The sequence below is a fragment of the Lissotriton helveticus genome, chromosome 12, assembly GCF_964261635.1.
Source record: "Lissotriton helveticus chromosome 12, aLisHel1.1, whole genome shotgun sequence".
Classification (NCBI taxonomy): domain Eukaryota; kingdom Metazoa; phylum Chordata; class Amphibia; order Caudata; family Salamandridae; genus Lissotriton; species Lissotriton helveticus.
Genome location: NC_136073.1, coordinates 402,271,926 through 403,179,773, shown reverse-complemented (window position 1 = coordinate 403,179,773; position 907,848 = coordinate 402,271,926). Strand labels below are relative to the sequence as shown.

Below are 907,848 nucleotides of genomic sequence, written 5' to 3'. Positions count from 1 at the left end.
CCTTTAGGGATTCAAAACACCATGTATTGAGCCCTTCAGGGATTCCAAACACCTTGGCCTGAGCCATTCAGGGATTCCAAACACCTTGACCTGAGCCCTTCAGGGATTCCAAACACCTTGACCAGAGCCCTTAAGGGATTCCAAACACCTTGTCCTGAACACGTCAGACATTCCAAAGACATTGTCCTTAGCCATTCAAGGATTCCAAACAACTTGACCTGAGCCCTAAAGGGATTCCAAACACCTTGTTCTTAGCCCTTCATAGGTTCTAAACCCCATGTCCTGAGCCATTTAGGGATTCCAAACACATTGTCCTGAACACGTCAGAGATTCCAAAGACATTGTCCTGAGCCCTTCAGGGATTCCAACCACATTGTCCAGAGCCATTCAGGGATTCTAAACACCTTGACCTGAGCACTTCAGGGATTCCAAACACCTTGTTCTTAGCCGTTCATTGTATCTAAACACCATGTCCTCAGCCCTTCAGAGATTCCAAACACATTGTCCTGAGCCCTTAAGGGATTCCAAACACCTTGACCTGAGCCCTTAAGGGATTCCAAACACCTTGTTCTGAGCCCGTCAGAGATTCCAAAAACATTCTCCTGAGCCTTTCAGGGATTCCATACAACTTGTACTGAGCCCTTCAGGGATTCCAAACACCTTGACTTGAGCCCTAAAGGGCTTCCAAACACCTTGTTCGAAGCCCTTCATAGGTTTTAAACACCATGTCCTGAGCCCTTTAGGGATTCCAAACACATTGTCCAGAGCCATTCCAGGATTCCAAACACCATGTCTTGAGCCCTTCAGGGATTCCAAACACCTTGACCTGAGCCCTTCAGGGATTCCAAACACCTTGACCAGAGCCCTTAAGGGATTCCAAACACCTTGTCCTGAACACGTCAGACATTCCAAAGACATTGTCCTGAGCCCTTCAGGGATTACAAACAACTTGACCTGAGCCCTAACGGGAGTCCAAACACCTTGTTCTTAGCCCTTCATAGGTTCTAAACCCCATGTCCTGAGCCATTTAGGGATTCCAAACACATTGTCCAGAGCGATTCAGGGATTCCAAACAACATGTCCCGAGCCCTTCAGGAATTCCAAACACCTTGTCCTGAGCCCGTCAGAGATTCCAAAGACATTGTCCTGAGCCCTTCAGGGATTCCAAACACATTGTCCTGAGCCCTTCGGGATTCCAAACAACTTGACCTGAGCCCTAAAGGGATTCCAAACACCTTGTTCTTGGATCCTCATAGGTTCTAAACACCATGTCCTGAGCCCTTTAGGGATGCCAAACACATTGCCCAGAGCCATTCAGGGATTCCAAACACCATGTCTTGAGCCCTTCTGGGCTTCCATACAACTTGTCCTGAGCCCTTCAGTGATTCCAAACACCTTGACTTGAGCCCTAAAGGGATTCCACACACCTTGTTCTGAGCCCTTCATGGGTTTTACACACCATGTCCTGAGCCCTTTAGGGATTCCAAACACATTGTCCTGAGCCCTTTAGGGATTCAAAACACCATGTCTTGAGCCCTTCAGGGATTCCAAACACCTTGGCCTGAGCTATTCAGGGATTCCAAACACCTTGACCTGAGCCCTTCAGGGATTCCAAACACCTTGACCAGAGCCCTTAAGGGATTCCAAACACCTTGTCCTGAACACGTCAGACATTCCAAAGACATTGTCCTTAGCCATTCAGGGATTCCAAACAACTTGACCTGAGCCCTAAAGGGAGTCCAAACACCTTGTTCTTAGCCCTTCATAGGTTCTAAACCCCATGTCCTGAGCCATTTAGGGATTCCAAACACATTGTCCAGAGCGATTCAGGGATTCCAAACAACATGTCCCGAGCCCTTCAGGAATTCCAAACACCTTGTCCTGAGCCTGTCAGAGATTCCAAAGACATTGTCCTGAGCCCTTCAGGGATTCCAAACACATTGTGCAGAGCCATTCAGGGATTCCAAACACCTTGACCTGAGCACTTCAGGGATTCCAAACACCTTGTTCTTAGCCCTTCATCGTATCTAAACACCTTGTCCTCAGCCCTTCAGAAATTCTAAACACATTGTCCTGAGCCTTTCAGGGATTCCAAACACCTTGACCTGAGCACTTCAGGGATTCCAAACACCTTGTTCTTATCCCTTCATCGTATCTAAACACCTTGTCTTCAGCCCTTCAGAGATTCTAAACACATTGTCCTGAGCCTTTCAGGGATTCCAAACACCTTGACCTGAGCCCTTCAGGGATTCCAAACACCTTGTTCCTAGCCCTTCATAGGTTCTAAAAACCATGTCCTGAGCCCTTTAGGGATTCCAAACACATTGTCCAGAGCCATTCAGGGATTCCAAACACCATGTCCTGAGCCCTTCAGGGATTCCAAACTCATTGTCCTGAGCCCTTCAGGGATTTCAAACACCTTGTCCTGAGCCCTTCAGGGATTCCAAACACCTTGTTCTTAGCCCTCTATAGGTTCTAAAAACCATGTCCTGAGCGCTTTAGGGATTCCAAACACATTGTCCAGAGCCATTCAGGGATTCCAAACACCATGTCTTGAGCCCTTCAGGGCTTCCATACAACTTGTCCTGAGCCCTTCAGTGATTCCAAACACCTTGACTTTAGCCCTAAAGGGATTCCACACACCTTGTTCTTAGCCCTTCATAGGTTTTACACACCATGTCCTGAGCCCTTTAGGGATTCCAAACACATTGTCCTGAGCCCTTTAGGGATTCAAAACACCATGTCTTGAGCCCTTCAGGGATTCAAAACACCTTGGCCTGAGCCATTCAGGGATTCCAAACACCTTGACCTGAGCCCTTCAGGGATTCCAAACACCTTGACCAGAGCCCTTAAGGGATTCCAAACACCTTGTCCTGAACACGTCAGACATTCCAAAGACATTGTCCTTAGCCATTCAGGGATTCCAAACAACTTGACCTGAGCCCTAAAGGGAGTCCAAACACCTTGTTCTTAGCCCTTCATAGGTTCTAAACCCCATGTCCTGAGCCATTTAGGGATTCCAAACACATTGTCCTGAACACGTCAGAGATTCCAAAGACATTGTCCTGAGCCCTTCAGGGATTTCAAACACCTTGTCCTGAGCCCTTCAGGGATTCCAAACACCTTGTTCTTAGCCCTTCATAGGTTCTAAAAAAACATGTCCTGAGCCCTTTAGGGTCTGCAAACTCATTGTCCAGAGCCATTCAGGGATTCCAAACACCATGTCTTGAGCCTTTCAGGTATTCCAAACAACTTGACTGGAGCCCTAAAGGGATTCCAAACACCTTGTTCTTAGCCCTTCATAGGTTCCAAACACCATGTCCTGAGCCCTTTAGGGATTCTAAACACATTGTCCAGAGCCATTCAGGGATTCCAAACATCTTGACCTGAACCCTTCAGGGATTCCAATCACCATGACCTGCGCCCTTCAGGGATTCCAAACACCTTCACCTAAGCCCTTGAGGGATTCCAAACACCTTGTCCTGAGCCCGTCAGAGATTCCAAAGACATTGTCCTGAGCCCTTCAGGGATTCCAACCACATTGTTCTGAGCCCTTCAGGGATTCCAAACACCATGTCCTGAGCCCTTTAGGGATTCCAAACACATTTTCCAGAGCCATTCAGGGATTCCAACCACCTTGAACTGAACCCTTCAGGGATTCCAAACACCTTGACCTGAGCCCTTCAGGGATTCCAAACACCTCGACCTGAGCTCTTAAGGGATTCCAAACACCTTGTCCTGAGCCCGTCAGAGATTCCAAAGACATTGTCCTGAGCCCTTCAGGGATTCCAAACACATTGTCCTGAGCCCTTCGGGATTCCAAACAACTTGACCTGAGCCCTAAAGGGATTCCAAACACCTTGTTCTTAGATCCTCATAGGTTCTAAACACCATGTCCTGAGCCCTTTAGGGATGCCAAACACATTGCCCAGAGCCATTCAGGGATTCCAAACACCATGTCTTGAGCCCTTCTGGGCTTCCATACAACTTGTCCTGAGCCCTTCAGTGATTCCAAACACCTTGACTTTAGCCCTAAAGGGATTCCACACACCTTGTTCTTAGCCCTTCATAGGTTTTACACACCATGTCCTGAGCCCTTTAGGGATTCCAAACACATTGTCCTGAGCCCTTTAGGGATTCAAAACACCATGTCTTGAGCCCTTCAGGGATTCCAAACACCTTGGCCTGAGCCATTCAGGGATTCCAAACACCTTGACCTGAGCCCTTCAGGGATTCCAAACACCTTGACCAGAGCCCTTAAGGGATTCCAAACACCTTGTCCTGAACACGTCAGACATTCCAAAGACATTGTCCTTAGCCATTCAGGGATTCCAAACAACTTGACCTGAGCCCTAAAGGGAGTCCAAACACCTTGTTCTTAGCCCTTCATAGGTTCTAAACCCCATGTCCTGAGCCATTTAGGGATTCCAAACACATTGTCCTGAACACGTCAGAGATTCCAAAGACATTGTCCTGAGCCCTTCAGGGATTCCAACCACATTGTCCAGAGCCATTCAGGGATTCTAAACACCTTGACCTGAGCACTTCAGGGATTCCAAACACCTTGTTCTTAGCCGTTCATTGTATCTAAACACCATGTCCTCAGCCCTTCAGAGATTCCAAACACATTGTCCTGAGCCCTTAAGGGATTCCAAACACCTTGACCTGAGCCCTTAAGGGATTCCAAACACCTTGTTCTGAGCCCGTCAGAGATTCCAAAAACATTCTCCTGAGCCTTTCAGGGATTCCATACAACTTGTACTGAGCCCTTCAGGGATTCCAAACACCTTGACTTGAGCCCTAAAGGGCTTCCAAACACCTTGTTCGAAGCCCTTCATAGGTTTTAAACACCATGTCCTGAGCCCTTTAGGGATTCCAAACACATTGTCCAGAGCCATTCCAGGATTCCAAACACCATGTCTTGAGCCCTTCAGGGATTCCAAACACCTTGACCTGAGCCCTTCAGGGATTCCAAACACCTTGACCAGAGCCCTTAAGGGATTCCAAACACCTTGTCCTGAACACGTGAGACATTCCAAAGACATTGTCCTGAGCCCTTCAGGGATTACAAACAACTTGACCTGAGCCCTAACGGGAGTCCAAACACCTTGTTCTTAGCCCTTCATAGGTTCTAAACCCCATGTCCTGAGCCATTTAGGGATTCCAAACACATTGTCCAGAGCGATTCAGGGATTCCAAACAACATGTCCCGAGCCCTTCAGGAATTCCAAACACCTTGTCCTGAGCCCGTCAGAGATTCCAAAGACATTGTCCTGAGCCCTTCAGGGATTCCAAACACATTGTCCTGAGCCCTTCGGGATTCCAAACAACTTGACCTGAGCCCTAAAGGGATTCCAAACACCTTGTTCTTGGATCCTCATAGGTTCTAAACACCATGTCCTGAGCCCTTTAGGGATGCCAAACACATTGCCCAGAGCCATTCAGGGATTCCAAACACCATGTCTTGAGCCCTTCTGGGCTTCCATACAACTTGTCCTGAGCCCTTCAGTGATTCCAAACACCTTGACTTGAGCCCTAAAGGGATTCCACACACCTTGTTCTGAGCCCTTCATGGGTTTTACACACCATGTCCTGAGCCCTTTAGGGATTCCAAACACATTGTCCTGAGCCCTTTAGGGATTCAAAACACCATGTCTTGAGCCCTTCAGGGATTCCAAACACCTTGGCCTGAGCTATTCAGGGATTCCAAACACCTTGACCTGAGCCCTTCAGGGATTCCAAACACCTTGACCAGAGCCCTTAAGGGATTCCAAACACCTTGTCCTGAACACGTCAGACGTTCCAAAGACATTGTCCTTAGCCATTCAGGGATTCCAAACAACTTGACCTGAGCCCTAAAGGGAGTCCAAACACCTTGTTCTTAGCCCTTCATAGGTTCTAAACCCCATGTCCTGAGCCATTTAGGGATTCCAAACACATTGTCCAGAGCGATTCAGGGATTCCAAACAACATGTCCCGAGCCCTTCAGGAATTCCAAACACCTTGTCCTGAGCCTGTCAGAGATTCCAAAGACATTGTCCTGAGCCCTTCAGGGATTCCAAACACATTGTGCAGAGCCATTCAGGGATTCCAAACACCTTGACCTGAGCACTTCAGGGATTCCAAACACCTTGTTCTTAGCCCTTCATCGTATCTAAACACCTTGTCCTCAGCCCTTCAGAGATTCTAAACACATTGTCCTGAGCCTTTCAGGGATTCCAAACACCTTGACCTGAGCACTTCAGGGATTCCAAACACCTTGTTCTTAGCCCTTCATCGTATCTAAACACCTTGTCCTCAGCCCTTCAGAGATTCTAAACACATTGTCCTGAGCCTTTCAGGGATTCCAAACACCTTGACCTGAGCCCTTCAGGGATTCCAAACACCTTGTTCCTAGCCCTTCATAGGTTCTAAAAACCATGTCCTGAGCCCTTTAGGGATTCCAAACACATTGTCCAGAGCCATTCAGGGATTCCAAACACCATGTCCTGAGCCCTTCAGGGATTCCAAACTCATTGTCCTGAGCCCTTCAGGGATTTCAAACACCTTGTCCTGAGCCCTTCAGGGATTCCAAACACCTTGTTCTTAGCCCTCTATAGGTTCTAAAAACCATGTCCTGAGCGCTTTAGGGATTCCAAACACATTGTCCAGAGCCATTCAGGGATTCCAAACACCATGTCTTGAGCCCTTCAGGGCTTCCATACAACTTGTCCTGAGCCCTTCAGGGATTCCAAACACCTTGACTTGAGCCCTAAAGGGATTCCAAACACCTTGTTCTTAGCCATCCATAGGTTTTAAACACCATGTCCTGAGCCCTTTAGGGATTCCAAACACATTCTCCAGAGCCATTCCGGGATTTCAACCACCATGTCTTGAGCCCTTCAGGGATTCCAAACACCTTGACTTGAGCCATTCAGGGATTCCAAACACCTTGACCTGAGCCCTTCAGGGATTCCAAACACCTTGACCTGAACCCTTAAGGGATTCCAAACACCTTGTCCTGAACACGTCAGACATTCCAAAGACATTGTCCTGAGCCCTTCAGGGATTCCAAACAAGTTGACCTGAGCCCTAAAGGGAGTCCAAACACCTTGTTCTTAGCCCTTCAAAGGTTCTAAACCTCATGTCCTGAGCCATTTAGGGATTCTAAACACATTGGCCAGAGCCATTCAGGGATTCCAAACAACATGTCTTTAGCCTGTGGTAAATAAATAAATAATTACCGGTACTATTTTTCTATGCATTAATTGAAAAGGATAGCTCAATAAATAAGAGGCAGAATCCGATTTAATTAGATGGCTCGAGCCAATGGACCATCGGGTTCCATCACCTGCTAAGGTTCAGGAAGGGACAGACACAGGAAAAAAGAGGGAAGCCTAATATCATATTAACATCATACAGTATATATAGTAAAACAGTACAATTGCATGGAATACAGTAGGCGTAACAAGTGACAAACGGAAGATAAGAACATATGGGCGTAAAAAGAAGGCGTGCACAGGGCGTGCACGGAGGTGTGTGATGTAAACGTCACAGAAGTGTCATAAGTGGGTGGATACATGGAGGGGGCTTCATGGGCAGCTGGAACCTTTAACCTACTGGTGCGCGCAAACGAATCATGACGTGTAACTGAGGAGAGCTGGGGGCTCTGACTTCTAGCACTAGAAGAGGAGACTAAAGTCTGGGATGTCAGAATGACCTGTACCTATAGCATATCTGATATCTCGTGTTTGGAGTACATGTTGCTTGAATCTAAAAGTCATCAGGGCAAAGGCTACTTGTCACTAAGGCTAGTGCATGCATATATTTCTTTGGATATTGCGTTTGCTATGAATCTTCTATGGATACTAATTCAGTAATTCTCTTGCATGGAGACAGGAAGACTAGACTATAGATGAAGATGTTTATGCGGTTCGTTAGCTAGGAATGTGAAGCCGGGGAGCTGAACTGATAACTATAAGCATAACATATTCTTGGCAGACAGGCAGGCAGGCCAGGCCGGGCACCGCGCTGTTTGGCAGGGAGTAAGTGAAGGGTCAGGGATGCGGGCGGGGATGCATCTCTCCTCGGAGTGGTTCAGGAGACTTGAGACTTGAATCTGGTGTCCGGGCCCTATGAGGCCTCGAAACGGGTACAACTCGATGATTATCGTACACAATGTAAAGACGTTGGCAACATAGGCCTAAAAGCCTAATTCACGTTGCTTTTACGGGGGCTGGATAACTGACATACTAACGTTGGACACAACTATAAATGCGTCTTTATTCGGTCAAGGGAGAAATATGCATATTAATCATGCACATATAACATATAATGGGGAACACGTAGGGACACATGACAAGGCAAAATTCGATTTTCCTCATTCCCTCCTTGTTCCCTACGTTTCCCTCAGGAAACATCAATATTCATGATACCATCTATCTGTTCATAGAGTATCATTTGCTCGTCTTTTATCTTCTGGGAATGGGACATTGGACGTGGAATACAAGAGGTAGCGCACAAGCCGCAAATCGCAGGGCCACATTGTAAACAGAGACAACAACTGAATATGATCATTACTACTATTCCCAGGAATGACAGTACTTTCCATCCCCAGGCAGATATTATACTCCAGAGCCAACCGGACCATGTCCAGGTGCCTGGATTCTGGTGTAGCTGATGGGCTATTTTATGAAGTCTAGTTATTGCTGAATAGACAGACGGTGCGTTATTAGGAATAAAAACGCAACAACTAGATCCGATGACTCTACAAGCTCCACCCCTATCGGCCAGTATGACGTCAAGAACAAGGCGGTTCTGAAGAACAACAAATCTCATAGCAGATTGCTCTTCTGTTAAGTTACCTAGAGCGGAAGTAGTCTCATTCACTACTGCTTCAAGGGTTCTGGTTAACCTGCGTATTAATTTACTATTCTGGATAGGACCTATGAAGAAAAAGAAACCTTTATTGAAATCTGTATACTGTTCTAATGCGGTTTCAGTTTGATCGACAATTGGGGACTCGATCTCCCTTCTATGTCTGACGTGTACTAGATGTGTATTTCGGTGATAATCGGATGGGGCCAGGAAAACTGGTGGCAGTAGGAAGGCAATGTAACATGTTCCATCCCAATCTAGGGGCAGGTGTACATATGCGGTCTGACCACATACAAAATACGAATGACGTGAGGCTTTGAAAGTAGATTTCCCACTGTCACTATACTCGACCACAGTATTACAATCACTGTGTCCTAGATGTACTACACATAATTCGCCTTTCACTGGTAGAACTGTTATAGAAGGCAAATCTGGAGTGGTCTCGGACTGAACATTCAAAACCATGAAGTTGGAGGAAAAAGTACCTAGATCATATACTTCATTTTCTAGATCCAACCCTGTCCTATGGGAAATACCTTCCTTGTCTGGGGAACATGATTCATTCAGGACTGTATTCAGAAGGGAAGCTGTGGACTTGTCGTCTAAGGATGATGTTAACGTAAACCATGCTCCACACGAACCATTGTGTGAAAACGGATAGGGAAAAAATGGCAGGACTCCCTTCGGTGTCTGGTAAGGGGGGAGTCGACCACACACCCAACAATTAGTGGCATTGCTGGTCTGGTGTGAATAGTGTAACATACGAATAAAAGTATTGTTGCGCATTGCAAGTCGGTAGGATAAGTCGTGAGGGGGTAGTTCACTAAAAGTGTGCTCTACTGTATCATTAGAGGAAAGATGTACATGCGAACCAAGAGGAAGAAAAAATATATGTAGCACATAACTTATACATGTGATCTTAAGACTCAGAAATAACATCAACAATAATGTAACAACACATCTGCTGTGCAGATTCTTACAGTAACGTATTTTCTTGGAGTTTCGTCTATCTCTCTCACTATGTGGGTCTATCTCATACATGTCAGGAACCTGTCTAACCGCTTCACCCGAGAGGGACTTAAACAATTAAACGCTGTCTGACTTGCTAGACCTAACTTGAGTTTATACTCCTGCTGCGGAGTTTTCTCTAACAGGGGAAGTTTAGAGTCAGTATCGGGGCAGTCCTTGAGAAAAGTCTTTGGACGCAGTCCATGGAAACGCTTGATGTGGCTGGAGTGAAGCCAGCCCTTCCTTCCTTCCAGCTTCACGGCGGTCCTTGTGGTCATCAGAACAAGTTTCGGCTCCTTCCAGCGGGGCTCCAGAGGGCTTGAACGATCGAAATTCCGGATGAGGCATAGATCGCCTGGAACGACCTTGTGCGGTTTCACCTGGGTGTTGTCTGGAAAGGCAGCCGCGACCTGTGAACGACAAGAGAGTAGTGCAGACATCAAGGAAGCTAGGTAATCTGTCAGCATATTACTGTCAACATCGGTGATTTTACGTGGCATAGGTGTACCCCACATGTTTGGGGGACGACCAAACACTACTTCAAAAGGTGAAAGACCAGATCGGGAGTGAGTGACCATTCTCATGTAGAAGAGGGCAACCGGCAGGGCTACCATCCAATCTACACCTTTCTCTGCACAGACCTTCGCTATTCGTATTTTCAGAGTTTGATTGTGTCTCTCGACGAGGCCAGCTGCCTCGGGGTGTCGTACACAGTGGAACTTCCACTGGTACCCTAACAAAAGTGATACTTGTTTCATGAGTTCGGATGAGAATGGCTGTCCGTTGTCTGAATACACGACCCTGGGCAAACCATAGCGTGGGAAGAACTCACGAACCAACTGCCTGGCAGTGGTCGCGGCAGTGTAATCTGGGACTGGATATGCTTCTGTCCATCTGGACAAAGCGCATACAACTACGAGGACATACTTAAAACCTCGGCATCGATCCATCTGAATATAATCCATCTGGAGAACTTCAAAAGGGTGGTCAGGAGGATGGAATCCACCTTGTTCCACCGGAACACCTTTACCTGGATTGAACTGACAACAGATCATGCAGGTACGCACTTTCTGCTTCGCTGCTGCTCGTAAATGCTTGTTAAACCAGAGGTTCTGGATGCTATCTAACATGGCTTTTTCTCCTAAATGTGCTGGACTATGTGCTGTATTAATAATGACTTGAACCATAGAGTCGGGGAGAAACCATGTGGCTTTTCCCTTCGTCAACCATCCCTGATCTGTCTGGACCCCTCCTTGTTCAGACCATTTCTTGATTTCGTCTGGGGTAGCATGTGTCTGTATGTCTAGTACGTCTTGTGTAGGATCCTTAACTGTCATACAAGTCGTCTGGTCTGGAACATCTGTCTTTGTCGTGTTAACTGGAATGTCTGGAGTCTGAGCTGTAAGCTTGGCTGTTCGATCTGCTAGATCGTTACCCTGGGAAATGGTGTCAGTAGCTTTCGTATGTGCTTTGCACTTCATAATGGCAATGGCTGTCGGTAAATGTATTGCTTCCAAAAGAGCTTGAATGAGGGGGCCATGCTGAATCTTGGCTCCATGAGAGGTCATGAAACCTCTTTCTTGCCAGAGGACTCCAAAGTCGTGTACGACTCCGAATGCATAACGTGAATCTGTATATATATTTACTTTCAGGTTCTTGGCTCGTATGCAGGCTTGGGTCAGAGCAATGAGCTCTGCTGCTTGAGCAGACAAGGTGTCAATACGATGTGTTTCTATAACTTCAGTTTCAGTAGTCACTGCATACGCGGCTACTAACTCTCCTGTATTCGTTCTCATACATGAACCATCCACGTAAAGTGTCAGGTCTGGATCAGGTAACGCAATGTCCGTCAAGTCTTGTCTTGGCTTTGTCATGGTGTTAATAACTTCCACACAGTCATGTGTGGCAGGGTTTGATGTAATCGAGGGTAACAGTGTAGCAGGATTTAAAATGTTGCAGCGTCTGATGTCTATGTGTGGCTGAAACAGTGTCAGTTCATATCCTGTTAATCGTGCAATCGTCAAATGCTGAGTCTGTGTTCGGTTTAAAAGAACTTCCACTGAGTGTGGAACCTGTACTGTCAGGGAGTGTCCTAACACTATGGAATCACTTTGTCTGATAGCTAGAGCTGTGGCTGCAACTGATTTGAGGCACGCAGGCAAAGCCTGGGCTACTGGATCTAATGTGCTAGAAAAGTAAGCACAAGGCTTGTGTTGTCCTGCTTGATCTTGTGTGAGAACAGATAATGCTGTACCATCACGTTCAGTGACAAAAAGTGTAAAAGGCTTACTGTAGTTTGGTGTCGCTAACACAGGTGCATTACATAAAGCTTTCTTTAACTCGTTGAAGACAAGTGTATGTTCCTGGGTCCAAGGGAGGACAGTCGATGTCGCTGCCTCCTGTGTTGTTAACTGTATCAGCGGCTTGGCTAGATATGCGTACTGAGGGATCCATTGTCTGCAGTAAGAAGTGAGGCCGATAAAAGCTCGTACCTCCTTCTGTGTCTTGGGCTGAGGAAGATGTGCAATTAACTGGATACGGTCAGGTGTCAACTGTCTACCCCTCTTGGACAGCAAGTGTCCAAGGTATACCACTTGCTGGACACAGAACTGTAGTTTGGAAGGGGACACCTTGTGCCCCATTTCTGCCAGAAGATACAAGACTGTCAGTGATGCACGTTCGCAGTCACGTTCTGTACGGGCTGTGACCAATAGATCATCGACATATTGAAGCAGGGCAGTGTCAGTTGGCATGTGAATACTATCTAGTTGACGTTTAAGTGCTTGACTGTAAATACTAGGACTTTCTGTAAAACCTTGAGGTGCACGTGTGAATTTATAGCTTCTTCCATTTAAACAGAATCCGAAAAGGAACTGGCTGTCTGGATGAATGGGGACACTAAAGAAAGCGTTCTTGAGATCAATAACAGTAAAGAACGTAGCTTCGGAATCAATGGCAGTCAATAGGGAAGAGATATCTGGAACCACTGGGTACTGGGGTATGATACATTTATTAAGTTCTCGAAGGTCAATCACTAATCGATAAACTGGAGGTGCATTTGGGTCAGTACGTTTAAGAATCGGAATGATAGGAGAATTACATACATTGGAGTCAGTTTCTACAACTACTCCTTGAGCAATGAGCTCGTCAATGATTTTCGATAAGGCTGCTACAGCCTCAGGTGGCAATTTGTACTGTCGGATTCGTGGTAACACAACTCCTTGTTTCAGAGTGACACGATATGGTGTAATGTGCATACAACCTACATCAGTTGGACCTTGCGCCCATAAATGCTGTGGTACATTCAGTAATCTTGGATCAAAATCTCGGAACACATAATGTCCTTTAAAATCACGTAAAAACAATCTCACTCCTTCCGGAGAACAGCATATCACAGCACCTAACTCTTTCAATGTTTTAATACCAAGTAAATTCTCAGGACATGATTTCGTAAGTAACAAGTCTGTGGTTCGGGACAATGGACCAACTTCTAGGGAAACTGGTTTCGATATTTCATTAACAATTGGCTTTCCTGAAAATCCCAGGGAAACATTTCTTGAGCCTGAGAGTGGAGCCCCTGGAACCTCGTCATGACTGATGGTAGTCCTACTCGCCCCTGTATCAATCAGAAACTTTCTGTCTTTCCCTAATACTTGACTGTGTACATAGGGACCCTCTTGATCTACAGTAACCTCGATGAGAGGCAAGCCAACCTCCCTCTCTAGGCTGTTTCATGAATACTGCTGATATTCTGGGTAATCTGACTGTGCGTACTGGTACATCTGTTGTGTAACGTGTTGTGTGGCAGCTATAGGCTGCGGTACTGTAACTGTCTGTTGTGCGTTCTGCGGTGGTTGCGAATTTTGCGGAACCTGTTCCTGTCTAGGAGGACGCGGTTTCTCTTTCGTCTTACCTGTAGCTATGTTGTGTTTCAGAACTGCACATTCGTTTATATAATGACCTGGCTGTTTACAGTAATTGCATGTCCCTTTAACGGGAGCTGCAGAATGACTAGTTTAATTCGTACCCCTCTTCTGACTATCGGCTGGAACAGACTGTGCCACTAGTACTTTCATTTTCGTGTCTTTCGTACGTCTCCTTTCGTGTTCTTGCTCTTCTCTGATTCGGTTCTGGTGATACTGCAACATTTGTAGCATTTGGGACGGGGTATTAGCTTGCCAGGTACTCTCGACCTTTAATACTCGATTTTTAACTTGTGGTAAAGAATTCTCAACTAGTTTGGTAACAAAGAGATGTGGATACGACTCACTACTTGTTTTCAAACCGCTATTAATAATGAAACATTTCTCAAATCTAGAATAGAAATCATTAGTGTCTTCGTCTTGTTTCTGTTTACAGGCTGAGATGGCATCCCAGTCTTCCTTTTTCGTGGCTAGTAATCTTGGCAAGACTTGTATTAACAGTTCAGGCAACTCTTTGGCTTTATCCCCGAGACCAGTACCTGGAACTCGTGTGTTATCTTCGTTCTCTAACGCTGTCCAGTCAATCTTTTTCTCTCCCACCTCCCATTCTTTCTCTTTGAGTTTTTCATATATGCCCGCAGGCAGCAGGACCTTTAACATTTTGATGATATCAGGATACGTGTATTCTCCCATACGGAGCATGTCTTTTAATTCACGGTGGAACCCTGCTGGATCTTTATCGTGACAGGGCACTAACTTTTTCATTTCTAGTAATTCTATTTTCGTTATAGGGGTGTAAACAAATACTCGTTCGAGCTCACCCCCCGTTCCTTTAACAGGATGTACTTCCCGCAAGGGATTCTGTCTATCTATGTAGGATGGGGGTGAAACAGGAACAAAATGTGGAGTCAGGAACGTTCTGTATTTGTGGCGTTGTTCTAAAATGACGCTAATCAAATCGGTACCTAGACCTTTCCATCTGTTTAGGAGTAACTCGTTCAATACATTATATAGAGGACCTGGATCAGAATGCTGACTCTCGTACAATGTAATGAGGTGTTGGATCATGTACATACCCACCAGTCGCTGTTCGCCTGGCGGAAGCTTCAGAAACATTTGAGCCACTATTTAGTCTGAACAAGTGGTAGAATCACTAGTCCATCGAACTGCTGATCGGGCTAGTTCTTGTTCATGTATGGTACTAAGCTCACTATAACCTATTCGTAGTTTCAGAACTTTATCGGTAGCCTGGAATAATTGTTCAAGAGAACACTGTTCGGGTACGGGAGGAGGAAAAACTTTCTTGTAGTCTGAGCGTGTGTGTCTGTCAAAAGGTCTCGTCCTACCTACATACGCTATTCTGGCGGGATTCTCGTTGTCTATATCTTCGTCTGAAGAGTCATTCTCTTTCTCGGCTATTCTCCTTGCTTTCTCCTTCTCGTGTATGCTTATAATTTCTTTACGAATCTTTCTGTACATAGTTTCTATACTATTTTGTGTCTTGTGTTTTCCGTCTGCTATATTGTCGCTCCATCTTATCAGGACCTTCATCTCTTCTTTGTCCTTATCAGGATGATCCTGTTCTCTTATTAAACAATTTATTAAAAATTGCAAAATCATGCCTTGAATCTCGACTTTCCTGTGTGTCATAGCCTCATGAATACTTTCTGGTTTCTCCCCTGTTCGGATGAAATGATATATTCTGTCTAAATGTTCCTTCATATCTGGCATGGTAGTCAAAAAGTTTGCAACTCGTCGTAAACGTACGGAATATAATATCATGTGATCTTCGCCTGGCACTGGGTCATATCTACAATCAGTAAGGTACTTTTTGAGGGCTTCGTACGTAGCCACTTTTGGCGTGCGCTGTAATGCTGCGTCTCTCAGCGTCAGTCGTTTTGTTTGAGGCGGGGTGATAGGAATACCACCCCCTGCTCCTCCGGAACTAGAATCGTCAATTAATACTGAATGTGCGGCTGCTGGTAATGTGACTGGTAAAGTAGGCGTACGTAATGTGGGTTGGTCCTGGAGTACTGGCACATTAACAGGATTCCCGGGACCAACGGCTGGAGGCACAGTAATTACGTTATTAACAGGGTGATGAAGTTGAACAGGCGGAGTAGGATTCGTATTAGCATATTCTGGGACAGTGTCGTCTAAATAGGAAGAAAGGAAAATTTCAGCTGCGGTCGGTTTATGAGGTAGCTTAGTCGGGACCAATGGTGGCGGCAAATTACGGGGTGTTTCCGGGGTCGCCTTAGGCAAACCCTCGGCGAGAAGGGGATACATACCTTTAATAAGGGCATTTCTTTGTCTGTCTGACTGTTCTGCTCTAACTCGTTCACCTTCTTCTAGTAATTCCCTTTCTTGGGCTTTTTCTGAGGATTCCCTACTTAGTTCTGCTTTTCTAAATTCCTTTTCTGTTCTTTTGTGCGATTCTTTACGCCACAATTCTATGGCATCTTTCTGGGATTGTCTGGCTTTCTTTTTCCATAATGCTTCCTCTACTCTTATGATGCACTCGGCATCCCATGTTCCTGAAACAGGCCATCTATATTTTTCTTCGAGATCCTTGGTGTAGTCCACCCATAAGTCTAGATACAGTATGGCATCTAAGCCATGTTTATGATACATGAAATGTCCAGGACTGTCCCTAGGAGGGACAGGAACTGATTCTTCGAGTAACGCTTTTCTGGTTCCTATCTGACGTAACTTTGAAAACAGAGGCATGTTTGAACGTACCTGAACTTGAACACAATACACAATGAACACAGTAATGAATAGCAAACAAATCACTCATACCACGACATCAAAAACACATTGATAACAGTTCGAACAGATGTTACCTAATACATTGAAAACACAATACTTGGAAAACATAATACTGGAATTTCTCGAGGAGCTATACCAGAGAACAGACTTACTAGAATTACTGGATGCACTGCTAAAACAGTACAGAACATACCGGTCTCCTAAAGAGACACATCATACCGTATCCACCTAGGTGAACACGTCGGACCGGATCTGTGTACCCAAACCCGTCGGACCGGGGACAAATTAATGAACCCGTCTAGATACGTTCCCAGCAACGGTACTCACCGGGAAGCAAAACTGAAGGCCTCGGACTGGACTGCTACGACGTCTGGTTACTGCTACGCACTACGCAAGCGCCTCGGACTTCGGAAACTGGTGGGCCTCCGGATACCTCGGACCTTGCTCTCTCGGCTTGGGCTCTGGTCGGGACGATCCGCCTTCCTCACCGCCTCGTCTGGATGCCGGACCGCAGTCTCCGTCTCCTCCGTGGGCCTGAGGGAGTTCGGAGCAGAAATATCTGCAGGTGTACAGTAGGGGTCCGTCACGGCTGTAGAAGGGTCAGGGGGCCTGCGTTACATCGCCGGCGCGTGGGGAAGGGGCTCGTCCCTGTTCGGGCGCCATTTATGTGGTAAATAAATAAATAATTACCGGTACTATTTTTCTATGCATTAATTGAAAAGGATAGCTCAATAAATAAGAGGCAGAATCTGTGGTATCTGAGTCATACGGGCTTTAATTAGATGGCTCGAGCCAATGGACCATCGGGTTCCATCACCTGCTAAGGTTCAGGAAGGGACAGACACAGGAAAAAAGAGGGAAGCCTAATATCATATTAACATCATACAGTATATATAGTAAAACAGTACAATTGCATGGAATACAGTAGGCGTAACAAGTGACAAACGGAAGATAAGAACATATGGGCGTAAAAAGAAGGCGTGCACAGGGCGTGCACGGAGGTGTGTGATGTAAACGTCACAGAAGTGTCATAAGTGGGTGGATACATGGAGGGGGCTTCATGGGCAGCTGGAACCTTTAACCTACTGGTGCGCGCAAACGAATCATGACGTGTAACTGAGGAGAGCTGGGGGCTCTGACTTCTAGCACTAGAAGAGGAGACTAAAGTCTGGGATGTCAGAATGACCTGTACCTATAGCATATCTGATATCTCGTGTTTGGAGTACATGTTGCTTGAATCTAAAAGTCATCAGGGCAAAGGCTACTTGTCACTAAGGCTAGTGCATGCATATATTTCTTTGGATATTGCGTGTGCTATGAATCTTCTATGGATACTAATTCAGTAATTCTCTTGCATGGAGACAGGAAGACTAGACTATAGATGAAGATGTTTATGTGGTTCGTTAGCTAGGAATGTGAAGCCGGGGAGCTGAACTGATAACTATAAGCATAACATATTCTTGGCAGACAGGCAGGCAGGCCAGGCCGGGCACCGCGCTGTTTGGCAGGGAGTAAGTGAAGGGTCAGGGATGCGGGCGGGGCTGCATCTCTCCTCGGAGTGGTTCAGGAGACTTGAGACTTAAATCTGGTGTCCGGGCCCTATGAGGCCTCGAAACGGGTACAACTCGATGATTATCGTACACAATGTAAAGACGTTGGCAACATAGGCCTAAAAGCCTAATTCACGTTGCTTTTACGGGGGCTGGATAACTGACATACTAACGTTGGACACAACTATAAATGCGTCTTTATTCGGTCAAGTGGGAAATATGCATAGTAATCATGCACATATAACATATAATGGGGAACACGTAGGGACACATGACAAGGCAAAATTCGATTTTCCTCAAGCCCTTCAGAGATTCCAAAGACATTGTCCTGAGCCCTTCAGGGATTCCAAACACATTGTCCGGAGCATTGAGGGATTCAAAACATCTTGTCCTGAGCCCTCAAGGGATCCCAACACCATGTCCTGAGCCCATCAGGGATTCCAAACACCTTGAATTGAGCCCTAAAGGGATTCCAAACACCTTGTTCTTAGCCCTTCGTAGGTTCTAAACACCATGTCTTGAGCCCTTCAGGGATTCCAAACACCATGTCTTAAGTCATTCAAGGATTCCAAACACCTTGTTCTTAGCCCTTCGTAGGTTCTAAACACCGTTTGTCTTGAGCCCTTCAGGGATTCCAAACACCTTGTCCTAAGCCCTTCAGGGATTCCTAACACATTTTCAAGAGCCATTCATTGATTCCTAACACATTTTCAAGAGCCATTCATTGATTCCAAACACCTTGTTCTGAGCCCTTCAGGGATTCCAAACGCCTTGACCTGAGCCCTTAAGGGATTTCAAACACCTTGTTCTTAGCCCTTCGTAGGTTCAAAGCACCATGTCTTGAGCCCTTCAGGGTTTCCAAACACCATGTATTGAGCAATTCAGGGATTCCAAACACCAAGTCTTGAGCCCTTGAGGGATTCCAAACACCTTGACCTGAGCCCTTAAGAGATTCCAAACACATTGTCCTGAGCCCTTCAGGGATCCAAAACACCATGTCCTGAGCCCATCAGGGATTCCAAACACCTTGACCTGAGCCCTAAAGGGATTCCAAACACCTTGGCCTGAGCCCTTCAGGGATTTCAAACACCTTGACCAGAGCCCTTAAGGGATTCTAAACACCTTGTCCTGAACACGTCAGACATTCCAAAGACATTGTCCTTAGCCATTCAGGGATTCCAAACAACTTGACCTGAGCCCTAAAGGGAGTCGAAACACCTTGTTCTTAGCCCTTCATAGGTTCTAAACCCCATGTCCTGAGCCATTTAGGGATTCCAAACACATTGTCCTGAACACGTCAGAGATTCCAAAGACATTGACCTGAGCACTTCAGGGATTCCAAACACCTTGTTCTTAGCCCTTCATTGTATCTAAACACCGTGTCCTCAGCCCTTCAGAGATTCCAAACACATTGTCCTGAGCCCTTAAGGGATTCCAAACGCCTTGACCTGCGCCCTTAAGGGATTCCAAACACCTTGTTCTGAGCCCGTCAGAGATTCCAAAGACATTCTCCTGAGCCCTTCAGGGATTCCATACAACTTGTACTGAGCCCTTCAGGGATTCCAAACACCTTGACTTGAGCCCTAAAGGGCTTCCAAACACCTTGTTCGAAGCCCTTCATATGTTTTAAACACCATGTCCTGAGCCCTTTAGGGATTCCAAACACATTGTCCAGAGCCATTCCAGGATTCCAAACACCATGTCTTGAGCCCTTCAGGGATTCCAAACACCTTGACCTGAGCCCTTCAGGGATTCCAAACACCTTGACCAGAGCCCTTAAGGGATTCCAAACACCTTGTCCTGAACACGTCAGACATTCCAAATACATTGTCCTGAGCCCTTCAGGGATTACAAACAACTTGACCTGAGCCCTAACGGGAGTCCAAACACCTTGTTCTTAGCCCTGCATAGGTTCTAAACCCCATGTCCTGAGCCATTTAGGGATTCCAAACACATTGTCCAGAGCGATTCAGGGATTCCAAACAACATGTCCCGAGCCCTTCAGGAATTCCAAACACCTTGTCCTGAGCCTGTCAGAGATTCCAAAGACATTGTCCTGAGCCCTTCAGGGATTCCAAACACATTGTGCAGAGCCATTCAGGGATTCCAAACACCTTGACCTGAGCACTTCAGGGATTCCAAACACCTTGTTCTTAGCCCTTCATCGTATCTAAACACCTTGTCCTCAGCCCTTCAGAGATTCTAAACACATTGTCCTGAGCCTTTCAGGGATTCCAAACACCTTGACCTGAGCACTTCAGGGATTCCAAACACCTTGTTCTTAGCCCTTCATCGTATCTAAACACCTTGTCTTCAGCCCTTCAGAGATTCTAAACACATTGTCCTGAGCCTTTCAGGGATTCCAAACACCTTCACCTGAGCCCTTCAGGGATTCCAAACACCTTGTTCCTAGCCCTTCATAGGTTCTAAAAACCATGTCCTGAGCCCTTTAGGGATTCCAAACACATTGTCCAGAGCCATTCAGGGATTCCAAACACCATGTCCTGATCCCTTCAGGGATTCCAAACTCATTGTCCTGAGCCCTTCAGGGATTTCAAACACCTTGTCCTGAGCCCTTCAGGGATTCCAAACACCTTGTTCTTAGCCCTCTATAGGTTCTAAAAACCATGTCCTGAGCCCTTTAGGGATTCCAAACACATTGTCCAGAGCCATTCAGGGATTCCAAACACCATGTCTTGAGCCCTTCAGGGCTTCCATACAACTTGTCCTGAGCCCTTCAGGGATTCCAAACACCTTGACTTGAGCCCTAAAGGGATTCCAAACACCTTGTTCTTAGCCATCCATAGGTTTCAAACACCATGTCCTGAGCCCTTTAGGGATTCCAAACACATTCTCCAGAGCCATTCCGGGATTTCAACCACCATGTCTTGAGCCCTTCAGGGATTCCAAACACCTTGACTTGAGCCATTCAGGAATTCCAAACACCTTGACCTGAGCCCTTCAGGGATTCCAAACACCTTGACCTGAACCCTTAAGGGATTCCAAACACCTTGTCCTGAACACGTCAGACATTCCAAAGACATTGTCCTGAGCCCTTCAGGGATTCCAAACAAGTTGACCTGAGCCCTAAAGGGAGTCCAAACACCTTGTTCTTAGCCCTTCAAAGGTTCTAAACCTCATGTCCTGAGCCATTTAGGGATTCTAAACACATTGTCCAGAGCCATTCAGGGATTCCAAACACCATGTCTTGAGCCCTTCAGGGCTTCCATACAACTTGTCCTGAGCCCTTCAGGGATTCCAAACACCTTGACTTGAGCCCTAAAGGGATTCCAAACACCTTGTTCTTAGCCATCCATAGGTTTTAAACACCATGTCCTGAGCCCTTTAGGGATTCCAAACACATTCTCCAGAGCCATTCCGGGATTTCAACCACCATGTCTTGAGCCCTTCAGGGATTCCAAACACCTTGACTTGAGCCATTCAGGGATTCCAAACACCTTGACCTGAGCCCTTCAGGGATTCCAAACACCTTGACCTGAACCCTTAAGGGATTCCAAACACCTTGTCCTGAACACGTCAGACATTCCAAAGACATTGTCCTGAGCCCTTCAGGGATTCCAAACAAGTTGACCTGAGCCCTAAAGGGAGTCCAAACACCTTGTTCTTAGCCCTTCAAAGGTTCTAAACCTCATGTCCTGAGCCATTTAGGGATTCTAAACACATTGTCCAGAGCCATTCAGGGATTCCAAACAACATGTCTTTAGCCCTTCAGAGATTCCAAAGACATTGTCCTGAGCCCTTCAGGGATTCCAAACACATTGTCCGGAGCATTGAGGGATTCCAAACATCTTGTCCTGAGCCCTCAAGGGATCCCAACACCATGTCCTGAGCCCATCAGGGATTCCAAACACCTTGAATTGAGCCCTAAAGGGATTCCAAACACCTTGTTCTTAGCCCTTCGTAGGTTCTAAACACCATGTCTTGAGCCCTTCAGGGATTCCAAACACAATGTCTTAAGTCATTCAAGGATTCCAAACACCTTGTTCTTAGCCCTTCGTAGGTTCTAAACACCATTTGTCTTGAGCCCTTCAGGGATTCCAAACACCTTGTCCTAAGCCCTTCAGGGATTCCTAACACATTTTCAAGAGCCATTCATTGATTCCAAACACCTTGTTCTGAGCCCTTCAGGGATTCCAAACGCCTTGACCTGAGCCCTTAAGGGATTTCAAACACCTTGTTCTTAGCCCTTCGTAGGTTCAAAGCACCATGTCTTGAGCCCTTCAGGGTTTCCAAACACCATTTATTGAGCAATTCAGGGATTCCAAACACCAAGTCTTGAGCCCTTGAGGGATTCCAAACACCTTGACCTGAGCCCTTAAGAGATTCCAAACACATTGTCCTGAGCCCTTCAGGGATCAAAAACACCATGTCCTGAGCCCATCAGGGATTCCAAACACCTTGACCTGAGCCCTAAAGGGATTCCAAACACCTTGGCCTGAGCCCTTCAGGGATTTCAAACACCTTGACCAGAGCCCTTAAGGGATTCCAAACACCTTGTCCTGAACACGTCAGACATTCCAAAGACATTGTCCTTAGCCATTCAGGGATTCCAAACAACTTGACCTGAGCCCTAAAGGGAGTCCAAACACCTTGTTCTTAGCCCTTCATAGGTTCTAAACCCCATGTCCTGAGCCATTTAGGGATTCCAAACACATTGTCCTGAACACGTCAGAGATTCCAAAGACATTGACCTGAGCACTTCAGGGATTCCAAACACCTTGTTCTTAGCCCTTCATTGTATCTAAACACCGTGTCCTCAGCCCTTCAGAGATTCCAAACACATTGTCCTGAGCCCTTAAGGGATTCCAAACGCCTTGAACTGCGCCCTTAAGGGATTCCAAACACCTTGTTCTGAGCCCGTCAGAGATTCCAAAGACATTCTCCTGAGCCCTTCAGGGATTCCATACAACTTGTACTGAGCCCTTCAGGGATTCCAAACACCTTGACTTGAGCCCTAAAGGGCTTCCAAACACCTTGTTCGAAGCCCTTCATAGGTTTTAAACACCATGTCCTGAGCCCTTTAGGGATTCCAAACACATTGTCCAGAGCCATTCCAGGATTCCAAACACCATGTCTTGAGCCCTTCAGGGATTCCAAACACCTTGACCTGAGCCCTTCAGGGATTCCAAACACCTTGACCAGAGCCCTTAAGGGATTCCAAACACCTTGTCCTGAACACATCAGACATTCCAAAGACATTGTCCTGAGCCCTTCAGGGATTACAAACAACTTGACCTGAGCCCTAACGGGAGTCCAAACACCTTTTTCTTAGCCCTGCATAGGTTCTAAACCCCATGTCCTGAGCCATTTAGGGATTCCAAACACATTGTCCAGAGCGATTCAGGGATTCCAAACAACATGTCCCGAGCCCTTCAGGAATTCCAAACACCTTGTCCTGAGCCTGTCAGAGATTCCAAAGACATTGTCCTGAGCCCTTCAGGGATTCCAAACACATTGTGCAGAGCCATTCAGGGATTCCAAACACCTTGACCTGAGCACTTCAGGGATTCCAAACACCTTGTTCTTAGCCCTTCATCGTATCTAAACACCTTGTCCTCAGCCCTTCAGAGATTCTAAACACATTGTCCTGAGCCTTTCAGGGATTCCAAACACCTTGACCTGAGCACTTCAGGGATTCCAAACACCTTGTTCTTAGCCCTTCATCGTATCTAAACACCTTGTCTTCAGCCCTTCAGAGATTCTAAACACATTGTCCTGAGCCTTTCAGGGATTCCAAACACCTTCACCTGAGCCCTTCAGGGATTCCAAACACCTTGTTCCTAGCCCTTCATAGGTTCTAAAAACCATGTCCTGAGCCCTTTAGGGATTCCAAACACATTGTCCAGAGCCATTCAGGGATTCCAAACACCATGTCCTGAGCCCTTCAGGGATTCCAAACTCATTGTCCTGAGCCCTTCAGGGATTTCAAACACCTTGTCCTGAGCCCTTCAGGGATTCCAAAAACCTTGTTCTTAGCCCTCTATAGGTTCTAAAAACCATGTCCTGAGCCCTTTAGGGATTCCAAACACATTGTCCAGAGCCATTCAGGGATTCCAAACACCATGTCTTGAGCCCTTCAGGGCTTCCATACAACTTGTCCTGAGCCCTTCAGGGATTCCAAACACCTTGACTTGAGCCCTAAAGGGATTCCAAACACCTTGTTCTTAGCCATCCATAGGTTTTAAACACCATGTCCTGAGCCCTTTAGGGATTCCAAACACATTCTCCAGAGCCATTCCGGGATTTCAACCACCATGTCTTGAGCCCTTCAGGGATTCCAAACACCTTGACTTGAGCCATTCAGGGATTCCAAACACCTTGACCTGAGCCCTTCAGGGATTCCAAACACCTTGACCTGAACCCTTAAGGGATTCCAAACACCTTGTCCTGAACACGTCAGACATTCCAAAGACATTGTCCTGAGCCCTTCAGGGATTCCAAACAAGTTGACCTGAGCCCTAAAGGGAGTCCAAACACCTTGTTCTTAGCCCTTCAAAGGTTCTAAACCTCATGTCCTGAGCCATTTAGGGATTCTAAACACATTGTCCAGAGCCATTCAGGGATTCCAAACAACATGTCTTTAGCCCTTCAGAGATTCCAAAGACATGGTCCTGAGCCCTTCAGGGATTCCAAACACATTTTCCGGAGCATTTAGGGATTCCAAACATCTTGTCCTGAGCCCTCAAGGGATCCCAACACCATGTCCTGAGCCCATCAGGGATTCCAAACACCTTGAATTGAGCCCTAAAGGGATTCCAAACACCTTGTTCTTAGCCCTTCGTAGGTTCTAAACACCATGTCTTGAGCCCTTCAGGGATTCCAAACACAATGTCTTAAGTCATTCAAGGATTCCAAACACCTTGTTCTTAGCCCTTCGTAGGTTCTAAACACCATTTGTCTTGAGCCCTTCAGGGATTCCAAACACCTTGTCCTAAGCCCTTCAGGGATTCCTAACACATTTTCAAGAGCCATTCATTGATTCCAAACACCTTGTTCTGAGCCCTTCAGGGATTCCAAACGCCTTGACCTGAGCCCTTAAGGGATTTCAAACACCTTGTTCTTAGCCCTTCGTAGGTTCAAAGCACCATGTCTTGAGCCCTTCAGGGTTTCCAAACACCATTTATTGAGCAATTCAGGGATTCCAAACACCAAGTCTTGAGCCCTTGAGGGATTCCAAACACCTTGACCTGAGCCCTTAAGAGATTCCAAACACATTGTCCTGAGCCCTTCAGGGATCAAAAACACCATGTCCTGAGCCCATCAGGGATTCCAAACACCTTGACCTGAGCCCTAAAGGGATTCCAAACACCTTGGCCTGAGCCATTCAGGGATTCCAAACACCTTGACCAGAGCCCTTAAGGGATTCCAAACACCTTGTCCTGAACACGTCAGACATTCCAAAGACATTGTCCTTAGCCATTCAGGGATTCCAAACAACTTGACCTGAGCCCTAAAGGGAGTCCAAACACCTTGTTCTTAGCCCTTCATAGGTTCTAAACCCCATGTCCTGAGCCCTTTAGGGATTCCAAACACATTCTCCAGAGCCATTCCGGGATTTCAACCACCATGTCTTGAGCCCTTCAGGGATTCCAAACACCTTGACTTGAGCCATTCAGGGATTCCAAACACCTTGACCTGGGCCCTTCAGGGATTCCAAACACCTTGACCTGAACCCTTAAGGGATTCCAAACACCTTGTCCTGAACACGTCAGACATTCCAAAGACATTGTCCTGAGCCCTTCAGGGATCAAAAACACCATGTCCTGAGCCCATCAGGAATTCCAAACACCTTGACCTGAGCCCTAAAGGGATTCCAAACACCTTGGCCTGAGCCATTCAGGGATTCCAAACACCTTGACCAGAGCCCTTAAGGGATTCCAAACACCTTGTCCTGAACACGTCAGACATTCCAAAGACATTGTCCTTAGCCATTCAGGGATTCCAAACAACTTGACCTGAGCCCTAAAGGGAGTCCAAACACCTTGTTCTTAGCCCTTCATAGGTTCTAAACCCCATGTCCTGAGCCCTTTAGGGATTCCAAACACATTCTCCAGAGCCATTCCGGGATTTCAACCACCATGTCTTGAGCCCTTCAGGGATTCCAAACACCTTGTCCTGAACACGTCAGACATTCCAAAGACATTGTCCTTAGCCATTCAGGGATTCCAAACAACTTGACCTGAGCCCTAAAGGGAGTCCAAACACCTTGTTCTTAGCCCTTCATAGGTTCTAAACCCCATGTCCTGAGCCATTTAGGGATTCCAAACACATTGTCCTGAACACGTCAGAGATTCCAAAGACATTGACCTGAGCACTTCAGGGATTCCAAACACCTTGTTCTTAGCCCTTCATTGTATCTAAACACCGTGTCCTCAGCCCTTCAGAGATTCCAAACACATTGTCCTGAGCCCTTAAGGGATTCCAAACGCCTTGAACTGCGCCCTTAAGGGATTCCAAACACCTTGTTCTGAGCCCGTCAGAGATTCCAAAGACATTCTCCTGAGCCCTTCAGGGATTCCATACAACTTGTACTGAGCCCTTCAGGGATTCCAAACACCTTGACTTGAGCCCTAAAGGGCTTCCAAACACCTTGTTCGAAGCCCTTCATAGGTTTTAAACACCATGTCCTGAGCCCTTTAGGGATTCCAAACACATTGTCCAGAGCCATTCCAGGATTCCAAACACCATGTCTTGAGCCCTTCAGGGATTCCAAACACCTTGACCTGAGCCCTTCAGGGATTCCAAACACCTTGACCAGAGCCCTTAAGGGATTCCAAACACCTTGTCCTGAACACGTCAGACATTCCAAAGACATTGTCCTGAGCCCTTCAGGGATTACAAACAACTTGACCTGAGCCCTAACGGGAGTCCAAACACCTTTTTCTTAGCCCTGCATAGGTTCTAAACCCCATGTCCTGAGCCATTTAGGGATTCCAAACACATTGTCCAGAGCGATTCAGGGATTCCAAACAACATGTCCCGAGCCCTTCAGGAATTCCAAACACCTTGTCCTGAGCCTGTCAGAGATTCCAAAGACATTGTCCTGAGCCCTTCAGGGATTCCAAACACATTGTGCAGAGCCATTCAGGGATTCCAAACACCTTGACCTGAGCACTTCAGGGATTCCAAACACCTTGTTCTTAGCCCTTCATCGTATCTAAACACCTTGTCCTCAGCCCTTCAGAGATTCTAAACACATTGTCCTGAGCCTTTCAGGGATTCCAAACACCTTGACCTGAGCACTTCAGGGATTCCAAACACCTTGTTCTTAGCCCTTCATCGTATCTAAACACCTTGTCTTCAGCCCTTCAGAGATTCTAAACACATTGTCCTGAGCCTTTCAGGGATTCCAAACACCTTCACCTGAGCCCTTCAGGGATTCCAAACACCTTGTTCCTAGCCCTTCATAGGTTCTAAAAACCATGTCCTGAGCCCTTTAGGGATTCCAAACACATTGTCCAGAGCCATTCAGGGATTCCAAACACCATGTCCTGAGCCCTTCAGGGATTCCAAACTCATTGTCCTGAGCCCTTCAGGGATTTCAAACACCTTGTCCTGAGCCCTTCAGGGATTCCAAAAACCTTGTTCTTAGCCCTCTATAGGTTCTAAAAACCATGTCCTGAGCCCTTTAGGGATTCCAAACACATTGTCCAGAGCCATTCAGGGATTCCAAACACCATGTCTTGAGCCCTTCAGGGCTTCCATACAACTTGTCCTGAGCCCTTCAGGGATTCCAAACACCTTGACTTGAGCCCTAAAGGGATTCCAAACACCTTGTTCTTAGCCATCCATAGGTTTTAAACACCATGTCCTGAGCCCTTTAGGGATTCCAAACACATTCTCCAGAGCCATTCCGGGATTTCAACCACCATGTCTTGAGCCCTTCAGGGATTCCAAACACCTTGACTTGAGCCATTCAGGGATTCCAAACACCTTGACCTGAGCCCTTCAGGGATTCCAAACACCTTGACCTGAACCCTTAAGGGATTCCAAACACCTTGTCCTGAACACGTCAGACATTCCAAAGACATTGTCCTGAGCCCTTCAGGGATTCCAAACAAGTTGACCTGAGCCCTAAAGGGAGTCCAAACACCTTGTTCTTAGCCCTTCAAAGGTTCTAAACCTCATGTCCTGAGCCATTTAGGGATTCTAAACACATTGTCCAGAGCCATTCAGGGATTCCAAACAACATGTCTTTAGCCCTTCAGAGATTCCAAAGACATGGTCCTGAGCCCTTCAGGGATTCCAAACACATTTTCCGGAGCATTTAGGGATTCCAAACATCTTGTCCTGAGCCCTCAAGGGATCCCAACACCATGTCCTGAGCCCATCAGGGATTCCAAACACCTTGAATTGAGCCCTAAAGGGATTCCAAACACCTTGTTCTTAGCCCTTCGTAGGTTCTAAACACCATGTCTTGAGCCCTTCAGGGATTCCAAACACAATGTCTTAAGTCATTCAAGGATTCCAAACACCTTGTTCTTAGCCCTTCGTAGGTTCTAAACACCATTTGTCTTGAGCCCTTCAGGGATTCCAAACACCTTGTCCTAAGCCCTTCAGGGATTCCTAACACATTTTCAAGAGCCATTCATTGATTCCAAACACCTTGTTCTGAGCCCTTCAGGGATTCCAAACGCCTTGACCTGAGCCCTTAAGGGATTTCAAACACCTTGTTCTTAGCCCTTCGTAGGTTCAAAGCAGCATGTCTTGAGCCCTTCAGGGTTTCCAAACACCATTTATTGAGCAATTCAGGGATTCCAAACACCAAGTCTTGAGCCCTTGAGGGATTCCAAACACCTTGACCTGAGCCCTTAAGAGATTCCAAACACATTGTCCTGAGCCCTTCAGGGATCAAAAACACCATGTCCTGAGCCCATCAGGGATTCCAAACACCTTGACCTGAGCCCTAAAGGGATTCCAAACACCTTGGCCTGAGCCATTCAGGGATTCCAAACACCTTGACCAGAGCCCTTAAGGGATTCCAAACACCTTGTCCTGAACACGTCAGACATTCCAAAGACATTGTCCTTAGCCATTCAGGGATTCCAAACAACTTGACCTGAGCCCTAAAGGGAGTCCAAACACCTTGTTCTTAGCCCTTCATAGGTTCTAAACCCCATGTCCTGAGCCCTTTAGGGATTCCAAACACATTCTCCAGAGCCATTCCGGGATTTCAACCACCATGTCTTGAGCCCTTCAGGGATTCCAAACACCTTGACTTGAGCCATTCAGGGATTCCAAACACCTTGACCTGGGCCCTTCAGGGATTCCAAACACCTTGACCTGAACCCTTAAGGGATTCCAAACACCTTGTCCTGAACACGTCAGACATTCCAAAGACATTGTCCTGAGCCCTTCAGGGATCAAAAACACCATGTCCTGAGCCCATCAGGAATTCCAAACACCTTGACCTGAGCCCTAAAGGGATTCCAAACACCTTGGCCTGAGCCATTCAGGGATTCCAAACACCTTGACCAGAGCCCTTAAGGGATTCCAAACACCTTGTCCTGAACACGTCAGACATTCCAAAGACATTGTCCTTAGCCATTCAGGGATTCCAAACAACTTGACCTGAGCCCTAAAGGGAGTCCAAACACCTTGTTCTTAGCCCTTCATAGGTTCTAAACCCCATGTCCTGAGCCCTTTAGGGATTCCAAACACATTCTCCAGAGCCATTCCGGGATTTCAACCACCATGTCTTGAGCCCTTCAGGGATTCCAAACACCTTGACTTGAGCCATTCAGGGATTCCAAACACCTTGACCTGGGCCCTTCAGGGATTCCAAACACCTTGACCTGAACCCTTAAGGGATTCCAAACACCTTGTCCTGAACACGTCAGACATTCCAAAGACATTGTCCTGAGCCCTTCAGGGATTCCAAACAAGTTGACCTGAGCCCTAAAGGGAGTCCAAACACCTTGTTCTTAGCCCTTCAAAGGTTCTAAACCTCATGTCCTGAGCCATTTAGGGATTCTAAACACATTGTCCAGAGCCATTCAGGGATTCCAAACAACATGTCTTTAGCCCTTCAGAGATTCCAAAGACATTGTCCTGAGCCCTTCAGGGATTCCAAACACATTGTCCGGAGCATTGAGAGATTCCAAACATCTTGTCCTGAACCCTCAAGGGATCCCAACACCATGTCCTGAGCCCATCAGGGATTCCAAACACCTTGAATTGAGCCCTAAAGGGATTCCAAACACCTTGTTCTTAGCCCTTCGTAGGTTCTAAACACCATGTCTTGAGCCCTTCAGGGATTCCAAACACAATGTCTTAAGTCATTCAAGGATTCCAAACACCTTGTTCTTAGCCCTTCGTAGGTTCTAAACACCATTTGTCTTGAGCCCTTCAGGGATTCCAAACACCTTGTCCTAAGCCCTTCAGGGATTCCTAACACATTTTCAAGAGCCATTCATTGATTTCAAACACCTTGTTCTGAGCCCTTCAGGGATTCCAAACGCCTTGACCTGAGCCCTTAAGGGATTTCAAACACCTTGTTCTTAGCCCTTCGTAGGTTCAAAGCACCATGTCTTGAGCCCTTCAGGGTTTCCAAACACCATGTATTGAGCAATTCAGGGATTCCAAACACCTTGACCTGAGCCCTTAAGAGATTCCAAACACATTGTCCTGAGCCCTTCAGGGATCAAAAACACCATGTCCTGAGCCCATCAGGGATTCCAAACACCTTGACCTGAGCCCTAAAGGGATTCCAAACACCTTGGCCTGAGCCATTCAGGGATTCCAAACACCTTGACCAGAGCCCTTAAGGGATTCCAAACACCTTGTCCTGAACACGTCAGACATTCCAAAGACATTGTCCTTAGCCATTCAGGGATTCCAAACAACTTGACCTGAGCCCTAAAGGGAGTCCAAACACCTTGTTCTTAGCCCTTCATAGGTTCTAAACCCCAAGTCCTGAGCCATTTAGGGATTCCAAACACATTGTCCTGAACACGTCAGAGATTCCAAAGACATTGTCCTGAGCCCTTCAGGGATTCCAACCACATTGTCCAGAGCCATTCAGGGATTCTAAACACCTTGACCTGAGCACTTCAGGGATTCCAAACACCTTGTTCTTAGCCCTTCATTGTATCTAAACACCATGTCCTCAGCCCTTCAGAGATTCCAAACACATTGTCCTGAGCCCTTAAGGGATTCCAAACACCTTGACCTGAGCCCTTAAGGGATTCCAAACACCTTGTTCTGAGCCCGTCAGAGATTCCAAAGACATTCTCCTGAGCCCTTCAGGGATTCCATACAACTTGTACTGAGCCCTTCAGGAATTCCAAACACCTTGACTTGAGCCCTAAAGGGCTTCCAAACACCTTGTTCGAAGCCCTTCATAGGTTTTAAACACCATGTCCTGAGCCCTTTAGGGATTCCAAACACCTTGACCTGAGCCCTTCAGGGATTCCAAACACCTTGACCAGAGCCCTTAAGGGATTCCAAACACCTTGTCCTGAACACGTCAGACATTCCAAAGACATTATCCTGAGCCCTTCAGGGATTACAAACAACTTGACCTGAGCCCTAACGGGAGTCCAAACACCTTGTTCTTAGCCCTTCATAGGTTCTAAACCCCATGTCCTGAGCCATTTAGGGATTCCAAACACATTGTCCAGAGCGATTCAGGGATTCCAAACAACATGTCCCGAGCCCTTCAGGAATTCCAAACACCTTGTCCTGAGCCTGTCAGAGATTCCAAAGACATTGTCCTGAGCCCTTCAGGGATTCCAAACACATTGTGCAGAGCCATTCAGGGATTCCAAACACCTTGACCTGAGCACTTCAGGGATTCCAAACACCTTGTTCTTAGCCCTTCATCGTATCTAAACACCTTGTCCTCAGCCCTTCAGAGATTCTAAACACATTGTCCTCAGCCTTTCAGGGATTCCAAACACCTTGACCTGAGCACTTCAGGGATTCCAAACACCTTGTTCTTAGCCCTTCATCGTATCTAAACACCTTGTCTTCAGCCCTTCAGAGATTCTAAACACATTGTCCTGAGCCTTTCAGGGATTCCAAACACCTTGACCTGAGCCCTTCAGGGATTCCAAACACCTTGTTCCTAGCCCTTCATAGGTTCTAAAAACCATGTCCTGAGCCCTTTAGGGATTCCAAACACATTGTCCAGAGCCATTCAGGGATTCCAAACACCATGTCCTGAGCCCTTCAGGGATTCCAAACTCATTGTCCTGAGCTCTTCAGGGATTTCAAACACCTTGTCCTGAGCCCTTCAGGGATTCCAAACACCTTGTTCTTAGCCCTCTATAGGTTCTAAAAACCATGTCCTGAGCCCTTTAGGGATTCCAAACACATTGTCCAGAGCCATTCAGGGATTCCAAACACCATGTCTGGAGCCCTTCAGGGCTTCCATACAACTTGTCCTGAGCCCTTCAGGGATTCCAAACACCTTGACTTGAGCCCTAAAGGGATTCCAAACACCTTGTTCTTAGCCATCCATAGGTTTTAAACACCATGTCCTGAGCCCTTTAGGGATTCCAAACACATTCTCCAGAGCCATTCCGGGATTTCAACCACCATGTCTTGAGCCATTCAGGGATTCCAAACACCTTGACTTGAGCCATTCAGGGATTCCCAACACCTTGACCTGAGCCCTTCAGGGATTCCAAACACCTTGAACTGAACCCTTAAGGGATTCCAAACACCTTGTCCTGAACACGTCAGACATTCCAAAGACATTGTCCTGAGCCCTTCAGGGATTCCAAACACCTTGTTCTTAGCCCTTCAAAGGTTCTAAACCTCATGTCCTGAGCCATTTAGGGATTCTAAACACATTGTCCAGAGCCATTCAGGGATTCCAAACAACATGTCTTTAGCCCTTCAGAGATTCCAAAGACATTGACCTGAGCCCTTAAGGGATTCCAAACACCTCGTCCTGAGCCCGTCAGAGATTCCAAAGACATTGTCCTGAGCCCTTCAGGGATTCCAAACACATTGTCCGGAGCATTGAGGGATTCCAAACATCTTGTCCTGAGCCCTCAAGGGATCCCAACACCATGTCCTGAGCCCATCAGGGATTCCAAACACCTTGAATTGAGCCCTAAAGGGATTCCAAACACCTTGTTCTTAGCCCTTCGTAGGTTCTAAACACCATGTCGTGAGCCCTTCAGGGATTCCAAACACCATGTCTTAAGTCATTCAAGGATTCCAAACACCTTGTTCTTAGCCCTTCGTAGGTTCTAAACACCATTTGTCTTGAGCCCTTCAGGGATTCCAAACACCTTGTCCTAAGCCCTTCAGGGATTCCTAACACATTTTGAAGAGCCATTCATTGATTCCAAACACCTTGTTCTGAGCCCTTCAGGGATTCCAAACGCCTTGACCTGAGCCCTTAAGGGATTTCAAACACCTTGTTCTTAGCCCTTCGTAGGTTCAAAACACCATGTCTTGAGCCCTTCAGGGTTTCCAAACACCATGTATTGAGCAATTCAGGGATTCCAAACACCAAGTCTTGAGCCCTTGAGGGATTCCAAACACCTTGACCTGAGCCCTTAAGAGATTCCAAACACATTGTCCTGAGCCCTTCAGGGATCCAAAACACCATGTCCTGAGCCCATCAGGGATTCCAAACACCTTGACCTGAGCCCTAAAGGGATTCCAAACACCTTGTTCTTAGCCCTTCGTAGGTTCTAAACACCAGTTCTTGAGCCCTTCAGGGATTCCAAACACCATGTCTTAAGCCATTCAGGGATTCCAAACACCATGTCTTGAGACCTTCAGGGATTCCAAACACCTTGACCTGAGCCCTTAAAGGATTCCAAACACTATGTCCTGAGCCCTTCAGGGATTCCAAACACATTGTCCAGAGCCATTCAGGGATCCCAAACACCTTGTTCTTAGCCCTTCATAGGTTCTAAACACCATGTCTTGGGCCCTTCATGGATTCCAAACACCATGTCTTGAGCCATTCAGGGATTACAAACACCATGTCTTGAGCATTCAGGGATTCCAAACGCCTTGACCTTACCCCTTAAGGGATTCCAAACACCTTGTCCTGAGCCTGTCAGAGATTCCAAAGACATTGTCCTGAGCCCTTCAGGGATTCCAAACACATTGTCCAGAGCCATTCAGGGATTCCAAACACCTTGTCCTGAGCCCTTTAGGGATCCCAAACATCATGACCTGAGCCCTTTAGGGATCCCAAACATCATGTCCTGACCCCATCAGTGATTCCAAACACCTTGACCTGAGCCTTAAAGGGATTCGAAACACCTTGTTCTTAGCCCTTCACAGGTTCTAAACATCATGTCCTGAGTTCTCTAGGGATTACAAACACATTGTCCAGAGCCCTTCAGGGATCCCAAATACCATGTCCTGAGCCCTTTAGGGATTCCAAACACATTGTCCTGAGCCCTTCAGGGATTCCAAACATCTTGTCCTGAGCCCTTCGGGGATTCCAAACACCATGACCTGAGCCCTTCAGGGATTCTAAACACCTTGTCCTGAGCCCTTCAGGGATTCTAAACAGCTTGTCCTGAGCCCTTCAGGGATTCCAAATACCTTGTCATAAGCCCCACAGGGATTATAATTAAAAATACATGCATTATTTGTGTGGACTTCTAATTCCTTCAGCCAGAAATTATATGTTCCGAGTGTCCCACTCCCATTTCTTTGAATCCGTGTGTTTCAATAACACTGGATGAGCACTGATTCAAGTACATGCCATATTTAACAAAGTACTTTTAATGTTATGCATGGGTTCTGTTGTGTTTCAGTGTTCTACCAACTGTGAAGCTATTTTCAATATTTCGGAGGAATAGCTTGATGAGCTGAACATTTATGCTTTGAACAATGTGTTGACCACCAGTCAAGAGATCGGATCTTGAAACTTTGACTCTTCTGAAGGTCAGAAAATTGCGTGCCATAAATTGTTATTTTCAGAGCATGAAGAGCTGTAAAAATTACAAGTTGTTGCTTTATGCAGATTAATAGGAGTCACTGACATTGTTCATCTGAAACTGCAGCTCAGAAATGTTTTCGCCCACTAGCAAGGCAGGTTGAGTTATTCAACGCATTCAATGATTATCAAATGTGTTAAATACCTACCAGGTGTGCAACACCCACCCATTGGGCATAATGAGCTTCAGCCCTCCCCCCGTCACCTGCTGTCGGCTGGGCTGCACGGGCTGGAGTTGGTGCCTGCCAGCCTGACTTTCAAGCAGGGTGACCAACCGTCCGTAAATTTCACTGACCGTCCCTGATTTGGATCTCACATCCGTTGTCCGTGATGATCCCTTTTATGGACGCCTTTTGTCCGTAATTTTGAGCATTGCAGGGAGCAGTGCTGTTCGCCTGTGAGAAGCCTCAGCTCCCTGCTGGTGCCGCCTCACACTCATCGTCTGAGCACAAGAGCAGCTGCACCCCGCCCATTGTCTTTCTGTATGCGGCTGATGAGTGGCACATACAGAATGACAATGGGCAAGTCTTGGCTGTTAAAGCATGTGGTGGGCCTCCTCCTGTCTTGGTCTAGGGAAGGGCATTCTGTTTAAACAGTACATATAGAATAATGGTGCACCTCACCAGATAGAAGAAATGTACAGAACCCAGTTCATGAAAAGAAGCCAGCGAAAGAAGTTAAAAAGAAAAGGTTATAGATCTTTTGCAGTCTCATCATTTTAGAACTGAAGCATTTTTACTATTATATACAACAAAGCCTTAGTTGTTCCTATTTTGTTTTTTGCAGGTAACAACCATTGACAAAACCAATAGCCCTGGCTTGTTGAAGGTGTAATGTTACTTGTTGCATTATATATTTGGATGCAATAACAGAAGTAGCGGAATACCAATCGGGCAGCACACTAAGCTAAGCACAGATTTGTAGCTTCTGTGTTTTAAGCCACGCCCTTAATTACATCGGACATGGCATTTGGAGAGACCACCAAGATTTTTCAACCCACTTAAAGCCCTGGAAACAACACCATGTCACAGTCACCTCACATCCTGGCACTGTGAATCATGCAAGACTCATGACTTCCAAGTTTTCAGATTGCATATGTGCAGGGGCATAGTGAATCCTCCCCACCCCATCCAAAGGTTCTAAACCTCATGTCCTGAGCCATTTAGGGATTCTAAACACATTGTCCAGAGCCATTCAGGGATTCCAAACAACATGTCTTTAGCCCTTCAGAGATTCCAAAGACATTGTCCTGAGCCCTTCAGGGATTCCAAACACATTGTCCGGAGCATTGAGGGATTCCAAACATCTTGTCCTGAGCCCTCAAGGGATCCCAACACCATGTCCTGAGCCCATCAGGGATTCCAAACACCTTGAATTGAGCCCTAAAGGGATTCCAAACACCTTGTTCTTAGCCCTTCGTAGGTTCTAAACACCATGTCTTGAGCCCTTCAGGGATTCCAAACACAATGTCTTAAGTCATTCAAGGATTCCAAACACCTTGTTCTTAGCCCTTCGTAGGTTCTAAACACCATTTGTCTTGAGCCCTTCAGGGATTCCAAACACCTTGTCCTAAGCCCTTCAGGGATTCCTAACACATTTTCAAGAGCCATTCATTGATTCCAAACACCTTGTTCTGAGCCCTTCAGGGATTCCAAACGCCTTGACCTGAGCCCTTAAGGGATTTCAAACACCTTGTTCTTAGCCCTTCGTAGGTTCAAAGCACCATGTCTTGAGCCCTTCAGGGTTTCCAAACACCATTTATTGAGCAATTCAGGGATTCCAAACACCAAGTCTTGAGCCCTTGAGGGATTCCAAACACCTTGACCTGAGCCCTTATGAGATTCCAAACACATTGTCCTGAGCCCTTCAGGGATCAAAAACACCATGTCCTGAGCCCATCAGGGATTCCAAACACCTTGACCTGAGCCCTAAAGGGATTCCAAACACCTTGGCCTGAGCCATTCAGGGATTCCAAACACCTTGACCAGAGCCCTTAAGGGATTCCAAACACCTTGTCCTGAACACGTCAGACATTCCAAAGACATTGTCCTTAGCCATTCAGGGATTCCAAACAACTTGACCTGAGCCCTAAAGGGAGTCCAAACACCTTGTTCTTAGCCCTTCATAGGTTCTAAACCCCATGTCCTGAGCCCTTTAGGGATTCCAAACACATTCTCCAGAGCCATTCCGGGATTTCAACCACCATGTCTTGAGCCCTTCAGGGATTCCAAACACCTTGACTTGAGCCATTCAGGGATTCCAAACACCTTGACCTGGGCCCTTCAGGGATTCCAAACACCTTGACCTGAACCCTTAAGGGATTCCAAACACCTTGTCCTGAACACGTCAGACATTCCAAAGACATTGTCCTGAGCCCTTCAGGGATTCCAAACAAGTTGACCTGAGCCCTAAAGGGAGTCCAAACACCTTGTTCTTAGCCCTTCAAAGGTTCTAAACCTCATGTCCTGAGCCATTTAGGGATTCTAAACACATTGTCCAGAGCCATTCAGGGATTCCAAACAACATGTCTTTAGCCCTTCAGAGATTCCAAAGATATTGTCCTGAGCCCTTCAGGGATTCCAAACACATTGTCCGGAGCATTGAGAGATTCCAAACATCTTGTCCTGAGCCCTCAAGGGATCCCAACACCATGTCCTGAGCCCATCAGGGATTCCAAACACCTTGAATTGAGCCCTAAAGGGATTCCAAACACCTTGTTCTTAGCCCTTCGTAGGTTCTAAACACCATGTCTTGAGCCCTTCAGGGATTCCAAACACAATGTCTTAAGTCATTCAAGGATTCCAAACACCTTGTTCTTAGCCCTTCGTAGGTTCTAAACACCATTTGTCTTGAGCCCTTCAGGGATTCCAAACACCTTGTCCTAAGCCCTTCAGGGATTCCTAACACATTTTCAAGAGCCATTCATTGATTTCAAACACCTTGTTCTGAGCCCTTCAGGGATTCCAAACGCCTTGACCTGAGCCCTTAAGGGATTTCAAACACCTTGTTCTTAGCCCTTCGTAGGTTCAAAGCACCATGTCTTGAGCCCTTCAGGGTTTCCAAACACCATGTATTGAGCAATTCAGGGATTCCAAACACCTTGACCTGAGCCCTTAAGAGATTCCAAACACATTGTCCTGAGCCCTTCAGGGATCAAAAACACCATGTCCTGAGCCCATCAGGGATTCCAAACACCTTGACCTGAGCCCTAAAGGGATTCCAAACACCTTGGCCTGAGCCATTCAGGGATTCCAAACACCTTGACCAGAACCCTTAAGGGATTCTAAACACCTTGTCCTGAACACGTCAGACATTCCAAAGACATTGTCCTTAGCCATTCAGGGATTCCAAACAACTTGACCTGAGCCCTAAAGGGAGTCCAAACACCTTGTTCTTAGCCCTTCATAGGTTCTAAACCCCATGTCCTGAGCCATTTAGGGATTCCAAACACATTGTCCTGAACACGTCAGAGATTCCAAAGACATTGTCCTGAGCCCTTCAGGGATTCCAACCACATTGTCCAGAGCCATTCAGGGATTCTAAACACCTTGACCTGAGCACTTCAGGGATTCCAAACACCTTGTTCTTAGCCCTTCATTGTATCTAAACACCATGTCCTCAGCCCTTCAGAGATTCCAAACACATTGTCCTGAGCCCTTAAGGGATTCCAAACACCTTGACCTGAGCCCTTAAGGGATTCCAAACACCTTGTTCTGAGCCCGTCAGAGATTCCAAAGACATTCTCCTGAGCCCTTCAGGGATTCCATACAACTTGTACTGAGCCCTTCAGGAATTCCAAACACCTTGACTTGAGCCCTAAAGGGCTTCCAAACACCTTGTTCGAAGCCCTTCATAGGTTTTAAACACCATGTCCTGAGCCCTTTAGGGATTCCAAACACCTTGACCTGAGCCCTTCAGGGATTCCAAACACCTTGACCAGAGCCCTTAAGGGATTCCAAACACCTTGTCCTGAACACGTCAGACATTCCAAAGACATTATCCTGAGCCCTTCAGGGATTACAAACAACTTGACCTGAGCCCTAACGGGAGTCCAAACACCTTGTTCTTAGCCCTTCATAGGTTCTAAACCCCATGTCCTGAGCCATTTAGGGATTCCAAACACATTGTCCAGAGCGATTCAGGGATTCCAAACAACATGTCCCGAGCCCTTCAGGAATTCCAAACACCTTGTCCTGAGCCTGTCAGAGATTCCAAAGACATTGTCCTGAGCCCTTCAGGGATTCCAAACACATTGTGCAGAGCCATTCAGGGATTCCAAACACCTTGACCTGAGCACTTCAGGGATTCCAAACACCTTGTTCTTAGCCCTTCATCGTATCTAAACACCTTGTCCTCAGCCCTTCAGAGATTCTAAACACATTGTCCTCAGCCTTTCAGGGATTCCAAACACCTTGACCTGAGCACTTCAGGGATTCCAAACACCTTGTTCTTAGCCCTTCATCGTATCTAAACACCTTGTCTTCAGCCCTTCAGAGATTCTAAACACATTGTCCTGAGCCTTTCAGGGATTCCAAACACCTTGACCTGAGCCCTTCAGGGATTTCAAACACCTTGTTCCTAGCCCTTCATAGGTTCTAAAAACCATGTCCTGAGCCCTTTAGGGATTCCAAACACATTGTCCAGAGCCATTCAGGGATTCCAAACACCATGTCTGGAGCCCTTCAGGGCTTCCATACAACTTGTCCTGAGCCCTTCAGGGATTCCAAACACCTTGACTTGAGCCCTAAAGGGATTCCAAACACCTTGTTCTTAGCCATCCATAGGTTTTAAACACCATGTCCTGAGCCCTTTAGGGATTCCAAACACATTCTCCAGAGCCATTCCGGGATTTCAACCACCATGTCTTGAGCCATTCAGGGATTCCAAACACCTTGACTTGAGCCATTCAGGGATTCCAAACACCTTGACCTGAGCCCTTCAGGGATTCCAAACACCTTGAACTGAACCCTTAAGGGATTCCAAACACCTTGTCCTGAACACGTCAGACATTCCAAAGACATTGTCCTGAGCCCTTCAGGGATTCCAAACACCTTGTTCTTAGCCCTTCAAAGGTTCTAAACCTCATGTCCTGAGCCATTTAGGGATTCTAAACACATTGTCCAGAGCCATTCAGGGATTCCAAACAACATGTCTTTAGCCCTTCAGAGATTCCAAAGACATTGACCTGAGCCCTTAAGGGATTCCAAACACCTCGTCCTGAGCCCGTCAAAGATTCCAAAGACATTGTCCTGAGCCCTTCAGGGATTCCAAACACATTGTCCGGAGCATTGAGGGATTCCAAACATCTTGTCCTGAGCCCTCAAGGGATCCCAACACCATGTCCTGAGCCCATCAGGGATTCCAAACACCTTGAATTGAGCCCTAAAGGGATTCCAAACACCTTGTTCTTAGCCCTTCGTAGGTTCTAAACACCATGTCTTGAGCCCTTCAGGGATTCCAAACACCATGTCTTAAGTCATTCAAGGATTCCAAACACCTTGTTCTTAGCCCTTCGTAGGTTCTAAACACCATTTGTCTTGAGCCCTTCAGGGATTCCAAACACCTTGTCCTAAGCCCTTCAGGGATTCCTAACACATTTTGAAGAGCCATTCATTGATTCCAAACACCTTGTTCTGAGCCCTTCAGGGATTCCAAACGCCTTGACCTGAGCCCTTAAGGGATTTCAAACACCTTGTTCTTAGCCCTTCGTAGGTTCAAAACACCATGTCTTGAGCCCTTCAGGGTTTCCAAACACCATGTATTGAGCAATTCAGGGATTCCAAACACCAAGTCTTGAGCCCTTGAGGGATTCCAAACACCTTGACCTGAGCCCTTAAGAGATTCCAAACACATTGTCCTGAGCCCTTCAGGGATCCAAAACACCATGTCCTGAGCCCATCAGGGATTCCAAACACCTTGACCTGAGCCCTAAAGGGATTCCAAACACCTTGTTCTTAGCCCTTCGTAGGTTCTAAACACCAATTCTTGAGCCCTTCAGGGATTCCAAACACCATGTCTTAAGCCATTCAGGGATTCCAAACACCATGTCTTGAGACCTTCAGGGATTCCAAACACCTTGACCTGAGCCCTTAAAGGATTCCAAACACTATGTCCTGAGCCCTTCAGGGATTCCAAACACATTGTCCAGAGCCATTCAGGGATCCCAAACACCTTGTTCTTAGCCCTTCATAGGTTCTAAACACCATGTCTTGGGCCCTTCATGGATTCCAAACACCATGTCTTGAGCCATTCAGGGATTACAAACACCATGTCTTGAGCATTCAGGGATTCCAAACGCCTTGACCTTACCCCTTAAGGGATTCCAAACACCTTGTCCTGAGCCTGTCAGAGATTCCAAAGACATTGTCCTGAGCCCTTCAGGGATTCCAAACACATTGTCCAGAGCCATTCAGGGATTCCAAACACCTTGTCCTGAGCCCTTTAGGGATCCCAAACATCATGACCTGAGCCCTTTAGGGATCCCAAACATCATGTCCTGACCCCATCAGTGATTCCAAACACCTTGACCTGAGCCTTAAAGGGATTCGAAACACCTTGTTCTTAGCCCTTCACAGGTTCTAAACATCATGTCCTGAGTTCTCTAGGGATTACAAACACATTGTCCAGAGCCCTTCAGGGATCCCAAATACCATGTCCTGAGCCCTTTAGGGATTCCAAACACATTGTCCTGAGCCCTTCAGGGATTCCAAACATCTTGTCCTGAGCCCTTCGGGGATTCCAAACACCATGACCTGAGCCCTTCAGGGATTCTAAACACCTTGTCCTGAGCCCTTCAGGGATTCTAAACAGCTTGTCCTGAGCCCTTCAGGGATTCCAAATACCTTGTCATAAGCCCCACAGGGATTATAATTAAAAATACATGCATTATTTGTGTGGACTTCTAATTCCTTCAGCCAGAAATTATATGTTCCGAGTGTCCCACTCCCATTTCTTTGAATCCATGTGTTTCAATAACACTGGATGAGCACTGATTCAAGTACATGCCATATTTAACAAAGTACTTTTAATGTTATGCATGGGTTCTGTTGTGTTTCAGTGTTCTACCAACTGTGAAGCTATTTTCAATATTTCGGAGGAATAGCTTGATGAGCTGAACATTTATGCTTTGAACAATGTGTTGACCACCAGTCAAGAGATCGGATCTTGAAACTTTGACTCTTCTGAAGGTCAGAAAATTGCGTGCCATAAATTGTTATTTTCAGAGCATGAAGAGCTGTAAAAATTACAAGTTGTTGCTTTATGCAGATTAATAGGAGTCACTGACATTGTTCATCTGAAACTGCAGCTCAGAAATGTTTTCGCCCACTAGCAAGGCAGGTTGAGTTATTCAACGCATTCAATGATTATCAAATGTGTTAAATACCTACCAGGTGTGCAACACCCACCCATTGGGCATAATGAGCTTCAGCCCTCCCCCCGTCACCTGCTGTCGGCTGGGCTGCACGGGCTGGTGAGGAAAAGTTGTAAATGACTCACTCTCCCCACCAGGGATCTATCCAGCAGTTTGCATAATAAAGCAGCAAAGGAATTGACAGGCAATCTGTAAAATTAAAAGACATCTTTATTATAATTAATTATGAGGCTTCGTCGTCCAACCGTAGTTTTACAATTGAAAGAGGGAGCCTGCCTGAGCTTTCTCAGGCAGGCCTTTTATACAAAAAGTTTGCCCCTAGGCTCACATTCTTGCTGTGACACACATCATTGTAGGTCGCTCCCATGGTACCATAACAAAGCAGGCTATAATTATGAATTCCATTCTACTTGCCCAAACTGACCAACCCATCTTCCATCATGAACATATGTCAAACTTCACATATTTTCCTGTGCAGGCCGGAGAAGCTCACAATAGAACTGGTTTCCTCCCCATCATATAAACAGTCACCTCCCCATTGTAAAAGCCCAGAAGCAGAGAAACAGAGCCAGGTGTGGAAGATAGAAATGTAGGATAAGGGGTGCTTATGGACCATAAACAGGCATGGCTACTGTATTCGGCCTTCTTATCTTGCTCAGGCCAATGTACACAACAAGTTGCTCAGATCTTTAATATAGATTGACTAGAGGGCATGGACTGGTTTGGTGAGGCCAACATCACGTAGGCAGATTCAGCCTGTTCAGGTCAAATGGGAATCAGGAAGAACTCAAGCTAAGGGGTACGTGTCCTTTCATACTTGCTCTACCAGAATCATTGGCTCATGTATATGCCTATGTAAAGGGCAACACCTAAAATGGACGCTGTTTACAACATGGGTGCCTGTGGGCTCAGAATGAATTTGCCAATAACTCCTGCATGCATCATTGTATTGTGATGAAAATACACACACATATAAAACTTGCCATTTTCGTTTCTCTGATATCAAAATCAAAGCAGAATAATGATATTTTAAACACAGGTTCAGATTTCAAAGAACCTCAGACGCCCCTTTTGCCCTTACATAGGCAATAACCTATACTCACGCTAGTCTGGGTCCAGATCTATATTTTATAAAAATCCTCAAGATGTTACTGAAGCATAATCCTATTACCTAGCATCTTTCTCGGGACAGGTCTCCCTACACACGTAGTAGAACAAAGGCCATATATGGCAGGACAAAAATAGGGAGTGCCTCTATCTGTAGTATGTGGTACAAGGCCACATACCCAACAATAAGTGATGTCCAACTACTAACTGGTGTTGATGAAAACGATACAAAAGGAATTATCAGTAAACTCTGATCTCCTAACTATCCGTGTTCGGGAAACATCTGGAAAGATGCAAAGAAGTAGAAGAAAGACATAGGTGTGGGAGGTGGGTGCAGATGTGAATTGGGCAGAGAAAAAAACAAACAATCCTACCCATAAAAGACAACGCCATGTTTAAAACACACTAGAAAACACGTCATTAGGAACATATAAACAAAGCAGTGACCGCTATTACAAATGAATCATAATTTTCCACAACCCTAAGCAAACGTAAATCCTAAAATTATCTAGTACATTTTAGGTATTCTTATGCATTTCTGTAATTCATCATATGTTCAAGTGAAACAGTGGTGACTCTCATTAATGCTCTGAGGTGAAAAGGGGGTACTCTTTCACAGAAAAATGGACGTTATTCTGCTTCAACTCAAGGGAATAGTACTTTAAAATAATGCTAGCAAAGCTGCAAAAATTAGTTTCCAAACTCCAATTCTAGACAAGCTCACAGAAAATACCCAGAGTCCGTCAAAGCCTCTACTGGTAGGCTTCTATTGTCCATCAAATCCGCTTCCAGTGTCTTCTTCGCGTTGGGCCTCTCCATTCAGGCTCTTCATGACTCAGTATCCGTTGGAGTGCCCTCTTGGCAAACACTCATAGCTCAATTACAAAGTCTCAATGTCTCAAGGCAGTGCACCAGTGTCTCTTCTTCGTGGCAGATACTACAGATGATGCGCCCTTCATTGATCAAGGGCACAAAGCATTTCATGCAGATCCAAGCACTACTGAAAAACAAGCCAGCAAGATCAGCAGCACTTTCAGACTCCAACACTCATTATTTAGTGTCAGAGGACGCTCAAGCTGCTCTCTCACGGGCACCAGAATGTAGTGCCTTTTTCCAAACTCATATTCTCAGGTGCACTGCCTTTCCGCTGGACCAAAGAAAAAGAGGTGTGTGTGGGGAAAGGCCAAAAACTCAGGCCAAGGGGGGTCAGGGGACCGCGCGCTGTCAGAGGTTCAAGCACATGACAGTTTGAACAAGTTGAACAAAGTAGATGACAGTTCTGCCATTAGAAGCAGGGATCCTCCGCATCTTTGCACTGAACTTCTGAGGCAAAACAGAAAATCAGCTCCTTTTTTTCTTTTCTTTTTACAACGCCTTCTGATGAAACAAATGGCTTGCTTAGGAGGTACCACTGAAGGCACGCTGATGATCGCTGTCCATGCTGATGACCGCTGCCCATGCTGCTGATTGCTGTTCACGCTGCTGATTGCTGTCACGCTGCTGATTGCTGTCAGGAATTGCAAGGCCAAGAAGTCTGTAGTCGTCTGCCATGTTTACTGATGGGGACCAGACTTTTTCTTGATCACCGGTCTGCAGGGTAACATTCTTCCTTTTTGACTCTGGAAGATTCCCGCAGAACCTAGTGATATAGGAAGTGTAACACAATTGTTAGTTTCCTTCAAGTCAGATATAAAAACAGTTCATGGGTTGGCTTTTTTTGGCAAGAGGACTGCAAGCAAGTGGCCTGTAATTCTGCAAAGGAGTGGCAATACGTCATGGGAACCTAAATGGATGCCCTCACACAGTGGCATTATCTAATGGGATACATTATTTAATGGGGTAAATACATATTCTCCTTAATGATGAAGCCTAGGTGTTCCTAAACTCCTTATCTAGAACATCTCGAATAGAAAAATAACATGATGCAACATTGGTCAGGTAAGAAGCAAAAAGAAAAATCTATAGGAAGGACAAGAGTTTGCCTGGGTGGCCTAAGGCGTGTGACGCAGCACCAAGAGCACGGGGATACATGAAAGACCAATGTTACAGAAATTTAACTCTACCGCTGACAATCTATACCCTACACGGTAATTCCAACTAATGTTCAGTTGTCTCTTCAGGGAAAGAGAAAAAAAATGAATCCATAGGCTAATCAAAAAAATGCGATCAAAAAATGCGATATCGAAATTAGGCCACCTTTAGTCACGGATCTATAATTCCATCCTTAGGCCCAATCAAGGATACATAAATGCAGAGCTGCCTGTCCTTAAGGAAAAAGGGCAGTTAAGTGACTAACAACGGATGGCACACTTTGATCCAGTATATCATTTTAGTTTTCTTAAAATATCATTACAGCCAAATTTAGGCATGCACTAGAAAAACTGCTGCCTTACTCGCTCACAGTATGAGGTCCATATCTGTGAAATTTATCTTAATACAATATTCATCCAATTTATTGTGAAATAACACATATCATCATATGTGTTCCTTCACAGCACAGGGGATAAAAAAAATACATATCAAGCCATCTCAAGCCATAAGATATACTTGCTGTATATCAAGCACAAGGAGAAAAACAGCCCAGACAAACAAACAGCATATATGAATAAGCGGTCATGCATAATACCATGGCACATGTACTGTATACTATAAACCTGCAGCCCAATCTCAATTGTCAAGTCTAAAATCCTATACCCTACTTTTGACAGCAGGGCATCAGGTAATTGATACTCTGCTGTAAAAATATAATGTCGCTGTGTCAAATAACGCGTTTCAGTGGACCAAATGTATAAATGAAACATAAACACACATTTTTTTTTTTTAAAGAAATTACGCAAAAAAAACATTTCTCTTCAACCAGCCAACTCACGTGTCTTGTGAATTAATCCATGAATTATCTATTGGAAGAAGCAGAAAAGATACACAACACACACATTTCTCATAATACAACATCAATTATAACCCTTTTTATCAAACATGACACAATGTGACATACAAAAACTTTTCATTATTTACCTGTAACTTTTTGTCCATGCACCTTGCAAAAACGCCCATTCTCACTCAGGCCTAAGGCCTTTAAGTTGCAGAATTTTGGGGAAGGGCTTCTACTTATTGCCTATCTAAAACTTAATGTAACACTTCGTTTTTCTTTTTGTCAAATAAACTTAACTAAAAAAAATCATTAGTTCCTAGCATGGAGACACACATATACCAGTTCTACAGATCATTTAGCAGAATGTTTGATATTTTTTTTTAAAGAAATCACTTTTGCATTTGCCCTTTTTAAATCATGTTCCCTCATTTTACACAGTGCTTAATTTGTAAGACATGAAGTGCAGGTGCTACAATTTTGCATGAGGAATACCTTTCCTATTTGTTTATTATCTCAGATGTGCGCTTTTAACGCAGATGTAATGTGAATGCGGCAAATGAGAACAAGCCAGCCTGCAATGAATGAAGGTTACAGATTTAAATCATATACAAGCAACTACATCTCATATAAAGCGCTTGTGTGCAGCATTTTGAAAGCAACTGGGAGCTATGCAAACCACGTGTGGGCTCTAGAATCCTTCAGGGTACTGACAAATGAGGCTGCAGTTTTTCAAATTAAATAGTGTTCCTTTTATTATTATTAGCGGGATGCAATGCTGTGTCAGCCCTGCCGTATTTCTAATTTGAGATAAATGTGTTGATGACATAATTTACCGAACAACAAGCGTTTTGTGGGAACATGCTGGAGCTATTATTTATTCTTTGGCTAAAATGCAATCATCATTTGCTGTACATGTGCCCTGCATCCTCTGCTCATTTTAGTTCAAAAACAGAAACCCCATCCCAGCTAATGTCAAATTTGTAACGCTTTAAGAAGACACTTTTAAATTATGAACATGAGCAGGAATTAAATTTATCGGAGCAAGTCAGGCTATTCAAGTGACCTCAGGTCAGGACCGTGGCTGGGGCAGGGATTTAAATATAAAGAGGCAGCTGAAGTTAGCATCAAATGCATGTTTAACCATGTCATGCTGCATTCCACAGGCGAGGCCCTAATTAAAAGGTCACAAATGTCAACAAGACAGCCTTACAAGATAACATCTCAGCCGCTACTGCTGGAACACGTTATACAGGTTCTGCCAGTCCCCTGCTCGTGGTAACTGAAGCTGACAAAGCCAGTAGGTTTAACCACTTCCACATAACCTGCAATATTTCACTATATTTAAAACAATTTCTATGACACATTGACTCGCTGAATCATAAGAAGGCACAAACTGCAAACATATATTATGACCTAAATGTATGCATTTTACTGAAGTGACGCTTTAAAAGGGGCCCTGTAACCATTCAAAACAGTCTATTTATCTGAAAATCGACTTTTGCATTCTGGAATGGGTATTACTAGAATGTAGAAGTGTTTGGTCAAACATTTTAATGCTAGGGGGTCATAGTATGAGTGTTAAGCTTCACAAATATTAAAAAACGATTTTTGTAGCACTTGTTTTTAATTATTATTTTTCATAATTAATAATTTTTTCCTCCTAATGAAGCCTAATTATTGCTATTTGTGACTGTTCTACATGTAAAACGCTCACTATATCCCTAGCCTATTATTTAGATACATATTAACACACAAGCTTAGGCGCAGCTGCCTAACTGGGAATGCGTGAGATTACTGCGCCATATTTATTTAAAAAGGACTGTTTGCAAAATTCCACCACCCGTGTTTAACTAAAGAGGTGCTGGCTGAATGAACATTCTTATTAGATATACTGCAGCTGAAAAGACTTGGCTGTGAACATCTAACACCGTGCGTCTAAAGAACAGGCAATTTCGTTTTTTTCATTTTTTTTTCTTTGGAGCCTTATTTACATCTATTGAACGTGACCCATACACATACATACATTGAGCTCATTCCAGACACAAAACAGAAGGGGAGTCAAACACTCAGGCCACACAAAACAGCGCTCTCTAACCATTTCTTGTAAATAGCGCCGTCGCAATTTACAACAAAACCCACAAACAACATAGACATTTAAACACACATTTTAACCCATAGGTCAACACTTAGGACAGAAACAAGGAACAGCCTACAGACTGTCTTCAAAAATAACCTGCCAATACTAGTTGTAAACCATATTTACAACAAAAACTTTTTTGTTCCTATTTTTTTTCGTTTTTTTTTGTTAAATTCTTCAACAGATTTCCAGAAGGCTGCAAAAGGGACAGCCTCACAGACCTTTAGAGAGAGCTCATAAATTGGAGTTCCAACCGGAGGTATCAGACGCGAATCCTCCAACCGGGAATCCTTTGTTGCAACCTAGTCAATACTAATACAAAACAAAATACCGCGACCAGGCATCTGCGCTCACTAGTCGGGTTTCAGACTTCATGGGGCTATCTCCAACGATATACACGCAAATGTACGTGACCCACGGTTTTTGAATACTGCAGTGTTCAAATAATACTAAGGAACCAATACTGAGGAAGATTATCCAACTAAAGCAACCGGCGATAATCTGAACCACAGCAACCAAAGGCCTACCAAACGAACCAAATGTATCGATACCCGAACTGAACTGAACTGAACCGAATGATTATCGTAACCAGATAATCTTACAAAACCGAACTGAACCGAGAATCTTACGAAGGACTGCGTCACATTTCTGCGACCAATAAATAACTGAGGACTCAGAACCAAAAAGGAGTGGGAGCGACCCACTTATTCTTCAATTAAAGCAGATGGAGAAAATATCTCTTCATTAACTGCCTATACAAATTGCAATTTGCATATACACGAATATTTGTCCAAATTATAACTGTCAATTCCCCACTGCACTAACAGTCTGTTAAAAAATACTTACAGCAAAAAAAGAATGGGTTCCTTAGTCAGGAGTGGCATCTTTAGGAGAGTTTTAAGTCAGAAACATCAAAAAAAAAACATACTGGGCCACAGAGACAGATAATCCCCCAGAAAACCCTGTGCCCAGAGTACCTCTTTTTGGTAGAATTCTGTCTTGTCTTCCCCAGCAGTTTTTCCATCCGTTGACAAAAACACTACTGAAGATAACCACTCCATTATAAGGCCCACAGTTGGATGCGCCATTTGAGGAAAAGTTGTAAATGACTCACTCTCCCCACCAGGGATCTATCCAGCAGTTTGCATAATAAAGCAGCAAAGGAATTGACAGGCAATCTGTAAAATTAAAAGACATCTTTATTATAATTAATTATGAGGCTTCGTCGTCCAACCGTAGTTTTACAATTGAAAGAGGGAGCCTGCCTGAGCTTTCTCAGGCAGGCCTTTTATACAAAAAGTTTGCCCCTAGGCTCACATTCTTGCTGTGACACACATCATTGTAGGTCGCTCCCATGGTACCATAACAAAGCAGGCTATAATTATGAATTCCATTCTACTTGCCCAAACTGACCAACCCATCTTCCATCATGAACATATGTCAAACTTCACATATTTTCCTGTGCAGGCCGGAGAAGCTCACAATAGAACTGGTTTCCTCCCCATCATATAAACAGTCACCTCCCCATTGTAAAAGCCCAGAAGCAGAGAAACAGAGCCAGGTGTGGAAGATAGAAATGTAGGATAAGGGGTGCTTATGGACCATAAACAGGCATGGCTACTGTATTCGGCCTTCTTATCTTGCTCAGGCCAATGTACACAACAAGTTGCTCAGATCTTTAATATAGATTGACTAGAGGGCATGGACTGGTTTGGTGAGGCCAACATCACGTAGGCAGATTCAGCCTGTTCAGGTCAAATGGGAATCAGGAAGAACTCAAGCTAAGGGGTACGTGTCCTTTCATACTTGCTCTACCAGAATCATTGGCTCATGTATATGCCTATGTAAAGGGCAACACCTAAAATGGACGCTGTTTACAACATGGGTGCCTGTGGGCTCAGAATGAATTTGCCAATAACTCCTGCATGCATCATTGTATTGTGATGAAAATACACACACATATAAAACTTGCCATTTTCGTTTCTCTGATATCAAAATCAAAGCAGAATAATGATATTTTAAACACAGGTTCAGATTTCAAAGAACCTCACTGGAGTTGGTGCCTGCCAGCCTGACTTTCAAGCAGGGTGACCAACCGTCCGTAAATTTCACTGACCGTCCCTGATTTGGATCTCACATCCGTTGTCCGTGATGATCCCTTTTATGGACGCCTTTTGTCCGTAATTTTGAGCATTGCAGGGAGCAGTGCTGTTCGCCTGTGAGAAGCCTCAGCTCCCTGCTGGTGCCGCCTCACACTCATCATCTGAGCACAAGAGCAGCTGCACCCCGCCCATTGTCTTTCTGTATGCGGCTGATGAGTGGCACATACAGAATGACAATGGGCAAGTCTTGGCTGTTAAAGCATGTGGTGGGCCTCCTCCTGTCTTGGTCTAGGGAAGGGCATTCTGTTTAAACAGTACATATAGAATAATGGTGCACCTCACCAGATAGAAGAAATGTACAGAACCCAGTTCATGAAAAGAAGCCAGCGAAAGAAGTTAAAAAGAAAAGGTTATAGATCTTTTGCAGTCTCATCATTTTAGAACTGAAGCATTTTTACTATTATATACAACAAAGCCTTAGTTGTTCCTATTTTGTTTTTTGCAGGTAACAACCATTGACAAAACCAATAGCCCTGGCTTGTTGAAGGTGTAATGTTACTTGTTGCATTATATATTTGGATGCAATAACAGAAGTAGCGGAATACCAATCGGGCAGCACACTAAGCTAAGCACAGATTTGTAGCTTCTGTGTTTTAAGCCACGCCCTTAATTACATCGGACATGGCATTTGGAGAGACCACCAAGATTTTTCAACCCACTTAAAGCCCTGGAAACAACACCATGTCACAGTCACCTCACATCCTGGCACTGTGAATCATGCAAGACTCATGACTTCCAAGTTTTCAGATTGCATATGTGCAGGGGCATAGTGAATCCTCCCCACCCCATCCAAAGGTTCTAAACCTCATGTCCTGAGCCATTTAGGGATTCTAAACACATTGTCCAGAGCCATTCAGGGATTCCAAACAACATGTCTTTAGCCCTTCAGAGATTCCAAAGACATTGTCCTGAGCCCTTCAGGGATTCCAAACACATTGTCCGGAGCATTGAGGGATTCCAAACATCTTGTCCTGAGCCCTCAAGGGATCCCAACACCATGTCCTGAGCCCATCAGGGATTCCAAACACCTTGAATTGAGCCCTAAAGGGATTCCAAACACCTTGTTCTTAGCCCTTCGTAGGTTCTAAACACCATGTCTTGAGCCCTTCAGGGATTCCAAACACAATGTCTTAAGTCATTCAAGGATTCCAAACACCTTGTTCTTAGCCCTTCGTAGGTTCTAAACACCATTTGTCTTGAGCCCTTCAGGGATTCCAAACACCTTGTCCTAAGCCCTTCAGGGATTCCTAACACATTTTCAAGAGCCATTCATTGATTCCAAACACCTTGTTCTGAGCCCTTCAGGGATTCCAAACGCCTTGAACTGAGCCCTTAAGGGATTTCAAACACCTTGTTCTTAGCCCTTCGTAGGTTCAAAGCACCATGTCTTGAGCCCTTCAGGGTTTCCAAACACCATTTATTGAGCAATTCAGGGATTCCAAACACCAAGTCTTGAGCCCTTGAGGGATTCCAAACACCTTGACCTGAGCCCTTAAGAGATTCCAAACACATTGTCCTGAGCCCTTCAGGGATCAAAAACACCATGTCCTGAGCCCATCAGGGATTCCAAACACCTTGACCTGAGCCCTAAAGGGATTCCAAACACCTTGGCCTGAGCCATTCAGGGATTCCAAACACCTTGACCAGAGCCCTTAAGGGATTCCAAACACCTTGTCCTGAACACGTCAGACATTCCAAAGACATTGTCCTTAGCCATTCAGGGATTCCAAACAACTTGACCTGAGCCCTAAAGGGAGTCCAAACACCTTGTTCTTAGCCCTTCATAGGTTCTAAACCCCATGTCCTGAGCCCTTTAGGGATTCCAAACACATTCTCCAGAGCCATTCCGGGATTTCAACCACCATGTCTTGAGCCCTTCAGGGATTCCAAACACCTTGACTTGAGCCATTCAGGGATTCCAAACACCTTGACCTGGGCCCTTCAGGGATTCCAAACACCTTGACCTGAACCCTTAAGGGATTCCAAACACCTTGTCCTGAACACGTCAGACATTCCAAAGACATTGTCCTGAGCCCTTCAGGGATTCCAAACAAGTTGACCTGAGCCCTAAAGGGAGTCCAAACACCTTGTTCTTAGCCCTTCAAAGGTACTAAACCTCATGTCCTGAGCCATTTAGGGATTCTAAACACATTGTCCAGAGCCATTCAGGGATTCCAAACAACATGTCTTTAGCCCTTCAGAGATTCCAAAGATATTGTCCTGAGCCCTTCAGGGATTCCAAACACATTGTCCGGAGCATTGAGAGATTCCAAACATCTTGTCCTGAGCCCTCAAGGGATCCCAACACCATGTCCTGAGCCCATCAGGGATTCCAAACACCTTGAATTGAGCCCTAAAGGGATTCCAAACACCTTGTTCTTAGCCCTTCGTAGGTTCTAAACACCATGTCTTGAGCCCTTCAGGGATTCCAAACACAATGTCTTAAGTCATTCAAGGATTCCAAACACCTTGTTCTTAGCCCTTCGTAGGTTCTAAACACCATTTGTCTTGAGCCCTTCAGGGATTCCAAACACCTTGTCCTAAGCCCTTCAGGGATTCCTAACACATTTTGAAGAGCCATTCATTGATTCCAAACACCTTGTTCTGAGCCCTTCAGGGATTCCAAACGCCTTGACCTGAGCCCTTAAGGGATTTCAAACACCTTGTTCTTAGCCCTTCGTAGGTTCAAAGCACCATGTCTTGAGCCCTTCAGGGTTTCCAAACACCATGTATTGAGCAATTCAGGGATTCCAAACACCTTGACCTGAGCCCTTAAGAGATTCCAAACACATTGTCCTGAGCCCTTCAGGGATCAAAAACACCATGTCCTGAGCCCATCAGGGATTCCAAACACCTTGACCTGAGCCCTAAAGGGATTCCAAACACCTTGGCCTGAGCCATTCAGGGATTCCAAACACCTTGACCAGAGCCCTTAAGGGATTCCAAACACCTTGTCCTGAACACGTCAGACATTCCAAAGACATTGTCCTTAGCCATTCAGGGATTCCAAACAACTTGACCTGAGCCCTAAAGGGAGTCCAAACACCTTGTTCTTAGCCCTTCATAGGTTCTAAACCCCATGTCCTGAGCCATTTAGGGATTCCAAACACATTGTCCTGAACACGTCAGAGATTCCAAAGACATTGTCCTGAGCCCTTCAGGGATTCCAACCACATTGTCCAGAGCCATTCAGGGATTCTAAACACCTTGACCTGAGCACTTCAGGGATTCCAAACACCTTGTTCTTAGCCCTTCATTGTATCTAAACACCATGTCCTCAGCCCTTCAGAGATTCCAAACACATTGTCCTGAGCCCTTAAGGGATTCCAAACACCTTGACCTGAGCCCTTAAGGGATTCCAAACACCTTGTTCTGAGCCCGTCAGAGATTCCAAAGACATTCTCCTGAGCCCTTCAGGGATTCCATACAACTTGTACTGAGCCCTTCAGGAATTCCAAACACCTTGACTTGAGCCCTAAAGGGCTTCCAAACACCTTGTTCGAAGCCCTTCATAGGTTTTAAACACCATGTCCTGAGCCCTTTAGGGATTCCAAACACCTTGACCTGAGCCCTTCAGGGATTCCAAACACCTTGACCAGAGCCCTTAAGGGATTCCAAACACCTTGTCCTGAACACGTCAGACATTCCAAAGACATTATCCTGAGCCCTTCAGGGATTACAAACAACTTGACCTGAGCCCTAACGGGAGTCCAAACACCTTGTTCTTAGCCCTTCATAGGTTCTAAACCCCATGTCCTGAGCCATTTAGGGATTCCAAACACATTGTCCAGAGCGATTCAGGGATTCCAAACAACATGTCCCGAGCCCTTCAGGAATTCCAAACACCTTGTCCTGAGCCTGTCAGAGATTCCAAAGACATTGTCCTGAGCCCTTCAGGGATTCCAAACACATTGTGCAGAGCCATTCAGGGATTCCAAACACCTTGACCTGAGCACTTCAGGGATTCCAAACACCTTGTTCTTAGCCCTTCATCGTATCTAAACACCTTGTCCTCAGCCCTTCAGAGATTCTAAACACATTGTCCTCAGCCTTTCAGGGATTCCAAACACCTTGACCTGAGCACTTCAGGGATTCCAAACACCTTGTTCTTAGCCCTTCATCGTATCTAAACACCTTGTCTTCAGCCCTTCAGAGATTCTAAACACATTGTCCTGAGCCTTTCAGGGATTCCAAACACCTTGACCTGAGCCCTTCAGGGATTCCAAACACCTTGTTCCTAGCCCTTCATAGGTTCTAAAAACCATGTCCTGAGCCCTTTAGGGATTCCAAACACATTGTCCAGAGCCATTCAGGGATTCCAAACACCATGTCTGGAGCCCTTCAGGGCTTCCATACAACTTGTCCTGAGCCCTTCAGGGATTCCAAACACCTTGACTTGAGCCCTAAAGGGATTCCAAACACCTTGTTCTTAGCCATCCATAGGTTTTAAACACCATGTCCTGAGCCCTTTAGGGATTCCAAACACATTCTCCAGAGCCATTCCGGGATTTCAACCACCATGTCTTGAGCCATTCAGGGATTCCAAACACCTTGACTTGAGCCATTCAGGGATTCCAAACACCTTGACCTGAGCCCTTCAGGGATTCCAAACACCTTGAACTGAACCCTTAAGGGATTCCAAACACCTTGTCCTGAACACGTCAGACATTCCAAAGACATTGTCCTGAGCCCTTCAGGGATTCCAAACACCTTGTTCTTAGCCCTTCAAAGGTTCTAAACCTCATGTCCTGAGCCATTTAGGGATTCTAAACACATTGTCCAGAGCCATTCAGGGATTCCAAACAACATGTCTTTAGCCCTTCAGAGATTCCAAAGACATTGACCTGAGCCCTTAAGGGATTCCAAACACCTCGTCCTGAGCCCGTCAGAGATTCCAAAGACATTGTCCTGAGCCCTTCAGGGATTCCAAACACATTGTCCGGAGCATTGAGGGATTCCAAACATCTTGTCCTGAGCCCTCAAGGGATCCCAACACCATGTCCTGAGCCCATCAGGGATTCCAAACACCTTGAATTGAGCCCTAAAGGGATTCCAAACACCTTGTTCTTAGCCCTTCGTAGGTTCTAAACACCATGTCTTGAGCCCTTCAGGGATTCCAAACACCATGTCTTAAGTCATTCAAGGATTCCAAACACCTTGTTCTTAGCCCTTCGTAGGTTCTAAACACCATTTGTCTTGAGCCCTTCAGGGATTCCAAACACCTTGTCCTAAGCCCTTCAGGGATTCCTAACACATTTTGAAGAGCCATTCATTGATTCCAAACACCTTGTTCTGAGCCCTTCAGGGATTCCAAACGCCTTGACCTGAGCCCTTAAGGGATTTCAAACACCTTGTTCTTAGCCCTTCGTAGGTTCAAAACACCATGTCTTGAGCCCTTCAGGGTTTCCAAACACCATGTATTGAGCAATTCAGGGATTCCAAACACCAAGTCTTGAGCCCTTGAGGGATTCCAAACACCTTGACCTGAGCCCTTAAGAGATTCCAAACACATTGTCCTGAGCCCTTCAGGGATCCAAAACACCATGTCCTGAGCCCATCAGGGATTCCAAACACCTTGACCTGAGCCCTAAAGGGATTCCAAACACCTTGTTCTTAGCCCTTCGTAGGTTCTAAACACCAATTCTTGAGCCCTTCAGGGATTCCAAACACCATGTCTTAAGCCATTCAGGGATTCCAAACACCATGTCTTGAGACCTTCAGGGATTCCAAACACCTTGACCTGAGCCCTTAAAGGATTCCAAACACTATGTCCTGAGCCCTTCAGGGATTCCAAACACATTGTCCAGAGCCATTCAGGGATCCCAAACACCTTGTTCTTAGCCCTTCATAGGTTCTAAACACCATGTCTTGGGCCCTTCATGGATTCCAAACACCATGTCTTGAGCCATTCAGGGATTACAAACACCATGTCTTGAGCATTCAGGGATTCCAAACGCCTTGACCTTACCCCTTAAGGGATTCCAAACACCTTGTCCTGAGCCTGTCAGAGATTCCAAAGACATTGTCCTGAGCCCTTCAGGGATTCCAAACACATTGTCCAGAGCCATTCAGGGATTCCAAACACCTTGTCCTGAGCCCTTTAGGGATCCCAAACATCATGACCTGAGCCCTTTAGGGATCCCAAACATCATGTCCTGACCCCATCAGTGATTCCAAACACCTTGACCTGAGCCTTAAAGGGATTCGAAACACCTTGTTCTTAGCCCTTCACAGGTTCTAAACATCATGTCCTGAGTTCTCTAGGGATTACAAACACATTGTCCAGAGCCCTTCAGGGATCCCAAATACCATGTCCTGAGCCCTTTAGGGATTCCAAACACATTGTCCTGAGCCCTTCAGGGATTCCAAACATCTTGTCCTGAGCCCTTCGGGGATTCCAAACACCATGACCTGAGCCCTTCAGGGATTCTAAACACCTTGTCCTGAGCCCTTCAGGGATTCTAAACAGCTTGTCCTGAGCCCTTCAGGGATTCCAAATACCTTGTCATAAGCCCCACAGGGATTATAATTAAAAATACATGCATTATTTGTGTGGACTTCTAATTCTTTCAGCCAGAAATTATATGTTCCGAGTGTCCCACTCCCATTTCTTTGAATCCGTGTGTTTCAATAACACTGGATGAGCACTGATTCAAGTACATGCCATATTTAACAAAGTACTTTTAATGTTATGCATGGGTTCTGTTGTGTTTCAGTGTTCTACCAACTGTGAAGCTATTTTCAATATTTCGGAGGAATAGCTTGATGAGCTGAACATTTATGCTTTGAACAATGTGTTGACCACCAGTCAAGAGATCGGATCTTGAAACTTTGACTCTTCTGAAGGTCAGAAAATTGCGTGCCATAAATTGTTATTTTCAGAGCATGAAGAGCTGTAAAAATTACAAGTTGTTGCTTTATGCAGATTAATAGGAGTCACTGACATTGTTCATCTGAAACTGCAGCTCAGAAATGTTTTCGCCCACTAGCAAGGCAGGTTGAGTTATTCAACGCATTCAATGATTATCAAATGTGTTAAATACCTACCAGGTGTGCAACACCCACCCATTGGGCATAATGAGCTTCAGCCCTCCCCCCGTCACCTGCTGTCGGCTGGGCTGCACGGGCTGGAGTTGGTGCCTGCCAGCCTGACTTTCAAGCAGGGTGACCAACCGTCCGTAAATTTCACTGACCGTCCCTGATTTGGATCTCACATCCGTTGTCCGTGATGATCCCTTTTATGGACGCCTTTTGTCCGTAATTTTGAGCATTGCAGGGAGCAGTGCTGTTCGCCTGTGAGAAGCCTCAGCTCCCTGCTGGTGCCGCCTCACACTCATCGTCTGAGCACAAGAGCAGCTGCACCCGCCCATTGTCTTTCTGTATGCGGCTGATGAGTGGCACATACAGAATGACAATGGGCAAGTCTTGGCTGTTACAGCATGTGGTGGGCCTCCTCCTGTCTTGGTCTAGGGAAGGGCATTCTGTTTAAACAGTACATATAGAATAATGGTGCACCTCACCAGATAGAAGAAATGTACAGAACCCAGTTCATGAAAAGAAGCCAGCGAAAGAAGTTAAAAAGAAAAGGTTATAGATCTTTTGCAGTCTCATCATTTTAGAACTGAAGCATTTTTACTATTATATACAACAAAGCCTTAGTTGTTCCTATTTTGTTTTTTGCAGGTAACAACCATTGACAAAACCAATAGCCCTGGCTTGTTGAAGGTGTAATGTTACTTGTTGCATTATATATTTGGATGCAATAACAGAAGTAGCGGAATACCAATCGGGCAGCACACTAAGCTAAGCACAGATTTGTAGCTTCTGTGTTTTAAGCCACGCCCTTAATTACATCGGACATGGCATTTGGAGAGACCACCAAGATTTTTCAACCCACTTAAAGCCCTGGAAACAACACCATGTCACAGTCACCTCACATCCTGGCACTGTGAATCATGCAAGACTCATGACTTCCAAGTTTTCAGATTGCATATGTGCAGGGGCATAGTGAATCCTCCCCACCCCATCCCTTGCTTTAGGAACTACAGTGAGGGTGGAGCTCTTGATGTGCCTCTTCTGTCTGCAACTCTGCAGATGAAGTCTCAGCTCATAATTAATGTGAAAAGGTGGGTGAGTACATAAGTGAAGGAATAGGTGAATGGCTGGATGGATTAGTGAAGGGATGAGTGAAAGGGTGAGTGGATGGATAATAAGAGAAAGGATTGATGGATGAGTAGGTAGAAGAATGCATGAGAGAAAGGGTTAACAAATAGATGTATGGGTGGAATGGTGGATGTTTGGGTGAAATGGTGGATGTATGGATAAAAAGGTGAATGGATGGGCAAAATGGTGAATGGAACGGGAAAAGGGTGAACAGAGGGGTAAAAGAGTGAATGGATGGGTAAAAGGGTGGATGATGGGTGAGTGAATGGGTGGATGGATGAGTGAAATGATGGATGGATGGAATGATGAATTGATAAGTGAGAGGGTGAATAGATTGATGAGTGACAGGGTGGATGTAAGGATGGATGAGTGAGTGAAAGGGTGGATGGATGACCACCACAAATGTTTTCCGTATGCTTCACAAGATGACGCATAACAACGAGAAATATGTTCATGTCTCCTCATTGCTTCTTCTTTCTATGTGTGGTGCAGAATGCAGCACAAATATAAAAAGGAAAAAACCTATTAGCACTCTTTTTGTGAAGGAGGGTACCCCTTCCTGCATAAACACAATCCTGCATGCAACAGAGGCACCCTTGCACCATGGTGCAAGAGTGCCTGCATTGGCGCTAGGCAGCAGAAATGGCACCAGCGTAGGGTGAAAGGACAGGGATGCACCATATTGCAAAAATATGATGCATTCCTCCTGCTCTTTCACTTTTTCTTAGGGCAGCACAGCAAGGTATCTTGTTGCACTTCGCTATGCCAATAAATAAGCCACTAAGAGGCAAGACAGTTGTCATGTGCACCTTTAATGTGGCCTAGATTCTTATTATACATGTAGAAGCATTATAGACTATTAAATCAAATGCAAGACGTTTTATACAGTGCTCACCTATTTCAAGGTACTGCCATGTGCAATAATAAAAGGAGGTATGGTGAAATTAATTATTGCCTAGGATCACACCATTTAGTCAAGCAAGGAAGATAGGATTGAACTCAGTTTTTCTTGTTTCTCATTGTGAATTTCAGACACTAGTTGGCTATTAACTTCTCCAGTTTTACATCACAGATCAATGTTTTGTTTTTAATTCTTGCTGCGTGAGGTTAGAGTGTGAGGGGCAGTGGCAGTGAAAAGCCTCAAGCAAACTTGGCTCTTTTTGGTCTTGAGGGTCTAAGAGAACCTCAAGGTGAGCCAGAGCAAGGCATCTGTATGAAGCCTGGCTTGAACCTTCAGTCACTCAACAAACTCCAAAGCACGCCGAACATGGATTTGAATTTGAATTCCAACAAAGGCATCTTACCTTTTCATCCTTCTGGGATTGATAAAATAGCTAACCCAATCCTGCAAAACTATCAAATATCCTGTAGCCTGTGTAATGTAGAACACAAATGTATATATTTAACTTAAAACAGTTTTCAAGCAATAACCAGTTTATAATGTGTTGTGTACTAGAACCCCTATAAATAAAAGTCTCAAAAGTACAGAAGGGCATCAGTTATGTTGCTTTTTTTTAAATCATAACAAAACTACAAAAGTGTCCCCTAAGGAATTGTTTCTCAATTATTTCCAATTTATAATTAGTCACAACAAGTGAACATATGTCAAATAATGCATAGGATTATCATCAAATCGATGTTAGGCGTCAACTTTTCGGTCCACTATTGGTTTAAACATTTGTACTCTTGAAATTAGTAACAGCCGTAGTCAAAGTACGTCCGATTCTCTAAGGACTTAGAGAATCACACGTACTTTGACTACGGCTGTTACTAATTTCAAGAGTACAACACGCCAGATATAGATTCGGGCTATTGAAAGAGCCAATTGATCATGGTTGACTATTGAGAAAACCAGCTCTACATAATAATTGTGGGACACAGTGGTCCACTTGGCTAATATAAACTTCTGGCTGGAAGTATTAGATGTTTTGAAATACTGATGTGCAACGTTTTTCGTCCTGAAGATGATCCTGGGGAATGTTTAAACCAATAGTGGACCGAAACGTCGACGCCTAACATCGATTTGCTTAGAGACGAACCTTTGTGTTAATTTGAAATCATCACATTATGTTCTGAAAACCTTGTGATGTATGGTGGTTTGTTTGTCCATACAAATTAAGCAAAAGATGTTTTATACTACTTGTAACAATATCTAGAATGTTAGTAGTATGATTGTTGCCATATTATACTGTTTGAATCTTGATTATAATAAATAATGATACATGATGATAATCCTATGCACTATTTGACATATGCTCACTTGTTGTGACTAATTATAAATTGGAAATAATTGAGAAACAATTCCTTAGGGGACACTTTTGTAGTTTTGTTATAATTGTACCCAGTCCTCGTGGGATAATTGGGTGGCTCTGTCTTTCTTACAATATTTTTAAATCATAGCACTTGCAGATATCTTAATTAGGTATTGTGCTGTGGACAGTGGCGGTGCGTCCATTGGCGCATTGGGGGTTTGCCTCACTAATGCCACGGCCCCATTCATCATGTAATAAATTACGAATAACAAATTCTTCGTTCTACTTCTGACGCTTATTCCAATCAGGACTCCTGATTGGAATTAGCGTCAGAAGTAGAAAGAGTAACCCTGAAGGGGGTGGGGCTGTGGCAGCACTCAGGGTTTGAGTGGCAGTGCACTGGACAGCAATAGTGTGCATGTCCTGTTTTGGGCTGGTCATTTTTACTACCAGCCCGAACATGGGCACTAGCATTCCCCTTAGGAGAGGGAGGGTTGCTTCATGCCGCAGCCCTCGGTCTCCTAATGGGCGGGGAGTATCCCTGCTCAAGCCAATCCTGGCGCTGCTGGAGCAAGGTCTGGATTGGCTGAGAGGGGTTGCCAGCCACTCCAGTGACTCAGAAGACGTTGAAGGCGCCAACGCGGGACCCCAGCAGCAGAGGAGGCGCGGGTCAGGTACGTTTTCTTACTTTATTTTTTTAACCCCTCCCTGGCCCCCGCACAACCCCCGCGAGTATTGCAAACCGTGACTGCCTTTAATTGTTTCTGGTAAAGCTCCAATCTGTGCTTCAATGCTACAAAATGTTGGCTCTTTTATTTATTTTTTATTTATTTTATGTAGTTTATAGAGCGCACAGCTACCCCCGAAGGGGTGTCCCGGCGCTAAAAACCTGAGCCTCTAAAGGGGAAAGGGAGCAAAGAGCAAGGAGAAGCAGTAGGGTGACTCAAAGTGCGGAAAAGAGCCAAGTTTTGAGTTTGGCTCGGAAGATGGATTCGGAGGGACAGAATCTCAACTCGATTGGTAGGGAGTTCCACAATTTAGCGGCAATGACACTGAACCCTCTGCCACCCATTCTAGATAATCTAAAACGGGGAGAGATCAGGAGGCGGAGGTCATTGGATCTCAGGGATCTGGTGGAGCGGGATATCGAGACACGTTTTTTCAGGTAGTTGGGCCCGCGGTCGTTGACGGCTCGATAGGTGAGGGTAAGGACCTTGAACTGGATGCGGCTGGCCACTGGGAGCCAGTGGAGTTCCTTACGATACGCAGAAACAGATTGGCGGTAGGGGATGTTACCAATCAGTCTGGCTGCAGCATTCTGGACAATCTGCAGCCGGCCTACCAGATACTGGGGGGCACCAGCATAGAGGCTGTTAGCATAGTCCAAGTGGGACGTGATGAGGGCTTGGGTAACTGTACGGCGGGAATCCAGGGGGAGATAAGGAAGAATTTTTCTGATCATGCGTAACTTCAGGAAGCAAGCAGAAGTCACTTTATTAATCTGAGTTTTGCATGATAGGGAGTCATCAAACTGGAAACCCAGATTCCGGGCCGAGTGAACGGGAGATGGGGCGGGATCAAGTGCCGTGGGCCACCACCAAGTAGGGGGGATGGAGGCTTTTTGATTGAAAAACAGTACCTCCGTTTTATCTGCATTCAGTCTGAGGTGATTAGCGGTCATCCAGACACTGATGTTGTTGAGGCACTGGCGGAAGTTGGCGAATGCGGAGTCCGAGTGGTCCCTGAAGGAAAACACCAGCTGAGTGTCGTCAGCATAAGAGACCACCCTGACTCCGTAGGACTCCACAATGTCGGCCAGTGGGGCAAGGTAGACGTTGAAGAACAGGGGGCTAAGGGCAGAACCCTGTGGCACCCCGCAAGACAGGGGTCTTTTCTCTGACTTGAAGGGTCGCAACAATACCCTCTGACTTCTTGTCGAGAGGAAGGACTCGATCCAGCTGAAAGCGGTGCCACCAATGCCTATCTGTTTAAGTCGGTCAAGGAGGATAGGGTGGGAGACCGTATCGAAAGCTGCGGACAGGTCGAGGAGGACCAGCATGGCCTCCTCGCCCCTGTCCACGCATTCCTGAATTGTTTCGGAGACTTCCAACAATGCCGTCTCAGTGCTGAATCCAGCTCTGAATCCGGATTGTGATTCGTGCAGTAGAGAGTGGTTTTCCAGATATTCCGTGAGTTGCAACTGCACGGCTTTTTCCAAGACTTTTGCGGGTTTAGGGAGAAGTGAGATGGGGCGATAGTTAGCAAAAACAGTGGGATCTGCATCCGCTTTTTTTAGGATGGGAATCACCAAGGCCTCCTTCCAGGTGGTCGGGAAGAAGCCATGATGGAGGGAGGCATTCCAGATGGAAAGGAAGGAGCAGGCTAGCGAAGGTGCCAGTTCTCCCATGAGTTTCGCAGGGACAGGATCGGAGGGGGCGCCGGATTTGCAATGGATGAGTAACCTGATAGCATCATCCTGATTAAGTTTATTAAAAGAGAGAAAGGACGGGGACTCTGGGGGACTAGTGGGGGAAGGCGTGGGGGCTAGCCCTGTGGGGAAGGAGACACAAAGTTTATTTATCTTTTCGAGGAAGTAGTCTGAAAGTCCCTCGCATAGAGCCTGACTCGAGGTGTTCTGAGGAGCCCTGGCCAGAGGATTAATAAAGTCTTTGACAATGCTAAATAGGGTTTTAGATGAGTTTCTGGCCTTGGTGATTTGAGAGGCAAAGTGATCTTTCATAGCGAGTTTTTTTTGTTTGAGAAATTTTTTCAGGGTAGATCTGTATAAAAGTTTAGCTTCAGGGTCATAGTTTAGTCTCCACTTACGTTCGAGAGCCTTGCATCTGCTTTTCTCCTCACGGAGGGGGGTAGAAAACCAGGGAGCAGAGGGTCGCGATCTAGTGGAGGTGATAATTTTCTGAGGAGCAATGGAGTCAATCGCGCTGATGAGAGCAGCATTCAGCCTAGAGACATTTTCATCTATATCAGAGGAGAGGTACTCCGTCTGAAAGTGGAATACCGGGTCCAAGGTGGCACATGTGACCTTGTGCCACTTTCTTCCCAGCTCCTTCCTAGGGGCCAGGAGGGCAGTTTTTCGTCCGAGGGCAAGAGAGAAGGGGATGAGGTAGTGATCAGTCCAGGTGAGAGGGAGGGGTGGGAGGACAGTGATATTAGAGAAATTGGCGAATATGAGGTCCAAGGTGTGACCAGCCACATGAGTGGGACCTACGACTAATTGTTTGAGATTAAGGCTTTCCATAGTTTCCAGCAGATTGTTTGCCTTCGCGCAGAGCGGGTTATCTACGTGGAGGTTAAAATCACCAAGGACTAAGAAATATTGGTATTTGAGGGATAAATCAGCCAGTTGGTGGAAGAGGGCGGTGAGAAAGGGGGAGGAGGCGGTGGGGGGGTTATAGACTAATGAGCCCGCCAGGATAACTGCCGCGGAGTCGGATATAGAGAAGTACATGGCTTCAATTGTACCAATATTAGTAAGTTTGGTGAAGGTCAACTGGAGATAGGATTTAAGAATGACGGCTAGACCGCCTCCAGACTTACCGCCAGCCCGGTTCAAGCATTTGATATCATAACCTGGGGGAATAGCCAGGTAAAGATCCGGGGAAGAGGAGTCAGTGATCCAGGACTCAGTGAGGAATAGGATATCCCATTCGTCTGAGGAAATAGACATCCATATGTCATTGGCATGACGGGGGAGAGAACGGCAATTGATCAAGCCAGCTTTCAGGGTCCGCTGAATAGAGGAGGGTGGCTGTGATGGGGGACGAGAGGAGAGATAAGGTTGGTAAGGCAGGAGAGTGTAGTTGCATTGCGGACAGAGAAAATGGGCAGAACCAAGGTGGTTTGGGATGCAGCGAGTGCTAGTCGAGCAAGTGCGAGGGTTTAGTTGGTGTAGTTGGGTGTTGGTCCAACACGTACGGACGGAGTCGGCGGAGAAGGCAGGGGGTCTGGCCCTGGGCCCGGTCCAGGCCCGGACGGGCCCAGACGGGCTTGCCTTTGGCGCGCCTTCGGCGCGCTGACGGCGCGCCCGCTGCGCCCGTCCGCTGCGCTTCCTAGCAAGACACATAATTTATGTCTGTGGAAATGGGCGTCATGGGGGCGTGGCCAGCTGAGGTGGGCGTGTCCGCCGTGGCGCCTCGCCCTCAGTGATGGCGAAATGGAGGGTTCGTTGCAGCGCTCGATCCGCTGTTTAGTGCAAGGGGTGAGTGGTTAAAATGAGCAAGGTATCACACAACAAAGTTTTTAAAATTAGAGGTTCACTCCCGGCTTTCCGCCTCAGGAGACTCACAGTTTAAGTGACACGCTTTCCAGCTGCGCGCACTTATAAGGAAGAGCAAGGGGGCGTGGCCAGCTGAGGTGGGCGTGTCCGCCGTGGCGCCTCGCCCTCAGTGATGGCGAAATGGAGGGTTTGTTGCAGCGCTCGATCCGCTGTTTAGTGCAAGGGGTGAGTGGTTAAAATGAGCAAGGTATCACACAACAAAGTTTTTAAAATTAGAGGTTCACTCCCGGCTTTCCGCCTCAGGAGACTCACAGTTTAAGTGACACGCTTTCCAGCTGCGCGCACTTATAAGGAAGAGCAAGGGGGCGTGGCCAGCTGAGGTGGGCGTGTCCGCCGTGGCGCCTCGCCCTCGCTCTTGGCTTCCATATTTGAGACCTTGGATGTATTTTCGTTAGCACAAGCCGTATATGCCTTAATAGCATGACTTTCTACTCCGGCAAGATAGCTCAGTGGGATTTTGGCCTGCTGCAGCCGGCATCTCACCAGTGTGAATCCCCGATCGCCTGTCACATACATTCCACAGCTGGTACCCCGGCCCATTAGTGGGGGGATGGGAAGCCGTGGCGTTTGCAGCTTTGCGACGCTGCCGGATTGGGTGGCAAAGATGGCTCTACCATGCAGATACACCAATCTTCAGAGTCCTATGGAAATGAGTGAAAAGCCAATATTCCGTCACCACGTGGACCCCACCGTCCGCAGGCAAATATTTATGTAGGCCCTTATGCATAGCGCTTTGAGGCAGCTGACAGCAGCTGCTGTGCTTTACAAAGAAAAGCTGTTCCAGTTGGCCCATGGCATGAGCGTTAAAACGCCCTTCCAAAAATATGACAGCCTGGGTTGCCACTGTCAGACCCTGCTTGCCACAGCTATACCCCACCTCTGACCCTCTTTTGCTGCCGCCCGTTAGTCTTTGTAAAGGGATTTTTAAAATATAATGTAAAGGGCATGTTACTACCACCCAAATAATGGGATAGAAAAGAGGCAAGCATTATCAGTTCCTGTTATTGGTCCATTTCTCTCCGTCACCATCTGTGTGTAGCAGATGGCAACTCAAAGGGCATAAATTGAGCGAGCGCAGTATGCATCCAACTTGCAAAAGGAACAAAGCGCTGACGTAACCTCCAAAATAGTTCGTCTGCATTTTGCACAGTGCTCTGGGACCTAAAAGCGTCTCCATATCCTGTGTTAGAGACACCGCCATTGCAATGGTTTGTATTTTTTACAAAGAATCCCTGTTAGAAACACAACTTCAAATAGTTACTCTCTTTTTATATGGTGTTTAGGTGAAGGCAAATGTACCAAACGTGTACGGAGAAATGATCACTTAATTAACAACTAATTATTTTAAAACAGCTTTAAAAATCCAGGAAGGTGACCTCTTTTTTACAGATTGTCTCTGGTGAGCGTTTTTTACACACTGCCTTTGGTTCGCCAGTGCTAGTTTCCCCCCCAAAAATTTAGAAATTAAAAAAGAATAAACGCTGCTGCTTTTGTGTGAAGCTTTGTTCTTGAGCTGGAAACAGGTAATAGACAGCTGGCGCAATTTGAGGGAGGCAGACAGGGCACTGGCTGAAGACGGGGATTCGGGAAGGGCACAGGTTCAGTTGTGCAGAGGTGTGCACAGGAGGGCGTAGATCCAGGCGTGCTGAAAAGAGGGTGCAGAGCTTTGGGAGTACATGAGGAGTCGGGATTCAGGTAGTGGGAGGAGAAGGCCATAGACACTGCTCGGCAGAGCGCGCACAGCACAGGTTCAGGGATGTAGAAGAGAGGGCCCGGGTGCAGTGGTGATGATCGGGTACCAAGGCGAGAAGATGCGGGCAGTCCAGTGTGTGTGTGTGTGTGTGTGTGTGTAGTAGTGTATGCAGATTATCGGGTGCAGGGGAGGGCACACATTCGGGTGCAGGGGGCTGACCACGGATATACAGCTGTATGAGTGAGCCTGCGGGGTCGGTGCTAATTCAGTTGCATAAGAGAGAGGGCTCGCCTTCTTATGAATGTCTGTAGACTGGAGCCCTGTAACCACTTGTGTCTGCCTCGAGAAATGCCCCTACCCCATGACAGCCAGCACACCTATATTGTTATTCTCAGCCCACCTCACCCTCTGATGTGTTCTCTCCACCCGCCTTTCCCTGAGGCTCTGTTTGCTGGACCTGCGTCCTGGCATCCAAGTCTGCATACCTGGCAGTGGCATCTGCTCCCTATAACTCTGACTGCATCACTTGTGTGTGCCTCCCTACATGCGCCGCTCAGTGCTGCCTGCTACTCTGTCTGCCTGCCTGTCACGGTGCACCTCTGCCTGCCCGGCAGCTCCTCACTGTGACTGCATAACTTTGTTTGTGGCTGCCTACATCTACCACTCACTACGTGCCTGCTACTCTTTCTGCGTGCCTGTGAAGGTGCACCTCTTACTGCCTGGCACCTGCCCTCTGACTGCATTCTTTTGGGTGTGCCTGCCTACACCCGCTGCACCACTCACTGCCTGCCTGCCACTATTTCTGCCTGCTTTTGAAGGTGCACCTCCGCCTGCCACACCTTCTGGTTTGCTTGAAAATGCACCATTTGCCCACTCTTTTTTTCAAAATGTGTGAAGTACGACAATTGTTTTACGCTTCACCACTTTCAAATGTCACCAGCCACCACTGGCTGTGGAGTAATGGTTAGTAATTCAGAATTAGGTACAGCTTTAACCCCTTGCATGCTCGTGACGGAACCATTCCGTCACGAGCCACGGTGGTGCTGTGTTGGTGGCGGAATGGTTCCGTCACGGCCCGGCCGCCGCGCCTGCGCTGCAGTGATTTCGCGCCTGCACGGCGCGCTCTATTGAGCGGGCGGGCCGTGACGGAACCATTCCGTCACAAGCACAGCGCCACCGTGGCTCGTGACGGAGTGGTTTCGTCACAAGCATGATGGCGCCGCGCGGCACCCCCTACCACCTAGAGCCGCGGCGGAATTACCGCCGTGGCCAAGGGGTTAATAACACCATCAATGATGCTCTACAAAAACATTTGAGAATATTTTTTAAGTGTTGTAATTTGACGTGCCTGTGTTTGTACCATGCTTAAACTTTGTGTTATATGAACTTAAGTAGTTAAAACCATGTTTGGCCTAGTTAATTTCAAAATGTATGGTAGCTCCTGGTACAGCACATATCCACATCACAAGCTCCACAACCACAACAGGTTTCCCTTGCCAAAATGTACCTGGGAAAAACTTTTCTGGGAGATAAGTGCCTTGTAAATAACAGAACAAGCAGGTTTTGGTGCAGAGAACACAACAATCTGTATCTTATGTCCCATTTTCAGACAAAACTCACAATTGATGCTATTTATCACATCGGATAAATTGAGACCCCCCTCTTAGTATCTAACTTAACATGTGCAATAGATATCGCACTGTCCTCCAAGGCATTCGTAATCAGGGCCAAGTAGAATTACATAGTTCACAGTACGAAATTGTGCAGACCTTTTTTTTTTATGAACATAATTTTCAATGTGTTTTAGGGAAAAATATACATGTAATATTGTTAGATACACTTAAGCTTGGAATGGAGCCAAGAAGAGTGAGAGATGCAAATACCTACCACCAGTACATAGGTGAATGACTCAACTTTGTGGGGTTGTTAGGATTTGGGACTGCTTTGCAGTCGTGGTGTCACCTTTTATGTAATAGCCATGTCTTTACTGCATCCCTGAATATGAGGTGGTTTTGGATGTTTCTTATCTTTGCAGGGAGTGAGTTTTAAAAAATTGCTTTGTGGACAGAAAAGGAAGTTCTATCAGTGTGTGGCTTCCTGAGGGAAAAGAATGATGGCCGGGATGCCAGTTTTTAGGCCAGAGTTCTAGTCTGTGTGTATCAGTGAAGCTTTCTTTAGAGTGCCTTGTTGGTAATGATAAATGATTTGAAAGAGGAACATCTGACCAGTACTTTGAGAGTAGAAAATATTAGTGCAGGCCAAGAAGAGCCCCTTGGAAGCAGGAGCATCTTCTACATAGGGCCACAAGGCAGACCTTTCCTGTTTCTCGCTATAATAGCTACATTTAGCTGAGGAGACAACAGGAGGGAATGTGGCAGGGGGAGATGACTTCTTTGAGGACAAAGGCCAGCATGGTTGTCTTTTCTTCTGCAATAGTTTATAGGGCAGAATGGTGTGTTAGCAGGAGGGGCAGTGCTTAAAATGGATAATACTTCATGAAGATATTTTCTGTCTCTGCAGTAATTGCTTGCTGCTCAGAAGAGCCAATATGTTAACTCAAATGAGATTGAGGTTAGGTTTGCAGGGCCTAGCGATTGTGCCTAATTTCCTGCCTGCCACAACAAAGCACAGACTAGTTTGTCTGCAGTCCAATCTTTTTCTCAAACTATGATTAATCTAAAATATTATGCAATTGTTCTAATTTAGCCCCTTCATTCTTGTAGATGACAGGCTCATGAATCCAAAGTTCTTTCTGGGATTGCTTCGTCATACTGCTACTAAGCTTCCACCCCAAGAAGTCTTATTTCATAAGTGCTTCATCCAAGAATTCAATAGAAATCTGCAAACATTGTTATCAGAAATTACATTCTCATTCTTCAAGCACTATTGTAAATTATTTTCAGGAATGTTATTGCTATTTAATAATCTGCTCCCATTTGTGTTCAGGGGTACATGGCAGGTTCGAATGTCAGCCCTGAGCTGCCATGGCATTTATTCAATAAAATGGCAGCAATAGCTGTAGTGGCTTCAAAGGTTGATCCATTTACCCATGCTTAGCTCCACATCAGCTACTTATTTGCTGCCCAGTGGCTAGGTAGATGGACCGGAATGTAAAAAATACATAAGACTTTTGAAGCTCTGTTTATTTTCTGATCCTTTCACTTAGACAAGGGGTACTGAGTGTAGTGTCATGAGTGCTAAATGAAAAACTGGGTCAACATATTTTACCTTTGGAAAACCCTAGATTCACACCCATCTGTGATGTGGGAGTATCCTCTATAATAAAGCTTGTGTGATCAGTTTCTATCCTAATGTATGTTATTAGAGCAAATCTTATCAAAAATGGGTCATGTTCCTTGCTAAATGACTACCCATGCATTTCCAAATCAAAAACATTTCGTGGGAGTTGTCGCAAAGTACCCAATAATATATATTCAACATTCTTTGTGCTATAGAGCTAAGATATGTGGCAGCTTCCCCCCAAACAGCTACAAAGCTGTTTACTATACTAACATCATATTAATAAAATAACATAAAAGTATTGTGTGCATGTAAATGAAGAATGAACAGAGCAGTAACTAAATAAATGGTATTAAACTGCATTTGCTTCCAATTTTTAAAGGCTTCCATTGGTGGAAGGATGGTTAAATATCTTGTCAAAGTCTTTTTTAAGACTAGTTAGGTTGACACAACTGGTCCAGAGTGTATGGAGTGTACGATTTTCCCGAGACTGTGATGTAAAATAGAATCTGGTGTTTCACATTGAACCAGGTTTACTGGCCTAACGTGTATCAAAATAGAACTTTTGTCATTCACTGTGCTAAAATTCCCTGAGAGTCCCAAAATCATGTTACGCCGAGAATAATCTATCTGACCCAGTTTGATTTAAAAATGCACCATTTGCCACATGTAGTCTCAAAGACTAACTTGATGTTTTACACACTACATCGGAAAAGCGAAGGGAACACCCCTGCCCCCACCCACACACACACATAATTTGGATTGTGCTCTTAAGATGTCTGCTAGAAATGACAGGAGCCACACTCTGAAATCCACTGGCTGCAACCATAGTTCAGCTATAGGCATAATGGCTAGTAGCAGCATGGCAAGCACAGGAATTCGAACTCAAGGCCAGCCAGGTAATAGGTTCCTCACTGAAAACGTCAGAGATGCAGCACCCGACTTCACATAATAGACGAGATGCAGAAGAACAATGTATAATGCATTCCAAGCAACCTGGCTGCCTATGATCGAACACAGACCACCTACATTTAGCAAAATAATATGACTAAAACGACTGCGGGTGAGCATCTAACCGGAGGTGTCACACATGAATAATGGAAATTACAAAATGGTATTAACATGTCTGATTTTCGGAAAAACATGTCAGTTTTGTCTGTTTCCTGAACTGAGCAAAAGAAAAGCACAAAATATGGCCATTACATTAATCAGTAACGAATCAGTTACTTGTAAATGTAAATGTAAATGTATTTCGACTTATATAGCGCACGAATCACCCAGAGGTCTCAAGGCGCTTGCTTAGGGAACCCGTCCTGGTATTCCCCTGTGAGATACCCCGGTAGGGTATCCACAAGGTGAAAGCCAGGCATCCCGCCGCGAGGGGCCGTAGTGGAGATTAAGCAAGCTATTGCCCAGAGTCGCAGAGTGTGACCCCGTGAGTCGAGTAGGCACGAGTCCGTGGAATTTTTTGAGCCCGAGACCAGCCGAGGTGGGGAATCGAACCCTGGTCCACGGCTGATCTCAGCTTCCGGGTCTGCCGCCTCTAACCACTGAGCCACGCTTCTCCACGCTTGTGCGATAACTAGGACAAACATATAGTTCAGGTACCTTTAAAAAACAAAACTTCAGACGAAAACAGGACTTCTTAAAATAAGGTTTTATATGAGCGGGGGAAACCTTGATATTTAAGATGTGTTTAGGTTTGAAATGTTGTAATGAATGTGCATGTTCTCCATGAAACAATTAGCTTACTACTCAGTAACTTGAAACGTTCCAACCACTGACATCTTCAGCGGCGTCTCTCGTAAGGAATAAAAATAAATGTGCCATTAGTCTGTTTTATAGATCTCTGCTCATCACAGCAAAGTATATTCCCTCAAAAACACGCGCGGGATTAGTTGCTTCGCCAAGTGAGTCAAATCAATAAGGTAATGGTCTCAAACAGCAGCATTGAGCAAGGTTCTCCACAAGATGGCGATGCATGATAAGTTTAGCAATTGTTGTTTAAAACCGGCACCTCACTAAATAGAAATCTATTTAAAACGCGGTTTGACAGTGTAAATGGTCGCAAACATTGCCAGACATCACTTTCATTAGAAAGATTTTCAAATGCGCAGTCTGTACAAACCGTTTCTGATTGAAATGGGTTGTACCATGGTGGCGGAATTACGTAATTCTCCCGATGAGTTTTTTAAACGTATCAGAATGTGTGCATACCACACACAACACAGTAGTTTTTTCTAAAGATAGGGCTTGATGCACAAATGGACGTATACATGCATATAGTCACGAGTAAATTTACTCCTACATGAAGTCGTAACTCTCCACTTTTTTGCTACTCACCAATTCAGAGTCAGTGGCGTAACGAAAGTCTAAGGGGCCCTCCTGCAATGTACACAGAGGCCCCCCCCCCCCTCCGGATTTAATCCCGAGCTCTCAGGCCTGAGTCCTGTGCTGAGGGGGCCCCCCTGCAGTTCAGGCCCCCCGCACCGCGGCAGATGCGGGGGCTCCTGTGTTACGCCCCTGTACGTATGAGTTGTCCACTATGATGAGAGACAATAGAAATAACAACATCTCTCAACTGTATATCCCTGAACCACAGTCTAAAGATCCCAAAGAGAGCACATTATCTCTTTTGCTGTACCACCAACATAGGAACTCACTTTCCAGTATAACAATGCACCCAATAAAAACTGTTGTTGGCACGATTTTCTCCACACACCCTGCCAAAACAATGATATTACCTCCCAACAAAGATAAAAGCCACTAAGAACCATGTAGAATTCAGAAGAAAGACCAGAGCTAGTCATTCAGATGTGGCCACCAGGGAATGCATGTAAGACTTTTCCACAAAGATAAGAGACAGTACAAATACCAGCAGATTTGTCTACCCACAGATGCTACTACACTACTTTCGAAGTCTCATGGTGGAACTCATCAACTCTATAACTGAATAAATATCGCAGCTCACCCCAGCTCGCAACAACCTGTAAAGATTAGCCCCTCCTGCAGGAAACTGAGTTCGACTTCCCTGTTCAATTTGGCCTCCCCTTCAGTTCTCCTCACATGTCTTCAGCCATCCTGGCCCGATCTAGCTTTATCGCCTGCTTTACTCAATCATCCTCTGCTAAATAGCTTGTTTTCTGCAATTCTGACCACATATACACCTTTTCCACACTAAACTTTAACAATCTCCTAATTTCCGTATAATCCATTTGCACATTTCTCCCATCAATTACAATAACACACACATGTTTGCACTAGCAATAACTGTTAACTCCTTAAAATATTACATTTGTTCACGTAATTCTGATTTTTTTTCTTTTCTAATTTTTCTTTTTAAATTTTAACCTAGACTTCAAATTCTATCCTAATCCAAACCAAATTCGATTATTCTCAATCACAAATAACCTAGATTTATTGGATTAAAGGGTGTATGTCACAAGCGCAAGATTAAACCCTACTAACTCAGACCACAAACACTCTCGAATAATGCACACATTTCTTTCATTAGGGCACAAGTTGAAAACTGAATTTACGAGTAAATATTGTGTTAACCACTATCCCTGGGTTCTCAGAGTAGCTTGCTACTCACTGAAAGAGCTTCAGCGCCTTATCAAGGGCATAAAGCACTATATGACTGCAAGTCCGCTAAAATCCCAGTTTATTTTCTTTAGTATCTTCTCCTTATCTTTCTTTCCTCTAGCTCCTCTGTAGCTCATAGGATAATGTTGAGGGGCTATGAGTGAGAAAGGTGGTCAATCATGTGATGTCCCAGGAGGTCAAAGGGTGCGTGCTCTCACTTCCTCAACTCTTGGCATTTTGGTTAATAAAAGTATTTTGCTATTCTGTATCGAAAGCTCCTAAATCTTATCGTCATCCAGCGCATTTCAGCCTCAATGCGCAGTCAGTGATCAATCAGCCGATTTAAAAACATCAGCCTGCGACCTCACGATTTAAAATAACATAACCCTACACTATAAGTGTGACGTCAACAGCCTTCCCTAGTTCCACGACGCTACCACCCATGGACCACTCCTGCGGCTGCATCGGACTGTCGGACAGACACATACTGACTCACTCACTTGAGGAGGACTGAGGGCGGCCTGGCCTGCAACAATAATTTAAATTATGGTGTGGCCGGTGACGGACGGTCAGGGACCTTCTTAGTCTCTGACGTGGCTGGGACGGTCCTTGCCTGGGATGCCTCACCTCAAGTCACACGCACTTTGAACTGTGCTCAGCAATGCACATGATAATGGACCAGGCCAGCCCCACCCACCCTGAAGACTGCACAGACGCCAAGCGCTGCGCGCCCGCCATTTAATTAATGAGAGCCTCAGAGGCAGGTGTTCTAACTAGATGATCTCCCCCGTAGGTTTGGTCTCCGCCTACATCAGAGGGGAGCTTACAAATACAGCTACAAGCTAAGTAGCTGAGCTCCCCCATCGGTTTGGTCTCCCCCTACGGGGCTTAGAAATACAGCTATTCGATGGTACACCGCCGGGGCCTTGCGCATGTGCAGTTGACTTGCACGCCACTATTTAATTAATGGAGAGCCTCAGAGGCCCCGCCGGGGCCCGGGCCTGCGCAAATTTAATTTATTATGATAAAGAGGCTTGCGCTTGCCCTTGCCCTTGCTAGCTCCACTGCTGAGTCTCAGTGAGGGGGCCCTGTGGGGCCCCTGCAGCACGGGGGCCCCCCGCAACACGGGGGCTGCGGGGGCCTGTGTTACGCCCCTGTTCAGAGTGGATATTTACACCTAGTTATAGCCGTACACGTCTCAATCCCAAACAGTACATCAAACAATTACACGAACGGAGGAACGCAAAATAAACACAATGTAGGTTCCAGAGTTTTAACACTGTATTTCTGCTATAATTTCCCTTGATATTCACCTAGATTAGGTGCGTGTGTGCTATGATATGCAACACTCCAAAATGATCCAAATATCACTCAAAACGTCCCCATGTTGTACCGGGTCACGCGACGCACCAGCTCCTAAAGTCAGATTTTGCGTGTTCCTCAGTTTGTGTAATTGTTTGATGTACTGGATATCGTCCATATCAAGTCTACACCTTTGTTCATTCGCTTTGGAAAACCGGTACTCTCACAGGGTACTTGATTATTTGCCCTGAAGAAGCCCTAAATGGGCGAAACGCGTTGGCTGTCTCTTTGACCATCTTGTATCAAGAATTTTGGCTGCTTCTGTTGACATCTTGTACCATAAGGATATATTAAAAATAACTTTTTTCATATCATTGAAGGACATGTGTCTCGTTTTGGTGCACTGAAGCACTGTACAATTACTTCATTGCTGCCTCTCTATTTTAGCTTGGTGTTTTATTACTGAAAGTTTGATGTATTGGCATTGCATTATTATTTGCAACGCCAATAGGTCAAACTTTCAGTAATGAGAAACCTATTGCATTGCAAATGCTTGTTTAATCTTGTCTAATCTTGATCTTACCTCCAGGATCCCATGACATTCTTGAGCAAGCCAGTGGCCTGTAGAAAAGGGCCTAAATGTTTCCCCTCCAGATAACAAGATGGATGGGCCCTGCTTTGCTTGTGACTAGAGGAGGGAGGGGTATGCCAGCGAGGAGTCAAGGGATGGCCAAAGCTGGCCAAACAAAAGAATCAATTGGTGATGTCTGCTGCGAGGGAACCAAGCACTGAAAGGCGGGCCAGATGCACCATATTAACCAACAAGAGAAAAGTATTTTTAAAAAGCAGCCCAACTAAACAACGAAAAGTGGCGGGCGTGTCCAAAGTCACCGGTAGCCCATATACCGAATACAGCATGCCTCTCAGAGCAGCGCATGCGCTGCCTAAGTTTGACCTAAAAATGTTCCTATCCCTCCTCCATGCTATTCATATTGAATTCCATAGCCCCACTCTTTTTTTATGCACTTCCCCAACCACTCATCCAACACCTGCTCCATTGCTGTTCCGTGCCCGGCTCCTTCTCCTGCTGGCCATTTGCCCTCAGCTTCCCAGTTGACATTATGCTCTTCAGTCACTCTGGGGTGCACTGAAGTGCGCCTTTCTGAGGAAAACTAACTGTGTGTCCTGGTGCCAGTGGTGGCTGGTAAGTACAACTGAGGGGGTGCACAAACACACACTCACAACCATGAAGACAGACGCACACACAACCATTCACAACACTCACTCACAAATACACATACATTCATTCATACACGCATGCATGTACCAGTCAACAAAAAACAACACTTACCTGCTGCAGGTCTCGGGGAGAGACGTCTCAGAGTTGCCAAGAGGGTTGAGGCTGCTGCCTGAATGAGGACAGGCAGCAGTTCCTATCTCGTCAGAGTAGGATGAGGTACAGAGACTGCTGACCCCACCCACTCTCAGACCAGGTGTCAGTGATAGACACTCGGCCCTGGGCACTTCAGGGCCTAAAACTGAAGTGCCCAGGTACGAGGATATCACTGATGCTCCCCCTCATCATGAGGGGGAGGGTCTCTAGGACCTTTGCCGAGCTGTGGCGGTAATGCCCACAGGAGCATTGACATCCTCAGCACAGAAAAGTTTAGCTCAGGCAGACAAGAGCCTGCGCATTTAGAGCATCTCTAGCTCCTGGCTGCCTGACCTGAAAATAAAGAGTGTCTGTCAGGCCGACCATTGCTAAGCCTGACAGACACTCTTCATGTCCAAAAGGTACAGATGTGACCTCTCCGCCCTTAAGGATGGGCTGCTGACTCCCGACATAGAGCGTCAGTACCTGTGAGCGACTATGTCCAATACAAAGGGTACCCATGTCTCTTGCAGAAGAAGTCTCACCATAAGCAACGTACCCAATGCAGTCACATACAGGCAACGAAATGCATGTTCATATACTTAGGTACACTCTGATGCTTATTCAGTCACAGGCACATGGCAGATCCTTGAAGGTGGCCGCCGCTAAATTATGGAATCTGCTCCCACCTGAGATTAGGCAAACCACGGAACTTCTCCCATTTAGGAGAAAGATTAAAACCTGGTTGTTTCCTAAGTGACCTATTGTGTGGTTTTGCCCTGCCTGATACTTGTTTGCCCGTGAGTCAGTTAGCGCCAGGATGCCTGCAAGGTGACAGTGCGCTCTATAAATAAATAAATAAATAAATAAATAAATAATCAAATAGGAGAGAGATATGCTCAGAGGTACAGACCGGTTTAGAGAACACTCACAGAGATGCTTACAGAAACATACAAGTACTCATAAAAAGACACACAATCACAAACTCAGGCACATACATGTACACCATCACACAGGTACATGTGAACGCATGCATACAGGTACACGTTAAAACAACCGTCCAGACACTTCAGCACACATAGCCACAGGCACATTGATACATGTAGAAGACGCAAGGCACACAGAAAGCAACATTTTAAATACACACACTAAAACTCAGATACACACACAAGCATGCTTAGAGGCACACACAGACCTTTCCATAAGCCAACTACCCACCCACAAATGCATAAAAACACAAAAGCCTCAAATGCACACATAAGCTTGCTCACAAGCGAATGACAGACTCAGTCACATGGAAGCGCCCACTTATACAGACACCTACAGGCATATATCCTAACATGTATGCAGCCACGCACTCCAGCAGTCACCTATGCTCATGTTTAAACATAAAGGTATATAAACATACACAGTCACAGACTCATGGAAAGACACGCACTTACGCGCATGGATACAACCAAATATTCAAACAGACAAAGTCTACACACACGCGCATACAGATACAGATACATTTAGTCACACAGAAACCGAAACTGCAACACTTCCGCACACAGACAGGACAGACCAATGCAAATAATGCTAGATTCAGTGAAGTAATAAACGTCAAAAGGTATTTCTCCGTCCAGCAGTTTCCTCCATTTGTGTGAAAGAAGTCATGAGTTCAAAGGCACAAGATAGATCCGTGGAAAGTTCAGGAAGATGTTTCCATTCAAAAAAGTTCTCTCTAATCACCACAAATCCCCTCAGATCCATGGTTCTCCGAGCGTTTAAGAACTCAGAAAAACTGTGTAGGAAAATGGAGCTTAAAATATGATTCAAGAGATAGAGGTATACAATCAATTGCAGAATTTAGAAAAAGAGATTTTCTACACCGTGAAAAATCTAGCAACTGTGCCTGTGCCTAGCAACAGTAGTTGCAGCCAGATGTTTTGCAATAATTTAGCAAACATTTTCCAGAAAAAGTAAAGGAAGTCTTCGACACTTTCATATCCACTGAACCAACAGTGTCTATACCTTTGATGAACACAACACTATTCTCACCTAATATGTTTGATAAGTTGTCCTCACTTACACAGATCAAGTTTTAAACTTAATTGGATGTATTAAATTAGGACCCCCATTAGATACATGCCCTCCAAAAATTGTTCATCTTGACCCTGAGCTCTTTAGCACTCAACTGACTATGATTTTTAATAAAATCATCAGTACAGGATATCTTCCTTCGGAGTGGAAGAAAGTCTCCATTCTACCTTTGCTGAAGAAAAATGTCTTGGATCCTCAAGAGCCCAGTAGCTGCAGACACATCTTCAGACTGCCTTTCCCAGCTAAACTATTAGAGAAAGCTTTGGATATTGAGCTCATGCCATTCATTGACAGCAACAGCCTTCTGGATTCTAGCCAATATGGTTTTAGGAAAGCACACAGTACTGAGACAGCACTGATAGCAGCCCCAGAGGAAGTGAAGCGCACATTAGATAGAGGAGGTCGGGCTGCATTGATATTATTAGATCTCCCAGCAGCTTTTGAAACAGTCAACCACAATATCTTAATAGGCAGCCTTGCAGTCTAGTTGTTAACCTCCTTACTAACGGATGGAACAAACTATGTTGCTAAAGGCATTTTCATCTCTGAACAGTTTTGTTTGCCATGTGGGGTGCCCGAGGGCTCATAATTGAGCCATACTCTTTTCAATCTGTCCCCACTGGCAAGACTGATAAAATTGTTTGGCTTTGTTGGTGGTGTCTTACGGTGATGATACCCAAATAGTGGTATTCATCCCAAGCAACTCTGAGAACACAGCACAAAAGTTCAGCTCTTATATGTCCCTGGTAGACTGCTGGATGAGATCAATTTGCCTGTAGCGCAACTCTAGGAGGACAAAGGTTCTTCTTTTTGGCAAACACAATTCCTTTTGGTCACCAAGTTGGTGGCGAACAACATGGTGGCTCCACCCTCACCAGTGCGGAAAGTGAAGAACTTAGGAATCCTGTTTGATGATCAAGTCAATTTCGAAGACCAGGTGACCACTCTTGCCTCTTCAGAATTCTTTACTTTAAGAATAAAAAGAAAGATCTGTCCATTAATCCCTTCCGACCTTCAAAAATTAGCAGTTTCCACCTTAGTACTAGCCAAATTGGATTAGAAGAATATCCTTTTCATAGGCATCCAGAAAAAAAAGATTTTATACTCCAGATGCTGCAAAATGCCTCAACTCCATTCTCACTGGAATAACAAAATACCAATCAATTTCACAGGCCCTGATTAAGCTACTTTGGGTTCCTATGGCAAAAAAGGATGGACTTTAAGGTGATCTATGTTGCCTTTAAGGCACTACATAATATTGGGCCACAACATCTTTGTGAGAAATTTATCTGGTACAAACCTCCTAGGAGACTGAGATTCTCAGAAGCAAAATACTTAGTAATGCCCAAAGTTAAACAAGCTGCATGGAGAGGCAGGAGTTTTGTTTGGACGGCCGCAAAATTATGGAACTCCCGCCCCATGAATTTAAGGAAGAACCCAGATCTGATGTCCTTTAGAAAATCCCTGAAGGCTTGGCTCTTCAAGCAGTAGAGTAGCACTTTATCTCCCTGGTTTTATTCCTCCTTCTTGGCTCATGATTGCAACAGCATCAAGATGTCCATTTGAGCGCTATACAAACTTTAAAATTAATCAATTAAGCAAATGTAGGAAAGTGTTCCTGAGCGTTGTTTAAGAAACGCTGGTTAATGCGCAATGAAGTTGGGCAATTCCCGTATTTCCCCGCCCAATACTGGTTTTCATATTTCCTTGTTGAGATGAACAGTACACTCTATTCATTGCTTCTTTCTGCCTTATTTCAACCTTCACATGTTGACTATCTGCAATACAATATTCTACACCTCATACTTCTTTTTTACCAATTACTTTAACACTAGGGATGTTGAAATATATGGCCAGATTTATGACCCAGTTTGCGCAACGTGGTACATGTGAAATGCAAACCTTAAGTAGGATTTATGAAGCCATGCAAGGCGACTTTGCGTGGCCCTAAGTGGTTCCTTAAATCTAGAGTAAAGCAACACAGTACAAATCACTACGTTGTCTTACTTGCCCTGGCAATGCATTCCATGGGCATTGCACGCGTGTTCCTATGCACCTCCCATGGATTTTGACGTATTCCTAGATTTACCAGAAATGGTAAACTTGGAAATACGCCAAAAAGATAGGCCTTCCCATGGGAGGCATTACGAGGAGAAATATCTTTATTTCTCCTCATTACATGCTCTTTCTATGTGCGTTGCATTCTGCAGCACACATAGAAAGAGGAAACAACTGCCTCTCAGGATTGTTTTTATGCAGGAAGGTGCCCCTTTCTGCACACAAACAATCCTGCATGCAACGGAGGCACCCTTGCACCATGGTGCAAGGGTGCCAGCGCAGGAGAACAGGCAAAAATGCCCTGTCTTGACTTAAATATGGCATGATCCTGCCCTCTCCCTGTCCTGCAGTGCAGCGCAGCAAGATGACTTGCTGCGCTGCACTGTGACAAGTACGTAAATCTACCCCATTATGTATTTAACATAGTTAGAATGTATTTTCTCTAAGTAGCACTTTATGGAATTTTCATTTCTATTTAAAAAAAAGTGAAAACTGTAGATTAGAATATTCTAGTGTGTTAACAGGCACAGCTAGGTGGGGGGTTTGTAAAAAAAAAATATAGCAAGTTATGCCAATGGGGCCACGAGTAGCCGCTTATGGGATTGCAACCTGCTATGGAAAGGACTTGTGTCTAAGTCCTGGCCACTCAGGTAACAGCGAGATGATCTAGGGACTGCATTAGAGAAGTGCTAACTCCAACTTTTGAAGGGTATGAAAATGGGAATGCTATTGTTTCTTTAAAAATAGCACACAATTTCGGCGTTTCCAATGCTTGCTTACTCTGCTTGTAACTGAATAATTGATCACTGTGTGCTAATCGGATTGAATTCTAAAGCCATGTTATCAGCATGAGATAATAATTCCACAATGTTGGAAGCCTGTATGTTATATTTAAACAGAATCAATAAAATGTGATTTTAAAAAATAAACAAGAGGAGGGTGTGGCCTGAGCACCCGTAAGATGGACACCAAAGTTTAGATTTCCTGGACCCTCTGGGCTGATAAACACCATCATTATTATTCTTTCCTCGCCTCTGACCACGAGACCAGGTAGCACCAGAATGCTTGAGGAGCAGACTGGTGAGTTCCTAGACCTCTGTGCATTTTTTAGAGTTTATTTCACCAGTGCACCACTGTCCCTAATATTGAGCTGCCCCAGCTGCCATTTTAGGCCTCGAAGTGCTCCCGCATCTATCGACGTGAACAATACATTCTTTCAAGTCCTGAGGAAGCATCCCCACTGAGAACCTTTCCTGCAGAAAGCACCACACCTCACTTTGTGCCACCTAGGAATCATTACAATTTTATGATATATTATGCTGTGAGCAATGTGAGGACTGTCATCCCTTCTACATAAATAGGTTTTCATTTCCTTCAGTCAGCCTGACGTGTTTTAGTTTAGCTCTTAGGGCACCCATTCAAGGACACCCACACCTTATAAAGGAACCCTCACTATTTTCCTTATTCTTTATATTTACAAAGAGGGTCCTGCTGAAGCCCTTGTGTTTTGTTTTAAATGCATGCTTAGCCATGTTTTTTTGCGGAGTGGGATATTACCTCTCAGGTAGCGATATATCCTGCATTCCTCTGGTACTCCTCTGAAAAACAATGCTCACTCCCTACCCAGAACTTCTGGTAACCTCTAGCACAGAAAGAGATGTTCACTGCACGACAAACAGTATTGCTCTGTTCTACTCTATTGAAGCTTCAAATAGATCAACCTACCTTACCTTACAAAAGAGTGTTCAACCCCGACAAATCTGAAATCTATCAACTCAACAACAACTCTGATAACTTCTCGCAAAGAACCAACAGATAATGTAAAGAAACGACTAAAAAGGACCCAGTGGATCCAACAAAATCTCCTCTTCTGCTAACCTTTGAGGATGATTTAAAGGATGAAATCAAGATCCTAAAAGCATTTGTTGAAGAAACAAACACCACCCTTCAAAGGATTGAAGCAAAATGGCCAAATCTTGAATCTAGAGTTTCTGAGATGGAACAACCAATAAGCGAAGTTCGAGATGTGGCGAATAACATTGGGTCAATGTGCAAGAAAATGTATCTTCTTAAGCAACAAACAGGAGATCTCGGAATCATGGAATCCTGGTGGGTGCTGAGGGCTCGGATATGGTCTCCTTCCTCAGATTGAACATCCCCAACATCGTAGGCCTTAAGGATTGCCTCTGTCTTAATATACAAGAAGCTCATCATGGGGGCACTAGGCCTTCAGCAATGTCCTCTTCAGCCTGACCTCGTGGTATTATGATCCTCTTTTTGCAATATTCCTATCTCATGAAGGTATTGTCAGTAGCCGTACAATGGAAACAAATTCTGTGGTCAGGCCCAAAAAAATTATTTTTTAGAGTGACAGCTAAGGAAGGAATTTCTTGCACTATGCCCTGCTTAAGATCCATGAATGTTCATTATGGCCTTATTCATCCTTTAAGGTCACAGGTTCATACATATTCACAAAGTAGAGGAGATGGACCGTGGCAAAACTTGTAATGTGCTTATTTATTTGTATGGTATTTATTTATTTATTTTATTTTGGATTGTTGCAATTATTTCTTCTTCATAATTTTTTTCAAGATTTTCATTCTATTGTTCTCTGATTTTACAGGAGTCATGTGTGCTATCAGCTTGGAACCCTGCCCTCACATGTTGCCATTTTGCCCATTTTCCTATACCAAGTATCCCTTAGAGTAGATTTCTTCAGTGTTGGTAAGTATTTTCATTTACATTTCCCTCAGTGCATTGTAAGTATTATTCTCTGCATTGTTTTAGTTCTTCCTTTTTTCTTCTCATATGTAGCTTCAGAGGCTTTTTCTTCAAATGATCTCCATCTGTACGTTTCACTGCCTCACTATAACACTGCAGCTTTCCATTTTGTTTCCCTGCACCAACGTTAAAGCTTTCTTTGCTTTTACCATCTCCTCTCTTTTCATCAAAATAAGTTTCTCTTTTTCCTTTCTCTATCTGTTCTTTGTCTTTGTACTTTTTTTTTAGAACTTTCTCTTTTGCCTTACTATATGTTTTCTTCAAAGGCTGTCCTGGTTCATTATTTGTCCCTTTCTATGGTCTAAATTCTAGCTACGTTATTATCCTTTTAATCATTTGAATAAATGATGAATAATCTTCGTATTGTCTAATTGTCCATCAAAGGTTTATGTATTTCTATTACAAAAAGTGTTCTCACACATCTATCCAGGTTAACATGTCAAGTCGTGCAAATACAGAAAACTCATCTGATGGACAAAGACCTTAACTCTCTTTAACAAAAAAAACTGGATTGGGCATGTGTTAGACCTGTCTGCCTTTGGGTAGTCCCTCCTAATAATTATTTATTTTGTCCCCTTTTTGCCCCTCAAAACCCTTTTATCTTTTTATGTCCACTGGATTTTTTAGGTCTTGACCCAGGGGTTAGATGCTCTTTTTGCCGTCATAGTCTTCTTTTCTGAGGCCTAGGTGCCTCTTCTGACTAGATTTGTGAGACCCACAAAATGGTCATCATAAACTGCCATAACTGTCACCTCTAGATCAGGGACCATAGGGTTACATTAAGAAGGTACTAGAACCTTCTGGAGGGTTCTGGTAGCCAGTACCAACCTATATAAGGCCAGCAACAGGGCGGCCATTTTAGAGGTGGAAAGAGTGTCCAGAGAGAGCCTGGGTGGAGACTAGTCAGGAGCTAAGCTTTAGCGTGGGAAGGAAGGCGCACTGAGGGAGGGATTAGCCTGTGTCTTAGGTTAATTACCCTGCCCGGTTGATGTAACCCCTGCCTACTGACGGAGCCCTCACAGCACCGATCATCACCAGCTTTCTAACTGTGCCAAATCACTAGCTGAGGAGCGGTAGAACAACCCCCTAGGTTCGTAGTGAATAGGCACGCAGAGAAGACATCTGCTTCTCCCCATCTCGAGAGACCTGCCTGGACTGCCACTGAAAAGTACAGGAGTTAGCAATTGCCTCGTATCCCCAGGATCCCCGCTGTCTGACATTAGCAAAGAGCAGCAATCCTACCTTGTCGGGGCCAGAGACGGGACTGCCTGTTGTCGGTCGTCTGCCCAACAGGGGTGGGGTCTCTGGAGAGGAAAGCTGACGGAGCGCATGGTGCGGACCAGCCAAGCGGCAGGTTCGGAATCCAACGTGTGGCAGAGCGGCGGCGCAGGAACCCGGAAGAAGGGGGCGGGAAGATGCCCAGGACCAGCCAAGAAGCCTCCTCCTCCTCCGCCTCTGACGGCTACGGCGTGGGCGTGTCCCGAAGACCGAGGCACGCCGGGAGAGAGTCGCCACAGTCCGGCCCTGTCAGCTGCGTGAGAGCCGGCAGCGCAAGGTCCGGAGCCCTCACAGAGTGGGTCAGGTGTACACAGCGAGCAGGCCGGGACAGCCTCAGCGGAAACCCGTTAAGGTCGGGAGGGAGGAGCGGAGTTCCCAGAGTGGACAGTGTCTGCTTCGGCCTTGGAGCGGTAGCGTGGGAGTCTGCCTCGCCGAGGGAGTCACTTCAGAATCGAGTGACTGGGTGGGAGAATCTCACTAAATAACGGCGCCAGGGACAGCGTTACCGAGGCGCGTGGCCCAGATAATCCCTAATACTGCGAGACAACGCGCCCAGAAACAGGGGTATCTGACTAAACTACTGTACTGGACCTGAAGGTCAAGGTCTAGGGGCTGCTTTGGAAAAACAAGGGAAATAAATGAGAAGGGTGTCGCCTTGAAAACGAAGCTTCTAGAGCCTGAGTAAGATTCTGGGAGAGACAAATGTTATCTTGTGCTTAAAGTAAAACGTGTATGGTCAGCTAATATATGTAACCCCAATTGCCTGTCTTTACCTAGATAGCCAGCTGAGGGGGCCCTGATTCTAGGGGCCTGTTAGTGAATTGACCCTGTGAACCTGTAAATCTCTACTTGCAATAGCCTTGGAGCCTAGTGAGTATAAAATAAACTTGTCACACTGAGGAGTAAAATTAGTAGTAAATGTATCTAGAATTCTGGATGTAGGAATTGTCCCAGAACATTTATCTTGATAAATATTAATGCTGCTTATTGAAAATTGGATTTAGCCCAGAAAGTGATAACAGTGATTTGTGCTATAATCCAGGAAGGTTGTGATAAAAATAGAACGAAATTGCTATAGATGATTTTATAAAGAGACACGTATTTTCCTACAAAATTTTGGTGTGTCCTTTTTGAGTGGATGGAGGTGATGTTACTGATGGGTGCGACGCAAACTTAGCACATGTTCCTTGGAGTTAGGCCTTCCCATCTAGTGCCAAGCGACCCTATGTGGCTGAGGGTTCCCTAGGTCCAACATAATTGGTGTCCAGCGGTGGGATAAAAACTGTTTTTGCGTCTACTCTGAAGTAACAAAACATACCCCACAGGCCTACACCTGGAGTTTTCTCCTGGCGGACTTCCCAATTACTACTTTTGTTTTTTCTAAATTCATTCCTGGTGGTGGGTGGAGGTAGCTTCAGGTTGCCCTTGCAACTCTATTCTTTTTGTGTGCTTAACCTTGTGTTGCCTGTTCCAAAATGGAATTTGCACTGGAAAAACTGGACACTTATTCATTGGCCCAGCTAAAAGATTTCTGTCAACAAATGGGAGTGTTCTTTAAGCGTGGTGCCAAGAAGGGGGAACTCCAGACCAGTTTGAGGGCGTGGGTGGAAGCGCGCAATGAGGAGGAGGAGGAGGAATCGGACAGAGGTACTGTCATTGATAGGACTGTGGAATGTCCCCCGGGGGTGGGTGAGATGTCAATCAGCCCCAAGGCAACCTCACGGGAGCGCAGCAGTGTGTCATCGAGAGGGTTATCAGAAACCGAGTTAGCTGACAGGAGAGAGGAAAGACTGTTAAGGTGGGAAATAGCAAAAATGGAGTTGGAAGAAAAGAGGGAGGGGAGGAGGTTAGAACAGGAGAAGGAAGAGCGGAGAATGGCTCATGAATTCAAACTAAAAGAGTTAGAACTCCAGGCCCTGCAACGGGAACCCTTCCCAACTCCAAATGGTGGCAGCGAAACCAGAGAACCAACCAGGGAGTCCAGACCCTACCTGCCTAAGGATATAATTGCCAGCTATAGTCAGGGGGATGACATAGCCAAGTGGCTGGCTGCCTATGAGGTCTCCCTAAGAGCCCATGGGATCCAGGAGAAGCACTGGGGGGGTGGGTTGTACAAATATATGCCTCCTACTGGTCGGGACACCTTGTTAGCCTTAGAACCGGAGGAGCAGACCACCTACCCCACCATGAAGTTAGCATTGATCAGGAAGTTTGGGCTAACCCCGGAGAAGTATCGCCAAAAGTTCAGGGGGAGCCACAAATTAAGCACCCAGAACTGGGTGGACTTTCTAGATTATGCAAGGAAGGCATTGGAGGGCTGGGTACAGGGCAGTGAGGTGAAGGATTATGAGGGGTTGTATGATCTTTTTTTGAAAGAGCATCTACTCGAGAAATGTTTTCCCGAGCTGCGCCAACACCTGGTGGACAGCAAGCTGACTAACCCCCGGAAGCTTGCAGAGGAGGCGGACATCTGGGCGAGTACCCGGGTGTCCTCAAAGGGGACTGGAGGGGATTCCCAAAAGGCCGGACAGGGCACCCCTCAGAAGAAGGAGGGGGGAGATAAAAAGAGGGAGTTCTCTAAAGGTCCCCAAAACAGTTTCCAGGGAAAGGGAACAGGTTTCACCCCTAAGGCTAACCCGCCCAGAAACCCTCATCCTGGCCAGAGCCAGCAGCCAAGGGTTGTCCACTGCTTTGAGTGTGGTGGTGTTGGACATTATAAGGGAGATGTCAGATGCCCAAAGAGACCACCTCCTCCCACCGGAGGAAAAGCCCCGGGAGTAGCTAGTGTAGCGCTTGTGGAGGAGTTGCCCTTAGATAAGGGGGGTGAGTGGGCGGGTGTCACCTTAGTGTCCCTGGGAGAACGGGAGATGGTTCCTAAGATTCAGGTGCCCCCAAATACTACTAAGTATGGGCAATGGATCACCATCAATGGCCAGAGAGGGGAGGCTCTGAGAGATACAGGAGCCAGTATGACTATGGTGAGAAGTCAACTGGTGTCTCCAGAGCAGGTGATTCCCAATGTACTACACCCCGCCGCGATGGCTGACGGCAGAATGGGCCACTACCCCGTGGTCGAGGTTCCCTTTGAGTGGGAAGGGGTTGCAGGTTCACTTCGAGTTGCCGTAAGCCCTGCCGTGCCAGTTGATTGTCTGTTGGGGAATGACATGGAGCACAATGCTTGGAGAGAGGTGGAATACCGGACGCATTCAGCGATGCTAGGTACACCTGACTGGGCCTGTGTAAGCACAAGGTCTGCAACTGCCCGGAGAGGGAATTCGCCTGCGTTGGAGCCTGGAACAATGGCCCAACCCGCTGCCAAAAAGGGACAGACCCGAAGACAGGAGAAGCCTGCTTCGGCTTCCACACCCCATGTGACAGATCGGCCACCTGCGGTGGTGGACCAGGAGTCCGTGGAGGGGGGAGTAGTTTCTCTGGAGGACCTGCCCCTCCCTGCTGAGTGGCATGTGGAGGGGGGGCCTACCAGAGAAGAGTTCTGTAAGGGCCAGAAGGAGTGCCCTACCTTTGAGGGACTGAGGCGTCAGGCTGAAGCCCAGGCAGCAGGGGACGTTGCGGGACACTACCACATTTACTGGGAGGATGGACTCCTCTACAGTGAACCCAAGGTGCCCTTACCTGGTTCATCAAGGGCCTTGGTAGTCCCGCAACGGTACCGAGCCTTTCTGCTGGAATTGGCTCATGAAATTCCCTTGGCAGGACACTTAGGTCAGGACAAGACCTTTGCTCGGCTTGTCCCCCACTTTTACTGGCCTCAGATGAAAGTGGCGTCTAACACCTACTGTAGGACGTGTGTAACCTGCCAAGCCAGTGGGAAAACAGGGGTGAAGCTGAAAGCTCCCCTGGAACCACTTCCTGTTGTTAGCACCCCCTTTGAAAGGGTGGGCATCGACATTGTAGGACCATTGGATCCACCAACAACAGCTGGTCACAGGTTCATCCTGGTTCTGGTGGATCATGCCACACGGTACCCAGAGGCAATTCCTCTGAGGACTGTCACTGCACCTGTGGTGGCTAGGGCCCTGATGGGGATCTTTACCCGAGTGGGTTTTCCCAAGGAAGTTGTGTCCGACAGGGGGACCAACTTTATGTCAGCGTACATGCGGGCAATGTGGAAGGAGTGTGGAGTGACCTACCGGTTCACCACTCCCCATCACCCCCAGTCCAATGGACTGGTAGAAAGGTTCAACAAGACCTTGAAGGGATTGATCAGAAGTCTGCCTGAAAGCCTGCGGAGGAAATGGGATGTCCTCCTACCCTGTTTGCTATTCTCCTACAGGGAAGTGCCACAGAAGGGAGTGGGCTTTAGCCCCTTGGAGCTTCTGTATGGGCACCCTGTACGCGGTCCTCTCAGCCTGGTAAAGGATGGATGGGAAAAGTCTCCCAGGAAACCCCCCCAGGATGTGGTGAGCTACATGCTGGCCTTCAGGAGCCAAATGGCGAAGTTGTGGAAGCAAGCTTCTGACAACTTGGAGGCCAGCCAGGCAGTAATGAAGGAGTGGTATGACCACAACGCTCACCCGGTGGAGTTGGAGCCTGGCCAGAAAGTGTGGGTGATGGAGCCAGGAGAGCTAAGTGCCCTCCAGGATCGCTGGTCAGGCCCCTTTGAGGTGTTAGAAAAGAAGGGTAAGGCCACATACCTGGTGGACCTTAAGACCCCTCGACAGCCCCTACGGGTGCTACATGCTAACCGACTCAAACCCCACCATGAGAGGCCCGAGGTCATCTTAATGATGGTGACTGATGGAGGAGGGGAAGCGGAAAGCGAACCTCTCCCAGACTTGTTCTCGTCTCAGGAAAAGGATGGGTCGGTGGAGGGAGTGATTCTCTCCCCATCCCTAACTCCTGAACAGCGGGAGGACTGCCGCCAGATACTGGAGCAGTACTCTACGTTGTTCTCCCTTGTCCCAGGAAGGACTCACCTGTGTACCCATGATGTGGACACAGGGGACAGCCCACCAGTGAAGTCAAAGACCTACCGGCTGTCCGACAAGGTGAAGGCTAGCATCCATGGTGAGGTTACCAAGATGCTAGAGCTAGGAGTTATAGAACCTTCCAGCAGCCCCTGGTCTAGTCCGGTGGTTCTAGTGCCAAAAGCCGCTCCACCAGGCACCACTCCAGAACTGAGGTTCTGTGTGGATTACCGGGGACTGAACTCAGTTACAAAAACTGACGCTCATCCGATCCCTAGGGCGGATGAGTTAATTGACCGGCTAGGAGCTGCCCAATACCCAAGTACCTTTGACCTCACTTCAGGGTACTGGCAGATCTCCTTGACAGATGGAGCAAAGGAAAGGTCAGCCTTCTCCACGCCTGAGGGACACTTCCAATTTTGTGTGATGCCCTTTGGGCTCAAAAATGCCCCTGCCACTTTTCAGCGGCTGGTGAATCAGGTCCTCTCCGGAATGGAGGGTTTCTCCGCTGCTTATCTGGATGACATTGCTGTCTTCAGTAGCAGTTGGGAGGATCATTTGCAACATTTGCAAGCAGTTCTCCAGGCCCTGAAACAAGCTGGATTGACCATCAAGGCCAGCAAATGTCAGATTGGGCAGGGGTCGGTTGTGTACCTTGGACACTTGGTGGGTAGGGGAACAGTGCAGCCCCTGCAGGCAAAGATTGAGGCAATCATGGCCTGGGAACCCCCCAAGACCCAGACTGAGGTCCGAGCTTTCCTGGGCCTCACAGGATATTACCGTCGCTTTGTGAAGGGGTATGGCACTATTGTAGCGCCCCTCACAGAGCTTACCTCAAAGAAACAACCTCGACGGGTAGTTTGGACAGAGGCTTGTCAGCAAGCCTTTGAAAAGTTGAAGCATGCAATGTGTGCAGCACCGGTCCTGAGGGCCCCAGACTTCTCCAAAGAGTTCATTGTCCAGACAGACGCATCAGAACATGGCATTGGGGCAGTGTTATCGCAACTCAATGAAGAGGGTCTGAATCAGCCTGTAGTTTTCCTATCCAGGAGACTACTTCCCCGGGAACAGAAGTGGAGTGCAATTGAGCGTGAGGCTTTTGCGGTGGTGTGGGCTCTGAAGAAGTTGCGGCCATACCTGTTTGGCTCGCACTTCCTGGTTCAGACTGACCACCGCCCCCTTCGTTGGCTGATGCAGATGAAGGGGGAAAATCCCAAGCTGTTGAGATGGTCCATCTCCCTACAGGGAATGGACTTCCGGGTGGAACACCGGCCTGGAGTGGACCACGCCAATGCAGACGGTCTCTCCAGGTATTTCCGCCTTAGTGATGAGGACTCCCAAGGGGTTGGGTAGCTCTCCCCACTTTCAGCTGGGGGGGACGCGTGTTAGACCTGTCTGCCTTTGGGTAGTCCCTCCTAATAATTATTTATTTTGTCCCCTTTTTGCCCCTCAAATCCCTTTTATCTTTTTATGTCCACTGGATTTTTTAGGTCTTGACCCAGGGGTTAGATGCTCTTTTTGCCCTCATAGTCTTCTTTTCTGAGGCCTAGGTGCCTCTTCTGACTAGATTTGTGAGACCCACAAAATGGTCGTCATAAACTGCCATAACTGTCACCTCTAGATCAGGGACCATAGGGTTACATTAAGAAGGTACTAGAACCTTCTGGAGGGTTCTGGTAGCCAGAACCAGCCTATATAAGGCCAGCAACAGGGCGGCCATTTTAGAGGTGGAAAGAGTGTCCAGAGAGAGCCTGGGTGGAGACTGGTCAGGAGCTAAGCTTTAGCGTGGGAAGGAAGGCGCACTGAGGGAGGGATTAGCCTGTGTCTTAGGTTAATTACCCTGCCCGGTTGATGTAACCCCCGCCTACTGACGGAGCCCTCACAGCACCGATCATCACCAGCTTTCTAACTGTGCCAAATCACTAGCTGAGGAGCGGTAGAACAACCCCCTAGGTTCGTAGTGAATAGGCACGCAGAGAAGACATCTGCTTCTCCCCATCTCGAGAGACCTGCCTGGACTGCCACTGTAAAGTACCGGAGTTAGCAATTGCCTCGTATCCCCAGGATACCCGCTGTCTGACATTAGCAAAGAGCAGCAATCCTACCTTGTCGGGGCCAGAGACGGGACTGCCTGTTGTCGGTCGTCTGCCCAACAGGGGGGGGGGGTCTCTGGAGAGGAAAGCTGACGGAGCGCCTGGTGCGGACCAGCCAAGTGGCAGGTTCGGAATCCAACGTGTGGCAGAGCGGCGGCGCAGGAACCCGGAAGAAGGGGGCGGGAAGACGCCCAGGACCAGCCAAGAAGCCTCCTCCTCCTCCGCCTCTGATGGCTACGGGCGTGGGCGTGTCCCGAAGACCGAGGCACGCCGGGAGAGAGTCGCCACAGTCCGGCCCTGTCAGCTGCGTGAGAGCCGGCAGCGCAAGGTCCGGAGCCCTCACAGAGCGGGTCAGGTGTACACAGCGAGCAGGCCGGGACAGCCTCAGCGGAAACCCGGTAAGGTCGGGAGGGAGGAGCGGAGTTCCCAGAGTGGACAGTGTCTGCTTCGGCCTGGGAGCGGTAGCGTGGGAGTCTGCCTCGCCGAGGGAGTCACTTCAGAATCGAGTGACTGGGTGGGAGAATCTCACTAAATAACGGCGCCAGGGACAGCGTTACCGAGGCGCGTGGCCCAGATAATCCCTAATACTGCGAGACAACGCGCCCAGAAACAGGGGTGTCTGACTAAACTACTGTACTGGACCTGAAGGTCAAGGTCTAGGGGCTGCTTTGGAAAAACAAGGGAAATAAATGAGAAGGGTGTCTCCTTGAAAACGAAGCTTCTAGAGCCTGAGTAAGATTCTGGGAGAGACAAATGTTATCTTGTGCTTAAAGTAAAACGTGTATGGTCAGCTAATATATGTAACCCCAATTGCCTGTCTTTACCTAGATAGCCAGCTGAGGGGGCCCTGATTCTAGGGGCCTGTTAGTGAATTGACCCTGTGAACCTGTAAATCTCTACTTGCAATAGCCTTGGAGCCTAGTGAGTATAAAATAAACTTGTCACACTGAGGAGTAAAATTAGTAGTAAATGTATCTAGAATTCTGGATGTAGGAATTGTCCCAGAACATTTATCTTGATAAATATTAATGCTGCTTATTGAAAATTGGATTTAGCCCAGAAAGTGATAACAGTGATTTGTGCTATAATCCAGGAAGGTTGTGATAAAAATAGAACGAAATTGCTATAGATGATTTTATAAAGAGACACGTATTTTCCTACAAAATTTTGGTGTAGTGTCCTTTTTGAGTGGATGGAGGTGATGTTACTGATGGGTGCGACGCAAACTTAGCACATGTTCCTTGGAGTTAGGCCTTCCCATCTAGTGCCAAGCTACCCTGTGTGGCTGGGGGTTCCCTAGGTCCAACAGCATGTTTTTTGTTTTTAGCAAAGAATCTTAATAATGGTGTCATTGTCGAATTCCACAAGTCCAAGTCCCTCAATTTGGGTATTGAGAAGGAAACTACAGACGAGGAGGGTAATATGGCTTCTCCTCCAACTTACCATTAATAATAATGGTCCCACTTGTATGGATGTTCATTTCTGGGAACAGATCTCTGCTGAACTATCGCTATGTCCTGATGCAAACTTATTGTTGGAGGAGATTGTAATCAACTCATTTACCACTTTTTAGATACTAGTACTATAGTTAAAAATGTACCTTATAAAATGTGGAAAGCTTTAAAAAAATCTATACTTTCTAGCGGGTTAATTGATGTATGGAGACTTATTAAACCAGATGGACTGTAATATACTACTCTCCTGTTCACCATTACAGCTTGAGCGTTGATTACGTTTTTTTGACTCATAATCTACTAAAATCCTGAATCAAAGCTGACATAGGGCCAATTTTAATTTCAGACCATGCACCAGTTATTCCAATAGATACCATTTTAATACTAGTTTAAGTGCTGTCCGCCAGATTCATCAATGTCCTTAATAGCGATTATTAAGGAATCGCTATTAAAGACTCGCAAAACGGGATTCATGTAAAAATCGCAAAAAAAAATAGCGATTACTACAGCTTCCTTATTTGCGATTAGCAAATTGCTAATCGCAAATAAGGAATAACTCCCCATTCATTCCTATGGGCCTACAGGCCCCTAGGAATGAATGGGGAGTCATTCATTATTTGCGATTAGCAATTTGCTAATCGCAAATAAGGATGCGATTTCAAGGGTGCCAGGGGTGTCCAAAGGACACCCTGTAGCACCCCTGAAATGAAAATGTAGACTGATGTTGTGCACACACCTGTCCAAAGGACATGTGTGTGTGTAACATACATCTTAGAAAAATGTACTAAAGTGCATTTTTCTAAGTTTTCGCTATTTACCACGAAGTCAGACTTCGCGGTAAATAGCGGCCAAAAATTGCGAATTCGCAAATGTGAAATGGTTCATGAACTGCATCTCAAATAGAGATTCCTTAAATGGAATTCCTCGCAATATAGCGATTTCGCATTTTGCGATTTTTGCATTTGGGATGATGAATCCCAAATGCAAAAATTGCGCTCGCAAAGGGCCAGATTCTCAGAATCTGGCCCTTTGCGAGCCGGATTTCCTTTCATGAATCTGGCTGTTAGTTTTTTGTGGAAAAGTTCAAACAGTTTCTAAAGGATTTTTTACAATACTAATATACTTTCAGATACTAGTTTTAATTTTGTGTGGGAGGCATTATTAGCAACTGTCAGAGGCTGTATTATTGATTATGTTGTGTAGCAGGGATTCCGTTCTCCTACAGAACTGTGCATAGAGATTTGGAACCTCAGTGAATTAGGGTGGCCCAAAACTCACCTCAGTACCCAAAATCCCCTTACCGAGCTAGCTACAGTGTCTCATTGGTCATAACAAACTCCCAATGTTTAGACAAACCAGAACATAAACTTACAATACCTCAGGTCACGTGAAACACATGAGCACTCTTTCGTTATACAATCATTTCAAACCAGAACGTGGAGTAAATGAGGACACGTGCACATTTGAAATATTTATTTACTAATGCCGTTTTCTCAAACGCAGTATCTTAGATAATACAAGGAAACATATTATCAGAAGCAAAGTTATCAGCATAGTTACTAGTCCATAGAAAGCAAAAGGTGACAGCATGCTAAAATGCTGTAATGAATAAGGGTTAACAACACCTAATTCTCACCCTCCCTAACTAGCATATTATATTAATATCTAAGAAGGTCTCTTTGGGTTTTAGCAGGGCGGCCCCATACCTCAAGATCCTAGTGTGAAGGGATCACATCATCTTCCACCAGCTCTCTGCATGTGAACCGCATCAAGTGTGTAACGTGTGCTCCAAGCAAAGCAATATAAAACGCGCCTAAAGCCAGAATTTGGCAGGAGCTGCACTTATGTTATGTCTATGAAGGTGCGAAGATCAGACCTCACAACAATACTGTGTTGAGTTATCCTTGAAGCTTCAGCACTCACTGTACAGGCATAGTTTACCAAGCAAAGCTGATATCAGAGCAATAACATATTATTCTCATGTAAATCACAACGCTCTTCTAGGCTGAAAGCTAAAACAACAATTATGTGCCGTGTGCAGAAGCAGCAAAAAGGAAAAATGGCGTTTAAACATTTAATAAGCTCATGCTAACTTAACACGGTATATAGGTAAGCAGTAACTATATGACAGTTGCAGTTAAAAAAGGAGAGCACATATGAATCTTCCACTTTGTTGAATTCTATCAAAAAGCATGAGCACGAATACTATTCTTACACACAAGAAACCACTTTCAGGCAAAATTAGACTACTATATGAAGTCTATTGAAAGTGCCTCTGGTACGGTATTAAAAACGAATGCGAAATACTATGGAGGTCACAATAAGGCTGGTAAACATTTAGTCAACCATTTGAAAGTACAGAAAGAGAAATCAAAAATTGATTTCATAAGGAATCAAGTGGGCAAAAAGCACAATACAAATTCTGAAATCCCCATCCCCCTTGATATCTCAGTGCAAAATTTGGACCTTACAAAGGATATTTTGATCCCCATGAGATTATACAAATTAGGTATGGTTGACTCAAACCATTATTAGTACTGTAATGATACTGTAGGAGACTCTGATCACCTCCTTTTCTACCGCAAATACTCTTGTTCCTTTTGGGACCAGCTTGAGAGCACTTTAAACCCAATCTTCCATATCACCCTTAACCTTAATTTTATACATGTTGCTTTGGGTCCTTCAACAATTGTACCATATCTCCCCGTCAACAAATGGGGCTTTGATTCATTAGACTTGTTACTCATACTTTGCATAAAAACCATCTTTTCAGGGTGGAACAATCACAAGAATGTTTTGCATCATGCATGGTGAGCTTGGGCTTGCTATGTGAGGACAATATAATGAGTAATAACAAGTTTAACATTTATTCCTCAAGGTCTCTTTGGAACCGTCTGGATGTATATCTGCAAAAACTATCAACCCCCAAGACCATTGTTTACATGTTTTAATTCATCAGTATTCAGTATGCTTCCAAGTTTTCTAAATATAGCGTGCGATTCCACCTTTGTGAGCATTCCCCCTTGCTATATCTTTCAATATCTACTGTCTTTATACCTCACTATTTACTGTTGTTTCCCTAAATTCTCGTCTATTTTATATCAGTGCCATATGTTTTGCTTACATCAGAATAATAAAATAATTATATCCATGTATCTGGCCATGCACTTTCTTCCCAGTTTAATTTGTTGTTAATAAAAATGTACTGAAATAAAAATAGATAAGCTCAAAATACATCCTGGATGTTTCTATACCATGATTATCTGCTGATTTAATTGTTACTAGAGGCGTAAACTATTGGCTAAATATACCATTATGTAGATACAAAACGGTTCTTTGTAGGACAAAACTTATGCCAACTGATGTTCTTTGATGTGGCTACAACTTTAATCAAAGAACCAGATTAAATAAAAATAGGACAAAAAGAAAGAAAATTGAATCAACTTCATTTGGTATGCAACTTAAATATCGTACTTTTGAAGATGGTGCGCAGCTCCTCTGTGTTAATATTAAGGATTGAGTTACATCACATCTGTGAGCAAAAGAAATGCTTGTGCCCTCAATTAATATACACAATTTCTGGAAACTTGTAAGCCTATTTTGTTAGAGCTGACTAGTGTGCAGGGAAATTACATCATTGTGGCACAGGTTTAATGTGAACCGATGCATTTTGGAAACCTGATTTCAAATTGGTGTTATTGAGGGTCAGTCAACCGATTCGAGGGTGTCATTCATTTTATTTAAGTGTAATAATCTGCAATGACAAGTGAGTTAAGAAGCATTGGTCAGTAGGTTAAATACATCTGTGATTATTAGTATGTTTCTGTTAACCAATACAATAACAAACTCACCTTCAGAGCTAAGGTAGGTAGGGGTTGCAAGCTAAGGCTTTGAATGTTAGGATGGCTTCTGGCTGAAATTAGATTGCCCACTTCGTCGCTACTTCCACTGACTCATGCACTAACTGCTATTAAGAAGGCATTGTTTTGCAGAAGTAGCTGCAAAATGGCCATGAAACGTGAACAAATACCATTCTGGGTAGCTCAGAAAATAACTCGGCTTGAGGCAGTATTCCCGGATACTACTCCATTTGAAAAACACAGAATCTTAACAGTCATGTATCCTTTAGCTATGCTTCTTTAATGGTCAGGAAGTTAAGTTGTAGGTTGCAGCAAATGGTACTCAATCTCAGGGTACAGCCACTAAAATAACTCCACAAATATTACACGCAGTAATGGGCAAAATACCCATGAAACGTGAACAAATCCCATTCTGGGTAGCTCAGAAAATAACTCAGCTTGAGGCAGTATTCCCAGATACTACTCCATTTAAAAAACACAGAATGTTAACAATCATGTATCCTTTAGCTATGCTTCTTTAATGGTCAGGGTGTTAAGTTGCAGGTTGAAGCTAAGATCAAACAAACCCACAAAGAGAACTCATGCACTCCTGACACTCAGCAAAGATCTCTGCATGAAGATGGTTTCTATGTGTCTGACTCAAAGCTAGCAGTCCCCTTGCCAAGCACGAGGGCAAGATCTTTCAATAATATTAACTGTCCCAAATATATGTATATGGGATGGTTTAGAATGAACGTAGCTGAAAGGCATTGGAGTGCTGTGGTGGGTCAATGGCAAAGATTAAATCAACAACTGATTGTAGGGGTCTTGCTCGTCATTTGATTCATTTTCTTTATCATCTTGTAGTCCTTGTCAAAACATTTTGATGGGTGATGACCTTCTTAGAAGCTGACACCCCGCCTAGCAGAGAGACTTATAGTCCACACAATCAGATGTAGTTTAGGAGTGAGGTTGCTGACCATGGATCCAAATAACCTGGGTTCTAGCACTCTGTCAGAATTTTGTGATTCTTGGTTAATTATACAATATTGCTGTCCCTCAGTGACCCTAACTGCCAAAAGTGGGAGTACTTGCCCCCAGATTCATCATTATCATGTTTTGCGAGTCCTTAATAGCGATTATTAAGGAATCGCTATTAAAGACTCGCAAAACAGGATTCATGTAGAAATCGCAATATTATTTGAGATTTCTACTGCTTCCTTATTTGCGATTAGCAAATTGCTAATCGCAAATAAGGAATGACTCCCCATTCATTCCTCTGGGCCTAAAGGCGCATAGGACTGAATGGGGAGTCATTCCTTCTTTGCGATTAGCAATTTGCTAATCGCAAATAAGGAAGCGATTTCAAGGGTGCCAGGGATGTCCAAAGGACACCCTGTAGCACCACTGAAATGAAAATGTAGACTGATCTTGCGCACACACATGTCCAAAGGACATGTGTGTGTGTAACATACAACTTAGAAAAATGCACTAAAGTGCATTTTTCAAAGTTTTCGCTATTTACCACGAAGTTACACTTCGCGGTAAATAGCCGCCCCATATTGCGAATTCGCAATTTCAAAAAGGTTCATGAATAGCATTTAAAGAATCTCTAATTGAGATTCCTTAAATGCGATTCTTCGCAATATAGCGATTTCTAGTATAGCGATTTTTGCATTTGGGATGATGAATTCCAAATGCAAAAATTGCGCTCGCAAAGGGCCAGATTCTCAGAAACTGGCCCTTTGGGAGCCGATTTTAGTATGATGAATCTGGCCGTTGGAAACAAACTAAATGGCAATATTTAGCACCATATAACACCAGATGAATTGGTATAGTCTGTTGCACATCTGGCTATAAATACATAGCAGTGCAGCTATGATATGACCACTGGCTGGGTGCAAAAGTTACATAATTTGCTTCTACATAATTATGCACATTTTTAGTGAAATTTCGCAAAATGAAAACCCGTCATTAAGGGCTACATTTTAGCATGAAATGGGTCCTCTCTCAAGAAACTCACAGTGACCAACAACCGCTTATGTTCTGTGGTGCCCCTGCCTTTTAAGCAAATGTTTAATGCAAATGGTAGTAAAATGGCCTGTCCTCCGTGGGAAGAGCCACACATACCATTCCAGTGCAAGCGCAACCACGCTTGCCTAAACCATGCATATGCCTTGACCAGGCATATGCATGCTTAAGGCAAGGCAAGATCTAGATGCTAAGATGGGTGGGCCCAGGAATAGGATGGAAAGGGGAAGGACACAGTGAGGTAAGAGTCGCTGGGGACGGGTGGGGGGTGGTTTTTAAGGGTTGGGTAGTTTTTACAGCTCAGGATTAGGGCTGGGGGTGAGGTTGTTTTTAAGGGTGGGGTTGGCATTGCTTTTAGGGCTCATGGGGGTGTCAGGGTCATTTTTATTTCTTCAGGGGGTAGGGTAGCTTTTAGGGTTTGGAGGAGTTGTGGTGATTTTTAGGGTTCTGGGTTGTTTTTAGAGGTCAGAGTGAGGTCAGGGTACTTTTTAGGACTGGGGTGAGGTTAGGGCCTAGGGTGAGTCAGGATAGTTTTTAGGGCTCAGGTGGTCGAAAACATTTCTAAGGCTCAGGGGACGGGTTAGTTTTAAGGGCTCACGGTGGTGTTGGGGTACTTTTTAGGGATTGGGGTAGTTGCTAGGGCTAAGGTCAGGTGGCATAGGGTGTGATCTTTAACACACATCCCTATATCAGTCATCCTATGCCACAAAATTGTACTGTAAGGGAATGTGTTGTTCAGGGGCATTCTTGGATTAGGCAGATTAGTAGAGAGCATGCATAGTTTACCATGTGTACCTCTGTCATACAACTCAAATGGCATGTTCACTGTAAATTTTTATTACAAATCGTGTGTAATTAAGCAAAGTGGCATGATGGCAGAATTCCGTGTATCAAGTGTAACATGAAATTCCCGAAACTATGCCGGCATAATTTAAATTTCGGCCATGCCTAATCACAGCTATACAGTTACCACAATAATGAAACAGTAGACAGGTATCAACAGCAGTAATGAAATGACAGAGCAGAGGAGTTGGCCTAACGGCTAGGAAATTTGACCTTGAATCTGGGGAACTGGGTTCGGGTCTAGGCAATGATGCTGAACATCCTGTGATTCTGAGCAAATCACTTAAGCTCCCCGTGCCTAACAAAAATAAATGTGTCCTTGTGTAATGCAACTGATGCTATAAAAGACGCTCTAATACCCGATGCGGGTCAAGTTCGCGCTATATAAAACTCTGTTAAAAAATCACTTTATTCCTCTTAAAGGAGAATCTTTTGTCTGATCCTTTTCTCTTCATAAAATTTGGGATTAAACATCTTTTTCATTTTTTCTTTTACACAGGTATTGCTAATGCAAAGTTTTAAAATATGACTGGGGGCAATGTAAATATTTTTAATGTTATTTGCACTGCAGGCCATGGTAATTTGCTAGTCGTATGTCCTCCTTGAGTGTTTGCAGGTTAATTTTTGGAAGATCTAAATGTTGAGGGAGTGCTCTGCAACATGCTCCAGGACCCTATATATGTCCACGTTCCCTCCCCTCTATATCCTCCTTCTCCTATTTCTCAGTCTTTCCCTATCATTTCCCCCTTCTATTATTCTCTGATGATTGATCTCCCGCTGTATCAACTGTTTAAACCATACCACCCTAACAAAATGTGTGCATGTTAGCCATTTTGTTTATTCTCAATGATGCATCACCACCCCCCTTTTTCCTTTTTGTGATTGGGTTTGTTATTTTGATTCGTCCTTGCTTGAGGTTTTGGCGCGTATCTCCTTCATGGGACTGCAATGGTATTGGAGATCACTTGTATTTGTATTTCTATCACAAATATATATAACGATAAAAAAATGTAAGGGAGAAATTTTCTCCCAAGAATAGCAGGCTCTACGGGCCATTAAAGACCTGCTCCAGCATTAAAGGCCTGAGCCGAAGGCAAGGGCCTTTAACCAGGGGGTGGGCCTTTAGTGCCAGTAGCTAAGGCTATTAGAACATTCCGCTCCTAGAGGGCAGAATGTTTTAATTTGTAAAAACAAGGCCTCACGATGCCTGAGGGTGTTGAAATCCCCTTGGGCTCCGTGAGACCTTTGTTCCCCAGCAACAGCTGTGAACAAACATTGGAATGTTGATGCCCTGGGCTTCTACTAGCCATAAGAAGTCTTGAGCACTCAATTTGGTATGCTTGATATAGGTACCCTAATGTAACATCATAACCTTCACCTACATTACCTCCCCTACACTACACAGTAACGAACCTTTTTAGGATTGAACCTTTTACCTAGTTCTAATCCTGGGTGCAGAAGGAGGGTTTCTCCTAAACAATAGAGTCCTATAACTCCATTAATAGACTCACACAGTATGAATGAATATTCATAAGAGTTCCTAGAAACCAGGCTGGGGCTACACCACCTTCCTTCCCATATCTACGTACACAGGTCATGCCATATGTCATCCTCAAATCCAACAATGGCTAATACAAGTAACAAGGGACAAAGGAACCTTAGACAGTTTTGGTATAAATACTGCACCTCTTGCTAGTGTTAGACAGAGAGAACCGAGACTTCCAGGCCAACACAATGACCAGAGACGATGAGCCTCCTGCATGCAGACACTCCAGCTGACAGTTGTCTGAAGATCCCTTACGGGGTGTCCAACTCGAGACCATGAAGGGCTTCTTCATTCTCACACATCAGGTAATGGTGTTCGACTAAATCCTTTAGGGATTCTTGGCTTCACACCTACTTACATGCTAGGTACACTTAGGTACATCTAGATAAGCATCGTAGGAGTACGCACACTTTTATCATGCATTTTATATTCATGTATTTATTCATGCTTATTACAAGATGATAGAACTGTACTATCGTTTTATATTCACTGTACTGCTAATCATATATCTCTGATACTGTCTAATGGTTGTTGCAGCTCATATATTTTACACAAGAGTAACAACTGTTCAATAAACCCCTATTGAAATGCCCACACTGTTTATTCTGTGTATCTCTGAGATAAACTAAATGAGCATGAGTGACTGAGCAAAAAGTAATACATTGTTTCCACGATCCTGAGGGGTCAAGGTTGTCATGTTCTAAGGTTGCCAGAAACTAATCTCTCCGATGAGAGGAGACACTAGTGGCACTGTGAGCTAGCTAAATGCAAATAGGCTAACATTTCTCAGTGGGGGTGTACGGAACCAGTCTGACACCAATCCCACAGTTTATGTTATCCAAACATGCAGGTCCTGCATGGGTGCTATATGAACTACACGACATGGTGCCACCAACGTTGGTTTGGTACTTATTTAACAGTAGAATCTGAGTAGTTCAGTTGTGCTTATTCTCTGAGACCCTACTCACAAACACCAGAGACGTCTGGAGTGAGTAGGCACAAACTCCGCCACAGCTGAGTAGGTAAAATATCCTATTTATTGTTTGTTGGTTAATCAAGCTTGAAGGACATAGTGTTCCTAAATTGTGCGTAACACCTTATCTTAGTTCCCTTGAACAAACGTCTTTGTTTCAAATGACAGAGGGCGAACATAACCCCGTAGTGGATGGAATTCTCATTCCACCTAAATTCAGACGTACTATCACCCTGAAACTACCAGAACATGGTTTATTGCCTAGGGGTGGCTTAGTAGCATTTGTAATTGAGGCACGCAAATCAAACGAAACAGAGGTATTCTATTTGTGGGTTACATTTCCAGAAGCAGATGCTAGAACACACACATTTCACTCTTACACAGAGGGAGATGCACCAACGGAATATGCTCCTTGCGAGAAAATAGAAGTCCTACTCATGTACCACGAACATTTTTACTGGTTTAAAAGCACCCCACCCCACTTAAGACACAGAGTAAGATTAGGCCCGCTAGGAGGAGACGGGGCAAAATGGCTGATATTAGCGGCCTACACACCACATCCTGACATTGATACAATGCCACAAGCAGAATTAATTATACAACACAAAGATTTAATTAGAATCTACAGAAACATGATGTAATTCATCATGATGACTTTTACAGTCCAGCCAACAACAGTTGCATCAAATGGTACTCAAATGCAGGGTTACAGCAACTAAAATAACCATACAAACATTACACGTGGTAATGGCCAAAATGCCCATGAAATGTGAACAAATACCATTCTGGGTAGCTCAGAAAATAACTCAGCTTGAGGCAGTATTCCCAGATACTACTCCATTTGAAAAACACAGAATGTTAGCAATCTGCTTGACCATGGGGATAACACCACAGTTAGAGGATTGTATCACCTGGGGTACAGTCTTTGCTGCCATATATACCAGAATACATGATATTCCTTCATTAGGGGTGATACCTGATGTATTGAGACAAATACAGAGTATTGGGCAGAGCCACTCTAAACTTGGGGATGAAGCTATTAAATAACTACAACCAGGTATCAGCCATTTTACTAGCTAATATTGATGGGGATGCAGTGTCAGTGGCAATCCGCCAATGCCTAAGGGAGTTCGGTCCAATGGATCAACAACACAAATTACCCAAAATAATTGAAACTGCGTTTGCAGAATTAGGCAGAGACAGTTTGAATGGGAAAGCTTTAACACCACAACTGATAGGCAGTCCTGAAAAGGACACTTATAAGCAGATACCTTGCTCTTCTTCTAAAAAGAAGTGGATAATAAAAACAGAACTCTACAGAAAAAAGATCTCAATCCAGAGGTAGATCTCCTCCACAAGAGCACTCTGAAAAGAGGTATAATCTCAGGAATAGGGATAACATTAGGAAACCTGACAGGTATCAGGATACTGATACATGTTCCTCTCATTCATTTCAGGGCTCAACAAAACCCTCTGAGATAGAAGTACGGTTAGTACACAAGGAAGAGAGTACAAAGTCCAGAGACAAGCAGCAAGCTCAAGACTATACTTCCAAAAAAGAAGACAAACCAAAATCAAAACCTCAATTTAAGAAAAAGAAAGTTGCAGATCTGAAGATCAGACATGCCCAGAATACTGAGGACGCAGTTTCTGAATGGGGAATGGGCTCTGACGATGCTAGACAGTGTGGCAGAAGTAACAATAGCTCGCCAGAACCTGATGGAATTTCTGGTTACAGCGGACTTGAATGATTACATCACAGTAGAAACACCAGACACAAGGGTGAGCGTCCCACATAAGTTACACAAGATAACACTCCAAATGGAGGGGGACAAGCCCAGGAAAGTGAAGGGTCTCTTTTGGGAACATCTGTCATCTGGGTCTGACATCCTATTAGCAGAACAAGATTGGGCGCCAGCATTCGTTATGGGGTGCCCTAGGAGGAAAACATAATTTTTCCAGCATTTTCTGACCTCGTTTCCATACATCTTAAACATACATATGCACGGGAGTGGGCAATAGCCCTAGCTCCAGCATTGTATAAAAATCATGCAGGGTGGACTGAGGAATTAACCCACTATGTAATCCCATTAAAAGTTTCACTAAATGCACAAAGGCAATATCCTGTAAAGCAAGAAGCTAAATAAAAGGTCAGGGAGATCTTAGTTCAACTTGAATACCAAGGGGTGATCAAAAATTGCACCTAATCAATGAACAATCCTTTGTTTCCCATGTCAAAACCAGATAATTCATATTGTCTAGTTTTAGATTACAGACATTTAAACACTTGCACAAATACATTTGCTGTCCAAAGCGCACACAGTGCTGCATTAATGAATAACATTGTGCAGAAAAAATACAAAACTACACTTGATATCTCAAATGGATTTTTCTGCCAAAATATAGCACCTGAAAGGAGGTATTTGACTGCATTCTCGGCGTTAGGGTCACAGGGACAATTTTGTCGTCTCCCTCAAGGGTATAAGAACAGCCCAGGATATTTTCAGCAGGGGTAACTGAGTTACTCAAAAAATTTGATGAAGAAGCATTGTCCTATCTGGATGATATTTATCTAATGGATGATGACTTAAAGAGGCACTTGACCAGGGTGAGCACCATTATTATGGGATTCACCTCTGAGGGCTACAAATGTAACTTTAAAAAATCAAAAATAGCCCACCTCAGTGTCCTGTTTTTAGGATATGAGCCTTCAAGTGAAGGAAAAAGCCTGGCAGCTAACTTTTTAGAAAAGTGTGCACTGCTCCAACCTCCAAAAACATTAAAAAACTTATAAGTAATACTAGGATTCTTAATTTAGGCAGAACATACATTTTGGATTATGCAGCAAGAGTAAAACCTTTCTACAACTTAATAAAACCTGACTTTTCAGTTAGACATTAGACATAGGAACATTCCAATATCCTATGTTAATTACAAGAGGACATGATTGCTTCCAAACACTTACAGACATGCGTAAATGTATGCAACTTGGTGATCCGTGTAATAGAGGGTCAATGCGGGTACAATTACTTAACCTTCAATGAACGCGAAACGGTACCAATTGCATACAAATCACACCTGTACACAAACGCAGAAATGTGTTTCACTTCAACAGAAAAAAATCCTGACAGCAGTTCAGACCGCTGTAGCAAGAGAAAGAGCAGTGGCTCAGGGGAAACGCATAATTGTCGTAACCCCGGTACCGGCTTTAGAAGCCGTTACTAAGGCTAGCATTCCAAATGCAAAAGCCTTACATCCGAGATGGATACAACGGGCTAATTCTTTTAATGCAACGGACGTTGAATACATATTTGATCCAAGTCTAAAAACACAAGCATTCCTGCAATACGAACAAGAATATCCTCTACCAAATCAACTCTTGCCTCTAGATCAGTATTCATTTATTATTTACACTGAAGGATCTCCTCAACCGGCCATAGGGAGTAAGCAACAATACAGCGCGGCATGTGCTATCGTGAAAGGTTGCATACAGGATGGAAAGTTCCATCCAAGTTGCACTAAAACGCAATCTCTAGGAGACTGCATGGCTCAATTGGCAGAACTAAAAGCACATATAAAGGCACTTGTAAATACAGATCATGAATTCCCCACACTAATTGAGTGCGACTCCTTTTACTGTGTACAGTCGTACAATGAGTACTTACATCATTGGGAACTAAACAGGTTTAAAGATAGGAAAGGTGGCACAATTAAGCATAAAATGCTATTGGAACAGGTTGTTGATTTGAAAAAAGAACTACCACGGGTTCATGTGATACACAAATTGAGTCATCAGCATGATGGCGTTCACTTTGAAGGGAATTCATTGGCTGATGAAGCCGCAAAGGGGGCTGTACGCACGGCTTCCATAGCTGCAATCACTCGCTCTAAAACGAGACGTGATATTATGGTGGCTGTTATTGCTTCTCACAAAGGCAGCTCAGCAGTACCTAAACATTTCCACTCAAGTACTCCTACAAGTTAGATGCACACAACATTCCTTTTGCTCAGATTCCTGGAGTGGGGGATAGAGTAATACCAAATATGGATCGTAGACAAGGTTTAATACTAGTAGCACACGAGGGTTTGGGCTCTGTGCACACAGGCATTGCAGCGACGATTTCTTTATTGAAACAGCGCTATTGGTGGCCAGGTCTAAAAAAAAAAAACAAGGACTATGTCTTGAATTGTGACATCTGTCAGCAGATGAAGGGGTCCACCATAATACACCTGGCACAGACACCACTATTAAAAACAGACAAACCTCTTACATGTGTGTATTTGGATCACTGCGGCCCCTTACAATCTGATGAGGCTAAAAAGTAAATCATGGTTGCAGTGGATTCATGCTCCAGATTCCTATGGGTTTGGCTTCAGCGCTCGGCTGATGCTCAAACTGTTATAAAAGATTTGCGAGTCTTTATAGAGACATAAGCAGTTGGCATGATACATTCTGACCATGACCCGGCGTTTAGCTCTTGGGCTTACAAAGAGGCCATGGAAGGTATGGGTGTAGCATTGTGGTACTCCTCTCCGTACCATCCTGAGGAAAATTCAGTTGTGGAGAGGAAAAACCAGGACTGAAAGCAATCTTTAACAGCTAGGGTATTTGGCAAGGGTGGAAGTTGTGTCAATCACTTATATGGGGTACAGAGAGTCCTTAATAACCAGAAATTCTCTAGGGGGTGTCACTCCATATGAGGTCTTTTTTGGGCAAGAATGTGGGTACCTGTTCTTGATTGTGAAGGCACAGTGGCGGATGGGAAACCATTTGATATCCATGATCGTTTGGCTGTTTTACAGGGTCTGAATCCAGAACGGGACAAAGTAATGTCCTTACAAAACAGACCGCCACTGGGGAAGCCAAGGCAGTCACGGCAAGACCTGTGCGGATCCCAAAGGTCGGGGATCTAGTCACTAAGAAAACAGCGGACAGAATTTGGGTCATCCTACAGAAAGCCTGTACCGGTCCTAGCAGTACAAGGAACAAGAACGGTGCTGCTCCCGCCTCTTGCCGGAAAAAAAGGAGAAAAGATTTGTCTCAATTGACTTAATCAAACCACACTATGTGGCCAAGACTAAAGTAGATGCCCTCCTCTCGATACAATCCAAGAAGTTCAAACAGAAAGACTCAGCATGTTTGAAGAGCCACCTGTACGAAATAAAGAGCCACCTGTACGGAATAAAGGACTATGCAACAATGCTATTTGGTTTTTTTTTACAAAGTTTTATATAGCGCAAACTTGACCCGAATTGGGTATCGGAGCGCTTACATAGAACCAGTTGCATTACATGAGGACACATTAATTTTTGTTAGGCACGGGGAGATCAGCTGGAGCTCGTCACTGGATATATCGCATAAAGTCAGTTTTCTTAATTGATTCGTATACATATCATAATCAATATCACAAAGTTCTTCCCAACCTCCTCTCCTTACATCAGTATCTACGCCAGTGTATGTATCCAATGCAGCTCACAATATACTGGAAGCCCAACTAGGTGCTCCCACAGTCTTTTGCCTCTCCCTCCCACCTCCCGTCCATTCCCTCCCACGGGTGTGCTCTAAGTATCTGAAGCCAGGATCTTCCTCCTACACTATCACACCAGGGTGTGCCAGTATCCTATTGCGTTTGGGTTGCTACCCAGTTCCTGCTATGCTCGATCTCACTTCCTTTTCCCAGCCACCACCCCCACCTAATCTATGCACTGCCTGCTCCAACAATCACTGAGGAAGCCTCAACGGAATCAGAGTCTGAGTCCGGTTCTGGCACCGTCAGCTGTGCCACTAGGGCTTCCCATGCCTCTGCAGTTTCAATCGCCTTCTCATTATTCGGTCTTCTGGCCTGTTGAAACCTGACCATACTCTTGCTAGCCACCCAGGTTGTAAATTCCACCTTCCATCGCTCCATACTGGGGCCCAGCTTGGATTTCCATTTTCTCGTCAGTTCCTGTTTGGCTAATGGCAACCCCAGATCAATAAATTTGCTCGTAACCTTATTTCTCGCCATGTGAGGAAACCAATGCAGTATACAAGCGCCAAAATCGGGTTCTATCTGCCGATCTGTCACTCCGCATAGGGCTTCAACCACCTCTTCCCAGTAAGTTCCTAGCTGCGGACAATTCCACATCATGTGCTGAAAGTCTGCTGCATGCAAGTGGCATTTAGGGCAACATGCCGACTCCACATTAAACAATTTATTTATCTGCCCCGGAGTTAAGCATGCCCTGTGTATGACTTAGAAGGGAATAGGTTGGAATCTGGCATTTCGTGTGCCCTTCCACGCCCTTTCCACTAGTTTAGCCCATGTCGTTTCAGGTATATCTTTGCCCAGGTCCCCCTCCCATTTTCCTCGCAGCCGAGTCAACGGTTGAAGCCCCTCTTCAGTCATTCACCTATATAGACACGTTATTGCCTTCACCGTCCCCGCCCCCATTACTACATCTTGGCATGTCAGAGATGTTTGCGGCTCCAACAGCCCTTCCCTCCAATATGTCTGAATCGAAGAGACCAGGGCGGTATGCAGCAAAAAGTCACCCCTAGGCAAGCCGTACCTGTCCTGCGGTGTCTGATAAGGTAAGAGAGCTCCCTCCTCATATAGGTCACCGACCATCTGCAGTCCCATTTCTTCCCATTCTGCCAGTGCCGACTAGTCACCTCCGTGCTGGAAGGCCGTACACATCCCAAGAGGTATCTCCGGTGCAGATGGGCGGGCGCCGCCTCCCCTACTCCTGCTTCTAATCCAACACGCTCTCAGCACTTTCTCCTTAGAAGTCAGCGAGTCATCCCTCAGCCGTTGGCCCAGGATTATAAAAGACAGAACGTGTCATGGAAACCATCGGCCTTCTGGGCCATCCGGCCCTCTGAACTCCCGAGCAGCTGCCTGCGCGAGCCATTGCAGCTGGGCCGCCAAATAGTACAGTTCGAAGTCCAGAACTGCCCAACCACCTTCCACTCTAGGTCCCATCATCGTGGCCAAGCCCACCCGCCTCCTGCCGCTCCCCCATAGAAACGCCCCCACCATAGCCCTGAGAATCTTAAACATCCGACCTGGTATCCAGAGTGGCAGTGTCCTGAAATAATACAGTAATCTTGGCAGCGTTACCATTTTCAGAATCGCTACCCTTCCTGCCACTGAGAGTGGCAGTGTACTCCAGAACGCCATGCTCCCTCTGACTACTCGCACTGCTCTATGCACCTTACCCTCCAGAAGGTCCGCCTGGTCATGATAAATGTTAGTTCCCAAATACGGCAGGCAGCAGGGCTCCCACCATATTTCTCTCCATCGGGGGTTCCCATTGCTTGGTGCACCGGAAACAAACTAGTCTTCTCCCAGTTCATGCACAGCCCTGATGCTGCCCCAAACGCCTTCAACAGGAGCGTCGCTCCCATTAAGTCTTCATCCGGGGCTGCCAGAAACATCAATAGGTCATCCGCGTATGGTGATATATAATGCATTTCTCCGTGCATCTCAAGCCCAGTGTAATGCCTCCTTGACCTAGCTTATACCGCCAGGTGCTCAATCGCCAGCGCAAACAGCAGCGGAGAAAGCGAGCAGCCCTGTTGTGTCCCTCTACCCACAGTGCAAGACGTTGACACCATCTCCCCGTTCGCACCCGGGCTGTTGCCAAGTTATAGAATATGTGAGTCCACTTCACAAATTCCTCCCCAAGTCCCATGTTGGGCATAACCTGAAAGAGGAATGGCCATTCCATCCAATGCCTTCTCGATGTCCACCAAGAAAATCAAGGCAGATGGCACCAGGCCCTGGCAGTGCTCCAGAATTTGCAGTAGTCTTCTCACAATAATATAAGTGTTACACTTAGGTATGAAACTCGACTGATCCTGGTATATTAATTGGGACATGTATGGGAGCAGGTGGGTCGCTAATATCTTACTCAAGATTTTGTAATCGGTTGTCAGCATTGCTAGCATTGTAGCTTCCCTTCCAGGCTTCAACAGGGGGAGGATAATGGCTTCTATAGTAGTTTCAGGCAGCCTTCCTGCTTTGTGCGCTTCCCAATAAATCATGTGCAAACATGGAACTAAGGTATCTGCATACTTGGAATGGAATTCTACAGGGAGGCTGTCCACCCCAGGTGTCTTATTACGGGCCATGTGCTTGATCCCGCTCCTTATCTCCCCCACCGTAATCTCACTCCCCAGCCGATCCCCTTGCTCTTTGCTCAAGCTAGGCAGTGCCACCTCCTTCAGATATTCCCGTATATCATCGGGATCCTGTGTCAATTGGCTACTATATAGCAAACAGTCGGTTGATCCCCACTTGCGTATTCACCATCTCCCCCGAGGGGGCTACCAGGCCCAGTACCGGCACCCCCTGGGAATCGGATTAGCTAACCACGCCAGCAGTGCGCTCGATTTGTCACCCTCTGTGTGCATCCTTGCTCTATAACTCTTATAAGCGAAGGAGCATAGCCTCTCCATCTGAACTGCCACTGCTTCTGTAGCCTCCTAGACCTCAGCCTGTGCTCCCGGATTTCCAGGTCGGTCTCCCTCCACGGCCCGCAGTCTACCTTCCGCTTTCTCTAGATCAGTCAAGATCGTTTTCCTTACTCCCGCCGTCTTGCTAATACATATAACCCTGGCCGCAACCTTAAATCTATTCCACTTGGTTGCCGCCGACGTCGCCGTCCCTTCGTTCTCCTCAAAATATTGTACAATGCCCATTCCCAGTTCCTCGCATAAGACCAGATCTTCCAGTGCTTCTGGCCTGAGCTGCCAGGTCGGAATGGCTGCCCTCTCCCGACTCCAACGTATCTGCACTAGCAGCGGGTTATGGTCTGATATAATTCTCGCCAGGTATTGGCTACCCGTCACCTTGGAATGAATCTCAGTGGCGCATAATATTGCGTCCAGCCTCACATGTAAATCATGTAGGCCAGAATAATAAGAGTAATCCCTGTTTTCTAAGTGCTGGGCGCGCCACGTGTCAATCAGTCCCTCATTGGTTTGTCGGGCTCTACTCGCCTTTGAGATCCTATGCAATGGGTCCCCAGATAGCGGAGGTTGGGACCTATCTCTCTCCATGTCTGTTATTGAGTTAAAGTCTCCCCCTAGTATTGATGCAATCATTAAACTGCACCTAGCCTGCCATGGTCTCTTCACCCCACTAGGCCTTCAACCTGGGCCGTCTCCTTCTCGGGCCTCCAAGGACAATGGCGCCAGGCCCTAGCTCCTCCAGTAATGGGAGTCGCCCTTCATGTCTGTCTAGCCTCCCTCGGGCGCCAGCTCCTTCCAGCCGCGCGGACCCCCCCGCTGGAGTTGTACCGTTCACCACAGCTCCTCTGGTATTCCAGTCCTTCAATTAATCATGGGGGCGAGGCAGGCCTGTTATCCCTGTGTGACCGGCAGCCTCCAGCCGCCCGCTCCCGAAGCAGTCTCCCGCACCACAAAGCCTCCACGAGGCCGCCGTTGCTTCTCCTGCTCCGAGGGGTAAGGGGGGCCGCGCCCGCCGCCAAGTCGTTCTCGCTTTGTGCCTCGCCGAGGCTCAGTACTTCAACTGATGCCGCCTCTCTGCTGTGCGTGCTACCGGCCGCAGCGGAGATTTCTCGGGCCCGCCCTCAGCCCTGGCTGCTTCTCAGGTTCCCCATCTGCCGCCATCTTTAATTTGAGCGGCAGCTGAGTGCCGCCGTGCTCCGATCGCCTGCAGATCAGGAACTCCCAAGATGCCCCTTGTAATCCCTCACCGGGTCTGTGCAGACGGCAGCCTTCCTCGTCGACGGCCCTCGGTAGTATTCTCCTCTCCGGCTCCATCATGGCCAGCAAGGCTATTAGTCGGTCATGCGCCATCTTAGGACCGGGATCCGGTTCCCCTCACACTCTGCATTTGACTAGTTTCTTGCCGCTGCGGGGTTCTTCGTGCCGGTTGCAGAGTCTCGCAGCCGCCCCCACTTTTACCCCAGGGGTTTGGGGCCTCTACATCTCATCTCTTCACAGGATTAAGAGGGGTCAGCGCGGAACTCTGTGCTCACGCGTCCGCTCCCATCCGCCTCGTAGCCACGCCCCTTGCAATTCCAACAATTGATCAAACTGCTTCTGGCTACTTCATGAACTTTGAAATGTTTTCTTTGGATCCAAGTGAACCAGAAACAACGCCAGCTAAACAATCACTCAAGCAACAAATCAAGAACTTTCTTCAAAAGACATACCTGGTATCGCCTTGGGTAGAACTCTGAGTAATTACTGGGATACTGTTTTTTCTTTTCTGCTAGGCTTAGTTATAACTTTTAGCAGGCTTATCAATGGAAGATACCTTCAGCAAAGCTCTACAGCCCAAAAGATCAACCTGATTTTAAAGCCACATCAATCATCACACCGTGAACAAAGAGATTTGTCATCAGTGAACATTACAGCAGTTCCTATACCGGACGGTATAGTTTGGGACAAGGTTGAGTTTGATATATTTGGCTTGACAGAACTTTCAAAAATTCATGATTTATTTAAAATTTCATTAAGTGATATCATTACCTCCAGTACTTTTTCTGATGATTGGGACACTGAAACAGTTAATAAAATGTTTGATTTCGAAAAAACTGCTGCATTTCCGAATACTGAAATGTTAGAAGATAATTCAGACTATGACGCTATGTACTGTTGCCAACATTATGGTCATCATTTCTTGCACAAATCAATTTCACCTAGAAATGTTTTTGAGTACCATCAATGGGAGCATTGTCCTACACCACCAAAGAATAGTTCACACACCTGTGCACAGTAATGTTCATACTTTTCAGGTTTAAATACCACTTATTATACTTATTATACATAGTATTATACGGTGACACCGACATCGGCACTGAAAATTATGCTGACTAACACCAAACAGATTTACTCTGCTTCCTTTATTGCCCAATTGTCTGAACAGGGTTTTGACCTATAGAAGGACACAATAGACTTAAAATCGCTCTGGGGATCTAGAGACTGTCAAGTCCAGGGAACAGAAGCACTATTCAGAGCATGCCTCATTCCATAGCAGATGATATTTCTAAACAAAACTGTGTAACTGATATCCTGTCTTGGATTAGCCAAGGTAAAGGACCTTAACAGACCTCGATTTCCAACACCATCACAGGTGTGGTAAAATTCAACTACAAAAAAGGGGCAACAGTAGATGACATTTTACAATAGAACATACCCAAATTGGAAAGAATGGGTGGTTTGGCCTTTAGACACGAACATATGTCATAAAAGATTCTTGGGTATTACCGAAGGGTACAGTATCCACAAGCCAGACCCACGTTATGTACAAAGGAAACACCCAAGGGTAGTGACATCCTATAGTGTTGGGAAGTTGTGCCTTGATTGGCTGGACACCTCAACACTCACAGAAGTGAAACAACACTTAGCCTAACTCACACAACACATGGATCTTAGGGATTTTTTACTAAGTCCCAGAAAGACAGGTCAGAAACATTTCACATATGATGGCATTTATGCTGCCTACAAAGAAATCTGGAAAATATCCCAACAAGAGGCCGCAGAAAGAATACGGGAAATAGACGGTATTAACTTAGACATTGGGTTAACAAGTTTGTCCTCCAGAATATATTCTTTAGGTAACATTGTTTCTTCCGCGATAGACATCCTAAAACAAGATTGGGCTATATTACAACACGGGCAATCTCAATTACGTTCTATCATGTTATTGAGCTGGACGCTGCAATCATTGCGTGCAGGCTTTGTGCTTTGGCGTTTTATAAACAGTACGTCTCTGTTTTCTGAATTTAAACTAACAGATAAAGAGGTTAAAATGGCACAAAGGGGAGCTAAATATGCAATACTGCATATTGAAAAACTGGACCGACTACCATTTACAGTAGTGGAGACTCCGTCTACTGATTGGCTTATCCGTGGCCACATACCTCTACCGGTCTCTACTTTTCAGTTTCAATATTGCCTTGAACAGAGGTAGGCGGGCAAATATGAAAAGTTGAGTAAGGATTACATTAAGTAATCCTGGGATTTACCATATAGATTTCGATACCGGTGTGGGGATCTAGAAGTGTTTCTAATTGGTAAAAAACTGCAAGAATGCTTTGAGCGGTTCTCTCATGTGCCAGGACATTTCATTGCACAGGGCTTGTAATGGATCCGTAGCAAACTTGTCCTGCCACATGAAAGGGCTCCAGCTGCCATGATTAAACCGGTGTTCAAGCTGCGCTCGAATGAGAGTTGCTTGATGCTGAACAAGGTTGCTGTGGTAGGCTTCCGGGCATTGCCTATCTGGTCACTGTGAGCTCCAGGGTTACTTGCTGTATGCAAGTATTGTTTCCCCCGACAAGTACAATCAGAGAGACACTGTTATGGCTTTGGTTTAATGTTTCTTTTATACAATTTGATGCTTTGAGCAGAATGAAAGCCATGCTTTTACAGCAAACAGTACCCTTAACCTTCACTCGAGAGACCTTTGATCTTCAAATTACAAGGACTTCGACTGAGATACAGGCACTTATACGTACAAAGTGCCCGATTCATTTCGCAGAAATGGTGGGGCCTATCTTTAATATGTCTGATACGAGTGGTATTGTACACTTATTTAAGACCATAAGGTCAGGATTTCTAAGCACCTTTCACACAATCCTAGGAGTTATTCCAAACTTTATACACTATATTTGGAAGCATTTTTGGAGGTCTACCTCTGATCCTGCTGTCGATAGCGGGAATCCTGATTGTCATTTACCTACTATGCAATGGCTGTCCCAATTAGCAACAATGGCAAAAGCACTCCTGGAGCGGAGATACTGTGAACACATGGAGCAGCATCTGAGCACACCTCGCCTACGGGAACTGAGCACCTCTTGGTTCCTATTGGTTAGACCAGTCTGGATGGTCTGCAACTTACCTGTTCTTCGATGCCTGTTTGGCGGTGGCGTATGCGTGTTGGACCTCTGTCTGACCGTTGCATTGGACACGCCTGTGAACTTAACCCCTTGAGGTCTCATGCTTGGCAATGTCCCCAGCGTATTACTATATTGATTACTGCATTCCTTGAAAATCGGAAGGTGCCTTTTACAACTGGGGTGAGCTTCAGCTCCACCACAAGCACCCAGGTATCAACAACAGCACCGGCTGACTCTACACCAGTTATTGCCAGTACTGAATATCATCAATGCTCCATTGACGTACTCTGCGAGGTGTTACAAGGACTGTCCCCTGCAACACCAAGTAGCGATGATGTTGCATCTCCCAGCCAGGGCATTTAATCTATAATTGGCTCATCGTGTGCTGGGAAACAATTCGGATTGAAGCTGTTTTTAAGTGATTTTAAAACATTATTTTACTAAGCTCATTGAAAAATGTTTTATGCACCACTATCTAGTACAGAGAATAGTTCACTAGCATTTTTATCATTGTTGACTGTTTGGAAGAGGTGTGTGTTATGTTTCATATAGGTACCCTAATATAGGCCTCGGTACCATCATATACCTTCACCTACATTACCTCCCTTACACTATACGATAACAAGTATTTTTAGGATTGAACCTTTTACCTAGTTCTAGTCCTGGGTGCAGAAGGAGGGTTTCTCCTAAACATCAGAGTCCTATAACTCCATAAATAGACTCACACAGTATGAATGAATATTCATAAGAGTTCCTAGAAACTAGGCTGGGGCTATACCACCTTCCTCCCCATATCTATGAACACGGTTCATCCCATACGTCATCCTCAAATCCAACAATGGCTAATACAGGTAACAAGAGGCAAAGGAGCCTCAGATACTTTTGGTATAAATACAGCACCTCTTGCTAGTGTTAGACAGAGGGAACCATTTATTCCAGACCGACACACTGACCATAGATGACGAGGCTCCTGCATGCAGATGCTCCAGCTGACAATGGTATGAACAGCCCTCGCGGGGTGTCCAACTCGAGACCAAGATGGGCTTCTACATCCTGACACTTCAGGTAATGGGGTTCAACTAAATCATAGAGGGATTCTTGACTTCACACCTACTCACATGCTAGGTACACTTAGGTACATCTAGATAGGCATCGTAGGAATATGCAAACTTTTAACATGCATTTTATATTCATGTATTTATTCATGCTTATTGCAAGATGATAGAACTGTACTATCCTTTTATATTAACTGTACTGCTAATCATATACCTCTGCTACTGTCCAATGGTTGTTGCAGCTCATATATTTTACACAAGAGTAACAACTGTTCAATAAACACTTATTGAAATGCCCAGACTGTTTATTCTGTGTATCTCTGAAATAAACCAAATAAGCATGAGTGACTAAGCAAAAAGTAGTGCATCATTTCCATGATCCTGAGGGGTCAAGGTTGTCATGTTCTAAGGTTGCCAGAAACTAATCTCTCCCAGAAAAGAGGAGACACTAGTGGCACTGTGAGATAGCTAAATGCAAAATAGGCTAACATTTCTCGGAGAGGGTGTACGGAACCAGTCTGCCACCAATCCCACAGTTTATGGTATCCAAACGTGCAGGTCCTGCATGGGTACTATAGGAACTACACAACTCATTGTCTTAGTGGAGTTCTCAACATTGCAATGTTCTAATACAGTTTAATTATTGTGTGATATGTAGAAAATAAACTTAAGTCCAATTGGTCGCACACTGCTTGTCCTACCAGCGTGTTGCCCCAAAGCATTGTGGTCCATGAAGTAAGCATCAGCGGGTGCGCCTCTGCCAGAGTCTTGAGCAAAAATCACTGTTGCGTTGGCCATCCCTGGACACGTGTTTCGAGGTTGTTACCTCTCGTCAGCAGGGAATAGGCATATATGTAGGGGTGCTGCGTAGGCTGCCAAAAAATATTCTCAGGTCCGCTACAGCTCGTGGCAGGCAGGTGCGTAACCCGGGCTCGTCAGCCCCACCAGCTCAAGGGAGCTTGAATATAAAAGAAAGTCCAATTGGTCGCACATTTTGACCAGAGTCCTTAGGGGTGACACCGCCGGTTTGTGAGTAGTGTGCGACCCCACCCCCATTTGTAACTATAAAGCTCCTGTGAGCAGTGGGCTGACGAGCCTGGGATCCCGCACCCACGCGCCTGAGTGGTACTATACCTGGCAGATATTGGCAGCCATCGGCAAACCCAGTACACGGCCTATCCCTGCTGACGAGGGGTGATACCCCGAAACACATGTCCAGGGATGTCGAAGACAGCCAAGATAGCAGAAGATCGAAAGATGATGCATCGCGAACACTTTACTACTTTGACCAGAGTCCTTAGGGGCGACACCGCCGGTGTGTGAGTAGTGTGCGACCCCACCCCCATTTGTAACTTTAAAGCTCCTGTGAGCAGTGGGCTGACGAGCCTGGGATCCCGCACCTACGCGCCTGAGTGGTATACCTGGCAGATATTGGCAGCCATCGGCAACCCCAGTACACGGCCTATCCCTGCTGAAGAGGGGTGATACCTCGAAACACGTGTCCAGGGATGGCGAAGACAGCGAAGATAGCAGAAGATCAAAAGATGATGCATCGCGAACACTTTACTACTTTGACCAGAGTCCTTAGGGGCGACACCGCCGGTGTGTGAGTAGTGTGCGACCCCACCACCATTTGAAACTTTAAAGCTCCTGTGAGCAGTGGGCTGACGAGCCTGGGATCCCGAACCTACGCGCCTGAGTGGTATACCTGGCAGATATTGGCAGCCATCGGCAACCCCAGTACACGGCCTATCCCTGCTGACGAGGGGTGATACCCCGAAACACGTGTCCAGGGATGGCGAAGTCAGCGAAGATAGCAGAAGATCGAAAGATGATGCATTGCGAACACTTTACTACTTTGACCGGAGTCCTTAGGGGCGACACCACCGGTGTGTGAGTAGTGTGCGACCCCACCCCCATTTGTAACTTTAAAGCTCCTGTGAGCAGTGGGCTGACGAGCCTGGGATCCCGCACCAACGCGCCTGAGTGGTACTATACCTGGCAGATATTGGCAGCCATCAGCAACCCCAGTACACGGCCTATCCCTGCTCACGAGGGGTGATACCCCGAAACACGTGTCCAGGGATGGCGAAGACAGCGAAGATAGCAGAAGATCGAAAGATGATGCATCGCGAACACTTTACTAGTTTGACCAGAGTCCTTAGGGGCGACACCGCCGGTGTGTGAGTAGTGTGCGACCCCACCCCCATTTGTAACTTTAAAGCTCCTGTGAGCAGTGGGCTGATGAGCCCGGGATCCCGCACCTACGCGCCTGAGTGGTACTATACCTGGCAGATATTGGCAGCCATCGGCAACCCCAGTACACGGCCTATCCCTGCTGACGAGGGGTGATACCCCGAAACACGTGTCCAGGGATGGCGAAGTCAGCGAAGATAGCAGAAGATCGAAAGATGATGCATCGCAAACACTTTACTACTTTGACCAGAGTCCTAAGGGGCGACTTCGCAGGTGTGTGAGTAGTGTGCGACCCCACCCCCATTTGTAACTTTAAAGCTCCTGTGAGCAGTGGGCTGACGAGCCTGGGATCCCGCACCTACGCGCCTGAGTGGTACTATACCTGGCAGATATTGGCAGCCATCGGCAACCCCAGTACACGGCCTATCCCTGCTGACGAGGGGTGATACCCCAAAACACGTGTCCAGGGATGGCGAAGACAGCGAAGATAGCAGAAGATCGAAAGATGATGCATCGCGAACACTTTACTACTTTGACCAGAGTCCTTAGGGGCGACACCGCCGGTGTGTGAGTAGTGTGCGACCCCCACCCCCATTTGTAACTAAAATATAAACTTGTCGTTTTTTTTACTTAATTGAAAGAAACATGGATGATACAAGCTGAGGGCACATAATAAATATATGCATAAGAACAGAAAGCATAACCACAAGCAAAGAGGTAAAAACCAGAGCATCATTCTAGCACTACCAGAGGAGCTAAGGGTTCCGGGCCTGGAGTGAATCCAGCAAGAGGGACCTGTGCAAACATCACAGTGATGTGTCAGGGCTGAGGAAGAAGATGACAGATAACCCGTTTCGCCCCTGGACACCTAGAGTGTGGGACTGGTCAGTAGTGGGGCGGGCGGAGAGAAGGATTCCCTTGGAGTGGGCTCCAAGGATGGGTGGGGAATGGGGGAAAAGTGAGGCAAGTAACAAAATGACAGTCCATTGAGGCATCAAGAAGTGGGGGGCCCCATGCGGCCCGGGGAAATGCCAAGCATCCCACATCAAGACAACCCATCAGTCGGGCAGGACTGCAATAGGTCTGTACGATCCAGCAAGGCATCCAAGGCACCACCCATGCACGGGATCCCCTCAATGGTCACCCCAGGGAGTGGGGCGTGGAACTGCAGAGGAAATGAGGCAGGGTAGGTGGCTTGAGTGGCGGGCCAGGAGTGCGACCGTGGGATGAGGGGGCATGAAGGACAGATAAGGGGAGGGGGCCAAGACAATGGAGATGGTGTGAGTTAGGGGTCTCGGGAAAAGGGTTCCCTTGTGTCCAGGAATCTATCATATTGGTCAATGAGTCTAGCATTGATCCCTTCAAAAGCAGCCACTTTAAACAATTATTTCAACCAGTCCTCTGCCATCAGACAGACGGGTGATCTCTAGAGTCTCATGATGCAGATCTTGGCAGTGGCAAGAGCCATGGCCAGCCACCTGGACTGCTGGTTCAAGATTGCTGGACATTGGGCAAAGTCATGGAGGAGGGCAGTCTGTACTTTCAATGCACCAGTGAAAGGCATTGTCTGTTTAATTGTCATAGCAACATAGTGCCAGTAGGCTGACAGACTACGGCAGTCCCAGAGGTGAATAATGTCCCTCACCATTCAGCCACACCTCCAACACATTGCATACAGAAGGAAGGCCTTGGAGCTGAAGAAGCAACCAATGCTTCAATACTCTGAAAAAGCTGAATTTGTGATGGACCTCCCTGAGGCACCTATTATGGTCGGCAAACAGATATCCCCAGTCGGCCTCAGAGTACGCAACTACCAACCTGTCCGTCCTTCTCCCAGTACCGCAGAGAGCGAGCCCACGGAATAGAGTATAGACGGTCCACCAAGATCCGGTACAATCAATATACTATCCCTCTATAGGTGTACCACTTCCGTAGATAGTCCATCAGTGGTGAGGAAAGTAGGTCTAGCAGGAACAGCCCAAAGTGAGTTGAATGCATCGCTGCAGGTGTTGATAGTCTCAAAAGTGGCTCACGAGGAGGTGGTACTGTTTGAGCCTCTGCAAAGGTTTGTAGACTTCAGAGAGGTGGCAGAGACACTTGGAAACAAACATCAGCCAGTTGGGCTTCGATTTTCCCCCGATCAACAAAGAGTCGTTACACCACAAAGTGTCCTAGGCATAAACGGTGCTGCTGATCTTCAGCAACAGAAATGAGTTCCGCCATGCCTGGATTGTGGTAGCCAGAACAGGATGGGATACAAGCAGGGCGGGTGTGGTTCTAGTGTGCAACATTTTAACATCCCTCAGAAGACACAAGAGTGATGACTCCAGTTGAACCCAACTGGGTGTGTCCTGAGAGGAGTGTATAATGTATTTAAGGGGCCCCAAGTGGCAACCCTGCCGAGTACCCCTGCGGACCACAAAGGGGTGTTGCAGGTAACTATGGCTGTTGGTGATAATACAGCCTCTGGGTCTGTTTCAGAAACACTGGCACCATCCCAAAGTGTTGCAGCACCTGTAAGAGGTAATCCTACTTCATACGTTGGAAAGCTTACTTGGCATCCAGAGATACAGCAAGCTTCGCACCCATGTTGTTGGTGCTGTGGACCCCGTTCCCCAGGTTCAGAGAGGAGCTAGGTAAGGCTGACAATCAATCAAGAGGCTATGGGAAGACTGCAGCTTTTTTGGACTCTGCTCATTGGGCGTGCTGCTGTCCTAGTGAGTCTTACCACTCAATTGAGCTAAATATCATCTTGAATGGAGAGGTCCTGGAGGAATGCCCTTTTCGACATATTGGTGCCTGAATCTGCCCACCTCCTTCAGATGAAGCTGTTTCTTTGGGTGCGTGGCGTACTTCCTTTCTATTGTTGATTTTATTGACCCAGCTATCTTGCGCTCCTTCTTGCTGTCCTCTCTGCCTTTCACCCTCAAATTGGCGGATGCCTGTGCTACGCCCTTGCCTTAGCAATGGAGAGAGGACTTGACCACCACTACTAATGGAAATAAAGATAGGACTTCTACGTTTTGGCTGTTCTCCTCTTTGCAAATAGGTGGTCATCTTGTAGCATTATCTTTGAGCTTCCTTAGAACAGAGCATTCTGAGGCAAAAGGCTGCTCTTAGGTTTTTTTTATTGTATTTATTGGCATTTTCTTAATTGCATTCTAAAAACAGTATTCAGCATTAGAGCTTATAAGCTTGTTCATTTTTGTGTTAACATTATATTCAATTAGCAGTGGCAAACGGGCAAATAGCAGCACTATGGGCCTAGATATCACTGTGGGCCCCTTCCCTTCGCCCCCACCTGACACCCAGCTTGGGAGATCATTGTGAGTCAGTGAGCGTGAGTCTGTAGTGTGTGAGCAACAGCTTCCATATTTTCCAGAACTTTTTAGGACAGCCCCGTGCTTTATAAGTAATTTTCTCCCCCATCATATACATATCCATACTTTCTCTCCACTCAGACAGAGATGGACATGGCACAGCCCTCCATGCCTTAGCCAGGTCGTGCTTTGCCACCACTAATCCTAGCTGAAACATGGTTAACTTTGTTCTGGGGAGGTCAATTTCTGTGGATATTCCTAACAGAACAGACAAGGGACTCAATGGAATCGTCTCTTCCAAGATAGCTCCCAACTCCTCCAACTGGGTTTTCCAGTACATTTGAATCCGTGAACACTCCTGAACTGTGTGGAAAAGTGTACCCTCTGTCGCATTACATCGCAAACAGTTGGGTGTTTCCGCCCTCCCTACGCGGTGCAGTTGCGCTCTATCATTGAATGCTCTATGCAAGTATTTGAATTTAATCAATCTAAGTCCTGACTTGATGGCCACCTCCCGGGATGCATCAATGCCATTTTTCAATCCAGATCCTCCATCTCTCCCAAATCTAGCTCCCATTTCGCCCACAACTTATGCAGGGAGTCTGGCTTATTATTGATTATTGTTCTATATGTTCAGAAAACTGCCTTTTCCCTGATCTCCCCCATCAGGAGTCAACCCTCTAAAGGTGCCTACTCAGGGATGTCGCTCGTGTCTATGTGTTTTGTTCGCCACACGTGCGCCAGCTGTAAGTTCTTATAGCGTTGAGATTGATTCAAGTCATACTCAGTCTGGAGATGCACGTAAGTAACCAGCTCCTTACGATACAAAATGTCCTTAAGTTGTGAGATGCCCAGCAGATCCCATTTCTCGAAACCTCACAGTTTCGTGATTTCTTTAAGCCGATTACCCACCCAGAACAGGGTTTCCCTGGTCACCCGGCCATCCCAATTCATCTGCCTTTCTGCCTTTTTCTATGCCGCTATAATGATCTGTGTGGCTGTTAGAAGCTGCGCCACGCCCCTCCCCCATAGATGTAGTGCGTGTATGAGCGCCCAGCAAATTGTGAACGTTCAAGTGTGTATGTGGGGTGGTCCCCTCCACATGTTCTCATTCATTCACAACAATTAGAGAAGTTGCCCAATAATATGCCCGAAAGTCAGGTAGGGAAATGCCACCATTATATTGGTTGCATTACAATGTCTTTACATATTGCTGATATCAAAAGTATATCAGACACAAGATGCAACCACCTTAAGGATGATAAGAAATCATCGTAATCCATTTTAAGTCCATTTTCATTTAGAAGTTTTATTAAGTTCATGTAGGTAAAAACACGGTAACTCCATTGTACAAATGCGTGTATCATGCCGAAGCCTTTGAATACAGCATCTCGATTCCCCATGCTTCATATAGATGCGTTTAACCCAATGCATTTCGGCCCTACGGCCTTTGTCAGGGGTACATCTGCAGTAAAGAATAAACATTGTATCAAGAATTGATTTTGGTGTCACTAAATACACTAATTCAATTAATACCATTTACGGTGTTAACATAACATGCCATCCCAGAATGAAATAATTGCTCTCTAAATAAAACAATTTTCTCGTACTCGAGTTACAACATAAACTATTAGTTTGAACCCATACCCATTTCAGCCATCATGGATTGTTAAACCCTCGTACGGCTCAACACGTGTGCTACGTTGTAACCAACTCCTACCTTCAGCAGCCACATTCAAAAACGTTCGTGTTGCGCTCCCATTGAGCCAATTTGAAAGAAGCTCTTACACACTCTGCCTCCCACTACGGCTTATATTCCCGATGTCACACCCCCAGTTGTCACGTGTTTGTATTCCAGAACATAAACGAAATACTTAAATGAAATACTGAAACAAAATGCTTGAACAAAATACTTAAATGCACAACTCAACCGTGTTTGTGAAATAATACATTTGTATCAACATAATTCAATCAAAATTCCCAATATCAGTTCGAGATGTTGCTCATTCGATGTGGGTAAGTGAATGTCCATGCAAATTGTAATCAGGTACATTTCGGTTGCATCTTGTGTCTGATATACTTTTGATATCAGCAATATGTAAAGACTACGTCCCCCAGAGTGCTTCAGGACATAGCACATAACAGGATAGCACCCCAAATGATTACATCGAATAAACTTTGGGAAAATACGTGTGCGGGTCACACCCATTCACGTTTTGCGTTACAATGTCGCCAGTGCTATCCTCTGCGGTCTCCCGTCCCAAAGAAATGTCCGCAGTGTGTCAACAATTTCAGAGAACACCTCGTCTGGTATCAGCTGATAAGTGTTTTGCAGCACGTACAAGAATTTCGAAAGCACTACCATTTTGTATAGTGCTGCCAAGCCTGGCAACGTCAGCGGCAAGGACTTCCATCACTCCACATCTGCACAAAACTCCCTAAGCACCCTATAGAGATTGCGATTCAGCGCCACTGCTGTGTTTGTTGTACATAAATCCCCAAGTACGTTATACCCTCTGGGGTTAACTGAAGTCGGCTTGGGCATGCATTATACCCAACGCTCGTGTCTATCGGATAAAGACATGATTTTTCCCAGTTTATTTCAAATCTTGCATATGCGCTGTAGGTTTCACAACTATCCATAGTATTAGGGAACGTCGTTTGCGGGTTTGTGACATACATTAATATGTCATCGGCATATAGAGAGATCCGCTCGTCCAATTTCTCATGCTCTCTACCTCGGAATCCCGTTACATCCGACTGTGCTCTGATTACACAAGCAAGTGGCTCCAGCACCAGAGCAAAGAGTAGAGGGGACAGGGGGCATCCCTGTTGAGTACCCCTACCTATTGAGAATTCCAGCGACACTGCCCCATTAACTCTGGTTCTGGCCAGGGGTCTCTCATAAAGAATGGCTATCCATCACCTGAATACCGGGCAGAACCCAAACTCCTCCAAAGCAAACATAAGAAAGGGCCAATGGATGGTGTTGAATGCCTTTTCGGCATCAAGGGACAGGGTGAGATGTGGGTCCTCCCTTTTGGTCACCACCTCTAACCAATTTTGCAATCTCCGAAGGTTGAGCTTTGTTGATCTCTTTGGCATAAAGCCGAACTGGTCTCGATGGATAAGACCAGTAATTACCACAGTGAGCCAGTTGGTTAATATTCTGACCAATATTTTGGTCTCCATGTTGATAAGGGAGATAGGTCGGAACGAGCTACACTTCTGTGGTGGTCTATCCTTCTTGGGAATTACCACAATCGTGGCCATCCGCAGATCTCTGGGGAGACTGCCCACCTCGTGTGCCTCCAAATATAGTTGGTGGAGGTGGGGGCTAAATAGTGCCACGTTTTGCTTAAAAACTCAGGAGGGAGCCCATTAGGACCCGAGACCTTCCCAGTTTTCAACTGACCAATGGCTGCTATAATTTCCTCCTTCATAATCTTGTTGTCTAATGTCTATGACTCGCTAGCTGTCAACTTAGGGAACTGTATTGTCTGAAGATAGGCCTGGATCTGTGGTGGCTCTGCCAGAACACGTTGCATGTAGGTCTCATAATATTCTGCGATGGTGTTTGCTATTGCAATATGAGTTACATGGGTCTGACCGTCCTTTGTCTGCATCTGAGCCACTCACCTACTTTCGAGCTCTTTTTTGCTAAGCCATGCAAGCAGTCTACCTGTCTTGTCACCTGCGTCATACAAACATCGGTGCATGGCTTGTAGAGCATGTTGCGCGTCTTTTTTGGCCAGCGCAAAGTATTCCCGTCGAAGGAGTTGCAAGCTGCGCAGCAAGGAGGGATCATTACTCTTAATGGCTTGTGTTTCTATCAGCGACAGTCGGCGATAGTCGGGATTCAAGCCCTGAAATCTCCTCACTTTCTTTCAGTTTTTTATGGGCTATAATGTTCTGTGCCCTATCTCGCAGTACGGGTTTGTATGCCTCCCAAAAGGTGATGGCGGTTTTCACTGACCCCACGTTCTCATTAAAATAAAGTTCTGTGTCCACCCTGATTTCCTTAGCAACCTGTGGGTCACTTAGGTCCCACGGGTTGAGCTTCCATTCCCTGGCCTGGCGTTGTGTTCATTTACCCGCTGTGAACCACAAGGGCAAATGATCCTAAAGGCCTCTGCCAGGTATTCTACCTTTTGTATCTCCCCTAGTTCTCTCAGTGGGGCCAGTGTGTAATCTATCTGTGAAAAGGCTTTGCAGGCGCCTGAGTAAAAGGAATAAGCTCTAGTTTGGGAATGTTGCCTACACCATATGTCAGTGAGTGTCAGTATGTCTGCAAACCGTTTGAGAGGTGTCTCTTTGGGGCCTCCCGTTGGGACAGTCGTACGGTCCAGCATGGGATCCATTACGTCATTGAAGTCTCCCCCAATAATCTGTATGTCAGAGCCCGCTTCCAGCAGGACTGCTGCGAGCTTCTCCAGCGTTTGTCTTTGTAACCTGGAGTGTGCAAATACACTGATGAAAGTAATGTTTTGTCTGTCCCACACTCTCTTAACCGCAACATATTTACCATTAGGATCTACCCATGTGCGCTCTAGTCTGAAAGGTTGACTTTTCCTGATTAGTATTGCAACACCCCTCGCCCCGGTGGAGAACCAGGCGTGGGCTAGTGTCTTATATGCTCCTCGGCCTAAAAACCCACAAAGTGTGCCCTTTAAGTGTGTCTCCTACAGAAGGATGAAATCTGGCTTTAGTCTTTTAAAATATGCGGCAACCAGTCCACTCTTAACCTTATTTCCCATCCCATTGACAGTCCAGTAGAGGACCGAGTATGTCCCTTGATTAGGTGTAGCCATCCCGGTGATGTGAAGTGCCCGTCCCGTTATCAGGACCACCTTCCCCGCCAACGATGGTGTTCCGCAAGAGGTTTCCTCCCGAGGGGAGGTCACGGCCCCACCTAGATCTTCAGTGATGGGGGAGTCCAACTGCCACAAGGCTATTGTGTTGCTGATGCACCACTTTGATGGATGTTGCCCCCACTCAATGGTCGCCTTCAGTAAGGCAAGATCCTTAAAGCTCCTTCCCTGTCCCACTAGGATGAAGTGTCGGGCCCAGGCGATGCATCATCAGCGTGCCCCGCGTGTCTCCCACAGTGTCAGGCACCTCAATGTTCATGCCTCTGTGGTCAGGCGGGGTCCTCCTGCTGTCATTTTTTCCAATTTGACCACCTCCGCAGCACAGGGGGGCTCTGGTTCGTACCTTTGCTTGACTTGACAGAGTCTGTTTGCTGGTAATTTCCCTCTAAGCGACAGATCCCTTGGATATTCTGCCATTTTTCCGTGACTACCATGTGAGTCATTATTATAATTTTAACGCTTACCCAAAGATGCCCGGAACTAACTTGACACCAGCAAGTACTAACTCTTACTCCATAACATACCCTTCCAACCTTTCCAGGACAGCAGCCAGAAACTTCAAACACAACTTAGTGAGGCACTGATCTCGGATCCTTCCTTCAACCTTAAGGATCTGATATTTTATATCAGAAATATTTCAAAATGGCTTTCTGCCATGACCAAAATATTCAACACACAAGAACTGAGAAACATTCCTTTTGGTACTAAAATCTTGGTCGCTCCTTCAAAAAGATCAAGAGCTGATCTATCTATTACCACCTACAAAAATGGCATTGTTCTTTTTCAAGCTTCCAATAACGACTTGAAGAAGTTAGATGACTACTTTTCCACCCTAAAAGATCAGGTGCTAAACAACCCTATCACTAGATCTGCTAATATACAAATGGTCCCTCAGCCCAGCAGACTGCCAACCAGGACTTACCTTTCTATCTTGGAAGAGTGCCAGCAGCCTTACCCTACCCCCAAGTTATTTCGGTACACCCAGCAGTAGCCATCAATACACTTTAGCTCAAGCACTACAACACATTAATGGCTACCCTTCACCTATCCCCATTAATAGGCCCAATATTGTTCTCCCTTAAATTAATCACTCCCCACACTGCCCATATAACTTCTTCAATGGTTCCTCACTCGCCCTGTAGTGTAGTTCCTATATCCCTAATACGCTCTGCGTTTGGAGTAGCATAAACGAAAGATTTGACATAGGACTGAGGTCAGCATGTCTCTATTGAGTATATTAAACTTAATTGTGTGTGTGCCAGCTAACTCAGAGGTCACTAGAAATGTTCTCGAATAAACAAGAAGGGATTAGTCTCTGACAACCGCATAAACATGACACCTTTGTTTCCCCTAGAATCGGAACAATATCTTCAGAGTTGTGGAAACAATAGATAACTAGTTCACTCAGTCAATCGTGCCTGCTTAATTTCTACAGAGTTGCATAGAAATAGAGAGACAGCGTTTCAATAAAAAGGGTTTATTCAACAGTCTTATTTCTCATGCAAGAGATATGAACTGCTACAATCGTTAGACAAAGTGCGAAGTATAATGCGTACAGCGTAAACAGTAATAAAAAATAATACTGTAATAGCATTTTTGGTTGCTATGACATATGTAAAAATACATACATAAATAACACAGGCTAAAATACTCAACTGGTGCTTCAAAAATACGCCTACCCCAGTGAACCTAACCTAGGTCTATTACGAGGGTAAAAGTAGGTGTTGCCTTAGCATAAATTTTAGTTGTGCCAAGAATTGCCAGAGGTTTCTCTAGGTTCTAATCAGCTCCATACCTTAGAATGAGAGAAGTTCGTATCTCTTTCCCTGGACTCGATTTCCCAAAACCCCGGAAGGGGAGTCAGAAACACTGGAGCTGGATTCTCGGCAGGAGGATGGCAGCGTCTAGTCAGTGCGTCAGCTGGGGAGTTAGCTTCCTTCAGCCCTTGCTGTGGCGAGCTGCGTCGTACAAGTAGGTAGTCGAACTGCACCGAACCACACCGTGCTTTGCCATAGCAAGTGAAGGTATATTTATACTTTGAAGGTGTTTAGCAATGCCGGTATTGACTAAAAGTCGGGCATATGAACGTCATGAATGAACCCCTAAGGAATAGATGTTCATGCATAATAAATTGGTTCATTGAGAAATCAATATCCGGGCAAGAGGAAGTCCCTAACGGCTTAGGAGTCTGTTTTTTCAAGAAATCGTTGTGACGTAGATGGACGGATGTAAGTAGCCATGCCTGTATTTGGGTAGCATGGACTATACCTAAATAAGGACTGGATTTCTATGCCTATATAAGGGCAATGTGAAATATACCTATATAAGAGCATGAATCGGGAAATTCATACGGAATCTAAATCGATACACAACAGCCCCTTTGATGAAGGTAAGAAACTATCTGATCCTTCTCACACTGATCCTGAGCTACCTAACTCTCCGAAACCAAGGTTTTCGTACTACCCCCTTCCATCGCAATCTCTTCTTATTTTTACAGATATACTTAAATCACAAACTGACAGTTTAGCTCAAGACTTTCAAAACGTTCTAATTGAATTGAAGAAAATTATTCACCTCACAGAAAACGCAATCCAAAATCAAGCTTTTTCAAGAATCTGTTACTAATAGGCTTCATTGCCCACGCAATCAGCTTAAATATCTTTCGGATGATGAAACTCAAGCTGTATTACTCTCCTATGAATCGGCATCTAGTCTCCTCAGCAATGGAGACAAAATAATTAGATCTGTCCCAATCAATTCTAATAGAACGTTGGCTCCAAATAATGGAAAGCTCAACTTTAATAATCTAACACGAGAAACTTTAACCTGCTGCAATCAAGACACATACCATGGTAATACTATGAAACCACTATTATGCCTGTTAAGCAATTGTCGCTCAGATGTGAAACATGCCTCTGACATTTCTGATCTCATCATTAACTATGAGGTTGATGTGGCAATTCTAACTGAATCTTGCTTACGAATCATCTTCCCCTTGCATGAATTTACTTGTCCCTCCCAAATACTACATCGTAAGGCTTGACAGGTTAAACAAAAAAGGGGGAGGTATTGCCTGCATTTATTTCTCTGACCTCTATGTTATGTCTTTACATACCGACCCTCTTGACTCTGGTGAATACCTCTGTCTTTCCATTTGAACTGTTGACAGTCAAAATTGCAAACTATGTGTATTTTACCATTCCCCTGGAAGGAACTCTCAGTTCATGGACCATTTAATGGAGATGATTACAGCTAATTCATCCCTTCATTCTAATGATATTTTCCTTGGTGACTTCATCTTACATTGGGATGATTCTAATGACAATCTAATCAATGCTGTTAACGATTTCCTGGGAGGCCTATACTTTACAAAAGTTTACTCTCTCCCAACTCACGTAAATGGTGCTACTTTAGACTGGAACATCTCCAGAGACTTACAGCCTGATTCATGAAGCGAAATTGCGCCCGCAATGGCTGCGAAAATGCAATTGCGGGTGCAAAACACGGAATCGGCATTCAAGTACAAAATAGCGAATTCGCAAACACAGAATAGCGATTTAAATAGCGATTACGCTATAATAGTCGCAGACTCCGGGTAGTCGAGCATTAGCGATACGGAAATAGCGACCAACCACGGAATCTGCGAAATGAATAGCGAAACGCAATATTGTCTCAATCGGCATTCATGAAAAAAATACAATAGCGAAAAAGCGCAAATTCGCACGTTTGCGCGGCGCAATTTAAGGACAACTCAAAGCAGATGGTAACCATAAAAGCCATGATTAAGTAAAATTTGAAAAACTGTTGGCCAATCACCAACAGGTCCAGGCCTGACCAATCACACATAAGGACATTCAGCAGCAGCATTAGGCGTTCCACAATGCCAGGGATGTACATGGTGGTGAGGCGGCGAAGGCTACAGCGAGCAGCACGGAGGAGACGCATGAGGCAGGAAAGGATTTACCGGCAGCGGGTCACCTTGCTGGGCCAAACCAGAGAACAGATTTATGCTAAATGCAGGCTGAATGGGGAAATGATCACCTGGCTGATACAAGAACTCGACCCCATCATGCAGCACCCAACAAGGCGAAACAATTCTGTGCCCACACATGTGCAGGTATTGTGCAGCCTGCACCTCCTGGCCTCCGGCAGTTTCCAGGGCATAGTAGCCGCTGCTGGGGGGATATCCCAGCCCACCATGTCACGCTGCCTCCACACTTTTGTTGACGCCATGCTCAGCCAGCTCCACCGCCACATCACATTTCCCACGAGCCAACAGGAATTGGACCTGACAAAACTACAATTTTACAATGTCGCCCATTTTCCCCATGTCCTCGGCTGCATAGACTGTACCCACGTCGCCATCTGCCCACCAGCTGCCACGGAGTATATGTACCGCAACAGGAAGTCCTACCACTCCCTCAACATACAGATGGTCTGCAATGCCAAGACCATCATCACTGACATTGTGGCCCAGTACCCAGGGAGTACCCATGACTCCTTTATCTTCAGGCACAGCGGACTCCACACACGACTGCTCAGGGGAGAGTTTGGGGAAGGACACCTACTTGGTAAGTACACTTTGTCGACAATGTCACATTGCTATGAAGTAACTGCGCTGCACAGGCAATCAACATCTGCTCCTCTCATTCAGGTCTAAGGAATATCAAAAAAGGGAGTGAAGAGGTGGTGCAACTCGGCACCGCGGTGGGCTAATCCTCCTCTTATGAAAGCATGAATAATCAACAAAGACCACCTGAAAAAAAATATTCAGTACCTATTCCGATGTTGTTGGAATATACTCAGTGTGTTAAAATACCCCTCACACACCAAAAGGGCCCTTGGTGTCATGCTTCATCATCGGGGTCTTCCCGCCCCCGCTGCGGGACGGGGCAGTGCTGCGACAAGCGGCTACGCCGGAGCACCTTTTTATTATGAGTGCTATGTGAGTGATGATGGAGTGAGTGTCAGTGGGGTCAGGAGTGATAAACAGTGAAATTAAAAGATACCTGGCCTGGTGTTTAGAAAAAATTATTTAATAGGCACTGGCTGGTATCGTTAAAAGGGGTGAGGCGGAGGGCAAGAACGGGTTACTAGTCTTGCTCTCCTGTGTGGGTCAACATGTTTCGGGGCGACATGCCCCTTCGTCAGGACCGGGTATATATAGATCCCCCTGTCACTCACTAATGCGCTCCCACAGATAGAGAGTGTTATGTTAGATCAATGTGTATAGATAGACTTTATAGATACACGTGAGAAAGCTAGGTCAGTAATACTGATGATATAAGCTTTTTGAATGAGGAGACAATGCCCCATGAGCCAAGCTGGGCGAAGGGTACAGAGGGTCCAATCAACCCCCACACCTCAGTGCTTCCTCCTTCGTCAGTGGCTTCCGCCATTTCAGGCGTCGTCGGCCCGGCTTGCTTGAATCCTGATGGTGCAATGAGCAAGGGACTCACATCTGAGTATACCCTTCCACGCTTAGGGTGGACAAAATTATTTGCATATAGCCAGGTTCTGAGCTGGGATGGTGCAGTGAGCTAAAAAACGGTGATGGATCAAGCCCTGATCTTTGGACTGGGTAAGAGTGGTCTGCTTAATTCAGGCACTCTGTTCATCACCACCCCCTTTTCTGAATCATTTTGTCCACCATAAGCGTGGAAGGGTATACTCAGATGTGAGTCCCTTGCTCATTGCACCATCAGGATTCAAGCAAGCCGGGCCGACGACGCCTGAAATGGCAGAAACCGGTCCCCGGAAGCTTGTTTCCTTCCCAGTACAAGAATTGGCTTGGTAGTTTGGTTTGCCCTGTTCCCATCATGCACTGGGACAGGAACAGACTAATTTGCATATAGCCAAGTTCTGAGCTGGGATGGTGCAGTGAGCTAAAAAACGGTGATGGATCAAGCCCTGATCTTTGGACTGGGTAAGAGTGGTCTGCTTAATTCAGGCACTCTGTTCATCACCACCCCCTTTTCTGAATCGGTGTTGGTGCAGCGGCAGATGCAGGAGCAGGTACGGTGGGGGGCCTGGCTGCTGGTGTTGGTGCAGCGGCAGATGCAGGAGCAGGTACGGTGGGGGGCCTGGCTGCTGGTGTTGGTGCAGCGGCAGGGGCTGGTGCCTGGGTTTCGGGTTGTGAATCCTCCTCCTGGGCCTCCTCATCAATCTGCAGCCTCTCGCTGTCACTGCTATCTGCGCCACCTGTGAGGGTAAGTGGATACTCATTAGTTGCATGTGACTGTCAGACGTGCAGATGTTACATGCATGCTGGGTGACATTCCCTGGATGGCTGTGGATTTGCGTACTTTGGAACCTTTCTGGCTGCATTGTGGTACTACTACATTGTGGACATACTACATCTCCCACAATGCTTCAGGGCATTTCCTGATGCACAACATAGGCATGACTAAGGGCCAATGTGTGAGCCTATTTGGTCAGGGACGGTCCTAGGGGACAGGGTCGCAGTCGCATGCCACTTACCTTGGGTGTCTTGGGTGGGGCGGGAGGAGTCCAGAGGGGTCACGCCAACGCACGCCTCCCTCTCCAAGGTGTTCTCAACCTGGTCCTCCAGGGGTGTGTTGGGTGGGACTGTCGGTCCGCCACCTCCAGTGCCCGATGCCTCACCAAGGCGCTCCGCCACCCTCTCCTTGGCACGACCTCGGAGGTCATACCAGCGCTTCTTTAGCTCCTCCAATGACCTATCGGCCACACCCACCGAGTTTACGCTGGAGGCTATTCCCAGCCAGATCCTCCGCTTGTCCTGCTCTGGGACCTTCCTGGAGTTGAGGCCGAACAGCCTGTCATGGTTGGCCACCACCCCTTCAATTAGGTTCTCGAGCTCCTGCTCTGAGAACTTGAGCTTTCGCTTTCGTCCTGCGCTGTTGCTGGGGCCTGGGACAGGTTCCTCAGACATGGCGGTCGCTATTTCAGGCGTTTCTGGAGTCGCTATCGCTGGTTAGGCGTCTGCTTTCCGACGTGCTCACTCGTAGGATAGCGTCACTGTGGTGTTTGGGGGTGGGAACTGCCTGCTTCCTGGATGTGATGTCATCACGGTGCTCGGAATGCGTCTTCCCATTTTTTCGATCGCGCGAGAATGCGAGTCGCATTCCCGATCGCACGGGATTGCGAGTCGCATTCCCGATCGCACGGGATTGCGAGTCGCATTCCCGATCGCACGGGATTGCGAGTCGCAATCCCGATCGCAGGTAGCCGGGAATAGCGATTTTTCTGCGTTTTTAGTTGGTCGCTAACGGCTTTAGCGCCCGCGTGCGAGTCGCTATTTTTTCCCCGAAAAGTACATGAATGCCGTTTTGCGTTTCCTCTATAGCGAGTCGCTATAAATCGCTATTAGGGACACGCAAAACGGCCCGTACATGAATCAGGCTGAATGTTCTTAAAATAAATGCTGTTTATAAAAAAGAAAAAAACCTTTCAACCCGTCAAAATCAAACACTGGGTATGGGTCACTAAAAGTGTAAACAATGTAAAACTAGTTGCACACTGTGAGAGGGAACTACACCCTCCAATCAATTGGGGTAATGTGAGTGATCTTACAGATGACTATAACTGAACCATGACAAAGATAGGATTCGGACACGAGACGGACACTTGGTGGATACGCAAACCGAGATTAACAGGGCGTTCCATGACCACTTGACTGCATTATATGCCCAGCCTACATGCGTCGACCCGGGTCACATTACTGCCTTTTTGACTGACCTCCCATTCCCAGTCCTGGACGCCGAAGCCCGAAAAGACCTCGAGGGCCCCATTACACAACAGGAGATCAGGGCGGCCATCAAGTCCCTGAACCGTAAAAAGATGCCGGGCATGGACGGACTCCCAGTGGAGTTCGATGCGACCTACTCAGATATCTTGGTACCAATCCTGGAGAAAGTATACCGAATGGCACTGGCGGAAGGCCGTTTGCCTGACTCCACGATGCAGGCATTAGTTGTCTCGCTCCCTAAACCCGGGAGGGATAGCCTAGATATGGTAAATTACAGGCCATTATCGATGCTCTCCACGGAATACAAAATAATCAGCAAAGCGATAGCCCTGAGATTACAGATGCACCTCCCTGCCCTGATCCACAGAGACCAATGTGGATTTCTCCCAGGTAGGAGCACCTCCATGAACACTCGACGCTTACACGCGGTTATGGCGTCCACTCCACCGACCCTCCCTAGAGCGGGTTGTATAGCCTTGGATCTCAGACAGGCTTTCGACTCCCTTGCTTGGTCGTATATGTTCTCGACCCTGGAGATGTTTGGGCTTCCCGCCTCCCTTTTGGCATGGATCAGATTACTTTACACCGCTCCCACGGCACGGGCGCGCACGGGGCGACATATCTCTGATGCATACGCGATCCATCACGGCACTAGACAAGGATGTCCCTTGTCCTCATTGCTTTTTGTACTGGCCCTGGAACCCCTGGCCATAGCCCTGAGGACCAGGATGGCACAGAGTGGCATTCCTAGCGGTGGTGCCCAGCACCTGATATCGATCTACGCAGACGATATACTGCTGTTTTTCCGTGATCTAGAGACAGATCACGCCGCCATATATGAGACCTTTGAGAGGTTCTCCGCAATCTCGGGACTGGCTATAAATCCTGAGAAGTCAAGTGGCTTCTACTTCCAAGACACTCCGAATCCCGGTTACATACCATTCGGGGCCCACCTTATTCCGGTGGCTCCCACCACATTTAAATACCTGGGGATCCAGGTCTACAGGCAGCAGGAGGACCAGTTGGAGGGGAATATTAAAAAAGCTATATCACGTCTCCGCGCCTCGGTGGGGTTTTGGACGACGCTGCCATTATCGGTCATGGGCAGAATTGCGATCTCTAAAATGGTAATGCTCCCTCGTATGCTTTACTTCTTTGTCAATCTCCCGGTCATCTTGCCACAGTCTATCTTTGACACTCTTAGTTCGCTCCTAACCACTCTGATTTGGGGGGTGGGGAGACGACGGATAGGGCTTCGTAAACTACAATTGGGGACCAGAGCCGGTGGGATGGGGGCCCCAGACTTCAGAAGCTACTACTATGCCAGCCAACTTCAATGGCTCTCCTACTGGAAGGCAGGACGGAACCTATACGAAATAGACTACACGACTGACAGATTGAGACGGGGTGAACTACATGCCCTGTTGCTCCCGAAGAGCCGCATTCCTGAGGAGTGCCATCCACTCCTCCGTACAGCTCTGGAATGCTGGCGGAAGGCTCTAGCATACACGTCCTCGGTCGAGGCGTACGTGGTTAACACCCCCCTGCTGGGTATCCCGACGCCGCAGGGTAGGCTTACGGACAGAGTGCTTCGACCATGGCGGGAGGCAGGTGTGGAGAGGGTAGGAGACTTTTTCAGAGATGACCACCTTCTTACTCAGGCCACTGGTGCCCCTCCTAGACTGTACCTACTGCATGCCGCAGTCACACACTACATACAACACAGATGGGCACCTCAACGCCTACAACCCCCACAGCATGAACTAGTGCACTTACTGTATCTCATGGGTTCGGGAGGGCACCTGGTCAGATGGCTGTACACGGGGGTCAGGGCGCACGCTGCAGTCTCACTCACCTCGCTTATGCACACCTGGGCGCAAGACACAGGCCAGGGACTGTCGGACAAGGATTGGACCATGATACTAGAACACCCCAGACAGGTATCACGCAATGTCTGGTTCAGATTTATTCAGGGGATGGTTTTACACAGGGCATACCTGACCCCTTTGCGACTACATAAAATGTTTCCGGACTCTCCCCATGGCTGCCCATGCTGCGGTGAGGAGCAGGCTGGGTTCCTTCATATGTTGTGGTTATGTCCACGACTCCGAGAGTATTGGGTAGGGGTGTGCCAAATAATGCGAACGGTCACGAACCTGCCAGTGCCGGAAGAATCGCTGTACTGTCTGCTGGGGCTGCGCAGAAGACCTAAGGCACTGAAAGCCCAGTTGAAACTCCTAGACCTGGCATTGTTATTAGCACTCGGGACAATACCAATGAGATGGAAGTCCCCTAGACCACCCGGGATACACCTATGGCAGGCAGAAGTGCTTAAGTGGGGGAGGGCGGAGGGGACAACACTTAGGAGGGAAGAAACACATGGTCTCCGGAAATTCCACATATCCCAGGAATATGAGGCTTTGCTCCTCACACTGGAAAGCGAGGACCTAACCCAGGCAGTGGGTACCGGACCAGGGTATTATTCAGGAGAGGCCATTAGAACTGTAGAGAGAGACGATGTACCCCAGATCCTCTCCCATCATAACCTACAACACCCCAAGATATAGCACACGCTGACACCTACAATAGCCTGAACAGTCCAATTCCCCCCTAGATGGTTGGAATTGTTAAAACGCCAGGGGACGGGAAGTTCAAGAAAGTAAGAGGGTGGGGGGTGGTGGGTGGGAAAAGGAATGTTTGGACACTATTAATGTATATTCTCATGATGATGATGCTTAGGAGCCTATGTGGAAGAATAGTGTGTTATTACTGTTATTGTCTCCTGTTAGTACCACTGTAACGAGATAAGGGGATATACACGGGGTGAAAATACAAAACACCAGCTGGTATGTTGATGCGGTTAACGGTGAAGTACAATCTCGAATACTGCAGCTGTGAATAAAGTTTTTCAAAAAAACAAAAAAAAACAACCATGACAAACATAATGAATTCAATTGCGCGTTTAACACTAAAAAGAACTCAGGATAAAGATAAAAATTCATGGTTCAATGGATCACTAAACAATGGAAGGCAAAACCTGAGACTAGCTGAAAGGAAATGGAGACAACACTCCACATTCTCCCAGTTACAGCTACCAAGAAAGACTAGAAACACTTACAGCAAAAGCATTCTCAGACCAAAAAAGATTTTTTAAGCACTGAACTTGATAATGCCAAAAACAGAAAGCATAAAGTCTTTGAATTGATAAAACAACAGCCTAACAGACTGGCCAAAACCTCACATGAATCAACAAGAGCCCAACTAAGCTGCGAGAAATTCTCCACCTTTTTTACATTCAAAGCCAACTCCTTGGAAAGTGAGCTCTTGACAGCCGCTAATTCACTCACTAACCCACCGATATTCCAACCTGGACCACTACACTCCCCATTGGCAAAGCCTAAAAATAAAGCACAATGGTCAGATTTTAAGCTATATGACCATCCTTTCGGCTATATATATATCGAAATATTCACTACAATGATCCTCTCCCTTCTAAATGCCTTCCTTTGCTCACCAATGAATCATCACCATTTGGACTAACATAGTCAATGCTTCCTTGTTTGAAGGTTCCTTACCTGACTGCCTCAAAACAGGACAAGTCCTTCCCATCTTACGACAGGGAACCCGGGCGACCAAAATAACCTTTAGCTAAAGTACTAGAAAAAATTGTGCAACAACAGTTGAGCCAACACATTCTGAAATGTAATTTGCTTGACGACTGTAAATGTGGGTTTAGGCCAGGTTACAATACCAAATCTACCATTCTTCATATAGTGGACGATGCTCTACAATCACTGGATGAAAACAAACCAGGTCTACTAGCACTTCTTGACTTGTCATCTGAATTTGACACTGTAAATCATAAAAAAATTCTGGCCGACTTGAAAACAGGATGGGGCTATCGGGTACAGTACTAGATTGGCTTAAATCCTTCTTCCTGAACAGAACCCAAAGATCTTTGGTTAACCATGACCTGTCATTACCTTCCACTATTTTGACTGTAGTTCTGCAAGGCTCAACTCTGTCCCCATCACTTTTTAACCTTTATGTCAAACCACTAACTGAAATTCTACACCACACAAACTCACTGATGATATTCAGATTTATATGATGATCTCATCACTGGAGGAGATCATGCCAATGAATGATGCCTTAAATTTGGCCTTACAATGGCTAACCTGCAATCATCTTAAGCTCAATATGCAAAAAACAGAATTCCTATTAATTTCTGTGCCCTAAAGCTCATCTGATGGTAAGGAATGGACCAAGTCTATCACTGCCCTAAATTGTACCCAAGTCTTGGTTGACTTATCCAAATCACTTGGAATTACTCTTGATGAGAACCTAAGCATGCAAACTCAAATCAACTCCTTGGCAAAAAGAGCCCGCTTTCACTTGAGCTATCTAAGGCAACTGAAATCATTCATTTCAACTGCAGACCTTAAATTGGCAGTACATGCCTTAGTGATTTCTGGGATTGAATGTGGATGCTCGACTCTATCACGCTTACTCAAGATCTCCACAGCCCCACTAAAAACATGTCTTAATGTTACATCAAGACTCTTAACAGGGTCTACAAAATGTTACATCTCTCCTCATCAGGCTTTTTACTGGCTGCCAATTGAAGCCAGAATTAAACTCAAACTGGAATGTATCACACACATAGCACTCCACCACAAAACACTGATGTATCTTGCTAACCAAATCGAGCTTTCTGTGAGAGCCAGATAATTTCAGAGCGCCAGGGACCTAGTGCTGAATCCACCCATCTTCCAGAAGAAGAAAACGTAGGACAGAGCCTTCTCCAGAGCTGGCCCGAGAATGGTGATTCTCCAAGCATAGTGTAATGAGAATCAAGATTTTATTAAAGATTCGGAGACTAACATTATGCATAACAGATTTTGATGCCATTCCTGCAGCACCTTTAAAGGATCCACAACAGTTAAAACACTAGAACACACAAGTCCATGAATATTCTTTCCTCCAAATACTCCTCATCTTTTAATGCAGTGAACCGTATCCTCTTCTGAAAATTCTTCTTCTTTAATATTCTAAAAACAAACTTCTTCCTCTACCTGCATTAAAACAGAACAAAAGAACCATAAATCTGACCACTTTTTTAATTACCTTTTTCCAACGTTCCATTAGCTTGCTATTTACTTAACAACAACCATTCTATCATGTATATAATATTAATTGTAACCATGCAAAAAATGACTCCCTCCACTCCTACCCGAACTGGGATGCGGAGGACACAATAATATTAGCCTCCGAGTCTTTAATGAAATCTTTATTCTCATTGCAATATGCTTGGCGAATCAACATTTCATTATAAGACCGGAGGCTACCATTATGCATGTTCAAAGCCTTTTAACACCACATTTGAAACATGTCTAATGGGTCTAAAGTAATGCCTTGCAAAAGTTCCTGCATGTGCAGTCTGCCGCTTTTGACATTTCCTCCAAGTGACCTTCTGACAAATGCATCTTACTTGCCATTCCACCACATATACAGTGAGATTTAAATCTGTCCACATCAACCCCACTCTCTCTCATCACGTTTTTGACCCACCTTGCAATTGTAGTTGTGATTACAGCACAAAAGGGATTCACATATGAAATCAGCAATTGATTATCTCCATCTCTCCTATGCCCAAACACTCTGTTCCCATATTCTTGTATACAATTTACTATGCATTATTTATTTTCCTCACTACAGATAGGCTAAAAGACATACATAGACACGGTCTTTGTCCTTTTCCAAATCTCAAAATACACTCCTGGTCTCAATAATTTTTCACTCACCTCCAACGCCTTCAAATCCGAAATCCTTTTACATGAAACTAGACATAACAAACATGCTAATTTCTGAGAAAGTCTTTTCAAGTCCAAATACCTATTTGAAAGCCGTTGAAAAAATGCAATAGCATAGAATTCACATCCCACAGCACACTATAACAAGCTTTTGGAGGTTTCCTACTCCTTATATTCCTTATAATCCTAAACACCATAACATTCCTTCCTACAGATATGCCATCTATATGAGAATGCCCTGCTGAGATTGCCAACCTGTAACAATTTAGTGTTTGATTTCCAAACCCTCTTGAAATTTCTCTGCCAAAAAATTAACCACTTCCACTACAGAAGCAAACACGGGTTCCAAACTCCTTTCCAGGCACCAACCAGACTATATTATCCGAATACCTTAGTACCTATGCCGGGTTCCTGGAGTCCAGGACTCGTCCAGTAATTCAGCAGCCCTTGGCAAAAGCCCTTTGAGACCGACAGATCTCCTGACACTTTCCAAACAAGAAGGTTCAAAACTTGGTTTAGTACTAAAGGATGTTCCTCCTCCTCTGCATTCCCAAGAAGACCTTCTCTTGCAGGAATCAAAAAAGGTTCTGCACATGCTAATTCCTTTACTGATGGGAACCAAACCTGCGAGACCCAAAAAGGTGTCACTAGCAATATCTGATTCCTCTCCTGTCTCAACTTTATCAGTACTCTCTGTATCATAGCGAAAGGAGGAAAAGCATAACCTTTTCTCCCCTTTCACACCTGCAGGAATGCGTCCACTGCAGCCGCCATAGGATCTGCTCTCCAGCTGAAAAACTCCTTTAACTGGTACGTTAACTGACTTGCAAAAATATCCACCTTTAGAGGACACAACACATTGTCCATCTTGTAAAAACATTTCCTGTCCAATTTCCAATCGCTGAAATCCCTCAAATGTAAGCATGGGCTGAAAATTCGTTCCACTCGCGGAATTTGCGCATTTTTGGCAATTTCGCGGTCCGCGAATCGTGCAAAATTGTCAAAGAATTCGCAATTTGCGAGTTGGTGGATTTTTTTTGATTGGTCGCGCTTCAAAAATACAATCTCGCGAGCGCGCGGCGTTGACTTACCGTGATACTGAGTTTGCCGAGTTGTTTTCCTCCCGGTTTGCGTGCGCTGCGCCATTTTGGATCTGGCTGCGTGATCGCACGAGACTTTTCGACCGCGAGTACGTCATGGAATCCCGCCATCTTGCACTGCGAGACTTTCAGAACGCGAATACGTCATAAGGGCCCGCGATCACGCATCGCAAGAGTAAACAATAGCGAATACGTAGATGACACGCGCAGCTGACATCCAGCGGGAGATTTGAACAGCTCGCTTTCCCGAAGTCGCAAAAATTGCAATTCTGCACAAGAAATCTATTGCAGGCAGCATAAACCTTCTGAAAATGATGATTTGGATCAGAATAACTCCTCAGATTGGCATTTGGCTGCACTTTTTTGTGCAAGGAGTCCATTTTTGGGAGGGTGGGAGGAATGAAGTGCCTCAGAGTCTCCAACTACCTGTCCCTGTCCAGCAGGCTCCTCCCAGTGCTTTGTCCATGTCCTGGTCACTTTTCATTTGGATCTGGAGCTGGAAGGATCACTCTTTTGGCTGCTGCTGGATATTTGTATTTGTGGACTTTTTGTTTGGATCACTTTTGGATTTGAGATTTTACAAGTAAGTTGGTGTTGTTTGTTTGGGGCATTGCAGTTGCTGCAACTACAATTTATAAACGTTTTCACAACTTGAAGAAAAAAAATATTGTGGGTAGCCACAGTATCCAGTAGGCCCAGGGTTAGTCATGGGTGCATGATACAACTGTTTCTGTGAGTTTTGTTGAACTTAAATATCATTTACGGCATGGATGGCATGGAATTGAATAGCTCACTGTTATACGTGGAAGTTTATTTTAATTTTGGGGTGCGTGTTAAAGCCACACTAGCCAGTAGGCCCAGGGGTAGTCAGTGGTGCATGGACCAAATCTTTCTGTGGGGTCTCTTGAATTTAAACATCATTTAGGGCATGGAGGGCATTGGATTGGGGTGATTTTTGTGTGTATTTAATTTTTTTGGGTGTTGTTGGGGCCTGGTCCAGGGCCTGGCCATGTGGGTGGGGGCCATTTTGATGCCTGGTCCAGGGCCTGGACATGTGGGTGGGGGTTTAGGGGCCATTTTGAAGTCAGGCAGTGTGCTTTGTGCCATAGGCCTTCACCCAGTCTGCCGGGCTTTCATCCATTATGCCCAGGGGTACTCAGTGGTGCATGGACCAATTCCTTCTGTGGGGTCTCTTGAATTAAAACATAATTTAGGGCATGGATGGCATTGGATTGGGGTGATTTTTGTATGTATTTCCATTTTTGGGTGTTGTTGGGGCCTGGTCCAGGGCCTGGCCATGTGGGTGGGGGCCATTTTGAGGCCTGATCCAGGGCCTTGCCATGTGGGTGGGGGTCTAGTGGCCATTTTGAAGCCAGGCAGAGTGCTGTGTGCCATAGGCCTTCACCCAGTCTGCCTTGCTTTCATCCATTATGCCCAGGGGTACTCAGTGGTGCATGGGTCAAGTCTTTCTGTGGGGTTTCTTGAATTAAAACATCATTTAGGGCATGGATGGCATTGGATTGGGGTGATTTTGTGTGTATTTCGATTTTTAGGGTGTTGTTGGGGCCTGGTCTAGGGCCTGGCCATGTGGGTGGGGGGCATTTTGAGGCCTGGCCCAGGGCCTGGCCATGTGGGTGAGGGTCTAGGGGCCATTTTGAAGCCAGGCAGTGTGCTTTGTGCCATAGGCCTGCACCCAGACTGCCTTGCTGTCATCCATTATCCCCAGGGATACTCAGTGGTGCATGGACCAAGTATTTCTGTGGCATCTCTTGAATTTAAAGAAACATCATTTAGGGCATGGAAGGCATTGGATTGAGGTGATTTTCGTGTGTATTTCGATTTTGTGGGTGTTGTTGGGGCCTGGTCCAGGGCCTGGCCATGTGAGGGGAGGGGGGGGGGGGGGCATATTGAGGCCAGGCAGTTTTTGACATAGGCCGGTAAGCTTGCGGGCCAGTAGGCCTAGGGTTATGAATGGGTGCATGAAACAACTCTCTCTGTGTGATCTCTCTTCTATTAATTTAACATTTAAACATCCATTTTTGATTAGAATTGCAATTTTTATTTTGGGTCTTTCCGTTTTTGGGTGTGTTGTATTAATAATAATAAATGCCTAGTTGCAATAGTATTAATTTGAAGCACCTCATATGCAACATTTATTTAACTGATGTTCCTCTGGATTCTTTGCTTTTAGGTGCACAAAGACTGAGAACCAGGAATCATCCTCGTCATCATCACTTGTTGTAGTGCCAGGAAGAAGTCCTGCTGTGGTGTGTGCACAACGTCACATGACGTCACGTGTAGTGGCCACAGACAACTCTGCAACTCATGCAACTGCGTCCTGCTGTTCTGACATCTGAAGAAGATGGGCTCAAAGATAGGTGGCCGTAGCTCCTCTACCAAGAAAGTTGCCAGTGCCACTGCCAGTAAGAAGGAGCAGAAGAAGCAAGTGGCGCCACTTACCAAAGAGACTGGTGTGCCGACCGACACTTTTTTGGGGAAAAAAACTACACCTGCAGCAGCGGTGTTCGAGGGGACCAAGCTGGGAGCAGCACCTCCGCTTCATTGGTCTCAGTGCCACCAGGCCAAGTTAGACCCAAGCCCATGAGTGCCGCAGAGGCAGCCACTTTAATTGCTCTTTCACCATCGACCAGTGATGTTGGCGTTGACTCATCGCAAAGTAGCAACCAATCAACGCAGGGTGTAACTCATCTGACGAGTGTTAAACCACAGCCGCAACGACAACCACGGGTGCAACAAGGAGAGGCGCAAGGAGAGGCACAACTGCTCACAATGCTTGTTCCTCCAGAAGTAGGGGCACATCAGGAAATCGAGATTCATGGGGAGGTATCAGCCGAGCAAGCCCCTCCTGATGATCCCCTGTCTTCCAGATCCCCAGCAAGGAAAAGGTAAAGGAGCGCTAGTACAACTTCTTCTTCGAGCCCCCTTCCTTCTGATGATCTAGATCTTGATTGGCACCCACCAATTCAGTCAGAGAGGGAGGCACGCCATGAGCCGACAAAGCTAGGTAAAAGGAAGGTTCCAGCAAGGCTTTCAGTTATGGGTGATGACGAAGAAGAACTAGAAGTGGTGTATTCTGCTGCTGATGAACAGTCTGACGATGACAACCCAGTCATCACAGTCATCAATCCAGCCCCAGCAGGCATGCAGCAGACAGACATTTTTACACTATCCCGAAATGCTGCTGTGCAGGATGTGGGCAGCGTGGCACTGGTACCACCTCCAACACAGGTAACTACTACACCAACACGACCTACAGCTTCCATATTTTCTCTTCAGAAGGGCCGGCAGGGACCTCCATCCAGCTTGACCTCCATTACCTCAAGTAGTGGTGCTGTAAGTGCACAACAGAGTCAAATTCTGCCACGCCCATCCTCCACTCCATCTGGCATTGAAAGTGGCACCTCCACTCCCACCACCAGAAATCTCAACTCCCCAGTTTGGGACTTCTTTAGTATTAGCAAAAAGGCAGAAAACCGAATTATTTGTTCGATTTGTAAACAAGTAGTTAGTCGGGGAAAGCTTGGTAACAACTATGGTACTGGAGGCCAGAGAGGTCATCACCAAAAACACCACAGCATCCAGTGGGAGACGCACCTAAGTAACATCCGGAAAGTCAAAAGTAGAAATCCAAATGTAGACATTGATAGTGCATCTGATGACTAGGAGCTGATCGTGCAGGGGGAGGTGAAGAAGCGAGAGACATTTTTTCTGGTACACGCAGTACCCCTGGCAGCAGCACTGCAGTGGTAGCGCCCACACCCTCTACCCCACCAACATCTAGGTGGCACAGTAAGAGTCTGGTAGAGACACCAATGCGAAAAAGTACATCAATGAGCCTAACTGGGTTGAAGAAGTCTGGATCATCATCACATATGAAAACGGTCCAGACCACCATTAAAAGCATGTTTAGGTCGGAGGCGCCATTCGAACGCAACCACCCAATGGCACGTCTGTATAATGCAATGCAGGCTAAAATGTTAGCGCAGGACCTTCTCCCTTTTTCTTTTGTGGAAGGGGTGGGTTTTCTAGAATTTTTGTTAACAGTCTGCCCTAAATGGAAGGTTCCTAGCCGGTCCTATTTTGCCAGAGTTGCGGTTCCAGCACGACATCAAGATGTGCTGGACGTGATTGGGGCAGCTTTGTAGAAGAGTGCTGTTCACACTATCCACTTGACAACAGACATGTGGACCAGTTGCCAAGCCGTTGATTACATGTGCATCACTGCACACTGGGTCTCTTTTGCGGGGGTTAGAGAGAAGATTGCTGCAGGTATTGACAGTGTCACAATTTTTCAAGATATTCGGAAACACGCTACAGTAGCCATGTTTGCCATGGAGAAATCTCATACTGCAGTAAACATTTTGGAGGAGCTTAACAGTACGGTCTTTCAATGGCTGCTGCCAAGAAAGTGCATGATTGGTTATGTTTCCACGGATAATGGCAGTAATATAGTTAAGGCCATGTCTGATGGTGGCTATTTTAGAGTGCCGTGTTTGGCGCACAGCATTAACATTATTGTTCAAGATTTCCTGAAAAAAGAAAACACAGTCAGCAAGTTACTGACCACCTGACGAAGAATCTGCACACATTTCAGCCATTCTTTTAAGGCCCAGAAGCAGCTGAGGATCATTCAACGTGAACACAGAGTGCCAGTCAGAGGACTCATCCAGGAGGTGGCAACACGTTGGAACTCAACCTTCTACATGCTTGCGCGTCTGTTTGAGCAGTACTTGGTAATCAATGAGTAGGTCTTTCACGCACGGGGTGCTTCTATGAAAGACATGAGGCTAGATGTGGAGGAATGGGACCTAGTTAAAAGCCTGACACACATTGTTTGTCCTTTTGAGGTGTTCAAGCGTGAAATCAGCAGGGAGGACTTTACTTTGGGCAAAGCTATCCTATTGTTGCGCCTGCTAGAGCACCAACTGAAGGCGGTGTCTTCAACGTTCCGAGTTGATGCTGAAAAGCAAGACGCATATAAGTTGGGGGAGAACTTATTAAGCCGCCTAGTTGACAATGCAAGGCATTCAGAACAACATTACATTTATGCCACTATTCTGGATCCACGGTAAAAAAAGGCACTGGCCAGCAATTCATTCATTCCTTTTTCTGAAGCAGATGTTTCCAAGTACAAACATTGGCTAGCTCTGTCAGCCACTCGGTTCGAAAAAGAGCGGCAGGAAATTGAAGGAATTACCACAAGTACTACTGAAGCAGCAGGCCATCCGGCGTCAAGGTCCACTTCTGTGGCCGAAGGCAGTCACTTTCCCTCAGAGCCGTTACCGACACCAGCAACCGTGACATCATCATCACCTGCATCAGGACCAGCCATAATATTGTCGGAAGCGGATTAGATAACTCATCAAGTGTTTGCTCGTTCCAGTGTTGATGCAAAGGCAACAGATGGTACGCAAAGTGGAGCACCCCTGGAGGACCTTGAGTGGATGGGGCAGGCCTATCTGGATGACCCAACAGAGGTCTTCTTTGATCAGAACCCATTGGTGTATTGGTATGGGAAACGATCTCAATGGGCACTGATATTTGGCTTGCCCACTCGCAAGCGTGTCTTCTGAACGCGTTTTCAGTGCAGCTGGTGCCATTGTAACTTCAAAAAGGGCCCGCCTCTCGCCCAAAAATGTGAAGAGGTTAACAATGATCAAGATGAATCAGCACATCATACCACCAGATTACAAAATACGTGAATCCATGCAGGAAGAAGAGGACACCGACTTAGGTGACGGAAGTTCTTCTCTGTTAGCTGACCTACTCCCGTTTCAATTCACAGAGTTGGAAGATGAGCTCTACTTCCCTGACACCTAGGCCTGAAATACTTACTTTTTTTTTGTCCTTATTCACTTTTATTTGTGTGTGTCTTTCTTTGTTTTGCAACTTTTAGCACAACAAAACTCTAACCATGACAAATCCATCAGCAGCACTGGTTCGTCTTATTTCCATATTGACGGTGCCACTGTCTGCATTCCTGAAGTTCACAAGTTCACAACTCAGTCATGCTCCTCTATCCTCCTCCTCCAGACTCCCACTATCCATTTCCTTAAAGGCAGATGAACGGATTACGCTGAATCAAGAAACTGTTGCTTCGTAGACGAGTCCCCTCAAAAGAAGTGGGACTGGAATGACTGACTATGCTGAATGTTACTTCTGAAATTGACACGAGAGGATGCCCTGTGGCCCTTCACTTAATAAGAGGCGTACAAAAAGTGGAACAGGTAATGAATGATGAGATGGCATGCACTGGACAACACTGGCTGTCTGGCTCTGATGAAAGCAATTGCCGTTTGTTTGTTGTTCATGAAATGAATCCTATGTGTTCTGTTATTATTTAATCTTTTACACACTAAATGTAACTCAAGTCTACTCTGTTTACCTTGTTTAATGCAAATTGTACTTCTACTACAGGGGCCACTACGTTGCATTTTTTAATATGGAAAATGTCCTTGGACTCACTGTGTGAAGACTGTGACTGCATGAAAAACATTGAGTTTGCCAATACCATGATGAAGATGAGTCTTGATGATCAAAGTTACATAATATCTACATAGTCACTCACTGGGATCGATGGATCATCATCGTCGGTTTACGGAAAAACGATGGCCATTTCGTGAGAGGCAAACAGGTAAACAAGTCAACAACAGCCACAGCAGAACTGCATGTCTGTCTGGTCGTGGTATGGAGTGGTTAAGCCAGTGTAGTGTTGTTATACCAGAGTCCAGACAGCGGTTCATGTAAAATTGCAGCTGTGTGGCTTGCTGTATAAAATTAGATCTGCTTTGTCTGTCTGTGTCAAAGAGGTATGCTACATGGAGGTTGGTTCACTCAGTGGTGCCTGCCTTGACCGTCTGCATGGCCCTGGCCTGCTGTGTGCTAATTATTATCCTTGAAACAGAGACTCAGAGTAGGCACTTTAGAAATGATGCATGTATGTAATACTGTCGCCTCTGAAAGTGTTATTTTTGCACTACACACCGTACCTTATATTTTTCCTCCGGGGTGTTTTAATATCCTGTTCTGTTTTTCCATCGACAATTACAGGCCGGCACTTACCCTGTGCGATGGGAAAAACATTAACTCAGGCTTACCATAGCAATCCGCAATTCCGCATCCGCCAGGCAGGCAGCGGACAGTGTGGTCCCCAAGATTGATCGACGGAGTGTCCGATGGAATGGAGGAGTACTGCGAATAAGAGGAATGGCTGGATGCATGAAACATCCCAATTTGACCAGGACAACTATAACATACAGTTACAGTATCCACTTCACTTGTCCTTATCTTTTAAATAATGTTATTGTTGTGAACTTCTACGAGTGTGACTGTGCGTTTGCGCTCTGCTTCAAATTCATCACTACAGCTATTTGATAAGTTTCTTTGCTATTTTTAAAACTAATGTAATGTACTACTAAGTGTTTATTCTCTCTAAGGGCAGATAGGCAAGTGAAATTGCGTAATTACTGCAGCCCTGTACTGTCAAATTCTTTAGTACTAGTTAGTAAGTATTGTACTAGGTACTACTGTTCAGTAACCTAACCATCCATTTAGCAAACAACTTCATGCATGCACTTCCTTTATGTCCCTTAAAAGATTCATGGATATCTTCGTATCCAATGATTTGTTTTTCTTCATTTGTTGTTTGTCCATGCTGTGGTTTTTTTTCTCTCTCCAAACAACTTTTCCAAAAATCCCCATTCCCATCCATTTTTCAAATCCTAACCCTCTTCCCCCGGGCTGTGTGGTTTTCATTGAGGTGTGACTAAATGACACCAATAATTCCAAACGCTTGCTGGGGAGGTTAAGGGAAAAAGCAACAGAAAATCAATTTCAAGGCAGGTCAAGGAATCCGAGGATATATTCTTATTCTGCTTGACACACACCCATGAGTATTTGCAAATCAATTCAGAATTTCATGTCCGCCTGCGAGTGGATTCATCATCAACAACATCCTCCTACACGTGAGAAATGCTTACGCTGCTGAGTCCTTCAGTACTAGTTCTTGTAGTAGCCATAATCCACGCAACTAGTAGTTCACTTTTGGTTGAATACTTTAGCATTGCTTAGGCTACAATTTATGCACTGTTCTTGTGTACTGTACTATATATCGTACTGTTCTAATGCTCCTCTCAGACCACTCAATGTTTAATTTCCTTTTTTTTCATATGCTGCCACTGCCAGTGTGTACCACTACTACTACCACCACAACGATGACATTTCATCCATCCAGGATTCCATAGCCAACCTTAATCACCATTTGCCATGCAGCCAGCCCTGTGCCTAGCCCTATTCTCAAACACGAATCACAGGTAAGATAAGCATTTTGGGGGAGGAAGAATAATGGAGAAGGAGGAGAGACTGACTGTAGTACTAGTAAAGCAGTAGGACAATTGAATTCACTAACTCTGTCAGTGGCACTTTTGTACAAATTTGGGCGATTAGACAATTTGAATCAACCAGCCAGTTAAGTTTCAGGAAAACAAACGTACAATTAACCCCCCCCTGCCTCCCCCACAAAACAGTAAAAACGCGTATGCTATGTTTAAGTGGAAAATAAATAATTATTTCGACCCTAACAAAAATAAACTATCCCACAAGACCCGACCCACCCCCCTCCCTAACCCCAACCAATGTCCATGAAATGTCCCCAAAAGTCCAAAAACCCCAACGCCCAATTCCCACCCCCCAAAAGTCTTTAAAAAAGGGGCAAAGGATAGTCTCTCTCTACTATGGCCGGCGGTGTCCTGTGGCCAGGTGGTCACGCAGCTCTCTCTGGAGGGCGTTGGGCATGACTTTCTGCCTCTCCACCTCCTGCTCAAGGTAGGCCACTTGCAGTTTTAGGCGGTGCACACGTGCCTTGCAGGTACTGTGGGGGGCAGCTGTTGTTTTCGCTGCTTGGTGACGGCGGGTGGCTGCCGGACCACTGCGACGTACCGCTGGAGGATTACGCTGGCTGTATGACCCAGGGGCAGTCGAGGAGGATGCAGCTGTTGTTGTTGACTGGTCATCCTCCTCCTCCTGAGCCACCAGCCGCCGATATTCGGAGACAATTGCCTCCAGCTTCCGTTGCCTGGCCCAGATAGCCAACTCCTTCCTTGATAGTTTAGAAGGAATATCCATATGAAGAAAGAAAAAATACTGTAACCAATACTCTTTAAGATTAACACAAAATAATTCAACAGAAAGCTGTGTCACAGTAGCACTAGCAACGTGCAAGCACAGTACATAACATTTGTGGCATGTATCTATCTAACCTCCCACTTCGTCGGCCTCTGCTCTAACATTAGTGGGAGTTTCAGGAATTCTACTAGCACTATGGACTCACTACATTAGACTCAGACAATACACCAGTCTGAGTCTTCTCTCTTGTTTAGTGAAATTAGTGCTTAAACTTGTGGAAGCCGGCATAATGTCAGCACAGTCAGCTTGCACCCACGAAAAACAGACGCAGGCCATGATGACGCAGACTCGCGTTACTGTTACCAGTACATGCTGGTGGGGAAGCTCTTACTTTTCTATTACGGGTGGCACTGGCCATACTCTGTTACAAGTTACAACAAGGGCTACTGCTCAATTAATTTAACTTTCACCCTGCCCTGCCCCTGACTACTACAAAATTAAAATGAAGAAGATAATATGATCATCTATCTCTTCACATGATATTTGCTTATATCATGGATGACTTTTAGGTGCTTTGTTTTTATTATTGAGTCAACACCGATAGGCCACACATGAATGACAGAGTTGAAAAAAAAATATTAACATAGGTAGTGAGTGGTCCACGTAATCGCCGGAGGAAGCCACTTGTGACTTGACTTGATAATGTGAACTATAAAATATAGATACACAATATATGCTGTGCTTGCAAACTACTGTTAGTCAAGGGAGTATTCTGAAAAATCACAACTTCTACTTTCCTCGGCTTGCTACTCTGGCACGGACGTGCGGTGTTACATGCTCTTCAAACTAACACTCTTCATCCAGTGACCATCTACTCTGTCCACTCTACAAACACCTATGCTATCTATGAGAAAGATACCATCCAGGCATCCATCCATTCAAAGTAAATGTCAATCATTCTTCTTAATGTCTCAACTGGACAAACCTTACTTTTTTTCACCGAAAAACACCCTTTTTATTTTATTTTGTAAACCGCCACGCATCCGTGCTTGACTTGCATTTAAATTTGACCCAAAGGATATATTGCGCACACACATACAGTTTCTATTTCACCCACCCAAGCAGTCCTCTTTTCTTTCTCCTTGCGCCCATCCTTGCCATGCATCAGATTCCTACCAGCCACATCTGCCTGCATTGAAAACCACGTATCATTTGTTGCCAGTCATTAATTTAACTCGCTCGTCCTTCCTTACACCCTTCTTTCCCTTTTTGTTCATCCCATCCATCAAGTTCATCTGTGATCTGACTTTTCTTCTCGATAAAACTTTCACAGCTGAGTTGAAGTCAAATTTAGAGGAGGCCATTGGTTACTCGTCAACTCCCGCCGCTAATGCTACTGCTAATGCGAAGTCAAAGGTGACTGTCTTCTACCTGGTTGACAAAAACTTAGTTCTAAATTTGTAAGTCTTCTTAACAGTAAAGTGTACTTGTACTGTACAACATATACACCCCTGCAGCGAGCCTACTCTGCAATCTCAATAAGTAAGGAATATAATAGCTTACCACTGCCCGCCACTACTGAGGCATCTCTCACAGCAGCACCACAGCATCCGCCCCTGGAGTGACCACATCCGCGCTGGCCCCGGCACTGGTGGTGGGCTGTGCCGATGGTGTTCCGCCTAGAAAATACATTTCATATTTTTAGATGCCATATACACCACTCCCTATTTTGTCTAGGAATGAAACAAAATATTTACTACATGAACAAATTTAATTATTTGTGACTCTAGTCTAAACTAAAAATTCCCCTTTCAGAAGGGGAGGGTGTTTTTATTTATTCTTAGCCATAACATGCTAGACTTTTTGGCACAACTGATGAATGCTTGCTTTTTAACCCGCACCATTTTTCTCAAAACAGACAGAAGATTCCCTTCTACGAACAAGAGCAATATGTTACTCATCATCATCACTACCGGTACTTTAAGTTCCAACCAGGTGAGGGGTCTCCGAAAATGAATGTGTAAATCAACGACTGTTCAGTTTTCATGAGTTCACCGTTTCTCTTCTATGAAGTTGATTTTAATAAATGTTTTTATATAATGCACAATTGAAAATTAATATACAGAGTACACACAGAGCTAGTTGTTTTACTTTTAATAAAGCTTTAAAACTTACATAGACTGTGGTTTTTGGTCATGAGTGACTGAGCGAAGGGGTTTGCAATTTGCAAGCATGATTCCGTGACTCTGAGAGGTCGGGACTCTGACTCCGTTGTCTTATGTTCTGGGTTGTATAATCATTGGGGATCATCGCTGCATTCGGGAGCTAAATAATGACTCTGACACACTAGCTAGTCAGTAAGGAGATTGGGGGTTCAACTTCTGTTATGACTGAGGTATGTGGAAAGTCTAACTGCGCCTATTATCAACACCAATGCCCTATTTCTTGTCCATAGTTCTGTATGTGCAGAATAGTCCCTGCAACAGTAGTATTATGTCCTCCTATCCAATCAAAAAAGTAAACTAGTATCTTATTCTTGGTGGCCATCGACATTTTATTGTTGGGAATTGTCAAAGCATAAACATTAAGAAGACTTCAATAGACATTATGGACAACCCAGAGGACTGCACTCAGAGCCTAGAGCTATTGCTGAATAGGAGTTTTGTTTAACACCTTTTGCCAACTGTGCAAGCTTAGCTAGCTACACAGACAGACTAATAATATTAAATAGTAGTAGCGCATAGAGTCATAGTAGAGGCTGGATAAGAATTTAGAAACAGTCTGCAAGAAGATCAAAGACGATTTAGGAAAAAATAGAATTTTGATGAACGTTTGGAATAAATAGGTGGTGTAAAAGTTAGGGTAGTATAATTATTAATATTAACAGGAAAACTTAATGGGGCCAGCAGAAGAGCCCTCGGTGGACCGATCCTGGCCCTCCTGCTCCGCCGTCACTGCCACCGCCACCTCTGTCCTCTTGCCCCTGGGAGGAGCTGATGTACATGAAAGAAAGACACAAACATGGATGATTGTTGTCAACGAAATCAAACATTTACAAAAACAATAAATTATTTCGGGGAAACAAACAACAATTGCACTAAATTTATTGACCTATCTGATGTGGTCTACTAGGATATTAGAATTGCTGGATTCGCGGACCGTCTACTTGGAAAGTTATGTAACTCACTAAACCAACTACAAAAGGTTTCTACTAGGACTGGCAGCACTCAGCAGCACGCGATGTGACAGACACAGTCTGTCATAATTGCAGACCACTAAAAAACTGTCCTACTACATAAAAAGTCATAACATACTCAACCTATCAATCCACCACCACTATCTCTTCTTAGTGGCAGGAGTACAAAGGAAGGACTGGACTGGAGTCTCTAGTCTCTCTAGCATAACGCAGTTCTGTATAGTACACTCATATATAATCACTCAGGCCAAATGAGCACAAAATTGAAAACAAGTAAGCATAGTAGCACAGCCACTGATTGAGCAGGCGAGCACCTGCAATCACAGAAGCTTTTGAAACATAATTTACCTGCAATGTAATCTGCAGCATTCTTGCTCTTCGGCCCCAACAACACCCTAAAAATCGAAATACACACAAAATCACCCCAATCCAATGCCATCCATGCCCTAAATGATGTTTTAATTCAAGAGACCCCACAGAAAGACTTGGCCCATGCACCACTGAGTACCCCTGGGCATAATGGATGAAAGCAAGGCAGACTGGGTGAAGGTCTATGGCACACAGCACTCTGCCTGGTAACTATGGTACCGGAGGCCAGAGAGGTCATCACCAAAAACACCACAGCATCCAGTGGGAGGCGCACCTAAGTAACATCCGGAAAGCCAAAAGTAGAAATCCGAATGTAGACATTGATATTGCATCTGATGACGAGGAGCTCATCGTGCAGGGGGGAGGTGAAGAAGCGAGAGACATTTTTTCTGGTACACACCGTACCCCTGGCAGCAGCACTGCAGTGGTAGCGTCCACACCCTCTACCCCAGCAACATCTAGGTGGCACAGTAAGAGTATGGTAGAGACATCAATGTGAAAAAGTACATCAATGAGCCTAACTAGGTTGAAGAAGTCTGGATCATCATCACATATGAAAACGGTCCAGACCACCATTAAAAGCATGTTTTGGTCGGAGGCGCCATTCGAACGCAACCACCCAATGGCACGTCTGTATAATGCAATGCTAGCTAAAATGTTAGCGCTGGACCATCTCCCTTTTTCTTTTGTGGAAGGAGTGGGTTTTCTAGAATTTTTGGCAACAGTCTGCCCTAAATGGAAGGTTCCTAGCCAGTCCTATTTTGCCAGAGTTGCGTTTCCAGCACTACATCAAGATGTGCTGGACGTGATTGGGGCAGCTTTGTAGAAGAGTGCTGTTCACACTATCCACCTGACAACAGACATGTGGACCAGTTGCCAAGCCGTTGATTACATGTGCATCACTGCACGCTGGGTCTCTTTTGCGGGGGTTAGAGAGAAGATTGCTGCAGGTGTTGACAGTGTCACAATTTTTCAAGCTACTCGGAAACACGCTACAGTAGCCATGTTTGCCATGGAGAAATCTCATACTGCAGTAAACTTTTTGGAGGAGCTTAACAGTAAGGTCTTTCAATGGCTGCTGCCAAGAAAGCGCATGATTGGTTATGTTTCCACCGATAATAGCAGTAATATAGTTAAGGTCATGTCTGATGGTGGCTATTTCAGAGTGCCGTGTTTGGCGCACAGCATTAACATTATTGTTCAAGATTTCTTGAAAAAGAAAACGCAGTCAGTAAGTTACTGACCAACTGCCGTAGAATCTGCACACATTTCAGCCATTCTTTTAAGGCCCGGAAGCAGCTGAGGATCATTCAATGTGTCCGTAGAGTGCCAGTCAGAGGACTCATCCAGGAGGTGGCAACACGTTGGAACTCAACCTTCTACATGCTTGCGCGTCTGTTTGAGCAGTACTTGGTAATCAATGACTATGTCTTTCACGCACGGGGTGCTTCTATGAAAGACATGAGGCTAGATGTGAAGGAATGAGACCTAGTTAAAAGCCTGACAGACATGCTTCCTCCTTTTGAGGTGTTCTAGTGTGAAGTCAGCAGGGAGGACTGTACTTTGGGCAAAGCTATCCTATTGTTGCGCCTGGTAGAGCACCAACTGAAGGCGGTGTCTTCAACGTTCCGAGTTGATGCCGAAAAGCAAGATGCATATCAGTTGGCGGAGAGCTTATTAAGCCGCCTAGTTGACAATGCAAGGCTTAAAACAATACATTCAGAACAACATTACATTTATGCCACTATTCTGGATCCACGGTACAAAAAGGCACTGGCCAGCAATTCAATCATTCCTTTTTCTGAAGCAGATGTTTCCAAGTCCAAACATTGGCTAGCTCTCTCAGCCACTCGGTTCGAAAAAGAGCGGCAGGAAATTGAAGGAACTACCACAAGTACTACTGAAGCAGCAGGCCATCCGGCGTCAAGGTCCACTTCTGTATCATCATGTACCGTATCATCATCATCACCTGCATCAGGCCCAGCCATAATATTGTCGGAAGCGGATTAGATAACTCATCAAGGGTTTGCTCGTTCCAGTGTTGATGCAAAGGCAACAGATGGTACGCAAAGTGGAGCACCCCTGGAGGACCTTAAGTGGATGGTCCAGGCCTATCTGGATGACCCAACAGAGGTCTTCTTTGATCAGAACCCATTGGTGTATTGGATTTGGTATGGGAAACGATCTCAATGGCCACTGATCACCAAGCTGGCTATAAATTATTTGGCTTGCCCACACGCAAGCGTGTCTTCTGAACGTCTTTTCAGTGCAGCTGGTGCCATTGTAACTTCAAAAAGGACCCACCTCTCACCCAAAAATGTGAAGAGGTTAACAATGATCAAGATGAATCAGCACTTTATACCACCAGATTACAAAATATGTGAATCCATGCAGGAAGAAGAGGACACCGACTTAGGTGACGGAAGTTCTTCTCTGTTAGCTGACCTACTCCTGTTTCAATTCACAGAGTTGGAAGACGAGCTCTACTTCCCTGACACCTAGGCCTGAAATACTTACTTTTTTTTTTTCGTCCTTATTCACTTTTATTTCTGTGCGGCTTTCTTTGTTTTGCAACTTTTAGCACAATAAAACTCTAACCACGACAAATCCATCAGCAGCACTGGTTCGTCTTATTTCCATATTGACGTGCCGCTGTCTGCATTCCTGAAGTTCACAAGTTCACAACTCAGTCATGCTCCTCTATCCTCCTCCTCCAGACTCCCACTATCCATTTCCTTGAAGGCAGATGGCCGGATTATGCTGAATCAAGAAACTGTTGCCTCGTAGACGAGTACCCTCAAAAGAAGTGGGACTGGAATAACTGACTATGCTGACTGTTACTTCTGAAATTGACATGAGAGGCTGCCCTGTGGCCCTTCACTTAATAAGATGCTGACAAAAAGTGGAACAGGTAATTAATGATGAGATGGCATGCACTGGACAACACTGGCTGTCTGGCTCTGATGAAAGCAATTGCTGTTTGTTTGTTGTGCATGAAATAAATCCTATGTGTTCTGTTATTATTTAATCTTTTACATACTAAATGTAACTCAAGTCTACTCCGTTTACCTTGTTTAATGCAAATTGTACTTCTACTACAGGGGCCACTACGTTGCATTTTATAATATGGTAAATGTCCTTGGACTCACTGTGTGTAGACTGTGACTGCATGAACAACATTGAGTTTGCCAATACCATGATGAAGATGAGTCTTGATGATCAAAGTTACATAATATCTTCACAGTCGCTCACTGGGATGAATGGATCATCATCGTCGGTTTACGGTAGAACTATGGCCATTTCGTGAGTGGCAAACAGGTAAACAAGTCAACAACAGCCACAGCACAACTGCATGTCTGTCTAGTCGTGGTATGGAGTGGTTGAGCCAGTGTAGTGTTGTTATGCCAGAGTCCAGACAGCGGTTCATGTAAAATTGCGGCTATGTGGCTTGCTGTATAAAATTAGATCTGCTTTGTCTGTCTGTGTCAAAGAGTTATGCTACATGGAGGTTGGTTCACTCAGTGGTGCCTGCCTTGACCGTCTGCATGTCCCTGGCCTGCTGTGTGCTAATTATTATCCTTGAAACAGAGACTCAGAGTAGGCACTTTAGAAATGATGCATGTATGTAATACTGTCGCCTCTGAAAGTGAAAGTGTTATTTCTGCACTACACACCGTACCTTATATTTTTCCTCCGGGGTGTTTTAATATCCTGTTCTGTCTTTCAATCGACAATTACAGGCCGCCACTTACCCTGTGCGATGGGAAAAACATTAACTTAGGCTTACCATAGCAATCCGCAATTCCGCATCCGCCAGGCAGGCAGCGGACAGTGTGATCACCAAGATTGATCGACGGAGCGTCCGATGGAATGGAGGAGTACCGCGAATAAGAGGAATGGCTGGATGCATGAAACATCCCAATTTGACCAGGACAACTACAACATACAGTTTCAGTATCCACGTCACTTGTCCTTATCTTTTAAATAATGTTATTGTTGTGAACTTCTATGAGTTTGACTCTGTGCGTTTGCTCTCTGCTTCAAATTCATCCCTACATATATTTGATAAGTTTATTTGCTATTTTTAAAACTAATGTAATGTACTACTAAGTGTTTATTCTCTCTGAGGGCAGATAGGCAAGTGAAATTGCGTAATTACTGCAGCCCTGTACTGTCAAATTGTTTAGTACTAGTTAGTAAGTGTTGTACTAGGTACTACTTTTCAGTTACCTAACCATCCATTTAGCAAACAACTTCATGCATGCATTTCCTTTATGTCCCTTAAAAGATTCATGGATATCTTCGTATCCAAAGATTTGTTTTTCTTCATTTGTTGTTTGTACATGCTGTGGGTTTTTTTCTCTCTCCAAAAAACTTTACCAAAAATCCCCATTCCCATCCATTTTTCAAACCCTAATCCTCTTCCCCCGGGCTGTGTGGTTTTCATTGAGGTGTGACTAAATGACACCAATAATTCCAAACGCTTGCTGGGGAGGATAAAGGCAAAAGCAAGTATTTCCAAATCAATTCAGAATTTCATGTCCGCCATCGAGTGGATTCATCATTAACAACATCCTCCTACACGTGAGGAATGCTTACGCTGCTGTGTCCTTCAGTACTAGTTCTTGTAGTAGCCATAATCCACGCAACTAGTAGTTCACTTTTGATTGAATACTTTAGCATTGCTTAGGCTACAATTTATGGCACTGTTCTTGTGTACTGTACTATCTATCATACTGTTCTAATGCTCCTCTCAGGCCACTCAATGTTTCATTTACTTTTTTTTCATATGCTGCCACTGCCAGTGTGTACCACTACTACTACCACCACAACGATGACATTTCATCCGTCCAGGATTCCATAGCCAACCTTAATCGCCATTTACCATGCAGCCAGCCCTGTGCCTAGCCATATACTCAAACATGAATCACAGGTAAGATAAGCATTTTGGGGAAGGAAGAATAATGGAGTAGGAGGAGAGAAGAGGCTGACGGTAGTACTAGTAATGTAGTAGGACAATTTAATTCACTAACTCTGTCAGTGGCACTTTTGTACAAATTTGGGTGATTAGACAATTTGAATCAACCAGCCAGTTAAGTTTCAGGAAAACAAACGTACAGTTAACTCCCCCTGCCTCCCCCACAAAACAGTAAAAACATGTATGCTATGTTTAAGTGGAAAATAAATAATTATTTCGACCCTAACAAAAATAAACTATCCCACAAGACCCGACCCACCCCCCTCCCTAACCCCAACCAATGTCCATGAAATGTCCCCAAAAGTCCAAAAACCCCAATGCCCAATTCCCACCCCCCAAAAGTCTTTAAAAATGGTCCAAGGGATAGTCTCTCTCTACTTTGGCCGGCGGTGTCCTGTGGCCAGGTGGTCACGCAGCTCTCTCCGGAGGACGTTGGGCAGGGCTTTCAGCCTCTCCACCTCCTGCTCAAGGTAGGCCACTCGCAGGGTTAGGCAGTGCACACGCGCCTTGCAGGTACTGTGGGGGGCAGCTGTTGTTTTCGCTGCTCGGTGGCGGCGGGTGGCTGCCGGACCACTGCGACGTACCACTGGAGGATTGCGCTGGCTGTATGACCCAGGGGCAGTCGAGGAGGATGCAGCTGTTGTTGTTGACTGGTCATCCTCCTCCTCCGGAGCCACCAGCGGCTGATATTCGGTGACAATTGCCTCCAGCATCCGTTGCCTGGCCCGGATAGCCAACTACTTCCTTAATAGTTTAGGAGTATCTATATGAAGAAAGAAAAAAATACTGTAACCACTACTCTTTAAGATTATCACAAAATAATTCAACAGAAAGCTGTGTCACAGTAGCACTAGCAACGTGCAAGCACAGTACATAACATTTGTCGCATGTATCTATCTAACCTCCCACTTCGTCTGCCTCTGCTCTAATATTAGTGGGAGTTTCAGGAATTCTACTAGCACTATGGACTCACTACATTAGACTCAGACAGTACACAGTCTGAGTCTTCTCTCTTGTTTAGTGAAATTAGTGCTTAAACTTGTGGATGCCAGCATAATGTCAGCGCAGTCAGCTTGCACCCACGAAAAACAGACTCAAGCCATGATGACGCAGACTCGCGTTACTGTTACCAGTACCTGCAGGTGCGGAAGCTCTTACTTTTCTATTACGGGTGGCACTGGCCATACTCTGTTACAAGTTACAACAAGGGCTACTGCTCAATTAATTTAACTTTTACCCTGCCTTGCCCATGGCTACTACAAAATGAAAATGAAGAAGATAATATGATCATCTATCTCTTGACATGATATTTGCTTATATCAGGGATGACTTTTAGGTGCTTTGTTTTTATTGATTGAGTCAACACCGATAGGCCACACATGAATGACAGAGTTGAAAAAAAAATATTAACATAGGTAGTGAGTGGTCCACGTAATCGCCGGAGGAAGGACTTGACTTGATAATGTGACCTATACAATATAGATACACACTATATGCAGTGCTTGCAAACTACTGTTAGTCAAGGGAGTATTCTGAAAAATTACAACTTCTACTTTCCTTGGCTTTGCTACTCTGGCACGGACATGCGGTGTTACATGCTCTTCAAACTAACACTCTTCATCCAGTGACCGTCTACTCTGTCTACTCTACATACACCTATGCTATCTATGAGGAAGATAGCATCCAGGCATCCATCCATTCAAAGTAAATGTCAATCATTCTTCTTAATGTCTCAACTGGACAAACCTTACTTTTTCTCACCGAAAAACACCCTTTTTATTTTATTTTGTAAACCGCCACGCATCCGTGCTTGACTTGCAATTGAATTTGACCCAAAGGATATATTGCGCACACACATACAGTTTCTGTTTCACCCACCCAAGCAGTCCTCCTTTCTTTCTCCTTGTACCCATCCTTGTTTCAACCGGCCATGCATCAGATTCCTACCAGCCACCTCTGCCTGCATTGAAAACCACGTATCATTCATTGCCAGTCATTAATTTAACTGGCTCGTCCTTCCTTACACCCTTCTTTCCCTTTTCGTTCATCCCATCCATCAAGTTCATCTGTGATCTGACTTGGCTTCTCGATAAAACTTTCACAGCTGAGTTGAAGTCAAATTTAGAGGAGGCCATTGGTTACTCGTCAACTCCCGCCGCTAATGCTATTGCTAATGCGAAGTCAAGGGTGACTGTCTTCTACCTGGTTGACAAAAACTTAGTTCTAAATTTGTAAGTCTTCTTAACAGTAAAGTGTACTTGTACTGTACAACATATACACCCCTGCAGCGAGCCTAGGTCTGCAATCTCAATAAGTAAGGAATATAATAGCTTACCACTGCCCGCCACTACTGAGGCATCTCTCACAGCAGCAGTTCCTGCTGGCACTGGTGCCACCGCATCTGTCCCTGGAGTGACCACATCCGCGCTGGCCCCGGCACTGGTGGTGGGCTGTGCCGATGGTGTTCCGCCTAGATTATACATTTCATATTTTTAGATGCCATATACACCACTCCCTATTTTGTCTAGGAATGAAACAAAATATTTACTACATAAACAAATTTAATTATTTGTGACTTTAGTCTAAATTAAAAATTCCCCTTTCAGTAGGGGAGGGTGTTTATATTTATGATTAGCCATAACACGCTAGACTTTTTGACACAACTTATGAATGCTTGCTTTTTAACACGCACCATTTTTCTCAAAACAGACAGAAGATTCCCTTCTACGTAGAAGAGCAATATGTTACTCATCATCATCACTACCGGTACTTTAAGTTCCAACCAGGTGAGGGGTCTCCGAAAATTAATGTGTAAATCAGCCACTGTTCAGTTTTCATGAGTTCACCGTTTCTCTTCTATGAAGTTGATTTTAATAAATGTTTTTATATAATGCACAATTGAAAATTAATATACAGAGTACACACAGAGCTACTTGTTTTACTTGTAATAAAGCTTTAAAACGTACATAGACTCTGTGGTTTTTGGTCATGAGTGACAGAGCGAAAGGGTTTGCAATTTGTAGCATGATTCCGTGACTCTGGGAGGTCGGGACTCTGACTACGTAGTCTTATGTTCTGGGTTGTATAATCATTAGGGATCATCGCTGCATTCGGGAGCTAAATAATGACTCTGACACACTAGCTAGTCAGTAAGAAAATTGGGGGTTCAACTTCTGTTATGACTGAGGTATGTGGAAAGTCTAACTGCGCCTATTATCAACACCAATGCCCTATTTCTTGTCCATAGTTCTGTATGTGCATAATAGTCCCTGCAACAGTAGTAGTATGTCCTCCTATCCAATCAAAAAGTAAACTAGTATCTTATTCTTGGTGCCATCGACATTTTATTGTTGGGAATTGTCAAAGTATAAACATTAAGAAGACTTCAATAGACATTATGGACAACCCAGAGGACTGCACTCAGTGCCTAGAGCTATTGCTGAATAGGAGATTTGTTTAACACCTTTTGCCAACAGTGCAAGCTCAGCTAGCTACACAGACAGATTAATAATAATAAATAGTAGTAGCACATGGAGTCATAGTAGAGGCAGGATAAGAATTTAGAAACAGTCTGCAAGAAAATCAAAGACGATTTAGGAAAAAATAGAATTTTGATGAACGTTTGGAATAAATAGGTGGTGCAAAAGTCCTGAAGTATAATTATTAATATTAACAGGAAAACTTACTGGGGCCAGCAGAAGAGCCCTCGGTGGACCGATCCTGGCCTTCCTGCTCCGCCGGCACCGCCACCGCCACCGCCACCTCTGTCCTCTTGCCCCTGGGAGGAGCTGATGTACATGAAAGAAAGACGCAAACATGGATGATTGTTGTCAACGAAATCAAACATTTCAAAAAAACAATAACAAATTATTTTGGGGAAATAAACGACAATTGCACTAAATTTATTGCCCTATCTGATGTGGTTCCATTGACTCCTTGCTAGAACCACTAAGCAAATACGCCGATAGGTTTCTAAAACCTCTGGTGGAGAAACAGAAATCATACATCCGAGACACTTCGGACATGATTGCTAAAACAGAAGGTATAGAGTTTGATGGTGCAAATGAAATTTTGGTGACTCTCGATGTAGAGTCACTCTACACCAATATCCCGCAGGAGGATACCATCGAAGTAGTTAGGACCCTTCTAGAAGAAACAGAGATTATAGGAGGGAGTAAGGAATTCATAGTGCAATGCGTCTCTATGGTCCTCCTAAATAACATCTTTCTTTTCAAAAAAGACCTTTACCTCCAATGCAAAGGGACTAGCATGGGCGCGACCTGTGCGCCAAGTCTGGCCTGCATCTATGTCAGTATGTTCGAAAACAAACACATCTACAATGAGGTCAGTCCATTTTACGAAAACATTCGGAATTGGACTCGCTTTATAGATGATATATTTTTTATATGGTCAGGAACAGTAGACCTCCTGGAAGACTTTCTCACCTGGCTGAATCTAGGAGATTCCAATCTTAGGTTCACTGCTGAATACAACAGAACTAAAGTAAACTTCCTAGATATAAGCATAAAGTGCGAAGACAAACACCTGAAGGTGGAATTATTTAAGAAAGAATCAGACCGCAATACTGTATTGCATTACAACAGCTACCACCCCAGGAGTCAAAAAGACTCAATACCCTTCGGGGAGTTTCTCCGACTAAGGAGAAACTGCACGAACATTGAGGACTTTTACCGCCATGCAGGAGAGATGAAGTCAAAATTCAAGGATAGGGGCTATCCAAAAAAACTTATAGACCACTCTCTGAAGAGAGCAAGATTCTACGACAGGGACTGTCTTTTGACCAAAAAAGAGAAGAAATCAACCAACGAAAAAATAGTCATGGTAAGCCAATATTCAGCAGTGGCAAACCAGGCTAAGAACATAATAAACCACAATTGGAAAATTCTGAATGAGGGGGCTGAGACTATGTTAGAACGTCCCCTATATGCTTATAGAAAGAATAAGAATCTCAGAAGCAGTCTGGTACATAAGTACAGAGATGACATAATAGAACGACAAACAACCATGACAGGAACAAAGGCGACAGGGAATCATAAATGCGGCAACTGCTGCATATGTGAACTATGCTTAGTGACCAAAGAAGTAGAACTAAATGGAGCCAAACAGAAAATTACTACACTTAATAACTGCAGAACAAAGAATGTGATATACCTAATATTATGCCCGTGCAACCAGGGCTATATAGGAGAAACAGGCAGGGAACTTAGGTTAAGAATTGGAGAGCATAAATCGGCGATTAGGAATAATAAGGAAAACGCACCACTGGTTGCCCACTGGAAGGAATTGGGTCACAATATAAAGGACATCAGATGGGTAATCTTGGAAAGAATTAAGGAACAAACAAGACTAGGAGATAGTACAAAAAGAAGAAAACAGCAGGAACAGTGGTTCATGATTAAGTTCGATACTATCAAACATGGCCCTAATTCAAGGGAAGAGTGGGAAACCTTAATCTAAGGCACAGTCGTGTACAGAAGAATCAGGGAGGAATACAGATAAAGGAATATATATGGCAGGTTTCACAAAAAGAGCCCCTTTAATATTCTTAAATAGAACGACAAAATGAAACAGATAAGAAGGAGGGTGACATATGAAGGAAATACAGGATTTACCAAATATAATATGTCCATTCTAAGGATCAACGAAACAATATAAAGATTCTGAATGAAGGGATAATGAATAAGTTAATGACTGAAGAAGGGGCTTTTCCTTGTTGGGAGTTCTCTTCTTATTCGGTGAGGATGAGTTCGAGTCCATCCTATGCTATAATATTAATGATCAGATAATATAGAACCACCTACAACATAATCTTGCATTGAATTATATATTAACAGCATAATACAATAAAATGGAAGGTCGACTCTGGCTTGCATAGGTCAAGACAGAAAATAATTTAATGCAGGAGGCCATTTTATCCAATCCTGGGAAGTAAATCATATGGCCCTCCCACGGAAGAAAAAAATAGACCAGCAAAGAACCATACCCAAAATGGTGGTAAATATGTTCGTTTTTTTAACAATTTTAGGAAAGGAAAATAAAAACAAGTTTTAAGAAATAATGACTATACAGTAATATAAAACGCCTACTAAGACATAAAATAATGCTGGTAAGGGCGAGTACAAGTAGTCAGGAGGGTACATTAAACCCCGCTTCATTAACGCCATTAGTAACTAACACCACGCTAAGATGGCGCTGCTAATAGAGGTCAACAACAAACAGAACTGAGCATGCGCGACTCGCAGCTGTGCGCAATTACAGAGATTATCGCATTATAAAAACATCACGCCCTCAGCGTGTCTTCAGAGAAGGAGAAGAATGCGGCAGAGGCGCTTACAGATTTTCAAGCAGGTAAGAAGTAGCGGGAGGTCGTGAACCAAAACTCCTATAGGTCGGTCGAAGTAGGGGGCCAACGAATAAGGGCAGGGAAAACCTTTACAGGACCATGGTAAAATTGTTTATCATCCCAGAGATCTTAATCCCCGTAGACATAATGGGAAAGTACATATTGTAAATGCATGATGTCTAGGGTAGTACTTAACCGTTCCCCTAGACAAATGTCACTCCCTAAGATATCGGGAGCAGCTAGAAGTGTTGCAAACCAGCCAGTCAGTCATTTCGTTTAAATTAAACAGTGGGCAATGAGGGAAATGTAGTACTGGCTAGTCTAGTTAGAAGGGTTACTCCAATAAGGAAGGATATTTACCGCAGAAGTAAAATCAGAAGCCCAGATAGTGAAACCAGAACAGAGACTAACTTAAGTATAAACTTGAAAGACCACTAAAACCTATAAAATCCCACTTGCTTTCAGGACATATCCAGTTCCCAAGCGAGGAAAAATCCATATATGCCCGTTCATGAGAACGTTTTTTCACACAAAGGTAAGAAAGAAGGAAGGGGATTCAATTGTACTAGAGAGGCGGTTACCTACAGAGGGATAACGGCTAACTATGACCCACTTGCCTACACAGATATCTGCCAAATTTTATAAGGAACCCGATATAAAGAGGGGATCTAAGCCCACCTGATCACTGCACAGGAAAAAAGGACTTTCTTATTCTGAAACGTTGCATCATCCCCTAGGTAAATATAGGAAAGTACAAATAACCATAGGGGTTTAAACATATCAGCCATGTGAAACCAATGAAATTAAACTGTTAACCCATAGGTACATCAAAAACCTACAGTTATCGTCTGGAGAAGGTTCCCGGACGGCTGTTCCTCCTGGGTAATGACTACAAGACCTACGGGGTAAGAGGGAAATCAAGATAGGTAGTACCATAGGATGAAAGATGGGTGAGTGGTATAATAAACACAAGAGTAAATGTAAGCCCTTATCTGTTTCCACACTAAAAAGAAACGGAGGGTAAAGCTACATAAAGCAACAGCCACCCGAACCTGACAGGGCAAAGAGGAAAGTTTGAACATGTACCCTGTTTAAAAAAATACCTGTTCTAATTAAATGAGAATGTGTTTATCTGACCACTAATGTATTTGATGAAAAATATTTTATTGAAACTAGGAATAAACTAAACTGGAGGGAAAGCCCCTATAAAATCCTAAACAATAAGAGAACGCTGCTAAGATGTGATTGATTGATTTGGGGATAATAAATAGGATGTTGGACATTAGAAATGTTGGAACAAGCCCCCAGAATAGTGATATTGTTTTTTTCTCTATATATCCACACAGAGAATTTTAAATATATACCTAGAAGCCGGTGACCCCAAAGAGATGGCATGTTCTGATTAAGGTGTTACGATATCAAGTAATATAACACCAAAACGTGTCAACGCAATTGTTACTAGAATCCAAACAAGGTCAAGGGAGTAGCAGATATTCATGTACTTTTGATACTGTCTACTGTACCACCAATATCAAAGAAAAGACCAGTGGATGTATACCAGTGTTAGGGGGTTTGTGAACAGAACTTATCTGCTTATGTACTGTATTAATGTCGATTATTTTTTCTTTTATTGTATAATTTTAGTGATTGTGATATTGCTTCGCTGTAATGAATTGTTATTGTTTGTTTTAATTTTATTGTACTTGTTCAAAGTGTTCTTTGGATTTTTAATTGAATTTTGTATAATTAGAGGTTTTAGTTCTACAAAAAATAAAGAGATTGTGAACGTTCACTTTTTAGTGTGGAACTTCTTATCTAATGTTTCATCCTGTTCCAGAAATTTGCCCTTAATGTACCTAGAAGGAATGTTTGTATGAGTGGCTTGAACCCATACAGCAAAATAACACGCAGCCAGTATAGCGTACACCCAGGGATTTCCCTTTGACTAAGCTATCTGATGTGGTCTACTAGGATATTAGAATTGCTGGATTCGCGGACCGTCTACTTGGAAAGTTATGTAACTCACTAAAGCAACTACAAAAGGTTTCTACTAGGACTGGCAGCACTCCGCACCACTATCTCTTCTTAGTGGCAGGAGTACAAAGGCAGGACTGGACTTGAGTCTCCAGTCTCTCTAGCATAACGCAGTTCTGTAAAGTACACTCATACATAATCACTCAGGCCAAATGAGCACAAAATTGAAAACAAGTAAGCATAGTAGCACAGCCACTGACTGAGCAGGCGAGCACCTGCAATCACAGAAGCTTTTGAAACATAATTTACATGCAATGTAATTGGCAGCATTCTTGCTCTTCGGAAAAAAACATATATTTGCAATATAACACAGAGCAGAAGAAAACAAAGTAGTTATTAAATAGCTACTAGTACTCACCAAGCCCAGGGCTCTCGACGCCAAGCAGGTCGAGCAGGTCTTGTTCCCGGATAGAATAAAGGAAAAATAGGAAAGAATAGGGAAAAATGTAAAGAAAAGAAAAGAGAGAGCTAAAAAAAAGTAGTTATTAAAGTAACAAAAAGTTGAAAAAAACACAAAATATAGATGTACAAAAATAGAGAGATAGACAATGAGTAAAAAAGATTAAAAAAAGTTCAAACAAACAAAGGATTACAAAGATTGAAACAGGATAGAAAAGGCATGCCCAGAACCATAGCAATGAATGAAAAACAAGATGGCCGCGCCCATCGCAAACACATGGGTAAGTTTGCGCGATATTTCCCCCGCGAGCACGCAAAAACGGACGCGAACACGCAATTGCGCCCCGGAAGTAGGAAATGCACAACGCGAGCATGCAACTAGCGCCCGGAAACGGAAATACGCAACGCGAACAGTGAAAACAAGATGGCCGCGCCCATGTACGACCGCATGGGTAACTTCGCGGTAGCCGCGCTGAAAAAAAATCCCGCGAACACAGAAAAGTAAAAAAATCCGCAATCTCCCGAAAATTCGCGTATTTTGCGGACCGCGAGTACTCTTTCGCGATTCGCCCATACTTACTCAAATGTCTCAAATTCCATTCCACAGTTACATTCAATACTCCAGGTAAGTACTTCGCTTTCACCACCACCTTGTATTCTAAACAAAAATTCCAAAAATCCTTTGCTAGATCTACTAACTTTTAAGATTGTGTTACCCCTAAGATATATGACTGACTGACTGACTGATTTTACTTGTAAAGCGCGCTATTGCTGAGGAGTCTTGTGCGAGTCCGACAGTGTGTGGCTTCCCACATGGGCAACCTTGGTGTGTATATATATATATAATTGGTCACCCCTACACCAGGCCGTCCCATCATATCGGCCATAGGGAGTATGACAGAGAACATCTCCAAGTATGTGGATTTTTTTCTTCAGCCCCATGTTGCAAGTCTCCCTTCCTACTTGAAGGATACTACAGACTTCCTAACCAAGATCCAAACCGTTCAGTGGTGCAGTGATTTTTTGTTTTTAATCTTGGACATTGAATCACTTTACACCTCTATCAATCATCACCATGGTATTAGTGCATGTCAATACTATCTTAACACACGTGCTATTTGTTTCAGAGAACACAATGCTATGCTTATTTCAATGATCAGGTTGTGCCTAACCTCCAATTTTTTCCGCTTCCAGAACAACACCTATCATCAATTGCGTGGGGTGGCGATGGGCTCGTGTTTTTCCCCCAGCGATTCATGTCTTCATGTGGGTTGGTGGGAGGAGCACGAGCTCAGATCCACACACGCACATTGGTCATCTCACATTGAACATTATTGGCGTTATATTGATGACATTTGCATCATTTGGAGGGGGACGGAGGAAGAGGCCCTGTTATTTGTATCAGACTGTAACGCCAATTCTCTGAACCTAAAATTTACTGCCAATGTGAATGTGAATGAGGCGGAATTCCTTGATGTTCATCTTTATATCAAAGATGATAAACTTGAGACAAAATTGCATCGTAAAAGTACTGCGGGCAATTCTATTTTGCATGCTCGCAGTTCTCATCCATCACATACCATTCGCAGTATTCCGTATGGTGAATTCATTAGAATTCACAGAATCTGCAGTGATAAGGAGTCTCTTACAAGATGCCTTGAGGAATCTAGACAGCGCTTCATACAGAGAGGCTATTCCAGAGCCATCCTTGACCAAGCGTTAGCTAGGGCTTTACAAGTAGATCGTGCTTCGCTTCTTACATCCAGCGATTCCACTATTGCTAGCACTAACAGCTCACAGGACACCTCTCTTTGTACAGTCAGACTGATTACTACTTTCTGCTCACAGGAGCGTAAGTTAAGGCGCATCATTGGCACCGAATGGCCCATTATTCTGACTGATTCTATTCTTGGCCCTCTATTACCTGAAAAACCTACCATCACATTTAGACGTGCGCCCTCTATGCGTGATGCTCTGGATAGAGCAGCACCAGAAAATCCACCAAAACCCAGCAAAATCAACAAAATGGGCTTTTTTAAATGTACATCTTGTCGTGCCTGTAATTTTGCCACCAACACCAATCAATATGTCACTGCCTTCAGTGATGTACCTATCCTGATCAATGAATATTTAACCTGTAGATCAGAGTTTGTTGTCTACAAGCTCAAATGCACTTGCGACTTGGAGTACATTGGGAGCACTAAGCTGCCTGTGCACCAAAGAATCCTCCAGCATATTAGAGCAATTGTTAACAGTGACAGCAATTACCCTGTGGCTAGACATTTTGAGGCTTTTCATGATAAGAAAGTGAAGGATTTACAATACACTGTTTTGTGCTCGGTACCCCAACCAAGTCGGGGTGGTGACCGCGAAAAACTATTGAGACAGCGTGAATCACAGCTTATCATGTCACTTGACACCAAGGCCCCTAATGGTCTTAATCTGACGGAGGATTTGAGAAATTTCCTCTAAATTTTGCTTTATAATTGGATACGATTCTGGTTGGCGTCTGTTTTCTTTCCAATGACTGTGACTAATTTGGTTCTTGTTCTAGTTGCTGTGGCACTTTGTGGCTGATATTTACCAGCAATGATTATTTTGATGCTGTTTTGATTCTTGGAAACATAATGTTTGTTTGATTCTGCATTTGTGTGAATCATACTTTCGGCTCTTTTTAGCACTTATTCATTTTGCCTCATTCTTCATTTTTCTTTGTTTCTCTCTTTTTTTCTATTTTCTTGCTATAATTTTTTGGGTTGGGCTGTTTCTCTTGTTGTCTTTTTTAATTTTTTATAATCACTTTTTCTGTATTTTGAGGTATATTTATATCCTATGTTTATCACTTTTTTGTTGCACTACATGACTGAAATGATTGTGGGGTTCATAGCTGATGAGGCAGTCTTCTTTTCTATAGCAATGTGGTTATTTGTATTTCAGGCACCATGCCCTGACTTTGTTGACACTTTTGGTTAATTGTATATTTTTGACTAACCTTTGCTCCTTTGGGTCCTAATTGTTTGGGACTTTATTAATATCTGGCACTTTGTCAGGATATTTGTTTGTGGACCAATGTGTTACCTTTATTAGAGGTTGCGATTCGTTTAGTCTGTGTCTGCGCATATTCTGCCAGTCTTTTCACTGTTACATTTACCATCATGTGTCCAATTATTGTATTTTTTCCACATGCTTTATTGTTATTATTTGTTCATCTCTGCAACTGCCACTTTTATCTTTGTATATACCATACGGTCATGCGTGTATCACTTTAAAATTCCCATGTGCACTATTTCTTTACCTCCCCCTTTTTTTAATTTTTGGGCGTGTTCCCTAAAATAGGCCCCTCCCTATGCTTTGTATATATACCTACACTTTTTTTGAGTGTCCCTATGTGAACAAGCTCCCTTGTGGAGTGAAACGCGTTATCTCATATTAAAACGTTTTTTCCTGCTTACTCACTGGAGTTGCTTCATTCTTGAGCCTTGCTGACCGTTTGATGGGGCGTTTTGAGGTCTGCACCCTGCCGTCGCCTGTCGACTATTGACAGGATTGGGATCCTCTCTTCATATATATATATATATATGTATATATATGTATGTCACTGCTGAAACATTGTCCATCCTCATCAGGACAGTCCGTCCCTTTAGATTCTTCCTAAAACTCTGCAAAGCATATAAACCTGACGTTAATTCTAAGCAATTTATGTGACCGAACTTCTCCTTTCCTGTCCATACACCACCTGTTTTTACTTTTCCTAAACGTTCTCCCCAGCAAATCAAACTTACATCTGTCTCCAACACAAAGTCTGGTGTTTCACCTAATATCGCTCTCCCATTGTCATGATCTAGGAAGTTACTAGAGAGAGCACGCACAACTCCAATGATGGGGACACAAAGAATTGGACCCTCTGATTTAAAAGCAAACATTAAAGGTACTATACCAAATATTAGTATGACTCAACTTTGGATTATAATAAGAAAAGACACTTGTTATGATGATTCAATAACAACAAACTCGTTGAACTAGAGAACAACCCATTGGAACATGGTATCTTGTTGCTCTCAAAACATTGTGTGTTAGAAAATGACAGTGCACGTTTAAACTGTCAGGAGACTCGAAGCTATGCGCACTGTCCTTTGCCATAAGTTTTGTACCTAACCATGTCCTTATCTAGTTTCAGGCCTTTCCGTGATAAAAGATGTCAGCCACCGCAGCTCTATAAAAACAGCCATGCCCTCTTCTCGTAGGCAGATTATTCCCAGTATCGGAGTGGCAGGAGTTTCCGATCCTTCGATGGAGTTCAGCTGTTCCAGAAGGTTTGTCTGCATTTTAGAGCAGCAGGAGTTACGGTTCCTTCATTGAAGTTCAGCTACTTCAGAAGGTTTGCCAGCATTTTGCCGCGTTTATTCTATGCAGGTAGGAGATTCTGATTCTTCCTCTTAGCTTAAGCCAGTCAAGAACTACTGTTACAGTGTAGTCATTTTTAAAGTGGAAATCCACAATTTGAAATGACAGTTGAAGATTGTTTGCCTTGATTAAAACTAGGACATTGTTTAAGATTTTTAAAATAAGCATTGGAAACCTGAAAATGCAATAAAGACTGTAGGAGTAGTGGAATACTTGTTTTATTTGAAACTCTATAGTGGAAATTTCGAACATTTTTGAGATTTGGAATGGAACAATACCTGAACTAGAACATTACTTGAACTTGAAAAATTCTGGTGTAAGAAGGTCGACTATCTACTGCGTGAATTAGACCCAACTCACACCCATATCTAAAGACCAATATGTGATAGAGGTAATAATGCAACTCCGACACCCAACTAAGACACAACACCCAGCGCCACCACCACCAGAACCTCCCCACCGGACCACTCCCCCACTAATACCTCCTAGGCAGCGCAAAACAGGACAACTGACCTTCCCAAAATACCATATTCCCTCAACCGCACAATAGCTGAATGTTCGGAGATGTGACAACCAACTATGTGGAAGGGAGGCAACTCGCACATCAATAATAATTCACACAATCCCAAGTGTACCGGTGATATGCTGTACACAACTCACTATACAAACCTCTCAATGTGGAGATATAGTATTGATACGTGTAGTGTACTGCACAGTGGACGCAACCATATTATCTGAGACACTGGGGAAGATCTCGGTCATGTAGCTGTGTTGCCCCCCCCCTTGAAGCGGAAGCGGGGAGGGCTGCTCCAACGTACGCAACTCCAGCGTAAGAGTATAACTACATAGGCCACGCCCTGGGCGTGGTTCACTTGTGCGAAGACAAAAGAGTCTGCCAGAGAGCGGCCCTCACCCTGCCACGTGGCTGCAGCTATGACCGCGGGCCTCCTCGACACAGGCCCACTGCGATCCCAGCGCACAGCTTATGTCTGTATCAACTACTGCCTTCGATCTACACTGCAAACAGCTGGGTTCACAACTTGAATTCAGCTTTGGATCTACACTACGGACAGCATTGCATTCAGCCTTGATTTATTTAATGCAGAGAGAATTGTACTCTATGTCCTCAGATTTTGTTAAATGATGTGACAAAAAGCATTCCTTGATGTCTGTGATGACTACTGCCTTCGATCTAGACTGCGGACAGCAGGGTTCACAACTTGAATTCAGCTTTGCATCTACACTACACACAGCATTGAATTCAGCCTTGATGTATTTAATGCAGAGAGAATTGTACTCTATGTCCTCAGATTTTGTTAAAGGATGTGACAAAAAGAATTCCTGATGTCTGTGCTGACTACTGCCTTCGATCCACACTGCGGACAGCAGGGCTCATCATTCAGGTGGAGTGGCGATTGCAGATGACGCAGTCCAGTAGGCAAGACACATTGTACCAGTGCGGCCCACCCGGGCCACGCATCATCGCAGGGTGCACACATGCTGAGTTCTTCAGGTGCCACTAACTCACTGCACCATAAGTCATCACCACGTGGCCTTATTAAGGCAGAATTAATTAAACAGAAGACATTGCTCACAGTGCCGCCCGCCCGGACCACACATCATCGCAGGGTGCGCACACGCGGAGCGCCAGATGTACCACTAACTCAGTGCATCATAAGTCATCGCCACGTGGCCTTATTAAGGCAGAATTCAGTAGGCAAAATACATTGCTACCAGTGCAGCCTGCCCGGACCTTGCATGATCGTAGGCTCCACACAAGCTGGTTGCTTCAGGTGCCACTAACTCAGTGTACCACTTATCATCGCTGGCTGCAGACACGCTGAATTGCCAATACTGTGCAGCTCTACTCAATGCCACGTGGCCGTGGGCCCTTGCGGACCGCTGCCTCCTGCCTACACTGCGGTCATCAGGGCTCACAATTAGGTTGACTCTTCAATCATTAATTGCAGAGTGCAGTACGCAACTAAGTATAACGTCCCTAAAACCTACACAATAACCTTTTAGTATCCTTGCTTCAAGAACTTGTTTTACATCAGTTATAGCTTTAGTACAATACCCAAATTCATCTTGCCAGTCCAAACGAACACTGGAGGGCAGTCTACACTGCGGACAGCATAGCTCACAATTTGAACTATTTTTTATTTATTTTTTTAAGACCTTTATTGCAAATACATGCTCATACACAGCAGTGTACCCACAACCCTGTATAGGGCCGGCTGCTACCAAATCAACAGTTAGCAATTAGAAGCACATATCAGATGACATCAGGCGAGCACATACAAAGATCGCAGAGGGCAATAATATGTCACAATCCAAACCTAGGCCATCCTCCGCAGCCGTATCTCGCTCATCATATATAGGTCTTATTTTACAGTTTTTATAACCCACAGGAACAACCCCCAACCCCCCAGCCCAAACATTCCCGGTCCCCGGTCACAGTAAAAGTCCAGTACAGGAGTACAGAATGGTAGATTAACACAGAGGGTACGTAAGACATCATCAGTAGTCGAGCAAGCTGTGCAACCTCGGACACATAACCCCGCATGAGTCCTCAGACAGTGGGTGAACACCATCAAGCCAACTGAACAAGACAGCCCTGCCGTACGGTGCACACACATCAAATAGGAAGGACAACTCACCCCCGGCAGCGTAACCATTTAGTCAGGTAAGCACTCAAGCTCTCCATCTCCCGGCAACAGACCCTCGCCCTCATCGTCGGAAGCATCATCGCCCGCCAGTGACAGCATGTATGCAGTGTATGGAGCCCAAACGTCGCGCGGACGCGACCTCACCGGCAGACTTTCAGCATAGCAAGTCAATTGGTCCCTGCAGTAGGCCATATCTCTCAGCCACAACTGGACATCAGGCGCCCGCCTTCCACCCCACACCAGAGCCACCCTCCGCTTGGCAAGTTGCAATGCCAGGACAATCAACCTCCGTTCCGAACTAGGCACACCGGAGGCGAGCCCCAGTAAGCACAGGCGTATATCCACCTCAACCTCCGTATTCACCATCTTAGTCAGTGCCTCAGTCACAGCCACCCAGAAGTCATACACTCGTGCACACCCCCATGCCAAATGCACGAAATCCGCATCATCTCCTCCGCACCGGACACATTGAGCAGAGTCGCGTAGCCCATACCTAGCTAGCTGCGTAGGTGTATAATACCATTGATGTAGAAATTTAAAATGCAAGAGGCGAAAATTGCCGTTGGCCACATACCCCCCAGTCATGGAGCAGCATTCAGTCCATTCATCATCTGTTAATGGCTCTGGCAGACATTTATCCCATCTGGCCCTAGCTAGTACAGCACCCCCTCCTTCGTCCTCCTGAGCAGCTCGGTATAATCTGGAAAGCAATTTAACCCTATCAGTCGCGGTGTAGAGTAACTGCAAGGCCCCCAATGTTAAAGGTTCCTCCGGATATGTAGGGTATAGGGAGTGTATAGCCGCCCGAAGTCTGACATAAAGGAAAGTGGCCATGACCACATTTGTGGACCGCTCCGTCACAGCCTGTAACGAGAGGAACGTGGCCCCTGGGAAGAGATCCCCCATATTGTGTAGTCCAGCTCCCTGAAGGATCTGCAGACCACCGACTTCACCCGACACGATATGTCCGAATGGTACAATAGCGGCATGCTTGGGGCGTATAATGGCAACCTGCCCGCTCTCCTACCAAGCTCCCGCCACGCATTAGCCGTGGAGCGCACAGTGTCCACCTCGCCCTTATCGAACACTGAGTGATTGTTACCCATCATAGCTCTCAGTGGGTATGGGAGAACAGAACTGGCTTCAAGCGCCACATGCGGGGTATACGGGGGCGCAGACACCCAATATGCAGCAAAATGCGCTTGCGCACACAGATAATATAACTTCATATCCGGCACAGCGTAACCTCCTAAAGTATATGGTTTAGTCAGCACATCCCACGACACTCGTGGCTTTTTCCCAGCCCAGGTTAACGTGGTCAACAAGGATCTCAGCCTGGCAAAGAAGTGCGACGTCAGCGGAAGTGGTATGTTAACAAAAAGATACAAAAATTTCGGTAGCACAACCATTTTAATTAAAGACACCCGATCGGCGAGGGTGAGAGGGAGCTTAGTCCATCGAGCCACCTGATCCTCCAGCTTGGAGATAGCCACGCCATAGTTGGCTCTAATGACTTCTTGACTATCTCGATGAATCCAGATCCCAAGGTAGCGCACTGAGTCCTCCGCCCATTCTAGTGGAAATTCCAAGGGAAAAGGAAGGGTAGCATCAGTGAGAGGCAGCATAACAGACTTATCCCAGTTGATGGTCAGTACCGAGTGGCGGCCAAACCGTATGAACTCTCTAAGGATAGGTTCAAGATGGCGAGCAGGCTCGCGCACATAAAGAACCATGTCATCGGCATACATGGACACAGCCAGCGAGCGAAGGGGGAACTTTAGTGCCGCGTCAGCATACCGTTGCCTTAAAACACAGGCCAGGGGCTCCATCACAATGGCGAACAGCAAAGGCGAGAGAGGGCATCCCTGCCGAGTGCCCCTCTGTACCGAGAACGAGTTTGAGACGTGTCCGTTAACCCTCACCCGTGCTATAGGGTTAGTATAGAGAAGAGTCACCAACGATGTGAAAAAGAATGGCACCCCCATCCGGTGCAAAATGGCTATCATATACCGCCATGCGACTGAGTCGAAGGCCTTCGCGGCGTCAAGCATGACAGCCACCGCTGCCAACTCCGGTTTGAGCAAATGTAATACAGCAAAAAGAGCCCTGAGATTGTGGGTGGTAGACCGGAACGGCACAAACCCCGATTGATCAGGTAGTACCATTACCGGGAGAAGCAGTTTCAGCCTAGTAGCTAGCACCTTGGCTATGATTTTAACGTCCGTGTTCATGAGGGAGAGAGGCCGGTACAAGTCACACTGGTTAGAAGGTTTCCCGGGCTTCGGCAATGCAACTAGAAGCGCCTCTCATATCGTAGTTGGAAACTGGCCCTGCTCTACAGCCTCTTCCAGCACCATCGCCAGGTGCGGGAGCAGAAGATCGACATACTCTTTATAAAATTCGGACGGCAAACCATCTGTGCCTGCAGCTTTTCCATTAGGGAGCGCAGCTATCGCCTCCCGAAACTCCTCCACCGTGATGTGGTGCATTAGAAATTCCTGCTGTCCCCTCGAAAGCCAAACCAGAGCTATGTCCTCAAAATATCGATCTATTTCCTCCTCTGACGCCGTCTCCCGACGCTCATACATACTTTCATAATATTTCGCAAAGCAGCCCAGAATGCCCGGCGTGTCTGTCACAACCTCCACCCCATCCACTATTTCCTGCACCGTGCAATGCTTGGCCCAAGGCTCTCGTATGCGATCCGCCAGGCCTTTCCCCGGTCTGCCCCCTTCTCCATAATACCGCGCCCTGGTATGCTTGGATAAGAACTTCACCTCCTGATCAGCTAGTTCGTTGTACTCAGAGACTTTCGACCTAATGTCTGCTAACAAGGCTTCCCCAGGGCAGTCCTCCAATTGGCGCTCAAGTGTCAACAGGTCCCTTTCCAACCTAGACATGGAACCTCTTAGCGATGTCAGGACCCCAGATTGAAGACCAATGCACGCCCCACGGATAGTCACCTTAAAGGCCTCCCACACCGTGCATGCACTATCAACCGTGCCAACATTTTTGTCGAAGAATTCCTCAATAAGAGTCCTGAGCCGCTCGCGCAACACCTGATCAGTCAATGTTCCCGGCGACAGGCGCCAAGTGAATGGAGCAGGCGTGCACGTCGGTATACTCAACACCAAGCGGACCGGCGCATGCTCGGAGAGCGTGCGCGGCAAATGATCAACATCCATAACCCAACCACAGACATCCCGAGTCACCAACCAGTAATCCAATCTCGACCACGTATCATGAGCTGACGTATAGCAAGTACCTTCTCTCCTACCCGGGTGCCTCAGCCGCCACACATCCACCAGTCCAAGTCCGTCCATTCCCTCATGTACCTCAGCAGCCGCTTTCTTTCGTACGTAGGGCTTGTCTTGTTTCCTGTCTATCTCCCCATCCAGTACAATATTAAAATCCCCCCCGCAAAGTACAGCCGACTGTGGGAACATGTAGACCTTATTCCATAGTGCAACATAAAAATCAGGGTCGTCCACATTTGGTCCGTAAACATTAAGAAGCGTGACAGGGGTTCCACACAAGTTGCCATGCACTATAATATAGCGACCCTCCTTGTCAATATCCTCATGCAGTTTAACAAACGGGACAGATTTTTTAATCAGAATCATCACACCACGTGCGTAAGAGGAGTAATTCGATGCCGATCTAAATCCCGCCCATCTACGACCCACAGTCTCTGCAGCCCTACCCCCCAAATGCGTCTCTTGAAGGAAAGCAACTTGTGCACCATGTCTGTCTAGAAATGCCAACATTTGCCTAGTCTTTTGAGGGCGATTCAACCCTCTCACATTCCAAGTAACGCATGTAATTTTACCCCCCCGGCCATCCATCCAGATCAAATATTTGTCCCAAAGGCTGTAATTCCACCCACCAGGCCACATTGAGCATAACTCACACAACCATGCCTTCCATGAGGTCCAGTAAGTAGAGTCACCCTTCCCATGCACAGTAGCGCCCAGTAGCCACCCAACCCCTGCATAGTCCTCACACACCTCCCATCATTCTCAAGAAAAGACTGCGACCGTCCCAGGAAAACCAAAAAAACCCCATCCCCCCTCCACCCACTTCAGCAACCCCAACCTGCCAAAGCTGACCCCTACCCCCCTCCCCTAGCCACCCCAACCATGCATACATAAGTGTGTGGGGATCTCCCATGTGTGGGGACGCAGTGGCGCACAACCCCCGCCAGAAATCTGACGAGAGAGCGGACCGCGCAAGCAATTAGAACATCCCGCCCCTCCCCCCCAACCCTCAGAGCCTCACGGATCATTGCAAATCTCAGCCGCCTGACGTAGTCAGTAAAGAAAATGACTCTCCCAACACCAGCACATCAGATCCATCGGTACGCCAATATCTAGGAGCTATCAAGCAGTTACATAACAATCACACAACTCCATATGCGCAGGTGCCACTGTGCACAACCCGCTCACCAATCCGGGCGTAGGAGCCCCTAGTAAGTAGGGAACCAATCGACATCCGCCCCACAAATGAAGCACAGTACAGCAGTACGCCAGTATCAAAGGGCAAGCTAGCAGCTATACAACAGTTCCACAGCCCCAGTCCCATGAGCGCGTCTGTGCACATCCCAAGTATCATTCTGGGCTCAGCTGCCCCGCGCAAGGAGCGATGCAATCGCCATCTGCCCCTCAAGTGAAACACCCTGCAGTACAGGAGAATTTACAAAAAACTTTGAAACTGCGTTCCGCAGAGTAAGGCAGGGGAAACAACGCATCAGGGCAACAAGCCATACCGTACCAAGCAAAAACGTCTCTCGTAGGAGCAGCCTCTTCAACCAAGAGTTATTTGCAAGGCGTCAGACGCCTATTCCACACCGTCCATCTGGTCCCCTTCCCCTCCTGCTGCACATTTGAGTCCCTTTTGCGTTTCCTCTGTTTTTTTCGCATAGTCCATAGCAGCCTTAGGGGTAGCGAAGATTTTATTGTCAGAAGGGGGCCCTATCCGAAGCCGCGCAGGGTACAGCATGGCATATGGAATGTTCTCCTCTCGAAGCAGCTGTTTTACCGTAGTGAACTCCTTTCGCGCTGTCTGCACCGCCACAGTGAAGTCGGGGAAGAACTCCAGTTTATTCCCTTGGTATTCAATGGAGCCCTTCTCCCTGGCAAGCCGAAGTATCACATCACGGTCCTTGTAGTTAAGTATGCGAGCGATGACTGGGCGCGGATTTGCCCCAGGTACCGGTCTCTTCGCCAGCGTGCGGTGTGCCCTCTCCACGATGAAGACCCTTGACAACTGGTCCGAGCCAAAGATGTCCACCAGCATTAGCTCCATGAAGTCCTCCATCCGCCCCACATTCGTGGATTCCGGCAGGCCCGTGACGCGAATGTTATTGCGTCTGGACCTCCCCTCCAACTCCTCGTTCTTCGCCTGAATCACCGCCAGCACTCTCTCCATATTAAATACCTTAGTGGTCACTGTGGCCAGCCCATCCTCCGTGGCGGATACCCTCTGTTCCACCTCGCCCATCCTCTCGTTCTGCCGGTCGAACTGCGTCGCCATATGGTCGAGCCTATGATTGACCGCCTCCATGGTGCATTCAATGGACTGCAACATTTTTTGCATCGCCACCAGCGTATTCTCCAAGGTCGGGCCTCCGCCCGCCGCCCCCGCATTCTCAGTGTCCGGCGGTGATTGTGAGGAGGACTGCGCAGTTTTTTTCGCCTCAAAATTGATCTTAGGCTGATTACGCTCCGGCCTGCCCATGGCGCCGCCTCTAAATCAGACTCAGCCCAGAGATAGTAGTCCGTGGGGTCGGTCAGGCACCCCCGCAATTCTGGCCCAGGCGATCCTGAAAGCCAAGCAGACGGGCTAGCGCTGCAGCACCAAGAACCCAGTCGGCCCTCTCACCAGCAGCAGCAGATCAGGGAGCGGCAGCGTGATCAAGGCGGCAGGCCAAGGACACCGACCAGAGCAGCAAGTCAGACCTCCCACGCTGGACCACAATGGTAAATGGCCCTCCAAGCCCGCTGGGCCGCAACTCTCCCCCAGCACCCTTCCGTAGCGGTTCAGCACCGTCCCGCACCCCAGCCAGCCGAAGCTTGCGCGACGAGGCCCAGTGCGGCTCAGCGCCGCCTCCGCAGCCCCGGACTCGCGTAGTCCCTCGCCCCACTCACCACCACCAGCGGGATCGGACTGCGGTCCGCTCGATTTTCAGGCACCGTCCCGCCGTCTACAGTGCTCCGCCACCTTCCGCAGCTCAACGTTCAGGGCACCAGACCGGTCATCCGGGCAGGAAGAGCAGGCAATAAGTCCCAAGCCGCAGCGCGGCTCACTCTGCTGGATCACCCGCCTCCGGCCGTCTAGGATGCGGCGCGCGGCACCTCCGGAATCACGGGTCAGTCGATTCTTCCGCTCAAGGGAGAGCTCCGCTCTCGAGTCACAGGCACTTCAGGTGAATGTTGCCTTCAAGCTGGGGGGTCCAAGCAGCAGGATGTACAGGATTTTAGCACATATTAATTACGGTCCCGGCAGAGCCTCACATACGTGCGGCCATCTTGCCCGGCGCCCTCTAGCGCCCCCCACAATTTGAACTATAATGTCCCTGAAACCTACATATTGCGACAATGTATTCCATACATGTTTCATCTTTTGTTCAAGTCCCGATTAAAGATGATGCAGTCCAGTAGGCAACAGACAATGCTCCCAGTGTGGCCCGCCCAGACCACGTATCATAGCAGGCTCCGCACACGCTGAATGCTTCTGATGCCCCTAAGTCAGTGCACCACAACTCATGGACCCTTTATGATAGAATGTTTTGTGTATGATTTCAGATCTGCCGCCCCTACCTCAGTGCACCACAAGTCATGGACCCTTTAAGATAGAATCTTTTGTATATTATTTCACTTGTAGTGCTCCTAACTTACTGCAGCACAAGTCATAGACCCTTTATGATGGAATCTCTGTGTATGATCCGATGATTACTGTTGTAATTGTTACCAGCACCAACTATTCCTGGAGGGCTGGCTTACACTCACCCCACATGCACCCAGCACAGACATCACTGGACATGTGACCCTGGTAATAAAAAGGAGTCGAGTGCACGTGCCCATTCCCAGTTCAACTATCTATCTGTGTCTGTGTGTTCATTATGTTTGCAAGATGCTGCCCCTGGGCTCTACCACATTACAATGTGCTGTAGACAGCGTATGCAACCATGTTACCTCTGGCAGTAGGAAAAACTTTGGTTATGTAACTTTCTCTCGCTCATTCTACAAATACGAACGTAGAGACTGGATCATTAGAGTACTGCAAGCAAAGTGTATAGTAAATTTATAAGTGAGTGGGAATTACCAGAGTTTTTTTTGTGCATATTTATATAACGCGAACTTGACCCAAAAGTATTTCAGCGTTGTACATGAGCACCGTACTTACATTACACAATCAGGCACGCGGAGATTACATGATGTGTCCACAATCACAAAATGTGGATGCAACCCCGAGGCTCGAACCCTAGTTTCCAGCACCAAGTTCGGCAGTCTAGCCGACGGACCACGTAAGTACATATGTTGGCACAGCCTAACTCCGAACACAAGCTTCGCTCTAATTAGCTGCCCTCCATGTGTCAAAATCTGCAACCTGAACTTTCCATGGCCCTTTATTGCTACAGTCACAACACTGTGTAATAAACATTCATATCCACAGAAATGCGTCATGTCCACCATCTTTCATTTGTGGAACTATGGATGAATGTAGGGTCAGTGATTTCCCGTAACTTCCATGTTGGCCATGTTGTGGGACTTAACTCACAGAATGACACATTTGCGCTTGCGACCAGGGTGACGGCAGCACTACAACACGGATACCAGCATCAGTTGATTCCTCAAATACATCACGTCGGAGCCACGCCCACAGCTCCGGAGTCATTCTTCACAGCCTCACTCAGCACTAGCATATGCCACGCCAGCCCACTGCGCTTACGCTTACAGGAAAGGACAACAACGCTGCATGGCCCACATTTTCATTTTAGTGATCTGCTGATCACAGGTCTAGTACTCAGCACGCCACAGCCACTCCCTCACGGCTGCTATACACCCACACCACACCCATCCAGCACAGGCGTCACAGGACACGTGACCCTGCCAATAAAAAAGACTGGACGCATTTGCTCTACGCCATTTTAGAGTTGCTCGCAGCGGCTCCACTGTAGCCGGCACAGGCACACAGCCACGGAACAGTGAATTTCGGTCTACTGAGGTAGGGGCATTGCAAGTGCTGAGCGGGTATGCACCCTGAAGTGATGGCCCGTCCTGGTGGTCCGGACACCTAATGAATTGTGTGCCTCGACCGCAGTGTAGGCCTGAGCCATGCAACAGGGGGGCCTACCGCCACCTGCGCGGCCTCACTGGTCACTGAGTTAGTGGCACCGCAAGTACTGAGCAGGTGAGCAACCTACGATAATGATGGATGCACAAGTATGTCCTTTGCCATAGCGATATCAAGACTCAGCACCAAATGTGAGACTTCTTGGTTGCAGAGCGGGACTGCATGATGTGGAGGTTGCCCTGTCCGCAAAAAGGTGAGCAGTGAGGCCTGGGTGCACAGCGGTGGGAGTGGATGGGGTGCAGCAGCCTAGAAACAAAAAGGCAATATAGCGATTTCGGCGTACGCAGTCGTATATACCCTGTCTTACTTCATTTTGATTTTTTTTTCCAATAGGAGGACAGTTTTTAGAGTCGGCCAAATGTCCATCGCTCCCACATCTGTAGAAAAGTAGATTAGTATTTATTTTTTTATACTATGTACCCTTAAATTTACCATCTAATTTTGACAACCTTTCCTTTCTCTGTTGTTTTAGGTCTCGTATCTGTGTTGCAGTGCGCAGCACAGCGCGTGCTTTTTCAAAGCTTTCGCCAACAGGCATTGGCTTTCGCGTGTTTAAAAAAAAAAAATCAAGCGGTTGGGCAAAGGCGGGCGCATGTCCCGCCTTTGTAACGCCCATTCCCGACAGTGGCTAGCACGCGTGGCTAGCGCACGTTCGCCTAGCTGCCGTGCTACCTCCCCCTCTTCTCTGTGGTGCGCGCGCACCACTGGTTCCCCCACTGCTTGGGACTGGCCTGGCCCCTCACCCGTATCTACGCGTAGACATTGAAGTAAGGAACGTACCCCCCCTGCTCAGAGGCAGACACAAGGAAAGCGTTCCGCAGCCCCCAGCAACAGCAGCCAGTGGGCGGCGGTACTATGGCTTACGCGTACCTTTTTAGTAATTGTTGGTAAATCGAAGCCCATTAAAATAGTTGGGACCATGCAGGTGGTTGTGTTTTTAATGGGGGGTGAGAGAGCAGTGTTATTATAGTCCAGATTAAGATAGTGGTAATTACCAGTCATAATATATTCCTTTGTATTATTCCTGTTAAAAAATCTGTGTCATACATAATGGTTTCTGCAATATCACTTTAAGTTGAACTCTTTCATGGAACAAGCATTTGCAATGCAATATGTCTCGCATTATTAAAGTTTGAGCTATTGGTGTTGCATTATTTAGCAATGCCAATACCTCAAACTTTACTAATGCGAGACCTATTGCATTACAAATGCTTGTTTTTAAGGAGGTAAGGTGTGTTGCGAGCATCGAAGCATGCAGACACGAGCATGACATTCCTCTCACAGCTCGTAGCTGCCTCACGTCACTTTCGGAATGTTATGTTTTAAATGTGAAAAGGTTGGAAAGTAGAAATTAACGGAGGTTCAGTCATTCTTCCTTTGTACTTGCTGCATACAAGACGTGCACTGAGGATCAATTCACATCAAGAGAATTACCGGCTGTCTTTTCAGTCCTGCATACTGGACTTTCCTACAATTACTAATTCTTCACTATCTTTCAGATGTGGGGCTTCAGGGTGCACTATGTCCCTACACATGGTGGGAGACACACCGGTGACAGAAAGGTGAGCTGCGAAGATTTTCTTCAGTGTCATCTCACTCTTTCCATCTCTCTCTTCCTCTCTCCTTTGATGAACGAATGACGCACAATCTTATCTTGCTTTTTATCTAACAGGCTGCATTTCACGAATTGGCGACCCCCCTAACACCACCAGAGCTCAACGTCTATAGAACCTGCGATGATACGTAACCATCCTGACAATGCCTGAGACGGTTGCTTCGGCACGTGGTGGACCCTCTTTCACACACGCCGGTGGCACAAGGTGAGCAGAGAAGCTTCGTTCCGCAGCAGCGAGAAGTCACCTCTTGGCGGTGAGAGTGGCTAGTGTGCAGCAGCCTGAGTGCACAGGAGCGGGCAAACACCTCTACGCAGTGGGAGTGGATGGGATACAGCAGTCTGGATGTGCAGGAGCGGGCACTCACCTCCGAGCAGTGGGAGTGGTTAGGGTGCAGCGGTCTGGGTGTGCAGGAATGGACAGTCACCTCCGGGCAGCGGGAGTGGATGGGGTGCAACAGTTTGGATGCGCAGGAATGGACAATTACCTCCGGGCAGTGGGTGTGGATGTGGTGCAGCAGTCTGGGTGCGCAGGAATGGGCACTCACCTCCGGGTAGTGGGAGTGGATGGGGTGCAGCAGTCTGGGTGCACAGGAATGGGCACTCACCTCCGGGTGGTGGGAGTGGATGGAGTGCAGCAGTCTATGTGCGCAGTAATGGGAAGTCAATGCTGAGCAGTGGGAGTGGATGGGGTGCAGCACTCTGGGAGCAAAAGAGCGCACAGACACCTCCTTGCAGTGGGAGTTAATGGGAAACAGCAGCCTGGATGTGCAGAGGTGAAACAGAGAAATATGCGTGTGCAGTTGTATGTACTCTGCAATTACTAATTCTATACTATCTTTCAGATCACTAAACTTGAGGGTGCACTATGACACGGCACGTGGTTGGATACACACCGGTGGCAGAAAGGTGAGCTGTGAAGATTTTATCCACTTTCAACACTCCCTCTCCTGCTCCATCTCTTCCTTTCCCTCTCTCACACTTTCTCTGTCTTTTCCTCTCATTCTTTCTTTCTCTCTCTTCCTTTCTCTCACTCTTTTGCTCTCTTCCTCTCCCTCACACTGTTTCTATTTCTCTTTTCAAGTTGTGAACCCTGATGTCCGCAGTGCAGATTGAAGGCAGTAGTTAACATACACATTGGAGAATGCTTTTTGTCACTTCTAGAAAAAATGTGAGGACAGAGTACAATTCTCTCTGCATTTCTTAAATCAAGGCTGAATTCAATGCTGTCCGCAGTGTAAATTCAAAGCTGAATTCAAGTTGTGAGCCCTGCTGCCTGTAGTGTTTGCTCAGACAACAATGACAGCAGGTTAATTGAGTGGCCTAGGTGCACCGGGCCTCCAATTGAACGCGGTGCGGCAAGAAGGGGGAGGTGCATCAGCATCGCTGCGCAGGTGCGAACAAACAATATTACTGTGCATAATGATGTGATCTCTCACCTCATTCAGTCTCACCTCTGTCTCATTTTAAAGACCTGCTGGACTGTAATGTAGGCCTGAGTCAGTAGGCAACGCTGCCCTACAGACACCTCTACAGCGCGGTGCTGCGAGAGGGGGTGGGATGCATCAGCCAGACTGCGCATGTGCAAATAAGCAATATTGCCAAGTGTTATGATGTGATCTTTGACCTCATTCAGTCACATCTATGTCTCATTTTAAACACCATCTGTACCATAAGGTAGGCCTGAGCCTACGGGCAGCGCTGCCCTACAGGCACCTGTTGAGGGCGGTTCTGCAGGAGGGGTGGGGTGCATCACCCTGAGTGTGCACGTGCGAAAAAGCGATATTGCCGTCCGTAATGATGTGATCTCTGACCTCATTCAGTCACATCGTTCTAATTTTAAGGACCTGCTGGCCCGTACTGTAGACCTGAGCCAGCAGGTAGCGCTGCCCTACAGACATGTGACGTTGGCTTTTATGGCACTGTAGTGAGCTCCTTACTGAGTGTACATGCACACAGGCTCCCGCCAATGCATTACACACGGACATTATGCTTCTAGCATGCGCTCTATTCCTTTGTATGTAAACCTTACCATAACATATTATTATTGTGTATTCTCGTGCGCTCCAACTCCTCTTTGAACCACGATTACCACTAACAGTTGGTTGATCGTACTTCAAAAACGAAGGATGCACTCAACTCCAATTTTCTATCAAGCTTAAAATAAACCTTCATTTACCTCCAGACGTTTCCACCATTGAATTATCTTTCCCTTTACAGAGATTCCATTGATTGGCTGAAAAGGGGCTGAGCGGGAACATGTCCCCGCAATGATGCCCTGAGCATTCTAACACCTTCCATGGCAATATCAAGACACCGTTCCATTTTGGAGACCTGATCTACCATACAAACGTACCCCGGACTCGGAGCTTGCACCAACACGTCGTGGGACACACCAGTGGTGGCAGGTGAGCAGTGAAGCCTCAGTTTGCAAGACCTACAATTGAGCACAGTGCTGGGGTACAGCACCATGGGTGCACAGGTGCATGCAAGCGATTTTCCCATAACTAATAATGTAGGACTATATAATTAAAGAACGGTGATATCATTATCACCACTTTAGTGACAGGAAACTGCTGCTAAAGCGACGATAAGGGGTCGATAATATGCCCTTGTAAATTCCCATAAAATCCCAGGTTCACACCAAAACCTGAGCTTCTAAGGGAATTCACAAGGGCATATTATGAACCCCTCATTGCCGCTTTAGCAGCAGTTTCCTGCCGCTAAAGCGGCGATAATTTTATCGCCCTTCCTTCATAATATGGCCCATAATCTCTGGCTTCATGTATTTAATTTTAAGTACTTCTTAAACCACACTCTATCTTGCAGATCCCTGCATCCTAGACAAACGGGTGACGGAGGGTAAACACTAAGGGCTCAGTGCAATAGGCTGACGCTCTGTCTCCTCCTCCCTCTCTTCTTTTTACTCTCCCTCTCCTTCTCTCTTCCACCCATTGCCCCTCCCTTCCATTTTCACTATGGTCCTTTCATTCGAACTAGCTTTCTTTACCTCTTCCACATAGCACACATATTTATGTTTAATTTTTGTCTTGCAGGTTACCTATGCTGCTTCCACTGGAGTCCAACCCATGTTTTTATTATTATACTGTTCTGTTAAAGTTACATTTCTATTTATTTCTGTTTTAATAAAGGTTAATAGAAAAAAATAACTGCGTGTATAGGTCTTTTTCTGACAACACGACTATTATTTATTGTGATAATCATCTGTTTATAGAAGATTTTAAGGACAACACTATTTAATATTAGAGTGCACCTACAAAACATAATCTAACTAACTGTTAAACAAATGAATCCTGGGTAATTGTACAACTGCAAAAGGTCTATGAGTGTATCACTTTATAACACCATAAGTACTGCCTGTGTGATTACAGAACAAATAAGGCACTGCCTAGGACCACTGAGGCTTCAGGGACTGCCGAGGTCCACCCTGCATATTTAAATAAAGACCCGGAGTATGACGATCCCCAAACGTAAGTTGGCCTCTAACTTCCCGAACAATTAGTAAACAATACCCAGGAAGGTGGCCCTCTCCTACACTGCAAAATGTCTCTGTGCCCTTCCGCGCCCAATTCACATGTGACATTAAGACAGTACTTAATTTGTAAAAGAATAATTGCTGGGGCTCAAAGTTTTACTAAGAAGAGAATGGTTGGTGCTACTGAATGTCAGTGTGCAGAATGCCAAGGCTGCCAAGGCTGACAGGCCTATAGGGCAATCAAGTAGTGATATGCTGCTCTGACAGGTCAGAGTATGGGCCATTTTTTGGGCTGTTTGTGGGCGTGTTTTATGGTCTACTGGGCTGGTATTTACTGTTGAGTTCCCTGGTATTGAACCAAACATTATCAACAGCAAACTCAAATTCACGAGGACTTCCATATCTTAAAAGTACTTATACAGCCTTCTTTCCAAATTCAAAGGTGCCTCAATTTCCATACATTGGTTTATTTTCTAGCTGACTAATTCACTAATGAGGGCAACTTTTACTTTGGTGCCTGCGCATATTTTCTGTCCCCGTCCGGCCCTAAATTCTGCATATTCTTGATTCCACTTTATGCCATTTCCAGTACTGAGTTGTATGACGGGAATTGTAATACCCTGGCTGACTCTTTGCCAGCTCTTCTAGCTTTTCAGAGGGGTTGACTGTACGGAAGCAGTCATATTTCCCCAGGGGTCTCTGGATGACAGAGGGGAAAGCATACAGAGAGGACGGAGTGCTGTGTGCATTAGGAGCAAAAGATGTACACAACTCTTCAAATTAACCCCAGGAGAGGGCACAAGCAGCAGGCACTGGCGTTAGAAAACCCCATGTACAATTTGCCTGCTCTGTGCTCGTCAGTGGGCAATTCTTTATCGATCCCAGTCAGACACTGCTGTTTCACGTTTTGGGAAACGCTTCACAGTGTAGGCTTCACTAAATACTTTGTGGCTATTTAAGTGGGAGATGGGATTGTGGACCTTCCGAAACTCAGAAGTAGCAAGGGCCATCTCCACCCCCAACCCTGCTCCGCTCTCTTTCCGAAAATGCTTTTATTTTCAAAATACCAAAAAATTTGCTCTACAGTTAGTGCCTGTTAAGAAAACAAAATCATTACTTACTTACTGAAATTTGGTTTAAAACAGAGGCCTGCTGCTGCGTTACACGCTGCATGCTTGTTTAGTCGACAAAGCGCTGCAGCTGCGCAATAAGCTGGGGGAGTGAAATGTGGGGACACTGCTCTGCATCGGTCTGACTCGGGAGGCAACACTTGACGATTCAACGCAGATTCAAACAATGGGGAGGTGGTAGTCCCAGGGGCTTGGGGGGGCCTTTCAGTCCCCCACCCATTTACTAGTGAAGACCTGGGGGTGGCGATCCCAGGGGCTGGGGGGCCTTTGAGCCCCCCCATCTATTTTGTAGCCCTGGACGGTGGCGGTCCCCGGTGCTAGGGGGGCTGTAAGCCCCCCACACATATTTCATAAAAGCCCCGGGGGTGGCGGTCACCGGGAATGGGGGGCCCCTTTGGGCCCCCCATCACAATAAATATTTTTGCCCCCGGGATTTGTCCACCCCGGGGGATAATTATTAAAGAAGGGCTGGAGCCCGCGCTTCGTTTCCTTTTTTTTTCCATGGCAGAATCTGCACAACCTGCACAATTGTTTTTTTTGCCCTGTGGGTCCTTGTGGGAATTCCTAAGCAGGCCTATGAGATCAGGGAGTTTCTACCATGCCCCCTTTTTACAATTTGCGAACTTGTTGCACTGATTTCTTGTGCCTCGGTTCTACCGAGGCACAAAATGGCTGCCAACACTTCCTGGGTTGGAGTGTTGACTGCCAGTTGACAGCCAATTAGCATGCAGCTCGTGATCGGGAGGGTGCGCACAGGTTGTGCGGATCCACCGCGGCCATAGATATATAAGGGATTTTACTTTAAATTTTCTCAGCAACTACTGAACAGATTTACACCATTTAACAAAAAGCACAAGTCTGAACCAAGGGCTACCTCTTTGCCAAATTTTTTGTAATTTCGTTTAGCAGTCCGAGCTGTAGCTGCGACTAAAGGTTCCTATGGAAAATTGCATGGGGAAAACATGTTTTGGGACTCAAACATGTTTGAGTCCCACTCAACGCGTTTCGGGAACAACTTCCCTTGCTCACGAGTGGGCAAGGGAAGTTGTTCCCGAAACGCGTTGAGTGGGCTGTGAATAAAACACCAGTTATTTGAACCGAGCTGCTGGCCTGGACGTCGTTCTTTTGACAAAGTGTGAACGATTTTGTTGGAATATATATATATATATATATATATATATATATATATATATATATATATATATATATATATATATATTACACCAAATTTGGCAGAGGTAGAGTTCGGTTCGCAGATTGTGCTTTTTGTTAAATAGTGTAAATCCGTTCAGTAGTTTCTGAGAAAATTACAAGTAAAATCATAGCGATATCTAGAGACAGAGTTCTACATGCGGACGGAGATCCGTTCAATTACGAGCGCGACCTGCATGCTGATTGGCTGTGAACTGTCTGTCAACACTCGAAACCAGGAAGTGTTGACGGCCATGTTGTGCCTCGGTAGAACCGAGTCACAAGAAAACAGTAAAATAAAGTTGAGAAATAAGAGAAGGGGGCAGGCTAGAAACATTCTGACCCTTTACGCTTGCTCAGGGGGTCGTACATGGATGTTTAGGCTCTTTTTAAAGAAAAAAGAAAAATCTCGGCGTACGGAAATACGTACAATTACGAGCAGGAGCTGCATGCTGATTGGTTGTCAATACTCCAAAACAGGAAATGTTGGCAGCCATCTTCTTTGTCGCGAGAGCCGAGTCACAAGAAAACAGTAAAACAAAGTTGAGAAATAAGGAAAGGGGGCAGGATAGAAACATTCTGACCCTATAGTCTTGGTCAGGGGGGTGGTACATGGATCTTTAGGCTCAATTTTTATTTAACCCCTTCGACGCTCATGACGAGCTGGGCTCGTCATGGCGTAGCCTCCTCGCACGCTCATGACGAGCCCAGCTCGTCACGTAAAGTGCGATTTTTAAAAACCCAGCGTACGGGCGGAATTCCACCCGCACGCATGCGGTAAAAAAAAAAATAAAAAATGGCGGGGTACTCGTGCAGTACATGTACGCGGTGGAAAAAAAACTAGAAGTTCGTTTTGTTCATTAGGTCCCGGGGGGCAAATTACGGGGGCAATTTTTAGAGCTATATTTCTATGACAGTATGTAAAACTTTCCGTTTTTTTTTTCCTGCATCAGTTGTACTCTCTACGCATGCACAGCCTTGTTTGCAAGTGCACTTTTTTTCTTTTTCTTCAAGTTCGCCAAGCAAACCTCTCCTGATTTTAGGTATTAAATTTGCCGCTTTCTTTTCCCGGGTTGTGTGTGTCATCCGGTGCTATACTTTTATAATATATTAATAAACATATTGTATGTATATTTATTTGAAATGTAGTGTCGAGGCGCCAAACGTTGATGACATACTCCTTCCAACCGCCATTTTAGTAGTTTTCCTCCGTTATTTTTATTATACCTGTTACTTTCACTTTACCCTGCCCATATTTTCTCTGTGATCAATGAGATTTTGTGCCACAGATACCACGGTGTTTGTCCTTGGCCACCGATCTTATCAGACTTGGTCACACGTATACCTAGAAACTAATTTGAAGGACGTAAGGCACAGGCATTACAACACGCGTTGGTCAACAAAAAAAATTATTACGATTATGTGTTTATCATGTGTGGTAAGTGCATACTAGTTGTAAAAGCATGTGTGGAATAGCGATATGCGTGCTAATGGTTATGTGGTGACGATCACGCGTGCTTATGAACCGGGTCTGGGTGTGGTGGAGTCTAGGGTACCAGGCGGAGGGGCACGCAGCTTCACTCATACAATATAGAAGCAATATAGGATTTTTAAAACTTAAAAAAAATGATTCCATCATTATCCTAGATTAAGTCTTCTGTTAGTATGTTCATTAAATACATGAATATATGTTTTTAAACAATTAAAAACATTTGGGTCTTTTTGGTACGGGGTGCCGTACTCACGTCACACGGAAGCTTTGATGCGACGTGTAACGTCAAAGGGTGTTCGTAGCGTATGCTGAGAATGATTAGCAGTACAAACTATGGTGCGATCACTCTCTCACTGTCAAATCAGAGCACAGGGCGCGCTATGAGAATGGTTAGAAGTGGTCACTCATTGGAGATCCAATTCAGGTGTGTGGCTTATCCACAGTATCATAAAGTTATTTTTTAACCTGGTTAAGTTTGAGGTTTGCATGAAATACTATGCTATAGGCAGATATGGATGTTTAGGGAGCGCTTATCTGCATGAAGCTTGGTTATTACCATTTACATATAGGTGTCTGAGGGAGGGAAAAGAAGTCTATGTGAATGGCGAGGATTGCACAATAGTACCAGATCACTCCTTAATTTGTAGACACATACAATTGCATGGCTCTTGTATACAAGATGCGCCTAATTTGGACTGCTTTTTGAACGGTAGTCAGACACCTGCTATCATAACAACGTTCAGTTTAATGGAAACAGGAGTTATTTACTTTGAAATAATGGAGATTGTTGTGAAATGTTAGCAGGCATCGCTTACATGATTACGGTAACTGAGCGTGTGGTTTGATTAAAAAAAGTTGTGTTAACTCCTCTGCATTGGAAGCTGGATGTTTCCATCTGGCTGTCGATTTCGACCTTGAAAGCAGAGTCAACCAAATGAGTCGTATAAGAGCGCTATTGTCTCAAAAAGAGGTCGATCTTATATCTGGTACAGAAACATTTGTCCTTCATGTAGCAAACACCCGCACAGAAGTGCATGATTTATTAAATACAGACATGCTCTTGATTTTTGGGGAGTTAATTTAGAGTATCTTTAATGTGTCCTTGACTAGGGGGTTACCTTACTTTTTAGAAGTTAGAAGCAGTGGCCTTGTAACTTCTGTAGAAAGTATATTTGGTGTCTTTTTGGAATTCTTTCATTCGATTTTTTCCAGCATCATTGGTGGATTGTGCTTAATACTTGCATTAGTTGCCGGTGTGCTTTTATTAATTTGTTTACATAAATATGGATGCACATCCCGCAGGAGACGATAATATGTCCCGGCTGTTGCTGCTTCGCAGCCGAATGATTAGTTATTACGGAGCGCTGCCTTTGGCTACATGGAGTGCAGCTTATGGATTATCGTTTTGATTTCCCTTTTTCACATGCTTTCAACCTGTGTTCCATTGCCTGAGCTGCGATTTCGACTGGGCCCTGGATTTGCGTCTCTGCAGTACGGTGTCTCCCAACGCGGATTATGACCAGCTGATGAGCCCCTTAGTGGTCCATGACGTGCTCTGTTCTGGCGGAGGGATTATGGCCTTAGCAGTGACACATGGAATAATGGGACGTTGGAATGATTTTGCAGCGGCGCTTGAGTTCTTGGCACGCAGTTACATTGAAGATGACCCGAGTTTTCCTCTGATGGTGATAGAGTCTCCGGTCGTTGAGGAACATGTATGTTCATTCCCACTATTGAATTGGATGGCTGAAATGTTTTCAGATGAGAACAATGACTTCCTGTTGGAGGCTGTTGCTACATACTGTGCTTACACGCTGTTAGATTAAGACTTTGATTTTTCTACGTATTCTTTATTATTTAGTTACTACTTTCTATCAAAGAGCGAATAACTTATTTGGAAATGTGAACTTGACTCTGCTTTTTAGGCTTGGACTCTGCGTTCCTAATTCTCCCACGTTTATATCACGTGCTTTGATCAAGAAAGGGTGCCATGGGACTGAGCCTTGCACTCACACCCTGTTAAGTTAGCATGGGTTTATTAGAAGCTTACACTCTATTTTTGCCTTCCTACTCTGCTTTGCACACGACACGTACTTGTGATATTGTTTAGAGAAGGCTGAGCATTTTGCTTTATATGAGAATAATTTGGTATGCTAGATTTGTAAACTGCCTTGCTAGTTTTGTGTGTATAGTGAGAGCATGGAACATCAAGGCTATCTTGAATACTGTGTCTGTTATTCAGAATCATCCTCGCACGTTCGAGCCATAATACATATGCAGCTGTGGCCACCTCTGATACTTGCGCGTTTCATAATGCATTGTGGAGGCAAAGTTACACACAGTTGGCGAACATTCGTATCTTGACAGTTTGTGGAGCACTGAATGTGATCCACTACTGCTGAGTAGCAGAGGTATGGGTCTGCCCATGTAATCCTATGAGACTTTCTGTAGTTATAAACTAATCTGCTAGGTAGGGAGGGTGAAATGTAGGTATGGGGTGACCTGACCCAGGACACCCCCCACGCCGCACGGCTCGCCAGCTGTGAGCACGTCTCTGCCCCGGCGCCACAGGTTCGCCCCTGGCCTCGGTGCCCCCTCGCTGCTGCTCGTTTTCCTTCTCCGCTGTTGCCCTCAATTTTCGTGTTTATTTCCTGATTGTACATTCTTTGTCTCTCTGTTAAGTTACTACTGTGCTAATTCGTGAGTATTGTACCCCTGCCCTCTGGTGTGCCCCCCCGCTCCCCGCTCCCCGCTTCCCACCGCTGCCCCCTCGCAGCCCTGCCCCTTTTTTCTCTTCTGTACTCCATTGGCCACCCCGCTCCCGCCTCCCAGCTGCTCCTCCCTCCCACTTGGCCTCATATGGAGCCCGCGCGGCGCAGGCGAGTGTGACCTGACCCAGGACACCACCCACGCCGCACGGCTCGCCAGCTGTGAGCGCGTCCCTGCCCCGGTGCCACAGGTTTGCCCTGGCCTCGATGCCCCCTCGCTGCTGCTCGTTTTCCTTCTCCACTGTTGCCCTAAATTTTCGTGCTTATTTCCTGATTGTACATTCTTTGTCTCTCTGTTAAGTTACTACTGTGCTAATTCGTGAGTATTGTACCACTGCCCTCTGGTGTGCCCCCCCGCTTCCCACCGCTGCCCCCTCACGGCCCGCCCCTTTTTTCTCTTCTGTACTCCATTGGCCGCCCCGCTCCCGCCTGCCAGCTGCTCCTCCCTCCCACTTGGCCTCATATGGAGCCTGCGCGTACGCGCAGCGGGTGCGCCTAAGGCGTGCCAAAGGCAAGCCCGTCAACGCCCGTCCGCGCCTGGACCGCGCCCAGTGCCAGGACCCCTAGTCCTCGACGATGCCAGCGCACCACACAAACTTACGACACCGCCACCCTCCACGCACTCAATGCCGGCCGGAACCACGCCTGCTACCGAGCCACCCCGAAACGCACCCACGGACCCTTCACCTGCAAAGCCTGCCAATTCACCTGCCTCCGAACCTGCACCGCACCCGCCAAGCCGAGCACCAGCAACAACCACCTCAAGTGAATCCTGCTCAACACCCGCTCCATCCACAGACACGCCGTCGAACTCTGGAACCTCCTCGACACAACATCACCAGACGTTGCCTTCCTGGATGAACGCCTCCTCAGCCCCGGACATCTCCATAGCCATACCGGATGGCTATAAGATCACCCGGAGGGACCGCGTCAACCAAACTGGAGGAGGCATCGCCATCGTCCACAGAAACACCATCCGCATCACAACCAACTCCGACAACACCCTAACCGCCGCCGAGCACTTTCACTTCCAGATACCCCAAGACCCCAAGACCACCCTCAGAGGCACCCTCATCTACAGACCCCCGGGACCACGCACACAATTCAGCGAAGCCATCACAGACTTCGTCAGTCCGCACGCCCTCACCTCCACAGACTACATCCTCCTAGGGGACCTCAACTTCCACCTGGAGAACAACAAGGACTGCAACACCGCCGCCCTGCTGGACAACCTCGGACTCAAACAACTGGTGAACACCCCCACCCACTACGCCGGCCACACGCTTGACCCCCATCTTCTCCTCCAGCAAGCACATCTCCTTCAGCCACTCCACTGGACTACACTGGACTGATCACAGCTGCGTCCACTTCAACTTTAGGAGAACAACGACCCACCACCATCTGCAACAGGTTCCCCGCAGAAGCTGGAGCAAGATCACCGCCGACCAGCTCACCACCACCCTCAGCCAGAACCCGCCCACCAACACGACGAACCCCAACGAAGCAGCCCGCAACCTCACACAGTGGCTCACCAACTGCGCCGACGAACTCGCACCACTGAAGAATACTCCCAGCAGACCCGGCAGCTGGAAAGCCTCGTGGTTTACCAACGACCTCAGAAACTCCAAGAAAACCTGCCGCACCCTCGAGAAAGCCTGGCGCTGCGACCAGACAGCAGAGCACGACAGCCCTCAAGAACGCCACCCACAAACACCACCAGCTGATCCGCACCACCAAGAAGACAACATTCAAAGAACGACTGGACAACAACACCCACAACTGCAAGGAACTCTTCAGCATCGTTAAAGAGCTCTCCAACCCCAGCGCCTGCAACGACGACATCACACCCTCGCAAGACCTCTGCGACTCACTCGCCTCGTTCTTTCACCGCAAGATCGCTGACATACACAACAGCTTTGATGCACTGACCACGCACCCAACTACCGAAACTATTTACAACAAGGGGTGGTGATGGACAGAGTCTCTGAATTAAGCAGAGTACTCTCACCCAGTCAAGAGATCAGGGCTAGATCCAACACCGTTTTTTAGCTCATTGCACCATCCCAGTTTCAGAACCTGGCTGTATGCAAATTAGTCTGTTCCTGTCCCAGTGCATGATGGGAACAGGGCAAACCAAACTACAAAAGCCAATTCTTACACTGGGAAGGAAACAAGCTTCCGGGGACCGGTTTCTGGCATTACAGCCGTCTTCGGCCCGGCTTGCCTGAATCCTGATGGTGCAATGAGCAAGGGACTCACATCTGAGTATACCCTTCCACGCTTAGGGTGGACAAAATTATTTGCATATAGCCAGGTTCTGAGCTGGGATGGGGCAGTGAGCTAAATAACGGTGATGGATCAAGCCCTGATCTTTGGACTGGGTAAGAGTGGTCTGCTTAATTCAGACACTCTGTTCATCACCACCCCCTTTTCTGAATCGTTTTTGGCCACTATAGGTGTGGCAGGGTATACTCAGACATGAGTCCCTTGCTCACTGCTCCATCAGGATTCAAGCAAGCCAGGCCGAAGAGGCTGAAATGCCAGAAACCGGTCCCCGGTAGCTTGTCTCCTTTCTGGTGAAGAATTGGCTTGGTAGTTTGGTCTGCCCTGTTCCCATGATGCACTGGGCCAGGGACAGACTAATTTGCATATAGCCAGGTTCTGAGCTGGGATGGGGCAGTGAGCTAAATAACGGTGATGGATCAAGCCCTGATCTTTGGACTGGGTAAGAGTGGTCTGCTTAATTCAGACACTCTGTTCATCACCACTCCCTTTTCTGAATCGTTTTTGGCCACTATAGGTGTGGCAGGGTATACTCAGACATGAGTCCCTTGCTCACTGCTCCATCAGGATTCAAGCAAGCCGGGCCGAAGAGGCTGAAATGCCAGAAACCGGTCCCCTGTAGCTTGTCTCCTTTCTGGTGAAGAATTGGCTTGGTAGTTTGGTCTGCCCTGTTCCCATGATGCACTGGGCCAGGGACAGACTAATTTGCATATAGCCAGGTTCTGAGCTGGGATGGGGCAGTGAGCTAAATAACGGTGATGGATCAAGCCCTGATCTTTGGACTGGGTAAGAGTGGTCTGTTTAATTCAGACACTCTGTTCATCACCACCCCCTTTTCTGAATCGTTTTTGGCCACTATAGGTGTGGCAGGGTATACTCAGACATGAGTCCCTTGCTCACTGCTCCATCAGGATTCAAGCAAGCCGGGCCGAAGAGGCTGAAATGCCAGAAACCGGTCCCTGGTAGCTTGTCTCCTTTCTGGTGAAGAATTGGCTTGGTAGTTTGGTCTGCCCTGTTCCCATGATGCACTGGGCCAGGGACAGACTAATTTGCATATAGCCAGGTTCTGAGCTGGGATGGGGCAGTGAGCTAAATAACGGTGATGGATCAAGCCCTGATCTTTGGACTGGGTAAGAGTGGTCTGCTTAATTCAGACACTCTGTTCATCACCACCCCCTTTTCTGAATCGTTTATGGCCACTATAGGTGTGGCAGGGTATACTCAGACATGAGTCCCTTGCTCACTGCTCCATCAGGATTCAAGCAAGCCGGGCCGAAGAGGCTGAAATGCCAGAAACCGGTCCCCGGTAGCTTGTCTCCTTTCTGGTGAAGAATTGGCTTGGTAGTTTGGTCTGCCCTGTTCCCATGATGCACTGGGCCAGGGACAGACTAATTTGCATATAGCCAGGTTCTGAGCTGGGATGGGGCAGTGAGCTAAATAACGGTGATGGATCAAGCCCTGATCTTTGGACTGGGTAAGAGTGGTCTGCTTAATTCAGACACTCTGTTCATCACCACCCCCTTTTCTGAATCGTTTTTGGCCACTATAGGTGTGGCAGGGTATACTCAGACATGAGTCCCTTGCTCACTGCTCCATCAGGATTCAAGCAAGACGGGCCGAAGAGGCTGAAATGCCAGAAACCGGTCCCCGGTAGCTTGTCTCCTTTCTGGTGAAGAATTGGCTTGGTAGTTTGGTCTGCCCTGTTCCCATGATGCACTGGGCCAGGGACAGACTAATTTGCATATAGCCAGGTTCTGAGCTGGGATGGGGCAGTGAGCTAAATAACGGTGATGGATCAAGCCCTGATCTTTCGACTGGGTAAGAGTGGTCTGCTTAATTCAGACACTCTGTTCATCACCACCCCCTTTTCTGAATCCCAACTACCGAAACAGCGCCCCCCACCACCACTCTCTGCACCTGGACCCCTGTCAGAACTGAAGACACCACCCGCCTAATGAACACCATCCACTCCGGCTCCCCTACCGACCCCTTCCCACACCACATCTTCAACTAAACCGACTCCATCATCGCACCCCAACTCCGGAACATCATCAACAGCTCCTTCGCATCCGCCACCTTCCCGGAGAGCTGGAAACATGCCGAGCTGAGCGCCCTCCTGAAGAAACCCACCGCGGACCCCACGGACCTCAAGAACTTCCGCCCCATCTCGCTCCTCCCCTTTCCAGCCAAAGTCATCGAGAAGACCGTCAACAGAGACCAACGGATCCCTCGACCCCTCACAGTCCGGTTTCCGAGCAAACCACCGCACCGAGACCGCCCTCATCGCATCCACCGACGACATCAGGTCCCTACTCAACAACGGGGAAACCGCTGCCCTCATCCTCCTGGACCTCTCAGCAGCCTTCGACACCGTATGCCACCGCACCCTGATACAGCGCCTCAGCAACACCGGAATCCAAGGAGCGGCACTGGAGTAGATCATCTCGTTCCTCGTCGGAAGAACCCAGAGAGTTCGCCTCCCCCGTTCCGATCCGCGGCCACCGTAGTCATCTGCGGCGTTCCGCAAGGATCCTCACTCAGCCCCACCCTCTTCAACGTCTACATGAGCCCTCTCGCAGCCATCGCTCGCTAACACAACCTCAACATCATCTCCTACGCCGACGAAACCCAGCTGATCCTCTCCCTCACCAACGACCCCGCCACCGCCAAAGCCAACCTCCAGGAAGGAATGAAAGACGTTGCAGAATGGATGAAGATCAGCCATCTGAAACTGAACTCAGACAAGACGGAAGTACTCATCCTCATACCATCTCCTTCTGCCTGGGACGACTCCTGGTGGCCCCCCGCCCTGGGCACCGCACCCAAGCCAACGGACCACGCACGCAACCTGGGCTTCATCCTGGACTCCTCCCTCATGATGACCAAGCAAGTCAACGCCGTCTCGTCATCCTGCTTCAACACCCTGCGCATGCTCCGAAAGATCTTCGGATGGATCCCCACCAAAACCAGGAAGATGGTCACCCAGGCCCTCGTCACCAGCCGTCTGGACTACGGGAACACCCTCTACGCTGGAACCACAGCGAAACTCCAGAAAAGACTCCAGCGCATTCAGAATGCCTCAGCACGACTCATCCTGGACATTCCTCGCCACAGCCACACCTCTGCCCACCTGAAAGACCTGCACTGGCTCCCCGTCAGCAAGAGGATCACATTCAGACTCTTCACCCACGCACACAAGGCTCTCCACTACACGGGCCCGAAGTACCTCAACAGCTGCCTCACATTCTACACACCCACCCGCCAGCTCCGATCCGCCAGCCTCGCCCTCGCCTCCGTCCCACGAATTCGCAAATCCACCGTCGGAGGAATATCCTTCTCCTACCTGGCAGCCAAGACATGGAACTCCCTCCCCACTCACCTACTGACCCTGGACCATCTCTCCTTCAGGAAACAAGTCAAGACCTGGCTATTCGAGCAGTAGCGACCCCCCCCCCCCAAGCGCCTTGAGACCCTTACGGGTGAGTAGCGCGCCATACAAATTTTGTTGATTTGATATATTTTTTAATTTGTTTCCCCTTAGCATTATAGGATGCTTTGCCGTTTGTATTTCATAGAATAGTAACAATGCTGACAACCTTGTTTCTGATAATATGTTTGGTTGTATTTTCTAAGGTACTGCGCATGAGATTATGGCGTTAGAAATAAACATTTCAAAGTTGCACGTGTCTTTATTTACATCTTGTTTTGGACTGGTATAAGACTATATTGAGAGAGTGTTCTTGTTATCCACTTTACTTCATGTAATCTAAGTCGCATGTTCTGGGTTGACTAGTCATTGGTGTTTTTGCTCTAGGGCGAAGAACATATGAGTCACTGATTGCTAGTCTGGTAGAGGGTTTGTGTAGTAAGGTGGGTTTTGGTACACCGTAATTCACTAAGGTCCTAAGTCTTTATGCACAGTTCTGTGTAGGAGCGGAATTCCTGGAACAGTAGTTACAACAAAAAGGCTCGATAAAGGGCTTGCACTTTGAATATGAATATAAAATAGAAGAATAGTTGATAATCACAGCTAAGGAATGCAGCAATTAGATGTGTGTATGTGTGGATGAGTGGAAGATGAAAAATGTGAAAAATAAGAAAGGTTGGAGAGACGCAAACTACCCACTGCATTGTCAGTTAAGTGGATCTTTGGATTTCCTGGTCATTACTTAGATAGGGTGTTGGATTCCGCATTGGGAGCAAGAGAAACTAGTACCACATCCAAGGAAGAAAGCTAGTGCATAAAGTACACACAGTTGGGCAGATTTACAAGGTCGAGGGAAAAATGATGCAAAAGTGGCGCAAGGGGCTTGTAAACCTGCCACAGTGTGTGGTAGAAAAGACGCAAGAAAGGACGGAAGTGTGCAAATTACCCACTGCTATTCACGGGTAGTAGTTACCAAGAAGGCTGAATAAAGGGCCTGCACTTTGAATTTGAATTAAAGAAGAATAATTGATAAGCTCAGGCAAGAATGGTAGCAAGTAGGTGTGTGTATTTGTGGTTGTTGTGTTGATTGAGTGGAAGATGACTAAGGTGAAAAAATTAGAGAGGTTGCAGAGATGCAATTTTCCATTTCTTTGTAAAGGAAGTGGGTGTTTAGTTTTCCAGTGCATATATATATTCACTGAAAAAACCATAGGTTTCAACCACGTTATAGTTAGGAATTAGCATTTAAAAAACCTTAGAAATTCACTGAAAAAACCATAGGTCTCACCCATGTTATAGTTAGCTGGACATTTCTCTCATACAAAACCATTGAAATTCCCCCGTTATAGTTAGTTCAGCTAACTATAACTCGCACGCCCGCAATGCACTGCTGATGATTTCACATATTACATCACTCATCACATGGTCAGTGACATCACTGATGACATCTCAAATGACATCACTGATTCAAAATTCAATAAAAATTAAAAGCTATAGATTTGAACAACACATGCATTTCACTCAAAGAATAACTTTTACCTGACACTTATTTTCTCCCTACAACACAGTATGTTCAAGTATATATCCATTCCCATTTTTTTTTTATCATTTTCCCATTCAAACTAAACTCAAACCTCTCAAATCATTCACTCTAGAACATGCTTCCATAAATTAGAAGCTATCTCCCCACATATAAATACCCTTGTATACAAATAAAACTCCTCAAACCAAAATCACTCACAGATATAACATATGTACGTATCTGTATAGGAGCAGCAATTAAAAGAGGAGGAATGTTTGGAGGATAGAATATTCATGGACTTGTGTGGTCTAGTGTTTTAACTGTTGTGGATTATTTAAAGGTGCTGCAGGAGTGGCATTAAAAGTTGTTAGATAAACAAACAAATGGAGGAATACCACCATAAGACCTGTCAAGTGCTCAGTAAAGTGGGAGAAAAGAGTAGAAGCAAAAGGAAAGGGAATTGTCCTTTTCTAAGAAGACCCCTCACTCACCAACCTGGTTGGTGACATGCTTCATCCTCGGGGTCCCACCCGAACAGCCGAATGCCGTCCTGGTGTGCTGCGACACCTGATCACAGTGGAGTGGGTTGTTTTTTTGTGAGGAATTGTGAAAAAAGTGAGTTAAAAATTGTCCTGGTATAACTCCGTTGAAATTTTTGTTATTCTAGAGCTACTGGACAATATTAAAAGGGTATGTCAGATACATGTATGGATATTATTGGTCCATTGTTATCTATAAATTGTGAAAAAAGTGCAAAGTGGATAAAGGGGGGTGGGGTCGTGGTCCTAGACAAAGTCGCCTATCGTGCAGAGTGCAAGAGGTATCAGACACCAGGAACTATTGACAGTTACTCACTGACCCCACTGAGGAACTCAAAATAGAAATCAAAACCCTTGTTGACCATGCGGAGACCATGGGGAAAATCTCGAAACAAGAAGCTGACTTTTTGTGTAACAGTGAGGGGAAGATCCCCTACTTTTACACTCTGCCAAAAATGCACAAAGGAAAACTCCCCCCTCCGGGGAGACCAATAGTGTCGCATATTGATTCCCTCCTTGAGCCCTTGTCACGCTTTTGCGATTTCTTTTTCAAGATACTTGTACAAACCACTACCACCTATTTACAAGGCACTAAATGTATTTTAAAACTTCTCAAAGAAATTACAGTGGACAATAACACCATCCTGGTTAGCTTTGATATTGAAAGCTTGTATACCAGCATCCCACAAGACGACACTTTGGAAGTACTCAAAAAAGCCCTAGACGAAGCGACCTGGACATACAGAACACCAAAGAGCTTCATCCTTGAGTGTGCAAGACTTGCATTAAAAAAATAACTTTTTCAAATTTGAGGGGGAACTTTACCTCCAAACTGGGGGTGCATCTATGGGAAGCACTTTTTCCCCAAGCGTGGCAGGGTTGTACGTTTTTCAGTTTGAAAAGAGATTCATACTAAGTGAGCATAACCCTTTTTCGACCAACATTGTATTTTGGGAAAGGTACATTGATGATGATCTGGCAAGGACCAATCGAGACACTGATAGATTTCACTGTGTGGATCAAAACTTGAGGTTTACTAACACCATTGACCAAAACGGAGTGATATTCCTGGATGTCATAATAACCAAGGAAGACGTCCGCCTGGAAACAAAAACCTACCACAAACCGAGTGCCAAGAACAATTTGCTCAGATTTCAGAGTTTCCACCCAAGAGCCCTAAGGGAAAATATGGCCAATATCTGAGGCTACGCGGAAATTGCAGCAAAGTTAGTGATTATTAAAGTCAGGCTACGGACCTCACTAACAAACTTACCAACAGAGGCTACCCCAAGAAGATTCTGGAGGAATGCCAAGAAAGAGCTCGTAATCAGCCGAGGGATGCACTCTTGGAAGATAAAATACAGACAGAAATGGAGATACCATTGACTTGTGTTACAACTTACAACACAGCATCGAACCAGATGACTAGGTCTATTATGAAGCATTGGTCCATCATCAACACGGGCAAATTACACTGGGAAAAACCCCTGTTCTCTTTCAAGAAGTCACACAGCCTGAGAGACTCCCTGGTGAATACACGTCCTAATGAGCAGAAAAGAGAAACAACACAATCAATTACCACGGCATGGGGCCTTCAGAGTATCGTAGGACACTTTCCATTCGGAAACTGCACTGTCTGTCACTTAACATGCAGTACGAAGACACTATCATTAGAGCCAGGAAAAATACAGAGCCAACGTGTCCACACGAATTGTAACAGTTCTAACGTTGTCTACCTGATAAAATGACCATGTAGGCATGACCTGTAGGAAGATCAAACAGAGGATCTGTGAACACAGGAGCACCATCAGGTGTAAAAAGACAACAACCAGACTCACTGAGCACTTTCTTGCCCAGAATCATACCACCAACGACATCAGATGGACAATAATTGAACAAATCCAAACTGGAACAAAAATACATCAACGCCTGTTTGAAAAAGAACAAAGATGGATTTACAGATTATCTACACATAAAGTGGGATTAAATGATAATATCCCTTGGAACTCAGTCCTTCAGAGATAATACCAATTTTCCGATAAGGCGCACCTACACCATGAATTCAGTGACACTTCCCCCTTTTAGTAAAAAGCTCTTTAAGATCTATGGACCTGAGCACATAGACTGAGTCACCTGTTGCACTTTTGTTCTAAACTAAGCCCAATTATACCTGCCCACGGGTCCTAACATTCTCTTAAGATCCATTCCCTCTGGTCCATTTGGACCACAAAGTTAGCCCCACTAGTCTCGGCAGTGACACTTCCCCATATAGCCAAATGCTCTTCTAGATCTTTGGAGCTGAGCACACAGACTGAGTCACCTGTTGTACTGCTTTTCTAAACTAAGCCCAATTGTACCTGCACACTGGTCATGACATTCTCTTAAGATCCATACACTCAGGTCCATTTGGATCAAGTAGTTTGCCCCGCTAGTCTCACTCTGCGCTTTGATTCGAGATTTGGGGGCTGGGAGGTGTTCAAATCCATGTTTAGTCCCCCAATGTTTCACTATCACTCACAAAAATAGTTAGGGGTACCTATTCATTTTTATTTAATTTTATATCGTTATTGTGATGGGTTGTAAATCTCGGACTAACTTTATTTTCTAACGAGTGTAAATACACACACGTTTAGCTACGGTGTATGCTGCGCACTGATTTCCATTTTACTCCGTTGCCTGGACAACCATCAGGATGACGCACTGGTAGATGCCACGTACCGCGTACCACGTGGCCGCGCCCACCCGGAAGCGATCCGCATTTCATTTCTACAGCGGTATCGCTCGGGTGTTGGTGACAACGGGGAGCAGAGGTCGCAGACTAGGCGCAGCAGCTGACCTTTAACTCTGGCACAGTGAGTACAATGGTAACCAATGGGCAGCGCTCACATCACTACCAGGAGCGAGCACCGCACACCGCACAAACTCACCTTTAAAACATGCAAGAACTGCTTGCACTCAGAACGCGGGTGGGGTCCGCGCTGTCTGTAATACGCTCACCTCATTCTAGGGTGATACGGCGGCATTTTGGCTTCACACAATATACCTATGCAGGTGAGCTCCGCTATGGCCTTAAGCGCCTCGCCTCATTTCGGGACTAATTAAGCTACCATAATAGTATGGCTTTACGTACCAACTAAAACATGCAAGAACTGCTCGCACTCAGAAACATGGGTGGGCTCCGCGCTGTCTCCAACACGCTCACCTCACTTTAGGGCACAGGTCTCACAGTATATACCTATGCGGGTGGGCTCCGCTGTGGTGATTTGGCCTCACAATATATACCTATGCGGGTTGGCTCCGTGGCGGCCATTAACGCCTCTCCTCAAATCTGGTCCAATGAAGCAAACACAGCATTATGGCTCCAACCTCTACTGTTCTGCGGTTGGCCTCCGCCCGCACTTTGGATACACGGGGGGCTCCATTTATTCATGGACTCAATACTAACTTTCAATTACCCAAGAGTCTCCCTTGTTGTGATACTTACCACACTTTTTAATGTTTAGATCGTGCCAATAGGGTTAGGGTTACGATCCCAACTCCCGTGAGGCACACTAGACTGAAAATCCGAGTAAGTTTTACTTCTCCCCCCGTTTCTCTTGATTATCTTTGTTACGTTCTGTTGCCTGGCATGCTTGAATGACTCCAGACGTCCTCACCTATGTCTTGAGAGCGTAGTCACCCACTTTGTAACGTTTGAAAGTGGTGTAATAAAAGAGAAAACACGGTTAAGAATTGACACCGTGTCTATAACTGGATATAATTGCAATCCACTGCGGGTTGTACACTTTCTTCCACCTCCAACTACCTATGAGTGGATGTTTTTTTCCCTGAGTGATGAGTTAGTGACAAATCAATAAACACATGATAGAAATTGTCACTGCCTCATCTAAGGAGCCAGACACCCGGTATTTCGAAGGAGTTATACCGGGACAATTTTTAACTCCCTTTGTTCACAATTCCTCACAAAAAAAACCTGCTCCACTGTAATCATGTGTGGCAGCACACCCGGATGGCATTCAGCTGTTCCGGTGGGACCCGATGATGAAGCATGTCACCAACCAGGTTGGTGAGTGAGGGGTCTTCTTAGAAAAGGATAATTCCCTTTCCTTTTGCTTCTACTCTCTTCTCCCACTTTGCTGAGTTCTTGACAGGTCTTATGGTGGTACTCCTCCATTTGTTTTACCATTAAGGGGACTAGGAGTATTCCCCTCCACATAGTGGAAATCCCTTTCTCTCTCCTGTTGTTTTACATTAAAAGTTGTTATGCATAATGGTAGCCTACGGTCTTGTAATGAAATCTGGAATTCCCTTCTTCCCTACATTAGAAGAATTCAGTCTACTTCTCACTTCAAGAAGAAAGCTAAGAACTTCCTTATGAGCAAATTCATACCAAAGCTGACGGCTGTTTAACATAAGTTGCCCCTAGTCCCTGGAATCTCCTCTCTTCATCTAGTGCTACCATAACTACATTGTTCCTTGTTTTAGAGCATAACAGAAATTCCTATCTTGCTGGGAGTTTTCACACAATGACCACTCTGATCTATTTGCCTACGAAGTCCTCAATGTTGTTGATCATTTTCAAGTACATCGTAAGGAGTTTGTTATTATCTACATTGTCTATTGGTGACAAATGCATTTTTTTGTATTTGTTTTTTTTAGTTAGACTACTCAAGATATTTTTTGATGTGTTGATGCCTCACTATTGTTCTGTCGTACATTTGCTACTATGTAATTGTTAAGCTCTGTGATACCCTTTGGGTCATGTTCGTGCTATATAAAACTCAGAATAAAGAAATAGAAATCATCATGTCGAACTATCCAGAGATGTGTAACAGAATGTGAAGGAAGAACATCGACGTTCGATGAGGGACAAACCCAACTTGGTCCTTTAGTACTAAGGAGGGGATTACCCGCTAAGCCTATTAGCCAATGGTTGAACTTGGCCCTTTTTGCAGGGTCATCCCTGAAATTTTTGCCTTCCTCCTAGCATTTTTCTGACATGGTGTTGTTGGTTTTAGGACTCTGGACACTTTAGCACTGATGTCCAGTATAAAGTGTGTGTGCTCTCTGTGGTAAACACGGTAATATTGGTCTACACTTGTTTGGCATATTTAATTTACTTGTCATTTCCTTGTAAAGTTGTATTTCATATACCAGGGCTGGTAAATTAAATGCTACTGGTGGGCTTGCAGCGCTGATTGCGCCACCCACCAAAGTAGCCTTTCAAACCTGTCTCAGGGCTCTGCCATTGCAGGGCCTGTGCAAGCAGTGTTACAGCCGCTGTGATGTGACACCTAAAGTGTGTGCCATGTCTGTGACCCCTTTTTACTGCATGTCAGTCATCGCTAAGATAGGCCCTATCTAGCCCTATGGGCAGGGTGCATTGTAGGTAAAAGGTAGGACATGTACCTTAAGTGTGTGACATGTCCTGGTAGTGACAAACAGCCATTTTGGTTTCTCACTGCTGTTAGGCTGCCCTCTCATAGGAATGCATTGGGGATTCCCTGATAAGTGTTTCAGTGGTAATTCCTGATATGAGAGGAGCAGCATGGTTAAGTTTGGTATGTTTGGAATTGTGATAATAAATGCTATGCAATGGTGTGCGCAGATTTATTATACCGGTTTTAGAAATGCCACTTCTAGAAGTTGGCATTTCTGTGTGATATGTGTCTGCCTGCCTGATGTGGATTGCATGTCTGGCTTTGGAGTGACAGGGACTGGTGAGGTGTGTGTGTGGCTCCAGGGAGGGCAGGGTGAGTCAGCACTAGGCTGAATGGGAGATCTTCATTTGGACTAGTGGGAGTAGTCCCCTGACCCTGAATAGGTCTGTGCCTGCATAGGTGAATGCTGGCTCCGCCCCCCTGTGGTGTGTCTGATGACAGAGCCCCAACCTGACAAAGGAGGGTGAGAGCCCTGTAAACAAAGTGTTCCACACCCCCTAGAACCAGTTAAAAACGAAAACAAAAATAAAAGGCATTGTTATTTGCAATGTCAATAGCTCAAACTTGCGTAAATGCGAGACCTATTGCACTGCAATTGCTTGTTTTAGGAGGGTAAGCGGGAAAGAAACAGAGTGGGCATGCATCCAAGAGCTCCTGTCCAGCACATGACAGCTGAGGGGGAGGGGGAGTAACTCTAGTCCTGACAGCCTATTATACATTGTGGTCGCCTAGTTTTAATTTTAAGAATGTAGTTAGTACTGTATGTTCAGCATGTTTTTGGGAGCAACCAGTTTTGTCAGACGCGGGAACTGGAGCACAGGGAGATAACAAAAAGCTACAAGATGTAGAAAGCGGTCAGCTGGTATTTGAATTCCTTGCCTTTTACACAACTGCGGAAATTTAGCATTGGTGGGTTATCGATCTTCCTGTGCAAATATTTTCCTCTGTGTAAAGCGCTTGTACCAAAAGCTCTCAGTTCTTTTATCAGCTGCAGGTCGGGAACAGTCTTGGCACGGACCCTTATCTGTGGGTTGTGACATTCCCTAAAGGTTTACAGAGAACATAAGGGGTGTCCCCACACTCAGGGAATGAAGATCCAGTGACAGGATTGATTCATTCTTGGTTCATCGAATTGAAGAGATCCTTGCGCTTTCCTTTCCAGCATGATGTGATCTTTAGCATCAGACCACAAGGGAGACACTGCTGAGCTAACTCTACTCACATCCTTTGTAACAAGAAAAGTGGCCCAAATGCCAATCTCATATGTAATGTAGCACTAGTGTGCCAAAACGAAATCCCTAGTATGCATGCTGGTGATATGCTGAAAACATGGTGATTGTCTAAAAAGCCAAATAAATTGGAAAAGAAAACATCAAGTGCCTAAGGAAATTAAAGACAGCCCATCATGTTTGTGAAGTTGATATAGGTGATAATAAGGAAAAACTGTGCTCGCGTCATAAACGTTGTGCTGCACAGTAAGTGTACACACGGATACATCTATGTGACATGCTATGAAAAATAAAGTGATTCAATAATCAAGTGCACCTCTGTGAAGTTTGTGCATGAAGAGGTAGAAAAAAGTGCAACGGCAATGTTGTCCAGGTGCTCGAAAAAAGCATGAAGGCTAGCCGGCTGAAGTGTTTATTATTAAGTAAACACACTTACTGGAATTCACATGCACTCGCTCATGTTATCGTGAGATGGTCCGCAAAATAAGCTAAAACACAAACAGAAACAGTATATTTAGAAAAGGCTAAACAGCCTTACGACTACACGTCGGTGGATGTACTGCGACCAACACTTACCCGAAAAAATGGATGAAGTTGGCGTGGTTCGTTCAGCTTCGTTAATAAAGAGTGGCTGTGAACTGAACGTGAAACCAACATTAGACAAGTCCGGCAGACACTAGTAAACACAACTGTACATCGCGTTAAAAAAACGCGGCTGTAACGCTGTATATAACGCTTACCCAAATCGTGGTAAAGTTCACGTAGTCAGCCATTCCCCGTGTGTTTGTGAGAAATGTGACGACATCGCGAGTGTTTGAAAAAGCCGGGGTCCAGAAGTAACCATGGTGATGCCGAATGTTTACAGCCATGGAAGTGGAAGGAAGACATTCTCAACTACATTCTGGTGTACGCCGGGCTACTCCATTTGGCAGTTGTCTGCAAAGCAACGCAGTGGGAAAGAAGCAGCGCGCGCTTGAGGGATTTTTGCGCCATGGTCTTCTTTAAAAGCTGTACTGCCGCAAGTAAAAGATCCAGTCCAGGTGGGACTAAAAAGCCTCACTCACAATCCAAAGCCAGCGTTAAGCATCAACGATGACGCACGCCAATGGAAAGAAGGGGCGGAGCCTAGACTCCACTTCTGAAATCAGTTTGATTACAAGAAGCCTCGCAGAGCATGCCCTGCAATGCAGGTCTGCAAGACCTAAAAAGTTGTGTATAAATGTTGGGACTGTGACCCCATGAAAGTGTTGTGCTTCTTGTGCTTCCTTGTGACTTGGGGGGGGGGGACCTGCTGCTGCTGGGCCCCAGGAGGAACTGCCACGAGGGACTGCCTCCCTGCTGGAGGGCCCTGTGAGCTGGCCTGCCTGGGCCCAGACTTGTGCCCCTGAAACTTTGGGATTCAAAGCGCCTCGTGAGAGCTGCCCGGTTTTTCTTCTGGTGCCCCAAGACAAGGAGAGTGCTAGGCTTCGAGGCGCCCAGCTGCCCTTCATTGAGAGGGAATCCCCTGCATAGGGATTCCCCCGTGCTTAGAAGAGAAGCTGGAGCCTATCCCGCATTTGGTTTCCTGAAGAGCGGGAGCCTACCCCGCATTGCCGACGCCCAGAGGATCCGCCGAGATCTACGAGAGTCACCAAGATCGGTGACATGGAAGCCAGGAGGCAGTGCATGGTTGGGGATGGGGGTGGGGCCGGCCGGCAGAGAGGATGTCAGGTCGGGGAAGGTGGGCCCCCCGTGTGCCAGTGGGAGACCCACGTGTTGCCGCAGAGTCTGCATCTGGGCGGAAGCCCACCTCTCCTTTGTGGGTGCTGGAGAGAGAGAGCTGGCAGCACTGCGCCTGATTAGAGGCAGGGCTCCTGTGTGGTAAGGAGAGCCCCGCGTGCAGCCTAGATCGTGCTAGGGCCTCGTAGGCTCACCAGACAACAAGGAGCGGAGTCCCCGAAGGAGCCTCGGTGAGTGGGCTCTCCGATGCATTGCGGTTGCCTATTTAGGGGCATCGGAGTCCTGTGAAGAGGAGCCCCGGAAGAAAGGGCTCCCGAAGCATCCTGAGGGCTGATTGCTTTTTGTTGAGCAATGCGGTGGTGAAAGCCCAGTGAAACGCGGCTCTCCAGGCACGGTGAGTGCCAGTGTTTGTTGACCCAGCTGCACCGCCTTTTTGGAGGGCAGCTGCAACGTTGGGGGCAACTTTGTGAGTAGAGTAGAGTACCCGAGTAGGGCTCCCCCAGGCTCAGTGGTGCCAGTGCCAATTTCCCCAGCTGCACCGTGAGAACACGGGCAGCTGCAAGGTGGGGGACAGTTCTTTTAGGTGAGAAGGAAGGGGTGAGGTGTACCCCTCGGCCCCCAGTGCCTGACGCACATCTTTTCCGCACTGGAAGCCAGAGGGACTTTGGGAAGGTCCTATCATTTAGAGCCCTTACATTAGGGACAGAGGGCATTGGAGCCCCAGAGAAGGCCAGTTGGCCTGGGGTCATTTAAGTGTGTATGCTAAGGTGCTGTGTGCACTTTATCTGTGGTACTGGGGTGCAGTACTCATGTTTTAGGCATAATGTGTGTATTCCTAATGTGGTTTATTCCTACTGTGATGCCTATGCCTACTGTGATGCCTATGACATAATGTGTTTATGCTTAGGATGTTTATGCATAATGGGTTTATGCCTACAGATTGCATAATATGGTTATGCTGAGTACAGTGTTTTGTCAGTAGTTACTGGTTGTGATATTTTTACTACTTGTGCTTGTGATGGTTCCGACAGTGTCCCGATTGGCCCTCTCATGTATATAATGCCCTGTGAATATTGCCCACTGCCAGTTGGCACAGTGTATATGTGTGATTATGATTATAATGTGTTTTGGATAATACAAAGGCTATTTGTTATATAACCTTGTGTGGAGTTTCTTTTGTGGTGTGCCTAGTGTGTTGCTGCTGTGTGTGTTGGGCAAACGCTTTACACATTGCCTCTGGGATAAGCCTGACTGCTCGTGCCAAGCTACCCGGGGGCACAACTCCTTTGCCCTGACTAGAGTGGTGGTTTCTGCCTGGCTTAGGCGTTTGCCCTAGCCAACCAGAAATCCCATTTCTAACACCAACACTTTACCAAGTATACGCATGTCAATGTTTAAAAAAGAGATCGGGCAGTAGATGAAAGAATTAAACAGATCTTTGCCTGGTTTAGGGAGAAGGGTGGTGGAATCCCTGTTAGCTTCAGTAAGGGTGCTGTGAAGAGTACACCTTGCAAAGCAGGAAACCAGCATGTGCTTGTGTATCTTACAGTATTCAGAGGGGTAACCGTCCAACCTTACCATAGGGCAAACCTTCAATCTCCTCAAGGCTTTCTTCCACAGTGATTCGGGCATCTAACGCCAGACTCTGATAATCTGAGACGCTCTGGGTCACATTGCGAGCCAGAAAAGTTGCAACGTCTTCAGGGAGACATGCGGTGTTCGGGGAGTAAAGCGCCTCATAATGAGTCCCGGAGGACTCAAAAATGTCCAATGAGTGGGTGAGAAGCTGGCCATGATTTTATTGAATTGCCGGTATAACACGGTAAGAGCCCTGCTGCAGCACCAAAAGGTGGCCTACCTTCAACCCACCCACTTAATGGCGCTGCTTAAGATGGAACAGAGGCGTTTCCGCCTTAGAGGTTTACGGTGTGTTACGTTCGTGTTTGACCTGCTCCAAGGCCCGCAGCATAGCCTGCTAGTGGGACTGGGAATATTGGGTAGTGAGGGAGAAAAGGGTAGACTCAGGTTAGACTTTGAGCTTCCACTGGGCGGTGTCATGCATTATATACACGCAGATTGTAGCCTTTTCAGATGCGCATAGGCTACCTGGTAAGCCCATTGACTCTCCATTGAGGTCTAGAAAGGTGCGGAGGTAAAAAGCATAACCGCTCCCTGTCCATGGGGGGCCTTGTAGTAAGAGAGGTTCAGGCGCCAGATGGGTGGAGGTGGGTGAAGTGACCCCATAGTGAGCCCGAGTTGGATCGCATCATGATCCAAAAGCCCAGAGGGGACTATGGCAGATTCTACTGAGTGGCCAACCAAGGCTGCGCTTAGGGATCTGTCAGAGAGAAGTCTGACAAAAGATCACAGGAAAGGCTTTTGTCTGTAGTGGTGTGGTGCAAGTGCTGGTCGGACTTATCCACGAAGAGGCTGGGGACCATGTTGCAGTCACCCCCCAAGAGAAGTTTAGTTTTGGGGTGCTGTAGGATGAAGAAAAACCAAAGGAAATGATGGACGGAGCGTTGACAATACAAGCACTCACCCCCAGTCAACTGATCTGGGTTTAATCCACCACCGTTCTTTAGCCCACTCTGCCACCCCAGTTCAGACATGGCCATATGCAAATCAGTCTGTCCCTGTGCCTCATGGGAACAGTCCAGCCCGAACTGCCAAGCCATGCCTTCCCTGGACCGGAAACAAGCTACCGAGGAGTAGAAGGAAAAGAACCAGCAGACTGTTTTGAAGAACAAGACGCTTGCTCCACAAGTCTCTCAGGTGAAGGGTGCAATGATACAAATGCTGGGTCTCCTGGAGCCACTTTATAGCAACTTGCCACTGACCTTGCAATAGCAGGGGCAGACATTGGCTTCTGACATACATCCAAAAGAGGATCAATCAGAGCCTCGTTGAAAGAGAGCAAAGGCTCTACTGCAGAAGAAGGAGATTGCAGCACCTCTGTCAAGATAATAGATTTGACCTCTGCCATTGATAACTGTAAGTCCAGGAGTTCAGTAGCCTTTCTAGTGACCAAATGATAAGAGGCCACAACTTGAGAGGGAAGAGCTTTTGGGAGGAGAGCTCCCACTCAGGCGAGGCATCAAGCCCACTGGCTTCCTGCAGTCCTGCAAAGTCATCCATGGTGTCTAAAATGTCCCCTTCCTCAGCCTCCTCATGTTGCTCCTCTCTTCTCGATTGAGTATTCGGAGTTGGCGTCGGCAGAGTCAACCGCGGTGCTGGCGACCTCGGAGCTGGCGTCGACGGAGGAACTTCCGAAGAGGCACCGACCAAAGTCGAGAAGGCATTGCAAAATAGTCCATCCTTCCCTCCTGAGAAGGCATCAGCGTCGGGAGAGGCCAAGACAGAGTCATTGGCATGAACGGCATGAATGGAGCCTGGGCATAATTTTGGGGAACACCCAAATTAAATGAAAGCAGACCCACGGGCCAGCTGGCACGCTGGATGGGTTTGCCGCTCTGGTAAACATGCCATACATCGCATTAAGGAAATGCGACGGATCCGCCACTGGAGTTGGATCCGTCTGACCTGAGGAAGATCAAGGTTATGGAACAGACTCTGCTTGCGGCGCAGGAGATGCCGGGTCTGGGATTGGAGTGTCCATTGGTGCAGGCGACTCTCCTCTGGGCGACGGAGAGTCCCTTGACATTGGAACGCCCCTTGGTGTCGAAGTGCGCACAGGAGACGCGGCGAAGGAAAAATATCATCCTTCCTATGGCGACATCGGATCGGGGACACCTGTTTCGACGACCTCTCCTTAGAGGAACGATGCTTAGAACCGTGCATTCTCTTTTTCTTATGCTTCTTAGATGACCTCAAGGTGTGTGGATTTGGCTACTTCGACTTGGTGCTTTTCCGACCCCTCTTCTCCTTCTTCGCTTGGGCCATGAACAGCTTAGCCTGTCCTTCCTTTAGCGCCTTAGATTCATACGACGGCACGAAGAACACGCTTCGGCATCGTGGTCCGACGACAAACACCAAAGTCAGTCTTTGTGGGGGTCTGTAATCAACATACGGCCCCACATTCCCTACAGGGTTTAAAGCCAGGGTTCTGAGCAGCCATGATCAAAGATGCAGTTTCTGGAAAACTACAACAAACTAGTCTACAAGGAAAAGTAGAGACCTAGAAAAAAACGATAAACGTTGACGGCATGAAAAAAGGGAACTGACGTCAGCACGCAGACAAGGTCTTCTTATGGCTTTGATGATGTCATACGGAGTCGCGAGCTGAGTCGTGCTATTGTGAAGTCCTCGTTGACGTGGGAGAGATAAGGAAAAACTTTCCGTGAAATGCTGGCGCTGGGGTAATTGAAAAGGTGAGGAATCCACAGGCAGATGTATCCATCAGAAAGAGCGTTACAAAAAGGAAATAACTTGTTCTTCTGATGGAAACTTATATTTGCAGATGAATCACCTTGTGAATAGATACCAAAGCTGTACCTACCACAGTGTGGCGCTGTGGAACGGTTCAGGCCAAAAGGTCCTGGAGGACCGATTGGGCAAAATTCTCATCCCCTACAGACCAGACTGTAAAGGCAATAATGCTTCATGCACATTGATGCCCATGTAGCAGTCTGACAGATATCCAGGACAGAGCATTCAGATGGTTGTTTGTTAGCTAGTGCACACCAGAATTTAATGCAGAGGAGTTTTCATATACAGATGGTTCTTTTGTGCTCTGCCTTTCCTACTCCTGAGAATCCCACAAAGAGTTGATCGGACACCCGAAGGTCCATAATACAATCAATGTAGAGTCTGAGTGTTCTTGTGAGGAACAACCAATAGAGTCTCTCCTCGTCTTTCGAGGAAAGAGGCAAGGCAAATGATGCTGGAAGAGTTATAGCCTGCCTGACATAGAAGGATGTTACTATGTTGGCAGAAATGCAGCTCGAGTTCTCAACACCAGTTTGTTTGAATAAACGTTGGGTAAGGCAGTTAGATTAGGAGTACCTGCAGCTCAGTAACCAGACGAGCTGACATTGGTCGCGAGACATACTGGACAACTGTGCAGTGGCTGAAAATGGCTACAAAATAGAAGAATCAGAACCAATTTCAAGACCCTCTCTGGCCTCACAAAGAGTGTTGGCAGAAACATAAGTTGTAAACGTTTATGACATCTCATCACAATCGGAGATTTAAACAAAGAAGGCTGATTTGGCAACCTTAAAAAGCTGAAAGAACCTTCAAAAAGCCTTTAACAGTGCTCAATGCAAATCACTGCTGGGCCAATGACAAAACAAACAATACTTCAGACAGTGTAGCTTGTAGCGGTCAAACTAGCGAGTACCGCACCAAGCCATTAACTTGTCTCAGTAACCGTGGAACACTAAGTTCGTAGATGGGCACCTAGCTCCAGAATAACATCAATGACCTCAGAAAGAAGGTCAAAGGAAACTAGCTGCCATCGCTCAATATCCTAGCATGGAGGAGAAGATTGCAACAGCATAGTTACAGCAGCTTGCTTGGCTTTCTCATGTCTGCTTACAGCCCTAACTGAATGGGACCACAGTTATATTTTGAGTAGCCTGGTGTTTACCTTACTCTATCACCTTGCAAAGTACTAGCTCTGGAATCACCCGTCTCTGCCTTCGCTCCCTGACACCTTCTGCCTCTACCAGAACACAGGACAGACTTTTTTCTGAAAAATACACACAAACATTCAATTCTGTATTTCATCAATGTATAATATACAGAAAGCAATCCTTGCATTTTCAATGTTTTGAACTTCAGCAGACATATTTAATGACTTGATCCGATAGAGACATCTAGCCACAGATTCCTTAACTTAGAATTATCCCCAGGCATCAGACTGGATCCTGAAAATGTTTGCAGCAGCAACTCTGCGTGCCGGAGGACGGCGCCACACGACCCCGCGCTGATGTCGTCCATGGACGTGACGTCAGAGAAATCATATAAGTCCCTCCTGTCACTTGCCAAGAGTTAATGGGAGGGATTATCGTCTATCCTATTAGAAATATAGGGCCTCATTAGGATGTCAGTCGGACCGCCACCGATAAGCCATCAGTGGCATTCCGAACATCATCAAGCAGACCGGTCCAAGCACCATAATATGATGCGGTCGGTCAGACAGCATTAGTCTGAGGGACCAACTGATGCTCCTGGGAGCCGGTCGGTTGGATCGTATTCCCTGCAATAGGGGCCATGCCAGCTCAGGCTCTGCTGTAGGAATTCAGAGGAGCCTTTGCGACAACCCTTCTATGGCAGTCGGACCAAAGGAGGGCTGTCGGAAAGGGACTTTAGGGGCCCTTAGCAAGGAGGCCCCCTTGGTCCTCTGTTATGAGGACTTGGGGACAGTTGTGTTGCCCCCCCAAACATACATGCCCAGTGTGCCAGGAACCACTTGGTGCCTGGATATTTCAAAACATCCCTACTTCCATTGCGGCTTGTGTTGTGGCCCTTTTTGGGCTGTAGCACGAGCCGCAATGGAAAAAACAATGATTGCAACTGCATTCCGTGGCAGTCGCTTCATAATTTGGCAGGCAGGTGGTACTGCCGACTAATTGTTGGGCAGTCCCAATCCCGCTGCAATGGCGGACGGACGCTGGTCCGACTGTCATCGTAATTGGACCCATAGTTAAAATTTGTAGTTGTTGCTCAAATGATAGCCTTGTGCCGCACAGTGAATAGCGAAGAGTCTTTTTTTTTTGGTGCTCAATTTAGAGCAGATATGTTTGGTAACAACATGGCATACATGGAGTCCAGGGGAATCTTTTTCCAATTCCTTATAAGAGCAGAAGGAATGAGGTAGATGGAGTGGAAGGAAGAAAACAGGATGAGAAAAACAATGCTGTTTGGTGAGATTAACTTAAATGAGGTAGAGGTGCAGACATATTAATTCAAAGAAGGTGCAATAAGATCAATCCTGTAAACATTAACATGTATCAGACAGTTAGTGAGCACCTAAGATGCCCACATTTCCACGCTGGCTCCACATCAATGTATACTACAATTCTTCAAATCAAACCTTTAAATTACCAAGACAATGAGATGTGCTGTGACAACTATAGCAGCCGCATACTGAGCATTGTTACTTTGAATTATGAAGGGGCAGCACAGGCATTAAATCTAAAAACCTAGATTACAGAAAACATTTAAAATAATTGATCATGCTTCAGTAAAAACTTTAGCTGCTAGCCCAAAATATTTTATTGCTGGATTAATCAAGGTGAGTGGCTGAATAGATGCAATGAATAAGACCTCTTCCTTTGCAGAATTTGTGAAGAACAGAAGCATGACATGGTGCAAGAGGTACAATATATCAAATGCCAATTGATCTTTAAATGGTGAGGGAGAGTGATCTCAAAATATTTCCTTAATACTACTCATGGTTCCACTGGTCTACAACACAAGCAAAACCAAATGCAAGCTGTGTAACGGTTTATTAGCACTGCTGCAGTAAATGTGACATCATCTTCCATCCTTCAGTAGGTTCTCTTCTGACCCAGTCTTTCATGCCAGATCTTACACAGTATTACCATGAAACAAGAAATGGCTCAATAAACTTTAATTCAAGTTTAAAAGGCACACAACTAGTAAACAATTAGCCAGCATCAAAATTTCAAGGACCGCACAACGCAAAAGACACTCACTATGTACATATATTTTACATTGTCAATAAGCTGAATAGGTTTTTAAATACTTTATGATTTAATCAAAAATGAAAAATGTTAACAATGCACTTTAAAACTTAAAGCGTCAGCATTTTTCTTGTCATGGTTTATGCAATGTATGATTAGAGCAAACAATATGTTTCAGAATGCAAAAATGCTTCTTAATAAATAATTCAACCACGGAGCTGAATACATAATTTTATAAACTGCATTAAGAAAATGCAGCATTAAACGGCTTCCTAGTACAGTAGAAATGTGCATCCAGAGTCTTGTCCCCCTCATTGGAGAACATGGTTCACTTGTACAGGCTCATAGTTGGGCTCTGATACATACACATGTATGCATCACAGAGGAGTCTCCGCGCAAAGCCTTGAATATTTCGAGAGTCTAGTGCATGAAGTTCTTCTGGAGACATTCGCAGGTATTCTCCAACTTCTGGACAAGGGGTAACCTGAGGGATGTTAAACCCATTCTGACCGCCTAGTGGAAACAAATACACAATTTAGTTTTTAGTTTTTCATACTTTACAAATACATCCATTTCAGACAATGATATGAAAACATATGCAAAATGGTCTATTCAAGCACCTAATTAAATGAGAAATCTTTGTCAGTGTACATACAATCACCTTTGGACATCATCATTCATGCTGAAGGAACTTTATATACTAATGGGACCAGAAATTCCCCCTATATGGTAAAGTAGGTACACCCCTGCCTTGATTAATCCAACTACAAGTTAATCTGGTTCCCTGACTTTAATTTGGCCTCGGTACATGCAAATTCTTGTGTGCATGCTGCAGGCCTTGAACAAAAACTGACATAGTGTCACGTCGCACCATAAGGGCACCCGGTAAACACTGCAGAGACGCGCAGATAGGGAGCGCATACTCTGATACGACTCAGACTACATTACCCATGAGTCCACGGGGAGAAAAACGCTTCCAGAGCACCTGCTTGGTGCCGCTTACTTTTACAGTTGAGCCTGTTCCCGCGACGAGTGGAGGTGGGATAAGGGTGCTTCGTGCACAAACGAGTCCTTGTCCTTTTGGTTGCCCATTTGTTCTGGCTCAGCCTGTTGTGGTCCGTACTTTCTTGAGCGCTGCATTTACTTTCCCGATTGCTCCGTTGGGTGAGCAATCCTCGAACAGCAAACCTCCTGTAACTGCGTGGGTCTGATTTACTGGGAGAATACTTGGTGGGAACATTGTGAAAGGGGTGTCAGCTGACATCCTGTTTTCCCCAGCCTACGCCCGTGTGCAAGTGCAGCCCGCTGTTGATCAGTGTTGGCTATTTAATTGTGTAAAGAGTTATTTTGTGGTGTTCTCTCGTGTTGGAGAGCTGAGACGTAGCTCATGCAGAGAGAACACATGGCTGACTTTTTCTCTGGCTATTTTCAATAGCAAGCAGCATTGCTATCCCCATCTTTTTTGTGGTATATCGCAGTGTTTTGTTTAGAACATTAGAATATGATCATTTATACGCATGAGGATATCTGACCCAGGTTTCATGCTGCCCTCGGTGAGGGGGATACCTTGACGGTAACGGAGTAGAAACTCAGTGTTGATGTAAGACGTGTGTAATCCAGCAACATTCCAAGACTTATTATAATTTGCGCATGAATTCTTTGTGTGTCCCTTTTTTCCCGTGGAAAGACTAATTTCTATCCCTCTTCTTTCATGAGCTGTGGTCAACTGTTTTGTTTCCTTGTGTTTTAACAACAGGGGTATTGAGAGTCCAGGAGGACGGCTCTGCCCCCCCTGTTCCAGCCCTCACAGCAAAACTATTGGTAGATCTGGTTTTCTAGAGAGATAGAGTCCTTGTTGGAAGTTAGTTGGAAGGTAGTTCATGAAGGGTTACTGATTATGCTGTCTCACCTTTAGATCATAGTGGAGCCATACAACATGCACAATTGCCGTCAAGAAGATTTTTTGTCCTTTACAGGTATTGTCACACATACCAGTAGGGTAGTCTGTGGGGGTCATTGTATATGTACAGATAAATATACAGGACTGCTGTTGTCTCAACGTTTTTGTTCTTATTACAGGTCTCCTTCCTCTCTGTTCCCATCCTTCCCTTCCCCCACTTGATCACTCCATTGAGTCTGTTTATACCATCAGACTGTGGGGGTATCAGGAGGTGAACCATACAGAGCAACGTACAATCCTGAGGTTTCTAGGCCACGACAAACAGAGACCTAGAGACTGCTCTAAGGTAATGGAGGAATACTAAAGTATACCTTTGGCTGGGCACGAGATCTGTCTATGCTACGGAACCTTCTGTGAGTGGTCATGGCAGAGTATGTGTTTTAGCTGTCAGTAGCTGAACGGGCTTTTTATCTGCTCAGGGGTTAGAGCGAGATGCCGACAGGCCCGTTCAATTAAAGTTCCACTAACTTATCATGGCCAGACCCCGCGCAAGACTTACCTGTGAGACTGTTGAGGGAGCATGTATGTACGGTGTGCAGCAGCAGGACTTCATATGGTTTGCGAGTGTGCATGTATGCTATGATCAGTGAGATGCATTTTGAATTGCCCCTGGTTTGACATGGCACAAGATGAAGGAAGTGAACCAGCTGCCAGGCGGTGGAACTGTATTGCCTACATTCGTGAGGAGGGTGCAACTTTAGACACAGAAGTGTGGAGGGATGGAGACAAAACTGCCTTTACAAATTCCATAATCTTTTTGGAAACAATTGCTGAGGGTGTATTATGTAAATCAGCAGAGACAGCTGCTAATGAAAGAAGTTACTGAGGAGAACCTCAAACATATCTTTGCATTTACGTGGCTGTTCCTGGAAGGTTGGTCTAATTCAGAGGGCAGAGCTTCACAGTTATTGTGTTTATGCTGTGAGTACTCCTACTTGGAGCTAGCATTGTCACTACCTGCTAAGAACATGTCTGCGCTGCAGAGGAAAAATGAACCATGAAGAGAAATCATACCAAAACAGTTTCTAAACCCAGAGTTTGGATCCGCATTCTTAGTCTGAAAATATCATATAAAACCGGGCCGCATGCGTTCCCACTTTATTCCAGATTGAGCTTTTCCATGCCCAATGACTTCTGCTGTGTTTTAGGACTGGAATTGCTGATGGCAGTTTCCTAAACGTAAGGGCACATTGCAAACCTTGCTGGAAGTAACTGCGGTTCTGCCAGTGACTCTGGGAGATTCCCGTCTGCTAGAAGGGGAGAGTAGAGACCCTTGTCCTACAGAAGTCTGCCTGCTTGTGGAGGATAACCGATCAGCTGAGCATGGGATAAGGAGCGAAATGAACGTGAGATGACCTGTAAAGTTTCCAGGGTCCCTAATTTTTCCTGCCCAACTGAAATTATGTCCAACTTGCCAGTGTCAACAGCAAAGACAGCCCAGGAAGGAGACCACTGCTCAGACAGATTCGGACATTCTGTACTGAGTCTACCTTTGAGGCACTTCAGTGAGTACACCAGTGTCCTGTACCAAAGAAGTATGATCCATACACAGAAACTGATAAGCAGACTACAGGAATTGTGTTCATGGAGCCGCTGCCACGCTAGCTGCAGCGGTTGCCCGAACAAGCCCTGGACAGTAGGGTCACTAGCCACTTGCCTCCACTGGCAAACCCTGGCTAGGAAATTTGGATTGTGCCCCACATAAGGTAATTCTGTATGCATGAAAGACACCAACTGAGAACTTTTGGCTAACATATTTGGGAGGGATAATTTATCAAACAGTACTATCTCAATACAAGAATTGAATAGTCATTTAGTAAGGGTTGACCTACAGGTCACAGAACGCTAGGAAGCTGTTCTGTTGCAACATATTGAACGTGCACCAGAGCTTTTATTGAAATTTCTTCCATGCCTTCATTCTGTAGAGAACCATGTAAAGCCCATAGTGAATCCTGAAGAACTGCTATGTACCGCAGCAGTTTCTGATGTGATTAAAATACTTTTTTTCCCTAAAACATATTGTGCTGGACATTATATTATATCACCTGCTCTGTGAGTGTGTGACTTTGGAATCTCTACACCCCAGACTACCACCCAGAGACGCCTTGGACTTCTCATCCTTGCTACTCTGAGAGTCAAGTGTGGAAAGGATGCACTTGGCTCAGACAGAAGTGACACCCCAGGACATCAGTGGAAAATTATACATATGCATACATTTCGAACTTAAATTTCTCAAAAACTATGAATGGATTTACACAATCACACGAAGCATGCTTTCTGGATCAAGATCTAGCTTTCTGTTAAATTTGGTGTAAATGCATTCACTTGTGGCTGTAGTACTGTTCAAAAACCATATGTGAAACTACGTGAAGAAAACTTATTTTGGGACCCTCCAGTTTTCTCGGCCTCCACTTGGCGGATTACCTGAAACTTTCCAAGAAGGAGTTTAGTTGGAGTAACCTTTTTGTAGAAAGTCATGTGAAGATTTGTCAAACTGCACCAAAGTAATTACTGAATCACAAAAACAACAACATTTCATATGGAAACCACAGTCCTAATTATACACCGTAAAAACTGCCCTGTTGTAATATGTCATTTATATGAACAGCAACCTGAATAATAAATTGCCTCATGCCAGGGTGGGATTGGACTAACAAGTAGGCCCAGGTACTCCCAAAAAAGTGCCCCACATTCCCAACTTTATATTACTTTTTTGGGTAGTTTAATATAGTGTGAACTCGGCCCAAAGGCACTGGAGCAAATACCATGATCACCAGCTACACTGCAATGATTTTGGGCAATTCAAAAGATTCCTTTTTATTTTAGTTAGGGAGATTAAATGATTTGCCCAGAATCACTGGATGGTGAGCTGATCGTCCAACTTAAACGTACTTCCCCCAGTTCCAATGTCAGCAGCTTTGAGACCATAACGTTACATTCAGTTTTTATTTTGTTCTGGAAAAGTTGACCTCAAAGTGAGGCCTTTGCAAACACTCCCCCACCCCTTCACCAGGGTCTAAAATACACTGGGACTGAGGTGGCAACACCTGGCCCCTAGCAAGGCCACTTCACTTACTCACCCCCACCGCAGACGTAGGGTTGACCTGGCAGGGGAGGGGGTCGTGAAAAGCACACGGCTACTGCTGCTCCTCCAGGAAGGCTTAGGTTAGAATGGCCCCTCGGCCAGGCCCCTGTATACTACCACTCTCCACATGCCCACTATGGCCTGAAAGTGATGGACCGGCGAGGGAATGACACTGCTTCTGGGCAGGGCCGGTCACACAAGGCAGGGGCTAATGTGAAAACGCCATAACAGCCAGAACAACCCCTGGCCACCAGCTTCAGTTAGATAGATAGAGACAGACAGTCATGGTGCTTTGGTGGCACAAAATACAGTGTTATTAAAAAATTATTTTCATATGGAACCTTGAAATATGGAACATTTTCATGGTTCCCTGTGAAATACTCATTTCCTTAACAAAACAGCCCCCAAATCACCATGGAGACCTTTAGTATAAATCAGGGTTATTAGGATTCAGTATTCTGGAAGACTAAATTATGCAGCAAGGTTTTCTAAATCATGCAGCAAAAAAATGTAAATTACGTATCATACACTCTAGTAGTATTATTTTCATCATTTGAGATAGACTTTTTTTTAACTCTGCAAATGTGTCAAATGCAGGAAATCCATTAATATGTAGTAAACACTGCACCGCAGAATCACAATAATCCACTGACCCGTGCCATAATCTATTGATTTATGAACAATTTGTTCATAAAAGCTGAACAAAACCTAAACATTCTGATTACAATCAGCGACCACTGTTAGCTCCACTTTGAGGAAAAAGGCATTTGCATGCGAACTACCCCAAAATAAATATGTAATATAAATAATACTTGATGGGTAATATCAGTTATATGCTCCTATTGGTAATATAGTTCAATTTTGCCATCACAAAATTACAAACCACTGGGCCTTCAGCCTTGTTATTTATGGAGTCCCTAGAACGCCTTGAATGCAATATTGTACCACTTCACAGCTACCCATTATGTATCTTTGCTCTCGCTCTCTCTCTCTCCAATGAAAAAGCAGTTATGGTTTTCTTAATAACTTTGACAGTTTAACAAATTTGCACAAAACTTAAAAAGAAAAAAACAACAAACTTTATTTTCATCAAGTTTTGTTCAGATTCGTTAAGTTAGGACATACAAATATAAGGGGAAGGAGGAGCCAAGATGGCCACCTGAGCGGATGCATCCTCCCGTCTCTCTGACAGAGCAGTGCCTTAGACCTTAGAACCCCTCCCCCCGGTCTATGGTTTGCCTCGATTTACAGCATGGCAGAGTGCGGAGGCACTTGTGACACTGATTGACCCCCGCCACCTCATTTGTCAAAGTAACAGCCAGAGAATTGTGCTCTACGGCCCTGATGTGCAGAGGTAGGCTTGAATGGCATCACTGGAGGATTCACCCGCGCCCCACAAGAGGCCGTCATCCTGGCTGGGCAGCGTGGTTGTGCTGAATCATTGCCGGAGGACATGAAGCCATAGGAGGCGAAGGGCGGACGGCGCTTGAGTGGAGACAGCAGCCAGTCCGAGATGCTGCTGGGAGAGGAGTGAAGCCTCGGGCTGGGGGCGGTGAGTGAGCAGGCTGCATGACCCCCTATAGCTGGTGGCTTAATGGAGGAGATAATCAAGGTTACTTTGTGGGGCCCAAATGATCAGTGAGCTGTTTCAGGAAAGTCTGCACATAGAGGGGGCTCTTTGATGCTTGTAAAGAGTTTGGGAGCCTAGGGGTGATCTGGACTACATTGGAGGCTAGGGGGAGCTAGGCCCAACTTGAGAGGAGTGAGGCATCGGGCTGTGGCAGTGAGTGGATGGGTGGTGAAGGCCTGTGCAGTTCAGAGTAATATCCAGAGGCACACTGCGAGCCCTCTGGCGAGCAAATGGAGTCCTGCTGGGTTGAGGTGTGTAGCGGTGATCTGAACTGAATTAGGGGATGGCGGAAGCTGGGTCCAACCAAAACATTGGCAGGAAAATCCTCTGGTACTTCCAAGAACAGAGACACCAGATGGGGGCTAAGCCATAGGGAGTCCTGGGTGAAACCTCGAAACATAATCGAGGAAGGCATTGCAAAGATGTCACAGAGTACAGTCTCTAACGATGGGCCTCAGCCTAGAGACACAGAGACACTCTTCATGCTGGAAATGAAACACCTGATATTGGAGGGCAATAGGCCGATTACAGAAAAGTTAGATGGTATAATGATTACTGTGGCACTATTGCAGCAAGATTGGGACAAGATAAGAAACGGAGTCAAAGAGCTAAATACCAGAGAGGATGATACCACTGAGAAACCACTAATTACAGAAACAATAGATGGTATAATGATTACTGTGGCACTGTTGCGTCAAGATAGGGACATGATTAGAAACCGAGTCAAGGAGCTAAATACCAGAGAGGATGATACCACTGAGAAACCATTGCTGTCAACTAGTGAACCAGGAGTCACTATTACAGTTTCAGGAGGAGAAACTAGCGGAACTGGAAGACAGGTCCCAACGCAATAATGTCTGTATACTGGGTCTCCCAGAGGGAACACACCAGGCAAGAGGCCTACGCAGGGGTCACCACCACGGATGATCAAGGCGAGAATGCTGCAATATAAAGATATATTGAAAATCTTGATGGCGGCCCGTCAGCATGGCTTAACTGAGTATAATGAAAATAAGATCTCCATTATCCAGACTATGGCACCAAAATCCCCAAAATAAAGAAGACATTTATTAAAGTGAAAAAGAAACTAAGGGATCGCAAATGATCTTATGTCTTGTTGCCTCCAGCACGGTTAAGGGTGGATATTCAAGGGAAACAACATTTCTTTGATCACGCAGAGGAAGCTATGCAATTTGTGGAAAGCTGCTGACCATGCTATGCAGTGAGTGCTCCTAAACGGATGACAGGAATAAGGAGACGCCGATGGCACATGGCAAAGAACCGAGAGAGGGTGAATTACAGGAGAACTGAAAATATATCATACAACGGATTTGATGTGAGAGGCCTCAATATACAGGTGTATTAACAGTTTTCCTGTGAGTAGGAACTAGTGGTTGCGGGGGCCATGGAGACCCTTCACCGGAGCCGCTCGAGCAGTCCACTATGGGGACTTATTATTGCATGTTTGGTCAGGGGAGGGAAATAGAGAATGCGTAGATTGTGGAGACCAGGTTGGTATTGGCCACACAGGAGGAGGAAAGGGATGGGAGAAAGTTGGGATTTTAGGAATGGACTCACAAATCCAGTAAACACAGAGACCACAAGCGCGTGAAGGGCCCTGGGGGACGTTTGCATGTAACAAGTACGCAAGTGTGTGAAAGCTTTATCTTGGAAAATTAACGGAATACAAAATTCAGTTAAACGCAGGAGGATAAAGTCATATCAAATAACAGCAGGCCCATGTAGTAATGCGGCAAGAAACACTACCCAAGGAACATGAGAAGTATCAGGCAAGATGGGGGGGCCCACAAAAGAGACCCATAATGGGATTTTGGGGGAACATGGAGGTTGGCAGGCATCTCTGGTCAGGAGCTCTACCTGCTCCACGGCATCCACCATACAACCCGCGATGGTGAGACTGTAGCTGTAGTGTCCTACGTGTTCTGGGAGGAAAGCGTTCCAGCGTGAATCACAACTGCATTTTTCACATGCAAGGGGGTGCATAATGGCTTCTCTCCTCTGGTGTGAAACCTCGGGAATCTCAGTGGCCGCTTCTAGCCATAGCTCTGTGGGCGGAAGCCACATCATGCCTCGTCAGATGCCAGCGGTGGGCAGCAAGATTTCGTTTCCGGGGCATTGCCGGCAGTGTCAGTGGGGGAGCCTGCAATTTCTTGCTGCTTCATCAACCTATCGCTGACATAAACACCAAGGGCAATGCTGGCATCACACTGTCCATGAGTTCTGCAAAAAAGAAGAATTAGGGATGAATTCGCCCACGTGGAGCCTCCTCTGACACAGGTACAAAAGTCAAAGGTGACGAACAAGGGGTGACAGTGTTAGGAGGAGGACAAACAATCTGTTTCAAGCATGTTAGACTTGCAACCTAACAGACACGCATTGAGGAATAGACGCATTTGGGAGGAAGGAGAGCCAGGGACCTTTTATATAATAATTATACCTTCATCAAAATAATTGCCTGTTGATTCAGGGAAACAAAGGCGAGCTCTCGCCCCCAGCCTCCGCACACTAAACCCCAGAAACACACAGATGAACAACCAGTATTAAAAGCAGCAAGGAGGAAAGGGGCCAAAATAGCGGATTGTATCCTATTTTAGGGCCCAGTCAAAAGGGGAACAGCTTGTCCCTTTCTCAATTTCTCATTCCCCCCACTCTTTGCAGGATCACAGTTTAAGAGCTGGACTGGAACCACAGGATACTGTAGTGGCCCTGCGGGTCTCCGTAATAACCGATGGGGGTGTAAGGAAGAGTGTGCTTCACCAGGATGGAAGTACCGCTGGCATATGAAGAATAGGATGAGAAGCATCTACTGCTTGCCCAGCGGGTTGTGAAAGCTGGGGACGAAGTGGAAGCAAGGTGTGTTTCCTGGAGCACAGTACAGTGGATGTTGTGACGATCTAGATAGGGTAGTACATGGCGACGCTTACAGGGGTACCCAAGGCCTCGTACGTTCCATGTCAAAAAGTTATGTTGTGGGGTTCTGGGTCAGGACTCCATGGTGCATACATAAACGTGTATTGGTGCAGAGTGCAATTCATATGATTGTAGAGGGCGGCATCAGTGTATGTGGACAAATTGGTACAGGGCAAAGTGGTGTGTAAAGAACATTCCCCAATCCCTCCCCCTCCCACAACTGCGTCCCCAACTCATCGTGATGTGTATCACCCTGAGTTGCGACATAAGGACTTTCCCCAGACCCTCCCTCCACAGCAGTGACCCAATCTCACTGTGTCCCACCCCTCCCCTCTCCCAATAAAGCCCCAGTTCCACCGCCCCAACTAGGGGGCGATGGGCTCAACAAATTACTCATTTATAGTAAGAAGTTCTTAGGGTTAGCCTGTTGGGTGGCTTCTAGAAGGCGGCCAGTCTCTCCTCGCTTAGGCGAGGGTGCGAGGGTGGAATCATATATTTTCATCTCGCCGTTATGTGAGGAATTGCTTTTTGGTTATCGGTTGCACCTGGCAGGGCGCCGTTTCCCATCACACAGTATCCTGATCAATTAAATCGACTATTGGGTGGTTGGACGGAAGGCAGCTGGAGAGTTCTAGCAGTGGACACCCTTCCGCAGCAAGCAGAGTTGAGTGGCGGTAAAGTTGTCTTGTAGACTGGTGTTATCCACGTTAGTCTAGGGGCTGTCCGTGTCCTGACTTTGAGTGACTCTTTCCGCATGGCTCCCCAGTCTTGTCTGTGGAAAATGTGTGTGGGATTCCACACGCCTCCCAGTCTGTGGGGTAATGGCGGGAAGGGTAAAGACAGTTCGATATCCGCCTTTTATCTGATGGAGTACAGGTGCATGCTGTGGGATTGGGTGTACCGCGTTATAGAGTTGAATGACATCTCCCCTTGCTTTATTCCATGTCAGACGCACTTCCCCCACCACCTGGATGTTGGGCTTGGGACAGCGTGCCTGTAGAGTCTTTGGGTAGGTTTGGAGGAAGTCTTGAGCATGTTGCGGATTTGTGAAGAAGTGTTGTTTTCCCAAATGTGTTACTTTGAGGCGGGCAGGGAATTGCATGGCATAGAAGATGTTTAGTTGTTGCAGTTTTTTTTTCACTTGCAGGAATTTACGACGTTGGTCCTGAACCGCCATGGTGAAGTCAGGTTATATTGAAATCTCCATTCCCTCATGTCGTAGTTGGCCTTTTTCCCTGGAGAGGCGGAGGCCGGTGTCTCTGTCCCGATAGTTAAGTAATTTGGCTATTATGGGCCTGGGAGGAACCCCAGGGGGCGGCCGGCTCGCCAGTGAGAGGTGCGCCCTCTCGACAACCAGGATCTGTGAAAAAGCCTCTCTCCCAAAAAGTGCAATAAGGAGTCGCTTTACATATTCCTCCATCTTCCCGGTGGCTGTTGATTCCAATATTCCGAGAATTCTACGGTTGTTTCTTCGCGAGCATGATTTCAAATCCTCGTTTTTGGCGGCTATCACCTTCAGGACCTTCTCCATTTCGAGAGTGCGACACGTGGTGGCGTTTGTTGTGTCCTCCAGGTCAGAAATTCAGCGCTCTGCTTCCACAATGCGATCGTCGTGCTACTCCACCCTGTGCGTGAGGCCATCCAATCTGGCGGTCATGGAGTCCATTTTAGATTCGATGGAGGTTAAACTTGACTGCATCGCCAATAGTATGTCCTTTAGATCAGCGGTGGAGATGGAGGTGGATGGAGCATCTTGTGGATCTTTGCCGGGTTCCGTCTGAGAACGGGTCGATTTGTGAGCATCAAAGGTGAGTTTTGGTTGCCACTCGTTCGGTTTCCCCATGCCTGCTGAGTAGGGGGGAGGGTGGGGGCGACGGAACAGGCGGCCCACGGAGGAGTGCTCAATTTGGTTGTGTTAATTGCGTCTCACACCTCTCCACGCCGGACCCCGTCTCGGTCTGGTGTTGTTGGGGATCTGGAAGATTTGAAGTAAAAGCTCCTTTGTGTTATGCGCAGAGGTCCTGGGCCTGCGGTTCCAGTGTTAGGGAGTCGAAGCCACCCACGCAGGCCCCACCACCATTCCAGGACCTCTGCTGTCTGGGTGTCGTCAACAGGGAGTGTTGAGTGTGCAAAGGAGAAGCGTCAAGCCAGGTCGCTCAGATGCGTCTCCGCGCCAGCAGTGTTGGCTTCTCACAGGTGCAGGTTCTTGAGGGACCCGCTTGGCTGCAGCCCCTCCCCGTGCCACGGGCTCAATGCAATGCTGTTGGTTTTCAGCTTGTGTCCTGCTGCACTGGACACCGTCTCAGCGTGCGAGGGACGAATGGCGGTGGGGGGCTGGCAGCGTTTGAAAAATAGTTCCTATGTAGCAGGTGCAGAGGCCCTGAGTCTGCAGCCCTGGTATCAGGGAGCCGCGGTCACCCTTGCAGGCCCAACCATCAGATTAAGGCATAGTCTACCAGGGTGGAGTCATCGGAAGGTGCTTGGTGTGTGTGGGAGCAGCATTGATCAGGGTCGCTCAGAAATGCCCCCACACCAGCAATGTGGGCTCCCTCTCAGGTGTAGGCTTCCGTACAGTTTGACTTTGTTTGTGTGCTCCCTGTGCCCGGGCGCCGAGGTCCCAGGAGCCACTGACAAGGCGGGCGTGAAGCGCTCCAATTGCCCTGATCAGCCTTACTATGTTGACATGTGGGCTTCTGTGGGGGATCACCAAAGGGCTAGGGCCATGTGTTTCTCCCCGCGTCAATTCTCAGTATTCGGGGGGGGGGGGGGGCAGAGCCAAATCCCGTGTTTCCTGGACGTTGTGAGGTGAAATGAGGCCCGGGGGGGGGGGGGGGGGGGGGGACAGGCCCTTCGCTATCTGGGACAGTCCTTCCCCCTGCAGTCTAAGTGTCGCCAGGCCGCAAGGTCTGCGTGTTCTCTAGGTGCGGCAGTTCAGGCTACCGGGGCACAAGTATGGGCATCTCCTACCTTATAGGCAGCAGCGGTGATATCGCGGTCGTACTCTGCGTCCGTGATGGCCCCTCAGCAGCGCCGTCTGGTCTCAGGCGCTCACGTCCGTGGCTGACAGCGTGTTGCGGCCCCCACGGGTCAGGGTATGCGCCGCAGGCAAGGGCGGATCTCTCAGGCCTCACAGCGATCCCGCCGCCGGAGGCAGAGAGAAGCGGCCTGTCCGCTGCACACCCCCATCTCGAGAACACCCAGCCACAGGAGCGGTTCCACAGCTATTCGTGCTCCGCCACCCGCTCCGATCGCGGCAGGCCACAGAGCTGGGTCAGCCGTCGTCAGGCACCGCCCCCCCACAGGCAGAGATGGCGATCTTCATGACCCATCGCGGAGCAGGGAGGAAGCAGGCAACTGTATATTCCGCACAGCAGAGGCGGGGTCAACAGGTGTCACTGCCGCAGGAGAGACGAGTCCCGCTCCGGGCGCAGCAGCGATTCAGCACAACTGTAGGGGGGTTATGCCGTCATCTTGTCTGCCTCATTGGGAAGCCGCAGGTCTGTTCCTCTCCGGTTGCAGGCAGGAGCAGCGGCAGCAGGGCATCGCAGCGGATTCCCTAGGCTGTCTGCAATAAGATGCAGTCCTTGTTGCGTAAATTCTTTGGGGGATGAAGAGGATTAAGACCGGATGGAAGCCCAAGCAGCAAGAGCCTCACAGAGGTGTGGCCATCTTGCTTGGCGCCCTCTAGCGACCCCCATAGTGAGGTTATAATTATACAAGAATCTCACCAGTTAAAAGAGGAATGGGAAGATATCTTAAAAGGTCAAAGATGGATATAACAATGTATATGTTCTAACCCGTCATGTTATGTAAAGGGGGTGTGAGGCTCTCCTTTTCAAGAAGTACATCAAAGCCATCTTGGGTGACTGTATGATTGATCCCGGAGGGAGATGGGCAATAACAAAGGCAAAGATACATGGCACTTGGATGGCCTTTGCAGTTTACTACAGGACAAACATAAATGCCCCTCCCCCTTGAGGTTTATACAATCAGCTTCTAGATTTTAATCTCCCTATCATATTGGGAGGGGACTTTAATGTGATAATAGATCCTGTCAAACATAAATCTACCTCTAAAGAAATTGCTAACTCTCCCATTATGAGAGTCCTGGTGAAACAGTTATTGGGAGACCAAGGCGTTATTGACATCTGGAGTCTAAAGGGAAGTAAAGGGAGAAGGTTCACATTTCATAATAAGAAACACGGGCACTGGTCTAGAATATACTTTTTTGTTGTAGATAAAATAGGTAAAAATACTAGCAAACTGGAACATGAGGCTGAGCATCTGTCTGACGTTTTCGAATGGAGCTTAGAGATTACAATAGACCTGCACCCCAGAAATGGACTGTAAGCCGAGTCCTACTCTTGGATCCACAAATAATAGTTTGGAGGAAGCTACAAACACGTTGTTTCTCCTAAATAAGGCATCACACTCTCCCTCCACATATCGTCTGGGACACATATGAGGCCTTTTTAAAGGGTACCTTAATGGGTCCAACAGCAATAAAAAAATCAAATGAAAAACAGGATCTAAGCAAACTCGAATTCTCTATACAGACCTTTGTGAGAGAGATAGGAAATGCTCCCGATATTCAAACCTGGACACTTATAAAGGAACAGCAACAGAGGGCAAACTATTTAGAGGCAATAGCAAGGAGAAAATGGGAAACTAGCAAACTCTCCCACTATGAGTATAGCGAGGGGTGTGGGAAGCTATTGGCCTGGAAAACTAAAGTAGAACACACAAGGAATATAATCCAGGCCTTTAGAAACAAAGTAACGGGTAAACTATTTTTGGTGGATTTAGAAATAGAACAAGCCTTTACACTATTTTTTCAAAATCTTTACATAGAAGATCTTGAGGTTATGGAAGACCAGATTAAGAGATATCTTGAGGAATTAGAAATTCAGCCCATACAAGGATGAATTTAATGCAGAGAACAAAAGAAGTCTCCAAGATAATTAGGAAGCTAAAAAGAGAAAAAGCAGGTGGTCCAGATAGCCTTGCAAACAAACTATACATGGCTCGAAGGGATGAGTTGACCCCCACTCTGACAGAATTATTTAATTTGGCCTTTGTTAAACTGGATTCTCTGCATTCTTTGGACGAGGCCACCATCAATAAAATCTGAAAGCAAAATCAAGATCCCAAGTTATGCGAAACTTATAGACAGTGACAACAAAATCTCTACACAGATCTTAACAAAACTGCTTGAAAATGTGATTGATGTCCAAATCTACAGAGACCAGAAGGGCTTTGTTAAAGGGAGGCAATTACATGAGTTGATAAACGATTTAATAGGGGCAATAGATATGGCTAGCAAGGACAGAATTCCGCTGACAGTTCTCACTGTGGATGGCGCCAACGCCTTTGACAGAGTTAGTTGGCCCTTTTTGTATAGTGTAATCAATCAATACGATTTGGGAATGAGTTTTTTTAGGCGCAATCAGGTCGCTTTACAAAAACCCCATGGCTAGGATTGTGGTTAATGGGAATTTAACTAAGCAAATAAAAATTAGAATACGGACTCAGAAGGTCCTATGGACAATTACACATTTACCCCACTATTTAGAGCCTTGACAAGAGATCGCCCTATGGGTGGGGACTTTTAGTCTTTAAATTTGGCCACCAAAAATACTTCAAGAAAGTGAGACTTAAGATACTGGTTGCTGCCTGTAAGCTGTGGTACAAAATTAGGCGGACATTAGGAATATCATACTATAGCAGTTCAGTGCAAATATGGAACTCTCCTGGTATACCGGCGTGTCTTCTAGACAAGCTTGCAACCCCCTGATTGGTTGGGGAATACATAAGTGGGGTCAAATTATAGAAGACAATCAACTAGCCCCATGGTAGTCCCGGTAGAAATCACAGAGGGTAATCTCTCGAAATTAAAGTATTACCAACTTGCAAGCTGTGCAAAGGGGCTAGGCAAAGACGGAAAAGGCAACTGCTCTTGGGAGGATAAGATACAAATAAGATTACTCCAGCGAAAGGCAAGTGGTATTGGATGTTAGTACAGGCTGGAGAGGAAGCGTTCACACGGGCTGCGGAAATCTGGATGAGGGATCTGCAAAATCTGGATGTGGAAACCCTGTTGCAAGTATTGATGTATTTTCTTTGGTTATCTATTAAATCCGCACCTCTCAGGAAAAATCATTTGTTTACTGTGCATCAGGCTTACTGGACTGGACTAGCTTAAATTGGAAGGGTGCACAGCTTTTATTTTTCCATTTAATATGTTTTTTGTTTGTTTTTAGGTTCTCCGCAGGTGGCGTCATAACCCCTCAGACGCCAAATAATCAGTCACACAAGTGATTCCAGTGGTTCACTGGAACCATCCCTGAGGGAAAACTGTATTCTCCTCTCTCACCACAAGAGGATTCCCACACAGTTTTAATTATCCTTGAATAAATTTCAATTGTTTTATTCCTTTGGTTATTTAAAAAATATTCATTTAGTTCATTGTATTTTCAACATATAAGGCATTATCAGTTTTGTTTCATATCCAATGCATTTCGGGCATTCATATTGCCCTTCATCAGGGATTGATACTGTCAACAGAAAAAAACGTAAAGCATAATTACAATTCAATAATGTTAGTCAATATATCATATCAGTATTCTGCCTAATACACACAACAATTATATTCAGATATCATTATGTTCACCAGCCAGTGTCCCTCGTGAAAAAAGTGAAAAAATGATGTTTAGTTTGTGACTCACATGCCTGTTCTGACCGTGGTTGTTATATGCTGCAAAAGAATAACATAGGTAACAAAAGAGTTAGCACTCGTCTGTTCGTGTTTGAACCTGCTTATAGCACAGCGCTTATTTGATGTGTTATCCTGTTGTTCACTAACCTTATGTGTTTAGCCCATCAGTCTCGCCGCAGCCTCTTTACGTGTGGGTCTCCTGTGTGCGGACGCCACTTGGGAAAGTGTTCGCCATTGTGTTTGCCGGTTTAAACTCTGTCACTTGGTGTACTACAACTAACGAAAGACTATCTCTGTGTTATGATGTCGAACTGTGAGAAGGAGGTAGTAATGTGTTAAATAAAAATTGGTTTACTCCAAAGAGAGTTTCCTGGCAGCGTCTTGTGTTTTAAAAGAAAAATTACGAAAAATTAATAAAAAATTATGCCCATTGGCAAAAATAGGGGGGGGGGGGAGCTGGAGTTGAACCCTAACGTTTGTGTTTTGTGTCTGTCGGTGTTTTAATGCGATGTGCTACATCGCAGTGTATAACCCAATATGATTAATTGCTATAGATTAACAAAATTGAGTCCATATTAACAGTGATCACAGTTGTACCAATGTGCACCAGGGAAACATTATTAAAGATAACAAGAAAATTCAATTCTATCATTGAGTCCATGTGGTTTCTGGGTAGATAATTTATATATCCAAAAGTTTTCTCTCTGTAGAAGATATTTAGTATTGTCTCTTCCTTCTGTTTTTTTGACACATTCCAAAACCATGAATTTAAGTTGTGAGATGTTGTGTTTCTCCTCTAGGAAATGCATAGCCACTGAAGATTTGGTATTTTTTAGTCAAATGTTGGATTTGTGTTCTGTGAGTCTAATTTTTATGCGACGTTCTGTCTTTCCAATGTAGAGTTTCCCACATGGGCATTTCAGTGCATATATAACATTTGACGTGTCACACGTTGTATTCACTTTGAGTTTAACTTCTTGACCCCTCATGGGGTGGTTAATTTTGCTTTCCTTTATGATGTTATTGCAATTGCCACAGTTCAAACATGCTTTGGTGCCCCTGAAGATTTCTGTTTTTTTTGTTTGAGGTTGATTCATTTCTCCCATATTCCTTGCTCTAGTAAAAGCGAACATTGGGGGCTGTTTGAAAATATTATTGAAATCCGGTTCCAAGGTTAACATTCGCCAATGTTTTAATATTGTTTTTTTAATTTGTTGCTGGACGTGGAGAATTTAGATACTGCTACTATTCTGGTTTGCTCTTTTTTGTTACTGGGTTGTAAAAGTGTTTTTCTGTCCACTTGTGTTATTTTGATTCTTGATTCCTCTATAGTCTGTTCAGGGTAGCTCTTTGTCTAAATGTCATGCCTATTTCTTGTATCCTCTGTTCCATCTTAGTGTGCTCCGATGTAATCCTTTTGGCTCTTGCCATTTGAGAAAACGGAAGATATTTCTTAAGATTTTGTTCATGAAAGCTTGTGTAGTGCAATTGTTGTTCCTGTCAGTGCTTTTGACAAAGAGATCTGTTTCAAATCCTTCATTAGTGAGATTTACTCTAACATCCAAGAACGTGACTGATGTGTTGGAAATTTCCCACGTTAATTGTATTCTTTCGTCTACATTGTTGAATTCAGTCAAAGCGGTTTGTAAATCTTCCCTTGAACTTTTCCAGACAATGAATATGTCGTCGATGTACCTTATGAAAAGTTTGAGGTTGTCCCGCCATTTGGCTTTGGATAGTATGTGTGTCTCCTCGTAATCCTTCATGAATAAATTCGCGTATACCGGTGCTGCCGAATTGCCCATGGCAGTGCCCACGAGTTGTTGGTACCATGTGTCCTTGTATCTAAAATAGCTTAGGTATAATGAAAAGATCATTAATTCCATCAAGAATGTCTGAAAAGCGACATCCAAATCCGTGTTCATTAAAGCTTTTTCAATAGCCTCAATACCTAGAGAGTGTGGTATGACCGTATACAGAGAGCGAACATCTGCGGTACACAAAACCAGTTGTTCATCTGGTTCTATGTCGATTGTTTCCAATTTGAGGAGAAAGTCATGGTGGAAATACATGGACAGGCACCACACACAGCAGATGTCTGGGACATTAGGCAACAGTTACTGGAGGAATTGGAACAAGCTAGGGTAACACTAGGGAAACAGAAGTTCAGGATTTACAATGAACTGATGCACGAACACGGAAATAAGTCTGGGTACTTATTAGCATGGCTAGTGAACAGGGTGTAAGATGGCGGTGCAGTGGTGGTCCTTAAAGATGTGGGAGGGACGGTCCTCACTGCACCGGACGATATTCTGGGACGCTTCGGGGAGTTCTACTCTGCTCTATACACAAATCAAGGGTCGGCTGATCAGGGAGGTATCACAACTCTGTTGCCGACGGTAGGTCTGCCCAGGGTGACTGCGTGGATACAGTCTACACTGAATGGCTTAATTGATTTATCGGATATTAAATGGGCAATTACAAACATAGGTACGGCGAAGGCACCTGGGAAAGACAGCCTACCGGTCGAGTTCTATCAAACATATGTGGATCTTCTAAGCACCTCTTAATGGCCATGTACAGAGAGACAATGGAGATGGGAAGCCTTCAAGCTCCGCTCTGGGAAGCACACATTGTGGTGTTGCCTAAGTCAGGGAAGGATCCATTAGAACTGATCATTTCAGCCTCGGTCCATGATTAACGTGGAAGCTAAGATATTAGGGAAGATACCGGATAGTCGACTAGTGAAGGTGGTGGAGACCATTATACACACGGATCACGATGGGTTTGTAAGAGGGCGTATAACCTCCATGAATAGCCGAAAGGTCCTCCTTATTTTGGAACCGGCCTCCAAGTTGCATTAGCCAGCCTGGATGCTCATGAGGCTTTTGGCATGGTGGATTGGATATTTATGAGGCGCACACTGCAGTGCTATGATTTAGGCCCAGACTTTTTTAGATGGGTGGACTTGCTATTCACCCACAGTAGGGGGAGAGTGAAGGCAGGCTACAGTTTATCAGTCAGCTGGGCAGTGGACAGATGGACGAGGCAGGGGTGCCGCCTGGCCCCACTGATATTTGACCTGGTTATTGAACCATCGGCAAAGGTGATACACGCCAGGCATAGGGGTGATGGCATACACAACAAACATGAATTTATCTCAGTTGATTTCGTATTGAGCATTTGGAACCCTAGCGTGGTGTGCCATGGAAAGTACGATTTGGGAGCTTGTGTGTCACTCAGGTTTCGGCTGAATTACAATAAGTCAGTCCTATATTCCATCAATATAGAATATCCACAAAGAGAGGAACCTCCAAATATACATCTCCAATCAGCCCCGGTTAAGTACCTATACATATATCGGATTTTGAAAACCACAGACATTTATGAATGTAATGTGGGTGCACTCCAGATTAACTTGGAGCGTAGTGTGCACAGATGACTAAGCTTTTCATTGTTGTTGCATGGATGAATAGCTAAAAGTAAAATGATTTTACTACCCAGGACCTTATACATCCTGCAATATGTGCCGATGCATATGCCAGATGACTGCTTCTGTAGATTGGATGGCCTTGTCAGATTGCTATATTGGGGTTCAGGAAGAGCAAGGACATGCCTTGATGTTTTGAAGCTTCTGTGGGATGGTGGAGACCTGCAGGCACTGAACTTCAGAGTTTATTACCAAGCAACCCAGCTCCAGTATGTTGTCCCTTAGTTTAATGATGAGGACAAAGATCCAATAGTTCAGATAATGAAGCGATTGTCAGGGCAAGTGAGGCTATTGGCGCTCCACCTAACATCCTACAAGTAAAGGGCTAAGTTGCCACTGGAAACCACCCTAGCTATAAGGATCAAAATGCCCAGGGAAGGAGGGAGCAAGTTTATGCATTTTCAACAGCCGGTCCTCTGGCATATGGGGATATGCACAGTGATACCTGCTTTCCTGAGACACAGGGGTGAAGACGATGGCCTCTAATGAATGGGAGATGTATAGGACAACAGTAGACTGGTTGGGTATGCAGCCTTCTGTGCTAGATGGGGAGTGGCCAGCAATTGCTTTCTCGCGTATGGTGGGGTTGGATATATATGGGAGCAGTAGATTGATTTCACAACTGTATTCACTACTGGTCCCACAAACTGAAAGGCATATGTCAATGTTGAAATCTCACTGTGATGTGACAAGAGACATGGGGAAGGAATTGGGGGAGTGAGAGTGGAAGAGTGATCTTGGCAATTGCAGGAAGGTCAGCTGTAATGCAAGGTTGAAATTAATCCACAATAAATCTGTACATATGTAACACTGCAGTGGCTACACAGAATGGATCTGGCCAAATCAGAAAACTGCCCCAAATGTAGGCCAACAGTGAGCACATATATGCACACATGGCAGACTTGCCAGGGGGTGCAGTATTGGGGAGAGGTGATCACTACATTAAGTGCACTGACTAGGATTTTGGTGCAACCGACAATAAAGTTATGTTTATTGGGTTGCATGCCTCGATCTAAGCACAAAAAAAGTAATGAGCAAGGTAGTGGGATTTGCGGCGACCAAAAAATGTACTGCATTGAAGTGAATAACTAGCTGTTTACCCACTAAAGGACGGGGGACCAGTAAATGTACCCGATCGGCACGAGCTGAATGTGGAGTGCGGCAGAGATTTAAATACACAGGGGGTGGCCAGGGGGGACTCATGGAATGGAACATATTAGAAATTCAATTACAACAGGCGGAAGTTGAAGAAGCCCAAGGAGATAATCTGCAAACTGGTACTGAGGATCCTGAGTGAAAGTGGGATGGGAATTATGATAAATATTGAACTGCTGTGATGCTATTTGTGCTAATGTATGGCGGTGTTGCGCCATTCCAGTGGCCTTACTGTATGTGCATAACATATCTTAGTTTTTCCATGTAAAAAAAGGGAGGGGGCATTTGGGGGTTTATTATCTATGTTCAAACTCTAAAAAGAAATTGAGAAAGAAAATAGGGGGACGGATTTTAAAGGAGGCATTTCTCAATTTAGCTCCCTTAGGAATCTTTATTCCACAAGACAGGAAAAAATGCTGAGCATAATTATACCAAACGCAACATGCAAAGAGAACTTAACTCATGGAAGTATCTTTGCTTGGTTTGGTGTAAATCCATTCTGTGGTATTACAGAAATAAGCATTTTAGTCCGAGCCTGAAAAGGTTCAACCTTAGAGCTATGTGGACCATTAATTCTTAGACCCTCCATGGACTTAATCCCGTTGAAGGCCCGCTACCGGATGCGGGAGTTTTTTCTCCCGTCAAGCATTGTCAATTCACAAATCTGCTGAACTCTGGTCGGCCACCACAGAGACACATTTTTGCAGCTGCCAACACCCAACATTGTGCACCGAGCACCATGTTAAGCAAAGGGCATAATGGGGTAGGGTGACCCATACTAGATTCCCATGTACACTTAGAGGGTAAATATGAATAAAAAAATAAAAGTTTTATGGTGGATTTGCGAAACCTCAACCCTGATCTTGTTGACTCAGGGAAGGCCCAGGACAGCGAAATCCAGGAAGATTTGTGAATCCTTTAAAAAAAAAAAAAGTTTTAAGTGCACTACTACTATGCTTGGCTAATGGCCACAGGTGGGCATTGGTGCCATACTGTGTGTTTGCAGCAGGGCCTAGCTGTAGATCAGTTCATGCTTACAAACCCTGCTGTGAACAGCAGTGACAGCGGGGGTTGACTGCCCATGGCACGATGGGCCCTGTGGCCAACTGTCATACGGTTCCTACGAATTAAGTAGGGCTGTGTATCTGGACAACATAACCGTCAGAATTTGGTAACTGAGTCCTCACACATTATCTGAATACCTTGGTCTAGTTCCAAACTAGCTCACAGTGCCCCATCGGAACCCCTAACCTTAACAGGGTACCATATAGTATCTGCAACCTCAGACCATGACCACTCTAATTCCCCAAGTAAACTGTGGTAAAAGAGGTACCCTTTCGTTGTTACTCAGGCATACCGAAGGGAGATAAAAAAAAAAAATAGAAATTGGATTTTCAATTATTTATTGAAACAATTGTATTCTTGGATAAAACGCATGAGCTGAAATTATTAGTAGGATGAAACGCAGCATTGTAACCAGCATTACAAGAATGGTGAAAAAGATAAACAGCTCAACCAATATTGTGTAATTATATGATTATACAATTATATTTAAAATCCTTTCTAATACTACTTACACTAGCAAGAGCATAGCAGGAGTACCCTATGAAGAATCTCTTGGGACAACCCAACCCCACCCTCCATACCTGTGTATGTATTTTCTATGTTCAGAGAGTGAATAAGATACAGGAAGTAAGCCGTATCCCGCAGATGATGTTTCCAGAGTGGCCCGGACCACAAGTTCCAAAGAACAAATCTGGTCATATCCAACCCAATCAGCAGATGCTGATGGTGTGCCAGCCGGCAGCGTAACAGCAGTGGAGGAGCCAGAATCCAGGAAACCAAGGACAGAAGCATCCAGGAATGGCTCATAATAAGCATCCTGTAGCCATGGTAATCTCATAAGACAGCAATGAAGATGAGCCATCAACCGACACACCTGCAGATCCATATCCATAGAATGAACCAGTTGCATTGATAGACATAGATCCAGTGCACACTTGAAAGTGCAAAATAGACAGTGGAATATTGACTGTACTTAGTGTGACGCTTATCAGCCTACAGGACAAAGACCACTGTTTGGCCTCGAGGTGGAACATCCATTGTGGGGCTAAACAAATAGGACCAAAATCCCAACAATCAGAAATAATACTAGTGGAATGCCTCCAAATACACTGGAAACAGTATAAAGGAAGGAATTTACTCTGAATAGTCTGGAATGTCACAGCCAGATCCAATCGCTTTTAGAAAGTATATCCCTCATGCGGTATCTAAAGCATTTATTATGCTGTGCACAAGTTCACCAAAATGTTGCAGCAGGTTTGTGTGCATAAACGATTGTATTTATAACAAAGACCTAGCAACTTGCAGATCAAACGTCTCTCTAGCAGATTTAAGTCCAACGTCCTATTGAAACAATAAGGCTTTCAGTCGACTTAACTTAATTTTAAAAATAGGAATTGAAGGCCACATGGTAAGTACACTGACTGATTGTGTAGGTGGGAACAACACATTATTCCAACAGGTCATCCCACAACAACCTTGCTCATTCAGGACCAAATATCTTCCATTTGAAAATTGGAACACTGGCCGAATTAAGGCCGCTGAGATGCCCTTCATAGAACACGTCAAATTGACAATTGATGCATTGCATGCTCCATGAAGTGTCACAATTTAACGGACTAATGAATGGCCAAACTAAGTGTTGTGAACAAATCTCTCCCCTAACACAGCATATATGCCTGCTTGAAAGTGTTTCAAACAAGATTTAAACTGAAACATTGGAATTGGTAGGAAAATAAACTAATTTATCATGGCCGATGGTGGTTCAGCTACTGTAAAGGGTAATGTTTGTAAATGTTCTAACTTAACATTGTGTAAGTTGCATCTTTTTTCACCATTATTCTTTGTGTGCAAAAATAAATTAGTCACATTCAGATATTTCCAGTGCAAACAATTTCATTTTAAAATGTACAATGTTCAACTCAAGCATAATTGATCTTAGCTGACTTTGTCCATGTTGGAGGAAAGAGATGTCATTATGTATTATATCGAATGCAGATGATACAATATTATTCAAAGAATAAATGCAAGTTGACAATATGGTCATGACATTATCCACAGCATATTAATCTAGTCAATTGCTCTTAAAGTTTCAGCAGCTTCCTGTTGAGAAACCTTCCAAATATAATTTTATATGGCTTATAGAAAACATTTAGAACATGGTGATCTAGGACCAAGCAAGAAATCTTGTAAATCCAGGCCATCAGAAAGGATAAATGAATGTTCCTTAACTGCAGATAAAGTTGAATGTTATAACCATTGCTGGCCTAACTTTCCTACACAATAGGTAGTAACCACTACTGAATGTTGTGACTGCAAGTATCTGGGGTCTGGCCTGCTTGCTTTAAAACCCATTGAGGTGCTTAAAAAATGTGCATGAGAACCATTACTGTCAACTGGCCACACTAACTACCCATCTAAACCGGAAAGTGAAGAATTATATGTAACACTCTGTATCATATTATTGAGCTGTTCTTCTGTGAAATTTGCAAAGTGTTGCCAAATGGCAAAAAGTGCGGTGGGGTGGGGGGGGAATGGTGGGTATGTTCATGTCTTTAATTTTTAGCAAAACCCAGGCAGGTAGTTTGCTGCACTCTCTTGTTCAGAAAGATCATCTGTCTAGGGATCAGACAAGCTTGAAACAAAGCATCATTGCATTGGACGTGCCAGTTTCAAGTTCTCAAAATTTCTTTTAAGTCAATGCATTCTTTGCAAAATTCACAGCCTTGTATAGCCAGCTGGGAAATTAATGAATCTGAATAAATTAACTTTGTTTGAGAACGCTGGGGAAGGGATAAGCTTATAATAAGAAGAAACTAGGTCTAAAGGCTTGTTACCAGAAAAATATGCAAACTTTTGCAAGTATGTTTTTGACCTACCCACTGGTATGTTGAGCAATGTTTCCATTGAGTGTCATTGAAAACTGCATGTGGAGTACTAGCTCTGTGGAAATAATGGTGTGCAGTGATGATAACAAAACATTTAACCAGAATTTAAATACAAGTCTTTAGTGTCAAATACTGTATAAGATTCGAGTTCATAAAGCATGCTTTTAAAAGTGGTCGCATCCCAGTCTTCAGAAATACTATGAGGAGTGATAATGTCGTCCACTCACACTTTGCATACATAAGGAATTTGTAATGTTTCTGTAGGACCAAACATATCAATTGGGACCTTATGCCCATCAATTCCATCAAGGACAGGAAATACAGAAGTGTTTAAAAGGGACAGGTCTCTTCGCAGTTTATGGTAAGAAGAATGAGACTTCAATACCTCAGCTACCAGTTCAACAGCAAATCTTTCTGGTAGATGTCCATTTAGGAGCAAAAAGAAAATTGTAACAAATCCAATCCAAATGAATAGGAAAATCAGTGAAATGGAAATTCATATATAGGACCATGGTGGGATCAGATAAGTCTGTTTCATCCAGAAAACAAATACTGATATTGCTATGAAGTATGTGATGAATCTGAAGAAAAATCATCAATGTCAGGAAGATAAACAGAGGCAGTCTGTGCAAAAACAGTGACCTCAAGGGGTAAAGTTGAACTGTTAGGCACCTCTAAAAGTGGCTGCCAATAAACACATATGTTGTTAGTAGTAGCAGTCAAATACTGTGAATTCACATATGATGTGGTTTTAGTGGTAACAGGAAGAAGTAAAACTTCAGTATCTGACTACCCAGCCGGGGACTAGCAATTTCTGTTATACTGAATGCTTGTAGAGGTATTTCCTGGATGGTAGTGAGATGATACAGGTATCTGAAAGAAACAGTTAGCTATAGATTCCTTACCTTAGTCTGACACCTGGGGGTAATTCTATGGTAAGGAATCTATAACTAACCTATGTTTCTTACAGATATATTGTTACCAAAGGTAAGTAACTTGTTCAACTAGCCAAGAGTCCTCATAGCCTACTCTGTATGACTGGCCACATGGTGTGGGTTGATGAGATCTATAGCGACAAACCGTTTCTACAACCAGCAAGAGGTGGCAAAAGTACAGTTCTTGGACTTTGAGCGCCAAGGACTGGTGGCACTGGTGCTCTATAATAGGCCAAACTCCTTTTTGTCAGTAATCTTCTTTAAAACTAGATTACCATCTTGAGGAGTCGAGCAGGAAGTTGCTGGTTTCCCTTAACTTCGTCAATGGCAGAACGCTTAGTAGTTTCACTTGAGCGCTTATCTCAGAAGTCTAGTAGTTCCTGTAAGACAGCAAAACGTTAATTATAAAAGGCTCATCAATTGCCACTTTGCCAGGGTTATCAAGGTCTGGAACATACATCTGGACTTTAAATAGGACATCGTAGAGGGTCCAGCTGTCAAAAAATCTTCTAGGCAGATTACCTAATGCTCTATGGGCTCCATACAAGTGATGGACTCAAGTACGACCTGAACCTAATACTCTACTTGTTAAGGACTGCTTTTAGTCACTTATTTTTGCCTTCCACTATTGAAATTCCATCCGGATGAGGAGGTATGGGGGGTTGAAGAGGAGGGGAGGTAATAATGGACAGCAACAACCAGGGTGGCCATGGTATCCTGTTAAGCCCTAGAGGCAAATGCTGGGCCTGGTCCGAGTGGAATGCTGCTACTGCATATGTTCCGATAAAAAGGTGCTAATCTGTTTTAACAGTTCAAGTGGCAGTAGATCGCTGTGGCCATTCCCACAGAAATCTAGAACATGAATCCACTGCCAATAGATTAAGTTAAAACGAACCACCTAAATTTACAGGTCCGCAGTGGTCCGGATAGACACATGTCAAGGGTTTGTTTGAACCAAGAGAGGTGTCTAAGGTGGGCGAGCTGAGGTGGAACTTTAAATTTGCTGACTAATGTCACAGCTGAGGGTATATTGCTTTGTCTGTAAAGATCATGCAACCAATAGCATTTTTGTAGTAGGTAAACTGTAACCGCCACAACTGCATGGGCAGGCGCTAACCCCTCATAAGCAGCTATGCGGTCTTGATCAGGCATCACTAGATCCCCCTACTCTGGGAGTGCAAGCAAAACAAATGTTTTGGGCATTCAGTAGATAGGAGTATTTTGCTGGAATTCTTTCAGGTAATGGCTTGTCACTTCGTGAAGCAACCCATTACCTGCAACCATGATGTCTCCATCCACTCATGTGTGAACAAGTAATTGCAGCTAATAAAGCAGTCTGAACCGCTGCTTTTGCGGCTTCATCAGCCAGTGAATTCCCTGAAACGTATATTCCAAAGCCCTGATGACTCAGTGTATGAAATGCATGAGCGCGTGGCAAACATTCTTTAACATGTGCCACCTTTCCCCAAAGTAATTTCATTTTCGTTTCATTTTGAATATCTGAATCCATTCCAGCGCTATTAATGTAAAAGCGCATTATAAGACTGGTGTCAGTAATACGAATCACACACTGAGTGTGGGGAATTCAGGATCTGTATCCTCTAGTGCCAGAGGTAAAGCTTTGATTTCAGCCAGCTGAGCGGTACAATCTCCTAAGGATTGTGTAAAAGGTTTAAGAGGATGCAATTCTCCATTTCTCAGGACAGTGTGTACTGCTGCGCATGCACCAGAATATTGTTGTTTAGTTCCAAATGTGGCTGGGCTGAACCATCCGCACATATGGTATAGTCATACTGATCAAGAGATATAATCTCACTGAGATATTCTTCATATTGGAAGAATTCTTGTGGTTGTAAAGTGGGGTTAAACACATGGTCAACATCAGAAGATGTTAAGGAGGTGGCATAAAGTATCCATCTAGGATGTAAGTCTTTCGCGTTAGGAATGCATGCCTTGGTGACCGTCTCTAAGGTTGGAATTAGAGTAACAGCAATTATGAGTTTCGCCTGAGTAAATGGTTTTTCCTTTATGACAGGGTCTCAAGGCACTGAGGGGTGCTGCTACTGCTCGAAAAGCCAGGTCTTGAGTAGCCTCCTGAAGGGGAGGAGGTCCTAGGTCTGCCGTAGGAGGATGGGGAGGGTGTTCCAGGTTTTGGTGGCGAGGCGGGAGAACGATCTGCCGCCGGAGTTCGCTCTTCGGATGCGGGGTACGGTGGCGAGGGCGAGGTCAGCGGTGCGGAGCTTGCGGTTCGGGGTATAGAAGGTGAATCGGCTGTTGAGGTATGTCGGTCCGGTGTTGTGGAGTGCTTTGTGTGCGTGGGTGAGGAGCTTGAAGGTGATCCTCTTGTTGACAGGAAGCCAGTGCAGGTCTTTTAGGTGGGGTGTGATGTGGCGGTGGCGAGGGATGTAGAGGATCATGCGTGCGGAGGCATTCTGTATGCATTGTAGTCGTTTCAGGAGTTTTGCAGAGGCTCCTTCCTAGCGGGAGTTGCCGTAGTCTAGCCTGCTGCTGACAATGGCCTGGGTGACCGTTTTTTTCTTGTTTCGGTCAGGATCCACCTGTAGATCTTATATGTGTGGCATATTTAGTGGAAATACCGGACAATTTCTTCTTTCTGAGCTGGGGTTTTTGTTGTGAAAGTTTTTCTTCCTTATTAATGATAATGTCAGTTGAGTGTTGTGTCCTTTCTCAATTACACGCACTCTTCTTGCCTGCGCTCCGGTCGTCCCCCTCTCCCAAGCATTTGTCAGTGCTGAAAGGAACGAGAAGGATGTGTATCAGAGTACTGATACCCATCAGGCTGTTTAAGTGAGCCACGGTTATAACGTTTTCAGTAGGCTTGTTTTTTCTTTTCTTTTCTGTTTGTCCCAACATTTTCTTTAATTGACTGTTTGGTATTATCTTTTTCAGAATTACTCCTTGAGTTGTGGCTTATTTGGTTTGGCTTCCAAATGATCTTGACCTGGAGATGTATAGGTTTCAGCAATAATTTTTGGTAATCCGTGCTCTTGGTTTGCAACGGGAACCTGTGCGAGGCATTGGCGTACTGCGTGCGATGCTGCCTATCCTTTAATATTACTTAAAATAATAGAGGCAACTGTGGCAATATTGCCAATTAATTACATCCACAAATCCAGGGCAGGGGTCAGCCCTGTATTCATTTTGAATCTGTTTTAGAACTTCAGGCAAACTAGTTATAGATGGTGTTATGGTATAGATGTTGTCTGTATATCAGCAACAAGAGAGAGAGAGGGTAGACACTCCTAGACCCCAGGCTAATTCATGAAAAACAACAAAGGAGTGACTTCGTGAAAAAAGTGAAAAAATTGAAAGAACATGGGAGAAATGCAACCTCAGTTCCACTGGTTAAGTGGTAATGGTTTGGATAAGCTGATACTCCCCTTGTGTATTGTGTCTTAGTCCTAATCCACGTGATACTGACTGTTCCACTAGTATACCATCCGGTACGTTACCACCGGAGGACTAGTTATTAGGTCCTGAAGAATGCTGAGCAAAAAGCACTAAAAAAACAGCAGAAACATGTCGACCAATTTTTAGGACTCGGGTTCCCTAACTCAGAACCTTGCTTAGTCCACTCACTAATGATTTTTAACCAATGCGGGTTGACCATTATTAAAACAAATTTTGAACTGGTTACAACCTACGCATTTTTTAATTTGCACCAACACACCACGTATAGTCACCTCTAATTTGGGCACTGTTCCACTCACCACATCCCGCTCCGCTGTAATCAGGCGTTGTAGCACGCTAGGGTGATATTCGGTCACCCTAGCGGGGACCCGATGATGAAGCATGTCACCAACTAGTGGTGAGTGAGGGTCCTTCAAAAAGAATAGAATTCCTCCTGTGTAAACTGTCGTCTCCAGGGGATAAGCTACGTACCGGATGGTATACTAGTGGAACAGTCAGTATCACGTGGATTAGGACTTTTCACGAAGTCACTCCTGTGTTGTTTTTCATGAGTTATGGTATAGATGGCAGGAAAGACTGTCCCAGGTGGTACATTTATCCACTGGGGGAACGATCCCTAGTGGTAGGCACATAGTGAGAATTCTAGGTTTGTCTTGGAGTCCCTTATAGGGCATTACTACTTCAAGTGGTTTGCTTTATGTGCAATCCAGAACAGAATTTCCTCTTGTCTGGTGGGAATTTTAACCATAATTGTGTTACTGTTCTCATTGCAGGCACGACTAAATGTGGCTGCTCAGATTGAACAGCCCTCGCTAGGGTTGCATAATGAACTGTATTAAATGTTTGTATAGTCTGCGTAAAAAGCACGGAGGTCTGCAACATTTAATGGTGCTAATTATGGGTATGGAGCATAGCTGGCTAGGACTGGCCAGGTCTCTTTATTGCTGAAGGGACATAGTTTTTGCAGTGATGGATATGGTCTGCCTTGGAATAGTTCTGATGTTTCCGAAATGTTAATTGTACTTCTAAATCTTCATAAGCCATATTTTGGGCTTGTTATGCTGCTAGAGTGTATGTATGAAATGTTTGTGTATTGGCATCTTCTACAGGGAAAGTGACCCCTGAATAGAATGCCTCTGTTTTGTATGTTTCATCACCTCAGTGGTTGATGCCCACATCTCCCCCTGTAAGAGGGATCCCTTGTTGTTATACGTGCTGTAACAGCTTGCCTGCAGTTAATAGGAATAATTGCAGCTTGCCACATATATATATTGATTGGTATTCAAAGTAAGGAAAAATACTATAGTAAAGTGATCCTTTTAAAAGGTTTAATGTAGCACAACTTTTAAAAATCACACAACACAACACAACACATTTACTAACTGAAGACACGAAAAGCTGAAGTACACTGGGAACACGTTAGACACAGTGACACCAGAAAATGAGACAAGTGTAGTAGAAGCACCATAAAACCGTGCTTTTAAAGAAGGTGAAGAAAACTGACATACATGGCAATACTAATACATATAAACGTGTTGCAGTAATAGGAGTTCTTGTGAAAAGGTTGTTTACTAAAGTTTACTGATGCCACTTAGATTCCTTGTTTTGGAGATTGTACCTGTCAGACAGGGGATTAATAACAGGAAGAGACTTTTAAAGCGCAAAATTACTTGGATTAAGAGACTCGATGCCTGCCATCCCAAAGGTCTGAATGACAGGATGGAGTACAGTTATTTTCTTTAATATTTCATGAACCACCCTTATACACCCCGTTGCATTTATTGTATTTATTGTTTGTTTCTTTTTTTCCCCCCCATACCATGGAATTATACATAAGATCCAGGATTCATTAACATCGTTTCCATTGCTTTGTTTCACTTTCTAGAAATTGTACACATGATCCTTAACTTGCAGGAAATGTTATTCTTCAACAGACTTCCTTTCCTACGCTATTTGTCTCACATTTAACTCGCACCGCGTCTAACATGGAAGTAGGTCTCCTTTTTTTTTTTCCACCACAAACGTTATTATCACCCGCCCCACGAACACTAGCCCCCTAATAAACGAACCTGGTGAGTGACCTTATGAGGGTGGCTTCGACCATTTTTCTGACCCGTCGTTACACTGTCACCCGGTTTTGGCATACACTCTCTACACAGTTACTCGGATTTGGTATACATTCGAACACCTGGTAACTTTCCCTCCACGGAGGTGTATCACCACTCCAACATGGCGGACATCCCGATAGTCCTCTTTCCATTTACCCTTCGGGAATTATTTTAACTGTAGCACGGCGAGTTCACACACACACCCCGAAGACGCCAGCACGAATCCATGCAACCCGCATCTTTCCCCGGTAAGACTAACCACCTGGCGGTTCACCGCCCGTTTCACTGTCTTCTTAAACGGCTTTCCATAGAAACCTTTTAATACCGGCGATATTACATCACCTGGCTTGTGACATTCTTCACCCGTGTACTATCTATCGAGCACGTACCTCTAGAGTCTGACCCTTCGGAATGAATATCGGCGACATAACATCACCCGGCTTCCACCGCGTATATATCCTTTTGACTTAAGCTCTTCAGCATGAGACACACTTACATATCTATCAGTGCACAACCGAGCACCCATTTTTTAACGCGCACCTCACGCTTCACCCACGAACTGATAACAGCCATTGAGCACTCATTTTCCATGGTTTCTTAATTTCACCTTTGACTTAGAATCACGAAAGTCACACCATTTCATACTGTTTACGATGTTTTGAGGCGGAGTTCCCACTCCTGATTGTAATACATTTGATTACTTACAGATTGTGTACGAGTCCCCTGATGAAGGGCACAAGGCCCGAAATGCATTGGGACGCACTTTGACAATCGGAGGATTTACTAAAGATGTATTATTGAACAAATGATTTTTTGATTTGGGTTATATCCTGATTAATTGAATCTGGATTGAACTTTATTGAATAAACTACCTGATGAACTACAACAGATAGTGACTTATTACGTGTTAACATTGAATACTAAAGAGAGACCATGTCTCCATAGGAGTGCCACCAAGGGCACAGTGCCGTTTGGTTCGACACTGCATCCCCATATCGTATAAATACGGCTCCCTCAAGGTCAGGAGGGGTCTACCCAGTGGCACCCAAAAATCACAAAAAAGTGAATACCCATCGTAGTTGGACAACTGTTTCCCTAGATTAAACCAAGGAGTGACACACATCACATTGACATTCTCCTCGTATATTTAAAATAAAAATCATAGAAAAATATTTTTTAAAAAATACGTTTAGTTATTGTTGGCTATGGTTACACCACGTTAAGATACGTTTAAACAAAATCTTAGAAAATCACTTTAGAACCGCAGTAAAGTGCAATTATGGTTGCAATAAAACTGAAAAAGCACTGTTATTTCCAAGTTATGAAAATAAGACCACAATCCACAGCTAGCAAAACAGTCATAGAAACAATAACACGCACACCAAAAGCAACCAGGAATTCATGGATGACCTGCATGATGGCACCACCTCCAGAGTTCAGGAATTATGGCCTCGGACAAGACTGTAGACCAAAACTATCAAACTTATCAGATTCTAGCCTCCAGTCTATGTTAGTTTCCTTTGTGATGCTATGAATAAGGTTTAGTTGATGAAATTTAGTTGAGTTAACAGATTTTCTTTCTTGGTGGGAAACAAGGAATCTACATAGGTGCACGAACATATATGGTTAAATACAGAGAGGAGAGGACTTAAAGTTAAATATAATAACATTTTGGTTTGTGGGCAAACAAATTAAACTATTATATAATGGAAGATTTCTCAAAATGATGAGATCAGGTGTAGCACTTGGACCTTTCAGTAGTCTTGGATCAACATTGAAATAAGGCTAGTTTTAGGAGGCAGATTTATTACAGTCAAATACAAATACAAAAAAATCATAAGTTCATTTAGGAGAGAACATTATTATGTATTTCAACACTTTCTGTCTAGGAAGTAAAATAATGAAAGAGATAAATACCATCTCGATCTGCCATGCTGTCAAAAAATAACCAGGCACCATCTTCTTTCCCATACTTTACAAAAGCTACATAGTGGCTTGTTTCTATGCAGAGTACTGCAAATAAGTCCATCTTCTGGCAAGGCATACAGCCACGTCTCCAGTCACGCTCGGAGAGGTCTTTTGGAAGGGACACTGGGTTGTACTTGTGACTCTGCCTTTTAGGATGTAGGTGAACCTATATAAAAGCAAAGACGGATACTTTACGAGAAACCATCGACAGCATCTCTAAGCATTTTCTTCTGTATTAACTTTTATATTGAACAAAAAAGATGTGTTGGCGTCACTATTGTAGCAGAGCTTCTGATCTGCATTGTCATATCTACAGTCCCAAATCAGCACACTGTTTCAATAAGGAAAATATGTTTAGAACAGAATACATAAATGCAATCTAGTTAACTTTGGTCAGCAAGACAGAAAATTAAAATTTCTATTGTTGAATGAGAACTACGCAAAATACACTCATAGTTTTAGAAACACCCCTAAGTAATAGAACAAGTTACTTAACTTCAGTAGTACATCTCCGTAGGTCACAGAACTTCGTAATCCTGGAAATCAAATTGAGGCAGGATTCAAGCATTCCTCCGTAGACCATGGGGCTAAGTTAGGTCCCATATCAATGTACAACGTGAACCATTAAGACGTATGTACTTATGCATGCTTTATTATTGCAGCATTAATCTCTGAGTTTTTTATTCACTTTAATTCTTATTACAGCACTTAGGAGTGTGGTACACAGGGCTGGTCCCGGTTGTAGCCCTGACGAAGAGATAGGGGAATCTCGAAACATGTTGGCTAAGTAAATAGGCATACCTCACTCATTATTAGTAGGACCCTATTTCTCTACCCCATTTTTAATATACCACCAAGGAGCCAGAATAAATTATTTACAGCTCACTAGGAAGGTATTTTTAAACCACCAACCATATACCACTCCGCATCCACTTTTCACTCCCTACACCACACATAGTCCATCACAAATAGTGCTCCTATGTAGTTCGCAAGTCGCAGCATGCCTCAGCCCGCAGCGGACTGGGATGGCCCCAATGATGAATATAATTTTTCTTTTTTTCTTCCTTTTTTTCACTTCACAGTTATTCCAACCGCAATGAGCGTTATGAATATGACCTAGGCCAGGTTTTTTGACTTTTGTCTCCGCAAAAGTTTTTTGTTCATTGCTAAATACTAGGAGGGTGAACCTGGTCATACCCTCTTGCTACCCCCCCCTTTTTTTGATACAATATACTACATATTCCCAGATATTTCTCGTCTTTAAATTTCCTCTCCAGGAGTCAAACTGCATCCACACTTTTATCTAACTCCCTTATGGTGCTAGGTGGTGCAAATGTGGCTTGAGCTACACACATATTCTGTTGCATTGTATGTGATTTTCAAATCTCTAAATGCACCAGCTGTGCCCCTGGCATCAGTTCCCTCCAGTCTTCTAAGCAGCACAGAAGCAACAGGGAAGTATAATGGGAGAAAACAGGACATCACTGCTAATTATTTATTAATTTAAATTTTTTTTGCTAGTTTTTACCATATTCACTTCCCTAAGATTTGGAAATTGAGGGCAATGAGAAATCTGTGGGCAGAGATAGTATCCACTAGAAAAAGGCTGACAGAAGTAATTTAACTTCTCTGTTGGCGGATATTTATCCTCAGATTGCTCATTTTTTAATTACTCCGAGTCCAATGTCAAGAGGCAAGTCTGAGAAAACGCCACCCCTTTTACATGAGAACATTTTGCAGAACAGCCTTTTTCCTTTCCTTGTTCAAATATCGAAGACTACCACTGCCTTTAGCCAGTGACAATACTGCGGCCTTGCTCATCAATCAATAAATCAGGGTTTGTAAGAAAATAAGTTACTTGCCTGTAACTTTGGTTCTCCAGTATTGGTAACTTTCATAGATTCCCATAGCTTGTATCATTCCCCGTCGTCGGAATGGGAGTCTCGGTAAACAAAATAACATAGCAGTAGGTACAAAAGAGAAAGAAAAAGGCCTAGGCCTCATTCCCTTTTGTAGCACATCCACCTCTTTTAGCAAAAGAGACCAAAGCAAAGCAACAGCCAATCAGATTAGCCTCACCCCATAGAAACTTCCAGAGAGAACCTCAGAGCCTAAGATTTTCGTAGCCGATGTGTAACAGTATAACCAAAACTTGCTGAGGGCTGACCTTTTCCAGGGGAGGCGGGTGGGCGCATGGTAATCATGAAAGTTATCAATACTGGAGAAACAAAGTTACAGGTAAGTAACTTGTTTTCTTACTCCAGTACTGGAACTTTCATAGATTCCCATAGCTTGTATCAGAGTAGCTAGCAGTCAGAAAGCACATTCTGCTCCCTCATTAACATCCCTTCCTCCATTACTTTATTTTTTATTTTTTTTAAAGTAAAACCTTAATCAACAGTGCAATCACATAAAGAACACATAGTAAAATGTACAAGTAACAGTAAGAAAAGGAAGGAGGGAAGAAAGGAAAGCTCACCACTCAATGACAGAGGTTCCTCAGGACTGCTTGGCCTACAGCTGTGTCTTCTTGTGCCGAGGTCTCCAGGCAGTAATGTCTTGTGAAGATGTGCGTGCTACTCCAAGTTGCAGCCCTGCAAATGTATTTAATCTGAACTCCCGCAAAGAGAGCCGTAGAGGAAGCCATGGACCTTGTCGAGTGTGCCCTAACTCTGCCTTCTAGAGGCTTGCCCGCTGCAGAATGAGAGTACTGTACGGCACTGGAGATCCATCAAGTGAAATTCTTTAGTGCGGTCCAGATAAAATTTCAAGCACCGCTGCACATCCAATGAATGAAGTGTCCTTTCCGCCGGCGTAGAAGGCTGAGGAAAGAAAGTCTTGAGAATCACTGGCTCATTTAAATGAAAATCCGAAGGCACCTTTGGTATGAATTTTGGATTAGTCCTTAGAATTACTGTATTTTTTTTTATTGAATTTTGAATAAAATCAAGTCCATTCAGGACTCTTTTTTTACTTTCTGATGCAGCGGTACCTCCCGGTACTACGGCTCTCCCCTCTTCGCCCCTTGCTACCGACGGCCCTACCCTCTTTAACTTCCCCTCTCTCTCTCTGTCAGCATCATTGGATCTTCTGACTAAATTAAAATCAGGTTCCCCTCTGGACCCTTGTCCAGCCAAATTTCTCGCAAAATCAGCACAAGCTATTAATGCTCTAATTGATCCTGTGCTTAACCTTTCACTCAGCACGGGAGTGGTCCCTTTGGCTTGGAAGCAGGCTCTTATTTTGCCGCTTCTTAAAAAGCCTAAACTGGATCCGTTGGTACATGCCAATTATAGGCCCATCTCGCTCCTTCCAGCATTTGCCAAGGTCGTGGAGAAGCATGTCCACTCTCCCTCTCCAACTTCCTTGAGACCAACAACATCCTGCATAACACCCAGTCCGGCTTCCGCACTAACATGAGCACGGAGACTGCTCTATTAGAAGTTACGGAGGCAATCAAGGAGGTTCTGGATTCGGGGGGAAAGGTGATGCTGGTAATGCTGGATCTCTCGGCGGCCTTCGACACCGTCCCCCACTGCGGTCTCCTTTCAAGACTCAGTGAGATTGGTCTGCGGGGGACGGTGTTCAGCTGGTTAGAGTCCTTTCTAGAGGACCGCCGTCAAACGGTCTGGGCCACTCCGTACTCTGCCGTAGTGCCGCCATTGGCGGTAGGAGTTCCTCAGGGCTCAATTTTGAGCCCTACTCTCTTTAACATCTTTATGGCCCCTTTGGCGACACTGGCAGAGTCATACGGTGTCCGGATCGTTTCATATGTGGATGACACCCAGCTCCTCTTCTCTTGCATGAAGGGCGCTGATTTTGATGGAGAGAGTATTAAAGGTTGCCTTGAGGCTGTGTTCAAATGGTTCCAGCTAAACAGCCTCAAGTGCAACTCGGACAAATCAGAGGTGCTCTTTTTTGGCTGCCTTTCGGACCCTAGGTGGAAGGCTTGGTGGCCTGCCGCTATGTCTCCTCCCTCCGCCGCTTCTGCCACAGCCAAGAATCTAGGAGTAATGATTGACAAATGCCTCACTTTGAAGCCCCAGATTCTTGGCCTAGTTGGTAAATGTTTTGTCATTCTTGAGATGCTCAGGAAATTTCTTCCGTTGCTCTCCCTTGGCCATAGAAAAATCACTGTGCAGGCACTTATAGGCTCTCGCCTGGACTATCTAACGCGTTAATCTCGGACTTCCGGAGTATCTCCTATCACGTCTACAAACAGTCCAAAATTCGTCCGCGCGCGCCATTTTTGGCCTTCCTCGGAGAGCCAGTGCTAAAGATCTTCTGAAAACTCTCCACTGGCTTCCTATTCGGAAACGTATTGTTTTTAAGACGCTCACGCTGGCCTTTAAAGCTCTCCACGGAACTGGCGCGAAGTATATCAGTAAGCGGCTGGTCTTCTACCAGCCATCTAGATCACTTAGGTCAGCTTCGCTGGCCTTGGCAGCCGTTCCTGGTATTCGGCGAGTCCGTATCGGAGGCCGTTCTTTCAGACGCCTAGCGCCTCAATTGTGGAATTCCTTGCCGGTGTCAGAGACCACTTGCTTACCAAACTCGGTTTCCTTGATACTTGCACAGGAACAGAAGATGCTAGCTTCCCGACTCCACCCTCTGATCAGTCAGAGTGAGAATGACATCGTAACTCCAACTAATCAGAAGGGGGGAAGGGGGAAATTGGATAAAATAACAACAAAGAAACAGAAGAGACTGTTCCGGACCCTCTGGTATTCTGTCAGGTTCTTCAATCTGCTATTGATCAGCCTATCGAAGATTCCTAGGGAAACTAAGCATATGCAACGTTTTAAGTTTTCTTCCTTTACTCTGCTCTATGCTTACTTTAACTCTTACTCTGCTATTAACCTACCCAAGGTCCTATGTAGACCTGCCTCTCTTCTTTTCACCTGAAGTGTACCTCTTGAGTGGTATTAAGATTGCTTGTTCTATTTCTCCTGCAAAAAATATCAGATTCTTATTTTCTGTGGTGTCTATCTGTATCTAATTAATTATTTAGATTCATTGGAACCTACCTAATGTTTTCTGCTCTATGTCTTCTATTTCGCCTTCTTGTAAATACTATGTTGCTGCGAGTGTCTACTTCTGCAAAATATTAACAAGGTTATTACTAAACAACTACCTTGCCCTTTAGCTATTAATTAACTCTCTCTCTCTTTTAACCTACCAGGTTATATGTCGTGTATTTCTTTCTTACAGCTTCTCCTTATATTAATTACTTCCTCTAATGAGTTTATTTTCTTTATTTACAGGTCTTTTGTTCTGGTAACTAGACGATTAATCTTCACTGAGAATTTCCAGGTAAGTCGCTTTAATATTTCTATGTAGTGTCTTTTACCCTAAGTTGTTATTATCTTAGCTAACATTCCTGTCTTTTTCTTTTCGCTACTAGGAATGAAACGCTGTCAGGTGCACAACTCTGGTAACTCGAATTTCAATCTGTTTGTTCTAGCTTTCTCTAAACAATTGTCAAGAATCACAGTCTTATTTTTTCAGTCTATTTGCACATGACTTAGCTTATTTCCGACGTGTTTGCTCTCTCCGCTCCCTCTGTATCCTGTCACACACTGCACGGAGCTGCTGCTAGACGACAGGAATTCCGCTTCGACGAAGAACTTCTGCACTGACCTCCGGCTGTGACTTGTGAAATCTGACGCGAAGTTGCTAGCACTCTTTTTCGCTATGAAAATCTTCTTTCTCTGGGCCGTATTTACTAGCGCTACAAATATGAACTACCTCAGCTGAATACCTAGGTGAAGGGCGCACTTCTAATGTAGCGCGCGCATCACCTGAATTCCTCTCAGGGGCTAGCAGAACAACTAGACTGTCAACTCCTGCTTCACAACGGCCATCTTAAGATTTCGAATATGCCACAAACGGGACCAGGAAGAGTTTCCACATATGCCCCTCCTCATTTTGTGGCAAACTGGACTGGAAACCGATTTTAGGGTAGGATGGATCCTGACAGTACCCCCCACCAAGGAAGGTCCTCCCAATCTTGGTTTAGCGGGATTCTGTTGGTGAAAAAGCTTTACCAGTCTAGGGGCATGAACGTCAGAATCAAGCTCCCAAGACCGTTCCTCCGGGCCATAGCCTCTCCAATCAACCAGATAGTACAGTTTCCCTCTCACTAACTTGGAGTCCAGAATTTCCTTAACCTCAAACTCCAATCCAGTCTCCAACTGAATGGGTTGGGGAACTAATTCTCTCCTCAAACCCGGAGCTGATTTTTTCAATAATGAGACGTGAAACAGTATGAATCTTGAGTTTGGGTGGTAATGTCAATTTGTAGGTTACTGGATTTATCTGTTCTTCAATGGGATAGGGACCAATGAATCTGGGCTGAAATTTTCGATTGCCTTTTAGTCGAAGATTTTTTGTATTCAACCAGACTTCATTCCCAATCTCCAAATTAGAGGGCTCTTTTCTTTTCTTGTCTGCATACTTCTTATACTTGTCCTTAGCCTGCTCTAGATTCTTAGATGCAGATTCATGTACCTGACGTAAGTGAGTTACTACATCTCTAACTGGTGGGACAGAAATCTGAAAATCTTGTACTGTGGAGTTAGGGTGTTTTCCATAGTTAAAATAGAACGGTGAATACCCAGTGGACACACTCGTCACATTGTTGTGAGCGAATTCTGCTGTCCATAAATAGTCTGGCCATTCCCCGCCCTGCTTCAAGAAAAACAATCTTAAAAACTGCTCTAATTACTGGTTCACTCGTTCGGTTTGTCCATCAATTTCCGGGTGGAAACTGGTGGAATAACGTGTCTCTACCCCCAGTCCCTTCATGAAAGCTCTCCAGAAATGGGACACAAACTGGGTGCCTCGATCAGATATTATGACTTTAGGAATTCCCTGCAGCCTCACCACGTGTGTACTAAAATGACTAGCTAACTGTTTTGCAGTTGGGATTCCTTTTAAAGCTACAAAGTGTGTCATTTTGGTATATGCATCTACTACCACTAGGATGGTATTGTACCCTTGACAGGATGGGAGATCAGTTATCAAATCTAAAGTGATTGTGTGCCAAGGAAAAGGGGAAATGGGCAAGGGCTGTAACAATCCCTTGGGTGCCTGCCATTCTGATTTCCCCTGTGCGCATATCTCACATGTTTTCACATATTGTTCGATGTCCTTATTCATTTGTGGCCACCAATATTTCCTCTTGACTAGATCCGCCGTTTTGAACTCTCCCTTATGACCTGCCAACAAATGATCATGGCATTCACGCATGGCTTCCTTCTGCAAGGTTGGTGTGGGCAAGTACAATGCCCCTGCTTGGTAGGTGCCGCTCGTTTGTGTCTCAGGGAACCGTGACTCTGCCAAGAAAACTCACCGTCCGCCTGTACAAGTCTGAGGAGAGGCGTACTTCGCTATAAGGCAATAGAAAGGCTGCTGCAACAGGGGCTGGGACTGCGAGACCCAGGGTTCCGCGCAGGATCACCGTAGCGCACCTGGAGTCTCTTCCCGCCCCCTGCTCCTCCCTGATTGGCTGACCTGCTCTACTAACTGCTCGCGGCCCCCGCTCCGCGGGAGCCGCTCGTTTGTGTCTCAGGGAACCGTGACTCTGCCAAGAAAACTCACCGTCCGCATGTACAAGTCTGAGGAGAGGCGTACTTCGCTATAAGGCAATAGAAAGGCTGCTGCAACAGGGGCTGGGACTGCGAGACCCAGGGTTCCGCGCAGGATCACCGTAGCGCACCTGGAGTCTCTTCCCGCCCCTGCTCCTCCCTGATTGGCTGACCTGCTCTACTAACTGCTCGCGGCCCCCGCTCCGCGGGTGCCGCTCGTTTGTGTCTCAGGGAACCGTGACTCTGCCAAGAAAACTCACCGTCCGCCTGTACAAGTCTGAGGAGAGGCGTACTTCGCTATAAGGCAATAGAAAGGCTGCTGCAACAGGGGCTGGGACTGCGAGACCCAGGGTTCCGCGCAGGATCACCGTAGCGCACCTGGAGTCTCTTCCCGCCCCTGCTCCTCCCTGATTGGCTGACCTGCTCTACTAACTGCTCGCGGCCCCCGCTCCGCGGGTGCCGCTCGTTTGTGTCTCAGGGAACCGTGACTCTGCCAAGAAAACTCACCGTCCGCCTGTACAAGTCTGAGGAGAGGCGTACTTCGCTATAAGGCAATAGAAAGGCTGCTGCAACAGGGGCTGGGACTGCGAGATCCAGGGTTCCGCGCAGGATCACCGTAGCGCACCTGGAGTCTCTTCCCGGCCCTTGCTCCTCCTACAAAAACGTACCACTGACGCATAGCGGGACGCGTGTGCGGGACGCCGGACGAAGCCCGGACAAAGGGCGGACAGTCTAAGACAGTCCAAGACTGGCCACAACTGGACTGGGCCAGGAATCTATCATCTTCAGTGCTGTGAGTTATTTGCTTCTTCGCCCAGTTGCTACTAACTGTCTAAGTGCCTAAAACTTAAAATCTTGCTATCTGTAATATTTTTACATCTTGCCATATCGTATTAGGCTTGCGTGGTTCCCACATGTCGAGACAGAAGACCCCCATCACTCCTGCCAACACTATGGACAATTATTTAGTCCAAGTGGTGACAAAAATCAACAATGAACGGAGGTCTTCCTTGGGGCTCAGTGACTCTCCACCATGTGCTCAACCAGAAAACCTTGGTTTAATCCAACTGGACTCTGATGAAATAAATTTCATAGATCTGCATGCGGATGAGAATAATGATTGTTTAGTGTTAAATGTTTCTACAGCATCTATTGTTGCACAACTAGACTCAAATGTCGACCCACTAATTGGGGATGAGTTAAACATGTCCTGTAATGAGTCAGGGATAGATAAAGAGAGCATCTCTCCCCCAGTGCCTGCACCAAGAGCAACAAGAGGATCCACAAAAGTCCCCCCCAAAAGAGAAGGACTCCGGTCTAGTAGGAACAAACCAACAAACCCCCCTAGAAATAAACACAAGAGTGTCTCAGAAGGGATAAGGGAGGAAGGGAATGGCAACACAGGATGGGACGATATGTTATCAAGTAAGTTTATGGGCATGCTAGAATCTAAGATATCTCGGCTAATCAAACCCCTTATATCCAAAATAGATCATCTAACTGACAAAGTTAATAAACTGGAGACCCTTCTAAAAACAACAAATGATAGTGTGGGAGAGATACCGAATTTGGTATTAAGTAAAATTGATGAAAAACAAGTGATGGGAAATACAATAGGGGGAAACATTTCTGGGGGAATAGAAGATATTCCAGCTCCTATCCAGTCTACTAGTACTAGATCTAGTAATGACCCTAGCAACTATATAGCCCCAGATCCTCCGACAGTTCAAGGGAATATTATATCCCCTGATTCTAATACTGAAACAAGTCCCATGGAGCTCATTGTAGAAGCTTCACCATTGATATTAGTACTTGCTAATGTCCCACCACTGAAAACAGGTCAGACTGAGTCGCCAGATTCCCTATTAAATAAAGCTTCGCAGTGGCTGAGTAACAACATGCACATATCTCCCTGGGGAAAAGAAAAGCTTTTAGAAGACTTGCTATCAGCGAGACGGGTAAAGTGGATAGGGACTAAACCTAAGAAATTTGCAGGTGATTGTGTGGTATTAAACCTTAAGGGCCCTGAGGTATTACCGGACATTTTGCACAATATCTTCCCTCCACAACTTAGAACGGCAGAAGTAATTCCACTTATGTTGGATTTTTTCTACACTAGAAGAGGACTCGTAGCCAAGCCAGGCATATTGAGAACCAAGTGGTCAGTAGTTGGAAATAGAAGGGTTAGGGGTGGCCCTACCTGTGATTGGGGACTAAATTTGGCAAATCGTTATTCGGCTTTATCTGATTTAAACGAATGCGACTGACTCGCAAGTCGTGAATCTGCCTCTCCCAAAAAGCAGATAATCCTAAATAATGGAAAGGCAGAAAATATGAAATGTACACAGCCGAGCAATCAGAAAATAGGCCCTAGGGAACCCCAAATTTTTGTCCATGGAGAGATAAAGGCAGATTTAGAGGGTCTAAACAGAGTTAGAGAGGCAGAAGAAAGCAAAACAATATTGACGGATGGAGAAATAATAACTGCTGAACGCGAAGTATTTGTAAATAATGCTGAGAAGTGCCAGGCGTTGCAACATGAAGAGACACCATCACTGTCCCTTGTCTCATGGAACATAGCAGGCTTAGCAAATAAAATAACTATACCAGAGTGGGTGGATTTCATTGACCAATATGATATAATTATGCTGCAAGAAACCTGGTCATTGACCCCAACTTTTCGACAGGGGTATCTAAACTTTCATATGCCAGCAACGAAAAATCGTTTAGGACGTCCCTCAGGAGGCTTGCTAATTTGGATACGTCAGTCATTGACCTGTTCCATAAAACAAAGATCTGTACCTTCTAATGATATCATAGCACTTGATATCAGTTGGGAAAATGGCCGTGAACTTGTCTTGTATAATGTCTATGCCAGGGGAGTTGGTAGTGGTAAATCCTCAGAGGCTGTAACAATTCTAGAGCAGAACATTGAAATGATAACAGCAAAATCCCATGTAATAGTAGGTGGGGATTTTAACGCCACCTTTGAACCCTTAGGTGAAGAGGATAGGATTTTGTCTGAGGAGGAGGATGTTAAGTGGGGTATACCCCAGCTAGAGGTGCCTGTTATTAAAAAATGGAGCACGGTGGCAATCCAGCTAAAGAGTCTCTGTTTAGCAAAAGGCTTAAGAGCAGTAAACGGGCGCTCGCCCTCTGATCTAGAAGGGAATAATACGTTTGATAATGGTCGAGCAGCTAGTAGAATTGACTATTTACTGTTGGATGTAAGGACCTGGAATAAAATGGTAGATATGGTCGTGGAAAAGAGATTAGAAAGTGACCACAACCCTCTATGCCTGACTCTCCACCCCTATAATGAGAGTACAGAGCCTACCAATAACAATGAAATGGTCACGCAAGATGTTGTTTGCTCGAATAACCAACGACATCTGAAATGGAGAATGCTATTAGAAGATGCAGCAAAATTTGAGAATCTCAAAAAAATAGTAGTCGATGAAGTAAGCAACATTAAGTCCCACTGTGGGAAGCCTAACTTCCAAGATTATATGATGGAGGCACATAAAAACCTCTTTTGTAATATCCAGAGCTTTTTTATCAAAATAGTAGATCCTAATAAAATTAAAAAGGAACAACCAAGTCATGGATGGTATGACAAGAGTTGTAGGCTGGCACGGCTCAACCTAAGTATAGAATTGAGAACAGGCAATGCCATAGCAGTTAGGAGGGCTAGGGACAATTATAGACTGACTCAGAAACAGGCCAGGAAACGCTGGGATGAGGAATGCTGGCAAGACTTGAAGGAAGCCTGTGCTGCCAAGGACTCTAAGCGATTCTGGTCCTTGGTAAAATGGGAAAGGGGAGGGATAGCTGCTCAGCCACAAAACCATGTTGCTAAAAACAAATGGACTGAGTTTTTCCAACCACAGTATGCACGGAATCTAGCCTACAGCTCCATCAAACCCCCACCACCCGTCTTTTTCAAACACCAAATATTTAATGAAAAGGACGTTAGTAAAGCATTGGATTGTATAGCGGGAGGAAAAGCCCCGGGTATGGATGGAATCCCGGCTGATATATTCTTATCGGATCGGAAATCCTGGTGTACCTACTTTGAAATGTTGGCCAATGCAGTGGCGATGGGAGGAGAGGTACCTGCATCATGGAAGGGAGCAGAAATCGTCCCCATATTTAAAAAAGGGGACAAAACTCTAGCTAAAAATTATAGACCCATCAGTTTAATTGACACAGCCCAAAAACTGATGGGGCGCCTAGTCCAGAACAAACTGCAGCAATGGATTGATGAAAGGAGCATATTGTCACCCTACCAGGCAGGGTTTCGCCCCCTGACTAGTAGTGTTGACCAAGTCCTATACTTCATAGCCATCTATTGGAGAAATGTCACACTAAAAAAGGGGTCATTGTATGCCGTCTTTGTGGACCTAAAAGCAGCGTTTGATTTGGTCCCCAGAGAAAAATTGTGGCAGACCCTGGCCGATGTAGGATTAAGCCAGGAACTTCTTACCCTCCTAGTCCGCCTCCATGAAAATAATTTTGCTAAAATTAGGTGGGGCAAGCAGGGAGAAGTTACAGACCCGTTTCCAGTAGAACGAGGAGTAAGGCAAGGATGTGTCCTAGCACCAACACTATTTTCAATTTATATAAATGGCATAGTTGACCATCTAAAGAAACTTTCAAGTGACGCCCCAATTATAGCAGGCTCCCGCGTTCCCGTCCTTATGTTTGCGGACGACACGCTTTTACTTTCACGCACGCCGAGCGGTCTCCAAAAAGTGGTTGACGCCTTTGGAGAATTTTGTGATAATAGGGGCCTTGAACTGAATACCACAAAAACTAAATTCATGTGCCTAAATCAACATTCCACTTTTAAAGGTGTAATAAAATATAAAGGTACTCCCCTAGAGAAAGTGGACGCTTTTTCTTACCTAGGCATCCTCCTACAGGGAAATATGAAGTGGAAATCGCACAAAAACACGACAGTTTTGAAGTTTAGCCAGCTTGCAGGCGCAGTTGCTTTAAAACACCGAGCATCGCTAACTAAGCCGGTAAATTGTGCACTTGAAATTTATAACATGAAAGTATTAGGCGCTTGTCTATATGGATCTGAATTATGGGGGTTTTCAAACTTGGGAGAGCTGGGACGCGCAGAAAACAGATTCTTGCGAGGGCTTGTAACGGTCCCCCAAAGCACACCCACAACTCCACTGAAGCTGGACCTTGGCAGGAAAAGCATTGAGGATATTGCCAGGCTACGGCCACTCTTATATTGGAGACGCCTGATGGTGACTCCAGAGCTAAATCATTATGCTTCAGCTTTGGCAGATGTTGTTGAGTTCGATCGTTTTCACTGTATTGAATGGCTAAAAGAACTACGGGGACTTCTTGTAAAGTTAAAACTGGAACATTTATGGGGCTCTAATGATGTGGCTAGCTTTCCTACAAAAGCAAAACTGAAAGAATTATATTGGGAAATGGTCTATACAACAATGTTTTGTAATGGATCCCAACCAAAATTGTTATCTCGTATTTTGGACATAAAAATGTATCCGTCATGCGAACTATATTGGGATATAATTGAACGTCCACAGGATAGGAAACTGTACTTCCAATTCCGTATAGGAACATTACCTGTGAATGCGTTTAAGAAACACTGGTCTCCACTGTGGGATGAACATTGTTATTTTTGCAAAGATCAAACAGAGCACATTTCCCATTTGTTATTCTGTTGCCCATTGTATATAAAGTCCACATTTGTAAAGCGCACAATCACCCGTAAGGGTCTCTAGGCGCTGGGGGCCGTCGGGAAGATTAAGCGAGCTATTGCCCAGAGTCACATGGTGCTGGGCTAACCTGCCGCCGGGGATCTATATCAGCCCTAGGCGCAAATGGTTAAAACCAGTGTGCTTAAATATTGGTACCCGTAGCCAATCGACAGCCCTTAGAATACTAGAATCCGATTGTTCAGCTCCATTTGTAGTTGCCGTAGCAAAATTTCTTGCCTGGGCTTGGGTAATCCGCACTCGTACTTTAATGTCAAACACAGTAAATTGAAATATGGTTGCTACTATCCATCCATTTTGTTATATGAATTGCCATTTCTATGAATTCTGGAAAATGTACTTGTATCTTTTATATGTATAGCATTCGACTGTCATTGTTTAATATGTGTTTTAGGAAGTATTTTTAGACATAGTATTTATTGTATTAGGTTAGGAGGATGCTTTTATGACAAATGTCGAATAAAGCTTTGAAATTTGGTAGGGTAAACCATCGAGAATTCCCTTCCATTCACTTGTTGAACCCATTCCTGCATTTCCTCTGGATTTAAAGCTTGAACAATCTGTTCCTTAACATTCAAGGTGTCGATGGTGCCAATGATCTTAGAACTGGGAATGATTGCCTGTGTCCTCGTTTGATTATTTTCTTCTCCTGTTCCTATTTGAGACAAGGCATCTGCCTTTCCATTTTGAGTTCCTGGCCTGTAGGTGATTACGAAATCATAGTCAGCAAAGTACCCCGACCAACGAAGCTGTCGAGGTGTAAAAGTCCTAGCTGACTTCAAAAATTTTAAGTTACAATGGTCTGTATAAACTGTAACCACATGATGGGCCCCCATTAAGTAATGCCTTCATTCCTTGAAGGCATCCTTAATTGCCAGCAATTCTTTTTCCGGAATAGTGTAATTGATTTCTGCAGGCGTCAATTTTCTCGACCGATAGGCCACTGGATGCAACTGACCTGTCTCCTTGTTCATTTGAGAGAGTACACCACCTACCGCAAAATCCGAAGCATCCGTTTCGACATAGAAAGGCTCCAATGGATCCGCATGAAGAAGGATGGGTGCCGAGGTGAACTCTTCTTTCAAGGCCTTGAAAGCTGACTCTGCTTCCTCTGACCATTCAAAACGTACTCCTTTCCTTAGTACTCGAGTAAGAGGTAGTATGCGCCGAGAAAATTCGCTGATGAACCTCCGGTAAAAATTAGCGAATCCGATGAATGCATGTACCTCTTTGACACTGGTCGGGGATTTCCACTCTGGAACAGCCTGAATTTTCCGTTTGTCCATATGGATTCCTGACGGTGAGATCACGAAACCCAAAAATTCAACTTGTGTGACATCAAAAGCGCATTTCTCCAACTTGACAAACAATTTATTCTCTCGAAGTTTCTGCAGAACTCTTCGCACTTGTTTCTGATGCTCCAGAGTGTTGAAGGAATAGCTCAATATATCGTCAATATACACAATTACACATTGGTCAATGAACTCGCTAAGGACATCATTAATAAAGTGTTGAAATGCCGCTGGAGCGTTGCACAGCCCATAGGGGGCATCACCTGATATTCGAATAATCCAAAACGAGTTCTAAAGGCTGTCTTCCACTCATCGCCTTCTCTTACTCGAATGAGGTGGTAAGCTCCTCTTAAATCTAGCTTCGTAAATATCTGCGCCCCTTTCACCTGATCCAACAAGACAGAAATGAGCGGAAGTGGGTACCTGTTCTTCTTGGTTATTCTGTTGATTGCGCGATAGTCAATACATGTCCTTAATTCGCCGTCTTCCTTCTTCGGCACGAAAAATAAAGGCAAGGATACTGGGGATTGGGAGGGACGAATAAATCCATTGGCCAAATACTTGTCGATGTACTCCTTCAAATGGTTATGCTCTTTCTCAGTCAAGGCGTAGACTCGACTACATGGTATATTCGCCCCTGGTTCAAAATCTATTTTGCAATCGTAGACACGATGAGGTGGTAGTTGTTCTGCTTCCTGCTCATTAAACACATCTTCAAAGTCTTGGTATTCCTGTGGAATAGGCTGTGTATTGATTACACACACTGTTGCATCTGCTGAACACAAGGCATGAGCCGGATTTTCTTTATTCATTTCCCTTTGTTTTCTGAAGCAATTTTCTCTACAGTAATTTGAAGTCATTTCGATTGTTCTGGCCGCCCAATCTATAGTCGGATTATGCTCAGTGAGCCAAGGGAGTCCTAGGATGAGTTGAAACTGAGGAGCATCAATTAAATTAAAGTGAATTTCTTCTCTGTGCCCATCTTCTCGAATCAACTGCACCAGTTCGGTATGACTGACTATGGGTCCTGAAGATAGATTTGTCCCATCAATGGCTCTGACTGGTTCACTCTTAGTTTTGGCGATCGCCCTTAAGCCTATTCTAGCTGCATATTTCAGGTCACAAAAATTACCAGTAGCTCCCGAGTCCACCATTACAGTCACTCCTTCCCGAGTTTCTTGACGAAATTTTATGGTCATAGATAATACCAAATGTGGCGAAGATGACTGCAAGGTATTTGCCAATTGGTGTTCCTGTGGAGTTGGTTCTTGACTCGCATCCACCTGTACAACACCTTCTACAGGTGGTGCTGCAAGTTTTCCTCCCGGCTTGTATGATCCCTTGGGCTTCTTTGGACAATTACGCACAAAATGTCCACCTGAACCACAATACATGCATAAATTACTGGCTCGCCTCTTTTCCTTTTCTTCCTTAGAGAGTGGTCCCCTTATAGTTCCTATTTGCATAGGTTCAGGACCTGTGGATCCTTCGGCTCCCTTTCCTACATCATTTTTGGCTCTATCGAACCGAGGAACGATGCTCCGAAACTCACGCCTCCTCTCTCCTTTTCGTTCCCCTTGACCAAAATCCAACTCTAAAACCAAATCGATTAGGGCAGATATTTCCGTAGGACGATTCGGAATTTGCGACAGCCCATCCTTTAGTTCGTCAAGCCACGATAGAAGATTGCTGTCCTTTTACTTTCCGGCCAATCAGTTTCCATAATTAACTTATTGAACTGGGCCAAATAAGCCACCAAATCTCTGTTCCCCTGTTTTAAATCCAGCAGCTCATTGTCCACTGCCTGAGAGATTCGTCTTCGGTCAAATATTCGTAGGAATTCTTTTTTAAACTCGTCATAGTTTTGTAAAAGAGGGTCGTCTCGAGACACAATTAGCATAGACCATGCTGCCGCATCTCCACTTAAATACGATAAAATGAATGCCACTTTAGATTGCGCATCAGGGAAGATAGAGGGCCACACATAAAATGCAAAGAACATTGCGTGATGAATACTTGTGCCTTCTGTAGGTCCCCGCTAAACCTCTCTGGTGCTGCCAAAGGTATTACTGGGGACAAGGAGTGTATCACCTGCGTGGTTAATCTGTTTGCTTACCCCGCTGAAGTGGTTGGACTCTCTCTATTCCCAGGGTGCGGTTGTCTAATTCTCTGCGCTAGTGCCGCTGTCTCTTTTCTAGAATTCATCACTTCTTGCCTCAAACTTTGATTCTCTTCCTTCATCGCTACCAACTCTTTTTGTATTGCATCTAAGACCGCCCCTAAGGTCTGCAAGTTAACTCCCTCAACCATTCTGTTCGGGTGCAAGTTTTACAACGTGGGAACTTCACTCTGTCAGAGACCACTTGCTTACCAAACTCGGTTTCCTTGATACTTGCACAGGAACAGAAGATGCTAGCTTTCCGACTCCACCCTCTGATCAGTCAGAGTCAGAATGACATCGTAACTCCAACTAATCAGATGGGGGGAAGGGGGAAATCGGATAAAATAACAAAAAAGAATCAGAAGAGACTGGTCCGGACCCTCTGGTATTCTGTCAGGTTCTTCAATCTGCTATTGATCAGCCTATCGAAGATTCCTAGGGAAACTAAGCATATGCAACGTGTTAAGATTTCTTCCTCTACTCTGCTCTATGCTTACTTTAACTCTTACTCTGCTATTAACCTACCCAAGGTCCTATGTAGACCTGCCTCTCTTCTTTTCACCTGAAGTGTACCTCTTGAGTGGTATTAAGATTGCTTGTTCTATTTCTCCTGCAAAAAATATTAGATTCTTATTTTCTGTGGTGTCTATCTGTATCTAATTATTTATTTAGATTCATTGGAACCTACCTAATGTTTTCTGCTCTATGTCTTCTATTTTGCCTTCTTGTAAATACTATGTTGCTGCGAGTGTCTACTTCTGCAAAATATTAACAAGGTTATTACTAAACAACTACCTTGCCCTTTAGCTATTAATTAACTCTCTCTCTCTCTTTTAACCTACCAGGTTATATGTCGTGTATTTCTTTCTTACAGCTTCTCCTTATATTAATTACTTCCTCTAATGAGTTTATTTTCTTTATTTACAGGTCTTTTGTTCTGGTAACTAGACGATTAATCTTCACTGAGAATTTCCAGGTAAGTCGCTTTAATATTTCTATGTAGTGTCTTTTACCCTAAGTTGTTATTATCTTAGCTAACATTCCTTTCTTTTTCTTTTCGCTACTAGGAATGAAACGCTGTTAGCCGCACAACTCTGGTAACTCGAATTTCAATCTGTTTGTTTTAGCTTTCTCTAAACAATTGTCAAGAATCACAGTCTTTTATTTTTTCAGTCTATTTGCACATGACTTAGCTTAATTCCGCCTCGACGAAGAACTTCTGCACTGACCTCCGGCTGTGACTTCTGAACTCTGACGCGAAGTTGCTAGCACTGAAATACTCTTTTTCGCTATGAAAATCTTCTTTCACTGGGCCGTATTTACTAGCGCTACGAATATCAACTACCTCAGCTGAATACCTAGGTGAAGTGCGCACTTCTAATGTAGCGCGCTCGTCACCTGGATTCCTCTCAGGGGCTAGCAGAACAACTAGACTGTCAACTCCTGCTTCCCAACGGCCATCTTAAGATTTCGAATATGCCACAAACGGGACCAGGAAGAGTTTCCACATATGGCCCACCTCATTTTGTGGCAAACTGAACTGAAAACCGATTTTAGGGTAGGAGGGATTCTGACAGCCGGTCACTCTGAGAAAGACCGTCACCCTGCTAGCTTTTAGGAAAGACCTGAAGTCCTGGCTTTTCGTTCAGTAGAACTGGCCATCCTCTGCCTGCCCTGCTCCTCATCGGGTTTGAAGCGCCGGGACACTCCTCGGAGTAGATGAGCGCTATACAAAACATACAATACCATAACATAAAGGTTCCTGTATTGTGAGAGCTTGCAATTCTCCAATAAGTCTCGCCGAAGTGAGAGCAAGAAGGAGCGCCAGTTTCCACGAGAAGAATTTCATATCTGCTCGATGAATCGGTTCACAGGGATGCTTCATCAGCTGGGTGAGAACCAAGTTCAAATGGCATGTGGGGGGCGGAGGCCTCACTGGAGGAAAAACTCGAAAAGACCTTTGAGAAATTGTTTGACAATTCTGGATGAGCAAAAAGAAGGTCCGGATGCAACTTTTATGGATGAATGAGCCAGCAGTGCCTTAGCCAAGGACAGGAACTAAGGAAGAACCTGATGAGGTTGAGACGAGAAAGGGTCAACACTTTTCTGCTGGCACCAGATGCAAAATCGTTTCCATTTCAAACGGTAAGTCTTGTTAGTGGAAGGAGCTCTAGTCTGAGAGAGACCATCTCTTATTTCTTCCTAGAGATGAAGGTCTTGGAACTCTCACTGCTCAGGAGCCATGCTAACAGGTGTAAGGAACGAGGATCCGGATGCCAGATCTGGCCCTGAGACATCGTGAGAAGATCCGTAAAGGACGTGGAGGGGCCAGAGAAAGGAGGTGAAGCTCCGTGAATCAAAACTGCCTCAGCCAAGCTGGAGCTATTAGGATCATCCTGCACGGTTCCGTCTTGATCTTCCCGAGTAGTCTCGGAATCAATGGAATGGGGGCATATACAATTGCTCTTGACCAGGCAATCGAAAGCGCATTCCCCAGCGATCCTCGTTGGTGTAGTTTGCTTGCGTAAAACTGGCATTTTCTGTTCACCGGGGTGGCAAAGAGATCTATTGAGGGTTTCCCCAACGGAGGAAAATCTCCTCCAAGACCGTCAGGTTTAGTTCCCATTCGTGGCTGACTGACGAAAGCCTGATGAGCCTGTCCGCCTTTTCGTTTAGCACTCTTGGTAGGTGTTCCGCTTGTAGCGATATTCCGTGTAGGATCGCTCACTCCCAAATTTTTTGGGCCTCCTGCGACAACGGAAGAGATCTGGTACCCCCTTCCTTGTTTATGCAGTGCATGGCCCTGGTATTGTCTGTGCGGACGAGAACCACTGAACCCTGCAATCGTGGAAGAAATGCTTGCAGTGCCAGACGGATCGCTCTGAGCTGCAGGAGGTTGATGTGAAGAAGGCGGTGCTGGGGCAACCAAAGCCCGCTTACATATAAGTCCTGAAGAACCGCACCCCAGCCCTCCAGCGAGGCATCTGTCGCTACAACCTGAGGAGCTGGATTGCTTACGAAGGATAGACCTTGGATAAATTCTCTTCTTTCGTCCACCACAAGGCTGCTTTTCTCAGTGACGCAGTAATCACCACTTTGTCGTCGAAGGAGCCGTGAACTTGCTGCCATTGCATGTCTAGTTGCTCCTGAAGAGATCGCATCCGGAACCTGCAGTGGGGTATCAGAGGGATGCATGAAGAAATCACTTCTAGAAGGGATTTGTAACGGCGTACTGTAAGACACTTTCTTTTTCTCAACAAATGAGCCATGGACCTCAGTTTTTCTTGCCTTTCGAAGGATGGAGAAGCCTTGCTGAGAGACGTGTCCAGAATAGCCCCCAGGAATCGTGCTATCTTGGAAGGTTAGAGGGACGACTTCTCCCTGTTGAGAGTCAGGCCCAGATTGCTAAACAGAGTCGTACATGCCTCGACGGTCTCCTACGCTGCCCGCCAGATGGGGCCTTCAGCAACCAGTCGTTCAGGTATGGGAAGACTTGAAAATGCGGTTTCCTTAGGAAAGGTGCTACCGGTGCCAGCACCTTGGTAAAGATCCTCGGGGCAGAGCAAAGTCCAAAGGGTAAACTTTGAATTAGAAGTGGCTCTTGGCTACTGTGAATCTAAGAAACCTCCTGTGGGCTGGATGAATGGGTATGTGAAAATATGCATCTTCAAGATCGAGAGTGGCCATGAAATCTCCAGGGTTGAGGAGACGTCAGATATCCTGGAGAGAGACCATGCGAAAGGATTGACTTATGAGAAAGGCGTTTAGCTCCCTAAGATCTAAAATTAGGCACCCTTTTTCCAGCGTCTTCTTGACCAGGAAAAACCTGGAATAGAAACCTTCCCCTTTTTGAGAAAGGGGGACCAGCTCTACAGCTCCCTTGAGGAGCATCTGATGAACTTCGAGCCACAAGAGACACAGATGTTTTGAAGGCATGGCGGCTGGGGGCTTGGAAGGTGGCATATGAATAAACTCCAACATATGGCCATCTTGAATGATGTTGAGCACCAAACGGTCTGATGTTATCCGTTTCCAGTTGCGGAGGTATTGAGACACCCTGCCTTCCACAGATGTTGATGGGGAGGTGGGTACAGCAGGCAGAGCCAGAACACCGCTATTGCCGCTTGGTAGTGTCACATCCCTGGCGATTCTGTTTTTCTCTAGTGTTGGACCTAGAGAAAGAAGGGGTCTGGCACTGTCTTTGTTGGTATGATGGTCGATAAGATTGAGGCGTTGAACCATAAGAAGAGTACCGTTGTTGTTGGTACGAACCTCTGTAGTCTGTGGTACTCTTCCCTCTGGCCCCATGGAAAGGAACCTTCCGATACAGAAGAGTACAGAGAGATCTTGCCATCTCCGTATCCTTTTTAATGTCCTGGAGGGCATTTTTCGATATGTTTTCCACATAATGCCTCAACATCAAACGGAAGGTACAGGATTTTGTTCTGGCCCTTCGGCCGGAACCATGTCGCCCTAAGCCAGCCTTGGCGATGATGAACAGCTGCGCCTGCCAGCGAACGGAAAGCAGTCGTGGCAATATCCATGGCGCAGTCAATCACTTCTGCTGATGTAGCCTCTCCCTCCTGTAGGATCTTCTTGGCCTCCACCTTGGACTCCTGAGGGAGCTGGGCCAAATATGGTGAGAGATCGCACCACATTTGGCGTTCGTATCTGCCAAGGATCGCCAACACATTCGCTGCCAGTACCAAAAGACTTGCCATAGAGGAAAACCTTTTCCCCGCATTATCAAGGCGCCTGCCCTCTTTATCAGGAGGAGATGTCAAGGGTGCAGAAGGATTGCGTGACTTTCTCTGCGCCGCCTGCGATATTACCGCATCCGCCTTCGGCTGACCGATCAATGAAGCTGGACTATCCTCAGGGGCCTTGTACTTCTTCTTCGGGCGTGGCAAAATTGGAATGACTGTAGCCGGGTATTTCATTGCCTTTAAACCCTCGTCCCAGACATGGCTGACAATGGGAATGGACCGGACCACTTTCCTGTAGGACTCTTTAAAATCATAAAGGAAGCACTCTGTTTGAACAGAAGGCATAGGAAGTTTAAATCTACTGGAGGCTCTTTCCATCAGTTTGTGAAATCCCCCAATGTCTGCTGGGGGGAGAGTCCACTGGATCCGCAGTAGGTGAAGCTAGGTCTGGGACCACTCTATACCCTGGTTAGACCTGTTGCCATCGTCCTGATCCTCGTCCGAGGAATCATCATGTACATCTTGGACCACTGGAGGTATACCTGGCCCGGGTACCTGCGGCTGTGAAACCATCTGGGATGGTTCTCCTGGAGAAACCACTGCAGAAGCTGATGGTGCAGGCACAGCATGTACTGCAGAGAAAGATGTAGCAGGAGGAGGAGTAGCTTGAGAAAACCTCTTCTTATAATCCTGCAACATGCCCTGAAGATCTGCTAGGAGGGAAGAAGGAACTGAAACCATATCCTGGCCTGCGCCTTCCTGTTGACGATAGGATTGCTGGTATGAGCACTCATGAAGGTATTCGCCCTCAGAATCAGTGTCTTGGCATTTTACCAACAATTGTGAGGGGCTACGGGCATAGCCAAAAGAATCCTGATCATCCCCATAAGAATCCTCTTCTTCTTCGAGTAACAGTGCGGGAGGCAAGGGGATAACCCTCCTTGGAGACGTCATACCAGGCGTTATCCTCTTTAAGGAAATAGTGATCCACCCCGTCGACGAAGATGTCATCGACGGTACCTTTGGCGATGGGGTTGCAAGAGAAACCATAGTCGCCGAGGTCGTCGATGGAAGATCCACAGTCAGCGGTTGAATCGTCGTCGACGAGATGGGCGTCGTCGACACTGCCGTCGACGAGACCGTCGACACTCCTGCCGTCGTCGTCATCGTCGTAGTTGCTCTCGACGACGACACCGTAGTCGTAACAGTCGTCGACGCTGAAGTTGATGTGTGGAGACTAGAAGGTACCGTCGACGAGCCTGTCGACGGTGCAACTTTTTTCACCTGGAATTTGGAAGTCTTCGTCGACGGGGTCTTCTGCAGCGTCGTCCACCACTGCTGTAGCTGAAGATAGTCCTTCCCTCTCCTTTGCACCATAGTGAGGAGATTTGCTAGGACTCCGGCTCTCAGACTCACGGGGGGTCTTTTTTGAGGCCTTAACGTTCTGAGGATGGTGAAGGGGAAGCCCTACTCCTTTTCACTGACCTTCTAGATGAGGTGGCAGATGATGAATCCCCACTGTCACTTGACAGAGTTTCCTTCCTCGACTTCAGCTTCTGGAGTCAAGTGAGGAGACGACCCTCACCGTCCCAGAGATTCTTTGTAGAGAAGGTGCAGCAGATCTTGCAGTCCGCTGCCTTGTGATCAGGGTACAGGCAATAATGCTGTCCTTATTCCTGTCCACATACAGCTTCTTCCTGCCACAGGTAAAACAAGCATTGAAAAGGGTTTTCTTCTCCTTGTCAGACATTTTCAGATGAAATACCAAACAATTCTGAAGAAAAAAGGCTGAAAAAATAGTCAACTAGAGTTGAAGTGAGCAGAGCTCAAAGGAGACTCCCTTAGCACAACGTGCGGTAGAAAATCTGAGGCTGTGAGGTTCTCTCAGGAGGGTTCTATGGGGTGAGGCTAATCTGATTGGCTGTTGCTTTGCTTTGGTCTCTTTTGCAAAAAGAGGTGGATACGCTGCAAAAGGGAAAGAGGCCTAGGCCTTTTTCTTTCTCTTTTGTACCTACTGCTATGTTATTTTGTTTACCGAGACTCCCATTCCGACGACCGGGAATGATGCAAGCTATGGGAATCCATGAAAGTTGCAATACTGGAGTAAAGCGTGGCTACCTGATTTTCTCAAGGCGCTGGGGGTAGAGGGCGACTGCTGTATCATTTGTGCCAGTTCTTTTGATCCTTCGTGAATTGGGCCAGTAATGGGGATTGCCCGAGGTGGAGAGAGGCAGAGTGTTCCAGGTCTTGGCTGCGAGATAGGAGAAGGATCTTCCTCTGGTTCTAATCTTGTGGATTCGAGAGATGGTGGCCGGGGCCAGCTGGGCAGAGCCGAGGTGTCTAGTGAGTATGTGGAATGAGAGCTGATGGTTCAGGTATGCTTGTCCTGCGTCGTGGAGGGCTTTGTAGGCATGTGTGAGGAGCTTGAAAGGGATTCTTTCATTGACTGGGAGCTAGTTGAGCTCTCTGAGGTGTTTGGTGATACTGGGGATGTCAAGAACCAGTCTGGCTGCGGTATTTTGAATGTTCCCTATTTTCCTGAGGATTTTCTGGGTGATGCTCATGGCATAATGTGCTTCACATATCATCAGGTGGTTCTTTTTGCTGGGGGTTTGTGGATCTTAAAGCAAAGAGCTATACTATGAAACAGTGTATGCCTGTTTTCTTGACTCTTTTTGCCGAACAATCGGTCTCCAATCCTAAAGAAGAAAACTACTTATTGTTGGTATTGATCATTATTGTGGATTCTGTAGCTAGCTGCAAACACTTCAACTGTTGAATATTTCCAAGCACCAGACTTAATCTGAAAACCTTTTTATTGCTCTCCTGGCATTGTATGGGGTGCTTGCTCTAACTCACGCCAGTAGCGATGCCACAGTCATGTCAAAGGAGCTTTAAAGAGTCCATCACTGTGCAAACAACGTTACTTCCTGATCTATTTTGCCTGTGCCCTAAGTGGCAGAGACAAGGAAACAGCATCAATTGTGGCAGTGCAATGCAGCAATCTAGAACAAAACATTTTTAAGTGGACTACGGCAATCATTCAGAACGGGGAAGCGGTGGGTACGGACAGGAATCTGCTGGTAGAGAGACTTATCAAAAGTAATTATTTATACCTGTCGGTTCATCACTTGTTGAATAGATTCCAAAGTACCACTCCTGGTGGTGGCTCTAAAGGAAATCCTGTAGGACAGAGCGTGGGATATGGTCATCCTTTATCACCTCTGAATTCAAACAATATTTGTTAGAAGTGTGAAGGTAATCCCAGGTTTCAAAATTACAAATCTCAGCCACAGGAACAAACTGTGACTAGCGCTGAAGTGAAAGATGTCTCCTTCCTTCCATGTATGCGTTCTGAGGGAAAAATCACATTTTTATGCGCAGAAACATGCATTAATAAGGTTTTATTGTGAAAAGGCTTGCCCTTCTTACTAACTATGTGACCCACAAAGAGTTGGCTAGGCAATATAAAAACGGACTAACCTTTTCGGGTCCAGCCGGTATAATCTCTCCTCCTCCATGGTGGGGTGAGGTGAGGTGAAGGAAAGAAGGTAGAAAGGGTAATGAACTGACAGAGATGGAAATGGGTCACCACCTTTGGGAAAAAAGCTACTTTAGACCTGAGGACCAACTTGTTCGGGAGCAGGGAAGTGTACAGCTGACATGCATTGTGGCTGCAACACACTGGCATACCTCGCAAAGGTAAAAATGGAGTTTCGCATTAGAAGCTCAACCAACACCTGCAGAGGGCCAAAGGGAGAAACCATCAATAAAGTCAACACAAGGATCACAATCCCACTGTGTCATAACTAATGTGGTAGGAGGAAACAAATTAACCAGTCCCTTTAAAGGCTCTTCATGATGGGAGATCTGTTCAGGGATGGCTGTTCTGGAAGGAAGAGAAATGCCAACAAGGCTTCAATGTATGCCTTGACTGTGTCCATCGTACATCCCTGTTAGGTTAGCATGAAATTGCAAAATTAAGGACCTCCACCAAGCAAGTCTTCAAGTGAATCACATAATTCTCAGCACACCAGCCAACACATGTATTTAATCTTGCCTAGTAGATTGTCTTGATAGGGGGTGGCAAACTGACAATATCACGTCAACCACCATTGGTGGCAGTTGGAAGGAGCTCATGTGTTCAGGCTCAATCTAGAGGCATGAAGCTGGAGACTCTGGAGATTGGAGTGCTGTACGTACCCCACCAACTGGGAGAGGAGGACCACTCTGAGAGGAAGACAGGGTGTAGGACACATGGAGAAATGCAGAGGTCTGCATATCACATCTTTCTCTGCTAGTCGGAGGCGATGAAGATGACTTGGCCTGGTCTTGGCGACTCTTCCTCGGAACCTGACGAATGGTCCAGCAAGTACTGAGAATAGCACCTCTGCCCAATGTCCTGCTTTGGAACCAACTCCACTGCTCCTTTCTACAGCAGGGCTACCAACTCCTGCTGCAGAAATGGGACTGAAAGGACTCAGGGGCAGGGGTTGTGGGGAAAAGTCTTCTGGATGGGTAGGGCATACCCCCTTTCTATAATCTGAAGAACACACTGGTTCGATGTTATGAACTTCCTGGCCCATAGAAAGGAGGATACAAGTCCTCACACAGACTGCACATGCTCCTTTGAGTGGAAACTAAAGCAGCTATTCAGTTGGTGTCGAAGAGGAGAAGGGGACAGTTGAGGCTGTTGGCCTCTACTCATGTCTCTGCTTCTGTACAGTTAAAGAATTGAGCTCAGTTGCTCCGAAAGCTGGGAGAGTTGATCCTGATGAAACCTGAAGCCCCTGAAGAAGTCTTGAAATTACCTGAACTGGGCGCAGTCTTTTGCCAGCAACCCAAGATGTGGGTTGTTGCTCTGCCTGCCTTGTAATTTTCCAGCATTATGATCATCTTTGTACTCAAAATCTTTTTACCCAACAAACAGCATGTCCATTTACGCTGCTTGGACGTCACCGGATAAGCCAGTCGACTTGAGCCAGACAAGTCTTTAAAGGCCACTGAACCTGCTGCATCCAAGTTGGCTCTAATGACCTGTCTAGAGGCATCCTGTTAAATACAAACCACCTTTGTCCTTTAGGTAATGCATAAGATTTGGTATCACTAACTGATCCATATCTCAAAAGGAAAAGGTAGGTCTACATGAGAAACAGGCTTCATTTAGTTATAAGAGTACCACACTGCCTGCAGTTTATTTGAAGAACGCAGAAAGCAGTCCCTATGTCCTTGGCTTGCATGCAGCCACACTTTTCACATGACTAGGAATAAAGTTTAGCCCCCAGGCACAAGAGACTGACAACGTGGGGTCAGAAAAATCCATCTGTTGCAGAATTACATTTCTTGAATTCTGAAAGTTTTGGGAAGACATTTGTGACGCACTGCTGAAAATCCAAATTGAATGGAAAAATGTCTGCATTCGTTTTGAAGGTAGTGCGGAAAAAAACTGACATTAATTCATCTTGATGGAGCTTTATACGGCTCATTCAGGTCAAATTCGTGGTGGAACTCAATCCCAGATTGAAGCTGTGGTGCATCTTTTAGGCACAAAAGAGCTTTTATAAGTTTCTGGATTAAATCTGGCACCTCGAGGGGATTCGACAGGTGAGGAATTTGCAGGTAGAAGTATCCATCAGAAGCAGATGATCCTTCTTGAGGACAAAATGTTCCTTCAAGAGATAGGTCTTCAGTTCATTCTAGAAGTTAGCATCATGTTCCACTTGTGAGCTTTCTTTTAACAACCAAATGCACTGTGGCAATTGTAGTCTTAGACTAAAGTAACACATTGCAAAGCTTTATTAAAAGAAATCCCACAACAGGAAAAGTGTCCCAGGTGACGTATGGTGGTGCCATATAGCTGAGATGAGAACTGTTCGATCCTGTGCTTATTTTCTAAAACAAGGAATATGAACGTGCAAAGTATAAACGTGTTAATTGGTATGGCATTTTAAATAATAGGAGACATAATTGAAAAACCTGTTTTTAAAGCACTGATGATTTCTATTGCACAAATACCCCACCTTTAGAGTAAAGAAAAGCACCTGAGACATTAGAAAGCAAGAAGTTCCATAAACATGCTCTGTATTATTTATTTCAATACAACTGACATAGTGGTGCTTAGCTCTGTAAGCTAAAAGTCCTAACATGGTGATACAGTACACGTATCTATGGTTCTTAAGCTTACACATCAAGGCAAACACTATCATACCATAGCAATGGATGGAATAATCAAGGGACAATAACGGCAGTTCATTACCTTATTTATCTATGTAAATTAATATAGCCCTACAACCCATGGTACTTCCAACTAGCCTTACAAACCATTTTAAATAAATGGGACATACCTGAGTGTTGCAGGTTTTACAGAACTGCTTGATTTTTCCAGTAGAAATGTCATGGTCATCATAGCACTCTCGACACTCAAATACTGCAAGTCCTCCACATATGCGGCACTGCCTTGGGGCTAAAGGATAGTTACACTGTAAATATTTTCAGAGCATTACCAAAAAACAATATGAATGCTCTCAGGAGCAAATGTGTGAAAGGAATGTTTATATTGGCAGCACACAACAAAATTGGTGAACTTTTACAAAACTCTTGAAATGACCATGCAATAGTGGCAGAGGTAAAATGTCTGAAGAGATAGTGACATTATATCAGTGTTAGTCTTTGGCAAAACATTTCACTTCATGGTAGTGGAAATGAGTAAAGAGTCATTTGTTCCCTCTCTAAAATGTTAGCGGCACAAATTTATATACAAATACTTGAACTATTGCATTTAGATCTTTGACCAACTGTACACTGTATTCTTCGTCCATCAACAGCTACATTGATGCAGCAAATCCTGACAAATTGAACATGCCATTGAGTGTGACTGCCAAGCTACAATATGATGACTTAGTCAGTGAATTCAGACACAGGGGCCACATTTGAGATTTGTGCATAGTGAAGACCTCTACTTACCGAAAGGCCTTAACTCTCCCTTCTCTGATTAGGACTTCATCATAGCAGCCTGAAGAACAAGTTACATACCTTCGGTAATGCTTTTTCTGGTGGATACAGTATCTGCCTGTGGATTACTCACCTTGTGAATATCCCCTGCGCCAGCAGCATTCCGAAATTTGTTGTAGCTCTCCACGCCAACGAGGACGACGTCGTAGAACCATGGCTCCGCTCGCGACTCCGCTGACGTCACTGGAGCCATAAAGGAGCCTCGTCGGCGTGATGACATCAGTTCCGCCCTTTTTTCCCGTGCCTTCGAGGCACACGGACGGACCGACATAAATATATATAGTACACAGAATTCAACCAACACACACAGTGTGAAAACAATGCTGTAAAAGACTTCCATTGAAAATAAAATAGACAATATCAACATTGTAGGTATACAAGGGTGGACAACAGGGAGGCGAGTGGGTCAGTGAGGAATCCACAGGCAGATACTGTATCCACCAGAAAAAGCGTTACCGAAGGTAAGTAACTTGTTCTTCTTATGGACACATCTGCCAGTGGATTCCTCACTTTGTGAATAGAGTCCCTCAGCAGTCCCCACTCCCGGAGGAGGGTGTCCACCCTTTTATACCAGAAAATCCTGTAGGACAGAACGCGCAAAGTGACCATCCCTCCTCACTTCGGAGTCTAAGCAGTAATGCTTCGCGAAAGTTTGGCGGGAGGCCCAAGTTGCCGCTCTACAAATGTCCTCAACAGGAACACCTCTAGATAAGGCAGATGTATAAGACTTTGCCCTGGTAGAATGAGCTCTTAAACCCTCTGGAGGTTCCTTACCAGCCAAAGACTAACAAATCTTGATACACAAGACAATCCATCTGGAAAGTGTGTGCTTGTGCACCGCTCTGCCTTTCCTGCAGCCAGCAAAGCCCAAGAAGAACTGGTCATTCGCACAATAGTCTTTAGTCCTCCTTGGAAGGGGGAGGATAGAAGGAAGGAAGGGTAATGGACTGCCCCAGATGGAAGGGAGTTACCACCTTAGGCAGAAAGGCAGCCCTGGTCCTGAGAACCATTCTATCAGCATGAATAGTCAAGAATGGGGGTTTTGAACTCAGAGCTTGAAGCTCACTTACCCTCCTTGCCGAGGTAATGGCAACAAGAAACATAGTTTTTAACGACAATAACCTCAAGGGAAAACCCATCAAATAGGTACAGACAAGATATAAATTCCATTGAGGCACAATAAAAGGAGTGGGCAGATATTTGTTGGTAAGGCCGTTAATGAATCGTAACACAATGGGTGATTTAAACAAGGACGGCTGGTCCGGCAAGCAAAGATCACAGACAAAGCCGATAAATAGCCTTTCACAGTAGCTACAGCAAAACCCGGAGACAGAGCAAACTGAAGAATGTCAGATAAGCGGGCCCTTAAAGGGTCAATAGACTTCTTCCCACACCAATGAACAAACTTGGACCACCTATATGAATAAATAGACTTGGTGGAGAGACGTCTGGCGGACAAAATAAGGTCCACCACGTCAGAAGGAAGAGAAAAAGAATTCAGGTTGCCCCATTCAATCTCCAGGCATGAAGGTGTACGGTCTGGAGGTGGGGGTGTGAACCTGCCCCTGCGAGCGGAGGTCTGCCCTGAGAGGGAGACGGAGCGGAGGGCACGAGGAGAGGTGGAGAAGATCTGTATACCACACCCTTCTTGGCCAATCACGGGCGATCAAAATGACTTGGGCCCGGTCTTGACGAATCTTCCTCAGAACTCGAGGAATTAAGGGTATGGGAGGAAACGCGTAAAGGAGTTGTGAGACCCAACTCAACTGAAACGTGTCCCCCAAAGCTCCCTGCATCGGATACTGGAGACTGCAGAATGACGGGCAGTGAGCGTTCTCGTGAGTGGTAAACAGGTCCACCCGAGGAGTTCCCCACGTCTGGAAGATGTGACGAACCACCTCCGGAAGAAGCCTCCAATCGTGGTCGGCTGAGAACTGCCGACTGAGACTGTCTGCACGCATGTTTAGAACCCCGGCAAGATGATCTGCAATCAGACAAATCGGATGGTCCCGAACCCAGGACCAGAGACGCAGAGCCTCTCTGCAAAGACAATGAGACCTTACTCCTCCCTGTTTGTTGACATACCATATAGCGGTAGTGTTGTCAGTTAGGACTTGAACCGACTGACCGCGAAGGGAAGGGAGAAAGGCCTTGAGCGCCAAACGTAGAGCCCGTAACTCCAGAAGGTTGATGTGAAGCAACCTTTCCTCTGGAGACCAAAGATCCTTGATCTCCAGGTCCCCCAGATGAGCACCCCGCCCTAGAGTGGATGCAACTGTTATCACTGTGGCCACCGATGGAGGTAGATGGAAGGGATTCCCTTGAGACAGATTGCCTTTCACGCTCCACCAAGATAAATCCGCCGCAGCTTCTCTGGAGCTCCTCACAGACTCCCTGAGATCTCCGTTGTGCTGATACCACAGCCTGCGGAGGCACCACTGGCGCGCCCTCATGTGCCAGCATGCATGATTGACCAACAGAATGCAGGAAGCAAACAGACCGAGCAGGCGAAGGACCTTCAGGACTGGAACGACCGCTACATTGTAAAACAAAGGGATCATTTCCTGAATGTCGAGAATCCTTTGAGGAGGAGGGAATGTTTGACAGACAGTAGTGTCCAGTACCGCCCCAATAAAGAGGGCACTAGGTGAGACTTGAGCACGTTTATCGAAAAACCCAATCTGTACAACAGCCGCGTTGTCACTTGCAGATGATGACACACCTTCTCCGGAGACCCTGCTTTGTTCAGCCAGTCGTCCAGATAGGGGAAAACCGAAATCCCCGACCTTCTGAGATGGGCTGCCACCACTGCCATCACCTTGGTGAAGACTCGAGGTGCAGTAGTAAGACCATACGGAAGGACCGGAAACTGATAATGTTGCGACCCTACCATGAAACGGATATACTTCCTGGTCGACTTCAGGATCGGGATATGAAAATACGCGTCCTGCAAGTCGATCAACACCATCCAATCCTTCTGTTGCAGCGCTTGAAGAACCTGCACAAGGGTGAGCATCTTGAACTTTTCCTGCTTCAGAAAAAGGTTTAAGATCCTGAGATCCAGGATTGGACGTAATCTGCCATCCTTTTTGGGTATCAGGAAATACCGGGAGTAGCAATCCTGACCCCTTTCCTGCTCCGGAACCACCTCTATTGCACCTTTTTTCAGTAATGTCAGAACTTCCTCCTGCAGGAGAAGAAGGTGGTCCTCTGAGCAAGTCCCTTGGCAAGAAGGCTAATTTGGAAGGAATTCCCGAAAGGGAAGAGCATACCCATTCTCCACAAGATTGAGAAACTAAAGGTCTGAGTCTGAAGGCCTTGAGATTTGGCAGTTGCCTTACTATCTTTAAATCTTTCCAGGGCCGCATCTGCTTTCTTGCCAAAGAGACCAGAGCCATCGAAAGGTAGGTCCAAAAGTGTTGCCTGTACATCCGGGGAGAACTCTGAAGATTTAAGCCAGACACTTCTTCTTGTAGCCACAGAAGATCCCATGAACCTGGCGACAGAGTCCACTGTGTCCAAACCACTCTGAATCGCCTGACGAGCAGCCACTTGAGTGTCCTGTAACACCTCATTAAAAATTTTCCTGTCATCTTCGGACAATTTTGGGGCAAGCTGTTTCGCTGAGTCCATAAGGGCATGGATATAGCGACCCATAAGGCAGGTACAAAAGGGGGTGGTGATGGACGGAGCATCTGAACCAATCAAACACTCACACCCAGTCAAAAGATCTGGGTTTGATCCATCACCGTTCTTTAGCCCACTCTGCCATCCCAGTTCAGACATGGCTATATGCAAATCAGTCTGACCCTGTGCCTCATGGGAACAGTCCAGCCCGAACTGCCAAGCCATGCCTTCCCTGGACCGGAAACCAGCTTCAGAGGACCGGTTTCTGGCATTCCAGCCGTCTTCAGCCCGGCTTGCTTGAATCCAGTGGCAAAGTGAGCAAGGGACTCACGTCTGAGCATACCCTGCCACACTTATGGCGGCCAAAGCGGTACAAAAGGGGGTGGTGATGGACGGAGCATCTGAACCAATCAAACACTCACACCCAGTCAAAAGATCTGGGTTTGATCCATCACCGTTCTTTAGCCCACTCAGCCACCCCAGTTCAGACATGGCTATATGCAAATCAGTCTGACCCTGCGCCTCATGGGAACAGTCCAGCCCTAACTGCCAAGCCATGCCTTCCCTGGACCTGGCGGTAACATGAAATGGTTATGTACAAAGAAATTCAGGCTGTGGAAGTTTCTGCTGGATCACATTTTTTTCCCACTTAACGAACAAAAGATTGGGTTTCCATAGGAGTCATTTAGTAATTGTGAATAGGTTACTGTGAAAAGGAAATAATAAATTGATCATCCAGTGAATTACAAAAGAAAAAAGGCCGTGGGCTTTTGTAGCAAAATGTACATGAAAAAATAACTTCCTTTAGTAATCTTAGCTCTTTTATCAAGCCAATAATATTTGGAGGATGTAGAATGGTGACAATGTAGACATATATTGACACAAAATAAAACAGTGAAAAAAGTGGTGCAGTGACCAATGTGAGGTGAAAAGAATTGAAAAATAAACACAGAAGAAAAAAAAAATCCCAATAGTTTAGATATTCTAAGACTGTTATGGATAGATAATATCAACCGATAATCTGACAGGGTTGATGTTTCAACCCCACGTGTTCATTTTATGACAGGATCATCATCAGAAGGCCTTCAAAGAAGCTGACCTTGCTCATCGAGTCCCAGATCTGGGTTCACCTATTGGCTAACTTGAGCTTAAAATACATGTGGAGAGCTTAACGAATCTCCACATACAGCTTGTTACCTTACTATGTAGACTTCCCACTTGTTATTGGAACACAATATTTTTTCATCGATGAATGGAGTAACCCGGCCTAATCATCCTGATGCTGACCCTACCAAAAAAATGGACATGCATCAAAACGTTGGCTTAGTATTGTACTAAGCACTGACTCTCGGGGTCCCACATAACCACTAAAGAAATTTGCTCCCTACATTTATGCATGATCCCTCCTCTCTGCCACTAATGTCCAGTAGCAGATTCCTGGTTTCAAACATGCTTACATTTTGTTTCTAATATTGTGCAGCAGTCATGTGGAACACAATTCCTGTGACAATATGGTAGGCCATTAATCATCTCTCTTTCCACAAAGAACAGAAGATCCATTTCTTTGGGTTATAGGTCTCTTCTGTCAACTCTTCTACAGGCAGAAACATCAATTAATCAATCAATCCTGAATGGAGCTTTGCTACTTTGCTGGTCCAGAATATTTGTTTACTATCCAGTATTGGACTGAATAAAATTAAGGCAGAAGAGAAAGGATAAAAAAGAATGAAAACAGAACATTGGCATTCTATTCAGATTACGCAAATCAAGCAAATTTATTAAAATCTTGCACTGCTAATTTGGAGAGGTTCGCTAAAATGGAAGCAGCATACGAGCAATGCGTGCTTAATATGCAAGTGAAAAAAGTTAATTTATAGTGACTTAATAGGAAGTTTGAGCCTTAATCAACTCTGCATTTAAAAGTATAAACTCAATTAACAAATTTCTCCATTTTAATTAACGTGGATCATGATGATTCTGTCCATCATGCACTTACTCTGAGAGAATCGGGCAACCAAGGATTTAAGCATAAGGTATTCAATCCGAGTGCCTCAATAAAATGATGTAGTAATAACACATGGAGAATTATCCCCGAGTGTCTTATTACCGCATACATAATTCTGAATTGTGCAGTTCATAATGTGTCCTAACAGGATATAATTGTGCATATGTGAATACAGACACCAGTAAATTCATGTTATAAAATAATATAGAAACTGAAATTTCAATAGAATCAAGCATGGTTAAACGTGCAGCGCAAGAAATTCATGTATTATTCCTTTCCGTTGATTCTCAGTACCCTATTCAAAGAGCTTGACAAAGGGTTCAGCGAATGCATATTTCACTATTTAATTTCCAGTAGACCAAGGGCTTTCTTAAGGCTTCTGGATTTTAAACAGAAGAAATTGGAATGCAGTTAAATCAGTATGAAGTCTCCTGCTATAATAGCAGATGTTTACCCGCATTCTGAACTACAAATAGTAAACTACTGCTGTCTGAAATTAGATCATTTTGGTTGGTCTCAGCAACTATACTGGTTGCCTGTGACCAAAAGGCTCTCCATTAAATCACTTTATACAGTACACTGGGTTGAATCTTTCCGGGGTGCATCATTACTGCATCATTACACGTTCTGCAGGTCAGAATGGGGAACGTGACAGTACCCCATTCAGACCTGCGAATCGTTCGATACTACAATTTTTCTTTGCCCTAACTTTGACAAGATTTACCTTGGAATTGTTGTGCAAGGAAAAATGTAGAAGCTGTGCAACGTTTGAGCACAGCTCATAAACCAGTTTCGGGCACAAACTTTTGTTGGCAGGCAAATTGGGATCACTATTGTACCCAGAAAGAACACTAAGAATGGTCACATATGCCCTTGAAATTAACACAAATTATCAGGACTGAATATAATGAGTTTTCAGCTAGATTCAAAAGCAGCAGAGATATGTTTTACATTATAGTAATTTAGAGGTCTCAGCCTCTAGTCATGACCTTTCCGAAACTAACTTCCCAAGCAATAACTGTTTGATAGTTGGCACGAGGCATAATTAAGGATTATCAAAATCTTCCATTGCATTGCTTATATCTCTCATCGCCTGTCCACCCTTTGGTCTGTTTCACTAACATTTTCTTTTTTTTTTTTTTTATTCTTTTTTTTATTTTATTAACAAACATACAATAGGTGGTGGTCATCACAATTAGGTGAATAACATTCACATGTGCATCTCGGGAAATCACATTACATACATAATACATTTAGTGCAGAAGATGTTCAGAATAGTGCATCACAATACCTTCACTTCACTAATATTTTCAATCTACAACCTTGTACTGAGTGGCAGAAGAGTTTTTTCTTGAAACCTTGAATCCTGACAAACGTTGACACAACCGTACCCAACTATGCTCCCTTGTTACCTTTGTCCCTCTAAACCATGCGTTTGTCTCAATTTATGACTTTGTCTGCATCAAACACACATCTGCTAATCTGTGACAAGGTATATTTAGCACAAAGGCAAGATTTATTTTGCACAACACCATATGCAGGACTTGGAAGTGAATTGTTATTGTGATTTTCTTCATTTATCCACACAATTAAGAGTGCCTTGCCCAATCACTGGAGATTTTACTCACTATGAAATAGAACTGCAAAACTACATATTAGTGCTGTATATTTATTATGCAAATACTATACTATGTAAATGTATCTATATTAATCCTTATTTCAATGACTTACTGCTTATTTTGTGTGCACCAGTCGGGTTGACTGTTTGAAACACAAGTAAGGTTATAAAAAATATTTGAACTCCTATGTATAAACATTGAAAACTATAACCAACTCTTATGGGGAACTTAGGGACCGAAGAGATTGATAGACAACAGAATCTAGTTGCAATTTCAAAGGCTGCCATTACGGATATTTTCACTGAAACAGCTAATAAAGAGTTGGTCTATGAGGTTAACAAACAAGTTGGTCACCTTGCTGTCCGTATGAGACAGCAGGCATCAGCTAACCTGATTCGGGAAATAGTGGATCCTGTGAAAGGCCTAATTACTGACCCAGAATTGATTAGAGAGGCTTTTTGGCAATTTTATAGTACCCTTTATATGGAGGAGGGGGGATGAAATGTTATAGAGATCCAAAATTATTTAGATAGCAGTGATCTCGTTAGGTTTAGCCAAACAGAACAAAATATACTAGAAGACCCCAATCTAGAAGAAATCATGACTATAATTAAAAACTTACCGAGAGGAAAAGCCACAGGCTTAGATAGCTTACCATCCAATTTTTTTTTGTTTTTCTGGACCAGCTGAAAGGGATCTTACTGGACTTATTTACTCACATTTTCAAAGGTGGTCATCCCCCCCAAGTCATGGTCTAGCGCAAAGATAGTAATCTTTCCTGAAAAAAATAAACCACCAGAACTGCTAGGCTCTTACCGGCCGATCGCGCTCATCAATGCAGACTCCAAATTTTTTCAAAGCTTCTGGCAAACCGAATCTCCCCTATCATCTACAAAGTCATAGCCAACTACCAGCTTGGCTCTGTGCCTGGAAGATCTACGGTAAATCACATTCAAAGGGTGATTACCCTATTTGATCATTCGGAGATTGCAGGAGGCAATTTTTGTGATCTGCTATGTCCAGGGTGGGTATTCCCTCGGGATTCATTCAAGCGGTACAAAAACTGTATGTCAACCCTCGCGCTATGGTAATGGTGAATGGTAGCCTTACAAAGGAAATGATTATAACTTGAGGAACCCGGCAGGGGTGTCCTTGCTCCCCCTTACTTTTCGCGCTGTATCTTGATCCTTATATTCGAAGACTGGAAAGGAATAGAGAGATAGAGCCAATTATATCACAAGGCTATACCACCAAAACCTTGGCTTACGCTGACGACATAACAATTGTGACCACAAACCCGAAAACTGCTATGTCTGCTATTACTAGTGAGGCGATTAAATTTGGAGGGATTTCAGGATACGCACTCAACCAGGGGAAGACTCAGATCGTTGTGAATTCGAAAATAGAGATGAACAACCCTTTGGTCGTTAGGGAGGCAACATACTTGGGTATTTCCATTACATCTAAACTGGAGTGTTTGGTGGATTTAAATGTGAAACCAATGTTGGATGTTATGCAAAAGGATCTGCAGCGGTTAGACAATTTACATCTCTCTTTAATAGGTAGGGCTAACGCCTTGAAAATGTTTTTTTTCCTAAAATCCTTTATCTTTTTAGAACTATTTGTTTAGAATTCCCTGATCCATGCTTTAAAACAATGGAACACACTTTCTCTAGCTTCATCTGGGCCTACGTACAACCCCGGCGTGCCTATAAATCTCTGACCCATTCCAAAGAAAAAGGCGGGCTTACTCTTCCGAATCTTAAAGCTTACTATTGGGCTTCTGTCCTGCTCTATAGTCAGGAACTGCTGCAAAATATAAGGGATGAGGAGGGCTTTGGGGATGTCCAGCCTTCTATATTTCAACTAATTATAGGTAATCAAAGCCTCGGCTATCTATGGCGACATCTCCACGACAGCTACCATAAGAAAGTCAAATTCAAGACTTTACTCTCTAGTTTTAAAACTTGGAAAACCGTGAGGAAAATTCTGGGCATTGGGCGAGTTTAATACTACACACCTTTATGGGATAACCCCGAACTACCAGAGATATTTAGAGACAATTGTATGAAGAAATGGGTTATGGCTGGAATTTCACATGTGGAGAGTTTGTTTTCTACGGTGGGGATGTTATCGTTTGAAGAATTAAGAGAAAAATTCCATGTGGACAGGAGGGATTTTTTTAAATATCTCCAAATCCGAGATTATATTATACGAAGGGTATCGGGAGGGGCTATACCTGAGAAAATCAAACTTATAGAAACGCTAATCCATAGGAACAAAAACACCATTGGAGGGATATACTCCCTGGTGAATATGCTATTTCCAGATGATATGGAGAAAACCGCCCAGAAGTGGCAGGGGAAAATAGGGATCACTCTGGATGAATTCCATACATCTTACTCAATGTCACAAACCTGTATCATGTCCACCAAACTGCAGGCACAATTTTATAAAACATGCTTCTTTTTATACTACACTCCTGACAAAATTGCCAAATTGGGGTCTGGAAAAGGAACATGTTGCCCCAGATGTCATCTATTTAAGGCTGATTGTGTACATATCTTTTCCACATGTGACGGATTAACCCTGCTTAAACGTGAGATCGGGAAATTCCTCTCGGGCGTTTTAAAAAGGTCTGTTATCTTGTCTGAGGAAATAATCTTATTAGGGGTCGCTGACTCCAGTCTTTCCGGAGCAGTGGCTGATTTTTTTTGTATTGCTATGGCTGTGTTAAGGATTTGTATAGCCTCGGCTTGGTTGGATCCGATTGCGCCTTCTTTTCAGCAATGGCTGGCGAGGCTATGAGCTATTTTTAATTTAGAAACTGCGATTTATAAAAGAAAGGGTAAGAAGAGACGCAAATGGGGGCTAAGAATTTGGGGCCCCTTAATGGACTCGTGTCAAGCCAAAAATAGGATTGTCTGATTCGGGAGGAGCACTCTCTTTTGATATAGCTTTATGTTGCTCGTTAAACTGTATAGTAAATATGCTAACTTTTTCTTTTCCTTTTTTCCTCTTGAACTGGTTTATGTTAAGCCCAAAATAGTATCCTAATTTATATTTTCTGATGCACATTGTCCTTAGATCTACAATGTTTTGATTAATTTGTTTAGTGACTGTCTTAATGTGTATGAAATGTTCATGAATTTGCCAAAGTGGGGATCTGCCGATAATGTATAGAATCTATTGTATGTCTACTTGTCTGACCGGGAGGGTGGGGAGGGGGGTGATTATAATCTTTGACAAAATCCAATAAATATATTTTTAAAAAGAAAACCAAAAACCTATAACCAACTCAATGATACCTGTAGACGAATGAATATCAGTGAAACATATACAAAGGTCTTCATACCCTAGTGTGAGAAAGTGAATGTAGGGTTACAATAATACAACAATTCAGGTATCTAGCACAGGGAGATTGAAAAATGGAAGAAATCAGTGGAAGAGGCATCTGAAGAATGAAGGAGATGCATTTTAACTGGGTGGATACTTTTGCTCTCGATGGGAAATCTTGCAACAGAAATACAAAAGAATCGAGCATTACTTGCAGGTCTTGGTTTTCAAAGTGTCTTTAGGCTCACTGAAAAGACATGTATATCTTGACATTTGAAAGTATTCTCTCTGGGATGACCTTTTTTTGGCTGACTGTATAATAAGATTATACTCACTGACATCAAGTCATTGTTATTTGTGATTATTTGTTGGCCTAACAAAATTCTTGAAGTGAGCTTTGATTAGTTAAAAAAACACACAAAGCCTCCAAGGCCTTCGCTTTGCAGCTATGGTTAAGATTGGTTTATATTTCCTGGAGGTTTGCGGCTAGTACTGACATTTGATGCAATAAACAGACCCCGAAAATGAAAACCTCTAACAAACCTGTGAGAACAATTTTACTTTGGCCAGACAGTAGAACCATATTATAGATTAGAGTTGTACTTTTTTCATGAACAGAGCCACCATTCAGCTCTGGTCTCTTCCCCACTAAGTCCACCCATCAAGTGCATGGAAGCAAATCATCCACTACTGAAATGAGCCATATAGTTCTGATGCAAAATATGTTTAATTAATTTAAATATATTAAATTAAATAAACAATTTTGAAAGATTCTTGATAATCATGCCTAGCAAAGCCCCTGACCTGTGTACCACACTTCTGACATACTTTGCTCAAAGTAGGAGCATACATTCAGCTGGTATTTATGGTAACAGCTGTCAGCTTCTCTAGAGCTCTAATTCTGCCTTATATAGCAGCCCATGCTTCTAATGTTGAAAATAATTTTTGACACTAGTCTTCAAATTTCTCCCCAAAAAGTATTTAGCCCTAGTTTAGTCGGTGATACCCGTGGGATCAAGTCATGATGGCAACAGTAGAAATAGAGAGCAGACAGAGCTCCAAGTGATGACAAGTCCACTACTCCTGGGGTTTTAGTAAAACAACATCCCTATGATGATGGTCGAAAGACAGTGATAGCAATATTGCCTCATAATGCTTAACTACCAAGTGGTGAAATATAAGTAAGAAATATTCTCGATAATGAAGTGAAGAATAACGTATACTTACTGTCTTCCAGTAAATCAGTTATGTTCAACTCCAAAGAAGGGAAAATCTTGTTGAACATTTTGAAATCTTTCCCAAATCGTGGCATCTGAATTATTAGACAAGAAGGTGCCTATGAAATCCAAAGAGAATAAGTATCAATAATGCCATTTATTATTCCATCTCTTCTCAGTATGACAGATGCCATGCTTTTGTGACCTTGATTAGAAATTTTAAAGTGCCCTAGACATGACTGCTTTACTACAGGTCACCCACAATTAACCAATTGTCTCAAAGTTCAATTGTAGTTAATGATACCAGATACTTAATTGATAGGATGCTTTGAGCACTGAAGGCATGCTCAGTGACGACGAAAGCACTGGACAGGGAAGGGGTACATTAGACAAATGGTAGAAATTTCTAGTGGGGTAAAGGAGGCAGAGGAGGTTGTAGAACAGGGGTCTCCAACCTTTTCTGTAGTGAGAGCTAATTCTGCTCAAGGAAAGTCCTGCCGAGCTACTAGCATATTGTATCACTGTAAAATACTGATGATATGTATTAACATTACACTATGACCACCCTAAGAAAGATTTATCAGGAGTCACCACCCAAACATTCCAGATGAAGTTAAAAGCAGAATGCTAGGAAAATGTTTATCAATATTGAATGCTTATAATCAAGTAAAATTCAAATCATCACATGCTGTTTGCCGCAAAGGGTACTACCACAGCAGTAAGTCTCCCCAACTCAAACTGAATTATCATTCAGCTAACAACTTTAAATGTGTTTTAGAATTGTAATATTTTGTCTTCATTAGAATATTCGTTTTTAAAAATACACATTTTTTCTATCAAAACCACTTTCCAGCAATCAAACTCAATTTTAAAAAAAAACCTTTTAAACAAAAAGCATAATTTTTTTCTTTAAAAATCAAATCAATTTTCATTGTTAGAAAATACACAATCCCTAAACATCAGCTTTTGATTTTCATTGAGTACAGCCATGTAAAAATGCCAGGGATGGACACATTCTGCTTCAAATACCCAGGAATTGGAATCATAGTCCATGCTTGCTCACCATAACACTATTAATGCATCTGTTATGCTAATAATGCCCACCATTAAATCGGGGCTACCACTGTGCCACAGCTGGATGCCCAACATATATCACTTATTGACATTATTATGAGAGAAGCGGTTGCCACTCTGTCTGGAATGGCTAAAAGCAAACCAGCCATGCTCCTAATATGTCAGTGATGGCAGCAAGTATGTAATTACTAGACTTATATGTCCAAAATAGTCAAGGATGTAACATTATGGCACTTGCACAACTATACCATGAACGAGCACAGTTGCGTCCGAGATAATACTCTTATGATGGGGACCAACATACATATTTGGCAGCCCTTGACTCTAGGAGTAGCTTTAAGGAACCAACACCGTTTATTAGGGAAGGTCACAATGTCACCCACCCACACAAAAATGAATATGATGCTTCTAATTTCTCTGCCCTGGATGCATCCTCTCTTCCGTCAGGTCTTTGGTTGATCATGCTCCCAACTAACACATTTGCACTCTAGTTCTTGCAGTCACTCACTTTGGTGGATCAGCCCTGGTTACTGCTCCCACTATTCTTTGATGTCACACACGGTGTGACTGATAGAGCAGGGCATATAACATGGCCAATCTCCTTCTTAGGTAGATTTAAAGTAGATAAAGATGGTTCATGTGACAGACCCATAGGCCAACACCTTAGCCTACACATGCTTCAACACCCTCCGCATACTTCGCAAGACCTTTAAATGGATCCCTCTCGAATCCAGGAAGACCATCACCCATGCACTCATCACCAGCAGTCTGGACTACCGGAATGCCTTCTATGCCAGAATCAACATATCTCTGCTCCACAAACTCCAGACTGTCCAGAACGCCGCAGCAAGACTCGTCCTCAGCATCCCACGACAAGACCACATCACCCAGCACCTACGAGACCTCCACTGGCTCCCCTTCGAAAAAAGAGTGACCTTCAAGCTACTCACACACACCTACAAAGCCCTCCACAACACCGGAGCCCAATACCTCAATGAAAGAATCTTCTTCTACGTCTCCAAGAGAAACCTCAGCTCTGCTGACCAGGCCTTGGCTGAAATCACCCGCATCCACAGAGCCAGAACAGGAGGCAGATCCTTCTCCTACATCGTGGCCAAGACCTGGAACAAACTGCCCCTCAGCATCAGACGAAGCCCCACACTGAAAGCATTCAGGAAGAGCCTGAAGACCTGGCTTTTGGAATGACCGGAGCTGCCCAAATGCCCCCCCCACCAGCGCGTTGAGACCCTCACGGGTGAGTGATAGGCCAACAGAGTGTGTGTTTGAGTGTTATCAAGAGGTCCTGCCAGTGGCTTGGCTGTCTGTAACTCTTACGGGTAATGAAACGAGCAGTGCTGCCTTCTTTAATATACACAGAATCCCTGAGATCAGATTGGTTTGGCTTCATCTCTGAGAGCTACTTTGAGGGTGCTGGTGAGCTACCAGTAGCTCCCAAGCTACTGGTTGGAGATGCCTGTTGTAGAATCTCTTGAGCCCCCCCCTCCCTCCACCACCACCCTTCCACCCACTGCCCAGAAAAAACGACATCTTTTATGATGTAATGAAATAGGTATGGCTCTCAAAAATCAGAAAATTAAAAAGGGAACATCGATAAAGAAAAAGTGTAGAATGGAATTAAATTTAGAAGTGACAAGGCAATAGCTAAATGGACGCATCACAGAGAAACATGAAATATAAACTTGCGGTCTTTGTAATAGTCTAAACCCATAGGAATACAATTAGTTGCACAAAAGATTTTAACTGTATTGTGTTTAAGATATGCAAGGATGGAAGTGCAGCTCCACTCTGCAAAAGGCTCTGCATTAATCCAGAAACCAATGGCTGAAGAGACTCCCCATGGTGGAGGCAGCACCATTTAACACCATCATTAGATTACATCTTCCATGCAGGGAGTTTCGATAAGGGAATAACTACAATCAGCAATAGCAATAGAAAACAGTGACACTACACTACAATGTACTTACGAGCAGTAAGTAGACTATTCGTTTACATCCTGTATTCATGTAAGTTTACATACCGGCACTTTCATGATCACTAACCTCTGCAAATTTCAAGCTGCTGTTTATAAAAGACCACTCAAGCAACTGCTGAATTGTAGGAACTCCGATGTTCTCATTTTTCTCCATGAAGATTTGGTAGAAATAACAATCTTGTACTTTTTGACCTGCTGACCTAAAAAGAAAGAATTCCAAGTGAATGAATGAGGGTAAACTAGCTTTGTCCCCATTTCACTCGTGCTTAAGAAAAGTTACTTTATTTTGAAAAAGGCATAAACAAATGCATTTAGCTATCTATCACTGCGGTTGGGTATGCAACTTTTCTTTTTTGTGTCTTGCAAACCAACTTATACACATTGCCAGTGAAATAGTAAGTGAATTAAGCCCTCACTGCTCAGAACTTTGACTCAGCTTTTCAAGCTCAACGACAAACAAAACCAAATCGCGCAATAATGATTGTGTTAGTTTGCAGCGTTATGAAAATGCAAAACTGTGGTACAAGGTTCTATATGAACGACAAGTCACTATCGAGCCAACTACACATTTGTTTTTGGGAAACAGCTTAAACAATGCAGACTGAGCCATGCGTGCCGTTTCCCCGCAAGCCGAACCACGCTTGCCTTAACCACACATATGCCTTAACCACACATATGCTTGGTTAAGGCAGTTTGCGGTCTAGATGTTGTATTGGGGATGCAGGAACAGGAAGGATCGGGAGACGACATGGTGAGGTAAGTGGGGTTGTGACTGGGTTTTTGGAGAGTGGGTGGCATTTTTTCGGGGTTGGAGGTCGTTTTTAGGGCTCATGGAGGGGGGTGGGGGGATAGGTACTGTTTACATGGCCGGGAGCCAGGGTTTAGGGCTCAGGGTGGTGGGTGGTGGGGGGGTTGTGTATAGAGCGTAGGGTCAGATTTTAGGGCATAGGGCGGGGAAGGGATCGTTTTAAGGGCTGTGGGCAGTTTTAGGCCTCAGGGTATGGGTGGAGTGGGTCGGGGTAGTGGTCAGTTTTTAGGTCTTAGTGCGGGGAGGATGCATAGGGGGTAGCTTTTAGGGCATGGGGACAGTTTTTAGGGGGCGGGGAAAGGGACAGTTTTCAGGGCTGGGGCAGATTTAGGCTTCAGGGCGGGCGGTCTGGGGGAGGGGTTGTTTTTAGGGCATGGGGCCAATTTTCAGGGCTTAGGGAGGGGTGGGGGAAAAGGGACAGTTTTCAGGGCTGGGGTAGGGGTGTGATCTTTACCACACATGTCCCTTAACCAAATAATGTCTTTACCATGAAATTGCGTGGTAAACACACGTCGTTGTTTTGAAAGCAGAGGGTCACTGTTGCTTCCTCTGCCACTTTCTCCAGCCCCCACCCCTCCTCGGTTAACAGCAGCAGGTGCTTTAGTAGATAGATAGGAAGGAGAGGGAGGAAGAAAAAGAGATGAGAAAGGAAGTAGGGCTGGTTTTAATATTTTGCCAGGGTTGCTTTTGGTTCACAATCTATCCCAATTATAATTGAGATCTAACAAATGGTTTTGTAGCACCTAGTTAAATAACTAGAGTGCAGAGAGAGATAGAGGATTATACCCTCTTGATTTGTCAACGTTAGTGCAGAATTATCAAACATTCTTTGATGTTTTTACGTGCGTGGTCTTTATTTGTTTTTCCATACATGAAAGGAGAACAGGAATAGTGAAAAACAGACGACACGTGTTTTGCCTTAATGGCCCATTGGCCATGGGCTTTCTCAAGGCAGAGCTTCCTTATGTAGGGAAGTAATGTTCGTGAGTCTCCTATTAGAAGGCGTTGAGTCTCTGCGGTCCAGGAACACCTTTGACTCAACACCTTCTAATTAGAGAATGACAAACATTACTTCCCTACATAACGAACATCTGCCTTCAGAAAGCTCACGGCCAATAGGCCACTAGTGCGAAACACGTGTTGGCTGTTTTCACTATTCCTGTTCTCATTTCATGTTTTGAAAACAAATAAAGACCACGCACATAAAACATCAAAGAACGTTTGATAATTATTCTGCACTAACGTTGACAAATCGAGAGGGCATAATCCTCTATCTCTCTCTATACTTAACACCATAATGGCTCTTGGGTGAAGCTATTCGTGAGTAATGTGCCACAACAAAATTGGGCCATGACAATTGTAGCACCAGAGCCCAGAAATTTTCACCCAAACAGTTAAAAATAACTAGAGTGCACCTGCTCTGGGCTCATACTCAGACTACGTACAAGTTACTGGCTCGAGTTGGCTATTATTTATCAGGTCATGTTTGCCAGAATATGACGCCAAAACCAAACAAGCTTCCAAGTTCTGTCCCCTGTCGGGGAAAAGTACATTTTCCTTTTTTGTGTCCAGTTTTCCTGAATGTCTGTAGTAGGAAGGCCAAAACTAACCCAGATTCACATGGCAAAGACGTTTATTCATCTAAGCCAGGCAGAGCCCCCACAGAAAGTCACCACTCTATAGTGACAACCTCAAACTCAACGAGAGGGGAAGTGGAAAAGCTTCAGGGCAAGCAAAGGACATCTCACTGAGCAAAGGAGGATGGAACGTTTTTCTCCACTAAGATTTAAAGACTGGTTTGGGGGCATGGGTCCTGATTACAGGACACTTAGACTGTCTTTCACACTGCAAATCGAGGAAATCACAATGAAAGCAGCATTGTGTGCTCCCAACATACTGTTCAAATGAACTCCACTAGTCACTCAGTTAAAATACAACCACATACACACACACACAAACTCCCCCACACACTTCCACACCAATGCAGGCAAAGGGTATCAAGATGGATCAGGGTAACAGGGAAAAACAGTCTGCAAATTTCCCCACAGGGGTACAGTTGAAAAGTCTGCACTCCTGGTTTCCAATTATGTTGCCACCACCAATGACCTCAACGATGCTAATGAGGGATTTGTTGACAATCTCACTCAGTTTGGGGGCTCACTTTGAGTAACCACCTTCTGTTGGATTTGAAGCCTCCTAAGTTAACAGGAGGCAGAACGATGGGGCAGGCCAGAAAAAAACACACACAGGGCAGGATGACACAGCTTTTCACAGCCATACAGTGGGACATCGCAAAAAACAATGTCCTATTGCCTTCCGGTTAAGGTATGGCTGTCTGCTGTGTGATAGTGGGCAGAGTGTGCAAGATTTTTTAAGCCAGGTAGTCTCAGGGTATTTATAAAGGGTCTGCTCAAAAGACTTATACAGAACATGGTATTGATACAGGGGCCAGAATAATAACAAGCTGTGCAAAGGAATTGTTGGAGCAATTACATCCTGAAATTGTGCTGTAAAGCAGGAAGTAATGACAGAGATGAGCCCTACAAGAATTAGAAGCAGGATACGTAGATCCAGGTTTCAACCTCAAGTTAATCAGAACAGAATCTGACAGCAAGAGGCAGAGCAGCATGAGGATGAACTCACCTCCTAAAAAGATGAGGATCCAGTCGCTCTTGGTCAGACAATGAAAAACTGTGGATTAAAGGGGTTAGATTAACACAAACCTCAACAGTAATTCTTCCTTTGGGTTTGTGGGGAAACCTGGTGTCAGACTCATCACCTTTTCAAATCAGCTAAGGCAGATGACGTTGGGGTTCAAGCACTCTGTCTGTGGGAGCAGCCCTTAAAGCATAGTCTTCTAACCTGACAGGCCCTAGCCAATTAGGTTGTCCGTGTCCTCCGGTCTTACATCTATTGATGCCCAAGGGCTATCCGACTTCCTTCACAGCTCTCATGCTGCAAAGTACCAATGTCCAGAGCTCTCCTGCTCTAGCTGCAAACAGGAAAGCCGGAAGAAAAGCCATTACTCTCCACTTTCGTGGTTATAGCATTCATTGTGGCTGTGACTATTGGCTGTGTTGCACAAAATTATCCTCTCCGATTTTAGAGTGTCCCCATGCCTACAAATACCGAAAGATACATCACATTTAGATCATACACAATGTAGCAGACACTGCCCCTAGTTTATTTTACCAGAAAATTGAATGTATAGTATTGAGGACCGCTTTATGAAAGGTACAACAGTCCCTAACACCCCTATTCAGGTTAGCCTCTGAACCTTTCCAAAAGATTCCAGGGGGCTGCCTGAGGAAGAGCTAGGGCCACTGTGAATGGTAGCTGCGGTGTAATATCAAAAGTACCACAAACCTTTGTTCGGTGTGAATACAAAGATGGAATAAGCTTACCTTGATGCAACGTTGGACATACCCGAGCCAAGACAAGGCCAGAGAGGTGGCATGGGATAAGTGTTTAGTCTGGAAATTGTTCTTGCCTTGAAAGACTTAAAAGCAGTGGTTGACTAGCTCTGCTCCTTGATGGAATCCCTCTCCCAACAGTGATAGGCACAACCACCCCACATGTAGACACACATGTACACACACACAAGCAGGACTCATTAACCTCTCAGGATGACTTGCATCACCAAGCTCTGATGAAGAGGAAAGCTTTGATAATGCAACAGCGGACTTATACAGCACTGACCATATAGTGAGTTAAACTTAAGGGTGCAGCCAATTGTGTGGGGCAAGAAAAATTCGTTCTCCATGAATTACTGCAGTTCCCACCTGGCAAATGTCCCCTCATCAGACTGCTAGGCAGGATTAGGTACTACTTTCCTTGCTGAATCCCACCAGAAGAAATTGTTAGGCACCAGTGTGTCTTACTAATGTCAAATAAATCTGGGGACTGAATAGTGCCTTGCTTCCACTTTGCCACTGTTTTAATAACATACAGCGCAAGAAAAGGCTACTGCAAGCTACTTGTGACAGAATGCACAAGGCTTGAACACAGAACATTGCAAGATAATTTGAACAAAAAGAAGACATCAGGGAAAAGAGATGAAAAACAACTAGAACTGGGAGAGTGGACCCAAGACAGGGTTGGTGGGCACTGGAGATGCAGGTAAGGAAAAAGAGAAGCAGCAAGGATTCACACCTGCATGAGGGAAAGTAATGTAGCCGAGTTCTGTGTGCATACATATACGTGGTAGCAACCATGAAACTCGTTTGTCATAAACTTGAAAATGTGTTTCCAGATCTTCCATAGAGTAGCAGGCGAGGAAGGATTAGGGCATGTTAAACAATCGGTTTCAAATAAGCTACCAGCCAACTTATTTCCAATTGGTTTCCTGAGGGAAAATATTAGCTCTATGTGTTAAACCATAGCATTTAAATTCCATCGCAAGAATATTGAAGAGATTCTATGTCACTCTCAAATTAGTATTGTTCTATTAACAATTACTCTGAATGTAATTTGTTGACAGTTTTTATTTTACACTGACAGCGCAATTTAAAGTGGCAATTAACCCCTGGCTGCGGCCAGAATTCTGCGTCTGTGCGGCATATTCCGATCGCGGGAGTGGTCATGACGGCTCCCGGCCGTCATCAGCACACGCCCACCGTAACTGATGACGACCGGGAGCCGTCATCAGCACCGAAGGGGTTAATGTGAGCTAGTATCTTTCAATTTTTTTATCTTGTTAAAAGAAGGGGAAATCACTATGCCCTGCAACATTAACAACCACACATGCCGCTAATCCATCAATCTTTCACTACCACTTCGCCCTCCATTACTACTACGTCACTTAATTTTAAACAAGACATTCATCGAAGGTATTGCCCCACTCAACCTAATTAGTTTCATTAGACCTAATTGATTGTTTAATTACCTGAGATTGACTAATCACATATCCCCTATAGTACATGTATGATGATGCTGATCTGTAGCAAAACAATCTGTTTTGAATGTTATAAGTCTTCCTATAACAATAAAAAGGTTCACTAATGTGTATATAACATCACCGCATTGTTGTCTACAAAATGTTGTGTGTATTCAGGCCAACATGCAAGTTCCTTTAACAAAATGTTTAGTTCTCAACAATGTTATCTGTCTATTATCATGCAACAAAAATTGCATCCATAAATGACAAAGATCGCACACTGCGGCATCCAACATGTTTGAAGTGCAATAATAAAAGTAGAGAGATTACCTTATTCGCAAAAGTGGATCCACTCTTAAAATATGATGAAACAATATGTTCAAAAATTCTTCTGGATCTAAAGATTAATACAAAAAGAATTATTGAGGATTTAATGGGAAACAATTGTTTGAGTAACTTGTGATTGCAGCCTGAACCAGCCCCTACACTTTACCTATTGCCCCTAAAGCAGAAAGGAAGACATGTAAGCCAAACAAGACATATATACTAGTTTTCTGATGTGCCCCTAGTACTAAAGTGAGCTTATACATACCACCATTATAAAGGGTAAAGGACTATAACAAAAGCAAGCGCAGCGAGGCAGGGTCAGTCTGGCACACTCACAGCCCACACTCTAGTGCCCGATTCAGGGGCGCCAGGGCCTGCCCAAAATCCGGATGTTACTGCTACAATGAAACAGAAATGCCATCAATACCCGTGCAGTCCCGGCATATTCCTGAAGCTGAGATAATAGATGAGGTCCAGCCAGCCACACCAACTCGACCCCACCGGCAGCTTACTGAACCACGGACTGTGCCTGGCGTCCACCGGAGTAATTCACAGCTTCCTAGAACACACCTGCTTGACTGAGGCAGCCTAATGATGCCCCGGGTGTCCGCCATTGCCGCGGGCGGCGTCCGAGTTGGTTTGCCGCGGCCGGCCACCACCAGCTGGCTCTTGCCGGCCCTTCCCACGAAACAAAAATGTAAGTGCCCAGCCTACCGCCTGATTAGCCACATACAGTAAACACACGTACGCCTATATTTGTATTAATATTAATGTGTTTAAGGTAATTGCGTAGACCACCTGCTGGCTCACACTGTGGCAATCATGAGAATCCACAGGTGCTCGGCCAAGTACGCAGTTACTTGCCTTCTTTTATTTTCTAGGCTTAGCCTGTGCTATGGCTAGGACTGACTTCAAACTCCCTCTGGTTTAGTGGATCTAGAGTCGGAGACAGACTGTGTCTGTGCAACTTTCAACAACAGGAAGAACGCATCAGGCTCAGCGTGAGTGGTGTCGAATGCGCCTTCTGTTACTTTGGAATATTATTCCAGGCATACGGTGCACTTAACTTGACAGCCAAATGATCTAAATGCCCGCTCCAACTTGCTTTCAATGTTTTCTTGGCCTAACAAGTGGCGCTTCTTGCACCCTTGGTGGGCAGAGTAGGCATAAATTAATTTGTTGGTTCAGTCACTGTAAATCACTTTGCCACTCTGTTGTCCCACACGCTGCTACACCAGGCCCCAGACATCATGTTTTCAGCAGACTGTACCTGTCCCAGCCCGCCTGTTCTGTCTGCCACAGGTCGAGCTGAGCCTAACTCATCACAGTCAGTTCACACAGGACGTCACCCCTCCTGACATGACGGAGAAGGACCCTCCTGTCCTGCCAGCCCGTACAGTCTCAAAACAGGTGAGGTCAGCTGCGTGGCACCCAGACCAGAAGCCCCGCACCTCTGAACACAATGCCGGGTGAGATCGGGACTCAATTTGAATCTTCACGGTATCGCTTTTATTTAGGGCCACTGTAAAGCTACTTGAATATACATGTATACATACATATAAGCTTCAAAAAAACATTTAATTCCTTACAGTGATTGCGATTATTGTAACACCAAGGTTTGTTCCAAGGGATATTTCGGGAAGTGATGGCTCGTTATGAGGAAGGAAGGCAGCTAGACAGAGTAATCCACAGCCCCGTTTCTGTCACTCTTAGCTTGTTTCATACTTGACCGACACGTTTAGAAAAGTAATGATGGCCATGTCAGGCAGTTTGTTATGCTATTTGAAAGTTGGTGAAAGACACACGCATAGAATGCTCACCTGGGCACAGAGCTACCATTTACACCTTATATATATTTACACCCATTTAGTTTCACTGGTATTGTAATTGCTGATTTTTAATATTACTTAAGAGGCCTTTTTGTATTTGTGTTTTTTTGTAATGTTTTAATTCTGTAGGGTATACTGTTGAAACAGTACACCCCACAGGACAGTAACCCACTGAACAGAATGGTAATCGAAACATGCAAGATATATCTTGTAGTAGTAAGGGCTGGTCAGGCCTTTTATTCCACTGGGTATTTCTCCACAGCCCTGCTATCTGAGGGGCGGTGCTGGCGCCAGAATAGAACAAGCTGCTTTAGATGGAGTCTGTGTTGAGACAGCAGGTAATAGTGGGAGGAGTAAGTGTAACAGAGATATGGCAAAAGCCTGCCCTGTAAGTAAGGTTACAGCGCCTGAGCTGAGCTCAGCATTGCAGTCACTGTCTGCAATCTGCACAGTGTTGAGTTTAGCATCATTGAGGCTGGCTCAGGCTCCATGCTGGGGCTTCTCTCACATTATAGTGCACTTCCATTTCTGGTGGTTTGCAGCAGTTTTAAGATGTTCTCAGGGTTTCTCGTTGCACAAATGGGTATAATTTCCAATATTTATATGTTTCCCTCATCTACATTGCTTGATTCTGCTTGCAAGAAAGTGTCACTCATAGTCGTTGAATGTCACTCATAATTACACTGAAATTATGAAAATGTCACACATAAGCAAAGTGAAACCTTGGCAGCTATGCAAACCCACCATTTGGTGTCCTATCCAGCCTCTTCTTATGTCAAACGCCTCAGCGGAAGTTCCTCCCATCTTCAAAGGGAGGTGGGCGGGTCACCTGCGAATCTAAAAAATTCTTCAAGCATCAAAAGTTTCCCGATTGGTAAGAAGCTATTTTGTTATGCAGCATAAATCTTTTCTGGATTCACATAATGTGCGCTTATTTTGTAGCAGTTTATTAAACTTGTGGATGGTTGGATGTAGAGGAGTTTGAATTTGTAAATAGGTGTTATATTATTTATTATCCCGCTTGAGCTTCCTTCTTCATTTGAATAGCTACACAATAATGTTTCATAAATGTGTGCACTGATGACTAAGTTGCTGCCGCGGATATGGCTTGCACAGGTATATTTGCTAGAAAGGCTATTGTTGCTCCTTTCTTGCTTGTATAGTGTGCTTTTGGTTTGGAATCTAACTACTCCTGCATTTGAGTGACACAGTCGTGTTGTTTGTAAAATCAATTTAGACATTGTACCCTTTGTCAGTTTTCCCTATGTTGTTGTCTGTAAATGACACAAATAACTGCTTTGTCTGTCTTCCACCTTGCTTTTGTTTTTTCCATATAGTACATGATGGCTCTTCTTGCATCCAGCGTATGTAAAGCCCTTTCCGGTTGATCTTAGGTTCCAGGGGAAAAAACATGGCATTTGAATCAACTGATTATGTGGAAATGTCAAATGACTTTAGGTAGAAATGGAGCATCTGTCCTCATGACAATTCTGTCCCTGTGGATTTGTATGGCTCTTTGATTGTAAGTGCCTGCAGTTCACTCATCCGACGAAGAGATGTCACTGCAATCAGGAATGCTGTTTTCAGGGTGGGCATCTTTAGTTAGGGCCTTGTGTAACGCTCAAAAGGTTTTCTCAATAGCTGGGATAATACCAAGTTTAAAGTTCCATATAAGTGCTGGCACCAGTTTAGGTGGTGCTATCCTTTTTGCTCCCTTTGGGAACCTTTTTATTACAGGTGTTCTGAAGAAACATCTTCCTATATTACCTCTTGTGTAGGCCACTAGTGCTGCTAATTGTACCTATAATGAAGAATATGTAAGTTTGCAGTCTATGAGGTGTGTAAGTTACTTAAGGACTGTTGTGGTCCTAGTGCTGTCCTGTAATAGCCCTTTATTTTGGCACAACTTTGAATAGCTTTCCATTTGGCTAAGTATCACTTCCTTGTTCTTGGCTTTCTTGATTCTCTGAAAACGGACATTGTGTTCTCTGGTAAGCCTAAGTGACCAAATTCTATCTCCACATGATCCATGCTGTTAAGCTGAAACTTTCTGGTTGTAGATGTAGCACTCCTCCTCTGTCTGTTGACAGCAGATCTTATTGTCTTGGTAACTTCCGAACGTTGCCCTGTACCATTTGTATTAGATCTGAGTACCAAGTTTGTCCCGTACATTGAGCGGCAATGAGTATTAATGTCATCTTGGAATGTTTGCATGTGTTTATTACCCTGTGTAACAGAGGGATCGGGAGAAATTTGTATACAAATATAGCCGACCAGTTTATCGACAGAGCACTCTCTTGGAATTATTGGTGTCGATGTCTGGATGCAAAGTACTGGCATTTTGCATTTGCTGGTGTTGCGAATAGATCTATTTCTGGTGTCCTCCATTGTTTGAATACCTCTTTGAGTACTGCTTGGTTGAGTTCAGACTCGTGTGAGGATGAGGCCTGTTTTCGCTTGTTCGCACTGACATTACCTTTCCCGGGAAGATGAATCGCTGATAAGTTTATTTGTCTCCGATTTGCCCATTTCAGATTTCCTGAGATAGTCTTGATAGAACCAGGGATTGTGTACCTCGCTGCTTGTTGAGATAAAACATTGTAGTTGTGTAGTCTGTTTGAACTACAGTTTTTTCTGAAAGGCTTTTGAAACTAGGAACACTGTCCTTAGCTCCAAGACACGGATATGCTGTACTGCTTCCCGCTCCTTCCAAAATCCTCTGACCTCGAGTGCCCATATGTGCCCTCCAACCCATATGTGAGGTGTCTGTGGTAATGGTTACTGTAGGAGTTGGTTGTAAAAAATGGCTTTCCACAGGTAAACATGATCTCTATCACCACAATATTTCCTCCGGGACTCTGCATGACAACCACTAGATCTTCCCAACTTCCAGTGGCTTGTGACCATTGGCTTTGTACTCATTTTTGGATCAGTCTCATAAGTAGCTTCGCATATGAAATGAGCGAAATGCATGAGGCCATCTTCCCCAGTGTTTTCCCCACAGTCCTTGCTGTCAGAGACTGTCCCTTTCGGTAGAGGCAAGTTGCCTGAATTATGGATGCCATTCTCTTCTTTCAAGGGTAAGCCTTTCCCTCTGTTGAGTTTATTCTTGCTCCTAGAAAGATTTTTTCCTTGTCTGGATGTTGAGGATTTTTCCAAATATACTGAAAAAAAACCATTCTGTGTACCGTTGCTAACACCCTCTGTGGGACCTTTTGACATTTGCTGAAAGAGTTTGCTCCTATTAACCAATTGTCTAAGTAAGGATATGTGTGTATCCCTTGTCTTCTTAAGTTTGCTGCCACTGCTGTTAAGCACTTTGTAAACACCCCTGGCGCAGACTTTATCCTGAAGGCTAGTACCTTGAATTGATAGGGTGTGTTGCTGACTACAAAGTACAAGTATTTCTTGTGTCTGTGAATCATTGGGATGTGCAAGAGAGCATATGTTAGGTCTATAGTTGCCATGTAATCTAGCTTTTGTAACTGTGAGATGACTTCTTGCAGAGTTGACATCTTGAATTTTTGAGTCTTTTTTAACTTGATTATGAAATGGAGGTCAAGTACTGGACGTAGAGTTCTGTCCTGTTTTAGAATTAGGAAATATGTTGAGTAATTTCCTTGACTGATCTCTTTCTTGGGCACCCTTTCTATTGCCCACTTTCCCAGCAAATCCTCTACTTCTTTGAGTCAACAGGATGTTTCCTCTTATGAGGACAATTTCATTTGGTCCCTTTGCGGGAGATGTTTTGATCAGTTCTAAGCACTATCCAAATGTTATGATGTTTAGAATCTAATTGTCTAATGTCAGTGTCCTCCACTACTGAAGGCAGTTCTTTATTCTGCGTGAGAGGGTTTGATGACTTGATAACCCACTTCCCAGAGCAAGCTGCTTTCTCTGTGTGGCTGCGCTCTTCTTTATGTACGTCCCCAAAAGGTTTGGCGTCCTTGTGCCTGGTACGGACAGTGCTGTGAATGTTTTGCCATTGTGCAACATTCCATCCATCATCTTGTGTGTAGTGCTGTGAAGGTGCCTGACCTTGGCTTGTGCCGTGAAAACTCTGATGAGAGGTTGTTCCAGGGAGATGTCCTCTTTCTGCAAGTCTTTGGACAGGTAGTGTGTTTCTCACCATAGGCTTCGTTCGATTGCAAAGCTCCCACTGACTTCGCAGTTTAGTTGTCTTTCTTCACCTGCTGAAGGGTTTAATCAACTGGGCTACCGAACAGTTGCTCCCTACTGAATGGAGCAATAACAATGTTCACCTGATGTTCTGGCTTGAACCCAGATATTCTTAACAAGGCACAGCATCTTAGTGTTGTTCAGCCATCATTTGTCGGCTTGCAGCGTCAGCTGAATCTAGTGCTAATCTGAGGCATGTATTCGCAATGTTTTTCCCCTCTTCTGCAAGGAAAGAAGCTCTTTTGCGGTACTATTCAGGCAGGTGCTTCATTAGCTCTGCCATCTCATGCCAGTGTTGGTATGAATTAGAGTTGGCTATTCTACACTGGGTAGCCGCCACTCACTCATGTTTTCTGCCCACCAAATCCATTTTCTTGCTAACCTTTGTCTATTCGTGGTCCCGATGTTATTGGGATGTATGCCCCCTTCCTGGCTGAAGCTGCAATAACAGAGTCCTCTGGGACTGTTCCTCTTATGTATAGAGGATCCTTCCAAGAAAGCTTGTATTTTTTTATATTCCCTCTGTGTGAAAGCTCTGCACACTGCAGCTTCCCTGAAGGCCTCTTTCCCTTGATCAAGAATGCTGGGCAGCAGTGGCAAGAACGGCTTCATGTTTTGAGAAGGCTGGAATATTTCAAGGAGGAAGCAGGATTGTGATTTCTCCTCCTCTAATTGAACTCCATATCAATCAATCAATCAATCAATCAATCAAGACATTTATAGAGCGCACTACTCACCCGTAGGGTCTCAAGGCGCTGGGAGGGGGGGTGCCTTTACTGCTCGAACAGCCAGGTCTTGAGCTCCTTCCTGAAGGAGAGGTGGTCTTGGGTCAGGCGCAGGTCGGTCGGTCGGGAGTTCCAAGTCTTGGCGGCCAGGTAGGAGAAGGACCTTCCTCCTGTTGTCGCTCTTCGGATGCGGGGGACGGCGGCGAGGGCGTGACTGGTCGAGCGGAGATGGCGTTTGGGAGCGTAGAAGTTGAGGCGGCTGTTGAGGTAAGTCGGGCCTTGGTTGTGTAGGGCTTTGTGTGCGTGGGTGAGGAGACGGAAGGTGATTCTTTTGTTGACGGGGAGCCAGTGCAGGTCTCTCAGATGTCCGGAGATGTGGCTGTATCGTGGGATGTCGAGGATGAGTCTGGCTGAGGCGTTCTGGATCCGCTGGAGTCTCTTTTGGAGCTTGGCGGTGGTTCCGGCGTAGAGGGCGTTGCCGTAGTCCAGTCGGCTGGTGACGAGGGCCTGGGTGACAGTCTTCCTGGTCTCGGTGGGGATCCACCAGAAGATCTTCCGTAGCATGCGTAGGATGTTGAAGCATGACGAGGAGACGGCGTTGACTTGTCTGGTCATGGAGAGGGAGGAGTCCAGGATGAAGCCCAGGTTGCGTGCGTGGTCCGTCGGTTTGGGTGCGGTGCCCAGGGCGGGGGGCCACCAGGAGTCGTCCCAGGCGGAGGGCGAGGAGCCCAGGATGAGGACCTCCGTCTTGTCTGAGTTCAGTTTCAGGCGGCTGGTCGTCATCCACTCGGCTACATCTCTCATTCCTTCTTGCAGGTTGGCTCTGGCGGCGGCGGGGTCGTTGGTCAGGGAGAGGATCAGCTGGGTGTCGTCGGCGTAGGAGATTATGTTGAGGTTGTGTTGGCGTGCGATGGCCGCGAGGGGGCTCATGTAGACGTTGAAGAGGGTGGGACTCAGCGAGGATCCTTGAGGGACGCCGCAGATGACTTCGGTGGCCTCTGACTTGTACGGTGGTAGGCGGACTCTCTGTGTTCTTCCGTTGAGGAAGGAGGTGATCCATTCCAGTGCCTTCTCCTGGATTCCGATGTTGCCGAGGCGCTGCACTAGGGTGCGGTGGCAGACAGTGTCGAATGCCGTGGAGAGGTCCAGGAGGATGAGGGCCGCTGTTTCTCCATTGTCCATCAGGGTTCGGATGTCATCGGTGGCAGCGATGAGGGCAGTCTCGGTGCTGTGGTTGGCTCGGAAGCCAGACTGTGAGGGGTCGAGGGATCCATTCGTCTCGAGGAAGGCGGCCAGCTGTTTGTTGACGGTCTTTTTGATGACTTTGGCCGGGAACGGGAGGAGCGAGATGGGACGGTAATTCTTGAGTTCGGTGGGGTCCGCTGTGGGTTTCTTGAGTAGAGCGCTGAGTTCTGCGTGCTTCCAGCTCTCCGGGAAGGTGGCGGTGTCGAAGGAGGTGTTGATAATGTCCCGCAGGTGGGGTGCGATGACAGCGTCGGCCTTGTTGAAGACGTGGTGAGGGCAGGGGTCGGTCGGAGATCCGGAGTGGATGGAGTTCATTGTGCGGATGGTGTCTTCGGTGCTGATCGGAGACCAGGCGCGGAGGGTGGTGGTGGGTGGCGTTGCTGCGGTTGTGGCGTGCGTCGGTTGGATGCTGAAGCTGTTGTGTATGTCCGCGATCTTGTTGTGGAAGTAGGAGGCGAGGGAGTTGCAGAGGTCTTGCGACGGGGTGATGTCGTTGCTTCCGGCGTTGGGGTTGGAGAGCTCTTTCACGATGTTGAAGAGTTCCTTGCAGTTGTGTGCGTTGTTGTCCAGCCGGTCCTTGTATGCAGTTTTCTTGGTGGTGCGGATCAGTTGGTGGTGTTTCCGGGTGGCCAGCTTGAGGGTGGTCATGTTGTCCATTGTTGGTTCCCTTCTCCATACTTTCTCGAGGGCTCGGCAGTTCTTCTTGGAGCTCTTGAGTTCGTCGGTGAACCATGGGGTTTTTCTGCTGCCGGGTCTGCTGGGCGGGGTCCTCAGAGGGGCGAGTTCGTCCGCGCATTTGCTGATCCACTTCGTGAGGTTGTCGGCGGCCTGGCTGGGGTTCGCTGAGCCGGTAGGAGGGTGCTGGCTCAGGGAGGCGGTGAGCTGGTCGGCTTGATCTTGTTCCAGCTTCTTCGGGCAACCTGTTGCTGGTGGTGGTGGATCGTCGTTCTTTTGAAGGTGAAGTGGACGCAGCTGTGGTTCGTCCAGTGGAGTCTTGTGGCGTGGCTGAAGGCGATGTCTCCGCTGGATGAGAAGACGGCGTCGAGTGTGTGTCCGGCGAGGTGGGTTGGGGTGGACACCAGCTGCTTGAGTCCGAGGTTGGCGAGGTTGTCGAGCAGGGTGGTGGTGTTACGGTCGTTGTTGTTCTCCAGGTGGAAGTTGAGGTCCCCCAGGAGGATGTAGTCGGCGGAGGGGAGGGCATGCGGGCTGATGAAGTCGGCGATGTCCTCGCTGAATCGTGTGCGTGGTCCCGGGGGTCGGTAGATAAGCCGCCCTTTTAATTAGCTGACCATACATTGTAATATCTTCCAGATGTGCTGGTTGCGACAGATGTGTCAATTCCATCTTCTGGGGAATCTTTCTTGCCACTGTGTTTCCACATAGTCCGATTTCTCAGAGTCCTGGAACATGCCCATGTCCACTGTATCGGCCCCCTCTACCTCGAGGAAGAATTGATGCTCTTCCTTCTCCTCCTGTTGCTCTGGTGTCAAAGGGGCGGGGAGGAGGGTCTAAATCTGTTACTTCCTTCTCCACCTGTTCAATGGGCATCGAGAGCTTTTGTGGGATTCAAAATTCCTAAAGAGATGCATCAAAATCTTTTTTCTTTTGTATTAGTGCAGCCATTTCTGCTTCAAGACATCTCTTCTTTCTTTTGATTTCGGTGGGTTGTTCCTCAAGGTCTAGCATCGTTGAAGATTTCTTTTCGACATCGAAATATCCTTCAATAAAGTTTCGTACAATGTCTTTTTGGTTGTTTCCCGATTTTTGTCTTCTTTTGACATAGAAACGTCTTGACTCCGATCGTCTTTCGATTTTTGTTGTCTTTTCGGGTTTTTGGCTTCCCGCGATCTCCCTGGTGTGGGACCCGAGGGGTTCTTTTTGTGCCTTCTGGCCTTTCGTCTGAATTTCTCAGCGCCGAGGTAACTTTCGGTGTACTAAGGTCTGTACTTTTAGACTCTCACCCTGAGGTTTTTTCGGAGTTACCAGAGTATTCTATTCTTTCGACTTCTGATGTTTCCCTCTAGATGTTGATGATTCACATCACTGCATTCAAGCCTTCTCCTTCTGTCTCTCTGGCAATGTTACCCTCGTCGTCACTCGACAAACCCAGGTCTTTAAGCGATAGAGTCTGCTTCTGCCCATGCATGGCATAGTGTGCCTTCCTCGGTCTGTCTCTTGCTCTCAGCCTCATTGGCTTGAAATCTGTACAGGCCTGGCACTTGTCACTCTTGTGGTCGAACAGGATGCAAAGTTTACACACCAGTTGGCTGTTCTTTTGTGCGAACTTGTGGTGGCAGAGTTGGAAAGGCGTGTTTTCCATTACACGGAAAAGGGGACCCACTGTCCGGCATTCTCAGATATGACCTTTATGTACGTGATTGACATGGTTTTCCCTGGTAGCTACTTTGTGAACTTCTTCACTGTATTCTCAATTAACTTTGTTCAAACTTCTTTTTCTTCTTAGATTGGAGAGCCTTCAGCGATGCTTCTAGATCCAACGGTGGAAAAAAAGAATCTGAAGATGGAGGCCATGGGTGGGAGCTTCCGGATAAGGCGCATGATGTCAGAGGAGGCTAGATAGGACACCAAATGGTGGTTTCATCAATGATCAAAAGAAAAAAAGAAAAGAAAAAAAAAAAGAAAGGGAGGACTACAAAGAACAGATGCTTACTGGGTAAGTAACACAATCCATTTGAGGCATGTGTGCTGTAAATACACATGCTTTGGGGAACATCCAGAACAACGAGGCTAGAGCCACGAGTTCCGGAAGTCTGCAAGCTGAACAACGATTTGCCTTAACGACGACTTTGCCTTAACCACGCATGTGTGGTTAAAGCAAAGTCGGTCTAGTGTTCGGCATGGGCAGGGAGAGAGGAGTGTCAGAAAGAGAACAGGACAGGTAAGAGGGGTTTGGGGTAGTTTTAAGGGGGTGGGGGTTCGGGTTAGTTTTTAGGAGGTGGGGAATTAGGCTAGTTTTTAAGGGTTGGGGGTTTGGATAGCTTTTAGGGGGTGTGGGTTTGACGTCATTTTTAGGGGGTAGGAAGGGATCGGGGTAGTTTTTAGAGGGTGGGAGGGTTTGGGGTTGTATTTAGTGGGTTTGGGGGGTTCAGGAAGTTTTTAGGAGCATAGGTGTGTATTTAGGGCTCAGGGGGAGAGGGAGTGGGGTGGTAAGCTTAGCCACGGATAGCTGTTTACCATGCATGCCTTTACCAGAAAAATTTGTGGTAAAGCAATTTGTGGTTAAGACACGGTTGTAGAGACTGCATTGTTAAGCTAAATGTTGTTCAGGAATTCATTGTTCCGACATACAACCACATGCTTGGCATAGGGTATATAGCAGTAATCTCCCAAAGCGATGGCTAACCGGTAGGTGATGCAGTTGTTTGGAAAAGTGTCTTTAGCACTGCTTGCCCTACATTGGCTGGTTCATGTGCTAACACATCCACACAATAGTGCTTGGTAAATGTGTGTAGTGTGGACCACATTGCTGCCTTACAAATGTCAGCTATAGGAATGTTACCTAAAAGTGCCATAGATTCTCCTATTTTACGAGTAGAATGTGCTCTAGAAGGTATACAGTTCTTTTAGCTTTAGCATAGGAAGTCTGAATGCATTTAACAATCCATCTTGAAATACCAGATTTAGAGATAGTATTGCCTTTGTGAGGAGTAGCAAATGCAACAAACAGCTGTTTTGTTTTACGAAAATCTTTTGTCCTTTAAATATAGTACAATAACGCTATTCTGACATCGTGTGTGAGAGCTCTTTCTGCTACTGAATCAGGTTGAGGGAAGAACACAGGTAACTCAACTGACTGGTTAATATGAAAAGCAGAAAACACTTTTGGAAGGAATTCTTGGTTGGTGCGAAGAACTACTCTATCTTTATGAAGCTGAAAGAAGGGTTCTTTTAAGGTTGATGCTTGTAGCTCACCAACTCTCCTTAATGAAGTTATAGCAATGAAGGAGTCAACCTTCCATGAAAGAAACTGTAATGGAAAATTGTGTAATGGCTCAAAAGGTGGACCCATGAGTCTTGTAAGCACAATGTGCAGATTCCAAAGTCGTGCAGGAGGTACTCTGGGTGGTATTACTCGTTTAAGGCCCTCTATAAAGGCTTTAATCACTGGAACCTTGAACAAAGATAAATGTTGTCTGTTTTGCAAATATACGGATACTGCCGCAAGGTGCAAACGAATGGATGTGTAGGCTAGATCAGCGCGCTGTAGATGCACAAGGTAACAATTATTATTTTGGATACAGGCATCTAGCGGATCAATATTGCTGTTGTTACAATATACAACACATCTTTTCCATTTTGCTGCATAACATGCTCTGGTGGTAGGCTTTCTTGCTTCTTTAAGAATAGTCCTACAATCTGGTGGCAAATTTAAGAATCCAAACTCTATGACTTCAGGAGCCAAATCGCTAGATTGAGCTCCTTGAGGTTTGGGTGTCTGATTACTCCATGGTTTTGAGTGAGAAGTGTGGAATTGAGATGCAGCTATTGGTGTGGAACCACTGAAAGTTCCAAAACTGTGGTGAACCACAGTTGACGGGGCCATGTAGAGCCATTAAAATCAGTGTGAGGGATGTTTGCCTGAATTTCTGAACCAGAAATGGAAGGAGAGGGAGAGTCGGAAAAGTGTAGGCAAATATCTCTGACCAATTCATCCATAGGGCATTGCCTTTGGATAAAGAGTGTGGGAACCTGGAGGTGAAGTTTCGGCATTTTGAGTTGTCCACTGTGACAAACAGATCTATTTGTGGAAATCCCCATTGTTGCAATTATGAAAGGAGAGCTTGGGGATGAAGTTCCCACTTGTGTATTTGTTGCTGCATCATGCTGAGGAGGTCGGCAATTTGATTGTTCACTCCTGGGAGGTGCTCTGCCAGAAGATGAATTCTGTGATGGATTACTCAACGCCAAATGGTGTGAGAGAGGTGTGACAGTTGCAGAGAGTGTGTCCCCCCGTTTTTGTACATAGTACAAGCTGTCATATTGTCCATGCAGACTAAGAAAAGTTTCCCTATGAGGTGAGACTAAAAGCTTTCGGTGCTAGATACACAGCTAGAAGCTTAGATAGTTGATATGAAGACTGTTGCGCTTGTTGTCCCTGAATTGTCAAATTATGGAGATGGGCACCCCAACCTGTGAGAGACGAGTCTACTGTTTGCGTGATCTGAGAAACAGGGTCCATGAAGGACCGCCCTTTTGTTAAGTTTTGTATGTTCCATCACTGCAGAGAGCGTTGGGTGCGGCTGTCTACCAACATTAGATCTGTCAATTGACCCTGAGACTGATTCCACTGACGTGTTAAGCATTCTTGTAGGGGATGCATGTGTAAACTTGGATGAGGAACTATTGCAATGCAGGATGCCATCATTCCTAAGAGTTGCATGAAAGTCCTGGCTGCTAAGTATTGGTTGATCTGGAACTGTAGTAACAGAGTTTGAATATTTCGAATTCTGGCTGCATTGGGAGAGCCTAGAACTGTTTGAGTGTTTAGAGTCGCTCCCAGACAGGGACTGCATATGTGAAGGCTGAAGATGAGACTTCTGTGTATTGACCACAAAACCCAAGTGGTGGAGTAGGGCTAATGTAGTCGGAGAGTGTTGTAAACATTTTTGGTGTGTGCTGGCTTTGACAAGCCAATCATCTAGGATTGGAAATACATGATTCTGTTGTCTTCTGAGATGTGCTGCCACTACTGCTAGACATTTTGTGAACACTCCGGGAGCAGAAGTTACTCCAAATGGGAGTACCTTGAACTGATAGTGTTTTCCTGCTCTCACAAATCTGAGATATTGGCGATGTGACGGTTGAACCGGAATGTGAAAGTATGCGTCTTAAGCCTAGTGCCAACATAAAATTGCTTTGTTGCAAAAGTTGAAGCACTTGAAGCGTAACCATATGGAAATGTTTGACAGTATGTACAGCTTTAAGATCCACAATTGGCCTTATGGAGCTGTCCTTTTTGGGGATTAGAAAGTACAGAGTAAACCCCTGAAGAACAATAGATACTTACCTGTAATCTGTGGTTCTCCAGTATTGGTGTCTTTCATAGTTTCACATGCCTGAATCATTCCCCGTCGTGGGAGTCCCACAGTAAAAAAAAAAAAGCAATAATATGCATATAATAACCAAAAAAACTTGGTAATAACCAACCAGGAAGTAAAGTAGCCCTAAGCTACCAGAGCAAAAACTTCCACACTTATGACTATCCTAGTCATTTTGTACAGACCAAACTGCAGCCAATCAGGCGACAGCACCCACTAGAATGTTCTCCCCAGAGGCTCGGGCTCTCAGATTTTCTCGCACAAGAGTGAAGCCAACATAATCGTCTGAGGAGCCTCTGAGGGGAGGTGGGCGGGTGCATGTGAATCTATGAAAGACACTAATACTGGAGAACCACAGATTACAGGTAAGTAACTATTGTTCTTCTCCAGTATTGGGGTGTCTTTCATAGATTCACATGCCTGAATCAGAGTAGATAGCAGTACAAACCATAATGCTCATAGACGCTCGTTATATCATAATACATATGCATGCTTTGCAAAAGAGAATAACATGTAAAATAAGCGTCTAAAAAGAGCATAGAGGAGGAGGGAGAACAGAGGCTCACCTTAAGTTAAAAGATTGCTTGTCCCACTGAAGTATCTGCATCACTTGCAGCATCCAAACAGTAATGCCTGGTGAACGTATGCCTGCTGGACCAAGTTGCCGCTCTGCAGATCTGATGGAGAGGCACACCAGCGAAAAGAGCTGTAGAAGAGGAGACCGCTCTTGTAGAATGTGCCCATGGCAAAGATTGTAGAGGTTTTCCCGCTTGTTGAGGACACAGATTGATTGCTGAGGACACCCAGCGGGCTATGGTCTGCTTGGATACAGTGTATTCTTAACGTAGCCTTCCGTATGCTACAAATAATTGATCTGTCTTTCGCAATGTTGCAGTACATTGGAGATAGAATGTGAGACATCTCCCGATGTCTAGGGAATGCAAGGTTTTTTCCGCCGCTGTTTGTGGATTAGGAAAAAATGTCTTTAGAATCACTGGCTCATTAAGATGAAAGTCAGAGGGAACTTTAAGCATGTAACCTGGATTGGTACGAAGCACCACTGAATTTGAAGTGAATTGTAAAAAAGGAGACTTGATGGTGAACGCCTGAATGTCGCTGACCCTACGTGCCGACGTCAGTGCCAAAAGTAGAGAAACCTTCCATGAAAGAAACTTGAGATCCACTTTATGAATAGGTTCAAAGGGTTGACGCATGAGCTGGGCGAGCACCACATTTAAATACCAGGATGGAGGTGGACGTCGAATAGAAGGAAACATTCGGAATAGACCTTTAAAAAATTGTTGGATTATTCTAGCAGAATAAAGAGAGTTAGAGCCATCTTGACGGAACCTGGAAATGGCTGCCAAAAACACCTTCAGTGTGGAATTAGATAAGCCTGATCTAGCCAAATGAAGAAATAACGGCAAGATCTCTTCTGGTTTAGCATGAATTGGATGTAAATTGGCAGAGTGACACCAGGTACAGAACCTTTTCCATTTAAGTTTGTATGTCTTAATAGTGGCAGGCTCTCTAGCATTGGCTAAAACCTCTTGACAATCCTCAGGGATATCTAAATGGGTGAATTCAATGTGTTGAGGAGCCAAGCTGCTAATTTCAAGGAAGCTGGGTCCGGGTTTGACAAATTTGACCCCCTTGCATAGTCAGAAGATTCGGTATTGATGGAAGCTGGATGGGATCACACTCCGAGAGGAGGAGAAGCTTGGTGAACCAATATTGGCGAGGCCGCCTGGGCGCAATGAGAATGAGGCGACACGGATGTCTCTTCATTTTCCGGATCACTCTGGGAACCAAAGGAATTGGAGGAAAGGTGTATGCATATATCTGAGACCAGTTCATCGAAACCACATCCCTGCATGAGTCCTTGTGGGGAATCCAGCTTGCAAAGTGTAGGTATTTTTTGGTTCTGAATTGTTGCAAACAAGTCCAGGTCGGGGTGACCCCACTCTCGAAAGACTCGGTCCAGAGTTGGTTGATGGATCTCCCATTCGTGATTGGATATTGCAGGATCTGCTGAGAGAATCCGCTAGTACATTGGACATCCCTGGAACGTGAACTGCTGAAAGATTTATCTTGTGATCCAGAGCCCAATCCCAAATCTCCTGGGCATGCTGAGTAAGAAGGGCCGATTTTGTACCCCATTGCTTGTTTAACCGCATGCGCGTTAGCGGTTTTCCCGCTGTGTGCTGCGTTTTAAAAAAAAACACGTTACATGACGAGCTCAGCTCGTCATGAGCGTACGAGCGTCGTCACTCATGACGAGCTGAGCTCGTCATGAGCGTGGAAGGGGTGAAGTAATGCATACTTGTTGTATTGTCTGTCCTCATTAGAACTGTGGACCCCTTGATTACTGCTCGAAAGGACTTCAAGGCCAGAAAAATAGCTCTCAGCTCTAGCAGATTTATTTGCCATTTCTTTTGTTGCTTATTCCACTTTCCGTTGACAGTCATTCCCCGAAGGTGTGCCCCCCATCCTTCGAGGGAAGCATCCGTGGTGATGGTATAACTTGGCACTTCCGTCAGGAATGTACATCCTTCTTGCAAATTTTTCTTTTGAATCCACCAGTAAAAGGCCTCTTTCTGACGGTAAGTTATGCTGATCCTGTCGTCGAATGACCCCGAAACCTGAGTTCCTCTTGTAAAGGTCTCATTCGGAGACGACAGTTGGGTATCAGAGGGATGCAGGATGAGATCATCCCTAGAAAGGATTTGAACATCCGAACTAAAACGTACTCTTTTTGTTGTAAGAGGATAGCCATCTTGCAAATCTTGAGCTGCCTTTCTTTTGAGACGAAAGCCTGAGTGAGCTGAGTGTCTCGTGTGGCTCCCAGAAACGACTTTCTTTGTGACGGAGTTAGATGGGATTTTTCGAGATTGATTGAGAGACCCAGAGAATGGAATAGTGACAGGCATCTTTGAACATACACTCTTGCTGTTCCCAAAGAATTGGCCTTGTTAAGGCAATCGTCCAAGTATGGAAAAATGTCAATGCCTTCCAAGCGAAGATGCGCCGCCACTGGAGCTAACATTTTCGCGAACACAGGGGGCGCTAAACGAAGTCCAAATGGGAGAACCTTGAATTGAAAATCCCTGCCAGCCACTGTGAATCTTAAGAACTTTCTGTGCCTGGGAAGGATTGGTACATAAAAATAAGCATTCTGAAGGACGAGGGTGGCCATGTGATCCCCTTTCTAAAGAAGCTGGAGGATTTCTTGCAGTGTTAACATCTGGAAGGATAATTTTTTGAGGTATTTGTTGAGGGCACGCAGGTCGAGGATAGGGCGCCATTCTCCTGACTTCTTGCGTATAAGGAAGAACCTCGAATAGAACCCTCTTCCTTTTTGCAATTGAGGAACTTTTTTGATTGCTCCTTTCCGAATCATTACATTTATTTGGGAGAACAGCTCCTTGAGGTGAGCTGGTGGTGGAGAATTTGGAGGGATTTTGACGAATTCTTAAGTGTGGCCTCTGGCCACTACATCCAGGACCCACCTGTCCGTGGTAATTTTGGACCAATTCGAGAAGAAATGGGATATTCTTCCTCCAACTTTCGACCTTGGGATGGGCAGAGGTGGATGCAGGTGGTACGTCTCATTGATTCCTGGAGGAATCTCGTCCCCGGTAAGGCTTCCTTTTTCCTTGCGATTAATTGGTACCTCGCTGTCCGTATGTTTGCCATTTATACGGTTGATACCACTGGTTACCTTGCGAGGACGGGTACGAGCGTTGCTGGGAGTAGCCCCCTCTACTGGAAAAAGATCCACGTCCTTTGGCACCACGAAAGGACGATTTACGAAACTGCAGGCTTCCCAGCGACCTTGCAGTTTCTGTATCCTTCTTTAGGGCCTCATCAATATGCTGGCCAAAGAGAAACTCCCCATTATAAGGCATATCGATGATCTTAGCCTGGACCTCCTGGCGAAAGGATGTTGACTTCAGCCAAACCTGCCCTCTCAGCACTGCTGCCCCTGCCAATTGCCGGAAGCCTGTAGATGCCACATCTACTGCTGCGTCAATCATCTCTGCAGAAGTGCACTCTCCTTCATGCAATATTTTTCTAGCTTCTGATCTTTCAGGCTCTGGAAGCTTTTCAAAATATGGTGAGATATCTGACCACATTTGTCTATCGTATCTCCCCAATACTGCTAGGGAGTTTGCAGCAAGGACAGTAGTTGCAGCTATCGTTGAAACTTTTTTGCCAATGGGGTCCAGACGTCTGCCATCCCTGTCAGGTGGAGTGGTTACTTGTGAATATGGGTTTCTGGCCCGTTTTTGGGCCGCTTGGGTGACGACTGACTCAGTCTTTGATTGTGAGGTGAGAGGTGCCTTATACTTTTTGTCTACACGTGGCAAGACTGCAGGTAAAAAATTTGGAGTGGACATGATTTTAAGTCACTCCTTCTAGATAAAGTCTATTATTGGAATCGTCTTCACCTGTCTTTGCGGTTGATCTTTAAAATCATATAAGAAACAGTCATCCTGTTTCGTTTACATGGAAATTAGGAACCTTTTCGTTGCTCTTTCCATTATGAGATGGAATCCTCCAATATCTACAGGCAGAGAGTCCGCGGTATAAGGAGCAGAAGGTGATGCGGTTTGCGTTTGGTAGTCATCCCACTCCGACAGTACAGATTTATCATCCACTTCTCCTTCTTCCCTGTCGTCATCAGTGGTTACAGCCTCCTGAGTATGGTGGGATTGTGCCGGAGAAGTTGGAACTGTGGATCGTATTTCGGGTGCTGATATTGGAGAAGATTGTCTTCGGGGTCTAAACGTTGATGCAGGTGCTCGAAGGCATGGGCGTCGAAGGGAGCGACGATAGTAGTCGTCCAACATATACTGCAAGTTGTTGGCGAGAGCTAACGGCACCTGTGCTGTAGGCACCGTGGCAGGAGCCTGACCTGTAGGCTCAGGAAACTGCTCTTCCTCATGATCTTCGTCTTGAAACTTTATAAGCAGCTCAGAAGGACTTCTGGCTGCGCGGAACATCTCATCCACATCAGATTGTTCTTCATCCTCTTCTGAGTCCAAAAGTTGTTCAGGTAACTTCAATGGGTAGAGAGCCGCTAAGGAAGAGCCCCGTCTTTCCAATAAAGAAGCCGCTGTAGACGGCGAGGCAAAGGAGGCAGAAGACGGTGCAGCAGACCAAACCTGTAGTTCCCTACACGATGAAAGAAGAGGCGAAGGACAAACCGTCGACGGTGCCGTCGACGGAGATGGCGTATGGACTGTGGCCACCGACGAGACCGTGAACTTCGTCAACGGGGCGTTCATCGTCGACTATGTTTTAGTTGACGAAGCAATGTTCGTCGACGATGTATTAGACGACGATGGAAATCTCGCCGCCGGTGAGGTCGTCGACGGAAAGGTGATCTTCGTCGACGAGAAGTCTGTCGACGGGGTGACTTTCGCCGACAGGATAGGCGTCGTCGATGTGTTCTTCGTCGACGACGCGCTCGACGGGACCTTCTTACTCTTCGTCGATGATGAAGGGTCGACGATTGAAGGCATTATCTTCGTTGACGAGATGGGTCGAATTGAAACTGAGACCAACGTCGACGGGGAAGAAGCCGAAGACATTATCATTTTAGGTCTCGGCGATGAAAAAGTGACCGTCGACGTTGAGGAAGCGTCAAAGATGGTGATCGTCGACGATCTGAGGTAAAACTTTCCGTGACAGTCTTTTTGATGGCAAAGACTTTCCAGACTTTCTCGGCGGCATACTAAGTCCAGATCTTGAAGGTGGAAAAGCCTTTTGCGGTAGAGGAGGAAGGCAAGCTAGAATCCTTGGTGGACTGAGCTTTTCTCGACACCTTAGCCCCAGGAGAAGATACCTCTTCCTCAATCTTCCTCTTTCTAGAGGACATAATTGATCCCGAAGCCACACTTCCTACCTCAGATAGGGGGTTGTCCTGGTCCTTGATCTTCTGCAGCCACAGGAGAAGACGACCTTCCCCGTCTCTGAGGGTCTTCTGAGGGAAGGTTCTGCAGATCTTACAATCCTTTACCTCATGGTCTGGATACAGGCAATAAATGCATTTCTTGTGGGGATCTTCCTTAAAAAGTCTAAGTTTCCCACAAGATTCACAAGGCCTGAAGAGAGATTTAGACAATGACTGTTTTAAAGTAGGTAAAAACCAGCCAAGTTAAGAAGTACTGAGCAAGCTCAGGGAGACTCTCTTCACACGACTTGCGGTAGAAAATCTGAGAGCCTGAGCCTCTGGGGAGAACATTCTAGTGGGTGCTGTCGCCTGATTGGCTGCAGTTTGGTCTATACAAAATGACTAGGATAGTCATAAGTGTGGACGTTTTTGCTCTGGTAGCTTAGGGCTACTTTTTACCAAGGTTTTTTGGTTATTATATGCATATTATTGCTTTTTTCTGTACCGTGGGACTCCCACTCCGACGACGGGAATGATTAAGGCATGTGAATCTATGAAAGACACCCCAATACTGGAGAACCTTGGTACTGTAATGAAACTGGTTCTATGGCTCCCTCTGTTAAAAGAGCTAGCACCTCTTGTTTGAGGCGCTGTAGGTGCTCTGACGAGAGCTTGTGAGTGTGAGGTGGAAAATTGGGAGGATTGCTGGTGAACTCCAGGCAATAACCATGTCAGATAATGTCTAGTACCCATTTGTCTGCTGTTCTGGATTGCCAAATGGGGAGAAATTGTGAAAGTCTTCCCCTGACAGGTGTTAAATGATAGGGCGGAAATGTAGGCAAGTCAATACTTATTGGGAGAAGGGGAGTTTAGTGTTGGTGTACTCTTACACCACCCTTAAAACTATTTCCTCTGTACCCTCCCCTATAGAAGCCTCTAGAGGTAGAGGGTTGTGTGTTTGACTTATAGGAGGAAGCTTTAGGGTCTGAGGATGTACTTTTTAACCCTCCCCTATAAAATAAGAGTGAAAAGGAGCCTCTGTTTGATGGGGACAGAAGCACTCCCATGGACTTCGCCACGTCTGGGTCCTTCTTCGTCTTTTCTAAGGCCTCATCTACTTAAAGTCCGAAGAGATGTAGCTTGTCAAAAGAGGTATTTAAAATAGCCTGCTGGACCTCAGGTTTATAACCTGAAATTCTAATCCAAACATGTCGATGTAGACGAATGCTAGTGGTATCTTGCCTCGATGCAGTGTCAGCTAGCCGCATCTAAAGCACGTCTACTGGAGCAATTAGATATGAGCTTGTCTTCTTGAACTCACTCTTGTGCTTTCTTTTTGTACTCTTCTGGGAGGTGTTGAAGGAGGTCTTCCATCTCGTCCCAGTGCGCCCTGTCATACCTAGCTAGTAGGCCCAGTGTGTTGGCAATGCGTCAGTGGTTAGCGGCCTGAGCCGCTACCCTTTTACCAAATGCATTGATCAATTTAGATTCTTTGTAGGGGGAGATGCATCTGCATTGGTCTGGGAGTTTTCTATCTCACGAGCATTAGAGACTACTAGTGAGCCGAAGGGTAGCTGTCCTTTAATAAAAATAGGGTCAGATGGTAGGGGTTTGTATTTTTTTTCAACCCTAGGTGTTAAAATGCAGGCACACACAGGGTCCTTAAATCTCTCATCTGCATGTCTCATAATTCCTTTCAACAAGGGTAGACTCTGACTATTCTTGTGTGAAGAGCCTAGTGTCTCAAATAAAAAGTATTCATTAAAAGACTATGTAGTGTAACTCCATGATAAATTGCTGCCTTTAAAATTAGCTCTTGATAAGCTACATTATCAACTGGAGATGACGACTTTGCAGGGTATAAATCTGGATCATTATCCATGGGCGGATCGATATTACAGTCATCCAATGTATCTGTTGGTAAATGACCATTGTCATCGTCATCATCATCTCCTAAATCAGGCAGTGTATGAGGAGACCCCTGAGATGTTATGTGTCGTGGATCTGAACCTGGCAGTAGTGGTAACGGTGAAGATGATGGAGGTTGGAGAGGATGGCCAACTAGGGAGAATGGGACTTGTAGCCATGTCCTCCTTCTTCTTGAGAAGAATCTTATTACCAGTGTCCTCCGAACTGAATTTTCTTTTGGAGGGTGTGTTATCTAAAATGTGTCTAGTATCTGGATTAATTTATTACTTCTTCTGTTTAGGGTCTAATCTTTCTTTCATAAATTCTAAGATTGGTTCCGGGGACTTTAGAAGATCTGCTTTTCAATTTCGGCGCCAAAAGGTTTCGGTGCCAAACTGGGCTTGTCCTTTTTGTCCTTCGAGGGGGAAGGTTTCAGCTCGTAACTGGACTTGGGTTTCAAAGCGGAAGATTTCAATTCCAACTCAGACTTGTCTTTCGGAGCGGAATGTTTCGGATCTGAAGATAATCTGTCTCGACTCGATCCCGAGCCGAAAGCCTTGACCGCTTGTCTCGGTGCCGGGCCCGAGGGCAGGGTGCCGACCACAGCACACAGAACAGTAGGACATCAGTGGCATACATTCCAATGGCCTCCTGTGGGAGTTATCACTCTCTGCTAGGATCACTTGTGGGATAAATATACCCTTGTGGAAGGGGGAAGGCCTCACACACGAGTGGCTTGTATGACTCTAGCACTTGGCTACTGTGAGAAAAGTGTTGGGATCCTCGCAGTACAACTTCTGTTGTACAGTAGGATGGCACATGCTGCTGGTAGTCTGGTAACTGAAAACCAGTTACACATGAAATTCTACAAACACTACTGGATCTGGGTAGTGTCAGAAATAAAGTATTTATTTATTTACTTTAGGGGTTTTATATAGCGCTGGCTGGACCCCAGGGTATCAAAGCGCTTCACAGCAAGAAACGTATGTGCAAATGGGCAGTACAGAGAATATAGAGGAACATAGCAAATCGGACATAAAAGTATTAAATGTTACCAGAACATGCAAACAACGAATATAATATACGTTCCTTTACAGAGACATAGAACAATTGTCACCGTAAAAAAAAAAAAAAACTCCCAAAAGCGTCTGAGCATGTTATAGTTCTTGTTTTTGGGAAGATCTTCCTCTTGGCTGGAGTCGCTGATACGACTGGTAAGGTCGTTGTTGTGCGCCTCTCTGTTGGCGACTCTGGCACCATGAGGAAGTGTGTCCTCTTGGAGACGAGAAATGTCGCCGATAAGGCTGGAAAGATTTTCTCCACCTAGGTCTTTCTAGGCCAACAGCCTTAAGGGTCAACATTCCTTCATCAAGCAATCATGATGATACAATGTTGCAAACAGTAACACCTGAGGAATACATGGAAGGGTACATCTAGCCAGGGAACAGAGAGAGGGGAGGAGAGTGGCATACATCCAAATTATTTCCGGCAATGATCATTTCAAACATATTCAGTTTAATCACTCACATTGCAGTGACCCGGGTGCAGGTAAATCTGCATAAAATCCATTGACTGACACTAGACGTGTACTCAGGTTTGCTTGGTTTTATAAGAGAAGAACGCTGTGTGGTCATACCAGAAAATTGGATGCTTCTGGAGGCAGGTCACAAACAGGCTTTGTTGAGAAGAATGTTTAACAAAAGTTTTAAAATGGTAGTTCAATCTTTTGATGGGGAGAGTATGCGGGTAGGAATACAACCACTAAGGAGTTGTATAATGGACAGATTCTGCTTTCATTGAAGTGTATGAAAAAAGATTGATTTATGGCAGCCTTTAAGTTGTAATTCAATAGATTATGTAGAACGAAGCTGAATTAGAATTAGCCTGCATTATTAACATTGTGTTTTCCTTGGAGCACCCATTGTGCCATTCTCAGTAATAATTTGTCAACTTTTCAAAGAATACAACAAGTGATATAAAGAACAATACATAGTATATAGGATTGGGACAAAGTAAGAGGTAATTTGTACACATTTTTCTAAACAACCCACCATTAGATAAATGTTAGTTTAATCTTCACAAAGAGTCTCACATTGACTTGAGTTCATCTTTCTTAAATGCGTGCTGTGCCTCACAAAGTGATTAACACGTAGTGTAGTGACTATAATCATTACTTATTAAAATTGTGTGAGAACTATGTTAATAAACAATCTGCAGTAACTTTCTCTGACTCTTCAGTTAATTCCACTGAAGACTTCAATGCACGAGAAGAAAACAAGTTACTTACCTGTAACTACAGTTATCCAGTATTGGTATCTTTCATAGATTCACATGCCTGAATCATTCCCCGTCGTCGAGGCGGGAGTCCCACGGTAAATTATATATATATAGCAGTGCCTAAAAACCATTAGTAGTAGGCTAGAAAAGGATATAGGCCCAACTAGGCCCAAAACTTAGCAGCCTATCTACATCATTATGTAAAAAGAACTGAAAAAAGTAGCCTCAGCCAATCAGCTGTCCTCACCCTCTAGAACCTTCCCAGCTCAGGCAGTTCTCCTCAGATTTTCCCAGCACAAGTGAGAAGTAGTATCCATAATAAGAACTGCCCAGTCGGGGAGGAGGGTGGGTGCATGTGAATCTATGAAAGATACCAATACTGGATAACTGTAGTTACAGGTAAGTAACTTGTTTTCTTATCCAGTATTGGGGTATCTTTCATAGATTCACATGCCTGAATCAGAATAGCAAGCAGTAATAACCATAACTGTCGGTAGAGGAAGGTGGGAGACAATCCAAACCATATATCCCCACACAACCTGGAAGGTACTAGAGCAAGAACATATTTCAGTACATATGCATAATCATGACAATACCTTCATATACCATATATATAGAACATTAAAACAGTATGTTAGCACAAATGTGACAATAGAAAACAAGAAAAAACCATAAAAGGCTGACCTCAGTGAAGAAGATGCTGCAACACTGCTTCTCCCACTGACGTATCTTCATGTAACACCGGCTGCAGGCAATAGTGCTTGGTAAAAGTATGGACACTTTTCCATGTAGCAGCACGGCAGATGTTTTCCAGGGTCACCCCTGCAAATAAGGCTGTAGACGCTGACATCATCCTGGTTGAATGCGCCTTAACCGTTCTTGTCAGTGGCTTGTTCGCTTTCTCATGACAGAAGACAATGACAGAGGAAAGCCATCTGGCAATAGTTGCTTTCGTCACAGCCTGACCACGTGTAGCTTGGCCATAAGCTACAAACAGTTGGGTAGATTTGCGCAAATCTTTTGTCTTTTGTAAATAGAATTTGAGACATCTTTGGACATCCAAGGAATGCAGCATCCTTTCAGCTGGAGTCTTGGGGTCTGGAAAGAAAGTTTTTAGTTTCACCGGTTGATTGATGTGAAACTGGGTCGGAACCTTGGGAATAAACTTAGGATGAGTTCTAAGTGTCACACAATCTTTTGAGAAATGTAGGAAAGGTTCCGATATAGTGAACGCTTGTATCTCACTTACTCTCCGGGCTGAAGTGAGGGCCAACAAAATAGCCACTTTCCAAGTCAAGAATTTAAGTTCTGATTTATGAATTGGTTCAAAAGGCCTTTTCAGCAATTGAGATAACACAATATTGAGATCCCACTCAGGAGGAGGAGGCCGCACTGGAGGGAAAACTCGAAATAATCCTTTAAGGAACTGTTTAATTAAAGAGGAAGAGCACAAAGATGGCTTGTTGTAACTCTTTCTGAATCTGGATATGGCAGCAAGGTGAACTTTGATAGAAGAAAAAGCGAGACCTGATCTGGCTAGAGACAGCAGATAAGGCAGAATCTGCTCTGGAGGAGCTTGTAGTGGATGGACATCACGCTCTCCGCACCATAAACAGAATCTCTTCCATTTGAAGCGATAGGTTCTGATTGTAGACTGTGCACGAGCCTGAGATAGAACAGCTCTACAGTCTGGAGAAATCTCCAGGTCCTTAAACTCTAGGAAGTCAGGAGCCAGGCGTGCAAGTGCAGCGACTGAGGATCTGGATGAAGTATTTGTCCTTCCTCCCTTGTCAGCATTGAAAGTGTCGGCTTGAGGCGCAGTGGAGGTTGATGGGAGAGTATCAGAAGCTCCTGGAACCAATACTGTCTTGGCCAGCGAGGAGCAATTAGGATTAGAGAGCAACGTTCCCTCTTCATTTTCTGTAGAACCTTTGGGATGAGAGGAATTGGAGGGAAGGCATACGCAAAGATTCCTGTCCACCTCATCAACAGGGCATTTCCTCTCGATCCTTGCTGTTGGAACCTGCTGGCAAAGTATATGCATTTGCTGTTCTGTTGCGTGGCAAACAGGTCCAGCGTTGGTGTGCCCCAGAGCTGGAAAATTGTTTCCACTTGGCTTTGTTCGAGTTCCCACTCGTGACATCCTGTGCACGATCTGCTGAGATCGTCGGCCAGAGAATTCTGAATTCCCTGAACATGTTCCGCTCTGAGGGAAATTTTGTGATGGAGTAACCATTCCCACATTTCTTGCGCTTGAAGAGACAGGGCTAGAGATTTCGTGCCCCCTTGCTTGTTTATGTAAAACATGCTGGTGGTGTTGTCCGTGCGCACCAGCACTGCAGAGCCCGCAATTCTTGGCAGGAAGGCTCGCAAGGAAAGAAAAATGGCCCTCAACTCGAGGCAGTTGATGTGTTTGTGCTTGTACTGATGGGACCACCGTCCCTGCACTTGAAGGTCTTGAAGATGGCCTCCCCAACCCTCCATGGAGGCATCTGTCGTCAGAGTAAATTCCGGTAGGGTCTGAAGAAAAGTGAGCCCCGGAGACAAATTTTTCTTTGCCGCCCACCATAGAAGAGCTTGTTTCATCTTGGGCGTGACCTTGATACGGTCCTCGAAAGATCCGTCTATCTGCCGCCACTGTCGATGCAATTCCTCTTGTAGAGGCCTCATTCTGAGTCGAGCCAGTGGGACTAGATGGAGTGCAGAGGAACACATCCCTAGCAGGGAAACAAACTGTCGGACCGAAAGAGACTTTTTTGACCGTATTTGACTTGCCAGCTTTGTGATTTTGTCCTGACGAATTTGGGTCAAGAAGGCCTTGCACTGAGAAGTGTCTAGTACTGCTCCTAGGAACGTCAGAATTCGTTTGGGTTGCAGTTGTGATTTTTTGACGTTGAGGGTCAGGCCCAGGTTCGAGAACATTGACAGAGCACTTGTGACCGATTGCTTTGTTGAAGTTTTTGTCGAACTCTTTATTAACCAATCGTCGAGGTACGGGAATACTTGGATTCCCTGTGACCTCAACGCAGCTGCAACCGGAACTAGAGTCTTGGTAAAGATTCTCGGTGCAGATTTCAGGCCGAAAGGGAGGACCTTGAATTGAAAATGGACACCAGCCACTGTGAATCTCAGATACTTGCGGTGGTTTGGATGAATGGGAATGTGGAAGTAAGCGTCTTCCATATCCAAGGAAGCCATGAAATCGCCTTCCATGAGGCAATTGAGGACATCTGCGAGCGTCACCATGCGGAAACTCTGCTTTTTCAGATATTTGTTTAAGTTTCGTAGATCCAAAATTGGACGCCACTCTCCTGAAACTTTTTCCACAAGGAAAAAACGAGAGTAAAACCCCTGATTTTTCTGGGATGTTGGAACTTTTTCTATCGCATTTTTGTGTAGCATCTTCATGGCTTCCATGTATAACAAATGAAGACGAGGAGGGGAGGGACCCCTGGGCGGAGACGTTGGAGGTTTCTGCAAGAACTCCAGAGTGTGTCCGTGTTTGACTATGTCCAGAACCCACTGATCTGAAGTTATCTTCCGCCACTGTTGATAAAAGGCGGAGATCTTGGCGCCCACGGGGAGGGAAGGAAGAGAGGATGGTGTCCGGCAAAACTCACTGGCGTTTATTTGAATCGCGTCCCTGGTAGTTAGAACGTCGTTTCCCTCCTTGACGAGAGAAACCCGCTGACGATGACTGTCGATAGGACTGTTGGTAGTACGGCTTATTTTGAGGCTGATACTGGCGGTTTTGCTGATTTTGATAATGTCCTCTGGAAGGAAAACCACGGCCTCTTGCTCCTCTGAAAAAACCTCGCTTATACTGTAGTGTACCAAGCGATTTGGCCGTATCAGTATCCGTCTTGATCGCAAGCAATGCGTCATCTATGTGTTTGCCAAACAATAACTCGCCATCATAGGCCATGTCAAGTATTTTGGTCTGGACTTCAGGTCTGAAAGAAGTCGCCTTGAGCCATCCATGCCGTCTAAGAACTGCCGCTCCGGCCAATTGTCTAAAGGCTGTATTAGAGACATCGAGGGCGCAGTCGATAATCTCAGAAGCTGCCCGCTCGCCTTCCATGACAACCTTCCTGACCTCTTCAACACGGTCTTCGGGAACCAGGTTGATGAATTCCGACAGATCTGACCACATTTGTCTGTCATAACGTGCTAAAATTGCCAAAGAATTAGCAATCTTAACAGTAGCAGCGGCATTAATTGAGAACTTCTTCCCAATCGCATCCAACCTCCTGCCCTCTTTGTCTGGAGGTGTTGAAATTGGTGCTGCCGGATTCTTGGATCGTTGTTGAGCCGCTTGTAAAATCACTGAGTCAGGTCGTGGATGACCGATCAAACATGAAGGAGTATCCGGTGGTGCTCGGTACTTCTTGTCGACTCTTGGAAGAACCGCCGGGATGGACGCTGGCGTCTTCATTATATTAATCCCTTCTTTCCAAATGTATTCAATGATAGGGATAGATCTAGATACCCTTCTATACCCTTCTTTGAAATCATGAAGAAAACAGTCAGTCTGCTCAACCGAAACTGTAATTGCAAATCGAGCAGCTGCCCGATGCATGATGTTATGAAAACCTCCTATGTCTTCTGGCGGAGAATCTGAAGGTCGTGGCAAATTAGGAGAAGGCATAGGAATGATGTAATCATTCCATGGTTCCGTAGGCGTAGAATCCGGAAGCTCACCATCCTCACTTTCATCCTCATCTGGAGAGGAGACGTCAACATCATGACCACCAGCCCCGGGGTCAACATCCTGCCTTGGCGAGTGCGAAGGATGTGGCGGGGAATTTGTCGGCAAGACTACTGGCACAGGATTTGGAGCAGGCAGAGTTGGTGGAAACCTCTGACGATAATCAGCCAGCATGGCCTGCAAATCATGAATGAGAGAAGACGGAAGATGAGTCGTGTCTTCTGCGTGTTGTTGCTCCTGATGATAAGGAGTAGCTAAATTTTCCTGATAGTAATGAACGTCATCATCACCTTCATCCTCTTGATATTTGATGTGTAACTGAGAAGGATGATGGGCAACTCCAAAAGGCTCGTCATCATCCCCTTCATCATCAGAATCTGCCTCCACGTAGTTTTCCAGAATATGCGAAGGCAAGAGGGGAGACAAATGAGAGTAACTCTGTCTCTGAAATGATTTCATCTGGAAATGGGTATACTGTACCCTTACCGGAGATGTGGGCAACAAATGCGTAGACGGCGCATTCAAAGATGCTAGCGCTGCTGTCGACGGTAGAAGTGAAACAGAAGTGTGAGTTGCTGGCATTGTCGTCGACGGTATCGTCATCGGAGTTGGAATCGTCGACGAGGACTGTGTTGAAGGCGTCCTAGTAGACGGATCCGTCGACGGACTCTTCGTCGTCGATGGAGCTGAAACCTTCGTCGACGGGCTCGTCGTCGACGGACTCGTCGTCGACGGACTCTTCGTCGACGGACTTGTCGTCGACGGGGTCTTCGTCGACGGACCTGTCGTCGACGGGGCCTTCGTCGACGAGGCCTTCGTCGACGAGGCCTTCGTCGACGGGATCTTCGTCGACGGGATCTTCGTCGACGGGGTCTTCGTCGACGGGATGGTGGAAACCTTCGTCGACGGGGTAGCCGTCGACGGAAGCGTCGACGGAAGCGATGACGAATGCTTCGTAGATGGTGATTTGGTCGTCGACGGAAGGCTCGTCGACGACGAGCTTTTCTTCAATGATTTTTTCTCTGAAGAAGAAACCATGACGGACATCACAGGAGAAGTAATTGCTGAGGTGGTAACAGTACTTGAAGACGTAGAGGACGTAGAATAGGTGGTGACAGTGAGAGAGGACACCAAAGAGACAGCTTTAGTGCGGACTGTACTCACAGTAGAAGCTGTTGACGCAGCACTCTTCGTGGACTCAGAGGGTTTATGAGAGAGTTTAGGTTTTTTCAGTCTCTCAGGAGAACACCTCTCTTTGGAACTGGCTCTCTTACTTGAGGTAGAGGCTCTGTCCTCATCATCTGTGGCAGACGACTTCAGCCACAAAAGAACTCTTGCCTCTCTATCCCTGATGGTCTTAGGAGGGAAGGTTCGACATATCCTGCAATCCTTCACAACATGTGAAGGATGCAAACAATAAATACAATCAGAGTGCTGGTCGTCCACATGTACCCTCTTCTTGAAGCAGGAACCACAAGCCTTGAATAGAGCCTTCTTTTCAGACATCTTGAGAGAATTTTGAAGAAATTTTGAAGAAAACTGAGTAGGCACTCAGGGAGACTCCCTTACACACGAAGTGCGGTGAAAATCTGAGGAGAACTGCCTGAGCTGGGAAGGTTCTAGAGGGTGAGGACAGCTGATTGGCTGAGGCTACTTTTTTCAGTTCTTTTTACATAATGATGTAGATAGGCTGCTAAGTTTTGGGCCTAGTTGGGCCTATATCCTTTTCTAGCCTACTACTAATGGTTTTTAGGCACTGCTATATATATATAATTTACCGTGGGACTCCCGCCTCGACGACGGGGAATGATTCAGGCATGTGAATCTATGAAAGATACCCCAATACTGGATAAGGGCCTAGTTCTGGACCTCATTTTTTAGGCCAGCGGAACCGGGGCAGGGGCAAAGTAAAGACCAGGCCTCAACAATGGAACTTTCAGTCAGGGGAGAGACAACCCCGCAGGAAATTTTACCAGTGGGGTCCAACCAGTCAGTAAATATTGAAGAGAATGAAGTGAGTTCTTTGATTCCGATTTTAATCCGTCTAATCATGTGTTGTCCTCAGCAGAAACGACATTACTGAAGAGAGGACTAAGTCTTGTACCCACTGAAGTGACAGATTTTTACCACATTCAAATGCAATTTTTTCACAAATTGAGACTCATGGCTTTTTACCGTGATGAGTTTTTTGTTAAAACTTTTAACCCTTCTCGATTAAGCTCACCCTCTTGTATAACTCTCTTATTAGTCGTATGCCAGTTGAATTACTGGCATTTGAGACTATGGTGATGAATGATGTGAATATATTAAAGGATAAATTCCAATATATTCCTTACAACATTTCTTTTGAAGAACAACAATCTCTGACAACATTAAAGAAAAAGAAAACCACTTGACCATCAGACCCGCTGACAAAGGGGAAGGTAACTTATCCTATAAGGCTGAGATCCAGAGGCAACTGTCGAACATTAATCATTACAAGGTGTTGAGATCTAATTATTTGACTGAAATCCAAAAATGTATACTTGATGTGACCTCACAGGCAAAGCCTCTTGGCTTTTTAACTCCTCATGAATTTGATTTCCTAAATAATAAGACTCCTAGGACCCCTGTCCTTTATACTTTACTGAAAATGCATAAGAGCTTAACAAGCCTGCCGGTAGACCGACCGTGTCTGGCTGTGGTTCGGTTCTTGAGCCTTTATGTTGTTAATACATTGATGTCTTTATAAAAGATTTCACCAAGAACACTTGCAGTTATGTACGAGACAGTGGAAACATGATGCCCAAATTGAAGACATTAGTTTTGATCCCGAGACAGAATTATTGGTGTGTTTGGATATTGAATCCCTATACACCAATATTCCTCAAATCAAAGAAATTGCAGTGATAAAGGATATTTAGGACAGTAGATCAGGCCCTGTATCTGTTCCTACTGAAGTTTTGAATCCGATCATAACAATTTAATTGACCAAAAATTATTTTGAGTTTGACGGTTAATATGATCTGCAAATAAAGGGGCCTTCAATGGGTGCTTTGTATGCCCCAAATTCTGCAATGCTGTTTGTAGATAATTTTGAAAAAAAGTACATCCATACTAATATTATAAAGAGAGAGCCCAAACCTTTGAGGCGGGTAATCTCAGTAACCACAGCACCAATCACAACAAAAAATACAGCGTTGGAAAGGGCAGTTGCAGCAGAAGGACATAGGCAATGCAGATGGCCACCATATAAATATATATATTTTTTTTTGCAGAGTTTTATATAGCGCAAACTTGACCCGAACTGAATCAGGTTTCAGAGCGCTTTACATAGCACCAGTTACGTTACATGAGGACACACATTCCTTTTTCTTAGGCATGGGGCGATTAAGTGATTTGCCCAGAATCACAGGATGTTTGGCGTCGTTACCAAGACTCGAACCCAGATCCCCAGGTCCGAGGTCAAGCGCCTTAGCCATTAGGCCAACTCCTCTATACATTTAAAAGGTAAAAGAACCGTGCCAGCAAAGTAGTCCCTTGTGGGCGTGTCTGCGTTGGGCTGTGGGCATGGGCTGGGGGCGTGACAAATGCTGGGGGCGTGACAAACGCTGGGGGCGTGTGTCCACCCTTCATGCCATGTGAGTCGTACATACAAGCGCCAATTACGTTGTTGCGCAGCATCAAGGGGCATGCTGGGGGCGTAACAAGCTGGGGGCGTGTCCAGCCTTCAAGCCATGCGAACGCAATTGCGTCTCATCAAGGGGCACGCTGGGGGCGTGAGAAACGCTACGTTCCGCCCTTCATGCCATGTGGGTCGTACATTAATCAGAAGATCGTCTGCTGTGGCCGTGTGCGGGGGGCTTGACAAACGCGTTCATCTGGAGGCCTGGTAAGTAACCTTACTGCAGCCTCTCTTGCGCGCTGTTACTGAACTCTCTCATTCAACAAAATTACACGCGCCTGCTACCATCAGCCAGGGCTCTAGCCGGGCTCAGGCGGCGGATCAGTACACTAATTACACATGCCTGATAACATCAACCAGGGCTGCAGCTGGGCCTCAAGCGGGGGAACACACGCCTGCTAACATCAAACAGGCCTGCATCTGGGCCTCAAGCGGGGGAACACGCAAATGAGCGTGTCTGCGGGGACAATTACTGCAGCCTCTCCTACTCGCTGTCACTCAACTCTCTCAGTAAATGGATTTACCCGCGGCTGATAACTCTCTCATTCAACGACATTACACGCGCCTGCTAACATCAACCAGGGCTGTAGCCGGGCTCAGGCGGCGGATCACTACACCAAGTAAAGCGCCTGCTAACATCAACCAGGGCTGCAGCTGGGCCTTCTACGTCCCTATTCTAATGAAACAAAAAATGTTGTCTACCGCGAGATTTTAAAATAAATTGCCCTTGCCAAATACACACATTCTATTTCATACCCGGACAACGTCGGGACGGGCTGCTAGTCTATGATAATTTGGTCAATCCATTCTTCGATAACGTACGCCATTGGCGGCATTATATTGATGATATCGTTTTCAATTGGCAAGAGAGTGTGACATTCCTATTGGATTTTATTGGATTGTTATATTTATGCTCAATCGCTTTACAGTTTTCCTTCAACTATGATAAAGAATCCATTGCTTTTTTGTACCTTACCATCATGTCGCATGAGGGCAAATTGGCAACTAAACTGTAAACCAAACCAACTGCTCGGAATACCTTGCTTCAATAACAAAGTAATCATCACAAAGGTTTGAAGGATGGGTTGCCTTTTGGACAGTTACTTCGGATCTGAATTGTAAATTTAAAAACGATTATTTTTGTGAAGCTAGGATTCTAGCAAAGAAATTGGAGGCTATTGGTTATCCCCTATGCTTAATAAAGCGGTCACAAAAGATAGCATGGTATAACTATCGGGAATTTTTTGTCACCCCACGCCCTAAAAAAAGTTGAAAGGGTGGCCTGTGTTACTATGCTTTGCACCCCGAGTAAGGCTACAAGTAAAATGGTCAAGAAACACTGGCCTTTGGTTAAATTGAGTGGCATTTCAGATGATCTGCCATTATTTTCTTTCAAACGAGGTCGCAATATACAAGACCATTTGGTATGTGCAGCTATACCAAGAACAAGCTCCCCTGAATTAGCATCTGTATGGGGGCTTAACAAAATTGTCGGACACTAAATGTGGTAGTTGCAGTGCCTGTGAGTCTAAGATAAATACTAAACTATTTTCACATGCCAATATTGTTCACAATTTGAGGGATCACACAAATTGTAATTCACAAAATGTGATTTATGCCATTTGGTGTCTATGTCACTTATGTGGGCCAGACATCATAAAAGATCAAAATGAAAATATCACAACATAAGAGCCTCATTCGATGTCGCACTTTGAATGCCCCACTAGTTTCCCACTTTCTTGAATGTAACCATCATGAGGATGAGATCAGATGACAAGTCATTGAACATGTGAAAAATCAGTAAGAGGGGGAAAACATGCAGATGTTCCTGAATCAAGAAGAGTGCTGATGGATCTTAAAATGTGACAGCATTAACAGAGGTTTGAGTACACTGGAAGAGTGCAACTCTATTGTTTCTAACAAATGTTGTACTGCACATTGTATGCCGTTGCCAATTCTATCATTGTTTTCCTCTGATGTTCCATTGGGATTTTTTTGTTGTAAATCACTGTTGCATAATAATTCTCATATACAATGTGGAAGTTATGGATTGCCTTTGATTTGTTGATATAAACCATCTATTGTCGGGGCTTACCAAATTTTTTGTAATCGGTTGTTCCCCTTAACCTTCCTGCCAGGCACACAATTTTTAGGTTATACTCAAAATCACCTTCTCACAAATAATATATATATATATATTTAGTGATTTACTATCTTTTCCTTCTTTATCATTGACTAATTTAAAAGTCGGCAGCAAGGCTTTAAGAAACAACGGCTTTTCTAACTCCCCAATTGTTTGAATTATTGATGCGCATTCCATACTGGGTTTGGTCAAATCTTTTCTTTTGTTGGATGTGTTATGGGAGCATATAGGCATATTTTGGGTTTTTAGATCTTTTACTACCTTTGGAGAGAACATGGGGCGCTGTCTTCAGCTATTTGTCTGCATACCAGAGAGGACTCCACGATTGACACAACTGCACGACCTTCAAGATTCGGTAATTAGGTACCTTTTCTAATATTACTCTTTTACCTGGGAATCCCAATTCAGTAGTGGCATTATTAAATGTTGCTTTCTTGGCCCTCAAATATGGAAATTGGAGGCAATGGGTTTCCAAAGAAATTTGCTTGGTTTTTAAAATAATTTAGGTCTTTCCTTTCATTTTGACTTGAGACGAGTGCTGATTAAAACACACACTACTGAACGTCGACATTCAAAGAATTTGGTGTGCACTGACAAGAAGAGTGGACTGTGACACAGGTTTTTGTGTATCTCTTGGATTACTTGTAGTGATTTTTTGTTAAATAAGGATAATTTGGTTACGTTTTAATCTTTGGTCCAGTTGATATTTGGAATTTCTTTTCTTTGTTGACAGTAATCTCAACTATACCTTGAGATTGAATTCGGGAGGCACCACTTAATTTGTGACTTCGGTAGCCCTCAAGCCACACTAACTCCTTCGTGGTTTTGTGTATATTGTAAGCGACTAAGGGTCTTTCGGAATTTGTATAGATTCTGAACAAAAATTAATGGACAGTATTAAGTAATTTTGGTGTCATGCTGAAGATACTTCGAAATTGAGTTTGCGCATGACTTGCATCTATGTGACGATTAGGATGAAATAAATTCTGGTCTCTCTCCCTTTTCAGATTGAGTATGCATGAAGATTCACTCCTTTGGGTGCTTTTCTTGCTTCGGTACACCCTTTTGTGTATCTGTTAGTAATTTTGTTTTACAAAAACCCAACTTTTGATTTCTTTCTTTCTTTTCTATCTAATTGGGGTACAGGACTCCTTTCTTGGCTCTGGGGTCTGTCACTCTGCTAATATGAATAGGAATTACACCTCTATGTATTGACTATAACCAAGATATTTACCCTTTTGGTACCATCATCTACAATATTTATTCCCTTTTCAGCCTGAACAATTGATGGTTGCTCTCTACCTGTTTTTGTCCTGATGATGACCTGCTAAATTAATAAGGTCGAAACGTCAATGCCTTCCTGGCAAAAAAATAAGAGGAAGCATTAAGTGTATCGTGTCTTTGTGATCCCACAACATTTTTTTTGTATATAATATTCCCTTTTTTGCCGTTTTTTTCTCACTATAGTTTGTCCTTTGTTAGTTTTATTTTTTTGTGTAACCATGTGAGCACCTTATGTTATACTGTACATTTGAATTCATAATGAAAAAATATTTTTGATAACTGTTTGAGGGTACTTTATTTGATTTTTCAAAATGAATCTTTTGAAGTTATAAATGTTTTTTCTTAAACTACGAACCTGAACTACTGTAGCGCCCATATAGAACTATGTTCTTGGCAGCCACCACAGATCAACCTGCTTAGCTTTAGAAAGCACCGAAAGAATTTGCTGTTCCCTGACGTTTCTTAACTAGCTCCTTCTTCATTAGTTTCTATGGGACTCTGTTTTTAGACACAGCGCCAAGATTACTTTTTGGGTATATATGGGCACGCTACAAAATGTATTAACATAACAGGGCAAAACACGTGTTAGCTATATATCACCCTACCTCAACTATACAAGAATAAAGACAACCGTCTCCCTATCTTGTTGTACCTGTATTTGTTCTTTGTTAATAACACTAAAACATGTGTAATATGGGGAGACGTGTATAGGCTGATTGTACCATTTCCAAACATCTGTTATACATTATTAACCTTTATTGGGTACACAGGTCTTATCCACTATTTTGGAAATGTGTGAAACCATTCTGGTTTGATTGGCCACAGGACGTTCTATTGATTCCAGGGGGCCCACCACTAATACAAGCTTGGTTGGGAAATCATGAACTTGAGCTTTCCCAAGAGGGTCTTTTTCCACAACAAAAGGGTTGGGTTTGGGGGAAAGAATGGACTAGTGGGTTAGAGTTTGTTGTTATTTGGCTTATGAGTGTGTTCAAAGTATATTTGACCTGCGATGTATATTCTTATTCAATAATTCAATTTTTTTACTGAAAAGAAATAAGAATTTTTGAAAAAAACGATGTTGGAAGGGACAACAGTGGTTAATACACAATCTTTAAAAGCCTTGAAAGTCAAATGTAAGACACAAGTTTTACTTGAACTATAAACCCACCATGTACTATCTATAATTTAACACATGGCTTCAAACACACTATAACATAAATTACATCAACAGTGTTCTCATTAATACTGCTAATTGTGACAACTGAAATCCCACTTTAAACGGAAAATATATTAAAACCACATTGTACAATGAAAAGCATAAAATGATACAGTGCAAAGCAAGGGCAACTAAATGGCACAGCGTGGCACATAGTACATCGACAAATGTCTGCACCCTGCATTAAAACTCACACATTTTACAGTGACAAACAACCGTTGCTTGCAGTAGATACTATGCTTTGAGTCACCCTTATCTATGGTTGTTTTCCAGGAACTTTTATAAAAAAATCAACATAAAACAAGGCTCACTTTTGTGTATCAATATTTGCTACAAGTGGATTCAACAATCCACATTCCATTGTAATATCTAGAAATACACTTCAACTTTATTTGGTTTCCTTGATTACAATATGTTCATATAGTCACCTTTTTCTTCAGATGTGAATCCTGATGCAGCCTCCACTTTCTCTAGGATTTTTCTAAGCTTCATGATTTTTGTAGCACATACATATCCATATCTAAAGAGCAAGACAAATTTATCTGTGAATTTCGGATCTTAAATCACTTCATATATAGCATTATTCACAGAGGTAGAATTTTTCCTCACTCCGTGCGAGACAATCTTTCTATAACAACACTTGGATATAAAATGTTATACACGGTAACAAGAGTGGAAAAGAGACATTACGAGCGGATGATTAGTCTTTGCTACCCGTTCAAAAAACAGGTTCTGAATTTGCATCACCCATTCCCTTTCCCGACTCCCTAACGCCAGTCCAAATCTTGAGTGAAAGTTATGAGCTAAATATGGTTTGTAAAAAAGTGGTTACTCTGACGCCACCCTAAACTACAATTTTGCAAGGTGCCCTATGATGAGTGGTGATTTATGGAGACAACGTGCAGCTTTCAAGAAGAGAAATAAGACAGCAACGTTACTGTGCAGGATTAAGACAGTCCTGCATTGCTCTAAACGATAGTGCGATTATTCATATAAAGCTTCCCCTGTCATACATTTTAGAGCAATTGCAAGCCACCAAGGAGTTCTGTGGCTTTATGGTGGAACAAGGCCAAGTTCCCCTATAAGGTCACGAAATTCCAAGTTGACTTTGCCTTTCATCTTAGCTGCTCGCACTGAAAGCAGGAATCATGACGTTACAGCTAAACTGTAAGACAGTATAACGGTTGAGCAGGTTTATAGTTAATTTGCATGTGACCAGAGATGTCACAAATCAACTGCAATAAGGTATATGGAGAAAGGTTTCTCTACTAGGACTACAGACTCAGTGTTGGCTAGGCCTACTTCTCATGTCTTCTCTCATAGCAGTATGGCTTTGCTGAGCGGGAGTCTTCAAAAACGTGTTTACACCATCAAACAGTGATATTCCCAGGAAACCATACTGTTTACACCACTGACCAAATAAGGGAGGCAGGGACATCCATAATATCACCTCCAATCCTTCTTTAAAAGTGTTTCTGAGGAAGTTCATTACGACGATGTTGGCTTCAACATCAATACAAAATATTGAAAGACAGAAAAGAACATACAGAAACTAAAATGTAAAATAATTTAATATGTGGTTGAAATTTGGGAACCTAAGGAAAGCATAGCAATACCTCTGTCCCTACTTTGTGGAAAAACATAACAGTCTATAGATATCTAAGTCAGATGGAATGCTGGATTCATTTCCCCTCAGAGGGTACTGGAAACTTTTGCTTCTCAAACAAGATCCTAACAGACTCCTGCAAAGAAGCAAAACTCTTAAGGTCACTACACATAGGGAGCCAAAGAAGATGAAAGAAGTTTCACTGGTACCAATACAATCTCATTGGTGTATTAAAAAGAGTTCAAATGAGGATATACAGTTCATTGTATGTTATTGTAAGGTATGGTAGTGTTTAGATGGTCTGTCCTTCACCTGGTAAAAGAAAGTAAAAGAGCAGTCTATTCTCACAACAAATGGGAACTCCTTGTAGAAACAGAATTGTGCAGTGTAGTACTCGTGCACAGTAGATCTGGAAATCATCCAGTTATTTCTTTTTTTTAGAAGGCTTTTAGGTCATTTGTGCTTTTTATCGAATCAACAAAACAATAATGCTATCAATGTACTATATTCCAAATATATCTCCTTGCCACCGCCAAAGCATTGGTAGTAGACTTGTTTGAATGGCTCAGTAAGTCCAGAAGTTGTCCACATAGAGGGCAGTACTCTTGTTATCCTCACACAAATGTCATAGTTGACAAAAATTCACGAGGGAAGAGAGAAAGTATGTTTTAGAGTGCATTATCATATTATAATTGTCCCCCACTAGGTTATGTGCTAGTAGGCAAGGGTGACAGTGCGTAACAAAGAAAAGGAAGTTTATTTTCAATAATATCCTTTAGACCATCCATTTATGGTATTACAGAACACTCACCATGGCAGGAGAGATCTAGAAACTATTGAGGTATTAGTTTAAAAATGTAGAATGAGTGTTGTAGTCTACATATCGGTTCTAGATATCATTCTTGCAGGCAAACACCTGGAGAAAATTGCTGATGGGGTCTTAACTATATAGGGGTGTGCTCAGACTACAAATAAAAGATCTTGCCCTCGCAGAAAACAGGAGGCAGGATGGTCTCAGTCAAAACTCACACCAAACATTATAAAAAGTTGTTCTCTAGATAGCACATAGCTCCAGTATTATTCAAGTAGAAAAAAATCCACATTTAGGGCATCAAGTATTTGGAGCGCATATCCAGCCAATTTAGTGTGTGGATGTAGAAACAGACTGGAACAAAATATTCAGGTCAACAACATGAGAACAAATGTGGCGCAAGTCCTTCACACAGACATGTGTATTTGGCTTTCTGTGCCCTGATTTACCAGCCGAGGGCATCCAGGAAAGAAGCTGCATGATGAATGAGACCCTTAAGTTCAAGGGCTTGCGCATTAGTTTGGTCAAGGCCAGTTTACGCTCAAACTGACAAAAGACCCCTGGAAGGTGGAAAGAGGTGCAGCAAGCTAGTAAGACAAAGTCTGACCACCTTGTTAGTTGTAATGCAGAAACGTTTTATGTCTATTCCTCTAGGTCCACTGTTCCCAAGTACATTTGACTAGTTTTCACCCTGACATACAGTTCTACTAGAGGATTACTGGTAGAGGACTACAGTCCAATCAGCAAATTAATTAGTTGCTGTTCTTTGCTAGCACCATTTCAAGAACCACAGCAGTTTTCTCTTGTGCTGCTTTATGGTGAAGCAGAAACAGTTACTTATCTTTGGTAACAATCTTACTGGAGGATCCTATATCAATTCCTCACCATTAGAACTTCCTCAGGCGTCAGAGTGGAAGAGGTGTGGCGCCCCGGCCAGGGCGACTGACGCTGGAATCTGGGGACCACGGTTCGATCCCCGGCTCCGGCGGCAGCTTAGCCCAGCACCATGTGACTCTGGGCAATAGCTCGCTTAATCTTCCCGACGGCCCCCAGCGCCTAGAGACCCTTACGGGTGATTGTGCGCTTTACAAATGTGGACTTTACTTTACTTTTCAGAGTGGATAAGGAAACTTTCAGACAGTACTGCTCCCGCTTGCCAGGAGGAATGCTTTGACTTTGTTACATCCGAAAGTGATTAACAGACCTGGATTAAGCACCACACTTGCATGCTGACGGACTGCCAGTGTGCAGATCTCTAGCTTGGAGTAATTTTAAATTGAAAAATGACCATTTTACAGAAAGTGTAAGAAGGAGAGTGCAGGCCATACATTAGACGCCATCTTTTCTAATATATCGGACTTGGTAGTTGAGCCTCCGCAAGTACTTGGCTGGACCAACAATATGGCACTAAGCTTCTCGGTGTCGCCTGCTCATCCAGTACAGAGGGCGCAAGGTCAGAAGAGTTTTCGAAGACCCTGGGCGAGAGTAACCGCCTCTGCCTTTAGCCAGGCTTATAGGGACCCCTCGTTTAAGGGGGATGTGGACCCTAACTCTGCCTTGGAAAGACTGGAGGGAGCAATTCAGGTAGCCTTAGATACCATAGCTCCGCTGAAAAGGGTTACTATTCAGGAGAGGGCAGCTCCTGCCCCCTGGTATTCGGATATTCTCAGAAAGGAGAAGTCTAAGTGCAGGGTTCTGGAGAGGAGATGGAGGATGTCAAAGGGGGAGTCAGATGAATTATTATATTGAAAAACACACAGAGCCTACCTGAACAGCTGTAATGCAGCAAAAAGGACACATCTGAGTTTACGCATTACAGAGGCCAACAATTCCTCCAGGGAACTATATAGGATCTTGAGGGAATTTACAATCCCTAAGGTTGATAATGCGGCACCCCCTCCAACACAGGAACTATGTGAAGATCTAGCCAGGTACTTTACCAACAAGATTGACCTGCTATATCAGTCCTTTGACACGGCAATAGAGGAGCAGGTGGGGGGAGATGTACTTAGAAATCCGCCGCAGGAAGAGGTTTCTTCCTGTGGGCTGGACTCTTTCGCCAACATAACCGGAGAACAAGTAGGTTCCCTATTAAGCCGCGTAAAATTGGGCGCGCCGTCTGATCCTGTACCACCGGCGTTTATGCCAATACTTAGCCCGGTCTTAGCAGACGCGCTTTCTAAAAACATCTCGTTGGAGACGGCTATATTCCCGAATAAGTGGAAAAGCGCGCGGGTCAAGCCACTCCTAAAGACGGCGTCAGCAGACCCGCTTGAGCTGCAGAACTATAGGCCAGTCTCGCTTCTCCCTTGTTGTTCTAAAGTTCTGGAAACCCTGGTGAACAAACAGCTATCCCTCTATCTGGAACAAAATCACCTTCTATACCCCTTGCAGTCCGGATTCCGTGCATCACATAGCACGGAGGCCGCACTGTTAGAAGTGACGGATACCATCAGGTTGACATTAGATAGAGGGACCTCAGTGATCCTGGTCCTCCTTGATCTGTCAGCAGTGTTCAATACTATTTCACATCAGATGCTGCTAGACAGACAAAGGGGGATTGGGGTGAAGGGTAGGGCTCTTGAGTGGATTCAGAGTTTTCTATTGGGTCGTACCCAAGGCATCCAGTTGGGTTCATTTATATCGCAGACTACAGGGGTGGACAGGAGAGTTCCGTAGGGTTCTGTGCTGAGTCCTACCCTGTTAAATGCATACGTGACACCCCTGGCGGATATCATCAGAGGCCATGGCTTTGAGACCATCTCATACGCAGATGACACGCAGCTAATTGTTCCCATTGAGGAAGACATCATGTCAACTCAGCGGAAATTCAGGAACTGCATGTCTAGCATCGCCATCTGGATGAGGAGGAATTTTTTACAACTTAATTCCTCAAAAACGGAAATTCTGCTATTTGGGAAGGCCGAGGCAATCTGGTCCCCGGAGTGGTGGCCAGCTGAGTTGGGTGAAGCCCCTCCACCAAGGAGGTGGGCTAAGAATTTGGGCATTAGGATAGATGATAAACTATCTATGGAGGAGCAGGTCAAGACAGTGTCAGGCACGTGTTTTGGCACAATGAGGATGCTCAGGAAGATCTTTCCCTGGATCCCCTTGTCAGCGAGGAAAACCCTTGTCCAGTCACTCCTGGTGAGTCGGCTGGATTATGGTAATTCGCTGCTGGTGGGTGCCAGAGAGGATCTATTATCACGGCTGCAGATAGTGCAGAACACTGCACCCTGCCTGGCCCTCAACAAGCCGGCACGTACCCCGTCGGCCCCTTTGCTGAACCAACTACATTGGCTCCGGTAAGGAAACAAGCTATCTTTAAGATGCTCTGTGTGGTCTTCAAATCACTACAGGGGAAAGGCCCTGTCTATCTCAGTAATAAACTCAGGTGGTATCAACCAGCTCGGCAACTAAGGTCTAGCAACGCCAACCTTCTGTGTATCAAGAAGATACAGAGGGTAAGGAAAGGCGGTAGAGCCTTCTGTTATCCGGCGGCGAGCCACTGGAATAAACTGCCACAAAACATCAGGGCCTACACTGAGCTAATCAGCTTTAAGAAGCTTCTAAAGACATGGCTGTTTTAGACGTGTGGAACCTAAATTACCTTCTCCCACAGCACCGAGAGATCCCCTTGGGGATGATTCGTCCACTCTTTATAAGCCCACAAATGTAAATGTAAATGTAAGCCATTATTGCTTGCCTCTTCTCACCACATTATACCAGCTGTTCTTTAGTTCCTGCTAGCGTTCCTGTTTGTCCAAGCCCATCCCCCACGCACGGCCTCCCACACTCACAGCATGAAAATCAGATCATTAAGGATACATTCAAGTACCCGACAGTCTAGCTGCACAGGAGCAGTCTCTTAGGGCTGTCTACTGGTATCATAATAGTATAGGTGTAGTGTAACAGTGCTTAGTCTCCCACGGCAGTCCCTTCTCCTTCCTGTGAGGCTGTAATTCCTTTCGTAGTTTCTTCCTGACGACCTCTCAGACGTCCTTGTCGTCAGTCTCAGGGAGCCGAACGGCCAACCGTGTGCCAGCCCTCAAGCCACTCCCATGCCTCCTCTGGAGTACAGAAGTTCCAAGATTTCCCCTCCGACAACACTTGTAGCCATGACGGTTATAGCATGTATTTGACTTCTTGGCTCCGTAGCTCCCGCTTCACCGCCTCGGAGCTCCGACGTTGGACCCGTGACGTGAAATCTGGACCGAAACTTATCACGGCACTCTCATATAGGAGGTTCCCATGTGAGCGCGCTGACTGTAGAATTGCGTCCCTCTCATGATAATTCAAGATCCTTGCTATAATCGTCCGCGCGGTGCCCCCGACTTTTGCTTGGAGATCGGGGACTTATGTGTGCATTCAATTGTGAAGAAATTCAAGGCACTAGGGTCAGAGGTGATTAAGTATTAAGTCTTCAAGGAAAAGGTCCAGGCTCGGACCTTCGGACCCTTCCGAGACCCCCACCACTCTGATGTTATTCCTCCTGGCCCTCCAGCCGAGCCGCCATATCCGCCTGCAACTTTGTGAGGAGCTGCACCTTTTCTTCTAGCTGCTTCGATGAAGACTGCAGCTGATTGACATTAGTTGCCGCCATGGAGACCTTTTCCGAAATGTTATGAAGGTCAGCTCTGAGGAGATTCACATCCATCGTTACAGCATCCAATTTGGGTTCAATAATTCCTTTCAGGTCATTTATGGCTGCCATTATAGCACTGAGTGATGCTCCGCTGCCTCCACCTGTTCCAGCTGCGGTCCAGGGGCCCTTGGCAATGTCCTCGCCACCGCATATTTGTCCATTTTGTTAGTTTGGGTAGTCGCCAATCCCTTAGGCTTCATCTTACACTCTAGGATATGGTTAAGTGGGATTGGCAGCCAGACCTCAATTCACACCTGGCCCTGTTTCGTCTCCTTTCCGCCAGGGGGAACTCTCCTAGTCCTCAAGGGTCTAGTGTAGGGAATCGGGCACTGCCCCCCAACCTCAGCACTGTTCAAAGTCTACCAGTGCTTCTTATGCGGAGGGGGGCAGCACTCCTGCTAATTGAGTCCTAAGGGTGGAGGCGTCTGATGGACCTTCAGGCGGTCTGTGTGTGGCTGTTCTAGTATGCGGCATTGATCTCTCCCTGAGGCTCTTGCTCACTAGCGGTCCCCGCTGTAATATTTTCTTCTTGCCTACCTCTCGAGGGAAACCGCCTCATGTCTCGCCTCCTGTTCCCTCAGGGTCAGTAGATGCACTGACAGGCAAGTTTTCCCCACCCTCTGCACAGCTCTGCCGGGGCAAGAAGTTTCTCGGCCGAGGCGCGCTCCAACCACCGCGGCTCCCAGCAGTTCTAACTCACTGTGTCACTGTGGACTTATTGTCACTCCTCTGTCCTCAGGCACCTGGGAGGCCGTCCTCCGCCCGACTCTCCCAGTGTACCCCACCAGTTCGGGGTTGTCTCTGGGCTCCCTCGCCACGTAGAGCCCCAGCCCGGGCTTTCTCTCATTGGGCCGCTTGCCCAGGATCACAGACCCTTCCATCAGGAGTCCAGCTGTGCATAAGGCCTCAGCTCTTCCGGTCCCTCTGTGGAGCCCGATACCGCCCAGATCACTCTTCCGTTAAGTCAGCAGGGGGAGGAGGCTCATCCCCCCCTTGTCCCGGCCGTTCTACCGGTCCACAGGTGTGTGTGGCTTTACTGGAGTGTGTTACGGTTGTCACGGCCCGTAGGCCCGCTGTCCAGCCAGGCGCCTCATTCTTGATCAGGCTCTCGAACCTGCTATTGAGGGTGAACAAGCCACCAATGTCTCCTATATCTGTCTCCCCAACACCGTCAATAGAGTGCAATGCCAGAAGGACCGGATTAATGAGCAGATATAAGAGGCTTTTTAGTGATCGAAGCTCAGAGTTCAGCTAGTGTGCGGCCATCTCAATTGGAGCTCAAGCTACACACCCCCACCACCTATTTTTCATTATTTAATACATGACGGTTTAATATTCTCTTTTTTTTCGCTTCTATTTCTGGGAAGGATAATTTTTTTATTTTGGTTAGACAATTGGTCCCTCTATGGGTCAGTGCATTACTTTTCATTTTGTCATGGACTGTGTACTCATATTTATAGTTTTTGTATATTGTATTTGGTCCCCTATCTCTGCTATGTTGTCGTTTTCTTGTTCAGATGGTAAAAAATGACATTTTTTTTTTTTTTTTAAAAGGAAGAGGGAGAAAAAGTTGAAGATATATGGCAGTAAAGTAGGCACTGTGCCGAGGGACAGACTATTTATTGGCGTAGACACTGTTGATTAGTAAGGACACCAACAAAGTTTAGGGAGTGTGTGTGCACAACGAGACATGTGTGCACTGAAGTCGGGGTTAGGTATGAATGCAGGGTTAGTCTTTTTTTTGTGTTACTTTTTGGAAAGGAGATGTGGGTAGGGTGCACTAATAGTTCTACAGTTTGCTTAGGTACTTTTAGGTATTAGCATTTCATTCTTTGTATAAAGCCTTGTCCATGTTCCAAGAGAACCCTATTCCATGGAGGTCCAGCATGACAATTTAAATGAGTCAAGACCAAGGTCTGGGGCTGTCGTGGAACAAAGCACAACAACAAAGATTCTTATTATACAATTCTTCCTCCTTTGCATATTTTGAAGAAACCGCATATAAGAGGGACCAGAAACAGAGCTGACAGTGTCGACAACATAAAATATAGTTTCCCCTAAAAACCTCCACCACCTACCTCCAATCATCTCCCCTTAAATAGGTTTATTTCCCTGCTCATCTCCGATTCTCCATACACAGCTGCGTAGCCACACACTAGCTCAGTGAGTTGGCACAAATTCAGACAGTTTTTCACATGGCTGATCAGTGGTCTTAGCATTTTAGTTACAAAGATCTTGATACATACATTCGAAGAGGATTGACAATCTCTGTTCTGAGAAGGGACTGGGTCTCACTGTAGTATTCAACGTCACTTTTCTCTTTGGGTCTAAGGAGAACTGTATCTAGAACAGAACTGAAAGAAAACAAGCTGGAAGACAGAAAAATAATTTAGAATCTATTCCTCTCTGACTTGCTAAAATTATTACTGTTTTCAGAAGCATAAGCACATTTTCAATGTTTTGAGCAACTAGTAAATACGCACATATTTAGGTCATCAAGACTGAGAAGACAAGCAATTGAAAATCCAAACGGTCTCGCCTTTAGAATGTAAATGGTAGTATATTAAATTTGCCAATGCTTGTTTGGAAAGCATTGTTTAAAAAACACAGTAATACAAAAAATACATTTCAAAATGTTGCAGAAAAATCAGATATCTCATAAGGCATATTGAAACTGTACATTGAAACTGTACACTGAATCCAATATTTTCAATCTTTATGAACAGCTTAGTTCATTTTTTAATTACACTAAGTGCGGAAAACTAAAAAGAGAAATTAAAAAGAATATGGACGTATCGGACTGGCTTGCACAAGCATCATTCTATTTCCACATGGTTAATCTAATCATGATGCTATGCACTGCGAGCATGGGACAAATTATAACGGGAAAAGCGTGCAACTTAACCATGCGGAGAAGGGCTATAATGTGATGACAGTATGTTATAATTCAACATGAAATAACTCCATATAAAGATAAGAGCCGCTTCGAACTTTCCTGTTACTGCTGACGGATCTTTGGACCAACGAGGGACTCCAAGTCCGAGGAGCCTGAGAGTCTATTCTCAACCGCCCTCACCTGTGCCTGCACCCAGCGGGGGCTACATTACATCTCGCCGCTCCCGCTTCGTGGAACGCGTGCACCGAGTAAAGCCCGGGCCAAGGTCGGGCCCGTCTGAGTCCATCGGAGACCGGACGAGGCCGGGTAGGCCCACCTCCTCTAAACTTGCTTACGTCGCAAGGTTAGTCTTGTTAAATTTTATATTTTCAATATCCGTTACCTGCTAACCCTTGTTGACTGCCGGGCTTAAACATCAATGATGAGTAAGCGAGACGGAATGAGGCTAGACGCGCCTAATGGCGGCAGTATAGCAGGGACACTAGATCAGTTTATAATAAGGGCCACCTCTGTGCTTGAAAAGGAGATCGCAATAACAGAGCGCCATTTGTCCCTGGATCCACAATTAACCAAAAGATCATCTTTAGGTCTAATTGCTACAGCTCTTCTCCGGTCAATTCTGCCGTAAATACAAAAACGCCCACTATTAACAATGAAGATAGAGGTTCTGTGTCTACATCAGTGGGCTTATTGGAGGGCATAGCAAAATCTCCAGCACTCGTAACAAACACTGCTACCAATATGCCTCTACGTACGTTGTAGGAGAGTGGGGTCTGCAATCCTATGGTCACCCCAGATTTTTCCTTTTTGCTTCACTGGTTTACGACTTTCCCTGGCTGTGGGCCTGCTAATCAGACCCACAGCCTAGCTGTTCTGTCTCTAAATTGACATCCATGTACTTTAGGTGCATTTACCAATTGGTATTGGGACCCCTTATCAGCCCCTGTACAGTGTACCTTTGGTATCCAGGGCATAGGTGAACCCAAGGCCTACCAGGGGCTGAAGCATGTATTATGCCACCCCTGGCTGGCCATCTACACAGACACAACTGGCTGGTAAGACAGCTGGGGCAAGGTGGTGTAATCACCCTTTGCTGTAGATATAGTATACCTATATCTAACCCCAAAATGGACACATATATTCTTATCAGTCACTCCTATGGCAGGCCTTATCAATCCTGAAGGCAGAGTGCTTGGACTCATGTGAGATGGTGCTCTAGGATGAGCTGAGCCTGTCTGCAGCTTGCGGAACCAGGTCCTTATAGCTATTCCATGATAACGCTATTCCATATACTCTTAAGTGCATTATAATCCTCGCGGTTATTGCTAACTTTGGTATAGCATTATCAAAACATGTCGAGTAAGGTGTCATACGAATTGGAATACTACCCCCTCGCCAGTTCTGGCGACGGGGGTAGCATTCCACCCTTTTAGAGGGACACGACATGTATGTAACTATAAAGTTAACTCGAGCCTCAGCATCACAAAATGGATGCTGCCACCACAGACACAAGTCTGACCTCCTGCTGCTGGGAGTCCTTCCAGCGAGGGAGGCCTGGACAAAGGGCTTCCTGCCTTGGGAGGTGCTAGCACCACCCCAGACAGGATTTTGTGTATTGAGGTAGGGAGGCCTGAAAGGAATGAGACATGCCTGGGGCACACAAGGCGCCCTGTGCATACACCGATTCAAACCAGTTGCTGGGGCACTCCAGCCCCAGTTCTGGCGCGAAACCGGACAAAGGATAGGGGGTGTAACCACCCCCCTTCCTGGTCCGACCCATGGGAGGGACCTAGTCACTAGTACAGCCCCCTTTAGGAGAATAAAGGTAGGAGCTGATCCCATTCCAAATTAGATTTATCCTGACAACTTTACAAGAAGAAACTCTGGACTTCGACGTTCTGCTCCACAGAAGACTGAAGAATCTCCCTTGTGGGCAAGGAGTGTCCACCCTGCAACTGCAGGCACCATCAAGCGTCCTAGCGGTCCACTTTGTCGTCCTTCCTGCCGGATCCAGACTTCAGAGCCCGACGAGACCCGGACTCCCAGACCTCTCCGACCTCTACAGACATCTGCAGCACAGCTGAGACCCGTGAGTACTACGAGACACGTGGGATCCGCCATCTTTAAGAGACTGCACTTCGCTTCCAGCACGACTTCTGAGGCATCCTCGAGAAAGTGCTTTGGGGATTGAGAAGCCCCAGCCCCGAGCAGCTCCTGCACCAAAGATCAGCCCTCCAGCATCCACGAGATCTGCGTGGTCCCTTTTGCTTGATTGCTGCTCGACGCGTTGTCTGGTCACTTGCTGGCTGGCTAGTGACCTCCTAGAGGACGATCCAAGAAATCTACACTGCAGGTCTGGTTGCTCCAGACTGGCCCTTGCTCCCTTCCAAAAGAGGAGCACCCTGGACCCTCCTGGTCCACTCCAGACGCCGTTTCCACTCACCGCCTGGGTTGCCTTTGCCCAGGCCTGTTGATTCCAAATCCGGATCCGACACCGCCGACAGCGAGAGCCTGCATGGGACAGCTCGTGCCTCCATCCTGGTCGTCGAAGACACCTCCTGGTCCACGTGGCTTGCGAGACAAGCGTCCACTCTTCACCTGATCGCGACAACAGCATCTGGTTCCCTCCTGGTTCCACACCGGTCACTGGCTAGTGACTTTGAACACTGTCTGCTTTCAGGTCCTCTTCTTCCTCGATCCATCCTTGGATCGCACCGGACATCTTCCTCCTGGTCGCCTGCAGCATCTTTCTTCAAGGCTCCATAGACTTCGACGCGGAAACCCGACACACTTTGACACCTATGCACCCGCAGCCCGTGGGTGAAGTAACAAGAGCATTTCGGTGCTCAAGGGTAGATTAACTCTCCTAGTGTCCAGATTTCCAGTCGTTTTAGTCATAGATAGTAAAGACTGGCCGTACTCACCTTTTTCGTAAACTGTACTGTCCATTGACTTTGTTCCACATCTCGCGTATGAGTTCACACTCTGCACACGCGTCCCGTGGGCCTCTTGGCATTTACCTAAGGTTAGGATAGTGTAGTCCCAGCGATCCTACAGCCTCTGGACAGCTCCATTCCTTCTATCGATTTCCTTATACCATTTACTTAGTATATGGTTTTCCGTGCCCCTAGGGCACCATTGTAATTTTGTGCAACTTATCGTATTTTTCCTAAGAGATTGTCATGTGCTTAGCCCTCTGATCTCATAAAGAGTTCAGAGGTGTTTGTTATTAATAAATATACTGTTTATTTTTATAACAACCTGTGTGGTGTCCTTTCATCTGGTATTCAAGGGGTTATGTGTGGTAAAACAGCTGGCTTCACATGCCAAAAGAGTTTAGCCTAAGACTGCTTTGTCCATGCTACCATTAGAATAGCTGGTCCATAAGGTTGACTTACAACCAATCACCATAAGGGTTGTTTGGACTGATACAAGGTGATCACTAGAACTAGTGAGCATCATATATCAGTCCAACTTCTCACATACGTCAGCCAGATCTTTGCAAAAAACACAAAAATAACACTAACCAATCTATTCCTGACCCTGCAGTCAAAAGGTAGAGAGGAGGTGGCCCTCAGAGGCCTATAACAGCGAAAGCGCCCAGGATTAATAAAGCGGAGGACGCGCCCTAGCAGATGAGCAAAGTATATTAGGCAATCAAGCTTCGATCCCCCCGGATTTTGATTTTGTAGCTATGGGTGGCCATACGAATTCTTACGAGGAAATGTGGAGAAGGCTCGCAAATCTCTGGTCAACCTTAATATCTCCTATTACTTATAGACTGAGCCGGATCGAAGATCGCCTAACTTCTGCTGAATCCCAGGCCAAGTCAAGCGTTTCAGCTCTTGAGGGTCTTTCTGTCCAACTCAAGCCCACTTCTGTGACCTTAACTAGCAAACCAGGGAATACAGTGCCAGTCTTGGTTACAGCAAAATCCAAGCCCTTAAGTCTTCAAGAAATCAAACCTTCTGCTCTTGGGCCTCAAATACATTTAGCTGCAGTAACTCGGAAAAACTCAGTCCCTCTGGACAAGCACGACGCAGCATTAGGGAACTTGTCAAGTGAGTGTGCCCAATAGATTGTGAGCCCTTCTGGTGATGGCAGAGTGGAGGCGGAAACCGCTCTAAACAAAGACTCTAATTGTGGAACCTGTCCTTTAGCTAGTCAATCTACCCTATCTACTCGCATACAAGGATCTGGAGGCTCGGGACAGAACGCTCTGAAAGCCAATCCCCGGATTCTCCATCTTCCCCCGGCAGCCGCCCCCCTAGTGGTTGTTTTGGCGAACGTCCCACCGCTACGGGCAATGCAGACTGAAATGACAGACCAACTTCTGCTAAAGGCTTTGCACTGGTTTAACAACCGACTCAAGGACGTTGGGATCTGGGAGGAGGGTGTTGTTAAGCATATGATTATGGCCAGACGAACCTCGTGAATTGGCTATTCGAGGAAGGAAGGGAATGGTGATTGTGTAATTGTTAATTTTAATAATGTACATATAACTAGACTTCTATTGGATAACTTGGGAGGGATGGAAGGCAGATTTACGGTTAAGGTGTTCATCTTACCTTTAGGGTTTTTCTCTAGATCTGGGCCCCATTCTTCAATTGCTCTGAATTCCCACGGGGGGAATAAGCAATACTGGGCACCCCGGAGACAAGCTCATAGACCAACAGAGGTCCCCTTGACTAACAGATACACCCAATATCTGATTTAGATCTACGTGATTGACTTCTCCCTTCCACTCTGACCTGGGACAAGCATCCGATAGCTCTCCTACTCCCCCTCTAAGTACAATATAGGGACTCCAACATGCAGAAGCTGAGTGCCCGGCTAGCTTGGAATCCGTACCATTTGTTGCAAAACCTAAGGGTATAACTCCCCCCAAATCTCTCTGCTATCTTGGAACATCGCCGGTCTATTGTCAAAAACTCTGTCATCTGATTAGTCATGTTTTATTGAGGGGTATGCTTTAATTGCCCTTCAAGAGACATGGTCAGTAGATCTGATCCATCGACTAGGCTATGTGGCTTTTGGCAAAGCGGCAATCGCAAATCGAAAGGGGAGACCAAGCGGGGGATTGATCATATGGGCCAAGCAACAGACATTGTTTCAAGTAGAGGAATTGCCAATAGATAGCCCAGATATTCTTGCCATCAAAGTTTGTGTTGAGGGACAGCTTGATTTTATATTCTTCAACATATATGCAAGAGGGATTGTGGGAGGGAAAACGTCACCAACCATCGCCCACCTGGATACAATTATAAATGATTTAGATGGCCCAAATGTCCTGGTGATTACAGGTGATCTCAACTGCACATTTGAGCCCCTAGGTTTAGACGACTATAGCCTTACAATGGAGGAAGATCAGTTGGGGTATACCATCCCTATCGCTGCCACCAATTAACAAATGGACTGAGGCGGCTTAACAATTAAAAAGCATGTCCCTTGGGAGGGGGATAAGGGCTGTAAATGGAAGATCCCCCTCAGATATGGAAGGCATTACTACTTTTTCTAATGGGATTAGAAGCAACAGAATAGACTACATTCTCATTAGTTTAGAGGTTTGGCCTAGACTCGTGGTTATGCTGGTACACCAAAGACCGGAGAGTGATCACGATCCGCTGGTACTAACATGGGTTAGGAAGGGATTGTATCCCACAATGGCAGCCATGGAAACAGCAGCAGGAGAAGTGATCATGTCTCAAGATTGTCGACGGCTGAAATGGGCAGTGATTTCAGAAGATGAAGCCACTGTAACACAAATTAAGGCAATGGTGGAAGAAACAGTATTACTATTTGGCTCATTAGATCCCTCTGATAATATTTCTATGGCTCACAAGAAGGAGCATGAAGAGCTATTTGTAAAACTCAAACCCTGTTCACAAAAAACAAGAGACCAGTTAGGCACACTATAAAGAAAAATCAGCCAAGTGGTACAATAAGGCTTGTAAAGCTGCATTTAAGCAACTTTTGAATGCAATCAGGGATGGGACTTTCCAAGTGGTCAAACTAGCAAGGGTAAACTATAAAAAAAGTACAACTAAAGGCAAAGAAGGAAAATGGGTGTCCTGAACTAATGCTAGTAACAGGAAAAAAAGGACTACATTTTGGCAATTAGTAAAGTGGGGCAGTGGTACGATTGGGCCCACTCCAGTGAACAATGTACCTACTGAACTTTTGGTGGAATACTACTACGCCCAATTTGCTTCCTCACCTAGCGGCGTAATTGTTTATCCTAAGTTTATTACTGAGGCAGTTTTAACATTTGAAAAGGGGAGCTAGAAAGGGTCATGGAAGGGGTTCCAGCGGGGAGGGCTCCTGGCCCGGACTCTGCCCCGGCTGATATTTCTAAAGAAGATAAGAGGAACTGGACCAAGTATATTTTTATCATTATAAATGCCATTGCCAGGGGCGCGCAGTTACCGGATACCTGGCGTGGGGCAGAAATTATTTCCATATATAAAAAAGTGACCGTGCCAATCCTAGCAACAATAGGCAAATAAGCCTAATTGACACCATGCAGAAAATAGTTGCTAGACTTGCGCTAGGTAGAATTAACAAATGGATAGTGGACCAAGATGTATTATCTACCTATAAAGCGGGTTTTCGACCCCACATCAGTACCATTGACCAGGTCTTCAGATTCATGCTGATATATTGGAGTACAGTGATTCTCACGGGCGGAACTCTCTACGCAGCATTTGTTGACCTAAAATCAGCATTTGACTTGGTTCCCCGCCATAAGCGGTGGGACACACTAAAGGAGACTGGGATGCTCCCTGAAATCTTAAGCTTTGTGATTCGACTGCATGAGGCAAATTATGCCCAAGTTAGGTGGGGACAGCAGGGTGAATTGACTGATCGTTTCCCAGTAAATATGGGTGTGCGGCAAGGATGAGTCCTTGCCCCTACCCTATTCTCCTTGTTTATAAATAAGGTCATCTCGTATTATACCAACTTTCCTACAGATGCTCCAACTCTTGCCGGTTCAAGGGTTCCTCTTTTAATGTTTGCAGACGACACTCTAATTTTATCTAAAACTAAATCTGGTCTGCAATGGGCCCTTGACAGATTTACAGAGTTCTGCAACGACCATGAACTTGTAGTAAATGTCGACAAAACCAAGTTCATGTTGCTGCATAAATACAAACTCACCAAAAGCAGAGTAGTAATGAATGAAGTGGTTTTGGAGCAAACTGATACCTTTACTTATCTAGGAGTGACTATGGGTAGGAAGATGAACTGGACCCCACAGATAGATGTTCTAGTTCTCAGGCACAACCAGCTCACAGGATCCCTACTTAAAGAATATAGAATTTCAAATACTAAACCGGTAGGGCCGGCCTTATCGATTTATAAGGGAAACGCAGAGCTTCTATAATATATGGTGCAGAACTATGGGGGTCTGAAAATGTATCACCCCTAGTCCATGCGCAAAATACGTTTCTGAGATCACTGACCGCCCTGCCCCAATCAACCCCCATCAAGCCCCTGTTTGTGGTAAATAAATAATTAAATACCGGTACTATTTTTGGATATATTAACAATAACAGATAGCTCAATAAATAAGAGGCAGGATCCGATGTGTCCGAGTTGAAACAGGCTTTATTCAGGCAGAAGGGAAGGGACTGGAACGGGACAGCCTGAAATAAAGTAGGAAGGAAGGAAGGCAGCTGCAGCGCTTCATCGAGAGTGCAGCATATATATAGTACAACATTACATTACATTACATACAGTAGGCGTAACTTGTGACAAGCGTAAGATAAGAACACATGGGCGGAAGAAGAAGGCGTGCACAGGGCGTGCACTGAGACATGTGATGAGAAACGTCATAGAAGTGTCATGAATGGGCGGAAACATGGAGGGGGCTACCTGAGAGCAGCTGGGACCTTTAACCTAGTGGTGCGCGCAAACGGGCAATGACGTGTTACCAGGGAGAACTGGGGGATATGACTTCTGCACTAGAAGAGGAGACTAAAGTCTGCGGTGTCAGGACGACATGTACCTATAGCATATCTGGTATCTCGTGTTTGGAGTACATGTTGATTGAATCTAAAAGTTATCAGGGCAAAGGCTACTTGACACTAAGGCTGGTGCATGCATCTATTCTACATGTATTACGTGTGCTATGAATCTTCTATGGATATTAATTCAGTAATTCACTTGCATGGAGACAGAAAGACTAGACTATAGCTGAAACTGTTGATGCGGTTCAGTAGCTTAGGAATGCGAAGACGAGAGGCTGGACTGATAACTGGAAGCATAACATATTCTTGGCAGACAGGCAGGCAGAGCCAGGCCGGGCACCGCGCTGCTTGGCAGGAAGTAAGTGAAGGGTCAGGGATGCAGGTGGGGCTGTATCGCTCCTCGGAGTGGGTTCAGGAGACTGGAGCTTGAATCTGGTGTCCGGGCCCTTTGAGGCCTAGAAAACGGGGATAATTCAATGAATTAACGTGCACACTGTATAACGTGACAACATAGGCCTAATACTCGTTGCTTTCACGAGAACTGGATACTGACATACTAGAGTTGGACACAACTATAATTGCGTCTTTAATCGATCATAGGGGGATATATGCATATCGATCATGCACATATAACATAGGATGGGGAACACGTAGGCACATATGGCAAGGCAAAATATAATTTTCCACATTCCCTCCTTGTGCCCTACGTTTCCATCAGGAAACATCAATATTCATGATACCATCTATCTGTTCATATAGCATCATTTGCTCGTCTCGAATTGTCTTGGAACGGGACTTAGGACTAGGAATACAAGAGGTAGCACACATGCCGCAAATCGCAGGGCCACATTGTAAACAGAGGCAGCAACTGAATATGATCATTACTGCTACACCTAGGAATGACAATACTTTCCATCCCCAGGCAGATATAATACTCCAGAGCCAACCGGACCATGTCCAGGTGCCTGGATTCTGGTGTAACTGATGGGCAATTTTATGAAGTCTGGTCATAGCTGAATAAACAGACGGCGCGTTATTAGGAATGAAAATGCAGCAACTAGATCCGATGACTCTACAAGCTCCTCCTCTATCGGCCAGTATGACGTCAAGAACGAGACGATGTTGGAGCACGACAAAACGCATAGCAGATTGCTCTTCAGTTAAATTACCTAGAGCGGAAGTAGTTTCATTCACTACTGCTTCAAGGGTTCTGGTTAGCCTACGTATTAACTTACTATTCTGGACAGGGCCTATAAAGGAAAATAAACCTTTATTGAAGTCTTGATATTGTTCTAGAGCAGTTTCAGTTTGATCGACAATTGGGGACTCAGTCTCCCTTCTATGTCTAACGTGTACTAGATGTGTGTTTCTGTGATAATCAGATGGGGCTAGAAAAACTGGTGGCAGTAGGAAGGCAATGTAACATGTTCCATCCCAATCGAGGGGCAGACGAACATATGCGGTCTGACCACAAACAAAATAAGAATGACGTGAGGCTTTGAAAATAGATTTCCCACTGTCACTATACTCGACCATAGTAGTACAATCACTATGTCCTACATGTGCGGAACCATTCTTTCTGACACATAATTCGCCTTTGACTGGTAGTACTGAAATAGCAGGCAAATCTGGAGTAGTATCGGACTGAACATTCAAAACCATGAAATTCGAGGAATAATTACCTAAATTATATACTTCATTTTCTAGATCTAACCCTGTTCTATGGGAAAGACCTTGCTTGTCTGGGAAACATGTTCTATTCAGAAGGGACATATCAGTTGAGGATGACGTTAACGTGGACCATGCTCCACACGAACCATTATGTGAAAAAGGATAAGGAAAGAGTGGCAGAACTCCCTTCGGTGTCTGGAAAGGGGGGAGTCGACCACACACCCAACAATTAGTGGCATTGCTGGTCTGGTGTGAATAGTGCAGCATTCGGATGAAAGTATTATTACGCATAGCAAGACGATAGGATAACTCGTGAGGAGGCAGGTCACTAAATGTGTGCTCTACTGTAGCATTAGAAAACATATGTACATGTGAAATAGGAAAACATAAATGTAAAGCATAACTTATGCATGTAACCATAAGGCTCAAAAACAATAGAAAAAACAGAGTAACTATACATCTACCAGAGTTTTGACTAACTCTCTCACTGTATGGGTCTGGCTTATACATGTCAGGAACCTGTCTAACCGTTTCACCCGAGAGGGACTTAGACAATTAAACTGGCTGACTTACTAGACCTCAACTTTGATTTATACTCCTGCTGCGGAGTTTTCTCTAACAGGGGAAGTTTAGATTCAGAGTCTGGGCAGTCCTTGAGAAAAGTTTTTGCTTTGAGTCCATGGAATTTCTTGACGTGGCTCATGTGTAGCCACCCTTTTCGGTTCTCGACTTTCACCGCAGTCCGGGTGGTGAGAAGGACGAGACGGGGCTCCTTCCAGCGGGGCTCCAGCGGACTTGAACGATCAAAGTTCCTTATAAGAACCAGGTCACCTGGAACGACTTCATGCGGTTTCACGTCGGTGTTGTCTGGAAATGTAGCGGCAACCTGTGAACGACAAGATTGTAGTGCAGACATCAAGGAGGCAAGGTAATCTGTCAGCATATTACTGTCAACATCAGTTATGGTACGGGGTCTAGGTGTACCCCACATGTTGGGGGGACGACCAAACACTATCTCATACGGAGATAGACCTGAACGGGAGTGAGCGACCATTCTCATATAAAAAAGGGCGACTGGCAGTGCTACTATCCAATCTACGCCTTTTTCGGCACATACTTTTGCAATGCGGATTTTCAGAGTCTGGTTATGTCTCTCTACGAGACCGGCTGCTTCAGGATGGCGTACACAATGGAACTTCCACTGGTACCCTAACAGAAGGGAAACTTGTTTCATGAGCTCGGACGAGAATGGCTGGCCGTTATCTGAATACACGACCCTAGGTAATCCATAGCGAGGAAAATACTCACGAACCAACTGCCTGGCAGTGGTCGCAGCTGTGTAATCTGGAACTGGATACGCTTCTGTCCATCTGGACAAAGCGCATACAACTACGAGGACATACTTGAAACCTCGACATCGCTCCATCTGAATATAATCCATCTGGAGGACTTCAAAAGGGTGGTCAGGAGGATGGAATCCACCTTGTTCCACCGGGACACCTTTACCTGGATTGAACTGACAACAGATCATGCAGGTACGGACTTTCTGTTTAGCTGCTGCTCGTAAATGCTTGTTGAACCAGAGGTTCTGGATACTGTCTAACATGGCTTTTTCTCCTAAGTGTGCTGGGCTATGTGCGGTGTTAATAATGACTTGAACCATAGAGTCGGGGAGAAACCATGTGGCTTTTCCCTTCGTCAACCATCCTTGATCTGTCTGGACCCCTCCTTGTTCGGACCATTTCTGGATTTCATCGGGAGTAGCATGTAACTGTATATCTATGACATCTTGTGTAGGGTCCTTAACTGTCATACAAGTAGTCTGATCTGGCATGTCTGTCTGTGTCGTGTTAACTGGAATGTCTGGAGTCTGAGCTGTGAGCTTGGCTGTTCGATCTGCTAGATCGTTACCCTGGGAAATGATGTCAGTGACTTTCGTATGTGCTTTACACTTCATGATAGCGATAGCTGTCGGTAAATGTATTGCATCTAACAGAGCTTGAATAAGGGGGCCATGCTGAATCTTGGTTCCATGAGAAGTCATAAAACCTCTTTCTTGCCAGAGCACTCCAAAGTCGTGTACGACTCCGAATGCATAACGTGAGTCTGTGTATATGTTTACTTTCAAATTCCTGGCACGTATGCAGGCTTGGGTCAGAGCGACTAGCTCTGCTGCTTGAGCAGACAGGGTGTCTATACGATGTGTTTCTATAACTTCGGTTTCAGTAGTTACTGCATACGCAGCTACTAGTTCTCCTGTACTTGTTCTCATACATGAACCATCCACATAAAGTGTCAGGTCGGGATCAGGTAATGCAATGTCTGTCAAGTCTTGTCTTGGCTTTGTCATGGTGTTAACAACTTCCACACAGTCATGTGTGGCAGGATTTGAAGTAACTGACGGTAACAGTGTAGCTGGATTTAAAATGTTGCAGCGTCTGATTTCTATGTGTGGCTGAAACAGTGTCAGTTCATAACCTGTTAAACGTGCAATTGTCAAGTGCTGAGTCTGTGTTCGGTTTAAAAGAACTTCCACGGAGTGTGGAACTTGTACTGTCAGGGAGTGTCCTAACACTATGGAATCACTTTGTCTGATAGCTAGAGCTGTGGCTGCAACTGACTTGAGGCACGCAGGCAGAGCCTGGGCCACTGGATCTAATGTGCTAGAAAAATAAGCACAAGGCTTGTATTGTCCTGCTTGATCTTGTGTGAGAACAGATAATGCAGTACCATCACGTTCTGTAACAAAAAGTGTAAAAGGCTTACTGTAGTTCGGTGTTGCTAGAACAGGTGCATTACATAAAGCTTTCTTTAACTCATTAAAAACAAGTGTATGTTCCTGGGTCCAAGGGAGGACAGTCGATACGGCTGCCTCCTGTGTCGTTAACTGTATCAGTGGCTTGGCTAGATATGCGTACTGGGGAATCCATTGTCTGCAGTAAGAAGTGAGGCCGATAAAAGCTCGTACCTACTTCTGTGTCTTGGGCTGTGGAAGACGTGCTATTAACTGGATACGGTCAGGTGTCAACTGCCTACCCCTCTTGGACAGTAAGTGTCCTAAGTAGACCACTTGCTGGACACAGAATTGCAATTTGGAAGGGGACACCTTGTGCCCCATTTCGGCCAGAAAATACAGGACTGTAAGTGACGCACGCTCGCAGTCACGTTCAGAACGGGCTGTGATCAGTAGATCATCGACATACTGGAGCAGGGCAGTGTCAGTTGGCATGTGAATATTGTCTAGTTGTCTCTTAAGTGCTTGACTGTAAATGCTAGGACTTTCTGTGAAACCTTGAGGAGCTCGTGTAAATTTATAGCTTCTTCCATTTAAACAGAATCCGAAAAGGAACTGGCTGTCTGGATGAATGGGGACACTGAAAAATGCGTTCTTGAGATCGATAACTGTAAAGAATGTTGCTTCAGAATCAATGGCTGTCAATAGGGAAGAAATATCTGGGACTACTGGGTACTGAGGTATGATACACTTATTAAGTTCTCGAAGGTCAATCACTAATCGATAAACTGGAGGTGCATTTGGATCAGTACGTTTCAGGACTGGAATGATAGGAGAATTACATACATTGGAGTCAGTTTCTACAACCACTCCTTGAGCAATAAGCTCGTCAATAATTTTGGATAAGGCTGCTACAGCCTCAGGTGGCAATTTGTACTGTCTGATTCGTGGTAATACAACACCTTTCTTCAGAGTGACACGATGGGGTGTGATATGCATACAACCTACATCAGTTGGACCTTGCGCCCATAAATGCTGTGGTACATTCAATAATCTTGGATCAAAATCACGTAATACAAAATGACCTTTAAAATCACGGAGAAACAAACGGACCCCTTCTGGGGAGCAGCATATTACTGCTCCTAATTCTTTCAGTGTTTTAATGCCTAACAGATTCTCTGGGCAAGATTTCGTGAGTAACAAGTCTGTAGTTCGGGACAATGGACCAACTTCTAGAGTAACTGGTTTCGATATTTCATTAACAATAGGCTTTCCTGAAAATCCAAGGGAAACATTTCTAGAGCCTGAGAGCGGAGCCCCTGGAACCTCGTCATGACTGATGGTAGTCCTACTTGCCCCTGTATCAATCAGAAACTTTCTGTCTTTCCCTAATACTTGACTGTGTACATAGGGACCCTCTTGATCTACAGGTATCTCGATGAGAGGCAAGCCTACCTCCCTCTCTAGGCTGTTTCATGAATACGGCTGATAATCTGGATACTCGGACTGTGCATACTGGTACATCTGCTGTGTAACGTGTTGTGTTGCAGCTATAGGCTGCGGTGCTGTAACTGACTGTTGTGCATTCTGCGGCGGCTGGGAATTCTGTGAGACTTGTTCTTGTCTAGGCGGACGTGGTCTTTCTTTAGTTTTACCAGTAGCTATGTTGTGTTTCAGAACTGCACATTCATTTATAAAATGACCTGGCTGTTTACAGTAATTGCATGTCCCTTTAACGGGAGCTGCAGGATGACTGGCTTGATTCGGATTTCTCTTCTGACTGTCTTGCGGAACAGATTGTGCAACTAATACTTTCATTTTCGTATCTTTCATACGTCTCCTTTCGTGTTCCTGCTCTTCCCTGATTCTGTTCTGGTGATACTGGAGCATTTGGAGCATCTGTGACGGAGTATTAGCTTGCCAGGTACTTTCGACTTTCAGTACTCGATTTTTAACTTGTGGACTTGAATTCTCGACTAGTTTGGTAACAAAAAGATGAGGATACGACTCACTACTCGTTTTCAGACCACTATTAATAATGAAACATTTCTCAAATCTAGAATAAAAATCACTAGTATCTTCGTCTTGTTTCTGTTTACAGGCTGAGATGGCATCCCAATCTTCCTTTTTCGTGGCTAGTAATCTTGGCAAAACTTGTATTAACAATTCGGGCAAAGCTTTAGCTTTATCCCCAAGACCGGTACCTGGTACTTGTGTATTATCTTCAGTTTCTAATGCTGTCCAATCTATCTTTTTCTCTCCCACCTCCCATTCTTTTTCCTTGAGTTTTTCATATATGCCCGCAGGCAACAGGACCTTTAACATTTTAATGATATCAGGATACGTGTATTCTCCCATACGGAGCATGTCCTTTAATTCACGGTGAAACCCTGCTGGGTCTTTATCATGACAGGGAATTAACTTTTTCATTTCCAAGAGTTCTATTTTCGTGATAGGGGTGTAAGCAAATACTCGTTCTAGACCACCCCCTCCTTCTTGACTGGATGTACTTCTCGTAACGGATTCTGTCTGTCTATGTGGAATGATTTACTTTCTGGGGGTGAGACGTGAACAAAATGTGGATTCAGAAACGTTCGGTATTTGTGGCGCTGTTCTAGAATGACACTAATTAAATCGGTACCTAGACCTTTCCATCTGTACTGGAGTAACTCATTTAATACATCATGTAGAGGACCTGGATCAGAATGTTGTTCCTCATACAGCGTAATGAGGTGCTGAATCATATATGTGCCCACCAGACGTTGCTCGGCTGGGGGCAGTTTCAGAAACATTTGTGCCACTATTTCGTCTGGAAAAGTGGTAGAATCACTAGTCCATCGGACTGCTGATCGGGCTAGTTCTTGTTCATGCATGGTACTAAGCTCACTATAACCTATTCGTGATTTCAGAATGTGATCGGTAGCTTGGAATACTTGTTCAAGAGAACACTGTTCTGGTACTGGAGGAGGAAAAGATTTCTTGTAATCTAGACGTGGATGTCGGTCGGAAAGTCTAGTTCTACCTACATACGCTATTCTGTCGGGATTCTCGCTGTCTACCTCTTCACTAGAAGAGTCATTCTCTTTCTCGGTTGCTCGTTTTTCTTCCTCTTTCTGGTGTATACGTATTATTTCCTTACGAATTTTCTTGTACATACTCTCTATACAACCTTGTGTCTTGTGTTTTCCATCGGCTATATTGTCACTCCACCTAGTCAGGACTTTCAGTTCTTCTTGATCTTTTTCTGGACAATCTTGCTCTCTTATTAAACAGTTAATCAAAAACTTTAAAATCATGAGCTGAGTCTCGACTTTTCTTTGAACCATGGCTTCGTGAATACTTCCTGGATTCTCTCCTGTACGGATGAAACAATATATTTTGTCTAGATGTTCTCCCATATCGGGCAGGGTGTCCAAATAGCTGGCAACCCGTCTTAAACGTAATGAATATATGACCATGTGATCCTCGCCTGGAACTGGATCATAACGACAGTCAGTAAGACCTCGCATGATATCTACATATGTAGACACTTTTGGCGTACGCTGTAACGCTAGTTCATGTAGCGTCAGACGTCTTGGTTGAGGCGGGGTACGAGGAGAACCTCCCCCCGCAGCTCCTAAACTAGAATCGTCGGTGAATACTGTACGGGCTGGTAGAGTGACTGGCATAACGGGTGCATGTACTGTGGGCTGGGCCGGGGGTGCTGGAACATGAACTTGGCCCCCGGGAACAGTAGTTGACGGGACAGGAATTACATTGCTAACGGGAAGCTGTGGGTGAGCAGGCGGAATAGGCGGAACAGGATTTGCATATTCTGGGACTGTGTCGTCCAAATAGGACGAAAGAAATATGTCAGCTACGGTCGGTTTATGACGTAGCTTAATCGGGACCATTGGCGGCGGTAAATTACAGGGTGCTTCCGGGGTTGCTTTTGGCAAGCCCTCGGCAAGAAGAGGATACATACCTTTAATAAGGGCATTTCTCTGTCTGTCTGACTGTTCCGCTCTAACTCGTTCACCTTCTTCTATTAATTCCCTTTCTTGGGCTTTTTCTGCGGACTCCCTACTTAATTCTGTTTTTCTGAATTCTTTTTCGGTTCTTTTATGAGATTCTTTGCGCCATAACTCGATGGCATCTTTCTGGGACTGTCTGGCTTTCTTTTTCCATAATGCTTCTTCTACTCGCATGATGCACTCGGCATCCCATGTACCTGATACGGGCCATCTATATTTCTCTTCTAGTTCCTTAGTATAGTCCGCCCATAAGTCTAGATATATTATGGCATCTAAGCCATGCTTGTGATACATAAAATGTCCTGGACTGTCCCTAGGAGGGACAGGAACTGCTTCTTCGAGTAACCCTTTTCTGGTCTTTAACTGACGTAATTTCGAGAACAGAGGCATTTTCGGTAATACACTTGGAACACAATACACAATAATCACAGTAATAAAATAGCATACAAATCTCTCATACCACGACATAAAAATACATTGATAACAGTTCGAACAGAATACTACCTGATACACTGAAAACTGAACAGATGAATTTCTCGAGAACGAAACTTACTAGAATTACTGGATGCACTGCTAAAACAGTACAGAACATACCGGTCCCATAAAGAGACACGTCAGGAACCGTATCCACCTAGGTGAATACTTCGTAATGGATCTGTGTACCCAAACCCAACGGACCAGGAACAAACTAATGATCCTGTCTAGATACTTCCCCCGCGACGGTACTCACCGGGAAGCAGAAACTGGAAGGCCTCGGACTGGACTGGACTGCTACGACGTCGGACTATGAATTTCGGAAACTTCGGTTACAGGTGGGCCTCCGGATACTTCGGACCTTGCTCTCTCGGCTTGGGCTCTGGTCGGGACGAACCGCATTCCACACCGCTTCGTCTGGATGTCGGACCGCAGTCTCCGTCTCCTCTGTGGGCCTGAGGGAGACTTGAAGCAGAAATATCTGCACGTGCACGGTATTGTTCCGTCACGGCTGCAGAGGGTCAGGGGACCAGCGTTGCATCGCCAGCGCGTGAGGAAGGGGCTCATCCCTATTCGGGCGCCATTATGTGGTAAATAAATAATTAAATACCGGTACTATTTTTGGATATATTAACAATAACAGATAGCTCAATAAATAAGAGGCAGGATCCGATGTGTCCGAGTTGAAACAGGCTTTATTCAGGCAGAAGGGAAGGGACTGGAACGGGACAGCCTGAAATAAAGTAGGAAGGAAGGAAGGCAGCTGCAGCGCTTCATCGACAGTGCAGCATATATATAGTACAACATTACATTACATTACATACAGTAGGCGTAACTTGTGACAAGCGTAAGATAAGAACACATGGGCAGAAGAAGAAGGCGTGCACAGGGCGTGCACTGAGACATGTGATGAGAAACGTCATAGAAGTGTCATGAATGGGCGGAAACATGGAGGGGGCTACCTGAGAGCAGCTGGGACCTTTAACCTAGTGGTGCGCGCAAACGGGCAATGACGTGTTACCAGGGAGAACTGGGGGATATGACTTCTGCACTAGAAGAGGAGACTAAAGTCTGCGGTGTCAGGACGACATGTACCTATAGCATATCTGGTATCTCGTGTTTGGAGTACATGTTGATTGAATCTAAAAGTTATCAGGGCAAAGGCTACTTGACACTAAGGCTGGTGCATGCATCTATTCTACATGTATTACGTGTGCTATGAATCTTCTATGGATATTAATTCAGTAATTCACTTGCATGGAGACAGAAAGACTAGACTATAGCTGAAACTGTTGATGCGGTTCAGTAGCTTAGGAATGCGAAGACGAGAGGCTGGACTGATAACTGGAAGCATAACATATTCTTGGCAGACAGGCAGGCAGAGCCAGGCCGGGCACCGCGCTGCTTGGCAGGAAGTAAGTGAAGGGTCAGGGATGCAGGTGGGGCTGTATCGCTCCTCGGAGTGGGTTCAGGAGACTGGAGCTTGAATCTGGTGTCCGGGCCCTTTGAGGCCTAGAAAACGGGGATAATTCAATGAATTAACGTGCACACTGTATAACGTGACAACATAGGCCTAATACTCGTTGCTTTCACGAGAACTGGATACTGACATACTAGAGTTGGACACAACTATAATTGCGTCTTTAATCGATCATAGGGGGATATATGCATATCGATCATGCACATATAACATAGGATGGGGAACACGTAGGCACATATGGCAAGGCAAAATATAATTTTCCACATGTTGTCAGATTTAGGATGCCTTTCTATAGATGAGGTTGCGGGATTAAGACCCTTAGCCTACTGGAGGAGGATCTGGACCACACCAGAATTGGCGTCTTACGCCAATGCCCTTATGTATATTAGACAAGCCGACCTGTCCTCAAAGATTAAATGGTTGCAGAAGATCAAGAGTAATTTGTTTGATATGGGGCTCCGCCACTTGTGGGAAGATCTAATAGGGAATATATTTCCCAGTAAAAATGAGTATAAAGAACTCTATTGGGTTATGATTACTAGGAAGACCCTGTCGACGGTGAGCAGTAGTTCGCTTACAGGCATCTTCCTGGAGCACAAGCTTGTGACGGAAGCAGAAGCCTACTCGAACTTGAATACAAAACCTGGTGATAGGAAACTATACCACCAATTTAGAGTAGGCACTCTACCATTAAGACCTTTTACTGCAAAATGGAATAAGGCTTTAGACATCAATTGCCCTTACATGAAGAGTCATTAACCCATGTACTCTTTGTGAGTCCAGCTTACAAGGGCCCTCATTGCAGGTGGCTTTAAGCCATTGTGTTCCAATCTTAGTACCAGATCGTGTATGGCAGCCTTGCGTATTCAGTTATCGAGCACCCGTACAGACATTGTTATCGCTATGGCGAAATTTCTTAGTTGGTCTTGGGCATTGAGAAGGAAAAGCTTGGAGGCTGGTTCGGGAATTGCATGTGTTGCATGATTATCCCCCTGGCGCACAAGTTACTACTTGTGTAACGATATATCAGTAAGAGACATTAGTTAGTGATAGATTCCTTACCTTAGAATATCCCCAGGCGTCAGACTGGATCCGGAAAATTTTGCGTAGCAATACCCCTGCGCGCCGGCAGGCGTCGTCCGCGGCCGTCGTCGGCGTCGTTAGCGCTGGAATGACGTCGTCGGAGTACTTAGACGCCGCCCATGCGCGCTGACGTCAGTTCTGATACACAGCTTTTCCGCGCCAGATACGCAGAGCCATGATAGAACTAACACTGGTGCCATGACCTTAACCCTAAATATCGGTTCGCAGAACAGGGAGGATGGGTGGGTCGGTAAGGAATATATCACTAACTAATGTCTCATACAGATATATCGTTACACAAGTAGTAACTTGTGCATCTGAAAGAGACACGTTAGTGATAGATTCCTTACCTTAGAATAGATACCCCAGCAATACCAACCCCGGTGGTGGGTCTGCGAACCAATAATCACACCAGAAAGTCCTGGAGGACGGAACGACCAAAGAAGCCATCCCTCCGGACTTGGCTGTCCAGGCAGTAGTGTCTTGCAAACGTGTGCAGCGAGGCCCACGTGGCAAATGTCCTGCAAGGGCACTCCCCGGCCCAGGGCAGTGGTATTCGCCGTGGCCCGAGTGGAATGAGCCCGCAATCCAACAGGGGGCTCATTCTTAGCCAAGGAGTAACATGCCTGGATACACAAGATGATCCACCGGGAGATGGTACGCTTGTGCACCGCCTTTCCCTTCTTAGCGCCCACGTAACCAACAAAGAGTTGGTCATCCACCCGGAACTGGCGTGTGCGATCAAGGTAGAAGGAGAGCGCACGTTTTGGGTCCAGACGGTGGAGCCTCTCTTCCTCTCTCGAGGGATGCGGAGGCGGAAAGAAGGTGGACAAAGTAATGGACTGCCCGATGTGGAAAGCCGTGACCACCTTGGGCAGGAAAGAAGGTCTTGTCCGCAACACAACCTTGTCCGGATGAACAGAGAGGAAAGGAGGTGTGGAAGAAAGAGCCTGGAGCTCACTCACTCTCCTGGCAGAGGTGATGGCAACCAGGAAAGCAGTCTTCAAAGTAAAAAGACAGAGAGGACAGTTATGGAGCGGCTCAAAGGGAGCACACATTAGGCAAGTAAGAACAAGGTTCAAGTCCCACTGGGGCATAACGAAAGGAACAGGAGGGAACATGTGTGTGATGCCCTTCAAAAACCTATTTACAATTAGGGACTTGAACAAGGAAGGCTGATCAGGTAGCCTTAAGAAGGCGGAAAGGGCAGAAAGGTACCCCTTGATAGTGCCCAGAGCAGAGCCCTGCTGGGCAAGAGAAAGAAGAAAGAGGAGAACCTCAGAAAGGGGTGCAGAGAGTGGATCCACAGCCTTTGCTGTGCACCATGCCACAAATCTGTTCCACCTGCAGGCGTATACCGACTTTTTGGAGGGACGCCTGGCTGCCAGAATGACATTACAGACTTCGGGAGGCAAGTCAAATGGCCTCAACTGTCGCCGCTCAATCTCCAAGCTTGTAGGTGGAGACTGGACAGGTTCGGGTGGAGGACCGTCCCATGCTGCTGCGACAGAAGGTCCTCACGAAGAGGCAGACGAATCGGGGGATCGACTGACATGCTGAGTAGTTCGGGATACCAGTATCTTCGTGCTCAGTCCGGAGCCACAAGGATAACCTGGGCCCGGTCGCGCCTGATCTTCTTCAGCACTCTGGGCAGAAGTGGTATAGGCGGAAAGGCGTACAATAGACCGCAACTCCACTCGTGACGAAAAGCGTCTCCGAGTGAGTGCCGCCTTGGAAATTCCAACGCGCAGAACTGATGACATTGCGCGTTCTCTTCTGTGGCGAATAGATCTAACTAAGGCTCTCCCCATTGCTGAAAGAGGCCTTGCGCCACGTCCGAGTTCAGACGCCATTCGTGATCCATCATGCACCGACGGCTGAGTTCGTCCGCCCTGGCGTTCAGAGAACCTGCCAGGTGTTGAACCACCAAGGTCACGCCCTGATGTTCTAGCCACTGCCAGAGGCGCAGAGCCTCCTGGCATAGGGTCCACGACCCCACCCCGCCCTGTTTGTTGCAGTACCACATGGCGGTGGTGTTGTCCTTGAACACCTGCACCACACTCCCCCGGACAGAGGGGAGGAATGCTTTCAGTGCTAAACGGATCGCCCGCAGCTCCAAAAAGTTTATATGGAGCTGGGACTCCGCCGGAGACCAGAGGCCTCTGATCTCCGCCTCTCCCATGTGGCCTTCCCAGCCCTGGAGGGACGCGTTCGTCACAACCACGTGCTCCGGGTGGGGTAGGGAGAGGGATCTGCCACTGACCCAATCGCGGTCCGTGAGCCACCACTGCAACTGTCTCGCAGTGCCCTCCGAGATCAAGACATGATCGGACAGGTTGCCCTGATGCTGGGCCCACTGAAACTTCAGGACCCACTGCAGAGCCGGCATCCGCCACTGGGCGTGATGCACCAGAAGGATGCAGGAGGCCATCTGCCCCAGAAGCCGCAGCGTCAACCTGACCGAGACTCGGGATAAAGGCTGAAAGATTGGAATCAGAGCCTGAATATCCCGAACCCGCTGTTCGGGAGGATAAACCCAAAACTGCGCCGAGTCTAGAACCGCTCCGATGAAGAGGAGCTTCTGAGAGGGACACAGGTGCGACTTCGGCACATTGATGGAGAACCCCAGCAAATGCAGGAGGTCGGCCGTAGTCTGGAGGTGGCTGACGACTGTCTGGGGCGAGCCCGCCTTCAACAACCAGTCGTCGAGGTAGGGGAAGACTGGCACCCCTAACCTGGGCAGATGAGCTGCGACCACTCCATCACCTTCGTGAACACCCGTAGGGCGCTGGTAAGGCCAAAGGGGAGCACGGTAAACTCAAAGTGCTCATGGCCTACGGTGAACCGCAGGTAACGCCGGTGGGACGGGGATGTGAAAGTAAGCGTCCTGCAAGTCCAACGCTACCATCCAGTCTCCGGGGTCCAGGGCAGCTAAGACCTGAGCCAAAGTCAGCATGTTGACCTTCTCCTTCCGGAGGAAGCCGTTGACGTTCCGTAGGTCCAAGATAGAGCGTAGGCCCCCTTTTCCCTTCTTGGGTACCAGAAAGTAGTGGGAGTAACAACCACACCCTACTTCTGGCCCAGGAACGCGCTCGATGGCCCCCTTGGCCAAGAGGGTCGTGACTTCCTCTTGCAGAAGTTGCAAGTGATCCCCCGACACGCGGTGGAATTGCGGTGGCATGGCTGGAGGAGACGCCTCGAAGGGGAGGGAGTAGCCCCTTCGGACGATTTGCAGCACCCACCTGTCCGACGTGACACTGCGCCAGTGGAGGAGGTGATGGCGAACCCTGCCACCCACTGGCGTCACATGGGCCTTAAAACACAGACTAGGAAGGTTTTGAGCCAGGTGGTGCGGAGGGAGGTGTGGACTGGCCTCGCCGTTGTCCCCGACCGCTGCTACGGCGGTTTCCACGGCCGCCACCGCGCTGTTGAACATTCTGCGGTGCGTGGCTGGCAGCTCGTGTGGGGACGCCCCTTCCGTGGCCACGAAAGGAGCGAAAGGCACCCGATTGCTGGCGTGTGGCCGAGAGGCCCAAGGACTTGGCCGTAGCCTAGGAGTCCTTAAAACGCTCAAGCGCATGGTCTGCCTTGTCGCCAAAGAGGCGACGGCCATCGAACGGCATGTCCAGAAGAGTGGACTGGACATCGGCCAAAAAGTTGGCGGTCCTCAACCAGGCGTGGCGTCGAACCGCCACCGTTGTTGCCATCGCCCTGACCAGTGAGTCCGTGGTATCCAGCCCACACCGGATGGAATATCGCGCTGCATCTCGACCCTCCGCAAGGGCTTGGGCGAGTTTAGCCCGGACCTCCTCCGGGCATTGTGGCAGCACGTCCGCGACCGTGTCCCACAGAGTGTGGGTGTAGCGGCCCAAGAGGCATGCGGTATTGACAGACCGCAGTCCCAAACTCAGGGACGAGAACACCTTCTTCCCGAACTGTTCGTACCTCTTGGATTCCCAATCGGGCGGGGACGTCGGGAATGCGGTCTGGGAAGTAGAGGCCTGGATGACTAGGCTCTCGGGGGTGGGATGGGTGGACAAAAAGCAGGGGTCGCCCGGAGCCGGGCGGTAGCGTCTGGCCACGTTCCTATCCACAGGCGGACCTGTGGCGGGCTTGGACCAAGTGCCCATCAGAACGTCACACAAGGCCTCATTAAACGGCAGCAGAGGCTCACTGGAGCTTGCCTGCAGTTTAAGGACCTCAGTGAGGAGGTTAGTCCTCACGGCCGCGACGGGGAGCTCAAGGTGTAAGGCCTTGGCCGCCCTCGTCAACACTACACTCTAAGCAGCCCCCTCCTCCGTAGCCACGGTGAGAGGGGAGACAAATCCAGTGTCTGGCGAAGTGTCAATACAACTGGCCTCCCCAAGCTCATATGCCCAGTCCTCTTGAGACTGGCACTCCTGTGCCAGAGGGTCCTCAGACCCCTCCCAATCACCTTCGTCACCCATCTCCTGTAGAACAGGGTCAACAGACGGGGCCTCCTCATGGAAATAAAAATCTCCAAAGGCCGTCGGAAGCGGCGCCCAGCGGCGCCGCTCCGGCGCCAGAGTCGGACCGAAGGGAACATTGGGGACGGCGTCCACAGGGGGCGCCGGGGGCGACACCCGCGGGGCCGGCGCCGGTGAGGTCGTGAGGTCGACCGGCGACGACCCGGATCAGGAAGCGGATCCGGTGAGGTCCTGCGGCGACGGGACCGAAGTCGCCGGCGGCGCCGGGACCGAAGCACCCGACGGAGTCGTGGCCAGAGCACCCGACCCGCTAGGGCCTCCAGCCGGAGCCGTTGGGCCCGGAGGCGCCACGGGACCCGGCTGAGAAGGGAGGGACCTCATGGCCATGAGGTACCGCTCGACCTCCTCCGGCGTCGCGTCATGCCCAGGGACCCGAAGGTGTGGGGCAGGCGGCGACGCCTGCGACTCAGTCAGAGCCGCGCGGGTGGTGTCAACCGAACCCCCGGCCGCATTGTACGAGCGTCGGGGTGGGTCGGAGGAACGATGATGCCTCTCCGACCTCTCATGCCTCTTACCTGAGGACTTGGATCCCGACGATCGATGTCCACTCCCGGAGCTGCGAGCCGCTTGCGGGACCGCTCCCGCCTAGCCTTCGACGTCAGGGCCCAGCAGTCGGAGCACGTGCGGTCGTCGTGGTCGAGGCCTAAACACTTCAGGCACCGGCGATGGGGGTCGTAACCGACATCAGTCGGTCGCACTTGGAACAGGGTTTAAACCCGGGCATCCCTACCGGCAGCGTCGGAGTCGAAGACTTGAAAAGAGCAATGATCAAAAGATCAAAAAAGTTTAGTCAAAAAATGACTAGGGGGTAGAGCTTCTCCGGATCCGCGCTAGCTGGCGCGGAAAAAAAAAGAACGGACGTCAGCGTGCATGGGCGGCGTCTAAGTACTCCGACTACGTCATTCCGGCGCTAACGACGCCGCCGACAGACGCGGAGCCGCGGACGACGCCTGCCGGCGCGCAGGGGTATTGCTACGCAAAATTTTCTGGATCCAGTCTGACGCCTGGGGATATTCTAAGGTAAGGAATCTATCACTAACGTGTCTCTTTCAGATAAAGAAGGCTCCCCTGCCGTATTTTATTAAATGGTTTTAAGGGTGTATAATATATTATATTTATTTATATACTTCATATTGCTAGGAACATTTGATAATGTTGATATTAAATTATCATGTAATGCATGTTTTAGGATGATATTTTTTATTTATATGACACTTTTATGTTGTATTGTGTCTTTTATAATTGGAATTATTGAATAAAGACTAATTGAACTGAAGGAGTAGTTTCTGTCCTGTAACTCCAGTTCTGTAGTAGGGGTATCTCTGTTATAGTCATAATCTAGTGAATAGTCCCGCCCATGTGCGAGTACCCCGGCAATCAAAAATAATCTCTTAAATTGTCAGAAAATTGCAGAACTGCAAGACACTTAAGAGAGAATTTAAAGACAAAAAATGCAGCCTATATCCACAGGCTGCACTGTCCAGTACTTCAACAAGAAATTCCACCAAAAAATCCACAAACAGCAAAGCCTGTCCAGATTGCCCTTGCTTTAACAGCCAAAACCCCTCTGGAATGATCGAGAGGAAGGTATGGACAGACAAGCCCCATAGGCTGCCATTATGTGGCTTAAATAGGATACTGTGCCTTTATGAGAACTTTCCAGAACTTCTCCCAGTATCCCAGAATGCACAGCAGGTCCCTCTTACTTTCAGTTCTTTTTTGGAGGCGTAACACGCCAGACCTGTAGCATTCCTTTCATGAACATCTCTCTCCACCGGGGAGGCGGGAGGGCGCTTATGACTATAACAGAGATACCCCTACTACAGAACTGGAGTTACAGGACAGAAACTACTCCTTCTGTAGTAGGGGATCTCTGTGTATAGTCATAATCTAGTGAATAGAATGGCAAGCCCATCCCCACACCAAAGCGGCGGTGGAGAGAAAGAGTACAACACCACTACTGTGCGAACAGATTTTGCAGCAAAGCCTGCCCAACCTGAGCGTCTGCCCTGGCATCAGTGTCCAGGCAGTAATGTTTAGCAAAGGTATGGACCGACTTCCAAGTGTCCGCCTTGCAGATTTCTGCAATTGAAACATTACGGAGCAGAGCTGTCGTGGCAGCTTTGCCCCTGGTGGAATGAGCCTTAGGCTTACCCCCAAAGGTCTTATTAGCTTTTTGGTAACACAATTGTATGCAGGACACAATCCACCTAGAGATAGACTGCTTAGAGGTCGCAAGACCCGTCCTGACCAATCCATAATTGATAAACAATTGGTCTGACCTACGAATATCCTTGGTTTTATCTAGATAAAATTTTAACACCCTCCTAACATCCAGGGAATGCAACGACCTTTCCGCTGGAGAGGAAGGATTCTGAAAAAACGTAGGCAAAGTTATGGTCTGGCTGACATGAAAATCAGAAATAACCTTGGGAAGAAACTTAGGGTGAGTACGCATAACAACCTTAGCAGCATGAAATACAGTATAAGGTTCTTGGCAACACAACGCCTGAATTTCACTCACCCTGCGGGCCGATGTAATGGCCACGAGGAACGCCGCCTTCCAGGACAGGTGCCGCAACGAAGCCTTATGAATAGGTTCAAAAGGCTCCTTCATCAATCTGGACAGCACCACATTCAATTCCCACGAAGGCGAAGGAAGCCTGACAGGAGGGAACACTTTCTTCAAGCCTTCCAGAAAATCTTTAATCACAGGAATCTGGAAAAATGAAGTCTGTGAAGGGCATTTCCTGTAGGCAGTCAATGCAGCGAGATGAACCTTAATGAAATGGACATTAAGGCCAGACTGCGCCAACTGCAGAAGATAAGGAAGGATGACATCTTCCTTACATGTCGTCGGATCATAGTTCTTGGACTTGCACCAGATACAAAATCTCTTCCACTTGTACGCATAAGAAGTCCTAGTGGAAGGTCTCTTAGACTCCTTCAGTATGTCCATGCAATCTGCAGGGAGATTCAAATGGCCATATTGCACTATCGCAGGAGCCATGCCGCCAAACTCAAAGACGAGAGGTTGGGGTGCAACATCTGCCCCCCGAACTTGGTGAGAGGGTCCGGCCTGCACGGCAGCCGCATGTGAGGAAGGAGAGACCGGTGAAGCAGGTCCGTGAACCACCACTGTCTGGGCCATTCCGGGGCAATTAGTATCATTCGCGCCCTGGACTGGGACAGCTTGATGAGAACCGTCGGAATCAGGGGAATGGGTGGAAAAGCGTACAGAAAGCTGTTCGACCAGTTGATCCATAACGCATTCCCCAGCGTCCCCGGCTGGTAGTACCTGGAGGCGAAGTCTCGGCATTTGCTGTTTTTGGCGGTGGCTAACAGATCTACGTCTGGAGTGCCCCACCTTGCGAAGACTTCTCCTAGTACTTCGTCGTTTATGACCCATTCGTGGTTTTCCTGAATCAGTCTGCTCAGTGCGTCTGCCTGAACATTCTGCACACCTGGTAGATGGGTAGCCGTTATCGTCAGTCCTCTGGCCAGAAGCCAGTGCCAGATCGCCTGTGCTTCCTGCGACAGGGTGCGCGATCTTGAGCCCCCCCTGCTTGTTGAGGTTATACATCGTGGTCGTATTGTCCGTCTGTACAAGCAGGGAGTTGGTCTGGAAAGACGGAAGAAAGGCCTTCAGCGCCAAGTGAACAGCTCTGAGTTCCAGGAAATTGATGTGGTACGTGGACTCCATCGGGGACCACGTCCCTTGAATCTGTAAGTCTCCGGAGTGCGCCCCCCAGCCGTGGAGAGACGCATCCATCACAATAGTCTGATTGGGAATGTCCTTGTGGAATGGAACCCCTCTCAGGAGATTCTCCGCCGAACACCACCACTTCAAAGACTGAAGAGCCTGCAGAGACAGTCGTATCCTGTCGTCCCAAGATCCTTTCCTCTGATCCCACTGGTCCTCCAAGCACTCTTGTAACGGTCTCATGTGCAGTCGTGCATGAGGCGTTAGGAAGATACACGAGGATATCGATTCCAGTAGAGAAGACCTCTCCTCACTGTTGTAGATGGAGTGGTCATAAGAGCCTGAGCCTTCCGAAGCAGTGATAATCGTCGCTCCTCCGAAGGAGACACGCTTGCTGACAGCGTATTGATGGAGGCTCCCAAGTACTGTATGCACTGGACTGGAGTCGGGACCGACTTGGACATGTTGATGTGCAACCCCAGCTTGTTCAGTAGAACGCACGTCTTCTGGAAGTGAGCTTGCGCTTCCGAGAAGGAGGAGGCGTTGATCAACCAATCGTCCATTTACGGGTAGACAAACACCTTGTTCTTTCTTAGGTGTGCCGCTACCACCGCCATGCACTTTGAGAATGTTCTCGGCGCAGACTTCAGTCCGAATGGCAGTACTGTGTATTGATAATGATTGGCGCCGACTTGGAATCGCAGGAACTTCCTGTGTTTGCGTGCAATGGGCACATGGAAGTATGCATCTTGAAGATCTATGGCACACAGCCAGTCTCCCCGTTGCAGCTGAGGATAAATCTGATGCAACGACAGCATGCAAAACTTCTCTCTGCGAATCCACTTGTTTGCTTGTCGCAAATCCAGAATGGGCCTGAACTCCTTCTTGTCCTTTTTGCGAACCAGAAAGAACCGGGAGTACAGACCTCTTCCTCTTTGAGACCGAGGTACGTCTTCTATCGCCCTTTTCCTTAACAGGATATCTGCCTCCGCCTGGAGCTCGTGCAGCTGAAACTGCGAGCTGACCGGCGGGATTGATGGAGGCGGGCTGGTGAACCGAAGACTGTATCCATTGCAAACAATATTCAGCACCCACTTGTCCTGAGTAATTTTTCTCCACTCTGCCAGAAAAAATTGAATGCTTCCCCCCACCGGAGCGGGTAACAGTTGCAGGGGAAGTAAGCGCTCAGGGCCTAGACCCGGCCTGGCCTTTAGTCGCTGTTGCCGACTGATGGCCGCCTCTACCTCTCTGGCGCTTCTGGAACGGTCTTCTGAACTGCTGCTGTTGTTGTTGCTGCTGTTGTCCTGAAGACTGGCCACGCCCTCTGCCTTGGCCACCGAACCGCGGTTGCAACGGGCGGTACGACTTCTTGGTCTCCTTGGGTTTTTCCAAACCCACCGCCGTGAGCGTTTCGGCCTCCGCCTTCATGCGGGCCATTTCATCATCCGCGTGTTTTCCGAATAGGGTTTCGCCAGAGAATGGTGGATTGGCAACCCTTTGTTGTGCGTCCGGTTTTAGAGACGTGAGGCGGAGCCAGGCGTGTCTTCGCTGGTTAATCCCATGGCAGAAACCATGCGCCGCCAGCAGGGAAGAGTCGGCTGCAGCACTGATGACCTGATTTGCCACCAACATCCCCTCATTCAACACCTCTTCGAAGTCTTCTCGCTTGTCACGCGGCAGATGTTCCACAAACTGTTGCAGGGATTCCCAGAGGGCTCGGTCATACCGTCCCAACAAGGCCGTGGCACTAGCGGCCTTCATGGAAGTCGCTGACGTCCCACAAACTTTTCTCCCAGACGAATCCAACCACCTAGATTCCTTATCTGGCGGAACTGTGGAGGATGGAGTGGTGGCATGCTGTTTACGAGCCGCCGTCACAATCACCGAATCTGGAGGGGGCTCCACCCTTAGAAAGGCCGGATCCGAGTCCGGAGCCCGGTATTTTTTCTGCAGTCTCGAGGGTGCCACCTTAGTCACCGCTGGGGTGAGAAAAAGGTCCATGGCCGGTTCTTCCAGGCCCGGCACCAGTGTCAGTAACGGACAAGACAAATGCTTCTGGTGCAGCGTCTCGAAGATGACGGATGTCTTGGGCGTGGGCACCGTCAAAGCAATGCCCAATTTCGCTGCACCTCTTAACAGTACGTCCTGGAAAGACACCAGATCATCAATTGGTGAAACCCTCGTTTCTGGCGAATCCGACAAGGTCGGAGAATAGCCCCCGGTCCCTGAAGACCTTGTGCCGGAACGAGACCTGTGCCTCCTGTGGCGCAGTCTCGACCGCGTGGATGACCTGTTGCGCGATCATTCCCTCCTCCTGGAACGGGAGCGCGATCTCCCAGTACGTGGGCGCTCCACCGGTTTCCGTGGAGGCGTCTTCCGTGGCCTATCCTGGGGTTTAGGTTTTGGAGTCCCCTTAGGCAGTGTCGGAAGCGGAGGCAGTGACACCGATCTCGGAAGTAGGACAGGAGGTACCTCCGGCCGAGGAGCGGGCCCATGAGGTGGGACCGGTGGCGGAGGTTGCCCCGCAGGAGGAAGTGGAGGAAGTGGAGGCAGCGGCGGATTGGTGGGAGGAGCCTCCTTAGGTAGAGGAGGAGGAGTGGGAGGCCGAGGTGGTGTATAGGCCACCGAGTACACCGAGCCCGGTGACTTCTTCGGGGGAGGAGACTGCGACCCAGACCCTCCAGAACGTGAGCGACGCCTCCGGCGTCCTTCCCCAGATCCAGCGTGACTTTTCGCGCCAGAATCCCTTCTGCGCCCCTTAAGGGAGGCGGAAAGCCTCGGGGACGCCGATCTCTTTCTGCTCGACGTCGAGCGTCGTTTTTCAGGTGTCGAACGTCGACCCCTCGACTCCGGCGTCGAACCCCAGTCTTCTCGACGTCGAGTGCTTCTTCCTCGACGTCGACCGTCGCCACCTCGACGACGAACGGTCAGACCTCGACAACGAGCGTTGAATTTTCCTCCGCGTCGACCGTTTTCTCGCGGTCCTCGACGTTGAGGATCCCCTCGACGGCGACCGTCTGCTCGGCGGCGACCGGCGGTGTCGCCTCGACGGCGAGCGCCGGTGCCTGTCGGTCCTTCTTCGACGTCGATGCCTCGACACAGACGACGAAGATGCCGTCGCCGGTGACTTCGACGGCGGCCTACCCAGGCCTCTCGACGTCGACCGTCCACGCTGTCTCGACCCGGAGCCCCGGGGAGAAGGGGAACACACCGTCGTCATCCCTCTCGACGTCGCCGTCGATGCGATCGACGTCGACGGAGACCGGGATCTTTTGCTGGGCTTCCTGCCTCTGGGGAGCCCCCCAGAGGCCTCAGCAGGGGCAGAGGGAGCCTTCCCAGCCTGCCCAGACCCACCTGCAGCCTGCAGTCGCCTCTCTTCCAGGCCTTGAAGCCTAATCTTCAGCCTGTCCCTCAGGGTCCTTGTAGAAAAGGTCTGGCAGATGTCACAATCTTCAGGGACATGTGCTTCAGGGAGGCAGAGTATGCAGACGTCGTGTGGATCAGTCTTGGCCTTCTTCCTTCCACATGCTGGGCACTTGTCGAAGAGAGCAGGCATTTTAGAGCACTAAAAAGCCTGAACAAATACACAGAAGTGAAGGGAAACACCAAGTACACAACTGAAACACTTTTAAAGCTAAAAATGCAAAAAATTCCAATAAACCCTTGAAAAAGGGAGAGCTCAATGCACCAGGGTCCTGTTAGCAGGAGCCGGAAAAAAAACCTGAAAGTAAGAGGGACCTGCTGTGCATTCTGGGATACTGGGAGAAGTTCTGGAAAGTTCTCTTAAAGGCACAGTATCCTATTTAAGCCACATAATAGCAGCCTATGGGGCTTGTCTGTCCATACCTTCCTCTCGATCATTCCAGAGGGGTTTTGGCTGTTAAAGCAAGGGAAATCTGGACAGGCTTTGCGGTTTGTGGATTTTTTGGTGGAATTTCTAGTTGAAGTACTGGACAGTGTAGCCTGTGGATATAGGCTGCATTATTTGTCTTTAAATTCTCTCTTAAGTGTCTTGCAGTTCTGCAATTTTCTGACAACTTAAGAGATTATTTTTGATTGCCGGGGTCCTCACACATGGGCGGGACTATTCACTAGATTATGACTATACACAGAGATCCCCTACTACAGAACTAATGATATGTACTGCGAACACCTTTTGTCTTTAAAACCAGCTGAGTGAATGAAGAAGTCTGTCCTTCGCCCAGCCCAACAAGTGCTTCCTTTGTGTTCCAAGGTCTGAGCTTTGATGCAAAACCCTGAAAATTATAATTGTTGCTCTGCTTTTATACAGGGAATGGGGTTGCGAGGGCATAAACTGCACATGGGAGAAAATGCATATACTCCCTCTGAGTGCTCAAAGATAAAGAAACTATGTGAGCCGGAATGATACAATCATCCAATCAAAGGATAGCAAATAACTATGCTCTGGGTTAGGGGACAAGCAGAAGAAGAGGAGGAAACGCCATTGAATAAGAAAGCAAATCGGATTAACAAAATAGCCAGCAAATGATAAGCAATGGGCTGACCCAAAAGCCCATCCTAAGATGGGTATTGTACACTGTAGGTCTTCGACAACACACAGCTAAAACAGTCTGTAGGTGAGATGTAATAACCACCTAATTTAAGGTATGCTTATCCCAAGTCACTGTATCACACCAAACCCACTTTAGCCTAAACTGGTAATGTGTAGACTGATTTAGGAATGCAAGGCATTTAGTTAGTGAGGTTTAACATTTGCAAGAATATTGTTTTTTTATCAAATGCTTGTTATTGCATGGTTTACATGAATAACATTCTCACCTGCCAGAGAGAAAGAACGATCAAATGCAAGCAATTTCAAGCAACAAATGTTTGCATTTAATGACGATAAATACATTTTAATCATCAGCATGAGGGCTGCTGGAATGTGATCATTTAGTAGTTTTTATTAGTAGCGTTTCTCCATTATGCATGGCTGTATATTAAAAACAGTATGCATTCCTTCATTTTCAAAATATTCTTTTACGTCTTTAAATTATGGAAGGGCTCTGTCTAAATCAACTTATATGTTACTTAGGTTTGGCCCCTGTAACCTTTTTACTTAGTTTATTTAGACTGACCTGTAACTGTACTCTTGCTAGAGCTTGGGGCTCAGGTTTTATTGGGAGATAGGTGAAACATTTTGGATATGGGCTTCCTTGGCTAACAAGCTTTAGGAATCAATATGTTCTCCTCACTTTACTCTAATCAAACCTTGCCTGTTCTTTGACTGGCCCCTCACAGGTGTGTTTCAGGTTTCTCTCTTCATGCCCACCCAATTCATTTTCATATTTGTACCCTGTACCCAATCTAAAGTCTGCTCTTCTTTGGGCACCTAGCCTGGGAATCCAGGTAAAGGGTGGACAGGTTAACTGTAACTCCTGCATGACTTCCTTGTTTGGACCTATTAAAGGCAGACCAAGCCAAGGACCACAAATTCTCCTCCTCTACATTCCTTGCTCACTAAAACTTACATCCACCTTGGTTTTTCCCAATTACAGTAATTATTAACTACAGTATCTCTTCTTTTCTACCTTAATCTCCCTCTCATACTTCCGGCACCAGAGTTACTTAAAAAATCCTGATCCACCATCCAAACAGAAGAGTGTCAGACTGACAGTTACCTTGAGCACTTCTGATACATCCATCAGTCCCCACTACGTACCGGATAGCATCTATGGGTAAGCCCACTGAATTAAATGTGTATTGCGTATTGGCTTTCCTGGGTTGCACCTATCCTGCTTGGTGGCAGTCCAGAAAAGGGTACTATTATGCTGTTTAAATTTTTTTCCTGTGTTGTTTCTACTTCAATTCTATGCAGTAGTGTCTTACTCATAAAACCCAACCTGCATATCCTGCATTCCTAGTAGATAAGCTTACGTTGCATCAGTTTGAATTACTGGGGCCAACCTCCTAAACAACATCACTGTACCCAACAGCTTACTCTCTTTTAGCAAGATCTTGGACAAAGGGATACATAATGGTCAGGATGCTGCAAATTATGTGCTCCTACCTGGCCAGAAACAACTTGAAGGATAACATACAAGGGCAAACATTTCATTAGCAAACAAACGCACCAAGAGGAAAGAAAACCGAAATATTTCTGTCTGCATTACCATATCCCAGAAAGGAACGCTGACCCTTCCAACTTAACCTCACTCTATTTTAACCTCCCTGTTCCTCTCTAATATACTCATTTACCCACCAACAACAGCACCCCAATTAATCCCATCAAAACTGTTAAAGGCAATCCTTTGGTGCACTCCTTCCCCCAACCCACTCTCTAACAGCATCTAGCTCCTCTTCTTTCATTAAAACCACACCATTGTCTTACCATCTCACACTCCATCCTCAATGCTTCCAAATCTTGTCCGATTTAGTATTATACACTCTCCCTACAAATCTCAGAAGCAGATCGACAATGACTTTCCCCTTACTACCACTAACCTAGGTCCCTAATAGTAAAATATGGCACATACGGTGTACACCCGGAGCCCTAACATACTCACCTAACTACTCAACCCTTCCAAAGACACTTACCCTACCTTCACTCACTCATTTCTTCTCCTTGCCTTCTAAAGACCATCTTGCCGCAAGAAAAATCTAATACTGGGCATTGCTACATACCTCTGCTGACACATCGATCTGAGTTGGAAACTGAGTAATACGTGCATGAAGCACTAGATCTATCAACTACTTCACAACCAACTAAGAAACTTAAAAGTAAATCAACATCCCTTCTACACAACAAAAAGCTGGCCAACACCTTGGTAAACGGCAACATCAACCAGAGAAATATAAAAAAAAAAACAGCAACATCTATCCACTGAAACATTCCGACAATAAGTTGCTATCAAAATATTTCAATATCTTTCCAACACCCTGAATAATATGGCAAGTTGGAAGAAATTGCATCTGAAACTGCATGCCCCTCAACAAATGTCAATAGCTGGCCTATATTTCAGCAGCTAGACCAATCGTTAGTTAAATACAACGAATCAGATAAGGTAACTGTATCCGGCCATAATAACTAGCTACTGACGTGTTATAATTGCTCACAGCTCCCTAACCAAAAACAGAAACAATATATTTGATTTACTAACAGATCGTAAACCAGATCTCCCTTTCAACGCATAAGCCTAAATGGGAGACGATGCAGTCACAGAAATTTACCAAATGGGAAAACTGGACGAGGCCTGGCTGTGGCACACAAAAACACAGTACCCTCATCCTTCACTAAAGACTTTGCCATTCCAGAATGCGAAACAATGCACAGTGTTTCTCTCCATCTGACAATTGCTCAGCCTCCTTTCTCTAAATACACCAATCCCACCCACAAAACTCCGATTTTGCAGAGGCAACAGTGAACTCTATAGAGGACTTCTCAAAAGAGCACAACAACCTGTGACCTCAACATCTGTTTCAGTAAACCTGAACTATGCCAGACATCTAAGCCTACTGTGCATAAATTAAGACTTACATCAGGCGCTTGACCAAACATTTGGCATGCCATACTCTTGATGCTATAACTGCTCCGAGAAGCCCGATGTCAATCACAGGAAGCAACCATCAAATCACCCAATTTACATTTAACCTGCCTTAGAGATCTCAAGCTCCCTCTGAGTCTATTATAACCAGAGCCGCTAGACTCAAAGAGAATTCTGAACTAAACTCACTACAAGAAAAGCTCTACTTCCTTTCCCTCTGCTCTTGAATGAAAACACCAGTAAAATTGTTTCACAACTGTCTAACCGAAGCTTCTGATACGACGATTCATTTTAAAACGCAACTATAAGCCCACAAAAGGAAGGCTGTACGGTACAACAATGATGCAAAAGAGAGAGAAACTTGGTGCCTGGAAAGAAAGACGGAAAATACACACCCTTCATGATAAAAAACAACTCCAAAGGCAATACAGAATCGACAGAAGTTTGCTCCAAAAGGCAAAACGACATTATTCACACTACATGCCCTAACGACCAAAGAGCTCTTCAAAATATTCAAAGAATTTCGTACCATGGCTGACATGAGCAAAATACGCTCCAGAACTCTGTCGTATATTTGCAGCACACTTCCCTGAAAAAGATGCTTATATTGAATTATACTTCAATTCAAAGGCAAGCGCAATTTCCAGTTAGTACTTCTACAACTAGGCTGAATACCCTGAATACACAACCCCAACTGTGCATATTTATCCCATGAGCTGAAAAGTAATTTAGCGAACCAAAGGCACAATCTTGTCAGGTTCCTTAAAAAGTTGCATGTCCTCCAAACTTCTTCATAACCAGTCTCGTACCTGTTGCTATTCCAGCATGGGAGATCAATATTCCCCTGTGAACCGCAAATTGAAAACATCCTTCATTAAACCTGTGCTAAAGAAACAAAGACTTGTCCAGGCTAAACCAGCAAGCTACAGGACAATAACAAATAGACCTTTCTTGGGTAAACATATTGAAATGGCAGCCTTCTCCCAGATCACATACTTCTAACTGCCCAGCGTAATATTCCATAGACAGAACGGCTTCGGGGATGGAAAAAACACAGATTCTGGACTAATATCTATTTGGGACAACCTCAAGAAATCCGTTCTCATTTCTAGAGGGGCAGCTTTACTTCTGACCACCAAACTCTAACCACAAAGGACTGGCTGATACATGTATTTCTGGAATTTTGCAGAAATAGATATTTATTTAATGATAAATATCAAACTGTTTCCTTACCATCGTGTAAGCCCCAATCCAACAACATACAAGTAAGCGTCCCACATAGAACAACAATTGCTGCCCTACTTTTCAGTGATTGCAATGTGGACATCCATCTGACATCAACAAATCTGGCTTGAGCAAATATCTAATAGTGATTGAACAAAGGATGATACTGAGCCACCTCAAACTAAACTCCTCGAAAAGTGAAATTCTCAACTGCGAATTGTGGCAAACTCATAACTCCATAGCTTGCTGGCCCCTCAAAAATAGACAGCTGCTAAAATATCAAGCAAAGTCAAAAACCTTGGAGTGATCATGGAGTCAAAGCTTTGTCTTGAATCTCATATCAATAAAGCTAACAGAGACATTTTCAATGCAATGAGAATATATATTGATATCTTCAGTCAGGTCTACAACACAGGATACATGCTTATTTACCCCTAGTGATATTCCACTTTAGAATATACAAATGGAGCCTCCACTGGACCCCATAGAAAAAAATTAGCAAGTTATAAAGAATCCAGAACACACAGCCAGACAAGTCAATAAATTAAACAGACAAGAACACATTACTACAGCCCTCAAAGCTCTTCATTTATTAGCAGTAGGGAGAAGATTATTGTTCAAAGCTCTGTGCATTGCATATTGGACAATCCATTGGAAGGGGCATAACTTCACATAATCCAAACCCAGCTCATAAAATCTAAGGAGAAACCTTAGATAATGTACAACTCCTTAACTGACAATCTTACCTAGAACACAACCCACTTACATGATCGCTCCTTTGTGGTACAGACATGCAAACTGTAGAATACAAGAAGAACAAAGCCTATCAACAATCTGGAGGTCAGAAGAGAAATAAAGACCTGGCTTTTCACAAGTGCTAGACTCAAAGAAACCCTACACCACCGTAGCAGATTGGTGTGTATATACACTGCATAGGACCCCATCTTCACTTTCCTTTGCTTACAACTACAAGTGTTATTCATGGATACACGACACCATGTCTGCCGGACACCCGTCGTGCCTAACATATGACACCAAATGTGAAAACTAGCAGATATTGCTGCTAACAACTCCCTTACTTCCATCAAGGCACTACAAATGTTGCCACTCTTCCTAAATACTGGACCTAACTGAACCCTTGTTGCAACTGCTAATTGGTTTCTACATACTGCTTGTGTTCCTATCCTCACACCCCTTTGCTGTCACCACAAGCTTATGTCATTCTTACATGCTGTTCCAAACACTCCAAGCCTAACACACTACACCAGAACTCTCAGTTCAATGTGAGGTACAGAGAGAAACTCCAATAAAATGCCCTCATTTTAGCACTATTCAACTAATGCTATCAGAATGTAATTTTTCTCGGAAAGTGAATCTAATGGAATCCATCTACCTGTCATTAGAGCTTTCAGCGCACACATTTTGTAGCACTGGATTTGCATTGCACTTGTGCATGAGGCACTCGCTAGTACTTGACACCCCTGCCTCCCTGGCCCTCAATACTGGTCTAGTTACAAATGGGTGGTATCAAGAAGTTTAATTGGCTTTCCAACAGCTAATCAAAATGATCTGAGCACAGGGACCAATTTTCTGTGGTTGAAGGGCGACTATACGAGTTGAACCTATGGTTAGTTCTGCAAATCGGAATAGCCCCATTTTCACCAATCATAATTTTTATATAAGTTGAAACCATGCAGATTCAGTGCAGGGGGCTAATTAGAAAGCTGTGGCAGCACTTTCCTGGATGCTTTATAGTCCAGGAAAGTGTGTGCTGTCCTGTGTGGAACTGTGGGGAATATGGAAATCCATAGTTGTCTGTGCCTCGTGGAGAATTGTACGTGCAGTTTGACAACCCGTTTACTGCTACATATGTGGTTGCAAAGTCCAGAAACGTTGAATATGCTTATGTAAACAGAAACAAATGTGGGTTACATCCACCTCTACCAGTAAATACAGGTGTGGGAATGTGCCTAAATTGTTCAGTGCACATGTAAATCACCATGAAACCTTTCCATTAAAACCTCGGCCTACCCCTCCTCCATCTCATATAAAAACTGTTAAGGATCACGTTTTTCATGTTACTTACCAAAACAAAGTAGAATCTAGGTAACACGAGTTGTAGTGACCCTGAATTCCTTTCTTCTTTCCTATCATTATCTCCAAACCATCCTTTTCCATTCTTGGGGGTGTATTGTCTTCTACCACTTCACTTAAGTATCCTCCAAATGCTGTAAAGATAAGTTAATTAAAGTTACTTGTTTGAATTATTCTGAATTCTTACTTTCATGGTTGTATTCCAAAGCAAATGAATATTTGTGGTCACAAACTAAAATTAATGACATGCACTCCATGTCAGAAAATGTAACATCACCTCTCACAAATACTACCCAACTTCCTGTTTCTTTTAAAATTATTATTGTAAGAAACAGAGTAACCTGTAGTGTTCACGTACTTAGAATTGTAACTCAACTTCATGAGTTCAGTTTTTTTTGTCTTGGGCACATCAATATTATTAAGTAGATTTAGCCATATTATGATTTATTTGCTATAAGCAGAACTAGCAAATCTACACAACTTTAGCATCAGTGAGACGAAATGAGAATGCTGTAAACACGACAAAGCTGCTCTGTCAAAATGCCAGAACAAAGATGTATAGGCCAGTGCAGAAAAATCCCACTGTCCAGATATGGGTTTAAGTTGCAGAACATGAGATTCAGTTATTGGTATGATAATCAAGTAACTAAAAAACTCTAATCAAATAGATTGAGTGAGTCTGGAGAAGATACAAAACATCACTTAACCCCAAACTGTACAAGAGTATTTCTATATCCAAACATAAAACCATATTCTCAATAAGGAAAATGTACTTTGTTACAAACTCAACAATAATGTTGCTCAACACCCTCCAATCAAACTTATTTACAAGCATTTAAACCACACTTGCTGCAAATTTACAGCAAACAAATTTAAACTCATCCATTACGATTTTCTTGACCCAAAAAAGCCCACAAAAACTCAGTTTGACATGAAACCGATCAGCACTCATGTCGTACTCGAGTGCTTCAATTTCTACTCCTGTCAGATCACTTGTTTCAGTTCTGCAAAACTGATCTGTAGTCCGTGCTTATCACCTTTTCTTTTCACGCCCTCAGACTTTTCACAACAAGAACCTTCTCTACAGTCAAACAAGGACAACACTAGACTATCCACACATCAACAAAAAGCAAAACTAATATCAAGCTCTAGAAAGACAACAATTGTAGTGTACCTGTCATGACTACAAATTTCACTGCAAAACTTCAGTGTAGGTTACTTCATACACAAAACTGGCAAAATCACAAATATTATCTCCTATCTGCATAGTTATTATAATTAAACAATTATTACGCTTGGTTTCTTTGTTACTCTAAATTGATTGAACTTGCTACCAGTTTCATGTTACTGCCACAGAATGTTCATGATGCTTTTGTTCCTCCCGGGCTAATGGAGACTATATTAATTTTGTTTTCTAAATATAATTTTTGTTATCTTTCTTTAAGTATTTACTGTATTTATATTTATTTATTGGGTTTTTGTAATGTGCTGCAAACCACTTGGAGGTACTTTAGGTAGACAAGCGGTAATAAGCGATCAAAGTTATGATGTTGGAGAACAATCAAAGAACCAGCAATCAATGGTGAATGCTAGTGTGGTTCCAGGACCAGAAGCCTTAAGTAATTCAGCGATGTCCAGTCCTAGGATGATGAAGGTTAAAGTCAGTCTTATGCATGTGACCAGCAGACAACAGGGTCAGGTAGAGAAACATCTGGAAATCATAAGAGGCTGAAAATCAAAGGTAATATTGAACAAGTGGGTATTTAAGGATTTTCTAAACGTGAGAAAATCATTTTCATGTCTGAGTTGATAATTAGGGACCCCCAAAGTGAGCAGCCTTAAACATAGATGGATCTTTCACCAATTTGTTCTAGTGCTATCCAAATAAGTCGATTTTGACAGAAAGAATATTTTGAGCCACCATGCAAAGCTTTGTGAACAAAGCATAAGGTTTAGAAACAAGGAATCTCTATCAGGGAGCCAGTAAAGGAACATCAGTGTTGTTGTAGAGTAAACATAGAATGTTAGTCCAAAAAGGACATAACCTGCTCACTTCTGGATACATTGAAGTATTGGTTTGATTTTTATTCGGGAGCCAAATAGAGAGGCGGTTTCAATACTGAAGATCGGACATAGCAGCAGCAACAATTGGATGATTTTCTGAAACGGGTAAGAAATTGAAAACGATTTCTTGAAACAAGTGTACTAGGAGGCTGATTTGGACAATGCATTGATTTGGAGACTGACAGGGAGACTGCTGTAAAATAAAGCGAGCACAGGGTTTTTCAACTGCAGTAAAGAGTCTCCACAGATTTTCACCTGAAAATTGGCAGTGAAGCTACTTTGACGGTAAAGAACCCATTAACAAATTTTCAGGTATTTCACAGTGCAAACAGTCATTTTTTCTGAATCCAATGTGAATTAGGAACAGGCAATTAAACATATTAGGTACACAACAGAACAAGATGGGCTGGTCTATAACTAGAAACTATGAGAATCAAGATCAGATTTCTTTATAATAGGAGTACTAATCACGTTTAAGGACCAGAGGAAAGACTCCAATGGCGAGAAAGGCACAGAAAAGCCTTGTGAAGCCTAGCGCAAAAGGTTAAGATCAAAATTAGCGACTTAAGCGTTGCAGATATCTCAAGATGGGAAACATTCGTGGAGGTGTGGCTTGGAGGCAGTGTACAATTGGGGATTCGCTAAGAGGCTCAAGGCTGGGAGGATGATGTGGAGATTTGCTGCATTACTGAAATAATTTCACACCATAAGGAATGCTAGCTGCAACTGATTCCACAAGCACTCAACTGCAGTGATGACAGCCCAGCTGACTCGAGGAGATGAAGAAACTGAGGGGGACACCTAGCCATATCCCACCTGCAATGCAACTTAACTCCTTCCACATCAGCATACTGCTGACCCAGCACTGATAGTCAAGTATGGACTGCTGGAGCACACACAGCCTCTGACGGGAGGCTGCTGTTGGATAGGCAGGATGACTTCAGTGATCCCGGCCTATATCAAATTGGTAGCAGGACACATGGGAGCACCTGCTGCAGTGTGGCGGACTTCTTCCTTGGCATTGTTTTGGTGGTGTCTGCCAAATTTCAGTCAGGCAGGGATGCTTAAGCACATGGAGAAGTACAACAGGAGCACCAATCGCAGAGTAAGCACCATCGTGAGGTCGGGCAACCTACATCAGTTACATTTTTAGTAGTGGCATCCACATGTGAGTCAGAGAGGTGTGGGCAGGAGGTGCTGGGAGAGTGACAGCTTACAATAGGGGCTGCATGTCTGAAATTACGGGTAAAGGTAACAATATGGCGCACACTTTTGGACTACCCCTAAGTCACAGCACTAAATTCAGCAGATCACTGCTGAACCTCCTTGCTGTTAGTGAATAAACGTTATACAGGTTTTATCACCTTCCAAACATATAAGCCTAGACATTTTTCTAAAAATGTAAAACACTACAGAGGGGATGAATGTAAACCTGCACATGCTGAATAAAGACATCAAGAAACCGGAGATGATGGTAAATAAGACTGAGGGCTACTCCAGATAACACTGTATCAGATAATTTTTAGTGGACCTTTGAGGCATAAGATACTAGGCAACTGAACAACAAGCTGATAAACAAAAAATGAGAACGGTTAGCTGTACTGAACTGGTGGAGAACCACAACAGCATTCTGCCTCCAGATTCTTTGATTGCCATAAGGGAAAGAGAAATCAGATTTTAAAGGATTTCTGGAAAAGCTTTTGGAGGCAACTGGGAGCGATAACAACAAGGTTTCCCCAATTGGATATTTTAATTGCCTTAAATTTAGATTAAAAAATAGAGGATCTAATGAAGAATATTTAGGCGGCTGATGATCATTGTCCAGCTCAAAGATAAACTGGCAGACATGTAACCCTGACAGAGGAAAGAGAAGAGTGCCCTCATGAATAGGTTACCTAAGTTCGGTAACACTCTTTGTGGAGGATCAGGCCTCGAAACATCATAAAAATGTTGCCAGACACGTAGGTCTAGTGAATTTAATAATCTACTCGACTTAACGGTAATGTACTTGACCCATAAACTGGTCTCAAATTGAGTGATCCTCTGCAAATATGTTATTTTAAAGAGTAATCTTTTTCTTCATTAGCACATAAAAGAGCACCTTCAAATATATATTGTTCGATTTATTAGACTTCTTACCCACATATAGGGTACACATTGCCCCTGGCTTGCATCTTAGTTCACTAGCAGCATTGTCATCAGGGATGAGGCAGTAATGTTTCTCAGTTCATGTTCGAATACCTATTTTTAATAAATATATTACCAAGCATGATGTAGTAGCACACTGTCATATACAAACAGCACATTTTCCATTGAAATAGCAACAAACGTTCCCACTAACATGTAGTTTTACTGATATAGTGTATAAACAATAATGTGTGGAAATTGGGTTTCAGTAAATATATTTATCATTTGCACATCACCAAGTAAAGTGTTTTGATTTGTTTTCATCCTATTAAAACTGTTTTTCCATCACACAAAATTACAAACAAATGTGCTTTCCTAACTACTGAACTATATTGTGAAATATGTGTAGAGGTCATTTACAAGCTATTTAAATATTGTGCGTTAGGAAAACAAAACTGAGATCCTACAGGCTTCCATTTCACATTCGTTGTACAGTTGACTTTAAAAAAGCCTCCAACTTTACAGTCAAAGAAAGAAAAGTAAATACAATCTCCAGGATAAAGTAAGCGGCAAAGAAGACATAAGCTGACATTTGACGACTGTCTTTGAACGCAGGGGTAATGTGACAAAATAACAACACGTTTTAAATAAATCTTTATTGCTCATTCATTTTCTGAGTGAACGGAACACCTGTTCTTTGTCATCTCAACAAAACGGACCAGTAGTCCCCAAAAATACCTTGCCTTTTTTCAAATGTATTTTTTTCCCTGCAGGTACAGATCACAAAAGAAAAAGCAGGAGAATACATGGGATAGAATACATTTTTCCTCCCCACCGGAATGAACCAGATAAAATTGAGTGTTACATAATTTCATTCATAAATACATGCTGAGCGAAGTAATAATCTGAGATGTAAGAAATATTAAAGATAAATTCATGTAATTTACACAGGGTTACCAAATCAATTGAGTAAAACAAATCTTAAAAATATAACCAGAAGCTTCTAAAGCCTCTTTCTTAATTAATTAATTACTTAGCAGGCCCCCTTAAGTTCCACAAAGACCCTAAAAAGATCAAACCCCCAAGTAAATAAAGACCATTCATCAAGTACTAATCCACCTGGGTTCCCCCTACCATGCTCTCTGAAATTTCAGAGCTGCCCCAATTTGCAAACCATAGAATTCTTCTCTTGCTTGAACCTGACGCATCTTGGATAACCATTGCTCTAAAGAGGGAACTTCTCATGATTTCCATTTCTGTAAAACCAGAGATTTGGACAACAAGGTCGCAATAAAACAGAGCTGTTTCTCATGAGTCAGCAGGTTAATGAGATTGCATATCTCAAAAAGTACTCCCATAGGTTCCGGTGCCTCTGGAATCTTAAGCTTTGTCCCTAACCACTGAAATGCCCTACTTCAAAAAACGCAAAGTACTGGGCATGTAAAGCTTATGTGAAGGCAGTCGCCCTTCTCAGCCTCTCATCTAAAACAGGTTCCTGACACAGATGGAAACATCTTCTGCAGTTTGCTAGCATATAGTTTAGCATTCATATTGTATAGAAAGCTATCCGCTTAAAATTAGCTTCTTTGATTGCTTTGTGAGCCCATAGGTAATATAAATTCCAGGCTGAGGGCTCAATTCGGCAACCAGTACATGTCGCAGTTTTCACTAATGCACCAGACACTATCCTGGGGTACAGTTGTTTCAAAAGGATGTCATACCATTTACCCACTCCACCAAGCCCTGCAACATAGAACTAATAGATTAGAGAAGGTGGTGGCTCATCCCAGGGCTGGCTTTCATGAAGGAAATGTAATTGAGAATATGAGACAAACATCAGATTCGAAATTGCCGAATTGTTTTTCTGAAGCTGCCTCCAGAATCTCATAGTTCCTGCCACTAGTAAATCTTTGAAGTGTTGGATTCCTGCTATCTCCCAACTCTGAATACACACTTTTCATACATGTACACCTAGCGCCTCACAATCCTTCAATGGCAGATCTGGATAAAACTGAGGGAAAGCATATGCTTCATTCAGAAGGTTAAATCTCCAGACGACTGCCGTAGGAAATTTATACCTAGAAAGTTACAGCAGTTTTGGGATTTTGAGAAAGGGGGAAAGCTTAATAACCACTTAATTTAGCATACAATTCAAATAAAGGTTATTCACGTGGGTTTTAGAGGAAGCTGCCCGCACACACCAATCTAAGAAAGATGCCTGAAAATGTATGTATGTATTGGTAATCTTTTATAGCGCGTATCTGTCACCCCACGGGTATCCTGGAAAATACTTCTTAAAATGAAGAGTTGCTAATCAACCACCGTCAATTGATAGCAGTAGACTTTTGAGCTTCATATAGGGATTTTTGCCAGCCCAAATAAAATGATGCAACATGTGATCAATTTCAACAAAACATTTCTGAGGGACTTTTATGATCACATTAGAAAAAAGAAAAAGCGGTAAAATCATCATTTTAATTAATGCTATTTGCCCAATAATGGATGGAGAGGGAGCTGCCATTGAGATAGTAGTTTCTGGGCTATCGCTAACGTGAGGACATAATTAAGATGATAAAGATCGGAAAAGTTGTGGGATATAAAAATACCTAAATAGCTAATGGGATCGAGATGCATAGACCCGAGACAGTAATTTGCTTGGAAATATATTGATGGGGCTATTAAATAACAAAATGTATCATTTAGGGTGATGACTTCTATACCCTCCACCCCCAATTCAGAAAAAAATTTGATTTTATCAAAAGCTCTTTTAATGTTGAGCTGATCACCATGCAGTTACACAATCAAGTTGTCTACAAGTAATTCCAATTTTGGAGCACCTGCAATAGGAGGTACAATATGAAGACCTTGTCGAAGAGACAAGCCAGCGGCTCAATAAAAAGTGCAAAAGCACCAACTAGATCGGACAACCTTGGCAAGTGCCCAGACTGCCTGAAATAGTTCCTGCCAAGCGTGAGTTTATCATGACCTTAGCTTGGGCATGGTCATAAAGATTGACTAAGCATTTTCACCAGCTTCAATGGAAACCCAAATCTAGTCAGGGTAGCAAAAAGAACTCCCAGTGAACTAGATCAAATGCTTTTTCCGCGTCTATCATTATGATCGCTGCTTTAGTTTTGCTAATGGCACAGAAGCCTATCGCTCGGAGGAGAAAGTTGAGATTTTCAGAAATAGTCCATCCTGGTAAAAATCCCGATTGATCCAAATAGACGATTTCTTGAGCGAGAGGAGTTATTCTGGAAGAAATTATCCTGGCCAAGACCTTATAATTGTTATTCAGAAGGCTGATGGGGCATTAAGAGCCAGGCTGATCAGGGGTTTACCCTTTTTCAGAAAACGATTTATTACTACCGCCAAAAAACCACTAGGAACTTCCCAGCCCTCTAATATTTCATTAAAGAGAATAACCAAAAAAGGGGCAAGCTGTTTCGTAAAGATTTAATATAATTCCACAGGTAAGCCATCAGTCCCATATCTTTCCCATTAGGGGAACTCTTAATTGCTTCTTGAACTTCTATAATCATAATGGGAGTCACTGGACTAGCCGCCTGTCCTTGGTATATTAATGCCATTAAAAAATCTTGTTGATCGCCCCAGGCCTAGTGGAGGATGAGGATTTATAAAGTTATGTATAATGTGTTAAAAAAAACGTTTCCTATCTTCTCTGTATGCGATGCCTTCTGGCCGCTCGTTCCATTACAGATTGAGTTATTCTGTGTCTTTTTTTTTTACTGACCTTGCTAAGAATCGTCCGGCCTGCTCGATTTTTTCGTAGTTGTTGAAAGCTGAATTTCCGATTCATGGTTATCTTATAGACCCAGGTGGCTTGATCCAGTTGAACCTGGAGAGCATGCTTTCTCTCCCTTCTTAATTTAAGCACTTGAACTTTAAATGCAATAGCTGCCCCCATAAAAATGCTTTACAAGCCATCCATACAAAGAAAGAGGGGGCTAAGCCTTTATTTCTCTTGAAACAATCCACGAGGTTCGAGTTCATAACTTCCACCCACCCTATATTGGTCAACAGTGATTTATCAAAGACCCATCTCAGTCTTTATACCTTATAAAAATTGACTGAGTTCAACTAACGGAACTGAGTGATCTGAGAAGGGATTAGTCCATATGCCTGCGTTCCTCCTAGCCCCTGAAAACAAGAGAAAAAAAATCAGAGAGGCTGTATTAAATCTTTTGGGAAAACAGGTAAATTCCTGGGTATGAGGATTATCTAGGCACCAAGGCTTAACTAGGGCTAAATCCCTAGCCAATTTGGCTAAAAAGTTCACTGCTGTGGAACTATTCTGGGCCTTGTTTAAACGGGACGAGTCCAATCTAACGTCCTTCAAAATTTTAAAATCGCCCCCATTCACCAGCAGGCCAGAAAAGCCCTGATTGCATTATTAATCTCATGAAGGTCTACTAGGTTGTCTTCCAATTGACCATAATAGCTGACTAAACACAAAAGCTGAGCTCCGATCACCACCTTTAGGATAATCCATCTTGTTCTAGGATCTCTGAACGCTGCTAAGATTTCTCTCTTTAAAACTATGATAATAGGATAGTCACCCCTTTGATTACTGCACCTGCCAAAGCACAAAATGCTTGGGAGATATAACTCTGCAATTTAGGTACTGTGGATTGAGTTTAAGGTGTGCTTGTTGTAACAGAATAACCTGCACGTGGGCTGCTGCCAGACATTGAATGGTTGAGTACAATTTTACCTGCTTGTTAGCCCCATTGATTCTGCACAGTGCTATTTTGATAAACTTATTATTCATCATAGCAAATGGATAAAACGTTTTCGGCTCAAAATAAGGGACTCAATTCTCTTTTTAAAAATAAAAGAAACAAGGAACAGAACTCTCACCTTTTGGAAACCTGTGTTTTAAGAAAATTCATACAAACAACAAAGCTCAACTCCTGCGTGCTCTTTTACTCCATGCCACACATCATGACCCTTGGCCTACCCCCTCCCCTCCCTATTCTCCTGTCCCTGAGGTCCCACCCATACTAAGCCTTCCTCAGGAGTTCCCACCACCCCAACCTCCTTTCCTGAACCACTCCTCTCCCTACCAGTGTGCTTTGTCATGGCACTTTTGAACCCATCATCAGAAAGGTCACACCCCGGGAAGGTCCCCACATTGCCAACCCTTATGTAGGGCACACAAAACAAGAAGGAACCTCATAAAAGAGCACACAAAAAAAATCAAATCAGCTCAGACATGAAAATCTAAATAGACAAATGTCTTAGGAACTGCAGTTTCTTGGCCCAGTTGCTCCTGCATTTTGTTTAATAGAGTGCAAAAGAGTTTGAGCCGCGTCAACAGAAAGAAAAATATGGGCACGCCCTTGAAAAAAAACCTTACGCTTCAAGAGCTGGACAATGCCAGCCAGGGCTCCATGTCATTTGAAGTCATCAATTAAAGCAATAAATTATTTGCAACACTGGGCAGTTAAGATAGGTATGTCAGAAAAAATACAAAACGTAAAGTTATCAGAAACAGTAAATGATTTCGGTCTTATTGCACAAGATAAGATTCTTTCTTTTATATGGCAGTTTCCAAAGTTGGCTAGAATCGCTCTAGGATATTTAGCAGTGGCAGGACAAATCGCAGAAACTCAATGGGCGCAGTTGATGGTTAAATCTGTTCCTTGAGACTCTTTATCTGTAAGAACATATTTAGAAATCAACCCTGAAATAAGTGCCGTAACAGGTTGGGCAGCCTCTCTATCCTCCGGAAATCCTATAAATCTTAGATTTGCCCATCTGGATCTATTCTCAGCATCATCCAGCTTGAGTTGCAGTTCCTCTAGATCAGATTGCACTTTTAGGATGGCTCGAGTGTGATCATTGCTTGAGTTTTCCAAAATGGCTGCTCTTTGCTCCACCTGTGTCATACGGAGGTGAGTAGTTGTACACTGTCTGAAATCTGGCTCAGCTGTTCGCTATTTTTCCTGCTAGCATCTTCCGGAGAATGTTTCATCTGAAAATTTCACTCAAGATTACATTCAGGGTTTTTTCCAGAGATGCCGAGTATGCAAGAAAGGATACCTCATCATAGGAGTTTTATAGAAAAATGAGGGGTTGCATCTGCCCGTATAGAGCTTCCATTTGGTGAGAGAGCAACCTCACCTGTATCATTGCTATGTTCTCCTTGGATTGCTCCTAGTGTTTGATTTTCGTGCTCCGAGTCACCTTGGAGCCAGCCATAACAAACAAGGGGGAAGATGGTTTCACAGATTTCACTGGAGTTTCTTACTTTTTTCCCTGTTCGCTGGAAACATCCACAAGCTGAACAGGTAACTGAGAGGACAACGCATAGCTTCTCAACTTGAATTGATTAATACACTGATGCAAGTAACCCCCAAAGCTTGCTAGCTTAGGAGCTTTTTGCAGCACAACTTTTCATGGAAGAGTCCCGTGAAATGTGTTTCATTGATACTTTCTAATATATTTATCATCAATTTCCATTTAAATAAAAAATCTTTTAGCATGAATTACCCTTTGTACTTTGCTTTGTGGCAGCACCTAAGGTGCCGGATACTTGCAGGAGACCACAAGCTGCATCTGTACCATACAGACCGTATCTGTAATCATACCCGCTACTATCCTCCCTCATCTAAAGTGCATCCATAGGTAAGACCGTCTTAATTTGGGTGCCACAAGTAACTAGTAGTGCTGGTAATACAGGTGCTAATACAGGTGCTATTCAGACGAGACGTTAGACCATCTATTGAGATTTGGGGTCAGATGCCAGATTCGCATGGCCACCTCTTCCCCCGCCCCACAGTGAACAGGCTTCAGTTGTTCAATACAGTACAGCGCCACAGCCCACAAGCCTCAGATCTCAAGCCAGAGAGTTTACCACAAAATGACCAACTAGGTTGTCCGGCTGGAAAAGAGCGAGAGGAGGGAGAGCACTTGTTGCACATCAGCCATCCAGCGTAGTCCTCTCTCCGCATCGTCTATTCCGATGACACAGCTCGGACTTCAGGGTTGCAGACCTTACATCTCATACTCGCCGGCAAGCCTCCGGTTGCGGCTCTCTGGACATTCCGTTGCTTCAGAGTCTTACTACGACAAAGAACAGCTCGCTGGCAGAGCGACCATCCTGGAGTGCGTCCTCACCCGGAAGCAGATTCAGCCATGGAGCAAGACGGAAGCTCCCACATGGCCTTCGGACCTAGACAAAAAATACCTTACTTTGATAAAAGCTGACTCCTCATAGCGAGTGGATGAGTGTATTTTGCGAGGCCTGCAGGGTACCCTATCTAATACCAGCTTCCTCACAGCAATGCCCCACTTGCTGCAAGGAGTAATTCTGGGAAAAGAACGCTGGGAGGCTGATGGCTTGCAACATCGCAAAATAAAGTGATGGACAGTGTTGAAAATTTTCAAACACTCACCCTCATTCATAAATCTGGGTTTAATGTATCGTTATTTTGCTTGCCACATCACCCAAGTTTGGAGCCAGTCACATGCAAATCAGTCTAGGCCCTGCTCTCCATTAGAACAGTCCAGCCCGAACTGCCAGGCCATGTCATCCCTGGACCGGAAACAAACATTCTGGGACTGATTTCAGGGTAAAACCAAAGGGGATGATTGACGGAGTGTTGAACATTGCAAGCACTCACCCCCAGTCAACTGATCTGGTTTTAATCCATCATCATTCTTTAGCTCACTCCTCCACCCCAGTTCAGACATGACATATGCAAATGTGAGCTAAAGAATGATGATGGATTAAACCCAGAACAGTTGACTGGGGTGAGTGCCTGCAATGTTCAACACTCCGTCCATCATCCCCTTTGGTTTTGCTTTGTTCGCCCTAAGTTGGCAGGGTATGCCCTGACGTGGGTCCCTAGCTCACTTTGCCACTGGATTCAAGCTAGCCTGGCAGATGACGGCTGATTAGCCAGATACCGGTCCCAGGATGCTTGTTTCCGGTCCAGGAAGACATGGCTTGGCAGTTCGAGCTGGACTGTTCCCATGAGGCACAGGGTCAGACTGATTTGCAAATGGCCATGTCTGAACTGGGGTGGCGGAATGAGCTAAAGAATGATGATGGATTAAACACAGATCAGTTGACTGGGGGTGAGTGCTTGCAATGTTCAACACTCTGTTCATCATCCCCTTTGGTTTTACTGGTTTCAGGGTATCATTACTCATCAGCCAGGCTCACCTGAATCCAGTAGCGCAGCGAGCAAGAGACTCACGTCTGGGCATACCCATAGCCACCTAGTGCACACATAGCAACATCACAATATAAAATGATGGACTGAGTGCTGAAACTTCTCAAATACTCACCCCCAGTCACAGATCTGGATTTAAACCATTGTTATTCTGCTTGCCACGTCACCCCAGTTTGGACTCAGCCAAATGCAAATAAGTCTTGACCCTGCTCCCCATGCGTGATGGATTGCACAATATGAAAAGATGTGACTACTTTAGGCAAAAAGGGTGGTGACCACTGTGATATCAGCTTGATCTCATCCCAGCTATGAAAGGACTGTGGTGACTGCTGCAGTGGTGGCAGGCCTGGCCTTGTCTGTAGGCCAACCTTCTGGAGTAGCCTCAGAAGCCTAGAGACGGATGGGAAAACTGTTGAGCAGGGGTGGGATGGTCCAAGGAACTATAGTTCTGCTTTCTCTAGAGCATTAAAGAGCAGAATCAATCTTTTTGCTAAATAGGCAGGACCCATCAAAAGGTAAATCCATATGTAGTGCCTGCACTCCACCAAAAAAGTCATTTAATCGTGTCCACACATGGCAACGAAGCATCACACTAGTACCCACTGCAAGGCCCAAGCAATCAGTTTTATCCAGGCCAGAACTAATTACATACGTTGCTGCATCCAGGCCGTTCAGAAAGGTTTTAGCTCAGATGAGGCTGGTCCAGGCTGCAAAACCTCAGTTAGAAAATTTGACTTCATTTCAACTGAAGTCAGCTGTAGGTTTAGCACCTCAGCTGCACATCTAATTGCAATGAAGAAGAGACTAGTGCAGGTCCTGGAGGCGAAATTTAAGTCAGCACTGGAGTCGGTGTGGAAACCAAGGCAGGTTTCAGGGGCTTAGACTGATTCACCAGCAGAAACCCGACTGGAGGCCCCTGCGGATCCTTGGAGACTAAAGACGTGGCAGAGGGAGCCAGAAGAGGGAGAGGGCCACAAATACACAGTCTGGCCTCCTTAAAAGGCCTCAACCTGCTGCTGCGATGCTGATGGCTTGGGAAATTCAGGGCACCAACTGGGGGATTGGGAGTGAGATCAGTTGCGCCTTGATGCCTTCCAAAAATTCTTTAGATAGAGGGTGAACAAAAAACCACTGGGTCTGGGCTCCCACCGGCATTGCTTGCCACAAGCGTATAATGAACAAACACAGTGCAAATGCCGCAAAATTCAAAACTGCAAACTTATTTGTATAAACATACGACTTAAACAATATGTTTATTGAATAAATCAAAGCTGATTTTTTTATCAATTTTTCAATTTTTCACTTCTATTTTGATAGTGACTTACACAAATTTGGTACGAATATTAAAAAATCTGGAGTGCACAAAAAACGTTATTTACAGTGATTATAAACTCGTTATATATCAGTCAATCCTCATTCATACCTCACTCATCCCGCAACAAAACAACAATTAACAATGAAAACATAAATGATTCAATAAATGCTGTAAACATGAACAGCAAAGAAAGCCAATGTTGATTTCACAGTAAATTTGATGTAAATTAATGTTTCTGTGTCAATTGTAAATAAACCAATTTAGGCTATTGAAAGGTCTACGCGTTTCGAACTAACATAACTGTGTAGTTCTCATCAGGACCGATCTGAAACAGAAAAAACAAGGGTTTTTTTGGGGGGGGAAAGACTCCTATGTGCTGCCTAGCCCCAAAACTCAAGTGACCTCACCTACCTTGCACTTGGCTACAAGAAGCTGGGAAGTTCAGTAAAAGATTGATCTGGAAAGTTTGTCAAAAGAAACCAATCAGTGTTGCACCATATCAACCATCCAGAGCACCACAATACACCATTTGTATCACACACTTACTTCAAGCTGTGGCAAGGCGTTTGAATTCAGCCCGTCCCGCCTGTCTGTGTGAAAACAGCGGAAAAAAGAGAGAAAGCGGGAGGCTGAGTCAGAAACCGCAAACCCATTTGCTTAATAACAGTGCGCACGGATGAATGGGGAGCGGGCCGCTTACCTCTGCTGGCAAGTCGGGCGCCTGCGTTTTTAAAAAGACGGATTGCCGATGTCAATAGATGTGCTGCAAGGGAAGGAAACAATTTGTGCGTGTGACTTTGCATGTTGACCTTAGTCGCACAGTTAAGTCTGGAAGGGCAGAAAGTTGCCGCTTACCTCTGTCGGCGTTTAGTGCGCAGTGTACTTGTGAAAGGGAACGTTCTCCTGTTGCCGATCAGTACGCTGTGCATAAAAATATTAGCAGAGACTTAGTAGTGCAAATAGAACGGAGTCTTAATCCTCAGTATTTAGAAACAAAGTCCAACTTACTCAGGAGATCGTCATGCGAGCCCATCTTGCTCCAAAGCCGTCCAAACGCTGTACTGGGTGTTTGCACTTCCTGGTCGTCATTTGTGTTGTTTGTGGAATCTGGCGGTGCGAGTCTGTGTGAATTCGTCAGAGTATGTCTGAAAATGAAACGTTTGCGTACAGCGAAGAACACATAAGAAACCTCCTAGCCGCCCCCCCTTTATTCGTTTCCGCATCACTGAGTGTCTCGGCGCAAAATCAAAACGAGATTGATAAACTCACAAGGTTAAAAAAGAAGCAAATTCGGACGGATTTGCATGGCCATTTCCTCCTACAGCACTTGAGGAGTGGAACTATCCCGGGTGGATTACAGGTAAAGAATATACCAGTTATTTTTACGGAAGATCCGTTATACAAAAAAGGTTATAGTTACATCGAGACTAAGTGCAGCAGGGATCTCATGGTACTAACCATAGAAACGGCTCAAAGATTGTCGAAAACACAACTAGAGGAAATCCAAGCACTAGAAAATGCGATCTCCACCAACGAACTAATTACCGATTCTAAAACTTTATTGGAAAAAGTCCAGAAGGAAATAGGAGAATTCAAAGATTACACTGTCAACCAAAAAACAGCACAATTCGAAAAGGACAAGCTGAATTTCAATTTAGAAAAAGTGTACCCTTTTCTCCAAACTGACTTTTATTCAAGACCTGAATCAAGGAAACACCTACAGCAAAATCAGGGGAGATCCTACAATAAATTCATAACCTTTTCGGACACATCATCCTCGGGCAGTTCAAACGAAGGTGATCATTCCACCTATCAAAGTAATTACAACAAAAGAGGTGGCCATCAACAACAACAGCAAGGCTTCAATCAGCAACACCAAGGGCCTTTTTTAGGCAGAGGCCAGTCAAAACAACGAGGCAAGACACGGAATACCCCTCAACCATGGGAGATGTCAACGAGACGGCAAAATTACAAAAATTAATGCCCTCACCCATCTTTAATCTTTCAAAGAAAATTCTGACAAAGGATGAGGAATCCATTTTGAGCAAGGGACTAACATTCGTTCCATCTAAACAAACTGACTTCATTAAACTAAAAACTGAAGTGATCGAATTTTGCCGCAAACTAAGGTTGAAAATATTTTTTTCAGAAAATACGTACCAACCCACAATGGAAACAACAGGCCTACGTAACAAATCGACATTTTGTCCACCCACAAATTAAGTCCCAAAAGAATTGATCACATTTGAGCGCACCGTATTATCAGCCATAGCGCAAATGGAAAATAACAATAATTGGATCAAACACAACATCTCAAAAGGCGAATCTGTTGCCTTGGCCAATCTTAAATCTGACACGTCGGTCATAATCAAACAGGCCGACAAAGGTGGCTCAATAGTCATCTGGGACAAAGACCTTTACATCAAGGAGGTTACTAGACAATTGGAGGACATTTCATGTTATCGCAAAATTCAAAAAGACCCCACATCCGATTTAAAAAATGAACTGTTTGCCGTGTTGGACGAATGTGAAACTCAGGGATTCCTCGGTAAGAAAGAATTAGAATTCTTGAAAACAAAACACCCGAGAACACCTCTTCTATATGTCTTGCCTAAAATACATAAAGATGCATCTGCACCCCCTGGCCGTCCAATAGTATCTGGATGTGGGTCCTTGCTCGAACCAATCTCCAAATTCGTGGATTTTTTTCTAAAACCTTTTGTACATCAAGTGAAATCCTATTTACAAGACACCACCGATTTCTTAAATAAACTTTCCAACATCAAGTTTGATAGAAATACTGACATACTGGTCTCTATGGACATTACATCGCTCTACACCAAAATACCACAAGAAGAGGGCATCAATGTCCTAGAAATATACCTTGAGGCAAGAGAACGACCACATAAAGTTCCAACGTGGTTTATAAAGAAACTTGCTGAGTTTGCCCTCAAGAAAAATTATTTCCAATTCAACGGGGACTTTTTCTTCCAAATAGGCGGAGTAGCCATGGGGTGTCCCTTTGCCCCAGAATTGGCAATTCTTTTTATGGCTAAATATGAAGAAGCATTCATTTACACCAACAATCCGTTTTCACAATGGATAACCAATTGGTATCGTTTTATTGACGACGTGTTCTTTGTGTGGACTGGGTCAGAAGAGAACTTAAAAAATTTCCACCAATGGATCAACACAAGGGTGCCATCCATTCAGTTTAGTCTAGATTACTCACGGGACAAAATGCCATTCCTAGATGTGGAGGTCTACCCCTCGATGGGGGGCTTAGTGACTACACTGTATAAAAAGCCCACTGACCGGAATAAAGCTCTACATTTTGGGAGCAACCATCCGCGAAGCTTAAAAGACAATTTGCCCTATGGGCAATATCTTCGCATCCGTCGCAATTGCACGAAAAAGGAAGAATATCTAAGACATGCGGAAGCTTTGACAAACAACTTGAAACAACGAGGCTACCCAAAGAAACTCCTTAGGAAATCTTGCAAAAGAGCTTGGTGGACACCAAGAGAATGCTTGCTTGAAAGGAGAACAAAAAAGACGACAGACCGTATGGTATTTGTATCCACGTTCTGCCCTAATTCCAACAAACTAAAAAAATTAGTTAAACAGAATTGGCACCTAGTCAAAAATCTAGATCTAGCATTTAAAAGTGAGCCGCTGTTTGCTTTCAGGAAGAACTACAGCATTTCGAACCATCTGGTAAGAGCAGCATTACCAGTAATTAAAAAATCTGATCTACGTTCCATGTTGTGTTTGCCTCCCATCCAGGGGCACCATAAATGTGGCAACTGCTCTTGCTGCGAATCCACCAAGGAAGGGAAAGTGTTCACACATAATTCAATCAATTGGAGACACAATACTTTTTCAAACTGCAAGACCCGGTATGTCGTCTATGGAATCTGGTGTCCATGCAACCTCTTGTACATCGGAAAAACCAACCAAGAGGTACGCGTGAGGATTCAGCAACACAAATCCAGAATTAAAAACAATGTTGCGAATGCCCCCCTGGTCAATCACTGGAGAGAGAAAAATCATCATGAAAATGAAATGACATGGACAGTCATCTCTAAAGTTGAAAATGACATCAGAGGTGGCGACTTGGACGCTAAATTGATCAAACGTGAGGCCATGCTTATCGCTAAATTCAATACTGCATTTCTGGGATTAAACGAACTGACGGAAATTTTTAAACTGTAGTTACACATATGTCAAGCCATTAATAACCCCAATCTTATCATCAAGGCCACCACCCAGCTACCACTGAATCTTTCCAAGTTTTTCAAACATCAATAAAGCTGTTTCAATCACCCCCACAAGACTTCAATTCCCAGCATTCAATGCCAATCAGCAAGTGCAAACTTCCATAAGACTACAATTCCCAGCATTCAATGCCAACCAGGAAGTGCAAACACCCAGTACAGCGTTTGGACGGCTTTGGAGCAAGATGGGCTCGCATGACGATCTCCTGAGTAAGTTGGACTTTGTTTCTAAATACTGAGGATTAAGACTCCGTTCTATTTGCACTACTAAGTCTCTGCTAATATTTTTATGCACAGCGTACTGATCGGCAACAGGAGAACGTTCCCTTTCACAAGTACACTGCGCACTAAATGCCGACAGAGGTAAGCGGCAACTTTCTGCCCTTCCAGACTTAACTGTGCGACTAAGGTCAACATGCAAAGTCACACGCACAAATTGTTTCCTTCCCTTGCAGCACATCTATTGACATCGGCAATCCGTCTTTTTAAAAACGCAGGCGCCCGACTTGCCAGCAGAGGTAAGCGGCCCGCTCCCCATTCATCCGTGCGCACTGTTATTAAGCAAATGGGTTTGCGGTTTCTGACTCAGCCTCCCGCTTTCTCTCTTTTTTCCGCTGTTTTCACACAGACAGGCGGGACGGGCTGAATTCAAACGCCTTGCCACAGCTTGAAGTAAGTGTGTGATACAAATGGTGTATTGTGGTGCTCTGGATGGTTGATATGGTGCAACACTGATTGGTTTCTTTTGACAAACTTTCCAGATCAATCTTTTACTGAACTTCCCAGCTTCTTGTAGCCAAGTGCAAGGTAGGTGAGGTCACTTGAGTTTTGGGGCTAGGCAGCACATAGGAGTCTTTCCCCCCCCAAAAAAACCCTTGTTTTTTCTGTTTCAGATCGGTCCTGATGAGAACTACACAGTTATGTTAGTTCGAAACGCGTAGACCTTTCAATAGCCTAAATTGGTTTATTTACAATTGACACAGAAACATTAATTTACATCAAATTTACTGTGAAATCAACATTGGCTTTCTTTGCTGTTCATGTTTACAGCATTTATTGAATCATTTATGTTTTCATTGTTAATTGTTGTTTTGTTGCGGGATGAGTGAGGTATGAATGAGGATTGACTGATATATAACGAGTTTATAATCACTGTAAATAACGTTTTTTGTGCACTCCAGATTTTTTAATATTCGTACCAAATTTGTGTAAGTCACTATCAAAATAGAAGTGAAAAATTGAAAAATTTATAAAAAAATCAGCTTTGATTTATTCAATAAACATATTGTTTAAGTCGTATGTTTATACAAATAAGTTTGCAGTTTTGAATTTTGCGGCATTTGCACTGTGTTTGTTCATTATTAGATAGAGGGTGGCAGGATGGGGTTGAGTCCCAATTTCCCTTTGGACAGAGAGTAGAAGAATCGGGTTGAGTGCTGCTTTGATTTTTTTGTGCTTCTTATTTAACTTTGACTTACGGCCTTGAGAATAGGACTGGGCCCGCCCCTCAACTTGGAAGACTTACGCGACTTCTTGCAGTGTTTAGAAATATACAGATTTACTTCACGGTCCCAGATCGCCTTTGTGTGCAGGAGGGCACATTCTTTGCATGACCTGGAGTTGTGCCCTTAGCCTACATACCAGAGGCACACCTCAGATGGGTCTGTCATCAGCATTTGTTTCCGACAGTCCTGGCACACTTTGTGCCCTGTAGTCTTTGGTGGGTGCATCATTTCCTTGCACACTAAAAAAAGCAATTGATATAATTTGTCAACTGATGAAAAGGGAGCGGAGAGTTTAAAGGCACAGACAGAAAGAAAAGGACGTGAATACACAGGGTGGAGCTTATATGTAGCTCTGCTCCATCACTTCTGGGGTGGAACAAGACTACCAAGGACCCATAGGACACCAATTACTCCTACAAAAACTTCCAGATCCATTCTGCCACCTGCAGAACATTCTAAAGGTGAGGAATCCGTGATTAGGGGAAACCATCAGAAATGTCAAGGATGGGAGCAGCGGTGAGTAGGGGAAAAGAAAGAATGGCAATGAAGAAAGTGCTCTTTTAGCTAAAGCATATTTAGCACAGATGTGATGTCCTTTGAAAAGTAATTCATTATAAATTGTTTCTTCTCATTTGCATGGTGTGTGTGGCTGGTCTGCTTCTCTTGAGCGTTCCTTTAAATGTGGTAGGTTTGTGTTTAACGGTCAAATGTTTCCCCTGTTATCCAGTCTATATTGAGCTTCTTCTTTAGAGAACGAGTAGCCACTAGTCCTTAAATTTGCCTCCACGGCTGATGTGAGTTCCTTTTCTTTAAGTGATTGTGATCACACTCAATTTGAATACCCTGATATTATCAGGGGGATTGTTTCTTTCTAGGATTGCATCAGTCTAAATAACGGCATTATAGATTCAATATGGATTGGTATAGAAATTAACATACTCAAATCGACACACGGGTGCAGTCAAAGTGTCAGAATTTCTTCAGTGGAATCAGCACCAAATTTAGCACAGATTAAAGGAATATTTTCTCTAAATCAGCAGACAATAATTACTACTCCCTTTAATGTGTCCAACTGACATAGTAACGTAACATAACGTGTATTTGTAAAGCGCTGAATAACAGATGCTTATTGCTACCCAACTCAATGGTACTCATGTAGGCATAGATAATGTGAAGTCTTACTTCTAGGTGACCTCAATCCCAGTTTTACTTATAACGTCCTACTTTCGCAAAACACAAGCTCTTGGATTGGATTAGAGAACAGGAAGACATTCTTGTTCCCACAGAAACGTCCACTGCACTGGGGTATCAAATGTTTTCCTCCAACCTTCCAGTATATTTAGTTGTCCATTTTCATTGCCTGTGTCTGCAGTCTCCCCTGGGCTGCCTATTTGAGAATGTATTCAGTTGCAATGTTGCAGCTGGACTGAATATCAATGAACAGCTCTGCTGTGTTATCCCTTCTACCCCTTTCCCATTCATGCTGATATCACCTGAAATACTGTTTACCTCACACAAAACTGCATCCATAAAAAAGCCACAATCTGTGACAAGACAAAACAATGAATGATTCTGGCGCTCATACAACTGAAAATACTCCGGTCTCCTGAACCACGGGAGCTTGAATAGATAGAGGTTGAATAGCATGGAATCTGTCTGTAGAACACTTTTCAAATGTCCATCTACAAAAAACTAGATGTAGGGAGAAACCCCTATTTTCAAAATTCACCGTGCACCCACTCCTCTTAGCCAGGAGTTCACAGTGGCAATTCATCCCTTTACAACTGGATTTTTTCATCAACGTAGGTGCTCACTGCTTGCCGTTGCATATTCGTTCTTTAAGATCATTCCCCACCTCCCAACGAAAAAGAGGACTCCTTCACAAATGTATTCGGTTACAGGTACAAACGTGTGGCAAGAAACAAGCAGCTATACAGTACAAGTTGTATCTTTACATTTACTTTTCATTTTTTGAACTGTAGACAAGCATTGTGTTATACTGTATTTACGTAACGTGTAGGGCCAAGCTACTTCTAAACTTTGTTTACCATACAAGGAATAAGTCATGTAAAAACATACCCTTGTGAACAAGAGTAATACCCCTCCCACTGCGGGCAAATAAAGGAGACTGCGGACTACACGAGTAAAATAACAACAGCAGTTTGGGATCTCTAGAATGAACCGTAATATTTTCCTTGTTGAACCCACTACATAATAATTCCTCTCAATTTTGCACAGGGTAAGCCTGCACATGGAATAGCTCGGTAGAAAGGATAAGAAGTAGGGGTGATAGTGGCACACAGTTTTCTTTGTTGGTGCTTGTGAAATAAACATGAAATGAAGAGAACATTTTGATTAAGTGTTAGGTAACTTTCTTTTAAAAATCTGAGTTTTCGCTGTTGCTGTAAAGTCGCCTAAATAACAACTCTTTGCTACAGCAAACACATTAGCTTTGCCCTACAATGCTGGACAATTTCAGCCTCACTATAGGTGCATTGTAATTCCTATTGGAGGGGCCCCCTCGAAATTACGAGAGCAATTGGAGCAAAGATAATCTGGTCTTTTCCACTATAGAAGCAGCACAAATCTCTAGATGAAACTTCGTGAAAATGAGAAATAAGCATGGGACTTTGGTGTCATATTGAAAATTCCCCGTTACCCCACAGCTTCTCAGGTAGAAACTTGTGGTCCACTGGTATTTTGTAATCCCTACCACGGTCCATCCAAGAGCCCTGGTATCCATGAAGAAAGGTGGAGTGGGGTGGAAAGATACCAGGCTAATTTATGGCCATCTTGTCCCTTTGTAATTTTTCAGACTGTAATATGTAATATGTAAATGTAATTGCATTTATATATCGCTTACTACACCGGATGTGGAGCTGGAGTGCTTTTAGGCGAGTAGTACTCTACTACGGAACCCAAAGATGATTAGTGGTGAATTAATATAGGGAGATATGAAATTAATTTGAGCAGTGGACACGTGAGTTTGTAATTTGGACTGAAAAAGGATAGTGGAGGCGCTTGCTACACCTGATGAGGTATTGAAGCGCTTTCCGGTGGGGAGCATGCTACTTCGCAACCCAAGCAAGATTAGTGGGGAATTAGTATAGGGAAATATGTGAAACTGTGATATGTAAAACTGCCATTAGACACCACAGTTGAAATAATGTATAAAACCTTTGTACACATAAGCTGTATGCTTTCACATTTATAGGATGGATGGTCCTTTTAACAATAAATAGAACAACCAGGCGCATTATTGTAACTATGTCTTTACATTGGAGAGTAATACCCATAATAATAGTGGTTATTTTATGTTTGACTTAAGGAAAAAATAAATAAAGGGAATATGTAGATGGAATGAAAGCTGGTTAAGGTGAAACTGTGTGTTGTGACAAACTGCACCTAAAAATCTCTACAGAACAATTGCTTACCTAGAGAGTTGCAGCGTTCAATCTGGTTGGAAACTGGCTGCAGAGATGCAAACCTGGAATCAGGTCTGCAGCTTTTGAGCTTCACAAACAGAGCCTTCTTAGGGGCGCAGGTAAAGAAACGAGTTCCTTTAAATGTGCCATCTGTACATCCCGCACACTCGTCTTCCTAAAAGAGGGCACAGAAAAAGTCATATGATTTTACTGACCAGTAAAAAAAACTATATACCCATGAGGTCATAAACACTAAAAATGCCCAAATTACTTCTAAAAAATGAAGGGGGATGTCAGGTGTTGTGGCACTCACGAAGCAACATGGTGATTCGAAACTTGGGCTGCTGCTTATCCTTTGCAGGTAGAGCAATCTAAATTACCAGGGTACCATGTGTTAAATTCGATTAATCATGCTGAGGTTAATCGCGGGTGATCTCGGGCTAATGAATTTCAAAATCCTATCTTTAAATGTATTTTCTCCCCAAATATAAATAATTCGGTGATTTGCTTTGCAGATACACACATTATATCTATCTATCTATCTATCTATATATATAGACACTTTTTTTTTTACATGGGGCGCGAGAGGGGGAAATTTCAGAAACCAGCCATTCCCTTTAACCTAATACATTACCTCAACCTAGACTTTAACGGATTCCTTTTCCCATAAATTAACCATAGCTCTCACCCATTTCCACAGTTACTAAATGTAGTAAAATCCTGTCTGTTTTTACATCTTATATTTGTTTACCATACTATATGTATTTTATCCCATGATTTTGGTTCCTGTAATAAATACGTCATCAATTGTCATTTCCAAAGGGAGACAGGTAATGTTTGAGACAATAACTGACATAAAGGAATCTGTCCCTTTCAGACAGACACCATTCCATTTAACCTTTATTTATACCTGCACTGTGTTACTCCCGTTAACTGAGGTGATGGCAGATGAATTCTTTTATTTGTTATTACGTAGTTTAAATGATGAGTTCGCCTCACAAGTGATCCTGAAAAAGAACAGCATTCTATGTAGGTGTATAATTACGTTGCCAGGCTGGGGTCATCACCTCCAAAGTTCCCCACCATTCCGCTCTTAGAGGATGCTGGAACCAGATGGCTGGGCATGGCAAGGTTACAATAATTCTGCCCCTTTATTGTTCTTGCTCTCTTTATTCAGTGTAGAGGATAGAAACTGAGATGGATCATTTATGTCCTATACAGCAACTTTTTTAGGAAGGTCCAAGATGCCCACTTCAAGATTCTCAGACCTTGCTGGTCCCAACGTTGCTCTTTTATCCTTTACCACGTCTGCTGCTGCTGCAAAGGCTTGATGATGCTCCCACCGGAAAAAGACGCCCTGGTACTCGACTTCCGACATGGGACAACTCATGAATGGCTCCTGCTCTTCCACAGCATCGCCTGGTCCTCACAGCTGCAGCAACAAGGTCACCGTCATCACTCTGCATCTTCAGTCATCGGTGGTCATTGCTCTTCAGTACCTCCGGGTCACATCCGAGTGGCATAGACTCTGTCCCCTCTGCTTGCAGGTAATTCTCTTCAAGAATCAATCCTTTGATTCTACGGGACTCTTCCACCTTCTTTGCCAGCAGCACCTTTCCTGAAGTCCTCCACTGTGGTCTACGGCGGTTTCCGACGTCACTTCGCACCTACCTATGCACCAGACTTCCTTGGTATAGGTATCCTGGTTCCTGGGGTATTCACGGATGGGGTGACTCCACAACCTTCTGTCTTCCATGGGGTTTCTTCAGGGTCAACTGGGAAGGGTCTTCTTCTAGTAAACTACAACCATGCCTTTCCCATTGACTAGCGTGGAGTATGTTGCTGTGTTTCTCCCCTGCACACAGCCTCCCTAGGGTTCCTGGGTACTAACCTCGAGTGGTTCTTTGTGTCGCCAGCTCTTATGAGTCTCCTGGTCCAAGTCCCGACTTCGATTGCAGTTCGCATTCCGCTTGTTTAGTATGTGGTTTAGTCTCCCCCTGGAGACCACTGCGTGTATTTGTGCTTACTTACCTGTTTACAATTGAAGTATTGTGTGTATTGTGTTGATTTTTCTGGGTAGGAGATATAGCAATGTGTTAGTAGCTGTGTATAATAAATATACTTATTTTTTATAATTACACTGTGTGGTTCTTTTTTGTTTAACCTACACATTATGATTAGTTGTGGTAAAACAAGCTGCTTAACACTCCTTCTGGAGTAAGCCTGAAGGCTGCTCTCCACAGCTACCAATTAGAGGGATTTCTATGATTGTCAAAGACCTCTAAAATCACTATAAGGGTTGTCTGGATTAGTGCAAGGTGCTTCACTTAAATAAGTGTGCACCATACCATATACTAAGCCAGCCTCCTATGTTGGGCAAATGTAGAAAAGTAGAATTGGCTGATAAAAAATCTTTTACACTGCCCCGCAAGGCATTGGTGAGCCAAAGACAAAGCAAACAAAAGGACATCCAATGGTACACAATGTACAGTGGTCTGCTAAAGGAAATACTGTGATTGGTCAGCCATCACATCTTCTGCAATGGGCTTTGAGATTTGGATGGCCTAGATGCTGGCCCCCACTGGGATTTCAGGTTCCACTGCAGGGCTCTTAGGGGCCACTTGGCATAGCTGACAAGGAGAATTCATGAAGCTAAGAGACCAAGAAGACTCCAGACCACCCTCACCAGAAGCAAGCCTGAAACACTGGGACCATTGCCAGAATGTCTCTGACTCATTAAGGCAGAGAAAAAACCTTGAACTCCACTGTGTCCAGGATTTCCCTAATGAGTGGAAGCTTCTTTGATGAAGTCAGGTGGGATTTTGGCTCATTTTGGTGAACAACCAAGATGTTAAGTGCTCTGCCTTTATTTGGAGATGGGCCACTATTGACTGCGGAAAGACAGTCTTCAGCAGCCAGTCATCGAGGTACGGGGTTACCCAACTCCTAACCTCCAAAGATGGGCATAGGTGAAGTCAAATAGGAGCATGGTCTTGTCCCACTTTGAACCACAGGTAAAACAGTTGACTGTAGGGTAGGTATATGAAAATATTTGCCCTGCAAGTCCCAGGACCCATCTCCCGAGTCCAGTGCAGAATGGATCTGAGCCAATACAAGTATTTTGAACTTGTCCTTTTGCAGGAAGGCATTCAGGGGTTCAATGTCCAGGATAGGCCTCAAGAAAACCCAGTCCTTTTTAGAGTGAGGAAAGAGTAGGAATAACAACATGTGCCTTTCTCCGAATCCTGTACCCACTGTAAGGCACCCTTGGACAGTAAAATACGTAACACCTGCAGCAGGATGGAGAGATAATCCTCCGAAACTTCATCTGGTGTGGAAGGAATATGGGGTGGGAAGGAGAGAAAAGGTAGGGCGTAGCCATTTTGAACAATCTGGAAGAGCCATCTGTCTGATGTGATGAACTGTGAACCTGGGAGGATGTGCAAAATTCTGCATCCCCACACATAGGCGCCAGCCACATGGAGCAAACTAAAGTAACTTTTTGACTGTTGTAGCAGGGAAAGAGGCACTTAAGAACTGGTGTGTGATGTATGCCACTACTGCATCCACTGCCACAAAATAACTGGGTTGTAGGCTGCATCACTGGCTGGTAAGACTGTTGATACCTATAGGTCAATAGCCCCTAAATTGGTGGTACTGATGAGGAAATTGGGTCACAGAGGTCAACAGCAAAAGGAAAGCAATTTGGGCTTATTTTCCTTTAAGCATTCTGCAACAGAGCCCGCCTTCTCTACAGAGAGGTGAGACCCAGCAAAGGGCATGTTCATCAGTGATGCCTGCACATCACCAGAAAATCTTTGATCCAGAAATCTATCTAGGCCCACACGGAGGTCTCCTTCACTATGTCCTGCCCATCATGGATTGTCTGAGTCAAAGAAGCCATAAGGTGTTCCATAATCTTACTGGCCATGTCCCATAGGTCATAAATATATCGATCCAGGCAGACTGGGTTTCGGTATCTCAGAGGCAGCCTGACAGAGGAAAACATTTCCTTGCCAAAGGCATCAATCTATTGGGATTCCCTATCCGAGGGACAGGTCAGAAATGAATTAGTATTCAGCGAGCTGGTCCAAGTCTGTACAAGACTCTTGGATTATTGTGTTTGCAGAGAATGTCACCTGGCCACCTGTTGACTAACAAATGAGCAAGAACATGATTTTCACTAGGTGGCCATCAAGGTATCCATACGTTCATCAGTGAACGGAAGGAAGGATCCAGAATTTGCTGGACGAGAGTGCAAAATCTCAGTCAAAACATTCAGGTTTGGGGGGCGTGGCTAGCGGCCAAGCATGGCGGCTGCTTGAAAGAGGAGCTCCCGGAGCACTGAGGCTCGTTTAATGAATCCGGATACTTAATCCGTCACATCGCCACCTGAAGGGGCAGAACCCAAGACCAGGGTACAACCGGCATCAACTGAACTGATCCTGACCAAAATCCGACACCAGGAACTGGTCCGGAAGCGGAGAGAAAAAGAGGGGCCTGTTACCGCTGCTGCAGCACCGACCTGAATTGACTGAGAACCCAGGCGGAAGTGAAGGCCGGACGGAGGAAGGAGTCGGCGATTGTCCGGTCTGCCGCTGGGTGAGGGGCACGAGCCGCGCTCTGAAAGACAGCGGGAGCGGAGAACGCAGTCCAGACCCCGCGATAATTATCCTGATTTGCTGGGGCGAAAGCGAGGTACGAACAACCCCGTGAACGAAGACGAGGTGCGGTCATAAACGCAGACTTAGAGTACTGAAGGATCATAGATCCTTCAAATAGCATGGCAGAGAAAGATACACTCTCTTTTAGCGAGAGTCATATTCAGTCTCTCATTGCCTCTTCACCGTTTGGGTCTATTTCGTTAAGTACCACTGCTAAGCAACAGAACGAGTCTGAAAAATTGACAAGACTTTGTAAAAAACACGTGAGAACTGAACTTCACGGTTATTTCTTTCTGAAACATCTACAGGGTGGAACTATTCCCTGGGGACTCCAGGTAAAAAACACACCTGTTATTTTCGTGGAGGACGCTGAATACAAAAAGGGATTCAGCTATATTAATACTAAATGTAGCCGAGACTTGATGGTTCACACTATCGAGACGGCACAGAGGATATGCGCAAAAGAATTGGAGGTAATAGAGGAGTTGACGAAAGCCATAGCTGAGAACCCGGCAGTTACTGATGCAAAGACTCTTCTTGACAAAATACAAAAGGACATACAGGTGTTTAAGGATATCACGATCAATACTAAAAGTTTAAAATACGAGAAGGATAGTAAATCCTTTAAAATAGAACAAGTGTATCCTTTCCTAAAAGAGGATTACTATACCCAGGCCGAGTCACGCAGGGCATTGTACGATTACCAAGGTAGATCTAGAAATCGTTTCACTACCTTCTCCGAGACCTCGTCATCTGATTCATCAGACCAAGACCAAAGGGGCAATAATTCACGCAAACAGGTCTCTTTTTTAGAGAGGGGCCAGCAGGGAAGAACAAAACCCAAAGCCCCTTGGCAAATGCGAACACGCAAACGCTTCTACCAATCCTAAATAAACCTAATGTGGTGGTCAATCTATCAGATCGGGTATTGACAAGGCATGAAGAATCCTTATTGAATTTAGGCTTAAAATGTGTTCCTTGTAAGCGAACGGATTTTACCACACTGAAAATAGAAACCTTGGACTTTTGCAGGAAATTAAGGCTTAAAGCATTTTTTCATAACCAACCAGCTTCTGAAAATACAGAGACAACAGGATTGAGGAACAAATCTAAATTTGTTCCTCATCAAAATATTCCCAAGCAGATATTAGCATTTGAGCAGATTATGCTTTCTTCTATTAATAAAATGGAAGCAACTAAAAAGTATGTGCCGCCAAATATCAGTAAGGGAGAGATACATGCAATACAAAGTCTTAAGGAAGACCCCTCCCTTGTCATAAAACAGGCAGATAAGGGGGGAGCAGTCGTGATCTGGCCACGCGACAAATATGTCGCTGAAGGACTCAAACAGGTCAACAATACCACTTGGTATCGAGCTCTAACTGAGGATCCCACAAAGCAGATCCAAGGATTGATTACCGAAGTGTTAACGCAAGGAAAAGAGGAAGGTTTCTTGGGTATTAAAGAATTAGATTTTTTTAATAAAAAATTCCCGCGAGTACCGGTATTATACCTACTCCCCAAGATACATAAAAACCTAGCAGAACCACCAGGGCGCCCGATTGTGTCGGGCTGTGATTCCTGTCTGGAGCCAATATCCAAATACGTGGATTTCTTTTTAAAGCCCTTTTTGACGGAGGTAAATTCGTATCTCAGAGATACCACAGATGTTTTAACGAAAGTTGAAGGAATCAATTTTGACCCATCTCAACACATAATGGCAACCATGGACGTTACGTCCCTGTACACACAAATTCCCCAAGAAGAAGCATTGGAGGTAATTGAGTTGTTTTTAGACAAAAGAGAAAGGCCACATAGGGTACCCACTGCATTCATTTTAAACCTTGCAGCAATAGCATTAAAAAAAGAACTATTTTACATTCAATGACCGGTTCTATATGCAAATCAAGGGCACTGCCATGGGGTGTCCTTATGCCCCAGAACTGGCAGTGCTCTGCATGGCCCAGTATGAGTCCTTGTTTGTAGAGAATAATAATCCATACAAGGCCAACATCATTCAATGGTGGCGTTACATAGACGACGTCTGGCTCCTGTGGCAGGGGGGCCAGACCGAGCTCTTGGCGTTCCATGACTGGATTAACAACAGACATAGCGACATTAAATTCTCTATTGAGACAAGTACCTTGAAAATGGCATTTTTAGATGTCGAGGTCACATGCGAGGATGGAAAATTGAAAACATCCTTATATAAGAAACCAACCGACAAAAATACGATATTGCATCACAAAAGTTACCATCCCAGAAGCTTGAGGGCCAATTTGCCATACGGGCAAATGTTACGCATCCGGAGAAATTGCTCCGAGATAGAGGACTATGACCATCATGCCCAGGCCTTCTGTAATGAAATGATCCATAGAGGGTACCCACGAAAACTTTTGATTAATTCGTACAAAAGGGCTAGGTTCACTCCTCGTGAAACCTTACTACAAACTAAAGAGAAGAAGGAACTAGACCAATTGGTATGCGTCACCACCTTTGGACCTGACACGCATAAGTTGAGACAAGCGGTCCTCAAAAATTGGCACCTCTTGGAAGGCCTGGAATGCCCCTTTCCGCGCCCCATTTTCGCATATAAGAAAAATCAGAGTTTGGGACAACAAATCGTAAGAGCGGACCTTCCGAAGTCCCAACCGAAACATGATCTGCTTGCGTTATGGGACATGAAACCAATAGAAGGACACCATCGGTGCGGGAATTGTGTCTCATGCAACAGCACTATTGAGGGAAATGAGTTCCAACATCGAGGGGTCAAGTGGAAACACTTTGGCTTTTCTAACTGTAAAACCAAAAATGTAGTTTACGTTATTATTTGCCCTTGCCCTAGGATCTACATAGGCAAAACTAACCAGCAGGTGAACCTCCGAATAGGACAACATAGGTCAAGGATTAAAAACAAAATACTCACAGAGCCTATGGTTGAACATTTCGTCGAAATGTCACATAGTGAGAATGAATTCAGGTGGTCTGTCCTTCACACAATGAGCAACGTACACCGCCCTGGCGACATTGAGAGGATGCTACTTGAGAAGGAAGCATACCTCATTTTGAAATTTAATTGTATAACCACTGGCCTAAACAATATGTCAGAATTGTCAAGAATCTGAGACTTTGCGTCATACTGCTGTGGCTTTTCTGCTAAGGCATAAGATTCTGTCAGCCTTTATGCTACATTCAAGTTTGGGCAATAATTGCATCATTGAATTCTAATTGTTTTAAGATTGCTGCTAAAAACACACACTTGCCTCCCATTTTTTTGTAAATACTGGGAGAAACTGCAGAACTCCGACCTGCAACTCACACATACGTTTTCAAGGTGTTTATTAAAAACATACTACAGTTCCCAGAATACATTGGGCCAGAGAGTAACTCCTTCATACTTTGGCAGTATGGCCGCCGGCTTCACAAACAGACAAGCGATCGACTGAGAAGCAACGCGCACCGCGGCGCACACAAACTGACTGCTGAGGCAGGTAATGTTTCACACACGGCCGCGCGGGCCGTTGTTTACTTTAATTCCCCATAAGCCCATTAACCGCGAAGATTTTGACAAGTCGTTTCTCCCTTCAGAGAACGATTGAATTCATTATTAATATCGGAACACGCAAGCAGTAAAGAGAAGGCGATTCCGAGATATACACAGCCCCGGACGGGGCTATTAGACGGGGGGCGAGAGGCGGAGCCTCGTGCAGTAACATCAGAGGTATGTGAGCCTCCGGCATCTACTGTCCAAAGTTGAATGATTTTCTTTATGATAAAAATACCTGTGGACTTACAAGTGTATTGCCTAAATAGGTACACGTGGCAACATTTACTGGATAGACGAAGCTGTTGACCGCGACCAAAACGGTGTACACTACAGGTATGAGAAGTAGAGATTTGGATTCTAGCACCTTGTGGTCCTTGAATACATAATGGGTTGGTAAAGGCAAGTTGTGTGTTGTTTTATTAGGATTGAAAGAAAAAGAAAAAGATATTCCTCCGCCCCTCCTTGCATCGCAAGTTTGCTCAGATTAAGGTATGATTTCCCCAATTACAATAATGGGTTGAAAATGTGCCCCACGACGATGCCCTAGAAATATGAACAAATTGTTGTTCATTTCTCAGATTTGTTCGCGGATAAAGTTGCCCCTGTTGAGACCGGAAGGACTGCCTTCATTCCTGGTCAACTACATAACAACACACAGGTACATTTATCCCTTACCCGAATGGTGGTTTTTAAGATAAGAGGCGAATAGGTTGTATTAAAACTTCGTTTTTTGCATCCTAACAGAAAGATAACAGAGCCCTGATGATGGTTTGGACATCAATGGGCCGAACTTGAAACGCGTCGGCAAAATCCAGCAAGAGCTAATTGTATCATTTAGTGTGGTGTAAGATAACAGTGACACATGCATGTATGCTCTTGTGATGAAACAACTCTTTCCATGTTATTGAATTTGGATCAATGAAATAGTTTTATGCAATGTGAAATTGCTGCATTGCAATCTGTATGATTCATTGGATGTATTATTGATGTTATTTGTTTTGGAGAAATTTCTATAATATGTTTTGTGGTAGGCTGTAATTTTGCATGATTGTTAGTAACTGTTTGTCTTGTGTATTTCCTTTCTGCTATTTGTAATAATTTTTGAAAAATATGAGTAAGAGGTAAAAATAAATATACCGGACTAGATTTAATAAATTTTCATTTGGTCCTTTACTAAAAGTAAATTGAGAAGGGGGCAATTTCTTGTGTGCTACTGCGGTGAAGAACGGCAGGTCGCAAATACAGCAGCCGAGACGCAGGGTACGGACACGGCACTGCGCCGCCATTACATTGCCGCCTCGTGCGCCCCAGGGCTGGCTCTACCTACATTCAGGGTCTCTCGATAGTAAGGGAGGCAGGCGGTGCTTAACAGGGCGCTACCTGGAGATCCTGACACAGCCAACAGGATACAGTCAGGAATACATACTGTCACAGCCCCAACTGCACAATTATCGGAGATCCAAGCTCCTTGCCGGGCACCACTGTTGAGGGGCGCAGTGCGCGCGGTGAGGTCGCAGAGAGGCAGACGGCACGCAACCTAAATCTCCATCCGTACTATTCAGGTGAGCGAGCAGCCCGACACGACACCCACCACAAGCAAGAGCCGGGGGGGTGACACTGTGGCAGCCCTGCAGCGGCGAAAAGGGTGCCAGGCCACGGAAGTATCGCTTGATAGACGCAGGACCACGCCATCCCCAGACCAGAACAGCACGTTGGGAAATCCTGGGCACCGCCATCTTCAACGCCGGAACAACGCGTGGTGCCACAGTGTCCGAGTACCACCAGACAGCCGCTCTCTGTAACTGTAATATTATGGCCGTGGTGGGTGCGCGAAACCGTGACAGGCCTCCCCCGTGTTGAGACACCGCAGGGGGTGCTAAGCGCCGGGGAGCGCATTGAGGAGCTCTAACGCTGCCGCCTTTTGCACCAGTGCCCCGTATACATACCTACAGCCTGGTACAGTCGGTCGACATGGCGGGAAGAGGACCGAGAAACATGTCAGCGCAAACAAAACTTGATAAATATGCGTATGAAAAAAAAGACAACCACTCATCGACCGGCGGCTGCGCGTCCTTGAGCAAAGGTCAAGACACAGAAGGAAGCAAAAACGTGACGCTGGAAGATATTATGAAAACCCTCTCTAATGTTCAAACAACAGTGGGGACTATCTCCACTGATATCAATTTACTGCGTACCGATTCCCGCAAAATGACAGAACGGGTGGCACAGGTGGAGGTTGTGACAAAATTACTGGTGGAGGACACTTCGGAACTGCGGTCGCAATGGAACGCATGGAGACGGTCACCAAACAACTACAAGCGAAGCTGGACGACCAGGAAGGGCGGTCACGAAGGAACAATATTCGAATCCTAGGCATTCCGGAAAGCAGAGGGTAAAAGAGCCATGGATCTATACGTCGAGGACCTCATAAAAACCAAACTGCAGCCCAAAGGACTTTCCCATTTCTTCTCGGTAGAACGAGCACACAGAGTGCCTGGTGGAACGCCAAAGCCGGGCGCCGCACCACGACCAGTCTTAGCTCGTATATTCAACTTTAGGGACGGAGATGCGATACTGCAGGCTGCAAGAGTCTCACCGCCCATCAAACTTCAGAACTCCACGCTAGCCTTCTTCCCGGACTACGCGGCGGAAGTGGCCAGACGCCGGAAAACCTTCTCTGAGGTGAAAAAGGCACTTCGAGCACAGGAGCTGCCATATTCCATGCTATTCCCAGCGAAGTTACGAATCGTGGCGGACGGGAAGACGTGGTTCTTTGACACTCCGGAAGTCGCATAGGACTGGCTCGATGGATGGAGATTAGTGAAGGGGCCCCGCCGATCCAACAGAGGACGTCGAAACCAGCAAGCCGAGACACGAGAGGAGCAGCACCGGGAGGGGCCGGCACCTCAAGAGAGGACATCAGAGGCGGGATCGGAGGATGGGAGACACCCACCCGACCCCCTAACTCTCCGCGACAACGTTGAATAGACAAGATGTATCTCGGCAACCAGAAATTGTGCCCCTTGGACTCACGGTTGGGGGAAGACGAGTAATTGGACTGAGCCGTTTGTGCTCAGGGACTCTTAACCCCCACGAGCAAGTAAGGTGGTTTGGGGTGGGATTAAGCACTCTGCACAGTTGGGGAAGCGGGCAGTGTTATGTCCATGGAGCAGGGAAGCAGGGAGGGGGGAAGTGGGGGGAGTTTTAGTTTTGTTGGTTTTGGTTCAAGTTACACACACTAAGGCGCACCATGTCACATCCTACATATGCAGATCCACGGGTGACACCAGACGTATGACACCGCAACTAATGCAACCATCAGACACGCTCATAAGACCACACGGAGACCACTGAGGGCATGCCGCGCTCCATGGCGGTGCCCCCCCTTCGACTACTCACATGGAATGTTAGGGGATTGGGGGATAAAATTAAGAGGGGATTGGTCCTGCAAGCAATCAAACGCCAGGGGCCCGCGCTAGTGTTGTTACAGGAGACACACCTCACGGGGACAGCGTGTCGTGCACTCGATAGACGAGGATACAAAATGGCGGCACACGCAGAGTTTACAGCGGGGTCACGGGGGACGGGTATCCTGGTGAAGAACACTTCCCCCTTCATCGTTCTACAGCACAAGGTGGATGATCAAGGCCGCTTTGCGGCTGTTCATGGGCAGTGGGAGGGTAGACTCATGAATGTGGTGTCCGTGTACATTCCCCCAGCCCTACACTCCATGGCATTGCCGGCGCTGTGAGAGTTTCTGCTGAACCTCCCGACAGGGGACACAATCATAGGAGGGGATTTTAATGCTATTGCAGACCCAACGCTAGACACATTTCCCGTCAGAACACGCGCGTTGGGCTCCTCTGCCCTACCGGGTTTCATGGAGGCATTGGGTTTGATAGATGCCTGGCGCCATATCCACCCAACGGCAAAGCAATACACGTATCTCTCTCCGGTACACAATAGCCTGTCCAATTTAGACTATTTTCTACTCCTTGGTGATGGGATGAGAGGCGTGGACACCATAGACATACTGCCAAGGGGAATTTCCGACCACTCTCCTGTATTGCTATCCCTCTCCACTAAAGAAAAAAACGTGCGAGAATTTACCCTATATATCCCAATTATCTCTTGGTCCCCCAGATCAAAAAAGACCTTAAATCTGCAACCAAATACTACTTCGCAGAAAACGCAACGTCGGTATCTTCCCCATCGATTCTGTGGGAAGCATATAAGGCGGTCCCACAGGGGCGAGCGATTGCGTCTCGGGACACAAGCACACATACAGGCAAAAACTCTTAGAGCTGGAACTGGCACTCCCAACAGCTGACACGGCACACACGGCTGACCCCACGACAGAAACTGCACACACATTGAAATTGCACCAGCAACAGTACAGTGACCACCTCAAGTCGCAAGTCAGGGACAACATATCCAACACGGCACATAGGGTCTACGACATCGGGGACATGGCGGGGAAAATGTTGGCATGGCTGGACAAAAGTAGAGGGAGTAGCAGAGGTATACAGCACCTACATACTCGTGAAAGGGAGCTACAAACACACCCAGAGGATATAGTGCGCACCCTGGCGGAACATTTTCAGGATGTATACACCCCAGCCCAGGCAGTCACGGCACAGGCGGCGAGGGCTTCCCTTGACGGCATAGACATCCCCACACTTCCGCCGGAAGCGGCGCAAGAGCTAGAGTCAGATCTGACGGGAGAAGAAATACAACGAGCAATCCAAGAGATCCAATCTGGAAAAGCGATGGGCCCTAATGGGATACCCATAGAATGGTATAAAATCATGTCGGAGACCCTTATTGAGCCCCTACGGGCAATGTACATGGACAGCCTTGAGAGGGCGGAGCTCCCATTAGACCAACGTACCGCTACGATAGTGGCCATACCAAAACCCGGGAAGCCACCGGCAGAATGCTCCACATATCGCCCCATCTCCCTTATTAACGTGGAAGCGAAAATTCTAGCAAAGCTGCTGGCTGCCAGACTGATGAACCACCTGCAGTTATTGATCCATCCGGATCAATCGGGCTTTATGCCCCATCGGAGCACGGCCCTCAATCTCAGGCGGGTGCACGGAGTGATGGCGCGAGCCAACTCCATGTCAGAGGCGGCAGTGATCCTTTCTCTGGACGCCAAGATGGCGTTTGATCTGGTGGAATGGGAAAACCTCTTTGCTGTCCTGACCCGTATGGGCTTTGGCCCCAAATATATTTCCTGGATCAGACTCCTCTATACCAAGCCTGTTGCTCAAGTTACCGCCAACGGTCACATCTCACAAACATTCCCTCTGGCACGGGGAACTCGACAGGGCTGCCCCCTATCCCCCTTGCTCTTTGCCTTGGTATTGGAGCCACTGGTGATACTGATCAGAACAACACCATTGCTGAAGGGGATAGACTGGAAGGAAGGATGGGAGGACCGTGTGTCCCTTTATGCCGACAACATGCTGATTTACTTAACGAATCCCAATAGGGGCATCCCGGCGCTCTTAACACTATGTGACACGCACGGGAAGACGTTGGGGTACACACTGAACTGGGCAAAGTCAGTGACTTACGTGTTGAAGGGGCCGAGGCCGGTACTACCATCGGGATGCCAACTTGAACTGACAATGGGCTCCTTTAAGTATCTGTGCATCCATATCACAGATAGCGCCCCAGACTTTTTTGTCAAAAATCTGAAACCCCCCTTGGAACGTCTCCGAACAGATGTCAAGCACTGGGCGAGTCTGCCGCTGACCCTCCTTGGACGCGCGGCACTGTACAAAATGATGGCGCTACCAAGATTTTTGTACGCCCTGAAGAATACACCATACCTGGTCGCACCGCGTTATTTTAAACAAGTAAGAGCGCTGGTCTCCGCCCTGCTGTGGAGTAATGGGCCGGTGCGCATCGCACATGACAAATTAACTAGAAGCTGGTACAAGGGAGGTATCGCCTTGCCAGACATACATTTATACTACTGGGCGGCGCAACTCAAAATTGTAAATCAGTGGATGCATGCGCCGAGATGACCCTGCATATAGAGCCGACTGGGCACAGCTAGGAACAGACTGTATGCTAGCACCGCTATACAATAAACAGCAGGTCGCGCGACTGGTGGGGCCCGCAAAACACACGGTCACGTTATGGCACGCAGCGCAGGCGAAGCTGGGATGGAAGGGGAAAATTACCAAACTAACCCCCCTCTGGGACACGACGGTTCTGGGGCGACTGAGACATAGTAAAGGATTTGCGCAGTGGGACAGTATTGGTATCTCCACGGTGGGAGATTTGTGGGAGAAAGACACTGCGATCACGTTCGCGCAGCTCCAGCAACAATACGGATTAGGCCAGAACGAAACGTATAGGTTAATTCAAATCAAGCACTCGCTATTACAGGCGATACCACGGGGCAGCGAGGTGCCAGATTCCTCCCCACTGGAGGACAGATTACTTACTGACTATATGCAGCAGGGAGCTACCTCACTCACGTACAAGAAACTGATCAATAATCTAAAGGACCCCACATTGGCGTTACGAGAGAAATGGGTGGGTGATGTAGGCGATATTGATGATTCAGAGTGGAATGAGGCGCTGGCATCCCCGAAAGAGGTGGGCATTTCGGCGAAATTCAGATTAGTACAACTCAAAATCCTACATCGCATTTACTACACACGATGCATGCTGCACAAGATACACAGAGCGCCGACCCCCTTCTGTCTTTGCGGCTGTGGGGAGGAAGGTACACTGTTCCACACGCTTTGGGACTGCCCCCACATAGTAGAATTTTGGCATCAAGTCATGCGTACTATCTCACAGACACTCCAAGTTTCTCTCATCCCTGAACCGCGCAAATGCCTATTAAACATCTGGGAACCGAACGATCTGACTAGATATGAACTCATATGGGCCACATTGGCAGTCATGGTAGCTAAAAGAGACATTGCACAAAAATGGGGGGCTTCAGAACCACCCACAGCATCCATGTGGAGTAGGAACATTGACTTGTTAATGCTCACGGAGAGAGCAGTGTATGTGCTTAGGGCCTGCCCCCGAAAAATGAACAAGGTGTGGTCCGCTTGGAATGTGTACAGAGGAGAGCTGTGTGATCCCTTACCAGAGGATGACGAAGTAAGCTCAGAAGAAGACGAGGAAGATGTCTAGAGGGTGTGGGTGGGTAATGCAGCTCAGTAGAAGAATTAGGTGTAACAACGGGATTGTGATTTGGCACGTGGTTTAACCACAGCATGCGAAGATGTAAATCAGTGGACAGAAACAGACATGGCAATAACCGCTGAGTGTGAGTATTTATCTTGGCCACAGTTTTGAGTTATGGTTGATGACACAGATATAATACAGTAAAAAAGTTAAGACCGGACAGCAGATACAAGCGAATTGGAGGAGGACATGTGGAAAATGGTTGAAAATGCGCCGCCGGACCCCAGGGTTGTCGGCCACACGGCTGTGTACTATCGACCAGTTTTAGTCATGAGTAGGTTTGATGCGGCCGGCCCAGTGGGTTGTAGGCCCTGACATGTATCTCTCACCTCTGCGTATACATTCAATAAAGGTCTTAAAAAAAAAAACATTCAGGTTTGCCTCAATGAAGGACAGCTGAAATGTTAGTACCTCGAGATGCCCTCTGAACCAGCAATGCAAATGCAACACTTTTTTCTGTTGTTAGCCCATGTGGCGAGTAACGCTCTGTTTCAGGAGAGAAATCAAGCCGACTGGTGTTGTATATACCAAGGTATCATTAGTATAATGAGAAGGGAATAAGGCATCTTCCTCATTATCGCCATCAGTATCCTGCTGTGCAACTTCTTCTGGCATAGGATAGAGGTGAGAACTAAAAACAAAATGGAGCTTCTGCTTATACATGTGTTGCTGCAGAGGTACTAGATTAGAATCAGGCTGCACGACAACTGGTTGCTGTTTTAGGATTTCAGAGGATGACATAGGTCGAGCTCAGGCAGACATAATCTCAGGACCTTACATGAGTGTCGGCACAGGGTCATCAACTGGTGCTGGTTGCATCATGGGGCGGCAGAGACTGGTGTGGATTTTGGGGCCATAGTGAAAGTCTATACCGAGTTAGAAGAGGCCTGGTAATGGGTTCCACAGGGAAAAATGGTGCTACAGGAGGGCCTGTTGGTGATAAACCAACTGGAGGCCAAAGGTGTACAAGAGGAATCCGAAAACACACAGATTTGCATCATGGCCTCCTTGAAGGCCTTGATATGCTGCAGGGGTTGACGATGGCCCAGGGAACTCGGGGGACATCGGAATCAACTGAGAAATTGCTCTGTGTATAGTGATCGAACAGGAGTGTCTCAGATCTTGATGGCATTCCACCTTTACCCTGACTTCAGAGTGGCAATGTGGTTGACTCCGCTTTGCTTTCTTATGCTTGGAGTTTGAATTTCCTTAAGAATTCAAGTGTGGAGTGGAATAACTACGACTTAGAACAGGAGCGAGATGAGACCATATTTTCATATGTTCTACGATGTACAAATTCATCTCCTGGTCTCAAAATGTCTTCGGGTGCATAAAGGCATATTTGTCACATGACTTAGGGCCATATGTATCAAGCACTAATGCATTCGTGCAAAATGGTATATATCAAAGAAATCTGTGTGCAAAATAAGGAATCAAAAAATGTGCGATTCCTTATTTTGCGATTGTATTTAAGGAATCGCAAATTTTGCGATTCCTTAAATGTAATGTATGAAGCATAACAAAAATGCAAATTGGCCTTAAGGAATCGCAAATTACCACCAACTTCAAGTTGGTGGTAATTTGTGAATTCCTTGAAAAATGCTCTATTTTGCATTTTTCAAAGTGCAATGTGAGGCACATACATGCCCTTAGGGCATGTATGTGCACCACATGTGCACCCATGTTGATTTCAGGGGTGCAACAGGGTGTCCTTTGGAAGCCCCTGCACCCTTGAAATTATTCTCAATTTGCGATTCCCAAATTGCGAATCGCAAATTGAGAATAACTTCCCATTCATTCCTATGGGCCTCCTGGCCCATTGAAATGAATGGGAAAGTATTCCTTAATTGCGGTTCGCAATTTGCTAATCGCAATTAAGGAATACTAAGAAATCGCTAAAAAATTGCGATTTTGTACATACGTCCCTATTTGCGATTTCTAAAAAATCGCTATTTGAGAATCGCAAATCAGGTTGATGATACATATGGCCCTTAGGATTTTGGCTGGAAGCCAAGGCACCAAGGACACACCTCATGAAGGTCTTTGACCAATATCTGCTTGCGGCAAATGCAGCTTAGCTTGAATCCTGTCTTTTTCAGTGATGACTTAGTTCACTGGCAAACTGTCATATAAGTACTAGGAGTCGCAGGAAGATGGACAAATATGGGAGCAAAGCTCCGTATCTATGCCAGAAGACACGGGATGAAAGGAAGCAATGTCAACATGTAGTGGTAGCGCTTATATGAGAATCATCTGTCACTTCGGTAATGCCTTTTCTGGTGGATACAGTATATGCCTGTGGATTCCACACCTTTTGAAGGACCCATTGCGCAGCATTCCACGGAAACCTTTTGTCATAGCTCTCCCATGTCGGCAAGGATGTCACAATGGCACGGCTCTCCTCGTGACTCCATAAGAAAACCTCGCTGGCGTGCTGACGTCAGTTCCACCCATTTTTTCCATGCCTTTGATGCGAACGGGTAAACCGAAAATATTTCACCAGTATACGCAGTATACAAAATATGCACATACTATTTAAGAAGAAAGGAAAACTGGAAGTTCTAAAACATAGACATTTCCAAGCGACAAGCATCATGGAATTCCAATGCAAACAAATACAAGACTGTTATACCCAAAATTCTTTTCAGCATAAAGTAGGTAGACAACGGGGTGGCGGGTGGGTCAGTGAGGAATCCACAGGCAGATACTATCCCCGCCAGAAAAAGTATTACCGAAGGTAAGTAACTTGTTCTTCTGATGGATACATCTACCTGTGGATTCCTTTTGAATTGAATCCCCAAGCAGTCCCGCTTCCGGTAGAGGGTGTCCACCTACCTATACCAAAAAGTCCGTCAGCACAGAACGTGCAAAATGGCCGTCCTTCCTCACCTTCGAATCTAAGCAGTAATGCTTTGCAAAAGTGTGGGGGAGGCCCAAGTTGCCACCTTGCAGATGTCTACCACAGGGACACCTCTAGCCAAAGCAGAAGACGACTTAAGTCTGCTGGAATGGGCTTGAATACCTATAGGAGGCTCCTTCTTGGCAAAGTCATAGCAGATCTTGATGCAGACGATGATCCACCTAGACAGCGTTCGCTTGTAGACAGCCTTGCCCTTAATTTTTCCCACGTATCCAATGAAGAGTTGGTCATTCAGCCTGAAGTCTTGAGACCTATCCAGGTAGAAGCTGACCACCCTCGTGGGGTCCAGGCCGTGAAGTATCTCCTCCTCCTTAGAAGGGTGAGGGGGGGATAGAAGGTGGGTAGAGAGATTGATTGCCCTAGGTGGAAATGAGTGACCACCTTACAAAGGAAAGCAGCTCTGGTCCTAAGAACCATCTTACCTCCATGAATAGATGTGAAAGGAGGCTTAGAACTAAGAGCCTGCAGTTCACTAACTCTCCTAAGTAATCACAACCAGAAAAATTGTCTTCAATGACAGGAGCCTCAACAGACAACTGTGCAGAGGCTCAAAGGGAGACCCCATCAGGAAAGTAAGAACTACATTTAAATCCCACTGAGGCATGATAAATGGAGTGCGAGGAAACCTGTTAATGAGACCCTTAGGAAACTCATGACTATAGGAGACTTAAACAAAGAGGGCTGGTCTGGTAAGCAAAGAAAGGCTGACAAGGTAGACAAGTAGCCCTTAACAGTTGCCATAGCACAACCCTGTTGAGCCAAAGAAAGGGCGAAACTCAGAATATCAGATAAATGGGCCTGCAATGGATCAATTGACCTCACTCCACACCACCTAACAAACTTGGCCCACCTACCAGAATAGACAGATTTGGTGGAGTGTCTTCTGGCCGATAAAATAACAGCCACCACATCCGGTGGGAGAAAGAGAAAACTCAGGTTTCCCGTTCTATCTCCATGCATGAAGGTGAGGACTCTGGAGGTGGGGGTATAGAACTTGCCACTGAGACTGCAAGAGGAGGTCTGCCCCGAGAGGGAGACGGAGCAGAGGGTGCGATCAGAGATGAAGGAGGTCTGTGTACCACACCCTTCTTGGCCAATCCAGGGCGATCAATATGACCTGGGCAAGATCTTGGCGAATCTCCCTTAGAACCAGAGGAATCAAGGGTAAAGAAGGGAATGCCCCCTGCATCAGATACTGGAGACTGCAGAACGACTGGCAATGTGTGTTATCGTGAGTGACAAACAGTTCCAACTGAGGAAATACCCTCATCCTGAAAATTTGAGGGACCACCTCCTGAAGAAGATGCCACTCATGATCGGCCGAGTATTGCCGACTGAGAGTGTCCACAAGCACATTCAGCACCCTGGTTAGATGATTTGCAATCACGCAAATCTGATGGTTCTGAGCCCAGGACCTGAGTCGCAGAGCCTCTCTGCAGAGACGATATGACCCTACTTCTCCCTGTTTGTTGGTGTACCACATCGCGGTAGTGTTGTCCGTAAGGACCAGGACTGAATGGCAGCGAAGAAAGGCTTTAAGAGCAAAACGTATCACCCGCAATTCCAGAAGATTGATGTGAAGCAATCTCTCCTCTGGAGACCAATGACCCTTGATCTCAAGATCCCCCAGATGAGCATCCCACCCCAGAGTGGAAGCATCTGTTATCACTGTGGCCACCGGACAAGGACGTTGAAACGGCTTACCTTGAGAGAGGTTGCTTGAAACAAACCACCATAACAGATCCGCTGCAGTGTCTCTGGAGATTCTGACCACCTCCCTGAGATCTACGCAAGTGTTGAAACCACTGCCTGCGGAGGCACCACTGGAGTGCCCTCATGTGCCAGCTTGCATGGTTGACCAAAAGTATGAAGGAAGCAAACAGACCCAGCAGGCGCAAAACCTTCATGACTGGAACAGCCACTCCATCTTGAAACATTGGGATGATAGCATGGATGTCTAGGATCCTCAAAGAGACTGGAAAGCACGACTCAGAGTAGTATTCAGTACTGCCCCTATGAACAGGTTGCGCTGAGAAGGCATCAGGTGAGATTTGGGTACATTTATCGAAAAACCCAAGTCGAATAACAGTTGAGTTGTTACCTGCAGATGATGCAGCACCATCTCTGGGGACTTTGCCGTGAGCAGGCAGTCATCTAGATAGGGGAAAATAGGAATCCCCAACCTTCTGATATGCGCTGCCACCATCGCCATCACCTTTGTGAAGACATGTGGTGCGGATGTAAGACCGAACGAAAGAACCACAAACTGATAATGTTAAGACCCCACCGTAAAACAGAGATACTTCCGATGCAACTTCAGGATGGGAATGTGAAAATACGCATCTTGTAAATCGATGGACACCATCCAGTCTTCCTGCTACAGCACCAGGAGAACCTGAGCTAGGGTTAACATCTTGAACTTCTCCTGCTTGAGGTAAAAATTAAAGATTCTAAGGTCTAGGAACGGCCTCAATCGCCCATTGTTTTTGAGGATCAGGAAATACCGAGAGTAGCATACCCGACCCCTTTCCTGCTTCGGAACAACCGCTATCGCTCCTTTCTGTAACAAAGACTGGACCTCTTGCTGCAGAAGCAACAGATGGTCCTCCGAACACCAGCTCTGGCGAGGAGGGAAAGGAGGGGGAAACTCCTGGAAAAGAAGGGCGTACCCATTTTCTACATGATTTAAAACCCACAGATCTGACTTACCAGATTTCCAACTTTGTAGAAAATAGGACACCGGATCTCTCACGGATCCAACATGCTCTAAAATGGGGGATCTACGGCTGCTTTCCGGTGTAGACAGTTTGGGTGAGAGGAGAGGGAGAGGAATGGAGAATTGATGGCGAGCAGCTCCCCACAGACGACCTCTACCCTTCCCTCTGAATGTTCTGTACAGCGGATTCATCTGCTAATGCTGCTGCTGCCGGGCCCGAAGAAGGAGGCCACTTCCCAAAACCCCAAAATCTTCAGCACCCAAAGTCCCTAGGCTGAGATTGCAAACCTAGAGACTAGCGGTAGCTCTGCTGTCTTTATAAAGCTGTAGCGCTGAGTCCGCCTTGTGAGAACAATGTGGAGATTCCATAGTAGAGCAGTGGGAATCCTTGGTGATATTACCCTTTTTAAGCCTTCCACGAAGGCCTTGATTACTGGGATGGATCGCTAAATTCAGTTCTTTGGGATTTGGGTGTCTGATTTCTCCATGGCTATGTGTGAGGAGACTGGAGTTTAGGAGTAGTTTCTGATGTGGAACTAGTGACAGCTCCAACAGGGTGGTGTACCATGGTTGACAAGCCTATGTGAGAGCTACCAGATTTGGATGATAGATGTTTGCCTGAGCTTCCGAACCACCCACGGACTGAGCGGGAGAGACAGAAAAGCATAGGCAAAGGCCAGGAGGCAGAGGTGGTGCCGACGCCTTATGTTTTTTCAAGATAGTCTGTGGGGGCAAGGGGTCCTGCATTCTTACGTCACTTTGACCCTGCAGCAGTTCTTCGGTGTCTAGGTCAATCTCGCGTTCTGAGCCTGAATCTTGTTCGGAAAAGGCTTCCTCCTCCTCTGCCCACGATGCCTCTATATCTTCTTGGCTGGTGTCTTCACCGAAGATGTCTGGCGTGTCGTTGATGCTTTGACGCTGCACTTCCAGATGTCAAGCCTGACGATCGCGAAGAGTCTTCTTTGATCGAAAAGATCTGCAAAGTCACAATTTTCTTCTTTGTGCTCAGGTGACAAGCACAAGTTGCACACTTCATGTGAGTCGGTGCGCGGATACTTCATATGGCAGCAAGGACAGAATTTAAACGGAGTCAGATCCATCGACGGAGAGATAGCCTTGAAGGCCGTCCACAGAGCTTTCCAATAGAAAGTCGATTCCGATGTCGAAAACGATACGCGGAGAAGTGGGAACGCGTAGGGAAACAATACCTTCGAGGTAGGGAGGATTGCGCGTCAAGAGGAACCCGAAAAACGATTTTGAACCGGAGCGCAGCAATATACATCCGAAACCGATGGTGGAAAAAAATTATCTAACAATGGAGTCGATGACCATGCGCACTATCACCGAAAGGAGGAGTCACCTTACCTCGGGACTAGATTAGACTTCTTCGAAGAAAAACAACTTGCAAATACCCAGACCCAACACTAGATGGCAGGAGTATGCAAAGCATGTTTATCTGCAGCACACATGCCTCGAAATATATATATATTTTCCATCCGCAAGCATACTCCGACTTGGCAGAAGGATGCCTGGCTGCCAAAATAATATTACAGACTTCGGGAGGAAGGTCAAATGCTGTAAACTGCCACCGCTGAATCTCCAAGCAGGAAGGATCCTCCCGATGGGGAAGCCGGAATAGAGGATTTATGCTCAGTTGGAGAAACTCGGGATACTAGACTTTCCGTGCAGAGTCTGGGGCCACAGGGATGAATTGGGCCTGGTCGGTCCTGATCTTCTTGAGAACTCTGTGCAGGAGCGGTATGGGCAGAAAGGCGTAAAGAAGGCTTGAGCTCCACTCAAGATGAAAAGAGTATCCAAGCTAGAGGCATCTTGGTAACTCCAGCGCTGGTGACATTGCGCATTCTTGGCAGAGGCTAACCAATGTAACCAAGATTCTCTCCCCACTGTTGAAAGTGACCTTGCCCCAACTCCGGGAGATGCCACTCGTGATTAGCTAGGCATTGACAGCTGAGTTTGTCCTCTCTGGCATTGAGCGAACCTGCCAGATGTTGAACCACCAGGGATATCACCTGGTTTTTCAGTCAAGTCTGGAGACGCAGAGCCTCTTGACAAAGAGTCCACAACCCCACCCTGCCCTGTTTGTTGCAGTATCACATGGTGGTGGTTTTGTCTGTGAACACTTGTACTAGTCTCCCATTGATGGAAGAAAGAAAGGCTTTCAATGCCAAACAAATCACTCGGAGCACCAGCAGGTTGAATGTCGAGTCCGGATTTGGCCCGAGATCAGAGTCCTCTGATCTCCACCTCTCCCAGGTGGCCGCCACATCCCAGGAGTGATCAAACAACAGTGAGCAACGGCTTGCTGTATTCCACTCGCTACTTGTGACCGACAACTTCGGAGATAATAGAGCCCTTTACTCCCTTGTTGGAATTCTGCACGACCTCAACTAACTCTGTGGTTGTAGCCAGATCATTTCTTATAGAATCTTCATACTCCGGCGATAGCTGACACTAACCTCTATGGACATCCATATGAGAGTTTTTTAACGCAAGACGTTAGATTACGGACATTTGCCATCGTTCTCTATGACCACCGCCTGCCCTGAACTAAAGTCACAGGATTAGCACAGACTGCCTCTGTTTGCCTTTGAAAGGGTTCTACTCGAAACGACCGAATTACATATCATTTGGCTTAAGATTACTTTGGTCTTTTTATACAGTATACAATTGTCCTGAAGATGGTCTCGCAAAGTCACATGTAGGAGACCGAAACGTCGACCTTCACCTCATCCATCTTCTGTTTCACTCAGACTTGTATTGATTCTGGATAGGTGCATTTAGGTTCTGTTGTGTCAACTGTCAATGTATTTTATGTTTGACCTACAGCCCTATTTGTTTCTGAATTAATTTTATCTGTATACAATTCTTGACCCTTCAATTCTCTGATAAATCTCTTTTTTGATACACCTTGGTGTTTGTTATTTATGTTTTGTGTTCTTTATATTTTATTCATGATTACATATCAGTTATTCGATTGGTAATGAATTAAATTCACAAAGGGATTATTCATTCATCCTATTAAGTGTATCCAAATTTCTAATTGTCATTTAAACAAATTCCCTTGACGGCACTTTTACCTTTTACATCCCATGAGTGACGCATCTTTCACTACTAGAGGAGTCTGCCTGTGACCCAATCGTGGTTTGTAAGCAACCACTGCAAATCCTGCGTAGTTCCCTACGCAATATAGACCATGTTGAAGAGGTTCCCCTGTTGCTGCGCCCACTGGAACTTCAGGTCCCGTCGCATATGCCATCTGGCATTTAGGATGGAGTAGGCCATGAGGCCCAGCAGCCACAGAGTCATTCTCACTGAATCCAGGATACAGACTGAAACATCAGTATCTCAGCCAGAATATCCTGAACTTGCCACTTAGGAGGACAGGCCTGAAACTGCACTGTGTCCAGAACAGCTTTGACGACAGCCTGGGTTGAGTCCACCTTCAACAGCCTGTCGTTAGGCTAGGGGAAGACTGATACCCCTGATCAGCGCAGATGAGCTACAACCGCTGCCATCACCTTGGTGAACACCCGAGGGGTGCTGGTAAGGTCATAGGGGAGCAGGGTGAATTGAAACTGCTCGTGGTCTACCATAAACCACAGGTAGCGCCAATAAGCAGGCAGTGTGGGAATATGGAAATAGGAGTCTTGCAAGTCCAATGCTACCATCCAGTCTCCCAGTTTCAGGGAAGACGGGACCTGAGCCAATGTGAGCATATTGAACTTTTCCTTTTTGAGGAAGTAGTTGAGGGCTTATAGATCTAGGATAGAAGGAAGGCCCTTGTCAATTTTCAGGACCACAAAGAAGCAGGAAAAACAACCACACAGTCTACTTCTTGTGCCGGAACCCTCTCTATGGCTCCCTTGGCAAAGAAAGGCATAAATTCCTCTTGAAGCACAATAAGATGATCCTCTGTCAGCCGGTCATAAGATGGAGGGAGGGGCAGTCTTGAAGGGGAAGAAGTAGCCCTGTAGTGTGTTTATCTAGTTACCTGTATCAATATTCCTATTCTTTGCCTGGTCCGGTTATAAATCAATAATATCCCTACAACGGCACAGAAACACGTTTCATAAATTAGTCATAACGCATGCTGTCACATTAAGCAAGCACTATTCCTCCAGCTCCCTAGAAAGCACACCGAGTTCTTAAACAAAAACCAAGCCTCCAGCAACCTGGGAAATCCCCGCCTGCTATTGTTTTGATTTGTTCGAGAACTCCTGTAAAGCACTGTAAGAACGATCAGTTCTTAGTGACATCTTTATTGACGTCTTATGTCCATCCTTACGTCAAACCCGGCACCTTTCAGGTATAAATATACCAACGCTGCCTTAAGCAAAGACACGGTGGTGGTGAACCTGGAGCAGCGACTACTTGCCGGAGAGCCCAGCTGGTGCGAGAGCCCACGGACGCTGCCCCAGCCTTTTGACGCGCTGAGAGAGACGCTGTATTTTCTCTTGCCGAGAAATCCAGCCTCCGGCGTTTCCAGCTTGCCCTTGCGGGTGACTGGGATACCGAGTCCTGAGAGAGAGATACCAGCCCTCCTGCCTTCTATTACCCAGGTACTGAACTGATTAAACCCTTACAGAAAATTCTTGAGTCAGATTCTTGGCAAAACAAACTCAACTTAAACTGCTACTTACTTACTCCCTCCCACGTATTAGGCTTAGGTCAGGTACACCGGGGTAGGCGTAGTTAGAAGCACCAGTTGAGTACGATTAGTCAATGTATATATGTATGTATATATTTTATCCATTTTAAAGTATCATATGGCTAAGAAACCATATCCATGCTTTTACAGTATTATTTCATAATCCTGCTTTTACTATATGCATTCTACTTAACCCTAAGTATTGCAATTGTAGCGATTCATTTCTCTTGTATGAGAAAAGAGACTGCTCAATAAATAACACCTTTTATTGAAAACGCCCGTCTCTTCTTTTTCTCTGCAATCTGGTGAAACTAAGTACACACGTATTGACTGAGTAAAATAGCTGTCTTTTGTTTTCACACGACTCTAGAGATACACTCTTAATCAGGGAGAGCAAAGTTGTCATGTTTTATGGTTGTCAGAAACGAAATCCCTTTTTGTCTATCCAGGGAGGTTAAACTCCTCCTCGCCTATTCGAGAAAGTTTCTAGTGAACTATGAGCTAGCTGGCACAGAAAACTTAAGTCTAATATCGTCAGTACAGACCTAGTTAACCTCAGTCCTACGTCTATACTACTGAAGATATTATTCCAATGCGCAGAGCCTATTGGGAATATAGGAACTACACTACAGCCCCTTCGGACTATCAGGAGGACTCACCTGTCCGGTGTGATATCGAGCCAGCGGCGGAGGTCATCTTGAAGGGCAAGACTAGGAGGATGTGAAGGCTGAGGCTGCAGAGGGGGGTGATGGACTGACCCGACCTCTGGCTGCCCAACCCACTGGAAGGGAAAGAGCCACACCCTCGGCTGCGCTGAGGTTGCTGAACCTGTGCGGTCTTGTGGCTGAGATAGAGCTGGCACAGCAGAAAACCCTTCTGTAGCCACGAAAGTAGCAAAAGGCAGACTGGAGATAGTCGACTGAGAGGCCCAATGACTTGGCCGTAACCCACAAGTCCTTATACCGCGCCGCGGTCATGTCTGCCTTTTTAACCAGGGTGCCGTCGAGCAGTCGCTCTGCCTAGTGAGTTGGTCGTGACAAGACCACAATGGACGGCAAACTTTGATGTGTTCCTCCCGTCTGATACTGCTTGGGAGAGGATTGCCCAGGCCTCCCCCTGGACCTGTGGCAGCACTTGAACAACAGTTTCCCACAGTGTGTGAGAATAGCAGCCCAAAAGCATTGGGTGATCACAGAGTGCAATGCAAGGCTTGCAGAAGAAAAACGTTCCTTACCCCAACTGTCCAGTCTCCTGAATTCCCTATCCGGGGGAGCAGAAGGTAATGCACCATGGGAAGGAGAGGCTTGGACTACCAAGTGCTTCATGGTAGGGTGGGTAGTGAGGAAGTTTGGATTGCCGAAGCAGGGCGATGCAGGTGGGCAATTGTTTTGCTGGGCTTCATCCAGGTTGCCAGTAGGACATATGTAAAGGCCTTATTACCACTCCCATGCTGGTGACGGAACCGCTCCGTCACCAGCCTCGGTCGCGCTCTGCTGGTGAAAGGAGCGGTTCCGTCATGGCCCGCTCGGCGCTGATTTCGCGCCTGCGCTGCGCGTTCCATTGAGCGGGCGGGACCGTGACGGAACCGCTCCGTCACAAGCACAGCGCGCCCGAGGCTCGTGATGGAGCGGTTCCGTCACGAACATGGGAGTGCCACGCGGCCCCCTCCCCGCTAGCGCTGCGGCGGAATTGCCGCCGCAGCAAAGGGGTTAAAAGGCAGCAAGGCTTCCGAAGCAGAGAGACAGGGCTGTTGGACCTCTGTCAAGATATCAGTCTTGACTGCCAAAGAAGGGAGCTGGAGGACCTACCCGACCAATCTTCTATGTCTAGCCCTTCAGAAAAAGGCAGAGGAAACGACCTGGGACCTGTAGGTTTTGTCTGCATCGGTAGGAGCCAATCCGGCTCCAGGTAATCTGGAATTAGATGGTGCCGGAGCGGAACACAACGGAGCCCCCTCTGACACTGCAGGGCCCAAAGGTGCGCCGGTAGGGTCAGGCCGCCCAAATGGGAGGCACATGGCGTCATAAAATTCTTTAAGTTGGGCGGGTGTCGCTCGGGCTACAGGAAAAGCAGGGAAGAACGGAGCTGCCCCGGGAGAAGGTTCAGAAGAATGAGACCTTGAACGCCAAGGCTCCTCCATTACGTCAGCCGATGAACGAGGAGAAGTTGAAGCATGCCTTGACTTCTTGTGTTTCCTATGCCTCTTAGCTGATCAACCAGACAACTTTGAGTGGGAGGGCGGGACTTGGGACTCCCAGAGCAGTGCCAGGACCTTCCTCTCAACCAGGACCGTGAACGAGACCTCATAGGAATCGTGAGATGTGGTGGCGAGTGCCGGGCCGCAAGTAGCTTTAGGGGTCATTCCTTCAAAGTTATCTGAGCCAAGGCCCGGCAGTCGCGGGATGACTTCAAGTTGTGCTTGAGCTCCAGGCATCAGAGGCAAAATAGGTGTGGCTCCGTCACCTACATGGCGCAGTGACAGGCGTCAGACAGTTTGAATCCAGAAGTCTTCTTAGACATGATGGAAAAAGGTCTACTCGCCATAAAGGGGGGGTCGTCAAAACATAAAAAAAAGTCTGTCAAAAAGTCACAGAAAGATAGCTCTCTTCACGGATCAGTGCTTGACTCTTGGTGAAAGATAAGAACTGACGTTATGGAGCCTATATAGGAGATGTGGGCATCACTACGGCGACAACTACATCATGCAGAGCCAACTGATACCACATACAGGCGAGCAGGAGTATTGCTTTGAAGAAAACGCCTGGGAAATTCAAAGGTAAGGAATCTGCGGCTAGATGTCTCTTTCAGATGTATTATTTAAAGCAAGTATCCTCCAACACACGTCTTTGCCCTTTGAATACTATTTATTTTCAGAAACTAGGCCTCTTCATCAATGAAGTGCAAAGGCAAAATGATAACTGTTTTTCAACACCTAGAGCATGAAAGTCCCAAATAAAACCTAGAAAATTACAAACCTGGAAACCATTCTCTGGATCATTTTGTCTCCTGTAGATGGAGCAGGCCTTAGCACATGTTTTTCTGGTCCTTTTTGTTTTCTACAGACCAATGAAGGCTGGTTGTTTAGATGAGTAATTCATCGGACAAACACTCAACTCACACATTCACATGCGCACACACACACACACACACACACTGAAACCCATTCATTCACAAGCACACATCCACGCACATGCACCCACTCATTTATTCACAAGTACACACAGGCACACCTACTCTCACCTATCCATTCACAAAGACACACATGCATATACTCACAACCATCCATTCAAACACCCATTCACAGCATACACACGCAAATACATATATATTCATAATCACACACAAACACATACACATATATACCAAAACATTCAGAAAAGCAGTTACTGGGTTGCATGCATGAAAGTGGATTAATGGGTGGCAGGACAGAGCAGGAGGCTTCAGAAAGGGAAGAAGCAAAGAAAAGATTCCACCACCTCCTCTTATTGGCCAACCTTGCTACGAGACCGCAAATGACAAGATGACCTTTCCTAACTAGCCAAAGAGTGTGGTGGGGTCACTGAGACTTGCTGATCCAACCCCACTTAGTGACGAGTTGGGAAAGAGTAGTGTAAGGAGTCATTGATAGAAATTCAACCCTGGGCACTTCAAGGCTTAAACCGGAGTCACCCATGGCTGACTATCAGTGCAGCTCCCACTTGTCATGAGGGAGGAGGTTCCTTGTAGGGCTGTGGTTGTCAAAGCCCTCATTGCTGTTAGATCTGAAGCCTGGCTAACCATGGCTCAGTCTACCAGGCACTTCAGCATTAGTACATGTAAAGAGCCGCGATACTCTGACATAATGAGTGTCTGTAAGGCTGACCTTTGTTTAGCTTCACAGACACTTGTCATGCTTTGGGAAAAAGAGGTCTGAAGCCCCAGCACCCTTACTGACGGCCCACAACTACTCCAGACTGTAGGCATGAATATTAACCTAATGACATAAAATACCTCAAGAGAACATCATAGTGAGTCATTCAAAACATTGCATTGGGAGACAAACTCAAATTACAATTTGAGAAAAGCAGTTTACTTGTGGCACACAAGTTCACAACAATTGTAATATGCATAATTTAATTTTGCCTGACATCCTTATGTACTTCGGGTACATTGTACATAAATTATTTAACTTTGTCAACTGTAATTATTGATCGACTACTAAGCAGTCTTGGAAAATGGTTTAATGTATCTGTTGCTGATGTCAGGTCATTAGTGGCATATGTGTATCTCTTTTTCACATTATTGTCTGTAAAACAGAGCAACAAAAAATTTTTGCAATATTGTTGCATAAGACCTATTGAGGTAAGGTAAACTGCCAACACGGGAATCATTCAAGAAAAGAAATTATAACATTTAAGTTATTTGCAGATGTCCTTGGGTGACATCTTAGATAAATTGATATCAATTTGAAACAATAAGGAGTTGAATGAATCACAAATACCGGCGTAAATGCTTTTTAAAGTTACAAATTATATTAGATTCAAACAGATAAGTGATGGAACGCCATGATAATGACAACATATATAATACATTGACAATGTGTTGTCCAACAAAGCTTCATACTGTTGCTCCTTCACATTTGTCAATGTACTGAAGATCCACTCTAGTGAAAACACAAGAATGTCCGTCTTTGTATTATAACAAAACTTGGAAAGGTAAAAAAAATTGCCCAAAGGAGAGAGATTATTATTATTATTATGTATCTTGTAGAGCGAACGGCTACCCCCAACGGGAGTGTCCTGGCGCTGACAGCGGTTACAAAGAGAGAGGTGGGATGAGTAGGTTGGAGTCAGCGAGGTGCTAAGAGAGATTAAAGAGCCATGTCTTCAAGGATTTCTGGAAGCTAGACTCCGAGTTGGCTTTTCTGATATGTACGGGTAAGGAGTTCCAGAGGATCGTGGTTTTGAGGGGGGATGACCGCCCACAGATTCTAGCTTTGGCAAAACGAGGGGTGAAGAGGAGTTCAAGATGATTGGATCTTAGATTCCTTGTTTGATGGGATTTATGGATTATTTTCTGTAGATAATGGGGGCCATCTCAGTTTATTGCCCTGTAAGCAAGGGTGAGTGCTTTGAATTCCGTTAGTTTTTTTACAGGCAGCCAGTGCAGGCTACGTAGATGTGGGGAAATGTGATGCCTGAGCGGGACATTTCTGATGAGCCTTGCAGCTGCATTCTGTACTGTTTGCAGTTTCCCGAACAGGTAGGCTGGTAGGCCCTGATATAGACTGTTGGCGTAGTCCAGTTGTGATGTGATAAGTGCGTGGACAGGCTGTTTGTTGATGTTTCGGCCTCATATGTTGTGAATCCACAAGACCATCTTCAGAATCCCAATATTTAAAGATGATGCATGAAAGACCCCACTACAAGTAATAACAAAGGACCAAAAGATAAAGAATTAAGAACTAATGCCTGTTTAAAGCGTTATATACCTGTTGTGGATAAAAAAGAAACTTGACTCTGAAACTTTGGATATGGCTTCGTAAAAGAAAAGGAACCATCACCTAAGTTAAAAACAGGTTACTAAAATCATGCTCCATGGAAATTACATCCAAGAGAAGAAAAAGGCCTTGTGCAGCTAAGATGTGTACTAGAATTGCCAAACCTTTTCGAGACAAAGAAAAAAACAGTCTCACAAGTGTGCCTGACAAGAGATATATCGGTCTTTGTGATTCATTAGACACTTTACTGTTTCAAATTTATAACAACTTCTATACAATGTCACCCAAGGACATCCGCAACTAAATTAGATGTTATAATTTTGATTTATGTATTGATTCCTTTGTTGGCAATTTACCTCATCTAATTTTCGATAGCCAAGCCCACTTAGGAATATTGGGTTACCCTTTTGCACACTATACAGACCTATTGAGGGCACACCAAGAACTTACAAGGGTTTATAACCTGTCATTTCTTACTATTGATTGGCTTAATTGTCACTCTTATTTTCTTGCTTCATATTTAATGGCTTTCTTTCACCAAACCTGTCCATCTTGTGTTTGTCCCTGCCTCACAACATAGCCTCTTTATCATCTCTGTGACTTACTGGCTTCTATCCTCGCTGATCAAATTTAGGAAGCTTCTGTTTTGCAATTATTTGAATAAAGACACTGAAATTTAGAAGTCTCTCTTACAAACATTGTGAAATGTCTAGCCTAGCCATGAAGATGGCCATGGAGCACAGCCAGAAAACATGTTGTTGGGTCTATGTCTATCTGAATAATATAAAACAAGTTTATTAAAGAAGAAACTCTGTACTTTTGAAATTTTATTCTATGTTTATAGGCAGAGTGCATCTTCAAAAATCTTCATATTGAATTGCTCAACCACTGAATTTAGCATGCTTAAGAACTATAAATATTAGCACATAAAAAATAAAAGATACTAGAAACTTCAAATGAAGAACAGTTTTGCATGTCATTTATATTAATTACCAGTTCCAGGCCCGCCAATACTTCATTTACCCCAGGTGGTTGACCAATCCAGCGAATCACTCCATAGAAGGGTGGGTTCTCTTTAACTTCAGCCAATGAGCCCACTTCTAAACCATGCAAGTTTGTGAGAGGCACAGGAGCTACCAGACTATCTTGGATTGAGGCATTGCCCAATTCTCCAATGACAGACTGAACAGATAAGGAAAGAGGTGTATGCCCCATTGTTCCATTTGTGCCTGACATTTTGGATAGACTGAAAGGGAGAGAATGGAATCTGTTTTCACTGGATATACTGTTTGATGTAGTTGGATGCAGAGGAGGCGAACTGTGACTGAATCCTGGAGATGTGTCTACAATAGATTTTGAAGGCTCATCAGCAACTATAAAAACAAACAAAAACAGAACATGAATGTTGGGATGTTGCCAAAGAAACCACAATTATGCTTCTAACATTAGACCTTTAGAGTACATAGGGACTTTCGTTTCATCTTACATTCAAAATGCACTGTCAATGTATTATTAATTAAAAGTGCATGGTTTCAAGGTACTGATAAAGCAACTGCCACAATAATTCACATAACAGTTAAAGCACTGTATAACTATGTTCCTTCAAAACAATACAGTTGTGCTGCCCTCCACGCCCACAGGATATATGTACGGAGGATGAAAAAATCAGGTCACATATACAGATATGTCCATTATATTTGAAGGCAATTACTCAAGTATTAACACAGTATAATATTTGGGCACAATGCATTTATTATCTGTTTAAGTTTCTCACAAAAAAAACCTGGGTAGCAAAGTGCTTGCTCCATTCAAGGGGATCCCCACAACACAAGTAAGTAAAAATATAGTTCACAGGTAAGAAAAGCGGAAAGCAATAACTGAAATATAACAAGCATTTACAATGCAATAGGTCTCGCAGTTGTTAGAGTTTAAGCTATTGGCATTGTAAATGGCAATGTCTTTTATTTATGTGTTGGTTTTTAAAACATAAATGAAAGGCATTGTCATTTACAATGCCAATAGGTTAAACTCTCGCAAATGCGAGACCTATTGCATTGCAAATGCTTTTTTTTATGTAGTTGTCTGTGAAGTTCCACTTGCAAGTCATGGAGCACGCCCAGGTCAAGCAGAATCTGTGGTGTTTCTAGACAACTGAAACAGCCAATTGTTTTATGGCCATTTCTTGCAGGGGCTTCACAAAAAACAACCACGAGGACTGACAGGGGAGACCCCTCAGCAATCCTGCATATTAATGTTTTAGGAGAAAAGATAGTTGCAAAAAAATACTAGGAGTGACCGTCTGGACAAGATTGGACAAAACCAAAGAAAAACAGCAGTCTTTTCCACGTTTGGGGTGTCTTTAAAGCCCTAGCCTAGCAACATTTTAACTGCACTCTGCATCTGCACTCTAAATCTGCACTCTGCACTCTGAATCTTGAATCTGCACGCTGCACTCTGCACTCTGAATCTTGAATCTGCACGCTGCACTCTGCATCTTGAATCTGCACGCTGCACTCTGCACTCTGCATCTTGAATCTGCACGCTGCACTCTGCACTCTGCATCTTGAATCTGCACGCTGCACTCTGCATCTTGAATCTGCACGCTGCACTCTGCATCTTGAATCTGCACGCTGCACTCTGCATCTCGAATCTGCACGCTGCACTCTGCATCTTGAATCTGCACGCTGCACTCTGCATCTTGAATCTGCACGCTGCACTCTGCATCTTGAATCTGCACGCTGCACTCTGCATCTTGAATCTGCACGCTGCACTCTGCACTCTGCATCTTGAATCTGCACGCTGCACTCTGCACTCTGAATCTTGAATCTGCACGCTGCACTCTGCACTCTGAATCTTGAATCTGCACGCTGCACTCTGCACTCTGAATCTTGAATCTGCACTCTGCACTCTGAATCTTGAATCTGCACGCTGCACTCTGAATCTTGAATCTGCACGCTGCACTCTGAATCTTGAATCTGCACGCTGCACTCACACTCTGCATTCTGAATCTGCACTCTCAATCTTGCACTCTCAATCTTGCACTCACACTCTGCACTCACACTCTGCACTCACACTCTGCACTCACACTCTGCACTCACACTCTGCACTCACACTCTGCACTCACACTCTGCACTCTGCACTCACACTCTGCACTCACACTCTGCACTCACACTCTGCACTCACACTCTGCACTCACACTCTGCACTCACACTCTGCACTCACACTCTGCACTCACACTCTGCACTCACAATCTGCACTCACAATCTGCACTCACAATCTGCACTCTCAATCTGCACTCACAATCTGCACTCACAATCTGCACTCACAATCTGCACTCACAATCTGCACTCACAATCTGCACTCACAATCTGCACTCTCAATCTGCACTCTCAATCTGCACTCTGCACTCACAATCTGCACTCACAATCTGCACTCACAATCTGCACTCACAATCCGCACTCACAATCTGCACTCTGCACTCTCAAACTGCACTCTCAAACTGCACTCTCAAACTGCACTCTCAAACTGCACTCTCAAACTGCACTCTCAAACTGCACTCTGTAAGTGTGCTTACCCCTCTTCTAGTGCACTTCCTCAGAGGTAAGAAGCACTATATACATTCAGCTACAATACAATACACGCCTTTCGCGAAATTATTTTCTTCCTTTGGTCGTCTGCCCTGGACTATATATATATAGATATATATATATACTACGTGTAGAAAACAAAAAAAAGCTTAGCACAAAAAAGAGACAGGACGCTTTATTACAGTTTTATAAACATCAACTCTATCGACTGTTAACACCTCCCTAAACCCAAACAGGAAATCACGATGATCATCACAAAATATGTAATTGCGCAGACAAAGCTTGAGAATACTTTCATCGTTAATAGCCCATAGCCAACAGCAAGATCTCAAATACTCTGTACCCAACAATACCTAGGGTACACTGCTAGATTGATTTAGTATGGCACTGGAAGGGGAGGTGTGTGTACGAGGCCTATCATACTGTCTTCATAAATGTAAAAAGCCTACCTGTTGTGCTGTTCGGTAACTTTGCCCTACGGCTCCGAGAATATTTGCTGAAAGAACAAGCGGGAGGCGGCTCGGGCGCAGCACGTCTTCCGGAGACGTGCTCGTCCACAGAGCTGAGTCGGCTCGTGCACAGGCCAGTAGCGGCTCGTGCAAAGCCTAAACTCCCTTGCCAGTGAACACGGCGACTATAGAACTCGCTGGCGGGAGCGCTTCGCGCTCCAACGCCAGCTTGACCTAAAAAGCAGGGAAAAAACGGAGTGCATAAAAGTAACATCATACATAAAAAAGCAAAGGTGGAAAGGATCTATTATGTGACTATGTTCTATAATTGCTGGCAGTAAGCAAATGATACAGATAATCAGGCAGTGAGGAGGAGGTGCCAGCAATTCCATAGCAAAACAATTGCTCATCTGCACACAGCTAATATGTACAGCATTATTTCACACCAACATTAGCCACACAGCCTTCCTTGAGGAAGGCTGTAACCCACTAGCTGGTCACAATCTTTTAGATGCAATACATGCACTATTGCAAATAGGATTAGGGCTGGACAAACGCTTTTTGCAAAAATATATGAACAAGATTGAATCCGCCTTTTTATATTTTTAAATGCATGCTGGCTGCATCCCAGCTAAATTAAAAATAAATCTGCTTAAAGGATGGACTAGAAAGAAATGCAAATTCCATGCTCAAACACAGGCAACCCTCAGTGGTATCATTATTAGTGTTCGGTATTAGCTGAAGCCAGCTAATCATAACCGCTGTAACTGCATTTGTTTCAGAAATTCTAACTGGCTCATCTCAATTTAACAGATTGTATTTCTGTGATTGGCTCCTAGGCAGCCATTTAGAAAGGAGCAGTCCCTGTCTGCTGCTTCTTATCACACACTGTTAATTTCATAATTTACCTGAACCAGCGACTAAACCCCCACATATCCCACAGGGCCCACGCTCAGCCCAGCTCTCTCTCTTAGAAGTACCCCGCATCAGGACAATCAGAACAGGAGGACGTTCCTTCTACCTCGCAACCACCACCTGGAACGCCCTACTCATCCACATCAGACAAACCTCCTACCATCCCAGCTTCACGAAGGAACTGAAGACTTGGTTTTTTTAATCCACCTCACCAGCACACGCTACACTCCATCCCCCCCCCCACCCCCTCCCCACAACCCCAACAGGGCCTTGAGACCCTAACGGATGAGTAGCTGCACTTTATAAACTTCGATTGATTGATTGAGAACAGACACTGTACCAATTTTGCAGCAATTTTTGGCCCACTCAGACATTCCAGTTTTCAGTGCCCAGGTGCCAGAGTGAAACCTGAAAACAGAAGATTAGTGCAGAGAAAAGATTGTGCTTTCTACAGAAAAACAATCAAATTCCCCCAACCCTAATTATTAACTGTAATGCATTTGCTACCACAGCATGGGCAGCACAGGCATGGGCCGCCTATCTCAAACAGCATTGTTTATGTACCTTTCCTAAATAATGGTCTCCATTGGCCCATTTCTCCTTTAACACCAGCAAGCCCTCTTGACTGGCTAATAAAGCAAAAGAAGTATGGCTCCAGAGAATTATATATTTTTGTCGATTGAGATGAATTTCCCTGTTACCAGGGAGCAGTTCTGCAACGAAATCTGAACAGAGAAAACACTCTTACATTTAGTTGACTCTTGTTTTAGCCACTATCAGGATCATTTCAGGGCAGACGAAGCTAAGATTTTAAAAATTTCTCAGACTTCCAAATATCTATTGTGAAAGGAGTTTATTATAGAGCTACATATTCAAAATCCAGGGGGTGCACAATCCAGACAAAAATAGTCTCTCTCTTAACAAAAACAAAAAAGTCTGAATAACAAGTTACTTTACGCTGGTAATGCTCATTCTGGGGGATACTGTATCTAACCGCAGATTCATCACCTCCGAATTTCCCACAGATGCCAGACTGGATCAGGAGACTTTATTCATAACAGAGCTCCCATGCGCTACTAGGTAGCATTGTGAGGCTCCATTTTAAAAAGAGCCCATTACACAGAACGTGGAGTTGGGAGGGCAGTGAAGTATGTGAAGTTAGATAGAGTATCCACCAGAAGGAGAGTTACGGAAGGAAAGTAAATTGTTTTTCTGGTGGATACTTCTAATTGCATATTCCTCACCTTAGAGTGGATACAATAGCAGTACCCCCCAAAAGAGCTCAGAAGAAAAAGGCTTGCCCGCGGGACATGACTGTCAAGGCAGAAGTGCTTCTCGAACTTGTGTACTGATGCCCACGTAGAAGCTAGGCATATGTCAAGGGCAGGACCTCCGTGTGCCAACATAGTGGTAGCAGCTTTGGCCCTGTTGGAATGGGCTCACACAACATTCCGAAACTGCGTCTTGGCCAGCGCATTATAGATCTTCCTGGAGAGGAGTATCCACCTTGACACGCTCCTCTTTTGCACAGCAGTCCATTTCCTTGCTTAAAAGAACCCCTCAGAAAGCAGATAATCTACTCAGTGGTCCTTGGTACGATCAATGTAAAACATTCTAGACTTATTGGGGTCCAACTGATGGATCCTCGCCTCTTCTGAGGGGTGAAGGAGTGAGGGACAAATAATGCTGGCAGAGTGATGAACAGCCCAATGAAGAAAGTTTTTACAACTTTAAGTAAGGAGGTTCCTTTTTTAAGTACCTGTATTTAACTCAGCGACAAGCTGACACAATTGCAACAAGGAACACAGCATTCAAGATCAGGAGATGCAGCAAGCAAACATACATTGGCTCAAAGGGTGCACACCGGAGGGATGTCAAGATCAAGTTTAAAACCAGCAGTTGTATCACAAACAGCTTGGGAGGAAACGTAGGTTAAACCTTTAAAAAAACCTCATCACAAGAGGTGATTTGAACAATGAAGACTGGTCTGGCAAATGTAGAAAACCTTGTTAGTCAAAACACAAAAGACTTATAGAGGGTCAATGTAGCAAACACAACATCATGTTATAAATTTGTTCCAGCGTTTGTCATAAATGAATTTTGTGGAGGGGAGCATGGCAGCTAGGATGACATCCATCACTTCAAGAGGCAAATTAAATGCAGTCAATTGATGCTGCTCACTCTTCACACATGTAGCTGTAGTGTGTGTAGATTAGGGTGCATCTTGCAAATGGCAGCTTGCTCAGAGGACAGATAATCACAAAGAATTTAAAAATACTAGTTTCTCATGGCTCAAGCCGGGAACACTAGGATGACTTGGGCTTGGTCGTTCGTGCACTTCCTAAGAATCCAGGGCATGAAAGGTAGCACACGTGAAATTCAGTGGTGCTGCATGCCATTTGCTCTTTCAGCTCATAAAGACCAAAGTTGACTATCCCATTCAACTGCTGCTCCATTCTTTTTTCTGTCTTAACTGACAGCAGTGACATAATAGTCCCAGCAGCTTTCTTCACAACCATATGCCTTATTATTTTCTAGTGTCCTTTCCAAAGTAGTGGCTCTTTTACCAACTGCCTCCTAAAGCAATCATAGTCCTCAAAGAAGATGGAAAGTGGCTTGATCCACTGCAATGTACTTGTGATAGTTGAAGCCCACTCCAGCATCATTCCGCTATGAAGATTCTGTAAACCTTCCAATGCAGCCAGCCAAATGAAAAATCCTTTGATGGGCATGGTCATTAAACAGATCCAATTGGTTGCCACAAAACATCCCAGTCACCACTTGAAAAATACCATTGAGTCAGTTCTGGAAGCCATTTTCTAAATAACCAAATGTACTACTAGCTAATTTTACATATATACAGAATCCCATAACAGAATAGGACATACACGCCCTAATAAACACAGTTCAATCAAATGCACACATTCTAGTCCTGTATTGAAATAAAAGGAAGAAACTGAGAGTTATGCAATTACATTATTACAGTTTAAGGTATATCCAAGTAATTGAACAAAATAGACCTTTGTATGTAGCAAATGGATTTTTTTTATTTTAAACACTTGTCAATAAGCCAACAACAATAAGAATCTTTAAATCTACCCGGGTTGAAAATGGTCTCTAAATCATAATAAAAAAGCAGTCTATCATGCTGTTTAGTGCAGAAATCGATCGGATTTTAGCGAAGGACAGGGATAACAGTATCATTAAATGAAAAAGACAAAATTGCATGCAAGCCAGAAAAAAAATAATAACATGAACATAAAGAGATACAACGAACCACAAGGTAAACAAACATCAAATAAGGAATGCTAGGTTTGTCAAAAAAATAGAAGAGAAATAAAAAAACATTGAGATCGGGAAGGAAAGAAAAAAGGCAAGTGGAAAAATCTTTTTTCAAACACTTCCACAGTGGAAAATGTGAAAACCCCTTTCTCCAATTGAAGCAATATATCCAACAGAGCTTATTAATTCATGAGCAGAGACTACAAAATCAACATTCAGCAACTGGATTCAAAGAAACATCTACTGCACTGGAAGTTTTAACATTTCCAAAGTTGGCAACCGAAACAGCTGAAGGAATGTGGAAAACCAAATTTAGCATGGTGAAATTGGATCACCAATATAAGCTAAGCACTCATTTGTAGCAAACTATCTTTCTTGCTTCGTGAATAATAAATGCAATAAAGGTATGCAACATTTCACTGAACCAACCCAACACTACATTCTAGGCCTTTTTGTAGTGAAGTGCCCCTACAAATACACTAGGAGAGTTTCCTAAATTCCAAGATGGCAAACTATCAGTTGACAAAATGAAGTGATTTAACCTGGGATACTGATGCTCGCAAAAGAAAATATATATGCACAAGATGTAATGTAATGTAAAGAATATTTGTAGAGCGCACTGCAACCCGCCGGGTATCCTGGCGCTGAGAGACAAAAAGCCTGTTGCAGAGGGCAGAAATGGCATTATACTCTGGGAAAGAGCCAAGTTTTAATTTTCTTTCTGAACGGCAGAACATCTTTCATCTGCCGCAGCTCCGTGGGTAGGCTATTCCGGAGCCTTGCGGCAGCAAAACTAAAAGCTCCCCCCCCAAATTTAGCATGGTGAAATTGGATCACCAATATCAGCTAAGCACTCATTTGTAGGAAACGATCTTTCTTGCTTCGTGAATAACAAATGCAATAAAGGTATGCAACATTTCACTGAACCAACCCAACACTACATTCCTACATTATAGGACTTTTTGTAGTGAAGTGCCCCTACAAATACACTAGGAGAGTTTCCTTAATTCCAAGATGGCAAACTATCAGTTGACAAAATAAAGTGATTTAACCTGGGATACTGATGCTCGCAAAAGAAAATATACATGCACAAGATGTAATGTAATGTAAAGAATATTTGTAGAGCGCACTGCGCGGCTGGTGACATTTGAAATTGGTGGGGCGTAAAATTGGCGTTGGAGAAAACATACAGGAACAAACACCACACTGTACCATACAACGAATAGAAACCAACCCCACATCAAAACTAATGCAGCGCGCTATGTGAAAGTGAACTCAGCATGTTCATAAAGTGATCACATATTTTAGAAAATGTTCTTTTCGTGAAACCATCATGCAGTGTTAGAGGCTTAGCTTATGAGTAGCTTCAAATAGAATGAAAACAGGTATTACAGCAAATTTTGCCTGCAGCGGGCACCAATGCATTGTATATTCCATACCTTGCAAATACATATACAGGGTAAATTTACGCGGTGAAAACTGCCTAGATTTGAAAATGTGGGACACTTTTTTTTTTCAGCTGCATCACGCTAATGAGGGCCACTTTCATTTTAATGCCCAGATCCAGATGTATTTGCTGTGCTAGTCCGACCCTGGCTATACAACGTATTCCGAGTGAATTTATCAATAAATAACACATGACTCAACCCCCAGTGGCTCCAATTGCCCTGTTGGTCCAGTGTCATCCGAACTGAGGGAGTTCTTGCCGGGTCGGAGGTGCACTCACCACATGGGAAGGAAGTCGGAACGGGAAACCAAGAATCAGGCGTGAGAGCTCTCACTGCACAGGAAATGGGGGATGGATTCAGCACTTTTTCACACCTTAGTATCTTTGCACCATGTAACAAAAGCATGTGTTCGATTGATTTGGCGCTAATGGGGAAGTGTGAAGTGTCTGAGGAATTCAGCACAGGACATGGGGTCCACCAAGTGTGCATGCTTGCCTCCTCGCTATTTATTTTATATATAAACGATCTCAGCTTAGAGCTCATCAAGTGCAACCCTGATGTTATGCACCAAAGTTAAACAGCGTCACCTTCCATGTACTCCTTTAGGCGGACGGAGCTGAATAAATCACCCACACACTCAAAGCCCTACGGTTCCTCGTTCGTTCGTTCATTCGCAGGTTGCATGGCAAAACTTGATTTAACAACTAATTTTGCCAAATCTTTCACAATGTCATGCGGCCCGAAGTGCACACGGCTCTTTCCTATTACAGTAGGTTAAACCACGCTACAGAGCACTAGCACTTTCTCTTACCGGGGGTCACTTTTAGCTCTACTGGCTGGGACCCCCAAACCACGCAGAATAGTCCAAAACTGTCGAGAGCTTTTGGTTCCCTCCTTAATTTACCATCTCCACCGCGTTGGAGGTTGCTTGTACCCAGTTACAAATATATTCCTTCCAGTGTACACCCTACACCTAATTGCAACCTACGGGTCTGGCATTTGGGGAATCAGTGAGCGGCAGATACTCCAAAGGGAAGAAAAACGTTTTTGTGGGAGGATTCCCGCAGTGCCCGTACCGACCTCTCACTTTGATTGCCAGTCGGTCCATCAACCCCCAGACTAGAGAGCTTCTTCTTCACCCCTCTGAAACCCGCCTCCGACTAGTCCTCCTTAACGAAATCCCCCCTCACTCCGAAGCCGGCAGACAGGCAACATTAAAATACTTATTTACATGCAATAATAATACATAATAAAATATTATATAAAACTTACCTTGGCTTCCCGCGCTGACTCCCGAGTCCTGAGAATGCAGACTCCCGACTCCCGCCGTCCTGGATTTTGAATGCGTCTGACGTGGTCTGGGCTCTCGTCAACAGGAAGGCTGCAGGCAGCCTCCCTCCCCTCCATCGCAGCCAGCGCTGATTGGTTTGGCCAGCTGCCCCAACCGCGTCATTTCTCTCAGTCTGTATGCTGCAGAACGGAGAGTGGGAGGTGGCAGGGGGGAGCTCTTTGCCCACTGTTGCTAATACTGTCTGTATTGGACAGCCTCTCAGGCTGTCTAAACAGTCAGTATTAACAACAGCAGTGGGCAAGCCACGCCCCCAAGCCACTCCCCCCTGCCCTGAGGCTCGAGTAACTCTCTAAACCAGGAAGTTCTGCTTTCTCGCCGTGCGAGAAGGCAGAAACAAATGGTAGTTATAAATAACTACCATTTGTTGGTTTCTGCCTTCTCGCAAGGCGAGAAAGCAGGGGTGGTGGCGCACAAACGCCCCCATGGAAGAACCGCCACTGCCGGCCGGGTATCCTGGCGCTGAGAGACAAAAAGCCTGTTGCAGAGGGCAGAAATGGCATTATACTCTGAGAAAGAGCCAAGTTTAAATTTTCTCTCTGAACGGCAGAACATCTTTCATCTGCCGCAGCTCCGTGGGTAGGCTATTCCGGAGCCTTGCAGCAGCAAAACTAAAAGCTTATCCCCCCCCCCCCCCCATCTTAGCTCTTCTGACCATAGGTACTTTCACCCAGTTAGCTGAAGAGCACCGAAGACTGCAAGTGGGAGCATACCAGCTAAATTTATTCTGCACCGGTATTGGCCCTAGACCGTGCAGTGCCTTAAACACGAAAAGGAGGGATCTGAAGTGAACCCTCTGCAGAATTGGGAGCCAATGAAGCTCCACAAGGGCCTGGGAGGAGGGGGACTGATGAGGCCTCATCAAAACCAGCTTGGCCGCTGCATTCTGGATTCTCCGCAGTCTCCCAATTAGATATTTGGGGGACTCCAGCAGCAAGGCATTGCAGTAATCTAACCTGCTCATGATGACACTCCTTACTACCAGTGCGTGAGTATGTATGGGAAGCATAGGGAGGATTTTCTTGAGGGCCCTGATAAGGGAAAAAAAGCTCCCAAGGGTCTTATTAACTTGATTTTCCAAAGTCAACTTCTCATTAAAACAGATTCCCAAATTGCAAACCGACCTAGAAGGTGCCAGCGGGGGATCGGCAGGAGTAGGCCAGAAGTCGGCTGGGAGAGTATATGACACTCTCCCATCTGCAATATAAAAGAGCTCTGTTTTATCTGCGTTAAATTGCAGGGAGTTGTTTCTCAGCCAGTTTACCACAATCTGCATACATGGAAGTTCTCCACAGTGGAGGACTGTTCTCCCTCCAAGTAGAGAATAAGCTGGGTGTCATCCGTATAATTTACTAGACCTACGCTGTGAGATTTAACGACATCCACCAAGGGGCGCATATAGGCATTAAATAGAATAGGGCTGATCGCAGAATCCTGTGGTACACCATGATGTATTGTGGTGAACTTAGACTGAAAAGGGGAAATGGCCACAGCCTGACATATGTCAGACAGATAGGATCGAAGCCACTTCTGAGCCAGGCCCACTACCCCCACTCCTCCCAATCATTCCAGGAGAACCTTGTGAATGACTGTGTCGAATGCGGCGGACAGGTCCAACAAGATCAATATAGCAGAATGACCCTTGTCCGCACACAGACGAAGATCGTCCAACACAGTCAGCAAGGCAGTCTCTGTCCCATGTCCTGGGCGTAAGCCGAATTACACGTTATCCTGTAAATTAATTACCTCCAGAAACTGGGAGAGTGCCCTGCTTACAAGGTGCTCAATGACCTTCACCGGATATGGAAGGAGTGAGATAGGCCTGCAATTTTTAAGACAGGCTGGGCCAAGCGACTTTTTTTTTTTAATAAGGGGGTTACAACTGCTTGCTTCCTACAGGAAGGGACCATCCCACTACTCAGGAATTGATCACATAGCTGTCTTAGCAGAGGGAACAGCTTGAAGCCTAATGCTTTCCAGATCCTATGGGGAATAGGGTCCAGTGATGAACCGGAGGAGATCCCTAGAGCCATCCGATTAAAGTCCTCCATCGAGGGAATATCAAAATGATCTAAAAGAGGCCTCTGATCCGAAGCTGTACTCTGTCCCTTCCAGTCCTCCTTCCTATCCTGTGGGGGACCACTAGCCCCATCAACTCTGCTATCCCCTTCCAACCCTTCAATGATTTTGCAGATCTTATCTTTAAAAAAGGCAGCCAGACTATCACAAAGTTCCTGCGAAGGGAGAATCTTATTTTTAGTGCAAGCGGGGCTGGCGATATCATTCATTATTTTGAATACGCTTTTGGAGCTGTTGGGTGTCTTCAGGATAACATCTGCAAAATGATGAATGCAATGAAAGAGCGCTTGCAAACCTGCAGCGCTATTATGTAAAAAGACTGTGTAAGATGGCTTCTGTTGTGGTCCCTTCTCAGACAAAGCAGAATGCTCACATCGTAAACTGAATGTAGTGGGCAAAGTGGCATTTGCAGAAGGATATTGAGCTATGCACAAACAATATGAAACATTTTGTACAACTGTGGAACTGTCCTAGTACAAGCCAGAGTCAATTAAAAGGAAAATACAATATTAGACCATAACCCAATTAATTAGTTTAGGAAGTACAGGTCAGCGTAGACCGCCCTGAATCAAGGATGCAATGATGCTATAGCTGCCGCAACGTAATTAACAAAACTGAAAAGAAGAAGGTAAAACATACCTTCTCTGATGAACACCACGAGGTGTTTCCTGTGAGAATATCGATTGTGTTTAGTATTTTGAGCACAATTTGCCCACTTGTTTCTTCATCTCTCAAACAAAAGAAGCATGCAGACGACTGGAACCTTTAGAATATGTTTCAAAAGTCGCTGGTGATTATCTGCTAAATATTCTAAAATAAGTGTTGAAACTTAATATATAAAGGAATTGTCAGCAGTGAATAATGAAACTATGGCCCTTATCCATTTCTCTAACTGTCATCTCCATAATACCATTACATGCTTCTGGTCTTTTCCATGGTAAATGTGACAATAATTTGCTTAAAGAACCAAGCATTACTTAGTGATACTTACCGCTCTTCAACCTCTCTCCTACATTAAGATGACCAGCTGTGTCTTATCAAACAGCTCTCTGCATGGACTTCAGCAGAATGGCCAGTTAATAGCTGTAGGCTACCAGTCTTAAACAACACTCAACAACAAGGCTAAAGATTTTGATTTTGGTGACAGGCAGGCTTGCTCTTCTGCAGGATATCGTACTGTGTCTTGTACAGGATACAAGTTTATATTATCAGAGTAGTAACATGAAGGAATCCGTATCACCCTATCAGAAACCTCTAATGAAGCACTGTTAATGCTTACGCTCTATGAAGAGAGTGGACATCAGAACCCTTGAGCTATATTATTATTACCTCACACCTGTAGAACTATACAACATTTCATTACAATTCTAACATAATAGGTTCTCAGTCTAGAGCGCTCTTTTCACACAGTAAGGCAAATTCTGTCTTGTTAAGTTGGTGTAGAAACAGAGGACAACAGAGGAGATGCAATTCCCAGAATTACAATATTAGATGTGCCTCTTACTTTTAAATATTCTATGGACTCCAACTCGGATCGGCAAATAAAAAGAAGACATTTTAAGGTGCGCGATGCGTGCCTACAAAATGAAGTGGCTGGCTTTGACATTGGCTTTTTTTTCAGCCATGCAGCACAAAATCAAGGAATCCTGTACAACATGGCTAAAAACACTGACAAAGTTAATAAGTTTCCTATTCAAGACCTACTGCTTTGATAATGCTTGTTTATCTTGCGCAGTCCTGTAGTGTCTGCTCCCTTTTGATCTAGTAAAAACATTCCACCTGGGTAGCTGTAGTGAAGAGGCTGGAGGATTCTTTATGGCAAAATGCTTGAAGTTTATTCACAATTTAACAGCACCCATAACCACACGCTCCCGCTGCGCACCTGGACTCCAGACAACTGACTAACATTGTCAGAACCCTGGGACACACCGAGCAGCGTCCAATTATGGAACCCTCTTTAAACATACACATGAGTGGCACGGGACATCCTCGCGCCATACCACAGCGCGAGGATGGAGTAAGTACACACTACAACTTCTCCCTTTCCATAAGGAACAAAATAAAAAGGGCAAAAACATAAGGCAAGAACAACAATGTGAAGTGTAACTACTTCTCCCTTTCCATAAGGAACAATATGAAAAGGGAGGAGGCAAGATGGCCGCTAGTGGATTGTAGGAGGCAGTCGCACCTACTCCTCTCCCGGTCGGGATGCTGATGGCCGAGATCTGCGAGTATGTTGTGGAGCCCTGAACCCCAGTCTACGGGGGAAGCAGATGCGCGACTAAACCACAGGCTTTACTCAATATTTCTGCTTGTGAGAACCTGGTGGAAGGAGATCTATTGCGGAGCGGCTCGTTTTTCGGCAGCAAGAGAAATGGCACAACGCTTGAGAAGCGAGAAAGAGAAGCTACTACCTGCAGCACCTAACCCCCAAAAGCCGATGGGACATCGCGACACTCCGGCAAGTACTGCAAAGAAATCTAACAATACAACACGAGCTGGCACCAATGTTGCAGCCACAAAAACTAAATCTAAAAAGCTAGAAAAAGTAAGGGGATCGGAGCGGAGGGCCGCGGCGAATACCGGGGACAACAATGAAGCGTTACTAAGGCAGCCTACCTTAACGGAAGTATTCGCTGGAAAACCCTCGATAGCCGGGCCTGACCCGATACTCTCACCACTGCCGCCGAACGCTGAGCTGGGGAAAAACGTCCTCGAGGACGCTAGCGTCTGTGCTACCAGCGTTACCAGGCAACCACAACAGACGGAGATAGACGCGGGAGAAGTGCTTCTCGCCGAAAAAGCTCCGATGGAAGCTCAAACGGATGGCGAACAAGAGGTGAGCGCTGGAGGCGCAGATGGGGGGAGAGACTGTGCTACAGGGATGTTACCTGCTGACAAGATGATTACTACCAATACTACCAATACTAACACTGATATGCTGGATGCACTGCTACAGGTTGAGGCTAGCCTTAGCAGTAAAAAGGTGGAAGGAGCTGAGGGTGGAACGAAGTGGGGCAGCTTGGTCAGCCTAGATTCACAAAAAGAAAAGGAGGTGAATAAAGGGGCCAGAGGCAGCGGATCACCAGATCTGGACAAGTTTTACTCAGTCAATGAGGAGTCGGACTCCCCTTCCTCAGATGGGACAGGAAGCATATCAGGGGGTATTTCGGACTCAACCCTAAGTTCTACAGACTCTGGGGGGGAAAAAAGTACGCAAAAAAGAAGAAGGAAGCCAGGGCACGACCATGGAAGAGGTAGTTCCCCGGACAGCATGAGTAGAAAGCTGGCGTGGGACTACACTGCCACTACTAGCCTGTATCAAGAAGCTAACACCTCGGAAGGGGCAGCAGATATAGGGAGCAGTACCAGACCCTCCCCGCAACATGCCACACTCGACTTGATGTTCAACACACTAAAACAGATGCAGGGGGAAGCCAGAGCAGAGAGTCGGAGGGCTAGGCATGCAACGAAAAAAATCCAAGGCTCCTTAAGGAAGATGAATAGAAAGTTTGATGAAATGGAGGATAGACTGAACCAGGTGGAGGAAAGAACGGGCAGACTGGAAGATGATGCAACAGATTGGCAGACTTTCAAATCGGATCAAGAGAAGGTGGTGGAAGATATCCAGTGGAAGTTGGAGGACTTCGAAAACCGCCAGAGGTGGAATAACATTAGACTCCTTGGTTTGCTAGAAGGAATTGAAGGACAAGACCCTAGGGGGTATGTTATTAAACTATTGAAGGCTGCCTTCCCAGAGTCACATTGGCATTGGGAGACAGAGGTCCAGAGGGCCCACCGCTTTCCACTTACTCTTAAGAAACGCAGAGATGGCAGTCAGGATAATTTACCCAGGGCCATGTTGGTATTTATGGGAAACTTTCTGGCAAGGCAACAGATAATGGAGTTAGCGAGACCAAATTCGAAGATAACAGCCGAAGGAGTCACCTTCTTCGCAAGACCCGACTTCTGCCACACCACAGTGGAGAGGAGGTGGAGGCTAAGACAATTAATTGACCCCTTTCGGGCTCTGGGTTCAGAAGCCTACCTACTGTACCCTGCAAGGCTTAAGGTTATAACGAAGGGGCATACCAGGATGTTTTTTTCGGAAGTAAAGGCCAAGCAGTTCCTAGAGGAACTTACAGATAGTGGAAGGGGACAAGGTAATAGAGGTAAAAATCTATCTCAGGTACCTTAGGGCAACAAAACAAACATGGAATGGACCCAACCGGGAGAGGGTAGCGACACTACAATCCAGTACAGCCACACGTAGGTCATGCATGACCTACTTGCCTGTAAAAAGGGGGGGGAGGGTTCTAAAGGGGGAGGGGGGCCAGTGGGGATGGGGGGCAGGGGGATGGGGGGCGTTTGAGGGCACATTACAGCACAAAGACATTCAGACACAGAGGAATACTTATTTTGAACTGACTATGATACACAGGAAGATAGGAGAGAAGTTGGAAAGCATAAGGAATCTTTTATGGCTGTAAGAATAGCTTCGATAAATATTTGTGGCCTGAATGAGGGAGCAAAGAGGATGAGAGTGGCTGCCTTGTTGAGACTGCTTAAGTTAGACATAATTTGCCTCCAGGAAACCCACGTGGAAGGGAATAATAGCCAAATACTGAATCAGTTAGGTTTTGAGGTACTTGCATACTCGAAACAAGGCACCAAAACAAGGGGGATGGCTATCTTAGCAAAAAGAGGGGGGGTTAGAGTTCTGAAGAAAAAAGAGGATCAATGGGGACGCTGGGTGATGGTGGAAGGGGAAACAGAGGCAGGAAGATGCACAATTGTTTCAGTGTACGCCTCCACAGATGATGAACCTGAAATATTTCAGTTTTTAGACACAGAGTTGGCGATTTGGTCTGAACCTGTAATCTGTTGTGGGGACTTTAACATAAATGGAATGGAGGGTATAGGTCTTACGGGTGGGAGCACGTATAGGGGGAGGAAAAAGAAGACTTCCCAGGCTATTGTAAATCTAGCAAGGAATAATACACTAGTAGATCTATGGGCTCAGAAGAATCCACCTGGTACAGGGAGCACATACTACTCAGCTCCCCATAGGAAGGTGGCCAGGCTAGATTATTTTTTTGTGTCCAGTTCTTTAGTAGGTGACAGCCAATTAGAAAGAGCTCCAAGAATAGTTTCAGATCATAACCCTCTTATTTTATCATTACCAATCGGGAACAAAAGCAGGAAAAAAAACACATGGACTTTTGAGAGGGGGGCTGCTTAGTGAGGACGGCTATTTTGCACATATGAAAACGTGGATCAATGAATTCTGGAATATAAATAGGGGAACAGCGTCATCGGGTATAACGTGGGATGCGTTTAAGGCCGCAATAAGGGGGGAGACTCTGAGCTATACAATGTATAGAGATAGGCAGGAAAAAATTAAGATACAGGAAAAGATTAAAGAACTGGCAGATTTAGAGGAATTACTTATTGAGGCAATAGTGAAGCAGGACTCACTAGAAGAAATCATATTAAAGATAGAAGTAGTTAAGACAGAAGCAACCGAAAATATTGCGAGGAAGGCCGCCAGCAAGTTCCTTGCTAATAAAGAAAAATGCTACGAATACAGCGAAAGGGTAGGACATTTGCTTGCAATTAGAGCAAGGCAAAGCTCGGCCATGGGCGAGATAAAAGAAATTAAAACTGGGGCAGGGGTGATTACAAATAAGGCTGAAGAGATCAGAGAGACTTTTAGGAATTTCTATGAGGCTTTATATGAACAGGGACCCCCAAAATCAGACGCTGATATCCTGGAATATCTCTCGGAAACTCCACATGTGGGATTAACAGAAGAGGGGAAGGAAGAATTAGATCAACCATTAACTTTGCTAGAAATACAGGAAGCCATACAGAAACTCCCATCGGGTAAAGCCACTGGGCCGGACCAGATTCCGTCCGAATTCTACAAGACTTTTTGGGGGGTGCTGGGGGAAGATATGTACAGGACATTTGGGCTGGCACAGCAGGGCTTATCAGTCCCCCCCTCTTGGACAGGGGCAGATATTATAGTTATACTAAAAAAGGATAAGCCTCCAGTAGAACCTGGGTCTTACAGACCAATCACACTTATGAATGCGGACGCCAAAATCTTCTCCAAATCTCTGGCACAGAGGTTGAGCAGGGTTATTGAGAGTTTGGTGACCGATACACAACATGGGTTTATACCAGGAAAGGGGACCACTCAACATACACGTCAAATGATTACCATATTCGATGCAGTGGGAGTTGCAGGGGACCCTGTCGCGGCAATTTTTCTGGATGCAGAGAAGGCCTTCGACAGGGTCTCCTGGAACTACTTGTGGAAGGTGATGGCTTGGGCTGGGATTGGTTTGGGGTTTATTAAAGCAATTCAGGCTCTCTATATGGGACCAACGGCAAGGATAAGGATTAACGAACAAGTTACTTACCTTCGGTAACGATATATCTGTAAGAAACAGTAGTTAGTATTAGATTCCTTACCTTAGAATATCCCCAGGCGTCAGTCTGGATCCGGAAACTTTTGCGTAGCAGTACCCCTGCGCGTCGGTAGGCGTCGTCTGCAGGCGTCCCCTGCGGCTCCGCGACCGTCGTCGGCGTCGTGCGCCGTGATGACGTCGCTGGAGTATATAGACGCCGCCTCCGCGCGCTGACGTCAGTTCTTTGCACACAGCTTTTCCGCGCCAGAACACGCAGAGCCATGTGAGAACTAACACTGGTGCCATTTGAAACTAGGGCCCTGAAAGGGATGTCCTTAACCCTAGGTATCAGTTCGCAGAACGGGGAGGACGGGTGTGGCGGTAAGGAATCTAATACTAACTACTGTTTCTTACAGATATATCGTTACCGAAGGTAAGTAACTTGTTCATCTGAAAGAAACAGGTTAGTATTAGATTCCTTACCTTAGAATAGATACCCCAGCAATACCAACCCCGGTGGTGGGTCTGCGAACCAATACAAACCTACACCAGAAAGTCCTGGAGGACCGAACGGCCAAAGAAGCCATCCCTCCGGACTTGACTGTCCAGGCAGTAGTGCCTCGCAAAGGTGTGCAGCGAGGCCCACGTAGCCGCCTGGCAAATGTCCTGCAAAGGGACTCCCCGGCCCAGGGCAGTAGTAGCCGCCGTGGCCCGAGTGGAATGGGCCCTCAGCCCAACAGGAGGCTCTTTCCGAGCCAAAGAGTAGCATGCCTTGATGCACAGGACGACCCACCGAGAGATGGTTCGTTTCTGTACCGCCCTTCCCTTCTTCTCACCCACGTAGCCAACAAACAGTTGGTCATCCACCCGGAACTGGCGTGTGCGATCCATATAAAATGAAAGCGCACGTTTTGGGTCCAGACGATGGAGCCGCTCTTCATCCTTTGAAGGATGCGGGGGCGGGAAGAAGGAGGGTAAGGTGATGGACTGCCCGATGTGAAAAGCAGAAACTACTTTGGGCAGGAAAGAAGGCCTAGTCCGAAGAACCACCTTGTCAGGATGGACGGACATGAAAGGAGGTTTGACAGAAAGAGCCTGGAGCTCACTCACTCTCCTGGCAGAGGTGATGGCAACCAGGAAGGCCGTCTTAAGAGTGAGAAGACGGAGAGGACAGGAATGAAGCGGCTCAAAGGGAGCACACATCAAGAATGTCAGAACCAGATTCAAGTCCCACTGAGGCATCACGAACGGAACAGGTGGATACATGTGCGTGATGCCTTTCAAGAACCTCAGTACAATAGGGGACTTGAATAAAGATGGCTGATCAGGTAGCCTTAAGAAGGCGGAAAGGGCAGAAAGGTAGCCCTTGATAGTGCCCAGAGCAGAGCCCTGCTGGGCAAGAGAAAGAAGGAAGAGGAGAACCTCGGAAAGAGGGGCAGAAAGGGGATCCACAGCCTTTGCTGTGCACCATGCCACAAATCTGTTCCACCGGCAGGCGTATACCGACTTTGTGGAGGGACGCCTGGCTGCCAGAATCACATCACAGACCTCAGGAGGCAAGTCGAATGGCCTCAACTGTCGCCGCTCAATCTCCACGCATGGAGGTGGAGGCTGGACAGGTTCGGGTGGAGGACCGTCCCCTGCTGCTGCGACAGAAGGTCCTCCTGAAGGGGCAGGCGGATCGAGGGACCGACTGACATGCTGAGTAGCTCGGGATACCAGTATCTTCGAGCCCAGTCCGGAGCCACAAGGATAACTTGGGCCCGGTCGCGCGTGATCTTCTTCAGCACTCTGGGCAGAAGTGGTATAGGCGGAAAGACGTACAACAGACCGCAGCTCCACTCGCGCCGAAAGGCGTCGCCGAGCGAGTGCCGTCTTGGAAACTCCAACGCGCAGAACTGATGACATTGCGCGTTCTCTTCTGTGGCGAATAGATCTAACCAAGGCTCTCCCCATCGCAGAAAGAGGCCTTTCGCCACGTCCGAGTTCAGACGCCATTCGTGATCCACCGAGCACCGACGGCTGAGTTCGTCCGCCCTGGCGTTCAGAGAACCTGCCAGGTGTTGAACCGTCAGAGTCACGCCCTGACGCTCCAGCCATTGCCAGAGGCGCAGAGCCTCCTGGCAAAGGGTCCACGACCCCACTCCGCCTTGTTTGTTGCAGTACCACATGGCGGTGGTGTTGTCCGTGAACACCTGCACTACACTCCCGTTGACAAAGGGGAGGAATGCCTTCAGTGCTAGGCGAATCGCCCGCAGCTCCAACAGGTTGATATGGAGCCGGGACTCCGCCGGAGACCAGATGCCTCTGATCTCCGCCTCTCCCAAGTGGCCACCCCAGCCCTGGAGGGACGCGTCCGTCACAACTACGTGCTCCGGTTGGGGAAGGGAGAGGGATCTGCCTCTGACCCAATCGCGGTCCGTAAGCCACCACTGTTACTGTCTCGCAGTGCCCTCCGAGATCAGGACATGGTCGGATAGGTTGCCCTGATGCTGGGCCCACTGAAACTTCAGGTCCCACTGCAGAGCCCGCATCCGCCACCTGGCGTGATGCACCAGTAGGATGCAGGAGGCCATCAGCCCCAGAAGCCGTAGCGTCAACCTGACCGAAACCCGGGATAACGGCTGAAAGATGGGAATCAGAGCCTGAATATCCCGGACCCGCCGTTCCGGAGGATAAACCCGAAACTGCGCCGAGTCGAGAACCGCTCCGATGAAAAGGAGCTTTTGAGAGGGACACAGGTGTGATTTCGGCACATTGATGGAAAACCCCAGCTCGTGCAGGAGGTCTGCCGTCATCTGAAGGTGGTGGACGACTGTTTGGGGCGAGCCCGCCTTCAACAACCAGTCGTCGAGGTAGGGGAAGACTGAAACCCCTAAACGGCGCAGATGAGCTGCGACCACCGCCATCACTTTCGTGAACACCCGTGGGGCGCTGGTAAGGCCGAATGGGAGCACGATAAACTGAAAGTGCTCGTGGCCTACCGTGAACCGCAGGTAACGCCGGTGGGCCGGCAGGACGGGGATGTGAAAATACGCATCCTGCAAGTCCAACGCTACCATCCAGTCTTGTGGGTCTAGAGCAGCCAAGACCTGAGCCAAAGTCAACATCTTGAACTTCTCCTTCCGGAGGAAGCCGTTGACGTCCCTGAGGTCCAAGATAGGACGGAGGCCTCCTTTGTCCTTCTTGGGCACCAGAAAGTAGTGGGAGTAGCAACCACACCCTACTTCTGGCCCAGGAACGCGCTTGATGGCCCCCTTGGCCAAGAGGGCCGTAACTTCCTCCTGCAGAAGTGTCAAGTGGTCCCCCGACACACGGTGGTTCTGCGGTGGCATGGCAGGAGGAGTGGACTCGAAGGGGAGGGAGTAGCCCCTTCGGACGAGCTGCAGCACCCACCTGTCCGATGTAATCGCGCGCCAGCGGGAGTGGTGATGGCGAACCCTGCCACCCACTGGCGTCACGTGAGCTCGAAAGCTCGGACTAGGAAGATTTGGAGGCTGCAGCGGGGGGAGGTGCGGACTGACCTCGCCGCTGCCCTCTACCGCCACCACGGCGGAATCCACGGCCGCCACCGCGCTGGGGAGCGTTCTGCGGCGCGTGGCTGTCAGCTCGCGTGGGACCGCCCCTTCCTTGGCCACGAAAGGGGCGAAACGAACCCGTCTGCTGGCGCTGGGTCGAAAGACCCAAGGACTTGGCCGTGACCCTGGAGTCCTTGAAGCGCTCAAGCGCGTTGTCCGCCTTGTCACCGAACAGGCGACTGTCATCAAATGGCATGTCCATGAGGGCATTCTGGACGTCCGGCGAGAAGTTGGCAGATCTCAGCCAAGCATGGCGACGAATCGCCACCGTCGTGGACATAGCCCGTCCCAGCGAGTCGGTCGTGTCAAGACCACACCTGATTGAGTACCTCGCCGCGTCCCGGCCTTCAACCAAGGCCTGGTTGAGCTTGTCCCGCACTTCCTGCGGGCATTGCGGCAGACACTCCGCGACCGTATCCCACAGGGAGTGGGTGTAGCGGCCCAAGAGGCACGCGGTATTACAAGACCGCAGTCCAGCGCTCAAAGAGGAAAAGACCTTTTTGCCAAATTGGTCATACCGCTTCGATTCCCGATCGGGCGGGGCCGACGGGAATGCGGACTGTGAAGTGGAGGCCTGGATCACCAGACTCTCCGGGGAGGGATGGGTGGAGAGGAAGGCAGGGTCGTCCGAGCACGGACGGTGACGCCTGGCAACGTTCCGGTCAACCGGCGCACCGGAAGCGGGCCTGGACCAGGTGCCCAAAAGGACATCCGTCAGGGCCTCATTAAACGGCAGCAGAGGCTCCTGAGGGCATGACTGCGGTTTAAACACTTCGGTCAGAATGTTAGGTTTGACCTTAGCGACGGGGAGCTCAAGGCGCAAGGCCTTGGCAGCCCTCATCAGGACCACCGAATAGGCAGCCCCCGCCTCAGACGCCACAGGGGAAGGCGAGACAAACCCAGGGTTGGGCGACTCGTCCAGACCACTGGCATCACCTAAGTCACCTACCCAGTCCACGTCATACTGGCAGGCACGGGATAAAGGGTCCTCGGACCCCTCCCAACCCTCTCCATACTCGTCCTCATCGCCGTAGTTCGGGTCGACGATATAGACCGGCTCCTCGGGCCCCATCGGCGCCGGATCCGGCGTCGGACGACGCCGGTCCGACTCCGCGTCAGGAGTCAGAGAGGGAATGGGGGTGTCGCCGCTCGGCGCCGGGGACCCGACGCCGGCCGGAACCGACGGCGGAGTCCCGGCGTCGCGCGGAGGCGGCACCACGGGATGGCCCAATGGAATCGACGCCGGAGAGGCCGGTAGACCAGCCGGCGACGAACCTGAGGGGCCCAGCGGCGCCGGGGCCGGAGCCACCGGCGGCGTCGGGGCAGGAGCACCCGAACCGCTCGGGCCCCCAGACGGGACCGACGGGCCCGCAGGCGCCGTAGGCCCCGCCGGAGGAGACCTCGCCCTCATAGCCATGAGGAACGCATCAATCTCCTCGCGCGACGCGCCTTCCCCAGGGACCGACGGGTATGGGGCCGTCGGCGACCCACGCGGGGCCGCGGGGGCGGGGCCACCCGAACCCCCGGACGCATCACGCGGGCGTCGGGGGGAGTCGGGGGTGCGATGACGACGCCCCGACTTCTTACGCTTACCTGACGAACCGGAGGAATGGTGGCGACTCCCGGAGCGCTCATGGCGGCTCCGCGATCGTTCCCTCGACCGCTCCCTCGACCTCCGACCGGACCGGGACCGCTCTCGACGCGGGGCCGACACTCGGAGCTCGAGAAGCTTGCGGGACCGCTCCCGCCTAGCTTTACTAGTCAAGGCCCGACAGTCGACGCAGGACTCCACGTCGTGGTCCGCGCCCAGACACCGGAGGCAGAGTCGATGGTGGTCGTGACCGACATCATGCGGTCGCAATCGTCGCAACTCTTGAAACCGGGCATCCTACCGGCACCGTAGAAGATGTATAGTTAACAAAAAACTTGGTCAAAAGACCGGAGTACTGCTCTTCGGATCTGCGCTAACTGGCGCGGAAAAAAGAAGAACTGACGTCAGCGCGCGGAGGCGGCGTCTATATACTCCAGCGACGTCATCACGGCGCACGACGCCGACGACGGACGCGGAGCCGCAGGGGACGCCTGCAGACGACGCCTACCGACGCGCAGGGGTACTGCTACGCAAAAGTTTCCGGATCCAGACTGACGCCTGGGGATATTCTAAGGTAAGGAATCTAATACTAACCTGTTTCTTTCAGATAAAGAATATACCGAACTGGTAAGGATAGGACGAGGTACACGCCAGGGGTGCCCCGCCTCACCCCTACTATTTGCTCTATATTTAGAGCCTATTCTACGGAGGTTCACTGTCAACAACAACATAGTCCCGATTACACTGCATAATAGGGAATATAAAGTGTTTGCTTACGCAGACGATGTGGAAATCATCACATCAGATCCAGGGAGGGCCATAACGGAAATTGAACAGGAGGCTTTGATATTTGGTAGAATTTCGGGGTATTCAATTAATAAGGGGAAGACTCAAATCGTACAAAATAATAATACAGTATATCAGGACACTAGGATAGTATCAGAGGCAATTTATCTAGGGGTTAAAATCACTACGGACTTGGATAAACTGGTTGAGTTGAATATGGCGCCCTTAATAATAAAGGTGAAGAAAAACACTGAAAGATTGCATAACCTACACTTGACACTAATGGGTAGAATAAATGCTATAAAAATGATTACCTTCCCTAAATTTCTTTACATGTTTAGGGCCATCCCACTTTTTTTTAACACAGTTGGTTCACCAAAGTGGAAGTAATGCTAAACAGATTTATTTGGGCGCATGGGAAAACGAGGAGAGCGTATCGCCACATCACACTACCGAGAGAGAAAGGGGGCTGGGGGGCTCCAGATCTCAGACTATATTATTGGGCAGCAGCTCTGCAGTACTTTCAGTGGTTGATAGGCGGAGGGTGCCAAGAACAAGACCCAGAGGGAAGAGGAATCGATCTCAAGAATGTATATATTGCATTAATCGGAGGGGATGCCCAGAACGCCTTCTTAAATACAGTTGATTTTACTTACTTTAAGCACACAAGGTTCAAGACTTTGAAGGCAGCTTATAAAATCTGGACAGCAGTATCTAAAGCACTAGGATTGGGGAGATTTAACAGATATACTCGACTATATACAAATGTTTCACTACCGGGGGATATATTCAGGGACTCAGTTATGAGGGAATGGGAAGGAAAGGGTATTAGGAAAATAGGGGACATTTACGATCAGGGAGGCATCCGCTTGTTTCAGGAGCTACAAACAAAGTATAATCTAGATAGGAGCTTTTTTAAGTATCTACAGCTCAGAAGCTATTTTATGAATAAAAAGGGGGGCACAGTGGGGTTTGGGGAGTGCAAAATAATGGAATATGTACAGCGTGGCCATTACTGTACGATTCGGCAGCTGTATGCTGAACTGTATATATTGAAAGAAGATGACAGGGGAAAGTACGCTGTGAAATGGGGAGAGAAAATAGGCTCGTCACAGGAGAACTTTCAGGATTCATTGGACCTAGGCTGTACGGTCTTATTTTCGGCTACCCTCCAGTCACAACATTATAAAACGCTGTTTTCACTATATTACACTCCTGCTAGAATAGCACAATGGGGGGGCATCTCGGGAATTTCCTGCCCGAGATGTGATTCGGATAATGCGGACCTAGTCCATATGTTTGCTGAATGCCCACAACTATACTCCTTAATAGCGGCAATAAAGTCCTTCATAGGAGGTACACTAGGAATTCAAACAGTAATGTCACCAAAATTGATAATGCTTGGGCTGATAACAGAGGAAGAAGGACACTACATAGAATTTATGTTTGTTGCTATGGCAGAATTGCGAATCTGTACTGCTAAAACTTGGCTGGATAGAGCTCCGCCAACCTTTCAGACCTGGTTAGCAAGGTTACTCTCCACATATAACTTGGAAAGCGCAATATATGGTAGGAAGGGGCGGAGAGCAAGACCATTAGGTTGCAAGATATGGCAACCTATAGAATTATGGAAAACTAGAATGGGGAGGGTCTAAAACTTAAGATAGGAATTTTGGTTTTGTTTTCCCCTTTTCATAAGATGTCATTTCACTCTTTCCTTTTCCTCTTTTTTTTTTTTCTTCTCCTCTCCCGCTCTGGTTTAAATTGTAATTCGAATCTCTTTCTACCTCGTTGTTAGTTATGTATATGTTGGGATCTCGGATTTTTAGAAGTAATAGGATTTGTAAGTCAGTTGTAAACAAATGTGCTGTAAACATAAAAAAAAAAATTCTCTTTGGATAATGTTGGTATATACAAAAAACTTTTAATAAAAATATAAAAAAAAAAAAAAAAGGAACAAAATGAAAAGGGCAACAACATAAAGAAAGAACAACAATGTGAAGTGTAACCAAAGACTAGAAGAGAAAATTAAACAAATAAAATATGATATCAATATAATGAAATATAAAATCATGACAAAACATAATCATTCAATTTGGAAGGTAATTTTCCACAATGAACTCCCAATTCCGGTGGTAAGGAATAGTTGTCAGCAGTGATCACAGCAGTGTTAGAGGCAGAAGGACCTACTGGACTGGAATGTGTAACTGGAGTCCGGGAAGTGGAGGCACTTTCCATGCTGGAGTGTGCAACGGGAATGCAAGATGTGGTAGAACTTCCAATATCGGATGTTGGAGCTTGTAACCAAAAAGACCAGTCACAATGCTCAAACTCTTTTTTGGTTAAGTAAGGAGCGAGCCTGTGAAACAGAAAGATGTACCAAAGACCTTTTGTTCCACCATCCTTTAACACCAAGCAAAGCTGAACCTCTGCTGACAACGGTAATTTGTACCGGTGGGCAAAAGTTTGACAAACCTTTCGTTACTTTTTTGGGATTTTTGATGAGAACCCAATCACCAACCTTCAATTCAAGTACATCAAAGTTTTTAGCAGAGTCATGCACAGACTTCATAAGATTTTGCTTTTGTAAAACTTTGGATGCCAATTCTTAATTGCCATCAGTGCTTTTGTAGTTCTTGTTAAGTAACCAATTGGGACACAAACTGGTGTGAGCAGTCCTGCTTCTTAAAAGGGAAAACTGAGAAACACCTGTGGTACAATGAGGGGAAATATTATAAGACCACAGCTTGGCTTCAAGGAAATCTTGTACATCTTGGTGAGAAGAAATGGCTGCTTGAATGGCATCTTCAACCAAACTGTTTGCCCTTTCTACTAAACCATTCGAGGTCGCTGAATATAGAGCGACCTTATAATGTTTGATATCACGTTCAGCTAGGAATGAACTGAACTTCTCAGAAATTAAATGGGTGCTGTTGTCTGTAACAATAACAGAAGGTGAACCTTCTACCGAAAATATTTGTTTTAAGAACTTAATAGCATTGGTGGAATTTGTTGGATCACAGAACATATGGTAAACCCATTTGGATTGATAATCAATTAACAAAATAAGATATTTTAGGTCATGAGAAAGGAGATCATAGGGTCCAGAGAAGTCTAAACCAACTTGTTCCCATGGTTTATTGGGAAAAGGAACATGATGTAAAGGTGTGTTCATAACTTTCCATTTTTTGTCAGATAGGAGACACTCAGGGCATGAGTCAATATGAAACTTAACTTGAGGTTCAAGGGATGGCCACGAATAGTGAGACTTGATGAGCTGTGAAGTCTTTGAAATTCCAAGATGAACTTGGTTTGCAAATTGAATGATGTCATTTCTGATACTGGAGGGAGGTACAAAAGAATCATGTCTCATCACCATGCCATTAACCAAGGATAATTCAGATGCAACCATGGCAAAGGCATTCAACTCATTAGAAAGTTTCCTATTTTCTGGCCAACCCATAACAATATATTCAGTTACGAGTTTTAGACTTTCATCGTTATGTGCTTCCAGCCAGGAATGTTCAGTAATGTAGGAACATAATTTAATGCCATCAAGAGCAGCGACCACACACTCAGTGTCTTCTACATCCTCAATTTCAGAGGGATCCTGAAAAGCCATGCGTGAGAGGCAATCTGCGCCCTCACCGGCCTGGTCGCCCCACGATCCTCGCTCCTGCTCCTGTGCCCTCCTGCTGCCTGTGCCGCCCGATCCCCATCGTCGCCTGCTCCCGGCGCCCCAGCCGCCGCAGGGCCGCCAGAGAAGCCCGCACCCAGTTTTCCCGCCGCCGTTGCCTGCAGACCCGCCCCCCCGCCAGCCGATTGGCTAAGACGCTCCCGCCTCCCAGCTGACCCGCCCTCACTGCTCCCTTCTTATGACGCCCCCGGAGCGACCGCGCAGCGGACGCGCGCAGCGGGAGCACCGATTGAGCGCCGAAGGTGCGCCAAAGGTAAGCCCGTCTGCGCCCGTCCGCGCCTGGACCGCGCCCAGTGCCAGGACCCCTGGCCCCCGCAGACACCAGCCCTCCCGCCGGACCTACGACGCCGCCACCCTCAACGCGCTCAACACCGGCCGAGTCCCGGGATGCTACCGAGCCACCCCGAGACGCACCCACGGACCCTTCAGCTGCCACGCCTGCAAGTTCACCTGCAACCGGACCTGCCTCGCACCAGCACTCGTCAAGCCGACCACCAGCAGCATCCACCTCAAGTGCATCCTGCTCAACACCCGCTCCGTCCACAGACACGCCATCGAACTCTGGAACCTCCTCGACACCACAGCTCCTGATGTCGCCTTCCTCACGGAAACCTGGATGAACGACTCCTCAGCGCCCGACATCGCCATCGCCATCCCAGAGGGATACAAGATCACCCGGAGAGATCGCGTCAACCAGACTGGAGGAGGCATCGCCATCATCCACAGGGACACCATCCACATCACGACCAACACCGACGACACCCTGACTACCGCCGAACACCTACACTTCCAGATCCGCACCGACCCGAAGACCACCCTCAGAGGCACCCTGATCTACCGACCCCCGGGACCACGCACACAATTCAGCGAGGACATCGCCGACTTCGTCAGCCCGCATGCCCTCCCCTCCGCTGACTACATCCTCCTGGGGGACATCAACTTCCACCTGGAGAACAACAACGACCGCAACACCATCACCCTGCTCGACAACCTCGCCAACCTCGGACTCAAGCAGCTGGTGTCCACCCCCACCCACCTCGCCGGACACACGCTCGACGCCATCTTCTCATCCAGCAAAGACATCGCCTTCAGCCACGCCACGGGACTCCACTGGACAGACCACAGCTGCGTCCACTTCACCTTCAGAAGAACGACGATCCACCACCACCAGCAACAGGTTGCTCGAAGAAGCTGGAACAAGATCACAGCCGACCAGCTCGCCGCTTCCCTGAGCCAGCACCCTCCCGCCAGCTCAGCGAACCCAAGCCAAGCCGCCGACAACCTCACGAAGTGGATCAGCAACTGCGCGGACGAACTCGCCCCACTGAGGACCCCGCCCAGTAGACCCGGCAGCAAGAAGGCCCCATGGTTCACCGACGAACTCAAGAGCTCCAAGAAGAACTGCCGAGCCCTCGAGAAAGCCTGGAGAAGGGAACCAACACCGGACAACATGACCACCCTCAAGCTTGCCACCCGGAAGCAACACCAACTAATCCGCACCACCAAGAAAACTGCATTCAAGGACCGGCTGGACAACAACGCGCACAACTGCAAGGAACTCTTCAACATCGTGAAAGAGCTCTCCAACCCCAACGCCGGAAACAACGACATCACCCCATCGCAAGACCTCTGCAACTCCCTCGCCTCCTACTTCCACAACAAGATCGCGGACATACACAACAGCTTCAGCACTCAACCGACGCACGCCACGACCGAACCACCGCCCCCCACCACCACCCTCCGCGCCTGGACCCCGATCAGCACCGAAGACACCGTCCGCATGATGAACTCCATCCACTCCGGATCTCCGACCGACCCCTGCCCTCACCACGTCTTCAACAAGGCCGACGCTGTCATCGCACCCCACCTACGGGACATCATCAACACCTCCTTCAACACCGCCACATTCCCGGAGAGCTGGAAGCACGCCGAACTCAGCGCCCTTCTAAAGAAACCTACAGCGGACCCCACCGAACTCAAGAATTACCGCCCCATCTCGCTCCTCCCGTTTCCAGCCAAAGTCATCGAGAAGACCGTCAACAAACAGCTGGCCGCCTTCCTCGAGACTAATGGATCCCTCGACCCCTCACAGTCTGGCTTCCGAGCCAACCACAGCACCGAGACCGCCCTCATCGCTGCCACCGATGACATCCGAGCCCTGATGGACAACGGAGAAACAGCGGCCCTCATCCTCCTAGACCTCTCCGCGGCATTCGACACTGTCTGCCACCGCACCCTAGTGCAGCGCCTCAGCAACGTCGGAATCCAGGAGAAGGCACTGGAATGGATCATCTCCTTCCTAGACGGAAGAACACAGAGAGTCCGTCTACCACCGTACAAGTCAGAGGCCACCGAAGTCATCTGCGGCGTCCCTCAAGGATCCTCGCTGAGCCCCACCCTCTTCAACGTCTACATGAGCCCCCTCGCGGCCATCGTACGCCAACACAACCTCAACATCATCTCCTACGCTGACGACACCCAGCTGATCCTCTCCCTGACCAACGACCCCGCCGCCGCCAGAGCCAACCTTCACGAAGGGATGAAAGAAGTAGCCGAGTGGATGACTACCAGCCGCCTGAAACTGAACTCAGACAAGACGGAAGTCCTCATCCTGGGCTCCTCGCCCTTCGCCTGGGACGACCCCTGGTGGCCCCCCGCCCTGGGCACCGCACCCAAACCGACAGACCACGCACGCAACCTGGGCTTCATACTGGACTCCTCCCTCTCCATGACCAGACAACTCAACGCCGTCTCCTCGTCATGCTTCAACATCCTACGCATGCTACGGAAGATCTTCCGGTGGATCCCCACCGAGACCAGGAAGATGGTCACCCAGGCCCTCGTCACCAGCCGACTGGACTACGGCAATGCCCTCTACGCCGGAACCACCGCCAAGCTCCAGAAGAGACTCCAGCGGATCCAGAACACCTCAGCCAGACTCATCCTCGACATCCCACGACACAGCCACATCTCCGGACATCTGAGAGACCTGCATTGGCTCCCCGTCAACAAAAGAATCACCTTCCGTCTCCTCACCCACGCACACAAAGCCCTACACGATCAAGGCCCGAGCTACCTCTACAACCGCATCAACTTCTACGCTCCCAAACGCCATCTCCGATCAGCCAGACACGCCCTCGCCGCCGTCCCCCGCATCCGAAGAACGACAACAGGAGGAAGGTCCTTCTCCGACCTGGCCGCCAAGACCTGGAACTCCCTCCCTCCCGACCTGCGCCTGACCCAAGACCACCTCTCCTTCAGGAAGAAGCTCAAGACCTGGCTGTTCGAGCAGTAGCAGCCCCCCCCCCAAGCGCCTTGAGACCCTCCGGGTAAGTAGTGCGCTCTATAAATGTCTTTGATTGATTGATTGATTGATTGAATCTGCTCTAAAATTTCTTCCCCATGAAATGTGCTTTATGGAGAAATGAAACTCCTGTAACTTGGAAAGGATTCTAACAAGTCTGGCTGAGGTTTTACCAAGCCCATTTCCATTGAGTAACTGCGTGAGGGGTTTGTGATCAGTGAACAGATCAAACACATGCCCCCAAATTTAATTTTTAAACTTATCGATAGCCCAAACACAGGCGAGAGATTCACGTTTAATGGTGCTATAATGTGTTTCAGATGGTTTAAGCATTCTTGAAGAAAAAGCTATGGTGTGCTCCCTTCCTGAGATTCATTGGCCAAGGACAACCCCCTATCCCGTAAGACTGGCATCCACCATTATGAAACACTTAGAGGAGTCATGAAAGGGATGCAGGGCCGGTGCTGCAACAATGAGCTTTTTGACTTGATCAAATGAAGAAGCGATCTCTTCTGACCAATCAAACTTGGAGCCTTTCCGCAAAAGAGCACGCAATGGCTCAACGGTTTGAGCGTATCCTTTGACAAAACGTGCGTAGTATTCTGCTAGGCCCGAGAACTGTCGAAGTGAGTCTTTGTCTTTGGGAGGGGTGGCATGGCTGAGGGCTTTAATAAGGGAAACGTTATGTTTGATTCTTTCTAGGGATAAAGTATGACCCAAAGAATCCAATTGTTGTGTGCCAAATTTACACTTTTCAGCTCCAATTGTCATGCCCACCTCATCTAACTTAGTCAAAACGGAGGACAAATTCGACAAATGTGATTCCCACTACTCAGAAAAGACCAAAATGTCATATTGGTAGGCCTGGACCCCGGGCAAGTTCTGAAAAAGATTATCCACGATCTTCTGGAAAACACTGGCCCCAGACTCTTGTGAATCCGCATTTAAAGGTACCTGGTGGTAGGCTGAACGCAGGTCAATGATTGAAAAAAATGTTGCTTCCCCCAAGTTGGCAAGAAGTTCATGAATTTTGGGGAGAGGGTAACAGTCAATCAAGATGTTTTTATTTAATGTGCGCCAGTCCGCACATAATCTGACCTCTCCAGATTTCTTTCGGACAATAACGATGGGATCATCACACAGGGATTTGAGAACAGATTTGAGTACATCCTTCGCGCTAAGGGGCAAGGGACGCACCTTGTGGAAAAAGGGTTGGGCTTGTGGCTTACGTCTAATGAGTTCCCAACTTATTTGAAAAGAGTTTGCGAAATGTATCCAAAACCTTTTTAAGGTCAGAAGTGTGATCAGTGAGACATAAGCAATCAGTTTTAGGGTGTGGAACATTTCTAGACCCAGCAGGAGTATAGCCTTGAGGGGGGTTACCAAGGATGATTGGGTTTTCGGAACCTGGAACCAAATATAAACCCATTTTGGCAAGGTCTTGCCAACCAATGATGTTGCGTCCCCTGACTGCAACATATACCTTTGTAAATAAAGATCTTTCGAAACATTCTACTCTAGAATTGAAATAGCCAAGCATGTCTATGTCAAACTCACCAAAAGCTTTTGGGTTGACATCAGTTTGAAATAAAGAAATTGATCCCTGCCATTTCTCCAGAAACATGACATCTGATAATATTGTTATTGGAGATCCAGAATCAGCCATGATGGGAATCTCTATGTCCCCAACAAAATCTGGTTCCTAAGGGACCTTTGACCAAATGTGGGGTAAAAATAGAGTTACATTCAATTGATACTACCATATACTGAAAATGATCTGTACAATCATCAACAGTTTCAGAACATTCAATACTGTTGATACTGGTAGGTCTTTTAACAGATCTACATGATTCTTGGAAATGCCCTATTTTTTTACATAGTACACATCATTTCCCAAGGGCAGGACACATGGGATTATTTCCCGGGTATAATTTAGATCCACATCTGTAACAAGCAGTGTTAGTTTTTTTTTAACACTTGTCTGAAAGGTCTGTTAGCAATAACAGCATTAACCGAATTAGCAATGTCTTGTAAAGGAGTTTTAAAAGAGTTGTGAGGTTGATCATTTTGAAGAACTTTGGAGGTGATGATAGACCTCTCAATACTCTTGGCGATATCTATAGTTTCTTGAAGTGTAGGTTTCCTACAACTAAGTAGGCATTCTTGTATTTTCCTATAATAGCAAGCAAAGACAAATTGATCCAGAATGTAAATGTCTGGATTTGCCTCAAATTCACAAGTTGAAGCTAAAACCCGCAGTTGAGCAATATATTCTTCTACCGTTTCATCTTCGCGTTGCTTTCTCCTAAAGAAATTTTGTCTTTCAAGCATTATATTTGACTCTTCGTCGTAATGTCTTGCGAGACGAGATAATGCTTCATTATAAGAATTCCAATGCTCTGCGTCACCTGCCTCTCCACTAGGAGCAGGAAATGTGGGTAAGTTTTCAAATACATGCTGTGCTGCTAGACCTAGGCAACCATACCAAATTGCAGATTTGCGTTCCGGAGAATATTTTACGGCATCAATGGTGACAATATGGTTCTCAAAAGCCTTAGTCCATTGACGCCATGGAATACTTGGTTTTCCAGGATGCTGTAAGAAGGGAGGAGGTTGCGCAAATTGTTGTGAGGTAGCCATAGATGAAAGGGTTATAACAAAGTAAATATGAAGAAAAACAAACGTAAAATTAAATTAACAATGATATTTTCTAAATATTGAAATGGTAATGATCAATAAATGGCTGATTGGTTGAAAAGTATGGTGAGCCCATCACCGAATGGGAGGCTCAGAGATTAACAACAGGTGCAAACTTAAATGAAAACGAATGGTGTGCCTGTCACCGTTAAATTGCGCAGGCTGAATGATGTACAAGGGTTTTAAGTTCTTAATAAAAATAAAATGAAGAAGGTGTGCCTGTCACCACAGAAGCGTGCAGGCTAGATCCTACCTTCAAGTACAAGTGTCTTTTCCAGCGTTGGTAAATGGAGAAACTTGAAGCGATGCGTTGCTAAGCAACCAAATGAAGCTAAAATGGCTGTTCCGTGGAGACGCTTACGTGGAGATCTTGGGACGTGATTAGGCTGCGTCAGACAGCGTCGTGGAGTCGTGCTCCCGTTGCTAGGGGGACAAATCACGAACTGACGGACGTCATCTTGCAGCTTACTAAACTCCCAAATTGTCGGAGAAATGTGTCAAAAGAAAGGCGAGGAGGTGTCGGCGAGGCAGGAGCGCAGATCAACGAGGAGGTGCCGATGGAAAAAAGCTTGGCTGGTGGGTGCAGGACGCGTGGTTTCTTCGTACACTCGTTGCCAAATGTAGTGAAGAGGCTGGAGGCTTCTTTATGGCAAAATGCTTGAAGTTTATTCACAATTTAACAAAACCCACAACCAGAGCTCCAGCTGCGCACCAGGACTCCAGACAACTGACTATCGATGTCAGAACCCTGGGACACACCGAGCAGCGTCCGATTATGGAACCCTCTTTAAACATACACATGAGTGGCACGGAACATCTGAATGCCACGGGACATCCTCGCGCCGTACCCCAGCGCCAGGATGGAGTAAGTATACACTACAGTAGTCAGGCACCCTGTTGCCCTAGTGTCACAATAATTTGGATTTAGCCAAAATACAATAGTCTACTGACCAAATCACATCTATCCAAACTAGTGTGAGCACATATCACTCATGCTATGCAGAGGTATTCAACAGGGCTGCCCTACTTCACCACTCATCATTAGCATATTACTAGAGCCTTTGACCCAAGCAATGAGTAAAAATCCACATTTAAATGTGTGTCATTAGCATATCTTTCTCATGGACAGCACTCTAACTACACTGCAAAAAATACTCTTAGAGTTAGCAACAGATGAAAATATATATTTTTTTATATTATCCTAAGACATTCTAGTGGTTTAACAAAACTAAAGCTTGTGAAACTGATTGATGGTTTTACCTGGCACAAACAACAGATTTAATACCTAGAAATATATCTGGCAAAATGACGCTCATCTGTTTACAAATATAGCATAATAAGAATAGTGAAGAACTTCCTAAAAACTTGCCAGAGGTGAACACTTGAGAAATGTCAGACCTGTGTAGAAGTAGCTCAGGTAAGATTAACTTTTTGATAAACCATGTGCATGGCGCAATCACTGCCAGTACTGATTCCACCATTAGATATGAAGCAGATACAGGTCTTCATGTTCAATGTTGTTGGGGCCAACCAACAACCACAGCAGAACGTATTGTATTGTATTGTAATTGCATTTATATAGCGCTTACTACCCCTGACGAGGCGTCAAAGTGCTTTTTCGGCGGGTAGCACGCCACTCCGGGACCCATAGAGGATTAGTGTTGAATTAGTATAGTGAAACATGCAAGTACATTTTAAGTGGTGGATAGGTAAGTCAGTTATTTGGATTTGGAATGATAGCAGAAGGATAGAGGAGGACAAAGGTTTGTATTTATTTATCGCTCACTTGTTAACGCATGCTATTCAGGAAGCCTATAAAGGATTAGTGGTGAATTAATATGGTGAAATATGAGGTAATTTCAGTGGTGGATATTAGTCTGTTACTTGGAGTGAGAAGGATAGCGGATGGATAAAAGGGGAAGAAAGATTTGCATTCATATAGCACTTGTTACCCCTGATGGGTGTTGAAGCGCTTTTCTAGAGAGTAGCACGCCACTCCGGAACCCATAAAGGATTAGTGTGTAAAATTAGTATAGTATAAATATGAAGTAATTTGAGTAGTAGATATGTTATTCAGTTATTTGGGCAGTATATTAGTATAGTTGAATATGGAATATGGAATTTGAGAAGTGAACATGTTAGACTGTTAATTTTGATTGAAAAGCATAGTGGAGGGATAAAAGAGTGAAGGATTTTTTTTTAAGGTCTTAGCAGTAGGAAGAGGCTTTTGGATGAGTAAAAAGGAGTTTTGGAGGGAAGGAGTCAGAGGGGAGAGTTTAGAAAGGTTTGTTTTAGGGGATCGGTGTAGTAAAAAGAGGTGTCAGATGATGCAAGGAGGGGTAGAGCAGGAGAGAGTCTAGAAAGGGTTATTTTGGCGATCATAGTAGTGGTATGGGGTTTGGGATAAATGAGAGTGGATGTAGAGGATATATTGATAGATGTATAGGATGTGAGATAGGGTAGTGCATTAGAAGGAGTAGTAGAAAGAAGTTTGAGATGAGTCAGAAGGTTGGGCTAGAAGATATATAGAGCGAAGTATAGGCTTAGAAATAAGCTAGTGCATTGGTGATGAGGTGTTGCGCTCTGAAGATCTTGTTGTGCTGGTGTGTTTTATTGGATTGGTCAATTAGAGACTGAGATTAACAGTGGACTGCATAAGAACAAAGACCGGTTTCAGTAACGCTATGATGGCTTGTTTGGCTTCCCAGAAAACACAGAGCATACCATGTTAATATGGTAGAATTGCCACATTTGCATATTAAGTAGTAGTGACCGGCTTGTGGGCATTCATTGGTACACCTAATTGCAAAAGCATGAGGACACCTGAAAACTCCTAATTTTGTGGGAATTCACATACACCTTATATTAAGCCTCTCATCATTCAAAGTATGCAAATGTATTTGTGTCAGTGACACTCTTTTCCTAAACAACCATTAAAAGAGTAACTTTTACCTTTCCATAGCCAACCAGAAAGCACACACATCTATATGACAGAATCTAGATCCCTTTTGTATCCAGGTAGGTCAAACCTAAGGACACAAAGAAGTTTGTGATGTTGTCCTTCAGTGATTTAATGAAAAACGTCAACCCACAAGAAGACAGTTGATTAACAATTAGGAACATAACAGATTAGTTTAAAGAGTGCAAGCCCTTCAACAACTGTTAATACCAAACTGAGGGTGTATTCAATCGACTTCACATGTGATATTTAATCATAGTTTGAATGTTGTAAACTGTCCTTGTAGGGAAGGCTAGACTAACTGTGGTTTTCAGTACTGCCTCTATGAGCAGGATGTCCTGAGAGCCCACTAGGTGAGACTTGGGCTTGTTTAACGAAAAGAGCAGCTCAAACAGCAACTTGGTTGCTATGTGAAGATGGCGAGACACCATTTCTGAAGAAATTAATTTGAGGAGCTAGTCGAAGAGGCAAGGAAATACCGAGATCATGGGCTGTCTGAGATGAGCTGCACCCACGGCCATCACCTTCATGAAGAGCTGAGTGGCAGAAGTGAAGCCAAATGTGAATGGGGAGGATGGGTGCAGGGTTCTGTTGGAAGGGTAGGGCATACCCCCTTTTCCATAATTTGGTAGATCCAAAGGTCTACCAAGATTGTCACATTATTCACTTTACTTTTCTTTCTGTAACAGCAAAGTGTGAGGAGTTTGTAAACACCAATCCCATGTTAAAAAAACATAAGCTGCAATTTGTCAGCAGCCATATCCTGACATTTGACCTCTGATCTTTGAAGCACAGCAAATATGACAAAATAAATACAGTATTTGAAGGCATCTTTATTAATTGCTTGGACTTCCACGACTCACCCATAACCGTCTCATGACCCGCTGTTTGGGAAACACTGCACTAGACAATCTTTGACAGAAAAGGCTGTTCTAACGTATGACTGATGACAGTAACATTAGAAGGCAGAAGCTATTTTTTAATCCCAGGTCTAGGAGGGTTCTCCTAACAGGGGGCTTGTGAACCAACAAATATTACACTTTTAACCTTGGCGTACTGTTTGCCTTTTATAATATGTGATCAGACATGCTGTGTTTTCTTTTTAAGGCTTTGAATTCTTTATTGTTATGTCTTGGCATAAAATTGTCCAAGTATCTAAAGTGTTGAGTCGGTACTTCACACTGTTGACAAATTGATGACACAGATTTTAATGATTTCTTTGTCACTGTCTGACTATAGTTGTCTACAGGGATAATGTCTCAATGATTAAACCATGATGATGTCCTCTACGTACATTGACATAAAAAATAAAAACCTAATGAAATTTGCTGAAACAAAAAAAAAACGTCATGCACCCAACCCCAGAACCATCAACCCTAGTTTGATAGGCTCACCAGACCCCTGCTGCACTCACTGCAATAAATTCATACTGTTTAACGGCACAATAGAACAACAGGTGAATTTTAGAGAACAAAAAGAACAATGGTAACTAAAGAACAGAGGGCCTGATGAGAAAATGTAAACTTACACTTTTCTGTAAGTTTACTACTTTTCGGTATTCACAAAGGTAAACTTACACCAAAAGTTTAACTTTGCTACCTTTCGGTATTCACAAAGGTAAACTTAGACTAAAACTCTAACTTTACTTGTAGCAACTTACCTTTGGGAATTCGGAAAAGTAGTAACTTCCCACTATGTAAATAAAGACATTCTTGGTATGAAAAAAAGTGTGTAAAGGTGAATCTTTGCAATAAAGTGGCAGCATTAAAAGACTGCAAAATGTTAATCATTACACTGACCAAGTAAATTAAAGTCCTCCAGATGCTGTTCTTTTTCTTTGGTCTTGGCATACTGCACTCACATAAACCACTCGCACACCGCAATTATGTACATTACTATTTGTTTAAAATTTCAGTTTAATTCTCAGGGATTAGCTTTTGAGAGCATACTTGTTTGCATGTCAAATGTAATATTATAGCTATGAATTTTAAAAAAATGGCTACCTTCGTCAATGTACCAAGGACTTTTTGACTTGGGTTGGGAATCACTCGATGTCCCATTCAAGGTGTAAAAATATTCTGATCTGCTCCTCCTTCCAAGCTCAGGGGTTGTTGCTGTGAATAAAAAATTTGTTAGTTCAGAATTAAATATTTTAAACATTCAATTAAGTTGAAATCTATACATTGGTGGGCAAGTCCTATTCAGCAAGGAGCTTGCACAATTTTAAAAGCGAACTTTAAAAAAAGTTGTTGACTCTTGCCAGCATCTATTGTTCTTTTTTTTTTTTTACCTTAGCTGGTCCAGGACAGAAACTATTTTCTTCTCTGCATCACATGCGTGTTCCACTTGTAATTAGGCATTCTATATAATTTCTTCGGTGAACCAATCTCCTAATGTGTACTGTAGTCTTTTACTGATATACAACAAGTGAAACATATAAACATCTCCCCTTTATAATCTATTGAGCTTACACTACAAACTCCGGTTTTCGCTGTCTTCACTGCTGATGTTTTCTTTACATTCTTCGTCAATACTCACCTCACCCTTTCTCGATTTCTCACTTTGCTGTTCTTTTTCTTTGGTCTTGGCATACTACACTCACATAAACCACTCGCACACCGCAATTATGTACATTACTATTTGTTTAAAATTTCAGTTTAATTCTCAGGGATTAGCTTTTGAGAGCATACTTGTTTTTTCATAAATTTCGAAATATTTTATTTCATTTCAGAACTGAAAACATAATAAAGCTGTACAGGGATTATAAAAAGTTAAAACGCAGCATAATGAAATCAGATAAAAAATAAGTGTATCTTCTCATGCAAAGATACTCTACATACCTAACAAAGCATTGCAACAATCATTAATTTACAGATTATATTGAGGAAAGCAATGCAAGCCTGATAGTTATGATGTGACGTTGTACTTGTGAGGGTGTAACATTTAAGCCAATATTAGCTGAATTTGTTTTGTTATATATATGTTTATGTGCTGTAATAAAGAATATAAAACATAATAAACAACCACACCAAACTAAAATAAACAAGCATTAGCAAATTAAATGAAATCAAATATGTAGAGAACACTAAACCCAAAGGTGTTGAGGCACTGAGCCAAAAAATAGCCATCCCAACATAGATCAAAGAAGAACTAAGGGTGATACCTATGAAAAGAAAAGCCTTGTTTTTAAGTAGTTTTTTAAACAAACAAAACAAGCATTGGCATAGCCAATAGGTCTCGCTTTTGGGACCTTTAGCCATGCAACTGTTGATGTTGTTGCACCAAGGATATTGTGCTGCATTACTAAATACTTATAAGGTCCCAAAAGCGAGACCTATTGGCTATGCCAATGCTTGTTCTTTTAGGAGTTGAGAGTGACATCCTAGAGAGGGCTGCGCCTTGGCACTTGTTATCTAGTGGGTGTCAATCATATGGAACTGTCTCGAAGATGAGTGTGACATCCTAGACAATTATAGCTTAGCACTTATCTATTGGATGTCAATCAAAACCCCATGGTTAAAACATCCATTATTCACGGAGATCCATCTTTAATTCTAAGTATCATGTGTTCCCCCTTTGCGATGTGGACACTGTCAAGCCAAACATATTCATGAGCTATATCCAATAAAGAACAGCTTTCAACTCAAGTCTCGGTTAAACCATGAGGGAAGGGACCGAGGGTCCGCGGCTGTGATAGGGTGTAATGCTTACACTGTTCGAGTGCCTCTGCTTTCTCAGATTTGGAGCTAATCAGTGCTTTTGGAGCTAATCAGTGCTCTTCCAGCTCAGTGACAAATACTTGTGAACAGCCTGCCAATGGTGCAGGCAGAGTTCACGGAGCTACGAAGTGGGGCGGGGCTTCGTGATGAGATACAGTGATATTCGATAAAGTGACTGATGACAGGTCAGTGACAAATGTCTACCTGCTGCCAGTGACACTGCGCCCAGTACTGCTGCAGTAGTGTTTAGTGAAGCAATTTGTCGTATTGGAGTAGCAGCATCACAACTGGGAGAGACGAAGGTGCTACGTGATGTGCAGTGGTACAAACACTAGGTTAGAGACTCAGTGGCAAGGCGAGCAGTAAGTATATAAGTAAGCAGTAAGTGAGGACCGAGAGAGATGTGCAGTGATGAGGGAAGTGGATTGTAGAGGTGAGGTGTAGTTACTGAGGTGGCACGTGTCATAACGTGGCTGCCTGACCCTGTGTGTGACAGGACAGGCAGCACAGGAAGGGCGTGGGGAGGAGAGGAAGTAGGAGGCAACAGTTAGTTACGAGGTACACACGTAACAATAAAGACGTGTTGACTGTACCTCCTCTGGCTCGTGTTTTATTGAGGGCTAATAGCGACAATGGCGACAAGGGTGGGATCCCTACAGTAAAACCCCACGTCGCTTTCAAAGCCCCGCTGTTTGCAAGCAGCCGAACACTCGAGCCTGCAGCCCCCCTGTCGGAGCGGTGCCGGAGCGGCGGAAGACGCGCCCAAGTGCCGACGGGCTGCCCCCCTGCCTCCTGTCCCCACAGCAGCGCGGAGAGAAGGAAACCGCCGTGCTCAGAAAATACAGGGACGTCCTGGTGCCCAACAATATTACAGCCGGCTACAATGAGAAAAGCGCGAGAGACGCTACAAACACCCTGCTGAGGCAAAAGAGCGCGAAAGACGCTGCTGCCACCCCGAAGCGAAGGAGAGACACGCTGTGGTCCCTACTAAGTCAGGTGAGTCCACAAAGTAAAGCGACTGCCCCAAACACTGAACTTTGCATGAAAATAACGTATTCCTGCACAGAATTCAACTTTCTAAATAGTACCACGTGTCACCAACGGCGGCCATTTTGAGGTCAGGCGTGGCCCATAGACTTACATATACTCTTGCTGGAGCGGCCATTTTAGAGTCAGGCACCCTGAAATACCTACATAAAGTGGGCCAAATAACTCTAAGCTCTGTTCACTGAGCATGTCAGTGCAACCCAGTTCATCCAGTGATACCGGAGGAACGCCAGCAACGGTGACACCAGCGACACCAGGGACACAAACTCCACAAACTCCACCACCCAACGCTGTCATAATGAACAACACAGGGCCCCAACCAATCATGGGACTATCATATCTCCGGCCACCCGAACCATTGGAACTTACCTCTGGAAGTAGCATGGGCCCTAAATGGAAGACCTGGTCCGAGGATTTCGAGGACTATATGACAGGGGCACAAGTTCAGGACCCCAAACAGAAACTAGTTGCCCTACGCAACTTAGTGGGAAAGGACATTGCTCAACTTATCAAAGAATTGCCCAATGCAGCCACTGCCTCATATGATGACGTCAAAGGAATCCTCGACAGGCAATTCTTGCACAAGTACAACCTTGATTACGAGCGATACACGTTCAACCTAGCTACACAAGAAAAAGAAGAACGAATGGGTGATTTCATATTACGCATTCGACGACTAGCCCGACACTGCAATTTTGACGACTTCAACACTGAGGACGCACTGCGACTACGCATAATTGAAGGATGTCAATCCGAGTCACTAAGGCGGCGCCTGCTGAAAAAACACTATTCACTAGCAGAAATTGAAGAAATGACACGTATAAATGATCAGGCAGAAGACCATGCCAAGAAAATGGAAGGGAACAAATCGGACAAGAAGGAACAGGCATTTCGCCTTCAAGCAAGAAGCCACAAGGATCGACAATACAAGACGGACCGAGGGAAATCGAGACAATCGACTCACCACCACTCACCTCACAGACCCAGAACGAGTCACAGATCAAGAGAATCACGCTCTGCCAAATCCACCAAGTCACGCTCAAGCTGTTACCGATGTGGACAGGACTATCCACATTCAGGCCAATGCCCAGCCATGGGACAACGCTGTCACCACTGCGGCAGAGACAATCACTTCGAAAGTGTATGCCAGGCCAAATCGTCAAGACAAAGATCATCACGCTCAAGACAAAGATCCTCCAGAACCCAATCCTCAAAACACCATCATGACATACTCGGGCGCCCGGACTTGCCTCACTTCCTGGACACACAGTGGGGTACTCAGCAGTGGGGGGGACGGGTGCCACTGTGTAGCCTTTGGTTTCTTCATATGTTGTATGTAAGATATCGCTTTGTGGAACTCAATAAAAATATATTTGATCAAAAACACCATCATGCACGAGCTGTCAAGGATCAAGAAAGACGCTCCACCAGCTCGTCACGATCCAGTGATCACTCCCTCGATTCACGCCAGTCTCGTCGGTCGAGGTCAACATCAAGTGACTCTGCGACACACACACCCGTGTCTCAAGACAGTGATGAATACATATGCATGGTCTCAGATCCAGACCGGCTGCGAAAATACAAGAAACTAGACATCCGAATTGGAAGCCACCCAGCCAAATTTGTCCTAGACTCAGGCGCCTCCCTGAATTACATCTGTGCGCTAGAACATCAGAGCATGAAGCCACGCCCGGTGCTAGAACCAGCAGCCGTGAGAATATTCACATGGATGTCTCGGAAACCACTAACGTGCCTAGGCCGTTTTCACACTACCCTAACATTTCGGGATCGGACAATTCCAGCATATATCCATGTGGTAGAAGGTCCAGACATAGCTGACTGCCTGCTCAGTTTGCCAACAGCAGAACGGCTCAAACTGGTAGAACTCCTCTACATGACTGAAGACGCACCAGACATTGTGGCAAAATTCCCCAATCTATTCAAAGGGTTGGGAAAGCTAAATCACTTCAAAGTCAAATTACACATAGATGACCGTGTCACGCCAGTAGCACAACATCATCGGAAAGTACCATTTCATCTGCAACAGGCCGTAGATGATGAATTGCAAGAACTACTCAAAGCCGACATCATTGAACGCACTTCTGGCCCTACCCCTTGGATATCACCTGTGGTCGTCGTCCCCAAAAAGGGACAAAACAACAAAGTGCGTCTCTGTGTAGACATGCGTGCAGCCAATGTAGCCATTGAACGTGAACGTCACCCCGGGCCACACATCAGTGACATGATTGCCCGTCTCAATGGAGCCACCGTGTTTTCAAAATTGGACCTTAACAAAGGTTATCACCAGCTTAAACTCCATGAACGGTCTCGCTATATCACCACGTTCACAACCCACCAAGGCCTTTTTCGCTATAAACGCTTAAACTTTGGCATATCATCTGCCGCTGAAATCTTCCAAGAAACCATCCGACGGGTGATACAAGGCATACCGAACTCCTTCAACTATAGCGATGATCTACTGGTGTATGGCAAGGATCAAACAGAACACGACACAGCCCTTGACCGAGTGTGCCATGCACTCCTCACCGCAAATCTCACCTTGAACTCAGCCAAATGTGAATTTCACAAATCACACCTGAAATTCTATGGACACATCTTTTCCAAGGATGGTATGACACCAGACCCCGAAAAGGTGTCAGCTCTAGCAGACACGCCAACACCTCAAGACGTGAGTGACCTTCGCTCATTCCTCGGCATGGCAAGCTACTGCTCTCGATACATACAGGACTTTGCAACCCTTAGTCATCCGCTACGTGAACTCACTCGGCAAGGCCAGCCATTTGAATGGACAGATGCCTGTCACCACTCCTTCAAGAAAATCAAGAAGGCGGTCAGCTCTGCGATCAATCTGGCCTATTTTGATGCAAAAAAGCGAACGGAACTCACTGTGGATGCCAGTCCGGTTGGCCTCGGCGCCATCCTTGCCCAGTACACGGAGGACTCCGACCAGCGTCACATCATTGCATACGCCAGCCGTAGTCTCACTGACACCGAGACTCGGTATTCCCAACCAGAAAAGGAAAGCCTAGCTGTGGTCTGGGCGTGTGAACATTTCCACCTCTTTGTCTATGGCAAGCATTTCACCATTGTCACGGACCATCAGGCTCTCATCACCATCTTCGGCAATCCCAAGGCCAAGATGCCTCCACGCATCGAGCGATGGGGCCTCCGTCTGCAGGACTATATTTACACCATTGTCCACAGGCCAGGGAAATCAGACAACCCTGCTGATTATATGTCACGCCACCCGAAACCCTCTGCCACTGCTCCGCTTTCCATTGCCGAGGAGTACCTGCACTTCGTCATTGATGCAGCGTGTCCTCCCACAGTCCCGCTGGCCGCCATTCAGGAAGCATCCACCCATGACCCCGTCATCCAGGCCGTGTCCGAACGCATCCGTAACTGCTCCTGGCGCCACGTGCCAGACGACCAAAGTTCTCTCTCTCGGGAGCTTCTCGCATTCAGTCATGTCCAAGATGAACTCTCCATCAGCAGTGACGGTCTCATTCTGAGAGGGGGGAGGATTGTCATTCCTCAGAAACTGAGACAAGGAGTCATCAACCTTGCCCACGAAGGCCATCGCGGGACAAGTGCCACCAAGAAAGCGCTAAGAGAACGGGTTTGGTTTCAGACACTGGACCAGATGGTGGAAGACACTCTCAAGGACTGCACATCATGCCAGCTAGTAAGTCGAGATGACCCGCCTGCTCCACTACAGATGTCTGAACTACCTGAAGGAGTGTGGCAGCAAGTGGCTGTAGACTTCTTTGGACCCCTGAAGTCAGGACAATACATTCTCGTCATTATGGACGAATACTCCAGATTCCCGTTCGCCCAACTCATACCATCCACCAGAGCATCTGCAGTAATTCCAATACTCGACGAAACATTTGCAGCATGGGGCATTCCCCTACGTGTCAAGTCTGACAATGGGCCTCCATTCAACAGCAACGAATTTGCCAACTTCGCGACACATCTAGACTTCAAACATCAAAGAATCACACCACTGTGGCCACAAGCAAATGGCATGGTGGAAAGGTTTATGGGAACATTAAAGAAAGCCGTGCAACAAGCAGAGCTGGCTCACAAAGACATTCAACAAGCACTGAATGAAGTGCTGAGAGCATATCGCACCACGCCTCACAGTACCACAGATCAATGCCCAGCCACTCTCATGCTAGGGAGAGTTCCACGCACCCGGCTACCCACCATTGCCAGTGCGAGCCAGTCAAGACCAACCAACATTGATCATGAAACACTAGTCAACATTGATCACGACAAGAAACTGAAAATGAAAACATATGCTGATCAGCGAAGACATGCAAAGCACACGGATATCAGAGAAGGAGATTGGGTGGTAGTTCGACGAGATCGAGGAACCAAAGCAGACAGTCGCTACCTGGCACACCCACTAAAAGTCAGCCGTCGAAAAGGGACAATGATCACGGCTCAAGGCGATCACAAGAAAATAACACGAAACGTATCACACTTCAAGAAATGCAACCCACCTGGGACAGATGACCGCCACCAGTGGGAATCGTCCACCGAATCTGAGAGTCGAAGTAGAAGCAGTGACTGCGGCTCATCCAGCCCGGCAAGACAAGACCACCCGGTGCGTCACCGACATACCTCAGAAAGATCAGAGAGACCCCGACGACAAGTTCGACGGCCGGAACGCCTCATTGAAGTCATCTAAGGATACAGTAAGACTTTGTACAAAAGGGGGAGATGTCATAACGTGGCTGCCTGACCCTGTGTGTGACAGGACAGGCAGCACAGGAAGGGCGTGGGGAGGAGAGGAAGTAGGAGGGAACAGTTAGTTACGAGGTACACACGTAACAATAAAGACGTGTTGACTGTACCTCCTCTGGCTCGTGTTTTATTGAGGGCTAATAGCGACAGCACGGAGCAGAGTAATGAATAGAAACTGTCAGTGGAACAGGAAGAGGAACGGTGTGATGGTTAATAGGTGTAGAGGCATTGGGGCGGTAAAGTGGAAAGATGAGCGGTAGTGTGAGCAACGAGCGGTTCAGTGTGAAAGGGAGGGGTAGATGGCTGGGAGGAGGAAGCACAATTCCGCAGAGCTGAAGTCAGGAAGCATATCCTTGTCATTTCCTAGAAATAAGTCTGTGGAGGTAGTCGGAGCCTCATTACAGGGCCCTCGCATCCTTCCTGCAGAACATCAAACCGGGAAACGCGTCTAACAAGACGAACAATGCTTATTGCCGTAAAAAGCCAAAGAGAAAGAGATCAGCTGCAGTTTTCATCAGAAAGCTTAGCTTTCATGTCTGATGTCCTGAAAAAGGGAAAGCAGCTTTTAGAAGCATTTTTATGACAAAGGATTCGCTTTCTTCAAAGTGTAGGAGATGACAGTGAGGCAGAAGCTGCAGGAGAGCGTGCAAGACCGTGCAGTACCACAGACAAAGGGAACAAGCATTGGCCGCGCAACCGTAAAAGTAAAGCAGCGCGGCCGTGAAAGCGAAAGTGACCGCGATGACGAACTCTTTGCTAAGCACGCAAGGGATGCACGCGCAGCTTTGGAGAGGTGGAGGGAGGCGTGCGCGCTTGTGCGCGTAACTACAAGCTGGTGGCCGGAAAAAGCCTGTGGATAGCACTTCCAAAACCCGCTAAGGAGTAGTTTCTTACCTGTAACTCCAGATCTGTAGTAGGGGTGTCTCTGTTATAGTCATAATCTAGTGAATAGTCCCGCCCATGTGCGTGGACCCCGGAGCAATCAAAAATAATCTCTTAAACTGTCTTCTTTACAGTCTTGCGTAGACACTTAAGAGAAAATTAAGACAAATAATGCAGCCTAACATATTCAAGGCTACAAAGGCCACCACTTCATCTTAACAGTGAAAAGGATAGCCTACCATGTTCGGTTTTACACTATTTACCAAGTGTTCCTCACAGGGAAAAGTCCCCTTCACCAAAATCCTTGAAATGATAGAGAGGAAGGGTTGGACAGACAAGCCCCCATAGGCTGCCATTATGTGTCTGGAAAAGGGATACCGTGCCTTTAAGGAACTCTCCAGAGACTCTCGGTATCCCAGAATACACAGCCAAAGTCCTTTTTGTTTTCAGTTCTTTTTGAAGGTGTATAAAGCAAGGCCTGTAGCATACATTACAGTACCATTTTCTCCACCGGGGAGGAGGGCGGTCGCTTATGACTATAACAGAGATACCCCTACTACAGAACTGAAGTTACAGGTAAGAAACTACTCCTTATGTAGTAGGGGATCTCTGTGTATAGTCATTATCTAGTGAATAGAATGGCAAGCCCATCCCAAAAAAACAACCTGGCGGTGAAGAAAAACAGACAACACCTCTATTGTGCAAACAGATTTCTCAACGAAGCCTGCCCAACCGGAGCATCTGCTCTCGCATCAGAGTCCAGACAGTAATGCTTAGCAAAGGTATGGACTGACTTCCAAGTGGCAGCCCTGCAGATCTCTGCTATGGGAACATTACGAAGCAAAGCTGTTGTAGCTGCTTTGCCTCTGGTAGAATGAGCCTTAGGCTTACCCCCTAAGGTCTTGTTAGCCTTCTGGTAACATAACTGGATACAGGACACAATCCACCTAGAGATGGACTGTTTTGAGGTGGCAAGACCAGTCCTGACCGATCCATAATTGACAAACAATTGGTCTGAACTACGAATGTCCTTGGTCTTATCCAAGTAGAATTTCAACACCCTTCTGACATCCAGGGAATGGAGAAACCTTTCTGCTGGAGTGGAAGGATTCTGGAAAAACGTAGGTAAAGTTATGGTCTGATTGACATGGAAATCAGAAATCACCTTAGGAAGGAACTTAGGGTGAGTACGCATCACAACCTTAGCAGCATGAAATACAGTATAAGGTTCTTGGCAACACAACGCCTGAATTTCACTCACCCTGCGGGCCGATGTAATGGCCACAAGGAAGGCGGTCTTCCATGACAAGTGCTGCAGAGAAGCCTTATGGATGGGTTCAAAAGGCTCCTTCATCAACCTGGACAGCACCACATTCAGCTCCCATGATGGGGAAGGACGCCGGACAGGAGGAAACACTTTCTTCAATCCTTCCCAAAAATCTTTAATCACAGGGATCTGGACGAAGGATGTCTGTGAAGGGCATTTCCTATAGGCAGTCAATGCTGCGAGGTGAACCGTAATAGAATGAAACTTAAGGCCTTTTGAAAACATCCTGGGTGCAGACTTCAGTCCAAACGGTAGTACGGTGTACTGATAGTGAGTGGCGCCGACTAGAAAGCGCAGGAACTTCCGGTGTTTCCGTGCAATGGGCACATGGAAGTACGCATCCTGAAGATCTATTGCGCAAAGCCAGTCCCCTCTTTGCAGCGGAGGATAAATCTGGTGCAAAGACAGCATGCAAAACGTTTCCCTGCGAATCCATTTGTTTGCTTGTCGCAAATCCAGAATGGGCCTGAACTCGTTCTTGTCTTTCTTGCGCATGAGGAAGAACCAAGAGTAAAGACCCTTTCCCCTTTGAAACAAAGGGACGTCTTCTATCGCCCTTTTTCTTAACAAGGTATCGGCCTCCGCTTGGAGCTTGCACAGTTGGAACTGCAAGCAAACTGGTGGATCGCTGGAGGCGGGCTGACGAAACGAAGACTGTATCCATTGCAAACAATATTCAGCACCCACTTGTCCCGAGTAATTTTTCTCCACTCTGCCAAGTGATTCCGTATGCTTCCCCCCACCGGAGTGGGTTACGGAAGAGGGGCAAGTAACACCTCAGGGCTTAGCTCCGGCCGGGCCCTTGTTCGCCGAGGAGGACTGCTGTCCGCCTCTGCCCCTCTGGCGTTTCTGGAATGGCTGCCGCTGGTACTGCTGTTGTTGTTGCTGTTGACCAGCTTGACGCCCCTGCCCTCGTCTTTGAGAACCATACCACCTCTGGAACGGGCGGAAGGACTTCTTCTGCTCTTTTGGTTTCTCCAAACCAACGGCTTTAAGGGTCTCTACCTCTGCCTTCATGCGGGTCATCTCCTCGTCCGCATGTGACCCAAAGAGAGTCGAGCCAGAGAATGGTAAATTGGCAACCCTCTGTTGTGCCTCCGGTTTGAGGGATGTAAGGCGCAACCAAGAATGTCATCGTAAATTGATCCCATGGCAGTAAGCGTGAGCCGCCAGGAGAGAGGCGTCCGCCGCAGAGCAGATGACCTGATTGGAAACCATCATAGCCTCATTCAAAATCTCCTGGAAATCTTCTCTCTTATCCCTCGGGAGGAGGCCCAGGAATTGCTGCAGGGGCTCCCACAAGGAGAGGTCGTAGCGCCCCAAGAGCGCCGAGGCACTTGCCGCCTTCATGGAGATGGCCGTCGTCCTGCAGACTTTCCGTCCTGCTGAGTCCATCTGCCGGCTTTCCTTATCCGGAGGCACCGTAGATGCAGTAGCATGCTGCTTCTTGGCCGCAGTCAAGATAACTGAATCCGGTACCGGATCGGATCTCAGGAACGCCGGATCGGAATCCAGGGGCCTGTACTTTTTCTGCAGCCAGGACGGAGCGGACTTCACTGTAGCTGGAGTAAGGAAGAGCTCCATAGCCGGTTCCTCCAGTCCTGGTACCAAGGGCAACAAGGGGCGAGACAAATGCCGCTTGTGCAAGGTCTCAAATATCACTGAAGTAGAAGGTGTGGGTACCGTTAACGTGATCCCCAACTTCACTGCCCCTCTCAATAGCACCTCCTGGAACGTTACGATGTCATCCACCGGTGAGACCCTTGTCTGTGGGGAATCCGATAAGGTGGGAGAATATCCCCGGCCACTTGAAGAGTCCGTATGACAGGACCGTGACCTATCCCTCCGGTGCCTACGACGGGACCGTGTCGAAGACCGACGGTCACTCCGTGATCGGTGTCTCCCTCTAGACCGTGATCTAGACCGCCTAGGCCTCGGGCGATCCACTGGCATTACAGGAGCAGGAGCTGCGGAGGCAGATCCGGAGTCCCAGGCTGTGGAGGCCCCGTAGGCGGTGAAGGAAGGTGCGGCAGAGGTGGAGGAGACGGCCGTGGAGGCCATGGAGGAGAACGAGGAAGAGGAGGAATAAAAACTGGAGGAGGAGGCAAGGAAGGTAGCAGAGTGGCTTCCTCGGAAGCAATGGTGGAGGCAATGATGGTGGTGGTGTAGGCAACCTGGGCCTGGAAGTCGAATAGGTCCTAGAATATTCGGATTCCGAAGACCTGACCACTCTACTCTTCTTCTGCGCAGGTCTTGACGAGGGTGCCCTGGAGGCAGACCTCCGTTCAGCCGAGCACCGCCGCTGCCGTGACAGGGGTCTCGTAGACGCAGAATATAGCCTGACTACTGAGGCAGAGGACACCGTCCTGGCCTTTGAACGCCTCCTCGACGTCGACTCTTCCTTCCTCGACGTCAACCTCTTTGCCTTTCTGCTTCTCGACGTCGACCGTCTAGACGTCGATGAACTCCTCGACGTTGATCTTCTCTTCGACGTCGACTTGTCTCTCCACGACGCCGAACGTCGAGTCGACCTCGACAGCGAACGGCGGTGTCGCCTCGGTGACTAGCGCCGGTGCCTCCTGGATTCATCTCGACGTCGATGTTGTGTCGACGCCGGTGAAGTCCTCGACGTCGACCTCGTCCGAGGTCTCCACGTCCTGCCTCTCGACGTCAATCGACGATGTCGTTTGGACCCAGAGCCCTGGGTCGACGGAGAGCAGATGGTGGTCATGCCCCTCGACGCCGAAGCCATCGACCGGGAACGGTGCCTTTTCCCGGCCTTTTCTTGACTGGGGAGCCCCCCAGAGGCCGAAGCACGGGCAGAGGACGATGAATGATTCCCTCCATGCCCAGACCCACCTGGTTCTTGATGTCTCCTCTGCTCCAGGCCTTGGAGACGAATCTTCTCCCTGTCACGCAGGGTCCTCCTGGAGAAAGATTGGCAATTCTCACTGGTGTCAGGGACATGGGAGGAAGGGAGACAGAGTATGCATACTCTGTGGGGGTCAGACTTAGCCATCTTCCTGGCACACTCAGGACACTTGTTGAATAAAGCTGGCATATTCGACAGAAAGAGTGGGAAAACTGGTTTTCCCACTCTGGCTAAAAAACACAGCAAAAGGAAGAAGGAAGACCCCAGACACTTTAAAATTGCCAAAAAATTAAAGAAATAGCCAAAAAGGGAAAGCTCAATGCTCCAGGGTCCTGCTAGCAGGAGCCGGAAAAAAGAACTGAAAGTAAAAGGACTTTGGCTGTGCATTCTGGGATAACGAGGGTCTCTTGAGAGTTCCTTAAAGGCACAGTATCCTTTTTCCAGACACATAATGGCAGCCTATGGGGGCTTGTCTGTCCAACCCTTCCTCTCTATCATTTCAAGGATTTTGTTGAAGGTGTGTTTTCCCTGTGAGGAAAACTTGGTAAATAGTGTAAAACTGGACATGGTGGGCTATCCTTTTCGCTGTTTAGATGAAGTGGTGGCCTTTGTAGCCTTGAATATGTTAGGCTGCATTATTTGTCTTAATTTTCTCTTAAGTGTCTATGCAGGACTGTAAAGAAGACAGCTTAAGAAATTATTTTTGATTGCTCCGGGGTCCAGGCACATGGACGGGACTATTCACTAGATTATGACTATACACAGAGATCCCCTACTACAGAACTAAATGTCTCGCCAGAGCAGCGCATGCTCGGGATCAGGCGAGACCTAAAAAGGAAGCTGCTTCTGAGTTGTGAGCAGGCAGAACAAACAACTGTTCAGGTAAGCAGATTTGTAGAAGCAAATTAGAACCCAATGCGTGGTATACAAATAGCAAACCAATTAACATAAGCTGAGTATACACATGCTTTGTTTTTTTGCAACTATGATGTGGCAGCTGCAAGAACGATTTGGATGTTCTCAAAGTAATTACTGAGTTAAAGGTTATCTCTAAATATACAGGAACACGCACAAAAGCACCATGGGGAGCTTAAATTTCCAGGTAATTAGCGGCAAATTGATAACTGAATAAAACACCTTTTAGCAGCTTTTCATCTGCGCGCCGTGGTTTCTGTGTCCTCTTCATGGTAACTGATTCGAAGCCTCTCACAGGGAAGAATTGCAGACATCAGTATGCATCTTGTAGTCTGCTTCGTGTCTACTCATGCTTAGGAGTTCAAGAGATAAACAGCTAAGTAGCAGACGAGCTGTGACGGACTAGACCACAACCAGGCTGGATCCATTTTAGTATCAGTGCGTAATCCTATGAAATGTATGCAGTAATGTAGTGATTAAGTGTCACGGGAAAAAGACATATGATGTTTTGAGGGAATAACAGGGTATTATTAATAGTGGTTTGCAGTGTACCCCTTCTGCTGGAAGCAGTCAGACCCAAATGAACACCCCTGTCAGCACAACCCACTGTCTTATAACTAAAGAAACCTTGACTTTCAGTGTATACTATAGCTCAAGTAGAATATAATAATAGGTGTAAGCTACATACAATGGGACACTAGAGCAGTAGCCCTGAGCAGGAACAGGCTCATAAGACACTATGGGTGGCAACAGAGAATGGAAGCACTGTATATCACAATGATAAATCTAGAAAAATATGGGGGTTTGGGGAAGGACAGTGCATGTCATTGGCAGACCTTGACAAATCTAACCCGTACACAGGTGGATTGATGCTGCTGGAGAGAGTACAGTGGCCTTGTCCCCTGAAAAGAAAGATAGATACATGGAGCAACTAAAGCATCCAACATAGCTTTGGCAAGGAATAAAATGCCACCCATGCAAAGTAACACAACTCAAGAGGGTGCACATGGCTGAACTGAATCTGCTTGTTACTGAACGGGAAAATACACGAGGTGATAAAAATGGAATGGGCACCCTTTATAACAAGCGGACAATTTGGAATGGAAAGAGAGACTTTTGGAGGTAATACAACGTTTGCAAACCTATAGAAACTAGTACAATAGACTGATAGGGACCCTAATTATTAATGCAGATGATATGGGCTTTTTTTTTATTGTCTTGAAACAAGCAGTCCACTATAAACCACGGTATAGGAGTTTCTTCTAATCCTTTGTCATCATAGCATAACTGAGAAAGTATGTCTGCCTTGCGATTCACTATACCTGTACTCACACTATTTGAGCTGTGAGCGGGTGATTTTCAGGAACAAGAATTGCAATGGGGTGGAGGTGACCTATTTTGAAGTCTAATTGTGATAAAAATTACTCCTGTTGCTCTCTTAGATGCATCTGTTTTAATCCCATTCTGTAGGTGTCCTTGAATTTGACCCAATATTGGTGCCAGTGGCAAAGACCTGCTCTGCTTCAGCTGACCACACAATATTCTTCCCGTTATCAAGAATGTAGTGAAGGGTGCTCGTATACCAAAGCAAGCACCGGCAAAGCCAATAAGTCTTGCCTATGACTTTCTCGATATTTTTTAGCCATGCTGCACAGCAGCTCAGCTGCTGTCCAACATGGCTGAAAGTAAAGAAAATAAAAGAGCTGTGACGCAGTCAACGCTGGCCACATCATAGTGCTTTTTCTTTTTAGGTCGAGCCTATGGCAGCACGCATGCGTTGCTTAGGAAATCGACCTCTTGGAATCACGGCAGTTTTCTTCAAAGTGCGTGCATGTTGTGCTCACAAGATATTGGCCTTTGCGTCTGGCTTCAGTACGCAATTGGCCAAAGGCAGGTGGATGTCCCAGCTTCTTTTCAAAGGTTTACTCTCAGAGCGTTTTGCTCTCGGGACCCAGCAACAGCGCGAAAGGGCCATCTGGCTTTAACCAGCATGGGCGCGCTTGGTTTACATGCAGTCTTTCTCCCCCGCCGAACTACCATGCCAAATTAAAGAGTTTCCCAATCGCATATCGAATGGCGATGTTACTTGGCTTTATTAGCTGTGTGGATAGTTCTTAATTTCAGCTTTATCTTCGTGTCCCGGAGGGAGCGCAGACTGACATTTTGCCCTACAAATTGTTTGTGTCTGTGCTCCATGACTTTCTGCAGGAACGGTTTGGTTACAGGGGGTGGGGGAGGGACGTGTATTTACAAAGTGAGAAAACGGTACCTCAAAGCTCCTGCAGCACTTGTCTCCTTTCACCCGGCAGGCCAACTTTGCGCACTTTCACTGCAGCAAAGGACCCTGAGTAAAGAGTGCACTGTCCCGAGGGGCGACTCCTGGCATTGACAGTAATATCTTTCCAGCGTTTACACACTGGTTTTAGTAATTGCACGGTGATGGCCAATAATAATAGGTTGTTATTATGTAACACTTCGTACCGCTCATATGCAGTGGTTCAGCACTGTAATTTATAGATTTTACTGGTACTGACGTTAATGTTACTCAGTTTAACAGGCGCAGAAGGATGGGCGCGGAGTCGACCTTGCCTGGATGCAAACTCCTGACACTCGGATCACGACAGAAGTTGACAATTTGTCTTTCCCCGAAGTTTTATATAGTGCCTTGATGCAAGCGTTTCAAGGCGAAAAGTTAATCTGATTTGACGAGTTTAGTGCATAGTTGCAATAATCTGTCTGGAACACATATGTCACATGACTGAATTCCAATGGGACTCTCCTGACCTTTCAAGGTCAATGGATTGAGGATTAATTTTGAGAATATCTTAAATGTTACAAGTTAAGCCTTGTAATACAGTGCCTCTTTCTAATTCCTAGGACCAGTGTCCTGCATTGTGAAGAAGTTTTCCCTCTTTTGGTGGTCACACATGTAAAGATTTATAGGCAGAGCTTCTGGAATCGTGCAGGACTGTATTAGCAAATTAGGTGTCCGTTTTACTGGCTGGAATTTTAGGTTTCTGTTGCACATTATTGTAGTCGAATATTAAGGTATTCCTCTTTGGAGGCAGATGTGGGAAGTGCGTTTCTCTCCCGTTTATATCCCGCACAGATTACTCATACCCCCTTCCGCTGTGGGTCAGTATGACCAAACTTATTTTGTGTTCGATGCCGTCCTATGGCCGTTTCTATGTCAAACACACTGTAATAATCTCACTTTTTTGTTTTCTGTTTTAATGTAATCCTAAATGCTCTTTACATTTGAACATCACTAACCTTCTCATCCCTCCCACACAGAAGACTGGGAATGTTTGGAGCTCAGGTGATATCCCTGAACTGAAGAAGCTATGACGCCCACTTTTCTTGCATCAGAACATGGGACATTGCAGTCCCTTTTTCGCCCAACAGGTCACCCGCTTTGCTTACTAAGAGTCTGAGACGAAGCAAGATAATGTGCAGTGATGCTTCTGGTGCAATGCAGTTAGAATAACACAGTTTCATGCCATTTAATTCAGCTCCACACATTTCCATTCCACACTACATAATTCACCAACAAACAGTATAATTCAACTCAAAAACACAATAACATAACACCACATACACCCAATCCAAATCACATAATTCCACATCATGCTTCAAAATTCAACAACACACCACATAATTAAACTCCACTACATACCATTCCACACCGCAAAATACTATTTCACATAATTACACACCATCACACCCACTCTACATAATTCCAATATGCTCCATACCACATAATTACTATCCACATATATCATCTGTATACCATGCCACATAAATCCACTCCTACACTACACTACACAAATCCACTCCACACCACACAATTCCACACCACACAATTCCACAACTAACAATTCCATCTCACATAATTCTACCACACGCCACATATATACACTCTACAAGATTTAGGTAAAATACATTATCATTTGCAATGCCAATAGCTCTAACTCAAGCAAATGCTTTTAGATCACAAAAGTAAAAAAAAAACGCCTGCATCATTTCATGTGGTAATGCCTGCATGTACCTACAAAAGAATGTGGCCATTCTTGTTTATTATAACTTTTCAACATGCTGCACAGCAGCCACGCTGCTCTACTACATAGCTTAAAAACAAAGGCCAAGCCAAAACCTCTGGCTAAGCACTTATAAGGTCCCAAAGGCGAGACCTATTGGCTATGCCAATGCGTGTTTAAACTTTCAGCCATGTTGTTCAGCAGCTGACATGGATGGCTGCAGCATCATAGCTGCACTGCTGTGTAACATGGCTAAAAATATCAACAAAGCTAATAGAGCTCGCATCTGCAACACATATTGGCTGTACCAATGCTCCCCCCCCCAAATATACAATAGGTCGTCAAGCAACAGTCCTTGTACGCAGCCTGCTGGTTTGACTAAATGGAGTGATTGGACTTCAATTGAACATATATGTATTTGTTTAGTGATGCGTCAATACAGGTTTTAGGGCATGACCACCACCAAGATGGCCACACACTTGTGAGGCTACGGCCCACAATATGAAGACTCGGCTGAGATAGCGGCGGATCTGAAGCCCTTGGTGCTGATGTCCAGCGGCAAATCCCGATGCTGATCTCGAGGGGGAGAACTGGGGAGGCAAACTCTCATGACCTGCAAGTCTTGGAGGCCCAGCGGGCGAGCCTGAGGCAGAGGTTGCCCGACCTCTATGATCGCTGCGCTTCCTCCCCTCCCCCCTCCGTGCTCTAGGAGCGGGTGATCCCATTTCGCACTCCCTGTGGGGCACATTAAGAGCTGCTGCAGCCCGTAAGAGAGGCACGATCAGCAAAGGATTGAACCTCGTCTGGTGATGAAGAGCACCAGATATGGGCCAGACAGACAACGTATCTGAGGCCTGTTTCCTGCGGGCGCGATCTGCTGTGGAAGTCCTCTGCGCGCCTTGAGTCGGTGATAAGAGGCAGGAGTGAGGGATTTGTCAGCCCGGCATAGCCCCTGTGTGTGTGCGCCACTGCGCTGTCTAGTACGATAGAGACCGCCATTAGGACCTGGGCCCTCTGCAACAATCTTCCACATAGGTGGGCTCCAGGGCAGGGAAGTAACATATGGCAGTAAATGACCATCTGTTGTAAACCTGTGGGCCCAGCACCCTGCTCTGTGCTATATATTTTACCCATGCACCACCTGCTTCTTCTACGAGCCACTCTCCAAGCAGGACTAAAACGCCCTTACATTGCATGGAGTTCTGACCACCATTTGGGAGGCGCTCCCGCGCATGAAGAAACCTGGGTCGGCGGCCTAGTCTCCCGCTTCCTATCTGAAATGGGGAGGAGAAGCACGGACATCACCATTGCCACTGCTGGAGCACTACTACATCGGGATTCCATCATGGGCCGCACCGACCCGAACCAGAGAAGGCTTACATTTGACCGTGCCAGCCCTACCGGGAGCTGTTGCTCCCAGTCCAACTCTGAGGAAGCCACCAAACAAGACGCTACAGGGAGTCCCCCGCTTTGTGACATTGCTGCCGGCATGGCTGAATTGCGGGCTGGCTTTGGCGCCATGGAGGCGTGCTTTGATACCTTAGCAGGCCGCATGGACAAGATGGGCGTGCAAATGGACAGACAGGGAGCCTGGATTGATACCGTGGAAGAAAGACTCTCCATCATAGAAGATAACACTGCCACAATGCAAAAACGCTAGGAGAAAGTTGAGTGGATACTAAAGCAGGTGGTGATCAAGAATGAAGACTCTGAGGCGCGCCCTCTAAGGAATAACATTCGTATCTCTGGCATTGAGGAGACAACGAACATGGGGAACCCATGTGGACTTTGTGGGGCAACTCTTAATAACTCTCTTTGATCGCTCTAGCTTCTTGGCGAGCTTTGCGGTGGAAAAGGCAAATCAATCCTTGTGCCAGCAGCCCACGAGGGCACTCCACCACAATACATCTCGTTTTTCTCAACTATAGAGATAGAAACACTGCGCTCAGGATGGTGCGGGAGAAGGGGTCTTTGAAAGACCAGGGCTCAAAGCTCTCATTGTTCTCAGACTTTACTCCAACTGTACAAAGAGGTTAGAAAGAAATACATCAACGTCAGAAACGCACTCCGCAAGTTGGGTGTGGGGTACTCCATGCTCTATCCGGCTCATCTGCCGGTGAAGCACCGGGGATGCGTACAAATTCTGGCTATACCAGCGGCGGAGGAGGCCTTTTTCAAATCTGTTCGCACTGGATCAACAGGGGATGGCTGTTCGACCCTGGACGGACGGGGAAGGGAGGCCTGTCTTGGAACTCCCGAGATGTCTCCACATGAAATCCCTGTTCTTAACCAGAGAAGTGGGAACTGACAAAGCTAGGACAGATATGTAAGAAACAGCTGATTATGACATTGGCACTCATTCCACAACGCAATACAGCACATCGGCAACTGCATTAAAATAGAGTATATTACTGTTCATATGGGACTGCAGTTGACTGAGTAGTCGCCACACCTTCATGGTGCTCACCAACCTTTATTTCTTGGGGTTCCATTTTTGTTTCTTGCACTGGTTAAATGGGATCCGCTGGATGTCTTTAAATCTGGTGTGGGTGAAATATTGTTGGGGGCTTTCTTTGTGAGGGTTGAATTGTTTTTTATGACACTGTATGTCGTTCATATATGCATGATACTCACAACACCACCCATTACATAGGCTTAATGCCTGAGCAGCCCCTTCTCATGTCGATGTTGCACAGCATGGCTAACATAGTAGCTGTGTCTACCATTTCGTGGAATATACGTGGTATTGATAACCCTCGCAAGGGGAAACAAGTATTGTCCTACCCTAATAGGCACTCCATCAAAGTAGTCTTCCTTCAGGAAACACACTTACTCCCAAGTCCTGAGCAGGTATTTGCCAGAAATTGGGGCACACACCGCTATTTCTCCTGCTAAAGCTCATACTCATGAGGCACCTGTCTCCTGATCTATTGGACAGTGCCCTTTATATGTCACTCTCACTACTCTGACCCAGGAGGTCGATACCTGGTGGCTAAAGGAACACTTGATAAATGTATTTTACTGGTAAAAGTCTACGCCCCAAATATCGATAACCCAGATTTCTTTTGAGATCTCTACTCCGGACTAGACAGTTATGAGGCAGACCATCAACTTATAGGCGGTGACCTCAACATGCTACACTGCTTGCAACTTGACACCACCAGTTTGCATCCTTTAGATAAAATATGAGCCAGGAAGATATTTTGGCATATCACTGACACCTATACACTGCGTGACGTGTGGAGGACATTATCCCCCCACTGATCCCGGTTTCACATTCTATTTGGCACCACACGCGGTTTGGTCAAGGTTGGATTATTGGTTTATGTCAGCTGCTGCATACATCTGGGTGTCTGAGATCACCGTACTCTCGCGAACACTTTCGGACCACAACCGTGTCCTCTTGACGCTTCGGGTGCAGCATGGCTGTGGCCTTGAACACTGGCATGGCGAGGCACTGCGGGACTAGTGAGCTATAAAGCTCTGTCCTTGAGTACTTTAAGATAAACGCTGGAACGGTGTCTATGCAGGCCACATCATGGGAGGCCTTTAAGGCGTACATTAGGGGAGTTTGCATCTCCAAGCAGGTCGGGATCATGCAGGATATCTGCACACATCTGGGCTGGGTGGTGGGAGAGATACAGGATTGGAGCTGAAATCAATAGCAGAGGGAAACCACTGGTTGCATAGGTGGGAGGAGCTACTGGCTGAATACAGAGACCTTGCAGAGAGGGAAACCGGGGTAAATATGCCCAGGCACGCCGCTATGGAGAGGGGGAGAGACCCTTGCACATCTGCTGCTCCCCAATATATCATAGAACTACGTGGCTGAGCTCTGAACTGAGGGCGGAGAGACTTTAACGGGTGGGGACTGAATCATGGCTAGCTTTTAGGCATGCTACCAGAACCTGTACACCTCTCATAACCCTCATGACCAGGATGCAATATGTTCATATCTCGCAGAGATTGCGAAGGAATGGCTTCCGGATGGACATAGGCAATTTTTGTGGGAACTGCTAATCTTGGAGCAAGTGACGCAGGCCATCGATGCCCTAGACGGAACTAAGACCCCTGGCCTTGATCAACTGACAGGGGCCTTCTAAAAAACCTTCAAACAACAGCTCACCCCACACATTTTGGCTCTATACAACGAGGCTACAGAGACTGGCATCCTTCGCCCTACACTTCGTGAGGCAGTACTGACTGCTGTTGAAACCGGGCAAGGACCCTAGACACTGCACCTCATATCACTCCCTATTATTACTTAACTTTGATAATAACAGCTTGGCGAAGGCACTGGTGACCCGATTGGCATTGCTAATGGAGCAGCTTATCTCTCGGACCAATCTGGAGTTATTATGAACAGGTCCACCTCACTCAACCTCAGAACAGTCTTCGCGTTACTCAACAATGTCTCCCCTGATGTACCTGCGGCAGTGGCCCTGTTGGATGCAGAAAAGGTCTATGACTCTTTTGAGTGGGCTTTCCTTCGGGCAGTCATAGGTAAAGTCGGTATTCCCTCCCCCATTTATCGCATTGGTGAGGCTGCTATACTCTAGCCCAGTGATCCAGTGACCCAGTTACGAGTGAATGGAGCCTTGTCAGATGCATTCCCGACCCTAGATGACACTAGACAGGGATGTCTGTAGGCTCGCCTCTCCTATTCATTATAGCAATGGATCCCTTGGTCAGGGCGTTACAAGTGTCTCATCTGCATCGTGGATTACAGCTTACGCATGGCGCTCTTTTTTGTCATTATATGCAGACGACATCCTATTATTTATCCGGAACCCCCACCTCAACCTCCCCCCACCTATGCAGGAGATAGCAAGATTTGGGGAGCTTTCTGGCCTTCGCGTAAACTGGGCTAAGTCCGAGCTGTTCTTACTGACTGGGGCGACCCACCCACCACCGGCAGAATTCCCTCTTAAGTGGGCCGTGGATGATACTAAGTACTTGGGCAAACAAATCCACAGAGATAAGGAACAAGTTATACAACAAAACTATGGCCCAGTACTAGCTGGTCTTGAGGTGCAGGTTGACCGCTGGATTAGACTCACTCTATCCATGGTGGGTCGAGTGGCTATAATAAAAATGGTAGTTCTGAGCTGATGGAGGGAGGAGCTTCGCGCGCAACCGGGATGGTCGCGTGAGCACAGGGCTCCCGGACCTTCGCCACCTCCGGCATTTATCCTGACTATAATCCTGGTTATGACGACGGATCATTAAAGATGCAACCCAACTGATATGATAGTTGCTTTCAAAAATTGATTTGGTCCAAGGGAACCGATTTTACGTCGTTCTGACCTTTCCTGGCCTGCTCCACGGATCTGCCCCAGGCTCGAGTTGATGATCTGCCTGGACGGTAATTGAACAACAGCGGCTTCCCTGATCCTGCTTCCGACCCTGGACTTGGCTTTCGGTTTCGCTTTTGGTCCGGACCCTTCTACGCAGCGGATTTGCCCCGCTGCCCACGGACTGCTTCACTTCGCGGTCCCACTCCAGGGCTGGGCCTGTATATCACCGCTCGGTGTGTGACGTGGAACACACTGTCCCTTGGCTGAGCATCTGTGGGTGATTTTGACGTAGCCATTTTCACCAGATCTCGGGGTCCCCTCGGGGGCGCTGCTTCCAAAATGGCCGGCAAGCCCGAGGTTGAAAAGCGAAATACCAAGACTGTTCACCGTGGGGGCTACATACAATCTAATGTCATGGACCGGTACACCCATCCTAAGGGATCCCCCGGTGGAACGGGCAAGCCTCCGGGGGACAAGGGAGATGACCTTACGGCGGACGAAGACCCGACTCTGCACGATATCATGGGCGCCATTGCGAGTATGCAGACCTCAATCGGGGTGCAGTATGAAACCCTGACGCAAAAGCTGGATACAGTGGCGATCGATGTCAACTTGATCAGGGCGGACTTAGCTAAAACGAACGAAAAAGTTAAATCCCTGGACTTAAAGACTTCTAGCCTCACGACGGATGTTTCCGATCAACAAACGGAGGTCCGCGATCTCCGGTCCTCTAATGACTCCTTCTCTCATCGTCTGGAAGATTTTGAAAGTCGTTCTAGGCGGAACAACGTCCGTATTGTGGGTGTCCCTGAGAATTCTGACAATTTAAATGTTGACCTCATCGTGGAGGACCTCATCGTCAATCATCTCGCACCCAACGGCCTGAGTAAATTCTTTGCGGTGGAGCGGGCTCACAGAGTGCCGGGTGGTAAACCTAAGCTGGGTGCTGCCCCGCGGCCCATCATCGCCAGGATATTTCATTTCCGTGATCGGGATGCTATTCTGCAGGCATCGCGCTTGGGTGGCCCCACGAAATTTGAGAATACGACGGTGAGTTTCTACCCAGACTTCACTCAGTTGGTGCAGAAGCAAATGAGGGGGTTTCAGGGAGTGAAGAGACGATTGAGAGACAGGGACATGAAATACGCAATGCTATTTCCAGCTCGGCTACGTGTGGAACATGGAGATCGGACATTCTTTTTTGATCACCCTGAGGCTGCAAGTGACTGGCTCGACACACTACCCAGGCAGCAGGAACACCCTGAACATTCTGGCGGAGCTGGGGGTGGGGACTGATGGAACAGGAATAGTAATGTGACTTGGTTTGCTGGACTACATATAGGTTTTTCGGTATGGTTTTCAGATCCTTTAACTTGCTTTAATTGAGGTGGTTCTCCAGGGGTGGCGGAGGGAATGAGTCTCTTCCTCCTCTGGGGTTTCTTTTCGTAGATTAGTTATTTGCTAGGGCAACAGGCACACTGCAAGTTGGGGGGGCCTTTGAGTCTAAACTCAGGGGTGCAGGGTGGGGGGTCTTGTTTTGAGGGTAGGTTGGGGGGAGGAGGGGGGGAAGTTGCTTTTGTTTGGTTCACTTCAAGGCACTATATTGATGGACTTTTGGACTTGGCTGTTGCGACTAATGTGGGGTGGATGCTGTGACTATGTTCGGGATGGGGTAGGGGGCTCAAATTGCTGTGTTGGAATGTTAACGGGTTGGGGGACAGGATAAAACGTGGTGTGGTGTTACAACTCTTGAGATATCTCTCCCCCAATGTTGTGCTGTTGCAAGAAACACATCTGATAGGCAATACATGCCAGGCCATGAATCGGAGGGGCTACCGTCTCCTGGCACATTCCGGCTTCACCACAGGCTCTAGGGGGGTTGGTATCTTGGTCAGAGTCTCCCTCCCCCTTGAGATCGATACTATCATTCTTGACGACAAGGGGCGGTATGCCGCCATTACTGGACGATGGGAGGGGAAGGTCATCACTTTGCTCTCCGTGTATGTTCCGTCTGGCCTTCAGACCACGACCTTTGCTGACTTGGGGAGGGTGGTACTGGGGCTCCCAGAAGGCATCCTTGTGGTGGGCAGCGATTTTAACTCTGTGGTCTCCGGAAATATCGATCGCTACCCGCCTAGGGATCTTGGGAGGTCCCAGTCCTGGCTGGGTGGCTTCCTTGATACTCTGGGATTGATAGATTGCTGGAGGCTGCAACACCCGGGACAACTACAATACACTTTTCATTCTGGTGCACACAGTAGTCTATCGAGACTTGACTATATTCTGATGCCCGCAACAAAGGCCCCACTTGTTAAGGAGATCAGACATTTGGCTAGGGGTATCTCAGATCACTCCCCCTTATGGCTCGTAATGGAAACGGGACCGGGAACTGAGGGCCGGGTAGCCCCGATTAACCCTTGGTATCTCCGTGACCCTAAGATCCGCAGGGAATTGATTAAATCACTCGACCATTATTTTGTAGAGAATGTGGGGTCTGTGTCATCTTCTGTCTCGCTATGGGAAGCCTTTAAGACGGTCATCCGCGGCCACGCCTTATCGTTAATTAATAATGCTAAGAAACGTAAGTGCGAGGCAGTGGTCTGACTTGAAACTGAGATATCAGACTTAGAAAGAGAGCTGGAATCTGATGTTACCCAGGACAGGCTGCACCTTCTCAGCCTCAAGCAAACTGACTATAGAGCTTTGGTCACTGATGCCGCCAGGGTGATGAATAGAGAGCAGCAGGGTCGTTTGTATGACGTGGGTGATAAGGCCGGAAAGTTGATAGCCTGGTTGGACAAGAAGGAGGGGGCCAGTCGTGTGGTTCCTTCGATTGAGAGAGCGGATGGAGTGAGAGTGACTGACCCGGTTGAGATTGTGGAGTGTTTTTCTGAGTATTTCCAAACCGTGTACTCTCCAGTATCAGACAGACCGGAACAGGATTCGCATCTGCTTCTGAGAGACATTGCTTTGCCCTGCTTGTCGGATCTGGATAGGGAACTGATGGACGCGACACTCTCTGTAGAGGAGGTCGCGACCGCGGTCCGCTCTGTGAGGTCGGGAAAGGCCACGGGTCCAAATGGACTTCCCATCGAACTTTATAAGCTACGCCCAGATAAAATAGCACCACATCTTCGCTCGATGTTTTTATAATGCGGGTACCCTCCCATTCGATCAAAGACTTGCGTCTATCGTCGTGATTCACAAGGAAGGGAAGCCGCGGAATTGTTGCGCGTCGTACAGGCCCATCTCGCTCTTAAACGCCGAGCCTAAGATCCTCGCTAAAGTGCTCGCCAATCGTTTAATCACTGTAGTCTGGGACCTGATCCATCCGGATCAGTCCGGATTTATTCCGCACCGAAACACGGCACTGAACCTTCGGCGTCTACATGGCTCCCTTGCGAGAGCGTCCTCGTTGCGTGAATCGGCCATTTTGGCTTCTTTAGACGCCACTATGTCGTTTGATACGCTGGAATGGCCATACCTTTGGGCTGCCCTCGCCAAGTTTGGTTTTGGCCCTGTTTTCATCAGTTGGGTGAAACTACTATATCAAGACCCCTTGGCTCAGGTGGTTGTTAATGGTCGTGTTTCTGGCTCATTTTCTCTCTGAAGGGGTACTCGCCAGGGGTGCACGTTGTCTCCGCTTCTTTTTGCCCTCGCTTTGGAACCCTTGGCGGCTTGGCTGAGGTGGGAGGCGTCAATGAAGGGTATACGCTGGACCCCTGATTTTGAGGACCGAGTATCGCTTTACGCTGACGACATCCTGCTATACCTCACGTCACCTCGGAAGTCGCTAGTAGTGCTATTTGATATATTGACTTCCTTCGGTAAAAATTCTGGCCTTGTGATCAATTGGTCTAAGTCCTGCGTGTACGTTCTCTCGGGAGACTCTCCTCTCTTGCCGCGTGGGTGCCCAATACAGGTGGTACACGCGGGTTTCAAATACTTGGGGGTGTTTATTACCTTAGATCCTGTGGTTCGTTATGAATGTAACCTGCTGCCCCCGCTTCAGCGCTGCGGTCCGATGTCGAGGCATGGGTAGGCTTCCGTTGTCCCCGCTCGGACGAGCGGCTCTCTTCAAGATGATGTCATTGCCCCGATTTTTATATGCCCTACACAGAATACTTGCGATACCATCCCGGCCAGCTACTTTCGGGAGATTGAAAGCTTGCAGAGACAACTGATATGGGGTGGGCGGTCCCGCATAGCCCTTGCCAAGTTAACACTTCCTTGGTATGACGGTGGGATCGCTCTCCCGGATATTAAGCGCTACTACTGGGCCTCCCAACTGGGGGCGATTAACCACGGCACGTATGACCCCGCGTCGAACTCTGCGTTTGCGATGGACAGATGGTTGCTGCCTGGTGGTGACTACAACAGGGCGCTTTATACGAACTCCGCAGGGAGGATGCTCACTGGCCCTACTAAGATAGCGGTGCAAGTATGGCATCGTGCGCATGATGCCATGGGATGGAAGAATAGACTTCCGCGCGCTACTCCTCTCTATGCTTCCGAGAGGCTGGGCTCCCTGTGGAAGACGAAAGGCTTCGATAGGTGGGACGTAATTGGTATATGCAGGGTGAATGATATATGGACTAAGGGTAGGGTCAAAACCTTCGAGGAGTTGAGATTGGAATATGACCTAAGTGACAAGGAGTTTTTTAGATATGCCCAGGTCAGACATGTGCTGATGGCGGCTTTCCCTCCGGGTACTACTGTTCCGGAGGCGTCGCCGCTTGAAGATCGGGTGCTGGATGGGCATGTTCCCGACAGTACGATTTCGCTCATTTATAAAAAGTTGATAAACAATAGGACCGATCTCCTACGGCGACTTAGGGAAGCTTGGACTGGCGATGGTCTGGAGTTAGATGACGAAGACTTGCAGTCGGCCATATCTTCGCCGAAAGAGGTTGCAATTCCGGCCCGCCTCCGGTTTGTACAGCTTAAGATTCTCCACAGGATTTATGTTACCGGTCCACGCTTGGTCAGTATGGGTTATGCATCAGATGGGCTATGCAGGCGTGGTTGTGGCCTCCCGGGCACCTTTCTTCATATACTCTTGAAGTGCCCGGTGGTGGTTCGTTTCTGGACTCGAGTACATGCAGTTACGGAAGAGGTCATGGGTGTTGCGTTGCTGCCTGAAGCTAGACGATGCTTGTTGAATGTTTGGGAACCCAATGACTATGATTTGGCACAGACTCAGTGGGTGACCCTTGGCAACATGATCGCTAAGAGGGATATCGCCCAGTTGTGGGGTTCTCAGAGGCCACCCACAGTTCTGGCATGGAAGGAGCATATGGACTGGTGCATGTTCAGAGAGAAGACGGTGTATGTGGCACGTGGCAGGCCTCGCAAGTGGTGTAAGATTTGGGGTCAATGGAACTCCTACCGGGGAGAAATATGTGCACCTCCCTTCACACACTTGGTGGCGGACCCTTCCTCCCCTTGACCCGACATTCCTGCTATTATGTTGGTCGAACTGTCTCCGGACTTGCTGCATCCCTCATCCTCCCATCCTGTAATGTCACTGATTGTATTATGCTCTTATGCTTTCCTCCCCGCAGGACGCTTCGCCATTCGATTGATTGTACTGCCTTGATTATTTATTCTTGTTTATGTTGTTAAAAGTTTTAATAAAAAGAAATATTTTTTTTTTTAAAATGGTAGTTCTGGGGGCGTGGCTTGCAGCCAATCAAGATGGCCGCAGCTTAGAGAAGCTCCGAGGGAGGCATAGATTCCCCAGACTATCTGCTCATCTATCCTGCCTCAAACGACATTCCCGGAGACCGGAGACAGCGGGACATCGGCCGAGGGCCTTTCAGGGCAAAAAAGACTGTCAGCGCACCGAGGAGTGCAAGGGAAACGGAGCGGCCTAGTCACGTGGTCGCAGCCGGGGACTAGCCTGCAATTAAGGCCCAGCAGGAGAGCACAAGACCCGGCGAACAACAATCCATGAGGCGGGTGCCTCGGAAGATACTACCAGCCAGAAGTGGGTGTCGCCTTCAGACACCACCCGACAGCCACCTTGACTCACCGGTGCTAAGTGCGGTGAGCGGCGCGCAGGGGATGCCCACGGTGTCGGCTCCTGCCTGATTTCACGCGCGGCACGCCCCGGGGCAGGCAGAGGAAGGGGCGGCCGGAATAATAGTCTGAAGCCGGGACCCGAGGTGTGTCGGTACTCGCCTAGAGGCGTGCGTGGCCTGACCTCGGGCCAAATAACAAAAACTGAAGGGAAAACCAATAAAGAAGAGGCAGTTTTGTGCGTCCTGGTGTGAGGAGCGACCTGGGTGCCCAGAAGAAGCCGGGGCCTCCATTAGTATTAAGGCTCGCCTGAGGCGACTAGAAGCCGGGGGTTGGAAGCGCACACCATTGCGACCTCGTCGCGGAGGAGGGTTTTGGCGCCGCACTTTCAAAATGGACGTGGGGAGTGAATCAACGCACGGGGTAGCACTAAGCAACGGCCTACATACGTAGGAGGACATGACTATTGCCCCAGGGGGACCCTACTGACTCTGCTCCCGGTACCGGCAGCAGCACTTCTTCCTTGAACAGCATTCCCCAGGCTGCGGTTTCATATGAGCACAGGTCCGCTGCTTGAAGTTTCCAAGAATTGAACAGGGGACGCTCGAGCTGACAAGGTGCCCGTGGTGAATAAGTTCACCTTTGCTGTGCGGGCAGTGTTGGACCGGTACCACACTACCTACAAGTTTCTGGCGCGGCGGGAAAACAGACAAACCGTGCGTGGAGTGAGGTCCCGCGGCGGCGACTACCGGCCAGCGCTATATTATTCGGACAAGGATGGGGGGCAGAGGTCCGCGCACGACCTCTCAGGTTAAGCTACATAAATACGCATATGCAAGGGACTTTCCTGCTCTGCCGGAACGCAACGAAGTATCGGACAAGGCACCAGAAGGGGAGGGAGGGGGTAAAGTAACGCTGGAAGACATCATGACTGCTCTCGCTAATGTGCAATCGGCGGTGGGCTCCATTTCCATTGACGTCTTCTTCTTGGGGGCTGACTTTCAAAAGATGACCGCCAGGGTAACGGAGGTGGAACACGTAACAAAATCTCTATCGAAAGACACGGCAACACTGCTTAAAAAAGTTAGCCAATTAGAAGCAGAAAATAGACTCATGGCGGCGAAACTGGATGACCAGGAGGAGCACTCTTGCCGCAATAACGTCAGAATCACGGGCATTCCGGAAAGTGAGGGGAGTCCAGCCATGGAAATCTATGTCGAGGATCTCATAAAAACTGGACTTCAACCCAGAGGACTCTCCACCTTTTTCTCAGTGGAAAGGCCACACAGGGTGCCAGGGGGTAAACCCAAGCCGGGGGCGCCCCTCAGACTCGTCCTGGCCCGCATTTTTTACTTCTGTGACAGAGATGCTATACTGCAAACAGCAAGAGTGGCTCGACCGCTACGCATTTAAAACTCGGTGGTGTCCTTTTTCCCCAGATTACACGGCGGCGATTACTAAGCGTCGCAGGAGCTTCCTTGAGATGAAAAAAGAACTTAGACGCAGGGAACTACCTTACTCCATGCTGTTTCCAGTGAAACTTCGAGTAGTGGCAGATGGAAAACCCTGTTTTTTTTTTTTTTTTTTAACGCTGGAGGAGGCCCGCGACTGGCTCGAAGGATGGCGGCGAGTGGAGGAATCCAGACGGTCGGAGAGACGCCGGCAGCATTGGAGGGAGGAAGATGACCCCATGGATCAAAGAAAAGAGCAGGAGGATGACTATACGCAGCAGTCTGAGGCCGAAGAATGATGAAAGTTGGCATTGCACAATTGGAACTCGCCTGAACCGAGTGACGTTTACACAGTTTGAGCATAAGTGAGGAGAGGACTCATTGACAACAAGGAATTGGCTTACCTGTTCTTCTCCCCCTGATTGGGGGCAAACCAAAGGCCAAGGCAGCAGGATTTGTTGATAAGATGTAGCAGGACTCTGTTGATTGTCTTTGAGAAGGGAGTAGACTACGGCACTCCACGGACTTCTCACCCCCTACACGCAAGTACTGTTATTGGGATTGGATATTAAGAGCTCTTCAACGTTGGGGTGGCGGGTAGTATTGAGTCCGTCTAGCAGGGAGGCAGGGCGGGGGTGGAGGGAGTGGGATTGTTAATATTGGTCAACAAGTACATTGCACACATGACTCCGTGACACTAGGCCCCTTCATGCCTACTTACTGAAAACTGAGCAAAATACCACTGAGGGAAATCACACTAGTTAGAAACACTGCGATGACGTCTGCCCTGTGTGAAGGGCACACGTGTGTTCCTAGACTACCACCTCTACAGCCTAGCAGTGCATATATATTGGAAACGCACACTTGAATATAAAACGCTTGTTATTGAACTTATTGGTGATGTGATCATGTCCATGCTTTCTTCTATTCCTTGAATGACGTGATGAGCCGTGGTTTTTTTAGTTCACACATTGTACTTGTATTTAAAGCACGGTGGGTAACGGAGCTATAGTTACGCAAGTGATTGTCATACCCAGGTGCACTGACCAGTTACACAGTGTACCAGCAGTAACTCGAAGGTTAGCACTGTGCTTGCCTTGTGTGCCGTCACATACCCACCAGTTGTACTGCTCTAGAAGGTACTTTTGGGAATGTTCTATTGTAAACTAAGAAGAACTGTATGTTGCAGCTTTAAAACTTAACCCCTTCCATGCTCATGACGAGCTCAGCTCATCATGGCATATACCTCTCAGGTGCTCATGACGAGCTGAGCTCGTCATGACCACACCCGTTTTTATTGCTGTCCAGCAGAGGAATCGCTCTAGCAGCGATGCGGTTAAAGCAGAAATTCTGATACTTAACCCACATGGTGATGATCCTGCATCCCTCGAAAGCTGGTCATTTTTTAGGTCAAGCTTAGCGCAGGGCACTTGCTCTGCTCTAGGAGAGGGCCACTTGGAATCACTCCAGCTTTTCTGAAAACTGTGTGTTTCCACACATTGTATTGGCCTTTGCGTGTTGCTTTCAAAAATGAAAGCACGCAATTAGCCAAAGGCGGTGCATGTCCCACCTTTTCCAGTAAATGTTTCCTCCCACGACATCCAGCGTACGGGAGCGAGCAGGGATCATGTTACGGTCGATTTCACTTTCGTGGCCGTGCCTTTGCGCTTGTCTCAAATGCTTTTGTTCCCACCTTGCTGCAGTGTGTTTGGTGTTTGTACAGTGGCGCTACCCTGATCTGCATGCCGTTGAAATGACTTTGGCAGTTCTTACTTGGTAATTATCGGTCACTTTCCCCATCAGTGCTTTTCGCAGTCTAGTGCTCAGTCTGTTTTTTGTGCACTCTGGAGTAGTGATCAGTCACTCCCGCTGCTGGTGCCGCGTGCATGAATGATATGACACTCTCTTACTCCTCCTTCATGCAATCTGTAGTGCTCACCAGTTACTTGTTCTCAGTTTCCTTTGTTCAGTCTGCAGTAATAAGCGGTTAGTCTCACTCCCTTCCATTCGCTGTCAATCTGACTCCGTCCTCAATCACTCTGCAGTAATAACCATCCAGTGATCCCTGTTCTTCATCTGGTCTGCGGCCATGATAGGACAGTTGCGCTCTCCTCTGTCCATGCTTGGTAATGATGCTGTAGCTTCTTCTATCCTTACCGATATTACCACTCAACTTATGTTACTCCTTTCCCTTCCGCATAAAATCTCGAGTCTTCATCCTCTAAAATCACCTTTCCTCCCCCTTCGCTCTCCCCGTCACTCATATTTTCTATTTCTTAATAAGCCCAACAGTTCCCTGCTGGATCTTGAAACCACAGTGAAAGTTGTCGGTGGATACAGGGGGTCTAGGCAAATCAGGACAGGACATTGCTTCTGAAAGGCCGATGGGGCTGAGGAAGAGCAAGTCAGAGTTCGGGGTTTTGAGACACTTATTATTTTTAGATCTTGATTTTCTTATTTTTCACTACGTTTAATATCGTGCATTGATTTTGTAACCGCCAGTGCTTTTTTTGAGTAGGTGGATATCAGGACGCACCACAGCATTTAAATAACACTGGCACTTATACAGCACACTGGACCTACAAATATTGGAATTCTTTTTATGAGCATAACTTAAGGGCATGTTATTTTCTGGTACAAAAGTGTAGGCTAAGTGATTCGCCCAGGATCACAGGATGTTGGGCCAATGCCAAAACTCAAACTTTGTTCCCTGGCGCCGAAGTCGGCACCTTTCAGTGCTATGTTATAGCTTTTCCCTAATGGCATTTGCCTTTCCTAATCTGTTACTTTTTCTATAGTAGTGCTTAATTTGAGCAGGTGCTTACCGGAACTCACCTCAGTACTTAATTATAAACACTGGCACTTATAGCATAAACTGGACCCAGCGTTTTAGGACTGCTATTTTTAAGCATTACTTAAGGACTTTATGGAAGAGACACTTATTTTTATAAATACCATTTAAGGGCATAAGAATTTTTGGTACAAACATGGAAATTAAGTAATTGGCCCAGGATCACAGGATGTTGATCTAAGGCCAAGACTTGAACTTTGTTCCCCAGCTCTAAAGTCGGCATCTTTGCGTGTTACATGATAGCTTTCACCAATGACATATGCTTCTCCTAATATGTTCCTTTTTTTGTTTTTATAGTAGTGCTAATTTGACCCGGTGTTTTCCTGCACTTCCCACCGCATTTAATTGTCAACACCGGCGCTTACAGTGCAAACTGAACCCAAAGGTTTTGGAGTGCTTTTTATAAGCACAATTTAAAGATATATTAAAATGCATTATAACATGCACAAGCAAAACTCATTTTTGATATATGTTTTATTTATAAACTGCGATGTTATTGTGCGCAATGTTTTACATGCTCGTTGGCTTTTATTACACGCACAAGTAAAACACATTCCTGATATAGCTTTTATTTATAGACTGGAATGCTGTTATTGTGTGTACAGTTTTACTAAGCGTTTTGCATTTTGTGACCTACAGTGCTTAATTTGAGCTGGTGGTGTCCGGGACTCACCAAGGCACTTAATTATGAATACCGACGCGTATAGAGCAAACCTAACCTATGATACTTCAGTTGTATATAATGTCTTTTTAGGTTATATATAAGGTGTCAGAAATGGTTACAACACTTTTTTATTATAACATAACTTTTAAACATGCTGCACAACATTCACAATACTATCCAACACATATTAAAAATGTTAAAGCCCATAGCTCTGTCAAAACACTTATAATGCCCCAAAGGCGAGACCTAATGTCTATGTCAATGTTTGTTTAGGTATGGGAAGACATGACCATAAAGTCTAATGGGTAATGTAACTGGTGCTCATAAAAAGTGCTCCAATACCTTCTGGTGGAATCGAGTTCTTGCTACATAAAACTGCAATAAATAAATACATTGTACCTCAATCAAAGCGTGAGCAGCAGACAGACATTCATTATGGCTAGTCAGTTTGCACTTGCTCCATAAGCCACAGAAAGTAAAGGAAGTGGCACTGTAAGTGGTGTGGTGCCTTGAATGCCCTGCCGAATTAGAGGGCAGCAAAAAAGAGCAAATAGAATGCCAACAAATGTAATTAATGGGCCGGATATAAGCCCCTATTTAAAGTTTTTTTTTATTTCTTTTTTTAGATACAATAGGTTGCCAAGCGACAGCGCATGCAATTTTCCTGCAAGCTCGACCTAAAAATCCTGTTCTAAACAGTTGTAAAACTTTGCAACTCCTGAGAAGCTTTGCACCTATTTGACGATGAAAACAAAGACTATTAGAGGTTTACTGTTTGTTACCTCTTATGGGTCAATTTGCACCTCATCGGTGATGAGACAAAACCCATGAACTTGATAGTAGTAGCATAGATTTGCCAAATACTTTTAAGCGAAGGGTTTCCGACATGTTATCAACATGTAGTGAATATGTGCATGGAGTGAATTACTTTCTGTAACAACAATGCTGTTGGATACTCTACCTACAGACACATTTCTCCTCTCAAGATTCCAAACCAGGCTCGACTAACCAAGTGGAAATAACTCACTTACACAAGTAGGTGGTGTCAAGGATCTAACTTGACTCCAGTGCATCTCCAGATGTGACATCAGAGAGATTAGTTGAATTCATTATGAATTATGCATATGGCGGAACCCTCGCCGTGCTCTCATTTTGCAAAAACAAATCAAGGGTCTAGTATCAAGTTTCACTGATGGGAAAATCATAAAATACTTTGCCTAAGCTGACTTAAAAACATGCATATCACCTACCAAGCAGCAACATCAAACGGTACACAATATCGGCCTGAGAAAACGTCAACCCTCCATAGGAAGCTAAAACATCACTCGATTTGAAATCAGGCTATGAGAAGCATTCCAACACTTTTAATACAGTAAGGGGGTGAAAAAAAATCTCTTCGCGGAGCGACTCATCCTCCACCCTCCCACATTTTAGGTCAAACTTTAAAAAAAAGGCCTACTCTACATTATTCTGAATTTAACACTAGTATTGCAGCACTCTTTAGGTCATTAGCTTGGTCTGTACTGTATCACTAATAAAATATAAATCAAAACATACAAAAAAAGCAAAGAAGCAAAAAAGCCTTGAGAAGAAGTAGATGGTCAACAGAAAGAGAGGAAAAGAGGCAAGGAAGCTACAAGGCTTTTTGAAAAGAAAACATATCTGTAATTTGGTGGACGTAGAGGCGGGGACTGGAGACACAAGTAAAACAGAGCTATTGATAAAATAACCACTCATTAGAGAGTTTCACGTGACTTCCCAGGAAAGTAAAATGGCTCTCAAAGGAAGGATAGGAAGTCACAAACAGAGCAATAGAGAGAGTGAACACAGACATTGAGAAGATAATGTGCCGAAGTATGTTATTTTACGGGGTTGCCCAACAAAGAAGCATCAGCAATGGGAAACCAGTAACTTACCAGGAAAAGATAGCTCAGGAGAAAAATATTTACAGTACCTTGCGCAGGCAGAGAGATGCTGAGAACATTACATTCACACACCTAAGGAAGGTAGGATAGAGTGTGAAGATTTAAAAAAGGGCAGGGCTAAGAGGGACTGCAGCCAATCACAAGTGCGGAAAGGAGACGAGGAGGGGTAGATGTCTGTATAATGCAGAAACTCCTCAGTAAAGGGGTTATAGTTTTATCACATTCGATATATATGTTTTTGCCATTATGGACATCATTTACCTGAGGCCTTTGGTTTGCTATGATTGGATAATCCCTTTTCACTGCCACTTCTGGATGGAAAAGCAAGTTTCAGCGGCCTCCTTTCCTGTGACACTGCTTCTGAAACATTTCAGAATGCAAGTTAACTGTTTGTAGAAAAATCACCTTCATTTATAACAGTTGCTAAAAGTATTAGAGAATAATCAAAATTAGATACCTGTCAAATTTGAAGAACGAGCTACTAGTAGAGGAAACGACCCCACTGTAAACAACATATCAACATAATTATGCAGCTTTTCTTAAAAGGGGAAATGCTTTAAAGGCCACAGCAGAAGTGGACAAAATGGACAGAAGACAGTTTGGTAGTTCACAAAATAGGACTATGAAAGGTTTTTATTTTGTCGGAAACCTAGAGTTTTAACTCATAAATGGCAGGTTGCCAATGAATAAATGAATTACAGTATTGGAAAGATGTACGCTACTAGCTAAAAGGTCTCTTATCTAATTCTCTAAACAAAAAAAAAGATTTTAGCACCCTTCTAAGGCGGTGCAGAAAGAATAGGAGCTGCAGAGGGAGAGAATCCCCCAAAAATAAGGATAAAAGAATAAAACTCCAGGGATACGAATTAAGTTTCCATAATCTACATGAAATGAGTTACCTGTAACTGCAGTTATCCAGTATTGGTATCTTTCATAGATTCACATGCCTGAATCATTCTCCGTCATCGGGATGGGAGTCCCCGGTACATAAATAAAGTAATATCTCATTAGACATATAGAGTAATAGGCCAAGAGTCTTACATTAGTAACATATCCATGTCCTTTTGTGAAAAGAACCAATCAGCTATCACCACCCTCTGGAACCTTCCTGGAAGGAGATCTAGTCCCTCAGATTTTCGTAAGCACGGTGCTAAGTAGGTGTATCACAGAGAACTAGGTGAGTGGGTTGCATGTGAATCTATGAAAGATACCAATACTGGATAACTGCAGTTACAGGTAAGTAACGCATTTCTTATCCAGTATTAGGGTATCTTTCATAGATTCACATGCCTGCATCAGAGTAGTAAGCAATGATAAGCAAATTTCGGATGGTACAGCATACACAAATTCACTAGATAATAACATATCAATGTGAAACATAGAAAGTACCAAACTGCAATCAAAGAAACCATTAAAGAACACAATAAAGAAATGTGCGTATAAAAGGAAGGATGGTGGGATGAAAAGAAGGCTCACCTCTATTGAAATAGATGACGTAGCATCTGTCCCACTGCAGCATCCTTCATGAGTTCCGTATTCAAGCAGTAATGCTTGGTAAATGTATGCAGCGTCTTCCATGTTGCCGCTCTGCAAATATCTGTGATAGGCGCACCTGCAAAGAGTGCCATGGAGGTAGAAACCGCCCTAGTGGAATGGTAAAGAACCTTGAAACGCAAGGGTTGACCCTCTTGCTGGTGACAGAAAGTAATAGCTCCAGTGATCCACCGAGAAATACTTTGTTTATTAAGTAGAAGACCTTTCCTAGGTAGACTGTAAGCCACAAAGAGTTAGTTGGATTTGAGGAACGACTTTGTCCTGTCAAGGTAGAATTTAAGGCAACGTTTAAGGTCCAGAGAGTGTAGAGCTCTTTCTGCTGACGTTTGAAGATTTGGAAAAAAGGTCCGTAAGACTATATGCTCATTGAGGTGAAAGTCTGACGGGACTTTGGGCACAAACTTAGGATTAGTTCGCAGTATAACCCTGTTATGTTTGAACTGAAGAAAAGGGTCTTGAACAGAAAATGCCTGAAGCTCACTTACTCGCCTTGCAGAGGTAAGGACTAGAAGGAGTGCCGTCTTCCAAGAAAGATATTTAAGATCAGCTCTGTGGATCGGGGTTTCATAAGCTGAGCAAGAACTGTGTTGAGTTGCCAAGTGGGAGGCAGAGATTTGACGGGAGGAAAGTCCTGAATAGGCCTTTGAGAAATTGTTTAATCAGTCTACTAGACCAAAGAGAAGGACCTGCAGAAGATCTCCTGAAACGGGATATAGCTGCCAGGTGAACTTTAATAGAGGTGTGAGCAAGACCTGAAGTCGCCAGATGGTGACGGTAAGGCAATATTTGTTTTGGAGAAGACGAAAGAGGGTGTATGTTTGCCGACTTACACCAGATGCAGAACCTCTTCCATATGTTTTGTTAGTACTGTCGGCTCGAGCCCGAGCCAGAACTGCCCTGCAGTCCGGAGGAATGTCTAGGTCATGGAACTCTCGGAACTCAGGCGCCAAGCCAATAATTTGAGAGATGCTGGATCCGGATGTTGGACTTGTTCCCGGTTCATTGTCAGGAGAGAGGGAAACGTTTTCAGAGGGTTCGGCAATTCAAAGGAGAGAAGATGGAGCTCCGTGAACCAATGCTGGCGCGGCCACGCAGGAGCTATCAGGATTAGAGTGTAGGGTTCAGCCATCAACTTCCTGAGGACCCTGGGAATTAGGGGAATCGGTGGAAAAGCATATGCAAAGACGTTGAACCATGCAATCGAAAATGCATTCCCTAGAGATCCACGTTGGGGATGCCAGCTTGCGAAGTTTTGGCATTTGGCGTTCTGCTTGGTAGCAAATAGGTCCAAGAGTGGAATGCCCAATTGGGAGAATGAGAGGTCGAGAGTCCGCTGGTTCAACTCCCATTCGTGACATGTTGTTTGTTGCTTGCTTAGTGAATCGGCCAGTACGTTGTAAGCAGCCAGTTCCAGATCTTTTGAGATTTGTGAGAGAGAGTTAGTGAACGAGTACCTCCCTGCTTGTTCAGAGAGTGCATTGTCGTAGCATCGTCCGTCCGGACAAGCACTAGTGAACCTTTATTCCTGGGAAGGAATGCCAGGAGAGCTAGATAGACAGCTCGCAGCCCGAGGAGGTTTATGTGAAGCTTCCGTTCGGAAGGAGACCACTTTCCGCTGATTCAGAGCTCTTGGAGGAAAGCTCCCCAACACTCCAGGGACGCATATGTTGTGATGATTTGTGGGGAAGCTTGGAGCAAGAAGGGCAGGCCTTGAGAAAGATTCCGTGGACGAGTCCACCTCTGCAGAGCAGTGACCATCTGAGGGGTCACCTGAATGACAATCGAAGGAACCTTCGGATTGAATCCACTGAGCCGACAGTGCTTCTTGGAGAGGGCGCATGTGGAGGTGACAGTAAGGAACTAGCAGAATACAGGACGACATCATTCCGAGAAGGGATTTGAAGAGGCGTACTGAGAGAGACTTCTTGGATTTTATATGGTTTGTCAAATGAAGTAGTTTGCTCTGTCGCTCTTATGGCAGGAAAGCTTTCTTCTGGGTTGTGTTGCGAGTAGCACCCAGAAAGGATATCGGCTGAGAAGGTTGGAGGACAGACTTGTCCTGATTAAGAGTGAGTCCCAAGCGACTGAAAAGTTGTAGACAGGCGTTGAAAGACCTGGTTGCGCCGTCTAAAGAAGGCGCATCGACGAGCCAGTCGTCGAGGTAGGGAAAGACCTGATATTGTTGTTGCCTGAGGTATGCAGCCACTGGAGAAAGGCATTTCGTAAAAATGCGTGGAGCGGACTTGAGTCCGAAGGGCAGGACTCGGAATTGGTAATGTCTGCCTGCCACAGCTAACCACAGAAACTTTTTGTGATTCTTGTGGATAGGGTTATGGAAATAGGCATCTTGAAGATCCAAAAACACCATGTAGTTGTTTGTGTTGAGAAGTTGCAGCACTTCTTGGATGGCAACCATGCAAAACGACTGTTTCTTTAAGAACTTGTTGAGACCTCTCAAGTCTAGGATTGGTCTCCATTTCTTCTCCTTTTTGGGCACCAGGAAAAAACGGGAGTAAAACCCCTTCCCCCGTTGACGAAGAGGAACCTTTTCTACAGCTCCCTTCTGGAGCATGAGTGAAAGTTCAAGGAGTAAAAGGCATAGATTTTTCTGAATCATAGGTCGAGGAGGGGTCTGGGGAGGAATTTGAATGAACTCCAGCGAATGTCCAAATTGTACCAGTTGAAGTACCCAACAGTCCTACTTTGGAGGGTGGAGAGGAAATGGAGACTGGCGGTAGAGAAAAGTCATTGCCGCCGAGCAGCGTCCTTCTGCCGTCCTCCCTTTCCTCAAAAGTAGGTCTTAGAGTAAGAGGATTGCTGTTGTTGACGTTGTTGGTATTGTGGCCGATATTGTTGGTTGGAGGAGGAATAGGAAGACCGATATACCCTCCTGAGGCGGAAGCCGGGAGTTTGTGCTGCTCACTTTTAATCTTTGTGTCACGAATAACCTCTGTATTTAAAAAAAACTGTACTCACTCTGTCCCTGGCACCTTAAGGACCTGCTCCTCGAACTGACCGCGCAGCGGATTTAGCGCTGCAGCGGAATCGCCAGAAAACAAACAAACCTGCCGCCATTGACGGCGTGCTACGAGGCCACGTCCACTTCGAGGCCACGCCCCCCACCCTTCGGTATAAAAACGCTGATTGCTAGCGTTTCTTGCCAGACCCACATACCCTCCTGAGGCGGAAGCCGGGAGTTTGTACTGCTCACTTTTAATCTTTGTGTCACGAATAACCTGTGTTTTTTAAAAAAACTGTACTCACTCTGTCCTTGGCACCTTAAGAACCTGCTCCTCGAACTGACCGCGCAGCGGATTTAGCGCTGCAGCGGAATCGCCAGAAATCAAACAAACCTGCCGCTATTGACGGCATGCTGCGAGGCCACGCCCACTTCGAGGCCAGGCCCCCCACCCCGCCCCCCGGTATAAAAACGCTGATTGCTAGCCTTTCTTGCCAGACCCACATACCCTCCTGAGGCGGAAGCCGGGAGTTTGTACTGCTCACTTTTAATCTTTGTGTCACGAATAACCTGTGTATTTAAAAAAAAACTGTACTCACTCTGTCCCTGGCACCTTAAGGACCTACTCCTCGAACTGACCGCGCAGCGGATTTAGCCCTGCAGCGGAATCGCCAGAAAACAAACAAACCTGCCGCCATTGACGGCGTGCTGCAAGGCCACGCCCACTTTGAGGCCACGCCCCCCACCCATTTCCGCTTCCCTGATAAATATGTGTACTCACTGGCAGTGCAGAGGACGGGCGCAGCGGGCGCGCCGTTTGCGCGCCAAAGGCGCGCCTAAGGCAAGCCCGTCTGCGCCCGTCATCGCCAAGTCATCGCCTCTCGCCAGTCCCCCTGGCCGTATTCCACAGAAACGCCTTCGTTACGATAGAGAACACCTCATTGCCTTAAACCCTGGGCAGAGCTGTGTTGACATTACAGGTACTCTTGGCCACACGCACCTCCAATGTAAGTCCTGCCTCTTTACTACAGCCAGCCGCCGTCGTATACGATAGGAACAAGATTTGCCTAAATCTACCCCCCTCACGATCCTTCAACTCAATGTCAGATCCCTCACCAAACATTACCTGGAGGTGAACTCTCTCATACTTGATGAGAACCCGGACATCCTTTTTCTCTGTGAAACTTGGCTACGTGACGGCACGTCTGCCATACCTAACCTCACGCTTCCAGACGACTACCATATGCTGACTTTAAATCGAGATGCAAGAGGGGGAGGCATCGCTGTAATTTACAAAAAGCAATTTTCTTGCTCTTTCACCAAGGAAGATCTTCCCGGCTGTGAATGTGCCCGCTTTAAAATTACAACTAGCCCACACTTTGCCCTGTCGGGCCTTTATATCTATCGCCCACCTGGACCTGCCTCAAGATTCATTGAAGCCCTCCTTGAGGCAGCAAACTCTCTGGTGACTAAATCTGCAAATTTCACAATACTAGGTGATCTCAACCTTCATTTTGATGTACCTAGCGATTCTACTATTAAAAACTTTCTTGCAGATCTATCGGCTTTACAACTTAACTCCCTAATTCAGGCCCCAACACATTCTGCCGGACATACTTTAGACCCGGTGTTTACAAACATTCAGGAGGTCAAAACTGAGATGCCTGTTCCAATGGGATGGACGGACCATTATCTCATTAAACTAACTATACTGGTCAATGGTTTGGTGTATAAAACCAAACTAACTCGCCGCCTTAAAAGACCATGGCACAAATTATCAACCAGTGACCTTCACGTCACTCTTGGTGATTTCCATCGAGATGCTGACCAGGACATTAATATAACCTATGACGCTTTTAACGACTGGATCACCAGAGGACTAGACACTCTTATTCCAGCCAAATGGGCTAAAGGGCGCACCTCACCCTCCAAGCCATGGTACAATGATACCCTTAAATCCATGAGCAAGGAATGCAAAAACGCCGAGCGTACTTGGAGAAAAGAATATAACAATGGGGATAAAATCATCTATTTATTGGCACTAAAAAAGTGCCATAAAGCTATCCGCGCCGCACGCGCTGCTTTCTATGCAGACAAAATCAACTCGAGTCCTAATCCCGCCAAAATTGTTTTCAATCTGGTTCAAGAACTTCAGAGCGGTAGGTCTCCTTCCCCCAGCATTTCGTCCGCGCAACAATGCGAGGATCTTGCCACATATTTCATAGAGAAAGTTCAAAAAATCTACAGATCATTCCCACCGCACTCCCCTAATCCCATTAACCTTACCAATTTCACCCCTAACTATACCCTCTTGGCTTACATCCCAGAAATCTCCTATGACGACCTTAACAAATTGTGTAGGAAAGTTAAATCAGGCTCCCCTGCAGACCCTATGAGCCCCACTCATTTCATGGACTCACTCAATTTTTTTCTGCCTTCCTTAGCTGCCATACTCAATCTTTCCTTTTCCTCTACCAGTGTCCCGACGGCCTGGAAACAAGCTTGGGTCTCACCCATCATTAAAAAACCCACCTTAGATCCATCTAAACCAGAGAATTTTCGACCCACATCTCTGCTTCCATGGTTGTCCAAGCTTGCAGAGGCCCATGTCAATAGCGTCCTGTCCCAACACATGGACCAGAATAACATCCTGGACCCATCTCAAAATGGGTTCAGACCAGGCCACAGCACGGAGTCTGCCCTCCTGGCTACTTCCGAACATCTCCGGACAATCTTAGATTCCGGTCAAAGTGCTGCGCTGATTCTCCTTGATCTCAGCGCGGCCTTTGACACGGTATCTCACGACATTCTTCTTAATCGTCTGGAGATGGTCGGAGTCTCCGGCCTTGCTTTGACATGGTTCGGCTCCTTCCTCAAAGATAGATCCTTCCGGGTGTCGGCCCCTCCATTCCTATCCAAACCCCATCCGATTGCACAGGGAGTTCCACAGGGCTCTGCTCTGAGCCCCTCCCTTTTCAACCTTTACGTGCAGCCACTTGCAGCAGTGGCCAAAGAGTGGGGCCTGACGCTGGTGTCCTACGCGGACGACACACAGCTGGCCATCACTCTCACGGAAGGCCCTTCCATCTTGGCCTCTAGATTCAGAGATGGTCTTGTGGCAGTGGCCCAATGGATGACGGATAACTATTTACAGCTTAACGCCGGAAAAACAGAAGTGCTGCTCCTTGGTAAAAACACCTGCCACTGGAATGAGCACTGGTGGCCTTCATCCTTGGGCCCCACTCCTCCTCCCAAGTCCCTTGTAAAAAATCTAGGAGTCTGGATGGATGCCTCACTTAGTTATCAGACACACACCAAGAAAGTGGCTGCCACGTGTGTTGGTCTGTTGAGGAGTCTCAGCCCTATACTAGGCTTTTTTGACGCTAAAGTCCGCCAACTTATCATCCAAGCGACTATTCTTTCTCGATTAGATTACGCCAATCCTCCTCCTAGGTGCAAACAAAGGAGAAATAGCACGACTGCAGCGCGTGCAAAACGCTGCGGCAAGAGCATTAGTCGGCCTTCCCCGCAGATGCTCGGTTAGAGCCACTATTCGCAAATTGCACTGGCTACCCGTCAACTCCAGGATCCATTTCAAAACCCTTATTATGATCTTCAAAATTCTTAAACTCGGAAGTCCTATACTCCTACGACCTCTCCTCACTCCTTATGTTCCACGACGTGATTTACGATCCTCCAGCCAGCATCTTTTGAGCATCCCCCGTACAAAGCTTTGCCGCATCGGCGGCCGCTCCTTCAGGGCTATGGGAGCCAAGCTTTGGAATGCTCTTCCTCTAAATATCCGCTGCATAGAAAGCCTTCCCACCTTCCGTAAGGCCATTAAGACACACCTGTTCCCCTCTCTCTAACTTTCCCTCTCCCTTCCCTCTCTTCCTAGCTCAGGCTGGGGACTGTGGCCCTCATTAGCGCGTGACGCCTCTTTGCTGGGGCAGCTGTTTGCACTTTACCAAAACCATAGAATAGAATAGAATAGAATAGTGTTGGTAGTCTCCTCTGGTGGAAGATTGACCTCTACCCCTTGAGCCACGAAAAGTTTTTTTTTTAAATTGAAGGGTACCCAGAGCCTTAGCTGTGTCGGTATTCTTTTTTATGCCCTGAAGAGCTTCATCAATATACGTGCCAAAAAGAAGCTGACCATCGTAGGGTATGTCCAGAATTTTCGTCTGGACTTCCGGCCGGAAAGAAGTCGCCTTCAGCCAACCTTGGAGTCGTAGTACAGCAGCGCCAGCTAGTTGGCGGAAACAAGTAGAGGCGATATCCATCGCACAATCGATGATCTCGGCAGCCGAACGTTCACCCTCCAGCAAGATCTTCTTTGGTTCTTCCTTCGAATCATCCGGCAAGGCCCCCAAGTATGGAGCAATGTCCGCCCACATCTGCCTGTTATAGCGTCCTAATAACACTAAGGAATTAGATGCCCGCACTGTTAATGCAGAAATGGAAGAAAAGGGTTTCCCAATATTGTCAAGTCGTCTGCCTTCCTTGTCTGGACGAGCGGACAGCGAAGCAGATGGGTTTTTAGATTTCCGCTGAGCAGCCTGAGTGATTACGGAATCAGGCTTGGGATGTCCGGTAAGGCAGGCTGGAGCGGTGTCCGGAGCTCTATATTTTTTGTCTAGCCGAGGTAACACTCGAGGAACCGAAGATGGATTGTGCATTATTTTAACACCCTGATCCCTGATGTAGTCTATAATGGGCACAGAACTTAGACTTTTTAAAAGGTTCCTTAAAGTCATAAAGGAAACAATCCCGCTGGCGAGAATGCATAGGGATCTGGAAACGTTGTGCAGCCTTTTCCAAGACATTATGAAAACCCCTGATATCCTCAAGAGGCGAATCAGCTTGAGTAGGCACCAGGGACGCTGGACACGGGATAACGTAATCATCCCACTCATCATGAGTCGATTGGGAATTATGCAGTTCTCCTTCCTCTTGTTGCTCATCATGCGTGGAGGCGGTAGGGTGACAGGCACAGACTGTGGAGGTAGAGGTGGAGGCTGTGGCCTTGGCGGCGGAGAGACAACTGGAGCAGGAGACGTAGCAGAAGTAGGAAATCTCTGCTTGTAGTCAGTAATCAGAAAGTGGCAGTCATAAACCAAGGACGCAGGTAGACAAACCATGGGAGATTGGGGAGGATAGCGGTCATCAGGATAGTATGTCTGGTCTTCTAGTACTTGCTCGTCATAGTCCAAAGTCTCTTGGTACTTGACATGAAGTTCAGAAGGACTTGTAGCGGTTCCGAACATACTGCCATCGTCTGAGTCTTCCTCCTCTTCCAAAAGGTGAGTCGGAGGTAATAGCTGGACCCTGCTAGGAGAAGTCAGGGCAGGTGTCAACGTGTGTTTTGTTATTTTAAGATGGACATACGCACTTTCTACTTTGGACTCTGGTGTCGTCGACGAGACCGTCATCGGTGTAGTCGCCGACGGTGAAGCACCGACGACACAATTGAAGGTAACATCGACAAAGCTCCCGTCGATGGAGCCCTCGTCAACGGTATCGGCGGCGGAGCCCTCATCATCGACAGGGTAGACGTCGAAAGAACATTCCTCGTCCACACAGGCGTTGACGCGCTCTTCGGCGATTGTAGGGTCGTCGCTGGCTTGGACCTCAACGATGATTTCCTCATTTGAAGTTGTCGTCGTCGACGTGGACGATGCTGAGGACGCCAAAGAGGTAGAGACAGTCGTCGACGACGAGGTCACTCCCACAGCTGTAGATGGGGATTTTCTCGCCGTCGAAGCCACCGTCGCGAGGTGAAACTAGGCTTCTTAAAGGTGTGTAGAACCTCCTGTGGAGAAACCTTTGCTGGTAAAGTCTTAAGGTGTGCCTCTGAAGACTTTTTGTGCGTCTTCTTTTGAGGGGGCTGCGACGAAGGTCCTGGAGCAGTAACTCTGGGCCTTTTTTGAGAGGATCTTGAAGATTTGGAGGAGCCCTCACTCTCTTCAGAAGACCAAGCTTGGTCTTTGTCCTTAAGTCTCTGCAGCCAAATTAAAAGGCATCCCACCCGCTCTTTGAGGGTCTTAGAAGAAAAGGTACAACATACCTTACAGTCCTTTGAGGAGTGATCCGGGTAAAGACAGTAGAGGCAGTCTTTGTGTTGATCGTCGACATGAAGCCTCTTTTTAACACAGGAAGAAAAGGGCTGAAAAAAGTCTTTCTTAGGAGTATCTGCCATAAAGATATTGAGAACTTCACACGGACGAAGGAATGGTGAAGAAAAAAATCACTGGAAATCCAGAAACAAGGGAAAACTGAGCAAAGCTCAGTGGAGACTCCCTTAGCACGACGTGCGGTAGAAAATCTAAGGGACTAGAGCTCCTTCCGGGAAGCTTCTAGAGCAGTGTTTCCCAAACTGTGGTCCGCGGACCCCCAGGGGTCCCTGACACATTCCGAGGGGGTCCGCAGGCAGCAGTCTGAAAAGCACTGCGAAGTATCTTGTATAATTAGCAGTTTGTTTTCAAAGAACAATAAAAGTGTCAAGATGACACCAGTGATTAATGTCCCTGCTGGAGAGAGATGAGAGTTTTGTCCAGTGGCAGCTTTGACTTATCTAATGTAGCACAGAGGGTTAATATGCCTACTGCAAAGAATGTGTACCATGTATTTTAAAAAACAGAATTTTATATGCACAGGTCAGTGGTTTACTGCTTTTGTCACAGAGATTATTTTGTTACTGTGCAGTTCATAAGTGACAATCATAATCTGGCACAGTGACCTATAGACTGTCATCAAACAGCTGCTTGCAAACTGCAAGTTAAAAGTTAGTGACTTATGTTTTTTCCCAGTCTTTCATTATCCTGATGCTGCTAAAAAGTGTTATTTGTGTGGAAATACATTTTAATTGTTAAAGTCAATGCTAACCACTGTGTTATGTTCTGAATCCTGAGTTTGTGCTTCTCCAGACCAAGCACTGTTTAAAATACCTACCAGTATGAATGACATGTGAATTCTACTCCTTGTAGTCTCCTTTGCCTTATGTAAACTTTTCTATTCACTGATTTACATGTATGATTCACTGTCTCCTATATGTGTAGGATGTAAAGTGCTCTGACATCCTACAATGGTATGAGAGATGCTATAAAACATGAAATACATATGACAGAGGGGCTATGGAGAGATGAGAAGCACTATTGGAGGGTGATAGTGGGGGAATCATTGAAGAACCCCCAGAAAGATTGTCGTATTCTGGTGCATAGTCAGGTCTTCACTTACTATTCTTTAAAAGCTAATACAATTCAGTTTATAATGATAAATGTTTTGTAGACTACACCATTGTTTCCTAAATTATTTTGGGAGAGAGCCTCCCAAAGCCACCTTTGTAGTGGTCAGGCTCACTCACTGCACTTGTTGTGCATCGTATGGGGACTGGTCTGAAATCATTTGGCAGGGCTGCTTTGGGTTTCCAGTCTGGCCCTGGCAGGAGCCTTGTACTGCTAAATAAAACCAACCATTGAAAAGTCAGTCACGGAGATTCAGCACCAACCTTCCCGTTAACCTTTTTCATTTTCTTGCAAATTCTTTCAATATAAAATACAGCAGAAGTGGCTGAGAGTGTTGTTAGCCTCCTTGACTTAACAACACACTCTGCCACTTCAGAAATGCAGGGCTGCACCATATTTACAAGAATATGGTGCAGCCCTGTGTTTCCCCTGCACTGGCGCTACACTTAACAGCGGAAGATTGTGTATGTACAGGAAGGCCCCCCTTCCTGCACATAAGCAATCTTGAAATGTCGTTTTGTCACTTCTATGTGTGCTGCTTAATGCAGCAGACATGGAAGTTACAAAATGTAATTTGTTTTTAAAGATTATTGATGTGCAGGAAGGGTCACCTTCCTGAACATAAACAATCCAAGGCGTTTTACAAAAACGAGTAGAAATAAAGCATTTCTCCTTGTTTTGCCAAGTTAATCATTTTGGCGCTGCCTCCCATTTACGCTGCTCTTGTAAATAGGGGGCAGCATCAAAATCAATGGGTGTTGCAGGGAAACGCCCACTACAACACCCACTGCCCACCCCTTTCACGCTAAGCATTGTGCGAATGGGGGTCTTATTTATAAAGTACAGTTAAACCACGTTAAGTGGCGTAACGGTGCCTTGTAAATAAGGTGAAGACTATCGCCACAGGAACGTCGCAAAAAGTGATGTCCCCATAGTGATAGGGGCTTGTAAATATGACCCTTAAATTCTTAGTAATTCGAGTATTTGTTTTGCGTGAACACTTGTGTTAATTATTTTAGAATTACTGTTTTAATGTTTGAAATTTAAATCCTACAAATTGCTTGGGGGTCCCGGGCTTCCAGTGGTGACTCAATGGGGGTCCTCAGGAGTCAAGAGTTTGGGAACCACTGTTCTAGAGGGTTGTGATAGCTGATTGGTTCTTTTCTAGAGTTTGGTCCTTTTTACAAAAGGACATGGATATGTTAGTAATGTAAGGCTGTTGGCCTATTACTCTATATGTCTAATGAGATATTACTTTATTTATGTAACGGGGGCTCCCAGCCTGACGATGGGGAGTGATTCAGGCATGTGAATCTATGAAAGAGACCCTAATACTGGATAATAACAAGTTTCCTTTCTTGTTCAAGAACTAGTACTTTAGCGAAGTCAGTAATCTATAGAGCACGTTTTTGTAAGTATCATTCACATGCTCATCATTTCAAGTTCATCAGTCATTGGCTGGTAGTAACTGTCATTCATAACCTATGAAGTTTTGCCATTGTAAGAACATCGGCCCATTGCAGTGAGCCGCAGTGACATAGGTCTGCCAATCCAGTGCTGCAATGGAATGCTTTTAACAGGGAAAGTGGCTATCTGTAGCACTGGAATCACCCTGATGCTCTTTCTGCAAATGGCCTTCACCTCTTGGCTTCCACTGGTAGCCAGAGCAATCTGTGGCATAAGAATTTGAGCTGACAGTGCAAGATGGTGCTCATTCTTCACAGTGTCTTGCTTGCACTGCATAAAGCTTGGTCAGATGGTACTCCTTCCCGGTCTTCTGTCCTAGAAACAGAAAGGATAAGTTACTTACCTGTAATCCTAGTTCTCTTCCAGGGGTATACTCATCAAAGTCATAAGCATTGAATTATCTCCACCCGCGTGCAGGAACCCAGAGCATATACAATAAAATACATATATATGTGTATGTTTTATAAAAGGAGTACATAGTACTAAATAAACACAAACATATACATGTATAACATAAAACTATACAGCCCCATACATATCCAATAGGCTAAGAAGCCAAAGTTACATGTATTTCTCTAGTATGAAAATAACACATATACATATAATGTAAGAGAAGGACATGCACAGTAATAGAATTCCGCAATAACCTTTTATTTTAAAAAAGAAAAGGGGTAATAGCAGGCAATTGGCCCAAAAAAAGCTGCATGAATAAATAACATCCTTGTACAGAAAAGAAAACTAGCACCTCGCCTTTAAGGCCTCAGAAACCATGAGCACTTTGCCTTTAAGGCCTACAGGAGCCCTCTGCTCCCATCATGCACCACAGGTGAGAGTTAAGTCAGTTCTTTTGTACGGCATAGGAAACCTATACGAACCCGCATCTAAGATGCAACAATACCGTATAAACTGTTAATGCTCGTCCGGGGAGGCGGGAGGGTTGCTTATGACTTTGAGGAGTATACCCCTGGAAGAGAACTAGGATTACAGGTAAGTAACCTATACTTCTCTTCCAGGGTATACTCATCAATAGTCATAAGCACTGAATAGAGTAGCAAGCCCATACCCACTTCCTCGAGGACAAGCAAAAAACAGCAAACAAAATTGACATACACATGTTAAAAGGTATTAGCATACAAGTTTCTCAGCAAGGCCTGCCCGACCTGAGCATCTGCCTGCGTGTCAGCATCTAAACAGTAGTGGCGAGTAAACATATGAACTGATCGCCATGTAGCTGCTTTACAAATGTCTGCCATGGGGACATTCCTCAGCAAAGCCGTGGTAAAAGCTTTCCCTCTAGTGAAATGGACCTTAGGTTTCCCCGGAAGGGATTTGTTGGCCAATTGGTATGACAGTATAATACAAGAAACTATCCATCTCGAGAAGGATCTTTTGGAGGCTGCAGAACCTGTGTTAACAGGCCCATAGTTAACAAACAAACGTTCTGATTTCCTCAGTGCCTTTGTTTTGTCTAGATAAAACTTCAGAACCCTCTTGAAATCTAGGGAGTGGAGAGATCTTTCGGGAGGATTCGAAGGTTTCAGAAAAAAGGTAGGTAAAGTGATAGTCTGGTTAATATGAAAGTCCGAGACTACTTTAGGCAAATAACTAGGATGTGTTCTGTGAACTACTCTGTTGGCGTGAAACACAGTGTGAGGTTCTTTACAGCAGAGAGCTTGGATCTCAATCACCCTGCGAGCAGATGTAATAGCCACCAAGAAAGCAGCCAACAGGCTCGAAAGGGGCTCACATCAACTTCGTTAATACAATGTTAAGATCCCATGGAGGAGAAGGAGACCTGACTGGTGGATTAACCTTTCTCAAGCCCTCTAGAAAATCCTTTACCACAGGAATTCTAAACAAATAAGTCTGATTGGGGAACTTCCTATAGGCTGTGATAGCTGCAAGGGGGATTTGGATAGAAGTGAACTGAAGACCAGATCTAGCCAAATGCAGCAAGTATGATAAAATCACCTGTTCCTGTCCTGTCCATTGTCCACACATTATTGGAAGAAACGCTTCCACTTGAAGAAAGCCATACAGTCTGCATTCAATTGTAGGTGTCCATATTGTATGACTTGAGGAGCCATGCTGTCAACCGGAGGGAGGAGAGGTTGGGGTGGAATACTCTCCCTTGCTTTTTGGATAGGAGATTCGGACGGCATGGCAACCTCCTGTGTGGCACTTCCGATAGTTGAAGGAGGTCCGGAAACCACCACTGGCGAGGCCATTACGGGGCTATTAGGATCATCCTGGCGTTGGTCCTCTACAGCTTGTTGATTACAATTGGGATCAACGGAATCAGTGGAAAAGCGTACAGTAAGCTCTGAGACCATTCAATCAAAAGGGCATTCCCTTGAGATCCTTCTTGGGGAAATCTGGATGCAAAGACGGGGCATTTTGCATTTACCGGGTCTGCAAAAGGGTCGATGTCTGGCATTCCCCATTCTCGTAAAATGCTGTGAGCGACCTCGTTGTTGAGAACCCAATCATGGGCCTCGAAGTCTCTGCTGAGGAAGTCCGCCTCGGAGTTGAGGGAGTCTGGTAGATGAATGGCCACTATCGACAAGTCTCTCGCTAGAAGCCAGTTCCATATGGTTTGAGACTCTATGGAGAGTGTTCTTGATTGGGTGCCGCCCTGTTTGTTCAAATAATACATCGTCTTTGTATTGTCAGTTTGGATTAGAATGGACCGAGACTTGAACAACGGGAATAGTGACTTCAGAGCTAGGTGTACGGCTCTCAGCTCTAGCAGGTTGATGTGGTAACTCTTTTCTGAGTCGGACCATAGACCTTGTACTTGCAGAGGACCCATATGAGCACCCCATCCCTGGAGCGATGTATCTGTGACTATCGTCTGGGTTGGAGGGTCCTGGTGAAAAGGGATTCCCTTCATCAGGTGCGATCGATTCATCCACAACTGGATGGAGTCTCTGGCTGATTGGTGGAGAATGACATGATCCTCCCAGCGCCCTGATACCTGAATCTACTGGTCTTCCAAACATTGTTGTAATGGACGCATGTGCAATTGTGCATTTGGTACTATAAAGATGCTTGAAGACATCGAACCTTATAGTGATGACACCTGTCTAACTGTCGGGAGGTGCGTGTGAAGGAGGTTCAGGCATTTTTCTTGGATTGAGGACAACCTCTCCTCCGAAGGGCACAAGCTTGCTTTTTCGGTATCCAGGAAGGAGCCTAGGTAATGTATCTTTTGCGTTGGATTTAGTATGGATTTCTTGAAATTGACATGACGCCCCAAGTTATTGAGAAGCTGAAGGCAGCATGACAGATGATCCTGCAGCAGTGTGGGAGATGAACTCTTCAGGAGCCAGTCGTCCAGGTAAGGATATATGAACATGTTCTGCTTGCGGAGAAAAGCGGCCATTACAGCCATACATTTGGAAAATGTTCGAGGGGCTGATTTGAGCCCGAACGGGAGAACTGAGTATTGGTAATGTTGGAATGACACTTGAAACCTTAGAAATTTGCGATGTTTCTTTGATATTGGCACATGGAAGTATGCATCCTGTAAGTCGATGGAGCACATCCAATCCCCTTGATGAAGCTGTGGGAATATTTGATGGAGTGCTAACATTCGAAATTTCTCTCTGCGAATGTATCTGTTCAACAGTCCCAAGTCCAGTATCGGTCTGTATTCTGTGGTGGGGACTCTTTTCTGCACAAGGAAGTAGCAAGAGTAGACTCCTTGATTTCTTTGAGTGATGGGAACTTTCTCTATAGCTCCTTTCCTTAATAAGGTGTTTACCTCCGTTTGCAATAATCAATGGTCGCGGTGAGAAATACCTCTCTGAAGTATAGATGGAGGAGGTGTTCTAAACCTGAGAAGATAGCCATTTTGAACAATATTGATGACCCATTTGTCTTTTGTTATACGTTTCCACTCCTCCAACTGTAACGAAACGCTTCCCCCCCCACCGGAGTGGACAACAGCTTCGGAGGAAGAAACACCTCATCGCTTTTGTGGCTGCTTTGTTGCTGTTGACTGTTTGTTCGCATCTCTACCTCGTCCTGGTCTACTTTATTGAAATTGGGATTTTGTTGCTTCTGTCCTGGGTCTGCGAGGTCCAGTTAGGGGTTTGCACCCGCTGCTGGAAAGGGCGTTTGTCATAAGAACAGAACCGGAGGCGGAATTCCGTCTTCTGTTCGAGGCCTACAGCCTTGAGGGTATCCAACTCAGTTTTCATTTTCGAAATTTCGTCGTCAAAGAAAGATAGTCAATCTGCCCTTTAATGGCTCATCCAGACATTAAAGGGCAGATTGACTATCTTTCTTTGAGCATCAGGCTTGAGACCATTGAGTTGAAGCCCTGCTGATCTTCTAGAGCAAATACCATGAGCGTATCCATGGGCTGCTAAGTCTGCAGAATCGGCCGCTGTACTAATGATCTGGTTTGCTACCAACCCACCTTCCTGTAAAATCTCTTGGAAATCCTGTTGGTCGTCTTTGGGTAATTTTTCTGTAAATCTTGTTAAAGAGTCCCATAAAGACCAGTCATATTGTCCCAGTAGAGCAGCTGCGCTAGCCACTCTAATGACAGATCCAGAAGTACTGCACATTCTCCTTCCCAAAGAGTCCATGCTTTTGCTGTCCTTCTATGGAGGAGCAGACGAGATGGAAGTATTGGAATGAGCCTTTCTGGCGGCGGCAACTATAAAGGAGTCTGGTGGCCGGTCAGACCGAAGAAACATAGGATCTTGGTCTGGGGCCTTGTACTTTTTTGAAATTCTTGTTGGATTGGAGCCCACTTTGGCAGGTGTCAAAAAAGTTTTCATCGCAGGCTCTAACAATCCTGGCACCAAAGGAAGAAGTGGCTTTGCGGCAGCTCGATGGTGCAGAGTTTCAAATATGATAGAAGTAGTCACCTGAGGAACAGACATGCTTATATTCAACTTGCTGGCACCTCTACAGAGCACCTTGTTGAATGTCCCAATATCATCAACAGGGGAAACCATGGATGTTTGCATTGATGAGATAGTTGGTGAGTAGTCTCTATACGAAGACCTTGTTGATAGGGTCGTTGTAGGTGACCGCCGACTTCTCCTTGGTGTATGCAATTGGCGGGATCTTGTGCGTTCTTTTGAGCATGAACAGCGTTTTAAAGGAGATCTGGATCGCCTCAGGTACCTACCAGCAGAAGGTCGTGAGGATTCCGTGGGAGGAGGTCTCTCAGAAGGCCTGGGTTGGATTTTCCAGTGCCCAATGTCATCCAACCATCTTGGTGACATGTTGATAGGAGGAGACTTTTTTCCTGGTAGTCAGAGAGCCCTCCGGTGTAATCTGTATAATAGTGATAACAGACAAGGAAGAAGTTTCCCTCGACGTCGAACGCCGTGATCTCGACGTCGGTCTTTCTATGTCTTCAGCAGGAACAAATTGTCTGTCGAAGATGCCGCATGTACACCAGCGTTTCGACGTCGAGACGATCGATGTCGAATGGGAGTGAGCCACCATCGACGACGACCGTGGCGGCGACACTCTTGACGGTGGAGACCTATGAGAAGAAGCCCTCGACTTCTGTCTCTTCGACGTCGACCGCTGGTGTACATGCGGCATCTTCGACGTCGACTTTGTCAAAGGCGATCGTGACCTCAATGTAGAGCGCTGATGGGGCTGAGAGGGTGATCTACAGTGTCTCGACGCCGACCTTAGAGAAGGAGGCGGAGATCTCGACGTCGACCTCTGACTTGATATCGACGGGCTCTTTAACGTCGACTGAGGTCTATCATGCTTCAAGCCCGAAGCATGTCTTGAAGTGGACTTACTTCTCGAAGGTGTGCTTGTCTTTGACGTCGATCTTACTTGCGTCGTTGGTCTTGACGTCGACTTCTCGACGGTGATCTTGTCTTCGACGTCGATCTTACTTGTGTCGTTGGTCCCGTCGACGACGCCATGTGATGTTTTTTCTTACTTCTAGCATCTGGTGATGTAGATCTTCGACTGAGAGGAGGGCTCTCTAGAGGTATGCTGACTCACTGGGACGCTTTTCTGATGTTTACCTCTCTCCATCAAACTAAGAAGTCTGATCTTCTCTCTGTCTTTCAATGTTCTTCTTGAAAGTTAAAGACAGTGGTAGCATGTCTCTGTGTCGTGAGAAGAAGGTAGGCACACGACAAACAGATTTGGACATCTACTTCCCACAGGAAGGACATTTATAAAATAAAGGTAGCATTTCTAACTAATAAGAATGACACATTTGTCAGAAAAAGACTGGTAAATAAAGCCAGTAAAAAGAAATGTCGAATAAAGTAGTTAGAAAATAAATTCTGACTGGAAAAAGTAAAAATCAGTTAAGCTCAAGCTCCAGGTTCCTCACAGAAGGAGCCGGAAAAAAGAACTGACCTAACGGTCACCTGTGGTGCATGATGGGAGCAGAGGGCTCCTGGAGGCCTTACAGGCAAAGTGCTCAGGGTCTCTGAGGCCTTAAAGGCTAGGTGCCAGTTTTCTTTTCTGTACAACAATGTTATTTATTTATGCAGCCTTTTTAAGGCTAATTGCCTCCTATTACCGGTTTTCTTTTATGAAAATAAAAGGTTACTGCGGAATGCTATTACTGTGCATGTCCTTTTCTTACATTTATATGTATATGTGTTATTTTCATACTAAAGAAATACATGTAACTTTGGCTTCTTAGCCTATTGGATATGTATGGGGCTACATATTTGTATGTTATACATGTATCTGTGTGTCTTTATTTAGTACTATGTACTTCTTTTATAAAACATACACATATATATGTATTTTTTTGTATATGCTCCGGGTTCCCGCACGTGGGCGGAGATAATTCAGTGCTTATGACTATTGATGAGTATTTCCCGGAAGAGAAGAGTGCCTGTACACTTTTTAGGTCTCGCCTAGCATTGCAGCGCAGGTGCTACTCGCTCGGCGAGACATATAGTGAGAGTGGAGATTTCAGACGGGGATCTGAAGCCCCGCACATCATTTTTATTGGGTTGCGTCAGCGTTTATGCTAAAAGCTGGCTTCCCATTGAAAAGGATGCATTTTGGCCACTGCCCTTTCTCCCTTTCGTCCGGCCCATCGGGACTGGATCGGCTGGTTCACGGCTGTCATGGAGCAATTTCTTATCTTTATAGGGGCCATCTGTTTCTAATTAGCGTAGCCTTAGCGCGGTCACGCACCCGGCTCACGGAAGACAATGGAGTTGCTAGGCCTGCCCTGCCTGCTCTCTCCACCCCCCTCCCTCTCCTCACACTGGCTTTCCTAAGCAAGGCTGCTGCAGGCACAGATTTCCCCTACACCTTACACTCTCATAAGTCAGTAACATATCGTACATACCCTCAAAGATATTAGCAACTAGCTGAACTTCGCTTCGAATATACATACCCGGTACCGCTTAACACCAGCTGTGAAGCCACTTATAAAGGATTCAGTGACAGCTATTTTTACACACGTGGAATTCCGGTTGTTTCGTATCGCTATAGTGCTGCTCCTTCAACCTTCTCTCAGGGGGGAGGAGCCAAGCTCGCGAGCGTAATGGTCGCCTTGTAGCTCGGCTCCGTTAGCCCTCGGGCCTGACCCGCATATCCTGTTGCATATCCTGCCCAGAGACGACATAATTCCGAAGAAATAGGAACGCAACGTTTCGCTCTTACTCACCGTTTGGCCTGGAGACTCCGGCGTGCTGCGGTTCCGAAGTTGTGCCCCCCGAAGGAACCTGGGCCTTCGTGGTGTTGAGACCGGGGCCTCGCCTATCGGATCCGACCTGGTGTTGTGGTGACCGTCGGCCCCGGCCGAGAGACTGCGCCACTGGTGAGAGCCGTTGTGAGACCATCCCGGTGACCCTGATCCGGGCCCGCCTTGACGGCCGTGAGGCTGGTACGGGGCGCGGTGCTCCGTGGACTGATCGTGTGAAGGGGTCCCCCCGCCGCTGCTCCGTCCATCGACTCTGGACCCTCGTCCTCGGACTCTGTTTGTGAGGAGCGCCAGCGATACTGCAGACGGCCCCCCGCCTTGGGCGAATTTCCTTTTTTTACCGAGGCTGCCATTGCTGGGACCCCCCGGAAATCTGTAAAGGCCCGCATTTGTGAACTGTTCCGAGAATCGCGGAGGGTGGTGAGGAGGCTGAATTCACAAAATGGCTGCCGACGACCTGTGCTGTGGGTCTCCTCGTGATGACGGACTTGGGTTCCTGGACTGCACGGGGGCCTGGACGTGTGTGCGTGAGCCTACGATTGGAGACGTTCTTGATGCCTTACGATCCTTACGCGCAGCCCTGGCCCCCGGTGCTCCGGGAGACTCGATTTGTTCCACCGCCATCTTGGGTGAACGCTCCTTCATGGTCCCCTCTTGTCTCAGTGATGCCACTGCCTCGCCTCCCTCGGTCGCTACGAGGGTTACTGTCGCTATCCATCGACGGGTTTGCTGGCCGGTGGATTTGGAACCTCCTGATCTTCGATGTTTGGAGTTTGGGGACTTGGATGTCGTGCGGGGACCTGATCCTCCCCGGGTGCCTGAGAACAATGGTGGACCGCTGCCTGTTTTTGCCTTGATGAGGTCGTGTTTCTATTTTGCAGGGAAACCCCCGCTTTTCCTAACGGCGAGACTGAACTCATGTCTATTATTGCCCTTGTTGCTATTGCTGAGACATTTGAACTGCCTATTTGAACTTTTGCCCATTTGCTTACTGATTGCCCTCCCTGGCCTACGTTTTGCTCGTACTTTCTTTCATTTGTGTGCTTGCCTCGCATTGTGTTGTTTACTTCACACTGTCCTGTGGTGGGTGGTAATTGTGGTTAGGAAGGAACTGGGGTGAGATGCACGGCTCCCGGTGGCTTATTGGTGTACTGATCCGTGGCGAAGTTGCTCATATTTTTAGTGCTGTGGGAGACCCCCCTGTACGTTTTTTGGCATTCGAGATTGTGTCGTTCTGGTTCACATGTACTATGATCGTATGGTTGGGTGGAGGGCTGTGGCCGACCGTATTTGTTTCTGTCCTTTTGCTCCTCCCTCCCATTTATTTCTTTTGTTTTCATGTCCTTTTTTTGTCTCTATTTTCTCCTTCTCTCTTGTCTCTACTACATTTCGGGTTCTGGTTTAGGGCGACAGGCGCGCTGTTTGGAGGGTAGGCCGTAGCCTTCTGCAGGGGTGCTGGGTGGGATGGGTGGGTTGGGTCTTATTTGATGTTTTATTTTCCTCAGTTCTATGGCCCTTTTGTATCTCTTTATTGGAGTGCCGCGTCTGTCCTTGCCTTCCGTGGAATGATTGGGGTGGGGTCTGTAATGTCGCTGTTCTTCTTTTTGTAGTTCTGCTGCTTTCCATTGCGACTCCCATGCCCTCCTCGTTGCTGATATTACCGCTCATTTATGTGTTCCTTGCTACGGGGCGCTTGTTTAGGCGCGGCATTCTTCTCTTTCAGTCTGTGTTTTCCTTTCCCTCTCTTCTTTCCTTTCCCCCCCCCCCCTCCCTTTTTCCCTCTCTCCTAAGGTCAGTATGACGGGTTAGTCTTGGTGTTGTCGCTATTCCGGCCCCTTTGTTCTGTTTCCGATGTGCAACTGGGTGGTGGGGATGCATAGTTGTTCTTAATTGTATACTGACTTGTGTTCACGGCCCTGTTTTTATACCGATATATACAGTGCTGACATTCCCGCATGGCTGCCCTTTAGCCTCTCTGTTACCAATGGTTTGATTTGGGAATCCGGACTCCTTTATATTGTCGCCGAGCCTGTCATGCTCCTTATTGCCCTATTATAAAAATAACCTTCTTTGCTCCTGTTTGCTGGCCGTTTGGATCCTCTCTCCTCCCCCCCTTTTTAAGATTGTATTGCTCACGTTCTTCTATCATTGATTCTGTAACTTCATCCTGGACTTCCTGACTGCTTTCACGTATTATGGCCGGCCAGTTTGGTTGTAGGCCCAGATTTGTATATCCTGTCTATACCAATAAAGGTTTACACAAAAATAAAAAAAAATAAAAACCTTCTCTCAGGGCGAGCATCAGCCAACACGACTTCGCACAATACGTGTCAGGAAGATCTATTCCACACCCATTAAGGATGTGACACCTAATCATTATCACCCTGCTGTTGCTGCTCGTATTCCAGGTCTAGGTTCTCCTTCTTTAACCTCCAACTGGAGCTTACAGGGGCAGTGACAGCAGAAGCTGGCGGGCCCCCCTCAATGGCAGCAGAACCCCCTCGGATAGTCTTTCAGTGGCGGCCACTGCGCTCCCGGGAACGCTTATGGGCCCCGGGCTCCTTGTCCCGCTGTTTGTGTTTCTTGTGTTTGCGGTGTTAGTCTTCGCCATCCTTGCAGTGCTTCTTAGAGGAGCCCATGAAAGCTTTGAAGTGGACTCCTCTCATGCCGGGTGTTGATGAACCTACATTGTGTTGACCTTTCAATTTTGAGGAAACGGAAGGAGGACAATCGCCTGCATGCGTATTTCAAACAAATAATGTGCACAGTTTGCGTCTATCTTAGGATCAGGTCCCGCAATTTTTAGGTCAATCAGAGAAAAGTAATAGATTTATTTGCAGATAAGTAGCATCAAGGCACCTTTCAAAGTCTCAACTTTTATTAGTTATCACTTTAGCTTTTTAATTAAATCTCTATCAATGCATTTAAGAAAAATAGCATAGGTACCATTAAATGGAGTTGCTCGGCCTGCCCTGCTCTCTCCAACTCCCCTTCCTCTTCTCACACTGGCTCTCATAACCCGGGCTGCTGCAGGCACAGATTTAGTACAAAAGGGGGTGGTGTTGGACGGAGCATCTGAACCAATCAAACACTCACACCCAGTCAACTGATCTGGGTTTAATCCATCACCGTTCTTTAGCCCACTCTGCCACCCCAGTTCAGACATGGCCATATGCAAATCAGTCTGACCCTGTGCCTCATGGGAACAGTCCAGCCCGAACTGCCAAGCCATGCCTTCCCTGGACCGGAAACAAGCTTCCTAGGACCGGTTTCTGGCATTTCAGCCGCCTTCAGCCAGGCTTGCTTGAATCCAGTGGCAAAGTGAGCAAGGGACTCACGTCTGAGTATACCCTGCCACACTTATGGCGGCCAAAAGCGGTACAAAAGGGGGTGGTGATGGATGGAGCATGCAGTCTCCCTCACCGATGGGTCATCAATCAGGCAGCTGTCTTTTCCCCTGATGAAAAGCCCCACTCCACGGGCCCCTGGACTGCTCCTTTGTCGATCTCCTCCTGTTGCTGCAGGCGCCGACACAGCCGCGCCGAGCCCCCAGCCACCAAAGTCATCGCACTTCTACCCTCCTGAAGTCAAGCACAGCGCGGCCTCAAGGCTCTGGTGCTCCGTTCTCCCCGACAAGTCTCCAGCTCCTCATCAAGCTCTTGAACCCCCCCCCCCCTGCTTCCCTGGTAGTTGTGGGTCTCCTGGTCGTCATCCACAAGGCACCGTCGCATGCAAGGAGTTCAGTATGCGGACAAGGCACCATCAGTGGGCTTTTATTCCCGCCTCCGCAATGTCACGTAGTCAGCGCACACACCAAGCATAACCGCCCCCGGCTCTCAACCAGTCACTAGAGGGGCCCCCGGCATCCCAGGCTACCTCACTGATCATGGCCCGGCTGCTCCTTCAATCTTTCAGGCCCAGGCGGCCCGCCGCATGCCTGTTCCTCGTCATCAGGTTCAAAGGCCTCTCTAACCCTCTGCATCTAAGTGTCCTACTGGGACCCACGGCACTCTCCTCGGCTCATGGGTATGTTGCTGCTTCTGGACATGTTGGTGGAGGCCCATTGTGCCAAGAACTTAAGAAGAAGTCACCCTCCCTGGTTACAGGTGAGGAGAACAAACCTCAGTTTGCCTCGCTAACTTTTCCAATTCTTTACAGGAGACAATTGAGCGTAGAAGCAATATCTAGTCAGTAAGTGGAGATTATTGTGACAAATAAATAGATGGAGGCTTTTTCACCCTAGTGTCTGCATATACCATCAGTCCCCACTGATTCACTCAGCTCTAACGCTAAACAAATGGAAGACCTACGCATTGTAATGCGATAGATTTCGCAGTTATAAAAAAGTTAGCTATTGCCATTTTGCATTAGAGTATTTTCTTTGTTTTTTAGAATGGAAAACAAATTAAAAAACAATGTCATTTGCAGAGGATTTTTGTTTTGTTTTTTAGAAAGGGGAAAAAAAACATTGTCATTTACAATGCCAATAGCTCAAAATAATGTCATTGCGAGACCTATTGCATTGTAAATGCTTGTTCTGATAGCAAGAGAAGTGTTCTCCTATTTCCCACACCAATGAATGACCTGGAGAGAAGAGATCTAGCAGCAGTGGGGAATTGTCTATTGCACAGCTGTTTTTGTGCCCCAGTGATACCTTTTCTCCAACCCACCCTCAATAGGTGTCCTTTCCTCAAATCATCCCCTGTGGGCTTTCTACAGTGCCAGGATGGACTGCAAAGAGGACTGAGGTCAAAAAATAGCTCAGCTATTAGCAGAGGCATAAACTCTATGCCAGTGTGAACTGGAGGTGGGTGGGTCAGAAGGACATGCATTGCAAAATTGCTTCCAACTTGTTTTTAGTGCTTGTAATGATGCACATTTTGGGGGACCATGCTGTTGTGCTGGGGTACAGCAATTCAAGCTCTTTTCTCATGGAGCTATGTCGCTACATCATGCGCTGCTGGTCCATATGGCATCGCTGAAAATTGGCAAAGGCAGCTTGTATCAGCTTCCTCACTCTTGCTCATTTACCTAAAGAGCCAGCAGTGAGGCCGATACTTGAACTGTCAGTCTTATCTGCTGAGATAATGTCCCCATTCAACACACCGCCCCATATCTTTCTGTAATTCAGGCAGGAAACACATTTTTTAACATTGCTGATCCTTTTCACAGGACCAATATCATCAGAAACCCTGGTCGCCACAATCTCAATCAAGGTAGTTAAGGAGTTAACACCACATTAAGTACCATCATTACAGTTGTGAATCATATTTTAACATTTTCAGGGAAAAGGCCAGAAAGATTACAGACTGGTATGCAGATGGTTTAGTAGAGTAGTGAAGGGCAAAATATCAAAGAATGATCCAAATCAAGCTTAGTTTGATCTTTACTCACTGCATGCAACACACTGTTTTGATGTGGAATCTTCTAGGTATTCGTACCACAGTCATGATGACCGTAAAAAAAAGTATAAGGTTCTAAAATAAGTATAAAATTCTTTGCAAACGCGCATGTAATGCCTTTAAGACTTAGGGTTGAGGTTTGTTTCACGGAAAGTCCTCTATTTTGTGGTGCAAGTGCCAAATCATACCTTGAAGGATTCAACTATGTTGGACTATCACCAGTAGAATTGAAGCTGCAACTGGAATGGCATGGTTGAAGAAATTCCTGCTAAATATTATCCACAGAAGTAGCATTTTCCAGTGGAGTACTGAGTACTTGTTTGAACTTTTTATTAGCATCAACCCTAAGTAGAATCCTCCACATGAGGACTAAGCAATTCTTTCACAAAACTGAAGATTTTCTATTACCCAAAAGTTCTAAATCAGGCCCTTAATGTGGACAAACTGGTTTAGAAAATCCTAAAATACTAGGGAGGATTTTGCTTTGGAGCTAGTGGCATGCATTCAAAAAGACAATACTGCTCATCTGTCAGTACACAAAAATTATCTGCAGTAATCCCAATTTACCACTGTTGAATTTCCTAAACAACTGCCAGTGACATTTTAAAGAATCCTACCTGGGATAATATCATTTATGTGAAGCAGGAGGGTACTTTCAACACTGGCAAAACTACAAAGTTGAATTCCATTATATCGTCCATCCCAATTTCCAATTGGATTATCCTGAAATGGAAAATCAAAGTTTTTCAAAGATTTTAAAGTGTTTTTCACACATTCTTCCTAATCACAAAGCATGGTATATTCATGTTTCAAGCTTTCCAACACTGTGTAGAAATGTACATCATTCCCCACATGACAACTAAAGTTCTTTTACTGGAAGAAAATAGAAGGGAGGGTCTTTGCAAAGATGTTGTCCCGAACCTACTCATAAAGCTTCAGTTTTTCATTCAGTTCCATCACAGCCTTGCTATCACTTCCCCCCACCACTTCTTTAATGTTATAATTTCCCTCTCTTTTGTTCCATCATCTTCATGCCTCTTTTCATAGTGTTACCTCCCACCCCAGGTCCACAAACCATGGTGTTTACACTCCCTCTATTTTTCTGTGTTGCTCAACGAAATCACTCTCGCTTTGTTCCTCTAAATCTTATTGTTGATCTTAAACACTCTTTTAATGACCCCTCATGTCTGTGTCAACTGTTGAGCTTCGTTCCTTTTCTTTACTTCTTATCTCTATCAATCTTCATCTGATCTTTCTCAAGACCCCCCACCATTGTCTCTGTGTTTCTGTGGGAAATAGCATTCTCCAAATATGTTGGTTAAGGAACTGGTTATTAATTTGTTTTTAAGTTGGAGGAGGAGGGGTACTGTGTGCTTGAGAGCACTAACTGAAAGGATTCTCTGCCTTTGTGTGTTTGTATGGCCGATTGGGTCTGCCTAGTTGCTTAATATTCAAAGTGATCTGATAGTGAGGGTGGTAGTTTGAGGCATCTCTGCCGATGCATGCTGTTGGTTGTAGAGAGGTCTAATGAGTGGTAGTGTGACAAAGAAAATACCTGTTTGTTCATCCTGGAAGAGGAAAGGATAAGGGTCTATCCTTGTGAGTTGTGGAGGCTGGGATTAGAGAGGCATCTTGTTCTATGCAACTTAATGGGATGGAGAAAAAGTATTTAAAAATGTAGGCTTCGCCTATACCCCTGTTAAATAATGTTCCGATTTATCGCTGCACTCATCAACTCAGAGATGAAGCTCATCTTGAAATTGCCTCCCTCCTATACAAATGACAATGTCAAGGACAATACAAACTAAAAATGATCACTTTCTCCATCTTTCTGTCATCTTCCTTACATTATGAGGATATATTATGTACACGAAACAAACAATTATGCTGTGCCTTTAAGTTTAACTCATATTTTAATCTCTACCCCTTGCCACGAGGACATAAACGTCACCCTTCAAACCGGCACACTGTTTGTTCTTTTTTCTACCCCGAGTAGGGGTGGATACCTGATGCTGCTTTATATCTAGCACAGCTACATTTCTTTATTTATATAAAAGTTTGTATCGTTTGGGATGTTTTTGTTCAAATCCGAAACAATAATGATTGCTTTATGGTTGCATACCTTTGTGTGTTTTCATATGTTTGTACTTGAAAGTAAAAAGGGGCTTGGCCGGCTGCAAGATGGCCGCACTGAGTGGGCACTGTCAGCCAAGCTCTCTTATCCGCCACCATCCTGTAGGCATTCATACTTCACCCGCACCAAAACGGCATTTCCAGACTTTGGGGGGCACTGTGAATCTATTGCCCCAACTCCTGCTTGCTTCCCCAGTGGAGCTACACATCTCGTGGCCGGCGCTGTGCACACGCGCCGGGAGGCCGCTCCTGTTTCCTCCAGAGCTGTGTGTGCCAGGGGAGCCCTGCTGGGACGGCGGAGTCTCCCGGGACCTGGTGCTGCTGTCAGCGGTGAGTGGCGCTACCGCTGGGGGTGTCACTGGCGGGGTTGGGGGCCGTCTGCTGTGCAGTCCGGTCCGGGGGCGCCGCGGCCTGGTTCCGGCATTGCGCTACACCCCCACCTTGCGTGAGTGCTGCGGCGCCAGGGCCGGGCTGAAGGAACGGTGGACCCCCCAAGCTCCCCTGTTGGTCTTCTCCCTCCTCTGGTGTGCTCTTGCCGAGGGTCCCCGCTCCTCCCCTGCTGCCCGGCGCTGGGGGGGTGCCGCCCGCCCTTGCAGCCTGGTTGACGTGAAGCCTTCTGCGCCCGCACCGAGGCCTGCCAGGGACTCTCTGCCTTCAGCTCCGTAGCCTGCTCCTGGGGGCGCGGCGGTGTGGACTCCTGCCGAACTCCAGCCTGCATCCTTCATGAGCCGCAAAGGACGCTGCATTGGCCACCCCTGGACACGCCTGGCTGGTCTCGCCAGGCTTTGGCACTTTACTCTGGGACCACAGAGGGCTCCCCCTTCCCAACCCCCACCCCACCCCCCCGGCCTATTACTTCTGCGCCGGTTTCCTGTTCTGGCATATACCTGGGGTCTTCTGGACCTGGTGGGCAAACGTTTGCTCACCCTTCCCCCACCTTTGCCCGTGCCTCCCCTGGTGACTGGCTAACTGATACACTGCTTCCCGGACTATCCTCAGGCCCTCTGCTGAGCTTGCCCGGCGCCAGCCTGGTACCTCACTCCAGCTTCAACCTTGGGCACATCATCCACTGGAGTGTGCCCCTCTATTCTTCTCTGCTCCTCGTAATTTCGCGCCACTCATCCATACACAGCGGAGTTCCTTGGGTGCCGCATCTGCAGTAGCCCTAGCACCACCTGCATGCCGTCTGCACCTGGGGCTGTCTACATCGATTTGTGCACTAACCCCTTCTCTTACTTGACCTGCCGGTGGCGGCTGGGCTAAAGACTGTATAGCCGGCACCCATCCTCCACCTCTGGTTGCCGGCTGCCTCCTGCGCTGTTTTGTGGGGGACGCGTCCCCAGGCTTGCTGGGACTGTCTTGCTTCTGGTTCCCAGATTGTTTTCCCCATTTGAGTCTGTGCTACTGGATGCTGATTGATAGTGCATCTCCCCCCATTTTCAGCTCCTCTCCCACCCGCGTGGTCTGGCGCCCACCTGGAGTGCTCATTGCTATGGGCAATTCCGACCCTAAGCAGCCCAAGATCGCCTTCGAACTTAGAAGATCCTCACGCCAGGATGGTGCGGGCTCAGACGGAGCCGACTCCGCTGTCACGATGGAACCCCTGAGCCGAGCCGAGATGATGACTGTTAGAACCGGCTATTTCTGGTAGGCTAAGGCTGACGCCAAAGCCAGGCAGAAACCACCATTCTAGTCAGGGCAAGGAAGTCACACGCCAATATAACCCCTGCTCACCCTCTAGGTAGCTTGGCACGAGCAGTCTAGGCTAAACTCGGAGGCGATGTGTAAAGCATTTGCGCCAGCGCACGACAGCAACAACATACTAGGCACACCACAAAAGAGACTCCACACAAGGTTATATTAAAATAACTTTTGTATTGTCAAAACATATCAGATAGAAATCACACATGTACATTGTGCCAACTGGCACGGCAATATTCACAAGGGATTATTTACACAGGACAGGGCCACATGGGCCACTGTCATAATCAGCACTTTTAGAAATAGAAGTAGTACTTATAGAACTTAGAATAAAAGTGTATAAAATCACTGTAACACAAAGTAACAGTTATAGATCACATCCAGTAACTAATGGGGACAGGTAAGTACCACCTACGCAACCCTAAACCCTTAGGAGACTGTCACGCAGGGGACCAGGACCTCACTAGGAGTTTAGGGTTGCGTAGGTGGTACTTACCTGTCCCCAGTAGTTATTGGATGTGATCTATAACTGTTACTTTGTGTTACAGTGATTTTATACACTTTTATTCTAAGTTCTATAAGTACTATTTCTATTTCTAAAAGTGCTGATTATGACAGTGGCCCATGTGGCCCTGTCCTGTGTAAATAATCCCTTGTGAATATTGCCGTGCCAGTTGGCACAATGTACATGTGTGATTTCTATCTGATATGTTTTGACAATACAAAAGTTATTTTAATATAACCTTGTGTGGAGTCTCTTTTGTGGTGTGCCTAGTATGTTGTTGCTGTCGTGCGCTGGCGCAAATGCTTTACACATCGCCTCCGAGTTTAGCCTAGACTGCTCGTGCCAAGCTACCTAGAGGGTGAGCAGGGGTTATATTGGCGTGTGACTTCCTTGCCCTGACTAGAATGGTGGTTTCTGCCTGGCTTTGGCGTCAGCCTTAGCCTACCAGAAATAGCCGGTTCTAACATTGTTGGTCAGCGGTGCGGATTTGGACTTGTGTTTGCGCAGTGCCATAGCAACAACTGGCTACATCACAAAAACTCTGCGTTTTTCAGATAGTCACATATTTGGGATTATTGTTTTTGATTTTGTTTTTCCTCAAGAGTGTCATTTTCATGTACTGCACGGTCCCGCGCCACACTTGCCGGGCACCTGCCCGTTGCGGATCTCGGTCGACGGGTTTAAATATTTAGGGATATACGTCACAACGGACCCTGCTTCCTTCCACACACAGAACCTGCAGCCCCCTCTTGGCCGCCTCAAACGTGACATTCGACACTGGGAGTCGCTACCACTGACGCTGCTAGGTAAAGCGGCCCTGTTCAAAATGATGGCCCTGCCCCGCTTCCTCTATGTCCTAGAAAACGCTCCCTACCCTGTCCCTCCCACGTACTTCAAGACCATCGCAGCGCAGGTCTCGGTGCTACTGTGGGGTTCTAAGCCTGCTCGAATAGCGCAGGCCAAGCTCACGCGTGGCTGGTACGACGGAGGCATAGCGCTCCCAGAAGTTGGTCTTTACTACTGGGCGTCGCAGTTGAAGAGTGTTAATCAATGGTTGCATCTTCCCCAGTCTGAGCCGGCACTAAAGGCGGACAGAGCACAGTTGGGGCTCTCTGGAATGCTGGCCCCACTATACGATAAATCGCTGATCTCATCTAAGTTCGGCCCACTACGGCACACGCTTATCGTGTGGCATGCGGCGCTTCGCAGGCTGAAATGGCAGGGAGTGCTAACACAGCTCACCCCGTTGTGGGACGTGAAACAACTTGGACAATTGAGGCAATCTAAGGGCTTCGACCGTTGGGATGCAATTGGCATATCAACCATTGGAGATCTATGGCAGAAAGGGCAAGTGCTACCTTTTGAAACACTGCAACGCCAATACGAGCTGGCGCTGACTGAACGCTTCAGATATACGCAGATACGTCATGCCCTGACAGCAGTGTTCGAACCTGGTAAAGATGTCCCAGAGGCGTCCCCATTAGAGGACAGGCTGCTGACTGACTTTATGCCTTCAAAAGCGACATCCCTAACATATAGAAAACTTGTAAACAACTTGCCCGATCCCCTAGAGACCTTGCGGAAGAAATGGGTGCTTGACTGTGGCGACATGGACGATACGGAGTGGCAGGAGGCGACTTCATCTCCAAAAGAAATAGGGGTCCCTGCCCGCTTGCGCCTGGTACAGCTCCACATATTGCACAGGTCATATTACACAAGGGATGCGCTGCACAAGATGAAAAGGATTGCACACCCATACTGCCTGAGGGGATGCGGGGAGATAGGCAGCTTCTACCACACGATATGGGAATGCCCCCAAATTGCACACTATTGGGTTCAAGTGATGCGCACCATGTCACAATCAGAGGAACTCTCCATACTCCCTGACCCCAGGCGCTGCCTCCTGAACATATGGGAGCCCAACGACCTCACGCGCTATGGCAGACCTGGATGACGATAGGTATAATGATAGCGAAGAGGAATATAGGTGGGGCGGGGGGTTGCCACCTTCCATATCGACCTGGAGACGAGACATGGATGCTGCAATGATGGCAGAACGGGCTGTGTATCGGAACAGAAGGTGCCCCAAGAAATGGAAAAGGGTCTGGGGGGCGTGGAACAAATACCGAGGGGACATTTGCGACCCACCGTCTGATACAGACAGCACTAGCTCTGATTCTGATTAATGCAGCTCCACCCAGGATGAACCCAGCAACCCTTGTTTTAACATGTATAATAGTAAGCTCTAGTGTTAATGATGTAATTACACGGTTGTCTGGTCCCACAATGCAATGCATAACGTATTTTGTATTCTCATGTAACCAAGTATCGCACTGTTTTCAAAATGCCAATAAAAATGTTTAAAAAAAAAAAAAAGTGTCATTTTCAGACGGTGTTCCTGCGCTTTATGTTTAGTGGCAGATGAGAGAAAATGACAGGGCGGGACGCCAGTAGAGAGGGGAGGTTCCCATAGATTAGGAATCCCTTGCTGGGTCCAGTGTCCAATTCCTGTTCCTGTCCCTGTGTGGGTAGATGGAAGAGAGGGAGTGTGGAGGAGAAATTGCTTGCTCAAGAGGGTGGTTATTCCCTGAGTGTAGTGTGTGTGTCTGGATTCCCCAGTATGGTAGGATCCAGTGGTGGCAGCTTAAATGTGTCCAGTGTGTGAATTCCCATTCCCAGTTCCCAGAGTATGGTGCCTGGTGCTCAGTAAGAGGGTGACAGGTTGAGAATCAGAGGCAGTGAGGAACTGTCTCACCAGTCTGGAGGGGGAGTGTGTGGATGAGTGGTGTCTTGAACTGGAGGAGTTCGTGTGAGTTTTTTTTTTTATGGAGCTTGCACGTGAGGTGTACCTCTGGTGGTGTGCAGGAGGTCCTGCAGAGGCATTGGACAAGAAGGTGGATGTCTGGCGGTGTGCTGGATGTCTTACAGAGGCATTAGGGAAGTGATTCTAAAAGTAGTGGCTTGTGTATCTGATGATCCTGTGTAGGTGAAGAGGTTCTTGTGTAGCCCAGCTAGGTCCCATTAGGATGGTAGGGGTGTAGGGGCTCGCGTCCTGTCTCAGTGGAGGTGGAGTGAGTGTGGGACGGTGTGTCCCACGTTGGCCCGAAACACTTCTCAGGGCCTGGAGGGTTCCCTAAGGGAGCGCAAGGTCAGGGGCCTAGGCTGTACTTACAAGTCATTTGAAGAGGATCTCCTGTGTCTAGAGGACGGGGATTGTCTGTAACCAGAACTCCGGCGGTCCTAGTGTTGGGCAGTACCGCTCCTAAGTGGAGGGTGCAGAAGTCCTGGGACGCTGGGCATTTGACCGTCTAGAGTGCTTGACCATTTTTTTGGGGGCCTCTGGAGGTTGTTCCCCGAGGAGGGGGGAGGCCAGGTTCAGGTTCAGCCTGACCTGGAGGGAAGGGCATCTGTAGTCAGTGTCCTGACCGGTTGTTGGCTTCCAGGGGTACCGCTCCCAGGTGGGAGGGTGCAGAACTCTGGAGGGGGGTGCAGAGGGACGGTGTCCTTACTTCTGACCCCGGTGGGAGGAAAGTGTGTTGCTGATACGCCGCTGGCGTGTGCTCTGTCTAGCCTGAGACATACTGAGAATCACACTGTGTTAGGGAGTACTGGAGGAAAGTGTGTTGCTGATACGCCGCTGGCGTGTGCTCTGTCTAGCCTGGGACATACTGGGCCTGTAATCATGGAACTGGAAGGGGGTGCAGAAGGACGGTGTACTTCTGACCCCGGTGCATCCCGAGGGTGTAGATCCTAGGTTGGGAGATTAGGAAGCTTCCATGTCAAGAGGAATCTCTTCTAAGGTGGATCAGCTGAAGAGACTGAGGGGGCTGCCCTTGCTGTGTGTTCTGGGGCCCAACTGCAGTTTGTTGTTTCCACTAAGGTAGAGGAAAGGGGGCTTTGCTGTGTGCTGTGCCCCCACCTACTTGAAGAGGGACTGTGCTGTGTGCTTTGTACCTCAGAAGTGAAATAGTTTCCAGACCAGTGATGGAGTGAGGTCCTGATCTGATAGGAGAATTGTGTTCGGGTGAGTGCTTCCCTGTGAGGGTGCAGAAACCCAGAAGTAGAGGTAGGGTGGGGCATTCTTGGCCGTGACCTCTGGTCAGCCTGGGGGTGTGGACCCTAGGTTGTTGGATCAGTGGTAGTTGTAGCTACACTGAGAGAGAGAGTGGAGATTGGCTATTGTGTGCCAGGGGTTACTGCCCCCACTCTGTGGATTGGTTAGGACCTGTGATATTTGGATGGCCTAGGGCCTGGTCCTGGCTGTGGATGACTAGTGTGTACCAGTGGGGTACCCTAGTTGTGCCAGAGAGTTTTTTTTTTAGGGAAATCTATGTGGGTTAAGAGTGGAGAAAAACTGGAAGGTGTCCCTGCCGTGCAGGCCCGTGTCCGTGTTTTTGTCGCCCAAAGCAGTGAAGCCCATCAGTGGAGTGATTGGTCTACCCTGCGTTTTGGCTGGAAGGGGGTTGTGTTGTACCCGGTCCTTTGGGCAGGTTCACCCCGAGACTTTTTGCTTTTTCCTAGCCTGTTTCTGGAACCTGGGTTGGTGATTTTAGGCCTCTGCGCACTTTTTCACTGTGGTACAGTGTAAAGTGCGTGTGCTCTCTGTATATGTGTGGTGAGTGACCTGCCCTCCCATAGGAATGAATGGGGAATATGTATGCCCATGGTAGATTCCTGATGCGTGGGGAGTGCAGGGTCGAGTTTGATATGTGTGAACTCGTGAGAATGAATGCTGCATAATGGTATATGCGGCATGGCTGTGTCTAGTCTAGAAGCGCCACTTTTAGAAGTTGGCATATTTGTGTAGTGAGTCTGCTGGCACGTGATTGGCTGGTGAGCCTGGCCCAGGAGTGCCTGGGCCTGCTGGTGGATTGACTGTCTGGTTTGAGTAGGACAGGGTCTGCAGGGCCCCGGAGGAGGGGGTCGGAGTCAGCCGTGGATGAAAGGCCACATCTGTCAGGGAAGCGGGAGGAGATAGCGTCTGGTGGTGCCGGGCTGTGCCTGCCTGACCACCATGCTGGCTCTCCCTCCTGACGGCCCACTGTCACCTCTGACCTGAGGCTGACAGGAGAGGGAAACCAGAAACACCCAGGGCTCAGGGCCCGCTTACACAAAGACTTCAAAGGACTTCAAAGCCTTTTCTGTGTATAAGAAGGGGCTGTTTCCCCTTCCAAAATGTTCTGGTCTTGTTCGTGTTCCTGACTTGAATCTACCAGGGGCGGGCGCTGCCCAGCCCCTGGATGCCTGGAGGACTCCTGATGGACTCTCCTGGATTCCTGGACTCATGGGGGACCCCTCTGCCCCGCCTGTGCTGATGGGGGGACTTGGCTTTGCCCCCTGGGAAACTCAGGGGCCTTTGCAGCATGAAGGAGCTGCATTTTTCTGTGGAGAGCGCTGGAACTATATTTCTAGCGCCTGGAGGCGCTGAGCTTCCCCCTGAGCGCCTGGGAGCGCTCTGCCTGTTGTCTAGCGCTTTGGAGCGCTTCATTTCCCCCAAGCGCTTGAGAGCGCTTTCTCTGGACTTTTCTAGCGCTTAAGAGCGCTTTAGGGCCGCTGATAGCGCTGGACGCGCTGAGGTGTCTTGCCCGTATTTAATTACTTATTTACGAGTGCCCACCTCGATTTGCCGCGGAGGAAAAACAACCACGAAGGGGCCGCGACCGGATTGGCCGAGACCCAAGGAGAACCGTGCTCTGATTGGTCCTCTGAAGGGGGCCTGGTCCAGGAGCCGCGCTGTGGTTGGCTGGCTCATGGAAGCTGAAGGAGGTGGTGTGAAGACCCCCGGGAGATGGCGCGGCCGTTCGCAGGGCTCCTGTGGGCTGATGGAGCCCCGAGAGGACGAGGCGGCGAGGAAGACACGTGGCGGCCGGTTGACAGGGCTCCCGTGTGCCGAGGGAGCCCTGCAGAGAGAGAGAGAAGTCCGGCGCGGGAGTAGCGAGGCTCCCATGTGGTCAGGAGAGCCCCGCCTTCACCCCCGAGAGAAGGGACTGCCACCGGGAGCCTTGCTGGCTCCACCCTGAGTCCGGGTCCCGAGACGGGGGACCGGGCAAAGCGAGGAGAGTCTGCGAGGAGCAGGAGCTCCTCAGAGGCCGACGCCCCCGCCCCTGCCGCACCGAAGACCGGCGAGAGCAAAGGGAGAGCCGGTGAGTGAAGGGTTGCGGGGGGGGGGGGGCTCCGTGCGGTGCCGGCCGAGGCACTGAGTAAAGGGCGGCCCGAAGGGCAGTGGGTCGCCCCACCGTGGTTACAGGGCCCGCGAGGGGTTCTTGAGGGCCCGCACTGCTGTATGTTGGTGCCGCTTCGAGGCACTGAGAAAGGGCGGCCCGAATGGCAGTGGGTCGCCCCACCGTGGGTGCAGAGCCTGTGTGGCTCCCACTTGTGGGGCATGTGATGCCCAGAGCCTGTGTGGCTCCAACGTTTGGCCCTTTTTAGTTAGGGGGGGGCGTCGGGGCATATTGCCGGTGCCCGCCCACTCCTGCCTGCGTGTAGAGTCTTTTTAGAGCCTGTGTGGCTCCAGCGTTGGCGCAGTTTGCACCTGAGGGCCAGTGAGGGCCCTGGCGCAGTTTTGATGATTCTCCAGCTGCCCAGCAATTAGTGGGCAGCTGCACCGTTTAGGCGCAAGATGGAGAGTGAGTCCCTGAGAGGGATAGAGATGGCACAGAGGTGCCCGGCCAGTCACAGCTGCGCAGCACTTAGTGCCAGCTGCAGCGTTTAGGCCCTTGTGAGTGTTCTCAGGTGCCCAGCAAGTAGTGGGCACCTGCATCGTTTAGGCCCCTGACATTGAGACTCAGGGCGTTCTAGCCCCAACAAGGCCAGTTGGCCTAGGGACTGCCACAGGTGGTGGCTTATGTGAGGTTTTGCGCAATTGTATGGTTATTGCACCTCTGAATGTATTCTCTTGCATCATGTGTTATTCCTGCACCTCTGAATGTTTTAGACATCATGTGACTTTTGCGCTACTGTAGCATTCTGGTACCTCTGAATGTATTTGTATTGCATCATGTGCTTTATTCTTAACACCGCTGAATGTGTAGGTTTATGCATTTTGTGTTTTTCTTTACTACTCCTCTGAATGTGTTTTATACATCATGGGTAATGTGTTCTTTCTTAGACCCCTAAATGCTGTGTGATACTTAGGTGGTTGTTCTTTCTAGTACAGGTGGTCCTAGTGAGGTCCTGGTCCCCTGCGTGACAGTCTCCTAAGGGTTTAGGAGTGCGTAGGTGGTACTTACCTGTCCCCAGTAGTTACTGGATGTGATCAATAACTGTTACTTTGTGTTACAGTGATTTTATACACTTTTATCCTAAGTTCTATAAGTACTATTTCTATTTCTAAAAGTGCTGATTATGACAGTGGCCCATGTGGCCCTGTCCTGTGTAAATAATCCCTTGTGAATATTGCTGTGCCAGTTGGCACAATGTACATGTGTGATTTCTATCTGCTATGTTTTGACAATACAAAAGTTATTTTAATATAACCTTGTGTGGAGTCTCTTTTGTGGTGTGCCTAGTATGCTGTTGCTGTTGTGCGCTGGCGCAAATGCTTTACACATCGCCTCCGAGTTTAGCCTAGACTGCTCGTGCCAAGCTACCTAGAGGGTGAGCAGGGGTTATCTTGGCGTGTGACTTCCTTGCCCTGACTAGAATGGTGGTTTCTGCCTGGCTTTGGCATCAGCCTTAGCCTACCAGAAATAGCCGGTTCTAACAATGACCTAAAGGCAATTATGCTGGAGGTAAAGTCGACCGTCACCGGAATCGCGTCTCAGCTTGATCAACTATCGGCTCGCCTTTACTCAGTGAAGGCTCGTTTTGCCTCCCATGACAACAGACTGCTCCATGTTGAATCCAGGGTGTCAGACACCGAGGACGTGGCCACCCAGGACAGGCAGAAATTACTCCAGATGGACAAGATCCTGGCCGTAATTCGGGAGAAAAACGAGGATTTAGAAGCCCGCTCCCGTCGGAGTAATCTACGCAACACTGGCCTTCCAGAGTCCTCCAAAATGGAAGACTGCATCGAGCAACTAATAAAGGAACTCTCTTGGGACGTTCTATCCCAGTTCTTTGTCGGTGAACGTGCCCACTGCTCCCTTGGCCCGTGTCCTGGTCTGCCACCCCGCCCCATAGTGGCGAAAATCCTGAATTTCCAGGATTGTGATGCTATCCTTTGGGGGGGGAGGAGGGGGGGGGGCGCGACAGGGGCACCATCAAGCACAAGGGAAACACCCTCTCTTTCTACCCGGATTATACCCTCACTGTTCAAGCTGCCAGGAGAGAGTTTCTGCCAAGCGCATCCTCCAGAAGCATGACGTCTCATACTCCATTGCCTACCCAGCGAAGTTGAGGGTCCGGCAGGGTTCCAAGACACTTATCTTTCCTGACCCGAGGGAGGCCCTGGCTTTCGCTAAGAGAGTGGAAAAAGAAGCTCGATCCTCCCCTCCAAGTCTCCACTGGGGATGTTTTGGGGTGGTGGGTGGTCTGGGTTGTGGGTTCATTCTCGGCTAGTGGGACTGTGTTTGCTGTTTTTCACTGTATTAGGTCTCTTATGGTGGATCCTTGCTCCTCTACTGGGGCTGTGGCTTTATTGTGCCACTGTATGTTTGCTTGATATTGCTTCCACAAGTATGGTTCTTGACACTGCATTGCAATTCCTGCATCTTCTCGTTTCAAGTCGATCGCTATCCGCAGTAAGTTGTCTGCTACACTGCACTGTGCTCCTTGATTTGTTCTGTCTGCACTCATTGGTCATATATCTTTGGCCAACATGTTGCTCCACTGGTCCCTCCTTCCCCTTATAAGCTGCGCCTGCTGTGGTTTGGTCCGTGTGGCGCTATCACTGCTCACCAATGCGCTCTGCTCTCTGAGCCAGTCCGCCTTCGTATCCATTGAAGAGGACGCCGCTCCGCGGTCTGTGCTTCCGCTCCCCAATCAGGACCGCTCCCGCCGCCGACCCGTATCCCCTGCCTGGAGCGAACGGATGGTCCTGAGAGCCCCCGCCCCCACAATTCTAGGGTGCACCGCGCTGCTCCACTCTGAAGGAGACCATAGCACAGCAGTTCATAGCATTTCCACCCCATCTACAAAGACTCTACCTGAGCCCCTTCATCCGAAGACGCTGATCTGGACTCGTTAATTCTGAGGTGACACCTTGAACTGGAGCGACCCTCTGATGTTCACCTAAATTCTATATCCTTAATGGAACGGCTGTACAATCAAGGAACCCGCATGCCCGTGAAATATCTGACTCCCCCCTCCCCGATTCAGAACTGCCCATCCCGTGGGCCCCTTGGAAACTGAAACCACTACCCGGGGGAACCAAAAAAGGAAAAAAGGGAAAAAAAAGAAAAAGAAAAAAACCCTCCGAAGGCCGCACTTCGAACCTGTACAGTGCTTTCCCCTCAAGTTGAACCTGTCACCCCACCCCGGGGTGATTCGTCCACATAACCGCCACACAGTGTGTGTTAAATTGTGTACATGTCCCTGCTCCCCATGGTCCTCCTCGCCCTGATGAAGGTGCAGCCTAAATAGGCCTCGCATCGAAACACGCGTTGGCGTGACCCATATGGATGGCACCTATGTAACCTATGTTGTACCATCTTTGTTACCCTATGTTGCCTCCATAACACCATCTCAGTCCTAGCAGCCATTGTTAAATCTGCTCTGCAGGATGTTATGCATCTTTATAATTGTCTGTGTGTGAATGTGTAAAATAGTGTATTGATTGGGTTTGTGAGTGAGAATACTTGTAGTGGATGACTGTGGGAATGCGTGGGACCTGTATTGATATATGTCATTGTAAATATTGTATAGCACAATTTATCTCAGATTCTAAATGAACTGGAACTTTATATGTTTTCCCTAGCTCCTATTCTGAATTTTTACTACCAATCCAGCCCTATTAATGATCAATAAAATATATATATTTTTCCTCGAAAGGTGTATGTCTATCTGTGTCCGCTCTGATATGTTATCCTTTGTCACCCCTATTTAAATGTAAGGATCCCCCCGCGGGACCTTTAAACTGACCCTGGCAGGGTTCGCTTGTTGTTCTATTCAGCTCTCTGAGCCATACCGTCAGTTAAATGCTTGCGCGCCTCCCCCGCACTGCTCTGTTTGTGGAAATCCCCCGAGAGACGTTTCTATTTGCTCGTGCTGCATTCTGCCTTTCCTGCTGCTTATGTGTGCCGTGATTGTCTGTGTAGCTTGCTTTCTGTGCTGCACTCTGACCCGCCCCCTCATGGCTGACATCGTCTGCTGGACGTGGAATGTCCGGGGCCTGAATGACCACCGCAAGGCTCGACTAATTCACTCACACTTACAGCGACACAAAGTTTATATATGTCTCTTACAGGACCTGTTGCCCGAATCTGTATCCAGACTCCAATCCCGTTATTGGGGGGAATCCCAATCCTCCACCTACTCGTCGTATGCCAGGGGAGTCTCAATTCTGATGCGCCGGGGCCTCCCTTGGCAGACAACCCAGGTACTCCTCGATCCGGAGGGCAGATATGTGATCCTCCATGGTTTACTACTAGCTCAACCCGTTACGATTGCTGCGGTCTACGGCCCCAACTCCGATGACTCGGAATTTTTTTATCACATCTGGCACCTCATCTCCTCCTGCGGCCCTGCGGCGGTGGTCTGGGGTGGAGACTTTAATGTCACTCTATCGGCGAATTTGGATCGGTCGGGCTCCTATATGTCCCACCCTCGAGCAGCTGCAGCTCTCACGTCTATTTTAACTGATAACGCTATTTACGATGCTTAAGGCCACTTCCGCCCGATGCTCGGGAGGGCACCTGCTTCACTGGCTGTTGGTCGCAAATTGATTTTTGGCTGACCTCGCCGGATCTTCTGTCTTGGCTCGCCAATTTCAGTGCACATGGCTCGCACCTTATGCAATCATGCACCTGTCCAGATTCGTCTCAGGCCTCCTCATTTCCAGTGATGGGCCTTCACTTGGCATCCCCCCCCTAACGCCCTCCGGGACTCTGCTTTTTGTGCGGACATCCAAGCCACGATAACCAATTATTTTGCTTTAAACACGGGATCCGTTGGCTCTGCCTCCACCTTATCGGAAGGGTTTAAGGCCGTCATTCGGAGTGAATGTATTTCTAAACAGGCCGGTGTCCCCCGCTCTATTTGTACCACTCTAGCTAAGCTCGAGGAGGAAATTGAGGACCTGGATGCTGCCAAGGCAGCACACCCCAGTCCTGAGACGCTGGCGCTATTACGCCAAAAACACACCGAATTCACGGATTAGGCTGGCAGCGAACTGTCTTTTTTGAGCATAGAGGGTCGGGCGCGTCGCTTTAGTGAGGGGGACCGCCCGGGCGTACTCTTGCCAACCTTCTTTGTCCGCTGCGAGCAGCCTCCTATATAATGGTCCTCAGCGATGGTGGCCCGGACAGGACGACCTCAAAGGAGGACATAAAACCGCCCTTTCTCGATTTTTATTCACAACTCTATACTGCCGGTACTCCTCTGCCGCGGGATGATTTTGATCAATACTTTGAATCTATTGCGCTGGTCTGGCTGGAAGACTACCGCCGTAAATTCCTCGATGAACCGTTTTCCAGGGAGGAAATACTGGCTGCCATCAGTAGTCTACCTGGAGAGAAGGCCCCTGGCCTGAATGGCCTGCCAGCCTAGTTCTACAAAACGTTTGCCGATCTCTTGGATCCACATCTGGCGGCTATGTACAATGAATCTTTTGACACCGGTCTCTTCCCGCCATCCCTGCGTGAGGCGTTAATAACCTTGCTTCTCAAACCCGACAAGCCTGCTGACCATCGTGACTGATACCGCCCTCATTCCCTTATAAACATAGATAATAAAACTTTTGCTAAATTGATCGCCTCCCGCCTTCTTTTACTCATGCCCACCATTGCTTCCCCGATCAATCAGGTTTCATTCTCAGAAGGGCAACCTCGCACAACCTCCATACTATCTTCTCAGTTTTGCATCAAATTAATCCTAACCTAGCGGCGGTGCCTGCCCTTTTGGGCGCAACTAAGGCATTCGATACGCTGGAGTGGCCCTTTTTATTTTACATCTTGCCGCGCATGGGCTTCAGTGAAATCTTTCTGCGTACGGTTAAACTCCTTTACACCAATCCCTCGGCACGTCTCCGCATTAACAGTCAGGTCTCTGACCCTATTCGTATTGCTCGTGGCACACACCAGGGGTGCCCGGTATCGCCCATGCTCTTTGCCATCGCAATGAAGCCCGTGGCTACCAGGATTCGGCAGCACCACACCCACAGGGGTATTGGCTTCTCGTCTCGCTCCCTGCTTGCCTCAATGTACGCGGACGATGTTACCCTATATGTCCCCAATCCCCAGGAGATCCTCAGCCCCTGGTCCGTGAAATCATACGCTTTGGCAGGCTTTTGGGCATCCAGGTGAAATGGAGCAAGTCTGGTCTGTTCCCCTTCACGGATGCCATAGTGCCATTCCCACCCGACTTCTCGTTCGTGTGGGCTTCTGGCCCCACGCGCTATCTGGGCATCTGGCTGTGTAGGGACCTGGATGAACACCTGGATGAACTGTGGAGGTCTAACTTCGGGTGTGCAGTGGACTGGCTGGAATCCAGGTTTCCATTGTGGAACTGACTTCCGCTATCCTTGGCGGCACGAATCGCAATCGCCAAAATGGTGGTCTGTCCTAAATTTCTCTGTTTCTCAACATCCCTATCCCTCTCACCTCCCACTTTTTCGCAAATTACGCTCCCTAATCATTTTGCTCGTTTGGGCGGGTAAGCAGCCAAGAGTAGCTTATGATATCCTTACTCTCCCCATGTCTGCTGGTGGGATGGGCACGCCTGACTTCAGGATCTATGCCTTGTGTGCCCAGGCCAGCTTCCTGCATTTTTTAATTCACCCTACCCCTTATCAGCCTCACGTTGCAGTCGAGACGGATGTAGCTTCTCCCTGGCCTTTGTCCACGGCTTTGTTCGCTCCCGCGGTTCGCCCTCGGGCGGAAGTCGACACGATCGAGACGCTGTGATGGGCCTGGTCTGGCCTGTGTCGGCTTTCTAGCATCCCTTGGCTTTCTGCCAACTCCGTGCCAATAGTAAACCACCCGGATTTCCCCTCGCTTCAGTCTTCCAGCATGTCCAGACATGCGACGCAGTTGGGTTTGAGGACAGTTGCGGATTTATACCCAGAGAACACCTTCTTCTCTCTTCCTGACTCCTCAGGGCTGTTGGACACGCTCTTATTCTACCAGCTGCGTGCCACTTGCCGGAAACTGCACCCCACATTCCCTCAGCCCCCACCCACCATGCCAGCTCTGGATTTCATATATTCTTCCCCGTCGCCGCACAAATTAGTCATCAAACAATACGCTTTCACCCTGGTGCCCGCCCCAGCTTCCTCGGATCGTGCGCGGGAGGCATGGGGTGAGGATCTCGGTATCGACATTTTGCGGACTGACTGGCTATATTGCTGTAATAAGACGAAAAAGCTGTCACCGGATTACTGTCTCCGTCTGATCCATTTCATATATTTGCCGAGGCAGTACCGCACCCCAGTGCAGCTCCACAGGCTTGGGCTAATTCCTGGGGACAATTGTGTGCGTTGGGCTGCCCCCGCAGCGGACTTTGGCCATTTAGCGTGGCTATGCACTAAGGTCTCTGAGTACTGGCGGGTGGTTTGTTTGGTTTGTTCCACCATCTCTGATATCATCGGCGCAGCAGTGCACCTCGATCCACCCCTGTGCCTTCTCGGCTTTGTTCAATTCAGGTAAACACAAGAGAGAGTACCCCACTATCACCAGGGAACAGGGTACAGTGACAACTTAGTCAGAGGGAAATCCCTGGGCGTGCGTTAAAGCAATTACGTGTTGTATTGCTCTATTCGTTCTATCCAGTCATGCACATTTCTCTGTTAACAGACTTCAATATATGAAAATAAAAAATAGTTTTCCACACTAAAAATGAACGTTCACAGTCTTTTTATTGTTCTAAAACGCGAAGACTCCTCTTCACACAAACAAAGGTTACAATTTCAAAGAAAAATTTCTTTGAACAAGTACAAAAAGGTTACATAGACAATTAATAACAAATTGTAGCATAAATGGTCAAAAAACAATATCACATTCGGCAATAAATCTTTTTAACTAATAATCTGAGCTTTCCCCTCATGTTTAGCTCTCTGTCAGTTTAGCGCCATGAAACCGCTGGTGTACGTGCGCTGTATAAATAATTTTAAATAGGAAAAATAGAAAATAGACATTCATTAAAATTATATAACATGAGATAAAAAGAGAAGATAATCAATACAGATACAATACAAAAATACTATTGGATCCTTTTCGCAAACCCCCTAACCTTGTGGCCTTAAGATTCTCCCGCCACTGTTTTTTCTAGATCCACTGGTCTTGTTTTTATATTGGTGGTACAATAAACAGTAAAAATAATGTATGAGTATCTGTTATTTCCTTGACCTTGGTTGGATTCTAATACACAAAAATGTTCAATTCTGTCCTGATGTGTCTTGACGTCTGATCTTGATGCTGCTGGTCCTCACTAGGCGCAGGGTGGCCATGTGTTGGTCGGCATGCCCCTAAAGCAGAGAGTTGGTTGGAGGATGTCTCGCGGTGCCAGACTCTCCTATCGGAGTTCGGGGATTTAATGCCTGCCACATCTCGTCCAGTTGACATTTGGGGCCCTCTGGTTACCTATCTCCTTTCCCGTTCCCACCCCAGTGGCGCTGCCTCTTCCGCTCTCCCCGCCGGCCCTGTGTCCGCGGCGGCCGCCGGTGCTGGTCAGTGACGGCTCTCTCCCTATTCATAAGCGCCCCCACTCCTTTCTTAGTTCCCTCATTGATGTTGCTATTTTGTGTGTGTTCCCCCTGGGGGGAGGGACCCTGGTGCAGTGGAGCTGTGCTTTGAGCTGCAGTATTGCACGGTGTATTGTGTCTGCCATGATTTTTCCCAATAAAGGTTTTTGAAAAATTAAAAAAAAATAATAATAATTTTAAGTGTTAGCTGCACACCAAATACAAGAGATCGAAGGGCCAATGTGTTAGAACACATATGGATCCAAGAACAATGTTAGATGCTTCTTTTCATGTTGCCTTTTTATTCTTGGTCTGGTTATTTTTGTGCACTTGTACCACAGCCAACCCCAGTTTCTTCCAAAGCCAGTAGGTCTCTCCTGGATGATCTATTGGCTTTGCCAATGCTTTTTGCTGGCCATTTTCTATTTTTTTTACTGATCTAACATGGCAGACACTCTGAAACTGGCACCATTTTCTCAAAACTGTAAATTTATTTCAATGTTTTCAATCTTTATAAATGATATATAGTTTTTCCAAACACCTTTCACTCAGGAAACTCTATACAGGATTTAAAAAGAAGAAAGAAGCCTCAGAATGTAAGGGGGAATGATTGCCAAGGCCCAATTTACTTTCTACGAGGTTCATCCATTTGGTCTTATGCAGTAGCCCAGAGAACAAACTTGTACGCCTCTAAATGGATCGCTAGGTACACCTTGTGCCGCAGATGGCCCTTCCCCAGAGCTATAAAAGCCTTTGTGTGCCTAATCGTGTGCCTTCATGCAATATGTGGAATGCAGTAGATAAAACAAGTTACTTACCTTCAGTAACGCCTTATCTGGTAGAGGCCCTATTTAGCCGGACATTCCTTACCTTAGAATCCCTAGGCATCAGACTGGATCTGGAAATGGTTTGTGAGCAGTACACCTGCACACCGGTCGTAGCTGTCGTTTGCCTCCTCGTGGAGTCGTCCGTGACGTAAATGACATTTGTGGTGCCTATATAGGAGGCGCGCTGGTGTCAGTTACTATACGTGACTTTCTACGCCAGAAGTGTGGTGCCACGGAGTACACTGACCCCTGGTGTGGAAAACTAGGGCCCTGGAATTGGAAAGCCCTGTCTTGAGACATCCGTTTCCAGTGCATGGAATACGGGTGGGTCTGTAAGTAATATGCGCCTTGATACTCTCTATCAGATATGATGTACCAGGAGGTTAGTAACATGTTCATCTGATAGAGACTTCTAGCTGCAGATTCCTTACCTTAGAATAGGTACCCAAGCAATACCTCCCCAGAGGTGGGTCTCGGGAACAATTTTACACAAGGAAGTTCTGCAGGATCAAACGGGCAAAATGCCCATCCCTACAGACCTGACTGTCCAGGCAGTAGTGTTTAGTAAACGTGTGCAAGGAAGCTCACTGTGCCACCCGGTCTAAATCGTCGTTTGTTAACACACACTTGCTTTTGTCACTTAAAAAAAATTATTTAACTTCATAATGAAATACTTGGAAATGGCCTGTATGGTACTTACCGGTGTTGTAAAGACTGTGTGGAAAAGTACCAAGTGACAAAGGCTGCATGGTAAAGTTAACATACCTTCAGCAAGATGTGAAGATGGCCATGGATTTTCTTCAGAGCCTGGGGTTTATGATCAACATAAACAATTCAGATTGAAAAGACCAGTTTAGTGTGGGGCCTTTCAGAGTCCGAAGTTACATTATCTGTGAAAAAACTCACTAATTCAGAGTTGGTGGCCTTCTCAGAGGAAGCAAAAATAAACATTTATTGATGGCAAGACCACATGGATACCTGGAATGGGAAGGCAATCTTCGCATCCCTCTAATGGTCCGTGCGTCTTGAGGATTCCCTGCGATCAGTTTCCCGATCGGTGTTCCGGCGGGATCGCATCAACAGAAATTGCGTTTGAAGTCTCCCGATCTGTCGGCGGGTCCATCTCCGTTTTTCCAACACAGCCACAAACAGAACACTTTCATGTGTCGCCTGATTATACAAAGACGTGGCCTGACCAACATCTTTTGATACCATTGATGTTCCCTTCTTACTTTGAGAGTTTCTCTACCATGTATCCAGTATTCCATACTACATGGTAACCCGCCCCACCCCAGTCCTGATGAAAACCCCCTAGTAAGGTATCATCCTGTGCCTGCATCTATTCGTGGGTCGAAACGTCAACAGCTTTTTGCACTCTCAGCTTCCTTCCGCATATGTATCATTGGATTGTACTACTTTTTTGGAAGTATGATGCCTATTTAGTATACTTGAATCGCTGGTACTGATGTTTGTAAATCGAATGATTTTACAGTATACTAAGGTCGTTTGACCATTGTTATGTCACTTGTCTAAATCTTCCCACACTCCTCCCTACACCAGCACTTCCTTCTCCCCTTCCGTCCTGGGGCACGAAATACGCTTGAACTGTATACATTTATTTGTAATGAAACTTACCCACACATTGTGATTAAACAACAATGTTGTGACAACCTTAAGATTCATGTCTATTTTTACTACTTGTACTTATTTTCTTTACTCTTTACGTTCTGGGACCCCTCTTCTCAGTACTACTCAAACCCAGGTCCCAGTGACTACTATTGTGTACAACCGCCTGTTTATAACATATCGCAAGTAAGTGGCATGGAGGGGGGTACTCTCGAAGGGGAAGGAGTAGCCCCTTTGGCCAATCTGAAAACCCACTTTTCCGATGGTATGGACTGCCTGTGGCGAAGGTGATGGCGAAACCTGCAGCCCACTGGATGCCCATGATGGTAAGCGGACATACCAGGAGAGTTTGGATGCTACAGCTGATAGGGGGTTGGTGGACTGACCTGACCGCTGGCTGCACGACCCACGGAGCCAGTTGGTGCAGTGTCTACGGCCACGCGAAGACTGGACAGTTTGCATGCCATGGTGACTGGGCGGGTAAGGATGAGGCTGTAAGCCCCTACTGTGGACACGAAAGGAGCAAACGGCCGATTGAGGGTGACAAGGGGTCATGGAAAGTACCAGGCTATTTCCCTGCTGTCCTTAAAACGCTCCAAAAACTGAATCCACCTCGTCTTCAAAGAGAAGGAAGCCATTAAAGGGCATGTACATAAGAGAGGGTTGGACATCCCCCGAAAAGCCAGTCTTTCTCAACCAGGCATGGCACCGTAAGGCTACCGTCAATGAAATCACTCTGTCTAGTGTGTCTAGTCCACATCATATTGCAAACTTCACTGCATCTGTCCCATCTGTAACAGCCTCAGAAAGTATGGTCCGAGCCTTCTCTGGGGCTGTTGGCAGCACCTGCACAACTGTATCCCACAGGGTGTGGGAATAGCAGCCCAAAAGGTAAGTGGTGTTCACAGACCCCAGTGCCAGGCTGGCGGAAGAAAACATTTTCTTCCCCAAAGCTGTCCATTCTCTTGGATCCCCTAACCGGAGGTACGGTAGTGAATGCACCTTATGGCTAGCTAGAATAACAGAATAACCTCCTGGACTTGTCAGAATAAACTCATTGACTTGGTAGACGGAGACAGTTTAGGCTAAAGTTCTTCTACAAACCAGACATACTGTGATAAATGGTCCAATATGCCATCAGCAAGTCAGGGAACACAAATTGAGCTATTTTATCACTGGGTAGCAGCACCCTTTTCATTACAAATCGATCTAAAACAGGGGGAACAGGTGATTTCTGAAACAGGCCTAATAGCACATGATTGGCTTTTTGGTGACCTGTTGGTTAAGGGGGGTGAGCAAATCGGTCAGCACATTTACAGCACTGGATAAGACAAGGAGCTCTATGAGAAAGGTTTTAAGCCCATATACGTTTGGGAAGGCCAGAGGTGGCAGGCGGAACTTGCCCAGCCAATAATAAGACCAAGGTTCTGCAGAAGTACCTAGGAGTCAGCAAAGGAATATAAGGGAAGGGCCAGAAGAGGTTTGAAACGTATTCTCGTCAATCGTTGGAATGAATTGAGGGAGAATCACGAGAAACTCCAAACATGGAGTTTGGGCCAAATATTAAAGTGAGCCTGATTTATGCCTCCCAGGTACAGTTGGGGAAATGAATAAGAAAACTCTTTCACAACAGCCAGCTTCTGATAAGGAAAGCATGGATATAGCAGACTCAATAATTTACCTTAACTACATGATTACCAAGTCCCAGGATCTGCTCACCCTTCAAGAACGAATATCAGTTGTTAACAAGCAGGTTGTGGGGAAAATTACAATGCATTACACAATATGTTGACCTTTACAACAATTTAATTACAATGTTGTACTTTTACAACGTGAAACTACTGGCATTGATAGAGATTTATATATCTATAAATATATATTTTTTCTCTTTTCCATCTGCTTAAATGGTGGGAATCCCTTTTTCATATAAATAAATATATATATCCTTTTACTTGGGCAAACAGCCATACAATCTGCCTATCTATTTATATCCATCCATAAAATGTACACCCCACTAACCATCCCTAAATCCTAAAAAAAATATTTAAAAAACTCACAACCCCTTACCTCTACCTACCCATAATTTAAAAACTCCTTAACCAACTCTAAATCCTAAAAACCCCTTAAGGCTATCCATTACTAAATCCAAAAACACCTCACCCTACCCTGCACCTTAAAACCCATTACTGTCCATCACCCCATACCAATCCTGAACCCTAAAAAATCCCTTGCTAACCATTATCTCTGACCATCACAGAATACTAAAAACCCTCAACAACTTCTTACCCTACCCATCCCTGAACCCTATACACACCTTACCCATACCCATCCTTGAACCCTAAAACATCCTTACTATCCCTTACTCTACTGATCCCTAAACCCTAAAAATCCTTTACTACCCCTTATCCCTACCAAACCCTGAACCTTAAAAACCCATTATTACCCTTATTTAAGTGACATAAGCAATTTCTACATATGTATATGTGTATATATATTTTATCTATACACATAAAAATATATATTTACATATACCTATATTGATCATTTTAAATGTGTGTTTATATATGTGTACATAAACACACACAAACACACACACTTGCTTTTGTCACTTAAATTTTTTTTTTTACTTCATAATGAAATACTTGGAAATGGCCTATATGGTACTTACCGGTGTTGTAAAGACTGTGTGGAAAAGTGCCAAGTGACAAAGGCTGCATGGTAAAATTAACAAACCTTCAGCAAGATGTGAAGATGGCCATGGATTTTCTTCAGAGTCTGGGGTTTATGATCAACATAAACAATTCAGATTGAAAAGACCAGTTTACTGTGGGGCCTTTCAGAGTCCGAAGTTACATTATCTGTGAAAAAACTCACTAATTCGGAGTTGGTGCCCTTTTCAGAGGAAGCAAAAATAAACATTTATTGATGGCAAGACCACATGGATACCTGGAATGGCAAGGCAATCTTCGCATCCCTCTAATGGCGTCTGATGTAATTAGGCTGAGTGATGGTCTTTTGTAGGGATGTTTAAACTGCTGGATGGTCTACATATTACACACATGAGAACATTGTCTCACTGTGCATTTGTGCTGCTGACTACTATTGCTATGTTCATGATCATTTCAGCGTTAAATTAGGTTTCTGTTTAGATCATGATGCAATGTAGAGCCTCTGAGTCAGCCTCTAGCTTTTCCAGGGTGAATGAGAATAGATGAGGATTTTTTTGGGTGGGCACTAGACCATTGCATAGTTTGGAAGTGTCCCTTTGTGTCCCTAGCAACGGACCACACAGCTGGTGTCCATACCTTGAGAAAATGTCATACACTGCACGCATTATAGAATCATGTTACTAGGTTTCTTTAATGAGTACGCATACCAAGCGCTTGCCTTACTTACTAGATGAACCTTATTCATGCACCTATATCGACTAGTACTGAGACATGGTTGACCACTACTGAGTTCAGAAGGAACTATATTTCACTAGTCTTTTATAATAAGGAAGAGTGGATGCAGGTAGTTGATCTAATTAGGAGTAACAATCCTTCACAGGATGAGAAGAAGCAGACATAAAATTATTTAACATTTTTGTAGGTCGTATTGTTCACTCAGGTCTTGAAACGTATGTGATTTAATAACATTCTGGCCTCTTTTTTAGCATGGTTACTTTCAGGTTCGGACAGAAATAGTTGGATTACTAATTTCATTTCTGCTATAGCCCTTATTTTGCAAAAAGAACTATTAATGGACAGAATGCAGAACAATGTCATACATTCACCCCAGTACAGAGATCTGGGCCTAAATCCATCGTTCTTTTGCTCACCATGCCATTCCAGTTTGGACCCAGCCATATGCAAATCAGTCTTGACACTGCGCCCAATGGGAACAGTCCAGCCCGAACTGCCAGGCCACGTCCTCCCTGTCCTAGAAACAAGCATCCTGGACCGGTTTCGGGCTTTCACCCCTCTTCAGACAGGATAGCCTGAATCCAGTGACATGGAGAGCACAGGACTCACGTCTGAGCATACAATTGCAAAAAGAACTATTGATGGACAGAATGCGGAACAATGTCATACATTGACCCCAGTACAGAGATCTGGGCCGAAATCCACTGGATTCAAGCTAGCCTGGCTGATGATGGCTGATTAGCCAGAAACCGGTCCCAGGATGCTTGTTTCCGGTCCAGGGAAGACCTGGCTTGGCAGTTCGGGCTGGACTGTTCCCATGAGGCACAGGGTCTGACTGATTTGCATAAGGCCATGTCTGAACTGGGGTGGCGGAGTGAGCTAAGGAATAATGATGGATTAAACCCAGATCAGTTGACTGGGGGTGAGTGCTTGCAATGTTCAACACTCCGTCCATCATCCCCTTTGGTTTTGCTTGTTCGCCCTAAGTTGGCAGGGTATGCCCAGACGTGGGTCCCTTGCTCACTTTGCCACTGGATTCAAGCTAGCCTGGCTGATGACGGCTGATTAGCCAGAAACTGGTCCCAGGATGCTTGTTTCCAGTCCAGGGAAGACATGACTTGGCAGTTCGGGCTGGACTGTTCCTATGAGGCAGAGATTCAGACTGATTTGCATACGGCCATTTCTGAACTGGAGTGGCGGAGTGAGCTTAAAGAATGATAATGGATTAAACCCAGATCAGTTGACTGGGAGTGAGTGCTTGCAATGTTCAACACTCCGTCCATCATCCCATTTGGTGTAGCTTTTATTTTGAACATGTTCTATTAAGAATGCGTTACCCATTCAACATCTGTTCTTAAAGAGGTGTTGTATTATTAGAAAAAAAACAAATTCTGGGCTAGTGCAAATTCTTTTAAATTGCTAACTGCGTGTAACACTAAGCAAATGACCCATCAATGAATATAAAGAGACCATATTATTACGGTAGTGTGTGACTAGGTGTCTTTCTTGGATTATACACTCTCACCTAAAATTTTCTTTAAATGTTTGCATCTCTTAAAACACACGTTTTAATATCAGCCTCTACCCAAACTAAAATGTGACGTTTTGGAAAGAGCATTTTTATTGGACTTGAAAACGGAGAGGATGTGGTTACGCACACGAGGGAGACAGTCTAGTCTATTTTCTGTTTTGGACTATTTCTACGTGACTGAGGCAGGTGCTGGTTAAAATGTGTTTTCTAATCACCTTTGACTTGCAATAAATATCCTATGCCTTGGGCAAAATAACACAATGTACGTTCACCTCAAAGCAAAAAGAGTTCTGGTATGACACTGTAAACAGTACAAATTAACCTTCAAACAAATAACCTTGAAGACCCCCTTCATTTAAAACTAAGTACACGGGCCTCCCGTACACCTACTGAAACAAAGGTAGGCTTCACGGACATCAGAAACAATGGGAGCCAAAAGCTCCTTTTTCATTAACGTGCAACTGTATGGGTTGGGAGCAGCATTTTTAAATGCCTTCAAAAGTATTTTTTGCAAACAAAGGCAACAGAAAAAAAATGAAAGTATCTCACCATATCCACTCCGACAAAGAACCCCAAACTTTCCTTTCCAGGTAAGACGTCACAGAAAATGACTGTGCCAAATTCCATTCCTTCTCCAATTTTCAAAGAAACCCTGGAGTTGATATCCAAAGGTGGTACTTCAGCCTGTAAAGGGTCTATGGGGGATGCATAGTCAATCTCCAGGTCATCATCTTCTTCGTCATACAACTCAAGTTTGTCCAATGCAACAAAAACTCCACACTCTTCGTCGCACTTGAAAAGCTGTTTACTTTGGTAAGAACCATCAGTGAAGCCTTGACCACGTCCTTCATCCTAAAAAAATAAAATAATTAATTAACTCAAGGTTTATTTTCCCACTGATGGTACCTACTGTCATTAGGTTGCGACATAATAAACCTGGAAATCAAACTGATTAAGAAGCATAAGTGGGAAATAGAAGGAATGTCCTGTGAAAACACAGTAAAGTATTGCAAAAACATATTAAAATGTAAAAATAAGATGACTGCACAGTCAAAACATGCATTAAATGTAAACAATGTGTGTTCAATAATAAAAGCTGCATTACTATAAAATCAATTAAGTTGGAATTGTTTATACTTGCTACTAAAATGGGATCTTACATTATTTCAATGTTGTATTTTCATTAAAAAAAAAAATGTTTCTAATCAGGATCGGAGGCGAGGATTATGCCTGAACTTTCTTCACTTTTCACATATTTCAGCTGCCATTATCAAAACCATATAACAGGACTTAATTTCCCAAGAAACCTTAGGAAAAAGTCAAACAGTAAATTGTCCAATCCATAACCAGGGATCCATTTATAGTTCATCGTTCCTCTTACTGCCTCCTCTTTCTTCGCTGCTTCAGCAGCCAAGATAAGTCCCTTCAGCCTCTGGGCCATGTTATCGCTTGTGTTTTTTTACTGCATGTTGACAGAGTTATTGCCTTTGCCGTGTATAGTATTAATGCTAATTGCTTGTTTTCTTCCAGCATGACCGTGGGATCGTTTGTCACTCCTGGGCAGCCAGTTCTTGCCTTGATCTGGCGCTGCATGGTGAGAGCCACACGCTATGTGGTCCTCAAGCCAAAAGAGGGTGACGCATGGCTCAGGATATGAATCTAGTGCATTGCTACTCCCAACCGGCTCGTTCATTCCATTACAGAGCTGGACAAGAGCACAGTAGCCGGGAGTCTTGCGACTGAAGTGTTGCCCCTCAGGCCTGGAGCGTAGAATACCGATGGGGGTCCGCAATTACACATTTGCTGCGCTCTGGGCAAGCGCGCTATATTAAGCGCTCACTTATTACTGTGGGACACAGGCCCAGGTGGGCCTTTACTCTGCATATAATTGGGTGTGTGGTGTCCTGGGAGGTTAGCACTGTGTCACATTGGCCTTAGAGACCATCATAACTGCTTGGGAGACCCCAACATGTACATTGCGCTCTCATGGCATGGAAAGTCCTTATAAATACATTAGGAGACCCCAATAAGACAACTGCCTGCCTATTCATCTGTATACATAAAAAACAATGTCCCAATAGGTAAAATTAATAAAGTCAATTATTCAGGCATGCACATCGCATTGCAAGCAGGGGAGAAAAGGAGAACACTCATTTTGTTTTTAAATCAAGATATTCAATCATCTTCTATTATAATTATTTCTTGGTCGGTAATATACAGTTAGTGGCAGCACTGCATAAAATGAATTAAATGACAACCAAAACAGACTTGGTGCTCTAGAAAAAGTGACTGTGGTGGAAGTGGCGACGCAAGTGCAAGGGTCAACAGCATGAAAACGGCGCACTGTGACTCTGGTAAATAATATAAACAGTGAGTGGTTCAAATCATGTGACTGAGTAATATCACAGATTAAGATGATTTATTTCCATTATGTGAACCACGATTGGACGAGTACGCCAATTAATAAGCTGTGGAGTCGACGGCGTTTCGATCCAAGTAAATCAGGATCGTCATCAGGACAAGGTTGTTCAATTTAGGGCGTGCTGCAAAGGAACAAGAGTGTATCAAGACAGTGAACAAGGGACGGGGACGGAGGGGAGAGGAGAGGAACAATAATTACCTGGGGATTACCGGTGTGGTATGCGACCGGGGAAGGTCGTCAGAAATTATTTCCAATCTGCGTGGGGGCACTGTGATGGAAATAGAAAGTATCATGGGCTGAGTATACATGGATGTTCAATTAGATAGTCATAGCGTGAATAAACTCATGTTACTAACCAGCAATGAGCCCCTGGCGGCCGGTTCAGTTCGCCGTGAAACGGCGCGAGTCCTATGAGGGAGAGAGGGGATCGGGCAATAAAATTAGTGTACGTCCGATCGGAGGCCGAGGGTAGCATTGATACAGAAAGCCCGGCGGGCACGGACCTTTGTATCCTCACGCCGTGCAGGAACGAAGCCTGTGGTCTGGTGGGCGGGAGTTCTGTGAAAGAGACGGGGGATCGGGTTATCAAAATCAAGTTATTCCGATCAACAGGGAGGCAGGAGGGCAACCTGGAAGGGGAGCCCGAAGGGTACTGACCTTAAGTAGCTCGCGCCATGCAGGAACGAAGCCGGTCGTTCGGTGTGGGAGACCGTGAGTGAAGCGGTGATTGCTTCCGCATTCAGGCGGAGCCAGGCAGAGAACAGGGTGGATGACGGCGTGAGAGGGGGGCGTGGTTTGGACTGGGAAGGGAGGGTGGGCGGAAGGGGGATTGGGTGATGGTAGTGTCATCAGATTTATCCGCAAAGAAATGTCTTAATCTGATTCTTCTAAAGAATTTGAGTAGACTAGACTGGAGGTCAAGGAAATTGGTCCACCTGCCCTAAAACCCGCCGCTCAACCTGCTGGGGCGGTTCTGCTAACTGTTTGCCACGCCGTAGCAGGGGATAGTTGCTGGACAACAGGGGACTTCAACTCCCAGCAGCCCCATGTGGCACCCCCTGCTCACGTCATCCTACAGCGCCCGGAGGTGCTTAAAACAACCGGGCGCCTCCCGCAGCGCGGCCAAGGGCAGGCCTGTCCGCGCCCGTCAAAGCCAGGAAAAGGCAGGGCTGGGCCAGAAATCTAACATTGAGGCCCAGGAACCAAGGTACTGTTGTCCAGTCCATAACATCTTTTGGTTCTGCTTTTACTACCGTACAAGACTGGTGTCCTCCATATGGTTGGTTATCTATCCATGTGTTGCATTTTAACCTGTTTGCACCTTTAGTATACTTTTGTATATTGTTTAGTTATTTGTCTGGTATATCAACTGAGTCAACCACTCTATAGTAACTGACTTTCAACGGCCTATAAGCTAGTAATCATGGTTAGAAGGAAGACACAGCCAGCGGCACAAGGGTCAATAGCCGCAACAAAAACCACTATAACAACAATGGAAGCTTTTCTATCTAGGGCTGCCTTAGTTATTGATAAAGAGATCACACTGGTGAATAGGCGCCTTTCCAGATCGCCAGTCGGTTCTCTTCACCAACCTTGGGTAGGCCCTGTTAATAATAGCCATAACGTCATGTTGGAAGAACTAGAGGATACCCAAGATTGTTCGGATATAGATAAAGAAATACTGGTTGCGGACCCACAATTTCACTCACCTGAAGCCATGGGAAGGGTATTACCAAAGCCTTTGTCACCAGCGATAACTATTGTTAGCAGAAAGGGTCTGGGAACGTGGCCACTATAGGAGAGGGACGTCACGGAGATAAGAACACTGATAAAATTCACGAGCTTCTAAAATGTCCTAGTCCCCTTCTCTCTTCAAAGGTAGTGGGTAGCTTGGCAGTCAGTCGTAAGAGAAAAAGTAAAGATACCATGGGCCAAGCAAAAAAATCCAAACCTAATGACTCACCAATTTTAATTACCAGATCAGGGGGGATTTGCGAGGGAGATAAAACAACTATGGATACCTTTAAATCTCTATTGAGTTCTGTGTTGGAGGAAAATCTGGCTCCAATCATATCTAAGTTAAAGGATATTGAGCGTAGTCTTGCTGGGCTAACTAGGCAACAGGTGTCATCTTGCCCATTGGCCACTACAAGCAGCTTGACAAGTAAGCCTATCTATCCAGCTGATCCAACACACCCCTCAGGCGGTCATAATATCAACACTTCACCTAATCCCAGGGCTTCTAAGGGGGGAACCTGGGCAACGGGTTATCAACAAGGCCGATGGGGGGTACTACCGAGTGTTCTACATCCAATAGGCCTCCCCCAATGACAAACTCCAATCACACATCCCAGGGTCCTAGGAACGACAGTAGTAGGAAACAGAGTGATATGCTTACCGATGTCGCTAATTCTTCAGTATTAGATCTACCTCCTCAATCTACTCCATTGGTGGTAATCTTGGGGAATGTGCCGCCCCTTCCCCACGGTACCACGGAAGCATACTCCCAGCTTAAGAACAAGGTGACCCACTGGCTTTGTAACAATACATCAGTGGGCCCAGCAATAGATCGTAACATCATAATGGCACGTCGTGTGGGATGGGTGAAAAACTAAAGAAAGCCAGGAGGGGGGATTGTATTGTTGTAAATTTAAATGACCGCATGATTGTTGAGAGGTTATTTAGAGGAACCAGATCTGGTTTACCCAATACTGGTACTGGAATTCAGATCCTCCCCCTGGGTTTCTTTTATCAACCTGAGTGCCCAGATAGTAACATCCTATCCTCACATACCAGTTGGCATTTACATGGCCCACCAGCACATACCAGAGCTAGCCACCAGATCTCTCATACAGTCAACCGCGGTCTTCAGGGGAATTTTTACCCCTTACCCATTTCTTCAAAGCGCAATAGATTTGCAGCTCTTTCTTCATTAGAGGATTGCGACTGACTAAATACACCTACAGTGTTTGAAGAGCTCATGCCTCCTTCTAACTTCCAACATATAAGAGAAAGCCGTGCAGGAGAGTCTTGGGTTGGGGATTATACTGCTGTCCATATTGAGAGTCCAAAAATTGTCCCTGCTGTAGTCTCAGGTAATAAAGGAGTCCACAATGTAATCTCTTGGAATATTGCTGGGCTGGCAGGGAAATTTCAAGACCCCAAATGGATAGAGTTTATCAGGATATTCCCCGTGATTTGCCTACAGGAGACCTGGCTGGTGGATTGTGACCTTTTTTTAGAGGGCTATAAAGCTTTCTTCGTGCCGGCCGTACATTCATCTAGTGGCAGAGCTAAAGGTGGACTGGTCATATATACCACTTTAGCCCTGAAATGCGTAATCAATTTTATACCCAGCCTTAAACCCAACATTCAAGCAGTTATTTTGAAGTGAGGGAATGTGAAGCTGCTTCTGATTAATTTCTATAATGCTTTGAACAACACAGGACATAGGTCCTTAGCCGAACACTTGATAGTGAAAACATTTTCGCATAGACTTGAATAAGTACTATGGGTAGTCTTCCAATGCCCAGCCGGACAATGGAATTTTTATTAAAATAAATGCAAAGGATTAAACAAGAATAAGAGCACTGAAAAGTTGAAACAAGGGCACAATCCTGTACCAAGTGTGAAAGAAGAAGAATGAGAAGAAAACAAAGTAACAGGCAATAGCGTTGGAGCAAGTGGTGGCTTACAATACAGTGCACACTCCAGTAAGCACTACCCAGCAGTACATTGCATGGCGTTCATTGATCTTTCCTCCGGGTTCGATTGTGTAAACCAGGGGCAACTATGGGATCTCATGGGCGCCATGGAGGTGGAGCCTTCTCTGGTCAACTTTGTGAGGGACCTTCACAAGGATACTAAGGCAAAAGTTAGGTATTCGCTAGATCTTAAGGTATCCAGGGACTTTTCCGTTGAGAGAGGAGTGAGGCAGGGCTGTATTTTGGCCCCCTTCCTTTTTAATTTGTACATTAACGAGCTGGATGCATTTCTGGTTAAGACCGGTGTTGATTTTCCTTATGTTGGGCGTAGGGGTTTGCCCGTCTTGCTATATGCAGACAATACCGTCCTCTTGTTGAGAACTGCCAGAGGTCTACAGTCCCTACTGAATGCTTTCCATGGTTTTATGGCTGATCGTGATCTTGCCATTAATAACACCAAATCTTATATTATGCAGATAGGGGAGCGCCCCAAGAAACAGTATCCATTTGTGGTAAATGCAGAGAAAGTTCCCCTGACCACATCATTTTCTTACCTGGGAGTCTTATTCGACGATGAGTTAAAATGGGTCCCGTTGGTACAAAGGAAAAGAGGGGAGATAATTCGGGCCAACTCAGCAATATTCAACTTTGCGACTAAAATGGGCAAATGTCCAGTAGCCGCACTGTTGAAGATCTACCAGGCAAAAAGTGTTGCACTGGGTAGTTATGGCAGTGAATTATGGGGGTATGTACCAGCCGAATGTATCGGGGTGGCCGAAAACAGCGTCTTAAAGTGAACCTCTAACCTAATAGTTCACGAGGAAACTGGGTTACCCTTTATTGGCGATACTATAGCACTACGGCCTTTATTATTCTGGCTAAAGTGATGGCTAAACAAAGACCTGGCCCTTAACCATCAGCTGCTGAGAGAAGTGTTGTCTATGGACCATATGCTCGACATACCATGGTCTAAATATCTAAAAAGTTGTTTTACCGAGCTGGGGCGTCCGGACCTTTTTTCAAATCCTGATTCAATTGTTACCGCTGATGTTGAGATTGTTAAAAAAAACTTTTTATTACGGAAAAAAATAAACAGAAATGGTGTGAAACTGGTAAAACCCAGCATACGCAAATTTGCAATACTCAAAACCACACCCCTAATGGAGCCATATCTATCATGGCCCATAACAAGTCACGAGCGGTTTTTATTAACAAGGTTCCGGCTGGACTACTTCCATTTATTATTAGCTGTACCGAGGGGATCCCATAGAGGCCAGGTGTTACCTCCCTGCGGCTGCGACAACATGTCTCCGCAGGATATGGTGCACTTTTTATTTATTTGTCCTCTTTATATTGTTCCCCGGAGGTTCTTTTTGAAACCCCTACTAAAAAAATGTAATTTTAACCAGGTCCGCCCCGCCCTCTGCTATCTGCAAATGGTAAAACCTGAAAGCACTTTATACGTGGTTGGTTTTCTCAAATCAGCTTTAAAATTCAGAAACTGCAGAGAGACCTGACAGTTTTTATCTTGTCAATCTGTGTAAGTGAAATTAATTTGATAAAATGTGTGGTTATGATCATGTTACACTATTTTTTTAACTTGTTTTATGTCCATTGTTGTAATGTAACTTTTATGGTTTTTAACATATGTAAAACCGAATAAAGTTCTTTGAAATGAAATGAGTGGCTCCCAGTCAACAAGGTTGTGGCTTACGTAGCAGGGAGATTGCGCAAACCTTTAGATAAGGAAGTCTGTAGCTGCCTATGAGCAGATGTCCGTCATCTATATCTGGGCAATAAGGTGGCATTAACACCAGAAAATGATGTTCACGTGGCCACCTTTCTGACCAAGTATATTAAAGATAAAAAGAAAGACATCGATAGGTTGAGGCGGGCTTGCCAGGTAAACTTCTGGACCTCTCCGGTCCACTGACACGAATTCTGGATATGGCGGAAGATGCAAAGGTGTCCGGAAGCCTAATATGTCCAGAGTTGCTATTGGGGTGGGCCCAAAGGGCCATTATTTTTTAGGGCAATGCGAACTGTACACTATCAACTGGGAGGCGCAGCTCACTACTTATAAAAATTTAACCCAAGTTGGGGGAACTCACTACCTCAGAGGTGGGCCTAATAGCGCAGGAAGGGCTATTTGGTGACCCATTTATCCATTTATCCGGGAACCGGGTAAATTCGTGGAAACTTTCAACTCCATGAACAGGGCTGAGGTCTCTATTACAAGGATCTTTACGCCCCGGGTTTTCACCGGGCCTGCTCGGCAGGCCAAACACAGACGTAGGCTCCCAGTAGAGGCTATGGTGGTGGTCAAGGACAATGGCAGGATCTCTCCCACTTCGGCAGTTTCTACCCCACCAGAGGGTACACACAATATAGGGGTTCCAGAGGAGGCCACAGAGAAGGGGCAACCACAAATCTCATCAAGGTGAGTTTTCTGGTGTGCACCTGCGGGGTTGACTGCAAAACTTTATACACTACTGGGCAATTATCTCAGACTTATGGGTTCTTAAAAGCGTACAAGGTTTCCATATAGAATACTATGGTTCACCGTCCCAACAGGTTCCTCCTAACTCGCAGCTATTCTTGGCAACAGATGCCGCGCTTGTAGACGCGGACGTAGCAGAACTGATCACCAAAACCACCACTGTGGAAACGTCTCCCCATCCCTACTGTTTCATCCGCTCCTCAGCAATATATTCCTCATGCAAAAGAGGGATGGCGGACAGTGCCCTGTCATCAACCTAAAGGAGTTAAATGTATGGTTGGTCCGACACTTCAAAACAGTGGGCATCCACCTCCTAAGAGATCTCCTTAAACAAAACGACTGGATGGTACATTTCGATCTAAAGGACGCATACCTCACCATCCCTATCCTCCCACCACATCACCATTTCCTCAAATTCCAATGGCGGGGCAAACTTTTGAGTTCACGATCCTCCCCATCTGGTGTCATCCCATGATGCTTCATCAAGGTGATGCGCCTGTGGACGAGTACCTCAGAGCCCGGGGCATACAGCTTATTGTGTTTAAGGACGACACCCTTCTCCTAGACCAGTGTCCACAGACTATCGCCGTACACCTCCACAAAGGCGCTCTCCCTTTTTGGGGTCCCTGGGCTTCATTATCAACCCAACAAAGTCGATTCTGGTTCCCACATAAAAGCTAGTGTTTTTTGGATTTGTGGTGAATTTAGTTCAAGCTACTCTCAGCCTTCTTTTTCGGAAAGTCAACAAGATCAGGCACAAACTACAACAGATGGTATCCAAGCGGTCCACCTATCTCAGAAAATTTCCCAGGTAGTGGGACTACTATTGTCCTCAATCCAGGCCATATTCCAGGGGCCTCTTCACTATCAAGCACTTCAGCAGCTCAAAGCCTTCCTTTTTTGGAAGGGACTTACGTACTCTCAAGTAGTACCTCTGTCAGAGGAAGCCAAAGAGGAACTTCAGTGTTGGTTAGCCCACATGGAGGCATGGAACGGTTGGGGGATATTCGTCTCCCTTCAAGACAGTGATAGAGTCCGATGCCAGCTGCATGGGCTGAGATGCCAGGTGTGATGAATTCTCCACAGGAGGACAATGGTATTCTCACGAAAAGTCCATTCACATGAACTGCCTAAAACCTTTGGCAGGCTTCTTCGCAGTCAAATGTTTGACCAAAGATTTGGCGCAATGCTGCTTTTTTCAGAAAATGGACAACATAGCAGCGTTAAGCTATATCGTTTTTTTTTTATCATCAACACAAAAGTAGAACAAAAGATCAAAGATTCAATATAAATAAACTGAATCATGATGATCAGGACTTCTACATTCCGCAAAAGCAATCAATTATAAAGTTAAATAATTTACTTGTGGAGAGAAGTAAAATAAATGAAAGAACCAAATGCATTTCATATATCATAAATTGAAGCTTAGAACAATGGTCACCAAATTTGATTGAATTTACGCATAGAGTGGGCTCCCTTTGATTTTGCTAGTGCTTCCTCCATACCATATATTTGTCTAACTAACGTCCACCAATCCATTACTGTGGGAGATTTTGATGATATCCAGACCCGGGCTATTGTCAGTCTTGCACAGACAATTAGGATGGTTAATAGGTCTTCAATGTCAGATCTCGAGTTCCTTCTTCCCATCATTATTTCCATAATCGTTAAAGGTATTTCGATCCCCAGCTTTTCAGATAAGATCTGAGTCACCTTCTGCCAGAATAGAGACAGTTCTTGACATGTGACGAACATATGTTTAATGTCCGCTGCATGCAGACCACACCTAGGGCATTTTGTCCGATCATTAGCCTGATTTGTAGGTGACCATTTTGCTATCCGATCCAGAGTGTAATATAATAAACATAGTGTACAAAACTGTTGCATTCACAGATTGGAAGAGTGTACTACTCTAGCTATTCTGCTAAGTGCGTGTGATATACTATTAACCGAAACCGGTGTACCCATAACTCCAGTCCAACGGTCAGCTATTCTTGGGCAATCATCCACTCTGTGAATGGAAAGACTTTTGTATTCTCTGCTAATCAGGGATTTCTAATTAGTATCATGTAGGCAACTCCCTATATCCGAGTCAGATATATCCATTAAATTCAAACACTTGATAAAATAATCACGAATCTGCATATATTTGAACTGCATATTATCTGACACTTTCTACAATATCTGCATTTTCCCAAAAGTAATAAAACCTCTGTGATCGTTAAGATCACCTAAGCATGTTACTCATGACTGATCCAGCGTTCACCTAGAGGATCGTGAAATATCCCTGGCAGACCTGGTTTATACCAAAGAGGAATTTATCATGTAAAGGTGACACATCATATTTAAGTGAGATAGCACGCCATATGGATATACTATCTTGGGCAGTCTTAAATTTCAAACTTTTATAGTAATTCGGGTCATTAGTTCTAAACAAAAACAGTTTACTCTCTTCACCAAACATAAATTTATGAAAATAAGTACACCTCTCAGAATTATTAAGACTTCGAAGACGGCCAAAAAAGGCTGACCAAAAGTACATTTTAAAGTCCAGAAAATCAAGACCTCCTTGACTGAAGGGGAGTTTTAACAAGTCCAAAGCTTTTCTCGCTTTTTTATAGCCCCATATGAAACTACTAAAAATCCCATCTAGACGTTTAAAAAAAGAGAAGGTCACCCGCAATGGGATAGACCTAAACAAATAAAGACATTTTGGCAAGATCTTAATTTTTATAATGTTTATACGCCCAATAATGCCTATAGGTAGTTTGTGCCAACTCTTGAGTGACTTGGCTGTCTCCTTTAGCAGTGTTTCATAATTTAGAGGAATTATTCTTTCAATCTGTGCCGCCATCTTAACACTCAGATATATAGCAGTCGAACAAAACCTTGAACTGGGGACGCTGATTTATGGTTCAAAGGAACCTGGGTTTTATTAATATTTCATTTATACCCAGCAATCAGCCAGAACTCCCGTGCTTCTTTTGTTATTATCGGCATATGCGATGACTTTAAGAGAATTATCCCCTAACAGAAAAGGGCAAATTAGCTGCAGGTTTTGGAGTCTCGAAACAAAAGGCTCTATATAGAGAGCAAATAAAAGTGGTGATAAGGGGTACCCTTGATGGGTGTCCCGAAGAATCGGGAAGATGATTGATTGAAGTCCGGCATACATTATTTGGCACTAGGTTTGTCATATAAGGCTTTTATCCAAGTTATAAATTGCTCTTTAATACCAAAAGCTGTTGGTTTGGCCCACATAAAATCCCACCCCACTCGGTCGAATGGTCTCTCAGCATCTAACAAAATCATACCGAGTGGGGTCGATCGTACCTTTGCCGCATCAAAAGCAGGGACAGTCATATTTACATGCGCAGTTGTGTCTCTCCCTTGGATGAAGCCATGTTGATGCGGCGACACCAGACTAGGTAGTACGGGAGATAAACGGTTCGCAAGAATCTTTGCAGAAATGTTTGCGTCGGCATTGATGAGTGATATCGGTCGATATGACCCACACTCATCCGCCAATTATTTTTTTTTCCAAGGGAAAAAATGATTTGTGTTACCTTCCACGAATCAGGGGCCATACCTTCTTCTCCAATAAAAATCTTATAAAATTCCAAAGGGACAGTGTCGTCACCTGATGCTTTACCTGTTGGTAAAGAACTAATTGCCAGTTGTATTTCTTCTGTTGTAATATCTCTTGCTAGAGAGTTAGATGTTTCATCCTCCACACTTAACAGAGGGTTACCTTGACTGTAATTAAATATATCCTCTTGTTTTGACTGATTTTCTGGAGTATATAACTCTTGACAGTAAGCCACAAATTGTACCATTATCTGGTGTGGACGTTCGTATAGTTTATTATTGCTCCCTCTGATCCTCTTAATAGTAGTCTTAGCCCTGTCATCTGTGACCTTGAATGCTAAAATCTTACCTATTTTTTCACCACCCTCATATTGTTAGAGTCGATATTTGCTAAGTTTCATTATACTTCTCTACCTAAATGTCCTCTTCAATTCTGATCTAAGATCAACTAGGGTTTGGCCTAGTTCTTTCATATTTTGAAGACCTCTGGTAACTGCCTCAATATGTTGGTTTTCAGTCGTACGAATAGCTGCGATAGTTGCTTCCATTGCCTTTTTCCGCTCCTTATTTTACCTCCAAATATATTGCTGAGTAAATCCCCTAATTGTTGCCTTAAATGTATCCCACACTACTATAGGGGAGGCTGTCCCTATATTTACTTTAAAAAACTCCTTAAGATATGCCCTAGTCTGAATCCAAAATTCTTCTTCAATTAATAGATACCTAGGAAAAGAAAAGGATCTTGGGCTTTTGTTCTTGGAGGAGATCTTAAATGAGAGGAGAATGGGATTGTGAACTGAGGTAACCCTTGGGCAGATTTCCATGGTACTAGACCATAGGATATTATCTGACACCCAAGCCATGTCAATTCTAGAGTGGAGCTTATGAGGAGCGGAGTAATACGTATAACCTGCTAGATTAGGATAAAGGGTCCTCCAGACATCCTTAATTACATGCAACCGGCCCAACTCCCCTATTGCAGCCCGGGTCCTCCGCATCCTCTGAAAGGCCCCGCTCCTTGTAGTGTCTATCCCATAGTCCATTATACAATTTTAGTCTACCATCACCAGCTGTTCCCCCTCCCAATTTAGTAGTTCCAAAGTCACTGCCTTTATTATAGTGGGATCATCTGTATTAGGGCCATACAGTGAACAGAAAACATGCCTTTTACCCTCTATCTCAGACTGAGCCCATCTGCCCCCGTTATCAGGCAGCGTCCTGCATGTTTCCGCCCTAAATAGTTTATTCTTCAAGATGGCTACTCCACGAATAGATACAGTTTGAGCTTACTACCACTTCAAATCCTAACTGTCTTAAAAAACCTCAATCTTTATAGGAAATGTGTGTTTCCGATAGCATGACTATGTGGGGGATGTACATTTTTAATTCTTCAGCAACTAATTGTCTCTTGATCTTGCTATTGAGACGAGTCACATTCCAGGATAAACATTTGATCTCACCCATCTCAAATCTATCTCTCTGCTGCCTTTTCTGCTTTAAGCTTTTGATAACTTCCCTTCATACCAGTGATTATGCTTTTTCCCTTTATCCCTACAGTTGTGTTGACTTTTTCCCCTTTTACCCACCCCTGTGACCCCCCACCTCCTACACCCTTATACCCTCGACCCACCCCTGCAATCTAAAGGAGGAATCATCCCCTTCTTACTGCTGCAGGTGGAATGGTAGCTAACTGGAACCTTGACTCCACGGTGGCTACCCAGAGATCTTGATCCCCATACTAGCTACCAGAGAGAAAACAATTGAATACATAGAGAAAGAAGAAAAAAAGTAGGGGCTTCTCCGTTCTCCCAAGCCAATTTAGACTTTTCGCATGAGAGCTACTAGTTTAATTTTTGCCTTAATCGGCCCCATCTTCCTGCCATTTATATAATATTTCCTTTGCTTCTAATTTAGAAGAGAAAGAAAACGTTTGGCCACCCCTTATGATCTTCAAACGGGCAGGGTATTGCAGGAATGCGTGTGCACCCGTAGCCTTTAGTGGGTCAATTACCTTCCTCAACCACAATCTCCTGTCCATAGTTGCCTTACAGAAATCAGAGCGAATAAAAATTGAAAAAGACCCCACGGCAACCGGTGTTCGTGGGCACGCTTTTAAAGAAACTGCTTGTCGCAACAGGTAGTTCCCAAAGTAAATCAAAAATGGTCTCGGATATCGATCATCTTTACGGCGCTGCACCAAAGGGAGTCTCTGAGCCCTCTGGATCTGGCAATCCAGTCCCAATCTATAAGGTCCGGGAAGGCCTTCTGCATCACTTGCACAATAAAAATTCTAGAATCTGAGCCCTCTTGTCCTTCAGGAATTCCAAACAATTTTAAGTTTTGTCTTTGCCTGTTTTCCAAATCTTCAAATTGAAGTTGCATGCTTGCAATTTGATCATCATGTTGCTGTGCGAAGTTTACCATTTTGGCAGTGACCTCCTCCGTTGAGACCACTCTCTACTGCAAATCTGTTATCTCACAAGTCATTACCCCAACTTTCCCAGTTACCTCCTTCAGGGATTGTTGAATACTGTGATTGTCTGCTCTAATTTGGGTGAAAAGCTCTTGTGTCTCTTCCCTCTGGTCTTTTAAAGCTTGTAATATCAGTGACAGTATTGGAGTATCATCGGGAGTATAATTTTCCTCAATACTTCTTTTTTGCGAGTCCTCGGCCATACTTGACAAGTAGGGTGATTGAAGAGGGTCAAGTGCGATAGATGCTGAAGGTAAACCATTATGACTTGTGTCACCAGATCTCTCCGGTGTTTTGCCTGATTCTGACTCTAAGTCAGTTTCTGAGCAGCTTGCTCCCCTTACGATCTTGCCTACACTAGTAGCTTCATCTGTCAGGCCTACATCCGACAATCTGGATAACACAGTTCTTATCCCTCCTTTTCATTGAACTCATCTACGCATGGGGCTGCTAGCTGACAAACCTTTAATTTGTATCTTTGTCTTGCTATCCGACCCCTCACTAGGTATACTCTGAGTCCTCTTTGTAGCCTTAATATTTTTAGTTTTCTGGTTCTTTTTCTTTTTTGATGTTACAGGGGAGACCGTTGATTCTTCCCTTATTTTTGCCTGGAGTTGGCGCCCTGTTCGTAAGTCAGCAGGGCTCTGATTTTGGACTTGACCTTCCTCCTCTTGAGCTGCAACGAAGTGAGGTATCATATTATAAGCAGTAGTAGCAATGGTAGCCGTGTCATCAGTGTTCGAATTAAAACTAAAATTCTCAGAGACAGAGTTTTTTGCAGATACCATATCGGAAATGCACGCTCCTCCAAACACGATATCATTCTGACGTATTTCAATAGAGCGCCTGCTTAAGGGCAGGAAAGCTCCTTGTGTCTTTGCAGGCTTAACTTTGGGTACCGATTTGCCTACCGCATGGGGCTGATCCGACTTAATAGTTTGATCTGTAGCACCGTTCGTGTTCTCCCATGAAACTCCTGAAGTGTCCGCATTATCCGAGGTTTCCATCCCCCCAGTCTCAGCAGACACTAGCAGCTCCGAACTCCCAACACTTTTTAAGCATAGCTCATCTTGATTCAATAGCTCGAGGGAAACATTGTCAGTGACAGTGCTAACTTGCTCCATACAAATTGACTTAGTAATTATTTCAACCAACTTGTTTCTAGCTGTAGATTCAATGTTGGCATCAACCTCAAACAACTTAGCTGACCGCCTTGAGTTCAGGTATCGCAACACCGGTTTTCCAAGTCCTACTGCCAGTTTAGCGTTCTCTGTTCTAACCACGTCGACCTTCCCTGCCGCCCGCACGCCCCCCGGCGTCTCCAAACTCACCGGCACACGACTTGCTGCCTGGGTCCCTCTGGCTGGATTTTTTTGCGGGGCCATTTCAGGAACCGCTCGTGTTCAGGAGGCAAAGCAGTTAGAAGAGCGCCGAACTGCAAGGAGCACAGCCACGTATGCAAACAGTGAACGCGGTGAGCACCTGAATCCGGTCCTAGCGATCGCCTGCATCTGGAGCTGTAGGCAGTTAGCGGAGCTGCAATCAGAACGAGCCGTGTTTTCCGAAGTGGTTTGCAGAGCTTCCAAGTAGGCACCAGAGTGATAAATGCTACAGAGCTCTCTTTTTCTTCCTCTCTCCAAATTTTTGTATCTCATTAATATTTCGTTATTGTCGCTTGTCAATTCTCAATTTTCCCGCATTCTCCTCCAGCTTAGCATGCCATAGAAAAGTAGTAAGGGAGTCACAGTGATCTCGGGAGCCGCGCCTTGTACAGGTTCACAGAGATGGCATCAGTCTGCCATCTTGCTCCTCCTTCCACCGCAGCGTTATGCTATATCAATCACTTATCGGGCACAAGATTGAAAGCCCTCTCAGATGTGGCCAGGAGCTTCTAGGACTATTGTCTCAAGAACCAAATTTCTGTAACCGCAGAACATCTCCCTGGGAAATCCATTCAAGATGCCTTAGGAAAATGAACTCCTCAGTCTTTCAGGCTCTTCAAGCGAGATGCGGCCTGTTCTCAGCGGACCTCTTCGCGTCCCGCCTGGATCTCCAGTTACCCAGATACCTCAGCTGGAGACCAGACAGCGGTGCGACAGCGACCAATGCTTTTCTCCAGAATTGGCATTAGAAGAGAGGGTACGCATTTCCCCCATTTTAAATGACCATGTGTCTTTCCGCCCAGATGCAGAGATAACAGGTGGACTTATAGGTAGTGACCTCAGTTTGGAGATCGCAAGTTTTGTATCCAATTCTTCTGGAACTTTATTGGGATTTTGTAATGTGTATACCCCTATTTCCGGATCTTCTGCGCAATCCAGAGGGGAATCAGCATAATCTGATCCTGGAAGGGTGTCTACGTCTTATGGCGTGAAAGAATATCGGGAAAATTGGAAAGTCCCAGGACTTTCATTACAAACTGCGTCCCTCCTCTCAAAAGCATGGGCTGACAGTACCATTAAACAATACCAATCCGCTTGGTATTGAAGCCTGGGCTGGTGTCACCAAAGATGCTTGGATACAGTGGGGACTGATGTTCTCCATGTCTTGAATTTTCCCGCTTCATTAGCCTCTGAAGGTCTGGCTTATCAGTCAATCAATAAGTTTAGATCGATAATCTCGGCTGGCAATGCCCATGTTGGTGATCATCCTGTAGGGGAACAACCACCTGGTACGCAAACTACTACAGGGCATTAGGCTGTTCCTTCCTCCAGATCCCACATGCTCAGCCTTTGTGGACGTCAATAAGGTTTTGACCCTATTCCTGTCCTGGCAATCCAACAAATGCCTCTCAAGGAAAGAGTAATAAGCCAAGCTGGCCAACCTGATATGTTTCCTCTCATGCAGACGAGTCTTGGACTTTAGAGCTTTATATTTAACAGGTACAGTATTCACCCTAGGGGGTTACTTTCCATATTTCAAGTGGGTTACTTTCCATATTTCACGAAGGACGAAATGTAATTCACGAGTGGTGTCTTATTCTTCCTTTGTAGTTCGTCCAAGTTGCGTGTGGTCAGATGCATCAAAGCGTATGAGTCTATGACGGTGGAACTCTGCCCACATGGAGAACGACAAATCTTAATTGCTCTCAAGAAGCCACAAAAGGCAGCCTCATCTTCCCCCATCGCTAGATGGGTTAAATGATCCATGCAGGAAGCTGGCATTGATACAAAGATATTTGGTGTTCACTCAGTAAGAGGAGTCATAGCATTGAAAGTATTTTTCCTGGGGGTGCGGTTAGTGAATACCCTTAACGCCGCAGACTGGTCTTTGGATTCTACTTTTAAAAGATTTTACGTTAACAAGTCCCTAATATCACCTCATTGGTGAGTGATAAGTTTTAACTAGCATAAGCCTCGCTTCCGGTCCAGACAGAGAATGAAACATTTCCTAGCGCAAGTAACAAAAAGTTGTAATTCGATTAAGGACACTGAGGCGAGGATTAGCCCTCCCAAGAATCTGGAGCATATTCCTGCCTAGGACGGTAGAACATTCCTTCGAAAGGGTGGGTATATAATTCAGTCATAGCTGATGTACCATGATAACGCTTTGGTTATGTTTACGGTATTGTTTATGCACTCTGTGCCCTCAGAATTAATTGGTTTAAGAGTTTTACACTACATCTCTTTCCGTAGGAACTGATTGATCTAAACAATATTGAGGACTTTGGTGAACGGCTTGTGTCGCATGATGGAAGAAGAGGCAGCAAGAGGGACGATGAGTATAAATTTGCTGTTTGACTTTTTCTCAAGGCTTCATGGGAAATGAAATACTATTATGTGGTTCTGAAAATGGCTGCAGAAAAAAAAAATGAAGAAAGTTAAGGCATAATCCTCACATCTGTGTCCTAATAGAACTTAAACCTTCCGGTACTTTACCTAGGACATTTTTCCTTATATTCTCTGAAGCAAGTACTGCAAAATGCAAGCAAAATCATAATTTTAAAAAAGGTGTTTCGAAACCTCTTCTTTCCTCTATCTCGTCAGCCTTCATTTCTTTGGCTGGTCTATCTCCCATCCTTAATTTCTCCCTTAATGCTCAAGATGCGCTCCCAAACTCATTTGTCACCTGCTTCAACCATTTTAGTACTACAAACTCTTTCTTCATCCAGCTAGTGCTCAAACTGACCTTTTCATCACCTTCCTGTGGGTTCTCAGTACTCTTTGTTTTTGTGTCAGTGTGCCTCATTTAGAGCCTTGGTGTTTTTCCCCTTATACAATCATCACTCTTAGGTTTTGCCTTTGGTTCAAAATTGACCCTGGCCAAACAAAATGGTGCCCACAGGAATCCAAGCACCCAACACTCCCAATTCCACTGCTCCAAGCTCTTTGACTTATATTTATCACATGGTTCTTTACCCACTTAAAGCAGCTTGAGATTCAGCTGATATTTCTGGGTTCCACTAATCACTCAAAATGTAGATATGCCCACCATTCTTTTTTAGGGGACAATATATCCTATTTTATTTTTCAAATCCAATACATTGATCTTAATCGACATATTAATTAAATGTTTTGAGTACATAGTACCATTCATTAAAAGCATTAAGGAAGCCAGAAGATCTGTAGTTGTTAAACTGAAAGGTTTTGGTGAGTCGAGTGTGAAGATGTGGTGTCATGTCAAGTTCCAAAACATTTATTCAAAGAGGGTACTTTCATCCTATTTTATTTTTCAAATCCAATACATTGATCTTAATCGACATATTAATTAAATGTTTTGAGTACATAGTACCATTCATTAAAAGCATTAAGAAAGCCAGAAGATCTGTAGTTGTTAAACTGAAAGGTTTTGGTGAGTCGAGTGTGAAGATGTGGTGTCATGTCAAGTTCCAAAACATTTATTCAAAGAGGGTACTTTCACTTGTTGGTAGTACAACAGAGAAGGCATAGGATGAAATACAAATGGGAGCTGAACTCAATTTTGCTCTCATGGGGGTTGAGGGGGGTCTCAAATGCACAGACTTAAGTATGAGACACTGGCTACTCTTCTCTGGAGGTTGCTATACATTTAATGTGGCAGTTCCAAACTAGCCAACAATTGTGAACGTGAATAGTTCTTAGCAAATATGCAGCACTTGCAGGAGAGAGGCTTATTTTAAACTGAAACGAACAAGTGACTCTCAGCAGGGTTGCTGGAAGATTAATGAGTCTTAGATGGCTCTTTTTAATTTTATTGAAGCAATGGACACCACCTGCTCGTTGGCACTCAACATGGTACAATGTTAATACCCATTTCAATATGTCAGACCCGGCTAATCCACCATGTTTTGTTTCTTTCCGATATAGTACTTTCAGTTTTATAAATAGAGTAAAAGTATCATAATGCACGGAAATAAGATGACAAAACATAAATCTATTGCCAGAGTTTGACTCTAAATAATAATACCACTTTGAGCAAAAGGAAGGACTGATCACCACACTCCCTCCCACAACACAACATACAAAGCACAAGACGGTGTGGTGAATAAGCCTCCAGAAAGGGAGACTCATGTTCCTAGCTATTTGTCCTTAGGTTTCCAGGCCGCTACTGGGCCTGGAAAGATTTGGATGAGGTGCTCTTACCCACGTGTTGTGGTATGCTTCATCATTGTTCACCTCATCCCGCCCAGGTACGAAGATGCTACCAGGTTGGACTCAATCCCAATCGGTGGGAGGAGTACTTAAGATGTAGTATTTCTCTGGATAATACTGGGATCCAGCTGTTAGGTTAAAAATACCTTAAAGTATAGCACAAAGGTCTCCTTTATTCGGTGGTACCTTAAGTATGATTAAAATCAGATTTTTGGGATGTCCGGGGGACCCTTCATCCCTGGAATGTGCAGACATGTTTCTGTCAACTCATTGTGCCAGTTAGCTGGTCTGGAGCATTCTTCAGGGCTGTCAGCGGATACCTAGTTCAAATAGAGTAGCATGTTGCTAGTTAGTGTTTGAGGAAAAAAGTTATTTCCTATCTCTACTTGTGTAAGCTCTTTCAGACCAATTTACGGTTACATATTACTTCATGGCTTGGCGGGGCTGGGCTGTTCATGTAGTCACACATTCATCAAGGTACACAGCCCGCTTAGGTACCTATATTTTCCATCCGTCCAAGCAAACGCTACCCACAAAATCATGTAGTTTTGATGGGGATTAGCAAAATTAACAAGCATTTGCAATGCAATAGGTCTCGCATTAGGAAAGTTTGAGCTATTGGTATTGTAAATGACAATTTTTTTATTTATGTGTTGGTTTTGAAAATAGCGAAATTAATAGCTTTGTCATTTACAATGCCAATAGTTATAACTTTCGCAAATGTGACACCTATAGCATTTGTAATGCAATATGTGTTGTATTTACGTGACTTAGATGTATTGATATTACAAATAACAATGGCTTTTAATTTTTTTAAATAATTAATACTTAAATAAATGTTATTGTAATTTACAATGGCAATAGCTTAAACTTTTGTAAATAACTTTTGTGAAGATTATGTTCAGTGTATTTTATTGTGAAGAAAATCCAAGAACAGAAGTGAAATATTAACATCTTTTTGTGACATTTGTAATAAAGCTTGAAACATTGAGAGAACATATTTGAACCAGGTATTGTTGAATGGGTGCACAGATTGATGCTGTGGTGGCGCGGAGTGATGTTGTGGTGGCGACGAGTGATGCAGTGGCGTTCAGTGATGCTGTGGTAGCGTATAGTGATGTTGTGGTGCCCCTGAGTGATGCTGTGGTGGTGCTGAGTGAAGCTGTGGTGATGCAATAGATAGACTGAGTGCAATAGATAGATAGAGTGAGTCCGATAGATAGAAGTAGGGCGATAGAGAGAGGGCGATAGATAGATAGAGAGAGGGCGATAGATAGATAGAGAGAGGGCGATAGATAGAGAGAGGGCGATAGATAGATAGAGGGAGGGCGATAGATAGAGTGAGGGCGATATATAGATAGAGTGAGGGCGATATATAGATAGAGTGATGGCGATAGAGTGAGTGCGATAGACAGAGTGAGTGCGATAGACAGAGTGAGGGCGATAGATAGACAGATCGACTGAGGGCGATAGATAGATAGAGTGAGGGCGATAGATAGATAGAGGGCGATAGAGTGGGGGCGATAGATAGAGTGAGGGTGATAGAGTGAGGGCGATAGACAGAGTGAGGGCGATAGATCGATAGAGTGAGGGCAATAGATAGAGTGAGGGCAATAGATAGAGTGAGGGCGATCGATAGATAGTGTAATTATGTGGCGTGTAAATATGTGGCACTGAGTGGTATTTGGAGTGTATGTTGCATTGATTGCAGTGTAATTATGTAGCATATAATTTTGTGGCACTGAGTGGTATTGTGTGGAGTGTATGTTGTATCCAGTAGAGTGTAATTGTGTGGTGTGTAATTATGTGGCACTGAGTGGTATTTGGAGTGTATGTTGCGTTGAGCGCAGTGTAATTATGTAGCGTACAATTTTGTGGCACGGAGTGGTATTGTGTGGAGAGTATGTTGTATTCAGTAGAGTGTAATTGTGTGGTGTGTAATTATGTGGCACTGAGTGGTATTGTTTGGAGTGTATGTTGCATTGAGTGCAGTGTAATTATGTAGCATATAATTATGTGGCACAGTGGTATTGTGTGGAGTGTGTGTTGCATTCAGTAGTGTAATTATGAGGCATGTAATTATGTGGCACTGAGTGGTATTTGGAGTGTATGTTGCATTGAGTGCAGTGTAATTATGTGGCGTGTAACTATGTGGCACTGAGTGGTATTTGGAGTGCATGTTGCATTGAGTAGAGTAATTATGTTGCGTGTAATTATGTGGCACTAAGAGGTATTATGAGGAGTGTGTGTTGCATTCAGTAGAGTGTAATTATGTGGCGTGTAATTATGTGGCACTGATTGGTATTGTTTGGAGTGTATGTTGCATTGAGTGCAGTGTAATTATGTAGCATATAATTATGTGGCACTGAGTGGTATTGTGTGGAGTGTGTGTTGCATTCAGTAGAGTGTAATTATGCGGCACTGAGTGGTATTGTTTGGAGTGTATGTTGCATTGAGTGCAGTGTAATTATGTGGTGTGTAATTATGTGGCACTGAGTGGTATTTGGAGTGTATGTTGCTTTGTGTGCACCGTAATTATGTGGAGTGTAATTATGTGGCACGGAGTGGTATTTGGAGTGTATGTTGCTTTGAGTGCACCGTAATTATGTGGCGTGTAATTATGTGGCACTAGAGTGCATGTTGCTTTGAGTGCAGTGTAATTATGTAGCCTATAATTATGTGGCACTGAGTGGTATTGTGTGGAGTGTATGTTGCATTGAGTGCAGTGTAATTATGTAGCATATAATTATGTGGCACTGAGTGGTATTGTGTGGAGTGTGTGTTGCATTCAGTAGAGTGTAATTATGTGGCACTGAGTGATATTGTGTGGAGTGTGTTGCATTCAGTAGTGTATTTATGTGGCATGTAATTATGTGGCACTCAGTGGTATTTGGAGTGTATGTTGCATTGAGTGCAGTGTAATTATGTAGCATATAATTTTGTGGCACAGAGTGGTATTTGGAGTGTATGTTGCTTTGAGTGAACCGTAATTATGTGGCGTATAATTATGTGGCACTGAGTGGTATTTAGAGTGTATGTTGCTTTGAGTGCAGTGTTATTGTGTAGCATATAATTATGTGGCACTGAGTGGTATTGTGTGGAGTGTATGAGGTATTCAGTAGAGTGTAATTGTGTGGCGTGTAATTATGTGGCACTGATTGGAGTGTATGTTGCATTGAGTGCAGTGTAATTATGTAGCATATAATAATGTGGCACTGAGTGGTATTTGGAGTGTATGTTGCATTGAGTGCAGTGTAATTATGTAGCATATAATTTTGTGGCACTGAGTGGTATTGTGTGGAGTGTGTGTTGCATTCAGTAGTGTAATTATGTGGCATGTAATTATGTGGCACTGAGTGGTATTTGGAGTGTATGTTGCATTGAGTGTATGTTGCATTGAGTGCAGTGTAATTATGTGGCGTGTAACTATGTGGCACTGAGTGGTATTTGGAGTGTATGTTGCATTGAGTAGAGTGTAATTTTGATGCGTGTAATTATGTGGCACTAAGAGGTATTATGAGGAGTGTGTGTTGCATTCAGTAGAGTGTAATTATGTAGAGTGTAATTATGTGGCGTGTAATTATGTGGCACTGATTGGTATTGTTTGGAGTGTATGTTGCATTGAGTGCAGTGTAATTATGTAGCATATAATTATGTGGCACTGAGTGGTATTGTGTGGAGTGTGTGTTGCATTCAGTAGAGTGTAATTATGTGTCGTGTAATTATGTGGCACTGAGTGGTATTGTTTGGAGTGTATGTTGCATTGAGTGCAGTGTAATTATGTGGTGTGTAATTATGTGGCACAGAGTGGTATTTGGAGTGTATGTTGCTTTGAGTGCACCGTAATTATGTGGTGCTGAGTAGTATTGTGTGGAGTGTATGAGGTATTCCGTAGAGTGTAATTGTGTGGCGTGTAATTATGTGGCACTGTTTGGAGTGTATGTTGCATTGAGTGCAGTGTAATTATGTGGCGTGTAATTATGTGGGACTGAGTGGTATTGTTTGGAGTGTATGCTGCATTGAGTGCAGTGTAATTATGTAGCATATAATTATGTGGCACTGAGTGGTATTGTGTGGAGTGTATGTTGCATTGAGTGTAGTGTAATTATGTAGCATATAATTATGTGGCACTGAGTAGTATTGTGTGGAGTGTGTGTTGCATTCCGTAGAGTGTAAATATGTGGTGTGTAATTGTGTGGCACTGAGTGGTATTTGGAGTGTATGTTGCAATGAGTGCAGTGTAATTATTTGGCGTGTAATTGTGTGGCCCTCAGTGGTATTTGGAGTGTATGTTGCATTGAGTGCAGTGTAATTATGTGGTGTGTAATTATGTGGCACTGAGTGGTATTTGGAGTGTATGTTGCATTTAGTGCAGTGTAATTATGTGGCGTGTAATTATGTGGCACTGAGTGATATTGTGTGGAGTGTATGTTGTATTCAGTAGAGTATAATTGTGTGGTGTGTAATTATGTGGCACTGACTGGTATTGTTTGGAGTGTATGTTGCATTGAGTGCAGTGTTCATTGCGCACACATAACGCCGCTGTTTGGTAACGTGAAAGCGCCAAGGAGATATAAAAAGTCACGAACCAGGCGCACACAAACACACAATGGCGAGATGGCAAGTGTAAAGGATATATGTGTGTGTTGAGCACTGGAAGATTAAGTGCTGTGTCTGATTAATTACAAATGATTTATGAACATTGGGAGGCTGATAAACCAAGCGGACTAGCACAAATTTGAGCCTGTGACTATTGGGTGTGGCACATATTCCTGCCGTTCGTAGGCACACTAGTACGCTCAGCTATCAAACCAGAATATAAAGCACCGCAATGTACATCATTGGGCACCCATAGCGCCGCGGTTTGGTAAAGTGAAAGCGCCAAGGAGATGTAAAAAGTCACGTACAAGGCGCACACAAACACACACCTCTTTACATTGCTGCCTCTAAAATGTTGCATAAGTGTCCGGGAACGATCGGGCAGATGTGGCCTCTGGCTGTTCTCCCCTGCGTGGTATGGTAATTATTGTATATATCTATACTATAGCGCTAACATCATTGTGCACTCATAGCGCTGCGGTTTAAGGAAGTGACCAGTGGCTTGCTCGTATTCCGTCAGAACTTGCATTCCATGTGCCTTTTTGTAGCACCTCCTAGTAAAGAGCTATAATATTTACTGGCTAGCCTATAAAACAAGCAGCGGGTATTCTCGTGCTGTCCAGTCCCAGGCTGCAAGGGCTTCCAGATCACAATGCTCAGACGCTGGGACTCGAGCGAGCACTAAAGTGACATGTTTCGGATAGGTGCACAATAGCATTGAGCTGTGGGGCGCGATAACGAGACAGGGCGACAGTTTCAGCATCCGTGTGACAGACAAGGTTAAAGCAGGACAAGAGCTGCATGTAGCGCCGCATACCGTACAAAGAGCCGTTGCAGGGCATCCGATGCGTGCAGGTTTGCAGCCTAGAAGTGTTCCCAGGGTCCACAACTCCCGGAGGCTACCGTGGTCTGGAGCGCCACACACATACCATCCCAAGGGTGACGGCAAAGCGTGGGGCGGGTCCGCATCCTTCACTGAGCACTAAGAGTGAGAGGCATGGGATGTGGGTAGAGGGCACGCCGCGGGAGCTGACAGGCACATGGTGGAGGAGATGCCCACCAGAAGGGATGCCCAGCTAAGGTTGCTGGCAACTGCATTTTCAAGGGGTGTGGAAGGTGCTCCCCAGGGACTTTAATACAAGTTATGCTCTGGCACTAATCGTCCCCGCATTCACCTCTCAGCGCCGCCTCTTCTCCCCAGTGATGTATTGCTGAAAGGGGCGCCTCGCTGCCCAAGAAGGTGGATGGAGGTGGCCCCCGATCATTCCTGCACTTCAGGTTTGCCCTCGGTGGCTGATAGGAGGGGGCATGCCGCACCAACGCAATTAAAATCGATGTAAGGTTACCGTGGCACAGGGCACAAAGGGGGCATGCCGCAACAACGTGATTAAAAGCGTTTAAAGCTCCCCGGGCATAAACTTGCCTTCTGCTGGGGCGGGACTACGTCACCCAGCATTCCTACACTTCCTGTTCACCCTCAGTGGTGGGGAGGAGGGGCCACGTCGCAAAAACGTGCTTGAAAGCTCTTTAAGCTTTCTGTGGCAGGGACGCTCCTGGGATAAAGGCGGGTCGGTCTTTCGCCCGACGAAGAGATGGCAATAAAAATAAACCAGGAGTCTGGGGAGAGAAGAGGAGGGGGCTCGAGGCACATTGCAGGTGCCTGCCCCTGCCGCCTATCAATCCGTGCAGCCGCCACCACCGCGGGACGAGAGGAGCCCAAGAGACCCGGTGAGTGGGGTCGGGGGGGCTGTGTGTGTGCGCGTGAGCCCGTGAGTGGGGTGGGAGGGGGGGTGCGTGTGTGTGTGCGTGTGTGTGCTGTGTCTGTGTGCTGACTTGCTGGGAATCTGAGTCAGGAGATGTGCACAGCGCCGGCCTGGACGTGCACGTCCACAGAAACCAATCGCCGCGCGTGCCCGACCCCTGTCTCAGATTCCCAGGAGACGGGCGACATAAGTTGTCGAGCTGGACGCAATGCTTCGCATTGCTATCTCCAGCTCGACCTGAAAACGGTACCCTACATGTGTGGATGAGCCTATGACACAAGACAGGAAATTGTCAAATACAGAAGATTTCAACATCAAGATTTTTTATTTGTATGACACAGAGTGATGGGATGGAGAAGCGTGTCGTATTTGCGCACTGGGTTGGCCAACAAAGAGGGCAAATTACGAACCCCAGACTAGAATGCGGGAGAGTGCAGAGTGGTGTGGATTGCGTAGATCCTACTCCATTTTCTTACCAAGATTACCCTGCAAATATCAAACTATTAAAAAATGACAACATTTTCATACGTTTCTCTGAGGAAAAGTTCCAGACTATGCAAGGATTAAAAAAAGCGATAACATCCAGTGTTCCCACATTTCTAATAAAAAAAGATACCTCACTTGCGTGGGTGGGGCTAACATCCACAACAGGAAAAGCCCCAACATGGAAAGTGTTGAGATTTCTCCTTTGAATTTCTATCTTTCTGGGAGGTACATAGCTACAGTTTTTGGCCCGTAGGGCAGCCAGCATACATGTAAACCTCCTAACCCAAAATATTTTATTAAACTAGATACCCAGTTTAGGCCACATTATTGTGGGCTATGGGGTTCCTACCACATTTTCATATCCAGAATGCCCTGCAAACATAAAGGTTAGCAAATAGAACAGATTTTCTCACATTACTGTGAGCGAAAATTTGAATTCTACGAGGATCGACAAAATTCCTACCAACCTCTTCTCCGGTTAAAAATGGCATCCCAGGGGGAGGAGCCTAGCCGGCGACCGAGATGGCCGCGTAGGGAATCGGCTCCGCTAGCCGCCGTTCCCCGCCACCATATCCTGTACTATATCCTGGTCCCACACCCCACTCCCTTACTCGGGAGTTCAAGCGTCGCCCCTCAGTATACTTTTGGGCCCGTTCTGTGACCGGGCGGTGGAGCAGAAACGGCCGTAAGATCCGGGCCTAGTCCGGCCCAGAAGCCGGGACCCAGCGTGATTGTGTGGCCGCCCCTGGGGACACATGCAGCGGGGGCCGCCGGACGGCTAACATCGGACCGGCCCAAAGCCCGGGAGCGAGATTCCCGAGCTGCACTGTCCCACTGAGCGCAGCAGAGGTGACAGGAGTGAGTGAGGACGGCTGCGGGACGCTGGCTCGGCCCCAGAAACAGCGCGGCAGAGATTTATGGCGCCACAGTCGCCCTGGACTATGCGCTAGTGAAGCCTTGGATTACCCGGTGCTGGACTGGTCATCGAACATCTTTGGGGCAACAGGTGGGCCCTGCTGTGCGCGGTGGGCAGAGAGGAGAAGGAGGAGGGGGGCTGGTGCAGTGCATCGGGACTGCCAGACCCTGAGAGCTGCGAGGAGCGATACTGACTGGGGTGACCTGGCGGCTGTACCGCCCCGCTGCGGCCCGTGAGTACTGACATATACACCTGCGGCCATATTAAGCTGGGAACTGTCTGGACCTACGCGGGGGAACCCCACCTGGAGGTTTTGTGTGGACTGCGGCTGGTCAGAGGTGGTGTGAGGGGGGGCCTGCGAGGTGCCCACTGGCGGCATTGCTGGCATTGAGGCAGAGGTTGCAACGCTGAGGTGGTGAGTACTGTGGGGAGTGGAGCACTCTCCGGCTCGGAAGGAGGGCGCCGAGGACAACTCAGGAGTGGGCGGCTGGCCTACGATTCTGACCTCGGTGTGGAATACAACTGAGCTAGGCCCCGTGGGAAAGGTGGCACGATGGCAACTAAACTAGGAGTGGAGAATTCTCTTCCTCGGTCCTCTAAAGGGTCTAAGACTATTCAATCGAACAGGCTGGACAGCTATACCTTCCCTAAGGGATCCCCAGTGGAATCGAGAAAGCCCCCACCAGAGAGAGAGGAGGTCACTTTTGCCTCCACTGAACCGACATTGATGGATCTTATGGCGGCCATTAATGGGGTCCAGGCGTCCCTGGGCCAGAAAATGGAAGCCCTGGATAATAAACTAGACACGGTCACGATAGAGATGGGGCTAATACGGGCGGACCTCTCAAAGGCCAACGAAAAGGTAAAGTCGCTGGAACTCAAAACGGCCAGCCTGATCGACGATGTGAACCTCCTGCAGCAAGAGGTGCGGGACCTAAAGGCCTCAAGAGTCCTCACGGATCGCAAGCTAGATGACTACGAAGGCAAGGCCAGGCGTAACAACGTCCGAATCCTTGGGGTGCCCGAGAAATCAGAAGGACAAACACCGGACTTGTTTGTCGAAGATATTGTACTCAATTACCTCAAACCTAAACGCCTCAGTAATTTTTTTACGGTTGAGCCGGCACACAGAGTCCCCGGAGGTAGACCAAGGCCGGGGGCACCCCCCCGCCCAATGATAGAGAGGGTCCTGAATTTTCGTGATAGGGACGTGATCCCACAGGCGGCACGAACTAGGCCCCCTTTGAGATATGAAAATGCAACTCCCTCCCTCTTCCCAGACTTTACCCAAATGGTACAGAAGAAGCATCAAGGGTTCTTATCGGGGAAGAAGAAACTGAGAGACAAGGGCCTCAAATATGCCATGATGTTTCCGGCCCGTCTCCGGGTGGAGCTCAATGGGAAGGCCTGGTTTTTTGACAATCCTGAGGTAGCAGCTGACTGGCTGGACAGTACCCATGCGACTGAGATGGGGAGCCGAGACCGAAGCGAAAAGGAAGAACAATAACTTTGCGCATCAGGTGTCCGCTGGGATTGAATCAGTAATATGTTCTGAGGGGGGGTGGGGCGGGTATGTAACGGTTTCCCCAATTTTACATTTTGGTATAGATATCACTGTGGTTTAATCTCAGGGGTAGCTGTGGCAGGGCGGGGGACGGGGGGGTTGGTGGGTTTGTTTGGGCCCGCCTCTATTGTCTACTTTTAGTTAGTCGTAGATCAAAGTTGGGGCGACAGGCACACTGCTAGTTGGGGATGAGCGTAAGCTACGTGCAGGGGTGCAGGGAGGGGGGGCGAAGGGTGGGGGTGTTTTTGCAATCCCGATCTTAATATGTGACACTTTATCAGCAGTCCGTTTTGGGGTTTTTACAGCATCAGGTGACCTTGAGATGATTTACTATTACAATGTCTACTGGTAGACAGGGATTGGGGATATCCATGCTCAGTTGGAATGTGAATGGTTTAGGGGACAAGATTAAGAGGGGGATGATCAGTCAATTCATTAGGAGGCACTCCCCAGATGTGGTGTTGCTACAGGAGACGCACTTGGTCTGGAATAGGTGTATGGCGCTGCATAAGGGGGGCTATAAGCTTGTGGCGCACGCTGGTTTCACCACGGGGACTAGGGGGGCAGGTATACTAGTGAGAAATTCCTTCCCACTGACTGTTCAGGTCACATGGGCTGATAAACGAGGTAGATACAGTGGCATTTCGGGGTTGTGGGAGGGGAGAACTGTCACTTTCTTGTCAGAGTATGTTCCACCGGGTCTGCAGACTGACACCTTCTGGGACCTGGGCGCGATTTTTTTCAACTTTGCCCGTGGGGCTGTTCATTGTGGGTGGTGACTTTAATGCAGTAATGTATGGTGAAATGGATAGACTTCTGATGCCGTCCCAGAGGTGGTTATCAGACTTTGTGGAAACGACTGGGCTGATGGATGGGTGGCGACTGAGAAACCCAGGCGGAATGCACTACACACACGCCTCTGCTGCGCATCACTCCTTATCAAGGATAGATTATGTCTTGGTGCCAAAGTCACAAGCTGCGTGGATCCGGGATGTGTGACACATTGGCAGGGGAATCTCTGATCACTCCCCAGTCTGGCTCCGAGTGGAGGTGGGACAGAGGGATGTGGGTAGGATTGCCCCTATAAATGCCTGGCGATTAAGAGACCCAGACACTAACAAGCATTTACAATGCAATGGTTTCGCCTTCGGAAAAGTTAGAGCTATTGGCATTGTAAATGACAAACTTTTTATTTATGTGTTGGTTTTGAAAACAGATAAATAAATGGCATTGTCATTTACAATGCCAATAGCTTCATGCAGCAGCGAAGACCTGCCTTCCTTTACACAGCATTAGCGTATTAATATGCAAAGTAAAATACACCACGTGGACTTGTGGAACCGAGGTCATCGCTATGGTGCATTATGCGGTAAAACAAATCTCAAGGAACTGTTACTTACTCAAAAAAAGTTGCATATAAAGAGTAGTGAATTAAAACGATAGGATTTCATACCACCCTGAAATTGCTATTGGGTGTGAACCTGGAAGAGCAAACACGCAGTATAGCATTACTGGCAATCCCGTGATACGATAGTGTGGATCAACAATCAGGAAAGTAGGGTGAGATGAGGCAAATTATTTTTAAAAATCGCTTTATGAATGAATAATCGTTTATTATATAACATTACTAAAATATCCACTACAATAAAATCTCTTTACACCTGGCTGGGAGCAAGGTTACTTCTTGTCTTCGGCTGTATGCAAAAACGATAACCAAATCAGGGATGCCTAACTCACGTGAGGTTAAGACCTGCCCTGCTTATAAGAGGCGAGACACAACATGAGCCTTCGGAGACGGGCTGGAGAAAAGGAACTCTTGAATCGGCCACACAGATGTCAAACATATTTCAGGTAAAGCACTTCCTCGCCAGGGCGGTTAACCTCAGTCACGCCAGTGTAAGTGACGGGTTAACAGGTGACGCCATCTCACAGGGACATAACCCCGTATTGGAATTCCCATCAACAAATTGCCTTTTCTGGCGTCTGTATTGTTTTTGTTAAATTTAACTAAACAGAACTACAACTCCCAGAATGCGATGATTTTGCAACCAGGAAGAAAAGGACTGGAACCAACTGGTCGTGCACTTCGTGGAAACAACAGGTCGTCCAGGTGACATGCAGCCAGCTCCTAACCGGCCGGATATACATGCAAAGTCAAATTGTCAAATGTATTTTTATTGCAATGTTAATGAAAACCTTCAGAAAACGAGAAAATCAATAAACGTCTTTCCATGCCCACCATATCAACGATGTGAGGCAGAACCACAGAGCGCAGTGCTTCACATTTTGTAGTCATTTTCACAATTGCCTCTAAAGTGATGTCTAAAGAGATGCTCCTCGTCAAATGACGTCCCGCTTAAATTCATCCGAGGTGATGTCAGCGCAAATGAAGTCTAAAATTTCATGAGGCACAGGAAAAAATAACAATCAATGCCACGCGACTAATTAGTTCCTGAAAAGATGACCACAGCAGAAAGCATTTAGTTGAGCGGTGCATGTTTGTGGTCTCAAGTAAATGGCTTGACACGCCCGTTCTGATTATCGATTGGCTGGCCTGGCACAAATACATTATGGGACTAGGTGAAAAGCAAATACAGTTTAAAAGGTACAGAACTTCTTTCACAAACTTTTGCCCGGATTGCTTTTAGTCAGCAGACTGTGGGCTATGCAGGACTTCTAAAAAGATAAGTTTTACATCCAAACACAATACTTGCGTGTCATCTAATGGGGACACTGCAAACTACAGTGTGACGGCCATATTGAGAGCTCTCCAGCCAGTACCAGGCAACAGCCATCATACCTTTCAACCTATGAAAGCAGCTGGGAGGGTGAGACTCCCATTTTTTTTCCCTAAAACAAGTAGTGAAACTCACAACCAGGAAGAGCCCGCGAAGAGGGCCAGCGGCGGCGCGTGCACTGCACTCCCTCAGCCAGCGCTGCCTCGGCATTCCCCTGAGCGCGACGTGGTCTTGCCTCATGTTTGTATGATTGAAGAAGCACGGGCACACGGACAGCGGGGGGGGCGGGAACGGGCACAGACGACATGAGACAGTGTACAGCAACGAGACACGCAAAGACGTAAAAAAACAAAGAGCCACGGACAGCGGGAGGGGCGGGAACGGGCACAGACGACATGAGACAGGGTACAGCAACGAGACACGCAAATACGTAAAAAAACTAAGAGACGACATGAGACGGGGTAAACGTACAAAGGGAAAAGAAAATTACAAACAAAATGCTGCTTACCTGATCGCAAATATAAACTCTTTCCTGGCAACTTCAATTTCGCAGCCCACTCCTGGAGAATACTTTTGGTAACTGACCAAAACAAGGCGACCAAAAAAAAAAAAAATAGGAACCGCCCACCACCGCAATGACGTTTTAAAAGGGGCGGAGAAGGAAAAAATGTACGAAACGCCCACGAATCGCCTCGGACATTAACGGACGCCTCTCTCTTCCAATGGCTAGCCTCCATTTATGGAGCTAGCCAATGGAAGACAGAGGCGGAACAAAGCCACATACTATGCTCAAAAGTTTTCGCCTGCGCGAACGCTGCTGCGCAGCGGACGCCAGGCGAAACCTAAAAAGGAGGTGATACAAGGCACTGAACGGTACTTCAAAGAGAATGTGGGAACAGTTGAGTCGGCAGAGTCCCTATGGGAAGCATACAAGACAGTCATAAGAGGGGAGGTTTTGTCATTGAATTCCGGGAAGAGGAGAAAGGCGGAGATAGATCGAGTCGAGCCAGAATTGACGAATATGGAGGGGGAAATTTCTAGGGCTGCCACTCCTGAGGGGTTGCATCGCCTGAACCTCCTCCGAGATGAATACAGAAACATGACTCGAGAGCGGGCTAAAGTGCAGCATGCAGATACCCAGAGCAGGGTCTATGAACATGGGGACAAAGCAGGGAAACTGATTGCGTGGCTGGAGAAAGGAGAATGGGCGTCGAGGTTGGTGCCAGAGTTGCAGATAGAAGGTTTGGGTAGAGTGACAGACCCGCTAATGATTGTAGATGAGTTCTCGGCTTACTGCAAATCAGTGTACACGTCTGCGGGCACCTACTCGGAGGCGGACAACGCAGATATGGTACGGGATATTCAAATGCCCGCACTGTTGGAAGAGGATAGGAAATTCCTTGACGCCCCCTTCACGAATGACGAAGTGGCTCAGGCTATCAGGGTGGTCCGTTCTGGGAAGGCCTCGGGCCCAAATGGAATTTCCATAGAACTGTATAAGCTCAATGCGAATAGGTTAGCGCCATTTCTCGGGGCCATGTTTGTTGAGAGCAAGGAAAAGGGCCAGCTCCCATACGATCAACGGGTCGCGAATATTATTGTTATTCATAAAGATGGCAAGCCCAAGACAGCGTATTCTTCTTACCGGCCGATCTCGCTACTCAACGCCGAACCTAAGGTACTGGCAAAGCTGCTGGCCACCAGACTGGTCAAGGTTATTACCACTCTAATCCATCCAGATCAGTCTGGCTTTATGCCGCACCGGAATACAGCCCTTAATCTGCAGAGGCTGCACGGGATACTCGGTGGCGCATCGAGCATACACGAGCCGGAGGTCCTGTTGTCATTGGATGCGACCATGGCCTTCGATAGGGTTGAGTGGCCCTATTTATTCGCAGTCCTGGTCAAGATTGGCATTGGCAACGAGTTCATAGGTTGGGTCCGCCTTTTGTACACAGGCCCCCTTTCTAGGGTGGTGGTGAACAACCATAAATCCGCCGATTTCTCCTTGGATAGGGGCACGCGTCACGGGTCTCCTCTGTCCCCACTATTGTTTGCGTTAGCGCTTGAGCCCCTGGCGGCATGGGTACGTTGGGACCGATTGATCAGGGGACTGCGTTGGACGCCGGAGTGGGAAGACAAGATCTCCCTATATGCAGACGATATCCTGCTTTATCTTACTACTCCCAGGGAATCCTTGATTAGTTTCCTGGATGTTTTGGCCATATTTGGGAGATACTCTGGCTTTGCCATTAATTGGATGAAATCGGTGCTTTTTGTTCCCAGTGGGGACCCCCCGGTCATCCCAGGCTCCTGTCTCGTGCGGGTTGAGTCGGTGGGATTCCGCTACTTGGGCATATATGTGACTATGGATCCGAAGTTGAGACATGATAAGAATCTGGGTCCTCCTCTGGCTAGATTTCGTAGTGATGTGGTAAGGTGGAAGTCGTTACCGCTCTCCTTGCTGGGCAGAGCGGTGTTGTTTAAAATGATGGCCCTCCCCCGCTTCTTATACACGCTCCAAAACGCAATGGACCCGGTGCCCTCTTCATATTTCACAGAAATAGAGTCCCTCCAGCGACGGCTCCTTTGGGAAGGCAGACCACGCATAGCTTTCTCCAAGCTTACTCTTCCCTGGTACGACGGAGGGATCGGATTGCCGGACCTCCGGAAATACTACTGGGCCTATCAGCTAGCGGTGATTAATCACACTGTCTATGGGTCTCTTCTTGACCCTGGATATGCGATGGACCGCGGTCAGATGCCGGGGGGTGGGGGCGGGGGGGACTATACTAGGGCTCTATATGCTAGGAGCGGTCGGTTTCCCCTTGTTGGGCCGGCGGCGCACGCAGTCCATGTGTGGCATGCTGCTACTCGATTCCTCAGATGGGAAGGGAGATTTACTCTGGCGACTCTGTTGTGGAGCTCAGAGAGGTTGGGCAGCCGGTGGAAAACAAAGGGATTTGACAGATGGGACCTCATCGGGATCTCACAGATTAAAGACATCTGGGGGAAGGATGAGATTCTTACATTTGACGCCCTGCAAGCTAAATACCATCTGCTGGAGAGTGAGCGCTACCGTTCCATCCAGATCCGTCATGCCCTACTAGCGAATGTCCCCAGGGGCACCGTGCTTCCGGAGGCCACCCCATTGGAAGACCGGATTTTGGATGGCCATGTCCCAGAAAAAACTATTTCACTAGTATACAAAAAGCTGATTAACCATATTGTAGATGAGTTAGTGGCCCTTCGGGAACAGTGGGTTGGCGATGGCCTAGTGTTGGATGACGAGGACTGGAGAGAGGCAGTTTCCTCCCCTAAATTAGTGACCATTCAGATGAGGCTTTGGTTGGTACAACTGAAGATTCTCCATTGGTCCAACACCACGGGACCCCGGCTGGTGCGGATGGGCTCGGCCGAGAGTGGGGAGTGTCGGAGAGGATGTGGAGAGACAGGAACATTCATGCACATCTTGTGGCACTGTGTGGGAGTGCAGGACTACTGGGTCAAAGTCCATGCTAAGATCTGAGAGGTCATGGGAGTGGAGTTGGTGTTGGAGACCCGGCGCTGCATTCTAAATGTCTGGGAACCTACAGACCTGACCGAACATGGGAAACAATGGGTGACCCTGGCGTGCATGATTGCCAAGCGTAACATTGCTCAGTTGTGGGGTGCCAGCCAGGTGCCACAGATTGGGAAATGGATGGAGGACCTAGACTTCTGCATGTTCAGGGAGAGGTCAGTATACGTAGCAAGGGGGTGCCCCAAGAAGTGGGGAAAGGTCTGGGGCTCTTGGAATGGCTATAGGGGGGACATATGTACTCCTCCGGAAGTTGAAATGTCAGTAGCACTGGATTCCACATGAACCCTGAATGTTATCCTCAAAGAATTACTTTGTGATATGTATTGCATTTATGTCCACTGTGAAAATACCACGTCACCTGATGCTTTTATTTTGTTTTGTTTTGTTAATAAAGAGATTCTTTATAATAAATAAATGGCATCCCACACTTGTGGTTGGGGCTACCGGACCAGACACGAATTTGCCAAAACTTGCACTGTGTGAAGTCAACGTGGTGTCAATGTGACCTTCACATGGTTAAAATTTGGAACCATTCCTATCACAGGCTTTAGACCCACCAACAAATGTGTGATATCCCTTTTCTCTGGCGAGGAGTAGTAAAGCAGCATGACCAGACTTGCCATAGGAGGATCTACCTGAGATTTATGTTACATAAAAGTGTGGATCATTTTTTCTGACTCATTGTTTGACATTTGTAGGGCATTCTTGGTAAGAAAACATGCTGGGGTAATAGCAGACAGCAGCACCCTAGGTCTTTAGGTTTCAGACGTGTCCCGGGTTGCCAAATTTGCCTGAGTTCCAGTGAACCCAGAGCGTGAATACTGCAGCCATCCCCCATAGTAAATGAGAGGAAAGGGATTTCTTAGGTGTAATTTTGACATATGAACCGGCAGAAGGGAATAACCCCGATATCGTTCCCCAAACCCAATATGCATGCCACCTGAGAGCAGAAATACTGTCAGGGCCCAATACCATACTATGTCAGCTCCCCACTGACGTTTCTAAATATTTTCCCTGGTTTCTAGTGAGCTGGTGCTTATACCTTTCCCCACAAGAGAAGGCAGCATGGGGTAAATCCCTCAATGAATCGGAGACTCCAGAGGTTGGGGGGAGGGGGAGGTGCAGTAACACTGTCTGGGCTATAAGTTCAGCTGTTCGACCTGTCAGTATGGGCCAGTCCGCCACCCCATTCTTTTTGAAAAACAACAAACCCTGGTGCCTCATGGACTTTCCGTTGCTCTTGTGAGTCAGACTGGGGTTAAACTCCCACTCTACCTCCCAGGGGGTCAGAAGGCCTGTTGTGAGTATTTGGTGGGGGCGCAATCAAAAGGCCATGATTTAGGGGGAAGACTGCTTCCCCTCCTTGGTGGTCCAGTGGGAAGAATCCGTGCTTGGGGATTGCACTGGAGGGGTGAGGATGGCCAGTGACTGTTGGTCAGGCAAGGTGGGATGCAAGTACAAAACAATGCAAGCATCAAGACTAATTTCACGGCATCATATTTTGGCTCTTTGATGTGAATCATGGTCGTAAAGGGCAAATTTTCAATGTGAAGTGATCTATGAGTAAAACAATCCCAACCCTGCAAGTGCTCTGGCGCACACGTACATGTGTGATCATACACTCCCACCAACATACACACAAAGGAAAACTCTAACAGTGATACACACTCAAAGACATGCGCAATTCAGGAAGAATACAGCAATTTCTAGTTTAGCAGCTGATGTAGAATAGTTTTCTTAAGTGATACAAAAATACATCTGTTCTGATCACCCACCCACTCATTCCACACTGCGGAGGTATTTCTCAGACAGTTTTTGCTGTGTTTGCCTACAAGAGTAGTTATTTTCATTCAGCAAATATGAGCTACATTACACCTGCCAGTCTGTTGAACAAGCTAGCAATTGAAATTGCTAGGTAAAGCAATAGGCTTGTAGCATATACACACACTAAGGAGCCAAGGCAATACATTATTTTTGCTGTCCCCGCTAGCAAGCTGCAATGCACATAAAGCAATAAAGAAATGTCTTGTGTCTTTTATTTCAAAAATAAAATTCCAATTTTACTTATGCTGCCTAACATGAGACCACGTGGAAGAGGTCAGCGACCTACTGATGTATCAATAAGGATGCTTACGAAGAGGACATGCATAAAGCAAATAAAATTAAGTGGTAACCTTCATGGAAATTGAATGAGGCAGACTCATAAGTCATACTTCATATCATTTTGTTAAAGTTAAGTCTGTGTGCTTAGATATGACATCCCACCACCAAAAGACCAGGTGGTTCAAATCTTGGCAGTCAAACACAGAACGAAGAACAAAACCTCATTAGTTACCTAGGCAAGAAAGCACTGGGATTTAACAAGTGGAATACCATTCACAGCATATTATTTACCAGAAGTAGGAACTGCATCAGAGATCCACTGTGCAAGGAACATATTTGTTATCAAGTAAAAGAGAATTGAACAAAAATGGGACATATTTTGGAAATGAGGGACACCAGAAGTAGGCCTCAAAAAGAAAAAACATCACCTCCATCAGGTTGCCACGAAACAGTGTTGCATGGATTCTGCACATACACAGAACTATGCGCAGGCAAACCGGAGCTCGTGTGTAGGGGCCAAGCCTTCCAAGTGCCTCACTACCCAAAATCCCAGAACCGACTGGCTATAGTGTCTCATTTGTTCTCCTACATAATCACGAAGCTACAAATGATTAGACAACCCAAAACACAACACTTCTGACTCTCTCAGGAATCGCAGTAGCAAAACAAACCCTTTCGCTCACTCACTCGTACTTGCCCACAATAAGAATAGACAGACACACGGTTATAGTGCAACATGTTTATTTTAACTATAACGTGCTCTATAATCCAGTACATGAGCCACTACCAGCAGCAAAACGCATACACCTAAAACAGTTAGCATTGTAGCAAGTCCAAAGATTATGAAAGGGGATATCATCTTATGCAGACAGTGGATAGAGGACTAGAAGGCCTAACCACCCTCCCCTTGGAAAGAAGTATTATTATATAAAGGAAGATATCTGGGCTTTGTCAGCAGACCCCATACCTTAGTGCCTAGATGGTAGTTTTTACATCATAGGAACAGCTTAGCTCTTATCCCTGGAAAGGTCCCTCTCCAAGTGTGTGTTAAACCAACATGCAATTCCATAATATCAAAGCACGAGTCTCCAGCAGCATGCAGCTGCGGAGCATGTTTTGTCTAAGTGCCAGGGACTGACCAGAACAGAATAACAAGGGGCATTGTTGATCGACCTTGCACATCGTGTTCAGACTAAACTCCAGAAACAGGCAGAGAACGCAGAAAGCAGACAGTTCTCATGTGAAAGGCACAAACAGAGTCTTGCAAAATAAAGTCATGTAGTAAAGTGCGTAAAGCAGCGTCATAGCAGCAGAACTCATGCTAACTTAGCAATGTCGACAATGTCCCCAACGGCCATACTACAAGGGGTTTGAAAGCAAGCACTTTTAATGAGTGGTAAGAATATTTATATATACTTTCAGATAAATAACAAGATACACATAGTTCACATAGCAATACACATGGCTAGAAGACTATCTGGATGCTTGTTGTGAAAGCTTTGTAAATTATGCATCTGATTTTGAAGATGCTGTAGGCCAGCAAGGGAAGCTAAAGGAGTTCCATCAGGATGTGGGTTTTATATATCCTAAGGCTTTGGATAAAAAGTGCTGCGGCATGTAGGATGCCCCTAGGAGGTGTCATGGTAGATTCTGGGAGTCCATGGAGTAAGGCATTAACACCATCTAGATACAAGACTATGAGAGCCTGAAGAGCAGTCCCGAAGTCATTTTCTGGAAGTAACGGTTTGACCCACTTTAGAAGAGAAAGTTGGTACCTAGAGGTCTTTCTTTGCTGGCAATGTGGTCCTCAAGAGTAAGGTTTGTGTCCAGAGTGAATCCAAATGGCCTGGAAAATTAGAGTTTGGAACCTTAATGGTTCATATCATTGAGACGGGTTTGTAATGTATCTTGTTTATAGTTTTTGCCAAATAACAGGAATCTGGTCTTGCTTGGGTTGAGCTACAGGTAGGTGCTGGACATCCAAGTCTGAATGAAGTGCAAGCAGTGTTTGAGGCATTGGATGACTGAGGAAGAGGAGCCTTCCAGTATAATTCTGTGTGAGCGCTATATTGGTTCATCTTGATGCTGTTATCTGTGATTAAAGCATGAAATGGCTTCTTGCAAAGGTTGAAGATTGAAAGGGGACAGTATAGAACCCTACTCCACAAGGTGAGAGGGATCTTTTGTGACCTGGAGGAGCCCATGTGAACAAACTGATGTTGGTTGGAAAGGTAGGAAGAGACTCGGTGAAGGACATTGCCAGTGATCCCCAGCTGAATCTCCAGAGTGCATACGAGGGTGGGATAGTCAGGAGTGTAGAAGGCAGCTGAGAGGTACAGCAATATTCTGAGACAAGAGGGCATTATTTACGATTTCTGAGATTACGGTGTGCATGCTGCACTATGATCTGAAACCAGACTGGCAGCCATGCAGGAGGTTGTTAGCATGGATGTGATCTTGGAGTTGAACATAGACTGGTCTTTTAATGATCTTGCCAATGAATGGTAGGTAAGTAATGGCCCGATTTTTTGAGAGGTCATCAGGGTCTAGAGAAGGTTTCTGTAAAAGAGGGGAGGGTCTTGCATGTCTTGAAGACTTCTAGGAAGATGCCTTGAGTTAGGGAGGCCTTCACAATGATAAGTTGGGGTAAGGAAGCATCTCCATAAAGAGCTTTGATGAAGGACAATGGTAAGAAGTCACCTTCATAAGAAGTGGCTTTAAAGGAGTTGAGTATGTCAGTCAGATCTGGGAGACACAGGCCTTTGAAGGCTGACAATTGCAGAATTCCACGGGAAGAGGTGGGTCTAAGAACTGAAGCATGCTTGGTGCTGTCTATGTGCTGGCAAATATTTTGTATTTTTTCACTAAAGAAGAGGCTGAAAGCATTACACTTTTCTGCTCAGTGAGGAGTATGTGGGTCCAGCAGGAGGTTGCTTCAGAGTTTGAACAGCATTCTGCCTCTGTTGTTGACTTCACTGAAGGTATTAGCAGAGTACTTTGCTTTGGCTGTTGTGATAAGATGTTGTAGTGAAAGAGGCACTCTTGTGGTTTGGCACCCTATGATGACCTTCGCTTACAATCATTTTAATTGACTTTAGTGTGTTATTTTACCCTAGCCTGGATATATGAGACGGCCCTGCATATGCCTGTTTCTCTTCTCTCTTGTAATCTTGTTGTCTTTCAGTGGGAGCTGTCACGGAGTAGAATAGTCTTGCCAAGAATAGAAGGTGTGGCATGTGCATTTGAAAGCGATAGAGAGAGGTGTGGAAAGTGCTTTTTGGTTTCGCAGTGTTGTGAGCGATGACGCACACATGTGCTCGGTGTTGTGCATTGAGGAAATAAAGTATGTGATGCTATAAGCAGTTGTGCAGAAATATGCATTGTGTTGTACAGTTATGAGAATTATGAGTTCTTACTATTGGCTTTGACATGGCCTCATGTCATCTTGTTTCCTGACTTTGCCTTGCTTCAGCTTTTGTGCGTGCACAACAATGCTTGCAAGTTGTATGGGTTATGAGAATTGTGAAGTGCTTACTATTGGCTTTGACATGGCCTTGTGTCATCTTGTTTTCTGGCTTTGCCTTGCTGCAGTTTTCCTGTGTGCACAGCAGTGCTTGCAAGTTGTTTGGGTTGTGATAATGTTGCTTACTATTGGCTTTGACATCACCTCATGTCATCATTTTTACCGACTCCATTTTCTGAACTGACTCCATTTTCTGTGCTTGCACGCAGCTGCAAAGTGGGGAGGGCATGTTTCTGCTCCTCACTTGTTTTTCGCTCATCACTGACCAGAGTGAACTGGATATTATCTGTAGAATGTACAACTCTGCCTTGGAGTCAAAATACGGGAGCTTGGTCAGCCTCCGTCTTGGCTTTGATGCATACTGGTACAGCCAGCTCGGTTTTTCTAATGAGAAGGGGGCGAGATTTTCTAGAAGCTTCGCATCACGTTTAGTAATGGTATTTAAGCTGGGAACCTTCGAGGGCCAGGTGGTAGCTCGCCACAAAATAGACGTATTGCTATGGAGGCGACGGAATTTGAGTCCTGATCGAACTCCTTCCTGGGCTGGTGAAGGGCTCCCCCAGCTTAAGTTGGCAAGGATGTTGCTTAATCGATCAGTGAGGTGTTCCTAAACATTTTGTATATATTTTCTACTCTTTGCTACTTGTATATACTGCATTTTATTCTAATTGTTCATTTTAGTCACTTGATACTTGGGAATCTGCATTTACTGATATATTTGGCCTACCGTTCTAAAATGTTGCATTAATAAACTTATTTGTGTAATTTTAAATGCACCTGGGATTGTTTTCTTGCCTCGCCTAGAAGAAGTGCTGCGTCTTTTCCTCGTCTTTAGGGAGTGCTGCTCAAAGTGTATTATGTAAAGGTGCAGTGGTATTTTAAATGCACCTGTATTTGTTTTCTTACCTCGCCTAAAGGGAGTGCTGCGTCTTTTCCTCGTCTTTAGGGAGTGCTGCTTAAAGTGTATTATTTAAAGGTGCAGTGGTATATTTGTCTCCAAAGTGGGAGTGCAGGGTTTGGGTGTGGCTTATTGGTGTGAAGTCACATTCATTACAGACGTCTGTGTGCTAAGTGGAGAAACATCAGTATTAAGAGATCCTCTGGAGTTCTGTTTTTCTTCTGTTTTCTTTCCTAAATGCAGATGGATCGTTATTGTCAGCAAGGTATTTAGAGTACCAGGGTCCTGAACGATTTGGCTTGCACTTATGTGTGTTTTAATTGGGGCGTGGGTGTTGCTATTGGATGTAGAGTTGATCGGGCGAGAGATGCGTTCTTGCATTAGGTTGACTATGGGGAAGACTTTGAAGGATCTGAAGGTGTTGTCTTTTCTTTTGTGTTGATATGTATTTGTTGGTAGGATGCAAAGCATGGAGACAGGATTGGCAAAATGGTTGGTTTAGTCCATGAGTATGGATGATTGGCATTGGATAGTTGGTGATGTTGAGAGGACAAGTTCGAGGATGTGGCCTTTGAAGTCTGTTGGCTACATGACATGCTGTACTATGCGGAGTATATCGACGAGACTGAAGAGGAGGTCTCTTCTTTTCATGTTGTCTGGGAGGTTAAATCACCCAAAAGATTGATGTGCACATTTCGGGTGGACAAGGTGGGGAGGAGATCTGAGAATTCATCAATTAAGTCCTTCTTTTGCCTGGGAGCCCTGTAAAGAGATGGAAGGTGGTGGTTTGAGTTATAAAGAGTAAGAAATGGCATGTCAGTAGCTCCATGGATTTGAGTGTCGCTTGCCTACAGTGCAAGAACAGGAGGACTTATGGAAGACAGTGAATCGTCCTTTTTAATGTGTGCAGTCCACAAAATGGATGCTGCAACCTGTGGGAAGAAAGATGTCTCAGATGTGGGAAGAGGTGGGTGTTAACCATGTTTCTGTGACAAAGAGGGCTTCCAGCTTGCGATTGGTGGTGAAGTGTGCGATGTCTGGTGCATGGAGTACTGAATTGTTATGCATGTTCTGTAGTTTGACAGTGTGTGGTAGTTAGTGGCATGTGTTTAAGACTGGGTCGATGTGTTGTGCGAATACCATGCGAGTGTCTGGGTCGTCTACATCTAGGAGTGATTGCGAGGACTTGCAGTATGGAGTGCAGGCTGATGGACATGATTTTATATCACATTGTAAGTTTCAGTGGATCAGTGAAAGTGCACTGTCTGCAGTTAAGGTAACACTTGTATCAACATGCTCATGTTATAAAATCTTGTCTTTATGGTTTATTAATGCAAAGTCTTTATTAATAGGGTGAACGCTCTAATTAAATGCAGTCAGCTCAGTTGGCACTACTGACAGTGGTTCCTGTATCATAAATATGTGAACATGTTGAAAAAGTTTAACAAATTAGGACAACCTATATTGCTTCCAGAATGTTCTCTGAATAGATGTAAATGCTTGCAGAAGCTTGAAAGCATTATCGAGGAGTCTTTGTTTTCAAAATAAAATGTAGACAAAAAATAGCAATTAGAACTAGAAAAACATTTTGCGAAACTGTGCAATTTTAGGCATCGTTTAGTAAAACATATTTGACAGATGCTAATAAATCCAAAATTAATAATGGAAAATCAGCATGAAACCATTTATGAAAAGCATGAAAATAAACAAACACTGTCAAGGACACTAGGTCTATCAGTGGATGCTAGCCCTTTGGCTTTGTCAGTTGTTTTAACATGATTGAAAAGGTCTTGGCTAACGCCAGACATAATTAGGAGCCTCAATTATTAAAGAAATTCACAGAAGTGCATCTTCGATATATGTACTTCCATTAATACACTTGCAATGATGTAGATTGACGACTTTCATGAATTCACAAGAATTAGAGAAAAAGGTCTGGGAACAGTACTCTTAGAACATTTGAGCATGATCAAATATGCGTTTGCAAGTTCACTTTCCCTACAACCTCTTTTTACCCATCCTAGAATAGGTTTTACTTCTGCCCTTGTCTGGAGTAAATTTCAAACCTTTTCCCGTACGGGAAGAGATTAGGGAATACTTGATGAAAGGCATTCATGTTTTTTTCTGTTTATTTGATAATCGAAGCCAAAAAAAAGCAGCCATGAAATATTGCAGGTGCGCACATGCATTGTACCCCTCCCCGGGCCGATTTTAGCCCGAGGGACACCATCCCCGGGAGGCCGGGAACATTTTTTATAGGGGAGGGAGGCCCTGTGGTACCCTCCCTGGGCTGATTCCATCCCCGGAGACCACCATCTCCCGGGGCCCGCCCGGTTTATGCGGAGTCCCCTGGAGCCCACCCAAGGCACCCAGTCTGCTGCACTGGGGACCACCGAGGGGAACCTCAATGCCCCCACGGTTCCCCGCCTACAGCAGGTGCCGGCCTTGCTCCCACACATAGGGGACAGCAAAAAATGCTGCATTCTACATGTTGGAGCAATTTCCTGCTCACTCGACAGCGAGCATGAAAACAGATGCATACTCTACTCCCAGCGGAAGGAACAGTGTTCCTGCTCCTGCCTGCAGGGAGATGATTTACTGTTTGCTCTCGCTTGGCGGGGAACTGTCAAAGCCACAGCCAAGTGAAAGCAAACAGCTATGTCCTGCGGGGAGGCACACCAGGACATAGAGAGCTGGCCCGGGGATGAGGGGTGGGTGGGTTGAGGGTGGCGGTCCCCCAAGACCATTAGTGGCCCCAGGAGGGGGGCAGTGCACCCTCCGCTTTGGTTTGCACAGGGCCGGACCCAGGGCGGTGGTGGACGCCGGGGCAGTAAATAGTAGGAGGGCTGTGTGGTCCCTCTCCCACTTTCTATTTGGCAAAACCCCGGGAAGGTGGTGGTCCCCGGGGCCAAATATTGCCCAGGAGCAGGCCCACACGCCCCTCCCCTTTTTTCAACTCTTTTGTGCCCCAAAGAGGTGGCGGCCCTCGGAACAATTAGGAAGTAGGAGGGAGGTCCACGCGGCCCCCATTCTTTTGAAATCCATAAGCACCAATGAGGTGGTGGTCCCTGGGCCTTTAAAGGCCTGATTAGGAGGGCCGCGTTCCCCTCTCCTATATTAAAAAGAAACCCTGTGGAGGTGGTGGTCCCGGTGGTAAAAAACCCTCTCCAATTTTTACCACCTAAATCATGCCTCTGGGATCTGGCCCACCCAGGAGATGAAAAAAGAACAAGCGCGGCTAACCATCCTTTTTCCTGCGAATCCACCACAATGTTTGCTACAAAAAAAAATATTTACAATGCTTTTTGGCCCTGGCAGGATCCCTGGGCAACCCCAACACCAAGCCTAGGGGGTCAGGGTGCTCCTACCCTGCCCACCTTCTCTTTTTTTTCACCTTTTTGTTTGGGACTCGACTGAGAGTTAAGGCATAAAGAAATATAAGTACCTAGGGATGCAAATACTCAGCTGATCCAACAGATCTCAAAATTAGATAGAATTGGCTGCTTACCCTTCAACCAGGAAGTGATGGCAGCTATCTTTGGACTCGGACAAGTCCAAATCTCAAGAAAAAAGGCAATAAATAAATAAGGGGTGGGGTTGGAATACCCCGACCCTCTAGGCCTGGTGATTTTCATTTTTTTCCCTCAAATTCGCGGAAGATTCTCAAATACACAGCAAAAATACAAAAATTTATAAAATAACAGGGCTGTTTTTAAATTTTCTCCTTCTCCCTGGGCGGGCCAGGTCCCAGGCGGAATAGGTTTTATAAAATTAGGGGGAATTCCTCGCGCAGTCATGGGCCTAAGGAAATAGTGTAGGCCCTGCTAATTAACCCGCATATTACATCACTGATAATATGAGAGCAACATTTTGTTGAGCTGACGCCAAAACTCGAACCTGGTTTTCCAGTTTCAAAGTCATATAATTTAAAAGAGCTTTGTCGCTATTTGAGAGCTCAGATAATGTGTCCTCCTTTTCGTTTTTAGAGCAGTAACCATAATATCTAAGGGACAAAGATCCCCTCATTTTTAATAATTTCTAAAGGAAGTGCTTTAAGTATTACAGTTTTGTTGACATCAAGATGACTTCAGGCTTGCCACACTTTTGTAATAAAAATATAATGTTAGCATCTAGTTGCTCATTAGAACACTGTGGGGAGACAGATGTCAGGGGCACATACTCGGACAACTGAGGGATGGGAGGAGGGGGCTGAGGCAGCAAGTTGGCCACGCATGGTAGGCAGAAGGAGGGGCAGTGACAGCACAACAGATCATGGAGGGAAAAGGAAGGGGGGCAGGGGTAACAAACAAACCATGTAGGACAGGCAAGAAAGGCTGTGGCAAAACAATAGACTGTTGAGGGCAAAAGGGAGAGGCAGCGGCAGTACGACCATTATTATTATTATTAATTACATTTATAATGTGCACAGCTACCCTAAACAGGGTTTCCCGGCGCAGACATGTCCACTACTGCAGACTGAGTAAACGGAAAGCTGGTCACTGAGAGAAAAGCCAGGTCTTAAGATCTCGCCGAAACTTAAGATAGAAAGATTCCTGTTTCATGGAACTGAGAAGAGGATTCCATAATCTGGGACCGAGAAAGGAAAAGGAGCGGCCACCCATTCTGGTTAGTCTACAACTAGGTGTTACAAAATTACCTTGAGTGGCTGAGCGTAAAGACCGGGAAGGGACATATGGATGGACAAGCTCCTGAAGATACGATGGAGCGGTCCCTTGTTTGATTTTAAAGACAAAGCACAAGGTCTTGAGTTTGATGCGACTGTCGATGCGGAGCCAGTGTAGGTCCCTAAGGAAGGGAGACCATAAATGGCAACAGATCCGAATCAGGCAGGAGATTATTTTAAGTCCAAAAGTGTCTTGTTTTAGCAGTCTCCCGCCTAAAACCTTCCCTTTTTAGGTCGAAGCCTAGAGCTGTGCACATGCGCAGTCTCACTGGCGAGATTTAGTGTTTTCAGGAGCTTTCAGTAGCGGGCTTAAAGCCCCGCCCCTCTTTTCCATTGGCTGGCGTCACCGTTTATGCTAAACGGTGGCCAGCCATTGGGAAAGAGCACTTGGTGATGTACAGTTTTCTCTATTTCTGCCGTCCCACTTGGACGGACTGACCGGACTTCCTGCTGGCGTAAAAGGTTTGTTATCTTTATGAGGCGAAACACATGGCCCATAAAGAAGATAATAAACCTTTTCGCCAGCAGGAAGTCAGGGCAGTCTGTCCAAGTGGGACGGCAGAAAAACAGAAAACTCTGCGTTGTGGCGAGCACTTGTTTTTTAACCAACTTGGTTTTATTGTTGCCCCTTTAGCTTCACCTTCAACAATAATCACAGGCTTAGAATTCCCAGCACGCAACGTGATTTTGGCTAATGTGTCCTTTTTGACCATGCTACTCTGTCCCCATATATGCCACAGCAATTCCGTTATTTAGTGTGTGCTATATAGTAAATTGATTACATGCATCTCTCCCACTACTTCCTAAAGTCTCCTGGCCACGGTATTCTTCCACGCCTTCGTTGCCCGCCTCCCCAACGCCCGCCGTGTCTGCCCTCACCTTCTATCATTCGCCATGTCTACAACCACTCACTGTGCGGGCTCCTGGTAATGCAGAGCGGCCTTCCTCCTGGACGGTTACATCCTTCTCTTCCTCTTGTGGGGGCAAAATCAATGAGGTCGAAGAGTCCAGGGAGTCATCGTCCCCCCTCCCCCTTAAAAAGGATCACCTTAAAAGATAAATCCTGTCTGGGGTCTCATCAGCAGCAGCTCCTTGGAACACTGCAACCCTCCTCTTGTGTCTGTCTGTCTGTCTGTCTGTCCCTGCCCTCGCTCTCCGGGCCTTGAGACCCCACCACCCTGGTCCCTGGACCCCTCCTGGCCGCCCCTCTTGCTGCTCACTCGGGTCTCTGCCAGTTTGCAGCCTCTCGGCCCCTAAGAGGCTGTGCTCACTCCCTGCTCTGGTGCCACCTCGACAGCTTCCGGGGGAAACAGAAGCCGCACAGAAAGGTTCCTACTGAGGGACGGAGAGGCAGGGGGAAGCCGGAGAGGTGGCCATACGTGGCGAGGGGCAGGGGAAAGAAGAGGGTTGTACGGGGCCTATGGCGGACAAGGTTAGCAAACAAGCAATTCTACGCCGGGCGAGAGAACTAAGCTGTCGCGGAGAGGAGGAGAGGCCGAGAGGAAGGTTCCTCGACAGAGATGGGGCGGGAATACGCTGAGCAGAGAGGTAAACTTAGAGGGGTCGGTCCTTGCAGAGCGTTTTTAAAGGAGAAACAAGAGTGTGCGCAGGGCGGTGGGTGCGTGCAGGTGGAGGAGCCGCCTTGCAGCGGTTCGATAAGGAAGGGTCAGACGAAGTGAAAACTACAGCGAGCATGCGTATACACTGGTGGGTGGAACGGTGGCATTGACCTGGTACCGTGTTTGTGCATCTCTGGGCTAGGGTCATTCTTGGGGAACATATGCTTGCTAAAAGAAGCTTCCAGGAGAACTACCTCCTAACAAAAAAAAAAAACATTTTTTACACAGTTTTGGCATTTTTCTGGGACATAGCCAGTTTTTTTTGCTATTTTTTGTGCTTTCAACCTCCTTCCAGTTAATGGTAGAAATGTGTGTGAAAGCAATAATGGATCCTTGAAAGCTATACATTTTAGAAAAGTAGACAAAATTATGAATATAGCAAGGGGTCATGGGTGTAGATCCATCAAGGTTTCTTTATAGAAACTAACAGTTAAATATAGAAAAAATTGAAAATTAGTTGAAAAAAACAGCCTTTTGTGTGAACGTTTTCACCTGTAACTTCTTGTAATTATGACAGCTCTATGAAAACAATATACCGTTACATCTGCTGGACCTTCCTGGTTGTGGGGATGTATAGGACTTGTAGGTTCACCAAGAACCAGATGAACAGAGAGTCAAAAACTGAGCAGCAATTTGCAATGGCTTTTTATTATGTACCGGGTATATAGCAATTATTGTGGGAAAATGTATACATGGAAAATCGGTATGAAAGACACCTATGTATTTCCGAAATGTGAACAACTTATAGAGTTTAGAATCAGTACATATTTGCACATTTACACAATTGGGAATACTCATACTAGCATGAGAATTATCGGTCATTTTTCAAAATGACTTCTTTTTTACACAATGTCTTTCATTTGGAAGGCAGAAATGCATCAAAACTCAATAGGTAATAAAAGTTGCTTTACAAATCTGAATTACCCCAAGTCTCTCGATAAAAATGGTACCTCACTTGTGTGGGTAGGCATAGTGCCCACGACTGTTCCCATGAGGCACAGGGTCAAGGCTGATTTGCATATGGCCATGTCTGAACTGGGGTGGTGTGGAGTGCAAATAAAAAACGATGGATTTAGGCCCAGATCTCTGTACTGGGGTGAATGTATGACATTGTTCTGCATTCTGTCCATCAACTGTTGTTTTTGCATTTATCACCCCGAGTGGGAAGGGTATGCTCAGACGTGAGTCCCATGCTCTGCACGCCACTGGAGTCAAGCTATCCTGGCTGATGACGGCTGATAGCCAGAAACAGGTCCTAGGATGCTTGATTCCGGTCCAGGGAAGACATGGCTTGGCAGTTCGGGCTGGACTGTTTCCATGAGGCACAGGGTCAAGGCTGATTTGCATATGGCCATGTCTGAACTGGGGTGGTGTGAAGTGCAAAAGAAAACGATGGATTTAGGCCCAGATCTCTGTACTGGGGTGAATGTATGACATTGTTCTGCATTCTGTCCATCAACTGTTGTTTTTGCATTTGCAAAATAACACAAGCGTTTTTTATTTACAGAGTTGGATTAGCAAAGATAACATTTTTAAAAAACAGTAGAGAGTAAGCATTTTTGTGCTGGAGTGGGGGAGGCAACACGGTGGGTGAAGGTGGGGGGGGGGAAGCGTCCCAAAGGGCGATGGTGAGGAATACACCTGGGAAGGCGCTCGTGCTGGGAAACAACATGGAAAGGGGGTGGGGGGAATGGGTTAGAGTGAGCAATGTGGACCAGGCATCGAAGAAGCACACAAGGAAGAAAGCAACAAGGGAGAGACGTATGTGAGGGAGAGCTCAACATGACAAGGGCGAGGAGAAGAACACCCGTAGAAAAGAGCAACAGGGAGCGCGAGTGGTGAATTACAAGAGGGAGAGAGCTGGAAATGTCATGGAGTGCTTAAACCAAAAGGATAAGGTAGTGCATGAAATGCAAACAGTGGAAGAACACAAGTAATGAATCCATTCTCCAGAGGTGGAAAAAACAGAAGAGGAAATAGCCAACAAAAGCTAACAAATATAAACTAACCAAATAAGAGTTACAGCAAAGCCTACCATTGGTAACCAATGGTTGGGCTCTTAGCCCACTATAAGCTGATAATAGGTCTTTTTGCGGAGGGTGAGGCCTAAAAATAGCACACTAACTGGAGCTCAGCACAATTCAATTTTGAGATCTGTAGCAGAAGACAATGCCTTGGTGACAATAAACATCTTCTATTGTGAACAGTGAAGAAAATCCCCCTTAACATCTTTCAAACACATTCATTTCCACATTTCTGCATAGGTATATGACCCAACACCAAGACTGCAGAATGAAACTCAGTAATGATGGTAAAAGTTAAGCCTTAAACAAAATTAAAGGGTATCTCCTACTAAGAACCATTCAGGGCTTTCCAAACATAATAACAATCTATCGTACCTGGCAAAGAAAAGAGTGAGGAAAAGGGTAAACTAAGCTGGATATGCATAAAACTAGAGACACACAAAACAAAAGCTGTGGTTCAGAAGGGTATGCAAGCAGCCTCACTCTTATTTTCAGGTGTTCTCATGTTTTGGTACCATCAGCTTGATGGCAGTGTTTCCACAAGTTAAGATACTAAGAGCAGGGCGTACGGATCTGATAATTGAATAATGAGCTCTTAAGGTATCCATAAACCAGATTCTGGGAGATAAACCATTTATAATGCACTAGTCTTTATATCTTATTTTGAATCTCAGTAGATGTAAATGTCCAAAATAATTCAGAATTACCAAAGATATGAAATACAAGATTACTGGTATACCTTCACAAAAAGGTATTGTCTCCTATCAGACCAATCTCTTATTAAAACATATTTGACTCACCACAAGCTCGACTCCAAACCATATTCCCATCAGCGATCTATCCTGCAACAAAGGTCCTTTGTAGCGCACAATTCCAGGAAACTGTTCATCCCCTGTCCTAAGTTGCACCCTCACTGGCGCTCCCACTTCTATTTGAAGACCTCTGCTTAATCTTGATTTATTTTTAAATAAACTGTATCGTTCTTCACAGTTTGTAACAGCCAAAAGCAACTCTGCTAATTTTTCACCGACTTCAACAACTTCTTTCTCATCGACAAACAGAAGGGCATGAGGCTGTTCCAGCAGTTTTATTCCAATTTGCATTTTCTTGCTCTTAGATGACGGGATACTTCTAGCATGTCCCACGCAAGGTCTATCTTGTACAAGCTGTCCAACGCTGCCCTTAGGGACTTTGACAAGTTTTTGAGTTTGTTTGTCTATGACGCTGCATTCTTGAATCAGGACGTAGAAAACACGCTCTTCCCAGAGGGCTTGACTAGATTTTTCTTGACTCCATAATCCTGCGTTCATCGTGGTAACAAAAGACGAAGAGGACTTCACGAAATCAGTATGATGAAACGGCGTCCTAGAAAGCATCTCCCAAAAAACCAGACAGGGTTCTCTGAAGATACTGTCTCCATGTTGTCAAGTAAGAAATTCAGAAACCTAAAACACACAAGAGTTAGAAACATGAGGTCTTAATGAACTTGTAAAATAGGAGATAACACTTCACTCGCATGTTCAGTGGTCTCCAATCATGCATACAAAAAAACTTTTAATATTATTTGAAACCTTTCTTTTTTTGAATTTTTGACGAGTTGAACCTGCGATGGCAGTGCCTGGAACTTCCACTCAACATATACAAATGGGGAAGACAAATTGGCAAGTTTTAAAATCCCATGCACAACTAAAACAAGCTTGCACCTTCTGTTTTTTAATCAAAATTCACAACTAATGAAACGTTTACTGGTTTTATAACATTCCATCCATCAATTTCAATATGTGTACCAACCTAACTGCTCAGCAGCACTACATTCTAACCTTTCATGTCATACACACAATTACCTTCCATACTTCGTACACATATCGCCAAAAATTCATCTCTCATACAAACACCTGCCCGATCTTATCACACATCTCCCCCCTTTTATACGCAAAAACAAATTCACACACTAACTTTTCCACAAACTAACTTAACAAAGCAAATGAAACAAGCATTGAAAATGCAATAGGTCTCGCCTTTGATTAAGTTCTTGCGTTTGATTAAGTTAAAGCCATTTGCTTTGCTAATGGTATTGTATAGCAAAGCAAATGGCTTTAACTTAATGAAAGGCGAGACCTATTGCATTTTTAATGCCAGAGACCAGACCAGAGTGAGCTCTGAAAACTGACATTTCCTGTTGCAGCGTCTGAGAACAGGCCGGGCAGCGTACAGAGTGGACAGCCCATGCGACGGACCAGGTTTCAGGTGAGAAGGTCCCGGTGACAGTACAGACCCTTGGTGTGATCCTGGGCAGCTAGTTAGCAATGTTGATCTGTGTTGCCTTTACCTGCCATGTGATAGGAACCGTGCGATCTGAGGGACTGTTCTGCAGCATTAATCACTGGATTGTCAGGTCTGCTGTTGAGTTCTGGAACCGTGGGATAGCTCAGCTGCCTGGGGCCTCCTCGTGTAACTTCTGAGACCCCTTGGGTATCGCTATGCTATGTGAGGCCTGGACTTGTAGGTTCTGTGTGGAATAAGAGATAGCTGTGCTGTCAGAGGCTTAATCCCGTATGGTCTCCAGGCTAACTCTACTTTCTTAAGCAAACATCTGCAATGTTTTTGTTACTTGAGAGATAGTTCTCCAGTCTGAAGTTATAGCCTTTGAGCTCGGTTATATGCACGATAGCTCTAATGTCTTATGCAGACTCTATTGCTCTGTGTCCAGCAGGGTAGCTCTGCCTTTTTAGGCCTGTGTGTATGGGATAGCTGCGCCATCTGGAACGTGAACTTGTAGTTTCTGTGTCACGAGGGATAGCTTTACTCTGTGAAGACTAGGCCTGTAAACTTTGTCTAACTTAAGCCATAGCTCTCTTGTCTGAGGCATGAGCCGTGTTGGTTATAACCCGAGGGATAGTTCTGCTGTGTGAGGCCTGTGTTTTAAATTTTTGTGTAACCTTAGGGATAGCTTTGCTGTCTGAGGCCGAGTCTTAAACTTCTGTGTAACCTGATGAACCTTGAGTATCCCCTAAGGAATGGTGAATTATCTGGGTAATTGGTCAGTCTGATCCAGACACCTCCCCAGAACTGCCCGATCTTCCCCAGCAGTTTGGGGAACTCTAGGGACCTCACAATTACTAATGAAGCCAGTAACCGGATTACGGCCCCATTGCTAATTACTCGCCTGTTAGACCGGTCGGTGGCGTTCGACACGGTCTCCTATCATCTTCTACTAGAGAACTTGCTAGAAAAAGGGATAAATGGGAAAGCGCTTGAATGGATTGGCTCATTTTTGCAGAACAGAACGCAAATAGTACAATTAGGAGCCTTCCTATCTAAACCCAAGCAACTCAAATGCGGCGTTCCGCAGGGAGCATCCCTCAGCCCCACATTGTTCAATGCCTATGTATCACCTTTTATCCATGGAAAATGTTCAAATTCACAAAATCCAGGTTTTAGGTATACAATTCTTCAAGTACAGTTCAATAAGAAATCCCAATGCATTTCGGGCTGTAAACGTTGGCCCTTCATCAGGGGAATCTAGGGAAACAATGTTACATTTTAGTAATGGGAGTTTAAGCTGCAGGCTATATTACAACACAAGCACGGAGGCGAGGAAGAGAAACAAAAGATAGGATAAATAGTGGAAATTAAGAAGACCGGAGTAGCAGTGAATCCAGAGGGTGAAAAATAGAGATGAATGGTTAAAGTCATAATTCGGTGATACCAATAGAACTTCGACGTGCTCAGGGTGAAAAAATGAAATGAAAGTGAACTTGTAAATTTATTGAAACGAGCGGTGTAATGTGCTCTAGGGTGATAATCGAAGGGGAACAAAGCGGAGGTGGGAAATGACTACGATGCTAGGAAGCCGAGGTTGAAGAACATGCAAATATAGTGTGCATGCAAAATTATATCAGTCACTTACGAGACTGGGTAAATTACTTTAAAGGTCTAAGCCATCCCGTTATTCACATAGGTCTGAACTGTCCAAAAAACTGTCAAAAAAACGTAACGTGAATCTAAGTGAGTTTCCATGGATAAACCGTCTGTTTCACCATAAAAGAAACACAATCAAATGAAAACTAACTATATGTTTTACTTTATTCTATTTACGTTTGAATACTGAGTGCACTCTTTTTTCAAAATTGCTAAAAAACTTTATCCATTATTATCAGAGATTTCTGATTTACACTCCCATGAGTGAAATGCACAGTGCATTAGGTCACTTAGACACATGTCTAGTGCACTTTCTCATCTAATGACAAAAGGTTTGCAGGACCTTTTTCCTTTTGCACGCAATTGAGCATCAAGCTAAGAATTTGACTCCATACCACAACCACTATAGATTACTAGCCTAAACTGAGTGCATCTAGGTTGCTTCTATTTTCTATGCATCACCTTTGGCACAAATTGGAGCACGGTGGGGTCTGGGGGTATGCTCCTATGCGGATGATACGCAAATTATAATTAGGCTGGGGAAGGGGCAAGCTGACAGCAAACTGAGGCTCAATAATTGTCTAACGGAAATGGCCACATGGATGGCAGAGCACTGCCTCAAATTAAATGCGGACAAAACCGAGATTTTATTGTTCGGTGAGGCAAAACACATAAGGGACAACTCTTGGTGGCCTGCCACGCTGGGAGATGCCCCGTCGCCTAAGCATTCAGCCAAAAATGTAGGCATCACAATTGAGGACACACTATCCATGCAGGCCCATATTCGAGCCCTGTGTGGGAAAAGTTTTGCCACTCTAAAACTCCTAAGAAGACTCTTTGCATGGATCCCTTTGGAAAGTAAGAAGTCAGTCACACAGGCCTTATTAGTCAGCAGGCTGGACTATGGGAACGCACTTTTTGTAGGCATGCCAGACTACCCATTTCATCGACTTCAGGTAGTGCAGAATGCTGCAGCTAAACTAGTATGCAGAAAAGGCAAATACAGCTCCGCCAAAGAATGCTTAAAACAACTTCACTGGCTGCCCATGCGCCAAAGAGCCTGCTTCAAGCTTTTGGGTCATGCCCATAAGACACTCAATAATAAAGGACCCACTATCCTTCAGAATAAGTTACACTTCTACCTTCCTGCCAGACCTTTAAGATCACAACATCTTGCTCGTGCCATAACAAAGAAAATAAAAAAAGAATAAAGCTGGAGGACGCACCTTCTCGTACCTGGCTGCACGACATTGGAATGAACTTCCAGCGGAACTGAGGTTAACTACCAATTATAACATCTTCAGGAAAAAACTTAAGACACACCTTTTCCCTAAAGACTGACCCACGACAATTGGCTAACCCAGCTTTCATCTGTTACTAGAGTCCTCAGCGCCGTGACATCCTTTGGGATAAATGATGCGCTCTATAAATAAATAAATAAATACATTTGTTAGTGAGGGTCCATGTAGGCAGAAAGCATCCAATTTCACAACTACCATACTACCATAACAAATCTATCAGTTTTTTTCATGTCTCTGGTGGAAAAGTCTTGTGCACCTATGTAAGAAGCTCAGCATCTCTACCGCTGCTCACATATTGTGCAGAGTCAGGCAGGGAGACTAAAACCAGAGACGTGAACGCATCCAGGGGTAGCCATGGAGAAGCGGGTCCCATAACCAGGTTATGTTTGCGAAGAGCGAGCGGAAGCAAGCACTGGGGACGCGTCACAGTCCTACCCTTGGTGGTGCCGAGGCTTCCTCCATGGCTCAAGAGGCGGGAGAGCCACAGGAGGAGTTAATGAAGTACTTTCACTCTATATGAGTTTACTCTCAGGAAGCGGAGGTCAGATTGAACAATGGCAGGCGACAAGTGGATGTTTCCTCTTGTAGATTCCAAGCTCCCAATAAGGATTTCCAACGAAGGCAGCCCATGATTTGAAGACTGACATTAAAAATCAAGTTGAAATGTATGTTGGTTTCTTCTCTAATTTAAGGAGAGTGTGTAAACCTAGTATGGTCGGAACCAGGGGCCAGATTACTTCTGTTGGTCAGTACCAGTATATACAAAGATACTACCTAGAACGAACCAATGTCTAAGCCTGTAAAGATGTTGTTTCATTAAGTGTCTCAGGCACCCAATTGTAGTGCAGTGAAAAACTATATGACTGGTAGTTCTATACTAGGCCCGGAACTTCCACGTTCTATGCTTCTTTCTCTGGCTCACCCATGTACATCAAGAGGAGGAGCTTTGGCAGAGACCAAAAAAAAACAGTATTCGAACTTTAGAACTAACTCGTCAGATAAGTTCAGATTTTACCCTTAACCAGATTCTTTGTCCCCCAAACCAAATTTGCGAGTGATGTTCGGTCTTGCAAAACTATACTTCTTGCATGTACAGTATACTAGATGAAAAACTCTAAATAAGGGCCTAAAAAAAGTTCGACCTTACTTTTAATAAATTGTTTGAACTTTGTACACAATGTTATATTAAGTGGGATGCAAAAAGTGGGAGGGGCCTCTAAAAAGGGACTGATCTATAAATTAAGAGTGTGGTTTTGAACACACAAATACATGTTTGTGATCCCTTAAGAAAAAATGCGAAATGTAAACGGGAACTAAATCACTGACATGGAAAACCTTAACACTTTTATATTCATTGTTCAAAAACAGTCAGTGTTATTGATTCTCCCTAGAATATGATTCATTACATGTTACTTTATCACCTACCACTGAAGGGCATGTGACGTTGAACCATATTGCCTCTTAACGTGAAATAACTAACCATAAATGTCTCTGTGGTTTTTCCCATGCATTCTCATCTGCAATTCTAGTTTTGTGAAAGAAGCCACGTTCTCTGCTTTTAACGGGGGTTCTCTGCCTTGACACAAGGGCTCACTTACCATCACCCCCTGGATTTGACAGGGTGGATGCACCCGTTTTCTCCGCAAAGTATCAGGTGTGTTTGTACAGGTGCCAAGATAACACAAGCAGCTCTCCTTTTTATGGTCACTTCAGCCCCACCTTAATTCCAGTCAGTGTAATGTACACGTGACTATGGGAAGCTGAAAAATCCAATGGAACATTGAGAAAACCTTCCTTTAGAAATGACGAGGTCCACAAAGTGCCTCGTGACAGTCAGCCCTTCCTCTTCCTTGATGGACAGGTAAGACGTCTAAAACTGTGGGACAGGTGGCACAAAGAAGAAGATGGCGAAAAGAGGAGGAAAGTAATGCTCCGTTTCCACTTGAGATCAGGGCAGAATCAGAAGTAATAGGGCTAAAAAGTAAAGAAAAAGGCAAGAAAACATAACACACAAGTTTGTTCTTCCATGAAATGGAACCGAGTTTCGATAATGCTCATCTCCATCTATTCCAGTTTAAGGAAACACCAGGCTCGTTTTAAATGTGATTTGGTGCACATTTTACTACATTGAAAGAGGCATAAAGATCTACTTTGCAATATATAGCCTGAATGGAGATCGCTAGACTAGAGAAAGGGGACAAAATGTATGGCCCTTAAGTTGGCCAAGGGCCTTATGAATTATCTACTGGCCTCCTTGCTCTCCACTCACCCCTCCAAACAAATTAATGTGATTATTTATAACAGATACAGAAGCAGTATGCAATTATATGTTTAGGTGATGCTGGTAACACTAAGAAAAACATGCATTTCTCTAATGAAATACAGTAGAAATGCCACAATATTTCGAATACACGTACAGTTCAATACTAAAGTAAAGATATACTTGGTGGTCCCAAAACTTTTTTTTTATTATTATAGAAAGGCAGAGCAGTCAAGCCCTTGTATGCTTATTCAATCTGTATATCCTTTCTCCACATATATTATCTAGAGAGATGTTAAGGATTTTGTCTTGCGTCTTCCCATGGTGCTGAATGGTATTACAGTTGTTTTTGGATCCCTCAAGATTGTATTATCAGAACTTTACTATTGAGGACATTTTTAACCAGGTCTAACACGCTTCGGTAGAAAACCTTATTCTTCTGGACAAATGGACCTTCAAGGTAGGCGATAAGCATCCATAAAAAAAACATAACACTCGTGAGTGCACTATTCAGTCCAGAGATGTGAGTGCCAGAGGCTTAATGTGGAATACTTATTGTTGGTTTTGTAGCTGATTACAGGGGAGCAAGTGCATCTATCCTCCTTTTTAGGCAGCAATTTACGAAGACCTGAACATAGACATGAATTTGGTCTCCTTCAATATTGTCATTTATTTTTCATGAATGTGGAATGCTGCTTTAATTCTAATGGACACGACACACGTCACAGACACTAGGCTCTCAGTACTTGGAAATAAAATACACTTTTTCTTCAGAATTCTTTCCTCGTTCTTCATAACACCCCACTCTAGCTGAAAGACACATCCCACCTTACAATCCTAATAAGCATCTGAGATCTGGCTGTCACTCCACTCATAACAGCCCATCCATCTAAAATTACCTAACAACGCCACCTTAGATTGGCTGTTGCGGCTCCCAGACTATGGCACAGCCTTATTGTGGAAAGAAAACCCCTGCCTGTGCTCATCTGTTCAAGGAAGCCATCATGTGTCTCTGTTCAATTGACTTTCTCGTCTGGAACGTAGTGGCAGCTTTTCCTTCTCCTATCCAACCGATTTGTGGCCCGTGTAGTTCGACTGGTGCTTTACATGCAATTTAGTTGACTGCATGTGCAATATGAATACTACGAATAAAAAAATAATTAAAATGTTTGGCCGTTGAGCTGCTGTATTTATGCGCATGCTCACCGGAATTCAAATTCATTGCTTAACAATAATCACGCAATGAGTAGTTTTTACTGCAACTGAATGTTTTTTTTTTTTTTTTTTATGTGGCGTTTCACGTGTTAGAGGAAGCCCACTGACTACACTCTGTAATAACCTATTCTTATTAGAGTAAAAATACATTTTGCGGAATCAGATTGTATTAGAAATTGTATTCATGTTGTACTCAATGAGCTTCAACGGACTGCACGCCTATCTCGTGCGCATTGGTACTAGCAGTGTGCAAACATGATTGTGGCACCTGAAATCGTGCAAAGTTTGTAGACTTTAAAAACTTCATTGGTGACTGAAGTTTTCCTTTTAAAAAATATTTTTTTGTAGAGTATTTTGTTTGTTGGAGAATCCACTCACAAAAACAGGTTGTGTGTGTGTGTGTGTGTTTTTTTCCTCGTGCTAAGAAGCCGCTTCCACAGGATTTTGCCATTTATTTCTTCTTTTTTTTTAAACTTTGTTCATTTCATAAACTTGATGAGATGGATGGATTTAATTTTCCCACAATGTTCGCACTTTGCTTGGTACCAAGGTTGCAGCGCATTATCCCGTGCTAATGCCTTTTTTGTGATTTAAATTTTTTTTTAAAGTTAAGTTTGAGAGCAAACTTGGAAGCTCTCCTTTACTATCCCTCTGGACCTTCTAAGACCTTCTGGGAATGGAGCATTGTCAACATCAGCACATTACTTACTACAGCTAGTGAGAGTGGAAATCCCCGAGTATGATAACCTACCCAGGACCCAGACATTTCTGTGACTGGTTGAGTTATGTGTAGGGGTCATTTCGGTCACGGGAGGCACTGGAAAGTTTGGGAACTCCAAGACGGAGGTCATGTTATGCTTTGAGAACTTACACATGGTCAGTGTCCTCTGGCGATCTATGTCTCTGGCTGTGACATCAGCTGAAGAAGGCCCTGACAAGTGGCCTTGATACTGAAACATGCCTGACTGCCATTGCTAAAACAAACTGCTACAAAAAACCCATGGGGAGTTGTACCGATGAAAGACCCGCAAGGGTGGTTGTTGTCACCCGGCCTTTTTAGTTACTTGTGCCCAGTCTAAAGGGGAGGCGATCGATGGTGTGTACTTATTAATTTTTAGGTCTTGCCTGCGGGCAGTTTTTAGCTATCTGTTGTTGAAGGACCTCTTTGGTCCACACCAAAAACGTACAAAGTGTTTTACACCTGCCGATTGCTTTACCATTGGTTGACTTTCTTCTCTAATGTCCTTGCTTCTTATTCAAATGCTTTCCTTTGTCTTCTGTTGCTTGTCCCTCCCCTGCAGCACAGTTTCTTTACCATCCTTTTGATTGGATGACTTGTATCATTCCACTGCTCACATCGAGGCAGCTATAAGGACAACAGGACTTTGGGAAGTGGTCATGGTTTGGTTCCAGATGCTGAAATGTGTCATACAAGCATCAGTGTTTACATTGCATGGGTTAATTTGTGCTTTTTTTAGATATTTTTTTTTTTTTAGAGTTTTATATAGCACGAACGAAACCCGAAGATATCTGGTATTAGAGCGATTTACATGAGGACCAGTTTCGTTACAGATGGACACATTCATTTTTGTTAGGCACGGGGAGAAGTGATTTATCCAGAATCACAGGATGTTGAACATCGTTGCCAAGACTCGAACCTGGTTCCCCACCTTCACGGCCGACCGCTCTAGCCGTAAGGCTACATCCTCTCCCCTTCCCCATGTGATGCTTTGCTGATGTTTTTAAGTATGCCTTTGTTGATATTGTTATAGCCCAAACCTTACTAGGGAGCACCCCAGCAATGTACATAATCATGGAAGGGATCCATTTGAGGTCTCAGTAGGTGTTTGGGGAACGGTTCCAATAGTGTTGAGCGGTCATTCTTCGTTGTTGGTGTTCTGGATCCAAGAAGCTTGAAGAATCTTAGGGACTGACCGCCTGCTCCTTTCTGGTTCTTTCAGCACTTCAGAAGTGATGTGAAAAGCCTGGTATGCCGGGATAAATTGTCCCAAGTCTTGGTCCCCTAGATTGGGGATGCTTGTCTTTTTGTCTCTTCTTTTGTCCATGTCCTAATTTTAAGTCTGGTGAAGTCATGACTCCTGTTGTGTTGGCCACTTGACGTGGTTCGCTTTATTGGTCACGTAGACCATGTTTTTAGTGGGAATGGGGAGCAAAGTGTTGGAGCAAGATATATATAGTGTGTGTGCGTCTGCATGTACGTGTGTGTCCGTATCCATCTGTTCGTTCCCTCCATCCATAGTTTAATGTTGACCCTGGCATAATGGTAGTAATGTGGTTATCCATGACATGATGGTGCCCACCCCTGATATAATGATGTTGATGACCCTATAAGGTCTCCATAACCATGTGGATAGCATTTCTGTACCAGCCTGGAAGATGTTTAGCTGTGCGGTCTACAGCCTCAGATTGGAAGCTTGTGTTTGTTTCTTTCCATCATGTCCGTGTGCCTCTTTCAAGATTCCCAGTCATCCCACTTGATTGGGAAAGGAGGGAAGAAAGATACTTTGAAAAGTTATAGGCCTTGTGTATCCTATCCTTTGATCAGTTTAATTTAGGGAGAATATATAGGCCACACCTTTTTCAAAGGTCACCTGGCATCAGTGTGGCAAGCCACTGGCCCCTGTGAAGAAAAATGCTATGAAAAACTATAGGCTTTGTGGAATTGTGTTTTTGAACTGCCAGTATATTTGGTTTTTTTTAAAAATGTTTTTCAATAAGATTTTGCTGAAAATTTCACATTTTGTCACCATTTTCTCAAAATGTTCTTGGGGGTGGCTAAATCCCAAACACTTCTGGGGAGGTTCCAGCTGCTTAACAGGGCATGAAAATACAGGAATATTTCAACAGGGCCCTTTTAGAGCAGAAGGTTTGAATTGTAAAATGTATAATTTGGCCCCACATTTTCAAAATGTTTTCCAGGAAGAATCCCTCAGAATCTTCTGAAGGAAGTCGAGCTTACGCTTGCTCAATCAGTGCAATTGGAGTGCATCTTTATGCTGCATCACGACCAAACATCACCAGCTAGGACTCCCCAGAGCCCACCTCCAGCTGTGCAAACTCATGGGATGACATCAACCAGTTGTGGCTGTTTAGAAAACGCCACTTTGAATGCTGGGGCTTGTAGTTTCGTTGTTCTCACTCTTTGAGGCCTGAATGTCTTGCAGTGCACTGTGCTGTAGAAGGCCACGGCTGGTGCAAGATAAGACAAATGACTTGGCTCCTCCTGACATCTATGGGAAAGAAGGACCCCCTGTTCTTTAAGAAAATGGGCAGTCTCCAGATCAGTGATCTTCAAAATTTAAATGACACCGCCCCACCCTCTGCCCCAGTGGAAAAATAAATCATAGACCTATTTAAACATTGCAGTGAAGTTCTGTTGCCGTTTCAAAAATGCAATCAAATACAAACATACTATTCTGGTAAGGCAGGCCTTTCTTAGGTGCACAAGTATCTTTAGTGTGATTATTAGAAATGGGGGTGTGGGTTTTGATGCCTATTTGGAGTCCCTTCCCTTTTGACTCAAACTCCCAGTTAAGGTAGAAATGACAAAAGATGTTAGTGTCTGCTTGTATTACAGAACAGCTTATGTTATGCTCATGTTTTTTCTGCTTTAAACAAAAAACTTATCAGCATAATGCTTCTTTTGGCCAGCACCTGGAACCCCCCCTGGGATCACTTGAGGCCCCTCTAGGGGGGCCCGCCCCCCAGTTTCAAGACCCCTTGCTCTAGACTGAGCTACTACCAAGCCGCTGGCAGGCCCCTTCCGCAGTCTTTGCAAAGCCACAGAAAAGTGGATTTAATCAAATAGACACTAGAACTGGGGAAAAAAAAAATAGGCCCGAGCACCAAAATAAGAGGGCCCCATTAACTAAGCAGATAGCTATAAAAGTGGAAATGTCAGGGAAATCAATCGTAAAAACCGACCCACCTGGCCATAAAACAGGTCCAAACCTGCAAGAAAAAACGACTGACACACTGATCCGTCAGGCCAGCCCAACGGGCACTGCATGGTTGCTCTATAGGCCAGCCAAACTCTGGACACTTTGCCTCAGTGGCAGTGTTTAGTTTGGGGAAAAAATAAGTGCCAGAGCCCTCAACAGGAGGCCATTGCAGCTTGCACCATCCATTGCCCCTGTCAACGACAGCACTAACTTAACTACTAACTATCACACACCTCCAGATGTGACAATTCAGACTATTCCAGGCCCCCAAAGCTATAAGAATGGCTTTGGCGTCAGGTATTAGTCAATGTTATTGTGTATTGGATTAATAAACAGCGGCTGGTATGCTGATACTTAAAATAGCCAAACAGCGCCACCATGTGGCAGAAAGTAATAAGCGCCCATGCTGACAGTTAAGTGCCGGTGTCAAGCACTGGAAACCACCTACTCAAATTAAGCACTCCAGGTCTGTTGCAGTTCTTGGGCGGGCTGTCTAACTCCAGTCCCCTCTCCCCAACTCCACCTTTCATCACTCTGTACGTTTCAGTTGCATTGTACGAGTTGAGCTATTATCTACATATTTTTCTGGTTCACCAGTCTGTGCAAGCAATTCTCCGGGCACAGGCGTGCATGCTTCCCTGTGAAACAATTGAAAAAGCCCCTTTGTGACCAGATTGCAATCTGCACCAGGCAGCTCTCGGGCTCTGGGGACATGGGAACTGCTGCCTTGCAGTCTCTGGGCCCTGTGGCAGCCGCAGGAGCCACTGAATGTCGGCTGGTTATGCGGTAGCGTCCTGTGCGGCAAGGCCACCTGCAGCCTGCCCTACTGCCAGTTTTCATCACAGAGAGAGATGGACCGGTTTTAAAACGGTTAACCTTGGCTAGCACAGCCGCGATTATTGTCGAATTGTTGTTTTGCTGGTGGCGCAAGGAATTGCGAAGGACAATGGTTTTGCTGATTTTTGCTACTTTATAGCCAAGTGTGGGAACAAGTGGGGGAACAAGCATTGACACAGCTAATGCATTTGTAGGATGAAAAGTATTTTTGAAACCAGTGCCCAGACTGTTCTTTTTTACCACCGGTCATTTCCTCCGTTAGGTTGGAGCCATGAGCCTCTGCTGCTGTTACGTCCTCTATTTTCTCCAGGACATTAGAGCAGTGGGGTCTGGGGGTGGAAAGAGAGATGAGGGCGAGAAGAGGAGCGAGATGAGAGACCATGGGGGACGGGGGCAGGGTTGGTTTGGATATTTTTTCCAAGCCCTCCTTTGGTTCCCAGTCAGGTCAGGGTTCGACCTTCGATAGCAGATCCAGACATAGCCGGGAGCAGTAGGTACAGTGCTCACCATGTACATGACGGGGACAGTGCAGACAGCAGCAGTGCAGGGTCCAGTACGTACAGAAGAGGTAAAGTAGAACTGGTACAGGGGACACCAATGCTCTCCTTGATAAATTTAAATGTACCCACTACCAGTCTGTGCGGGTGGGTGGCTGGTATGTTACATTGACAGGGATGCTGTAGCAGGTCAGAGAGAAGCATGCACTGCTAGTGCAATAACTGAATAACATATCCACTACTCAAATTACTTCATATTTTGCTACACTAATTTTCAACACTAATTCTTTATGGGTTCCGGATTGGCGTGCTACTCGCCAGAAAAGCACTTCAACCCCCATCAGGGGTAACAAGTGGTATATGAATGCAAACCTTTCTTCCCCTTTTATCCCACGGCTGTCCTTCTCACTCCAAATAACTGACTAATATCCACCACTGAAATTACTTCATATTTCATCATATTAATTCACCACTAATCCTTTATGGGCGTCCTGAATAGCGTGCGTCAACATCCCATCAGGGGTAACAAGCGTTATATAAATACAAACCTTTTTCCTCCTCTATCCTTCTGCTATCATTCCAAATCCAAATAACTGACTAACCTATCCATCACTTAAAATGTACTTGCATGTTTCACTATACTAATTCAACACTAATCCTCACTGGGTCCCGGAGTAGCGTGCTACTCGCCGTAAAAGCGTTTTGACGTCTCGTCCGGGGTAGTAAGCGCTATATAAATGCAATTACAATACAATACAGAATCACTCTTATTTTGATAACACTAGAGAGCATACGTTATGCCCTGCGCTGTCCCCTTCCACCCCCCAAACACCCGCACACACACAAGCACACTATACTCCCCCAAACTACTATGCCTTGGCGCTGCAATCTAGGTTCACACAATTATAGTTTGAATTACCTCAGGGATTTTGGGATTTTTTTTAACGATATTCGCAAACAAGTTAATGAATTTTAGGTAAACGTACATAGTTTTGTGAAGTGAATTTGGTTTAAGGGCTCACAAATTTCCTGGGGGGAAAAAACTGTTATATATTATTATTGACATTTAATAAACATTTTTATAAACTTGGATGATTAATAAGGATGTTGAAACGTCTTCAGTAAGTTTTTTCGGAGCGGTTTCCTTATTGCCGTCCTCCTATTCGTGCTATATCCTCATGTTTTGTCGAGATAAGCCACCGGTCAAAGCAAAGGAGCTCTCGAACAGCTGAGAATGAAAAGGGGGGCCGCTCGGCCCTCCCGCCCACATGGCGGTGCGGCGCCCCCCCTCCCCTGGCCTGTCGATGGTGGGGCGTGTCGCCTGGCGATGACGCGCGCGGCGCGCCCCACCACCGATAGGTTGATGCCTCCCCCTTGACCCGGAAGCGGCTGGATAGCTTCTGGGGCATGGGGGCGGGACAAGTGAGGGGCGGGTCGGCGGGGCCGGCGACCCCCCGGCAGGACACCAGTTTAAGAGGGCCGGGGAGCGAGCGGAGCGCCCTCTTTGCTCCTGACTCGCTCCCCGCAGACCTCGTCGCCCCACGCTTGGGGCTCATAATTTTTTTATTTATCTCCCTTGCAGGATCTTCGGCCGTCACGAGTTCCAGTCGACTGTGTGCAGCGCCGAGTGGCTGGCGAACGTCGCGGGGTGGCCGGCTCCGTGAAGGCAAAGGTGGAGAGGCTGTGGTGTAGCGGGTAGAGACGTCCGCTCGAGAGCTGGGGGACCAGTGTTCGATCCTCGGCATCGGCTCAACATTAAAGGCCCCTTCCGGTGCTTCGTGAGTTCCAGGAACGAGGTATTTTGTCGGGGAGAGGCTCGGGGTGAGTGGGGTGGAGGAGCAAAGCGCCGTCACGCAGTGTGCTCGGCAAGTCTCTGCCTCGTGTGTGGAAGTCAGATACAAAACGTTCGTTCCGGCAGAAATCACTGGGAAGTTTCTGATGTGAGGCGAAGCAGGACCCAGCAGGGCAGCCATTGGATGGGAGAACAATTGGGAGTGCATGTTTTGTAAATTTTAAATTGTTTTAAAAACGTTTAAAAGGTGCTGCTGTGCTTGATGCTTTACAATACATGTTACAATTAAATGGGCGCCTTTTTTAAGGATCCTGAGTCAAAGGTTTGATGGGATTATTTATGCTTGTTGTAGGCCTGGGGTTTTAGTGATTAAGGCACTGTTTTCTCCTTTTGTTTATTTATGCTTGTTGTAGGCCTGGGGGTCTAGTGACTAAGGCACTGTTTTCCCCTTTTGTTTTGTGTTTCGGTGCTACAGGGGCTGTAGCCCCGCAGGTGTGCTTGGTGCTCCTTTGTACTGGGTTTATACGGAAGCTTGTACAAAATATTAACATTTGTTTCCCCCTAGGAAGCTTGATTCTGGGGCTCCTTTATTGGGCTGTTTCTTCCTGTGCAAAGCAACAGATCGGGGCGCTGAGGACGGCATCGGACAGGGGACACACAGGAGATCGATGGTAAGGGGAGTGAGGCGGGCCTGCACTTCATTGCTTCTGGAGGGCCGCCGGGCTTGAGACCTTCCTACAAGGGGTTGGCGCTCGCCCACACGCTAAGACTAGCTAGTGTGTATGGCGGTCACAGTTGCATGGTGCTTACGGCCATCTTCACATCCCCATCTACAAAGAAGGTACAAGTGCACTCGTGCACTCAGAGACTTGTGTAGGCTGGGATTAGAGTTCACTGGGGTATTGTATTAGAATGCCAGGCCCACGAGTCAATAAGAGGGCAGTCAACAAGAGTGCTCACATGGAGCTAATGTTTCAAACTATGATGCGTAAGATGACCGCGATGGACAAGCGTCTTGGGAAAATAGACGAGCTGGGGAGGAGTGTGGCAGAAATTAATGAGAGGTTGGATGGCCCTACGGGACCACAAGTCAGGCCGAGAAGAACTACTAATCCGCCATTACCCAGAGGTGATTTTGTCACTCCCCCTAAGAGGGGCAAGTCCAAAAAAAGAGGAGGCACAGTGCCCAGGAACACTGCTGCAGGGGGGGGAACGCCAGTGGTAGTACCTATGGATACTCCCTTGCCTATGGACACCCCTTTAGTGCCCACAATTCCACCGGCGGTCCCAGCTCCGGTTAATGCAGCAATTCCGGTGGCCCCACTCGGGGTCACTGCCCCTGTCACCCCCGTGACCACTGCTCCCACCCCCGCCGGGGTACCAACACCACCGGCCAGCTCTGTCCCGGCGGAACTGGCATCCCAGATAGCCGCCGTTCTACCCTGGTTACAGTTGGGTGGGTTTTGCCATCTTCCCAGGATCATTCGGCGGAAGCCTTGAAACTGGTTGAGGTGATTAAGTTGGCCAGGGCGAGCACAGGGGCACCAGTGGCTCCAATTCCTTCCCATACAGGTCCCTCCAGCGATCAGACGGCTAAGAAGGATGGTGCTACATCGCAAGTCAGTGACAGTGGTAAGGAGGTGGCTTTGCCATTGCTAGAGGATGCTGCTATACCCTCAAGGAGGGAGAATCTGGCACAGCATGTTTCTCAGGCTGTGAAAGAAATGATATGGGCAGGCAAATACATTAACATTTTCTCATTACTACTTGATAATTGGGAACTTGAATATGCTAAGTCACAAAAGGAATGGAGAACAGAGTTAGTTAAGTTCAGAGTAGAGGAGACATTTATTAACTGGATGAGAGCCTTTTCCGTATTCAGTGCCATTACTGCTGAAAAGTCACCCAACCTACACGCAGAGATGGCCTGTTACCAAAGCAGGATTGCAATGTGGAGCGAGAAACACGTGGGGGACGGGTGGAAGGAATATGACATTGCGTTCAGGAAAGCTAAAGAATTCAATCACTCTTTAACATGGGATATGGTAGATTTCCTGTCATGGTACAGCCAGATAACTGGGGGATCAGCAGCAATGGGGCCAACAGGTGCACAGAAAATATACCCATCTAAACCACAACAGCCCTTTCGGCATGCGCAGGGAAGTGAGGTGCCAGGAAAGGGTAAGGGTTGGGGGGATAAAAAGGGCGTATGTTGGGATTTCAACAAACGGTCCTGTACTAGGGCAGCGGGCACATGTAAGTTCAAACATGCCTGTGCCTTATGTGGACACCCCTCACACCCCGAGACTTCCTGCAGATTTAAGGGTGGCAACCAGGGGGCCAGGAGGAGAAGGAAACCTGAATAGACAGGAGGGGTGTTTAGTAACACAAACTCCCATTGATGTTATGGCAATGATTCCTTGGCTGAACAGATACCCAGATCACACTGCGGCTAAATTACTTGAGGATGGATTTTCGCAGGGTTTTAGGATTCCTGCAGGTGGGTACACAGGCAAGAGTGAGTGCAGGAACCAACTGTCAGTAAAGCATAACCCAGGGGTAGTGGCTGCAAAAATTGAGAAAGAATTACGCCTGGGCAGGATAGCAGGTCCCTATGATGAGGTGCCGGTGCGCAACTTTGTTTGTTCCCCACTTGGTGTTGTCCCCAAAAAAGAGAAAGGCGAGTTTAGACTCATTCATAATCTCTCAGCTCCGAGGGGGGCATCCTTGAATGAGGCTATAGATGAGAATGTCTGCAGTGTAAAATATGCCTCTTTTGACCAAGCGGTGGAGTTGCTTAGGGCGCTGGGCCCAGGGGCATTGATGGCCAAGTCTGACATAGAGTCGACGTTTCGTCTTCTCCCAGTGCATCAGGGTGATCACCACCTTTTGGGTTTCAAGTTTGACGGGAAATATTACATGGACAAATGCATGCCTATGGGTTGTTCTATCTCTTGTGCCTATTTTGAGACCTTCAGTTCCTTCTTGGAATGGGTCATGAGGCAGGCTACCGGACATCAACAGGTCATGCACTACCTGGATGATTTTCTCTTCCTGGGCAAGGCTGGGTCTCAGGAGTGTGCGCTTGCACTGCAGGAATTTTGCGTGCTTATGCGGGCTCTTGGGGTCCCGCTGGCGCCAGGAAAGACAGTGGGTCCAGTTACTTGCCTGGAATTTCTGGGCATAGAAATAGACTCTGTGGAGGGTTGTTTCAGACTCCCAAAGGAGAAGGTAACAAAATTCATGGCGGCATTACGCGCGTGCCTGGCCAGAGAGAAGGTCTCTCTACAACAACTCCAGGAGACAGTGGGCCAATTGAATTTCGCGTTGAGAGTGATACCAATGGCCCGCCCCTTTTCTCGCTCAATTGCGCAGGCAATGAGAGGTCTGCGAGAAAATCACCACCGCACTAGACTGTCACTTGAGGTTCGCCAGGACATGCAAATATGGATGGCATTTCTGGAGGGCTTCAATGGCAGGATTGTGTGGTCCGGCCCCCCCACGACTTCAGCAGAGTTAGGTTTATGGACTGATGCTGCTGGAAGTGTGGGGTTTGGTGCCATCCTTGGAAACAAGTGGGTCACCCACAAGTGGCCAGAGGACTGGGTGTGCAGTGAATTGACAACAAACATTGGCTTCCTGGAGTTGTTCCCCATTTGGGTGGCATTGATGGTTTGGCCTGAGCATCTGCGCAACAAATCAGTAATATTCTGGTCTGACAACATGACGGTGGTAGAGTGTATTAATCAGCAAGCGGCACGCTGTAGGTTCATACTCCGCCTCTTGAAGGAGATTGTGTTGAGATGCTTGAAATTGAATGTTATATTCAGGGCAAGACATGTGCCAGATGTCCTCAATAATGCAGCTGATGCACTCTCTCGCCAAAAAATTCAGGTATTCAGGGAGCATCTTCCGACAGCAGAACCTACACCGACACACTTCCCGTCAACACTCTGGCAGATTGGTGCCCCAAATTACAAGACCTCGTGGCTGCTAGCTTAGCCCCCAAGACAAGAACAGCCTATGAAGGGGCGTTTGGTTCATATTGTACTTTTCTAGGGCAAGACTGGGAATCCAAATGGGATCTGGAGAATAGTTTTGCAGATTACCTGGGTAGATTGCACCAGGAGGGTCGCTCAGTGGCAACAGCTAACAGGCATAGGGCAGCGGTCTCCTTCTACGCACAGGCAAAAGGAGTAAAAGACCCTACTAATAGTTTTGTGGTGCGTAAGGGATTGAGGGGTTGGCGCCGCCTACAAGGCAGCACAGCAGACACTAGGAAACCAATAGGTTTGGGGAGGTTAACAGCATTATTGCCTGCACTGCATGACGTCTGTACTTCAGACTGGGAAATACTATTATTTAAAGCGGCCTTCACATTGGCCTTCTATGGAGCACTAAGACTGAGCGAGTTGGTTGCTGCCTCCAAGGCAGATAGGCAAGGGGGTATTCAGTTCCTGAACACGACAATACAGGGAGACACATTGTGGGTGACAATTTTGAGATAGAAAACGGATCAGGAGGCGCGAGGGGAGACTGTGTAATGCACAGGGCAAGTGCCAATCCTTGCTGCCCGGTACGCCATCTGGAGGCTTTCATCAAACAGCGAGAGGGACTGTTGGGTGGGCCGCTCTTATTGCACGCCGATGGCACCCCTTTAACTAAATACCAGTTCAGAAGGGTCATGGAGTTGGCTATTACCAGGGTGGGCCTTGACCCGAAGGATTTTGGCACACACTCCTTTAGGATAGGCGCAGCCACCGAGGCAACCACAAGGGGTCTGCAGGTGAACAGTGTTAAGAGAATTGGGAGATGGTCATCCAATTGCTACAAACGTTATGTGCGGGTACACATGCTGTAAAGTACCTAGAGCATTGCTGACATCAGGTTGTTTTTCTGGTTTTTGCAGTTTCTTCGCTCTGTGACGCAGGCGGAGGACTCGCTTCGGGTCATCATCAAGGTTCATCGGCAACTCATCACGGCGTGGACAACCAGGAACACAGGACGCAGTCTTGCAGGGTTTGGATTGTGGGTCATTCCTATGTGAATCGTGCTAAACATGTATTTTTTACAGGCAAGGGTAGAAGGGAGCTAGAGCACAAAGGTTTGTCCATCTCCTTCTTTGGGAGGGGTGGTCTCTGCCTCAGCAAATTTAGGGGATTCTTTGCAGAATTGGTCACCCAACAGGCTACACCGCCGGCGGTGGTAATTCTTCACCTGGGAGGGAATGACCTTGCTAGACTGGGTAGAAGGGTCCTTCTGGAGGAGATCATCTCAGCAGCGGGTTGGGTAAGGAGGGTTTGCCCTGACTGCACTGTAGTTTGGTCTCAGCTGATACCGCGGCTGCAATGGCGTGGGGGTGATTCCGTCAGGGCATTGAATCACTCGGTAAAGAGGATCAATACCAAGTTAGAAAAACTCTTCTGAACCACCCATTTACAGACCATCCCTCATGGGACCATTTGGGGGGATGAGTTGTACTTACAAGATGGGGTCCATTTGACTGAGGCAGGGAATGCAATATGGTGCGTTAATATCCTAGCGTGGTTGAAGGGCTTTGTGAGGTAGGGATGACCTTTCAGGGAGGAGTTGTGGGGGGCCAGATCGTCGGTAAACAATGCTAGCCTGTGGCGGTAAGGTCATGATCGGTGAGCAGCAATTTAAGGTCCTAAGGGGGGGTGTCACCAGCCACTGGTCCCTCCAAGAACTTCAGGGGCAGATATATCCGCTAGCTGCTAAAAATGCGGGGGAGGGAGTCACGCTTTCATTAGGCCACTAGCCACCCCGCACATACACCATGACGTCAGCATATGACGCAGAGTGTAAGGGCCCTCCTTGTTGGTTAAATGGAGTTCAGGATGCCGACGGGGTAGGCGGTCCCCTGTCGCGCATGCGCACCTTTAGGTAAGGGCGTGGTTTGTAGGACTTGACACCGGTTAGCGACTGTAGGAAGGTGGATATCTGACTATGGTTGCCCCCAACTTTTTGCCTGGTGTTTTGCTGGTTTTTCGACTTTGTTGACCTGGGGCCCTGCTATTCAGGACCCCAGGCCCACTGCTCTCTCTGTAAAATGGATTCCATGTACCCTAGGTACATCCCTAATTGGATACTGAGTCACCTTATCAGCCCCTGTACAGTGTACCTTAGGTACCCAGGGTATAGGTGCACACAGGGCCTACCAGGGGCTGCAGCATGTATTATGCCACCCCTGGATGGCCATCCAAAACAGACACAACTGGCTGCTTGACAGCTGGGAGCAAGGTGGTGTAATCACCCCTGCTTTAGATATAGTATACCTATATCTAAACCCAAAATGGGCACGCAGATCTCCTATCAGTCACTCCTATGGCAGGCCTTAACAATCCTGGAGGCAGAGTGCTTGGAATCGTGTGAGATAGTGCTCTGGCATGAGCTGAGCCTATCTGCGGCCTTCGGGATCTATCCCTTAGCCGTTTCCATGATAGCGTCAGACCATATACTCTTAAGTGCCTTATAATCCTCGCGGTTATGGTAACTTTGGTCTGACATTATCTAAACATGTCGTGTAAGGTGTCATACGCTTTGGAATACTACCCCCTCGCCAGTTCTGGCGACGGGGGTAGCATTCCACCCCTCTAGAGGGAGAAGACATGTTGGTAGCTGTAACCCCGGTTAAAGTTGAACACAGCCTCAGCTCCACAAAATGGATGCTGCCACCGAGACACAAGTCTGCCCTCCTGCTGCTGGGAGTCCTTCCAGCGAGGGAGGCCTGGACAAAGGGTTTCCTGTCAGGGGCGGTGCCAGCACCATCCCAGACAGGATTTTGTGTATCCCAGGTAGGCAGGGTTGAAAGGAAGGTGACTGCAAGTGGCACCCCGGTGCTCACTGTGCATATGCCGGCTCAAACCAGTTCCAGAGGCACACCAGCCCCTGAGCTGGGGAGAGACCGGACAAAGGAGAGGGGTGTAACCACCCCCTCCTGGTCCCACCCATGGGCAGGACCTAGTCGCGTGCCAGCCCCTTTTTTTTAGAATAAAGGGGCCAAATTGGATAATCTTGAAACTTGAACTACTTTCCACGAAAGGAACTCTTGACATTCTCTGAAGACTCTCCCTTGTGGCTAAGGAGTAGCCACCCTGCACCAGCAGGCACCATCGAAGCGCTTGCGGTTTGCTGGACGTCCATCCTCCGGATCAAGACTGACCAGCTCGACGAGACCCGGATTCCCTGCCATCTCTGACCTCTACCTGCATCATCAGCCCAGCTGAGATTCGTGGGTGTGACGAGACCCGAGGGACCGGCCATCTTCAAGACCTGCATGACGCTTCACCAGCACGACCACCGAGGGACCCTCGAGTGAGTGCACTGGAGTTTGAGAAGCCCCAACCCTGAGCAGCTCCAGCACCGAAGTCCAGCCCCCCAGCATCCACGAGATCTGTGTGGGGCCCTTCTGCTTCCTCGCTGCTTACCACGTTGTCCGGTCACTTGCCCGTTGGCTAGTGGCCCTCCTGACGACGTACCACGACGATTTCACCGCTGGTCTAGGTCCCCTAGACTGGCCCTTGCTTCTTGTTCAACGAGAAGTGTCCTGGACCCTCCTGGTCCACTCCAGACGCCATCTTGACGCCACCACGTGGGCTTGCCTTTGCCATGGTTTGTTGCTCCTATCCTGGATCCAGCATCGCCGACAGCAGACACCATCGTGGGACAGCTCGCACCTCCAGCCTGGTCGCCGACAACGCTTCCTGGCCCGTGTGCCTGCAGAGTCCAGCGTCACCCACTCACCTGATTGCGGCGACTTCATCCGGTGCCATCCTGGTGCCCACAAGATCACTGGCTAGTGATTAAGAACTGAGTCCCCTCTGCTTTCAGGTCGTCCTCTTCACCGATCCAGCCTTGGATCACACCGAACTTCTTCACTGGTCGCCTGCCAGCAACTTCTTCTTTCAGGCTCCATAGACTACAACGAGGATTCCCGACGTCACTTGAACCCTATGCAGCCGCAGCCCCTGGGCTAGGTAACTTGAGTATTTCGGTGCTCCAGCACAGGTTCACTATCCAAGTGTCCAGATCCTTTTTCGTTTTAAGTCTACCTAGTCGGATTCGTCCGGAAACAGTAACTTTAGAATTGCTAGCATCCATAGACTTTGTCCCGCATCCCGCGTAAGAGTTCCCACTCTGCACCCGGGTTCCCTAGGCCTCCTGCTCCTAACCTAAGGGTTCAGTAAGGTAGTCCTAGCGATCCCAAAGCCTATGAGAGTAGTACTTACCTGCTAGTAATTTCGCATTCCACTTTTTGTGTATATGGTTTTTCGTGCCCCTTGGGCATTTGTGTAAATTGTGCGACTTAAAGTATTTTCTTAAGAGTTTTGTTATGTGCTTAGCTCCCTGACTCATAAAGAGTTCAGGGTAGTCTTGTTATAAATAAATATACTTTAATTTTCATAACAACTTGTGTGGTGTCCTTTCACTTGGTGTTCAAGGGGTATATGTGATGGTAAAACAGCTTGCTTAACGCGTCCTCTAGAGTTTAGCCTAAAGACTGCTCTTGTCCATGCTACTAGGATAGCTGGTCTATCAGGGTGACTTACAACCAATCATCAATAAGGGTTGTTTGGTATGATACAAAGTGATCACTAGAATAGTGAGCACTATATATCAGGCCAACTTCTCACATTGGTGAGCAGCGGTTGGGATTTGAGCTTGCTGTTGTTTTACCACACACGTATCCTAAGAATATCATTTGAAAGATCACATAAGTACCTAGGTACATATAACTTAGCTTAGAATACTCTGAGTTCTACTGAACCAGCTGTTGTAGTGTAACAGGGCTTAGCACACCCTAACTACAACTCTAGCAAGGGATCAGTAGGTAAACCCATAGTGTAGGTAGGTGCATCACTTACACCACACTAGAAGCATGTCTACCCATGGAGAGTCTTCAGAGACTCCCCTAGTGGTTAGTGACCCTCCACAGGTCCTTTCCAGATATGCAGCTCTCAGTTTCCAGGAGATGAGACAATTGTGTACCTCCAGGAAATTGAAACAGGGTTCTAACCCTACCACTCTCTTTCTGTTAGGTCTCTTAGAGACATATGATGCTAGGAAAGCTTCTCATACAGATGGGACCATGCCAGCCTTAGAGGGTACCCTTGGTGATCCAGACCCCCTTGACACTGAAAATGTAGTTGAGGAGGAGGATGAAGAGGATCCTTCTGGGGATGAGGCAGACAACAGGCCTGAGCTAGTCAGCAGACTTACTAGGGCCAACTTAGACCTACATAGGGAAGGATCTGGGGGACCCCCAGTACTGACCCTAAGCAGGCCTAACTTTGGAGTTAGAAGAGATAGATCTCATTCTAGGGACTCCAATAGATCTGTGCACTCTCATGCCTCTTCCCAGAGGAGAATGACTTCTCCCCAGAGGAGAATGACTTCCCCTCAGAGAAGAGAACATGAAGCAAGGATTAAATAGGCTAATCTGAGGATCCAGAGGGAAGAACTTGCCCTTGCCAAAGAGAAGATTGCCTTTGCTAGAGAGCAACAGTTGAGTGGGGTAGTCCCCACTGGTGGCAGCATTATCCCTAGAGATAAAGACAGTAGTTTAGACACTAGACACCTGAGTAAAATAGTGCCCCCCTTTAAACAAGGGGATGACATCCACAAATGGATGACTGCTTTGGAGAGGGCCTGCACTGTACAGTGCATCCCCCAGAGTCAGTGGGCAGCTATATTGTGGCTCTCCTTTGAAGGCAAAGGTAGAGATAAGCTCCTCACTACTAGAGCTGAGGATGCTAACAATTACCAAGTCCTGAAGAATACACTGATTGATGGGTTTGGCTTAACAACTGAGCAGTACAGGTTGCTGTTCAGAGACACCCAGAAAATTCAGTCTCAGGATTGGGCTGACTTTGTTGATTGTGCCACTAAGGCTCTGGAGGGCTGGTTACTGGGTAGTAAAGTTACTGATTACCAAGGATTGTATAATCTAATTATGAGAGAGCAAGTCTTAAATCATTGTCAGAACCAGTTATTACACCAGCACCTGGTAGACTCTGATCTGACCTCTCCACAAGAATTGGGTAAGAGGGCAGACAAATGGGTCAGAACCAGGATTAGGCCTAAGAACCAGGGTGGTGACCAGAAGAAAGAATCAACCAAGCCTCAAGAGAAGGGTGGGAATAAATCTACAGATCAAACCACATCAGGGCCCCAAAAATCCTCTGAGGGGGGTGGGTCCCAGAATCCTTCCAATACCCAGAAGAAACCTTATTGCTATACCTGCAAACAGGTAGGCCATTTGAAAACTGACAGCAGTTGTCCAAGGGCCAACAACAATAAGGAAAACATACCCCCAAGTAACACTTCCAAGCCTCCTGTTACTACTAGTAGTAATCCCCCAGGTGGTGGGAGTGCCCCCAAGAATTTGGGTGGATTTACTTTCGGAGTTCCTGGGGACTCTGGCCTAACCAGGTCCCCTAACTTAGATACTCTTGTCTGTGAGCATGGCATGGGGTTTGCCAACTTCACTGATTGTCCCAACACTTTGGGCAAATACAGACAGGAGCCCCTCATCAATGGACTGAAAGTTGAGGCCTATAGAGACACAGGGGCTAGCATCACCATGGTGACTGAGAGTCTAGTCCCCTCAAGGCAACTTTTACCTGGTGCCACATACCAGGTGACAAACATTGATGGAGTGAAGAAAACTCATCCCATGGCAGTGGTCAATCTCAGCTGGGGAAGTGTCACTGGCCCCAAGAGAGTGGCAGTGTCATCCAACTTGCCTGTAGATTGCCTACTGGGGAATGATTTAGAGATCTCAGCCTGGGCTGAGGTAGAGCAAGAAACTCATTTTAGAATGGTAAACCTCCATGGTAAGGTTAGTGGGGCAGTGATAGCCACAGCCCCAGTCCAAGATGTCCTCCCTGAACAGGTCAGGAGGGCTGTGCCAGTCACAGTGCAATCTCAGACAAAATCCTTCCCTGAACAGGTTGGCAAGGCTGTGATGGTAACAGCCCATACCCAAACTGAGTCCCTTCCTGAAAAGGTTGGTAGAGTTGTGATGGCCACAGCTCAAACTCAGACAGATAATAGTGTTGTGAAGCCTGAAACTATGGATCACTCCACTCAGACAGAGAGCATGGAGGAGGAAGAGAAATCTCCCTCCCACCAGACTTTAGGAAAGGATCAGCCTCCTCAGGGAACTGATCTGACCCCTTGTAAAGAAACTGCCCCAGAGGCAGTCAGGCCTAGCCTGGCAGAGCCTCTGATGTCAGTGGACCCTTCCAAGGTGGGACCCAGTCTGGAGCAGGTAACCTGCCCCTCTCTACCCTGCCTCAGTCAGCCCAGGGCTATAGAGGTCAGGGAGGCCAGTGGTGGACCCCAAAGGGCCCCCTGTCCAAAAGAACTCCCCAATCAGCAGATTAAGGGCACTGAAGCTAGTAGTCCTAGCCAAGTGAAAATAAAACCAACTCCTGAGGGATCCCCCTTAAAATTAGTTAGGGACCTCCCACAGATGGACACTGTTGGGCACAGCCAAACCTGGGACCTAAGGGCCCCAAACCTGACCTGTCCCTCCAGTAAGCCAAACAGAAGGACTCCGCCTCCAGCTTTAGGTAGCCAGAGGTTGACCCTGAGAGCTCAACACAACTCAGTCTTGGAAAGAAAGGCCTCTATGGTGGATAATGATTGGAGGAAGCTGAGTCCAAAATTAGTGGAGCCTCACTTCAGTACTCCATCTCAGCACCAGCCTTTTACTTTGCCAAAGCACACCACAGGTAGAGATTCCCTATGGTGGAGACCCTCAGATACCCTTAGGGTGAGGGATTGCTTAGTGGACCATGAGATAGGGGGTAACCATGCCAGTGCATATACCACCTCATATGGCCACTCAGGCAATATAGGCTTACCTGGTCAAGGATAGCCTTATCTCCTTTCGTTTGGGGGGGGGGGGGTTATGTAGGAAGGTGGATATCGGACTATGGTTGCCCCCAACTTTTTGCCTGGTGTTTTGCTGGTTTTTCGACTTAGTTGACCTGGGGCCCTGCTATTCAGGACCCCAGGCCCACTGCTCTCTCTGTAAAATGGATTCCATGTACCCTAGGTACATACCTAATTGGATACTGAGTCACCTTATCCGCCCCTGTACAGTGTACCTTAGGTACCCAGGGCATAGGTGCACACAGGGCCTACCAGGGGCTGCAGCATGTATTATGCCACCCCTGGATGGCCATCCAAAACAGACACAACTGGCTGCTTGACAGCTGGGAGCAAGGTGGTGTAATCACCCCTGCTTTAGATATAGTATATCTATATCTAAACCTAAAATCGGCACGCAGATCTCCTATCAGTCACTCCTATGGCAAGCCTTAACAATCCTGGAGGCAGAGTGCTTGGAATCGTGTGAGATAGTGCTCTGGCATGAGCTGAGCCTGTCTGCGGCCTTCGGGATCTATCTCTTAGCCGTTTCCATGATAGCGTCAGACCATATACTCTTAAGTGCCTTATAATCCTCGCGGTTATGGTAACTTTGGTCTGACATTATCTAAACATGTCGTGTAAGGGGTCATACGCTTTGGAATACTACCCCCTCGCCAGTTCTGGCGATGGGGGTAGCATTCCACCCCTCTAGAGGGAGAAGACATGTTGGTAGCTGTAACCCCGGTTAAAGTTGAACACAGCCTCAGCTCCACAAAACGGATGCTGCCACCGAGACACAAGTCTGCCCTCCTGTTGCTGGGAGTCCTTCCAGCGAGGGAGGCCTGGACAAAGGGTTTCCTGTCAGGGGCGGTGCCAGCACCATCCCAGACAGGATTTGGAGTATCCCAGGTAGGCAGGGCTGAAAGGAAGGTGACTGCAAGTGGCACCCCGGTGCTCACTGTGCATATGCCGGCTCAAACCAGTTCCAGAGGCACACCAGCCCCTGAGCTGGGGAGAGACCGGACAAAGGAGAGGGGTGTAACCACCCCCCTCCTGGTCCCACCCATGGGCAGGACCTAGTCACGTGCCAGCCCCTTTTTTTTTGGAATAAAGGTAGGAGCAGGCCCCCTTCCCAAATTGGATAATCTTGAAACTTGAACTACTTTCCACGAAAGGAACTCTTGACATTCTCTGAAGACTCTCCCTTGTGGCTAAGGAGTAGCCACCCTGCACCAGCAGGCACCATCGAAGCGCTCGCGGTTTGCTGGACGTCCATCCTCCGGATCAAGACTGACCAGCTCGACGAGACCCGGATTCCCTGCCATCTCTGACCTCTACCTGCATCATCAGCCCAGCTGAGATTCGTGGGTGTGACGAGACCCGAGGGACCAGCCATCTTCAAGACCTGCACGACGCTTCACCAGCACGACCACCGAGGGACCCTCGAGTGAGTGCACTGGGGTTTGAGAAGCCCCAACCCTGAGCAGCTCCAGCACCGAAGTCCAGCCCCCCAGCATCCACGAGATCTGCTTGGGGCCCTTCTGCTTCCTCGCTGCTTACCACGTTGTCCGGTCACTTGCCCGTTGGCTAGTGGCCCTCCTGACGACGTACCACGACGATTTCACCGCTGGTCTAGGTCCCCTAGACTGGCCCTTGCTTCTTGTTCAACGAGAAGTGTCCTGGACCCTCCTGGTCCACTCCAGACGCCATCTTGACTCCACCGCGTGGGCTTGCCTTTGCCAAGGTTTGTTGCTCCTATCCTGGATCCAGCAGCGCCGACAGCAGACACCATCGTGGGACAGCTCGCACCTCCAGCCTGGTCGCCGACAACGCTTCCTGGCCCGTGTGCCTGCAGAGTCCAGCGTCACCCACTCACCTGATTGCGGCGACTTCATCCGGTGCCATCTTGGTGCCCACACAATCACTGGCTAGTGATTAAGAACTGAGTCCCCTCTGCTTTCAGGTCGTCCTCTTCACCGATCCAGCCTTGGATCACACCGAACTTCTTCACTGGTCGCCTGCCAGCAACAACTTCTTTCATGCTCCATAGACTACAACGAGGATTCCCGACGTCACTTGAACCCTATGCAGCCGCAGCCCCTGGGCTAGGTAACTTGAGTATTTCGGTGCTCCAGCACAGGTTCACTATCCAAGTGTCCAGATCCTTTTTCGTTTTAAGTCTACCTAGTCGGATTCGTCCGGAAACAGTAACTTTAGAATTGCTAGCATCCATAGACTTTGTCCCGCATCCCGCATAAGAGTTCCCACTCTGCACCCGGGTTCCCTAGGCCTCCTGCTCCTAACCTAAGGGTTCAGTAAGGTAGTCCTAGCGGTCCTGAAGCCTCTGGATCGTGTTACTTACCTGCTAGTATTTCGCATTCCACTTTTTGAGTATATGGTTTTTCGTGCCCCTCGGGCATTTGTGTAAATTGTGAGACTTGCAGTATTTTCGTAAGAGTTTTGTGTTGTGCTTAGCTCCCTGACTCATAAAGAGTTCAGGGTAGTCTTGTTATAAATAAATATACTTTATTTTTTATAACAACTTGTGTGGTGTCCTTTCACTTGGTGTTCAAGGTGTATATGTGATGGTAAAACAGCTTGCTTAACGCGCCCTCTAGAGTTTAGCCTAAAGACTGCTCTTGTCCATGCTACTAGGATAGCTGGTCTATCAAGTTGACTTACAACCAATCATCAATAAGGGTTGTTTGGTATGATACAAAGTGATCACTAGAATAGTGAGCACTATATATCAGGCCAACTTCTCACAGCAACCTTGCCGTCAGGGCCTGAAATGTTAGAATGCAAAATTCAGGTAGGATGTTAGATTCGGATAAGTAACACGCTGTATTAGACTTTTGTTAAGGTTAGCCTTCAATACTTGTCTTCAATACTGTAAATCTAATGTCTGGAATTTTGTTATTCTAACATATTGATGTCATGTTGATATTCATACTTTTATTGTTTTGTATAATAAGTACGGCCGGGGGGGTGCCTGACCCCCCGCCTTCCAAAGACAATTTGCTTCTGTCAATTCTTCAAAGTGTGGTGTGGGAAGCTGGGAGGGGCGGGTAGCCAGTCACGGACCATGTCTCTGGGAGATGGAATATTTTTAGATCTGGACCGTCGTCTCTATTTATGTCAAGGAACAATCGCAAAATGGTTGTGGCTCTGAAATTACAGAAAACCGTGGGATACCCTTTAGAAAGTTGCAAACTAAATGAAGTCTCTGGGGGCTGCAGGACGTAGTGAATGTACGGATTGCATGGGCCTTTATTTCTTGTGTCGCTTTTATTGAATCTACACTACTAGTGCCCCATTTCATTATTATAAAATCACTACCGAACAAAAAGCTTTGACTCCTTCTGGAAATGTTTCTATGGGCTGTAATTACACCCCCCAGATGTTCTTCAGGGCTCATTTAACAATGAAGCACCCACGCAGGATTGCTACTTTTCAACTTCTCGCAAGCATAAACTACTGTTAGAAATGGTGAGTCATGTAAGAAAATGACTCGCCTACGCAAAATTGATTTTGCATAACAGATAGATTTTACTTCTGTTTCTATGCGTGATGGCTGGCCAGGATGTAAGCGTAATTAGAACACTGGGCTACAATACGAGCAGCGGATTTTGAACATTACATGCATGCTCAATGAGGGACAATATAACAGGTACTTTACACGAATTTCATGCAGCTAGTTCACACAGTTAGAACCGACTTTTCAAAGGTACAGAAAATCAGAGATATCATCAAAAGCTTCCTGCACATACAATTCAGAAACGGGCTCCTGGTTTCTATAGGCTGGGGCAGAAATTACAGTTTGTTAGCAAGGTGCCACATGTGCTTATTACCCATTATTAGGAGTGGTCAGTGAAATGGGCTGGTATAAGCCTTTACTGAACACCTACAACACTATAATCAGTTTTTTATTTAAATAAAACGCATCCTTCTTCAATCTATTTTCTTCAGAGAGTGTGCTAGGGCCAATGTATTCACATTCAGGAATACATCATGCACTGTGCTAACAAGAGTTTTATACATTTGTTGTGTGCGATCTTGGAAATTATGGAACCATGGAAATAGTGTTTACTGTTTATTTTCGGTACATCAATTTAAGTTTATTGTTTAGTTAATTAAAACCATAACAATATTACTAATATAAGAGCATTAAAAAAAAGACAGTAAAACCACCCAGGGTACAATAAGACAGTACTACAATGGTGATAAAAACATTGGTGGATTAAAAAGAAAACATTGATCCTGTACCCTAACTCATAACTAGGTGAAAAGGATAAAACTATGTATACAGTCACTTGCTCCTATCTGGATATAATAACAATGTGTATACCACCCAGTGAATTTTAGGACAATTATACTGTAATAATACTAAACCAGGTAGATCATAACGAATAGTTCTATGAAAAGACAGGTGACGTAATAAAAAGGATAGAATCCACAGTTTAAATGCCGTTAATTCGTCATCTCAACATCAAAACGGATAGTTCTATGAAATGACGTGTGACGTCATTACAAAAAGATAGAATCCCAGTTTAAATGCCGTCAAGTTGTCATCTCAACCAAGCCGATATATGCATTTGTTAAATGTATATAACTAAAATAAAAAAAAATTACAAAATCATTACTAACCTAGTTGTGTGTTGATCCTCGCAAATATAAAATACTGGCACCCAGTATACAACATGCATGCATACATACATAGACAATTGTTCCCTATTACCCTTTAGTTCTCTGGTCCTGGTGGTTTATAGTGCTTTATCATGCTGCTGTAGGTATTTTATGAGTTTGCAGTTCAGTTTACGTCCTGACGGATCGAGGCTTTTTATTATTGCAGCCCGGCAGGTGCGCATGCCTTCACGGTTGTAGCGATTTGTTTAGCAAAACACATGTCCTCCTTCAATGAACCACAGAGCCTGCATGCTGTGGAGCTGCTATTTATCAAGGTCGGATGATTCGCCAATGAGGGGAGTTGACATAGACGAACCGATATCAACTTTCTCTTTAGGTGCAAGGAATATGTTTGGCTTAAATTTGGGGCTGGTGTCATATGATCACGGCATTTAACCCCTTCCACGCTCATGACGAGCTGGGCTCGTCATGAGGTAGCCTCCTCGCACGCTCATGACGAGCCCAGCTCGTCACGTAACATGCGTTTCCGCAAATCTCAGCGTGCGAGCGGAATTCCGCCCGCACGCATGCGGTTAAGGACGATCCACTTATGTGAACAACTGCCAAAGGTATTTTTATCGATCAGGAATTCATGCAATTTTACTACTTTCTTTACTGAAACTAAAACAAGGCAAAGATTTATTCCAGAGTTCAAATGTGTAGGTCATGTGTAATGCTTGATGGAGGTATTCATGGTATATCAGGGTGAGGGTCATTTTCCATAGGCACCCATAGCGCATTGTTTAATATTGAACTTTCTATGTTTGAGCTTATTTTGTACCAGCTTTTTATTGCAGTGTACATTCTCCTAACAGTTCATTCACAATCCCAAATTCTAGATGTACTTGTGTAGGGGAGGCATTTTGTGGAAGGCCAAATACCTGCTTGAAAGTCCTCACTTGCTGACTGTTTAGAAGGGTGGCATCCTTTCCATGCAAAGAGACACTTCCATAAGCCATAGTCGCTAGCATTTTGGTGGCTATAACTGATGTAGTAGCTTAAAAGACGGGCCATCTTACTTCTTGGTGAGAGTGCGAAATGCAAATGTCAGAGCACAGCCTTTGGCTGTCGTATACTGCTTGTGTTCCTGATTATTTAATTTGGTGTCTATGTGAACGTGTACGTTTTGACATCTTCTAATGTTGTATTTAGCCGTATTTGAAATAATGGGCTTGGTCGATTCGTAATGATCAGTGTTTTTGTTTTAGCCGTGTTCATTTCCAGCTGATTATCATTTGTACGGCGGGTCAGCTCAGCCAATAGTCTTTGTAGGCCCACTTTTGTTAAGCGGAGTGTTAGACCTGGCATCTGTTGACGTGTTTCCCCTGTCTTTTTGCTTTCTGACCTCCTGGTTTTGACTCAGTTTTTGCTGGTTTACTGTCTCTGCGCACTTTTTCACTGCTGATCAGTTTTAAAGTGCTCCTACTGTAAATTGTGTTTATGGATTGGTGTTTCCACAGTTGGCTTATTTGATTTACCTTCCAAGTCCCAAGTACAGTGTGTGTCCAGGGCCTGTAAATCAAATGCTGCTAGTGGGCCTGCAGCACTGGTTGTGCCACCCACACAAGCAGCCCTTTAAAGGGTTCTCAGACCTGCCCCTTAAGTGTCTGCGCGCAGTTGTCACTGCCATGTCAACCTGGCAAGTGCTTCCACTTGCCAGGCCCTACACTTTACTTTTTCGTACATGTGAGGCACCCCCCAGGTAAGCTCAGGGTACATAGGTACACGCATGGGCAGTGTGCAGTGTAGGTGAAAGGTGGGACATGTACCGGTGAGTGTGACATGTCCTGATAGTGAACTACAGGGAATTTCGATTTTTAACTACTAAAAGACTATCTGTCTCATAGGACAGAATGGAAGCTTATTTATAACATCTTATAAATATAACTTCCCATTGGGACAAGATAGGAAGGTAAAGTTTATATTCCCAAATTTAGAATCTAAAGATGCTTTTTTTAGTAAGGATGATTCTTACAATCTGGGTTTGAAAATAGCACTTTTAGAAAGTAGGAATTTTCTTGCTTAGCCATCTTGTGTGCCTCTGCCGGTGTGTGGATAGACTGTCCGGCTTTGGAGTGACAGGGACAGGGGATGTGCATTCACTGTAGACAGCCACGGGGGGGGGGTGAGGTGTGTCCTGCCTTTCCAGAGTGAGTCAGGACTGGGGTGAATAGACCTGGGCTGCATTTAGAGTAGGGGAGGAGAAGTCAATTACACCTGAATGGGCCTGGTCTGCCATACACAATTCTGAGAACCAGAGAGGACAGAACTGGTTTTGACTGAGCAGAGAGCCTCTGACATCAGAGAACAAAGAGAAATGGAATGTAAACATTGGGACCCAGACTTCAAAACTTTAGATTACTTCTGGAATTCAGGAGGATCCTCTGACAAGGAAAAGAGCTGGGAAAACTGAATGAGAAGTACTGCTCCTTTGCTGTCTGGGGTTAGCCTGCAGTAACTGTTTATGCCAAAGAGAGGATAAGACTTTGCTGCGTGCTGTGTCTCCTGCTTGAAGAAGATCTCCAAGGGCTTGAAGTAGAGCTAGCCTCCTGTTTTGAAGTCTCGGGGATACAAAGACTTCACCACCAGCTCCCCTGAACTTCTTGCTGGGAGTTCTGACCTGCTAACAGGTGCCTGTTGCTGAGTTGGGCCTCTGGAGGTTGTTCTTGCTGTTGGGAGCTGGAGAAAAGACACACCTAAAAGAAGAGCAACGCATCCACACCTTTTTCCGACGCAGCACCGAAGAACCTGATGGAGCGCCTGCCTGCGGCTGGAGAAAATCGCTGCACGCCGAATACCATGCATTGATCACCGAAGTTTGAGATCACTAAACCGATTCCGACGCAGGCCCTACTGTGCGGCGGCAAGAACCAATGCATCGTGGGACAGCGGCTGGGGAAACTAACGCAGCGCAGTTCCCGCCACCATCCCCGATCCCCACGCATCTCATCGGGCGCCAAGTCTACAAGGAGACCGGGGCACAGTAATAAACCAGACTTATCACCATCCTACACAGTAAGAAACCGACGAATCACCCCCTGCGTGGCAGTAAGGAACCGGGGCATCACCCCCCTGGAGTAAGGAACCGACGCATCACCTTCCCTGCACCTAAGGAACAGATGCATCACCTTCCCTGCAGCTGTTTTTGTTTGTGATTGTGACGCATCCAAGGTACTTTGTGTTGAAAGTGTTGCAACTATGGTTTGCTATGGACAGAACTGTACCTACCTTCTCAGAAGTACATTTTGATTACTTTATTGTGGATTTTTGTCATATTGCTCTTGCTTAGTTTAGATAAAGATTACTTATTTTTCTAAACTGCTGTGGTGTCCATTTGCAGTGTTTTTACTGTATGTGTGCACAAATGCTTTACAAACTGCCTCTGAGATAGCCTGTCTGCTCCTGCCAAGCTACCAAGGGAGTGAGCAGGGGATCGTTTAGAAGTGCATCCCACTAACCCGGACTAGGAAGAAGGGTCCCTACTTGGACAAAGGTGCAAACCACTGCCAACTAGAGACCCCCATTTCTAGCAGGGGGTTTATACCCAATGTTAGTTGTTAAGAGTGATCACTTGGTGTTGTAAAATCAATTAAATATAAATAGTATAAATACAACATCATTGAGTGGGGTAAAACTGTATAGTCTATAACTGACCATGCAGTGGCACTATGGAATATGTATTTTGGCGGGGTATCTTGGTTTGTTTGACCGTTTATGGGGATATCTTTTAATCTTTTCAGTTGGGAGATGCTAGAGAGCCCAGCCGCAAGATGTCTGTCACTCTGCGAGGCTCCGCTGACCCGAGCCAATTATCAAAAGTTATCCATCTCAAAAGATGGTATTGGTGCAAGCCGAATGAGAAATATGTGTCTGCAGCCCTGCTAGACCCTGTGGGCTGGTTTTGGAGCAAGGCATAGGCAATTGCCTATGGCGGTACCACAACGGCAATTGCCATGAGGAGCTGAGCACCCTAGTGCGGGCTCGAGGGCGTGCAACCCATGTGTGCCTTGGCAGAGTGGCTCGGGACCGGGGTCACTGTGCGGAGATCGATGAGAAGGGGGATTGTAGGGAGCCCGGTGTGCTGATGAGGAGAGAAGAGAATTGCTGGCGGCCCGCAAGCGGATGCCCTCTGCTGAGCCTCTCTGCTGGTGAGGCGCCAGGGCCCATCCGGGCTTGGACGCGCTGGTTCTGGTGTGTGATGGAAGCTGGAGAGCCCTTAGCGGCTGTCTGAGCTGCAACAGGAGTGGCTTGTGGGTGAACAGGGGAGTATTGTTCCCAACTGAACAACACAAGGGGAGGAGAGGTGGCGGGGCTGTCTCGGGTCTAAAGATGGGTTCATAGGCGTGAGGGCTTTAAGCGCCCAGGATGGGCTCAGTCTGGACTCTGCCTGGACTTTGCCTGGGCCATGTGCGGGACACGGTGGCTTGCGCGGGGCTTAGGCTTGACAGTGCAGCACTGACCTGCTTGCCAGGGCTGTGGCTGCAATGGCCTCCTGGCTGCAAGACTGACCCGCTCCTGGTTGCATGAACCTGCGCTCCCTTGTAGGAGAGAGTGCCTATGTGCTACTCATTGCCTTTTCTAGTTGCATGCTGGGCCCCTAAAGTTGTGTAGATCACCATACGTGGGGGCTGCTGGCTGCCTGCTCATGCTCCTGGCATGTGCGGGGTGTGGCGGGGCCCGCCTCTCACTTTTCTGGAGGATCGGATCCATCTGTGCTCCTTATGGGGGGTGCCTTCTTGGCTGACCGGTCCCGCAGCTGTGGCAAGGGTCCTTCCTGTGGCTGCATGGTCTGCTCCTGCCCTCCTGGAGTTGTTAACGGGGGTATGGCGTGACCTGACTGGGACTTGGCGCAGGGGCTGATCCAACACTCGTCAAATCTCCTTTGGTGGACACAAACCCTTTGCTGTGCTTCTGGCCTTTAGAATGGGGAAGGACACAATACAATCTAAGCTTCGATCAACGTCAGCAAATACGTACTATGTGACCTTTGATGGCCGACCATCAACCAGGACTGGGAGGTGGTGAAAGCGCATTCCAGTAGTCAGATATACGTGCAATGCTTCTTAACCTCAAGCACAGCCTTACGGCCATCAATAACAAGATAGATATGTTGGCTGACCGATTCGATTGACTTAAGGAAAAGGTTGATGAACATGGTGAATGCATTTCTCTACTTGGAAGCTGCACATTCACGATTGGGGATGTCGGTGCTAATGTGAGCAAGAGACTGCTGTAGAAGGAATAAGTGCTGGAGGTCATCCAATAAAATGAAGACCAAGAGGCATGCTCACGACAAAATAACCTGAGGATCCTTGGTGTTCCTAAATCCATTGCACTGGGTCGCATTGAAGATTGTATAAAAACAATGCTGCGCAAACTGTTTTGGGAGTCACTTTCTGCAATGCTGACAGTGAAGAGGGCACATCGTTCCCTGGGTCCGCGATCCCCATCCAGAACGTCAGCTGGCCCCATCATTGACCAATTATTAAACTATAGAGGGAAAGACTGTGCTATACTTGCTAGAGATAAACAAACACTCACATACCCATACCAAGGCATATCTGTGTCCTTCTATCCTGACTTTACCATCCCTGTTCTGGCAGCTAGGAGAGACTTCATGCCTATTAAACTCTATCTTCAAAAAAACCAGATGCTAAATACTCTCTGCCCTACCCAGCCAAATTGCGACTCTTCCACGCCGGCAAGACTACTTACTTCACTGATCCGAAGGCGGACGGCAAGTATGTTAAGATATCCCGCTGGCTGCGTCCCGGCCACAAACAGAATCTACCAATACCAAACAGGGTAGTCTTAGCGAGAATGATTAAGATCATATATACTCCATTCCCTCTCCTTCTATGAGAGACTGCCCTATGACACCTTATTTAGCCAAGAGCTCCTGGACTGTTGGGATTGTGACCTCAATGTTTACTGAAAGCCTTTAGATAGTGGGCAATGATTGCCCTTATGACTAACCCCGGTCACACATCTTTCACGTTGGAATGAGACCCTGGCTATCTATTTCCTCCGGGCCTCTGGACCTTGTTTGAGTTGGAAGGGATATGTTTGGCCCAATTGGGGGCCTCCAGTGGGGGGATTGTTTTTGATTGTAATGCTGCTGTAATTTTTTCTCCCTTTCACTTTTGTCTACTGTCTGAAAATATTCCTTCCCTCAGTGCCGCAACTAACTGCACACGTACCTGCAAGGGTTACGTTCCCTTGAGTGGGTTTCTGATTGGAAGAGCTCCTCCCTGGACTTCAACCATTGAGCTTTTCCTGCTGGACGATTATAACAGTACCGTCCATTACTGGCTAATAGGTACCACGGAGTGACAGGCAACATTGTCTTTGCATACTGGATTAACTGGATTTCATTTAAACTGCAACATTGTGCACTTTACTCCATTGATGTTCAACTCGCACTGGATACGTTCCCTTTCCGTTACTTCCCTTGAAGATTTATTATTGAGATGTATTTCATGCTGCCACGCTCTGCGCCATACCTCATTAGTGCAAAACTTGACCCCCTTTATACGAGGCCAATTTGTCTAAACTCAGCACCTATTGAATTACATGTAATCCGGTACTGATGATGACCTAAATTCAAATAGGAATAAACGCCGTACACCACTCAACGTATTCTGTGGCGTTTTTCTGCTTCTTAACATGTTCTCCATTAATTGTATTCTCATTCTCCATGTTTTATAACCATTTTAAATATCACTGCGCCTTTTCGCTGTTGCATGTACTTTTATCACGTGTTCACTTCTGCAGTTCACTTTCAAAGGAGCACTTATGTGTACACCTATTCTTGGATTACATCTGCATACAATGTAATAGTGATATAACCAATACTAATTGTATCTGCAGTTCCCAATACAGACTCCCTTTTTCCAAAAATTGTTGTCCCCTTGTTTCCATTCGGTCGCAATTTATTTTGCACTCTATAAAATTGCCTTGAAATATCACCGGTTGAGACACTGTTGTTTGTTACATTAGTTCACCCAAGTCTCAACTGGGTTATAGGTTACCTGCTGTGGTTTTTCCTGCCTTCCCCTGTGATAGCATATTGATACTGCTGACTCTGTGTGTGAGGCGGCAGTTATGGCGCCACGAACATGCGCAACATAGAATGTCCGCCGCAAATTGAATAACACGTATAAGGCTCGTCCAGTACATGGCATGGATATTTGCTTACTTCAGGAGCTGCACCCTACGGAACACACACTGGTATGCCTGGGAACCGGTTGGATGGCATGCGCTACATAGCACACTACTCTAGCTATGTGTGCAGGTTTGCTATTCTCCTTTGGCAGGGCCTGCTTTGGCATATCCCCGGGGCAATATTATGGGGTGGAGAATTTAATGATGTACATGGTCGTTCAGTAGATAGATCAAGTGATTCTCAACCTCGCATGGCTGCTTTACTGCACTCCCTTATGGCGGATAATGATCTCACTGACTTCTGGAGGGCCCGTCATGGAGACAAGGGGGAGGGAACATGCATTGCACCGTTTCATCTTGCTTGGTCGTGGATATATTTCTGGCCGGCAACGCAGGATTTCGTTGTGGGGACCTGTGAGGTCCCTCAACATGTCCGCACTCTGTCGGACAACTCCTCCGTGATGCTCTGGATTTCTCCTCTGGATTTTCAGGCACACTCTTGCACGTGGAGTCTTCCATCAGAGGAGCTATGGGACCAGGTATTTCGGGAAAAGGTTTGGACAGCAATTACTGAGTGCTTCACACACCACAACAAAGGAAATGTGGATTCTTGCTGCACCCTTAGGAGGTGTTTAAAACTGTGATTCGCAGTGTATCTATTGCCAAGCAGTCTGGGTCCTACGCGCCCTGCGAGGAGACCCTTCACACCTACTGGCGGATATCAGAGCCCTAGAGCTTCCGTTATTTTGTTAACAAAAGCGTTTAAAAGCCGTCCCATGCTGGCTTTTATTGACAGTAAATTAAATGAGTTCAATGAAGCCGCACAGAGATGAAGGCATCACCCGAGCAAGAATGCTCGTGCTAGGAGATTCGGCAAGAGCGACCGAACGCGCAAGACGCTGGCGGGTATGATACGTAGGCCTTGGATTAACGAGTGTATCGTAGAACTGAGAACCGAAGATGGATGGTAGCTGCTGGGATAGCAGCAGTGCAGGAGGAAATGACCAACTTTTATTCCGCCTTATACCAGACAGCTCAGGGAGCCGCCTCTACCAACTTCACTTCCTTTTCTGATCCACTACAATTGTTGTGGAAGAGCACCGCAGATACCTCAATTAACTGTTCACAGTAGAGGAAGCCATGCAGGTGATTGACGCATTCCCAGAGGACTGGGCCCAGATCTAGATGGACTCACTGCTGAATTTGATAAAGAATTTGCTCCCCTCTTTGCCCCGCACATCCTTGCCATTTACAAACAGTCCTGGACTAACGGTGTGCTGCCCTCCTCCCTTCGAGAGCCGCTCACAGCCACTATTCTGAAACCTGACAAACACGCATCAGTGAGAGTCATACAGGCCGTTATCAAAGATTAACATGGATAATAAGATCCTCGTCAAATTGAGGGAAGATAGGTAAAACAATCCTTCACACCAGGCTTGGCTGAATGAAATGCAAATGCAGCTATTAGTGAATCTGAAAACGTAAAGGGTGCTTGGGAGCGGTAATCACTCCAAGCATTGTGATTGCAAAGATTTGGGGTTTTTTCAGTGGTAGTAGGAAGAGTTAATACCTGGGCTGTGAAGTCACGCTTTTAATTGTAACTGTATTTACACAGCGCTTAGAACCCCTGAGGAGGGTTAAAGGGACAGTTATGCAAAAGAAACAAATTGCATTACTTATGTACTGGTATTACTAAAAACTACATTTTGTAAGATCCATTTTATCCTAAAATATTATTTAAAAAATGACTTGCCCATTCATAGTGTGTTCTGTCACAGGCTGTGACCTAGTAACACAAAAAACCCAGAAATCACTATTCTCCACCGCACCAACCAAATGTAAATCTGTGGCTCTCTGGTTACAGACACAGACCTCTGCATTAACTAATAGAGGTTTTATAATGTACTACAGTGCATTTCTCACTGAGTAATATCTTTTTCAAATGAATTTTTCATTTAAGCTATCCATTATTTTATATGCAGCAGCCTAATTGTTGAAGTTCTAAAAAACAAACAAAATATTTTGGGGCTTATTTATGAGACGCTTGTGCCTCTGGAGCATCACTTTATGAAGCTCCGGCTGCGCAAGCGTTTCAATTATATCTATGTGGTGACGCAAAGTCACCCAGCGTGGCTTTGCATGGCCTCATAGATATGGAGTAAGACAAAGCAGTGCAAGTTGTTGCGTTGCCTCACTCTGTGTCAAGTAGGCATTCCATGGGCATTGCCGTGGGCGTTCCCATGCAACGCCAATGGATTTTGACGATGCCCAAGATATACAAAACCATGTAAACCTGGAGCAGCCCCACACCCTTATGCCTCCACATAGCAGGCATAACGGAGAGAAATGTTTTTATTTCTCCTCATTAGTTGCACTTTCCATTTGTGCTACATTTTGCAACACAATTAGAAAGAGGAAAACCCCTCTGGATTGTTTTTGTGCAGGAAGGTTTCCTGCCTATGTTTGCGCAGGGCAGCAATATGTGCGCCAACGCAGGGGAAAAGGGCAGCAATTTACCATATTTAATAATAAGGTGCATTCCTGCCCTTTCACATTGACATAGGGCAGCGCAGCAAGAAGACTTGCGGCGCTTGCGGTGCTGCCCTACGCCAATTCTTCATAAATTAGGCCCTTTGTTTTTAGCCACACCTTTGACCACGCCCAATCACGGACCTTTGCTATGCTAAACACTGTTTAAATTTATTTTCCCACTGTAAAAATGATTTGTTGTGGGAATTGGGGGCGTTTATGGTTGGTGATAGTTGTCAATGATGAGGAGCATCCAGTTCTAGAAATCTTTATCAGGAGGGGGTCCTTAAAGTTTTTGACAGGGGTGTCTCGACATCAAAGTTTGAAGACCTCTGGTATAGAGGAATTATACTTACATGTAAGAAATAGAAACAGTGTACTACTGGAGACAAGTCTGATGGACTAAGTAGTATATTAGTTTTTGCAGTAGGAGGAGGCAAAATTTCCTTTGAGATCGAAACTAGGAATTCACTTTTTCACCTCTCCCCCCAGCTTTTATCTCCCTGCACAGAATTGCACAAAAGTGGTGTGTCGAACCAAAGCTGAAAATGCCAAGCTATTGCCAATTTTGGTGCAGATCTGTCCATGGAGGCAAACATTATTATGAAATCACAACCGGCCTTTTTACCGGAAGGTGCGGCAGAACAATAGCTACAGAGTGGTTTGGGGTATATCCATTCAGTCATTTTTGAGATATAAGTATTTAAAATAAGTTTCTAGGCAGTCTTTCAAGGGTTAACACTTTTGTATAACTCTCCCGTTTTAAGTCATGACTTGGAAATCATGTCAATCACATTTCGTAACTATTCACAAAACGTAATTGGCTGAATTTAGGCTGAAAATTGTTCTCATTTGTATATTTATTTGAAAGGTTTTATATAGCGCTGGCTCGACCCAAGGGTATCAGAGCGCTTTACATGAGCACAAAAGTTACAAGAAAAAGAGCAGTTGTTCAATAGCAAAAAATACATATAGGTAGGATTCTATTAAAATAATTAACAAATGATCAAAGAGCAATATACACGAAAAAGCGATCAAGGAAGGCTATTATAAACTATAACAAGAAGCGCAGGGAGAAGTTCAGTATAGAGTGAAAGAGGAGTAAAAGTTCTGGGAGGGACTACGGGTGAGGAATAATTAGGTAAAAAAAGGTGGGTGAGAACAAAATTGAGGAAGAGGAGGAAGAAAAGAGATTTTAGGAGGAGATGGGTAAGGGTATGAGACAGAGGAGAGGAGTGAGAGGATAGGGAGAGAGTAAACAGGGATATCTATAAAAAGAGGAGGCGGAGAGGTGAGAGATAGGAGTGAAGTAAAGGAGAACCAGAACGGGAAGCAGAGTGTAGGGTCAAAGGCGAGGTTATGGACCCCAATACTTGCAGAGAAGGTGATGTTTGAGGTCTTTTTTAAAGCGGAGGTAGGAGGCGTTACATCGCAGGTCCCTGGGGAAAGCATTCCAGATATTCGGGCCAATTACGGAGATAGCCAATTAAGGGCTTTAAGGGCTAGGGAGATGTGGTCAAAACGTTTAAAGTCAGGGATCAGCCTAGCCGCTAGGTTGAGCACTGATCTGAGGGGGGCAAGGTGTACTTTAGGGGTTCCTGTGAGGATAGCGTTACCATAGTTAATTTTCGGGAGGACAAGTTATTGGACAATCCATTTGAAGTCGTCAGCTGGAATGAAGGGTTTAATTTGTTTCAGATGTCGGAGAGTGAAGAGAGCTCCTTTAGCTGAGTTTTTTATGTGGTCGTTAAGAGTTAGGTTTTTGTCAATAATGATGCCAAGTGATTTCACTGAATTGGATAAGGAGGGCGAGTAATTGAGGGCGTTAAGGTCAGAGATCCAGGATTGGATGGAGAGCCTGTTGTTTTTTGGAGAGAAGAGCATGATTTCAGTTTTTGTAGGGTTTAGTTTGAGGTGATTGGAGTGGAACCAGGATTGGATCTTCCTCAGGGTATTGAGATGTAGTACATCAGAGTGGGATCGAATCTTATAGTAAAGTTGGGTGTCATCAGCATAAAGGGAATAGTTGATTCGATCTTGTTTCAGAATGAGGGTAAGGGGATCGATAAAGAGGTTTGAGAGGGGGAGAGAATAGAGCCCTGAGGGAGGCCTAGGGAGACAGGTGAAGGGTTTGAGAGGCAATTGTTGATTTTGATTTGTTGTGTTCTGTTTTGGAGAAAAGAGGTGAACCCTTTGAAGACAAGACCCTTAAGACCAAAGTGATGTTTTGAGTGAGTTAAGTAGGGAGAAGAGGTTAACAGTAGCAAAGGCAGCAGAGAGGTCGAGGAGAATAAGTAGGCAGGTCTCACCATTGTCAAGGGAACAATGGAGGTCATCCACTATGTTAAGCATGGCGGTTTTGGTGCTGCAGCCTTTTCTGAAGCCGGATTGCAAGGAGTCAAGTAAATTGAAATTGCTAATGTGTTTATCCAATTGGAGCAGAGCACATTTTTCAAGGGCTTTGAAAAGAAGTAGGAGGTTAGAGATCGGGCGGATATTGTTCGAGTCATTAGGGTCACCAGTGAGGTTTTTAAGAATGGGAGTGATTTGTCCGAGTTGGAGGGAGTCAGGGACTCATCCAGTGGCAAGGGAGGTGTTGATGACGGTAGTCCAGTAAGGGGCAATGATGTGGTTTAGATCTTGGACAAGGTTAAAGGGGAGAGGGTCTTTGGTGTGTGAAGTCAGCTTTAGTTTGGCAATGATGTTAAAGACTTCGAGCTCAGTCACGGGGTGGAAATTATGCTAGGATGCCTTGTTTTCCAGCTGTAAGATGGGAAGGCTGGATACAGGAGGGGTTGTAATGTGTCGGTGAGAAGAAGAATCAGGAGGTAGAATCAGCAAGGGAGGAGTGTCTAATGTAACGTCAGCGACAAATACGGGGCTGGTGGGACTTGAGTTGGATGGAAAGATTGATCTATTTTGGCGATTTTATCCAAGATGTTCTCCGCCAAGTGGAATCTAAATTCGCAGATGAAAAGAATTATAATAATTCCACCGTCTGTGGGAAAGGCGTCGGGCCCAAATGGCTTGCCCATTGAATTGTATAAGCTAGCCTCGAGTAAGATTGCACCCTATCTCACTGGAAGGTTTCGGGAGAGCAGAAAGGCGGGATTGCTTCCCATTGACTAGAGGTTGGCTATGATTGCGGTAATTCATAAATGTGGCAAACCCAAGAATCTGTGCGTGTCATACAGGCCGATATCGCTGCTCAACGCAGAAGCCAAGATATTGGCGAAAGTCCTAGCCACTTGTTTAATAAGCGTCATAACGCAACTGGTACACCCGGACCAACTGGGCATTATGCCAGCTAGGAACATTTCTCTTAACTTGCGGAGACTATAGGGAGGGTTGGACAAAGCCAACACGATTGCCGAAGACGCAGTGGTAGTTTCCCTGGACGCGGCCATGGCGTTCGACACAATAGAATGATCCTACATGTTTGCAGTTTTAAGAAGCTGGGATTTGGCCCGAGCTATTTGGGATGGGTCCGCCTCCTTTATCACGAACCGCTTGCTCAAATAGTGGTCAATAATAGAAAGTCTACCGTGTTCAAACTCGGCAGGGGTACCAGGCAAGGCTATCCCCTCTCCCCGCTACTCTTCACCTTAGTGCTTGAACCACTGGTGATTTGGATACAGAAGGATCCCTTTGTCACAGGGCTCAAATGGGCGGAGGGCTGGGAAGACCGTATTTCGTTATACGCCGACGAAATTCTATTGTATTTGGCATCCCCCTCGGCCTCCTAAATAGAGTGCTCCATATTTTCATGGTATTCGGAAGATTCGCTGGTTACACGATTAATTGGTCTAAATCAGCCATCTATGTACTTAGTGGAGGGCTGCATTCCCTGCCCAGGGGTTTCAGCATAACAGAGACGGGGTTTAAATATTTGGGGATCCAAGTCTCTTAAGACCCGACTCACTTCTATGATCACAATCTTCTACCCCCGTTGCAGAAACTTAAAGTGACGTCCAGCACTGGAGGTCGCTCCCATTTACCCTGCTGGGGCATGCAGCCTTATTTAAAATGATGTCCCTTCCACAGTTTTTGTATGTCTTACAGAACACGCCGTACCCAGCGGGGGCTGACTACTTTAGGACCATATATGGTGCCCTGAGAGAACTCCTGTGGGATGGCAAACCGCCCAGAATTGCTATGCAGAATCTTACACAAGGGTGGTATGATGGGGGAATTGGCCTCCCAGACATTAAGAAATGTTATTGGGAGGCCCAATTAGCCGCTATAAATCAGTGCACATACAAATCACAGGGAGATCCCGGATTTCAAATAGACAGGTGGCTGCTCCCGGGAAGAAGTTTTGCAGAGGCACTATATACTAATCCCACCAGAAAGAGATTGTCAGGACCTGCTGGACAAGTGATCCAAGTGTGGCGGGCTGTTACAAGGATCCTGGGATGGGAGGGTAAGATCACTTTGACCACCCCACTCTGGGATACCGACCTCCTTGGCAATTTGCGGCACACCCGTGGATACAACCGCTGGGACTTAATAGGTATCTCTAAGGTTGGGGATCTATGGAAGGCAGGAAGAATCATTCCCTTTGCCCAACTGCAAGTGGAGTATGAATTGGCCAATAAGGAGTATTTTAGGTATCTACAGATCCAACATGCGCTACTCGCAGCGATAACGAAGGGGAAAGACACCACAATACTCCACCTCACTAGAAGATAGGGTCCTAGACGGGAATCTCCTGGAAAAAGCCATGTCAATAATATATTTAAAAAACTTGTCAATAACATGACATATCCTCTTCTTCAGCTAAGAGCCAAGTGTGACTATGATGTCGCTGGCCTGGAGGATGACGATTGGCTAGAGGCCTTGGCCTCTCCTAGAGAAACTGCCATATCCTCCACGCTCAGGCTCGTGCAGCTGAAAATACTCCATAGAATATACCTAGCGGGACCTACGTTAGTAAAGATGGGATATAGCGAGGAGGCAGGATGCATGAGGGGATGTGGGCAAGAGGGCACTTTTATACATACTCTTTGGGAATGCAAAATAATCTAGAGATACTGGTCGTCCTTGAAGAAGTGTATGGAACGTGTAATGGGCCACATAATCGACTGTAATATTAAACTAGGTCTCCTAAATACATGGGGCCGTACTGACCTACGCACCAAAGAAAGGATATGGGTGACACTTGGGATGGTAATTGCCAAGAGAATTATCACTAGACCGTGGAGGGCGAAGGAACCACCAACACTGGTTAAATGGCGCAAAGACATGCACTGGTAACAGAGAAAACTGTATGAATCCAGGGGACGTCCTACCAAATAGACATAGATTTCGGGAAAATGGAATAACTACAAGGGAGGAATATGTGATCCCCCGGAGCCTGAGAGGGATGCTGTTTCTGGATGGCTGGGTAATAGCGGCCTCAATGTAAATGGTTTATAACAATCAAGTGATTTCAGATGTATTGTTAAGTTTGTGCCAGTACAAAACTGAGCATACATATGTCCGAATGTTGACTAACGTGTATGCACCTTGTCCCAAATAAAAAAAAATATTAAAAAAAATAATAATAATAATTCCCACGTCATTGGAGGGGTGGGTGGTGGCAACCCTAGAGGAAACAGAATACAGGGTAGTGGTCAGGAATACCTGGACCTCTGGTAAATATAAGACACCCCTGAAAAAAGTAGCTAAAATGTTGTATGCTTGGCTCGCTCTCCAAAAGCCATTTTAGGAGCTGCATTTTATTTCCATTTTATGCCCGACTCCCAAGTTGCTTCTGATTCCAGAGTTTCCGGCAATGTTAAAAAAAGTACACAGGCAAAACTAAAAGGCAAATTGAGTGTATGGCTTGGCTTGGAAGGCAGAAACAAACACGCAGGCCCACCTGGTTGCCCAACTCTTGCTGTGAAGAGCCTGCTGCAGGTGATTTGCAGAGCTTGGCCGAAGGTTGTGCACAAAGGAGGTTGCTTCTTTGCAGCAGGTTGGGTTCTGGCACCCAACTACTACAATATATAGACAAATGCCATGTGCAGAGGGAGTTAGACTTGCATGGTAGTTTGGCCCTACAGCAAAACCCTGCTGCACTTGGCCAATGGTTGTGTGCATCCACAGAAGGTTGGTCACTGAGCCTGGCCACAAGCCATGCACTCACCCAATCGCAGCCAATGACCTTGATCAGAGGGTGATATGCGCCCACACTGAGCATGGCTGTGGTTTGACACAAAGTCAAAGTCGCAATTTTCAGTCAATGTGTAAAAAAGTTCAAACCAGGCTGCACAGCATCAGCTGCAGTTTGGGCACAGGGCCAACCTGCAGCTGATTCGGCTAAGGTAGCGCTGAACACATTTGCGACAATGAAGGGATTTGGAACCATGGGAGAGGCTGAACACGGGGCCTTCGGCTGTGCGCAGTAGGGGTTAGGGAGGCTGGATGAAGGCCTCTGGCCAGGCCCTACTGCCAACTCCAGCTGCACACTGTCAAATGCTAGGAACCACAGGGATATGTGCCCAACTCCACTGCGCAAAGTCAAAGGTTGTGCGCAATGAGGGTTGGAAATTAAGTACATCATTTAAAAAAATGAGGAAATTCACTGGTGAAAAAAAGTAATTATAATTCTGATGCAAACACATAAAGCCAATGAAATGTGTGTAAATATTATTTATAAATGTATCCAACATACTCCATAACTTGAGCCATCCGCCATGCACATAACACAAACATGGCAGGCGCATGAGTTATGGTGTGTGTTGGGTACGTCCATAACCATATCTGTAAAAATGGCAGTAATTTTACACGTTTGAGCCAGAACCACAATTCAGGTTTTAACTTTGATTTTTTAAATCAGAGGGGGTGGTGGTGGGGGGAAGAGAGAAAAGAGAGAGAAGAGAGAGAAGAGAGAGAAGAGAGAGAGGAGAGAGAGAGAGAGAGAGAGAGAGAGAGAGAGAGAGAGAGAGTTCTCTTTACAAATCAACTTGTTTGCAAGCTCAGCAACAGAGGGCTTAAGTATTAAGTACAAAGATGAAAATAAGGCCACATTACAAGATTCAAATAGTTTGTTTCGCCATTCCATCACCTTGTCCAAGCTATTCTAAACAGGGGCGATTAAACAGGTCTGTGTATTTTTGACGAAGATGACTAATAAACTCAAAATGTACGCTCTTATTAGCACACCAAATGTGTCATGAACTTTATATGGAGAAGCATGCTCACTTGCATTGCCCTTGGGAGGGAGATGATCATGCGAGTTCAGCGGCCATTCTCAAGAAACACTTTCGCTCTTAGAAGCGCAGTGGTTTACCAGAACGTTTTACAGTAAAGTTATTTTTCTCTAAAATCGCCAAACAGTATTTACACAGATTTCAGGCAAATCCTCGGTTTTCCACATTTACAGATGCCATCACATCCAGCTAAATGTCACAAGCAGAGGCTACTGGCTGTTATCTCTATCGCCATAACACTTCCCTGTATTTTCGCCAAAAATAGATGGTGAAGGTCATCTTACAAATAAAGCACCCTGACTCATATAGTCTGAGCAACAAGGAAGTAGCATCACAAAATCATTTTGGACAAATGTTTTTTACTTTTCAGAGCAAACATTCAGTCTTACAACGGCAACGGCACACTGACTGGAAAGCAAACATATTTGATTAGGGACTGACATCCATGCCCGTTACATTCTCGGGGAGGGGTTGTCCTTCAAATATAATTATTAATACAGTGGTACAATTAGTTATGGCAATCACATCTTATTGTCATATGTACAAAATAACGTTAACTATCTGAACAATGTTTTCTTCTTTTCAGAGATTCCCAAATTGCTTGAATTACTGTTCTCTGGGTCTCCACTTAACTTATGTCTTATATTACCCTCTTACTTCTCCTATATCACTGGATTTATGTTTCCCCACCTCCTTCTCCTCCCTACTGTTGTATATTGGCTTGCTCCTTACAATGTTCATTCTAAACTCTGAACTCGTCAGAGGGATTCTTCTTCTACGTAGCAAGTTTCTTTCTCCAATCTTCTAAATACTACAATATGTTTATCTGTTGCTTAATCTCTGGATGAAGGGAAAATATTCCTAGCTGACATAAGGAAAAAATTTAAATTCTTTTAAGGGCATGGAGGCGAGGATAATGCGTCTCTCTTTCCTTAGATTTACTACAATAATTGACACTGCTGCCCTCATCAAACAACAATACATTACATTTCCAAATAGACATGGGGAAAAAGGTAGTCCATAACAGCCAATAGCATTCCATCTCTCTCTCGCGCTCTCTCTCTCTCTCTGTATTCCTTCTTGTTTAGGCTCCTACTCTCTTTCTATCTGCAAACTCAGTTTTCCTACAAGTATAAAGTAGTAGTTAATACATCTCTTAAACTTCTTATAACAATACATGTTTACCATACAGAATAGCATTCTTTGAATGTATGAGTTGCTTCTCGGAGCAATAATCCTTGAGGTTTGCGCTGTTAAATATAAAGATTCACTTGAGAACTGTTTCAAGGCATTTGGAGACCAAAAGTATTTAAAAACTACTTTCGACTATCTGACATTTTATCCCCGGGGGTCCCTTGAACATATCAGCTCATTCACGGAGGTTCCTGTTTCTTTAGTCTTGGGTGTATTTTCATTAATTGAGACATGCTTGTATGTCATTGGATTTCCAATTTGTCTGTTCAAAATATTCCATACACTATAATGCAATTTGCTCATGAGGAACAAATTTTCATTAATCTATAGGACTTTAAAGCTTCTTTTGACGTGGAAGGTATGAACACCCAAAAACTTCCATTTTACTACACACTGGGGTGGAGCACATTTTGATTTTGATTTTTGAGTCTCAAACACTGTTCTTTATTTCCTCTTCTTTTGCTGTAGGCCAATCCACTTAATTGTCCTGAGGAGACCCTCTAATTATTCTTGGTCGAAACATCTACCAGGGGCATTATATTGTGATGGAGAATTATGAGGAGCCATTTTCAGCAATCCTATAGGATATTGATGTACTCTTGATTCATCTCATATGCTGAAGGACAGATGGGAAAATCTTACAAATTATATACCTGTACTTGCTTATCAAAAAAATTAATGTGCTCTGTTATTGTATAAGCTTTATTCGACAGAAAATGTCATAAAATCTATAAATAAAAGATTTTTTTTTTTAAAAGGTGAAATACAAATGTGCAACATCTTAAACTTGTATGAGCAGACAATACGGCATATTAGTCAATTGGGCCCTTGGCATAATAATACATTTGTCATATTCAAATAGTTAAAAATCAATACAACAGAGACAAAAACGCAATTAATGTATCAAATGCCAATCTGCGATAAAAACAGTAAGCATTTCATCTTAATAACAAATCTTCGCTATGCTATAGCTAATCGTTAAAAAGCTGAAGAATTTTGATGATTTTTCCTAACATAGCAGCAAGGAGTAACAGGTAAAGTGCTTGTGCATAGGAATTGGTCTTGTATTTGGCCAAACGGATTTGGAGTTGTGACAAGAATTTGTCACAACCTTGTTTGAATTAAAATTATGCTATTCTTGAGAGAGCTTTCCACCTAATAAGTCATGCCTGTCCTAAAAACTTTGCTACACAACATGGAAAAAGGACCTAAGAACGCACAGTGCTCTATGATGATCCTGTGTGCCCAGTTGCTGGCAAATCAATTTTATCCATTTGGCCCGCAAGATGTTGTATGCCGGGCTGGCGTACATTACATTGGCAATGCTTTTTGTCGGGGCTCTGCAGCATGTGCAATCTTTTCCATTGCTTGAGTGCTATTTCACAGTCGTCTCGCGAACAGGGAGAGTTCCAAACCTTAAATCTATGTACAACATCCTGTCCCTTGGGACCTGGATTATGTCAAAGATGGGCTCAAGATATCTAGTTTGCTTATGAGAATAAAATTCTGTTGTTAATTTGCCCACATTAGGTTTGCGGTTCTCCCGTTGGTCCACCCATTCCCAATACAGTTGTTTGAGCTCGTCTCTCCTTGAGGATTCCTGGCTATCCCAATATGCTTGGAGTCAAATGGCTGTCAGCGTTTTTTTTCATTGGAAATCCAGCCTATTTTGCAGCCAGTATTTAGGAGGATGACCTCGGTGAGAGCTTCGGCGTAGGGGAGAACCCCAGGGGTCCGCCTAATGCGGGCCCAAAGAGTAGTGGGCGTAACCTAGCTACGTCGCCAATCGACCGCCTGCCCATCTCTAGCAATAGAGGGGTAAGGAGGGCATATTTAGGTAATATTACCAGATCTCTAAAAAACTTGTGCTCGGATCGGCAGAGCTCGTCGAGCTTATTGAATCTCCAGACCTCTGCTCCGTAGAGAGCAGAGATGATTGCTTTGTCATCATAAACTTGGAGGGCGGGGGCTACCGGCCTAGTGTGTGAGAGGCGGTATTCTTTCCCTATTCCTCAAGCCACTTGCTTGTGTCCCAACAGCATCTTTGCTAAGTGGGGCCTCCAAGACATTTTGTCAGAGAGTTTTACACCTAAGTAATCAAAGGTATCTAACCTTTCAAGGGGTACCACACCCAGCAGATGGCTATTCTTATATGACTTGTGGCAGTTAAAGGCCATAAATTAGTTTTTAGGCTATTTATGAACAGTCCCGATTGTCGAAAACAAGTTGCAATCTATCAAAAAGGCGTTGCAACCCGGCTGGGGTCTTAGATATCAGCAGGGTGTCATCTGCAAACAAGGTTGGTACCTTGTTGCCCCCAAGGTAGGCGAGTCTGCAGGGAAGAAAACCAACCACCCCATTCACATAAAGGGAGAACAAGGTTGGGACCAGAACACAGCCCTGTCGGACCACTCTGTTGACAGGGATGTGCTGTGTTAACTGCCCCTGCGCCCCCCCACCTGACTTGGGTGAAATTGCCCTTGTGGAGCCAGATCAGTTAGTTTAAGGACAAAGGGGGGGATGCCCATCTCTCCAAGCGTCATCCACAGTTTGGATCTAGGGACCAGGTCAAGGACAGTATTCTAATCGATAAATGTGAGTTGGAGACTGCCCTTGCCTAGCACCACTACCTTCCAATAGATAAGGAGGAGTCTAAACACCTGGTCCATTGTCCCAGTCTGTGGTCTAAATCTGGCCTGGTACTGGGAGAGGATGCCTTCATCCTCAGTCCATGACTGTATCCTATGAAGAAGTACTCGGCCGAGGACCGGCTGCATAGCATCAATCAGGATAATTGGTCTATAATTGGAAGGGTCGTTCCTAGCACCCTTTTTATAAATGGGGACCACTTCAGTGGCCCTCCATGACTCTGAGACCAGGGCACCGCTAGCTGTTGCATTTACTAGTAGTAGGATGCAATGTGCCCGGTAGGAAGGATCGGCCAAAAAGATCGCCTGGCAAGCCATCGGGTCCCGCTGCTTGGAAGGGACAATTTTACTTATTGTGTCTTTTATCTCCAATAAGTTAAAACACTCAGCTTCTGCAAGGGGCCCATTTAAATCATCTGGTTTCTCGGCTGCGGTGGCCTCTGGCATGGAGTAAAGCTTTTTAAAGTGATCGTGCCCTGCCTGGCCAGTGATGTGGTTTGCAGGTGAACATGCACCTGATTTGCTACCCAGGTGACCAATTTCAAAAACAGGTTAGTGTCTTTGGATGAGCATGCTTCAAGTTGCTGCCAGAGGGTTTTGTCCCTTTCTATCAATCTTTTTTGCCTGAAATTTTTGGTATACCACGAATATGGCTCCTTGGCATTGTTGCTAGGTTTTTTGCTCGGATTGGGAACTTGAAAGTATGCACTAATTTGGGTGAAGTGTGCGTATGAACCCTAGAAACGCCCGACAGTCTAGTTGCGGTATGGACAGCAACCTGGAGCTCGAGTGTTCCTGCAGTTAGGTCGTGTTTAATACCAGCTATCTTTGTGTCATGCAGGACTACCTTCTGCCATTTCAAGAACTTTTTGCAGTTTGATGGGACTATCTCCCTGGTGTTGTCAAAGGTAAGTTGCTCAGCTGGTAATAAGGTGCCTCCCACAGGGGTTTCAAGGTTAAACATAAAGAATTGTGGTCACTCTCTGTGGTCGTACCCACGATCATGTCGACCAAATTCCCCCACAATTTTAAGTCGAGGAGAATATAGTCAATCCAGGATGGACAGCTAACTCTATTGTAGGTGTTAGCACCTTGTTTATCTGATGGTGATCTGCTGTTAACTGCCCTCAAACCATATTTCATAGTGATGGCATTAAGTTGGAGTGCCTGTAATGAGCATCTTTTGACTGGGGGAGGTCAAGTTGGGGAACTGCCCATCTATTATCTTGTTCTTGTGTCCTGTTAGGTCTTCTATAGCCAGTACTGTATCTAGGTGTATTATCAATTAACTTAGTTAAAAATATATACATTAGCTTCCATTTTCACACACACACACCGTTTTTTGTATCTCTCATGTCTTTTGTGCATGTATGTCCTGTAAATAAGATTTTTTTATTATGTGCACTCTTATTCTGTGTATGTTATTGGTGTCTTGTATCCATGTACAAACTTATGCCCTATTTACATTGATGGTTTTAAATGAAATAATTTAAGGAGAAATGAACCAATTATTTTTGTTCTTTTCTATGAAATTATCCTTAAAAAGGTTACACACGAGGTTTTTTCTTTCTGTTTATTAGTTAAAGTGGTCCAACCTCCTTTGGTTCACAGAACCACCTTTGATTCTCATTGAAGAAAAATTTCCCCTCCTTCAAGTGTGAATGTTGGTAATCAACTATGCCTCTCCACACTCGCCATGATTGTGTTAGTCGCAGCCAAAGTGGTGAGGCTGGTTTCAGAGTTGCTCTTGATCACCCCGATCTGGAAGTCACAAGTACAGTTCCCAGTTCTGATGGCACTTTCTTGGGGTTCACCGATCCATCTTTACCACCTAAACATTATTCTGAACATTCTGTTAAACCAAAAGGAGTGTGCCATTGCATAATCTTGGAAGGTTTGTTTCAGATTATGGAATGGAAGACTACAGGGATGGCTGTATGCTCCTTCTGATTACACTCAAGATCAAGAAAGCCTGGTCGGATAGCACAGTAAATTGATACAAGTCGGTTTGGGGAAGATGACTATGTTGGTGTGTGAACACAGCTTCAATCCTGTGGGGTAAGGCCTTGTCCACATTTTAAATTGTATTTCGCAAGTGGTCACGGAGGGCCAATCTTACAGGTCGGTAAATACTTTGCCGTCCGTCATTTCAGCAGGCCATGTGATGGGATGACTGAGGAACAACATCTCTTAGTGTGCAGGTTATACAGGGGGATGTGGCTACCTGTATCCTTGATGATAAAGTACTCCTATTTACAGGATGCAAATCAAGTGTTGAACTTGGTTTCTCTTGTGGCAAACTACCTTGCATCTTTTCAGAAAGGAGTTTTCGGGTAAGTTAGCATTGCTCCTTTGTTTAATTTTATGCAAAAGAGTGTTGGATGTTGGAGCCCTAAGTCTTTTTAAGGTAGATGTTCAGCCAAAATAGCGTTAAATTCTCAATTTTCAGAAGAACAAAGTCAAATACCAGTGTTATTTCTTACCCTTAATTTAAGGAATCCCTGAAATTAGGTGCAGTCAAATGTACTAAGGGTTACAAAGCCATGACGGAGGACATCCAGGAGTTAAGCAATTGTTCATTGCCATAAAAAGCCTTTTTAGATGGTGTCCTCCCAGAGCATAGCCAAATGGGTTTAAATGGGTAATGCAGGAAGTGGGGGTAGACATATCTAGATTTAGTTCACCCCAAGAGGTGCTCTGGCATCCAAGGAAATCTCTATGGGTGCTCAGTTGGAGGATGTCATTAAACCGGAAGACTGGTCATCTGATTCCATTTCCAAATAATTTCCATTTTAGGCCAGTGAATGTAGTGGCTTCATTAGTAATCCGTAAGCTTTTAACTAGCATAATCTGCGCCTCCGGTCATGTCATAGAACATAAAACTTCCTAGCTAATGTCAAGGGAAATTTTCATTACTATTAAGGACACATATGCGAGGATTATTTGATGACCCACTCCGAAGAAACTAAAGGAGTAAGCATGCTTTTAGGTATTTTCTGAGAGTGATGCCTTTGCTACCCTAAAGAAATTGGAGACAACAATTACGGAACACACACTGTATTATTGCTGTATAGAGAGAAATGTATAGGAGGTCCCTAATGTATACATGTATTAGTTTTATATTTTGCACACCATTGGACACCGAGCATTGCCCCGTCTGTACCATTTTAATAATATATAATGGACTATATATTCAGAATAGAAACAGAGTTTTGATTAGATGTGGTAGGAAAGAACTTTACTATAAGAGACAAAGGAGTTCCACAGAACCGTTTGTTCTTCTCCAGATTATTTACTATGGAGAGTATACAAAATATAGGCATATAAAAGAGTTGCTATTAGTAAACCCCTCCCAACCTTAACAAAGGAAGAAGAGATGAGACTTAACAGAGTACCCATAGAGTACCTACTGCCTGCAGTTGTTCACCCTGAAGGAGCCTCTAAGCCACGTCCTCTATTCGCTCCTCAGGACGGGAAAAAAACCTCTGAATTGGGTATGCTCTTACCATTGTATACAGCAGAGTAGTTGCCCTTGTGGAGAGCCTTGGAATTGGAAATGACTTGCTGAGCACCCCCATCCTCAGATAGCCCAGCCAAAACCCATTTAGCCTAAGATTTTCTTTACAAAGGTCTTAGGAATTGAAGGTGGACAAATAATTGCCCAGCTCTTTCGGGAAGGGGTTGCTTAAGAGGCCACTTTGTACTACTGGATCTGCCTCAGACACTACAAGGATGCCTAACTTTCAGTCAACCTTAATAAGCAAGGACCTGTGTCTTTTGGTGGAGATGACATGGTTCGCATTGCCTAATAGAAAGACAGTACTCTGCGGCTAACCAAACAGGATCTTTGGCGAGATAGATGAACTAGATTAACCCACCTCCTCTGGCATGTCCAAGATCTTAGTATGGCTAACTGTCACGTTTAGAAGTTTATCCAGGGAGGTTCGCCAGGAACTAACAATGTTCTTTCTAGGATCCTTTAAGAATTTTGAAATGAATGTAGCCATTTTACTGTGGGTCTTGGGAGTTGCAGAAACCTTCCTCTCTGAGGTTGGCTCGGGCATTCAGCTTTCAATTTAGCCCTGACCTCTTGATCTAAGGATTTCTTGAGATGGTTAGCCACATATTAAGTGGGTACTGCTAGTTCCTGCCTACCCACCTCCTGCGCCCGGTCCTCTAATCAGGCCTGGCCCTTGTAGACCCAGCTCAAATGCTATCCTAAGGCTCCCAGGCTGACACCCTTGCTTCTCTCCTCTGTCTGGCCTTCCTTCTTTTTCAGCTGGTTTGCCTTTCCCTCATACCTGTCTTTTGCCTCTTTGTCCACTTTTTCTCTCACTCTAGCTCAGCTCTTGTGGCTTTTGCCTCTTTATGATTTTTCTCTCACTCTTTGCACTTTCACTCAGCTCTTTTGCTTCTTCCCACTTACCTATTCTTGACTCACTCTTGTCCCCTTTTTTATGCTGTTCTGCCTATTTTTGTCTCTGCTTTTTGCATTGTTTTTCTCCACTTATTGCCTTCTTTCTCACCTTCGTACACCGTTATCTCACCTGTTTTCCTGGCACTCACTCCAATCCTATGCATCACCGCTTGAACTCCTCTTCCCTAGCGCTCCTACTTAAAAGCAGCTGCAGTGCAGACGATGAGAAGGTGCACCGAAAGGCGAAACCAATCTGTGTAATCCATGCCATGCTCGCTCCCAGTGCCAGGGCCTCTGGTCCTAGAATAATGACCACACTCTCAGGCGCTAGTCTGCAGCAGTCCTCTATTGCCTGAAACCCAGACCCACCTCCCAGGGTTGCAGATGGGCCCCACCAGGCCAACACAGAAGGTGCATTCTCTTGCACGCCCTTCCACCCGCAACTCCCACCAACCCCTCACCTCCCGAAACACACAACCATACAGCCCTTGGCCCACGCTGACCTGACTCAACACCAGCTTGCTCGTCAGACATGCCATATAAGTCTGGGAACTCCTGCACAACCTCTCATCAGACGTGCTCTTCCTGACAGAAACTTGTCTCACTCAATCGACCTCCGACATTGCCATGGCAATCATCACGGATATAATATTGTTAGACAGGTCCGAACCTACCTACCCAGATGAGGACAAGCCATCATTTCGAAGAAAACATCCATGGCTCCATTATGTTGGGCAACAACAGCGAGCGTTTGGAATTCCTGGTGTTGAAACTGGACATTTACAACACCTCTGCCATGGCAGATGCCTCATCTGCTCTCCACCTGGCCTGACATGATCAGACTTTGGCAACTCCATCCTGGATTCCAACATTCCCCTGGTGCACTACTGCAACTCCTTCATACTCCTTGGCAACCTCAACTACCACCTGAAGGAACTCACCAACCCTAACACCTACAACATCCTTGAGAAGCCGGACCACACTCTGACTCACCCAATGAGAGAAGCTCCCAACCCATGCCGCCAGGCATCTCCTTGGTCTTATTGTCACCAACTTCTAGGACATCATATTGAACATGCCCATCACCTCACCTGGACTGACCACACACTTGTATGCTTCAACCTTCCCCACCCCACCCGAGTAGAACTGCCTCTCCTGAAACCACCCAAAAGAAACTGGAACAGAATCTCAGAAGAAACATGGACTACAGAGCTCCAAGCCCGCCAACTACAACACCACCACAACCTCTCACGGTTCATCATCAACACCTGGATCTCCTCCTGCATCAATATCCTATCCCTGCTCAAAACCATCACCAGGATGGTGAGTGGCTAGTGAGCTGCTACATGAATTAAGTCAGACTCCCCATGCGCCACTATGAGCAACTCAATTGGTGATGGAGACAGACACATGGTGAAACCAAAAAAGCACCTACAAGTCCAACCAATCAGATCAAAGTATTCAGCACTGACGAATGCAATGAAAACAACACAAACAAGTCAAAGAAATATTTGCCATTGTAAAGGATTTCATCTCACCCGCTGCCAGCTTCACAACCATTATCCCATCCCAAGACCTCTCTACCCAGCTGTCCCAATATGTCAGCCACAAGATCAGCAGCATTACAGCCCTCCTGTCCGATGAGATGAACCCCCCCAAACACTATCAAGACCTCCTGGCCTAGCATCACATCTACAGAAACTGCAGCGACCATACAATCCGTTCACTTAGGAGTTCCATCACATCTCTGCACACACTTTATCTTCCCCAAACGACTGGACCCCCATCTGCACAGCCTTGATCCCAATATTCAACAACTTAATCAAAACAGCGACCTTCCCGGATGCATGGAAACACAACACCGTGCTCCCATCTGAGGAAACCCTCAGCAGATCCTGAGACTCTGGCTAGCTACCAGCCTATCTCCTTGCTACCCTATATGGCCAGTCCTGGAGAAAGACAAACAAACAACTGGCTGATGACTTGAACAACAATCCCCTCCTTGACCCCACCAAGCCTGGATTCAGGCCAAAACAGTGCAAGACTGCTCTCATTGCCAACACAATATTTGACTAATCATGGACAAAGGAGACACTGCAGCTCTCATCCTACTCGACCTACCCGTCACCTTCGAGAACGTCTCCCATCCCATACTCATTTAGTGCTTCCACAAAGCCAGCAAACAAGGGTCCGCTCTCCGCTGGATCTACTCCTTCCTCTCCAGATACACCCTCTCAGTCATCATGGCCCCATACACCTCAGCGGACGTAAAACTCAACTGGAGTACCATCTCTCAGCTGCACATGACACTGCTCCCACATAATCAACATCATCTTCTATGCAGAAGACACCCAGTTCATCCTTTCCCTTTCCATCGAAACATCCAAAAACTGGACCAACTTCAACTCATGCATGTCTTACATCGTTCGCTAGAGAAAGACCAACTGTCTGAAATGCAACACAGACAAAACAGAAGTGGTACTCTTCGGTAAGAATTCTTCTCTATGGAAATGTACCTTGTGGCCAGCAGCACTCAGACCAATGCCCTGCCCAGTCAAACAAGTCAAGAACCTGGGTATAATGGTGGACAACCAACACTCAATGAGCAGCTCAGTTAGCGCTGTGCATCTTTTTGTTTCTACACTCTAGAGATCTTAGAATGGCTCACAATCAACATACTCTGAAACATCACTGAGGCCGGTAACACCAGCAACCTCGACTAATGAGGCGCACAATATGTCTGCATCCCAGCCCATGAAACCAAACACTTCAGCTCATAAAAAGCTCAGTGGCTAGACTTACACTCATGCTCCCACCAGACACACACATCCTCTCCACTGGCTCCCTGTCCAGAACAGCGCACTCTTCATACAAAGACTTTCACAATCTAAGTCACTCTGATCTCAACCAACAGCTGCATCAATTTTCACAGCCAACTACAAACCTACGTTTGGTCAGCTTCCTCCTCACTAATATGCCCCACTTCGGAAGACCCAGGGCCGCACCTCACACCCAGAGCCGGGACCGGCCTTCCCCGGCACATCAAGATCAGCGACTTAGTCCTTGAACTAAGCACAAAACTGAAGACAGCGTTCTTTAACTAGATCTCCGACTCGGACAGCTTAGTATCCTCCTTATCTAGTGCCGTAATACCCTCCCAGGTGAGATGTGTGCCCTACAAATAGTCCTAATGTAAGATATCGCAGGACAGTGTCCGCCAGTGTCCACCTCCATAACGGTGTCATCCCAGGCTTCCTCATCAAAGTAACTATGATCTCTCTGCTGCATGATGTATATGGGAGTAAAAAATCCATAACCATCATTGGGCACCAACACCAAGGAAGATCAGTGGTAAGAGCACAAGGGGCATTGTAACACCCTTCAATCTCTGGGTTAGAGCGTTGGCAAACTTAAGTGGGGCCGGACACTACTAATGGCCTGAACTGTCAAAAGGAGAGCCTATGCAGTGTGCCAAACTGAATCTTATCTGAGGTAATTTACCCATGCCTGCTGTGTTTAGGTACCAGCAATAACTTTGATCACAAACAGACCCACCAATGCTGCACAATTAACTGAAGCAAGGGTCTGACCAAATATTCAGATCTGTAGAAACCCAAAGAGTCCTGCATTTACTAGAATTTAAAGCAGGGCCTTTCATGAAAGAACTCTACAGTGATTAGGAGCGGAGTGTAGACAAGGCAGGGCTCTGGCACCGTGCCCACTTGCATTTCAAGCAGTGAGAAAGGCACATGTGTGAGAAAAAAACAAGGACTACAATCTGGTAGCCAGTAACAAAAACAGCTTTAGCCTACGCATTTATAATAGCATAAAAGGTGGCATCACTTAACTGATGAGGAAGAAACGAAGAAAAGGGTTAAGAGCCTAAACAGTAAGAAGTGCATACTAAGAGATGGAATGCTACTGGCCGGTATGGACTACTCTTTTCCTCGTGCCTATTGGGAAATGTACTATTGTTGTTCGATAAAGGTTTTATTTCTATGCCATTTTAATATTCCATTTCTTATTTTATTAGTCCAAAAAAATGTATTCATCTGTTTTTTCTTTCCTTTTAAAGATTTTACATGATTATATTTTTCTGTGTCCTTTCATGGCAAACATTTGCTGAACAAATTTGTTTAAGTTTGTTTGTTTGAATTGGTTGTAACTATTTTTGTTTAATGTTAGCTTAAACTGTATACTTTAGTAGTCTGCTTTGCTCAGTATTTGATGCATGTAGTTGAGTATTATGTTTATTAAACAAGCAAAACATTTGTCTGGGTGAACTGAATGGTAACATGCTCCTATATATACACTCAGTGATCATATTTTATCCTGTGTGGTTTCATAGAAATGGTTATGCAGTTTCATGTTTATTCCAACCAGTCAATTGTTTTTAAGCTTATTTGCAGGAAAATGCATAGGGGGCAAATAATTATCCTCTGCTCTTCAACAGCATGAGCAGGCATGATGCACAGTGAAGTAGTAGGTACTGTACAATATCTACAGCAATAACAAACACAAATTAAACTTTTGCTTTTAAAGAGTCATGTCTAGAGGAAGCAGGAGAAGAGGGTGTTCGTCCATTAATAGCTCAACACTTCTGTAAAATATGAAACCTGGGATTTACAGTGTGCTACCACTAATTTCTAACCACTCCCCTGGTCTGTCTCTCTCTCATACTGTACAATATCTAGCTATGTGTACCATTATGAAGGTACCAATTCTCATATATGCACCTTTTCCAAAAGTGCGTGCTTTTTTCCCCACACTGTGCTGTATTTCTCAATCGCTGACTATCCTACAATTCCGTTTTCTTTCTCAGCATGCACCCTATTCCAAGATCTGACACGTTATCACAATATGTACATATTCCCTGCTTTTCCGTTTAATGACAGAGTATAGTTTATGAGACTTTCTACAAGATAAAAAAACAAGAGCACCATAAATATGGAATTAAGCTTACTATTGTGCTGGGTAAGGTTATCTCCACCATATGAGTTGCGACATCTTGGGCAAGCCTCAAAAAATAGGTTGACTGTTTGTGTGATGTTCAATATTCTCCATCCGATCTAAAAGGCACATGCCCTGAACACCAAGCTGAGATGTAATAAAGATAATGGCTGTATAGTCAGGGATTTATGTTTTTTGCATGCTTCTTCGGCTGCCTGCGCAATTGTGGCAGGCACGATTGTTGATGGGGGATTTTAAATCCTCCTTGGTGCACGCACAGCTCAATTAGCGGAGTTACGTGCTTTGGTTTTGGGTCTGGAATTTGCTGATCCCAGAGTCCCGACACGTATAGTGTGCGATTCTTTTTACTGCGTACAATCCTTTAATGACAACTTGTTCTTTTGGTCACAGAATTATTATCATGATTCTTAAGGTGGCGTAATTAAGCATAAAATGATTTGGGTCCGAGTAGCAGCTCTTAAGGAACGTCTGCCGCTCACACGTTATTCATAGGTTAGGACATCAGCGTGCTGGAGCACATGCGGTTGGTAATTCTTTGGCTGATGAGGCAGCCAAATCTGCAGTAGTCACATGTTCAGTAGCAGCAGTAACTAGGTCTAGGACAAAAAAGGATGATGATATTCTGGTGGGTATAGCTGCGACGAAGGAGGGGACAGAGTTCCCCCAAGGTTTTCCTTCATGTTACTCATATTACTTGTCTTCTGATCAAGTCCCATTTCCACCTATTTCCTCCGTTGGGGATCGGCTGATTCCGAATGAGGACCGTAGACTTTCTTTAATCAGTATCGTACATGAAGGCGTGGCGTCTGCCCATGCTGGAGTGCCTGCGACAATTTCTCTGTTACAGCAACGTTTCTGGGGGCATGGTTTATATCAGCGAGCGCGTAAATATGTTCTTGCTTGCGTTATTTGTCAACAAATTAAACATTCTACAGTAGCACGCCCACCACTTACCCAACTTTACATTCCCAATCAGCCCTTTGGCTGCATTTACCTTGATCACTGCGGTCCTTTGACATCTGACACTACATTTAAACATATTTTGGTTAAAGTGGATTCATGCACAAGGTTCCTTTGGGTTTGGCCGCAATGCAGTGCTGACGATCTAACTGGTACAAAGGATTTGCGTGTCTTTGTCGGGACATCTGCCTGTGGCACTTTCCATTCTGACCAAGGTCTGGCTTTTGCCTCTAAGGCTGACCGTGATGCGATGAAGTCTTTGGGAGTGCAAGTGCAATTCTCGTCTCAATATCAGCCTGAGGGCACTTTCGCTGTGGAGCGGTTGAATCGTGACTTAAAGCAATCTTTAGCAGCGACGGTTTTAGTTGCCGGCAGGGGCTGGATGACTCATCTTTATGGAGTCCAGCGTGCACTTAATAATCTCCCAAGAAGATCTCTGGGTGGGCGGACGCCATACAAATTGCTCTTTGGCATTAAAATGTTTGTACCAGACCTTGATGGTCTAGACGTTGTGGGGGCTGCCGCAACATTTGACGTAGGGACCATTCTGCTTTGTTACTGGATATACAAAAGACTGGTGACACTCTTGCCAAGGGTTCATTGGCCCTCATCCACAGAAGCGGCGGTGCTGATTCCTGTTACTAGCTGGCTACCTAATGTTGGAGATTCGGTCTGAGAGAAAGTGGAGAACAAAAAAGAATTTGGTCACTCATACCGCGCACCAGTCCCAGTTCTTGGGTTGAAGGGTACTCGTACTGTGATGTAACCTCCACTGCCTGGTCGCAAAGAGATTCGATTCATTTCCATTGAGCAAGTCAAGTTACACCATATGGCCGATGCTGAATATCATGCCTAGAAGTATTACCCATCGGGATATTTCACTCAATCCAATCACTACCCCTATAACTCCTCTGCAACAGGAGAGTAAGCTGGAGACTTCAATCGATTTGTTTCCTGTTTTACCGTCACATTCCATGACTATCCATCAGTGGAGCTTACAGTTGACATTCCTAATACTGTAATCCATTTGTCTTTAATGCAGATCAGCCCCCATTATTTAATCTGGGTGCTAGTGGTTGTTATATGGACAGAAATAACTTTTTTCTGATTCTTCTTCTTCTTCTTCTTCTTCTTCATCATCATCATCATCATCTACTACTGTGGCCAAGCCTCTAACTCGTATCTGCATGTTCGTGTCCAGGCTTCGAAGAACTTATTTGGTTCCCTCTTGGACATACATCTGCTCACGATCGTGTTCCTCTTCATGTGGATTGGTTTTGTGACTGTTTTTTCCTTCTAATAAATGGCTATTACTTGCCTGATGGCTCTACAGTCCATTTGGTGGATGGAGTTTTGGCCCCACACACTTTGTCTCACAAAATAACAAGCATTTACAATGCAACAGTCTCGCCTTTGAAAAAGTTAGAGCTATTGGCATTGTAAATGACAACATTTTTATTTATGTGTTGGTTTTGAAAACAGATAAATAAATGGCACTGTCATTTACAATGCCAATAGCTTAATTTCTCGCAAATGCCACACACAAACACAGACCCACACAGAGTCCCACACACATACATACCTACAGAGCCACACACACACACACACACACACACACACACACACACACACACACACACACACACAGCCACACACACAGCCACACACACAGCCACACACACACATACAGCTAAAAACACACACACAGCCACACACACACACTTCATCCACCCACTAAGCACTAGCTGTGACCCCGGCAGATCATGTGTCTCATCTGGGGGAACCATTAGGCCTTCTTGGTTTGTTCTCAGCACGGAGCACCAGGGCCCTCGCATCAGTGCCCTTCCCAAGGTGGAGGACACAGTGGCCGGCGTGGGGTATTTTCCCTCACCTGTATACGGCAGGAAAAGTCAGCCCCGGTGATAGAGATAACCGGAGGGAGGGGAAGCCCTCCGGAACCCCCTTACCTTTGAAGACGATGCTGGTGACCGGGTCTGGCTTCCCCAGTTTGGTCTTGGGGATGTTGCTGGCACTTTCCACGATGACCTTCAGCATGGTGCCGGAGGAGCGGGGCGAGGACGCCCTTCAGCATGGTGCCGGAGGAGCGGGGCGAGGACGCCGGGGTGCGGGAAGGATGAAAGGAGCTGGCTCAGAGTCTCCTGCGGGCTCTCCGAGGCTCTGCTCCAGACCTACCCCAGCGCGAAGACAGGGAAGGAGGCGCCAGGAGTCGGGGGGAGCAGCGGGGCGAGGACGCCGGGGTGCAGGAAGGATGAAAGGAGCTGGCTCGGAGTCCCCTGCGGGCTCTCCGAGGCTCTGTTCCAGACCTACCCCAGTGGCGAAGACAGGGAAGGAGGCGCTGGGAGTCAGGGGGGAGGAGCGGGGCGAGGACGCCGGGGTGCGGGAAGGATGAAAGGAGCTGGCTCAGAGTCCCCTGTGGGCTCTACGAGGCTCTGCTCCAGACCTACCCCAGAGGCCGAGGCCTGGCTCCTGCCTACACGTCCTGGGACTGAGCGGAGCGGCTACTGGAGCTGCCTATCCGTCTACAGCTCCTCCGACATCGGCCAGCGGCCTCAGTGCACAGCCCACTCCTGCAAAAGCCACGAACAAATGATAAAAACATGCCGTTCCCAAAAAAAAAAAAAAAGCACCCACCCACCGCCACATGACGTTCGCAAAGGGGCGGAGCGAGAAAAAATCACCGGAACGCCCACGAATCTGCTCCGAGAATTACTGACAGATCTCTCTTCCAATGGCTAGACTCCATTTATGGAGCTAGCCAATGGAAGAGAGAGGCGGGTGAAAGCCCCTTACTGAAAAACATAAGATTTCGCCTGCGCTACACTGCTGTGCAGTGAACGCCAGGCGAAACCTAAAAAGGGATCAAGCAGTTGTTAATATTTCAACATTTTCAGACGTTGATGGAATAGTTTGGGATAAAGTACCATTCGAAGTCTATGGACCGACTGAAACGATCTAGAAATCCATAGCTATTTCGTGTTTCTTTAGGTGATGCTATCATGCCGGGAATACATTGCTACTGCTCGAAAAGCCAGGTCTTGAGTTGCTTCCTGAAGGAGAGATGGTCCTGGGTGAGTCGTAGGTGGGTGGGGAGGGTGTTCCAGGTCTTGGCCGCCAGGTAGGTGAAGGATCTTCCTCCGGTGGGGGTTCTGCGGATCTGTGGGACGGTGGCGAGGGCGAGGCTGGCGGAGCGGAGCTGGCGGGTTGGCGTGTAGAACGTGAGGCGGTTGTTGAGGTATTCGGGGCCTAGGTCGTGGAGAGCCTTGTGTGCGTGGGTGAGGAGTCTGAACGTGATCCTCTTGCTGACGGGGAGCCAGTGCAGGTCCCTCAGGTGGGCGGAGATGTGGCTGTGTCGGGGGATGTCCAAGACGAGTCGTGCTGAGGCGTTCTGGATGCGCTGGAGTCTTTTCTGTAGGTTGGCGGTGGTCCCAGCATAGAGGGCGTTCCCGTAGTCCGAACGGCTGGTGATGAGGGCCTGGGTGACCGTTTTCCTGGTTCCAGTGGGGATCCAGCGGAAGATCTTACGGAGCATGCGGAGTGTGCTGAAGCCATCGTGAGGGAGGAGTCAAGGCTGAAGCCCAGGTTGCGTGCGTGGTCTGTGGGCTTGGGTGGGGGGCCCAGAACAGGGGGCCACCAGGAGTCGTCCCAGGCGGAGATGGATGGGTAGAGGATGAGGACTTCCGTCTTGTCTGAGTTCAGTTTCAGGCGGCTGAGCTTCATCCAGTCTGCGATGTCTTTCATTTCGTCCTGGAAGCTGGCTCCGGCGGAGGTGGGGTCGTTGGTGAGGGAGAGGGATCAGTTGGGTATCGTCGGCGTAGGAGATGATGTTGAGGTTGTGCTTGCGTGCCATGGCTGCGAGGGGGCTCATGTAGACGTTGAAGAGGGTGGGGCTGAGCGAGGAGCCTTGAGGTACCCTGCAGATGATCTTGGTTGCTTCTGCGAGGAAGGGCGGGAGACTGACTCTTTGGGTTCTGTTGGAGAGGAAGGAGGTGATCCATTCCAGGGCCTTTCCTTGGATCCCGGCGTGGCGGAGGCGGGTTGTCAGGGTACGGTGGCAGACCGTGTCGAACGCAGCCGAAAGGTCGAGCAGGATGAGGGCGGCGGTTTCTCCGTTGTCCAGCAGGGTCCGGATGTCGTCGGTGGCCGCGATGAGGGCGGTCTCGGTGCTGTGGTTCGCTCGGAATCCGGACTGCGATGGGTCGAGGGAGCCGTTCGTCTCCAGGAAGGATGTCAGCTGTTAGTTGACGGTTTTCTCGATGACTTTTGCAGGGAAGGGGAGGAGCGAGATGGGGCGAAGTTCTTGAGGTCTGCGGTGGGTTTCTTCAGGAGGGCGCTGATCTCTGCGGGCTTCCAGCTCTCCGGGAAGGTGGCGGATATGAAGGAGTTGTTGATGCTGTCCAGAAGTTTGGGTGCGATGATGGAGTCGGCTTTGTTGAAGATGTGGTGTGGGCAGGGATCGGCTGGGGAGCCCGAGTGGATGGTGTTCATCGTGTGGGTGGGATCTTCCGTGCTGACCTGAGTTCAGGCGCACAGGGTGGTGGTGGTGGGGGGTTTAGGTTCGGTGGTGGGGTACGAGTTCTGAGCGCTGAAGCTGTTGTGTATGTCGACGATCTTACGGTGAAAAAAGGTGGCCAGAGAGTTGCAGAGGTCTTGAGAAGGCGTGATGTCGTTGTTGCTGGCGTTGGGGTTGGAGAGCTCTTTCACGACGTTGAAGAGTTCCTCGCTGTTGTGGGTGTTGTTGTCCAGTCGTTCTCTGAAGGAAGACCTTTTGGTGGTGCGGATCAGCTGGTGGGGTTTGCGGGTGGCGTTCTTGAGGGCTGTCATGTTATCCGTTGACTGGTTGTGGCGCCAGGCTTTCTCGAGGTCACAGCAGGATTTCTTGGAGTCTTTGAGATCGTTGGTGAACCACGCGGCTTTCTTGCTGTTGAGGTTGCAGGGAGGGTTTTTCAGTGGAGCAAGGGTGTCGGCGCAGTCGGTGATCCACTGTGTGAGGTTGCGGGCTCCTTCGTTGGGGTCCGTGGTGTTGGTGGGAGGGTTTAGGCTCAAGGAGGTGGTGAGTCGGTCGGTGATGATCTTGCTCCAGCATCTTCGGGGGGTTTGTTGAGGGCGGTGGTGGGTCGTTGTTTTCCTGAAGTTGAAGTGTACGCAGCTGTGGTCGGTCCAGTGGAGCTCGGTGGTGTGGCTGAAGGAGATGTGGTTGCTGGAGGAGAAGACGGGGTCGAGCGTGTGGCCGGCGTAATGGGTGGGGGTGTTGACCAGTTGCTTGAATCCGAGGTTGGCGAGGTTGTCTAGTAGGGCGGTGGTGTTGTTGTCCTGGTCGTTCTCCAGGTGGAAGTTGAGGTCTCCTAGGAGGATGTAGTCGGGGGAGGCGAGGGCGAGCAGGTTGATGAAGTCTGCGATGGCCTCACTGAAGTGTGAGCGTGGTCCCGGGGGTCTGTAGATGAGGGTTCCTCTGAGGGTGGTCTTGGGGTCGGTGTGAATCTGGAAGTGCAGGTGCTCTGCGGTGGCAAGGGTGTCGTCGTCGTCCAGCAGCCATGACACTCGTTTCCCTCATTCTCATACAGTTACTACATATTCTGTTGGTAAATTGTGTCAGCAATGGTTGGAACATTCCCCACTATCATCTGTGAAACAACATCTTCAGGTGACATTGGTCTGTCAGATTTCCTTTTAGGTCGGAAATCGTCTCGCACTAAACGTTTTGTATATGCTGCATATAATGAGTTCTGGAAAGTGTCCCAGATGGAATCCGCCTCCTACTTACGACAAATTGATCAAGATAGTTTGAAGAAGGTTCTTTACGTAGTTGATAATAACATTAACACTTTGTCTTCTCATATTTACACTTAGGACAATATTGTTTAATCTGTTATTGACATTTCTAAAATTGTTGTTGACCAATGCAGAGCTACGGATGTTCTGTACCGCAAAGGTACGAACATGACTGTTCATATGTCTGTAATACAAAACTATACGATGTGAACCGTCAGGTTTCAATATCGGAAAAAGAGGATTATTCATTGAAGAAACACAGGGCTCAATCACACACTGATATTCTAACTGGGTAAGAATTTCACTAACAGACACTTTTGCATAATGCTTTATCGGAAACTAGGGTTGGGACTGCAGTGTAGAACGCAACAGAACTACATGCTCGAGCAAATGTTTGTCCCAACCATCCTGGTTGCGATAGAACGCAGGAGCAAGGGCAAGTTTAGTCTCCTCCGGGACATATTGCGAAAAACTCTGGAGAATAACATCCTCCCCTTTGGAGGAAGCAAGAACAAATGTGGGTTGCCCAATCTGCCTCCGCCTCCGCCAACAAAACATCACAGGAAGAAGTAAGGTTATCCCAAAAGACTGCTTTAATAGTGCTTTAATCTCACTTTCAATTTGGAGGCCTATTTCATACAGCCTATCAGGGGGGCTAATTTGAGTGTGAGCTGTTTCCACTGTAATGAAAGTATAAGTTGCTTTCGCCTCCAGACAATGGTGGGGTGTCTGCTGCACTATGGTAACCTCTGCCTCGCTGTTGAGGAGGGCCACGGCCCAACTCCTGTTCAGGAGTAGGGTTCTCACCTTCTGGGGAATACTTTGCTGCCAAAGCTGCAACTTTTTTTTCTGAAACTGGGTACGATGTGGAGATGGTCCCTCCTGTTTGACCTTCACCTCAAACTGGAGCTCCAGGTCACGTTTGACTTGCGTAGACTCGCCTTGTATGCGATCCTGACATACCTCTTCGCCGAACCGTTGATCCGATGATTCCCGAAAAGAACGAGGAGAACGAGGATCAGGGACCTGGAACCTCTCTAGTATTTTAATTTTAGAGCGGTCGCGCAAATCATATCTACGTTCAGAAGTGTCAAGTGGAGGTGAACCTGCAAGAGAACTAGCTTCTGTTGTTGCTGCTGCTTATTCCAAGCCTTTTTAGGAAAGCCTGGGCCACCCTCCTTTTCAGGAGGAGGCTTAGTTTGCACTTGAACAAAAGGTTGAATTCCCAAGTGATTGCGTCCGAAAGATGTATATACATCCGCAATAATAGACAGCAAATGCCGCTGCCGATCCATGTCTGCCAATGCGGCTGGGCGCTGGCCCACTTGCAAGCAAACTGCTTCACCTTTAATGTTGGCCAGAATCATTTTGGAGACAATAGGGAACATGCCCACTAATTTTATCCCCAGGTCCAGGCTGGACCAGCCCTGTGTTCATCCTGAACCTTCTTCAGAACGTTCGGTAGAACGCTCATGGAGGGGGTGCCAAAGCAAAGCGTATACACTGTAGCAAACACTGTCCCCCAGGTATTGCAGTCAGCTAAATTAGGAATCAGACCACTCGGCAAATTCATTGTAAGAAACCTGTGTTTCTCAACAGGAGGAAAAACAGCCTCTAGTTGCTCAAAATTTTTGTGCAAGCCAAAATGTTACTTTAAGTCATCTCGATTTTGAGGACATTCGCCCATCACTGAGCTAGTCAGCACGGGACTAATAACCAGACCACCTTGTTCAGGCGGCGGAGGAACGGCTCCTGTCGGAGCCACTTGAAGAGCATGTGACATAAATTGTATGACAATTCTATGCATGTGAATCAATGTTTTGTGTAGCTGATGCAGCTCTGGCAGAGTAGCATTCATATAATTAGGATGTGGTGTAAAACCAGCCAAAACTGGCCAAGTGGCCTCATCAATAGACAAGGGGCCCAGCCGAACAGCTGTAAAGGGTGAGGAAGGGCGCCATTAAACCAAATGGTATGCTCCCAAGCTGTCAACAGAACTTCAAGTAACACAAAAGGCTGATGAACACACGGAGCCACAGCTCCCGTGTATTCATGAAACAAATTATCATTCCCATCCACCGCAGGAAATGAAACCCAAGAGTAGAAGACCTCGAAGAAATAAGCAGCGTCCGCTTCGACAAGAAAAATATTAGCCCCTGTAACGGGGACCCCCATGGCCAGTTAAAAACACTGTAACCGCAGCGCAGTTTAGGTGCCCGAATTGCGACCGGCATGACAGACACAAAGAAGGAAGCAAGAATAACGGTAGCGCAACACTGGGTCAAAATAAAAACCTTTTAAATCTCAAGCGTGAAAAACCTATAAACATGAAATATTGGAGGCCTAGCCCGCCCACCATGGATGTCTCCGTAAACCGGCAAGAGGGATCGTGGACAAGCACACGCACTCCTCAGGGGTCTTGTGAAGAAGTACCAGACCAAACGTTGACGGCACCATGTTGCAGGGATTCTGCCTAAGAATAGAACTATGCGTAGGATTAAGGGACCTTAGTAAGTAGGGACTGAGCCATCCTACCACCTGAGTACCCATAAGCCTAGGACCGACCAGATATATGGTCTCACTTGCTCTCCTAATCACTTGCAGAGAAACAAGTGATTAGACACCCCAGAACACAACACTCCCAGATCTCTCAGGTTTCGCAAGACACACCCTTTCGCTCTCATTGTTGTACTTGTCCACAAAAAGATGTGACAGAGACACGAGAACAGTTAAAAATATTTACTTTAACTAATGTGCCCTAACATGCAGTATACGTGTCACAACAAGCAGGAAAATACATATTACAAATACAGTCAGCATATCAGCTAATCCATATATCATGAAGGAAGAGGTCATAATGAAAAGATAATAGAGAGAAGACTATAGAGCACAACCTCCCTCCCCTTGCTAAGAAGAAGTATTATTATATATTAGAAGATCTTTGGACTTTGTCAGCAGACCCCATACCTTAGCCTATAGAGAGGAAATCTACAACGTAGGTGCTGTCTCGCTCTTCTCCCTGGAAAGGTCCCACTCCAAATTGTGTGCTCCCTATGCATGTATCCCCATAATATCAAAGTACGAGTTTCAAAACAACAGCTGCATTAGTATGCTTTTTCCAGGTGCTATGGCCTGACCAGAACAGAATAAAAAGGGGCATTGTTTATCGACCTTGCTCACAATGTTCAGACTAAATTCTAGGAACAGACAGAGAACGAACACAGCAGATAGTTCTCATGGGAGAGGCACGAACAAAGTCCTTTGCAATAATAAAGCTACGTAGTAACGTGTGCAAAGCAGCATAATGGCAGCAGGGCTCGTGCTAACTTAGTGATGTCGACTATGTCCCCAGCAGCCATGTGACAGCTTCTCATACTCTTTGTGTGATGATTGAACAGTTACAGTGTACATTAGAGGACGAAAGATATCTACTTTCAACACTAAAGTCCATTAGATTTGAAGACAAGCATTGGAAATGCAATAGGTCTCGCATTTGGTTGAGTTAGAGATACTGGCACTGTAAATGACAATGTCTTTTACTATGTGTTATGGAGTGTATGTATGTTGTGTGTAGTGGAATTATGTGGGATGGATTGAATGTGTTTGTCGAGGAATTGTGTGGCGTGGTATTGTGGTGAGGAGTGGATTTGTGGAGTGGAATTATATGGCAGTGTGTGCACTGGAATTATGTGGATAGTAATTATGTGGTATTTAATGCATTTGAATTATGTGGAGTAGGATTGTGTGTTATGGAGTGTAATTATGTAAACTGGTGTTTTGGGTTGTGGAGTGGTATGTAGTGGAGTTTAATTGTGTAGTGAGCTGTCAAATTTCGTGCAATGATGTGGAATTCTGTGGTGTGCACTGGATGAGTGTGGTGTGTAACTGTTCTGAATTATGTGGTTTGGGGTCGAATTATGTGGTGTGGTTGGGAAATGTGTGGAGTTAAATTGTGTAGAGAGGAACTGTGTGAATAATCAATACTAACATGTCAAAAGCAGCACACCCCAGAAGCAACCATGTTAGACAATCACACAAGATGACCTACACCAAACAACAAGTATTGAAGAACACATGCAAAAGAAAGTACACATACCACGGGTAGAACTCCACTACCATAATAACCCTAGCACACTAGTCCTCATGTTATTGGTGAGTGCATACCAGAACAAAGCAGCAACCCTCAGTCCAGGCAGCACAGAGTACTGCTGCAAAACATATTATAACTATAATGTTGATCATGTATAATAGCAACAAAGGGCACCCAGAGGGTGCACATAACAGCGGACTTGCCTCTTAGTTCCTATTGGCATAGTTGTCAGGGTGGGGGTAATGAAGGTGTGTAAGTTAATGTTTCAAAGCTATCACTTTTATCAAACATAGTTATCAGTGCACTGATCTGATGTACTAACCTGAAACGGTACTGCATGTTTGATTATGAGAGACTTTAGAGTATTTTTACATCTTTTATGCAAGATGTATTTAAAAAATAAAGGTATTTCCACAGTTAAGTGGTGGAGGACACCCTAGTTACTTCGTTTATTTAACTTCAAATAACCTTTAAAGAAACAATTGCTCGTTTATTTTACATGTTTAATTTAGTGCTGGGTTGAGTAAACAGAAGCCCAGAGGAGCAGCATGTAAAGGTCAGGAGGGACGCAGGTGGCCCCCGGGACTTCCTTTGACTATTACTGCATTAGATTCTGATATAATATTGTTACATAACTGCTCACATGTAGGAAGGAATATATATTCCTACAAAGAATGGATTAGATTTGGATATATTATTGTCAAACATTTCGTCAAACAACTTACATACAGCCTGGGACTGTCGGCTCAGGGAACTTATGCATCCACTTTAGAAAACTGTGTTTGACCTCGTGGCCACAGGTTCAGATCCTAGAGGGTCCACAAAGATGTTCATTCTTCCGAGGTCGATAAAATGAGCACAATTGTTCAACTATAAAAAACAGTTATTTTCCGTGAAAGTGCACTATAAAACTACGTGCATTATGTTACTTACATTTGTGTAGACAGAAATATATATTCAGACTCGCCCACGTGGGATTAGCAGTAGGTTCTCAAAAGTACTACGTTTTTCAGTCACATTAACTTCACGAGTGTGCACACATGCCTGCTTTTTAGGTCGAGCGATCTATCTCAATGCTCATGCGCATTGAGCGGGAGCGAGATATATAGGGGCTTCTCGAGAGTTTACCGAATTGGCGATTTCACTGGCGATTTATTGCAGTGCATGTGCTTTTTAGGTCATTGCGCAAGCGCAAGCCCTAAAAAGCGCGTGCACAATGCCACCAGCCGCCTGCCTGCCTGCCTCGCATTACCACATCAAGGCAGCCCTCCCAGCGCATTTCTCACCCCCTAATTATTCACGGCCGTACTTTCAGTTTCACGGCCGCGTCTCCTCTTAAAACTTGTTTAACTTGCTTTTTTATCTTGCCTCCCGCAGCGACGCAACTTAAGATCCCACGCCCCTTCATGAGAGACCAAACGGAGTTCTTAAATGTACACCAAGCAGGGTTAGGCTCTGGGGTCGTGCACTCCTCATCGCCTGGGTGTCGTGCTTCATGTTTGAGCAAAGCACAGCGCATACAAACAATGGCGGGCGAGGCTTTTTTTCCTCACAGCAGGCTCCCTTAAATTTCAATTACTCATGTTTTTTTTTACCAGCTCCGCACTTGCGCTTCAGCAGTAGTGCCGCTGCATATGTTTATTTTCAGCACCTTTCACTTTCAACAAGGCGGCGCACGCCTTTCTTTCAGTATGGCGCTTTTTTTAAATCTTGCCTCCCAAAGCAACACGACTTAAGATACCACGCCCCCTCATGTGAGACCTTCACACCCTCATCGCTGCTCTCCCCGCTCCGCCCCCTCCCCTGCCCGCCGTGTCGCATTTCTCCTCCCCCCCTCCCCACAGCAATGCCCTCCGTCTTGTTCTCCTCCGTCGGCTGTTCCTTACCCCAGTTTCCCTTCCTCCTCGCCTCTCCTATTTCTTTATCTAAGCCCCTCGTATTCACTATAATACAGTCCACGTTGATTGAGCACAGGGTCAAAGAAAGGATTATTGTCATTATAATGGAAATGAAAACAAGGCATGCGCAACCCACCATTTACAACCCTTACATTAACATCGGTCAGTGATTGGTACAAAATAAGTACCCCTCTGTATATAATAAAAATGTCATAGTGCTGTGCTACATTTAGGTTCGCAGGTATAAATATTTTCTGTCGCCCCTCGTTTCTAATGCCTCTCTATCTCCCCTCACTCTCTCACTCTCCCTCTCTCCGTCTACCTCTCTCCCTTTCCCTCACTTTCCTCTCTCCTCTCACCCTCTCCTTCTCTCTCTCTCCTCTCTCTCCCTCTCTCTCTCCTCTCTCCCTCTCTTTACCTTCCCCCTGCTCTCCTTTTTCTCCCCCTCCCCATCTCCCCCTCTGCTTGCTCTCCTCTCTCTCCCTCCCCTCTCTCTCCCCTCCGTCCTTCGCTCTCGTCCTCCCCCTCTCTTCTTACCCTCCCTCTCTCCCTTTCCCTCACTTCCCTCTCTCCCCGTCTCCCCCCCTCTCTCTCACCGTCTCCCCCTCTCTCTCTCTCCCCGTCTCCCCCTCTCTCTCTCTCTCCTCTCTCCCCTCTCTCCCCCTCTCTCTCTCCCCTCTCTCCCCCTCTCTCTCTCTCTCTCTCTCTCCCCCTCTCTCTCCTCTCTCCCCCTCTCTCCCCTTTTTTACCCTCTCCCCCTTTTTACCCTCTTCCCCTCTCTCTCTCCTCTCTCCCCCTCTCTCTCCTCTCTCCCACTCTCTCCCCCTCTCTCTCCCCCTTTTTACCCTCTCCCCCTTTTTACCCTCTCCCTCTTTTTACACTCTGCATCACTCTGCATCACCACATCATCACTCTGCATCGCCACATCATCACTCTGCATCGCCACATCATCACTCTGCATCGCCACATCATCACTCTGCATCGCCACATCATCACTCTGCATCGCCACATCATCACTCTGCATCGCCCCAGCATCACTCTGCATCGCCCCAGCATCACTCTGCATCGCCCCAGCATCACTCTGCATCGCCCCAGCATCACTCTGCACCACTCAGCATCACCACATCATCACTCAGCATCACCCCAGCATCACTCAGCGCAACCACGGCATCACTCAGCGCAACCACGGCATCACTCAGCGCAACCACGGCATCACTCAGCGCAACCACGGCATCACTCAGCGCAACCACGGCATCACTCAGCGCAACCACGGCATCACTCAGCGCAACCACGGCATCACTCAGCGCAACCACGGCATCACTCAGCGCAACCACGGCATCACTCAGCGCAACCACGGCATCACTCAGCGCAACCACGGCATCACTCAGCGCAACCACGGCATCACTCAGCGCAACCACGGCATCACTCAGCGCAACCACGGCATCACTCAGCGCAACCACGGCATCACTCAGCGCAACCACGGCATCACTCAGCGCAACCACAGCATCACTCAGCGCAACCACAGCATCACTCAGCGCAACCACAGCATCACTCAGCGCAACCACAGCATCACTCAGCGCAACCACAGCATCACTCAGCGCAACCACAGCATCACTCAGCGCAACCACAGCATCACTCAGCGCAACCACAGCATCACTCAGCGCAACAACAGCATCACTCAGCGCAACAACAGCATCACTCAGCGCAACCACAGCATCACTGGTTCAAATATGTTCTTTCAATGTTTCAAGCTGTTTTCAAGCTTTATTACAAATCACAAAAATACGTTAATATTTCACTTCTGTTCTTGGATTTTCATCACAATAAAAAACACTGAACATAATCTTCACGAAACTTATTTACAAAAGTTTAAGCTATTGACATTACAAATTAAATTATTTAAATATTTATTATTTTAAAAAATTAAAAGCCATTGTTAATTGTATTATCAATACATCTAAGTCACATAAATACAAAACATGTTGCATTACAAATGCTATAGGCGTCACATTTGCGAAAGTTATAACTATTGGCATTGTAAATGACAAAGCTATTAACTTAGCTATTTTAAAAAACAACACATAAATAAAAAAAAATCATTTATAAGACCAATAGCTCAAACTTTCCTAATGCGAGACCTATTGCATTTCCAATGCTTGTTAGCCTTGGTACACTCTTTATTAAGTATAAACACACACACACACACACACACAGATACACAGGCACACACATATAGTACACACAGGTACATACAGACACACACAGGCACACACACAGGCAGGCACACACACACACACAGATACATACGAGCACACACAGGCACACACACTAGGGTGACCAACTGGCATGAGTGCAAATTCAGGATGGTGAGTGTAAAGATTCAGGACAAAGGGTCAACATTCAGGACAAAAGGTAAGTTTTACAGACACAGAGGAGGCAGAGCAATATTATATAAGTGAGTAAATAGGCAACCACTTAAGAATTAGTTTAAATTAGGTTGAGACAAATGTGCACTTCAGGTTTTTTCAGTAAGAACGCAGCTTTGAGCAACGGTGCAGGTCTTTTTTTAATATTTTATATGATAATAATCTATTTATATGGTTACTGCAATGGCTTGTCCAGTCTGATATTTTGTTTACAACTCATGGTCCTGAGCAGGCATGTTTGGTGAGAGAAATGATCAGGAAGATCTGCTCAGATAGAAATTGTGAGATGTAAAGCAGCATGCACAGGATGCAGCTAATTGTGACCTGCGGTGCTGAACTAGCGTGCAGTCCTCAGAGTGACCAGCTTAATGTGTCAGATCACTTCAAGCATTCCATTTTTGTTCAGCTGGTGATGACTGGTATAGGGGTTGGTATAGTACTGAGTGTTGGATAGGACCCATAGCAGAGAGGTCTTGCAGAAGAGTAAGAGCATTAAGCAGGAAACGGCAGTTATTAACCAGCTTGCATAAGCTGTAATTGGCTGCACACTGGTAAGTGCTATGGTATTAATGTGGGTCAGAGGGGTTAGATAGGACTTGACATTACTATATCATGCCCTGGCAAGCCATATATCAGCCATACTTATTTTAGCTGTATATTGGAAATAGCATACTGATTGGGCCGTTTCATTTCTGTGAGCTTTAAACTACAGATTCTCATTGATGCACAAAAGTGTGCTACAGACTAGAAACTGTATACACTGTTGAGGGATATTGTAGGGAAGGAGGAGGCACTGTCGTATACATACAGAACTTTTTCTATTGAAACGGAAGCAAAATGCCATCATGCAGTTTTACTGATAAATCTAAATAGCGCGCAAATAGTAATGTGTGGAAATGTGGTTTCAGCAAATATCTGTCATTTGAACATCACCAAGTAAAGTGTCTTGATTGTTTTGATTCTATTAAAACTCTGTTTCCTGCGCACTTCTGAATTACAAACAAGTGGTCCATTTGTGGTTTCCTAACTGCTGATGTGTTTTGAAAAATGTGCACAGTTTATTTACAGATATTTAAAAGTTGTTGAGTGTTACATACAAACGGACAGCTTTCAGCCTTTGTTTTCACACCCCCAAGAAATTTGGGAAGACATGGTGCATTCTACAACACATTTGTCATATATATCAATTGTATTAGCTTCTAAAGCATAGTAAATGATGAGCATACTGTGCACCAGGGTACGGCAATCTTTGATGGGGCACTTCAATGTTTCCCTCACTATCACCCTCCAACAGTGTCTCTCATCTCTTCACAGCCCCTCTCTCACATGTATTTCATTTATTTTATAGCCCTTCTCGCACCAGTATAAGATGTCGGAGTACTTTACATCACACATACATATAGAGACAATGAATCATACATGTGTAAACCAGTGTACAGAACATGTTACATAAGGCAAAGAGTGCTTGGTCTGAAAAGGCACAAACTCAGGAGCCAGAACTTATCACTGTGGTTAAGGTTAACTTTAATGATAAGAATTTATTTCTACCCTAAAAAGCCTTTTTTAGCAACATCAGGATAATGAAAGACAGGGAAGGAGAAGTAACTTTGTAACCTGTGCCATGCAGCTTGCATGCAGCTCTTTGATGGCAGTTCAAAGCTCACTGTACTAGATTACATATGTAACTTATGAACTGCACAGTAACTAAAGAATCTCAGTGACAAAAGCTGTAACCCACTGAGCTCTGCAAATAAAATACTGTTCTTTCATATGCATAGTACACATTCTTTGCAACAGGCATATTAACGCCCTGTACTACCTTAGATGATTCAAAACTCCCATCTCGCTCCATCAGATACATTAGTCACCAGACACTGGTGAACCACACCTGAATATAAGTGAGGCCGCTTTTATTGTTGCCTGAAAACTGCTGGATATACAATATAGAAGGAACTTTGCAGTGCCAGCCCCCAGCAACAACCCTCCCCCCCATCTTTCCAGCCTCCTAGGGAAACATCTGATGCTAGGTCTGGCCAGTCCAGCCTTGCAACCACCCTCCAATGGAGCCCCTCATCGTCACGTAGTCCCTCACTCATGTTTAGTTAATTTCTTTTGTAGTGCCACTCATCCCAAGTATGTAGGGCAGGGTGTCTGAGTGCGTTACATCACACACATATTATATAGAGACAATGACTCATGTAAATGCAAAAGTTAATGTATAGGAAATGTTACTTAAGATAATGGGGGATACAAGGTGTAATCATTCTTTCATCCATCATTCAGTCTTTCGCCATTCATTCTGTCCTACCATCCATGTGCCCATCAAAACATATTTAACCATTTGCAAACCTATCCATCATGTATCCTTCCATCCATCATTTCACTCATCCATCCTTCCATCCACCCTTTCACTCATCCATCCATCATCCATCCATTCGTATACTCATCCATCCACTCTTCCACCCATCCATTTACACTTTCACCCATCCATCCAGCATTTACACTTTCACCCACCCAACCTTCCTTTCACTTACTCATCCATCCACCCAGTCACTCATCCTTCCCCTCATTTACCCTTTCAGTCATCCATCCATCCTTTCTCTCTCCATCGACCCTTTCACTTAGCCATCTATCCTTCCTTCCATCACTCTCTCGTCCATCTACTCATCCACTCATGAATCCATCCATTGACCCTATCACTCATCTATCCTTTCACTCATCCATCCTCTCATCCATCCATCCTCTCATCCATCCATCCTTTGCTTTCATCCATCCACGCTTTCACTCCTTCACTCATGTATCCATAGTTTTGTCCGTCTACCCTCCTTTTCACTCACTCATCCATCCTTACATCCACCCTTTCACTCACCCGTCCATCGATTGACACTTCACTTATCAATCCATCCATCATTTCGCTCATCCATCCACCCATTTACTCGTCCATCATCCACCCTTTCACTCATCCATCCTTTCACTCATTTATCCACCCTTTTACCCATCCATCTACCCTTCCATCCATACGTCCATCGATTTACCTTTTCTCTCATCCATCTTTCCACTCACTCATCCATCCATTGATCTTCTCATTATCCATCCAATCACGGTTTCATTCATCCATTCACCCTTTCACTAATCCATCCAGCCATCCACCCATCCCTTCACTTACTCAGTCACCCACCTTTTCATAATAATTATGAGATGAGCCTTTGTCAACAGAGTTGCAGACAGAAGAGGCCCATCAAGAACTCCACCCTTGTTGTAGTTCCTAAAGCAAGGTGGGGGGGTTCACTATGCCTCAATCTGAAAAAGTGGAAGTCATGAGTCTTTCATGATGCACAGTGCCAGGACGTTAGGTGACTGTTACATGGTGTTGTTTCTAGGGCTTAAGTGGGATGAAAAAACTAGGGGGTCTCTCTAAAGGGGGTGTTCAATGTAATTAAGGGTGTGGCTTAAAACACCTAAGCTAAAAATCTGTGCTTAGCATAGTGTGGCCCCCGACTGGTAGTCTGCGACTTCTGTCATTGAATCCAGTAACGTTACACGTACAACAAGCCAGGACTATTGGCTATTGTCAATGGTTGTTAGTTGCATAAAATAAAAAAGCAGCAACCATGGCTTCGTTGAATATAATATTGAAAATGCATCTGTTCTAAAATTATAAGACTATGAAAGTACTAAAACACCTTGCTTTTAACTACTTTCACCACCTTCTTTTGATGAACTGGATTCTCACATAGCAACATGGGCGTTTTTGTACATTTCATTCCGTCAGACAGAATGCACTGCCCTAGACCAAGGCTGGAGGAGGCCACCACATGCTGTAACAGCCAAGACACCCATTGTCATTCTGTATGGGACAATCAGCCGGCAGACAGAATGGCAATGGGTGGGTGGGGCTGTTCTTGTGCTCCGAGGATGATTGTGAGGCGGCCCCATCAGGAGGTGAGGCTTCATGCAGGGAACTGCGTTGCTCCCTGCAATGCCCAAAATTACGGACAAAAGGCGTCTGTAAAAGGGATCATCACAGACAACTGACATGAGATCCAAATTATAGACGGTCTGTGAAACTGTCACTGGATCAACTGCTGATTTCCACACGCGGGTCCTGCACCTTTCTCACTGGTGCACATTAGGGTGTGCCCATACATACCGTCCATTGTCCATCGTATATTGTCACAGGCCTTTCTTTGCACACTGTAGTACGGAAATGGGCTTCTGTGGGGATCGTGTTTTCTTCTTTTCAACAATAAGCGTGTCCTGTTTTATACTGGAGTAAACACTGCGTAAGCTCTCCTTTTGTTAGCGTCACAAGAACTCCAGCCTGAGCTTCAGCAGTATGTTTGCTGCAGACAAATAACACACCTGCTTTGAGCGCGCCCCATGACAAAGAGTGAAGACTCATGTTGCTGTTCACTGAAACCTCGAAGCATCGCATTACCAGCCATGCCCCTGCTAACAGCGAAGAGAGGCGCTTTGTGGGGAGCTACACAGCCAAGATACACAACACCATGTGATCACACTGGCAGGACACTCTTCGGTTGCATTGAATTCACGGTTGAAAGTCAAACAAGGCTGCAACCCTCGCCTCTAAGCCAGGCACCCGCGGCAACTCTGTGCACACCTCGGCCGCTGCAGTTGTGCTTGGCCTGTGCCTCTTTAAGAGTTCAGCAAGGGCAGGACAGGCCTTTTATGTTTGGTTGTACACACTGTTCACTGCCCTCCCTGAACTAACTCCACCCTTCTCCTTCTGGGGCACCTATGCACAAACGTTTTTGATAAATATACTGTGTTTTGAACATAATGCATTATATGTTCAATGTGATTACATATTTACAATATGCATAAATATTGGTTGCAATTGATTAATGAAGTAATGTTGATGTCTATGTAATATTGTGTTTCCACTGGGACCACTCCCCCTTATTGTGAAGCAATTCACCCAGGTCCCAGTGACGTGTCTGGGTCAACCCCTTTTTGTGTAACTAAAGTAAACTTCGAGTGCAGCGTCAGTGAGGAAAGACTAGGCACACGGCAAATGAAGCAAAGTAAACAAAACACAATCACTTCTCACTGCAAGGCAGGCCAACATGAACAAGCCGTTTGGATGTACACACGGTTCACTGCCCTCCCTGCACCAACTCTACCCTTCCCCTTCTGAGGCACCTATGCACAAACTTTTTTGAAAAATATACTATGTTTTGAACATAATGCACTATATGTTCAACGTGATTAAATATTTTCAATATGCATAAATATTGTTAGCAATTCATTAATGAAGTGATGTTGAGGTCTATGTAATATTATGTTTCCACTGGGACCACCCCCCCACGACCCCTCCCCCTTGTTGTACCGCAATTCACCCAGGTTCCAGTGGCGTGTCTGGGTCAACCCCATTTTGTGTAACTAAAGTAAACAACGAGCGCGGCGTCAGTGAGGAAAGACTAGGCACACAGCAAAAGAAGCGAAGTAAACAAAACACGATCACTTCTCACTGCAAGGCAGGCCAACAATAACAAGCCGTGAGGAGCACTTACGAAGACCCATGCAGCTGGGAGCAGCGAGTGTGAGGGAACCAAACTGTGTATAAGGCTGCAATGCCTATACAGGAGGAGGGGCCATCACACGCTGTATAGTGTGATGGCCAACCAAAATTGTTCTCTTAGTGGGATTGCCGGGGAGGGAATTAAGCACACAAAGGTGGGACAGTAACACAAATGCACCAATAATAAGCCAGCATTTCTAAATGCCACAGATAACCAATGGAAATCAGGGGGTGTGCCAAAAGCGCACAGAAGAGATAAAACAAGTCTTGCAGACAAGCGATGTCGAGGCTCGACCTAAAAAACTAAAATGTAAATAAGCCACCAAAATGAACCAATTATTAGCAGATATTGTAAAAGGCAAAGTCCTGTACCATAAAAGTTTCTTGGTATTAGGTAGCCTTCGGGCTCTTAGACATATAGAACCACGTGCTAAAGGCAATAGAGAATAAAAGTGACATAGCATAAGGGCCCATGTATGGCTTCCCACAAACACATACTATCTTCCAGTAACAAGCACAGTGATGTGGCAGCTGCATCCGCATGCATCTACTGAAACAATAGGGACACATCGCCAAGTCATATGAATAAGAGGATGCTGCATGCCCTCAGTAAATGCCTTGGATATCACATTCAGGTCAAACTAGCATTAAAATTGAGAGCACTTGAACATAAAAATACATGATGCGCAACTACTACCATTTTCACATAAGAAATGAATTGTGATGCAGAGTTGCACTATTCACTGCAAGAGCTACTGTGGTAAAATAGCACTATTGTGAATTATCAGCTCCTATTAAATCATGCGTTGCATTTGAAAACAAAATCTTCAGAGAAAAGCAATGTGTAGGAGCCGATCAGCAAATAACGTCTAGTTATTTTCATCAAGTTGTTGAGAGAAACCAAACTGTACATTTTGGAGATAGGCTTCCAATAAAAGGAAAAAAGTGTAAGCTTGGGAACATCGCTGACAACCCCTTCACAATTACTCGCGCATTACAAGTGAAGTGAAAAAAGACAAGTCTCTTCAGAAAAAATAAAAATCTCAACTAATTTTATGCTTATAAATAGTGTACACAAATTAAAGTACTCCTGAAAGAAAATCTGGCTACTGTACGAATAAGGTAATGGGCACATTAAGGGCCTACTCTACAAGTAATACAAATAAAATCACAAGCATGTGGGTACAAAAGACATCTTCCATTACAGCACAGACTGCAGGCAGATGGAATCGTGTGGCACAGAAAGTCAGGTAAGACATTAGAAGCTGGACCACGCTCTGTGGTCAAAAAAATAATTATTCAAAGGATTTTTGAGGGAAGGGCAGTTGTTTTCATTAAAGGGGGAGCATGAGTGACTACAGCAAGCTTACTATTTAAGAATGCCCTGCGTATACAATTTTACATAGAATCAACTTCTTTCCTTAATCGGTATAAACTGCATGAATTTAAAACATTAATATTATCAAAGTGTTTTTTTTTTAAAAAACACTCTTCAAGGAGCTACATTAAGGCTAAAACCATAAAAAAAATTATAATATATATATATATATATATATATATATATATATATATATATATACACACACACACACACACATACATACATAAATGATAAATACGCGGTTTAACCTTCTTGTACAGCGTTTTTAGGTCTCGCCTGTCGATGCGCATGCGCATCGAGCTTGCGAGCTTATTGCGGCTTAACCACTCTTCAACTAACAAGCAAGGAATCGTGGCGATTCCTTGCAGTGCCCGTGACTTTTAAGCTCAATGCGCATGTGCATTGAGCTTAAAAGCGCGTGCACATCAGTTCCCTCAGCCGCAATCGCCGTCTGTTCCCTCAGCCGCATTCCTCCGACACCTTTTGAAGTGAAGCTTAGCTTCACTTCAAAGGCCCCGGCTTCTTCACACCCACATGCCGCTCTCCCCGCTCCGCCCCCTCCCCTGCCCGCCGTGTGCATTTCTCCTCCACCCCCTCCCCACAGCAATGCCCTCCCCTTATCTGCCTTTCCCTCCGTCTTGTTTTTTTTTTACCCGCTCCGCCCCCTCCCCTGCCCGCCGTGTCGCATTTCTTTTCTCCTCTTTGCGCCCCCCCCCCCCCCCCCTCCCCCACCAGGCTCTCCCGCCCCCATCCGGCTTCCCTCCGCGCAGCCATCTGCCTGCCACACTTCTCCCCTCGTTCGCATTCCCGACCCCCCCCCCCTCTCCCCCCTCCGGCTTTCCTTGTTTCGTTTTAAGCTTTCTCCTCTTCTTTGGGTACAGCTGCTTGGACGTCGCGCTTTATTGGCCGCTTCATATTTACAAAAAGCTCTCACTGTACACGCCCGCTCCCCATCCTTGGCTACAGCTGCTTTGGATATTGCACATTATTAAACGCTTTTTATATTTACAAAAAGGGCATGCTGCGACATCTCGCTCTAATTTAAAATATGGTGGCCGCAACTCTTGTGTGGCCGCTTTATATTTACCAAAAAGCACTTGCCTGGACGTCGCACTATAACTTTAACTATTTTGTTTTTATTTTCAATGCGACACAACATGCTTTAGATTTAACATTTCAGCTGCACACCTTACTTTTGTGCTGCGCGGCTCACCTAAATCCACTTTTAAAATATTCGTAATTCTTTTCAACAGCGCACCTTGCCTTGCTTTAACTTTAACTATGGTACACTTTAACTATGGTACCCATGCGTCTATTGTCAGCAGCTCACCGGCCCTTTACGATGCATGCTGTCCTCAAGGCCTGCTCCTCCAATTGGCCACTGCCTGGGCTTTTAAATTCTGACTTACGTCCTGCTGCAGAGACCACCCACAGCATATACCTCTTCGGCTTTTCAGCATTTTCAAAACCAAGAGCTTTAACTTTCACAAATGCGACACCTATGCTTGTATTTGTAGTGACTGATCCAACACAGATCGGTAACCAAAATTAAACAAGTATTTGCAATGAAATAGGTCTGCATTAGTGAAATTTCAACATGGCGGGCGCCTGCCTTCACTTTCTATTTTTTAATTTGTATAGCATTGACGGCACCCCGCGCTTTAGCTTTAAGCATATAAAGTTAAAACGCGGCACACCGCAAAGGCTACAAAACCACTCAAAAAACGCTTGTTCTTGTGTAAGTCTTTCCTCCTGCACTCTCTGTTGTTCTGTCACCCACCGGCTTCACCCTGATTCCTCTCTCTTGCGCTTGTCCATGTGCTCTATCCACGGCTTCCACCACCGGCGCCCTTTGTGCAACTTATCACCTTGTTGCTTCCACATACTCTCCACCTCCCCCCTTTGTTGCTTCGTTCTCTCGCCCCCCCCCCATCACGTTCGCCCTCAGAATCACCCATCCACTTTAAAAATGAAATAAAACCACTTTCATATGTTTTCTTCTATTTTTAGTCACTGATCCGACACGGATCGGTAACCAAAATGTAACAAGTATTTGTAATGCAATTGGTCTTGCATTAGTGTAACTTTGAGCTATTGCCATTGCCAATGCTTTTTTGTTTTGCTTTTTACTACACTGCGTAATTCTATTTCCATGTTAGGTCTCAAGGAAAGGGTGCAGTACCACAGGCTGTTACTAGGTGTCCCTGTAGAGTTGTGAAGTACTGCACCCTTAATGCAAATATAAACAGATACATTTATTAGCAGTGACATTTTTGTTAGCTTGTGTTTTGAAAATGCACAATTGTTTTTATTTAACTTTATTTCACAAACAAAAATAAATGAACAACAATTTTGCATTTTCAAAACGCCACTCACCCACGCAACGCCACTCACCCACGCAACGCCACTCACCCACGCAACACCACACCACTCACACACGCAACGCCACTCAAACACGCAACGCAACTCACACATGCAACGCCACTCACACACGCAACGCCACTCACCCACGCAACGCCACTCACACGCAACGCCACGCCACTCACACGCAACGCCACGCCCACGCAACGCCACGCCACTCACACGCAACGCCACGCCACTCACACACGCAACGCCACTCACCCACGCAACGCCACTCACCCACGCAACGCCACTCACCCATGCAACGCCACTCACACACGCAACGCCACTCACACGCAACGCCACCCACTCACACGCAACGCCACCCACACACGCAACGCCACTCACCCACGCAACGCCACTCACCCACGCAACGACACTCCCCCAACGCCACTCACACGCAACGCCACTCACACGCAACGCCACGCCACTCAAACACGCAACGCCACTCACACATGCAACGCCACTCACCCATGCAACGCCACTCACCCACGCAACGCCACTCACCCACGCAACGCCACTCACACATGCAACGCCACTCACACACGCAACGCCACTCACCCACGCAACGCCACTCACCCACGCAACGCCACTCCCCCAACGCCACTCACACGCAACGCCACTCACACGCAACGCCACGCCACTCAAACACGCAACGCCACTCACACATGCAACGCCACTCACCCATGCAACGCCACTCACCCACGCAACCCCACTCACCCACGCAACCCCACTCACCCACGCAACGCCACTCACACACGCAACGCCACTCACACACGCAACGCTACTCACACACGCAACGCCACTCGCCCACGCAACCCCACTCGCCCACGCAACCCCACTCGCCCACGCAACCCCACTCGCCCACGCAACGCCACTCGCCCACGCAACGCCACTCAACGCCACTCACACAACGCCACTCACACAAACAACGCCACTCATCCACGCAACGCCACTCATCCACGCAACGCCACTCATCCACGCAACGCCACTCATCCACGCAACGCCACTCATCCATTTGCAAAACGAAAAATGTTAAACTCTTCTATTGCGAGACCTATTGCATTTTCAATGCTTGTTACTTCTGTGATGAATCCATTTATATTTTTACAGTGCAAAAAGCCCCCATCAACGTTCGGGTTTCCCAAAACAAGTCACCTACAAAAGAGATGTGCGCTCTATCATAATGTTCACAATAAAAAAGTAAAGCATTTTTTTCTGGTTTAATTACTCGCACTGACCTGTATAAAGGACCATCCCCTACAACCAACTGCCTTGGAGACACCCCTAAAAGGGTGCCTCACTTAGACAATTCCTCCCACAAACAACAACTTCGCCGTCACATGCACTACGTGTCACTCGTCCTCCATACCAAGCAACCCCGCGTCACAAAAACCACTAAAGCCCACTATGCGAGTACCTCCGCAAAGAAACCTTCTCATATAGTGATACCCCTCACACATTAACCATCACTGACACTCTCTCTCCCAGAAGCGATGCCAAATTTCAAATACCATATCTCAGAGGGGCCTCAGCCTTGACGTGCGTTTAACTTAAAAAGTGGGTGATGTCACTGGTTGACATGCGTCATCCTCTGTAGACGGTGCAAAACATTGAGGGCATGATGCAGCTGTCAATGGATGCAGGGGACATGAAAGAAAACTGATGTACTTCCATGTCACTCCCCGCGAATCATGCGACAGGTTACTGAACGTGGTCCTTACCTTCCGTCTCCCGACTGGCGATTTTAAAGATTCCAATTTCTTCTACTACGTTTCCGACTCAAACAAAACCAACTTCAATATCGGATGCACCGTTGCCAGGTCTGAAATGCAAAACAAGCACCACTCACCTTCAAAAGAAGCACAAAACAAGAACGCAGGCCCTACCAAAACAAGCCCAATCACCACGGTCCTACGTTTAAGGCTAAACGACTTGTTATTATTATTTTTGTAAGAGAAGTCGTATCGAAGTAATAAAATAACATGTGTTTGAAGTAGGAACGTGGATCTTAAATGAGGCAAAAAAGCACAGACACAATGTGTAAATAAACATATATTTACATGCAACGTACTTGAATGTATTAATCGCCTTAAACTTTGACTGCAATTTCTTTAGAAAAAAAATGATATTTTCCGTGCTGTTTCATGCTACAAATAGTTAGATATTAATTAAATGCCCCATTTTAAGATGGCCGCCATCTTGAGATGGCATGCTATCCTCTTATAGTTTTGTAGACTGCTATATATGGCACACTAAGACATTTTACAAGAAGGGAAGACGCTCTAGGAAGATATGGGAAATAACATTAAAAAAAGCTCGCTTTGCGAAGACTATGCAGGCTATGGGTCATTACGCTAAGGGAAATTCAAACTGTGCTTCCCAAACCAATCCACAATAAAAGGACTCACCCCAAAAAGATGGTCGAACCAGGCTTGAAAGATAGTGCTCCTACTGCTACACCGGAAGACATTCAAATTGCTCCGGAGCAATAGCCCAGCTGCAGGATGTTTGTGGTTTTCGAGATGTTTGGATGAATAGAATGACATGGGTGCAGTCAAAACAGCAACTTGAGAACTCCGCTTGCTGGGGAAAGTTGAGAGCAACACATCAGGAACAAAGGGTTTCCAACAAGCCGTGTTAGCGGCCTGGCATGTATGTTTTTTAAGTTCAGGACAATCAAACTATTGAGAGAAGCAGTGCTTAAACGAGCAGGTACTCTCCAGTTACCGAGTACCTACCTGCGCTTCTTTACTTTGGAAGGGAGAGTACCTGTACTTCTCTAAAACCCTGGAATACATGTAATGGGATATTACCGGCACTTTCGAGGATAGTACCTGCCCTTCCATAGTTCCATTTCAAGAACTGGACAGAAGCAGTAAAATCCTCTTCCTTTATGCTTCCGCTTAGCGAGGCTGAGTGACAGTGTATTGCCAAATGTATGACATTAATGTGGGAGCCTCGATATTCTATCAATAAATGGAGCATCATGAATTGGACCTAGCACTAGATTATGTGAACACCCTCCCCCTTCTTGCCTCAAGTTCACAGTATATCACTTGATATCTGTTGCTGATTCATGTTTTAAATAAACTTGTCTAGTTTTCACTTGAGTGAGCAGAAAGTGTTCTCAGAGAAATGTCCTCGTTATACTGAATCAAGGACGGTTCTTACTATCCCAGGCCAATATTAAACAATGTATCAGTTTTAACTGTACAGCCAAGAGCGTGAGAATGGTTGAATTTACTACTAGCATGGGATAATCTTCAATTGTATTCTGTAGTAAGATGTTTGTTATAACTTATTTTCAATTGGTCTGCTGGAGTGTGAATCAAATAAATAAAATGGTTTGGCATCTCTATTTCACCCCAACTGGGGTATTTCATCCTCGCTCAGGTGATTTTCTCATGTTTCTCTGTGACAGACCTTTGCCATCATTTATGAGAAGAACAGGAGCTCTACATCTGATAAATCGAAATCACAATGCTATTTCTAAGTTCAGTCAATAACAAGATTCAGGTTTCTATTTTTTATTTATTATTTTTATTGTGGTGATTTGCAAAAAAACAAAAGCATCTTTTACATCCGCGCACAAGGAGGCATAGTGCGAAAAAAATATGCAGATCAGATTATAATACACAGCCATTCAGTCCACACCCCTGAGGTCGGACGGCATATCAATAAAGCATATCTATAGTGAAAACAAATCAAAGCCTGCATTGGACACAGCAAGGGTAATTGCACCACTTTTTTGTTTTTTATCAGGAACAAAACATTAAGTACAGAAATCCAGCAGAGAGAGTCAAATAGCTAACAGTCCGTCCCAAGGGTCCAGCTCGGACTAGTGTTGTTTCGGTCGCCTTAGGTGTTTATTGATACGTAGACAAAATCAGGGGATTATCCAAGTGTCATAAAAACATAAACAGACCGCAATTAAATCAGGTATATGTACCCATTAGCGTATAGATCTACCTCCGGGTCCCCCACGGGGCATTGCCAGTTCGATTGTAGGAGATTCACACAGTTCGCCACGGTAGGCATTTCAGCGTCCCCATTTCTTGTCCCACGTTTTGGGGCAACCTCTTGTTTTATACACGGTCTTCTCAGCAATCATGCATTGGTCCATTGCGGCCACACAGCCCACCACCAATGGTCTGTCTGGGGATCCCCACTTCATTGCTATAGAGTGTTTGGCGAGCAGAAAACCTAGCGCCGCCCACTGTAACTCCTGGACACTCAAGTCATTGGCCCCCCAGATGTTAAGGACACATTCCCTAGGCGACGGGGAGAGTGGCTTATCCAAGGATCTGCTCATTTTACTAAGTGTAGCCTTCCAAAACTGTTGTATCACTGGGCATTCCCATAAGATGTGATAAAAGGTGCCAGGGAGTCCACAACCACGCAAGCACATTGTATCTGGGCACCGCCCAATTTTAGCTAGGGTAAGGGCAGACATGTACACTCTGTGTAGCACCTTTAGTTGGATCAGTCTAAACCTGTGACAGATAGCTGACTCCCTTGTGCCGACCGCCATTCTTCCTCCTCTAAAGGACCCAGGTCCACCTCCCATTTGGTCCGTAGTGATAGGAAGGGATCGGGGAGATTATTGCAGAGCTTACGATAGGTGAGGGAGATGGCTTTCTCAGGAAGAGGTTCTGACAGCAACCTGTCCCCCAAAGGGGAGGTATTAGGTATGGAGGTGAGGTCTGGGAGAGCGGCCTGGATGGCGTGTGTGATTTGCAGGTATCTGAAGAACTCAGTGGGTGCAAGGGCGTATTTAACTTGGAGGTCACTGAAGGTCAGCAATTTACCCTTATGGACTAGGTCCCCCACCTCGGAGATCCCAATCATGTCCCAACTGTCGAAGCCCTGGAGGAAGCAGAGGGAGCCCAGGCTTTGTGTAGACCACAGAGGCGAGGCCTTAGTGAGTCTGCCAGCCCATACCAGTCTCTTATTGGCTCTGTGCCAAATTTCCACTGTATGCGCCACGGGTCCAACATATCTAGTTCTGGTTGGTTTACTGTAGAGGGCCCCTAAATAGCCTTCTCGCCCGGTCTGACTTCTGTCTAATAGGAAGGCCGGGTTCAGAGGCGAACCGTGTAACCAGTGGTTGACCACCACAAGCTGTGACGCCCAATAATAAAGGCGGAGGTTGGGCAGGGCAATGCCCCCATCATACCAGCCCTGAAACAGCTTGCAGAGGGCTATCCAGGCGGCACCTCCATCCCACAATAGCAGTCGAAGCTCGCTTTCCACCGTCTTAAAATATGAGTCCGGGATTGGGAAGGGGCAGTTCTGTAGGACATACAGGAAGCGCGGAAGCGCCAACATTTTAAATAGTGCCGCTCGGCCCGGGAGAGAGAGCGGAAGTGACCGCCAATGAGTGACATCACTGCGAAGCCTACGCAATGGGCCCTGTAGATTACGGTCATAGAACTTTTTGAAGTCAGGTGTAATATATATGCCGAGATATTGAAAGCCCTCGGTGGCTACCGTGATAGAGAACCCTCGAGGCAGGCGAGGCGTTGGACCGTGCAACATATACAGCACTGATTTAGCCCAGTTGACGGCGTATCCAGAATATTTCCCAAAGTTGGTAAGAACATGAAACAGGCTATTAATGGAGGACTGTGGGGACGACACATATATCAGGATGTCGTCAGCATAGAGAGAGATCTTGTCCACCGTCTCATCGTTCCAAAGTAGTCCTCTGATAGAGACGTCTGTGCGGATCCAGTGAGCCAGAGGCTCCAGGGTGAGGGCGAACAACAGGGGGGACAGGGGGCAGCCCTGCCTGGTACCCCGAAGGAGAGGAAACCTCCGGGATGTGTGATTATTAACCCGGACCTGGGCCAGGAGGTTCGTATACAAAAGACGCACCCAGTTAATAAATTGGGGTCCAAAGCCAAAGCGGTGGAGGACTTCGAACAGATATGGCCATTCGATCGAATCAAACGCCATCGCAGCGTCAAGGGATAAGATGGCAGCGTCTTGTTGTATGACGGGCTGGCGGCTCATTACGTTATGCACTCTACGGAGGTTCAGCGGCGTGATGCGGCCCGGAAGAAAACCAGACTGGTCGTCATGTATTAGGGAAGGGAGTACAAGGAGAAGGCGAGTCGCTAGTAGTTTAGCCAGGACCTTGGCCCCTGCGCTGATCAGGGAAATCGGGCGATAAGAGCCACAATCAGTGGGAGGCTTGGCGGGTTTGAGAATGACCGTGATCGAAGCCAGTCTTTGGTCAAGTGGGAGGACCCCTAGCTCCAGGCTCTCCTCAAACATGTTCAGGAGATGGGGAATGATGTCAGGGACCATTCCTTTCAGGAATTCGACAGGGACTCCGTCAGGGCCCATAGCCTTGCCGGAGTTAACAGCGAACAATGCCGTAGTGAGCTCTTCCGCCGATATGTCGGTGCCTAGGGCCAGCCGATCCAAATCCGAGATGGTGGGGAGGCGCATTTCCTCCAATAATTGTTTGGATTCGGTGGACGAATAGCCTTCGCCAGCAGTATATACCCTTTCCAGGTGGTCGTCGAATGCCTCCGCAATATCCTGCGGGTCGGTGACCACGGATCCATCTGGTCTAGTTATAGTCGACACCCACCTAGATCCCTGGTCGCGACGTTCCAACCAGGCGAGCATCTTGACTGTACAATCTCCAAATTCATAGACCCGATGGCGTGTATGGAGCAACCACGCCAGTGCACTTTCCTGTGCTAGCGCCCTATGTGAGAAGTTGGCCTGATATGCAGTGCTCACTATTCTAGTGATCACTATGTATCAGTCCAAACAACCCTTATTGATGATTGGTTGTAAGTCAACCTGATAGACCAGCTATCCTAGTAGCATGGACAACAGCAGTCTAAGGCTAGACTCCAGAGGGTGTGTTAAGCCAGCTGTTTTACCATCACATTTACCCCTTGAACACCAAGTGAAAGGACACCACACAAGTTGTTATGAAAATAAAAGGATATTTATTTATAACAAGTCTACCCTGATCTCTTTATGAGTCAGGGAGCTAAGCACATAACAAAACTCTTAAGAAAATACTCTTAAGAAAAAAGTGGAATGCGAAATTACTAGCAGGTAAGTACTACTCTCATAGGCTTTGGGATCGCTAGGACTATTCTACTGAACCTTTAGATTACTAGCAGGAGGCCTAGGGACGTCGTGTGCAGAGTGGGAACTCTCACGCGTAATGCGGAACAAAGTCTATGGATCCTAGTAAATGCAAAGTTAGTGTTCTCGGGCGAACCCGACTAGGTAGGTCGAAAACGAAAGTGGATCTAGACACTTAGAGAGTGGATCTACGCTGGAGCACCGTGGTACTCGGTTTACCTAGCCCAGGGGCTGCGGCTGCATAGGGTTCAAGTGTTGTCGGATATCCTCGTTGACGAACCAGGAGCCTGAAGTAAAAGTTGCTGGCAGGCGACCAGTGAAGATGTTCCGGGCTGATCCAAGGACTGGATCAGTTGAAGAAGAGTACCTGTAAGCAGAGGGGACCAAGTTCTGAATCACTAGCCAGTGATTAGGTGGGCACCAGGATGGCACCGGACGAAGTCACCTCGACCAGGTGAGTGGGCGACGCTGGGCTCTGCAGTCTCTCGGACCAGGAGGCGTTGTCGGCGACCAGGATGGAGGTGCGAGCTGTCCCACGAAGGTATCTGCTGTCGACGTCGCTGGACCCAGGATTGGGGCAACAACTCTTGGCAAATGCAAGCCCACGCAGTGGACTCAAAATGGCGTCTGGAGTGGACCAGGAGGGTCCGGGGTGCTCCTCTGTTGGAGGGGAGCAAAGGCCAGTCTTGAGCAACCAGACCAGCGGTGTTGTCGTCGTGGTTCGTCGTCAGAAGGGCCACTAGCCAACGGGCAAGTGACCTGGACAACGCGGTGAGCAGCAAAGAGCAGAAGGGCCCCACGCAGATCTCGTGGATGCAAGGGGGCTGGACTTCGGTGCTGGAGCTTCTCAGGGTTGGGGCTTCTCAAACCCCAAAGCACTCACGTAAGGATCTCTCGGTGGTCGTGCTGGGCAAGCGTCGTGCAGTCTTGAAGATGGCTGGTCCCTCGAGGTCTCGTCACACCCACGAATCTCAGCTGGGCTGATGATGTAGGTAGAGGTCAGAGGTGCCAGGGAAGCCGGTTCTTGTCGAGCTGGGCAGTCTTGATCCAGAGGAGAGACTTACAGCAAACCGCGATGCTTGGATGGTGCCTGCTGCTGCAGGGTGACTACTCCTTAGTCACAAGGGAGAAATCTTGAGAAGAGTCTTGAGTTCCATTCGTGGAAAGTAGTTTCAGGATTCAAAGATGATCTAGTTTGGAAGGGGGCCTGCTCCTACCTTTATCCTGCAAAAGGGGGCTGGCACGCGACTAAGTCCTGCCCTATGGGTGGGACTAGGAAGGGGGGTGGTTACACCCCTCTCCCATGCCGGGCTTTCCCCAGCTCAGGGGCTGGTGTGCCCCTGGAACTGGTTCAAGCCGGCATATGCACAGTGAGCACCGGGGTGCCACTTGCAGTCACCTTCCTCTAAAGCCCTGCCTACCTAGGATACACAAAATCCTGTCTGGGATGGTGCTGGCACCGCCCCTGACAGGAAACCCTTTGTCCTTGCCTCCCGCGCTGGGAGGGCTCCCAGCAGCAGGAGGGCAGACTTGTGTCTCGGTGGCAGCATCCATCTTGTGGAGCTGAGGCTATGTCTGACTTTAACCGGGGTTACAGGTTACCAACATGTCGTGTCCCTCTAGAAGGGTGGAATGCTAACCCCGTCGCCAGAATTGGCGAGGGGTTAGTATTCCAATTCGTATGACACCTTACTCGACATGTTTTGATAATGCTATACCAAAGTTAGCATATGACCGCGAGGTAAATAATGCACTTAAGAGTATATGGTATAGCCTTATCATGGAACAGCTATTAGGACTTGGTTCCGCAAGCTGCAAACGGGCTCAGCTCATGCCAGAGCACCATTTCACATTATCCCAAGCACTCTGCCTTCAGGATTGTTAAGGCCTGCCATAGGAGTGACTGATAGGAATATATGTGTCCATTTTAGGGTTAGATATAGGAATACTATATCTAAAGCAAAGGGTGTGTATACCACCTTGCCCCAGCTGTCAAGCAGCCAGTTGTGTCTGGTTTAGTTAGTCAACCCAGGGGTGGCACAATACATGCTGCAGCCCCTGGGAGACTTCTGGGTACCCCTCTGCCCTGGTTACAGGGACACAAGAGAGGGCCCAGTGCCAATTCAGTACCTGGGTACAATTTGGAATAGAGAGAACAGCTAGGCTGTGGGTCTGATTAGCAGGCCACCAGCCAGGGAAAGTCGTAAACCAGTGAAGCAAAAAGCAAAAATCTGGGGTGATCATAGGATTGCAGACCCTACTCTCCTACATGACCCCCCCCCCAAACTTTGGGGCAATAAACTAACCTTGACCAGGTGAGTCTTCTTGCTCTAAGTGGAAATACCTGGAGAGCCCATCTGCATTGCCATGATCAGTGCCAGGTCTATGCTCCACCGTAAAATCCATCCCCTGTAGGGAAATGGGCCACCTAAGCAGTTTGGGGTTTTCACCCTTCATCTGATTTAGCCATAAGAGGGGCTTATGGTCGGTCTGAATTCTGAAGTGAGTGCCAAACAAGTATGGCCTCAGCTTCTTCAGGGCCCAAACCACAGCAAAGGCCAAAACAGCTGACCAATTTTTCTCTCTGGGGGTCAGCCTTCTGCTAATAAAAGCAATTGGCTGGTCGTTGCCATCAAAATTCAGCTGAGATAGAACAGCTCCCACACCCAACTCAGAAGCATCTGTTTGGACAATGAATGATTTGGAGAAGTCTGGACTCTTTAGGATAGGTGCTGTGCACATGGCCTGCTTTAGGTCATCGAATGCTTTCTGACAGCTTGCTGTCCACTGAACTTTCTTTGGCATCTTTTTACTTGTCAGGTCATTAAGTGGAGTCACAATAGATCCATAATTTCTGACAAATTTCCTGTAATAACCAGTCAGGCCCAAGAAAGCTCGAACCTGAGTCTGGGTGGTTGGAGGAGCCCAGTCCTTGATGGCCTCTATCTTGCTCTCCAGTGGCTGAACCTGGCCTCCACCTACAAGGTGGCCCAGGTATACAACCTGTGTCTGCCCTATCTGGCACTTGGTGGCCTTGATAGTGAGGCCTGCCTTTTGCAGAGCCTCTAACACTTTCCTCAGGTGGACCAGGTGATCCTCCCAGGTGGAGCTAAAGACAGCTATATCATCAAGATATGCTGCACAGAAGTCATCCAGCCCAGTGAGAACTTGATTCACCAGCCTTTGGAAGGTGGCAGGTGCATTTTTCAGACCAAAGGGCATTACCACAAACTGATAATGCCCACCAGGGGTAGAAAATGCTGTCTTGGGCTTGGCCTCCTCAGCTAACCTGATTTGCCAATGCCCAGCTGTCAGGTCAAATGTACTTAAGTAGTTGGCAGAAGCCAATCTATCTATAAGTTCATCTGCCCTTGGTATTGGGTGGGCATCAGTCTTAGTGACTGCATTGAGACCCCTGTAGTCTACGCAAAACCTCATCTCTTTCTTACCACCCTGGGTGTGAGGCTTTGGCACTAGAACTACTGGACTAGCCCAAGGGCTATCTGAGGGTTCAATGACTCCCAACTCCAACATTTTCTGCACTTCTGTCTTGATGCAGTCTCTGACATGATCAGGCTGTCTGTAGATTTTACTCTTGACAGGCAGACTGTCTCCAGTGTCAACTTCATGGGTACACCAATCAGTTTGGCTGGGTGTCAGAGAGAACATATGTCTGAATGATTGAAGGACTAGTTTACAATCCTTCTGTTGATGTTCAGAGAGGCTGCCACAAAAGACAACACCATCTACTGACACATCATCAGGATTCTGAGTGAGCAGGTCTGGGAGAGGGTCACTCTCTTCCTCCTGTCCCTCATCTGTGGCAATGAGCAAGCTCATGTCCTTCCTGTCGACATATGCCTTGAGCCTGTTCACATGGAGCACCCTGAGGGGGGTCCTGGGAGTTCCAAGGTCCACCAGGTAGGTGACCTCTCCCTTTTGCTCAATGATTGTGTGGGGCCCAGACCATTTGTCTTTGAGTGCTGCTGGGGCCACTGGCTCCAGCACCCACACTTTCTGTCCAGGCTTGTACACAGTCAGGACAGCATTTTGGTCATGCCAAGCTTTTTGGGGTTCTTGGCTGGCCTCAAGGTTTTTAACTGCCTTCTCCATGTACACAGCCATCCTGGAGCGGAGACCAAGGACATAGTCCACTATGTTGGTTGCAGGCTTTTTGAGAGGTCTCTCCCATCCTTCCTTCACCAAACACAGGGGTCCTCTTACAGGATGCCCATACAGAAGTTCAAAAGGGCTATAGCCAACCCCCTTCTGTGGGACCTCTCTGTAAGCAAACAAGAGGCAGGGTATCAGGACATCCCATCTACGCCTGAGCTTTTCAGGTAGTCCATGAATCATCCCTTTGAGGGTCCTGTTGAATCTTTCAACAAGCCCATTGCACTGTGGATGATAGGGTGTGGTGAACTTGTAGTTGACACCACATTCCTTCCACATTGCAGTCAGATATCCTGACATGAAGTTTGCACCTCTGTCAGAAACAACCTCCTTAGGGAAGCCCACTCTGGAGAACACTCCAACTAGGGCCCTTGCCACTACAGGTGCTGTAGTGGTCCTAAGTGGAATAGCTTCAGGATACCTGGTGGCATGGTCCACCACCTCCAGTATAAACTTGTGCCCTGATGCTGTCTGAGGTTCCATTGGACCAACAATGTCAATCCCCACTCTTTCAAAGGGGACCCCCACCACAGGTAGTGGTATGAGGGGGGCCTTTGTTGTGCCACCTGACTTACCACTGGCTTGGCAAGTGACACAGGAGCGACAAAACTCCTTGGTATCTTCACTCATGTGAGGCCAGTGAAAGTGTGAGACAAGTCTGTCCCAAGTCTTTGTCTGGCCTAAGTGTCCTGCAAGGGGAATCTCATGGGCCAAGGTGAGAAGGAAACCCCTCTGAGACAAGGGGATGACCAGCCTCCTGGTTGCACCAGGCTTGGGGTCTCTTGACTCAGAGTACAGGAGTCCATCTTCCCAGTATACCTTGTGGGCACCTGTGGCGTTCCCTGCAGCCTCAGCAGCAGCCTGCTGTCTGAGGGGTTCAAGGGAAGGGCAGTCTAACTGTGCCTTCCCCAGGTCTTCTCTGGAGGGTCCCCCTGAGCCCAGAAACTCAACTTGATCAAGTTCAAGCTCTTTAGGCTCAGTTTCCCTCAGCTCTTTCAGGTCAGCCTCCTCAGAGACTTGATCCTCAACCTGGGGCAAGGGGGAAGGCAATGCCTTAACCCTACTGCTCTTCTTCTTGGAAGGTGTCTGGTCCATTGTTCCAGGATCCAGCACCTGTTCAGTGGGGCATCTTCTGGCCTGTGACCTAGTCACAGCAAGCACATGTGCTGGCAAGCCTAACATCTCCATGTGAGTCCTCTGCTCCACTTCTGACCATAGTGATGACTCCAAATCATTGCCCAACAAACAATCCACTGGGAGGTCTGAACTAACCACAACTTTCTTTTGGCCACTTACCCCTCCCCAGGAGAAAGCAACAATCGCCATACTATGACTGGTAGTGACGTTGCTGGCATTGGTCACCAGGAAATCTGTACCTGGCATGATCTGTCCAGGGTCCACAAAGTTAGGTGTCACCATTGTGACACTGGCACAAGTGTCCCTATAGGCCTGAGCCATTTTGCCATTTTGCCATTTATTAAAGGTGTCTGCCTGTATTTGCCCAAAGTATTGGGACTGACATCAGGGGATATATCCATATCCCCTGTACAGACAAGGACAGCCTGAGTGAGTGTGCCAACTAAGTTGTCAGACCCCTCAGTTCCCAAGGTTAACCCAACTATTCCCTTGGGAGGTGCACTACCACTACTGACTGTACTAGGGGGTGCAGTTGCCTTAGGGGCTGTAGTGGTAGGAGTTTGCCCTCCTCTCTTGGTGCACTCACTAAACCAGTGAGACTTACTTTTACAGTATTGGCACCACCTTTTTGACTGGCCTTCTTGAGTCTTCTTTTTCTGCTGGGAAGCCTGACCCCCCACCCTCTTTGGGTTGTTGGGGACCTGTTGAAGACTTCTGGTCGTTTTGCTCACTCTTGTTACTACCCTTTTGGTCTGCTTTCTTCTGACCACCCTGGTTCTGAGTCTGGTTCTGCTTGACCCTTGTTCTGACCCACCTGTCTGCCTTCTTTCCCAATTCCTGGGGAGAGGTCAGATCTGAGTCCACAAGGTGCTGATGCAACAACTGGTTCTGACAGTTATTTAAAATCTGCTCTCTCATGATCAGATTGTACAACCCTGTATAATCAGTAACCTTACTGCCCAGCAACCAGCCTTCCAAAGCCTTAGTGGCACAATCCACAAAGTCAGACTAATCCTGAGACTGAATTTTCTGGGTATCCCTGAACAGCAACCTGTACTGCTCAGTGGTTAGGCCAAACCCATCAACCAGTGTATTTTTCAGGACTTGGTAATTGTTAGCATCCTGAACTCTAGTAGTGAGGAGCTTATCTCTACCTTTGCCTTCAAAGGAGAGCCACAGTATAGCTGCCCACTGACTTTGGGGGATGCACTGGACAGTGCAGGCCCTCTCCAAAGCAGCCATCCATTTGTGGATGTCATCCCCTTGTTTAAAGGGGGGCACTATCCTACTCAGGTGTTTAGTATCTAAACTCCTTTCCTTATCTCTTGGGAGATTGCTGCCACCAGTGGGAACTGTCCCACTCACCTGCTGCTCTCTAGCAAAGGCAAGCTTTTCTTTGGCCAGGGCAAGTTCTTCCCTTTCAATCCTTAGATTAGCCTGTTTCATCCTTGCTTCATGTTCTCTTCTCTGAGGGGAAGTCAATCTCCACTGGGGAGAATTCCTTCTCCTCTGAGAAGAGGCATTAGAGTGCAGAGATCTATTGGAGTCCCTAGAAGGAGATCTATCTCTCCTAACTCCAAGGTTAGGCCTCATTAGGGTCAGTACTGGGGGTCCCCCAGATCCTTCCCCAAGTAGGTCTAAGTTGGACCTAGTAAGTCTGCTGACTAGTTCAGGCCTGTTGTCTGCCTCATCCCCAGGGAGTTCCTCTTGATCCTCCTCCTCAACTGCATTCTCAGTGTCAAGGAGGTCTGGATCACTACGGGTACCCTCTAAGGCTGACATATTCCCATCTGTATGAGAAGCTTTCCTAGCATCATATGTCTCTAAGAGACCTATCAGAAAGGGAATGGTGGGGTTAGACCCCTGTTTCAGTTTCCTGGAGGTACACACTTGTCTCATCTCCTGGAAACTGAGAGCTGCATATCTTGAGATGACCTGTGGAGGGTCACTAGCCACTAGGGGAGTCTCTGAAGACTCTCCATGGGTAGACATGCTTTTCTAGTGAGGTGTAAGTGGTGCACTTACCTACACTATTTGTTTGCCTACTGATCCCTTGCTAAGAGTTGTAGTCAGGGTGTGCTAGGCCCTGTTGAACTACAACAGCTGGTTCAGTAGAACTCAGAGTATTCTAAGCTAAGTTATATGTACCTTGGTACTTATGTGATCTTTCAAATGATATTCTTAGGATACGTGTGGTAAAACAACAGTCAGCTCAAATCCCAACCGCTGCTCACCAATGTGAGAAGTTGGCCTGATATGCAGTGCTCACTATTCTAGTGATCACTATGTATCAGTCCAAACAACCCTTATTGATGATTCGTTGTAAGTCAACCTGATAGACCAGCTATCCTAGTAGCATGGACAAGAGCAGTCTAAGGCTAGACTCTAGAGGGCGTGTTAAGCCAGCTGTTTTACCATCACATTTACCCCTTGAACACCAAGTGAAAGGACACCACACAAGTTGTTATGAAAATAAAAGGATATTTATTTATAACAAGTCTACCCTGATCTCTTTATGAGTCAGGGAGCTAAGCACATAACAAAACTCTTAAGAAAATACTTTAAGTCGCACAATTTACACAAATGCCCGAGGGGCACGAAAAACCATATACACAAAAAGTGGAATGCGAAATTATTAGCAGGTAAGTACTACTCTCATAGGCTTTGGGATCGCTAGGACTATTCTACTGAACCTTTAGATTACTAGCAGGAGGCCTAGGGACGTCGTGTGCAGAGTGGGAACTCTCACGCGTAATGCGGAACAAAGTCTATGGATCCTAGTAAATGCAAAGTTAGTGTTCTCGGGCGAACCCGACTAGGTAGGTCGAAAACGAAAGTGGTTCTAGACACTTAGAGAGTGGATCTACGCTGGAGCACCGTGGTACTCGGTTTACCTAGCCCAGGGGCTGCGGCTGCATAGGGTTCAAGTGTCGTCGGAAATCCTCGTTGACGAACCAGGAGCCTGAAGTAAAAGTTGCTGGCAGGCGACCAGTGAAGATGTTCCGGGCTGATCCAAGGACTGGATCAGTTGAAGAAGAGTACCTGTAAGCAGAGGGGACCAAGTTCTGAATCACTAGCCAGTGATTAGGTGGGCACCAGGATGGCACCGGACGAAGTCACCTCGACCAGGTGAGTGGGCGACGCTGGGCTCTGCAGTCTCTCGGACCAGGAGGCGTTGTCGGCGACCAGGATGGAGGTGCGAGCTGTCCCACGAAGGTATCTGCTGTCGACGTCGCTGGACCCAGGATTGGGGCAACAACTCTTGGCAAATGCAAGCCCACCCGGTGGACTCAAAATGGCGTCTGGAGTGGACCAGGAGGGTCCGGGGTGCTCCTCTGTTGGAGGGGAGCAAAGGCCAGTCTGGAGCAACCAGACCAGCGGTGTTGTCGTCGTGGTTCGTCGTCAGAAGGGCCACTAGCCAACGGGCAAGTGACCTGGACAACGCGGTGAGCAGCAAAGAGCAGAAGGGCCCCACGCAGATCTCGTGGATGCAAGGGGGCTGGACTTTGGTGCTGGAGCTTCTCAGGGTTGGGGCTTCTCAAACCCCAAAGCACTCACGTGAGGATCTCTCGGTGCTCGTGCTGGGCAAGCGTCGTGCAGTCTTGAAGATGGCTGGTCCCTCGAGGTCTCGTCACACCCACGAATCTCAGCTGGGCTGATGAGGTAGGTAGAGGTCAGAGGTGCCAGGGAAGCCGGTTCTCGTCGAGCTGGGCAGTCTTGATCCGGAGGAGAGACTTACAGCAAACCGCGATGCTTGGATGGTGCCTGCTGCTGCAGGGTGACTACTCCTTAGTCACAAGGGAGAAATCTTGAGAAGAGTCTTGAGTTCCTTTCTTGGAAAGTAGTTTCAGGATTCAAAGATGATCTAGTTTGGAAGGGGGCCTGCTCCTACCTTTATCCTGCAAAAGGGGGCTGGCACGCGACTAAGTCCTGCCCTATGGGTGGGACTAGGAAGGGGGGTGGTTACACCCCTCTCCCATGCCGGGCTTTCCCCAGCTCAGGGGCTGGTGTGCCCCTGGAACTGGTTCAAGCCGGCATATGCACAGTGAGCACCGGGGTGCCACTTGCAGTCACCTTCCTCTAAAGCCCTGCCTACCTAGGATACACAAAATCCTGTCTGGGACGGTGCTGGCACCGCCCCTGACAGGAAACCCTTTGTCCTTGCCTCCCGCGCTGGGAGGACTCCCAGCAGCAGGAGGGCAGACTTGTGTCTCGGTGGCAGCATCCATCTTGTGGAGCTGAGGCTATGTCTGACTTTAACCGGGGTTACAGGTTACCAACATGTCGTGTCCCTCTAGAAGGGTGGAATGCTAACCCCGTTGCCAGAATTGGCGAGGGGTTAGTATTCCAATTCGTATGACACCTTACTCGACATGTTTTGATAATGCTATACCAAAGTTAGCATATGACCGCGAGGTACATAATGCACTTAAGAGTATATGGTATAGCGTTATCATGGAACAGCTATTAGGACTTGGTTCCGCAAGCTGCAAACGGGCTCAGCTCATGCCAGAGCACCATTTCACATTATCCCAAGCACTCTGCCTTCAGGATTGTTAAGGCCTGCCATAGGAGTGACTGATAGGAATATATGTGTCCATTTTAGGGTTAGATATAGGAATACTATCTCTAAAGCAAAGGGTGTGTACACCACCTTGCCCCAGCTGTCAAGCAGCCAGTTGTGTCTGGTTTAGTTAGTCAACCCAGGGGTGGCACAATACATGCTGCAGCCCCTGGGAGACTTCTGGGTACACCTCTGCCCTGGTTACAGGGACACAAGAGAGGGCCCAGTGCCAATGCAGTACCTGGGTACAATTTGGAATAGAGAGAACAGCTAGGCTGTGGGTCTGATTAGCAGGCCCACAGCCAGGGAAAGTCGTAAACCAGTGAAGCAAAAAGCAAAAATCTGGGGTGATCATAGGATTGCAGACCCTACTCTCCTACACCCTATAGACCAGTTGTTGGGCACGGAGACGAGCAGTAGTGGTATCAGATGGTGTAGCGTTATGGGACGCCTCAAGGCTGATTAGATCAGTTTCCGCCTGTGTGATCTGTTCGGTGTGTTTACGGAGATAGCCCGTCTTGAGGGCTAGCGCCTCACCTTCACCACCGCCAACTACGCCTCCCAGAGCGTAACTGCCGAATCCACTGAGCCAACGTTTTCAGCAAAATAAAGTTCAGTGCGCTCCTGCAACGCCTCTCTGATGTCTTGGATCTGCAATAACCAGGGATTAATAACAATGGGACCCCTCACATCTAGACGATTGTAAGTTAGGTCCACCGCGAGTGGTCGGATATACCACGAGGGAGACCTCTCGGATGGACAAAGCAAGCGACGTCCGCGATAGGGCAAGATAAATAATCAATTCTAGACATACTATTGTGTGCATTAGAATAGTGGGTGAAGTATGGTGTATCTGGAAAATGGAGGCGCCAAATGTCCTTTAGCCCCATAGCATGGGCGAAGTCAGCCAGATCCTAGCCCTGACAGTGCGACCCCCTCCTGGGCTTGCAGTCCAGGTTGTCACCCATTGTGATGTTGAAATCCCCCCCAATTATGAGCGTCCCCGGGGAGAGGCATAACAGTTGAATACCCAGTTCCTTAAGGGAATCTCGTACTAACGTTGGCGAAGGTACGCAGAGGTGATGTTCAAGGGACGCCCCTCCCAGGTGGCCTCCACCAACCCTAAGTGGCCAAGGGGGTCAGCCCAGCTCCGTGAGTGAGTGAGTGAGTGCAAGACTCTTCCGAACCAAAATCCCTGTGCCTCGGGACCCAGAGGTGAACCCCGCATGGACCAATAATTTATATCCCCCTCTCTGGAGCGCCTGACAAGTATTGCCGACCAAGTGTGTTTCTTGCAACAGGACAATATCAGGAGAGTGGTGCCTGAGAAATTGGAGAACTACACTTCTTTTGATTTTATGACCTAACCCATTGACGTTCCAGGAGAGGATAGTAAGGGTTCTAGAAAGTGGCTGTGTCATGGCGGTGGGAGTGGATGATCAAGTAGGGGGAGCGTCCGGGAAGGAACCCCCCGTGACGGCCAGGGTCTGGGACACCTGGGAGCATGGGACCGAGTAGATCATGTATTCCCCCGGAACTGGGTAATAGCCAAAGCACCCGACTCTTCAATATGGGACCATGGACGGACAAAAGAACATGACTAAAGACGACTCTGCTGAAGACACAAGGATAAATAAGAGTGACTACGAGACCAAAGAAAACTCTGCTGAGAACAAAAGCAAACAACAACATAGTATTTAAACAATGCCAATCCCCCCCACCCCACACCCCTCCCCCCACCCTGCTTCCCTGCCCGCGGATTCAGAACTATCCACACCCCAACTAGGCAGAGCGCCTGTCGCCCTCCCACTCATGATTGGGGTACTAGGTGAGCAGCCAGCGCCACTTGCCCGACTCAAAGAGCCAACGTAAATAGAACACATATGTAAGACCACAACTGAAGTTCTATGCAGCATTCACATAATAGAAAAGTTACTTATCAGTCAGCTGGTGCGCCCAATCCTTGCCGAAGGAAACAGGACCCAGGAACATAGGTCAGTTCAAAATGGAAGCCGGTTGCCTCCAACAGCAGCCGGTATACGCCAGGGCAGCATATCAAAGACTACAGCCTCTGCAGGTACTTCCCGCCGTAGCAGGGAGATGTCACTCTACTCCGTCAGTAGTTCCAGTGAACAGTTCTTGGCTTTCAGGCATGTGTTCCTCTCCTGGGAGCTCATCCGGTGTATTTCGGTTCCGTGGAGATCCTCCGACCCTACGCCAGCCCTCCAGCCAGTCCCACACCTCCTCCGGCGAGAGAAAGAACCATGTTTTCCCATCCATCTCGACGCGTAGTTTCGCAGGGAAAAGCATGGAGTATTTGACACCCTTGTCGCGCAGTGCCCTTTTGACCTCTAGAAAGCTGCGACGCCTCGCTTGCACTTTTACCGTGAAATTAGGGAACATGGAGATGCAAGTGTTTTCTAGGAGAAGAGGCGGACCGGATCTGGCTGCTTGAAGTATAGCGTCTCGATCTCGAAAGTTGAGACCCTCACGATGATGGGGTGGGGGGGAGCTCCGGGTTTAGGTCTACCCCCCGGGACCCTATGCGGCCTTTCAATGGAGAAGTAACTTGAAATTTGTTTCGGTTTGAGGGTTGTCGTGACCAGGTTCTCCACAAACAGGTCCGATGAAGGCTCCTCCATTTGCTCCGGAACCCCTAAGATATGGATGTTGTTCCTTCTCGCTCTCCCTTCGTAGTCGTCCAGTTGGTCACTCATCAGCTTCTGCTGCTTCTGAAGCTGGGCGACTTGTTGCTGAAGCGTAGATGTGTCATCGATTAGTGCCGCTGTCTTGACCTCCACATCCTTAACTTTAGTGTCCATTTTGCGCAAGTCCGTACGCAAGAGAGTCACCTCAATATTTACGGAGTCGATTCGGGTCTCAAGTGAGGAGCGGACTCCAGCGATAGCCTCCATTACATCCTCCAGGGTGAGTGTCTTCGCTCCCTGTGATGGGGATGCGGGCTTTGGGTCTCCAAGGGGGGCAGCCTTCCTGTTATCTCCTCTAGTGCCCCACGAGCTTTTGGTAATCTGTCTCTGGTTAGAGGGCCTTGACCCTTTGCCGTACACCATCCCGATTGCCCAGTGGACTCCTTGAGTGAGCGGGGTGGAGCGGAGCTGGATAGAAGATGGAGACCAGTATCGTCCCACAGCGTTGGATACCACCAGGAGCAAGCGCCGTACCACTTCTGGCACCCCCCGTCGCGACACCAGCAAGGCTTACCTCATAAAGGTCCAGAGGCACAAGCAGGATTAGTGTCTGAGATCTGGTCGTGGAGCGTGAGACACCGCAGGAAGGTCTACGGGGCCCGATTGGCAGCTCCGGGTGGGCTCGGGCCCACCTTTGTTGAGGGCAACTGTGCGTGGCGGGTCTCCGTGATGCAGCAAGGTTTCGTTGGGTCAGGAAGGGGGGGGCCATCACCCAGGCACAGAATGGAGGGCCAACCGCAAGGGCACCAGGAGGGCACGGAACCAGGAGTGCAGTTACTGCGATTTCGTAGGGCCAGATGACGGGAAAGCCGTAAGGTCCACTGTAAATAAATGATCAACCAGCCCCAGGTAGGCTCCTATGCGAATCAGATTTCCGATGGGATCTCTGACGCTGGAGAGAGTCCGTCAAGCAAGGCCCGAGGTCGGCAAGTCCAGTTAGCCTTCAGGCCTGCCCGGGGCAGCCCCCCTTCAACGTCGCGTCGAGATTAACTTATAGGCGACAGGCGGGGGGCCGCGAGGCTCCGTGAGGCAGATGGCGAATGAACCGGAGGTTCAAGGATGGTAGGCCTCAAAGCCGGGGCGTCGCGTGAATGGCGCCCCGGCACGCAGGTGGCCCACGCAGTTCCCCTCCAGTCGGGCCAGGGACGGCCTCAGGGACAGGCGGGGGGCCGCGAGGCTCCGTGAGGCAGACGGGGAATGAATCGGAGGTTCAAAGATGGTAGGCCTCAAAGCCGGGGCGTCGCGTGAATGGCGCCCCGGCACGCACTTGGCTTCCGCAGTTCTCCTCCAGTTGGGCCAGGGACGGCCTCAGGGACATGCAGGGGGGCCCGCCTCACCTCGGAAGGATGGAGAGTAGGTCCGATGGGCGGCGGCAAGGCAAGACGGGTCCCGAAGTCGGCCAAGGTCCAGCCGCTCTCAGCCAGAGCCGGTCAGAAGGCCGGTCGGAGCTACGAAATGGCCGCCATTTTGCGGGCCCCGGGGGACCTCACCGGATCGGGCTCTTTCTTCCGCTGAGGAGCATCGATGGGGCCAGAAACTCTTCTAGGCATGTACAATCGTGTCCTACCGGGGTTCTCCCTAGTTCCAGAGGAGTCCCCAGTCTTAAAGCGGATTAATGAGGCGGATCGTCTGGCAAGGGCCGGGAGTCGCGCTAGCAAGCCACCATTCCCTTCGGCTGCAGGCCACGCCCCCAGGTTTCATTTTTAAGGGTTTTATTTTCATTACAAGTTTAGTCAGTTATCATTCTTTTATTAAATTAAGGTATCAGTCAAATTACATAACTGATCATAAAAATATATGGTTAGAGCAAATTATAACAAATACTGCATTCATCGCTTTTCAATAAAGGAAAGAATCCATATTCAAAAGAATGGGGTGAAAATGGTGTTAGCATAAATAAACCCATAAATGGGTTCAAGTACCAGATGCAAGAGTGAGATAGAGCATAAAGCTCAAATTCGACTAGTCAAATAATTCCAACATTTCCCATAAAGAAAGGTTAACCAACTCAATTAGTCTCAGCATTAAAGCACAATAATGATGCTGTAGCAGTGCCAACTGCATTTATTAATCAGGTTGGGAAAGGGTAGCAAAACAGTGATCACCTTTCAGCATTAAACTGTTAGCATTCAGCTTCAGTGCGGACAAGTGGTATAGAGCAAGGGTCTGGAAAAAAGCATTAACATACTCTATGAACACATAATAATATAAACAATCAAAAAGAAATGGTGTAGATGCACTTTTATATTCTCCTACTGGCAAATTGGCTTTTGATTCTTCTTGAGAACAGATTCTTCTCATCCTATCCCACGTTTAGATACTAAGGGGTCCATTAGGATGACGGGCGGACTTTGTCCGCCCGTCATCCTATCGTGGAATGGGACTGCCCGCCAGTAGGGCGGGGGTCCCGTGTTTGGCATTAGGATGCGGCCGCCACAGTGGCGGCCGCATCCTGCATTCATAACATTGTGGCAGGCGGTGCACTCTGCACCGCCCGCCACAATGCTATGACTGCACCACCCGCCACAATGCTATGAATGAATGCATACATTTGCATACGCAATGCGGCAGGCACCACGCGGTGCCTACCGCATTGCATATGCAAATGCGGGGGGGGTACCACAGGTTCCCCCCGTGTGCACCCCCCACCCCTCTTTCACGAGAAGAGGTGTGGCGCCGCGGCCAGGGCGACTGACGCTGGAATCTGGGGACCACGGTTCGATCCCCGGCTCCGGCGGCAGGTTAGCCCAGCACCATGTGACTCTGGGCAATAGCTCGCTTAATCTTCCCGACGGCCCCCAGCGCCTAGAGACCCTTACGGGTGATTGTGCGCTTTACAAATGTGGACTTTACTTTACTTTGGGGGCCCTGTTAGACACCGCCACCATATTATTCCTTTTCCGCCCGGCCGCAAGGGGACCGGGGCGGAAAAGCGGCTGACGGTCTTTCCGTTCAACGCGGCCCCCCCGCCATACTAATATGGCGGGGGGAATTAGGGAAACAGTGTCGGGCAGATTGCCTCCGCCAGGCAGGCGGTGGCTACCGCCAGCCTGGCGGAGGCAATCCGCCCGACATCGTAATGGGCCCCTTAGGGTTCACAAAGGCTGTTTACGAAGTATTAAACATTATACGTATGAGGCCCTCTCATTTCTTAGACCACCTTTCCCATGAAAGGTCACATTCTTAATCTTCTAACAAAATAAATTGTATGTTAGCTAAACAATAGATTATATGAATTTAGAAACATCAGCTATGAAGAATATTATTCAGCACTATATTTTTCTTTTATAAAATGAGGAAAATTAAGTTAAACAATTAACATTTTCTATTCATGCAGTGCTTTTTGTGTGTGAAACAATATAAAGTCATTCTATTCAATGATACAATGTTTCTAGCAAAGCATTTCAAAACTTTATTAGTATTCAGAAGCCTTCTTGTTACATGATGTGAAGCTTTCATAAACATGTTAGTGTTGGACTTGGCCTTTTCCCCCCCAAAATTTTTCGCTTTTGACCCCCTCATCTAGATTGTCTCCCCCATGGGATTAAACCTGTATAGGCCATGAGTGGTGTGAGACACCTTGTGAAAATGTAATTACCTGAAGTAATGTGAGCACTTGTAAAATCCCCCATTTTAAAAATGCACCTGATTGAAATGTATTGTATTTAAAATGGATGCCATGGCCCTGGGTTTTGCCACTGGACTGACATAGGTCAGCGGTCTAGATAATATTACCCAGCTACCCCTAGCTTTTGGAGGGAAAGCCTGGCACCCAGGGTGCCCACCCCCTCCCCTAGAACCAGTTTAGGCTAGATGTGCCAACATTCTAGAAGGTCCTGGCACTGCCTGGGAGGAGGGTATAAATAGGGAGAAGTGTCACCAGAGAGTCAGTCAGCGCTGGGACAAAGAAGAGAGGGGACCTGCTGTGAGGTGCTACCGCCACATGGGCCTGTGAGCTGGGCCCTGCACCCCTGTAAACCCCCCCCCCCTCTGCTGTCCCCATGGGCCCCTGACAAGGGAGGGCCCCTATCCAGGTCACTGACGCTATTTGACCGGGTACCACGCCAACGCTGAGGGAAAGAGGTGCCCAGAAGAGGAGAAATGCTGTGGGCTTGAACCCCCCAGGAGGTGAGGAGTGTGCCCCTGGGGCTGGCTGTGGAACTGTTCGCCCCCCTCTCCGTGAGGCGCGCCTGTCAGACGCTGTTTGGGGAGATTGGTGCCCCCAGGAAGCTGTGGCCCCTTTGGAAGTGCTGCTGCTGCATTGCCTTAAGCGTTGGACTGGGAGGAGCTGCGTGTCCTTAGAAGCCCTGGACTGCCTACCCAGCGCTGTGGGAAGAAAAACGCGTTGTTCTGAGGGCCTGCTGTGTCCCCCTAGGAAGCGCTATAATCTGGAAGCGCTAATCTGCCCCAGAACTGCCGTGTGGGCGCAAGGAGCAGTGCGCTGTGAATAGCGCTGTGGTTTGAGGAGTAGTGCGCGGTGGAAAACGCTGTTTCCTGAGGAGACTGTGGCAAGGAGCAGTGTGCTGTGAATAGCGCTGTTTGAGGAGGCGCGCTTCTGTCGCTATATAAATAATTAATTAGAAGGGCGCCTACCCCTTATTGATGCCACCGTCACCGCCGCAGCCCGGCGCCGCCAAAGAGACCCCCGCCGTGTTCGGCGTCGTTGCGGCGGCCCCCGGTACCAGGAGAGGGCCGCCGAAGTAAGGAAGGGGCCGCGCTAGGCCCTGAGGCCGCGGCACTCACGTCATGTGACGGAGGCGCCCGGCCGCGTCATTGGCCCGCCCCCGCCAACGCCGCGAAGGGATTGGTTGCCGGCCCGGGCGGCCGGAAAGGCAGGAAGAGGTCGAGTCGGAGCCCCGGGTCCCCGTGAGGTAGGAGGGGGACCCGGGTGAAGCTTTGTTGCGGGGCCCCCGTGCCAAGGTGGGAGCCCCGAGAGAAGCACCCGGAGCGGGAGGCCACCCCGCCGGTCTGTGCCCCCACGCGAGGGGCCGGTGAGGTAGGCGGGGCCGGGGCACACTGTCGGTGCCAGCCCCGCCTCCTGATCTGAGGCTCCCGTGAGGAAGGAGGGAGCCCCGTCTGGGCCTAGCACCTCGCGGAGGCTGCATGTGAGTCCCGGGCCCCCTGTGAGGAAGGAGGGGCCCGGTTGTTGTGAGAGAGGAGGGGGCAGAAAGGCACTCTATCGATGCCTGTCCCTCCACAGAGGAGAGCCCCTAGCACCGTGCCGGTCCGAGGAGACCGAAGGGGAGAAGGACCGTAGCCACGAGGGAGCCCCGTGGGGGTCAGCAAAGCCCGGGCCTCGAGGCACATTGTCGGTGCCTGCCCTACCGCGAAGGAGGCCCTGGACAGCCCGGTGAGTGTGGGCAACTGTATACGGTGTGGGGGGTAGAGAGGGCAACGGGACACAGGGTCGGTGTCCGCCTTCTACCCTGCCTCTATTGACTAAGTGGGGCCCAAGTGCCTAGAAACCAAATAAAGCCTGTTGGTGACTGCTGCCTCAGAGCCCCAGGATACCAGGGAGGCGTACTGAACTGCTTATAGAAGCCCCTGCTCACCCTAAGGATCACAGGAGGGAGGTAGAAGGTTGTAGTGGTCCCCAGGGAAAGGGTTGTCATGCACAGCCAAGTGAGAGGCCCATTGGAATGCATCTTCTTGCTTGTTGCCTAATTTTCCCTGAAGTGTTTTAGGCCTGACCTCCCACCTCTATAAGTATGCCCCGAGGAGGGTTGCCCTAGGTTGATGGTAGAGGGAGCCTACCCGTTTCTGTACAGGTGTTCCTTATCTATGAGGAGGGCCCCTACCTGATGTTAATGCTAGGCGATGTATGTTCCGCCTGATGTTTGATACACCTAGCCAGGTGACCTGCCTAATGAAATGTCATTGTTACCTGTTGCCAGATGGTCCCTGAGGTTAGGCCTGGCTCTTAGGTTACTGTTTATACGTTTATGGTGAGGCCACTTTCCTATCTAATGGTTAATTGCATGCTTTTGTGCCACCGTGCAGGTGATTGTGCCTTTTATTACAGGTGCTCCTATTTATGATGTACTATGATGCCCTGATGTTTTCTTTTACAGGGGTTGGGTTGGCGTGATTGTGCATGATATATATATCTATGCTAATGTGGTATTTTGCAATTACAGCCCTCCCCCAAGGATGAGAGTCTGAGTTGGCCCCGCCAGATTGGCCCCAGATCTAAAAACCCCAACCCCACTTTAAAATGGATGCCGTGGCCCTGGGTTTTGCCACTGGACTGACATAGGTCAGCGGTCTAGATAATATTACCCAGCTACCCCTAGCTTTTGGAGGGAAAGCCTGGCACCCAGGGTGCTCACCCCCTCCCCTAGAACCAGTTTAGGCTAGATGTGCCAACATTCTAGAAGGTCCTGGCACTGCCTGGGAGGAGGGTATAAATAGGGAGAAGTGTCACCAGAGAGTCAGTCAGCGCAGGGACAAAGAAGAGAGGGGACCTGCTGTGAGGTGCTACCACCACATGGGCCTGTGAGCTGGGCCCTGCACCCCTATAAACCCCCCCCTCTGCTGTCCCCATGGGCCCCTGACAAGGGAGGGCCCCTATCCAGGTCACTGACGCTATTTGACCGGGTATCACGCCAACGCTGAGGGAAAGAGGTGCCCAGAAGAGGAGAAATGCTGTGGGCTTGAACCCCCCCAGGAGGTGAGGAGTGTGCCCCTGGGGCTGGCTGTGGAACTGTTCGCCCCCCTCTCCGTGAGGCGCGCCTGTCAGACGCTGTTTGGGGAGATTGGTGCCCCCAGGAAGCTGTGGCCCCTTTGGAAGTGCTGCTGCTGCATTGCCTTAAGCGTTGGACTGGGAGGAGCTGCGTGTCCTTAGAAGCCCTGGACTGCCTACCCAGCGCTGTGGGAAGAAAAACGCGTTGTTCTGAGGGCCTGCTGTGTCCCCCTAGGAAGCGCTATAATCTGGAAGCGCTAATCTGCCCCAGAACTGCCGTGTGGGCGCAAGGAGCAGTGCGCTGTGAATAGCGCTGTGGTTTGAGGAGTAGTGCGCGGTGGAAAACGCTGTTTCCTGAGGAGACTGTGGCAAGGAGCAGTGTGCTGTGAATAGCGCTGTTTGAGGAGGCGCGCTTCTGTCGCTATATAAATAATTAATTAGAAGGACGCCTACCCCTTATTGATGCCACCGTCACCGCCGCAGCCCGGCGCCGCCAAAGAGACCCCCGCCGTGTTCGGCGTCGTTGCGGCGGCCCCCGGTACCAGGAGAGGGCCGCCGAAGTAAGGAAGGGGCCGCGCTAGGCCCTGAGGCCGCGGCACTCACGTCATGTGACGGGGGCGCCCGGCCGCGTCATTGGCCCGCCCCCGCCAACGCCGCGAAGGGATTGGTTGCCGGCCCGGGCGGCCGGAAAGGCAGGAAGAGGTCGAGTCGGAGCCCCGGGTCCCCGTGAGGTAGGAGGGGGACCCGGGTGAAGCTTTGTTGCGGGGCCCCCGTGCCAAGGTGGGAGCCCCGAGAGAAGCACCCGGAGCGGGAGGCCACCCCGCCGGTCTGTGCCCCCACGCGAGGGGCCGGTGAGGTAGGCGGGGCTGGGGCACACTGTCGGTGCCAGCCCCGCCTCCTGATCTGAGGCTCCCGTGAGGAAGGAGGGAGCCCCGTCTGGGCCTAGCACCTCGCGGAGGCTGCATGTGAGTCCCGGGCCCTCTGTGAGGAAGGAGGGGCCCGGTTGTTGTGAGAGAGGAGGGGGCAGAAAGGCACTCTATCGATGCCTGTCCCTCCACAGAGGAGAGCCCCTAGCACCGTGCTGGTCCGAGGAGACCGAAGGGGAGAAGGACCCTAGCCACGAGGGAGCCCCGTGGGGGTCAGCAAAGCCCGGGCCTCGAGGCACATTGTCGGTGCCTGCCCTACCGCGAAGGAGGCCCTGGACAGCCCGGTGAGTGTGGGCAACTGTATACGGTGTGGGGGGTAGAGAGGGCAACGGGACACAGGGTCGGTGTCCGCCTTCTACCCTGCCTCTATTGACTAAGTGGGGCCCAAGTGCCTAGAAACCAAATAAAGCCTGTTGGTGACTGCTGCCTCAGAGCCCCAGGATACCAGGGAGGCGTACTGAACTGCTTATAGAAGCCCCTGCTCACCCTAAGGATCACAGGAGGGAGGTAGAAGGTTGTAGTGGTCCCCAGGGAAAGGGTTGTCATGCACAGCCAAGTGAGAGGCCCATTGGAATGCATCTTCTTGCTTGTTGCCTAATTTTCCCTGAAGTGTTTTAGGCCTGACCTCCCACCTCTATAAGTATGCCCCGAGGAGGGTTGCCCTAGGTTGATGGTAGAGGGAGCCTACCCGTTTCTGTACAGGTGTTCCTTATCTATGAGGAGGGCCCCTACCTGATGTTAATGCTAGGCGATGTATGTTCCGCCTGATGTTTGATACACCTAGCCAGGTGACCTGCCTAATGAAATGTCATTGTTACCTGTTGCCAGATGGTCCCTGAGGTTAGGCCTGGCTCTTAGGTTACTGTTTATACGTTTATGGTGAGGCCACTTTCCTATCTAATGGTTAATTGCATGCTTTTGTGCCACCGTGCAGGTGATTGTGCCTTTTATTACAGGTGCTCCTATTTATGATGTACTATGATGCCCTGATGTTTTCTTTTACAGGGGTTGGGTTGGCGTGATTGTGCATGATATATATATCTATGCTAATGTGGTATTTTGCAATTACAGCCCTCCCCCAAGGATGAGAGTCTGAGTTGGCCCCGCCAGATTGGCCCCAGATCTAAAAACCCCAACCCCACTTTAAAATGGATGCCATGGCCCTGGGTTTTGCCACTGGACTGACATAGGTCAGCGGTCTAGATAATATTACCCAGCTACCCCTAGCTTTTGGAGGGAAAGCCTGGCACCCAGGGTGCTCACCCCCTCCCCTAGAACCAGTTTAGGCTAGATGTGCCAACATTCTAGAAGGTCCTGGCACTGCCTGGGAGGAGGGTATAAATAGGGAGAAGTGTCACCAGAGAGTCAGTCAGCGCAGGGACAAAGAAGAGAGGGGACCTGCTGTGAGGTGCTACCACCACATGGGCCTGTGAGCTGGGCCCTGCACCCCTATAAACCCCCCCCTCTGCTGTCCCCATGGGCCCCTGACAAGGGAGGGCCCCTATCCAGGTCACTGACGCTATTTGACCGGGTATCACGCCAACGCTGAGGGAAAGAGGTGCCCAGAAGAGGAGAAATGCTGTGGGCTTGAACCCCCCCAGGAGGTGAGGAGTGTGCCCCTGGGGCTGGCTGTGGAACTGTTCGCCCCCCTCTCCGTGAGGCGCGCCTGTCAGACGCTGTTTGGGGAGATTGGTGCCCCCAGGAAGCTGTGGCCCCTTTGGAAGTGCTGCTGCTGCATTGCCTTAAGCGTTGGACTGGGAGGAGCTGCGTGTCCTTAGAAGCCCTGGACTGCCTACCCAGCGCTGTGGGAAGAAAAACGCGTTGTTCTGAGGGCCTGCTGTGTCCCCCTAGGAAGCGCTATAATCTGGAAGCGCTAATCTGCCCCAGAACTGCCGTGTGGGCGCAAGGAGCAGTGCGCTGTGAATAGCGCTGTGGTTTGAGGAGTAGTGCGCGGTGGAAAACGCTGTTTCCTGAGGAGACTGTGGCAAGGAGCAGTGTGCTGTGAATAGCGCTGTTTGAGGAGGCGCGCTTCTGTCGCTATATAAATAATTAATTAGAAGGACGCCTACCCCTTATTGATGCCACCGTCACCGCCGCAGCCCGGCGCCGCCAAAGAGACCCCCGCCGTGTTCGGCGTCGTTGCGGCGGCCCCCGGTACCAGGAGAGGGCCGCCGAAGTAAGGAAGGGGCCGCGCTAGGCCCTGAGGCCGCGGCACTCACGTCATGTGACGGGGGCGCCCGGCCGCGTCATTGGCCCGCCCCCGCCAACGCCGCGAAGGGATTGGTTGCCGGCCCGGGCGGCCGGAAAGGCAGGAAGAGGTCGAGTCGGAGCCCCGGGTCCCCGTGAGGTAGGAGGGGGACCCGGGTGAAGCTTTGTTGCGGGGCCCCCGTGCCAAGGTGGGAGCCCCGAGAGAAGCACCCGGAGCGGGAGGCCACCCCGCCGGTCTGTGCCCCCACGCGAGGGGCCGGTGAGGTAGGCGGGGCTGGGGCACACTGTCGGTGCCAGCCCCGCCTCCTGATCTGAGGCTCCCGTGAGGAAGGAGGGAGCCCCGTCTGGGCCTAGCACCTCGCGGAGGCTGCATGTGAGTCCCGGGCCCTCTGTGAGGAAGGAGGGGCCCGGTTGTTGTGAGAGAGGAGGGGGCAGAAAGGCACTCTATCGATGCCTGTCCCTCCACAGAGGAGAGCCCCTAGCACCGTGCTGGTCCGAGGAGACCGAAGGGGAGAAGGACCCTAGCCACGAGGGAGCCCCGTGGGGGTCAGCAAAGCCCGGGCCTCGAGGCACATTGTCGGTGCCTGCCCTACCGCGAAGGAGGCCCTGGACAGCCCGGTGAGTGTGGGCAACTGTATACGGTGTGGGGGGTAGAGAGGGCAACGGGACACAGGGTCGGTGTCCGCCTTCTACCCTGCCTCTATTGACTAAGTGGGGCCCAAGTGCCTAGAAACCAAATAAAGCCTGTTGGTGACTGCTGCCTCAGAGCCCCAGGATACCAGGGAGGCGTACTGAACTGCTTATAGAAGCCCCTGCTCACCCTAAGGATCACAGGAGGGAGGTAGAAGGTTGTAGTGGTCCCCAGGGAAAGGGTTGTCATGCACAGCCAAGTGAGAGGCCCATTGGAATGCATCTTCTTGCTTGTTGCCTAATTTTCCCTGAAGTGTTTTAGGCCTGACCTCCCACCTCTATAAGTATGCCCCGAGGAGGGTTGCCCTAGGTTGATGGTAGAGGGAGCCTACCCGTTTCTGTACAGGTGTTCCTTATCTATGAGGAGGGCCCCTACCTGATGTTAATGCTAGGCGATGTATGTTCCGCCTGATGTTTGATACACCTAGCCAGGTGACCTGCCTAATGAAATGTCATTGTTACCTGTTGCCAGATGGTCCCTGAGGTTAGGCCTGGCTCTTAGGTTACTGTTTATACGTTTATGGTGAGGCCACTTTCCTATCTAATGGTTAATTGCATGCTTTTGTGCCACCGTGCAGGTGATTGTGCCTTTTATTACAGGTGCTCCTATTTATGATGTACTATGATGCCCTGATGTTTTCTTTTACAGGGGTTGGGTTGGCGTGATTGTGCATGATATATATATCTATGCTAATGTGGTATTTTGCAATTACAGCCCTCCCCCAAGGATGAGAGTCTGAGTTGGCCCCGCCAGATTGGCCCCAGATCTAAAAACCCCAACCCCACTTTAAAATGGATGCCATGGCCCTGGGTTTTGCCACTGGACTGACATAGGTCAGCGGTCTAGATAATATTACCCAGCTACCCCTAGCTTTTGGAGGGAAAGCCTGGCACCCAGGGTGCTCACCCCCTCCCCTAGAACCAGTTTAGGCTAGATGTGCCAACATTCTAGAAGGTCCTGGCACTGCCTGGGAGGAGGGTATAAATAGGGAGAAGTGTCACCAGAGAGTCAGTCAGCGCAGGGACAAAGAAGAGAGGGGACCTGCTGTGAGGTGCTACCACCACATGGGCCTGTGAGCTGGGCCCTGCACCCCTATAAACCCCCCCCTCTGCTGTCCCCATGGGCCCCTGACAAGGGAGGGCCCCTATCCAGGTCACTGACGCTATTTGACCGGGTATCACGCCAACGCTGAGGGAAAGAGGTGCCCAGAAGAGGAGAAATGCTGTGGGCTTGAACCCCCCCAGGAGGTGAGGAGTGTGCCCCTGGGGCTGGCTGTGGAACTGTTCGCCCCCCTCTCCGTGAGGCGCGCCTGTCAGACGCTGTTTGGGGAGATTGGTGCCCCCAGGAAGCTGTGGCCCCTTTGGAAGTGCTGCTGCTGCATTGCCTTAAGCGTTGGACTGGGAGGAGCTGCGTGTCCTTAGAAGCCCTGGACTGCCTACCCAGCGCTGTGGGAAGAAAAACGCGTTGTTCTGAGGGCCTGCTGTGTCCCCCTAGGAAGCGCTATAATCTGGAAGCGCTAATCTGCCCCAGAACTGCCGTGTGGGCGCAAGGAGCAGTGCGCTGTGAATAGCGCTGTGGTTTGAGGAGTAGTGCGCGGTGGAAAACGCTGTTTCCTGAGGAGACTGTGGCAAGGAGCAGTGTGCTGTGAATAGCGCTGTTTGAGGAGGCGCGCTTCTGTCGCTATATAAATAATTAATTAGAAGGACGCCTACCCCTTATTGATGCCACCGTCACCGCCGCAGCCCGGCGCCGCCAAAGAGACCCCCGCCGTGTTCGGCGTCGTTGCGGCGGCCCCCGGTACCAGGAGAGGGCCGCCGAAGTAAGGAAGGGGCCGCGCTAGGCCCTGAGGCCGCGGCACTCACGTCATGTGACGGGGGCGCCCGGCCGCGTCATTGGCCCGCCCCCGCCAACGCCGCGAAGGGATTGGTTGCCGGCCCGGGCGGCCGGAAAGGCAGGAAGAGGTCGAGTCGGAGCCCCGGGTCCCCGTGAGGTAGGAGGGGGACCCGGGTGAAGCTTTGTTGCGGGGCCCCCGTGCCAAGGTGGGAGCCCCGAGAGAAGCACCCGGAGCGGGAGGCCACCCCGCCGGTCTGTGCCCCCACGCGAGGGGCCGGTGAGGTAGGCGGGGCTGGGGCACACTGTCGGTGCCAGCCCCGCCTCCTGATCTGAGGCTCCCGTGAGGAAGGAGGGAGCCCCGTCTGGGCCTAGCACCTCGCGGAGGCTGCATGTGAGTCCCGGGCCCTCTGTGAGGAAGGAGGGGCCCGGTTGTTGTGAGAGAGGAGGGGGCAGAAAGGCACTCTATCGATGCCTGTCCCTCCACAGAGGAGAGCCCCTAGCACCGTGCTGGTCCGAGGAGACCGAAGGGGAGAAGGACCCTAGCCACGAGGGAGCCCCGTGGGGGTCAGCAAAGCCCGGGCCTCGAGGCACATTGTCGGTGCCTGCCCTACCGCGAAGGAGGCCCTGGACAGCCCGGTGAGTGTGGGCAACTGTATACGGTGTGGGGGGTAGAGAGGGCAACGGGACACAGGGTCGGTGTCCGCCTTCTACCCTGCCTCTATTGACTAAGTGGGGCCCAAGTGCCTAGAAACCAAATAAAGCCTGTTGGTGACTGCTGCCTCAGAGCCCCAGGATACCAGGGAGGCGTACTGAACTGCTTATAGAAGCCCCTGCTCACCCTAAGGATCACAGGAGGGAGGTAGAAGGTTGTAGTGGTCCCCAGGGAAAGGGTTGTCATGCACAGCCAAGTGAGAGGCCCATTGGAATGCATCTTCTTGCTTGTTGCCTAATTTTCCCTGAAGTGTTTTAGGCCTGACCTCCCACCTCTATAAGTATGCCCCGAGGAGGGTTGCCCTAGGTTGATGGTAGAGGGAGCCTACCCGTTTCTGTACAGGTGTTCCTTATCTATGAGGAGGGCCCCTACCTGATGTTAATGCTAGGCGATGTATGTTCCGCCTGATGTTTGATACACCTAGCCAGGTGACCTGCCTAATGAAATGTCATTGTTACCTGTTGCCAGATGGTCCCTGAGGTTAGGCCTGGCTCTTAGGTTACTGTTTATACGTTTATGGTGAGGCCACTTTCCTATCTAATGGTTAATTGCATGCTTTTGTGCCACCGTGCAGGTGATTGTGCCTTTTATTACAGGTGCTCCTATTTATGATGTACTATGATGCCCTGATGTTTTCTTTTACAGGGGTTGGGTTGGCGTGATTGTGCATGATATATATATCTATGCTAATGTGGTATTTTGCAATTACAGCCCTCCCCCAAGGATGAGAGTCTGAGTTGGCCCCGCCAGATTGGCCCCAGATCTAAAAACCCCAACCTCACTTTAAAATGGATGCCATGGCCCTGGGTTTTGCCACTGGACTGACATAGGTCAGCGGTCTAGATAATATTACCCAGCTACCCCTAGCTTTTGGAGGGAAAGCCTGGCACCCAGGGTGCTCACCCCCTCCCCTAGAACCAGTTTAGGCTAGATGTGCCAACATTCTAGAAGGTCCTGGCACTGCCTGGGAGGAGGGTATAAATAGGGAGAAGTGTCACCAGAGAGTCAGTCAGCGCAGGGACAAAGAAGAGAGGGGACCTGCTGTGAGGTGCTACCACCACATGGGCCTGTGAGCTGGGCCCTGCACCCCTGTAAACCCCCCCCTCTGCTGTCCCCATGGGCCCCTGACAAGGGAGGGCCCCTATCCAGGTCACTGACGCTATTTGACCGGGTACCACGCCAACGCTGAGGGAAAGAGGTGCCCAGAAGAGGAGAAATGCTGTGGGCTTGAACCCCCCAGGAGGTGAGGAGTGTGCCCCTGGGGCTGGCTGTGGAACTGTTCGCCCCCCTCTCCGTGAGGCGCGCCTGTCAGACGCTGTTTGGGGAGATTGGTGCCCCCAGGAAGCTGTGGCCCCTTTGGAAGTGCTGCTGCTGCATTGCCTTAAGCGTTGGACTGGGAGGAGCTGCGTGTCCTTAGAAGCCCTGGACTGCCTACCCAGCGCTGTGGGAAGAAAAACGCGTTGTTCTGAGGGCCTGCTGTGTCCCCCTAGGAAGCGCTATAATCTGGAAGCGCTAATCTGCCCCAGAACTGCCGTGTGGGCGCAAGGAGCAGTGCGCTGTGAATAGCGCTGTGGTTTGAGGAGTAGTGCGCGGTGGAAAACGCTGTTTCCTGAGGAGACTGTGGCAAGGAGCAGTGTGCTGTGAATAGCGCTGTTTGAGGAGGCGCGCTTCTGTCGCTATATAAATAATTAATTAGAAGGGAGCCTACCCCTTATTGATGCCACCGTCACCGCCGCAGCCCGGCGCCGCCAAAGAGACCCCCGCCGTGTTCGGCGTCGTTGCGGCGGCCCCCGGTACCAGGAGAGGGCCGCCGAAGTAAGGAAGGGGCCGCGCTAGGCCCTGAGGCCGTGGCACTCACGTCATGTGACGGAGGCGCCCGGCCGCGTCATTGGCCCGCCCCCGCCAACGCCGCGAAGGGATTGGTTGCCGGCCCGGGCGGCCGGAAAGGCAGGAAGAGGTCGAGTCGGAGCCCCGGGTCCCCGTGAGGTAGGAGGGGGACCCGGGTGAAGCTTTGTTGCGGGGCCCCCGTGCCAAGGTGGGAGCCCCGAGAGAAGCACCCGGAGCGGGAGGCCACCCCGCCGGTCTGTGCCCCCACGCGAGGGGCCGGTGAGGTAGGCGGGGCCGGGGCACACTGTCGGTGCCAGCCCCGCCTCCTGATCTGAGGCTCCCGTGAGGAAGGAGGGAGCCCCGTCTGGGCCTAGCACCTCGCGGAGGCTGCATGTGAGTCCCGGGCCCCCTGTGAGGAAGGAGGGGCCCGGTTGTTGTGAGAGAGGAGGGGGCAGAAAGGCACTCTATCGATGCCTGTCCCTCCACAGAGGAGAGCCCCTAGCACCGTGCCGGTCCGAGGAGACCGAAGGGGAGAAGGACCGTAGCCACGAGGGAGCCCCGTGGGGGTCAGCAAAGCCCGGGCCTCGAGGCACATTGTCGGTGCCTGCCCTACCGCGAAGGAGGCCCTGGACAGCCCGGTGAGTGTGGGCAACTGTATACGGTGTGGGGGGTAGAGAGGGCAACGGGACACAGGGTCGGTGTCCGCCTTCTACCCTGCCTCTATTGACTAAGTGGGGCCCAAGTGCCTAGAAACCAAATAAAGGCTGTTGGTGACTGCTGCCTCAGAGCCCCAGGATACCAGGGAGGCGTACTGAACTGCTTATAGAAGCCCCTGCTCACCCTAAGGATCACAGGAGGGAGGTAGAAGGTTGTAGTGGTCCCCAGGGAAAGGGTTGTCATGCACAGCCAAGTGAGAGGCCCATTGGAATGCATCTTCTTGCTTGTTGCCTAATTTTCCCTGAAGTGTTTTAGGCCTGACCTCCCACCTCTATAAGTATGCCCCGAGGAGGGTTGCCCTAGGTTGATGGTAGAGGGAGCCTACCCGTTTCTAGGCCACTTTCCTATCTAATGGTTAATTGCATGCTTTTGTGCCACCGTGCAGGTGATTGTGCCTTTTATTACAGGTGCTCCTATTTATGATGTACTATGATGCCCTGATGTTTTCTTTTACAGGGGTTGGGTTGGCGTGATTGTGCATGATATCAGGCGCGGTGCGTCCATTGGGGCGTAGGGGCGAAGCCCCACTAAGCCCCATGGACCCACCACGTCCTCACTAGAAGCCAAACACAATTATTTTTAAAAATCGCGCTATCTGCCGGCCGGGAAACCGGGAGACACCCGACCTTCCCGGAGTGCGCAAGGGGTGGGGGGGGGGGGGGTGGGGGAGAGGATCGGGCTGCTGCAGCTGCGCAAGTGTATTTTTGGGCACAAACATGCCCGCGCATGCGCAGATCGTTTTCTTGTGAATTCCCCCTTAGAGAGAGGACCAGGGGGCGGGCCGCAGCCCCCGGGGTTACACAGGGCGACTGGGCGAGGAGTCATGGTGCCCCCCCAGCCAATCCTGGCGCAGGATTGGCTGGTCACTACATAGCCCGGTTACATAACCCCTGACGGATAGCACGGCTGACTTTGGTGCTGGGAAACCAGGTTCGAGCCTCTTATCGAACCATAAAAAATTATACATGACTTACTTTGGTGTTAAATAAATAGATATTTTAAAAAACAAATAAAAATGATGTTCCTTCTAAGGTGTGAAATTGGTGTCGAATAAATACATGTTTTTAAAAACAATTAATATTAAACATGTATCATTGGTGCTGGAGTACAAGGTTCGAGACTGGTATTAAACACTGACAAGCTGTGTGCAAGTTATATGGTCATAAAAATACATGAATGATGGATGCAGGATGGGTGGATGCATGAATGGATGCAGGATGAATGATGGGTGGATGAATGGATGGGTGGATGCATGAATGAATGATGGATGCAGGATGGATGCAGGATGGGTGGATGGGTAGATGAATGAATGATGGATGCAGGATGGATGCAGGGTGGATGGATGGGTGCATGAATGAATGATGGATGCAGGATGGGTGGATGGATGGATGATGGATGAATGATGGGTGGGTGAATGGATGGGTGGATGCATGAATGAATGATGGATGCAGGATGGATGCAGGATGGGTGGATGAATGAATGATGGATGCAGGATGGATGCAGGATGGATGGGTGCATGAATGCATGATGGATGGATGGGTGGATGCAGGAATGGATGCAGGATGGATGATGGATGGGTGGATGGATGGATGGATGCATGAATGATGGATGCTGGATGGGTGGATGGATGCAGGATGGATGGGTGGATGGATGGATGGGTGCATGAATGAATGATGGATTCAGGATGGATGGATGGGTGCATGAATGAATGATGGGTGCATGAATGAATGATGGATGCAGGATGGATGGGTGGGCACATGAATGGATGCAGGATGAATGATGGGTGGATGAATGGATGGGTGGATGCATGAATGAATGATGGATGCAGGATGGATGCAGGATGGGTGGATGGGTAGATGAATGAATGATGGATGCAGGATGGATGCAGGGTGGATGGATGGGTGGATGAATGGATGGGTGGATGCATGAATGAATGATGGATGCAGGATGGATGCAGGATGGGTGGATGAATGAATGATGGATGCAGGATGGATGCAGGGTGGATGGATGGGTGCATGAATGCATGATGGATGGATGGGTGGATGCAGGAATGGATGCAGGATGGATGATGGATGGGTGGGTGGATGGATGGATGAATGAATGATGGATGCTGGATGGGTGGGTGGATGAATGAATGATGGATGCAGGATGGATGGGTGGATGGATGGATGGGTGCATGAATGAATGATGGATGCAGGATGGATGGGTGCATGAATGAATGATGGGTGCATGAATGAATGATGGATGCAGGATGGGTGGATGGATGGGTGGGCACATGAATGGATGCAGGATGAATGATGGGTGGATGAATGGATGGGTGGATGCATGAATGAATGATGGATGCAGGATGAGTGGATGAATGAATGATGGATGCAGGATGGATGCAGGGTGGATGGATGGGTGCATGAATGAATGATGGATGCAGGATGGATGGATGGGTGGATGGATGCAGGAATGGATGCAGGAATGGATGCTGGATGGGTGAATGGATGGATGGGTGGGTGGATGGATGGATGCATGAATGAATGATGGATGGATGGATGGGTGGATGGGTGGATGAATGAATGATGGATGCAGGATGGATGGGTGCATGAATGAATGATGGATGCAGGATGGGTGGATGGATGGGTGGACACATGAATGGATGCAGGAATGGATGCAGGATGGATGATGGATGGGTGGATGGATGGATGCATGAATGAATGATGGATGGATGCAGGATGGATGGGTGGATGCATGAATGAATGATGGATGCAGGATGGATGGATGGGTGAATGCATGAATGAATGATGGATGCTGGATGGATGGGTGGATGCATGAATGAATGATGGATGCAGGATGGATGCAGAATTGGGGGATGGATGGGTGGGTGGGTGGGTGGATGGATGGATGGGTGGATGCATGAATGATGTATGGATGGATGCAAGGTGGTTCGGGCTCGCTCGCTCGCTGCGCTCGCTGCGGTGCAATATGCAAAATAGTTTACGCCACACCACTTTCAAATGTCACCAGCCGCCCCTGCATGATATATATATATCTATGCTAATGTGGTATTTTGCAATTACAGCCCTCCCCCAAGGATGAGAGTCTGAGTTGGCCCCGCCAGATTGGCCCCAGATCTAATGACATTTTGATCCCATCCTTTTTCTTCCTTTCAGCATGGACTACTTCCTATGTAAATAATTCCCCCCATTATTCACTTGGCTCTGGCGCCATTCGGCGCCCTGTTGTGACACTACTGTTTTGCATTCTTTTGCCTTACAGGTTGGAAACCCTACTAAACTACGTATCTTTTTCCAACTCAAACTGGTGTCCTGCCTCTTTTGTGGTGTGCCTGGTGCGTCATCTGTGGGTACTGCGTGAGTGCTTCACATGTCCTCGAAGTTTGGCCTGCCCGCTTGATGCCATGCTACCCCCTTTGAGACTTGGGCAACCCCCATTTCCAACAGTTAGGATAAGGTTTGTTTTAAGCATTTTGTGCTCATTTAACTTTGCTGCTGGAAAAATGAAGCTTGATCTAAACATTTTGAGGCCTAGTACTAATAGATATGGTTATATACTGTGGGTTTGCAAATTTAAATATCATGTCAATTCAATATCAATTGCGCATTAACATTGCACATATCTCTTTAACTGCATTATTTTGCATTTTAATAAAAACCTTTCAGGTCCAAACCCTGAGAATCATGTATTCCCACAGAATGTATGAACGTTTTTGTCTAGAGTCTTATATAAGATTGTAGATTTCTCTAGCAGAGGGACCCCCCCCTCCATTTCCCACTTTTGATGGTGATTCTATGCCGGATTTACTTTAGAACTACACTGAGAACTTTGTACTTATTACTGATATGGTTTGCTGCTAAACTTGCTCATAATACCATTCTGTAATTTGCATATTCTTTATATAAAGCATTGAAACAAGGATCTTTGTCATTCTTACAAGAAAGTTTACTCATTTTTGCATGGGGTCTGTTAATTAGAAAAGAGGCAGTTCCAGTCGGGGAGCACCAAAGCTCGTATCGGAACTACGCTGCGCCACATGAGTTAAAACTAAAGACAGATTTGCGAGCTGACAGATCTGGTAGCAGAGATGATGGTTCTGATTGGAGCTCACCCATAGCTTGAAATTAATTGGCTGTACAACCAACTACACTATCTACTTGGTCAAGAAGGTTTGCCCTAAGATTTAAATTGAACAATCATGATCCGATTCTGGTTCCGAAGAGACGAGGTGGCAGAAGGAAAAACAACAACATGAGTATCAATAGGGACTGCATGTGAAATAAGGGAATGAAGTAAGTGCTGCTGTGTATGTTGGGAGTTGTAGTAAGCATAGAGTAAAGGGATGCAGTAGTGCGAGAGTAGGTATAATTCTTGGTGCTGTATAAAACATTTGTGTAGTCAAAGCCGGCAAACACAATGAAGATTGAGAAATGACTTAGGAGCGATTGGAGTGTTGTGTCAGTGCGACGCCACACAGTGATTGACTGGTGGGTGGTGAGACCACGCTGAGATAGAGTTACCTTTGACAGAGACGCACTGTGATTGGTGAGTGGAAAAAAGCTATTGTCGGTGTGAGAAGTGTGGGGGTTTGAACCAGGATTGTTCATGTTCATTGTTATAATGGGGAATATGTTGTCAAATAGAGAGAAGGATGCAAATAAAGAAGAAACGTTTACTCTCAAAAGCACCCAAGCTAGGGAAATGGTGGCAAAGAAAGTGTTACACACATGCATATGGCTTAACCAATGGCAAAAATATGTGTTTAAACATAGGGAGCTTCAATTTCCCTTGAGTGGAACTTTCCAACATCCCCTGAACACAAAATCAGTTGAGAAGAAGCTATGATTTAAAACTACAGCCTAGACCCGCACAATTTGAGGCAATAACACGTTGGGAACAAATGGCGATACATATATAGCTAGGAGGTAGACACCCTCAGAAGAAATTCATAGTGTCAGACCACTGCCATATAATGCCACAGCAGTGGACACGCCAAGTGCTACCGCACCTGTGTTGCCCCAGAACACAGTGAATGTAGGATACTTAGTGGAGCCTCGTGCATCCCCAAAGTTATATATAGATACCTTTTCCATCCTCTACTCAGACCCCTGTATCAGTCGCAATAAGTACCTCACCCTTGCTGCGCATCAGTCCTGCCTCCTTAGTCGAGACTCCTATTAGCTCTGTTCAGAGACAACCTGTTCCGAGTTTACCTCAAGATTCAGCACCCAGCACAGGAAGTAGGGGGAAACATGATCAACAGAGAAATTGTGGTTCAGACAACTAGCATGGACTTGTCAGTCTGCTCACAGCATGCATGGCAGACCACCCTGAAGATACATTTAAACCAAGTTTAAGACAGGAATTGAGGAGAGGGCGAAAGGAAATGTGGGAATGGATTACCTATGGTATTACTTAGGAAATTAATTGCTATATATGTGCAAGGAAGCAATGAGAGTGGCTAATGAGGCTCATGCCAAGATGCAGAAGGTAGCGGCTGAATATGGTATTGATGTAACATAGCTGAAGAAGTTATGAAGGAATAGTAAGATGGATACAAGTGAGAAGGAATTGCAGATGTTGAAGTTAAGAGGGTTGCGAATCCACATAAATGAACTAATTGAAAGCATTAGAGAATGGGGTGATACTGAGAAGCTCAGACAATTGTGGTCTAAGAAACAGAGGGTTAAGGTGAATCAAGGGGCGAAAGTGGATGAAGAAGTAGCAGTCGAGGAGGGGTAACAAAGTTTCTCCTACGAGATGTACAAGGAGAAGCGTATGTAGACGTCCCATGCTCTCGATCATATCTTTTCCATATTACCAATTCCCTCCCAAAGCTTAGAGAGAATCCTGATAAGTTGTACACCTAGATGGAGCAAATTGTGACATTTTCTACAGTGTTGCGGGAAGACTTGGATCTGTTGTTTGAAGAAGCGGTCCCCAAAGATCTGTAGGCAGAATGCAAGAGAGCAGTTCAATGGCGCATACAGAATCCACCACGGATGCCAATAACTAATTCCCCTTCACCTACTGTTAGGGCCAAGGTATGAGGAAGTCATAAGGTTTTTAAAGGAAAAGGCTCCCCAAAGAGAGATTTATTGGCCTAAGATTTATCAAACCTCTCAGGAGCCCAAGGAATCAGTAAACACTTATTTTGAGAGCCTAGTGCAGGTGTACAAGGAGCACAATGGGATGAATGACCTCTTGGGTGACAAGGATTTCTTCCATCGTTTGTATGTGGATTAAGGCCAGAAATCAGCAACCAAATGATTCAAAGTATCCTCTATTGTCAGAGCAAATCAGTTGGTGAGATCTTACAGTATGCCAAGTCTTGCAGTGAGACTTTAGAAGCTAAAGAAAGGGACTAAATGAGAAGTTCATGATTGCCCGATCCCAGTTGGCACAGAACAGTGGGATGAAGGGGCTTAAGATCCCACCCCAAGGGTCCGAATTAGATCCGATTTGAGGAACGTTAATGCAAGGAGTTTTCCAGAACTTCATCATGAATGTACCTGGAATTGAGAACGGTCACGGAAATGCAGTAGAGACTGACATAAGTGTCCTGCAGATGGTCACACAGTCCCACATTTGAAACTGGGTAGGGCATTCAGGGCTCGACAAATCCACTTGACCGCTCGCATTTGCGAGGTAAATTTTATGAGGTCAAGCTATTTTTAGGTCCTACTCGCCCTTTCTGGCTAGTAGGAAAACATACTAACTTTTGTCCTCCGTCTTTGAAAAGGGAGCAAATGTGACAAGATAACAAGATTTAAAGGCCTTTTTATTGCTCACAAAGCAAATGAGCAATAAAGATGCCTTTAAATCTTGTTATCTTGTCACATTTGCTTCAATTTCAGAGACGGAGGTCAAGTAGGTTACTGTTAGGTCGAGGAGTTTTTTTTAAAGTACTAGACCTGCAGGACTAGTACAATTTTTCAGATTTCTCGAGCCCTGGCATTGTAAGAGGTAGAGTAGGTACAATCCAGATTGAATTGGGACAGAGCCCAAGGGGCTACTTTAACAGCACAGGCAGAGTTCCCCTCAGCACCTAAACCGCATATAACTTTTCAGAAGGTTCCAAAAGCTGAAGCATTGCCCAACAATTTTAATCCAATCCTGATGCAGGGAGGTATCTGTAGGAAAGTGAAGTATTATGTGTTGATGTTGGGTAGACTTCACCATGCAATACTAGCACAAACCCCTAGGATGGTCCTTGGGCTCAAATTAATAAATCCTTACCTCACTCCTGGTAAGGTGGCACAGAGCAGTAAGACGTTATTAAAGGAACACGTGTTAATCATTTCAGAGTACTGTCGTGTCCCCGGACCCGCAATCACGACAGGAGTCAGTCTGGTGGTCAAATACTTTATTTCTCAGTGCAGCGTCTGTCAGGTACGTCTTGCCTCTTCCATGGGTCTAAGGGAATGTCCCCCTGCCCCGCTGACCGGAACTAGTGTCCAGTGTCAGCCCCACCTCTTGTTCCTGCTGCTGGGTCTTAGTGCCCACCACTCAGGGCACGACATCTCCCCCCTTGTTGTAAACAAACATTTTCTTGTCATTGTCTCCCGTCCCTGACATGTGGTAGAACGAGATGTCAACAGATAGTTAGAGAGGTAGTGAGAGAGAGAGAGAGAGAGAGGGAGAGAGAGAGAGAGAGAGAGAGAGAGAGAGAGAGAGATCTCGTCTTGCTGACCTATTCCCCTTACATCTCTTCAATCAGTCTCTTTCGTCCCTTGCATTCTCTACTCTGCCTTGTTTCTGCTTCTTCCATTCCCCGCTTCTGCTGTTGTTGTTGCGGGCTCATCTTCCTTTCCGATCTTCACTTCCTTGACATGCGAACTGTTTTTCGTGATCTGATAACGCCCTGCTGACGCTGTTGTCATTGGCCCTTTTATTCCAGTCACTGTCAGTGGGTCTTTTGAGAAAGGGCTGTCTGACTTCCTCATCTGTCTTTGTCGCACTACAACTGTATCTCGCTCTTGTAATTTTGTCGACATAGCATGTCTTCTTGCGTCAGCATACGCCTTAATTTTCGCCTTGTCTTCCTTGTCTTTGGCAGCCATGTCCTTTCGCTCCCTTTCTGGTGTCTCTTCTAGTTGCGGTATCCTCGTTCTGCTTAGATGGCCCAGTATAAGTTCAGCAGGACACAACCCTGGGTGGCTGTGATGGATGTTTCTGTAGTCCCTCAGTGTTTGGCACAGGCTTGCCCGATCAATATTTGTGTTATTTTTGCTCTTTGCACTGCTTTCTTGACAGTCCCCATAAATCTTTCTGCCATCCCATTTGCCTGCGGCCTCAGTGTCGTTATTTTCCGATGGCGTATTTCTGGGTCGTCCATGAACTTTTTGAATTCTTCTCCGGAGAACGGTGGGCCATCGTCAGTCTTTAGTGTCTGTGAGGAGCCCCATGCTGCAAGTGTGTCATCCATGGTTGGCAATCCCTCATTTGTTGATGTTGACGCTACTTGCCTCACTCTTCTTGTTCCCCTCATGATTTTGCCATTTTTGGTCTCTGAAAGTTCTTCGTGGACTTTCTTGAACGCCCTCATTTCTTCTCCCATTACTCCCTCTTTCATGATGCTGTTGCTATTGACATGCCTCCACCCAGTGTTGTGCTTCAGTGTGAAGTTTAAGTGTTCTTCCGCTATTGATGTGACCTCCGGTGTTCTTTGTAGAGGGTGTCTTGACATGTAGTCCGCCCTATTCTGTTCCTTTCCTTGTTTGTGTGCGATCTTGAAATGGTAATCAATTGGTCGTATTCCCCACCTTTCTATTCGTGGTGGTATCTTTGCCTTTCGGTTCCCATGGACAGTTACTAATGCCTGGTGATCCATTATTATCGTGGAAGGCTTTCCGTATATGGACATGTGGAAGTGTTCACATGCCCACACTGTCGCTAGACTCTCTTTTTCGGGCTGATCGTAGGCCTTTTCACTGTCTGACAGGCCCTTGCTTCCGTATGCCACGACACATCTTTGTGACTCCTTGCCCTGCTTGTGTTGTGCTAGGATGGCACCTAGACTCACTGTACTGACATCCCTTGTCAGTTCATTGCACAGCAACGGATCCAAATAGGCACGGTGATCTTCTGTTGTCACTGCGTGCCTGATTGCTTCGAATGCTTTCTCACAATTTTCTGTCCATACAAAGGTGTGGCCCTGCCTTGTTAATTCTCTCAGTGGCTCCAGCTCACACTTGTCCTCATTTGGCGTCAAACCTGCTTGTTCCCGGTGGGAGCATACCTCTCGCAGTGCTTTGTCATGCTCTTCATCTGATTTCCAGAGGGCTAGAATGTCATCGCTGTAATCGAGACTGTTCTTCACTGGCATTATTATTTGTCTGATTGTCTCTTGTAATATCTCAGCGGCTGATGATATCCCAAAACTCAGCCCTTTGTATCTCATGTGTTCTGTGAATTTTTTTATGTTCACCACCGGTCTTCTTGACCCCCACGTGAACACTTCGCTTTCTAGCACCACTCTTGTTTTGTGTGGTGCTACCTCTATGGTCACAGTCTCTGTCTTTTTGATGTTGTCTTCGTTCACCAGGTGTATTCTTCCTTTTGTTGTGCCCTCATCAGTGTCGACATTTTCGGTCATCAGATATAGTCGTTCGACTTTTTTTCCTATTTCATCTTCTCCCGACTCGGCTGACGAGCTTCTGTTTGTCGCTTCCACGTGTCTGACGTGTCTGCTTGCTGTTGCTCTCTGTTTTCCCGGTCTTCCTTTTTCGCTTCGGAACTGTGGTCCCAAATAATTGCCTTTTCTGCAAATCTGGCCTATCGCCGGGCATGCCCCTTTGTGCGGGAACTTGAGACCGTATTGGTAGCAGGTTGACTCGTGTGGTCCCTTTGCTGCTTGTTCATTCTGATCCTTTTTCCATCCATTCGATGTCGTGCCGTTGTACTCTGTCATGCGGTGTGTCTGTTTCACTCACCCTTTCTTCCCCCGCTCCATTTGCTTTTCCTGTACTGTTGCCCTCGCTTCAGCTCTCGCCAGTGACAGTATTTTTCCCATTGATGTCCGTTCCTTCAATATTCTTGTCCCGAAGTCTGTGTCATGCCATCCAACGATGATGCGCAGGTCAATCGCTTGTTCATTATCGAACTTGTACCTCTCAAACTCAATATTCCTCTGGGCGTCGAATGTGTTTGAAAGCCACTTTCTTGGTCCTTTGTGGATCGCCGTCTCTTCCGCAGGTGGTGTTACTAGCCGGTCATCTATGTCATCACCAGCCAGATTTGGCAATAGATCCATTTGCTTGGCCTCTCTTACATCCCTTGCTTGCATGTATCTCTCAAATTCTTTCATCCGTTTTTCCCATCGGATCCCCACTTGTGATTCCGAAAAATTGAAAGGAAAAGGTCTGCGATATTGCTTTTCACTCTTTTGTTCTGCCATTTCTTCTGCAACCTTTGTGCGTTCTTTTGTGCTTGTTCTTTTTCTTTATTTCTTTTCTCTTTTCTTTGTTCTCTGTATATTCGCTGTTTATATTTTGTCTCTTAACTGTGCTCTCATCGGCACTCTGTTATTCACTCTTGATTGTGCTCTTTGCGGCACTTTCCTCTTGCCTGTGCTCTTATGTGCTCTTTGCGGCACTTTTCTCTTATCTGTGCTCTTATCGGCACTTTGTGATTCTCTCTTTATTGTGCTCTTATTGGCACTCTGTTATTCTCTCTTGATTGTGCTCCTTGTGGCACTTTCCTCTTGACTGTGCTCTTATGTGCTCTTTGCGGCACTTTTCTCTTATCTGTGCTCTTATCGGCACTTTGTGATTCTCTCTTAATTGTGCTCTTTGCGGCACCTTCCTCTTGACTGTGCTCTTGTGTGGCACTTTTCTTTTTCTCTTTTTTTTTCTTGCACTTTCCTGTGCTTATTTTATTCTCTTGTGCTCTTTTCATGCACTTTCTTTTGTTTATTGCACTCCCCTGTGCTCTTATCGGCACTTTGTGCTTCTTTTTTCACTTTCTGTGCTGTTTCCTCGTTTTGCCTGACTTCAAAATGGCCGCCACTGCTCAGACCGCTCCTATTGGTCCTTTTTGCCTGATTCCAAAATGGCCGCCGACATCTCGCGCGATGTCGGAGCCAATCGCGCTCTCGCCTGGCTTCAAAATGGCCGCCGCGCTGTTCTCTTCTGCTATTGGCTCAATTTGCCTGGCCCCAAGATGGCCGCTCTCGTTCACGCGATAGTTCGCCCTCCTTTGAAAAACGAGCGCGCTTCACTGCCGAGTCCTTACCGGAGCTCTTCTCTTCATCAGACGCCTGTTTTCCTCATTGGGCCAGATTTCTTCGCTGTGGTTCCTCGGATCCTTCTTCTTTGTCGTGAATCAGGGTGGGCTCCTGGTCATGATCTCCTCATTCAGTCCTGGATGCGATACTTTCTCTTCAGCAGCACACGCGTGATGTGAATCCCTCCTCGTCGCCAGTTGTCGTGTCCCCGGACCCGCAATCACGACAGGAGTCAGTCTGGTGGTCAAATACTTTATTTCTGTGTGCAGCGTCTGTCAGGTACGTCTTGCCTCTTCCATGGGTCTAAGGGAATGTCCCCCTGCCCCGCTGACCGGAACTAGTGTCCAGTGTCAGCCCCACCTCTTGTTCCTGCTGCTGGGTCTTAGTGCCAACCACTCAGGGCACGACAAGTACCAACTTGGATGATAAATAATTGCACAACTCAATAGAAATTCGACACCAAAATGAGCAAAATAGCATACATATAATCGGAGTTATGCATCAGAGAAAAAAACATAAATTATAGTAATTCCATACTGCAGAACGTTTGCATTATGGTCAATGGTAAAAAGTAGTAGTGACAGTTGGTCACTTGCAGGTTGAGTTGCTTGGAATCGACTGGGGTAAAGGTGATGTGGGTCCCAGGACCAGACCATGACAGTTAGTTTAATTTTATCTGGCCCGTAGAGCCCAGGTGCAAAGTTGCCCAGTCTATTCCTGGTGCTGAAAGGAAGCCACATGTTTTTTACTTTTTCCACTTACACGGTGCTGTGGGAGAACAAAATGCAAAAACAATGGTGTCACTGCTGATGTCAGATTAAGGTTGGATGGTGTTCTTCTCAAGATGCAGCGTCAAGTGTATGTGTCTGCTGCCGGACTGGCGGCCAACAAGCATTGGCAGTGGTAAGCAAAGCAGATGGTTACTTCGACATCCCGTGGTCCCGGGAAATATGATAGCTGAATGAAATTTCGTGGAAGGTAGGTCTACATTTCCAACAATGCACTAAGTCATCTGGATTTAGGTGATCCCTCAGAGGGCCTGATGGCCAGCGACTCTTCGGATCCGGAGCGTTGCTTTCCCTGCAGTTTGTAGGAGACTAGTGCCACTAGCCCAGTGTAGTCTGAGCATGCTTCAGGCTCTTTTAGGGGTCCCTCTGCCTGAGGGAGCCACACTTTAGCATAGGATGAGCCTCAATCACGCAGCCCCAGGAGTGTTGTCACAGCAACACTATATCCTTCTTTTGATTTTGGTTGGCAAAGTCCTGTTGTTGCACACACAGTTCTCTTCTTTGTTCTCTTTGATGCAGGGTGATTCAGAACTGAGATTCTAATATCAGAGTCTTCCCTTAAATCATAGATTTAGCGGAGTTAGGGATGTGGGAGCAAGTACCCAATGGGCTGCAAATCCCTACAGCTAGACCGCCCCTTAGGTCACCACATTCGGGGTTGTAGGTCACCTCTTGTATCCAGAAGCCCATTTTTCTGCCATTTTTAAAAATGCAAAAGTCTTCCTTAGATGTACAGACCAGGCAGCCCACCCTAGAGATGTGGCTAGCCTTTTGGGGGTGTAGACCTCATGCACACCTAATTTCCCAACTTTCTGTGAGCAAATGTGCTTGGGGCAGTGCGAATGCTGTTTCATCCTTTGAGAGTCAGCCCTGATGCATATCAGAGGCGGAGTAGCCAATAAAGCTCACCGCCTTGATGCGCCCCATCACTAGCCTTCCTGGGAGGGAGGAGGTGTGACCTCCTTCCTGCCCAGGCCTTTGCTACTGACTCCTGTGAGTGATCACAGTGCCTTGCAGGCAGTCAGAATCTTGTCTTGACATCAGCAAGCGCCGGCTGCCAGCCAGAGCACAGAGATGCTGGGGCAACCAGGTAGACAACCAATAAGGTAGCCACCTGGGTGCATGCCACATTGCCCTTGACACAAGAGTTGTGCCATGGGTGAGAAGGAATGTTGTTTGATTGAGCTTGGGAGTCCTTTCTTAGGGCTGACTGACATGCATTAAAAGCAGTCCATTGACTTTGCCACACATGGTGTGGGCAAAGTTGAAATGGAGCAGTTTACATTGTTCTTGCAGTCTGCACTGGCAGGTCTGCTGTCAGTAGTTTACCTGGTGTACATCATAAAAATAGGGAATGCACACCTTTTTGATATTCAATTTAATACATTATTTATCCTTATTTATTCAATGTTGCATGTTCACTACTGGTGAAGTGCCTTGCCAAGGTGGCACTTGGGTACTAGATTCCATCATTATAGGGCGACATTTTGCCCCAAACCCAATGGCACAGTATAATGCTACTTTTTCATTTTTCATTTGAATCTTGTTACTCCATTTTAATCTGTGTATTCATTCACTTATTCAATCTTTTCACTTGAGTCCAATTTATTTCACATGCAGGGTGATGCAATTTTCAAAAGTTTCTCATATTCATGATGTGCCCGTCCCAACCTCTCTTCAATAACACGTACCAACACATATTATTCACCCAAAGCAGAGCTTATTAAAACCCAATGCATTTCGGGCTACTAGGACCCTTCGTCAGGGGTCACAAAAAGTAACAATAAACAATAAACAATAAAACACGCATTTATTATTTCATTCACCATTATATATGTGAAACAACATCTAGAACATACATGTACTGTTAGCTGCACCCCCATCCCCTGTGACTATCATATTTCAGAAAGTCTAATGTTTAACTAGGTATTCAATCGAATAACCCCCTATTAGTTATAACCAAGGAACCTCTACCAACATTTAGTCCCATCTCTTTTATCCTTCTAGCAGCAACATATGACTCTACCGGTGACTCCCACTAGATTACAGCGTTCCCCTGAACACACGCCTCAAACTGTTCTGCAGTCTCACTTAAACTCCTGACCCTCCCATTAATCGCAAGGTTTACTTGGGTCACTCAGGGTGTCACAAATAGTGCTGAATGCCCTGGGGACCGCTTTACCAACCATGCCCAGAGTACCACTGGTACCATATACTATAAGGGGGGTAAAGTCCTTGTCAAGTGAGATTGCCAATTTACACATAACAGTTTTAGGGAGAAAGCACTGACACTAAGGCCTAGGCAGCTAGCTCCAGTGCAATTTCAGATTCATAACCATCAGCATTGGAGCAAAATGTGGGGAGTGACCATACAAAAAAGGCACTTTCCTTCAGTATGCCACCCCCGCAGCCAAACCCCACGGTCCCTCAGAATCCGACAATGTCACAAAGAAACCCAGTCCCTATGATGTTTGAAACATCCATAGGTCAGGATCAGTGAGAGCGCCTGAGGGGGGAGGACGAGTGCGCACTCCTAAAAGTGGATAAGAGAAGACCTTTTGTGGACAGAGAGGTTAATGAGCAATCCCTACCCTTCCTAATAGTCACCAAAGCCCCTCGTTCAATGGTTAGAACCGTTGAGGTCCCTAACCTACCCCTCTCTGGAAAGTAAGTCAAAGTTGTATTCATGAAAATTTAGCAGTGTGCTAACCAAGTTACTGCCCCAGTGCCAGTCAAAATAGGAGACATTAAAGAGCAACACCAGTTTGTTATTTGTGATTCCAGTCCTGTAAATATTCTGGGCAGAGGCATTCTCTGAAAGATCAACTGTATTATATGTTGAACACAGGATGGGGTAGGAGTAGAGATCCAAGCAGCTAACACAGAGTTCTAGTTACAATCATCAGAGCCTTTTGTCAGGCTGTATCTGGTCCTCACTACCGAGGACTTGCCAATAGACTTAAGGGAGACAGTTAAGGAAGAGGTCTAAGATTTTACTGGAGCAGAAATTGGGTTGATTGGGTTGATCAAGGATGCCAAGCCACTAAAGATTACACTTTGGCCTGATGCCACTTATCCTCAGACTCTCCTATACAAGATGACCCTGAGGCCATTGCAGGAATCATTCCTGTCATTGAGAACTTGATAAAGCAAGGACTCTCAAAGGAGGTTGTTGGCAGCCCATGTAATTCCCCAAATTTAACCTTGCAAAAGTCAAGGAAAGGATCTTTCAAGACCTCCGAAAGAATAATCAAATTGTCCTTCCATGCTATCTTGTGGTATCAAACCTTGCTGTTCTTTTATTGCAAGTTCCTCCAGAAGTGGAGTGGTTCACTGTCATTGATCTTTGTCAGGCATACTTCTTGGTCCCATTGCATTAAGCCAGTTTCTCTTCACGTTCCAGTTAGAGAAGACCTTTGTTTGGTGTTGTGCCTCACAATGGTGCACAGAAAGCTCAACCTATTTCAACCAAATTCTTAAAAAGAACTTAGAGTCTCTGCAGTTGTCATGCAGTTCTACACTGATCAAATACATATATGATCTCCTGATTCCCTCGATGACTAAAGGAGCTTGCAAACATGGCGCTACTGCTTTACTCAATCATTTGGCCGAGAATGGACTTACAGTCTCCCCTGAAAAAGCTACAATACTGTCAGAGGGAAGTCGTGTATCTGGGGCATCAAATAGCAAAGGGAGTGAGGTGAGTGTCTCATAAACGCATAGAGACAGTTCTTAAAATGAATTTTTCAACAACTCAAAGAGAAGTGATAATGTTTTTGGGCATGGTTGGCTACTTCTGACAATGGATCCCAAACCTTTCCTTAGTGGCAAAGCCTTTGATAAGGCTGATGCATGCTCATATCAATGACCCGATACCAAAGGATGACAAAAGCATGGAAGCCTTCCAGGAGCTTAAAATTTACTTTGCAGCACACATGCTTTTGGAATGCCAGACTATACAAACAATTTTGCACTCTTTTGTCCCGAAATAGATGGGTGTGCACTGTCTGTACTAACACAATCTAATTGGGACACTAAGCATCCCACCTGCTTTTTTTCAGGTACAATTGATCTAGTGGCTGGAGCATTACTTTGGTGTCTCAAAGCGGGTGCAGCTCTTAGCATTAACATACAGAAAACTGAGGGGATCATGATGGGCTATCCTTTGATTGCAATGCTGCCACACTCCATCAAAATTCTTATGACTCATACCAGAACTCAGCATTTGACAAATAGCCGCCTATCCCACTATGAGAGAATCACTTTGCCTATTCTACGCCATTGGAAATCTCCATCTCCTCCTTCACAAGAAGAATGGTTGACAACTATGTTCCAAACACCATCACATGAGAGAATAATTTATAATCTTCAAAATCAAACTGACATATTTCTTCGTGTTTGGTCACCTTTCCTGAATCTGAATAGTGGCATGGATATTGATGACAACACTCCAGGAGTGGATACTAATACCCCTTGATCTGACATTTGACAATATACTTTCTTTCTTCCTCCCTACCCTCCCTCCTCCCCCCACCCCCTGGATCCCATGCTTTCCTATTATTATACTAACTTATATTTTTGTTGTCTTTTTATTTTATTATTCTATTATCTTATTATTTTCTCTTTTCTAATTTTCTTCTATTCTTTTATTCTTACTATTTCTTATTAACATCTAATTTCTCTTCATTTAACTTCTATTGATGCTCTGTTAGTTCTTATATCATAGATATCAACTATTTTTCTATATTCTATTCAATACTCCTTTCTCGATATATTTTACAATTTTCAATTTAACAAATGAATTACTCCTCGAGGGCTAACGAGATTTGTCATGTTACTATTGTCTATATTTGTAGCCATATACAATGTTTAACCTTTATTCTCAATTTATATATCTATTGAGTTAACCTATAATTGTTTCTTTAAGACTTTTATATTTCAACTGTACACCTCACTATTTATCTTTATAGTTGTGTTATTTATTGGTGCATAGTATTTATCATATATGCAGTTTCTCTTTTTCTTTTCCATATATTTTGTATATTTAGTCATATCATTCAAATTGTATGTTATTATTAACTTTATTGTACTTATGATGAAATTCTCAAAATGTCAATAAAAAATTATAACACAAAAAAAAGATTCACTTTGCCATCTGAGAATGTTTCCATCTGTAGATGTAAGACACTAGATCTAGCTTCTGTATTACCAATCCCAGAGGGAGATGATGAGACTTACTTTTGAACATGACTGCATTAGTGTAACTGAGTTGTGCACAAAACTAACGCCTGACATACTGGATGTCCACCTTTCTGAATCTGATCATACCCGTATTGCTGATAGGTTGTGTCTGAGCGACTGACGTGTTATCTTAAGGGCTTCTTATGCTATATGTACTTTGAGCGGGGTAGTGGAAGCAACTTACTTATAGCAGGTACGTCTATGTAAGTTGCTGAATTAATAGCCCTTATTAGAGCCTGCAGTACCTCAGAAGGCTCGTGAGTTACCGTTTACATAGATAGCAAGAATGGGTTTGGATTTGTGCATGCCTTTGGTTAGTTATGGTAACAGTGGGGATTATTGACTTTGGATGGTACCTCCATCTGCAATGGGTTGTATGTTTCAAATCTGGTAAATGCCCTCCAGTTGCCAAGGGGGATTGCTCTGGTGAAGTGTGCTGCACATAACAGCGATAATAATTTTTTCGCCAGGTGATACTGCTATGTAGATGAAATCATTCAATACTGTGCTCTTGAGTCCAGCACCTTTCACTTAGATGAACATTGTGGAGAGGTGTGGCTCACTGGTTAGAGGCGGCAGACCTGTAAGCAGAGAAGGGCCCGGGACCAGGGTTCAATTCCCGACGCGGCAGGATCTTGGACCAGGGTCAACGGACTCAATAATTCTCGCCTCAGTGTCTACTCTAACCAGGGAACACACTCGGTAACTCTGGGCATTAAGCTTGCCTCATCTCTACAACGTCCCCCCACAGACGCCGGGGATGCCTGGTTTCACCCTGGAGATACCCAGAAAAGGGACCATCTCACAGGGAAAACCAGGACGGGTTCCCCAGCGGTCTACAGCGCCAGGACACTCGGGTAGAGTAACAGTGCGCTTTACAAGTATCCCACATTTACATCCACCGCATCTACAAGACCCTAGTAGAAGCCACACCCAAAACATACTTCACGCTCCTCAACGCCCTAAACGCGCACTTCGAACCGATGGCAAACAGAGACTACGAAAGATTCATTTTTCGCCAGGCCAAGCAAGAAGCGGAGGAGTCGTTGGACGCATTCCACGGACGATTAAAGGAGCTGGCCAGCACGTGCGGATTCCGCGACGAACAAGAAGAAATTTGAGGTCAGATAATTCAAGGGTGCTACTCGTCCAAACTCAGAGTAAACATTCTTCAAGAAGATGGCAAGCCCCTGCCGGACATCCTCACGCAGGGCCGCTCAAAAGAACTGTCGCAAGCAAGAGCTTCTCACATGGAGGCCCTCCACCGAACCATCAAGACGGAACAAGTCAACATGGCGGAAAAGGCGAATGTGGTGAGGCCAAAAGCGCGCCAAAACGCAGGGAGAAGACAGCAAGACAAGAAGAATGAATGCGGCTACTGCTGAGGCACACCTCATTGCATGCAAGACTGCCCGCCAAGAGGAAAGAAGTGCAGTGCGTGCGGGTGGATGAACCATTTCGCGGCAGAATGCCGGTCAGTGAAGTCAAAGAAGGAAGCAGCACAAACGGTGGCGGAAGATCGAGACAGTGAAGATATGGATGACGACGCGGGAGACTACCCGGTCCACTATGTATTTGCAGTCGATCAGCCACGATGGAAGAGACAACGACTTCCAAAGTGCAGAATCAAAGTCCATCACCAGGAGGTGAGAGCCACTATTGACACTGGGGCCTCCATTGAACTGATGGCGGCCAATGTATACAACCACCCCTAAGAGAGGCAAGGATCAGAGTATTTGCGTATGGCCAGAAGACACCCATCCCGCTCCTGGGGTGTTTCAAGACGGAACTGCAACACCAAGATCTCAAGATCCCCACCACGGTGTACGTGACAAAGGGAGGCAGCGGTATGCTGATAAGTGGGCAATCAGCTGAAGAGGTGAGGCTAATATCGTTCGCCATGGCAGTACAGGAAGAGGAACTAGAGGCCATTGTGGAAGAATTTGAAGACGTCTTCAGGGGTATTGGATTCCTGAAAGGGTAGGAAGTCTCTCTCCATATCGACCCATCAGTCCAACCGGTGGCACTGAGGCACAGGCGCATTGCATTCCACCTATGGAAAAAGGTAGAGGAAGAACTGGAGGCATTGGAGAAGTAAGGAATAATCGAAAAGGTCAGCGTGCCCACCCCGTGGGTGTCCCCGATCGTAGTGGCATGGAAACCAAAACAGCCGGGGCAAGTTCGCATCTGTGTGGACATGCGCCTCCCAAACGCCGCAGTGACACCTAACCCCGACCATCGATGACATACTGGGAGAACTGAACGGCGCAAGGTGGTTCTCGAAGATGGATCTCCGGTCCGGTTATCACCAGCTACCACTACACCCAGACTCCCGATACATCACCACCTTCTCTACCCACATCGGCCTAAGGAGATACCGACGCCTCAATTTCGGAATTTCAAGTGCCGCCGAGGAGTTTCAAAACACCATGCGTGAAGTCCTCAGCGGGCTCCCAGGGTTTTTAAATGTAAGTGATGCCCTACTCATCTACGCGTCGTCAATAGAAGATCACCACCAGAGACTTCGAGGGGTTCTCCAAAGGATCAATGAATCCGGACTGACCCTCCACAGAGAGAAGTGCCAATTTTTGAAGAACAAGATCAGCTTCTTTGGCTACACCTTCTCGGACCAAGGAGTGGCCCCAGATCCAGACAAGGTGCGAGATGTACAAGAAACCCCGGCACCATCCAACATCTCTGGGATAAGAAGCTTCCTGGGAATGGTGAATTTTTGCGGACGTTTTGTCCCCGACCTGTCCAACCTAACGAAGCCCCTCAGGGAACTGATGAAATCCTCCACCACTTGGCAGTGGGGCCCCGAACCGGAACAAGCCTTCAAGGCTACCAAATCGGCCCTATCGGCGGATACGACACTGTCGTATTTCAACCCGACCAGATCCACCAACGTTGCAGTGGACGCCAGCCCATATGGGCTCGGAGCCGCGCTCACACAATTGCAATAAAATGGAGAATGGGCCCAATAGCGTACGCGAGCCGTTCACTGACGGACACGGAACAGAGGTACTCGCAAATAGAACGAGAAGCGATTGCCATCCACTGGGCCTGTCGGCACTTCCACGTCTATGTATACGGCCATCCATTCACAGTGCCCACAGACCACAAACCCCTCTTCCCTCTGTTTCAAGGGTCAGCGTCCAAACCTCCACCGAGGATTGAAAAATGGATCCTCCAACTGCAGGGATATGCTACCGGGTGGAGTACAAGCCGGGTTCGTCCAATCCAGCAGACTACCTCTCGAGGCATCCCCGAACCGCCACCAGAGCGGAGGAAGAGGAGGCGGAAGACACAGAAGAATATGTCCGGTTTGTATCGGAAAGCTCTCAACCTATGCCCAAGAGTCTTGAAACTATTGTTGAAGCCACCCGGATTGATGAATGCCTACAACTGGCCGTAAACGCAGTCCAATCTAATAACTGGCGCCCTATTCAGTCCACCATGATCAGATGGACGCCGCAGGCCACGACCATTTTGGAGTCCCTGGTGAGGGTCAAGGATGAACTTTCGGTCGACAACCGAGGCTGTCTGCTCCGAGGGCCACGACTGGTGCTGCCGTTTAGCCTGACTCAGCAAGCGGTAGACCTCGCACACCGGGGACATCAAGGCATGGTAAAGACCAAGAGCCGGCTGAGAATGGACACACTGGTTGAACAGGCAGTCAGAACATGCACATGGTGCCAAGCAGCAGGGCAGCCAGATCGCCCTCACCCCATCATCACGGAAGACAACCCCCAACGACCATGGGAGTGCATGAGTGTAGATTTTGGGCACCTCCCAGATGGGCGCTATGCACTCGTAATCATCGACGACTTCACAAAGTACCCAGAAGTTGAAGTCGTAGGGAGTCAGACGGCCACTGAGGTAATTACCAAGTTCGGGAAGACCATCGCTACCCACGGAATATTCGAAGTGGTGAAGACAGACAATGGTCCACTCTTCCATGGACAAGAGTTTGCGGACTATCTAAAAACCAGGGGAATTCAGCACAGGAAGGTGACCCCGCGTTTGCCCCAAGCAAATGGGGAAGTAGAGAGATTCATGCGTACTCTCAACAAAACAATACACATTGCGCTTGCTGATGGATCACCACTGGAGAGGGCCATATACAGCTTCCTGCGGGAATACCGCCTGACGCCTCATCTCACAACTGAGGCAGCCCCGGGACCAGCAAGCATGGGCCGAGTAGTGAGAGACACTATCCCTCATCACCCAAGCTGGACCCCATCACAGATTGACGCTGGAAAGACCCTAGCCAACCGGACAAACTCCAATGATCAAGCTAGTGCCAGACGACGGGTCTGGCGGTCGGTCATTCAAGTGAGAGACAAGGTATACATCAAAGATAGATACCCTGGGAGCAAATTCCGGCTCCCCTTTGAGCACAAACCATGGACAGTCATCCGCAGGACCGGAACCATGATAACAGCCCGGAGGGGAACAGAAGTAGTCACTCACAACATCTCCTTCTTCAAGAAGGTGCACGCCGGAACCCCGGACCCGCAGGCGTCAGACTACCCAGAAACCCGGTTGCGTCATCCGGCGGCAGAAGAAGGCCCAGAGGTGCCAGGAATGACCCCCACTGAGGATGAGAACCTATTTGACCAGGACACACTGCCACTGCCGGTAACACCAGCGGAGAGTCTGCCGAACTCTCCTGTGAGATCCCAGGAGAGTGAAGCCTCGCAAGGGGTGACCCCATCATTGCCATCATCACGGGGAGACCACTCCCGGTATGGACTGAGAAGAAACCCGACTCCATCCTCCAGGCTGGCCGACTTCATGGTGTGACAATCCCTGGACTGGCATCCGAGTAATTGGTAACAACTCCAAATGATAACTATTTGTTTTGCTGTGTTTGTTTTGTTTAATAAAGGTTAGGAGGAATGTAATGTCCTCCGGCGCGGGGTAGCGGTGCAGTGTACTCGCGCCGGAGAGGTCACATTAGCGCTGGCCCGTGTCGTCACGTACCAGCTACAAATAAAGGAGGCGTGGCCCGGCGAGGCAGTCCGGGACTACGCAGAAACCAGAAACAGGTGTCCCGAGTGATTATTGCTGCCGAAGCGCTGCTGCCACGTGCACGAGCTGCCCCACCCCCACTACAGGAGGGGCATACCGCAGCAGCACCTCAAACCGAGCGCAGGAGCGCTTTAAAAGACACAACCTGCGGCGTGGGGCTTGCCCGGGCTCGACCCAGTGTGAAGACCTGGCTAAGACAGCCCTGTCTTAGCCAGTCATTGACCGGACGGGGCCGGGCTGGGCCATACCCCTGACATCCGTTCCAGGGGCGACAGTTATGGAGTGTGGGTCCCCCGCGCTTTTGTTATATCATTTGGAATGCTAGCCAGTTATCAGCTGAAGTAGAACTCGAGCGAACTTGGATTTGGGACTTGTGTGACCCGGAGGGTGTGCTGTCATTCTTGAAGTACAGTTGATCTGGGCAGGAATTCCGTTATACACTGTTTGATTGACTCTGGGGCACTTTCGATCGTCCTTGGTGCCGAGTAGCATCACAAGCCCCTTGGTGTCGGCGCAACTAGTTTGGAAGATCTTGCGGTGGTGAGTGGCAAGAAATTATGTGGGGGCTGTGTTTTTGTGTTGTACTTTTTAGGGGTTTAAGCATTTTGTACCGTACTGGTACAGGAGCGATGGGTAAGAGAAAAGTTGCGAGCTCAATTAAGGTCGCAGGGGGATCTAAAAATGAATTCATGAAGTATCTTTGGGGACCCATGGAAAAGCAAACACACTCAGTGGAGGAGACTTTAAATGAAGGCATCAAAGTGGGAGACGGACCTGTGTGTTAATTAAATCCTGTGCACTCAGTCTTATGACCTTCACATCCAGAGATTACAAATAATTCAAAGAATACAACCAACATAAATGGATGTGTGCAGGACGTGTCAGATCACATCTACGTTTCCGATCAGGAACGTGAGACACAACCACCGTCAAAGCGCCCCAGGAAACCCGAGACAACCTCAGTGCCCCCAGCTAAAGAAACATCAATTCCGAGGCCTAACGCTCTAATTAAAAAACGAAAGAAAATAATATTCTGTCTAAAGTTGATAATGGGAGAAAACGTTTATCATCACCAACTACTTATAGACATACCCACGCCGAGAATTATGATAAACTATGCCTTCAAATAGACGGCCCGCAAAAAATATTTTCTGATGCCATAACTAACTTAACGACTAGAGTGATAGCCATTGAAGACATATTGAGTAAACGTTCAGGAGAATCTCCCGATGCTATCACGGCTAATACGCCTATTCTGAGAGTAGGCTCAGATAATGAACAACTTCCCCTCCAGTCTGACTGTTCACCAAAAGGGGCAAACCACCAAGATACCCACATTAAGAAAGGGCTATTTGAGAGGAGTAAGAACAATCAAACAGCTGACGGTCAAAACCATTCAAATACACATGCTAGTAAAAATAAAGGACATATGTATATTAACACAGGGGTTTCGGTCCGCCCAGATATCGGGGCTAACCTGCAAACCAACTCATTCCACCTAAGTAACCAAGATACAGAAAGCACCCGGCTGGGTTTGCCACCTGCGGCCACCCCCTACACCATAGTCCTGGCCAATGTCCCTTGTCTATCAATGTAGACGACTGAAACATTGGACTCATTGAGAAACAAGGCCCTCTTTTGAATAGGCACTAAAACCGGACTAACAGAGGCCTTATTTGCCAAATTTAAGATGGCAAGAAGGATAGGGTGGGTTGGGATAGGTGACAAAATACTTTCAGGCGATTGTATAATCCTGACACCAAGAACGCCGCACCTGATACAGGAGATACTTACTAGACTTAGCAAAGAACACATCATGACCACGGGCATTAATATATTGCCCATTGACTATTTTTATCCTCCACCTAATCGAATGCAAATTAAAACTCGCTGGAGGGGCTCCCGTGGGATCCCATAATACATCTTTGGCATTACTACGCAGAATCATTTTGAGTTACTGCTAACGCTAGAGGATATCGATTGACTTGATACACAGGGCATCCACGTAGACCCACATCAGATCAAGGTGCTACCTAATAATACTACTAAGCCGATTCCCCTTGGTGTTGTCGGTTCTTCCATCATTGACTTAAATGCAACCATCGACACAGACATTCCTACTCCCTGTCAATATCTAATGCCACTTGTCGAATTTCACCCTAGTACAGTAACCGACAATGTTAATACCGAGACTAGTAACCATAGACAGGGGAGGATATCATCTCGCAAAGTATTATTCTGGAAGGTGGAAGGTCTGCAAGCACAACTTTCAAATTCCTCATGGCCATACTTTGTCAAAGCATTTGATCTTTTATGCCTACAGGAAACCTGGGTGGAGGATATGGTGCATAATAATGGTTTTAAAACATTTCACACCTCAGCGGTACCAACCTCCCATGGGAGAAAGAAGGGAGGATTATGTATATATGTTTCTCACAGGTTGAATGTAAAAAAGATAGAATTTATGGTCTCAGATATTTACTACCAGGTCTTGAAATTGCATATTGATAACACACATTGTACTGTCCTTTGGAATTTTTACAACAATATGCCAAGCGATCAGGTTGAGGTGGTCTTGAGACGTTTACAGAAGGATATACACAATATGCAGATTTATACCAATAAGGATGTGTGTGTGATTTTGTGGGGGGGGGGATTTTAACTCCACACTGTGTCCCACGCCGATAGAAGTATATGTGGCCTAACACCTGAAGCTGGGGTAGACAAAACCCACTTTTCCCACGCACCGCTTGGGGACCAGTTAAATTCAATCAAGTTTTCCTCTGATCTGGGGTTTGCTAATGAATTATGTTCCCCCATAGTGCCATTCAGTTCTACTTTCAATGGACGAGGGAAGTGTTCCATTATCGACTATGTATTAGTACCATATAGACACGCAAGAAGATTACATAACTTCACCACTCATCCTGTTGCCTATAGTGATCACTTTCCAATTAGTATCACTACAGATCTTCCATCTAACGTGTTCAATATAAGAGGCCACTCCGATCACTTAGTGCAGGATATTGCCCTAAATAAATTAAATGGATATGCAATCAGGTGGTTCAGGATAGATCCATTAGTATTCACCAAGACCCTTGTTAATCAATGCAAATCTGGTTTCTCAGTCTGTATCAATGAGACTGCAGCAGATTCTGATATATTTAATTCCTTAATGAAAATTTCTTCTGAGATGAAGAGGAACTTGCTAGTAGAACATAAAAAACCTCACATTTAAAAAGATGGGTTGGTTTGATACAATTTGCACTAAATATCATACGGCCCTGAAAAATGCACTACATAAACCAGCTGGAGACCAGCATGAAATTAAGGTGGCCAGAAAGGCATACAGAACTGCCCTTAAAGCATGCAAAGAGGCCATAAGATTAGAAGCATGGTGGGCCCTTGAAGAAGCCATAGAACTTAGAGATAATACTGACTTCTGGAAAGTTTTGAACGCTCCTTTCCTGGCCCTAAAATTAAACCCACGATAGAGACAACTATCTGTGAGGATCAAAGGTAGAAACATTTTTCTAAACTTTATAATGATCTTGCTGTTACACTATTGCCGGCAACCACCAGCCAAGCTCCGGGGACTAAAACAGCAAATCTCCTCCCTATCGAGATCGACTTTACAGCGGAGGAAGTTATTTGCACAGTTACGGAAAGCACGGGAGGGAAAGCCCCTGGCCCTGATGGGGTGCCAGAGGATTTATACAAATCGAATCCATTACTTTGGGGCCAATTATTGTCTTCTGTTTTGAAAGTGTGTTGTAAACAGGGCTTTATCCCTTCTTGGTCAGAATCAATACTGGTCCTTATTTTTAAAAAGGGAGATCGTGACGATCCTATTTGTTATAGACCGATTTCCCTTTTAGACTCATTTGTAAAAGTGGCTGGTCGAATCATACTAAACAAACTACAGATGTGGGCTGAGAACATGGGTGTAATATCTGAATTGCAATATGGATTCCGTGACGAACTGGGTACCATCGAACAAGGCTTAAATCTAAATATAATCTGGGGTAAATATATGAAGTCTAAACATGGGAATCTTTTTTGGGCCTTTGTCGATTTAAGTCCGGCATTTGATTTCATCAGTCACCGTAAACTTTGGCACATCTTAGATGCCATGAGCGTGGAAATTCAACTTGTTAATTCTCTGAAGCAGTTATATCAAGACGCACAGGCCAGTATTCGATAGGGAGGCTCAGAAGAGTGTAGTTGTAAATTCCCTATCAGGAAGGGGGTAAGGTAGGGCTGCATGCTAGCCCCCTTTCTTTTTAATCTGTATATAACTGGATTAGGATTAGCATTGATCTGTGAATGCCAGGATTTTCCATATATTGGAAACCGCCCAATCCCAGCATTGTTATACATGGACAATGCTGTTTTATTATCCCGTACACAAATAGGATGTTTCTAGCTTTGTAACCTTTATGTCTAATTTAGGCCTCCAAGTAAACACTTCCAAAACATACGTCATAAAGTCTGGTAACAATAGTGTAAAGTGTAGTGACATATTCATTAATAACAAGAAAGTTGAGTTTACTAATTGTTTTTCATACCTGGGAATTCTTTTTGAAAAAAGGGGCTCTTGGTCAAATGCAATACTATCTAGAACACTGTTATTCGCAAAAGCGACAGAAGTACTGGTGAATTTAGTGAGAAAAGTGGGTAAACATATAAAGCAAAATTGGTGTCTATAGACATGTATGGAACCGACATCTGGGGAAACGCTGACTCACAACCTTTACAGCTAGTTGAAAAGTTTTCTTGCAATATTTATTAGCGGTCCCCAATAGCACTGCCATACGGAGCTTGGTTAGCCATATATATCGGACCAAATTAAAATACAACCAGTCTTATTATGGCATAAGGCATGGTACAGTTCTTTTTGCCAGTACCCCCACTGGCCTTAACCGAGACGTGCTAAATGATTGCTTTAAACTGCAACAGGTGCTTCATAACCCATGGCTTAGATACGTTAAAAATGTCATGGTTGATTTGGGTCACCCAGAATATTGTCTTAATCCGGCCAGTATTACCTTTATTCCAAGGAAATCTTTAAAGATCACTTGCTTGGACCTTTTAGAGACCAATAGACTTGCTACTGATTTAATAAAAGAAACTGTTAGAGAGAATCAACTGCTATTAATACTGCCAGGCGTGCAACCCTATCGTGTAACAGTAAAGGGAGGCTATGATAGGATGTTGTTGACCCGTTTTCGCCTAGGCAATTTGTTTTAGAATGGTATCATTCCCTAACACGAATGACCGGTCACGATCATTATGCCCATGTCCATGTGAAGACATATCTAATCAGTCCACTATACACATATTGTATTTCTGTACATTTTATATTTTATTAAAAAAAGATGGATTTTACCAATATTAAAGGTGTTAGGACTGAGGCAATGTCGAGCTGCCTTTTTAAAATTGCAACTTTTACAATACGATGTGTTTACCAGTCACCTGACTAAATATCGGAAGGGCGTGATCAGAAGTTGGAAAACAATGTAACCTTTTCTTTTACTATTTTTTATCATGACCGTTTTCTAGATTTGTGTGTCACAAATGTAAATGTAAGATACAGTGATTGCATGTATCTTATGTGCTTTTATGATTTACTCTTTTAAATTAAATAAAGCTTCTTTTGATTGATTGATTGATTGATTGATTGATTGATTGATTGATTGAGTGAATTACAACATACTACCCCATAGATAGAAAAGGCTAAGTGGGACAGAATGGGATATGCAAAGGATGCCAATGATATTTGTGTATCAAATGAAGGAAAGCCAGTCCTCCCAGATTCCCTCTTACCAGCAATGGTGAGACACATGCATGGTTCAACTCATGTGGGAGGATCGGAATGGTGTCTACTGTCCGTTCTCACTGGTTTAATCTTCGGTTCAGAATGATGACATCCGTTTTGTGCCTAAGATATTGCAGGGACCATGGGTCACATTAAAAAATCTGATTGTCCATTTATTTGTCTTCAGATTGATTTTGTGGAAATGCGATGATGCAATCAACTAAGGTACATCCTTGTCATTGTGTGCTTTTTTTCATAGTTGCCAAACTATTGTTGCGTGAGTTGATACCGCGATTTGGGTTGCCCGTCCATCTTGAATCGAATCAAGGAACACACTTCAAAAGTGAAGTCATGCAGTTGTTATGTCTTGCTATAGGGATTGACCAAAGCTTTCACTGTAGCCACAGATGAGAAACATCAGGGAGAGGAGGAGCTTCGCGGGCATCCATGATGGTCATGTGAGCACAGAGCTCCCCGGACCCGCGTCGCCCTTCACGTATATCCTGCCTACATCCTGATTTTAGCGACGGGCTTTTGTTCGTATATCCTTGCTGATCATTTTGTCCTTCGAAAAATTGAATTCGGACTCTGGGGTCCACTTTTACATCGTTGCTGCTTTTTGCGGCCCGCCCCGAGGCGAACAGGGGGCTCAGTTTCCTGGCAGGCCGTGGAGTAGTTGAACAACAGCGGCCGAAGTGGTCCTCTCGGGTCGACCCCCCTCCTGACTTTCGGTTTCGTTTCCTACTCCCGGCTCGGATCGACGGAGGCGCAGCCCTTATCTAACTTCGGCTGGCCGGGTGTCTCTTTGCTGTTGGTGCTGCCCCTACTGAGGGCCCACACTCCAGCTTTTTGGTGCCGCTGCACGTCTGATCTGCTTTTTCGTCTGTTTGGACATTTCGCGACCGGCCATTTTCACCAGGTCGCGGGGACCCCTCCGGGGTCCCTTTTCCAATATGGCCACCGGACCAGCTCCCGAGAGGCGCAAGATCAAAACACCTCACCGTGGGGGCCAGACCCAGATGAACATTTTGGATCACTATTCGTAATTAAAGGGATCCCCTGGCGGTTCCACTCGCACTTCAGATGATCCCAAGGTTGTCTCTTCAACCCCTTCGGACGTATCCTTACAAGACGTCATGGGCGCCATTACCAACATGCAGGCCTCCATGGGTCAGCAATACGAGGCCCTTGCCTCTAAGATCGACACGGTGGCCGTTGACATCACGCTGATTAGAGCGGATCTTGCGAAGACTAATGAGAGGGTCCAGTCATTGGATCTGAAGACCTCTAGTCTCATTACGGATGTCTCGGAGGCCCAGACGGAGATTGGTAATCTGCGTTCATCCCACGACCTGATGGCTCGTCGTCTCGAGGATTACGAAAACAGGGCTCGCCGCAATAACGTTCGCCTTATCGGTGTTCCGGAGAATCCCGAGATACTAGCGGTTGATCTTTTGGTGGAGGATCTGGTCACGAACTATCTTGCTCCCGCAGGACTTAGCAAGTTCTTTGCGATTGAAAGCGCTCATCGAGTCCCAGGCGGGAAGGCGAAGTTGGGCGCTCCTCCGAGGCCCATTATCGCCAGGTTGTTCCACTTTAGAGATCGGGATGCTATTCTTCAAGCCTCGCGGGATAAGGGCCCCGTGAACTTTGAAAATGCCTCTGTTTCCTTTTATCCTGACTTTTCACCGCTTGTTCAGAGACAAAGACAGAGTTTCCAGGGAGTAAAGAGACGATTGCGGGACTTGGGCCTCAAGTACGCCATGTTGTTCCCGACCAGGCTTCGGATTGAATATGGGGACCGTACATTTTTCTTTGATCGCCCGGAAAATGTTAGTGACTGGCTTGACTCCCTGCCTAGAAGAGACAAACGTACTGGGCAGCCCGGAGGTGCCGTCGGCAGTGCGCCAGAGTGAAAGCTGGGTTGTGGATTCTGGCATCTGAACTTTTGCCGTTCTTCAGCTGAGTCTGGACTTTGATCTTTCTGTTTTTTCAGTCTAGATTGGCCTGGGGGTGGCGGGGGGTGACTGGGGACTCTTCCTCCTCCTGGGTTCTTTGCGTAGCTTAGTTTGATAATGGGGCGACAGGCACACTGCAAGTTGGGGTGGCTTATGAGTCGTACGCAGGGGTGCAGGGTGGGGGGTGTTGTAACGGGATCAAGTTGGGGGGTGGAGGGGGGGTGTGTATTTGTTTTCTTTTGTTCACAAGGCATCGTATTGTTTTCTTCCTTGTCTCTGATCGTTGGGTTTTGTGTGGGTCCTGCTTTGCCTATCTCTTGGGGATGGGGGGTGGCGAGTTGAGACTGCTATCCTGGAATGTCAATGGTCTGAGTGACAGGATAAAGCGAGGGATTGTGTTGCGCTTCCTTAGGCGTCATACGCCCGATATAGTCCTTCTGCAAGAGACGCACTTAATAGGTAATGCATGTCAGGCCTTGAATAGGCGCGGATACCGACTGGTGGCCCACTCTGGGTTTACTTCTGGTTCCAGGGGGGCTGGTATTCTTATCTGGTCCTCTCTCCCTCTCGAAGTTGATGACGTGAGGATTGATTGATTTTAATCTTGAAGTCACAGAATACTTGTGTAAACGTATAGCCACAGATTACTTGTGCAGTGCTTCACTTACCGGACAGAACGGTCGTGTACTCAGCGGAGCCAGCGCTGACGTCACACGCGTTCTCCCCCTCGCGCCCTCCCGCCACGAGCGGAGGCCACGCCCACTTTAGGCCACGCCCCCCTGTTCCACAACCCCAGAACAGTATAAAATATGTGTCAGTCTCGGTCGCGCAGCGGGCGAGCGCAGCGGGCGAGCGCAGCGGGCGCGACGTTTGCGCGCCGAAGGCGCGCCTAAGGCAAGCCCGTCTGCGCCCGTCCGCGACCGACCGGGACCCGGGGCCATACCCCCTACAGGCCCCAGCCCATCCAGGACAGATACCATTCGCTACAATCGCAGCGAACTACTAGCTATGACCAAACCCACCACCACGACCAATTGCACTCATACCGGCCCAGGCCTATCTTACGGACCTATCTCATGCCGCTCATGTCAATGGACCAGCTTGGGCCAACTCCCAACGGATCTTTACACAACCCCTACTAGTTACCAGCGGGAATTAAAATGCCTATATTTTAACGCCAGATCCCTACCCAAACATGCATTAGATATATGGGACACTTTAACCTCTAAGTCTCCAGACCTGGTCTTCGTCACCGAAACGTGGCTATCAGACGCCAACGCTCCTGACCTAGCTAACGCCCTTCCCCCTGATTATAAAATAATCACACAAAATAGGCAAAACAAGAAAAAAGGAGGGGGAGTTGCTGTGATTTTCAGGGACCACCTAACATGTCTCACGGAGACAACGAATGCATATCCCGAACATGAGCTACTATCATTTAAAATTCTCGCAGAGAATTTCACTATACTAGCAGGCGCAGTTGTCTATAATCCACCAGGACAACAAACCAGCATCAGCACCAAACTTCTGAACCAACTACTCCCTTTGTGCTTAAAACACAAAAACTACATGGTCATTGGGGACTTTAATGTCCATTACAAAAATACCAATGCCCCTGGATCGCCACAGCTCAAGTACGACATGGAAATCCTGCAACTCAAGCAGCTGGTCAATGTACCTACGCACATAGCAGGGCACACTCTGGATCTCCTTTTCACCAACATCGAGTCAACCACCCTCAAGGAAATCCTTCCCCTGTCATGGTCCGATCACTTCCTGCTCTCATTTTCGTTTAAACTTCCCGGCAAACCCGTAAAGGCCAAACCCACCCCCCGCATCTCCAATAGAGCCTGGAGATTAATTAACGACTCCAACTTCCAAAATCACTTCCGTGAAATAGACATTTCCTTACCAGACAATTCATCGATTTGTAACAACGCCATTCGGCTAGAAACAGGAATCCGCCAAACGTTGGATAAAATAGCACCCCTACGAGAAGTTAGGAAAAAAACATCCACCAACGAAAAATGGTATACCCCCTCCCTCAAGAGCCTTAAACGGGAATGTCAAAAAACAGAACACCAATGGAGACAAACCAAAAACTCTGAAACCAGAGCTAACTACACTACCAAAAGAAGGCAATACATTCTCGCCATTCGAGAGGCAAAAAAAGAATTCTTTACGCAACGAATTCACGAAAACCACAACTCTACAAAGGAGTTGTTCAAAATCGTGAAAGAACTCGCCAATCCAACCAGTACTTCGCAAACCCTCACCCCCTCAACAGAAGCATGCGAACGGATTAGTACCTTCTTTTCCGAAAAAATTAAAAAAATTTACTCCACCTTTACCCCATCCCATCCCATCACCCCTTACGATAACTCTGAGGTAGGTTTACCTACATCCGACAAAAACAACGTCCATCTAGACATAGGCAACTCCCCACGCCTAACCAACTTCCACCCACTCTCTGAAGAGGGAGTGTTGGCAGTTCTCAAAGCAATTAAATCCGGTTCTCCTGCAGACCCCTGCCCGCACTTTGTGTTCTCAGAAATTGCTCCGACACTCTGCCCCCTCATTACCAAACTTTTTAATCAATCCCTCGCCTCTGCGTCCTTTCCAGATTCCTGGAAACACGCATCTGTAACCCCTCTCCTGAAGAAAGCCGGCTCTGACATCTTCAACCCAGAAAACTACAGGCCGATCTCACAGCTCCCCTACCTCTCCAAAGCATTGGAGAAAATGGTAAATTCACAATTGTCCAAATACTTGGAGGACAACTCGCTTCTGGACCCCACCCAAACCGGCTTCAGATCTAACAACAGCACCGAGGCTACGCTGCTGGCAGTGTCGGACAGTGTCAGATGCATCACTGATCAAGGGGGATCGGTGGCTCTGATACTGCTAGACCTGTCAGCAGCGTTTGACACGGTGTCGCACGAATGCCTGCTAAACATCCTCCAGGGTAAAGGAGTACAAGACACAGCATTAAAATGGATTGAATCTTTCCTGAGCAATCGCTCTCAAGCAGTGCACATGGGCCAATTCCACTCTAAACCCCGTCACATTGGCTGTGGAGTCCCACAAGGGGCCTCTTTAGGCCCCACTCTCTTTAATGTCTACGTTTCATCTCTGGCTGACATTGGAAGAAAGTGGGGCATCGGCGTATGTTCATACGCCGACGATACACAGCTGATGGTGACCATAGATGAAAGATTGGAAAGTTCGGAAACAACTAAAAAAAAACTACATAGTTGCCTCTCCGAAATGGCAGAGTGGATGCGCAACCACTGCCTTAAGCTCAATGCCGGAAAATCTGAAATATTGCTGTTCGGAGGAGCAAAACTATCATGGAATGATACGTGGTGGCCACCGACACTGGGAACAGCCCCCACCCCGAAACAGTATGCCAGAAACCTTGGCATCATGATGGACGACGCACTATCCATGAAAGACCACGTATGCATACTCTGGGGTAAAGGATTTGCAATCCTGAAACTCCTAGCCAAGATCTTCTCCTGGATCCCACTGGACTGTCGGCGTACGATTACCCATGCCCTCCTGGCCAGCCGCCTGGATTATGGCAATGCCCTATTTGACGGGATGAACGAGCAACTGTTCTCCCGCTTACAGATCCTTCAAAATCAGGCAGCTAAATTGGTATGCAACAAGGGCAAACGAGATTCAGCATCAGCATGCCTGAAACAACTCCACTGGCTGCCAATGCGCCAGCGAGCCACCTTCAAGCTACTCTGCCACGCGCACAAAGCCCTCCACAAAACGGGCCCTACAATCCTGCAAGGGAAAATTGAGTTTTACGTTCCAAACAGGAACTTAAGATCCAACAACTCAGCCCTAGCAAAACCCAAGCGCATTTACAAAACAAGAACGGGTGGACCAGCATTCTCACACCTGGCGGCCAAACGATGGAATGAATTACCCATGGATCTTAGACACACTATTGACCTTCTCCAATTCCGGCAAAAACTCAAAACTCACCTTTTCCCTAAAAACTAACTCCCCCCGCACAATTTCAGTAGTCCCCTTGTTCTTTTTAGCGCCGTGATATCCCCTGGGATGAGTGTCGCGCTCTACAAATATCAAAAATAAATAAATAATAAATGACAGGGGGCGCTACGCGGCGCTCACTGGTAGATGGGAGGGGAAGACATTATTCATACTCTCTGTGTATGTCCCCCCGGGTCTACAGACCTCGACCTACGCTGATCTCAGCAGGGTCATTTTGGAGCTTCCTGAGGACATTCTGATCCTGGGCGGGGATTTTAATGCGGTTGTCTCTGGCACTTCTGATCGTTCTCCTCCCAGGGATTTGCCCAGGGCCCACATGTGGCTGAATGATCTGTTGGAAACCTTTGGGCTGGTAGACGGCTGGAGATTACTGCACCCCACACAATTACAGTACACTTTCCACTCTGGGGCACATGGTAGTCTTTCACGACTGGATTACTTCCTAATGCCAGCGGTCCAGTCCCCCTCCATCAGAGAGATTCGTCATCTTCCTAGGGGTATTTACGATCATTCCCCCTTGTGGCTTCGTTATGACGTCGGGGCAGGCAGTGAGGGTAGGGTCGCCCCTATCAACCCTTGGTATTTCCGGAACCCTAAAACCCGCTCCGAACTTGTGAAAGCTATTGACAATTATTTTGACGAAAATGTGGGGTCTGTTTCTTCTGCTGTTTCGTTGTGGGAGGCTTTCAAGACTGTTGTGCGTGGGCAGTCCCTTTCCCTGATTGCCGCCGCTAAGAGGGCTTCCACCATGGAGGTTGTGCGATTGGAGTCTGAGATAACCGTGCTTGAAGACGATCTCGAGACAGGCGTCTCCAGTGCGAAGTTGCATTCCCTTGCCTTGAAACAAGCTGATTACAGGGCTCTTGTGACTGATGCTGCTAGAATGATGTACAGGGAGCAGCAGGGCAGGTTGTATGATGTGGGAGACAAGGCGGGTAAATTGCTAGTGTGGTTGGACAAGAAAGAGAGAATGAATTGTGTTGTTCCCGTGATTGAACGGCCTGATGGTGAATGTGTTGTGGATCCAGTTGGGATCGTTCAGTGTTTCGTGGACCACTTTAGGACTGTGTACACCTCGGTTTGTGGTAGGGATGAGGAGGACTCTCGTTTGTTGCTGCAAGACATCGCTCTGCCTAGCCTTTCTGACACTGACAGGGACCTCATGGATGCTCTGCTCACGGTTGATGAGGTAGCTGTTGCTATACTTTCCCTCCGATCCGGTAAGGCGATGAGCCCCAATGGTTTGCCCATTGAATTGTACAAGCTGCGACCCGACAAAATGGCGCCCTACTTGAAGGACATGTTCCTCGAGGCCTTGGAGTCTGGCTCCCTCCCCGCAGACGAACGACTCGCTACCATTGTAGTTATCCATAAGGAGGGTAAGCCACGGGATCGTTGTACTTCGTACAGACCTATCTCTTTACTCAATGCCGAACCCAAAATCTTGGCTAAATTATTGGCTAATCGCTTGGTCACTGTGGTCGGGGATTTGATCCATCCAGATCAATCGGTTTTATCCCGCATCGCAATACCGCTCTGAATCTTCGCAGACTCCATGGTGTTCTTGCGAGAGCTGAGACGCTCACTGAACCGGCCATTTTGGCTTCCCTTGACGCTACCATGGCATTCGACACCATCGAGTGGCCTTACCTTTAGGCGGCCCTCTCGAAGTTCGGGTTCGGGCCGGTGTTCATCGCCTGGGTGAAACTCCTTTACGAGGTTCCCCTGGCTCAGGTGGTAGTCAATGGGAAGGTGTCTTGCGCTTTTACGCTCGGGCGTGGTACCCGGCAGGGCTGTCCGCTGTCTCCATTGCTCTTCGCTCTTGCCCTGGAGCCTCTGGCGGAGTGGCTCCGTTGGGAGCCTTCCATGCGAGGTATCCGGTGGACTCCCGACTTTTAGGATCGAGTCTCGCTTTATGCGGATGACATCCTCCTTTATCTCACCTCTCCTCAGAAGTCCCTGAATGTACTTTTCGATGTTCTTACCTCCTTTGCGAAGAACTTGGGTCTCGTTATTAATTGGGCTAAATCCTGCGTCTACGTTTTGGCTGGAGAACTCCCTCCACTGCCTCGTAGATTTCCGATTCAGGTGACTGAGACCGGGTTTAAGTACTTGGGGATCTACGTTTCCTTGGACCCTTCTATGCGGTATGAGCGTAATCTGCTACCCCCCTCCAACGGCTCAAGCTGGATGTTGCACGCTGGCGTAGGTTGCCCTTATCGCCCCTCGGTAGAGCGGAGCTTTTTAAGATGATGTCGCTGCCTCGATTTTTATAGACACTTCAGAATTCCTTTGACCCGATTGCCTCGGGCTATTTTCGTGAAGTGGAGAGCCTACAGAGACAACTGGTCTGGGATGGGCGTGCCCGTATCGCTCTTTCCAAACTCACACTTCCGTGGTATGACGGCGGTATCGCCCTCCCAGACATCAGACGTTATTACTGGGCGTCTCAGCTGAGTGCTATTAACCACGCAACCTACGCCCCAGGCCCTGCACCGGCTTTTTCCATGGATACATTTCTTTTGCCAGGGGGGACCTTTAACAGAGCGTTGTACTCCGAGGGACTCCATGGAACACTGACTGGTCCCACTAAAATTGCTGTGAGGGTGTGGCGTGATGCGAATGCTGCATTGGGTTGGCGTGGCAGATTTACTCGGGCTACCCCTTTGTATGATTCCGAATGCTTGGGACATCTGTGGAGAACGAAAGGCTTTGACAAATGGGACATGATTGGTATAAGTAGAGTGGGTGATCTGTGGTCGAAGGGTGCCGTCAAGTCATTTGACGTGTTGAAAGTGGAGTACGACCTTCGTGATACGGAATTCTTCAGGTATGCCCAGGTCCGTCACGCTCTGTTGTCTGTGTTTGCTGCGGGTGATGAGATTCCTGAATCCTCTCCTCTGGACGACCGCATTCTGGATGGTCATGTGGCCGACAGCACGATCTCCCTGATTTACAAGAAACTTATTAACAATAGAGCTGACTTGCTGGTGCGCCTTAGGGCCTCGTGGAGTGCTGACGGACTTGAATTGGATGATGAGGACGGGCAATCTGCTTTGTCCTCGCCCAAGGAAGTTGCTATTCCCGCTCGCCTGAGGTTCGTTCAGCTTAAGGTACTCCATCGAGTGTATGTCACTGGGCCGTGTCTGGTACGGATGGGCTACTCTTTGGATGGGCTGTGTAAGCGTGGATGTGGAATGTCTGGCACCTTCCTCCATATATTGTGGGAATGCCCGGAGGTGGTTGAATTTTGGTCCCGAATACATGTTGTGATGGAGAATGTCACGGGTGTGTCGCTATTGCCCGAGGCCAGGCGTTGTCTGTTGAATGTCTGGGAGCCTAACGACTACAGCACGGCGCAGATTGCATGGGCGACCCTTGGAAATATGGTTGCAAAAAGGGGCATTGCTCAGGCCGCATAGGCCTCCCACTGTATCTAAATGGAAGGAGAACATGGACTGGTGCATGTTTCGGGAAAAGACGGTGTACCTTTCCCGGGGCCGGCCCAGGAAATGGGGTAGAATCTGGTCCCAATGGAACGCTTATCGTGGGCATATATGTACCCCCCCACATGATGTAAACCCTGACGTTTCTACGTCCCCCTAATTGGCATTCAGCTTTTCCATGTTGCCAATAACTCTTTGATTGTCTCCTTGTCCGCCCCTTTCACCCCATGCTCATCATTTGCACTATATGTATCTGACACTGGAGCTTTGCCTACATGGACCTGTGATCATATATCAATGTACTTTTGCCTTGTGAGTTTTGTTCTTTCTTCTGTATAATTGTTTGTTTTAATAAAAAAAAGTTAAAAAAAGAAATTAAAAAAAAAGAAACATCAGGAATTGTAGAAAGACTGAATGGGGCGATCAAAGCTAAATTGACTTGAGCTTGTCCCTTTACGTCGCTTAAATGACCTGATGCACATAGTGCTCATGAGTACCTTAAGAACACTTTTTAAAGGAATGGACCTATTGTGGAATTTTAGTTCGTGAGCTGAACATCATCTGCGCCATCTTGCCCATCCCTCAGACTCACGTATGAACTAGCGTGACGGCCATTTTAGGTACCATGGTCTCCCTGTTTACGATCGCCCATCAGTGCACTTCCCTGACCCTGCAAGCATCCCCCATGCACCCTGGCTGCCCCCGCTCTCACATGCACAAGTCATGAGCCCTCCCCTCCCGCATGACTCTGTCTCTGAGAATCACACCCCGCGCCTGACCAACACCTCCTTTCCTTCCATGAATACCCCTCCTTTGATGACCCCGACCTCTGAGCCTGATTGTCTGCACGGACCGCTGGTCATCCCTCAGCCTGAGGATACAGTTTATTACCCACTACTGTATGCACTCGCCCCTCTTCAATGGAGCTACTATTGATCATGACCTCCCCACCCCATGAGATTCGATCAGGCGCACACATTCCAAAGGAATCGGCAGAACACTCAGCTGCGTGATAGCCCCCTCCTATTGTATGAGGGGTAAGGGCCTCTACTGTTGTCATGTTGGAATGGGCCGGAACTGGGGGGGTGCCGGGGATGTCATCCTCATACTTCACAATGTCTCTGTTGTAATAAAGAGTGTTCACATGTCTTAAACCAGTGTATAAAAGACGAAGCCTCAGAGAAACTTGTTAGAGCACCTCGAGACGATACCTTGTTGTCCGATCTGACGTGTTCTGCTCCGTCGGAATAAAACTTGTTTCCTGTCTTCCTGTCTCCAGCGCCTGCCTCTTTATTGGATAACTTTGTATGGTATTAGAGGCGTTTAACGCCGGGCAAATTTAACTTAGGAAACATCAACTAAATCGCCTGACCATTTTTGAATTGATCTTTATCAATTGGCGTCCCAAACGCGGGGCCCATCAGCGACACGTGGATCCAGTGGGAGAGGTCCCGACGACAGAGTGAACGACTGCAACGATCGGGAGAGCTCCTGTCCGATAGACCCTCGTCTGACAGCCGATCATCTGAACTTCACTGATTCCGAGCAGACCTCTCCCGAGCGATCTACGGTCCTGACTGGGAACCACCAGGAGTGCCGCGATAGCAACAGAGAGTAGAGGACGATCGGGCGCTGGAAGCGGAAGACGAGAAACTGTCCATGCGGTCCGGGTAAGGTCGTGACACACGACGAATTGCGAAATTGATTGATTGTTCTTATTGATTGAAATACTAGTATTTGCTTTGTCGCTCTCTGAGATATTCGCTGCCTGCAAACGGGGAGGAATAGGAATATTCTATCTCCCTTTGCGGATAGTGAAGGGTAGGTAACGCGGACTTTTGTCCCCCATTGTAATCTGCCGTGCCTATTTTTCTCCCCATTGATTGATTGATTGAATCGAGCATTGAATTGTTCGAAGTTGGTTCTCTTAAGGATCTTCTCTGCTTACAAACGGGGAAGAATAGGAATATTCTCTCTCCCTTTGTAGAGAGTGAAGGGTAGGTAACGCAGGCTTTTGCCCCCATTGTAACCCGTCGTGCCTATTTCATTCCTCATTGATTGATTGTTTGTACAAACATTGACTGTTTGGAATTGGTTCTTTTTGGAGGTATTCTCTGTTTGCAAACAGCGCAGAATAGGAATATTCTGTCCAGCCTTTGCAAGTAGTGAAAAGATAGGTAGTGCAGGCTTTTGCCCCCATTGTAATCCGTCATGCCTATCTTCTCCCCATTGGTTAGTAGTTGGGTCAACCCGGACCGCTTATTAGAGATGAACCATCCAGCTCCATTGGAAGGCACCCCTAATAAGGACATGTTTACTAAGCAAGGACTAGTCGCTATAGCTTATAGTAAGTTATGGCATAAATAAACAAAAAAGGATCCCGAAAGTCAGTGGCCACTGATAGGTTCTTTTGATGAAAATAAAATAAAAACGTTGGAAGCAGCTGTAAAAATAAATAAGGCAACGTCCACTATGCTCGATAGTATTGGCATGTGGCGCAAAGAAGCAGAACAGCGAAGAAAGAGAGAAGAAGCAAAAATAGTGAAAGAGTTACGAAAAGCAGCCCATCTGGCCGCAAAAGAACTAGATGAAGAAATAAGAAGAAAAGAGGAAGTTAAACAAACACAAGAATCAGGACTGGCAGGCCAATGCCCTGTCAGGACCCCCCCTACGCTCTACCCGGAGATGCCCTCCAAGCAGCGGGCAAATGACGAGTTACTGCTCGGTCCTCCAATTATCTACATGCCCCCTCCTTATGCTCCCTGCCAGCCTCTAGCACAACACTCACCAGTTCAAAGTGCAGGCGAGGGTGACCCTAGCGCTAGTGCCCCGACTCTTACGGCCTTCTCACCGGCCGCATTAGTAACAACATCAGATGAACTCGAGACTGGCAAACAGCCAACAGCCAGACCAAATAGGTTGAGCAAAGACGAGCGGGATGGAATTGACAAAATAGCAAAGACGCTGGTAGAACGGAAGGAGAGCGAAGAATATACGATGAATATGCACAACTCACATGCCGGTAGTCACAGACGGCATTTCATTTTACGGTTCAGCTACCACACCCTGAATGCATATGAGGATAGGTACCAGAATAAGGGTCCTGCTAAACTGACGGCTCTATATAGAAGGGTCGATGTTGGAGATGGGACTGAGAGCGATGTGACGGACCTCTTCATGCAAACACTTGAAGTCTTCCGCCACCTCGCGGAACAGAAACCAGAGGTCAAGATCACAGTCCCTGAGAGGGTTGAGCCCCCATTAGAAGCAGCCAACACTATGATGCCTATCAGAGAAGCCGCCCCCTACTGGGTTCCCCCAAGAGGTCAGGGAACAAACGATGATATCAACCACGCAGATGCAAAAGGGAGGGTTGTGTATAACTGGGTTTACCAACCATGGGATCGGCAAGATATTTTAACTTTTAGGCAAACCCTGCCCGATTTAAGAAAGAACCCTACAGCATTTTATACCGAACTAGGCACAGCCTTGGGCTCAACCATAATGACCCTATCGGATATTGATTTGTTTTTCGGGTTGTGTCTGCCGGCCGATGTGTGGAAGCAAATCCGGAAAGCCGACCACACAGATCTGTTCGGACACACCTGGAAACAACTCAATGAACTAGATAGGCAGCGAGAGCCCGGAAAGAAACCTGTAAAAGACATACTGGAACTCCCCGACAAAATAGTGCAGAAGCTAAAGACGTTGATCCCAGAGAAGAAGGTAGACTGGTCGGTAGTCACGGCTTGCCGCCAGAAACCTCAGGAGGACGTATCAGAATACTTCTCCCGATTCGAGACGGTTTTCTCCGACTACAGTGGCCAAGACATGACCACCGCAACCGGACAACACCTATTCGTACAAAACTACGTAAAGGGGCTATCGCAAGAGGTCTCCCAAAAGTTACAGACGAGCGAGAGTAGTTGGGGAGCCTCCAAACCTGCAGCTATCCTTCAGATGGCTCAGTATTACGAACACCAAAAGAACGAGAACGAGAGGGCGACTGAGAGAAAGAAAAAGGACTTAAAGGAACGAGTGATGATTGCGCAATTGCAGGGAGTGACTACAGGAAGGGAACGGTATAGGGGAAACTACCAGTCGAATGCCCCTCGGAATCCGCCCCTTAGAGACCGCAACCCCACACCCGGCGCTCCACGAACCGACCTCGATGAGAACCAGTGTGCATTTTGTAAAGAATTTGGACATTGGAAGTCTCAATGCCTGGCCCTTCGGGAAATGATTAAAAATAAAGAGACAAGGGACATGACAAATGGCCCCAAAACTGGAGGGCAGGGGCGAGGGCAGACCCACGACACCACCAATGACCGACCTGGCAGACCAAACACATTTGACAGCCCCCGACAGAATCAGTGCCAACAGTCCGACTGCAGCAATACTGAAACATTTGCATAGGACGGCCAGGGGCAAGGGAGGGATCCAGTCGAGCTCTGTGTTGACCAGCAAGGTCCTTACGTCACTGCTAAGGTCCTGGGTACAAAGTCTCCATTCTTGGTAGACACTGGAGCGACACGTAGTGTATTATCAAAGCGACTGATTCCAAGGGCACCCCTGTCTGGCTCACACATTACATCGATAGGTTTCGATGGAACGCCCTCCACTAATCCCCTGTCTGTACCTATCTCCTTTGACCTAGGAAACAATCCCACTGACACAACGTTTTTGCTCTCCTCCAACTCCCCTGACGCCATTATGGGTATTGATTTACTGAAACATTTCCGAGCTACTATTAGGTGTTCCCCGGATGGAGTCCGAGTCATCCTGTACGACAACCCGAGCATGTCCAGACCCTACCCCACACGACATATGTACACCATAACAGATGCTGACCTATCCTTGCTCGATACCCTACCCCTGTACCTATGGGCCAGAAACGACTCGGATGTAGGACGAATGATGATCGATCCTGTACACATAACTGTTCGACCAGATGCAATACTCCCGAAACTCCCACAGTACCGGATATCGCCCGAAGGCGAGAAGGCGTTGGTAGCGATTATTCAGTCCTTGGTAGATGCAGGAGTGGTAGAGGAAGTGGTTAGTAATGTCTGCAATAGCCCTATCCTACCCATTATTAAGAAGCAAGGTGAGGGAGATGAGAAAGCGTACCGCTTCATCATCGACCTGCGAGAAGTCAACAAAGTGGTGGTACCACAGTACCCTGTAGTCTCAGACATCGCCTGCATTCTGACTCTCATCCCGTCCACTGCCACCACCTTCACCGTTATTGATCTTAAAAATGCATTTTTCTCTATCCCCATCCATCCAGACAGCCGTTATCTCTTCGGCTTCACTTTAAAAAAACGTTCGTACCGATTTTGTAGAGCTCCCCAGGGCTATACTGAAAGTCCCAGCATTTATAGCCAGGCCCTCAAAAGACAGTTGGACGCTGTCCAGCTACCGGACGGAGTGGTGTTGATCCAATATGTCGATGATATCCTTTTGGCGGCCGACACCACTCCACTTGCAATCACGGCCACTATCCAGCTCTTGCACTTTCTTGCGGAGAATGGCCACAAAGTCTCCAAAAAGAAACTACAGTTCTGCCAGCCTCAAGTGACTTACCTAGGCCATCTCCTGTCCAAAGAAGGGAGGAAACTTACGCCCGACCGAATCCAAACCATCCTAGATACCCCCATCCCAAAAACACAGAAACAAGTCCGTTCATTGGTGGGCCTTACCTCTTTTTGTCGACAATGGTTACCGAATTTCAGTCTCATCATAAAACCCCTACTTTCCCTGTTGGCCAAAGAGGTCCCTTTCCCACTCCCTTGGACCTCCGAATGCCAAGCGTCCTTTAAGGAGCTGCGGGATGCCCTTTGCTCGGCACCCGTCCTAGGAACGCCGGATTACTCCAAGCCCTTCTCCCTCTTCACTCACGAAAGGGAGGGATGCGCATTATCTGTTCTAACTCAGCCCATCGGCGCCAAACAACGCCCTTGTGCCTACTTCTCTGCCACTCTTGATCCAGTCGCCAGAGCTTTACCTGCCTGCCTTCGAGCGGTAGCCGCTGCTGCTGTCTCTATCCGCCAGAGTGAGGGAATTGTACTTTCGAACTCCCTCACGGTATTAGTACCCCATGCAGTTGACACCCTTTTGAACCAGACTAAGACTCAACACCTGACTAGTGCACGACTGACAGGGTACGAATTGACTCTACTTGCCCCCCACATCACGTTGAAGAGATGCACGACATTGAATCCTGCTACACTGTTGCCCTTACCTAAAAATGACCCCGATGTGCCCCCCACACACGACTGTGTGACCCTCACGGACGAACAGACTAGGAGTAGAATTGACCTCCGAGACATTGCTTTTACAGACCCTGATGGAGAACTATGGGTAGATGGCTCATGTATCAAACTCCCAGATGGCACCACTTCAGCTGCCTATGCGGTGACGACAGCCCGGACAGTAATTGAAACAGCTCGCATCACACAGCGATCCGCACAGGCAGCAGAACTAATTGCCCTCACACGAGCGTGTATCATAGCAGCAGGAACCACGGCGAACATTTACACGGACAGCCAGTATGCCTTCGGGGTGGTTCATCATTTTGGGCTCCTGTGGAGGGAAAGGGGATTCCTGACGTCCCACGGCACGCCCATCCTTCACGGAGATCTAGTCTCCGCCCTAATTGAAGCAGTTCTCCTCCCCAAACGATTAGCAGTAATCAAATGCCAGGCACACAAGAAGGTGACAGATTTAGTCGGACAGGGAAACGCACTAGCCGACATCACTGCCCGAACCACAGCTGAGAATAGGACAACGACACGTATGTATGTGACCAGGTCACAGGCAGAAAAATGGACCGACGCTAGGGAAACGATTAGGGACATCCAATCGGCCAGCACACCCCACGAACTGACTGAGTGGGCACGAGTGGGTCTAAGGGACGATGAAGGCTGCTGACGGACAAAAGACACGAACAAATGGTTGCTGCCCGACTCATACTTGATCCCCATACTGACAATGGCACACTCCCCTGCACACATAGGTTCTGCCCCCATGATTGAACTCATTTCCAAAGTCTGGCACAACAACAAGATCCCCGACGCGGCCAAACGCCTGGTCCAGCAGTGCCTTATCTGCCTACAACACAACCCCGGGAAAGGAACTGTGGTACCCCGGGGAGGGTTTGGGATCCCCGACCACCCCTTTGAGGTCCTCCAGATGGATTACATCCAGCTGGAGAGGTGCCAAGGCTTGAAGTACGTATTAGTCATTGTATGTGCCTTCAGCAAATGGGTGGAAGCCTATCCGACCCGAGATAACACTGCTATGACTACTGCCAAAGTACTACTGAAAGAGTTTTTCCCTCGCTATGGCCTTTGTCGAATTTTATGGAGCGACAATGGCCCCCACTTCATAGCTGAAGTTATCCAACTAATCCTGAAGGGGTTGGGGGTAAAACAGAGGTTCCATGCAGTCTTCCACCCCCAATCCGCTGGCCTGGTTGAGCGACACAACGCTACACTGAAACTGAAACTGTCAAAGATAGTAGCCACCACAGGACTTAAGTGGCCAGATGCCCTCCCACTGGCACTACTATCGATGCGCTCCACTCCCACTAAGCACCACTTGACCCCCTACGAGGTTGTGTTTGGGCGACCAATGAACCTCTGGACTGCTCCCAAACCGACCTCCATTCACGACGTCCCCGACGTCCTACTGTCAGATTATTTATACAAGTTAACTAAAACGTTGTCTGTCATTCATCAACAGGTGCAGCAGGCTATCCCTGATGCTTCCAGGGGTCCCGGCCACGATATCCAACCGGGAGATTATGTTCTAGTCCGGAACTTTCAACGAGCTAAGAGTCTGGAACCCCGGTGGACGGGCCCCTGGCAAGTACTAATCACCACTTGGACGGCTCTTCGAGTGGAGGGAAAGAGGCACTGGCTGCACGGCCATCACTGCAAGAAGGTCTCCTCGACCCTGGCCACGACAGACAACGTCAGCACCCAAGAAGAACTCCTGGACAAAGACCGACCATCACTGAACTGCTATCCTGATACCGAGGCACTTGAACTTGCAAAACACTCTGATCCCACTGTGCCATCCCGAGAAGGGTATTTCCTGCGTCGAAAGGAGGGAGCTTCGGCTAAGTAGGCCACTGACTAAGTTAAAAATCTCAGAACGGTGGCCCAAAGCAACCAAGGGCTACCCGGAGAGAAGCTAAACAAAGTCTGTGGTTCTGCCCACTACCGAGCACCTTGAAGATGAAGATGATGGAAGCACCAGATAAGAAGATGATGGAAGCGCCAGATAAGAAGACGTCGGAAGCAACAGGAAATACCCACTACAGGAACCCAAAGACTGATAATTTGCACAAATCAAAGACAATCGCTTTCTTCATTGTCTTCCTCTTTTGTCTCCTCCTCATGACTTCCTTCTGGATCTTGGAAGAAAGCACACCCGCTCACCAGATGTTGCCGACCACTAAACAGCCAACCACCATGAAAGAGCACTATCTGATCACCCTTTTACCTCAGCTTCGAGAAAGGCGTAAGGAGTTCTGGAACAATTCCTTCGTGCAACTGTTGCACCAGCACAACCTTGCTGCAAATGCCACGAACTGCTGGATCTGCGGGTTGCTCCCGCATGCCACCGGACACTCCATCCCCTTCATCCCTTCTCCTTTCTCAGTTCACGGCTCCTGCCTCGCCTGGTTGATCCTCTTGCAGGAAAGCCACAAGGACAACGCCGCTTCTGGTCAAACAGTGTCGCACTTCTACTATGGGTTCTGGCTGAACAAAACAGGAAAGACTTCTGCCCCCTTTTGTCCTGTGATTTCAGGTTCAGCCTTCCTTACGAACATCCCTGCCAAAGAAAGAGTTGAGACGCAAGTGCTCCACAATCCAGCCAGACCCACCTTCTCCCACCTACGGAAACAAACGGCTGCCACCCTGCCCGTGGCCCTGTCTGTCATCAATGTCACAGGACTCGTATGCCTCGAAGGCCAGGGAACGCAGCTGGTGGGTCACAGTTCCTGTTGCATCACCAAAACATTGGTCTCAGCTGACCCCCCCTCCTTTGTTGCTTCCCCGAATATGTACTTTGTTTGTGGCACCAAAGCTTACACTTGGCTCCCGAAAGGCTGGAGGGGTACGTGCTACATCGCCTTCATTCTTCCTCCCACATATGTGGCCCCAGCCTACCATCACCGGCAAAAGCGTGCTGGAGACATTGGACAAGCCGACTCCACCGGAGCACAGTTCCTGGATGCGGCGAAGGGACTTGTTCCTCTGTGGGGCCCAATGGCAAATAGCCGCGCTATCCGACACCTGACTCAGGCAGTGGAAACAACCATTAACATCACCGCTGGCATCCTCGCTAACAACACGGCTGAGCTTCAGGCAGTCCGCCTGGTGGCTCTTCAAAACCGTCTTGTTCTAGATGTGGTTCTGGCCGACCGTGGAGGTGCATGCCGCATCATCGGCTCCAGCTGTTGCACCTACATGCCAGATAACTCACCTTCAGTCTACAAAGCCATCGAACACCTCCACAGACTGTCCTCAGAGGTTCATTAGGAGCAGGAAGGATGGTCGCTTGGAGGCTGGTTCTGGGACACTTTGAAGGACTGGGGATGGAGATTGTTTACGTTTATATTGATGCCAATCATGATACTGTGTGGGTGTTGCTTAGGTATTCAATGTTTACCACCTTTGTGTGCACTCATTTCCAACTGTATATGCCCTAAGACTTTGGACTTTAAAACTGAGCACATGAGTCCCCTATACGAGATAGAGGTGCGTGGTCTCATGGGGATTGATCCGAACTGACAAGCTGGCGAGACATGTTAAAAGGGAGGACTGTGGAATTTTAGTTCGTGAGCTGAACATCATCTGCGCCATCTTGCCCATCCCTCAGACTCACGTATGAACTAGCGTGACGGCCATTTTAGGTACCATGGTCTCCCTGTTTACGATCGCCCGTCAGTGCACTTCCCTGACCCTGCAAGCATCCCCCATGCACCCTGGCTGCCCCTGCTCTCACATGCACAAGTCATGAGCCCTCCCCTCCCGCATGACTCTGTCTCTGAGAATCACACCCCGCGCCTGACCAACACCTCCTTTCCTTCCATGAATACCCCTCCTTTGATGACCCCGACCTCTGAGCCTGATTGTCTGCACGGACCGCTGGTCATCCCTCAGCCTGAGGATACAGTTTATTGCCCACTACTGTATGCACTCGCCCCTCTTCAACGGAGCTACTATTGATCATGACCTCCCCACCCCATGAGATTCGATCAGGCGCACACATTCCAAAGGAATCGGCAGAACACTCAGCTGCGTGATAGCCCCCTCCTATTGTATGAGGGGTAAGGGCCTCTACTGTTGTCATGTTGGAATGGGCCGGAACTGGGGGGGTGCCGGGGATGTCATCCTCATACTTCACAATGTCTCTGTTGTAATAAAGAGTGTTCACATGTTTTAAACCAGTGTATAAAAGACGAAGCCTCAGAGAAACTTGTTGGAGCACCTCGAGACGATACCTTGTTGTCCGATCTGACGTGTTCTGCTCCGTCGGAATAAAACTTGTTTCCTGTCTTCCTGTCCCCAGCGCCTGCCTCTTTATTGGATAACTTTGTATGGTATTAGAGGCGTTTAACGCCGGGCAAATTTAACTTAGGAAACATCAACTAAATCGCCTGACCATTTTTGAATTGATCTTTATCACTATCGCCACCTGAAATGTTGTTGGGGAGAGCCATGTGAATACCTTCGGTCCGAGGCAAGTGGGCCGGAGCTGCAGGGCCAAGGGAGCTGTCGCCGGACAGAGCCACCACCTTTTTTTGTGATGTAGAACCAGCCGGGCTCAACGAAATTAACTTAAATTAGTCACAGTTCTACTGCCATCTTGAATGTCAACTTTTACACGTTTAAGGCTGAGAGGCCTGCACATTTTAATACTTGCTTGTTTTGCACACTATGGGCCTTATTACGAGTTTGTCGGTCCTCCAGCAGTGGCACCACTGCACCGTCCACTGGAGGACCACCAAAGCTGTGGTGTGTCCACCCACCGGATTACATGTGTATTCCTGGTCGGGCAGGTAGTGCCCGGGCGGTCCGACAGCGGCGGTCTGATAGGCTCATGGGATAGCCTAACGTGCAGTCCGGCGCTGTGAGCGCGCGTGCTGCACATTCTTGCACGGTGTGGCATGCATGCCACACCATGCAGGAAATGGGGGCGCAATACCAGGGAGGCACCACATGTGCAGTGACACCATTGTTGTTGTTGCATGCACTCACAGGCCCAGGTGCGGCAGGGGACCCTGTTAGGGCCCCCTTAGTTGCCTCGCCACCTCCCTTTTCATGGCAGACTCACAGCCATGAAAGGGGCAGTGGAAAGTCAACTCAGGTTATGCTTGGCGGTGCCACAGCAGCACCGCCAGCATATTGTGGCTTCTGACCACAGCGCGACCACAGGAGGTTCCTGTATCCCTGGTGGTCGCATCAATCCTGTGGCAATCTGACCGCCACACTTCTAATACTGCGGGCGGACCCGAAGTGTGGTGGTGGTCGGACTGCCACCCCAAGTACAGCAGTTCAAAGGACCGCCATACTCGGAATAAGCTCCTAAGTGTTTTTTTACATTGCAGATGCTGCGTTTTTCTCAGGTGCCTGTTGTGAGCTAGAAGATAGTTTATTGTTATGTATTAGATGATTCATAGTGAGGTTCTCACTAAAAGAAGAAGATGCCAGTGTGGGAAAGCATTTTGTGGGCAGAGCTGACTGTACTGGACAGCTGTCTGATGTAACAATTCAAGGACATAATCATGCATGGACCACTGTGTTGTCCTGGAAAAGAGGGGAGTTTACCTGCTCCCAGAGTCTGGAGTAACATGATTGGTTCCCGAGAGTGAGATGAGCTGTGATGTTACAAATTAGTGTCTTGTTGAATAATAATAATGTGTGTTCTTTAACTAGAGAGGAGATGGTTCCTGACTGAACTGAGAAAACTCTTCTCTCCTCTGCTAATCTCCATAACCCGCCGCCGTAGGCTTTATGCCTAAGCATTCATATCCTCTCTTGACCAAGCAAGTCAACGCTGTCTCCTCCTCCTGCTTCATCACCCTCTGCATGCTCCGCAGGATCTACAGGTGGATCCCAACAGATACAAGAAGAACAGTCACTCAGGCCCTCGTCCGCAGCAGACTCAACTACGGAAACGCCCTCTACGCAGGAGCCCCGGCTAAGCTCCTCAAACGACTACAACGCATTCAAAACGCCTCTGCACGCCTCATCCTCGACGTACCACACCACAGTCACATCACCTTCCCCACCTGAGAAGGCTGCACTGGCTCCCAGTCGACAGGAGAATCTCCTTCAAACTCCTCATCCACGCACACAAGGCACTCCACAAGACCGGCCCAGCCTACTTGATTACTCTCCCCTGAGGCGGAAAGCCGGGGGTTCTACTCGATATCCCTTTTCTCAAAAGCGCGCTGACATTGCGGTAATTTTTAAGAGTTGTACATATTTTAATCTGTTGCAATTTTAAATTACTTGTGCACAATTAGTTCGCTCGAGTGCAAGATTCACTTTGCACCGAGGCGTGCTTCACTCACCCCCTCATCCCGGCGTGGCCGATTGCGGGCTGACGACGCGGGACAGGGGCGCCATCTTGGAGGGAGAAAGGGTTGGCGGTCCAGTGGCAGGACGCCTCCCGCCCTCCCGGATACTTAAGGAGCTGTGTTTGTAAGCTCGCTGTACTTGTTTACTCTCCCCTGAGGCGGAAAGCCGGGGGTTCTACTCGATATCCCCTTTCTCAAAAGCGCGCTGACATTGCGGTAATTTTTAAGAGTTGTACATATTTTAATCTGTTGCAATTTTAAATTACTTGTGCACAATTAGTTCGCCCGAGTGCAAGATTCACTTTGCACCGAGGCGTGCTTCACTCACCCCCTCATCCCGGCGTGGCCGATTGCGGGCTGACGACGCGGGACAGGGGCGCCATCTTGGAGGGAGAAAGGGTTGGCGGTCCAGTGGCAGGACGCCTCCCACCCTCCTCGGCAGGATATAAAATAATGGGGTCATTCCGTCCGCGCAGCGGGCGCGCCGGCGGCGCGCCGAAGGCGCGCCAAAGGCAAGCCTGTCTGCGCCCGTCCGCGCCGGACACGGCCCGAGGGCCACCCCCCCTGGCTCTGCCAAGCCTACCCGCCTCCCTCCCTATACACACTCTATGCTAACTGACTTGCGTCCACAACTAAAGGAAGGATGTATCAAACACAGTTTGGACTCCTTAACGTCTACCTCTATTATAAACTGTAAACATTGTCAGGCATCCATCCCCCTCCTAAACAAACTGGTGGGAAACGACATTCAAAATCAGACAATAAAGAATCCCATTATTGCTCTTATTAATGTTCGCTCCTTGGCTAAACACAGGCAAGAAATTGCGGATTTAATATTAGATAGGAATATTGATGTGATGTTCCTGACAGAGACCTGGATGGACAAGACATCGGATCCAGATCTTGTGATAGCCGTTCCAATAGGATTTAAAGCCTACAGACAGGACAGAATAGGCAAAAGAGGAGGTGGAATAGCTATAATAGCTCGGGACATTTTTAAAATACGTACCACGACAATATCTACTACGACATGTGAGTCGTTTCAGTATGATATCTACCTGTCCCCTACTTATAACTTCAGAGGTGTACTACTATATAGACGACCTGAGACGCGGTCGGGATTTCTCATAGAAATCGCCACTATCCTAGAATCCCTTGCAACCGAGAAATCAATAACACTGTTAGGAGATTATAACTTCCACCTAGACAGTTCTGAAGATAAAGACACCTTGGCCCTTCAGTCAGAAATGGAGGTTTGCGGCCTATCACAGTTGGTGATGGGACCTACCCATAACGCAGGGCATACTCTAGATGGTATATTTACCAATTTACAAAATTTATCAATAACTGACGTCCTCCCTATGACTTGGACAGACCATCACTTGATATTAGGCACTATAAAAATTAGCGAGGCACCTTTCCGTAAACCTTCCCCCTTGAGGCAGGAATCTTTCAAAGTATGGAAAGATATTAGCATTCCGAACCTCAGAGTATCACTGGATAATTCTAAACCCATTTTTCTACTGACCCAGAGACAGCAACAACACAGTACCAAGACTGGCTGGTCCACGCTACTAATGAACTAGTACCAATCAAACAAATGTCCAAAAACAGAAATTCTCCTTCGGCACCCAGGTACACAGAGGAACTTAGAATACATAAACAGCTCTCTAGAAATAGGGAGAGGCATTGGAGGAAAAATTATGATGAGGAAAGCAAAGATAAGTACAAGAAGCTGTTAATTCAGTATAAACTTCTGATCCTGGAAGCCAAAAAGAAATATTACAGGGAGCAAATTGAGAACTGCAGTAACTCTAATAAAATGCTCTTTGACATAACTAAACAACTTGCAGGAGCAACTCCTGATCTGAATCCCCCAGCCTCACAAAAGTTTTGTGACTCAATAGCCTCCTACTTTTTTACTAAAGTAAATGATATCTTCTCTTCATTTACATCTTCTGATAAACAAAAAAGTAACGATATAATGAGGCCACATACTGACAAAACATTCTCGCAGTTTGCGGAAATCTCGGAAAATCAAACCCAGGATATCATCAAATCCATTAAATCCGGCTCAGCACTGGACCCTTGTCCTTTGAAAACCTTACGCCCAGTAATGGATATCTTGATTCCGGTTATAACCCAGATCTGTAACTTAATGTTCTGAACTGGAATCTTTCCCACCCCTCTAAAAAAAACCTTATTGAAGCCACTCTTGAAAAAATCTGGCCTAGATAAAGCGGAGTTAAAAAACTACAGGCCCATAGCTAACCTTCCATTTCTAGCCAAAGTGGCAGAAAAAGCCATGAACACTCAACTTGCGGAATTCATCGAGCAAAACCAGCTGCTCGATGAAACTCAATTTGGATTCCGTAAGTTTCATGGTACAGAAACAGCGCTTATTAAGGCAGCGGATGACATCCGACTAATCCGAGATCAAGGGGGATCAGCACTATTGGTGCTTCTAGACCTATCGGCCGCTTTCGACACGGTCGACCATAAGATTTTGGTCGACCGTGTCGAGGGGATGGGCGTACGGGGCCTAGCCAAGAATCTACTGACATCATTTCTGGCGGACAGATCTCAGGCAGTCGCCTTGGGACAATTCGAGTCAACAGAGTTGTCCTTGCCATGTGGGGTACCTCCAGTTGATTCTGACGGTCAGAGATGATGGGGAAACAGTAGCGGAGAGTTTTAAGGCAGGAATGCTGGCTATCGGACGATGGATGTCCGGAAGCCGCTTAAAACTGAATTCGGAAAAAACCGAAGTGGTAACTTTCGGTCACCTTAGCCCCAGCTGGTCTTCGGCATGGTGGCCACCATCTTTTGGAGTTTTGCCTAAACCAACAACGAAGGTGAGAAACCTAGGTGTCACCTTCGATGATAACTTGAATTTTATGGCTCATGCCAACCAGACGACCTCGGTGGCTTTTTACAAGCTACGCCTGGTAAAAAAGATCCTGCCATTTCTCCCTGAATCTGTAGGCAGGACCTTGGTAAGCGCCCTTGTCCTGTCGGCACTAGACTACTGCAATGGCTTGTTTGCCAATGCCCAAATCAGGGTCATCAAAAAAAATGCAGCTAGTACAGAACGCTGCGGCCAGGCTTCTCTCGGGTGTCCCCAGATTTAAACCAATAACTAACACCTTGAGAGATCTTCACTGGCTCCCAGTAAGGAACCGAATAAAGTTTAAGACCTTGTGTATTGTGTATAAAGCCCTGCACCAACAAGCCCCACAATTTCTGAGAGACCACCTCACGCCATATCAACCTTCCCGGCCACTTCGGTCCGCTAAGATGAACGATCTGGTAGTGCCACGTACTAAATTAGTTAACTGGGGAGATAGACGCTTTCTGGTGGCTGCCCCTAAACTGTGGAATACACTTCCGCAATCCATCAGATCTAGCCCAAATCTGCTGTCATTCAGGAAACAGCTGAAAACATGGTTGTTCAATCTCTAAAGTCTAGAAGCCAAAGTTAGGAGAGTCTGCAGAGTACAGCGCCGAGACGCCTGCGGGCAATTGTTCGCGCTATATTAAATGCCAAAAAATAAATAAATAAATAAAATATCTCAACAGATGACTCCCCTTCTATATCCCCAACCGCCAGCTCCGCTCCGCCGACCTCTCCCTCGCCACCGTCCCGCGCATCCGAAGAACAACCACCGGCGGCAGATCCTTCTCCCACCTCGCCGCCAAGACCTGGAACACCCTTCCACTCAGCCTACTACTCAAAACCTGGCTGTTCGAACAGTAACGGCACCCCCCCTCCCTTTCCTCACCCCCCCCAGCACCTTGAGACCCTTGCGAGTAAGTAGTACACTCTACAAATTCTATGATTGATTGATTGATTTTATTTGGTTTTCTGAAGCTGACACCTTACCTTATTTGCCTAACTAACTGCCCCTTTCCTACCAATATGTGCTCAATTTAGATTAGGGGTTTCCGTTATAGAACACATTTTTTGGATATGTTATATTCTTTATGTAGTTCTTGTTAATGTTTTATTTTTGCTTATTCTGAAATATTGGCTTTTGGATCATTTAAACTTGAAATAGTGATGCTTTAATTTGAATACCTATTGAATTAATGACCTTGCTTTAAATTAATTTGTTAATAAATCTTTTAAAACTTAGTAATATCTCCTTGTTGTCTCCTGTGAAGTTCCATTGGTCTTCATTGTTATGGAAATGTACGTAAATGATTACTCCCAACTCTCTCTCCATAGCTACGAAAAAAGGTCCATATGACCAGTGGCAGGGTTTGTACGATGATTACACCTGGCATTTGAGATTTAAGAATCCCATCTCCATCCCTTCTGTCTTCCATCTCTTCATTTTTATTAATATTTTAAGGTACATGCTTAGTTTGGCTCTAATATCAAAGATGTCTCTTCATGGGAGATATTTTACCATTTCGGATTGTCTTTCGCCCTATACTAATTGAAGATTGTATGCCTGTACAATTACTAATGTACATGTTTGCAGTTACAGTTAGGCTTGAAGGATAAATGCCATTAGTGTTCCAAGAATAAACCAAAGCAATCTAAAGTTGTTACATTTGCACAATATGCCCTTGAATCCTCACTGTGACTGCATTGAGGCTAATTTGAGCTAGCAGCGGTACCTTCCTTTTGCGCTATATAGTAACTCCTATGAGGGCATTTGCTACTCCACACACAAGCCTTGAAAACATCCCACGGATAACACATGCACCAGTATCTATTGGATGATGTTGTTTCTGTAGAACACGAGTAAAGGTTGAATAGTCGGCTATGTTTACAAAGTGATTTGGCCTACTTTCTAGTTTTGACTTCTTACTTCTTGAAAAGTCTGTGCAACGAGTAAATAATCTCATGTACTTTGCAACACTGAATCCTGGGTGCAAAATAACTAGGGCTCCCGGTGTTATGGTATATATATTTTTTTTTTTAGCATTTCTGTCTGCATTTATCCATATTTGTTTTGTGTTTTGCGGATAAATGAAGTGGTAAAACTGTACATTTCCATATTTATTTAACTGATAGACGCACACACATCCTTTGATGTCTGTCTGGTTTAGCTATTTCAGCTGCTGCATATTATATAATAAAACATCCACTGGTAAATATTAACATTATACTACAAATGTATGTTGACCCATAGCATTATTTAATGAAATTGCATCTTTTTTTTTAATTTCCCGTGCTGTTCATCTGCTCAGCTGTTGGCATATAGTTCATAAAAGGGAGCACAGGGTGACTTAAAAGAAGCCCAATGTTCTGCATTTATCCACTTTTAAAAATGCACTTTTAAAAATAAATGCAGACAGAAAACACATTTTCCTGTCTGTATTTATCTGTAAAAATCCGTAAAAACTGAAAACCGGGAGCCTTAAAAATAACTATCTCCAGTTTGACAGTGCCAAGACAAAAACAATTAATTTTGAGCCAAAATATAGCATCAACCTGTCTTCTTTTTCACCTGAAAAGTTCTTTGATCATAGCATCACTGTCTCCATAGAGGTAAATCATCTTGGTTCTCTGGTTGATGCTATACGACACTTGTAGTATAGATAATAGTGGTTGCTCGTGTCTTTTACCACCAATTGGCCAAATGATAGCCTATGTTGCCTACTGTCATCTACTCATACAGCTTGTGTGGCGTGAAACAGTGACTCCAAGTTAGATCATTGCAAGAGCATATTTCCAACCTTCCCTTCCCCAAATAGCTTACAGAGAGTGCAAAGCACTGCTGTCCTGCTGATTGCTGGCTTGCAGAGAAGAGACCAGAGCTCTCACGCTAGAAGGTTCCTACACTGCCTTTCTCCGCAGGACTCTGTTTGTTTCATTCAAGTTACGAGTACTTTTGTCCAGGTGCATTCATAATCTGGCTTCCTCTTCAGGACGTTCACCCAGCCTTTATTTTACACGCTGGAATAAAATGCTGCTCTCTGCTCCTTAGTACAAGCTCCAATCGAGAGGGCAGAGTTATTTGTATCTCAGACCCCTTCTTCTGGATTTCCTTGCCCTTTGTCTTCAGACGTCTGTCCACACTCAGGAAAACACTGAAATCCCATTTATTCTGGGCAACATTTTAAAACCCATGCCAAGAGACCTAGCAGTGGTAGTGTGCATGTTACAAGTGTATTCATTCATTCATATTCCAGTAATTGACATTACCAAAACTGGATGGTGGTGGTTCACCACAGTATCTGGAAACTTCACAAAGAAAATGTTCAACATTCTGCAGCCTGCATTCTGTCTCTGTGATAGTGAAAGCCCTAAGCAATGTACAATCTCCCCATTTCTCCTGCCCGAGTTCATGGCTGTTGGACTTGACCCTTTTTGCAGGGTCATCCCTGAACTTTTTGCCTTCCTCCTAGTCTTTTTTTTCTGACCTGGTGTTGGTGGTTTTAGGACTCTGGGCACTTTATCACTGCTGTCCAGTGTAAAGTGCATGTGCACTCTGTGGTAAGATTGGTCTACACCTGTTTGGCATATTTAATGTACCTGTCAGTCCCTTGTAGAGTGGTATCTGAGATACCCAGGGCAAGTAAATTAAATGCTAGTGGTGGGCTTGCAGCGCTGATTGCGCCACCCACCAAAGTAGCCTTTCAAACCTGTCTCAGGGCCTGTGCCCGCAGTTTACTGCCACTGTGAAGTGGCACATAAAGTGGGTACCACGTCTGTGACCCCCTCCTTTTACTGCATGTCAGTCACCCCTAAGGTAGGCCCAAGCTAGCCCTATGGGCAGGGTGCATTGTGGGTAAAAGATAGGACATGTACCTTAATTGTGTGACAGGTCCTGGTAGTGACAAACAGCCATTTTGCTTTCTCACTGCTGTGAGGCTGCCCTCTCATAGGAATGCATTGGGGATTCCCTGATAAGTGTTTTAGTGGTAATTTCTAATATGAGAGGAGCAGCGTGGTCAAGTTTGGTATGTGTGGAATAGTAGTAATAACTGCTGCGTAATGGTGTGCACAGATTTATTATCACTATTTTAGAAATGCCCCTTTTAGAAGTTGGCATTTCTGTGTGCAATATGTCTTTGTACCTGCCTGTTGTGTATTCGTCTGGCTCTGGAGTGACAGGGACTGGCGAGGTGCTGTGGCTCTAGAGGGGCTGGGTGAATCAGCGCTAGGCTGAATAGTCAGATCTGCATTTGGAGTAGTGGAAGGAGAAGCCCCTGGCCCTGAATAGGTCTGTGCCTGCCTGGGACAACGCTGGTTCCGCCCCCCTGTGGTGTGTCTGGAGCCAGGACCTGCGATGTCAAAGGAGACTGTGGTGCACTGTAAATAAAATGTTGAGTGCCCCCCAGAACTATTTTTGGCAGGATCCCCAAGCCCGGGGCCAGGGCAGAACAAGACCTGTCTGATATAATTCTTGGGGCTGTGATCCCATGTCTGTGTGCTACTTTGTATACCTGTTTGGGACTGGAAGGACTGCTGGGCAAGGAGGAACCGCCGTGGGACCCAGCTGCTGCTTCCTGGGGGTCCCTATGTGCTGGCCTGTGCCCAGCTCTCCCCCTCTGCTTTTGAGACCTGGGGTGCTGCAGGAGTCCTGAAGTAGTGAGCCCCTGGCATGGGTTCAACCCGCAGCAGCGCGCGGTGAGGGCTACGCTCGATGCACCACCCTGGAGCACAAGGAGCACCTGGCCCTTACTGTGCCCCTAGCGCTGTGTGCCAGGAGCGCGTGGTGGGCATTTTTGGCTCTATTTTTCCTGAGCCTGAAAAGTTGCAGAGACGTTGTTCCATGAAGCCAGAAAGTCTGGCAAGTGCCCTCCTGACTTTGGGCGGGGCCAGAGGAAGCGTGAGGAGGAGACCGGAAGTGAGCTCGGTTTGATGGAGGCTACGCTCTGTGTGGGCTCAAGGTCGGAGCTGTGCCTAGTGGTCTGCAGGAGCCTACCCCGGGTTTGAGGGCACCCAAGGCCCAAAGAAGGAGTCAGGCGATTGCGGCCGACCAGGGGGAAGTGTTGCCGGAAGTGTTGCCCGAGCAGATGACAAGCAGAGGTTGCCTGGTCCAGGGCGGGGCTCCCGTAGTGTAAAGGAGAGCCCCCTGTGCAGCCAAAAGTCAGACGGCTGTCACTTGAATCGCTTAGCCCCCAAGGAATTGTGAGTGGGGCTGAGCCTCTTTCTTTAGCCTCCACCCAGGCCGTGGTGTGGAGACGTCACTCCCGATTTCACTCTGCCAGAAAGCCCCAGTGAGTGGGTCTGAGAGGGCACACAGTTGGTGCAGAGTGGTGGCACCAGGAGGAGCCCTGTGAAAGGGGCTCCCAAGGCACTGTTGGTGCCGGTGCTAATTCTCCCAGCTGCACCACCAGATTGCGGGCAGCTGCAACAATGTAGGGCATTGCGGGGAAGTCCCGGACTGGCCCTCGAGGAAGGCCAGTTAGTCTGTGACCACCTGGCGCAAGACCCTAATGTGATGATGCCTAATATGGTTTCTTCCTAATGTGATTATGCATACTGTGTTTATGCCCAAGGTTTATGCATGAGGTGTTATCGCAGGTAATTACTGGTTGTTTTGATTTCTCTATTTGTGAGATCCACTGGTTCTGACAGTGGCCTTTTTGGCCTTGTCAACTATATAATCCCCTGTAAAGTATTGCCTAGTGCCAGGTGGCACAGTGTATATTTGTGATTATGATCTAATGTGTTTATGAGTTATGCAACAGCTATTTTTTTATATAGTCTCGTGTGGAGTTTCTTATATGGCTATTTTTTATATAGTCTTGTGTCAAGTTTCTTTTATGGTGTGCCTAGTGTGCCGCTGCTGTGTGTGTGTGATGCGCAAACGCTTTACACATTGCCTCTGGTATTAGACTGACTGCTCTTGCCAAGCTACCAAGGGGGTGAGCAAGGGTTATCTTCAGGGTGTATCTCCCTTGCCCTGACTAGAGTAGTGGTTTCTGCCTGGCTTAGGCGCATGCCCTAGCCAACCAGAAATCCAATTTCTAACAATGGCAAATAAGGGAGGGCGGAAAATTGTGCTCCACCAGCTGAGTTCTGCCCACTCGTGCTACGTCAATATCTCGCAGAGGTCCGGCAGAATTCCGCCAAGTGCATGGAGACTTTTCTCGCACAATGCTGAGCGCAAGAAGAATTTGTGCCCCCTAGCGCAATTTCCAAGCACTGAAACGCCTCCCTGAGAGATTTTCTCAATGTGGGGTTCGCGTTGAGAAAGCTACCACTGAAGTAGAAAATCTATTTGAGTGGAAGAAAGAAGCTGTGCCTTCTGGCGGCCACGTGGTATTGTTCATGATGATTTTACAGCCATGGGTGTACAGACCTCCATATTGGAGTGTGCCTAAGATACACATTTTGATGGGCCCTTCACAATCTAATTATGATGACTCAGTCGTACCAGAAAGACTTACAAGAAACATAGTACTTGAATGGCTCTGACAGTGGTGCTGAGTGGTCTGCACCCTGAATATGGAACAAACAATATCGATGGGACAGAATCTCAAGGACAAAATGTTGAAAAAGATACTGACAGTAAAGTAAGTCACGATTTTCTATACCTAAGGATTTTGTATGCCAAACTCCATATATATGAAGGTACATAGTACATATAACTTCAAGATATGTAGAATTGGCGTTATGAATAGTAAATCTAAATATGCACTTACCTGTTGATAATTTGCCCTTTGATATTGTGTTGTACCACTATATTGTTGGTCTCAATATTTAGTAGAACAACCATGCACAGTGCAAAATATGTTGTAGTTGAGTTGAATGCTTGTATTCCAGCCTTTCTGTGGGAAGAAAACTCACTGCCAGGATGGCAAAAATTAAAATTTTCTCACCAAGCAGAATGCGAGTTGGATAAGGCAGCAGCCTAGCAATAAATGAAGCAGCAGGTGATGCTTGGAAAACTTCCAGGACAACTCTTGAGAAGGACATGTCCAGCAATAGCATTGGCAATCCAATCTACAACATGGACACAAGTGCTTTCAGGGTGTTATTGGCTAAGGATGAGCCATTGCAGATGACTGTCAGATTCCCAGTCATTGGATCAGATTCCCAGTCCTTGGAAGCAGAGCAAGAATCTTGGTGCTCTCCGATGCTCCCCCTGGATTTCACTGTGGATGGAAGAGAATGCCCAGAGGGAATAGGAAGAGGAATGAGGAGTATACAGCCTCTGCCCTCTGGATGTATCTTTGGGGCGTCTGATAAATGTGTGACCTATCTGCAAAAATAACCATGAGATAAGCTCAAGTAAAAAGAAACATAAGTAAACAACACAATATGGTGAAAAGCAAATCAATAAAGCAGTACCTGCATATTATCAAGAACCTGTCTACCTTGTATTGAAAGCTGAAAAACAAGGGTTGCTACATAATGCTAATTGTCACGTTTCAGCCATAAGAGTAGTAAGGAAGTAGACAACTATATCTCCCAGAATGCCTGAAGTCTTGTCCTACTTTCCTTTCTCTTTTTTTTGCCTATCTAAACCTGCTCCTCCCTTTCCCCGGTGCTTGTCATCTGAGGACTTCCTGGATTTCCCCAAGCCGAGTTCTCTTGTTTGTTTTTTCCCCGGATTACTGGGGTTCTTGTACCAGACTGTTTTCAAACCGTACTGGAGCGCGTTCGTGTTTTATTACACTCTGCCTTGTGGCTCACCCTTGGAAACAGCGCTGGAGCGCATTTGCGGCATTAGCCGGACCTAGTGGTATTCCTTGAGTCTCGTGATAAAGAACACGGACTACGAAGGATACTTTTTGTTGCCTTGAAGGATTTAATCGGAAAGGAATTGATTTTGATATATACGAGGTATTGACTGACACTGAATTCGTCAGCATGGTGCACCGCTGTTTCTGAAGGAAGAAGCAGCAAAGGATTGCCTGTTTGGAACACCTGAAATCACCAGTATGCGTAATCGTTCTTAGGGGCAGCTAAGTACAATTCTTTTGACCTTTGCTTATTGGCTAATAATCGGAAAGGTCAAACTGTTGATACCTGGATGATTCATTAACTTTGACAATCCTAAATACCCTTCTGATTTCTTTTCTTTCTTTTTTCTATTTTTGAACTGTTTTTGCTTGGAGCTTGTGGGGCAGTATATTCTGTAAGTGTGTAGCTGGATGTTTCTTACTTCATTGATATCTCCTTCACAAGGGTAGGGAGGGGTGCACTTACTGTTTGTTTGTTTGTGTCACATGCAGGTACTCAGGGGCGCCTAGAGAAGCGAAGACTGCTATCTCCCCCTCACGTCGAGTCTTCTTGATATACTGCACCAACGTTTTTGTTTCCTTTGTCCCTTTTTACCCTTTCCGGTACGTATCTGTAGAGTTCTGTTAATAGACTCACAGGTGTTGCCAGAGTAGGGGGATTGGTATTCTAGCATCGCTCCTGTTGTATCCGGCCATTGAGGTTAGTGAACCATCACGTTGTGACAGAGTGACAAGCCCACGGTGACCTACAACCCGAGCGATGGACACAAACGCAGTGCTCACTTCATTGCTGGAAACCATGTCAGCTCTGAGATTAGAAGTAGATGCATTCAGAGGGGAAAATCTTGAGATGAGGAATGAGATGGGGATTATGCGGCGTGATATTGCTGGTATGTCACGTACGGGTCCCACTAGTTCTAGAGGGCAACCATATATTAGAAATTGGACCCTACCTCCTCCCTCTTCCTCCGTTGGACCTCCTGCACAGGAGGGAGCTGTGGGTATATCCACGGTTCAATTAATACAGCCCCACACTTTGCCATTAGCACCTCCTGAGAGATTCCTTGGGGATCCTAAGAAATTCAGTATCTTTTTTGGGCAATGCAAATTACACTTTATGTGTAAACCCGCTGTCTTCCCCGATGATCAAAGTAAAACGGCATTCATGATGTCATATCTAGGTGGGAATGCGGCTAGTTGGTCATTTACGCTAATTGAGAGAAATGATCCTGTCCTAAGCGATTTCACTGCATTTTGCGATGAGATGCGCAAACTGTTTGATAGGAAAGCACATCAACTCTCTTTAGATAGAGAACTAATCACTTTAAAACAAGGCTCTCTGGATTTGCTAACGTATATCACCAATTTTAACAGGTTGGTAGTTGAAACAGAGTGGCCTGTAGAGAAGAGAGTCTCACTGTATTACCAAGGGTTGTGAGGCGAAATGAAAGACGTCCTGGCTCAAGTGGTTCATATGCCTACTACCTGCGAGGAGTTAATAGACCTTACTGTTCAGCTGGATCACCGCTTGCAAGAACGGAAAGGAGATAAACAGCGTTATGATGGCAAGTTCTTTTTTCCTAGACCTAAACCAGTAGTGGTAGAGTCGCCGCAATCCAGTGATGGAAGCGAACCTATGCAGATGAGTGGGGTACGTGGACCATTAAGTATGGAAGAGCGAAACCGACGGCGCATACATCAGTTGTGTATGTATTGTGGAAAGTCAGGCCACTTCATCAAAGATTGTAAGACCAAAGCCAATGCCAGGTATAAGGATGGGAAGGACTCTAGCAAAGTACCGGTGGTGGAACGTCGACCAGAGCCGTCGGGAAACGAGGAAGCTCAGACAAGTTTGAGACCCCTTGTTTGAGTGTTTATGATAAAGAGGTCTTTCCTGCTTTGGCAAATACGATGCAAAACACTGCACCCCATATGAACGTTTGTGTAACTTTGGAATGGGCAGTCGTCGATCCTGTGCTTGTTCACGCATTATTGGATTCGGGTGCTGCTGGCAATTTTATGGATCGTAAATATGCCCAAAGCATTGGGGTACCATGTATTCGGAAGGCTATACCTGAACCTGTGAAGGCTGTCGATGGAACCGATTTGACGTCAGGCCCTGTGAATTTCCATACCCTTCAAATACTGATGAGAACAGGACCAACTCATTGCGAGTATATACAATTCGAACTAATAGATGCTCCTACGTTCCAACTTATTTTAGGAATGCCATGGCTTACGCTGCATGATCCATTAGTGAAATGGGCAGCTCGTACCATCGATCTGGATTCAATGTACTGTGTGGAACATTGCACTCAAGGTCAATTACAGAAAAAGGCCCAAGAAGACAGTCCGGCAAAGTTACTGGCCAGCGCATGTTGTACTCCCAGTGTTTGTGTTACTTCTACCATACCTGAGGAATATCAACAATACCAGAATGTGTTTTGTGAACAAGAAGCCAGTCGGTTACCCCCGCATCGGGATTATGATTGCGTGATAGACATTGAACCTGGTTCCAGTATTCCTTGCAGTAGAATCTATGCACTTACAGAGGTTGAGAACACCTATTTACAACAATATCTTGAGAAGATGCTAAAGACAGGGTTTATCCAACCTTCATCCTCCCCTGCTTCTTCGCCTTTGTTTTTTATCCCGAAACGCGAAGGCGGATTGAGAACTTGTATTGACTATGGAGCTATTAATAGGGTGACCAGGAAGAACAGGTACCCTTTACCTTTGATTCCGGTCTTATTAGACCAGTTGAAAGGTGCTACGATATTTACTAAATTGGACCTTAGAGGAGCATACCATCTTGTTCGGGAACGAAAAGGGGACGAATGGAAAACTGCGTTCCGCACAAAATTTGGGCTATTCGAGTATCTTGTAATGCCATTCGGTGCGTGGGCTATTGGACATCTCTTGCATAGTCTATATAGAAGACATCCTAATATATTCAAAAACCTTGAGTGAACATCATACCCATGTGCGGGCGGTGCTGGAACGGTTGCAAGCAACATGCTCTGTATGCCAAAATGGATAAATGCCTGTTTCATACCCCTGAGGTTGAATTCCTAGGGTATGTCATTGGTCTCCATGGGTTGTGTATGGATCGGAAGAAAGTCCAAGCGATTGTGGAGTGGGAATCCCCTTCATGTGTGAAGGCTCTTCAGAGTTTCCTCGGTTTTGCAAACTTTTATAGGAGATTCATCCAAGGCTTCTCTAACATCATCCAGCCATTGACGCTTCTGCTAAGAAAAGGTGCTACTTTTCAATGGAATGAACCAGCTGAACAAGGATTTCAAGCGTTGAAAGCAAAATTTATGAGTGCTCCTATATTACGTCATCCGGATGCAAGTCAACCTTTCCTGATGGAAACTGATGCCTCTTATTATGCCGTGGGAGGCATCCTGTCCCAAAGACACCCTGACACGGGACAACTTCACCCGGTAGCCTTCTTTTCTAAAAAATTGACCACCAGCGAAGCCAATTACAGCAGACAAGGAGCTATTGGCTATAAAGAAAGGCTGCAAAGAATGGACACACCATTTAATGGGGGCCCGTCACACTGTAGAGATTTATACGGACCACAGAAATCTTCTCTTCCTGAAAAGCGCCAGAGCATTGACACCGCGACAACTACGGTGGTCTTTATTTTTCTCAGACTACGATTTCTTGATAAAATATCGACCAGGGCCTCAAAACGGCAAGGCCGACGCTTTATCTCGGAATCCGTCATATACAGCGAAGGAAACCACTGGTATTCAGGAACCTCCCACTATATTGCAGGAGTCATCATTTCAGAAAGACCAAGTGGCAGTTATCTCGAGCACTGATTTTCTGGAAGCGGTGAAGACACAGCTAGAAACGCAGGAAACCAATGCATGGATCGCTTTGAATCCCACTCATCATTCAAGCAAGGACAGATTATTGTTTTATGATAAACGGCTCTATGTGCCAGCAGGGCCTTTACAACAGCAGGTTCTTGAATGGACTCATGATTCCGTCTTGGGTGGACATTTAGGACAACAGAAAACTCTACAAACAGTGTCGAGGTATTTTTGATGGGACTCTATGAGAAAAGACACTGAACAGTACGTCTCGGAATGTTCTGTTTGCACTCAAGCCAAGACTTCACATCAAAGACCCAGTGGGTTACTTAGACCTTTACCCACTCCTCCTGCCCCGTGGCATACTATTTCTATGGACTTTATAGTCGAAATGCCTCTCAGCCTTGGTAATACCTACCATTCTGGTGGTGGTTGACCATCTGACTAAGATGGGTCATTTTATAGCTTTGCAGAAACTCCCCACTTCAGGCGAATTAGCTATGGTAGTGTTACAAAACATAGTGAGATTACATGGCATCCCTTCCGTTTGTATCACAGATAGGGGGTCCCAATTCACGTCTAGATTTTGGAAGGCCTTGTGCGCCATCTTGAAAATAGACGCCAGACTCTCTACCAGCTACCACCCTCAAACTGATGGTAAAACAGAGAGGTTAAATCAAACCCTAGAGCAATACCTGAGATGCTTTACACTTCAACACGGAGAGGAGTGGAGAACATTATTATGGACTGCAGAGTTTGCTTACAATAACACCGAGCACTCGTCATTAGGATGTTCCCCTTTTTTCTGCATCAATGGTTATCACCCTAACATGCTGTCATTAGAACTGCCAGGAACATCGGTTAATCCCAATATTCAAGAACATCATGCAGACTTGAAACAGGTCTTAGTGGAAGCCAAGGCACACTTGGAAGTAGCCAGGGCTAGGGACAAAGCTAACGCCGATAGGAAGAGGATTTCCGAGCCTCTTTACCAGCTGGGAGACAAGGTTTGGTTGTGCACTAAACATTTGAGGATTAAGGGTAATACACGTCTTCAGCCCGAATTCGTAGGTCCCTATCCCATTGTTCGGATCATCAACCCTGTAGCTATGGAGTTGAAGGTTCCCTCCCTCTGGCGTATACATCCGGTGTTCCATGTATCCCTTCTCAAACCTTGCCTCCCTGGGTCTAGAGTGCCTGTGAGACCGGTCCCTATCGATGTGGATGGTGAGGATGAATATGAGGTTGAGGCTATATTGGATTCTAGGAGATCAAGGGGTGGAGTGCAGTATCTCGTGGGGTGGAAGGGGTATGGCCCCGAGGAACGCACATGGGAACCCAAGGGTAACTTACATTGTCCGCGTCTCCTACGACGATTCCACACCTTGTATCCCCGTAAGCCTGGTGGTCCGCCGAGACGTCGGACGTTGAGAGGGGGTTCTGTCACGTTTCAGCCATAAGAGTAGTGAGGAAGTAGACAACTACATCTCCCAGAATGCCTGAAGTCTTGTCCTACTTTCCTTTCTCTTTTCTTTTGCCTATCTAAACCTGCTCCTCCCTTTCCCCGGTGCTTGTCATCTGAGGACTTCCTGGATTTCCCCAAGCCGAGTTCTCTTGTTTGTCTTTTCCCCGGATTACTGGGGTTCTTCGAGACTGTTTTCAAACCGCGCAGGAGCGCGTTCGTGTTTTATTACACTCTGCCTTGTGGCTCGACCTTGGAAACAGCGCTGGAGCGCATTCGCGGCATTAGCCGGACCTAGTGGTATTCCTTGAGTCTCGTGATAAAGAACACGGACTACGAAGGATACTTTTTGTTGCCTTGAAGGATTTAATCGGAAAGGAATTGATTTTGATATATACGAGGTATTGACTGACACTGAATTCGTCAGCATGGTGCCCTGCTGTTTCTGAAGGAAGAAGCAGCAAAGGATTGCCTGTTTGGAACACCTGAAATCACCAGTATGCGTAATCATTCTTAGGGGCAGCTAAGTACAATTCTCTTGACCTTTGCTTATTGGCTAATAATCAGAAAGGTCAAACTGTTGATACCTGGATGATTCATTAACTTTGACAATCCTAAATACCCTTCTGATTTCTTTTCTTTCTTTTTTCTATTTTTGAACTGTTTTTGCTTGGAGCTTGTGGGGCAGTATATTCTGTAAGTGTGTAGCTGGATGTTTCTTACTTCATTGATATCTCCTTCACAAGGGTAGGGAGGGGTGCACTTACTGTTTGTTTGTTTGTGTCACATGCAGGTACTCAGGGGCGCCTAGAGAAGCGAAGACTGCTATCTCCCCCTCACGTCAAGTCTTCTTGATTTACTGCACCAACGTTTTTGTTTCCTTTGTCCCTTTTTACCCTTTCCCCGGCTATGGTACGTATCTGTAGAGTTCTGTTAATAGACTCACAGGTGTTGCCAGAGTAGGGTGATTGGTATTCTAGCATCGCTCCTTTTGTATCCGGCCATTGAGGTTAGTGAACCATCACGTTGTGACACTAATGTAAATACGTGTACACAATGTACTTCTTAGTTACTTTTAAGAAGTGCTGTTTTCACAGAGTAAACAAAAGGCGCCTTGGGTATAGTTAAGGGGTTTGTTGTTCCTGCATGTTTTTAATGATGTGTTTAAGTAGTATGAAAAAATAGAAGCATCTCCTTTTCACATCGTCAAGGAAGGGCTCACAGTGGGCCAGTTCCCTGCTCATATCCCCTACAAAGCATGATGTGACTTGAGGAAAGGCCCAGTGTTGCCACATTGCAATAGAACAGTCTCAGGCGTGGTCACGTGATCCTTTCCACACACTTGTACTACTAAACCTTTATTTTACAAGGGATTCACCACCTAATAACTTCCCAAGGGCCATTCTTTGCCTTCTCGTGTGGAGGAATAAGGTCGGGCTCTGGCAGAGGCTGACGTCATTGCATTGCTGTGCAGAATGAAGACACAAGTAGTGAGATGGCATGAACCCTAGAATACAACCTCTCCACTTACACCTCCCCCATTTCCCCTTTCGCACTTCTATTCCCCCCTGCTCTCTCTTTTCTTCACCACTTCTTTCAAATTTCCAAATCTCCCACCCCTCCTTCCTCTCAGCCCTATCCACTTCCTGATTGCCCCTCTTTTTTCCCTGCAATCCCTTTGTTCCCTTTCATCTTCATCCACTCTTTCCGCTCAATGCTCTTGTTTCTCTTCTGTATTCTTTCCTATTTCATTTTCCTTCTTCTCATGATCACGCCTTTCACCATTCTTCTCCTTTCCCTGCGCTCTCTTCTCTATCTCCTTTATGCCCCCAATGCTTTCTTTACTTCTGTCTATCCACTTCTTCCTCACCTCTATCCTTCTGTTGATCAGTCTACTTACTAATTTCTCTCCCTTCGCTGCCCCTTCTTTCGCCCCAGAGTCCTTTGTCCCAGTCTCCATCAGTGGCTGCACTGGAAAGCAAGACAGGCTCTGTCAGGTGCGTCCATCCTCCTCGTATTTTGAATTGACTGCTGACGCCTTCTGAAGATTGCTCCAAGCTGCTACTCACTCTCTTTTTCCCCTCTTCATTCTCTCAATCTTTTCTAACTCCCAGGAGTCGAGTTTTCTTCTCTTTCGCCTCTCTCTCTTCTCTTCACTTTCCCCCTTTTGCATTATGTCGCTCCCGTCTTGCCTTCACTCTGTTCTTTCTCTGTCTCTCCACCCCTCGCTCTGTTTGTTTACCTCGCCCTTTCTCTGTCTAAGACCTCACACACAGCCTCCGGCTTATGTTATTCAGTTTATGGTCAAACTATATTAGATGAGTGGGGCGTACTTATCTGTTTTAGCAGCCTCTATATTATGATTTAAAACAGGAGCAGATGGAGAACTGGCCAAAAAACCGGCAAGCCTGTCTGTACTGATAATTCTTCCAGGCTTCTCCATATTGGAGTGCCAAGTTTGATGGTTAGCCCAATCAACCTTTTCTGTAAGTCCTGCTAGTTCGTGTTCTCAAAAATGTATTGGGGTTTTAGATCAGATTTGTCCATCTGTCTCAAACAATCGCTACCTAATGAAGTTAGGCAGTATGATAAAATACAGGTCAAATTACTATGGTCACATTCACAAGCTTTGAGTTCAACTTTGTGTGAGTTGTAAAAATTACCTATCAACCTCCCTCTTTGCTTTGGCCATGTTTTTTTTTTTGTTTTTTTTTTTGTTTTTGAGTTTTATATAGCTCGAACTAGAACCGAATCAGTTATCAGAGCGCTTTACATTGCACAAGTTACGTTTTTTTTTTTTTTTTTTTTTTTTACATGAGCACACACACTTTCATGTTTTTTTTCATTTATTTTTTATGTGTAGTGTGAAGTTGGCTTCAGGGCCTGGCCTGTGGCCAAGCATTGTGCCCAGCACCCCATGGGCAGCCATTATCATGCTTGACCCAGTGTAGTTTGCATGGCCCTGCTGTATGTCTCCTGTGGTACTACTTTAGTACCTAACAAAAAGGGCTGTGCTGGGTCCCACAAGAGTACTGAGTTACCAGCGATACATTTATTTTTATTTTTGTCTCCTGGGGTTTTCCTTCAGGTCCCCTATGAGTTCAAGGGGGTCATGTTACCCCCATCTTGACCTCTTATGTGTTATGTTCGTAGCTTCAGGGTACAGGGACTGAGATCCTGTGTTGTGTTATTTCGCAACAATATTTCTGTTTAAGTTGTGTCCAGCCAATCATATCACTTGTTCCAAAAGGACCAGTGCTGGTCCCCTTGGAGTCCGCAGGTAAAAGCAACATAGTAGAACCAAAGAATCGCTGGCCATCATGCCCTCCGAGAAATCGCCCAAAAGTAGATGGTCCAGTGCACTGTAAGAAATATATTCCTGACCTCCAGCATGTTTCATGCGGCTGCTGTTTCTCGTGGACCTCCAGGCATTGAAATAATATCTGGCTGACCTTACTGCTGTCACGGCTTGTTGGTGGCCAAGCCGGCAACCGGCACCTTTACTCAACGCTGCAATACGGTGTCACTGGATTCAAGCTAGCCTGACTCATGTGGGTGATGTCCCAAAACCGGGCCCAGGATGCTTGTTTCCAGTCCAGGGAGGACCTGATTTGGCAGTTCTGGCTGGACTGTTCCCATGAGGCACCGGGTCAAGACTGTTTTGCATATGACTGGGTCTGAACTGGTGTGGCATGGTGAGCTGCACAATGATGGATGTAACTCAGATCTCTTTACTGGGGGTGAATGTTGATTTGCTCTGCATTCCATCCATTATCTGTGTGTCTTTTGCTTCTTGCCCTAAGTGCACTGGGTATGCCCAGGCGTGGGTCTCGTGCTCACTGTGTCACGGGATTCAAGCTAGCCTGGCTGATGAGGGGTGATACCCCAAAACCGGTCCCAGGATGCTTCTTTCGGTCCAGGGAGGACCTGGCTTGGCAGTTCGGCTGGACTGTTCCCATGAGGCACAGGGTCAAGCCTGGTTTGCATATGGCTGGGTCTGAACTGGGGTGGCATGGTGAGCAAACTAACAATGTGTTTAACCCAGATCTCTTGACTGGGGTTGAATGTTTGATTTGTTCTGTATTCCTTCCATCATCTGTGTGTCTTTCACTTTCTAAAAGTGGCATTTTCAAACACACAATTTAAAAACCAACTTCACCAAAATATGTATTTTTGAATTGTGAGTTCAGAGACCCCAAACTCAAAATCTCTATCTTCTTCCAATGGGAATTACACTTGAAAGATATTTCAAGGCAGTCCCCATGTTACTCTATCGAAGAGATAGGGCTTGTAATAGTGAAAAACTAAGTTAGCAGGAATTCAATATTAGGCCATGTAAAACACACCAGTACATGTCCTATCTTTCAAATACACTGCATCTTGCCCATGGGGCTGCCTTGGGCCTACCTTATGGGTGACTTATATGTAGTAAAAGGGAAAGTTTGGTCCTGGCAAGTGGGTGAACTTGCCAGGTCGAAATGGAAGTTTAAAACTACACACATTACATGTTTGCAGGGCTACTCGTGTGAGTGGCACAATCAATGCTGTAGGCCCACTAGTAGCATTTGATTTACAGGCCTTGGGCGGACCTGGTTCACTTTACTAGGGACTTATTAGTCAATCAAATATGCCAGTCATAGATAAAGCAGTCCCCAATATATTTTACAGAGGAAGCACTTGCACTTTATCACTGGTCAGCAGTGGTAAAGTGCCCTGTGTCCTAAAACCAGCAAAAACGAAATGCAGCACCCCGTCAAAACAAGGAGGTCAGAAGCAAAAAGACCGGGGAATCACACCAAAAGATGCCAGGACTAACACGTGTCCCCCTTGCTGAAAGTGGGTAGAAGTACTCAACCTCATGGGAGTTCTCTTCACTAAGGCGGAAGAACCTGGACAGACCATCAGCGTTGCCGTGTTTTGTCTCTTTCGTATTTTATTCATGTCATGCCAGACAAATGTTAATGTATTTTATTGTCCTTTTCTGATAGATTTTGATGTTTTAGTGATTTTATGGGTGTTCAAAGTCGAATAAAGAAAGAAAGATAAGGAATAGTTCTTTTAATTTCAGATATCATGATGAGCATTCTGGTTTACAAACAAAGGTGTATAAATAATGTTACTTATAGAAAGAAAACACTATTCCAATTTGTGTAATTCTGGTAATAGAAATAAGTGTCTGGGTCATGCTGATATTGTGAAGGGGGTTTTAAAAAGGAGAATTTGGGTATAAACTAAGGTTTATTCGACTGAGTCAAACCTGGCAAGTGGTTCAATTGCAGATGTGGTAACGCCATCCTTGTTACATTTGAAACATCTAAGAATAAGTCACCACATCTATTATAACATTACGTGTCCCTACAGATTTTGTGTTGAGATGAGGGTTTGCATCGTACAAGGAAGGATAGGACTAAAGATCTAGTAACAAGTTCTTTAAGATTTTTCAATCATGGCAAAAGGTCCTGATAATAAGATGTCATCTATGTTTAGACCAAAGGTGGGTGGCCCTTGCACAGTCTCGGCTGGTCCCAGAAATTGGTAGCTCAACTCTTCTCAACACACATGGCTTTGCAGTGCGATGACTAGCAGCTTACAAACTCCAGGTAGATCCTTGTAATTCTCACTGCTTTTCTAGCTGTACTGTGTGTCTGTATGCATATGGCACTTCTATGGTGCAAAGCTAGCCAAAAGGCAGTGGAGCACTGTACATGGTCAAATACAAGCATAAAGTCAATTAATAACAGGTCAGGAAGCTGGGCTGTGCATGGCTAATGTATTGTGATGCATTGTTCTTCAAAGAAGTGAGACTTTAACGCCTTCCTAAATTGGAGCAGCGTTAGGACAGTCCTGATAAATATGGGATTGTTGTTCCAGTTCCTGGTTGATTAGATGGAAAAAGCCTGCTATCTTGTTTTTTTTTCTTTTTTAAACTCTTTAAACTGCAGGTGGAGTGTGTCCTGGCTGCGGGTAGGCCAAAAAACACCAGATGGTTTGCTTATCTGCAAGATAAGTGGAGGTGCTCTTCGTGATGGCTTTCTAAATGACGCAGCTGGTGCGGTCTGACAAGGGAAGCCAGCGGAGTGCAATCAGGATGGGGGTGATGTGATCATATTTCTTCAGGCTTAGTCATGCTGCGGTATGTAGGATGACCCTAATTGGTGCTGTTTTAGAGTCTGATAGGCCATGGAATAGGTAAGTACCACCATCTGGATGCGAGAGCACGAAGGCCTGAACTGCAATTCTTCATTTGCTTTCTGGAAGAATCTATTTGACTTCCTTTAGATGAGAGACCTGTTACTTTGCTTTTAACAGTGTGAGGGTGAGACTGGTGGCAAAGGAGAATCGAAGTGCCTTGTCATTAGCTGAAATGATGATGTGCTGACTTCCACCTGTGTACATAATACAGGCCCGAGGGACAGTGTACCTGTGAAAGGTATGATATACAGGATGTTAGACAAGGTCCAAGTACACATCAAAACAGATGTTTCTAAGATGTTGGACTTGGGACCAATAGAGCACTGCCTTAGTCCATTCCCCAGCCCAGTGACATTGCTTCCTAAGCAACTATTGACAGACCTATGCCTTTGCAGGCACTACTAGGATTTCTGTGAGGTGATGAAGAATCATGCATCCTTTATCCCCTGAACTGAAAAGCTGGTCAATGGGAAGAATCAACCCTGTTGGATATTAAGATCCATTTTGTGTTGGAGTAGGAGTTCCTCAATACCCATGTTAAAAATTGGGTCTCTAGTTGGCAGTGGTTGGCACCCTGTCTAAGTAGGGATAATCACTCTCGTCCGGGTAAGGAAGTCACAGCTAAGATAACCCCTTTCCCCATCTTGTTAGTTTGATACGAGCAGTCAGGCTTATCTGAGAGTCCCTTGAAGTAGAAGCAAAATAACGATGGATTAAACCCAGATCTGTGACTGGGGGTGAGTGTTTGAAAAGTTTCAATGCTTCATCCATCATTTTGTTTGTTGTAGATCCTGTATGCGCCCTAAGTGGCTTAAAGTATGACCAGACATGGGTCCCTTGCTCGCTGCGCCACTGGATTGAAGCTAGCCTGGCTGATGAGGGGTGATACCCCGTAACCAGTCCCAGGATGCTTGTTTGTGGAACGCCTCGGCACGTCTGATTCTCAACACCCCCCACCGCAGTCACATCACCCCCCATCTGAGACACCTACACTGGCTTCCCGTCAGCAAGAGGATCACCTTCAATCTCCTCACCCACGCACACAGGGCACTCCACAATACCGGACCAGCATACCTCAACAGCCGACTCACCTTCTACACCCCCACCCGCCAGCTCCGCTCCGCCGGCTTCTCCCTCGCCGCGGTCCCTCACATCCAACGAGCGACCTCCGGCGGCAGATCGTTTTCTTTCCTCGCAGCCAAGACCTGGAACACCCTACCCATCCACCTATGGCAGACCCAAGACCTGCTCACTTTCAGAAGGCTTCTCAAGACCTGGCTCTTCGAGCAGTAGCAGCACCCCATCACCCCCAGCGCCTTGAGTCCCTCACGGGTATATAGTGCGCTTTACAAATACTGTGATTGATTGATTGATCGGAGCCCAAGAACCAAAGGCACTGATAGCAATGCCCAAATATGAGAAGTTCTCAATATTTATAAGTCTGTTGGTACTAACAGTGATGCTAGGTAGACTTAACTTTTTGGGGCCACAGGCCATGATGTACGATTTTGTAAAGTTAGTCATCAGGTCCAAGTCAGCCATATAACCCACTAATTAATTAACAGCAGAGCCCTTGGGGTTCAGGCCATTAAAACGGTATTGTCTGCATAAAGAAACACAGGTAGATGAATGCCATTAACCTATGGTACAGCCTGCGTACAACCAGTTAGGTGTAAGCTGAGATTGTTAAAATGAAGGATGAATAGCAGGGGGGTGAGCACACAGCCTTTTCTTACTCCCCACTGGGTTTTGGATTTATCTGTGACTTCACCACCCTGATCGAACATCACCCTTGCATTTGTGTTGGTGTGCAGGGCTACTAATATATGGAGAATATTTCTATCTAACCCGAGTTCTGATAGGCATTTCCAGACCTTTGATCTGTTAAAACACTCAAATGCCATAGTAAGTTCCATAAAAGCGAGGCTCAATGGTACCCGCATGGCCACTGTTTACTTCCCAATTATTACGTTTAGATTTAGGTTCTGCTCTATTGTGCCAATTCTCGCAGGAAAGCCATATTGGCTGTCATGCAAGATATTACTATCGGTTACCCAGTCATTAATTCTATTATATAAGACCCTACCCAGAATCTTTGCGGGGATGCCTATTAACGATATCAATCAGTAACACCGTGGTTAGAGCTGTCCCCCTTCATAAAAATTGGGACTGGGGTTGAGCTTTTCCAAGTGCTTGGGATGTTTGACCCTGTCAAGTTGTTGTGCACATTAGCTTATAAAGGGGTGCAAAAAGTGATATTGGATTTTATTACATCTATCAGTAGCCCATCGGTTCCTGGAGCCTTACCCCCAATGCTCTGTGAAATAGCCATAGTCACTTCCTGCAGCAAAAAATGTAAAAGTTCTGGACTGACCGCCTGACCCACCAAGTAACTTTTACCTTTTTCCTCTGATCCAGAATACATTTGTGAGAAGTGAACTAGCCAGGTCTCACTATTTATATGGCAGCTTATGTGAGACAACGTCTGGTCAAATACTCGTATGTTGTTTACTGTACCCCAGAAAATGTTACTATTTTTAGTCTGGTCAGTGTGCCTTAACTCCCATTGCTGAATAAGGAATTCATAGTGCCTGTGACTTAATAACAGCTTATATCGTTTTGTAGGGAAATAATCAAAGCACGATCTCTTGGGTTCCTGACCATTGTATTACGCAATATGCGTTTTTCTTTAGTCTATTCCTTATTTAACCAACTTGAGCTCTGGGGTAGCTTCACAAATGGCTTAGGGAGCAATTTTCTAATAGCATGGCACATGGTCTCAAATGAACCCAACACCGGACCTCCTTCAGCCCTTTCAGATAGACACATTAGGGCTATATCCTTATTCTCCCCTACACTGTTTTGATGAACGATGCGGGGTTAGCCAACTGCCACCAAACCCTAAGAATTATCACTGGATGGAGATAAGTCTTTAAGGGTAGTCACACTCTTAATCTCTTTCTGTGAGGGGGCAGCCAGCTCCAATTCTACCGGTTTATGATCCCCGAAGTTAGTATTGATAATTTTGCTTTGCATTAGGAATTGTGTGAGATTCCGTGAATCAAAAATATAATCAATTACAGAGTTCCAATTCCTGCCCCTAAAAGTAGGGAAAGCAAAATGATCTGCCCTTGACATAGCTGCAGCTAAGACGTCTTGCAAATCCATGCCCCTTGTATTCCTATCATCTGCCCCTTCTACAGCTATGCCGACCTGTGTCCCCGGCAGTTTAGAGTTAAAAACTTCTCACAAACATATGTATAAATGACGGCCTTTTTCAGATGTGGTCTCAACAAGGGAAGCCATAAACCTAATGAGTCCTGGAATCTTTGGTTAGGGGTACTCAAAAAATCACTATTATAAAAATCTATAATATATAGAAGAGGGTCACCCCTAAATAGGACGACCTGCAAATCTTTTCATGTGATGTCAAGGGCCGCTGTGTTACCATCCAATAACAAGTTGATCTATATAGATAGACCCCCCCAGAATCTCTGCCCGCATGCGAAGGAGTAGATGGTGAATTAAGACAGAGATAACCCTCAAAGTCTATATATTCTGTCACCCAGGTTTCCTGTAAAAATAATATATCGTAAGAGCTAATTAATTGTTACCACTCTGGTAACACCAGCTTGCTCCTGAGCCCCGTGACATTCCAGCTCATTATCCTCAGGGGTTTCTGGACATTCAATGTTTTCTTTTTTCTAACTGTAGTTAATACTGGGCGTGGGGTTTCTGTATTAGAAAAACAGGCTTCTGACGCTGGAGAGGACGTAACTATTGGGATACCAGTTGGCTGCAAGTCAATTACCAGATTCAAATGGTGACTTGCATTCAAATACCCAGACTCAGCCAAACTATCTGGTCCAGTATACCCAGTTATTCCCGTCTGTCAATCAACATCACTACAATCCTGCAGGGGAGCATATCTATTTGAGTATACTGTTCCTGGGTGATCCTGAATATGCATAGTAGGAAAAACAGAACAGCTCCTCACGTTAGCGGGTTTATAGAAATATCCAAGTGGTAACACAACAGTATTGGATTTTAACATATCAACCCCTCGACCAGCATAAAGCAGGCTTTGGGCAACTCAGAGGTGCTTAAAACCTACAATCATAAAGTCTCCTGGGATATCCTTGGGATCTAACCCCAACCACCCCACCCACCTCACTATTATGATGTCTTGGGCCTCAATGTCAGCTATACATTTGTTCCCCTTTAACCAATGTGTGACATTGTTCTGAGCCTGTTCCCATGATTCAGTTTGTGCCTTCCTTAATGGTGGTAATCCTGCCAATATCACAACATAAGGGCAGCACCCCGCGGGGTAAATTCAAGATATTGTGCCTTCACTTATAATTTCCGGACTGTTTTTTTCTTGTACATTGGTGCCATCACTTGAAGAAAGAGAATCGTGGGGAGTGCATCTCTATGGAATGTCTTGACCTCTATCAGGCTGTCTTACTGAGGTAACTCTCTCCCTCTTCCTGCTCACCAACTCATGCCGCGAAATAGCGTGACTAGCAGTGTTTAAAGATGCAACTTTGTTGTGCCGCTTCTGATTCTCTTCCATGGGTTTGTGTGACATAACAGTGCCAATGTTCTCCTCCATCGCGGTATGACTATGGGTAGCACAGGTTGAACAGTAGAGTGGTTTTGCCTTTAACCTCCTGGCTGCGGCCGGAATTCCGCGCCTGTGCGGGACATTCCGATCGCGGGCATGGTCATGACGGCGGCCGGCCGTCATCAGCACACGCCCACCGTAACTCATGACGGCCGGGAGCCGTCATCAGCATCGAACGGGTTAAGATCCCCTCTATTACAGGCAACCACTCACTTATTGGAGCCAGGCTCCGGTCTAATACCTCCTTTAATATAACGCGTATATTTTCTGCATTTACGAGATCCACTGTGTCCTTTACGCCCTCTACCAGTAAATTGGCAGGTTGCAATCCCCCCATGGTGCACAGGGGGCTAATTTGTTCCATTTATGGATTGGTTTGGGGGTGGCTTGGCAGCTTGAGGTGCCCTTTGAGGATATGCATTTGCAGGTGTGTATGCTCAAATCATCTCTACTATTTGTATCTTCCGGACTCTTGCTACTGAAAACCTCTGCTGGGGTGCCACTAAGACTCTATTGATGATGTCAGGTGAGTTGTTAGGGCTACTCCTTGGTAGTCTAATAGCTCAACCGGGCATGGTCCTTGCCCAAGAGATAGTCTGCACTCCGTTAGAGCGATTTTGGTACTTACTACCCCAATCTCTCTCTCCAGCATAGTATCAATGCTGGTTGGCTTGTGAGGGTGGGGGCAATGCTCATTAGCCTTTCGCTTTCCCATGCTCAAGCAAACAAGCAGCCAGTGTGTTCACATAAAATGCTTGCTCGATTGATTCTCACCTGATTTTTATCGGTGACACAGATGCTAGAGGGGTGGCCCAGCCCGGCCTCCATCAGTCGCTGACGGATTGCAGGACTGGCCTGCCCTTGGCCTGGGCTTTGCATGGCTGCGCGTCCCACGCCACGGGGTGGATGCCATGCTATAAGCGCATTGGTGGGCCCGCCCCCCTTGCAGGAACAGCAGAAACAGCAGGGTACCCTGGGACAGTGATTTCCACCAGGGTAATGGAAGAAGGCAGCAGTTTAGAACTCCCGCTCCGTGGGGGTCAAGGTAGTGCTATAAGCACGTTGGTGACACCTCCACCTTGCAGGAGCAGCAGGGTACCCTGGGAAAGCGAGTCCCACCAGGGTAATGGAAGAAGGCAGCAGTTTCGGAGTCCCACTCCATGGGGGTCCAGGCAGTGTTATAAGCGTATTGGTGACACCTCCCCCTTGCAGGAACAGCAGGGTACCCTGGGACAGTGAGTCCCTCCAGGGTAATGGAAGAAAGCAGCAGTTTAGGTGTCCCGCACCACGGGGGTCGAGGGAGGGCTATAAGCGTGTCAGTGGCGCCCCCCTTGCAGGAACACCAGGGTACCCGGGGACAGCGAGTTCCATCCGGGTAATGGAAGAAAGCTGCAGTGTAGGTGTCTATTCCTTAACAAGGGAAATGGTGAACTTTTTTCCCAGCTATCTATTATCATAAAAATGTTATATTTCTAAATGATACTATTCAGCAAACATGTTTTGATTATTCTAATGTTAGTGAATAATTCTAATACTACTCTGGCAAAATTATTCATATTTTCCTGATTGGTGGTGGAAAACAATGTTAAGCAGTTGTGACATAAATGTTGTATTAGTGAATGGTACCTTCCAGAATGCTAAAGAAAGATCTAATCTAACATGCTTTTTCAAAGTACATAAAAATTAGTGTAACCAAAGATATGCTTTTCACTAGCAAATCAAGTGGAACCTAGGTGTGGTAAGATTCATGTCAGCACATAGTATTGGAAACCTGTTTAAAAATCATCTAGTGAATATCTCCTTACTATAGTCACACAACATTTTGAATCATTTCATGGAAATATGGATGTAAGTGTTTTTCGCATGTGACTATAATATAAAAGCTGGTCTGAAAGAGATTTAATAACACAAGCAATTATGGCGTTCATGCTGAAGTCGTCATGTTGTGGAAGAGAGGCAGCCTTTAGAATTACAGAGAATAATAATGAAAATGGCAAAGATAGACTCAGAATAACAGACGGACACTTAGTAAAGTTGAAAGAAAAACTATATTCAGAATTGACATCATTTTACAATTATAAAAGAAACACTAAAAAGTTACCAAAAAAAGGTCAGTCACAATTTCAAACATGTGTTTGTCTTGCATTGTTCCTTAGAGGTACTGAAATTGATGGAGCAAGGTGGCAAAACAAAATGTTGTGTACCCCTTGTGAAATCAATGTTCCATAACGTTAATATTTACTAACGGTGTGTTGTGGTAAAATAACCAACCATAGTACAAGATGCACAGTACACGAACATTTGGGGAATACTAATTTTGCATGCATGAACAAAATTATTTACTAATTTGTGTTGTTATTGTGTTGTGAACTAATGCACAGCTTGAAGACAAGTAAAAGCAATGTGAATGTGCTTATGGTACACGTTATTGTGCTAAAAGTCGTCGGATATGTAAGTATGAAATGCATTTATGTGGCTTACCTGCTAGGTAATAACTAATAGGGAAACATTAGTATGGTGGGAGGTAAACAAATGGGTTTTCATTACCAAAATTAACATGAATTTGTGTTTGTTTTTATGATAGTTCCAAAAGTGGCTTCTGAGACCTATAAAATCTGGTTACTCTGGCTAACTGTGAGCAAGTGCTGGACTGCGCATGCATGCCTAAAGCCTGTCAGCGAGAGTGAGCTGCCTGTACTAGGATGGGAAGTTCAAGGCTGCATTGCCCTAAAGTTAGGATGATGGCCAAAATATGGACATTCGAGTGTTCTAAACGTGAGAAAACTGGCCAACGTTGCGAGTCAAGGAAGTGACCAGGCCAGAGACTGTTTTAAACAAAGGACTATTATGATTCTGCTGATTCACCGTGAATTCGATGTTGTAATGGTGAGGAGATGCTCTACCACTCCAAATTGTCCAATCAGAACCCGAATTGGTGATGTTAGATACTTTTTAGATAGATTAAGTTAGGAAATTAGTGTATAAAAACCCTTGGTTTTACTTAGAGGGGGTCGCTCTTTCGATTTCTTCTCGAAGTGCTGCTGGACTGAAGATCGATTCCTGGATGTAAGAGACTTTTAACTTTTTCCCCTTGTTTGCTTTTCAGGATATAAGGATAAGATGAGGGTGTTAGTTAGGGATGTTAGGAGAGAATGAATTTGGAACTGTCTGTTCTTTGCTAAACTTTTAACTGATTTCTAAATAAACAACTGTTTCTGAGCTCTAAATAAAATGATCATTTTTGAAATAAAGATTAAGATTTTTACTTAATAAAGAATTTATTAATGCCTAAATGACAGACATATTAAAGTTTTACTTCTAATAAAATTGGGAAAATGGAATATTAAAGCTGGTCTTGTGATTTTCCTACGCCTAATTTTCTTTCTAGCAGATCTATTGCCACTATGGTGGTGCGTCTGAATAAAATTGAAATGTTTGAATAAAACCATGGTAAAGTGTATAAAACTGTAGGTATAAATAATAACTGATTAAATAGGTTTAGACACTCCACCAAATGTTACAGCATTTCTACATTGCGTTTCACCAAATTCCTTGAAGCCAAGCTGTAAGTGAATAGTGTAAAAGTGCAGTGTTGTGGGCCCCACTGACGAATGATTGTATATTTGAAGGTTTCGGGGAAATGGTGAGTGCTGATTAGAAATTATTTTTGGAGTTCCGCTGTAGCAAAATCATATAGATCATCATAGGACCTGCTCAAAGACTTCATCGTATTTAAACCTTATGTTATGGACTTATATCAGAAAGTGTTGGCTAAACAAGTCTCCACTTACAGTTTGGTCTTTGTGTAACTGTTTAATTTGTCTCCATTCGCTCCATATGAAAAGCCTGTTATTACATGGTTTGTTGGTTAGGTCACTACAATATTGATAAATGCTTCATAGTTTGAGGGATGTCCAATACGAAAACAAATGGGGTGCTACAACTGTGGAATGCTTCAAATATTCTTTTTGGAAGATCCTCTACTCTCTAGATTGTTTTCCAGGATAGCAGCCTGTGCTTTTAAGCACATCACAGTGTATTAGCCTGTTAGTTTCTTACCTAACTTGCAAACAAATTACATTAGACGCCTAACACATTTCAACAGATTTGAATAATGAATGCGCACTGATGATGTCCCTAAAACATAACAGTGATGAAAAACGGTACAAATTGACTTCGATTTGGAAACTCACGCTGCTCTTTTAACAAAGGATTGAGCTATGTTATCACTGCGAGAGACCTGAAGATTGTGGTCATGAATTATTTCCATTACCATAAGAGGCAGCTTTGTTACTTTCATTTTCTAATACTAACACAATCTTGAATTCACAACTTGGCAAACTAGCTAGTATGGAATCATTGCTTTTCAAAAGAAGACATAGCACCGAGATCAGCAAATGATTTCACATTTGAAGGAGCCCGTATTGCATCAGAGACTAAACACTGCTACAATTGACTTATCCACCAGCATTTACTGAGACTCTATAAATATTCTACATGTTAAAAAAAATGACAGGATTAGTCTCACATTCAAACGTAGCTGGTAAGGGATTACACTGTGCATTCAAATCCACTTCAGGATTAGCCCAATAAATTCTAGGTTACTTTACATTTTATCTTATTTCTGGATTGGCTCTGATTATTACAGTGAGCAAAGTTATATTAGCTGTTGTATATATGATGGAGAAATAGGAAGAGACGTGGCTTCTGCACCTAGTAGATCAAACAGGAGTTTAGGTGAGAAACAATGAAATAAAGAGTTGGATTTAACAGCAGCGGAAGCCGGCACAGGTAAGCGTGGTGGGCCAGTGAGGTGGGGCAGGGCGCAGCAGGGGGAAAGCCGATAGATGACAGAACAGGTGTTATTTATGTATTTAATTATACCTTTTCCGTCATCTGTCGACTTCTCACTGCTCCCACCCCGGCCACCGACCCCACCCTGCCCACAGCCTCCCCGCACTTACCTGTGCCAGCCGCCGCTGTTTAACAGTGACCCACAGAGATACCAGTACCACAAAAAAATGTCATGATGGTCCTGAGCGTTTCGGTTGAGAATTGATGTTCAAAAAGAAGTGCTGAGGATCCATAGAGTGATAGCACCAAGAGGAAAATAATGGTCTGAAACACTAAATAAGACCGATGTGGTCCATCAGGCCATTTGTACACTTGCGAGCCATATACTAAGACAATACTTACTACATTCAAAACAAGAGCCATTAAGTATTAAAATTCTACTGTTATTAATATGTACAATATGTGTTCAAGAGGAGGGTAACATTGTCAACTAAGTCAATAATCACACAAAAAGGAATGGGCATGTTTTGCATGGCTTTTATGCGTTTATAAGATTACTACTACACAGACCTTACTGTATGTTAACATGATAACTGTCCATACGTTGAATGCATTGGCGTGCGTGATGGAAGCACAAGGTCTAGAAAATATGCCTGCTTGTTTTCTAATAGCTGTTCAATTTGTGCAAACAAATAAACTATTTACTCAACTATCATGCTGTCTGATGCTCACGGTATAAGCCGTAGAAGGGACATTTCCATTCTCTGAAGTGCTTTAATGACCATGACAGCTGAAATGTGGCTATAAGGGGCAATGCCCTTGTAAGTACCCAGTTGAAGGAAGGAGAGGTGATATGGTAGCAGTAGGCTTCCTTGTATTTCTTGTAATCTGGATTGAAGTATTGTTCACTATTCTGCACAGTAAATATTGAGCCAAACATGAGCTGACCCCTCCTTCCACCATAGAAGAAAGTTATGTAAGGGAATTTCTGGCAGGTTTGTAGGACTCATAACACATTTGCTCCTTTTAGCATAACTCAGGCAGGGAGGTTGAGAACTCCTACCGGTTTCCCTTTTCTCTGTAAAGATTACAGGTTGCAGTTTCCTTTTGGAGTTTAGGAATTCTACTTGGGGACATATCCCTCCTCACTATGGACACCCATGAAATCCATGCTGTTCGCTTCATTCACCTCAAATTCCTACATCCCCTTCACCAAGCCCTCCACTCCTATGCTCCTCGCAGCCTCTGCGGTTCCGTACCATTACCACGGTCTTACTGTGCCACCCATTCACTAACCTCTCAGTTTCCACATCACCTTTCTGGAGGTGCCCCTTTTGCTCCTCTGAAATGCTCTCCACTACCCCTTGCTTGCAGCTTGCCTCTCAAACCGCAGCCCGCTCCTATTTCTGCATCCTTACCTCGTCCATTGTCACAAGTTGTGAGTCCTGAGCTGTGCTACATTTCAGTTCCATCATTGTCCTGTTACTTTCCTTGTCACCTTGCCTCTGCCCCATTGCCACTGGGCCTTTAGTGTCTCTCTCTCTCTCTCTCCCCCAGTGAAACACAGGGCTTTCCCTTTTCACTCAGCCAGTGTCTGCCTACCTAGTCCTCCTTCCAGTGGACTTCATTCAACTCACTCTGTAATAACATTGCAAGTGTACCACTGTCCCTAACCGAAGCCAGAAAAATGGGGGTTCCTATGTCCCTGCTAGTATACTGAAAGTTAGCCATAGTTGGGGGTGTAGTCTGCCCCTCTCACCCCAGGGCCCCCGTCTTACTGCTTCGGCTGCTCTTCGTCTATGAACACCTAAGACTTTTTTCCCAAACCTTAAGGGCACCCCCCCCCTTCACCCGCGCTCTAGCTCAGAGCCCTTCAAACCCTCCCTCACTGACAGTCTTCAGGGTAACTCCCACGCCACTTCTCTGCTGCCCTCAAAGACCACCCAGGGCCGGCTCTAGGGCGGTGCGACCGGTGCGACGGCACCGAGCGCTGTCTTCGAACGGGGTGTCGTATTTGAAAGTATTATGTGGTTTTAAAAGCACCTGCTGCTGCATTCCTGGCCTCCAGAAATTTACAGGCAACAATATAAAGGTCTAGATGAGGTTTGTCTAGTGGAAGTTTTGACTCGTAGTAAGGTAGCGCAGAGGGTTAACATGCCTGCTGCAAAGAACGTGCACCATTCAGATCACAAAGCACATATAATACGAATAGGTCAATGGGTTACTGTTTTTTTTTCCAGAGAGAACTTTTTGTGACTTGACTTGCAGTAAATAAATTATAATCCCAACATAGAATAGTGAGCTATTAACTGTCACCAAAGAGCTGTATAAAAACTGCAATGCATATATTAGAGAGTTTTTATTTTATCCCGTCTTTCATTATCCTAACGTTGGAAAAAAGGTTCATTTGGATAGAAATCAATTCTGATTATTAAAAAGAACCCCCAACCATGGTGTTAAGTTTTACATCAGAGTTTGTGCTCCCCCACGCCAAGCACTATTAAACTGTACTGTCTACCAGAATGGATCACGTGATGCCTTTACCTTGTAGTCCTCTGTCTTATGTAACATTCCCAATACACTAATCTACACACCTACGGTTGATTGTCTCTGTGTAGTGTGTGTGTGATGTAAAGTGCTCTGACACCCTACTACACTAATATGAGTGGCAACAGCGCTATAAAACTAATTGAACGCATCTGAGAGAAAGTCGTTATGGAGACATGAGGGCCACTGCTAAAGGGTGGTAGTGAGGTAATCCATAAAGGAGGTGGTTATCGGGGGGGGGGGGAAGGGGGGGGGAGGTAAGCCAACAAACATTGTCGCACAGGGCGCCACCAGTGCTAAAGCCGGCCCTTGCACCACCTAATGGTTTTCGAACCCTATTATTGGCGGTCAGCAGAAGGGTTTGAAAGGCCTCAGACATTCACCCCAAACACACTGATTTCCCTGAAGCTGACTTGCACTCTTTGCCTACAACATACCGACTCACGCGCACATCCACTCTCTTTCCCTCTATCTCTCCCTCCCCCACTTCCACGACTGGGTTGATTTTTCTCCAAAATTGTAACGCTCTGTACTCCATAACTTTTTCAATTAACATATGCATCAAAAACGCAACAAGTGATACAATGTTTCTTAGCTGAAAATAGATTCCAAGATAATAGTTTCGAAGTAACACTTTGTATCACTCTTGCCTTCTACGTAATAACTCTGAATGAATGGACTTCTTCTGGGACTTCTCATTTTCATATTTCTCTTCAGTCTTTTTGGATCTCAAGTTGCAGCTCTTGAGTCTTTCCTCTTTCATATCCTTTTCTCATGCTAACATACAGTAAACTGAGCCTTTTTCCCCTTTTCACATTGGTGCCTGTTACAGTTTTGCTTCACAAACAGAGGACATGCTTTTTCCAGACACCCAACAGCCCCTTCGGCACTGCAGAGCCGCGCAAGGGCACAGCAGGAGAACCAGACACCCTCTTTGCCTCCTTAGAGGAGGAGGTGTCACTTTCAGACGGCACCCGAGATAATGCACCCCCTGCTGCTCCTCATGTCTCTTCCGCGCGCCGGTGCTCCTGGCTTTGTGACCTTTAACCCAGGAGACGTGCAGACGATCGGATTTCAAATTCCGAATGGTCTTAAAACAAAGAGAACTCTATGATGCCCTCTTTTATGGAAACGAATCTCTTGAATTATTAGTAAACTAGAGGCGCGGCAGTTTAAAAATATAACAGCACAAATTAAATACCATTTTGAAATAAGCATTGGCAAAGCCACCAGGTGTGGTGTTGGCTGGCAGCCTTTTGGTTTTGTTAATGATCTTGTTTTCTCATAGATCTGCAAAACGTTAATGTTGGGGCAGCTGCTTAGATCTCGCCCCCCCCCCCCAAAAATGTTTTGGGCTAAACAGAAAAAAAAAAAATTGGGGCTAAAAAAACACGCATTGCTATGGTAGTTCCTGGCCTTGAGGTCAACTACTTTGTGTGCGGATGCGCTCCTTGTCAAAGGGCTGAATGCTCTTTCTCACAGTGAAATTAGCAAATGCTTGAAGTGAGCTGAACCACTGCCACAGGTTGCATGCTGAAGTGGGTGGACAAAAAAGTGAATGACACAATGACTGACCAATGGATGAAGAGGGCTGGTCGGAAGGTCGAATAAGTAGGTATCTTATACATATAACTTTAGTAAAACCAAAAGTGTTGGCTAACACCAGACCTTCTTCTTTTGTTCAATTAAAAACATTTGGGGGGGGGGGGGAATAGAGAGCAAACAATACATAATAAGAAAGCAAGAAGGGTAGAAATTAAATTAACAAGTTAAGAATCAATAGCATTTCCAGTGCTTAATTTGAGCTGATGGTTTCCCCGCGCTCAACCCAGGCACTATTTGTCGACACTGGCGCTTGTGACAGTCTGCCACAAGGTGGTGCTGTCTGGCTAATTTAGAGATTACCACAACAATATGTAATTATTAATTCAATATACATTACAAACATGTATTACTTGCTGCCTAAGTTATTGTTATAGGATGTGGGGACCTGAAATAGTCTAAACCATGGGTACTCACAAACTTTCTCTTGGGGGCCAAATTTACAGTGTGGTTTGTGGCCGAGGGCCGCAACGGTGGAGGCGGGTCAGTGGGGGAGGGGCTGGTGAAAAAAAAAACTGTGACCATGAGGTTGAACACAGGCCCCTGCAGCGGAAGCCTTCGTCCACTAAGCCAACAGACCCAATATATATATATATATATATATATATATATATATATATATATATATATATATATTCACTGAAAAAACCATAGGTTATAAACCATATATAGTTAGGAATTAGCATTTAAAAAACCTTGAAAATTCACTGAAAAAACCAAAGGTTATAGACCATATATAGTTAGGAATTAGCATTTAAAAAACCTTATTTTACTCACACAAAACCAATGAAATTCCATATATAGTTAGTTGTACTAACTATATATCACGCACCCGCAATCCACTGCTGATGATGTCACATATTACATCATTCATGACATGGTCAGTGACATCACTGATGACATCACTGATGACATCTCAAATGACATCACTGATGACATCACTGATGACAACATCCAGTGACTGTATGTTTCTGTAAAGTTAAAATGTGTCTTACATATTGAAGAATGAGTGGAAGTATAAGTGTCTGGACAAAGGATTTAGTAGGTGCATGACTGAATGTATGAGTGAGTGATTAAATGTGTCTCACTGAGTGCATGGGTTAGTGACTAAAGTGTCTTAATTTGTGCATCATTATGTCTGTTGTTCTGTAAACTGCTGCATGTGTTGATCAGTAGCTATATGATTAACTATATGGGTTACTGATTGATTGTCCAAGTATTTGTATGGGAGACTGAGTGTGTGTGTGGCTGGCTGGGAGGTGTGTGACTCTGTGCAGATCAATGTGTACTTATATCAATGATTGTATAACAAGGTAAGTATGTGTTAGTATATGTTTGAAAATGTAAGGTGCTCTATGTTTAACTGTATAGACAAGAACATGGAAGTGTGATTGATTCTTTACAGGACTGACTAGGTGTGTGAGTAACTCCATGGATGAGTGGCAGAGTGTGAGTGTCTGTATAGGTGTATGAGTGCATATGATAGTGTTGTAAAGATGAGTGATTGTATGTATGAATGATTGTATGGGTGAATGAGTGAATGTGTGTGTAGACGTAGGAATCAGTGAGTACATATGTAGTAACTAGTATTGGTGTGTCAATGGTTTCAAAAATTATACTCTGTATTTAACACTGGGTGAAACAGAGGTTATATTAAAATGTGAGGAGATGCATTGTATTGTCACATGAATGATATCATCAGTGATGTGGTCAATGATGTCAAATGAGATGTCATCAGTGATGTCATCAGTGATGTCATCAGTGATGTCATTTGAGATGTCATCAGTGATGTCATCAGTGATGTCATTTGAGATGTCATCAGTGATGTCATCAGTGATGTCACTGACCATGTCATGAATGATGTAATATGTGACATCATCAGCAGTGGATTGCGGGTGCGTGATATATAGTTAGTACAACTAACTATATATGGAATTTCATTGGTTTTGTGTGAGTAAAATAAGGTTTTTTAAATGCTAATTCCTAACTATATATGGTCTATAACCTATGGTTTTTTCAGTGAATTTTCAAGGTTTTTAAATGCTAATTCCTAACTATATATGGTTTATAACCTATGGTTTTTTCAGTGAATTTCAATGGTTTTTTAATAGCAAATATCTATAGCTATAAAATGTATTCTTATTTAAATCCAAAAATATATTTTATATGTTTATTAATAATTTTTTTTAAATATTTTTTTTGTTTCGCTCCCGGTCCGCGAACCGGGAAGCTTCCCGTTAGCTCAATTTGATGCCGCGACCCGGTCCGCGAACCGGTAAAAAATCAACTTAGTGACGGTATCGCGTTTCCGCGTAATGCGTCTTATGACGTACTGCGTTAGCGCACCAGGAAGTGCCCCGGGGCGCGGACCGAGGCGCGAAGCTCAGCGACCCGGAAGCTAACCGGGGCGCGTTGCGAAAGCGCGACGTATCGCGTTGCCGCGTAATGCGTCTTGTGACGTACCGCGTTAGCGCACCCGGAAGTGTCCCGGGGCGAGGACCGGGGCGCGAAGCTTAGCGACCCGGAAGCTAACCGAGGCGCGTTCCGCAGCGCGTAACATGAGCGTGAGAGGTCATGTGACTTGTTAATAAAACTTTTCATTGGTTCATTTCAATTTTGGTTTCATAATGATGTAAGGCTAGGTCAGGTGACCTAAAAATAACACTTTTCATTGGTTGAGAAGTATTGTTTTTCCCAAATGATGAAAACCCCTCCTTCTTTCCTCACTCTGACTTTCATCTTGGTGAGAGAAAGACCCTTTTACTTTATAGAGAAATGGCTTCCATTGTTGCTTCAGCTAGTGTTCCCCCACCACCACCCCCACCTCCTCAAGGGAAGAAAGGACCACCTGCTCAACCAATGTTTGAAGAAGAGGAAGATCAAGAAGAGGAGGAAGAGGAGGAAGAGCCTGAGTTTTTGCCAGAGGAGCCCAGGAGGTACAATAGAAAAGAAAACTACATCTGGCAATTTTTTAAATTTCCAGCAGGGCAAAAAAAAGTCAATGCCAGATATGTGTTTTGCCGTATTTGCAACGATCGACTGTCAAGGGGCACTGACAAGAAATACAGCTTCGGCAATTATACGATGCACAGGCATATGAGTAGGTGGCACCCAAATAATTATAGTGCTGCCCAGCTTTGTGATGAACAGCAAAATCCCCTGGCAATGGTGAGAACATCTGCTGTCAAAGAAGTATCGGGACCAGAGGCGAGGGAGGTGATCCCGAACATTCAAATGGACATGGGGGAAGTAAAGCAAGTGTGCGTGTGGTGCAGCCAAACACTTTGCTACCGAGAAAGTAGCATTACTCTTATAATGAGAGCTATCAAAAATCATGTTTGCCCGAAACGCCCCAAAAAATAAATTCTTCTTTTTTTCGTTGCTCCTGTTGAGCCCTTCTCAATGAATCATTTTTGTTTCCCCCCTCCCCCCCAAAAAAACAAAAAAATTACAAAATGTTCAGAAAAAACAAAAAATATATAAAAAATGTTCAGAAAAATAATAAAAAAAATTTAAAACAACAAAAACCAAAAAAAAGTTCTTTTCAGAACTACCTCCCCATTATAAAAAAAATTGGTAGAATTTTTGAAACTCTGCCAATCTCTATTTCTTTTAGTTCGCTTCCAGTTCGCACTCCGGTACGCGAACCAGGAGCGAACCAAAAAAATTTTTTAAAAAAAAGAACAGTAAGTATAAGGGAAGGAAACAGACAGTTATGTTAAAAGAAAGACAGCTACAGGGAGTAAAGAAAACATACTGTTACCCGCAATCCACTTCTGATCATGTCACATATTATATCATTCTTGACATGGTCAGTGACATCATCAGCAGTGGATTGCGAGTAACAGTATCTTTTGTTTACTTCCTATAGCTGTCTTTCTTGTAACATAAATGTCTGTTTCCTATCCTTATACTTACTGTTCTTGTTTTAAATTTTTTTTGAGATCATTCAGAAACAGTAACATTAATAGAGACAGAATGAGTGAATAATAATGAAGAAGTATGAGAAGAGAGGGACTGAGAAAAATACTGGAAGGAGTAGAATAATTAAGTAATAGAGAAAGGAATGAGAGAAGTAGCAAACGCAGGAAAGTAAGGATTAAAGAAATGAAGCAGTAGAACTAATAGATGTTAAATGTGATAGATTAAATGATTGATTCAGGATGACGATAAGGTGTGTCCTCTCCAAAATTTTGTTTAAGATGAGGCCTACTTAGGGTTGCATATCAAATTTATGCTTGTTGAAGAATACAGAGGAGATAATACATGTGAAGGCCTACCATTGAAGTAAAACATGTCCACTTCACTCTTGAACAACGGCCAGACCTCTTCTGTGTCCATAGACAGACCTAAAGTTCATCTGCACAATGTCATCCGTAAACTTAGAAAACACAAGTAATGTAATTGAAAAACGTGGAGTTTCTTTTGCTCATTTCAAAATCACATCACCTGTGTTGCCTTTGCTTAGGTATCTCATAGTGCAGATGTAGTTCAGCATATGAAACAGTACGCAGAAGTGCAGCAGTGTATGCATTAATACATGTGAAGGCCTACCAATGAAGTAAGTCATGTCCACTTATTACATCATTCATGACATAGTCAATGACATCATCAGCAGTGGATTGCGGCTTAAAAGAGTAGAAAACATTTACCTTATAATTCTTGTTAACTTTTTCAAATATTTTTTCATACTTTCAATCTGTAAAAGAGAGAAGAAACATTTCAAAAATATTAAAACATGTATTTAAAAATTTGAAAAGACAAGGGAAAAGGTTCAAGAAGAAACAGTTTTTCAAAAACTTTGAGATTTACAGAAGCCTCTGCTGCTATACGTCCCCTACACAATCCTAAAGATATATATTTTAAACAAACAGTATCTTGATGCTGATGAAGTGAGGCCTATTTTGGAACATGGTGCATCTTTTGCACTGCTGATGTCTCACAATAGTGATGCAATAGCAGCGCAAAAAAGATGTAAAGCCATCATAAAATTGTGTCTAACATTTTAAATGATTCTTTCAGGATACAAATAAGATGTGTCCTTTCAAGAGGTTTCTTTAAGGTGAGGCCTATTCAGTTTTTTAAAAAAAACAGTACCCAGAAGTGCAGCACTGTAAGCATTAACTTTGACACTTACAGAAGCCTCAGTTTCTCCATATCTACCTCACATTTCTAAATGTATATCATAAGTACAAAAAGTAGAACATTAATTATACATGTTAAATGGTTTATTTTTGCTGTTCTCAGAATGTATCAAATTTCACTAAAAACAGTGACTTGAAGGTATTCATCATGTAACAGCGGGGAAAAAAAAACACAATCAAAATGATTGTGTTTAAAAAACCCATACAACATCAGAAATCAAAATTCAGAACTTCTTAAAGTTAACTTACTTTCCATGACGTCCAAGGATGTCCTATGAACAGCTTACACTCTTTTGTGCTGTTATTACTTTCAGCCCGCCACTTTCTGAAAGAAAATCTCCATCGTTTTTAAAAACACGTTACATGCAATAAATGACTTCTTGCTCTCTACCACAATTTTCCACAAGGCCAAATCTGGTCAGAGCCATTTATAACTCTTGGTTTCTTGTAAGCCAATCCCGTCATTTGGCATTTCCGCAACTTTCAGAATTAAAATGTTGAAGATCATTTTCACAATCCTGGAATAGTAATATCTTCCCCTTCTTGCTCAGTCATGTTCTACATTTCCTATGACACTGATACTGCTTACTATGAAGCAGACTTACACTACCTCTATGACTACTACAATTATTTAATTCTCTACATCACTTTTAATCACAAAGCAATGTAAAACAGTAGACAGCACTGCAGACTTACATTCCCTCTACTCCATGTTTTGATTGGCTGCTTCAATTAGCTTATAAAAAGAAACAGTTTTTCTGAACTCATTGAAAGTGCACGTATTTCTCCATGACGTCCAGTCCTATGGTTAGAAGTTATGTCTCTGAACTACACTTATCCTCAAGGCCAAATTGTGTAGGAGCCATTAGAACTTCTTGAAATTCCACAGAGCACATCCCGAGATTATTTCCCTAAAATTTTGGTTTTAAAAACACCAGGTAAGAGTTTTTAAGGTCATACGGCAATTTTTTTGTGAAAATTAAAACAGAATCATTGCAGAATGACCAGCCATTTCTAGACTTTAAATAAGCTGTGTAATGTCCTGATGTTATTGAAGGGCCGTCATGATATATAATTGCTGCAGTTACAAAAGTCCTTCCTGATATTGACAACTGCGAAGCTACAAAATTTTTAATTAAAGTTGTCAATTTTGTTCCATCAGGCCTACATCGTTGGAACATTAAAATGACATACTGGCCATATGTTCGTATAAATAATGTGGACATCATTTCAGATTTACATTGGCTACACTCCATGTTGTGATCAGCTGCTTTTACTAGCTTATTAAAGGAGACTGATTTACTGTCTGGCAAAGTTAAATATATAAATCTTTCTGAGTCTACACTAGTAGTACTTGATACCATACAGTTCTCGCAGTCATGCTGCCATTGATAAGAAAGCCCAAACAGCTGATCTACATCTACACCTTCAGCATGTAATACATCAAGCATATACATTAAAAACTCCTGACAATCTTGCTGAATATTTTGAGAGAATTGTGTTTGGCCTGAACATCTGTCTAACAGATTTCGAATTTCAGACACACTTTCTATGTTTCTTCTATCAGTGCTACATTTCTCTAACACAGAATTTAACAAACTGCAAAATCTTTGATCAGAATTGACCACAATCTCTTCTTTTACATTTTTTAGAGAAAACAAAACATTAACCACTACATTAGCATAGCAGTTGACACCAGAACTGTTTTCAAACTGAAAACCAACAACATCTTCAACAGAATCCTTTTTGTTTCTGCTTGTAATTTTAGGTTCATTGACTTTTTGTCTTTTTGCTACAACCTCCCCAGTATTGTTCTCATTTCTTCGTTTCCGGCCTACCACACGTTTCTCAAACAAAGGATACTGAGGCAAATGTGGCGCATACTCTCTTCTTAACCTATTGTATTCCTTAACACAATCTAGATCCGCACAAATGTTTGTGACATCACACTCAATCAAGTACAATCCCGATAAAGTTCTAACTTGTGACAATGCCACATATGCCATACCCTCCTTGAACACAGAACTGCCAATATTCCCCAATGCACTGTCTACACTTAAACCTTGCGATTTATGGATTGTCACCGCATATGCCAAGCAAACAGGAAACTGCTTACGGCGAACATATAAGTCTTTTACAAGCAAAAATCTAGCAGAACAACGAGCAATTAGCTGTACTTCCTCAATGCCATCAAATTTAATTTTTAAAAATTCAATTCCATCTCTATTTCTGTATTTCACAAAATCAACAACATTACCCATTGATCCATTTACCAGACCTCTTTCAACATGTAAATTCCTTCTTAAAATTATACGGCAGTTCAAGCACACATTCAGAGTCTTTTCAAAACCTGCAGTTTTAGATATACTCTTCTCTAATGAATCCAATTTTGTTTTCAGATTCTCAGACAAAATAATTGTTGATCCCATATGCTCTACTCTATCAATAGCTTCCAGTTTCACAATCTCTTGCTTTTCTAAATGCAACATTTTGTTGTTAAATTTGGCACATTCTGCAAGAGTTGGCATCAAACATATTCCAGATTTCTTCTCAGTAATTTTCTGAAAAATATTCTCAGGCACAATATCTTGTTCTGGATATAAATTTGACAGTAATCGTGCATGTAAAGCTTCTTTCCCATGCTCGGTCACTTTTCCAATTCTAACATCTTGTAGAATAGTCTTGTAAACTTCATCCTTCGCCTGACGCATATTTTCATGCAGTTCAGCATAATTGAAGTTTAACCATATATTGACGTTGCCAATGCTGCCTAGGCACTTCCTGGTATCTTCATGCGTGAGCATTTTGAACACAGGTTGCCCTTTCACTGGTGTCAGCTGCAGAAGATCTCCAAAAACAATGATGTGTTTGCCACCAAATAACACATCATACTCTGTTTTGAGAACTTCTTGCATCCTCAAATGCACAAAGGCAAGCATGACATTGGAAACCATGCTTACTTCGTCAATGATAAGAAGTTTCATTCTCCTCAAGATTCTTGAAACTTCAAAACAAGCATCTCCAGATAGCTTGTGATATTGTAATTTGTTGTCATGCTCCACTGGCAGCATCAGTAAACGATGTAAAGTAATCCCTTTAATATTATGTGCTGCCAGTCCAGTTGGAGCAGTGACAACACAAGACAGCGATGACTCTGTCCTTTCCTGCAAATAGCATGAAATTGCTTTAATGAGGAAACTTTTTCCAGTTCCCGCTTCTCCACTCACGTACAGTCGGACAGGCTTCAACGACGTACATGAGCACTCTTTCTTATCATGACTTAATCCATGATCAATTTGCATGGTAACTTCGTCATATATTTTCCTCTGCTCAACGTTGAGTTGTCTTTCCAACTCTTCTAAGTTAACCGCATCCTCCTGAGCATGTGCCATGGCTCTTTCCACTTCATTCATGGCAGTGGCAGCTTCATTTTCGATAACAGGTCCTCCTAGTGGATCCTGACTCAATGAAGCAGAACTCTGACTGTCCTGAGAACTGTCTCTGGCAATCTCGGCTGCAATCGTTGCTTCCTGCTCAATTTCCGCATTCAACATTTCTACATATTTGGGAAAAGCAGGACATTCTATGGTCTCCTTGGCGGCATTGAAAGAGTCTTCGTAACAGAGGAAATCTCCAAGCAGTTCCTCTTCTGCACGCCAAGGCTTGAAAAGTTGCAAAAGTGCTAAATAGAAAAACTCCTTTTTTTCAGGAGATTCGCCACTCAATTTTCGATGGTTTACCAAGTGGCATTTTCTTTGCTTGACCAGACATCCCTCACTTCCTATTACAGCATACACTCCTTTCTCAGTATCTTCTTTGATGTTCCTCTTGAATATGTAATTTTGCAGAACCTCATACAGACAAACATTCTCGAGGTGACTGCTTCGATTTGGATAATATGTATCCAACATGTTTGTCTTCAAAATGTCGGTACTGTTTGGCTCCTTTTCCGCCAAATACTCAATTTCCCGCACAGGTTTGAGAACTCGATTACGCGTTGCTGCAAGACCAAGACTCGCCCAAACGATACTCCTGGACTTGGCATAGAGACTTGCTGAAGACAACCGGTCAGAACATTCGTACGCTCCGATTTCTCGATGCGACAACATCTTCAGACTGAAACTGTACAACTTCTTGCTGAGGCTCTTTTCATGGGAAATGTCCTCCCACATATCCTTCAATTCTGTCTTCTCTTTTTTGGTGATGTAAGACGTCACATACCGAGCCACAGCCATACAGTTATCAGCCACAAACTGTATATCCATGTTAGCATTCCACATGGACAAAATCACCGGGTTGTAGTCGTTGATGTACTTGGACTCTTCGTTCCTCTTCAAATTGTAAGTGTTTTTAGGTGATTTCTTCATGACATTGTGTCGCAGCGAAGACATCAAACTGTTTACTCTTCCTTTAGAAATCACCGGTCGTGGAAAGCCGAAACGACATTTAGTGTAGAACTTGTCCTTGTTTCGGAATTTACGACGGCAGTACTTTCCACATCGATGGCTTTGGAAACGCAGAACTTTTTCTCTTAGGCTTTTCTTCTCCTTTGCGTTTGGAACAGCACACGTAGAATACTGTTGGATGAAACTCATCACTGAGTCTTCTGGATCCGTTCCAAATTTAGGTGCATCCTTGATCCACAGCAACATATGTATATGAGGAGCACCTCTTGCTTGGTACTCCTATCTCCAGAAGAAATCCAACACCTCTCCAAGAGGTGGATTCTTCTTATTCATGATGAAAGACATCATAGCTTCAAATCTATGATTGAAGTACCTACATACATTGACTGGATCCAAAGAGCACAGTTCTCCGGGTGTCTTGAATTCGATGTTATCTACGTTAGCATTTGCCTCTCGTAGAAATTCAAGTAAGTCTTCCCAGCCATACTCAGCACAGCTCAGAGTGAGGAACCATGTGGGAGTACCTAAGTTCCTCAACATACATTTTAAATCACCATGACGACGGTACCAGTACTCATTAGTACCACGCTGACACGCCATGAGATTAATCAGGTGAGAATCCAAAATACTGTCTTGGACATTGACTTTATCCATAAAGTCACTTGCCGAGATGTTTTGCATGTGTATACCACTTTTCAAGATGTGGTTCACTGCATATGACAGTCCAGACAGATCGCTTTCAAACAGGAGATGAAACAAATAAGGAATGCATTGTCGAAACCTAGCATCTCCTGCATACAATCGCAAAGTCCGGTATTCAGAAGCAGGAATTTGATGAGGTCGCTCATCATATCTTCCTCCCTGACCTGTTGGAAAAAGCTGTGGGAAACACCGAGCTTCCAAACTTTCCTCCCAAACACTAATGGGACTCCCTTTGGCTTGTTTCATTTGAAACAACTCAATAGCATTCCCCATGACTTCCTTGGAATGCAAAGGATGAACACTATAATGTTCATATATTTCTTCACTAGTAGAGGGTTCTACTTTCTCAATTTGACCAGCACACAAATCGCTATCCTCTTCCTCACTTACTTCCTCTTCTGCAACATATACATTCTTATAGTATTTATTATTTTTTTTCAAATACAATGTTGCCTTTTTAACTTTCCTAACATCTACTAAATCTTGCCATATTTTCTTATTCTTTGTCGGAACCCCATTAACTAAGATAACCAGAGGTTCCTCTTCCACTTTTTCTACTCCAATTGTGTTAATGTTTTTCTTCAAATCTAGAGGCAAATAAACAACTCTTCCCTTTAATCCTCTCTGTAAATCTGATGGAGGCAATTTCCCTGTCTTTGGCTCCATTCTTACAATAGCCTGAAAGGGATGGATACTTTGAATCAAAATAGATTCATAAGTATTTAAATCCTTCAATTCAGAAGGAATCTCAACCAATTCCAGATTATTATGAACTGCTCTAGCAGGCATCTGGTTTTGATTTAATTTGCAACAACAATAACTACACACACGTTGATCCAATCCCAAATCAAAACAATTTTCTACCATCAAGTATGTTGCGAAATCCTTCCATTCACTATTATTTTCCCTTTCACTTTTTGCATATAAATCCACTAACTTAGTCTGATTCTTATAATAAGTGCGTCGACAACACACACAAGTGAAATTAGGCCTCTCACTTGATTTCACCTCAAACGTCGCAATTTCCCTCTGGAAATTATCTGTACTGGAAACCTGTACACTATCTTCCACATGACCCTCTTCTTCTTGCTCAATTTCAACATTCTCCTCTTTACTTCCAAAGTAACAAAACTCAATTTCTTCACATATATTCTTCACATCTATTTCAGAACCATGCAAAAGAGCAGCGCATAATTGTTTAAGCATAATTGCTGGACTCTTAGCATAATACAACATTCTAACTAATTTCCTCACTTTATTATGATGCACTGCTAGCATCCTGAAATGATGAAAAACACTCTGGCATACTCTCCTGGAAAGACAAGCCAGTGAATGACCATGCAAACCTGTCACTTCTCTTACTCTGCAAGGATCTAATTCTTGCAACAACCTTATTTTCTGCTTCAAACTTTTCTTATTAAATGACCGTACAAAATCACAAAGCAAATTGATGGAATCCTGTCGCACACTGCAAATACTACTACACTTCCAGGTGTACACAGGACCCTTAGCACGTCTTCCTAAAACCTCATTACCTAACACCTCTTCTGCCTCTGTTGTCACAAGTTTTTCTTTTTCAACTGGACAACCATCTTTCACTTCATAAGCACGACCACTGGTGTCAACTGCATGCACCAAATCATTATCCTGGAAATAACTCTCCTCATTAAAAAATGCCTCACAGCTTGAACTATGCATCCATTCTCCAGAAAAAACTTCACAAAAATTACTACGATTAACTATTCTCTTCCATCTACTATTTCTTTTGAAATCATAAATTGCCTTGTTTAGCTTCCTAATTCTATTGATTATCAAAATAAATAACTTACGTTTAATTTCAAATGCCTGATCAATAACTTTCTCAACTTTTTTTTTCTCTTATAAAAAACCAGTTTCTGTTGACCTTTCTTAATATTTTTTAACAAATTGCCAATTATCCTGTTGCGGAACATTCGTTTACGAATCTCCCTAAACTGTTGTTTCCTTCTACTATCATGCACAGAGTTATCTCTTGCTCTAGCAGTAACATTTTTCATTGGCCTTTCCTTTCCATTTGAATTCCTTCTCGTTTTATGGACTGAAACATTTTCTGTAGTAATATTTTTTTTACTACACATATTTCTTATGAAATATTTTGTGCTCTTACCCAGTGCTTTCTTCGTGACTTGACAAATCTTTTTGTTAGAGGACTGCTGCTTATTTTCTTTCACCTGCTGTCTTTGACGTTTTGCAGCCTTTCTCTGTCTTTCTATTGTTGGCATGGTGAAATCTTGAAATGATCTGCAGTTGAATCTGTGGTAAAATATAATAAAAAATGTTATTAACCATTATTACCAAACAGTAAAACAATAACAGTGATCAAAAACTTAAAACACTACTTGACATTTTAAATAGAAGATTTTTTAGTCCTTGCAAATTTACAATACAGAAATAGCAGAAAAGAAATGACATTTATATTTATGTTACCTGTGCTATTTTATATGTGAATCTGATCTAATTTTATGAGCATATTTTAATATTTTATTGAAGACACTACACATAACCTGCTTTTGAAGGTGTCTTTATTTTTAAATTAAACGGTTTACCTTTTTACTTTTTATTAATTATAAATTTTAAAAATAAATGTTTATATTTCCATAGGCTCAAGCAGGTCAGCTTCCCATCCTATGTCATATAATTCGGACAAATCTGCATCCTCATCACGCTCTTCTTCATCCTCAGGATTTAAATCATCCAAGGGATCAACATCCACTGATGTTTCAATTACAAGTTCAATGATGAGGTCAAAATCAACTGATTGCAGATTGTCGCTCATGTTGAGGTTGTCTTTATCTTTAAAGAAAGATAACAACAATGAGATGTTGCAGAGTAAGAGACAAATCTCAGAGATTATAATAGTAAAATTGTTTAACAAGAGTAATATTTTGCAGCTATTATTTAGCCATGTCCATCAATGCTGAGCAGGTGAAGACTATGTCTAAATTTTCAGTGAACAGGACTCATCTCTTCTTAACCTTGGATAAGCCTCACCGACTCTGTGTGTCCTGCACATACTTAAATGTAAAGGGGCAGATTTATGTTAAATGGCACATCCCCAGGCATGCACCAGTTAACGTGCACCACTACTCTGCCACCCATGGTGTGCCGTATTTACAATCAGATAGGAGAAAGCTTCGTCAAAACCCTGCGCCTGCTTTAAGCAGGCATAGGTCTTGACGCAACATTGTGGAGATGGGGCACCCCTGAGCCTTGCTTGAGCTGCATCGCACTTGCGATACAACTCCAGCAATCACTACCTTTACAGCACAGATACGTCACGCATCTGTGCCATTTTTGCCCCATGATGCCCCGCATTCTAAATGCAGCACACCATGGGTGGCGGAACAGCGGCGCAGGATGACTGACACATCCCTGGTGATGCACCAGTCATCATAAATCTATCCCTAAGCTTCTTATCTTGTTACAGATGAACCGCCATATGTAGCATGAAACTATTTTGCATTTCCTAAATAGCGAATTTTAAGGAATAAATAGCAATTCTTTACCATTCCTAATTTGCAATGAGCAAATTGCTAATTGCAAGTTACCCATTCATTTCCATGGGCTAGGAGGCTCATAGGAATGAAGGTTTAATTTGCGATTAGCAATTTGCTCATCACAAATTAGGAATTTTTCCAAGGGTGCAGGGGTGTCTCAAGAACACCCTGCTGCACCCCTGAAAAAGAAATTTGGGGGCATATGGCACACATACATGCCCTAAGGGCATGTGTTGGCGTCATATGGCACCTTTTGTTTTTTTGAAAAAAAGCTTTTTGAAAAGAATTCACAAATTACCACCAATTTACCACAATAGTTTCCAAATCCTTAATGTCATTTTTTACATATTTTTTGTTTGATACATTGCATTTAAGTAGTCACAAAATTTGCAAATCCTTCAGTGCAATTGCAAAATAAGGAATAGCAAATTTTTCTACTCCTTATTTTGCATCAAACTTGTTTGATACATACCATTTGTCTAATTAACATTCGCAAAGGCCGAAATTCGTAGAATTTTGATCTTTGCGAATGCTAATTAGCTTGATACATATGGCCCCAAGTGAGGCCTGTCTTGCAACATGGTGCATCTTTTGCATCACTGCTGCATCGGTTTCATGTGGTACGTTTTTTTTACACCATGACATATCTGCCTAAATGCATCAATTTGTAATGTTGTCGCCTCATAGCAAATCTTTTGCACCGCCGCTGCATCATAAAAGTGACGCACAGTGGCGCAAAAGAGGCATACACCTATCATAAATCTGTCTCTACCATTTTAAATGATGAATTCAGGATGACGATAAGGTGTGGCCTATCCAGAGGTTTGTTTAAGGTGAGGCCTACTCAGGATTGCAGATTAAAGTTACGCTTGATGAAGAATACAGAGGACATAATACATGTAAAGCTCTACCAATGAAGTAAGTGATGTCCACTTCATTGCGCCAGTCATCATAAATGTATCCCTAAGCTTCTTATCTTGTTACAGATGAACCACCATATGTACCATCAAACTATTTTGCATTTCCTAAATAGCAAATTTTAAGGAATAAATAGCAATTCTTTACCATTCCTAATTTGCAATGAGCAAATTGCTAATTGCAAATTAGCACCGCCGCTGCATCATAAAAGTGACGCACAGTGGCACAAAAGAGGCATACACCTATCATAAATCTGTCCCTAGCATTTTAAATGATTAATCCAGGATGACGATAAGGTGTGGCCTATCCAGAAGTTTGTTTAAGGTGAGGCCTACTCAGGATTGCAGATTAAAGTTACGCTTGATGAAGAATACAGAGGAGATAATACATGTAAAGGCCTACCAATGAAGTAAGTAATGTCCACTTTATTGCGCCAGTCATCATAAATGTATCCCTAAGCTTCTTATCTTGTTACAGATGAACCACCATATGTACCATCAAACTATTTTGCATTTCCTAAATAGCAAATTTTAAGGAATAAATAGCAATTCTTTACCATTCCTAATTTGCAATGAGCAAATTGCTAATTGCAAGTTACCCATTCATTTCCATGGGCTAGGAGGCTCATAGGAATGAAGGTTGCAATTTGCGATTAGCAATTAGCTCATCACAAAATAGGAAATTTTTCAAGCGTGCAGGGGTATCTCAAGAACACCCTGCTACACCCCTGAAAAAGAAATTTGGGGGCATATGGCACACATACATGCCCTAAGGACATGTATAGGCGTCATATGGCACCTTTTGTTTTTTGGAAAAAAATGCTTTTTGAAAAGAATTCGCAAATTACCACAAACTAGAAGTTGGTGGTAGTTTCCAAATCCTTAATATCATTTTTTACATATTTTTTGTTTGATACATTGCATTTAAGGAATCGCAAAATTTGCAAATCCTTCAGTGCAATCGCAAAATAAGGAATAGCAAATTTTGAATTAAGGACATTTTAAGTAATTTCCACATGTGCAGTGTTTTCAAATTATGATTTGAAAATCGTTTTTGGGGAAAAGTAATGGTTAAAAATTTATGACAAGGACATAATGGTGTATGCTTCTCTATAAGGCATTTCAGTGTCTCTGATGTCATTTTTCCCATATTACATTATAAGACCTTTCCCCATAGAGCACATTCCTTGTAAATATGCTCCCACCTGTTCATGGTGAATTTAGATTTTGACTGGTTGAGTCACATAGCCATGTTAAAAGTCACCCCAAAAAATTGCAAACGCTTGTTTAAGGTGAGGCCTACTCAGGATTGCAGATTAAAGTTACGCTTGATGAAGAATACAGAGGACATAATACATGTAAAGCTCTACCAATGAAGTAAGTGATGTCCACTTCATTGCGCCAGTCATCATAAATGTATCCCTAAGCTTCTTATCTTGTTAGACATTAACCGCCATATGTATCATATAACTATTTTGCATTTCCAAAATAGCGAATTTTAAGGAATAAATAGCGATTCTTTACCATTCCTAATTTGCGATGTGCAAATTGCTAATTGCAAATTACCCATTCATTTCCATGGAGCAGGAGGCCCATAGGAATGAAGGTGCAATTTGCGATTAGCAATTAGCTCATCGCAAATTAGGAATTTTTCCAAAGGTGCAGGGGTGTCTCAAGAACACCCTGCTGCACCCCTGAAAACGAAATTTGTGGGCATATGGCGCACATAAATTTTAACAACATTCCTTTACCTCAAAAACGATTTTCAATTCATAATTTGAAAACACTGCCCACAGGGAAAATACTTAAAATGTCCTTAAGACACATGAAAGTGTTTTTTTATTGCCTTTCCAGCATGGTTGGGTCACTTTTAACATGGCTATGTAACACAAACATTTAAAATCTAAATTTCCCATGCACAGGTCGGAGCATATTTACAAGCAACTTGCGCCACAAAGAAAGGTCTTACATTAAAATGGGAAAAATAACATCAGGGACAGTCAATTGCCGTATAAAGAAGCATACACCATTATGTCCTTGTCATAAATTTAAAAACAATTCCTTTTCCCCAAAAACGATTTTCAAATCATAATTTCAAAACACTGCACATGGGAAAATTACTTAAAATGTCCTTAAGACACATAAAAGCGTTTTTTGATTGCCTTTGCAGCATGTTTGTATCACTTTTAACATGGCTATGTAACACAAACATTCAAAATCTAAATTTTCCATGCACATGTGGGATCATATTTACAAGCAATTTGCGCCACATAATTCATAATTTTCTCCTTAAAGCACACTATTCTCTATCTAAATTAAAGAAATATTTTCTCACCTTAGCAAATACTTTGAGTTTGAAAACAGTCTCAGAAACACACCAATTTGTCTTCAGCAGAGCAAAAGGTATGCACTCCAGAGTCTGCAGCTATCAAAAGCACAGAAATGCTGTAAATCTTCACACATATCTCTCATGTCACCCAATCAAAACTCTTCCCTCACTTTTTTTCAAATGAAAACCCTTCCCCCCTCTGCCATTTCATGCCTTTTCTGCATGGCAACCACCTCATTGGAAGACTTCTGGTGTTTGCAAGTTCACACAACTTTGTTGCAATTGAACTCTGAACTCTCAGTGCACCTGCATATCCAGTGCATTCTTTCATTTAATGATTTTTTATTGACCATTCAAAATACATCTTTCAAAGAACACATCCGTGCACCCTAACTTTCTGTTTTCAGCAATCAAAATCCACCAATCACTGTTACTGCTTCATGAACACAGAAACTCCACAGTTTTTTTCATTTTAAACTCTCATTTTTTCAACTGCCATTTCATTGCCACACTTCATCTGACTGCAGGAGAACCTTCTCTCACCATGTTTTCTGTCTGGATTGTTGGACATAGTTATATTCACTGGGCTCAAAGGTACGTTGAAAACAGGAATTTACCTAACCTCAATTTACAAGATGTGGAAATTAAGTGGTTTGGCCACAGAGGATTAAAATGTCACCAATTGATACCATTGGTGAAAACCTTTATGCATTTGCCCAAACCTGACCTGTTAATTGTGCACTGTGGAGGTAATGACTTGGGCACTTTGACTGGGGTAGGTCTGGAAATGCTTTTAAAGGACACCTTTGAGCAATTGATGGCACTTTTTCCTCAGACTGCCTTGGTATATTCAAATATATGCCAAAGACAGAAATGGAGGTGGTCAAACCAATTTTGTCCACAAATTGAGAAGTCGAGGAAGCATGTAAACAAATCTGTTTCAGCTTACATGAGAGACCATGGAATGGGCTCCCTGTACAACAATAACTTGCGTTACTACATGCAAGATATCTACAGAGGAGATGGAGTTCACTTCTCAGATGAGGGCAACAGAGTTTTCACTCTGAATTTAAGAATGTGCATTGGTACCTACTTATAAGTACCTAAATGTACCATAAACCCAAAAGCTCTTCTCAGAGCTACCCTACATCTAATCACTCACAATTATTATTTTACTCTAACATTTTTCACTAATTTTCAACAAAGTACGCTCCCCGGGGCGCTACCCGGTACGCGAACCGGGAGCTAACCTCGCGAAATTTTTTTAAAAAATTGGTTTTTTTCCGCACATATAAGCCTCCTCAGCCACCCTCACAAAACCTAGGGTGTCAAGATAAGTCTACTGTGCCCCCTTCTACCCATTCTGAACATTATTTGCCCTCCATTTTGTATCTTAATTCGACCGAAACACAAAATGGTGGACTCCCGTAACGCTTAAGGTTCGCGTACCGGGGCGCTCACCGGTTCGCGTACCGGGTCGCTCCCTGGGAAGCGCACCATCAAAAAAGGTGGGAAAGTAGTTTACAGAGAAGCCACTGGAGACACTTTCACCAAATATAGATTAGCTCATACTACATACCAATCCCTACCATTTTCACAAATTTGATTGGAATTCCATTTAGTCATTTAGCCTGTAGACCTCTCTAAATACCCTGAGGTAAATTACTTCACAAAACACATCTGAAGTGTTGGAATTGACAACCAATGAAAATGTTACTTTCATTTTCTACTTTTTTTACCTGACATTTCATTGGTTATATACCTGAATATATATAAAGGAAGAGAAGAAAACACAGCCATTTTGACTACTACTTCTTGCTGTACATTTCAATAGTATTTTCACTAATTCCTTCAACTTCTTTCTAAAGGTAAGTTTTTAATTTTAAAACTGAAGTATATTGTGCACTATAAGTTAATATGGTAAACTTTTTCTGATAGATATATACTATCCCTCTGTAGTAGTTATAGATTTAGAGAGACTTCTCTGTTATAGTTATGGATGGAGTTAGGCTTCTCTTGTATAATTATGAATTTACTTACGTTAAATCACATACACTTTTTTATATTCCTACTTCCACTCTGATACTATACACTGCCCAAAGATAAATTCACTGATAAAAAATGCCTATCTAAAATTATTCCCAACATTGCCCTATCTCTACTAATATATATTTTTTTAATCCAAATTTCAGGCAAAATGGAAGGCGAAAACCAAGTTTCTTTTGAAATGGACCTGCAAGAGAGCAGCCAAGAATTGATTGATACAATTGATCAAATTGACATTGAATTTTTCGATGAAACTTGGGACAATGAACTACTGCAATGTGTACAAGCAGTAGATAACCTCCTTGCAAATGAGGACATTTTACACCCTCAGAGACTACAATGTATATTCCATGATAATTATGAAATTTCTGACAATGAAATGTTAGAAAGTTTAATAAATTATGAAACACAATCACAATAAAAAAAATGCTTAAAAAATAAAGAAAATAAAAAATAATCAACAAAACCAACAATCAATTAACATACTGCATTTGAAAAGTCTCTCATTCTTTTTTCATTGTAGTACGCTGCCCAGAACGCTTCCCGGTTCGCGTACCGGGCGCTACCCACGCAAAAAAAACAAAAAAATTTTTTTTTTTTTTTGCCCCGCGGGGCCCTTTTAAAGCCTCCACATTAAACCTAGGGGGTCAGGGAGGATCTACTATGCCCCCTTATGGTCATTTCCCCCTTTGTTTTGGCCTCCTCTTGTCTCTCAATCCTACCGAGAGACAAGATGGCGGCCGCTACGGACTGTTTAGAATGTTGACAGACACCGGAGAGCCAATCAGCTTCGCTACGCGAAGTTCCGGTACGCGCCCCGGTCCGCGAACCGGGGCGCGGACCGGAGCGCGCTTACAGATATATATCTTTTTTTAAACGTTAATTTCTCAAAATCCACTGGAGCACATATATTGAGACCTACAAAAGGCACATCGGGCTACCAGTCCCTACAATTTTGCCAAGTTTCGTGCAAATCCATTCAGCCGTTCGGGCTAAAAGTGAGGCCAACCGCCCTATGGAAAACTCAATGTTAAAAACACGTTTTGGGACCCCCCTTTTTTCTCGGCCCCCCCTTGACGAACCCCCCCCCAAATTTTCAAGGGCTGCTCAGAAACAAAATGTTCCATTTTCCAGAAAATTTCAGCCAATTCCGTCCACAAACACCAAAGTTATTAGACATAGAATTTTCAAAAATCCCATAGGGAAAAAATCCTAACTATATATACCTACTGGCGACCGCCAGTAGGTAATATATATATGATGGCACTAGAGCCATTCAATTTTACTTGAACAAGAGACCTAACTCTCAAAATGAACACTCTAAAATGATCATTGATATGATTAACCTTTGTCTTAACAACAATGTTTTCCTATTTTCTAATCAGCTTTTCCAACAAACCAGGGGTGTAGCAATGGGGGCTTGCTTTTCCCCAAGCTATGCCTGCCTTCACATGGGGTATTGGGAGGAGCAGGTCCTGGCCATAGACTACGGTCCCATTGTGAACACCAAAATAAAGAGGTGGTTAAGGTATATTGATGACCTCCTCTTTATTTGGGATGGGTCCACAAGTGAAGTCGTTGAATTCATTGAACACCTCAATGTAAACAATCTGAATTTACAGTTCACTAGTAACATCAGTGCAGAGTCAGTCAATTTCCTGGATGTTGAAATAGCTGTAGTAGATGGCAAACTAGAGACCAAACTCTTTAGGAAACCCACTGCAGGGAATTCCGTGCTACATGCTGCCAGCCAGCACCCAGCACACCTAATACGGAGCATTCCTTATGGGGAGATGCTCCGTATTAGGAGAATATGTAGCAGTGACTCTGAATGCTACAAAGCCCAAAGAGAGAGTCAGATCAGGTTTCTAGCCAGAGGTTATGATAAAGAAACTCTGTCCAGAGCCATCAACAGAGCGAACTCCAAAACAAGGCAGCAAATACTATTTCCTAATGTGGATAACACTCCAACCCTAGTAAGTGACAGTGAGACACGCATCATTTTTGGCTTTAGTACTCAACATAAGGCCATTCACAGGATTGTGAAAAACAACTGGTCACTCGTAACTAGTGATCCGGTTGTTGGCCACCTAATGAGAAGTACTCCAAACATCACCTACAGAAAAGCCAGATCCATGCAGGACAGTCTTGTCTCTAGTAGCCCGGAAATCAGAGCTAAAACACCTTGGCTCGATAGCAGCAGGGGTTTTCTGAAATGCTTTGCCTGCAAAGCCTGCAAAAATGGCATTAGCAAGAAAGAATACACGACCCCTTTTAGCAATGACCCTATCCAAATTCGACACAAGTTGAACTGTAGAACAGAATATGCCGTTTATATTCTGGAGTGTCCCTGTGGCCTTCGATATGTGGGAAGTACCAGGCCGCAGGTGTACAAACGGATTCTACAACACCTCAGAGCTATCACCAATGCTGACGCAGCATATCCTGTTGCGCGGCACTTTGAGGAGTGTCATGCTAAGAATGCTAGCGGACTTAGGTACTATGTAATAGACACAGTACCACCCCAGAGAAGGGGTGGGGACCGTGAGGCCCAGCTACGCAAACTTGAGACGAGACACATCATTCTGCTTGATACTAAAATGCCAAACGGTCTCAATGCTAGTGAGGATTGTTACACTTACTTATGAACATGGTAACCAAATAGGAGCAAATGTGTATGCATTTGGCATTGCAATCCTTTAACACTCTTTTACATGCCTTTATACAATGAAATGATGCCGTCCATATTTGTTTTTAGCACACAATTTGTATTTTGATATTTCACAGGTAGCACTCTTTTAACCTATTGCATATAAATGAATTTTATGTCATCTTTTTATGCTATTGCTAATAGACATATTTTGATATATATTTTTTATGGTTTGCGCTGTTTTGCACACAATGTAAGGTTAGCCCACTTGGGCTCAATTAACCCTCCGGGCACTGTTGGACTAGTGACGGATTGGGGGTTTTTAGCATCCCTGTAAATATGTGTTTTAAATTGGTTGGATAAACTGATATTTTATCTTGATTAACCGTTTGTTTATACACATTTTACCATGGTTTTAGGGTAGCTAAGTCTTTTTTATCTTTTGCAATAATTTATGAATATTCACATTTTAGAACCTATATGAGAGTCACTCATTGAGTTTTATTATTATTCTTAAAATTGCATCCAGATAATTATTTTAACCTTACACATTACTCAGTATGTGCAATCAACAATGGCGAGTCAATTTGATTACAACATTTGCCACGCAAGACTATTTGATGTTTAGACATTATGTCTTTAAGTATTGTCTTTATGTCTATGTCTATCTATTGCACTGTGCACTTTAAATTTGCTAGTCCGTCTCACTAACGTTGTCATGTGATCAAGGCCTCGCCAGGCCGAAACGCGTCATGGCAGCAGTGGTGTTGGGTTTTAAATAAATTTACACGCACCAGATACTGGGTTTGCCTCGTTCTTGACCGATCGATTGGTTGCTGAAGGACGTCCACGTACCGAATATATATATATATATATATATATATATATATATATATATATATATATATATATATATATATATATATATATATATATAAATATATATATATATATATATATATCTCGACTCCAAGCTTCCCCAGTGCTTCGTCACACAGAAGAGGAACCCGGACTCAGAATATGCCGGTATCAGATTTTTCTTTATTTTATAATTTCATTGTGGAACGGTGCATGCCTCAGACGTGTTTCGGACACGAGAATGTGTCCTTGCTCACTTGACAAACGGGGAGGCTCAAACAGTGAATTTAAAACATCCATTTGGTGCCAACTCAGAGTAAGGCATAGACATAAAAAACAGACATATGTTCTAGTACTGTTTCGTGTAAAGAGACGGCCATCTTATAATGTCTATCATTCTCATTGTGACTAATACAACAATGCGCACTCTATATACATAGCACCAAACAAATATCAATTCAAATTCCAAAATGTTGCCCTTAAAGCCTCAGATCCAATAGCTCTATATATAACATTTTATGAACAAAAATAATCGTTATTAAAAATGCTAAAGTGCAAAGTGCCTGTGTAAACATACAATTCATTAAAGTGCATAATGCAATATTAAATCCATATGTACAAATATAAATACATTTCTTGTATATTACAAAAACGATATCAAAAGGCAATTTATTAAGAATGCTTACGATGAAATATAAAAACATTCTATTGGATCTATGGGCAAGTGTATGTTAATTGAAATTTTTGTAAAAAAAATGTGCAAAGATAGCAAGAATGGGCATGCATGTTGAAGAAAATATGATCGTACAAATACATAAACGAATGTCAATGATAAAACTCCCTCAATATAATGCCATCAGGACAATTCCAATCTCTAATGTCATATTAAAATGTATAAATACGCTAAATTGGATCATTCCATGTCATAGATAATATCCGTACCAATACGTGCAAAAGACATGGGAATCAAAGGATCAAAAACATAATTTAGGGGAAGTGTATACCGTATGCCGATCAAAAAAGTGTATATAGATGGTTAGATTTATAGTCTCCTAGTTACAATTACCATATACTCCTATTATGCCACCATGTGTATAAACTAATTATCATATACAGTGTAGTGCTGTGCATACAACTGTTAAAAAATAAAGCCCAAAAATTGGAAAAATTGAAACAAAGGGAAATGTAAAAAATATGTTAGTGACTACGTAATGTGGAACAGGAAGGAGACAGCAGCACCACTGGAAAGTGGGACTATGGCCCACATGCATCAATATCGGCTTTTGCGAGTTCTAAATTGCGAAAAATAACGATTCGCAATTTAGAAATCGTAAAAGCCTATGCATGAATATTTTCGAATTTTTTTTGCAATTCGGTAAAAATCGCTATTTTTACCGAAATGCATTAAAAATGCGATTTTTCTATTGCGAATTCACAATTCCCATTCATTCCTATGGGCCAAAATGCCCATAGGAATGAATGGGAATTGCGAATTCACAATGTGCAATTGCAATTCATCAATGCATTTCAAGGGTGGAGAGGGGGGTCCAAATGACCCCCCCCTGCACCCATGAAATGTACTTTTCAGTATAAGTTACATACACACATGTCCTAAGGACATCTGTGTCTGTAACTTAACAGTTTAAAAAATGCATTTTTGTGTATTTTTAAACAATTTCGCAAATTACCACGAAGTTGAACTTCGTGGTAATTTGCACTTCCAATTTGTAAAATCGCAAATTTTTCTAAAATGATGCATAGCATTTAAGAAATCGCACAATTGCGATTTCTTATATGCTATCGCACTTTAAGAAATCGTAAAAAAGATACGACTTCTAAAATAACTTGATGCATCCCAAACAGCACTTTTGGAATCGCAAACGGACGATTTTAAGGAATCACACCGTTTGCGACTCCAAAAATGCTTGATGCATGTGGGCCTATGTGTGTATACTAATTCTCATGACCCATGGTTAGACGTAGGACATATGTATACTACAGTGAACACCATTGTCTAAGTAGCGTCAAAAAGCCTGAGCTAGTAATGAAGACACACTTTACAAAAAATTGTAAAGATCTTCCCCTTAGTTCAACCCTACCGGAGCCTAGATTGACTATATATCTTGATTCGAGTTGCCGCAGGCATTTTCCCCTATAGCCCCCTCTTTTATTGGATGCCACTGCATCAATGACAAAGTATTGTAAATGATTTAAATCATTGTCAAGGGTGGCCTTAAAATGCCGGGCAACGGATAGGTCAGATCGGAATTGACAATTGCTCTCAAATGTTGCAATATGCGTATGTGGACTTGTAACTTGGCACTGCCCACGAAATACATATTGCAACTGCATTTTAAAACATACATGGCAAATTCCGTACGACAGGTGTAATGTGCTTTGAGAGCTACTGGGGTGTTAGAAAAAGGGGTCAAATAAGATGTTGTGTTTACACCGAATTTACAAGCTCAATATGAGCTACATTTGAAAAACCCTTTGCGGGGGGACAACCAATTTCCTGTATGACTGGTCTCTGGACTGCTAGTTACTAATTCATTGCGCATGGAATATGATCTTCTGAACGTAACTGTAGGGGTCCTCGGAATTACCTCCTTCAGTGTCTGGTCCGTAAGGATGATGGGCCATTAATTTTTGACAGTTTTCTTAATTTGTTTGGCCTGTCTACTGTAGCTCGTGATCAACCTAATTTCCCCATGCTAGCCGTATTCGCCTCCACTACATGTGAATTCCTATCCGGATCTAAAAGAGACAAGCAACTGAGGGCATTCACTTTTTTTATAGCTATATCTAGGCGACTGGAATTATATCCTCTCGCTTCTAGTCTTTTCTTAGCCTCCTGTTGATGATATTGTCTCGCTTCGGGAGTGCCACATGCCCTATGGATCCTAAGGAATTCCCCATATGGTATGCTAGCTATAGTGTGTTGGGGATGAAAACTGCCAGCGTGTAATATAGTATTTCCTGATGTCGACTTTCTGTAAAGCCATGTTTCGATCTTACCATCCATTACCTGGACTTCTACATCTAGGAAATTAGTCATCTTGGCATCTATACTAGCAGTAAAATGAAGGTTTATCTCATTCTCATTGATGCTATTGACAAAATCATTTGCCTGCTCCTTGGTCCCTCGCCAGACAATGAACACATCATCAATGTGACGCCAGTATCTTACGATGTGTGTGGGCCATGCAATGGCATGTTGTACCATGAGGAGATGTTCCTCCCACCAGCCAACGTGGAGCCCCGCATAGCTGGGGGAGAAACATGCCCCCATAGCCACACCTCTCAATTGTTTAAAAACAGCATTGTCAAACATAAAAACATTATTATGAAGACATCTGTCAATCATTTTGATAATCATTTGGTTGTGGCGGTACATTTCAATAGGTCTCTTATCTAAGTAGAATTTTACAGTTCTTCTGCCATCTGCATGTGCAATACTGGTATAAAGTGCTGATATGTCCATTGTTAAAAACAAAAAATCATCAGACCATTCACAATCATTCAACAGGTGTAAAAACTCAGTGGTGTCCTTAATATAGGCCGGTAATCCTGTCAAAAATTCCTGAAGATAAAAGTCAATATATTTCGAAGTGTTCTCAAAGGTACTTTTTATCGAGGACACAATGGGTCTTCCCGGAACTGGTGTTTCTTTTTTATGTACCTTCGGAATGAAGTATATATTGGGAAGGATTGGAAAGTCATTGCTGAGAAAATTATATTCATCCCTGGAAATGAGCCCCTCTCTTTTCCACTCATTCAAGTCATCTTTATACGTTTTTTGGATCTTCTTCGCCGAAGCCATATCTATTTTCATGTAACATTGTGCATCGTTAAGGTGACGATAGGCCTCTTTGACATATTCTTTTTTGTCCCTGAGAACGATATTCCCACCTTTATCAGACTGGTTTATTACAATGGTGTTGTTATCCTTTAGTTTCTTCATAATGTTGGAGTACTGTTCCATTTGTTTACTGGGTGGCCTTTGTGGTTTTTTGGTGGTATATTGCAACTTTTTAAGTTCCTCAATTATGCGGTCATGATAAATGTCAATGGCATCCCGTGGCATATTTGGAACGAATGTGGACCCAGGTTTAAAAGGACTTTTGGCAGTGTGTATGATATTGATCCCTTCACCATCAGCTGCTTCTTGAGAACTACTAATACTGGTTTAATTCCCTTTTAAATCATGCAATGTTCGAATCAATCCAATATAAATGTATCTGTCTCCCTCCCTCTCTCTGTCTCCCTCTCTTTCCTTCCCTCTCTGTCTCCCTCTGTCCGTCTCCCTCTGTCCGTCTCCCTCCCTCTATCTCCTTCCTTCCCTCCCTCTATCTCCCTCCCTCTGTCTCCCTCCATCTGTCTCCCTCCCTCTATCTGTCTCCCTCCCTCGGTCTGTCTCCCTCCCTCTGTCTGTCTCCCTCTGCCTCCCTCCCTCTGTCTCTCCCTGACTCGCTCCCTCTGACTCCCTACCTCCGATTCCCTCTCTCTCTGTCTCCCTCGGTTTCGGAAACATCACTTACAACGCAACTTTTACCACGCAATGCTTTTACATCGCAACTTTTACAACGCAAACCATTACAACGCGTTGCGCTGGGGGGCGCTCTAGGATAGGGAATATATTTAATTTACTATCCAACACCTTCCCTACTATCCACGGGGACTGGAGTTGGAATAGTAAATTAAATAATTCACTATCCAGCGCCCCAAAGCGCTATGCGTTGTAATGGTATGCGTTGTAAAACTTGCGATGTAAAAGCATGCGTGGTAAAAGCATGCGTTGTAATGTCATACATCCCTCGGTTTCCCTCCCTCTGTCTCCCTCTCTCTCTCTGTCTCCCTCCCTCTCTCTCCCTCACTCCGTTCCCCCTGACTCCCTCCGTCTCCCTCTCTCTCTGACTGCCTCTCTCTGTCTCCCTCCCCCTCCCTCTGATACCCTCTGTCTCCCTTTCTCTCCCTCTCCCTCCCTCTATCTCCCTCTGTCTCTCTCTCCATCTCCCTCGCCGTCTCTCTGTCACTCTGCCTCTCTCTGTCTGTTCCTGTCCCTGCCTCTATCTGTCTGTCTGTCCCAGTCTCTGTCTCCCTTCCCCTGTCTCCCTCTCCGTCTCTCTGTTTCTGCCTGTCTCAGTCTGTCTCTTCCTCTATCTGTCTCTGTCTGTCTCTGTCTTTGTCTCTATCTCTGTCTGTCTCTGTCCCAATCTGTCCCTGCCTCCATCTCTGTCTATATCTCTGTCTCCCTCTGTGTCTCTCTCTCTCTGTCTCTATCGCTGTCTGTCTCTACCTCTATCTGTCTCTGCCTCTATCTGTCTCTGTCTGTCCTTGTCTCTGACCCTATCTAGCTCTATCTGCCCCATCTCTATCTGTCTCTGCCTCTATCTGTCTCTGCCTCTATCTGTCTCTGTATCTATATGTCTTTATCTGTCTCTATCTCTATCGGACTCACCTCACCCAGGCTCTCACTCTCTGCTGCCCTCCGTCACCTCACCGGGCTCTCACTCCCTGCTGCCCTCCGTCACCTCACCGGGCTCTCACTCCCTGCTGCCCTCTGTCACCTCACCCGGTTCTCACTCCCTACTGCCCTCCCACCTCACCGGGCTCTCACTCCCTGCTGCCCTCCCACCTCACGGGCTCTCACTCCATGCTCTGCCCTCCCACCTCCCTCACCCGGGCTCTCACTCCCTGCTGCCCTCCGTCACCTCACCGGGCTCTCACTCCCTGCTGCCCTCCCACCTCCCTCACCCGGGCTCTCACTCCATGCTCTGCCCTCCCACCTCCCTCACCCGGGCTCTCACTCCCTGCTGCCCTCCCACCTCACCCAGGCTCTCACTCCCTGCTGCCCTCTCACCTCACCCGGTTCTCACTCCCTGATGCCCTCCGTCACCTCACCCGGCTCTCACTCCCTGCTGCCCTCCCACCTCACCCGGCTCTCACTCCCTGCTGCCCTCCGTCACCTCACCCGGCTCTCACTCCCTGCTGCCCTCCCACCTCACCCGGTTCTCACTCCCTGCTGCCTTCCCACCTCACCCGGTTCTCACTCCCTGCTGCCCTCCGTCACCTCACCCGGCTCTCACTCCCTGCTGCCCTCCCACCTCACCCGGGGTCTCACTCCCTGCTGCCCTCCCGCCTCACCCGGTTCTCACTCCCTGCTGCCCTCTCACCTCACCTGGTTCTCACTCCCTGCTGCCCTCCCACCTCCCCAGGCTCTCACTCCCTGCTGCCCTCCGTCACCTCACCCGGCTCTCACTCCCTGCTGCCCTCCGTCACCTCACCCGGCTCTCACTCCCTGCTGCCCGCCGTCACCTCACCAGGCTCTCACTCCCTGCTTCCCATTCCACCTCACCCGGGCTCTCACTCCCTGATGCCCTCCCACCTCACCCGGGCTCTCACTCCTTGCTGCCCTCCCACCTCACCGGGCTCTCAGTCCCTGCTGTCCTCTGTCACCTCACCCGCTGTCCTTCCCCCCGCGTGTGTCTGTGTCAGGTGTCAGCCTGGGCTGACACAGCTTCCCGGGCACACACACAGTACTTTACAGGTCTTTAAAAGACCATTTACATGTTAATAAGGGCTTTGTTCACCTCTTCTTAGCGCCCCTGCAACTCCACTCTGACTGTGGCTGGAATCGCCCGGCCCCCACAGAGCAGTACCAGCGGTGTTTGCTGACACTTAAACAAAAAAACAACAAAAAAACACAGGTACGATGTCTGTAAGGTCTGTGGGCCGCCAAGGAAGGCTTGTCGGGCCGCTGGCCGTACTATGAGTACCCGTGGTCTAAACTGTCACACTTGTAGGAGTGAGATGGTTAGTAGTTGGGATGATAGTATCACTGGCAGCATGGCAGGGGCAATGTGTGGTGCAAGCTGCAGTAGCCTTCTGACGAGAGCCTGGACACTTATTTTGTTTTTACAAAATAAGCTCTGAGCATTTCCAAGACATGCTCAACAGTATTACATTATATCTGGTGACGAATATGATCGCAGCCTTACATCAGTTGTAGAAATATGAAGACAAGTGGTTATAGTTAGGAGTAGATCGTGAGCGAATGAAAAGTATATAGGCTGAGGAGCGAATGACGCTAAAATCGGTCTAGAAGACAGTAAATCAGTGGAGTATACATGTTGCGCATATCTCTGGTGTGATTCTAGTGCGATGTGATGTGAGACGGGGTGATGGGGTGGACAGAGAGGGGAGGAAGAGTCACATGTATCAGGAAGGAGGTTTAGCACCACGGAGATTGCAGAGGCGCTACCTTTGGCTGGTGATAAAAGTGAAAGATCTCCCTCTCTGATGGCGAATTACGCATAAAGGCATCTTACGTATCCCAAATACGTTAACATCACGCTAACACCAGACCTAAAAACATTTTACAATTCATAGATAACAAGAAACGGATGATTGCTGTGACAATTCACAGCAAATCAGTTGCATGTGGGACCATTGTCATTTTATGTTAATGCAGTCGAGGCTGTATGGGCCAAGGGAGTTTAGGACATGTATGTAGAGGAATGTATTGAACCTTGATCTAGTGCCATTATGTGGTAATAATGCTGCCACCTTTCTGGGCCTGGACATTGTCGAGATCTCAATGCTACATTTAGACAAAACATTAGCTGTCCTAGAGTGATTCCTTTTTAAGTTCAAGTAAAATTTTATTAGGAGAAACAAATTTGGTAATACAAAAATGAAAGGTAAACAGTATCATCACTCCTTTGCAGAATTGGGATTTGAATCCGGCGCTGTTACTTGTTCCAGGCTCTCCCACCCACGCCTCGCGGTACCCGCTACGCGGGTCCCGCTTCGCTACTGACCTGCCTGACTCTCCGGTGTTCCCTGCACCCAGCTGCTCCTGTGGGGTCCTGTGTGGCGGTGAGGCGGCAGGGCTGCGAGCGCGACCCGGGACTCGCTTTCCCAGGAGTCCCGGTGTCTCTGGCCGAGTCACCTGGCCCCGCTCTCCCTGACCGCCCCGCCCCAGCTGCTCCAGGTGAAAAGGAGTGAAGGAACTCTTTGCCGTGGGACACTCCTTTGCAGAATTGGGATTTGAATCCGGTGCTGTTACTTGTTCCAGGCTCTCCCACCCACGCCTCGCGGTACCCGCTACGCGGGTCCCGCTTCGCTACTGACCTGCCTGACTCTCCGGTGTTCCCTGCACCCAGCTGCTCCTGTGGGGTCCTGTGTGGCGGTGAGGCGGCAGGGCTGCGAGCGCGACCCGGGACTCGCTTTCCCAGGAGTCCCGGTGTCTCTGGCCGAGTCACCTGGCCCCGCTCTCCCTGACCGCCCCGCCCCAGCTGCTCCAGGTGAAAAGGAGGGAAGGAACTCTTTGCCGTGGGACACTCCTTTGCAGAATTGGGATTTGAATCCGGCGCTGTTACTTGTTCCAGGCTCTCCCACCCACGCCTCGCGGTACCCGCTACGCGGGTCCCGCTTCGCTACTGACCTGCCTGACTCTCCGGTGTTCCCTGCACCCAGCTGCTCCTGTGGGGTCCTGTGTGGCGGTGAGGCGGCAGGGCTGCGAGCGCGACCCGGGACTCGCTTTCCCAGGAGTCTGGCCGAGTCACCTGGCCCCGCTCTCCCTGACCGCCCCGCCCCAGCTGCTCCAGGTGAAAAGGAGGGAAGGAACTCTTTGCCGTGGGACACTCCTTTGCAGAATTGGGATTTGAATCCGGCGCTGTTACTTGTTCCAGGCTCTCCCACCCACGCCTCGCGGTACCCGCTACGCGGGTCCCGCTTCGCTACTGACCTGCCTGACTCTCCGGTGTTCCCTGCACCCAGCTGCTCCTGTGGGGTCCTGTGTGGCGGTGAGGCGGCAGGGCTGCGAGCGCGACCCGGGACTCGCTTTCCCAGGAGTCCCGGTGTCTCTGGCCGAGTCACCTGGCCCCGCTCTCCCTGACCGCCCCGCCCCACCCCGCCCTATTGGTTCAGGACTATATATTTGTAAGCTTCTCGCTGCGCGGGAGCGCGCGGGAGCGCCCGGGGCTAAGCCCGGGCAAAGGGCGGGCCCTCTGTGGCCCTCCGTGGTCTGTAGTGTCTGGTCTGGGCGCACCTTTATTTCTCCCCTGTAGTATAGCTTTGTATTTAATTTTATAATTACCTTTTTGATTGAAGCTTTCGGGGTTATTATTCCTTTGGGTAGCCTATCTGTTTGTTCTGTGTTCACTGTTATCTGTGGGTCATCTGTTGTGCTATTTTATTATCCTTTGTTTCTTTTACCCTGTCAGAGATGTCCACTCGTAAAACTAGGAGCCAGAGAGCTGGAAACGATAAAACTAAAAAAGTTATTGGTACCCTAGATAATTTTATTTCTCGAACAAACTCTCTGATAGATCAGGGTATTTCTTTAATGGAAAGGAGGGTTTCATTGGACCTTGCTCATGCAAAAAGGTCTTCATTGGGCAACATTGCTATGATACATTCTCCGCCGCAAAGTTTGACCAACCTTGTTGTTACTTCTGCTGGGATGCCCATTAATGATCCCACTCCTGCCAGTTGCCAATCACTAATTCCCATCAATGCCCCCGTTATGAGCATATCACCCTCTAATATCCCCCAAGCACCCGTGATAATTAACCATGATGTTATAGTTTCTTCCAAGACGGATGGGTCAGACACTATTATGTCAACTTTAAATGTCTTGAACCCAACAAATTTTCCAACAGACAATCCCGCTATAATTTTACAAGGGTCCATGGGTCCTAATTCCGGGGGGGATAATTCAGGTGTGGCGATAGTAAATGATGGGACTCTTCAGGCCCCCATTGACCATACTGAGTCTGACCCTTTAGATTCCACTCCCCATTTATTATCTTTAGGGGTTCCGGACGATATAACTCATGATAGCAGCCTGGCTAGCATTTTGGACATTAGCGGATGCAATGACTCACTAACTAATTCAGGGGACGGGCTTGATTCTTTAATGGAGTCTATGTCTACTTTGTTAAAATCCCTGCTTTCGCCTCTGGAGAATAGGCTATCCAACATAGAACATCAACTAGCTACTATTCTTGCGCTTCAAGACCCTAGGCTGACTACCCCTGGCCCCTCTATTTCGGTGGTTCCACCACCTGTTGCTAACACTGGGATTATTAACATAAATCCACCCACGGGGAGTATTCCGGTTGCCACAACCACTACTTCTATTTCGCCTCTACCGGCATCTAACATAGTGAATAATATTAAACCCTCCACTTCTACATGTCCGAGTGCAGCGAATAGAAATGCCCCTAGTGCAGTGAGTAGAAAGACTCCTAACAACCCAGCTCTTAATATTCCCCAGTCACAGCCCAGAAAAACCACATCGCGACGTAACATCAATTTACCACCTGATGCATGTCCGTATGTGGTCGTTTTGACGGGGATTCCTGAGCTGCCAATGTCCACCTCTGAGCCCTTCTGGGCGATTAAAAACAAAATATGCCACTGGCTTGACAAAAATTACCCTCCACCACCTAGCCTAAATAAGAATATACTTATGGTAGAACGGGCACCTTGGGTAGGTGGGAAGAAGAAAAGCATAAAGGGCGATTGTGTCGTTATCACGTTTGAGGACCCACGACTTGTAGAATTTATCTGTTCCTCTCCACCTTGTGATAGCAAATCAGTGGTATCAGCTAAACCCTTGTCCTTTTTTTATGTGCAAGAGGGCCATGAGGATGTTAGATGGAGTTGGATGAGGCCGGCTATGAAAGGCTTAGGTAGAGGCGGCACATACCAGAATCAGCAACAATGGGGAATGCCTGTAGAGGAAGGATGGAATCTAGTTTATAGGAGGAGGGGGAATCAGTGGAAGGGAGTTTCACAGTCTAATGGAGAAGGTTGGGGCCCACAGCTCAACTATCCTTTATTCCCTTGTTATAATCGATTTAGTGGGCTGGAAGAAGTGGACTGACCACCACCCCAGAGTATTGAAGATGCCAAGGGCAGTGAGGTACCTACTCCCGTAGATAGTGGTTTTATTGTTACTACTAGGGAGGAAGTACCCAATCAGGATAGCACTATTCCAGACCCCTTGACAGTGGATGTGGTTACTCAGGCCGCCCTGGATATACCTATCCTGTCCCCTCCCATGGTTAAAATTTTGTCCTGGAACATAGCGGGCTTTAAGAAAAACTTGCCCGATCCGGAATGGAACACTTTCTTAGAAGATTTCCATATCTGTATGTTCCAGGAAACCTGGTGTGTAGAGCCAGAACATAAACAGGGTTATTCTACATTCTTTGTCCCTGCAACACAGCTTGGGAGGGGGCGCCCATCGGGTGGTCTACTCATTTGGATTAGGATAGATTTGAATTGTGAGGTTACTGTTAATTATGTCCCCTGTAATGACATTCTCCATTTAACTGTTAAAAGGCAGTCTGCCAGGAATGTTTTTGAACTTTTCTGTATCTATGCCAGGGGGCTCTCAGGGGGCCAATCATCTCCAATACTGGAGTTGTTAGATAACAGGCTTTCAGCCCTCCCTCCTAAATCCTCAGTATTAGTGGGAGGTGATTTTAATTGTACATTTGAGCCTCTCGATGAGGATGAATTCTTGGGCTCTTTCAAGAAACCAGGAAACCAGTTAATTCCATCCCTATCTCTGGCCCCAATCAAGAAGTGGTCGGCTCGAGCCATTCAGTTAAATGCCCTGGTGTCTGCCTATGACCTATGGGCCTTAAACGGCCGTACCACATCCGATCGTATGGGCGCCATGACCTTTAATCGAATAGGCTGCCCGTCACGGATTGACTACATCCTTCTGGATGTATGGTCATGGGCCAATCTTGTTGATATGGAGGTCAGCCAGAGGATTGATAGTGATCATAATCCCCTCTGCATGGGTATGTTTTGGGGAGACAATATTGGTAAGGAGGTTCAAAATGAGCTAATCACTAAAGAACTAGTCCCCTCTAACTGTAATCGCAGGATCAAATGGAATGTGGTTAGGTGTAATGAAGGGACACTTGAGAATATTAGGGTTCTAGTTTCGGCTGCTTCATCTGCCCTGGTACCAGTGAATCAAATTTCACTCCAGCTTCAGGGGCCGGTGTTGGCAACCAAGTATAAAGACCTGATAGGGGAGATCAGTATGTTTTTTTCTAAAAAAAACAAGGGTGGCCAACTGACTAAATGTATGCAAAAAAAGGGGAACCCTTGGTACACTGCCTCCTGTAGAGGGAAAAGAAAAGCAATTTCATTAGCTATTAAAAATAAGGATGCCTCAGCTGCTAGATTAGCTAGAAATGAGTATCGCATTGGTATTTCGAAAGCCAAAAAAGATTGGGAAGAGGAACATTGGCAGGCTCTAAAGGAAGCGGCTCATGGGAAAAATGCTACTGCATTTTGGAAATTGATTAACGTCATTGATAGACGAGGCGCTGAGCCTATTCCAAATCATATAACTGAGGCCCAGTGGCATTCCCACTTTTCGAAATTATATGGCGTAGGCTCCTTGGAAGTTGAACTAGCATCTACTATAATAGGCACTGACTGTTCGGTCCATCGAAATGATGGCTCCACAGATGTATTCTTTACGCCCCGAGAGGTACAGGAGGCCATTCTTAAAATAAAACCGGGTAAGGCGCCGGGCCCGGACGGTATCCCGGGTGATTTATTGTTGTCTAACCCACTGGTTTGGGCTGATTTTATTGTAAATGTTTTGAACCTCATTCAGATGGGCCAGCAAGTACCGGACTCATGGAAGGGTGCTGAAGTTGTCACCGTTTTTAAAAAGGGTGAGAGAGAGGACCCTGCCAACTACAGACCAATTAGTTTAATTGATGTTATCCAAAAAGTAGTTGGTAGGGTAATTGTAAATAGGATTGAGGGCTGGCTTATGGAAGAAAATATTTTGTCCCATTTTCAGGCTGGTTTCAGAAGTAATGTAGGGGCCATTGATCAAGTTTTCAGATTTTGTGCAGTTTTTTGGAAAACTGTGTCAACAGCCAGAGGGAGCCTTTATCTGGCTTTTATTGATCTTAAAACTGCTTTTGACGTAATACCCCGTGTTAAACTCTGGAATGTCCTATTGGATATGGGTTTCCCACCCTATCTGCTAAATCTTATTATCAAACTCCATGAGGGTACTTATGCGAAGATACGCTGGGGGGTGCAGGGGCAACTCACTAAGAGTATACCTGTTAACAGAGGGGTGCGGCAGGGGTGCGTGATGGCCCCTACTTTATTCTCCCTCTTTATAAATGGGGTGGTGAAACATCTGCAAGAGATACCAGCCGACGCCCCAGTTGTGGCTGGGGAGAAAACGCCATCGCTCCTCTTTGCCGACGACACCCTCCTTTTATCAAAAACCCCCACAGGCCTTCAAACCCTTCTTGATCAGTTTAGTGTTTTTTGTCAGGAACGGGGTCTCACAATAAACACAACTAAAACTAAACTAATGGTTATGACCGCCAAGAGGAAATATAGGAATATCCACTTGACCTAGAATGGATCTCCTTTGGAGGTGGTCGAAGAGTTTGATTACCTTGGTGTTAGGATTAATAATCATTTGAAATGGGAACCCCATATATATAAAATGCTTTTAAATCTTAAAAGGGTTTCCGGCACTATTTTAAAAAACCAACGTCTCTCTGTGAGTAGGCCAGTTGCCCCTGCCTTATCTGTTTATGAGGGTAAAGCAATTGCCTCAGCTGTATATGGCTCGGAACTGTGGGGCAATGAGAATACCAACGACCACGTCCGATCAGAGAACAAGTTTATGAGGGACTTGGTATCACTTCCATCCTCTACACCACTCAAACCGCTATTCTTAGACCTGGGTAGAAAATCTATTCGGGATATCCTCCAGCTTCGTCCCCTCTTATATTGGGTCCGTTTGAGGAGGACCCCAGAGTTAGCTAACTACGCCTTAGTGTTAGATGAAATGCTAAAATTAAATACTTCAGGCAAAATTAAGTGGCTAAATGCTTTAAAACATCTTGTAGCAAGTGTGGGTTTAAGAGACGCTTGGGTATCCCAATCACCTCCACCAAAACAAGTGGTGAAAAAATTATATTGGGATTGGATAGAGGCCAAGGCACTACAAAACCCAAACTGGGGTCATTTGACCGAGACTTTTTTGACCCATAAATGCACCTTAAAATTGGAATTGTTTTTGGATTTTATTCAGATTCCTCGGGAAAGGACTTTATATCTTAAATTTAGATATGGAACATTGCCCCTCAAAACTTTTACATCTAGATGGAATAATAGGAGGGAAGAGGATATAAAGTGTCCAGGTTGTTTAAATCCCGAAGAATCATTGGGCCACTTTTTCTTTGCCTGTAAGGCATACATCTTACCTAGGAAGAAATGGTTAAAACCAGTACTAAAGAATCTTGGTGTTAGAGATTACAAATCAGCTTTGCGTATTCTTATTTCCAACACCTCTCCCATGGTTATTATTTGTGGGGTTGCAAAGTTTTTATCTTGTGCATGGATCATTAGGACTAAGATTTTAAAAAATGTTCATCAAGTTAATTCTTCCACATAATTCTTATATGTACTTTTGTAAATAATGAACCGTTTTTTATAATTGTGTGTATTATATGTTTGTACTTTTTATGATACATGTGTCGAATAAAAGTATAATGACTTGACTTGAGTATCATCAATAAGTATAATGGATTAGAGCGGCACAATAAGTATCAAAAGGTAAAGAATCCGAAAGGGAAAAAGGAAGACAAAGAAGAAAAAGGAAATAGGGAAATAAGAAGGGAGTGAGGCTGGGGACATAAAATGTACATTGTAAAAGGCATAGTAACATGGGAAATAATGCATATATACGCAAAGAAGTAAATACTGGAGAAAATAGAAGGAACGAAAGGCAACTCAAGGGGGTTTCGAAACTTCTTGCTGAAATGGGGACAAGTGAGAGGTACGCTTGGCACAAACATCCAGATAGAGGGTGACAGGAAGCCATAGCGCATGTCTTTTCGGGGCTAGAGTGATGGGATAAACAAAGGCAGTGTCCAGTCTATGATTATAACATACATTAAACCACCAAGCTTTGAAAGTAATACCCTTTGAGTCTTTCCAATTCACAGTAATCTGTTGAAACGCAACAGCTAATAACAAGTCAATAATATGAACATTCATGTCAACTGCGGACCAGGAAGAAGAGAGTGAGCCAAGGAAAAGGTCAGGGAGAGAAAAGGGGATAGAAGTGTGGAAAATAGAATTAATTTGGTTCCATACCCTAATCCAAAATGCGTGCGTGAGAGGACAGAGAAAGAGCATGTGAAAAAGCGTGGCATTGGGGGTAGAGCAGGACCAGCAGATGTCCAGGACCAAAGGGAATCTTTTGTGAAGGATAGATGGTGTGTAAAGGAGACGATTATAGAGGAAGAAAAGTGTTTGAGTAAGAGAGGCAGCTCTAGAGGATTTGCGAAGCTTCGTCCATATTTTATCCCATAGGGAGGTGGGCCAAAAGACGGCTAAGTCAGATTCCCAATGCTCTTCCACTATGGTTTTCGGCCGAGGCGAGGGAGGATGATGGAAAGAATGATAGATGGAGGATGCTGAAGAATTAGAGCGCAGTTGAGAATGCAGCGAAGAAATTGCAGGATTAGAGATGGTAGTTGGAGAAGAGTGAGGGAGGGAATCAAATACAGACATAACTGCAGTCTTGAGTAGGGCGTATTTATGAATAAAGGAGGAGGGGAGAGAAAAGGTACGGCGAAGATCAGAAAAAGTAGTAAAGGCAGACCCCGTGAATAGTTGGGAGACCCAGATCAAACCGCGTTGCCCCCAAGTTTTCCAGTAAAAAGGTTTCAAGTTGATGAGAATGCTATTGTTATACCATATAGTGGTGGTAACAAGTTCAGTGGTGGAAGAGGGAGGATCTGGAGCGGAGGCTAAAAGTAGTTTCGCAGTATATTTGTGAATGGGAGAAGATAAGAATTGGGGTTTACGAGAGAAGGAAAGATATTCAGCAAAAGAGAAGGGGGAAAGAGAAAGGCGTTCGAGTTCAGCCCGAAGGGGAAGGGGCTCAATAGGATCTTTAAGCCAAATAGAAGCTTGTTTCAGGAGGAAAGCTTTGTGATAAGCAGAGAAATGAGGGAAATTAACCCCGCCCTCCGATTTGGGGAGACGTAACCGTGACAAAGACATGCGTGGTTTCTTGCCAGACCATAAAAAGGAAGATAAAGTGGTATTGATTTTTGCAAAAAATTTGGCAGGGATGGAAATAGGGATATTAGAAATGGTGTAAAGAGCAATTGGGGTGAGCATCATTTTGATGGTGTCAAGGCGGCCCCACCAAGAGAGATAAAGGGGGTGCCATCTGGATGTAAGGTCAGACAGTTTCTGGGTACATTTAGTAAGGCATAATGAGATAGTATCTGGGATAGAGGGGGTGATATACAAACCGAGGTATTTTATGTCGGTCGGACTCCATTTAAAGTTGGATGTCACAAAGTCCGGCTTAAAGGTGAATTTAGTGAGGGGAAGAATTTCACACTTATCATTGTTCAGTTTATAACCGGAGAGATGAGAGTAAACGTTAACTTCGGCAAGGAAAGCTGGGATAGAAACAGATGGGTTCGAAATGAATAGTAAAATGTCGTCTGCGTAGGCAGCCAACTTAACTTGTGAATGAGACAGAGGAAAACCGTGGATATTTGGATTTTGACGTAGCTTGGACAGAAAGGGTTCTAGGGCAAGGTTAAAAAGAAAAGGGGAAAGAGGACAACCTTGCCTAACGCCTCTGCCAAGGTGAAAAAAGGAGGAGATCAGGCCATTAGCACAAACTATTGCTCTGGGGTTGGTATAAAGAAAGGAGATGAGGGAAATAAAGTTAGGGCCGAACCCAAACCATTTTAATGCGGAGAAAAGAAAAGGCCATTCAACCCTATCAAATGCCTTCCCGGCGTCTAAGGCGATTGCGGCTAAGGAATCATTAAAACGTGACGATTTAGAGAGAACATTAAAGAGGAGTCTGGTGTTATCTGAGATAAAGCAACCCTTAACAAATCCTGACTGTTCAGGACCTAGGAGATCTGGGAGAAAAGGATCCAATCTGATGGCTAAAGACTTGGCATATAATTTATAATCAATGTTGACAAGTGATATCGGTCTATAATTCTTGCAGTGTTGGGTGTCCTTCCCTTCCTTCGGTATAATGCATATATAGGCGTCTGAAAAGGTACCGGAGGAGGCGCCACTGGTTTTGAAGGAATCAAGAAGGTGATGTAATTTGGGTAATAAAATCTTGGCAAAGTGTTGGTAAAATTCGACCGTAAAACCGTCTGGACCTTATCTTTCTTAAGGGAGTGAAGTGCAGTTTGTAATTCTCGAATGGTGAGGGGAGTTTCAAGGGATGACAAGTCAACAGGAAAGTTGGGAGGAGGTTGAATGTTCGTAAAGAAGGTGGAAAGAGATTGAGCAGAGGGTTGAGTTTCAGAAGAGTAAAGTGTAGAATAGAAACGAGAAAATTCCTCCAAAATAGCAGTATCTTTATGTTGCAGAACAGCATTAACATCAAAAACAGACTCAATATTCAATTTGTTTTGTTTAACTTTCAGATAATTTGCAAGAACTTTCCCCGCCTTATTTTTCCCCCCATAAAATTTAGAACTGGATTTTAATAAGTACAACGATGCATCTTCAGTAGACTGTTTGTTATAATTCATTTTTGCATTCACAAGGGCTGTTAAACTGTTCTGGGTGTGTGAGGTATAAAAGGAATGTTCTAGATCTTTGATCTGAGATAACAGATCGATGGTACGTTGACGAGCAAGCTTGCGCTTAGCGGCAACATGTCTGATGATAAAAACTCTGGCCGCCGCTTTGTAAGCGTCCCAAATAGTATGAGTAGCTAAGGAGGGGGTATCATTGATGGCAAAAAATTCGGTAGTGAACTCAGTAAAGGAGGCAGAAAATTTGGGATCTAAGAGGAGGGTGTTGTTGAAACGCCATCTCTTAGGACCGGTAGATTTGGGTAAAATATCAATCTGAATCAGAACTGGGGCATGATCAGAAAAAACAATGGGACCAATTTCAGCATGGGTGAGGGATTGAGAGACATGGTGAGAAAGAAAAATGTAGTCAATACGTGATTGGGAGTGGTGAACCGGGGAATAGAATGTGAATTCCTTACTGGTTGGGTTACAAATGCGCCATGCGTCAACTAGGTTATGTTGAAAGATGGCGTGTGTGAATAGCTTATGGGACTTGTTAGGAGTAAAAAAAGATTTGGAGTGTCTATCCAAAAAGGGATCCAATGGCATGTTGCAATCACCTGCTAAAATAAAATTGTCATCAATACATTCAGTAATACGAGAGGCAAATGCATTCCAAAAAATAGGGTCCCCACCTGTGGGGGCATAAACATTAAGTAGGGAAATAGGTACACCTTTTGAGGACAATTTGACAAATAACCATCTACCATCGGGGTCAGACCTGAAATGCACCACAGAGTGGGAGAAAGACTTTCGGAGTAACAAAGCAACCCCATTTCTTTTGCCATCACCGGGAGCTGAGAAAACCTTTCCAACCCAACCCCTTTGAAGTTTAGCAGCCTCAATATCAGATAAATGGGTTTCTTGCAGGAAGGCGACATCAATATTCAATTTAGCGAGATGGGAAAGGATTTTTTGCCTCTTAATGGGCGAATGTAAACCTTTAACGTTCCAGGAAACAACGCGTACTGACATCAAGAATAATTAGCAAGTGGAAAGAAAAAGAAGGAACTTAAGAAAGCCTCATAAAAGAAGAGAAATGAGAAAAAGGAGGATAAGAGAGGAAGGAAAATGGAGAAAAAAGGAGAAGAAAATGGTGAAAGACAAGAGAGCTCATAGGAGAATGTAGTATAAGTAATACAAGAGAGGACTACAGAGGAGAACAAAGGCTGTGGGAAAAGTGAAGAAAACTGATAGAGTGAAAAGGAAGAAAAGGAAAAGAGCCAGAGAAAAAGAGCAACAAGAAAAGCCATAACGAGAAATGTGAGAAAGAAGAGGAAAAAAAGAGCGGTACGGTAAGATAATGGAGTTGTGAGAAGGAAAGAAAGAGAAAAGCGAACCAAAAGGAAAAGAGGTCACTGTAGAGAAGAATCAAAGGAAAGTATGTGGAAAGTTCAATGTGAAAATGACTAGAAGAGAGATACAAAAATGACGGAAAGAGTAGAAAAAGGGGGAGAGCATGGAAAAGGAGCATGTAAAGAACAGGTATAGGGAGACAAAACCGACTAACAATGATGAGGAGACTAATAACTAGAAAAGAAGAATGACCAAATACTTACAAGGGTGAAGAAATGAGGGTACAAAATCTGTAAGGAGGACGGAAGGGATGAAAACGGAGACGAGACGAGGGGGGTAAGGCCAACCAACGAAGGCGGGAAACGGGGCAACGAAACGTCCAACCAGGGAGACATGACGGGGCGCTAGAATAGGGATCTGCAAAAAGAAGGAAAACAGCATAATTAAATGAGAAGAAATATCACAAAGAAAACAATGAAAACAATGAAAAGAAGACAAACGTGTCATAAATTGCAAGAAACATCACAACAGGGATTCTGGCAAAAAAGGCCAGTCATGAACCAGGTGAAGGAGTAACAAGCAGAATAACGAGAAAAACAGGGATAAAAAAGTTAACAGAGCATCAGGAAATCCAAAGACAACTATGCAAAAAGTCACGGAGGAAACGATGATGAGGAACCGGAGCTGGAGAATTCCATGTTACCAGGACCACAGGAGTTGAGGAAACTACGAAGGCGCACTGGATCTTCATAGGTCGTGGTTTTGTTGTTGTGGGTAACCTTGAATAAACAGGGATGGAAGAGGCCATATCTTGCTCCAATAGATCGAAGTTCTGCTCTCATGTCCAGGAAGGCTTTACGTCGGCTTGCTGTGGCTTTGGCGTAATCTTGGGCGAAACCTAGAGTGATTCCTGATCAGTTATTTCCATAGCTGTGCAGCAACAGCTTTCTGCATGATCTTTTCGGTGAAGTGCAAGTGAGTGACACACTTGTAATTATAAAAGGGCTGAGATCCTGGGTTGGACTCTTCAGGGGTGACAGAATGTGTTCTGTTTTGAGTGTGTTGAAAAGGAAGCTTTGGGGTACAAAGACGTTTACATTACTGAGGGGAACTGAGTGATTCTACCTGAAAATTTCGTATTAGTTGATGGTAGTATGGTATCTTTGTTGGGATGGCTTTGAAAGCAGTGAGGATGCTGATGAGATCAGTGTTTGAGAATAAGATGAAAGAGGTGTCATGTGGAGGGACGAGGGCTGTTATTCTGTTCAGTGTTGTCCATTTCGCCTCTGATACAGCTTATTTTATCCGGGAAGAAAGGGTTCAGTCTTTTATTTGCCCATGGAGTGGGATGGGGGCTTGTAAATGTGTCATGCTTCCTTGTGTTAAAGAAGGCTTTGCTGTTGTTCGATGCTTTCATGCTGGTGAATTTATAGTAACACACTTTGGCTTGTTTATGTTGGGTATCTAGGGATTTGGCATTTCTGCGTTTCTTTTCTAGTATGTGGATTTTGTATTTTTATTAGTGTCCTCTTCTGAGCATATAGGTGCACAGGGGATATATTTGGTGCAACTGGCTTTCGTATGGGCATTGACATCTATCTTGCTTTTCGTGATTTGGATAAGTAACTGAAATTTTTTAAAACTTTGCTTTCAAGGTAATATAAGGTAGTGGTCACTATCCGAGCGGTTCAAAACAACCATGTCAAACATTAGGCCAGAGGTCCTACCCCACCATGATAAAATCAATCCTCCTCTTGGCATTTCCCCTTTTAACGGTAATATTTGCTTCAAGATCTGAGGGTGTCCACCCATTACATGAGAGCACTTCGTCCGTAGGTAAGTGTGAAGGACAGGACTTGTTGGACAACCTTTGTACATCTTTTAATTGTTGGTATCTGTAATCGTTTAATTCCTCTGGCTGACTCTTCCTCCTGGACTATTTCCTGAACAAAATCTATGGGTTCATATGTTATATTAAAATCCCCAGCCATTAGAAGTTAGTACTCATTTCTAGAGCTATCCAGAAAACTGGATAGCGTTGATATTGTGTCTGAGGCCCTATGATGACTACTGAAACGGTTATATAAGTTAACAGTGATAATCGCTTGGATAGTGACCATAATATATTGGTCCTGAGATTCGCTGGTATCCCAACCTTGACCTCCCAGACAAATCCTGCGTTAGTCCCTGTTGTTACCACTAATAACAACAGGAGAATTAAATGGCCCCAAGTAGCCGCTCATGAGAGGCCGCTCTCTGGTATTTCTACAGAGGTTGTCCAAACACTTACTGTTCTAGGGAATCCTATCCTAAATAATGGAAGCATCATGGCTAGTTTCCTTCTTTTACTAAACAGATTAAAGTGCCACTTCAACAGACAATGTGAAACAAATATAAATAGACGTAACGCTGAACCCTAGTACAATGAGGAATGCAGACAAGCTAGATTAGAGCTAAGTGTGGCTGTAAAGAAGGGTAATAGGAGTGCTATAATAGAGAGAAGAAGAATCTACAAGAAGATGCAAGATGAGGCAAAAAGGAACTGGGAGGTAGGGAACTGGCGCATCCTAGTAGCGGTTTCCAAACTAAAGGACTACCAGTTATTCTGGCACTTACTTTCCAAAAGGGCAATACACCGGGTTAAAGAAGAGGATTTCTACATACAGCCCTATGTATGGGTCGACCACTTTCTGAATTTATATTCTGGAGAAGACAGGGAGTCTGAGATTGCACTGGTTGGGAGGGATTGCCCGTTGGAGCCAGCTGTAGGGGACTTAGTCAATATCACCTTAGAGGAAACTGTGAATGCTATTAGCACACTCCAGTCTGAGAAAGCACTGGGGCTGGATAGAATACCGGGGGATTTATATCGCACCAAGCCTAATATTTGGGGCCCATTACTACACTTCATCTTTAATCTTAGTCTTTAATGCCGTAACACGGAGAGGGAATATCCTTGACACCTGGAAGGGTGCTGAAATAATCCCCAAATTTAAGAAAGGGTACAAAGGGGATCCCTCTAACTACAAGCCTATTAGCCTTATAGATGTTACTCAGAAAGTTTTTAGTAAAATAATCTTGGTACATCTTCAATGTTGGATAGAAGAGAATAGTACTCTCTCTCATTTCAAGGCTGGCTTTAGGGCTCACACAAGCACTCTAGATCAGGTGAACTGCTTCCTTATGCTTATTTGGAAGGAAGTCACGATCAAGAAGGGACACCTGTATGTTGTGTTTGTTGTTGAACCCTCTTCCGTATCTTGCTGCTGTTTTGCTTTTAGCGCCGGGACACCCCTTGGCTGGGGCAGCTGTCGCGCTCAATAAATGTTTTAAATAGAAAAATAGAAATATTAATTCAGCATTTGATTCTATAAACCATAGTAAGCTATGTGCTGCTCTTAAGGATGTAGGGCTACCCAGTGGCGTGCTCCAACTCTTGGTTCGATTGCACAAAGGGAATTATGTCAAAGTCAGGTGGAACCCCTGTGGAGACCTGGCTAATAATATAATGGTCACAAAAGGGGTGCGACAGGGCTGTGTTTTGGCCCCAACCCAGTTTACTCTATAAATAAATGGGCTTATTAATGAATTGTATAATTGTGGTGGTGATACTTCGAAACCTGCTGGCAAAGCTATTCCCTCTTTTTTAATTGCGGATGATATGCTACTTATCTCGAAAACCCCAATAGGGATTCAGAATGATTTAAATAGGTTGGGGCCTTGAAATTAATTGTTCCATAACAAAGTTTATGGCTTTTAATCCTCACAAATCCTTCAAGGGGAAACTGAGGCTGGGTGTAAAGTATTTAGAACAGGTCAAGGTATTTGATTATCTGGGAGTCAGAATTGCTGGTAATCTGCCACGGTCTTCCAAGATCCAGAAGTTCACACTCACACTCAAGTTCAAGTTCAAAAAGCTTTATTTTGATATAAACGTTGATATCATAAAAGCATACATTTGTTAAAAAAGAATAGATACATAACACAAAACAAATATAAGTCAGAGGAGGCCAGTACAATATCATTTTGAATAAAAATAGGGAAAATATAGAAGACTCATTAATACATATAAATACAATCGGAGTTAAAATCACACTCACACTCTAGCATGTGGATAGTGCAATAGCAAAGAAAATCTTACGATCTGTCTACCGTCCAATCTTCCCAGCAATAGAAATAGACCAGGCTAGACGGTTGGGTGCAGCCCTCTGTGGTGCTGAATTATGGGGACTGGAACAACTAAATCAAATAGAGGTTGTCAGTAAAAAAATTTAAGATCAATCCTAAAATTACTAACTAACACAACATTACTATCGTTACACCTTGACATTGGCCTGAAGTCTATTATTCATTCTGCTGTTCTGAAGACTCTTGTGTTTTGGGTGAGACTCAGGACTAGCAATTCACAGATGCCGGTCAGAGAAGCAGTGGAAGAATTATTAACTCTCGAAAGACAGGCCGGGCATCCGGGTCGGTTCAGACAGGTCAGGCAGTGGCTCTTTAAACTAAGTTTAGGTACTCTGTGGGATGACCCAAAGTCCATAACCAAAGAAAAAATGCTCCCCCAGCCCAAAAACAAACAAACTGGGACTACATTTTGTTCTCATGTATTAATCCCATCGCACCAGGCACTTTATTTATTAGATTTTTAGAATTCAAAACTTGTTTTCAGTTCGATAAATACATAGATGAAGTTGAACCCCCTCAGGCATGAGCACTTTATATACAATTCAGAACTGGGGGTCTTCCCCTCAAGGCAATAAAAGCAGTTGGGCAAATTCTTGTGTATCCCCACTGTGCCCGGGGTAGGGCTATGCCCTGAAACCATAGAACATTTTATGTTTACTTGCCCTTATTATGCACACAGTAGAAAGAAGTGGCTCATTCTTGCAAGTCGATTGCTGTCATTTACTTGAACCGCAGATGCATTACGTGCTTCGATCTGAAAAAAGTAGGTGTCTTGTGTTTACACTATCTAGATACTTGTTGTATGCTTGGTGGCACAGGTCTAAGACGTGAGCCATCTATTTGGTTACATGTACGATTAATGTAGAGATGTAGGAAACAACGTCTAAATTTGGAGCACACTGCAAATACTGATGTACTTGATCTGACTTAGTGCTTTCATTGGAGGATTTTAAATGATTTTTTTTATAACATTTTTTATCTAGTTATTTTGCAATATGTAGGGGTCACAGCCCCACCATGCCAGAGAAATGTACTTTTAGCTTGTGTTAATAACCATATTTCTGATATATAACAACACCCACTGAATATGTAGGTGACATAAATGAAAAACTTACAGACCGGTTCAGGTCTCCATATTCGTACAAGCGGTGTATTCGTCATAGTGTGCCACGTTAAACATATACATAAACATATTTTTGAACTTTCAGTGGGGACATACCAGCACATAAAACAAAGTGTTTCAGTCTCAGGGGTCCAACTCAGGCAAGGGGGGAAGGTCAATACCACGATATTCTGCCCATCGAGTCCAGATTTTGCAATGTTTAGCGGGGTATCACCAGGCCTCAAAAACAGCAATCTTCGCCCCCATACATTTATCTAGTTCAGATTTCCATTTGCCCAAGGTCGGGGCGATGTTGCCTTCCACATTTGCGCTATATCTCTCTTTGCCACTGTGTGTGCTAAAAACAAGAGGTGCTGCTTATACCTATTCCCCCCAATATCCTCTGTGGAATGCAACAAGAAAAGGCGAGGGTCGAGCGGGAGATCCCATGACAGCACCTGATGGAGACACAAACAAATTTGGCACCAAAAAGGCTGTAACGCAGAGCAGTTCCAAACCGTGTGTAAAAATGACCCCTCCTCCCTATCAAACCTCAGGCACATGGGAGACTGAATAACGCCCATCCCCCATAGACGTACCCTAGTGTAATATGCACGATGTATGTACTTACATTGGATAAGCCGAAAATGCATGGACACCGCCGCACCCCTAGGGCTGCTGATGGTTTCGGCCCAATCATCCTTGGTGATTTCAGGTATATCTGCTTGCCATGCAAGCTGTGTCTTGCCTAGTGTGGTGGGTGTATGAGTTGTCAGTGTTTGATCTTGTGGGGTCCTAGGTCTCCTGTAAGCAACCAGCCCTCTAAGGGTTGAAACTCAGGGAGGGATTCTAATGTGTGGATATGGGGTAGAAGAGCGTGTCGGAGTTGAAGGAACTTATAGAATTGTGGATTGTGTAAATCAAAATCATTCTGTAGTTGTTGAAAAGATTTCATTGAGGTGCCCGCGTTACATCACCGAGGGTCAAAATCCCGACACGGTCCCTCCCTCTAAACCCTTTTAATGTCAGCACAGATCGGAGGTATGCACCCCGCCATAAGGGAGTCATTTGAATAAGTGTCCCCTGCCAGCCCATCTATTGGGTCTGACCCCCCAGAGTTGTATCACCACTCTGCCGACCAATGGCAGATGATCAAGACAAACCGAGCTGTACAATAGGTGGAGGAGCAGGACCTGATCCATAGCAGCATGTTTCGCCGAATATGCTGGATCCGTGGGGAGCTAGACCACCATTCATTTATTTTCAGAATATGGGATGCTACATAATAGGCATAAACGTCTGCTGCGGTGATCCCCCCGCAATATGTGGATTGTGTACATGTACGGCGCGCCACTCTGATCGCCCCACCGTTTCACATTAATTTATTTTGTATGGCTGCTACTTGTGCGAACCATGAGCGCGGAATGGGATATGGGTAATTCTGGAGGTGATACAGAATACGGGGCAGCGACACCATTTTATAAATGGCTGAGCGCCCGTATAGGGAGAGAGGGCGAGAGGACAACACAGTGGTTTCGCTGTTAAGGCTGGCCAGTAGCGGAGTGATATTGCATGCCCAGGAGACTTTCGGACAAATGGGAAATATATATACCAGGATATTTTAAGCCCTCCGTCTGCCGGGAAAGCTGCGATGCCCACACTCGTGTCCTTGATGCCCGCACACCAGGAATAAAATAGATTTGGCAGGGTTACCATGGAGGTCCGAAGTGCCCCCAAAAACCCTGAGGATTTCCAATATACGGGGTCCCAAATTCCAGAGATCGTTCATGAAAAAGAGGACACTGTCCGCATATAAAGCTAAACGGTCCAAGCGCGACTGGGACCAGTTGAACCCTCTGAGGACCAGGTCACTCCGAACCCACACCGCCAGGGGCTCTATCGCAAGAGCAAACAATAACAGGGACAGGGGCCAACCCTGTCTAGTGCCCCGCTGGATAGAAAAAGGCTGTGAATGGTGTCCCGCAACCCGGACCAGCGTCGTCAGCTCCGTGTACAACAGTCGCATGTAAGCCAAGAAGAGAGGCCCCAAGTTTATCGCCTCGAGGAGCTGGAATAAATACACCCAGCTCAGGGAGTCAAACGCCTAATCTATGTCGGCAAGAAGCAAGGCGCCCGGCCGTCCCAGCGTCGGGGCTGCCACCATGGCATTGTGCACCTGTCGGATATTATGCCGAGTAGGCCTTTGTGGCATAAAACCCGACAGGTCCGGGCAAATCAATTCACCGAAGCAACTCCACAGGCGATCAGCTAACACCTTCCCCAATAGCTTTGGTTCGAAATTTATAAGGGAGATGGGGCGATACGAGGAAGGGTCCTCTGGGGGTCAGACAGTTCTGTGAAAGAGCACAATTTCTGCGTGTCGCCAGTCCCTTGGCAGAATGGCAAACTCCGCAGCCTCCTGGATGGTCGCCAATAAATAGGCCCCAACGTATGTATGTTCGGCCTAAGGAATTCCATTGGGAACCCGTTAGGTCCGGGAGTGTGGCCAGGATGGAGCGCATTGAGGGCCCAAGTGAGTTCCTCCATTGTAATAGGAGCATCCAGTTGTTCACAGAGATTATCGGGGAGACGACGGGGAGAAATATCTGCCAAGAATTCAGCAATCAATTTCGGCGAAATTTGTATAAAGGGTAGTAAAGTGCCTAGCAAATTCCGTAGCAACTCCCTGTCGTGTCGTGTGGAGGGACCCGTCGGTACCGCAAATGGCAGGGACAACCGCCAGGGACGCATCTGCCTGGCAGAGTCTATGGAGCATCTTACTGGACTTATCGCCCCATTGATAAATTCAGTACTGTGACGCCTCCCATATCTCCTTCGCTTCGCCCATGAGATGTTGCCGAATATCCTGTTGTGCCTGCAGCACATTTCAGCGAATAACAGGGTCAGGATCGGTATTGAGCTGTGAAGCAGTGTTGCTTGACGTGACTCTAGAGCCTTGAACTGCTCCCGTCGTGCTTGCTTTTTATTCGTGCAATAACTAATCTCCACCCCGCAAACTGTCGGTTTTAGGGCTTCCCATAGAATAGTCCGAGAGGAAGCTGTGGGGCAATTATCCTCTAAATATGTAGTGACTGCTGTGTTGAGCATAGCCTGGTATGCTGGGTCCCGGAGGTGCCACGGTGACATTTGCCACCGGAAGTGGGGTGTCCGGGAGAAGGGTGTGGAACTGTAGTGGAAGCGGAGAGTGATCGGAAAGCCCACGGGGCATATGGGCTACACGGGAGAACCTGTGAAGATGTATCCGTGGGGCAAAGAAAAAGTCCAGCCGCAATTGTGATCCATGTATCGCAGAAAAATAGGTAAAATTAATTTGGTGGGATGATATTCGTTCCATATTTCAGCCCATCCCATGGTATTGACTAAAGTATGCACCTTAGTTTGGCCCTGTAAAGGTGTACTGTCTGGGCTGCACTGACGGTCCAGTGGTCCCATGGTGTCATTCCAGTCGCCCCGAGTAGGGTAAGGTTCTCATGTATCTCGCCCCATGTTGCCACCAGTTTGACAATAATTACAGTCCCTAGAGGAGGGGGCGCATATATACTGCCTATAGTGACCCGCTCCCGGACAATGTGCATGTGATGAAGAGGAACCGGCCTCCCAAATCCGCCTGATGTGTAATGTATTGAAATTGGACCCTGCGATAGATGAGAATAGCCACCCCTCTGGATCCCCGATTGAAACCACCGTGGTATACATGATGGAATCCAAATCGAGCTAGGCAGGACGTCCTAGTGCCTAATAACTGGGTTTCTTGTAATAGTAGGAGATCAGCCCCATATCGTTTTGCTTGGCACAAGATTGCACCCTGTTTACCCTTGTTGAGAAGACCCCTGACGTTCCAGGATACCACAGTTAGATCCCCAACCAGGGTAGCCTCACCTGACATTAACAACAATTATGTTTAGAACCATAAAGTATTTATGATGGAAATATTATTGCTTCTTTCAAATGTTTAAAGTGTATGATGTGAACAGTTTTATATGTGAATGATCATTATTGATCGAATAAACGTACTTACTTTCTATAAGGTAGTGAGGTCATGTTGACAGCTGTTGATAGGGAAGTTTCAAAGGCATAAAGGTCTTCTGCACTTAGGTTGGTTGTGGTATGGGTTCTCAGTGATGGAGGCAGATTGATTGAGACATGGGCGGTCCATTCAAGTGGTATCAGCATTTGGTTACAGATCTTAGGGTAAACAATTATTAAACGTGCACTAGTGCTTTATAAATTGACAAAACAATGCTCCCTAGCAGTACATCCCACTAACACAAAATCCTTGTCTACAGAGACAAAAGACCTTCGTAAACTCTCACAACCACACAGAACACAACGGCCACAAGAGTCATGCAGAAGATAAAGCAGTCGAGGATACATTTTCTGTAGGAAAAGCAGAATTGTACTTTGTATAAATTGCAACATTTATCAATAGATGCACATTCATTGAGTCAGAGCAACAAAGTAATTTAAGAGAGAGATGGATTTGAAGTAATCGTCGTGCAATGGAAGGTTTGTTGTGGAACCTCTGGTCCCAACCACATATCAGTTATAGTTGCTGCGGTATCAGAATCAAGGCAGAAGAGGTTAGCAAGGGGGTCAGTTGAAAACAAAAAAAGAGAGTCATTATTAGTTTGTATTAGCTACACAAGTAAACATGCACGCCAAGCACAAGCAACCTTTTATTTTGCCTTCAATATTACATTTTGAAGCAATTTGGTTCATTTTTTTACCATCTGCAGTTTAATTAATGTGAAGAATTGTTGGCTGTTTAGTTTATCACTCCACCACCCCACCTAGGAAGTGCGTCCATTGCAACACAGTACAGGTGGAATTATTATGCATCTGAACAGTGCACTCAGTCATCACACATTCCGTTCTTTCTGTCAAACATTCATAGCATATTCAAGTGTGTCTTTTATACATTGTTGCTTGCATTTTTGCGATCGTCATAACTGTTAGTTTTATGAATCACAGGCGTTGCAACAAACAAAAATGCTTTGTCCAAAGGCCCCCTTAGTTCTTTATTTTAGGCTAAAACTACAGAAGCACTGCTCACTCTCTAATAGAAATAACGGGCAAACATGTGCCTTAAAGAGCATGACAATCCATGGACTCACCTGCAGGTTTCTCCCAATACACACCTAAAGATGCCTTGTAGCAGACAACTGGCACAGCTAAGCATACTTCCAACTGACAAACACTGCACACTTTAAACCAATCCTGGGTTTGTAGATGAGCTACAGACAACACAGCTGAGAAACATGGATGGATGGTTTTTGCTCTGGAAGATGGCTGAATCGTGTGCTCTAACTGGTTGAGCTACTGAGTTAGTAGTGTGTGCCCTGTTGATAGTGCGATTGCTGAAAGAATGGATGCATGGCCTCCACCCTTGATCGAGGGGAACTGGACCAGCCACTTTTGCTTGCGGAATTCGAAAGATGCCGTTACAGAGATGATCCTGGCAAAACCCCTGGACCCGACGGATTCCTCCTTGAATCTTACCGGAGATTCTGCCAACTCCTCTTGCCACCCTGTTAGATATGTACAAGGGGGCCATTGAAAAAGGGCATTTTCTGCAGTGCTTAGACCTGGCCACTATAATGGTGTTACATTAGCAAGGACTCCCTCATGAACAGTGCTCTTCTTCCAACCCATCTCTCTCATAAACACTAAAATTAAGCTCTACATAGAAGTCTTGGCCAATCGGCTTATTCGGGTGATACCTACATTGGTACACCCAAAGCAATCAATTAATCAATGAGGGATTTGGGAAGCGCACTACTCACCCCCGAGGGTCTAAAGGCGCAGGGAGGGGCTCGTGCAGCTTTGTCTCATCCAAAGAGCCAGGTCTTGACGCTCTTCCTGAAAGCTTGTAGTGTGGGGGTTTGTCTGATGCTGAGTGGGAGTTTGTTCCAGTGTCATATAGTTACTGCTTACCTATATACCGTGTTAAGTTAGCATGAGCTTATTAAATGTTTAAACGCCATTTTTCCTTTTTGCTGCTTCTGCACCCGGCACATAATTGTTGTTTTAGCTTTCAGCCTAGAGGAGCGTTGTGATTTACGTGAGAATAATATGTTATTGCTCTGATATCAACTTTGCTTGGTAAACTATGTCTGTACAGTGAGTGCTGAAGCTTCAAGGATAACTCGACACAGTATTGTTGTGAGGTCTGATCTTCGCACCTTCATAGACATAACATAAGTGCAGCTTCTGCCAAATTCTGGCTTTAGGCACGTTTTATATTGCTTTGCTTAGAGCACAGAGACACACTTGATGCTGTTCGCATGCAGAGAGCTGGTGGAAGCTGATGTGATCTCTTCACACTAGGATCTTGAGGTATGGGGCCGCCCTGCTAAAACGCAAAGAGACCTTCTTAGATATTAATCTAATATGCTAGTTAGGGAGGGTGAGAATTAGGCGTTGTTAACCCTTATTCATTACAGTATCTTAGCATGCTGTCAGCTTTTGCTTTCTATGGACTAGTAACTATGCTGATAACTTTGCTTCTGATAATATGTTTTCTTCTATTATCTAAGATACTGCGTTTGAGAAAACGGCATTAGTAAATAAATATTTCAAATGTGCACGTGTCCTCATTTACTCCACGTTCTGGTTTGAAATGATTGTATAGCGAAAGAGTGCTCATGTGTTCCACGTGACCTGAGGTATTGTAAGTTCATGTTCTGGTTTGTCTAAACATTGGGAGTTTGTAATGACCAATGAGACACTGTAGCTAGCTCGGTAAGGGGATTTTGGGTACTGAGGTGAGTTTTGGGCCACCCTAATTCACTGAGGTTCCAAATCTCTATGCACAGTTCTGTAGGAGAACGGAATCCCTGCGACATGGCGCCCATACGTTGGTGGTCTTATATCATGATACTCTAGTAGTATATCATTCAAACCTTAACCCCTTCACTGTCGTTTCTGGAAAACGGTGGTGTCGGAAAAAACCTACCTATTTTTGAAATAGGTCTTTTCAAGCTTGAATCTTTCTAAAAACGGTTTCCGTGAATTACTACCCAGTTGTGCTACGAAGTTTGCTTTGTTTTTCTAATTTCTTGTGCAGTCATGGCCCAAGCAGTGGACATTCCGCAGCATAGTCGCATTGCGGTACGCAATCATATGCAGACTTACCAAGTACCCTTGGAAGGCTTGGCTGTGATTTTGGTGGTGAGTGCGGATGCAGCTTACCCATACGAACTATTTTATTCGTGGGTGACGTTTCCGGCAGTGGACGCTAATTCTGGTGTGTTCCACACTTACACTCCCTCACCTGTGCCGAATGAATATACTCCGTACAGGGCACTGGAAGTTCATATTGATCATTGGCAGCATCGCGTTTGGTTTGGTGGTGCCCTACCCTATTCTTTAACCACTCCGAGGTTAGGTCCTTTGTCCATTCCAGGCGCAAATTGGCCTGTTTTGGCTGGATTTACTCCTCATCCTCAACACGGCAATTGTACCCTGGCGGAGGTTCGTAGGCTACATGTAGTCTCTATTGCCGTGATTCGTGCATTAGTACAATACATAGGTCGTCATCTCCCGGGTGGGCCCCCGGGGGGTCCGGCTCTTCCACCGGGACAGGGCGGTTTGAAGCTCAGTCCTGTGATGGTCAATTCAGTAATGGGTAAGTGTCCCCAAGAAAAGGATGATTTTCCTTTCTGGCTTGCCGAAAAATTTGACCAGCTGGAAGCAGTATTTCCTAATACAACTCCCGGTGATAAACATAGGATCTTAACGATTAGTTTACCGAAGGATTTGGCCCCTGAACTTGTTGACTGTGAGACCTATGGAAACATTTTTGCGGCTGTCTATGCGAGGTGTTATGGCACTCCGTCTATGGCTGTACTGCCTACGATCATTAAACGTGTTCAAGATGATCACGGACCGGAGGCGGCAGTGGAATTGGGTATGCGCCTGTGCGGCTCCTTTGATATAGTTGGCGATCTCATTCTTGCTAATGTCAAGGGGGATGCGGTGAACTTTCAGGTGGCTAATGCTTTGGCGGCAATCCCCGATGCCGAGAAACCCCATCAGTTGGCGAGGATTGTTGTGGCTGCTTATAAAACAGTGGGTCACAATAGCAAGGGTCTAAAGCTTTTTTCTATAAAAGAGAAGAAGCAACCCCAGGGGCAGACTTCGGAGACAGAAGTTCAGCCCAAGTCCAAGAAACAAAATTGGCCTAAGAAACAAAAACAGGGAAAGCAACAACAACAACAGCAAACACAGGAATCTCGTCCTGCGTCTCCGATGCCTGCGCAAACAGAACGTGTTTATGACTTGCGCGATCGCGCGACGATTAAATCACCTGATCGATTTCAGGTTTCTGATCAACGCTCTCCTCGTTCCTTTCAGGACTCATCAGCCCCGAAGACCGGTGGAGGAGGAGGCGGCAGGGGACGGGGTGGTCAACAAGGACATGACCAGCCCCGCCAGACAGACGGTGCAGGGAAGCAGGACGGCTCAACACCGAAGAGACCGCAGTTTGCCAAGAAGAAAGTCGCGGCTTTAACAGCGCATCGATATGCCACAGATAGTGAGAACGCGGCTTCAGAATCTGACATGGGCTCTGACCTTGCTGGACAGCGAGGCGGAGATTACCATTGTGAGAGAGGCCCTGCGTCCACTACTGAGGGTGACAGCGACTGATATTTATGTTGTGATAGAAACTGCTGATACGAGAGTTGCTCCCCCTGATAGACTTTATGAAATAGTCCTGTTAATCGAAGGAGACATACAACGTACTGTAAAAGGGGTATTTTGGGAAAATCTTTCGTCTACGTATGACATTTTGCTTTCGGAGGCTGACTGGCCCCCACCTTTTGTTCTCGCGGCGCCGCGAGGGGAGGAGGTGATCCTCCCCAGTTTCGCGAACACTGTCTCGAAGGAGCATGCGCTACATTTTGCAGAAGAGTGGGCTAAGGCTCTAGCGCCGGCTCTGTACTGCAACCAATGTGGTTGGGATGAATTGTCCCCAAGCCACGAGATTCCTTTACGGTCTCAGCCTCAGCCTCAACCTCAATATCCCATTCGGCGTGAAGCCAAGGCTTCCGTCGCGGCAATCCTTGAACAATTAGAATATCAGGGAGTAATTGAAACGTGTGTGTCTCCAATGAATAACCCTCTTTTTACTGTGACCAAGCCGGACGGATCATATCATTTGGTATTGGATTACCGGCATTTAAACTCGCATTGCCGTAACTGTGCAGTACAGAATACTCACGGCTCTGCCCTAGTGGATAGTCAAGCGCTGCGAGGCCTCCGGGTAGTTACGCGCTATACAAGTGCAATTTTTCATTTCATTTCATTTCTTGTGCGTAAGCGTTTTAAAACCACGCTTGACATTTCCAACGGTTTTTATGCCCATAGATTGGATGGTCTTAGGGGCACATGCATCATTGGTTTTTGCATTCGCAAACGGTGCGAATCGCAAAAATCGGCCGTTTGCAAATGCAAAAACCATTTTTGGGATGCATCATTTTTTTTCATTTTTCGCAATTTAAGAAATCGCAATTTATAGCGATTTCTTAAATTGCTATAGCATTTAAGAAATCGCAAATTATGCGATTTCTTTAATGCTATGCATGATTTTTTTTAAATTGCGACTTCGCAATTAGGAAGGGGAAAATTACCATGAAGTCAACCTTCATGGTAATTTGCAAAAAGTTTCAAAAATGCACAAAAGTGCATTTCTGAAACTTCTATTTTACACAGACACATGCCCTTGGGACATGTGTGTGAGTAAAATGTACTTACGTGACATTTCAGGGGTGCAGGGGGGGGGTCCTTTGGACACCCCCCTGCACCCTTGAAATTGCATTCTCATTTTGCGATTCCTTAATTGCGAATTCGCAAAATGAGAATGCCTTGCCATTGATTCCTATGGGCCTCTAGGCCCATAGGAATCAATGTAATGCGATTCCTTAATTGCGATTCGCAATTAAGGAATCGCAAATACAGAAAATTAAGGAATCGCTAAAACTTTTGAAATATATTGATGCATAGGATTTTGCAATTCCTAAATTGCGATTCCTTAATTTTCGCAATTTAGGAATCGCAAATTCCTACAATGATGCATGTGCCCCTTAGTTCCCAATGGACCAGCTTTACTTGCGGCGGTGTCCAAAAACAATTTCGGCGTCTGCCAATGGGCTACAAGAATAGTCCTGGGATTTTTACTGCCCGCATTGTCTCTCTTTTGGAGAGAATCGACCCAGATGCTTGCTCGTATGTGGATGACATATATCTCACAGACGACGAAATTTGGGAGCATCTGTGTCGAGTAAACAGCATTATTTGTAACTTTGCAGACATGGGTTACAAATTTAACTTTGCGAAATCGCACATTGCAGAGTACACAGTGTTGTTCCTGGGCTACGTGCTCAACAATGAAGGTAAAAGTTTGGCACCTCACTTCCTGGAGAAATGTGCACAACTGCGCGCTCGGACAACACTGAAAAAATTACAGTCTTTACTGGGTTTCTTAAATTTCGGGAGGACATACATTCCGGAATATGCCCAGCGTATCAAACCTTTATATGCTTTGATACAACCAACTTTTACCAAATCATGCTGGCTGCCTGAGCACTCGGCCATCTTGCAATCCTTGCAGGCTGATCTGCTCGCTTCTAAATTCTTACTGACTCGTGATAACCACACTAACCTGGTGATAAGAATTATTCCTGGAACAGTGGGTTTCACGTACCTAACATTTAATGAAGGAGACACAGTACCTATTGCTTACAAGTCGCACATGTACACTTCGGCTGAAATGCGGTTTTCCACTGTGGAGAAAGTTTTAACGGCTGTACAGATGGCGATTCTTAAGGAACGTGCTCTGTCACAGGGAAAACGCATGTTGGTTGTTACACCCTGTCCTCATTTGGAGGCAGTTACAAAAGCCAGTGTACCAAATTCTAAAGCTTTGCACCCTCGGTGGATACAATGGGCTGCTTCCTTGACGTCCACGGATGTCACGTTTATTTTTGACGCCTCATTACGATCGCAGGAGTACTTGCAGTATGAATTCGTTCATCCTGCACCTCTGGCAATGCGACCTTTGGAGGACTTCCATTGCATCATTTACACTGATGGTTCGGTGCAGGTTGCGCATGGCTCTAAACACGCCTACGTTTCCGCATGCGCCATTGTGGTCGGTGCCATGGTGAACGATGAATTCAAGTCCAGAGTAGTGCACACGCAGACTCTAGGGGACTGCACCGCACAATTAGCAGAGCTTCGTGCTCTTTTACTGGCGTTGGAGTACGCAGATCCTGGTGTGACTACTCTTATTATGAGTGATTCTTACTACTGTGTCCAGTCTTACAATGAAAACTTGTTCTTTTGGATTCAGAATGATTTTCGTGATTCCAAGGGTAGCACAATAAAACACAAGATGATCTGGGTTCGAGTGGCTGAGCTTAAGGCTACTTTGCCACTCGTTTTTGTGATTCATACTCTCGGCCATCAGCGTGTGGGAGTTCACGCTGTCGGTAACTCGCTTGCTGATGAAGCGGCGAAATCAGCGGTATCTACATATTTGGTTGCAGCAGTTACACGGTCCAAAAGTAAGATTGATGATGACATCTTGGCGGCTGTTGCTGCCACTGAGAAGGGAGGTAAGCATCCTACGGGATTCCCTTCGAAGTACACATACCATTTAAGTCCCGAAAAGGTTCCTTTTGTGACAATTCCTGAAGTTGGAGAACGTTTGATTCCCAACTCGGATCGCAGTACTAGCTTGATTACAGCGGCGCATGAAGGTGTGGCGTCTGCGCATGCGGGCGTCTCGGCCACTGTAGCTCAATTACAACAACGTTTCTGGTGGCGGGGACTGTACAAACAGACACAAGACTATGTCCTTCAATGTGACATTTGCCAACAGATTAAACCTTCGACTGCTGCGCGTCCGCCACAGACACAGTTGTACATATCTAATAAACCGCAAGGTTGTGTTTATTTAGATCACTGCGGTCCTTTTTCCTCTGATACTGCGTATAAGTACATCTTAGTAGCAGTTGATTCATGCACACGCTTTGTGTGGGTTTGGCCTCATGGCAGCGCTGATTCACGGACTGTCATAAGAGATTTGCTTGTCTTTGTAGGGATTTTTGCCTGTGGTACCTTCCATTCGGATCAGGGTCCGGCTTTCGCCTCTAAAGCTTACAAGGATGCCATGACTTCGATGGGGGTCCAAGTCAAGTTTTCGTCTCCCTACAGACCTGAGGGTAATAGTGTAGTGGAGCGAATGAACCGTGACTTAAAGCAATCATTGACAGCTCGAGTTATAGGCACTGGCAGAAACTGGCTGGCCCACCTCAATGGCGTGCAGCGTGCTCTTAACAATCTCCCTAGAAGGTCTCTGGGTGGGCGGACCCCATACGAAATGCTCTTTGGGATCAAGATGTAGGTCCCTGACCTTGATGGTCTAGAATGCGTGGCTCGCGCCACAACCTTTGACGTAGATGAACATTGCAATGTTTTACAGAATCTACAAAAGACCAGAGACAGTCTTGCAAAGGAACATATGCCCTCCACATCGGATGATGCCTTGCAGATCCCGGTAGTTGTCTGGCTACCCCAAGTTGGAGAACTGGTTCGAGAGAAGATCGACAACAAGAAAGAATTTGGACCTTCCTATCGAGCTCCGGTTCCAGTCCTTGGAGTGAAGGGCACAAGAACAGTCATTTTACCACCGCTTCCAGGTCGTAAGGAAAACAGGTTTATCTCAATTGACAATGTCAAGATACACAGAGTGGCCGATTCTTCTTAGTATGACACCGGCAGTTTCCTGTCCTTCCATTGTGAGAAATTCTGTTTGGGCCACTGCTTCTAATCCTGAACCAGACGTGGCCATCGAGTTGCCTGCAATTTCCAGTCCTTTATTAAGTACTTTGCCTGGTACAGACCATGATGACATTGATTACACTTACCCAACTGACTTATCTATGCCTGATCTGCAAACACGTTTGGCTACAGAATCCAGATTTTATTTCGACACTGTTTCCAATACCTCAAAGAAGCCCTCACGGTTTGCAGTTTATGCCAGTTTATTTAAAAAACATTTTTTGATTCCCCCTTGGACATATATTTGGCTGATACTTTTTTCAATTTACCTTTTTATGTCAATTGGTTTTGTGTTTTATATTTTTCGAATTATCAATGGACACTATGTCGAGGAAAGAACATGCATTCGACATCTAAATGGAACTTTGGCCCCCCTTTCCTCGTCACATTCTGCACACAGACTGAAAAGAGACTTGACATTTGTTAACATCACTGCTTGGCCTGTCCTTGATGGGATAGTGTGGGATGCTGTTCGATTTTAGATCCATGGCCCTACGGAGGTTGTTAAAGTCCCTAATGTGCTTAGAGTTAACATGGGGGATGTAGTGAAACAAAACATACGTTCTGATGATTGGGATGTTCAGGCCGTAGAGGCTTTTTTTTCTGATTTGAAATACTATGCTGCCTTTGATGCTGAGGATTTGAACTTAGAATCTGCTAATTATGGCGATTTGTTTTGTTTTCAACATTTTGGCAATCACTTCTTACATAAAACTATTTCCAGAAGGAATGCTGTAAATTATACGCAATGGGAGCATTGCCCAGCTCCTATACAAGGCAGTTCGAGTACTTTTTTGAAAAAGTACACTTATTTTACCGACTTCAATCAGTCCAATCCCGAGTCCTTTTATTTTAAAATGACACAGAAGCCAATGTCCAAGGTAAGACTTACCGATACTAAATTATTGTATTCGAAGTCCTTTCTAGATCAGTTAGCTATTGGCGGCTACGAATTGTGGAAGGAAACTATTGACCTTAAATCAGTTTGGGGTTCCAAAAACTGGCAGGTACAAGGCACTGAGGCTTTGCACCGAGCATGTCTCATCCCAAATCATATGTTGTTTTTGAATTCTACTATTTCGCAGAGAACATGCTTTGGATTGGCTACTTCTAAAAAATTAAATACACCTACCATCCCTGAGTTGGAAGAATAATCTGGCTGGAGTAATTTTACTGAGTTTACCATTAGGGAATTACAGTCCCTTTTGCAAAATTCATCCTTTAACATATCCAGCATGGATCCAAATGGTTGGCTGATGTGGCACAGGAGTGCTGATTCATGCCAGCATCGTTTTCTAGGTTTATCTGATGGCTTTACACAGGTTAGACCTGATCCACGTTTTGAAACTGACCATTCTGTCACGACTTATTCAGTAGGCAAATTATGTCAAATTTGGCTGAAGCATTCTACCTTGGCTGCGGTTAAACTGCATCTTTCAAAGCTGAATGATGAGGTAGACTTAAATGATTTCATAAAAGGCCCGGCTAGTGGTAGATCTAAAAGGTGGATATATGCGATTTACAATGAAATCTGAAAAACATTACAAATTGAGGCGGCGACACGCTTAGGGCTATTGATCAGGCTTATCTAGAAAAAGTGCTTGCAGTGGTAGATAATAGTATTAATATGCTTTCTTCCCGCATTTACACGTTAGATAATATTGTGTCCTCTGTGGTAGATATTGTACAGGATGAAGTGTCTGTGTTATACCATGGTCAAAATCAGTTGCGTTCTATTATGCAATTTGCGTGGACCCTGCAGACACTAAAGTCTGGCAAGGTGCCCTGGACCTACATGAATGTGTCCTCCCTCTTTGCCCCTTTTAATTTGACTGACAAGCAGCGCTTGCTTTCTATGCGAGATGCCTCTTTTTCCATGTTACATATTGAAAGGTTGGAATCCTTGCCTTACTCTGTGGCAGAGGCCACTGCGGCAACGTGGCTTATCCACGGGTTAATAACATTACCATTTGCTTTATATAAATTTACAAATCGTATGCGATATGTTGCTATAGGTCGATATGAACCATTGGGTAATGCATTTCTCCATGAAGTCTGGTCCCTCCCATTTACTTACAGATGTTTAAAAGACGGTCAGAAGTGTATCTGAATGGGGAGGAGGGTACAGAGACACCAGATCACTCTTTAATGTGTAGACACATTCAATTGCACGGTTCTTGCAACCAGGAACGGCCTAATTTAGCCTGTGTTTTAAAAGGAACTCCAGTACCCGCAATCGTCCCCACTTTTACGTTACTGGCAAACAGAAGTTATTTACTTTTAAATAATGAGGATTGTTGTGGGTTAATTAAAGGTGTTGCTTATGTGGTGACTGTATTTGAACGTGTGGTTTGCTGCAAAAATGTTCTGTATCCACCCCCGCATGGGAAAGGGGATGTTTCCATCTGGCCGCGCATCCCAACCTTGACGGCAGAGTTCAATGGCATGACTAGAATAAGAGCTCTTTTGTCCCAAAAAGAAGTGGCCTTGAGTTCGGCTCGAGAAACATTTGTGCTTCACATAGCTAACACCCGCACAGAGGTTCAGGCCCTTTTAAATACTGATTTGCCGTTGCATTTCAGCGAACTGGTTCATTCAATCTTTAACGCGTTCTTCACGACTGGGCTCGCGCACTTTTTTAAGAAAGTTAGCAGTGGTCTCGTTACTTCATTTGAAAAAATATTTGGGGTCATTCCTGCTTTCTTTCACTCTATTTTTTCGAGTCTGTTTGGTGGATTCCCGGTTTTGCTGGCCCTGGCGGCAGGCGTTCTGGTGGTTTTTTGCTTTATTAAAAATGGATGCCCTTCCTGTGCTAGACGCCGCGCAGCCCCTCCTGGCACTGTTTCGCAACAGGATGCTTGAATACTATGGCGTACTGTCGCTTACGACTTTAAGCACAGCATATGGATTATCTGTTCGATTTTCCTATTTTACGTGTGTCCAGCATGTGTTTCATTGCCTGAGCTGCGATTTCGACTGGGCCCTTGATTTGTGTCTCTGCAAGATGGTGTCTCCTGACGTCGATTTTATTAATCTGATGAGTCCCCTAGTGATTCACGAGTTGGTTTGTTCTGGCGAAAGGATTATGGCCTTGGCAGCGATGCATGGACTAATGGGTAATTGGAACATACTCGCAGCAGCGCAAGATTTCTTGGCACTGCGCTTTCTTGAGAAGCCACCGAGTTGTCCTCTGATGGTGATAGAGGCTCCGGTACTAGAAGAGCACGTATGTTCTTTCCCACTATTAAATTGGATGGCTGAACTGTTTTCGGATGAAGACGGTGACTTCATGTTGGAGGCTGTGGCTGCATATTTTGCATATTCGGTCTTGCCCTAAAAAGCTTTCCAGGTTTCTGATCATAACCCCTTTTTCTGCTGACATATCTTTTTGCAAATTGTGCTTAAATTTTTCAACGCCCAGACCTATCGGCTTGAGTAAAAGTGAACACTGTATTGACACTTTCGAATTTTTTAAAATTGACTTATGAAGATTTTTCCATCTAATTTTAAAATTTTGACATTTCTCATCATTCTTGAACTCTGCCTTCATGAGAAGCCACTTATCTTATCTTATATTATCCGTGCTCGGATCATGGGGGGGTGTCATATAGTTACTGCTTACCTATATACCGTGTTAAGTTAGCATGAGCTTATTAAATGTTTAAACGCCATTTTTCCTTTTTGCTGCTTCTGCACCCGGCACATAATTGTTGTTTTAGCTTTCAGCCTAGAGGAGCGTTGTGATTTACGTGAGAATAATATGTTATTGCTCTGATATCAACTTTGCTTGGTAAACTATGTCTGTACAGTGAGTGCTGAAGCTTCAAGGATAACTCGACACAGTATTGTTGTGAGGTGTGATCTTCGCACCTTCATAGACATAACATAAGTGCAGCTTCTGCCAAATTCTGGCTTTAGGCGCGTTTTATATTGCTTTGCTTAGAGCACAGAGACACACTTGATGCTGTTCGCATGCAGAGAGCTGGTGGAAGCTGATGTGATCTCTTCACACTAGGATCTTGAGGTATGGGGCCGCACTGCTAAAACCCAAAGAGACCTTCTTAGATATTAATCTAATATGCTAGTTAGGGAGGGTGAGAATTAGGCGTTGTTAACCCTTATTCATTACAGTATCTTAGCATGCTGTCACCTTTTGCTTTCTATGGACTAGTAACTATGCTGATAACTTTGCTTCTGATAATATGTTTTCTTGTATTATCCAAGATACTGCGTTTGAGAAAACGGCATTAGTAAATAAATATTTCAAATGTGCACGTGTCCTCATTTACTCCACGTTCTGGTTTGAAATGATTGCATAGCGAAAGAGTGCTCATGTGTTCCACGTGACCTGAGGTATTGTAAGTTCATGTTCTGGTTTGTCTAAACATTGGGAGTTTGTAATGACCAATGAGACACTGTAGCTAGCTCGGTAAGGGGATTTTGGGTACTGAGGTGAGTTTTGGGCCACCCTAATTCACTGAGGTTCCAAATTTCTATGCATTTCTATGCACAGTTCTGTAGGAGAACGGAATCCCTGCGACACCAGGTCTTGGCTGCGATGTAGGAGAAGGATCGCCCCTCGCTCTGCGGAAGCATGGGATTTTTGCTTGGGCAAGATTGGCGATCAGAGGCTTCTCTTTGGTGCGTAGAAGGAGATTATTTCATTGAGGTTTTGGAGACCGGTGTTGTAGAGGGATTTGTAGGTGTGAGTTAGGACCTTGAATGTTACTCTCTTTTCGAGGGGGAGCCAGTGGAGTTCTCATAGTTGTTGGGTGATGTGGTGTTGTTGTGGGATACCGAGGACAAGGCAATGTGTTTTTCCCCCATCGTGGCACCTGGCATTGCATTTGGCGAGTGTATGCCGTGTTAGACAATTGTCTCCTTCTCAGTGCCCCTAGCGCACTTTTACTTATTGATTTTGAAAAAGCTTTTGATTCCCTGAACTGGGATTTCCTGATAGGGGGTCCTTTCAAAGTTGAGGTTTGAACCTGGATTTATGATGTATGTCCATGTTCTGTATGACCAGTCTTAGGCACAGGAGCATATAAATTGTATCCTTTCCTGCTCCAATGAGGTACCAGGCATGGGTGTCCCCTATCACCTCTCCTATTTGCCCTGGTGTTTAATTGAAGAGAATGTATGGATGACCACATTGCTTTATATGAAAATGACAATTTGCTATATTTCTCTCTTGCCAGCCATTTCAGAGCATGGACTCATTCACATGTTGGACCTTTTTGGGCAGAACTCAGGTCTCCAAGTAATTTGATCTAACTTGCTTCTGATCCCCCTCGCGGGTGTCAGGGAGGTGGCGGATTGGTAGACTATAATTTCACTTCATAGAATTAGCTTTCAATACTTATGATTTCATGTCTCCTTACTCAAAATCCTTATATGGAGCCTCAATATCTCGGCTTGCTGGCTAAAATGAAAAGGGACCTGACTAGATGGACCTCATTGCACTCAATATTCTGGTGAGAACCGCAGTATTTAAAATGATGATCCTACCAAGGTTCCTGTATGTTTTTCAGAATTTCCTGCTGTTGATCCCACAGGCTTGGTTTAACAGAGTGCAGGCAAAGATATGGGCCTTTCTGTGGGCAAATTAAATGCCTTGCATTGCATCGGGCCTTTCTGGTGGCAAATTTGCAGCTGGATTACTAAGCATCACAGATGCTGGTGATCAGTGCCTGGCTCGATGGGTGATGGGAAAATCCAGCCTCTGTGTTGAGATTTCTCACATGGGGTGTGATCATAGAATGGCAATGCTTTGGGGGATCCCATTCCCTGCTCCCTCCCAGAACTCTCCAGAGTCTACTAATGGCATGGAGTTCGGAGTTGTGCTGGATGGGATGGGACTACAGACTTACCTTAGAGAATCCACTTTGGCAGGGCCGCTGGCTTGGGCAGGTGGTGCACACGGTGGTCTTTTGTAAATGGGGATCCTTTAGAGACAAACATCCTCATGGGTCCATTAGGAAATGGTGATATCGCATGTATTTACAAATCAGTGATCATTAATTCTCTGGATCTCTTTGGCTCCCTGAAGGAGAGGTGGGAGACCTGGGTAGGTCTGCTGGATGAAGATAACTGGAGAGATGTCAAGATGGGCCCACAAGCACTATTCATATCCTTGTGTCTTCGGGTGATACAATTGAAATACTTGCGCCTCACCTACCTAACACCACTCAGGCTCTGGCAGGCTTTTGTCGCCTAGCTGCTTCTGCTACCCTTACGAGATCCTAGATTTTTCCATATGGTCTGGATTTGTCCTGTAATTGTGCCTTATTGGTCTTTTTCACTGTTTCACGGGGGTGGATCGCACTCTAAAGCCCATATCCCGCATTACTCTATTGGGAGGGATCAATTCTTGGATCAATCCTCTTTAATCTATAGACAAACCATATGCCCACGGACTTCAAGAAAACAGATCTTGCTCTTTACGCCGAAGATGTTGCAGTCATCTCCCAATCCATCAGTGAAAAGGAAGTGGCTAAGAACCTCAAAACATAGCTCAGCAGACTCTCCGAATGGTACAGTGACTGGCAGATAACTCTGAACACAAGCAAAACCACAGCAACATTATTCCACAGAAAGCAGAACAGGAAGCACTCACAGATCCTCCTCAAAGAAGAGGAGATCAAATGGGAAAACAACAGCTCCTACCAAGGGGTGACTCTTGACTCCAAACTCAGCTTGAGAAACCACACAGAGACGACTTGCCAGAAAGCAACAACCAAACTGCCTGCAAAAGACCCACTTCTGAGATCCAAATCGATGCCTATGCAGAGCAAGCAATCAATGCAATAATTTGTCCAACAATGATGTACACTTAACCAGTTTGAAGTGGTTGCCATTTGCAGCATTGGAAAGTCTTGCAGAAACTACAGGGCAAGGCCTTAGGGATAGCAGCAGGTGCTCCTAGCTTCACAAGAACAGCAGACCTCAACAAAAATCTAGACATTGAGATGCTGGACAACCATCTCCGCAAACTCAATGAGAAATTCTACAAAGGATTTGATCAAAAAGAAAGCCCACTGCTCAGTAAACTTGCTGACATTTCTGCAAACCCATTTGACCGCTACACTGGGCCCATCACAGCGCTGACCGTGCAAATCAACTTCAGCTGCAACAAAGTGTCACAGATCAATAAGAAAAACAAAACTGTGACTAAAAATCTCAAAATGAACGTGGAGTAATGAGACTACCGCCATTGCATCTGACAGCGGAAGAGAAGACGACGGCTCTATTGGGACTTTTGAAGGACTTGGATGGCCCCAGCGGAGAATGGACTTTGGCGGGACTGGGCACTTTACTGGCCAGGAGGTATATAACGCATGCCTAGAACTCCACTAAACCACCCACAATGGCTACTTGGCTCGCCACCATGGATTGGTCTGTTAAACGGGGAGAAAACCATCTACATGGCTAGAGGGTGTCACCAAAAGTTCCATAAAATCTGGGACAAACGGTGGAACCAGTATGATTTGGAGCAATTGATGCCATGAACTGTGTGATGGGTAATCTATCTGCAATCATTTCACAATACCCAGAGACGTGCGAAAATGCACATTCTCAACGGCACTGGGCGCCCATACCAATTGCACACCACAAATATCGATTGAGTAATTTATCAATCGCATTACTGTACAACTCACTTTAGAATATCCCGTATGTTGGCAGCAGAACATTTTCACACCAGAACATTTTTACACCTGCTGAAGGAATACACGCTCTGCAATATATAATGTGGTCAGTTCTTACCTAGTTTACAAGCAAATTCAATCCAAAAACTGCTGTGCGGCATACTGTATAAAAAGGATTTTGCGATTACAGGATCACCTTCCAAAGTAAAGGCACATTTACATCTCATGTCCAGAGACACTGATGCGCGCTGCGCTATACATGGAGGGGGAAGAGGTCACACGGCCAGAACTGCAAACTATAAATGCGCTTTCCCAGCAGACGGTAGCATAAATTGCATCAAGCTTGTGCTTTACTTCAAAAGTATCTAGTGTCCAAAATTCTGAAAAGACGAATACAACAATTAGCAACACAGTCGAACGTTCGTTCAATCCTCAAGTTCGAACTCCTTGAAAACATGATCTGAGGAAGATATGGTGTTCTGTACTAATCCACAAGAGGGCGCTATGTACAAAGAAGCAGCAGATCATCTTCTTCGAGGTTCTCCTCTGAAGATTATAGACACAATGTACCATATTGGAAGAAGGCACGCAGAATTCAATATATAGAGTGCCTGGCTTTAAAAACGTGAAACTGTCACTTAACCTTGCTGTGTAGAAGAATGCATTCTCGATTTCTCCTTTCAACCTCAGTGTTTGAAAAAGTAACTGAATGAATCAATTGTAAAACTGCCAAGTCCGCGCACAACATACCAGTTTATCAACACCGAGGGTCAATTTTGCGCAGTGCTTTTGTGATCACAAAACGATAATTCACAAAATCACAGGTTCTTAGACAGAAAAATCCCAAGTTACAATGTACTAAAAGATTTCTATAAATTGGATTCAATCGTCTTTCCGACTAGCAAAATCCATCTTGCACTGACTCAGTCAGAATGGCAAAGAGGAGAGGGCCTAAAAGGGGAACTTTACTTCTTACTGAAACTCACAATGATATGTACCAATGATCTGTGACCGCACGTGTTGTAGCAAACAATCAACAGGTAACTGACATGCTATATAGCGGTATTAACCCAATCGCGAGGAAGAAGTTGTCCCCCTAGGCCAGATTCTTCCTTGTGATTGGTTATAGGCAGTGCTTTAAATGGAAAAAAAATAAGTGCAGGTACTCGCCAAAAATAAGCCGGGGACTGGGGACGGAGTTTGAGGGCGGGGCAAGGGGCGGAGTTTGAGGGCGGGGCAAGGGGCGGCGTTTGGGGAGGGGCAAGGGACAGGGCTATGTTTTTTAGGTTTCGCCTATTATCATTCGCTTGCGAATGTAATAGGCGAGAATTCAAGTGCTCCATCGACTCGTCAAACCACTGCGGTTTTTTCACAGTGCATGTGAGTCACGTGACCACAAAAGCGGGTCACGTGACCACACAAGCACGCGCATCTCCCTAATCCGCCTGCCACACTTCTCCCCTCGCTCGCATTCCCGCCCCCCCACCAGGCTCTCCCGCCCCCATCCGGCTTCCCTCCGCGCATCTCCCTAATCCGCCTGCCACACTTCTCCTCCCCTCGCTCGCATTCCCGCCCCCCCACCAGGCTCTCCCGCCCCCATCCGGCTTCCCTCCGGCCATTTGCCAGCATTGCGAGGCCATTTGCCAGGAGCTCTCCCCGCCCGCAGCTTGACAATGTAAACTCCTATCGCTACAATATGTATCAGTTTGCAGTTAGTAATCTCTCTTAAACTGCCTATGCACTCCCACCCACACAGAAATAGTACTGCGACTTCCTCATTTCTATCTATGTTTGCATCTGTTTCTCACTAGAGCTAGGGGTTGCACACGCTTCCCCTGGCACAGTCGTACTCCGTTAACATATTGGATTCTATGCATGCCCGCCCAGTGAAGCCCCCAGGCACCTCGGTGTAACCCCACCCTCTCGCAGATGCGGGACTGCGGGACAGTACTATTGGTTTTGTAAATGACATTTTATATTTATATATCGTTATTGGCATTGTCACTAACAATATATAAATATAAAATGTCATTTACAAAACCAATAGCTCCAACTTTCCAAATGCGAAACCTATTGGCAACGCCAGTGCTTGTTTACCTTTCTAAGCTTTGTATGCAAAAAAAATGCATGCATTGTAAGAATGTCTAACCATTTATATAGTACTTACCAATAATTCCTTAATATTAACCAAAGTAACTTTTTTTTTTTTTGCAACCATATAATAATAAAATATTGAGGAAATAAACCAGCAAGTTTCCTAATGTTTGCCTTGTAGTTTGATGCAGGATCATGAATCACTAAACGATAGGACAACGATTTTAACTTGTGACCTGCAGCTAACACAATGTTCTCTGCAGCAAAAACGGTAACCATCAAGGCTCTCTATATAAAAAAACTAATCTGTGATCTGCGTGTCTCATGCTGTGCGTTAAAGCAGGCACATTGATCCTCTATGCGATTTTATGTTCAGTCAAACCTTTGATTAGAAGAATGCACACAGATATTTCACGCAAGTGCATTAACCACCAGAGTTATTAAAGTGGCATTGTACCCGTGAATTTACTGGATACCAAAGATCTTAATACAGGGTAATATTTTGAAATGCAGTATGTTGTGATGAGTTAGGCAAGGCTGAATACATTTATTATCACATTTGTCTTTTTGTCAAATTGTTTGGGGCAGAGTTAAAAAAAAGAATTACTTCAGACTTTGCTCTATGCGACTGCGCCCACTTTCTGCTGCAAACCCTAGGCCTTTGCTCGATTAATAAACCCAGAGTTGGCCTCATGAGTAGCTATTTGTAAAGTACATTTTCCCAGAGATGTGTGAACCACTTATAGGCCGAGCCAGGCTCGAGCCAGATGCTGGGCTATGGATCAACTCAAGGTTCTCTGGGAACTTTGAGCCCAAAATGAGCCAACATTTCAAGTGGCTTCTGCCTGCTGCACTTGCTGTACCCTTATACACAAAGTTAAAAACAAAACATTAACATCTGATGTAAAAAGGAGAGATAAATAGGTACTCATTTAGTGGCTGATATGTACAAAGTGAAAAAAGAAAACCTGGGATATATCTCAGCTTCTCCACTTAACCAAACTCTGTGTTCTTAGGCAAATATTTTGTTATACAAATCTCCCTTTTTCATTATACCTCAGTATTGCATAATGTGACCTATTATTGTCAAAGCTGTAGCATGGTAAAGAAATATGCTTTTTTTATTTTGAAGAGACTTTATCCTATTTTAAGTGATGTTTTTGGGATGATTTACATTTATACAGTTCCAGGGCTCGGCTCATGCAAGTTCTCTTACAGCCCAGCCGGACCCTTGGCTCGGCTCCCCCTGTAAATGTGTTGGCTTCCCAGCACTACATTTGTCTTCTGAATGGTAAACCTCCTGCAACATTTGTTCACATAGCTGGCATTTTTTTAAAAAGATAAACAAAATTTCACAAAATCATCAGAGAACATCATAAATATCACAAAATTATCTCTAGAAAAGATGGAGATGAACTGTTAACAGCGACCCTTGACCCTGTCTTCAGGCAGGTCGCTCCCCACGCCGCGCAGCTTCACCAGACTGCGCCTGTGATCCTGTGCTCCCGCTCCCGACTCGTTCAGTGGGTGTTCGAGGCCTGCCTCCACCCGCAGGCTAGCACCTGCGCCTCATCCCTGGTGGCCAGTGGGCCTTAGGTTTGTTGTTGCCACTTGTTTTGTGCCCCCAGTATCCTTTTGTGACCGCTTGTATTTGTGCCCCAGTTGTACTTTGACCGCTTGCATTTGTGACCGTATTGCCTCTGTTTTCAGCTGTTTCCCTGTTACCTTGACTTAGGCTTGTTTTTTCCTTCCTGCCCGTTCCCGCCACTGCGTCCCTGCGGCCCCGCCCCCCCATTGGCTCCCTCCCTCCTCCCAGCTGCTCCTTCCTCCCACCTCCCCTTCTTATGGCGGCCGCTGCGCCGCAGTGAGAGCTACCCTTGACCCTGTCTTCAGGCAGGTCACTCCCCACGCCGCGCAGCTCCACCTGACTGTGCCTGTGATCCTGTGCTCCCGCTCCTGACTCGTTCTGTGGGTGTTCGAGGCCCGCCTCCACCCGCAGGCTACCACCTGCGCCTCATCCCTGGTGGCCAGTGGGCCTTAAGTTTGTTGTTGCCACTTGTTTTGTGCCCCCAGTATCCTTTTGTCACCGCTTGTATTTGTGCCCCAGTTGTACTGTGACCGCTTGCATTTGTGACCATATTGCCTCTGTTTTCAGCAGTTTCCCTGTTACCTTGCCTTAGGCTTGTTTTTTCCTTCCTGCCCGTTCCCGCCGCTGCGTCCCTGCGGCCCCGCCCTCCGCCCCCATTGGCTCCATACCCCCTCCCAGCTGCTCCCCCCTCCCACCTCCCCTTCTTATGGCGGACGCTGTGTGGCCGCGCGCAGTGGGCACGCCAAAGGCAAGCCCTTCTGCGCCCCTCCGCGCCTGGACCGCGCCCAGCGCCAGAACCCCGAAGCCACCACAACACCAGACTGCACTACGACTCCAGCACCCTCCACGCACTCAACCCCGGACGAGATCATTCATGCTACCGGGCCACCCCGAAGCGCACCCAAGGTACCCTTCACCTGCCGGAACTGCAGCTTCACCAGCATCCGGCCCGCCAAACCATCAACCGGAGAACCCAACCACCTCCGATGCATCCTCCTCAACCTCCGCTTGCAAGCATGCCATCGAACTCTGGGACCTCCTAGACGCAACTACCCCCGACGTCGCCTTCCAGACGTAGACCTGGATGAACACCACCTCGGCACCAGACATCGCCATAGCCATCCCAGAAGGCTGCAAGATCTCCCGCAGAGACCGCATCAACGGAGAGGGAGGGGGAATCGCCATCATCCACAAGGACTCCCTTAAAGTCTCGACCAACACCGACGACACCCTCACCACCGCCGAGCACATGCACTTCCAGATCCACACCGACCCCAACACCACCCTCAGAGGAACACTCATCTACAGACCACCCGGACCCCGACCACAATTCAGCAACTCCATCGCCGACCTCATCAGCACCCACACCCTCGCCTCCACGGACTACATCCTCCTCGGGGACCTGAACTTCCACCTTGTGAACAACAACAACGCCAACTCCACCGCCCTGATCAACAACCTCGCCAACCTCGGACTCAAACAGCTCGTGACGACACCCACCCACGCCACTGGACACACACTGGACCCCATCTTCTCCGCAAGTCCCCACATCTCCTTCAACCACACCACCGAACCCCACTGGACAGACCACAGATGCGTCCACTTCACCTTCAGGAAACCCACCACACACCATCGCACCCAACAGATGCCCCGCCGCTGCTGGGGCAAGGTCACCGAGGACCAACTGACCACCACCCTCGCCCTGGGACCCCCCGCCGACCCCATCGACCCGACACCACCGCGATCAACCTCAAACAGTGGATCAATGACTGCGGCGACACCCTCGCCCCACTCAAGACCTCCGCCACCAATCACACCAACAAGAAAGCCGCATGGTTCACCGAAGACCTCCGGACCTTCAAGCGCACCTTTCGGAAGCTGGAGAAGAGCTGGCTCCGCGACCAAACACCAGACAGCTACACAGCCCACAAGAACGCCACCCGCAGACACCACCAACTCATCAGGACCGCCAAGAGGACCGCCTTCAAAGACCGCCTAGACAGCAACGCACACAACAGCAAAGAGCTCTTCAACTTCGTGAAAGAACTCTCCAACTCCAGCTCCAACACCAATGACATTCTACCATCACAAGACCTGTGCAACTCACTGGCCACCTTCTTTCACCGCAAGATCACCGACATCCACGACAGCTTCAACACCACCACCCCCACATCCACCGCCGAGACCACCACCCATGCGACCACCACCCGCACCAGTCGCCTGGCCGCCTGGTCCAACGTCAGCGACGAAGACACCATCAAGACCATGAACTCCATCCACTCCGGATCCCCATCTGACCCATGCCCTCACCACGTTTTCAACAAAGCCAGCACTGCCATCGCACACCATCTCTGGAAAACAATCAACGTCTCCTTTGAGACAGCAACCTTCCCAGAGAGCTGGGAGCACGCCGAGATCAACACCCTACTGAAGAAACCCAAGACGGACCCCAACGACTTCAAGAACTTCCGGCCCATCTCCCTGCTCCCTTTCCTAGCGAAAGTCATGGAGAAGATCGTCAACAGACGGCTGACCCGCTACCTCGAAGACAACAACATCCTGGACCCGTCCCAGTCCGGCTACCGCAGCAACCACAGCACCGAGACCGTCCTCATCGCCGCCACCGACGACATCAGGATCCTTATGGACAAAGGAGAAACAGCCGCCCTCATCCTTCTGGACCTATCAGCAGCCTTCGACACGGTCTGCCACCGCACCCTAACAGCATGCCTCCGTGACGCCGGAATTTTAGAGAAGGCCCTAGCCTGGACCACATCCTTCCTCTCCGGCAGAACCCAGAACGTCCACCACCGAGATCATCTGCGGCGTTCCACAGGGATCATCCCTCAGCCCGACGCTGTTCAATATCTACATGGCACCACTCGCCCACGTCGCACGACAACATAGCCTCAACATCATCTCCTACGCCGACGACACCCAGCTGATCATATCCCTCACCGAAGACCCCACACCGCCAAAGCCAACCTCCACAGAGGAATGAAGGCCATCGCCGAATGGATGAAGGACAGCAGGTTGAAGCTGAATTCAGACAAGACGGAGGTCCTCATCCTCGGTCCCACCCCCTCAGCCTGGGACGACTGCTGGTGGCCAACATTGCTAGGAACAGCCCCAGAACCCACCGACCACGCACGCAACCTGGGGGTCATCCTCGACTCCGCCCTCTCCATGACCAAGCAGGTCAACGCCGTCTCCGCTTCCTGCTTCACAACCCTCCGCAGGATCTTCAAATGGATCCCCTCCGACACGAGAAAAACGGTCACCCAGGCCCTCGTCACCAGCAGACTGGACTACCTGAACCCCCTCTATGCTGGAACAACAACCAAGCTCCTGAGACGGCTGCAACGCATCCAGAAAAATGTAAATGTAAATGTAGTGTACTTGTATAGCGCACAAATCGACCCCAGCTGGGGTATCTCGGCGCTTGTACGAATACCGCTGTGGAACCCTTCCTGGCTTTTCCCTGTGAAGTGCCCACTCCTGGGCACCCCCAAGGTGAAGGCAGGCATCCTAGCGTTGTGGGGGCCATTGTGGAAATCAAGCAAGCTATTGCCCAGAGTTGCAGAGTGGCACCCATGATTAGAATAGGCACCGAGGCGAGATTTATCAGGTCCGAGGAAATTGAGCCCAAGACCCGCCGAGGCAGGAATTGAACCCTGGTCCCGGGCTGGACCTCTGCATCAGGGTCTGCCGCTCTAACCATTGAGCCACACTTCTCCAGACGCCTCGGCACGACTGATCCTCTACGTCCCCCGACGCAGCCACATCACACCCCACCTGAGAGGCCTGCATTGGCTCCCCGTCAACAACAGGATCACCTTCAAACTCCTCATCCACGCACACAAAGCCCTACACAACGCCGGACCAGCATACCTCAACAACCGACTCTGCTTCTACACCCCCACCCGCAGCCTCCGCTCTGCCAACCTCGCCCTCGCCACAGTTCCACGCATCCGGAAAACCGCCGGCGGCAGATCCTTCTCCTACCTCGCCGCCAAGTCCTGGAACTCTCTCCCTACCAGCCTACGACAGTCCCAGGACCTGCTGGCCTTCAGAAGACTTCTCAAGACCTGGCTTTTTGATCAGTAGCAGCCCCCCTCCTCCCCCTCCCCCCAGCGCCTTGAGACCCTCACGGGTATGTAGCGCGCTTTACAAATGAAATGATTGAATGATTGATTAACACACATTCCCTGCATGCAGTCTAAATACATTTGTCCCCTTTCACACACACATGCCCCCTCACACACTTCAAAGCCCAATTTCATGCTCTCTGAATCACATTTAGTTTCACACAAACACACAGTACTACTTTTCATTCTCACAGTCATACCCATGCTTGCAAACTCATTCTTAAATAGTCTGAGCATTTACTTCCTGGCCCTCAGATATTCTCTTTCACACGCAGTGCCCGACAGTGGAGGCCTTCAAAATCTTTAACAGGTGCAGCACAAAGTCGGGGTTCGCATTTTGTGCAATGTACATATTCGCATATTGAAACCTTTTCTGAGACTGCCACAGGTATGTCTCATTGGAGCAGGGATACTTAGGAGGTGATTTGGGTGCTGCAAATCACCTAGGTTTATAGTTATATAACAAATGTTTATAAATGGCGCACTGACGAATCAATACCAGTGCTGCTGTTTTTGGAAAAGCATGAATGCATTGATTTAGTCTTGAGGGCAGGGATTTTCTTTCATGCAAATCCCTTTCATTGAAATTGTTGATGGACGAAGATTTACGGGTGTTTAAAACAATGGGCGTGCTAACAAGCTGTATTGCCCTGAAGAATGTGCAGGGCCCGACTGGGAACCACAACCAGCTCCGGCAAAGTTCTCCGCCGGCCCCCCCTCCTCACTAAGGTGGGGAGGGGGGGGGGGGGGCGAGCTCTTTGCCGGGCCGGTTTTCGGCCGATTTTGGTACAGGGACGATTTTGCAGCTATGCTGCAAAAACGGCCCTGTCACAAAAACGGCCCCCAGGGGCCAAAAACAGGCCCCCACCCATGCGGCGCACCGGGGGATTGCCCGGTGCTCGCTATGGCCAGTCCGGGCCTGACAATGTGTCCCACACTCGCCCCATTCGGTTTTATGGACACCTTCCCACCCCCTCTGAAAGACACCCTGAAGTGATACTCCTCCTCTCTTAACTTCCATGGAGGCGCACGCAGCTCTCTGTGTTCTACTGAAAACGAGCTGCGGTCCTGGCGCTTTTGAAGCAGCTCCGCTCAGGCTTCAGCTCGGTTTGGAAGGCGCTTGAAACCGTGCAGAAGATGCTGCCAAGGATGGAGCTTAGGAGCGCAGCACCAACCGCAACAAAACTGGGCCTTTATGATTATCGGTGCTCTCCTTGTCCGAGGAAAGGTCCCGGTACTCAAGGGGAGAAAATGTAAAAGTGCCGGTACTCAGTACCGGTGAGTACCGGCGCATTTAAAGCACTGGTTATAGAAGACCTAGGTGGGAGCAGCCCATGGTTAAAAGGATCACTGCACGCTCACCCCACCACGACTGGGATGTGTTGATGAGCATGGCAATTCTTTTTTTTTACAGTGCTCCCTGTACTTTTAAGGAGCAAGGGCAGTTATAAGAAAAATCAATATGCAGGGAATGGGAATGTACAGATAGAGGTCTGCTGCCCCTTGTTGGCCTGGCCTAGATCCTGCATTACCAGAGCGTCATGCAAAATATTTCTTGCCTCATACATATTAATGAGGCAGGAGCTTTTGAAACTTCCTGTTAATATGAAATTTGCTCTGCAATTGATTAGTACATCAGTCTTATCACAAAGCAAAGGGCAAATAGCAAACTAGTGTGGGTGGGGAAAAAGCCCCAAGCGGTTTGCAACCTGCATTTGTGCATCGGGCCTAAGATGCGTTGTGGATCTAAAAATGATAGCCATGGCTAGATGGTCTGGTGTCAGGCAGATGAGTGCTCGGAGAGCAAAAACAATGTAAAGGTACAGCCCGTCACAGTATACAAGCCCCTGCCTTCACTATTGTGCACAGCGCCACAGACAGTGCTCTTCTGCAGTAGGACATTAGTATATAGCATCTACGAGAGGCATGGAAGCATTGTTGGAGGCATGGATGCTACAGAGAAGGGATATCCAATGTTGGCCTAGGAGAGCATGATACATGTAAGACTTTAGGAATAGTGTGGAAAGAATTAAAAGACACATTCTTGAGGTTTCTTTAGTCCTCTTTATTAGGACCCACGCACTGGACAGCAGAAGTGCCAATGCAAATACAAACCTAAAGAACCTAGAAACCCCCTTGAATCATAACGCTCCATAAGCTTGTACAGTAACAGTGAAGTAGAATCATAACGCTCCACCGGCTCATGCAGTGTAATAGTACAGTAACCCATAGCAACATAAGTAAACACATTACTACTTATCTTCCTTCTTAAAAAAATAAATAATAACATTTCTCTACAGGTTGTTAAATTACACATACAAAAACTTTCTACTGCATATTAAAAGATGTAACATCATTGGGTTCCAAATTCTAACTAACCAAATTTTTATACAAAAATGTGCCTGATAAAATTGTAAATGGTGACTCTGAGTCAGCCATCACGTCTACCTTTCTTCCCTCAATGCAAATCTCACATATAGGTGGTGTATATGGTTCCTCATCAATTGCACAAGTGGAAATCCCAGCTACACTTCTAACCTGGTTATCTTCTACATCTATTATCCCCCAAATGTCTTCTCTAGACACCTCTTGGTTAGTCTCTTCCTGTACTAATGATACTCTTCTGTTGGTGGATGACATACATTCACACACAACCAAAATGTCCCACTTTCTATATTTAAAACATTCCTTCTTCCTTGCGGGACACGTTTTAAACTGTGATGAATGATTGTTTGACTCACACGTGTTACACAATACTTTGGTACCCCAGTAAATTCATTCTTCTGTCCATGGAATTTTGCTTTAGAACTATTATCTTTATGTGACACAGCAACTACATCAGAGCAAATATATCCACATTAATAGCTTTGAAAGATTTTAAAGCTTTGAAAGAAGAAATTGGTCGTTGCCCACTCTTGGCTATATCAATTGTTTATTTTAAAGATGGATTGTGATGTCAAGTCAAGTCAAGTCAAGTTAGAATTTATATAGCGCACTACATACCCATAGGGTCTCAAGGCGCTTGAGGAAGGGGGGAGGTTTACTTATCGAATATCCATGTTTTAAGTTGTTTTCTGAAGGCTAGGTGGTTTTGAGTGAGGCGGAGGTGGATGGGAAGGGAATTCCAGGTCTTGGCCGCTAGGTAGGAGAAGGATCTTCCTCCCATGGTGGCCTTGTGGATGCGCGGAACAGCGGCGAGGGCTTGGTTGGACGAACGCAGCTGGCGGGTGGGGGTGTAAAAGGAAAGGCGCGTGTTGAGACAATCAGGTCCAAGTTCGTATAGGGCTTTGTGTGCGTGGGTGAGGAGACGGAACGTTATTCTCTTGTTGACGGGGAGCCAGTGAAGGTCTTTCAGGTGAGCAGAGATGTGGTCTGTGCGAGGGATGTCTAGTATGAGTCTGGCTGAAGCATTTTGGATGCGTTGGAGTTTTTTCTGTAGTTTCGCGGTGGAACCGGCGTAAAGGGTGTTTCCGTAGTCCAGACGGCTTGTAACCAGTGCGTGGGTGACCGTTTTTCTTGTTTCGGTGGGGATCCAGTGAAATGTTTTTTTGAGCATGCGTAGGATGTTGAAGCATGAAGATGAGACGGCGTTGACTTGTCTGGTCATCGAGAGTGAGGAGTCCAGGATGATGCCCAGGTTCCGTGCGTGGTCCGTCGGTATGGGGGCTTTTCCTAGGGCCGTTGGCCACCAAGAGTCGTCCCAGGCGGAAGGGGATGAGCCTAGGATGAGGACTTCCGTTTTGTCCGAGTTCAGTTTCAGACGGCTGTGCTTCATCCAC

General features: G+C 46.0%; 1 protein-coding gene across 4 annotated transcripts; it reads right to left on the bottom strand.

The window, feature by feature from the left end:
* Positions 1-218,737: 218,737 nt before the first annotated feature.
* Positions 218,738-710,606, bottom strand: CYLD (CYLD lysine 63 deubiquitinase). Of its 4 annotated transcripts, XM_078670509.1 has the most exons (18): positions 710,149-710,606; positions 709,462-709,562; positions 621,560-622,204; positions 570,552-570,854; positions 544,114-544,219; positions 517,460-517,558; positions 481,421-481,531; positions 442,275-442,654; positions 410,072-410,237; positions 387,138-387,279; positions 348,037-348,159; positions 339,157-339,248; positions 301,593-301,659; positions 295,646-295,778; positions 292,522-292,630; positions 280,041-280,159; positions 252,136-252,352; positions 218,738-219,340 (listed from the first exon to the last, which is right to left on the bottom strand). In XM_078670509.1, exons 3-18 carry the CDS (start codon positions 622,133-622,135, stop codon positions 219,156-219,158), a joined length of 2,928 nt encoding a protein of 975 aa, XP_078526635.1. In that variant the 5' UTR covers positions 622,136-622,204; positions 709,462-709,562; positions 710,149-710,606; the 3' UTR covers positions 218,738-219,155. The 4 variants fall into 4 exon arrangements, with proteins under 4 accessions (XP_078526635.1, XP_078526632.1, XP_078526634.1 ...); XM_078670506.1 differs by lacking the exon at positions 710,149-710,606 and having other exon boundaries at positions 517,460-517,555; positions 709,462-709,568; XM_078670508.1 differs by lacking the exon at positions 710,149-710,606 and having other exon boundaries at positions 442,305-442,654; positions 517,460-517,555; positions 709,462-709,568.
* Between the last annotated feature and the right edge of the window lie 197,242 nt (positions 710,607-907,848).

What these genes read in the sequence shown, in the direction of transcription:
- CYLD (XM_078670509.1), bottom strand. Translation starts at nt 622,135, where the DNA reads ATGCTTTCTAGGACGCCGTTTCATCATACTGATTTCGTGAAGTCCTCT. An exon ending in GGTTTGGAGTCGAGCTTGTG is followed by an intron (nt 570,855 to 621,559) that starts GTGAGTCAAATA and finishes TTATTTTTTTAG; the next exon opens with GATGAAGGACGTGGTCAAGG. An exon ending in GATCCACTTTTGCGAATAAG is followed by an intron (nt 295,779 to 301,592) that starts GTAATCTCTCTA and finishes CTTTCTTTTTAG; the next exon opens with GTCAGCAGGTCAAAAAGTAC.